Source organism: Camelus bactrianus, chromosome X, assembly GCF_048773025.1.
Source record: "Camelus bactrianus isolate YW-2024 breed Bactrian camel chromosome X, ASM4877302v1, whole genome shotgun sequence".
In the NCBI taxonomy this organism is placed as follows: Eukaryota; Metazoa; Chordata; class Mammalia; order Artiodactyla; family Camelidae; genus Camelus; species Camelus bactrianus.
The window spans coordinates 96,076,593-97,230,025 of record NC_133575.1 but is presented as its reverse complement, the minus strand read 5'-3'; the positions used below and the strand labels follow the sequence as shown (position 1 = coordinate 97,230,025).

The 1,153,433-nt window shown below is 36.9% G+C and overlaps 3 protein-coding genes, 3 non-coding genes and 1 pseudogene across 6 annotated transcripts; 2 read left to right on the top strand and 5 right to left on the bottom strand.

Annotated features, from left to right (window-relative positions):
* Positions 1-250,015: 250,015 nt before the first annotated feature.
* On the top strand, positions 250,016-950,790 carry TENM1 (teneurin transmembrane protein 1). The gene is made up of 34 exons (XM_074360055.1): positions 250,016-250,611; positions 265,877-265,943; positions 361,023-361,052; positions 457,917-458,157; positions 516,100-516,360; positions 518,016-518,072; positions 633,882-634,122; positions 659,824-660,062; positions 693,315-693,467; positions 714,517-714,716; positions 715,964-716,174; positions 720,968-721,069; positions 722,466-722,660; positions 725,575-725,775; positions 780,746-780,931; positions 782,529-782,552; positions 784,430-784,576; positions 795,647-795,863; positions 812,337-812,456; positions 818,878-819,139; positions 821,414-821,681; positions 835,597-835,740; positions 843,136-843,385; positions 856,620-856,852; positions 882,679-882,833; positions 908,439-908,805; positions 910,239-910,749; positions 922,010-922,182; positions 923,285-923,520; positions 934,569-934,865; positions 940,755-941,142; positions 941,973-943,193; positions 943,779-943,921; positions 945,316-950,790. Exons 4-34 carry the CDS (start codon positions 457,941-457,943, stop codon positions 946,072-946,074), a joined length of 8,178 nt encoding a protein of 2,725 aa, XP_074216156.1. The 5' UTR covers positions 250,016-250,611; positions 265,877-265,943; positions 361,023-361,052; positions 457,917-457,940; the 3' UTR covers positions 946,075-950,790.
* On the bottom strand, positions 575,005-575,077 carry TRNAV-CAC (transfer RNA valine (anticodon CAC)). Its single transcript has one exon. It is a non-coding gene; the product is annotated as a tRNA-Val (tRNA).
* A 4,455-nt stretch (positions 950,791-955,245) lies between the features above and the next one.
* Positions 955,246-974,495, bottom strand: SH2D1A (SH2 domain containing 1A). The gene is made up of 4 exons (XM_010963920.3): positions 974,146-974,495; positions 961,789-961,852; positions 957,017-957,158; positions 955,246-956,004 (listed from the first exon to the last, which is right to left on the bottom strand). Exons 1-4 carry the CDS (start codon positions 974,280-974,282, stop codon positions 955,964-955,966), a joined length of 384 nt encoding a protein of 127 aa, XP_010962222.1. The 5' UTR covers positions 974,283-974,495; the 3' UTR covers positions 955,246-955,963.
* Positions 974,496-985,334: 10,839 nt separating this feature from the next.
* On the bottom strand, positions 985,335-988,161 carry LOC105075956 (testis-expressed protein 13D). The gene has a single exon (XM_010963953.3). It carries the CDS (start codon positions 987,404-987,406, stop codon positions 985,658-985,660), a length of 1,749 nt encoding a protein of 582 aa, XP_010962255.2. The 5' UTR covers positions 987,407-988,161; the 3' UTR covers positions 985,335-985,657.
* A 76,113-nt stretch (positions 988,162-1,064,274) lies between these two features.
* On the top strand, positions 1,064,275-1,064,347 carry TRNAP-AGG (transfer RNA proline (anticodon AGG)). Its single transcript has one exon. It is a non-coding gene; the product is annotated as a tRNA-Pro (tRNA).
* A 74,802-nt stretch (positions 1,064,348-1,139,149) lies between these two features.
* Positions 1,139,150-1,139,801, bottom strand: LOC105075939 (eukaryotic translation initiation factor 3 subunit K pseudogene; annotated as a pseudogene).
* A 9,901-nt stretch (positions 1,139,802-1,149,702) lies between these two features.
* LOC123619421 (small nucleolar RNA U13) lies at positions 1,149,703-1,149,799 on the bottom strand. Its single transcript, XR_006728020.1, has one exon. It is a non-coding gene; the product is annotated as a small nucleolar RNA U13 (small nucleolar RNA).
* Between the last annotated feature and the right edge of the window lie 3,634 nt (positions 1,149,800-1,153,433).

The following is a 1,153,433-nucleotide window of genomic DNA, read 5'->3' as shown; positions in this document are numbered from 1 at the left end:
TTTTTCTTGCAACTCTGCAAAAACACAAACAGAATTATATAGCCAATCATTAAAACTCCTTTATTTTATTACATAGGCCTAGATCAAGATAATTCCTTTTTAAAACAACAGTGATGATGTTGCAGTGCTTCCCAAAGCAGTTCTCTTTCTAATGTTTCATTAGCTTTTTAAACTTCTTGCTTTGATCCAGAGTATTTTTTCTTTATTTCATTTGTAAAGCAAGTAAATGTAATAAGTTCCCTTTTGGAAAATCAGCCTGGCTTAAATCATGCATTCTTTATACAATGTTAGGAGGAGAATGGTTAACATTTGTAGCCTCATGACTTGCAAATGAAAGAAAATAATAACGCTTAGCAAGACATTAGAAGAACACATTCACCATGAATCATACTGCCCTTGAAGGTGCAGCTTAAAAAAGCAGAGAAATAGATTTGACACCACTTGGACTTGCAGCTCGGACATGCTGCATTAAACTGTTCAAAATTAATTTAATCTGAGCAAGGAGAATAATAGCCTCTCAGTTCAAGGCTTCTGATAGCAGTAATTTGCACTCGAAAGTACTTCCAAAGGGAAAGAATAAATGAAGGGCGACTCTCCAAAACTGAGTGAGCAAATGTATTCACTAAATGAAAGCCTCTTGATCACCCTATAAAAGATCATGCAAAAAAATGACACATTCTGTATCATTCTCTTGGGTAGGAATTTTCTCTTGCAACTGTTGAGTTGCTCTGCTTTGGGGATAGTCTCATTCCTTTTTGAACCATTGATGGCTCTGGAGGAAGTGTCTAGCTTCAGTTGCTACATTAAATCAGTGGCCCAAAACCAATTTGACAAAAGATCATGCATTTGTGGGCTTTGTGCCCAATATGCTTTCATACTCTTGGGGAAGTCATTTCTTGGTGAGTAAGTGGGCAAGAGTCATAGCAAGTATTTAGGGTTTGAAACAATCTGTCACTTTCTTATAGTCACAGAATGCTCTCACCAAAGCCAGATGCCCAGGTGCTGACTAAGCATAGGGAAGGACGAGTACCCAAAAGAGGGTGTTCACAGTACAAGGCCTGACTCATCAAACCTATCGGTGGAGTAACTAACAGGGGCAAACTGGTATATAGTATGATTTGAGGAAAACCCTAGGGTCTCCGTGCTCAAAATTCTCTTTACCACAGAGTCAAAAATTCTGTCCCCATGTCACTCCCTTGGGGATAATGCCTTCAGGAATAACTAACATATTCATATACCTCATCAGCAATCATCAAGCACTTCCTAGAAATCTGAGAGACTGGTTCACCACACAGGGGTTGAGAAAATCGGCTTCAAGAACTCTTAGCAGGTTTGGATGGAAGAGGGGAACTACTGAGAAATGCCTCTTATTCATAACTAGTAAAAAAGGAGTAAATAGAGACAAATACAGTGATGCAAAGTACCCAAATGATTACATGCACGAAAAGACAAAACTAACTTCGTTTTTGACAATTTCTTTTCCTTGATATTAATCAAGTAGTTTTCTGAATACACTGGGAGAAATCATTTTTCCCTTGATTTGAGATCTAATGATGGTGAGAAAGAACATGCAGAGAAATACAAAGAATGAGTTTTTCCAAATAGCATGAGAGTAAGTAATATATTAGTATTCAAGTTTCATTTCCAATTCTTTAGTTGCTTTTCTTTTGCAAATTTAGAGGAAGGAAGAGCAAAAGGTCTTTTTAAATTCTCTGGTAACACTTAATTTCTTCTGAATAATTTACCTGCCAGTAGTTATTTGTTCAATAATAATTCAAAGAATGCTGGTTATGCCAAAAGGCCTTTAAAAGAAAGAATGTCTCTAAAATATATTAAAGGTTTAAAATAAATTGGAGACTTTCAGGACATCAAACAATATACTCACAGTTGCTGTTGATCACTGTTGCAAATTAAAGTCCCCCCTCCCCCAACACACACAAAAATAAGAGGAATGAATATCACTTAAAAGTTGCACAGAATGTTTTGTATATTTATCTGGTATTTAATGAACACTAATGAAATTTGTTCCCACAGTTATACCATTTTTCATGAGTTAAATTGGTATTATTAGATCAGTGGCTTTAAGACTTTAACAGAAATTTTCAGAAATGGCTAAAATTTCTGTAATCTCCTTAGCCAATTTCTTCTTTTCACTTCAGAAGAAACACATATTCTACATACTATTATTTGATAATAATTTAGGTCATGTTTCTCAAAGTGAGGCTTTGAACAATTTGTATCAGAATCACTTGTGGTATTAAGAAAATACGCACTCAGGCCCCACGCCTAAGGTTCACTCCCTGATCAACTGATTAATTAAAAACTTTTGTTTTCATTATGAAGTTTGAGAACCACTGTCTTCCATATTTTACACCAACTACTATCCAATACAGAAACCCAGTCTAAAATATCATTGAAGGAGAGGTTTATACCCTATGCTTCAAAACTTCCACTGAAATGGAACTTATGACATCATACCTCAGTCATTATTAAACAGCCTTAATAGACAGAAAGGTTTTCTTGCACTGAGTCAAAATACATTATGAAACTTCTACCTGTTGCTTCTAGTTCTTTCCTCTGAAACCACACAAAATAAATGTAACCCCTTTTCCACGTGACAGTCCTTCAAATATTTGGAGACAAGTACTATATTCCCTGTATTCTACCGTGGTTGCAGTTCCTACAATCATGCCTTTTCTGATACCATTTCCATATGTTTTACCATTCTTGCCAACCCTAGATATGTTTCAGTTTGTCATTGTTGAAACATAGCAAGACCCTGTGGGACACTCTTGGGCACAAAACCCTTTTGTGTCCCTCCTTTCTGATCTGCAAAATAAAAGCTTCAGCCTCCTAGACCTTTCCTGAGTACCAAAGGGCAGATTCAAACAGTTGCTAATCAGGGAAGTAAGGGAATGCAAAAACAAAGAAGGAGCAATCAAGAAGCGATTAAAGCAGGATTCTGGTTCCTCCTCAAAAGATACACATAACAATATCTTTCAGTTCTTCTACAGGAACTAAGGCCCTCACACAAGTGGAGGGTGGTAACTTCAGGCTGAGCACAGGATTCCTGGAACACTGCTCTGTTGCCTCAGCACCAACCAATCAGAGAAAGTCACACACCCTGCAGTCCTCACCCCCAAATTTTGACTATTAAAAACTTCTTCCTGAAACCCATCAGGGTGCTTGGGGTTTTTGAGCTTGAGCTATTCCTTCTCCTTGCTCGGTCCTGCCATAAACCTTTCTCTGCTCCTAACTCCAACGTTTCTGTTTGTTTGGCCTCACTATGCATCCGGCACAGGAACTTGCATTCCATAACACTGTCAGTCTTAAAGTGTGGTTCCAAGAGCTGAACATAATACAGAAGATGTGGTTTGACCAGTGTCAAGTATTGTGACACTATTCTTTCTTTCACTTGTTTAGAACACTAGACATTAATAAAATACCCTAAATTCGTGCAGGCTTCTATGTCTGTTGTTTTTTTGTTGGTTTTTTTTTTTTTTTTTTTTTTTTGCATTCACAAGTCACTGAAGCAGCATATTGTGCTTATAATAAACAGAAACCTCTAGGTCTTTGTCACATAGAAGTCTATCAAGCCAGCCCTGCTTCATACTTTATGCATACAATTGACATTCTCATCTAAGGCCAGGACTTAAGATTTATTTCCTTTACATAAGATGGTACTAACAGTGAAACATCACTGAAGCATATTGACTTTTTTTTAATCAAACATAATTTGGTAATATCCATTCCAACTGTTTTTTTGTTGTTGTTGTTCATCTGTTAAATTTGAGAATTCTTATTTTTTTATGCCTTCATTCAAGTCACCAACCAAAATATTAAAATTCAGGACAATGTTTATAATCTTGTTGGCTAGCACAGGGTGATCTAAATGCATTAATTAAAACTTTAAAAATTTTTTTCACTTATGTTTATTTGGGAATAAGTTTTAATTTTTTTTCATGCATTTGGTATTTGTATTTATTTTCTGGTTATTAACTTCGTATGTTTTACTCATTTTTTTCCCTTAATATTTTTATTGAGATTTAGGTCATATCCCATAAAACTGACTTATTTAAAGCATACAGTTGACTGTTTTTTAATATAGTCACAGAATTATGCATTCATCACCAAAATAAGTTTTAGAACATTGTCATTACACTATAGAGAAATCCCATATCCTTTAATAGTGACTCCACATTCCAACAACCCCAGTAACTCTAGGCAACAACTAACCTAATTTTTGTCCCTATATACTTGCCTACCCTAGACATTTCAACTAAACAGAATCATATAATACATGGTCTTCTGGTATGGTGTCCATCACTTGGCATAATGTTTACAACATTCATCCATATTGTAGCATGTATTAGCACTTTATTCTTTTTTAAACCTGAATGATATTGCATTATATGGGTATACTACATTTTATTTATCCATTCATCAGTTGATGGACATTTGGATTGTTTCCAAATTTTGACTATTATGAATAGGGCTTCTATGGACAAGATTTTGCATGGACATATATACTTTCATTTTTCCTGAGTATACATCCAGGTGTGAATTTGTGAGTCAGATCTTAACTCTATGTTTAATCATTTGAGGAACTGCCAAATTGTTTTCAAAAGTGGCTGCATTTTATGTTAGCATCAGTTGTCTATAAGGGTTCCAATATCTCCATATGCTCAGCAACACTTGCTAGTATCTGTCTCTTTTATTATAGTCATTCTAGTGGATAAGTGGTATCTCACTGTGGTTTTTATTTGCATTTTCCTCATGTCTAATGATGTTGAGTCTGGTTTCATGAGTGTATTGTCTATTTCTCTTCTTTAAAGAAATGTCTATTCAGATTATTTGCCCATCATTTAAATTCCTTTTTTGTCTTTTACTGAGTTGTAAGAGTTCTTTATATAATCAGGTACAAGTCCATTATCAGATATACAACTGGCAAATATTTTTACCCATCCTATGGATTGTTCACTTTCTTGATGATGTCCTATGACATGCAAGGTTTTGTTTTGTTTTGTTTTTAATTTTGATGATATCCAATTAATCTAATTTTCTTTTGTTCCTTGTGCTTTTGGTATCACATCTTTAAAAAAAAATGCCTAATCCGAGCTTATGATGATTCACACCTATGTCTAAGAGTTTTATACTTTTAGCTCTTACATTTAGGTCTTTGATCCATTTTCAGTTAATTTTGTATATGATATGAGTTAGGGGTTCAATTTCATTTTCATGCATATAGATATCCAGTTGTCCCATTTGTTGAAGCCTATTCTTTCCGCCTTGAATTGTCTTGATACCCTTGCTGAAAATCACTGGACATAGATAAATGGATTTATTTTTGTACTCTCTACTCTATTCCATTGATATCTATGTTTGTCCTTATTCCAGTATCATACTGTCTTGATTACTGTAGCTTTCTTGTAAGTTTTGAAATCAGGAAGTATGAGTCCATCAACTTTGTTGTCTGTTTTCAAGATCATTTGACTGCTGTGGATGCCTTGAGCTTCTATTTGAGTATTAGGGTCAACTTGTTAATTTCTGCAGAAGAGACAACTGTGATTTTGAAAAGGATTGCATTGAATCTGTAGATCAATTGAGGAGTACTTCCATCTTAACAATATTAAGTATTTCAAAGCATGAACACAGGCTATCGTTCCATTTATTTAGATATTTAATTTCTCTAATTATGCTTTATAATTTCCAGGTATATGTCCTGCACTTCTTTTGTTAACTTTATTCTTTATATGTCTTTGCAAATGCAACTGCTTTTTTAGTTTTCATTTTGGTTTGTTCATTACTATATAGAAACATAACTGATTTTTCTGTATTAATCATGAGTCCTGGAACCTTGCTTAAATTGTGTATTCATTCTAATAGTTTTTAAATGATTCCTAGGGACTATCTATGTACAAAGTCATGTCATTTTCAAGTAGAGATAATTTTATTTATTTTTAATATGGATGTATTTTATTTCTTTTTCTTCTTTCCTATTTGCCATGGCTAGGACCTCTAGTACAATTTTGAACAGCAGTGGTGAAAGTGGACATCCTGGTCTTCTTCTTGCTATTAGGGGAAAACCATTCAATCTTTCACCATTATATATGATGCTATCTGTGGGTTTTTCACTGATGCCCTTTAAAAATTTAGGAAGTTTCCTCTGATTCTTTGTTTATTCAATGTCCTCCTGATGAAATGGTGTCGAATTTTGCCAAAAGCATTTTCTGCATCTATTGAGATGATCATGTAGTCTTTGTCCCTAGTCTATTGATGTGATGTATTACAATAATCAATTTTTGGAGGTTAAATTTACCTTGTTTTGCTGATACAAATCCTACTTGGTCATGGTATATAAATCATTTTCATATATTGCTTGATTTGATTTGCTTATATGTTATTGAAGGGTTTTCTGTCTATATTCACAGGAGACATTGGTCTCTAGTGTTATTTTTTTGTTTGATATCTTTATCTGGTTTTGGTACAATAGTAATTCTGGCATCACAGAATAAGTTGAGATTTACCTCATCTTCTATTTTTAGAAGAATCTGTGAAAATTTCGTATTAATTTTTTTCAATATTTGGCAGAATTCAAAAGTAAAACCATCAGGCCCTGTGCTTCTGAGGGAATTTCTGAATTACTCATTCAATATTTTTATTTCTTATGGGTCTTTTAACAGTTTTCATTTTTTCCTGAGTTAGTTCTGGCATTGTGTGTCTTTCTAGGAATTTGTAGATTTTACCTAAGTTACCTAATATGTTAGCATACAGTTGTTCATAGAATTACCTTATAATTCTTTATAAATATGTAAAGGTGGCAGTAATATTTCCTCTTTCACTTATGACATTAGCTACTTGAATCTTCTTATTCTTGGTAAATACAGCTTATGTTTCATCAGTTTTCATATTTTCAAAGAACCAACTTAGTTTCATTGACTTTCTCTATTGTGTTTCTATTGTTTTATTAATTTTATGCTCTCATCCTAATTATTTCTTTCCTTTTCCTTGCTTTGGCTTTAGTTTGCTTTTCTTTTTTTGTGTGTCTTAAGGTAGAAGAGTACCTTATTGATTTGAGATCTTTCTTCTTTTTTAACATAGGTGTTTTCAGTTGTAAGTAGCTCTCTAAGCACTGCTTTAGATGCATCCCATAAGCTTTCATGTGTTGTGTCTTCATTTTTATTCATCTCAAAGTATATTCAACTTTCCCATGGGATGTTAACTTTGCACCATTAATTAGTTAGTAATGTGTTATTTAATTTCCACATATTTATGTATTTTCCAAACACCTTTCTATTAATAATTTCCAATTTCAATCCAGTATTAACAAGAACATACTAAGACAGATTTTGTTGCCAAGAAATGAGGTGCTGCAGTAGCAAAAAACTAAAAATATGGAAGTGGCTTTAGAATTGGGTAATGGGCAGAGGCTGGAAGAATTCTAAGGCACATGAAAGCAAAAGCCTGGATTGCCTTGAAGAGACTATAGGTAGAAATATGGACTTTAAAGGCAATTTTGGCATAAGGAAATAAGGATCACTTTAGAGAAAACTTCTATCATTTTGGAGAATACATATATCACTATTAATAGAATGCTGGTAGAAATATGAATGTTAAAGGTGTTTCTGGTGAGAGCTGAGAAGGAGATAAGTAACATGTATTTGGAACTGGAGGAATGTCGATCCTTGTCATGTAGTGGTAAAAAACTTGACTGAATTATATTCTGCTGTTGGGTAGGAAGCATAATTTGTGAACACTGAACTTAGATGTTTAACTGAGAATGTTTCCAAGTATGGAGGGTACAGCCTGGTTCTCTTTGCTGCTTACAGTGAAATGAGAGAAAATACATAAATTGAGGAAGGAATTGTTAAACAAAAGGAAACCAGCACTTGATGATTTAGGAGTTCATGGCTTATTTAGACTGTCAAAGATGCTAAAATTATAAAATTCACTGTTGGAAAGTTTGCTCTAGAGAGAAGGACAAGGATGTGGCTGGACAAACTTTTGATGAAGAAATTGGGTATGTGATTCAGAGATCCAATCAACCATTTCAGCAGAAGCCAGGAATAGATATAGGGTTAACCAGAAAGGACCTATGGAGAACCCTCTTATCTACGGTCATGGACCCCACTGAAATATGTGGGAGACCAACCAGGTTTCTGAGAATCTTATATCAGCAGAAATACTGCCAGCATGGACTGAAGAGGGAAAGACAGTATAAAATGAAGGAAGGCTCTCTGAGTTTTTACAGACAGGAAATGGACTAATAGAGATACTCAGCTGCAAGTGTGTTACCCTTCAAGAAAAACAAAGAATTACTCCGGGGCAGAGACTGACAAAGAAGCATAGTCTCATTCATACCTAATTTAGATAACCTAGATGATTTAAGATGATGAGATTTGGAACTTTTTGAGCTGATGCTATTTCCATTAGAGTTTAAACTTAGAGTTGATGCTTTAATGAGTTGAGACTTTTGGGATGTTAAGATAGGATGAATGTATTCTGTACACAGGAGAGAGAAGAACTGGGGGACCACAGGGAGGACTATAATTGGTTGATTGTACCTCTGCCCCCCAAAAAGATATGTCCAGCCAGAATCTGTGAATGTGAAATTATTTGGAAAAAAAAGTCTTTGCAGATGTAATTAAGTTAAGGACCTCAAGATGAGATCATTCTGCATTGTAAGAGTGGGTCCAAATTCAATGACAAATATCCTTATAAGAAGAAAAGGGGATACTGCACAGAGGAGAAGGCCATTTGAAGACTGGGGCAGAGCCTGAAGTTAGGCACTACCAAACCAAGGAATAGCTGGAGGCACCAGAAGCTGGAAAAAGCAGGTAAAGATTCTCCCCTAGAGCCTTCAGAAGGATTATGGCCTTGCTGATAACTTGATTTCTGACTTCTGGCCTCCAGAACTATGAGACACTAAGTTTATGTTGTTTTAGGCCACCAAGTGTTTTTGTGTGTTTGTTTGTTTGATGACAAGAAACATACAGTAGAGTTGTAGCCTCTGGACTTCTGGGCTTTCCTCTCCTATTTATAATTTTTGTCCTACCACTGAGCTGGGATGTAGGCTGCCAAGCTCAGCATTCTCAGCTTGCAGTGCCTGGGGTAGGATCTCTGTCCTATAGGTGAAATCTGGGTGGAGAAAGAATCCCCTATCCACTTGGTGAATCACCAGGAATTAAGGTTCTTCAATTTGAATTGGAGAGGACGACAAATGCTGGTGACATGCTCCTCCCAGTGAGATAAAGTAAACCATGACTTGGAGCTGATGGGACCAGGAACACTGTCTTGGTCATACACACTGTAAGTGGAGCATTCATCAGTCTAATTTTCATAACGAGGAAGGGAGTAGATCATGGCTCAAATACCATGGATTCTTGCTATTCTCACCCAGTTTTAATCGATTTTTCTTGAATAAATGTTCCTTCATTTGGTGTATAACTTTAGGACAATTTTCAGAGACTTTAAATGGCTGGGGCTTTCTGTTTTTCATTAGCTTTGCTTATTTCACTGGAGAGAGGGTTCACAGAATTCCTCACACTATCATCCTGAAGGAGGATTAATAAAATGGCCACACTTAGGCTAACCGATTGCTTATTCTTATGCTTGCCCTTAAAACAGTCAACTGGCCTGACTGACCGGTTGCTACTCACACCTCCAGGCCCATTATTAAAATAAAGCTATTAATTTTACTGTTTCTCCTTTATTCCAGTAGTCGGAAGTAATAATCATACTTGGTTTCTGAGTTGTTCTCCAGGGAGAAGGTCACAGAACTGTAATCTTACAAAATAGGCTAAATACCAAGAAGACCACACCCTGGGGCGCTAGCCTCTATAGAATGGTTGCCTGGAGGCATCATGATGCCACTCTAAGTCTTATGATTACAAAATGATTCTGTTGATTGTTATTGATGTTTTATTGTTTGAGCTATGTCTATATAATGACCGTAACTCATCCCCCAGATGGGTTCACAGTTTTGAAGGCACTAGCCTGCTGTGAGTCCCCTTTGACCAGCAAAGTAATAAAGCTGTCTCTTTTCTTCTAAGCTCCAAGACCCTGTCTCTAAGTTTCAATTTGACTCATCAGGGACAGGGACCGATCTTTCGGCAAGAATCCTGGTATTGGAACCCCTCATTAGTTTTTATTGGTTAACTGATTTTTACTTAAGCTTTATTTTGAGATAATTTTAGGTTATATGCAGTTGTAATAAGTAATGCAAAGAGATCCAGTGTACCCTTTACTGTTTCCCCCCATAATAATATCTTGCAAAACTATAGGATATTGACATTGACAAAGTCAAGATACAGAACATTTCCATCTCGACAAGGGTCCCTCATGTTGCCATTTCATAGCCAGATCCACTTTATTAAGGATAAGGGACTTATGCATCACCATCAAGAAGACCATTATGGGAGCCCTAGAAGGAGAAGAGGGGGATAAGAGGGAAGAGAAAAGTTTGTGGTTGCATTATTCACACTTGCCAAAAGGTGAAAGCAACTCAAGCTTCTATCAATGAATGAATGAATAAACAAATTGTGGGATATCTTATTGTCCAGCCTTAGAAAGGAAATTCTGACAAATGCTGCAACACAGATAAATTTTGAGAACATTTTTCTAAGTAAAACAAGCAAATAATAAAAAAGACAAATAGTGTATGATTCCACTTAACTGATGTACCTAGGGTAGTCAAATTCATAGAGACAGAAAGTAGAATGGTGGTTGACAGGGGCTGGGGAAGGGAGAAATAGGGGTTTTTGTTTAACGGTTACAGAGTTTCAAGATAGAGTTTCAAGATGGGAAGGTAGAGTTCTGGAGATGGAAAGTGGGGGTGGTTAACCAACAAGGTGAATGCATTTAATACCACTGAATTTTATACGTAAAAATGGATAAAAGGGAAATTTTTCTCATGTGTATTTTACCATAATTACAAATTTAAAAAGAGATAAAAATCGACTGAATGTAGAAGAGTGGGTTTATTTCTGGACTCTCAAATTCTATTTCATTGGTACATGTCCATGTCTACCCTTATGCTAGTACCACACAGTCTTAATTACTTCAGTATTGTAATAACTTTAGAAATCAGGAAGTGTGAGTCCTTCAAGAACTGTTCTTTCTTAAGATTTTTTTTTCCCTCTTCTGGGCCTGTTGAGTTTCCTATATGAATTTTAGTATCAAAAGCCAGGTCGGATCCTAACAGGGATTGTGTTAAATCTGTGGATCAATTTGGGAAGTACTGCCATCTTAATAATACAAAGTCTTCCAGTTACTGACCATGGGATATCTTTCTAGCTATTTTGGTAAATTTTCAACAGCGTTTTTTAGTTTTCAGAGTACAAGTTTTGCACCTCTTTCATTAAATTTATTTCTAAGCATCATTTTGATGTTATCATAAAAGGGAATTTTTTGTCTCAATTTCATTTTCAGCTTGCTCATTGCAAGTGTGTAGAAATATAATTGGTTTTTATGTATTGATCTTGTATCATGCAAACTTGCTAAACTTGTTTTATTACTTCTAATGTTTTAAAGTATATTCCATAAGATTTTTGTGTATACAAGATCCTATAATTTGGGAATAGAGATAGTTTCACTTCTTGCATTCCAATATAGATGCTTTTAAATTTCTTGCTTATTGTCCAAGTAAGAACCTCCAAGACAATGTTGAAAAAAGTACTAAGTGGTATTCTTATCTTATTCTTAATCTTAAGAGAAAGTGTTCAGTATTTCACCATTATATATGACTTCATCTGTGGGGTTTTTGTAGATGTCCTTTATCAGGTTAAGGAATATAACTTCTATTCCTAGCTTATTGATTGTTTTTATCATAAAAATGTGCCGGATTTTTTCAAATGCTTTTTCTGCAAATTAAAATGATCATTAAACATCATTTCTTCAAGTACTCTTTTAGGAACCTTGCCCACTTTCTCCTCTCTTCTGGGATTCTGATACTATGAATGCTACATCTTTTGTTATAGACATACAAATATCTGAGGTTATCTTCATTTATTTTTATTCTATTTTCTATTTTTCATATTGGGCAATTTCTGTTTTTCTCTTTTCAAATTCACTGATTTTTTTCTCCATTCCGCTGCTGAGCCTACTAATTTAGATTTTAGTTTTTGTATTTTTCACTTATGAAATTTCCACTATTTTTTTATATTTGATGTTTCTTTGCTCAGACCTTTTTTTTTCCCCCCTGAGGTTATCGGGTTTTTTTATTTCTTTCAAGCCAGTTTGTAATTGTTCCTGAAAGCATACTTACAATGGCTGCTTTAAAATCATTGTCAAATAATTCTATCTTCTCTGTCCTCTCAGTTTTGGCATCAGTGGATTGCCGTTTATCATTAAGATCTTCCTGATCTTTGGTAGGATGAATGATTTTTTTAATGAAACCTGAGTATTTTAGGTTGATGTTATGTTATTCTTGATGTTATAAGACTCTGCATCTTATTAAAAACCTTCTGTTTTTTGCTGGTTTTATCTGATACTAATCGGTCAAGGGATAGTGGGGTGCTGCAACTAAGCTGCCAAATGGGGGTACAAGTGCAAGTTCCCCAGTAGGTCCTCTTTTGACACTGAGGGTGGTTCCTCATAACTGGCAGGTAGGAGTGGGAGTTGTGGCTCCCCGTACGGCCTCCACTGACACCATGGTGGTGGGAGAATGTGTGGCATCACTGCTGCAGGGTAATAGTGAAAGTTTTCATTCTCCTCTAGAACTTCTCTGATAGCATCCCATTGGGGAGGAAGTGGGGTATCTCAATACTTCTTGGTAGGGTTTGAACTCCATCTTCCCCTATGGCATCCAGTGATACCATTTGGGGAGGTAAAGAGGATGGTGTGTCTCATTACTTCCCAGTTCAAATCAATATCCTGCCACACTACTCAGCCTTCTCCTTACTCCCATTCTCCTAGTAGAGAGTTTCAGACACTATATTAGAGTCTAGCAACGGCACAAGTCTAGGCTCTCCAATAAACGTTTGCAGTTGTGGGTAGGATTTGAGCCACAGTTTTTCTTTAGTGTTTGGCTGGGGTAGAAAAGTCACTGTCGATAAGTTTTCTATCTTGATTGCTTTTATGATATTTTAGCTATAGAGAACAGAGTTAGAGAATGGTTGTTCTTTTTTTGTTGGCTCTTATTCATATTTTTTGGTTGTCATCTTCTTCTGTTTTGAGTTGGGTATAGATGAGGCAGAAAGAAAACCCAAGACACTCACCATCATGTTGTTCCTTTAGTACTAAGGTCTCTGGCCAGGCTTCCTTCTTCTCTCTACCTTTCACAGTCTTAAGTTTGTTTTGTATATTCTAAGGGTTTCAGTTGTGCTTAGCAGGAAAAATATGGGAAAGTACATTTACTCCATCTTCCAAGAAGCAGAACATTGCTAATCAGTTGTTAATCATTAAATTCAGTTGTTCAACCAGCTACACAGCCACTTGATTTAATGTTACCCAACCTACAATTAATCATTTTAATGCATTAGTGTGTGCATACTTTCATTTAACAAATGATTTTGGAGCATCTACTATGTGCTAAGAAGTAATAAATAAGGCCCCAAGTTTGCCCTCAAGAACTTCAGAATCTAGTGAGGGGAGATAAGAGAACATTTGATAAAAATATATTTTCAAATGTGCAATGGCCTTCCAAAAAAGAGAAGCCTATATGATTGATAACATAAGAGACTGTTAGTGTCTTGCTGAAATCTAGATATGGCATCACTTAAGTTTCCCCATAACTATCAGTCTACTGGTCTAGTAACCTTTTTAACAAAGGTAATTAAATTAGCTTAACAATATCTATTTCTATTGAGTCAAGAGTACTCTTTCATTTACTTATATTTTGATAAATGTTCATAAACTTATCTGTTTCTTAACATAAAAATTGACAGATGATCAATGTCAAGATGCCTCTAGTCTATAGTTGGAAAGATTTATATTCCTCACATTTCTGGAGAAAAAATTAATCAGAACAACATTTTTGAATTGGAGAAATATTTTGACATCTCTGTTCTTTTGATAACTCTCCTATTCTTATGATTTCTCAAAGATTAGTGACAGAGGTTCCATGACTACACCTGGAATTTGTTCTATTTCCCTTACAAATAAAATTCATCTGGCCTGGAAGTATGATGTATTGAAAGAACATTAACACTCTCTTGCTGTTCTTTCTCATGTATAGGCCCTCATCTTACTCCTAACCACATTTATTCAATGGGTTCCAATAGGAAGGTATTTCTTTTTTTTTTTTTAAATAAAGTTTGGCACAAAATAGAGTTCAATCATTACATTTCTCTCTGTCATCTTTTAATATTATACCTCTAGCAAAGGCCCCCTCTTGTCCTGATTTTTATTCTTATATTTAACATAGTTATCAAAGCCCCTTTGTCTGTCCTCAGTAGGTCTCAGCATACTTTGTGCTTAACCCTTCTAACCATATTCTTACAGAATATTTTGTATTTGTCCTTGATTGTATATATTTTCTTCTATATTTGTGCATGTATCTGAAGAAAAATATGAACTCATGAAAGATTTCCCAATGCAGCCACATAGTTTTCTTTAGATGTCCCTGCTGTTCAAAATGTTTTTAAAAATGTCTTATCCTTCTTGAGTCCTTTTCTATCTTAGAGTCTCTGTCATCACATCTGGCCTGTGGACATCTTATTTTTAAATTCAAGAATAACTTTGAATATCCAAATCTTCCTTCCCTTAGCTTTCTTCCCCCCTTTCAGTGCTTTTTTGGGTCAGTATGTGCCAGTAAAGTAGATAAGCACTTTTTTCTAGAGCAGTCTTGTCAAATGCCTACTCAAATAAATGAGCATTTCCTCCCAATTCATTGCTTTGGAAGGACAGAAAGTTCATCTGGTAACCTGTGGATGTATGGATGTGCACATGTAATCTCTGCCCCCTCTATTTATATGAGTATAAAATATCTAAAATAGATGTTTCTGTTCTCATGCCAACATGTCTTTACATTAAAAAAAAAAAGAGTATTTTTCCTTAATGTATTTATGCTGACATTAACCAACACTTGGCTAATAAAGGGTGAGGTTACAACAAAAAGGATAAGAGAGCAATAGTAAAAGCATTTCATATTTTACCAAAATATGCTGTTACCATAAGCTATTACATAAAAATTAAAAATACAACGCATCACACACACACACACATCTATGTCACCCCTGACTCCAAAAATTTCACGTAATGGCCCAGTGTTGTATATCTCAAAATTTTTTCATTCTGAAATCCTACTTTATACAAAATAACATAATTCTTCTACCATAAGGCATATAAGAAAAATAAAATCTGGAGTAGCTATTTTTAATAGATATATATAGCTATGAATATTATGTTATTCATTAAAGAGTCAGGATGCATGTAAAATCACACATAATACTTCTAATACATTTTGGTTTTTGTGGCTTGTGAAAGGAAGACTAGTTTTCTCTAATAGACTTTTTCTAGATTTATTGAGGTATTATTGACAAATAAAAATTATATATATTTAGGTGTACAATGTGATTTTTTAAGATGTACAAGGTGATGATTTAACATGGAGAAAAGAGATTTATACACTGCCATTACAGTATTAGATTATTCTGAATTTTACTATATATTTACCTCTACCAGTGAGTTTTATACTTCCATATATTTCCATGCTGTTACTTAGCATCCTTTCATTTCAATCAGAAGAACTTCCTTTAGCATTTCTTACAAAGCAGGTCCAGTGGTGAAGAACTCCAGCTTTTGTTAGGAAACATCTTTAGCTCTCCATTTCTGAAAGTCAGCTTTGCTGAGTATTCTTGGCTGGCAGTTCGTTTTCTTTGAGCACTCTGAATATATCACCTCACTCTCTCTTGGCCTTCCAAGATTTCTGCTGAGAAATCTGTTGATAGACTTATGGGGCAGGGGGAAGGGCTCTTTGTATGTGATGAGTCTCTTTTCTCTTGCTGCTTTCAAAACTGTCTTTGATTTTTTAACCATTTGATTAAAATGTGTCTCAGGGTAATCTTCTTTGGGTTGATTTTGCTTGGGGTACTTTGTGCTTCATGTATCTGGAGTTCCATATTCCTCCTAAGATTGAGAAAGTTTTTATTTTGTTTTTATTTAGGAAGCTATTATTTCTTTAATAGGCTTTCTGCCCCTTTCTCTCTCTCTTTTCTTTCTGGGACTTCCATAATGCATATATTCATTCTGTTGATGGTGTGCGATAGATCCCAGGTTTCTTCAGCCTTTTTTATCCTTTTAAATTTTTGTTCCTCTAACCGTCTAATTTTAAATGACTTGTCTTGATTTTTCTGATTTGTTTCTTCTGTATGATTAAGTCTACTTTTGAAGCTCTCTACTGAAATTTTCAACTCTGTCATTGTATTCTTCAGCTCTAGGATTTGTTTGGGTTTTTTAAATGGCTTCTATTTATTTTGTTTGCAATTAAACAAAATTAAATTTCTCAGTTTTTCATGCACTGTTCTTCTGATTTTGTTTTGCTGTCTATCTCTGTGTTCTCTCACATCTCACTGAATTTCTTTAAGAAGAATATTTGAATTCTTTCAGGCTATTCATAGATCTCCAATTCCTTGGAGTCAGTTACTGGAGCTGCATTAGTTTCCTTTGGTGGTGTTATATTTATCTGTTTCTTTATGATCTGTATAGCCTTGCACTGGTGTGTATGCATTTTAAGGAGCAAACACCTCTTCCAGTTTTTACAGACTATTTTCAGAAAGTAAAGATCTTCTCCTGTCAGGTCCCCAGGCTGATGATATTGTGTCTGGAATTAAGTCTAAATAGGTTTGCAGCTGGGTCAAATGGCTGCTGCTGGGTCTGGAGTAGTTTCTGTGGCAGGTCTGGTACTAGGTGCTCAGTAGTTGTGGATTCTGTTTGGTCCCTGGGCAGATGGGACTCACTTCAGGACCTTTGTGTATAGGGCTGGCACTGGGACAAGGGTCTGCTTCAGGGTCCTCAGATGGTGGGACTTTTACCAGGAACGTGGATGGGTGTGGCTTACTCTGGATCCCTGGAAGGACTCTCAATAGGTCACTGGGTGGGTCCATTGGGTGGGCAGGGTTGGTCTGAGACTGGAGGTGAGAGGGGCTGGAACTAAGTTACTCTCTAAATACTTTTTGATTATATGAAAATAGAAGTAAAGATCCCCACTCAGTTCATCGAATCCTTGATCCCAGTGGTTCCCAAATTCTTCTTAAGTTTATATAGCCATGTATTTTACATTGACCACAGAAAGCAATGCAATACGAGATCACAAACTGCCCATCCAGTGTAAGGGAAACCATTGTGGTTGCTGAAATAACAAACGGTCTCACTTAAATGTCCCTCTATTCCCAAAACAGTATCAATTCATTATTATTACCACCATCCTGAAATTGATGTTTGCAATATCAGCAGATGGTTGAGCTCTCAGTCTGTTGCAGAACATTGTATTTTATTAGGTTCATCAAAAAAATAGGAAATTTTACCATGCTGCTCATTAGGAGCATAAAGATAACATCTTGAATTCCAAATTCCAAGCGTATTACTAAAGACATATCTTTTGATGACAGAGAAGTCATGATGAGAAATTATTTGAAGAATTATACTTTATATATGATTATCAATAAAAGTGAAAACTATGAACCCATTAAAATTAGTTATTTTTATTTAAGTTTGCTGACTTATCATCTAAAAGCTCTTCTCTCTGCCTAACCCCCCAAAATGAATGATACAGCAACACTTGGTTATTTTTATTCCACAACATAAAACTTTAGAAACTACATGAAATACTAACCTCCACAGTTGACTTCAAATTACATTCTGCTTTGAAATCTACTATAAGAGTAGAGTGATATAATACAAACTTTTAGCTAGAAGCTAAATTTGCTTTTTGGTCAGATATAGATGAGATGTGGGTACCTCTTTGGGCTAAGGTAGAGCAGGTGAGATGATACCTTAATGGGATGGAATGGGAAGAGACTGGGGAAACCAATGGTGAGAAGAGCAAGAGAATGCTTCAAATTTAATCTGAATTATGATTCTGCTTCAAATACTTTCCATTCTAAATAGAAAAGGTAGATGCAGTGGAGGGAGATGGTGAGAAAAATTCCTTGGCTATATCTTATAGTTACAGTTTCAAGAATATAAGAACTTTTCACACTATGTCATCTGGGGTTTGATAGTTCATGCAATTTTTTAATTCATATTTTTGAAAACAAGAGTAAAATAACAGTAGAAGGTTTTCTAATGAGTTTAAAAGGGTAAATCTTAGTTAAAATGTTGGATCCACATCCAAGACTAAAACATGCAATTAGCCATTTAGGTGAGCTAATAATGTTTTTTTTTCCTAACAAAGTGACAACTTTACAACACCATATCATCTTTTATCATGGTAATCTTGAGTTAACATCATAATGGGGCACCCAAGGTGTTAAATGAACTTTGCAATTATATAATTTGCTTTGGGATCACATATGCTACCACTATTACGGGGAGGCCACCATATAATTGCATAGTGGTAAAATCTAAGATGGTACTACACTTTTATTTAGTTAAGAAATCCTTGTCATCTGAGTAACTTTTTTTTCTGGAGATCAATTGACCTAGGTTTCTCTTCTGGCTTTGAGTCTAACATATACTACTCAATTTTTTGAGGATGTCGCTAAAATGCCACCATTCTCATCATCTTTTTTGTACATTTCCAAATACTTCAAACTATGTACAAATCTGTCTTCCCCTCAAATAAAGGCTTATTGAGGGCAGGGAAAATGTCTTGTTTAACTTTTTGGTCTCATTCTCTTCTAGATGCATGATGAAAAATTACTTCATTTTATCTCTGATTGCTTCAATTTCTTTTTTGTCATTTATCCTCTTCTCTCTTTCTGCCACTTTCCATTAGTAAAAACTCGAAGAGATGTACCACAGGAAGTTTCCTCAGAATTCACATCTTAAGAAAACACACTGTTTAGATTTCTTACCTCGGGCCTTAAAATTCTGTTGTGAAAATAGAAGAAAAGCTGGGCAAAAAATCTCAAGAAAAGCCTGCTGTGAAATTCAAATATGAATAGTGAAACTGGGTCAGTATAATTTAGTAAGATGGCAAAATGAATTCCCCAAATCTGTTCATGTTCAAAAAGCAGTTTATGGTAGAGTGAGTTTTATAGTAAAATGGCAGAAAGAAAGAAAAGGAATAAAATCTCTGTCAGGTAACTTTTGCTTAGGGTCATCACAGAAGGCCTAAGACTTACAGTATTAAGAAGAGAAAGAATCAGGACATGAAAGAAGAAAAAGGAATAAGTAAAGTGACTTATAGAGAAACTATTACATAATGTTTTAAAAACTCAAAGGTAAGTTGAAAAGAATTAATTGTCAATATGTATTTGATTAAAATACCATGAAGTATATTTAATCTTAAATTATAACACATAAGAAATAGATGATGAAATTTTCAAAGATTAAAGAGACTATATGGATAATCTGATCAAAATAGAATCATGAGCATATGTCTACTGTTGATTTTCCTTAAAAATCCAAATGAAATTACCAAAAAATATTTAAAGAGAATTATCTATAACACCATAAGAAGAAAGAAAATAAAAATACAATAAGCAAAGTAGAAAATTTTCTATTGTAATTTATTTTGTTCTCTGAAATTTTAAGACATGTTTTTAAAAAAGGAACAACAGGCCCAAAATGAAGTCACCTGCCCTATGACAGCAAACCAAAACTTATTATCTAAGGTAAATGCATATGCAGCCTCTCCCAGGAATGTGACCTTTAACCAGTCAGTCTGGAATTACCTGATCAGCACTAGTGAGGGAATCTACAAAATATACTCCACTGCTTTCCCCTAAAGGAAGGTGACCTTGCCTGAAATAATCCACTCTCTGTTAGAAACTTCCTTTTCCCACCCACTTCTGCCTATAAAAGCCTCCCATTTTGTACAGCTCCTCACAGCTCCTTTCTAGTTGCTAGATGGGATGCTGCCCAACTCATGAACTTTTGAATAAAACCAATTAGATTTTCAAATTTACTCAGTTGCATTTTGTTACTTTTTTTTTAACAGATGAAAGCTTACTTCCAAAATGTAATGTTTCTTCAGTCATATTTAAAAACAAATATGAAAAAGCTGACTGGAAACTTAATATATGAAGGTGGATCTTTCAATGAGTGATTGTGTGGGGATTTAGTAATGTCATATGGTTACTCCAAAGTTTTAACATCTGCAAGTTTTTCAAAGGTTAGTCAGAGTTCTCAAAGGAATAGTCTCCCCAGCTATTCTGATAGGGGTGAGTTATATTCGCTGGACCTCCAGTGCCTGGGGAATAAGTGGGAGGCAGGGATGGATCTTAGAATTAGTTATGTAGGATTTCATAAGATCTCTCTTTTAACTAAGGTGTCATTCCTGTCTGCTGGGCCTGGCGTTTTCCAGGACAAAGCCTCACTTGTTCAATTTTACCTAATACTAAAATTCTTTTCCAACAAGAAGTGATGGTCTGACACTCACCCTTAAGCTGGTTTGGAAAGGGGATCTGGAATTTAAGCATTCCATATATAATTTTAACTACATCTGTTTTTAGTCCCATTTTCCTCCTGCCTTGAAAGTTACCTGATGCCACCAATTCTTGGATTTTCTGAGGCTTCAAGAGTGGAAATTCATGTTGTGTCCCCCCAACACTCCCACTTTTGCAAGCACTTACAGTAGAGAAAATAGAAACCTACCAATTACCACTTGCCAATCCATTTTCCATCTTCCAAAACTATATTATATTAGCCTTTTTGTCTGTTTTCATCATCTCCCCTTTTGTCCTTGTAACTTTAAAACTTTTAAAAAATTTCTTCACTATCATTCTGGTTAGATCACAGGAGGGAAGAAAAGATAAAGACATATTCAGTTAGCTATATTTATAAAGAAACATCAGGCTACATTTTAAATAAAGGGCTTCTGGCATGAGTAATTAATCTAATAGAGAAGCGAATGGAGCCTGACATAATCTGAAAAGAAGAGTAAGAAACAAAAGAAACACCTGATTCTAGGATATAGTTCTGTTAAAGAATGTGTGAAATTATAGTTCTGACTCAAGAGATTCCAAAAATGGATGATGGGCTTGGTGAAGCAAGGGAATTCTCTAGGGGAAAAAAAGGAAATGTCTCTACTTAAACAACCTATGGATACATTTTGTACAACTAACTAAATGTCCAAGCCACTTGCCTCAGTCATCTGAGACAGACTTCTAAATCAAACCCTGTATTCTTAAACAGTTGATCCAGTGTTCACTTTTAGGCTAAGTAGGTTGTGAGTTTAAATAGTTTCAATACAATGTACAAAGAGAAATGAAGAATCACCAAATTTTAAAAAGTAACCCTCAGGCAATAAAATTTATTGGAAAAATGGAATAAAAATTTTAAAGAATAAACAATGCAATTAGAGTAATTTTACAGGCAACAGTATGCCTCAAAAAGAACAAACTTCATTGTAAAAGAAATAATCAAAGTTCTTGAAAGTGCTAAGCTAAAATAATTAATGAATAAAATGAATGAACGTGAAAACATATCAAAAACTTTACAATGGTACAAAAGCAGTACTTAGGCAAAAATTTGTAGGACTAAGCAGCTACATTAGAAAAGAAGAAATCTCAAATTAATTAATTTAGCTTCCACCAAAAGAAACAAGAAAAGTAAGAGTACTTAAAAGTAAACAGAAGGAACAATGAAGAACAGAGCAGAAAACAATGAAAGAGAACACAGGAAAAGAAAGAGAAAGTCAAAATTCTGTTTTTTAAAAGAAACAAAATTGATCAACTTATAGTAGATTAATGAGAAGATTAAAAAAAGAGAGAGAACAGCAACCTTTCAATACTAGGAATGAGAAAAGTTACATCAGTAAAACTCTAGAGGCATTAAAAAGTACAGTAAGGGAAATTCATGAACATTTTTATGCCAGTAAATTTGAAAATTTAGATTAGATGGACAAATTCTTTGAAAGATGGAAACTACCAAAACGCACTCAAGAACAAATAAGTAACCTGAATAGTCCAATCTATTTTTCAAATTGAATTTATAACTAAAAACTTTCCCGCAAAGAAAACACTAGGACCAGATGGTTTCACTGATGAATTCTACCAACGATTTAAGGAAGAAATAATACTGACTTTACAAAAATTCTCCCAGAAACTTGAAAAGTAGGAAATACTTCTCAAATCATGATATACAGGCAACATTACCTTGATATCCAAACCAGATAAAGAGATTACAAGAAAACTCCCAACTAATATCCATCAGAAACATAGATGCAAAAAATTTAAACAAAATTTTTGCAAATCAAATCAGCAATATATAAAAAGGATGATACCTTATGACCAAATGAGGCTTATCTTAGGTTATTTTAACATTCAAAAATTAATTATTGTAATATATCATATTATAAAATTATATAAGAAAAGCCATAGGATCATTTCAATAGATACAGTAAACAGATTTGGCAGAATTCAGCATCCATTTCTTTATAAATTCTTAGAAAATTAGGAATAGGAGGGAACGTCTTCATCCTGATAAAGAATACATATGAAAACTTTAGAGCTAATATTATACTTAATTGTAAATGATGGAATGATTACATTTTAATATCAGGATCAAGACATGCATGTCTACTCTCATGACTTCTCAAAATTTCACTTTAGCCAGGGCAATTGAGAAAAAAAAGTTGAAGGCATCATTTTGGAAACAAATAAATCTGTCTATTTGCAGTCAACATGATCACATATGTAGAAATTTTTATGGACTCTATAGAAGGATACTAGAACTAATAAATGAGTTTACCAATGTGGCAGGATATAAAACCAATTATAAAGAAAGCAATGGCATTTCTATATACTAGCAACAAATATTGGGAAATTGAAATATTTTTAAAGTGCTACTTACAATAGCACCGAAAAATAATAAACACTTAGCAATACCTCTGGGGGAAAAGGTGTACAGGACATCTAAACTGGAAAAACTGTAAAACACTACTGAAAGGAATTAACGAAGATCTAAATAAATGTAGACACACGCATTGGTCATGGGTCAGAAGGTTCAATATTACTATAATGTCAATTCTCCCGAAATTCATCTTTAAGTTCAACATATTCCCTACCAAAATACCAGTAGGCATTATTTGAAGACACTGACAAGCTGATTCTAAACATTTATATGGAAAATGCAAACAACCTAGAATAGCCAAACAACTTTGAAAAAGAACAAAGTTGGAGGGCTCATACTTTTTAATTTAAGTCTACTGCAATTAAAGTGCTGTGGTATTGGCATCATAATAGATAAATGTGATGGAATATAATCCAGAGAAGTATCCACACATATGTAGACTAATGATTTTGACAATGGTGCAAAGTCAATTCATGGAAAGAGGATAGTCATTTCAATAAATTGTGCTGGAATAATTGTATACCACAATGAAAAAACTAAATTTTGATTCATACATTACACTACATACAATAATTATTTGAAAATGAATCACAGACCAAATGTAAAACTACAAAATATAATTTCTAGAATAAAACATTAAATAAAATCTCAGTATTCTTGGGTTGGAAAAATGTTTTGTAATATGAGTCTCAAAACCATTCATAAAAGAAAAAATGATAAATTGGACTTCATGAAAATCTAAAATTTCACATTCTTTTAGAGATGATGTTAAGAGAATGTAATGAAAAGCCACAGACTGGCAGAAAATATTTGCAAAGTATATATCTGATAAAAGACTTGTGTCTAGAATATATAAAGAACTCTCAGAGCTCAATACTAAGAAAATAAACAATGTAATGAGTAAAATGGACAAAAATATTTGAACAGATACTTCACTAAAGAAGATATTTGTATGGTACATAAGCACAGGAAAATATGCTAAACATTATTAGGATGGAGAGCAATGGACCTCTTATACACTGCTGGTGGTAATGTAACTTTCACAGGAGCTTTGGAAAACAGTTTTTTAAAAAGTTAAACATACGTATACAATGTGACTGATCCGTTTCAATCCTAGGTATTTACCCAAGAAAAATTAGAACATATATCCATACAAAGACTTGTATATGAATGTTACTAGCAGTTTTATTTGTGGTAGCCTCAAACATAGAAACAAACCAAATATCAATCAGCAGGAAAAAAGATAAAGAAATTGTCGTATATGTGTACAAAGGAATGCTACTCAGAAATAAAAGAAATGAGCTCTTGATGCATGCAAATACAAGGATGAGGCTCAAATAATAATGCTGAGTGGAAAAAGTCAGATAAAAGAGTACATACCATATGAGTTCATTTATCTAAAATTTTAGAAATACAAAGTAATCTATAGGGACAGAAAGTAGATCAGTGGATGCTTGAGAACATGAGGAAGGAATTAGCAAGGGGCACAAGGGAACTTTTGCAGGTGATGAATACTTTATATAGATATATCTCTTGATTGTTGTGATGGTTTCATAACTATATACATATGTCAGAACTTTTAAAATTGTATACTTTAAATATGTGCAGTTTCTTTCATGCCAGAAGCTTCAGGCATGTGTTACCTTTTTCCTAATTAGCAAGAAAGAGTTTGCTTCTCATAGATCAAACATACATCTGCGAATTTAGACTTAGTTGCCCTGATGGTCATAACTAATGTCACGTTCCTATCCTTGAACAAATCACTCTAGCTTGTGAGTAGAATATATGACTTATACCAATTAAAGCCTATCCACAGAACATGAAATGAGGTTAATCCAACCAAACTGTATGATTAGAAAAAAATTCTGGGCTGTTAGAACTGGAGAAAAGAGTAATAAATCTCGGCAGACAACCAAGTGTCTACTACAGATTTTAAATGGTAGAGGATATTTTAAAATCTCAGAATTTCTCACCAAATCCCTTTCAAGGGCTGTATTACTTGATCCAGTCGACAAATATTTGTTGGGCTCCTGCTCATTTGTCAGGCAATGTGATAGTCATTAGGATATAGCACTAATAACAAAAAACACCCCTGTCTTCATGAAACACACATTCTGGTGTGGGAGACAGACCACACATAATAAAGTACATGGAGATATCATTTTAAGTAGTGATCACTGTTTTTAATAAAAATAAAACATGGTAAATGGAAATAGTTATGGGACTATTTTATTTATTTTAACTTTATTATGAAATGTTTATTACATACAAAGTTATAAATATATATACATATGTATGCTTATATATATATAAAAAATGAATACTTGCATATCTACCACTAAGTTTAAATAACAGAAAATTATCAACACCTTTGAAATCCATGTTTTTACTTCTCCTACCATATACAATATATTATTTAGAGGTGGGGTATTGTAGATAGGAATGAAAAGAAAGTCTCTCTGAGGCCTTTCTACATTTTATGTAGAAACTTAAATGAAGGAATAAAGTGAGCTATATGATGGTCTTGGGGAGCAGCATTCTAGGGATAGGAAATAGCAAATGCAAATGCCATTAGATGCAAATGAACTTTGCTTGAGGAAGGACAAGAAGACACTGTGGCCAATGAGGAGTGAACATGGGGAAGAGTAGTCACATATGAGGCTTGAGTACTCTCCAGGAACCAGATCAGGTTCAGCCTTAAAGTCTGTGAAAACAAGAGTGGATTTTATCTTAAATGTGACTAGAACTCATTGGCAAATTTGAGCAAAGGTGTGATGCGATCTGATTTTACTCTAAAGAAAAGATTACCCTGTAGGAGGCCAAAAGAGGAAGTAGAAACGTTTGTTATGTTACAATGCTACAGTCCATGAGAGATGATGGTGGTTTAGACCAGGATAAGACAAGTGAAGGTGAGAATTAACTGGATTTGGGATATATTTTAAAGTTACAGCTGACATGACTTCCTGATAAAAATAATGTATAAAGGAAAGAAAGAAATCAGGGATAACTACCAGTTTTTGGCCTGAGCAACTAAGTGAATTGTGGTGCTGTTTACTAAAACAAGGAGTATCAAGGCAGGAAGAGGCTAGGGGACAGTAAGAGTGGTATTTTGGCCATGATAAGTATGAAATGCCTATGAGATATCCAATGAGAGATACTGAAGAGGCAGTTGGAATAATTCTGGAACAGAATTTCCTGGCAGAAATCAGGAAAAATAGAGTATATCCTTAGGAGAGGAATAGAAGAATACAGCAATGAACAAAAGAGATAAAAACCTGACCCTCATGAAGCTTACATTCTAGGGACAATAACCAATGCTTCTATAATTTAAGCTTACCATGTGCCAGGTACTATTCTAAATGCTCTGCATATAACAACATATAACAGTCACAAAATCTTATGTGTAGGTGTTACTATTATATTCACTTTTGAAATGAGGAAACTATGGAACAGAAAACTTAAAAGAGATTTGCCAAAGGTCATGCTGCTAGTAGATGACTGAGTGGAATTTTAATTGAGTCTGGTCCTAGAGTCTGTGTTCTTAACTATCACATTATAATGTCCCATTCAAAAGAGCAATACTTCCTATATAGATAAAGTTGCAGATATACAGATTTAGAGATATAGTTTTATGTGACAGAGGCATATACGTCCAGAAAGGGAGGAGGGATAAAGAAACTCACAGGTAATTATGTAGCAGGTGATTCCAAATTAGCGTATTTGTTCAATCCCCATGGCAACCCTAAAAGCTAGATTATATTATTCTCATTTCCATAGAGAAGACAGACAGGTTGAGGGGTTGGGCAGAGATATGTTTACAGGGCATAAACAGAAGGCCTTAAACCTTAGGGTTATAACCCTAACTGCAAGGTAAATGATGACAGGTTATGCAGAGTAAGTAAATATGGTTCAAAATGACGTGACCAGATAGGGCATAAAATTAAATCTAACTTAACTCGTAACTGCACCTGACTTGATGCAGAAATAAGGGGCTACTAGGGAGATATTTTGTTCACACTAGATCACAGTGCTTCTACTTTCAGAACACTACCATTAACATATTTTGTGCAAAACAAAATCAGAAATACAGGCGTTAATGTAAATAAGGTAAATGAAAGGAGGACACAGCATAGCTGACTTTATTTCAACTTTCTTCCCTGTCATTAGCCAAAAAAAAATCTAACTTTAGTGAATAATTTGTCATTTGCATTTGCCTACATTATTCATCATGAGTTATCCAGGGTTGACTCTGGTTACACTTACATTATTTTAATATGAAGGGGGAAATGTTCCTGATAATTTAGCTTTCCTCAATGGTCTGAATTTACCTTTCCAGAGTATTCAATTTGAAATATATTTATAAATACAGTGTGATCATATCTCAGTAATATTTCATGTTTGGTTACCTTTTGTTACACTCTATAAACAATTTTTAATTTATCCAGACAAATTTTAAAATATGGGCTAGATATGGTTTTATCATCAACATGATAAAATGCATTAATGGTATTCAGTCAATCTAAGCCTCTATGGGACCCCTAACAATCATTCAGGGGTTTAAATTAACAGAAATCTTGTGATTTTGTAAGTGTCTAGCATCAGAGTCACTTCAGGAACAGTCATACAGTAGTATTTATTTAACCACTTCTTTTGAGACAAAAAACAATGAAGATACAAGTGCATGTGTTTTAAAAGTTATACTTTATATAACTTACCACTAAACGATTGTATTTATTTTTAACAAGCTTCACTGATATACACTTTATATCCAATAAGATGCTCACAATTAAGTATGTATTTTGATGGACTTTGACAAATGAACATATCCATGTTACCACCACCACAACATACAGATAAAACATTCTGTTCAACCCCAGAAGGTTCCTGTGGGCTCCTTTCCACTCAGTCATTGTAGTCAAATCACCCCTAAAAGTTGACCACCTGTTCTCGTTTTCCAGGGACTGTCCTAGGTTTTGCACTAGAATTCGTGCATTCTGGGAAACCTCTCAGTGCCAGATAAAGCAGGATGGTGGACCACTGATCTGCTTCCTAACATTATAATTTAGTATTGCCTGTTTTAGTTTCATACAAATGGGATCATGCAATATGTATTCCTTAATGTCTCAGCATAATAATTTTAAGATTCTTCCATGCTGTTGTGTGCAATAGAAATTCATTTTCTTTAATATTGAATAATACTGTATTCTCTGGATATACCACAATTTGTTTAACCATTGATGGATGTTTGAGTTGTTCTCATTTTTTAGCTCTTATGAAAAATGCTGTTATGAATATTGGTACATAGGTCTTTTGTGGACATATGTTTTCATCTCTCTTGGGTAAATATCTAAGAGCCATAATGCTGGGTCATAAGATAAATATATGTCTAAGTTATAGAAAATTGGCATACTATTTTCCAAAGTAGTTGTACCATTTTAAACTCCTACAAACAATATACCAGTGTCCCAGTTGCTGTACATTTTTGCTATAACTTTATATTATCATTGGTTTTAATTTTAACTATTCTAGGGATGATATGGTAAAATCTTGTGGCATTAGTGTACATTTCCCTGTTAATAATGCTGAGAATTTTTCTTGTGCTTATTTGCCATCCAAATATCACTGTTTGGATGCCTGATAAGCATCACAAACAGTATACGTAAATCCAAATATCTGATGTCCCCCACCCCCAATGGCAAACCTGTAAGTCATCTTTGACTCTGTCAGATCCCATAGGCAGTCCAACAACAAATGAAGTTTGTAATTTTAGTATATTTATAAACTAACTCTTCTCACTACTTAACGTTAACTACCGTAGTCCAAGTCGCCATCATTCTCTTGTATGGACTAATTAATAGCTTCTCAACTGGTAGCTGCTTTCACCCTAGCTCCACCATCAGTTTATTCTACACACAGCAGCCAAAGTGATGCTTACAAAATATATGTTGGATTATGTGTTCAACACCTAATGAACCCTGATGGTCTCAGGTTTATAAAATAACTTAAATAAGACTCTATATGACCTTGCCCTTCTGCTACCATTCTGACCACATTTCTTACCACTCATCCTTGTTTTATTTCATTCCACCCACAATAATTTCCTTGTTGTTCCTTGAATATGCCAAGCATGTACCCGCTTTTAGGACACTTGTACTGTTTTTCTCTCTGCGTGACTTCTTTGCCCCTAGATATTCATGTGGCTTACTTGCTCACTTCTTCAGATGTCAGCTCGAATTCTTTCTTAACACTGAAGCAGTCTCTGACCACCTTATATAAAATCACTCCATTGTCACTCTCTATTTCCATTTCCCTATTCAATTTTTCTTCATACTACATATCTCCACTTGGCTGTTACATATTTATTTTTTAATACAGTTATCTGCTTTCTCCATAAAATTTACACTTTAAATTTACACTGTCTGATTTGTTTCATACTGGTGTCCCTACTGCTTAAATTATGCTTGGTATAATTAGAGAACTCAGTAAACCCTTGTTGAATAAATAAATGTGAATTATTTCTCCATGCCCATCAAGTACACATTAAGTTCCTCATAGGGAGGAATCTTGTCTCATTCTTTTCACAGTACCTTATATGAGGTACACAGTAAGCACTCAAAGATTCTTGACTATTTTTTGCATATTTGAAATACCGTCCAATGAGCCTAGTCAGGGTTAAAATTAGTTAAGAAATGTTGCTGCCCAACATTATCTTGAACCGATCTAGGAATAACTAATGCATTTGATAAATTGTAAAATAGATGAAATTTTTTTCAGGTTAACTTAACACTTACTGCACTTGCTACATAACAGAAATAATTTTAAATGTGTTTGTACAACATTTAATATTGAATAAACTGATTTTAAGAAACTTAAATAACTCTCCTAAAGTCATAGATTTAGGACATTACAGAACTAGAATTCTAATTCCTTAGCTCACAGTTCCAAATTTTGTGCTTATACTTCTCCCTTTCATTGTTTCTCCTCCAGCCAAATGCTTCCTAGTTATTGCCTCTGCCTTCTCTGTCTTTCATTCTCTAAACCATGCTACATCCTGAAAAGTGTGACATTAGTCACATGCTAGCCAATCTCTTCACCTTCATCAAAACTTACTCCTTCATTGGCTTATTGTTACACTAACCCAAATCAAGGATAAATGACCACTACCGCTTAGCGTAGTAACTTCATATAACAAAATTGATATCCCATTAACAGAAGTCTTTGGCTACCCAATGAAATGAGAAATTACTTTGAGAATCTTAGATACTGCGGCCATACTAGAGAGGGAGCACAATATTGTATTTAGGTATTTTTGAAGTCCCCTTGCACACATTCCCCCTAGACAGCTGCTGATTGTGCCTTCTTCAAAAGTAAGTTATAGAGATGGATGGATAGATGGATGGATGGGTGGATGGATAGATGGATAGACAGACAGACAGACAGACTACTCTTATCTGAGAAAATATGAAATCATGAGAATTTCTTTTTACTTACCCTTACTTAGCACTCCATTGACAGTTATTTTTATATTAAACAAGGGGACACCAGAAATAAATAAAAAGGGGGTAAAAATTAGTATAAAGATTATTTTTCTTGATTTTCATGTCTAAATGATATGAAGTGAGTTAAATATATAAACTTTAAGCCATACAACTTTTACTTATTCACACCATCTTGACATGTAATAAACTTTTATCAAATAGCTTCTATATATAATGTACCATGCTTGGCACTGTGAGAGTTTAAAAAAAAAAACTGAATATTACACAATTCTAGCACTCAGAGATTTGTGTAATCTGCTGGAGAACACAAAATGTCCATGAGAATTGGCAGGGAAGTGAACTTAGTATGGACATTTAGCTTCAAGTTTAATCCATTCATTCAATAATATATATAAAACACCTACTATGTGTGAGGCAGTATACTGTATGCACATAATCCACCACAATCCCTATAGCATGGTACACATGAGAATAGTAAGGAAGATAAGGACGTATAGAAAATTATTTTAAAAACGGAAATTTTTCAGCTCTGAATAAGTGCTATGAAAAAAATGAGGTAATAGCATTTAACCTGGACAGGAAGCTCAGGAAGGCTTCACTGATAGAAGGATAACTGAGTCATGATCTGAAGAATAAATAGGAGTTAACCAAGTAAAAAATGGAGAGAATAATGTTCCCCACCCTCTGGCAAAAGCAAGCAAGAGTCTGAAAAAAGACCAGTATGGCAAAAGCATAGAAAGTATGTACGTAATAAATCTATAGAAGTAGACAAAGCCAGACTATGATGCAAAGATTTATGGAACATGGATGAAGTTTCAAAATTAGAATGGCATTTTCATTATGGAGTGGAACCACCTTAAAAATTCTATCCTACAGATATGCCTGATGTTAGAGTATTATTTATTTATATATTAATTATACGTGTATATTATTCCTATACATTATACCTAACTTGGTTGTTCATGTAAATTACTATTTGACACAAATATAGAACACATTAGAAAATTTAGCCCTTAGGTATTTCATATTCTTCCTTAAACTGTATACTGAAAGGTGTGCATTTGCAAAGATTTAGAGATCATGAGATAAATTTAAATTAGGAATTAATTATGAAAATCATTCTGGAAATAAATTGTGTAGTTTTAACATATTGAGATCATTTGTTTTTCTGAGAAAAGGCCTGAGGAAAATGTGATTAAAAAAAACAGCTATGTTAAATTTTAATTCTCTGGTCATCAAACTTCTCTGACTTTTAAAGAAATAAAAGAGACGCAAATTATTTCCTAAGATACACACTTTTGCTACTCTCCTCCACTTGAAGTTAAAGATTTGTACTGCATTTAAGGTTTGACCAAGTGTGTTTTTAACAATCTGGATAGTGCAACAAATATATGTTTTTCAAAATACTATCAGTGTCACCAAGAGATGCTTTTATATCTCTGCAAATCAGAAATTCAAGGTAAGTTAAACCCACGGTACATACTTAAAGGCCTGCTTCAACCCAGACATAGCTATATATTTTTTTCCCTTATATTCATGGCAGGTACAGTATCATAGGCATTTAGCAGAAAAAAATGACTGCCAGGTCATGCTCTACTCATTATGCACATCTATAACTTCATCAATACCTGGCTCCTGTTAACATATAAGAAACTATATGGTGAAATATCCTTATAAGAAATTATAGCCTGAAGAGAGAATATTGTCCTTCCTGGTGCCTAGATTAAGTAGAGAACAAGAGAGCAAGAGTAAGCACAAATGCCTCTTCCTATTTAAAAAGTACAATGTCTTTATTAAATATGTACTTGATCCTGGACCAACAGTATCCACTTTTCAAGTTTCATAAAATATTAAAGAACATTTTTAAAAATGAAATTTTACTAACACAAGAAACATTTCAACACGATTTTTTTTTTTTAAAGAATTCCAGAATAAAGGCTATCTTGTTGCTCAGGCTTTTTTTTCCCCCTTTACATGTACAAGAAGCTTGAGAGATTTTGGAAACTTCAAAGATCAAAGAGCTTTAATTCTGTCAATTCCACATTTTTAGTTTAACAAGTATATCCTCATTCAATGTTCTTGAAAACATTCTACAATAATCAGCACTTGAAAGATAATCTGATTATGTAGCTTAGCTCACGGTAGCTGTATGATATTTCACTTTTTTTAAGTGCAATGGTCAAATTCAGGGCAACCGCTTCCCATAACTAAAATGGTGGCCATTACTGAAAATGAGTTACGTTACTGACTTAATATACATAATTATTATTGTTGTTATTATTATTATCACTATTACATATGACATTTTGAATTTTCTTTTAAGCAATTTTTCATATACTGTGACTTCTAAAGTATTGTTCATTAATTTCATTGTAATTTGAAAATATCTCTTACTTTGGGCTGCTATAACAAAGTACTGTAGATTGGGCAGCTTATAAGCAACAGAAATTTATTTCTTATAGTTCTGGAGGCTGAAAGCCTGAGATTCAGGGTGCCAGCATGGCTGGGTTTTGGAGAGGGTTCTCTTCTAAGATGCAAACTGCTGAATTCTCCATGTATCCTTGCATGGTGGAAAGACAGTAAGGGAGCTCTCTAGGGCTTATTTTACAAGGCACTAATTCCATTCACGAGGGCTCAATCCTCATGACCGAATCACTTCCCAAAGGCCCACCTCCTAATACCATCACATGGGTTAGGGCTTCAATATATAAATTTTGAGGAGGCACATTCAGTCCATAACAGTCTATAAAGCAGCAAGTTATTTAATTTACAGTGATTTATCTGAAATTAGAATGTTTTCTGAAATTAGAATTAATTAAATGCCCTCTAAGTAAGATTTAATAAATAAATTTATTAAAATTCTAAGAAGCTAAATTCCATTATAGGTCAAGTATATTTTGTTTCCAGCTTTTATTTTGTTTATTACTGAAATCTGTATGCATCTTTTGATATTTCTGGTATATCTGAATACCATGGGGAAATTATATGCTGTAGTTCCTTATTCAGTGTTCTTGTATCAGTGAATCTAAATCTCTGGAAAGCCTTAGGTCCATGTGATGTTAGCGTTGACATCATTCAAATTTATATAAATATAGTATGCAGATTATGACAAATGGTACATATTCAGTGGGGGAAGCTGAAATACAGTCATTTACTGTCTGTGGGAAACTACAAAGCAGTAATGCTAAAAAATATGATGATAGGAGTAGAAAATTTAGATAGAGTTTCCAAAGTGATAAGAAGAATAGAAAGATAAGTACATCCCTCACTGTTATTGGCACAATTTGTGATGATGGGGATTCATCAGTCATATATTCTAATTAATATATTAATATTAATATACTAATAATTATATTTTTTATACATGGGCTGCCAGTCAATAAGACGTAAAGTTAGTATCATAATGTCAGCAACTACTCTTTTGGTTCTTCTATACTTATTTCATTTAATCCTTACAATGACTCTATTCAGTAATTATTAGTATCCCATTTCACAGATAAGAAATTTAAGACTTAGCAAGGCTAAGTAAGTTCCCTATAGTCACATAACTAATTAATGCCTTAGCTAGAATTTGAAAGAGATTCAATCTGACCTGGGCGCCTTCTGTGGCCTTTGATGTAAAAACTAAATACAAATAATCTATTTTAACCTTTCCTTCATAATCATCATGATACAAATCATCCTTAGGCAATAGGTGTATAGACAGGTCACGTATCAGAGTTTTAAGAAGCACTATATCCTTCTGGGTTCATGTTCCATGTGTTTCAGTGGTATTCCAGATTTGAGGGTTTTGTTTTTGTTTTTTTTAATTTCTTAAGAAGCATTTCATTTTCTCTTATTTTTTCTTTACATATTTTTAAAGTTCTCATTTAGTTTGACCTTTTTTTGAAATATATTTGACATATAACATTTGTGTAAATTTAAGGTATATAATGTGTTGATTTGATATGTTTATATACCTCTTTATGATTGCCATTGTAGCGATAATTAACACTTCTATCATTCTGAATAAAGAAGCCTATGGGTCAGTTTATGACAGGACCTGGTATTTGAATACAGAAATGGACGGTATAATTATTTGACACAATCTAAATTTCCTTTTGGATGAGATTTTCTGCCTTGAACCTTTCTCTTTCTTTTCTCACCCTTGGCACTATCAACATTTTGCCCTGGATAATTCTCTGTTCTCTGGGGATGTCTCGTGCATTATGGGAAATTTATCAGCACCCTTAGTCTCTGCCCAGTAGATGACAGTAGCACCTCCCTCCCTAATAATGACAATTAAAACTTCCTGCAGAAAATGCTAAAAGAAATGCTCACTTCAGGGGCAAAAGCACTTTCCATTGAAAACCACAGGTTTATGACAATACCAATAAAGAAAAAGAGAGCAGATAAGCATTCTGTGTAGTTTTACCTAACTTAGAAAGAAGGTAGAATTATGGACTCTGCGTTTCTGACCAATTTGAGGTTTATAAGGTTGCTTATTGAATGAAAAGTTTAGAATACATAATTTTAGGCATAGTTTATTTTCATCAATTTTTCATTAAAATTCAAAGTACTTTATTAAATAAGTTTCATATAGATGATATAACTTTGAAAAATATGAACAAATCATTATGTAGTTGCTATTTTTCAAATGATTATTGTAATAAATAATATTCTCAGATGTGGTTACACATTGCAGAGATTTCCCTACCTTGTGCTCCTGTGAGTTGGACTCCATGCTTAGCCTAAGAAGCTATTTTCTCACTACATTAAATATTGTGAAATAAAAAGAAAATATGTAAATATAATATGCCCCAAAGCAAAAAATTAATTTTCAACACAGATGGGTTTCAGGTTTAATGCCAAAGATTAAAAAAATCTTGTTCTGGGGGAACTTTGTTTGCAACCAAAAAAAAAAAGAAAATGTTTCCTGTATTACACTCATAGAATGATGAGTTTCATTCCCAAAGCAGACATTTGAAGGGTCATGTGAAATAAAGTGAAAAGCATTAAATATCCAATTTGTTTAGTCCCAATAACATCATTAACTCAATCTTTCCTGTCCCCCAAAATGGAAAAGAACAGTAGGGAGGAAGGTGGGTAAAATGCTCTATGATGTGATTTTTCCCAAACAGAAATTAATCACAAAAGGATAATTCTGAAGTTTTTATTCAGTGATAACCTTACATGAAGTCAATGGGAGTTGAATCTAAAGACAACCTAATTCCCATTCCATATGGTGAACTGATACCAATGAAGTCTTCCACATTTAGTCAAGAAAACCTTTTGATTATCATCAAAAGCCTTTCTTTGGTAACAAATAAATATCGCAGTGTATGAGTGGGTCAGGTTATCTGTTAAATAATGGATCTAGTCATTGCCTTCAAAGAGCTGTTACTCTGTAAAAGGCAGTTAGGACAGGGCTACAGACAACTGCTAGAAATGCATAATTATACTTCTTTTTCCCTGAATATACAACCAATGTTGAATGAAACTAAACTGAGAGAAATTACAGGAGTTGGAAAACAGACTGAATTGTTCTAGGAAGACTTACACCCATAATAAAAGAAAGTTGCAAATGACCTCAAATTCTTAAAATCCTCTCTGGAATGCTTCAGACAATCTCAAGAAATTCCATCTGATCATTTAAAATGTGTAGCTTGAGCTAACAGACAAGTTGAGAAAGCATGCTTATTTGCAGCCAGCATACATCTCAGAACTTCTGCAAGAGTCCATTATCCCCATAAATTCATCTGGATTTGTCCAAATTTTTGGTAAAGAAAGCTTGCTCAAAATAAGCATGCTGTTCTTGAATGTAAATCCCAAAGCATACCTCTAGTTGTGGCTTCATCATTGGTTCAAATGATTCTCTGTGTAAATATTATACTCTATAACTTAATTTCTAGTTAGACAAGTTTGGGGGGAGCTATTTCTTTATAAACGTTTAACATCCCCACTGTGGCAATATGGCTAATCTGGAAGGCTCACTTCCAAATGAGAATATATGAAAGGAGAGTTTATGGCTGAACTCCAAAGCGCTTTGCTCTTAAGGCTGTGGTTTCTTCTCCTTAGTAAAAGAGTAACACCCTTCAGAGTTTGGATGATCCAACATGCTTAAGCCACCTTTTATCCCTAGTCTAATTGAAGGTTTATTATTTTGTACTACACAAGCTCTAAAAAAAAAGCTGTCTAGTAATAATGATATTTCGCCCTGACATTTTTATGCATACAGAAGTTATTTGTAAAAAATAGATGTTATGAGAAGATATACTGCTTTATTTTAGATGGATGCTATATCAGACATTAAAAAAATCACTCTAAATAAAAGTTTTGATCAACTCAATCTACTTCTTACCACTGAGTACATTTAAAATGCTGTACAAAATATTCACATTGTGAACAAAATCTTTTTAAGATTATACCTGTACCTATACTATCTTCAGAGAACATAATAATGGAAATTTACATTTAATGTGACATAATAAAGAAACTGAATGCACCATAATTATATTACTCAGTTTACTGTGACCCTACAAATGTCTATTTTTTACTTAAACTTAAAGTTCATATTTGAAATATATATAATAAAGTCTATACTGTCCAATGTGGTAGCCACTAGTTACATGTCTTTTATATTTATATTTAAATTAACCGAATGAATAAGATTTACAATTTAGTTTCTCCATCATTCTACTCACATTTCCAGCACACAATAGCCACATACTCATCATTATAGAGAACGTTACTGTCAATTCTGCTATGCATAGTTTAGATAATTATATGAGAAATATATGTATCTTGAAAATATTTAAGGATTTTGAGAGAATTTATATTTTTCCCATTTGTAAAGCACTTGACTTTCAGAAGGCACTTCTAAACACTGACCAATTATATCTGATTATGCAACACTTCTATCAATCATTCTAATTAGAACCTTATATTAAGACTTTTCTACTTCATGCACTTTTGAAAATAACTTTCCTAATTTCACTGACCAGCTATCCAACAAACTGATGACAAGGCTGAAAAGTACAAGGAGAAGATGATTATACAGAATTTGACTGATTGCCCCCACTATTATCATTATTTTCTACTTAGTTTTAACTTTATTTAAAAACTCTGGGATAAGGATGGTATATCAGTAAGGATTCTCCAGAGAAACTAAACAGGAATATTAATAAATAAATGAATAAATAGGTATTATATACTATATATATATATATGATTTATTTCTAAGGAATTGGCTCACAAAATTGTGGGAGAAGTAAGTATGAAAGCGTCAGGCAGACCAACAGCGTGAAAAATCAGGCAGGAGTTAATTCTGCAATCTTGAGGCAGAATTTCTTTTTCTCTGGGAAACCTCAATTTTTGCTCTTAAGGCCTTAAACCAATTGGAAGAGGCCTACCCACATTATTGAAGGTAATCTCCTAAATCCAACTGATTGTAGATGTTAACCACATGGGAAAAAAATACCTTCACGGCAACACCTAGATTAGTATTTGGTTAAATAACTGGCCCTATCCAAGATGACACAAAATTAATCATCACATATGGTAGTGAGATCATCTGAAGTCTCTAAAATGGGGCTGGGTGGGAGGGAGGTCTTTCCCATAGGCAAAATGTGCCCACGTCCCTGCAAGAATTTCTGTCTACCACTTCAAACATGATGGAAGACTAAACTGTTGTCTTAGGATAATGACCTAGACAAGAGGTTCTTCATCAATTTGATTAAATGGGTAAATTGCAAGGATCTCCCTTCTTCTCAACTTTGGAGAAGTGTCTGCAGTTTTCTGCCTTTATCTTGAGGACTATTTCCAGAAGAGTGATTGAGTTTTGATTTATTTTCTTTGTCAAAACTCAGTCAAAATAACACTACACCCCTGTTTCCTACCCTCTCTCATCTCAACTTGATACTTTATTCTTACATTTACTGACCTTTCTCTGTCGCCTTCCTTTTTCTCTCTTGTTCTAATCTCAGTTTATTTCTAAAACTTAAATATAGATCAACTTTCTAAATAAAATTTTTAAAGTGTTCAAAAAAAGTACTTTGCATTAAAGGCTATAATTTTAGACATTCAAAACTATTTGCAATTAAGAAAAAATCATGGGGAAATATCATTATAACAATTCATGATGTATATGCCTTAAGCACTGGTTTAAGAGTATACATTCTGTATTTCATGTAGACATTCATTTAATATTCAGTTTTGGTTTTAGAATAAAGCAAGATAGAAGCTGAATATTCTTGCACATTTTAATCTCAAAACAAATGTACACATTTCATTCACATATGCCTATGAGCTCAAATGTGAGAATGTTAAAGAATGTACTTTGTGATAAGATCCTGCAATAACACAGAAAATCATACATTCACAGGATTCTAGGTTACATGCTCTGAAAGATCCAAATAAGAATGTTCAAATTTACAACTTGGAACAGCAATTGCATTATAAGATAAAAGATGGACAGTGAATAAATACAAGGTTGTAATCATTCACTGAGAAGGCCCTTGCTGACATCATAAAACACCGAAGCACAGCTTGAACAGCTTCTGTATGTTGGGAGACCCCCAAGAGTGATTTGCAGCCACTTGCTTCTACATTGTTGCACTTGATATATTAGAGGGTATGTTTTTTAACCCTTCTAAGAGCCTCATCTGAAAGACATTTTTTTTAATCTCTGAAGAAGTTGAGAGGAAGTTTCCTGGCCCATTTCCATGAAAATACAGCTTGAAACTTTTTATCATGAAGTGCTAATGTTTATTCCTTCAAAAATATTTGTCAAGGACTGTGCTAGGTGCTAGAGATACAGAGAAGAATACCACTGAGTACTGGGCTGAAGCAGCTTACAGTGATTTGAGGTGCAGTTATCATTACTTTGTATCAAAGTGCCACCTAAAAGGCATTTATAGCAGTTGTTCAATTTGATCCCTGCATAACCAGAGACCAAGCATTCTGGATAGACATTTTTAGATGAATTTTTGTTTGGGCATAATGTTAGATTTACAGAAAGGTTGAAAAGGTACTATAGAGATGTGATGGTTAATTTTATGTGCCAGCTTGACTGGCCCACGAGGTGTCCAGACATTTGGTCAAACATTATTCAAGGTATGACCATGACGGTGTTTCTGGATGAGATTAACATCTGAACTGGTACAGTGAATAAAGCATATGGCCCTCCTCTATGGGGGTGGCCCCATCTAATCATTTGAAGTCCTGAGTAGAACAAAAAGGCTGAATCTCTCTTGAGTAAGAGGGAATTTCCCCCTTTCTGACTGACTTTTTTTGTGCTTTTTTTCCCCTCCAACCTTTGGACATGGACTGGAACCACATTACACTAGTACAACACACTATATTACATACAGGCACACTTCAGAGATAATGCATATTTGGTTCCAGACCACTACAATAAAACAAATAACATAATAAAAACGAGTCACAAGAATTTTTTGGTTTCCCAGTACATATAACAGTTATGTTTACTCTATACTGTGGTCTGTTAAGTGTGCAATAGCATTATGTCTAAAAAACAATGTATATACCTTAATTTAAAAAATACTTTATTACTGAAAATGCTAACCATCATCTCAGCTGTCAGCAAGTTGTAATCTTTTTGTTGGTGGAGGGTCTTGCCTTGATAATGATGGCTGTTGACTCATCAGGGTGGTGGTTGCCGAAGGCTGGGGTGGCTGTGGCAATTTCTTAAAATAAGACAACAATGAAGTTTGTCACATTCATTCTCTTCCTTTCACAAACAATTACTCTGTAGTATGCAATGCTGTTTGATAACATTTTACCCATAGGAGAACTTCTCTCAAAACTGGAGTCAGTCCTCTCAAACCATGCCCCAGCTTTATCAACTAACTTTATGCAATTTCCTAAGCTCTTCGTTGTCATTTCAATAATCTTCATAGGGAGTAGATTCCATCTCTGAAACATACAAAAAACACTTTCTTTGCTCACCCATGAGAAGCAACTCCTCTCCGTTAAAATTCTATCATGAGACCGCAGCAATTCAGTCACATCTTTAGGCTCTACTTCTAATTCTAGTTCTTTTGCTATTTCTACTACATCTGTGATGACTTCCTCCAGTGAAGTATTTAACCCCTCCAAATCATCCATGAGGGTTGGAACTGACTTCTTCCAAACTCCAGGTAGCGCTGATATTTTGACCTCCTCCTGTAAATCACAAATGTTCCTAATGGCATCTAGGATGGTGAATCCTTTCCAGAAGGTGTTCAATTTACTTTGCCCAGATCCATTAGAGAACCACTATCTATGGCATCTATAGTCTTAAGAAATGTATTTCTCAAATAATAAGACTAGAAAGTCAAAGTTGCTGTTTGATCCATGGGCTGCAGAATAGATGTTGATTTGTCCACCCGTGGAAAAAAAGAATCGATGTTGTGTTAGCAGGCATGAAAACAACATTAATCTCATTTTACATCTCCATCAGAGCTCTTGAGTGACCTGGTGCATTGGTCAATGAGCAGTAACATTCTGAACAGAATCTGAGTGGTAGATCTCAAAAGTAGGCTTAAAATATTCAGTAAACCATGTTGTAAACAGGTATGCTGTCATCCAGGCTTTGTTTTTCCTTTTGCAGAGCACAAGCAGAGTCGATTTAGCATAATTCTTATGGGCCCAGGGATTTCTGGAGTAGTAAATGAATAGTGGCTTCAACTTAAAATCACTGGTTGCATTAACCCTTAACAAGAGAGTCAGCCTGTCCTTTGAAGTTTTGAAGCCAGGCATTGACTTCTCCTTTCTAGCTATGAAAGCCCTAGAGGACATCTTTCAATAGAAGGCTGTATCTGCAGTGAAAATCTGTTGAGTGGTGTAACCACCTTCATCAATTATTCGAGCTTGATCTTCTGGATAACTGGCTGCAGCTTCTACGTCAGCACTTACTGCTTCACCTTGCACTTTGATGTTATGGATATGGCGTCTTTCCTTAAACCTCATGAACCAACCTCTGCTAGCTTCAAACTTCTCTTCTGCAGCTTCCTCACCTCTCTCAGCCTTCACAGAATTGAAGAGAGTTAGGGCCTTGCTCTGGATTAGGCTTTTTGGCTTAAGGCAATGTTCTGGCTGGTTTGACCTTCTATCCGGACCACTCAAACTTTCTCTGTATCAGCAATAATCTGTTTCGCTTTCTTATCACTCATGTGCTCACTGGGGTAGCACGTTTAATTTTTTCAAGAACTTTTCCTTTGCATTCACAACTTGGCTAACTGGCACAAGAGGCCTAGCTTTCAGCCTATCCTGGAGCTTTTGACATGCCTTCTTCACCAAGCTTAATCATTTCTACCTTTTGATTTAAAGTGAAAAAACATGTGATTCTTCCTTTCACGTGACCACTTAGAGGCCACTGTAGGGTTATTAATCGGCCTATCTTCAATATTGTTGTATATCAGGGAACAGAGAGGCCCAAGGAGAAAATGTGACACAGAGACCTGAAGTGAGCAAATGCTGCTGGAAAAATGGTGTCAACAGACTTGCTCAATATAGAGTTGCCACAATGTTTCAATTTCAAAAAAATGCAGATCTGCAAAGCACAATAAAGGAAAGTGCAATAAAAAGAGGTACGCCTGTATAACAAAAAAATATATATACACACATATATACCCACTTGTTTCTATTTTCTGGAGAATCCTAATGCAAGAGAGTTCCCATATATTCTTCACTCAGTTTCGTTTTCCTATAATGCTATCATCTTCATTATTATGATGCATTTGTCAAAACTTTTTTTAAAAGACTCCATATTATTAACTGAACTACAGCTTTTATGCAGACCTTACCAGCTTTTCCTTTGTGTACTTTTTTTTATTCTAGGATCCCATCCAGGAAACAATATTATATGTAGTTTAATTTATGTCTCCTTAGTCTCCTCTGGTCTTAGACAGTTTCTCAGATTCCTTCCTTGTTCTTCATGACTTTGACAGTTTTGAGGACAATTGGTTATGTATTTTGTAGAATGTATCCTTATTTGGGTTTTCTGATGTTCTCTCTTCTCAATATTAGACTAGGATTATGAATTTGGGGGAAGAATACTGCAGAGGTGATGTGCCCGTCTCATGACATCATAACAAGAGGTACATAACATATACATATATATGTATATATGATATGACTGGTGATATTAACATAAACCAGTTTTTTTAAGGCAGTATTTGCCAGGTTGTTCAACTATAAAGTTAGTATTTTTCACTTTCCATATGCCATCCCTGTGAAACAAGTCACTATGTTGGGTTGATATTAGGAGGGGTGAAGGAAGTAATCTCTACTTCTGGGAGGTGGAAATAGTCACATATATTATCTGGAATTTTGAAAATTACATGTTTAAGGTAGCCCTATCTCTCAGAAGAGATTTTATCAAGAGACTAAATATATGATGCTCGGCTATAGACATTCAAAGTACAGAGCTTGTGATTCATCTTTGCTTATATATCATACCATGTTCATAGTGACACTTCTGGGGTTTATGGGTAGTAAATCATTAAAGGCCATTTTTCTCTTCACTAGGAGCTGTTTTTATATCCCTCAGACTGGTGGAAGATAAGACAAAGAAACACAGACTGAAATTTAATTCCTATCTCTTTATATTTCATTTCAATTTCTGGCAACATTGGTCCCTTTGCTCCCAATATTAACTTAAAGTGTGGATCTCCCATCCCTGACAATGAGAACTAATAAGAAATCTCATAAATGCTGGACATGTTGTAAAAGTTATTAAAAGTCTCATGTATGTAGCTCTAGCTATTTAAAAATATTATGCTATCTTTGAAACAAATATTTTTCATTGTTGTCATCGTTGGGTTTTGTTTCTTTATAGGTTCTACTGTAACTCCTTTTCCAATTTCTATTGCGGTTGAGCATATCCTATTATTCTCTATGTTGTATTAAGCAACTCATTTTTTCTCTTGAAATGCATCAATATGTACATTTGAACTTTATCATTTTGTTACAAATCCAAAAAATACATTTTGTCTTCTAATCCTACCTTTTGAAAAATCAGTGACATCACTGACTGCTGCTCACCAAATAATAAAGGTAAAAGAGAAACCATGATTCCTACTTTAATAATAATAAATATTATACTGCCTTGCAGTTTACAGAGAGCTTTCATGTATGTTCTCTCATGTGATCATGTGATTTGCCCCAAAAAATCTTAGGAGGAAGGCATAGACTTGAAATCATAATTTTAAAACAAAAAAACTAAGACACATACAAGTTAGCCTGTATTGCTCATGAAAATTAGAGGCATGTGAATGAATGTGTTTTGATCAGATTAGGCAAGTTTACACTGTGAACCAACATTCCAGTAGCTTACACATCAAAAGCTTATTTCTCACTCACACAAAGTCCACTCTGAGTCTGGGAAAATCTCCAGGGCATCTAACCTCTATTTGGTCATTCAGTATTTCAGGCTGCTTTGGTCTTTCTTCCTCATCCTAAACATGATAAATACATGCTTCCAGAATTATTATAGCAAAGAAAGAGAAAATGGAGAACCTTACACTTCTAACCAGAAATGGCACGGGTCACTTTTGTCATCTCATTAGATAAAGCAAGTCATATGACTATACTTAACTTAAAATAGGCATATGCCCAAAAGGAGAAGAGAATCAGAGATTCTGGTAAACGTTTGTATACCCACCACAGATTATTTGTTTGGTTCCCTTCTGCAAGATCATACTGCCTCAACTCAGAATGTTCATGAGTAGCATCAATAATGATCCACCAGCTAATAAAGTGTCCTTCTGGACTTACAGTCTAAACAATTTTAAGACTCCAGGCCACCTTTTCAATCCACATTAGCTAGAAGATTCTCAAAAAGGCACTATTACCTAGTAGCCGAGAGCCTGAGCTTTGAAGTCAGAACAACTTTGGTTCAAACCCAGCTTTACAACTTATTATCTTTGAGACCTGGGACAAGGTATTTAACATCTCCAAGTAAAAGGAAAATAAAAATAGTATCTACCTGACAGATTTCTTTTGAGCATTAAGAAAGATAATGCATAAAAACACAGTGCTTGGCATTTAGTAAACCTTCAATCAAAGTGTACAACTTTCATTATACTGTAGCCCACTGTAAGTATAATCAACACAGGCCCTAGATTTTCAAGGACAGTTCCAGTGTTGTCTTATTTCCCTTACCCTATATATATTGACTTTGGTGCAAAAACATTGCTACAAGTAAAATCCACAATTAGATAAATTTGAAGTCTTAAAGAAAAACAAATTACATCTAAAAATGTTCACATATGAATATTAATACACTAGATTAATATTTTGGGAAGAGTGACAGGAATATAATGTCTGTTTTACTTCTATTCTATTTGATAAGGTCATTTGTCAGTAAGAGGCAGAAATTTTAAAGTTCCAGTATGAATTATTCTTCATAATTCCATGTTGTTTATTATATTATTCTGAAATCTTATAGATATATGACAATTGATTGGTTAGAGTTTAGAGCCACGAACTCCTAGGATGGAACAGTCTTACAAATTAGAAAGCAGGAACACAATTAAACCATAAGACTCTTTTCAACCAGGCATAGTTTATGGTATCATTGACGATATAAAAATTTATTTTTAATCACCATAAGCACTAGCATAACAGAAATAATTTGAGTATTATTTTTGAAGTGCCTAATGCTATATAAATACTCAGTATTATCAATTAGTATGATTACAAACATTAGCTTTCCCCCAACACCAGTAGAATTCCAAAAACTGGAAACTTTCTATTTTTATTCACTGTGTACAAAAAAATTCTGAGTTTACAACTGTTCCAGATAAGAAACCATTTAGATAAACTCCTAATGAATTTCAGGCTCATCTAACTGCTAATCAAAAAGAAATTTCTGAACTTTTGAAGTTTATCCACCCACAATATTAATGATTTAGTGTTTTGTGTACGTACCTATGTGAAACATGAATTCATACCTAAAATTACATTGAAATAATCTGCTAACTTGTTTTGTATACCTCAACAAACATAAAAATGGAAACGAACTACTGACCTAATGAGAAGACAAAATGATGACTTTACTTCCAAATCTACTCCAGTTGATAAGCACTTGCTGAAATATTATTTTTCACACAAAGAAACAATATATTTTCTAATACTTTTCTCACCCCACTATTATTTTTTATAAAGTAATATGTTTATCATGACTGTAACTGATTAAAATTTGGCCCATTTTCCCACTTTCAGAAGCATAAAGTGACTGAAGCATTATGCTGTACACCAGAAACTGACACAACACTGTAAACTGACTATACTTCAATAAATATATATATATACAAGAAATAATAAAATAAAAAGTATAAAGTGGACCTTTGAAATCTGAAATACATTACAAATGACAAACTTTGCCCTCCTTTTCAGAAAGAAGATAGATTTCTTTTAAAATCCATTTTCCTACAATTGCCCACACCTGTTCATGTCTGTTCTGAGACATGAATTACCCAGATTATCTCAGTAAGGTCGTGTTTCCTTACTAATTTACACTAAGTGAATTTTGTACCCTACATGAGGGGGACACCATCCAACTAAATTGCTAAAGTACCACCAGATTTGAATTCTAACTTCTTTGTTTTATACCAGATATTTTGAACTCTTCCATTTTCCAAGTCTGCATATTAGAAAACTGAGATTCCTTTTAGTTATTCCAGAAAATTCAGAAGAGGAGGAATAAAACAATAACATGGAGTGAATAACTAGTATCTTATAGCATTGTTCTTCAGAACATGTATTGGGAAATATTGATCTAGACAGTATGCTTCTCAAGGGTAGTGACCATGATTTATTTTCCTGAGCAATTTCCCTAGTACGTAGTTCAGTGCTAGTAAGTGTCTAATAAATGTTGAATGAATGAATGGACAAATGAATGGATAGATGGATGGATGAAGGAGTAAATGAATTGACAAATGAATAAAATGACTTCAGATCAAGAGCTGTTAATAGGTCAGAGACTTCACTTTATGAGGTCAAAATTTCTTTGCCCATAGAAAAATTCTTTTAGTACTCTATTAAATGGCCTTTTAAGATTAGAACTTGACATTATCATCAAATCAGTAGATACATTTCAGGAAATAATACATGATTTTGACCTTTTTTATTGTAGCCACCACATCATCACTCTGCTTGATTAACTTGTCAGCTTTCTCCTCTCCAGATGGTAAGCCAAGCCCTTTGCACTGAAAGCTTTAAAAATGGCTAAAGAATCCATGATAAGGTCAGGTTATATCAATAGAGAAAGCAGAGCAAGATTTTTTATTATATTTTATTTTATTTTTATAAGCTGAAAATTGATTAGTGGCTGTCTCATGACAGTTCACTTATTCATGATTTTTTTTATGCATGTAGGACACAGGATTTTCTCAGAGTAAAGACTTTGAACTCAATTTAAGGTATATTTCTATTTTAAGACCCCATAAACTAAAAGTTCTTTATAGAACTGCAGCCTGAGCTGCATTTTCAGGAGGTATCTTATTTATTAAACAAACAGAATAGTAAAATACCCTGAACTAAGCAGGGAGAAATAACGCTACATTTCCCAAGACTAGCTGCTATCAATGTCAATCAACATTTCTGATGATCCCATTTGACACAAAGCAGTGTATTATGTATTATGAAGGAGTTAAAAAAATAAGTCTTCTAAAGTATCTAAATCTATATACACTGTTTATGTAGAGAGAGAAAACAGTCACATGTGATTCAGCCTAAGACCACTTAAAAATACTGTGATAAAAACATAACTTTAAATACTCAGAAGAAACAATATGCAGAGGATACCATAGTGAAGGGAGGGTTTGGATGATGGTTCAAAATGGATCAGCTAAGTCAGTGGTTCTCAACTGGGGGAGATTTTGCCTCCAGTAGATATTTGACAGTATCTGTGGAAATTTTTGTTTGTCACAATTGGAGATGTGGGTAAAGACCATGAGTACTGCTAAGCATCCCACAGTGCACAAGTTTGTCCCCTACAACAAAGAATCTGGCACAAAACATCAGTAGTGCTGAGAATGAGAAACCTTGAGCTAAATTCTGGTAAGACAAATTCATGGTATTCTTGTTCAACTCTCATCATCTTCCCACAATATTAGGTTACTAAGTTCACACTAAAGCAATCAATATTTGCATGCACACATTGCTCTAAAAATTATATGATCTAAGTCTATTTTCCTACTTTAATGTAATGACACTTGGCCCTTATGCATCAAAGTGATTTTAGTGGTGGACATTAACAATATTATTGTTTGTTAGGGTATGAGATAAGATTATTTGATTTCCCATGGCTATTTTAAATTTTCAAAGAAGAGGAATAGTGAAATAGTAAAGAGTTAATGACAACCATTATAGCATGTCTTATCTTAAAGGTAAAAAAAAAAGTAAAAATAGAACTATCCATAATGACCATAAGGCATGTAATCAGCATTGATGATTTTGATTTTAAATGGCACCCTTTGTTCTAGTGCTTCTGACTCTTAGAGAGGATAGTATACTAATATCAGACTTTTTCTAATTTCTCTCATCAGAGCTTTTTTTTTTTTTTTTACCATTTAGTAAAAATCATCCTGATTAGGAAAAGACAGGTTTGAATATTGGTATAATGAATTTTTTTTTATTAGGTAAACATTTACCTCTTATCTTGTCAATGAAAAGTATCTGGTCTGGATAAAATATCTGGAATGTGATGGTTTCAGTTCTCACTGTCTTTGACTGAGGTTTTATAGGCTCTGTGATTTGTGTTCTTAAAAAACACAACAACCTTAGGAATAGTTTAAAAATTTCAGGACTCCATTTCACATTTGGTGATTTGAGTAGATGAGATATGAGTTTCAAATGACCTTCAGCAGGAAGTATTAAACAATAGCCTGAGCTTTTGTTTTAGACAAGTAAATTCAAAATGGAAAAAAAGGCTTTAGCAAAACCTCTGAGTATAGCTCATATAGTAATCCAACTCTATCTCTGGAAACTTGGCGCATCCATAATGCTCCTCAATTCCTAGCATCCTAATTTACTATAGTGTTTCCATTCTTCCCTCCCTTGCTTGGGCGAAGTTCTACAACGAGAACTTACACGGCCCTGCTTCCCTCAGCAGATGTTCCATTTGATCACTGACAGGTAATCAAAATAACCAATCCATACTAATCAATGCCAAACTATAATTTTTCCAAGATACTACATCTGCATTTTAATATGAGCCTTTTAGAAATACAATGCCTTACATGAAAGCAGTGACTCCAAAGCAGCGTTAGTTGATTACCATATTGATTGCATTTTTGTCTTAATAGATTTATTAATATGTGAAAGATGCAACTTAACCAAATGATAGTTGAAACAATGAATTCAAAGACCTAAGAAAATAAAATATGAAATAATTGAGAGATGGGTGTCTTTGATAGAAAGTGACCTGATCATAATAAAATATACACATGCATATTCAGTGATTGTAGAAAAGGAATCAATCCTGCCTAGCACTAATATACTTTTAGAATACTGGTAGTAGAATCTGAAGTTTATTCATTTCTGATAAATATTAATATAGAAGATTATTCTAAAAATAAACATATTTCTTTGTTGCAGTTGTCATTTTCAGGTTATTTTGATTTAAAACAGAAGAATACTGAGTTGATAATATATAAGTGTTCATTATAACATAAATAGGAAGGACACATCTATCAGCTTACTTTAATAACAATTCTAGCAAAAGTCAACTAACTATTACATTTTACAAATGAACAGACTATAATAAGGGGATATAGGAAGACAGGGATTCTATTAGACTGGGACTGTATATAATTTGGCTTGAAATCTATCTTCTGTGACACTTACTAGTTAGTGTGATATTCCTCTGGATTATCAACCAAAATCCAAGAAAATATAGAATAAATAATGACTGAACTCCCACAGTCTGAGAGGAAGGTTAAGATGCATGTTGCCATGACAAACTGTTAAAACCTGGGAAGGAGTAAGTCTGGATGTTACAGCTGAGAACATTAGGTGAAATGATAGATTGGAAATGATGGTTAAATCAAAGGAGGAGAGAAAATTTCACTGTAGGAGGAAAAGATAAAACATGATAAAATAGTATGCAGGAAGGGTCATAAAATAATAAATTGCCAACAGAAAAAACTATTAAGAAAAATCAGGAAAATGCTACAATTGCTTAACACTAAAATATATTTTTTAAAGAATTATAGAAACAGCATATTGGCTTTAGAATAAAGCACAGAAAGCATCTAGCCCATCTCCAACATTTTGAAAATGAAGAGACTGTGGGTCAAGATTGATAAAATATGTCTAAAGTCACAGAGCAAATCAGTGGCACAATAGTAGTAACATTTTATAGTATAGTAAAAATATCACTGAAATGCTGCAGATAATTTGTTTATTAGAATTACAGGCCACCATCCTCCACACTAATTTGTGAAAGTAAGGAGAAATATTATCCAATAAGGATTTTTCTACCACCTGCCTCATAGCAAAAGACTGCTGATCATTTTAGAATGGTTTCATCCATATTGGAAAATAATACTAAGGATGTGTTCATTGCTTACTGTGTCAGACACTATACATATTTTTCTTTTCTCTCATTTAGCTCTTATAGTAACCCTATGAGGAAGGCACATCTAGTGTACCCATTTTAAGATGAAAAACTGGAAGCTTAACAGGAGGAATAAATTGCCCAAATTCTCACAAATAAAAATAGAAGGACCAGCATTCTGAATCAAAGTGGTCTATTTTGAGCACTTCTACGCCTCAAAAAGGTGGAACTTGTCCCTAATACCTAGTCTGTCAAGGTCTGAGGGGTAACAAAATAAAAAGCTTAACACTTTGACTGTTCAGTAAAGCAACATGCAAATTAAGTAACATGCAAATAAAGTAACAAGAGAACAGACAACCTCTTGGGATCTAAGCAAACATCACTGCAACAACAGCAACAACAACCTTCAAGGATAATACCTCTTTATGGGAGGAGTTTGATTTGTTCGTGAGGTCCATTAATGAGGGCAGAAGCTTAGAATGAATTTACCGAAGCAGAGACGTTGGCAACACAACACAGAGGGAATAACACATAGATCAAGATTCTTACAACAAGAAAGGATGGGACTCAGCTCACAGGTGAGATAGTTAGCCTCAGAAAGGAGAAACGATACACCTTCCCTGTAAAAGAAGGAGAAGAGGAAAATATAGGTGTAGATGTAGGCATAGTTTTTGGTTTGGTAGCAGTGAGATAAGGAGGGGGAGGTAATTAAATGGTGTCCATTTTCTCTGTGAAATAGGCAAGAGGTAATCAACTGTGGAAGGTTAAGAGGTTTAAAGACAATGAAAAAGTTTAGAAGCTTTTGTTGCAGAGAATGGAAGAGAAATGAATGGGGAAATGGGGAAATACTGTTAGCCAGGAATAAAGGTCTCTCTGAAGAAGGAAATAATTGATGTAAATATTTTATTGTGAAATATACCATCTGTGGCGATTAATTTCATTTGTCAACTTGGCTGGGCCACTGTGCCCAGATATTTGGTCAAACATCATTTTGGATGTTTCTGGGAGAAAGTATCAGGTTGGATGTTTCACTCAGTGAGATTTACATTTAAATCAGTGGACTTTAAGTAAAGCCAGCTGCCCTCCATAATGTGAATGGGTCTTATCCAATCAATTGAAAGCTTAAACAGAACAAAAGGCTAACTTTTCTTCGCAGACTATCCTCAGACTTAATCTGCAACATCACCTCTTCCCTTGGTTTTCAGCCTCGCTGCCTTTGGACAAACTGTAATTCTTCCCTGAGTCTCCAGTGTGCCAGCCTCCCTCATCAGATTCTGGACTAACCAAGCCTCCCCAATTGCATGAGCCACTTCCTTAAAATAAAGCTATTCCTATATATTTATACATACTAGTGGTTGTGTTTCTCAGGAGAATCCTGATTAATATATCACCTATACAGAAAAGTGAATTAAACATAAATATATAATGAAAAAATTAAATTTATACACATCAGTGCTTACAGATCAAGAAATAGAGCATTCCCAATGCTCTGAATACCGTATATACCCCATCCTGATCCTACTTCTTCCCAAGACCATATTCTAAAATTGACAAGTTAGCAAAGTTGTATCTTTTTTTTTTTCTTAATAGCATTCATCATCCTTCTGTAGACTCAGAAATGTAGATGGGTGGATTGAGCCAAAGTTGTATTTATTAACACAGGATGGTACAATGTAAGGACAACTGGATTATAAAAAAAAAAAAGATTATTAACAGAGTGTCATTGATGAAACAGGTCATATAGGAAAAGGGGTAAGCTGATATGTCAGAAGAGAAAGAGAAGACTGGAAACCTATGAAATACGAGCTTAATAGACAAGAGCCACTGCTAGCTAATGGTTGCCAGAAAGAATGGCTTCCAATACTCCAAAAATAGTTATAATTTTTAGTAAATATCCCCTAACATTTAACTGACTTATAATAAAACTATCTCATACAGTAACTTATTTTGACCCCTTGCTGTATATTTTGCAACCAGCTCATACTAGAAGGCTAACTAGAGAGTTACGTTGCTTGACTTTAGATGTAAATAGATGATACACTGAGCTTCTCTTCTTCCAGATAAGAATGTATGTGGCATCAAACTTTAGGACTTTGGGTATTTGTTTAACTGTGTGCCAATGCACAACCCAAAGCAGAACATATTAACCTTGTAACTCTCAACCTACCTCTGCAAAGGTGAAAGGGTCTTTTTTTCAAACATGAACTCTCATTACACTTCTTTACTTGGTAGGAAGTCATTTCGATGCCCTATTGATGCCTAAAGATTATAGGTCTGTACTTAACCATTACTACAATTCATGTTATATACCTCAGACTTATTCCAAATCAATATTTATTTTAAAAATTAAGTGAACTAGGGGGCTTTTTAAAGGATTGCCTAAAAGTTATGCAAACCATTTATTCTCTATTTATCAAAAATTTGTCCTTGGATTAAGCTAGACCAGCAGGCAGTGATTATATTTAAATCATATTATTTAGGACTCACATAGAATTTTTATTGATATCATTGTCTTCTCTTGAAGAAGCCTATAAGGAAAAATCTTTATGAAATATTTCATTGTATTTACTGTAAAGCTATGTTGAGGACATTGTTCATCATGTTATACAACATTTTCCTTATAACAATTGCATTGGGAAATTTTCTCTTATGTCTCAGTACTAGATATAATTTCATTTCCTTTACAAAACTTGCTCATTTTTATCTTTTGTTTATTGTGAATCATGTATCTACCTTTGTATTAAATGTTAGAAGTCTCAGAGCTAAATGTTTGGCCAACTTCTAGCAGGTACACCAACATTATGGCACTAATTTTGTGTATTTATATCACTCTTGGCTTTGTTTTATTTTTCTATGTTTATTTTTATTTTGCCCTGATTGATCTTCCTTACATTTTGTTTCAACCCTTTTGTGCTATATGAATTTTATAAGCCATCTTAAATCCTTTTGGGAACAAGACAGGACATAAATCAGTAAATATACTATATATAAATTATGGACAAAGAGGGAAGCATGGACTAGTGGAAAGAACAAATGCTAAGGTCACCTAACTGGACCTCTGTTTTCTAATGTAAAAAATATATCTTAGACTTTCTTCTATTGCTCAAGATCTTTGTGAAAAGAAAATCAGATAGCATATATGAAAACACTTTAAACAGTAGACTAATTCTTAAATGCAAAACAACCATAGTATTGCCATCCTTCAAGTCAAATACAATTGGCGAATTGTACAATAGGTTAGCTAAATAAGAATTATATCCCTTAATCACATTGAAAATAATAAGAGCCATCTAAAAAAAGACACAGTGGCCAATATCAGTGGCTTTATCCTAAGCCTTGCTGACAATCTGAAATTTGGCATTATCTTCACCTAGTTAAAAATTATTTATTGCTTTCCTATGTGCACAAAATGTTCTGCTATAATCCACAAAGTTCTTTATTACAGAAAATAAGTTAGTTTACACATCTTTAAATTAAAGAGATTGGACAACACATTCCCCATGTTCCATTCCAGCCAAAATTTATATGATTTTTATAGTTTTTCTGGATTATGTAAGCCAAACAACTATTCACGGTATGTTTTTATGTTGTCATAAAATAATAATTACAATTTAATTAAACATTTATTTACAGAACTAATTACTACAAGTTCAGTGCTCTACTTTCGTGCCATACATAATAGCCTCCTGCGTAATACCAAGGTCCAATCCATAGTGGTATCATAAAAGATGTTAATGAGACAGAAAACCACTCATAGGGCTGAGGAAATGTCATATTCAGCACACATGTTAGGAACCAAACCTAGAATGGATAAAATGTTTCCTGGAAAATAGATACAGATGACTGCTTTGAATGTGGCTGTGAAAATCCAAGAAAGCCTACATGGAAGCCTTGTTAATAAAGTATACAATAATATTAAGATATTAAAGAGACTGTAGGAAAAATCTACAGGTACCTACTACCATAAGTGCCACCGAAGCCACAGAGAAATAAAAATCACACATCCAAGTGGCTTTCTTAGTGACTATGAGGAATGACCAAGAGGAATAAGTGACCAACAACGTGGTGGCTTTAAGATATGTACATAAATTCTTTGATACTCCTGACTTCAAGAGGCAGACTCTAATTCCCACCCCTCAAGTGTGAAATAAATAGAATAAAATGTGTGACTTTAGAGATTAGCTCACAAAAAGCACTTAGACTTCTTCCCTCTCTCTCTTTCTCTCTCTCTCTCTCAGCCCTTCTCTGTGTCTCTCTCTCTCTCCCTCCCATTCCTCATTCTGGAGCATACCAGATGCTAAGTCATGAAGACACTCACTTATCCAGAGACCCACATGGTAAGGAACGGAGGCCTTCAGCCAATGAGGAACTTGAGGACTCCTACCAACAACCATGTAAGTGAGATTAGAAGTGAATCCTCTTAGCCTCTCAATCAGTTCTTCAGATGACTGCAGTCCTGGCAGACACCTTGGCTGTAACCTCATGGAAGACCCCGAGTTAGACTCAGTCAGCTAAGCTTCTCCCAAATTCCTGACTCAAAGAAACTGTGAGATAACAAGTGTGTGTTGTTTCAAGCCACCAAGTTTGGGGTTAATTTGTTATGCAACGATACATAACTTATACAAGTAAGGATCTCAATCCTAGATATATCAGGTATATGAATTCACAAAAAAGAAGGAAAAATAACTTGAATTAGTTGGTGAATAATGGAGAACACCAAAGTAATATACTTCCATGTTTCAATGGATGTAGGTTCATCTGTATAAGTAGATTATTCAAGTGTGAGAGTTTCTTAAACACATTTTGAAACCAGTTTTCAAAATTTAATCTTTTAATAGGTTTTACTAGTGACTCTAAAGAAACTCTTCCTTATGAAAGAAGCATTGTTCATACAATACAGGGTGCTTCCTCTCCTACTCTTTCCTTTCTTTTTAGGCATTGTGATTATTTCTAATCCCCACCAGACTAGTAATCAATTTGAAAGCATTTGGTGTTTTACTATTGCTAGAATCATAACCATTGCTAGGAGTTTAGAAACCAAACAAAAAATGCTTTTAAATATACAGAGGCATAGCATTGCCTATCTATAAACAAATCTGAAAAAAAATGCAGATAATTACTCTCCCAAACATATGCTACTTAAAATATACTCCTCCATCCATTTTGATTGCCCACATCATTTTTCAAGCTGACAAATCAGAAAGTTGGACCTTTTTCTTTCCCTTCAGCTGTTTTATTTATTCAAAAGTGAACCATGAACAGGTTTGAAAAAGGTAAATGCAACTGACAAAGTGACAGTTGAGCAAGGATATAAAATACTACAACAGCCTTGACGCGCCTCACTTTTAAACATCCCTGGAACTCTCACACTGTACATTTTTAGTCCTTCATTCTTACATATGCAAAATGGAAGAAATCTTTATATCTCATTTTCATGTAATAGAAAAGTTTACACTGTCCTCCTCATTGATTAACACACTAAATCATCACCATAATAAGATTTGCTATATAGAAACTTCTACTTCCAACCAAATACAGACTGAAACACCAAAGACCTCATTATGAGGCAGTATGGTCTCTAATGGTCTCAAAGAAGACAGTAAGGCTACAGTAAAATGCTGGCATGCTAATTTAACCTCATCCAAACTATGCCAGGATGAGTACTAAGAATGTTTGTTGAAAATAATAGGATATCAATATGAGTTCTCAAGTTTCACTTTTTTACTAAAAGCACATTGACTTTGAATAACACTGAATCATTTAAATTAATCTGCATTTGTAAGGCTTTAAAAATTGAAATAGAGTATGTGAAGTTGTTATGACAGGCCACAGATTGCAGTATGACTCAACAGATAGTACTTACTTAGTAGGTACTTACTATTACCACTAGTACTGCTGCTGCTCTCATTTTTATTAGTAATAGTAATAGTAATAGCAGTAATAATCTAGTAGCTTGAAGGAAGTTCTCTGCTCTCCTCTCCATTTTTATGTGTGCATTTCTTCCAAAAGGGAACATCGTATCAATCATAGAAGGGCCAGTCACTGAAACCAAAATGATCACTGAGTCCCCTTATTATATATAAACAGGAGAAAGGGACAAGATTTTATGAAAGACAATGAAAGACCAGTGAGAACAGAAAGGAGGGAAAGCAGGACAACTCTCCCTAACTTTTGGAAAGGAATAAAAGCCTGTATTGTAGCTACTGACACATATAACAATACTAATCCACTGCAGGGTCCATTGCTATGTTATGCAATAGATATGACCACTACAAAATCCATAGAAAGAAGAGAAGGAAAAGGAAGAGAAAGAAGAATAAAAATAATCATCATGATCCAATACAGAGAAGAATACAGAAAGGAAGGCAGTGACAACAACTGAAGATAAGTTTGCTAACTGTAAAATCATACTGACAAGAAGGACAGAGACAAAATGTGGACCTCTCTTACAAAGCTTAGTATTTTACAGTCCTAGGCATTTACCCAGTCTATTTTTTGTAAGAAGGTGACTCTGGTCCTAACTCCTCCAAAGAAAAAGTTGAATTTATAGAGGGTATACAGATTTCCAAGAAAGGCAACTTAAGAGAAGTTTATAGGTAGATATTTGGTTTAAGGGATTGTAAATCCTGGGGGATCTCTGGTTCAGACACTGAATTATACTTAATCCACCCTTAAATCACTCAGCCTTTCTGCTCTATTGTTTTATCTAGTTACGAAGTCTCTTTTCTAGAATCTTAACAATGTACATTCCTCTATCAGTCATGATAAAGACTAATGAGAAATGCAAACTAAATTCATCTGTTATAATTTCTTTTAAAATTAAAAGCTCTGTTTTTATTTAAGATCAGAATGAAAATGAGACTGGGGTAGAAGTGCCAGAGGAATTTAGAGTACAAGAGATTTATTTTTCCCTATCTTTAGCACTTCTGAAGAGTTCACAGAAATACTAGTATCTGTTTTTTGTAAGTAGGAGAGATGTAGTAGTGGTAAAAGAATTATAAAAAAGAACTGGATTTCATGTTTACTTCCTTTAGTTATCAAAGTTCTTTCAAAATACTTTGTGTGGTAATGAGTTAAAAACATTAGCAGCAGTGAGCGTAGGTAAACTGAGATACTTTTTGCTGTTGGCAATAAATTACATAGAAGCTTGAAGGAGAGAACTTGCTTCATTGAAATGGGGGCATTTGGTAGGATGCAAAGTACTGTCACTATTGTTATTCTTGTTGAACAAACATTTGTACAGATTTAGTATTTTATCAAGTACCTATAATAATTTTTATTAATGATTGCTCATATATACCTAAAAAAATGAGCCAATATTAATCATCCCATTTTCCAAAGGAAAACACTGGAGTACTTAAATTTTCAGGCAGTTGTTACCTGAATCATTTATTGGCAAAGAGCTTCTTAAAAGTGGTTCACCCAAATAGGAACAAGCTCCACTTAGGAGTTATTCTTACAATCCATAGAACTTTAACTAAAATGGCACTTGAGTCCATCCAATCTAAACGTCTTCTTAAAACATAAATTGCTACTTTAAATTCAAAGCTTCATAAAAATCACAAAAATACAAGAACAAAATCATTAACTACATAATAAATTATATACAGTTTGCTGAGTATCAATTTAAGCATATACACTATACATCAAAAAACAAATATCAGACAATCCCTTTTCACTGGTCTCTGAACTATATGATACTTCCACATCTGCCACCACTTTATGCCTCTGCCTGACCACAAAAGACTTACCTAATTTCTGATATGATAATTGCATACTTATCATTCTCTCTCAGAAATTATTCAAAGTTCAGACTTATATTACTCAAAGGTCTTTTCCTCTTAGCCAATTTATTAAAACTGTACAATATAGAAGCTAGAATTAAAAGGTGATTCCTTGCAACAATTTAAAAAACGCTATTTTGCTGAGGTTTACCCATTCAACTATTTCGTGCCCTTGACCTGTGGGTTACAAATATAATTCTCTGTTCTAGGCTTTCTATTCAGTTGCTTAACTACCTGTAAAAATCTTTTACTATCTTCAAAACCTGAATAATCATTGCTATTTGACTATAGAAATAGCTACTAGGGGAAAATGAAACTGCATGGGAAAGAAAATAGATAATTGGCCTTATTCTAACACTGCAGTCTACCAGTATTATCCTTGTGAACATTATTTAAAAGAATGGGTGAGTTCCTGAAAAACAGATTATATATTTCTGTTTACAAAAACATAATTTTTCCTCTGGCTTATATTTTTTAAATTAGAGGTATATTCCACTGGGGTGATTTGGCAGAGAAAGGAGAAAAAACTTAGACCAAAGACTGAATTTTAAAATTCCATTTAAAAATTGTGCAAGCAATTTAAAACCATATTTTTAAGGAATTATTAAACTCTTTATTTCATATGCAAATACTCAAAACAATGAATAATTATTACCAGATACTTGAATATAGTTGATCAGAAAATATTACTGAATAACAAAATATCACCGTATAATCTTGCATAATATCAATGGAAAATATAACCTTTAGGGCACTGGATTAACATGAAATTATATACACTCTTTGAAAGCTTAAAGGTCTATAGAAAGCAGATAGAACAGACCTGCCTCATTTCTAATAGTTCTATAGATTCACTGTGTGCCAACTAAATACTTCTTTTTTTCTATGGTTAACATTTTGTTGGTAAGCTACAACCAAGAGTTGCTGGACCTTAGATAAACAACAAGGTCCTACGGTACAGCACAGGGAACTAACTATATTCAATACCTTATAATGGCCTATAATGAAAAAGAACATGAAAAGGAATATATATATTATATATATAATATATATATATACACAACACACACACACATATTTATATATAATTGAATCACTATGCTGTGCACAGAAATTAACACAATATTGTAAATCGACTATGCTTCAATTAAAAAAAAGTTGCTGGAGTAACACTACAATCTCTTAATTACTGGATTTATTAATGTTTCTAACTGGGTGTGTTAACTTTTTAAAGTATGTAGAAATAAAGAGGAAGGTATTTCCCTTTCATTTGAAATATACTTGTGAACTAAGGAGTATTGTCCTCCTCAGCATACGTGACCCATGTATTAGAAGAATTAATAATCTTCTTTGCTATTTTCATAAAAATGATTATTTCATCTCCTTTGGAATTCCTTTAAGTGAAGTGTATAATGTCTTAATATGCCACCCCTCCAATAAAAAAAGGGCTGCATTTGGTTTGGTTAATACCTCCATCCCACATAGCAATTTCTGTCAATGCTCTTTATTGTTTCATCTTGTCATTAACAATTGTAGACTTCATTCATTTTACAACATTGCATTGTTCAGTAAAGAAAGTAAACAAGAGTAATTCTTCTATACAAAAGTCACAACATGCAATTGGAGCTAGTACCCTATTTAATGCAGTTTTAAAGTTTTTCAACAGTGTTGAAGCAGAAAAGCAACATAGACACAAAAGATGATCACAAATTTCAACACAGGATCAAAAAATAATCTGAATAACCCCACCCTAAATCACTGCCACACAGAACCACTAGTCTACAAAAGAAACAAACACTAAGAGGAACTCAGCAGAAGGAAAATTCCAAGATTTAACTGAAGTCCATAGGGTTTAACTAGAGACATTTTTCTTCCTTTTAAGAGTGGCAAAAAAAAGTTTGAGCTTGAATTTACGTACTTATCTCTTCCTGACCACCCAGAAGTAGAAGTAGTGATGAGATTAGCCATAGGCGAGAAGAATAAGAGAAAGCAAAATAGCCCTCAGATCATCAATCTGTGAACATTTGAGTGAATGGTACCGAAAAAAGGTCTCTTCCTTTGTCTTCTGTTAGTAACACTGTGTTTATGTTTTCTCCCTCTATTTGCTAAATTTCTAGCAAATACCTGTCTTTTAGAAATATAAGTATTTTAAAATATTGAGTGTTAAATCACTGATAATGGAACTACATCATTAAATAAGTGAGAATTATCCTACACTAGCTGCTAAAACAAATCAATCTTCACTTGAAACTTTGACTTGGTTAAAGTTCAGAAACAGATTTTCATCAGGGGATTTTTCACATAATTGCATAGCCAGGAGTAAAAGCATTTGACAGATTATCACATAATTCATTAGTAGCTAGTATTCTGGTAAAGCAGAAGAGCCAACTGTTTGTCCTCAGAATACGTAACTGTATCTGAGGCTTCAAAGCCACTAATACAGTTGTTGACCTGTCACATGTACACAGAACATCTGCATAATTCAGTCACCATGATCAGTTTAAGTACAAGAAAAAGATGAAAAGGGAGAGAGAGAAGAGAGAGAGGGAAGAGAAGAAATTATAATGCATTACCTAACCAAACTTGGGTCCACTCGCCCCTGACACAGCACAGCCAATCTACTGACACTGGGTGTGGTGAAAGTACAGCATTTATTTGCAGAGCACCAAGCAAGGAGAATGGACAGCTCATGCTCAAAAGACTCCCATTCCCTAATGACTTTCAGGGGAGGGTTCCTAAAAAGCAACACTTAGGGTGAGGGTTGCACCTTGTGGTCTTTTTTCTGATTGGTTGGTGGTGAGGTACAGGACAATGTTTTGGGATCTCAATCATAAACTTTCTGGTTCCAACCAGTCTGAAGCCCACAGGCTTGTGGTCAGCACGCAGTCACCATCCTCCACCCAGACGGTGAAGGGATCCTAGTTTCTACAGAACTCAAAGATATACATCACGTTGTTATGTATATTCCTTGAGGAAGAACTAGGACTCTGCTTTATCACTGACTATTAAGTTATCATTACTTTTCTTAACTGCTTTTCCTTTGTTTCTGCATTTCCTCACTTTCCTAACTAGTAACTGCTTGAGTTGGCTCTTTAGAACTCAGGTAAGGCCTAGGAGACTAAAGCCTTTTGCTACAAACAAGAAAGGGAGGATACAGAACAGTGATTTATATCAGGGAGGGCTTCCAGGGTCCTGTCTGGTGAAGCACAATTTGCACTTTCATATTTCTTCTGTGGTGAACAGACTTTTAGGTAGCTTCCATGGCACTTGCCTCCTGGTGTTCATGTCTTTGTATAATCTCCTCCCTCTGAGTGTAGGTGGGACTGATGACTTTCTTCTAACCAACAAAATATGTCAAAGGTGATACGATGTCACTACCATCACTATGTTATGTTACACAAAACTCTATCTTGCTAGCAGACTTGCTCAGCATCTTGTTCTCCTTGCTGGCTTTGAAGAAGCAAGATTGCCATGAGTCCTACAGCCATAAGGAAACAAATTCTGTCAACAATCTGAGAGAGTGTGGAGGCAGACACTTACTCAGTCAAACCTCCAGATGAAAATGAAGCCCTCACTGATACCGTGATTACAGTCTTGCTGAGGACTCAGATAAACTGTGCCTGGATCCTTGGCCCACAGAAATTATGAGATAATAAATGTGTGTTTTTAAGCTATTAATTTTGTGATAATTTGTTTTATAGCACAGAAAACTAATACATCTTCTTTTGATAACCTAAACATGTATCCCAAATTAACTTATACTAGTTATTTTTCTCCTGAATAAATTAAAAGTTCTGACACATTCTTTTGAAATTTTCATGTCCCATCTATAACTGAGGTGTGAATGCCAACTCGTGATAGTGTAAGTATATATTTTCCTCAAAACAATACTATAAAATATTTGGAAAAATAGAAATCAGTTTCTACTGCTATCAATAGGTATTGATTCACAGTAATTAGAAATGGTGCATATGAAAAGTATCAAAGGCTAAACTTTTAGATACTCAGTTATTGTCAATATTAAGATTATTTAAATAAAACCATAGATACACTAGAAGTGAAAGGACCTTGGAGATGTTTAATCCTTATTGTTCTTTACAGAGATGAAAAAGTTGAAGCCCAGAGACGTGAAGTAGGTAAATTAGTTAGTGGCAGAGCAGGAAAGAGGAAGCTTGGATACCTAATACCTTTCACCATTTTATCCTTACACCTAGTAACTGCACTATTATTTTAAAAGAAAGGCATAACATATTCAAATGAAAATTACCTATTTAAAATGTAACTAAATGTTTAATTATACACATAAGAATTACAGATGCCTACTATATTTCTGGGTATTATTTTTTTTTTTAACAAGAAATGGTGTGCTATTGCATTCACAAAGTCATGACATCTCTTTTTCTATCACATTGTCTATCTATATTAGGGCCAAAGCGCTGGTGGTCAATCCATTTTTGTTTTTGTTTTTTATTTGAAACAGAGTTACATATGATTCTTATTGAAAGACATAATATTTGAATTGTATAGTGGAATATTTCACTAAATTGATTAAACACTACAGTTTCTGTAAGTGGCTCCTGAGCTGTTGAGTCAATACTGAGACACAATAATGCTCATACTTGAAGTTGGCTCAAAATGTTCCTATATCAATCTGCCATATATTAAAGACCATATGGTATATTATAACATTTTATTTGGGTTCTTAAGACAAAATTTTCCCCCCAAAAGGAGTTTGACAGTTATTTTATTTTCATTTTAGAGCATTCTAGAGCATTTACATGAAATAAATGAGTCAGCAAATACTCCTTAGTCACAGTTTCTATAAATGAAGCAATCCAATTAAGTAACCTTTCAAATTATAATATTTGGATCATAAATAATCTTTTTAAAGATGTTCTGATTTTAAAAAAACTGAAAGGAAAATATTATACAATTCACATTCAAAATTCAAGCTGCAGCCTTAAACTTATAGTTTCTTTATAAATTCTTACTGCCCAATAGATGTTTCTGTACTCTGTAGCCTTGAACGTCTCCCAGGGAAGAAAATAAAAGGAAAAAAGGAAGAAACGGACAAATGGAGGGAGAGAAAACAATGCACTAATAAGAGAGTAATAGAATAGTAGAATATTCCTGAAGATTGCTTTAGCTAATCTAAATTTCACACCTATCTCTGGATTATACAAAGTATATTTTTAAATTTCAACACATATACACACTTTGATTTGACCCCACTGAACAACAAACAGAAGTAAACTAAGGGAATTTATATAGAGAATAGCATTTTGGCATTCATCCTTTGCAAATACATTCCCACTCCAATAGGCCAAATTGTCCAGTATTGTGTTTGTGTAGTATATAAATGCAAGGCACTACAGTGTACAGATACGCCAGGCAGTAAGCAGCCTAGATACTGGGAGAAATTCAATAGCATCAGATCACCCCCATGTACCAGCATTGCTCAAAAATGAATGGAAACCCTTTATTAATGCCTTGTCATTACTTGGGAACTATATGGCTGAGTTCAACTGCATCATTCCATTTCCATTTTAGTTTCTCCAAATACACTACTGTAGATAATAAATACATTGTGGTGGTCCAGTGTTGTAAAAGTTGTTAAACTAGTGCTCTTAAGCAATATTTAAAATGACATTTTTATTAAGTTGGCATGAACCATGTTGCTAAATTGCTTTTAATATGATAATGTCTGCAGTTTACTATGCCATAAGTGCAGTTTGGCAGTGGAGTGTACATGAATATTTCATCCAGCAAAGGCCATGATTCTGTAATTATAAATAGACCTGTTCCAACAGAAGTAGACAGATGCTTGTGTTTCAAAGCAAATGTTATAAAGTATAAGTAGCTGGTTAAAGGCTTGGGGCAAAGCAGAAATATGGGGGGAGGGGTGTGTGTCTGTGTACACATGTAGGTACATGTGTATGCAAGTCTGCACACCCAAATGTGTGTGTTATCTGTAGGAAGACATTATTTTAGGCAGCAGGAAAGCTGAGAAGGCAATACTAAAATCAGCCATAGCTATGACTTAGACTGCACTACTTCTGTAGAACCCCACTGTACTTTTGCTTCTCTTATTCTGCTTCTATTTCAGAAAAGAACTTCTATCTTTTGCTTCTAGAACTAATATCCCTCTAAATCCTAATCAAAAAGTATAGAGATCACTAAAGGGCTTAAGCAGGCTGTATTTTCTACATTTTGCCACAACTAAATTAATTCGCTAACCTAAGGTTTTTCTTTTCTTTTTTCAACATTATCACATGATATATATTGGGTAAGATGTTGCCAAGATGAAATGACTTGAATCAAAATGAAGTCAGAGTAAATACTGTCCATCTCCCTATGTGTACTTTCAATGAACTCTTTACAGTCTGAAATTTTCAATGCCCTGCTCATTTGAGAGTGGCTATTGAAGACTTACACAGTGCAGAAGAGATCAGCGAAGATGGTGGAGTAAAAAGACCCTGAGCTCACCTCCTCTCATGGGCGCACCATTCTCCTCTTACGGGCACACCATTACAATTATCTAAAGAAAGCTTATCAACAAAAGACTGAAATATACCAGAAAGGATCTTCTGCAACTAAACATATAAAGAAGGAACCACAATGAGATGGGTAGGAGGGGCAGGGTCGCAGTATAATAAAGACCCATACCCTCAGGTGAGTGACCCCAAAATGGAAGAATAATTACAACTGCAGAGGTTCTCCCCAAGGCCTGAGGGGTCTGAGCCCCACATCAGGCTCCCCAGCATGGGGGTTCTGTACTGGGAAGATGAGCCCCTAGAATATTTGGATTTGAAGGCCAGCAGGGCTTTGGGGAGATCCAGACGGCTGTGGGAAATAGAGAGTCTACTTTTAAAGGCTGCATGCAAAAATCTTACCTGCTCCAGGACCCAGGGCAGAATCAATTATCTAAAATGAGCCTGGGTCAGATCTACTTGATCTTGGAGACTCTCCTGCTAAGGCAGGAGGCAACAGGAGCCCACTTTGGGGACACAGACACTGATGGAAGCCATTTCTGGGAGCACCTTCTACCATGTGAACTCTGGTGCTGGCAAGTACTATTTTGGAATCCTCCTTCTAGCTCTAGCCTCAGGACCCAGCCCTGCCCACACCCACCAGCCAGGAGGCATCAGTACTGGAACACCTCAGGGCAAGCAACTGGGTAAGGACACAGCCATACTCACCCACCAGCAGACAGGTAGCCTTAAGAAACCGTGAGTCTACAGGAAACCCTGGACACAGCCCTGGTCACCAGAAGGCCCAGAACCAAGGCCCACACACCAGTGCACAGGCACTAGATCCAGGACCTTCAGGGCCCTGCAGCCAGAGACCCCAGAACACAGCTCTACCCAACAGTAGGCAGACACCAGCCCCAGAATCATCAGCCTTGCCCACCAATGAGCCTGATCTAGCCTTAGGCACAGCCTCACCCACCAGGGACAGATACCAGCTCAAGGAAAACCACAGGCCCACAGCCTTTGGACTCAGCCAATCCACCAGCAGGCCAGCACCAGCCCTAAGACAAGCTGGATCCCACCCCATCCACCACTGAGCCTGCTCTAGCCTCAGGACCAGGCTTGCCCATCACTGAGTAGACAACAGCCCCAGGAAAACCTCAGCCCCACAGATGCAGACAGGGCTCACCCACCAGCAGGCCAGCAGCAGACTTGGGATCAGCAGGGCCACAACCCTGCCTACCAGCAGGCCAACACAAGTTTAGGGACACCCCAGATCCTACAGCCAGTTGTATCAGGAATGAGTGGCACCACCCACCAGTGGTCTGACACCACCTCTGGGATCCCTAGGTTCTGCAGCCAGACCCCAGGACCTGGGTCTGCCTGCCAGGGGTTCAGCACTAGCCCCAGGACTTAACTTCACCCACCACTATGCGGGCACCAGTCAGGGGATCTCCTGAAACCTGACTTCCACCATCAGGGAGCCAGCACTAGGACCAGGACACTCGGCTGCCTTGTGACCTGGCCCCAAACAAGCAGTAGCCAGAAGCCTCTGCACAAGATAGGGCCTGGCAAGACACTGGACCAGAGGCCAGCCAAGCCTACCAGAATAGTAGTAGTCAGCCCACCACAACAGAAGGACTCAAGAAGGCCACATAGACGGCACCAGTAGAGCATATAACTTTAGTGAACAGAGGGGAGTATACTTCTGGGACACATAGGATAACTCCTTAAAAAGGCTAATTCTCTAATGTCAGGAAGCATAACCAACATAGCAGATACATAGAAATAAAAACAGCTTATTAGGCAGAAGAACATGTTCCAAATAAAGGAATAGAATAAAACCCCCGAAAAAGAACTAAGTGAAGTTGAGATAGCCAATGTACATGATCATGAAGATGGTCAAAGAATTCAAGAGAAGAATGGGTGTACAATGTGAGAAGACAGAAGGTTTTAACAAAGAGCTAGAAAATATAAAGAAAAGCCAATCAGAGATAAAGGACATAATAACTGAAATGAAAAAATACACTAGGAAGAATCAACAATAGAGTAAATGATACAGAGGAAAAGATCAGTGAACTGGAAAACAGAGTAGTGAAAATCACTGAAGATAAACAGAAAACTAATAAAAAGAAATAAGGACATTTAAGAGACCTCTGAGAATACATTAAGGATACTAACATTTACGTTATAGGGGTCTCAGAAAGAGAAGGGAAAGAAAAAGGGGCAGAAAGCGTATTTCAATGCATAATAGAGGAAAATATTCCTAACCTGAGGAAAAAACAGACATCCAAGTACAAGAAGCACAGAGCGTCCTAAACAGGATCAATCCAAAGAGGATCACATCAAGACATACTGTAATTAAAACAGCAAAAATGAAAGATAAAGAGAGAACATTAAAAGCAGCAAGGGAAAAGCAACAAACTACATACAAGGGAACTCCCATAAGACTGTCAGCTTTCTAGTGATACAAGCTTATCTAAGGAAACAAGAAAAATTTCAAATAAACAATCTAAACTTATACCTATAGGAACTAGAAAAAGAACAACAAACAAAACCCAAAGTGAGCAGAAGGAAAGAACTCACAAAGATCAGAAATAAATAAAATAGAGATTGGAAAACAATAGAATAAACAAATGAAACTAAGAGCTGCTTCTTTGAGAAGATAAACAAAATTGATGAACCTTTAGCCAGACTCAACCAGAGAAAAAGAAAAGGGCAGATCAGGCCAAGACTGACTGCTGGAACTCAGTCTTCAGCAGACAAGCCCGGGAAGAGGACTGGGGCTGAATGTGCAGAGACAGCCTTAGGGGGCCGGAGTGTGGTGCGGGCTGTGGTTGGGAGTGTGTGCAGAACAGAACAGCTTGAGATCCTCATAAAAAAGCACCACTGCTGGTGTACATGGGGAGGAGGGGCACAACGCAGCAAGGCCAGAGCCGCTGTCTCCATTAGCCCAGAAGGCGTTGCTTGACACCATTGGTGGCAAGCGTTCTAAAGGGAAGAGAGGCAGGGTTCAGATATAGCAATCTTCTCAGCTTGCTCCAGAGGGACACAGTCTCTGGTGTGCAGCTTCCTGGTGCAAGCAGGGCTGAAACTTGAATCCATACCCAGGGGTCCCTCAAATTGACAGGCAAGACGGATATTTGATTCTAGCCCCAGGCAGCAGTGGCAGATTTGTTCCACTGGTGCCTTTGTGGACTGTGGAAAATGGCATGAAGTTACTCAAAAAACTAAAAATAGAACTACCATATGATCCAGCAATCTCACTCTTGGGTATATCTGAAAAAAAAAACAAAACAGTAATTTGAAAAGAGACTTGCACCCTAATGTTCATAGCAGCATTATTTACAACAGCCAAGATATGGGAGTAACCCAAGTGTCCATCAACAGATGAACAGATAAAGATGTGGTAATATACATATACAATGGAATACGACTCAGCCATAAAAAAGAATGAAATTTTTCCATTTGCTACAACATAGATAAACCTGAAAGGTACTATGCTTACTGAAATAAGTCAGACAGAGAAAGACAAATACTGTGTGTTTTCACTTACATGTGGAATCTAAAAAAATAAAACAAACTAGTAAATATACCGAAACAGATAAAGACTCACAGATACAGAGAACAAATTAGTTGGTACCCGTGGGGTGAGGAAAGGGGGAGGGACAAGATAAGAATAGAGGATTAAGAGGTACAAACAACTATGTATAAAATAAATAAGCTACACGGATATATTATACAGCACAGGGAATATAGCCAATATTTTATAATAACTATAAATGGTGTAATCTATAAAAATTGTGTATCACTATGTTGCACACCTAAAACTAATATAACATTGTAAATCAACTATACCTCAATTTAAAAAAAGACTTACACACTGCTTCCAACATTTTTGTGTTTATTTTGTGTTTCTCTTCTTCTCATCTTTGATTTGATGAAGGCAACAGTATACACGTTGGTAGAACATAACACACAGATAATAGTAATGTAGCAGAACTAACAAGATGTTACCTTATAGTAATTTTCCCTAAGACTAAATCTTCACCAATATATCTAAAAGGGACTGTCTTAGAATATCTCAGGATCTAAAAGGAATCTCAGAAATACTGATATAACCTCATTTTACAGATATGGAAAATGAAGTCCTGGGTAGAAATGCAAACAATCTATATACCTGGAGAAAGAAAGAAGCTTTTTGGACTTTGAATAACAAATCCAGTCTGAATGAGTCTGTATTTGAATAAAAAGCAATGTCTTGATGAGGAATGTAAATTGCAATAGAGTTACAAAGTACTCAACATTTCCTTGCTTTACCAATAATGGAATCTTTGGCAATAAGATAACTTAATATTATCTCATTATATTTTTTTCTAAGATTATTTTTCCAAACACTATTGGATTAAGAATAAATATAAACTATAACTTTTTACTTTATGTACTAATTCATGCAATTAAAATTTATATGAGATGAGTTTATAACAGTAAATGTGATAGTTGAATATTTTATGTTCATTTATCAGTGACCTTCACAGTTTGTACTGTCTCCTTAGCCAGTGGAAAACTAGATGGATATAGTTCATGTGTAGAAGAGACAAAAAAAATTTTTTTGAAAATTGTGAAGTTCATTCTTGGAGGCTGTTTTTCCTTTCATGCTCCTTTTGTTTTAAAGTTTTGCTTGGTTTGGTTTTTACTTCTGAAAAACTTATTATTGCCCGTTTGTTTTGTACCTTTGTTCATTCTGCTCCAATCACAGTTTCTTTGCTCAATTACAAATTTGTTTTCTATAGAATCAAAAATGAACCTAGCATAGAATTTATTATATGTGTTTTCTAGTTTGCCTAAACTAATCTCTTCCTTTGAAAATATACCTGCATATCTAGTTTTCTTTGGAAGTCTAACTCAAATTGAAGTGACCTGGAAAGTTTCTTAGAAAAACTAGACTGGGCTTTTTTTCTCTAGGTTGAACAGGCAGGAAAAAAATTTTTCTTTCGACTAGTTTGGATAATTCGGGGCACTGCTTAGGTTAAATTGTGTATTTATTCTTCCACAGAATATGCCTAACTATAATATGAATATCTGGCAATAGAAATTGTCTCAAAATAAATTCCTAACTCAATAGAACTATGTATCATTAATACTGCTAATAACTATTTACAGTTACATCCCAATATATCTCCACCTCTTTTATTACAATGCAGCTCTAGCCTGAACCTTCTATTTTCTTTCTTTATCCTGCTTCATCCTTCTCTCCTACACTTATTATTTAACTAAAGTTGTATTGCCATCTTTGCAAAATGTTCTACATTGCAATTTGTTTGAAGGATACCACAATTTAAAAATTTGTAAAGTACCGTATTTATAAACCACTTTTCCTCTCAAAGGATTCTAAACCACTTCAAAAACTGTATATCATGAGCCAAAATCTACAATCAGTCCATAAGCACATCTCCTATTAACTTCACTGGGAATTCTGTGTTTAAAACGATTACAAGATCACATCCCCTGAATGTACACTTTAATCATGTCACCCTCTACTGAAAGCTAGTCACCTCTGGGTTTGCAAGCTGTTTAAAAGCACAATACCACACTCCACAAGTTTGGAATAGGAAATGAGATTGCAGCTATTCAAAATAGCAGGAACGAGGTGTTTATTTAGTTATTCTTTGGTTCACAAATGCACACAATGCTATAAATAGACTCTGGGCATATATACAACATTTACAGAAAATTTAAACACTATTCCACAAAAGAGAGGGAAACAGCTGGGTGAAAATAAGTGTCTGTAGTTGAGCTCATGTATAAATCAATTCCTTTATATGGTGATTTCATCCTTACCTTCATGGCTAAGCCAGGTAAAAGTGAAGAATACTGAGAATTCATTAAAATAGCAATCGAAACGACAAAAGAGAAAAGGTCCTCTAACATCTAACTCTCGAAAGAATTTGTGGTGAGAATGAAGATTGAGGAAAAGTTATCTCTGAGGGAATCCTCAACAAGGCCCCAGACTCTTTTCCTAGATTATCTAAATAGGGCATTTCCTTGCATCAACCCTCCACCATCCTTCTCCAAAATTCAGGCTTCTTCCAGCTTTGAAACTTTCTAATCCCATTTGAAGCTAATAACAATCAAACCAAGTGCTTATACAAAGAAAACACACGTTCACTTGTGTTCAAATTTTGCCTATTCTTCCTTCACTTTGCTTGAAAGGGCTGCTTTCTATATCTTCTGCATCATGGATTGATTTTCTGAACTATCTTCTGAAGCTCTTCACATTACTCATCCTTTAAAGTGGTAACCACAATACCATCTTTCCTACATACACAAAATCGTTCATATAAGGGAAGATGATTTATTCCTTACAATTCTTTCAGGCTAACAGATAAAACTATAAAGGTAGAAAGAAGATAAATGACTTATGTTAGGTCACACAGCTCAATAGTGAAAAATCCTCGACTCAAGTTTCCTAAACTTACTTAGCTTAATCAACCAACCCTACTGGAAGAACATTATTTTACTTGTGTCTAATCAGTGTGAGTGACTGAATTTTATCTAAAATATGAATCCAAAGTATGTTTCTATCTGATCCAAGACTGTCCTATAAACTTTTATATTTCATTGTTTTTATTGAGGTAAAATTCACATAACATTAAATCGACCATTAACCATCTTAAAGTGTACAATTCAGCGGCTTTAGTACATTCTTAATCCTATGCAACTGCCACCTCTACCTATTTCCAAAATGTTTTCATCACTCCCAAAAGAAACTCTGTACCCACCGAGCTCCCACTCCCTCACTACTCTCAGACCTCAGTAACCACTAATCTGCTTTCTGTCTCTATCTATTCTGGATGTTTCATACAAGTGGAATCAAACAATATGTCACCCTTCATGTTTGGCTTCCTTCACTTAGCATAATGTTTTCAAAGTTCATCCATATTATAGCATGCACTGTACTTCATTCCTTTTTATGACTAAATAACATTCCATTATATGGATATACTACATTTTGTTTACCCATTCATTAGCTGATAGATATTTGAACTGCTTTTATTTTTTGATTATTATGAGTAATACTGGTAGGAACATTCATGTACATTTTTTGTGTGGACATGTGCTTTCAGTTCTCTTAAGTACATACCTAAGAATGAGACTGCTGACTTAGAAAGTTATTCTATACTTAACTCATTCAGGAACTGTCAAACTGTATTTCATAGTGACCGAACCATTGGACATTCCCAACAACAGTGCATCAGGATTCTAAATTCTCTACATCTTTGCCAACACACGCTAATTCTTTTTTTTAAATAATATCCATTAGGATTATAGGATACAAAGTGGCATTTAGTGGTTTAATTTGCATTTCCCTACTGACTAAAAATGATTAACTTCTTTATATGTACTTCTTGGCCATTTGTAGATCTTCTTTGGATGAAATGTTTAATCAAATTCCTTGTCCTCTTTTTAACTGGGTTGTCTTTTTGTTTTTGAATTGTGCTTTTTAATGTATTCTGGATATTAGACCATTATATATATGATTAGTAAATATTTTATCTCATTCTGTAGGTTCTTTTCTTACATTCTTGATAATGTTCTTTGATGAACAAAAATGGGTTTTTTTCACCTATAAGCTTTTTTTCTGTAATATTTTCACAGCATTTTGGGTGTTCCAAGTGCTGATATAAATTTTACTTTTGTAGCAACTTTTATTGGTTCTTTTATAAGTATGCCTGTAATTGTATACCACTATTGTCTACATTCATTTGACAGATGGGTTTTATTCTGTTATACTTTTACTAAAGCTATAAGTCATAATAGAAATGAACAAAAATGAATTACTTGAGTTCCTTTATCATTCTGTTTCAATTAAATGGCTGACAGTTGCTTCCCGTAAAATTGTCATAAAATTAGATAAAATCAGAATACTATTGCACTTCTTTAAAAAATGTATTCTTTCAACTCATAGTGGCTTTCCCCCCAGCTTTACGTGATAGGAATTTACTTTTTTAAAGTCTGTTTAGAAAATAAATTATTACAATTATTATTTCAGTTTTGCAGAATGCCTGTTTTGCTGCATTGCATTTAATGTCTTTTTTAAAAAGATGGTCCTTAATTAATATGTGCAGACATTTTCATGAGATCATAAATTATTTGTTTTCATTTTTTAATGTCCTCAAAATGTCTGCTTTGACACAATTGCTAAAATATTAACATTAACACAAGCTAGCAGAAACCTTCCTACAAAAAGACAATGATGAGTGCTATTCTGAAATAGCTGTAAACCATCAAGAAATACAGTAATATTTTCATCACCACACAGTTTTTCCGACGACCAGGAAACATGGATCTTTTTTACTTGAATTCAAAGTATATGGCCAGTACAAAACAGAGGGCTTGGGCATATGCAGTAAGAGATTCTGGTATTTCCTTTTTGAAAAATCTAACACTTGTACAGAATTAAAGAAAGAATGCTCATTACTTTAAAGGTGATCATCTCAGGGAAAATACAGTTTTCCTGGGAGGTGCTAACAAATCAATTAAAACTATGGCTAAGGGAGTCATTTTAGTGGTCTTTAAAACTAATGGCAAGAATTCTAGAAAACAATAAGGAGAAGCAGTAAAAGAACTGGTCAAGATACCAGTCATAATATATCTACTCTGAGTCTAGGTCCAAGTATTTATAGACTAGGTAAACACATAAAGGTTTTATTTAGTAAGTCCAAATGTAGAACTGTATCTTGTAATGCAACACTTTCACCAACTGAGGCATCATTTAAATGAGGCAGGACAAGTAATGCCTGCAGTGTCACAGGCAGCATAGAAGAGGTGTAAGCAGTGGCTGATGCAAGAGAAGTATAGTAGAGAGCCAAACTCCAATTTTAAGTTACCAAAAAAATAATGTGCATGATTGGAAATTTTTTCCATTAATTATTAGTGATGCCATAAATCTGTGCACATACATCTCTAGCACCAAAATAAAGATAGAAGTAATCTTATTAAGAGAGCATTTTAGGTAAAGATTCCTTTAAAGAGATAAATTATTTATGTGCAAATATTCCAGATCTGTAACAAAAAGGGTAAGGTGGTTGCAATAATAGTTTCTTTTTTAACACTTCATTTTTAAGGCAGTTTTATGTTCACAGAAAATTGAGTGGAAGGTAAGTGATTTCTTATATATCTCCTAATCCTACACATGCATAGCCTCCCCCATTATCAACATTCTCCACCCAAGTGGTACATTTGTTACAATCAATGAACCTACACTGACACATGATAATCACCCAAAATCCACAGTTTATATTAGGTTCACTCCTGTTGTACATTTCTATGTAATCTGACAAATATATAATGACATATATCCACCATCACAGTCTCATACAGAGTACCCTACTCTAAGAATCTTCTGTGCTCCATCTATTCATCTCTCCTTCCATGACACATGGCAACCATTGATCACTGATCCTTTTACTGTCTCCAGAGATACGTTTTTCTAGAATATCATATAGTGTAATCACATAGAATCTTCAGATAGGCTTCCTTTACTTAATAATATGTATTTAAGGTTACTCCATGCCTTTAATGGCTCACAGCTCATTTGTTTTTAGCACTAAATAATATTCCATTGTCTGGATGTACTACAGTTTATTCATCCATTCACCTCATGAAGGACATCTTGATTGCTTCCAAGTTTGGGGCATTATGAATAAAGCCGATATAAACATTTATGTGCAGGTTTTTGTGTAGAGAGAGGTTTGCAACTCATTTGAGTAAACACCAAGTAATGAGATTGCTGGATCGTATAACAGTATGCTTAGTTTACTAAGAAATAGCCAAACTCTCTTCCAGTGTGGCTGTACCATTTTGCATACCCACCAGAATTAGATGAGAGTTACTGTTGCTCCACAATCCCATTAGCACTTTGTGCTGTCACTGTTCTAAATTTACGTTATCCTAATAGGTGTTAAGTGGTTGAAAATTTCTTGATTAATGATTTCTCTATAAAATAATCTTAATTTTCTTTCTTAACAATATCCATAATATATATAATATGTTAGAGCATACATATGTTCTCAATAAGAATAGAAAGTCCTCAGATTTTCCCCTTGGGACTGTCTCTTCTTTAATGATGTTTAACCTGAGGGTAAGAAAGCAGGAACCTGTACCCTACAAGGCCATTGTCAAAATTGCAAGAGATTATGTATAGTTTGAAAACAGAGCAGTGAATTCTATTTTGCCATTGCTTGGATTTTCTTCTTTCTAAAACAACTTTATTTTAACATAGTCTATATAAAATTAAAAGTATTCATTTTAATCGTATGGGTCAATAAGTTTTGACAAACGCATATATCTATTTAACTACCACCACTTTTACAACAAGAACATTTAAATCACTGCCCTCCTCCAATATCTCCTCCAAACCTCCAACCCCCTCCAAACCTCTCCTTCCCATTTTGCAGTCAATCATACCTTATCCCCGCACCCAATCCACATCACCAACCCTAAGCAACCACTGATCAGATTTCTCTCATTGAAGATTAGCTTGTATGTTCCAGAATTTCACATAAATGAAATCATAAAGTACTATTTTCTGTTGGTTCTTCACTCAGCATGTTTCTGAGATTTATCCATTTTTGTGTGTGTGTATAAAGAGTTTTTTTCCTTATTACTATAAGTAATGTTTGATTGTAAAGATATACCATAATCTATCCATTTATCTATTGATGAATCTTTGAGTCATTTCAAGTTGTGGGCTATTATGAATAAAACTGCCATTAAGATTTGAGTATAAGTCATTTTGTAGACATATGTTTTCATTTCTGTTGGATAAATAAATACCTATGAGTAGAATTGCTGGGTCATACAGTAGGCATAAGTTTAACTTTGTGAGAAAGTATAAGACTAATTTTCAAAGTGGTTATACAATATGATACTCCCACCCACAACAAATGAGACTCCTGGCTGCTCGACAACCTTATTAACAATCATCAGTCTTAATTTTAGTCATTCTAGTTGGTGCGAAGTAGTATCACATCATGGTTATCATTTGTAGTTCCTTAATGATTAATGAAATTGAGAATCTTTTTATGCACTTAATTGACTTTCATATATCTTCTCTGGTGAAATGTCTTCAAATATTTCTTCCATCTAGTTCTTTGTCAATTATATATAGAAAGACTCTTTTCTCCCACTCTGGAATTGCCTTTTCATTTTCTTCATATTATATTTCAAAGAGCAGATGTTTTCATTTTGATGAAATCCAATTTATCTTTTTTTTAATTGAAGTATAGTCAGTTTACAATGGTGTATCAATTTCTGGTGTAAAGCATGATGTTTCAGTCATACATGTATATACATAAATTTGTTTTCATACTCTTTTTCATCATAGGTTACTACAAGATATTGAATATAGTTCCCTGTGCCATACTGAAGAAACTTGTTGTTTATCTATTTTATATAAACTAATTACTATTTGCAAATCTCGAACTCCCAACTTATCCCTTCCCTCCGGTAACCATAATATTGTTTACTATGTCTGTGAGTCTGTTTCTGTTTTGTAGATAAGTTCATTAGTGTCTTCTTTTTTCTTTTTTTAGACTCCACATAAAAGTGATATCATATGTTATTTTTCTTTCTCTTTCTGGCTTACTTCACTTAGAGTGAAGATCTCCAGGTCCATCCATGTTGCTGCAAATGGCATTATTTTATTCTTTTTTATGGCTGAGTAGTATTCCTTTGTATAAATATACCACTTCTTCTTTATCCAGTCATCGGTTGAGGGACATTTAGGTTGTTTCCATGTCTTGGCTATTGTATATAGTGCTACTATGAACATTGGGGTGTATCTTTCTGAATTAGAGTTCCCTCCAGATACATGCCTAGGAGTGGGACTGCTGGATCATATGGTAAGTCTATTTTTAGTTTTATGAGGAATCTTCATACTGTTTTCCATAACAGCTGCACCAAACTGCATTCCTACCAACAGTGCAGGATTCCATTTTCTCCATACCCTCTCTAGCATTTATTGTTTGTGGACTTTTTAATGATGGCCATTCTGACCACCGTGAGGTGATACTTCATTGAAATTTTGATTTGCATTTCTCTGATAATTAGCAATATTTATCTTTTTATTAATTTTATCATTAGTGCTCTTGTGTAATCCCTAAGATATTTTTGCCTATCCCAAAGTCACAAAGATTTTCTTCTATAATTTCTTTCAGATGATTTATACTCTTAGCTTTTTTCAGTTGTATCTGTGATCCATTTCAAATTTAGTTTTGTATATGGTATGAGGCAAAAGTCAATATTCTTTTTTTTTTCCATATGGGGTATTCACTTAATTTAGAACCATTAACTTATTGGAAAAACCATACTTTCCCCCACTGAATTTCTTGATAATATTGTTGAAAATCAATTTACCATATATGTGTGGCTTTTTTTCTGGACTCTTTTGCATTTCCCATATAAATATGATCTATATATCATAATCTTTGAAACTGTAACTTTAGAGTAAGTTTTGAAACCAGATAATGTGAGTCCACCAAATTTGTTACTCTTCTTAAAAATTGTTTTGACTAACGTAATTCCTTTGCATTTCCATATTAATTTAAGTATCAAGTATCAACTTCTCTATAAAACCTGCAGGGAATTTATTTGAGATTATAAGGAATCTACAGATTAGTTTGGGGGAGAACTGACACATTTACAATAGACTCGCAATCCATGTACATGGTCTATCACTTCATTTACTTAAATCTTCTTTAATTCCTCTCAGAAGTGTTTTTTATTGATTTTTGTTTGTTCATTTCAATTTTTGTACACATCATTTGAGAGGCAGAGGAAGTTTCTTCCTCTTCCTAACTTACTAGAAGTTCTTATCAGGAACAGGTGTTGAATTTTGTCAAAATTCACTTTCTACATATTTCATAGGGATAATTATTTTCCTTTATTCCATTACTATGGTAAAATAAAATTGCTTTCAAAATATCAAATCAGGCTTACATTACTAGGATAAACAGTTATGATGTATTAACCCTCTAAATACTGCTTCAGCTACATTCCAAAATTTTTGATATGTTGGGTTCTCATTTTCATTTAGCTCAAAACTTTATCTAATTCCACTGTGACTTCTTCTTGAACTATGGCTTATTTAAAGATTTGTTCTTTAATATCTAAATATTTGGGGATTTTCCTAACGTATTTCTGTTACTGATTTCAAACTTAATTTATTTGTGATAAGAAAACAAAAACTGTACAATTTTAATCCTTTAAAATGTATTAATACTTTTTATTGCAGACTATAATGTATATCTTATATAGCTCAGTGACTATTCCATATGCATTTGAATATTATGTCCATTTTGCTTTTGGGGGTATACAGTTTTTTTTATAAATGTCAATTAAGTCAACTTGTTAGTATTTTTCAAGTTTTCTGTCTTCAGTTATTCAGTATTGTTGTTTTCCAGATGAACTGATCCATTTATCATTATGAAAGTCTCCCTTTAACTTTGATAATATCCATTACCTCAAAGTCTACTTTGATATTAATATAACACTTCAGATTTCACAGGATTTCTTGTGATAATGTTTACATGTTATTTTTTTTCCCCATGCTTCTAATGTCAGTCTAAATTTCTGTATTTAAAGTGTTGTTTCATGTAGGCAGCATATAATTGGGTTTTTATCTAAGCTAACAATTTCTGACTTGTAATTCAAGCATCTACAACATTTACATTTCCTCTAATTATTCTGGTTCTATAGGTTTTTAACCTTTGTTAAATTTTGGTCATTATTTTTTCAGCCAATTCCTCCTTCTGCAACTGTAATAATATTTAAGATAACCTCTTAATATTGTCCTACAGGACACTGAGGCTCATATACATGGAACTGTACAGATTCATCCATCTTATTACTTGTATCAGGAGTTAATTCTTTTTTTGTTTGTTTTTGTGAATCTTTTCCCCCAATTTTACTGAGACATAATTGACCTTGTATAAGTTTCAGGTATGCAACATAATGATGTGATATGTGCATATTGCAAAATGATCATCACAATAAGTTTTGTTAACATCCATCACCTCACATAGTTACAAAATTTTTTCTTGTGACAACTCTTTAAGATTTACTCTTAGCACTTTTCAAATATACAATCTACTGTATTCTATATACAAACAATGGAGAATAAGTGATAGAAATTTATTAAATAAAAAGTACCATTTAAAATAATATCAAAACATTAAATATTTAGGGATATATCTAAATATGTGAAATATTTGTATATTGAAAACTATGAAACATAGGTAAAAGAATTAAAGACATACAAATGGAGAGAGCTACCATGCTAATGACTCCTAAGATTCAAAATGTTTAGAATCTCAATTCTTCCCCAAATGATCTAAATCCCAAACAAAATCCCAGCAGGCTTTTTTTTTTAGCAGAAATGGAAAAGCTAATTCTAAAATTTATATGGAAAAAAAAGAACCTAGAAAAGCCCCCCAAAAACGATAAAGAACAAAGCTGAAAGACTTATATTACCAGATTTTAAAACTTACTATAATGGTAGACTAATCAGGATAATATACTGTTGGCATAAGGATAGACATAAAACAATGGAACACAATACGGAAACAAACTCATACATATATGGTCAATTGCTTTTCAACAAAGTTGACAAAATACTGCATGAAGAATTAAGAGGCTTAATAACAAATTGTGCTAGAAGAAATGAATATTAAGTTGAGGAAAAAAAAACTCAACCCTTATCTTGCACTATCTACTGAATTTAACTCAAAACGGATCATAAGCTTGTATATGAGACTGAAAACTACAAACTTCTACTAGAGAAAACAAAGGAGCAAATCTTTGTGACCTTAGGTTAGGCAAAAATCTCTCAGTAAAACCACAAAAAGCAAAAATGATAAAAGAAATATTTGTTGAATTTTAAACTTCTGATCTTTTTAGGATGATGCTTTAAAAAATAAAAGGACAAGCCACATGCTAGGAGAAAACATTTGGACATATATTTCTGATAAAGGACTTATATCCAAAATACATAAAGAATTCAAACCACTCAATAAGAAAAAAAAAACAGAAAATTCAGCAATAAAATGGACAAAAGATTGAACAGATACTTCATCCAAGAAAAATTATAAGTTGCCAAAACGCATATGAAAACATGGTCAACACCATTGATCAGTAGAAAAGTGCAAATTGAAACCACAAGAAAATATTACTACACACTTTTTAGAACAGCTAAACCGTTTTTTTTAAAACTGACGATACCAAGTGCTGGAGAGAGTATGGAAAAACTGAAATTTTCACATATCGTTAGCAGAAATGCATCATGGTAAAGCCTTTTTGGAAAACAGTTTGACAAATTCTTATAAAGTAAAACATAGACATACTCACCAAACTACTTAGCAACCCCTCTCCTTGAGTATTTATCCACATATACACACAAAGACCTATGCTCAAATATTTATATAGCTCCTTAAAAAATAGAAATAACCCAAATGTTGGTTAGTTGCATAATGGATATACCAATTGTGGTACATCAATAAATAGAATACTACTCCTTGATAAAATCAATCAAACTACTGATTCATGCAACAACAATGATGAATCTCAAAAGCATTATGTTAAGTGAATGAAGCCAGAAACAAAAGACTACATATTCCATTTATATGACATTATGGAAAAAGTTAAACTGCAGGGACAAAAATCGGTTCAGGGAATAGGGTAGGTGAGGTGATTGATTACAAAGGGAGATAAGGGAACCTTTAGAATGACGAAAATATTCTATAACTTGATTTCAATAGTGGTTTATATGACCATTACAGTTACATAAACAACAAATATGGTTACATGTTACTCAAACCCATCTGTAAACTGTATATCTAAATAGGAAGAATGTTACTGTAAGTAAACTATACCTTAGGAAACCTGAGTTTAACAAAATATGAAAGTTTCAAATCCTATAAACTTGGAGATTTTAATTAGCTGTTTGATAGAACTTTGAAAGGCTGTATTTTGGGAAATATTCAAGTATATGGACCACAGTTGACAAAGTATACTTCAAGGTAGAAGATTATATTAATTCTCAAATAGAAATAGTCATACCTTTATTATTTTGTTTTGGGTTCATCACGTATATCATGAAATCATTTTAAAATTATCTTTTTTTTCCTTTTTCTAAAAGTGAAAACTATAAAATATTTAACATTAGTACTAAAAGCAAGTTATTATTTTTAATATTAGTTTTTGTCTTTACAGTTTTGGAAATTTATTTGATAAACGTCACAAGCAGTCATTTGTTTTTGAAATTTATTCTCAAAAAATCTAGGGAGAAAACCTCAGCTCACTCTGCTAGAACAAATGTTTTCTTATACATTTATCAACTTCAGAAATGACTTCCCACAAATTTGTCTAATCCAGCTAAAAATGTATTCTGTGATTTCTTTGGGTCCATATGCATATACCTTTGGTGAAAATAAACATTCCCTTTGGAACCTGCAGATTCTTATGAATTAGGGTAGTAAGTGCTAAACTACTCACTGAAATTCCAGGAGTTCTGGAAAGGAACTACCTAACAGAATCTGTTTTCTCTGCTTGTTGGCTACTGATAGCAGAAATCCCACTGCTAAATGTCCATTTGCTTAAGATGCAAAGTGCCCTTGGAAGAGAAAACAAGTAATTTTCTAACACTTTATTATAAAGAACATGAATTTTTTTTTCTCTATCAGGAAGAGTAAAGAATCAATTGGAAAATCCTGGAGGAGTGCAGAAGGTGCTAAAAATGAGAAGAAGGGATTGAGAGAGGAAAAGATTGGTCCAGAGAAGAAAAACTTCCACTAACATCACAATAGCCTGGTACTAATAGTTTAACGTTAAATATGACTGTCTCTCTACAAAGTTCCTGAATGATGGCAATTTTTTCCCTTTATATTGTCAATAAAATCCTTATTTTAAGATACAAATAATTTTAACAGTTATCATACAGTTGCCCTTTTTTCATTTATCAAGTTTTACTTTCGTAACTCACACACACATTTTATTTGATTCCAGGAGCACAATGGAAAGAATGGGCAACCTGTATATCATTCAATAAACATCCGTCTTATTAAAAAAAAAAAATCAATACAGGATACTTTACTACTATTTGTAACACTGCAATGTGTGGTGTTACAACAGGAAAAAGTATTGATGGTAAGCTTTTTCTTTCTTTAAGTCTTCAGCTAGGTAAGAAATATGGCCACTTCTCTTTTAAGGTTGTATTCATTTTTAATGATATTACTTTTGGTAAACAGTAATGTTCTAGCCTTAAAAAACTGTATATATAGCTTAAATATCAGTTTCATTGGCGATCCATGCCTTTTGTTTTTACTGTGCTCATCAAGTAAGATAAAGTGTCATCTGATTTTCTATTTTAAGTAAATTTTAGACTTCTGACTACTTCTGACTACCTGTATAGGAGAGAGCCATCAGCTTTATCACCTATAAGCAATTATCAACATCCTAAAAAGCATTTTTCCTACTCACATTCAACTTCGGTCCTTCCAGCAATGTCACCCCAATATAGAAATTTATTTTGTTTTTCTCATGGTTTGGAAAATTTTAGTTGAAGATCTGGAAGGGATAGCAAGGATCTCTTACAATGTAAAAAAAAAAAAATTACTTCTCCCTCTTTTTTAGAATATATGTAGTATATATTTTATCAAATCAATTGTTATGGATATTATATTTATAGATTAATAGATTTATTTATAAATACTATATAAAGATACTATATACAGATATATAGATACTATATATGGATATCATTTGTAGATACTATAAATAGATATTACTAACTCCTAATAAATCATCTTGAGGTAGTTAGAGCATAATGTTCACCCAACTAATTCTTGGGACTTCATGTTACGAACTCTTAAAAATCTTAATTCTGCACATATAGGTATCTAGCATTGGGATCCCAGCTTTATGGTAAATGTTATGATAATGAAAATTGTAATTTTAATTTTAATTTATAAAAGATCCTCAGTGTTTCATTTCCACCTGCAAAGCTCAAATAAATAGATGATTATTTATTCTATAGTGAATAAGCAGTCCAATGACAATTCTGTATTTAATATCCATGTCATAAGAATACTACGCAAATTTAAAAGGCCAAAAAACTTCCTCACACAGTGTATTGCTGGTTAGCTCAGCTGGATATAGCAATAGGCCTAATAGGTCAAGATCATGTGGTAAGGGGACACCAGCAAAAATGACATTAAGAACCCCTAAAAAACTGCTCCTTCATAAAAGCAATGAGAACACTGGCAAAAAAAAAAAAAAAAAACCCTGTCAAATCAACTCTGAAGATAAACCAAAACCTTGCAGAAATCTAGGTAGTGTTTATTCAAGAAAAATAGCTGAATCTCAGTAATAATAGCAAGCTTTGTGTGTTTTAAACTTACCCTATTTGCATCTGTCCCCTTCTCAGATTAGCAGTACTCTTGAAAATCAACAGCACACAATCATGGTGAAAACCAAAAGCTTTGCAGGAACCAGAGAAGGCAATAAGGAATTTGAGATCCTTCTGAGCTCCATTCCCAGAGAACTAGCAATATTGGACCTGTTAGCTATTCCCTGAAAGACCCCAGTTACAAGAATGTCTTTATTTTAGGAACTTATCCAGTGTGAAAGCCCTTGGTGAAAGACAGTTGCAGGCAATTGTGGCCGCATAGGGCAGTGTATACCAGTTGGGGCAAACAAAAGATTATCCAAAAAGCTTTAAAGTAAAACTTTTGAATAAGGAGCTTTGAGAAGCTATGAAATATTCCCGAGAATTTAGAAGTCCATGTGTGTAGGGCTGTACACATCCTAGGGCTGTGTACATACTCAAGAATGAATTGAGACAGCCCTTATTTCTCACAATTGGCTGACCTTGAGGCTTTGCAAAAGCAGGAATAAAGACTAAGGTAGAATTTTTAACTATCTGGCTGAGTGTTGACAGCAGCATGCCTCAGCAAACATATAGGCCCCCTTAGAGAAGACTGAGAAACTTACTGGCTTTATGCATTTAAGGAATTCTTGGTCTAACCATTAGCTGACCACTAAACTAACCAAGTGGAGACTTCTGTGGCCACAGACAACAAAGACTTTACAGAATTAATCCATAAAAGTCACTAAGCATGCAAACAACAACTAATAGCAAAAACAGCAAACCTGGGGAGGGTAGAGAATCTCATCTCCAGAGTTGCTACATTATATTATTTAAAACAGCCAGTTTTCAACTGAAAAAATACAAGACATTCAATGAAATAGGAAAATATAGCTTATGCACAGGAAAAAAGCTATTAATAGAAATAAACCCTGAGGAAGCCCAGACATTGGACTTAGTAGACAAAGACTCTAAACCAGCTATTTTAACTGTGTTCAAAGTAAATGTGTCTAGAGAATTAAAGGAAAGGATGAGAATGATGTCTCACTAAAGACAGAACTTAAATAAAGAGATAGATATAAAAAGAGCCAAATAGAAATTCTTAAATTATAAAGTGAAACATTTTCCCTAGAGAGACTCGATGTAAGATTTGAGCAGGCAGAAAAAAGAATCATTGAATTTGAATACAGGTAAATTGAAATTATCAAGTCTAAGAGAAGAAAGAAAAAGGAATGAAGAAAATTGAACACAGCTTAAGAGACCTGTGGGATATCATCAAAAGTACCAAAATATGATGAGGAGAGTCCCAGAAGGAGAGAAGAGAAAAGAGTCAGACAGCATTTAAAGAAACAACAGTATAAAATTTCCCAAATTTGATGAAAAACATTAATCTGACATCCAAGAAGCTCAAAAAATTCCAAGCAGAATAATATAAAAAAAATGTACACCTAGACACACTGAAATAAAGCTGTCTAAAGACAAAGCCTTGAAACTAGAAAGATGGAACCTATTTATCATGTATAAGGGAACCTCAATAAGATTAAGAGACCATTTCTCATCATAAACCACAGAAGCCAGAAGGCAGCTGGATAGCATCTTCAAAGTGCTGAAAAAAATTGACTACCAATGAAAAATTTTATATCCAGCAAAACTATTCTTGAAAAATGAAGGAGAAATTAAGATATGTCTAGATAAGCAAAAACTGTGAGAACTTATTGCTAGCGAAACTACTCTAAAAGAAATACTAAAGGGGTTCTTTCTCACTGAATGGAAAGGATGTTAGACAGCAGCTCATATCAAATGAGGAAATAAAGAGCATAATAGGTAAATATTAAAGACAGTATAAATGCATTTTTATTTATAACTGTTTTTTTTTCTAATGTAAAAGACAAATCTATTTGACAGGCATAAAATATATACAAATGTAACTTGTACAACAACAAAAGCACAAAGGAGGGGGTAGAAAATGGAGCTATATAGGAGCAAAGTTTTTGTATACCACTGACATTGTTTTTATTAATATGAAATAGATTGTCTTAAGTCAACATGTTAATTATAATCTATATGGCAACCCCTACAAAAATAATTCAAAAAACAGTGAAAGAAATGTAAAACTAATTAAAATGGTATACTTTAAAATATCTATTTAACTCAAAAGAAGGCAGAAAGAGAGAAACAGGAACAAAAAAGATACAACAAAATAAAAAGATCATAAATCACACATAGTCAAATAGCCTTTTTAATGCAAGACTTCTCAAATCATTTAAAACATTAACAGATATTATGAATCTCCAGTAAGTGGATACAGTATGTAGAATTTTCCAAACATTTTAACACAGAACTATTTTTTCATATATTATTCCACAGGTCTAATGTTCCATTCAGAACTCTCTTAATACTCTTTAAGACATAATAAATTAAATCTTAAAACAGAACAACAACAAAAATCTGTCATCTCTTTTATGGTCCCTAATTCATAGGCTTGAAAACGAATTTTGACAGTGTTCTCAGGAGCTAAGACAGAAACTTCTTACTATCTTTCTTTTGAAAAACAAGATGAGAATTTTACTTTATTTATGAGAGCTCATACTGGCACACACTGTATATCAGAAATTAAATTAGAATCAAGCAAAGAATGGAATGGAAGGAAGGGAAGTAGTTACTTGAGCTTTTGAGTCTGACAGAATAACTAGCCAGTTACAGGCTTTATAACATTGGTTAAATGGCTTAACCTAGTTAAGACTCCATTTTCTCCTTTGTAAAATAGAAGTGATAATATTTAGCTTATAAGATGGCTGAGAGGAGTAGAAAACAGAAACATCTAATTATGTCAAACATCTTATTATGGTATCTGGCACACAGTAAGAACTCAAATATTACTCATATGATTCCTTGGGTATCATGAGTAACATGTTACAGTAGGTCCCATAAATGTTTCCATCAACATCCTACCAGTGCCATGGCTCATTCTCAGAATACCCAGAAAGTATTTTTTTTCAGGTATTTTGTGTAAACCTTGCTATTAAATAATAACTGCATCCATTAGTGAAAATGCAGCAGCTACTATAGAAGTAAACAGTTCATGTGGGAGTTGTGAGCTGCTGCTACTCTTTCAGATTAGTAACCATGCCAGAGGAATGCTTATCTGTACAGATAGGCAGTGGGAGAATAAAATGTCACCTATAAGAGGTGGATGTAAGTAAGTAGCCATTGCCACATCCAGTCCCTTCCCAGGAAAAGTAAACCAAAGAATTAAAATAGTGGCTACTATTTACTGAGAATGTACTATGTGCTTAAGTTTATCTTCACAACAGCCTTATGAGGTTGTAAAAGTGCTATCTCAGCCTTAAAACTGAGTACAATTATTATCCCTGTTCTGCTAATTGGGAAACTGAACGTAGGAGACTTGATTTGCTGAACTATTTATAAAATGTATTCAGCAGTCATGAAGATTAAATGAGAAGATGTGTACAGAGCATTTAGTTGATTTGATGCTTTTGTTAGACTGGGCTCTCAATTTAATTTAATTTCATGACTGAATACAGTATTTCGGAGCCCACTTAATTCAATCCCTCATAGTCAAACTAATGCAAAAAGGACAGTTGTGTCCAACTCCACAACCAGCCCATATTCCTGCCTAGATGGGAGGAATGAAGTTCAGCTAATACCCACAAAAGTACTGTTAAACATAGACCTTCAACTGCCCAACAAGTCAAATCTCAGGTCAACAAACTTCTTTTCACAGTTCCTTATTTTACCCCACCCCTTTCTACTGCCCACTTTGGTTGCTTACACTCTGTGGTGTAAGGCCTAAAATGAAGGCCTAATATTATGTGCTGCCTCAAGATCTAGTGAAACTGGAAGGAGCTCAAATAATCTAATGGCATGTTCTCCTCCCCATTCTGCTCCTGTGGATACAGTATCCAAGCCAAACAACTCTCCTTATATTAATGGACCAGGTACAGTTCCTGCTTTTCCTTGAGTAGCAGGGTTTCAGTTCCCTGCAAGCCTATGGAATTAAATAAGCCAATAACATTGTCCTGCAGGTACTAGGTTTCACCTCATCCTTTTAATACTACAAAGCCTGCTTCCCACAGCCTCTATTTGTTCACTCTGCTCCCAAGTACAACCCCCAAATGGCCCTGCATGGCATGCTGTATCTTATTCCCAGGCCATGAATATACGTGAGTAACAAACTGCTGTCCACCTCATTTATGTCATGTGTGTTGCATTCCCCATAACCCTATGGCAGAAATCCCTGCCTTATCAATAGGGTGAGTAGAAAACAAAACAATTGGCCTCATGAACAAGATGGGCCCACCATGACCGACAACACCTGGTTAACTTTAGCTAATTCTTCTTGGCTAACTGGCTCCACAACATGGTAAAGGCTGCCTATAATGGAACCACCAATTGCTGGTGGCCTTGTGCTTTGGCCTGAGCAGCACTTCATTGTCCCTGTTGGATGTCATCATTTCTCTCCACCATAAGATGCTCTTGTCCTCTAGATGAGGATTAATGTTAGTGATACACCCCAGCATGATATGCTGTTAAATTCAACCTGTGTTTAGGAAGTGGTCTCTGAGGCTCCCACCTATTAAGGTGGTGACAACATAGGAGCTTATCAAGTTGGCACTTTAGTTCTGTTTACTAAAGATCAGGCTAGAGCTCTCTGGGCACCGCATAAAGCCTCATGGCCATCAGTGTGTGCTGGGGGGTAGCCATATGGACATTGCTTGTGATTATGCATTGTTAGGATGGGCTCAAGACTGGGCCTTTGTTAGGTCTGTGGAAAACAAGGAAGCCACCAACCTGGGGAAAATTAATAATGGCACCCCAATTGTCTAACAAGAGGGTTTGTTGTTCAGACAAGGTGGCAGCCTTGTCCATCTCCTGTGCTGCTGTTTCCCTTGTTGCTGTCATGTGGGCTCTCTTGATCCCCCGAAGTATCAAGGTGTACCTTTATGGTAGTCCATTGCCCAGGTGCTGATGAGAAAGAAACTGGGAATGAGTATTTGGTATAAGCCCCTCCAAAAACACCAAAGAAGGTAGTTAATTACTCTCCCAATACAAAATCCCTAGCCAGTGCACCTGGGTTTTGCTTACTGCTGCTGCCTACCAACATATGAAGGGCTAATCTTGCAATCACAGGGCTTAATGACTCCAACCTGGTCCAGAGACAAAATGCCTTTACTGGATGTAGACTCTTCAACCCAGGGAGACTGACACTTCTAGGAAAAGGAGAAGCAACCTAGGAGGTGAGCCACTGAGCACTTTTCCCTGTAATCAACCAGAAGGTTTTCACTGTGGGTGATCAGATGGAGACAGAAACTGAAAGCTGTGATTCCATATAGTTAGAAGTCCCACATATTCTGAGGGAATTTGGAGAGAGAGAAAATGGGAGAAAAGTAGCCATTTGATGGTACACTGAGGTACATCCTCCTAACAGCAGACAATTTAGTAGCACCCTTAAATACCTCTGCTGTTGCTGCTGCTGCCTATGAGTAATACCAAAGGTTTTGGTCCTCAAGGTTACAGGGGAAACACCTATGGTACCCCTGTGGCACAATGAAAGGGCTAATTCAAACCTGACTTAAGTCTGGAGTCCTTAAGCCCTATAAAGCAACCACTGCCATGGAGGAGACCCCTATCCCTGGCAATATTGATTTGAGGCTCTCTGGAGGAAAATATCTATAAATATGAACAGAATAAAGGACTATATCAAGTATATCAGGGTATATTAGGTATATCTTGAAGTATATCAAGTTAGGGCTGGGGAAGAAAAAACAAAGAAACAAATCGGGATACAGAGGAGGAAACAAAAACTAAAACAGAGGTCCACAATTTGACCTAACTGGAAATTCAAAGTTTACTAACAGAACATATAAGAAAAAGATAAAAGGTCACTAACTGGCTTTTTTACCTTTGCAACATACACGTTTTGAATAAACTTCAGTATCTGCTAAAATGCACCAATTGTCAGGCCTTCATGACTTTAATCAATACTGCGGCTCAAGGAATAGATTAACCGTATGACCCAGTAATCTCACTCCTGGGCATATATCCAGAAGGAACCCTACTTCAAAAAGACACCTGCACCGCAATGTTCATAGCAGCACTGTTTACAATAGCCAAGACATGTAAACAGCCTAAATGTCCATTACAGATGACTGGATAAAGAAGATGTGGTATATTTATACAGTGCAATGTTATTCAACCAAAAAAAATGACAGCACAACACCATTTACAGCAACATGGATGTCCCTGGAGAATGTCATCCTAAGTGAAGTAAGCCAGAAAGAGAAAGAAAAAAATACCGTATGAAATCACTCATATATGGAATCTAAAAAAAAGAACATAAATACAAAACAGAAACAGACTCATAGACATAGAGTACAAACTTGTGGTTGCCAAGAAGGCGGGGGGTGGGGAGGGACAGATGGGGATTTCAAAATGTAGAATAGATAAACAAGATTATACTGTATAGCACAGGGAAATATATACAAGACCTTGTGGTAGCTCACAGTGAAAAAAAATGTGACAATGAATATATGTATGTTCATGTATAACTGAAAAATTGTGCTCTACACTGGAATTTGACACAACATTGTAAAATGACTATAACTCAATAAAAAAATGTTTAAAAAAATACTGGGGCTCAGATTACAGTTATACCTGAGGATCTCAACAAATTTAAACATGGCACACCCTGTAATCTTAGGAAAGTTACTGAATAAGACATATATGCTTTACCTTAACCAGCGGAACTATTTCTTTGCCTAAATTCCCCATGGTCATAGCACACACTGGCCTAATTTTAGGACAAATCCATAGTGACTATAGACAATCTGACACAATGAGTAATAAATTAAAATTAAGTCTTTGGCACAAATTGGCTTGAGAAAATGGGACTCCATGGATCATACCCCAGTTATAACAGGTAATATGGCCCAATATAAATTAAAACAGAGCCTTCAAGGATTGAAGCCCATCATACAAGACCTATTTAGTGAAGGTGTGATTATCCCCACTGTTTCCCCTTTCAGCAGTCAAACTGCATTTTCTTAAGCTTGGAATGAGTGGTACCTCAGAGTAGTTAACACAACCTTAATGCTGTGGTCCCATTCATTAAGGCCTCCATATCCAATACTCAATATTATCAAAATTACTAACTCCACCCAATCAGCAAATGGCATACATTTTGCTATAGATTTGTCCAATACGTTATGCTTGGTGCCTATTTCAACAACCTTTCAGTCATAGTTTGCTTTCCTGTCCAAACAGAAATTAAACCTTGCTACCCACAGGGTACTTCAGCAGCCTTGTGATCATACACAGTCTTTACAGGCAATATCTTAACTGTGAGAACCTTTCTCCATGAGTACAGGTATGACATTACATGGATGACAACCTCTGAGGGGAAAATTCATTTACCACATTTATTCAGGACATATACATTTATAAAAAGGCTCATAAAAGGGGATGGGCTATTGTCCTATATATAATGAAAGGGACATGCCACTTCAGCTAAATTCCTACTTGGTAACCTAAGAGTGCTCCATCCCTGACATTGACAAAAGACAATTATTGATCCTCTCCACACCCTCAATGTTAAAACAAGTCCAATATCTTTTAGGCCTTTCTGGGCTCTGGAAACAAATTCCTCATTCAAAAATTTTATTTAATCTCACTTATGTTGTTGCAAATCAGCCCACCAGGAATACCAGCCCCTCAAAAAGGCCCCAGAATTTGTCCAAATTGCCCTAACAGGCATTATTAGTGGCACTGATACTTCATTTTAGAGGCTTTAAGCAACCTCCTCTCATGCCTCTTAAGAGTCTTTGGACTGCCCATGATAACTAAACGTTGCTCAAAGATTTCTGATTCAAAAAACTGCACTCCTTGGCTACACACTACACACCATTAGAGCCACCTACTTGGCTCTTTTGGAAGTTTAGGCCCTGGGCCTACAATCCTCTGTACTGAGCTGACCATTATACCTTAAGTTATAAAAGCAGCACCTTGAAAGCTTGGCACGGCTACCAAGACCTCCTTGCTACAGGATGAAGCCAAACCTGGGCCCTCCGGCATATCCCAGCTGCAGGAAAGGATGGACTCCTTTGCTCTCAGTCCCTTGCCAGATGCCATGGTACTGGAGGGGTCGCTCCTCTCCCAGACCTGCTGGCTATCTAGAGAGTCCCTTGGGATCAATTAAGTGAACAACAATAGAAATTCATACACCATATGGATAGTATTGCCACCATACAGGTGTTGGAGCTCATCAGTGTGGGGTGCTTTTTTATCCCTTAACCAGGACATCCCTGATGAGGGACTAGACCTAAATGTCAGCACAATTGGCCATACATCATATAGTCATCTTAGCACTGGATGCCCTGGTCAGCAAAAGGCCCCACCTAGAAATTCTTTCAAACTCTTAGACCACTGCCTAAGAGTTGTTCTCTCTGGGGTAAAGAACTCTAGCAATCTCTCGCCTCACAGATACCCAAAATATAAACCAAGGTAACAGATGTCTCTATGATACTAAGAGCATAATACAAGGCCTTATCAGGACACTCCTTATCTACTTCAGTGCTCCAGACATCCTTGATAGTGGCCAAAACACTCAAATCACTTCTTAAAATACACCATGTTGGGCTCTTGAAGAAGGCATTCAATGAAACTTTCACCTCCCCTATAAGCCCTAGGCAGCTGGTTTACTTGAGGAATAATGGGCTCTTAAAAGAACTCCTATTTAAGTGGACCCCATTCTGGTTGTCACTATTGCCAAAAGCATTGATTAGTCTAAATTCATGCCCCCGAGGGTGTGTACTCCCTAATTCAAAGCCACACAGGTCTCGCAACTGACTTTATTGGCCATAAAGGGGAATACCTCTAAAGTTCTTGGTTTTTACTACCACCTCACCATGTGGCCCTCTCCCTTTTGATCAAGGGCCTACTTTATTTCCTAAGGAGGCAGTTCACCTACTTCTTAGAAGTCCTAGTCATCACCTAGGTTTAAATTGATGTCAAGGTATCAAGGAGTCAATTGTTGTAGAAGGCCTAAAATTAAGGCCCAATATTATGTGCTGCCTTGACATTTGACAAAACTAGGAGGATCTCAGATGGTGTAACTACAGGTTCCCCTCCCTAGTATGTTCCCACAGATAAGGACCCCTAACCAAACAACCCTCCTTAACAAGGAGACCAGGCATAGTTCCTGCTTGTCCCTAAGTAGTAGATATCAGTTACCTGCCAGTTCACAGAATTATGCAAACAAGCCAAACACATACTCCTGTGGGAACTAGGGGAGTACCACACCCTCTTAATACTATAAAATCTGCCACTGACAACCTGTGGTTATTTACTCTGTTCTCAAGTGCAACCCCAGGGTCGCCCTGCATGGTATACTGTGTTCTCCTCCCCTGGGCTATGAGTATATGTGCCTAATAACTACTGTCAATCTCATCTGTCCAGTACTGGGTGTTATGTGTTTAGCCATACTCCTAACTCTAGGGCAGGAATTTCCTCCCTCACCAACGGAGTAAATAAGTGATTCAAACATAGCATTTCATTGGGTCACCAATAAGCACAGAAGAACCCAAAGCAGTTGTGCTTTCAGGAAAGCTTGTCCTCTGCCAGGCATGGAAAACAGGAAGGGGCAGGAGATAAATTTCATGTGGAAGAAGTGTGTCAGGGTAAATATGGATCATGCGGGAAAATGATACACAAATTAGTCAGATTTGAGAAGTGTAGGCTACATGATCTTCCTTATCCCAGACTAAAATTGTGAGTCGTGAGAATTAAAGGTAGTGAAGTAAAAGGAGAGCAAAGTAGGGGAGGTTAAATGCCACTTCCCAAAATGTTCCTAAGGAACCTGTGAGACAGGAGGTAAATGACTTGAAAGAGCAAGATAGCAGGTGGATAATGCACAAACACATGTTTAAATAGAAATTGGAGTTTTATTTAAACAGAGAAAAATGTGCATTTATAAGAATGAGAGTAAGTGAGAAAAAGTCTGTTATACATGAGCAGGTACCATTTCTTTATTCCTTTATCATTACATGTACTCACAGACCCTAATAAGCAAAAATGGGTCCATGCAATGAATTTAAGAGCTAAATAATAGACCTTAGAAAGAGCCATCCAATCTACCAATCCCTTACCTTAATTTAAAAATTCAAGATTGTTTTGTAATTTTTCTCTTCCACTGTGCTGTAATTACTTTATTTCACCTGGAATAATTAACCACCATGAGTAAGAAAAGACCTCTGCTTAACCTTTTAATAAATATTTTTATGGACAATAAATTGGAAAGCTAGAATTCCATTAGACTCTGTTAAAAATCAGACTCAGGGCTTATTATCTCCTTTATGTTTGAAACCTGGCAGGCTAAAATAGGAGCAAAATTAAACTTTGGAAAACTGATCAGCTATTTCCAAGAAGCTGCAGCATTCATCAGCTAGAACTTCAAACTGCAACATCATACTTCCAGAGCAGGTAAATACCTCTAGCTCAGGAAGTCAGTATCCATCACTCTTATGAAACCAGCATTGGAGCAACAAACAAATATGAGAATTATTGTGATTCCCTCTCTGGAAGCATTTCTGACGTAACTACAACAGTTTCTTAGTGCCCATTATATAGCAGCTGGGTGATCTTGTGACTATAAGGAATTCCCCTCCTGCCCCACTGTTCCTGGGTGAGACAAATCTTTCTCAGTTGTCTGCACCTGGGGTAGATCTACTTTGCCACTTTGCTTTTCATTTTATCCTATAATAGTGTAGTCTTTGAAGTTTAAAAAAAAAAAAGTAAATGTACAAAAGGTACTAATATAACTTACTGCCAAATGAGAGGTGTTACTTTGATTGATGTAGGAATTCTGAGTTGGGAAGTCAAGAAATGAAGGACATTGTCTTTGGTTTGGTTATTTTTTTCTCCTCACGTAGCAGTTAGCTGAGTTCTAAGCACACAGTAAGTACACAATAAATACCTACTGATTGTTTTTCTACTAAGTGTGTAAATATATGACTGTACAAATTGCTCTGTATTCATAGAGTGTTTTTGTTCCAGCATGATCCATATCTAATCAGAAAATACTCAAATCTAAACTCAGTGCTGGAGAATAGAGACCTTGACAATTCATCCCTGTATTCTTTCCTTAATAATATATATTTCCTTGCTTTATTCTAGGTTGGATGAAAGGCAGTCCTGCTTGCTGGAATAGAATGTAGCCTAGAAATTTGGTTCCAGACCTGTAGATCATAGCCTCCTGGGCAACTACGAAGTTATTTATTGTAACTGCTATATGAATCTAGAAGCAAATTACAATCATTTGCTCTGCAAAGAATAGGACAGGAGAGGAGAGGAGGGGAGGGGAGGTGTGAGGAAGGGAGGGAAAGAGATGAGATGAGACGAGAAAGAATATGAGTAGAATAGGAGTTAAAAAAAGGGTCTTCATCCATTAAAAAAAAGGTTGAGATGTAGTGCTCAAGCTAAACACTTAGGTATTGTTCTAATCCTATAATTCCACTGATATTAAACATAAAACAATTAACAAATGTTTTTTAAGTTCCAAAAAGTAAATTTTAAATTTAGAGGTCTGATATATCATTTCCTGATCCATGGTCTTACTCTATGAGTCTTATTCCTGATTTTGTAATACCCCATGTAGTTTAATGATAAAAGTCTCTTAAGTGTTAACCAAATCCTTGATTCTGTTCATTTTTTAAAACATGAACAATGCAAAAATAAGATACAACATTGCATATGAAGTTCAATCACAATTCTGTAAAAGAAAAAGATCATAGGAAAACAAAGTAAAATTGTGAGTTATTTGTATCTTCTTTATACTTTTTATATTTCAAAAATTTCTATAAACACAAAAATATTTTTATAATAAACAAAGGCCTTGTAAGTTCTCTTTGGAGAAAGCAATCAAACAGAGAATAATAATAGGTTATCATTCCTACTTTTTTTTATTAGGCCATGCTGATTATCAAAAATCACATTTAACTTTTCCTTCTAAGATTACTTCATATATTGTTATCTAAGTCAATACTACCAGAAAGCTAAAATAACCAGAATGTTTTGGAGAATTGTGCATTTACACCTTCTATCTTCTGCATGCACAAGAAGGAGTAAGAAAGGGTTTAAGTTAAGGAGACTATACTAAGGACGTATTAAAATTTTCAGCAAATCAATTCAACTCTCCAAAGAAAACCAAAACAGGATCAGTATCATTTCAACCAAAGTCACTCTACCTACATCTAAGATCCAAAAGTGCCTGCTGAGTCATCAGGTTTTCATGTTAAGTACATGTTACTAGACTACTGACATCCTGACAATCTCCAAATTCAAGAACACCATGACAAGATTTAAGAAAAGCAAGGAGCAAGTTGAAAATAATGTCTCATTCCAATATTTGTGTGTATATATGACTAAGATCACTCACTAGTTAAGTGATTTACTCCCTTATACAAACAACAAAGGGCTAATATAATTCAAATTTGAGCTTAGTAAAGTTACAAAATATTCCCCGTTGTGGACCTTCATATTTGGAAAATAGCTGATCTCTTAAACATTTATTCTTATATAATTGGCAGTCTGTTCAGTCACTAAGAATATTTGATTAACCACCTATTATAAGATCATTTTTTATTATAAGACTTTCATGAAAGAATATAAAAATTTTGAATGTTCACAGTTTACCTGTTTGTTGTATGCACTGAGAAAGACTTCTGATATTTTCACGGCTTATTTATCACTACAATACACACTTACATGTAGTGCACTACCCTGAGTATTTGCATTTGGATGTTGTATATGTATTCTCTCCAGCTTTAAAAAGGGTCTACTTGTCTATTGATTAAACTGGGCTGATAGCTCAGCAAATAATACTTGGACTAATATGCAGTCAAAATGCCCTGCATTTTTTGTATGTGGGAATCATTTGGAGAGTACGCTGTGAAAAATAACAAAAATATATCAAGGGACTATGTTAAGATATATCAGTAACTTTACATGAGTTTTTTTTAACCTATGTGTGAAAATGCAAGGTAACAAGATAGGATTCTTTTTTAATTTCTGCTTTCTTCAACAGAGCTGAGGCCTTCCTCATGCCCCATCATAATCCAGATAAAGGAACTATAAGTAATGCAATTCATATGAGGCAGCACAATGTTGGGTAGTATTTCCAAGAAACAGAATTTCCTGCAGCTTTTCAGCTGATATCTTCCTCTTGGTCTTGTTTTAAGAGTCAATAATTTGGAAACAGACAGTTTGAGTCAATGGTAGCACCTATAATTTGTTTAACATTGGGTAACATGTAATTTCTGAGAACCTGATTTTTCTATTAAAAAATGTAAACATTATACAATATAGTATCTATAACATTAGTAACTATAAATAATAACACCATTTAAATAATGGTAATTTTTCCCTATGTTATAAAATGCCACACAAATAGTACCACTATTCATAGTAGTATTCAATCTTTCAATTCCTTTTATTTTCTTTAGGAAATTTAAGAGAAGAGTTATAAGCTTGTTAACAACCAGGACCTCACTATGAAGAGTGTAACTCGCTATGTTAAGCAAAATTTCTTGCACCTACTATGTGGAAAGCTCTATGCTAGGGAATGCTACGACATCTCAAAATATTTTTTGGCCTTTTCATACTGTGAATTTTATGTTAAGTAAAACATAAAATTCACCACTGTAACCATTTTAAAGTGTCTAATTCAGTGGCATTTAGTACATTCACACTGCTATTGTAAATCGAATTGTTCTCTTATTTTCCTTTTTTAAGTGTTCACTCTTAATGTAGAGAAATACAACTGATTTTTTATGGGTTGATCTTACTGCTGCAGCATTGCTGAAATCATATGATGATTTTTTTTTCTGGATTCTTTAGGTTTTATTATATATAGGATCATGTCATTTGTGAATAGTGATAGTTTTACCTCTTCCTTTCCAACTTGGATGCCTTTTATTTATTTTCCTTGCCAAAATAATCTGACTAGAACATCCAGTACAACACTGAGTAGAACTGGCAGAAGCATCCTTGCCTTGTTCATTATTTTAGAGAGAAAGCTTTCAGTCATTCACCATTGAATATAATGTTAGACGTGGGTTTTTCATAAATACTCTTTACCAACTTAAGGAAATTTCCTTATATCCCTAATTTGTTAAGTATATGGGTATACACCATGAAAGAGTGTTGGATTTTTAAAATTTTTCTGCCTTAAGAGAATCATATAGTTTTCTCCCTTTGTTCTACTATTATGCTATAATACATTGATTTCTTTTCATATGTTGAACTACTCTTGGATTCCTAGAATAAATCCCACTTAGTCATAGCATATAATCCCTTTAATATGCTACTGGATTCAATTCGCTAGTATCATGTTGAGAAATTTTGCATCTATAGTCGTAAGGGCTATTGGTTTGAAATTTTCTTTTGTTGGAATGTCTTGGTCTGGTTTATTGTCAAGGTAATATATGCCTTATAAAATGAGGAAAACTCCATTTTCTGGAAAAGTTTAAGAAGGACTGATGTTAATTCTTTCAATATTTGAAATAATTCACCCTTGTACATGTCCAGTTGCTCCTCTATTGCTACTTTCAAGATTTTGTCTTTATCTTTTGACAGTTTTATTGTAACATGTCCTGATGTGGATTCCTTCGCTTTTATTCTACTTAGAATTTTTTTTTTTAACTTCTTAGGTGTATATAGCATCATGTCTTTTATCAAATTTGGGAAGTTTCAGCCATTATTTCTTCAAATATTTTTTCTACCCCTTTTACTCCTCCCATCCTTAGTCTCCCATATGTATATGTTAGAATAGTTAATGGCACTCCATAGATCTCTTAGGCTGTGTTCATTTTTCTACATTCTTCTTTATTTCTGCTTCTCAGACTGGATACTCTCAATTAACCTGTCTTCATGTCCACTGATTCTTCTGCCTTCCCTACTCTGTTGTGAGCCCCTCTAGTAAAATTTTTATTTTAATTACTACATTTTTCAGCTCCAAAATTTCTCTGTGATTCCTTTTGATAATTTTTATCTTTTTAAAAATATTCTCTATTTAATGTGACATTGTTCTCCTGGTTTCCTTCAGTTCTTTGTCCATGGTTTTCTTTAGCTCTTTGAGCATGTTCAAAACAGTTGACTTAAAGGCTTCCTTTAATGAGTCCAATTTCTGTGCTTCCTCAGTTTCTATTAATTTGGGGGGGGGGGATAGGGACCAACTTTCTCATTTCTTTGCATATTTATGATTTTGGGCTGAAATTGGATGTTTTGAATATTACAATGTGCTAACTCTGAAAATCAGATTCTTCCTTCTCTTCAAGGTTTATTGTTACTTACTGTGGGTTGTAGATTCTTGTTTATTTAGTGACTTTTCTAAAGTATATTTAAAAACTTTTCTTTGTTGTAGATAGTCTCTGAAGTCTCTCTCCCTTTAGCTTGTGGTCAACTAGTGGTTTGACAGAAATTTCCTTAAATGCTTGGAGCAAAAAGGAAAAAGGAAAAAAAACCACTCTCCTGGTATTTGCAAATTAGATCTGCACTGGACACTCCCTCAACACTCAGCCACCCTCTTAAAAACTCTATCTTAGTTTTCACTTCCTAGCTGGACTGAGCCTAAAGATCAGCCACAGGTGGAAAGCTTAAGGCCTTCACAGATCTCTGAGTCTGTGTCCTACTCTGGTGATGCACATGACTTTCCAGATCCCTATTATTTATGGGAATTTCTCAATGATCTTATTCACCAAAATAACTCTTTCTCCAGATTTTCTATTCAGACTTTCAGCATGGCTATTATGTTCTCCAACTGTAATATTTTGCCCCAGGCTGGCAGTAGCTTGTTCATTTGCCTTACAATTTTTTTGACAAACACCGTCAGTTTAGTCGTTTTTCACCCTGGGAGAATTCTGAGTTAGGGAAAACACTTTGAGTCAGGCCTTTGGGGAACCTCAGATAGGTCAAAGAAGATACACATGAGTTCTTAGGAATAAGCTCTGCTCTACTCCCCCTAAAAACAGGTACCCACTCCAAGAATGTGTTTGCTGTCTTTAAGAAAATTGCCATGCCAACAAGGGGAAAAGGGCAAGGCTAATTAAAATTACCACAAAACTTGACTTCCATGTTTAAGTCACCTTTTTCATGATTCAGTTATTGCTTGGTTGCTATAAATATTTGCCTATTTTCCAGAGCTCCAAAAAAGTTGACTTTGAAAGTTTTCACTCATTTTTCAGTGTTTATTTGGAGATACTAGCCCTTGGAGCTCCTTCCTCCTCCGTTTTCACTCACTGATCATTTTATGATAGTAGCATATGGGTGATGGGATATGGTCAGATAGGAGAATAGAAGGAATCAACAGAGGTAATATGATTTAGTTTTGCTTATATATTATTTTACCAATTATGGAGCATTCCCACCATGGTGAATACATAAAGAGTTTCAACAGATGTGACTCCCACAGTTCATACTGTTGAAAGCCAAGTCATCTCTTGCTTTGTAATATAGTAGACTGCTAGAACAATGCAAGGATTGGGGCACCAACCCTCCACACAGTTGCAAATCTGTGTATAATACACTGATTATAGAAACTCTCTGTATTCGTGGTTTCACATCCACAGATTCAACCAATCACAGATCATATGTTACTATAGTATGTATTAAGTGAAAAAATGTCCACATATAGGTGGGCCCACACAGTTCAAACCTGTGTTGTTCAAGTTATCAATTGTATTAATAATTGAAGGGATAAAAGGAAACTGTGTGATTTTTGCCAGACAATCTTTATATAGGAGAAATCAGAGGTCCAGTCAGATTCGGAAGAGAATTCAGAGGTACAAAAAGTAATATTGCAGGTTAAGGGGTCTCTGGAATCAAGTTCTAACATTTGGAAGGAAGCGAGAGGAAGCAAAATTGGGCATACAGTGAAGTCAAACTGTGATACAGACCTAGATATTTTTGGTCAATTCCACCAGGAGCTCTGTAGCATATATGGCCCTTCGAACTTGTCCCACAGTGGACCAAAATGATTGGGCCTTTATACCCCACTTCAAGCAGTCACTGGCTATGGGCTCTCTAGAAGGAGGATATGATCTCAAACAGGGCAATTTTCTGCAGTTGAGTCGCTATCTAGAGCTGCTGACAGCTGAGGACCGTAGTCCTTCCTTACAGGATCTGAATGACACATCTCTGAGTCAATCATAAGTGGAATTTCTAGTCTAAACTACATATATGTTAATATAACTGGCACTGTTCCATCTGCATAGCACTTTGAAGACAGGTATATAACACAAAGCTTAAACTGATGCCAAGATATCAATAGAGATATGCATTATAAAAGATAACGTCATTTCACTAATGCTTCTTAAGAAGGTGAATTTTAAGCCAATTTATGTTTCAAAGGAAAACAAAGAAACTTGATAGGGAAGGAAGCTCTGCAGAGAAGGAGTTGTGCTAAGATAGGAGACATCAATATATTATTTAACAAGAATTTTTTGTTTCCTGTTTTTTTCTCTAAGGATGACCTGGAGACAGAATAAATGTAGTCTTCTCACTGAAAATGTCTTTAGGCATACCACATTAGAAGTCTGTAGAGCATCTTACTTTTATTGTTTGAATTCATTACCCTTTAGACCATAAAACTATACATCAGCGCACTCCTCTATTAGTCACAAAACGGCATTACGGACATATAATCCAGATTGAATCCCTGAAAAACATAATTATTCTAATTTTAATGGCCATTCCAAATAAGCATCAAAGACAGCAAATCTCATTATATTTTCTAGAAATGTGGCATTGTTGATCAAGAAGTTAGAAGGATACCATATAATAAACATAATGCCTCTCCTTCCTGATTTGTTATGGAAAAGGTACAGAAATATTAAACATATTAAACATCAATCAATATTAGTCAATGATGATATTATGGTAGGTTATCAATAAACTCTAATTTCAAAATTAGTAATTTCTGTCTTCTGTTTTAAATATTCTGTGTCCTACTATCCAGTGTTATAATAGAACACTTCTGTATTCTGTGTTATTAGAAAACTGTTTACTCATAGAAAAACCTGAAGAACGAGTAAGTGCCTCCTTTCTAAAACAAAATTTATTTGGAAAGTTTTAAGGATAAAAAAATTAATTTGTGTCTCATATTTTTTGTAGCTGAAAGGAAAATGCCAAGACTCTTAGAATGTTGGCTCATTTGTATGTAAGAGTAGATCTGCCAATGAAATTGATACAAATCTTAACAGATTTTTTCCTCAATTTTCAATTCTTTGCCAAATATCTTTATCATCTCATAACAATATTCTAAAGGCTTATTAAAATTGAGAAAAAGAGCAAAACTTAAAATTTTAGCCTGAATCAACAAGCTACTATAGTATTTCAATTTAAATTTTGTAAGTTCCTGGGCCAAATAGTTTTTATTCAAAGTACATTATACATATCTAAATCTATGTGAAGGCTCATGCATGAACACAAACTAAGGAAAATCTAGGCAGTACTAATTATTGTGGTCTAACAGAAACATCAGAAGTAGCAAAGACTTCCCAAGTCAAGAAACAAAACCATTCTCATATATAGGGGCATGATGTGATGAATAATATAAAGAGGCACAAAAAATTCACGGTAAAATTAAGAGAAATATTTTTGTTTCCCAGGGGTTATTTAATAGCAGAGGAAGATGTTACATACTATCCCATGGAGCTCCATAAAGTCCTCCTTTTTTAATAGAACATTTTCTCCATGTTAATTTTAGAAATGTCTCTTTTGCATCAAAGAGAGAGAAAAGCTTTATTCAGTCATTCAGTCAGCCATTCAAGAAATAGTTTTAGTGCATCTGCTATGACAGGAAATAGACTAATCATTTAATAAATGAGACGTTGGTAGATAGTATGGAGAAGAAAAAAGCAAAGAAATAGGAAAATGACATAGTGGAGAAAGTAGAGGGGCTGCTTCACAGGCCAGAGACCCATTGGGAATACAGTCAGGAATAGGATTATCTAGATCTAGGAATCCTGGACTTATTTCAGGGACTGATGAAAACAGGAAAGAGGACATCATGGAATTCATCCGGACAGTCTCAGAACACATAACAAAGGCGAAGTTGGGACACTGAGGGGTCCAGAAGGGTGGTGGATCAATTAAAGTTCTGGGGCCTCTCCTTCAGTTCTGCAAATGATTTCTGGAAAAGAAAGTAATCTTGTCTAAGCTAGTAGAGCTCTGGGACTTCCTCTTGACTCTTCTTGAACAAGATGTGGAAGATTACACGTGATAAAATAGAACATATGTTTTTTAACACCTTAGAAATAGCCAACAACCTATTAAATGAAAACCAAAGGAAACATTTTTGCAACTATAAATAAAGTCTCACATACACACTATTTGAGAGATTGCAAAGGTCTATGGCATACTGACAGACTGTTGGTAAATTCATTTTTTCTCTTGAAAAACTGTATAAGTTAATGGGGTTAGAAATTGCTGACAAAATTTACTTCATGTCTTAACAGATATTTTGTTGGAAAGCACAATACAAAGTATAATAATCATGTTTGGTTCACATTTATTCTTGAGCTTTCACAATAGTTTACTGTCCACCAACATAAAAGCAAGTAACCTGAGGCATTCGCAAGACTTTATTGTGACATTCTTCAGTAATTTTTATATACTGTTTCCTTTCATAATTTGAGATGCAATAATGATTTTTGTTATAAATTTCTTCATAAATATTCTTACTGATGGATGATGCATTTATTTAAGCATCAATGGACAAATAAAGTTATCCACGGGTGACTAACAACCTTGAATAAATACCACTTCACTCAGTTGCTATCCATAGTACCTAAGAAATGCAATTACATGCTGGGGCCTATTATCCCAATTAATGGACTGTTTTATATTCACAGTGCATTATACTTGAAACACTTTGGAGGCCTGGCCTTCACTTAGCTACAGGCAAAGTAAAATTTATAACAAATAACCAAGAAAAGGCTTTCATTTACTTACCAAGATATGTAGCGTGTAATTATACTTTAAGCATAACTAGGCAGGGCCCAAAAATGCCCTTTGATTTAAACCACAATAAAAGTATATTTTTAAACCATAACAAATATAACTTTGTAACGAACAAGTCATTGTGGGTTGCTGCAACACTGGAGGTTTCATTATCAACTATGTCTATCTTTCCCTTCTTATAATGATGTGGCCAAAAGTTAAGCTTGATTATTATTTATTATATTCAGAGATTCTCATTATTCCAGGCATATGAAAAAGAGCAGCAATACACGGAGATCTTCCACTAGCTGGATGGGTAAACAAATAAAATAGTCTGCTAAGAAGTATACAACCCCTTGTTGTGTTGCTACTTTGTAAAATGTCAGCCTGAGGCTGTTTTACCACAATGGAATTTGACCACTGAAGTTTAACTCTACTCCCTCTGGTGGTTTCCAAAGCTGTATTACCAAAGCTATAAAATAAAACACAGTTGTAATTCTTCTCCTTATTGTAAGAAGCATTGATCGCCTCTGATTGTATATTATAGCAAAGGGGCAGTCTATTACATGAATTTATTGCATCTTCTTCCTGATAATTACTGGAAGTTATTGAACAAGGCAGGGAGTTATAGCCAGTAAGTTCCTGCTCTAGCTGAGGAAGCAAATCTACAGATATTTAGTGGATCTAAACAGCTGTAAACAACACATCCTGTTTATAGTGTACTAGAAATATATAATTTACAGTCCATTTGAGGTTATTTTAAGAATTATACTCTCAATTCCACAAATTTAGAATTGAAATATGAACTGTAGCAAAATGTCATACTGACTATATTATCTTTGTTTTTTTTAAACCAATTTGACAACACTTAAAATGCCAGAAGTCAAACTATTTGGGTTTGCTATTTCACATTCTTAAGACAGATGAGTTTTATTAATTTTTATTAATAAAAAATGCTGAGTTTGAGAGTATTGCTCTGTGAAATATACAATTAAAAAGGAGCAAACATGAAAAAAAGAAAACATTAAAATCAATCAATCTCCAAATCATTCTATATTAAGTCTGAAATAAGGTTATATTTGTGCAACAGTCAAGGAAATAAGGTTGGGAATCAGCTAGTACCATTCACTATTTTATCTCATTTATATATATTCTAAAATCTCATAGTTTGGATATTCCCTGTCTGATCATAGAGGATTAACTCTTTCAAGACCAACACTCCTACAGATACAACTCTGGGGACAAAATGCCTGAAGGCACTAGAGAACAAGCAGAAGCAAGCAAACACTTTAGGGAGACTACACTTGCAAGAAGGAAAGGGCAACAATTGAGTTTCCATATTTTAGAGCTTTTTGCCTGAACACAGGCCCTAGGCAGTCCCATCTAAGGTAGATAAAATTGAATAGAAAACTTCAAACCATAATGACTTGAAGAAATAAATAAAAGAGTTAGGAGCAATGACAACACCTGGAAAGTGAAGGCAGCAGCTCACAAAGAAGGGAACTACAGAAGGGGGGCCCTTTAACATTCTGTAAAATCTTCCCATACATCTAGCTGATCTCTGAATTACACAGGTGTGAGACATATGGTAAGCATCCCAGTTATGGCTAAAAGACTAAACCGAGATTTCAACTCCTAGCCACCACAGGGGAGACAGAGCTAGGAGCAAAGTTAACTGCGTGTTGTAACAAAACAACAGTAAGAAAAATCAATATCCTTCAGAGGAATATAACAGAATTTAGAATTTCTGGGTTATATCATTTATAATGTCAGGGATATAATCTAAGACCACTAGACATTTAAAGAAGCAGGGAAATATAACCTATATTCAAATAAAGAAGGAATCAACTGAGACTATATCAAGATGACCCACATACTGGAGTTAGCAAATAAGAATTTTAAAGTAGCAATTATAACAATGCTCAAAAACACAAAGGAAACTATACTTTAAAGAAACTACGTAATAGAAAAGCTCAGCACTATAGAACTACAGAACTATTAAAAAAAAAAAAAAAAAGAGACAGAGAGAGCCAAAGGGAAATTGAGAAAAAAAAAATACAATTTCTGGGAAAGAAATTCACATGGATGGATTTACTATCCCATGGTAGATGACAGAAGAAAAAGTCAATGAACATGAAGATAGATCAAAATTATCCAATCTGAAGGACAGGGAGAAAAAATGATTGAGTAGAGTCTCAATAACCAGAGGGATAATATCAAAAGATTAAACATGTACATAAATTTAGTACCAGAAGGAGACGAGAGAAAATGGGTCAGAAAAACAAAATATCTGAAGAGAAAAATGACTAAAATTTTCTCAAATTTGGTGGAAAACATAAATTTAGAGACACAAAACTCAGCAAACCCTATCAAATTAATACAAGGAAATCCATACCAAGGTATATCATGTCATTTTGCTAAAAAATAGATATATAGTATTTTATATTTATATATGTAAGACTTATAAGATATATAATATATAGTATTATATACCTATATATAACATAGATATATTATCTCTCTCTATACACACACACACACACACACACACACACACACACACACCTCCATCTATGCCCAGGCCTTCTGTAGACTTTGGTAAGTTGATTCTAAAATTTATGTGGAATTGAAACGACCTGGAATATCTAAAATAATCTTGCAAAAGAAGAATAAAGTTTGAGGAATTATTTGTATGTCAATTATATTTCAATAAAACTGGAAGAAAAAAAATTGAAGGACTTACACTACCTGATTTCAACACTTACTTAAAACTACAAAACTCAAAACAATATAGTGCTGGCATAAGGATAGACGATATATCAAAGGTACAGAATAGAGGGCCTAGAAATAGACCCACATTATATAGTTTATTGATTTCTGGCAAAGGCACCAAAGCAATCCAATAAATGTTGCTAGAACAACCTACCTCACACTACATACAAAAATTAATTTAAGATGGGCCACAGCCCCAAAGTAAAAACTAAAACTGTAAAATTTCTAGCAGAAAATAGAAGAAAAAATTTTTGACTGGAGGTTTCTTATACGTGACACAGAAAACAATAACAATAAAAGAAAATTGTGATTAATCTGACTTCACTAAAAATAAAACTTCTGCTTGCTGATAGACTCAATTAAAGAAATGAGTAGCCAAAACATAGGCTGAAAAGCATAGTCTGCTAAAAGAATAAAGATCTCCTCTAATTCAATAATAAAAAGACAAAAAGCATTTTTAAAGGACAAAAAACTAGAACTGACATTTCATCAAGGAAGATATACAAATGGCCAATAAGTATCTGAAAAAATGCTCAACATCATTATTCATCAAGCAAATGCAATTTAAAACCACAATGATACACAATTACACACCTTCCAGAATAGTTACAATTAAAAGACTGACAAATCCAAATGCTGGCAAGGATATAGTGAAACCTGAACTCTGATACATTGTTATTAGGAATGTAAATTATATTTTAATGGTTAAGCCATCATATTCTGCTCATCAAAACAATCATAAGCCAGTCCACATTTAAAGACAGGAATGTCAAGTAATTTGTAGCTATCTTTAATCTGCCAAACTTAGCATAAGTGTTTTTTAACTGAAGCAATGCTGGTATTTAAGTGTTTGAATCACTGAATACATATTTACTGACTACTCATTTCAAGTGGACAGAATTTAGTGATACGTGGTTTGAAAACATGATTCTTGCCCTCAATGAGGTTACAGTTTACGTTGATGGAACGCAGGGTAAATATAAACTTACAACATAATAATTACTTTAATGGAGGAATATAAAGGGCAGCTGGGAACGTAGAAGAGTGAGCAGGGAGGAGTCAGGGAAATTTTCTTAGAAGAGAGAAAAACTGAGTTGACTCTAAGAGCAGTAGTGGAAATTTGCCATACAGATAATAAACAAAATGGCATTGCATAAAATAGGGTAAAGCATGTTACTTGGAAATCCTTTCCTCCTCCCTTTATCCCCCACCTAGATAGTACTCTCCACTTTCTCTTTGTACCCTACTGTACCTACACATATTTCTATCTCTGCACTTAGATCACCCATTGTATTTATTTACACATTATCTCCCCCCATTAAGGCAAAAGCCCCTTGATGGCAGAGAAGATGACTTACTCATCTCTGTATCTTTGATAAGTGAATAAAAGATCTCAGTTAATAAATTTTTATTAAAGAGACAAAAAAGAATAATCTGCTAGCAGTTCTTCTGAGTTATCCTGGGGTCCGATTTGGGGTGCTATTTTAGCTTGCAGCTTTGCAAAGTTGTCAAGGCATGTGACTTTAGACATAGAGCTAGAACCTTTCTTGAGGTCCATCTCAAAGTGGGAAAAGAGATGCATCTCATTATTATAAAAGTGCCTCTGTAGAGAGAGTCAAAGGGAAAGGGGCCTCATTTGGAGCTCTACCCCTTGTGCTGGCACTTCCTCATCTCCATTCAAAAAAGCATGAAAATTAAGGAGTTGGAAATATTTCTGTAAGTTAATGAATAAATGAAAAGCTACTGGTAACATTAAATCCAATATGATAACATTAATTCCATTATGGTAAGGAGGGACACTAAGAACTAAGCAAAGCCCTTTGTCATTATAAAGAAAAATTAAAGCAAATAAAAAGCTACCAAATGTCCTATAAACTGAGGTGAAAAAAACCTTATCTCCTGCTCTGATCCTCTGGCTTGAAGAACAGTTAGAGAATGAACAATCTCTTCAAAGTTCCCTAGTGAGATAGCCAAGAGCAGAAGTAGGGATATCTTCGGCCTTTTCCCTTCCAGTCAGCGATACCAAAACTTACAAAATCAGATCCCAATCTCTCTTCACAAAGATTCAGCTTTACTTCATACCAAAGCCCTGGTATTAAATTATTACTAAAAGTATAAAAATAATCACTCCTTAGCTCAGGAAGTCTCCTCAAAGCCATTTTGTTTACTCTGATAATGAGGAGAGCCCAGATTGAGAAAGCAAGTGTGCAATTTTCACGTAGTTATAATATTCAGAAACACTGTCACTGATAGCAATTAATGCTATAATAAACAAGGAGACTTGTGATGGGTAATTAAGAATTATGGTGGACAAAAGAAACATAAATACAAACATAATCAATGAGTTAATAATTGGTCTCTCTTTAATAAGAATTCCGATTTCTTCTTTAGCTATGAATCTTCCATTTCCATCTTTCTCTCCTGTATATATAATTTACACATTCATTTCTCCTGGTTGCAAATTCTTTTTCACATTGACACAATTATATTTTCATTTGAATGAATGTTTATCTATAGAGCACACATGTTTAAGACTAAAACTGAAGAAAAACAGAAAGAAATTTTGATACATTTTTCTAAATTTCTTTTGTCTAAATGGAAATTATTAAATTTGTTTTATTATTATGCATGGTGAGCTTCCCTGAAGGTTGTTGCATAAACAAATATGTATGTCTTTTTACTTTACATTTACTGACACATCACATTACTTTGGAGAAGATAAAGGAGTTATCTTTAGTACAAAGCCATTATTGCCATAATATTTCACAAGTGACTTGCCATTTCCTCCATTATCATAAAATCCAAATTATCCCTGATGATCACCCAAGTCAGAAGTAAAGATAGAAGAAAAGGCACCATATTAAAAGAAAATTTTAAACTATTCATCACTGTCCCAGTTTTATTCTTTAATATAAAGAACTTCAGGTAAAATATTTAGCATTGTGCCCTTTTAATCTTTGTTTTTTTAAATAAAATGGATCTTGTACCCTAAAAATCTTTCCTTTCCAAATATTTACATTTATTTTCTGCTCAATGAATATTTTATTATTTATCAGATACAGGAAATTCCTGTTACATAGTAAGAGTTAACATTACTGAATCCCTACTGTGTGCCATGCACTGTTTTGGCTGTTCTATGTAATATTAAAATAACATTAATAGTGACAGATAACATTTAATCAGGACTTACTATATGTCAAGTATTATTATAAGTGCTTACATTCATTTAATTCTAACAATCCTTTGAGATAGCATAATCATTACAATTTTACAGATGACAACACTGAAATGCATCAAATTTAAGTAATTTATGACACCAAAGCATGAGCAACAACAAAAAAACAAACAAACCAAAAAAGACACAGTTAAACTTGACTTTATCAAAATTAAAAACTTTTGTCCTTCAAAGAACACCACCAAGAAGGTAAAAAAATAACCCACAATAAGGGAACTATTTGCAAATCATATTATATAAGCAACTTGTATCTTAAATATATAAGAACACTTACAATTTAATAATAAAAGACAAATAACCCAACTAAAAATGGGGAAAGATCTAGAACAGACATTTCTCCAAGGAAGATGAACAAATGGTATCATTAGCCATTATGGAAATGCAAAACAATGCCATTAATAAAATACCACTTCACACATACTAGGATGGCTAGAGTCAAAAAGTCAGATAATAACAAGTGTTGACAAGGATTTAGAGAAATTAAAACCCTTTAGCAGTTTTACTGCACCATATAAAATAGTGCAGTCACTTTTGAGAATAGACTGATAGTGTCTCAAATGATAAATATAGTGATGTGACCCTGTGATTCCACTCTTAGACATATACCCAAGAGAAATGAAAGCATATGCCCACACAAAAACTTGTACACAAATGTTGACAGCAATATTACTTATAATAGCCAAAAGATGGAAATTACTGAAATGCCCATCAACTAACAAATGGATAAAAAAAATCATTATAAATGAATTTTCCAGATTGTGGAATATTATTTTGCCATAAAAGAAACAAAGTTCTGGTTCATGCTTAAATATAATGGGTCTCAGAAACATTATGCTAAATAAAAGAAGCCAGTCACAAAAGACCACATATTATATGATTCCATTCATAAGAAATCTCTAGAACAGGGAAATGTAGAAAGACATAAGAAAGTAGATTAGTGGTTGCTTAGGGCTAGGGGAGAGGAGGATGGGGGATGCTGGAATGATAGCTAAAGGGTATGGGAGTTTCTTTTTGTGGCAATAATAATGTTCTAATATTGACTGTGGTGATGGTTGCACATCTGTGAATATACTAAAAACAACTGAACTTCAAACTTTTAAAGAGGTGAATTGTATAGTATGGATTATATTTCAATAAATCTAGCATGGAGGAGATACATACATTAAAAAATAAGTATAATACAAGGGAAAATAAAAATGAACATTATATCAGAGGTATGGAATGCTGATGTACAGAGGAGGGATCACAGAAGCATTTGCTGTATAAACCTGCTGCTGTAGAACATTCAAGACCTCAGTCCATATAGTACCATTACTTTGAAGTGAACAGAAAGGACCTAAAAGTAACATTTTTGGAAACTGCTCTAAAATCTTCACTGTTCTTTCTTTTCTATCTCACCCAGTCAACATCACATTGCCTACAGAATGAAATTCAAACTTCCTATCATTGATATTTAGGGTCTTATTTGCAAATCATATTATATAAGCCTTAAATGAACCTCCTAGCTGCATCAATGTCTACATCCTAACATACATCCTACACTCTAGCCACAGTAAGCCATGTCTTTTCAGGCCTCATCACTTCTGTCATAGATCTGGTATGGAATGCCTATTTCTCCCTTCTCTTTTTATCAAAAAGGCAATATTCATGGCTCAACTGAACTTTCATCCCCTCCACAAAGGTTTTCCCATCCACTTGGTATTAATTATTTCCTCCTCCGCACTCTACATCAGCTTTTCATACCACTATTGTAAAACTTATTTCACCTTATTTTGTTCTATCTTGTATTATAGTTTTTACCAAGTGTTTCCCCCCATCCCCATTACATTATGTACTCCCTGAAGGCAGAGACATGTCATGCACTCATTCATTCTTTCTAGTACTTTAAACATCATAAATGTTTGTTGAATGAAAGCTTGCCAGTTCCATACGGCAATTATACAATTGTTTCCTCTGTTTTACCTTATTTAGATGTTAGTGTCACAACTTGTTATATATTTCATTATCAACTGTCACTTGGAACCATTAGCTTATGCATGAACTGTAACCTCTAGACCAAATGCCTTGAAGACTTTATATTTTGTATCTGTATCTCTAATTCTGTGACTGAACACATTAGGTCCATAGTAAAGTGTTACTGAATGAATAAACAAACATTCAGGTGAGAATATTTCTCCTAGTAACATAAAACATGCACACACTCTTAATAAAGACATCATATCTGACCAATATAAACAATGGACATAGCATACACTCTTGCAGCTTAAAAGTTGCATAATTGAAGATTAGTACCTAGTGGTGAAAATACTGGTTTGACACTTTCATTTCCTTTAAATTGTGTTGTCAATCCTTAGTTCCAGGACATTTGTTATCACAGTTGTTTCTTAAATAACTCAAGACTCGGTTATAAAAAGGAATTAACATAAAAACATTTAAATATGTGTCATGTCAGAAAATAAAGTGTCACCATGAATGCTATAATTAAGGCTAAAAGGGCAACTAATTTTAAGGCTTTCATTTCTCACAGAAAGATTTGTGAAGGTAAAAGTTTTCATGGTTGTTCTTAGCCTAACTGTCCATTTTATTTTAAAAAGTTTTAGAAAAATACGTCACCATTTTGTAGTGAGTCTGGCCTAAAATACATATTCTACTCACTACGAAATTATTTATATGCTTTTCTCACTGCTGAATGATTCAAAACAATTTTGTTTTAAAATGTCAAGCTTGTCATTTGTGCAATAAATGGTGATGTGTGACGTTACTATAATCAAGTGAGTCTGAGTTTCAAAACTGAAAAAATTATTTATGGAAATTTAAGATAGCACATTTAAAATAGTATGCACTACAAGGATTACAGTTTCTCCACAAAAGAGACAAGTCTGATGTTTGCTCTACTCTCTGCAGTTATGGTTCTGGTACTGAGAGAGAGGAAGAGAAGGAGGAGGAGAAGAGGAGGGAAGAGAGAGGGAAAGAGATTCAGCTCTCTCTTTTTAAGGAAATGTGTTCTATTTAAAATTTTTCTTCTTGGTGTTACAAGAACATTTGTATGACAAAAACATTATTCTCCTATTGGAAGAGTCAAGAAGAAGAAATAATTCTCCATCACAGTAATTGATCCATGCGAGCTTCATTTTTTAAATTATTATTATTAGAAATACATGCAATTTACCCTCTTAAGTTTTTAAGTGTACAGTATATTATTAACTGTAAGCACAATGTTTTACAGCATCTCTAGAATTTTTCATCTTGTATGATTGAAACTTTATCTGCACTGAAAGAATCTCCCCATTTCCTCCTCCCCTAGGTTGCCAACAGGCACCATTCTACTTTCTGCTTCTATGAGTTTGACTACTATAGATACCTCATATAAATGTAATCAAACAATATTTGTCTATGTTGGTTTATTTCACTTAGCATAATTTTTCTGAGGTTCATCCATGCTGTAACATATGAAAGAATTTCCTTCCTTTTTAAGTCTAAATAATGTTCCTTTGTATTCATAGACCATGTTTTATTTATTCATCCATCGATGGACATTTAGGTTGTTTCCACCTCTTGGTTATTGTGAATACTGCTGCAATGAACATGGGAGTGCACGTATCTCCTGAAGATTCCAATTTCAATGTTTTTGAATACCCAGAAGTGAGACTGCTGGATAACATGGCAGTTCTCTTTTTAATTTTTTGAGGAAGCTCCATACTTTTTTCCATAGCAGCTGCAGCATTTTATATTCCCACCACCAGTGCACAAGTGTTTCAATTTCTTCACATTCCCACCAATATTGATTACTTTCTGGTTTTTTTTATAATAGCCATTCTAACAGGTATGAGGTAGTATCTCATTGAGCTTTCGATTTGCATCTGCCTAATGATTAGTGATGTTGAGCATCTTTTCATATACTTGTTGGTCATTTACATCTCTACTTTGCAGAAATGTCTATTGAAGTTGTTTGCCCATTTTTTAATCGGGTCATATGTTTTTATGTTAAGTCATAGGAGTTCCCTATACATTTTAGATATTAACCCCTTAACAAATATATGGTTTGTAAATATTTTCTCCCATTCCATAGGTTGCCTTTTCACTGTTTTCTTTGTTGTGCAGAAATGTTTTAGTTTGATATAGTCTCACTTGTATATTTTTGCTTTTGTTGTTTATGCTTTTCATGTCATATCAAAGAAATCATTACCAAGACAATGTCAGAAAGCTTTTCTCCTATGTTTTCTTCTAGGCGTTTCACAGTTTCAAGTCTTATATTTAAATCTTTAATTGATTTCAAGTTAATTTTTGTGAAGATTCAATTTCATTCTTTCGTATGTGGATATCTAGTTTTCCTAGCACCATTTGTTGAAGAAACTGTCCCTTCTCCATCGTGTATTATTAGCACCCCTGTCAAAGATCATTTGATCCTACGTGTGGTATTATTTCTGGGCTTTCTATTATGTTCCTTTGGACTATATGTCTGTTTTTCTGCCAGCGCCATATTGTTTTGATTACTATAGCCTTGTAATATATTTTGAAATCAGGAAGGACAAGGCCTCCAACTCTGTCCTTTTTTCTCAAGATTGATTTGGCTATCCGGGGTCCTTTGTGGTTTCTTACGTATTTTAGGATTTTTTTTTTCTGTTCTTAAAAAAATGCCATTGGGATTTGATAAGGATTGCACTGATTCTGCAGCTTATTTTGGGTAGTATGGACATTTTGACAATATTAATTATTCCAATCCATGAATAAGGAACATCTTTTCATTTATTTTTATCTGCTTTTAATTTCTTTTATCAATATTTTGTAGTTTTCAGTGTACAAGTTTTCTGCCCCCTTCATTAAGTTTATTCCTAAGTATTTTATTCTTCTGATACTACTCTAAGTGAGACTGTTTTAACTTCTTTTTCTGATTATTCATTTTAGTGTATCAGCCAGTGTACACAATTGTTCATTGTTAGTGTATCAGTGTACACAACTGATTTTTATGTTGATTTTATAGGATGCAACTTTACTGAATTCATTTACTAGTTATAACATTTTTTGTGGAATCATTAGGGATTTCTACATATAAGATCATATCACCTATGAACAGATATAAATTTACCACTTCCTTTACAATTTGGAAAATTGGAAATATTTCTTTCCTGCCTAATTCCTCTGGCTAGGACTTCTAGTACTATATCAAATTGAAGCCATGAGAGCAGGCATCCTTACCCTGATCCTGATCTTCAAGGAAAACCTTTTAGTTTTTTGCCATTGAATATGATGTTAGCTATGGGCTTTTCATACATAGCCTTTGTTATGTTAAGGTAATCTCCTTCCATTCCTAGTCTGTTGAGTGTTTTAATCATGAAAGGGGTTTGAAATCTGACCACGCTTTTTTTTGCATCTATTGAAATGATTATGTTATTTTTATGCTTCATTCTGTTAATGTGGTGTATCACCCTGATGGATGTTTTGTATTCTTTCATGAGACTGGTTTAGCCACAAGAAGAAGACACAAGGGGGGTGCAGGAAAACAAAATGTATTATACTCACAAGCCCTAGAGAGGCAGACTCACTGCATTCCATGAGAGCACCACACAGGGTGAGCACCAAGAGAGCTGACCCAACTAAGCAGGTAGGAGCTGAGAGAAAAGCAAGAACCCACGGGCAAGTGCCTTTATTGAGGGGTCTGGATGGACTACACAAACAAAAGCCATGAGGTGATTTCATTGGTGTGTTTGAATGTCATAGCTAGGGAAGGGTAAAAGGGGAACTTGAAGCAGGAGCCAGCCATATTACACTAGTGCACCTGGTCACCTGGACAGGGTACAAACAGCCTGAGTGTGGGGATTTTGAAGAAGAAGAAAAATAATGAAGTTTTAAAATTTAGTATAAAATTTCTTTTTGTACGGTTTTAAATAGTCATTGGCATCACGGGGATAAATCCCAATTGATCATAGTGCATGATCCCTTTAATGTACTGCTGAATTCAGTTTGATAGTTATTTTCTTGAGAATTTTTGCATTTGTATTCATAAGGTATACCAGCCCATGGTATTCTTTTCTTCTAGTGTTTTTGTTTGTTCGTTTGTTTTTATTTCTGGCTTTGGTATCAGGCTAATACTGGCATCATAAAATGAGTTTGGAAATATTCTTACCTAATCAGCTTTTTTGGAGAGTCTGAGAAAACTGGCATAAATTCTTTAAATGTTTGGTAGAATTCACGGGTGAAGTCATCTGGTCCTGGGTTTTTCTCTTTTGGGAGATATTTGATTACTGATTCAATTGCCTTACTAGTTATAGCAATGTTCAAATTTTCTATTTCTTTATGATTCAGTCTTGGTAGGTGAAACGTTTCTAGGAGTTTATCAACTTCTAGATTGTCCAACTTGTTGGTGTGTAATTTTTCATAGTATTCTTTCTTAATGCTTTTTAAAAACATTTCTACAGCATTAGGTGTAATGTCTCCTCTTCCATTTCTGATTTTGAGTCCTCTGTGTTTCTTAATCTAACTAAAGTTTTGTCAGTTTTTTTAACTATTTCTTCCATTGTTTTCTATTCTCTAATTTCTTTATTTCTGCTCTAATCTTTGCTGTTTCCTTCTGTCTGCCAGCTTTGGGCTTAGTTTGTTCTTTTTCTATTTCTCTGAGGTATAGAGTTAGGTTGTTTGAGATTTTCCTTCTCTCCTATTGTAGACATATATTGCTATAAACTTACTGCTAAATTGCTTTTGCTGCATCCCATAAGTTTTAGTATGTTGTGTTATCATTTTCATTTGTCTCAAGATATTTCCTAATTCTCCTTTTGATTTATTCTTTGATCCATTGGTTGTTCAAGAGTTTAATTTTGACATATTTTGAATTTTCATTTTTCTTCCACTATTGATTTCTAGTTTTCATTCTACTGTATTTAGAAAAAGATACTTGGTATGATTTTAATCTTCTTAAATTTGTTAAGACTTGTTTTGTGATCTAACATGTGATCTATCCTGGAGAAATGTTCCATGTGTGCTTGACAGTGGGTATTCTGCTGGTGGGTGGGTTGTTTTTTACATGTTTGTCAGGTCCATTTGGTATGTAGTACTATTCAAGTCCTCTGTTTCCTTACTGACCTTCTGTCTGGATGTTCTATTATTGAAAGTGGGATACTGAAATCTACTATTATTGTGTTGCTGTCTATTTCTCCCTTCAGTTCTGCTAATGTTTGCTTCATATATTTAGATACTCTGATGCTCAGTGCATATATATTTAGAATTGTTATATCTTCCTGGGGACATTGACCCTTTTATCATTATATAATGTCCTTTTTTCCTCTTATGACAGTTTTTTACCTGGAGTCTATTTTGTTTGATATAAGTGTGGCCACCTCTGCTTACTTTTGGTTGCCATAACCATGGAATATCATTTTCCATCCTTTCACTTACAAGTATGGGTATCCTTAAGTCTGAAGTGAGTCTCTTCATCTCTTTGTAGACAGCATGGAGTTGGACCTTGTTTTTTTATTCATTCAACCAGTTCATGTTTTTTGATTAGGGAGATTAATCCATTTACATTTAAAGTAATTATTAATAGTGAAGAATTTTACTATTACTATTGACTATTGCTATTTTGTTAACTGTTTTCTGTTAGTCTTGTCATTCTTTTGTCTGTCTTTTACTCTCTTGCTGTCTTCCATTGTCTCCCTGATTTTTTTTTTTTTTTTGGAGTGATACACTTTGATTCCTTTCTCTTTTCCTTTTGCATATTTTCTATTGGTATTTTCTTTATGATTACCCTGCAAATTACACAAAGCATCTTAAAGTTACAACAATTACAATTTATTTTAAACTGACAGCAATTTAAGTTCAATTGCATACAAAAACTCTCCATTTTTGCTCCCCTCTCAACACATTATGTTAGTAATGTGACAATTCACATCTTTTTATATTGTGTATTCATTAACATATTTGTATAGTTTATTTTTTATACATCTAACTTCTATGCCAGAATTAAAAGTGATATATGCAGCATTGTTATAGTATTACAATGTTCTGTATGTTTGTACATTTATTTACCTTAACCAGTAAGCTTTATATTTTCATATGCTTTATGTTGCTTTTCATCATATTTTTGTTCCAATTTGAAGGATCCTCTTTAGCACTTCTTATAAGGCAAGTCTAGTGATAAACTTCCTCAGATTTTGTCTGTCTGAGAAAGTCTTTATCTCTTCTTCATTTTTAAAAGACGTTTTTGCCAGGTGTAATACTCTTGGTTGGCAGGTTTTTTTCTTTCAGAACTTTGAAAGATTATCATCACCCTGCTCCCTTCTGGCCTGTAAGGTTTCTGCTGAGAAAATCACTAATAGTCTTATGGAGGTTTCCTTGTATATGCTGAGTCACTTTTCTCTTACTGTTTTTGACAATCTCTCTTTGTTTTTGAATCTTGACAATCTGATTATAAAGTGTCTCAGTGTGTTCTCCTTTTAGGGTCCAGTGGTATTCTTGAATCTAGATGTCTACTTCCTTCCATAGATTTGGGAAGTTTTCAGCCACTGTTTCTTTAAATAAGCTTTCTGCCCCTTTCTCTGTCTTCTCCTTCTGGCACTCCTAAAATGTGATGTCTCATAAGTCCCTAGGCTTTCTTCACCCTTTTTCATTCTTTTTTTCTTTTCTGCTCTTCTGACTGCATAATTTCAAATGACTTGCCTTCAGGTTCACTGATTATTTCTTCTGCTTGATCAAGTCTACTCCAAACCCCTCTTGTGAATTTTTCAGTTCATGTATTGTATTTTTAGCTCCAAAATTTGTTTGGTTCTTTTTTATATTTTCTATCTCTTTACTGAAATTCTTATTTTGTTCACACAATGTTTTCCTGAACTCACTGAGAATCTTCATGAAGGTTATTTTAAATTGTCAGGTAATTCACACACTTCCATTTCTTTAGGGTCAGTTTCTGGAGATTCATTTTGTTCCTTTGGAAAATTTTTCCATTTCTTTGTGTTCTTTGTAATTTTGTGTCAGTATCCATACATTTGAAGAAACAGCCAGCTCTCAGGATTTACAGACTGACTTTGTACAGGGAAAGATCCAGGCTAAGAATCAGTTAGCCTGACTAGAAATTTGGGAGGCCTCTCCAATCTTTTCTGCGGATGTGTCTTCTCTAATCTTGTGTGTGTAGATTTCTTATCAGAGGGATTTGCCAGTGTCTTTTTTCAGGAGCTTGTTATCTTTTGCTCACTTTGGTGTCTGTCTGCTGTCCCTTTGGACTATGAAGCAGCAAAACACCACCTACCTCTTTTTTTGTTTTCAGCGGCTCCCGGACGATATGCTCAGTCCTACATCCTCTGCTCGGTGAGACAGAATACATTCCTCGTCAGCTCTCCAAAAAGCCAGAACATTGTACACTTGCTCCACTCTTCTCTTTCCCCACTGAGGGAAATGCCACAGCTGTATTATCGTCTAATTTACCACAGGTCCTTTGGAGCAGCAGCATGAGTTCAGCTCTTTTTTGTTCTCAGTGCCCTAAGGCATCTAGGATATGTCAGGTCCTGTCCATCTTTTGACAGAGGTGAGACAGATACCTGTCCTTTGGGCCACCCCTAAAAAAGCCAGAATATTCCACTTTTCTCTTTCCTCCTGAGGGAGAGGCTGTTGAGCTGTACTGAACTTTGTCTTCTATACTGCAAATCTGCTGGAGCAGCAACATGCTACCCAGATTTTGTTTTTGTTTTGTTTTGTTTTTTAGTCTCAGCAGCCCCCCATACATCTAAAGCATGATGGATCCCATCAATGCTCCAAGAGAGGTGAGACAGAAGCCAGTATCTTGGGCAGCCCCCTAAAAATGTCAGAATGTTGGACATATGATTCCTCTTTTCCTCCCAAGGGAGAAGCCGGAAGCTGGGAGTGTCCTCCAAATAGTATGGCACTGTACAGGGAGAGAATATGTGAGAAGGTAACATGAATATTCCTGTTGGCTTCAGTGTAGCCAGTTTCACACTCGCCTGGGATGCAGGAATCTCTTAACCGTCTCACAAAGGAAACTGGTATCTCTGTGAAAGGAAGAAAGGTCTAATGCTTACTACTCTGCCATCTTGCTAATGTCACTTCTATGCAAGCCTCATCTTGACTGGTAGAAAACATAAAGAATTATTTGGGAATATTATTTTAATTCCTATGGAATTAAAGGAAATTTCCAAAGTACTATGTTAAATTAGATTTTTTTTTCTAGGATCCAAATGCATGTTTGTCATGTCCATTTTAACAGCAATCAAAACCTAAACATTGCCTATTTTAACCAACCAACTTCACAACAGAATGTCTTAACTAGGTATTCTTTAATTTCAGTGTAGATTAACTTATTTATTTATTTATTCATTCTTTCATTCATCCATTCACTAACTCATTTATTAACATTCTGCACTTTAGTTAGTGGGCTTAGGAGAAACAGAGTCCACAGAGGTTAGCAAACTATGGCCCAGTTCCAAATTGATTCATCATCTGTTTTTATTAAAGTGTTATTCAAATATGGCCACACTTATTCATATTATCTAGGCCTACTTTCATTGCACAATGGCAGAGGTGAGTAGTTATTACTAGACCAAATGGCCTACAAAGTCTAAAGTATTTACTATCTGGTTCTCTACAGAAAAACTTTGCCTACCCTGCTCTATGCTATAGTTAGTTCTCATTATTAGCTCATGTAACATTCCTCTTTATATAAAACAATGGTATTTCTAAATGCTTGTGTTCAAGTTATATTTTTGTGAATTGAATCATGTTATAGAAACCCCATCTTTAAGTTCTGCCATCCATGAAGGACTCCTTTGGTAGCACAAATAGTACATTGCATGTGTTATACTGGATTTATATTTGAAAGAACCCAGATAAAACAGCTTGGTGTTCCAGTGCAATGGCATCAAAGAGCATTTTGCTCTTAAAAACAAGAAGTATGTCTTTAATCTACTGTTTTAAAATTCTGTTTTGAAAATAGGATATACACAGAAATATCATACACCACAAGCTGAGATTATTATCACCTGCACTTTTAAACAGTAGAATACTTAATGTTCATTTGAAACCTAATTGTGATTAATTTCCTGCTCTATTTCTTTAAAACTTGTATTTTTTTAATAACAGGCTGCTTTAAAGTTGCAATTTTACCTGTACTTAGAATATATTTGCACAGAGTGTCATTTATACATATAAATACATTTTTCATTAGTAACTGCAAACTAGAACCCTATTTCTAATGTGTATATTTTTATTATTTTACATAACAATCTTCCAAAATCTTCCTGTAGCTGTATCATGTTCCTTTTTTTAATTTTCCAGAATGCAGTCATTTTAAGTTATCTTTATGAGTAATAAAATTCATTTTACTCAGTCATGTGTATATTTTAAATAGAAGAGATCATTTTAATAGCCAAACAAGATGCTATTCAGCAGCAACTGTAGTAGAACTCATTTGACATGTTTCTTTATCCATTTTCTCGTCCTCTGGTTAGAGATGGAGGAAAAAAAAAAACCTAAATTTAGTATTTCTCAAAAATTCCACATCATTATAAAATAATATAAACATCTAACTTTTTAACAAAGCTAATCAGCTTCTCCTTTTGATTTTTATTATAAGTAATTAGCTTATAGAATGATTCTGCCTCTATCATTGAAAAAAACATAATTAGATTCCAAACAAAAGCATCCTATCATTTAAAAATGTATGGTCATGATTAACAATCTCTGCTCCTAATGTACAATGTTTGTCTTTCTGTCCCATTTTCAAAACATAAAATATGTCATTTTTAATAGTGAATTTTAAAACACATATTTTGGACACATATTTTATATTTTTAACAGCAGAATCTTTGGTGTCATTTCACTGACTTACCAAGTCACCTCTAGCTGTTTTCTACTATAAAGTAGTTCTCTTTTTAGAAATTTAAACTTCCAGAATGTGTGCCATTACACTAAAACATATCTTATATATTTTTGCTTAAATAATGGTCAATGTTTCCAATCTTCCCATTTCTTCAGTTTGTCAAACAAAACAATAGAGTAGATTCAAGTGACCATGAAAATCATTTATTTTAAAAAGAGATGTTTCTTTGGTAGAGACTCTTTGTATTTTGGCAATGATTCTCATGGTGAGAACAAAGGCTTTCAGTGGTAATCCATTAATTTAGTGCCTATTCTGCTCTTATTAAGCTTAGCTTATTCAGACAGCAAGTACAAGAGTTGGTGCCAACATTAATTTACTGAATTGATATGAGAATAAGTCAAAAGTTGTCTTATTTTATGGTGGTTCACTCATCAGCTTCATTCTTTAAACAATACAAGCAAACTTTATTTGTCTTAATTTAATTAAGCAATCAATAAATATTAAGGACCTACTCTCTATACTATGTAAAAGATACTATATTGGGCACTACTGGTCATAGATAAATAAAAAGTAATTTCAATTGTCAATGAACTTGACCTTTAGAAAATGATAAAGGACAAATGTCTAAACAGTTGCAATATAAGGCAAACCATACTACCTATCATTTGAATGCTACACAGTACTGAGGATTCAGAGAAGGAAGAGAGGGCATCTAACTGAGGAATCTGGAGACATTTCACAAATGAGGTAGCTTTAAGACTAAGCCAAATATAATTATAATATAATTAAATAATGTATTACAGAAATAGATATTTAATGTCTGTTTCCCTAAGTAGAATTTAAATTTCATGAGAGCTGTGACTATGTCTGTCTTGTACCTAGCACAATGTCTACAACATAGTAGGCATTCAGTAATTGTTGAATGAATAATATATGAGTTTAAAAGGCAAATAATAAGATTAAAGTAATATGATGCATTCTGGTAATACTAGAAGGAATTAATGAAGCTTTACATAATTATTGTAGGAAACTTCCTTTAAGAGAAACCATAAAACAGAGGGAGCATAAGCTCTAGAGCCAGACTGCCTGGGTTTGAATCCTAACTCTCATTTACAAGCTGTGTAACCTTAAGAGAGTTATTTAGTTTCTCTGTGCCTTACCTTCCTCACCTGTAAATGAGAATACTAATACAGACCCCATATGTCTGTTGTGAGATTAAATGTGCAAATACTATATAATATTTATAACAGGGATTGGCATAGACTAAGGGCTCAATAAATGTTAACTGTTATCAATACTGCTGCCGTTACTAACTGCTATCACTAATATTATTATATATCATAAACTATCCTTAAGGACCTAGGATTCAAAGATGGATAACATTTCTCTACAGTTTTTCTGGGAAACAGACAAGGAAGTAAATGATTATGACAAATATTAGCTGCTATTTATTTAATGATGGAGTAATAAGATATTCATATTAATAATCTTGACTAATATAATGTTGCCATATATACCACACACAAATCACCAATCTTCAAAGATCTTAGTTTCAATAAGGCATACTTCATGCTAAAAATAAAACTGCATAGTTTACTTTGTCTTTGACAATTCAAAATCAACCCTGTGTTTTGCATTTTTTGAGGGTCATAATTCAACGATCAGTTCTCTAGTATGGGAACGTCTGTCAAAAGACATTATAGTTGGTCAAAACTAGAGGAAACCAAAATTAAGATTTAACAAAAATAATCTGTTGCAAAAATACAGTTAGGATTACTCTATTAACGTATTTGAATAAATAATTAATTGTTAAAATGCTAGCAATTAAGTCTACTTCTAGATTTCTTAAGAAATTTCTATCTTAGGCATAAGTAACAAATCTGAAATGAACTGAAACAAAATTGATATAATGAATAAATATCACATTATTTTACAAATTCAAATCTAAAGAGATTTCAGGGGAAAAGAGATAATAAAATTATTATAACTAAATGGGATTATTTATCAAAAGCATTATATAGCCACTGTTATTCCTTTACTCATTTTAGGAGGAAAGGAAGGAAATTAAACACTCTATACAGCATGTGTTTGTATATATGTGGACATAAAGACATGCAAACTCTTTATTCCTTATCTTGCTGAGAAATGCCTAATATAGTTGTAGTGGATATTATACAAGTTCTTTTAAAATAATAAATCGAAATCTATCCCACTATTTGACAAGAAGTTAAGACTCTATTCGGATTTTAGTTAAAGACATGAGTATATCTGGCCTTCAATTATTACTTCCAACAAAAGTTTTAGCTCTCTTCATCAGTAAATTTGGTCACCAAGTTTTATCAGTATCAGGGAAAAACACAAACTATTCTCTTGCACTGAAGAAAAGCTTAAAACATTGGCAAGGGGAAAAAAAAAAAACAGCACATCACATTATAGGACTTGCAACATTTTTTATAAGGACACAAGTTTCTTTATTCATTCTATGGGAATGGAATACCACACCCTTTATTGCTTTTGGGGTAAAAACATTGAAACAGCCAAAGAAAATGTGGGATTTGGAGAAAATGAAACAGTCTGTTTAATAATTCCACTTCATATCCAGGACCTCTTGGTCATTCATAAGAATGGGATACTTAGACTAGCTGCTGCTATTGTGGATCATGGGATCTTGGAACATTTGGTCATTATGTAAAGAAAATAGAAAGAAAAGAGCCAAAATGGAAGATGTTTTAGTGGACAGATAATCTAGCTCTGTAAATTCAGCCTTGTCCCTCAGTTTGACATGGAAATTCACCAACTATATATTATCATTTTTTTCACTTCTTATTTTGAAATAATTTTAGACTTACAGAAAAGTTCCAAAAACAATACACAGTTCTATTTAATGCCTTCACCCAGCTTATCTCTTATGTAACCATAGTAAAATTATCAAAACTAAGAAATTAAATTTGGGATGCTACTATTAGCTGAACTACAGACTCTGGATTTCACCAGTTTTTTCAATAATGCCATTTTTAAATCTTTTTTAATTTTAAAATTTTCATTGTAGTAAAATACAAGTAACATAAAATTTACCATCTTAATCATTTTTATTGCATGCTTTAGAGGTATTAAGTATATTTACATTGTACAACTAATCTCCAGAAATTTTTCATACTGCAAAATGGAAACTCTAAACCCATAAACAACAACTCCCCATATCCCTCTTCCCCCAGGCCCTGGCAACCACCATTCTCCTTTTTTTTCTATGAGTTTGACTATTCTAGATACCTTATATAATTGGAATCACACCGTATTTATTTTTTTGTGATCAGCTGACTTCACTTAGCACAGTGTCCTCAAGGTTCATCCAAGTTATAGCATGTAGCAAAATTTCCTTTCTTTTTAGGACCAAATAATATTCCACTGTATAGATATACTACATTTTGTTTATTCCTTCACCCATCAATGGACATTTGGGTTGCTTCTACCTTTTGGCTCTTGTGGAGAACGCTGTTATGAACATGAGTGTACAAGTATCTCTTTGAGACTTTGCTTCATATTCTTTGGGATATATATCCAGAAGTTGAATTGTTCTGTTTTTATTTATTTTTATAGTGAAGGGTAAAACATCTAGAGAAAAGTACACAAAATAGAAATAAACAACTTAAATGAATTTTCACAAAGTGAACATCTATGTAACTCCTAACCAGTCGAGATCATTATCCCAGAACACTCTCCAAGTCCTACTCCTTCTCTATCACTATTCCTTCATTCCTCTCTGAATTTAACCACTCTTTTAATTTCTAACTATCATAGTTCAAATATGCATATTTGGGGACTTTTTATAAATTGATTCAACAATATATACTCTTTTGTGCCTGCATGTTTCATTCACATATGTATTTTTAAGAGTCACCCACGTGATTGATTACATGTAGCTGTAATTCATTCATTTTCATTATCAAATACTATTCATTGTGTGACTAAAACACAATTTCTTGATCAATTCTACTCTTGATGGACATTTGGATTCTTCTGAGTTTAGGGATATTTCAAATAATGCTGCTATGAATATATATGTTTATATATATATATCTTTCTTGGTGCAAAGGTACACATATTTCCTTAGGGTATTTATCTAAAAATGAAAATCTTGGGTCTCATGAGTATACACAAATTTAGTGTATACTGCCAAATTATTTTCCAAAGAGCTTGTACCAATTTACAGTTCAATCAGCAGAGTACTAGTTGCTCCACATTCTTGCCAATATTCAGTATTTTTCGTCATTTTCATTCTAGTCATTCTGGTGGTAAAATCTTCTGGTGACTTTAATTTTCATTTTCCTAATTACTAATAAGAGCACATTTACATTTTTTTATTCATCATTTGAATGACTTCTTATGTGAACGTTGGTTTAAATCCCCACCTATTCTTTATTATGTTGTCTATATTTTTCTTATTGATTTGTACTAGTTCTTTATATGTTCTGGATATGAGCCTTTTGTCAGTTATGTGTGTTATAAATTATTTTTTCCACTCTGGGTCTTGGCTGCTCACTCTATTAATGGTGTATATTTATCAAGCTTTTCTTTTACATTAGTGCTTTTCAGTCCTCTATAATAAATATTTTCCTTCCTGAAGTTCATATAGTCTTGTGTTATCCTGTAGACATTTTGTTGTTTTGCCTTTGATTTTTAGATGTGAAATATGTATTTGCATATGGTGTGAGGGGCTAAGTTTAATTTATTTTCCATATGAATATTCAATTGATCCAGCAATAGTTATTAAAAAGACTGCCTTTTCCTCACTGTTCTTCAGAGTATTCTTTGTCCATATATGTGCAGGTCTTTTTTTTCCCACTCTATTCTATTTCATTTGTCTATTTATCCAACCCAGGGCCAATACTACATTCTCTGCATTATTGTAGCTTTAAAATGAACATTGATATCAAGTAGACCAAATCCTCTGAAATTCTTCTTCCTCAACATTCTTGTACTATTCTTGGCCCTTAGTATTTCAATATAAACCTTAGAATCTGTCAAGTTCCACTTTAAGAATCTATTGGTATTTAATTGGAATTGTATTGACTTCTTTAAATTGCATTTTTCACTGATACATAAGCCACGTATCGTAAAATTTACCATTTTAAGGCTTACACTTCAGTGGTTTTTAGTAATTCACCATGTTGTGCAACTACCACCATCTAATTCTAGAATATTTTCATCACCCCAAACTGAAACCTCGTATTTGTTAGTAGTCATTCCCAATTCTCTCTCTCCCAACCACTTGGCAACAAATCTATATGACATAAATGGAAACATATAGGTATCCTTTTGTGGCTGGCTTCATTCACTTAACATGTTTTCCAAGGTTCATTCATGCTTAGTATGCATCAGTACTTCATTCCTTTTTTATGGCTAAATAATAACCCATTGTATGGACACATCACATTATATTTATCTATTCATCAACTGCTGGACATTTGGGTTGTTCCCACATTTTGGCCATTATGAATATTACTATGAATATTTGTATTCAGCTTTTTTGTGTGGACATATGTTTTCATTTCTCTTGGGTATAAGCCTAGGAGTGTAATTTCTGGATCACGGAGAGTAACTCTGTTTAACCATGTGAGGAACTGCCAGAGTGTTTTCCAGAACACCTTCAACATTTTACATTTTCATCAGCACTTTATAAGGGCTCAAATTTCACAACATCTTTGCCAACAATCCTTATTGTCATCTTCATAAACCTGCATTCCCCTAACAACTGATGTTCCACATCTTTTCATGTGTTTGTTGGCTATTTGTATATCTTCTATGGAGAAAAGTCTATCTGGATCATTTGTCCATTTTATAATTGGGTTGTTTGTATTTTGGTGATTAAATTATAGGAGTTCTTAATATATTCTGGATGCAAATCCCTTGTTAGATAAATCATGAGCAAATATTTCCTTCTATTCTATAGGTTGTGTTCACTTTCTTGATAATGTCCTTTTTAGCATACAAGTTTTCAATTTTGAAGAAGTCCAATTATCTACTTTTTTTTCTTTTATTATACTTTCAGTGTCATAACTAAAAAACTGTGAGGAAATCCAAGGTCATGAATATTTATACTGGTTTTCTTTTAAGAATTTTATAGCTTTAATTCTTGCATTTAGGTCCATTTTGAGTTAGTCTGTGTCTATTGTGTGAGGTAGGAGTCAAAACTCATTCTTATGCATCTGAATAAACAGTTACTCCAGCATCATTTGTTGAAAAGACTTTTTTCACCCCATTGAATGGGCTTGGCATCCTTGGCACCCTTGTCAAAAATCAACTGATTGTAGATGCATGGGTTTATTTATGGACTCTCAATTCTGTTCCATTTATCTGTGTGTCTATTCTTATGGCAGTAACATTATTTTGATTACTGTAGGTTTGTACTAAGTTTTGAAACTGGGATGTGTGAGTCCTCCAACTTAGTTTTTTTGTTGGTTTGTTTTCTGGGTGTTTTTATTTCCAAGATTTTTCTGGCTATTCAGAGTCCCTGATATTTCCATATGAATTTTAAGATCAGCTTGTCAATTTCTCAAATCACTGACTCCTTAATTGGAGTATTTAACATTTAAAGTATTGAGCCTTCCAGTCCATGAATATAGAGCATGCTTCCTTTCCCTCTGTTTGCGTCTAAGATTTTCTCTCTTGTTGCTTTTGAGTAGTTTTATTAATTTATCTATCTAGACATATATAGATGTCTATCTTTCAAGAGAGAAAGAGTAAGAAAGGGAGAAAGGAGAGATATTTATTTTAAGGAACTGGCTCATGTGATTGTGGGGGCTGATAAATTGGAAATCTTCAGAGCAGGCTAGCAGGCTAGAAATTTTACCAAGAGTTGATGTTGCAGTCTTAAATCCAAAGAGGGGAAACTCAGGTAAAATTTCTCTGCTGTAATCTGGAGGCAGAATTCCTTTCTCTTTGGGGGACTTCAATCTTTGCTCTTATGGCCTTCAATTGATTGGATGATGCCCACTCAGATCATAGAGTATAATCTGCTTTACACAAAATATACTGAGTTAAATGTTAATCACATCTGAAAAATACCTTCACAGCAACAACTTGACTGACGTTTCAAAAAACAATTGGGCATTACAGGCTAGCCAAGTTGACATACAAAATTAACGATTACAGTGTAAATTTCTCTGATTTTGCTTGGCATTTCTTTGGGCTTTTAAAATCTATGGCTTCTATGGAAAATAGTGTGGAGATTCCATAAAAAGCTGAAAAAAGACTTGCCCTACAATCCAGCCATCCCATTTCTGGGTATATATCCAGAAAAAACAAAAACTCTAATTTGAAAAGATACATGAACCCCAATGTTCATAGCAGCACTAGTTACAACAGTCAAGACATGGAAATAACCCAAGTGTCAATCAACAGATGATAGGCTTAAGATGTGGGGTGGGTGGGTGGAAGGGTGAGGGTGAGGGTGTGAGGGTGTGTGTGTGTGTGTGTGTGTGTGTGTGTGTGTGTGTGTACACATACAATGGAATATTATCCAGCCATAAAAAAGAATGAAATATTGCCATTTGCAGCAATATGGATGGACCTAAAGAATATTATACCCAGTGAAGCAACTCAGACAAAGACAAAGACACCACTTACATGTGCAGTCTAAAAAATAATACAAATGAGTCTATATACAAAACAGAAACAGACTCACAGACATAGAAAAAATTCTTATGGTTATACCAAAGGGGAAAAGGAGGGGAGAGGGATAAATTAGGGGTATGAGATTAACAGATACAAACTATAATACATAAAATAGATAAGCAACAATGATTTACTGTATAGCATAGGGAACAATATTCAATATCTTATAATAACTATAATGGAAAATAACCTGAATATGTAACTGAATTACTTCACTGGATACCTGAAACTAATACAACGTTACAAATCAACTATACTTCAAAATGAAAAAAAAGCATACAATGGGGGCTCTGAGAATCAAGGGGCAAAAAAGAAAAGGATAACCAACCTGTATTTTTTTAAAAATTGCAGTGAGATTCACATAAATAACCATTACTTTGGAAGAGTAGATTTATAACATTAATTTAGTATATTTAATGTTTCTAGGATTATCCTGAGTAATTGGGTAAATTGATTTAATTTTGTTAATACATATTTACCTGGAAATTTTTCCATTTCATCTTTGTTTTCTTATCTAATGGAACAGTCATTGATAGTAGTGTTATAACTTCAGAAATTCCTACCAAAGTAATACAATGGCCCCTCTTCATGCTAATACTATTTAACTGCACCTTCTGTTTGTTCAACAATACTGACAGAAGTTCCTATATCTTAATAATTATTTCAAATATTTAATATTTCAGTTTTTTATCTTCTCTATTGTTTGTCTTTTCTTTAAATTAGTATCTATTTTTCTATTTATGATTTTCTTCTACTTTTTTGGCTTTATACTGTTCTTTGTCTAACTTTTCAATGTGAATACTTCCCTCAGTAATTTTCAATTTTCTTCTTTTCAAATACGTTCATTTTAGGCTATAAACGTCCTCTAAATACTGCTTTTTCTACATTCTACAAGTTTTGATTTATAGTGGTTTCATTGTTCTTCAGTTGTAAGTATTTAATAATATCCATTATAGTTTATTTGGATCATTATTTATTTAGAAATTTCTTCCTTTAGGTGTTTTTAATTCCCACATATGGCAGTCACACATGCAAGCTTTATTTGGGTGACACATTGACAGGTTTGCATGCATGCTGGAAGTCCCTCACCGTGTACAACTGCCCAAGGGTTTGGTGCTGGTGATGGCTACCATCCAGAAGGGAATATGGGCAAGGGAACTCCAGGGGAAGGGGGAATCAGAGATGAGGCTCATTTGTCTAGGTGATGCAGCACAGCAGTAGGCAGGGAGTCTCTGGGTCAGAGAATTCTGAAGGGCAGCAGTGGCTGGGAGTCTTTATAGCCGTAGGGTTTTTCTTATCTGTGGCTAACAGATGTCTTGGAGTTTCACTGGGTATGCAAAACAGGCAGACTATAAATGGCTAAAAATCTGCTCATTTGGGGTATGTTTAAAACAATTGGATATGTAAAATTTGAGTTTGGTGCCAGAGGGCATTTGGGCTAGGCTCTCAGCCTGCTGTGTAGGAATAAACAACCTAGGGGCCAATATACAGAGGCTGTCTTTGGTTCACTTATATAACAATTTTGAAAAGAGCATGTGCTAGTTTATTATATGTTGCCTGAACTACTATGCTTAGCTTTCCACCAGTAAGCAGCATGCTGAAATAGCTTATATTTCAAGTATACTGGGCTAATTCTTAAATAAGTCTTTTAAACTCTAGTAGTAATTTCACAATGAACAGTAATAAAGTAGTACCTAGCTGGCTATGGCCAAGACCTGGTCTTCCTATAGAAGCCAAAGTCCCTGAAATGTAAGATATTTGAAGGGTAGAAACCTGGAGTTAAATTATCTAATCCAGTGCTTCATTTTAAAGATAAAGAAGTTGAATCACAGAAGGACTAAATAAATTGCTTACAATCACATAGCTAATTAGTGACAAAACCATAACTAACTTCCAGGTCTCTTGGTTCTTAGTCTAGTAGTCTTCCCACTTTACCACAGCAGGCCAAACCTAAGAGTTGTACTAATAATTTTATAAATCGAATCTACCAATTGTTTTGTTCTATATTTTAGCTACATTTGTCATTTTGTCTTTATCAAGCTTTATGTTACAAATGATGGAAGCAAAGTAAAAGTGTAAACAGACATAAAGCCAGGGTTAGCGTTTAGATGCCACTTCCCAAGCTCCTCCACTTCACGCTACACAACGGTAATAGTGGGAATATATTTATAGTTAGTAGAGATGCAGTTAATGCTACATTGATGGCTGAAATTTTATCATGACCAGCATTTTTTCTTACTAAATCAACTACATCAAAGTGTTATTTGAAAAGAGCAGCAAGTGAACAGCTTTATCAATTTCAATTCATTCTTAACAATGGGTGGTCATTTCAGGTTTTTATGAGTACAAACAAGTTTTTACTTGCTCCCTAACAACTCTTACCTCATGAGAAAGAGAGGGTGTATCTGAGATAAGAGGGATGCACACAGTAGGCTTTATTTTGTTGTGCTCATTATTGTTTTGCATTTCACACAAAGTACAGTAATAAAGAGTATTTACCATGTATTCTTATCACTAACTCATGTGACCCAGTCTTTCAAACATGTCAGCCTTCGTGGACATGTGTTTGTTTAACGACCATCTTAAGTTATGAAATTGAAGTATGGAATGCTTACAAGTTGCTTCAATGCTCTTATAAAATTTAGGCACATTTTCCTCTACAAATGATATGAGTGGCATCTTTAAAGCTAATTTTGGCTCCTCAAATTTAAAAAAAGCTGAGTATACAGTAAGCACAAAATTTACATTTATATGCAGACATGAGAAAGCAAGAGAATAAGCTATGAAAGGTAAATATTTCAGAAATATTGGGAGTATGCGTATTTCAAAGTAAGTTACGCTGATAACCTGTCAATCTTGGAAAATAGATCATCTGTAACAAAAGCACTTCACCTGAGTCATGTTAATTTTATAGAATAAGGGATTCTTAGTTTATTAGTCCTCTTTTATTGCTTTTAGTACAAAGTGTTACACGAGAAAAATAACACTGATGACCAGACAACAGCATTTCATAAGTGTCTCTGGCATTAATCAGTGTGCTTCAATCCAAGGAGCTATTATTTTAGCCACATTTAAATCCTGATTGCATTTTATTCTGCTTTGGCAATGCTCACAATGTGATCTTCATTAGAATGTATTTTAAGCTTTCACATGCTGGCATGGCCATTATTTGTATCCTGCACTTTGAGCAGTAAATCATGTGGAAGATGCCTCAATGCAGAGTTCCAGGCTCCAAAATTTGCCTTCTTTTTGTTTTTGGTTTGTTGTTAGTGTTTCTCAAGTACTGAAAAGGGGTGTAGAATATAACTATCTCTGGAAACTAAATACATTTACTGGAGAACCTCAGATTCCTACCATTTTCAAATACACTGAAAGACGTCAGCCCAGTTCCTCCAGTACCTTCACTCTGGTGAGTATACATAAAATAGATTCGGTGTATACAGGTATCTTGGCCCATATCAGAGCTCTGCATAATTACTTCAAATGCTTTGGGTAGTTGAAGCAAATGTTAAAAAGGCCTAATGGCATGAAGCTTTTCCTATACCACCTGCACATCTGTGTCCCTGCTCTGAAAGCTCTTCTAATTCACTTCAGAAAGAGCTCCAAGACCTCACACTTGTTACGTTTCCTTTAGCAGTGTGACGCTCTAATATAAGAAGACATTAATAACAAGTTTTTCAGATATTGTGACTTAGGTCAAGTTTGGCATCCAGACCTGACTTCTCATAGCATGTACTCTTTTATTCTGCTTGGTCATTCAGGGCATATCTATGCCACATTCTGCAGAGACAGTTTCACATAATGTTGAAAATCAAGGGATTCTGATTCAGGTGGACTTGAGTTTGAATTCTTGCTCCCACCTTACAAGCTTATGACCTAAGGCAGCAGTTCTAAGCAGGAGGTAATTTTATACTGTGTCCTCAAATGCCCAGAATATCTGGCAATGTCTAGAGGTATTTCTGATTATCATAGCTGGTGAATGCAACTAGCATCTACTGGGTAGAGACTGGGATGCTGTTCAACATCCTACAATGCACAGGATAGCCTCCTAAAACAGAGAATTATCTGAGCCAAAATGTCAATAATGACATACATATCTACCCTGATATAAGGTAATTTATTTAACCTTTTTTAAGCTTCCTCATATTTAAAATGGAAATAATATAGTGAACTCTCAATTATATGGTTGAAACTGACTATTTGGGCATTAACTCTGATTAGGGCTCAGCAAGTGAACCAGGATGTACACATGGGGAAGCAGGATTGTTAATTTTGCCTCTAGAAGTTTAGGAGTGGAGGAGGCAAACAGCCCTGTGGTTGAAGCAGGCCTGGAGGAAGTGGGCTACAATTCCTCCTGTTCGGCCTTTCCATCCTATACCAGTCCCCAGTCTAATCAGATATATTTAAGTTTGGTTTAATGTCAGAGAATAAGAAGAGTACATAGTTTCCTGGTAACTTGAGTTAGTTGCTGAGTCCTTCAGGAGACAGTGCCCCTTCCTCCTCTTTGTTTCCCATTAGTGACTCTAATGGCTAGGATTTCAGACCAAGTAGGAAGGAACACCATGGAAGTACATTAAAAGAGACAGCTTTCTTCCAATTGGTCCTTTCAGCATCTCACATAGCATACAAGGCAGCTAGCTATTCTTTTGAAACAGAATGCACCCTACAGGGAAGTGCATAGGATATTTACAATAACTAACACTCATATAACACTACGTACAAGGCACTATACCATCTAAGTGCTTTACCTTACTCATTGTAATCCTCACACAAACCATATGAGGTAGCTACTAATATCTTATTTCTACAGATAAGGAAATTTGGGCACTGAGAGGCTAAATAATTTGTCCAAGTTTGCACAGGTAACAAAGTGGAAGGGCCAATATTCAACCCAGGGTATCTTGCTCCAGTCTCTAGAGTCTATGCTATTAACCACCATACAAATCTGAGTCTCAAATAAGGAATATAGAAGGGACTTGGAGTACAATTTGTATTCCAAAGGGGAAACCTTGCTACAAAGGCAACTGCAGTTTTATGAATTGGGTGGGAAGGAAAATGCAGTTCAAATGCATAAAAGCAAGTCAGACTTTAAAGCGGAAGTTAATGCAACATAGTGGAATGAACATAGGCTGTGAAGTCAGGATTCTGGACCTAAATTCAGGCTTCTTAGATAACGGAATTTAGTTACCTTAGGCAGATGACTATAGTCGCTGATCCTCACTTCTTTTTGAAGGCCAAATTAACCAAATTTGCAAAATATCTTAAACAGCAGTTGGTACATAATAGCCACTTTATAAATGTTCAGTTGCATCCTTGCCTCCAACATTCTGCTCACATCTATTCTTTCCCAAAGGAGACTAGACAAATACATATTCTCCTTGGAATATCCTAATCTACAAAGAACCATACCCTAGGTGACATAGAGGACACAGTGGCCTAGACAATAGGGAGGGCTATAAATCCTCACTGTGCTTAGACTGGGAATATAGTTCTGCTACCTTTGAGTGTAAGTCTCCTTACTTCAAGATTAAGGATGATGTGGCAAACCCACCATCATGAGAGAAATTTAGTGTCACCAAATAAAACATTTTTAATAGAATAGATAGACAAGCTTACAAAACCCAGCAATGAGGGTAAATATTATATTCTGAAGCATTTGTTTGGCATTATATATACACATATGCAATATGATGATATACATACGTATATACACATATATTCTTATGTGCACCCATAAACATACATTCATACATAAATATACCTACACACACACACACACACATATATACAATAGGCCTTGATGTAAAATGCTACCTTTTGTGGTGAAAAAAAAATCGAAAAGGACTACATTAGAGTTTGGGATTTGATTTTTATTTCTGACAGTTAGCATGTGTTCACAATGTGCCATTCAAAATCTCTCACAGAATGTCCCCTTTGTGAGCAGGGCCACAGAATTGTAAGGTGACTAGTTAACATTGCGGTAGGGCATAGGGCAGTCTGTGACCGTGAAAATACAAAGTGTTTCAGTAAAAAGAATCATATAGTTATTTCTTGGTGTCCTACTTGTCTATCACAGTACTCTGAATAGAGTACATAGTCAATAAATAACATTTGATTTGATTTTATGAAGCAATGCAATAACAGGTAAAGCACCACCTTGATGTTTTCACAACCATATCCTAGAGCAGCCACAGGAAAACTCTGGTGTGTGGCTCAATAAATTTTGCAAAAAACAAAAAAACAAAAAACAAAAAGAAAACAAAACCACTTCACTTTAATATTCTCTTCTGGAAGGGTCAATAATTGACAGACCAAGGATACACCCAAAATAGTGTCTCTAGATATCAGAATTTTGCCAGATTTTAACAGGACAAATAAATGTGGGCCAGAGGATACTAAAGTTAAGGGAATGTGCAACTAGTTAAATAACTAAAACAAAGGATACAATTTAACAAACTAATGTTGACCTAACATGGAATAATGTTAACCTAAAAGGAGATCAACAATATGCCAAAGAAGTTCTCTGGTCTCTGGCCTGTTTAATAATTTGCAGTCAAATGTTCTAATCCTGAGCTAACCCCCCTGGCCTGTTCAATAATTTGATTAGTGAATTCTCTGAAAATATGAATGGTATAGCTAGCAAATTGGTAGATGCCACAAATTTGGGTAGAGGAGAAAATGCTTTTGTTGACAAAAATCAGAATCACTATGGATTATCACAGGTTTGGCAAATGACAGGTGAAATGAATAACTGAATAGTTATGAATAACTATAGGGATAAGGGTAAGGTCCTGGATTTGGATTCAAAAAGCCAACTCTACAAGTACAGCATGAGAAAGACATAACTCAGCAACAATATATATTAATAAAAGAAAAGAAAAAGACTTGGACACTTTAGTTTAAAATGAATAAAAAGTGAGTTAGCCTTCAAAAAATGGATTACAATTTAGGTAATAATAATACAAGCATAGTATTTTAAAGATAGAAGTCAATAATCGTGTTCAGACCATACCTGAGTATGGTGTTCAGTTCTGTGAGCCATAATTTAATAATCTGTTTATATGAAAGCAGTCAAAATGATGAAAGAACTTGAAACCATTTTATATGAAGAATAATAGGTAAAGGAACTAGTAATGCGTAATCCGAAAAAAAGAAGCCAACAGAAGGATACCAGATTTGCAAACTCTCAAAAGAAGAAATGGGACTGTTGGGTGAAAGTTAACACATACGAGCTTTCATCTCAGTATAAGGAAAAACTTCACTTCCTCCAGAGGATGAATGGATGGAATGGATGGAATGAGGGCGTAAACTATTCACTTGGACACTTGGAAACCAAATAATCACTTTAAGCAATGCTGCAAATAGGATTGAAGTATTGGAATGTTCTGATACCCAATGACCTTTAAGGTCCTTTCTAACTTCCAAAGTAAACACTTTAAAAAATAAGCATATATGCTATACATCCTTTTGTGGACTTAGGATAGTCCCTAAATAATAATTATGACTTTTTTTAAAAAATCATACTCCACAGGATTGCAAAACCTTATATTAAACCTTTTTACATGATACATATTAGCTGACACTGCTTTGGCATAAAGCAAATTTGAAACTTGTAGTAGAAGCATTTATTTTAAGGAAAAAGTATAATAAATGCCATGATAAATTTCAAGTAGTTAGACGAAAACTCATATATCTCTCTGATGACTAACAGATTAAGGGAGACAAAATTTTAATCTGAATATTTTCAAAATATCTGTATAGTTACACTCAAATACATATTTAAAAAAAACTTAAAGGTATTACTGGGTTTTTTTTTTTTTACTTTTTACTTTAGTATTAGATAAATGGAACCTGAATCCCCAGTTGCAGACTGATTTGCAGGGAGCAAATCTGAGTTCACTATAGACAACCAGATGTTCTATTCGTTTAGTAGCCAGTAAACAGCACAATTATTTCAAATACTGCCCATTTTGGTAAACTGTTTTTTTAATTGTAAAGAAAAATCTGCTTAGGAACATTCCTAATAAGATAATAGTCTTTAGATTATTCAATCATTAAAACAACAAAAACAGTATGTAAATCACCAAAAAGTTGGATTAGCAAAGCATTGCTGAATTTCTATCATTTGTTTACAAATTGCCCTGAACAGGCTCTTTCTTGTCAGTTGTTTTGGCAGGCCACTTGTCAAAATAGAGAGTTTAAAAAAACACCTCGAAGAAAATGACTGGTTCCACTAATCATATCACTGATGGTATTAATCACTGTTACATTCCTATGTTTATCACTGCTTCTGGGAAAACAGCTATATGGACACTAGGCAGTAAGGGATCCTTTAATATATCATAGCATAGTTTGGCATACCAAAGCAATATCATAACATGCAATCATCATGAAACTTAGGCACTTAAAATATTAGGTGATCAAAATAAAAATTTTATCCATGTGAGTGTACATATTTACATATAAATGAGTGATTGCCCAGAGTGACGTGTTTTGTGTTAGTTTAAAGCTACAGCTATAAATATTAAAAGTTAACCGAAATGGTAACAATAAATGAACACAAATATTCCAATATACATAGTTCTCTTATCTCAGTAAATCTTATGCATGTTTGCATTTTTTTTTAAAGGTAAAAACATAAAAGTAGTCCTACAACATCAGGTGTTGTAACTCATGCCATAGAGGATATATTTTCAAATATTTCTTCAGTCACTTTCTCATCATTATTGTTGGGCAGTATTAATTTTATTTTGACCTTATAACATGTCACAGAATATTACATGTACAAACAACAGGGATCAAAAGAAAATGAATGTTATGTGCATTTGTAAAATGCCAGGGCAGATAAAGTCATTTGATTATTTGGTCACCTTGTCTCTGGCCAGGAGAAGCTATGACTTTAAGCTTCAGAGAAAAATTGATCTCTCACATGAGAGATCTCTCTCTCTCTCACACACACACACACACACACACACACACACACACACACAATTATAAATTATTTCAATCAAACATAAAATACTCAATGTGTAAAACTAAACTGCAGGCAGAAGAAAAGGTGAGTTACTCTAATCTAGTAACGGATACTATATATTTCTTTTAAAAGTGAGGAATAAAACAAAGAGCCATGTCATGAAAATATTTTTTCCAAAAAACAGTATGTTTTTCTTTTCAAAGTATCTTAGCTCAAAGCAGTTTAATAAAACACTCTATTTTTCCCAGGGACAGAATGTGATTATATGTGAATTATTCTTTGCTAGTGTTTTAGCTGGTCATATAACTAATTATTACGAGGAAATCAAATCAATATGTTCACTTTGCTTTTCTTATAAAGGCAAAAGGATGTCCAATTTGAATCACTGCCAAGTTGTCATTTTTTTTCAGAGAAACCTCAGAGCATATCCTTCACTTTCAGTGTTATGACAAATCTTCTTATAACAAATCAAGAGAAAAGTGGCTTTTTTTCAGTTGAGACTTGCTTCTACATGTCTAAATGTGGAACTATCCACGGGCATGACAAACTCCATAAAAAAACAGCTGACGGTCTTAGACACATGTGTGTGTGTCTTAGACCTTTGTGTGTGTGGTTTTAAAGAATCAGCTTATTACTTCAAAGTTCTGTCACTATATATCTCTCTTACGAGATTATCAGGTTTCCACATTTTCATAATAAATTTTTAATTTATTCTTTTAATTATTTTTCCAATGAAACCTATGATCCATTTATTCTGCAATGAGAAATAGTATTGGGGTGTATGGTTCACTGAATGCAGAATATGACTTGTATTCAATGAAAAGTAAGCTAAGAACTCAATGCACATATCAAACAGTATGGAGCCTTCATAAATGCGGAAAGTTTTATCTTTTAATTTTTCAGTTTCCTAAAATTTTAATTTTGACTATACATGTAAAATATGCTCATTGTAAAACTTGAAAATAGCAACATTTTAAAGAAAGTATCTCTTGAAATCCTTCCACCAGAGATCAACAACATTTAGTATTTTGTTCACATTCTATTCATATTTCTATATATCCACATACATACCTATTTAAAAGAAAGTACAGTAAATGAGAAAGAAAACTAAAGTAAGAACAGTGAGCTAGTTGGAAGTTTTCACACAATTTTAAACATGAATAAAAGACTGTGAGTTTTTATCAGTACTGGTGGTAGGCAGCTTTTAACATGTTTCCCAGAATCCCTGTCTCCTGCAGTTCACAGTCTCATGTAATCCCCTCCCCTCCATTGGGGGCTTGACCAAATAACTTGCTTCTAAAAAACGAAATACACCAAAAGTGATGAGATGTCCCTTCTGTAACTAGGCTACAAAACACTTCCATCTTTTCAGCCATCTCTCTCCCACTCTCACTCTCTCATGTTTTTGCTCTTTTTGCATGTTTGTTCTGGTGGAAGCTGGAGCAGTTCACATGGCAAGGGACTGAGGATGGCCTTTAGCCAACCACCGGCAAGGAACTAAAGCCCTCATGCCAATAACCCTCGAAGAACTGAATCCTACTGCATTAGTTTCCTATTGCTGCTATGACAAATTACCACAAAGTTAGCAGTTTAAAACAACACAAATTTATTATCTTACAGTTCTGGAAATGAGAACTTCGAAATGAATTTCACCAGGCTAAACTCAAGGTATCAACAGTGCTGCATTCCTTTCTGGAGATTCCAGAGAAGAATTCATTTCCTTGCCTATTCCAGTTTCTAGAGGCTAACTGAGACTGAGCAGAACCCTGTGGAGCCCTCCTGGGTACAAAAGCCCTTCCGTGTCCCCATTTCTTGTTTGTAGGAAAAGGATTTTCAGTCTCCTAGGCCTTCCCTTAGTTCCAAAGGACAGATTCAAGCAGTTACTAATTAGAGCAGTGAAAGAATGCAGAAACAAAGGAAAGGCAGTCAAGAAACAACAGTGCAGTGATTGGGCAGGGTCCTGGTTTCTCCTCAAGGGATACCCACAACAATATATCTCTGAGTTCCTCCATTCAGGTGGACTATGGTAATTTCAGGCTGAGCACAAGCATGTGGACCCCAGACTGGTTGGAACCAGAAGGCTGATGACTGAGATTCCTGGAACCCCAACCCTGTTACCTCCCCACCAACCAATCAGAGGAAGGTCACACACCCTGCAGCCCTCCCCGCAAACTTTGCTTATAAAAACACTTCCCTGAAAAACAGCGTCGGGTCTTTTGAGCACAAGCTGGCCAGTCTCCTTGCTCTGCCCCAAAATAAATCTTTCTCTGCTCCAAACACCAATGTTTTGGTTTGTTTGGCCTCGCCATGTGCTGAGCACACAAACCTGGCTTCAACAACATAACCATATTCTTTGGCTCACACCCCACCGTTTCTATTTTCAAAGCCGTTCAGCAATAGCCAGCTGTGTCTTTCTCACATTGCACCACTCTCACACTGATTTCTCTTCTGCCTCTCATTTCCACCTTTAACGCCCCTTGTGATTACACTGGGCTCACTCAGGTAATCCAGGATGATCTCCCTATCTTAAGGTCAACTGATTAAGAACCTTAATTTCTATCTGCAACTTTAATTCCCCTTTGTCATGTAACATAACATATTCACATGTTCCAGGGATTAGGACACAGGCTTCTTCAGGGAACCATTATTCTGTCTACCACATCTGCCCATAACCAAGTAAGAGAGCTTAAAAGTGAATCTTTCACTGTGGAGCCTTCATATAAGCCTCTAACCCTGGCTGACACTTTGAGTGCAGCTTTATAAGAGACTGTGAAGCAGGGGACCTAGCTAAACCATACCCAGATTCCTGCCCCACAGAAACTGTGAGATAATAAATGTATGTTGCTTTAAACTGTGAAATTCTGGGTGATTTGTTACACAGCAATAGGCAACTAATACAGTACTTAAAACTAAAGTATTGTTTTTATTTGCACATTTTCCCTAGATTTTATTTTGGTATCCTTTTAATTAAAAATAAATGTACTCCATTGATTTCAAGTTGTGAAAATTACAGGTTACATTTAAGTTACCCTAACCAATAGCTAAAATGATCAATTATGATAGTATTTGTAATGGAAAGCTCCAATTTGCTACACTCACACAGTAATTCTATTACATCAACAATACAAATCACTCTTCTTTTAGCTACAGACTGATTCTCAAAATATGATTACAGCATACAAAGATGATCAGTCAGAAGAAAAGGCATGGTGGCCCAGCTACATCACAGTACTCGTAATTATAAAGAAATTGTGGCACATTCAACTAAAATTTTAGCTGCTAGAATCAAATTAATGTGTTGCTAGTTAAATGTTTTCTTCTTCAGAAATTAAGAATGCTTCCTCTTCTTTGTAAAACAAGGGGCACCAAGAGATGAAATTACTTCTAAAAACTGCAAAGTTAATTTATCTTTTATAGCTTTTGTTATATTCAATGGATTATATCTATACCAATTCATCTATAACTTATTCACTCAAACTATGGAGAAAACAAGGTAGACTAGAACTCAAGACTTGGTTTCTTTGGCACTATGTTCCCTCAGCCAAATGAACAATCTTTTTAAAAACCATCATGAATATTAGCAGAAACTCTGCCTCTCATTAGCAAGAAAGTTAAAATTGCACGTTTCCATATGCTTGTATTTTACTTGGTAACTATTCAGAAAGAGTGCCTGTTTAATTCCAATCAGTTAGGTTTGTTACTTTGAGTAAACAAAAAATATCATACTTTTATAAACTGAAGCCAGTACTGTTCTAAAGTGCACTTTCATATATTACTTCATTTAGTTCTCACAACATTGCTATTCAGCAGGTATTATTATTCCCATTTTTTAAATGGGAAAACTGAGGCACAGAAATGATAAGCAACTTGCTTAGTATTACACAGCTAACAATTGCCAGTGCTGAGATTCGAAATCTAGTTTACCCCCATACTAGAAAAGAGCTCTAAGAGCTTTGAGAGTTTTAATTGTCCTTAAATTCAGAGGTCTAGGTAGAAAAAAAAAAAACTATATGTAGGAGTCTTATGTATTGAACTGTGACCCTAAAAATCCATATGATGAAGTACTAAAATCCAGTACCTCAAACTGTGACCTTACTTAGAAACAGGGTCACTGCAGATACAACTAAAGATGAGGTCATTAGGGTAGGCCCTAATCCAATACCACTGGTGTCTTTACAAAAAAACGGAAATATGGACAGAGACAGAGACACACACAGAAGGAAGATGAATTAAAGAAGAACTTGTGGAAGATGGCCATATACAAGCTAAGGAGAAAGGCCTGGAACTGATCCTTCCTGCACATCCCTCACAGCCCAACCCTGCTAACACCTTGATTTTGAACTTCCAGTCTCCAGAACTGCAAGAAATCAAGCTGCTTTTTGAAGACCACACAAAAACAACAGATTGGAGCTTCGAGATGTTGGAAAAGCTCTGCTGAACTATGTTTCCTTCCAAAAGTTCCAGAAAACTAATTTCATTTAAAAATGAGTACAGAAAATAACAGAAGAAAAATTCCAAAGTTACTATAAAAGCGAATACAAGTTGAACTTCAAAAAATAAATAAATAAATAAAAATAAAAGAGAATACAGAGCAGAATGCCATCTTTCCTCTCAGTGTGGGTTTGTCCTGGAAGGGAGCTTGGGCTACAGATTTGAGAGTTCATAATGCCTAGATGATGCAAACCCGTCCACCTTATCACATGTCATCTACACACATTCCAGTTCTTCTCGCTTTTCTCAAACTGGTCCACTGTGTTTTCTAGTAAGTACTTGGTAAAGTACTTCAGTTCGCAGAGTGTTTTAGGGTTTTCCTATTTTCTGGTGTGTCAGATGATGCATTGTTTCTCTACGCGTACTCCCTCACAAATTGCTCAGGTTTTGTAACTGTGAGTTGCCCCAGTCTCTCGTAGTTAGGGCTCATGGGAATATATTATCACATACTTTTTTGTATACGCTGTCCACGAATTAATATTAGTATGTTAGTATTAATATAACGCATGCACAGTTCACTCACCCGTGCTGGCCTTGGCGGTCCCGGCCCTGCACAGCCTCCGGGCCTCAGCGCAGTCCCCAATACCTGGCCACTGGACTCCTGGGAAGAGGCGCCACACGGTGGCTCTGAGGAGGGGAGCAAGACATCGATGAGGATAGAGTTTGCTTGATATAAGTGATGTGAGACAGACTCCTTAAGGACAAACGAGTCTGGGACAACAGGCCTCCGGAATCCGCCGCACCGGGGCGTGTCTCATCCTGGTACTCCCCTGCCAGCTCTCGTAGAACTCCCGAGATCCCGCGAGATCCCGCATGATCCCACGAGATTTGGCTTCCTCCGTGGCCGCACCTTGAGCGTGTTTCAGCCTTCCTCTGAGTCACCTGTGGCAGTCGGCGTATCTATACCCGTCCTCTCCCTGCTCCTCCATCTGTAACCACATTTACACCTCCACACACCCATAAAGCCACAAAGTATACTCTCCGGGCTCCAACTGTACCGTTTTTACCTTTCTAGGAAACCCCACACTCCAACCACCCGGACCAGACCCTGGCCCTCCCCCCGGCCCGCAGGCGAACCCTATGGTGTTCAAAAGAGAACATAGAACATTTCGTGATGAACTTGTAAAGGGGCCAGCTTCTCCATCTCAGGATGCTGGCAGTTGGGCTGGATCCGAAAGAGAAAGCAACACCCTGTATCTGTTCTTCAGGGGAGAGGCTCAAGGTAAAGGCAGCAGTCTCCTGGAATGAATTCTAGACACCTCGATACTGCTGGCAGAAACAAGTGGCCCCAAGGCTGTACAATGGAACGGGTGCATTCGGGTTGCTTTGGCCTTGTACCTTGGGGCCCCGGGGTTCCGGGCCAGAGGCCCAAGTCACTGCCCCAGGGCCGTCAGCCTCCTGGAAGGAGAGACTTGTGCCCCTTGTGTGTGCAGTTCACTCCCCTGTCCTGGTCTTGGGCAGTCCTGTCCCTGCACAGCTTCTGAGCCAGAGCTCTGTCCTGGACACCTGACAAGGGCCCTGATCGGGGCGGCGCTGCACGGTGTTTCCTTGTAGGAGGGGAAGCATCGAGGAGGATTGAGGTTTGCTTAATAGGTGGCATGAGCCAGACTCTTTAGAGTTTGGGACAAGGGGTCTCCAACATTGGGGAACCCAGGTGTAAAAGAAAAAATAAATGATGAGTATGTTAACTTAAAATTAGGCTATAGATATAAAGTTTCAGTTATGCAAGATGAAAAAGTTCTAGAGATCCACTGTAGAACGTTATTCTTATAGTTAACAGTATAGTTAAATTTTACAGTTAAAATTTTGTTAAGAGGGTAGATCTCATTTTTTCACCATGATAAAAAATAAGGCTATAAAACATGTGCAATTCCATATAAAGGATGTTTTTAAAAACCTATCATGCCGATCTGTGCGTGTGCACAGATATGAAATTTAATACATAAAAATAAAAACAGTGGTACTTCTAGTGGTGGTTGAACCTTTTTTTACTTTTTCTGTTTTCTAATTTTTCTAAAGTGAAATTAAGCTACATTTATAATCAGAGATGTACTCAGGAAATTGATTTATCTTATTTCAGATCTCCTTGGTTCTCCTTGGTTCTCTCATATTTCTGAAATCAAAGAAGATAGAACTCCTGTCCAGGATCAGACATCTCCTTCATTTGGAGCACGGTTGCATCCTAGGAATCATTTCTCACTACTTTTCATCATTCCAGTCCCATAGTCTTTATCAGGTACAATTCTCTCATCCCTAAGGGATCTTAAGGAATGTTGAGCACTTTGTTCCTGTCCCTTCTGCCACTGAAGCTGCTGCCACCTCTTACCTACCACAGGGACTTTTTCCATAACCCACACCTGCTGACATGTGATCAGTAGATGCTCTCACAGGAAGTGCTCTTATTTGAGGCCCTTCTGATTCTGCTTTTGCTAGTGGGAGTAGAAGCAGTTAAATAATAGATGGTATATTAACTGTGGAACTGGGAATGGGAATTTGAAGGCACTGCTCCAGTATAGGGTCCAGGAGCAGGTATGCAGTGATAGAATGGGTGAGGAGGTGGAGTGGAGGAGAATATTGCTATGATCCTTCACTTTCTCCACACAGAATTTTGCCTCTCTTGCTATGAAGCTCTCAAAGGATCTAAAAGGCCTCTTCCCAACTCCCCTGCACTCTCCTGCTCAGAGAAATACCCATATCCCTCCTCTAACACCACCATCTTCATAAGTGCCTGTGAGGGAGCAGCACCAGGCCTAGCCCTAGCATCAATAAAGGCAGCAGGGGCTGCCAGGGCCAGTTCTTTCCTCCTTTTCTCCACCACTATTTGTACTTTTCCTCTGCTGCATCAGCACTGAATTTAGATCCAGCAGGAAAAATAACAGCACATGCCAATCTTGGAAGATGTACAGAGGACATTAGGATCTACAAAATAATTACAGTCTCTCCTCTCCTACCCCTCAAACAGTTACGTGTTTATTCCCCCAACAGCCCTCTTCTTTCCTGCATTCCTATCCCAGGTAACCAAGGCTCTCACTGTTCAACTTATTTCTGAGAGAAGAGATTTCTGGTATGACAGGGTCATTTTTGTTGTCCACCCCCTCATCTCACCATACCCATTACAAGAAGGTGGCCAGATCTTTGCTCCCCTTACCCCAGGGGAGGTTTATTCTGCCAACCTGTATTTGGTTTTCTATAATCCTGACCACTTTGACCAAATTATGCTAAGGGAAAGAGGAGTAACTCAGGGAACAGAAAGAAATAGAATACTGCTTATGATACCTAAGTACTCCTTACTCCCTGCCAGGACCCCAGGGAGAATGCAGAGCCCCAGAGGGAAATGGCTGCATGGTGCAGGTAGGGAGACTGGGCCCTAAGTATCAGGGCTTCCAGCACTGGCAGACCCCCTCCAACCCCCCCCCCCCCGGAGAAGCACACATGCCCACCCTCAAGGGACAATGTAGACTTGAATATTGAGAGTACCAGGGATAATCACAATGGATTGAAAGCCCCATAGAAGGCCCTTCCCGCTCCCATTCTTGGCTAACTGACAAGAGGCGGGGCCTTTCAATAGTAAATGAGATTGAACTCTCCTTCACCTCAAAGGGATGGAGGGAAGAGGCAGATTTAAACTGCTGCTTCTGAGCAAACCTGCCCCCAGACACACACTACACAGGAGACACAGCAGTTAAGTGCACACTCTTTATTACTATTAAGAGTCAGAAAACCTCTGACAAAGGTGGAGCTTGGTAAACTGGGATCTCCTGGGGGAACTGAAGGACACCGTTTGTTCAGACTGGAGGCTGATCTAACTTGCCATCCCCTGGGCTCCACCCTGGCTTCCCCTGGCTTGCAGCAACTGCCTCAGGGGAGCAGAGCCTGCAGAGAACACACCAAGTGGAAGAGAAGGGCCCAGGGGCATTCTCAAGAGTGTCCCAGTCCAGTTCTATTTTTAATCCAATTAGACTTCCCAAGAGAATTGCAATGTCTGTCCTTGGAATTCATTTTGTTCTTCATCCACGCTTGACTGTAAAGGGACTTCGGATGGAGACAGCCATGACTGAGGGCTCCAGTGTGTAGCCAACACTCCCCCAAGTATTGTCCTTCTTTAAGACAGTCACTCAGTGGTCTTTCAGGCAAACAGAAAACTAGCTGTCCCTCTCAAGAGAGGAAATCAGAAGAGTATGAGAAAAGTCCTGCCTGCACTTTTGTGAGGCCACTTTCCCGACCTCTTTGCCAGTACTCATTTGTCTCACCTGGGACTAATGAGATAAGCAGTTCAGCAATTAATTACCTCCATGAAAGTCTCTTTGACGTTGCTCCCGGAACTGCAGCGATATCTGGATATCATGTCAATTAGATTTACCTGAAGACCACATTACATGCAAGACCAAGAAGTCACCTCCGATCCATAATGTATCTCAAATTATGCTCTCTCCTATCATCTAACCAAAGTCACCAAAAAGAGTTATGTGTGCACCAGATAATACTATATAATTCTAGCTCCTATCATACACTAGGCAATCAATAACTATGTTTAATTAATTAACTGAAATACATCAAAATTGCTGTCATCTATAGAATTTAACATTGTACCCCACCACCCTGCCACACCAACACTTCTGAATTAATTTCTTGTCCCAAGAGAGAAATTAAATCCTAACAAAACTATTTTGCCCCTCTTCTCCCCCTGAGTGCCAAAGCATCTCTTCTTCCCTGACTTCTCACTCTACTTGGCTCTAGCCAGTGGGGGTAGGGGTTCTCACTGAGATGCAGGTCAGTCAGAAACAGGGAGTTATTTCTTTAGGCTCTTGGGAGATCTTCTAATGTGATAGATAGGTTCAGATTCTTCAGCAACAAGCAAATTCTGTGCGGGCTCAGAGACACAAAAACAGACCCTCACCTATGGAACTTAAAAACAAGAAGTAAACATGAACACTGCAGTACTTTACAAAGGAACAATAGCATTTTCGAGGAAAAGCAGTACTCCTAAAATTCAATATAGCTTATAACTCTAAAAACACATGGCTGTTCTCAGCCAAAGATATGGCATTTTTAGGAAAAGAAGGTTAATAAGAAGACAGACAGGAGTGAAAAAAGTCTTCATGACTTCAGCTTCTCCAGGGCATCAACCAGTCAGCATCAGCCATCCAGAATCCAGCACCTGCAAACTTACATACAATTAGGAGAAAGCTTTTATTTTATTTTATTTTATTTTATTTTATTTTATTTTATTTTATTTTATTTTATTTTATTTGTGAAAGCCCCTATTTTAAAAGTGTGATACTCAAAGTAGTCTACTTTGTTAAAATAAATGTATGAAATAAGAATATAAATATGTATTATATATATATATGTGTGTGTGTGTGTGTGTACTCAAAATAATTAAAAAAGTGCTTAGCTTGGGTAATGGCATAATGCATTATTTTAATTTTCTATATTATAATTTTGGTTTTCAAATTTTCTGTGAAGTAAATGAGTTACTTTTTCATCAAAAGGAGGGAGTGTGGTCTTAAGAAATTGGTTTTTCTTTGGAGTGTTTCCACTCTTACTTACCTTCCTGAAATTAGTGAGTTTGTCCTGGGTCCAGGCTTTCACTCTCAACTGCCACGCAGACGTTCTTGCATTTATAGCAGGTCTTGCGCCAGGGGAAATTCATCCCTTTACAGGACAGGCACTCCCAATTCTTTGCTCTGAAGCGTGAGGCAGACTTCTTTCCCCGATGCTGGGAACCCGAGGCTTTTTTCCCTTTTGGTTGCTTGGCCTTCTGCTCTTGAGACTCCTGTTTCTTTGGGCTTTTTCTCACACCACAGCTTGTGCTGCCTCTCAGGGGAGATGTCCCCTGGGGCCTCTCTGGACCTTCTTTGCTGTGGCTTTTGCTGTTCCCTGAGGGATACATCTCCTGGGGCATCACTGGACATTTGTTCTGGCCGTGGCTCCTGCTTTCTCCAAGGGGGGCTGTCCCCTGGGGCTTCTCAGGTTCTTCTTCCTGGCTGTGGCTTCTTCTGTCCCCCAGGGAGGTCATCCCCTGAGGACACACAGGACCTTCCTCTTGGCTGTGGCTTCTGCTGTCCTCCAGGGGATATTCACCCTGGAGGTTCTCAGGATATTCCTCCTGGCCATAGCAACTCTGGTCACACAGTGGGGCCATCTTTTCCTGGACCCCCACTGCAGCCCACGGGCCAGGTGGGTAGATCCCCGAAGTAAGCATCTGGGTTGCCGCTGCCGCTGACGCTGTTGCTGTTGTGGCTGCTTCTGCTTCCATAACTGCTGAGGGTAGTAGAGGTGTCGAATATGGGAAGCCCATTTGGAATGGCACATGGAATGGATGTGGCACCGGCACTGGCAGAGGAGGCTGCATGGCCTGGGCCCAGGGGCTCTGGGGTCCAGGCACATAAAGCACAGCTGCCGGGGCTGCCACCTGGGCCTCTGACTGTGGCACGCTTTGTGCCCCCATAGTCATCATCTTGCCCTGTTTCTCTGCATCCATGGGCCACGCTGTGGCCCCAAGCTGCTCAGCTGGAGGCACAGGCACCGGCACTGTATCATGAGCCGGTGGGGCGACCTGGGCGGATCTCTCGACCTGGAGCAGTCGCACACGCAACGTATCGCGCTCATCCATCACCTGCTGTAGGGCGACCCGTGCGCATCGTAGCTGCACGGCTGCCTCCTCGCGCTCCGCGCGCAGGCGCTGTAGCTCGGAGGCCAGAGCCCAGGAAGCCGCCTCGCGCTCCTCCACCTGGTCCTGCAGCCGCTGGACCTGGCGGGCCTCCTGCTCCCGCTGCCTCGCCCCCACGCGCACGCTCAGGGCCAGCGCGCTCCAGACACAGGCCCTTTTGAGGGGGCGCGGCACCTGCGAGTCAGCCACGACCACCCGGAGCCGATCCTCCACCTCATTCCAGGGCCGCGAGCGGAAGGTCACGTAGAAATCGGGGCCGCCCCCATTCATGAGGACCTCATTGTTGATGAACCTGATCACCTCGTTGTGGCGGAACCCACTGGCGTGGTCCCCAAAGTCCAAGGCCATGGCCGCTGCGGCCTAGTCAACCGACCGCCTCACGGGAGACGCCGCCCTCGCGGCCGCTCCGCCAGTAAAGGCTGCGGCGGCCACCGAGCCCGCTCCTCACCTCCCGGCTCAGTCCTCTTTCGGTCCTACGTCAGTCCTGGCCGCCTCCTTGCCTCTTGCCTCCCTCACGCTCCAACTTTCCTCACAGAGAGTAAAGAAGATGCCCTCACCACGCCAACCCCAACTGGGCTGACGGCAGTGTGACGCGTCACGGGGAGCGCCAAGTCACCTCGCAAGGCCTGCTGGGACCCGCTTTCCTGAAGAGCACCCCCTTGGGGGCCAGCGGACCGGAAGCTATATTATGTAATACAGCAAGCCCAGATGTGGCGGCGAGGGTGGGGGCTGGGCGGGGGCTGGGCGGGGGAGGAGGGGGGGTTGTGCAGGCAGCCCGGCGCAGGCGCGCGCAGTGGGGCGGGCACAGTGACGGGCACAGCAGATTGCTTGCAGACACTAATAGTTGCTAGTCACACACCTAGGGGCTGCACCAACACACACACTCCTGCTCTAGAAGGAAGAATGAGTCAGAGAAGATCAGAGGACTTCTGAGAGAGGGAGGGCATTGAACTGGAGGAGACTGGAGCTGCAAGACACTTAGTTTAGGGAGGTACCTAGGGTGCAAGCCTGGGATCTATCAGAACCCAGAAAAGAGGCAAGACAGTGTTGAGAGAGACTTGAGAGAGAAGGCTATGCTTAAACTACTGATGTGGGGAAGGTGATGAGGCTGTATGTTGGAGAAGCAGTGGGAACCAGGTAAAGGAAACCAGAATATGGCACCCCAAAATATGCTACTTTGGCATATTTATTACTTTGAATTAAAATTACTTAAGAAGCAGCCAGTGCAAGAAGGAAGCCCTGACCGCTCTTTGTCCTCCTAAAAGCAAAAAATAAATATCCCATGTGAAAGGTACCCTCCCTGTACCAACAGGGTATAAGGCATCCTTATCAGTGACTACCTGTAAAAATAAATAAATAAATAAAATAAATAGTTTAGCCAGCAAAATTGAGTTTGTTCAGGAATAGCAGAGGAATTAAATTTAGGACATGCAAACTATGGCAAACCATAAGCAAGCAGAGAACAAAGAAGTGGAGTGATCTTTTATAGAGGAAAGGAGGAAGTTGGAAGGGATTGTTTTGGATGAAAGTTCATTGAGAGTAGGACTTCAGAGTTGTGGCAGCTTCTCATTGGCTGTGTTATGACAGTTTCTCATTGACTAAGTTGTTGCTGGGCGAAGAGAAAATCTTCCTTCTTCTGCCTGGGGTATGTAAAGTAAACTTCTGCCTGCTGGGATGTGTAAAGTTAGCTGTGAGAGTGGCATGTGTGTGAAAGCTTCCCCTTCAGGGTTTTCCTACTCCATTTTGAATGAGGTTTTCCTTCATTGATTTTTCACATTTTCCCCTTTTAATCAAGATTTTTCCTCAGAAGCATTGCTGATCAAGTCAGGTTTTCCACATTTAATGGTTTTGTCCCTCGGTTCCAGGAGGGACATTTACTGGTCCTTGTCATGTTCGTGTTAGAGAGAAAGTGTACAGATTGGAAACTGTTGAAGTCACATTAGAATAACAAGGAAGGGTAGGAGGAAGCACCCTCAGGCATTTTCCATCTAAATTCTATATCTTATCAAAATCAAAGTGTTAGAGATCATCTTGAAGCATTAAGCTAGCATCACCTTTTTGTATGTCATTTCTACTAGGATTTGACAGACAATAGCTACAAAACTTAAAAATAATTATGCAAAGTAAAATTGAAAGTTATATAACAAATCCAGTTTGTATGATGGTTCTAAACCAGACCTTAGACCTGAAGGTAGCCAACTGAACAAATCAAAGGATCATGGAGAGTCAGGTGAAATTTATTGTAACCAGTTTGCTTGTTCCCCGATCTTGTGTAATTGAGTTTCTACCTCTCGAGAGACACTTATCCATGTGCAACAGACGGTATTTGCTATCTCACAAATGCCTCCTTATTCAGCAAGTAGGTAGTCAAGGACTATGTGAATGTCTAAAACTGCTTTAGCCAGCAAGTCAAGTGATTGTTGTTGGGATGCTACTGCTTTGGCTACAGAATTGGCTAGCTTTCCTTATATTAGGGAGAGATTTCTGATCAGGCAATCATTGGCATTTTAACCCAAGAGAGAAAAGCTCTCCCTATGGAGACAAACCTGGAGCTATGTATGCCTCCTGGAGGCTCTCATTTAAGACAGCTATGGAGGCTTAATAGGGTGGACCAGTGAGAGACTTCTGATTTGTTATGGGACAGTTAAATATACTAATAAGCATTAACCTCCAGTTTGCCAGCTAGCTAAACATTCATATACCCATGGGAAATGTCATTCACTGCAGACAAAAATGAAACCAGATGGAGCACAGAAGACTCCAGCTGATGTCTGGATATTGATAAATCCATTTGCTGAAATAATCTGATCGACCTTTTCAAGCCAGGGATCAGAGGAATTGGGATGACATTCTTTGAGGTACCAACCCATGCTAAAAACGTTTTTTTCTAAAAGCCTTGCAAAGAGGATTAAGCTCATTTTTATTTCCCTTGGGTGCAGGGAACCATATTTGGATAAGAAAAAGGACATGGAGAGTGAAGTTCATACAATCGACAAAAGTAGAGGTGTTTAGTTGCAGTAGTATGGTTATAACTGGGGGAAGATTGAGATAAGGCATGGGAACACTCTGTCATAATAGCCTAACTGATAGGTTAGATCCGTAGGCTTGTGGGTATAATTAGCTGTGGCATTTGGGATTAAAGAGAAATTAGTTACAGATAAGACCAGGGGATCAACATCATGAATAGATTCGAGTTTCTGATGACAGATCCAACAGTCAGAAAAGTTTCCCCCTTTTGCAATAGATTGGGAAATGTGGATAAGAGCATTGTCTTTCCAAGAAGGAAAGGGAGAAAATAAGGTAAGAAGCAAAGAAAAGGGTATACAGGCCTGGTCTGGTCTGGTCATCTTGGGAAAGCTGTCTCCATCAGCTGTCATTTGCTTCAATTCCTGGAATTCCTTTATTTTCAGGTCACCAGTTGTTATATAGGTCCAGTCTAGGTTTGGTGCTTTCTTTATATGTACCACATGTATCCAAGAGCCTGTACCTTGGAGTTTGGAAGCATAAGGGCTGATTAACAGTACCTGGCAGGGGTCTTTCCAATTGGGTTGAAGAGACTCTTTCTGGAGATATCTTTTCCAATAATCTCCAGGCTATAAGGTGTGATGTTTGAGGTCTTCATCTCCCTGGAGCATGCTGTGAAAATATTGCTCTACTAAAGCATGGCTATTTTCAATGGATGTGATCAGACCTTTGCAATATTGAAGTATATCTCCTTTTATTAATTGTGTATCAAAAGAGGCAGAAGCTAGATGCATGGGGCACCCAGTAATTATCTCAAAGGGTAAGAGCTTGTGCATTCCAAAAGGGGTGGATCTGAGATTTAGAAGGATCAATAACAATGCTTTTGGCCAAGGTATTTGGAGGGTGTCCACAAATTTTGCCAATTGAATTTTAATGATACCAATAGTTTGTTCAATTAGTCCTAAAGACTAAGCATGATAAGCGTGGTGAAAATGCTATAGGTCTGGGAAAACTGCACAAAGGTAATATTTGGTCAGTAAAATGGGTTCCCCAGTCACTTTGGAGCTCAAGAGGGGTAACCCAGCTTTTAGACATTGAAGAAGCAGTAGCTTATCTACATAGAGAAGCTTTGACCCAGTGGGAAAACATACAAATCATGACTAAAACATATTTATATCCATGAGATGGGGAAAGCTTAATAAAATCCATTTGCCAAACCTTGATGTTAAAGGGCATGCCAAATATCAGTATAAAGTTTGCAATTTTGCCCTTGTCTAGAGTACAAGCCAAGTAAGAGCTAAAATTCAGCCTGTTGGGCCAAGGTAGCTGCAAAGGTGCTGCCTCAGTGACTTCAAAAAATTTGCACTGTGGTGTCTGACAAGATCTGTTGAGGATTTCACCCATAAGGAGGGTGGCAGTTGATCCAATGGGAGCAAATGATTTGTATCTTTAGAATTAGCTCTAATGCTGTCAGACACAGGGCAAATAAAAGATGTTGAATTTGATTCAACATTTGATTCATCTAGTTGGCTATTTTGGTTGCTACTATTAAATTTTAGAATTATTTCCCCTCTTTGGGAGAAAGAAATTCCAGCATGCCATTTTTCTAAGAAACATCAGCCCAATAAATGAATAGGGGTGGAGGAACTAAGGAAGAAAGAATGGGTATCTCTTAGAGGTCCTAAACAGAAGGGGATAGGTTTAGAAACAGGAGCCTCTTGAGTTTTATTTGTAATCCCCAATGTTTGAACCATTTTAGTACTCCAAGGCAGGAGCTGTTTAATAACAGTGAGGTTAAACACCAAGAGTGTAACTCCAGTGTCAGTAAGTACAGAGAGATATTTATTCCCAATCTGGAGAGTGGGTTTTTGAAGTTGATTAAGGGAAATAATTGGGGGAAAAACCCTGTAGTTCCTCAGAGTCCCACCATGGGCGGGGGGGGGGGGGCATTAAGGAGGGCATTGGAAAGGCTACTTAGAGGGCTGAAGGCACCTGGACTGCTTAAGATTTTAACAGTCATTCTTCCAATGTCCTGGCTTTTTGCAATAGCAGCAGAGGCCAGGAGGGTTTTGGTTTTGTTTAGGAGCATGCATTTGTTGGAGTTCAAAATTGAGAATCTTAGTGGTTTTCCTCTTCAATGGATCATCTAGGGTGCCCAAACCCCTAACTTCTACATCTTGTCAGTTCTTCACAAATGTATTGCTTCTTTGTCCAAAAAGTTATAAAAGCTGCCTTCTTTGGTTACCTCTTTGTCTCTCATTTTTATGGGGCTCCTGTACATAAGAAATTAACTTTGTTTTTCTCCTGTTAATTTGTTTTATGTCAATATAATTATTAGACCAGCCAAAGAACCTAGAAGGGACGAAGAGAAAAGTTTTTTGCCCCTATACAGGCTCAGCTGTGTACTCTGTACATGAGTGAAGGGAGAGCCTGGCAACTATGGGGGGATTATAAGGCTCAAACTGTTGGTGAAGGCTGGTGAGGGGCACTGGAATGATGGCGGAGTGGATAAGGAGGAACAGGAAACCAGACTAAGATGTTCTGAGAAAACAGAGAGCTATCAAGAAAAAGAGGCCACAATGAGAATGAGTGACCAAATCAGTGAAGAGGAGGGAAGAACATTTCAGATTTCAGCATTCCAAACCTGAGTACTTTAATGGGTGATGAGACAATGTTTGTAGTAAGTATGGGAGAAATGAATCATAGTGAAGATATTGGATCTCAGATGTTTCCGGGGGCTTCCAGAGGACACAAGTAGAGGGGTTTCCATTATGGAGTGGGTGGAAGACAGTTCTCTTAGTTCAGCTCCTTCTCTTGGACTTCTTAGTTGCTATCCTGTCTTCAAGCCTCCTACATAGTTCCTGCCTCATTTGCTCTCACAGGAGTATTTTCTCTTCTCAATTTTAAAGCTACATCCTTCACCTGTGATTTGGATCTCAGCCTTTCCCATCTCAGGGAGTTCAATCCAGTCATAATCTCTTCACTCTCCTCTGTTTAAGCCTCTTCCTCTCTACTAGCTACTCCCCATCATGGTATGAGTGTGTTTGAGCTTCTTCCATCCTGTAAAATGTTCTTATCTACATTTCCTGTACCTTAATTTACACCCAGAAAACTACAGAAAATATTCTAAAGATACAAGTTTCTTCTAACTTGACTTTTCTGTAGCCTTTAACTCTATTGAACTTTTCCCTTTTTGAAATTCAATCCTCTCTTTCCTTTGGTGACACCAGATTCTATTGATTTTTCTCCTGTCTTTCTGGCTGCTCCTTCTTAGTTTCCTTTTGCTGTCTGCTGTGCTTCCATTCACCCCTTAAATACTGGCATCTCCCTGAGTTTTGTCCCTTAGACCCCTTATTTATTTTCCAGGCACTCTTCCTAATTCCAGACACTCTGTGTGATCAAATCTATTCTCTTGTTCTTAATTACCATCATTAATTGCTAAAGACTCTAAAACTTTATACCCAGTTCTGTTCTGTGTCTCAGACTTGAGATGTACCTAATAAACTAACTAGAAATCTTTTCTTGGATTTTCTATAGCACCTTATTCTCCACAAGTCTTAAACTCATCAGCACCACTTTGGACAAATGGCTTGTCAAATTTCTTACCAGTTTTGAGGATCCACTTCCTCAAAGAGTTGTTGCAAGGATGAAATAAGAATATATATATATATATATATATATATATATATATATATATATATATATACACATACATACATATATATATAAAGTAATTTTTACTTTCATTAGATCATCCTTATTAAAGAAGTCTTCACGCAGAAGGGATTTGGGATGTGAACACTGGGTAGAATTTAAATGAGAACACTGAGGGAGAAAACAAACCTGAAATTGACAAAAGATGTTTCTCTGTCATTTACCAATCAACCATTTGTCTAGCATTTGTACCAGGTCACCCTGTTCTACCGTATCCAGTTGAATCATATTGCTCAATTCATACAACAACTGCCTCTTGTGCTTTCATTCCACTATGTTTTTAGAAGCTGGCATCTGGTCCCCCACCTACCTGCCTTCTACATTTCAGCTATTTCCATGGATGCTCTTTGCTAGAGCTACACATCTGATACCACCAAGGATGCACCATGTGTGTACTAGCATTTGTGATATTCCCAGGGTCTTTGTTGCCTTCTGGGTACTGAAGGCATCATCTGCCTCTGAACAGAAACAAAACATAATCTGTATATTGAAAGTAAAAACAGTAGAATTGTTGGAAAGTAGAATTAAGACTACATTTAGAATATAGAGAAAAGATGAAAACACATATTAAGAGGATATAATTATGAGGGTAAATAATTTTATAAATAATGATAATCATATCTTCTTAAGTCAGTAATAGAAAAATGAAAATAAGATGGAAAAATCTGGTATGGCCCTGAAATATTAAAAAGTCACATTCAGTGTGTTTATCTACCTCTCTATATAGATAGTCAGATAACAACTTTCCCTGAAAATAAAAACATTTTCATGCTTGGACCAGTTCAACTTGTCAAGTGTTGAATAAATATTGTAAGTAGCAGCACTATTTTGCTAGCTATATACAAAAGCATTCAGGTGTAAGAGAAGCAATTATCAATATTACCAACTCTAATTTCCAAATTGGCTCTAATCACTGTTGAATATTATGTGAAGGTAGAAATGATTCCATTTAAACTAAAACTAAAGTTGCTCGCTGATGATCTTTTCAATAATCTTTTGCATATTTATATTATAAACAATTATAATGGTGCTAATAAAAAGTTTCTCTTATGGGCTTTTTATACAGTAATAAATAATAGGTAACTTATTAGTACTTTCTATGTGCTTGGTACTGTGCATAGTTTGTGAGCTTTATCTTATGCAATCATCACCACAACCATGTGAATTAAATAACAGGATTACATTCATTTTTTTAACATTTTTTATTGATTTATAATCATTTTACAATGTTGTGTCAAATTCCAGTGTTCAGCACAATTTTTCAGTCATTCATGGACATATACACACTCATTGTCACAGTTTTTTCTCTGTGAGTTATTGTAACATTTTGTGTATATTTCCCTGTGCTATACAGTGTAATCTTGTTTATCTATTCTACAATTTTGAAATCCCAGTCTATCCCTTCCCACCCTCCACCCCCCTGGCAACCACAAGTCTGTATTCTCTGTCTATGAGTCTATTTCTGTCCTGTATTTACGCTTTGTTTTTGTTTGTTTGTTTGTGTTTGTTTTTGTTTTTTAGATTCCACATATAAGCGATCTCATATGGTATATTTCTTTCCCTTTCTGGCTTACTTCACTTAGAATGACATTCTCCAGGAGCATCCATGTTGCTGCAAATGGCATTATGTTGTCGGTTTTTATGGCTGAGTAGTATTCCATTGTATAAATATACCACCTCTTCTTTATCCAGTCACCTGTTGATGGACATTTAGGCGGTTTCCATGTTTTGGCTATTGTAAATAGTGCTGCTATGAACATTGGGGTGCAGGTGTCATCCTGAAGTAGCATTCCTTCTGGATACAACCCCAGGAGTGGGATTCCTAGGTCATATGGTAAGTCTATTCCTAGTCTTTTGAGGAGTCTCCACACTGTTTTCCATAGTGGCTGCACCAAACTGCATTCCCACCAGCAGTGTAGGAGGGTTCCCCTTTCTCCACAGCCTCTCCAGCATTTGTCATTTGTGGATTTTTGAATGACGGCCATTCTGACTGGTGTGAGGTGATACCTCATTGTAGTTTTGATTTGCATTTCTCTGATAATTAGTGATACTGAGCATTTTTTCATGTGCCTATTGATCATTTGTATGTCTTCCTTGGAGAATTGCTTCTTTAGGTCTTCTGCCCATTTTTGGATTGGGTTGTTTATTTTTTTCTTATTGAGTCATAGGAGCTGCTTATATATTCTGGAGATCAAGCCTTTGTCGGTTTCATTTGCAAAAATTTTCTCCCATTCCGTAGGTTTTCTTCTTGTTTTACTTCTGGTTTCCTTTGCTGTGCAGAAGCTTGTAAGTTTCATTACGTCCCATTTGTTTATTCTTGCTTTTATTTCTTCTAGGAGAAAATTATTGAAATGTATGTCAGATAATGTTTTGCCTATGTTTTCCTCTAGGAGGTTTATTGTATCTTGTCTTATGTTTAAGTCTTTAATCCATTTTGAGTTGATTTTTGTATATGGTGTAAGGGAGTGTTCTAGCTTCATTGTTTTACATGCTGCTGTCCAGTTTTCCCAACACCATTTGCTGAAGAAACTGTCTTTATCCCATTGTATATTCTTGCCTCCTTTGTCGAAGATTAGTTGACCAAAAGCTTGTGGGTTCATTTCTGGGCTCTCTATTCTGTTCCATTGGTCTATATGTCTGTTTTGGTACCAGTACCACGCTGTCTTGATGACTGTAGCTCTATAGTATTATCTGAAGTCTGGGAGAGTTATTCCTCCAGCCTCTTTCTTTCTCTTCAGTAATGCTTTGGCAATTCTAGGTCTTTGATGGTTCCATATAAATTTTATTATGATTTATTCTAGTTCTGTGAAATATGTCCTGGGTAATTTGATAGGGATTGCATTAAATCTGTAGATTGCCTTGGGCAGTGTGACCATTTTAACAATATTGATTCTTCCAATCCAAGAGCATGGAATATCTTTCCATTTTTTAAAGTCTTCTTTAATTTCCTTCATCAATGGTTTATTGTTCTCTGTGTATAATTCTTTCACCTCCTTGGTTAGATTTATTCCCAGATATTTTATTACTTTGGGTGCTATTTTAAAGGGGATTGTTTCTTTACTTTCTTTTTCTGTTGATTCATTGTTAGTGTAAAGAAATGCAACTGATTTTTGAATGTTAATTTTGTTACCTTCATTTTTAAAATAAGTTAATTAGAGCTTAAGAAAGCTAGATAATTTTTCAAGGACCCAGAGCTAGTGTGTGTGGAAGCCAAAACTAATACCTTGATTGGTCTTAGTACAAAACCCATTCTCCTAACATACTCTACTGCCTACAATGACCACATTTCCCCAGAATGCTGAGACCCAAACTAATAAAATCAACACATGATAGATGTGATAATATATGTGCAAAAGTCAAACTAAAAGAGAAAATGTCTTTCAATCCAAAAGCAAAAACAAATCTTGCTTATAACCTGCTAGGTAGATTTAACACATTTTTTAAACGAGCAGAATGAAGAGGAATGAACAATTTGAGACATAGGAAAACAGGAATCAGAGAGTACAAATTGAAATTGGCATTAAAACCTGTACAATGTAGAGGCTGTTCTAAACAATGGATAGGAACATTCTGGTCCTCTGGTCAGATCTATCCCTGTAGTGGGGACAGAGCCATCAGACCACAGGTGCTCCATGACAAAATTCTATGAAAATCATTCAACCTATTCCACTTGTTCTTATTACATGTTCATCTATTGTTTCCTGGTAATATTTGGATTTCCAGTATAACTTACAAGTATGGAGGGAACTTCCTCATCATCAACCCAATTGTTGCAGTCTGTTTGACAGTTATGCTTATAATTGTAAACAAACCAGCTCTCAGATTTTAAACGTTGATCCCTTTTGAATTAAACTAATGTATGCTAGCCCCTGAGAAATTGGTAATATTTGGGTATCTGATCAAATTGAACATCTGACCTACAGAGCTGAGAAGCATATCCTGGATGGGGTATCCCTGCAATGATACATCCATCCTCGGTAGCAACTCAAGGTCATGATTCATGCAGCCTCAGGTTCACCTACTTGACCTAGACTAATCATGATAATCATTATAATTTCAGAGAGAATCAGGTAGATAGTGCCATTTGTAATGTTTCTCGTTGTCTGAAATCCCTACAAATAGTTGAAATTATAAATAGTAGCATTTGTTGTTTTAAAAAATTTGGTTACATGCTGTAATAACTCCCAACATTCCACTAAAGCAACATTCCTCTCTGATGTTTTACTTCAAAAATTGACCTTCTATAAATAATGAGAATTAGCAGTTAATTTTAGATGGCTGTAATAGAGTACTATTACTTTTGATCCACATATTTAGGTTATCATTGTTCATATTTGTAGTGACAAGCTTAATGTGTTATACTTCCCAGGAGAGTTATTTCCCACTCTACCCCTATGATCTTGCTTCTGTTGTTTTCCTCTCAGTAGTCTCTGTCAGAGAGCTAAAAATATTGCATTACCCTTCTGAGATTGCATTTTAAGTTGACAGGAAAATTAAGATGCAATCACATGTTCCTATCCCTGCTCCTATAGTATGTCAGTACAGTAAATAAACCCATGAGTGATAGTAAGCCATTTGGTATCAATTTGGACCACATTACAAATGGTCCTGTGGGTGAGTGTTATGGTAAAAACATAAGAAATGCCTTCTATGTCTATTCATAATTTAATGATGCCAATGCAAACAAATATTATTAATAAGTACCATAGATATGCAACTCACGAAATTGTCTTAAAACTTCAAATTTTTTTTCAATCTGTATCATGTCTTGGAAGTTAGAAATCCTAGTGTTCTTCTACCTGGTCTAAGTAAAAGAAATGAAGGGAACATTGTTCTATTAAACCTAAGTGTTGCCCTCTTATCTTCTCACTCAATCCTTAGTTTCCTGGATTCTGTACTCACTATCATAACTAATCTTGCTAAGCTCAAAAATTGCATCCTAATTGTAAGCCCCAAGGGAGAATTTTCAACACTTTTTTTTTTTGGTAAACTGAAATAATATTCTTTTTTAAAAAAATTGAAGTATAGTCAGTTATAATGTGTCAATTTCTGGTGTACAGCATAATGTCCAAGTTGTGCATATATATATATACATATATTTGTTTTCATATTCTTTTTCATTAAAGGTTATTACAAGTTATTGAATAGAGTTTCCTGTGCTATACAGAAGAAATGTATTTTTTTATCTATTTTTATATATAGTAGTTAATATTTGCAAATCCTGAACTCCCAAATTCATCCCTTCCCACTCCCTTTCCCCCAGTAACCATAAGACTGTTTACTATGTCTGCAAGTCTGTTTCTGTTTTGCAGATGAGCTCATTAGAGTCTTAGATTTTCTTTTTTTAGATTCTACACAAGAGTGATGTCAAATGGTACTTTTCTTTCTCTTTCTGGCTTACTTCACTTAGATTGACGATCTCCTGTTCTGTCCATGTTGCTTCAAATGGCATAATTTTATTCTTTTTTATGGCTGAGTAGTATTCCATTGTATAAATATACAACTTCTTTATCCAGTCATCTGTTGATGGACTTTTATTTAGGTTGCTTCCATGTCTTGGCTATTGTATATAGTGCTGCTATGAACATTGAGGTGCATGTATTTTTTCAAATTAGAGTTCCCTCTGGATATATGCCCAGGAGTGGGATTGCTGGATCATATGGTAAGTCTATTTTTAGTTTTTTGAGGAATCTCCATACTGTTTTCCATAATGGCTGCCCCAAACTACATTCCCACCAACAGTGTAAGAGGGTTCCCTTTTCTCCACACCCTCTCCAGCATTTATCATTTATGGACATTTTAATGATGGCTATCCGACTTTTGTGAGGTGATACTTCATTATAGTTTTGATTTGCATTTCTCTGATGATTAGCAATATTGAGCATTTTTTCATGTGTCTCTTGGCCATTTGTTTGTCTTCATTGGAGGATTGCTTGTTTAGGTCTTCTGCCCATTTTTGAGTTGGGCTGTTTGTTTTTGTTATTAAGTTGGATGAGCTGTGTATATATTCTGAAAATAAAACCTTTGTCAATTGCATCATTTGCAAATATTTTCTCCCATTCTGTAGGTTGTCATTTTGTTTTGCCTATATTTTCCTTGGCTGTGCAAAACATTATAAGTTTAATTAGATCCCATTTTTTAATTTTTGCTTTTATGTCTATTGCCTGGGTAGACTGTCCTAGAACATTGCTAAGATGTATGTAGGAGAATGTTTCACCTACATTTTCTTCTAGGAGGTTTATAGTGTCTTGTCTTATATTTAAGTCTTTAAGCCATTTTGAGTTAATTTTTGTGTGTGGTGTGAGGGAGTGTTCCAACTTCATTGATTTACATGCTGCTGTCCAGTTTTCCCAACACCACTTGCTGAAGAGACTGTCTTTTCTCCATTGTATATTCTTGCCTACTTTGTCAAAGATTAATTGACTGTGGGTTTATTTCTGGGCTCTCTATTCTGTTCCATTGATCCATATGTCTGTTTTTGTGCCAATACCACGCTGTTTTGATTACTATAGCTCTGTAGTATTGTCTGAAGTCTGGGAGGGTTATTCCTCCAGCTTCATTCTTTTTCTTCAGTATTGCTTTGGCAATTCTGGCTCTTCTGTGATTCCACAAAATTTTTATGATTATTTGTTCTAGTTCTGTGAAAAATGCTGGGTATTTTGATAGGGCTTGCATTAAATCTGTAGATTGCCTTGCGCAGCATGGCCATTTTAACAATATTGATTTTTCCAATCCAAGAGCATGGGATATCTTTCCATTTCTTTAAGTCATCTTTACTTTCTTTAATCAGTATTTTGTAGTTCTCCATGTGTAAGTCTTTCACCTCCTTGGTCAGATTTATTCCTAAGTATTTTATTGTTTTGGATGTGATTTTTAAAAAGATTGTTTCTTTACTCTCTTTTTCTGATATTTCATTGTTAATATAAAGAAATGCCACTGATTTCTGTATGTTAATCTTGTGTCCTGCTGCCTTGCCAAATTCTTTTATCAGCTCTAATAGTTTTTGTGTGGAGCTTTTAGGGTTTTCTATATATAGTATCATGTCATCCACATATAGTGACAATTTTACCTCTTCTCTTCCAGTTTGGATCCCTTTTATTTCTTTTTGTTGCCTGATTGCTGTGGCTAGGACTTCCAATACTATATTGAATAGAAGTGGTGAGAGTGGGCATCCTTGTCTTGTTCCAGATTTTAGGGGGAAGGCTTTTAGCTTTTCACCATTGAGTATTATGCTGGCTGTGAGTTTGTCATAAATAGCTTTTATTATGTTGATATATGTTCCTTTTATATGCACTTTGGTAAGAGTTTTTATCATAAATGGGTATTGAATTTTATCAAATGCTTTTTCTGCATCTATTGAGGTGATCATGTTATTTGTGTCCTTTCTTTTGTTGATGTGGTGTATCATGTTGATTGATTTGTATGTTGAAACATCCTTGTGTGCCTGGGATGAATCCAACTTGATCATGGTGTATGATCTTTTTTATGTGTTGTTGGATCCTGTTTGCTAATTTTTTGTTGAGGATTTTTGCATCTATGTTCATCAATGATATTGGCCTGTAATTTTCTTTTTTTTTTGTAATGTCTTTTTCTGGTTTTGGTATCAAGGTGATAGTGGCTTCATAGAATGAGTTTGGGAGTATTCTCTCTTCTTCAGTCTTTTGGAAGAGTTTGAGAAGTATCGGTATGTGTTCTTCTTTATATGTTTGGTAGAATTCCCCAGTGAAGCTATATGGTCCTGGACTTCCGTTTGTAGGGAATTTTTTTTATTGTGGATTCTACATCATTTCCAGTGATCAGTCTGTTCACATGGTCTATTTCTTCTTGATTCAGTCTTGGTGGACTAAATGTTTCCAGAAATTTGTCCATTTCTTCTTGGTTGTCCAATTGGTTTCCATATAGTTGTTAATAGTATTCTTCTGTAGTTTTCTCTATTTCTGCAGTATTGGCTGTAATTTCTCCATTTTCCTTTTTTATTTTGTTTATTTGTGTGCTTTCTCTGTTCTTCTTGGTGAGCCTGGCCGGAGGTTTGTTGATTTTGTTTACCCTTTCAAAGAACCAGCTCTTGGTTTGATTGCTTTTTTTCTATTGTTTTTTAATTTCTATTTTATTTGTTTCCTCCCTGATCTTTATTTTTCTTTCCTTCCATTGACTTTAGGTTTTGTTTGCTCTTCTTTTTCTAATTCTTTTAGGCAGTACATTAGATTGTTTATTTGAGATTGTTCTTCTTTTTTGAGGAAGGCCTGTATTGCTATGAACTTCCCTCTAAGGACTGCTTTAGCTGTATCCCATAGATTTTGTTTAGTTGTGTTTTCATTGTCATTTGTCTCAAAGTATTTTTTAATTTCTTTTTTGATTTCATCATTGACCCACTGTTTTTTTAGTAGCGTGTTGTTTAGTCTCCATGCTGTCTATTTATTTTTTTCCTCATTCGTTTTTCTGTGGTTGATTTCTGGTTTCATGGCACTGTGGTCAGAAAAGATGCTTGAATGATTTCTATTCTCTTAAATTTGCTGAGGATTCTTTTGTTCCCAGGTATGTGGTCTGTCCTAGAGAATGTTCCATGCCCACTTGAAAAAAGTGTATATTCTGTTTTGAAGGGGTGTAATGTCCTAAAAATATCAACCAAGTCCAACTGTTCTATTGTGCCATTGAGTATCTCTTTTGCCATATTAATTTTCTCTGGAAGATCTGTCCAATGATGTTAATGGGATGTTAAAATCTCGTACTATGATTGTGTTCCCATCATTTTCTCCCTTTATGTCTGCTAGTATTTGCTTTATATATTTAAGTGCTCCTATATTGGGTGCATATATGTTAACAAGTATAATATCCTCATCTTGTATTGCTCCTTTGATCATTATATAGTGCCCTTCTTTATGGCCTTTGTTTTAAAGTCTATTTTGTCTGATATGAGTATTGCTACTCCCGCTTTCTTGTCATTTCCATTTGCATGAAATATCTTTTTCCATCCTCTCTCTTTCAATTTTTGTGTGTCCTTCACCCTACAGCAGATCTCTTGTATGCAGCATATTGTAGGCTCAATCTGCCACTCTGTGTCTTTTGATTGGAGCATTTAGTCCATTGACATTTATAGTAATCATTGATAGATGTGTGTTTATTGCCATTTTAAACTTAGTTTTCTGGTTGATTTCGTATTTCCTCTTTGTTCCTTTCTCTCTTTTTTTGCTTTCTTTTTTTTTTTTTTTTTTTTTTTTGCTTTTTGTGGTTTGATAATTTTATTCTGTATTATCTTGGTTTCCTTTCATTTTTTGTGACTCTATTGTATGCTTTTGATTTGTGGTGACCCTGTTTTTCAAGTATATTAACCCATTACTATATCTGTTTGCTTTAAACTGGTAGTCATATAAGCTCAAACACATCCTAAAAAGAATGGGGGAAAAATCTATATTTTCTTGGTCCCCTCTCCCACCTTTTATGATTTCGATGTCTTCTTTTACATCTTCAGGTTTATTCTCTTGCAGCTCATTGTAGTTATCACATTTTCAATTATGGTTTTCTCCTTTCTATGTATTCCTGCTTCTTTTCTATTTAGAGTAAATCTTTCAATATTTCTTTTAGTATTTAGTTTAGTATTGCTGAATACTTTTAGTTTTTGCTTGTCTGTGAAATTCTTCATCTCTCCTTATATTCTAAAGGATAGTCTTGCTGGATAGAGTATCCTAGTTTGCAGCTTTTTCTCACTCAGGACTTTTAATATATTTTGTCAATCCCTTCTGGCTGGCAATATTTGTTTTGAGAAATCAGCTTAAAGCCTTATGGAGGTTCCTTTGTAACTAAGTCTTTGTTTTTCTCTTGCTACCTTTAGAATCACTTCTTTATCTTTAACTTTGGCCATCTTAATTATAATATGTCTTGCTGAGGGTCTGTTTGCATTCTTCTTGTTTGGGACCATCTGTGCTTCCTGTACTTGGATATCTGATTCCTTCTTTAGGTTTGGGAAGTTTTCAGTCATGATTTCTTCAATACCTTTTTAATCCCCTTATATTTTTCTTCTCCTTCTGGGACCCCTATTATGCATAGATTGGCATGTTTTATATTATCTCATAGGTCCCTTATATTGCTTTCATTAGTTTTCACTTGATTTTCTGTCTGCTGTTCTGATTGGGTGATTTCTGTTATCCTGTCTTCTAAGTCACTTATTCGTTCCTCTGCATTATCTAGTCTGCTTTTGACTGCCTTTAACTTGGCTCTTATCTCAGCCATTGAGTTTTCTGTTTTTAATTGACTCCTCTTTATAGTTTCTATTTCCTTTTTATAGTATTCTGCATGTTTCTTCATAGTCTCTCTTATTTCCTTCAGTGCTTTTATCACACCTTTTTTGAAGTCATGATCTAGTAGACTGTTAAAGTCTATTTCATTGATCATTCTTTCAGGGGACTTCTCTTGTACTTTTAATTGGGAGTGGTTCCTCTGCTTCTTCATTTTACTTATATCTCTCTGGTTCTATGGATTAAGGAGTACCAGTTATCTACTGTGGTCTTGAAGGGCTGTTTCTGGTTTGGGGTTTTTTTTTAAGTGGAAGTGTTCCTGTGCATCTAATAATTTTGTCACGAGATCTGTTTTTAGTATGGATGGTTGCCACATCTTTCTTCTGTGTGTGTTGGCTGTTATTCCTTTAATTGGTGGCGTGGTTGGTGTTGTGGTGATCAGAGTTTGTCCTGGTTGTTGAGCGGGGCCTCCTTTTTGTTCTGTGGTTGTCACAGCCCTGACAGGGGCTGGATCTGCTCCTCTTTTGTTGGAATGGAGGCTTCCAGATCCATTTCTGAGCTGCATTGTGTGGTAGGCGGGGGTGGGATGCTACAAGTAATCTTTGTTAATGCCCTTGTCCCCACTTCAGCCATGGGAATGTCAGCACTCTGCTCTGGAGTCTCCCAGGTTCTGCACCCACGTAGCCACCAGTGCAGATCTGCCAATGTCAGGTGCTAAGACCTGCTGCAGTGATAGTACAGTCATACACCTGGATCCGTGGTACACTACTGGGTCATTGCCATCCCCAGTGCTGCATCTGTGTACAGTACACAAGTCTGCTGAAAATGCTGCACCTGCCCTTGCTGTGCACCAGAACTCCACTCCTTGCTTGCTGTCCTAGAGGTGCGGGTCCACAAAGGCACACGCCAAGCAAATCTGCCCACTCTGCCTGCGGCTGTAAACAAATATCAGTCCAGGCTATGAAGTTGTGGGGCCCCTGGGTATGGACTCAGGTTTCACCCCAACCTCCACCCTGGAGCAGTGCACCAGTGATTATGATGGCTATGACTGAGTCCCTCCTCTCCCCTCCCAAGAATGCACCAGCAGTGACGCTGCAGGCCTGTGGAGACAGCATCTATGGCCCGGCTGCATTGAGCCTCTGCCCGCCCCATGTGCACCAGCAGTGTTGCTTTTTTTATGGTGGTCCCGGTCTATTCTGTTCCATATAGACTCCCAGCCACAGCCCACAGCACACTCCAGCCCCCTGAGGCTGCCTCTGTGCAGTGAGCCCCAGCCTTCTGCCAAGGCTCCAGCAAATAGTCCTGACCCACACCCGTTGACTTGCATCTAGGGCTGGGGATTGCAGGGACCCTTTGTGTGGGTTTCTCTTAGCTCTGTCGGCCAAGGAGCTGCTATGTATTCCTCCAAGCCTCGGAGGATCCTCTTCTGTCCCTGCTGACTTCTCCACTGGAGAGAGGGCATCCCAGCATAAGAGCACCTTTCCTCCTTTGCTGTTCCCTCCCTGAGGGACAAGTTCCCACACTGATTTCCTTTTTCTTCTTCTTCTTCTTTTTTTCTCTCCTACTAGATTTTGTAAGGAATCTTGTCTTTTGAAGTAAGAGATATTCTAACAAATTTCAACAGGTGTTCTGAGTGAATGGTTGGGTCTATAGTTGTATCTCTTGGTGTATTCATGGAAGAGGGTGAGCTAAGAGTGTCCTTCTACTCCACCATCTTGGCATCCCCTCCAACTCTTATTTTACTGAACCTCTCTACTGTATTGATAGAAACAATCACTCCTTTCCTGAAATTCTTCATTCTTGACCTCCAGGACCCCAAACTCATCTAGTTAATTTAGTATATCTTAAATCATTCTTTTTCTTTTGTGGGTTCCTATTCTTGCATTTGCTCAGTAAATATTGATGTTTCCCAGAGTCTGTCTCATTCCACTTATCTTCTTACTTTATACCTTTCCCCAGATGATCAAATTCATGCACAAGTTCTTAAATATAACATATATACTCATTACTCCTACATCTATATATCTAACCTATATCACTCATTCACGCTTAAGACTTGTACTGAACTGCATACTAAATGTCATACAGAAAACTTAGTACCACAAGTGAACTCATCTCTAAATCCCATATCACATCCTCTGCTCCCTCTGTAATTATTTGGTATCTATTGTCAGCATCAACTCAATCACCAAAACTAGAAATTTTAAAGTCATCTAGATTCCTCTCTCCTCTTCCCTCCTACCATACCCAATTGGTGGCTATATTTTCCATAATATTCCTTGGGTCTGTCATCACTTTCATATCCACATTGCCATTACCCAAGGCATCTGTCATCATTTGCCTAGACTAGTACAACAGCTTCCTAACTGTTCTTCCACTTCTTACATATTCCCTTCAAATTTATCTTCTAAAAAATCTTCTAGGCCAGTATATTTTAAAATTTATATATAAACACCATACTTAAAAATAAATGAATGTCCATATTTCCTACACAATAATGTCCAAACTCCTTACTATGTTATTTAAGTTCTTCATGATTATCCCTATTGGCCTTGCCAATCTCATTTTTTATCCATTCCCCTGTCAAATACTGCGTTCAAGCAATGCTGAACTGCTTGTAGTCCCTCACACATACCTTTTTATTTTTAATGTATTTCCTTGTTTCTGCTGTCTTCTCTGCCTACTTCCAAAAACTCTTCACCTGATTAACTTCTAATCATATTTTAATATTCAATGTAAATATCACCTTATCTGGAAAGCATTTCCTGACATCCCTACATCAGGCTTTTATGGACTAGCCTGTAAACTATTCTATTTTATTCCTCTTCATATCTCTAGCATCTAGCACAGTACCTGTTACACAATACATGCCTATTGAATGAAGGAATTCCAAAGGGAAACCCCTAATTATTAAATATGAAGATACAATAAATAGTCCTAAACTCATCTTTTCCCTTACAATGTCCAGCCTTCAGCTTCCATCTTATCAGATTAAAGAAGCCTAATCTTCATAGTCTACCTTAGAAGATCTTGCTCCTCAATCTTCCTGATTACTTGTTACTTATATTTAGAACTTCTCCAGTTCAAACATATCTTCTAGATATGGGGATAAATTTTTAAAACAAAGTACAATACTGTATTTTTATTTTAATATCCAGCATGATTATGCTTATTATTTTCTTGGACTTTTGGCCACAGCAGCATGCTAAATTGATGTCTACAGGACATTCATGCATTCAACAAATATTTAATAAGCATCTATTTTTTTTTCCTAGGAACTGGTGATTCAGCACAACAGACAATAACAACTAAAAACAAGGTCCCTACTCTCACAGAGCTTGCATCTTCTTTTGGGGATGGAAGAGGTTGACACATACAACAAACAAATTAATAAGGAATAAAAAAACATGAATGGCAAGTGCTATAAAGAAAATAAAATAGGTAGATGTGATAAAGCATCCTTGGTTGTCCAGAGATGCTACATTAGGTAGATTTACAGTTCCTTTCTATAGATGTAACTGATAAACTAGGAACCCATTAGCCTACGAGTATAATTTGAATTAGTGCCCTCAAATGCATGTTGTGTACCACATGAACTCTCACCACTTTCCTGCCCACTCACCTTTAAAAGTCATATTTCTTTTCTTTAATCAGTATGACACATCTTCCAATTAATTTGAGTCAGAGAAATGTTGAAAGTGGTCCCTCAGAGTCCCTGGGTACATTCACATCCTCACATTACAAGCTAGCGTGATCTCACCGAGAATGACTTTTCCTTGTTTTACCTCTGACTTAGCGTTTCACTAATCTAAAAGACTATGATGTTAACTGCCAGCTTGGCAAATGTATTATGGAATCACTCTTCCAAACAGTTTTATTCAACAAACATTTAGAAAACAGTATATTATGAATTTATGGAAAATAAATTTAGTCTCAGCATTTACACCCATGAGACATCCCAGTTTCCACTTATCTATCCATAGAAGTACATGCCTAGCATCAGTATGTCTTTGTAGCTCCCTTCTCATGTGCTCAGTAACTCCCTTCAAAGTGATAAAACTTTTGTTTCTTTGTGAAAAATACCCCAAAATATCCAACAGCTAGTGTTGGTGATAGAAATGAAGAAAAAGGGAAAATGAGAAGATCTAAGAAAGTGATAGTTTCTAGCCAGCAAAGCAGAAGTTTTATGTGGGAAATTACAATGATTATAGTGGTATTTGCAATATTGAGAATTTCCCAAAGTCTCTGAATATGTCTTTTGTGAGCATTAAGAGTTTACAGAAGTATTTTCTAAAATTGCCTGATCATAAGAATCACCTGGGTTACATCAAAAGCTAGCAAATTATCAGGCCTCTCCTCCTGGTTATCATTCAGGAGATAAGCTGAGGACAGGGAATATGTTTTTTTTTAACAATTGTACCAGGTGAATATAATGACCTGACAGGACTGGGAAACACTGGCCTATATTACTTTCCTCATGGGATAAAGAACTCGTAGAAATAGATTGAAAAAGTTTTCACAGATAATAGGTACTTGATAAATGCTTTCATCCCTTTGCCTTTCTTCCTTGTTTTTATGAAATTATGATACTTAAGGAGGTTGTGTATCTCACAACCTCTAGAGCCTTGCTTCCTGTGTGAAAGGAGAATCAAGTTCTTACATTTTATTATGGTCTTGTCCCACAGTTTTCCCACATAATCTCAACACTTACTCACCCGAGTGCCATATTACCTGTCATGGCAAACATTCCTGGTACCTGAATTCCACTTAAGCATTTTGTTTAGGTCATTCATCAGAGTTATTTTACATTTATCATGTTTTCCACTTAAGTGACTTTCAAATCTCAATATATATTTTTTTAGACTTAGAGTAATGATGATTGTATCCAATTTGTTATGCCTTGAGAATAGATTAGTATTACTATAACAGTATTTTAATCTGGACAATCATAGAACTAGTTAGGAGCAGAAGTAAAGTTGGGAAAAAATTCTTAATTTTCATTCCAGTACTCTTTCCACCACGCTACACTGTCTCTCAGCATGCATTAATGTAAACAACTATAAATGCTCATTTCAGAACAGTAAATAAATTGTTAGCTATTATTTATTCTAGAACATCTTTTTTTTTCCATTTATCACAGTCTCAGCATGTCCTAATCTTTTTTTTTAATTGAAGAATAATCAGTTACAGTGTGTCAAGTTCTAGTGTACAGCATTATGTTTCAGTCATACATACACATACATATATTTGTTTTCACATTCTTTTTCATTATAGGTTATTACAAGATACTGAAAATAGTTCCCTGTGCTATACAAAAGAAATGTTTTTTATCTATTTTATATATAGTACTTAGAACTTTATTCTGCTGAATCTATAAATCATTTGTACTCAAGCTGAATAATATTTGGAGTAAATGTTAATTTAATTTTTGAATTATCAAATAGAATTAGTGGCATTGTTATCCATTTCTAACCTTTTTACTCTTTTATAAAGCAGGACTAGATATGTCAGGTTTAACTGTAAGGGGGAGAAAACATTCTAAAATGCATTCATTTCTGTTGATCTGAGTTTCTCAGAAATGATATTAGGGAAACTTCCAGTAACACACAGATTTTTAAATATGGTGCATCACCTAATATGACTCAACAGAAGTTTATGAGCTAACTGTAAGTTATCTTTGCACTTCTTTCCTCCTTTATATCATTGCTTTCCCACCCATATATCCTGTTTTCCCAAATTAGATATTCAGCTCCTAGAGAACAGAAACTGTATGATAAACCTCTGTTTTTAACCCAGAACTTAATAAATTGTCATTAAATGCATGCTATTTTGTTGATCACCTTTTCTGATTATTACAAGGCACAGGTACCTCCTGGGAGCATCTAACTGGTTCAGAACCATTCCTAAAACTAAGTGAATGACGAAGCCACAATTAACACAATCTGGCAGCCCTCAAGTTGAATCTAGCCTTCATATAATGATTGTCACCAGATTTTTAAAAGAAACAATCTCAATAGTCCCACATCTACACCTCCCTGACATTTGTTATCTGCCTGTCATAAAGCAGCCACTAATGCCATTGTCTTCATGAAAATTTCTAGAGATAAGGGATTTAAATATATAAATCAATACCCAGATGATCAAGGGAGTTTGCTTGGTAACTAACTCAAACTTCACCACTTTTATCATTTTGTTTCCTCTTTTTTACTTCTCAGAGATTAGACAAAAATCTTTTACATTATAAATCTTATATTGGAAGATTGTGACCAAGTCACCCCTCAGCCATCTATTCTCCTGAAATAAGCCTAATTCATTTTATTTATCTTCTCAAATTGACTTTCTGTATCTTTCATTCTATCTACCTGCCTCCCATCTCACCCTTTCCTGTCTCCACCACCACCAGTGATTTGAGCCAAATGTAAACAAAATCATGTTAATTCCCCTACCTTAAACCATTCCCTGACTCCGCATTGACCCTGAGGACCCAACTTCTATCAAATTCTTCCACGTAAACTTTAGCTACTTTCTGTTTTGCATTCTATTCTCCAGCAACTCTAGTCTTGTTTTCCCAGTGTTCACTTATATGCCTTTGCTCAAGATGCCCTCCCTACTTGGAGTACCCTTCTCAAGCTGTCTCTACCATTTTCTTACTCATCCTTAAGGCTCCAGGTTTCCACTGTTATTCTCATTCTTCACTGATTTCCACAGTGAGATGTGCACACGTGAGGGAGTACACAAGATGATGCTTTGGAGTGTGGAAAATATTAGAACTTTTATGTATATATATTCTTAGCTCATCTTTTTAATATTGACATTTTGGTGGCATCTGTAATAAAAATTCTTATAAAATATACACATGTACAGCTAAACTAATACACCCACACATGCATAGAGACCAAACCTTTTTGTGGATGAAATATATTGCCAATATATAAGTCTATTGTTTTTCTCTTTTCACTCTTCATAATTTCTCTAAATGATAGTGTCCACTTCTGTAGCATCAGTTAGCATATAAGATGACTCCCACATCTATATTTTGCGTCCAAACTGTACCCTTGACCTTCACATCTAAATTTGCAGACAGCTACTGAATATCCACACCTCAGTGTTCTGGAGTTATCTCAGAGTCAACCTAAGTTTGAACCAGTTGTTTGTTCCTCCCTGTTTCCCCAATATGTTTCCTCATATGCTTCCTACTTTTGTTAAATACAAAGTTTTCTAAGATAGAAACCTAGAAGTCTTTTTGACTCCTCCTTCATTTCTTTCAAATACATTTCTTTTTCTGTATTCCTACAACGATGTCTTTATTTGAAGCCCTCAAATTATTACAACTGGATTGTTGCAAGTCTCCTAACTAGTTTCTCTATCTCTATTTTTATTTCCCTTCAGTTCTTCCTTCAGCCTACTGTCTAAGAATTCTTATAAATTGCAAATGAGATTATGTCACGTTTCCTTCTTAAAACTGCTTATCAGTCACCACCAACATCAGGATAAAACGCATGATCTCTCAGTATAACCTGGCAGACATAGAAGGCCCTTAATGATGTCCAGGGTCATTTTCTGACCCTCCCACAAGGTGCAGACAATGACTCGCTATTTTCCAAGTGCATCATGCTCTCTCATTACTCAGTGCTCTTGCAAGACTCAATTCAAATAGCCAGTTGAGTTCAATTCAATTCAAATTCAGATTTCTCCTCTAGGAATCCTTTGCTGATAATAATTTATTCCAAGATTGGTTAGGTCCATCAATTGTTAACAAAGAAATAATTGTTGTTAATTAACAGTTAATCTTGTTGGTCTTCTTAGGTGCTTCCAAAATTCCAGGTGCACAATTTTATTGTGTTTGGAGTGTGAGTAGAGTTTATTTTTGAATGAATGAATAACTGAAGCTATTTTCTGAAAAAATCTCTGTTATCCATATATCATTAGAAATTCAAAAGGAAAAGTTTATTTCTGTAAGATGTGAATCAGTTCAGAAAATGGTAGAAAGATGATTTATTTGCTTGTATATAAATAGATTCTGAGAGGTTTAGTGCTTCTAAGGGAGCCATAGCAATCTATTAGTCTCACTTTCATTTTACTGGTTGAGGAATCTAAGGCTCGGCATTTGCATACTTGTCTAAGCTATACGTAGGTAATAAGCAGCAGAGCTGGAAATCAAAACAAACTCTTTTGTCTCTTTTTTCAGTTTGTTTTTTCCTCACTGCACATGGAGTCCTTAACCCTTTTTATGCCATAACCCCCTTTGACAGTCTGGTGAAGTTTATGAACCTCTTCTCAAAATACTACTTTTAAATAAATAAAATACATAGGATTATAAAGAAACTAAATATGTTAAAATAAAGTTATCAAACTTTTGAAAAATTGTGATATAGTAAAATACATGTTCATTAAAGCAGTAAGTAATAAGATCTATTGGCAGGTTTAATAGCTATTCTAATTTTGAGGCAGTGATGCACATAAATGATGTTTGAGATATCTACAAAAACTAAATATGATTTCTATTAATGAAAAAGTCCCGAGTACTGCTAATACAACTATGTGTGTTTTTTTAACCTACATTGAAGGAAGTGCTAAATTTCAGTAGCAGAAATAAAGTAATAAAGAAGCAATAATTTCTCTGTAAAAATTCACAGACAACAGATATTCAAACCTACGCATGTAATAAAATTGTGCAGAAGTAGACAGACACACACACACATACACATGCACATGATTATAAAACTGAGGAAATCTGAATGGAATCAGTAGACTGTATGAATATTAATATACTAGTTATGATATTGTACTATAGTTTCATAAGATATTACCTTTGGGGGAAATTGGATAAAGGGTACACAAGACTTCTCTGTATCTTACAAGTGCATGTGAATCTACAATTACGTTAATAAAAATTCCAGTTAAAAAATTCATACTCCAGGTTAGGAACCTAGAGGGGAGCAAAATTTGCCAACCCAAAATATGCCTCTTTGGCATATTATTTTAAGCTGGTTATCTTCTGAGAAACAGCAGACATAGGAAAAGTTCTGAAAACCAAGTAGGAGTTATCCTTTTGTAAGAAACATTTACATTTATACTGGAAATCTCCATTTATAAGGGTGGGAGGGGAGGATGACCAAGTCTCTTGAAACTCATCAATGGTGAAAGCAATGACTTAATTCTGCATAATTTCCTTACCCTTTTTAAACTGTCCTTTTCCTAGTAACTTTCCATAACTGACTCTCTCTACCTTCAGCATCCTCTTTGACTTTACCTGAAGATAGTATTAAAGGTGAGGGCTTAAGTCATTTTGGCAAGTTATTCAGTTTTCCTGGGTCTCTCCCACATATACATAGTATTAAATTTTTGTTTGATTTTCTCCTGTTAATCTGTCTCATGTAAATTTAATTGTTAGACCAGCCAGAAAAACCTAGAAGGGTGGAGGAAAAATTCTTCCTCCCCAACACTCTTGCAATATCAAAATCTTGATGTAATGTTTCCCAAAATGTTCTTGAAGATGTGTTCCAGCATATTTCTAAGGTACTGAGAACTGAAGAAATACTTTTTATAAAGCTCTAACTCAGACTTGTCCAACTCAGCCCTTTCCAAGACTATTTGCTTTAAAACAAACAAACAACCCCCCCCTTTTTTTGTGGAATACTTCTTAGTATCTCAAACAGACTTGTGTTCCAGATTCCATTTTGAAAATACTGCCTTGTTCATCACCAGATCATGTCAGCCCTTATCACAAGAGCCATGAAAAACTTTCAAGATAGCATTTGAATAAGGATATTGTAGCAGACTGTTACCACTCTCCTTTCATCATTGTTTTTGAGCAACATGGTTTACTTTGGGGTGGTGCCTGTTTGGAAGGATAAGGCAACCAGGTGGAAGAGCTATGTGGGTGTACTGTAACACTTTCAGAGTCATTATTTTCCTTTGCAATTCAGTGAGCTGTACTGAATTGAAAATAAATCTGTCAACAACCAAAGCAAAAGAAAAAAATTAAAATGTCCTGAGGTAAAGAAGAATTTTAAGGGACCATAGCAATATATATATATGTATGTATATATATAGAGAGAGAAAAAGTGAAAAGAGACAGAGATACATACACGCATACATGCACCATGAGATATGTACAGAACTCTCTTTACAAACTTATGCATATAAACTCACATTTAAAGAAATTTAGGCATGTGCATGCTCTTTTGAATATTCTTAAAGAAAGTACTTCTAGGTTGAGTTTTGTTAAGCATATCAGTCCTTTTGAATCTTTCTTTCCAAAGATTTCTGGGGCAGTAGTACTTTGGAATGATTATAAGTTGCATTGTACTTGTAGTACAGTGGGGTGAAAAGAGCCCTTGGAAACAAGCAAGGGGGATTCCAGTCACAACTGTGCTACTCACTATGTGACCTTAGGCAAGTCATGTTGCCTCCCTTGGACGTCTGTGAGTGGTTCGTTGCCTACATTTGTATCTGAAAGAGAATAAACTTTAGGCTCACTGATCTCAAAGGAATGTTTTAGTTATGTAGAAATAATTGTTGTCCTCGAGCTACTGTACAAAACATGCATTATATATTGAACGTGTAACTACTGTACAGTAACTTTTTTTGTGTGTGTTTTACATGTATTATTTATTTGGATCCTCACTAAAACCCTAGGAAGTAAATATTACTATTATCCCTGTTTTATAAATGAAAAAAACTAAGACATAAAAAGGCTAAGTAACTTGCCCAATGTTATGCAGCAAATGAATGGAAGAACAGGGATTTGAACCTAGGTAGTCTGACTTCAGAGGCTCGGAAATTAACCAAGATGTTGATGGGGAGCAGAATTTTCCACTCCTAAATATGCCTCTTTGGTGTAATAATTATCTTGAAGGGAAATATCCATTTGTATGTCTGTCCCTCTCTGTAACAAAACTAAATCTCTAGAAATGCTTATCAGTGGAGAAGGCAAAGGCCTAAATATGTATGACAATAACACCCTTGTTACTGTGCTTTTCCTGGTATCCTCCCATAACTGGCTCCCCTGCCCCCAACATCTTCTTTTGTCTTTATAAAGCTGGAGGTGATATCTGAGGTGCTGACTTGGGCCATTTCAGTGAGTTACTCAGTTTTTCTGGGTCTTTCCCATGTATACAGGAGGTATACATTGCTATTAAACTTCAGTTTATTTTTCTCCTTTTAATCTGCCTTTTATTAAGGGGGGAGGCAGTGGAATATCAGCTAAAAATCTTAAGAGGGAAAATTATTTTTTCTCTCCTATAGTATGGAAGAAACTGAAGAAATAAATACTCCTGCCAAGAGAGAAAATGGGACCAAAATTTTTTTTTTAATTTTAAAAAAAGGACAAAGGAAAAGGAGAACATGCTAACCATCCAATTTTAGTAGTTGCATATTCCATATGTATATCAAGAACTTGAGTGGTATTATATGGATGGAACAATGTGAAGCACTCAGGAAGCTGTTTTGCTATTCTGAAAGTTATCCTGTAAAAGAAAGACACTAATAAAGAGTAAAGCTTTAGTGGCCCCAAATCCTTATTCCCTGGCCTGTACTCAAGAAAATAGATCAATGTGTTATTGCAACAGCTTATGGATAAAATGTTTTTCTTTGGTGTATTCTGTTTGGAACCTATAAAATAAAGTGTGTGTTCTCCATAGATAAAGAATGCTAGCCTGTATGCACATAAGAAATCTTAAAAGTTTCCAATTTGTCAGTAAATAGTTGTATAACAAAGAGTTTAGTTGGCCTTTGTCCTCAGTTCCTGGGAGTTTACTTCTAAATTTTTGAAACTTCCTGAGTGAAAAGAGTATCTTTGTTACTCATGATAGATGCTGATAGTTTATGCTAATGAGGGGACATCTGGTGGGTTTCTATGAAGTTTAAGCTAGATAGAATGACTTGGGCTAGAAGGTGGCCATGCCTGAAAGACCAACTATGTGATCAAATGTTTAGGGCTTTGAGCCATGTGACCTCCAGAAGGAGAGGGGAGCTGGAGATTGAATTCCAGATGGCCAGAGATTCAATCAGTCACACCTATATAATAAAACTTCAATAAAAAGTCTGGACACTGAAGCTCAGGTGAGCTTTCCTAGTTAACAGTACTCTGTGCATATTGTTACACATTGTTGTGCCAGGAGGATAACACATCCTGACTCATTAGGAGAAGTCACTGGAAGCTTCACATTCAAGAACTTCCCAGATCTTGCCACATGCATCTCTTCTTTTGACTGATCTTGATTTATATCCTTTTTACGATTATAAAACTGTAATAGTAAGTATAGCACTTTCCTGTGTTTTGTGAGTCATTTTAGTGAATTATTGAACATAATGGGGTAGTGGGAAATCTTGAATTTGTAGCCGGTTGATCAGAAGTGTAGATGGTTTGGAACCTCCCTACTCCCAAGCAGGTGGCTGATATCTGAGGCGAGGACAGGTCTGGGGGAGGATTGAGCCCTTAACCAGTGAAGTTTGGCATAACTCCGAGTAGTTAGCATCAAGAGTCTTTCCAAAAATCCAGTAAGAACTGACTTAGAGTATAACATAAGAAATATTTAAGAGAGGTTGACCACTACAAATTCCTATAATGCGTCAGGATTATACAAACAACTCTTCATATAATATATTAAAATTTTTTAATACCATAAATCATAATAATGTTGAACTCTGAAATAACTTTTATAGTCAGCCATTAAACCAAACTCACAATCCATGAAATCATGCATTTTAGTGTGCACAACTGAATTTCTTGGTACAAACCAAAATATTCACTATTTCTTTCTTATTTTTCACTAAAATCAAAGCATTTTGACTGAGATATTTTCATCACACTAAATAAACTGATTATATCCATCAGCTTTTTGTCAGCATTAGACAGGCAATTTTCAAACAAAACCTTTTTTCTCAGAGTCTGAGTTCAAACTTTAATCTTCTATTTCTATTCTTTGAATTCAACTTATAGTGACATCAACATGGTTAGGAAAAAGTCTTAATATGTAATATGCAGATAGTAGTGTTGAGTTTCCAGTAATATTCTAGTTCTACAACTATGTCGAGTGATACTGAAACTTGTTATCAGAACAAAAGAAAGCCATTTTATTTGCTGACTGTAATAGATTTTCTATTTCAAGTTTAAAGAAAAAACATCCCATTAAGTAAAAGAAGACTAGGGTTAAATAAGGAACCTAGTAAATAAGGAATTAATTGAACTCACCCCCAAAATTTAGAGGGTGGGTCAATTTGTTTAGTGTTTCTGAAAGAAGCTGAGAACATCCAATCTGATTTCTTAACAAAGTAAAGGACTATTGACCATTAGTGCTTAGTTTAGTGTTCCAATCTTCATGATAAAGGGCAGTTTTAGATCCAGTGCTTCATTTATCTTTTCAATAAATGTTTACAGATATCCCCCCACTTTCCAAAAGTTCACTTTATGCCACTTTTCTTTTGCTAAAGACCCAGATTAGTACCTGTTTTCACTAACAGAAAGAAATCCTAATAGGGTTTTCACTTTTACAAAAAAGGCAAAAAGCAAAAATAGCATTCGGTGTTTTGCAGTGAGCTGTTACAGAGGCAGTGCAGCACCCCAAGCAATGAGAGTGGTACCACTAAGCTCCTTCCCCAGGAACTACACTCAGCATCTCAGCATCAAGCCACCATACCTTTGAATCATGTCTGTGAGTATCTCTTTGATCTCAACTTATTTTGTGCATCTGTTAGCAAGATGTGTCCTAAGGTAATTGCTTCTTCGCTTTTCGCCGTTATGGCTTATGAAAGATTTCATAGGAATGCTCTACTTTTGGATAGAGGGGGAAATCTGTACTGATTATATGTCAGGTACCCAGCACTATGTTAGCCACCAAGAAAACAGAGATGAAAAAAATTCATTTCCTGCCCTAAGGAACTCTTGTCTAATGGGGGAAACAACTAAGGAAGCACTGTCGTAAGACACCCAGTGTTTTATTGGAGCAGAGAGAAAAGAGTGCTTACCTTAGCCAGGAAGTATCAGAAAGTTTCTTGGAGGAGATGGACTGCTAAGGCCAAGAATTCAAGCTGTGGTTTGAAAACAAGTCAAGGCAAAGACAGAGAGTTGTAGGCATAGAATAAAGACATGGAGACAAGATGACCACTCATCCTGCTTTTGACAGAACTGATGGGGTTCCTGAGACACAGGACTTATGATGCTAGAGGAAAAGTCCCAGGCAAACCGGGGTAAGTTGGTCATATTTCAAGGAAATATATATGTTTAGTGGGTCAGGACCAGCCTTTTTAAAAAGAATGCATCACACGTAGTAAGGTACAGTATTTTTTCATAACATTTTTGTTTCAGAAATGTGGTGTGTGTTGGTGTGTGGGTGGGTGTACACGCATGTGCATGTGTATAAGTAAAACCCAAGTAGAGGATTTTTTCATGTCTTTTTTTCAACATTTCTTAGACACTTTTGAGCTACTACCTGTTCAGAGAATAAATAGGGACCTTGTTTTTCCAAGTGAGCACATATTGCAAGACAGGCTTTATGTGCCTAAGACCTGTGTAGTAAAGAGGCCCTGATCTCAAAAGGAGCCCCACACTTGATTTAATGTTCTGCTGTCACCATCGTGAAATTCTTAATACTTTTGCCTTTAAACTTGTGTTTTGTAAATCAAATCCAAAGGCACAATGGAGTATGGGCATGAGCAGAGCAGCAGGCATACCACAAGCTCAGGTGCATAGTGAGACCCACTTGCTACCTTAGGGCAGGGTGAGGCTCTGCTGGGCCCTAAGGGAATAACTGGGGCCAAGATTTGGTCCCATATAGGCAGCTAGAATAATGGCAGCTCCAGCAGAAGTAGCAGTGGTGGTGGCAGTGGCTGTGGCCTGGGGGCAAAAAAGGGGTTCCTCACGGGGGCAATGCTGGGACCTGCAGTGGGAGGTCAGCCTGCCTGTCCATCCTGGCATCCTGTCCCTGCAGCATCGGTACAAATATTAACCCTCTGAGCAGGAACTGGAAGAGCTGAGGCAGTAAACAAACTAATGGTTACCATAGGGGAGAAGGGTGGGAAGAGGGGCAAAATAGGTGAAGGGGACTAAGGAGTACAAACTACTAGGTAGAAAATAAATAAGTTACAAGGATTCAATATACAGCACAGGGAATATAGTAAATATTTTATAATAACTTTGTATGGAGTATACTATATAAAAATATCAAATTACTATGTTATACACCTGAAAATAATATAATAAGTTAACTGTACTCCAATTAAAAGAAAGGAAAAGAAAATGAAGTGGCTAAATGTATATATTTTGATGACCTAGTAAATGAATTTACAGGAAAGTGAGCCAGAAAAATCCTTTGATGGATCAAGATATCACATTAATAAAGTATTATCATTTATTGTATTTTATAAAATTATTACACCAAAAATATTTTTTGCAATTTGCAACTTTATATCTTTATTCATGCGTTATTATTACCTCTATCATGTTTTATAAGTAATAAAATATTTCAAAGAAAAAAGCTTTATTTTTTTAGTACATTCAACTACTTTTTCCTGCTTTTTGAACAAAAGACCCTACATTTGCATTTTGCATAGGCCCTGCAAATTATGTAGCCCACTCTTGAAAGTATTACCACAGAGTAAGAGAACAGAAAGAATCTAAGCCATTCTACAAATAAATTTGTATCTTTAATAGATACAATATTAAGCAAATAAAACTGTGATGTTGTTATTCTTGCTTTTGTCTGCTCAGCATATTTTCCTAGCTGCATTTTTTTTTTTTAATGAAAATGAGTGAACATGTGACCCAAGCTGAGACCGTCATAGCAACCCAACTGTAAGACCTCGGTGATTAGGCAAGGGATGAGCATAGCATTCTTGCATGCAATCAGAGTCCTTCCTCAGGATTTTTCAGTTGGAGGTGGTGGTGAAGTGTCTCTGTTATCTCCAGTCAAGGAACAATAAGGATATCAAAGAACTATATGACTCTAGGGGTGCCGTAGGCTATTTTCTCCACCAAGTAGAGAAGCCTGAGAGGAAGAAGCTAACACAGTGATCCTCCCTTATCTGCAGTTTCTCCTTCTGCAGTTTCAGTTACCCAAGATCAACCATGGTCCAAAAATATGGAAAATCCCAGAAATAAACAATTCTTAAGTTTTAAATTGTGTACCATTCTGAGTAACATGTTGAAATCTATGGCATCCTGTTCCATCCCACTTGGGACATGAATCATCCCTTTGTCTAGCGTATCCTGCACTTTGGTCACTTAGTAACTGTCTTGGTTATTAGATCAATTGTCGAGGTATCTCAGTGCTTGTGTTCAAGTGACCCTTATTTTACTTAATAGTGGCCCCAAAGCACAAGAGTAATGATGCTGGCAATTTGGATATTTTCTTACTATACCTAATTTGTAAATTATACTTTATTAGGTATGGATGTACAGGAAAAAACATAGTATATATTGGGTTTGGTACTATTTGTGGTTTAGGCATCCACTTGGGAGTCTTAGAATGTATCCCCCACAGGTAAGAGGGGACCACTGTACTCAAAGAAGCCAATGGGAAAAAGAAGCAGGAGAGAAAGAGAAAGGGAGAGAAAAAGAAACCCACAGCACTAAGAATTTACTGTACATATCTAAGATTCCTAGAGCTACCATGTCCTTGCAGTTTATTTTTTCCTTCTTGCTTGATTCAGAGACCTACCCTATGCATTTTCAATACATTAATCTTTTCCCCTTAAGCTAGTTGGAGTTGGATTTCCATCTCTTGCAACCAAAATAAACCAGACTAGTAGACAGATGACAACAACTTTATATGATCAAAATTATAATGATAACTTTTGTAGAGTACAGTTGACCCTTGAACAACACTTGTTTGAACTGTGAAGGTCCACTTATACATGATTTTTTTTTTCGGTAGTAAATAGTATAGTACTACACAATCTGGGTTTAGTTGAATTTGTGCATATGTAGGGTTGACTATAAATTATACACAGATTTTCAACTTCCTAAGGAGTCAGTGCCCTTAACCTCGATGTTGTTCAAGGGTCAACCACATTTTATGTGCCAAATACATTTGGTATCTCATTTGACCGTCACATCAATTCTGTGAATACGGTAGGATAAGTATTATTATGGTTTGTCTTCCATACATCAGATGGCAAGCTTCATAAAGAAAAAAACTGTATCTCTTTCAGATTTTATAATTAGCCAGCAGCCAACTATATTTCAGAAATAAAAAAACTGACATTCAGGGGAGATGATTGACCCAAGGTTACATAAATGTAAGCAGCTCATCAGAGACTGGTTTCCCCTTTACATCCTGTATTTTCTGTTTTACATTAGGCCCCATATTTTGCATTGAAGATGCAAAAGTGAACAAGATGCTCTCAAAGAATTCAGAGTCTAGTGCAATGGTTCACAAAGATATGTTCCTCGATTCTGATATGCCCCGTTCCATCCTGTTGAAATGACTGGCCTGGTGGTAGATTTCTATTAGCTCTCCTTACAAAAGGATCTCAAAGTACCCGTTGTTTGTATACTTCATCATATTATAATTTTTATCAAATGATAAAATAATTTCCTGGATAAAAAAGGCCCCCTCCGTGGGAAATCTACCAACATCCAGTGCAGTAATAAATCCTAGTACATAATGGACACTTAACTAGCTATATCACTGCACTCTTCACCCGCACTGCCAGTAGTCTTATTCAGAGATGATATATTAGGGTAGTTAAGAGATTGGGATCTTGGGATAAAAAGTACTTGGTCAAGTCTCAGTTCTGTCACTTATGAGCTCTTCTACTACCGGAAAGTATCATAATCTTTCTGTGCTTGACTTTCCTTATCTGGAGTGTGAGGATAATAATGGTACTTATCTCACAAGATTTGGTGTGAGGACTAAATGTAATACTGCAATGTAAAGCACTTGGCCTATATTTTGCAATGTAATACATTTAAATTTGGGGTTTTTTTTCCTAATTCTAAGTTAAAATAAAGTATAGGAAGTACCAGCAGGTGATTAAATAATCAGAACAGCATAATCTGTAGTAAATAAAAGGCGTGTGCAATGCTATTGCTACCAAACTCAGATTCAGCTGCTCGCCGCTCAAAAAACTAATACTTTAAGACAAGTGTTGGTAAGAATGGAAAGGTTGCTTTATTCAGGAGGCCACAATCTGGGGAGATAGCAGACTTGCACCTGAAAACCAACTCTGAAGATTCTGCTGGACCATGAAAATTTTTAAAGGGGGAATTATTTGGGGAGGATTTCAGAGTCTATTATCTTCCAGGGTGTGCAGACTTTTTTCTGATTGGCTGGTGGTAAGGTATCAGACCAGTGTTCCAGGAACCTTGTGCTCAGCCTGAAGTTACCATCCTCCACCTGAGTGGGGGCTATAGTTCCTGCAGAACAACTCAAAGGTATTGTTATTTATATTCCTTAAGGAGGAACCAGAATCCTATCCCAAGGCTGTGTTATTGTTTCTTGACTGCTCCTCCTTAGTTTCTGCATTCCTTCACTTCTCTGATTAGCAATTGTTTGAATCTGCCCTTTGGAACTCATGGGAGGTCTAGGAGGCTGAATGAAGCCTGTTTCCTACAAACAAGAACCGGGAGACACAGAAAGAATTTGGACCAGAAGGGCTGCACAGGATCTTGTTCCATTTCACTATCATGGTTTATTTTCACAATTAAATAAGAAAGGCCTACAGACAGTACTTTGTATGAATTTACCACTAAATATCTTTATTTACTTCTGCCCTGTCATTAATATTGATACCACAGTCACTTTATTTGCAAGTGTCTAGTTTATGAAACTTGCATGATTCATGGATTAACAAAGGTAAAATGCATTTACAAAGTAAACTGTAAATGTTATAGGTGAACTTGACAAAGCACACCCATTGCAATCTCCTTTTTCCCCCATTCACTTCCCTTTTGAGAATAGTACTATCCAAACTTCTTTTGGAGACTGATATTATTTAAGTCTGAAGGTGAATTTAGAAGTAGTCAATAGATTAACTTAACTATCCTGTTAATTTGTAGTAATTATCTTAACTTTTTTCTAGTCTAATTTTTAAGAGATTTGAATAACAAAGTAACATGCATTGATTAAAATTCTAAATTGACAAAGGTTATTCATTTGGGAAGCATACATTTTATGCAAAATATGGTGTTACACAAAGACTTACTTATTTCAGTTTAGGATGATCCAGTATGGCAATCAAGACACATGCAGATCAGATACCAGCATCAGCCCTATAATATTTTTATTTGGGGAGAAATAAAGAGCTTCCTTCAGATGCTGCAATTTCAGGCACCCTTCATAAACACTTTGAATAGTTGTTCTGTTATAGTGAATTTATTTAATGTCAACAACTGCTATGTATATTTTGGATTGCTAACAACTTCTTTTGTTTCATAACACTTCCTTAGTATAAATCAGGGCTCTGCAAACTGCAGCCCATGGGCCAAATCCAACCTGCAATCCAATTTTGTAAATAAGGGTTTTTTTAGAACACACCCACCCAGGGCCAATCATTCATGTATTGGCTGCTTCCTTGGCTTTACCATGGCAGAGTTGTGACAGAGACAAGAGGGCCCTTTACAGAAAAGTTTTGCTGACCTCTGGTCTAAATCATTCAAACCATTACATCATTGCTCCAAAATCTTAAATCTGCCCCACTCCACCAGAAACTTCACTAATCCAAATTTGTTTGGTGGGCTCCTTTCAACTATGATAGCATATTTTTAATTTTTTGCCAATTCCTTTGGAGTTAGAATAGATCCGTTGGTCACATCTAATAACCGTATATCCACTACATGCCTGACTTCTATTTGAGGTTTCCCAAACTTCTTTTAAACAATTTTAGCAGTCTCCTTTAAGTCTTTATTATCCTAAACCTCTCATATATGACACTTATGATCACCCCACCAGGAAAGAAGTCCTCTCTCATTTCTTGGCTCTGGTATATAGTAAAAGCCTATTTCTCCTACCTTTCTGTAGTCATCTATAGCTCATCTTCTTCCTCATACTCTATGAATGTTCTCCTTGGCCATCTTCTAGTCTCATGCTATGTATATTTATTAAAAATGGATTTATTCTCATTATTTTAACTATTATATCTATGACTGCTGACTCCAAAAAAGACCACCAACAAAAATCTGTTGATCAAAGCTGAATGTATTACTTGTTGTAGTAAGGAGAAATATCACTTTTACAGGGTCTTACTAGTATCTTGGAGGTGGAAAATCAAAGGCAAGTATTTATAAAGTGTGGGGGTTTAGTTTAAGGCAACTCTTTTAATGCAGGGATCTGACTGGGATTGGACAAAATTTGTGATATAGATTCTTAGATTGGTGAATATAGCAAGGCAGGAGTTTTGAAGTAAGTCTTATTGAGTAATCATTTGATAAATGACCAATTTGCCCATCTGGGAATGGTGATATTTACTCTGATCCTTATAGTTTTAATAAATAAACTTTCAGAAGGTTTTTGAAATAAACAGTAAGGTTATTTACAACTTTATTTTCCTGGGCAAAAATTTCCTGGGATAGTAAAGTAATGTTAATATTGACAGTTTTAGTTCTTGATCTTATTAAGCAATGTGCTTACAGAAAGTTTGTTCTCACTTCTATTCCAATAACTTTCAAACAACATCTACAAGACTCAGTCTCATTTTCTCTGGCTGACTCCACTACCAACTTCTATTTCAAGTTTCCATTTTATTGATGGCATTAATATATTTCAGGAGTCTCAGGTTTAAATTCTAGGTACTATGTCTAATTCTACTTTCAAAATCACCCTAAAAGGAAGGAGGATTTGCCACCCCAAAATATACCTCTCTGGTATAAGGATTATCTTGAGCTGGTTCTTTTTAAGAATCAGGAGACACAGAGGAAGCTCTGAAAAGTAGTAGAAGTCACCCTTTTGTAAGGAACATTTACATTTATAAGGGAAATCTCAATTTGTAAAAGTGTTTCCCTCTCTGGAACAAGAAGGAGAGGATGACTAAATCTCTAGACATTTGTATCAATGGAGAAGGGGATGACCTAAATCTTGCATAACAACCATACCCTTGTTTACTGTGCTTTCCCTGGTAACCTCCCATAACTGGTTCCCCTACCTCCAGACATCTTCTTTTGTCTTTAGCTGGAGATGTTATTTAAAGTGATGGCTTAGGTCATTTCCAGGAGTTACTCAGGTTTCCTGAGTATTTACCATGTGTGCAGGAGGTATACATGCTGTTAAACTTCTGTTAGCTTTTGTTACTGAATCAAACAAGGATCTGCTCACCTGTGCCCAGTAAAGGCAATGTACTAATGCTGAGTTGTGGTGAAGGAAAGTGCAGCATTTACTGAAGGGTGCCAAGCAAGAAGTCCAGGACAGCTGGTGCTCAGAAAGCCTGAACTCCCTGATGGGTTTCAGGAAAGCATTTTTTAAGGCCAGGGTGAGGGAGGGGTGTCCCAGGGTATGTGATCAGCTTGTGCACAATTCTCTGATTGGTTGATGGTGATGTAACAGGGCAGTGTCACAGGGGTTAACATTATCAACCCTTAGGCACCAGTGGGTCTGGTGGCTATGTGCTTAAGGTCATCAAGTAGTTAAATGTCTTCCATTTGGCAGAGTTTTTAGCCTCTGTAAAACAACTCAGGAAATGTGCATCAGGTAGTGTTATCTAGGTACTTCAGAGAGAAGCTAAAGCAGAGGATATGGAGGATGGATCTGTCCTGGGAGGGCCCTCTAGTGTCCTGCTTAGTTACACTTTCCTCCTATTAATCTGTCTTTTATTACAAGTGGGGGTTAGGGAATGGCAGAGTGGGGGTTAGTGTCAGCCAAGAACCTAGAAGGATAGAGGAAAATCATTTTTCCTCCCCTACAGCTCCCAATATTCAACTAGTCATCATGTGCTACCTATTTGCTTTATGAATCTCTTTGATGAAATACTCCAAAAAGTGATGAGACTGGCCTAATGAGGAAGTAGTTGAGCAGAGTCACATAGCATGAGACTGGAGGATGGCCAAGGAGAACATTCACAGAGAGTGTGAAGAAAAATATTGTTACCAAACTCAGATTCAGCTGCTCACCGGTCAAGAATTCAATACTGAGAGACAAGTGTTGAGTAAAAGAAAAGTCAGCTTTACGGAGGAAGCCGACAATCCTGGGAAAAAAGGTGACCTATGTACCGAAGAACCAGTTCCCAATGCCCCAGTTTTTCTGGGAGATTATATAGGGAAAAGAGGAAGGGGCTATGTTTTGGGGAGGGGGTAATCTTCTATTTTCAGAGATGATTGTCTCAATCATGCAGTTCCAAATAGCCACCAGTTCTCACTTGAGGTTGGAATATTATCTGAGCCATAATCTCTGGTCATCTGGGAGGGCCCCTCAGGGTCCTACTCAGTTTCAATATGAGCTAGAGAAGACTACAGAAAAGTAGGGGAAATAAAATATTACTGTGTCTCAGAGCCAACAAATGAGAAAGGACTTCTTTTTTGATGGGGTGATCATAATTGTCATGTGTGAGAGGTTTAGGATAATAAGAATTGAAAGAAGAGTGGTAAAGCCCTCTCTCTAAGGGCTAGTCTTCCTGTGGACGGAGGAGAACAGGAACTTCCTGGATGAAAGAATAGATCTGTAGATGAAACAATGTTAATCATTAGCTTGAAGTTTAGGGTTATACAACTTCCAGAATTGCAGTGTAGAAAGAAAAGGTTAAATTTTGAGACAAATGATGGGAGAGAGAGATTTGGAAACCATGGGTAAAACTCAAGGTGAAATTTTCAAAGCTATGGAATGTCTTAATTAAAATCTACAACCAATTAGAAGTTAGAGGTCCATAAGAATTCAATTTCAGTATGCAATCGAAGTTGAATAATATTTAGCTTACTGACCAATTACCCCAAGTAGGAAAGAAGAATAAGTATTAGTTGAATTGAAATGATGAACCCTCACTATCTTTGAGAAGCATTCAGGAGTAAAGGCAATGTTTTGTTTTGCTGTTCTAACTTAGCCTAGAGGATAGAACCTATAGAAACCAGCAAGCTGACTGAGCTTCCCTCAATAGAGCAATTCCTTCCCTTCCATTGATCCCCAACATCTTCATCATGGATAGTTTGCTATTTGGGGAAATGCTGATTCTGGTTCTCCTTTAGCAATGAATTTCCCAATGTAACAAATAGGTCTAAGCTATTTTGGCAATTCCATGAATGTCAGGTTCTTCTGGTAAATATCAGCAGCCTCCATGATTAGAAAATAAATGGAGGCTACCTATCTTTAACTCTGAAGCTTACTACCAGGAGGTCCTTTTCTCTGTCCTTAGGTCCACCTTGCATAAAAGGCTCACTCTGAAACAAATACAATTATATTCTTCCACCCTAAATGGCAGGATATGGAAGCCTTGTAGCCATACCAAGTGGTAATATTTTCAATGAACAGGAGATTCAGGGTCAATAAGATTCAAAAATAAAGCATTGTGCCTAGGGCATACACTTTTGGGCTTGCTGATTTCCAACATGTCATTCATATAAAGGAGTTTGTTCCTTTTGCACTATTCCCAACCAATCACATATTTAACACTGCTATTATTTCCAGTCAAAAATTATTTTTAATATTCCTTGTGCAAATTAGCCAACCCTAAGGTGATGGTTTTGTTTAAGATAGTTCATCTACTAATTGGCTAGCCCCCAAGTGTTGCTTCATATAAAGATACTTTGTATGGTAATTAGTCAACCCTAGGATTTTAATTAGAATTAACTTCTTTTATTTTACCTATCACACTGCTTATATAGTCCTGAAGTATTTTAAAGTAAATTCCTACCCAGACAATATAACTTAGTGACTCTTGCAGGCCCACATATGTATTAACATCAGTAAAGTCCTCCCTACCCTCTATAACCTGACTGCCAGGTTGTGGGAGAGCTACCTTTCACAGACACTTGGGATGAACCCAGCTTGATTCTCAGCTCTGCCCTTTAAGGTATAATTGAGTATTTATATCCATTGTCCCTACTAGAATTTCAAATACTCTATCATTATCTCTTTTTCTGAATTATCAGAGCATTTGAGGATCTCTTATAAGATCCTTAAGGCAGGGCCCAGTCTGTCTTGATCACTGCTCTATTCATGGCTCCTAGAACAGTTTCTGATGAATAAATGTGTCAATGAATGTACACACTAATGAACAAGCTGAGTGATTCTAGGCTATTACTGAATCTCTCTGACCCTCTGAAATTTCCTTATGTACAGAATAGGAATAGTAATAGTACTTTATACTGCCCGTTTGATATCCTTAACTCAAGTGCACTTTACATAGTGCTACCACATTAATTTTCTTGAAATACTATTTTATACAACCCTGCCACTGACTGTACTTATGATATTGTTGCATAATTATCTCTTTACTTGTCTGATTTTCTCACTGGATTCTGAATTTGTTGAAGGCTGAGAGTTTAAATTGTATCCCCAGATATAGCACTGTGAAAAGCACATAGGAAGCCTCAATGAACATTTGTTGAATAAATAAACCTGCCCGAGTCATTGAAATTGTTAAAATGAAATTAATCAGTTTCATTTTAGTTGCCCTCAAGTATCTGAGTACCAAATTTAATATTATCCTTACTTTCAAAGTTTGCCCACTCTGAAGAGTTCCACTTTATTATTAAATTGTATCATGTTAAAAGTTAGCTTTTCATAGGAAATGAATTCCTCAGAGTAAGTTAACTGAGCCAGCTGATTTGTGGCTATGTGTACAAAAGCAAATGAAATAGAAAGTTGGGTAATTGCTCTGTCAATTTAGTCAATATTGACAGCCATTCTGGAGCATCCACATAGTTTACTTTTTTACTTAAATAGCATAGATAATTGTCTAATATCTAAAAAGAATGACCCTGAATTTGTTCTCCACATGACATAAAACTGGTTGCTGTGAAATAGAAAATTAGAATTCATACAAAGATACACTAGTACTAGTGTTATAAGTATCAGAAAGAAATAGTTTTAAAGTACTTTTCCATGTAAGTCAGCTACATGGCATGAACCTTGAGGAGAACACCAATGAGGACTGTATAGCTTTCAAGGAAGGGCAGTGAAGGGTTCAAATTTTAACATCCACCATAAACTCATTATTTACATTTACACACCAATAAACAAGCTTAATCTTCTTTAGGAACATTTTTCCTACAAGTAAAAAGATAAAATTACCAGAGTCACAACATTCCCAATTGTCCTGGCAAAACTCTAAAAAGACCTTTAAGTTCCTAGTTTTGAATTTTTTAAATATAAAAAAGCACTTGAAACATTTATATTTTCATTTCTCATTCTTCCAAATTTAAATCATTTTCTCTTCATTCTTAACTCCATATTATTTTGCTCAAAATCTGAAAATTATTCCAAGGGGTATAATATATTTTATCTTATTTTAAATTGACTTGTAATGTTAATCAGTACCGTCATTCATTAAAATTACTGAATTGACTTAAATACTTAAGTATATGTGACAAACAAATGTCACTTGTTAGTAAAAATTGAATTTTTCTGGGAGGTCAGGCTTGATCTAGTTGCAGTTGAGCCCTAAATTTAGTGCTAATCTTCCTGGACTCAGAGATAACATGGGAAACATTACAGTGTTATATAGTTATTATTTTCTGTGAAAGAAAACAAAAGTATTTGAAGGCAAAGACAGATGTTAACTGGTATTAAATTATTACATGAATATTTGGGGAACATGACATAGATATGGAGGAACATGGCAGGCGTTGACTTCTACTTTGATTTGATAGAAAGTACAGAAATGTTTTCCATGTGGCCATTTCTTGTACAGACCCAAAAATAAAATGTAAGGTCATGACAGAAATTTATGACCCAGTAAAGGTATTGTTGCTAGAAAAAATTAGAATTTAAATTCAGCTGGGAGAATCTCAACTTCCTGCTGCAACATTGCTGTCCATTCCCCACATTTCTCACAAATGTGACCTTACCCTTCTTCAGCCATGTCAGGGCAGCCAAGGTGACAATAAGGAAACTTCTTTAAAGTTCTCCTTATCAGATGCTTTTTGTCTTGAAACACTTGAAATTAATTTAATCTCTAATATCTTATAATAAAAATAATGAAAAAGAATATGTATGTATACACACACACACACATATATATATATATGACTGAATCACTATGCTGTACACCAGAAACTAAACTAAACTGAAATAACATAATTCAGATGGATAAAAAACTTTTAAAAATTAAAAATTTAATCTGGAATAAAAGTGAGCTATTAGAGTATAATTTGCGACAAGAAGCACTCATTGTGTTTCAGACAATCTTGGTAGAGATATGGTACATTGTCTCTTTTTAGAGACATTTACTTTTTAGCAAATACCATACAGAAATTAAAATAATGTCTCAAAGACTTCTGATTTCGAGTCCTGCATGTAAGGAACTTAAAAGTCTTCACTCCATCCTAACAATAAATAAAAAACTGATCAAAATGAAAAATCACCAACACTTTTTAGGTTCATCAGAGAACTGAAGTCACAGGGCAAGCCAGTGTCCCCAAAATTAGAGAGGTAGATATAGAGAAGCACAACTTAACAGGAGCAGAAATCCATGAGCAGAAACCTCTATGGGAATCAGTGCTGGGGCAGGAAAACCTAAACTGTAATTGATGAATTGCTAGAGACTCAGTGTAGACAAGCCTGGGAGATTAAAAAAAACCTAGGAGGATCTAGTCAGAGGAGAGCCCTCACACTTCTGTGAGTTTTACCTCCAGGAGCCCTGCCAGGTCCTCACAGTGAATATTAGAGAAAAATCTTCTCATGCTTTTGGCAGGGGCAGTGGGAAAGGAGCCATTTTGAAATATGCCAGAGCATTCTGTTCCTCTTAACAAGGCCACTGTAGGAAAAACTTTCACCAGAGCCTAACCTGCTGGAGTTATATCAGAACCTAACGTACTGCGGGGGGAATGAGAAGGGGGAGATATCCAACACCAGGCCCTTCTAGCCTCCAATGTGGGGGAAAGGAAATACACAACTCCAGCCCTCTCTCCAGCCATCCTGTCCCACCTAAGCAGGGGGCAGGGGTATGACAATGGGGGGAGAGGGAACAGAGAAGCACTAGTGAGGTTTGCAGCCCAGGGGCAGAGGCTCACCAAAAGACGGAGACCTAATCACAAGACTATGGAATACTTTACCTCCACCATTAAAGGCCTATTTACTGGAATTTCTATTACCCAATATATCATGTCCACCTTTTAACAAAATTTCCAAGGCATGCTAAAAGGCAAAAAGCACAGTTTGAAGAGACTGAAAAAGCTTCAGAACCAGAGTCAGATTTGGCAAGAATGTTGGAATTATCAGACCAGGAATTTTAAAAAGATTATGATTATTATCAGGGAGAAATAGGGATGTAACAATGATAAAGGGCTTAGAGGAGCTTGACTCAAGTTTGCCTAATGAGCCTTTGTCAGAGATTACTTCATATAAAAACATTTCAGTATACTCTTTCATAAACTTGGGCTCTGGAAAAGAACTTAAATTCAAATCTATGTTCTGCCAATTGCTAGCTGTGTGAACTTAAACAGGGATAATAAATAGTGCCTCTCTTGTGGGTTTATTATGAGACTTAAGTGGTAATATATAACAGGCCGTAGGTATAAGGGCATGAAACAATGAAATAAGTCTAACACATAGTAAGCAACTGAATGTTAACTGGTGTTAAAAATAGTAGTAATAGTGATAATTTAAGATTGTAGACATTGTATGGCCAAGGGAGAATTTACTCCACATAATTTCCATTTTATATTATTGAGCAATTCATAATGTTTCTTTATGAATGAAATTGTAATGCACTTTTTAAGAAATATTGACTTATAAGGAATTTTGTCTTATATAGCTTTTAACTATGTTGCTGGGGAAAATTATAACCTTCTAGGACTGAGATAACTGTAGGAATTTTAAGATTACACTTTTCCTCAAGGGATTATTTTATAAAAATCTGTTCATTTTCATCCAATAATATTTCTTTGATCTGCATGCTAGTTATCTACCACTGTATGACAAGTTACCATGAAACTTTAGCTTTAAAACAACAAATATTTATTATTTCATGATTTCTGTTAGTCAGGGATCCAGGAGCAGGTTAGTTAGGTGGTTTTGGCTCAGTTCTTGCATAAAGTTGTAGTCAAACTTTTAGCTAGGGCTGTAATATCTGAAGACTATCTGATAGGAGGCTGAAAGATCCACTTCCAAACTCACTTCTGTAGCTTTTAACAAGAGGCTTCAGTTCATCAGCACACTGGGTCCCTCCCTTAGCCTGCTCTGGCATGGCTTTCCCAAGACTAAGTGATCCAAGAAAGAGAGAAAGAGAGCAAGTGAGACAGAGCATGTCCAAGATGGAAGCCAAAGCCATTTGCAGCCATCATTTATGCCATAATCCACTGGTCATACAGGCCAATTCTGGTACCACATGATAGGGGACTACCCAAGGATGAGTATCACTGGGGTCATGTTGAAGGCTGATCACCACACTCAATGACTGTGAGTTTAGATTCATCTGCCCATAGAGTATTTCATCACCTATTCTCATTTTCTTCTAATATTTTAATCACATTACAATAAAGTCTAGGTTAATATACATCTCATATGTCTTCATTTCTGTTGCCACAAGATCTTAATCATATTGCAAGCCACAGCATGCTCAGAGGCTGAAAATATATACAAGTGTATGTAGATTTCTTTCTCAAATAAGATAAATTGTGTTTAAGACATGAACTCCTCATGGAGAGCTCACAACTCATTGCAACTCATTGTAGTGTTCCTATTCTTATGTCAACCTAAAATTATCTAACATTTAAAAATGTTATTCTGATCATTAAATGATTGTTGTGACCAAATGGAAACTGACACCTAACCTCCTATAATGAGATTCTGTGGAATCATAAATCAACACAATTAGCTTTGAAATGACAATTTTGTGCCTGATGCATGTGCCTGTGTGGTGTAACTATGGATGGTCGAATGTACCACAATAATTATCACATTTAAATACTCTCACAAAATTTTCTCTGTAGGATATCTTTAGTGCCTAGCACAGTGCCTGGTACAAAGTAAGAGCACATTTTATAATGTTGCATTAAGTCTAGTAGAAGTTGACAGTGATGCTGACATTTATCAAGAAATATGCATTTCATGCTTACTGGAAAACACATGGCATAGTTCAGTGGTTCTCAAATTTCCATATACAGCAGAATCTGTTTAAGAGCTTTTTGGAATTCATATTCCTAGGCCTTAAGCCCAGGGATTTGTTTTCATATGTCGGAGGGAGCCATTGATCTCTATTTTTTTTTTTTAGGTGATTCTGATATACGTGGTCAGTATTTAATATTGTACAGTGAACATGTACCTAAATATAGCTCAGTGTATCCAAACAAAATGCCTCAAGCTCCCATCTTCTCTACTGTGGAAATTTGCCTCCACATCTCAGCTTCCAATATTTCCAATGGCTCCTTAAATGTGACATCAAAAGCACAACCAAAGAAAAACTAGATAAATTGAACTTCGCTAGATTTTAAAATGTTTGTGCTTCCAAGAACACCATCAAAAAAAAAAAGAAAGAAAAGACAACCCACAGAATGGGTTTGCAAATCATATATTTCATGAGAGTCCAGAATCCAACATACATAAAAATTTAACAACTCAAGAACAGAAAGACAATTGCCAAATAAAAATGGGCAAAAGATCTGACTAGACATTTCTCCAAAGAAGATATATGTAAATGACCAATAAGCACATGAAATAATGTGGGAAATATAAATCAAAACTGCAATGAGATGCAACTTCACACCTACTAGGATGACTGTAATCAAAAAGACAGACAAAAACAAGTGTTGGTGAGGATATGGATGAATTGAAATCCTCATGTACTCCTAGTAGTACTGTAAATTGGTGCAATTCCCCAATAAAATAAACAAAGAAAAATTACTATATGACCCAGAAATTCCACTCATAGAGGCATACTCAGAATAATTGAAAACAGATGTTCAAACAAAAACTCATAAACAAATGTCCATAGCAACACTCACAATAGCCAAAAGATTGAAATAACCCAAATATCCATCAACAGATAAGTGGATAAACACAATGTGGTGTATCTATACAATGAAATGAAGTATTAACTCATGCTACAACATGGATGAACCTTGAGGACATTATACTAAGTGAAAAAAGCCAGACAGAGAAGGCCATGTATTGTGTGATTCCATTTATATGAAATGTCCAGAATAGGCCAATTAAAGTAGATTAGTGGTTTCCAGGGGCTGAGGGATGGGGGAATGGGAAGTGACTACTAATAGATACGGAATTCCTCTTTGGAATGATGAAAATATTCTGGAATTAGATAATGAGGGCCAATGCACAACTTTGTAAATATATTAAAAGCCACTGGGTTGTACACTGTAAAATGGTAATTTTTATGGTATGTAAATTATATCTCAATAAAACTTTTATTTAAAGTTTTTCATTTAATAAATTTCCATTTTAGTTTGTCATGCCACATGAAAATTAATAAAACATTTCAAAATATTAAATTAAGTATTTCAGACACATTGCAATTGTGTTTTGAGGGATGGTCTTTGCTATTATGACACCTAACTCAAAGCTTTCTCCCTTCTTCATTCCACATTTTATCAGCATAGCTCTAGCTAATAAAAAAATCTCTAACAGTGTTTTAGATAGTATTTGATTATATTTCATAACTAGAACTCTAGAATCAGGCTGTCCTAGAGCTGCTTTTAGAGTTCAGTGATGTCACAGTAGTACTGTTGGGTTAGTATCACTTTAATTAACTTGGTCATTCTATTGTAGTCAGAAGACTGTTGCCACAGCTCCAAATACCACATCCTATTACCAATATCCAAAAGAGAGTGGGAGACAAAAAGGAATTTTTCTCTACTCAGCTCTTGCCCTTTTTTTAGAGATAAAAATCTCTCCCCAAAATCCCTATCAGACTTTTACTTTTATTTGCTAGAATTAGGTAACATGCCTACACCTAGGCCAATTACTAGCAAAGCAAAAAGTAACTTAGAACAATCATGAGTCATTCCCTGGAAATTAAGGGTCTGTGTTGGCAAATAAATGGAAAATGCCTGCCACAAGGCAGCCAAAATCATTTGCCAAAATATTGTTGGTCTCAGAAAGGCTTTAATAATTCTTAATAACTCTGAATAGAGTACTGAATTCCTGCCCTGTTTTAAGAAACTCCGTATTGTTGGAGGAAAAAACAAAACACACAGAAACAAAATTTCTCTACATAGAGGACCCAAGTGTTTGAAAAATAAAACTGATTTCTTTCCATAAAAATGATTGGTGATTTTTTTTCTGATTATTCCAATTTTTATTGAAATCTCCTTCCTGTAATTTCCTTCAGCATGAATAACCTATATCCAGGCACAGATCAAAAGTTTGTGGCAACTGAACTTTATGCAATTTGGGGAACCCTTTTTAACGAAAATAATATACAATTAGGTTCAAATGTGAAAATTTGTTTAGAATTAGGAAATAAGTCACAACAAATTACACATTTCAAAAAACTGACATATACCACAAATATCACAAAAGTCAAGAAAAATAACACATTTTTATTACTCAACTGCCTGATACACCCATTCATTTCTTGGATGCATATTCTTGATCTTCATATGACAATTATTTTGTAAATTTTATTGTCTATAGAGACAATAGAAAGATAACTTAGTCTTTCTTTCACATGCTCAAAACGGGTGCCTTTTCTATTACTGTTAATAAAGATGCATAAAGCATGTAACTTCATAAAGATGTATTCTCTGCTTATAGTACTGCTGCTACAAAAAGAAATGTTGATAAATTGTATTTCATATAATCTCCATCAAAAGTGAGAAATAACATACGGTCTTTTTGTAATCACATTATCAAGAATATTCCTGGTGAGAGAGAACATTTGACTAGGCTCTGGTGAGAACCAAATCCTTGAGTTTATAATTTTATACATTTAATGTTTGGAAGATTTTTGCATATACAGGTTTCTGACTTCATACATTTCAAATCATGCTTATCCTTCATTCCTTTTGTATTTCCAGTGCCGACAGTTATAGGTCATGTTCATATCACAACACAGCTTTAGCTTTGCATCTTCGTGTTGTAGGCAGAGGTGACAGGAGTATTCCCAGAAGTCACTCTTACTCTGGGGCAGCTAGTAATGCTATACAGAAAAGTGACTGTGAACCACATAGATAAATCCCACTAAAGCCAAACTAAATGATCTCCAATTTCACTTCCCCTTAACCAGATACCTAATGTGCCTGTGGCTACACCAACCCCAGTCTATACAGGGCAAAGGGGGTGGAAAGAAAAAGGTGAAACGTGGAAATTGAACTGGGTAATGTGTAGAGACTGGAAGAGTTTTGAGATACATGTTAGAAAAAGCCTAGATTGCCTTAAGAGACTGTTGGTAGAAATATGGGCATTAAAGTCAACTCTGGTGAGGACTCAGAAAGAAAAGCGGAGAGCTGTGGATAAAACTTCTATAATCTAAGAGCTGTATATATATCATCATGAACAGAATGTTGGTAGAAATAATGAATGTTAAAGGTGCTTCAGGGGAAGGGTATAGGTCAGTGGTAGAATGCATGCTTAGCATGCACGAGGTTCTGGGTTCAGTCCCCAGTACCGCCACTTAAAAAATCAATCAATCAAATTACCTGCCCCAACAACAACAACAACAACAAAAAGGTGCTTCTGTTGAGGTTTAAGAAATGAAGAGCATGTTATTGGAAACTGGAGGAAAGGTAATCCTTGTTATTAATTGGTAAAAATTTGGCCAAATTGTGTTCCAGTGTTTTCTTGAAAGTAGAACTTGTAAGTGGTGAATTTGGATATTTAGCTGAGGAGATTTGTAAGCAAAGTGTTGAAGGCACTGGCTTGGTTTCTCCTTGCTGCTTACAATAAAATGGGAGAGAAGAGAGAGAAATTGAAGAAGGAATTGTTAAGCAAAAAGGAACCTGAACTTGAAGACGGAAAATTCTCAACCTACCCATATTACAAAATATGAGAAAGCATGTTGCGGAGAGAATATCAAGGGTGTAGCTAGATGACCATTTGCTAAAGAGATTACAGCATATAGTTTAAGGATCCAATCAACCATCTCAGCAGAAACTGGTAATAGGGATGGAGTTATACCAGTAAAAATGCTTCTGGCTTGTCCTGAAAGGAACAGAGATGGGATGAAATAAAGGAAGGCTACCAGACTTCTGGGATTCTATAGGATGGACCAATAGAGCTATCTTTCACTGAATATGCTTTACACTTCAAGTAAAGGAAAGAATGACCTGAGGCAGTTCAGTGATTAGCAGGGCTGCCATGCTACCATGGGCCCAAGAAGCACAAGCCCAGGAGACAGAGCCTCCTCCTCCTCCTCAGTACCAGAGGGGTCAGGCAGACACTCAGAGCCAAAGAAGCAGGGCCGCCTTCTACAGCTGAGGGGGTGGGGCTGCCACACAGGTGGACCAGAAGGGTAGAGCATCAGACCAAAGAGGATTATTCTTGAGCCTTAAAATCTAATGGTATTTGCCTGCTAAGTTTTGGACTTGGTTTGGGACCTGTGATCCCTTTCTTGTTTTCTGTTTCTTCTTTTTGTAATGGAAATGTCTATCCTGTGCCTGCCTCACTATTGTATTTTGGAAGCAGATAACTTGCTGTTTTAGTAAGTTCATAGCTGGAGAGGAATTTTGCCTCAGGATGAATCAAACCTGGAATCTTATCCATATCTGATTTTGATGAGACTTTGGACTCAGAGTTCATGTTGGAATCAGTTAGGACATTTCTGGCTGTTGAGATGGGGTGAATGTGGTATGCATGTAGCAAAGACATGAATTTTGAGGGTCCAGATAGCAGAGTATTATGGGCTGAATTTTGTCCCCTCTCAAATTCATATGTTGAAGTCCTAACCCCCAATAACTGAGAATGTGACTGTATGTGGAGAAAAGGTCTTTAAAGAGGTAATTAAGTAAAGATGAGGTTATATAGGTGGACCCTAATCCAATATGATTGATATCTTTATAAAAAGAAAAGATTAGGACACAGATACATACTATGTGAAGACATACGGAGAAGCCAAGCCTTCTGTAAGCCAAGAAGAGAGTCCTCAGATGAGACCTAACCGGATGACACCTCCTATCCTCCAGAATTGTAAGAAAATATATTTCTGTTGCTTAGGTCACCAGTCTGTGGTATTTTCTTATGGCAACCCTGAGAACTAATACAGTCTCTCTTAGGACCTTGCAAGGGACCCATTCTAGTAAGGGTCTCTGAAGTTTAAGTTTCGTTAGCTTCATGAATATACCCATCTCTGTCTGTACTTCACAACTTATCACTTAATTTGGTTCTATCTTGTTGCATTCATCAATCATTCTATCCAATTCTATTGTAAATGTCTTGAGGACACTGATAGTTTTCTGAGTCTTCAACATCCACCTTGACTCTTGTCTTGCCCCACCCATGTCCCAAATTAGAACTGAACACATTAGGTATCTAATTGATTTATTGATTTATTCATTGATTTATTGATTTCATTGATTTATTCATCACACCTACATGTGATCTCCCTAGAGTTCTTAAAATTTTATTAAAGAGAGCATTTGTCATCTCCTTAACATTAACTTCTCTGTGAAGTCGTGGTTATTGTTGCAAGTACGGACTTTCACATGATACTTTTTTGAAAGCCAGGGTAATTTTAGTATAGTAGTAAATATCATAGGCTGAAATTACAATATCTAAAATGCTAAGTACAAGATATCAAATAAATATTAATAACAAAAATAAGAAAACATCTATATCTAGGAAACATATAAATGTCATGAAAAGAGAACTGCAGTAAGTGATCAAATGAGTGTAGAGACTCATTAACTTCATGTTTGTTGAGGCCATAGCCTATCAAAATTAATAAATTGTCAATACAATTTCACAAGAGTGTTATATCCACTCCAACTCCTTCTTGAAATCAGAATCTGAAAATTATTTATATATATGCAGAATCCTAGTTTCACTTTTTCATATTTTACAATTCTGGTGATTTTGTATAAATAAAGATTAAATTTAGAAGGTAAAGCAATGCATGTTTAAATCTAAAAGAAACTACAAACATTCTAAATCCTGTCCATTTGTAATGTATTTCTTCAAATTCTGTCCTTTTTATTGATAGATTCTTAAAATTGGCTTGATTCCTATTTGCTGTTCTTAAAAATTACTATTGACTTCTTATTTCCCTGATTAATAATTTAATAGGTTTTACTTTCATAATTCATTAACAGAAAACATCAAGGGCTACAAAGCACAATTGCTGTTATTTTCATAATGATTTATTTGATTCTGCTGATTGTTGCCTGGGTGTTGTCTTGAAAATGGATTGTGGGATATCTGACATATGAGGAAAATGCTAGACATGGCCCTAGTGAAAGGTAATAAAATATATGCAGGTTTCATCCAGAAGGAGAAATTTAAAAAATTAAATAAGTCCTATATCATCTAAATATTATGATGTAAGAAAAATATAGCTAAGTACTTATTATAATGTAAGAAAAAAGCTGGTAAACTGGATTTTTAAAAATTATAAAGTAGAATGAAATGTCCAATTTAGTCAATGGGAAACAGAATGTTTAAGATGTATGCAAACTCTGTCTCCTTTTCAGTCATGGATCAATGTTTTATATGTAATAAAAATATCAAAGTTCCAGAGTATCTCCACAACCTATTATCGTTGATGGTTTCAGATAATAACTGTACCTAGCAAAAAATCTTGCTTCTATTTAACTTGCCATGCTAAAGACTAAAAATTTGTTTTTATAGAGGAGTTCTGCCTTGATTATCATCATCAACATATAAAAGGGTAGATAATGAATGTATTTTCTACGTTTGGTTCCATGATGTGAAATGCTGAAATAATAAATTATACTTTCATAGAGTCATAAAACAAACAAAATAGATGGGTGTTATAATTGTTCTAATTGTGATTATTGACTAGGATTCCATTAAATGAATATCTTGCCTGACTGTAAAAATAATATACGCCCATTACAGAAAATTGGGAAAACAGAAAAGTTTAAAGCTGATACTCTATATATAGTTGTATCCCACTTTCTTTTTTTCTCACACATTGCATATCTTATGCATTTCCCAAGTACTTCGCGATTCTTTCTAAACATCATTTTCAGAGTTTCATTTTAATGGTAACTTACAATGAGCTAAATAAAAGGTTACACTTGGAAGTATATTAGATATATTTAAAACTATACTATGTTGAGAAAGAATATATGTAACCAGAGACTATTATTTGTTGTTTATTGGACAATAGTACATTTTTTAACTCTTATCCTTTCTAGTGTTGTTCATTTACTTGAATTCTCATTTATGAAAATGAATAACTATGTCTGTGAATAAATGTGTCCAAAGCATATAGAAAGCATGTCATTAATACTTCCTCAGAAATATTTTAGCCATGGTAGAAGTGGGAGTAGACTTTTAATTCAGACTTCCCTTAACTGATAATTATAGCTTCTAGTGAAATTGATGTAAACATACAATAATTCAGATACTCAGCCACATGACTTTTTAGCACCTTAAATTATGTCTTCCCTAATTAAGGAACTCATTAAGCTAAAGTTTCAGGTAACAGATATTGTCAGCACTTCACTGAACTTAGGTCAGTTGCTTGGTTTTATTTTAGGCAGTGTCTATTCTGAGATTTTTCCAGACCATTTTTTCAGATGTTATGGGAAAGACTATAACAAATTAGTGAACTGTCTGTCCATGAACCTGTCCAAAGTCTTTACCAATAATTAAGAAAAATATCCTACTTTGCTCTTGATGTGGTTTCCTTAGAATAGAGAAGAGTCAGAGTCTTGAGATTATTTTTAACAAACCATTTGTAAAGAGAGAGAGAACAGGTGGCTTAAAGAGAGAAAGAATTTTAACTTATGAAAGTGACTAAATCTTTCTAAATCCATAAATAGTATCCAGTCCTCCAGTTGTTCAATTCTTAAAATTTAAATGCTTTTGGCTATAAAAATACTACATCTAATAATTTTGAAGTGTGTTTTCAGTAATGCATTTTTAATTTAAAATGTCCTAACATTGAGAATGTCATTGTGAATTATGAAACTTTTCTATATTTAATTTTATTTGGTGTCATGGGCTATGAGGAAAATTTTAGTGAAATAAGTGCTAATAATAACTTCACTTTAACCTTAATTATTTTTCTTTCTTTCTTTTTTCTTTTTTATTAGCTAATCATAATTGAGTACCCTTTAAATCAGGACACCAATGACACTTTTTTTCCAATTAACAGTAAAAACCTTCTTTGATCTTTTGACTTTTTTATGAGATGAATTTATATTTTCCAGACTAAGATGCATGACAACATAATTCTCTATACTCATTAATAATCAATTTTGCTGCTTTAATGAGAGAAACCAGGAGAGAGAAATGTAATATCATATGCTTATCTAAGGCATTAGTATCTTTTGCTAATATAGAGACCAAAAATGCTTATGAATAATAATAGTTAACATTAATTGAGCACTTGTTATATGCCAGACACTGTTCTAAATGCTAAATATGTATTAACTCATTTAATATTCAGAACAGCCTCATGAGGTAGAAATAATTGAATAGTGAACACAAATAAATATGCCTAACCTACTTTTAGGTTCAGTTTTTTATTTATTCCATGGTTCTATGTTGCCATTAAAGTGAAACTCTGAAAATGATGTTTAAAACAAATATTTAATGACATGGAAAAGTGCATATGATTTAATGCTTAAAACTCTATATACTGTGTTACATTAGCTCTATTGTATACAGGTGCATATTCATGTATATATAGAGCGAGGAAGTTCACCAGATATTTGTACTCTTCCTTCTATATAATGGAATTTTAGGTGATTTTCATTTTCTTCTTTATATACTCTGTGTATTTTGAACCCAAGCAGTATCCACAACCTTAGCCTGACAATAGAATATTAACAAAAATCACATGAAGGATGTGGACCAGGTTGATAGAAAAATGTGTTGTATGTTAGTTATTAGTACTCCAAAGCAGAAGAAAGACTAGGTTATAAGAATTGTTGATCCAGTTTCAGCTGATAGTCTGATGATCTGGGAGCTATATTTAATTCATCAAAAAATGTGCAGGAGATAACCCAAGCATTTTCCTTTGTTCTAATGAGCCAAATGGTCATACATGTAATCCTTACTGATCCATTACTACGCTCCTGAAATTAGATTGAAGTAGTCAATGGTAAGGATACAAAAATAGAATTCAACAGGACTTTTCAACTTTGTGGTATGTAAGTCTGAAGAGGCCCATTTAATTCCATATTTAATAGGAAGGATTTGAATGAAGTGTAATGAATTTGAAAGAGGTTATTATGTATTTGTGAGAATGCATATTCACTAAAAAAATACTAATTTGAAGCTTTTATCTTATATAGTAAAGGCAACATATTTAAGTTGATATAGAAAACTCCCTAAACCAGTGTTTCTCAAACTGTGATTCTCTAGATCGCGTATATCAGAATCATCCATGGTACTTGTTGAAAATGCAGAATCCTGAGTTTCCTTACCAAACTAACTGAATTAAAATCACTAGGCATGGGGACCATGTTATATGAATTTTCAACAAAGTCTGATGATCACTGTCCTAGAGGTAAGATTTAGTCTCTGACAATGAGATATTGTTTATATTCACAATATAGAACCATAAAGGAAGATGCAGATAGACTGCAAAACTCAATTTTCTCTGAAGAACACAGTTTTGAGGACAGACCCCTTTCATTATGCCTCTTGGGATAATTTAGACTAATGCATCTCAAATCTGGTTGAGTCTCAGAATTTCCTGGGAAGATTTTAAAAGCACAAATTCTCAGACTCCACACTAATTCAGAATCTCAGGAAAAGGATTAGACAAGGGAATTTGCCTAATTTTTTAACATTTCTGGGCAATTTTGGTGTTTGTCAGTTATGTTTGGAAACCTCTGGTCTAGACTAAATGGTAGGCCAAGGGTTTCATTCTGAACTAGGTTTCCTTTCTACTTAAAATTTCATCTTTCTAGCCCCCTGAGTCAGCTATAGAATGAAACTGGGTGTTTTTCATTTTTTTCCTTTTTTTTAGGAAATTGATCAAAATGCTGGTCACTATGATGTCTTGTAGAAACTTGCTCATGGATCATCTCTATTTACATTGATTTCTGTTGATACCATCGTGCAAATAAACTGTGGCACATTGGTTTGACTGAACATTGAAAGAAATATGAGTGATCCACTGTGAGTCAGTTATACATGTATAAGACCAAAAAATTGAAATTTTAAAGCTAATTTGACTAAATTTATTTACCACCTTCTTGAGAGGTAGGATTGAGATCCACGAACCTTCATTATAATAAAATATTCTATGATTCTTTTATCGGTAAATGAAATTATGTGGGAACTGGCAGTTCCCTCAAATTAGGGAAATACAAAAACAATTACACAAGAAACCACTTAATAAATATACCTACCCTCTTTCTGGTTCTTTATGGTTTTCAAAAATCTTTCACATGCATTTTCTTATCTTATTTGACCCTCAGAGGAATGTGTGAGATAGGAATGTCTAATGAAAGGTTTTCCATTTTATAGATGTGCAAGTTAAGGTCTTGATATTAAGTAATTAGTATGTAAGTTTATCTAGAGCTAATACAATCATAGAATGTAGCACAGAAACCAAGTTTTATAAGTCCTAGTTTTTTCCCCCTACTGCATATTGCTACCTCCTTTATTTAAACCCATTCAAGGTGGTAAACACAAGACAGACTGATATTTTCTCCTTTAGAGGAAAGAAAAAATGTCTTGAATTGGAGTTTTTTTCTGAATTCTATCCTCACTGCCTTATTTTAAAAAACTCATGTTCGAAAGAATTTGTTTAGTTCAAACTTCTTGCAGATAAGTCAGTCACCTAAGCTACAAATCAAAGTGCACAGAAGTTCCACACTGGTGCATTCATTGTATGACAAAAGACAATAATCTTTATTGATAAACAGAGTTTCAGACCAGTAATACATTACTTCATAAAACCATAAAAACAAAGAATGCTGTGCAAAACTGGTCCAGATATTCTCATTAATAGGCAACTAATAAAAAGAAATCAAACTGTCATCACTGTATTAAGCACATGAATGTAAGAGAAAAAATATCAATAGTCAGATGGAAACTTTAAGGATAAGAGAAGATTGTAAAGATGTATTAAATAAGGAATTGAAAAGTTAGGTCATACTGGCCTCATCAAGATATTAGGTTTCTGACAAAAACAAAAACAAAACAAAACAAGACAAGTAGGGGCATTTTGAAAAAGAGCCTATGTCAGAACAATGATGTAGAATGAAAGTAATTATTTTTACTTTAGAAGGTAACCACTTTACATGCTACCTGGTTTGTGACAGTTTTCAGTGACATGGAATACTCAAATACAGATCAACCTTTCCAGCCTAACAAGAAACCTCTTGGCATCACGTGAAGCACACTGGTAGAAATTAGAGAAATTCCTTTAATTCAAATCAGGGACTTATACTGGACCTTAAAAAATCATTTCTGTTGCTGAAGAATAAATCTTTTATCTCATTCTGTAACTGTCACCTCTTACTTGATGATTGTGAGGCAGAGGTTTCAAAATAGAGGAGCCTGATCTTAACAAAAAAGTATAAGCAGTTTTTTTAACCTTATCAGCAAACCTTTTCTTGATCAAAGCTGACTTTATCCAAACCAGATTTTTGTGTAGTATTTATTGTGTGCCTAGAGGGTAATAAGCACTATAAATCAATGAATAAAATAAAATATATTTGGCCATATCCTCTCCTGTGCCTAAGTCTCTCTCTGGGAAGTGAGCAAGGTGGTTAAGAAGGTGCATTAATGTTTTTAGGCTACTTACTACATAATTGCTAAAAGGGGTTAGTACCTTAGTGGGCTCCCTAAGCCTCTAACTTACTCCTAAGGAGAGACTTACTGGGAATATTAACCTCCAAATTACATAAAAAGCTTGATCGAGTGCTAAAGGTACGAGGGAAGTAGTACAGTTGGCTTTCCGTATCCCCAGGTTCTGTATCCACAGATTCAACCAACCACAGATTGGAAATATTAAAAAAAAAAATTCCAGAAAGTTCCAAAAAGCAAAACTTAAATTTGCCATGCTCCTGGCAACTACTTACATAGCCTTTACATTGTATTTACTATTTATATAGCATTTACATCGTATTAGGTATTATAAGTTATCTAGAGATGATTTAAAGTATACAGGAGGATGTTTGTAGGTTACATGCAAGTACTACGCCATTTTATATGAGATTTTACAAATCCATGGGGGTCCTGGAACCAATCCTTGGCATTTGGATATTGAGGGATGACTGTATTCTAGGTATGCAAGGGATATAGTCAACATGACATAAGTTTTAGCCTTACTGAGAAAAAAAATGCTCCAGAAACTGCAATGGGCCATGTTTCCCAAAGGAAGAAACAGAAGCTAATCTACCTGGAATAAGTGAGTGTCCTTATTTTCTCCCACAGGAAGAATTATTTAATAGCCCAGCCAAGGGATGGTTCTCCATTGCTCTGTCATATGATTATATAAGAAAAAATTAATTTTAACAAGGATACCAAATACTGACCTGGGAAAAAAGATGGATATATATGTGATTGTGATTAAGAGAGAACCAACCTTGGCAGGGAGATGTGTGTGTGTGTGTGTGTGTGTGTGTGTGTGTGTGTGTATCCTCCCAGATGAGTATTTGGTATTCTTGTTATATTTCATTTTTTCTTATATTTTTTATATTTATAATATTGCCATCTAATTGTTTTTAAATGGAAGTATGATTTTAATTGAATTTTGTTGTTCTCTCTCTGTTTTTAATTTTCTTTTTGAAAAAGCAACTTTTCTTCTATTTAGAAAAACAGGTAAGGAAAAAGAAAAATAAGTCTCCAAATCCTTCTGCCTAGAAACAACCACCGTTAACATTTAGTGTTCTTCCATTCACTTATCAGTATAGATAGAAATATTTTATGTTAAAAATGCAAGTTTTACTGAGTAATTGGTATGATTGAATCATTTACTTCTACCTTGGTAAATCAAATGGCTTTACATGTTATCACTCCCTTACAAACAAAAATCATACCTCTTCTTTGACATATATGGAGACCTGTTCATATAAATGTTTAAGTGGATATTAAAATATATTTATCATCCTGTTACTACCTGGAATATGTATTTATTTATTTTATTTTGGGGATTTTTTTTTGAAATATGTATTTAATCTGGTATACAAAGATTTTTCAATTCTATCAGTTAGTAGATGGGTGATTTCCAAGATCCATCTTACTTGAAATATAATAGTGCTTATAATAATGTCTTTCACAAGAGTCAGAATTCAGTGTTCACCCTGGATTCACCTTTGAATTAGAATTGTATTATGTATGTTTAAAGAATTGAGTCTTTTGATTAAAAAAGGAGAAAGAAAGAGTGAAAGGGAAAAAGAAAAGAAGCAGTATCTTTTTTCTAACCTCTAACATGAGGAAATCCTTATTCTTTAGAATTTATAACAATATATCTGGCAAAATATAACGTGACTGATTTACTATGTAAAAAGATGGGAGAATTAGGCATGATATATCAAAGCAGTGGAGCATCTGACTAAAATTTCAAAAAGATACACTTGAGTGGAAATGACTGAATATTTTTAATTAAAAATAGAAAAATAACGAAGGCATTGTGCTCAATGGAAAAAAAATATTTAAAGCTTTGCGTTCTATAAAGAGAATTTTGAGTATGCACCAGTATGCATACATTAATATTTTTATTTACTACATAAAAAGTTAAATTCTATGGAACCAATTCTTCCACTGAGGCATGAAGAAATTATATAGGGAAGTAACTCTCAAATGAATCAATGAAAGAGTAAGCTATTTAGCATTTTATAATTCTTTTATTCATTCATTCCATTTCCCACATGAATATGTCCCAAATCTCAGAGCCAAAATCTATAAAAGTACAACCTACAGTAACATGCACTTTCCAGGAAAGTGCTATGTGCTAGTACTTTGTGTATCTAGATATGCTTATCTTTGAGATTTTGGAATATTTAAAATGCATTATGCTTCTAAAGTATCCTTTTTGAGATACCCACATTGAAAACATTGTTTTAAAACAATACTTAGACTGCACTCTACTTTCTTCAGTTATAGGCCACACTCTTCCCCAAAGTATTTTGCAGGGCTTTTACTGGCAAAGAATTTCTCACTGCCTTCATATTTCAGATATTGGTTTACAGGAAATTCATACACCCTTGGAAAGTTCTGGGAAAGGATAGTACACATTTGTTCAAATCTTTTTTTTTAATTGAATATGTGTGCATGATATAGAGGAAGTTAATCATGTTGCATAGAAAACACTGCTCCAAGTCTCAAGGTGTTTCAAGGATATGGGAATGTAGCTAATAAAAACATTTATGAAATAAAAAATGTCAGGTGAACTCTCAGGAGTTCTATTTCTATTATAGATCCTTTGCATAGCAGAGCAAGTGGAAACATTTATATAACATTTAGGTACGTAAATAATCAAAAATTCTAACACTATTTCACTGTGTGTCAGTAGCACAGAATAAGAGCTCTTTGGAAATTCCTGATGGAGATAAAAATCAGTGATGATGAATCAGGGAGTGGGAAGAGATTTGAAGAGGTTAGGGGGCCTAGCCTTGGGCTCCAAAAAGAAATTGTACTCATCTGAAACAGAACTTTTGCACCATCATTATTATCAGAAGCATTAATACCTCATTCATCTGGAAATCCCAAATTCAAATTTCTGATGATCAAAATGGATTTGGGATTGAAGTTTGCCTTTGTAATAACTGAAAGGAAGATTTTCTATGTAATTGCGGGTTTGAATCAGATAACCAAGGAAATGTGCAATTTGATAAGCAAGTACACTTTTCAACTCTTTTAAAAAAATCACTTAGTTTTTATTTCCCTCATTATAAAAGCACTATGGAAAATTTGGGGAATGATACAAAAGCAGGAATAGAAAAATCAAAATCAAAAATTTCAATAATTTAATAACTCAGAAATACCTACAACTAATATTTTAGGCAGCAGGGATTGGCAAACTTTCTGTAAAGGGCTAGATAATAAATATTTTAGTCTTTGTGAGCCACGTAAGATCTCTGTCAGTTTTGTAGGGGGTTTTGTTTTTGTTTTTGTTTTTTAATTTTGTTTTTACCAAACCTTTTAAAATGTAAAAAACATTCTTAGCTCAAAGGTCATACAAAAACAGATCCTGATTGGATTTGGCCCATGGGCAACAGTTTGCCAACCCCTGTCTAGTATATATCTCTTACAGTCATTTTTCTTTTAAAGATTATTATTTTCAGTATAAAATATCTTAAACAGTCAAAAATAGTATTTATAATATTAATATTTTTACATTACCAATTTTCAGTATTAAACTTTGCTGTGTTTTATTCTAACTCTTCCTTCAAGAAGAACTCAGTATTACAGATACATATCAGTCTCACCCCCTTCCCAGGAACCAACTTCTGTAGGTTTCATTATCCTGAAGTTATGTATATATTATTCCTGCACATCATTTTTAGGCTTTTACTATTTCTACACATACCCATAATGATATTGTCTTGTATGGTTTTTATTTACCTATTTTTATATACATATATGCATTTTTGTGTGGTTTTTAAATTTACATAAAATAATTGTATTATATGTACCTTGTATTTTACATTCAACATTGTGTTTTTGAGATGTCTCCAAGTGTTTCCTCCTGTTTAAGTCTCCTTGATAATACTATGTGCATATGAGTAAGTTTCTGTAAGTCATTCTAAACTATTTTAGAGAGCTTGTATTTGGCAGTACTCTGTTAACAATTAGTTTGTGTTAGTGAATGTATTAACTTCACATCTCACACATTGTAGTTTAGAGTTGAAGGGACTCAGGGACTATCTAGTCCAAATCCCTCATATTACAAACGTGTCCAAGATCACACAGCAAGTTAGTATCATATTCAGAACTAGAACCTAATTTTTGTGCTTGCACTAATAATGCTAGTACAACCCATGAGTTCATAATTGGGGCCCAATAACAATAACAAAGCATATCTCTGGCCTTGCTGGCACTTGTAGAATTGCTGGAACTCCTGCTTCCTTCAACTTGCTCCATTCAGTGAGTCCCTGAGGAATATCTCACATGAACGTGAATATGTACATTGCTTGATTATCACATGGTGTCAACCATGTTCCTTTCAGATGTCCTCAAGATCATAGTCCTCTAGAGGGTAATCTTGGATGTGTTCTGTCATTCTCTTCCTCTGGCTACTATAACTGATAGATCTCACTTGCAATTACAGGTGCCCAAATGGATGATGTCCTCTTTGGCTTCTCTTTTATGCCCCCTGTAGACCGATTTGGTTTATTGTTCAGGGTGCTGTGGCTACAAATGAAGAACATATCTATCACTTTACAAAGTTCTACAGAGATTTAGTGAAGCAGATTTTAAATAGTTTATTGCAGCTCCTCTCCTTAGGACCCTGGCAGAAGAACATGAGGACTGGACAATGGGATAGTGAAAGTGACAAAATCAATCTACCCATGTGAAACTGATTGTTGTCCTTCAGACAATGCTTACTTGCCACAATTTTATCTTTGCCAGTGATGAGCCCAACCTCATTTCCAATCCAGGATACATGAAAATAGTTTCCTTGCAAGTGTATTCTACCAACCCTTCAGATATGCCCAGATAGTAGAACTAGGGTGATCAGTCTATTTCTCAAACTAAGGTTTCCTGATATACTACATTTAAAAATTCTATAGAAGAACTTTATTTTATTAATTTAGTCCAGGTTTTCCTATAACCTTCTTATTCTGGTATTAAAGATTTATAAGAGCATATTTTCTCCTTCTAATCCAAGCACTACATTCTTTTTCCCCTCCTCTGGCTTTATTGAGGTAAATTTGACATAAAATAATATGTAGGTTTAAGATATACAATGTGATGATTTGATATATGTATATATTGTGAAATGTTTATCATAATAAGGTTAGTTAACACCTCCTTCACCTCACATAGTTAACATTTTGTGGTGGTGGTGGTGAGAACATTGAAGTTTACTCTCATAGCAACTTTCAAGTATACAGTACAGTGTTGTTAACTACGGTCATCATGTACATTACAACCTTAGAACTTATTCATCTTAGACCTGGAAGTTTATATCCTTTGACCAACATCTCCCCATATCCCTGACCCCTCTGCCCCTGGCAACCACCATTTTGCTGTTTCTGTGTGTTCAGTGTTTTTAGATAGCACATATAAGTAAGATCATACAGTATTTGTCTTTCTTTGTCTGACTTATTTCACTTAGCACAATGCCCTCAAGGTTCATCCATGTTGTCCTACATGGCAGGATCTCCTTCTTTTTTATGAATGAATAATAATCATATATATGTATTTCATACATCATATCTTCTTTACCCATTCATCTATTGTTGGACACAGGTTTTTTCCATGTCTTGGTATTGTGACTAATGCTGCAATAAACATGAAGTGTAGATAACTCTGAGATAGTGATTTCATTTCTTCTAGATATATACACAGAATTGAGATTATGGATAATATGATAGTTCTATTTTTAATTTTTTGTGGAATCTCCATTCTATTTTCCATAGTGGCTGTACTAACTAAAGTATTTAGCTGTACCAAAGTCCCACCAACAGCAAGTACTACTTTCTTGATCCATAGTAAATGTCATGTGAGATTTCAGTATTTAATTATGAATAAAAATGTAACTATTCTTTATATATATATATATATGTATATATATATGTATTGAAGTATAGTCAGTTTACAATGTGTCAATTTCTGGTGTACAGCATAATGTTTCAATCATTTTTGTACATAGTTATATTCTTTTTCATATTCTTTTTCCTTATAAGTTACTATAAGAGATTGAATATAGTTCCCTGTGCTATACAGTATAAGCTTATTGTTTATCTATTTTATATTTAGTAGTTAGTATCTGCAAATCTTGAACTCCCAATTTATTCCTTCCACCCCCTTTCCCCCCTAGTAACAATAAATTTGTTTTCTATGTGAGTCTGTTTCTGTTTTGTAAGTGAATTAGTGTCATTTTTTTAGATTCCACATATGAGTGACATCATACAGTATTTTTCTTTCTCTTTCTGGCTTACTTCACTTAGAATGATGATTTCCAGGTCCATCCATGTTGCAAATGGCATTATTTCATTCTTTTTTATGGCTGAGTAGTATTCCATCATGTATATATACCACAGCTTCTTTATCCAATCATCTGTTGATGGACATTTAGGTTGTTTCCATGTCTTGGCTATTATAAATAGTGCTGCTATGAATATTAGAGTGCATATAACTATTTCTTCTTAACATTTTCTTTTTCTCTTTAAAAGCTAGTCAAGGTTAATGTAGTAGGCATAATAATAGCTCTCCCCTAAAGATGTCCATGTCTTAATACCTTTAACTTTCGTATATGCTACCTTACATGACATGAGGTAATTTGCTGATTTGATTAAAAGTAAGAACCTTGTGATGGGAGATTATCCCAGATTATCTGGGTGGGCCTAATATAATCACAAGTGTCCTTAAAAGTGTAGAACCCTTTAAGGAAGTAATGAGAGGCAGATATGACTACAGAATAATTGTCAGCTAGATGTGATGTTGCTTACTTTAAACATGGAAAAAGAAACCATGAGCCAAAGAATGCAGGCAGCTTCTAGAAATTGAAAAAGTAGAGGAAATGAATTCTCCTCTAGAGTGTCCGGAAAGGAATGCAGCCCTGCTGATATTTTGAGTTTATCCCAGTGAGACCTATGTTGGACTTCTGACCCATAGAACTATGAGATAACAAATTTATATTGTTTAAGCCATTATACAAACTTGTTATGGCATCTGTTATAGCAGTAGTAGTGACAAACCACTCCAGTTAACAACCTATAAACAGACTACTCTTTATTTATAACCTTCTTTGTTCCTAAAAGGCTAAAGTAGAGTAGAAGGATGCATACCATAAAACAAGGCAGTATGAATTAAACATAGGCACAAAAGGGATGGAAAAGCAAATCAAGGAGAGCAACATAAAATGAAACCTAAGAATGAAGTTAATACAAAAATGCGTACCATATATACATATATTACAGATAAGCTCTAGCTATCTAGTAGCCAATGCAAAGAGGGAAATCTGATCAGTTCCTTAGTATATGCTATCATAGTATTCATTTTATAATAATGGATTGTTTGCTCAGAAGTTCAGTTTCACCTGAGACTTGAATCAGATGAGAAGTTCTCCTGAGAGAGTTTATAATACATTATGGAAAGATAATGTGCCCACCGAAGTTCATATGATAGACACAAGTCTAACTATGCTAAATTATACCATTAGTGATGTATTTTGGTTAATCCAATTTGGCTTACAATTTGTGCAAATCAATGTAACAATGATCTAAGTTGGAAATTCTCACAAGCTTTCTTTCTAATACATGAATCAGTTGGAATTCCAGGTCCTAAAATCAAGTAATTTTAGGGCTTAATGACCTTAATCATCTAGTTTGACTCTATACCCTTACAGAGCAAGGAATGGAGTGACATCAGAATCACACAAATTACTGTCAGAGCGAGGAATAGAATGCTGGTGTTTTCACATTTGTTGCTTCCTCCTGTATTCCTTTATAAACTTCCTTAAAAGATAAGGCACAGAATGAAAGCATAATTTTCTTATTTTGACATATTCATCATCATAATTCCAAAGGGTACATATTCTTCCTCTAATCCAGGCACTGAATTCTTGAGACATAGGCAACTCACAAATATTACCTTTGGCTCTTTCAAAACTGGCAAAGCTAACTGGGGAATGAATTCTGTTCTTTTGGTAGGCCTAGTTTCCTTCCATAGCTAGATTCTTTTCTTCTCCAAGGAACAGAATTTCTTTCTTCCTGTTTACTTTTAAAAGTAGAAAATTCAGTGTAGTATGGATAGAAGAGACTCTTAGTAAAGGGGAAAAAAGAAAGATGGGTCAACTCTAAAGAAATGTTAGCTACTTATAATTCATCGAGAAAAATGACTTTTACGTCAGAGGAATCACAATGTGGCTTCATTTAGTCACACAATTCTGTCTCGAATCCTTCTGATAAAATAGTGACAATAACAGATTGGCTTCAACCAGAATTCAGAAAGATCTTATGATCTTATCTCATGCATTATCTCCCATCTGAAGACATAAATCCTTTTAAAAACAACAAAAGCTTAATACATGGTAGAGAGAAATGAGTGACAGAGCAATAAAAAAAATTTTTAAGGGTTATTATTAATTTATATAATGAATGTCTTGCCTTTGTTTTGATTATGGTATTTGATGGATGAAAGTTCATCATTTTTATCAAATATTTAAATTCTGGTTGTACATTGTCTATTTCAATACTGTAAATCATTGAGATTTTTAAATGTTGGAAATTGATAAATGAAAGTTAGGAATGTCATTATCTTTTAAAACATGGAGCTGCATTTTCATACTTAAAGAGCTTCTATTCTCTCTGAAACAGTATGCTCCATTGTTTAACATTCTAGAATCAGAAATATTGCATCAGCCATGCAGATGGAGAAAGCACTAGACTTTACAGTGAAATTTAAAATAAAAAGTAGTTACCAGAGAGCCGTAGGGATGAATGCACACAGAAGGGCAGAACATGCCAGTTCAAAATTGACAGATTGCCAAGAATAAAACTGGGCAATAGCAATAAGACTATATTCTTTTTCAACAGTTTTTTTTCAATCATAGTTGTACTTATAGACCCTGATATGTTTTACATATATACTTAGTCAATTTCTAAGCATGTGTCAAGTACCAAAGAACATAGAAACTAGAGTCATATTGAGGGTGAGGTGACTGCCACAAAGCAGGTGAAATAAGTCCTTGGAACAGTGGGACACTTGTACAGGTACCCCAGGCTCAGTGTCTTCTTCAGAACAGAGGGGAAAGCATGTGGATTCTCTCTAGCCATCCAACCCAACCAAAACAATTAGCTTTCCGGAGATATCCTGCCTTGTTTCCTGTCAGATAACTAAAGTGCTCTTCTACTGTCTTTAGTTTTTTTGCCAATGGTCCTTAGTCCTGCCCTGGAGGACCCACTTCCTTTTTGTTTTCTTGGTTTGTTAAGGAACTCTGAATGGGATCTGTGGATCCTACAAGGTTACGTGGACAGTTTCAGAGGTGTGGTTCTTAAACTCCCTAAAACAGTCTGCAAATGTATAGAAACATACATTTCTCTAGGAAAATGGTGTATAGCTCTTATCAGATTCCCGAAGGAATATGTTACCCCCAAACCTTAAGCACCATTGATTGAGTGTCCATATATAGATACAAAGGCATAGAATTATGATGATTATAGTATTTACAATGCTTTGCATACTTACAAACTACTTTCATACAAGGGTCTGTTGATGAAGAGCTTATATCTCAGTTGGGACAAAAACATACACTTCAATTGTTTAATAAATATTTATTAAGTTTCTACTATGTGCCAGTTTCTGTTCTAAGCACTGGAGAAACTCCCATCAATAAAACAAAGATCTCTGCCCTAGGAGATCATCTTACACTCTGCGTTTAACAAGTGTAATACATGAGAAGACTCTGAAAGCAATATATACTCTTATGCAAAGGAAAAGCAAAATGGTTACAGGCTGCAGAGTAAAGAACTTATATTTAAAGCTCTACTCTTAAAAAGAGCACTATCTAATATATCAGAAATACCCTGCCTTCCACACTGCTTCCTACTTTCAAATAATGTTAAGGAATCAAGTTTGAATCTTCCTGGCCCTAAATCCTAGACTAGCCTTAATAAACTTCAATATTTTTTTATTATGAATCTTCTCATTTAGGTTATTGTAGAAACATCTGGTCTATTTCAACACAAAAGGCTAGAGGTGAAAGTAATGACAATTTATTTTTTCTTGCCTCTTTCCTAGAATAATTCATTATTTCATCGTAGTACAGACTTAGACTGTTTATATTATGGTCTATCTCTTCCTGCTTGGGTTTTATGCCCTGCTGGCACTGTGCCTAGTATGAGTGGTAAACAAAGCAGTATCATTTTTTCTTTCCAATTAGTAAGAAGGTAGCAATTTATTTTTAGGACACAGAAAAGCAAATGTACACATTTATATAAGTTGTGAAGAATACCAAGAAAAAAGAATTTGCTGACAAAGCCTAAGAAATTTGGATGGTGATGTATATTAAACCATGCAGATGAAAGAAATTTTAGTCAAACATATTAATTATTCAATATGTAGTTTCTGTGTTCTTAAAAGAAACTCATTCCAGAGAAGGAAAAGCTGATATGGTAAAATATTATAATGTTTAATTATAAATGTCATATTACTAAATATTCTTACTAGCGGACTTTCTCCCTCCTGGCCTGGACTAGTTAGTCTGCCTAATGTACGCTAGAGTATAGAATTGCCGATTTGTTCCTTTTCTAGGCTGGTAATCAGAGAGAAAAATCTCTTTTCCCTTGACGTGGTTACCCCCCTCATCAGCCACTATGCAAATGCATGTACTTAGGGGAACGTGGAGGGCTCAAAACACAGTATCCTCTTGTCTAGGAGAGAAACAACACTTCCCTTAATAAATGAGCCACAGAAGCCACCTTCATGTACAAAAAATGGTATGTATTGTCTTTGCATCATGTTCATGACTCTGAGATTACCAGAACTCTTACCATTTTTATTCTTCCCTTCCACCCCTCTTCTGTATAGAGTATGTATTCATTGTGCCTGAATTCTCAATTCTTCATCTCACAGAAGGTGTTAATCTTTTCTCTAAGGGTCAGAATGGGTTCCTGTAAATCATAAAACTGATGTTCTGGGAAGAATTGCTGTAATTGCTGTTCTAACAGAGTTCTTTGTGCCTTTGTATCTATGGAGGGAAGGAAAAATTTTCCCTTTACTAATTGTCTTTCTTTCTCCTTAGAGTGCCAATTTCATTTAGTAGGACTATTTTAAAACTATTCTTTAGAAGATGATTTCTGTCATTCTTTATAATATCTAATTCTTATGGGGCTCATTATACAGGTCGTCCAGTGCTGCTTTCTATCTGTGTGACACACAAATAACATTTTCTCTTCTCAATTTTCATATCCTTAATATGCCTATACTCTCTACTATGAAAATATGTCTACTTTTGCTTTAATCCCTGTACCTTTATCTGTTGTTACCGTTAGATTTATTATGAAATCACTTTAAATCCAATAAATAAAAACTTATTTTAGAAGTCCTCAGTTCTCAGAATTGGAAGAATGCTATTACTGAAAAAGTGGCTATCAGAACCCACCTAACATAGCCTTGAGGCACCTCTCAGCCCTAATAAACCAGAAGAGCCAGAGGTAAGAGCCCCCAACTCAGAGCTTCAGATGAGCTCACCATCAGAATCAATTATCTTTTTGGCTCTTCTCTAGCCGCTCAGGTTCATGGAGCAGTCTGCTCGGGCTGCCACAGCAAAATACCATAGACTGAGGTGGCTTAAACAACAAAAATATATTTTCTCGCAGTCTGGAGGCTCGACGTGTAAGGTCAAAGCGCCAGCAGGGTTGATTCCTGCCAATAGCTCTCTTCTTGACTTGTAGATGGCCACCTTCTTACTGTCCTCTGCATGGAGAAAGATCTTTAGTGTCTTTCACTCTTCCTAAAGGCTACCAGTCCTATTGGATTAGGGCCCTACTCTTATGACCTCATTTAACCTTAATTACCTCATTAAAAGTCTATCTCCAAATACAGTCACAGTGGGAGTTAGGGCTATGAATTTGGGGGAGACAAAACTCAGTCCATGACAGTACTATTCTTTTCTATCCTTGAATCTCTATTCTGAGGGTTCAGTTCTCAGCCCTTCCCCCCTACACAGTATAACTAACTTCGGCATGCCTCTTGCGTGAACTTAATTGTATTTGCTTTTCACCCTGCTGCCTTTATATTCCTGGTTCTTGGTTCCTTTGCCTCTGTGTTTCAGGTACCACATCTGTAGATCTGACTGTGTATGTCGACCATTCAATGAGTTGTCTCTCCAGCTCTTTCCTCAGGAGATGATAGCTTTTTCTAAGAAGTGATAGAATGATTTTCATTTGATAGTAACATTCTAGTTGAATTCTGTTAGAGATTGGTGAGCCTCACCCACCACCTACCTCCTACACACTTACCCACTCCCACACAAGCACCTAGTCTGCTCCTCCCTGTCCTCGCCACAGTCAGTTACTGTAACATTAAACTCCAGTCCACAGGCCCTGCCCTGTCCTGCCTGACTTACTTGAATCCAACATAAACATGAAACAAACCACATACCCTATAGTTTTGTTTGTTCATTTGTTTTTAATAATAACCAAGGTACTAATGCCATTCAGTGGTGACCCATGAAAGCTAAGTTTTTTGAAGGGTAAAATTAAGTTATTTTTAACACTGAACCTGAAACTGAAGAGCTGAAGTCACTCACTGACAACACTGTCATGAGATTTGTTTCAATTAATTAAATGTTCGTGTCTTTTACTAAATTTTAATATATCATCGTGCCCACCCTTCATCAATTTTATTTCCTTTAAATTGAGCCACATATATCAGATGATACATCTCTACACTCTAAACTCTTATGTAACAAATTGTTTCCATGCTTTTGTGATGTGGTTTCTTCTGTAACAGTTTTTGGACCCTTTTCAATATCTAGCTTTATGAAAATTCCAAGTAAATGGCTTAGATTTTTGAGGGATAAGAGGATGGAGTGGGCAAAGGAGAGAATGTATTTCTAGTGAGAAAAAGAATCCTCTGAAGAACTTTGTACACCGGTGAATCCCAAAGAGAGAATTGAAACTGATGTCTCTGGGGCAAAACAGCTCATGTAGCCATAAGCAAAATTCTACCGACCTATCTGAACACATCTAGCTGATGAGAGACTATGTTGCTTGAGACTCTTCTGTATTCCCAAATGTGCTTGACTTAGATTTCTATATCTTTTGTGCTTTCAGTGGAAATGCTCCAGGAAGAATTGCAGTGATTTAAAAATAGATACTTGCCACACTTTTCTTTCCATATTTCGGTGGCATGTGACTGCAGATTATTTGAGGAGTTCAAATTCCAAAATATCTTAGACTTGCATTGAAAACAAACAAAAATCTATGAGTTCTGTGTGTTCATTGTTAATGTACAGCTCCTGAAAACCAGAATTTCATATGTGTCTGTCACAAAATCAAAAAAAAACCCATCAGTACTTGATGCTTTGGTGTCTAAATGACTGCCTAATACTGAAGAATGAATAAAATTTGTCTTCTGAATTATTGTTTATTTAGAGCATATTATTTCTTTAATTGAAAAGATTTTCAAAATAATATATATATTATAAGACGATTGCTGTGCCAAACCCTTTTTGTATGGATCATTTTTTTCCTATTTAATGTGTTCCACATTGATTACAAAAATAAGGTATAGTCATTTTGTGAATTTTATAAAAATGTTTCAAGGAAAAGAAATGGTCTTTTCATAAACCTACATCTTGAGATGGTCACTCCTAAAATTTCAGCAAACCTTTTTACAAATTTTTCTATAACTTTTATACAGTTGAAATATACTATTTTATATCATTTTAACTTAAGATTATATAACTTCTTATGTTATTTAAAAAGTTTTTTAAATATAATATTAAATGGTTATATAATACTCTTTCATATGGACATTCCATAAATTTTTTAACATTCCCCTAATATTGAGAATTTAGGTTGTGTTTAAGTTTTCATTATTATAAATAACACTTTATACCTCTTGATACTTAAATTTATACATAATTTTTTTATTATTTTCATTATTTCCTCAGGGTAACTTCCTAGATATGAAACTATTGGAGGAATAAAAAATACTTTTTTAAAAAAAGAAAACTTAATGATGAGGTTTCTAACCTCTTTATGTTTGTAGATATCTCTGAGAATCTGACATAAATGTTGTTCATCTTCCAGAAAATGATAATAATTATATTGTTTCCTTCACATAAAGATAATATAAAATGTTTTTTAAGTATGTCTCCCTCACTTATGAAAACACATTGAAGTTCTGAAAATAAAACAAAAAGCAAATTTGAATTCTGCTCAAAAGTAACTTTCAATAAGAATGTCTTTGTTTCAAATAAGAGTTTAAAATTTAGACGGCAGCACATGTAATTTGAGTCACCAAGTGACTTTGATGGCCCCAAGTGTTAAAAACTCTGATTCACAAAATATGTGAAATAGCAAATTGAATCACAGAGCTTTGCCAGATGAGAGTAAGCTTGTGTCAATGAACCTCAGAATTCTCCAAGATTCTTCCAATTGAAATCATGTCCCAACATGTCATTTGTTCTCAAATGAATAAAGCTATCTTCTGTCAGAATTTACTTTATTGATGCTGTCCATTTTACAAAGAGAGTGTTTATAAATCAATATTTCAATTTCAACATCATCTGAGCAGGAGCTTTTAAAGAATTTGGTAATGTTTTTGGATACGAGCAAATTTCTGCGAGTAGAAAAATTGACCAAGTTTGGCAGTCTTGGTTCCATCTAGCAGAAGTTTCTCCAAGTTTGCAAACTTTGTAGAGTTGCCTGCTTCCAATCCCCTCTTTCAGAATAGCAAGCTTGGCAAAAACAAAACAACAACAACAAAAACAAAACTTTTATATTTTTTCCTTGGCAACCATAATGGTGATTGTGGGATTTTGAGTGAAAAGACTTTTCTTAACCCTATGGTCAAAAATCTTCAATTAAGCCAAATCATCATTGTGTAAGGCAGTCATAAGGTAATTAATAAAGCAAGCACTTTAGAACTTGTTTTGTGGAAAGCCAGCAGAATCCGATGTAGCGAAAAATTTCTTATTCTGTTTCCTTTCTTCACAAAGCTTCTTAAAAAAAAGTGATTCCAGGTTCAGGCTTTCTGCAATACCATAGGTCTAGCAAAGAAAGGACAGAAAGGGTAAGTCTCCTGGTGCCAATCTATGGGTGCACCACAAAGATGCCAATTATGTTTGACTATGACAGCCTATGCAATTGGCCCTCCACTTATCTGCAGGGGATACATTCCAAGACCCCCCGTAGATGTCTGAAACCAAAGATAGTATGAGCCATATATATATATACATATACATATATATATACATATATGTATATGTATATATATATATATATATTATATATTTTATATTTATAGACTATGTTTTTCCTATACATACATATGTAAGTGAAGTTTAATCTATAAATTAGGCACAGTAAGAGATTAACAACAATAACCAATAATAAAAGAACAATTAAAACAATATACTGTAATAGAAGTTATGTGCATGTGATCTATTTCAAAATATCTTATTGTATAAATTGAACGCTTTTTCCATCTTAACTAAGCACTTACTCACTGTGGTTGTAATTTTTGTAGTTTGAGGTGTGACAGCTAAACTAGCACAAATTTCTTTTTCCTTCTTCACAATTTCATGGAGAGAATGTTTGTTCTTACCATAGATCTTAGCAACTTAAAACTTATGAATTGTTTATTTCTGGAATTTTCCATTTAATATTTCCAGACCTCTGTTGACCTCAGGTAATAGAAACCACAAATTAGAGGGAAATGTGGTACAGAAATTGGGCTTGTTATAGAGTGACTGTGTCCCTCCAAAATTCTTATGTTGAAATCTAATGTCTGATGTGATGGTATTAAGAGGCATGGCCTTTGGTATGTTATTAGGTTATGAGAGCAAAGCCCTCATGAATCGGATTAATGCCCTTATGAAAGACACCCTAGAGAACGTTTATGCCCCTTATACCATGGGAGGGTGCAGCAAGAAGAAGTCCATCTATGAAGCAGGAAGCAGGCTCCCACCAGACAACAAACCTCACCAGACCCAGAATCTGCTGGTGCCTTGACCTTGGACTTCCAGTCTCTAGAACTGTGAAAAATAAATTTCTGCTTCTTGTAAACCACCCAGTCTATGGTATTTTGGAAAACCAGATGTAAGGTCAAGCACTGTAGATACTGTATAAAAGACTACCAAGATTTTCTTCCCCTACTGAAATTTTGCTTGGCAAATAACTTTCCATTTTAAAGACATTAATAACATTTGAGTTTCCAAAAGGGGCTCACAAAAACAGGAATTCTTTTATGGCATTAGCATACATATAAAATATAAATACTAGGTGCAGTCTGCACTGAGAGATGTGAGTGGTGCTACCCAGTTCCAGTTGTTGCTGGAGGCAAATAGCTGCCTGTTTCTTTATGTCCCATTTCAAAATATTTGAAGAAAAATCACCAATTATGGAGTCGATGAGTTTGACAGAAACACTGCCTATATTTTCTTTGGTTTCTCTAAGTCACAATCCAATTCAGCCTTTTCCAGAGCACATGGCTTCACCAAATCCCTCAAAGTATATGTGTCTTCTTTTGGCTGACAGTGTGACAAGCAATCATATAGGAAAATACTAGAAAGACTTTTGTGTTGAGACAAATTTGAGTCTTGGTTATTTCCTTGTCTTTTCAAATTGAGCTATTTTTTAAAAAAATCTACACTGTTGGGCTTCATGTTTCCACTGACAAACACTTTGACACATAGGAAGCATTATGGCTTGTGTTACATTATATTCAGTAATGAAAGTGATACTAAAGTACACCCTAAGTATTTTAATACATCAGTTTAAAATTTGTTTTGCATTTTCCAATTTAGGCTTGGGCAGATATAGACAACAATATGTTTTTTATTGAGAAGTATGTTTTCTTTAATTTGGATCAACATTAAATTGTTTGAAAAGATAGGGCATTGTAATACTACTTGATGGTGACATATCATTCCACCCCATGGTAAATAACATAATTAGGGTAAAATATTTCAACACAATTTTCAAAATGAAGGGGAAAATACATTTACACACATGTAAGTACACACATCTATAGACACATCTGTAGACACACATATATATTTCATACTTCATCACACTTAATAACATTATTTGAATATATTTTTCACACAATTTCTAAAGTAATGGGAAAAACATTAAAGTTATAGATATTTACACATACATGTTTGTGGATGCATGTGTGTGTATATGTGTGTGTGCACACACATATAATTTTACCCTGTTAACATTTAACAATAACTGCTATACACTTTAACAGCTCCTATGACCATACCTATAGAATAGAGATCACTGAATATAGGTGTTCATAATCAGAACATAGACTCATTACCTAAACTGGAGTTATATTTAGTTGACTCTATAAATTCAGAGGATGAGTAATCCTTTCTATAAATATTTCCATCAAAAATAAAATAAATTTCAAAATGTACAGATGTGCTCCTTTAGTTTCCATTGGCCAGAACTGTGTCACATTAGAAGTATTACAGTTTTTGTATTCTATCACGTACAGTAATGAAAGGAAATCAATGTGTACTTACACATTGTTGTGCTTTCTTTGGAGGTTTTCTAACTCAAGCTAGGTTCATTGTAAACAAAAGTAATCATCCGTGATTATAATAGCTGGATACATTTTCTTTCATTCCTAACAAGAGAAATCATTCTAGATGCCATAATGTGGCAATAATAAGGATCATATACTGATGATGCTCATTTAGCATGCCATGCCACCTATATTAATCAGAATAGGCTAGGCTGATGTTGCATTAACAAACAATCATATCTTAATAGCCTAACACAGAAATTGTTTAGTTCTCATTTCCACAAAACCCAGTGTGGATTGAAGCAACTCTCCAGGGCAGCTTCCCTCCATGTCATGGTGATTCCTACAATAATTAGACTAGTCTCCTGCAATAATTTGACTCAACCATTTTAAGAGAAGGTTCCACAATCGCCAAAGAAGAGAAGTGAGAACTGAAGAGTTGTGCACTATGTCATAAGTGTTTCAGCCCAGAAGTAACACGTAACATGTGTACACAGCCCTTTAACCAGAGGTAGGAACATGACCTCACTAACACGTGATCTGGGAGGTATAGTCTTACAATTAGTTAGAGGTAAACAGAATTGGATATTGGTGAGTAGTAGTAATGTCTACTACACCATTCTAGAATCCCTTAGAATGAAGCAGTACCTTAAATATTCTTCAAAGAAGTAAAAAGGAAATCAAAGATACTATAGAGATCTTTGGGATCTTAGTTAAGGACTCATGATTTAGTTTATAAAAGTTATAAATCCAACTTTCACTCAACTGATTCCAGAAAAAAGCAGAATCATTTAATGGATTTAACATCAATTTTGTGTTCAGTTCTCAGTTTCACCATTTACTATCTCTGTGAGCATCTGTTCTTGGACAAATGACTTAGTATCTTTATTCCTTGGTTTTCTTATCCTTAGAAGGAGGATGACAATGCCCAGCTTCCACAGTAGTTTTGGAGGGTAAATGAGATATTATGGAAAATGAACTAATACTGTCTCTGGCACACACCAGATCCTTAATGAATATTAGTTCCTTTCTCTATCTCCTTTTCCCTCTTCCTTCTTCCCTCACCTTTCTAGATATTAGCACGTTCTGGGGAAAAGAAATGACTTTTGTGGTTACAGGATTGAACTCAGAAAATACAGCGCTTGCATCTTAGCTGTCACTCAGTAGTGTATAATCTTGGGAAAATTACTTAAATCTCCTGACCTACAACATCCTCATCTGTAAAATAAAGGTCAATATAGTACATACCTCATAGAATTTTAGGAAGATTAAATTATATAATGTGTATAGAATATTTAACAAATCTCTCAATAAATGTTAGCGATTGTTATTATTATCATTATCATTATTAATAATGCAGTGTGTTTGCAGATTCATGTCAGAAGTTTGGACTGCTTAAGCCAAGCTTTGGCTAATGTTATTCAAAATATGATCCATAGACCAGCAGAACTGGCATATTTTAGGAGCTTGTTAGAAATGCAGACCCTGCCCCAGACTTACAGAATCATAGTCTATAGTTTAAAAGATTCCCAGGGGATTCCTATACACACTGAAGTTTGAGAAGCTCTGCCCTAATAAATGGGGTGGTTGAGTGTTTTCATGTGATGTACATATTGTCAGAGCAGTGACAGGACATCTAAGAAGACAGAACAGTGTTTTGAAAAGGGCATTGTATTGGGAGTCAAAAAATCAACATTTAAATTCGAATTCTTCCACTGACAAGCTGATTGACTTTATACAAATCACTTAATTTATTTCAGCCCTTTTCCTCATTTAGGAAATGAAAGACTTAAATTCTACATGGTTCTTAACCAGGAAGACACATCAGAATTAGTAGAAGGAGTTACTTCAAAATATCTGACTAGCTTGGGACACATGAAGATTCTAATTCATTAGATCTGGAGGCAACTGCCTTTGTATGGAGATCTCTAGGGATAGAGGGAGTAATATCACCTCAGAACAGAGCAGAGGGTGGGAACCTGGAAGAACAGAGCAGAGGGTGGGAACATGGAAGCCAACATGCATATCACGAAACAGATATTAACAAGTGCTCCAGTACAAGAATAAAATCCCATGAAGAGGGCAGGGTGGAGAGCTACTATGCTTAGTGATCTTGTGGGGATAAAAGAAATTACGTGGGCGAATTACTTAGCATAGAGCTTCACACAAAACAGACTCTCAATAAATTTTCTTCTTTTCCATATTTTTCTCCTTGAAAAAGTTTCCAGTTCATTTCAGAGGGATCTGATTTCCAAGTGGCACACCTTACTTTAGCACTTTTACGTACAACAAATTGGATGTTTTTAAAAACAAACAAAAACACCTAAGTAATTTTGGCAAATAGAACAATAAATACAATGTTTTACTTTATTAAGTAATAGAGTTTTGATCTTGTAATACTGAGACTTCAGACTGGCCATGTCATTTGCGAGGCCCAGTGCAAAATGAATATCTGGGGACTCATTAATCAAAAAATATTAAGAATTTCAAGGCAGTGACAGCAGAGCATTAGACCAAATGCAGGTCCCTTCTGAACAGGGGCCCTGTGAAACTGCACAGGTCACATGTCCTGCAAGACTAAAGGAACCCTGGACATGAAGTCTGAAGGCCTGGAAAATATGCTAGATAGGCAACTATTTTTGCCAGTTGATCAGAATCCCATCACTCAATTTCTCTGGGCCTTAAATTCCATATCTATAAGAGCAGCTCTGATATTCTATAACTCTATGACACACATTGGAACTTCCTAGAAAATACATTGCTTAAATTTTCATTCCATTGAATAAGTTTTTAAATGACATCGGGACCATGAAACAAATTAATTCAGGATTTAGTTTCCCCCTTTGATCTGTCTTTTATGTAATGTGTGCTACTCACCATGCAAGCAAGGCAATATAGGGCTAATATAAGTAATAAAAATAAAAGGCATTTTTCCAATATCTGACTGCAAAGAATCCAGATTTTCAGGTAATAGGGCTTATTGGAAGTAGGCAGGCAAACAGATTTCGGGTTGCAGCACTCCACTGGGTGAAGGGTGTAGATTACATAGAAAAACAGTGGAGATAAACACCAAGGTTTGATGATGATATGCATACATTATTTGGACTCATCTCAATTATCTGAAATAGTTAGTCTTACCAATAGCATTGTTCCTATTATATTCAGTTTGCTATAGAGTAAAACAGTGACTGTTTCAAAGACACAAAGGTATTTGAATGTTTATCCTCATCTTTGCTATCAAAGACATTCACTACACAGACTAATCCAAGAGGAGAATTTGGAAAAGCACCAGTGAGACACAAGTGTAGCATGTGTGACCAAGATTAACTCAAAATTACTAGAAGGGAGACAGAACAGAAATAAATTAATCCATACCCCCTGCAACGGATAAAAAAAAAATGAGCAAAAAGCTTGATTAAAAAAAAAAATCTCCAAGTCAAAAAAGACTATTTGAACAAAAGCAGCACTTGAACAAGATGAAACAGAATACCCCAGGCAGAACAGAAATGGTATCCACTGGAAAGCTAATGTTCCCCAAAGAAGGAAACTCCCCAGAAATTCAGAACAAAGATAAAGGCATAAAGAATCAAAGTGCACATTAAGAATATTAAGTTCTGCTAAGTGAACAAAATGCTTGATTCATACACAAGCACAGTAAGGAAGCTCTCTACCGAGTATTGTGCTCTGCCTGAAAACACAGGCAATGAGTGCAAACAGGCACACACGTCCATGAAGAGATCAACACCTTACTATGTTGTCTTTGGGATTCATAGCATGGGACCATGCTGTAAATGAAATGATGTTTCAATGGGGTTAATATGGACTGAATGTGCCCCCCCCCAATTCATATATTAAAGCTCTATTCCTCAATGTGATAGTGTTCAGAGGTAAGGCCTTTGGAAGTAATTAGATTTAGAGGCGATCATGAGGGTGGCGTTCCCATGATGTGATTATAAGAACAGACCTTTCTCTGTCTCTGCCATGTGAAGGCATGACAAGCTGGAAGAGGGCTTTCACCAGACACCCATTACTACCGGGATCTTGGTAGTAGACTTCCCAGCCTCCAGAACTATGAGAAATAAATGTCTATGGTTTAACCCACCCAGTCTATGGTATTTATTATAGCAGCCCAAATCGATGAGGACAAGGATTCTTTTCAGACTCTCAGAGATAACATCCACTCCCTACCCCCTGAAATCCAATGATATCAAGATAGAGCTAACTCAAGCTGCTTTGTATTGTTTTTAAAAGTTTTGTTGAATGTCATCACTTTTAATGTTTGCTCCAATTTATCAAATATTTACTGAGCACCTAGTATCTGCCAGGCTCTGTGCTAGGCATAGAGGATATAAAGATAAATAAAGAAGGACCCCTTCTTAAAGTACCTTAAAATCCAGTAGAGGAGACTATAGGAGATCAAGTGGTATTAATACATGGTACAGATGGAAAGGTAGGGGTATAATACCAGTGACAGTACTATGAACCTTGCCCTTAACTAAGTTTGTCAGAAGCAGTCTCCTTATACAGTTACCAATTTACAAGCCTCTTGACCTTTTGGCCATATACTCTCTTTACCCCGTAATATCACCTTTACTGGGTAAAGATGCTGCCTATGTGGACAGGATGTAAACAAAACAAAAGAAACCTCTCTAAAACAACCTGATGCCGCATATGAGGAAACTAAAGCAAACTTATCACCTCTGATTAATGGCCATCTGTGGAAAAGATTGACTTCAAGTAACATTTTGAGGCCAGAGAGGTTTCCTTTGGCTGTGTCTTGCCCTTTTTTTTTTTTTCCAGAATCTACCATTCTAGACCCTCAGTGCCAACTTGTACCTCTCAGGACCCAAGGTCCTCCCTAAGAGCAGCCTTTAATTCCTCATCCCGCTCCTTTTCAAAACTGACAGTTTGTTGCAGTCCATTATAATAACAATTAGGGCTACCATTTATTGAGCATTTAGTAGATGTCAAGCTTAACATTTCCATATAATATCTCATTTAATTTTGACAATTCTGGGAAAATAATTTCTTTCTCACTTTAAAGTTAAGGAAACTGAGGCTTAGTAAAGTTAATTCAGCTGATATTCCATAGCTCATAAGTGGAAGAATAGGATTCCAACCCAGATCTATCTAACTTTTAAGTCCTGTCCTTAATCCTAAGTGATGCTGAGTCTATAAACAAATTCTTGTCATTGTGTTAATGATTAAGAGTAAAGGAAATTGTTATCATCTTCCTGAGGTATCTATTTCAAAAGACAACATTGGAGAATGCAAACTATTCATTTCAAAGGAATGATTCTTTAGTGTCGGGATTGCCAGCACTAAAAAAGAATGGGTAGGCACTATTTTTAGACACATGGGACTTCTCTACTTGTGTAAAGGCTGACATCCAGTTCTTTAACCTGTCACATCTTTTAACCACAACATCGAGTTTCTAGTATGGTATGGTGGTTGTTTAGTTCATTCATGCATTCATTCATTCACTTAGTCATCTCTTTAAGAAATGTTGAGAGTCATACACTGTGCTAGGCCCTGGAAATGCAATGGTGAATGAGACTGATATTGCCTTTGTCCTCAGCGTTATAGAATAATTAGGCATGATGGATTTTAAAGTATAAATATTACTTAGAACAGACAGCAATGCCTATTTCTGTCCACATATATATTATAGGCAAAGATATTCTTACAGCCTAGTTGTAAAATAATTTAAATCCCGCTGGAGACAAGCTTAGTTTTCATAGGAAGAAGAAGAAATTAATTTTTTAAATCTACAAGAAACTATTGTGAATTAGAATGCATTCTTCTGCGATGAATTACTTTTTGAATAAGGAACTTTGGAGAATGTCCATGTCAATATGGTTTACTGGGTTCTGTGAATTTGGAAAGGAAAATTGACTAGATTATGTTAGAAAAATAAAAGCACTACTTCCCCACTTCTTGATAAACTCCAGAATACACATCTCTTTATTTAAAGATGAGCAAAGGGACAGGTATTTTCCAAGTCGTTCAGCATTTAAATGGATCAATCTCACTGAAAACCATTGAGATTCAAAGATATTAAATGTTAAAGCAAGGATATTGTTGAATGCAGGGCTTACAGTAACAGATCTGTGGCAACACATTAAGACTACTTCTTTGACATATCACATTTAGTAGATGCCCTTTTCAGGAGACCACTTAACTCTGCCCACTTAACAATCCATTCCTTGCCTTTTGCTTTTGAAAGTGCATTGACATTTGCCCTTCTAATTTCTGTAAGCAGTGTCATAAAGCTTAATTTCAATCACAAGCTTCAGCAGCTCAGAAAATCTGTACCCTTCCATTCCTCTTATGATGAAAAGAAATATATTTTTTTCCAGCAGGGAAAGGGGTAATGAGGTAAAGATTTAGTGTTCATGATTATGAGTGGTTTCTGTGGTTAATCAACTTGTCTTTTGAAAAAGTGTTTTTTGGCTATATGTTGCAAGTATAATTGATGTTGCTATAAAGCATATTTTTGAGTTTCTGTTAATTTTAGATAGAATGTTACTGTTGGTTAATTAGCATTAACAAAATACAAGTGCTACTAATTCATTTAACCATAATTCAATTTAATTTCAGGCATAATGACATTTTTTGCTTTATTTAAATATTGTGAATAGATTATTCTTTCATCAATGTACATTATCTTTCATACCATTTCTTTTTCTTTTTCAGTACAAATAGAAAAATGTATTTAAGGAATAAACAAATTCAAATTAAACTTTGTATTAGTTTCCTATGGCTACTGTAACAAATTACTGCTATAAACTTGGTCATTTAAAACAACGCACATTTTTTTCTCTTGCAGTTTGAGAAGCTAGAATTGTGAAAACAGTTTCTCTGGGCCTAAATGCAAGTGTTAGCAGATCCATCCACACTCCCTCCAGAGGCTCCAGGGGAGAATCTATCCCTTGCCTCTTCCAGCTTCTGGTAGCTGTCCACATACCTTGGCTTTTAGCCACATCACTCCACTCTCTCCCTCCATAGTCATACTGCCTTCTCCTCTTCTGTATGTCAAACTTTCCTCTGCCTCCCTCTTATGAGGATACGTGGGGTTACATTTAAGGTCTACCCAGACAATCCAGGATCATCTCCTTATCTCAAGATTCTTAATTTAAGCACACTTGAAAAGTCCTTTTTTGCCATATAAGGCAACACTCCCTGGTTCCAGGGATTAAGACATTGATATGTTTTGGGGGTCATTATTCAACTTAACACACCCTCCCGAGGTACATACAGGGCCATGTATAACTTTTGTGGGCCATAGACACTTCCGTTTTTGTGGTCCTTTCCTCCATAAAGATATTTTAAATTATCTTTTTATTGTAGTGATATAAAGATAAATATTCATATGCACATTGTTATTATTAATATGTGTGCATTATTATTATGTTTATTTTTTCTTCTAATGTTAAAAGAAATTAAAATGACAGCATTTTTGTGGACCCTTAAAAGTGTTATGGGCTCTAGACACTCTGCCTAATGGGAAAGTCAGCTCTGTATACAGAAAACACATAAGGTCTCTTTTTTATTTTAAACATTTTTTTTATTGAGTTATAGTCAGTTTACAATGTTGTGTCAAATTCCAGTGTAGAGCACAGTTTTTCAGTTATACATGAACATATGTATATTCATTGTCACATTTTTTTCTCTGTGAGCTACCATAAGATCTTGTATCTATTTCCTTGTGCTATACAGTATAATCTTGTTTATCTATTCTACATTTTGAACTCCAGTCTGTCCCTTCCTACACCCTGCCCCCTTGGCAACCACAAGTTTGTATTCTATGTCTATGAGTCTGTTTCTGTTTTGCATTTATGTTCTTATTTTATTAGATTTCACATATGAGCGATCTCATATGATATTTTTCTTTCTCTTTCTGGCTTACTTCACTTAGAATGACATTCTCCAGGAACATCCATCTTGCTGCAAATGGCGTTATGTTGTTGCTTTTTATGGCTGAAGAGTATGCCATTGTATAAATATACCACCACTTCTTTATCCAGTCATCTGTTGATGGACATTTAGGCTGTCTCCATGTCTTGGCTATTGTAAATAGTGCTGCTATGAACATTGGGGTGCAGGTGTCATCCTGAAGTAGGGTTCCTTCTGGGTATATGCCCAGGAGCGGGATTACTAGGGAAAACACATAAGGTCTCTTGATCTCAGCAGCTGAAAAGATTTTAAAAGTACACAAGCTCAGAAAATAATTCTAATATATACATAGGTTTTTTAATTGCACTTGGGTTTTCAAACTTCACATGATTTCTGCTCCAGTTTAGATAAGTATTCCATTTTCTAAGCTCTATCATTTTATCTATCATGTAATTCTTATAAAAAGGGAAAAGACAAAATATTTTAAGGTCTATTTCTTCCTTACCTCATTGATATGAAAATTGATAGAAAAATAATGTGTCTGATTTTTAAAAATGTGATAAAAATGGTTTCATTCTGTGTCATCTCACTGCCTATTCTTCATGTAACAATACATAGCCCATTGTGTATGTTTTCTTTTTAATTTTTAAAGGTTAGGTTTAAGAGAGAAGTAACACTAATAACATTGAACCAAATCACACAACTTCAGTGTGATCTGTTTGGACGTCACCCAATTTACGCCTTGTCCAAATTAGGTTTCTCAACAATAATGTTGTTCTACTGTCAAATGGTTCATAATTGTTAACACAGTTCACTTGTGGTTTTCAGAACTACATTTCCTTTGGCAATAAAAGGAGAGTGAGAAATCATACAAATTTTTATTTTCACTGTGTTATGAAAGATTATGTTAATCAAAGAAATCACAGCTTGGGTATCTAATGGCAAATCAAAGTTTGTTTTTTCTCCTTTAGCAGGAAAATGCTATTATTATTGTGCACTGCTTTTTAACTAAGAATTCAACAACCGTACATTTTTTTTTACATGTAGACTTTGTTTCATGAACCCAGTTCATTAGTTTTAATAAACTCTTCTAATTTACATGATGCAATAGATGATATTTTATATGATATTTTATTACCTCCAGGAAAGTTTTAGTTACACCAAAACTAAAATGTGCTACTGCACATTTTATATTTATTCATTGCTTTCTTTGGGAGAACAGAATAAGTAATTATATATGAAAAGGATAGATGAATATATCTTAAAATATACCTATTAAAGATGGTTCCTATGTTTATTTTCAAATTGAATTAACTGTTTCATGCTATAGTATAGTATATAGTATATAACATTTTCAGTTTCACATAGTTATGAAATCACAGTAGTAACAACCAATAGTTAAATTTTTGGCTTTACATGTATTATCTCATCCATTGCTCATAAAAAAAATTTGAAACAGTTTCTTTTATTATTCTACTTTATTTCTGAGGATACTGAAGCACAGAGCAGTTAAACAATTTGTAAAGATCACAAAGCTAGTAAGTAATGAAGCTGAAATTTAACCCTAAGTCAGGTCTGTCTGGCTACAGAGCCTATAAATTTAGCTATCATATTATACTGTCTCCACACAGACTATCTTCTATCTTCCCATGTTATTGTAAGATTTTAATATTCTCCTTTTTGTGGGAAATGCCAGTGACCATAAAAAGTTTTGATGACTGCAAATTAACAACCAAATTCAATTAATAAGACACATGTATGTTATGAATCAAATGCAGAATACACTCAGAAATTTAACTGGACTTTCCATTGGATAGTGTGTGTCCAGTATAGTGGACTGAAGAATGAGATTTAAAATGACAACATTTTGAAAGCCTTGTAGATAAAGCTGTTTGTTTTACTTTGTTACAAAGTAACAGACTGGATCAGTAATCCCAGTCCATTTCATAAATATATGGAAGACACAAAGAGAATTTGGGTAGAGAAGATGAATAACTAATAACAAATCTGTTGTTTGTACTGAAAAGGAAACCAAAGATTATGTCCCTTTGAGGAGGTAACAGTAGTGCCACATTATATTCAAAGCACAATATTAAAATATAAAGGAGCCAAAGGCTTTCATTGAAAGCACTATGTGCTGTCCATTCCTGTTTTGAAGATGGCGGTATCTCTATTACTACATGACGCCAGAAAAAGTAAAATAATAATAATAACGAAATAATATCAATACATGTATGAATGTTTGCAAAACACCAAGGCACTCTTTGACTCACCCTCTCATGCTGTTCAAATTCACAAATTGTTTTGATATCATAGAATCTAGGAGTTAGAAGAGACTTACAGAGTTCCCGAGCACAGTTTATGAGCAGTGCAGTTTCCCTCTGCACTATGCCTGGTAGGTAGATAGCTAATCTCTGCTTAACTCTGCCAGTAATGAGCAGCATTAAAAGTAGTCCACTCCATTATTGTACGGTAATAAGTTTTAGATTTTGTTGTTTTAACAGACTGTCTATACTTCCATTTATTAGGCCTAATTAACTTTTTGAAAAAGACAAAATTAGACTTAATCTTTTCTCCACATGACCGTATTTTAAGGTAGCAATTATCTTCTTTCTCTTCCTTTGGCTAATCACTGCAGATTATATTAACCGTTCTTCATATAGAACGTTTTTATAGAAGGAACATGCTACTCTTCATTTACTACCTCCTTAGTTTTGGGCCAAAGATCACAAGATGATCCTTGTAAAGTTATAAGTGAGAAAGGAGTCACCTGTTTCATATTTACAGCTTTCCCTCAATTCTGAAGTTACTATTTTTTCCTGAAACAAATCTCATGAGCAAAACATCTTTCTCTGATATTTCACTATGCCTGTTCTTAAGCAATCTGAAAACAAACGTCTTTGCCAATACTGTTGCTTAATTCAGAAGCATTTGAATTTGTTGTATCTGATCATGCATCCATGCAGTTAAAAGGTTTTCCACTTCATGTATCAGCCCAGCACTTTTTCTTTTGACTGTTGACTATACTGGCCTTATTCCTACCCTATCAGTTTTATCTTCACACTGGCATCAGTCCTAGTCTTTAGGATGCCATAAACATGAGTTTTTGTTTTCATTGTGTGAATCTTAGTCAAGACAAGGTAGGAAAAGATTTAAAAGTCAAGCATTCAGAAGTTAAGGGTAGCCTACATTTTATCCTCTCTTTCTTATATACACATTAACACTGAAACAACCTGAGACCAACATTCTATTCAGAAACCTGAAACCATTTAATCTTACTTGTATCCAATCTTTTTATCCCATATGCTTTCTCAAACTCTTAAACCTCCATTGCCTTGAACTTCCTCCATCCTATCCTTCCAGTGGGGATAGGGTTCCCCTCTCCATCCTTTCAACATCTTCCTCCTTTACAATGCTTTCCACTATGCCAATCTGTTTCATGACAAACAATCTACCTCTTCTCCTTTGTTCTTGCCCTTTGTTCTCTCCCAAAGACAGGAAACCTTCCTCCAAGAAGTCCTCTAGAGGAAAAGCTACTCATCCTTATGCTTTGGGTGAGGGGAGAAGAGAGGGTGTTCCTAGGAATAAGTATTAGCTAGCTCTCCTTTACTGCTTTCAAAACTTTCTTTCTCCACCCTCCTGCTAAAATACCTTGTTCTTGAAAATGACTTTACCATTATCTAACCTACTCTATTACAATAATCCACAGATTGCCTGGTCAGTTTTCCACTGTTTAGTTTCTAGAAGCCCAATCAGCTTACAGATGCTTTTTCTGGGATAGAAGACAGTTATATCTGGAAGCTAGGATGAAACAAGCACAATTTTCTAAACCTGAGTTTGAAGTCTGTTGCTACCTGCTACTGCCTCTCCTGATATCTAGAGTATATTCACCCATTGTCTTCATATATGCTTCCTTGCCTCCCTTTGCTAAACTATCCTAGGCAACAATCAGAATTTGCCCTACCACTACAAGTAGTGTTCTCACCAAGGCCTTCAATGTCTCCTTGTTGACAAATCCAGTGAATACATTTTTTTGACATACCAGTCAAAGATTGTACGCCATTCTTAAATGATCTCTTACTTTGCCTCTTATGACACTTTTTCTCTAGGTTCTCTTTTTATCTCTTTTGCTCCTCTGGCCATCCCTTACATGTTGATGTTCCTCCCATTCTGTCCTAGGATCTCTTCTGTTTTTACTTGATACTCCCACTTTTGGAAACAGAACCCCTTTCTTCTCATATCACTCCATTCACCACCATAACCGTGATTCTGGACCTGTCTAATTCTCTTTGGTCCTTCAAGATTCAGCCCAGGAATTCTCTCGTCTATGTTCTCTTTCTTGACTTATTTCCTTCCTACTCCTTAGAGCCTTCTACATTTCTTTGCTTTTAGAATATGTATTCATTAGTTCTTACCTTTATTTTGTCTTAACTTTTTGAATGTTACTTTCCTTAAGGCCTGTGACATATTAACTGTGTACTTTTTTTCTTGTTTATTACAGGTTTAAAAGAGATCATCCTCTCTGAATGCGCCTATTGCTATCATTTCCTCAATCAGTTCTGCATTGTTAGTAAACGTAACGTCCGAAGCAATGTTTCCTGGTTGTGCTTTTTCCTTTGCTTGTGAGGAATTAGATTGTCAGCAATATTAAGACAGGAATGTATAAGTGCTTCTACTTTTAGCATAAGTAAGTCTAAAATATGTATATAGGTGAAGCTCGTATCCCTACAATGTCTTGCCTATGAAAGAACTGAGGTATTTTAAAACAGATATCTACCATGTTCTCTATTTGGGTAGTGTATATATGCTTTAAAAATCTTATAATTTCTATCTTCTCCTCCTTTAAACTGATAAAATATTCATACCACATATCTACACTGAGATTCTTGGATTTTCATATGGATGCCCGTTTTGATGAACAGTCTCATACCACAATTCTTATTTTTTTATTTCCACCATGGCCTTCTAAGTATGAATCACATTTCTACTAGGCAACATTCTAAGATGGCCCAGAAGATTCCCTCTCTCTGGTGTACAGGCCCTTATATAAGCCCCTCCTTTTAAATATGATCAAACCTATGAATATGATGAGATATCAGTCCTCTGATTAGGTTACTAGTCAGTTGACTTTGAGTTACTCAAAAGGGAGTGGGCTTGGCATAATCAGGTGAGCTCCATACAAGAAGGTGAAGCATCACAGAGACACTTCTGCTGGCCCCAAAAATTCACTTTCTCCACTTTTCTGAGCCTATCACTACTACAGCTTAACAGTGTTTCCCAAGTTTCCCTGATGACAGCAGTTCCTGTTGTGACCTGCCATTGGAAATCACATGACAAAAAAAATGTGGGTAGCTGTAAGAATCACCTGGGTGCTTGATAAAAAGAGAACAAAGCAAATTTCCAGGCCCCACCCCACACTCAATGAATCTTCAGGAGGAGGGGCTTGATTATCTATTTTGTCAATAATTCCTTCTAGTGAATGTTATCCAGGAAATTGGGGAAATGCTGGTTTATACCATGGTCCAGAAAACCAGCTTATTTGACACCAGCTATGGAAACATCTGGTAAATCATTATATCCCTTAATACTTCCAAAATTATGATATTCAATTGGGAAAAAATGAGAATTCCACTTGTGTCCCAATACCCTCCGTTTCCTACCCCAAATTGAAAAATTACTGAAGATTTTGTTATTGTTTAGTTCTGGTAATCAAACGTATTCTCCAGGGCCTCACTATGTATGGTTTGTGTCCTCTTCACCTCATTGGTAAGGGAGGTATTCCCATCCTAGGGTTATAGGGGTGGCTGAACACATTCCATCCAACACAGGGCAGATGAGATTAACAGCAGTTTATTAATCACATACACTCACAGTCTTGGGGAGGAGACACCACATGCCATGTAACACCATACAGAGTGGGGGTGGGGTTGTACTCAGGAACTGAGGGAAGAACCAGGGGCTGTAAGAAGCAGGCTTTGTAGTATCAGAAGGGTGGGGGTGACCCCTAGTGCCCTTGGAGGATGTGATTGGTTTGTTTGAATGATTCCATAGGCTGACAGAGAACCCACTACTGAGGTGTAAGCAGGCACTGTGCCTGGTCTCCTTGATAAGGATGGTTGTTAGACAAGAGGCCCTTATGTGTGGGAGCAGAGTGAGGAGGAGAACTTGTGGATAGGTGATTTGAGACTCTCCTGGTTCCACCAGATGCCAAGGCAACGCATAATATGGAGCCCTATTTTTAGGCCTTACATCACACACTACTTCTGATGAACAGTGGCAGGCAAGACACTCAGCATACCCTGAATATGTGTACCGAGAGGTACACCATGCTGGATGAGGGAATCTTTAATGCATATTTACATGTAACCATTTTTTATTTGTAATATTTATAACAGTAAAAAATTAGGTTCTTGGATTCCCAACTGTATATCATACATTTATTTCTTGTTAAAATATCAGATTTTCAAAATTATTAATGGAGGAGGGATATTAAACTATGTTATCATGAAGTTTGAGTCTTTCAAAATAATTCATTTCAATTGTACTTAAAATATCTTACAGAACAGAAATACTAAGACCATAATGCTTTAAATCAAATAAATTTGTGACTCCTTCTTCTTTCTAGGAAGTTGTTAAAGAACATATTTGTCTAAATAAATTTGCCCTTGGCTCCAACTTCAGAAACAAAGAGCAGAAAGCCATTAGGGCTGCTATTTCATTTTTCTAATAAGAAGAGAGTAGATAATTCTTTCTACGTGAAAAAAATTTAGCCGTAAAACTTTTTTTTACTTTCTATAGCACTTGGAAAACTTTTCAAACCTGACATACAGCCTGCCTTTCTGTCCCACCATATGCTATTACCCGCTAGGGATGGATGTTTCCTTGGTAAAGAATCATTGCTGTAGCTTTCAGTATAGCCATGAATGTGATTGGAGGCAGAGCCGCTGATAACCACTGTGCAACAGTGTAGTATCTCCCTCCCCTTCCCTCTCCCTCCCTTCCTCTTCCCTTTTCTTTTTTCTTTCCCCTCTTTCTACCTTACTACTGTTGCCAGTTAATTGAAACTTATAAAGAGGACTTGAGCTTCATGTTATGAAAGAAGGCAGTAAGATAAATGACTCTTTAAGCCAAAGTTCTCATGGACTAGAGTTGCAAGAGTTACAAAAGTCTGAAGCCTCAGAGCTGTAGAACCTCTCTGGGGTAGATATAATTCTAAAACATAATTCAGGGTGATCTAGTGAGTAGTATTACCAAAATAACCAAAGTGAGGATTAAGAATAGTGTTAATTCTATTAAGAATTTCAGGGATGTCTAGGGATTTTCTTCCCAAAAAGCTTACTTCATAAGCATAATCTTTAAATATTATATTTTTAAAGTATATCTATACATAGCTCATAAAGAAGGAAAATAAAGGAGTATTTGTTTGAGACTCAGAGAAGCCATTATTGCTTGGACCCAGTATTCCTATTCATATTAACTTTGCTAACTGGGAGTAGCAATCATATTTGCGATAAAAGCAACTAAATGAAAAAACCCTAACTCTAGTGAGCTGAACTTGCAAGCCTCAAGTTGTGCAGTAATTGCAAACATCATATATGTCAATGTAATAGTTGCAAATGTGAAACATGATCTAGTTTAAATCATAATTAACCAGAGATGGGCAATGGTTCAGAAATGTAATGTTTCCATTTAAAAGATGTTAAAATTCATTACAATATTAGCTTCATGTTTTTAAAACTTTTTGGACACTGGGTTTAGGCCCAGAGGAATTTCGAAAATCAAAATTGACAGTACATATTTAACTATCATAACCACTCAGCAATTATGCTTAGCTGCTATATTCTCATCCAATAACTGCACAATCTAGGAACTCCTGTGCATATTGAGATTTCTATGGAAGTTATAGCATTAATGAAATTGAGTTTTAAATTTCCCTAGGCTCAACCTAGACATTAAGAATATAAATGTAAATTAACAGAGAAGAACTAGCAGCCATGAATACTAACACTCAAATCACATTCATTTTCATTTAAATTTTACGCAGACATCAAGGAAACAATTTTTCCCCCTTTCCTCCAAAGAAATTATATTAATAATTTTGGCAGTCTTCCTGTGAAGGAACAATGTGCAACATCTTTACATTACTTAGAAAACAGGCATATTGTAACAGTTGATAGATCATGTTTGCTTTCCTTGTGGGACGATTTTAGAGACTATACTTAAATAGGCTACTCCTGAGTTTAAGGAGATTCTAAGGTTTAAAAGTATGAGTTGAATATACTTACTAACTAGTACTTTGATAATGGTATATAGTACTACCAGGTATACCAAAGGGAAGCATAAAGTAAATAGTCAAAACAACAACTCCGCATAATGATATAACTAGTAGCTCCCCACCCCCCAATTTTTCTAGAAGATGTTGCCATAACTAGAGGGTTATGTGTCTCTTACGTGGCTTTACTCATCCTTCTTTTTCCCTCCTTTCCTTCAGATTAGACAAACAGAAGGAAAAGGGGAAAGAGTAACAAACTGCTGGTTGTTTAGTATTTGGTTTACTTGACATTTGGTAAAGGAAAGAGTCCTCTAGGTAGAAGGACAGATCCAAGTAGTTTGGGGCTCCTGGGCCGACAAGTGGACACCAAGTTCAATCTCTGTAAAAGTGAAAGTGAAATTTATCCAGCGAGTAGCTCCATTCCAAGGCTGTTTATTTGAAACATGCATTTATTCAATTAAGTATGGTTGAGCAGGACAATGAGAGCGGGAAGCTTAGCTTATGTATCCTAGCTCTTGGGCCCTTCACTCAAGATAAGAATTTGATCCTCTTTATTTGCCTCATAAGGTCTTTCCACCTAATTTCTCTGTGAATTTCTCATATGGACTCTCTTCTCTGATGAAAGGTTTTTCCTTGGTGTTACAGATAAATTTCTTCTGGGAAATACATTATCAAATATAATTGTTATATAACAATAATAAAAATTCATAATCAATTTCCCACAGCATTCCTGATAGAGATGTGGAATCATTATTTAAAAAACCCTGTGTAGTAGTAAGATCTTCTTGAAAGTTCATATAGGGGAAAAATATGCACAAGTATTCTTTATTTAACCATACAAAAAAAAATTAAAAACAAGAATGAGAGAGGAAGGGGAATGCCTTACTGGAGAGAAGTCAAACACACTATAAAATGTTAATATAACATGGTATTAGTTCAGGAAAGTCAGTCAAATCAGTGGAAGGTAACTGAGAATTTTTAAAAAGATGTATAAAGCTATTGAATCAAAGGTATTTGGTTTACAATAAACTTCATATTACTGAGGAAAGAATGGACATGTCATAAAAGATTTTGGAACAAGTGGCCAATCAAATGGACAAAAAAAAAAAAAAGACTGTACCCCTTAATAGAAGCCATTAGCAAAAATAAATGTTAGAGTTATGATTTTTAAAAACATATTGAAAATAAGAGAAGAAAATAATGGATACTCTAAAAAAAATTGTGGGTTGTAAAGTGTTCCTAAGCAAAATACAAAACTCAGACTCCATGAAAGAAAGACTGACAGATTTGAAAACATCAAGTGATAGATGAGAGAGGATATTGACAACATGCACAGCAAAAGAGTAATGCCTAGAATATATCAGAATTCCAACAAATGCATGAGAAAAAGGAAAATAATTTATTAGAAAAATGAGAAAATGACATAGGTACTTCACAAAAGAAATAAAAAAGGCAATAACCATATGAAAAAAAGTTCTGCCTTATTTGCAATCAAGCAAATACATATTAAAACATCAAAGAGATATTTTTGTGCATTAGTGTAAAATGTTTGATGATGTACAGTGTTGTTTAGTACAGGGGGAATGCACACTTTCATACACTCCTGCCTTTTTGAAGGGATATTTGGCAGTATACAGCTCAATCTTTAATCCATCAAATCCACTCTAGGAATCTAGTCTAAGGAAATTCTCATACATGCAAGGCCACCTTGTACCTTTGAGCCCAGCCAACTCTCCAGCAGAAGGCAGCTGCACAAATACGTCAAGTAAAAAATCAGCAGAGCAAACATGTGGTTAACGTACAGAATCATGAGAAATGATAAACTGGTGTTTTTTTTAAGCCACTAAGTTTTAGGGTCATTTGTTATGCAACAACAGTTAACTGATAGAGAGGATATGAGATCTCACGGAGAGACACACGGAGAGGCCCAACTCAGTTGTTCCCACCACCCCAGCCAGGTCACCAGACATGTAAAACCACGTGGTATGAAGCCAGCCTCATGTGACCTGCCAACTGAATGCACCTACTTAAGTGAGCCCAGACAAATCCAGCAGAAAAAATACCCATCAAACCCACAAAATTGTGAGAAATGGTAGATGTTGTTTTAAGCTATGAAGTTTTGAGGTAATTTGTTATGCAGCAGTAGATAATTGACACCATATCCAAAAGCCTAATTTATTAGATACATAGAAAGAATCTCTTCTAAATACAATATTACCTCTTAGTCATTCCCATGGCGTGGACTAAGGATGATATTAAATCAAGGCATCAGATATTGAAGAAAATTTCCTATTTGAAGTAGGAAACTTGATCATTTGAACTTACCTCAATCAAATAGAACATATTATATACTTCTCTTAATTCCCATTATTTTAATCCTTTGTTTTAGAAATAAAATTGTTAAATTCAAAACTTGTCCCCAGTTACTTCTCAAGGACCTACTATGTGTAACTAAGATATATAGAAAGATATGTCCTTGCCCTGGAAGACATAAGTACAATAGGAGAAATAAGCTTCTAAATAAAAAACTATAATACAAAGCAGAATGAGATAAGGGCCAAGAGAAGTAAAGTGCTTTAGCAGTTCAGAAGAGAGGGCATTTCAGGATGGAAGTTTGGGGAGTACTTCTTGGAAAAGACAGTAATGGATATAAGTCTGATAAATATGAGTGCACAGCGAGAGATGGAGAAGGAGGGGCATCCCGGGCAGATGCAGGAGTGTTTAAAACTATAGAATTTTTAAGCTTTATTCACAATAGTATTTGAACAACAGGATAGACGGTCCCATTGTAACCAAGTGTCCATTTGATGGCCTGTGGTATAAACTGTACTTTACACAATTTCAAGACAGAGAGAGAGATCTACAGTATCCCTCAACCAATGCATCAGATATCCTAGAAATTTGATGGACCTACTTTGTGGTGGTATGTGACACCTACCTATACCTATCCTGAAATTGGAATTCCTTTGGTGATAAAATAAATTGGTTCTGGAAGAGTCTGCATTATTAAAATGATTATTACTGAAAAAATATGTTTAAAGCAGACCTTGAGATAAATAGAATCATACCTTTAAAATGAAAGGCATGAAGATGTGTAGGAAGTGTAAGGAAGATTAGTTCTGTTTTTATTTCTTAATAATAGCTTTCTGATTATGAATTAGTACATATTTATTATGGAAAATAAAATATAGAAACATATAAAAAAGAAAGTTAAAATCACTAACGATCTCATGAATCACTATTAATACTATGATCTATTTTTCCTAGTCCTTTCTCCATGCATCTACTTGTAAATATTTTAGTTTTAGTTAATTCATATACACCTGAGATTACATGCTTTTCTAATCTCCCGTTTTTCCTATTTAAAAATATTTTAGGGGTCAGTTCAGTTTTAAACTAAGTTGAGTTTGAGGTAACTGTGAAATATTAAGGAGGAAATGTCCAGCCAGCTGTTAGAGGTGGCACCTAGGAAGAATGTTGGAACAGGAAATAGGGTCTCAAAGGTATCAAACTAGAATTACTGAAACCTGGAAATGAAGTGAGATCATTCACACTTTTTCAAAGTGTGAGTTACTGGGTTAAGAAAGCAATTGATTTGGTTGGAATAGAATAGATAATTTCAAAATGCATCATACAGTAGTTGTAAGTAATCATTCTGGATTGCAATGTAAAAATCAATTTCTTACTGTGAATCTAAGGACTGAGCCTTTAGGAATAGAAAACGACACTGATAGCAGGGAAACCACACACAGTATTAAGAAAAAACGATCAATGGTTGGCATTGGTCTCTGGACCCCTTTATAGTCTTTAAAATGTTTTGAAGACCCCAAAGTGCTGTTGTCTTTGTGAGTTATCTCTATTGATATTTACGTATCAGAAGCTAAAGCAAACAGAAATTAAATGTTTATGTACTGATGCACTTAAAATAATAATAATAAACTCAATACATGTTAACATTAATAAGATTTTCATGAAAAAGTACTATATTTTCCCAAACAATTACTGACAAGAGTTGTATTGTTATCTTTAATACCTGGCTTCATACAACATAGATAAATTCTCATATTTGTTTTTGCATTCAATTAATTGATGTACATTTGTAAGAGAATGTAAGTCAAAGGCAAATAATATCTTGGTACTATTGTGAAAATAATTTTGACTACACAGACACCCTAAAAGTCTCTAAGGAACCCCTAGGAGTCTCTGGACCAGAGAGAAGTCAGGAAGAATAAGGATAGAAAAAAGTTTATTATCTGGCAAGTATCAGAATTTGATTGATGCCAAGGGAAGAGCCATTGAACTGAAAATCAGATCATAGCACATCCTCCCACTTTCCTTAGGGCAAAATCCAAAATCCTTATTAAGGCCACTAAATACTTGTATGATTTGGCTCCTTTCTGCCTCTCCTTTCTCATCACTCTCTGCCATTCCCCCGCCACACACACATCTCTGCCCATACACTACTTACGCTCACTACACTCCAGATGCACAGGCACGCTTTGTTTTCCTTGACATTGAATGTTACTTCTCACGTAAAATACCACAGATTCCTTTCTCTGTACCTGTGATGCTAACTACTACTACTCATTCTACAGGCCTCAGATTAGTAGCCACTGCCTCATGGAAGCCTACCTAACCACTTCAACCCCAATCTAAAGTGAGTCTCCTCTGTTCTCTTGCCAATACTGTGTTCTTTTCTTTCAGAGCACTCATCAGTTTGAATTATGTATCTTGTTGTGGGATTGGTTATGTCCGTCTCCTGCCCGTGGACTCTAATCTCCACAAAGGCAAGAACAGGTATGTTTTCTTTACCACTGTCTTCCCAGTACTTAGCACTGAGTAGGCACATAGGAGGTATTCTATAAATCCTTGCCTAATAAAAGTATGAATGAGAGATACCTATGGGGGAGCCTGTTTCTTTAATCTGAGAAGAAATTATTCATGTTTATTGTGTTGCATGGAAATGATAACATCCTAGTTCCCAATTTTCATATAAAATGCATTTAAAATCTGTTTATGATAGACTATCCTAATAATTGTTAGCATCTAATAGCAATTGTTAATGTATGTGGCTATAAAATCTTATGGCCATTATTAAGCATGTGTTTTAGAAGCACTAAATGCTTTAGTTATTTCAATACAAATTAATAGTTAACTATAAGTCAATCATGATAATAATTCACTTAAAAGGTTATGATGATGAGGTCAAAAGTTAGAGAGAAGTTCAAGTGCACAAATGCCAACAGAACAATCCTAATTGTTCTATACTCTTCAAATTCTTTTTCTGGAGTGTAATTTCATCCCTCAAACAGAAATCATGGTACATTTTGAAATCAATATTTCTCTCCAACAACTGTGATAGTTAAAAAGTGCCAAAAAGTAATATTCTTAAAAGTATTTCCAATAAAAAGACAAACACTAGCATAAAGCCAGCTTTCAGATCTGCAAGGGAAGGCACTGTGTCATCTTTATGAAGGTACAAATTATTGTTATTGCCATATTTTTATGTGTATGCATATCAAATATAAGTGAATTTCATATAAATTAAAGACCAAGGTGTTATTCTTTTAACTGTCTATAATTTTAAATTTAGGCAATTATTTGAATCCCTTATAGCAATAGTACAAATGAATTGCCACTGCACCCTACTGAGAAGCCTTGGTTTCTGAAGGTTATGATTAATCTGTATTAGGGATACATTTTATTTTGAGAGGAAGGTACAGCAGCACTGATGGAACCCTTCCAATGAGATACTCTGTGTGAATGTACACTTCCATGAGCAGGGCTTGCTATATGGAAAACAAAGTAACTTGCTAAAGCCCAAAGTTTGAAAAAAAAAAAAAAAAGAAGTATTTTGCTTATCCTTAGAACTCTGGTCAGAGAAGTGGGTCCAGAGAATCCATTTGGATACTAAATAAGGGTAGGTAAAGAGAAGATTTTAATTGGCTTGTTGGTTATTCTCCTGGGCCTTACTTAGTTGTGTGAAAAATAATATCTATCTGTTATGAATAGATGGATGCAAAATAGTGGCCACAATGTGTTCACCTCCAGGCTCAAGTGAGCTTCCTCCAATGTGGCTGCCTTCCCTTGAGTGGCCCACAGCCGACCACTCCCTAGAAGTAAACTGGTGACTGCAATTTTACAACTCTTTTTACGGAAACTAGGTAGAAAATCATTAAGCTACCTTTCCTGCTTCCAGTCATTGTAGCCAAAAGTTGAGGTGTCAGCACCATTCATAATCTCTGGTAGTTGATCTCTGGATGACATTGTTATCAGTTGCAAAAGGAAATAATGGTTCACCACAACAAGTATGTATTGAAGATGTACCGTGGAAATCATCTTCCCATTAGACAAGCAACCAAACACAACTCCTTCATTTCAGATGGTTTACATTGATTTTCTTTATGTAATTGTTATTGGCTTTAGTTTTCAAATATTATTGTACTTATACTCTTACTTATGGGGGTACTTAGAAATAAGATTGAAATAAGTGATATTTTCCATTGTGCATTCTTTGCAGGAAATCCAACCTATGGATTAAACAAATACTTTAAAAAACAATCAAGGCCAGAACATCTAAATACTGTTCTCTGGGACTGAATTGTTCTAGGTACATGGTAACAGCCTTCATTATATGCTTGTTGATTAGTGAATTGTTCACAAATCTTTGAACATCTTAAGTCTCAATTTCTTTACCTATTCTCAGTGCTGGCACAGTTCCTGGAACATAGTAGATGCTCCATAATCATTTGCTGAATTGAACTTATGTAATTACATTAGTTCTGGGAATAAATGTATAAGGGTGTATGTGTGCCTGTGTGCAGTCTTTGTTAATGAAAAGGCATATCTCTTTTAAAATTCCTAGTAAATTATTTGAGTAATATAATCTAGGCAACTGGGTAACTGTCTTATACAGATTGCATGCTCCATTACAATTGGTTATATTTTCCTTTACATTGGCCATTCTGAAACTGACAATTTAGTGTGCCTTCTTCCTGGTATCCATACTTGAAATAGAAATTCTGGGTCCCTTGAGCAAAATGACTTGAAAATTCTGCAATTTCTTATTGCTTAAATGTGTCTAGGGAATCTCTAAGGTTGAAAAAAAAATGCTTTAGGATATCCACCTACAGTATCAGGCTATGGACCTCCAGAAGCCGTAAATTAGTTCTTCAGAAAGGAAGAAAAGTGACAGAGCCCTCTGTACTTTGGAATTAGAAAGGGAAATAGTGTTTTTGAATGAACTAAAGAGAGACAGGTGCAGACCAAATGAATTAAGGACTCTAGGGAGCTGTGGAAGATGGGTAAGGGAAATGAGATGGAAGAATGTGAGAGAAAACCTAAGGAGGAGGTGGTAGAGAAGAGAGTTTTTAAAAAATGATTAAACAGACTGCCAAATTGTCAGGACAGAAACAAGCTGAGTGTCCTTTCATGAAATCCCTGGGTATCAACTGTCCCTTCCTCCCTGTGACTTGGAAAAGAGTAACAGAGATCAGTGTGAGAGAGAGGATAATCATGGTTTTAAATTGTATATTCCATTTCCATGGCTGTTATGATTTGTCCAAGTCCCATTCTGCCAAGTTCTCTTTTCATTAATGAGGAGCTCTTTCTTGAATTGTTGGTTACAGAATTTCCTTAGACTCAGAGTGTTTTGACTCACTGGAGAAGGGACTGGCCAGATGTTTCTTTTCCTCCTTCTGGAACTCTTAGATGGGAATTGGGGAGGTATCCTGAAAGTATTTCCCTCCACAGTTCAGGGTGCAGGTAGTTCTTAATGATAAATCTTTCTTTTGTTTAGGAGATATCTCCTAAATACCTTAAATACATATGTGTTTTTGTTTCTTTATATGCGTGTGTGTGTGTGTGTGTGTGTGTGTGTGTGTGTGTGTGTGTGTGTACATATATTTGTTTTTGTTTTGTTTCGGAGGAGGGTAGTGGGTTTTAAGAAGGTTTGTTTACATATTGGTGACAAGACATAGGTTTTATAGCCAGCCCTCCCGCGTTGCTTTTTCAACCGCCCAACAGAAGGATGGTTCTGGAAGCAGTTGCTATCCCCCTACAGAGTCTGGTTGTCATCTTTTGTTTCTTTGTTGGCAGAGCGATGGGGTAGGGGTGGGAGGGGTGATGGTGAGTGGCAGGGATCCAAACGATTGTTGCCCGAAGCTGAAGGCAGTGTTTGAAAAGGGACGGTGGAAATAAACGTGCTCTTGGTTCCCCGATTCTTATCCTGAGAGTGTTCAGCACGCTAAATTTCTTCCCCTCGTTGGCGTGCCGGGCTTACAGTGCTCCCTCTTTGCTAATACCTGTATCAAAACCCAGGAAGATGGGAACACAGGTTCTGAGATACACCCCTGGCGTCACCCTGTACTATCTCCCTTTTAGGAAACAGAATCCGGTCCCCCTGCTCAGGAGCGCAGAGATCATCCAGCCCGGAAGCCGTCCTAGTGCAGCTGCCACCACCCAAGGAGAAGAACAGCTGGAAGCTTTGGTGAGCGCCCACCGCGCCGAGAGCAACTCTTCTCGGTAATTAGCGCCAGCCAAGGCTCCAAATGTGCCTTATTGCAACCCCTAGCGGGCTCTCAACTCGGCAATAGCTTCTTGCTTTCCTGTCCCTGCTCTAGCGGAGAAAAATTACAAAACGTGTGTGCACACATTCACATTCGCACACATTCACATTCGCACACGCCCTTCTTTCTTCACTCAAGAAAACCATCAGTAACGTCTTTTTCGTAAAGAAGATTCAACTCTGCGCGCTCTCTTTTCTTTACCTAGAGATTAGCAGTCCCTGCAAACATACACGGGGCTCTCTTTGCTGCTTTGCGCGCCCCCTACCTGCCTACGGCGTGGGTGGCGCTGGGGGAAAAGGGGTCTCGGAGTACGCGAGACTCCTGTTTCTCTAGTTGGTGTAGCTCCCCTGGCTCGGCACTTGGTATCTCCCACGGTCTAGCTCTTGCTGGGAAGCCGGGAAGGAGAAGGCGACTATGGGAGCCCTTCTCGAACAGGAGCCAAACTCCAATCGGGGGCCAATGTCTCCCACTTCAGACTCACATCTGGCCCAGCCGTGCAGATGTTGACGGCTGGAGAGTTCCTCCACGCGAGGCGCCCTAAATCCTGAGCATGCCCAGTAGGACTCCTTACGCTCCCGAAGCGAGTTTCTGGGCATGTAGAATCCGCTTTTCCGCTTTTTCGAGGAAGCTGAAGAGGGTGGAAAGGGAGGGATCCAGGGCTTGGGGCAGCGCGCTGGGTTCGCTCGGGTACGTGCCCTCGTGCCTGGCTGGGTGAGGGGCGGAGCCGACTGGGGAGCCCAGGGATCTGGGCAGCCAGGCAGGGCAGATGCTGGAGCGCTGGGCCCCTCTCCAGGGGAAGATTGTCCGCGCTGACCTGACACGCCGCCAGGAGGCTGCGTGTGGCCGGGCTTGGCGCGCTGGGGTCACACTGTCAGCGGGAGGCAGTCGGCGGTGCTCTCACGCGGACGGACGCTAGAAAGCTTGCGTGCGCTTCTCTTACGCACCACACTCAGGGGCTTGGCTTTTCTGGAAGGCGGGGGAGAGGGGAAAAGGAGGAACACAATTTCTCTCTCTTTTCTTTTTCTTTTTTTCCAAAGTTATACTGGCAAGAGAGAGACTTCGCATTTTCTAAGTCAGTCCTGAGGCTTTACACATCGCAGTAGTGATCGCTCTCGTGTGTGTGTGTGTGTGTGTGTGTGTGTGTGTGTGTGTATGTGTGTGTGTGGTGAGTGTGCAGCAGCGCGCGCGTTTGGTATGTCGTGACTATAAAACACGGTCCCAGGTTGATCTTTCGTTGACAAACACTCCTGCGAAGCCCCCACCCCACCTATCCCTTGGAGGAAAAAAATAGAAGCTGGTCCTGAGTGTCCCCTGGCCAGAAACTCATTGTGGTACGAAATCTAAATTTTGTTGATCCATATTTCCTTCCTCTGTTCCCACCCCCAGCTTTCTCCTTTCCTCTCTCCACCCTCTAACACCCTGGTCTTTCTCATCTTGACTTCCCTTCCTTTGCCCGCTACCTGCTCCCTCAGCCCTCCTCCTCCTTTTTTCCTCCCCCCCTCCCCCGTCTCAGCTGCGGCTAAAACCTGGAGTCTTGGGGAAAAGGGAGGAAAAAAAAAAAAAAAAAAAAAACCCTTGGCTGTGGAGCTGTCAAACCGGGCATGCTCAGTAGACAGGGCAGGTTTTTTGGTCTCGAGTAGCGGAGAAACATTTTTTGCACCACCGCGACCAGCCTTAGAGCGCGGCGGCGGCGGCCACGGCAACATCAGCACAGCCATCAGCCGTGCAGACGCCCCGCACCCGGGAGCGCGGCGGGCTCCGGCTTAGTCCGGAGTTCACCTCCGAGTGCCCCGGGGGCTGAGCTCACCCCTTCTGCTCGCACACACACGCACACTCTCTCTTTCACGGACACACACGCGTATACACACTCTCGCACACACGTACGACCCCGGGCGCAAGCACCTTCCTGGCAGCTGATCGTCCGCTGGCGCGGTAGTAGCCAGGTTCGGTCCCTGCCCCCGGCGGCTGCCGGCTGAGAGCACCGCCGCCGCCAGCCGGAGGAGAGCGATGCCGGGGCCCGAGCGGCAGCTCGAACAGTAATGTGGATTTACAGTCATTTCCCGCAAGAACCGGCTGAGACGCCTGAGGTCCCGGGCACGGGCAGCGCCCGGCGGGGCTGAGCACCTGGCGAGGGGGCGGGGGACAGCACCTAGGGACGCCACCGAAACTTGCGCCTGGACTAGGTAGGTGCGTTGCTCCCGGCCCCCACCTCCCTTCCTCTGGCTCGCGGCCCCCACCCCCACCTCCCACCCGAAGGACTCCGGGCGAACTTCGCCCCGAGGCTGCAGGCGACGGATGGCGGCTCCTAGCAGTGAGCAGCGGGCTGCATCCTCTCTGGGAGTCCTGTCCGATGTGGCAGGACCTCCGCCCCTTTTTCTCTCGGTCTCCGCCGGGCCCGGGGCTCTGGACCACCGAGGGGAGATGGGAGGTCGGCCTTGTTCGCAGTTGAAGCTTTCAGCGGGCCCTGGGGGCGCTGCCCTTCAAGGGCTCAATAGGCTTCTCAGGCGACACTTTTGCCAACCAACTCCTTCGGTTCTGAAAGGGGGGCCCTCGCCTCGGCTCTCGCGCAGAGCCCCGGCGCTCTAACAAGTGGACCTGGACGCTGGGGAGGGGGGTCTCTGTCCGAAAAGAGACAAGGGGGCGCCTCTCTTCCAGCATCCTTCCCACCTGGAACGTCTGCCAGGGGCTCGGCCACTCGGGTCCCGCTCCTGCCGTCTGTCTGAGAGATGATGCCCAGGGGCTAGGACGCACTTTAGTACCTGTTTGCTTTTGAATTTCTTTTTGAGCCTCACTCGGGGATCCCAGGTTCCGGGGAGAACTCCAGGACCTCCTTGTAACCTACGTTTGGGGCTCCACCCGATACGTCCTCCGTACACCCCAATCTTTGTCAAGAGATAAGTCATTACGCAGCAGTTGGTGCTCTGGGAGCCGTCGATGTTGGCTTTAACCACGCGCTCAGCCGCGCGGGTTTGTGTGTTTTCGCCTTTCATCCTGAAACATGGTACCGGCAATCTAGCAGCGGCCAGCTCATTTGCGGGGTGCCAAGTACCCTCTAGGTATGCCTAGGGAAATGTACCCTTACTTTCTTTCACTCCTCAACGGGCGGATTGCCAGTTCAGTTTTAGGATGGTTTTCCTAGAGGTGGAGAGGGGAGACTGTTTAGAGCTACATGGTGAGTGGATGTGTTTGCAGTCGGGAGTGTATTTAAACATTTCAGCAAACCCAGTGCAGCCGGTTGTTTACAATTGCGGAGGCAGACGATCTCACTCCACTAGTAGATGTCGTCTCGACATCTATTTCGCCACCGGGAGAGTAGGGGCGGGGGCGGGGGCTGGTTTGCAGCTCGTGCTTGCCGTCCTCAGCTTCGGATTTAGCAGATCTGCACCACTGCTACTGGCGATATGCTAATATGGGTAGGTCTTCAAAAATGAAGCAGTTGGTCTGGAGACGCCCAGAACTTTCCCGTTTTTTCCCTGCATTGTTAATCTGGAGGTGTATTTGAAGTGGCCCGAAGAATTACAAAAAGAAGTTCCCAGTGCCATAGAAGGGAAATTAGTAGCCACTCGGTTTTAGAAACCAAAAGAAAACGAAACACCCCAGTGGATCCTAATAGGTACTGTTAGATTAGCATTTAATTGATCGCATTTGTGGTAAGGGTCACAGACAGCTTCCTTGAATTTTAGATTGTTGTTCTATTACTAAACTGATAAACCAGGCTGCACTACACTGTGAGACTCAATCGCTACTCTTTTAACCTGTTTGGGGAAAACATTGCAAATGTCTACTCCGTTATTATCTTTTGGCCGAGGTATCTTGGTGCATCTTCTTAGTCCGAAGACTTCCGATTTGGAGAATAGGGTACTCCAGGGCTGCCAAGAAAGAGTACAGTCTAAGAAGAAAAGGCTTTTTTGTTTTTTTTTTAATTAAAAGGCGTTCCACAGCTTTACAGTCTGCTCCATGATTACCTAGCATTTGTTAACTTGCTCACTGCCCCCCCTCCACCTTGCTCTTAATATCTGCACCGTGGGGAAAAATGAACTTTCATAAGGCATAGTATGACCCTTTAAGTAAATAACTGGAAAAACAGAGTCCTAGTTTTGCCATTTTTGTCCAAGTTCATAAGTTTTTATGTGTGTGTGATGTGTTAATAATTTACTATTGCAAAGTTTTTTTAAAGGGCAGTTAAAAGCTTTCAAATATGCCAAAGTAATGTTGAAACCTTTCAATGATAATAAAAGGAAGTCACAAGATGCATTTGAAAAGGGGTTCAGTTAATTTCTAAAATGAATCCATGCTCTCAATATTATTTAAAAGTTTTCAGATTGTCTCCCAGAATGTTTTTGAAAAACAGGTGTTTCTGGAAAACAACGTTTGCATAATAAAACTAATAGAGTCTAGTACCTGGAACCATGCCAGACAGAGAGTAGAAAAGGAGTATTTTTTGAGTACATGAATTAGTATTTATCACTAGTTCTAGGTCCAAATTATGAATTAAGAACAGGCATGTCATTTGTCAAAATATGCAATGGAGCTGAAGGAAAGAATGCTTTGTAGAATAATTATGCTGTAAGGGTGGTTAAGTGATATTCCAGATATTCAAACAGGTAGATGTGTTAAAAAGTAAAATCAAATTATATGTAACTACCATCTCTTTCAAAGGCCTAATTTGAAGTCTGAATACTCTCAAGGTCTCAATGTTTTACTTAAGCTATCGTATGTGTAAATAAAACGGGCATGATCGTTGTTTCCTGTATAGTCATTGTGCCTTTCTGATGGCTCTAATACAAAGATTCTTGCTGAAGCAGAACAGTCTAACATTCAAGTTTATTCTGTACAATATTACTTTAAATTTTCAAACTGCAAAATATTCTTTTGATATGTTGCCTCTGAAAACAGAAGGCTTAGTGGAACTTTATTTTCCATGATAGCCTTAAAAACTTGGAAGTGCTAAGAAGTTTCAGTATTAATTAACATAACCATTTTTTTTTTCATCTTATGTTAGAGATAGCAATTAGAATTCATGTAATTTTTACTTGAAGCTTGCTTTTCCCGATAGTCTATCAGTTGTAGTTTTCAGTATAGTTATCAAGTACTTGGTGTAGATTATGGTTAATAAATTCCCTAAGGTTTCCCAAACAAGTGATTTATCTATCTATTTACTTACTTACTGACCTGAGGTCACAAGAAGACCAGTACTTTGAATACTTAATGCAATGATTAATTTTTTAATGAAAACAAATTTTCTTATAGTATTCACATATTTGTTCTCTCTCTCACGCAGACACATGCGCACACACACACGCACACGGACACATACACACTTAGAAGCAATCTCATAAGAATGCCATGCATTAGATATAAAACATGTATTATAATTTTATTGATTTATATATATATTTAAAATTCCTGTTGATTTATCCTTAAAAGTAGTAATCCATGCGTACTTAAAAAAAAAGAAGCTTCCCATCCTTTACCATTTGGAAGAAAGGTTTGAACTGGATTATTAGCACAACTACAGGGAGATTAAATGATGAAGAATATTGTAAGGGATAATATTTAGCAATTATGATCAACAGCATATATCCACAGCTGGAAATATAGCTGCTGATTATAAAAAATTAAAAGGAATCAGATTTCAGAACTGTTCCCATATACAAAAACTGCTTTAAATCATTTGCAGATTCTGAGTATTAGATTAAATCACTATTTTGAATAGAGATTACTCTTTATGTTTCCTTTCCCTAAATGGTAAAATATTCTGAATCCTGACTTAATATATTATTTCTTTTCCTTTCTGTTTTCCTTCTTTTTTTTTTTTTTTTTTTAGAACTGAGGAAAGTAAATATCAAATAGAAGAACCAGCTAAAATCATACTTAGTTTGAGCAGGTGAATGCTATTAAAGGTTTCACATAGCTTTTGATTATTCCTAACAACCTTGATGGTCCAACCATATGTTCCTCTTCGTATGTGGTACTCTGTTATGACAGTTTATATAATGTATAGAGATTTTGTAGTTTGCTAGATGTTCTATGGTACAATTTAGCAAGACCAATGAAATTGCTTACATTTGGAACCCCTGAAAAATTGGGCTGAGGAAATGGGAATATGATAACATAAACTGAAAATTGTTTTATAACAATATTTATATCAATTGTACTGCTAACATTTCTATATACAATCAAAGCAAATTAGTTTTAATTGGAGATAGTAAATATTTTTACAGTTGATGTTGGATTACTAATGTTTTAAAAATAATAATTTAGAGTCTGATAAATAAAGCCTGTTAAATTCTTATGTAACTTCAGGACTCATTTGTAGACCAGGAAGTATAATCTTGGATAATTTACAAATTAAAAAAAAAAAAAATCTCACTTTTACTTCCTGTCCAGGTCTCCACTTTAGGTAAACAATAGCATATGGTGAAACATGCATATATGCCAACTAACCACTATCTCTTGGATGATGTTTTCAATGTGATGTAATGATTCTGAAATATTGGATTCTCCATTCCCACCTACTCTAACTGTATGAGTAGAGAAGGTAATTGGAAAATGGACACAGGAAAATGTGTTAAATCATCTCATTTCATATCAGTGAATCACACCCTGTGAAGCTCTTAGTCGGAGCCTCCATATCTGTGTTTATGGTAGGTATGTGCCAAGATTAATATTTTTTTCTGGGTACTTATGACAGGTCTCTATGGCTGTATCTAGGGGACACCCAAATATATGAGTGAAAAGTTCCGTCAACCATCCAGCTGTTTGGGGTGATGCAAACAAACATCTGGTTGGTTGAGAGAATTTTTTACTTAGTCTCTGGATGTTTTGGAGTCATGTAAACTGGATTATTAGCACAACTACAGGGAGATTAAATGATGAAGAATATTGTAAGGGATAATATTTAGCAATTATGATCAACAGCATATATCCACAGCTGGAAATATAGCTGCTGATTATAAAAAATTATAATCAGGCTGATGAATCTTAATGTCTATGTCAAAAAAAGAAAAACATAAAATGAAACACTTTAAAATACACATAGAGTACCTCAGACACTCTTGGGTTACTGTAAAATATGTAATGAACTAAATGCCATCCTGAATCTACAGCCTTCTATGAAATGTGTAAGGAGATGTTGCTTACATTCCTCAGCAATGACAAAAACAGAAACACACTGGCCTTTTCAACAAGCCAGGAAATAAAACACTTTAAATTCAATTCTGCCTCCCCTCTTCGCTCCCAGTATTGATTCATCGGTTTAAAGAAATCAATTTAAAGAGTTTGATATTTTGGCTTCTTACAATTTCCTGCACCTCAGTTTTCACCGATTCTTCTACTGCCATGGAAACTAGATGGGACAGACAGCTGGGAGTCACTAATTCAGGATGGGAACCTGTTTGTTAATTTAATTACATGTCAGGCTGTTGGTCCCTGAAAGTAACTGTAAAAGGCTGGGGGATTGAATTTGCAAGCAATAAATGATTAAGCAGAACAAAAATCTGTGCCATCTCTGTCATTTTCCTAAAGATCGTACTGCAACCCTCCATGTCCCTACTCAAGCAGTTCTTTAAAAATAATCACAGAAATAGAGGTGTGATTTGTTCATTCCTATTGGTATTTATGTGTATGCTGCTGCAGAGCGTTTTTTGTTCTATGAGGACATTCACAGCTGTAAAATAGTTTCATAATAGATATTACATTGAAAATACATGTTCATTCAAATTATGATTTTGTAGACTTTGAAGAAGCCTAGTTAGAGATCATAGTAAAGTTAAATATAAATAATGCTGGAATTTTCCAGTAAGATTAATTATTTTCCCTTTTCAAGTATAAAAGCAATTTTATTAAAATATTGTGCCCCACTTTTTTTTATTACCGAGACCAAATGGATTTGAATACATTTATTTGAAATCTGTAAACTCTTATATTACCCATCAGCATAAACCATATTGATTGTTTTAATTTTAATTGACTAAGTTGTCAATTGATAAGTAGTCAACAATGAGGAAATTGCCTTTAATGTTTCTCATATTCTGTTGTAACATTTTTGTTTCTGATTATGACTTACAAAATTGAATTTTGGGATCACAAACTCTAATATGAGCTGAATTACAATCCATGTTAAGCTTTTTGCAATATTATCAGCTATGGGTTCTGATAAACTAATATTTTTCCCTGAATTTATAGCTGTAAACAAATTTCTATATTATGGCTAGGAAAGAGTGATACCCAAAAAGGATTGTGATACGGAAAAAAAAAGAATGGCTATCTAAATCTGTATCTATATTTATATGTCACCAGGTAATTTTCTGTTTTAGAGTGACTAGAATTTCAAAATATAAATGTCTCAGACAGAATTATTAAAGATAGACTGAAGTAGTGCTTTAAAAGTTTAGTAAAAATCATTTTCATTTTTACATTTTAGAGAACATTTTTAATATCAGGATCCAGTTTTGGGGTATTGAATTGCATATGTTTTGTTAATTGGTTTATTTTTGTTACTTGAGCTATATCTGAGTAAATATACTATAATATCTGAGTAAATCATGAACAATTCTGTCAATCAGCATTATTGAACATGTAGATTTCCTAGTATCTATCTATGTCATATCTTCTGTGTCATGTCGATTTCCTCTAACCTTTCAGCAGATGCTTGGCCTTTGGGTGTACAGTGAAAAAACATTAGTTAATCATCTGGATAGTTTCAAAGATCTGATCAATGAATTTTAACTGTTTATCCAAATGATGGTGTGGAGTTAGTTATAGCCTCAGTTTTACTTTTAAAATTACTAAATATTTACTTTTAAATTTTTTTCCTATTTAGATGAAAGGTACTGTAAATATTAAGAATAGCTGATTGCAGATATATATATGTGTGTGTGCATGTATATGTGTGTGACATTCAGTAAACCCCTATATGGTTTTATCAAAGGAAATTCAGTTTCATTTTAATGTTTGGAATCACAGCTCAGTGTTTTTAGCTGCCTGTATGAATGAGGGTTTTTAAAGCAGCCAAAATAAAAGTACATTGCTATCAGTTTGCATACTTCAGGGAAAATCTGATCGCAGGCTAAGGTCAAGGAGAAAATTTCCCAGTTGCATGGTTTTGCATAATTGGTGGATTCTAAGTGTTTATATTACTTCTAATGCCTCTGTGTGGTTTAGACACCTGTCAAAGAGAAGGTGCCAGATTAGATGGACAATTGGTTTATTAGATGTTGCAATCCCTGTGTCCCAGCTGCATATAGACATTTTAAGAAAACTCTTCAGTTGTTCAGAGAAATTAGAAAAAGATACTGCAGATGGCCTATCTCAGTAATCCAGGTTTTTTCAGGTATATTTAAAATTAAATGTCCTAAGAGATGATTAATTCAGCAAAGTTATTGATAATGAACTCATCTTATGCTACACATCCTTTGCACCTATGATGATGCCTTATTAAAGGTGTCTTAATCTTGCTAATTACCACCTGTGTTTAAATATAGAGGTGTATAAATACACTACAACCACACAGTGGCTGGAAGCTTTCTAAACCTGAAATGTTCCTAGCTAACTCAATTGCTATCAACAAAATGCTTCTGATCAACATTTTGAATTTATACTCTGTGCGTTACCTCTTGCTTTAGCATTAATGATATTCTTTTTTAAAAGCTGCTCTGTTTAAATGCAAGCATTTGAATGATATTGGTGTGTGATCTTCTGTTCTATTAACTAGCCCCCAAATATGTTTGTGTTTATGTGTGTGGGGATGGAATTTTTTTTCTAAAGGAGTATTTAAAGTATATGTACATTTTTGACATGGATTTTTCAAGCATCATTTACAGAAACATGCAAGGACATCACCTGTTTGCTTACTGTATGCTTGAAATGAATATATTTTTATGATTGTGACTCATATCTTTAGAGCGTTAAGCGATGTAGGGAAGCATTGACAGAATTGCTGTGCAGGTCAAATGAGAAACTCCTTTTATTAATTTCACTAATGAGATCTAGTGACCTCTCAGGTAGAAGGCTGTGCAGTTGATTGGCCAATTGATACCTATCTTAGACTTGAGAAGACTCTTTGTACCTTGAAATATCAGTAAAATCACTCTCATTTCTTCCTCCCTCCTTCCCTTCCTTCCTTTCTTTCTTGATCTTTCAACTATTTCCAAGACTTGTGGTAGTATATAGATTTATGTGAAAAGAAGTTCTGTGACATTCACTAAACTTTTGGGAGAGGTTAATCTTTTTATTCTTTTTCTAAATCTGACCAATTCCTTAGGTATATCCTAGCAAATTATAAGTATAATGTGAAATATTACTTTTGTTTCGTGTTGGCTCATACATTCTTTCAATTATCTTAGGTTGGAGCTAAAATAACACACCAATTTTCTAGGTTGGTACCCTTTATTACAGATTTATTCTGTGCACACATCCATACATTGCCAGTGCATTTGTGATTAATCTTTCACGTTTAGTCTAATAAAATGTCAACACTTAGGTGTGACACCGTTTATTTTTGGTTTCAAATACATGAAGTGTTAACACAGGGGTGCTACTTTTTTTTCTTTGTTTTGTTCTTTTCCTTTTTTTTGAGATTTTTGCCTTGTTGAAACATTGGACAACTTGTGAAAGTGAAGTAATTTTAATATAAACAATTAGAATTCAGTGCAAGGGAAATATTCTAAGGGTAATTTAACACAAAATAGAGAAAAATTTAGCAATATATTTCTGTTAAACATGAAATAAAACATGTTTAAGAAAATATGTAAAACAGCAATAGACTTAGTAAGAAGAGAACTCTGGTCCCAGATATTTAACAAAATACTTGAGATTGCTTTGTTGTTGAAAAGGCAGAAGAAGAAACAATGTTTGCACAGAGCTCTGAGACAATGAGTCTTGAAATCGCAAGTGTTTTCCACAAAGACTCTCCGAGTCTCATGGAGTAGCTTCTTTTTTGTTTTTTACTGAATACTTCTGTATTACACAGTTTTTGTTATACATCATAAAACAATCTTCATGAAGAAAAAAACTTTATCTGTTCAATTATTCATTCATTCACCTAAATTTTTTAAATGACCCTGTTTACTCACTGATGGAAAGACATCAAAAAAACTTACTATCTATTGAGCGGACTGACATGTAAGCATATTCTTTTGTAACAGATGCCCTAGAAGAGGAATAATTAGAATGTTTTGGAAGCTCAAAGGTAGATTTAACTTTATAAAGGGTAAGTCATTTGAATTGGCTCTTAAAGAATAGGTAGGAATTTTTTAGTCAGAAGATACGGAGAACCACATTCTACATGGCTAAAAGATTGTGAAAGGACATACCAACCCAGAAAAATAGAGTGTCATTTTATTTCCTGCCCAAGTCTGGGGAACAGACGTCAGGGATAATGTCTTATTTTATTTCCTTCTATGTGCCTGACACACAGAGGGTGCTTAGTACATGTTTGTTGAATGAATGAATGTGTTAGGGTTTTCACGCATGGAGAGTTATACTGGGAAATGGTGGTTTTTCTGATGTTTATCCAAAATCATACAATGTACTGCATTGTAGCAAAAGCTACTGAATTAGATGAGAGGCTTTAAAGTTGCGGGGGTGGGGAGCAACTCACCAACTTTGAGTTTTAGAAAGATGACACCTGTATGAAGGATGGATTGAAGTGCATTAAGAGTAGTAGCAGTGAGACATTAAGGAAAACTTTGAGGGCCATTCATAAGGTAACATTTGATTATATTTATGGGCTGAGGGAGAGGGGGAGTTGACACTGAGGCTTTGGGATCGGGAAATTGTGTAATGCCATTAGGCAACATAGGGAGCACAGAAAAAGTCAGTTTTGATGGGGATAATGAGGTCCGGTTTGCATTTATTTAATGTGAGACACTATCTAGACATCCAGATGGAGATGATTTGTCACAGATGGAAATTACAGATCTGAAGATCAGGCCTAAAAGTAGAGATTTGTATATCATCAATCAATGTAGTAGTTGAAATCATAGGAATAGGAAGGTGAGTTCATCTAGGAAGTGTATATAGAGTAAGAAGAGAAGGAAAGATGAAATCTTGAGACACACTGAACTTAAGAGGTTGGTGAAATAAGAAGAGCCTTCAAGAGAGAGCAAGTCAAGAATAAGGTCAGAGAGATAGTAGGCAAACCAGGAAACAATGAAATAGAAGCTAAGGGAGGAAAGGATTTTATTAGTGCCATATGGGCCAAGGCATGGAGAGATAATTCATAAGCGGAAATTAAAATGGCTAATAAATGTGAAAAAAACTCAGTCTTCAATAATCAAAATAAATGCAAATTAGAAACAATAAATACAAGGGTTTTTTTTGTTGTTTCACACCTGACATCCAACCAATTAACAAACATTGTTGACTCTACCTTCAAGCCATGTCCTCTGTTTGAATCATTTTCTCCTCACTCATCCTTAGTATTTTAGACCAAACCTCCATCATCTCTCACCTAGACTACTGAAATGCCTCCTAATTGATGCCCTTACATGCATTTTCCTCCCCATATATTTTTCTCCACACAGCAACTAGGGTGATCCTTTTAAAAAATAAATAAGATCTTGCAGTCTTCCGACTCTCTGCCCTCTGATAGCTGGCTTTGTCACACTTAAATTAAATTAAAAAAAAAAAAACTTTAAAAATCTTTACTATGTCTTACACAGTCTTGCAGGATCTGGTCCCTGACTGTTTATCTGGTCTCATATCTTACCATTCTTCCCACTAAACCTTGTTCATAACATTCCAGCCACACTGCCTTCCGTTTTGGTCCTAAAACATGCTGTGCATTTTTGTCTCTCACGGCCTTTGCACTTGCTGTTTCTTCTTCCTGAAATGAATTTTCTCTAAGATTTCTACAGGTTTACTTTATCACTTCATTCAAATCTTTGATACAATTTTCCTTCATCAAAGAGACCTTCCCTGGCCATCCTACGTAATGAATCTAATTGTGATTTTTTATTTTCTATGCCTTTATCCACTTCTATTTTTCCTGATATTACTCATCACTACCTGGTGTCACACTGTATTCTTGTTTATTTAGATTTATCAAATTTACTAATATATTAGCTCCCCGCGGGCATGGACTTTGCATCTGTTTTGCTCACTACTGGATCCATATCACCTAGCACAGTGCCTTGTACACAGCAGCTGTTTCATAAGTATTGGTTGAATCAATGAGTAAATAATAAGGACATGATGAAATGTTAATTGGTATAGATTTGGCAGTTTGCCTCAAAAGCCTTAAAAATGCTCCTACCATTTGACCCAGTAATTCTACTTCTAAGAATTTATCTTAAAGAAATAATGTGAAGGGCAGAAAAGGCTTTATTTGCAAAGATTTTCACCAAGTGTTATTTGTAATAGTGGAAAAAATGAAAGAACTTAAATGTTCAACAAGGGAATCGCTAAGTGATTTATGGTACGTTTAGACAATTTAGTAATTTATGGCCATTAAAGATGATATTTACAAATATTTTATGATAAAATGAAAATGTTTATGTTATACTATCAAGTGATAAAGCAGGATACAAAATTATATCTACCCAATATGTAAGAAAGAAAGAAAAGGACTGGAAAAAGATGCACAAAAGTGCTAAAAAATAATTATATCTGTTTGGAGGAGGTGGATAGTAGGTGACATTTTTCCTTTATGCTTTGTGCATTTTTCAGATTTTCTATAATAAGTCTGTATAACTTTCATTACAGAAAAAAATACATTTATGAAACAAAGAGGAAACAAAAACAAATATAAATATTGGCACCTTAGAAGTGTGGTTTAGATAATAAACAACAAGGAGGATAAATCTGTTCTCGAGAGATGGTGCTGGAGGGAGAGGAATATACCAGTTGTAATTGGGGCCAACTGTTCTCTGGTTGCTTTATTTTGAAGAGGTCTACGGATAGGGAAAATAATTGAGATCCAGTGATCCAATCTGGTCTTCACTCACTGGAGAACCAAGGATGGTTGAGTTTATCCTGTCAGGATTTAAACAGGATGTTCAAGGGAGATTAGGCAAGTTAAAACTTCTTCATATTGCTGTGGAAAGCAGTAGCAATTTGCTTCATGTAAAACGGAAGTGATTGCTTACTATATTTCTTCATGTCATGTAGTAAAAACAATTAAGTGAAGTTAGACTATAGATTACTTGGCTATTCAGCCACAGTCACCTATAATGGAAGAGAAGAAAAACAGCATTGAAAAGTTTTGGCAGGTCTCATCGTTAGGAATGCCTGTATTGCCAGGAAAGAAAAGAAGCCACAGCCAATAATGTAAATCTAGAAGTTCTCTAGGCCCTGAGGAAGAAAGTGACAGTGCAAAATGTTGCAGCATTAATTGTCGGAGGGCACTGATCATTGTAATGGGGAAACTGTCTCTGTTACTAACACAATTATTTTCTATAAGGTTTTTGAGTAAGTGTCCCATTAGAAAAATAGCATTAGGGTTTTCAAAGCATGTGTAGCAATATGTAAAGATACACTCATTAGTAAAATAAAGTGTGATCTGTATGTAGTCCAAAGTCCCTTGAAAATAGAGATAGTGTTAATATAGGTGTTATAGTTATAATTAGTTTATAATTGAGTAATTATTGAAAAAAGTTTAAAAAGTCCCATTTTCTAAATGAATAGAAATTATACTTCTAAAATGCATCTGAGAAAGATATCTATCCATACACACATATATGGATATCCATATAATGTATATATTTTTTGAACCAGACTTTTAGACCCTTTTTCTGCTCACCTCCAATTTATGCGTTTTATCTCCATAGGCAATCTCAGATGATAGTTTCATTTTAAGAAGCTGAGAGCTGAAAGATAAAGAATAGTATTCTCTATGTGGGACCAAACAAGAGTCAGTGGCACTAATTAAAGTTTGAGTTAGATGACCTCTTAATGAGCTGTTCAGATTTGGATTTAGGACTCTGCCTGCAGGCTCTAGCCTATCTCCAAGACCAATAGTTCTGTGAGGTGCATTTCTAACATTTGTGGCTCCTGCTGGTGTGCATTATTTGGTTGCACTCAGTGATGGTCCTGTGAAACATTCTAACTTTTCTTCTCTTAAAGAGTAGCTAGCCCTCATGCAGTATTAACACAGTCAACAGTGTCTTTTGTGGAAATGAGTTCTTGAGTAGAACAAAGAGGTAAAAGGTGAGGGAAGTTGTGCATGTTGGGAACTGATAAGTGATGACAAGTAACCTGGGATATTTTGTATAGATCAACATGTGAACTGGACCTCTCTAATCATAAATGGGAAGATAGACTCCTAGCAGCTTCAGTCTGAAGACAATTGAGAAGTGAGCAGAGAAGAACTATATGATTTTAAAGCCCTCTTGCTTCCCAGTCCTCTGTGTATCTCACCCAGGCAAAATGCTGCACGTAGGCCAGTCTATTTTTTAAAGCAATTTTTCTAGCTGCCTTGCAGAATCAGCCTGTTGGGTACGAAGCCAATTTCTACAGACTTGTTCTGGTATATGTGGCAGAAGAGCCAGAAATATTTTTTGTAGTCTAGATCTAAGTACTTTCTGAAATGTCTTCCCTTGAAAGATTCAAACTTAGCACCATTATGGAACTACATGAACACTTGAGCAGAACCATGTCTTTTTTGAGCAACGCTAACAGTGATGAAAAATGCACATTGGGCAATTAGATTGCAACTAATCAAGAGCACCACTTAAGTCTATTATGAATGATTTATATATAGTATATTGGATATAGAGATCATTAGTAATAATATAATAGTCTATTATCACTGTAAGGTCACCTTGGTAAAAGGTGACTATAATGTTATTGACCTACATTTAAAAATAATTACATTTAGATATCGTCTTCTGTCTTGATTTACTGTGTAGAAATTTTAAGTTGTTTGCCCTTATTACTGAGATTTTGCCTCAAATATAAAAAAAAGGTTTGGGAATTACTTGATTGATAAATTGGGGCTATCAGGTTAATTAAGTGCCAATCATAAAATATTGGAATGTTAATCTTTTCCTTTTTCTTTTGCTTTAATTCACCACACAGCCTTTTCTAAAATGGGTTTTTGAAGAATCTAAAACATAGATCCTTTTAATATATGGGTGATATAGTTTCATTTTAGAAAAATTGCAAAATAATGTGCTTTTTTGTTTATCAATATATTATTAACATATTTCTATGTCAATAAAATATATATGTATACACACACACATATTCAGAGACAGAGATACAGAGAGAGACAGAGACACAGAGAGGTGAAAAATTTTGTAATTCTCCCCTTCCCCAACTCTTCAAAGCAAGTACAACTTGCTTTAAAAGCAGCAAGTTAAAGCCATAGGTAGAGATGATAGGAATAACAATTAATATCCTTACGGTTCCCATTATCATATTTAATGGCTTTTTAGTAAGACATCATGTTTTTCCTTGATTTAGTTAACCAAGCACCAATTATTGGGCATTTAGGTAATTTCCAATATTTATTATAAAAAAATGAAAAAGTTCTTATACATACTTATTTGTGTACATCTCTGATAATTGCCTTATAAATGTATAAACATGACAAAATAAATATATAAACATAGAGTAAGTAGATTGAAGGGAACACATGTTTTTAAAGCTTTTGGTATCTACTGACAAGTTGCCCTCCAGAAATACTGTACCAATTTACATTACAGTGGAAGGATTTTATAAAGTTCATATGTTAAACATCTGTGTGACTTCATATTGAGCACTATATGTATCAGAGTGAGAAGTGTATCTGTCAAGTTGTGTAAATTAATGGGGATCATTATAGGGTACACTTCTTGCCCTATTGGCCAGTACCAAGTGTGGCATATGGAGACAGTCAATTTTATAACTTGAATAGGGAAGTCATGTAGGACTTTGGAAACCAAAGTGAGGGGACATGGATTCTAGTCCTGGCTTTGCCGCTAACCACATATGTGATTTTGTGCAAGCCATTTATAATCTCTCTGGGTCTCAATTTCCTAATTCTATAACAGGGTTGTTTTGAGGATTAAATGAAATGTGTATATGAAGGTTTTCTGTCAATTGTAAAAGACTGCCTTAATATAAGAGATTACAATTATTATAAATTATTTACATTGGTGAAAACTTCTTGAAACTGTGGGCATTTCATCTCAAAATGAATGGTATATTGAGTGAAAATTGAATAATATTAGGTTGGGAGAGTCTTTGGGTGAGAATTCCATAGCCCTCCAGGTATACTCATCCATAATTAAGAAATTCTTTATTAGCAGTGTAGTTAATGCAATTGTTTGAAGTTTCATAAAGACCTTCTAAGAAACTGACTCCTTTATCCCTTATGAATTGCAAAATGAAGTCTTATATTCACAACTCCCATGCCCACTCCCAATCCTACCCCACATGTCTCTTCCTTTCCCTCATATAGGGACTGCTTTGGACTTGCTGGTACATATGTTTGAAGGATAATTTGGCCTAATTTGTTTACAGGAATTACAAGGGTGACCTTTATTCAGCTGTCTCCTTTTTGATTCCCATAACTTCTGGATCTCTCAAGGTATGTGCATTCTACTGAAATTTACTTTGTGAGTTAAACACATAGGTATATAATGTGAAAAGAATGGAATGTTCCACATCTTTAATCAGTTATATTTATTAAATGCCATGTAAATGAAATGCATTGTTTTAAACTTTAAAAAACTCATTTGGCCATTGTATAGATAAGCTTGTGTCTGTACTTCATAACTGTTTGCATCTTTGCAAACCCAAATGTACAAGCTGCCTTCTGTATTTGAATGATTCTGTGATCTTTTCCACATATAGTTACTAAAACCAAGAGACTCCCTAACTAATGAAAATACCTGCAGACTATGAGGGAACAACAGTGGCCAATGAGGATGTTTGCAAAACCGTTTAATAGTTATCATTGACTGCAAATAAACATGGCATTTCTCCATATCAATGGCAAAAATATTTCCACTCAGATAATTTTACTGACAAAACAAGTATTTGCCTCCCGAAATGAATGTATCAAATTTTTAGGAAAATCTAAGTAAAATATCTGTATTGTCATGGTATTGCATTCACTTATTTACTCTCCCATTTTTCCTTCCTTTCATTTGTTGAACCATACTGGGTGAAAGTTAATGTGTCTTTTCTTTTGGTAAATGTGCCAATGAAGATAGAAGTCACCTGTAATACTGAGAAAATGATTGCTTCTATATTCAGTCTTCTGTTAGATGGAATATATGTGAAAATGTAGCAAGATGTGGGGTGGGGGTTTCAGATTAATCAAAATCTTCAGTTACTTGAAAGACTTCCCTCATTGGGCTTCATTCTTATTAAAAATAGTCATCAGTGTTAAGTCCTTAGAAAGTAGGGTCTAGGAAGCATTGATTTTTTTTCTTTAATACCTGTATCTGGCAGTGCTACACATCGGTATTCAAATATGAATTCTCACTCTACTTGTAAAAAAATCAAAAGGATGATCTGAATTTGTGAGAAGTTTTTGGAATCACTTGATACATTCTTTAAAGCACATGAAACGATTTTACATTAAAAATGAAATCCTTGAAATCTTGGAATTTGCATTGCCCTTTAAAATATACAGTGCAAATACATTAAGGGTTTTCTTAAATTGGGTTCCAGTTAATTGAGATCAGTCTGTAATGGGAATTTAAAATGGGTTTGTCAGTTTTAACTATGCATGGAGTTGCACTTGCTGTTCTTCTAGTGGCGCTGCCTATAAGGGAGTACCATTGTCAAAAAGGTCAGATCACTCCAGGGAAAAAAAGTAAGATCAGAAAATAAAATGACAGATTAAAAAAGAAGAAAGGATGTTGAGATTTTCACATATTGTGTCCATTCGTGAAAATTATTTTCTTAATTTGGGAATTGTGAGTCAGTTGTGTAATATTAACTTAAAGGTATTGTTTCATACTAAAAAGGTTTAGATGTGTGAACAATGATAGTCTTGCAAAGCTAATGTGAATGAATAGATCAGAATGGAGGAAAAATGCCTAGCAGGCCAAAAGAATACACACCTATAAAGATAATTGGCACTAAATATTTAAAAGGTTCAGAGAGCAGCTGCTTTCCTTCCCTGAGAGAAACAACATGGTATAGTAGAAAAGCTGTTGCCTGTCAATCTGAAAATGTAGGCTCTACTCCCAGTCTTATATGAGTGATATGGTCTTCCTAGGTCACTTCTCTACCCTGGGCCTTGGTTTTCTCACATCTATAATACAAACTTTGGGAGGGATAGTGTCAACTTTCTTCCTGATCAAACAGTTCACATTTTCTGATTTTTAGAAAATTAAGGACTCTTCTCAAGTATGCAAAATGAAATCAAGATTGGCCATTAAGTTGGAATACACACACCAGTTGTTTAAAAGATCGCTGCTTATTTAAGTGGTTTAGTGCACCGGTAATAGGGCATTTATTTACTTTTTATCTTAAAGCAATTGTGTATGCTAACACCACGGCCCTCCTCTCCTACCCCAACGCACACCAGTATTGGCATTGTACGAAACAAATTCAAGTAGAAGTTTAGTTAGTAGTCTCATTTTCCTCCTTGATAAAAATGCTTAACTTTGGGATGCTACTATGGCACTCCTCTGTCAATCTTTTGAAGTTCAGTAAAACTGTATGTGTTCTCCCTCTTGCAAGGTGGGTCATTCAAGGTCAAACATCTCTCTGAAACTTGGAACCAGCCAAGTGCGTAACCCGATGACTTCAGACTCCAGTGCTTTCAATCTGGCACCCTTCATGAGCATTGAGTTCATATTAAAGCACTTAAAATATATTCTCCTTCATCTACATATCACAGCAATAACAACCTGGGCACAGGACAGTGCCTGGGAGCAAATAACCACTTGGAGTTAATGATCTGAGGGGCAGCTGAAGGACCATTGACTCTTCCTAGTCAGTCTTTCATCCCTATAAAATGCCTGTTCCTGAGATACCAAGCCTTCAATAATTTTTCCATCTCATACCAGATTAATTAGTAGCCATAAATAATAGCGTTTAATACATAATAATGAGATGTGGTAATGCAATAAAATGTCAACAATTCTAGTACTATATAAAGATGGCTATTCTGATCAAACCAAAAGAAGGAGCGGTAAATGAAGTTCATGAATCATAAGTTTAGAAGTGACTTTCCCCGAAATGATTTGAAATGGTACGTAGGAGTTCATATGGTTTAGGGGAACAGTTCCCTTTCTTTTGCTCCTTATTCTACCTACAAATGATCCATTTTAGAAATAATTTTTAAAAATATCTCTGACATTCATTTAGAATGGATTTTTAGAATAGTATATATTCAGCTTCCCTCTCCATTTTTAGCACTAGATTCAGCTTTTGAGATGTGTACAATTCTGAAATAAGTAACAAATACAACTCTACGAATGTCTTTTCCCAGAAGAAGCATTTTTCATTTCTTTATTATTATAATAAACAATAAGTTTCTACAATGTGCCAGGCATGGTGCTAGTTGCTAGGGAAACAAAAATCAATAAGGGACATAGTCCCCAGTCACGAGCTACTAGTAGAGAAGTGAGGACTGACCTATACACAAAGAAGTAAAAGAATCAAGTGTTGTAGGTGTGGAATACATATGAATTTATTTGCTCATAGCATTCATTATTATTTTTCTAAATTAAAAAGATTTACATATCAGAACCTAATCAGTAGGGCCATGAGATATGGCCCCCCAATCAAAAAATCTGCAGGTGACACAACATTGTAAACTGACTATAACTCAATAAAAAAAAAATCTGTAGGAATCACTGGTCATGGTAGGCAGAATGGCCTCCCGAAGATGTCCATGTCTTAATCCCTGGAACCTGTGAATATGTTGCATCACATGGCAAAGGGAAACTAAGATTGCAGATGGAATTGAGGTTGCTGTTCAGCTGACCTTAAAAAAGGGAAGTTATCCTAGTTAACTGGTGAAGTCAGTGTAATCACAAGGGTCCCTCAAAGTGGAAGAGGGAGCAGAAGAGAGAGAACCAGAGAGATGCCAGCACGAAAAAGACAGCCTGATATTGCTGGCTTTGAAGACAGTGGTCACGAACCTCTAGAAGCTGGAAAGAGTAAGGAAAAACATTATCTCCTAGAGACTCTAGAAAGGAATGTAGTCCTGCTGACACCTTGATTTTAGCCCTTCAAGATCCATTTCAGACTTCTAACTTAGAAAACCGTAAGATAAATCTGTGTTGTTTTACACCACCAAGTCTGTGGTAGTTTATTACAGTGACAATAGAAAACTAGTACATTGAAGTTTATTTACCCAGTACAGAAAACTGGGGGGAAATCTCCAGATGTTAGCAATTGCTGTTGCTGAAAGGCATGGTTCATGTTGATCTTGGTACACAGGGATATTTGTCTAGTTATCATTTTTCCTAGATATCCGTATCAGACCCCTCCATTAGAAGTATAGCTGTTTATGAGCTCTCTGAAATACCTGGCAGTTTTCTGTTGCTCCCATCCCCAGTCTCACTTTGCACAATGGCTGGTATATAACATAGTACATCCTCAGTCAATATTAACTATCACTCTCACCAATATTATCACCACTGTAAGGACATAAAGAGTGGGTTAATTAGGTCCATCTAGTAAAAGGATGAGAAGCAGGTATCTGAACATGTCTTATAGAGAAGGTGATGGTAGTACTGCAAGCCATTCTGTCTAAGTGTGAACTGGTAGAGGTTATGGATTAGCAGTTTGGTATTATCTGATGAACAAATGGTGGGGATGGGAAGATGTTCTAAGAAAAAGAAGCAGTGGTGCAAAAACATCAAATAGCCTGGTCTTTTAGAGGAACTGCAATCATCCTGTTCAGCTAAAGGGTGATGTAGAAGGTAGTCATGAGAGAAGATGAGGCTGGAGATGTAGGCTGGGGACAGATGAAGAGGGACTTCTCTGGCCTAAGGAACATCTCCTTTTTCCAGTAGGCCAGTGCTTTCTAATGCTACTTATGAAATTAGAGGTTTGATGTACCACCCATGGAGCTTTTGTATTGTCTGACAGGTGAACCTTGAAAGAAATGCACCTAGGAACATAGCTTAAAAGCCACTTCTATAGTCATGGAGGAACTAGGGAAGGACTTTAATAATCACATTTGTGATATAGAGGTGATAGTATGCAGAATGGATTGGAAGGGGTAAAACTTCTGATGGCCAGGAAACCAGTTAGGAAACTATTACTGTAGGCCAGATGAGAGATGGTGAGGGCCAGGTGGCAATTAGCAATGGGGATAACAATAAAGGGATAGATTTGAACAGTGGTTCTTAAACTTTAGAGTGTATCAGAATCACTTGGAAGGCTTATTAAGCTGCAAATTGCTAGACCTTACTCTTGAATTTCTGCTTCAGGTGATCTGGGATGGGGCCCAAGAATTTGCATTTCTAACAAGTTCCCAGAGGATGCTGATGCCACTGGTCCAGGGACTACAGTTTGAGAACCCTGAGATTTGAGACATGCTGACTCTGTAGAACTGACAGGCATGAGTCACTCATTAGATATGGGGAGTAAGGGAAAGGTTTCTGGCTTGGGAGACTGGGTGGATGGTGATACCATTCAGTGTTACTGAGATCAAGTTTAGGTTGAGTTGGAAAAAGAAAAAATGTCATGACCCTAGCAAGGGAAGGTCCGCTAAAAATCTTTAAACAGAACTTGTAGTCAGATCCTGGGCCCTCTTTTAGAAATCTTGACTCTGTATTTTTGTACCAGTTTCTCCCAACCCTACCCCACCCCACCCCAATCCCATTTATCTGCCTTGGTGATGGAAGTGAAAGTACAGGATAAGGAGTTCCATTTTATACCTATTGAGTTTGGGGAGCCTATGGAACATCAGAATGAGAGAATCTCAAAAAAATAATTTAAGCTTTAGGATTCTTTAGTTTGTTTTTAATTTGAATTAGTTTATCTCCTTTTTTCAGTTTGGTCATTGTCTCTTCTTTACGTAAAATCAGAATAGTCAAGATACAGGTCCAGATGTAGTTAGATTGAGCTTTCATCCAGGGACTTCCTGTATATTTGCAGTCAATCCTATAAGGATTTCTGAGTGTTAAATTTGCTCATAGCTGACAATCATCCTTTTTATAGTATAGATCAGTGAATCCAAAACATGTTCATTTTTAAATTCCCCTTGAACACTCCTGTGACCTAGCTTTCTCTATATTGCTGCTTCACCAAAAAGAAAAATCAAAGTAAGGCAGAGTATCCATGCTGTTTAGAAGGGGAGAGTAAGAGAGTATCATGTAGGTTGCCCTTTTTTCTTCTTTTCTTTTCTTTTTTTGTGTGTGGCCTATTTCAGTAATGGTCAGATTTTTCACCAAAGATACAAGCTATCTCTGTAAGGTTGGGAGTAGGCAGAGAAAAAATTGTGCAGTAGGATAAAGTACCTACCTGCAATGGTGAGATGAGGAATATAACAGAGCCTATTAGACTTTAGAGAAGCAAAAGTGGATACTAAGCAAGAAGAATTAAACTGGTAGACTTGTTTTTGTTGCAAAGGGGCAGTTGTACAGGTAAGTTGATCTTTTCTGGCACAAGGTATATCCTTACAGATATGGATAGATAGATAGAGACAGGTAGATAAAGATAGGTATATATATATACATATATATATATATATATATATGTATATATGTACATATTCTCAATGCACTTGTCAGTTTATAGTTCCATGAAACTGTAGAATCATCTTAGTATGGAGGCAGAAAAATGGTGAAATGGTCAATTACAGTCATTCACTGCCATAAACTTCATTGAAAAGATATATTTAATAGTGCCATCATTCTCCTTTGGAGTCTGATCATCTTAGTGACTGATTACATACTTGAATTGTGTGAATAGGACAACCACTCATACACTTCCATCTGCAAGGTGCATAATGAACCTTAACTTGTAGGTTCAATTCATTTTCTTGTAGCATTTAGCGCCAATCTTTTAAGGAAAAGGGAAGCATTGCTTAGTTGGTACTTATTCCTCTACTCCAAGAAACACACACACACACAGACAACAATCACAAAACTGAAAACAAAGCCTTGCGCTTTTCCTAAGTGCTTATAGATAAGCCATCATCTGAAATGCATCCATGTTTTCCAACAAAAATTCCAACACTAGATGTTTAGGAAATGGAATCAGAGTTAATCAAAATGGCTCCTACGGTTTCTGGAAAATCTATGAGCAGATCTTCCTTAGGGATGTTATTCAGCCCCATGATATTGCTAACCTGACACCTGAATGCAGCAAATTGTCTTCTGGGTGAGGCAAAGTCCAGCCCTCCATTTCACCTTAATAAATTTGAAATCACTATTTCTTCAGCCTAAAGTACTTCCAAACTATATTGAGAATCACTATATATTCTTTTTCAAAAAAAGGTAAAGAAAAATAAAAAGCCAGTGACAAAAATTCTGATAAAAGTACAAAGGGGCAATGTAATCCGTTGCCGTGGGCACACTATCTGAAGTAGGCAGGGTCTCTTCTATAGGACAGACGTTGAATTGGTGACCTTCAAATGTTGTCCTACTTTGACTAGATGCCTGACAAATGTTAGATGAAACTATTCAACTTGTATGATTTTAAATGGCTGTTTTTCAAGAACACATCAGCTACCTATTTTGTCCCAGACTCATCTGTACGACTGCATGCGAACTTTAATTTTAAAAGATACACTTTAAGTGACATGGCTGACTATCGCTGTGTGTAATAGATAACTGATTTGTTCTCTTCCTATTTTCAGAATTCTCACTTGGTTAAATTGGATGGATATAATTCATAGTGTATGGTGTAAACCTTCAATGATAAATTAATATAAATAATACATGTTTTCAATGCCCTTGTTCATTTTATTTAATTTTACACACTGCTTTGTTCAAAAGCACCCTGATTGATGCTTGACTGTTTTGTATACTGTGTATGAACACAGATTGAAAGATGCACTTATTTGCATGCCCTGATCTAAGCTTACATCCACATACTGTATGATGTGAATGCTACCTATGAGTATTAATTTGCATCAAGCTTATAGTTTTAATCATAAGAGAGCACATGAAGTTACTATTCATTTTATTGTTGACAATAGTTTTAGGAGGTGGAGGAGGGAGCTGAAAGGAGACTGTTTGGTGATTCTAAGAAAGGCTGATTTTCACTTAAGTACTTTTTTGTAAGTCATTTTGTCATTTGGTAAACACACAATGATTATTCCTTCAGACAGATGAAATATTCATTAGAAAGAGAAGTGAGGAAATCACAGTACTATTAAAGAAGAGCAAGGGAGTGGGAGGCCTGTCAAGAATATTCTGACCCCAGGAAAAAGAAATCAGAATTGCCATAGAGAGGGAGCACAGAATGCAAACTTTTAAAAAGGTTATTACCATAAAGTCTGAGGAAATCTTGGCCTCCATTAAGGTTTTTGTCCCTGAGAGCCTAAACTGTAAGTATGGTATCTGCTTTGTCTGCAGAATAAAAAAGGAGATCTTCGCTTAATCATTATCCTGGGAGCTGAACATCCTGCTACATTTGAATAAAAATGCCTACTTCATTACTGATGGGAACACAGAGTTCGGTGTACCAAATGATTTACAGTAGAACTTACTGACAGGGCTACCTTATAAATGAATGGGCTGTTTAAAGAATAGTAGTTGTTAATGTGTTTAGTGTTGAATGAAGTACATAATGCTCACAAACTCTAGGAAATCTACCAAATGAGTGCTGTGTGTTGAAAAAAAATAGTTCTACTATACCTTTAGGTAAAATGGAAAGTGATGACGTAGAAAATCGAATTCTGATGCGTCGACAATATCATCAGTTTTTTTCTCTAGTGAAATCTCTTTAAATGACGGGAAACGTAGGTGTATGAAATAACTGAGCTGCAGAGGACCTTGAGAAATCATTTGCTGTAGGCTTCTGCTTTTAAGCATGTGAATATCTATACAAAGGGTAAGGGAGTCACATTGTCAGCATTATGAGTACAGAATTCTTTATTTAGCAAATATATATATATAGCATTTGTGTGTCAGGCACTGTTCTGAGCACTTTACAAATATTAACTGGACACATTTATCATGGCATTACTTTTCTCTCCTACTCTTTCTTTCTTCTCTTATTTTTTCTTAATACATCTTTTTCTGTTTCCCTTTTCCACTGCTTGTTTCTTAGTTTTGCCATGGTCCCTCCTTAGCGCTTTTTCAGGTTTTCTGGGGCCCTCCAGAGTAATGAGATTACTGAACTCTTGTGTAAGCCTTTTTTTGCATTGCTTTTAAGAATGTCATGTAATTTAAGTCAGATTTCTTATAGAAATAAAAATAGATTACTTTATTATTTTGCCTTCATCTCTGTGATTTGTCATTTCATGGTGTAATGAACTAAAATTGGCCTGGAGTAATTTGATATCCATGTAACATTGATAGTTACTTCCAGTGTCTTAAGATAATTTCTTTAATGGTTTTGTGATTAATTGAGGTGCAGTTTCCCTCCTAATTCTCGCAACAATGAGCAAATCACTCCTGGAACCAGATTTTTTGGAGTCCATCTTTTCCTGCATGTGTGCAGTATCCCTTTAGTAGCCAAGTGTATATATTTTATCAGGGTCAGTATTATGTATCTATCGTTTGTGAGCTACTATCAGAAAGGGGACTTAAACTAATCCTGATTTAATGAGTTCCAGTGCTTTAGGACAGTCCGTACATTTTATCCAGTGAGGGTGACATGATAATCCCCATGATGCTGGAGACTATATAGACTTTATTCACCCCCAGGTCCCCAGCACCTTGCTCTGTACCTAGCATCTTGTAGATATTTACAAATATGTGCTGGATGAATTAATAAATGCCAGTGATAGTGATAATTATGATATCCCCAAACAGGAGAACAAAAGTCTCCTGATGACTTGCCTCATTCACTCTAATATATTAGACTGAGGGGATTGTACCCAACATACTAAGATTTTCCCACATAGTCATATATTTAAGGCAATAATTGAATCTTTAAGTAAAATTTATGTCCATGTTAAATTATGCTTCTTGTGGGATATCATGGCATGAGTCTACTTGGGCGCTATAAATTATATTGATGGGGTAAAATGTGTTTTCATGTCTGTTTGTAAAATGTGGAATATTATTGAATTACTTTAAGTGTCATGTTTCAGATGAGTTTAGGCTAGTTTCTTTGAATTTGACACATTTCAGTCTGTCATCCTGTCCTTAGAGATGTTGAAAATTAAATGGAGAGACTTAAATAATTTAATTTATAAGCTTGCTTACAGCTATGTGGTTTATCAAGCCAGATGTCGGTAGCCTCAGTTTCTTGCAGCTCAGATGCTGCCAGAACATAAATTAAAATTGTTTCTGCGTGTCAGGGATGAGCGTGTAAAAAAGGAAGAAACTTTCTTTCAGAGAGCCAATCTCAGTGTAGTCTCTGCTGGGCAGTGCCTTTTTTTTTTTTTTTTTTTAAACCATTGGCTAATTTTGAAAAGAAGAAAAAAATATAATTCACTTATAAACAAGCTCAATTATGTTTCTGGGGAAATCCTGTTCCCTGTGTACATGATGCTGTAACTCACACCTCTAGAACATGAAGTCTATAATAGAAATGTTATTCTGGTTTCATGCCTCTCCCTCTCCAGGCGTCATTTTCTGTTGTTGTTTAAATGCAATAGATTTACTTAAATTTTTATGGTTATATTGTCAACATTTCCAGATTCTTTTTAAAAAATTGGTTTAGACAATGTTTTAACAGGGTGTTTTTCCTAGCAAGAAAGTATGCATCTGAGCACATCTTCGCCCACATAAATAGAAATGAGCAGCCTCTATGTAATTTAAGTGAGGTTGTAGGTGATGACTTGAGGTGACAGGAACAACGAAGAATCTCTCACAGCACTGCACACATCCACTGTGGGACCTTGGGTAAGTCAGCTGCTCTATCTGGGTTTATTTCTTATATAAAATGAGGAGTTTGGGTTGTATCATCGCTCAGTTTCCTTGCATGGTCTAGAATGCTTTGAGATATTTTAAAGTCTTAGGCCGCCTTTATTTCAACTCTTTGCATTATTAAATTTTTTCCATCCTTTGAGGCCCATGAAATATTCCAAGCTGCATGACTCTAAGTTGACTTTCCCATTTTTTGAATCTCTACAGCATTTGTATAGTCAGAATGCAGAATTTTACATGTTTGTATAGTGATATTTTATCTAATTCCTTTTTGTACATTAAAATTATCTCCCCCATACTGCAAGTCTGTAATATAAGAACTATGTCTTATATTTCTCCTATTTCCTTCCTTAAATCTGTTACATTATGCAGTACATAAAATTATTAACTGATTTGGATGAGATATGATTCACTTATCACCTGTATTGAAAGAATTTGATGTAGAAACAAAGATAGCCACTTTTCATGGGTGCTTGATTCATTTGGTAGCTAAAAAAGGGTGTAGAAGCCTATTCTGAAATTATTGCTCTAGAGCCCTTAAATTGAAGTAATATTCCAACCAAAAATAATTTTTCTGGGTCTTGAGATTTGGGGATTCCATTTGTGAGAAACAGGCCCCTATTTGGCAGGAAATAGCTATATTGGTTATTTTTTTTTCTCTGGACTCTAATAGCAATTTTCTAATCCAATCCAGCCAACATAAATCGAGCACACGTTATAGTCATGTTCTGTGATAGACACTGTGATAGGTTTAGAGGAAGACTAGTGTGTGTAAAGATTAATGGGACATAATTTTTCCCTCCATGGGTTCAAGGTGGGTTATAATTGACATAAAACAAACAAACAAACAAACAAACAAACAAAAAACCCCTACAATATAATATAGTATGAACAGTACTAGAGGGATATATGAAGTGATTTGGAATCACAAATAAGGAAGCTTCTGACTGTATCTCACATTTTATATCTAGGAATATACTATTGAAAGGTGACATTTATTTGGACTTTAGAAAATGAGTAGGAACTTGACTGTTAGGAAAGGTAGGGAAATGAATCTAAGTTGGAGATATTATAATAAGTAAAAGCATAAAGGATTGCAATCTATGGTATGTCTGAGGGACCATCTGGTATGGCTAAATTATAGGATGTTTAGGGAAAACGTTTCAGAAGGACTGGAGTAGCTGTCTTGCTTCCTAGCTTATCACTGACTTTCCAAGTACATTCAGTCCCTTAGAGGTTATATATCATTGAGCATTTTCTAAAAGTAATGAAGGCCATGAGGTGGGGGAGATGGCATACAAGGGGAACTTGCGGAAACATATTCCTTTCTGCCATGAAATTTTCAGAGTCATCTTCTTCAAATGTTCTGTATATTCAATGCAGTAAATATTTTTTGGTCCTTTTCCCTTGCGTGTCTATTAGGAATGATGAGATTGTCTTAATTTATTATAATGACTAATTAAAACAAAAAAACAAGTATGCATCTGAAACAGAAATCTTACAGCTCATAGTAGTAGCAGCAATACAGACAGCTGACACTACATTGTGTTCAGGCTTGAATACAAGAACATTCTTCAGCGAGTTTGGAATGCGGATCTCGCTTTCTTGTGTACTTTTCAAGTCTCAGTGGCGGATGTCCCCTATTCCCTCAGGCAAGCAGGGAGTTTAAGTTTACCCTCTTACTTTCTGTCTACTCCCTGGAAAACATAAAGCCTACTTTCAGAAAAGGAGCTGACAGACAAGTCATTTGGAACCCTAAAGTGACTTAAAGCTCCGTGGGATGGTTTCCCAGTGCTGCTTGTATTTTAACAAGGGGATAAAGGCCTTGCTTAACTTAAATGACAGACGAGAATCTCCTGGTAGCTGCTACCTAACCATGAACAAGAAGTCACTGATAACAGTTTATGTCCTTTTATTGTGTCCAATAATATTAAGTTACTTGAGGTTTGAAATTTCTTGCAACTGAAATGAGAATATATAGCTAGATGTTTATAATAAAAACTATATGAAGTATTTGATTCTCCATGCTATTTCTCACACTAACTGTTTCCCTTTATGGTAATGAATAAACAATATTTTAGCTAGAAAGAAAAAGAGAGTGAGAACAAAAGAAGAAAAGAAGACTGAATGAAGAAATGCTTTTCTGGGGCTTAGGTTCTTTCCTATGGGACCTTTACTTTAGCTTCTCCTATATGTTGCTGATTTTAAGAAACTGATCTTTGGCAAGGAGAGTGTTAAGAGTCTGAACAGAAACTTAGCTATTAAAAGAACTGTATTTTACGTAAGGAAATTAGCACAGGCTCAGAGTGTTTAGTTTTGAGATAATACTAAATCTATTAAAAACTATCTGAGGGTCAGATAGGAAATAGATACTTCAGTTACTTTAAAAGCAAAGCTGTAGCCTGACCGAGAAGTAAATTAAGAAAGAGGAAAATAATTCTGATTTATACCAGCCATGTGTGGCCACCATAGCCAGTTTGTTAGTCAGTTCATTGTAATTGGATTTCTGAATTATTTTTTTTCATCCTACATTATTGCCATCTTTAAAAGGAATGTGGCCATTTTTCAGCTCATGCATTGATAAGTAGGTACACAACTTCCACTGTTTTTCATATGTGTCTAATTTTTGCCACTCTGCTGAAAAATATGTGACAAAACAGAAGTCAGTATATTGCATTTTACTTCCTCAGTAGAAAACAGTTTCAGCAGGAAGTACAGTATAATAACTAGTGTTCACAAATAGAAACAATTTATTTCAGCCTGCAAGTATGCCTGTGCTGTGTACTTGGCTGGGCACTCAGCCCTGAGAGAGAAGCAAAGCAAAAGATGTGTCTTCTTCCCTCAAAGTGCTTATCCTCTAGGATGAGAAATACGATCTGGACACACACTCAGTGTATTGGTTTTCTATAACCCTGTAACAAATGATGACAACTGGAGTGGCTGAAAATGATGCTGATTTATTTGCTGACAATTTCTGTAAGTCAGAAGTCTGTGCATGACTTCCATGATTTCTCTGCTCGGAGTCTCATAAGGCTGTAGTCAGGGTGTCTGTTGGGCTTGTTCTCCACTGGAGGCTAGTCTGGGGAAAAATCTACTTCCAACTCCCTTATGTTGTTGTTGGAATTAATTTCTTTGTGATTATAAAATTCGTGGCAGGCTGGTTCTTTAAAGCCAGACGTGGGGAGAGAGACACACAGAGAGAGAGAGAGACTTTGCTTCTTCAAATCTCTAGCTTCAGAGATAGCCTTTTAAAGGGCTCTCCTGACTATGTTAGGTCAACCCAGGATAATCTCCCTTTTGATTAAAGTCAACTCATTAGGGGTTCCTAATTACACCTGAAAAATCCCTTTGCCTTTTCCATATTCTATTGATTAGAAGCCAGTGACATTCTGTCCACATACAAGGGGAGGGGATTGCATAAGAGCATGACCTATTGGGTATTATCCTAGGATGTATTTACCACATGCAGTAAATGCTAAATACAAGTAAAGTCAGTACAAGTACCTTGATCTAGACAACAAATCTAAGTGGAAAGTATGCACAGGGACTGAGGGAAAATGAGGAAAATGGATGATTCCTACATGGGGGTAGTTCATTTATTCAGCAAAAGGTTACTATGTACTTACCATGTACGAGGTCCTTTGTTAAGCTCTGAGGCTGAAGAAAATGCTGAATGGCAAGTGCCTTAGGTCACTCTTGAAGAAAAGCAATGTTCAATTCCAGAACACTACAGAACCCTATTAGATGTATTTGTCTGAAAAGGAAATACTTAATAAATAGTTGATAATAATGTGTTTACTTATAGCCATGAGTTCCTTATATCTTGCTGTGGAGGGACAATAAAGACAGTCACACACACACACATAAGCATGTCCATAAAGCAACATAAGCGAGTTTGACTGAATATAACAATCTGCAAATATATCCCCGCACACAAAATTGTAATTGCTTTATTCTGGCCTCTTTATTTATTTTGTGAGGAAGGTGGAAAATTGTCATTATCAAGGCCAGGGTTTGGAGATCTTACTACTGAGTCTATTCAGGTAATGTATGTGGTGAACAAGGAAGCTTCTCAGATCTCAGTGCATTTAACGTATCACTTACAGTTTGTTTGAATCTTTTTCAATTTATTACCTTATTGGATCTGAATACCAGCCCTGTCACATATACAAAGTTCCACTCCCACTTTACAGAGGAATTCTTTGTCTGGAATTAGATAAGCAGTATACTGGAAAACAAGGGCTAAAACCTGGGTCTTTTTACTACAAATCCAGAGTTTCCTATACGATACTTGTAGCTGGAAGGAAGCAAGATGGAGGAAAAAAATAATATAGAAAATAAAAGTATGCAGTTTCTCTAGTTCTACCTTGTAATACAAGATTTCCCCCTTATTCTATGTTTGTTGGGCCCTTTCTTAACCTTATTCATTTTTAAGCCCCAAATCATGGAGGCTGGAGTTCTTTATGGATACAGAGTATTTATACTCAAGAGTTTATGAAAATAAAAGTCATTGTCCCTAAAAAGTGCCCTCAGACTCACCTAGAGGGACCACTTCCTATGATTAAGTTTTCCATGCCCCATAAGTTTCTTGATCTCTTTACTGAGAGTGCAAACAAGCTTGCCTTTTTCACAGTGATTGTAATGATATGAACATCTGCCCCATTGGGAATGAGACTGAAGTCACCAAATCATTTCATATAGGCTATTGCACAACTGACAGTGATGATAATAAATTTCAGGGCACTGCTGTCTGCTTGTTCAAATCCACTTTGGGATGTTTGCAGTTCATCCAGTTTTGCCCCAGATTTTATATTCTAACTATTATTCAGACTAATTTAGGCCAAAAATTTAGTTTTTTATTTCGTATCCTTACTGTATGCATCCAGACTCTACATAGTACACTAGAGATACTGCTTAGTCACCTAAAGCAGCCATGTTCTGTCAATGGGAGAGTGTTGGGCACTAAATCCTGAGAGGGAAGGGCATTTGCTTCGTATAGGTATCTCAAAATTGCAAAGGTCCTCTCAGGATTCTGTTGCAACGTTTGTTTGTTTTCTGCAGGTAAAACTCAAAGGTTAAACAACAGTCTCATATCTGGCTGAAGCTCACAGCCTCAAACCAAACTAGTTAGGGGGATTTGATTATGAGGAAATGGAATTTATGATTTCATAGTGTGAACGAAAAATACTGTAAACCACATCAGTAAACAAAGAGTGCTGAAGCCATCAAGTCATCAGCCGCTGCCGCCACCCCCCAGGGAAGACGCATGCAGCCCAGCCACTCACAATGGTGCACCCTGAGGGGACTCAGAATAAGAAAGGACAGGATACCGGCCCTAGATAGCTAGATGCTTGTCAAAGGAATGAATTCAATGAGCCCAAATGTTTGCTTCCTCCCATACAAAGAAAAGCACTAAATTCTTTAACTTGAAATGCCTGGTTTTCTTTAGTTAACAAGTAATCTTTTAATGTTCCAACTACCTGGTCTTTGTTGTAAAACTCATATATCCTAGCTCCTCCCCTACCTCTTCGGAACAGTCCCTCAGAGCCATCTGGGAGGCTGTCATCCCGGGCTTGAAGGGGTTCGAGTCCTCAGAAATGTCCGCCAAATAAAACATAACTCTCAACTTTTAGGCTGTGCATGTATTTCAGTCGACAATAGTCATTTAGATACCATGTAATATGCGGTTTTATCTGTCTTCGATTATTTGTAGCTCATTTCACAGATACATTAAAGTTACGCCAAACCTTACATCCAACCATTTTTGGTACCCTGTTTCTCTAAAAATCTCTTTAGTAAGAATAAATTTAAATGTTTCTCGTATCTTAATATTTAATATGTTATACCATAAACATAGTAAGCCTTTCATTTTACACTCTAAGTACATTAGACAGGTAATCTGGGTCCTTTAATTTTAATCGCTAACTTTATTACAGCTAGCTGTGTGACACTGAGAAAGTCAGATAACCTCTCTAAGCCTTAGTTTTCGAATAGTTTATTCCCCAAGGCTATTGTGATGAAAAATCAAAACAGTGTATGCAGAAATACTTTACAGAAAATGAAGTGTGGTAGACAGAGTAGCTATTCATAATAATAGCACATGTTGGTAACTTGGTTGGGGTTACTATTTAAATTCACATGGTAAAACTTTTGTAACCAATATTCACTCCCTAGTGTGAATATGGGCATTCTTAGGTTAACATTGCTTCATTTGAATTTCAATGTTTTTAATGAGATTATGATGTTTTACAGTTTTCAGGTATAAATGAAAAGGGCTGCTTTTCTCAGTTTCTGAAAGATTCCTAATGATACTTTTTTTAAATAAAGCATTATATGTTACTACATTCTACTCCCCACCAAGTAGGGTACAAAATGAGGAACAGATATTGGTTTGTTCTATTGCGCATCCATATGCATTTTCAAAACATGCTCTATCTCAATATATATCAAACTTGATGTCATCAGCACCAAGTCATTTCAGTTATCCTTTACAAAAATTATCTTTCTCTCTAATGGCAAGAATTGCGGCTCATGAAGCAATCAGAAAGTAAGTCAGGCCAACCTTGATGGCTTAAAAATGTGGCTACTTTATTAATTACAGTAGTGATAAAATATATATGGTGAACAAGGAAAAGACAAAATATTTTCACCCAAAAAATATCCATGTAATTTGCACTACCTATGTTCTGTGTTGAAAAAAGTTTAAAGAGCTAGCATGACCCTCTTCCTGAATTGTGGGCCTAGTGCCTCCAGTCTTTCAAAAGTTGAACAGAAAAGGAGTGCAGCTTTAGTCTTCCTACTGTCATTAAAAGCATCTCTGCTTCTCTTCCCCCTACCTGTATCCATGGGAGTCTCACCACATCAAGGAACATTACTTGTCATTGTGATGCCTTTATGATGCAGGTGTCTGAATTTTTCTTTTTCCACTTTTTATTTCATGCACTGTAGTAAAGTAAATTTAGGCTTCCTATGGAGAGGACATCTTATAAATAAAATAATGTCTCAGATTTGCATACGCATTTGTCTATGTTAGTGTCTAATGATTCTGTTTTGAACCATGGGTGTATTGGCTATTAATAGAGCCAGAGAATATGGCAAAAATCCAGCTTCCTCCACATTTCTGTTTAATATGCAAAACCAATCCTTCTCTATCCTGTTCTTTCCCACCTTCTCCTCCTGTGTTTCTTCCATCCTCATAATGGTGTTAAGAATTGGTATAATTTCATTAACTAGAGGTTATGCAAATTAATATAGAAGGTTTCTTTTGAGGGCCTAGATAATGTGAATGAGAATCACTTTCTCACTGTACACTAATCTGTAATGACAGACATTCAATGTCATTTGTGTCACTGATAGCTTTTTATGCCAGCTTTAGCAACCCTTGTCCTACTGAATCGAGTTTGTTTTCTAGTCATAAACACAATATTCAGTCATGAATGCCTTTTTGGTAGAAGTTGGATGGAGGAGGTGGTTGGTATTGGAAGTAAGCTCTAACTCCCTTTCCAGAAAGTTACTGCCAATTGCAGGTTGACCCACTCTGTTATGTCTTCAGTGACAGAACAGTGCCTACAACTGTGGTATACTTACACACAAAATAACGCTGATTCAGTGGAGAATTAAATGCACACAGGAAAGGAGCTTTTCCCTGCTATTTACTAAGTGAAGTATAATTTGGAAGGTTGTTATCACACCTTAGGTGCATTCTTATTCCAGTAGAAGAAGTCAATGAGGCAAGTTTTCAAATGTCCCTGGAGTGTCTATTATGTGCTAGGTACACTGTTAGGTAGTCTGCCAGGTACAAAGCAATAATTTTGACATTTCAAGTGTTAACTTTATGTTCTTTAGATTCTAAGTGCAATACAAATTCAAAGAAGAGAAACAGTGCAGACTGTAGTTTTTGCGGATGTGTTTGTAGAGGATTTGAGACAATGGGGCATGAGAAAAGTCTACAGTCTGGACAGACTGAGGAGTGAAAGTATCCTATTGGGTAGAATGACATAATCAAAGCTCAGACTTTATTTTATAGATAAGAAAAAATTATTTGAGGATTTTAAGCAGGTATGTGACATGATAAATTGTTGTATGGAAGGGATTGAAAGTGACTTGAGAGGAGGAGGGTTTATCATTTAGGAGGTTATCACAGTAAGCTGTGTCTGTACATTACTTAAACAAATGGCCAGTTTAGGCTTTGTGTACATGCATGACTGAAATCAGGCAAAGACCTAGTTGTTTTGAAATTAACTGACTTGGAACTGTTGTGAAAACAACCAGTTTGATTGAATTCAGTTGTTTTTCTCCAAATCAGCTCATTATTATAGAAACAGTATGTGTTAATTACACTCAGAAAAAAAATCACTTAAGCTTGTTATTTCATGGCTTACAGGCAAACCAGCTTGTAGATTACCTGAAAATTTGGCTTTTCAGCTGGAAGTTTCAGTGTTGTGTCGATACAGCCTTTTAAGAGTTGCCTAAGATATTGGCAGGCAGTACTAAGATGTGTTAGACTTACTAGGTGTTAGGAAACAGACCTGAGTTATCACCCATAGCAAAATAAATCCTTGAGCAAAGAAATGACAAAAACCCATATGGTATACTTAAATTATTTTCAGTGGTTTAGAATTTGCTAACTTATAAATTAAAATTTACAGAATGGAGACTGGATGAAAAGAAAAAGTTGATTAAAAGACACTTTATTTTATATGTCACGTTTAAAATAATTCATATTGAAAAATACAGTATCGTTAGGAAACACGCTTTTCTGAAAAGGAGTTCATTTGTCAAAACCATATTCCAAAGGATGAGTACCATGTTAAACATTAAGCAGAGGTCATGAATATTTTTTAAAAAGCGCTTATTTTCTCAGATCGGAATGTTGTCTTAACCTTAGTTTTCCTGAGGGAGCACCAACCAACTGCTCTATCCTTAACGATATCCTCGGGCATCTTAATTTTTTGCTTCTCATAGCCAACCTAAATATAATAGTTATATCAATCCCTTGTGAAATTAGCTATTGATACTTTCTGGATAGCTATTATAATGACATCGTCCATGCTGAGTAAGTTATCTGGTTGTGACAACCTATGGCAAGGGTTACTCACTGGGTAATGGCACCCACTTGAGGGTAAGTGGGGCAATATGAAACAAGAAGATCCATTTGAGAGAAGAAGCACTTCTCTGTGGCAGTTCTTGCCCAACAACCACATACCGCCACTACTAATTTATTTCCAGCTTCCAATTTATAGTTAGATCAGTAATACAGCATTCAGAGAGACTAGAGGCAGGAATACCATTTAAGAGGCCATCAGCACAGCTCAGGAAAGAGTTGATGGTGGTCCGAATTAAAGTAGTGGCAATGAGAGTAGTAAGAGATCAACATATGGTAGAGACATTATGACACTTGAATTTTCAAGCTTTGGTAACTCTGGGAAGATGGAATGTTAAGAGTGAGAGGGAGGGTAAAATGACTCCAAAGTTTCAATCTTTGGCAACAGCGAGTGTGGGTACTGTTAAATGAAATTGGATATTCAGGAGGTGGAGTAGGTTTGTGATGGGGAAAGATGTTCCATTCCAGTCACGTTGTCTTTAAGGGTGCAAGGCGGTATAAGTCAACTGACTGTTGGGATTGTGAGATTGGGATTAGGTAAGAGATTGGGGCTAGAGATGTTCATATGGGAGTCATCAGTATATCTAGAGTTTGGGTACCAGTTGAATCTGTGGCAATGGATATAATAGCTAATGGAGAGAATACAGAGAGCAAATAAAACTAACAGAGTAAAATGGACTGAGGAAAAAAACCTGAGCTATTGGTAGAGGAAGACTAGCCAATTAAAGACTTAGTGAAGGGGCAGTTAGAGAGATAGAATGAGGACCACGATAATGCAGTTTTGGAGTCTGTGGGAAAAGAGGAAATCAAAGTGTGAAGGTGGTCAGCGCTATCAAATGTTGCAGAAAAGTTGAAGAGGCTGAAGATTTAAGAAGGCACTTGGCACTTTGGCATTTTGACCTTTATTTAAGGAGCAATTTCAGGGGGTGGAAAGAGTGGATATCGGATTGCAATGATTTATTGAGGAAGTAGAAGCAGGAAATATATGCTAAGGCACATATCATTAGTGATAGGATCTATGGTGATAAAGTAAAAAGAACATGAAAATTGCCTTAAGGTTATAGATTTTAATTCTGACAGTGAACAAATGCTTCATTAGGTGGTATCCCCAAGTCCATATGCTTATCCACCATGAATCCAGTGTAGCTCTGTGAAATTCTGTCAACAGCCTTTATAGTTTTCACAACCATAACAGGAATTCTTTTCTAAGTTCCTCTGAGCCTCACAGTACCTGGCACATAGTAGGCACTCAGTAGCTGTTTAGTTGAATTGAATCCCTTGAGAATCTCGATCTTTACACATAGATCGCCTTAGGGAAAAACAATCAAATGAAAGCTTTTCCACTGGCAAGGGCCCACTCATGCTCCCCTGTCTTTTGGGAAAGGAGAACTTGACGTTTTAATTCTTCCCATTCCAGTGTTTGATACTGGGCTTGTAGTGAAATACCCTCAGTTTCTTTTGTCTGTTTTCCAAAGCAATCTTAATTACTAGGGACTTCATGTTTATTAGCAAATGACCTTAACAGAAACTCCAGAAACTCCCTCATCTAAATACACATATACACACACTGCCTTGAAGTCTGTTGTGAAATGAAGGATTTTCTGTTTGGAGCTGAGAATGATTTAGAGTTTTGTTTCATTAAACATTTGTTGTGATTTCTCAGACAAAACATTGCTGACATTCTTTCATGTAATTGAAAGAATTATCATCCAGTCTTAAGCATCTGCATCAAATCTACTTACCCTGGTTATTGTGATTAGAACTACTTGTTAACTTACAAATTCCAAACATTTGTGGTGCCTAAAATTTGTACCATCAGTCTTTTTGCGTGTTTCTATAGCATGTTAAGAATTTTCACATCAGGTTATATACAAGGAAGAACTTTCTGGGAGCTCTTTTAGACACTGAAAAGTGGAGAGAGACCAAAGAGTGTGTTCATTCCCTAAAAGGCTACTAATGATTTAAAGCATTATCTCTTTGATAATGGTGTGCAGAGCTTCATCGTCAGAAAGGGTTGATGGCCATTGTAATATGACCTCATAAGGACTTTTCTAACTCTTAATTTTAAACGATTATTTAGCTGCCTCAAGTCATTTTGGTATAAGATGAAGTATAAATACGTAAATTTTGTTATTTAGAATGTTCTTAACTACAAATTAAAACAAAACAAAATACAGCTCAGGGTGGCTTTAACAATGAAGAGATTTATTATCTCATATAACAAGAACTCCAAAGGTAATGTTTGTCGTTTCTGTGCCTTAAAGATATCATTTTATTTCCTGCTCTTCCATCCACAATATGTAGGGTGATTTGTCCCTCATTAACATCAATATGACTGCAACAGCTCCAGGCATCACATCCTCATACAACAATGCAGAAAGGGACAGAAAAAAAGAATTTTTTGTTCCTTGTAACTCTCTAAGTGCTAAGAAATCTTTCTCATCCTTTTACCTCCAAAAAACCTTTGCCTCACATCCTATTGGCTAAAATTCGGTCAAATGGGTCTTAGCCAATTGCTGATGAAAGAGAATGGAATTACCATAATCCAAGTACACTAATCAAGAATGACACATTGAGTATGGGTCTGAGTCTGGGCTTGCAGCTTCAGCTAGGGTGTGGATGGACTTTTTTTTTTAACAGCTTTATTGAGGTATAACTCATGATACAATTCACACATTTAATGTGTACAATTCAATGGTACTCACAGAGCAGTGCAACCATCACTACAGTCAATTTTAGAGCATTTATATATCACCCTTAAAAGAAATCCTGTATTACCCTTTAAGTAATCACTCCCTAGTCCCACTTCAACTTTATATTTGATATATTTTTTTGAATTCTCAGAATTTCTCTGTTACTGACTCAAAAATCAGTATAATAAGCAAACATATCTGGATGTAATCATCAATTCTTTTTTTAAAATTGAAGTATAGTTGATTTACAGTGTTATATTAGTTTCAGGTGTACAACATAATATTTTTATAGATGATAATCCATTTAAAGTTGTTATAAAATATTGGTTATATTGCCTGTGCTATGCAGGCACATCCTTGTAGCTTATTTATTTTATACCTAGTAGTTTGTACCTCTTAATCTCCTTCCTCCATCTTGCTCCTCCCCCCTCCCCTCCCCACTGGTAACCACTAGTTTGTTCCTGTATCTGTGAGTCTGTTCTGTTTTGTTAAATTCATTCACTTGTTTTATTTTTTATATTCCACATATAACTGCCTATGGCAGCGTACCTATTAAACTTTTCTAAACTTTAAATAAACAAACAAACTTAACTGAGGAGATAAAAGACCTATACTTTGAAAACTATAATGCATTGATGAAGGATATTGAACATGATACAAATAAGTGGGACAATATGCAGTGTTCATGGATTGGAAGAATTAATATTGTTAAAATGTCCATACTAATCAAGGCAATCTATAGATTTAATACAATCCATATCAAAATACTTATGTCATTTGTCATAGAACTAGAACAAATTATCCTAAAATTTGTATGGAACCACTAAAAATCCCAACTAGTTAAAGCAATCTTAAGAAAAAAGAACAAAGCTGGAAGTATCACACTGCCTGACTTCAGACTGTATTACAAAGCTATAGAAATCAAAACAACATGGTACTGACACAAAAACAGACACACAGGTCAGTGGAATAGAATAGAGAGCCCAGAAATAAACCCATGCATTTATCTTGAATTAATCTATAACAAAGGAGGCAAGAATATACAATGGAGAAAAGATGGTCCCTTCAATAAATGGATGTAGGGAAATTTAGACAGCTACATGTGAAACAATGAGATTAGAACATTTTCTCACACCATATACAAAAGTAAACTCAAAATGGATTAAAGACCTAAATGTAGGACTGGAAATAATCAATACTATAATTAAAATATCATATGAAAAATGTAACTCATCAAATTCATTTGGGCTGAGGTATTAATTACCCTAGTAGATGGTACGGATGATACAATAGATGATCAATGTTATAACATCAATTCTCAGAAGACCACAGTGTTTGTCAGGCCCACTTATCCCAGGAGTGGGAGTTGGGTTTGGTGAAGAATGGTAGAGTAAAATTTTTTTAGAAACTTTGTCATGCATAGTGGAAGGCTTATTCAAGAGATGGGTGTATAAGTTCTGTAAATCCATAGGCCAAAGCTAAGTTCAGTCTGAGAATTTCAAGAAGGCTAGCATTAGAAGTTAAGGGATTTAAAAACAAAAGAGAGTCTGCAGCTTCTTTCTTGTGACTGGCAATTATATGCCCGTAATGCTTTGTGTGTACCTCCCTGATCATTTGTGGGTTATTGTACCCAATTTCTTTTTTGACTGAACTTGGTTTTCTACTGGTTAGTGTATCCTTTTTGGATCTCAGAATCTCATCTTTTCATGTGATCATGGACTGTTTTTGCCTTTGTTCTCCTACACAGCTTGGATCTCTGGAGCTGATGCTAACTCTCTTTATTTAAATAAGTGCATTTATCGTTGATCAGATACCGCTATATGCCTATCCAACCACCATTCTTTGTTAACGTATCAGATTTTTTTCAGGTATCCTAGAGTTTTTGTTATAATCATACTTGTTATTTTATAAATGGAAGGGAACTTAAAAGTTGTTTAGTCCTCATTTTATAACTGTGGGAACTACATTCAAGCCTATACCTTCCAGTTGGGCCTGGTACTTCAAACACTAATCTCTATTAGTCATGTCAACAATTATACAATGGTTCACTGAGCATCAGTGTGGGTGATTTTGCCTACTAATTCCATATGGGTCCTTGTTCTTTCTTGGGAACCTGTTAAATCAGAATCTCTAGAAGTGGAACCCAAAAGTGGTACTTTATGAGCCCCCAAGAGTGATTAAAATGTGATCTAATGTTAAGAGCTGCTGGTTAGTCTAAATTCCTAAAAAATTGCTTTGAGAATTTGCCATAAAGGACTATGCTCAGGTACAACCCTAGATTTTACTGGTTGATGACATCATGTAGAGAATCACAACCCTTCATCCCTACTCCAAAATGCTCCTTGATACCTGTACAAAGACCATCTTGACTGCCAAGGACCATAATTGATTCAGTTTGGTATTTTCTGTGATTAAAAAAAAATTATTTTCTATGTCAGGTTGTCGGTAAGAATACATCCAAAAAATATTCCTTTCCTTTCATAAATTTGATGTCTTTATTGTTGGTGTAGAGATGTATAGTTTAGAAAGTTCAGCTTCTTCACATTGGTTTGTTATATGCTATATATATTCAGTTTAAAAGATGAGTTTTAGTAATACTGAAGCATATTGAGTATTCTGTTCTTTTACTTTTTATCAACTAGTGAATTTGTTCAAATGATTACCCTTTCCCCCTGATTTAGTGAGATTATTGCTTAGTTATATTTTTAATTGAAGTGTTCTGGGGAACATATTTAGGCATTTCTAGGTTTTCTTTTGTGAATTGTAATCTAATTAAGCTCTGAGTAACATATGATTGTATTTTTATACCTTGGTTTTGGACTCCTTTCACTTTAGAAATGCATTCCAAACATGGCCATCAGTGTTGAATTCATAACGCAAAATTATTTGGAAATCACGGCATGTTAGTTTGTTCACACCAAATAGACTTGCTGGGAGGTCAGCCATTCTTGGAAATTGCTCCCAGAGAAACCAATCATCATCAAGTTTTATTACATGTGCATGGTGTAAAGTGCTCCAAAATCTATAACAGCAACAAAAACATGGTATCAGTCTCATGGGTAGAAAAGTATATGTAATGTGTAAATGTCTATCTGCGTGCAGTCTTGTGCTGAGTACTTGGACTGTGACCTGGTGCTGATATTTCTATTTTCAAACTGTATTTCATATAGGGTGATTGCTATAACAGGCTACTTAAACAGAAGCAGAACATTGTCCCAGAGCCTCTAATATATGGCAAACAGCCTATGTATACACGTATGACTAGCTCAACTTTTCCTGCATATTAGGATCAGCTAGGGAGACTTTTTAAAAATAATGACACCCAGTATCTAATTTCACCAGTTCTGATTTAATTGGTCTGGAGTGGGGCCCAGGCATTGGTATTTTTAAGTCCTCCAGATAATTCTAATGTGCAACCAAAACTGAGAATTGCTGGACTTGACTATATGCCTTGTGAGGATAGGCCAATGCCTGACCCAAGTATTTGTTTCACGCCAAGTTATCAGCAGGAGAGCTGGTAGAAAGCTGAACATTTAGATTCTTTTTTCAGGCATTCAAATAGAAACTTTTGCTAAGCGTTTTAGAGTAATCAGAGAGCTGTGGATGGTTACAACGAATATAATCTCACAAAAGCCCTTATTAGAAGGGTTTCTTAACTAATGGCCCATTGTGTTTGTGTTTTGCCTAAAATGCAAAACTGTCAAAAATACACAGGCTCTGACCTCAAGGTGTTCGTGATCTACATAATTTTACTAGTTTGCTGTGTTCTCTGTTCTGTGTGGTCTCCTTCCTGCCTTTAACTCTTTAAGAAATGGGGACAAATACTACTTCAGATGGGTCTACTTTTCCTTTTCATTATAATATAAAGAGGAGAAAGGTGAAAATGTGTTGAGTAAACAGAGCGAGAGACCTCTATAGAATTTTCAAGATCATTTCCAAGTCTGATAGCTCAGTAATGTCTCTGGATTATAACTCTTGTGGTAACTTCCTACTTTGTGATCTAGCTTACTCCTAATTGCTTCTCAGAAACTTCCAAACAGAAAATGTTCAAACTAGTTTCCATCTCTTAGTCTATGTCATAACTTCGATGACTTCAGAGTTTTATCCCATACCCCAGGGTTATGACTCCAATTTAAATATGTAAATTTAAGAAATGTAATGCCAGTGCCCTTTCTTTTTAGTGTAGATTGGCTCCAAACGCTGGCATAGCTGGGATTTGATAATTACTTTGGCCTATAGTAAATCTAGTTGGGTGGTGAATCAGGTAACATTTAACTAATTGATTGTATTTTCTTTTTATTAATTCCATGTTTGCAATTGAGTTGAGTTATGTATGAAGCAGTAAAAACATCCCGCTGTTCTTTGAAAATGCTGTTATATTTTATCACACAGTGTCTTAAGCATACTAATGTTTAAGGAGACGACATGAGGATTAAAATGCAGCTTTAGCTTATGGAAGAAATACCGCTCAACAGTAGTCAATACAACATACATGCAGTGAAAATGACAATCAACCGATCTATTAAGTGCGGAGACAGATGTCTTGTGTAAAAGATTTGTGTCGTGGCTGGAAGACGTGAGTGTGCATTATTCATCTCTGCTCAGGCACTACATTCAAATCGTTTCCAAGTGTTCCCTTTTGAAGCACTTTCATGCTGAAATGCTGTCTGTGAATTTGTGCCTTATATTTAACACCCAATTTGACTTTTAGCAGAATCACAGAAGCAAAGTAGGGTAGAAACTAAGGGTCAAAGGATAGCTTAATCTGAAAATCCCAGCTTTATATAGATATAGTTGGTATAAGAGGACTCCAGTGAGGAAGTGCTTTGTGAAAATGAAAGCTTCAGAATGTTAGATGCGATTATTATACTCAAGTATGCTTGGCATTATAACACTCTCTTTTTTGCTGATTAGTAAATTTTCTCTAATTACCTTTCAAGAAACAGGAAAAAAAAAGAAATAACTTTTGTTTTAGTAGTCTCACCTGAGGAATTTAAGTCAGGCTTTTTTTTTTTTTTTTTAACTCAGGAGAGTAATTCAGTTTACATCTAAAAGAGGAAAACACCTTTTTCTTAAAGGATTGAAAGGCCTACAATTAATGCAGTATGTGATTCTGGGAATTACGTTTGAATAGAACCCCTATCCCCCAGTCGTATACCCCAAGGGCATTCTAACAGTTGAAACTCCGGGGGAGGGGGAGAACTTGTCTTACCTTCTCTGTGTTAAAAGAGAACACTTGGTGGCAGTCCTCCTTAAGCACCAGATTTCCTTGATTTAGCTCTTTCTTGGGGGAAACAAAAGAATTTCCTTCAAGCTTTTCTTGGGCTCCTGACAGATTCCTTTCTCCTTTAAGCAGCAACTGAATTACTAAGACATTTCCTCCACTGAGGGAACAGCAGTTGGGAGACTCTAGCTTTATGATTTGCCTTTTTGTTAGACACTCGGTTTGCTCAGGAAGGAATTGTTTCTTTGGGATTTTAAGACACACCTCCATTTTTCACATTATCACTGACATAATGATTCTCTATTCTCTCTTTTCCCTTTTCTCAAGCAGCTTTTACAATGAGTGTACTTTGGATTAGGCTCAACATATTGTCCCTCTCAACAGCGTCTACCAGCCTCTTGACCATATAACACATCTTGAATCTAGAAGGTATTTTTGGGTGGCAGTAGTCTTGGTCTTCACACACTTCCTTCTTCATGGTATCATAGTTTGCACAAACTATTCAGGCAAGTCTGGTTCTCTGTATTCCTCGAACTATATGGCTGTAGCTTAGAAACTTTCTCATGGGATGATGGCTCCTATATCATTCTGGAAAGCTTTCTCTGAATACCATGAAAAGAGAATCAAATTGCGTGTGTTGTTTTTGACCAAATGAACAAAAATCATCATGTTTCTATAATTCATATCCTCTCCTTTCATTACAGTTAAGTAGTATTCCATATGTGTGTGATTTTTTTTCTCTGCAACCACATCTGAATTTTGTAGGGGAGGAAAAATAATTTTCCCTCTACCTTTCTAGGTTCTTGGCTGATAACCCCCTTAATAAAAGACATGTTAACAGGAGAAGAACAAACAGAAGTATAGGAACATATATACCTCCTGTATGCATGGCGGATACCCAGGAAAACTAACTCCCTGAAATGGCACAAGCCAGCAACCTTAATACCATCTCAAGCTAAGAACAAAGGAAGACTGAGGGGGCAGTTATGGGAGGTAACCAGGAAAAGCACAGTAAACAAGAGTAAAGTTGTTATGCAGATTTAAGTCCTTGTCTTGCCTTCTCCATTGATGAGTTTCTAGAGATTTAGAGTCATCCTTCTCCTCCTTGTACAGAGAGGGCCTTTGTAAAAGTCTCTTACAAAAGGAGTAATCTCTACTAGGTTTTTAAGCTTTACCTTTGTCTGCTACTTCATTTATTTATTTAAAATTGAAATATGTTTGATTTACAATATTATTTTGGTTTCAGATGTACAACATAATAATTAAATATTTTTATATGTTGCAAAATGATCACCACAATAAGTCTAGTTACCATCTGTCACCATACAGTATTATTACAATATTATTGACTATATTCTCTGTGCTGTCCGTCACATCGCCATGACTTATCTTTCTGTATCTGGAAGTTTGTACGCCTTAATCTCCTTCACCTATTTCACTTATCCCCCCAACCTTCTCCCCTCTGGCAACCACCTTTTTGTTCTCTGTATCTTTGAGTCCGTTTCTGTTTTGTTTGTTTGTTTAGTTTTCACATATAAGTGAAATCATATGATATTTGTCTTTCTCTATCTGACTTCACTTAGCACAATACCCCCTAGGTCCATCCATGTTGTTACAAATGGCCAGGTTTCATTCTTTTTTATGGCTGAGTACTATCCATTGTATATGTGTGTGTGTTGTGTGTGAATCACATATTCTTCATCTATCAATGGACACTTGGGTTGCTTCCATATCTTGTCTATTGTAAATAATGCTGCAATGAACATAAGCGTACATATATCTTTTCAAATTAGTGTTTTTGTTTTCTTTGGAAAAATACCCAAGAGTGGAATTACTGGATCATATGATAGTTCTGTTTTTAATTTTTTGAGGAACTCCATACTGTTTTCCATAGTGGCTTCACCAACTACAATCCCAGTAACAGTGCACAAGGGTCCCTTTTCTCTACATCTTCACCAACACTTGTTATTTGTTGTCATTTTGATGATAGCCATTCTGACAGGTGTGCAGTGATATCTCATTTTGGTTTTGGTTTGTGCTTCCCTGATGATTAGTGATGTTGAACATCTTTTCATGGGTCTCCTGGCCATCAGTATGTCTTCTTTGGAAAATTATCTATTCAGGTCCTCTGCCCATTTTTCAATTTGATTGTTTGTTTTGTTCATGTTGATTTGTATGAGTTCTTTATATATTTTGGATATCAACCCCTTATCAGATGTATCACTTGCAAATATTTTCTCCCATTCAGTAGGCTGCCTTTTCATTTTGTTGGTAGTTTCCTTTACTGTGCAAAAATTTTTCAGTTTGATGTAGACCCATTTGTTTATTTTTGGTGGTGTTTCCCTTCTTGAAGTGCCTCTGTTTGCTATTTCTTAAAAATAATCAGCCTAGGATAATCCTTACACCAAAGAGGCATATTTTGGGGGTGGTATATTCTGCTCCCCTTCAGTTGATCAAGTCATCTCTTACCTTCTTAAATCCACTCACCTTCACACACACGTATGGTACAATATCTTAAATAGGCTCAATTCCATGGCACTTGAGGTGTATTAAAATTTATCCTTTGTTGCATAGAAGTTGTTTTCCTTAATAATTAAATGTATTATTTAATTTATTTACTACTGACAGATTCATTGAGAACTAAATATTTAACATACCCTGTTCTAGGCATTCCTCTGCACAGCACACTACTTCTTTCTCTTCACTGCCTTCCATGGAGTATACTGACCTATTGATGAATTTACAGAGTAGCTTCATTATAATGCTTCTAGGAAAACACATAAATTGAAAGTAACATCAATTTACAGGGGAAAATATCTTTTAATATGTCTGTATAGTGCCTGGACATGAGATCTAAGATGATATGCTTTCTTTATTTTTAACACTTTATTGTGGTATGATTCCTGTACAGTAAACTACACATATTTCAGATGTGCAATTTGATGAATTTTGATAGATGTATACACCTATGAAACCACCACCAAAGTCAAGATAGCTAACATTTCTATCACTCCCCAAGAGGTGCAAATTTTGAATTCCCAGTTTATCCCTTCCCACCTCCTTTACTCCCTGGTAACCATAAGTTTGTTCTCTATGTCTGTGAGTCACTTTCTGTTTTATAGATAAGTTAATTTATGTCCTTTTTTTTTTTAAAGATTCCACTTATAAGTGATATCATATGGTATTTTTCTTTCTCTTTCTGACTTACTTCACTTAGAATGACAATCTCCAGTCCCATTGATGTTGCTGCAAATGGCATTATTTTATCCTTTTTTATGGCTGAGCAGTATTCCATTATATATATATTTATATATGTGTGTATATATACACACCATATCTTCTTTATCCAGTCATAAGATGATAAGCTTTCTGACAAATTTCAGTTGATGTTAGCTAAGGTTACTATGAGGTCTCAGTATAGTCACTTGGGCCAGGGTTTCTCCCCAGAGGCACTGTTGATAATTTGGGGTTGGAAATTCTTTGTTGTGTGGAAGTTGTCCTTCCTGTATGTTGTAGGATGTCTAGCAGCGTCCCTGACCTCTAGCCACTACATGTCAGTAGCATATCCCCCACCAACTGTGACAATCCAAAATGTCTCCAGACATTGTCACATGTCACCAGGGTGGATGTGGGGTGGAGACAAAATTACCCCCAGCTGATACTTGCTGGGTTAGAGTATCTTGGGCCTGGCCTTGAATTAAAAAGATATGATCACTTTGCAGTATAAACCATATATACAATTTTCAATTAATGCCTATTATATTATCTGTTTGTACCATCCTCATGACTCTTCCTATATTTGAAGAGTTAAAAATAGCCTCATCTCTTTTCTATGACTGTGACATGATTATCCAAGTAATTTATAATATCCTCACCCAAGACCCATTTTCAAGCATTTTGTCTTACAAAGCAATAATCTATAATATACCACAAATCATCTGTGTCGTTTTCTGCATTGGTCTCTGATTTGTGTGTTATGCTGACTTGCCATTATTTTTAAAGCAGTGATGCTAAACTATTTTGGATAAATACTTTCATTGCTTTGTAACTTTGCTGGAAAGATTAAAGACATTTTATTTAAATGTTTTGGGGGATTTCTTTTCTACTAAGGATTTTTAGCCAGCATTGCTTTTTATGATATCATATTCTGATGATTTATTTGTTAAGTTTACCCTTTCAACATAACTGCTGCTATAAGCTTGAGATGCATCATACATTTTCAAGACTAGTCAGCCCACTAGAATTTTGATTTTTTTCCCCTCACATTCACAGGAATTTTATACAGACAGATTTCCTATTTAAAGATAACTTTGATTTTGTATAAACCTCACTGTGCCATTTAAGTAATAAATATTGGTGCATGAACTGGTTTGACTTTCTGCTGAGAACTGCTAAAAGCCTTTTAATAGAAAACAATAGGAAATGTCAAACACTGAATCACGATCTTACTGAAGCAATTTTTCTTAGAAAGACTTTCATCACACAGAAGTTTTCTCCTTGCTCAAATTTTGCCAGAAATTATGTCTGGTTAAAATGTATTGTGATGCTTTGTGCAGCTTGTTTATCCATATTTTTATGAATACAAAGCATACTTTTAATGTGTTGCTTGCTTTTAATTTAATTATTATCTTTAGATATAGTTAGAGAAAAATGAGATTAGACTTTATTTTGGATGAAGCATTCACTAGGAGATGTGGTAGAACAGCCACACGTATGTTTAATAGTTACGTTACTGGTTGCTTTGAGGCAAATCAGCCAGAATTCCCCCAAATGAGCCACTTATTTTCACTCTGTCTTCTTGCCAGTCTGTGACCTCTAACCCAGGCCAGCTGTCTCACAACAGAGACCATGTGAGAGGAATGTAGACTCGGCAGAGTTCAGTCACCACTACAGAAAATTTGCTAGAATAATATAAACTATTATTTATTTTAGAATTTTTCAACTATAATATGCTCTCTGTGAGTTTTGACTAGGGCTTAATTTTTACAACTCATGTAGATCTATTTAGAACAGTTGAGAGGGGGAGATAGAAATGAAAACCAAACAATAACTCAGATTATTCATTCTGGTTTCATGTAAACACAGTCTGCCTGTGTGATCTGTGAAAAGTTCCTTTTCACAGCTAACCACCATTTTGGACTTTTCCTTATTGCCCTCCCTCTCTTCCTTCCTTCCATTTCATGATAGAAATGTTTAGCTAGTGATGATCCTTATTATACATTTTACAAACACGTGTTTGTTGCTGAAATAATGGTTTGATTAGGCTAAAAAATAAGAATGTTGCCTGTGTTGGACCCTAGAGGAGGTAGGCCCTAAGGGACCTAAAAGATGTAAGTTGTGGTTAGATTGTATTTTATATTCCCTCATTGCACACTTCCATCCTAATTTAGTGCCTCACATGTGGAAGGTACTTTTTTCCCTTTTATCAGGGTATCATTACGTTAGAAGTAAAAAATGATCCTGTTTTATTCTCCATTTACTTTCTTCAATGATCCCCAGGTGGAGACAGATAATGCTTTATATAGCATTTCAGTACAATATCTTAAATATGCTCAATTCCATGGTGCTTGAGTTGTATTAGAATTTATCCTTTGTTGCATGGAAGTTGTTTTCCTTAATAATTAAATATATTATTTAATTTACGTACTACTTACGGATTCATTGAGAACTAAATATGTAGCACACTCTGTTCTAGGCACTGGAGATGCATAAGGATGAGATGTCATTCCTGTCCTCAGGAGCTAGCAGTCTAGTGGAAGAGAAGAGGACACAAATAACTATGGTCTCATGGAACAATGGTTATAATATAGATATGTGCAATGTGCCATGGCAAACAGAGGGGGTTAATTTTGTTAATGGAGACACAAAGTGGGCTACAAAGGGAGAAGGTAAGATTTGAAACTAAGGTAGCTAGAGTGAGGCTGTAGGTCAGGGGTAGAGAGCAGGGCTAGCATGCAGGAGGTCATAGGTTCAAGTCCCGGGGCAGGGGGGAGAGGGGAGAGGGTTTTTTGCCCTTCCTTCCTTACTTCCCTGTCACACATTTGGAGAACTTGAAAAATGGATGGGAGTTTACCAGTTAAAGAAGTAAGAGTGTATGTTGAGGAGTGAAGGCGGGGTTCCAGTCCAAGCTGATGGAAGAGCATGAGCTAAAATGAGCTAAGGCATGGAAGTATCTGACGTGTTTGGTACGTGTATCATATGTTCAAGTGTGGCTGGAGTGTAAGTTGCATTGGGACAATTTAAAGTATATAATACTAGAAAGACAGAACCTTGAATGCCAGTTAATGAATTTGGACTTTATTCTGTAGGCAAAGAGAGCCATTGGAAGGGTTTTAAGCAAGATTATGACATGATCTGCTTATCATTTTATAGAGAGAATTTTGGTAGCAATACTGAAGGTAGATTAGAAGGAAAGGATATGGGATGTAAAAGAGTCAGTTAGGAGTTCACTACAATTATCGAGGGGAGAAACAACGAGTGTCTGAATTAGTTCATAGGCAGTGTAAATGGAAAGGAAGAAATATTTTGTAAATATGATAGACACAACTTAGTAACTAATTACATATGGGGGCCTAAGGAGCAATAGAGAAGAATGACCCAAAGGCTTCAGCTACCACCTAGGGGAATATAGGAGGAGGAGCAGGAGCAGGTTTGATTGAGAAAGGTGATGTTGGATGTGTTTGTTATAAGATTACTGTAGAACACTGGGCATTCAGAACATTCAGATCCATGGAACTGGAGTTCAGGAGAGAATTCAGAGCTAGAGACTTAGATTTGAGAGTGATCAGCATATATGGGGTAATTAAAACCATAACCTGGGTGAAACTGCTCAGTGAGAGCATATAGAATTGAGAGAAAAGGAAAGAGGACATAATTCAGGGGAAAGACAGGTTTTAAGAAGCTGGTAGAGAAAAAGAAGCAGACAGAGGGACTGAGTAGTTGAGCTAGAGATGTGGTGCTTAGACTAGAGGAGAATGAGGATATAGTGCTGTTGAGGAACTGAGAGAAGAGAATGAGAAGGAACAGAAGAAATGAGAAGAGAGAAATTAAGAAAGGGAAACAGACTGAGAGAAATTGAGAGCCTGAGAGAGACTGAGAAAGATTGAATGCTAGAACAAGAAAGTAAGAGAATGAACAAGAGAAAGAAAGATAGGCAGATAGATAGACAGACAGATAGGTAGATAGATAGACAGACACACACAGTTAGAGATAGAATTTTGAGAAGGAACATAATTGATAGGGCAAATTTTCAAAAAAGATCATGAAGGGCAGATGGAATTAAAAGCGCCAATGAAGGAAGAAGATTCTTAGAAAATTAAGAGGACATGACTTCTTTAATGCAGAAGAGAAAGGAGTAAGAATACACAAAAATATATTTTGAAGGTATAGATAAGAGAAGTTAAGCGTTCGGACCTGATAACTTTTGGTTTCTATAAGAATAAGGGAAAAAATCTTTCATGACCAAGAGAGTGAGTAGGGCTTAGGAAAAGCATCAATGCTAGATTTTTAAGAACCAATGGTTGTTATAAAATATATATAGCTCTGCAGTGGAACCAATCAGCAAGAACATGTGGGTTTTCTCTTGCTTTCAGTTGCCTTTGAGCAGGAAGAGTTAAAAAAAAAAACAGCGAGGAAGGGATGGATGCAGGGTTCTGAGTTGGTAGGTTCGATGTGGTAGCAGGTTAGGGGAATAACGGACCTGTGATCACTGATGAGGATCAGGTAGGCATGTAAGGGTAGTCAGAAGTACTAAGTCAGAGGTAGTAAGAGGCTGATAGACTAGGATGTGATTGGAGGTTTCACTGAGGTTGAAGAACAGAATTAGTGGGAGTGAAAAAGTATATTTTAAAGTCTAATTATAACATTAGAGTGTTACAGATTTAAACAGAGAGTCTATTATGGCTCAACTAATTTTTATAACTAAAAAGTAATGTTGGATCAATCATGAAAACTCCCATGAAGCATGTGTGCCTGTGATTAGAGTTGTGGAAGCTTATAGGAGTAAAATCAGAAAAACTGAAGCTTGAAATGAAATGCTCTCTCTCTTTGTCTGTATATGTATTGTGTAATATACATATATATGTTGTTATATATATTAATATTTACTGTATATGGTGTAGATTTTATATATAAATTTTTTTCTTTCAGCCTTTTTGAAACAAGAAAATCTTGAAGAAATTTGATGAATCTGTGTTTAAGTGAAAGGGGAAAGATTGGGCCTGAGAGAAGCTAGTGGAAACTATTAGGGGCTATGGTTAGATTCTTGGTAGATGGGCTTAGAATTCAAAAGTGACTTTAATATATCGAAGAAATGGTTAGAAATCAACCAAATTCAATTATGGCATGTTTAGGGTAATTGGGAGGCAAAAACAAACCATGGATGAGAAAGGTCTGGCTTGCTAATCATGAACCCTTTAACTTTTTTTTAATGCCTCATTAAATATGTGTTACACTAACATAAAATGTGAATAGGTTTTCCTTATTAATATGAAAAGAACTGCCAGTTAACTCTACCCTTGTCTATTTACCATTAACTCTCTCATCCCCTATCCAGTTGGCCCCTAATTATGATTGGTTCTACCTCAGAAATATTTTTCTGAATTGATCTTTATACCTCTTTGTTGACATATTGACCTCATGTTTGCGTAAAATTCATTTATGTTACCTACTACATTTTGCTGATCATTTGTGCCAATTAAAAGGTATAAAATCTCTTTCTGAAAAGGGACAGCGTTCTAGTTAGTTTTGCTATCATAGTGTCCTGAATCAATATGGTTTTCATGATTAAGAATGTTAGAAAGCTGTAAAGAAAGTTGTAAATATTTAACTTTATCCTATGCTGGTGAACCCAATCTTAATCAAACCAGACTCGAGTTCTCAGCTCCAAGAGGACATTTGTTCTCAGTGTTTTCTGCTTGATTTCTCTCAGTGGAAGTGAAATGGATGAAGAATTTTAATTTGTCTTTTTTGCATTCAAATATAAAAAGTCATTGAGTGTTAGTTGAAAATTTATGAAGTGACAGTCTTGTTAATAAAGATAAATGAGATGACTTGTTTTATTAATATTAATGTTGCACATAATGTAGCTTTGCTAAATAAATAAAGGGTTACATTTTACAAAACTAAGAATCTATAACAATTGTAGAGCTTAAGGCCAAGTTGTTATTTTCAGGTGCATTTTAATTGTTGGTAAATTGTAAAAATTGGAGAATCACTTAGATTTATTTGAAATTTTTGTGAGGAAATCTGGTTACAGCTTTAATGATTTCCAGTATTTGTAGTGATGTATCAATCATCATATTTAAACAATGAGGACTAATGCAGAACGTAATTGAAAAGAAGAATACTCCATGCTCTAGTACAAGTCAGTCCCATGGCTATGAAGTCCATAGGGGAAACCACATGTTCTGGCTGCAGTGAAATGCTTGTAGTTTCAAAGAAGAAATCAGGCCCAGATTTTCTGTGGGAGATGGGCTTAAATGAATAGTTAGGGCAAAATGGAAAATGGGAAAGAAGACCTTGGACATATCTTCATTTCACTCATTCATTCCTGAAATATTTGTGAGTACCTATTATGTGCCAGGTCTACGATAGGTCCTGTGAGTAAGACAGTTATTGCCTGCATAGATATTCATCACTTTACTTCTCAGATGTGATGCTCATGTGCTTCTATGGTGGTGTTAGTTGTTTGGGGAATTTGGTTGAGTCTTTCTGGTCAAAGTCCTAACTTAGTAAAGATGATTGGCATGTTGAGGTGCAGAGAAGGAAGGAGAGTTATTGTTGAACAAAATTGATGTGAAGAGCTTAGCTGTTCTCTTCTTACCTCTTACCCTTTGACTGTCTGCCTAAACTTTCACATTGGATAGCAAATGGGATATGTTCTAGGCAGCACATGACTTGATTTCAAGTTTTTCCTGATTGTTTTCGATGGTGACAGGAATTAGAAGCCCAGTATTGGCAGTACAGGAGATAAGGGTGACATTTATTCCAGACCTTTTTTTTTTTCTCATTTTAGTTTTATGGTGTAAGCTGTGATTATGAATGTAACTGTATTATGCAGTGTTTAAATTTTATATATTATCAGAACAAGTATTAATGTATAAGTGAGGAGCACAATGTAAAAATTGAACCACACCTTTGGATTTATTGAAAGGTTAGTTTTCCTAGTTTTATACTTATAAATGACCCAGGATCACTAACAATGCTAATAAATTTGACCAAAAGTTATCACCAGAATGATCCTCAGACATTGTGTGCATTTGGATTTAGTAACACACCATTCTGTGCTTTACCAGGGAACAAAAACATTTCAAGATCTTCCTGCTTTAAGGAATTTAGTTACTTCTTGCTCTCTTAAATTAAAGGATTTGCGTTATGACTAAAAATTGCTTGCTGTAAATGAGACATCAGAAATAACTATCACAAATAAAACTATATAAATTGTCCATATGTTTTTAACACATCCAAGTGTTTAATTTCATAGTCTAGGAAAATTAACTTCTAGATTCACTATTTTCCTCCCAAATCTGCAATTGATATTTTAGATAATGTAAAGGGAGAAGTAAATGCTATGTCTCTTTTCCAAGAAGACATGACTTTTTTCTAATTTTTATTTTCTTCTTGGGATTAATCATCACAGTATTAGAAAATTTCTTGTTTCATATTATAGAGTGTTATGTGCTTTGTGTAGAGAATAGTTAAATTCTCTTTGACAGAGTTTCAAATTTCTAATACCTCTGTGTTAGCCTGTAGGTATTTTGGTGATAGATACTTTAAAGGGAAGTTACAAATGGTTGCACTACTTTTACTTAGTAGCTAACATTAGTTTCCATGTTAGAAGACATATAAGCTATTGTCAGTCTTGACAATATAGAAATAAGATCAGCTTTGCTCAAGAAAATTTTCATTTAGGTTAATAATATTAGAGTAAAATCCCAGCTGAGTCTATAGCAGGAAATCTTTTATGCTCTGATATCATTACACATTCAGGAATAGCAACCTTTCCTTTAAATAAAATTAGAGAGTCGGTTCGAGGCTGAATAAAAAAAAGCATTGGAAAACTGTGTACAGTGGAGATACATACTCTTGCTCTGTTGGGAACCCATTTATCTCTGACTCTGAGTCTAATCATATTATTAATAGTCATACACACTCAGGGCAACTTAAAAAACAATCAGTTTGTTCAGTTGCAGAAGGGCCCTCTGAGATAGCTTTTCTTGCCTGAAAAACGCTCAGTTTGACTCTATCTCTTTCTGAGATTAAGTATTTTTTACATATTTTGCTTTTGCTTGTGTATATATCCCATGATGATGATTCCTACCTGAACTGTCTTTAGTGTCCATGTTCTTTTATCTCACTTTTCTCCTTGGTAGACCCTGCCAAGGATTACTGACCATTAACAGATATTCTCTTGGCGAGCCGGTTTGGGGGCCTACATATTATTTCCAGAGGGCTCTTGCATACTGTTGGTCTGGTGAATCCAAAACCCCACTGCTGTTTCCTTTATAAAAGTTTGTTCATAACTGTGTTTGGGCAGCATACGCCTACACTAATACAGTTGAGATCGGTTGTGTTTTCAGATGGCAATTCTGATCCATGTTAGAATGACCTGAAGCCTTATGGTTATAACTGTACTAGAACAAGATGACTAGAAATGCGGAAGAGTCAGACTCAAGTAGAATTGCAGACCAGGGTTGACTATTGACTATATTTTGCTTTATTGAATGTTTTCCTTATCAGACTGTAAGCTCTCACAGGGCAAGGACTGTATCTATGTCAGTCACCAACAGTATCCCCAGTGCTTTGTACAGTGCCTAGCATATAAAATGGGCTCAGTAAGTATTTGATGGATGGATGAATGAAGAAAGCAGTGGAACACTATCACCTATGATTGCAAAAGAACCACATAAGCCATTGTTTCACTTTAGAAAACATATAAGAAGCCTATTGCCACACTGGCTGTGTCTCATGTCCACTTGATTAGTATTAGTGTCATCCATGGAGAAAGGGATGAGGGATTTGGGCAAATCATACTACATGGAAAGTCTTCATAGCTACTTTTTAAAAATGATATATATCAAAGTTTAATATAAATATAGAAAAGTTCCCTTATAAGTGTGCAGGCTGATGATTTCTCATACATAAATGTACCCATGTAGCCAACACACAGATCAAGAAACTGAATATCCCCAATACCCTGGAAGTTCCCCTCTTGCCTTCTTCCAGTCACTATCCCTTCAACGTTAACCACCATCTTGTCTTCTAACAGCATACTTTAGTTTTGCCCATTTTAACTTTGTATAAATGGAATCACAGTTTGTACTCTTTCAATATTGTGTTTGTGAGATGCATCCATCAACCATATTGTCACATGTCCACACTTAATCTTTTTAAATGAGTGGAAATGAACCCCAAGAGACAATGAGAGGCCAAGGTAATGGGAGAAGAAGGTTAGTTATATAGAGTGAAGATTGGAGATTTATGTGCTGAAGCAAGCCATGTTCTATTAAATTCATTTTGCTTTCTTTGCTTCTTCTAGCCTTGCTTCCGAAATCTTAAACATGTAGCTTACAAATATCTTCCCTTGGGAAAAATACTTACTGATCCACTGAAATCCATCTCTGCTACTGCAAAAAAAAAAAAAAAAAAAAAAATTGAGCCCAATGCTCTCTCCCTGAGGTGTGTCAGTAGTACCATTTCTTTATACCAGGAGCAGCATTTAATGATTTTTAATGCTTACATCCTGAAGGTGTTTATTAAACTGAATTTAGGAACATTGTTCTTTCCATCTCAATGCATGAGATTATGAGAAGACCTACGGCGGGAGGGGCAATGAAAAAACTGATTAAGTTTCTGGACTCTAACACAGACAGATAAAAATAGGATACTATGTGTGATTTAAAATTGGCAAGGACAGGGCTTTGGTATGAAGAAATCTCTTCGAGTTATTAATCATGAGTTCTATGTTTTCATGACAGTGAAAGGTAGAAGCTGTAATTAAACACACCTTAATAACCTCCCCTTAGAAAATCTCTTTTTAAAAATAAATGTGGCACCAAATAATCTATGGAAGGTGGGGAGTAACTATTCTAGACTCCAATATGAGGAAGCACTTCCTGACAGAGAAGGTTGCCAAACATTTGCACAAATTACTAAAGAAGGCTGGGGAATCGATGGCCATCTGTTCAGCATGGTTCGCAGGCAAGTGTGCTGGGAGCCAGGGGGCTGGTTGACATGATCTTAGAAGGAAAAGACCTTTTGTTTTGCATTTGATGATTATTAGGGTTCTTGAAGCCTAAAAAAGGATTTAAAACTTAAGGAACGAAATAAGATTTGCCTTTGGCTCATGCATTATGTCTGTCTCCCTCCCAAACATTTTCAGATTTTATGCCAGAGACCACTTGGAGGCAAAAGACACCATTTATTTTACTCTTTCCACTCTTAGTACCGCACATTAAAAAGAGAAAAAAAGGATTGTGCTGTTGCTTGGGTAAAGAGCTATTATTTACTGGGCCTCATTTTAAAATGTTTTTATTGCTTTTTAAAGTGGTCAAAATGACACTTTTAAAACCCACAGTTTTGTGTGACCTGGATATTGAACCAGCCCAGACACCACTTGAAAGGTCTTTGCCACTAAGACTCCATACACAATAATAATCAATACCACTTAGACTACTTATTGAGTGTATATTAGGTGCCAGGAACTGGCAGGCACTTTACATATATTATCTCATTTAATTCTCTCAATGATCTGATAAGGCAGGTATCACTATCATTTCACTTATAAATGAGGGAATTGTTTCTTGGCCAAGTCAGATGACTAGCTCTCGGTCACATAGCTAGTTTTTCCAAGCACTGAATTATGAAGTCAAGTTTGTCTGACTCCAAGGCCCACATTTCTTTTCTGCTTTATACTTTTCTAATACTTTGAGAACCCTGCCCTATTTAAAATAAGACAAACAAACAAATGCAACTTCTGATTTGAACATGTTACTATGTTCAGCTGACTTGTTTCCTAGTCATTTTTGACATATTGGTAAAATTGGGTTTTAGAATTGGGTAGTCCTGGGAAAGGTTTGAACCCTGCCTTTTCTACTTGTCGCCTATGTGACCTGTAGCAAGTAAATTAACCTCTCTGAATTTCAAGTTTTTCTTCTGTAAAGTAGATCAAATAATAGAACCAACCTCTTAGGGCTGTTTTAAGGATTAAAGGAGATGATGCAAGTGAAAGTATACATCAAAATAATAAAGAGCACATAGTAAGTGCTCAAGAAAAATTAATAACAGTGATACTAGGAATGGTTTTTGAACTTATAGGACCTTGGCAGTCTCTCTTCCCTGTTAAATATTTAACTTGGTTGCCTCCCTCAGAAGCCTTTCCTGTTCCAACAGGGCTAGAAAATGAGTCCTACCATTCAGTGTTTAGGCTCACCAATTAAATGGAGGCTGTCATTAAAAAAGAACCTTGTTTCTCAACTTAGATTTTTTTTAGTGTCCTGTCTTCCCATCCCAAAAGTCCAGAGAATAACCACAAAAATATAAACTAACCTCAACCAAATTGAATCAGTTGTGTTCTAGCATCACAAACCTTTAAAATGTTGTAAGAGCAGCATTTATGTCTACTCACCTGGCCCTATGATTCTCACATATTCCAAACCAAAGATCAGGACACATGGTCTGACAAAGAATTTTTTCTTCAGATTTGTAATCTGATTTATAGGATAAGACTTATGGAGGCATAAACATTAAATTGCATTTAGTTTTACATTTTATGAATCACTTTTATGGAGAAGAATATAGGAATTCTATAGAGTTGAACTCTCCCGAAGATCAGGGACAAGTGCTCCTCCACATCCTTCTCTCAGTGATCTTTTGAATCTCCTTGAAAAGTAGAAAGTAGAAGATGACTAACATCTATTGCAATGTTGATAACTTCATTCGAGAGTTTCCTTGGATTGCTGTTCTGGGTAGCTTCACTTGTAGAACTCTTATTAATGTAATGCTAAGCTTAGAGAAACACATGCTTTACCTCATTTTTGGTGTTGGTAAAATTTCAGAGGGGGAAAGAAAAGATAATTAGCCCCAGGGTTTTATATACATCATTTAGTAGTCATCCAGTTAATCTAAAATCCTACATATAACCGATTACCATTGTAATGAGAACTTTATTTTTTAAATGTCTTATCCAATTGCTTTCAATCATTGCTGCAAAACATTTGAGAGCAACAATGCTTTACAGGACTGTGTTAGAAATGGCTAGATCCCTAGGAAGCTAAAACACAGATCACACATATAGAATGATCTTCTTTTTACTCTGAACATGATATAATTTAGGCTTTGAGAAAAGTTGTGTTAAGGAGGAAACCCAGCAACTTTCAGTGATAAAAAACACTTTGTAGTCATGTTCATAGAATACCCACCCAACACCATTTTCTCTCCTGATCTTTCTAAAGACATTGTACTATCTACAGAGAAACAGAGAAAAAAAGGAAAGCATGGAGATTAAACAACATTCTATTAAAAGTCATCATACTATCTGAAATGAATCTAGATAAAGAATGTTGAAGGCAGTGGGTAAATTCGTCAGATTCTTGTTTGGCTTCTGCAGGTCTCTGTGTGGCCTTTGCTATTCAGACAGGGCCTTGTCTGCTTCTCCTTCCCCATTTACTTTCCTCTTCTACCTGTTCTTAAAGAGATTGTCCTGTTAGTTGAGGGTGATTCATTTCTACTAGTGGTGAAAAGGCATTTTCATACACTACTCTGAGGTAGTATTAATCTGCTAAGCCTTCATAAATTTCATTGTGAAGGGACTTAATTTGTTTCCATTATGAGAACTTTTGAGCACATTCAGTTATCATAATCAAAAAGCACTTAACTGCATGTGTGCTATGCCAAGAGAATTACAGAGACACATTTTCTGCCCTCTGAGTGTTCAAGTTTAAGAATAAGTGCCAGGTTTTGTGGGTCCTATGCAGAAGGACAAGATGATACATGATCTTGGTGAGCAAACTTGGGGTTAGGGTGTCAGTCCAAACCAGAGGACTTGTGCCACAACTGGGAATTTGGGGAACTGGGAGGTGATACAGGAAGTCCAGCCATGATAGGGACACAAATAGAAGCCTGGTTAGTTTGTGTAGATGGGAGATAAAACTGCATTCAGAGGATCAAGCACAGCAAGAGGGTACAGGCAGGAGTGGAGTCCAAGCACATTCATGTCAGGCAAGAAGAAACAGGTGATAGAGTTTGGCCCAGATTCAAAACAGGCAGGCATGTCTACTTAATAACACAGCCATGATGAGGATCTACATTCCTTCCCTTGCCCTGATTTTAAGCAACTTTTTCTGATATATCTGGCTTAAGAATACTGGTTTGGGCTGCTTCCTCAGGTGAGACAGTCTGCTACGGATGCTGGGTATTGCCACACAGACTGGTATTCTGGAGTGAGCTCTTGTAATTTTACCTTTGAGACCACATTAGTATGAATAAACATTCGTTTGAAGGTCAAGTGATATCTAGTATCTCAGGGTTGCAGTGTATCTGGACCTTTTCCTAGAATTCCCTCTTCCTTGGCAATGAAACACAGAACATAGGCTGACTTTCCTCACAGCAGCTTTCAACATTTAGAACAGAGGAAACCAATTGGCATCTGAGTAGAACTTTTTTCCAATCTCTTAGTCCCAAGGGATAGTAGATTTCCCAGAAAGGGATCTGAAATTGGTAAATTCCAGGTGATCAGTGAGTCTGGTAAGTTACAGTGATGAGTACCAAATTAGTCCCTGTTTTAAAACTTTTTTTTCAATTTTTATTTATTTTTAAGTATTCACCTAGGACCTCTAGTCATCATTTAGTTTGATGCACATTGGCTACTACATTGGTTTCAGCTCAGACGATGATACTATTTCTTTCTAGTGTCAACTGTGATTTTATAAACAGATAGTGGTGCACTTTCTGGAATAAAGACAAACATAAGCCCTTGGGTGAGTGAGAGGGGAGGAGGCAAGGTCTTTAAGGGATGCTTAATAAACTGCTAATTACTCTTGATGGCATTATGCTATTGTATCTGCATTAAGGATTATCTTGATGTCACAGCAATGAACCAGAGAGTATAACTTGGAACCCTGAAAGCAGGGGCAAGGTGGTCGGGGAGACTGTTCTAAAGAATTCTGGGGAAGTCAGTCCAAGAATGTTCGGGCTCCACTTGAATTTAACAAAAATAAGTTCTCAGTGATACCTGAAGAATGGAACATTCTCCTGGGTTCCTGAGAAATGGAGATGGAAAAATGGGAGAGAAAAGCAGCCGCCATTTGTGTATTTGATCTCCATAAAAACATTATGCATAGGTATATATTATCATCCTTGTTTTATAGTTGAATAAACCGAAGCTCAGAGGTTAACTCAGTTAAGCATTGTGGTTAAGAATTAGGGCCTGAAGGCAGAAGAAGCTGAGTTTGAATTCCAGCTTCCCCTAATTTCTAGCAGTATGACCTTGGGACAGATAATTAAACTTTCTCTGGACCTTGGTTTCACCATCTATAAAATAGAGATAATAATAGCACCTGCAATCAAAGGAATTTTGTGGGTATTTAATGACACATGTATGTAAATCAGTTAGCACTCACTGTCTCATACTCTTAGTAAGTGCTCAGAAAGCATATCTGTTTGTAGTCATCATCATCATCATCACCATCACTACCACCACCCAAACATGTCAGACACCAAAGCTCATGCTGTTTCCACAACATTAAATTGCCTCCAAGTGGTTAAGAGTGGTGGTAAGAAGAGCCAGGGAAAGTCAATGTGTACAAGTAGAAGATGAAAAGATAAGGCAGCGAGGAAAAAAAAAAAGGAAGGGCAAAATTTAAAAAGAAGGATAAAGGGAAATTTAAATTGAGAGGTGTGGTCATTAGAAAGCTAGGACAGGCTAGCAGTTGTCTCAGGTGCGACACTCAGTGCATCCTACACTAGAACAACCCTTCCTTTCTGAACCCCTAAAGTCACTAGATTGTAGAGGAAAAAACCCGTCTGATCAATCAATGAGATTGATTCACTGACCTTCATTAAACTCTGTTTGAGAAAACCACTGTGTAAAATTCATCTAATAGTTCTGGCCCATAACTGAAAGCGGGTTCAAATCTAGTTGTAAGGCCATGCATGTGCAATGAAAAATGATGGTCAACCTAATATGTTTATCTGTCTTAATGACTGAATTGAATCAGTTCCATTACCTGTGGGATACAAAGAATGATCATTAAGTATTAAATTAATCAGTTAAATCTATTGAACTTCAAAACCATGGATTTTCTGTGTGCAGAAAATTGTTAAAATTGTTCAAAAGCTATGTAAGACTATTATGTTGGGCTACTTTAACTCAATTTCAAATCATTTGCTTGAAACTTGGATATTTCTTCTTATGGATTTTCAGCACAGTAACCAGCTATGTGCAGCCCTTGGAAGAGGAATGACTCTCTAACATGTCTAGATGTACAGGAAAGCTAGCTTTTTGTACAAGGCAGATGGAGCTAAATTAGCCTGGTGAATTCTTCTTTCCAGTGACTGCTGGTTTGCCCTTCATTTTAATATAAAGTGAGAATAAATAGGATCCTTTTGACTTGTTCCTCTAGTAATTGATCACCATTTGTACTAATTCATTCTCAGTCTCTACACCATTTTCCAGGTGTATCCAGCCAGATGTCTTCCACCTGAGAAATTCCAAGCTTGAGTTACTTTCATGAGTATTGAAGTTCAACATACAAACCCATTGGACAATAGCTGATAAAGATTTAACCATTTTTGACCAGTGAGACTTTTAAGTTCTGGGTAGAAATTTCCCAGATTCTGAGACTTGGACTTTTGACCTGGTGGGGCAGTTGATACCATAGTCAAAGCAGTGTTCTCTTTATTCACTAGGTGGCAGGAGTTCTTTGATATAACTGTGAGGGATTTCTAAAGGTATGTTTAGACCAATGTATCAGTAAGGCTGTCATTTTTAGAGAAAGGAAAATATATGAAAATGTGAGCCTATGAAATGTGAAAACAGAGCCTATGAGGAGAGAAATCCTTTTTGTTAAGCACAGCAGTCTAGGATTTAATAATAATAAAACAAGATTATTGTTCCTTTACATAATGCCATTTTTGACAAAATTTGAGTAATAAGTTAACCAAAATGGAGTGAATTAATAAAATAATTTATTCCTATGTGTTTTGCCATTTGAAAATTTACTTCCTGCAAGTCTCTGCTAAAATATCATTTTATCAGTGGGACTTTAACTCCTCTAGCACTCCCTAATCCCATGAGGTGGCTTTGTTTTTCTCCATGGCCCCTGTTGCATTCTGACATACTTGATATTTTACTTGTTTGTTTATTAATGGTGCGTCTGTCCGGCCTTCTCTAGAATGAAAACTCTATAGGAGCAAGGAGTTTGTCTTATACACTGCTGCATTCTCAGCGCCCATAACAGTGACTGTTACATAATACATTCTCTAGATATATTTATTGAATGAATGGATGAATGACCATAAAAAATGAATATAAAGTCACTCTGACTTAAAACTTGAATTTAAAATTATCTTTTTAGAAAAGTAATTTCAATTAAGTTTAGTCAAATTAAACATTTTATAGTACAAATGTTCTAGTTTTATTTTTCTATAATCATACAAATACAAAATACTATCACCTAAGGGGACTAGGGTTCATGTTAACACTTGATAGTATCTAAAGTAATTAATTTTTAAGTAATTATGCCAAATAAGTTAGCTATTCTCATGTCATTAATCAAGATAATGAACCTTGTCATCGATAACACTACTGTTTACTAGCATTTTACTATTTGATTTCAGTTTTTATTTATCTTTTGAGCAGTTGTGTAATATTTTCTGGTATCCCTTCTTATAAGGATGTGAGTCTTATTGGATCAGGACCCCATCCTTATGATCTTATTTAACCTTAATTTCTTCCCTAGAAGCCCCATCTCCAAATACAGCCACACTGGGGGTTAGGGCTTCAACATAAGAATTATGAAGGGACACAAACATTGAGTCCACAACAGACCCCAACAGCATCACCACAGTAACGTTTATAGTAACTAACTTTTATTGAGCACTTTTTTTGGATGTGTGAGGTACTGTAATAGGCACTTTAAATGAATTATCTCATTATGGTAGTCAAGTATTTTGGTGACTTCTCACAATAAATATTTGGCATTCACATCACAATCCTATGAGGATCAGTAAGAGGTACTCTTTTCATGTAATTTTTTAAGACCCAGGCTCCTTCCCTCTTGTGGCTCTGGTTTCCTTTAAGTCCTCGGAGTCTTCTCATTTACCCAGTGGATGATTAAAAAGAATGAGGATGCAAAAGGGAGGTTTTTATGCTCTGTGCCCAAAGATGGCACTTTTACACTTTTCATTAGCAAGAACTTAATCACATGGCTATACCTAACAGCTGGGACATGCAGTCCACTTATGTGTTGAGGAAGAGAAGAACAAGGAAATACAGATCTTGGTGAGCTTTAGCAGTCTCTAGCACACTAATTTAATCTTCACGGTAACCCACTGAAGTAGGTACCATCATTGCTCTATTTTACCAGTGAAGAAAGGATGGGTAATTTGCTCAAAAGTAACACAACTAGTAATTTGGGGTTGAACTCCTAGCTTCAGAGGTTTGCTTTTAACCACTGTGCTGTCCTTTCTGAATTAGGGAAAGAAGTGTCATTTCATTACTATAGTGAGTTTGAACCATCCCTCAAAGATGTTTTAGGAAAGCACTATGTTTGGTTAGTAATAGATCAGTTTATTTAATTTTAATTTATTTTGTTACTGAAGGAAAGAAATAAACAAGAAAGGAAAGAAAGAAGAACAATTGAAGGAAGTAGAAAGGGACAGCAAACAAAAATAACAAGCTTTTTGTCTACCCTGGTAGACTGCATTTCTCAGCTGTTAGGTATAGCCATGTGTAGCTGTTTATTATATTCAATCTTATGCGTACTTGTTAATAGAAGGTTATTTACCACTAGGGTCTTTTTCCTCATTGGCGTAAATTATAGGGTTACTTTGAGTGTGTTTAGGGTATGACTGATATCAAAGTATGTGGAGTCTTTTGTCTGTCTCCACATAACTACCTCTTCAAAAAAGTAGGTTGTTCTGTCCAGAGAGACCATGCAAACTCATTTCAGAATTTGAATCCGTTTCTCCGTGTAGACCATAAGTTGAAAGGTGAAGGACTAGGATTCTGCTTCCCATTGAGCTAGGGGGTTCCTGAAGTGATCTAGGACAGGGGGAATAGGAGATCCCCCTTCCCTTTTATCTAGGTGAATACAGTATTGAGTGTAAATGACACTTGTATTTTGTATCTGGGGTGACCTTACAGCCACCTGAATTGGGCTTCCTTTCCATTGTACCACATTAAATGATGTATTGGTTGGTTTGCAGTATTCAACAAACATCTGTTTTTTTCCATTTTTATATCGTAGTTGAGAGTTCATTTTCTTCTTAAAATTTTTTAAAGTATAGTTGATTTACAATATTAGTTCCAGGTGTACAACATAGTGATTCAAAATTTTTATAATTTATACTCCATTTAAAGTTATTATAATATATTGGCTGTATTCCCTGTGCTGGACAATATATCCTTGTAACTTATTTATTTTATGTATAGTAGTTTGTACTTCTTAATCCCCTACCCCTAACTTGCCCCTCCCCACTTCCGTCTCCCCAGTGGTAAACCCTAGTTTGTTCTTTATATCTGTGAGTCTGTTTCTTTTTTGTTTTATTCACTATTTGTTTTATTTTTTAGATTCCACATATAAATGAAAACATACAGTATTTGTCTTTCTCTGTGTGACTTATTTCACTAAGCATAATACCCTCTAGGTCCATTCATGTTGTTGCAAATGGCAATATTTCATTCTTTTTTATGGCTGAGTAATAATTGCATTGTATATATACCACATCTTTTTTATTCATTCATCTGTTGATGGACACTTGGGTTGCTTCCATATCTTGACTATTATAAATAATACTGCTATGAACATTGGAATGCATGTATCTTTTGGAATTAGTGTTTTCACTTTTTCTGGATATATACCCAGGAATGCAATTACTGGATCATATGGTAGTCGTATTTTTAGTTTTTTGAGGAACCTCGTACTGTTTTCCACCATTGGCTGGACCAATTTACATTCCCACCAATAGGGTACAAGGGTTCCTTTTTCTCCACATCTTTGCCAACATTTGTTATTTGTGGTCTTTTTGATGGTAGCCATTCTGACAGGTGTGAGGTGATATCTCATTGTGGTTTTGATTTGCATTTCTCTGATTATTAGTGATGTTGAGCATCTTTTCATATGCCTGTTTAGCCATCTGTATGCCTTCTTTGGAAAAATCACTATTCAGATCTTCTGCTCATTTTAAAATCAGGTTGTTTGTGTTTTTGATATTGAGATATATGAGCTGTTAATATATTTTGAATATTAAACTGCTTATCAGTCATAGTATTTGGAAATCTTTTCTTCCATTCAGTAGTTTGTCTTTTTGTCTTACTGATGGTTTCCTTTGCTGTGCAAAAGCTTTTAAGTTTAATTAGTTTCCATTTGTTTACTTTCGCTTTTATTTTTTCTCCCTTAAGAGACAGATCCAAATATATACTGCTATGATTTATGTCAAAGAGTGGTATGCCTGTGTTCTCTTCTAGTAGTTTTATGGTTTCAGGTCTTATTTTTAGATCTTTAATCCATTTTGACTTTATTTTTGTTTATGTTATAAGAAAATGTTCGAATTTCATTCTTTTAACATGTAAGCTGTCTACCACTTATTGAAGAGAGTCTCTTTTCCCTGTTGTATAGTCTTGCCTTCTTTGTTGTATATTATTTCACCATAGGTGTGTAGGTTTATTTCTGGGTTCTCTATCCTGTTCCATTGATCTATATGTCTGTTTTGTGCCAGCATTACATTGTTTTGATTACTATAGCTTTGTGATGTAGTCTGAAATCAAGAAACATGCATGATACCTCCAGTTCTGATCTTCTTTCTAAAGATTGCTTTGGCTCTTTGGAGTCTTTTGTGTTTTCCTAAAAATTTTAGGATTACTTGTTCTAGTTCTGTGAAAAATGCCATTAATATTTTTATAGGGGCTGCTTCAAATCTGTAGATTGCCATGGGTAGTATGGTCATTTTAACAATATTAATTCTTTCAATCTATGAAGAGAGTTCATTTTCTTTTGTTAGAGAGTAAAATGCTATCCTAATTCTAGCTAAGTTGCACTGACTATAGAATATGAACTTCCAAGCTTATAAAAGTTATTTTCCTACCATTCAGATGGTATGTTTCTTAAAATGCCTACATATCTCAAAGACAATTTAATTCAGCCTTCTTGAAGCACAAGAAGGAAGTATTTCTCTAGCAAAGCTGTTCTCCTACCATATTAAGTGAAATTTCTCCAATACTATAATAGTTCTGGTAGCTTTTGAAGGTGGAGGGAGATAAACTGTTTAGACAGAGTGTGAAAGAGCTTAAATGTTTCCTTCCTATATTAAGGAGAGTAGCACTCTGGGATGGTTTCATCTTAAAATAAATTTGTATTCTGTGGTTGTTGATAAAGAGATAGGGAAGTGCATGGGACTGACCTTTTCCATTATTAAAAGCCAAATCCAGATTGTTGCCTGTGCATATATATGTGGTCATATGAGAGTCCATAGACAATGACACAACATTAGGCTTTAATCTGATGCTGTTGATAGTGACAATAATATGGATCAGGCCTGTCTTACCAATTCTGAAACACTCTGTAATCTGAGAAAACATTGAAATCAGACATGTAGAACTGAATTAGAGATGTGTGGGTATTAAAATACTCAATCCAACCCATTTCCACATATACCATCTGTTGTTTCCAGATGTACTGCTTCCTAGAGGCAGTATTCATGGGCATGGTATTATAGCAACAACAAATCGGCATTCCTAGTTCTGGGACTTAATTCCCAGAAATACAAGTTTTCATTGGCTGCACTTCAGGGAATTAGACTCCTGTCTGGCTAGGGACATGCCATTACAACCATGGTAATGGAAATAGACCAATTCAGAGCTTGTAAGGCATTAGGGAGCCTTCAAGTTGGGAGTAGTACAAAGTTTCTCTTATGTGCCTGTAACTCAAGGTAAGTTGAGCAATACTATTAATGCTCCCCCCTTGGTGATTAGATATGCCTAGCTCATTGTAGATAAGGTGTTGGAGGTATCTCTTCTATGTTAAGTTTGATAAGGGAAGTTATAAAACGCTCCAAAAGCTGTAGAGTATATGCTTAAAGCCTCGTATATTGTCCAGCACCTTAATCTGGTGCTGTCTGTAAAGCAATGGGCTGTCACCTCCCTCAAGACCACTGCTTGCCTCATTAATACCACTGGAACAAATTATCACTTCACAGCCCAGAAATCTTCTATAGCAGTTGTGGTGATTGATGTAACAAGGCTAAAAAATAATAATGAAATGCATGTTCCAGAAGACAGATTCAAATGGCAGGAGCTTCAAAGGCAATTAAATGTGACACAGAAGGAGTCTTCCTGGAATAAAGTATTTTCAAATAAATGGTAAGATAAGTGTGATAATCTCCTAGACTCACATTACACATAAATTAGTTTGCTATGAATAATTATTTCTGAAGGCTTAGTGTGCATTAAAGTAAAAGTTTAGAAGCAGCCAGTTTGAACCATTTTTAAAATATATTTTTTGGCTTACGATGGGGAAAAAAAGCAATGCTTTGGGACTGGTATATAGGCTTATTTATGATGGGATTTATTTATTTGTAGCCATAGTATTTGAATGACACCTTCTGATATGCTTTTAAAGTTTCCTGTTGGTGGGAAAGTAAAGAATCCTGACTACAGATGTCAAGTTTAACTGCCTTCCTCCAAAGTGAATCAGACGACTCTTATGATGTATTGATTCTATACCACTAAGTTACTAACTATGCTGTGGGAGGAACCTGCCTACTCAAGAGAGTGCATCTGTACATTAGACAGTCACATCAAGGTCTCCATGAAGGGGAAATTTAAGACATGTGGAAGTAACTGGAATAGCTGGGCAATGTTAAAGCACTCCAGCACCTAAAGCCTTGGAAAAGGTAAACCTCAAACTATCATTTTGGCTCTGTAAGTGTCCTTGTTTTCTTGAAATTTAAACATAGGACAGGTAAGATGCGTACTGGCTCAGACGTAGCAAGAGAGATGCTATTGTTATAGGAGAACCTCCATTAAAACAGAATAGTTAGTTATACGACTGGACTTCCAAGGAGACTTTTAAGAATAAATTCTAAATAGTAATGTTTAAAAATCATGTTGTCTGAGTTAGGTGTAAAATTATCTGTTGGTGTATTGGATATTTGTTTAAAGTTATTTCTTCAGTCATCTATTAGCCAAACCTGATGAGGTCATTTGTTGATTTCTTGGCAGGATCAAAGGATCACATTTATTTAAGGTAGATTGTGTGTCCCTCTCACCCAGAATTATCTAGACCATTATCAACAACCATTCATTGTACTTTAATAATCAGTTGACACTTATTTTTTTACAATGTCTTGACCACCCATTTCAATGACATGATCAAATGATTCAGAAATTTGTTTTTAATTGTACAGGCCATCATTAACACTGTTATTTATCCTGAGGGGTTGAAGTATCTTTTTGAAATAAAAATTAAAGACTATTTTGACCTAGTTCTTTAAAATAAGTAATACTTTTTTGCCAGGATAGTGGTTAATATGTAGACCACAGACAGAAATATTCACCAACTGTCAAAAGAGGCTGAGAAGTTATTCCCACTCTAAGATGTCCATAATTCACTAGGTTAGACAAAGAGAAATAAACATGAATCAAGTGACTTTTTAAAAATTGGGCTTTAAAATTTTGTATTAGCCTCTTAAAAACTTTGAGTTTGGACTTGTGAAATTCTGCCTTTTGCCTACCTTGCTTGTTAATTGGTCAGAGATACTGAAAATGCATACTTATGTATCATGAATGGCAGAAAACACATATGACTAAAATGACAGCTGCTTGAAATAGAAAAAGCAATAAAATGACTTTGTACTTTTATGACACATTTATAGGCTGGTAATAAAGCGCCTTCCTAATCTCATTCTCTCATCACAGCACCCAAGTGATTTGTGTAATAATTATTTTATCTATCTTTTTAAACAATGGAAAAGCCAGAAGATGAACCTAATGACCCAGCATTCATTTTTATTGTTACTATCCTTCAAATGCATGCATACTCATAGTCATTTTGAAGAAAACCCAGGGTTTTTTAGTCCTATCCAAAAAGCATGCCACTAAATTCTCATATCTTGTGACAATTGACAAAGAATAGCTAGAGTGTATTTTTACACTAACTCTGATTTTAAACAACGTTGAGACTTGGTTGCTTATAAGGGGTAGTTAAATTAAAACACAGAGATAAACCTTCTGAACTGAATACTTGGAACCACCCAATTCCAAATTAGTCATGTTAAAATTTTAAGAAAGGAAATATTCATATATGCTCTGAGTGCCTACTCTGGGCCAAACACTGTCATATATGTAAACTTATTTAACAGCAACTTCACAACAACATTGTGCAGTAGTTATTTTTATCTTCATTTTTTTGGAGGAAGAAACCCAACCTCAGACATGTTAAGGAGCTTCTCCAGTGACACACCAGCTACACAGTGGCAGAGCCAATATTCAAATGTACATCTGCCTGGTTCTAACTACCACATTATATAGCTTTGAAATAAATGTGGAGAATATGTTTGATAATAATGGTTGTACATTGGAGTAAATCTGTTTAATACTATTCATCAAGGTAAAAATATGTGTTTAGTGTGTTAAATTGCTTTATTTAAGACACTGGAATAAATTAAATGCATGAGTGATATCAGAATCTACAGCATCATGTTTATTATATTAATGCTATTTTATAAATTGCAGTAATGATTTAATCTAGGAACAGTCTACACAACTATTTAATGGAAAAAATGAAGTCAATTTTTTCACCCACACATTCATAAAACTATGGGATTTAAAGGCAGAATTTCTATTTTCCACAACCCTATGTATAAAGTAAGCCAACTACCAAAATTGAAAAATGATACTGCTTCAGATTTGAACTATCTGTTGCTACATGTGAGGGCTGTTAAAGATACTCTACTGCAAATTACTCTTTAAAAAGAGGACTTAAATTAAATATGTTTAATTGTATAATATACTTTTGGCTTTATGTTACAATACAATCAATTACTTCACTGTGATTTAATATTGACATATTTCTGCTGGAGAAAAAGGCCTATTACTGTGGAAAGCAATTGTATCATTCCACATGTGTAAAAATCTGCAATAAAATTGCATTCCTATTATTTTTTTTTTACTAATCATTTATGAATGTTTAAGGCTTTTAATTTTTTTTCACTTTCATTTCAAATGACACTTTTTTTGCAGAATTGCAGAAGGAATAGGCTAAACCTAGAAATGTATTTACTAGAAATAGTAACTATACCAGAAAGTCCAGCAATATAAGTTCCTATTTCTTCACCAAATTAATCAGTGCTAAGTACCTATGATAACCCTTTAAGTCCATATGACCTTGTAGTTCTGTACCCTCTCTGAGCCCATAGCTTTCCTTTCTTATCTACGAAATGGGATAATAACTACTTCTCTGGGTTGTTAATTACATAATATAGTGTACAAAAAGGTTAATGAACAGTGCCTGGCAATGATTAGCTATCAAATTGTTAATGAATCAATTAATATTTGTGCATATAATTCAGCATTTTATAATTTAGGAATGTCAAAATCTGATGCAGAAATTGATTTTTAAAATGAATGAAACTTCAGTTACACTGTAACTTCCTAACAGGTCCCTTTGATAGCTTCCCCAACATGGATCAAAATGGTAGAGACCTCTCAAAAGCACGCCTCTGTTACCACATCTTACCCTACACTTTCTGCTTGTATCACTAGATTCCCTCTCAAAGCAGAGCATTTTGATATGGCTGTTTGACATGACTATTTTGATGGAAGCATATTGACATAACTACATCCAAATAATACTATCAATATAAAATCACTGTGTTTTTTTTTTTCCTTCCAAGGATTGTATATCATATCAGACACTGCCGAACCTAGTCCTATCTCTACCATTCAGACTGCATGGTTCTTTCTCTTCCTACTTTACTCGTATGTGATTTGTTTGGGGTTTTTTCTTTTTCATTAAAATGTATTGCTTTTATAGTCATAAAAAATCAAACTACTTTAAAAGTGCATACAATTGAGTTAACCTCCAAGGGGAGGGGTAATTTTGTCTTCCTAAACCATTGTTACAAAAGAGTGCTACCACATAATGTATGTATACCACTGTGGAAATTGTTAGAGAAATTATTCTCACCCAGCATCCCCAGTGTCTTATGGGGTTAGCAAAATCAAGAAACCTGCTAAAACCAAGTAGCCACTTAAAAAATATTTTCTGCTGGAAAACAGGACAAATTCTATGATTACAAGGCTAAATCTCTATTTCACTAGAGATTAAATATGACCACGGTAACTTTAAGAAATCAGATAATTTGAAACAGTGACCATTCAGCAAACAATGAATTATGGCTGATACCCCCTTTGTGAGAAAAGCATGTGTGATAAGCATGTGGCTCCTAGTTTTATGTCATGTGGATGCCAGATGGTGCCTAAGGCCAACCTCTTCTTTTTCTCCATTTCTGAGCTTCTTGTCATCCCATACTTCTCTGGCATATAGATCAGGGATGGGGTGCAGCTCAAAGATAGGCTGAGGATGACTGCTTCACATATTGCTTGATTTAAAATAATCTGAATATTTAATAATTTTGTTAGTTAAACCTTGTCATATTATTAAAATATGAGATACCTTCTTCCTTTCTTTTCAATATATTTGTCTCCTCTCTCTACTAAAATACCAGGTGGTAGATAGTTGTGCTGTAGGTTAGGGTTTTGTGTCTGTACGTGTGTATATTGGTGGGTGGGGATGGAGTGGAGAATGATGTACATAGTTGGTATAAGAAGCTGGAAACATTTTCTTTGACTTTTTTTGTTTTAATTCTCTGCTTCTGTGTCATAACACAAGTAAAATTTCTAAAATTGTATAACAAAAGAACTATAAGATACTGCTAAATAACAAAGAATATTAAAATATACTTTCAAACTAAAAATTAATGTCTATTCAAAGACAATGTCTTGGCAAATGCACTGAAAAGTCCAGAATATCTGCAAGAGATACAGATGAGATAGATTCAGAGAGATATTTGTGCTAACAAAAATATTCAGAGAGATATTCAGAGGACCTATTTTTGCAAGTGACATGCGTGACTATATTTATATGGTAATAGACAAAGACTTGAGTGAGTAGAATGGTAATAGAAAATACCAGTATGGACCAAGCTGGTGATATACTTTATAAGGCTTCATTGGCCATGGCATATCCCATACAACTGGTAGATGTTAAGATAGTGTCAATAATTACGCATTTGTTGAGTATCTATGAGCGATGTTTTTTATAATATAATGGATGCAGACATTTTAATTCCTGCCATTAGACAGCTTTCAATCTAGAGGGAACCATATGACTTGCTGATATACAACTCATTGTAAAGAAGAATCATTTTTAAAATGTTGCTTAGATAGATATTTAAATATTGTTAGTGCATAGAACTGATATAATCTGGATTAATCCAGGAACATTATCTAAGTGAACCTTAAGATGAAATTTCTAGGAAAGGGTTTTGTTACTCTTACTTTTGGATCAGAAGTGTTGAAGACTGCTCAAGGAAGCCTGGAAACTACTTTATCTTCTAAGTCTAGAGAGAAAGAGTGCTGTCACAAGAAAAAGATCGTGGAGAATGGCTGATGGAGACTTTGGTTGGGTTTAGTACATGCAGATTTTATGTAGCAGTATGTCATCAACTGGTACTCTAAGACTATTATTACACATACTACTCCCACAATTAGAAGATAGCAACCATTCAGTTCCATTTTGATGATCTTCATTTTTTTCTTAGGGTATTTGTAGCTTATAAAATGGGATAACCTGGTTAAATTTAGTCCCTCAAATCACAAGGAATTCTAGATTATTTCCTTTTTAATTCTGGGAAAACTTAAGCCATCTGTTGCCTTGAAGCAGAGAGATTTAGTAATCAGGCACAGCAGTAAGAAGATATTTGTCTAGGGATGCTATTAATTAACAAACTTGGAAAGCATTCTGAATTTCTTACCTTAAAGTCAAAGCACCCCTAACAAGTACACTGGACACTTAGATGGCAAAACCTGTCTTGGGTTAGATGCTGTTTATGTTCTGCTGTGGATAGTGCAGAAGAAAATGTGAATAGAAGGTGTTGGATCCATTACCATGAAAAGAAAAAGCACTAAATGACAAGAATTGTTGATTGTGAGATCCCAAATAAGTGTGCATTTAGAAAACCCCAATATTTCTGAATATGTATTAAGATATTTTTACATAATCCTTTTTCACTTAAAAGTAACTCTCCTGGTGTTCCATCTAATTAACTCCTAAATTTGAAATGGAAAGTTTGAGCAACAAATTTTGAGGGAACTAGAAAACATTTTTTGTTTCTATTGAAATCAACTTTAGATATAATCACCATACAATAAAAATGCACTCATTTTAAGTACATACATGAATAAGTTTTGACAATTATATAGGCCCATAAAACAACCACCACTACTCAAGACAAGATGTTTCAATTACCCCTTGAGATAGATTCTCTTTTGCTCCTTTCTGGTCAATTCTTTCCTATCCCCACTCTCAGAGACTGATCTGCTTTCTGTCACCATAGATTAAATTTGTCTTTTCTAAAATTTCATATTAGTGGAATCATAGTATTTACTCTTCTGTATATAACTTCTTTCACTTAAAATGAAGGGTTTTTTCGTTTGCTTTTCCATCTTTATTGAAGCAGAGAGTAAAACTGACACATGAAAAACTGTGTATCTTTACAATGTATACCTTGATGTTTTGATATATGTCTGTATTGTGAAATAATCACCACAATCAAGCTATTTAACATATCTATCACCTCACAAAGTTACCATTTTCTCTTCCTCCCTCCCTCTCTCCCTTCCTTCCTTTCTTCCCTTCTGTGAGAACACTTAAGATCTACCCCTAAGTAAATTTCAAGTATTCAATACACTGTTGTTAACTATATTCACATTGCTACACATTAGATCTCGAGAACTTATTCATTTTGCATAAATGAAACTGTACTCCTAGACCAACATCACCCATTTCCTTCTCCGCTCAGCCCCTGGCAACCACCATTCTACTCTCTGCTTCAATGAGTTCAACTATTTTAGCTTCCACGTATAAGTGTGATCATGCAGTATTTGTCTTTCTGTGTCTGGCTTATTTCACTTAGCAGAAGATCCTCCAGGTTCATCTGTGTTGTTGCAAATGGCAGGATTTTTTTCTTTTTTAAAGCTGAATATTCCAGTGTGTGCGCGTGTGCGCGCGCGCGTGTGTCCATCAACAAAAACTTAGGTTGTTTTTATGTCTTGGAATAGCATGAACCATGCTACAAAAAACATTGAAATGTATCTCTCTCTTTGAGATCCTGATTTCTTTTCTTTGGGTTTATACCCAGAAATGGGATTGCTGGGTCATAAAGTAGTACTATTTTTAATATTTTGAGTAACCTCCATACTGTTTACCAAAATGGTTGTACCAATTTACATTCCTGCCAGTAGAGTACAAGGGTTCTGTTCCCTTTTCTCTACACCCTCGCCAGCACTTATCCCTTGTCTTTTTGATAATAACCATCCTAAGAGGTGTGAGGCACTAGAGCACTGTGGTTTAGATTTGGATTTCTTTGATGATTAGTGATGTTGAGCACTTTTTCATGAAATTATTGACCATTTATATATCTCCTTTGGAGAAATGTCTGTACTCAAGTCCTTTCCCCATTTTCCACTCAGGTTATTTGTGGGTTTTCTTGCTATTGACTTGTATGAGTTACTTATATATTTTGGATACTAACACCTTATTAGAGAGAGGGTTTGCAAATATCTTCTCTTGTTCTATAGATTGCCTTTTCATTTCGTTGAGTTTCTGTCCTCAAATGCCTCCAGGGTACATAAATAAGTCAAGAATATCCTATCTAGGTTCTGACATCAAGTAGATCTGCGTTTGAGTCCCAGCTCTCCCATTTACTACCTTTTTACTTTTGCAAGTTATTTAACTACTCTAAATCATTGCTCTCTCAATTCAGAATTAATAACAATACTTTATGGATATATCATTATTGCTAGGATTAAATGAGATAATGTATATAAAGTGCTTTTACAACAATGACTGCCACATAGATGTTTCCCAGAAATATTAGTTCCTTTCTTCTCTTATGTTCCCCCTAAGAATTAACTTTATTCTTCAGTAAACTTGTATACCTCCTGTCCTTCCCCAGTCCAAACTATCCTATATACTACAACCATAGGAATCTCCTAGATCTCCTTCTAGATCATACTGTGCCCTGCCACACAGTCTCCAATGGTGTCCTATTATGTACTGGGTAAAGTTCAAACTTCTTAGTTCAGAACTTATGGTCCTCCACAATCTGACCCCAGCTGTTTCCTCCCTACCACTCTACATGAACATTTCACTCAAGCTCAGTTAGTAGACACCAGGGTGCCTTCAATAGGTTGGAAGGTTTATTGTTTAAGGATAGGGAGGTTTGGTATTGTTGGAGTGGATGGTGATATGATGATGGAAGTGCTGATAGCATTTCAGAGAGAGGAGGGCAGGACTGAGGAAAAAAAATTTCTCTTTCTCTCTCTATTCCTGCATCCCATTAAAATATCCTTCTGTGAAGTATGCCCAGATTATCTTAGCTAGGAAGTGTTTCTTTAAAAGACCGATTACTGAGCATCAACTCTGTGTAAGATATTACCTTAGGAATGAGGACCAAAGTGACCATCTCCTCAATGAGTTCATCACAAACAGGAGAAGACAGACATGAAAACAAATAACTTTTTAAAATTGTGATAGAATATGGTACTTACCCTTCTGCATGTATGTGTGTGTATGTGTTCATGTGTATATTCTGTAGAAACACAAAGGAAAGTGTGGCAAATGGATGTAGGTTATCACTCACTAAGAAGGTAACATTTGAATGTGAACCTGAGGTATGTAAAATTTTAAGGTGAATAAGAGTACTGAGTAATGGTAAGACAGGAAGGACATTGAGACAGAGGGAACAGAAGATGCAAAAGGATAGAGGATATGAAAGGGTTTGATGTGTCAGGGAATCACACAAAGTCTAATGAAGCTTCAGTATAGTATTGGAGTGAGGAGGGAGTGGAAAATAATGAGAAATGAGGCTCTGAAGGTAGATAGGAGCCAGTTTATGGGTTATATTACAATAGTAATGCCAATTGTAATTTACTTAACACCTACTATGTGTTAGGCACTGTGTAAAATGCTGTATATGTATTGCGTTTTCCAAAGATTTCTATCAACCGTATGAGGTATAAGGAATATTATTATCCTCATTTTATAGTTGAGGAAACTGAGGCAGAGAGTAAGAAGTTGCCCAAGGTCACCAACTGGAAAAGGCAGAGCCAAGACTCAAACTTATGTCTGTATGACCACAGAGTCCATGAGCATGAATGAATGAGGCAGTTACGGTAGCAACGTAGATGTAAAGCAGACAGAGTAGCATCCTCTGAGGCATCCTCTGAGGTAGAAAGACAGTGTTAATGTGGCTTGGTAGCTGGCTTGGTGTTGAGGGATACAATAAAGTTAAAGTGAGGCATAGAGGATGATTCTAGCTGGAGATATGCTTTTGGGGATATGGTAAGCCCATTTGCAGAGATGGAAAATTTAGGAGGGAGAAGAGTGGTGGGAGGCATTAACGAATTTGGATTTGGATGTTTCATAAACTTCAGGATCTTCCAGGGGATTGAAGCTAGCCACTCGAGATTTATAAATACAGATGGAGAGGTCTGGACTAGACATACAGATCTGGAACCATCAGCGTATTGGCAGTAATAGGAGTTTAATAATGGATAAAATTACTCGGGGAGAATGCGTAAAGGTAAAAGAGTGGAGCACCAAGGATAGAATGCTCCCTCCTTTGAAAATTGTTAAGATTTTCCTTGCTAAATACCATAAGCTTTCTAGTGTTATATAGAGTTTCTTTTTTTCTTTTTAAGTCTCTCATATCTATTGGATTATCAGCTACTTGAGGACAGAGACCTTTCTGATTAAGTTCAACGTGCATTTAGCAGAGAGCTTTGTGCATAGTGTGAATACGTTATATTGGATTGTCCTGGGACATGGGACAGTGTTGGAGATGGGACTCTGAGCAATCACAAATGAGGGGCCTTGGGCGAGAGCTGCATATCAGGAGCAGCAGAGGCTCGGAGCAGGTGTCTACTGCTCTAGTCCTACCGAGGGCTGGGCTATTTCCCTCATTTAAAGGTGGAAATATAGTCATTTCCAAAAGTATAAATTTTATGTTTTATTAAGTAAATTTTCTTAGGCTTGGTGTTCGATAGAATGTAATGGAGGCAGAGAGAAGTCTTCAATATGAGCTTTCACATCCTGAAGAAAACTTTCTGATTGTAGTAAATGAAAAAACTGAGTTTTTACTCATTTTAAAATTTAAGAATAATATATATTTTTTAAGAGTAGTATTTCAATTATGCATCAAAATGTAACCGTTTAAGAGAACTATTCACTGGTTATTCTGGGATCTGGGAAGACACAGGGCACTGAATAAAAGCCAACTATTGTTATTTCATTGTTGCTAAAAGACAAAATCAATACTTGATTACTCTGAATTAGTACATCTAGCCATGCAAATCTTTAACCTCAGATTAGCTAAATCTAGGACCATGACCCAACCTACAACAGTAACATTTAGAAATAGAGAATTAACTGATGCGGAGCCCATTTGTAAAACTTGTAGTTGCACTGATGCCCAAGCTAGTTTTCTGACTATCATTCTGTCTAAAATAGCAGTAGAATTACAGCAAACAGAATGATAGCTAATTGGCATTTCTGTGCCCCTTCTCCTTCTTCCTGTCCCTACCACCCATTTTATTTTTTTTAAGCTTCAATTCAACAGTTTATACAGGTAAAATTCACTATGAAAAATAATGATTTTATATCTGTCCACATTCTATGATAATAATTCTTCAACTAACAGACCCTTTAGGAGAACCAAATGATTTAGTCTTTCTCACAGTATCCATGCCATCCTTAACAAACTCAAATACTACATGCTTAAAGTCCAAATGTTCTGCTTTTTTCAGTGTTATGAAAAATCGAGAATTATTGTTATCTCAGCCTCAACTGGACATTGATAGTAAGCCAGGACTGGTATGTTTCATATCAAAATTTTCATCTTCAAATTTATTTCCATAAATGGACCATATTCCTGTTCCATCATGTTTGGTGATATCTTAGAACACAGTTCACAAATGAGCTCTTCCTACCCTCAGTGGTATTTTGCATCATAGTAAAGGTGGTTTTCTGTCTAAATATCCCAAATAGCTTTACTAATTGCCATTTCTCATGTCCCTAAATATTCATTAATTTATTCAAAATTTAACAGTTATATATTGAGTCCCTGCTGTGTGGCAGGTACTGTAGTCGTAACATTGGAGCTGTAGTGGTGAGGACAACTGGCAAGGAACCGGACGGTACATTCTGTAATGGGACAAATAGATAATAGGCAAACAAATACATAAGTCAATGAGATAATTTCAGATTAGTGTCATGTAGAGAATAAAATAGGGTGATGGGATACAGTGATTTGGTGGTGGTGGTAGTATTGGAGAGCTGGGGAACATTAATTAAGATTGTCATAGAGAAGGCCTCCTTGAGGAGCTGGCATTGGGCTGACCCCTGAGTGGGAGTGGTGGGAAGGCCTCGGCCAGGCAAGGAGAGAGGAGAGGAGGGTCCCGGGCAGGAGGAACACAGGCTCGCAGACTCCAGGTGGGAATGGGTTGGCAGGTCGAAGGAACATAAAGGAGGTCAGTGTGGACGGAGCTGGTGGCGGGGAGGGGGTGAGTATATGACGTGAAGTTGGAGAAGCAGGTGGAGTCTGGGGCACTCCGGGCCTCATGGGCCCTGATAACGCAGCTTGGATTTGATTCCAAGGACACTGGGGAGTCCCTTTTGGGTTTACCAGTCTGGCTTCTGAGATTTGCCTTTAGGCTTCCTCATTTCCCCTCACCTTGCTTCTTTCTAAAGTGAAAGATGCCTGGTTTTCACTGTCCCAGAGAACTGTTTGATCTCTAGTGGTCTAGAACCATCCATCCTGTGCTGTCACTGCCCCTCCCCAATCTCCCCCTCCCTGCCCCAACTCATCATTGTTCTCAGCAGAGGGGCACACCCAGAATTGGGGAATCAGGCCAGAAAATGACTCCCCCCAAGACGAAAGGCAACATGAATCTTCCTGGAGGGGATGAGCGCAGTATCTTGCAGCAGCGACAGACAGTGAAGGTGCAGCCGCGGGCGGGGGCGGGTCTGAACGTCAGGCAGGGCGATGTCCCCAGGAAGGCGTCCATCTGGAGGGCAGTCATGGCAGAGCCCCTGTAGTATCGGTCACTGCAGCGTGTGCTTCATGAGCAGATGTCAGGATGAGGGACATTGGTGGTGTCTCATAAGGAATTTTGAAAAAGGTGTTACAGCTTTGGGATTTTTCTGTGTCCAAGAGACAGAGACTCTGTGGTGGCTTTGAGTCCTTAGAAAAGCAGCCTCTGTAGTGCGGTAAAAATTATTTTGGTTCCACCAGAGTGGGGATAATATTGACTATAGAACTCTCTAATTCCCGTTTCTCAGATTCTATGTGCATCAAACAGCCTTCTTATTGTTAAAAATAACTTCTTCTATTTGTACTATGCTCATAAATATTGCCACATATACAACCTAATTTAGTCATCAAACCAACCCTACAAGGTAAGTTTTATTCTATGTCAAAGATTATGAAACTAAAGTTCATAGAAAATGCCCCCAGGAAAGTATCAATCTTTACATAAAATGTAGGGAAATGAAAGAATGTGGTGAATATCTTGGAAATAGAGCCAAAAGGATTTTTTTAATGTGGATTTTTTTTTTTTGTGGATAGCTTCTTTGCCATTGCTACAAACAGAGAAATTGAATTAGTTAAGGTTAGTCTATAGTGATTGCTAGAAAGCAGCTATTAATTCTCCTAAAATATAGTTCCATTTAGGTTTCCGACAACTAAAATAAAAACTTTTAGAAAGATTTTCCCCTTTTGTTCTTAATTTTTTTTCTACTTGTTTCATCCTTGGGGTAGCTCTAGATTAAGTCATCCACTTGTGACTATTCTGTTTGCTAAGTACTCTGTTTACTAATGGAAAGTTTTCTTAATGTGAGGAAATTGGCTGTTTCCTTTAGTGGGTTGATATGGTTGGGGATGGAGGGAGTTGGACCTTTGAAATGGGTGAGCAAGCTCTTACTAATGAAGAGCAGACTCCAGCTATATACAGTGACAGAGGGGATCCAAGGAGGTCTGAAATTTTATGAAGGACATTTGACAATATTTAACATGGAGGGATGGGGTTAGACATAGATCTCTGTTTCCCTAAGCTTTTGTAATCAGTGATGTGCTACATGTAAAAGTTGTTGATCTTAAGGAAAAGTTTTGGAAGTAACCGGGAAGGAGCAATTGAACTCAGATTTACAGATCTCCTACAGTGTGCCAGGAATTGTGGCAAGGGTTTTCTGAATATTATCCCACCCACTTTCCACAAAAAACAGTGGGAGGAAATATAAAGCCCTTTTTACAGATGAAAGGGTGCCACTGACCCTTAAAGAAGTTAATTAACTTGCTCAAGGGACAAAGCTGGTAAGTCGCAGATTCATGATTCAAACCCAGATGACTCCACAGCCTACCTTCTCTTTGTACTACAGCCCTTGTGGTGACACAAATGAACTGCCTTAATTAAAATTGCTGGTTTATTTGTATTTTTAAATGTGCATCATAACCAAGCTTCTGACTGTGAAGTTAAGTCTTAATTTTACGTTATGCAGCAGGATTGACCTCTCTAAATCTGGAAATTAGATGGTTGAGTTCTGGAAAGATACTTTATGGAACCTTTCATTCTATATGATACTTCATTTTGCTGTCGGATTTAGGAGGGAATTCCCTCTTAATATCACAGTTTTTGGCTATTGAATTAGCTTTTTCCTGGGCTTGTCAAAAATCTAAAGGGTTATAATGAAGACAGAGCCCTAAAAATGTGAACAATCACACTGTGGGACAAAGAGGACTCCAAACAGCCAGCACTTGATTATGTACTCAGGTATCTTTAAGACCTGCAGTGTTAGCTCCAAATGAGAACAAAATGGGACTAGAAATGTTCACAGTTTTCACGATGAATTTATAATATTGAAACCAAATTAACATAGGGTACCATTTTACAACATTTATGTCAAAAAGAAAATTACTAGAGCTGGGAGAATCTAAGAAAAGCTGATAAGAACTAAAAAGGAAAATCTTGATAATTGGATTTTTTTAAAATTAAGAGTATATAAATTCCACGCACACACTTACCTTTTGCAATATAGTTTAAAAATTTTTGATTACATAGGAAAATACACGTGCAATGTCAAGCCTACTACCTCAATGAGAATAATTTACTGAGAGTTAAAATGTGGGATTTAAAAATCATTTCAGATTAGAATTATTTTCATGATGGCATTTGTTAGTTTGCTTCTTACACTTCAGCAGAAATTTCCTCACTATTTTGGCTTAAGTTTCCATCTCCAGGACATAATCTTGCAAGATCACCTCTCACCCTTCTCTCTCGGTGACTGGGTACTGAGATGGGACATTATGAACTTGATCTGACAACTTAATAAGATGTAATAAGACCCGAAATAGGGGCAGTGCCCTCTCAACTGAGAAGATCTAGATAGGTACAGAATCTTTTCAAGGGTATGTCTAACTAAATTCCCTTTAAGACTTCCTTTTAAAGCATTAAATGTCTTTTCCTGTTTCAAACTAGAATGTGATCAGTTGGAATACTGGCGAGGAACAGGTCATTAGCGAAAACTCCAATGAAGTCAATTGGCTTTGGGTTTGATTTTCCTCTTTTTGCGGTTAGCTTAGCACCAGATGGTGCCCTAGTGAGTTCTGTATAAATAATACAATCATAGGGTTGAGTGATTCTCTACCAGTCACAGTCTCAAGCAGAAAATAGCACTTGTCTTTCCACACAAGCCCATGTAGATCTCTTATCGCAAAACTGTTCTTATGCAGCTCTAACCCTTAAATTGTTGTTATGCTTGGTGTTTTTCTCTGTTTCTTTATTGGACAAGCAAGCAGCCAAATCCTCACTGTGACCCAGAGGAAAGGGCTACTGATTTGAGGATCCTTAGCTGATCCATCCATCCATTGCAGAGAGGCGGAGAAGTAAAGAAGCAAAAAATCTCTGCATTTCCTCTGCTGTTCCTGAAAAGGAAGAGTGGCTCCAACACTCCCTTGACAGTTGGTGCACATTAGGGGGTGATGGAACTGGCTTTGCTTACAGAAGCTCTGTGGCAACCCCTTACCGTCTTTCAAGGTCCAGCTCAAGTGCCAACTCAGCCCATGATGCTCAGTGATCTTTCCTTTTTCTCTGGGTTCATATGACAGTTACAGTTTGCGCCTCAGGATCTAGCTCTTCATTGGGTACTCCTTGGTATTAGACTTTCCCCGCACTTCTCCCTTTGGATGTAAGTCTTGTCTCACCTGCAGGATTCTAAGTTGCTCAAATCTATTTTCTTACAACCTGAACTGCTTAACACAAAATTGGGCATTTAATAACTGTTGTTGAATTGATGACACATATGTGGGCCACAGCTCCCACATACTGGAGCAGAGTTTTAATGGTCAGTGCCCCATTCGACGGGCAGAGTTCATCCATTGTGACACAAAGGATTCTAGTTTCTTAAGAGTGATAGAGGAAAAATGAAAACCCTACCCTGCTTTCCCCCTTTCTCTTTACTGTCCTGAAGATTTGACCCATATAGTAACAAACCACAGAAAAGATGATGTTGCACATTGGGGGAAAATAGGCAGAATTACTAAGAACCTTTCTTCTCTTGAAAAGCTGCCTGCATTTTTTTTTTTCCTTTGGGAAAAAAAAGCAACATAGATCTGCAATAAAATTGACCCACTCAAGTGTTTTTCTGAGCAAGTTTGGGACTCCATTTCCAAGTGATTGTTGTTTCCTATATTAGATGTTTTGGGTGACCTCAAAAATGGTCCCTAGGTGTTCAGATCAGACTATTTAGATGAGTAATTTATTAATTATATGTCTAAATGACTCATTTCACAGATTTCCTCAAATATTTTATGGTCTGCAGCAAAGTTCTTAAAGTGTGTCCTATGGAGTATTAGTATTCCATGAAATAGGAATAGATGCTTCTTGAATAAAATGGTTGTTTGGTTGTTAGGAGAAATGTTACATACTCTGTTTGCCTCTTGGAGCATCACATAGCATATTAAAGGCTCCAAAGAGTCTTGCAGTAAAAAGATCTGTTTAATTTGTTTAACTTGGCATTTAGCAAACATATTTGATCTTAGGAAGAGAAATAGTATTTAGTGAGTGTTCTGTGCCAGATATACATTAGCTTATCAAATTTTCACAATAAGACTCTAAATTAGGTATTATTATCTATATTTAAAGATAGGGAACTGAGGTTCTGCTATATTAAAGGATTTGTTCCAGATCAAATAGCGACAGTCTTATGTAGTGTGTATAGTGAATTCTCATGTTGACTCTGCCGCCAATTAGCTATGTGGGACCATTTTGGACAAATAAGTCAATCTTGTCTTAATTTCCTTATCTATGAATCACATTAAAATAATAATGTTGGTTTAAAGATGAAAGGAGTTGAATTGATATTACCATATTTTGAAAAAAGTTCCCCACAAATAGCATTTGTACTTTACAAAAATAGGAGGAGGAGGTGAAGAGGGGCAGCAACTAGTCCCAGGAAACATGTTCATTCACAATGTATAATGCTAAGTGCTAGACATTTAAGAGCAAAAGCAAGAATAAAAAAACAAAAACAAAAACAAAAACAAAAACACAACCAAACGTTGCAGCTGTGCTGAGTGCTCACCAGAACACATATATTTTCATTTGTAAGTACTGTGTATTTTGGTGTAGTTAAATTCTCAGTCTCACAGATTGATCAAATTGGGTTAAGGCACCCAGTGGTATTGTTGTGAAATGTTAAGACTAGAAATACATTATGACTAGATACTGGAGCTTTGATCCTTAACTGCAGCTTTCCTTGCTCCTGTGGCTTTAAGCCACAAGCTAAGCTTCTTTCAGTTTACTTTTGTGTTATTCATTAACCATTTGTGGCTCTGCTGTATGGTACTTGATTCTTGGGACTCTGTTATTTCTCTCAACTTGTCAAATTCACCATATGAGGTAAACCCATTTCTCCTTGGCCCCTTGGAAGCTTAATTTTGAGTAATTTGGATGTAGATACACTTTCCCCCTAATTTTTGAGACTCTTTATAAATTTGTTCTACCTGTAAATTGTGCAGATAAATAACACACATAATTCCAGTTCTCTCCAAACTTGTTCTACATACCGACCTGAATGTGTTGATAGGTTTATGACAAAGGGGAAGAAGACTGCTAATTAGACGTCTACCTTGCCAAATTGGAAACTGATTTTGTCATTACCTAAGTTGAACTGAATCCCATTTTCAATCTACAAGTAATTACCAAGGCAGTGCACAACTAAACTGAAGCAGACTGCATTCTGCATCCCTGAACTATCATTAGCTGATATCATAAATATTGATATATAATATAATACTCCACCAAGTTTATTAAAAGAATAATTTTGAAGGCCATGGTGGTTTTATCATCCAGAGTTCTACCATTCTCAAAAGTGTGATGAGTGTTTCCGTGGTTTTCCTAGATTTTGTATTTATGAGTTGTTTATGGCTCTGACATTATTTTATGCCAGAATTCATTAACCTTTAAAAAGTTTCTGGTATGGTTAGACACTATTGTCACCTTTGGTTTCTAGATACACAGAATGCATCCTAAAAAGATGAGATGAACTGATAGAGCATTCAGATTCACTGGAAGCTGCTTTCTTTGGCCACTTGGTCTCTGAGGTGTCGTGCCAGATGTACTGGAGAAGGCAGAACTGCCTTTGATGTGGTGACACTCCAGTTCCTTTGTCAGAGCCTCACATTACAAGATTCATTCTCTGATAACTGTGATTTCTTGAAAGACGTGCATCCATATATTTACTGTAAAAAAATAGAAGAGAAATAATGCCACTATTTATAGAATGGTTTCAATATATTTAAAAAAGGTAATTGCCGTAGAATCTGTGTGTAGCCTAAACGAGCTTATACTCTGACAAAAGCATTTCTCTAAAGGCAACGGCATGGGTAGATTAATGCTGCCGTCTGAGTTCTGCTCAATAGAGCTTATGGGACTGAATGGGATGGACAATAAAAACAAACAGACAGACATAAAAAACAAAAACCTCTTTCACTCTTTTCTAAACCCTTTGGTCTTTATGCAGCTCAAAAGATGAAGCAAGTATCAGAAGTGCTTCTTAACACTTATTAAATACTAAGCCTTCTGTTGCTAAGCAGTGACTTAGGAAGGACTGAGGCTGAAGTAAGATCTATTCTAATATTGATTCTGGCCTGAAATAAATGTTTATGTCTTTGAAATAATTTGCTGGTGGTTGCTTATTCATTATTTTCTTTATATATTAAATAGGAAGTCCTCTGGTATCCTTCAAGTTCTGAATGGGCTAATTAGCCATTTTGTAAACCAATATAGTACAGTATTTCATTTGGATAAATTAATTTATAGTCTTGCATTGAAATGTAATTAAAATGTTGTTGCAACTAGTTTTTAGTCCCTAATCAGCAATTGCTGTTACTCTGTACATGAATTGGATGGTAAATTTCATTAGCTTGTTTTCCTGGGCAAAAGATAGTGTCTAATCACAGTCTCTGATCCACAGAACTGCAGAACAAAGCTTTGGCTTCAGCTTGCTAAGCAAAAATCGTCCATGCCCTGTTTTACAGCTATAGAGATGAAGATGCTCCTTTTTGCTTTGATGATATGTTTTTCATTTCCTTGATGCTGTCTGTATGCTTGCTAATACCTACTCATGAACTTGAAAAGAAATAAGGCCATTTTTTGCTGCAATTTAAGCCAATATTCACTTATTTTGTTCTTCTTATATAAATGCCATATACAATAACAATCAATCCATCAGTTTGTCTGCCAGTGCTATTTAAAAGTAAATTTCAACATTGAAGCTTATCCATTGACTCATTTATTCCATCACTCAACAAATATTTAGGTATGACTACACTATTCAAGGTATTATGCTAAATATACCCTATGATTTTTTTGTGAACATAGCAAGACAGTTTCTTAAGTTTAAAATTTGAAGTTAGTCAAATTAAAATTTTAAATATCAGATTTTTAGCAGAATGAGGCCAAACTGGTGACAATATTTATCAGTAAGTCTGATGCATTTTCACAACTTTAATACTTAGTAACAGTGTAAAGAGCAACGTATTTGCTGAATTAGTGACTTTTTTGGAACTTTAAATTGCTTGACTGGTAGTCCTTTAAGAAAACACTGACAGACTTTTCTGTAATGGTCTGTGCAATCATGTGATTTACATTTCTAAGCTTTTTTCCTGGGAATTCACATTACCTCAGGATCCAAATAAGAAATACTGTACTATGTTTGTGTCACAGACTTCAATTTTAACACATTTAGTAAATTAAATTGAACAAATTAAAAATCAGTGAGGCTTTGGGGTTGTGAGAAGGTTATTTGGAATTTTTGGTAACAGCTCTTTGCACCTTAAGTGAGATTTATAAAAAAGTGCTTAATGTTGCTTTACAACATTGCTTGAATTTGTAGAAAGAAGGCTTTGTGATTATTTCCACACACGTGCACACAATGTACACCCCAGTTGAGACCCTAGTTGAGAAAAAAAGGTTAGATCTAGTCAAAACTGGTAGACACAACATAGTTAATGAATCCACTTGTCTGTTTCAAAGTATAACCTCCTGACTGGTTGTGGGATAGGCCAGCAAACTACTCTGGAGTATGAGCTAGTTTATATTATCCTGAAAGGGGTAAAGGAAGAACAGAAAATATCCTCTCTCTCACCTCAACTTGTTCTTACCAGAAACCCAGGCAGTAGGTAAGTCCAGATGGGGAGCCAGCTTTCTAACAAGAGGGTTGGGAGGTGGTGGTTGGTGACTGTGGAGGCAGGACAGCCCTGGAGTGCAGAGCTGCGCTGTTCTATGGTGGCTGAGTACACAAAACAGGGTGCCAGTCTTTGACTAGCTTCTCTGTGTCTTACCAGACTCTTGTTTTCACACTGCTATCTCTAACATGTTTTCACCAATCTTAATAATCCTTCTCCTAATATTTCACCATTAAAATAGTTGAAAAGATAGCCCTTTTGAAATGTGCTTGTTGGAGGAACTGTTTTTCCTATCACTCTGCCACTGTGATCATTCTCTAGAAAAATTGTCCTTACCAGATACTCTGCTCCAGGTGTCATAGGGAATTCTGGCTATTTATTAGGCCTAGTTAATCAAGTATCACAGATTTCCAGGGCAGGAGGAAGCCTCATGATCATTTAGGCCAATATTCATCTGATGTTTGGGTATCTTCTGTTTTTAAAAAACAGTCTCATTGCCTCCTGAGATAGCCCTTAGTCAGTGTTTCCTCAGGGGTATTCTCTCTAATGCCAGTCTCATGAGGTACTTTACAAAAAGAAGTGTCCCATGGTCAAATAAGTTTGAGAAGTAGTAGTCGCCATTTAAGGCTCTGAGTATTCCTACCGAAAATAGACTTGTTTAAATTAACCTGGAGTTTTCCCCAATTGATTTGGTCATGAAACCTCTTTCTTCCATATAACATTTTAATATCCCATTCCACAGAAAATGCTTCAGTGTGTTTTTTCTAGGTAATACATATACTGTTTAAAGCAACTTAAAATTGCACTGACTTTTTTTACTCATATCAAGCTGACCTTAGATTCCGTGAGTCTTATTCTCTAATACAACTTGCTGTTTAGTCATATCTTCTTCATGTTTTGCTGTGGTTGGCCTGTTGGATTCAAGTATTGGTCTTCTTTTCTACATTTCATCTTACTGGAACCAGCCCACCTCTCCAGCTTGCCTTTTTGGATCCCAGCTATGTCATCCTGGCACATTCATCAGCAGTATGAGATCTGTGCTATTCTCTGATGTCATGAGCATGCCATCTACATCTGTATTCAATTTATTGATTAGAAATGATGAACAGGACTGGGCAAGATTGCTATCATTCCATAAACCATCACCCTTTGGTTCCAATAGCTAATCTCCCTAATTAGTAAGAAATCCTTCAGAAAAGAATTTTCAATTGCCCATGCCTCTAGTCTTTGGGGTTTGCAGTTTTTTTTTTTTTTCAAGAGGCAAATCATCTTTTCCTATTATTAGCTCTCCTATCTTATTTCCAAAGCAAAAATGGTAATAATTTGGTTTCTAAATATAGTGGCTTATCAACTCTTCATTAAAACCAATGCCACCTCTTTTCAGGAAGTAATATTGGTTAAAATCCTGCTTTATTTTTGCAGAAAATATTTTTGGGATGTCTTATAACAGTGGGGGTGGCTTTCTGTGCCTAGATAATTTAGTTGGTGTAGTTTTGGGATATTTGTATTGTAATTTTCTATCTGGAGGAATAGTCTTTTGAAATTGTATACACTAATTAGTGTACTTTGTAAAATAATAGATATTTTTGAATGTGTGGGAGGTAAGGCTTTCAAATGCATCATTTAAATATAATTGCTCTTTAAACATCATTTCACATAAAAGATTGTATTAATTAATTTTTCTTATAACTGTAGATTGGGGTGGTCTATTGTTAATTAATCTCCACACAAAGCAAAAAAAAAATTCAGTGTATTTCCTAAACTTGCCCCAAATATCTTATTTTAAATGCAGTTTATTTATATTTATGTGAGTATATTCACAAAAGTTTAGCCCCAACTATTTATCTCCGCCAAATTGGATCCTGGAGGGGAATTTTTGCTTTGTTTGCAAATCATTAGGGTAGTAGTACTGAGATTTTGATTTCAATATTGGAGCATCTTTAAATTTTCATTGTTAAGGTCAATTTAGAAAGCAGTGTGTCAGAAGCAGCAGAAAGCTCAAGATCTGAGACAGAAAAGATATGAGTTCATATTGACACTATGCCATTTTCTAGCTGAGGTACCTTGAATAAGTTATTTAATATGTCTGAACCTCAGTTCCTCATTTATAAGATGAGATAAGGATGATGATGGCTAACTACCTCGTAGGATTGCTTTAAAGATAACATGAGGAGTATTCAAATAAAGCACCTGCGACATTACTTTACACACATTAAAAATTGGATAAGTGATCATCAATCTGTTAAGTTTCACCTATAAGCAAAACGCTTAAAATGTCCAGAAAAAGTTGGAATGTTGTGTCAAACTTTTATTTCTACAATGCTCTGCAATCAAAATGGTTATATTTCTCCAAAGTCTTCAATTTTCATGACTATGGATTTATATTATCTGACTCACGGTCATACAACATGGTAGTACATTTGGAATTCAGACTGTTCCAGACAGTCTATTTCATATAGCCACCACCCAATAGTACCCAAAATGTATCTTAGTCCCAGCATTTACCACAGTACACTCAAATGTATATTGTAAGTAGGACAATGGAGTCAACTGCCTTTGCATGGCCCAGAGATGGCCTATTCAGTCTGTAGGAAACACAAAATAACAGTCCCTTTCCAATGAGCATATGACTATTCTGAATTTGTCAAACTGGAAATGAGATTTTTTAAAAGTTAATTTAAGTTTAGGACATGGTTTTAGATATTTAGTTTTCCTATCAAAGCCAGCTAGTTTGATTAAATTTTTTCTGGGTATTTTTCATTTCTTAGGAACAGCCTGTTACAAAATTGCAGCAAGTTGCACCATGACTCCATGACTCAGAGTAAAATGTCTTTGGGTAGAGTATACCGCTATTTAACATTAAAAAGACAGTGAGGTTTGTTGACTGAAAAAAATGTACAATCTAAAAGTTGAGAATTATGTTTTATTTGGGGCATTACGAAGAACTATAGCCTGGGATATAGCCATTTAGATAGCTCTGAGAAACTGTTCCAAAGAGGTTAAGGGAGGAGCCTGGATATATAGGAGTTCCTGATGAAAAGACAAACAAACATGTAGTCAGAGAGCAAAAGATTACTCCTAATCACAAAAAGCAGACATCTCAAGTTAATGATTTTAGTGCTTTTTTATGGATGGGAAGATGCAAGAGTCTGGGCTCACTGAAATTATTCCTTTGATATGCACCTTAATTATCTAGGGCCAGCATCCTATGTTTCTCTATCTTGAATTTTCCTCAGGGTGCAGAATGGGGAGAGGGTGGGCTACACTGGCAGATGGCTTTATGGCCACATGCTTTGTTTACTGAAATGGCAGGCAATATTCTTTGTCTATAGGTTTAATGATCACCAGTCCTGTAAAGACTCAGGTAAAGATACCAGGCAGCAGCCCAAGTCCTCTGCAGTGACAGCTCCAGAGAATAAATCCAATAGATGATATTAGGCAGCCAGAAGGGACTCGGGGATGCTTATGCAATTTGTTTTCTGTACAAGGATGCCTTACTGAGGGGGCATGATTTTGGGTTGAAATTTAGCCTGCACTCCACTCACTGTGGGTCCTTGGTAATTGTTCTGCCTGGAGACGGCACCTTGTGGTAATTCCTCCAACTAGAGGGGTGTCTTGTTCTATTTTTCACAAAGTTGCTTCACAAAGAGTGTAGACCTGACAATCCGTCTCTGTGCAGCCTTTGGTTCTCCTCCCACGGGCCTCTGAAGGTACCTTGAAGATACCGAACACTTTCATAGAGAGCTTGTGCAATAGTAAGGGCTGAGAAGGCATAACCTGTTCCCTCTAGAACCAGCTCTTTGTTTCTGTGATATTGTGATTTATAAGAAAAATATATATTTGGTCATTCAGATAACCAGAATGTATTTCTCATATATATTTGGCCGTTATCCATGATGCCTGGATCACAGCTCCTAAAAACCCTGGAATTTTAAGTGTGGAGAGTGATTAAGGTGTTTTGTTATGTTAATGAAGTAGCTTTTGGAAAGAGCCTAAGGGTGGGGTCTGGTTGACCTTGGAGCCGAGAGAGTGATGGAGGGTTGGAACTTCCATTTCCACCCTACCCTCCAACCACTGGGGAGGGGAGAGAGGCTTCAGTTTGAATTAATGAATTTAACTGAGCATTACAATGTAATGAAGCCTCCGTAAAACCCCGAAAGGACAGGGTTTGGAGATATTTCGGTTTGTTGAACACGTGGAGATTTGGGGAGAATGGCGACCTCTGAGAGGGCTTGGAAGCTTCCTGCCCTTTCCCCATACCTTGCCGTGTATCTCTTTCACCTGGCTGTTCCTGAGTTACATCCTTTTACAATAAACCGGCGATCTAGTGAGTAAAATGTTTCTTTGAGTTCTGTGAGCTGCTTAGCAAATTAACCAAATCTGAGGAGGTGGTAGAGGGAACCTCTAATTTATAGCCAGTCAGAAGTACAGATAATAATCTGGATTTGCAACTGCCCTCTGAAGTTGGGGGAGGGGGCGGCAGAAGGCGGGGGACAATCTTGTGGGACTGAGCCCTTTACCTGTGGGGAATCTGATTCTATCTCTGGTAGATAGTGTCAGAACTGAGCTAAATTGTAGGATACCCAGCTGGTGCCCCCCCCCCCCATTGGAAACTGAGTTGCAGAATACCAAGAGTTTCATAATATTTCCAGAAGTCATACAAGGATCACTTTAGTGATATAATGGAAAGAACTGAGACTTTGTAGTCAAAAAGCCCAGGATTTTAATCCTAATTTCAGTACTTATTGCTTTGTGACCTGGGTCAAGTTAATTTAGGATGTACACTTTAAATGGTCACATATGCTGTGAATTTTATTAAATTTCAGTGGAATTTGGTACATAAGTAGAAAGAAATAATTTTTGAGAGAAAGAAATGACTATTTTTGCTATTTTAAAGGGAACTAGTCATTCTACCTAGAGTATTTACCCTACGGAAAAATCACCTCTGGTTCATGTTGATTTGTATGATTCTTTTAATTGTGTGAATTCTGGAATTCAGAGAACCCTCTATGATATAAGAACTACCTCTAGGATTTAAAGGAAGTGACTCCCCGTGCTGTAATCTGGCTCACTGGGGTTTGAGCTGAGAGGGGCAGTGCCCCACATCACTTTCTGAATAGCTTGAGGTTTGAGAGCAGCAAACCAGATCACAGATCAGTTATCGCAACTTCCCCTGTACCAGCCTTACAAGTATATTTCAGAAATTGATAGGTGGCCTATAAAAATCCTATTCTGTCAACAAAGGTTTTTTTTTTCCCCCATTAATTTCCCAAGTACGACTACTTCTGTGAGGAAGAGCCCATTACATATAGAATACACTTATCAGCAAAATATTCCAAGGTTCTTATTTACACAGGGATAGGAGAAACCAACTGGAGGCTCTAGATGGCCTTCATTGTTAGAATACACAGTGTATATAGATTCTGCAGTTGTTAGTAAGGCACCGGATATTCTGTAGGAACGCTGAGCTGTAACCTGAGTACATAACTACAAAATCTGCTCCAGTAATATCCTTGTAATTCTCACTAGCTCTAGGTATATGGGGAAAGCCCTCCGGAAAATGATTTCTTTTCATGTAAATACTTTGCATAAACAACACTGAATCATAGAGAATGTTCTGTGTGTTGTTTGCTAGGCGTTTTTATAGTTTGATCTGTGATTCATGTATTTAATTCTGTTCCGTATCTGTTCCTTGTTATTTTCTGCTGACAACTTGAATCAGAACTCATGTTAACTTGTGGTTTCCCTGGTTCACAAATTTCTACTTCTCTGGAGCTCTTTACTCCCATATTAGACTATAGAATTAAGCTTTATCCAAAAATGTATCTTTTGGTTTGGCTACTTTCATTGACAGCATTTTGGGGAGAAATATTAAATTAGTTCTACAACTTTTTTGGCTGCTATAAAGTCTACAAAACTTTAACTGCAAAGTAATATTGGCAAAAATAATACTTTTATAACACATAAAACAGTTAATCAAATTTAATTCGACCTTTTCCCTTCCTTTTCTTGATTAGACAGCTTCCTTCTGTTGGGATCCTTAGATTGACAAGCTAGTTAAGCAAGGAATATGTTTGTTGGATTGAGTTGTCACATTCTAAAGAGTTTCATTTTGATGTGTGCTTTGATTAAATGAATTTATATATAAGGGTGGGGTATGATTTCAGCGGCTGGTAGGGATTATGTGGAGATTTTTTTTCCTACCTTCATGTGGGCATCTTTCTATTTAAAACATCACTTCGGCAGATACTGGTGTAAGTCTATCCCAAACCTCCCCCGGCCCCGGAAAGTTTTAACCATCCTTTGTCCTAACTACCACAAATTCATACATTTCTCCCCTTAAAAATACTACTCATAGTTTAAATTATAGCTCCACATTAGATGCAAGGGAAACTCTCCTCTGTGTTATTTCTGTTTACATGTTAGGTTCCTTAGCTGATAGATTTGGATCTTAGGAACCTATTTTGTGAATGAACATTGGGCTAGCCCTCCTGATCCCTAGATGGCTTCCTTGGTGTTCTGTCTGCCTGGGGTAGGTTTATGACCACCTGTCCTTACACTCCCCCATGGATCAATTCTCCTGACACCCTGGTGTCATTTGCCTAACACACTCAACCTACCTGGTCTCCTGTGAGCTGACTATACTGCATTTCCAAACTTAGCAGAGCCCTGAGCATTTCTTTTATAAGAGAGTCTTTTTCTCTGTCCATGGTAAGCTTCTTTCTCCTTTCTTCTCAGTAGCTATCTCCAGCCATGTCTTCCTTACAGAAGATGATTAGGCCTTCTAATTTCACCAAGAATGTGGAGGTTATCGAGTATGAACTCCCTTAACTTTCCTCATCTCTGTCTTCAAAATATGCTTTAAAGATAAGCTTAAGAATATTTTTTTCTCTTTCCCTTTTGTTTTTGAGTAACAAGCTGATTTTGCCAATACTTTTTCATCTGTCCTTTTGCTTTCTACTTTCTTGCTACAATCCTGTAATTCAGACTGTCGTCATCTGTCATCTAACTATCATTGTCTCTGGTCTTGTCCTTTAACCTGCCAATCCATTCTCTTCAAATAGCCAGAGTGATTTACCACTCAAGTCATGTCACATTTCTGTTTCCAACTGCCTTAAAATTAAAATCTAAAATACTTGACATAGTGAACAAAATCCTTCCTAATCTGGCGTGCTATAATCTCATTGTTTACCATTCTCTTTGTTACAGTCAGAGTCACTGTTTCCTGACCACACCACCTAATTTTATATCTTTGTGCTTTGCTCATGAAGCTATCTCTATTCCCTTTCCTCAGAATGTCTTACCCACCCTCTGGACACAGTAAGATCCTACTCATCCTACATGACCTAGTTGAAATATTACCTCCATGTGAAGCCTTTTCCAATCCACCCACAGGGAGCATTAATTTCTATATATTTTCATGGCCCTCTTTGCACACTTCTATTACAGTGTCTCCACATTGCCTTGCAGTTATCTGTTCATGTGCCTTTCTGTCTTTACTAGCCTGCTGGTGAGCATTGTGTCCTAATCATGTTTGTTTCTCAGGCTTCTAGCATAGTGCCTGACATGCACTGGATACTCCATATTGTTGAATGAGCAAGTGGAAGAATTGTAAGTGAGCAGAACAGGTTTCATTTTGGATAGTCCAGCATGACTTGAAGCCTCAAACTCCAGACACTTGAAAAGATAACAGTATGACAAAATTGGCGAAAGTCAAAGTTGGAGATGATATGGATAGTGGCAGAGATAATTATGGGATTGCTAAAGCCATGCACTAGCTGAGGCTTTTGTGTGGTGGTGGGGAGAGGGATGACAGGAATAGAAAGAGAAGTAGGGGGACAGAATGAGTGGCTGACAGTGATGAAGCCCCTCTCCATCCCATGACCTACACACACATACGCCCCCTAGATTTTCTATCTGTCACTGCCTGTAATTCTCTTAGATGAATATAGAAAGTGAGTATCTTCATTTTCCTCCAGAAATACTTTCCCAAAGGGTCATGTTTACCACTTGACTGTGGTGTTCCTGAGTATCCTTCCTTGGACATTCCATGGTAGAAACCCCAAAATGAAGATGGCTCAATCTACTCCCATCCTCATCTGCTACCATCTTTAGAGTTCTCCCATTTGGCTTTATCCCATGCAGCATGCCTAGTATTTTTATTGAGTTCTGCCACAAAAGACTCTAAATAGATGTAACTGTCCACTAAGAAACTCATGACATGAGTTTAAATTATAAGCTTCTAAACCAAATGTGTTGAAAGATAGCCCCATTTATTCATTATTTATTTATCATTATTATAATTTATTCAGATTAAGAGTGCCTACTGTGTGCCAAACCACAGAGTATTCAAAAAAGTGTTCATCATGTCCTCTGGGGATGTCATATTATCATATAATATTTTGAAATGATGCCTTCTTCTTGCTTTTTAATTTTCAAATAGTTTTTTGGAGTATAGTTACCAGTCATGCATAAGGGTGATTAAAGTTGGTGGTACTAATCAGTAATCTTAGACCCAACAATCTTAAAAGTATCTGAATGCAGGAAACTCCAGGAAAAGTTTGACAAACTACGTTCTTACAAAGTAATTGGTAAAACCGTAACAGAGGGATCTTTGTGAGGATGACCCTGAAAATTTATGAGCCTTCTCTGGAGATCTTTATAAAAGATAACACACTAGTAAAATGTTACAGACAATAAAAGACTTGGATCTGTTGATTTTTCTGAGGTCCTTTGAACTCTAAGATCCCATGGTTAGAATCCATGCTTGATGTCACAGATTCTAGGACAAACCTCTATTCAACTACTCTGATTCCTATTTTGGTATCCCATTTAGGAAAGTGAATAGTCTTTGGGCTAATTTGGAATCAGTGAGTCCTCTTAACATCACTGGGGATGGGGGAGGAACTGTGTGACATCAAGATTTTGCTGTACATAGGTATTTTCAAAGTTGTGTTTTGACTCATGATATATGAATTCCTATTGTAATGAGCTAAGTTATGACATTGACATTTAGATGAAGTGGATTTGATGTTAGGCAAAGCTTGTCTGGTGTTGTCTTTCTACCCATTTTCCTCCAAGAGGTCAATTTTTTTTCCTCTTTCTTCACTATAATCTCCTAATTTTTTCTGACCTCTGCTGTTTTATAAAATGAAGTTAAAAATTAATAAACTATTTTTAGATCAGTTTTAGGTTTATAGAAAAATTAAGCAGGTAGTACAGAGATTTACCATTCCGCCCACCTCCACACCTCCACACAGTTTTCCCTCGTATTAACATCTTGCATTATTATGGTACATGTGTTACAATTAATGAACTTATATTGGTTCATTGATATATAAGTCCATAGTTTATTCCGATTTCCTTAGTTTTTACTTGATGTCTTTTTTCTGTTCCAGGATCCTATCCAGGTTACCACATTACAGTTATTTGTCACGTCTCCCTAGACTCCTCTTAGCTCTGACAGTTTCTCAGACTTTTTGTTTTTTTGATGACTTTGACAGTTTTGAGGAGTCAGGTATTTTGTAGAATGGCCTTCTATTGGAATGTGTATTATGCTTTCCTCATGATTAGACTGGGGTTATGGGTGTTTGGGAGGAAGACCCCAGAGACGAATAAAATTTTCCTCACAAATTATCACAGGTGCATAATATCAACAAGACTTATTGTTGATTTTGGCCTTGCATCACCTGACTGAGATAGTGTTATTAGGGTTCTCCACTCTAAACATTTTGCCCTCTATAGTGTACTCTCTGGAAGGAAACTATTATGTGCAGCCCAGACTTAATGAGTAGGAGTTAGACTCCATCTCCTTGAAGGTAGAGTATCAATACAAGTTATTTGCAATACTGCACAGGATATTTGTCTCTTCTCTCCTATTCATTTACTTATTCAATCATTCATTTACCTCACTATGGACTCACGGATATTTATTTTATACTTTGAGTTATAATCCAATCCTGCTTTTTTCTGTTGCTCAAATTGTTCCAACCTTGGCCATTAATCATCTTTCACTTGATTCCTGTGTCCCTTTGATACATCCCCATTAGTGTAGGTTATTTATTTTTTTTAGCATGTACTTATTTTTTTGGAACAACAAGATGCTCCTGTTTTTCATTTTCATTTCATTTTGTGCATTCACTTCTTTGCTATTAATCTTAGTGATTTTTGAAGATGCTGCTAGAAGATCGCAGATGACCAGAACAAGCTGATTAATGGTTTAGAGAAGTGGAGTGACCTTACGCCTTTACTGTCTCTCATCTATGACTTCAGAGTATAGTTAACAAGAATTCTTCTGTGCTTTATGTTGATTTCCCCCAATTTTAACTGTTTTCTATACTAGAAAACTGGAATTTGTGGGTGATGATTTCCATAAATTTACAAAGCCTTCCATGGATTTTACATTCACTGAATCAACTTTAGTTGTTAGAAGAAAATAGCTGATACGTTTGTGCCAAGACATAGGCATTAGTTATAATTAGAGTTAGGAGAAAACATTTTTTCTGTATAAAATATTAAAAATATGATTTATTGTTTAAATAACTGAAAAGCTATGTAGATTGATTATGTCCTAATAGTAACTTTAAGGGAGACAATGGATACTGAATTTGATAAATAAGACAGTGATTTTCAGGAAAAAAACCCTTATCAGTATATATACTTCCTATGTATACAGATAGTGTTACACGTAAGTGACGTTAGAGGTGCTCACAAAAATTCAATCTTCTCTCCTAAGGTCTGCAGCATTTTCATTGTAAACTTGCTTTTCAAGGACATATAACATCTCTTCTAAAATTTCATTTGGGATTTAAACTTGCCAAAACACAATTGCAGACTGTGAAAATTTCTTTTGAAAATTTAATCAGAATCATTGTTTTGTCCCAGTGCTTTCACTTGTGTGATAGCTACTTTCTTTCTTCCTGTATCTTGATAAATGGTTTCTCTCTCGTCTGAGAATGATGACTGTTGAACGAGAACATGGCCTTAAATTCTCTGAGTTTGATGGGTGGTGTGTAATATCATAACTCTTTGATTCTACAGCAAGCAAGTTCCAGCAGAGAATATGTTTCCTAAATGGCAGTAAATGTTTCTTCTTCTTCTTCTTTTTAATGGCCTATTAATGTAGTCCCTATGGGTTGTGCTGTACTCCTCTATTGATGTACCTGCAATAACCAGTCAGAAATTTTAAATATGAAAAAGAATTTATTGGCAATACTTTAAGTATCTTCAAATTCTAAGGACAATTTTAACAAGAAAAACATAAGGCCCATATTTTTTATTCGAAATTACCAAATTTTCTGGAGGAACATAAAGTAAAATTTGAACAGAGAGATGCATCATGTTCTTGGCTACGATATGTGAATATTTAAAATATGTAAGTTTTTCCAATTTAATTGATTTATAGGTGCACAGGTATAGGAAATTCAAAATTAATTTGTAAGTTTCATATAAATTCAACAAAAATTTCTGTTGGCTTTTTGGACAATGATTCTGTGGTTCATTTTGTAAAAATAAGCAGATTTCATAGTAAAACATGTTTTTAAAACAATAACAACAGATATAAAAAGCATTACAGAGTTATAATAATTATTAGTGTGGTAAGGTTGTAAGAATGGAGAGATGAATAAAATGAACTAGATAGCCTTGAAGAAGTATTATTTTATGATAAAAAAATCATAAACAATGGGGGAAAGAATAGTTCAATGATTAGCTCTTGGAAGATTGGCTGTTTGGGTGGTGAGGGAATTCACCATAACATCTCAAGAGCCTAACTTAACACTATATGCCTAAGTAAATTTTTGAAACATTTAAGTGTAAATGTTTTAAAAGTTTAAAAATAAAAACAAATAAGAGTTGACTATTTGATTTTATGATGAGAAGAAATCACAGAAGAAAAGGATGATGGATTTAAATCTATAACAACCAATATTTTTTTCTTAAAAACATCATTAACAGAATGAAAAGGCAAATCATAAACATGTAAAATATATGCAGTGTATATAACAAAGGCCAAATGTCTGTAATATATAAATATCTCTTATAAACCATTAAGAAAAAGGTAGACATCCCTATAGGAAAATGGCAAAGATTTGAGTACACAGTAAAAATAAATGCACATGGACAATAAACAATTTGAAAATACAAATACAAATTAAAAGCATTTTTTTTTGGCCAGTCATATTCACAGAGATTAATTCTTATGAAGGTGCTGTGAGATAGGCAATCTCCTGTACTTCTAGAAGAGTGTAAATTACTATGATTTTTCTGGAAAGCAAATGATAATTTGTACAGAGTTTATAAAGCTATTAGGTATCTTGTATCTTAAAAGCAATAAAGAGAAAATCATCAGAATGTGGACAGATATATGCAAGAACAATCATTTTATTATTATTACCAATGATAGAAGACTGGAAAAAAGCTAAATGCCTACAAGATGGAAACATTAAAAACATTATGGTACATCTATCAGAATAATGTGCAGGCATTTACAACCATGTTGTATACACAATTTGAGTTGTCACTTGAGAAGGTAACTTTTTTTCATCCTGCACATTTCATACTTGAGCCTGACCAAGTTAAAAATAAAAGATCAGTATTTGAATGAAGGAAATGACAGAATTTTCAAAACTATGCAGACACTATTCACTTGTTTCCAGTTGGATCTTTTAGCCTAGGTCAGGACTGTGCTCTTTTGCTGTTTTATGGGTATCAAATTACACTTGTACTTGTGACCTGCTTAGATGACCTAACTCTGAAATGATCTCAGACTGTCCCAGTAAAGAACTCAGCTTCTGCTCTCAAGTAGGCACATCAAAGTGTTAACCATTCTCTTTCCTAAAACTCTGTTTACTGCTGGGTCATTACTCTCTCCCGGTTGTTCACCCATGTTTCTAATTGTTCCTCTGCTGTCTTTCTAGTATGATTGGGGCAGTGTCATGTAGGTCCCTCAAACAACCCTCTGCCATTGAAAATGACTATGCTTTGGATTAAGACACTTAATCCATCATGAAATAGACTGATGATCATGGGATTTGGGGTCAGACAGACATCAGCTTTGCTACTAGCTAGTTACTGGCTTTAAACTCTCTTAGCTTTAGTTTGTTATGGATTAGGAGAAAAAATGTATATAAAACACTTAGTTCATTGCCTGAGATATAGTAGGCAATTAAAATGGTAGCTATGGTTACTACTATTGTGTATTAGGGACTGCATGAGACCAATGATTTCTAAAGAAAATACTGAGTTTTCTTTTAGGAAGAGGTACTTTATTGTTATCATTAACAGCTAATGCTGCCAGAAGGACAAGATATCAACTGAGCTGCCAGTCTAAGTACTTAAGATATAAGGGAAAGAAGTAGCTCTCAGGAAATGCTCTAAGCAAGTGGCATTTAGAGACCATGCTTCATCCATTTCTCATTTCTCTGTGCACCTAGCACAGTTCCCAGCAGATAGTAGTACTCAGTAAAGATTTGTAGATGGCTGGCTGGCTGGCTGGCTGGCTAAGGTGTGACAAATCAAACCCCTGGTAGCCAGGGAGTAGTGTGAAGGAATCTAGTGCATGTGTATCTGGAGTAGAGAGGACATAAGCATGTGGCAAGAAAAGGGAAGGGTAAGACAAAGGGAGATGGAAGGGTGTGAAAAGATACTGTCCAACTTTTTGAGCTACAACCCTCCTGTCCTTTCTGTTATTTTCACACCCAACTAAAATAGCTGGGAACATACTGGAAGAAAGGAAGACTTTTATGGTCTTACTGATGGGCTTGAGAATCCCCTCCTTCACTCCCAACCTCCTGGTGAAAATTAGTGACAAGATCACAAGGCAGAGGCTACTCCAGGGAGCTATTTCTGAAGTCTGTGGGGATCCAGAATCTAGGCTAACCAAGCAAAAGGACCATGACCAGAGTGATCTATTTTCTGAGCCTTAAACTGGGACACATGGTTCGACCAAAGATTGTTTTTTTAATATGTGTGTATTCATGGTGATAATTTCAAGAGATACATACATGATATGTTCTTTAATGAATTACCATTATTGGAAATGATAAAATTCTCTGAAATTAGAGCTGTCCTTAAAAGTTGGAAGTATATAGTTGCCTTTGTTCTGGAATCTTTTAAAATACAAAGATTCTGAGGGGCTTTCAAAAAGTTTGTTAATATCACAGATTATGCACGCATACATTTCTTTATTGTAGGAAGTCCTGTCAGGATTTCAGACTGGCAAATTTTTTCATAGTCATGACTAGGGTATAAAAGCCCAGGTAGGACACGTTCAACCTCAGAAGTGGGGGCCACTAGATGTGATGTTAAGTAGACTTGACTGATGAGGGTAACATAATAGAATCTAGACCCCAGGAATTCAGGAATAAACATGGGACTAGAAGGGAGGATTAAGCACTCATTGGAACTGGAGTACAATAATCACTTATGCTTTGTAAATAGACCAAGAAGTAGATGCATTTGTTCAAACTGAATGTTTATGAAAGAGGAAAATGCACATACGCAGTTTTCAGATGAAAAACTACATGGCTGATAAAAAGATCAGGACAAAAGTGTCACCCAGAAAGATAGAAGAAAACAAACATAGCAATTGTTGAGTCAGTATGCTCTGGTTAAACTGGAAGACAGAAAATGAGTATTCAGGATATGTGTGGGGGGTGGGGAAGCTAGAGGGGATCAGAGCCAGGGATGCCTCTAGGAGTGAGGCTAGATATCTCTGGAGAGCATACAGGCAGAGCGGACGCCTTGGTTGGAAATTTTTGAGCCTACTAGGAAAGTCTCTTTCTCACTCACTGTAGGTAGTGAATGGAAGTGCATTCACATTGTGCCAGGAAAGCAGACTAGAGTCACATGTAGAGAGAAAAGATTAGAAAGGCAGTAAGTGGTTATGAGCTGAGGTTCCAAAGTCATGTGAGGATTAAAGTGGAAAGTATCTAACAAGTTGCCTGGTATATAGTAAAAACACTGAATGAATGTTATCTTGTAATAATACTGATTCTGATGATAAAGTTTGAGACCCTTCTGTAGCTGAGATAGTATTGCTCTCTGTCAGGCTGATATTTCCTCCCAACAAACTGAGGAAAGAAATGAGGTTAATGAGGCTCATAGGTAAGCAATGTTGATGCTTGGTAAATATGTCTGGTTTTGTACTTTTTTTGATTTTTTTTCTTAATTTTATCCTTTCAATTTTCATTGGTCAAGATTTTTTCATATGTTCCCTCTCTGCTGTGTCAGAGAGGAAAAATATTTTCTTCAACTGGGCATCTTTTTTGTGTGTATGGGTTTGTTTTTATTTTTTTATTTTTATTTTTTTCCATTTCAATTTTTTAAGACTTTATTTTTTTTAGAGCAGTTTCAGGTTCACAGCAGAATTGAGCAGAAAATACAGAGAGTTCACACATTTCCCCACCCACACATATATACTCCCCTCCCCTCAACATCCCTCATCAGTGTGGCATATTTGATACAATAGATGAACCAACATGGACACATTATTATCAACCAAAGTCCATAGTTTACATTAGGGTTCACTCTTGATGTTGTACATTCTATGGGTTTTGACAAATGCATAATGACATGTAGCCACCACTATAGTATCACACAGAATAATTTCATTGCACTAAAAAATCCCTTGTGCTCCATCTATTCATTCCTCCCTCCCTCCCTCTCCCCAAACCCCTGGAAACCACAATCTTTTTATTGTTTCTGTAGCTGTGCCTTTTCCAGAATGACATTTGGTTGGAATCATACAGTTTGTAGCCTTTTCAGACTGGCTTCTTTCATTTAGTAATATGTCTTTTAAATTTCTTCCATGTCTTTCATGGTTTAATGGCTCTTTTTTTTTTTATTTTTATTTTTTTTTTATTTTTTACTGCTTCACCTGGGCATCTTATCTCTAGAGCAGTGCTTCTTAAACTTGAATATGCTCAGGAATCACCGTGGGGTCTTGTTACACTGCAGATCCTGATTCAGTAGGTCTGCAATGGGGCTTGAGAGTCTGCATTTCTAACAAGCTTCAGGTGCTGCTGATGCTGGCGCTGCTTTCCATGAACGAAATTTTGAGTAGCGTTGAGCTACAGATCTATCCGGAGAACACTAGAAAGCACAAAGCTGGGGCAGTCAGGGATCTGAGTCTCAAATAAGTGAGGCACACTGGCCATGATTACTCCTGCTTCTCATCTCAGCCTCAAGTGGTTCTCTTACATTATACCCAGTGTAAAGACAGCATTTGGGGGTGTGTAACCGGAGTTACAAAGACAGGAATGCTGCACGTGTTCCCTTACTGCCTCCATGTTGTCCTGAAACAGATGTGAGTGCACAGCTGTCTACTACAAAGAGAGCTGCTGAGGAAAGTCTCTGTGGAGCAATGTATCTTACTTTTATCATTTTCCTCTTTATGATGTTTTCTTTTCTCAGTCCCATGAAAAAATCACATAATGGGATTTTACTGTAGCCTGTTTGAATGGATGGGACAATGGAGAAATAATGTAGTCAAGAAAGTGTTCCCACAACTAAGAGAAGTTTATCTGAGAAATGTTTGTGACAGAACACAAGCAACCATTAGAAATGAAGTTCGGGCAAGATGAAAAATCATTCAATATAAATTGCATATTGTTTATCAGAAATACTTATAACATACAGAAAGATTTTCATTATGATTATTGAGATAAAAATGTGTGGCCTTCAAATATGTTGTTACAATATGACCAGCATATTTTATTGCAAAAACAGTCCTTCTTCAAGAAAGGGCTCTGATAAATGGAGATTGAAATAGACAGTATATCCAGATGCTACTGAATATCCTCAGATATGTTGCTTGACAGTGTTTCTGGTGTGTTGGCCTTTTCAACATGATTCACCCTTTTAATGAATGAACCACTGAGTTTTATTCCATTGCTTTAGAGGCGTTTATTATCTTTGTATACTGTGTCGTCTTTGTTACTTGAAATCATCTAGTTTTCAATCCACAGCCCTTTTGGAATTTTTTCTGTACTTGATTGATTGATTGATTGATACCAGAGACAGTCTAGTGAAGTGTTTAAAAGCATGGCCTTTAGAGACAGATTTGAATCCTCTCACTGCCACTTATTTATTACCTGTGTAACCTTGGAGGACTAACTCAAGGTCCTGGTGTCAGTTTCTTCATCTGTGAAATGGGAATAATAATAGTCCTTAATTTATGAGTTGTTGTGAGTAATAAATGAGTTAATACTTAAAACCAGCCAAAACTATGACCAGTGTGGTTGTGAACACTTACTAAGCATTCAAAATATTTTGGATAATTTTATTAATGCTGTTAAATGGTAAACCATTTCATGTCAGTGCCAGTGCGCATGTTTTATCTCCCCAGCCAGACTACAAATGCATTTTAATTATGAGGGCAATATCTTTTATTTTCTATTTATTTCCTTCAGTACATTATTATTTCTGTATGTTTGCCGTCATCACTATAGATTTGGTTTGCAGATGCAACTACCATGAAGTTAATTATAAATAAAAAAATGGAAACTGCAATTAGGAAACAGTGCCATCAATAAGCAAGTAATGAGGTGGGGTAAATGGAAAACACATATTTTCTCACTAATAATATAATAAACCTATTTATCAAGTACCTATTTTACTGTGTGAGACATTGTGTCATCTCTTTTACTCTTCACAGTAATTATGTGAATTAGAAAACTGAAACTCATAGACGTTTACTAACAAGTTGCAGGTCACTCAAAAAGGATTTAAACTGATTATTACTCACTAATTGCAAACACTTCATTGCCTCATCCCTTTTTAAAAAATTTGAGATGTGATTCTTGGTTAAAACAGCTGAATTGAGTTCACATAACAGTTCTGCTTCTCACTAACCACGTGACAACTTGGAATTCAGAATCCATGTTTGTACAGAAAGACTCTAAATCTAAATCTAAAGCTTCTTTGTAAAAGACTTCATCCTCTGCCATTTCCCTGCCAGGCTGCTGCTCCTGCCTCCAGAACTACGTGAGTTGATCATTTCCTCCAAATCCCACAGTTACTGCCAACCCAAGATTGCACATCCTCTGTTATCATGCCCCAGGATCTGTCCTCTTTTTCTTCATAGGTATAAGTTATGATAATGCATTTCTGATTTTCCATTCAGTGAGAATAATTCAAATGTGAAAACATTGTATTTCTCCATCTGTTTCAACACTTGGGCTAGCTATCACATTTTAAGTAGTATGTACTACTCTGAAGTAGTGGTCCAGAACAGAAAGAGAATGATCAATACTGCTGGTTCAAGTCCAGTTGTACTATAATGAACATCTTGGATATAAACAGGGTTAGTTCGGTTGACTTATAGTCTTGACACTGGCAGATTATTAAACCGTTAATAATCTCCTAGTTCTACTCTGCCTGGGGCCAATAATTTCAAGGGTTTATCCCTTCTCTCCTGATTACTTCTATTTCTTACTATTCTTATGGAGTGTGTGTTGAGTGGGCAAGTTGGTCAAGGGTAGGTGTAGAGATGGTGATAGACTAGAGAGTGGGAAGATCCGTGAATACACTGTTTTATTCCCAGATAGCCTTAATATGAGAATATACTTTGCCTTATACTGATTCAGTCACCTGAATAATATGTCTTTAAGGTTTTGATTACAGTTCCTTCATCATTTACTTTTCTTCCAATTTAAGTATCATTTGCAAACTAGGAAATGTTTTCAATATCCTCATCCAAATAATTACATTCATATAAAAAATCTGTTAATGAAACATTAGAGCTAAGGGCTTAATTGCTGAAAAATCAACTCTCAGAGCTAGAAAATTCAGTTAAGTTTCCATGGCAACAAGATCTATTATTAACTGTATAAATGTTATCTAATAACATTTTGAAATGAACATGCTAGTTTAGGTAGATACTTTCATGACTATATATAAGGTAAGGTGTTGTTTAAAAATGAAATAGTCTGTTTAAATGGTTTCTCTGGATGAAAATTATGGAAAACTTCCAGTTTCTTCCAATTATTTTATTCCTTATCAAATTTTATGCTCATTAGTTAATGAAAAAATGCTCCGTCTCTTTTGAAATATGACAGCATTTAATATCCCTGAGTCATATTTCTGTCTCACTTTTTTCTGAAGAAAAAAACTAACAGAAAAGGAAAATGCAAGCACAAATGTAATGAAGTAGAAGAGTCGTCATGGGATGTGTCCTAAGAAGGGAATCCAGGAAAGTAGGTTTTTCTTTGAAGGAAAGAGTTCTAGACATGAGAAAATATTTTTGCAATTTTAAAGTATGACAAAGATATAAAACTATCTCAAGTTGAGTAAAAGATATTACACGCTTATTTACCACAAGGAAGTGAACACTTGCCCAGGTTAATAAAAATAAGTGTAGGAAGGTGGTACAAGATTTTAGTAAGCACATCATTAATATCAAGGCAAAATGACTGAATATTGAAAATACTGAATGTATGAACGGAAACTTCTAGTAAGCATGTTGAAAGGACAATTCAGGAATGGGAATGATTTCCCTCATTCAAACAATGCCCGTGCTACAGATGGCAAAACAGGGGCCCAGGGCCAGGTAGCAATTTTCCCAAAGGCACACAGCGAAATAGTAGCAGCCTCAGCGTGTAGAAAAATGCCAGGCTCCACACCTCCAGAGGAAAAAACCCATCATCATGAGAGATAATGGTATTCAAACACTGGGAGAAGCATTTATTAGAAACATGCTGTTTGTTCATCGCTATGCTGGTTAACACAGGGGATCTGAAACAAAAAGACATTGGTATTTGCCCATGAGAAGCTTTCTATCAATTTGGGAAGAGAAGGTCTAACATAATTTATTTTAACACCTAGAGGACAAGTCCAAGTTCAGGTAAAACATAAGGATCTAAAAGATTACATGTTGCTGGAGCAATTCTGAATAAAGGTAGGTTGTCATGGGGCAAGGTGACTAAAATATGACGGAGCTTCAGCTGCTGATGTTATATTGACACTAAAGGAAAAGACTGAAAATTGACCTTAATACAAGTAACGATTTAGGTTACTATTCAGGAATAACTTTAATTAAGTAAAAAAAAAAAAATTGAGTGCTTTTTACAGTACTTTTTGGGACTGAGAAGAAGTCAAAGGAAATATAGTAAGTGGTCACCCTGTACCCACGGTTTCAGTTATCTGCAGTCAATCGTGGTCCTAAAATATTAAGTGAAAAATTCCAGAAATAAACAATGCACGTTTTAAATTCCGTGCCACTCCGAGCAGCGTGCTGAGATCTCGCGAGGTCCTGCGTGCTGCCTCGCGAGAATCACACATCCGTCGCAGGCGTATCTGTCCGTCAGTAGCTTCGCAGCCGACTCAGATCAGCGGTATCTCAGTGCTTGTGTTCAAGTCACCTTTACTTTACTTAATAATGGCCTCAAAGCTCAAGAGGAGTGATGGTGGCCGTTCTGAAGTGCCAAAGAGAAGGTGTAAAGTGCTTCCATGAAGTGAAAAGATGAAGGTTCTTGACTTCATAGGGAAAGAAAAAAAAAAAAAAAAAAAAAGGAACGCTGAGGTTGCTAAGACCCATGGTAAGAACAAATCTCTCCATAAAATTGTGAAGGTAGAAGAAATTCCTGCTAGTTTTGCTGTTGCACTTCAATCTACACAAGTTACGGCCACAGTGTTTGATGAGTGCTTAGTTAGGATGGAAAAGACATTAAATCTGTACAATAAGATATTTTGAGAGAGAGGCCACATTCACATAGCTTTTGTTGCAGTATATTGTTATAATTGTTCTATATTATGATTGTTGTTGTTCATCTCTTATGCCTAATTTATAGATTAAACTTTATCATAGTGGTACGTATGTGTAGGAAATACGTAGTATATATAGAATTCAGTATTATCTGCAGTTTTCAGGCACCCACCGGGGCTTTTGGAACATATCCCCTGAAGGGAAGGGAGGGTGGCTACTGTACATACTTTCTTACTTTGCATAAACTTATGGTTTGGTTGTAGATACAACGCATTATTTTTGAAGTGTAAGACATGGATAAGGAAGTTGATTAAGTACTAAAGGAGAGATGTAAACAGGAAATCAAATGAGTATCCTAGAGTGATCTCAAAGAGTAAGATTATTGACCATATGATGATGTGGAAATACTGTGAGCTGTGGAGTCCTACAAATTGTGTTCAAATGCAGGCTCTGATACTTCTGAGGTGTGTAGCTTTGCCAAGCCTTTGCTTCTTTATCTGTAAAATTAGGGATGTGATACCTAACTTTTAGGTATCCTGTGAAGATGGATGCAGTGGTATGGGGCTTCTTTTGGGAGTAGTGGAAATGTCCAGAAATTGATTGTGGTAATGGTTGCATGACTCTGTTAGTATATTAAAATCCACTGAATTGTATACTTTAAATGGGTGAATTACAAGGTGAAATATATATATGTATATGTAACTTTTTGGATAAAAGCTACACATACATTTACCAAATTGAAAAAAATTACCATATGACCCAACAATTATAATCCTAAGTATATACACAAGAATAATAAAAACATATGCCCCCCAAAACATACTTAAAAGTTTGTAACAGTTTTATTACTAATAGCCAAAAAGCAGGCACAATCCAAATGTATGTCAACTGGCAAATGGATTAGTCAAATGTTGAATATTCATATAATGGAATCTTATTCAGCCAGGAAAAGGAATGAAATCCTGATACATGCTACAACATGGATAAATCTCAAAAATGTTATGCTAAGTGAAAGAAGCTAGGTGAAAAAGACCACATATCATATGATTACCCTCATAGATAAGGTTCTGAAAAGGCAGATCTATAGAGACAGATAATAGATTGGTGGTTGCTGGGGGCTGGGGGTGGGAACAAGGAGTGACTGAATGGGCACAAAGGATATTTTAGTGGGTGATAGAAGTATTGTAAAATTGTTTTTTGTGGTGATGGTTGCACAATTCAGTAAGTTAACTAAAAAGTTACTGAATTGTACATTCTAAATGGGTGCATTTTATGGTATGTAAATTATATCAGTACTTTTATAATGGATTCAAAGTGTCAAGTAATATATACTTAATAAATAGTAGTTTTTATCATTGTTGAAGCAATCAGGGAAAGCCTTCTGAAGGAAGGGACCTTTGATGATGAATGATAGGTAGATTTTGGCTAGATCATGGGGGAGGGAAGAGGAAGGATAAAGAAGGAGGAATAAAGTATGGGATCTGCACTAGGGGCTGTTGGTAGATAACGAACTGTCACAATCAGACTGAAAGAAGTATGACAGTGCACGGCTGATACATGTCATTGATGAGTAGCTGGAGATGAAGACTTCGAGTGATAGAGATAGTTTGTCATCTGGCTGGTGCTGATCCAAACCATTTAGAGGAAGAGTGAAAAAGAGCTTAGGTGATCCGATGTGATATGGGTGGGGTGGGGTGGGGTGGGGTGTGTGGGTTGTGGTGTGACAGGTACCTAAGCAGTAACTTATCATGTAATAAGATCAGTTTTGTGTCTGAGCAAGTAGGCTAGAAGGGCCAGCCTGAGGAGCCAGGCCTAGAGAGACTAGCTTGGGAGCAAGTAAGGTAAGATTAGTGTTGTAGAGACTTGTAAGTGAAAACAAAAGTGGTGATCCAGCTGCCAGTCTCTTTTCTGGCTGCTCTGGAATCACGGAAGCACTGACTATGCTACCTCCCAGGCCTATGAATTATTTATGTAAGCCTCTCTGTCAACATTATGGCCTCCAGCTTTCCAACAAATTCAGTGAGGTTGCTGGGGGAGAAATCTCCACATGTCTTCTTGAAGTTGTCTAGAATTTTAAAGATTTCCCACCCAACTTGGAGCAAACCTTTATAGTGCTTAATCTAAGTGATGTGATAAGATCGTGACCTTTTCAGAAATGCCTTTGATGTCAATCCTAATTCTGCTAAATTTTACGTGACAGAGTAAGAATGAAACATAAGCTAGTTTGTCAAGCATTTCAGTAATCTGTTGTGGCAATAATCTGCTGGAACTCAGCTCTGTAATGATGGGGTCTGGTGAGTGATGTTCTTTGACTTGGAAGGAACTTATTAAGTATTTGACCATTGATTAATGAAGTAAAAATGCGCTAAGTAGACCTTGAAGTGATAAACTGAACAGAAACCTTAACAGCCATTAGTCCTTCCTGCCCACTATCCATACTGTGATTTATTTTGAAACTGATGAGTACTCATTTTCTTACCCACATACCTACAATGACTCAGTGTTGACAATCAACAGATACAGAAATGAAAAATATTGCGGGCAACTCCCCTCTTGAATTTTAATCACCATTATAAAAGTCAAGAAAAAGTGCCTATAAAGGATTAGAATTGTGAAAGCCCATTTTTCCTCAAATGGCCTTTCTGATGTATAAATTTAAAAACTATACTATCATTTTTGATAATATAAACATAAAAGATCAAGGAAATTGAAATTGCATTTTTATTTTTTCAGGTACACTTTATGATTGGCTATAACAGCAAAGTAAGTATGTGATATTTTTAAGTTGATTATCCATTAAGTTTTAGAATGCTTTTAATCTCTTCTTCATCAATGTATCCCATTTTCCCAAAGAGGATAGATAGTACAGTTCACAAACTGAAAAAATGGGATTATTTTCATCATTATTGCTTTTCCTAATATTTTCATAAGTTACCAGTTTTCTTTCTGTTAAGATTTCCCTCTGTCCACAAAGATTATTGAGTGCTTAGAGAATTGACAATATACAGCATACTCAATTTTCCTGCCTTCTGCTTTATACCTCAATGTGATGCACAGGGTGTGATCTGAAATATTTGATACACTTATAGATTAGCAACTCATGAATTGAGGATTGTTTGCTCTGAGTAACTCTTTTTTTTTATTGTTCAGGTTAGATTTTAGAATGTTATTCCAGACTATATATATAGTCTTTGAAGCTCCTTTCCAGAGATAATCTCTCATTGTGATCTTAAGGCAAGGATCCTAAAACCTCCCCCTTTATCATAAAAAGACTTTACCTAACATTATGAGCATAACATTCATAATGGTCAAAACAAAATGAGGTATAAAACCAACGTGGCATGGAGATTTCACTAGAACTGGAAGACTTACCAGTGTTGCCTTGCAATTTCTTCCTTAGACTTCAAACATTTTTCGTTCATTATTGCCCCTCAGACTTTGAATACTGCAGCCCCAGACCTTTCTTCATGACAGTCCCTGTGTGGGCAACTCATTTACCAAGAATTACAATTTCTTAAAAACAAAGAAGCTACTAAATTGATAACACAAAGCAACTCTTTATGTCTTGGTGTCCAACAGGTACTCTTAGAAATTACTGACATATAATAGTAGATGGCAATTCCTGCATTGCTGCCACTGATAGATAAATCTATGCCGTATTATTCCGGCTTTTGTCTCTTAAAACACCATCAGATTGATTTTAGAGCAGCAAGGATATAAAATAAATACACAAGATGCCATTCTCATAAAGGAGAGAAAACCCAGCTTTCTTTGTGCCTGAGCACTCTAGTGTCGAAATGGAATGACATTTCTGAGCAACTTCTTGTTTCAGCACACAAAAAAATGTATACCTGTTTCATAGTTGACTTGAAAAAAAATGCAGAGCCAGTTTGTTGTAGAAGAAAACTCATAGGACCAAGGGAAAGAAAAATTAGTGTTTTAGTCCTACCTCTGTCGCTAACAAGCTGTACGACCTTTAACAAGTCATTTAAGTTCTCTGCAGCTTAGTTTTCACCTCTGTAAAATTTTATGGTCAAATTAGATGACCTTCAAGATCCTTTTTGGTTTTAATATCTTATAATATAATATGATGAATGCATATAATAACATGTTTATCATATTTGTAATTATGTACTTATTTGTATGACCTGAAAGCAATATATGACCTCATAGCTGGCAACTTTCTGAAGATGAAAAGAGACAATGTGGCTGCTGAGGCAGGCATAATAACAATACTAATACTTATGTATTATGAATTCACTAAACAAATATATTTTGAACACCTACATGTTACATCAGTGGTAGGTGTAGAAGTGAAAAAGAAATATTCCCTTTCCCTTCACATATAATAGTGAAGGACATGGTTCTGTAGTAGAAAAGTCTTATTAACTAGATACTTAGGGAAAGGGATCTTAATTGAGGCTTTTAAAAAAGTAGTACAGCTATCTTTTATTTTGGTCTTTGTGGTTAAAACATTTTATAAAACTGTAGTCCATTTATCACCTTAATAAGTACAGTTTAGTGAACATAGAGTTTTACTTTAGTATTTGGAATATTTTTTCAAGCTCATGATTCTGAAATCTGTCCTTATTGTACAGGAAAAATAAGAGATTGTGATAATGTATATTGGACCAGACCATTTCTTGGGAGATGAGTTTGTTTTTCTTAAAGTAAATTTAAGATATCTGCTTGCTTAGTCACCATCTTTCTTTTTCTCATAAAAATTGAGTGTAGAACATGAAATAAAATGTTTCATTAATTGGGCTTCAGTTAATTAAGGTTTTACTGTACATAAAATCCTAATTAGGAACATGGGAATCTGGTTGGTTTTGAGGGAAGTAGAATGGTCAGCTTTCAGTGCTGATTTGGTTAGGAACATGGGCTGACTAGATGATGGTATCCAGAAGAGATCAACCAGAAAGGTAAAGGTAAAGCACCCTGAGTTAACTGTTTTTCACTCAGCTTTGTTGAGGTATTATTGACATATGAGATTGTGTAAGCTTGAGATGTATTATGCAAATGGATAAAAGAAGGTAAAATACTTGAGGTGAAGAAAAAAGAGCAGGAGATACATCTATCTTCTATTTGAAGAGCTCTCTTGTGGAAGAGTGAGTAGAATCTCACTTGGAAAGGATCTGAAAAGTTGTCTAGTCCAGTACGTCCCTTTATATATAACCATATAATATTTGAATCCCTTCTACAGCATTCCATGGAATGACTGAGATCATATGAAGAACTTCTGACACAGACCATTCCACCCATGACAGCTCTTGTTAGCACTTCATCATACTGATCTCAAACACAGAACACATCTAATTCCCTTTCATACCACAGCCTCTCAGATATTTGAAAAACAGTTAAGCATGTCCTGTTTTTGGATCAAATTTTTTCCCCCCAGAATCTTAACAAGTAGACTTGTTCTCTAGAAGGTGGAGCTAACACCAAGAACACTCCACTGCTTAAAAACTGCTGTTGGCTCTCTGTTGCTCACCAGATATTGTACCAAGTTCCTTGCATGGCATTTAAGGATTTGCCTACCTTTGGCCTTAATTCCCCTTATTTCTCCCATGCTGGTTTTATTCCAACCTCCCTTTACCTTTCTCTGTTTTATTGAGAAGTTATTTATTTTGTCTTCATGCATGCCCGCTCTTCTAGAATAGCCTTCTTTTCCTTCTGAGACCAGTGAACTTTCAAGTAATTGTTCAAGGTCCAGGTTAGATGTCCTCTCTTGTCAAATCTTGTACGCTTCTCTTCATTCCCATCTCCTTCCATCATAAAACTAATCTCTAATATGTTCTTATTCTTATAGCCAAACCTCTTTTAAATCACTTATAACATTTTATCACATTTAGGTTTTAGGTATTTGCTCAGCTATAATGTGAACTCTTGAGGTTAAATACCATGTCTTGTTCATATTTCTTTCCTCTAGATTTAACATATTTGAAAAAATTAATGTATAAATGATATATAAAGTAGTATTTCATTTCATTGTTCATAAGCTTCATTCAGCAATTTCATGGGATGTTACCTAATTTTACCTTTCCAAAATGTGATTCATCCAATCCAGAACTTCTTTTGTTAGACTTCCATCATATGCTTTTCTTCTCAGCCTTTGTCTTTCCAGGTTGAAGAAGCTTAGTACCTTTTGTTTGTTCCCCACTCCATTAATTAAGTTTTTCTGGATCTTTTCCACATCTGTCATGGACCAGAACACTTAGCAGGAGTGATTGGGGTTGGGATGGGGAGAGAGGTACCATTGCAACTAATAGCACCATTCATCCTAGGTGAAAATCCAAAACATTGTTATACCACTGTCACCACTTCTTTTCATTCTTGCTTGCTTCTCCCAGGACAGTTTCTAATTCTCACTGAATCATATAGCAGTTGTGATTATTTCCAAGCCAGTGGCTTATTACTAGCTTGTCTTTCTTTGCTCAATAGTGCAAATCCGGAGAGTGCTTTACTTGAAGTTATGTGCATTGTTGTGTATGGTACTAAAATGGTAGTTCTTACTCTTCCTTTGAACATACATCTTCCAAAGTATTGCAGGTCAGTTCTGAATCAACTTTTCACTGGAATTTATAGAAAATCACAAGATATTTCAAAGCCAACTTTTATTCTCTCAAAAAAAAAAGAGGAAGGATAAAGAGGAAAAGTAACAGTTGAATGGGAGCCTGAAATCAGTTTATTTAGGTAAAAGTTTGAAAACAAAAATAACCTCCTTCTGAAACAAACAAACAACAAAACAAAACAAAAACAATAAACAACCACCTAGAGAAGCCATTTCAAACTTTAGCTGCATTAAGAAAGCTGTGATCTGCCACATAGATCAGACATGACAGAAGCTTGCCTGCCTCACCAATAGTCTTTGAATAATGATTCCTTTTGATCACTGAACTTGAGTTACTGAAAGCCCAGATAAGTGATACAATAGATCAGCTAGAACCCAAGAAGTGATGAGCATAGATGAATGCTTTTCCAAATAGAGGGGAGCAATAGGAAAACCTTTCATTAGATAAACTATATATTTTCCCCTCCTTGTCAACAAATAGCATTTCAAATTCTTTACCCTAGAGGCTCTGGCAAAATGTTCCTTACCTGGAAGACTCTAACGTAATAAACTGAAGTTATTTGAACACCAATGTTATTTTGGGAATAAATGGTCTAAAAAGTTTAGGAAGTTACTCATGTCACTGGATTTTTATGAGATTGGATTTTTCCCCAGACCCTTTGAGTAGGATTCTAAGGAAAATTAACCCTTTCTTTGAGGATATGGAGGCAAGAACAAGCTGTTAATATTTGGTGTGCATCTCTGCAAACCAATATACTGTTATGGTGAGAAATGAACATTGATTCTCTGAGTTGCCATTTCTATTTCTGAGAAAAATTACACTTGAAAGTCACTGAAAATGAAGCATTTATGCCCTTAAATCCTACATCTATAAATACTATATGTTTGGGCCTTTTACCTTTTCCTTATGAGAGATATTTCTGCCTTAAAATAAATGACATATTTAGGTTCAAATATGTAAGTTGAATCAATAACTAGAAGGAGCTGTTCTAATTTGAAGAAACCCTGGTTGGGGAAATTCATAGCAGGGGATCCTGAGCTCAGTCCTCTTCTGTGGTCTTTTAGGGCTTCTGACCTTCTCTCCGAAGCATTGAATTTTGGCTGTAAGTTCTTTTTTTTGCTTGTCATGGCACTTGCTATGCTGAGAGGCAGCTCTTTAAAACAGGATAGCGTGAATTTCTACCAAATTGAACTAATGTTGTAAAAAATGGGCTTAAGTTTAAACCAACCAACCAAATGCCAAACAAGAGACTCTTTAAAGCAATTAGAACTGGAAATAAAACTATATTTGCCTGAATCACTGAACTTAAAGTTCTTAGCACTCTCTGAGCTTGAATATATAGCATAGCAATATTTCATTCGGTTTAATTCACTAAGTCACATGATGGCTTATTTTCATGCTTTGTTATTGCCTTTGAAAAAATCAAAATATTCTTTAAAAATTAACATAATAGTGATGTAATTATATTTTCAATCTGAAAATGGCCTTTGAGACTAATCTGACTGCCTCCTTTCTCAGATGACAAAATTGAGAACCAGAGAAAATGGACTAATGCAGGTCTTGTATAACTTTGGTATTCTCCCAGTCAGTGGTCTTTCCGACACAGCAAGATGTTCCCTATGCAGTCAAGTCTTTGGGGACTGTTAACTTGAAGAGAACAATAATGAAGGACGTTAAAAATTGCCACTAACTTTCTGCTTCTCTTCATTAGCTTAAGTAGCTAGGCTCAGAATCGGGCTTATTGGAGAGAGGGACTCTGGGTTAGAAGCCAGTAGTTGATGGAACTGGGGAAGGTAGTCCTAGACCATCAGAGTTTCAGAAAAACGCTGACCCAGATAGAAATTTATCCATGGGATACCCTTAATCCTGTAGCAATCCTGTGTTCCTTAGTTCCCAGCTTCTCATCAGTTTGCCCTCCTTTATAAAGCCTAGACTTAGGCTTGGAAAAATCCTTATATGTATGTAAGTCATCTATTCCTGTTGTTTGAATCCTTTCCACAACTTTCTTGACAAGTCGCCATTAAACACATATCTTCATGCTGTTCAGCTATCCTAGATGCTCTCTTCTGAACATGCTCTATTTGTTCCATGGCCTTTTAAGACGAAGAACCTATGGTTGAATATAACACTCCTGGTATAGTTTGGGCAGCCCACATTGGATCAAGAATATCATCTTTTTCTTCCCAGAGTCTGCATTTCCATTCACAGAGCCTATGCTCACATCAGCCATATCATCCTGCCAACTCGTGCTTACAGTCAACTGAACTCTCTTAGTCTCTATACACACAGTATTTTAAAGCCAGTTTCTCCCACGGTGTACTTATGTAGCACAGATTTTTTTAATGCAAAGCAGGATTTTATATATCTGTCTATGAATTTATAGCATGATGTATTTGGCTCATAGTTTCATCCTGGCATGAATTTGGGGCATTATGATTGTATCATTCAACATGTTAGCTATTATGACTAGTTCTGTGTGTCTAAAAACTACTTTCTCACCTATGGCATGGATTACAAAAATGTTAAATAGGATGAAGGAAAGGAGATCACTAGAGACAAATTAAGCAAATTAAACCTTAGTATGGTTGTTCATTCACTTATGTGTTAACTTAATTGGCTCCATCATTTGTTTCATATATTGTTTAAACTCATCCAGTAGTATATCATGAAAGACTTTGCAAAATGCTTTGCTGAGTATGAAACACATCTACCCATTTCCCTCTTCTGTCAGTTAGTCAGCATGCTCAAAAGGAAAGTGAAGTCAGTCTGTCAAGACATATTCAAGGGTTTGCCTATGCTGACTACTGGTACTGGATGCTTCCTAGACTCAGAGCTAAGTCAGTACTCTCAGAAATCTTTCATGAGGGCCAGAAACATGAGTGCTATTAACACTACTTCCTCAGGAATCCTGGGCTTTAATTTATTCTTATGAATGGTTCTGTATTCTTTCTATTCCACAAATAAATCTCTTTGACAGAAAAGACTGATGCAAAATAGAGGTTATCTACTTATGGATTCCAAGATTTGTTTGACAACTATCATCATTACACCGCTGACTCTTGCAGTGTTCATATTCATTCATTTTTATTCATGCCCTAGATATACCTTAAAAGGCCTCCATCCCTGCATCTTTGGCCTACACATCTTTCACAAGTTGTGTTAGGTTTAGTTAGTCAGACCCTATTCTTGATTAGATGGTATTATTTTCATCTTTTAGCATCACCTTTAAAAAAATCTGACTTTGTGAAAAAGTTCCCAATTGTAGCCATATCTTTATTTTAAGGAAATTTCCCCTTTGTCTTCTGTCAATATTACTAAAATAATGAGGATAAAGGTTATGAAGATGACAGTGACAACAAAAGTATTATAGGAGCTAACAGTTATTAAGCATTTACTATGTGCCAAGAGCTATTTTGTCTTAGTCTGTTCAGACTGCTATAACAAAGTAACATAGATTTGGGTAGGTTATAAAGAACAGAAATGTATTTCTCACAGCTCTGGAGGCTGGGAAGTCCAACGTCAAGTTGCCAGCAGATTCAGATTCTGGTGAGGGCCTGCCCTTGCTGTGTCCTCACATGGTGGAAGGGACAAGAGAGCTCTCTGGGGTCTCTTTGGTAAGAGCACTAATCCTATTCATAAGGGTTCCACCCAAATGACCTAATCTCTTCCCAAAGGCCCTGTCTTCTAACATTGTCACATTGGGGTTAGGATTTCAACATCTGAGTTTTGTGAGGACACAAACATTCAGTCCATAACATATTCAAAGTGCTTTTCCCGTGTTAACTCTTAATTTTTACAACAACCCTTTGAGGTACATTTTATTATTGTCTCCATTTCACATAGGAGCATATGAAGGCCATGGTTAGTAAGTCTCAGAGCTGGAAGCCCTACATTCTGATTTCATAGCCTGGCATCTAAACCTTTACTCTACGGACCAGGCACTGAAAGGTTGAGTTGTCAGGGGAATCATGATGCAGTCTCAGAACATCTTACAGGCAAACTTGTGGGGTGTACAGAATTAGTTTTTGGCATGCCTCATCTCTTCTACACGTTTAATACCCTACTGCTTCTTGTTGCCGACCTCTTGGTTTTCTCTATTTGTAAGCTATCCTTAGCTTTTCAGCTAAACTATAAAGTTCTAGAGAGTATGGTTTATATTTCCCACATACTATAGCCAAGCACAATGTTAAATATGGGTTGTATGTGTAAATCCTTGTGGAATTACAGAAGTGGCAAACTCCTGAATTCATTGCTTAAAAAAAGATAGTGGGTTGCATTCTAGAGGAGAAATGTGTGCATATGCATGTTCAGGAGCTCACATGCATTCTCAAATGAGCTGTGAGTGGTGAGGGGAAACACGCTACCTGGCAGAGAGCAGTGCTCAGTGAAGGTCTGCTAAATGAATCAATGAATGAGCCAGAGAGGCAGAGAGCGTTTCCTTGGATTAAGATCAATATCAATTGCCCCCCTGCCTTATTTCTGCAAAATATATACTCTTTTGAACCATTAACTAATTAATGCACTGTGCTAGTCTTTTATTCAGATGTAAGTCATAGTAATTATGCCAGCAGTTTACTATTTCATTACAAGTTCAATTAGAAACACAAGTGTGTATCTGTATGGAATGTATGTGTATATATATAATCTCCAAAGAGAGATAAGGATATTATGTGTTTTTTGTTTGGGTAAACAGATCAACTCCTAATGTCTTTCAGCTAGGTGAATGCAGTTTATTATGTTAGTATCTGGGTAAATCTTGAGGTGCAAATTGACTCAGACCTATTCAAATTTAATATCAGACTTTAGACAAATCCTTTCATAACAAAAAATAAATGGAGAACATATGATGGCTTAGGTCTTTTATATATAATTATATGATTCCCAGAGGGGAGTTATAATTGAATTATAAGCTTCCTCATGAGTATTCTAGCCGGTGTTTAGAGAACCGTGAAGCAGAGCTGAGCAATTTTTTTTTCACCAGCTAGAATGTGAACAAGACACCCTATAATTCAATTATAACTAGCCTCCAGGAACCATAAAATCATATTATAAAGTAGTTTGGGGGAACTGGGAAACTGAATGTTTTTCAATACATTGTATATGTTTTAAATGATAATTTGATAATTTTACTTTACCTCTCACCTTTCCAAATCACACAGGTACAAGGACACATTTTGTGACCTTATTCTCATGTACTTTTTGGAATTTTTGGAATAAGTTATCATCCTGAGAAGTCCTTAGCTTACACTTCTTTGTAGGATTATCTGTACATACATACACACCACTTAAACTCTTTGGTCCTCTATTTTCCTAACTATAAAATGATAAGATTCGATTTAGATGATATTTAAAGTACTTTCCAACACTAACATTCACTGAGTCTATTATTAATCAGGGTTTTTCGGAGCAACAGACCAATGGGATTGATCAATTGATCTATCTATTTTATATACCTCTCTTGCTCTCTACACACACACACACACACACACCCTGTATATATCTTTATCTCTCTCTCTGAGGGAGAGAGATTTTAAGGAATTGGCTAACATGGTTGTAGGGGCTGGCAAATCCCCAAATCTGCAGGGTAGACTGGCAGGCTGGAGACCCAGGGAAGACTTAATGTTAAGTCTGAAGTCTGGAAGCAAAATTCCTTCTTTCTCAGGGCACCTCCTTATTTTCTCTTAGGCCTTCAGCTGATTGGATGGGACTTTTCATTATGGAAGATAATCTGCTTTACTCAAAGTCTACTGATTTAGATGTTGATCATATTCAAAAAGATACTTTCACAGCAACATCTAGACTGGTATTTGACCAGTAAGTGAATACCATTCCCTAGCCAAGTTCACACATAAAATTAGCCATCCTAAGTCTGTACAGCAAGAGAATTTTGTACTATTCAGGATCTGCTTCTCCAGATTGTGGATTATCTTTTAGGAATATGCATGTAAATTAGGAAGGTGAAACTTTAGCTCTGAAGCTTTGGTATAATTTAACATTGTCATGAGTATTATATATGAAAGTAGCTATTTTTATTTGTAACAAACTCATCCTAGGAAATATGCCTTCAGAAAAGGAAACTGACGTGTTTAAATCTATTTCCTATTGAAGACTTGCTCAAATTTTCCATTTTATAAATAGCTGATGGTACAATAACTCTCCACAGAAAACCCACCCTGTCTGCTCTTCCACCATCTTATCATCATATGGAGGTTTCCTCTGAGTAACTAATAGTTGTGGTGACTATATAAATTTTTAATATTTGAACTAGTTTTTATTAAAAAGTAATACACGTGTACATTAATGCTCATAGCAGCACCATTCATAATAGCCAAAAAGTGGAAACAACTCAGATGTCTATCAGCTAGTCAATGAATAAACAAAATGTGGTCTGTCCATACAATGGTGAATATTATTTGGCCATAAAAGATTATGAAGTTCTGATTCATACTGTGCTAATGATGAACATTGAAAACATGCTAAGTGAAATAAGACATTCACAAATGGCCACATGCTGTATGATCCCATTTATATGAAGCATCATAAATAGGTAAATCATACAGCAGAATGTAGATTTGTGGTTTTCAAGGGCTGAGGAGGAGAGTGGGAAATGGGGAATGACTGCCAATGGGTACAGGGTTTCTTTCTGAGGGGATGAAAATATTTTAAAATCAATTATGGTAATGGTTGTACAACTCTATGAATATACTAAAAACCATTGAATTGTACCTATTAAATAGATGAATCGTATGGTATGTGAAATATATCTCAATAAAGCTGTTGAAAAGTAATACACACATAGGAAAAGTTTCAAACAACATTGAAGAGTATATAGGAAAAGTGAAGTCTCCCTCTCACTCCCACCCCAGTCTGCACTTACTTCTCGACCCGTTTCCTACTAGTAAACCACTGTTAATGTCTTGTTTTGTCCTTTGATTCTTCAATCAATGGTAAAACACTGTTTTGTCCCTTGATTTTTTTCCCTCAGTGATGTTTTAAAACTTTCTGTATCAGCACATATACAGCTTTAACATTCTTTTGAAAAGCTGTCTAGTACTCCTTTATGTGGATACATCAGAATCTATTTAAACTTTTCCCTCCTGAGGAATTCTTAGATTTTACCAGTGCTTGCAAAAATGCGGCATAGACATTCTTTCATATCTATTCACAAGACAGTACAAAAATATATCTGTAGGATAAATTCTTAGACACAGAATTGTCTAGTCAAAGAGAATGTGCATTTTAGATTTTGATGGGAATTGATTGCCTCATTGCCCTATACAATAATTAGACCAATTTAGACTCCCATTGACAGGGTTGAAAGTGCTTATTTCTCCTAATTAACTCTGGATATATCAGACTTGTTAATCTTTGTCAATATAACTGGTAAGAAATTTTTTTTTCATTGCAGTTTTTAGTTGTGAACAAAGTTGAACATATCGTATATTTTGTCATATGTATTTCCTCATGTGAATTTTCTGTGTGCTTTGTTCACATGTCTATTGGGAGATTGGTTTTTTAATTATTGATTTATAAGAGCTGTCAAACATTAAGGAAATTACCCCATTGTCTGTCATAAATGTTGCCTAGATTTCCCACTTTTTCATTTGTCTTTATCTGCTGTTTATGGTACTTTTTGGATGGATACTTTTTTAACATGTTCACTTTGTTGCATTCAAATAGATTGGAAAGTACAATGGAAAGTATAGTCCAAACTAAAATCACAGCTTTATGTGACTTTTTTTTAAATGAAGCCATGAAGTCCCCTCTGGAGGAAACCCTCAAATTATCAGTTCTGTCAGTATTCCACTTCTCACACCCTTGTCCTTATAGATATTAAATATTCCTTAATTCTCATTCTGAAATTTGCTTTTAAAAAGGATATGTTTTGGTTGTTTATTTTTAATTGGGCACAGATTGATCAATAAAAACATGATAACATTGAACAGATTTCAGATCTTTTTTCCTTTGCCAGGGCATTCTCACTTCACTCCATATAACAGCTGCCACAGTGCTTACATTATTTGCTAATTTAACTCTATTACTCCTTTCTCATATACCACATAAGATTCTTTACAACACACAATTTTGTAATGGAGGCAAAAAGAAACATAAAGTGGTTTAAAGTAGAAAATGCAATTAAAAACACAGAAGACCTGACAATAGGGTATTAGCTGTTTGGATTACTTTCCTTTTCTCTTCCCTCCCTCCCTCCATCTCCCCTTCCTCTCCCTCATGTCTATTTTAGTTTTCTCATTGTTTCCTTTTTTTACTTCCTTCTTTCCTTTCTCCCTCCCCCTCTCTTATGAAAGCAGTACACACTCACAGTAAAATAAATAACCTGTGTATGTATGTAGACAGATAGAGAGATCATTACAAACAGGATATAAAGTATGTATATCCTACTCTACCCCCGCCCCAACTCTCCATTCACATGCCCCTTCAGAAGGTACAAGTTTTCTTTATATATTTTTCTTGAAATTTTCTATGGGAATACAAATGGGTATGTGGGTGTGTGAGTGCAGTATATTATCTTGCAAATATATTTGCATACAAATTAGTGTGAGTCCCTTCAGAATGATCATCTCAGGCTATAAACTAATTCAAGTGCTATCACTGCTAAAACTTTTCTTAGGGTTTCTTTCTGACTGTTGCTTTTAGACCTTGGGAGTTATCATGAAATATTCTCACTGGTGGAATTTGTTCTCTTTGAAGATGGATTTGATTTTGGGGAGCAAGCGAATGCTATTTGGAGTCAAGTCTGCTGAATATACGTGTTCAAAATATGTAGTATAACCTTTGACCAAAAACTCTATAGAGTAATAAAGCTGATTTTTAAGCAGCTTATAAACACTAAAGATAATTATTAATGAGGAACTCTAAAAATGTTTTGAGTCATTGCAACATTGTTTGTATGTTTATGGCATCACAAGGTGAAAGAATCAATGAAGGAGCCACACCTCATTTGGATGTATGAATTCTGCTGTGCTGGTTTTTGGATGTCAGAGTTCTACTTATAAAATTTGCCTTAGTTCCCCTCCGTAAGAGCCTAAGAAGCCTGATTCTGGGTCAGCAGTGTGGTACATCCGGCAACAGACTCTGCTTCTGACAGTAGCCCTGAGGGGTATAATGACAATCGCAGAGGTGAGGAAGAGCCCCCTGGATTGTTTTGGCAGTCTTTAATAACCCATTGTACAATAGGTCTTTCTTTTTTTAAAGCAGTCTATTTTTTAAAAAGTGCCTGATTATAGTCTGTTTTGGAACAGATGTGTTGTTTTAGTTTGGCTTAAATTCATTTCTTATCTCTTCAGAGAATCAAGATGTACATCTTTCAACACTATCATCATTCACATTGAGACACTTAAAAAAAAACTTTTCAAAAGCTGTCACTTAATGAAATCATTATTGTGTCCCAATGTGCAAGAGTTTCTTGCTTAAGGACAGCTTCTATTTTCATTGGCTTTGTTGGCCAGTATAGAAGCTTAAGAATTAAATTAATGAAGGGCACAATAATAATCTATGGTGATTCTTGCCTAGTTTAGGTAAGAATTGTGGCACAAGTAATGGCTTTTTTTTTCAATCTGTAATATGTGCAAATGCTACATGCAACAGAACTAGGAAAAATAATGCACTGTGATTATAAAGAGGATTTGTGGTACTATGTGTGAGGCATGAAAGAAAGTAATTATAAAAGCTGTTCATAAGAAATGAGTCTTGGTTTCTAAATATGATAGGGTAGATAGGAGGAGGCCCATGACTGAGGGCCTTACTAAGAGCCCTGACTTTCAAAATGAGGAAGAGTCCTCTACATTAACTGCACGTTTCCTTCAACATTTTTTTTTTCAGATGAAATGTGAATGGGCAACCCTATGTTAATTAACTATTTTAAATATATAACTGTTTGGATCCACAATGAAGCTCTTACCAGGCCACCTCAGTTCTTGTTAAATAAGGACTTTCACGTTCCTATTCACTGGTCCGTTCCTTTTTGGAACGTGGCCGGTCACTGCAACTGAATGGGCAAAGTATGGGTAGAATTGTCTTCACATGGTTTTATTCAAATTATTTAACAAAATGTCATTCCTTCATTCAAAAAGCATATGTTGAATATCTACTATGTGCTCATCACTGTGGTAGATACTGGGAACATGGAAATGAAGATGATGGCATCTGCCCTTGAAGAACTCATAGTCTGAGGACAGAGGCTGGAATGAGGGAAGGATCTGATAATCAGAACAATGAATTATAAAAGGTGTTGGGAAAAAGTCTCTTTATGGCATTGGTTGACTATACTAAAGGCTTTCTCAATCTCTTCTTCCATTAAATAAATAAAAGGCAAACCTGAATTCAAATCCCAGCCCTGCCACTTACTAGCTGCCAGACCTGGTGCAAGTTCTCCAAATTGCTTGAGCCTCTGTTTTCTCTTTGTAAAATTGAGATAATAACAATTACTTCATAGGATTTGGGTGAGCTTTATAATTTATGCATGTAGTGTGACTAGACTTTTGTGAACAGTCAATAAAAGGCAGCTAGGATCATGATTATTAATATATAACTTGCTTATATGGATTGCAGTCGTGTGGCTGAATTTTTTTTTTCTTTTTGGAAACAAGATTTTTACAATTTAGAGAGTGACAAACATTAGAAAAGGAAATGACTGTATTTTCCCAAAGCTTTACACGTGCTTGTAGATCACACCAAACGTGCTTTTGCGGCTATGCATTTTTTATCTGTCCAGCATGGCATGCATATTATGCTTGCCTTAAACACAATAGTTTCATTTGCCACTTAACTCCTGTCTCACACACTTTTCCTTCATATTTCCCTTGCAAGGGTCATGCCAAGAAAAACTGCACAGAAAAATGTTACCCTTCCCTCCTCCTCATGTCTCCTTTCTGTTCTCTGATATCTTCCCTGTCAAGTTGAAGCCTCAAAATTGGACTCACTTTAGGACATGAAAAGCCAGCATTGAATAAAGAAACAAAATACTTCAACCTGACTTATGGCCAAAACTTATGTGTGCTGTTTTCCTCTCTCTTTCCTTTATGTTCCTGGTATCAAGCTTTCTCTACTTAATGTTGAAACATTCAGTCGTTGGGAAAAAGTCAGTCAAATTATTTGGCAGTTTATAGACAGTTTTTTTTTAAACTGACTGCACTTCTGGAGCTTTTTGACATTATGATATGTTGGTACAGAAGTAAATATATCTTTCAGATGAGAGATAATATTTGCGTTGGAGTAGGAGTGTCAACTTAATCACATTTTTTTTTTGTTAACTATTAAGCCTAAATTCATTTTTAGTTTATTGCTAGTTAAAAGCCCAATAAGTAAATTTCCTTCCTTAGTAAATTCAATAAAGGATAGCACACTGTGTATGTGTATATTAAGAAATAGGTGTGTATCATGTGCCAGGTCTTGTGGTACATACTTAGGAGGCAGGTGAGATGTTACCTCCTTACCTCATCCTAAATAAGTGCCACAGTGTTAACAGAGGTTTACTCTAGAAATTTGGTGCGGGCTGTGATGGAGCTATGAACAGATAAAATAGGGCAATTAACTATCATCCATTCATTTAAACAATATTTCTTGAGCCCCTACTATATACTAGTAACTATGCAAAGCATTAGGCATTTAGCAATTAAATAGACAGACGCAGTCTCTGCTTTATGGAATTAATAATTGAGACAGATAGGAAATAGTCATAAAATTAAAATTGTGATAAGTATGTTGAAGGATAATTACCAGGTGCTATAAAAATATATCAGGGGCCTTAAACTCAGTCTGGTGGACAAGGAAGGCTTCCCTAAGTAAATGACATTTAAGTTGAAAGGGGAAGGAAAGGCAGGAATGACCAATGCAAAGAAAGTGGGACAACAGTTTGTGGCGATAGGACAGTAGTTCTCATCTGGGGGTGATTCCCCCCACCTCAGGGGACATTTGGATATTCCTGGAGACATATTTTGGTTGTCACAACTTAGGAGGAGATGCTACTTAGCATCTGGTGGACAAAGGCCAGGGATGCTACTAAACATGCAATGCACAAGGCCCCTTCCTCCCCCAACAAAGAATTTTCCAGCCCCAAATGTCAGTAGTGATGAGGTTAAGAAATTCTCCATTAGATTCTAGGAAAGGAGAGGAAGGTCAGTGTACTGGAAAAAAGCACAGAAATAGTACAAAAGAAACCTGAGTTCAGTTCAGCAAACTTTATTGAGTATTTATAATGTACTAGGTATGAGGGTAAAAGACATCATTCCTATCCTTAATGAGCTTCATCTAGTAGAAAAAACATAGGTAAACCCCAGAAATAATACAAGTAATATAAATAATCCTGTTGTGCAAAGGGATGCCTAACACATCTTGAAGAGGTCAGGAAAAGCTTCCCCACAGATAAGATACTTGACTAGATTTTAAATTGTGAATAGGAATTAATCTTTCTGAAACCTTTGGAATTCCTGATGACAGAGAATTAGAAAATGGACTACAGAAAGTTAGAAATGGACTAGGGAGCCAAAATTAAGGCTTAGGAGCACACAACAAGGGTGTACCATTACCTAAGCTAGCAAACAGGCTCATCCCAGTGAGTCTTGGAGCCAAAATACAAATGGAGACTCAAGCCTACAACCTGACCCCCTTCCTTGGCATTCCCAGCTCATTTGGGCAAGAAAGTGTAGGGTGCAACGTGGTCCGAATGGAGGAGAAATCAGGCTCAGTGTGGGTGTGGCTCCCTGGCTCTGCAACATTCTCATTCTGCAAGCAGGAGATAGTCTAGGTGAGAGCCAGTTCAGGGTCCTCTAAGGTGGAGTATGGGGCAAGGGTGTCAGCAGCTAGAAAACCCAGAAAATACAGCTAGAGGTTTAGAGTCAGATAGGTAGTTACAACTCAGGGCCCAGGAAACACTGATTACTGTAGATAACGGATGTACTCTGGATTTAGGATAGTTTCAAGATAGTAAACATGAGACATAAATAGCATCTTCATCCTGAAGCCCCAACCTCTGAAACAACTGGCACAACCAGAAGGTTCCTGTGGATCTTCTGCTAGTGAAGGAACCAGTACAAAAGTATTGCAGGTCAAAATAATTAAAAATTCGAGTTATCTAGTGTTCATTCTTCTGAAATGTTCTTTTTTGCAGTGCAGGATTGTAGCTAGAGATTGTATAGGAGGTTTAGTTGATTGTATCTTGACCCTTGGGTCTACACTGTAACTAAATTCTGATACTAGTTTAATTACCTCATTGTAGAGCTATGGAATTTCTAAAGCTAACGAGGTTTTTTAGAGCTCATATAGTCTAGTGGGCTTCAAAATTTTATTTTCATTTTTTAAACAACAGAAACTTCTGTTTTTGAGGTAGTGTAGCTTAGTGGTTAAGAGCGTGAATGGTGGAGCCAGGCTGCCTGGGTTCAACTTTGCATTTTTTATTTACTAGCTATGAGAACGTGGGCAAAGTACTTAACTTCTCTGTACCTCAGTTATCTCATCTGAAAAATGGGGATCATGTGAAGATTAAATAAGCTAATGCATAAAAAAGCACTTAGGAGACTGCTTGACATAAAGAAAATGTCATTAAAATGCTTACCATTCCTCCCAAAAGTTATCTTTTATGAAACCCAAACCTATACAGCAGGCAAAAGATGAGCTATTCTGGTTGAATGGGAGAGGATGGCAGAAATGACAGGGCTGATCAGCCACGCCCCACCCTGCAACCACTACCTCTGTGGATCCATTCTTTTTCTTCCAGTAGAGGCAACCTGAAAAGTCTTTGAAAACCTGAAAATAATTTGAAAACTACCAATCTAAGCCAGTCACCTCTTTCTGCAAATGAGAAAATTGGTTTAGGGGTATTGACTCATTTAATCTTCACAAAAGTTCCCATTTTTAAAAACTGAGGTTCAGTAACTTGCTCAAGGTCATGCTGCTAGTGAAACTGCAGAAATGGAATTTGAACCCATGCAGAAAAGCTAGTCAAAAGATATGGATATTTTTACATGTTGACTTCCACTTCTAGGGCCTTCCCCAAAGAGGACTTTGACAGTCATAGATTACATATTTGATTTTGGAGTTATCTCTTAACTTTGTTTAAATTAAATTAGAGCATAGTAAATTAGAATATAGTAAATTTTCAATCAATATTAGCTATTTTTTCTTCCTTAAGATTTTCAGTCACTTTCTACTGTCTTCTTATAATCTTAGCTACTACCATGTCAACATACTACCTTAAAATTTATCTGATGAAATTTGTGCCACTTTTGGAAAATGTGTTTGAGGGAACAGCAATTTCTCTGTTACCGTTTTATGTTGGCAAATCCTGAAACATTTGTGTTCTGCTCGTAAAAGCACTTGGTGGGGCAAGCAGGGGAGTGGGAGTTGCCTTATCTGTGTTGTTTGAGATCTGTTAATATCTTTTCATTGGATTGCAGTTGTTTTTATTTTAACAATGTTACTCTTCATGTGCAAAATGAACTAAATGTCCTTTTCACATTATTGTTATGGTGATGATGATGATATATTTAAAGGAGATGAGAAATCTGGTTGCTTCCTTTGATTAGGTTTTTTTAGATACTTGGTTGTGTGGCACTATGGGAGGAGCTGAGCTTGCTCCTGCAAGAGGGCAAGCAAGGTTTTGGTAACTCTAGTTGGGCTCCCTCCAGTATACAGTGTCTTCATTTAAAACCGAATGTGTTAAATTTCTCCACTGCATCCAATTACTTCAGTAATTGAAAAGGACAGCATTCTGCTTTAATTATGTGTTCTTGTTTCTGCATTGCTTTTAGTTTATGAAACGATAAAAAGTAAAGCAATGCAAAAACAACCATTTGAAGAGCCATTTGGTGCTGTTCCTGTTTGACCCTGTCCATTTGAGATTTGCAGATTTTCTGTGAATTTGGTCTGTCTCCCTAAGCATGGTTAGTTAACTTCACTGCTTATTTTCAACAGCACATTAAATGTCCCCTGAGACCCTGCTTTCTGGCTGACATTTGATACTGTTTCTGCTGTCACTTTGAAGATTCTGTACTTCTCCAGCTGTCAGGTTCTGGAATAATCTGTCTGTGTTGCTTACATCAGAATCATCTAGAAATTACAAGGAAATGTGAATGGGAATGTGATTACATCAGTATTTCTAATGAGCACTTTTTTACTTCCTATAGATAATAGAAATTATTAGAATTAATAATAATAATAATAATGATAATGATAATAGAAGGAGGATGAAAGCAGAGAGGGGGAAGAGGAAGATACCATCAAGAAAGTGAAATGCACCCCATAAAATGGGAGAAAACATTTGCAAACCATATATCTATTAATGGACTTATATCCAGAATATATAAGAAACTTGTTACAAGTCAAAATATAAAAATAAATAATCTAGTTTAAAAAATGGGTGGAATCAGCAAGATGGTGGTATAGAAGGTATCACACTCATATACACCCTCAGCAACAATAATTTGACAGCCATCCGTGGACAAAAGTACCTTTGCAAATGATGCTAACAAGGGCTTGATTTCCAGAATATACAAACAGCTCATACAACTCAATAACAAAAAAACAAACAACCCAATCCAAAAATGAGCAGAAGACCTAAACAAACATTTTTCCAATGAAGACATACAAATAAATGGTGGCCAATAGGCACATGAGAAAAAATTCTCAATATCGATAATTATCAGAGAAATGCAAATCAAAACTACAATGAGGTATTACCTCACACTGGTCAGAATGGCCATCATTAAAAAAGTTCACAAACAATAAATGCTGGAGAGGGTATGGAGAAAAGGGAACCCTCCTACACTGTTGGTAGGAATGTAGTTTGGTGCAGCGATTATGGAAAACAGTATGGAGATTCCTTAAAAAACTAAAAATAGCTTTACCCAATGATCCATCAATCCCACTCCTTGGCATCCATCCAGAGGAAACTCTAATTCAAAAAGATACATGCATGTCAATGTTCATAGCAGCACTATTTACAATAGCCAAGATATGGAAACAACATAAATGTCCATCAACAGATGATTGGATAAAGAAGTGGTGGTGTGTATTATATGTGTGTGTGTGTGTGTGTGTGTGTGTGTATAAATATAATGGAATACTACTCAGCCATAAAAAATAAAATAATGCCATTTGCAACAACATGGATGGCTCTGGAGATTGTCATACTAAGTAAAATAAGCCAGAAAGAGAAAGAAGAATACCATATGATACCACTTATATGTGGAACCTATAAAAATGATACAAATGAGCTTATTTACAAAACAGAAACAGACTCATAGACATTAAAAAATAAACTTATGGTTACCAGGGGTGAAATAGGAGAGTGGGGAGATAAATTGGGAGTTCTGGATTTGCAGATACTAACTACTACATATGAAATAGATCAACAACAAGTTTCTACTATATAGCACAGGAAACTATATTCAATACCTTGTAATAGCCTATAATGAAAAAGAATATGAAAAGGAGTATATATATGTATAACTGAATCACTATGCTGTGCACCAGAAATTAACACAACATTGTAAACAGACTCCACTTCAATAAAAAATTTTTTTTTTTAATGTGGGACTACATCAAACTAAGAACCTCTGTATATGAAAGGTAACAACTGATAAAATTAAAAGACAAACTAGGGAGAGGGAGAAAATATTTGCAAGTATCTGATAAGAGGCTAATATCCAAATATAAAAGGATTGCCTACAACTCAATTGCAAAAAAAGAAAGAAAGAAGGAAATAACCTGATTTTAAAAATGGGAAAAGATCTGAATAAATGTTTTTGCAAATAAGACACAAAGATTGTCAATATGTATATGAAAAGGTGCTCAATATCAGTAATCATCAGATAATGCAAATCAAAGCCACAATGAGCTATCACCTCACATGTGTTAGGATGGTTATTATCAAAATGACAAGAGATAACAATTATTAGGGTGTGGAGAAAAGTGTACCTTTGTGCACTGTTGGTAGGAATATAAACTGATACCTCCATTATAGGAAACATTGTGGAGGTTCCCTAAAAATTTAAAAATGAAACCATGACATGATCCAGGAATTCTACATGAATATGTATCCAAAGAAAACAAAAACACTAATTAGAAAATATTTATGCAGCCACATGTTCATTGTAGCATTATTTACAATAACCAAGATATGGAAACAATCCAGGTGTCCACTGATGGATGAATGGATAATGAAAATGTGATTTTTATACACACACACACACACACACACACACACACACACACAAAATGAAATACCATTCAGCCATAAAAAAGAATGAAACCTTGCCATTTGTGAAATGGGTAGACCTTGAAGGCATTACACTAAGTGAAATAAGTCAGACAGTGAAAGACAAATGCTGTATGATCTCACTTATATGTGGAACCTAACAAACAAACAAACAAAAACAAAACAGAACACACACACACACACACACACACACACCCCCAAACTCCTAGGTACAAAGAATAGATTGGGGTGGTTGCCAAAGGCAGAGAGTGGGGGGGGGGGTGAGTGAAATGGATGCAGCGGATCTAAAGGTACAGATACCCTGTTATAAAATAAATAAGTCATGAAGATGTAATGTACACCATGGTGACTATGGTTAATAATATTGTATTGCATATTTGAAAGTTGCTAAGTGAGTAAATCTTAAAAGTTCTCAACACAAGAAAAAAACTATGTGTAGTGACAGATGTTAACTATACATATTGTGATGATCATGTCACAATGTATACAGATATCAAATCTTTCCTTTATATACTTGAAACTAATATAATGCTATATGTCACTTATACCTCAATTTAAATTATAAATAAATACAATATTAGTAGATATTTTTCTTTTTCATATTTAAAAAGATGATTTCATTTACTTTTATTTTCTATCAGTTGTGAACATTTAAAATGTTATCACTTTATCCTATATATATATCTTGGACCTTGAGACCTATACTGATGTGGGATGCTGAGTAGGAAGGTACACAGGAGTTTTTATTCCCTCCTTGATGAAAACAACAACAACAAACATGTGCATTTTACTTGAGTGTTCAAAGCAGCCTTATTCATGATAGCCAAGAAAAAAAAAAGATATTCACAAAATGTTCATCACATGATGAATGGATAAACAAAATGTGAAATTTTTTTTCACACTGTTACCAGGGAATATATTCAGCCATAAAAAGAAATAAAGTTCTGATACATGCTGCAATATGGACAAGCCTCAAAAACATGATGTTAAGTGAAAAAGCTGCATGCACAAGGCCATATATTGTATGAGTCCATTTATATGAAATGTCCAGAATAGCCAAATCCATAGGGATAGAAAGTAGATTTTTGTTTACCACTATGGGGAGAGGACAATGGGGAGTCACTGCTAGTGAGTATGGGATTTCTGTCTGGGGTGATAGGAATATTCTGGATTTAGATAGTGGTGATGGTTGCACAGTTATGTAGTTATACTAAAAATCACTTGTACACTTTAAAAGACTGTATTTTATAATGTGTGAATTAGATATCAATGAGGAGAAGACTAATTAGCAAACATTGAGCACTTACTGGAATACAGACATTAGGTTAATAAGCATTTTGCCATACATGATCATATTTATTGTTCAAAACAACTGTGTGTGCATAGGTACTATATGTCTTCCTCCATTTTACAGATGTGAAAATTGAAGCTTCATAATGTTACTCAAGTTACTTCATAATTTACCCAATGTCCTATAGGCTTAAAAGTCCAAGGACTGGAATTTAGAATCCAGATAGTCATCCTGCACTCTTGACTACCATATATTCTTCCTGTCTATATTTCTTATAATAACTTTAATATATAATTAACATACTCTGTAGTTTGCTCATTTAACTGAATCACCCATCAGTGTTTGAGTATATTCACAGAGAGATGCAACTGTCACGCTAGTCAATTTTAGGACATTTTCATCATCTTATAACACATTACCCCCCATCCTCCAGCCCTAAGCAACCACTAATCTGTCACTGTGCCTGTAGATTCATAGTACCACCTATAGCCATTTGTATCACTGTATTATCTGTTAAAATTGTTAGTCCATGTACATACAACCAAGGAACTATGAGATGGTAAAATTCCTTTTAAAAATGATTTGGAAAACTCCACTGCTAGAAAAAAGGATACCTGAATATGATTTAAATGGACTTCTGAAGGCAAAGGAGGGACATTACAGGGATCAATTTGCCCTGTTTCTGGAAATACATTATTTTACTGAGGAGCTGGGTCTACTGAAAAAAAAAAAAAAAAAAAAAAAAAAAAAAAAAAAAAAAGAAATCTGGATTTGCAAAGAGTGTATTTTGCTTCTAAGAAAGAATACAGAAATTATCAGGAACTTTCTTTGCCTTTGAAGTTGGCACAATGCCCTCTAGCTAAATGGTTTTGCTAAGTGGCTTTGCAAGAAAACTATTCCTATTCTCCTTGTCCCGAAGCTACTGCATTTCCTCCTGACCCTCTTGACTTCAGTTTGAGTATATGTCTTCCAGTTAACAAGTAATTTGGGGGAGTGTCAAAGGTAACTAGTGTCCCGTGGGTCACAATTAACCTAAAAATTAAAAGGTGGAGTTTAAAATCCTCATTAAGTATAACAAAAACATAAAAAGGGGTTTCTGAATTGGAGTTGGATTTAGAAAGTCACCTTTGAATTAATGAAACTGGCCGTACTTGACTATGTACCAGGCTAGGTATTTGAGAGGATACATATTTGAGAGAGGATTTGTACTATAGTTTAGTAGAGATTAATGGTTCAGGCAAAATTAGTAGGAAAAAAATTCTTTCTGGGAGCCTTTTTCTATGATCCCACTCACTCATAGTGCACATACTAATGCCCTTCAGTTTTAATTACTACTAATTTCTGAAAATGCTTATGAATGTTATATTATTGGAATTAAGAACTGGTGTTTTCTCATTTAACCTAGCCAGGTATTTGGCAACATCATATATCCCTGAGAAATTGTCCTGATGATTTATTTTTAAAGGTAGCATAATAAAAACAGCTGGGGTATCTAAAAATGATTTATAGTGAACTCTTACAGCTTAATAGTAAATTCTAACTAATATGTATTGCTCATAATGGATGCCTATAGCGTGTCAACTCTGAACTAAAAGTGGAAAACAATGTTGTTATTCTTATTATGTAAACCTTAAGCACCCATTTTGTGCTTGATATAGTCAAAGCATGGTGGATGCCTAAAATACTTAATAATTCAGATATGCCAATGTTTATTTTTTTAAATAATTCTAAAAACTGGTTCCAAAAGCAACAAGGTTCTTACTCTAAAATAGGATTTAGTATCCCATTTTATGGAAGTGAGTTTGTGATTTCTAGGAGCAGAAATATATAAATATCATGATTACTCAACAGCAAAAATTGGGAGAAGGATTGAAAAATATCACTGCTTTTTTTTTGAATATTCAAAACTGAATTGTTGCCACAGATGTGCATACCCTCTCTTTAAGTATTCATATTAAATGGTGCTTGAGTAATAATAAGCCTCATTTACTTGTTTGAATGTATTCCTCAGACCCCATCCCCCAGTAGACACACACACACACACACACACACACACACACACACACACACACACACGAGCAAATATGCTGCAGGTTCCATTATCTTGATCTTCTCAGTTGTCCAGCTTTTAAGGAAGTTCATCTGGGGGTATGGAAGGATTTAGAGGTGAAATGAAGATGATCCCACTGACCTACAGTCAGCAGGACATGTCCCTTGAGTTTAGAAATGCAGATGGCCTTGCTAGTTCTTTTGTACTTTGTGGCGCATAATTCTGCAGAAGCTGGTTGGGGTTAGGCTTTCTTCTGTATCTGTGGAAGAGAGAAAAGATAACTGGCCCATATGAAGATCAAACGGCCACCTCAGCCTCATTAGTGCTGGCCTTTACCCAACGGATATGGGATTATATAGAAGAGAACAAGTAGCAAAGGGCAACCAGCAAGTTTGTGGCTATATGACAGTGATATGGTGTAAGTATCTAGGACATTTTCTTCGTTAAGAATGCCTCTGAAGGCTCAAACACTTGATTTCTTTGGAGAACCACTTAAGATATTGCATGTGTAAGGTTTCAAACGGATTCAGACTGGATTCAAACAGACTGTAGGTTCTTTTGACTGAGGTCAAAGAGAGATTTTTAGTTGGTGTGACTGCATGAGCAGGCTTGACTCTTTTAAATACACGCATACAGATAAAAATAGCACTTTCTAAAAGGGGTAGTGTTTTTGTACTTATCTCCTTCATCCTTCAATACATCTGTGAAAAATGACCAGATTTTCATTTGTGAAAATGACAGTGTTTATAAATGAAAAGTGGTATGTATATTAATGCATACAGAGAGGGGTTTTTAATTGAAATTAAATTGAAATTAATTGGTGAAATTGTTTTTGGCTTAAGCTGAATGAGTCATTGATGTGCTTTGAACTCTCGCAGAAAATGAAGAATTTGATGGTTAGAGAACAATCTGGAGCTGACTCGTGACGATAATTCACTATCTTGACTGGTGGAACTATTTTCTACTTGCACTGAAGTCACAATGATGGTCAGAATTTCTGTTGACAAGAGTTATACCTAACTGGCATGATGATTAAGGAATGTGGATTTTCGGAATCTTGAACGTGTATTTGATAATTTCCTTGGCATTTAATGCTGAGCTATAGCCACAGGTAGTAAAACATTCAAGAGTAAAGCAAAAAGGAAAGACAAGCAAACATACATGGTTCCACCTTTCCCCTTGGATGTATGCATAGGAATGGAATAATAGGTCAATCTAGACTCTAATTTCAACCAGCAACAAAAGTAGAGACCACTGTAACTTTGAGATTACATAGAATATCATTAGTTTTAGGTATAAGAAAGAAACAAAGAATTATTAAGAACTGAATCACTAATGGAATATTAACACAAGTGTTAGGATAATTTAAAAAAAAGTAATTGTCATATCTTGTGACAAAATTGAAATTTACTCATCAGGTTATAAGATTTGGTAGTATGTTAGCTTTCCAGTCCTCCAAGCAGTTCAGTTGCCATTTGATACAGAAGAATATCCTTGTATAAGGGCTTGGATTTAATAGAAATATGTGAAGGCTGATAATACACCACAGTCTGGAATTTATATAGTCTCTGTTGTAGTTAGTGATGAATCCTTAGCTAAAGAGATATATTTCTATTTTTGGGTTTATTAAAGAAGATTGCATATGATTGGATGATTTTATAATTTTTAAATCTCTGTAATTTGATAGGTACCTACTCATCTCTAAAGATGAAGTTCAAATTAACCTGTTCCTAAACTTTACACTCAGGTGCGATTTTCTTGCCTTGTAATACCCTAATTTGTATAGTGTGCTGACCAACCTATTGTTAAACTGTAGGCCTGAATCTGACTTTTGACACCTATCATTTCTCCAGATATTTTTAAAATGTCAGTGTCTAGTCTGGGTCTTAAAGTAGAAAATAGTTCCACCAGTCAAGATAGTGAATTATCGTCATGAGTCAGCTCCAGATTGTTCTCTACCATCAAATTCTTCATTTTCTGCAAGAGTTTAAAGCACATCAGTGATTCAAGAAAGTACAATGATATCCTCTTCTAATTGGTCAGTCATATTTCTTTTAACAGACCCATTTGGTGTATATCCTAAAAGAAAAGGGATTTCATATCAATGCCATCTACTTAGGTATCTACATAGTTTTCTTTTCTCCTCAAACAACTCTGACCCACCTCACAACGGTGCCTGAAATTCCTTCGTTAGAGTTAAGGCATTATTGGTCTAGGAGTCCCATGGTAAAATGCAGTTACCTGTATTGACATATTGTGTATGAGTAGTTTGTCCAAGTCATTTTCAGGTTTCTCATTTGAAGGCAGAGTTCTGAGGGAAAGGTTAAGTTTTGGCTTGGCTTTGGAATGAGAGGAGCAAGTCTGACGATCATATTATTGTCTGCTGCTAAGTCAGAAGATTGTGTAAAATTACTAGCGTTACCTACTAAGATAAATAAGTGGAGGGATACAGAAACAGGGAAAGAGGACTTGAACAGAAAAAGCAGGTCTGTAAAGACCAACGTTATCGACTTACTGTTCCACCCAAGCTTGATTTCAAAAATCTAGAACTAACCCAGCTCGTTGCTGGCATTCACTTCAAGGTATATTGCTGCTTTTAAACTTAAACTGTATCTAATTCTGTGATGAAGAGAAATTAATGAACAATGTCAGCTTTTCAGTACTTTTTAAAGTGCACTGAAGTCATACTTAAAGCTGTTGAATAGAAAGTGCCTATTAGTTGAAGTATGGGATATGTCCAGATATGAGAGGTTTTATTATTCTTTGGAAAATACATGAATAATCTTTAAAAGTCATTAAAGCATACACATTCTACTTGACCTGCTGTATTTACATAAGCTTTGCCAGTATAAACCCTCTTCAGTTTTTTCCTACTCTTCCTCCCTTTTATCCTCCTTACTATTCATTCATGCTTCCATCAGCTGTTCTTGAAATTGCTAAGCTAAAGGGATATATTGTCCTCTGAGTGGTACGATTGAATGGTACCATTTGAGGGATGCCACAAAGTCTACTTGCTGAAGAGTGTCTTTCATTTTGTCCTGCACTGGTGCCTGAAATTGCCACATTTTTGGTTATGGTTTGTGGCTAAGGTACTAGCCTAAGAAATCAAAGACAAATTAAAAAAAAAAAAAAAAAACCCATAGTGATAGGGTAAATGTGCAAAGCAAGTTTACTCACATTTATTTCTCAGAAAGCAGAATTAAGGAAATGGAACATTTTACCTTCTGACTTGGGTAATCTAGCATGTTAGAATTGGAAAGGATCTTTGAGGTCATCTCCATTTTTCAATTTAAGTTGGATTTTTTGGGTTCTTTTTTTTTAGTTTTAGAATCCTTTCACTAAATGAGATTTGATATGAAAGTTCAATGAGTAAAAAAGATGAATGGGAGAACATTAGGACTCATCTTTTCTGGTCATTATCAGTTCTGTGGAAGCTTAATGGTTCCATGGATTTTAAAATGATCTCATAGTCCCAGAACTATTCTGTGGAGAAAGGTGTTACTAGAAGCCCGATCTTCTGATTCCTAATCCAGGGCTCCTTCTATCCATTGAACTGGTCCAGTGATTACTTTTTTCTTTAACTCACCCAAATTTCTTCTACTCTATGGAAATATTTGTATTAATATGCTACATAATAATACGGCAGTAATACTAAGTAGCTAAATGACATCCATAGGGAAAATAATGCAAAGGGGAAGAAAGAAGCGTGGTTCTGAAACAACCCTTCCTGGTGGGGTCTGCAGTTTCTAAGAGAATCTCTGAAATGTGGCTGACTATGAAGATTGGCTCAGGGTGTTGTATTGGTTTAATGACTACCCAATTGACATTAAAGCAATAAACAAGTAAAGTGTCCTTTAATAGAAAGGGGAATGAATTGTAGGTCAGATTCTCCCAATTCCAGAAGATTACTTTCTGAAAACAAATAGCAGTATCTGGTGAAAAACCAGTTTACTGAGATCATGAGCCTAAATTTTATTGCAAAGCTCCAAATGATGAATAGTATCAATTTTTTTCCTTCAGCTCAGATGCTTAACATCAGAGGAAAGGATGTTACATATGACAAAATGGGTGTAATCAGTGAACACAAATAGAACAGTTAACTGCGCAGTGAAACAGTGGATCCAAATGGAATCTTATTAATCAGAATATGCTATACTAATTAGGAGGACGGTTGATGTCATAACACAGATCTAGATGTTTTAAAATACTATAACTTATGAGAGTTGCCTATATTAAACATTTGAATGGGTTTTTGCAATGGATGGACTTTTTCAATTTCGCAGTTTGTGGGAACTATGATCTGAGTGTTATAGAGGTGCTGACCATGAGGCAGAGAAATAAATATCATACCATGACATTTTATGGTCCTAATTTCCATAGAGTTCCAATTATTTGATTTTTGTTGTCCTAAATTTCTACAGCTTTCCCTTCAGAAACATTTCTGGAAGACACGCAGGCAGGTGAAGATCCAAGTTTTGTTAGGACCTGAGGTTTATACAACTTGGGGGCCCCTCTTTAAAAAAGGATACAAGATCACAAATGCAAAATTAGATATGAAAGTGAGTATTTAGAAGGGGTCTATGCAAGTGAGGTGCCCTGAGGCTTAAGCATCAAGGTAAATCCACTCTGGCATGCAGAACACACCACTAAATAATTTAGTAGTTGATCAGTGAAGGAAAGGGAAATTTTTCAAAAGCCAAAACCCTTTGATATTGGATGGGTTTTTGATATGTTAATGACATGTATAAATACAAGTGACAAGATTGCAATCATTTGGTCAAAGAAAGACGGAATTATAATGCACAGTTTGATAAGATGAGATCTAAATTAGATCAATTAAACTTTGATAGTGCTGTGGCAATCTGGTATATCTTTATGCAGTGCATCTTGAGGAATTTACTTACAATTATTTTAAATCACTGATAGTACATTTTATACCAATGAAATGGGAATTACCAAGAAATACATTCAGTCTGATCAAGGTTAATAAGAAAAGGCTCAACATTTTCATAAACGCCCTCTTAAACAGATGGTTTTGTATAACTTGTAAAATGAAATCTAAGATTAAAGTAATGATTCATTTTTTAAATTTGTGATATGTAGTCTGCAATTTAATCTAGAATCACTATACTGTTAAGGCATCTGACTCTGTTGTCTGGGTTCACGAAATGAGAGCATCTAGTTATCTTCAGCCTCAATAAGAACCTTTGTACACATGCTTTTTTATCTATCAGTTTTAGGTTTAACTATGTCTGGTTTTTTTTCTTGTAATTCATTAGAAGCTTTACTTGAGGTCTATGTATCTCATTACTAGCAAGAAAATTAGAATTTATGCTGATGGTTACTAATGGTAGATGAACACAGTAAACTCATGCTTTGGGGACTAGTGATATAGGTTAGGGAAGCATTTGGCTCCCTGAGTAGTACCATTTGTGGGGCGTCACAAGATCTACTTGCAAATTGTCTCCCTCTCTGTCCTGCACAGGTGCCTGAAATTCTAAACACTGGTCTGAAAACACAACTCATCAGAAAAATTAAACCTGCTAGGAGGAAAAAAAAAAACTCAAAAACCTTACTTGATATCTATCCATGCCAAATATAAAACTGATAAGAGCTTGGCTATAAATCCACTTAAAAGTGTATAGTCAAGAGGAAGATAATGAGTTTCATTGAAATATATTCATAGACACACTTGAATTTAGGGATATAAGTGTGATTTATTGACTCATTGGGAAAGAGACCTTAATTCTACTCCTTCTTGACTAGGTTGTTAGCTAACTGTATGGCTTCAGGAAGGTCACTTGAATTCTGTAAGTTGTCCCTCTCTGTAACATGTCAGAATCAGTCCCTTTCAGTGACAAAAGTCTGTTTATTTAAATACATGTTGAGCATCAACCTTTTTTTTTAGCTTAGTCTTCTGGAATATTAATCCAGAATTCGTTAAGCTGAGGTCTCTAAGCCACTTGCCATTGATGATCCTTGCAGTCACCATCTGCTGATGTACTACTAAATTCATGATCATGTTCCTTTTTCTGCTATTCACTTTTGGTATGGAGGTCTAGGTCAATTACAGTGGTTTTATGAGATGAAAAATAAATTGAAAAATGACAACTTTATAGGCTGACTTAAAATTTTAACTTGAAAATTGTCTACTGTAGACATGCATGTCAGCATTCAAAACAGGTGTGAACGTCCATGAAAGCATGATATCTATTGCATATAGCTGGATGTGGCCCTCAGAAAATTACAGTGGAGGTCTCAGTTTAAATGGTAGAGTGTGCCCTGTGCCTATAATAGCTGTTATAAACGATAAGTTACTTATAAAGTAAATGCACGTATGTGGCACTTACTGTGACTCAGGCACTGTTCTGAGTGCTTTAATATCTTTACTGGCTTATTCTTTCCAAGGCATCAGTGAGGTTTGGCACTATTATCATCTTCATTTTACAGATAATAGAATTGAGACACAGAGAGGCTAAGTAACCTGCCTAAGCTCACAGGGCTCCAAGTGGCAGATGAAAGGATTGAACTGTCTGACTCTAGAGTCATACTGAATAAAGTAGGAAAACAAAGGAAGGCCAAACTATCAAAGGATGTAGAAACATCTCTGTCAGTAGCCGAGCAAAGCTATTTCACCTCTACAAAAATATGTTCCAAAGAGTAAATAGTTATTAAGAGGTACCTATGCAATAATCTACAAGAGTGGCTAGTATGAGATGAAGAGGAAATATGAGACCAGCATGGCTGGAAAAGCATGGAAAACAGGGCTGCGATGCTCTGTTTTACTCCCTCTGTCTTGCTGCTTCAGAGTAATGATTACAGCCCCTGCAGAAGTACACCTGTGAATGTGGTATTCCATTTACCAATGCGAAAGAAAGTTCTTTCCCACTTGATTCTGTTGAGATGGCATGAGAAATACAGGGCATCTTTTAACAAAAGTCTGGGAGAATGTGGTACATAGTACTGAGGATGTTTCAAGAGTCTGGAGAGATTAATTTATGAGGAAAAAGTAAAAGGATTAATTATATACAGCTTGGGTAAATAATGACTAGTGAGAAACATGAGAACTGTCTATAAGTATGTGAACAACAAATATAACAAGGAGAGATGGGATTTACTTTGTTGGGCACAGATAGATGAAAATAGAAACATTGGTTGGAATTACAGAAATGATTGTTTTGACATAATAGTGTATAAAACTTATTGATAGGTGATATCTCCTGTACTGTAAAATAGATTCAGAAAATAAAACAAAACATAAAAGTGCCCAGTATGGCCTTTAAGAATATCAGCAGGGTTTATGGGAAGGTGCAGTGACATATATTAAGAGGTGTAACCTAGGTTAAATACTGTGGTTCTGGAGTATGATATCCCTTAGAGTTGGGAAAGTCATAGCCCAACTTGCTCATAACAGTGTTATAGTGCAAATTAAGTTCGTTGTATTTTTCTTTTTATTGCCCAGTGGCATATCAATAGTTTTTGGGCCTGATTCCCCAGATAGATGCTACTACAGCAAGAGGGGGCACCAGTGAGAATCCAAACCTCTCCTGATGGAGGAGGTGTTGTTTGAAGCAGAGACCAGATGCTGGAGCTCAGGAGATTAGACACTGCAAATTAGGCGTTTTACTTAACATAGTGTCTACTTATTATTTATAGAATGAATAAATGGATGAATGAACAAATCTCAATGAATCAGAATCTCCTAATCTATAAAATTTGTTTAGCAGAAAATACATCCATTAGCTAAATTTTAAAAATTAACTAATGTATGTGAAGCCTGATAAAAGGTATATATTCAGTAAATAGCAGCTATTGTCATCTGATGCTCAGTGAACAGGTACAGAATGATGTTTAAGCTATTGGCTATTCCTCGCTCTTGCACCCTGGATTATGCCTACCTTATCAGGAGGGTGTTGACAGGGGTCATAATACTTAAACTCCTTGCGGGAAGTCAGGACTTCAGATTGACCCACTATTGAAGCATTCACTTTTGGATTCAAATTAAGTCATTGTGCTCAGAGTGGAAACCTGATGGTGTCACTGAAAATAAAAATAAATCACCATGTTTCATAACATTGTTCTGGTGGAAGAAAGTAAGATTATTTTGTACCATAGGCTGCCAAAGCATTTTCTTATTCTTTTGATTCTCTGTCACTAAAAATAACCCATGTTGTTTAGTTAACAGCTCCAGTTGACCACTGGAGTATTCTCATAGACACTCCGAGTTGTGGTGGGAATTGCAATACATCTAAATACAAATGTGCTGTGTTCTAACCTCGCACCAATACCCTGTATTATAGTTAACTCTACGGAGATTTGGTCTTTGTTTCCCCTTTACAATTCTTTGCACATTTTAAAAATTGAAGTATAGTTGATTTACAATGTTGTGTTAGTTTCAGATGTACAGCATAGTGATTCAGTTATACACATATATTCTTTTTCAGATTCTTTTTCCTTATAGGTTATTACAAGATACTGAATATAGTTCCTTATGCTATACAGTATGACCTTGTTGTTTATTTATTTTATATTTGGTAGCGTGTATCTGCTAATCCCAAACTCCTAATACCTCCCCACTTTCCCCTTTGGTAACCGTAAATTTGTTTTCTATGTCTGTGAGTCTGTTTCTATTTTGTAAATAAGTTAATTTGTATCATTTAATTTTTTTTCTTACATTTTAATTTTTTATTTATTTTATTTTATGTTTAAAAAATTTTTAACTGAAGTATAGTTGATGTATAATGTTGTGTTAGTTCCTGGTGTACATCATGTTGATTCAGTTATATATATATTCTTTTCCATATTCTTTTTCATTATAGATTATTATAAGATACTGAATATAGTTCCCTGTGCTATACAGTAGGACCTTGTTGTTTATTTATTTTATATTTGGTAGTGTGTATCTGCTAATCCCAAACTCCTAATTTATCTGTCCCCCCCTTTCCCCTCTGGTAACCGTAAGTTTGTTTTCTATGTCTGTGAGTCTGTTTCTGTCTTGTAAATAACCTCATTTGTCTCATTTTTTAGATTCCACATATAAGTGATATCATATGACATTTGTCTTTCTCTGACTTCATTTGGTGTGATAATATCTAGGTCCATCCATGTTGCTGCAAATGGTATTACTTTATTCTTCTGTATGGTTGAGTAGTATTTCATTATATATTTACCACAGTTTCTTTATCTAGCCATCTGTCAATGGACATTTAGGTTGTGTCTGTCTTGGCTATTGTAAATAGTGCTGCTATGAACATTGGAGTGCATGTATGTCTTCAAATTAGAGTTTTCTCTGGGTACATGCCCAGGAGTGAGATTGCTGGATCATAGGGTAAAACTATTTTTAGTTTTTTAAGGGATCTCCATAGTGTTTTCCATAATGGCTGCACCAAACTACATTCCCACCGACAGTGGAGAAGGGTTCCCTTTTCCACACCATCTCCAGCATTTATTGTTTGTGGACTTTTTAATTGTGGCCGTTCTGACTGATGTAAAGTGATACCTCATTGTAGTTTTGATTTGCATTTCTGTGATAATTAACAATATTGAGCATCTTTTCTTGTGTATATTGGCCATCTGTGTGTCTTTTTTGGATAAATACCTATTTAGATCTTCTGGCCATTTTTTATTGCATTAAATCTGTGAATTGCTTTGGATACTATGGCCATTTTAACAATGTTAATTCTTCTAATTCACGACCATGGGATATCTCTCCATTTCTTTAAATCCTCTTCAATTTCCTTTATCAATGTTTTATAGTTCTCAGCATGTTAAGTTTTTCACCTCCTTGGTCAGGTTTATTCCTAAATATTTTTTTGATACAACTTTAAAAGGGATTTTTTTAGCTTTCCTTTTCTGATGTTTCTTTGTTAGTGTAAAGAAATGCAACAGATTTCTGCATGTTAATCTTGTATTCTGCTACTTACTGAATTTGTTTATCAGTTCTAGTAGTTTTTGTGGGGAGCCTTTAGGGTTTCCCATACATCATATCATGTCATCTGCATACAGTGACAATTTTACCTCTTCTCTTCCAATTTGGATCCCTTTTATTTCTTTTTCTTGTCTGACTGCTGTAGCTAGGACTTCCAATACTACGTTGAACAGAAGTGGTGAGAGTGGGCATCTCTGCCTTGTTTCAGATTTTAGTGGGAAGGCTTTCAACTTTTTGCCATTGAGTATTATGTTGGCTGTGAGTTTGTCATAAATAGCTTTTATTATGTTGAGATATATTGCCTCTATACCTACTTTGGCATGAGTTTTTATCATGAATGGATGTTGAATTTTATCAAATGCTTTTTCTGCATCTGTTGAGATAGATGGTCATGTGATTTTTGTCCTTCCTTTTGTTGATGTATCATATTGATTGATATACATATGTTGAAGTATACTTGTGATCCTGGGATGAATCGAACTTAATTGTCATGTGTGATCTTTCTAAAGTGCTGTTGGATTTGGTTTGCTAATATTTTGTTGAGAATTTTTGCATCTATATTCATCAAAGATATTGTACTGTAATTTTCATTTTTGGTAGTGTCTTTGTCTGCTTTTGGTATCAGGGTGATGGTGGTTTCATAGAACGATTTTGGGAATGTTCCCTCTTGTTCAGTCTTTTGGAAAAGTTTGAGAAGGTTCAGTGTACGTTCTTCTTTATATGTTTGGTAGAATTACCCAGTGAATTAATCTGATCCTGGACTTTTGTTTGCAGGGAGTTTTTTAAATCGTGGATTCTATTTTACTTCTAGTGATCAGTCTGTTCAAATGATCTATTTCTTCTTGATTCAGTTTTGGTGGACTGTCTGTTTCTAGAAACTTGTAACTTTTTTCTAGGTTGTCCAATTTGTTGCCATATAATTGTTCATAGTATCCTCTTATGGTTTTTTGTATTTCTGTGGCATCAGTTGTTATTTCTCCTCTTACATTTCTTACTTTGTTTATTTGGCTCCTCTCTCTTTTCTTCTTAGTGAGCCTGGCCAGAGGTTTGTCAGTTTTGTTTACTCCTTCAAAAAAGCAGCTCTTGGTTTGATTGATTTTTTTCTATTGTTTTTTAAATCTCTACTTTATTTTCTCTCTGATCTTTATTATTTCTTCCCCTCTGCTGACATTAGGTTTTGTTTCTTCTTTTCCTAATTCTTGCAGGTTGTAGGTTAGGTTGTTTATTTGAAATTGTTCATGTATTTTGAGGAAGGCCTGTATTGCGATGAATTTCCCTCTTAGGACTGCTTTTGCTGCATCCCATAGATTTTTTTTTAATGGTTGTGATTCCATCATCATTTGTCTCAAAATATTTTTTAATTTTCTCTTTGATTTCATCGTTGACTTTTTTTTTTTTTTTTTTTTTTAGTAGCATGTTGTTTAGTCTCCATGCAATTGTTTTTTTCTCATATCTTTTTCTGTGGTTGATTTCTAGTTTCAGGCTGTTGTGGTCAGAAAAGATGCTTAAGATAATTTCTATCTTCTTAAATTTGTTAATGCATGTTTGTGGTCTATCCTAGAAAATGTTCCATGTGCACTTGAAAAGAATGTATATACTGGGTTTTTTGCATGTAATTTCCTTAAAATATCAATTAAGCCTGACTGTTCTATTGTGTCATTTAGAATCTCTCTTGCCTTATTGTTATTCTAACTGGAAGATCTGTCCATTGATGCCAGTGGTGTGTTAAAGTCTCCTATAATTATTGTATTCCCATCAGTTTCTCCCTTTATATCTGTTAGTATTTATCTATTTGGCTGCTCCTATATTGGGTGCATATGTGTTAATGAGTTTAATATTCCATTCTTATATTTATCCTTTTATCATTATATGGTGTCCTTCTTTATCTTATGGCCATTGTTTTAAAGTCTGTTTTGTCTGATATGAGTAATGCTACCTATGCTTTCTTGTCATTTCCATTTGCATGAAATATGTTTCCATCCCCTCACTTTCAGTTTGTGTGTCCTTCACCCTAAAGTGGATCTCTTGTAAGCAGCATATTGTAAGTTCCTGTTTTATTATCCAAATTGCTACTCTGTGTCTTTTGATTGGAGCATTTAGTCCATTGACATTTATGGTAATTATTGATAGATATGTATTTATTGCCATGTTAAACCTTATTTTCCAGTTGAGTGTGTATTTCTTCTTTGTTCCTTTCTTTTTCTTTCTTTTTTTTTTCCCTTTGTGGTTTCATGATCTCCTTTTTTATTATGCTTGAGTGCTCTTCTTTTTGGTTTTTGTGAATCTATTGTATATTTTTGATTTATAGTTTTGATTTATGATTCAAGCATGTTAACCCATTAGTATATCTATTTGCTTTAGACTGGTATTCGTATAGGCTCAAACACACTCTAAAAAAAGAAAAAAGAAAAAAAATCTACATTTTCTAACTCCCCTCCCCCACATTTTATGATTTTGATGCCCTCTTTTACATCATCATGTTTATTCTTTTGCTGTAGTTATCATCATATTTTCAATTATGATTCTCTTTTCTGTAGATTCATGCTTCTTTTCTATTTAGACAATATTTCTTTTAGGATAGGTTTAGTATTGCTGTATTCTTTTAGTCTTTGCTTGTCTGAGAATTTTTTTTTCTCTCTCTCCTTCTATTCTTGCTGGGTAGAGTATCCTAGGTTGCAGGTTTTTCCATTTCAGGACTTTGAATATATCTTGTCACTCCCTTCTGGCCTGCAGTGTTTTTGTAGAGAAATTGGCTAATCTTATGGCCGTTCCCTTTTAACTAACTCTTTGTTTTTTTTTTCTTGCTGCCTTTAGAATCCTCTCTTTATCTTTAACTTTTACCATTTTTATTATAATATGTCTTGATGTAGGTCTGTTTGGTTTCATCTTGTTTGGGACCCTCTGTGCTTCCTTCCTGTACCTGGATATCTGTTTCCTTCTTTAGGTTTGGAAAGTTTTCAGCCATAATTTCTTCAAATATGTTTTCAAGCCTCTTTTTTCTTTCTTTTCCTTCTGGGTTCTCGATTATTCGTAAATTGGCATGCTTTGTATTATCCCATAGTTCTCTTATATTGCTTTCATTTTATTTCATTTGTTTTCCTGCCTGTTGTTCTGATTGGGTAATTTCCATTATTCTATCTTCCAGATCACTTGTTTGTTCTTCTGCACTATTTAGTTTGGCTTTTGTCTCAGCAAATGAGTTTTCTGATTTTAATTGTCTCCTCTTTATAGTTTCTAGTTCCTTGTTACAGTGATCTGAATTTCTATCAATAGTCTTTTTAATTTCCTTAGTATTTTTATTATCTCCTTTTTCAACTTGGGATCTGGTAGACTAGAGAGGTCTGTTTCATTGTTCTTTCAGGAGATTTCTTTTGTATTTTTAATTGGTAATCATTTCTCTGCTTCTTCATTTTTCATATATTTCTCTAACTCTATGAGTTTATTAGAAACAGTTATCTACTGTGGTCTTGAAGGGCTGTTTTCATGTGGGAATATCCCTGTATAGCCTGTGTGAGTTCAATATTTTTATTATTCAATATTAATATTATTGAAGGCTGCTTTTGGGATGGATGCCTGACAGGTTTTTCCTTTGTGTATGCTGGTTGTTATCCCTTTGATAGTGGGTATGATTGGTGTAATGATGACCAGAGCTTGCACTGGGTGTTGAGTGGGGCCTTCCCTTTGCTCTGTCATTGTCATAGCCCTGTTCGGGGCCAGGTCTTCCTCCCAATTGTTGGAGTAGAAGTCCCCAGATCCATTTCTCAGCTGCGGTATGTGGTAGGCCAGACTAGAGCACTGGGAGAGGAGCTGCTGAATAGTCCTCTGCAGGATGTATTCACCAGGAAGTGCACTCTTTGGTGTCTCCTGTCATCCATTGTGCAGGTCACAAAATACACTGATCTTGGCTCTGCCCTTGGCCCCACCTCAGCCATGGGCATGCAGGAAGTCTGTCTGGGTGACCTTCAGGTTCTGTGCTCACAAAGCCACTAGGGCAGATCCACTGAAATCAGGCACCAGGGCCTGCTGTATTTGCATACCTGGATCCACTTTGGGAACTATGGAGTTGATCCAGACCCCAGCCCCGCCTCTGTGTGCATGTGCCTGCAAATCTGCAGCTGCTAATGCCAGATCTACTGCAGCTACACACCATTAATCTCCCTGGATGTCCCAGAGGTGCTGTGCTTACCAAGGCACCAGTGGCATAAATCCGCAAAAGCCACCCAGGACACGGCTCAGCTTTTAGCCCCACTTCTGAAGTCAGAGGGCCCCTGAGAATGGCCTCATATTTCAGCCCCTGCCTCTGCTTGGGGGCAGCCTGCCAGTGCTTGCATGCTTCCAGAGTTTGTAGAGGTGAAGCCGGGCAGGCTGTGAGCATGCCAAGAAGGGGGCTGCTATGGCAGGGCCCTGCCGTTCCCTTCACAGTGTTGGCAATGGGGCTTTTTATGGTGGACCTGGACTTCATTGTACACAATCCCAGTTGCAGCCCATACCACACTTCAGCCGCTTTAGTCTGTCTCCATGCAGCCAACTCCATCTTCTCCCTAGGTCTGTCCTCTGAAGCCCGAGTTTCAGCACCTAGCCTTTGCACACACCAGCAGATGCATGTTTAAGGCCAGGGAGTGTAGTGAGGTGGCACAGACACTCTATGCCAATCTCTCTGTGTTCTGATTGCTGCAAATTGGCTTCTGCACTCTCCTCTGAGCCTCTGAAGCTCCCTTTCTGTCCAGGCTGAACTCCCTGCTGGTGAAGGGGCTTCCCAGGGTGGAGGAACCTTTCATCTTTTTCAGCTCCCTCCCAGGGATGCAGATCCCATCCAGATTCCTTTTTTTTTTTTTTCATCCTACTCAGTTATGTGGTGATCTTTCTTGTAGATTTGATTGTATGAGATCTGCCAGAGTTCAGTAGGTATTCTGTGAGAACTGTTCCCCATGTAGTTGTAGTTTTGATGTATTTGTGGGAGGAGTTGAGCTCCATGCCCTTCTATACCACCATCTTGATCTCCTCCTGTCCTTTGTGTACTTTCTGACACCTTAACTCACAAGCATTCAAACTTAAATTTGTTTTTAATTCTCAGATGTTTAAAATCAGCACAAATATGTTGCAAAACTGTGATGCTTTATTTAGGGTGAAAAATCATTCTTTTTTAAAGATACAGTGGTTCAGCTTTCAACAAATGCATCCTTAAAGTGAGTATAACAAAAGCAATACCAAGCATAAGTTATATTCAGAGAAATCAGGTGGAAATAGAAAATTTTGACTAAGTGCCAACTGATACATAATGTTGCTAAGACTTAAAGAATACATTTACATTTATTTAGTGAAGATTAAAGTCATCTCTGTTTGTGAAATGTCAACTAATAAGGACCTGCAGTTTTTGTTAGAGTGAGCATGCGTTTTAATTGTTTCTGTGGAATTTTAATGATTGGATTGTCCTTTTAACCTGATGACTAGCCCTCAGTCTCCAGAGTAGCCTGAGAGAGAATACACAAAATAGTTCTGTAATTTTTTTTTTTTATAAACTTGTCCATTGAGAGTGACATGCTGTTGTTTCTAATGGAGCACTGTAATGGGAGGACAGCACACCTTCTCCATTCACAAGGGATAGGCCCTGAGACCTTCTTGACTCCCCACATCCTCAAATGTCACCCTTGCATATAATTTCCCTCATAAAGTGCAGTAAAGTATAACTGAAAAATTTAACAGACCCTTTTCAGACCATTAATGATTCTATAAATACAAGACTAAAAGTCATTTACAAAGCCATTTTCTGGCTAAGAACTAGCACTTTCTTTTCACTGCCAGTATTAGCACTAGCAGTTGTTTTTCTTTTCAGGGCCATTTTTCATACAGAAATAAAGTTAACTTTTATCACTTCAGTAGAGTTGCTGAATACATCCTAATACATATAGAAAGACATAGAGTTTTGGATGCAGGGTAGTTGGCCAGCTCACTCACTAGCAATACCAACTTTAGTATACCAGGTTCTCAACACCAAAGATCCAAATTCATGCGTCAGCAACATTACCAGTTACTACAGGTCATGGACCCATGGAGTCACTTCATGAATAGTCGAAACTGCAAATGTTAAACCCATAAATTCCAAGGATCTACTATATTTACTAACTTAATGAGCTTGCTTTTAACTGGTTGTTATAGCACAGTATCAAAAGCATCTGAGTCTTAACGGACTCTTGAAGCTATTATCAACTCTACAAAGAAATCTAGAAAATTGTTTTAGGTCATAGGTGTTGAAGACCAGTACTGACCCCCCCCCTTTTTTTTCTCCAAATCAATATACCTTTACTTTAATAATGTGAAGAAAAAAGTTTGCAAATTAAGAGATGTTCTGCACAAAAGAGTCCCCATAGAGGGCTTTTTAAAAAGGATATCCATGCTCACAGTTTGATACTCCCAAATGTGGTATACCAGTTCTAGTAAATGTTATTTATTTTATTGTTAAGAATTTAGAGAGCATTCTATTTATCAGAAAATTAGATGCTAAATAGTAGTATATATAAGCCCTAATTACCTGCTATATCTAAACACTGTTTTTAGCCTTATAATATATAAAGATATTAACATATTGGAAGCTTCCAATTATTAGTCACTCACCATACGTCAGACATTGGCCAATCCCTTTATATGCATTATCTCATTGCTCCTAATGATGAACCTATGAGGAATTCCCCTTGCCCTTAAGGAGTCTGTAATCTCTTTGAAGTGATAAGTCATAAATGTTACATCTGATTGGTTCCTTAGGATGGCTTGAGAGGCATATGTGGTTTTACCCTAAAATACACTGTAAGTCCAACATCCAGTTTTCCAAGTCAACTGCATTTTCATTTTTTTCACAAACCAACTCACTTAGAATTTCTGCTAATTAAAGAAGGTGTCTCTGAAGTTAACCTTTGTATATCTAATTTTTAATGCTTCATCAATAATATTAATAGTATGATATTATAGTAAAAACTTAGCCTTCATTGGACCTATCTGTTTTTGTGCTTTTTAATTCCATAGCTTTCCATTGCATATAATATGACCTTTATTTTCTATTAAAGTAGTCTACAGCCCTGTTGGACTTGTGTTAGTTTATGAATCTACTGTAATCCTACCAGTGCTCTTAGGTCAAAATTTAATTTTTTTCCATCGGAGTTACAGGTATGAAGCAGTCCCAAGCTTGTTCCTTTAGAGCAAGCTCAACTTACTGAGTTAGAATTTGTTGATCAGTGCAGATTGATGCCAACTTTTGCAAACGACAGTTTTTGGTCTCCCACCTCCTCTGGTGCAGAGTTAACTAAGAGCAGTATAATATAGAAAATCCTGCAAAACCAGACAGATTGCAGAAGTCTAGCATCTCGAATGGTATGTAGATATGTTGCTTTTCCTGGAGGTCTCTTACCTGTGAATTAATAAAGTCAGATAAATAAAGTCTCCTGAGTAATATATTGTCTAGGGAGTCGAGAGCTCTGGCTTTTAGTCCAGGCCTTGACACAGACTATGTGACTTATAGCAGGTTACTTTATCTCTGGGGGCCATGCTTTCTACAGCTATAAAATGGGATGATGATGTCTATTTTGTAGTTCTAGTGTAAGGACAAATGCAAAAAAAAAAAAAGTGTTCTCTTCACAAGAAAAGCACCATATACATCCAAAGTAGTATTCTTAGATATGCACATATGTGTTTTTTCATTGTTGACATGTGTAATGAAAACTATTTGTCATTTTATATAAGTGTTGCAGCCCAACAAGAGGTACAGATGAATAAAGTTTGGTTATAAACAAAGGAAGAATATTGTGTAGATGAGCTGAGTAAATTTTCCTTCTGCAATGTGTGCAGTTTATGATTGTTACAGTCAGGAAGAGGACATGAAAAAAGAAAGCAAATCTGCAATAATTCAGCACCAGTCTCTATAAGGTAAAATGTTCTGTAGGAAAGCCATGGGTCAGGAGAAGGAACTGCGGCTTCCAGTGCTTTACTGACCCTTTGTTGTTCCCTGTCTCCTAGTACATATTGCTCGAGGCTGCTTTTTTCACTCCTCAAACCCCTTTGCTGGCCCTTGGGAAGTTTAGCAGGCTCTACTCTCTGTCTTCTTCATTGATTCCAAAATGCAGTAAGGGTGATACGATTTTCTATAGAACTAAACTTCCTTTGAGTGACATAATAGACATTGAATTTGGGTTTTTTTTTTTTAAGCATAGGTTTTAAGTCAGTTTTACCTAGTATCTACCATTATCTTGACTAGTGTTAGATACCACAAGAGACTGATGAAAAATACCCAACATAGCCCTGATACCAAATAGTTTGCATGTTGAGATATAACGTTTTCATGCATAATACTCAGGCTGTCTTTCCTTTGAACCAATAAGCCCATTGCGGTCATGAGCCATGTCTCATTCATCAGGGGCATTCAACACGCACCTTTTGGGAAGGAAAAATTCTTCATATGTAGGACTGCCCCACACCATTGCATGATAATTATTACCCCTGGCCCCTGTACCCTAAGGCCAGTAGCATCTCTCAGTCACTGTAACAACGAAAACTACCCCCATACATCGTCCAATTTGAGGCAACTATCCCCCCAACTGAGAGTTCATAGACGTTACCTTGCACATGATAAGAGCTCTCTTAATATTTTCTGAAGGGGTTAATTAATAAAACATAACAGTTGAATAATAATTCAGCAAAGCATAAAATCACATGCAAGAATCTTTGGAACAGAAAGCTAGTATTTTAGAGCCCTGGGAAGCAAAACCATGTTATGTTGGGCTATATGACATATTATCTTGGGTTGTGCCTTAAAGGTTAGATAGGCCTTCAAAACTGAATGGGAGACTAGCAGCTTCTGTAATTAAGAGTAGCAAAATTAAATAAAAATATTTTTTGTAAGCAGCTACGATGACTAGGTTGAAAGACTGTTTTGGGAGATGGTATAAGGAATGTTTGGCTCTGTAGGAGTGGACCAGGCTGTTGACAGATGCAGAGTCTGGACTTGAGCCTGTAATCAATAGTTTGCTCCCAAAGGCTCTCATACACGGTTGTAACAAGATGGAAGTCTTATTTTATGAAGGTTAGTTTGGTTATTTGGGTTTAAATTGGATTTAAGAAGGCACATACTGGAGACTGGTAATTGAAAATACATCATTCCTTCTTGTTTTTGTTTTTGTTTTCCCATCCACATTTTTCTTTTATTCTTTCTTCATCTCTTTTAGGTAATAGAAGATTATTTTGATACCAAAACTCGTTAATGTTTTCTTTCACTTCTCCTTATCCTTCTAGTATCAATGGAATATATTCTATTACTTTTATAATTGAAAAAAATCTACTTAGTCTTATCTTCTAGCCCTTATTTCACAATTTAGAAGTCTTAAAATTAAAGTACTGGAAGATGGAAATAAGAATCAACACAGTGATCAATCTGTTCTACTCCTAGGAGAAATGGGACAATAAGGGAAACATTTAACTCTAAATCTGAAGATTCTTAAATATGAATGGATGAAGTTCACAGAGGAGCAAATCCTTCTAGTTTCTGAAAAAAAAACTGAAAAAAAAATTGGTGAATTAGCTTGTATTAACTCATGTTTTTCTTAACAGATTCATTTATTCAATTGTCAGTGCTTTAAACTTTCAGTTGGAAGGAGATTAGAAGGGGGAATGATATATGTCCTTACTTCTCAGATCAATTGTTACTTGCTGAAGATAACCACGAAAGGGGCAATATAGTTAATATAGCAATATAATATGCTAACAACTATTTAATTTCTATTAATTCATAAAATTATTCAAATTAATATAGTAATACAAGATTCCTAGGCTGGTTATTTAAACTTTTGAAAGAATACATTTCCAAAATATATTTTTACTCAAGTACCCATTTATATACAAACAATCAATATACTAGTTTCAAATTATTTTCATCTACTAAATGTCCCTAAGGGACCACCACTTAGCAATTAGCAAGAATCATTGTTTGCAAATTAAATTAATGAAACTATTGCATTAAATAAATGTTTTAAAATTTAGACCATTTAAAAAATTTACAATTTTCTTACACCACTAAGATTTTACTCTCTATATATTATATGCATTAACATATAACATTAAGCAGAACAATTGTTATACTGTTTGGATAGAGATAAATGAACTTTTGGCATCTGTCATATATAGTTTGAAAGAGAATTCTGGGGAAAAGAAAAGATTGAACATTTTTCATGAGCAAGTTGTTAAGAAAGTATAGAATACAAAATCCTAAATGATGTAGGAAGTCATTCTGGTGGCTCCAAACTAAAGAAAATAGAGCACTGGGTTTTTACCTTGATAATTAAATTTCCTTTGACATCTTTTTGAACTGAGGTCTTTTGGTAGGCCAATAAAAGAACAGTTAGTGTAAATACATTTATGGAGGAAAGACAACAATGTAGTTAATTAAGAGTGAACTTCATGGGCTCCTAAATGTCAACCTTCTTTGAATCTTTCAGGATTTAATTTTGATAATGTTTAGCCAATTGCAATTCTGTGATTTGAAGAGGAGAAAAAGTCTTCCTATCACATGTGAGCTCTTTTCAGACATTAACTTGATTAACCAAACAATACGCTACATAAATATATTTGAAATGTCTTGAAATACGTATTAGTTAAAAAGTAGCAGATACACTGTAGATAGTCACTTGTCAACTTCAATCACTTAGAAAATACAAATGACACAGATTGAATCCTCAGGCAGATTTCTTTCTTTTAGTTGTGCCAGTAAATGGGCCAGGATTATGATCTGCAGTTGTTCCAAATATGTATCATGGCCAGTGTCCCCCAGCTTAGTAACCTTGGTCCTAAATTCTCATCAGTGCCCTACCCTGGGAACTGAGTTAGACAATGTGTCAACTGCAAGGTCCCTTTTTACCTAGGCCATGGGCAGACCGTAGGGGTATGCAGCACTACTTGTTTCTCTTGGCTTTCTAAGAGGCCTGTGGTGAACTTGGGCCTTAATTCCCTATGGGAGGACTCCTTAGCTTCCTTATTGCGCTGGTTGCATGAGTTCCAAAAAATAAAAGAGCAGAACAATGTAATATTTACCTTCGAGATTAACTAAATTATCTTAAATATAGGAGAAGAACATGGACTTTGTAATCAGACCAATCTAAATTCTAGTCCCAGGTTTAACAAACATGAGCTTTGCCTTGTAACCTCAGGCAAGTTGCTATACCACTCCAAGTCTAGGTTCCCCATCTGTAAAATGGCCAAAAGTATGCCTACTACCTGCTAAGGTACTTGGACTTTAAAGTGTGGCAAGACATGAGAAGAGATGGGGATCTTCTTTTGGATGTTGGAAAAAGTTGATGTAGTATAGACTGGTTCCAAGCGTGATTAATACCTGTTGTTGAGATTTAGCCTAAGGATAAATAAGAACTATTCTTAACATCTGCCTTATGAATAAATTTAAGGAAAATCAAATAAGACATAGATCAGGATAAAAGTGAGACTTCAACAGACTGGGGCCAGAGAACTCTCCGGAAGAAGGGTGAAAGAACTGCCTCTAAGGTCAGCGTTGAGCAGCCTGAAGACAATGTCATCATTACTCCGTGTGCATCGAGACAGGATTAGCAGTCCCCAAGGTATCCACAGAGCAGAAATTCAAAATATTTCATGACCAGCATCTATAAAATGGAGGACTATACCAGGAAAACAAGAGTGATATCTTTTATTTAATGCCAATAGAATTCACAACCATTAAGTCAGTTAATTCTCACCGCAAATCTGTGAGATAGGCGTGACAGCTATTTTTTTTTCTTTTCTTTTTCTTTTTTTTTAAACATTTTTTTATTGAGTTATAGTCATTTTACAATGTTGTGTCAAATTCCAGTGTAGAGCACAATTTTTCAGTTATACATGAACAGACATATATTCATTGTCACATTTTTTTTTTTGCTGTGAGCTACCACAAGATCTTGTATATATTTCCCTGTGCTATACAGTATAATCTTGTTTATCTATTCTACAATTTTGAAATCCCAGTCTATCCCTTCCCACCCCCCACCCCCTTGGCAACCACAAGTTTGTATTCTATGTCTATGAGTCTGTTTCTGTTTTGTATTTATGTTTTGGGTTTTTTTAAGATTCCACATATGAGCGATCTCATATGGTATTTTTCTTTCTCTTTCTAGCTTACTTCACTTAGAATGACATTGTCCAGGGACATCCATGTTGCTGCAAATGGTGTTATGTTGTCGGTTTTTATGGCTGAGTAGTATTCCATTGTATAAATGTACCACATCTTCTTTATCCAGTCATCTGTTGATGGACATGTAGGCTGTCTCCATGTCTTGGCTATTGTAAATAGTGCTACTGTGAACATTGGGGTGCAGGTGCATGACAGCTATTTTTATCTTTTTTAAAAAGTCTTTTTTAGTAGACTGGAAACAGGTTTGGGAGAAGCAAGAAAAGGATAAAAGATCAAGCCAGGCCCACCCCTAACATTTGCTGGGCCTCAGGGTATAAATATATAGGTTGATTTGTCATATGACTAAAACTTTTAAAGCTATATATTAAACTGACACTTTTAAATAAAATGTACTATACCTTCCTGCCTACGAAATATATTTTCATAGTGACCTTGAGGGCCAGGTTCAAATTTAGAACACCTGGACACTTCTAACACAGTTGACATTCCAGCCAATGTATAAACTCCATCTACATCAACTGCAAACATCTACCTCTTGACCCCATTGGACCTGGGGATGTGGACATAGAAGTCATGTCTGCTGTTAGGTGTAAGGACTTGGGGAAGAAACCCTTACACACCTTGGAAATGGCTTTAGCATGCATGTTATTGTTCTTCACTGATTTAATTTACATGCTATTGATTGCTTGTGAGGTAAAGGGCTTTTTCATATGTCTCTTGTCTGTTCAGATTCCTTTGTCTGAGAATTACCTGTTGGTATCATTTGTTTATTTTTCTACTTTTCGTTTAGTTGTAGTTTTTAAAGAAATAAATCTTGAATCCTAATCTTTATAGTTATGATCTTTACATTTGTTGTCTCCAAGTTTGTGACTTGTGTTTTCAGTTTGTTTCTTGTGTCTTTGATTGATTGGCATTGCATCAGGTTTATGGATTAATTTGAGTACAGTTCATATCTTTATGATATTGTCTTCCAATTCACGAATATATTTTATTTCATCCATTCATTATAATCTTTTATGTCCTTCAATAATTTTTGCAGCTTACTCTGTAAAGGTTTTGCATAGGTTTTGCTAGGTTTATTCTTAGAGTCTTTTTAGCTTTTGTTAATACTATAAATAGAATCTTACTTTTTTTCTATTAAATTATCTAATTGGTTATTACTTGTATAAGGTTTGCTATTGATTTTAGGATATTGATTTTGTTTCCAACAAACTTTGCTGAACTTTCTTGTTAATTCTAATAGTTTGTACTCACTCTTGGATTTTTTTAATGTAGACAGTAATATCATTTGCAAATGATAACAGTTTTGTCTCATCCTTTTCATTTTTCTACCTGATTTATTTTACTTATTTTATTGCATTGTCTAGGACCTCCATTAAACTGTTAAATAAAAGTGTTGAGAGTGGGTGTCTCTGTCCTGACTTTAATGGGAACACTTCTAAAATTACACCATTGATTATTGTGTTTACTGCAGGTTTTTAATAGATATTCTTGAAGAAGTCAAGGGACTACCGCTGTATTCATACTTTGTTATATAAAAATAGAATTTTAAACATAAATAGATGCTGATTTTGTTAAATGCTGTTTCTGCATCTATTCAGGTAACATGTTTTTATTTTATTTTGTTAATCTGGTTAATTACATTGATTAATTTTTCTAATGTTGAAGCAGCTTTTCATTTCTTGGATAAATTCAACTTGGCCATGATACAGTATCTTTTCTTACACACTCCTGGATTTTTTTTTTCTCTTTTTTAAAGATTTTTACTTAGGTAAGATTAGTCTCTAATTCTCCTTTCTTAAATTTCCCTTGTCATGTTTTTGTATCATGGTTATACAAGCTTCCAGAATGACTGAGTTGGATAGCTTTCCATCTTTTTTCGGTCTCTGTAACTGTTTATATAGCCAGAGGTTATCTATTCCTTGAAAAGTCTGATAAATTTTGCATTTAAAATGATGTGAACCTATTGAATCTTAAAGTGGGAGACTTTTGATTATGCATTCCATTTGTGGCATATAGTTACTGTTTATTTTTAATTTTTTATTTCCTCCTTTGAGTATTTTGGTAATTTATATTTTCTTTCAAAATATTCCTTTTATCCAATTTTTCAGATGCATTTGCATAAACATGTTTATAGTTATCTTTTATAAGTTTTGTAGTTTTGATTGTATCTGTATTTTCTCTTTTTGGTCTTTCTTTATTTGCCTTTTCTCCTTTTTTATATATCAGTTTTGCCAAAGGATTGTTCATTTTATGGGTTTTTTTTTTAATAAACCAGCTTTTAGTCTTATTGTTCCTTTCTCTGTTTTCTTTTTTCTATTGCAGTAATTTCAGGAAATACTTTTATTTTCCCTTTCTTTACTTTCTTTAAGTTCAGTCTGAGGTTATTTTTCTAACTTTTTGAAATAAATATGTAACTCATTTATTTTTCCACCTTTCTTTAGTTAATAAAGATATTTAATGATGTCTGTTTCCTTCATTGTATAACTTTGGGTATATCCCACGAATGTTGATGTACATATGAACTTCTGCTGTCTCTAAGTTCTAAACATGTTTTCAAAATTTTTCCATTATGATTTCATCTTTAACTTATTAGACATTAGATATTTAGCAGTGCTTTTAAAGTTTCCATACATCTGGGGGTTGAGGACTGTCCTGTTAGCACTGACTTCTTAGAGCTCATTATTGTGTTTAAGGGTTCTCACTAATCCTGCCTCTGAGCCAGTGAGTAGTTAGCTCAGTGCTGGATTCTGTGTCTTGTTCTTTTTTCCCCCTAGCTCAGCAGTTTCTTATAAATCTGTAACCTTGTTCTGGAGGCCTGCCGTCAGGAACTTTTGCTATTCACCTAGCCTGCCTCAGAGCACTTTTATTGCTGACAATCCTGTGCAACTGAAGTCTAGGGTAGCACCACATGCTTTTGGACTTAGAACCCAGCACATCATTTGCTTTACACTACTTTGCAGTTTCTCTTCTGTTTCTAGTCCAAGGACATGTTAATCATTTCTTTGAATCCAACTATATAGATATATTTTTGCTTTTCCCTTTTTATAAATTATCTATCATTTCTATATATTTAGAATAGAGGGATGAGTCATTTTGACTTTCAGTATCTTTCATAGTGTTAAAGCATTTACTCCCCTATAAAGATGAAGAACTTGCCTAACATCCTCATTTTCTACTTCCTGCTCTGCAGACAACAGTATATGTACTCACAGTTTAAATCTTTTATTTTGACTAAACACCCCTCTTCATGCAATGTTGAAAATCCCTCTTTGCTTTATGGTCATGCAGCACGATACAGGAACATTGCCCTCTTTTTTTGTTTTGTGTCAAATATTCTCAATATAACTTTAAAAAAATTTTCAACTTTCAGTATAAAACTGAAGGTCATGCTGCCTGTTGATAACTAGCTCACTCAAGTAACAGTGAATCATAAGGCCAAACAGAATTGATTGGGAATTGGCAGGACTCTCCACATTCTCAGGGCTTATCAGGAGATTTAGTGAAAGCTAATCACTCCACTTGCAAAAACAGCTAAAAATGTAAATATCCCTTTTGCACTAGGGAAAGCATATGGATAGTAATTAGATGAGAATAACAAAGCTAACTAACTGCATTATTCTCAGCATATTTTAATGGATAGTAAGAATGTGGGTTTTGACTTAAAGGAGGCATTGAAGAATCTCCTCTACGGCATTCATGACCAGGAATAGTGGCTCCATGCTTTATACTAAATCATCTGGGAGCATTATTTATACCACTGACCCATCCACTGAATTTTTTTAGTTTTTTTTTTGTCCTTATTCATGAAGCACAAGCTACTCAGTAAAAGTGTACACATGTTATCATCTGTCATCATCCAGTGATATACTTCTGGAGCATTCTTTCTTTCCAGAATCTTAACCTGCCTAGTTGATAAACGGTTTTAGGATTCTGGTCAGTCTTCAAAATATATTGTCACATGTCTGTGCCTAAAATGTAGCCAAATGATGGGTTCCACAGCCTGATACTCATGGCTTTCAGAAGGCTGTGGCCCAAAGCTTTGTGGACTTCTAATTCTGCATATTGTTTCTATACATTCAGTTATGCAGATGTGATTTATAATAAATCTACATTTTAAAAGATGATAACTGAACACAAGAAAGAGAAATGAAAAAGTGGTATAAAATTAAATTGTATCTCTTGGGGATCCACAGAGAATATATGCATTTACTGTAGGCCTAAGTTTCTCAAATATAAAATCAATTGTACTTCAACAAATACCTCAGAGGGAAAAATGGTTTATTTTAGTAGGAACTGATTTTTTTCTAAATTAATTAGGCCCCTTGATGCTAGGAATGCTAAACAGAAAGTTTTTATTTTTAAATTTATTTTATTTTATATTTTATTGAAGTATAGTTGATTTACAATGTTGTATTATTTTCTGGTGTACAGTGTAGTGATTTAGTTATACATATTATATATATATATATATTCTTTTTCATATTCTTTTTCGTTATAGGTTATTATAAGATATTGAATATAGTTCCCTGTGCTCTACAGAAGAAACTTGTTGTTTATCTATTCTACATATAGTAGTTTATATCTGCTAATCCCAAACTCCTAATTTATCCCTCCTCCCCTTTCCCCTTTGGTAACCGTACATTTGTTTTCTATGTCTATGAGTCTTTTTCTGTTTTGTAAATAAGCTCATTTGTATCATTTTTTAGATTCTGCATGTAAGTGATATCATATGATATTTGTCTTTGTCTGACTTGCTTCACTTAATATGATAATCTCTAGGTCCATCCATGTTACTGCAAATGGCGTCATCTCATTCTTTTTTAATGACTGAGTAGTATTCTGTTGTATATAGTAGTATTGACTAAACACCCCTGTTTATGCAGTGTTGAAAATTCCTCTTTGCTTTATGATCATGTAGCATGATACTTATAGGGACATCTTCTTTATCCAATCATCTGTCAATGGACATTGGCTATAGTAAATAGTGCTGCTATGAACATTGGGGTGCATGTGTCACTTTGAATTAGATTTCCCTCTGGATATACGCCCAGGAGTGGGATTGCTGGATCATATGGTAAGTCTATTTTTAGTTTTTTGAGGCGTCTCTGTACTGTTTTCCACAGTGGCTGTACCAAACTATGTTCCCACCAGCAGTGTAGGAGGGTTGCTTTTTCTCCACACCCTCTCCAGCATTTATCGTTTGTGAACTTTTGAATGATGGCCATTCTGACTGGTGTGAGGTGATACCTCATTGTGGTTTTCATTTGCATTTCTCTGATAATTAGTGATATTGAGCTTCTTTTCATGTGCCTATTTGCTATCTCTATGTCTTCCAGAAACAAAATTTAAAAAAATTTAAAGTAATTTTGAAGTCATAGAAATGCTCTTAAAAAGATTCACTATATATCATATTTGAGACTAGACCTTTTAGGACACTGGGTTAATGTTGAAGTTTCTAAAACCAAGTATCAAACTCTATTTACTGTAATCATTTTGCTACTTAGCCCTCATATCATAATGCCACGTGAATCTCTGAGGAGTTAACCTAAAACTAGATCATGTGTTTTATACATTTTGACCTGAGAGTGTTCATGTTGTTTTCAGCCTTATTTTACGTTACCCTGAGCATCACTTCGGCTGGTTGTTTGGTTTCCCCTTTGCATAGTGACACTACATGTGGTCGATACGAACAGGACTGAAACCTGTAAGGTTCTGGTTTACTTTTTTCTACAGTCTTAGTTTCTTTGGAGAATCTATATGGGACTTTCAGCCACTGAGTGTAGAGTCACTAAGCTCTTGTGGAAAAACTTATTATTTGACCTGCAGGGATGAGGCACATATTAATATTTTATTAATATTGGGTTGGAGAGAGAGCTTGATGTTACACACAAGGAGTTAGCAACATTCATTTCTAACCAAATAGACACTCAACAAATAATTTGCTGAATTAATAACTATAAATCCCTTTAGAACTTGGTACAGCTTCCTCAACTTTGTAGTGCTATATTTGTCATCATTAGAGATAAAAAGGGCTAATAATTTCTGCTGTGTCACGGGACAACTTAGAGCAGGGGTTGGCAAACTATGACCCTCAGCCAAGTGCAGCCTGCTTCCTGTTTTATGTGTGCATGTGTGGTTTGTGAGCTAAGAATGATTTTTACATTTTGAGTGTTTGAACAAAAAATCAAAAGAAGGGTATTTTGTGATACGTTAAAAATATATGAAATTCCAGTTGCTGTGCCCATGAGTAAAGCTTTATTGAAACACAGCCATGTTCACTTACTTACATACTTACTGCTTTTGCACTACGATGGAAGAGCTGTGTAGTTATGACAGATTCTATATGAACTGCAAAGCCTAAAAAATTTACTATCTATCTGTTTCTTTACAGGAAAATAAAAAAGTTTGCCAACCCCTGACTTAGAAGATTGATGAAATGGTTTCCATAAAGAAACCTACTAGGGGAAAAACAGTGCTACATAAGCACAAAAGTGTTATGACTTTTATTTCTAAATCTGTTGTTATTATTTCTGAGCTATTTGCTTGCAGGTCTTATAATGGTAACAGGTGCTAATGCACAAGAATAGAACAATAACTCCTACCATAATTGTCCACATTCATAGAAAACTGCAGGTATAGCTGCAGCCAGATGTTTAAAGAATAGAAACTGAAATGAAAATGTGTAAGTCTTTACTGGAAAATAAAAGATAAATGATACAGGAATGGCACCTAAGACCTGGTGAGAAGCACAGGCAAAATAATTGTTTGTCTTTAATTCATGTGTATAATCCCTGGAATGGATTTTTAATAGACAGCCCCACAAAAGCTCAAGAAATTTTACTAGACCATAAAATGGTTTTCTAAGGTAAAAACCTTAATTTCCTTAAAATTTACATAACATCACCAGTCCAAGTAAAACTTACATTTTATTTTATTAACAATGAGTCACATAGAAAATTTTGGCAATTTATTTATAATCATAATATAAAGCCTTGGTGAGATGTTTTTATCCCTATGGGGTAAGTGTGTAGGGTCTTAATTCAGTGGCAGGGGGGAAAAAGAATGGAATATTAAACTTTGAATAATATAAGGAAAATTGAGCAGATTTGGGGATTACAGCCATTTTTAGGGCTAAAAGCTTACAACATAGTGTATCTTAAAACTGCACAAATGGAAGTGAATTTTAACGAATGGAGTTCATTTAACTAATGTAGACAGTAAAACCAGATACTTCAGTCTCCGAATGGGATTACATTTTGGCACTTATCTAGTTAATTTGACTCATGGGGATTTGTATATTGGATCATTCAGAGTCAAAAGTGAAATGGTGATTTAAATGCAGCCCAAAAGCCTCTGGAGAAATAATCAATTCTTTAGAATTCATCTGAAGAATTAAGTTTTATCCTAATTACTTACCTGGAGAGTTAACTTGAATTTTGAAGCATTTGACTAGGTAAAAAAAGAGAAAACCTGGGCCTTCCATTTAGAAATACCCACTAGGGAACAACTTTGGAAAAATCTGAGCCCAGCAATGACAGGCCCAAAGCCTTTTTTGATAAAAAAAAAAAAAAAATTAAATTATATTGCTTCGTGAAGTTAGCAGATCCATTCACTCGTTTATTTAGTAAATATTAATGAAATCCTTCTATGTGCCAAGTACTTGTGCAACTGCTGGGAATACAGAGGTAAACATGTGGACAGACAAATAGATTCTCTGCCTCCTTGGAGCTCACGTTCTTGTAGAGGGAGATAGATGATAACACATTCCATGTATAAAATAAAACAAGGTAACTCCATAGAGACTGAACTAAGAGGTACTGTGGTGTATGGTCAGTGAAGGCCTCCCTGAGGAGGTAGTTTTTGAGCTGAGACCTGAATAATGAGAAGGAGTTATTAGAGAAGATAGACTGAAATATGTGAAATTAACCCCAGTATGGAGGCAGATTTCATTCCAGAGAGTATTTGATTTCATTCAACATCAAAACAAACCTATGTATGCCAATCAATACTCAAAAACATCTACAAGGGACAATTGTAACATGGATTTTATTGATTATGATTATCATTTTATAACTCTTAGACTTAAGAGATGTTTTCACACATACTCCATTTGAACCTCATCTGGTGTGGGTCCCAATGTAATGATATCCCAATTTTATAGAAAAGAAGACTTGGGATTCAGGGAGATCAAGTAGCTTATCCAAAGCCACTCAGAGAACAGTTTAGTAATTGTGCACAGAGGGCCTTAAATTCAGGCTTTTTGTCCCAGATTTCCAAATGGCTCATTTCATTACACCATTCCTTCTTAAACTATACCTGGAATTATAAGTGTTTGAATACTAATTAATATCCACAGCATACCACATATTTCTGTCTGATAAAGAAGGTTGCTTTAATATATGCTTCTTTAGGAAAAATTCTCAGCAAAATTTTCCATCTGAAACTTCATCATGGTTTATGATAAACATAGAGGAGATGATTGATTTTATATAGTATCACATATGATTAGCCATATTTAGGCTTTTTGCTTCCTCTTTTCAAAGTAACTCAACATGTGTAAATATCAACGTTATTGTTTTATTTTTAAAAGGAGAATTGTTCTTTGAACACAGAATTAGTCATAGTGTAAATTTGCAATTTGGTGGTGGTTTGTTTGTTTTACTTTTTGTTTTGTTTTTTTGTTTTTGTTTTTGAGCCTCCTGGGCACTAATGCTTAAATGCTCACCTGCACTGGCCTGGGTTTGTGGGGTGTCCATTGACTTTATGTCTACGGTGAGGTAGTGCACATCATCTTATGTGCACAACACATTTGGCTATGGTTGACAGGATTTTCATTTTCCATTCATAGATGTAAAGCATTTTCAATATAACACAAGCCTCAGCATAACAAGGTCAGCAATTTATGAGAGGCATACAGCTCTGCTTACCTTTCATTTGTCAAAGGTTGATGGAAAACATCTATATTGCTTGTTCAATCTGTTAATTGTATGTTTTCATCCAAGCTGAACTGACAAGCTATGATCTGTTCACCCATAGTCTGTACAGATACGCTTGTCAATAAGGCCTTTAAACTGCTTTACATGTGACCTATAATTTAAGTAATTCTTAATAAAACAATATTCAAAAGGTTACCTACACTTTAACATTGCAGTTGTGACACACTCTAAAGAAAGGATGCAAACTTCAAAGACCTATCATTTGGGTGAAAATAAAACAAATATCTATAAAGAGAATTAATACATTTCAAAATGCAAATTGTAGAATATTCGACTCAGAAGCATAGTGGACTACTAGCCTCTTGAGAGGAGTGTCTCAAACAATTGATGAGTGCCCCCAGTCTAACTTACTAATTTTACTATGTTTGAACCTGAGGCCCAAAGAGGTGAAATGACTTTTACATGATCACACAAGTTCATGTTAGAAGAGAAAAGAACTCTGTTCTCTTGAATCCCTGTCTACTCTCTGCCCTTTCCTTTACAGTACCTTGTTTCTTCTAATTAATTTACCTTGCTCCTCAATCCTCATTTCCGATGACTTGGGTTGAGTAGGTGAGTGGCTACTTAGAGTCTGTCCCAATATAAGGCTGCATCCTCAAAAAAGAGAAAGTATAGATGTATCAAAGCATATATATGGAGCTTTTAAGGTTAATAATGATTCCTCAATAAAGGGGGCAGTTTTTACTTGCTGTGCCTACCGTTGGTTGGATCTCAGCTATGACAGCTGGAACTAACAGCTTTTTCTCATTAAAGAGCTGTTGGGCAACATTGAGAGCAAGAACGTTTTTTGAATAAATGATCAAGTTGAATTGCTTGCTCTGATATATTGCATAATCCTTTGGGAAGTGTTATCTTATTGATACACTGGAGGAAAGGTTTCACTAAGTGTTGCCGGATAAAATACAAGATATCCAGTAAATTGTAACTTCAGATAAGTGGTTAATATTTCTTTTTAGTATAAGTATGTCCCAAATGGGACTTATTACCTAAATCTGGCAATCCTAGATTATCCGTCATGCAAAACACCCAAGGCTGTCTTGATTTGCTTTTTGATAGGCTGCTCTTCATTGCTTGATTTTAATAGTTGTGGTGATTGCTCTTCTCACCATCCTCTTTACTGTACGTTAGTGAGTCTTCAGAGCATCACTGTGGGCCAGTTGCTAATGCTAGCAGTTTACAGGACCTGTTAACAGATTGGTGATCCAGGCACAACAGAAAACTTTCCCCAGAGCCTTTTGGGAGCTGGGGCTAAACCTTCAAACTATTTTTTAACCTATTCAAACACATATCTCCTTTTAAGAAACATAAAAACTTATGTCCCTGAATTCCATTGAGAGTGTTATTTTCTGTAGATTCTTTTATGAAAATATTTTATCTTTTCCATTTTACAAATATAAAATTATAATAGTAAGTGTGCCTTTTCAAGTAACACTCCATATAACTTGTTCCAGAGATTCTGAAATCTATTCCTAGAGAATTAAGCCCCCCGTTGAGAATCAGTGGTCTATGAGATGCCAAAACCAATCAGTGAAAAGTCAAGTATTCATTCAAGGTACCCATTTAAATTTTTCTTTTTCTTTTTTGCTAAATCAGTGTTTCTCAAAGAGTAACTTCAACAAAAGTTAAGTAGTAATTATATAGTTATTGTAATATGCATTGCAAAATAATTGTTTTTTATTCTGTTGTAGAGATAGAAAGCTTCAGTTTGGAAACCACTGATCCATATGAAAACAAAGAAATACTTTGCCTTTTAAGAAATTTTATTACCTTCTATTTTTACCCACTAAGTTGACCAGCCCTTTAGGCCCTTTAGAGATAAGCGGAAGATTGCTGCCTTTAAAGATGGACACATGCAAATCTGAAAAGCCTTTATCGTTAACAAGTGTAACATTATAATACCTTGCATTTGTTCATGTTTATCTTTTCAGCACAGGGGCACTATCATGCTATTCCCATTTTGCAGTTGAAGAAGCTAAAACTCAGAGTGGAGAGATGCCTGGTTAAACTGTTGAGGATCAGATCATAATCTTTATTATAAATCATAGCTTACTTTTCTTTCTATTGAATTAATTTAAAAAATGATATTGCACATTTCTGTGCTTCAAGTGTCTATCGATATATGAACTATTAGATTTAAGGGAGGAAGTTGTTACGGGAGAATTAATATCTAGGCAATTATAGCTCTAGGAAAGAAGTTTAGAGATATGTATTAATTCTCTTTATAGATATTTGTTTTATTTTCACCCAAATGATAGTTCTAGCATCATGCAAAGAAATATATAATAACAGTGTTTTGTATTGTATCATTCACTTGTGGATTAAACTTGCTGAGCTGCTGTAGCAGCCCAGGGTTCATACACTTAATCTGGTTAGGCTGTTGCCTGCCTGTTAACTAGGACTTTGTGATTTTTTTCAAGTTGGAGATCACTATGACAAAGAAATCTTTACCCCTTGATTTAATCAACCTAAAATAAATACCAGACTTAAACTGATTTCTGAGTTTATCACATATCACTCAAGAGCAGACCATCATTTATCATTGTGGCATATCCTGGTTTCCTAAATAAAGGAAAACACAAATTACCTAGTGAATTTTTTGGTAGAAAGATGTAAAAACACCATTTTACTATAATTAGACATCCAATATTAGTTCTTCATGTTAACGAAAGGCAGAAATGAATAATCAGGATCTTTACTGGTTACTGTAATATGAATTATGTATTTTAAGGTTATTGCAGATCAAGGGATTAAGCGCTGATAACTATTAAAATTAAATACTAAGATATTTATCAGGCTCACTTTAAAATGCATAGTCTGTCTTGAAACAAAATTTCTACGGCAATAAAACTTAGATAAAATGTCTAAAATCCTTACCTAAAGCAATCATTTTGTGGTTACTCTTTATTTATGATTACCTACCCCCATTTGCCTAGACGTCTTGATTTTTGAGGCAGTTTTGTCTTTTCTGTTTATCATCATAGAACATCTGAAAAGGTTACCAGCTGCTTTGGAGATGAGGACAATAAGGTGTAGGAAGATTAAATAACTTCATAAAGGACTTTCCTGAAGCTTCTTCAGTTAGCAATAGACAGAATTGTAGATATTGAATATTTTGGGGCTCTGTCTTCCTGATTAAAAAAACCATCCGTAGAAAAAGTGAAATATTGCTTGTTAACTAGGTTGTCAATCTACACAATGCTCAATTTTTAGATATTTTGAAAATAACTGGTTGATTATTTTCTTTTGTAAATCAGATGCTTGACAAGCTTGTTACCCTAGCCATCTTGTATATATTTGAATAAAGCTTCAATTCCATGTTAGTCAATCAGCTAGATACCAGATGACCTCAGCTACTATCTGTGAATTGTTTTGCTCATACACATCCACCTTTGGTCTTGTACCATATCAGTGTTTTCCTGTTTCCTTCCTCTAGCCTTCATTTGAATTGATTTTAGGGATAACAAGTTATAATTCACATAAAATATAGTTCTCACTTGATTTAGAGTTTTTTTGCAAACGTAATTATTATACTATTCTGTGCATATCTAAGTCACTTCCAATTGACTACAATGAGATTATCAAGATATATATCAAAAAGAACACTTTAATTAAATTATTACAACCTAAAAAACCTGCCTCTGGGTATGGTGATGTGATTAAATTATTATAATTATATGAAGCTTTTATTTTAAAGTACAGTTATAAATATATTTAATTTGAAAATCTACTTTAATGCTTTAAAGTTGTAAGGAGCCAATTCACTTCTGCATGGGTAGTCTTATTTTAATATTTGAAAGTGGACAGGAATCTGTTCTTAGTTTCTACCACTGGAATATCACATTTTTCCTTGAAAGTTTTCTTGAGCATGTAAAGTAAAGCAAACCCTAAGATTCTTCTAGTGGAGCATTTATCAAAACATGTTTTCTAGATACTCCTTAAATAACAAAAACAACATAACACATATACACACACAGCAACAACAACAATCAAAAGTTTATCGTTTAATACGATGGAGAAATATTGCATATTATCTTGGAGATTCCCAATGTCTATTAGTTAATTAGAGGCTCTATAAAGTTCAGTGAAAAACCTGTTTATTTGACTCAGGGTTTCCCAAACTTATTTGACCATAGAAGCCTTTTTGTGAGCATGTGTTACACCTATTAGCCTTCTGAAGAATAAGTATTACGTGGAATGCTCTCTGGCTAACGCTGACCTAGTCTAATTTCTTTCAGTATATTTTGGAATGAATTATGAACAGCAGCTTAGTTTCCTGGAAAGAGCATGGAGCTAAGAGGCAGGCAAATTGTCATTACCATATTCCTAGTGCCTAGCCCAGTGTCTGACACAGAAAAGGGACACATCGTTTCTGTTCTGTTATAAACTTGTCCTGGTATCTTGGCGCAGTCTTTTGAATATTTGATTCTTAAATTTCTTTGTCTTAAGAAAAAAGATCTCTTGTGCTAAATACTTAATAGATGTTGAGAAAATAGTAGAAATTTAAATAATTTGAAAGTAAAAGTATAATATAAAAGATTATGTTCTTTTTATATACAGAACTATTTAAGGGAGAGAGATTTATGGGATTTACTTTAAAATGCTTCAGCTAAAAAGATAAATAAAGCATATTTAGCAAAATATTAATTATTCAATCTAGGTTGGTAAGTATGTGGATGTTTATTATACTATCCTATTTTTAGTGTACAAAAATTTTCAGAAGTAGAAGTTTAAGACACTTTTAAAAAACTGGTATGCTCTTCGTATGTAAAGCTGCAATTACCATTTAAACATGTTTGCATGACTTTACAGAACAGGGTGTAAGATTACAAAGAAGCATGCCTGTTTTGCCATCTTGTCCTCCCTGTAACCAAGGACATATGTTGAACTGTCAAATCTGGTCACATCAGAATTTTCCTCTGAACCAACTGACTGAAATGATATTTGAGCTTAAAACCTTAAGCTCATTATGACCATGCTTTATCACAGTAATTCTCAAAGTGTGTTCCTTGAGCCAGCAGCATGGACACTACCTGGAAACGTGTCCAGAATGCAAATCCACAAGTCCTATCCCAGACTCACTGAATCAGAAACTGGGAGTGGAATCTAGAAATCTGTGTTGTAATGAGCCCCACAAATGATTTTGATGCATATTCAGGTTTTTAAACCACTGCTGTAACTTACTGTGTTGATCTACATAGATTGAAGTACGATATGAAAACTCTGTTGCCATCATTGGCATTGTGTAAATTCTCTCTTAACTATACGAATAGGAAAAGGTTAACAGGGAGTGTATCATTGGTTGACTTAACATCCTGCTTCTCCATCTTTAGAGCATTGTTTACACAGGTGGAGTAGATTGAAGTAGGCACTGAGAATGTGTCTGACAGCCTTCACGGCACAATGGTCCCATCCACACAAGGCATGCTTACAGCATGCGGTGAGAACCTTTCATTGTGCAGGTGTTTTTAGACACATCCTTCGAATTGTTGTGAATGACTTATTATCTTCGTTTTTGTAACAAGGCTATTCTCTAGCAGGGTCTGCTTATCTGGGGGTGATGAATCCCCTCCCATCTCCATGCCTGCAGCATATATAAAAGCACTCAAGTTACTGGATCACAGAGTTTGGGTTCAGTTGCTATTTAACAAGGAACTGGTTTCTGAAGTAGAAACGTTCCTCTTAGTTTTGGTAAAAAGCAGAAGGAACTCACAGGCATCAGGCTGAAGCTTCCAAAACTTAAAAAGTAGCCCAAACTCTCTCCCTTAAGGCTTTATGATAGAGGTGGCTATCACCTTATAACTTGAAAATAAAATCCTAAATCAAGCTCCTTCAGAGGAATTCACAAAGCTCTGCATTCCACTATTACCTTGTTGAGTTAGAGAAGAGGAGATTATTTCCATACAGAGGGAAATTGATGAGGAAATGGAAATTTGGGAACTTTTCTCTAATTGCATACTTGGCATTATATATGTATTCTAATGCAAAGCAATATAACCCTCTAACATTTCTTAATGAGGAAGGCCATTTTGTTGATCATATTTCACTTTTTATGCTAACACTTGGCACAAATTCTTCCCAAATGTTCATGGAAACACAGGATTAGGCATAGCATCACAGATAATTTCCTGAAACCTTCTCCCTATTTCTGTTGCCCCATCAAAAAGTGGCAGAAGCTTTTGGCTTCCTAGAGACCATGGCTGTTTCTGATCACGACAGCTGTCGTAAGGGATTTACTGGTGCTGTCCTGGCAAATCAAGGGCATGTTCTCACTTTGTGCGCTGCATCAGTATTGCAGTAGGTTTTACCATTTACAGCATTTTCTTTCCTGCCTACTTTTAATTTCTTCAATTCTAGAGCAGTTAGAACTGTGAAAAATTCCCAGTCCCATTTAAGAAATCTCTTGGGACAGTCAAGAGTTAAGGCAATTTATGAAGAAGTGAATTGTAGAAACCAGAGGCCTTTTAATTAGTTAATAGAATCACTTGGGTTTGTTAAGGAAGGACCCATTTTCTGGGTCTTTATCTGGCAGTTGCTACAACAGAGTCTAGTAAAGAGGAAAAAATTAGGGAGCCAGTCTTATGGAAGTGGTTTATTTTCTTCTTTTACTTGATTTTCATCTAAATCTATATGAGATGTTCTAACGGAAACTCATTTGGAAAGGGCTTACTAAATGTTGAGGCTATTTTTTAGCTTTACTGAGGTACAGTTGACAAACAAAAATTGTATAACATTTAAGGTGTACAACATGTGATTGGATATACGTATTCCTTGAGAATACCTCGAGTCACCATGAAGCTAATTAGCACATCCATCACCTCACATGGTTACTTACCCTTTCTGTGTGGTGAGAACACATAAGATTTACTCTCAGCAAATTTCAGGTACACAATAGAATATTGTTAACTGTTGTCACCATGCTGTACATCAGACCTCCAGAGTTTATTCATCTTATAACTGGAAGTTTGTTCCCTTTGACCAACATCTTTCTCATTTCCCACATCCCCCAGTTCCTGGCCACCGCAATTCTTATGATACTGAGGATTCTGGCAAAAAACCAGGCATTCAGTCTATGGCAGGTTAAAGGCAAGTTTGTGACGGACAAGGACAAGGTCCACAAGATTTGGGGGTATGAAGACATTTTTGAGCTTTGTCTTCAGCAGGAAAGGACCCTCAATCACTCAGGGGAAGAGGAAGTGACTCAGAGGACAGGTCTAACTGAGGGCCTTTACGTACACAAGGCAACAGCTCTTTTGTTGGCCCCAGAAGGTGTTCTCTGCTTACAGTATTAAAAATATTCACCAACCTCAGACCCTGATTAAACAAATAGTTATTGAGCACCTTGCTCTCTAAAGGAGACAGACAATATACAGCAATAACAATACAAAGTGGTAGAGGCAATGACAGTACAAGGACAGGATGCTATAGGAAGCCCAGGTGAGAAGCACTATGTAATTTAAGCCCTCCTTCATTCATTAAACAGATATTTCCTGGACACCTACTATGATCCAGGCACCAGGTACTGAGAATGCAGTGATGAATACAAAGGACATGACCTCTGCCTTCCTGTGGCTTATAGTCTAGGAGGGAAGAAAATTAAATAGCTGTAACTATACCTCTAGTCCCCAGTGTGATCAATTTAGTCGTTGGAGGAGGGTGGTCATAGAAACCTTCCTGATAAGCAGTAGTCTCTCATCTTATGACCCAAATTGATTGTGTGTCTAGACAAAAAGAGGTAGAGGTAAAGGTGTATGTAGAGGTATGTGTGTGTGTGTGTGTGTGTGTGTGTGTGTGTATACATATATATATATGAAGTTATTCAGGGTAAGTAATACTGCTGTATGAAACAACCCTCAAATCACAGTGGTTCAACACAATGAGAGGGTATTGTTTTGCTTACTTCTGAGTCCAGTGTGGACTGGTAGGAGTAGAGGTTTAGAGATTTCACTCTGTGCACCCATGCTGAGCCTTTTCCTACCCTGCATTGTTTTGTGTCTTGTTATGGACATAATCTTATTTCTCTAACTAGGTTTCTAGCCTCCTTTTACTCCTAGACCTCTTTGTCTCCCCAGTGCCTATCATATGTTTGTTGAAGATAATTTTCTAGATGTGTGTAGATCATTAAATCAAATAATGGAGCAGATTTAAAGTGAGTTAAACCATAGATGGATAAAGCAGGGAAAAGAATATGGACATCATTTAGTCCTAACTACCTCATTTTGCAGACGAAGAAACTGCAATCTAGAAAACAGTCCTAAGACTATCTTTTCTGTCAGTGAATCTCACCTGACAGAGTCAGCTAAGTGTGTCTTATCTCACATAGAACGGGTATTGTGGGACCAGAGGAGATGATAAAAAGTAACTAGCTATGATGTGCCCTGCTTCCTATTAGCTTGCAAGGGAGGCTAGAGGGGTGTTTGCGCCAATCCACATCATTCACTTTTTCTGATTCTTGAATCCCCTCCCTCATCCCATAAATGTATATGTAGAAGGATCCTTTCAAGTATATAGCAGAATTTGAAAAGATTGAAAGTACAAAAATAAATAAAAATAAAAATAAAAACACGGTCATACTTGCATATATGGGATGACTAGAATACACTTTGGGATGGCAGGCAAGCCCCTGGCAGGCTTGTAAGCAAAGTTCCCTCTTAAATTTAATCAAGACACTAATTTGGATTGAAGCAAGTTATGGGGCAGGGAAGCGAGCTCGTTCAACTACAGTAAATTGAATTCCGGTGGAGTCAGTCTCTGGTTGTGATTAGAAGCCTTAGGAAGCCTCAAAAACTGGAAACAGGACCTTCAACCTCACAGACTCAGCAGCTCAAGTTGAGTTCGGGGAAGGTTTTATTTCAGAATATACTTATTAGATGGCTGGGCTTGCTGGCCAGCGAGAAGCCGTTTGGGTGCAACAAATATAACATGTACATGGTCACTTCTTACTTTATATGAAAAAGCAGGCTAAAACAGGGTTTAGAATTTTCCATAGTTTATCACTTGGTGCAAAAAAAAAAGACTTATTATTTTGATATTAAGGCAAACAGCTTCTGTTCATGCGAGACTCTCGATGTTAACATGGCTTCTCTCATATTTACAACATGTGCATTTTGGAAATATGATGCTTTGAAAGGAATTCTGAAAATATAAATCCCACAAAACAATGTAACTTTTCTTTGTTGATTTATTCTATATTTTTATATCCTGACATTAATAAAAAGATAGTCCCAGTGTTCAGTGTTATTCTCAACCGTGAATTTCAGATGAACCTTCAAGTTTCACCATTTTTGTTGCTCTAGGTCAGGTAGTATTTTCAATTATTAAAACCATAATCTTGAAGACAAGCATAATTTTTGTAGCTTACTTGTAAATTTGTGATTTCAGTGACTTAATTTATGCTGAATATGAATAACAAACTATCACCTATTAAACCTGGAGAGCACCAGAAGTTACTAATATGATTTATAATACACAGCAAAATGGGATTCATTATTATCTTGCATTTTAAAGATTTTCAGTAGAGTAGTATAAATAAGTATTTACTTTAATTAAGGAAATAGCAAGAATTTTTTTAGGGCTGTATTTTATAGAGAAAATAATTATCCAATAACCAGGAAGCTCATACTTGGTAAAAAGAATTCTGTGCATTTACTAAATTCTACCTGAAAACCTGTTCATCCTTTTGAAAGCCAATAAGGCATTTCTAAAAGCTTATCTACACGCTGCTGATGGCCCCTATTCGATCTTGCCAGCTCGCCCTGTCTTTAAAGCAAGGTCAGTGGGAGGGCCTTTTCTCAAGGGAGAGAGAATTTGAAGTATCCGTGTTACTTTTCTTTTCTTTTCTTAAATTGCCTTTGTAGAGGAAGACATTTATTAGTGGGCCTTGACAGATCCTTGAAACTTACAAAATCACAGGTGGAGGGATAATAGGCTAACTTTAGATCAAGCTCAGACTCCCCAGCTAGCATTCATTCGACAGTCCTCCTCCCCCTGTAATCGGGGTCCACCGTGCTAGCTATGTCTCTCTCTGTTCTCTAATATTAACATCTGCTTTTGTTGATGTAAACATCAACCAAATGGGTTTCAGGAGGGCTTCTATTTCATATGGATTAGAATCTTTTTCAAGTCCACTTTTATTAACTCATCAAGTCAGGTTCCTCTCCCCTACACAGAAGATCTTTTCCCTCACTTATTGAAATTTAACTCATTCTTCAAGACCAAGTCATTCCTTACTTCCTTCCATAAAGCTGTTGTCAACTAGCCTAGTCCATGTTGAGCTCCACATAATTTGAATACCCATAGCACTTATAATGTATACGTGCTTGGATATCTCATATGTAGGAATATTACTCTCTAATGGTCTTACATAAAATGGGTGATGCAAAATGTATAGCCTCTTAATTTTAGTATAAACATTTGCATTTTAATACGAACACATGTACTAGAACCAGAGTTTATAGAGTCAGGTTTTCTTGTAGGGAAGTTATTGCTGATTTTAGAGATGCTGCCAGTGCTCCAGAATTTGGGGGGAATGCTTTCAGAGAAAAATTCCATCTCATTTCTTCATGTCACATCATGTTCTTGATCTCAGATCAAACTATGTAGCTTGATAGCTCACTTTATTTGACAGACTTTATTTCAACTTTTTTTTTAGGTATTTATAAAATTTAGACTTCACTTCAAGGCTAGAAGCTTTCCACTAGTACATAGGATCAGAGTGTGTTTCAGGTTTAGAACACAGTCACTAAAGAAGCGTTCTGGAAATTTTTGCAGCAGTGTAATAAGTGTATGGCTCCCTAAAGTGACTGCTTTGAACAAGACAGTCCTAATTTGTTTGTATTAATTCTGCTGAATTGTTAAAAATGCTCCATGATTGTTGGGTTCTCAGGAGACATGTATTAGATTGTGTATCCAAATCTTATTGCCTCAACCAGAATGTAACCTCATGCCTCAATCTGTCATTTAACTTCAGGAAACTTAAGTTCTCTGTGCCTCACTTTTCCCATAAGTCAAATGGTTATAATAAGGCCCCTCCCATAGGATACTATGAAGACTAAATGAGGATAGACAGAAAGCAGTTACACATTGAGCCTGCCATGCAGTAAATACTCAGTAAATATTAGCTGATATTTTTGGTTTTATTCACGTTGGTTCTTTGGAAATCCTTTTTCATGTCTATCCTCTTTTCTCAAATCCCATGGTCACATTTCATATTTTGGACCCCAGTCGTCTTACATGAAGAGACCACGCACAACATTCCTGCTAAAATCATCTTTATCTGTTTCGAGCTTACTCCTTTTCTTGAAGCCTTTCAGTGGCTTCCTATTTAATTCTGTTCCAACTTTAAACCCCTTGAAGCCAGTTTCAATGCTTATATCCTGTTACACTCATTGAAATCAGAGACTATACATCTTTATGGTATCTAGCATCATGTAAATTGCATTAATAAATAACAATAATACCATAATGAGCTACGTTGAAGAACTAGCAGCAACCTGGAAGGCACTTAAGGGAAATAGTTGTGGGAAACCTAATTTTTTTCTAAAATGAAACTGCAGTTTCAAGTCACATGGTGATTGGCCATAATACAGAATCACAGGTGAAGCAATTGAAAAACTCACCCCTTCTAAAACGAACATGGACAACTGATGCTGTTAATAAACAAACTCAGAGATCAATGCCTTGACCTTGTACATAGATGAAAACAGAATGGTTTAGGAGATGGAGGCTTTCCAGAGTGGTTTAAAAAATGGTCAGAGGTTGTTCTACTTGAACAACCTTACTATCCATGTTGAAAATGGGACAAGGGAGCAAGCAGATCTAAAGTTGAAAATTACAGCCCAATTTGTGTTCAGGTCTCCTCTGGGTCTTCTTTTGGTGTCCAGAACCACTGCCTCACACCTGGCACTAAATGTGCCAGGGAATTCAAGACTCTGGCATTTGACAGAGCACATTGTCAAAAAAGTTCTTATCATTCACTTGACCTAAATTAATGGAAGCATCCATGATGAGAGCGCACCAGTAATGTTAAAGAGCATTAAACTGAGACCTTTTGTCTCTGCAGAATAATGTTGCGTTTTGAGATTTCTCATTACACAAAGTAATGAAATAGCCAAATCACTATGTACATCTGTGTTTGTTGATACTTGACATTTGGTTTTAAAGTGAGATTTAGGAGGACCCTTATTTAATCTGGGTTGGACTCTCCTGTGATCCAATTTATTTGCTGCCATTTGGATTTCATTTCTATAGTCGAGCATCCAGTTGCCCCAACGTAAAATTGAAAGGCCTTCTTCCTTTAATTAATTATACGTACCATATTCTGCACCATTATTCATCTCATTTTCACCTTGAAGAGTTGGAATTAACTGTATCTTAGGTCCATAGACAAATGGCACTCTCAGCTAAAGTTGTGCTTTGGAGAGGTTTTGGAATACGGTTGTAATTGCTATCGGCTCATATTCAAACTCCTTAATCTACTAGCATTTGAGGCCTTCCACTCTGGTCCCAATTTGCCTTTCCCTTTCATAAATTCCCTTGTACGTTCCCTGTAGAAAGTAGTTGTTTAATAAACCAAGTGTGTTTTTCCTTCTCCCAGCTTCCCTTATACTTTAATCAAGCTGCTGTCCTCATACTTCTCTGAATTTCAAACTCCCTATCCTTTAAAGGATAGGTAGTCTAGTGAAATCTCACCCTTTCTTGAAAGTTTTCCTTAATATAGTCTCTTCTAGGCTTTCTCTCCTTTCTTTGAGGCTAAGAGCTAGATGCTGGTGGCTAGTTGATAAATGTTTCACACAGGCAGATCTTTTCAATAGGATCATAACGGCTAAGGGGGCAAGGACTGCATCTTATTCACTTATACATCCTCCAGAGTGCCGGGCACAGTGCTAAGCTTATAAACAGTACTTACTGATCTACGATTGAGTGGTTGATTGGCCTCCTGTACCTTTGAAATTGTTTATTTGATGAGTATATATTGCCTACCATAACGGGTATTCTGAGAAAGTGAGAATTTCATGATGAATGAAATATGGGGTTGAATTGCATTTGAAGGTGCAGTTATATTATTCTGAAAGGATAAAAGTGGTTGGTTGGTGGTGGTGGTGGTGGGGTTTTTTTTGTTGTTTTTTGTTTCTTGTGGGTTTTTTTGGTTATCTGCCTTTTAGCTGTAATGGAATCAGTAAATCCCCTCCTGATTTAACATGGAATCTGTTGGTAAGCAGCTGTTAGGTTTCTAATCCTGAAATCCAGAAAATAAAATTGGACTTTCGACTGGAATATCTATTTTAGGAGTGCTGTATTAGATGTATGTTTTCATATGGACTACTCAGAACCCAACTACATCTGTAAGATAGTTGCTAACATAGGGCAGCCTCAATAAATTAGGTTTTTGTGTCACTGAAATATTTTCAGGGACTTAAGAGCGTTTGCAAAAAGCTAGGTCAAAAAGTTAATATGGAGAAGGATTAAAGAATTTGAAAGATCAGGCACCTATAAGATGATTATAGTACTTCAGGATTATAACTTGGATTTTCTGAAGAATATGCACAATTCTCAGCTTTCACTATTAAAAGTCCACTTATTAGTTTAAAATAAAAACCTTCCATAAGTAGTTTTTCCAGAAAAGCATTTCATAAATTTTCTTTATTATGTCACTTAGCTTTAAATGTCTAAAAATGTACATATTTCAGCTTATTTTTTTAAAGAAAGAAGTGTTCTGTTTTATTTTTTCCTTCCAAATAAGTAAAAGTTTAGTCTGTGAAAGGTTGTTTGTGATGTTTCTATAAAAACATTAAGCATTTTAAAGAAAAATGAAATTCAGGAACCCACGTCAGCAAATTGAAAGTATTGGGGAAAAATTTTCGAAAGGAACTTAAATATGCTTGTAACAGTACTACATGATTTCCTTTTATGGTTAATGCTTAAATACTTCTCTTTAAAATTCACAGATATACATACTACTTTGATGAGAATAAAAACACTTTGTACTCACACTCTTTAAAGCATGTGACTTATTGTTCTACTAGTGGAACTGAATAGAAGTTACTGTTTTTGTGGATGTTCCTTCCTGTTCCATTTATCGATGTTGCCACTGCTTCTGTTTTGGAGCCTCAGATGTGACTAGTGGGACGGCACAGCTATAGAAATGACCTGTGTTTGCATGCACATTTGGGGAAATAAACTTACATGAAGAATATTATATTGTAATCTGATTTTTCAGCATAATGAATGTTTTGGACATTTGTTAATTTCATTAATTTTTGTTGAAAAATGTTTATTCTTATCTTTGTGAATTGTCTGTATTTAGTTGTCATGTGACTTCATTTTTGCCACCCAGATTTTTCTGAAATAGCTTCCTCTCATCCTCAACTGGAATATATTTTGTCTATAGCCACTGGTCAATAAATGTTTGTGTGGGAGTGGGGTAGAAGCATCATATAATGTATTCCCAGAGCTCAGTGGATTTAGGTTTTGAGTAATATACTATTGTTGATGAAATGTTTTTCTGTTCATCACCATTAACAGGGATTATCAAGGGTTAACCATGTTTGAACATGAATTATGTAACAGGAAGAAAAATAAGGCTTCTGAGTATATGGACTATGGCAATTGGGTGAATAATTGAGTATCTCAGGAAAAAGTAAAAATTTTAATTGAATCCTACTCATAATTCATCCTTATGAAATACTAGTTCATTTCCATTCTTTACAGCTTGTTACGAATGAATATAAGAAAACTAAGCCTAAAGCCAAAGATATTTTTCATAAAATTCTTTCAATTTGGGACAGGTGGGTTGACATTTCTGTGATTTATTTAATGAGATACTTGTACTCCATACTATATTATTGTTATTTAATATTTATTGAGCACTATAGACTGAGATGGTTGGAGGGGAAAAAAGAGAGTTTGTCAAGTCTTAGCTTACACCAATTGTGAGCGAAAGTTTTGCTGTAGCATTGAGTCAAAGCCACTAACTCTGCCTATTGTGAGTGGAACATGACGAGCAGTGAGGGCAAACAAATGGCCAAAATCTGGAAGCCAGACAGATGGAGAGGGACTAGACAGAGCATTACAAGTAATAACCCGGGAAGGTCTTAGCTGTAGGGAACTAACAAAAGGTAGTCTAGACATGCTCAGGGAAGTCGAGCAGTGAATAAAAATCTTAATAAGCAAGTTTAACATGTAACAGAGAAGGCCAATGGCAGATATTTAGGTATTGTGGTAGTCACTAAATGTCAGGTCTCACGCTACCAGGAGATTGTTGAGCCTGAGATTCAGAGCCAGGTTTCCATTCCCCAGAAGGACTGGAGTGAAGGCACTCCCCGCGCAGGGGGAACTGTAGTTTTAGGCCAGGGAGTTACAAGAAAGGCAAGGCAAAGACTTGGTTCCCGGAATTAGGATCAAGGATGGGGCTTAACTGTAAAGGAGCAATACTGAAATACTAAGAGTTCATAGGATTAGCATACGTCCAGCAGCAAAGCTGATTTGATGCCAGACACTCCAATCACTTAGAGCTTTTTAAAAATTATTCCACTTGTCTAATTGGTCCCAGATTCAGGGATGGTAGGAGGGAACATTGAACACTAAGTGTGGATCTTAGTGATACTGGCTGCTTATAATAGAAGAATGTGGAGTCGGGAAACTTAACTATCATATCATTGTCAGAGCAGGATGATAAACAGTACAAATTTCCCTTTTCCATCAATCATTTGACTGAAAATTATGATAGAAATTGTCACAAGAACCACTTTGCTGCATGAATTTGAGTTCTTTCTCTGTCACACACATACACACATACACCCACACTGCTTGCACTCTCACAAATATATAGATCCAGAAGAGAGCAGAGCTAACCTTAAGTGTACACGACCTTCCCTGGGTTGGGAGGTGCTCTCCCCCAACTTTATCCATCTCTCACTATGGCCAGAAATTCCTACACTGGCCACTCCTTTGGGAAGAAAAAAAGATGATTGCTGGGAAATATTCCAGATATTTCATGGAAGACACAGAACAGGTACCAAGTGTCACTTTTTCGGGGGCTAGTCCTGTACAAAATTCTTAAGTAGGAGTGAAACCCGCCTGTCTCCCATCTCTCCTTTCATACCCTTTTTTCCAATATGGCAAGTCTACCAAATTATGTTCAAACTCCTTTGCACAACAACAAAACTCCAAATCATACAGCTTTAATCTACATTTCTAACCTTATCACGCCATGCTCTCCTATTCTGTCCCTCCACTTTAGACAAACAGACCCACTCAACATTCTGTGAATAACCTCAGCATATTCCCACCTAGCTGCATTTGCTCATACTGTTCCCTCTGCCTAGAGACCCCTCTGAGGGTTTCCATCTTTACCTCTTGAAACCACCTACATTCTACTTAATTTACATCACAGTTCTTCCACTTACTGTGTGATTGCGAGCAAGTTATTTCACCTATAAACCTCAATTTCCTCGTGTATAAAATGGGAATAATAGTCCCTTTCTGGTAGAGGGGTTGTGAGAATTGAATGAGAAATGAATAAAAAATGCATATAGCGCAGTGCCCAAGACATAGGATATGTTTAATATATAATAGCTCTCATTAATTTTATGATCATATCTTAAATATCCTATCTCTTTCATGAAATCCCTTCTTGATATTATTTTATGTGCTTTGGACCTATTTCATCATTGCCTTTCATGTCTAGAAATTCTTCTTTAGTTAACTGTCACAGTGGTAATAGATAATTGTGATATTGTGATTTATGATAAGAAATAGGTATTTAGTCTTTGTCCACTTTTCCTGGCATAGAGCTCCTAAACACTTGGAGTTTCCTAAGTGATGAGAACAATAAAGGTGTCTCTTGTTAATGAGGTGACTTTTGGGCCTTACCTAAAGGTGGAGCCTGGTTGCTAGGAGAACCAACCCTGTGACTAGAGGGCTGTAACTTTCAGTCCACTCCCCTGATCTCTAGGGTAGAGGGGAGAGGAGCTGGAGATTTAGTTCAGTCACCAAAGGCCAGTGATTTAATCATGGTTATATAATAAAACCTCCATAAAAACCCAAAAGTATGGGGTTCAGAGACCCTCTGGGTTGGTGAACACGTGGAGGTGCTGGGAGAGCAGCTCTCTGGGAGAGGGCATGGAAGCTGTGAGACCTTTCCTTCATACCTTACCCTTGCATCTCTTTCCATCTGGCTGTTCCTGAGTTATATACTTTTATAATAAACCAGTAATCTAGTAAGTAAACTGTTTCTCTGAGTTCTGTGAGCCATTCTAGCAAATTAATCTAACCCAAGGAGGGGGTCTTAGGAACCTCTGATTTATAGCCAGTTGGTCAGAAGTACAGGTAACAACCTGGACTTGTAGCTGCCCTCTAAAGTCCAAGGAGTAGGTCATGGGAACCTGGTCCATCAGAAGTGCAGGTGACAACCTGGACTTACCATTGGCATTCTGAGTTGGAGGGGATTTTTGGAACCTCCAGTTTGTAGTCAAGCAGTCAGCACAGGCAACAGGAGGAAGTCATGGGAACCTCCCAGTCTGTAGCTGATGCATGAGAAGCGCAAGTAAATGGCCCGGGCTTGCAACTGCAGGCCCAAGTGGGGAGGGGGCCCAGTCTGAACCTGTGGAATTTGATGCTGTCTCCGGGTAGATGGTGTCAGCACTGAGATGAAATGTAGGACACCCAGCCGGCTGCTGTCCTGAGCAGTGCTTGTTTGTGAGGGGACCCACCCTCACAGCTACACAGGAATTGGTACCAGAACCAATATAATAATAATAGCAGCAACCATTTTTGAGCTCTTATTTCGTGCCAGGCACTATATTAAGTACTTAACATATGTTATCACGTTCAGTCCTTACCACAATTTTATGAGGGAGGCACATTTTCTCTATTTCTAGGCACCCATTCTTCTCCATGTCTGTGAGGAAGGTGAAAAATGAATTTATTCTCGTCTCTAGCCTTAGAGATAACACAGTGGCTGTCATGTTACAGGCACCCAATGGAGGATTACTGGTTGAGGGAGTAAATGCTGTCCTCTTGCTGCTCAAATCGCCCCCCACCCCCACCCCACTATGGTGCTTGCTCTACCTAGGCTTCAGCATCTGAGCTCACCCCTAGCTCCACCCACATTCAGCTGTATCTTTCCTACATTAGATACCCTTAGGGCTTTTATTTCTGCTGGACTGTTGATAAATTAATCCTGATAGGATGATAGCAGCAGATAATTATTGTGAGTATGTTAATGTGTCACCCCTCCTACATAGCTTATTTGCATTTTAATGGAGCAATTCTCCAGATAATCCTGTAAGGCAAAGGAATGAATCTTGAGGGTGAGAAAGCCAGAATCAGTGCCAAGCTGCAGTTGTGGGGGTGGGGAGGAAAGTGGTTTTGTACATATCTCAGAAGTGACACCATATAGACAGCTGCCTGCTCCACCTATGTGTTGTGCCAGCTTGGATGAATAATTTTTAAAAGCCGGAATTATGGCTTATTGCTGTCCTTCCTTAGTTTTATATTAGATTTGTGGATTCTCTAGAGCAAAACCTCAAGCCCTTTTGGGCAAAGACGAATGGCTAAGCCTAATGAGATGCATGGTGCTGTGAAATTACATTAATTAACTAGGATTTGAACTGAAGTTGTTTTCAGGATAAAATTTGTCCAGAATGTATTCTTATGAAATGTTCCTTTGCAGTCCCTACAGTATGCTACATCGAATGTAATTTTTCTCTTGGTACTGGGAAGGGGAGCATGTAATGGGACATCTCAGAAGAGGAGAAAAAAATATCTCATTCTATATATATCCTTCTTTCATCCAGGAGGACTCACATTAACTCATCCTGATATATTCCATTTTGGTCAATTTTATCTTTAAGAGGACATAAGAAGTATATTACCACGGATTTTAAAGGTTTTACTAATTTTAGCTTCCTAAGACATATGCACATTGTCTGCTTTTGCATAGAAATGATTATTTTTGACATTGATGGAGTTCAATTATTTTTAAATAACAAGATAATGTCACTTGCCACAGAGAATTAATTAAATTTCTGCCAAATGGCTTATTGCCCTAGTGTGCTTAAGATGAATTTATTCAACAAACGTTTGATAAGCACCAACTATGTACCAGAAACTCTGAAAGACACTATAGGAATATAAAGATTATTAATAAATGAATATATTTCATATGTCCTCAAGCCAGATCTGGGTTTTAGACTTTTTTTCCTGTGTAAGACTTCTTTTAGAAACTGCTTCCATTTGATTCCATTGATCTATTTACCTTTTCTTCCACCAGTACCATACTTTCTTGATTACTCTCATTTTGTAATATATTTTAAAATCAGGTAGCATAACTCCTTCAGCTTTGTTCTTTTTCAAAATTGTTTTGGTTATTCTAAGTTCTGTACTTTTCTACCTAAATTTTAAAATCAGCTTTTCACTTTCTACAAAAAAAGGCTGCTGTTATTTTGACTGGGAAGGCAATTTGGGGAGAATCAATATCTTAATAATAAATATCCATGAATATAGTATATTTCTCCATTATCTAAATCTTGTTTAATTTCTCTCAGTAACATTTCATAATTTAAAGCATAGAGGTCTTGCACATTTTTTCTTAAATATTTTGTTTTAGTTTATGCTATAGTTACTGGCATTTTAAATTTAGCTTTCCAGTTGTTTGTTGCTAGTATGTAGAAACACAACTAATTTTCATATATTAATCATGAATCATGAATCCTGTAACCCTCCTAAATTCATTCATGTTAGTTTCTAGTAGCTAATTAGGTTTCTCTATGTAGTTGTGCCATTTGCAAATAAAAGCAATTTTCCTTCCTTCTTTAACCTATATCTCTTTTAACTATATTCAATATCTTATAGTAACCTATAATGAAAAAGAATATGAAAACAAACACATGTATATATGTGTATGGCTGAAACATTATGCTGTATACCAGAAGTTGGCACAGTATTGTAACATTGTAAACTGACTATACTTCAATGCAAAAGAATACAAATTAATAAAAAAACCTATATCCCTTTTATTTTATATTTTTGCTTACCTTATAGTGTGGTCTAGGTCCAGTAGTACAGAATTGACTAGGAGTGGTGAAACCATACATCCTTTCCTTAGTCCTGATCTTAGGAGAAAAATGTTTAGTCTTTCACTATTAAGTATTATATTAGCTACAGTTTTTTTTATAGATGTCCTTTATGGGTTGAGAAAGTTCCTTTTTTTCATAGTTTGCTGAAAGTTTTTTTTTAATCATAAATGGGTATTAAATTTTGTCAAAATTTTTTTGCACTTTTGAGGCTATCACATGAATTCTGTCCTTCATCCTCTCAATAGTATGAATAACACTGATTGGTTTTTGAATGTTGTATCAACCTTGCATCCCTGTGATAAACCCTATGTGGTTATGATTAATTATACTTCTTTATATATTACTTGATTACCTTTGATAATATTATGTTGACGATTTTGTGTCTATGTTTATGAGAGATATTGATGTATAATTTTTTTCTTGTAATGTTCTTGTCAAGTTTGGGTATTGGGGTTATACTGGCCTAGTGAAATGAGTTTGAAATATTTCCTCCTCTATTTTCTGAAATAGTTTAAGATGATGATGATTATTATTTTTAATGTTTGATAGCATCCACCAGTAAAACCATCTGGGTCAAAAGTTCCCTTTTGATGTTGGTTTGAAAACTACAAGTCTAATGTTTTTAATAGATAGGGGCGTAATTAGATTTTCTATTGCTTCTTGTGTAAATTTGCAAATTTTTAAAGGAATTTTTCCATTTTATCTTACAATGTTCTTATTGCTATAAAGCTGTCACTAAAATTTTCATATTATTCTCTTTAATGTCTATAGGATCTGTAGTGGTGTCCTATCTTCATTCCTGATACGTCTTCCACTTTAAGTGGTGGTGGTGAAGAAATAGGTCAATTCCGAAAAATGTGTAATTATGAATGTCCTTGCTTTTAGATTCTATAGCCAGTGCTTCTTAAACTCCAAGTACTTGTTTCTCCCTCTCTGCAATAATCATCCACCACGCCATCCTTCCCAGACTTCTACAATTACCCAGAGAAGCTATTTTTTTCTGAATAAACTACTGCTCTTTTCTTTCAGGGAATGTTAAATCAGTAATTGATTACCTTGAGTCAATCAAACCCGACTCTAAAATAGCTGCCACCTTTGAACTGTAAACTACAGTAAGTTTTCAGATTGTCTGAAGAACAACCAAAAATCTGTTGTTAGTGTAAATGCTTGAGTGAATCATCCAGAGTTCATGGTTCTAGAGGTGTTCTAAAATCCTGAGGAGTGAAACATGAAAGTAGTAGGAAGGTAAAATCTTAGCTGAAAATTCCATAAATGTCTTTGGAGATAGCCTTATACCATCTTTTAAAATTGAAAGATATATAAAATGGAAAGCATGTGGACAATATATATCATCCACAGTTCCAACATCTTAACTGCTGTCATTTCATTTGGTCCTTTTGTAGATGTTTCCATTTGGTCCTTTTTATGCACAGATTTGTTTTGACTTAGTTATAAACAGTAAGGTATATATCTTTCTCCTTTACATAACATTATATGATATACGTGCTTTTAAGTCTCTACATAGTTTTCTTTGCTTTCACTTTTAATGATGGCATAATAGTAAATCAAGTGACTATACCAAAATATAACTGTTTCCCTACTTTGACCCATTGGATTTTTTCCTCAGTATTTCAGTTCTCTAAACAATGCTGAGATTGACATCTTCATATAAATGACTTTCCTCAATATTTTGTCTTTTTTAATTGGGATGGGTTCATAGAGGTGAAAATGTAATCAGGTGTTAATTAGGAAAGCCACAGGATTTTTTAAAAATTAGGCTAACTACAGAGATTGTGATCATGAACTTGCTATTGGAATTCCTTACATGTTGAGGATGATGATTAGTATTATTATCATGGGATCTCAATTTGGCTTACTGAAAAAAAAATCTTGAGAGGGAGAGATAAGGCATAGTGTAGCAGAAACACAGGAAAACTTTAAGTCTTTCAAGATCGTGGATTTATAAGGAACCCAGGTCTAGGGGAAGGATGTGGTGAAGGAATGATAGGGTTGGTGTAAAATTAATTCCACTAAAGAGTAAGAAGACTCGTAGCAGCTTCAGAATGTTTGCTGCCAAGAGAAGTGAGATACATCCACTAGGAAGGGTCCTGCCTTATAGGAAAGTCATTTAAATAGTCTCTGTAAGAATTCAAAGCTGCAAATGCTTCTAAGGTTATTGGGCATTATGTTGTCTTGTATTCAGAGGGAAGCGTATGTAAGAGATTGCTTAAGAGAGAGTGTTGTGTGGTCAAGGAAACCCTAGGACAGCAACCTCCACGCTTGAAAGAGTCCAGCAGGCTTTCAAATTCTTCCTCAGCATAAAGTTTAAGTATTATATGAAAGTGACAACTCCATTTCATTTCCTAATTAAGAAGAGAATGGTCACCCTGACCATCATGCTCAGAAAGATCCTTGAAAAAATTCAAAAGTATATTCTGTGATAACATTGGGCTAGCCTTTCCCAAAGAAACTGTACACCTTAATATTTCATTTTCACTGTGAAAAGTCTTAGGTCAAGGAAAAGAGAATATAAGAAATAGAAAATGAAATAACTCCTTGTTTAACGTATATCTGTTTGTTTGATTTTGAATAGAGCTATTAATATTATTATTTAAAAAAATAGCAATCACCTCACCTTATTACTTCCTCCTGTGTGTCAGCTTGTACACCATTCTGTTCTTTCTAAACAATGTCCTGTCTGTTAGAGACTGCAGACTTTTAGCTACCAGATTTCTCCCCACCACTGACTGCAGCTCAGTACACTTGATGTGCCACATTTAATTTTCAGTGCTTTTTAAAATGATGTTTGAGATGTGATGTTGTGTAGAAATGTCAGGGCTACTGACTTGTCAACCTCATTATGCTGTGCTCCAGTGACTGCTTCCCAAACATTAATTACATTGCACAGAGACCATGTCTATTGTTTTTAGTTTTTTTCTCCTTAAACTTTGAACTTTGAATTGCTTTAAAAATTAAATGCAGCTAATTAGAGTTTATAATATTCTCTTAATTAAACACAGTTGGAGGTCCAGGCTGTGTATTATATGAAACACTGACAGCGTTGCCAAAAGATAGCCCACACCCAGTTCGTTTTCTGTGACAAGGAGTTTGTAAATGATTACGACTCATGCCACATTTGTCAACCTATGTGTATTCTGATGTCAAGATACCTTAGAGATATAAATGACTACTTATCTCTAAGCATAGTGGATGTCACCCATGTGTTAGTCATTCTTGCTCATGAGTAAATGCTTTAAAGTGACACTGCATCAAAGAAAGTTATAGTGGGCCTGGAGGGGGATTCAGACGTCTATGCCTTGATGGTAGTGTTTTTATAAATTCAGCATGATTGAATAATCAGATGCCCTGCTTAATCAAATAATATATTTTCTACCATTTCCAAGGATGAGAATTTAGTAAACTATGTTTAAATGTAAAACTATAATGAATGGAGTGTAGTCTTTCTTTGAATATTCAGAAGGCACTTTCAGTGTAGGCTCTTCTTCAGGGTCATCATTAGAAATATCTATTATGGTACTGGCTGAAGACCCAGTCAATAGAGATTTCTTACGGACAGAATGCCAGAACACAGGGTGTTGACTGAAATTCACGTGCTTTGTTGAAGACAAAAGGGTCAGAGTCTGTTACTGTGGGCATTTTTAACCTTAGATATTTGTGTGTGTGTGTGTGTGTGTGTGTGTGTGTGCGTATATATATATATACGCAGTTTACAATGTTGTGTCAATTTCTGGTGCACAGCACAATGCTTCAGTCATACATGAACATACATATGTTCATTTTCATATTCTTTTCCACCATAAGTTATAAGATATTGAGTATAGTTCCCTGTGCAATTCAGTATGAACTTGTTTATCTATTTTATATGTATTAGTGTCTGCAAGTCTCGAACTCCCAATTTATCCCCTCCTACCCCCTCCACCCCTGGTAACCACAAGTTTGTTCTCTATGTCTGTGAGTAACCTTGAAACAAACACCAAATTAGACTCAGTGAAAGAAAACTTCTAGAGATATCAATTTCTTCTCAGTAACTTGAGGTCAGTAGCTTCTTCAGGCCTCCTCCAGCACTGGCAGAAGGGGAAAAGAGCCCTACCTTTGTATCACTGAATCCTATTAGAGGAATTTTATATAAGCACACAAATGCTACAATTCATAGGAAGTTCCAAATTCTTAACCTATTCAGCAGTGTTAATTCGTATGTTCAGGCAAGCAGTGATGTAACACTGAGTCCCTCTGAGGGTGCAGAAGGGAAAAAATTCATCATTGTTAGTTTCTATCCAGGGATGAGCTCAGTTCTCCTCACATAATATTAAATCCATGGAAGACATTCTGGGAGAATTCAGGCTAGTCCTGTCTCTACCCTAAGGCTTAAAGACTCAGGGCTGGCTAGAACTTAGCTCTGTGAAGTCGGTGGTTGCTGGAATACTTTGACTTTAGTGGCGCAAAGGAAAGCACTCTCCAGTCACACGATATCTTCCTTAATGGTCTGCTGTGGGGCTTAAGTTTCAAAACTAGAAATTAATACCTTTAGTCAAAGATGCTGAATTTCCAAATGACCTCTGTAAAAATTAATTTCTTCTAGGAGGAATAACCCATTTAGTTCTCATTAGTGATTAATCACTTTGAATAAGTTTTTGACAGGTAAACATCTGGAAAAGACATGAGACAGGGATATATAGACAGATGAAGTAACCCTTGATAAAAGAGAGGAAAGAGGGATAGATTTGGAGCAGGGATGAAGGAAAGGTGCTATAGTAGGGTCTTTTATTCAGTCTGGGAGCAGCAAAACGCCACTGGGATTCTGAAGAAGTGAAGGGAAGAAATTGTTATGTGCACACATAAACATGATTGAGAGAGAGAAAAAGACTTACCTAATGATTGAATTCTATAAGAATTGGTAAATTATTATTGAAGAGCATTGTTATTCTTTAATTTTCATTATCGGTAATCCCTTTCTTGATGTGATTTTTGTGAGGCCACTGTCAAATCTTCATACGACTTCTTGCATACACTGTCCCCTTGTCGTAATTTTGCCCCATTTTAAGCAGTCTGATTGAGTGAGGGCTTATGTGTTGTTCAAGTTTAGGTTGGTGACTTTCTCAACCAAGTCTACTCATTCATGATTCATGAAATGAGATGTGTTTATATATGTGTATATTTCAGGCAGTATGGTGGGCATTTTACTTGCTTCTGAGATACCATGGAATTAAGTAAGCTACCAAACCTCTCTAAGCCTCTGTTTTCACACCTGTAATAGAAAGAATAAGATGATGATGAGATTAATGACAACAAGGATGGTAGCCACCAATGAGGAATGAGTGTTTATTGTGTTCCCCACGCTGGAATAGGAACTTGGCATCTATTATTTTAAAATAGTATGCAATATTCTTTTCTTCATATAATATTAGAATGTGTTCATTGTAAGAAAAAAGACAATAGAAAGAAAACAATGAAAATATGCCTTTAGTGCCATCTTCTAATAACCTAAAAATTCTACCATGTAATAACCACTGTTGATACCTTGGTGTTGTATATACTTTCAAACTTTTTGCTACAAAATACACCCAGCATATCTTTTTGTTAATTCTCACATTAACATTGCAAGGTAGATATTGTTATTCTAATTTTATAGATGAGCAACCATAAAGTTAAATGAGTGGAAGAGCTAGTAGTAGAACCCAGGTCTGTCTGAGTCAAAAGCTTTCTCCAATATGCTGCTTCTCATTCGTCTGTCATAGAGTATTAAAGGATACATACTCCTCCCTTTAGCCAAGTAGACGTCTGCACTTAGAATGAACTCCAAAATATTTCATTTCTTCCCCTCTACAAAAGAACTTGCCAGTAAGGAGTCATCTGCATATAAGACAAAATTTACCAAATGAAAAAGATTGACCATACCAGCTGGAGGACCAAGTCATCCAAAGTGACAGTGCTATTTTTGGAAAAGACCCCTGTCTCACCCGGTGAATCCCTCCACTTAAACAGAAGGTATTTTCCCTGAGAGTTTTAATTAAACTGATAGCAAAGGTCCTTGTAGCAGATAAAGCAAAATTTTCTTGTTCTTAAAAATCTACAGAGATGTCTTCAAATATTCCACAGTGCCCTGCTCTCCAGCATCTCCCTTCCCTGCTAAAAAAAGAGGTGTAGACTCACTTGCAATGATTAGATCCTTTGTACTAAACTAAGGTCCACTTGGAGGTTTTATGACACCCTAGAGCATAAAGGGCAAAGATATTATTCTCTATAGGAGCCCGTACCTGCTTTTGCCCTATACTTTTGGTATACTTGGTTGCTTCTTGGTTTAACTTTCATTTTTTTTCCCTAGAGGTTATTTTCCTTTTCTGAAATTATAAATCTTCATTCTCTAGCCAGAGATAGTCCTAAAACTCAGATGTATCCATACTTTCCTTGCGCTGATGGGGAATCCAGATGACAAACTTGAGTCCTCCACAGTGGATAATCTGGATAGTTTGTACCCACAAATGGGTCAAGCATATTGCATTCAGTGTTCCATCAAGTCATGCCAAATCTGTGCTCTCATGGGTTTAGATTTCAAAAGAAAGGGCTAGGAGGTTGTGCATTTCCTGGCATGGGGTATACCTCTTAGTGAAATGAAAGACACTTTGCAGACCAAAAGCTGGCATGAAACATACCTTTGATTTCATCGGCAAGCATGCCATATGTCACAAAATTGTACTGCTTCCTCCCTGTTATTTCATCTGAGTGCTTTTTTCCTGCACATAGCTCTCAGTTGCAGTTTAGTAAAATGGATAGTATAGTTAATTGATGTAAATAATTTGAATTCAGTTGGGCCTAAGTTAGTTAAATAGTATTCTGAGTTTGATACTTTTTATGGGAAGTAACATGTTATAGTGAAAAGAGCACCAGACTAGGAATAATGAAACCTGGATTCTCGTCCAAAGTCTGCTACTGCCTTGCTGTGTTTTGCAAATACTTGAGGCTGTTTCCTCATCTGAAAGTGGGAGTAATAATATCCTGCCAAAGTGCTATGTCAGAGGGGTGTAAGCATATAAATTATAATACTGTATGTGAAATTTAAAAGTTGAAAATTTCTGAAGTGCTTTGCAAAGTGCAAGGTACTCAATATATACCTTCTAATGAATGGCTGAATAGCCACACATCTATATGAACATGGATAGGAAAAGCAGAAAGGACAGTAAAAATTTCACATTTTTCACACTAAACATTATTCCTAATCTTCTGATGAAAAAGCAATACATTCTCACTGTAGAGAATAGGGAAAATATAAGGAAATAAAAATCATTCATAGTCACACAACACAGAGATAATTGCCATTAGTATTTTGATGTATTTCTTTTCAGGTTTTAATTTTTGAAAAATAATTGGTAATAAACCTCTATGTATGAGGGGTACTCTTTTTCTGGTTAAAAATTTGACAGGAGTTAATTACAGAAAATTTGATAGAAAGGTAAAGTTCTCTATAATCACCCTTTCTTCCCATGAAACTAGTTTTAACAATTTTTCACTATTAATTTCAGGATTTTCTTAATTGAAATGTATAGTCAGTTTACAGTATTGTGTCAATTTCTGGTGTACAGCATAATAGTTCAGTCTTACATATACATACATATATTTGTTTGCATATTCTTTTTCATTATAGTTTACTACAAGATATTGAATATAGTTCCCTGTGCTATACAGTAGGTCCTTGTTGTTTATCTATTTTATATACAGTAATTAGTGTCTGCAAATCTCAAACTCCTAATTTATCCCTTCCCACCCCCTTCCCCCCAGTAACCATAAATTTGTTTCTATGTCTGTGAGTCTGTTTCTGTTTTTTAAATAAATTTCTTTTTTTTTAAGATTCTACATATAAATGATATCATATGGTATTTCTTTCTCTTTCTGGCTTGCTTCACTTAGAATGACAATCTCTAATTCTGTCCATGTTGCTTCAGATGGCATTATTTTTTATGGCTGAGTAGTATTCCATTGTATAAATATACCACATCTTCTTTATCCAGTCATCTGCCAATGGACATTTAGGTTGTTTCGATGTCTTGGCTATTGTAAATAGTGCTGCTATGGACATTGGGGTGCATGTATCTTTTTGAATTAAGGTTCCCTCTGGATATATGCCCAGGAGTGGGATTGCTGGATCATATGGTAAGTCCATTTTTAGTCTTTTGAGGAATCTCCATACTGTTTTCCATAACGGCTGCACCAAACTACATTTCTACCAACAGTGTAGGAGGGTTCCCTTTTCTCCACAGCCTCTCCAGTATTTATTGTTTGTGGACTTTTGAATGATGGCCATTCTGATTGGTGTGAGGTGGTACCTCATTGTAGTTTTGATTTGCATTTCTCTGATAATGAACGATATTGAACATCTTTTCATGTGCCTATTGGCCATTTGTATGTCTTCATTGGAGAATTGCTTGTGTAGGTCTTCTGCCCATTTTTAGATTGCCTTCTTTGTTTTTTTTTATTATTAAGTTGTATGTGCTGTTTATATATCACAGAAATTAAGCCCTTGTCAGTCTCATCTTTTGCAAATATTTTCTTCCATTTCATAGGTTGTCATTTTGTTTTGCTTATGATTTTCTTTGCTGTGCAAAAGCTTGTAAGTAATTTAATTAGGTCCCATTTATTTATTTTTGCTTTTATTTTTATTGCCAGGGTTGACTGCCCTAGAAGAACATTGCTGTGATATTTGTCAGAATATGTATTACCTATGTTTTCTTCTAGGAGGTTTATAGTGTCTTGTCTTATGTTTGAGTCTTTAAGCCATTTTGAGTTTATTTTTGTGTATGGTGTGAGGGAGTTTTCTAACTTCATTGATTTACATGCAGCTGTCCAGTTTTCCCAACACCATTTGATGAAGAGAATGTCTTTATTCCATTGTACATTCTTGTCTCTTTTGTCAAAGATTAATTGACCATAGGTCTGTGAGTTTATTTCTGGGCTCTCTATTCTATTCCATTGATCCGTATGTCTGTTTTGTACCAATACCATGCTGTTTTGATTACTGTAGCTCTATAGTATTGTCTGAAGTCTGGGAGAGTTAGTCCTCCAGCTTCATTCTTTTTCTTCAGTATTGCTTTGGCAATTCTGGGTCTTTTTTGATTCCATATAAATTTTAGGATTATTTGTTCTAGTTCTGTGAAAAATGTCCTGGGTAATTTGATAGGGCTCACATTAAATTTATAGATTGCTTTGGGTAGTATGACCATTTTAACAATATTAAGTCTTCCAACCCAAGAACGTGGGATATCTTTCCATTTCTTTAACTCATCTGAACTTCAGTTTTGAATCTTATTTTTTTCATTTCACATTGTATCTTAGTGTTTTCCCAAATAATTAAAAATTATCTGAAACTATTTTAATTTTCTAGTATCTAAAATTTTAAACATATATTGAAGTAGAGAGCATGATTGAATTAACCTCAACAATTAGCCATCACATAACTTCAGTAGTTTTCAACTCATGGACAATCTTGCTTTATCTACACCTCACTCATTTGCCCCTCTTGTGTCCCTAGATTTCTGTGAAGTAAGTCCAAGATATTGTATAATTTCATCCATAAGACTTCAGTATATGATTACAGGGTATGAAGACTCTTCTGTAACCTAACTATGATACCATATTGCGCCTTAAAAATAAACAATAAATCTTTACTGTCATCAGATATGTGGTACATTTTCAAATTTCTCAGACTATCTCATAAATGTATGTATAGTTTTTTCATATCTTTGCTCCAATGTGGATCCTTATAAGATGTACACATTACAGTTTATAGCTATGACTCTTAAATCTCTTTTAATCCCTTTATTTCCCTTCCTGCTACTAAATTTTTCCTTGCAATTTATTTGTTGAGGAAACTAGATCACATTTTCTTTAAGTTTCTCATACTCTTGAATTTGCTATTTTCATTACTTAATATGTTTCTCTGTCTCAAGTGCTTCCTATATAGTGGATGTTAGATCTAGACTAGTACTGCTTAATAGAAATGTAATGCAGGATACACGTGTATTTTTTAAATTCTGGGAGCCATATTAAGAAAGAAATAAGCAGGTGAAATTAATTTTAATAATGTATTTTGCTTAACCCAGTATACCCAGTTATTATCATATCAATATATACTCAATATAAAATTATGAATGAGTCATTTAAAATTGTTTTTCTTATGTTAAGTCTTCAAAATACTAAGCAAGAAAACCGCAAATCCCTAATGTCTAACGTTTCTATGAAGTCCTGCCATTAAAAGATCAGTGATTTGGGTTAGACTTCTGGCTGAGGGCTAGTAAGGATCTACAAAACCACTTCCTAAAAAACAACTATAGACTATAAAGCTCTACACGTTGACAAAAACAATCATTTAAGCACCCTGGAAGTCAACCAAAGGCCTACAACAATCCAAAAGGCACTTGTACTTGAATAAACTATTGGACTTTGTGTAATAAAAGTGACAATCTGTGGTGTTTTGGTTTGGGGCTAATCATGCTCCACACACACCCCTCCCCCCTTCCTTAGACGCACACACATATGCACACACATAGGACAATGCCCTTGGTGGAGTCGGCTCTAAAAATTGTAGCTGCACTGCCATGGTTGATGGTGGCTCACTTAATGTGGAGAGGTGCATGATGCCCATTTCCAGTGACATTGTTGGTAAAAGTGATAATCTCAGTGGAGTTGGGCCAGTGGGGAGGGCCAACAGTTCTACTAACTTGAGCTTGTGAAAAGCATATTCCTGTCTGAGACTGTGCACATGTGCAGCAAGCAATGGAGACTTGAGAGAACTCAAGCCAGCTCTGTTCGTCAATCCTGAGGCACTGCACAGAGGAGACATACAAAAGGCCCAATGGAAAATGAAAAGTGTGGCAGACTTGAAAATGCCATGAGCTTTGAATGTCACGTGTTTCCTTTCTCACACACAGATCCACTGGCAGAAGAAAGAACCCTTACAGGTTTGAGGTGGTTGAAGACAATCTCTGCAATTACTGACTGACCGCAAAGCTACAGGGACACAGAGTTCACCCTTAGTAAACCAAGCTTACAAAAAGAATATAGCAAAAATACCGACCAGAGAAATCAACAACCACACATCATTGGGTGGCATGTTTCACCCAGCCCAGGCAGTTTACTAAATAACTTTTAAAAATCAGCAATGGTTACCTTTAGGGGAAAGATCAGAATCCAGAGTTGATAATGTATTTTCTAAAATGTCCAGTTTGCAACAAAAATTATTAAATATGCAAAGAAATAGGATGAGCTATACTCAGTAAAAAAGAGAGAGAAATCAGTCAACATAAATTGTCTCTGAATATCTCCAGATGTTGTAATTAACAGGCAAGACTTCAAAGCAGGTATTATAGATATGTTCAAAGAAGAAAAAGAAACCATGAATGAAGACTTAATGGAAAGTATGATAAAAAATGAACAAACTAGTGATTTTCAGGAAGGAAGCAGAAATTATGAAAAGAACCAAATGGAAATAATTAAAATGAAAAATTCACTGGAGGGACTCAACAGCATCTTGCCATGCAAGATGGCCAAAGGAACCATCAGTTAACTTGAAGATTGATCTGTAGAAATTAGCCAGTCTGACAATAGAGAAAAAAGATCAAAGAAAAATGAACAGAGCTTCAGGGAGAGGACATGTCGGGCAACGTTAGGAATACCTCCCCCCTGCCAAAAGAAGAATACCAGCATATACATAATATGAATCCTAAAAGGAAGGTGAAAAAGAAAGGGGCAGCAGAATACCCTGGGCAAAAATATTAGCAAAATTAACACAACAATGTGTAAAAAGGATTATATTCAGAAATAAAAAGACATGAAATACTGATACATGCTCCAATGTGGATGAACAAGAACGTTATGTAAACATTGTAAAAGAAGCCAGATGCAAAAGACTACATATTGTGTGATTCCATCTATAGAAACTGTCCAGAATAGGCAAATCCATAGAGACAGAAAGTGTATTAGTAGTTGCCAGGTGCTGAAGGTTGAATCGGGAGTGACTGCTTAATGGACGTAGGTATTATTTTTAGGATGATGAAAATGTTTTAAAATTGGATGGTGGTGACGGTTTCACAACTCTATAAATGTACCTTAAATCATGGAATTTTACATTTGAAATGAGTGAATTGTATGTTATATAAATTATATCTCAATAAAGCAGTTTAAAAAAGAAATAGTAAATAAGCCACCAACAAAAGAGAAAGATTTTTTTCAAAACAATAGATAACCTAGGATTGATACATTTACAGTTGCAAAAATCATTAATTAATAATCATAACTATAAATTGTTTTGCAGTTCACATGGGGCTTTCATATGTATTATTTCATTGGAGTCATCTGCCAGCACTTTGGGGGAGGAGGGGCATTTAGCTTTTATTATGTAAAAGGAGAGGAGGTTAGCTGATGTATCCAGTGCCATACAGTAAGTGACACAAGCTGGGCCCAAACCCAGACTTTCTGACTCCAGTTCAATGCCTTTCCTACTGCATTATGTCTACCCTACTCTATGTGGTGGCAACCCAATTGTAATTACATAGTATTACTCCCTGTAGGTGAATGTGGAAACTTAGATATAAGAAAAGGGAATCATAAAGGTGAAAATTATAGCTCAGTCTGTGCTATGTTCTTACTGAGTACTTGTTGGTAGGGAGGCTGAGGAAGTCTAGTAAATTTCCTGCTTGTGGCCTGGAATGGTGCAGACGTCTGTATCAAACTGATCACGCATTGACCCAGCAACACCAAGTCAGTTCTAGCCCTCTTTCATCTGGGGTGTTTAGTAAATGCAAAATGTGGTAGGCAGGGGAAGTTGTGTTGTAGATTGACACCTGATAACGTTGCAGAACAGCCATGATTTTATAGTTTAATTGGTTTCAGTCATGGCATCATAGGACCCTTCCACTTAGATTCCTCCTTTCCTGGGTGTCTTTATGCCATCCTTGTCCATGAAGTTCACTCTCTTTGTTACATAGGCAGTACTTTTCCAATGTTCTGTAGGATCTAGAAGCCACTTAGTTTCCTTCTAAGCTGTAACCTAAAATTTTGCTTGAGTTTCCCATTCTGGTTCCAACAGCTTCCTTTGAATCTTATTTTGAAGAATCGGTGACCCTCATAGCAAAGAGGTTAATACTGCAGGCTCTGGAGCTGGACCTTTTGGATTTGAATTCTAGCTCCACTAGCTGTGTGAACTTTGTGAAATTACTTAACCTTTCAGTGCCTCTGTTTCTTTATCTGTAAATGAGGAAAACATATCTCGCTGTTAAATTTTTCATGATTAAATGCAATCATGGATGTAAATTGCTTAAAAGAATGCCTGGATCTTCTTTTTAGTCCTTTTACTTCTGATAATAATGATAATAATAATAGCAATAATAACGACGAGGAGGAAGGGGAGGAGGAAGAGAAGAAGTAGTAGTAGTATTTAGTCAAGTTGACAACTTGAACTTATGCTAGGGGCTTTCCTCTGGTACTTGTTTTTTAAAACTTTCAATCATTATTTCCATGTGCTAGCCATAACAGCCCTGTGAGGCTCATAGGATTAATGATATTAGGTATTTCCCCCACTTTATAGAAAAGTCATAAAGCTGCGTCTGGAATCTGCATTTTAGGATTCTCTCATAGGGCTCTTTCTAATATAGCCTGCTGCCTTTGACATAGCGTTTGCCCAAAGGAGCAAAATACTTGGTGTAAATCCTGGCAATCATTATTAACCCCTGTATTCACCTCTACAATTAAGTCACTAAAGAGTCTATATCTTTGAAGCATATGTTAATTTGATTAGCTCCTTTTCCACCTAATATTTAACATAATTGAAAATGAGGTTCAAGCATTAAGCAGTGAAAATGTTTCTGCTCCCAATTGTTTTACATGAAACTTGAGAGGGTTACTGATAAACTGCAAATTTCACTGAACTAATGTAGAAGATGGATGGCAATAGAGAGCTATGATTAATATTTGCTATTTGCAAAATATGGAAGAGAGTGATATCTCTGGTTGTTCAGTACCATATTTAAAGCCTATTACTTTTCAAGATACTATATTAAATTTGATGCTACATTTTGGATAAGTATGTTAATGCTAAAATTGCTATGAAATTTACAAAGCCCTAGTGGATTTCGTTGTAAGAAAAATGAATTGAATATGATTGTTTACTTGGGGAAATAAGCAGCTATTGTTATTCTCCAAAGAGTAAAAAGGCTTTTATATATTGAGTTACCTTCAATTTTCTTGAAGATTGTTCCCCATATTAAGTGTTTAGCTGATTTACATAATCTACCACAAAGGATACTGAGAAGTTACAAGAGAGGAGTAATTTGAAATTACTTTAGGAAGTTGTTAGAGTTCTAAAAGAGATGGTGTGATGGAGATAGATGTCACTGCAACTCAGAGATGTATTATTATTTTCAAATTACTAAGGTATAGAGATGTGTTAGGTACTTATACACAATTTTAAAAGAAGTCCCTACCTCAATGAATTTGAAATATGAACCACATATTTTGACATGCACTAAGCTGTTGCCATTTATCTAATGGGATATTATAAAATACTCAATAAATCTTTAAAATTATGATATATATTGTTCTAGTCCGCAAGAACTTTGACCAAATGTGTGTGTGTGTGTGTGTGTGTGTGTGTGTGTGTGTGTGTGTGTGTGTGTGTGTGTGTGTGTGTGGTGTAGGGAGGAGTTTTGGAGTCCAAATTCCCTAAGCAGCACTGGAGATACTAAATGAGAGTAAATGTTCAAAATAATTGATCTAGGGTTCTAGGTGTTTATTTTTCTTTTAAAATAGTTTTCCAGATTAGAGGTTTTTGTGGAGTCTGGTGACAACATCAACTTTTCTGTTCACTAATTCTTCTCTTGCCCCACCTGTCTCATGTGATCTAGCATTTGTATCTATAAAAATGTTTAGAGTTTTTATCTAAAGTTAATGAGAAAAAATAGGCACAAGCAGCCAGGAAAAAAACAAAAAACAAAAAACCAGAGCATCCGCAGAAAGAGATGTGAGATTATTAATCATCACTATTTAGTTGTGGAATTAAATGACTTCCATTTTTCTCTTTCAAAATGGCCTAAAGAGCCTGCCGAGGCACTATGAGGAAATCCAGTGCAGCTGTTCTCACAACTGAGTCAAATCAGTTTTGGAGGAATATTTTTCCAGGCGAGACCTTTCATCCTTCTATTGTAAGACTTTAAAAGCACTAATAGAACAATTAGGTTAAAGAAACTCATGTGCACCAATGTGGTAAACAGAATTTCATTTCAACTGTTGAGTGTTATCTCTTTGATGTAATACAATATCTGTGTACCACAAAGGCAGTCTCCTTGAAAAGCTATCATTTCCTGGATAAGAAGTCCCATATTCAGTACGTAAAATTCTCAGCCTGTCTATCTCCTGAAAAAAAAAAAAAAGATGATTTATTTCCCTTTTTATTTACTAAAATGTTATGATAGTATTCATGAGATACCAAAATACCTAGCCAATTCCATGACAAAAGCAAACTAGTGCTTTAGGCTTTATGTACCTACCTAGGCTCTCATCACACACAAATAGATGGGTTTTTTAAATGGTAGAATTCGGTCAACCTACAGTTTATTTGCTGTATAAGTAAATGAAGTCAGTCAAACAGCTGCTGGAGAATTAGATACAAATTGTTTTCAGAAAAACTCTTGGTTTTATCAAGTTTGTTATATTTTTCTAAAGCAACTGATTTATGTCCAGCCAGTGATCATGCTTTCCTCTTAGTATAATGTTCATTCATCTAAAAAGGACAAAAATAAAAAGGGCAAACAACACACTGTGAAAGATGGTTTCAGCAAATACTATAAAGGCTTAATTTATTTGTCATATTACACCAATATAGTTTAATTGGAAAAAAAACTCACTAAGGTGCCCAGTAAATAAATGCACAAAAGCCATAAATAGTTCACAAGAGAGGAATCAGAACTAGTGAACACGTGCAGAAAAAATATTCAGCCTCACTAATAATCAAGGAAATGCAAACTAAAAGAAGATACCTTTAATTTACTCATTTCAAATAGATATTAAAAAATAATACTCAAAGTTGACAAGGGTATAGTGAAAGGAGAGTGCTCCCACACATTGCTAATAGCAGCGTAAATCATTACAGTCCCCCAAAGCCACAAAAATGTTCAAACCTTTTGGCTCATTAATTCAACTTCTTGGAATCTACCCTAAGGAAATAATAAAAAATGTTGAAGATGTTCATGTTATCTTTATGTGACTTCAGTTATAATACTTGTAAATGGAAAGGGAAGAATGTAAATACCCAATAATAGTGAAATGGGTGTGTAAATTACGGTACACCCGGCTACACTGCTGTTAAAAAGGATGGTTATAGAAATTGTACAGAAACATGTAAAAAACATCTAGAGTGAAGGAAACAACATGAAGAGAATATATGTGTATACTATGACTGGAAGGAAATGGACCAGAATGACAGCAGTCACTCTTACAGACAGACAGATTTATGGGGGAGATGCCTCCCTCAATTTTGTAAAGATTCAAGTGATTATATGTTACTTTTAAATCTTTTTCCCCCACAGCAGTTCACTACTTAAATGTTTCTTTAAGGAAAACAAAGAAAGGTGAGAGAAGCATCAGCCAGGAGTTCACATTCACTTCCTAAGCCCAATGTTTTCTAAATCAGTTAGTTTGCATTAAAGTAAAAGGTCCTTATTGAGGAAAAATTACTATAATTCCAAAGAGTACTATCCCCCTTTGCTAGCTATTCTCCAGGTACTAGGTGGCCTCATTTCCTCTGCCTGGTGTGCTGGGAAGGCCTGTTCTCCTTGGGCAATGTGCTTTGTATCCTTTCTTTTCTTTCTTTCTTTTTTCTTTCTGGAGCAGAGTGAGCCTTTTTGGTGAAAGCCCCAACTTATAAACAGGACAGGCTTGTTTTCCATTTTGAGAGGGCATCATATATGATTAAGAGCAAGATGTAGACAGAAAATAACCGGCTGGAGGAAGAAGAAGGGAGGTTATCCCCAGTGCATAGATGTATACATGGATTCAAAAGCAATGTTTTAATTAAACTACCCTATAATAGATTGGCATGAGTTTGAAGGGTTGGAGAAAGGGAGAGGAAAGGAAGGGATGGGAGTGGGGGGGTGGGAATGATAAATAATGTAAACTTGGCTTTGAATATCCCCACCGTGGTTTTTTTTGTTTTTGTTTTGGCTTTTGGGTTTTTTTTTTGGCTAATCAGTCTAAGCTTTCCTTCAATTTCGTGTACAATCATGGGATGTTACAGCTGGAAGAGCTCTTTGAGATAATCTAATCTCCTATTACATTTGGATAAACTAGAGACCCTGAGAGAGGGAAGGGATGTACCTTAGGCCACTCTTCCAGGTATTCTGCTGAAAGATGAAGTGAAATAGTGATTAAGAGTGTGGCCTTTGGAGACAGATTGTATGAATTGAAATCTCAGCTCTACAGCTTACTAGCTGTGCGACCTTAGGCAAGTCACTTAACTGCTCTGTTCCTTGGCTTTCTTTATAAAATGGGGCTAAAATTAATACCTACTGAATAGGATGCCATAAGAATTAAAGGAGTCATGATATGAAAAGCATTTACAACAGTGACTGGTAGGCCTGATGCATGATAACTGCTGTGAGTTAGCTGCTACCGGGACTGCTTCTGCTTTTGTTATCATGATTATCCCGCCATTCCAAGACCAGTGAGTTCCGCTTACCAGGTTGTCTCTCTGTAGCCTTATGGTGACGAAAAAAAAAAAACATAAACTTCCATGAGCTCCTCTGAAGTCACCTTGGAGTTTATCTTGTTAGCAAGTAGAAAGTGGAAAACACGAGGGTAAACCACAGGTGGTGACATTTTGAATTTATACTGTGATCTATCTGAATGGATCTTCTGCAGTAGTAAAGACAAGTGACTTCTTTGTTTTTCACTTTGTTCCATAGCAGCATGTATTTTACTTCCACAATTGCTTTTTTTTTAAAAAAGGTTATCATTATCAAAATAAAGAGAAATTAAAAATTATTTTGTTGCTTTTGTTATTTGTTTTTTTTTAATGGATGAAGAGCCATTTTTTTTTTTAATGGAGATACTGGGGATTGAACCCAGGACCTCGTGCATGCTAAGTATGTGCTCTACCACTGAGCTATATATCCCTACCCCAAAAAAAGTTGTTTCGATGTGAATAGCATTATATGTACATTTGATTTCTCTATGAGTTGACACTGTCATCATTATGTCTAAATGACATTGGCTTGCCAACGGATCTCCAGGATGCCATGTTGGGCACTAAATGAAAAAAGTCAGTTAAGCAAATATGAGCATATTCTTTACCTTAGAGTATTTAGAACAGCATCTTTTCTGAATTATTATGCTTTCAAAGTTTGATGGATTTAGAATATTAATCTTTTTCTTAAGGTTTTACCACTTTTTTATTTTCAATAAGTGAACTAGTTGTGTGTGTGGTCAAGCTCTGTCTCTCAAGACCTTGGTAAATCTCACAGTTACATACTTTCACAGCTCTAGGCACAAGGTGCCTCCATATCATGTGTCTAAAGAGAGCTGAAAGTATCTTCTGCCATCCGGGTCCACTGGCACAGATTTTAATAAGTTTTGGTGAAGGAGCAGGGGGGAGGGGGCAGAGAAGGATTATTATTTTTTTTGGTTTTTACCAATTTGTGATATAAAGGAAGATTGCTTCCAAGGGACACTCAGTAACCTTGACTTAGGTGTGACATGCCTAGCTGATTATAGCTGTGAATAGCTATGATGAGAACTTCAACATTGGTTCAAAATGGCTATTAGGAATCTCTTTCTCTCTCTTTCATGTTGCAAATGCACATACTGAAGGAGAGAAGTATGTCTAGATTCCCATACATAAAAAATACAGGTGGCTTTAACATGATAAATCACAGTAGCCAAAACACAACATTGGCATTAGAAGTGAGATGTTTTTTATTTTTAAGTTTAACGTGTCAGGTTTGAGTGGTGTAAATTCATAACCAACTGAGGCTCAGGAGGGAGCATTATTTTGGCCACACCTCTGCTGTGTTAATCCCAAACAGCAAGAAGACTAGTACATCTAGGGTTCATGAGACAGGGGGAGATATCAGAGGATGAGTTTGGAGAGGTTAGGGTAGGGAGAGGTGGACCTTGTAGGGGTCTTGTAGGTCATTGTAAGGATTTCAGCTTTTATTTTAAAGAAAATAGGATGTCATTGCTGCTTTTGAGCAAAGGAGAGACATGATATGATTTAGATTTAAAAGCTTCATTGTGGCTGGAGTGTGGGGAATGTGCTGGAAGGGAGCAATAGTGTAAGCGGTAGATCAGTTAGGAGGCTATAGCAGTAATCCTGGTGTGGGAGTAGGGAATGAGGGAGATGTTGGTTTCTGGATACATTTCAAAGGTAACCCCAATGGGATTAACTGACGGATTGTATGTAGGATGTAAAAGACTAGAATCAAGGATGGCTTCAAGTTCTGTGGCCTAAGCAAACAGAAGAATGGATTTGCCATTTACCAAGATGAAGACTATGAGAGGAGCAGTTTGGGGAAGGGATAGGAATCAGGAGCTTAGTTTTGAACATAATAAGTTTGAGATACCTTTTAGATATCCAAGTAGAGATGTTGAGTAGGCAGTTGGGTATCCAAGCCCGTGGTTCAGGTGAGGGACCTACGCTGGAGCTATAGATTGGGGACTTATGTGTGTAGACAGTATGTTCAGCCATGAGATGGCATGAGCTTGATTGTTTTTGACTCCTCAGTATGTATTAATTTATATTACTTGATCTGCTTTCTCTCCAAGATGCTCCACTCTGATATCAGTTCAAACCAAACTACGTGCCTCTGTGGACCATTTATGGAATCTGTAGGTTTAGGAGTTAAATAGTTTCTACTATGTGTGTGCCTAGAATAGTGCTAAGTGGTATGGGGGAGATAAAGAAGCATAAGACTCAGAGTCTGCCTTCTCTGATCTTAACATCTGATTAGGGAAATAAGACTAGTGAAACTTTGTTCATACTGCAAAGCACTATATACCATCAAATGCATATCAGTCAAATCCATAAGCTTCATTGAGTGATTTCAGTGTTCTTTGTGTTTGCTATACGTGCAATAGAAATTCCAAAAAGTAAGATGCTGTACGTGACAGAGGAGCCACCATCTAAACGTCTGTAGATTTCTTTGACAACGCAGTATGGTGAAGAGCTGAAGAAAAATAAAGGCGTCATTTTCATTGCAAAATAAAATGCTATTTTGTTTCAAGCTAGGTTTCTTGAACATTGTATGAAAGGACTAAGTTGCAAAGTTGCAACAGTGGATGAAAATGATGATAAAATAATGTAAAGAATGAAAACAAGAACATTTTTATACGCTTTAAACTTTTCAGAAGACTTTGACATATCAGATGGTCTTTGATCTTCTCAAATCTCTGTGTGCTAAGTAAGGGGAATAATGCCTCTACTGGTCTTAAGAGCCTTAGTGGCTCCTAGCTCAGCATTCTGTGATGAAGGGGTTTTTTTTTTTTCAGTGATTTATCATGAAGTTTAAAATTTCTATTTCTAAACCCGATTTAGATCCTGCTGTTCCTATACCAGTATACTCACCACAAGTGTTGTTTATGTCCTCTTGGTACTATGAAGAACAAAAATTTACCACCACCTAACTCATTAAAAATGCTCTGCAAGCCTGAGGCGCAAAAGTCACAATATGAACACAAAGAGCTCAGTCCCCCTTAAGGACACTTTATTTCATGAGCCTCTCTAACTCAGAATCCTTTTCTTAAATGCAATATTAAACCAGAGGCAAGAATGTTTTTTCTGAATGTAGTTCTCTTACCAGTTTTCATTTCAAATGTAGGATATGCTGGGTTAATATTTGTACTTCTGGCCACTTTCAAACCTTGTAAGTAAAAAAAAATCTAACCAATGTCTTTAACATTCAAAACAGACACATACCATAGAACAACGCTGTCCTTTATTTGCATTCCAACACAAGTATTTTTGAAAGCTGGCTCTCTTTTACCTTGAGTATTTTCTGATACTGCTACTTCCAGCTTAATCCTAAATGTTTGACAACGTTCGCATGTAACACAGTGCTATTATTGCCTCCGGCTAGCTTCGTGTCATCTCGTTTGTCTTTTGCTCCCCTCCTTTGATAGTATTATCAGGACCAATTGTAAATCTGCCTGATGTGTTTCCTTGCAAAAGGACAAATCTAAGAAGGCGTGTGTTTTCCCCTCTCTCTTTCTGGACTGCTTACATTAAAAGAGTTCCTCTTCCTTTTTTCAGAAAACTGAGCTTGCTTAATCAGAAATGGAGCAAACAGACTGCAAACCCTACCAACCTCTGTCAAAAGTCAAGCATGAAATGGACCTGGCTTATACCAGTTCTTCTGATGAGAGTGAAGATGGAAGAAAACCAAGACAATCATACAACTCCCGAGAAACTCTGCATGAGTATAACCAAGAGCTGAGGATGAATTACAATAGCCAGAGTAGGAAGAGGAAAAAAGTAGAGAAATCTACTCAAGGTATGTTTTTATTGGATTTTTATAGCTGATACTATTTCTCATTAGGGAATGCTTGTGTGCATAAACTTATGTTTCAAAAACAAATTTGCTGATGTTAACTGGTTAATAATTTGTGCTGCTTACATACGCTTAGTGAATCTGTTTCATATGCCAGTTCAGCTGAGGTTGTAGGTTACATGTGCTTTTTACGGATTATGCATGAATTTAGATGCAACAATCCTCTTATCAGAGCATTCAAAATTTGTCTAATCCTACAAATAGCCATTTACATACTGAAGGATAAATAATTTATAGTAAGATGAAAAGTAAACAGCCAAGTGCTTTTCAAGCCATTGCCTATATGGGACGAAAGTCTCAAATAAATATTTGGTATCTAAAAAAGCCTTAAAAAGGTTAGTGGAGACTACCAAGCAAAGGTCCAGAAAGACTGTCGTCGACAGAATGCTGAAACCCTGTGCAGCACAGTCCTAAGGGAAAGTAAGAATTTGTCAGAACCCTTCCTACCACAGCCATAATGTGGGGCGTATCCTTTGGACAGCCTTTGTCTCTCAATTATGGATTGACAAGACAGTTTCTAATAAATAGAAAGCAGGTAAATAGAAGTATGATTTCCTTATTTCTTTTCAATCATTAGATAAGTAGTATTAGACACTATTTTAACTACATAGTAAAAAAAGATACTGACATTGGCAGAGATTACTTTTTTTTTCTTAAGAATAACTCAGTGTTGAGATTCATAAAATTGATTCAATGATCTGGATCAGCAGTTCTCAAAGCATGGACTCTGGGCCAACAGCAGCATCATCACCCATGGACCTGTGAGAAAGGCAAATTCTCAGGCACCACCCTAGACCGTATAAAATAGATTTATTACAATTGAAAATTACTGTGTTCTAATTCATAATGAATCTTACATTAGAAAAACTTTAAATTGAACCAAAGATTCAAGATTTGTACTAACATTTAAATATATATTGAATGTTTATATTAACTATATTACCCATTTTTTTTAGCTCAACATACTTGGTAAAAGTTTTGTATCTGTGTTCTCAAGTAATTCATTTTAATCTTCCCTATTTATGCAGCTAAAGGCTTTGTAACTTTGTGATAAAGGAATTTTATTTTTCTCCCTGACAAGGATGACTCTAAATTTCTAAATTGGTAGATGTTTTCCTATGGGAATTTTGAGGGGCTCTATTATACTTTAAGAAATGTGTAGTTCCCATTAAAATATTTCTCTATAAGCCTGTCTTTATAGAATATGAATTTAAAACTGTGACTTGTGGTTTATGGGATTGATGTATAGAGTGCTTGACCTAATATGCTGTGAATTTAAATAAGAATGCACTTCTGGTGACAGTTTGTTCTAAAAATATAAGCCATTTTGTATGGAGTCAGTATAAAGAGCTAGGCAGCCTCAGATTTTATCTCTGCATTGTGATCAAAATGAATTTTGAGATGAGGAAAGTAAGTCTGTCTTCTATGATGTCATCGTAATTTCCTTTTAATAACCTATTATTACTCAGTAAGCTTTTATTTAGCACTTGCTCTGCATCAGGCCTCAAGTCAAATGCTGGGACTGGAGATGACTATGATAGTTTCTGTTTGCAGGAAACTCATAATGTGGTAGAGAAAGTAGACATCCAACAAATCATTACAATTAAGTGTAAGAAGTGCTTTTATAGATAAATAAGGTGCTATGGAAGTACACAGGGGAATCAAGTGTACTTTAGAAAGGTGATATTTGATCAAGAGCTTACCATCTGAATGAGAGTTTACTAGGAAAAGGACATTCCAAGAGGGTAGATTATCAGGTGCAAGAGTGTGAAGCTGTGAAAAGGCATGTAATGGTGAAAATCTCAATATGACTAGAGTGAGGTGCATTGAAACTAGACCACAAAAAGTCTTGAATGCCCAACTTAGTTCTTTTTTTCCTTTAAACATTTTTTTTAAAAAGCTTTTAAGTGATAGAGAATTTCATGATGAATTATAATCTTTAGGATGAGAAGTATAGAAAACAATTGTAGATGTGAAAGCAGCAGTGTAGAAGATGGATTGCAACTGGGAAAAACTGGATGCAAGGAGACACTCTATGAAGTCACTGAATTAGCCCAAGCAAAGAATGGTGATGAATGTCTAAATTTTGGCTGTATCAGTGGAAGTGAAGAAATACATTCAAGAAGTAGTAGTGTGATAGAATTGGTGAGACTTAGTAATTGGTTACTTGTCGAGGTTGAAGGAGATAACAGAGTCAAGGCTGACTCTAAATTTCAAGTATGGGAAACTGGGAAGATGGTGATCCACTTACCAAGAGAAGAAAAATAGGAGAAGTGGGTTTGGAAGGGAAGAGAATGAGTTTCTTTCTGGACATGTTAAATTTAAGTTGTTTGGGTGACACCCAGGTGGATTTTCCCATCAGGCAGCTGTTACTGTGTATCTAGAGCTCAGGAAGGATCTGGACTATTGATGTGAGTAGATTTGAGTTTACCAGTGTCTTCTACTAGAAGACGCCTGGGGATGGTTGAGATTACCAGGGAGAATGTATAGAGTAAGACCTGAAAAAGGTCAAGGATAAAAAGCTGAATCTATTGTCCATGAACTGACATAAACATGTTTTCAACCTATTTAAATTTTCAACTAGCACCATCCTTCGATATATTGACTTATGTAAAGTATAAAGATCCAGGAGGTGAAAGTCTGGAAACTTGTGGTCTTTTTGCCACTGACTTGGTGATCTTTAGACACCTAGGAGGGAAAATATATGCCTCTTTGGGGGGAAATTAATTAACCTACATTAGGCAAAATTGCGGGCTTCATTATTATCTTTTTTGTGAGGTCTGGAATCCTCTTTGTTGTTTTATTCCATATATTACTACCTATGAGTAAAAGAAAATGTTCTTGATTTTCACAAATATGTTGGTGCAAGCGTCACCCTAGCTAGAATTGAGCCTGCATCATTATTTTTAAGGAATAAAATACTCATAAAATCATTAAGTTTTAAGTCAGGCAAGTATAAAGCTAACATAGTGTTGACTGCCTGCCACTATAGTGCCGGACTCTGTGCTAGATGCCTTTCAAGCTTCCTAGTTGTGCAGCCTTAAGCAAGTTACTTCAGCTCTCTGAGCCATAAAGTTGACTGCAAAGTTGACTTCATCATCATTGTCATCAACACCACAATCAGTAATAAAATTAAAAATAACAATAATAATAATAAAAGTTGAATAGTACCTACCCAGTCCCAGGACTCTGTTAGATGCTTCAATTTGCTCCTCATGAACACCTTATGAGATGAGATATTATCTCCAGTTTACAGATGAGGTAATTGAGGCTTGGAGAGAAATAACTTGCCAGTTTTTGCAGCTAAGAGGTAGTAGGTTGGGACTGGAAATCAAGTCTGTGACTCCAAAGTTCCCATTGTTCACTATGCTAAACTGACTCCCATATGTACATCATGAGGTTGTGATAAGGACTAATTGTGATCCTAAGTGTGAAAGTGTTTAGGGTTTACAAAGAGGTTTATAAAGTCCTTTCCATTTTTATTATGTTTAGAAAAGGGTAGATGATATACTATGTAATTTATAATGAAATATTCCTGAGTCTGTCGGTTCTTTACCACTTTTTAGGGAAGTTACTATGTCATCCAATTCAGGGCTTTTTGGGGGGAAATATTAATAGGAGGAGATACTTGATCCCATCTGAAAGTGGCTTCTTTTTTTTTAATTTTTAAATTTTTTAAAACTTTTTTATTGAGTTATACTCATTTTACAATATTGTGTCAAATTCCAATGTAGAGCACAATTTTTCAGTTATACATGAACATACATATATTCATTGTCACATTTTTTTTCACTGTGAGCTACCACAAGGTCTTGTATATATTTCCCTGTGCTATACAGTATAATCTTGTTTATCTATTCTGCATATGCCTGTCAGTATCTACAAATTTTGAAATCCCAGTCTGTCCATTCCCACCTCCCCCTTGGCAATCACAAGTTTGTATTCTATGTCTGTAAGTCTGTTTCTGTTTTGTATTTATGTTATTTTTTTTCCCCTTAGATTCCACATATGAGCGATCTCATATGGTATTTTTTCTTTCTCTTTCTGGCTTACTTCACTTAGAATGACATTCTCCAGGGACATCCATGTTGCTGCAAATGGCGTTATGTTGTCTTTTTTATGGCTGAATAGTATTCCATTGCATAAATATACCACATCTTCTTTATCCAGTCATCTGTTGATGGACATTTAGGCTGCTTCCATGTCCTGGCTATTGTAAATAGTGCTGCTATGAACATTGGGGTGCAGGTGTCTTTTTGAAGTAGGGGTCCTTCTGGATATACGCCCAGGAATGGGATGACTTGGGTCGTATGGTAAGTCTATTCCTAGTCTTTTGAGGAATCTCCATACTGTTTTCCTCAGTGGCTGCACCAAACTGCATTCCCACCAGCAGTGTAGGAGGGTTCCCTTTTCTCCACAGCCTCTCCAGCATTTGACATTTGTGGACTTTTGAATGATGGCCATTCTGACTGGTGTGAGGTGATACCTCATCATAGTTTTGATTTGCTTGCTCTGATAATTAGTGATATTAAGCATTTTTTCATGTGCCTATTGATCATTTCTATGTCTTCCTTGGAGAATTGCTTGTTTAGGTCTTCTGCCCATTTTTGGACTGGATTGTTTGTTTTTTTCTTATGAAGTCGTATGAGCTGCTTATATATTCTGGAGATCAAGCCTTTGTCGGTTTCATCATTTGAAAAAATTTTCTCCCATTCCGTAGGTTGTTATTTTGTTTTACTTATGGTTTCCTTTGCTGTGCAGAAGCTTGTAAGTTTCATTAGGTCCCATTTGTTAATTCTTGCTTTTATTTCTATTTCTTGGGTAGACTGCCCTAGGGGAACATTTTTGAGATGTATGTGAGATAATGTTTTGCCTATATTTTCTTCTAGGAGGTTTATTGTATCTTGTCTTATGTTTAAGTCTTTGATCCATTTTGAGTTTATTTTTGTGTATGATGTAAGGGAGTGTTCTAGCTTCATTGATTTACATGCTGCTGTCCAGTTTTCCCAACACTATTTGCTGAAGAGACTGTCTTTATTCCATTGTATATTCTTGCCTCCTTTGTCAAAGATTTGTTGACCAAAAGTTTGTGGGTTCATTTCTGGGCTCTCTATTCTACTCCATTGGTCCATATGTCTGTTTTTGTACCAATACCATGCTGTCTTGATGACTGTAGCTCTATAGTATTGTCTGAAGTTTATTCAACAGAAAAAGAAAGTAAAGAAACAATCCACTTTAAAATGGCACCCAAAGTAATAAAATACCTAGGAATAAATCTAACCAAGGAGGTGAAAGACTTATACATGGAAAACTATAAACCATTGATGAAGGAAATTAAAGAAGACTTAAAAAATGGAAAGCTATCCCATGCTCCTGGATTGGAAGAATCAATATTGTTAAAATGGTCACACTGCCCAAGGCAATCTACAGATTTAATGCAATGCCTATCAGATTACACAGGACATATTTCACGGAACTAGAACAAATCATAATAAAATTTATATGCGACCACAAAAACCTAGAATTGCCAGAGCATTACTGAAGAAAAAGAAAGAGGCTGGAGGAATAACTCTCCCAGACTTCAGACATATACTTATCTTTATTTGCCAAGAAAGCAGCACCCCCACCCACCATGTACATAAGAGTGCTGGATTTTAAAACTGGTTTTCATATTTTCTAAGAGCTTTCGAATTAAGGGATAGACACTAATCTAATATTATTCACAATTCTTTACTAATAGGATGAATGAGCCTTAGGCAAACTAATTTTATATGATTTTTGGCAGGTCTAATAGCAGGGATACATTTCCTGGAGGCACACAGGCTAGCAATTGTTCTCAGGCAGCCTCACTTCCAAGGGAGGCATCAGTTAACTAAGAAATTAGTATAAGACAAAGGAAAACATAAATATATGCATATATATAACCAAGGATAATAATTTCAGTCATGAGAATTGCCCTATAATTTTTATAATAGGTAGATTGGTTTTGAATATAGCCATTTTACCGAAAATAATTATGAATGAAAAGTCACCCATGCATAAAAAAAAGGTATGGGGAGGACCTGTTACAAGTCCCACAATATCATAGACTCCTGAGATATTGTAGCTGACACAAACATTTCATTTCTCCCTTCTTAACCTGTTCTTTTGTGACTTCTCTTTTTCCTAATATGGTTTTTGTTTGTTTGGTTGTTTTCCTCTTTCTGTATTACAACCTAAACCTAACTCTCACATTATCGCCATCTGGTGGAAAAAATTAAAACTACCAATCTGTAATTTCCAAGATTATGTGGAAGCAAAGTTTATCTGTCATTCATCTATCCATTCATTCATCCATCTATCCATCCAACCATCTGTCTGTCTGTCCATCTATCCACCTATCCATTCATCCATCCGTCCGTCCATTTTTTTCATTTACTCATTTTTGCATCAAACATTCATTTAGTGTCAGCTGCTCCAGGTACTTAGTTAGGTGGGTGAAGTTCATCTTGAAATAAATGGGCACAAGTGACTATTATTTTCCTCTTCATTGTCCTAGGCTAATAAGCCCCTTCATCCCACAGCAGAAGCTGCTCAAGCAGCATTCCCACTTGTGGGTTTAAGGTGTAGACAGAAACCCAGATTTGAAAACTATATTTCTTGATTCTTATTTCAAGCACTTAGCAGTAGTATAAACTATTGTTTGCTTATATCTAAACAGTTTGGACAAAACTTCCTACAAAAATTTTGAAAGAAGTCTTACTCTCAGGATCTGTATTTATGTGGTAAATATCACAGATGGTAAGTATAATATAATGTAGCAAGGCCTATAAAATGAAAACTTTAACAGCTTTTGATTACCTGTGATGAATTTTCTCCTATGAGCATGTTATGGTTCTAGCTGTCACAAGTTTCTAGCATAAAAATCTATGACTGCCCAAAAACTTAAACCATAAGGGAAATCAAAGTTATTTAGCAACAACTCCAATTGGCTCATATCTTTCAGCCAGTATCATTTGTTCATGAAAACTTAATCAATAAACATTTATTTCTATAGCATCTAAGACTGGGATGGAATATCTATGGCATCTGTGCCACTGCTCCCTCTACCTGTCCCATGGCAGACATCCCTAATCAAATTGTGGTGCTCTTTCTTGTGGAGCCCAATGCAGCCTCACCTCCTTATCAACGCAGCGTTCCATGCAAGCATTGTCAATCAGTTGGAGTTGGCAAGAAGATGAAACCTATTTCCTATGCATGGTCTGCTTATCTGTGCCAAGTTCTGTGTTAAAACCTGAATATATATATGAATAAGAGGCAATCCCTGCCTTCAAAGAATTCAGAGTACAGTTAAGTAGGCAGATATAAACTAGCTACGGTGATGCAATAGAATTGATGTTATAATAGTGGTATATGTTAAGTCTAGAAGCTAGAACCATGTATTCTGCTTGAGGAATGATCATGATTATAAGTGAAATAGCTAACATTTAATAAGCACCAGGCACTGAGTAAGGCACATTAGATGGAATATGTTATTTAAACTTCCCAATATGCTATGAGGTTGGGATCATTATTATCCCCATTTTACAGATGAGTAAAGTGAGGCACAGAGATGCTATATAACTTGCCCAATATTACAGAGGTAGTTAATAATAGGACTGGGATTGGAACCCAGGCAGTCTGACATTAGAGCTCACAGCCCTAACTGTATGCAGAGATACAGAGCTCTAAATTCAGATCTCAAGTTCAAGAAAATGGTGTCACTCATGTGATTGTGTGTGTGTGTTTGGAATCATCTACATATAGATGGTTCCTGAAGCAGTGAGAGTAGAAAAGATCATCCAGTGAAAATACATACAGTCAGAAATAAAGAGAGCCAAATACACCTGAATTTAAAGTAGTGGGGAGAAGAAAAGAGGTGGTCTTGAGATGACAACGAAGAATCAAATGGAAAGGGTATCACATAAGCTAACGGAAGGGACTTTCCAGTGGGAAGATGTGAGTAAATAGTCGAACACTTCAGAACCAACAAGCAGAATGAAAATGGACAAAAGGCAATAAAAACAGGCAGTTTAGAAGCTCATTGCTGACTCTAGACCAGAGATTCTCCACTTTGTTTGGACATTAAAATTACCTGGGGAGTTTTACAAATCCCAGTGCCAACCACTGCTCCTCAGACCAATTAAATAAAAATTTTCAATGGTGGGACCCAGGCATTAAAAAAATCTCCTCAGAGGACTCCAGTGTGCATCCATGATGAGGATCCATTGCCTTAGAGTAAATAGTTTTGATAATCTTAGCGAAAGACACCAAATCACAAGGATTTGAAGAGTGAGAACAAGTGAGTGTAGTGACTAGAACAAGGCTCTATTGGAGACTGTTTCGGGATCTCAGGTGGAAGGAAAGGCTTTGAGAAGGTTCAATACTTCCTCTGAGATGGGAAGTCCTGCATCCATGACCATGAGTTAAGATTCTCTGCTAAAGGAATTTCATCTTCCCTTACTTAATGCAGCTTAGATCTTCCAAGATTTAGTATAACAAGGGAAACTACAGGGAGAAGCTGTTAGGGATGGAAGGCTCAGCCCCTGCATTTCATCTCCCTTTGGCATTGAGTCACCTTGATTTACTGTGTTCTTCATCAACTGGGAAGTTTTCCACCTAGTGCTAAATCATAGATGGCCTGCATTTTGTTTCTAGCAAGGGAGATAATATTTTCTTATGTAGATATTTATACAACATACCCTACATACAGGTGATTGCAGGTTGTACTGATGTGTGCAAAAACATATATTGTACACGTAGGTTTGGAACCGGGCTTTGGAGAAGGGAAGGGAGGCAGGTAGATGGAAGATGGAGGAAGGATATTTACAGTGATGCAGTATAGAAGTTGCACCTTCAAGCATCCTACCAAAAGTCCTCATTTCTGTAAAACTCCCCTTTTCTCTTCACTTAGCTACGAATATAGGTAGCTAGTAGCCACAGGCAGTCACAATTTGTCACTTCCTAGATAACAATTCATTATCAAGTGGTAAGGTTCACCTAGAAGGACTAAATTTCATGGAAATAATTCTCTATATAGATTCTTTGTCTTTATAAAACAATGGACAGTTACTAGAATTAGTGAGGTTTTACCTTTGACCATCTCTCTTGTTGATGAACATTCTTAATCCAGGAATAGCTAGGTCAGTTTCCCAGTGTGTCAGTCCTGCTGCTTCTGAGGCTCCATGGCCTTTTGCTCTCAGTCTGAAAATGTCTCTTGCCTCTGCACTCTCATCCATTTCTACTGTCTACCCCTCAGCCCGCTTTGCTTAATGCTGTGTTTAACCCTTTAATGCTTCTTCCACTATCTAGATTAAAACCTACACCAGAGTCTCAGAATAATTCTGGTGTTGTCTTCTTAAGAACTCTGCTCAATGGAATCATGTATTTTTCTTTGAGGATCTACATAATTTCAGAAGGAAAAGACTGGCTCCCTAGCTAAGTGTCACAGGGATGACTATGCCCTGGGAAACAAAGCCACTGTCCTATTTTTAGGTCTATAATTTGTTTTTTCTTTTTGAACTGCTTCAGCTACGGGAAGGCTCAAAGGGGATATATAGCCCTGGGATTGTAAAGACTGGGGGGAAAAAAGCTTTGTTCTTTTGCTTTTAACTCTTTAGAGCCCATTTATTATATGGTTAACACAAAGGCCAGACAAGGGTAGTCAGATCATTTGAATGACAAACACAATAGATAACATGGCTGAAGCAGAGAGACTTGAAGATTGATGAAAAAGAGAGGCTGGGGAAATATAGAAGAAAGCAGTTGCTAAACCTAAAAAGTGAAGTGAAGGGGCATGGGTTTGGTTCAATAGATAACAGGGAAACTGCAGCATTTTTAAGGGTTTTAGTTCATTGAGTTGATTGAGACTGTATCCATGTTACATGTTGATTCTCTTTTATTACAAAGATTCAAACAAGATTCATAATTGGCATTTCAAAATGTAGCTATAATGTGACCAGCAAAAGCAGTTTTAAGTATCTGCAAAAGAATGATTGTGAGGAATGCTAACATGTCCTCTCAGAAAATGGCCCTGTCAGAAAACTGTTATTCTGCTTTTTTGGTCATCTGTGATGCAGAACTCGCTCCATATACAAATAAGTTCTATTTATTTTTCAGCCCTTTTCTTTCTCATTATAATTCTGAAAGGGTCTAGAGGTGACAGAAGATAAATCTTGAATCCTTTGGAACCTTGGAAATATTCTCATTTGAAGCCTTTATACTGAAAGCTAAGGATTCTGCTGTCCTGTCAGTATAAACTGAACCATATGCAGTAATACTTGGGTGCCAATCATTCCTGTAACACGTGCAGTATTTAATTTTATTACTCTTGAGAGTTTAACTATTTGAGCAAATGACTCTTTGTGTCTTTTATGTCATATAAGAAAGAAGTTAGAAATGAGCTCAAAGGCAGAAAGAAAGAAAGAAAGAAAGAAAGAAAGAAAGAAAGAAAGAAAGAAAGAAAGAAAGAAAAGAAAGAAAGAAAGAAAGAAATTGACAAGGACATGCCCAAACCTTTCATAGAATTTAAAGGTTTGAGGTAAGATTCATTTCTCTGTCTTCAACTAAGACATTTACAAGGCTTTGCTACTAAAGTCCAATTATGTCTCCTCATTAACGGTTCAAGTCCAGAGTTTCAAGAACACTTTAAAAATGATCACATTGACATACAACTAGGCTGAATGCTAACATGTCTCAAATTAATCAATAAATATGGTCCAAAACCACCTTCACTAATTGTAAAAAAAGTAATCCGTGGCTTTGAAAAATGAATCACAGGAAATGCAAAATTTTATTGTATGTTTTCTATGTATACATACATGTATTTATGTCATTTTTCTGATCACCATCATTATATGAATATAACATATAACTTACATTTTATAATTTTGTATTTATATATTATATATATAATTTAAAGAAGTGAGGTGGATCTAAAAATTGATTGGAATTGCTCTCTAATTTTTTTCCTATTGATTGCCTTTTCTTAAGACATACTTATATCTAATAATGGAGAGGCAAAACAGAAGAGAAGCTATATGGAGCAGCATCTAAAATTCATACATGGACACTTGATGCCTCCTGTTTCTCCTGTAGCTTCCCACCTTAAATGCTCTAAGCCCTGGATATGCTCAGACTACCTCTAGCATAGATAGCAATAAAGCTGATTTCTGATGCATCCTAACTGTAACATACAGCCCAGGCCACCAGTCAGCATGTTCTTTCCAATCCACATTGTGATTGGCAGGACCAGTATATCTGGTCAATGGCCCATGGAACATATCTGATCTATTCAACTTAAAAATACAGTTGAGCTGGCTGTGCCATCTTTTTGCCACCAGGCTTTTGAAATTAACATTAAAGCCTAGAACAGTATTTGGCATATAATAAGTGTTCAATGAATGTTTATTGAACAAATGAATTTGTTAAATGTATTGCACTTAGCATTTCCTTCTGGTAAATTAAATTTATAAGAGGCTCAAATTTGAATATTGGCCACCTTGATTGCTATGTATCTTTTTTTACTTTTCATAAAAGAGTATTTGATAGTTTTAGTGTATAATGCTTTGTCTGAATGGTTTGTAGTCTTTGCCATACCATAAATAACAAGATAAAATGATTATGCAATTGAGTGTAAGTTCAAAACCTTTTGTAGTTAACAACAGCTTAAAATTCATTGACAGAAGGCTTTCTAAAATGCATGCCCCTTTTTTTTTTTCCATGCCTTAGTTTGTAGAGTTTGATTTGGGTATAGAATTGGCTTAAGTAACTTTATGTGTACGTAGGAGGGTGTTATTCTGATCAGTTACTTCCGGTTTTATTGTACTGGACTAGAGATAATAGAAGCTAGTGAAGAATGGCCTTAATGTAGAAATAAAAAACCTGAAATCTCGGAAGTGGCTTTGTAATATTGATATTTATCTCACTGTTATTGATGGCAACTGCCAGTGGTGAGCGGAGAGGGAGATAATTCCAACTAAATGAGGCTCCCAATTATTTAGACTTTTAATTGTGATTTTAGTGTACTAATAAGATGATCTAAAATGTATATTTGCAATTCTTATTTGCATGTATTTAAGTATTGTGGGATTGAAATTTACATTTCAGTATAAAGTTTGGAGGTTGTGTTAGAACTCTGCCTTCGTAAGAGCACTTAAAGGGTGTTGTCCTGGGATTTGTAATTATCCATGACGTCCATATTCAGCAAGAGTGCCATCAGAAAGTTACCTTTTCAACAAACTAAACAAATTCTCATAAATCATTCTTTTGGTAAAACACTTGAACTTTTGCTAAAATAATGCTTAAAAGATAGAAGCTGTAAAAGGAACACAATTAAGCAGTTTTTATTACTCAGGTTCTAAACCAAAGCACTTAAAATTGAATCACAAGGCTGTCAAGGACCTTCAGAGACCATGCCTTCAGGCAGGACCACACTAAACCTACCGATCTACAAATTACATGAAATTTGATTCTTTTCCAGTTGTATTACCAAGCTTTGGTGATAGTGTGGTGTGTTGATTTTTGCCTCCCTATGTTAGCATAGTAATTCTCATTTTTCATCCTATATACCCTTAAATCTCACTAGAGTTCAACTGAGTAATCATTGTTTTCCAGAGGTAGCATTTGATAAGTGTTTGTTGATTATTGATTTTAAAGGCTTCAAGAAATTTCTACCACTTTCTAGTGTTTCACAGTATTTACTGCTGACATATTTTACCAGAATTCCACAGGTAGAACTTTAAGCCCCTTCCCCCTTGTCCTGTACTTGGCCATGGAGTAAAACCAGACATCATAACGGTAACTGGACATTTTTGTACAGTGCAGTATTTTGCACATAGTGAGCCAGGCATTGAACAAATATTTATAAATTGAATTAAAAAGTTGAATATCTTGGTTTTGATGTGTTTGTCGATGAATTATTCAGGGTGCTATAAGAGAAAGAATACTGAGCTAACAGCGATTTGAGTTCAAATTGCTCTTACTTTATAGTCTAGCACAGTGTCATCACAGAATCAGCCCTTAGTAAATATTTCCTGAAAGAATAAATGAGGTGAATTGAATGAATGAAGCCTTGAGCTCCTATTCCCCTGAAACCCTCTCAGCTGGTTCCTCATACCTTCTTACCTGCCTCAGACATGACTCCCCTCTAAGGCCACTGTTTCTGCAGCAGCCAATCTCTTGGAGCTCCCCGATACTACCCCACACCCCACAAATCTCAGGCCCCACTGCAACATTGAAACCATTATGTTCAAAACCAACACACCTAAATAAAACAAAAACCCTGATCCTCTGTGGTGCATGCCATCTAGCTATACCACTTTACCAACCTTACAGGCATGATCCCTATTTGTTTAATGTTTTTGGAACTGATGAAATTCTTCCCATTGATTCCAAATGTTGGTTTAACCCTAGGTTCACTTGTACCAGCTTTCATTTGTGGCTAAATCGTTGTTATAAACCTGCTCTTCCGTCTCGTCACCTGGCTAGATCCTTCTTAGCCTTCAAGTCTCCATCTAGACGCTGCCTGCTCTGGAAAGCCTTCCTTGGTCCTGTGTAGTCTCCCCTGAATGCCCCTCCTACGTGCTCTATTGGCACCCTGGACATATTCCAAGCAAAGCACAGGGCCTCTTAATTGTAATTGACTATTGTTTGTTTCTCCAACTAAAGTGTAAACTTCTTGAGGGCAGGGACTCTTGTCTTTTTCACTCTTACAAACTTTGTTACATAGGTAAGTTCTCAAAGAAATATTTTTTATTTTACTAAGATAACTTTTACTAGGTTTTGTTTCCTCTTATGTAAAGTGAAGATAATATTTGCTTACTGTGGTACAGAGGATCAACTGAGATTGTGTACATAAATCATTCTGAAAGCTGCCGGGACACAAATATTATTCCCAATTGTCAAATCTTTTCACAGGTGCCTTCAACTCACAGAATGCCAATTACAGCCATTTTCAGAGAGTGATTTCCTGCCCATTCTTAGGATCTAGGAAATTGTGTCACTGGAAATAACATGAAAATGAATGCAGTGGAACTTTATGCATAGGAATAAGGGCACATACTATGTCCACACCAGCAAGTCTGGTTTCATTGAGGATTGTGAATTCCCATGCACTGGCTCTGTAGCTTAACCATATGGATGAGCAATAGTGGAAACAAGCATAAGCTTTTTGGCCCTGTTGTAGTGACGATAGTTGCAAGACTGCTAGTTAAACTGCTGCAAAACACAAGAGAATGGTTTTCAGTTCAAATCTTCTTGACAATGTCTCTGCTAAATATGACGTGGTTAACACTAGATAATAAAAATTTTGAATCCTGAAGGAGTATTGATGAAAACCAAATTTGTAACATCCATCATTTTCAATATTGTAGTCATGCACATTAACCAGTTGGATTAGAGGAGTCTTACTCTGCTATAATCTGCCAGATGCGTCATGGCTTTTGTTACAGCGTAAGTCTCTAAAAACTCTATCCAAAGTATTCAGCATTAGAGCGTGTACTCCCTCTAATACTTGCTGATGGCAGTGACCTCAAGGATGAGGGTTTTAGTGACCCTTCAATAGCAGATGAGTCTTACCCTGTTGGATTCTTTATCACTTTCTGTTGCCTTCATGCCACAAACCCATTTGAAAGGTTTTATGATCCAATCTAATTTCACTTACTATCATTGCACACTCATATTTATTCAGAACTCTGTACATACTAATGGGTCTGCTATTTTGGAAATTCTCAGGAACTGTTAAACTGAACAAATTAATCTGAACACTTCCCTTCATTTGTAGAATATAGGAGGCACAGTCTACTGATGTTGAGTTTGAATAAATGGAAATATTACTCTTTAGTTTATTATCCTGAGGGCCTTCCTTCCAAACTAAGCATCCACTGGATTGTTTTACAATTTAGGCTACTCAAAGTGAGAATAGGAGAGTTTCTAATCTTCTAGGGGATTTTTTTTCCTTCCTTGAAAGGTTATGATAACTAGAATTGGTAGCTCATAAAAAGCCCAAATCAATATTGCCATTGACTTAATCCACATAAGAGGCTTAACTTCATAGGTGACTTCTGAAAAGCTGAAACAAAACAAAAATCAGTCCCTGGTGAGTTCCTAAGTTTAAAATAAAGTTGAAAGCTGTTGCAGAAAAATACTTCTGGTAACAAAGATAGCAGGGTGGGACCTTGTAAACAATTATATTTCAGCAAATAAATTCTCATATTTCATATTTTCAAGAGTAACAAGAATTAATATTTATTATGTGTCAGGCACTGTGCTAAGTATGCTGTTACTTCACCTTTAAAACAACCCTGTGACATTTAGACACACTTATTATCCCAACTTACAGGTGGTAAAATTGAGAGAGAGGTTAACTTTCCCAATATGATACCTCTAGAAAGTGGTCCAGTTGTGACTTGAACATGTATCTGCTGGCTACTAAAGTCATGTTCTTAATCAATGTACTGTATATATAAAATGCCATTCATCAGATATAGTAGTTGACATTCAAATAGGTCTATAGCGGAAGATGATGCTCCTTATTTCTGTTAGAAATATTTGTGTAGTTTTCCTAAATATAGGGAAACACCCTGAGCCTTCTGCTCTTTAATGTCAGGAATCCACTGTGATTAGCACCAGGCCAATATGCCCGTGCAAGACTGAACTGTATGCCATGTCCATGGGGCAGTGTCCTTTTCTTTTTCAGAATAGGTATCTAGGATGAAAACCAACTTCTTGACTTTATTCTTCCCAACATTATACACTAACTACCTGAATCAACTGAGCCAGAGGTAATTTACTCATTGATAACCAATTTATTCCAGACTTTCATTTTAATAGCCTTTCTTCTTTTGAAATTCATACCATCTGACTTTAGTTTTCTCCTTCCTTCTACCTCATTAAAGTGATCTGTCAATCTTCAGACTACTGACAGGTGTTTTTGAGTGTCTGAATGTTGTATCATTTCACTTTCTACTATCTACATGAAATCCAACATTTAGGTTCACAATTTATCTAATGTCTAAGCCTTAGGGTGCCCTGACATCCCTAGCAAATGCTCTTTCCAGATCACCAAGGCCTCCAGGTTGCTAAATTTAATGGTCAGTTCTTAGTTCTCATTTTGACCTTTTAGCAGCATTTGACACCATCAGTCACGCCTCCCTCTTTACTTGACTTTCAGGATATATTCTTCTGAGTCATCCTATGATTCCTTGTAGGATCCTCCTCAATCTTTCCAACCATGAAACATTAGAGGGCCTGAGGACCTGGCCTGAGGACTTCTCTTATCTTTGATACACTTATTCCCTTGGTCATCCTGTCTTATGATGTTAATACCATTTATATGCTGAAAAAAAATCCACAGCTCCAGCTTGGGCCTTTCCCCTCAAATTCAAATTCATATCTCCAGCTGGGTATTTTTCATCTCCACTTGAGTGGCTGCTAAGTATTTCAAACTTAACATCTGTACCAGACACCTCTTGTTCTCTACCGCACATTCTCTCATCCCACCTTTTCTATTCCAGCTGTTGCTGCTGCTGCCAGCTGTGTGCATATGGACACGAACAACACCTCCTCTCAGCTGCACCAGATACTGCTCATTTCCTGCCTTTTCTGCCCCCTCTGTGTGGAATGCCTGTAGCAGCCCACTCAGTCATTCCGAGGCACGTGTAACCTGGAAGTGTGAGAGAGTCAATGCCCCAGGGGATAATTCCTGACCTATAAGAGACAGAAAGACAGTCATGAATGCCTCCCTCTTCTAAGTTCAAGCAGACAATCTTCCAGGCATTTTATAAGCTCCTCAGAGGGTCCCCGGTAAGATGAAGCTTCAGTTACCCATAGTTGTGACCAGCTCAAAAACTCACCCTTGGATTGACTTTCCTTACTTCTCTACTTCACTTTTACTGGTCCTCCACTCCTGTTTGGGGATCATTTCCCAAAGTTTACTCCCTGAAGCACAGTCTCTTGTCTCAGGTTCTGCTTTTTGGGAAACGTGACTGAGACAGTATTCCAAACCAAACCCCTGACCCTCCCTCCAAAACTTGAGTCTCCATCTTGAATTGTGTCAACTCTTCTTTCCAGGTCCTCTGATCAGAAACCTGGGTGTGGTCATCAACTGCATGTATTTTATCAGCAACCTTGCCATCTCTACCTTCAGGATATCTTCAGAATCTGACTAATTTTTCCCACTTCCTCTGTTACTACCTAGTCTAAGCCAATATCATTTCTCATACTGATTCTTGCAGTAGTCTTCTAAGCTGTCTCCCTGCTTCTGCTCCGGCACCCCTACATTTATTCTCAATATAATGGCCAGAACGATACTTTTAAAACCTAGGGCGGATCATGCCCACCCCCAATCAGAAGCTGCAGTGGCTCCTCATCTCACTCAGAACACAGGATCTACATACTGTGTTCTCCCTTTACATTTGTGACCTATTTACTATTAACTTCTTTGTTAGTCCTGCTAAAATGACATTGGTCTCTATGATGGTTCTAGTACAGCCATACTTCTGCCCCAGGGGCTTTGCAATTGCTATTCCATCTGTCTTGAATGTTCTTTCCTTGGTAACTATCGGATTTGGTCTCTTATCGGGTGCAAGTCCTTACTCAAATGTCACCTCAGTGGGTCATTTCCTGACCATGCTGTTGGAAATTAAAATCCTCCCCCAAAACATTCCTTTTCTGCTTTTTTTCCTTAATAGTACTTATCACTTAGGTGATTGTATAATTTATTGTCCAAACTGGGACATTTCTGAGAGTGAAAGTGTACACTAGGAGTAATCACCCTAAGACCACAGGGATAAACCAAGACTCTCTGAGACAACTGAGATATCAGTCACCCTACTCATCATCATCTGATGTACTATTTTGTCTGTTTTATTTATATTTTATATTTTTATACCTACTATATATATATATATACACATACAATAATATATATAAATATATTTACTTATATTTTTATTATATTTTTATTTTACTCATTTATTTTCTGTCTCTCTCAAGAGAATTAAGTTCTGTGAGAGCAGGAATTTTTGTCTGCTTTGTTCTCTGCTGAATCCCAGTACTTAGAACAGTGCCTGGAACATATTAGGCATCTGATAAATATTTATTGAATTAATGCAATTCCACCAGAAGAGTGTCTGGTACATAATTAGCTTATTAGTTATTATTATTAATACTTCTTATTTATCATCAAAGAAAAGTGTTTGCTTTTAGCTCTGACTGAGAATGGTGTTTCTTGTGTAGCATTACTCTATTTTATTTACTCCTCTGTAATATTTTCATGGGCTACCTGTACAGAGTTGCTTGCAACTGCCAAATAATTTTTATTGAAATGGTCTGCTTGCCTCCAGTTTTTTAATCAAGATGCCTAGTAGCTGGGTGACTTACAATCCTTTGCAATTCATGACATACTGATGAATTGTTCTTTTATACATCAGGGGAGATAAAAAAAATTAGCTGGTAAAACCTTATATGCAGTTCATATTTTAATACATTGGATTGGTTTATTTAAAGCCCAGTTGTGAGCATTTTAAATAAATGCTTGAACTTCTAATTGTAATAACAAGTAGCACATCTCTTGTACACTTTATCCAGTTGGGGAATGTGGCTAAAAATATCTTAGAAGAGTGATTTTGAGTTCTTTCAGTAGAATTCTAGAAATGCAAATTCAGATAATTGTAATGATCAATCATTTACTGGTATGTTAATTTCTTAATGCATTCAATTTATCAGCAGCAGGTTTTTCCTAATTCTAAAGAAGCAACGCTTAATTCTCTTTTTACTGATTAATTGTGGAGAATTATACTTCTGGCAGTTGACAAAGGGACTTACATGGCTTGCTTCAATACCATTCGAGACATAGGTAAATAATAAAAGTAAACAATTCATGAGAAGTGGAAACATAATTAACAGCAATCTTATAAATGTTTGTCTCCTCTTGCGAAAACCTTGGTAAGCTATGGAACGAGCTTCCGGTTTTCTGTAGATGAGAAATACTTGTTAGCTAATCAATGTATAATCCCAAATCCTCCTTGAACATTAAAAAATTGACATTAGCCAATTAGATAATTCAATTGGACAAGCATTTATGGAACATTTACTATTCAAAGAATTTCCTTTTGGTCACAGACACAAATTAAATTCAGCAGCATCCCTTTGTAAAGCTGATGTTTGGAAGCATAACTGGTAGCTTTTTTATTTGGGCTTTTGTCTTACTGAGCCTTTATATTTCAAGGCACAGGATTTTCTCTACAGTATATCTGTAGCCTTATAATCGTGGGCTGCGTTGTAACAGGATTGTGCTTTATTGAGATAGAATAAATGCATTGAAAGTTCACTTGGTAAGTTCTTTTATTTTAATACAGAATTCCATGCTGAGAAGCCTTGTCTTCTAACCTTTTGTGCAGATAGTGTCCCTTATTCCCATTTGCCCCCTTTTGGATTGCCTCTACTATATTGTCTACCAGAAAGATCACATCACTGGGTCAAGACTCATGCTTTCAATTTTGCTTCATTCACTCACTGCATGACCTTAGGTCTTCTTTTAACTGCCTTTACTAGTATATTAATAGTCACCTGGGGTCTTGTGGCACAGTTAATCAAAGTCCTAAAAATAATTTGAAATGTGCAGCCCTCCCTTTCGCCTCTGGAGAGAATCTTTGAACCAAAGAAGAAAAGTAAAATGGAAAGGGAAATTTGCTAAGATAATCAACAATATCTCTGTGTGATGATTTCCTTTTTGGCACTGGCCTGTCTGATCTGCCTTAGTCTCCTAAAACTGAAATACTCATTTCTGAGATTCTTCTTTATAATTCCTTATTTGAAGAACAGACCTTAGAAAATGACAAGACTGACATCTATTTGAAATAAAAATAATAAAACTGGTGATATTTCTTTATGATGCCTGTGTTCAGGTACAAGAGAACAGCAGTGACTTCCAATATATGCTAATCATATAATATTGGACTTGATCTGCATGTAGATTTGGTTCAGAAGAAGTGATTGAACTCTAGCAATATCTAAATTGTAACAAGAAGTCAGGTAAGAATTTAATTCTCCTCTAAATTATATTGCCATCTCTTTTTCTCCACTGTTTTCGCCTCTCTGTCCAATGCTATTGCCAGTATTCAGTGACTTCTTATACTTATTAATAGACTTCTACTTTACTAGTTAATTACAGCTTTAACAAAATAACTGAAACATTCAAAGGTACATTTTGAATGATTTATAATGAGTCTAATGGGGAAAAGATGTATAGTCTTCAAGGTGGACTTTGGTGTGCTTTAATCATATTCCTTTAAGTTGGGAGTAGATTTCATAACTTTTGTGCTTTCTGTTGGCCATGTGGTGGACACATTGGAAGAGTAAATGACAAGTTGAAAAGTTACCAGTTAGAAAGACAGTGCAGTAATCTAGGGGAAGAGATGATGAGGAGCTTAACGTAAGCATTAAATGTGTGAGTAAAGAAAAGGAGACGTATACGAGAGAGAAATTAGAATTAGCAGGACTTAGTGACTGACTGAATGTGTGTGATGAAGGAAAGAAAGTGGGGAAGGTTTCCATCTTTGGCAAGTCAGTGAAGAGGGGTGCTAACAATCAAGGTAGGGAAGCAAGAAAGAGAAAGTTTTGGAGAAGTGTTCTCATTGAATGTGACTTTGCAGGGACTGTAGGTTTTCCAGGGAGAAATATCTAGTATGAAGTTAGATATAAACTTGTGGTAGTTGTGCTAGAAAATGGATTTGGGAGTTGTTTATGCATAATTGATACATTAGATTTGATGTGATCCTGCAGGAAGAACATGTATAGTGAATAGAACACAGGAAAAGAAGATAATGGACAAAACCATGGTGTACACCAAGATTTAAAGGACTGGTAGGAAGAAGAGCCCAGGAAAAATGCTGGGTAGTTAGAGAACTAGATGGAGAATGAAGACAAAGTGGTATTACAGAAGTCAAGAAACAACAAAGAATCCAGGAAAAGGGGATGACAGTATCATATATAAAGGAAAGTCTAGTAAAGACTCTGACATCCTTACCAGATTTGGCAAGTAGGAGTTCATTAGTGACTTTACCAAGAGAGTTTTTAATGTAATAGTAAAGGCAGAAGACAGATTCCAGTGGATTGAGGAATGAGAGGAAAAGAAACAAGTGGATACACTAAGTATAACCTTTTAGTATACTTGACTTAGAAGAGTTGGAATGGTTGAGGAAAGGGGCATTAGCTGAGCTAAGGAGAACACAGGTTCCAGGAAGGAATCTTTGTTGTCTTGTTTATTTATTTTGTGGGAATAAAGGATAAAACTTGAGTATGTAAGCTGGCCTAGCCCTGTATCTCCCTCAGAGACAATGAATAAATATTTGAAGTATGAATGAATGAATGCTTATAGAATGAAAGAAAATGACTAAGGAAAAAAGAAAAAATTTAAGTGATAAGAAAGATAGGTAATAATTGATGAAGCAAGGTCCTGGAGAAAGCCTAAAGGGGTGAGATCTGGAATACAGATGGAAGGTTTAGTCTCTGAAACGTAGGAGAAAGAGGGATAATAGGAGGAGTTCATGTTGTCTCATAACATCTGTTTTCTATGTTACTAAGGAGACGGTGTCATTTACCAAGACTCAGTGAGAAAGGGTTGTGCATGGAGTGAGAAACAGTAACAGAGTGAACAATTAAGACATAGAACAGACTAGGAACAAATATGCTCAGTGGCATTAGAATTGCAAGGAAGGATAGCATATAAATTAGGATCTTGGTTGTAAGTGACAGAAAGTCAACTCAAACTAACTGAAGCAAAAGGGGGAATTTATTGGTTCAGAGAATTTTAAAAAGTTTTGAATATCAAACTTAAGGCAAGGTTGTAACTGACATCAGAAACAACTAGAACTAGTGAATCAAATATTATCAGCAGTTTCTAAATCTTTCTAGTGATCTTTATATTTAAACTTCATTTTGCTTTATGCACATAAGATTTCTCCACAGAGCAAGAAACATGGCTAGTATAAGGGCTCATGAGCTTCTCCTCTTACAGTTCTAGCCACCCTGAGAGAGAAGGATTCTATTCTGTGGGCTCCAAGTCCTAAAATAGTGAGCAAGGACTCTGATTATCCCTACATGGTTCAGTTCCCCACTCCTGGATCTATCAGTCATGATCAGGGTTGGAATCTGTGAAATGTACCTTGATTTATAAAGCTTGGGTCAGGAGCTCCCACATGAACTGATCAACTGTGGCAATTTATTACATCACTCAACAAGTATTTATTGGGTGTTCACAGTGTGCCAGGTCTTGTTATAGGTGTTGGTGACACAGTGATGAAAAACATAGACATGGTCCCTACTTAAGGAAGTTTACACTCTAGTAAAGGGAGATTAATACTAAACAAGATGTTTCTTGCTATCGATATATTCTCTGAAGAAAGTAAAACAGACTGGGGCTGATAGACAAGGGGAATAGGAAGAGATCCTCAGCGTTGTGGTCTTTGAATCACAAAGTTGAAGAGAGGGTTTTATGGCCATGGTAAGATCCAATAGGTGGAAAATAGGAGATCATTGTCAAAGTGAGATTTCCTAGTCGAAGGTGTTGTAATGCCCTTTCTGATTCAGATGAATATTTGTTTTTATATTTTTACTTATATCCAGCGTACATCCATGAATATCTTGTTAATGTCCCTAGTTTCTAGGAACTTGCTGATGTGAGTTCAAAATACCCTCTCATTCTCTCCCTCCCTTTTTAAATTGTGGTCTTTTCCATTATTAAACATTGGCTTTTTTCCCAAGGATGGCACTGAAGAAGAAAATCAATGACATATCTAGCCAGCCGCCTTGGACTGAATGGGCATTCAAATAGACTCCAAGGGCCAAGTACAGATGGTGATTTATTGTGCATACAACTTCTACAGAATGCCTTCATTTGAGCATTGATGTATATACAATTACTTACCAGAATGCTGCAGTTTTACAGTTTAGCCAGGAATCTGTGGAGAGATTATGTTCACTAAGAAATCCACAAATGCAGTTTCTACCCTTTTCAGTAATTCTACAAACTCTCAGTAGTCTTCTACATGAAGAAAAGAGACTTTAAAAATAATTCTTCCATTTTACCATATTTCTCACTGTCATCATCCTTATGCAATTCCCATTTCAGAACCAATTCAAATTTATTAAACCATGTTCCTCTCCTGACATGTAAGTAGATGGAGTTGCTAGAGGCAAATCATTTACTGTGGCTATTGTGAAACCTAAAATTGTGGTAGTCATCCCACATATCACAGGCCTGCTCATTGTAAAGATCGTTTTTAGTCAATGTTTATATGATACTGAACCAGTCGATTGAAAGCTGAATGGTGTAAATAAACCAGATACTTGACATCTCATAGGCAGAAAAAAAACAAGGGCACTCCTAAATTCCTGTTCCTTATTGAAAACAGTTTGAATTACCCGAATTTGACCTTATAATTTGAACTTCAGCTGAAATTGTAAGGATATTATTACCTTTAGGAGGATATTTTCCAAATCTTGCTTTTTCTTTTTCTGGCCAAATACTATCTCATTGCTATGCTATTTTGGGGATGGCACCCATGTCCAAGCATTTATGTGTTTAGATTATATTTTATAATATAATGGAGAAGGGTTGTTTACAACTGAAATTAACTTATGTTTTTCTTTGCACCAACGTATATGGAGTTATATCACAATTTATTTTCTTTAATATTTTGGCTAAATTTCAGTGAAAAAAAGTTAATCATTTTAATAGAAACACTTTAGACCACTCTTTTATGCAAATAATACACAGTCAAGATTAATAGAAGCTATAAATAAAAAGAATCTGTAATAGTATTGATAAAAATCAGCTCAGCAAGTGAAAATGAGGAAGTTCAATAACAAATAATATACTGCAATGACATAGCCCATCGAGTTGCTATGTAAGGCACCATGAATAATAGCCCTTCAAATTATTTATGTACCATGCAGTATAATCAGCATCTTGGATTTAAGCTACTAGAAGGGATAAACAAACTTAGTATTTGGGCAGTGATGAGCCTAGTACTACCCCCAAATTAAATGTGAATGTGCAGTTGATGCTGCGTGATAGTGCTTCTCCTAATCTGATTGTGCCCATCATCACTGACTAACTTTCCAGTTCTTCTTAGGGTTTTTTCTTCTTATCTATATTTTGTCTGTGCTTTCTCAGGGAATTTGTCCATTTGAATCTTAGTGTGAGTTTTATAATGGAAAAACTCATGGTCTGTGTCTGGTAATACAGGGAGAAGCTCTGACATGAGCATCATTTATTTGCTGAGCATTGCAATAGGCACTCTTGAAACAATGAAAGTAAAATAAAATCTGCAGATGCTACTCTCCATGTATAGAGTCTGCTCTCCATTTATAGGAAGAATAAGCACATACCTGTAGAGGAGTTTAAAGTCATTTAAATACGATTTACCAAATAAATAAATAAATGATAGTTCCATTTTATTTTTCATTGGATCCATCCATTTATGATAACAGTATTTCTAAATATAGATGATTATAGTCATTATTGATTTCATATTACTGTATCATTTGTTGAATGAATGAGTGAATAAATGGGTAAATGTTTTCAGTGGTTTTTGTCAATATTTATGGGTAAGATGTGGTGGATAAGTGCTAAATAGTTATAAGACACTTTAAGAATTGTGACTCACCACTAAAAATTCTGTTTTTTAGGAGTACCCCTCCCCCATAATTAACCATATTTGGGTTTTGCATCAAAGACAGTGTTAATCATTATTTGTATTCTCAATTGGTATCTATTATACATCTGCTTAATATTTCTTTTCAACATACTATGTGCTGAATATTGTGGTAAATGAAACAGCTAAAGACCCTACTCAGGAGAGAGAGAAAATAAGCAGTGCTGTGAAGGTAACCAACAGAATGCGTTGTTAGAAGATAGCAGGATAAGGCTGGGGATCTGCTTAATGTGTTCAGGGACAGCTAATCTACAGAAGTAATCTTTAAACTGAGCTAAGAGGATGAGAAAGAGCCATGCACATAAAGAACCAGGGACAGCATTCCAAGCAGGAGGAACAGCATACGCAAAGTCTCAGAGGCGTGAAAGAGTTTGGTATGTTTCAGTAACTTTAAGGAGACCACTATGGCTGTGGGGTCGAGATAGAGGGAAAAGGTGCTACTTGATGAGCTGGGGAGATAGGAAGAGACCAGACCTACGGTTCTGTAGGTCATGCTAAAAATTTTAGTCTTTCTCTTAAGGATGATGGGAAGATACTGATGAGTTTTAATCAAGGGTCAGAGGGTGTTTCCATAAATGTTTAAAGGATTACTTTGGCTGTTGTTTGGATAATGAATGGAGAAAACAAAAAAGGATAGGAGAAATCAATTATGAAATTATTGTAGAGGTTCATATAAGAAGCTAGAGGGAAGTGGACTAAATTGAAATATAGTCTGGAGCTACAGCCAATAGGAGTTTCTGTTCCAGGTTATATTTGAGTGGAGAGGGAGAGGGAGGGGGAAGAATCAAGAATGAGTCAGGTTTCTGGCTGGAGCAACTGAGTGAGGAAGACTAAGAAATGAATGGGTTTTAGGCTATCGATCAAGAATTCTGTTTTAAACATCTTTATTTAGAGATATCCATTAGATATCTAAGAATATAAATAGGTATTTTCATTTATTAGTAAATAATGTAGGAAGTTCCAACGTTTCTACCATAAAAATAATCAACAAGAGTGGTTTGGCTGTCAGTCTTTAATTAATTCAGCAAACACTTGTTGAGTCTCTGCTATGTGGTAGTTATCATACTAAGCATGAGGAATACAGTAATCACTGCCAATAAGGGGTTTATCATAATCTGATGAGGAGACTGAACAAAACATAGATAACTTAAAATACAGTGTGATAATAACAGTAGGAGAAACATCTTACTCAAATAGGGGGTTGGAAGGGTCAGGGAAAGATTCCTGGAAGATATGACACCTGACTTAGGATCAAAAGGAAAATCAAGCCAGGCACAGAGGAACAAAAGGCATTCCAGACTATCTTTATTTTTTAAAAAATATTAATAATGGACTTGTGACAAGTCTGAAAGAGTATTTTAATATTTTTTTGGACCACAGATTATTTTATGGCTATACCATATGATTATTAGATATGTCCCTAATATCAGAATCATAGAAGTGAAAGAGCTGTTAGAAATCATCTTGTATAGCCACCTAGTTTTACAGGTGGGGAATTAGACTCAGAAGTAACCTGTCTGAATAGTCAATTTCATTGTTCCTTTTTTGTTTACAAATATTGTAAGTATGCTGTGAATGCACAGTCTAAGTGGTGTCCCAAAGCATTCATTTAATTGCCTGAATTGCCCACCTCTTATAAAAGAGTATTTTATTCCCAGAAAGATTATGTTTACACCCTGATTCTGCTCAGTTATTATTTCCCCCTTAATTCCCAGGGAATAATGTGAGGCAATCCACAATAAGTGGTATCAGCAATTAAACAGCCAGTTTAACATTATAGGACAACATTGCTATATAATCTTCCAAAAGAATGGTTGTGGTCACGTTCTCATTACCTCCTAAACTATGTTTCCATTTTCTTTCACTGGAGATATCAGTGTTTTGGAGGAAAGATGAAAGAACTGACTATTCATAGTTAAATTACATTTGGTTGTCTCACCATCCTTTCTTTCTATATCTCCCATCCTTTGCCAGACTCCCTGTTCAGAAGCACTGTTGATATCCTACCTCTTCGGCCACCATTGTTTCTAGTACTGTACATACGAGGAAAAGTGGCTCCTCACAAACCACATACGCAATAGTCAAAAATAATACAAAAGCAGAGAACAGCACAGTTTTCCTCTCCTTCCCCTCCCTGCATGGACAAATACAGTATAAAAGAGATGAAAACTAGCAAAAGGAACAAGTTATGTCACAACAGCAACAGTGTCATCAAAATAAAAGGAAAGGATTGAATCATGGTCCTCACTAATTTAGAGCAGCTGAGAAGAAGCTCATCTGAATGTTTAAGGATATTAGTAAGAACTGTGATTTTATTACCGTAAAATACAGAGAATCAGGCACTCTTGTGTAATGCAAGTCCATGTAGTCTCTTTGGGGGAAGATTGTCATAAAATCTGACAAAAACAAAATGGAACCACCTTAAATCTCTATAAGTAGTGACTAGTTAAAAAAAAAAAATCACTTCTTCTGCATATGGAATACTATGCGGCCCTTAAAAAGGATATAGACAGATACATCTTCAACAATATTATATTGTTAAACAAAATTAACAAAGTATAGAATAGTCTGTGTGAAAAGCTCCTGAATTTTATTTAAAATATATTATACATACACTCATACACACAAATGCACACACACTACACTTTGATCCACATATACAAAGGCACACACACACACACACAAACATATAGGTGTGTACATGAATAAAAGATACACAAATATTCTTAATTGTTACCTATGGGGAGTAGCACTTAAGAACAAGGATAGTGGAAGTATCACTTTTTATCCTATTTTTTTTATACTTTTGGAAATGTTTACCATATGCAACTACTTTTCTTTTAATAATAAAAAAGCATGAGATAACATGTGAAAATATTTCTGTGGAAAATATATTGTGCAAAATAGTTTATATAGTGTTCTGTAGCTATATAAAAACTAAGGAGCAAGGCATGCAAAAATGATTTTTAATTACAGAGGAACTTAAACTGGGTAAATAAAGTGTGGCCAAATAGAGACTCTTTGACACTTGTTTTAATGAACAGGTAAGAATGATTACCAATTGTTGGAATGTAAGTGCATGCCTTTAAAATGTTTTTTAAAAGCTTATTTGAAATAGTTTAAGTTTTTCTCTCCAAATTTCAATTTTGCAATTAATTTGTTTTACACGCATTTTTTCACTAATAGTATATTTCTAACAGAGCCTATTGAAATTTTAATAAATTCTGAATCTGTAGAACATTAATGAGAATTTTCAACCATCTTTTTAAAGTTAACAATGGATAATATCTATTCCCTCTTTTAAAATAGTCTTTGAAACACTGAATGAAATATTGTCTATAAGTTGAGAAGTCACTGTAATCACTCATGATGCGTCTTTAGATTTATTTATCCTCTTTGAAATCATGGACCTGTTCTATTTGGTGAGTCAGATGCTCCCAACTTTGAGTTGTTGAAAGAGGGCTTTCCCAGTTGGTGGACTGTGAGTGCCTTTCTGTGGCTGCTGGCCTTTGGCCTTTTCGCTGATCATGAACACCTTCATGAGAGTGCTGGTAGCTGAAAAGAAAGGTGAAATATGAACTGGTTAATACTGCTGCCCCCAGTATAAAAATCTGGGAGGAAGATTCTGTGAAAACCGGAGGTTAATTTTCTCTACTACCATTACATGGATAATCAAGAGTCAGAACTATAGAGTTGGAGGATTTGGTTTTAAGATTATTTTAAAATAGAATTTATGATTGATTTGAACATGAACTCACCAAGTGTAGTGACTTTATTATGGAACACATTCAGAGGCACCTCTTGGGATTTTTTTTTTAAGTCTGGCACTGGTTGTGATCTTAAACTGAAGTATTCAGAGATGCCTGCAATTTAATTAAAGTAAAATTTAAAAAATTTATTTTCTGTTTGCAAATATGCAAGTTAGAAAAAACCCACATGAATTGTGATTTATTTCATTTTCATCTCTAGAAACTTTAATTTCCATATTAATAAGAATGTCTCCACTGATTCTTGTACTCAAGAGTAAACATGGTAACTGTGACTCATACTGAAGGTCATATTTCCCTTGAGTTTTAGTTACAAACATTCTTTCTGGCATTCTTTCTTGTATTTACAAATCCTATCCATCCCTCAAGGCCTAACTCAAGTCTCCTCTCTTTGATAAAGTCTTCCTTCCCGACTTCTGCATGTATTGCACACTGCCTTCTGTGAACTCCTGTGGTTCTTATTGTCTGACATTCACAGTCTTGCCGTTCACTGTTTACTGGCTTAAGCATGGGTTATAAAGCGTGTCTCCCCAATGAAATCGTAGCTTCCTTAAGGGTAGGAACTGTAAATATTTTTAATTATATTGACATAGAGGTCTCTTGAATTCCTTACAGTACCGAACATAGAGTACCTAGTGGGTGCTCAGAAATATTGGATATTTTTAGTCCATTTTTGGGCTGTTACACAAGTTGCATTTAAAATTCCTCTATCTCACTATTGCCACTGCCTCAATTAGTCCCACCCCTTACTATATCATTTTTTTTTTACAAGGCAGGACAAAATATTGCCACTGATACTGAACTCTAGTTTGGCTTATCTGCTGGCAGCAGGCTTTCCTGTAGGGCATTGTGAGCGTTTACAAAGCTAGTATAGCTAATCTGTTATAGAGCTATCTTGCCCATTTGGTCTGATTTATTTTCATGGGGCTGCAATATTCTCTAGGTGACTGTGGAAGCTCAGAATTCAACTTTTGCAAGCATCAACGACCAGGTAGTAACCTTATGGAACCAGCAATGATGGCATGTTCACAAGTGGCCATCTACTCTTAAAGGCCAAATACTTCCCATGGTGATGAAGGGCCTTTTGTCCAGTGCTGGGGGCGGTGAAGAGGGAGCAGTGATTGTATCTTCTCTCACCCCTTCCTCTATCTGCCCTACCAGTCCCGGTAGGTCTCACGCCACCTGAGATCCAATACCTTTAAGTAGTATTTTAATATAGCACGTAACAACTCATCTTCTTTCAGCAGCGTAGGCCATAGAAAATGCTTTCCTTCCTCTGCTCATGTCTTTAAGGAATCTCCCTCTATCTGCCAGAAAATCAACTTGAGAGACCATGAAATCTGACAGACTTGCAGAGGATCTTATGTGGCTGCTCTGCCGCCATTCCTGCCAAGGAAATAACTCCAGAGGAATCAGGGACAATATTTAAGGGTCGCAAGAGGCATCCTATCCTGCTCTTGGGCATTTTCTGCTGTTTCAGCCTCATGGTTCCTCTCCCTGAAAAGAACAGGTGTGCCTGACAGCAGGTATGTTTGTTCCACTTTTCCTATGGCAGCTGTCACTCCCCAGGTAACTCCCTTTTCCAGGTGGTGAATTCTTACGACCCATCATCTTCTTTCCTGGCTACCATTACTTTAAAAAAATGTTTGGCTGTCAACCTCGCTCGTTGGACTTTATATTCTGTTGAAATGTTAGTGTTGTCATTGTTGACTTTTTTTGCCTTTGTGTTGTGGGTTGATTTTTTTAAAAGCGAAAATATGTCTTCAGATGGATTCTATTTACAATTCAGACAAACTTAACGTTTCCCTTTTAAAAGCCTCCATGAAAGTCTGAAACCCTCTTTAATTTGGATTGAGCTTTGAAGCCTTCTTCTGTGACAGCTTTGGGTTTCTCCATTTTTGCATTTTCCAGTAGATCGTGAGGTCCGTCCTCAGTCAAGACACCTGCTGCTGGGACTGCCAGTCACCACATGCTTGGCTTTCATCCTCTCTCGTTTCTATTCATAGCGTGTACTTCTCAGAACTCTAAAGGACTATTTAATGCCCCCACGTTGTTTAATATCTACATGATTAAAGCAGCTGGGAGAATTAGCACGTGTCCTAAGCCTAAGGAAAAATCCAGTCCAAAAGAAATTGTATTGCAGGCCCAAGGTCATTTTTAATAAGCTCTTCTGCTCAATCTTACCTATTCCTCTGTTGGGCTCCCTTGGGCATTTTGTAGATATTTGAGAGTTAGCTTTAAAAGGATACTTTCAGGCATGCATTTGGCTCTCAATATGACAACATTTATGGAGCCCCCACAGTGTGTAGGACACTTACGGTGGTCTCATCCACCAAAAGAAGCAAGCATACTATTCTGACACTCAAGGAATCAAGTGACCTAGAACTTAAGATGGACTTGGGGAGACAAAATGCACACAAACAAAAGACATAGGTGCCTTTTGAAGGGTGAAGAAGGGTGACATGAGTACCAGGTGGGTACGTAAGTGTGGGCATAAAATGAATGTGTGATCACAGTTGGAAGGAGGTAGACATCTTTAGTGAGAGCTTCAGAGGAGTGAATGGTGAGCTTTTCTCCTGCGGCTTTTCAGGGATAAGTAAAGGTGATGAATGCACAGTGCAGAAAACAGGCTTGTCTTCTGATAGAGTCATTGGACAATAATAATAACTCCTAGTGTTGAACTTTTTACTCTCTGTCAATGTAAAACAAATGGAAGAATTAAGGGAACAAGAAAGTACAAGCTTTAGGGAAATACATTCTTTTTTTTTTTAACATTTTTTATTGATTTATAATCATTTTACAATGTTGTGTCAAATTCCAGGGAAATACATTCTTAAAGTGTCAAGTGTACGACCATGGGTTGTGGTCTACCTGGGGAGATAGGATAAGTGTGTGGTGGGGTGTGTGTGTGTGTGTGTTGAGGGGGCAGAGAGAGAGCATCAGAGACTGGGAGAGAGACAGAGAAAGATGGAGAGGGAGAGAGGCAGACAGAAACAGAGAGAGAGAGAGAAGCAGAGAGAACCTTGGAGAATAGGGCAGGGTCTGGGAATGAGGGAACACAGTGTAGATGACTAGTGAGTTAAGTGAGGAAAGGAGTGCAGGAAAAGAGTGGCTCTAGATCTTGGAGTTAAATTCTTTACCTTCTGAATGGATTTGTCAGTGAAACCTTGGACGTCTTTTGCTCATGCATAATGAAATGGAACATTTAAATTTGAAAATAGAGTTTTCACAGGAAATCAAGTGTTTCTTTAAAATGCTAAATTCTTGACTTCTAGAGTGTGTCCAACTTTCCCACCTATTTGTAATCCATGGTAATTCTAGGGAATTACCTATTGGAAATTAGAATGCCAAAGCCACGTCAGAAAACTAAGCAGATACAGACCTACAGTGAATTATTTAAGAAACTCACATCCTCACATTAGCACATGGAATAGCTGTATTATGACAGTGGAAAACCTGGCATCAGGGCCTCCTAGAGCACCAGGTAGTATGCCCAAGGTCCCTTTCCTGCAGGTGAATTCTCTAGTGGCAGTTATCACAATTTATACCAGAGGCTTATTTTTATGCAGACATAATCTCTGGAAGAAGTTCCACAGCCTCTGTTGACAGAACTGGCAGTGTTTATAGGCCCAGGCTACTAGACAACACTAGCGATCAGTTAGCAGTCAGCAAATATTTATTATGTCTTGACCATGTGCCTAGCACCAAAGCTAGAAACAAGGCAGGGGATAAAAGAAGAGGCATAGACAGTCCCCTCAAGTACTTTGCAGTCTAGTTTGACACACAGGATCGACATACTTAAAGTAAGTGACAAGGCTATATTGAATCAAATGCCATGTTGGGAGCTGGGGCATGGTGAGTATTTTAAGATGTTAGCAAAGGGAGAGATCAGTTAAAGCAATAGATTGGGGAAGTCTTCATGAGGGAATTGGAACTTATCCTATAACTGAAAAGACAGGTCGAATTTAAAGAAACAGAGTGAAAAAGGGAAACCTGTTTACATGGAGAACATTTCAAAGGAAAGCAAAGAAGAAACCTGGCATTTTTATAGTACAACAAGGAGACCAGCTTGACTGGCATGGAAGACATGTTTGAGATCAATAGAAAGTAAGTTAGGGAGGCCCAGATTATCAAAGGACCTTAATTACCAGGGCAAATATTTTGAATTAAATATATTGAGAAATGGGAGACAATAGATATTTGTAAGATAGGAGTATAACATGATCATTAAGGGAACATATAAGAAGGTGAATATGATACTGATATGCAGGACATATCAGAGAGCGGAGAGAAAGATGTACAAATATTAGCATAGCTATAGGAGAAGCACATATTTGACTTCAGTCTCACCTTTCAAAGAAGTCATGCAGGCCATTCCAACAAAGTCCTAGATTCCATTGTTAGAGGGACCATGCATTTACATCAGTGGAGGAAATCTACAGTTCTTAATTTTGATTTGGTTTCTATAGATTTCCTTTTAGGAATTATTCCTTTTTATTAGAGCTACTTCTCAAATTTTCTCCGTCTAAGGCTGATGAAATAGCTTTGGCAACTCTTATTGTAGGAAAAGTGGAGCATATGAAAAACAGAGGTTTTTTTTTTTTTTAGGAGAAGCAGTATGTTTTAAGAGGAAAATATAAACAAACCACAATAATTTAGGTGGATGACCCAAAACCCAGAATGTAGCTGAAAATAGAAAGGGAAACCAGTGTCGTCCCAAATAAAGACAAAGTGGAATAAGAAGATGGGCAATGCAGAGAACTTGGGATGTAAACGAATTCTCATTGGAATTATACAGAAACATTCAGACAATTAGTTATTTCAGTTTTGATTCATACACTTGATTATTTCCCTGTCAAAGTTTGTAAGTGTAAACTTGGTTAGATTTATGTCATCGTCAAAGGATAATTGATTGCTAGGTTTGAGAGAAGGAAATATTTTGCTTAAAAAAAATGGAAATGAAGACTCAGGAAAGCTACTTCTCCAGTGAAAACCTTTTAAAGATAGTTGCTATCAAGAAGTGATTAATTAAATGACACTGTAAGGGCAAAAGAAATCAAGTGTATCTTTACTTACTTGACCTTTGCCTTCCTCAGTCCTTTCCCTACAGCGTGATTTCTTCCCTTTAGACCAGTGGTTCTCAACCCTGGCTGTACATTAGGATTTCTAGAGGCACTTTCGAAAAGTCCGCTGCCCAGACTCCACTGTAGATTAATTCAAGCTTTGGTATTTTTCAGAGCTCTCCTTATTCTAATAGGTAGCTGGAGTTGAGAATATTAGATCAGCACCAGCATCTTTGCCATTTCTCTCCTTCTAGTCCCTTGAGGCATAACGCTTTTTTCAAGGAAAATATTTAACTAGACTGAAAACTTATATTACATCGATGACTGAAAGCTCTTGAGGGCAGATCCTGGTTTTGTTCATTTTTATGTCACTCATTGGGCTGTGGTCAGTAAAGTTTGTTAAATTAATATTAAGTAGAGGTATAAGTCGTATTTGGGATTGGAAATAGGACCTACAACACATGAGTTTTTTGTAAGGTGAGGGGCAGGAAGAATCCAGATTGTAGGACACACTAGTGATGGTTATAGTGGGAAAGTCCTGGCTAGGTCCTGTGGCTATAAAATTCCATGTTAGAACTGTAGTCTGTTGCTAGATCTTTTAGTTATTTGTACTCTGATGTTAGGTAAGTCACTTGTCACCGGATGTCTCTGATCTTTGTAAAATGAGGACAATAGTTTCAGCCTCATCTACTTCACAGGGTTGGTGTGAGATTCAACTGAAATTTATAGTCATGAGGGTTCATTTGACAGTATTTTTAAGTACAATAAGCTAGATATATGTAAAATTGTTATTATGATTCATAAAGCCAGCGAGTAGAGTTTTTGTGAATAAAAAGCCTAGATGAATCAATAGAGCACTATAAGTGCCTTTAACCATCAAATTCAGTAGAACTGTGAGAAATACACTGTTTCTGAAAAGCTTCTTCGTTCAAAGGTTGCATTCTCTATAAACCTGAGAGAGGATTATGTCCATGTTGGACATTGCATAATTTTGGCAGATTTCATTAATGCTATAAAAATAATCCTAAAGAAGGAAGTTGATAGGAATTTAAGGTCAGGGTACAGTATTAACTTGCATTATAAATTTGACCAACATACACATATATGTACTTTCATTTGTTCATTCATTAAAGAGGAGTCAAGGCATTATCATTTATTGAAATCATTAATCTATGCAGCCTATATTTATTGGGAAAAAAATCAAGCAGGATAGGCACATAGAGTGATGAATAAGGCTAAAAACGTAGATGTTTTCTATGTGTCAAGATCCACTGTAGGCACTTCCCATATGTTATGTTTATAGAGTCTTCGTAAGTATCTTATGTAATAGATTTTATTATCTTTATTTTAAGGAGAGAGAAACTAGGCTCAGAGAGCTTAAGAAATTTGCCTAAGGTTACATAGTGTCTATGTAATAAAGTTAGAATTGAAACTCAGATCTACCTGAATTCAAATCCCACTTTCTTTCTACTACATGTGGCCAGTGCTTATATGACTTCATCAATGTTTCTGTATTCCTTTCTGCAAAAGAAGAATATTGGACTTGATCAGAAATTTAAAACTGGCATATTATGTACCCTATGTCTTGCAGATAGTTAACATTTAAAAAGTTGAATTAGTTATCAGCATTTAAAAGTAAGAAATTTCATTTGAAATGATTGATTTCCAACTTGTCTTTCAGTATTAAAAATTCTGGCTGCCCTGAGCCTGCATTACCACTTGTCAACACCAGCTGAAGCTGAGCACTAACACCTCTTTCAGACAGAGTATATTCTCTGGCTCTCAACCAATCCATATGGCCCTAAGCCACCCACTTCCCTCACCTATATTACTTATCTGAACCGTGCATGTATTTGAACATGTGATTCACAAGACCACATGATCTGAAAAGCCCCTTCCAATTCCAAAATATGATCCAATGCTCAAAATTCAGTTAAAGGGTTTATATTTTTTCTTTTCAGCTTTTAACTATTTGACAGCCTTTGCTATATTTCAGTGAGTTTTCTTCCTTCATATATTTCTTGCTTTGTTTACTTTTTATGGTTTAGCAACCATGTAAATGGTAATCAAAACTGCTCACTAACTCCTTTATTTTTCCATTTGACAATATGATCCAGTGAGTCTTTATACAGGAAAAAAAACATGAAACATGCTAGCTAAACATACTGTATTAAGCATGCACATAAAATATAAACAGCGTAATTAACAATTCATAATGATAGTTAAATTCTCACAGTGTGGAAGCATGCAGGCCTGTTTAGAAGTCCATGTTTTAGTTAAGTCTATTATTCACCTTTACAATTCAAATAATAGATTAAAGCTAATATTGGTGAGAAGAGAAATCCAGCGATAATATTGAAAGGGGTGTAGGAAAAGATGTCTTTCATGAAAATCATTCAAAGTATAATTAGTCTTAAGCACATTATTAAAATATATTTCTATAATATAAAGGTTTTTATTAGTATTCTGTGATATAAAGCACCCCATTGCAGCATTATGTTAAATTCTTTCTCCATATTTATAAGTTTCATAGCACTTATTTTATAGTGGTAAACAATGGAATCTCTGCTAGTCTCAGAGTGAATTACAGTTGTGTTTAATGTTGTGGGTACAAGTTGTTTTGTCAGCTCCCAGGCCCAATTACCTGTCCATGTAGTTGCCCTAGAGCTGCCCTGAGGCACAATCCCTCTACAACTTGCTGGTCGTTCATACTCTGCTGTTACTTGTTTGATTTCGCACAGCCAGGAGCCCTCTTAGCTAGTGCCTGGTGAAGTATGACGTGGAGTCTCCATCCCTTGTCCCAGCCACAAATGCCTCCCTGTGTAGCCTGCCACAACACTTGGGATTCCCAGCCTTGGAGAGTCATTTCTCTGAGTAAAGCTGTTGTTCCCTTCTGGGAAGCAAAACTACTTAGAAAAAATGGTTAAGCCATTGTCTCACATATGAATAATGTTGGCTTCATTAATCGTTCATTGGTTTGCATGCCAGAGTGTCACAGAGCGTAGAGCAGGTCCCTGGGGGGACAAGACACAGAGCAGCTAGCTCTTAAGGGAAGAGAGAGAATAGCTGGTCCCCATATAAGATATTCACCAGGAAGATCATGCCTGGGATGTAGGGTTTTGGTAAAGAGCTTTGGACAGTCCGTACTTGGTTGGGGATAAGGAAAGGGACAGTAAAAATGGGGAGGGAAAACTAAAATTAGGTAAAATTTCACCTACTTCTGCCACTTGCTCTCTAAGGCTAACCCTCATGTTAACTGTTGGTTATAAATTAAAAGGATAGTAAGCCTTAAATTAGTATGAGTGCTTGAGGAATGGGCCACTATAACTAAAAGCTTTTGCTAATTTAGATTGAAATACGCTGTAAAATCAAGATACCAGTAAAGTTGCAAATTGCCATGAAGAGGAAGATAAGGAAGAAAAAGCCAATTTAAAAATTAAACAAGGAAATGGAAAGAACAAATAAGAAAGAAGAATATTAATATCCTTATTTAATTCTTGAATTGACTTTTCCTCATTATCCATCTACCCCTCCCCTCTGCCCAGAGTAACTTGGAAATGTACTGTTATCTACATTTTACATATTGTATTAGTTTTCTGTTGCTGCTGTAATAAATTACCACAAATTTACTGGCTTTAAACAACAAAAAATTGTTATGTTACAGTTCTGGAAGTTAGAAGTTTGAAATGAGTCTCACTGGGCTAAAATCAAGGTATCAGCAATGCCATGTTTCTTTCTGAAGCTTCTAGGAGAGATTCTGTTTCCTTGCCTTTTCCAGTTCTTAGAGGCTGTCCACATTCTTTGGCTCATAGTACCTTTCTCCATCTTTAAAGCCCGTAATGTTACATCTCTTTGACCCTTATTCCAACATTATATCTCCCTCTGCCTCTTCCTCTGCCTTACTCCTCTTCTTTTAAGGTCCTTGGGATTACATCAGGCACACTCAGGGAATCCAGGATACTCTCCCTATGTTAAGGTCAGTCAATTAGCAACCTTAATTCCATCAGCAACCTTAATTCCCCTTTTCCATGAATCCTAACATACTCACAGATTCTGGGGATTAGGGTATGGACATCTTTAAGGGAGCCATTATTCTGTCAACCACAAGTATAATAAACATAAATTATTACCTTGATTAAGACATTAGATTTGTCACAATAATATAAATGGGTTGACATCTTTTATTCCCAGAATAAAACACACAGATTTACAAATTTTAACTAAGTACACAAGTAAGGGAGAAACATTAAACAAAATAGTGAAAATGTTTCAGAATGGACAAAGAGGTGCAAGAAAACTTTTCAATAAATAGTGAGTAGAGTAGAGATGCCAATATGGGATAAAGTGGCATTTAAGACCAAAAGCATTAAAATAGAACCTACACTTATTCAACAAATATTTATTATATGTAACTATTTGGAATAATACATGAAGCATTTGATAAAACTACAATGACAGTTGTGGGATACAGCTGTCTCAGAAGCTGAAAAATAAGTAAGCAAAAAAGTAACAGCACAATGGATTTGAGTAATGTAATTAATAAACTTGACTTAATATTTTGACAATACATAGAATTATATACTCTAATGGAAAATAATATACATTTATATCTTATGCCCTGCACCATTTACAAAAATTGATCATGTACTTTATCACAAGAAAAACCCTTTTAATCAGTTCCCAAGTAGAGAACTGACAAGTGACATTCTCTGATGAGAATTTTATAAAGCTTAGAAATGAACAAAAAATATGACAAAAAGTAAACAGAAAAAAAAAAAAAACTCTTGGAACCAAATACTTTTTTGTAAATAATTTTGGGGTCAAAAAGGAAGTCTTAACAGAAATTTAAAAGTATTTTAAAATAAACAAAATTGAGATTAGTTCATTAAAAAGCCTAAGGATGTGGCTAAAAACAACACAAAGGAAATTTTATAGCATTAAATGAATTTAAGGACATATTGGGGAAAAACACCCAACTCAGGGGAACAGAAAAAGAAAAGAATACATTTATCACATGAAAGTAGTCATATAAAACTTTATTAAATAATTATTTAAATAATTTTAAAGTCAAAAATTGATTCTACAAAAAGATGTATAGAAAAGGGGCTCTTTGTTCTACACTTGAACATACACTGATTAACTTCCTAAACTCCAAGACTAATGAGAGAGTCTTCCAGGCTTCCTGTCAGAAAGAGCAAGTTATCTACAAAGGAAAAAATTAAAACAGGTATTGGTTCTCTCATCTACGTCATGGAAGCTAGAAGATAATGGAATAGAATCTAGAAATTTCCAAGGAAAAAGGACTGCAATCCAAACGTCGTATTACCAAGTCAGGATATCATTCATCTATTTGAGACAAAGAAAGATGTTTGAGGACATGCAAGGATACAGAAAGTATATCACTCTCATACACAATTGAAAAGAATGAGAAAAAAAGTCAAACCAAATAATAAATGAATCAGAACAGAGAGCTCAAGATGAGAGAAGATAAATAAGAGAAGAAACAAAGATGACAAATGAACCTGCCTCTCTGGAAAAATATTTAAATCTAAATGGAAAGGCATAGTGCTTAGGATCGAGTTCCAAATTAGTATTCTTTAAATAGAAAGAATATTTTATAAGGGAAATGTAATAACATTTTGGAACAGACTGCCCAATAGAAATATAAAATCTAATTTAAAACTTTTTAGTAAACATATTTTTAAAAGTAAAAAAGAAATAGATGAAATTAATTAATAATATATTTTATTTAACTCTATCTAAAATACTGTTTCAACATGTAATCAGTATGAAGATTATTAATGAGAAATTTTATTTTTTTTATGCTAAAGCTTAGAAATCCCACATATATATTGTATGCTTGTAGTGATCTCAGTTCAAACTAGCCACATTTCAGGTGCTCAGTAGTCACAAGTGGTTAGTGGCTACCATATTGGACAGTGCAGACCTATAACTAAAAGTACTAAACCGTCTCAGCAAAACATAGAAGTTGGGGTAAGAAGAAGGGAGAAGCAGCAGCACTTGGAGGATCTTATGAGGTCAGGAAGATAAGGAAGCAGGATGTTGAATGCAATACTGTTTGTAGGGTTAACAATAAGAACAAAAAGAAACAACCTGAACGTCAAATAGGACATTAGTTAAATAATTAACAGCACATTCATAACATCGAATATTCCTAGCTATGGAAAGAATGAGTTAGCTGCATACCCTATCAGAGAAGAACATCCATATTATGTCATTAGGTAAAATAAAAAAGTGTAATATAAGGCATAGAATATTCCATTTTCATAAAAATAAGAGGAAGGTCTCTTTATATGAGTCTATATATTTGTGTATATGTTTATGGGCCTAAAGACAGGTAAAGAAAGAGTCACTCTACAATAAAATATCAGTTGCCTTGTGATGGGATTGGAGGAGGCAGAGAAGGAATTATTTATTTTGTCTTTGTGAACATTTGTATTTTTTGAATCATTATATTGAGGACGTTTTGGGTAATTTTTAAAACATCTCATATAGTATAAATGGACTGAGAAAGACAGAGAAACAGCAGTAGCTCTTGGTGAGTAGAAAGGACTTGATCTCTCCTGATGCAGTTAGACAAAGCCTGAGTTAATAGCATAATTCAGTAATTAATAAGGGGGCACTGTTAAAGGGAAAAAAATTTAAGAGATTTTAAAAAATAATCCTTATAGAAGGTCTTCCTAAGTGAAGCATGAAACCCAGAACCTATAAAGGAAAAAAACTGACATATTTGACAATATAAAAAATTGAGCACTCATAAGCAACAATAAGGAGGAAGCAATAGGCTGAGAGATAATATTTGGTATATATAAAATGCAATAGGATAGCACATTCTATATATAAATGAAAGAATTACATATTGCCAATAAATATATGAAAAGACACTGAAATAAAAATACTATCAATATAAATACACATAAATAAATGCAAATAAAAATGAAATAATGTTTTTACCTTCTTATTTGGCAAAAGAAACAAAAAGATGAGTGATCACATCCACTGTTGGCAAGTACATAAGGAAGCTGGCACTTGGGCACACTGTTGGTAGGAATGTGAATTAGAATAATCTTTTGTAGCATAACTTGGCAGAATCTAAGAAAACTTAAAAAGCATATATGCTGAAACCCAGCAATCAGGCTTTCAGGAATTTATCTTACATAAAAATAGCAAGAGTGTAGAAAGATGTCTGTACAAGGATGGTTGTTGAAGTTTGCTTGTAATAGTAAATATTTCAAAACAAACTAAATATGCAGGTCTGGTTAAATAAATTATGATATCCTCAATCAATGGAATTCCTTGCAGGTATTAAAAAGAATAAAGTAGATCTATATATTTTGACCTGGAAAAAGTCCATGGTATAGTATTGAAAGGTAAGAGAGACAAGTTGCAGAATTTGTCGTATATATCAGTTAACATGATGCTTAGAAAATGAGGAATTCAAGTAAATCCGTATTTTTGGTTGATTCAGAGTTAACCATATTTTTTTTTTTTATTTCAACATTTAGTTGTTGAAAGTCTTTCTAAAATGACTCTTTTTCTACCTGTGTGATATCTAGGAAATGTTTTGGAACCTTCATTCTATAACTGTCTGGTAGTAGAAGAAAAAGACAAACCAACCATTTACTACAAGACATTTAATAACAAGTATTTAGTAATGAGTGAAATAACTCTCAATAGAAGAATGTGGAAATATGGAGGAGGGCCAGACTAACTGATTAAAACAAGACTTTAGAAAAGAGATGATTTGAACTGAGCCTTGAAAAAGGATTATAACTTTTCAACAGGCATATATAGAGAGGTTGAACTTGCTTTGCAAAAGAATCACTTGAGCACAAAAGTAGGAATTTGACAATATTCAAATAATGAATATCATTGGTGTGGTTGGAGTGTAGGTACTTGAAGGTCTGGGTTACCTAGGCTAGGCAGAAACAGACTTTAGAGTCAAATAGATCATGATCAAATTCTAGCTCCACTTTTTTAAAATTGGAAGAAGAGGGAACAGTATGTACAGGTGTCATGAGGTGAAGAGGAAGATGCCACATTTGAGAAAGGAAGAAGTGTAGTGTTGCTGGAGGGAGAGTAGGAGGCTGGAGGAATAGACAAGGAGGCAGATAAAATAGGAATTTGAACAGCATATTAAGGACTTTGATATTTACCCTAAACATGACAGGAAAATATTGAAAGGGGTGATGTGGTTAGTTTTATCACATCTTTGGTGGCTGTGCAGAGAGTGGATTAGAGGGAAACAAGATTAGAAGCTGTGAAGCCAGGGAAGCTATTACAGGCATCTTGGCCAGGGATTATTGAAAGTGGAAAAGGAAAGAATTAGATAGGTTCAAAGTATAATTAGGAGATTAAAATGACAGGATCTGATGTTGTGTTGAATACAGGGGGATTACTCATAGATTTCTGGCTTCTGCAAATGAATGGTTCCATCCACTAAAAGGCGATGCCAAGAAGAGGATCCGATTTGGAGGTGATGATAGTCATATTAGCTTTGAACATTTTCTTTTTATTTGCGGTACCTTTCAGATATCTGAGTTAGATGATGGATGGACAGTTGGATATACAAATCTGGAGCACAGTGTTGGAGTCTAACCTTTCCCCTCTGCTCATTCAAACCTTACCCATTCATTAAATCCTAGCTTAATCTGCCACCACCTTGAGATGTCACTGACCCATTTTTCTCATTCTGACCTTCCTCTCTTGGGCTTTCCTAGTGCTTATTGCCTGGACCACTCATTAGGCTCCAGTTATATACCCTACCATGCATATTTGAATATGTCTTGTTTCCATAATTAGAAATTATGTTTCTTGAAAATAGAGATTATGTTAGATTGGGCTATCCCTCATTATCACCACTAGCTCTACATATAGTGAGGGTTCATTTTACCTGTAACAAAGCGAATGCATAGTACCTTTCTGCTACTAGGTAGTATGTAGTTAGAAGCAAAATGTGTTAAATACGGATGACTGGGATTTGAATTTTGACTTCACTTCTTACTAGTAGTGCCAGTGTTTTAACCTCTTCAAAGTCACAGATCCCTCATTTGTTGATTCAGGATAATACTATTACCTGTCTCAGACAGTTACTGTGAAGATTAAATGCATAATGTATGCAAAGTGCATAGCGCAGTATTTGGCACATGGTAAGCATTAGAATAACTGTTAGTTGTTATTGTTATGATTAGTATTATTTTGGTATGGATCAGAAGGTACTATCATTTAATATGACATCCAGTGGCTAAGGAGAGGTGACAAGCTAGTGAATACAAAATTTGGTAAAACCATGTGCCTGCTTCTCCATGCTTTTTATAGTAGAATTTCCCATCATTCTCTACTTCAGAGTTCAGCCATCAATTTGTCCTCTTTATCACCGGCCCCTGGTTTTAGAGAACATTTTAGTAGCGCCAATCTCTTGTGTTTCAGAAAGCATAAATTAAGGTATGGCTGAAAATCACAATGTGTGGGTTGTGTGCACCTGTGGATATTTGTGTGTGTGTGTGTGTGTGTATGTATATATATATACATACACACATACCTAGTAATCATTTTTATTAAGAGGACCCATTGCTCATGGTATATGCCATGTACTGGTCATTATGTTGCTGACAACTAAAAAGAAGTCACTCATTTTAGAGGGGAGAAACACATTAACTCTTCAAACTAGTGAGGGGTGCTTTTCATAAATTACTTGTTCCAGTTGCTTTAATGGAACCCTAGTCACCCCCCATTAATGTGTCTCCAAATCCTAAGTAGTTTTCTGTCACCTCACCAAGAGAACTAGAATATTTCTTTTTTTAACATGAAGAGCCTTGGGAGGGGCTGTGGATTTTTTTCTTTGTTTATATTAACAAAATATTTATGGAATCACATTGGGAATGTATATAAGTGTATAATAGACGTAAATTGCTACTTCTGTTTATAGAAATCCAGTATCTCTTTTAAATGAATAGTAGTAGTAAAAAAAAAAAGTTATGATAAACGTTTTTCCAATTTTTACATACCAGTGAGTCCAATTTTATTCTTAAATTATTCTACTAATTCTTATTGTAAAGGGCTTTTTTTTATTGAAATGTGGATTTGGAATCCAGTGGCATTTTTAATACACTAGTAGATAATATATATTTCAATTTCATATATGAATAATTAGAATTCCAAATGGCCTTTCCAGTTTTCTTTTCACACCTCTCCTAAGGCCAATTTGAATTTTATGTAGGTTAAGAAATTAAACTGATTTCCTAGATGAATGAAAGTTATCTTTCTATAATTTTAGCCTAATGCTAAAATTAAACTGTTCACAAATGGACTGTTTTAAGTAACTGTGCCCAGATTTGAAATTTTTAGAGCATATATTACTTGGCATTTATGTAGAACACCCTATCCAGAATGGACTTTTATTTATTGATTATATATAATGAAGTAGAATAGTGATATGCTTATAATTATATAGATAAACTGGACTAATTCAATTTTTCTCTTCCTCTCCCCAACAAGTCCCAACCACTGAAGGCTGCCCTCCCCATCTGTCCCCTGCCCTTAAGGTTATTTTAAGCTCTAAAGTATTTAGCCAAGGATCCTTTTGGAAGTAAAGTGAACACATATAGCAGGGCCAAATGCGGTGTATCTCAGCATAGCTTCCCGGAGTCCTCAACTTCCCTAATGGAGGATGCACAGAAGACATCATTTTCACATGGTAGTTTCAGTTTTTACAAGAATCTAAATTCCTGTGAGTCACTACTTTCATATTCACAAGGTTTAACAAAACTTCTGGAGGGACCCTTAATTAATACTCAGATGAAATACACAGGTAATAATATACAGATTAATATACAGATGAAAATCTGTGTGACTCTAATACTTAGTTTGGTCTGAACACCATAATTACAGATTTATTCCAACTAGAATTTGAGTTCCATGATGGCAGGGATTTTTCTGTTTTGTTCATTAGTTTTTTGCTAGTACCTTGAACAGTAAGTACCTGCCCCATTATATGGTTGATAAATATTTGTTAAGAAAATGAATTTTCTTATATTCTGAATTAAAACTCAGAGCTCTAGAATTTCCAGGATGGTTCATAGATTTCTGAAAAATTCTTAAAATTTGATTATTTGTTTGTAATGATTCTGACACCCTCACATATAAGAAACAGTTAGCAGCGTGGGCTATGATTTGAGAAAATTAAGATCCAATTCCTTAGCATGTCATGTAAGGCCCTTTGCAAACTGGCTCCTCTACCCACACACCTATAGCATAGACACAGCCAATTATTTGCTATTCTTTGAATTTACCATTTCCTGGCATCTACCTTTTTCTTTGAAAATGTGATTCTTTCTGCTAGAAATGCTCTTAGCACATTTTTAACCTGCCAGAGGCATATTCATCCTTTAAAAAGCAACTCAAAGTAGCATCTCTTCTCTGAAGCCATTCTTAATCTTCCAGGCACAATGAGTCCCTTACTTCCCTTGGACTCCATGGTCCTTTTTGCATGAATTTGTCATGGCACTTACTTCCTTGTCCTGTCATCATTTCCATGTCTGCACTAGATTGTTAACCCTTCAAGGGCAGAGGATATGTCTTTTTTTCCTTCTTTCTTATCTGCCAAGATTTTATCATAGTGCGTATCACACAGTAGGTGCTTACTAAGTGTTTATTGAATACCGTATGAACTGAGTGCATGAAAACTGAGTGCACCAAGGGTAGAAGTGCTCTATTAGAAATGATAATATATAATTTGGCCTGAGTTTGGAAAAACTAAATATACTAAAACCTGGCTTAGGTTTATCAGACTTGCTAGCACAGTGCTGTGTTTTGAGGTAACTGGCCACAAAAAGGAACAGTTGAACAAGAAAGGGAGAATAAACAGATGGAATTAGGGTTCTAGACAAGGAGGTGATACCATAAAAAATAATGGATGCTACATATAAAGTAGGAGAGGCTAAAGGACAAGCAGATGGACAAAAGGAACAGACCTACTTAGAATCACGTGTAGGACAAACCTTGGAACCAGCGCAAGAGCCAGTGACTACGTTGAAAGTGAAAATTCAGCCAAGCAGATATTTTGCCAATATAACATCAAATCGCCATTTGGCTGTTTATGTGGGGTGTTTTTTTTTTCCCTCAAGGTGATGATTTGAGGACTGAATGGAGTCAACTGTTCGGGCATTGTGTAGACTTGTATTACATCTGTCCTTACATCGTTAATGTCCTTGGGCAATTCTCATAGACTGATTGACCTGTACATCTTTCCAAAATCTGTAAAATGAACACAATTGCATTCATGTGTATGGATTGTCCATTGTTTTTTAAGTGCCTGAAATGTTCACCTGCTTGTTCTGGTTAAATGTTTAGGACAACGTTAATAAGGAATTGGGCCATATAAGTTTTCAATTCAAAAGCACTAATGTTATTGTTGCTGTTTGTCTTTGCTTTCTAGTTGTAAGAGGTTTTGGAAAACACATTTTGTAGAAGTCGCCTGCAGTGTTAGCATTAAATGATAGCTAAAGAGAAGCATGCCTTTATCTAATCTCATACCTCCTTGATAAATTTAAAATGAAGAAAAACTTCCTCAACATTTTAATCAGAAACTATAGAATATTTTCAACTCAAAGCCATTCTCTGAATACTGTGATACATGTAAAATTCTGAATGTAGATCACAGATTTAGGCTCAATCTATTTAGCCAGAGATAGTAATGCTACGTTATGAACAGGAAATGCACCCAGTTTTGATCTGATTGTCTCCTCTGGCTGGGTGATAATGTGCTGAAGTAATACCCTGATACACATTTCCCAATGAATAATATCCCTCTCATCTTTGTTAATGTTGTTAAATAATTTCAAAACTCTCCTCAAGGCAGCTGCTGTGAGCCAGGGATCTAAACACAGGAGAGGCCAACGTTTTCTTTTATTTGTCTGCCTGTAGACACAGATGTTGTTTGTGTTGTCTGGAAGCACAGAATATTCTCTGAAATATCACTGTTATTTTCAGTGAGTCAAAGTGGTATGACTGGGGTGAAGTGAATCCATAATAATGACCACAAAGTGAAATAATACTTCAAAAGGAAGTGTAAAAATACCCTAAACTCTTACAAGAACAATGAGCTAATATATGCATAGTTTAAGGGTCTCTTTTTCATTCTGTCAGTGACAAAGGAAATGCCCATTGTCTCCCAGCTGCCAGTATCCCTCAGAGTATTTTGGCGGCTGGCTGTGAAAATCCGGATGGAAACAGCAGCGAGCTGAATGAAACCTGGGAAGGCGAGAAGCAGGAAGTTCTAGCATCAGCCACATGCACATTGCACAAGTGAGGAGAACTAGGCTGTGAATTCATATGCTGTATAAAGTGATTAGGACTGAGTGTTAAAATTGTGCCAAGTTAGCTTTGCCCCTTGGTATGTATGTGGCCTTGGATAATTTACATAATCTCTCTTGGAGCCTCAGTTGCTTTATTTGAAAAATAGGGATGATAATAACCTTTCTCACAGGGCATACTGTGGGGATTAAATAAAATAATGTATGTTTTGGGGTCTGGAACATTGAAGATGATAGACTTATGTCTGGAGGTACATTTTTGTCAGTATGTGAAACTGCATGTTCCTTGGTAGCTTGACTTCCATCCATTTGTGCCCTAGGACTGGAGAATGTGTTTTTTAAAATCAAAATTACTAGTCCAAGTGGTTAAGTCTAAAACTTTGTACTTTGTCAGTTACAAATTAATTTCCTGGTAAATGAGGTAGATTAGTTTGCTGACTTCCACAGCAAATAGAGAATGGCCTTTCTTTCTAAATACAAGTTTGTACTGGTAGGATTGTAATGTAAACACAACTCTCAAAAATAATTCTATTAGTTCGGATGAACTTCAGAATGGGGTCAAGACTGGCCCTGATTGCTAAGAGTGTTTGAGTACTGTGCAAACTGTTTCTGTGCAATAACTCATTCTACCACTGACTGTATATACACTAAGCTACTAGAGAGCCCTTGTTGAAATTAGTGGTAAACAAAGGGGAAATTGCTAACCTCCCATTATCGAGAAGTAGCTTCTGAGGGTTGTTTAACGAGTAGGGCTGCATTTACACTGAGTTAACCATTTCCTCTCATGTAGTCTTCTCTGAAACAAATAATATGCATTTGGCTGGAATAATTAGCCAGGATTATGTGAGAAATCTGTAGCTATAGAATGAAACAAAGGCAACTAGCTTGCTGAGGTGGGAATGGCAAATGTGTGTCACCGGTATTGAGGCAACCTGATCTGTCACGGTACTTTTATCATTGAGCCCAGAATGGTCTATGAGTCCTTCCTGCCATACTAGGATCAAACCAAATTTGTTGATCATGTTTACATCAGTCTATAGCGACCTAAGTATTCAGGAATTTCAGTGTCCAGAATGAAAGCCCTTCCAATTTCACCAGAGTGAGGGCAAAATGGCAGACATTGAGGAGAAATTCATATATTTCCCTCACTCATGGCAGTTTGTGAACACAGATTGGTTTTTCAGTCTTATCAGTCATGTTACTTTGTTTCATTGCTCCCAGTGTTCAACTGGGATATTTAAATTTTGCAAACAGAAAACATTATAGTTCTCTCCATTTTCTAAAAACTTACTTAGTAAGGTGTAACTAATATACAATAAACTACATATTTATAGTTTGCAATCTGGCAAATTTTGACCCATGAAAACATCACCACAATCATCATAGTGAACACATCAGTAACCCCACGGAGTTTCCTCTTGCCACTTTGTAATGCTTTTCCTTCCACCACCCACTCCCCACTCCACTCCCAGGCAACCTGGGATCTGCTTTCTGTTACTGTAGGTTAGTTTGCGTTTTCCAGAGTTTTATGTAAATGGAAAAATATAATATGTAGACTTTTTGCCCCTTTTTTAAAAAACTCAGCACACTTTGATATTTTATACATGTTTTTGTATACATCAATAGTTCATTCCTTTCCATGGCTCAATAGTATTCCATTGTATGGGTATTTGAGAGTTTGCATTCACTTACCTGTTGATGGCTATTTGAGTTATTTCCAGCTTTTGGCTCTTACAAATGAAACTGCTCTGAACATTCGTGTACAAGTCTTTGTATGGACACATGATGTCATTTCTCTTGGTTAAATATCAAGGGGTGGAATAGTTAGATCATATAGTAGGTATATTTTAACTTCGTAAGCCATGAAAGTCTAATTAGCCCTGGAGCAAATGTTGCTCTCAACTGACCTAACAAAGCTTAAAAGCAAGACCCAAAAGGATAAAGCTGTTGCCAAGTATTGATTAGACCTCAAAACAAAGTTCAGTAATAGATACAGGAATACAAAACCCTTTTGCATACTCTGTTCCATGCTCATGAATTATGGGGTTTTTCACTCTGGCTGTTGAGAACAGGGACTATTTGTAGCCCTGTTTCAGATTCAAAGTTGCTTCCTTTAATCCTTTCAGGTGGTTCTTTATCCAGTCTCAAATGGTTTCCTTGGATGCGTGAGCTGTTCAGGACTCCGCTGAATATCCAGGGGGACTTCTCCAGATCTCTGGAGTTCTTTCTCTGCAGTTCTCTCCTCTCTGCTACTCTGCAGCACTAACTCTAGCTGTCTTGGCCTTCCTAGACCACCAGGCCCATCTCTTCAATTCAGAGAGACTGCCAGGCTCCTCCACCTGCCTTCTCCTTCCCCATGCTGAGGCCTGGAAGTTCTGCAGGCAGTGAGCCAGAGCACTCAGAGGGCTCCTCTCATGTGTTTCCTGTATCTCAGGGATCACTTTCCTGTGCTGCCCAGTGTCTGAAAACCATTGTTTCATACATTTTGTCTGTTTTTTATTGCTGTTGTTTCAGCAGGAGAATAAATTTGATCCCTGTCACCCTGTCTTGACTGGAAGTGGAATTCTTCTCCAGAACTTAGTTTTTCTCTAAAGAGAGTTCAAATCTAAAAGTCCCTGATGAATATCCTAAGTTCTTTCCACAACCTTTGTGCATTTGGAGAGTTTCTTCTATCTCTGAAAAAAAAATTTCTCTGAGTTCATGAAAACAGAGTCTCTCAGAGGAGCCACCTCTTCATTCCAGGACACTCCACAGATTTGCCAATATGGTAATTTCTGTCTGGTGTATGGGATGAAACTGATGGGTAAGAGAAACAAAAGACATTTTGACTCAAGCCAGCTAAAAGATCATCTTTTACCAAGGCTTTGTGATTGGTTTTATCAAAGGCCTCCCAGTTTTATACCCTAAGATATATTTTGAAGGATTTTAATAGGGATTCATTTTTCCAGTTCATTAAGGCAAAAAGTGTAGTGGGGACAGCTTCCTTTATTTTAGTCAGAAGATGATACAGAGAACTTGTTCCCTTTTAGTCTAATATTGCTGTAAGTTGTTCTTTTCCTAAGTCCACAGCCATCAGGTTGCTGTGTTTCCCTTCTTGCCAAATTTGTGGAGCCTCTATTCTTTGAAATGCGTTGCTAATTTACCAAAATAACAATTTTTCAATTTGCGTTGGCAAGCATTGTTTTATGTTAAGCAAAACCATCTCATATGTGTCATAATTGTATTCAAGAATTTAACCCTTTCAAGAGTGGTTTCATATTAACTACTGACTTTAAAACTTCAGTATTTTATGATCACTCCTTGCCTAGAATTATTCTAAGGCCAGAGGTATGGCAATGCCACCTTATATTTATATAGTCCTTCAACACTTTGCAGAAGTTATCTCATTTGATTCTGAGAGATACTAAAAGTTTAGAAAACACTATAGGATCCAGAGGGCTAGTTCAGGAGGTAATACAGATGATATACAGAAAAGATATACAATCAGGTATAAAATCATGTAGTAAAGATTAGATATGCTGTAAAGAAAGGTAAGATTATGGGGAGGAGGGAGAGGAAAGTTGGAGAACACTTTGTGAAGGTACTGATTAAGCCAGTTATTAGGCATTAGATTAGTGAAAAATCAGAGGGTCATAATTCGGGTGGTTGGCACCACTTGTCCAAAGATACAGAGGCAAAAATAAATAGGGCATCTTTGAAAGATGGTGAGAAGAATCCCCTAATGGAGCAGGATGTAGTTTATTCAGTAGTTCTTTGTGGACAGTGACTCTGATGCACAGTTCTATCTTGATATCTTTCTCAATCATCACAAAATAAATGCTTACAGATAGTGTAGAATGTTGTAGAAGTCACATTGTTTGCCTTCAAGAGTATGTTTTTTGAAACACTTGCAAGTGTTTTTAGTGGTCATCTAACTCTAAAGAGCTCACTGTTCTTTTCTAGACGAAATTGTGCTGCAGATTAATATGGTTTAAAATGAACACACACACATGCATGCATTAAACAAACAGTTTCACATGCTTAGTGAACATAATGAAAATACAGAAGTATACCTGGAAGACCATAGTGGTCAATAAGGATTTAGCCTCCAAAGTGATATGAACAGCCAGAAAATTGGACCAACACAGGTAAGAAATGAGAAATTTTTAGGGCCATTGAGCACCATGCATTTTCAGTGTTCAGTAGCACTGAAAATTTCTCATTTAGGCCAGGAAGTCTCTGTCTCATTCGAAATGTTGGTATAAAGGGAACATGTACAGGTTCTCATTGATTAAAATTTCTGCTGACATCCAGGACCTCCCACCATCTTTTCTAGTCCCTGATTCTTTTTCCAGACTCCTGTTATGAATGCTGTAGAACAGGCATCACCTTTTTAATTGTAGTGATAACTACTGTCTGTAGCTTCAGAGCAAGTTCTCCTATCTTCTGTGAGTATAGTCTAATCTGGACCCTGCACTAAGATGAATATTAGTTCAAGGAAATAGAAGTTGTTTATTCCCACATTAGATTCTTTTCCTTCTTAGATTGCCAAAGGATATTTTCATCTCTCTAAATATGATTGGAGTCCCTTTTGATTTCTTCTGGGTTCCTACCTCATCTTCCTTCCTTTTGACTTTATGTTATATTTCTGTGTCCTTCTTTGGTTTGAGCCATTTTTACAAATTTGCAACTTACTTTACCTTTGAGAACATCCTTTTTGACATAAACATGGTCTTTTAACTATGTTCTGGGGTGGTTCCAGTTAGCCAATATGGGTCACAGAGCATGAATGTTTATACTTCAGGCTTTTAACTCTGCCTAGATTTGTTGCTGTACTTTTCACCATACTGACAGATGGAGAAACCTTGAAAATTAAATAAGGCATAATTGGTAGGTCCTAAATACCAAGATAGTGGGTGCATTTGGAACTGTGAGGGGGGAGATTAGGCTTCAGGAAGCTTAGCTATTGAAGTCCTCTGATAACCCCAGTCTCTAGACTTACATGTGGGAGCCTGCCATCTCTCACTTCTGTGCCCCAGAAAGGGCTGATGCTCCCTCAGCAGAAAAATAAAGGTCAGGTCTGGGTGGTGTGCCGTTATTACTTTGCTGTCATTTAGACCTTTAAAAAAGCTCTCTGTGGAACTTGCCAGAGGACATGACATGGTCCTGTTAACTCAGTCTGCTCAGTCCCTAGTACAGTCCTGTGCCTTTGATCAAGCTTTTCACAAAGTAAGAGAAGAGGAAATTAAATTGGGCTAATTTTCTAAGACTAAGAGGAATCAGAGAAGTCTATTTTGTTTTGTTTTCTTGACTTGAAATTGAGTGGGTGTTCAGCAGAGCTGTGTTTAAGTAAACTTACATTAACTGATTTGTTTGACAATTTGATATCCTTTTCCTTTCAAAGATCTCAAACTGAGAAATACAAAATGGTACCCAGTTGTGAAAATTTTGTGTCTCCAGTCTGGTCTCCCTTCCTTCCTTGTACTGCTTGCTTAAGACTGTAATAACTCATTGTATGTTTCCTTAGAGCCAGTAATGAGTTATTAGTGGGTCTGTAGTACTTTTTAATTGTGTGAATTTTAATTTGTTATGCCTGAGAATACTGTTTGTAATAGCCATATTTATAAACTGATAATTTTGTGTTTGATGAGTAAACTATTTACTCAGTTGACTTTTTACATGGTATATTTTACATACCCTATTAATAATCTTGAAATTCACAATGGATACCTAAGCTGCATCAATACATTAACACAGCAAGACCTATAATCATGACACAAGATCTTATTTAGCTAATGTGTGTAATTATCCTTCACAGAAGTATGAATAGCACCTTGACTCATAAAACCACTAATTCTTTTACCATTTGAAAATATTAACCATTCCACATTTTGCCATAACAGGCTTAGCCTATAATTACAGAATTTTGTAACACAGGAGTTCACCTAGAGATTTATTTCTGGTTGGACCTGAACATTTTGTGAATGAAGAAACTGAGGCCCCAAGATATTAAATGACTTATCCAGAAACCACATGGCTAATTACTGACACTTGCTTTTGCATATAGTCCATAGGCTTGTTATGAGTCATAGTAGTTAAAACTAGTAATATTATCCCCTCTCCCTCTTTCTTATTTTGGAAATGGACTACACTCTTTGGAAGTTATATTCCAAATCACTTGGGTCATGGCTAAGATTTATCATGCTTTTTGACCTCCAATTATTTATTTGGAGTGTGATGCCTTAAAGCTTCATCTTTACAGGAAGGGTGGATGGGTAGAATTTTAAGAAGAATAAAGTTTATCAGAAACTCAGAAGTCACATTCCTAGAAAAACGCTGATGTAAATAACTATTACTTCCCCTTTCAAGTTATGATAAATGACTTCTCCAGGCTGAACACCTGAAGATCAATCCCTCAATTTAGAGAGAAAATAGAGTAGTTAATTTTATTCAGTATTCATAAAATAATTTTAAATTATTAATTTATTAGCATTCATAGAGGCCTAAAGTGATCCTTCATGCCAGATCCACTCAGCTTATCCCCAACTCATGATCCCCAACTACAGAGTGTTCCCTTAGCTGCTGAAAGCTCATCAGTGATCAGTTTAATCTCACTTCCCCACTGAAACTGGCTTTCAACTATTATGTTCCTAGGAAAATAGTGCTCCCTAGAGGGTCACTGAGAAATCATGCAGCACTTAGCCTTGATTGCCTCTTGGCTTAGATGTAAGCAAAACTGCATTTTGACTACCTTTTCATTCATATTACATGTACTTTCTTCCACTAAAAGGAAAGAAACAGGGCCTCCTTCTAGCTCAGAGACCCTTGGCTTCACCTATGAAAATTGACTGGTTTTCCAGTCTCCTCACTCTCTTACTTTTTTTAGTGTGTTGTAAAATCCACTAAAAAACAATTATAGAGGTATAATTGAAGTACAACAAACTACACATACTTTAAGTGTGCACTTTGATAAATTTTGGTATGCATACATATGTGAAACTATTGCCGCAGTCAAGGTAGCAGGTATTTAGATCATCCCAAAGGTTTTCTTGTGCCCCTTTGTTCTCCACTTTTCCCTTAGTCTCTTCCCCAGGCAACCACTGATCTACTGTCGCTATAGACTCGTTTGCATTTTATAGAACTTGATTTAAATGGAAGCATACAGTACATACACATTCTGTTGATCTTTTTTCACTCAGCATAATTATTTTGAGGCCCATGCATCTTGTTACATATCAATAGTTCAATCTTTTTTTTGGACTGAGTAGTATTCCATAGTGTGGACATACCACAGGTGATTTATCCTTTCAGCTATTCATGGACACTTGGGTTGTCTCTAATTTTTAGCTCTTATGAATTAAGCTTCTGAACAATCTTGTACAGATTTTTGTATGGACAGAACTTTTTATTTCTTCATTATAAATGTCCAAAGTGCATTGTTCTCCTGTTAAATATAGCTTTACCTTTTTAGGAAACTGCCAATTTCTTTTCCAAGGTGGTTGTACCATTTTTCTTTCTCACCAGCAGTGTATGTAGTTGCTCCACATCCTAGCCATCACTTGGTGTGATCAGAATTTTTTAGCCATTCTGGTAGGTCTGTAGTGGTAGCTCATTGTGGTTTTAGTTTGTACTTTCCTAATAACTAATGAGGTTGAGCATCTTTTCATTCATTTATTGGTCATTCCTATATCTTTTTTGTGCAGTATCTCTTCAAATCTTTTGCCCATTTTGAAAATTAGATTTCAACTGTTTATTAATCTGCTCAGATTTTGTTTCCTACTAGGCTGCAAAATCGGCTTTCCTTACACTAAACATTAAATACATGTTCATGGGGCCAACATACATCATTTACTTGGCAACATTTATGTCTGTTTACTCTTGAAATGTAGTTTCTCACAGTACCAGTTTATCCACTTAAATCTTAAATATTCTAAGATAGTACTTACATTTCTCTTGTGGCTAGTTTTTTGGTAAGAATAGATCTATAATAAATCCAACTGAATTTTTATCTTCTCTAGGGAATATGTAGTATTTTAGGTAACAAGGTTATATGTGCAAGGCTAAAAACATCCACTTATAGTGCCTTTTAAGTTCTTTATGGAAAATGCATCCTATGGGAATTTTGAACCCCACCAAGACGTTTGTCTATTTAAGGAAATAATTTACAGTGGTAACATTGATTTCAAGAAAAGGAAGCGAGGCATTTCAATGAATGTCACTTATTGTAAATAAGTGAAATTTTTGCTTTTCTTTCTTTCCTTATTTCTATTTTCCTTTTGTGCTTTACCATTAAAATAAAGAGCTACTGATAGCTTAATTGGATTGTTACTTTTCAAAATTTTATATTGGCAAGGAAGTATACTTTTATCTGACTTTATTTAGTTGGAGAATTTGGGGTTTAGTCTTTATATTCAAATCATAGTTCCAATAGAAATCTTATGTAATTTTTTGATTGTATTACACTACATTTCCTTAGAAGGGGACAAATCCATCTTCAAGTTTCTTTTTGAATGGGTTAAAATAATCTCTTTAACAAAGAGAGATTCTGCTTATATTCGTCAGGTTTTTTTTAACCTTTTCTATTATTTTATTATCTGGAATGACAAATTGGGTGTGCATTTATTTTTATTTGCTTATCCTGTTCCAATGAATGTCCTTATTATGACTCAGATATTCATATTAAAATATTTGGAAAGTCACATCTCATATGCCATTGTATGAGTGAAAATGAATGCAAGTCTGTGCTTTTGAAAGTAAATTTCCTAATTAGCACCTTGAAACCATTGCAAATAAATGGAGGGCACTTCACAGTAATTCTTTCTTGCTTGTGTCTCCAAAATAGAATTTGAGCTCCTGTTGCAAAATCATTGGGAATGCTACAGTAAGGTTACTCTCTCACTTCAGAACCCTTTTCCTGGCTCCCACTGACTTCAGAGAAATCTCTAGGGAAGAAGTTTTCAGAGTGTGGTCCCTGGACAAATAGCATAGGCCTTACCTGGGAACTTGTTACAAGTGCAGGTTCTCCGACAGTACTGCAGACCAGCTGAATCAGACAGTAAAACGGAGGGGTGGGGGGAGGAGCAGCAATCTGTGTTTTGACAAACCTTCCAGGTGATTCTGAAGCATGCTCAAGTTTGGGAACCAATGGTCTAGGGGAATGAAGGAAGTTGTGAACGCAGGCCTATATGAAATTCCTTCCCAACAGCTCCCAGCTGACAGGTTCATGACCAGGTTGCTGTAGCAACACTGCACAGCAGGATTGGATAATGAAACATTGTGAAATTAAGAGGCATGAATATTAACCGATCACAATATTCTAGATCACTAAGATTTATATTGGGCAAAATGGAATTTTACTTTTAGCCTTATGTCAAGGAGAGGCAGTTTCATAAGGTTTTATGTTTGATGAGTAGAAACCATGCCTATTTTTAAAAATCACTCCTTTGGAATTTAGGCAAATTTTGATAGAGAAATAGAATTACTCTTAAAGACATTCGTCACAGAAATCATAAGCAACATTCTCAGCAGAATGACGTATAACCCTGAAAGAATTAATTTATAATTGACTTCTAATACAATATAGTAGCTTTATTTGCCTACAATATCTGTTTCACGGAGCACGGTGTTGGGCACCTAATGGCTATTAAATAAGCATTAAGATTTGATTTGTTAAACCTTTGGCAATTACATGTCACAAAAAATAGCTATTTTAAGGAATATATTCATATTCTGTACACTTCTTTCTAGTATGTGGTCGGTCTAAATTCTAGCACTTTCTGTATTCAAAGAATTAAATTCATTTAAGGGTTTGCCTTCTATTGATATGTGCTAAGGATTAGATGTACTCAGTTAAGCTTCCTCCTGGCCAAACGACATACCCTGTCTCTGATGTCCGTCTGAGAAAATCCTATATAGTGTATAACATCCCCGGATTACCTTATCTGAGTATTACATAGACATTTCAGATGATATGTCTTGGCATGTGGTCATTTTTCATTAACTTATTAGGGACTGTTAAAGCAATTTTTTCCTTTTTTGACACCTTGCCATAATTGAATGCAAAATTGACTGTAAGACTGAATAATGCCTGATATTCATGCAGTAAGTTGATTGGGGCTTCACTGGTGTCTAGGAGACACTATGGGTAGATGAGTGTTTTAGGAAAAAGGGCTGTCGCCATCTGACATGGGCTATGGACAAGAGACATCTACCCTCTGGAGTTCATTTTCCTAAACTTTAAACAGAGGGGATTCGTTACATCGTCTTTAAGATCCTAAACATTTTAGGATTCTAAGGCTTGAGGGAGTTGGGGGAAAAATCGAAACCATGAAGCACTGCTGAGGTGCAATATACAACTGAAACATTCCGATGTATTTCTTGAAGGAATGAATGAAACAGAATAATTAACATAAAGTCAGCCTCAATCTCCTTTGGGGACAATGGGAAATAGTGATATTAAATACTCATAATTTTAGAGTTTAGGTTAATGTGTTTTAGGGAAAATGCTTTTGAAAAAGTATATTTAAACTTAATGTTTTTTCCTCAGAGTGTTCATGTTGAATTATTTATTCTTAACTCTAAGATGTATGAAATACTTAGAAAAGTCAATAATTTTAATATTTTAAGCATAGGTGTGCTCTACAGATCATATATATTCTTCCTAGAAGAGAAATATCTTTTAAAGGACAGCTCGCTACACTTTATACTCCTCTGCACTCACTTATTTCATTACATTTAGGGCAGCCTAAAATTGTAGCTATAAAGCTATTTTGGGCATGCTTTTTCCAGAACCTTGTAAGAATCAACAGTAGCATAATTTTAAGCTACAGAAGTGCAAAATAAGCACAGAATCCTAGTTACCATAAATAAAAAGGCCGGAATTCTAACTTTGCAAAAACATAAATACTAGCAGTAGGGGAGGGGGACAAAAGGACAAAAAAGTAGAATTTTATCAGGTATTTCTGTACGCTTCTAAACTTTTTCTCTGAACTTTGTTTCTTCTTAGAGATGGAATTTTGTGAACCTCCTCACACTCTGTGCTCTGGCTACCAGACAGACATGCACAATGTCTCTCGGCATGGCTACCAGCTAGAGATGGGGTCTGATGTGGACACGGAGACAGAAGGGGCTGCCTCGCCTGACCATGCACTAAGAATGTGGATAAGGGGCATGAAGTCAGAGCATAGCTCCTGTTTGTCCAGCCGGGCCAACTCTGCATTGTCCTTGACGGACACTGACCATGAAAGGAAGTCTGATGGGGAAAACGGTAATAGAACTGTCTATGCTATTTAAGTAAAACCCAGAGGGAATGCCGGGTTTTGCCTTTGATTTTTTTTCCCTCCCTGTGTCTGCCTGTCTTTTGTTTAGTATGCAGAGAGGAAACGCAGGTTAGCGGGGTACCCTGGACAAGGTATGTACCTGAGTATCTGGCAAATAGACACATTCATTTACAACAATAGACAAAATGCTTTTTATTTCTGGTGATTCCCCCAAGGGAAATAATCTGCTGTAGTCAGCAATATTGTGTGTGTCTTATTTATTACTCATCTTTTATTTTCATCTTTATTTTCCAGTACAATACTAGTGACATTTATTATAGAAGTACTCATTTCACGTATTTTGGCTTCATATCAATATGTGAACAGTGAGATGAACAATTGTGTAGCAAGCATATCCTGCATGTGCTTTCTATCTTGATTCAGATTGACCTGTCAAGTGTACAGACATGCAAATTAACCAGGTTAGACTGAAATGATTAAAAAAAAAAAAGGAGGTAAATTAAAATCAGCCAATTGCTAGACAATAAGTATCATTAAATTGTAATTATCCATTATTTACTTACAACTTTTAGAAGTGAAAAAGTTTTGTATTTTTGATTTGTTGGGAAGAGGTTAATTTATTTTACTTTCTGCTCTTCTGTCTCTACTAAAGGACAAAATCCTTTCATAAAAATCACATTAATGCTTATTAAACACGTTAATCTAATCTCTTCATCATTCTGTTTGTCTAAATTTCGTAGGTCCCAACACCATGACCACAAGGCCACCAGGCCTAACAGTGGCTAATTAGTATTTTCTCAGGTGCCAGAGAGGTAGCCAACAGCCTGGTACCTGCAGCTTTTTTCTATTTCATCCTCCTCTGCCTCTTTCAGCCCATAGGGGATACTGGCCACAAAGGTTTAATCAGGAATGACCATTTGCCAACGAGTTAGAATATCATTTCCTCAAAGATAGTCCAGTACACTTTGTAATATCACCAAATATCCTTGAGGGTCTTGATGTTTTCAGTTTATTTTCATGTATGTATGTATGTATGTATTGCTGACTTTGGCCAAGGGTGTAGAGGAGGTGAAGTATGGAAGTGAGAAGGGAACATATTTGATTTATGTCTTATATATTCATGTTAGTGAAAGAGCATTAAGATGGAAGTTATGAGAACTTGGACTGGTCCCTACAGCTTTCTGGGTTTCACCTGTTGAACAGGAAAGATAATGAATGATCAAATGTATATGAATTGTGATGATAGATGATCTCCTGTTTTTCCCAGACTTCCTTTTCTCCCTCATCTCACTCCTGACAAAGAGGTTCTAGTCAGTTCACTGGGTAGAAATATTAAAATAAAAGAAAAGCTTCCCCACGGGGCTCCACCATTCTACTCTTGCAAGACCCTACGTATGGGTTTTCGTTTGGGGTGATGAAACTATTCTGGAATTAGGTAGTGGTAATAGTTCCACAACTCTGTGAAAATACTAAAAGCCACTAAACTGTACACTTTAAGAGGGTGAACATTATGGTATGTGAATCATATTTCATTGAATCTGTTATTTAAAAAATACTGCTGGATGAAGGGTCAGGATTGAAGATTGAGTCTTTCCAGATGATTTGGACAAGGATTAATTAGTAAAAATGTTTGCTATTACAGGTTTTAAATTCTCTCCTGTTTGTTGTGACATGGAAGCTCAAGCTGGGTCTACTCAAGGTAAGTGTTTCCAAATATTTGATGACAAATTATTTTTACCTCACCCGATCCCTGACACCCACCACACAAAATGCAACCCTGCTCCTCTGACAAACAACACACAGGCCTGGTTAATTAACTTGTCAAAGACTAGTTTATTGGAAGCTTGTCGGTTTGCTTTCCTCTTGGAAAACTTCATGTGTGTATGTTGATGGTGAAGAGGAGGTGAGGGGGAGCTGGGGAGAAGTTCAAGACAGGACTGAAGGTAGGATAGGGAGACATTGATTTAGCATGGGGTAGAGATTGAAATCAGCTTGGGTTGGATTTGGCCTCATGACTTCCTACATTATCTACGATTTTTTGCACGACTCTAGCCATTAATTTAGTATTGTTCAGATACTGTCATAACTTTACAGTGCTGCCTATCAAATGGCCTTGGTCTTTCCTTCAGATCCTCTGACATGGCTTAAGAATCACATTATGCCCATGTCATCACGTTCAAATGAAGGAAATGTTCTTTATTGTTTTCTGTAGACCTGTATTTATAATGTGTCATTCCACAATGAGGGGACATTGGTGTCGTTTTACTTTTGCCTTCATTGTGCTCATTGGGTTTTGCCCCTTTGCGGAGGGATACTGAAAGCAATATTTATAAATGAGTTTGATGAAAATCTAATAACACTTTGCAGGAGGGGATCCTCCCGTCTGACCACAGGGTAGTGACTCAAAATTTGGAGGGAGCTGGGGGAAGGGGATCAGAGGGAAGATATATCAAAAGCAGCTTCATCAAAATGCATATTATCCTCCCCTCCCCCCACCATAAGAACTACTTACTATGATGAGCCACTATGCACCATGTCAATATGCAGTATCCCTTGGATGTGTGAGGAACTTTCAGGAAGATTTGAGGCTGTTCAGTTTCATTTCACCTTCAGTCTAATCAACCATCTACCTTGATCACGTAGCACTGTTTACTAAGACAGAGTTGGAATACTCAGGAGTGAAGGACATGCATCCATTCTTTTCTTTATAGGTTTATTTTCCTTATGGTTTATTTTCGAAACTGGATAGAGTACTACAAAACTGGGCTGGGCTGCCAAGGAAAATTTAGGATCCAGAATGCTAAAAACAAGTCCTTAACTGCAAGCCTCTTTTCACTCAGTGTGCACCTCCAAGAAGAATTCCAACTTTTGACAGGCAATAGAGCATACTGATGAAAAGTTTATACCATATAGCCAGGTCAGCTTAGACTTAAATCTCAGCTGTGTGACCTTGGGAGAGTTGTATATGGTTTCTGTGCCTGAATTTCATCATTTGTAAAACAAGGGTAGTATTGGTATCTACTTCTAAGATTTTGTGATGATTGAATAAATTAATGTATATAAAGGTTAAGAATAGTACTTGTAACATGTAAGTACAACATGAATGTTCACTTTTATTATTGATCAGCACTTCACAATTTTCAAACATACTTTTAATATCTTTATCTTATTTCATCCTCATGACCAATCTGTGGAATAGATTATTGTTATCAGCATTTTACATAGGAGGAACAGTAATTTAGAAACCAGTTAGCTAAATGCAATTGATTGTTTTCCAGGTAGCCACTTTTTTCCTCCCGTGGATCATGTATGAATATAAGACATGAATTTGAACAACTTTTCTCTGCTCAGTTAGAGTTCTGCAACTCTTCCTCATACTAATCATTTCCAATAAGGAGTATACAGTTTAGAAGCATATTTATGACCAAGAGTAAGATTTCACCAATTTGGATTCCATAACTTTTCAGTCAGTGATAACCAGGCCTAGCCTGCCTTCAACATTTCCATAGATCCTCACAGAGGAAGTTTGAATTGAGATGAGAGTGTAAATGGTTTTTCTAAAAGACATGGTAATTTGAAGAAGTAAGTTATTTTCAATGAATTGATCTTCATGTTTGTGTGCATATGATGCTATTTATTTCCCGTTGATCTCATCCATTCATGAAAGCAGGCCTAGCAGGGAATCTGTTTCAGTAATTTGAGTTTGTATATACTATATTTGAAAAAAGTGAAACAGCTTAGAATTTTTAGGATTTATATGCATCACTACCTCAGACTGTCCTATATCCCTGTACCTCTGTTAGCGTCAGTGACATTTTATTTTGTTTCTGTCTTCCTATGCATTCTGACTTTTAGATTATTGATGAGGCAGTGAGCACAATATCGTGGATCATTTTAGGGTGATTTAAACTTCACTCTTGTAAATGTGGAAAAAAAGTGAAGATGGGGAAACTGTTATTTGGGTGCGATGTTCAAATGAGAAAGATTCTGAGATGTGATTTCAAAGACGCTTTGAATTCTGTTCATCCTAGGAGATTATGACTTGGGTTTTCTACTTCTATTTCCAAAACTGTGTCTGTGAGGACTTATTTCTTTCATTTAATTAATTGAGCAAGCCTTTCAAAATATTTATTTTTTTCTCATTTTCATAAACTCTAGTTGGTTACCCTTAATTGAAGTCTCCGATACGCTTTAACCCATGGAGAATTAAAATAAATCACCCTCAATTTCAGCACCGGAATAGACTGAGAAGTCTGAAGTACAGGAAAGGGAGAGCAGCAGGTAACAGAAGAGAATCTGGATTTCTTGACTTTCACAGTGTAGTCAGAGCACTATTGATGCTTAATCATCTATTGGAAAAATGCAGATTTACTCAAGGTAGCTTCATCTTGAGGCTCAGGAGGAGGACACTTTGATGTCAATCATAATGCTTTATTCACTTCACCTCTTTTATACTCCGATTTCACATTACTGCCACCATGACTATTCATTATAGGCTAATACTTGAGTTGTGTGCTTTCTATCTTCATAAAGGTTTTTAATAAGTACCAGCCAGGAAGCTACTTGGTTTATTCACTGGTTTTGCTTTACTACTTAGCCACTGGATCTGGAGCACAGAAGGCACTAAATAAATGAGAAATGTGCTTTGCTCCGAGGGGAAAAGTTGAACCTGAGAGATGGTATATTTTTGTAGATCTTCTCTAATAGAAATGCTCCAGTGGGTCAAGCCTCTGGTCATGTAACACACACTCTGCCTCTGACAGGTGATCCAGTGGGCGTTTCTTAGAAGGCTTTGGTAGTCCTACTTGAGCATTAACCTCTGTGATTAGGGTATTCCTCAGTAATTACATTTGACTCTACATTAGGCTGGAGGAAAAAAAACTATAGCAGTAGCTAAATTTGAATAATCAATTTCCAAGAATGTGTTTTTCACATATGGCTTAAGTGAAACATTTGGATTATAAAATGTAAATGAAATTGCTTAGCAAGAAGCTAAATAGAGGGAAATAGGTAGAGAAAAGCATTTGTAACCTTTCACTAATAAAGTATAAATTGCAAAGAAATTATTTTTGGCGATATTCTTGTTAATAATGATATTTCTGTGCAAGCAATATTTATGGAGCACCCACTCTTTGCCAGGCTCTGTATTGGAGATTGGGGATGTGTAAAAATGACCAGTATACCAGCTCCACCCTCAAGGAATTTACAGTCTAGTGGGTAAAATAGATGCTCTTTTAGTTAGGATTGTTTATTATTATTTATTATTTTTATTGCAGGTAACAGAAACCAACCTGAGCTAGCTTTAAAAAACCACAAATTTACAAAAAGGGCATGAGAATGCTTCATGGACCAGGGCAAGAGTGTGGCTAGACCACAAGAAGAGACTAGCTCAGAAGACTTGCCTGGACTTTGCCTCTTGCTTCTGAATCCATTTCCTTTAGTCCTGTCTCTTCAGATTGACTTTCTCTAAGTCTCCTTCCACAAGGCAGGCATAAAACCTCATACCGTTCCCCAGTTTATAGTTCTTCTGTTTAGGAAAGAAGTTGAGATTAACTGGATATTTTTCAATGCCATTTGTAAAATCCAATGAGACAAAATAATTTTCCCCACTTGAGTCAGATCTCTACCACTGGACCCATTAGCTCCAATCAGGTCAGCAATACAAATGTTGCTTTCTGGGAACCCACCCATTGGATTCTTAGAGCAGTTCTCAATGCAGGGCAGAGTGAAGTGGGCATATATACTCAAAAAGATCTACCAGAGATGATAAAGAGCTAATTTTAATACAATTCAGTTAGTGCCATGATAAAAATATGTACAGCTTGCTATCAGAACACAAGGGATATGAAACCGTTTGTTAAAGTAAAAATCATTATATTAACACATTCTAAATAAACCATATTCCCCATATAGCAAGCGATTAAGAACATGGACTATGGTATAAGATAGACCTAGGTTTGTGACTTGGTTCTGCCACTTACCTACTGTGTGTCCTTGGACAGGTAAGTAAAGCTCTCCAAGCCTCGGTTTCCTTGTCTGTCAAATGGAGACATTACCTATTTCAGTTTGGTGTGTGTGTGTGTGAAGATTAAAAGAGAAAATGGATATGTAGCACGTTACAGAGTGCTTGTTATATATTAAATGCCCAACAAATCTTAGTTGTGGTTGTTATCTGTCACACAACAAGAATTTATTATGCATCATGTATTGTGGAGTAGGTGCTACCGGATGAAATCTCTTTCATCAAGGATTAGCCAGACATTCATTGTGGCTTCTGAGACATCTGGTGTCCCAGGAAACTCTAGCCTAGCAGTGTTCAGCCTACTCTCTCGTCATTTGAAACTGGATAAAATTCCTTGCACTTGTCTTAATCTTACATCATTTTAATAGCCAACAATCTTGTTCTGTTAAGCATAGAAGACTGAGAGGAAATCCAATGAAGCACTTCAGACCTGGCTGCGTGTTAACTTTGTACTATTGTATTTCCTATTGTCATTGTAGTAGCCCCTTAAGATAGAACTGGGATTTCAACTACTCAGAAGCCCGTTTATTTCCGTGATTGTTGGGCAGCTGAGCTCCCTATGTGCTGTTCAGGAACTTTACAGGTAAGGGATTATCTGATACAATCCCATAATAGCCAAACAATCCATTAGCTCTACTCCCTATTGCTTCTGTACTGCATACCACCGAAACCTGGTAATATACCATGTGCTACCAATAAACACCGTACCACCATAGCCATGCATATGTCATTCTCAGACCCTGCATCGCTTCATTGGAACAGCAGGAGTGGTGAAACATAGCTAGCCTAACACCTGGATTTCTTGAATGACATGTAATAGTTATACCCAAATGAGGAGTTACTCCTTCTGATATTTGACCATGTGGGGCCATTCATGTGCATTGAATGGAAGGAATTTGTTTCTTTTACATTTCTTTCTTTTGCTTTTTTGTTTTCCCCTGATAGTGTAAGTTATACAGGACACTTCCACAGCAATGATAACAGTTCCTCAGGAACTATCTGAATGTCGAAGGAAGTGTGTGAAACAATGCAATGACTTGGTAATAGCTTTGGCAGGAGCCCTACCATATAACTGACATCCTAATGGCTCTGTTGGACCCATTAGGCATGTATAAGACAGTGCAGTTGACTTTGTAATGGTTTCTTTGGAGATGTGACATGATCAGAGGAAGTGTGTAAGGCATTGGGATTGCTTTATGTGTGGGTGAGACACTTCTGTGATGACTGTGATACTCTTACAATTGAAAACAATTTTGATGATATTGAAATTTCAAGCCATTATAAAGTTAAGATATAACAAGCTCATATTTTCTTTTGTAGTAGGTAATTTTAACTACTATTTTTTTTAGTGTTAAAGTAATATCAGCTGATGGTTTAAAAATTAAAACAGTAAAAACAGGTTTAGAATAAAAAATCCTTCTTCTTTATGCTTCTATATAAAATATAGAAGTTGTAAGACTACAAAGGTTCCATCATGCATATGCAAGAAAATAAAAGTTATTAACTGGCAAACAAATCTTTTAAGTAATTTCATAACTTTTGGGAATATAAAGAGTCATATCACCAGGGCAAGAAATTATCAAGACACTCCTGAGAGGTAGCCAGTGTTAACAGTGTATCATGTGTCATTCCCCAAATGTTCTGTACATTGTCAGATGGGGTAACATACTATAAAAATACCAATAACTTTTTTCTAGTTAATGTTATGTCTTGGATATTTTCCCATATCTGTAGTATAGATCTACAAAGACAGTGCAGTTGACTTTGTAATGGCCTTATTCTTTTTAATAGCTCTGTAGTATTCTGTTTCTGTATATATCATTTTTTATTTAGTCAGTCCCCTGTACGGACAAGTGAGTTTCCAGTGCTTTGATATTAGAAACAGTACTGTACTTAACATCCTTGTAAACATCTTTTTGCATACCTGTTGGGTAATTTCTTAGAAGTAGAAAGGATGGGACAAGGATATGTACATTTAACATTTTTATAGATATTACCAAATTTTGCCTTTAAACAACCATTTTATCTTCCTACTAATATATATATTATTAGTGCATCTGTTTTCCCATATCCTTATCAACACTGGCAATGATGGAAGATTTCTCATACCCAATCTGCTAGATGAAATATAGTATCTTTTTGTGCTATTATTTTGCAGTGTACTAGTGAGTGAGCTTGGGCATCTTTTTGTATGTTAATGGACCATTTGCATTTCTCTTTTGTGAATTGTCTGTTTACATGTTTTACCCATTTTTTTATTCAAATTTTCATATTATTAATTTTCAAGAATATTTCATATGTAAGGGATGAAAAAAACCTCGGTCACATATTATGCATTTTTTCTAGTCTGTTATTTGCCTTTTGAAATAGGTTCATACGATGCATCTGTATTTGTACATATAGAGCTTTATATTTTTAAGTAGTTAAATTCAACCATCTATACTTTATGGAAATGATAGATAATAGATAGATAGGTAGATAGATGATAGATAGGTAGATAGAAGGTAAATATAGATATAATTGTTAACAGTATTATAATGTCCCCAATTCTAAAAGTAAACTACTTGAAAATTTATTTTGATTTTAGATTAGAATGTAAATATTTATGTACAAATAATATATCTAGATGGTAAACATTCATGTAGTATGCATCATGGATATATTTACATGAAAACAAACTTGAATGTAAAAGAAATTATGCTATAAATACAGTTTAAATCATGTAAACATTAAAGTAAATTAGAATTATTTAGGTTAGTCTTCATAATTGATATTGATATATTGTTTAATCTCTTTTTTTGTACATTAAATAGTGTAGAAGAAGCCAAAATGACTTAATGTGTTTGCAGAGTTAGATTATCAGTAGATTTTTTTTAAAAAGAAAACATAAGAAAAATAAGGCGGAACCTATATCACTAGAAATAAAATGATAATACTGTCATCTGAATTTGAAAATGATGCTTCAGTTGCCATACTTAGGACACATACTGTTGGTTGTTCTTTTCTGGGTTTGAGAATGGGTTTGTGTTAAAGCCACTTGTGTTTCCTTGCACTGCCCATCTCTTAACTATTGATGGGTATTCAAGAAATTGCTAGTCAGAGTTAATTCTTTTTTTGTTTGTGTGAAGGGGAATGCAGAGTAGCCCACAATTTTATATGTGGAATTGAAATTTTTTAATGTATTCTAGATTACATTTTAGATTAATAACTTTAGAGAAAAGAGAAATCACAATGGCTATTTCAGAAGCAAGTTGGCTATCCTTTGGTACTTTTTTTTATTGTAAAAGTAATATAGTAAAAGATTATTTAAAAAATTGAGAAATTACTGAAAAGTGGAAAAAGAAAACCTCAAGCAGCCCCTCAATAAAATATCAGTTACATTTTCCTGTGAATTAGCATCCCTTCTTTGTTTTCTATTCATCATGTCACTTTGTAAGGATACATGCAACCTGATATTTCACTTGAATTAAAACATAAGCATGTACCATGCTACCAAGTGTTAATTAAATACTATTTAAAATATATTAGTTAAGTAGATGTAATATAACTTAATTAACTATATCCTATTTTTGAATATTAACATTTCTATAATATTTCACTAGTATAAAAATGCTACAGTTGACACTTTTATGGTCAAAGTATTCGTTTGTTTCTGATTTCTTCCTTGTAATAGATTTTTACAAATAAAATTACAGGGCTCAATAATGTTTACATTAAGCCTCAAGAGAGCTATTAATAAATTATTTCTGAATTCATACTCCCCCATTAGCAAAGTATGAGAAGTGACCATTTCCTTCATTAGTACTAGATAACTTACTTTAAACCTTTTTTTGCTAATTTTTCAATGAAATGTAAAAAAACATAAATATGTTTAAAATTACATGCCATTTATTGATTTTAGAATTGAACCTTTTATAATCTGCTGTTTTTTGAATGACATGTCCTCATTTGTTAATTGAATTGACTTTTTAAAAATATGTATTATAAAAATCTAGAACTAATGAATAAATCTAGGAGCCAGTTCTGGGGTGGGGGCAATAAAATAATAAAACAATCTAGAAAAGGGGAGAAGATAATAAATAAGCATGTCAAAATAACTATAGATAAAGAGGAAATTGAATGATTCATAAGAGAGTACTTTGTGCACCTCTTTTAAGATATACTTGAAAACCTGGGTGGAACAGATGATTTCATAGGAAAAATATGAATGACCAAAACTAGTCTGAGAAGATAGAGGAAAATTGAAAATTTCTCATTTATATAATAGAAATAAAATTACAAAGAACCACTCAAACTAAAAAAGGTAGCTGAAGCACAGTCTCATATGCAAAATTTGCCAGAACTTTAAGGAACACATACATCATTTTAACGCTACTTGAAAGGTTTCAGAGCATAACAAAAATGAAAGGTTCCAAATCTTTTTAAAAATTTTTTGAAAGTAAGAAAGGCATTGAGATCTAAAGCAGGAAAATAAATCACAAAATAAATCTACAAATCAATTGTACTTGTGAATATTGATGCAAAATTCTTAAATAAACAAAGTTCAGCAGTATAGTAAAAGAATAATACACTACAACTAAGTGCAGTTCATACTAGGGAATGCAAGGGTAGTTCAATATTAAGAACTCTGTTACTCTAATTTACTATATGAATAGACAAATAGTCAAAACCCTATGAAAAGTTACGTAGATGCCAAAAGGCATTTGATAATACCCAACATTGTATCAAAGAAACACAATTTTTACTCTCTGCTAGATACTGTTCTAAGTATTTTACAGGTAGTAATGAGTTTAATTCTCACACTCACTCTATGACTTAGGTACTAGTAATATCCCCATTTAGAAATGTGGAAACTGAGGCATAAATAGGATAGGTAAAGTTATGTAGCTAGTAAGTGGCAAAGCCAGGATTTAAACCCAGGCAATCTGATTCCAAACCCTTGTGTTTATCCACTATACTGTACTACCACTCATTAATTTTTGATAAAGGTTCTTTATAAAAATATATATAATATATATAATTCCTTATGTAAAACCACAAAATCCAGTTTTATTCTAAGTGACAAAGCACTAAAAGGATTTCTATTAGAATCAAGAACAAAACAAGGATGTCCACTTTCACCATGTGAAGGTAATAGCTGTCGCCATTTAAAAACCATTTGTTGGTTATATAATTATATATCTAAAAAAAATCTAAGAAAACCAAACAATAATTAATACAAATGGTAAATATTCAGTAAACTAATTTGGGATGCCAAATTAATAGTTTTCTTCCATACTAACCACAGACAATTAGAAAATGTAGTTGAATAAATTATTACTTTTATAATAGCAACAGTGACAACCAAAATGGCTATGAATAAACTGGCAAAAACAGCAAGACACACACTCACACATACACACACACAAAACAATGCTATTGAGGAACATACAAGAAAACATAAATAAATGGAAAGCCTTACCCTGTTCCTGGATAAGTATCATTAAACTCTCCCTAAATTAATCTATAATTTTAACATGCTTCCAATAACTATCAATTAGCCATTTGACTTACTGGCTGTAATGTTCAAATGGGAAAAAAAGAAAACATGCAAGAACGCCTAGAAAATATTTGGAAAATACATTATGTTGTGATAGTAAGTTTGCCAGATAGTAAAATATATTGAAGTTCATTTTAGTTAAATTAATGTAATGTTAGTATATGAATAAAGAGTTAGAATGAAAGAGGAAGCCTGGAAATGGAGCCAAATGCAAATAGGAATATAGTATATGATAATGATAGCATTTCAGATCAATACGGAAAACATGAATTGCTTTAAAAAGGTGTTGACATAATTAGGCAGCCTTCTAGAGAACAATAAAATTGTTTCTGTACCTCACTCTCTACACCAAAATAAATTCTCGATTAATCAAATTTTAAATGTGAAAGTAAGTACTATAAGGAAAGACAGGAGAATTTTGTCCTAGAAAAGCTTTTCTAGATATAGCAAAAAAAAAAAAAAAAAAAAAAAAAGCCATAAACAAAAATGTTATCATGCTATATTTGTTATCATCCAAAGACAAAAGGTTAATTTCCTCTTATGTAAAGAGTACTTATAGTCAATAAGAAACAATGTCTCAACAATACGATGGGAAAAGTGGCTATAGGCCATACAAAAGGAAATGGGGATGATTTATGATCATATGAAAAGTGTTAACCTCACTCCTAAGAGAAATGCATAATAGAACTATAAGTTATTATTTATCATTGATCACACTGGCAATAATAAAAATTTGATAATATACTTTATTGACAAACGTGTATGAAACATTGATTTTAGGAGTACAAATAGATACAGTCTCTATGAAAGAAAATTTGGCAGTATCTAGCAAAACATATCCTACTTTGACTCAGCAATTTCATTTCTCAGAATTTATCATACAGATATTCAGTGGGTATGCAGTGATATGTATGAGGATGTTCTTAGTAGCATTATTTGAAATATCAAAAAATTGGGGATAGCAATCAAAATGTTCATCAGTAGGAGGCTACTTGTGTAATTTATGGTACAGTCCTGCAATAGAATACTCTACTCTTCAGCCTTACGGAGAAGGAACAAACATGGTAGGAGGAGAAGTGGAATGGTTCAGGGGGAGCTGCACAGGGGAATTTCAACTCTATTGACATTATATTTGCTTCATATTTATTTATAATATTTTATTTCTTAAACTAGGTAGTAGGGGTACATGAATATTTACAATGTTATTCTTCATATAGATGAATGTCTCAAGTATTTTTAATAAATTTAACACAAACAAATGAGACAACTTTATGTGTATTGAAGTAGAACAATCTTCAACATACATCATTAAACAAGAGTCACAGGATTTGAATCATTGCGTATAGAAGTGGCCTTTCTGTCTGTGACCCAGAGTAAGAAATACAATTTATATTGTGACCCAGTTCACAAGGAATCTATAAATAAAAATAAAAACTAGAAAAACATTTTTGTAAGACAATACCTACCCTTACTATGAACAGCACACTCTGGCATTTTCTATTCTGTCTTATTTCATGTCTTTCTAATGTTAATTGTGACCCAGTACATTTATTTTATAACCCACTATTAGGTCAAAACCTGCAGTTTAAAGAACATGATGTCCAGTTTTCTACATGTGATGTGTGACTTTTAATGGAGCTGCATGTATATATGCCTGTATATGCATAGAAGTTCTCTGGAAATATTCACAATAAACAGATAATTCTGAATGCATTTGTGGAAGGAAACTAGGTAACTGTGGGATAGGAACTGGAGGAAGATTTATTTTCCTCTGTGCCCTTTTGTACTTTTAGAACTTTGTACCATGTATTATTAAAATTTTTAATTTGACATAACTAGAAAGTAGATAAAATGAAAATGATATCACAGATGAATGAATCCAACTCATTTGCTTTCTAGAACTTTTTAAAATAACCAATAGTTAATTGATGCTTATAGGGCTCTTTACAATGTTTTAAAAGAATAAGAGTGTAGGATTATTAAATATTCGCTTTATGACAACCCCCAGATTTAGCTCTTGATTTATTTCTTTAACAGTTTGTGTGTGTGTGTGTGTGTGTGTTCCTTCTAAAATAAGGTGAGAAATAAATCTATTAGACCAAAGTAGTATTTTGCTCTTTACTATTAAGTCACCTGCTTATTTTAATTGTCATTATCAAATTAGAGTCCCTTATGTGGGAGAGACATACTCTTCTATTTACTTGAAAAAAACTATGTTTGGAGATCAAGTTTTTGTCTTACAGACAAAGCAAGAAAGTCATGGAAGTATTGTTAGACAGTGGACCAGCAGTTTTATGTTTCAAAATTGTCTGCCAAAATTAGCAAAATTTTGTTTTAAAGCAAATTAGTTTTAAAGCAAAAAGACAGCTGCAAATTTCTAATCTTTCATGTAATATATATGCCATGCTATTTTCCTTTGAAGCCAAAAACATGTATTTGTCATTTAACAGTGTCAGCATTGTACACATAATTGTGTTTCCATGAACAAATGACTATTATGCTAAGTGGTTGACTTTAAATAGCATTTCTTTATTCTCCAAAATCCGTATTTTTAACTTTTTGTTTTCAGTTATATGACTGCTATCATCTGGAAGTTTATGCTTCTGTAATTTTTATTTATTTTGATGCTTGTAAGTGCAAAATTAGCTTTTTTTGCAATAACCTATCTTTTATTTTCATTGTTCCTTGGCAAGTTTATATTTGCTGAAATAATCCTGCAGCTAGAGAAACTGTTTGGCCTGTACAAGTCTTCTGTGAAAAGGTTTTATAATTTTACTATGAGAAAATTGGCAGCCTTGTGAAATAATCCAAAAATTTCCCTTCTATAACATTTTTTATAAACCTTGGGTTACCTCTGCTAAACAAGGACCACTAAAAAAAAAAAAAAAAAGTCTAAAACTAAGAGAGTATCTCATTCCCTGAAAAATCTGTGAGTTCTCTGTGCTTTCTTCACATGGCTTCTGGATTACCATTACCACACTCATAGTTTTCCTCTTATCTCAGTAGTCACTTCTCTATTTTATTTGCTGATTCTTCCTCTTCTCTCTGACCTTTTTAATATTGAAGTGTCCCAGTGCTCAGTCTTTGTCCTAGAGTCTTCTCCATTTATACTCACTTACTGATCTCAGATGGTCTTGATGCTTGAAACGTCTTGTAATATATGGATGAGTACCAAATTCATATCTCAACCAAGAGCTCTCTTCCAACGCCCATTTTCAACTTACTTTGATAATTTCACCTGGATGTCTAATGGGTATCTTAAAATTCACTTGTCCAAAAACTGAAACTCCTAATCTTCTCTCTACCCGAAAATTGCTCCAGACTTGCCCATTTCAGTTGATGGAAACTCCAGCCTACCACTTGCTCAGGCTAAAACCCTTGGTATCATCCTGAAAGCTCGCTGTCATGCCTTACATCCACTCTGTCAGCAAACACTGTTCCTTTACTACCAACTCTGCTGCGACCACCCTTGTCCAAGCCACCATCATCTCTCACCTGGTTAATCCAGCAGCCCCCTGTCAGGTCTCCTTGCTTCCCAGAATGATCCTTTTACAATGTCTAGTCTACTTAAAATATTGCAATGGCTTCTCATTTCACTCAGAGTAAAATATTTATGGTGGTCTAAAATCCCCTCCCCGAACTAGCTCCCTGATACCTCTCTGACCTCAACTCCTTTCACATTTCCCATTATTAGTTCTGCTATCACCTTAATGGCATCTTTGGCAATTTCCAAAACAAACAAACAAAACAACAACAACAACAAATATGAGCACACTTCTGCCTTAGGGATTTTGCCCTAGCTGAGTGGTCTGCTTGGAATGCTCTTTCTCCAGATTTTGCATGTTTAATTCTCACATCTCCTCAAGTCTTTGTTCAGATGTCTCCTCAGTAAGGCTGACTCTGACCTGTATTATATAATGCTGTAACTTTCGCCCAACCCAAAACTGCCAGTGCCCTTTACCCTGCTCTTTTTTCCCCCATAGCGTGTATCACCTTCTATATAATTTACTTATGTACTATGATTGTTGTTTATTGTCTGTTTCCCACATCAGAATTGTAAGTTCCACAAGGGCTGGGATCCTACACTGTTTGGTTCACTGAAGCATTTAAAGCTTCTAGAATAGTTTTGAGCACTTAGTAAGTATTCAACAAATATTTTGAAGGAATAAATAAATATAGAAATGTAATTCTTGCTATGTATATTTTTGGCTGTATCTTTGCACAGAACTGAGTAACTGTTTTTGATTGATTTCAACTATTATTTCCTGCACAATTGATTTTTTTAGTACCTTGTCTATATGTGTAAACCAATTTGGTTTCTGAATGATTTGGTCAGTTAGCTCAATAAAGTCGGTAGTTTTTAAACCTCTATGTTAATAGTTGAATCAGTCAGACTTGTTTCCCAGAATTGTTTAGTTTCAGTTTGTGATAACTGCACTGGCTTTTATAGGTAAAATATTCAAACTAATTTGTGCGTGGAAAAACAGCTGCAATTGATATGCCAAATCAATGCATGTAGACATAACCATATTCAATGGCAATTAGACTACAAGTCAAATGAGTATTGTAGAACTTTATAGTCAGCATAGTTTAAGAAATAGCAAATACCAGTTGGTTGCATATGCATACATAAATAAATAAGCAAGCAAATACATGTATCTTTTTGATTGATTTATAAAAATAAGCAAGTCAATCAAAATTGTCAAATAGGTTGATTCTTTTAAGAAATTTATATGTTGCCTAAATTGACATGTTGTCTGACTGAACTGCCTGGTCATTCCAGTGGAAGCTATTGAAACTTCTGTATATGAAGATGCAACCATATTTTATCACATAACACATCAATTGATTTTTTTAAAAAAGCACTCCAATGAGAGTTGATCAATCAGTCAAAATTGAACTGTGAGTCTATAAGACAATCAAATCTAAATTAAAACCAGGGTAAGAAAGTATAAGATGTTAAAGTGAGATTTTACTAATCCCAAGTCATGTCAGAGTTGAGGAAACGTGTGTAAAAGTTGAAAAAAGGAGTGGGAAATGAAATTTCAACATTTCAGCCTCAAGAGAGTCGTGAACCCATCAACTCATGACATTTTCACCAGTTCTCCCATACTTACTGGTGTCAAAACAATGCCACAGCTGATATTGAGGTACCTCAGGAAGGAAAAACAAAAGGAAACAGACGACAGTAGTCCCATGGATGAAGTATTTGATATACATTTGTTTACTTGCCCACAACATACGTGCACAAATTATTTTAAGCTTTAGATGCTTTCACTTCAGTCCCAGATGTATAGGATACCTTCTATTAATTTGTATAGCTTGCACAGGGAACAGTAAGAATTTGAAAAGTAATTTTATCTTTTCCCTCAAGTGTAGTTTTGTCCCTAAGCTCTGTCATTTGTACATCAAACTAATGCTGCCATTTTTATCAGCTTCAGCCACAAGAAGGTTTATCAAGATGTTTCTGTTTTACTTCTTGTTTCTAAGCAGCTGCCTAGAACTAGAGTCACGAGTCTGCTAAATTGGGCAGTCATTTGGAACTTGTTTTTTTTTTTATTACGTTCTCCTAAGAACTACAGTTTTATGAAAAGAAATTAGCCCAAGGTAAATCTCTGCAGAAAAGTGGTTTTCTCTGATAATAGTTTGCCTCCAACAAATAGGTTGGTCTTTACCCACAAGAACTAAAAAGAATAATTTGGACATATTTTCTTGTACCTTATACCTTGGACCTGTGAGACGTAAAATAAAGAAATATCTTGCTTTCCAACAAGTTAGGTTTCAGTTGTTCCAGATTGAATTAGTGTAAATAAAATAGAAAGAAGAGCCCTAGCAAATCAATACTGCATTGGTAGTAAACTGGAAAATACTGACAAATTATCCTTTTAGGCCTTAGCGAGGTTTAATCTAAACATCGTTTTCTCCTGACAGTGTGAGAGAGAAGAGGGTAATTTATTACCCAGTCCTGATATGGATGAGAAAAGACTGCTGTTTCTTCGTCACTGTTCTGGCTCTTTCCCTCTCCATGCCAGTTCCATTTTTGTTTTGCTCTAGAAAATCATTCTCCAATAATATGTTTATAGGTCTTGTAACTTTAATGCATAGCAACTGCCGCCTTATCACGGTGCATTTGAGTACTTGCTAGCTTGTTTAAGAATGTAGGTTTTTAAGCGCTCTGTTGAAACTCAGGTGTCTCTTAGTACCGGCGTGAAGCATGTTCCTAAAGTGTTCACTGTATGCAAATCATTTCATAGTTTTACCTACTGGGTGGAATCAGTATACAAACTAATCTTTTAGAAAATCTGGTCACATTATAATGCAAGTAATTACCCTATTCCCAAATTGATGATTTTCATAACTTGGGCTTTTTGCTAGCTGGGTTTATTTAAGGTGGGCTCCATTTTTAGTGCAATTAAGACTTACTACTTACTTAAATTACTAGTCATTTACAGGAAAGGGGAAATATATGTTTGTTGAAGGAAAAATATTTAGTCTTTTTTTTTCAGATTTCTTATGATTTTAATTGTTTCATCGTATAACCCCTTCTATGTGATAGGTGTGAAGTTCAAATATGTGAAATGTGTGGCAAAAAAATTAGGTCAGCAGTTTGTTCATCTTTTCCTGTTAAATAAATTAGTTATGTTAAATGTCACATTTTCTAACATGGATATGATAAAATAACATTTTTAATTAACACAAGAGGGATATGGACATAAAAAAACCAAGCACTTGCTCCAGGCAAGATCATTCCTCAAGATACTGCATTATGAACAATCTTTAAATTACTGGTTATATTTATCCTATGTATTTTGCAAAACTTAAAGTCTTATTATATGAATGGTGCACATTGACAGTTATTATTAGAATAATAAAGAAATCAACCTCAAACTTATTACACATTTTGGGGGATAGTATATATATTAAGTAGTAATCAATGTTTTCCTATGTAATGCACCCAATACCAAACTGAAGCCTTAATATGTTTAATTGCTCAATCTAGACATTAGAAATATATACATTCTCAGGTACCTCTAGCCAAAAGATTAAAAAATTAAGTTGGAAATGGTGGACATATTTACAAAAGGAGGAATTTTAGTAAGAAACTCAGTTAAACTTAGTTTTATTTGTTCAGAAGGGAAATAAATTTCTTCTAGAAAACATTTTCTGAAAGGGAAAAATGTATTATGGATATATGATTTGACTGTTAAATATAAATTTTGCAATTTTAATCTACTATAGACCAAGCCATTGTGACAAGATTTCCCTATCTAATTAGCAGCATGCATCATATGCCAGTGAGTTGAAAAGAATCAATTTGATGCCTTAAATATAATTAACTGCAATGTATGAATTTGCTTTACTTCAGCTATTGTATGAAAAATTATTACATTTTGTGAGACTTTTTAAGTTATTAAACATCTTAAAATCCCCTTTGGGAGCAAGGCATTCTTATAGGAGAGATATAGGGAAGTGCTGGGGGAGAGATAAGGATTAAAAACAAATGCCACAGGCTTTCTACTTAGCAGCTTGCTTACTTAGACCTAGTGGTTTTGATAAAAAGTAATTCTGATGGCTTTATTAGCTTGTCTCTATACAACTGGGCCAACTGACCAGAATAAGATAAATATTTTTTCCCAATTGTCAAGACAGCCTATCACGATGGGTTTGATTGGATCACTGCAAGGTCGATCTAATTCACTAGTTAAGATTTCTGAAATAAACCACACTTGGAGGAGCTCAAATGCAAGTTACTAGGTGAGTGCCGCATGGTGGGACAGTTCTGTAAGAGCAAACTCATCAAATGATTTCTGCGAGTCATTATTTATGTCCAGAATTGATTCAGTGAGTAAAGTCATTTGAAAGGTCTGGAAGATATAAGTAGAATAAAATGCTTTTTACAATTTAAAGTGAAAACATGTGTTAGCATTTATTAAAGTCTGTTTCAACACTAAAATTTATTTATTCAACAAGCATTTGTCAAGCACCTACCATGTACAAAGGACTGGGGACCCAGAAATAAATAATTAGATTTTTTCTGACCTTGAGTAGTTCATAATCAGCTGGCGGGGTGGAGTAGACAAACAAATAACTATGGTGTGATACAGTAATTTTTATAATAAAGAGATACGCAAAGTGCATGCAATGAAAGCATGGAGAATAAAATAACAAACTGGGGCAATCTGGAAAGGCTTCACATAGAAGGTGATATTTGAAGTGTGAATACGAATTTACCAGGCAGAAAAGGAAGGACATTTCAGGCAGAGTAAACAGAATATGCTTAATCACAGAGTCATTAAAAAACATGGCATATTTTATAAATTGCAAGAAATTAAGTCTGGCTAAATGATAGCAGGCTAACAGAGACAGATAAAATATAATACTTCAAGATAATTTCAGGCCAGTTTGCAAGGAGCTCCTATGCTCCACATTTTTCTCCTGAAAATGTGGAGCCCCACCAATCTATCTGTTAATGTGATAAGATGTGTACTTTAGAAAGACAACTGTTATGGCATTGCAGAATATTGATTGGAATCCATTCACTAATTCAACAATATTTATTGAATAACCACTATTTGTCAAGCAAGTGGTGAAGATAAAAAGACCAATAAATCACGGCCCCTGCCCTAGAAAACTCAGCCTAGTAGAAAGACAGATATGCAAACAATTAAAATTCAATACAATATGTCCTTTATGATAAATATGTCCAAAATACAATGAGAACACAGAGCAGAGAGTGCCTAAGTTATCTTGAGGAAGTAGAATAAAGTTTCATAAAGTATGTGACAGTTGAGCTAAGACTTAAAGGATAAGTAGGAATTTGTCACATGGGCAGAGAAGAAAGACATTGTGGCCTAAGGAAAATCTAAAGGTGACTAACATTTTTAGAATGGCAAAGTAAAGTGGACCCTGCCCTTTATTTTCTCTAAAATTACCCCAATACAAAAGGAGAATGTAAAGCAGAATAATTTTATGTCTGAATCACAATGAATGGATAAAGGCTCCCAAGTGCCACAATGATCAAAGAATGTTGGAAGATGCCTAGAGATGACTAGTTTTCAGACAAAGCAGAGCAAACATCCCCAAAGTAATCAGCTCACAGTGTGAAATAAACCAATAATCCTTTATTTAGAAAAATGGTAATGGATTCTATAGACTGTTGGTGGAAGCTTCCATGGGCAGAAGGGAGTTCAAGTCTGAACAAGGAAGCATATACATACATCATCTTTGCAGTGATCATTTTGAGTAATGATAGGGGAGAGAGACTGAATTTTGAGTAGCTTTACAGCTTCCAATATTCATTGACTGGAGATAAATAAAATATAAAACAGTTTTCCCTCTCTGTCTCACACACACACACACACACACACACACACACACACACACACACACACACACAAACACGTCAAAGATCTTTACTCTGAATCAGTGAAAATTCCTGTTAGTCAGGAGCAGTGCATTAGCCTGTCCCCCCTACATGAACGTGTTACTTATAGCTGGTCTAGGAAGAACTAACCTTATTCAAAGATAAGTAATAATCTAAATGGAACCAAAACATAATCTCTACAAAGGAACTACAAGAAAAAATAAGGAAATAAATAGGAAAAATAAACGGCAGATAAGTACTCACTAGAGAAATAGGACCCACAAGCAGAAAAAACTTGAAACAAAAAATATTGCCTTGAAAAGGCATAGTACATAAATGAGAGAGCTCAAAGGAGAGTGATAAAGCTATAATGAAACAACATAAAGGAATAAAATGTGAGACAGTGAATCTCAGGAAAGTAACAAAAGAGAAAAAAATAATCATGAAAATGAAGCAAACATCAGAAGCAGCATTAAAGAGAACAGACATTGCCAAAAATACATTTAAGACACATGAGGAACAGAGAAAAGCAAGGGGAATTAATGGGATAAACAAATAGTTTTAAAGAAATAGAAAGAAAATCAAATTTATGTAATGTGGGCAAAGGAGATCCAATCCAAGTGCAAATGTTATTCCCAAAGAAGAGAACCAAACAAAAGTATTACCAAAATATGCAAAGATAAAATTCAAGAAAACATGCTAGAAATTAAATACATTAAATTATAGGTTGAAAAAGCAAACATATCCTAGGAAAAGTGTTAAAAGAATGACCATTGAGATGCACACTGGTAAAGTGACAGGGCTTCAAGAATCTTTAGTACATCTAGGTAAAACAGTTACATATATATAAGGCTGCCCTGAGACTACTTCACAGTAAAGTTCAACACTCTTTAACAGAAGACAGTGAATCAGTCTCTACAAAGTCATTGGGGTGAAAAATAGAACTCATGAAATATGAAGCAAGCAAGGTGTCTAGAGCACTGACTTTAAGGTAGCACTCAATCTCAGGTGCCAACACTACCCTTCACAAAAGAGTGAGTGCCTTCTTAAATCTGTGCCCTAGGAGCCTCACTTGCATCTCCCTAATACCAGCCCTGGATACTGGCTACAAAAATGTATGATATTTTATAAATATAAATAAATAAATGAGGAAGTGAATTATGAAATAAAATATTTTATAAATGTATAACTACAAAGATAACCACTAGTAGGTATTAGTAGAACTAAAAACAGGATACAGAACTTTTACTTTATCGGAAGAAACATGCACATATAATACACACAACAAACAGAAAATATATACTATATCAATTAAGAGAAAAGAAACAAAATATTTAGAAAACATAAAATATGACATAATTAAACATAAAAAGTCACCATATTACTATTTGTCAGTGGGATAAACATACTGTGGCAGAGGCTGACAGTTTTTCTTCAATATCTGTTATATCCTTCTTACTTAATAATGAACCAACAAATATTAGCTGGACTCTGGCCACCACAATAGACAAATTTAATTTTCTAGGGGCTCTTACATCTAGGTTTGCTCATATGACTATGTTCTGAAATATAAAAAGAAAGTATATGTACAATTTATAGGAAAATATTTTAAAGATAATGGATGTTTGCATCTCCTCTTTTCTCCTTCACTGGCTGGGATACATATGTTATGAATGGTGCTATCTCAGTCATTTCTGGCCACAAATGGAAACTGTATTGTGGATGGAAGAACAATAAAGTGGAAGAAACCCGAATCACTAAAGATTAAATTACTGTGAAGCTACCATACCAACCCTAAATACGCATTCATATATTTATATGTATGAGGAAAAATAAACTTCTATCTAGTTTAAGAAACAAATTTCTTTCACTTAGAGCTGAACTTAATCCTTATTAATATACTCATCTACTACAAGAAAGAAATTTTCAGATTGCATCAAAAAACATATCAAATATCTGGTAAGCAGAATTCTAAGATGGCCCCTATGATCTCTACTTCTTGATGTTACTCCCATGATTATGTTAGGTTACATGACAAAATCAACTTTGCGGATGTAATTAAGGTTACTAATCAGTTGACTTTAAGACTGGGAGATTGCCTTGGTGGACCTAACCTAATTTCATGAGTCCTTTAAAAGCATAGAGTAGCTGGTGGCAGAAGGAAAAGTCATATTTGAGGAATGAGAGGGATTCAGTGTGAAGAAGGTTCTCTGTTGTTGACATGTAGGAGGCCATGGGACAGACCTGAGAGTGGTCTCTAGATGCTGAGAGTGGTGCTTGGCCAACAAAGAGCAATAGGATGGGGGACCCCAGACCTACAACCACAAGGAATTAAATTCTGCCAAAAAAAGAAATAAACTTGGATGAAGACCCTAGCTTCAGATGAGTACACAACCTGGTCTACACCTTGATTTAAGCCTTGCACAATTTCCTGCTATTATTCCTATTTTCCAGGCTTTAAACCATAACCAGATTACTCTGTTCAATCTGGCATAAAGACAAGGTGAATGTTTGACTTGAGGTGTAGATTTGTCTTCAGGTATGACTTGATCAGGGCTCAATTTATGTCACCAAGATCTAGTTTATCTCTGTCCCTTGGCTCAAGTCTACTCTTTAGGTGTTAGCTACATTGTCAGACTATGTAGTGGTGACAGAAACTCTTCTAGTGGGGGAAGAAAACCTTTCTCAGAAACTCTAAGAAATGTCCGCATGCATCTCATTCTCTTTGATTTAATCATTTACTCAAACCTGAACCAATCATTATGTCCAGAGGAGTAAGATTTTCTGATTGTCTAAGCCCATTAAAGACCTACCTGGGGAGCTGAGAATGAGGTCAATCTTAACCAAAGCATGAGAGTTGGACAAGGGTAGTTAAAAAAAAAAAAAAAATTAAGGTACAGTTTTCCAAAAAGAAGGTTGAAAAATACTGACTAGGCAAAGCAATGGTGCTCCATCAAAGTTTGGCCTAGTGGTTGTTTTTCCTGACCTGTGCTTAATATTGATACTGACGTTGCTTCTGAGCCTCTTGTTTTTGAAGAATGTTCTGTTTTGTTAAAAATCTTTTTGGAGATATAGTTCACATGCCATCCAATTCAATGGTTTTCAGTATATTCACAGTTGTATGCAACCACAACCGTAGTCAATTTTAGAACATTTTCAACACCTCAAAAAGAGACTCCTCCCTTTAGCTATCATCCCCCTAGCCCTGTATCACCCAGCTCTAGTAAAGCACTAATCTACTTGCTGTCTCTATAGATTTGCCTATTCTGAATATTTCATACAAATGGAAATCATATAACAGGTAGCATTTTGTGTCTGACTTCTTTCACTTTGTGTGTTTCCAGGATTTGTCCATGGTATAACAAGCATCAGCATTTCATTCCTTTTAATTGCCAAATAAGGGTCTATTGTATGGATACAATGCATTTTATCTATCCATTCATCAGTTGATAAGCATTTGAATTGTCTCCACTTTTGCCCTTCTGTTTTCACAGGGAGTTTTCTCTTTTTTCTTTTATGTTTCTATTGTTCCAACTTGCTGATTTTTTTTTATCATCTGGGAGATTCATATTCATCTATATATCATTTTTCCCAGTTGAGAAGTATTTGTTCTCCTGAAAATGAGATAAATATGATTTTCTTTCAGAGAAAAATAATCTTCTGGTCATCTCTGTGGTCATGAGTAAAGCTTTACTCTCTGTGAGATGTAGAGACACCTGTTAAAACAGTAACTTTCAAACCTTTTTGGCAGCGATCCACAATAAGAAATACAGTTTCCATTGCAACCCACTAAACTCAAAATATCTGCATCTATACTAAACAAGTTTCACAAAGCACAACATACCAATGCACTGTGATATCCTGTCCTATCCTATCCCATCCTATCCTATCCTATCCTATTCTACCCTACCCTAGAATATTCTTTTCTTTTGTTTTAAAGTGCCTTTCATGACACCATATATTGATTTCATAACCCACTAATGGATCAGTACCTGAAGATTCAAAAACGCTATCCAGAAAAGATCTTTTCTCATCTTTCTGAGATAGTGGCTAAAGAATTATTATTTTTTTATTGTCTGATAGTCATCAAATATTTGTGGATAATAGAAAGCCCGTATGTTGACAACTCTGTTTTCAACCTACTGACCTTGAGAAGCAAAAGCATACTTATTGGCATAATTTATCATGTTGGCAACAATTAGAGTAACTGTGCTGTGTATATTGTCCCCTTCTCTTAGGAGTTAACTTCCCTAATATTTCTTTTGTACCAAGAATCTGATTTATCATTTAAATGGTCTTACCATAACAGACTCTTTATAGGACTTTCCGTCTGTATTTCATTTTATTTTGTTTTGTTTATTTTTATGTGCACTAATTTTTTTTCCTTTTTTTAATTGAAGTATAGTTGATGTACAATATTATATGTTACAGGTGTACAGTATAGTGATTCATAATTTTTGAAGGTTATGTTTCACTTGTAATTATTATAAAATATTAGCTATATTCTCTGTGGTATACATTACATCCTTGTAGCTTACTTTATACATTCTAGTTTGTACCTCTTAATCCCCTACCCCTAAATTGCCTCTCCTTCCTTCCCTCCCTCCACTGATAACCACTAGTTTGTTGTCTATATCTGTGAGTCTGTTTCTTTTTTGTTGCATTCACTAGTTTGTTTCCACAGTGGCTACACCAATTTACATTTCCACCAACAGTGTACAAGAGTTCTGTTTTTTCCATATCAAAGCCAACATTTGTTGTTTGTGTTCTTTTCTGATGATCGCCATTCTGACAGATGTAATGTGATAACTCATTGTGGTTTTGATTTGCATTTCCCTAGTTATTAGCATAGTTCAGCATCTTTTCATGTGACCCATCTGTATTTTAAAGGATGCCTTCAGGTGGCAAGGTATCTCTGAAGTGACAAGTCCAAAGGAAGCGTAAGCAAAATGTTCCCAGTGGAAACTAGAATAACCTAAAAGAATATTGAGACTCATTTCTCATATGATCTGCTTTACTAAATTTGGCTTTAACAGCTTAGGTTCTAGAAAGAAGGATAACTGGCAGTTAGAATTGAAATGGCAGTGAGTAAAATGTGTGTCTAGGACACAATATGATGGTATATAATAACGACGTATTTTTAAAAAAACTGCAAGTCCCACTACCTTACATAACATCCCTTCATGGTTCCTATAAGAGCACTCTTATTCTCTTCCTATGGTGACTTTATTGATGAATTTACTTCTTTCCCCTTACCATACCGCTCCCCAAACATGTGTAAGCTAGGAAAGCTCCTCCAAAGTACCTTCCTACCTCCTGTACACAAATCTTCCCTTCCCCTTGTCTTTATTTCCCATCCTCCCTCCCCGACTCTTCTTTTCCCTCTTGTATTTGTGACTGTCATTTCCAAAAGAATCCAAAATGTAAAATGACAGGAAACATGATCTGGATGAGAGGGAAAGGCAGAAACTTCAACTTCCCTTTTCTCCCCTTCACCTGTCACCCTGATCCTTCAGACAACTTAAGTTTTAATGGCAAAATTACTGCAAAATTAAAACTGAGAGGTAACCACACACAATGAAGGACTTAATTAAGGAATCCTAAAAAGGAAGATATTAGAACCCTCCAGCATGTTACATGCTCTTCATTATACTTACTCAAACTCTATCCTTTTTAAAATCTCTATTTCTAGCATGGTTCAACATAACAGCTTGATCAAACATCTGAGTTTAATTTTTTTTGTATGTAATTATTATTTCTGTGGGTGGAGAATTCCACACAAAGCAATGCATTATGAGTCATGCCCAATAATGGTTAGGAAAGATGGTTTTGTATGCATACTTTCTAAATGGCAGATAATGGCTAAATAAGGTAAGAAAAGATATCAATGAAAAGTCATAGATGAAAGTTTAGTATATGCTTCTACAGTCAAGGTTTGTCCTGACTTTAAGAATTATGACTTATAAAAATAAATACAAGAAAATTTGGACACCAGTTGTCAAATGTTAAATAGTTGAAAATCTTACAGACCTATGAAATAGCAAACATACTTTCATTTATTCCTGGGTACTAATGACTTTAATTAAGTCGGAACATCTCAAAATAACAATAATGAAAATTACATAGGTGAGAAGGCTATGAAACAGACTTGAATTAATATTTTTTTTCTTTTTTCTTTAGGGATGTTGGCTAATATTCAGTCTTCAAGTACAAAATATTCTCTACATGTCCATTTGCAAAAAAGATCATTTTTAACCCAATTCAATTTTATATTTTTCTATTATCCTACCAGATAGAATTTACTGCAGCATAGCTGGACTTGTGTTATCTTTTATTGAATAAGTTTATCCTACTTGCCCAGAGTTAATGCATTTTATTACTTTAGTAGTCATTATTTAAGCGTAAATGTGTTTTCCACTATTTTGTGTAACAACAGTTGAGAGTATCTATTTAGTTAAAGTATGTCTTTAGATTTTGAGATTATTTCTCCAAACAGTATTCACAAAATATATTTTCTGTTGTTCTGTCACAATAGGTTTTTTGTAATTGGCATTTTAATGTTTTTTTAGACCATGAGAATGATGCTATGTGTACTAGGTTTATACTCTTCCTAATTTTTGGTTTGGACTGATGAATCTACTTTTTTGATAGAAAAAAATATCTACCTCTAAGTTTGGCAGATAACTTATCTGAAACCCTACCTTCATAGTTCCTTGACCTTTTTCAGGCCAGTGATCATTGTCTCCACTCCACTTTAGCAAGTCACTAACACTGTTTCCACTCCTTCCCTCTCGCTAAATTGCCTCTGGTATCATCAAGAACTCTAGGTCCTCTCAACTCCCTAGCTACCTATCTACCCTTCAGACTTTTTCATGCTTTCTTTCTTACTAATCCCAACATATTTTAACCGGGAACTCATTGACATCCTTGTGTTGCACCATCTTGCCAATCTTGGATCTTTTTCACTTGATGTTTTCTTTCTTCTTTCTCTCATTACACTGACCATTGCCAAAGAAAATCACCTACCTGATTGATTGGTGCCACTTCAGATTCATAATATCAAACCTTAGCCAAGCCCTTAAGACTAAGACTATCTCCTGTCCTTATTTTTTTCCCAAGTCAGCACCTTTTCTAAGTAACCCATTCTTATTGCTCTGACACCATCTTGTTTGAACTACTTACTTTACCCACACCCTTACAGACAGCAGAAGTTGCTGTTGCTTCTTACCTCACAGAGTAAATACAGGCCATCAGTCATGAAGCTTCCTCAACTTCCTATCACCCCACCTTCAACATTCCTGTGTTTATGCTCAGTCTCACCAGAAGTTTCACAGTCAGAAGTAGCCCTCCTCCTCCTCCATGTCAACTCTCTGTGTTTTCAATCCTGTACATTCCTCACTTCCTTTGGAGCTTAAACCTTTACTTCTCTCTCACTTGCATTATTAATTTCTCCATTGTCTTGTAAATCCTTCTTCCTTTACCATTAAGTTCTTCATGGATTATTCCTTAATTTTTTCAGGTCTTTACTTAATTATAACCTACTCTGTGAGTCCTTACCTGACCATGTAATAGAAAATTACGACTCAGATTCCTTACTCACACATAACACTCTATCTCCCTTCTCTGTTTTAATTTTCCCTTTAGCCCTTGTCACCATCTATCATACTTTAACTCAATTGTCTTATTATTTATCTGCTTTTCCCACTAGAATTTAAGCTCTATAGAGTAGGGATTTTTGTCTGAATCCTCATCAGCTATAACAATGTTTGATGCATAGTAAGAGCAAAATAAGTGTTTATTAAATCAAGTACACTGTAATTTGACTTCTATTTCCATTATTCTATTACAGTCATGGACATTTTGGCCAAATCCTCATTTTAGTTCTCATCCTGCTTAAACTTTCAGTAGAAGTTAATACTATTGTGTAGTTGTTCCCTTGGGAGAAATTATTTCTATAGGTTCTCCAGAATTTTTAGGCTCCTTCACTGTTGTCGCTTCATCATTCTGCCCAAGGTCAAGTAGAAGAGTAGTGAGATGTATTTTAGAGCAGGGAGATTTGAACTTGATTGTGGGTTGCCAGAATATCGTGAATTTCTTTTTGTGTTGTGTGTGTATGTGCATAGACACATGCATGCCACTTAGAGACAAGATATATTTTGATCTTTTATCTGTCCTTTTCTACCCAATCTCATCCCAAAATGACCAGATATAAACCAAAAGTTTTCTGGAGTCCTCAGAGAATCTACCTGATTATCCTCTAGCATTAATCCTTTACTATTCAAAGCCGTCCTCCTGGAGTTGACTCCTTTCAATTTGACCTCAGTTTCTGATCTCAGGAGCCAAATTATACATTGCACTGATTCTGAAGGAAAGCAGAAAGGAGAGAGGTCATAAATGGGATAAAATGTGAATCACAGAGATCATTTTCTTGATGTGGCACAATTTTCAGCTGATAAGGTGAAGAGGCAATAAAAGCAGCAGTGCATATGGTTCTGCAGTTTGAACAGCAAATTGTAGCCATAGCATTGGATGTCCCTCTTGCTCTCTGGTTGTCTCTTTATTCAGAAGTCTAAGTTAATTAAACTTGGCTCTCCTAGTGTTTGAATGCCAATTCTGAATGCCTGTGGTGAGAAAATCACAACCTATAAAATCAGTCAAAATGCACATTCTAGAAGAGTCATCACAGTTGAGAGTGATATTTCCTAACGTGCTTTCGTCCTAGTCCTAGTATTCCTGATTTTTTTTTCTCTACCCTTTTTTTCTAATTATTATCTGTTGAGATTAGTGGTTTGCCCTTTGCTTTCTGGCATGGCACATTGTACAACTGCTTTGTGGTAGGACTTTAATTTGTTCACAATGACACTCTTTCTGCCTTTGCCCATGGGAAAAATAAAATTGAGTCATTCTTCCTCTGGCCTTCTTCCGCTACATATCCTGTCAGTATGATGTTTATCTCAACTTGCCTATTGATGATTACATTGATTGTGTCATATTCTGGTATGCAGCTCTATGCTTCTGGCTTTTTAGTTTTGTAGGGTTTACTTCCTTTAAAAGGAAGCCCATGTGAACTTAAAAAGTCACTGATCTCCTGATACTAAGGATCAGAACTATCCCTGATATGGGTTATCAGCCACGACTGTGTTTGGTGTGACTCAAAGAGGAAATGATGTGAATGGCAGAATACATAAAGCTGTGTGATATTGTAGCCAGGTTCTACTGTTAATAATGCTTACTGAGTTTTTATTTTAAATCACTAGAAAATGTAACATATTTGGGGGAAAAGAAATAGTATTAGATTTAGTGCCTTTGGGTGGATAGCCAGACTACCAACTTCTTTTTTAATCACTGATTTTGAATGTATTATCTGAAAGTGAAGTGAGTTTTTAAACACTGGATCATTTGATGACTATTTTTAAATGTCCTGTTAAGCACAGATTGGGGGTATGACTCTTGGCTTAGCTACCTACTAGCTTTGCCACCTTGGGCAAATTTTGTAACCTTTTAAATCCACAGCATCCTTACCTGTAACCACTTCATAGGAGTAATGTGAGGTTGTTGTAAGATAAGGGATGTAAATGCAGAGGATAGTGTCTAACATACAGAAAGCGATTTAAAACATCCAAGTGTGTACATTTGTTAGTGATTCAGGAAGAGGGAGCTGGTAGACAAAATAGCCAATTGAGTGCATTCTCTTGTCTTCCACTGGTTACTGTGGCATTAGACAGATTGTACAACAAGGTAATTCCATTAGCTTTCTATTTCTGTGTAGCAGATGAGCACAAACTTAAGGACTTAAAACAGGAAACACTTATTATTTCATAGTTGCTATGAGTTAGGAGTCTGGGCACACCCAAATGAATTATCTGCTCAGAGTGTTACTGGGCTGATATCATGGTGTTAGTTGGGGCTGATGTCTCATCTGAGGATCTTCTTCTGAGCTCATGTGCTTGTTAGGAGAATTAAATTCCTGTGGTTGTAGGACTGACTTTCCTATTTTCTTGCTGGCTATAAGCCACAGATGGTTCTCAAGCTACTACAGGCTGCTCTCCAGTCCTTGCCACATGGCACCATGGGTTCGCAAACTCAGGAGTTCCCCAGGTAAAAATCTGAAATTGGCTCCCGCACTCAGATGGCAAGGAGAGGCGGAGGAAAGAGTCAGACAACTCCAGATTGGTAGGTGGCAGGTTTAATAAGCAAGGGAACTTACACACGAGGCTTGTCTTGGGCAGCTGCAAGATGAGTAGATCTCTGCACCCACCTGCTAGAATCTTAAAAGTTTATGTAGAGGCCTTAACTGGTTTCAGTCACTTGTATCATCCAAGTGGTCTCATCAACATCTTATTCTCTCAAGGCCACTTCTTTGAAACAGCTCTTACTGTGGGAATGAGGGCAGAACATACGATCCAAGGGATAGGGAGGGGGTGAGGAGCCTCTGATTGCCTGGGTCCAGCTCAAGTATCAACTGGTAGTCATGTCCTTTTGATGACCTCCTCCAGACCCACTCCATAGGCCACTCAGTGTGACAGCTTCTTCAGAGTCAGCTTCAGAGAGAGAGAGAGAGAGGCTCTCTGCTAGATGCTAGTAAAGTGAGTCTTATGTGTATTAGTGGTAATGTAATTAGAGGAGTGATGTCCCATCACCTTTGCCATATACTATTGGTTAGAAGCTGTGCCTACACCCAAAGGAGGGGATTATATAAGAGCATGAACATGGGTGACACTCTAGGGTCTGTGGAACACAGTACTCAAAGAAATAATAGATGATTCACTGGACTAAAACCTCAGAGAAATAATGAGTGTGTCCCTTAATAATACTTTAATCTGCCTGATAGGAACTATTATCAACTGCTTCTCTGAGTGTATGACTTTTGAAACTAATATTTTAGAGATTATTGCAGTATCATTTTACTGCAAAAATTTTAGCTACACAAATAATGCATGATTATATGCTTATTGCAAAAATGAAACAAACCATACAAAAATATAAAACTGAAAAGTCCTTTATTTTTCACTGCACTCTGTCTCAACCCATTTCCCTATCCAGAGGTACTCTGGATAATAGTTTGGTAGGTATCCTTCTATAATATTTTTAAAATCTAAATAGGATCATGGTATGTTTTTTTCTATGACTTGCTTTTCCCCTTTCCTAACAATGTATATTGGAGATCTTTGTATGTCCATATATATAAATCTACGTCTGCTGCTTGATATTCCTTTATCTATACAGGCAATTAGGCCATTTCAAATTTTTTACTTGTATGAGCAACACTATAATGAATTCTATGTGCATACATATTTGTGCACCTGTTGGATTATGCTGTAGGAAGTGGAGTTGATGATTCAAAGGGTAGACACATTTAATACTTTGATAGGAAAATAAATGAGATATCTGATATATACAGTGCTAAAATGTCCTTCAAAAAGACCACATATTTATAATCCTGCTAACAGTGTGTATGTGAGCATGCCTACTCTTTTTTACAGAACGGTCTTTCCCCAAATCAGTAACATTTAGCAGTTTAATAGGAAGAGTAGTGGAGGTCAGTGAGCATAGGGATAAGTAGGATTGGAAAGCACTGGAAACTATGGGCAAAGGCAGTGCCCATTTGGCTGGCCACAGAAAATTTAAGTGTACTAATAGTGTTTAAGAATGACTTTCAAGGCTATATTATATCAAGAGACACTATTTCTCATGGTATATAAAATTAGAGTACTCATTTCTAATTCAGCCCATATTACGTACACATACTTCATGTACAGGGAGAGAGGAGGAGGAGGAAGAGAGAATAAGAATGGCTCACTTAGAGAGTGAATATTTGGGGAGCATAAAAAATATCATGGAATGTCGGTAATGCATATTATTAACTCAACAGCTCTAAGAGTCCTTCTTCAAAGCCATTTCCAAATCACTTATGATTACATGATTAGAGACCTCTTAAAACAAGTAAAATAGTTCTCTAAACTAGGTCACCTATCAGAGTACTAAAAAGCCTGCTGAGAGCTGTCATATAAAAACGTCACAATGCATACCCCCCCAAAAAAGAAATACAATTGCCTTGATAATATATAATAATGTCAAAAGATATACTGTAGGATGGTATTTCTGGGGCTGTTTGGAGATTTTTCAATTTGCTGATTGCAAAGCCTACTCAGAATCTCAAGGCTCTTTCCAAACCATTGTGGCTTACTGAGATCCACATTTCTTGTTCAGTCTCCTGAAAGTAATTATGAATGCTGCAGAAATACTCAATTTTATCCAGTTTCTGACAACTCCATTCTGATAACTACTCCCATTTGATTTTTCTGTTTTGAATGAGAATGTCTAGGAGGAATACAACAAACAAATAAACCTTCTTTCTCCATTTTTTCTGTTTTGCATACACACACTTTTAATTATGTCTACAATTTGTCGATTGATCATGTAAAGTGGTAATCTTGGCTTAGTCCAGTTGGTTTAATCACCCTGAATTACATGTCCAATATGGAAGTTATAGACACACTACACTGTCAACACTGAAAGTTGATGATTACAGGACAGCATTGGTGAAGTGTGAGAGATTTGAAGATATTTTGTACACAGGTAATTTTTAAAGAAATGATGAAACAAGATTTTTACCATTTCTGAAGTTTAGAAATAATGATTATTCCAAATATGTTCTAATTTCCCAAAATATGTTATAGCGAAGCCCTAGTTTTGTACTATGCACTGAAAAAGGTAAACAGTCAATGTGTATAGGAAATGCTCCTTACCATATCCAGCTCTCAGTAATTCATGGTATGTATCAGTGTATTAAAGACTCTGAGAAGTCCTATAATTAAAAGCCTGTACAGGTATTTTTAACACAAAGTTCCCCAAATTTATTCGTATTGTGACCATTTTTCTTTTAAAACACTAACCTTTCTGTACATTAGGAAATGCTGATTTAAGAGATATCATTACTAGTGTTAGAATTATTTAGCTGTAAAATATTTATTTCAACATTTAACATGCTAGTTTTCTGTGACTCCTTTTGACTCAGTTGATGAAAACTGTATGTCCTTTTAAAAATACAAATATGTCTCAAAATAATTAAGATAATACATGTGGCTGGCAAATTGATGGCAGCTTTTGTTTCTAAAATTCATCTTAAAAGGCTTATTAATTAAGGTTGTTGAATTAGCCATGCAATGGGGGAAGAAGATGATTCTGGATAACCACACCCCCCCATTTCAAAAAGATTGTTTGATTCATGTTTAATAAAAAACGCAGCCCACAGAAGATGGCATTTGATAAACCTCCATTTTTGAATTAATTTATTTTTCCTGTTATCATTGTCGACTTTGCTTGTGAAGATAATCTAAGGGTACCTCAGGAATTAGATAAAAGAAGGACTGCTGGGTCACCTTCATCCAAGTGATGAACTGATAACTGTGATTGAAAATTGCAGTCAACTTAAAACAAAACAAAATAAAAAGGGAAATTACTGTCAAATGGAAGTGTAGCTTTTTGGAAGCTGAACCCTTATAAATTGTATTGACAGGGAACTTGCACCTGAGCCACAGTGAATCACTTCCCTTGGATTATACTTAATGGCAATTGGAAATATTCTTATTCCTTATGCTTTTATTGTATGGCACTTTTTTTTGGTTCAGCTCAGAAAGTCAAGTTTATTGGGAAATAAATTTTCAGTGTTTCATATGTTGTCTTTAAAGAAACAGTGGTCACCACCTGCCGCTTGACACCCACTGAAGTCATTTTTCTTCCCAATCAAAAGAAGCAGGTCAGCAATATCCTAGCAGAAGGGAAGTACTAAAGGTTCCTTTTTCCCTGCGCTATATCATGGGCCAGGCTTACACCTAGTATGATTTGGGGCGTATGTCTTCCCAACCTCCCTCCAACTACCTCACTCCCCCCAAGAAGAAAAAGGTATTTATACAATTGTCACAAGGCCTGAAATTCCATAGTACCCTCTCCTTTGGGTCTAAATATATTTTCTGTGAAGGCTACATTTTGGCCAAGTGGTTATCTGTGCAAAACTTCTATCAGTTCTAAATAAGCGTTTGTATAGTCTGTTCCCTGTGCCTAAAATCTCCTCCTCCTCCTCTCTTTCCTCCCCCCATCCATTCACCCATCTCATTCCCTGACTACCCAACTCCCATGCAGCCTTTAGGTCTAAACTTCGATGCCACTTTCTCCAGGACACTTCCGCAAACCCTTCTGTATGTACCCAATCACATCTTGTCATTTCCCCACCTTGTCAAATTTTAAAAAAGTGTAAGTCCCAGTGCTTTTTAAAATGAAATAAAATATTTTAATTTTTAGAATAATTTATTGTGTTGCTTTTATTTTTAACCCCCCTAGTCACCTGGAGTGCTTCTTACATATGCAGATTTCTAGACCACAGCCGCAGAGGTTCTGTATTACGTGGCCTGTCATGGGGCCATGAATCTGCATTTTTAACAAACTGCAAGGGTGAGTCTGATGCAGGTGGTCCATGGAGCTCATTTTGAAAAACAGTGGGAGATGGCGAGTGATAAGGAGAGAGAATGCAATATAAATATATTAAAGTAAACACCATCTGCATCGAGCCAATTGTAGATATTTCCCTAAAATTACAACATCAAATGGCAGATAGTTTATTTTAAAGGGACCAGGTGAACAACATATTTTATCTCCAGCACAACTTTTATTCATGTTTGCCAAAGTTCCACAGTTAGTGGCATATAATTTTTCAACATGAAATATTAGTTCTGTGGAAGGGCCTGTGGTTAAAAGCCTTAGCTATCATTAGCTATCAGAGCATATATAGTCTTTTACTGGAAGCACTCAAAACATAGTACAAAATGATCACTCCTCCCCTTGCACCACTACCACCCCATTCAACCACACAGTCCATCAAGACTGAGAAATTGCTGCTGGGAGCACCAAAGGGAATGGTGCAGAAGGGGAACTTTCTTTTTAAAATCCAATGTTGATCTATAGACTGTAACCCATGCATTTATAAGAACTTGATAATAACTTAGGTCAGGATGTGTCCCTTTGCCTGGCAACAGATTCTAGGATTGAGTAATTTGATACATTAGAAAGAATAACCTGGAATGCACCTGTTTAATAAAAATATTAAAGTACTTGTAGAGTTGAATACCCTTGAAAATTCTTTTCTACTTGGCCAGAAGATCCAGTGCCACAAGCTCTAGATGCAGCAGTAAAGGAGAGGTTTTGTCTATGCTGAGATTCCACAGAGTGCTGAACTAGAGAAACTGTGCATCTAGAGAGGAAGGTAAGGCATAATATGGTTCCCCTGTGAGCAGAACCAGGGAGCCAGGAAGCTGATAAAGCTCTTGATTCCACTCTGGCTGCTAATGGTAATGAATCATTGAATGCATCTGCTCATTGCATTCCTATGGCATCCCAATAGGAGAGGAACGTAAAACATAAGACCTCAAGGAAGTTAAACAAGAACGCGAAATGGAACACTAAGTAGGCATCTTGGTGAATGGATGGACAAGTACCGAGTGGTGCTGCCCAGGAGGTAGGGGAGCTCAGCTGAGATCTGCATCATAGCCTACATGGATTTATAAAGAAGAAACAGAATCAAGTTTGGACCCCTCCTTTAAGATAAAGCAGGGGTTTTTTGTTGAAAGAAAACCACTAACGATATCTGAATTTCCTCCCGATGGGCTGCTGCAGTGTTTTATGCATTATGTGAAAAATAAATTGATTAGCTTCCACTCAGCTTCGAGCATTGTTCCAATTAGCTGAAGAACCACTGAGGAGTTGTGAGGCGAGGAGCAGATCTCTGAGGTGGGGGTGGTGGTGATGGGGGTGGGAGGAGTGGAGAAACAACAGGAGTCAGCTGTGGCTAACACACTCCTAGGTTCTGAATGAAGTGGCTCATAGCTGTAAGAACAAGGGGTTCCAGATGAGTAGAACGCGAGGCAAAGCTGCTCAAGGAGTTAATGAAATTGGCATAGGTCTGGAAAAGTGGAAGCTGATGCAGCTTGGATAAAAAACACTTATCTCATTTTGAAAATGAAGCAATGCTTAATGAGGACAAGTTTTACTTGTTTATTACAGGTACTAGAAACACTGTTAGCTATCTAAGACTAACATGGCTAGTATGCCAATAGTAATGCTTAGTTCATTGTCATTTCTTGTTACTGCTTGTATTTGAGCTTGGACAAAGCAAAAATGACACCCTGAATGATAGCATTTGAGGCTTCCAGTAATACTGATTATGTTCATGCTTGACGAAAGGACCCGAGGTTCGAAAGAAGTAGGACTGAGTAGGCAGTGGCATGATTTGATACAGGGGAACCTGAACAGAATGGCTGATGGTAATGGTGTCAAGGAATTCTAAGCAGTTTGATGGACTTAAGAATGTAATCCTCTTGTACTCTGACCTTCAGACTGGAAACCCTTAGTAATTAGCCTAATAATGAAACCAGTGTGTTATAGACCGAATTGTGTGTCTGAAAATATATATTGAAGCCCTAACCCCCAATGTGATAGTATTTGGAGACGGGTGTCTTTGGGAAGTAATCAGATTTAGATGAGGTCATGATGGCGTTAGTGTGCTACTAAGACAAGACACAGAAGGCTTGCTCTTCCTCTCTCTGGCAGGAGTGAGGACAGATCAAGAAGGTGGCCATCTGCAAGCCCTCAGCAGAATCCGACCATGCTGATGCCCTTATATCAGATTTCCAATCTCCAGAACTATGAGAGAATCAATTCCTGTTGTTGAAGCCACCCCGTCTATGCTATTCAGTTATGGCAGCCCAAGCTGACTTAGACACAGCGCAGTTGTCATTCAACTTCCAACTTAGTTTCCTTTTCATAAACAGAGCATCAGCAAAGGGACCTGCTTCTTGTGAGTAAAGAATGTGTGATGTTTGCATATCAACCTTAATTATTTCAAACCCATGAGTTTATCTCATTTTTCTAGTCATCGAGCACAACCCTGAGAAATTCTATCAGGCTTTGGGATCTTTTCATTGATTCATTTATTTATTTCACAAATATTTATCAAACACATACTTTGCATCAGAGGGTACACTAGGCATTGGGTCATGGTAGTATGAAGTTCGAGACGGTAGATTGAGAGCCTGTAAATCCCAAGGTGTGATGAAGAAATAGATTAAAATAAAGCAGAAGAGACACAGAACACTTAGGGAGAGGGAAGGTAAACACCTATGTCATGATTTTGTCTACACTCAGCTCTGATTACACTGCAAGTAAGAGATTCAGTGCTGCAAACTTTGGAATATTTCTAGGAAACTACATTGACTTTCTAGAGGCTAGTTGTTCAATGGCAAGTATAACTTGCTATTGAAAAGCATCACAAATAAGCCAATCTAGTGTGATTATGTATGAGAGACAAAGTTATTCAACATGTTCTTGATGTGTCCTGGAGGTTTTGTTTACAGATCTTCAGGGGTTTATAGAATCCCCAGCAGGGCCTCTTGTTTCCATCAAGATGATGCTGGCATCACGTATCTTCCTGTTCAGTAAGTTGGGTGGTGGTTTGACAGCATCTAAGATGATAAAGACATAGTAGGTCTTGACCACATGTAAAAGGACCAGTAGGTGGCATGTCGATTATGTGTCTATCAAATCCTCTCCAAATTCATTCCTTTTTTTCTTAATAATTCTCAGAAAGAGGCAGCCAGACTACTCACCTGCTAGTCAAGATGGGTCACAACCTATGCTCTGCATGCAGAGCTTTTGAGAGGCCCCAGGTTACTGGGAATGATGTGGAAGCAATTGTACATGATTGGTACTCCTTGGGGCTCAGTTTTGTCCACTCTTTCCTAATGATGGGGAACACATGTTGTGGACCAAGGAAGTCTTTTTGCCTTTGCAGGAGTCCAGGAGTCATTGTTTTCATTTACAGAATGCCAGCTCCCTAAATACTGTAGCTGGGTTTAGTTTTAGTTTAAATTCTGTTGCTTATCTGGTTGCTCTCTTGTTCTCCCTTTCTTTCCTTAGCCAAAAAGACAAAAGATGGTGTGTTTACCTAAGTGTGTGCTTTCCATTGAGGTAGAAAGGCAGAGGGGGAAATCCTTTCTCCACCCAACTGAGTATAATGCTTAGAGACAGCTAACTATTTTCTGACTATTTTTGTTGCCTGTCGTTTTACTGGAAGTCTCTAGTTACATGGAAAGGTTTTACTTCTCAGAGCCCTCGGGTACACACTCTCTAGAAGTAATTTTAGGTATAGAAATGTCTTATCCGTGGTGACTGTGTCCCTATTTTGATCAACAAAAAAAGTGTAAATCACCTTGAAATAAGCACAGCAAATCATATTGTAACCTCATTCCATTTTTTGCTAGAGAAATCTAACTGAAATGTAAAAGTAAAATGGCATATTAACTTTGCCGCAACGTATTAATGCCCAAGTAAAATTATGTAAATTTGTGTGTGTGTGTGTGTGTGTGTGTGCGCGCACGTGCATACCTGGGACACATATATACATCTCTAGGTATTTTTAGCTCTTTTCATTTGAGGTAGTCAAATAGGCAGTTTGGTACTGATTATCACATAAGTTTTAAGCATGATCTGATTAACATAAGGAGTATAGATCAGCAGCTTTTGGGAACATAGGGCATGTCTGAGATGTTGTGCTGTATGCATTGACAGATTTATATGATTGTTAAGCTATATGGCAACCCCTCTTCTTTATCTTTTCCACATTTATCTGCAAATGTACACTTAAGGGGTTAGTCCTAAGGTGTTTCTAAAGTTTACCATCTAACATAATTTGTACACATAAAGATACCTTGGCAGTCATTCTGTGAGTTAAATGTCTGAATGTTTTTTCCATGCTTTTGCCATGTTTTTTGCTAAGTCTCATTCATTGCAAAATGAATAGCTAATACTCATAGCTAGGTGATGGTTAATCTGAATACTTAATAAATAGTTTATAATCATATTATATTTAGTATGAAGCAGACAGATCAGTCTTGAGGCCCTCTGATGAGGGTTTAGTTGATGGGGGTACCAAAAGAACTTATCAAGGTGGCTTTTGCCTATCAAGGAATCTTATACCATGTGTTCTTATGACATCAATATCTTAAAAGTTATCGTGTCACACCTTGCATTTGTCTAATGATGGGTATCCAAGAAAAGAAGTATATTTTAAAAGTAGTATCTGGTGGTCTGTATTATTATCTTCATTTGAAAGGTGGAAGAACAGAGGTCCAGAGAGGTCAAGCCACATGTCCCACTTTTAAGAAGTCATTGCCAGAGATTGAATTCTCAAGGCTCCAATCCAGTACTCTATCCACTCCTGTCACTCAGCTGTGAAGCCATCAAGGATTTACTATAAGCAGAACTAAAAACAGCAGGACCTCCTTCACTTGTGATGTACTAAAGAGATAAGGTCCAATCACTTGACAGAATGGATTGAGGCTGATTACATGTGAAGGACAGGAGCCGGATGATTTAAAAGGACTTTTTTTTTTTTTTTTTTTTGGTCCATGCCTAAAATGACCGCTGAAGTACTTCACTTAGAAAAAATGCCGTGAAGTTGTTTCATTAATTTCCCTGTTCTGAATATCGTACCCTTTCATGACTAGCTGATAAACATTTTCATTGGATGAACAGAGCTGATGATGTTCCTTCTGTCTAATCAGCAACTTTCCATCACCCTTTTGTACAGAGGCAGTCCATTTCCTGTCCCTAGTCTTTTCTAAACACACACACACACACACAAAGATGCACACTATTTTTCTGTATTAAACCTTTTAAACATATCAAAAACGTGCAGAAAATACAAAATGTATATGCTCATAACCAGTATTAAACCTATGTTTAACATCTTGCCACATTTGTTCCATAGCACTCTATCTTTTCAGAGAAACAAATGTTGAAGACCTGTGTAAAGCTCTTCCCACCTCCTTTCTTCCCAGAGTTTACCACTCTCCTGAAGTTGAATTTGGTTTGTATCATTTCATGTATATGTTTATAATTTTACTATATATATAAGTACCCATCACTAAAATGACTAAAACTACTTCTGCCTTTAAAATTTGCATAAATATTGTACATTTCTCAAATTGAGTTTTCCATACGGCTTTGTTTTTGAGATTTCTTCATGTTGATAAAGACAGATCTAGGCAATTAATTGTTGTGTAATATTCCTTTTTATTAATAAACAACAGTTTAACTATCCATTTCCTCTGCTGATGGACATTGAAGTTAACTAATTTTTTACCACCATGAGCAGGGCTTTAGTGAACCTCCTTATGCCTATCTCCTGGCATATGCATATAAAAGTTTTCTAGGGTCGATACCTAGAAATGGAATTGGGTTTTCAACTTCAAATTTACTAGATATTCCAGGTTGCCTTCCAAAATGATTTTATCTCCTTTCACTCCTACCAGAGATGTTTAGCTGTTCTTGTTTCCTCATTCCCTCACCAACACTTGGTACTATTAGACTTACGACTTTTTCCAGTCTAATGGATGAAATAGAATTTTGTTACTGGTGGGGTTGAGTTTCTTTTCATAGTTATTGGCCATTGGGTTTCTCCCTCTGTAAATTGCTTCATTTTGTCCTTTTCCTATTTTTTCTTTTGAGTAGTTAATGTTTTTCTAATTGATGTGTAGGAATTCTTTATATTCTGGATACTGATCCTTTGTCAGCTATATACATTGAAACTGTCTCCTCTCAGTCTATGGCTTGTCTTTTCACTTTATTTATGGCTTACTAACCTTTTCCAATCTTTTTCTTTTATTTCAATTTTCATATGGAAAACTTAGATTCACACCCAATTAATAGACAGATGCCTTCTGTAAATTCAATTGTTTTGATCTTCCTTTCTTACATATAACTTCCAAACTTCTTAAAAATGCAGCCCAAATTCTAAAAAGTTTACTGCATCCCTGTGATTACAGAACAGAAGATTAATTTCGGATTGTACTGATATGGTGCACATTTATTTATTTTCCTCTTGGTCTGTCTGCTTCAGCACAAAAGCTAATTGCTTGTGCATTTACCAGGCCCATCTGCCCAGTTGAAGGAAGAATCTCCGTATCTAGCTAGAGAACTGCTCTTCTTCACAAGTTTGACAAGCTGGTATGCCTGGGGGACATGTCTGAAGTCTCTCTGCTCATGTTTTAACCTGTTTGATTTCATTTTCTTTAAGTGTGAGCAATGTATCTTCTGTTTGTGAATAAGATTAGGGGGTATACTTTTCCAATACACATGTGTAAAATACAAAATGTTTGGCAATGCGTTTTGGGGTTTTTGCACCTAACTACACAGCAGTTAACAACCATCTCTGCAGTGTTACAAAACTCTCTCTACCTGTTTTGTTTCCCTAGCTAAACTATAATTAAAATAATGCTGTGTTTAAAATATTTTTTCCACTATCATCCTCCTTGTGAGTTTCAGTAATTCCTTTTTGTTATCCCATAGGTCCAGTAGACATTTTAGATATGGAGGAGGCTATGTCACATTCACTCAGATGTGATTGTTTAAGGTTCCTTGATAGATGATAATATGATATGTTTAGAGGCAGCATTTATATGGTTCGAACATAACCCATTTTACACTTCACTGATTTTCACCAAGCAGAGAACAAGTCTGCCTTTGTTTCCAATGCTGATGGAGCCATATTCACCTCTTTAGACATAATGGCCTTCAAGGGAAGAAAGTAGTTTTTTTTCCAAGTCTGTTTTATAAATGTCTGTGTCATTGAACCAACTGATCAGGACACGATAGAGAAAGCACAATCTATGTGTCGTTGATGGATGGCAAAACCTAAGGCTCAGACTACAGTCTTGATTATACCAGTTTGAGGCCAGTGAGCAGCCCAGGAACATAACCTGATTAACATCACAAATCATGGGATTAACAGACTGGAATCAGTAGAGTGAGAATCCAAATCCAGATAGAGAGCAAGGATCCAAAACAAATACTGTAAGAGTGACAAATATCCAAACTCAGAAAGCCAAAGCAGCAGGAGTAAAGCAAAGATAAAGTAAGAGCAGATCAAGAGATAGCGTGGAGACTTTCTCAAGCGTGTTAATTCTGATTCTGGGATATGAGACAACACGGAAAACTAATGCTAAATCCAGATATCAAGAAACCGTCTACTTTTATGAGAGGGACAATTCAACAGTCAGGCAAATAAGGTGGTGGTGTGGAATATTTAGGTGGTTGCACTGCATTTTGAATCTTTATCAATTTTCTCGAGGTTTGAATATAAGAGGTAAAAAATTACAAGGAAAATATCTCCCTTCTAATAAAAGGATCAAGATTTTATTATGCTTAGGTAGAAATAAAGGGTCATAGTCAGACAGGTTACAAGTACCCTGCTGAGGAGTGAGAGAAGGGGGGAAAGGTAGGAGGAGAAGAAAAGAGAAAGATACAAAGTTTTTGAAGTAAGGGTTGTAAGGGAGCTGGGTGAGACTCAGACACTAACAACGAAAGAGGTTTGGAGACCTGGAGACAAAAGATAGGTGCTACTTTGAAAGGGAGGAGGTGGAAAATTTTCCCTCATAGTCACAGATACATTTATCATTCATGCATGTATGTGCTCTTCTGTAAAAGTACTGACGTGAGTGTAGGAAGCGATATATTTTAGACAATTCTTAATATCAAATTATATTGAACATGCTTTACTGGTGTGACATGGAATTGTAATTAAAAATGTTCACCTGCTTTGATCCCCTAAACCAATACCACTAAGTCACCTGTGGTCCATGGAAAATCATTTTATTGGCAAAGTCATCATGAGCCTTTCCAGAGCCCACACTATATATTTTAAACTCAATTTCTCCCCCTCACAAAACATCCCTATTGTGCATGCAACAGCTGTGCCTCTTTCCTATGTCCTTGAAGCAACTTTTAATGAATGGCTAAGTGGGACGATTCCCCTGAGGAGTGATATTCCAATGATAATTTTTCACTTGTGGAGCCCCATTTTTGCTGTTATTTCTTTAATTTTAATATTTGCCATTACCTTGAATCATTTATGAAGGTAACTCTGTGCCAACTCCTAGTGACCAGCAAGCTGAAAACAAATCAGTGACCTCTTAGAAGCTAATGTGGGGAATATGTCCTATTGCTCCCAATAGGACGGGAAATATTAACACTTAGGGTAAGAGGTTAATAAAAACTAGAGTCGAATGTTGTAATGAATTCATTCATAGAGCAGAAATGTATTTTAACATTTTGTAATATATATAAAACATTTATAAATATCAACTAATGTATATTTAATGAACATAGCAAGGATTCTACTGCCTAATATCCAAACATTATATTTCATAATTATGATCTGCTCACTGGGCAACATTTTACAGATAAGAGGTCATGGCTGGGAAAACAATTTCTAGAAGCATAAACCCCAAATGTACTTTTTACAGCATTTTAGCAAATCAGATTACTGTATTTACCCATGTTCATCTCTATCCCTTAATTTTGAAAAGGAAATGGCCTTTATTATTGTTTTAGCCAAAATATATTTACTGAGCACCTCCTATGTGCTAAGAAGTCTTAAAGAACAGAACGGACTCCAGGTCACAAAACAGGGTAGTGATGTCACATGTGCAAAAACCCAGAGGCATGAGAGCACGGAGTTATTGGAGAAACTAAGGCTAGCTTAGTTTATCCAGAGCGAAAGGTGCCTCTGGGGGTTGAGGCCAGAGAGATGGACAGAGACTGCTTTAGCAAGGGCCTTCCTTCTATGTCATCTGTGGAATTTGGACTTCATTCTAAAGGCAGTGGGGAGCATGCAAGTGACATGATTGCATTTGCATTTCAGAAAGCTAAATCTAGCAGCAGCTTGAAAAAAAAGATTGAGTGAGGGATGGTTAAATCTGGAGACAAGGAAGCCAATTAAGAGGTTATTTCATTGATTCAAATGAGAAATAATGGTTTGGACTAAAGCCGTGGAAGATGAAATAAGGTGATGGAAGAGACAGCATGGTGTGAGCATGAGCTTTGGAGTCTGTCAGAAAGACCTATTAATTCTAGCAACCCCACTTACCATCTCTGTGACTTTTGGAAAGTTATTAACTTCTTTGAGCCTACAGTGATGTGCATAGTACCTGATGTGAGTACTCAATAAATAATTAATATTATTTTCCTATTTGGATGGTATGATCCACAGAACTTGGTGACCAGTTGTACAGAGGAATTGAAAGGAAGAACATGATCTGCAATGACTCTCAAGTTTTCCCTTCAGATCAAATTGACAATGGCAGGCAAAGCCCCTGAGAAGTTAAAGAGTGGTATAAATGGTGTTTCTCAATAACAAGAGAAAAAGTATCCAATACATTCTTATTTGTACATTTATATTTGGGGATGTGATTTAAAAATATGAACAGTGGCTGGTGACTTTGGGGTAGAAAACTGGGAATAGAAAGAAAAGCTAAGCGAGATAGATGAGACATCTGGAGGTAAAGAGTTACTCTTTGTAGGTTTTAACTGAAAGCTAAGGGACAGTTTTAAGCATGCAGATAATGTAATAAAAATAGGAGAAATATTGTGAGTCATAGAATCATAAAATTCTAAAGCCGAAATAAACTATAGAGTCTATCTAGTTCAATTGCCAAACCTACGACTCCAAGAACCCACTAAGCACATAAGAATGTCTGCACAAAAACTACTGACTCTACTCTGTATCTCCTGGGCAGAGCCTTTTTGGAATGTCAGGTGGTGATTTTCCATGAAATGCTTCTCCAGACCTAGAGGGATCATTTGATAACCAATCATAGATCTAGTATTGAACAGTGTTGGTAAAAAGTCTCTTGAACTGACTCAGCCTATGTTTAGAAGCTCACCTTTCTCTTTTATAAACCTACCAATTTAACCTATAATGTGTACCTAACTTTTAGATGTTGGCTCTTGGTAATTTCCACCTATCAGTACAGGATGTACAATTTCTATTGAACTTTCTTTCAGGTATTTTTATTTTTTGCTATATCCAGAAAAGATGTGCTTTGATGGCCAAAATGCATGTAACCAAAAAAATTGTTTTCCTATTACATCTAATAGTGTCAATAATAACACTTCATGGATTTATTGCATGCTTACTGTCTGCCAGGTACTGTTTTAAGTGCTTTCCGTATGTGAACTCCTGTAATCCCTACATGAGGTAGACCCTATTATGATTCCCATTTTACAAGAGAGACCATCCAAGCTGGAGAACCTCAGTAGTCCATCTGAGGTTACACGGCTAGTAAATTGCAGAGACTGTATTCAAACACAGGCAGTGATTGTCTGGCTCCAGAACCAGGCTCTTATCCTCTCATCATACTGAATAATATGTTTTGCTGGCTAAGAAACAGACACTATTTTGGACATTAAACAACACTCTTCTATTCAGGTGTAATTGTAACTCCCTGAATAATATTTATTTGTCTCAGTTTGCTTCTGCTAAAGGCTTCATCCAGACACTTATTTCTGTTTTGACAATTGCCTTAAGATGGGTATGTTTTCATTTGTTCTAATTTTGTTTAAGTTTTTTATTACGAATATATGCCCAGGGCAATAGCAAGGATTGCATTTTTTTAAAAGAGGAAGTTGTGTGGGGGGTTATAAATAAATAAATAAATAAATAAATAAATAAATAACACCCCCCCCCAACTTCTTGGATCTCCAGGGGCTCTGGGATGTGATAAAGCAAAACAGTGTTAAAAATTCATACTAGTAACTTGTGTTGTATATTATGCATGGCAACTAAACTTTTTAGTGTCTTGGCAAAGCCCTGGGGCAGCAGAGAGGTACCTCAGAGCACAGAAAGTGCATTTGAAATGGTAATGAGAAGTGAGCCGTGTGACAAAGTGCTAGTCAGTGAAATATTTCTCTGAGACAAACATATATTTGGAGAGGGTGGCAAGTCATTGACTGCTGCCATATCGTGACCTATTTTAATGTTTTCCTTTTTTTAAACCCCCCACACTGTGCTTGAGGTGACTTCACAGAGGGCACAATTTTCATAATGCCATAAATACCAATCCATTTGAAGCTTGATGCTAACATGTTGCATTATTAGTTCTCAGGATGGGAATTTGGGGTTTCATTGTTTTAAAAAATGAGATTCTCTATGAAAGTACTTCCCAGACTTAGAATCCTTCAAATACTACTCTGTTTTAAATACAATTCCAAAGTTCTTCCTCATGAATTAATAGACTATAAACTTGCTTTTCCTCTGGACTGTTAGCTAAACAGTGAATGAAGTCCCTTATGTAACACATTTTTGTTGGTACAATGTTCGTTAAAGTCTCAGCCTTCTGGTTGCTGATGAATAAAATATGATAATGAAAAAGAAGCAGCTTCCAAATTTGCAAGAGTCATTGAGTACTGTTTCTCATCACACATATACACACTTCAATCTTCCATGCAGCCTGTGGGATATTGGTACAATGAGCTGCCTTAAATCAGCTGGAACTTCCAGATGCTCTAGGTTTTTGTTCAGAACTTTTGAGCAAGAGATTAGCAATGAGAGGATGTCTAGGGAAGCTCTCAAGTTCAGGCCCTAAGAAGAAGTTTAAGGGAGGAGAGGCAGAAGGCTGCAGTGGATTATGAAAACCAAAGAAACAATCTCCAGAGATAGAGCACTTGGGCGACAGAGAATGAATTTGTGAAAATGTTGTGTCGGGAACAAGGGAAAAAGTCAAAGGACATAGAGATCTTCAAAAACTGTCCTTATCCAAGACAAAGACAAGTATGGGCTTGCCCCACTCTAAATCATCACAGCCTATTACCCCCAGGGGCTCCAGAAGAAAACACCTAAAAACTCTGAACACAAACAAAACCAGTATGGAACGACGATAACTTCTGACATGTATATGATGCTCTTTGGTTCCCTTGAGAGGGCTTGTGGAGTTCAGTATTCTAACTTTGTAGCAAGCTTTGTGTGTATAAGAGCTGAGAGTGCTCATGGGTAGGCTCAACAGCCTGTTTAGAAAATGCCTTGAGTTTTTTCATCATTCAAGGACCATATGCTTTCATCCGTCTTAGAACAAACGAGGTCACGTGAACATCAGTACTCAGATTTTCCTCGTGTCCCAGTAAACACTCACAGGTTTTCCCTGCAATTTGCAAGATCACAGCTTCTTACTACCTGTGTCTCTCCAATTATTTTTGGAATCACCCAGTACCTCACTTACTCAGGGCCTATCCTTTACAGTTTTCTTCTCTGGCCTTTCTATTGCCATTGCCACAACTCATGCTACACTCTTTATGTAGACTGTTTCCCCTTCAGGATTCCTGATGTCACCACCTTTAGTGTACCAAACTCTACCATGATGTCTTGGCCCTCACTGTGTGGCCACATTCATACTGTGTTCCATGCAGACATGAGCAAACTGGCCCTCTCCCCTATTCTATGTCACTTTTTGTCACCTGGCCCCTGAAGCAGCACCACTTGTGCTTAATCCTTCATGAACACAGATCCTTCAGTTTTTGACAGCAGCCCTTATTAACATCTGGGCTCACGGAGCCAGGCAGAGAAAGTGTGATATGTCAGGCCAGCCTCAGTTCTCCATGTCTAGCCCCCGACATCCCTGGCTGCAAATTTCCATGCAGTACATATACTCAGAGAGCTTCCCCGCTACTCCCTATCCACTTCATTAATGCAAAATCAACTCCCCTGGGAGTTGTTCTATTCTCCACGCTCACTCTCACTTTGTGCTGAGTCAGGACCAGGTAACCACCTAACCTAGGCTTCCTAGTACCACGGATACTTACTGTGTTTGAGGTACTGAGGCCAAATGATTTTTCGCAGGTTTTATATACTCGCTGAAGAAATATGAGGAATGAGTATTTAAGAAGAGGTGTTTGGTTTGGGTTCTGTTTTATGAGGAGGTGGGTAGAGGTAGATAGAGTTTGTGATGAATATTGCCCACATAATAAACTATGTAACAGCTACTATACAACTATGAGCCCAAGAAGTCCCAACTTTTAGTTACAGAAGGTGAAAACTTACAGGAAATAGTAAAGATGTCCGAACTGAGTAATTTTTACCCCCCTTTTGAATCTCTCACCCACTAGCTTGGACCTTTTTAAAGTAGAGGCCACTAGTCTTGTCTGTGATGCCCCTGAGACTAGGAATATGCTGGTTTCAAGTATTTACTGTCTTGGAGGACACATACTACTGTGTCTCCTGTGTATCTTTCCATCCTCGAGCATGTGTGTACGCTCAATGAATATTAAACAATAAGGTATGACCCTCTTAACCGTAAGAGATGATTCCTTGTTTTGAGATGATGTGCCCTGGGAATAAAGAATGCTTCCTTCATTTTCCATGGCTGTCAAACTGGCATCTTTCATCAACACTAAATTCCCTTTTAAGTAGTAGAATGCCTTACACAGTTCTAACAGGAAATCTCTCAGCACTTCTAGCCATTTGTTGAAAAGAAAACAACTTTTTCTTAGCTACATCTTGCAGAAAACCATTTCCCAAATAAAATACAAAAACGTGGTATCATATTTAGAGGGAAAGAAATAAGCCCCTGAATCATAGTGCCAGTTTCGTGTTTTCCTTAATGTTGCAAAGGTGATTATTTTTGCCATAATCTTCTTCTGGCCGTTAGCCCAGGACAGCAAGCTGCATAGTGCCTTGTTAAATAAAAGAGAAGAGAGACTTTCTTGAAGCCATTTTTTCAGAGGAGTTGTACATATGTGTGTGGGAAGACTGTGGGTAGAATCCTCAGGACAAAAATTTCCCATCTACTACTTCATAATAATTCATGAAAAAATGGAGTTCTGTCATTTGTTATTAATTCAATCCCTGGGAATATACTCTAATCATCAATATTGTTTCCAAACAACATATAAATATCATGGTGTGTTTCAAGCTACCAAATAACTTAAATTCTGTGGCTTCTTTTTCTTTCTCTCTCTCTCTCTCTTTTCTTTTTCTTTCTTTTCTTTCTTTCTTTCTTTTTTTTTTTTTTTGTAGTTGGGAGTCTGTGTTGGCTCGATAAAGAGAGGACTGGGTGATGTAGAGTGGGTTCGTTCCTTGCCCTCAGCCTCTATAATAATCATTTTTACATTTTTTTGGTCTAATCAAATGTGTGCTGTTCTAAAAAGAACAGTTTATTTGAAAAGGGTCTAATTGGCACAGGCTGCCATTGCTGTTGTGCTGAAGTCCTGCTGACAAGGCTGAGGTTGGCAGAGAAACAAATAAAAGCAGCTGATAAATGTCAGAAGTGAGTTGTAGTAAAACATACTGTTTGCTTAATGTTGATAAAAGGGCAGGTGGAAAGTACATCAAATTCTCTTCTCAGAGAGTTCTTGACTCATAAATTGCAAATGCTTGCCAGAAATTAAATTTATGTCTTATTTAGTTGTGGCTCAGACAATACAACAGCAAGTATACTAAGAGTATAGCATATCACAGGCACCAATTTTATTCCATGCTTGACTCTAACAGATCTGAGAATTTCGAAAAAGCTGTTTCAAAAGGATATTCTAATGTTATCCTCTAGCCATTATAAATACTTATGTTTTAATATCAGAGCAAAAGGACTGTGGTATTCTAGAAAATAACCCTAGAGTAAGATAACTCACTGTTTGAACTGAAAATATTGTTCGGCAAATGTGTGTAAATGGTTGTTAATCAAAGCCTGTTTTTAAATTGATTTGACTTACTTTCAGATTTCTGAGATCTGTTACCTTCCATTCTGATGGCTGTGAAATTGACCATGACTCCTAATGTTTTATCCTGAGTTTGAATTTCCTGCTCTCTTTATATCATCTGACAATCCTAGCACTGGGGCCCTTTCTATTTTAAGGGTCACCTTCTTTTGAAATATATACATATAAAGAAAAGGATTGACTTTCAATGTGAATAATAATGTGCCTCTTTTTGTCTATTCTTTTAAGTCTATGGTCACTATATCAACTTTTCCTAAAGGGGAAGATCTGTGACTAGTTAAATCAGGCAAAAATATTTTAAACTGCACATTAAATTTTTTTTTTAATGCTGTGAGGCTGTGAAGTTCTAACTTGGCATTATAACCATGCTCTTCCTGGGATAATAAGGGCACACACGTGCTGGTTTTCTGATTGATACTTTTTTTCAGAAGCAGGAGATAGTTTTATTGACTTTGGTGTAAATCCCATAGTCAAGGCTTCCTTCATATAAAAAATAATAATGTGAACCTTGACTGTTGGGAAGGTCACAGACATTTGATCTGAGCTAAAGATCTGAGTTTTATTTGGGGCTCCCAAGCAAAATTTCACACAAAAACTCCTTGGATTCACTTCATGGCAACATAATCACTTTCTCCCTCCCTCCCTCCCAGGATTAGTGTGAGGCACCCCCGTGTTGCACTGCGCTGCTTGGGCAGTATTTACACTTTCATATTGAGTACTTGCAAACCTACCAACTAGAAAAGTGAGTCATCCAGGTGGGCTTGATAGAAATCAGAAAACCAGCCCAAAATTTTTAGCAAATTCACCTTTCTTGCCTTGTTTGCTCTTCTGAAGAATCTGTAATTTGGAGAGAACTGGCGCATTTTAGCTATTGGAAGCATTTATTTTGCTTTGTTTTGTTTTGGAAACACCACTAATGATGTAAGAAACAGCCAAGGGATGTGTCAGTATACAAAAGTGTGACCGTCAGTCCTGTCAATAAAACTTGAGTCCAAACCTTTGACGTTAAGTGACTTAAAATTTTTTTTCTGATTTTTGAGGAAATAGATGATCATTGTAGAAAATTTAGAGAGCACAGAGCAGTAACTTTCAAAAAACAAAGAAGTATAAAAATGCAACAGAAGAAACTTAATTCTCCCACAACCTAGAAAGAACTGTCAACATTTTGCCTTATTTTCTTGCAGATTTTTAATTTTTTAATTTAATGTGGCTCATATTTATGTACTGTCTTGCCTTTTGTTTAACACTAGTTACATGTAAGTTATAATATGAGTAAACAACTTTTTGGAAAATTTTTTAATGGCTCTGTCATGCTCTATAATTTACGTAAATGTTCCCCTGATGCTGAATATTTAGGGTGCTTTCAGTTTTTCAGCATTCTGAATAATTCTACATTGAGTACTTTTTTTGCGTGACTCTTTGCCTACATTTCAGATTATCTCCCTAGGAGAGCTTCTAGCAATAAAATAATAGGTCAAACAGAATGAATACTTTTAAGATTTCTGTTTTTATGGTTTCAAATTAATTTCTAGAAAAACATAACTGATTTATATTATAAACAATAGTGAGTCTTATTCGCTTTCCCCAGCACTGAATTTTGATATTTTTAAAATCTTTAACTTTGTTGGTGAAGGGGGGTTTTGTGTTTTAATAACCATTTCTGCCTTTGATTAATTTTCAAACTAATGTAAACTTGATGACAGACCTGAAGGCCAGATCCTGCACCACAGGCTCTTCCTCAGGAGGCCATACACTTCATTTACAGTAAGAATTGCCTATTAGGTATTGCTGCATATTTGAAATGATATAAGTCTATCCTGCACACATATTTTACATCAGTGAAATGCAAAGAATGATTAATTGGGGATTAGGAAGGTTGAAAGGAAAAATGCTTGTGTAATTAATGCTTGATTTTTTTTCAATCATAGATATTATAACTCATCCACCTAAAGGTAAAAATCTGTAGAAGTAGTAATCCTGAATTGTTTGGAGCTTTTTGGATTATTTTCTGCCCAGTTTTGCATCTAAAAGGGGAAAAAGAAAGTTGACTCATGTGTGAAAGAGAAACTTGTCATTTTCCACTTGTTAGAATATCATTCAGTTCCAAACCAATCTATAGTATAATGGTATTTTCCAAATCATCCATTATTACCTTTCTGGGAAGATCTTGATGGAAAAAATGTTAAGCATAGTCTTTCCTGTTATGGAGTGTTTCGGTTTGATTTGGTGTGAATTTGTGGGCATGCCTGAATATGCAATAAATGTTTTCATTCAGCCAGAGCTGGAACATGGGTAGAAAGTTAAGAAATTAACTGCATATGGTAAAAATAATCATAGCATTATTTTCCTGTATTTCATCACCTTCCCATTTCATCATTTTTTACTTCAGTGGAAGTAAAGTATGTAATGAAAAAGAAATCTCTGTCCTTTTTTAAATTTTATTTTTGGTAAAGTAAAGTTTGGAATGTGAGATTAGTTTATTTCTAGAAATTGTCTAGTTGGAAAAAATGCTGTCCTTTAAGAATAACATTACTCTGGCCTTAAATTATGAAAGATAAGAAGTAATAATGCATATTAGTAATATTGCACATTAAATGGACTATGTTTTTAATTTTTGAAGTTACATCCTGCTATCATTTTATTTGGATTTGATGAGAGCAACCAGCAGTGGTTTAAAACATGGCCATTGAAGCCAAACAGACTCAAAAGTTTCAAATTCTGATGCCGCCGCTTACCAGCTATGTGATCTTAGCTTAAATTCTTGAAAACTACATGTTTGAATCTGTAAAATGGAAATAATAAGTACTTATAAGGCTAGGGGTAAAAATTATAAGATGATTGGAAATTAAGGCACACATTTTTCACTGCAGGCTGCTCCTGTCAAGGCATGTATGTGATACTCCCTCTTATACTTAGATGTTTGGTTCTTCCTTCCATCAGGTGGCTACTGACCCCACTTAATGTGTTTCTTTTGTGGTCCTCCATGAAGTACATAAAAAACTGTCTGAAGTGGATGTAGCAGCTAAGAGAAAGAGATGCACGGAGGTACAGGGAGTCATAGTCCCAGACATTTGCCTCATTTACTTTAATCAGCAGAGCTAAAGAAGCAGCAATTTTCTTTTACCATTTTTTTTTTAAGAAAAATGTTGACACAAAAGTAAATTTCTCATAAAATATCTTACTAGATAACTGATAAGTATTTTTACCCCCACATTTTGTGCAACTAGTTACAAATAAAATAAATGTGAGGGAATGAAGAGATACACAGATAGGAGGGAAGTCCTATAATGGAAGTCTGGTGAATAAATTAGGGTATATCTGTACAGCAGGACATTATGCAGCATTAACCATAATGCTTTAGAATACTAATGAGATGAGACATTTTTCATGATGTGTTAAGTGGAAAAAAAAGCTGATTATAAAAGTCTATGTAATGATCACAATTTCTTAGAAAATATTATTATAATGTTTTAAATCAACCAGGAGAATATCCACAAAATTGTTTACAGTGGTCATCTCTGCTCAGTGAGTGTATGAAACCTAAATTACTTTTGTAAATTTAAAATATTATTTTCAGGGAAAGGAAGGAAGATGAACTCTATAAGAATAGTATAGTCCATACTAGCCTTTTGGGCTCACTGGCACAAAACTGTTATTTAGTATTTCACACTTTTGTCTTTTAATTTTCCCCTTTGCCTGGCACGAGAAATTAAGAAATGTTATTGACTAACTGTATGTCGAAGTACAAAGAAGAAAGACGTTTGTTAGACTGCTTTGCTCAAACCTTCCTATGATTTCCCTTCACTGATTTAGATTGATATGAAAAAATAAGAAAACTCAGCCCAGTATCTTATGTGCAAATTGGTCAGCAATTTATTTGTTTCTAAGTAACTTCTTTGAAAATTTCAGGTCAATTTCCAATACCTATTGCTCCTTAGTACCAAACACAGCACATAGGTCTCTGCCATATTGTAAAAATGATGATGTCATGTGAAGACAAGTAAAAGTAAAGCAGCTTAATATGAGTGTAGGTTTTAGATTCAAAGTGGAATCTAAAAAACAAAAACAAAAACAAACAAACAAACAAAAACAAAGCGTAAATAAAGGACAGAAATAGACTCACAGACAGAGAATACAGACTTGTGGTTACCAGGGGGGTGGACGGTGGGAAGGGATAGACTGGGATTTCAAAATTGTAGAATAGACTACACTGTATAGCACAGGGAAATATACACAAAATGTTATGATAACTCACAGAGAAAAAAATGTGACAATGAGTGTGTATATGTCCATGAATAACTGAAAAATTGTGCTGAACACTGGAATTTGACACAACATTGTAAAATGATTATAAATCAATTAAAAATGTTAAAAAAAAAAATGGTTCTTGGCCTATTCAGTGCTCGACTCTACTAAGCTTCTGTAAGGAGACAAAAGTTGTCACCAAGGAGCACTTTGCCACAATCCAGTTATGAGTTGGTCATAAGTGAATGTAAACTCTTTAAGGTTAACTACCATGCCTCCTTTGTCTTCTTTGGTGCTCTGAAATGCTGGAAACAGAAAGCAGCATAAGACATAAGATAGCAAGGTTAGAAGTAAAAGTTGTTTTGGTGTCAACTTGTTATCGATTCTGGGACCTAGATTCTTTTCTGCTTCTATTGCCTATGACAAATGTGTTCTTGCTCCGGGCTCATTCAGCTACAACAGCGGATTATAGACAAACAGCATGAAGCTCAAATGTTTCAGTCCTTCATTCAGACAAATAAGCTATTCTTGAGAAAGGCACAGTACCAGCACTTCAGAGGTTACACAGGAGAATAAGATATGAACTCGCTCTCATGAAATTTGCTCTGGTAGAAGTGATAAGACATACACAAACAGAACTTATTTTATGAGTTTCGAAAATGAGAAGTCCCTAGAGAAAGTAACAAACAAGGTTATGTTCAGCTGGTGGAAGCTTGGATATAAATGGGGAAAATATTTGTGGAGAAGTTGCATTTTGGTTATGATCCCAAAGTATGGAGAACATTTTCGCATAGGTAGGTGGATGCAATGGACACATGTAATAATAAGCTCTGTAAATTGTTTCTGGTGTATAAGTGTTTGTACATTTGTTAGAGCAAAAAGCTTACTTGCTATAACAGAATGACTCAACAAAGAAAATTATTGCAATCTCATGCAACAGTCCAAGGTGGGTGAGCAGACACCTCCACTGCATGGGTTTCATGCAGAAACCCAGATTCGTCTCTTCATGCTGTTACGTCATCCCTAAGGCCACTGTTACCATCTAGCTAGTTGAAACTTCTCCCACCACGTCCTAATCCCAGCAGGTAGGAGGTTGGAAAGAGTGGAGGAATATACTTGCAATGTGTTAAGGCTTCCGTTGGTGAGCACGTAGTCATCTGCCTGAACTGTGGCTGGAATATGTGGTCTCTGGCTAGGCAATCATGTGATTTCTATAACCCTGTTGCCAAGGAAGAAAGAGAAAGCAGATTTTCGTGGATAGAGCTAGTAGTGTTCCACAACAGTTATTATGATTGCACTGTTATCACCATGCCCTAAATGTACCCTAGTAATCTGAGATGGCTGGTCCCTCACCCTAAGCAGTGAATTTTCTTCTATGCAAGTGGCTCAAGCCCAAGATATTCTTGTCACTATTTCTATGGAATAGGATCCAAACCATTCCCAAGCCTAACTCAAGCAATCACTGAGTAAAATTCCTTAACTGCTTAAAGTTCGTATAATTTCCCCTAAGTATCAGGCTGTGAAGCAATGGCTTATAAATGAGTGAATTACAAAATCAGTGCACCCACCTGCACTGAATGCCCTGGTCTTTTGATTAATTCATTTCACAATAGAGTGGCAAGGGAAGATTGGTTGAAATGTTTTATTCTATACAAAATTCTTATCCTTTGCCTTTTAAGAATCACTTAGAAGAAAATCTTCAAGTTCATTTTGAAATTTCAAATCATAGTTCTTCTTTTGTGAAATATTTTGTAGTAAATTGAACAGATAATAATCAACGCCATGGGAAGTTTATAGCTTTCATAGTATGTAGTTTTCTAACTGTTCTAATTTTTCATGGTTATCTTGGATAAGAAGTATCAACATCATCTTATCCAAGCTTGGGAATTATACCAATTGAATGCTGTGCAGGAATGTCTATTTTTAAGGAACTTTTCATTCTGTATCCTGTTGACATAATGATTTATCTGTGACTCCGAAATGGAAAGATAGGCCACCTGTCTGTAGCGATCACATGTCTTATGGAATCTTAATTGCAATGCTAATTCAGTCTTGGAGCTAGACAGTCAACTAAATGATAAGTACAAGATATTGATAAGTGACAAATAATGAAAGTATTTAGTAAGTCACTGGTAAATCTGTTTTATCTTAATGTGTTGAGAAATTTGAAAATTAGGAGGAGGAAATAAGAGCATATTCATGAGATTTTATAAATTAACTGTTGTGTCCGGGATATTGTTCTAGATCGTAGAGGGTTATATAAAGGAGGAAGAGGGAACTCAGCCTCTGGGTGATCTTTGCCTTTATGAATAGAAGACAGCATATACTTAAAAGGACAAGGCAATATGTTAAGTATAGGTTACATCAGAAGACAAGAACTGGTCTGTGAGGAAGGAGATATGGTTTTCAGGATATCCACCAACTGAATATGTGACCCTAAGCAGGTATATGCTTCTCTCTAGGCCTTAGTTTCCCCTACCTGCAATATGAGGGGTTTGCATTAAATGGACTATGATCCCAAAGAGATTCCGTAGCCATACGGTTAATATAAACTACCTATTTATCTTGAGAGAATGCAGAGCACTGAGGGAAAACAGTACAATTGCAAGAAGTTCACGTTCCTAGTGATGATAAGATTTAATGAAAAAAGATTATCTAAGATTTTTGAGTGATTGCTTTCAGTGACCTTCAAGGACCCTTCTAATGCTGGAACTTTATGATTATTGTTGGGTTAAAAAGTGAGATCTCTCCTGTTCTCTCTGAAACTCCTAGATCTAAATTGAATGTTGTTTTCACATCTGAATCTCTACTCATCAGATAAATTAGAGAGAACCCAAATGGAAAGAATAAAAAATGAAGGTCATCTGTGTTCGGCAGTGTGTGTATGTGTGTGTGTGGGGTGGGGGGGATCTTTGACTTTGGGCAAAATTAAAAACTTTACATGATCAGAATAAGAGAAGACATGAAAATAATGTATGATTTACTGAAAAGTGTAAGTAAAAGCCAAGCAGAAAGAGAAATCAGTTGTCTGATACAGGGAAGCATTGGAATGAAAATGATGGGTGGTATGTCAGAAAGTGAAATGGGGACAGAACACTAGGACAAAAATACACTGACCGACATATGAAAAAGGAATGGGGCTGGAGTATTTTAAATTCCTGTGGCCCAATATCATTCAGATTAATTTAAAAGCTTGGAGCTTGAGAATGTCATGATACTTGTACATGAGAGAGGGCTATGGTTAGCAGTAATTAAAGAAGGAGAAGAAGTTTCTTACAATTATATAGGCCAGAAACATTTTCTTCTCCTCTCTCAGGCAGTATGTTCTCTTGCCTGTTGCCTGAAAAAGAGTTTGTATCGGAAAAGTTTCAGTTATACCACTCTGCAATAAAGAAAGAATTACAGCTTAAGACTCTAGGTGTCAAACCTTTGAGACCACATGATCTAGTGTCAACTCTGGATTCTGGTCTACACTCTGCCAGTGACATCAATGACATATCAAGCCTTTAGCTAAGTCACTAAAGCTGTCTATATAAGTTTTCTCATATAGCCAATGGGGACTGCCACCTCACAGAGTTGAATATTGTAAGAATCATAGAGGGGGTAAATCACTTTTGAGATTTTCAAGGTGCTATAAAAATTCATCAATTTCTTATATCTTCTTCTTTGCTGTCCTATGTTTTTAGATGACTTGCTTCATAAGATTGTGCAATGAAAATATTTTTAAGATTGGTTGAAACACCTGGAAGTTTTGAAGTTCAGATAAATTTCTCAAATTATTTTCATGCAAGTTCTTCTTGCTTATTTTTTTTTTTGTTTTTATCTTGGGGGGTAATTAGGTTTATTTATTTACTTGTTTATTTTGATGGAAGTACTGGGGATTGAACCCAGGACCTCGTGCATGTGAAGCACATGCTCTACCACTGAGCTGTGCCTTCCCCCCTCATGCAAGTTCTTCTTGATTTTGCTGTTCATAATAATCCACAGACTGATTAATCTAAGAGCAAGAGGCACTGAAATTTATGACTAGATTGTTTGAAACTTGTTGTATTATATTAAATGTATAGTCTCCCCAGAATCATAACATCATTATCTTATCTTTTCCAAAACTGGGGTGCATAGCTTTGCAATAACCTTACTCTGAGGTTACTCTACTTGCTCTTAGGCAAATTGTTTAGTTCTTCTTTAATGTTTAAAGTATTCTTACACAATCTGACAGCTTTCTGCTGTGGATTGACCTGAGCCAATTTGATCATGCCGAACTCTTTGGGTTTTTTAACAAATAACAGTAGCCTCTGGAAATGTCTTGAGATGATTGAGGGTTACTCTCTCCAAAATCTCACTATCAGGTTATAATAAAAGCAAATCTCAAACCAGAACCTGCCATATACATGTTTATTTTTAAATATTTATTAGCAATTTAGCTTATGAAACAGTTCATTCAACCTGTTCTGTAAACTCAAGGAAATCCCAGTTCACTATACTTTCAGGTGCTCAAGGGATTCAGAAAGACACCTTACCTTAGAGAGAACTAAAAGAATTTACAGGCTTATCATGTCTTATAAAAGATGCTCCTAATAGTGACAGACTATGTAATCATGGTATTAAGTTCACAGCTGGTGTATCCTTGTTTGTTGCTTGGTTGAGAAATAACAATGATGAAAGTGATAAAAAAAAAAAAACAATAAAAGTAGCAACCACATGACTACATCACATTTACATCCCTCAAAAGGTAAATTTCATGAGGGCAGGAACTTTGTTATTATTCACCACTCTATCTGCAGCACCTAGAATTGTGCTTGGAACATAGTGGGCACTTAGTAAATTTTTGCTGCATGGACAAATGAGTAATAGCAACAACAAACAGTTTCAGTAACTGATGGGTCAGGCACTATTCACAGCTTGTTGCATGCACTATCATATTTATTCACCATATAAATCTATGAGAAAGACAAGTTACATAAAGTAAACCTTTTACTAATATAAACGTAATAAATGATGTAAAATCAGTGACTTTCCTGCCTCAGTGACTAAAATCGAGAAGACATTCTTGAGTTTTTAGTTAGCTGATTGAAGATTTTCTCAGGGCCCTGGAAAAACTCCAAGCATCATTTGGTTCTCACAGAATCATAAGTGGAGGTGTAATACATGAGATTAAATGCATAAATAATCTCCTAACATTCTCTAGAAGTTTTTAGTTTTTCTTTTTATCCTTCTTGAGGGTGCGGGTGGGGTTTGTATTGTTAAAGTTTTAATATAATCTTGTTTTCCTATGCCAGTTCTCTCATTCACTCTTACGTATTTCATGGAGAGGCAATAGAGCACAGTGGAGAAAGCACAGGTTTTGGAGTATGAAAAGACCACAGCAGAATGCTAGTTCTGTCATTTAACTGTTGTGTAACTTAGGCAGGTTTCTTTACATTTCGGAGCCTTAGTTTCCCCTCTGTGAAATGGGGAGAATCCCACTTAGTCTAAGTTTTGTTGTGAAGATTGAATGAGTAGTGTCTGTAAATCTTTCACATAGTCCCTGCCGCTGGGAGACTCTCATGTGCTTGGAAGGCAACCTAAAACATATAACTTGCTTTAGAAACACATGAAGTATGATGCATAGGCAAGAGAATATTCTTTGAAAATGGGCAAGTCTTGGATGGAATGTATACAAATAATTAATTAGAAAAGTATTTTGTTCTGTTTATAAGAAATGACAATGATAAAATACTAATCCAAAATAACTAAGGTAATTTTTAAAGTTTTACAGCAAATGGTCCATTTTATAAATTCTGTATAGTAAAAAGTATTAATTCTGAAACTATTAATTATTTATGATTATGAATGCAGTGGCTAGGCTATATCCCATTGCTCTGTGTAAGTTGATAAGCAAATTCAGAGTCGAAATAGGGTGACAAAGAACATAAAATACTTGAGAAAAACCAAAGTGTTTTCAAACATTTTATAAGCACTCATTTACATATAAATAACTGATATGCAAATAGTGACTCATTTTTCTATATTTCCAAAAGCAAATGCTTAAGGATATTTCCTCAGCCTATGTTGAGCTATTGTATATATTTTAAATATGTAGTGTGTGTATATATACAAATGCATGTACACATACACACACACACACACATATATATATATACATGCATATATTAAGTGTGTGTGTTTTAATAAACTATAATTCTTATGAGTTTTTTTGCAAATTGGTCTGAAAGAAAGGTTATTTGTTGTATTTTATTTTATCAACCCCTATTTTATCATCTCATTTCTTTCCAGGATGCTGATATAATTACCATTTTATAACCAATGATTGATTTTCATCTTTGTAATCATCTCTTGACATATTCACAGATAGAATCATTTCCAAAATATTTAGAAAGAAACAAAACATATTCTGTTCATTTTCAAGCATCAGACCCAGTTCTTTTTCATTAACACGATTTTACAAGATTTTGAAATACTTTCACTTATTTTCAAATGTGTTTAACTCCTCAGTAAACTAATTTTTTTAATTGTTTAAAATTTGAAACAGATGCTATTTTTTATACAGAGGAATCCTGCTCCCAGCTATTTTACTTGCTTTTGTTTCATACAAGTGCTTCTAGTCTATCTAATGTTCAAATAACTATTTGCCAAGTCTCTTCAGACTGTCTCATTGAACGATTATTTCATCGAACAATTCACAATGTCTTAAATCAGTTTTATTTGAGTGCAGTGTATAGATAAAATTTGTTTTATTCACCTAAACTGCATCTTTTTTAATTAACAGAGAATCTTTTATTATTGAAAATTATCTCTAAAGTATAAAATGCTATGTACATTCTGATGGTATTTAAAAAAAAATAGAATCTATTTAGCTTCTGCCCATAATTTTTCTGGCAACTATTTCAGAGGACAGTAGTCATTTAAAATTTAATATTGTCGTGTTTTGCAAAGTCCCAATTAGAACATTATAATTTATTGTATAATGAAATCAGTGTTGGAATAAAAATCCCTGGATTTAACAGAGTAACTCAACTGTGTCTTGGTTTTAGCAAAGTTTCTTTAATGTATTATTTCATGCCACCAAGTTGAAAATTGTCTTTATAAAGATTGTTGAGCACTGTAAGTTACATTGTTTTGTTTTATTTATTTATTTGCAGTTGGGCTACAGCATATGATTTAGTGGAGGATAAGTAAAGAGCAAACCTTTTATTTTATGTACATGGGCTCTTTGGAGGGTGTAAATAAGCATTTCTAAAACCCTGAGTTGACTCAGACAGACCCAAAGTATTGATGTAGTAGCCTGCCAGCCATCTATAGTCATGCATAGCCTCTTGAACTCCTCATTAGGAAATAATGAGGAAGCAGTCATAAATACATTCAGTTCATTATGTATTACTACTGATGCTTACATTCCCTTTCAGTACTTGTTAGGCCTACTCTATAGAGTTTTAATTAATATTTTCTAGCACTTGCTGATGGAAATATTACATCTATGCCATCAAGATAGAAATAACTGCTGTGCCTGATTTATTGAAAATGTTAAATCCTCTTAAGACTTGGTTACCACAGTACTAACACTGGAGATTACTTTCAGTGTCAACTCATACCCATAGGATTCAGTTCAATGAGACTGGTCAGGAAGTGGAATGATTCTGGTTGCCATTGCCAATCACATCTTGCCTATCCTCCATCCTTTATCACACCTCTTTGATTTGGCCTTACTGTATCAGTCAAGGTCTAATCAGGAAGAGAGAAATAGAAATTAAAACAGAGAGACTTAACATTGAAACTTGGTTACACAGATCATGGAGGAACTGGAAAGCTGAATATGGGACACTGAGTACACCCAACAATAAGCAACAGCAGGAAGCCACCACTGCTTCTTGGGTGAAGGCAAAAAGAAAGAGTCAGCTGACATGGAAACCTAGGCACGGGGAGCAAGGATCAGGAGCAGAGGAGAAGCATGAATACTGGATGTGAGGGCAAACAGACCAAAAATAAGCACAATTGCTGTAGGCTTTTGGAAGGAAATGAGGAGAGAGCAAAAGGATGAACGTGCCCTTGAATCTCTGAAGAAGTGAATAAGCCATATTAATAGTAATAACAATGGTAATGTTGGTGATGACGGTGATGATAGCAGCTAACACTGTGGAGCACTATGTGTCAGGCATTGTTCTGAGCACATTAGACATTAGGTCTCTTTTATCCAACAGTAGCCTGATGAGTTAAGCACTATTATTATCTCCATTGTACAGATGAAACTAGAATACGGAAAGGCTAGTTAGCTTGCCCAAAGTCATGCAGCCAAGAATCAGACCTAGGCAGTCTGATTCCAAAAATGGGGCTCTTAACCTCTACCCTACACCTACCTCCCAAAGGAAAACTACACTTTTTCCCTCTTGGCCATTTCATTCCCCAGCCATCTACACAATTGATGATGTTCTAAGTTAATTTGATGGCACTATAATAATTCTTAAGAAATAACAAAACCTTTTTCATGCAATGCACCTTTTATTAAAACACTTCCTTTTTGGCCAAAGCAATCTTGCAAAAAGAAAAAAGCAAACAAAACTAGAGGTATCATGCTCCCTGAATTCAGCCTATACTACAAAGCTACAGTAATCAAAACACTGTGGTACTAGCACAAAAACAAACACATAGATCAACGAAATAGAGTAGAGAGCCCCAAAATAAATCCATGCATTTATGATCACTTAATCTATGTAACAAAGGAGGCAGTAATATACAATTGGGGGAAGACAGTATCTTCAATAAGCGATGCTAGGAAAACTGGACAGCTACATGTAAAAGAATGAAATTAGAACATTTTCTCATGCCATATACAGAAATAAACTCAAAATGGATTAAGTCTTCCTAAATGTAAGGCTGGAAATCATAAAACCCCTAGAAGAAAACATAGGCAGAACACTCTGACATAAATCATAACAATATTTTTCTTGATCTGTCCCTCAGGCAAAGGAAATGAAAGCAAAAATTAACAAATGGGACCTAATTAAACATAAAGCTTTTGCATAGCAAAGGAAACCATCAACAAAACAAAAAGACAACCTACTGAATTGGAGGAAATATTTGCAAATAATATGACTGATAAGGGAGTAATATCCAAAATATATTAACAGCTCATATAACTCAATGTCAAAAAAAAAACAACCAAAAAACAAAAAACCAAGCAATCCCATTAAAGATTAGCAGAAGGTCTGAATAGACATTTTTCCAAAGAAGGTATAGACATGACCAACAGGCACATAAAATGATGCTCAACAGTGCTAATCATCAGGGAAATGCAAATCAAAACCACAATGCGACATCACCTCACATCTGTCAGAATGGCTATCATCAAAAAGACAACAAATAACAAATGCTAGTGAGGATGTGGAGAAAAGGGAACTCTTCAACACTGTTGGTCGGAATGTAAATTGGAGCAGCTGCTGTGGAGAGCATTATGAAGGTTTCCCCAAAAAACTAAAAACAGAACTACCATATAAGCCAGCAATTCCACTGATGGGTATATATCCGAAGAAAGTGAAAGCACTAATTTGAAAAGATACATGTACCCCAATGTTCATAGTAGCATTATTTACAGTAGCCCAAGATATGGAAACAACCTAAGTGTCCATCACTTTATCCTAAGTGACTGGATAAAGAAGATGTGTGTGTGTACATGAATATTTTTTAAAATCATTGATAATGATGCATTAAGTGCTGTCTTACTTAAACTGCTTCTGATTTTTGAAATAATATTTTGAACACTTGTTACATACCAAACCTGTTTGATAACTGTTAATAAATGATTTAATTCTTCACTAGCTATTAGCATGAATAATTTCATGTGTATTCCAAAGCATTTTCTTAGTGGCAAGCTAAATTTCAGGCTGGTTTATATCCATGATGTCACACGTATCTCCCGTAACCATTCATTCTTTATTCATCCATTATGATTCAACATCATTTTATTGAGCAGTTATTATACAGGCACTGTGCTAAGGACTGGAGATACAGCTCCATTGAGGAGCATATGCTCTGGCTTATTTAATGAAGTTGCCATTTTTATCATCATGACGTTCCAGTTTCACTACGTAATACTGACTCCATTCCTCTGTCACCTCTTTTTACCCTATCAACCTCTGAAAAATTAGTTAGTATGCTCCATTTTACCATGTAACTCATTTGATTTGAATTTCTACCTCAGTAAGTCGAAATTCTTCTTTCAGGCTTTCAAAGTTAGAAATCTCATCTGTCACTTCCCTTTGTATCTATTTGACATGATTTTCCTATGACTCTTCAACATCTTTGCACTTGCAGTAATCTCAGCACAGCACACTTCAAAATCACTCTTCTTATTACTCATGTTGTTCTTCTCACCTAATCTGTTTTCTCCATCCTTCCAGGCTAGCATGTAGCTGAGTGAGAAATGCACAGAATGTCATATCTGGATTCTTGTCTCAGATCTTACTAGCTCTTAACAACTGTGTGACCTTGAGCAAGTTAAATGACATAAAGCAGCTAGGATATTTCCTGGCACATAGAAGACACTAATTTTTTTCTCTTCAGCCTCACTCCACGTAGTCTTCTGTGAAGACTTCGCTGAATATACACTCCTCTGAGCTAATCTCTCTCTCCTCTTAACTGCAAACACTCCCTATGTCACACTAACCAATGCTATCCTGCAGTGATGCAGTTTGTAATTATTTTCTCCCAAACTAGATTATAAACATCTTTAAGTGAAACTTTTCTGCTTGTGCATCCATTACCCACCTCCCCAAAGCACCTGTTATAGTGCTGGTGCTACCCAGCACTCAGTAAATGCTAGGTGGTTGGTTTCTCTATATGTGAAAATAGAATAGCAGCATCAAACTTTCTTCTATTGGTAAAATATAATTCTAGGAACACATATAATTTGAGGACCTGATACTTCTTTTTTCATCTTGTTGTCATCCCTCCTAATATCTATTGGTTTACGGATGACTGGATATGAAAATTTAGCAAGAACCATTTTATGACTCACAAAATCTTTTGTTATTTGAAGTCATTTTTCAGTACCTCTTAATTGGTTTTAGGATTGTAGGGGAAAATAGAATCAAAACTGTAGTGATTTAAAATATAGGATAGAGGGACCAGGAAATTAACATATTTAATTATAGATTTTGAATGACTTCAAAGGAAACTCAGTTTTTTCCAAGGGATTAAGCCAGGAGCTGGGCCCTTATTACAGGAGGCCACTTGAGCCTCCATTTAGCCAGTTTCTGGCACATTTATCGACAGGAATAATTTAGTGATTGTGAGTAATCATCAAGTGTAGGAAATCAGGTCCTCTTTGAATCATAAAGCTTTTAAACATGAAAAATATTACGCATTTGTTTGAGAATGGTGAAACGTGTGAACTAATTTCATATTGTCCTACCAATTATGAATGTGTTATTTCTGGCAAGCAGGTCTCTTTAAAATTGCATATGCTTAGTTCTTTGCCAGGGAGGTGAGAGAAAAACATTGTCAGCGTCTTTATACCCAGCTGGGGCCAGGTGTTGTTCATTAACATGTAAATAGTGCAATTACTGCCAATTAATATTTTTAAAAACATTAAAGTCTATGGGAACACAGTTATATCACCTATAAAATTTAAAAATATATATACATCTTAGTGCTCTAGGTTCCTACAAGGCATATAATATATAACTTGTACTTTTAATTACACAGTACATCACAATGCTACTCCTTTTCAGAATGTCATGTATGTGGTTAGACTGGAAAGTAGAAAGTATATTGGAGGGGTTAATGATCATAGCCAAATATTGAGATTTTATTATGGGTTATATTGATTGTCAGATTATAGTAGTTTGTCTTTCAAAAATATTTATTGAAATCCTACTGTGTGTAAGGAACTGCGTTAAGTGCAAAGTATTCAGTGATAAACAAGACAGACATGATCTGTGCCCCAGGGAGCTCATAGTCCAGTTGGCTCCAGGAATAAACACACAATAAACACACAAGTAGATCAATATGACTGTAGGAACTCATGTGAAATGAGAGGGTGCCATTAGAAAACATGATGGGCTGGGGTAGACACAATTTGGGTAGAGTTAGGTTGCTCTCTATGAGTAATCAACATTTCAGCTGAAACCCAAAGAATGAACAGGTGATATCCTAGTGAAGAGAGTGAGGAAGAGCACATTAGCAAGAGGGAACAGTGCTTAGAAAGGCCTTGAAGCAGGAAAGAGCTTGATACCGTCAAAGAACTGACAAAAAGAATACATACTCCCTTCAAGATACTGGTTTCCTCTGGGGAACAAGGGAGCAGAATAGAATTTAGAAGAGGTAAGAATGAGACTTCAAGAGTAACTGTAATGTTTTAATTCTGTAATAAAAGATATGAAGCAAATATGATGAAAGGTTAACATTTGTTAATTTCCCATGGTGGATTTATGGATGTTTGTTATATTACTCTCAGTACTTCTCTATGTGATTGAAATACCTGCTCACTGAAGGAAAAAAACCAATGAGAAGAGATGGAGTTGAAAATGTCTTTCAGTAGTGTACATTGGGTTTAATTTGTAATAAGGTAGAGTTAAAACATTTTATCTATTTTTGCCTCAATCTAGTCTTTAGAAAAATACTCTTTACTTACTTGAGGGTATTCAAAATCTTTAGCTGCTACTGACACATTAGCAAACCCTGTTACTTATAGATGACGTAAGTACTATAATATCAGTAGATGTAACATGGCAACAAACACATCTTTTTGCTGTACCCCACTCTTGGGTCCAATAATTTCTTTTGATAGTTACAAGACCACTTGGGGCTAAAACAGTGGGACTTTTTCAAGTAACCAAATTCCTTAAGAACCACTAAATAAGCCCATCCTGCATCAAATGCTATTATCACTGAGTTAGCTCAGTTATAGTATTAAGACTTTAATTATGTTTGCCGGGAAAAATAAGTCACACCACCCTCTCTGCAAACTGCAATCAAGTAAACAGTGAGCCCTCAGAAGGAAGTTTTTGAATTACAGTATTTTAAGCCCTCTGTCTTATCAAGGTAATATTATACCTGGATTGACCAATCTCTAGGAAAACCTAGTGACTGAAAAGCTGGAAAGAAAAAGGCTCCTATAAATCATCTTGGGAAACCCCAAAACAATGCAGTATGGAAAACCTCTCAGAAAACAATCACCTGAAGATAGCTCTTGTTCATCTACTCACCTGATTGAAGACAGGGCAGCAGACCCATCCAGTTCAGTCACATTAGCACTAAATTTCAGTTCAACAAATATTTGTGTCATTACCATGTACAAGGCACTTGATGAACTACAGAATTGAGTAAGATATAACCTGAGTACACAAGGAGTTTTTAGTCTACTTGTGGAGATGAAATACAAATTCTAATTTATTTCAGAGTAGCAATAAGAATGGGAGTAGGAGACATGCTGGGGTGGCCAGGGAATGGGAAATGACTATATTTTTTTCAACTCCTAGATAACGTGGTTCCATTTAGGCTGATGCCCCTTATTCCTACCACATTCTCATGGAAGATGAGCTAATAGAAATCTAGAAATATTCATTATAGTTTAAATGGGTATTTTAAATACCAAAGTGAAATTAGTGATGTATAGTTATCTTTCACAATCCAGGAAAACTTTTTTTTCTTCATAGAAAATCCATTGATAATAATGAATGTCAAGGTCCCATAAGTATAAATCAGGTTTAAATAACTAAGATTGCATTTGGCACTCCAGCAGATATAGGTTGGTACATTATATTTTATAAAATTTCAAACAAATTTTATTTTGTTTGACAAACTGTGTCTTCTATATTTAGCATAATAAGGAGCTCTCCCCAGCAGAGCACAATATTCTTGAAATCTAATATTTAATGCTGGTCCCAAGATGGTGGTACTCAAGGTACTTCTTTTAGAAGGAAGAAAACAGAAAGATTATCCTGAGTTTTAGTGTTGAGGAGTCCCGATTTTATAAATTGACTTGGATAGGAAAGTATATAAAATATAATGCAAAGGTCATAGAGGTCTGTTATCTGTTCCAAAATACTGATTCCTGGTGGAAGAGCAATGTAGTGCATATTGCTATGTGCTGCGAAATGAAAATGTGTTATGCCACTGTTCATAAGCAGGACTTGCTGAACTGAATAAGCACAGATGTACTTCAAATTAATATTTAATCTGATACCAAAAGCACTTAAAGGAGTTAGGGATATGAGTTCCTCATAAGAAATGACTTCTTTCTCACAGAGAGCAATTATGGTACCACAAGATAACACAAATAAGATTGTCATAGTCTCCTTAGGCTTAAATAGTAAGTCTGGAGGTGAAAGTATATTGTTGGCTCTTTTTGAATTTTCTAAACGTTTCTTTAAAAAAAGAAAAAAATTCTTTTTGAATGTCATGACCTGGATCAGAACTAAAGCTAATAAAGTGACTTTGATTGAGAGACTATCTCAGTCCTTGAGAGTAGATGAGAGTGACTTTTAATTGACATCATTAGAATATTATTAGAACCAAGTAACCCTTATAAATATTGAAGGGAAAGTGCCTATAATCAAGTTACAATTCTAATTTTTTCTTGTTGCTTTTTCAGGCTATCTTCAGAAATAAATCCCCAAAATAAGTTTGAATCCAGAGCCATCTCATGCCTTTCATTTTAAACTCAACTTACTTCCATGTTTTGGCCTGTGAAAGATTTTAGCATCTCATTACATATTGAGTACTCAGAAACTATCACCTTAGGTTAAAGTGACATTTCATTTCCTAGGGTGTTTTTTAAATTATCTGTAAAAGGAATGACTGAACCTACTAGTTCAACAGGAGGTTTAAAGCAAAGACATTTTGCAAGTATAATAAGTATTAACTGGAACACGTATGACAAAGAAAAACAGGCAGTATTACACATACTGACTGTCATGTTTAACTCTAAAATATTAGCTCCTTCTAAGGGATAGTTAGCTTTTATATGATCAAAATGCCATGTTGGTGTTGTATTGAGGAACCTTTTTAGATGATGAGTTGGTCTTATACGTTGTGGCAATGAGAAGCTATTTACATCTTTCACTTTTAAAAGAGATTTTTTAAAAATGTTCCTTCTTCACCATTCATTAAACAAGTATTGAAACATGCTATTATTCATATATTTGTTGAGCACCTAGTACAACCGGACATTGGAGATACAACATAACTACGCTGCTTATGGAGCTTATATGCTAGTGGGAAAAAAGAGGGGAACATCAAATAAACACAGAAAGAATTTTGAATTATTAAGGAAATATACAAGATGTGATGAGGCAAGGGTAGGGTAGGGAGAATCTTTTAAGCATAGGCAAAGGACTGATGGTGGAAAAAGAGGACCCTGTCTAGGGACTGCTGAAAGATCAGTGTGCTAAAAATGGTGGACTAGGGGGAGAATAGCTCAACAGGAAACTGTAAGCTAAACAGTGGTCAAGTCTCATGAGGCTTTGGAGGCCATGATGATGAGTTTATAGACATCTTCCTAAATGCAATAGGAAGCCATTGAAAGGATTTAAGCAAGGGAAAGAAATATCCAATTTGTTCTTTAAAGATTACTCTAGGGCTGATTATTGTATAGGAAATAGATTGAAAGGGGTAAGATGGGAAATGGGGGACCAGGAAGAAGATTATTGCAGTTATTCAGGTGAGAGGTAGCTTAGACTAGGAAACAGAAATGGACAGGTGCAAGATATTTCTGAAGGAAGCCAATAGAATTTGGTGATGAATTAGATGTAGGAGGTATGGAAGAGGTTGAAATCTAAGATAATTCCATTTTCTTGCTTAAGCAGTTGGGTACCTTTTGGTGTCACCTAGGTAAGATGAGGAAAAGAGTATCGTGAGAGTAAGGGAATCAAGTTATATTTTTGGCATGTTAAATGTATGTTTCTGAGATACCCAAACTATATATTGAATTTCATCTCGATATATAAACCTAAGCTCTAGGAGCTTTGGAGTTAGCCTTCAACTAATTGGGAGGAGTCAGCAAACAGCACATTTAGAGTCATCAGTTCTTGATATGATCATCCCTGAATACTTAATCCTTTGGATTCAGGCATTGAAGCCTCTACTCAGAATATCAGCCCCACCTCCATGGTAGTTTGTCATTCTAGATGCTGTCTCTTGGCACTGACTTGAGAGAATGTGCCACAGGAGGAATCGGTTTTGTTGGGATATAGAACATTTTTAAAAAGGGGCTGGATTGTAGTTTTATTTAAGAATATATATTTGGGTGGGATTTCATAGCCTGACGGGAAAGGGCCACTTGTGGGGCGAAAAGGAAGCTGTAAAGGAAGGGGAGTTTTAAAGAAAGAGGGAAGAAAGTGCTCTAAAGGAAACTTTGAGTCATTTCACAGCTTTGCATAGAACTAGGTCTGCTACTAAATATTTGTATTTAAATTATTCTGTGTTCCTTTTTCTTAATAAGAATTGCAAAATTTAGGGAATACTTACTATATGCCAGGCACCATTCTAAGTACCTGGACTAACTCGTTTATTTCTCTCCAGAGAGCTATGGGATATTTGTTATTTGACCACTTTTACAGATGATGAAACGGGCCCAGAGAGGTTCAGAGATATTAGGTGATGTGCTGGGATTTGAACTTTGGTCATCCGTTTCCAGAACCCCTAGTCTTTACACTATACATTTAAGTTTGTATGCAATATAAAATGTAATTGTAAATGGCCTTTTGTCTCTCTAATAAGTAGGTCTTTTAACAGGAGTTCCATTGACGTGTTAATAGTCATTTTTTATTCTTTAAGCTCCACATGTTTTATTGCTTGAAGCGTAATTGTGATGACGGCTCTGTTATATTAAGATATCTGCTTCCCAGTCTACATATGCTATGATTTTCATTTTATTTTATTTTATTTTTGTTGTCTTCTCTTATTTCCTAGCTCTTTGCCCTTTAAAAACAATGACAAGAGCAGTGTTTACTGGTCATGATAGAAACCACTAGCCAATTCTGCAACCCTGTTACATTGACCGTAATTTATTGATGAAGTCTGCCATTTAAAATTCTTTATCCATATTTCCTCCCATGGGGAGAAGACTATAAAATTATTTTCTTGCCTGGCACATTTAATTCCAGAAACCTGTATCTAACTACTATTGTGGTGAACAGCTTCAGCACTATGCCAGATTCCAAGCCATTTTACCCCGTCGAGAAAATGTATGAGTATGCTAATTGGCTAATCTATATATTATAATATTTATTTATTTCATGGGATACTTTTAAGTTACTTTAGCCAAACATTTAAGCCCATATTTAGAAATCTGTCTATTTTCAAACTAACATTCAAGAACTGCCCAAGTGTAGAGAAAAGCATGATTGAGATTGTTAAAACAAAACAAAAATTGTCTTTCCTGGAGTTTAAAGTTATATGTTAATGACTTGCTGTTTTTTTAATCTCAAAATAGTTAAAACTCACTGAAACTTTATTATAAACAATTGATTTTCAGCTTACTAATTTGAAAGTGTTTTGCCTTTTTTAAATGATTTTTTTGTTTTAACCTTAAAGAAACCTTTTAATTTTTTTCTTATGCCTGGGTCCCATCTGGCATTGGGCATATGGCCTTGCCCTTTTTCTTTCACAAACAATCTATTTCCCTTTTAACAAATATGTTCTCAATTTTTATAGAAAAGATGAAGCAGTGTTTGCTCTTTTCCTGTGGCTGAGAAATGGCACAAACTTATGACTCTAAAGAGTTTATTATTGAGAAAGCCTGTCTCTTGGAGTTTTAGATGGATCTTTACAAAAAGAACCAGAAATTTTTCTCTCTCCTGATCATTGTCAACAGTACTGCAGTGGAAGGCCAGTTTAGAGGTAATTCCTGTGTCACTGACATATTTTTCTAATGCCCTGACCAAGTAATAGACACAATCTAAGAACAGAATGACCTACAGTTACTGGAAGCTTGCAAGGCTATCAAGACTCTAGAAATCTACCTGCAGAGTACCTAGTGCACGAGTTTTATTCAGCATTGAGCACGAAAAGAAAATGCAAATTCTCTCAAAAAAGGTTTCGGGAAAAGTGTTGGGGAAAAGGAGGGGGTATGGGATTTAGGAAGGGGAAAAATTAGATTACTTGAGTTATTGAAATGATTCAGGCTGGCAAGTTTCTAGAAGTACTCCCAGTTTCCCTCAGATAATTCAGTCCTCCCAAAGATAGGTCAGGTATTTCCCAGAGAGAGAAAATATTTTACTCTCTGAAAGAGATAAAATCCTTGCCTGGGTCCATCCTTCATTGAGGTTAACATCTCCCTGAAGGCTCTCTATCACCTCTGGAGACATAGTGTGGTATATTTTACAAACACACACACACACACACACACACACACACACACACCACTAAAATAAAATAGAGAAATAATGATTCTTCTTATTGCCAGCTTCTGACTGAAGTGTGCCAATCCCATTGCTCTCATAATAGAGAAAATTAATATATCCTGTCAGGGCTACATGATATGAATAGTAAAATGCTGTGAAGTGACTGCATATAGAAGTCGGAAAATCCACTTTGATCTACATTTTTGATGTTTGATAATTGCACTTATTATCGGGTCCTTTATGCTCTTTTTCTTTGACACAAGATCCATTATCAGTGACAGCATGAGTGTGAGTATGGGTTTGATTTGAAAAACTACTTAAGATGAGGTAATGGAAAAGAAGCTTTTTTTTTTTTTTTTGGTCCACGCATATTAAGAGAATGGAAGAAAATTAAGTCTCATCATACAATGCCTCACTTGAATTATTTCTTTTATGTGTGGTATTTTTCTGGTATCTTATGAAGTTACTTTTTTTTAAAGAATTTGTTTCCTAATGAAATATTTTGTATGTGCATAGACTGTGATTTGCTTTGATACTTTAATTCTATGACAAAGCATTGAGTGAACAGATAAAGAAATGATGGTCACACACACACACACACACACACACACACACACACACACACACACAGAAAGAAAGAAATGATGGTCACAAAGAATAGGACAGGTCATGGAGCCAACGTTTGTAGCTTCAGAAATCATTGTAAGTAGGATACACAAGCATATGTGGATAGAAAAGAACTAAAAGCAGAACACAAGCTCATACTTATAACAAGACAGATAATTGGTAAATTCATTAATTAGGACTCTTTCTGTATCTGTTAACTTATTTTAAATAACACAAATTACCTTGATGCAAGTCATTATTGGCAATTAATATGTGATAATGTATTTGAACTTTTTTGCTTGCCTAAATTTCACAACAAGGGCCAAGGCCAATTTAGCACTTTAATGTGGAAACTTTCACATTAACAAATTAGTATTCATCACAGTAGAAGGCTAGGTAAAATGCTGATTCATTCATTTACTTCCTGTTTATCTCTGTTACAGGCATTATCTACTGTTTGGTATTTGGCTGTAAATATTATATGTATAAATAAAAATGAGACAAATAATACATAGTTGAATAATAAAATTATAAAACTCTTTTAGCCAAAACTAAATGCTCTTCCTGTAGTTTGGCTTTTGAGTTTTTCTTTGCTGCATGGTAGAGAAAATAAACTGTCCTTAACCAAGATAGGTTGTGTTTAACTGGGGGCAGCTAACAATAATAATAGTCTTTAATGTTCCTCTTTTCCAGTAACTACTCTTTTTTCATATATGTTCCCAATAAAAAGTTCCAGGTGAAGTAGCATTCCTCACAGCTTTTGGAGAAAATGACACTGCACTTGGAAATGGTTTATGCAGTAGCTTTTTGTAGTCCCTGACTTTCTCTCAGTGACTATACCCAGTGATGATCAGGTGAAAGTATTTTAGAAAGTATAAAGCACCAGGCAGTAGTCATCAAGTGTTAGGAAAAGTAGAATATGGGAAGGTATGACAAAGTGCAGCCACATACTTTCCAAATGAAAGCCTTAGCCAAATTTTCACTACATTTGTGCTACCTTTAAATGGCTAGTCTGTTTGTTTGTGTTAAGTGCATGTTCTAACTTTTAGATTCTAGCTCCTTATTTCATTATTCTCTAGATTTCTGTAAATCATTTAGCACTTCTTTAGGGAACTGGGAGGGGGGTTAAAGTAGTTTTAATTGGAAATGTATAAAATAGTATTAAAGCTTGTAGTGAAGGAAAAAATAATATTCCCTCTACCTTTCTAGATTTTTGGCTAAGAACCCTTCATAATAAAAGACAGATTAACAGGAGAAAAACAAACAGAAGTTTAATAACATGTATACCTTGGGAGATACCCGAGAAAGCTGAGTAATTCCCGAAAATGGCCCAAGCCACCACCTTAAATACCTTCTCCAGCTAAAGACAAAAGAGGGGGCAGTTATGAGAGGTTATCAGGAAAAGCACAGTGAACAACGGTAAAATTGTTACCCAGATTTAAGTCATTACCTTCACCATTGATAAGGGTTTCTAGAGATTTAGTCATCCTTCTTTTCCTGGTACACAGAGGGAGATACCCTTACAAATGGAGCTTTCACCTATAAATATAAATCTCTCTTACAAAAGGACAACTTCTACTCGGTTTTTAGAGTTTCTCCAGTGTCTTTTGTTTAAAAAAAATAACCAGCTCAAAATAATCTTTATGCCAAGGAGGCATATTTTGGGGTGGCAAATTCTGCTCCCTTTTAAGCTCATTTTTTCATCCAATTTCACAAAGTAGTTGAAAAGCTTACACCATTGTCAAAACCTTTTTGGCCCCAAACAGCCAAAGTTTGATGCTATTGTTTGAATATGCTCTTGAGGGATAAGAGAGAGCCTGCTGAGAATTGGTGGCCCTTCAATACATTTGTGATAGAGATTGTCCCTGGTACTAAACTGTGAATATCAGGCTACATCAAGAGTATGCCTAAAGGTAGGGCCTGAAGTCAAAGGATTAAAAGAAATTGGAAAGAAACTAAAAACAAACAATCTGATCTCAAATTCTGCTTTTTGCCAATAACACCAAGACAAGATTTAAAAGACAATAACTTTTCCAAAAGTTTGTGATATCCTTTAATTCCATATGGTGAAAGTCCACACAAAATGTTTATAGACATTAATTGTTAGTAAGATTACACTCCCAGATAGCTTCACAGAATAGTAACTGCAATACATGATCATACCATGGCTGATGACCTCAGATATTTCAATTCCAACTTATATGCATCTGCTTTTGTATAGAAGTGTTAACAATTAGCACTGTAACGAAATGCTGTATAACAGTTTAAAACTGAGAGTTGTGTTGGCAAGCAATGTTATTTTCATTTAAATGATAGAGTAGGGTATTGAAATTACTAATGTTTTCATTAACACTAAGAGGAAAGTATAGAATTCCTGAGATTATAGAACTAATAACCTCTTTCGAATTGAGATTTTGGTGTCACATTTTCGTATTCACTTACTTTATTTTTTAAAGGATAGAAGGTAGTCTCTCCATCCCATATTTGCACTGGGTTGTTGTTAGACCATGTTCATGCCTTTGCTTTGTCTTTCTTACTTGCTTTTTGCATTATCACAGATAAGAAGAAGAAGGGAGAGCATTGTATAATAACTGGTTTTGTCCATAGAAATACTGGCTCAGATGAAAAACTGGCAAGTGGTTGAACCATGATAATACTGCTTCCATATTAAAGCTCAGCTATAGGAGCACCAGACTTCCATTGGTTTCTCATTTCTGCTTTGTAGCAATTACATATATATTACTTTTAAGATCTTTCATTTGGATACAGTTGATTTCCAGAATGTTCAATTTGTGGGTATTGTTCACTTAAGAATTTCATGAGTGTTTGAGAAAATAATTTGAATGTTGGCTGATGGTCCACTAAATCCTTTGAAGTTGGCCACACTGTCCCGCTGCATACCATAAACCTAAACTGGTATGTGTAGGTATTAGAGGGGGTAATCTATAGACAAAAATATTTTGTAGTACAATTTGTTACAAATTTATTTTAAATCATGCAGTTAAAATATAATTTAACAGAGCACGATTATGTATATACACTTGCCAGAGCATATATGTTGCATACGGAAGACATAGGTCTGAGAACTCAATGGGAAGAGTAAGCACCCTTTATTAATTTGTCTTCCTGTACAAATATCAGCTGCTTCCCACTTTGAAAATACAGAATTAAGGTAGAGAATATAGAGCAATTTCTTTCCCTGCTTCTTAAGATAATATCGTAGTGAATATATATTATGCTTTATATTTAACATTCTTACAATGTACATTTCCTAGCTTTACCTGGAAATGCCCCAGCACATTTATATATATGTAGTTTTTTTTAATATTCAAGAGTAACATTGGTCTATTATGCTAATAATACATGAGCTATATATAGTTCCTACTCGAGAGAAATGTGTTTTCAGTGTGAAGCTACTATATAAGTTGTTCCAAATATTCATGGGCCGTTCAAAACTAGAGTAACACTGATGAGCAAAATAAAGTATTTGTGAATAATTTGAAATTTCACCTACTTGGATTTTTTTCAGAGATTGACAAAAGAGAGTTATAATCTAGAAATACTGGATTGCAAATCTCAGCCTCCTGGGGCAGTACTATCCTGTACCACTGACTGGTACTTCAAGTCTATTCTATTATGTTATAGCATCTTGAGTTGATTATTGGGAGTCTGTCTCATCTTAACCAAATTCATCAGAGACTGATGTATAAAAGCAGTAGGTAAATTGATTCATTTTAAATATGAAATATAGTGTTTAAGCAAGTTAAAATATTCTTGTCAGTGGTCTAAGCATAATTTCCTATTGGGAAGCTACGTCAGAAATCAAATGATAACCAGAAGTTTGCCTGTGTAGGGATAGAAAAACTTTCTCTTTTTCCCTTCTAGGTTCTTTGGCTGCTTTAATAATTAAATTGACATAAAACAGATTAACAACAGAAAAACAAATTTCATAGGTACAGGAACCCATAAAAATATGAGACTCAAAGGCAGTCAGGCACTTGAGGTTTATATCATCCTGAACTATGGAGAAGTGGGGAGAGGTCTGGGGCTTCCAAGGGAAAGAAAACAATTCATAGGAAGATGAGAAGAGCAAATGTTTGGCAAAGAAATGTTTGCCATGCCAGGCACGTGAGTCTCTGAGATGTAAAATGTTCTCTCTTGTAGTAGCTCTCTTCCTGGTATGGCCCCCTGTGTCTTCTTCTAGGCAGTTAAGAGCAAGGTAAAAAGCTTTTCCTGAGTCTGCTGGGTCTTAATTGGATTCAGCTCAAAACAATACAAATGCCAAAGTGTTACCTTTTGGGATGGTGTGTTCTGCTACCCATCACTTGACAACAACGGATATGAAAGAATAAAGGAGTTAGTTGGAAGATCAAACTCTGAATATCTCAGGATGGGATATACCTACTCTAACACCAGATACTTAGGTTCCTGAATCAGGGGACTCCTTTAACTAGACAGCATAGGTAAAGGAGACAATGATGAATTCCTTCTCTGATTCCCCTTTCTATGTCTCATGTTTCTGATAACACATTCTTTCTTCTGATAAACTACTATAATATTAGCATATCAATTTAATCACCTCTGGCTGTTCCTGAAATACTTGACCACTCAGTTATAGATTATTGTTCAGGATGGGTTCCTTCTACAAATAACTGATCTCATTCATTACATTTTTTTCCCAGTTTCATTCTCAATTAATGGCCTTTACTTTTAAATTTGAGAAGGTTTATATTGCTTCCAGTTCTCAGCCTTAAACCATTGCCACATCCAGCACCTCACCCATAGGTGAATGGCCAAAGAACAGAAATAGACATAGCCACATAATCAAGACTCTTGATAGCGAGTAACAGAAACATAAACAAAAAAGGTGGGAAACTGATTTTTTAATAAAAATATAGGATTATATTAGAGAATCTAAGGTCAGAAATCATTATAGAGCCTAATGAGGAACTAGAACCAAAAATTGGAGAAAAAATCAGTAACTCCCAAAGTCTCAATGTCTCCATGTATTTCTCTTTGCACATGACTTCTGTTTGCTTACCTCTGTACGTGGCTGGAAAGAGCCACACCTCTGATTTAGAACTGACATGACATCTCAATTTAAAAATCTTATTAAGACTTACTAAGGCTTTATTCTAATTCTAAAATCTCAGGAGAGATCATCTAATTAGTAAATCTTGAATCAGGGGCCCAATGCCAGAATATTTAGCTCTCAGAATATTAGAAGAATCACATAACTGTCACAGAAGCCTTTTCTCTGTGGGTGCTGGGCAGTTTTCAAAGAAAGGGGAAAGTGAAGCAAGCATATACCCCCAAATTGACTGTTACATATAAAGAGGCTGATAAGAATTAGTCGTGTTCTTGACTTATAGGTCCTCACCTTTTAGTTCAGTTATTGCAATTTTCACATTAGTTTCCATTCATCTTTTAAAATATTTTCTATTTATCTGGTGAGATTTCCTTTCCTTCCATTTATTGTTAGCATATCTTCCTTCATACTTATAAGCATAGTTACAAAAGCTACTTTGAAATCTTTGTCTGCTCATTCCAATGTCTGGGTTATCTTTTTAAAATTTTTATTGAAGTATAGTCAGTTTACAGTGTTGCATCAATTTCTGGTGTACAGCACAATATTTCTGTCATATAGGAACATACATATATTCATTTTCATATTCTTTTTCATCATAAGTTACTACAAGATACTGAATCTAGTTCCCTGTGCTATAGAGTATAAACTTGTTTCTCTATTTTATGTATATTGGTTAGTATCTGCAAATCTAGAACTCCCATTTTATCCTTTCCCACCCCCTTACCCCAGTGGGAACCATAAGTTTGATTTCTATGTCTGGGTCTGTTTCTGTTTTGTAAATAAGTTCATTTCTCTCTTTTTCATTTTTTAGATTCCACATATAAGTGCTGTCATATGGTGTCTCTTTCTCTTTCTTGCTTACTTCACTTAGAATGGCATTCTCCAGGTCCATCCATGTTGCTGCAAATGGCATTATTTTATTATTTTTTCATGGCTGAGCAGTATTCCATTGTATAAATATACCACAACTTCTTTATCCAGTCATCTGTCAATGGACATTTAGGCTGTTTCCACATCTTGGCTATTGCAAATAGTGCTGCTATGAACATTGAACTGCATGTATCTTTTTGAATTAAGGTTCCCTTTGTATATATGCCAAGGAGCGGGATTGCTGGATCATATGGTAAGTCTATTTTTAGCCTTTTGAGGGATCTCCAAACTGTTTTCCATAGCAGCTGCACCAAACTATATTTCCACCAACAGTGTAGGAGGGTTTCCTTTTCTCCACAGCCTCTCCAGCATTTATTGTTTGTGGACTTCTGAATGATGGCCATTCTGACTGGTGTGAGGTGATACCTCATTGTAGTTTTGATTTGCATTTCTCTAATAATTAGCAATATTGAGCATTTTTTCATGTGCCTTTTTGTATGTCTTCATTTGTATGTCTTCATTGGAGAATTGCTTGTTTAGGTCTTGTGCCCATTTTTGGATTGGGTTGTTTGTTTTTTTTCTTATTAAGTTTTATGAGCTGTTTATATATTCTGGAAATTAAGCCCTTGTCACTCTAATCTTTTGCAAAAATTTTCTCCCATTCCATATGTTGTCTTTTTGTTTTGCTTATGGTTTCCTTTGCTGTGCAAAAGCTTATAAGTTTAATTAGGTTATTTTGGGGTGAGTTTCTGTAAGATCAAGTTTTCTTTTGAGAATGGGTTATATTTTCCTATTTTGTCATATTATTAATTTTAGTTTATATCTTGGGCATTGTGATTGTTATGTTGCAGGGACTCTGGATTCTGCTATATTCCTCTAAAGAATTTTGATGCTTTTACTTTTTTTTTTTTATCTTTAGCAAACAATTCAATTAAAAAATTGTTTTTACTCAAACAGCAAACTCTGCCTCTTGAGCTGCAGCTTATATATTAGTTCAGTTCCTTTATTCTCAGTTTGAGGCAGAGTTTATACACAGAATGTGGGTGAAGCCTCTCTATCTCCTTTTGGGAGTTCCCCTTTGACTTTCCAGTGACTGTAATTGCCTAAACTCTGTCTTCTGGTTCTGTAAGCCAGAGATACTGAGAATTTTTGTGAAGGTTTTTGCCACCTTGTGCAGCTCTGACAGCATCTTATCCCCTGGTTGGAAAAACATGAAAACTGGATACTCACTCATGCCTTCTCTTCTTCTAAGTTTTGATTCCCCATCAGAATCTGCTTGCTTTTGTTTACTCTCTAGTGCCTACAGGTTATTGATTTTTTTTTTATTCAACTTTGTCCTGTGGTTATTATCTGCTGGAGGGTAGGGTAGGGTAGAAGTTTACTCAACTGTACCCTTCTCTTCACTTACTGGACAACTTCCACTGTTCTTTATGATAAGTTATCTTTGTTTTTTAAATTAATGTAACACATGCTTACCGTAAAAACAATATAATAAAAATAGCTATAATGCACATAACAGTTAATCTGTGCTAGGCCCTGTTCTAAGCTCTTTACGTATTTTAGCTAGTTCATGAAATCAAGTACCACAAAATTATGTAAAGTGCATTTAAGAGTTTAACCTCTCTTGTCATTCTACTCCCTGAGAGATGAATATTTTTCCTGATATTTTTTACACAAAGAGATTATACTATATATCACCTTTCTGTGATATGCTTTTTTTTCACATTCACATTATATGATAAATATCTTTCCAAGTCACTTTAAATCTTGAAATATCTAAAATAAATTTGCTACCACTACAATTACTACTACTACTGCAACCCCCACACACAAAGACACACACACACACTCACAGACTGGGTTTTTTCACTGAGAAAGTTGCATGGTCATTTTTGTGAATGATTTTTTATGGTTAGGGTAGCATTACTAATTTTCTTTCCCCCTCCCTTAAGTGGTTAAACCATGGCAGCATCAGGATATTGAGATCTGGACTATACATCTAACCAACTGTCCTTTTTTTAATCAAGTCATTTAAGTCTACATAATCATTATAAGGCTAACAATGAAATAATATATATGAAAAAGACTTTGAAAAAGTTTAAGTTGCTAAATAAACTAAGTAATATCAATTCAGCCTACATTTCTTCAGTGCTTACTATATACAAGAGTCTGTACTGATTGCTGGGGATTATAAGAATGAATGAGATGCAATCCCTGTCCTCAAGGTGACAGCAATCTTGTTTTGAAAATAGACATATGAACAGCTAAACTGTATTTCAATTTAGAAATAAAGTTAATGCTATGATACAGATTTTTAAAAATGTGTTATGGAAGTGCCAATGGGAAGGCAGTTGATACTGACAAAGAGGAACAGAGAATTTCAGATATGGGACAGAAGAAAGAGAATGAATTCTAAGATGAAGGAACAGCATGTGTGTAGGCATGAAAGTTTTTTTTTTTCTTCCAAGGATGCCAAGTAATTCATTATGGTTGAAGTAGAAGATATGGCATATGACCACGCGAGAGTAGGAGTTAAAGGGATTGAAAGCAGAATGAGACTGGGAGAATGATTCACATTTGCATTATGAAGGCCCTTACACATGTCATTCTAAGGAATTTTCGTAGAGTTTGATAGCCAGTAGATGAAGGATTTTGACCAGAAGAACAGTGTGGTGTTTTAGACGATACCAGCTTCTGTTACAAACTAAACTAAAAGTGTACAATGGCTCAAAAATAGTAATTTATTTCTTGTTCATCTGAATGCAACCCGAGAAATCCTCCTTAGTAGGCAGTTCTCCCGTTTGACTCAGGCCTCAGGCTCTTTCCATTCTGTGGCTCCACTGTCTTCTACACATGGCTTGAAGAGTTGCCATGTTTATCTACGTTAAGCTAGAGGAAGGAAGAAGAGCAAATAAGATCATGAATGGGCGGTTTTTATGGATCAGACCTGGAAATGGTACTTGGTACTTCTGTTATCTAGACTCAGTCACATGTCTAGACCTATCTGTAAGAAAGGCTGGAAAATGTAGTCTGTATTCCTTGGAAGAAGGAGGGAAATGGTATAGTGAACAGCTAGGTAGCCTGTGCCATGCATAGGCAGATTTAGTTTTTAGAAAGCACATTCTGGTGGCAATGCTGATGCTGGATTGGAAGAGGAGTACTAAAGGCAGGCTGTTCTAATAGTTTAGAGGAGGCATAATGAAGCCCCTCAGGCAATGCCTCAGGCATCTGCAGCAGGGGTGAAACAGGGATATGTTGCAGAGGCTGGATTTGGTGACTGAGATTTTGGAGGCACAGAGGTTGTTGGAATGTTCAACAAGATGAATGATGAATTCTCTATTTCATGTTAACAATGCCCATCCAAAATTAAAAGATTGCAATCTTAGACTCATAATTATTGAGTGCTTAATGGATCCATGCCCTTTACTAAGAACTGTAGGAAAATAGAGTAGAAATAAAGAGCCCTTTTCCTTAAGGAGTTTTTAATCTATCTAAGGAGGGAGAATATACCCAAAGAAGAAGTTAAAAATGTTATGTATATCTGTAACATTAATTCACCACAGACTGAATTCAGAGTGCTAGAGATATTCAGAGATTTGTGATCAGGGGTGCATGGGATCATTTGGACTAAGTTTGGGGTTTAGCTTTTATTCCTTCATTTAAGAAACATGTGTTAAATATATGGTGTGCTTGATAACCATAGTGCCTGGCTCAAAAAGTGGTTCAAATAATATTTGTTGAATCAAATATTAGTTATTTAATGAAACAAAACACAATTGCTTTGGAGGGACTTATTGGAAATTAAGTCATATGTTCCAAAGGATTAACATACAGGTAAACAAGCTGCTACAATAAAGTGTAACAGGTGCTGGAATAGATTGTTCCAGTCAGGGCACAAAAGAAGATGTGTTCAGAAAAATATTTGTAGAGGAGAAGGCCCTTGAGCTTGTCATAAGAGTGCAGGTGACCACACAAACCAAAGATGAAAGATGAGGAGAAAAAGGTCTTTCCAATACAGAGGCAGAGAGGGAAAAATGACAAGTGAGTAGGCAGGAGGTGAAGTACAGTGTTCCTTGAGGGTGAGGTCCAGTTTGTGTTACTGTCTGTACCCTCTTGCCTACCATGATACTTAGTTAGCCCTTCTCAGATGCTCAGAAATGTTGGATTCTATCACTGTATGCCTCCTCATAGTCCATGCTAGTGTGTTTAGTTTACTTCGCTCCAACTTCAGACATCAAAGTAATTAACAGAGGTGGTAAAATAATGATTTTTCCATCAGGAGTTGAAGGCTCTGCTTGTCCCTGCTGGTGACCTCACTTTGCATTCCCCTAAGGCTACAAAGTCATTTGCAGGTGTATGTGGTTGCTTTAAATCACAGTTGCAAACCATCACTGATAGAAGCCATCTGAGTCCCAATTTCTGTTCAAAGTGAGATTCCTAACTGAAATAACAGTATCACCAAATACTGTCTTGAATTCAAAATCAGATTGAGGCAACAAATAAAGTTTTATGTGATGTGAATCACCAACGGTTTGAATTTCTCTTACTATAGCAGAACTATATTTCTTAAAAGCTAACAACCATATTTTCTCAGTTAAATTTACTGTTTGAAGTGTGTAAGTACACTTTGGTCCTTGAAGGATAATAATTTTAACCTGAAATATTTCAGAATAACATAATAAGTTAAGAAATGAGCACTTGGGCAAGGACTTTGCAAATGTAATTTTATTTCATTGGAGGTTTTGTATCTATACTCAGTTGTGTGTTAGTGTATAAAATAAGTATCTATTATAATTTAAACTTTGGTTTAATTTTCTGTGAACTCAATCTCTAATCCACCTGGGCAGAATGATACTCTTTTAAAATGAAATATACCTGAAGCCTCTTTGGTGTTTTCCTGCTAATAAACACCTACATTATAAAAGTAGGGTAGGGTGAATATTTGATGTCAGACAGACTGAAGTTCAGTTCCCAGGTTTGCCACTTAGTAACAAGGTGCCCTGTCTAAGCCTTGGTTTCCTCATCTGTGTCTTTGTCCATTGGGGTTACTATAATAGAACACCATAGACTGGGTGGCTTATAAACAACAAAAATGTATTTCTCACAGTTTCAGAGGCTGGGAAGTCCAAAATCAAAGCACCAGCAGAGCAAACCAGTGTCTGGTGAGAGCTCACTTCCTATTCATAGACGGCCATATTTGCACTGTGTCTTTACATGGTAGAGGGGATGAGGGAGCTCTGTGGGGTCTCTTTTTAAGGGCTGTAACCCCATTCATGAGGGCTCCACTTTCATGATCTAAGAACCTCTCCAAGGATCCACCTACCAATACCATCACATTGGAGATTAGGTTTCAACATAGGAAATTTGAGTGGACACAAACATTCCTTCTGTAAGTCAAAAAAATCTCTTGTAGGATTTTTTTGAGAGTCAGAGGTGGTATTGTGGAGATCACCACATATGAGATCTTTAAAGACTGGGAACTTCTATTGCCACCAGTGTTGTCTGTATCTTTCAATTAAAATCATTCTTTGTGGGCGGGAGGGGGAAGGTGTGTTTGGAACTGTCCTCTATATAATAACACTTCTAAAACTTTTTCCCCTTTGCACCAAGACATTATGTACAACTACAATGTCTGCAGCAGGTAAAGTGAAAGTGAGGGCCTCAAAGCTCCAGTCCCCATCCTAGTCCCTAAGACATTTTGCTGAAATAATCTGAAAACCATTTCCTCAGTGGCACACATTTAAAAGGATGGGGGAAACTTAAAACGTAACATTAAGAACAATAGCGAGATGATTAGGAAAACACTGTGTAGTTTCTGGTAGATTCCTATATGATCTAAAGAGTCTATGGTCAGTATGATTAAATCCCTGCTGTAAGGACCTACGAGAAAATTGTGCACTATGCCTACTGACCATATCATTTCAAAAAGAAACAAATGGAAATGGATGTTCTTTGAATAGAGAGGTATAAGCTTTTTATGGTTTCCTATCTTTCTTGCAGTCTTGCCAAGGAAGTTACCTACAACTTTGCCCACAATTATTAAAGGAAGGGACTGATTCTCTCAGATAATGCAAGGCTACTACTAGAGCAAATGGCTTTTTTTTTTTTTTTAATGTGAATGGGAGCAGTAACCCTTTCTCAAGATACTTCGTTACAATCCATCAGAAAATGACTGTAAAATACTAGTTGTTAGAATAAGACTCTGTGCAGCCATTTCCCAGAACACTGTTTTCATAAATCTGTAGATTTTCAGTATACTCAATGATCCATGGTATCTCTAATGTGAACTGTCACTCCCTGGGCTGGAGCACTCTTGTGCAGTGTGTGGTCTCCATAGCATTATACAGTGACCCTGAAATAGTCACAGTTTTTAATGAAGATGAACTGTTTGGGTAATTAAAAATGGCAGCTAATTAAAAATATAATTTTCACTTAAAATTGTTTGCAGAATCTTTAGCAATTGTGTTCAAATAAAGCATTAAAACCACCTATATTCTTGAATTTCAAGAGCTTCTCTGTAGGTAGGTAAAAATAGGAGGAATTCAGCTGTCAACAAAATTATAAGTAGATTAGGTGCTATCTATGAATTTAAATGTAAAATTTGTAATAATCCTTCTGGAGGTGATTGAGTTGAATATAATTTACTCACATTGACAGATGAAACTCCTTCTTTTACTTTTTTTATGACTTAAAATATATTGGAAATATAAATGCATCCCCTTGACTCATAAGCTGAAGTACATTTAGAATATTGAAAAACCAAGGCAACATTTCTTTCAGTCCTTAAAAGCAAATTTTTCACAAAAGTTCCACTCTTTGGAACAAAAGTAGTTTGCAGTTTAAGAGAACAATTGAATAATCCTGGCAGTGACCTCTATTTTGTGAAATGAATTCACTGAGTAATGAAAACCAAACCAGTACAACAGGGATCAGCAAACTATGGCCCGTGGGCCAAATCTGGCCTAGCGTCTCTTTTTGTAAATGAAGTTTAACTGGATCACAACCACACCCATTCATTATGTATTGGTTGCTTTGGAGAGTGGAATACTTGGACAGAGACCTTATGACCTGCAAAGCGCTAAACATTTACTATTTGGTCCTTCACAGAAAAAGTTTGTTGACTTATGCAATATTAAGTTATTTCAGATAAATATTAAATTATAATTTAATATTTCACATTAAGTTATATGGTTGTGTGAACAAATTCCTAAATATAGGAAAGAATATTGTACACCACTTTACTTTAAATGTGAATTATTATCGGTAAAGTTATTGGAAATTAAATAGAAGATTTTAAACCTCCCTGTTATACAACCCTAGCACACCCAGACTAAATGGCGTCAAATGCCAACACTGGTATCAAGCCATCCCGAAGAGGGAGCTGTTGTGACAGTCAGAATTTGAGGGAGAAACAGAAAGTCAGTTCTGGAATACAGGAATTCAACATCAGGAAGACTGGGAGAAACGATTAAGAGGAGTGTTGCTCAGACTTTATTTGCAGAACCCTTTCTTCAAACAAAATTTCGAGTTGAAGCCCAAGATATGAAAAACAAAAAGGTGAAGGTGATGATGAAGCTGGAGTGGATAAGTGTTAAAGTTCTGCTTGCCTGGATCTCTCCTTTCTCTGTCTTTCTCTTCCGTGAAGAGGAGCTATTTTCAATTAGCAGTGTATCACTGAGAATGAATCAGAAAGCTTACTCAGAGAAATAGAGTATGTATGTCTAGCCCATCTAACTTCCAGCATGTCCTGATACGTTTCTTATGCTCAGTTGCTATCATCTCCCACTTATTTTTGTCCTTTATTTTCCTGTTATGAAATGTTTGTGACATACTGAAAAAAGTTGTGTTTAATATTTGCTCATCAAATTTTGTACAACTTTAAACCAAGTAAATTTGCACATAAATGGAGAAATAGTTTGGAATGCTTTTCAGCCAGTATTCATGGAAAAAGTTTATTACTTCTTCAAAACAAACAATATGTTTGACATTCTGTTCATGATATTAACATGCTTATGTTTAATTGATTAAACCAGTACTATCACAAGAATGAATAATGATAACAGTAATGGATGTGACTTACTGAGTATTATGTGCCAGGCACTATTCTCAGTACTTTCTGTGGATTAATTCATTAATCTTTACAAAATCCCTATGGCATAGAGCCTCTATTATTATCATCATTTGAAGCTGAAGAAACTGAAGCACAGAGTAGTTAAGTAAGTTACTCAAGGTTACCTAGCTGGAGTGGCAGAGCTGGAATTAGGGCTTTGAACACAGTCTAACTATAGAACTCTCTCTCTCATTCTCTCATAATCACTATTTTTTTTCCTGCCCTCTGTTGATGTGATCTTATTCTTTTTCTTCCTCTACTAGAAATTATTCATTTTAATTCCATTATTTTAGTAGATACCTTTAATTTTTATCATCTTTATTTGGCTTGGAGTCTAAAATTAATCAGTTTCTCTACCCTTTTCCTAAACAATAGATGGAGCTTTGAATGCTTTAATTTGGACCATCCCCTCTTCATTTACATGTAATTATTATCTAGGTTTTTGGCACCACTTTTTCTTAAAAAACCAAAAGTATTTATTATAATATTGTCCACATTCAGTATTCATTTAGATTCACCCATGTGCTTACCAGTTATTTACTCACCACTCCTTGCAGCTCACTGCTTTCTTCTAAACTCAGTTTTATGCTTCCTGAAGTGCATCCTCTCATAGTTCTTTCAGTAAGGGTCTGTTGGTGGTAAATTCTTCTTCTTTATCAGAAATTGTCTTCATTTCAGCATCAGTCTTTTATTTTTAAGCATCAGTCTTGACTAACAAATTCACTAGATACAGAATCCCATATTGACAGTTTTCTCTAAGCATCTTGGAAATATTGCTTCATGAACTATCAGTTAGGATCCTTCCTGGTAACATAATACCCCAAAATAATGGCTTAAACAATAAAGATATGTATTTTCCTCTCATAACAAGCAATCCAGAGCTAGGTAGTACCAGCATTCATTAATTGAGCAACACAGTGTGTCAGAGCTCTGAATCAGCATCTCTGTGACTCTGGCTTGTCTGTTATAGTTGCTAAATGACTAACAGCCCCAAACATCATGTCCTCACAATGACAATGTCCAAAGGCTGGAAAGAAGAACAGATTTCTCTCTCTCTCGCTCCCCCCCCCCCCATCTGTCCATATGTATATATATCAGATAGGATAATCTTTCCCAGAAGCCTCTTTTAGACTGCCTCTCAGCTGGAACTGGGTTGATGTGTCCACCCTCTAATCTACTCACTGGCAAAGGGGAATGGAATACCCTGATTTGCTTAAACTGGTAGTGGAGCTCAGAGTGGGGCACATCTTTCATACCTGAACAACTGAGGGTTCTGTTAGCAATGCAAAAGAGGTTAATGACTATTGTCCCACATTATCTCATAGCTCCTGTAGTGCAATTGAGAAATCAGCTGTCAGTCAAATTAAGTATAGTTCCATTGTAAGCTATCTCTATCTAGTTGTCTTAAAATTTTCTCTTTCTCTTTGATGTTGTGTTAATTCACATCATTCAAGAAGCAGGTACTAAGAAGGGATTAGATGGGCAAGAGTTTTTTGGAAGATAAAGGAGCAGGAGCAGAAGACAGGGAGGATCTTTGGAACAAAATGCAAGGTCTATTAACTCTGGGAGAGAGAAAATTGAGTAGGAAGAGTTTCAGACTACAGTGTGGATCCAGGAAAGTTTTGGCCAGGCTGGTGGAGAGTCCTAAAGCCAAGGTTACTGCTAAAGGAGTCCCCCATCTTGCAGCAATGGCTTATATTTGTACCCAAACCTCGTTGAATCATTGACTTGGGGTACCCATAGGAAGTCTGGCCTCAGCATGAACCTAATACTGGATTCAGAAGGGGAGGAACTGAGGCTGTTAGTCAATTATGCATCCATAACTGATCTACACGGTGCATTCATGGCTGCCTCAGATGTTCTTAAGGTTGGATTTACTTTTGTTTACCCTGCTTGGAGGCTGTGCTTCCTAAATCTGAGAATTTTCACAGAATCTCAGATTCTTTTATCATTCTTGAGAAATTCTCAGTTACCATTGTTTCTTCTCATTTTCTTTATTCTCTGCTTCTGGAACATTTATTAGATCTATATTGTACCATGTTATTCCTATCTTCCATGACCCTTAAGCTTTCTTTTAGATTTTCTAGGTCTTTATCTGTCTGCATTGCATTCTGTGTAATTTCTAGATGTACATTTAAGTTCACTAATTCTTGCTTCATTTGTGCCTTACTTACTATTTAACTTGTCCTTTGTGTTTTATTTTCCATTGAGTTTTAACATTAATATTATATTTTTTAATTTTAGAATTTCTATTAGCTCTTTTTAAAGTCTACATCATCTTTTTTAAAATGAGTAGTGCTTTGTTCTCATGTTTTGCATTCTTCCTTTATGCATTTTAAACATATGCTTATTTACAGTCTCTGAACAATGGCACTATTATCTGAAATTCTCAGAAATCTAATCTTACAGTTTGTTGAGTCTATTGACTTTTGTTTAAGGCCAACTGTTTTCTCATATAATTTTTAATTTTAGATTGTGATCTCATTTACAGTTGCCTCTGCCAGGGCCTCCAGATACTTCTATACTAATGTCTCATATTGCTAGTTGCTAGACCATGCAGAAATTGTAAACTCAACTCTAAATCCGTGTGTGATATAGGCCCATGCTTATGAATTCTCAGGAATGATTTTTATTGTTTTCACCCAGAGGACAGTCCAGGACAAACAAGATTCTTTTTTTTTTTAAATTGAAGTACAGTCATTTACAGTGTGTCAATTTCTAGTGAACAGCACAATGTCCCAACCTTGCATATACATACATATATTTATTTTCATATTCTTTTTCATTAAAGGTTATTACAAGATATTGAATATAGTTCCCTGTGCTATACAGAAGAAACCTGGTTTGTTTTTTTTTAATCTACAAACAAGATTCTTTCTTGTCTCCTTGTGTCAGTGAGCAGAAGTATACCCTTTTTCTAGTACATCCTTTTTTGACATTTATGAAGCATATATGAAGGTTCATACATGGGCAACATGTAGGTCTCAGTTAAACTCCCTACCTTGCAAAGACCCGAAGCCCATCTCCTCCCTCTTTCACCTTAGCCTTAAAACCCGTGTCCTTAGGTGCACCTGCAGGGGAGCTGCCCCATCAACTCCTGGGTCATTCTTGTTTACAATTCCCATCTTGGTTTTGGCTTCTGGGTTTGTTTTTTTTTTTTTTTTCACTTCTTCTGAGTGCCATTTTTCATGTAAAAGAATATATGTTATGTTTATTCAGCATTTCTAGATGTTTCGTAGTGTGAAAATTTTTAGGTTTTCTAGTCTGCTATTATTTCCAGAAGCTGAATTCTTACTTCTGTCTCTATACAATCTCCCTGTAGTTTAGTTTCCCAGCACCAACTTTCCTTGCTGTCGACACACCCACTCTTCAGAGTTTAAGAAATCATGATATTAGAAAAAATCTTGACACCTCTGACTTCAGAGAAAACTGTAGTGCTTCCAGGGATACTAGAAAAGGTCTTAGATATGTAGGCAAGAAATGCTGGGAAGTGTTTTGACCAAGCTTACCATTGCATCACTGAAGCAAAAGCAGAGATCATTTTTCGAGAGAGTACTAAAAAGGCATATGGCACCTTCTTTTAGCATAGGCCACTATTTCAAGGAAATTGCTCTTAAAGTTATCTGTTTTCTATCATCTAGTAAGGAAACAAGCCTGTTGTGACCAAGCTGGTTAGTTGTGTAAGTTATAAAGTTTTGTTTTGTCATTTAAGACTTATTTTTCTTAAGAAGGTTTGTGTTCCTAAATCCTGTAAAAGCTGGATGAAAAGAAGTCAGCTGCTGCATTATCACAGATGTAAGGTCCCATCTAGTGGCAAATGCAAACACAGGTCCATACACTACACAAAAATAAAAACAGGGTTTCTTTTTCATGTTATTGGTAGAGAATGATATATATCAGCCTTTCAACATCAACTTTTTAATAAAAATCTCCTTTACAGTAGGTTGTAATATTGTTGTAAAGTTCCTGTAAAGGAGATTTTAAATTGTTATCAGTCAAGTAACTATTTGAAATTGGAGATTGGCTTTTAAAATAGTTACCTATTATATGCCACTTAAGGGACAAATTTTTGTTGGATTTAATATTGCAAATTCTCATAATTTTAAAACTTGTATTGACAGGATTGAGCTAAAACTTAGCCTGAAATATTCCATGAAAAGGGTACAAGGAAGATTGTAGAGAGAGAGTTTGTTTCACCTGCTGAAGAGCATAAACTACTTCAAGCACGTTAAAAGCAATATTAAGAATACAATAGACATTTTTACTGCTTTTGTTTAAAACAGTGACCCTAAGGGCCTGTATAGGACATAAGTAGTACTAACATTTATGCAGTGCAATTGTAAGTAAATACACATACTTATATTTTAAATGTGATTTGGACTTAGCAATGAAACTTGAGTCTCCCAATTAGGCTGAATTAATAGAGTTGAAAATATTTCTACCCATTTTCTTAAATGTAAATATTTTATATGCTGAGGGAAAGCACAGTTTCTTTTTCTCAAGCTGTTTTCTTAGGGAATCATTACATTTTCATGACTCACATCTTTGGATTCTGTTTTTACTTACAATTCCAAATTGAGCTGTTCATGTCTCTTCTGTATTTCAAGCCGTCTTTTGTCCCATTCATTTTGAAGATGCGGGGTGAGTGGATAATATTCAATCCAAACAACATGACTACACATAATTTAAAGTATTCACTGCATTTTAAACTGACATTTAAGGATTGCTGTGGACTAATTTATCCTGCCCTCTTCAGCCCACATATTTCTTCTGTGCGTAATTCCTTCTTGAAGTTAATGGGAATTTGGCATGTGGCAGGAGTACATGTTTCATGAAATGGGAATCTGGAATCTGTCATTTAATAAGAAATCTGCTTCTACCTTAATTGGGCTGTCTCCCTAATGTCTTTCACTAATACTATAACAGCATAGGCAGGCCTTCCATCCTAGTTGGAAATGAAGCTGTTTTAAAATGCAAGGTATATGTGGGTTACCATGGGCAGAAGGCAAGTAGTATGATCTATCAGGTTGAAGATAGGATTCTGAAATGTTATCCTTACTGAACATAACATAAAAGTAAAAATTTCTATGTGCTGCATTGCAAACATTTTCATGATAACACATGCTTTCACTTACCCAGACCAGTAAACACTGGGAAACATCTTAATTATACAGTGAACTTCAGGACTAGGACTTTAAATTGAAGAGAAAGTAATGGCTTTTCTAATTGTTCTTCAGTGCTGTGCACACTGCCCTGAGTTTAGCCTTTACTTTGATATATACATTTTCTACATTTTCCATTATGCAGATGGTATTTCTTATAAGTAGATTGAAATAATTTTTAGCATCTAAAACATTTTTCAATTAGTTATTGGTGATTTGCCAACATATTAAATGAACTATAATATCCATGCAAGGGAATACTATGCAGCTTAAAAGAAAAATCATAAGGAAGATTTCTATGCACTGCTATGGAATGATCTCAAGATGTATTTTTCAGTGGAAAAAAGCAACATGTAAACATGTATATGTGGTGTACTATATGTATGGATAGAAGGGGGGAAATAGTTATATGTATTCGTATATTGTGCACTAGCATGAAAAAATACTGGGAAGATGAATGAGAAACTATTAAAAATGATTACCTCCAGGGGTTGAAGGAAGAGTGGGATAGATGGGCAAAAAAGAGAAAATGAAACTTCTCAGTGTATGTCTTTGTATACAGGTTTGGGTTTGTTGGTTTGTTTTTAGTTTTGAAACATGTTAATTTAATGGAATAGACAGAAAAGGAGTTTACCAATACCAATATATAAAAGAGTTTTTTACTGTTGATTCTCCATAAGTTTACATGTTGGACCTAGATTTTTTTTTTCTTGACTCTGCCACTAGTTAGCTGTATGACCTTAAGCAACTCACTTAACTCATCTGTACTTCAAGAAAGTTAGAAGGGATAGTTTCCAAGGTCCCTTCCAGCTCTAACATTCTATGACATGCAAATAGGTGACAGCATAATATAGGTATATATGTCAACTTCTTAAGGACTAGAAGTGTGTCTGATTGATAAGAATATTTATTGCTGCTCTAGGGTTTTCTGTTTTAGCTAATTTTTTCTCCAAAAAAAAAGTGACAGTTCATGTGAGTTTTCTTACTCAGGGAGATAGGTGCCTATATATGTGTTACCTTTTGAAATTAGATATACATTACCTTCTGAAAACCCAAATTTACAGCTATGCTAAAGAGAATTTCTTTTAACTTTGGGTGAAAACTTTATTCAAATATTTTTTAAGATACTATAAGTGTACTAACACAGATAAACTCAAAACATTGACTTTAATTGCTAATCAGTATTTTGATAAGCTTCTGAGTCTTTATTAAATATGTGTTCATGTTTGATATCCATTCTGTTTAAGCTTCAATTATTTAATTACAGGTCTTGATATGAAACTAATCATGCATATATCCATACGAAGCTTGCATACTGACGGGATGAAATCATTAAACAGTCATTACTGTAAACTGACGTTGGCCTGAAATTTTTGCATTTAACGGGGGAGTTGATGCTTGATGAACAATCCAATTAAAACTGGCAACAAAAGACCTAAAATGTCAGCCAAATTGCTTTTTAATAGTCAATGCAGCCGTCACAAAACATAAACATTAAAGTCCCCATAGAAGCATAAAGCTTCATGGTGAAACAATTCTAGAAAATGAATAATAATTACAGCATCTTGAGGATTCTTTTAATAGATGTGCACTCATTAAAAATATTTTGTTGGTTAGAATCAGATGATAAAGTATGTTTCACTGCATACTTTCTTATATTTCTTATAGTAATGGTTTTACTTAATATTAGATCAATATAATTTCTATGATGACCCCCAAAAAAAGTATTTTAAAAGGCATTTTACTAACCTAGAGGACAGATTCTGAAAAAACACACAATATGACCTGCTAACATCTCAAAATACAAAACAATAATGAATCCTCAGTTACACTGAAGTTGAAATGAAAAGGCAGGGAAGCCAACTGTGATTTTTTACAAGTAGCCTAAAAGCAATAGCCAACATTTACTCTCTGGAAGCTCTGGGTGCACAATACTGGATATGTGACTGGTTTAATCACCTAGATGTTTCCTACTCTCTAGCAGTTAGATTTTTAGTTGAAGATACAAATCCAAATATTTTATTGAATTTTTCACCTTTAGTTCAGATGTTTCACACGTGGAGGCCAAAGTATTAGATTGCTTTGAAAGCTTGTCTTGTATGTTACAAGTAATTCGACTTCTCCCTGTCATTACTGCCATGTGTTTCAATGAGCAGAGAGAGAAATTGTGAGGGTTTTATCTTTGTGGCATTATAACACAGGAGAAAATAGCAAATGGCTCCTAGGGGAAATGTTTAAAACATCAGGGCTTTAATAATACATTCATTTATTTTTCCAATAAACATTTGCTGAGCACTTAGTATGTGTCAACATGGTGTTGACCACTCCGGGAATCTGGAGCTGAGTAAGATCTGGATACCATCCTAAGCTTTCTATCGAGTTGAAGGTTAAACATGTAAACAAACAGCTGTAATATATGGGAGAAAAGTGAAGAATACAAATCAGGAAATAAAAAATCTTGTCTCCCAGATTCACATATGACTTAAGACTCCTTAGCCTACCATATATTTTTTGAAAATATTTTGTAGCATAGACATACACAGTAGAGCCCTCAAACAGATGGCGTCCTAATGCATTTATGTATTAGAATATCTGTCAATTAAATATTGCCTTCCTCTACAATCATGGAGTGTAATTTTGTGTGCTATGAAGGGTAAATTGGCGTTCACACTTCTCCAGCTGTGGTTTCCCTGTTTTATCTTTTGAGGAAGTTAGTTCTGTGTTTTCAGAACAACAGTTAAAAAAAAAATCCCTCAAAGGAGTGATAGACACACAGGGACTTCAAACTCTATTAGCTGAAACAGTGAGGAGAAAACCCTATAGGAATATAAAGGAAACTTTAATGGCACCATATCACAAAATATTAAATGACCCAACTATCTATAAAAAATTGCTTATATTTTAATTTTTTTTTCTTAATACAATGATGACTAAAATATGGAGGGAAAATTCTCCATGTAAGCTATATCTCTAAACCACCATGTCAGCCTGTGGGAAAATAAAAATGCCTTGGTCTGTATCATGTGCATAATCTAATAAAATGATGTCAGCAATTTAAGTGTTGCCTTGAACAGACCAAACCAGCCAGCTCTTTTGCCAATATATGGATCATAGAGGAATAGATATAAATATAATTTTCTACCCCAAAATTAATATTTTAATATTCAGGCATTTAGAAAAGAACAGTGAAGCTTTCGGTGTGAAAAAGAATAGATCATAGATGATAAAAATTTTTATGACTTCATGTAATTTGCTTTATGTTTTGCATTTGTCAATGTCCACTAAAACTAAACACCATATTTTACATATTTAGCAAAGGATCGGAGCCTGTTATTTCCTAGGCATTGATTGTTCTGGGCACCAAAGATTCAAGGATGAGTAAGACATAACACTTCACCTTCAAGCACCTCACTGCCTAGCTGAAGAAACTCACACAAAGAAATAATTATAATAATGTTGTGAGGTCTCTGATAGATAACTGTAATAAATTATGTGAGAATACAGGAAAGGGAAAAGATGGAGACATCACAGAGGAGGTAACATTGCCTAGAACACTTGTATTCATCCTTCAAGACCCAGCTTCATTGAGGAAGTGGGGAGACAATAGCATCTAAGCAAAGGAAGCACGTACAGAACTGTGGAGACACAGAGAGGCGTGGCCTGTGTGCAATGGAGGGACAGGAGATAAAGCCGCCGGCACTTATATGCTCTGCTTAGGATTTTGTACTATATCTTATAGGCAATGAAGAGCCACTGTATTAATCATAATTAAGAAAACAGTAGTGGATTCATTCATTTTGATTAGTCATTGATAATACATACATGTAATTAAATAAGTTGATAATTACTTCCAGAGATATCACATATCCTTATTTCGATAGGAATCAAATATTTGAATTCCAGGGTGTTTTCTATACTCAGTGTTTCCCACATTCCTCTGAATATATTTAGTCAGGTAAAGATTTTCTAAAATGATTTCTTTATAAAGCATTTTTTCTCATAAAAGCAGGAATAAAACCAGTATCATGCTTATCTAGAAACCCTCAATTTTTAAATGTAATGTTCAAGTAGAACTCTTAAGAGAGGGCCAACAATGAATTTACCCCACACTATTAATACCTAACTGAAGGATTGCCAGAAAATGTATTTTTATTATCCACCATTATTTTAATGTTAAAACCAGTAACATGGAGACTTTTGGTATCATACATTACTTTTGAGCAACTTAATGATTTAATAGGTGACATGGTATACAGATCAGTCACTTTCCATTTATTTTTCTCAAAATTTCTCACAAATATATTTTACATTTTAATAGACAAAACTGAAACCAAAGTTTCATGAAACAATTCGTACCTTTGCTAAACAAATTCTTTCCTTCAGTAAAAAATGAAATCATAGAGCTAATGCTCTATGATGTGTTCTATTCTATTTCATTCTTTTAATACTGGTCAGAATTGGTCTCACAGTCCATCAATTGGTCATAGCCAGAGTTTGAAAACATTATCATGATTAGAATAGTTGAAAGAAGGCTGGATCTCAGGTCAAAAGAGTATTGGATTAGAAGTTGAAAGACTTGAGTTCTTTTCCTTCACTTACTATCTCTGTGACCTTGGCAAGGTCAGTTAAATTCTCCGTATTTTTGATATCCAGAGTGGGGATGGTACCCTCCTTGTCTATCTCACAGACTCCTGTTGTAAGGAACAAATGAGATAATATATTTCAAAGTGCTTTGCAAATCATAAAACACTGTGTAGGTGTGAGGAGGTGATAGCCATGAAATGAGACTATACTTCATTGTTATGTATTTCACATGACTTTGGTGAACCTTTTAATCCTTCGAATTTATTTCTGAAAAATAATTTCCTTAAGGGTGTCTAATCACACCAGATACATATGAAAATAAGATTGATAAATTGTTTCCCATTCTGAATAAGAGACAACAGTGACATTAGTTCAAGTACAGTTTACATTTCTGGCCTCTCAGAAGAGAACCTGATACAGATCACCACCCTTCAAATGAAGATACTTGTTAAAATAATGGGAGAAATGCATGGCTTCATATTATGTAATTTGCTTATATGATACATCTTTTATGATACATGGTGCTGCTGCTAAAGTTAGCCTTTGGCAAAGATATGTCATAAACACGTTAGCAGAACTCTAATAGGAAGAAATCTATAACAGTGAAGAGGGAGACAGGCAAGCCATTCATTTGAAAAAGCAATGTTTAGTAAAATAGTATTATGAACTACCTGTGTTCTGTTCTTGCCTTGCTAAAAATGACCTGAAATTCCACATGCTTTGATGATCAACTATCCAGTTTTCTCCATCCTTCCAGCAAGCATTTATTGAGCACTGACAGTGTGCCACACTGCAGGTGTTAATGGTGTCATAAGAAAAAAAGAAGCCAGGGTTGCTGCCTTTCAAAGAATTTATGGCCTGTGAGGGAAGGTGAAACAAGTATTTAAATACAAGGCACAGTATTAGGCTGTGTCGGTTGTGTACAACAGAGACTTATTCAGAGTAGCTCAGGAGATGTAAATATGCATATCCGAAGATTGAAAATGAATCCATCTCTAGAAAGCTCAGCAGTACAAGTTTGTGAATCTTCAGCCAGGATTCTGCTATTTGTATGACACAACGGCCAGCTTCCCGTCTGCTTTTTTTCCATGACCATCTGCTTCTCTCCCTGCTACCACCTAGCTTCGCATGTCTTAGGAGGTGATCAGAGTATAAGAAGAATACAGTGCTGTAGGAGGTCAGAAGAGAAAAATATCGCTTCTTTATTTAGATTTCAAGGGATGCTTCACGAAAGGAGTAACATTGGTAATGGGCCTCGGAGGAGTAGGATGTAGACAGAGTATTGGCTGAACAAGGACATTCAAAGTGGAAAGCCAAGTATGAAAATAAAGGTTCAGAGCTGGAAAACACTAATTGTGTCTGTTGAATGCCAAACATTGCAACTTAGTTGGAGAAGAGTAATTACGGAAAGGTAGACTGTGGCAAAATCATGCCCTTTTAAACTCCCAAGTATTTTATAAACTTTTGAAGTGAATGGTAATGTCATCAGTCTGTATATACATATTAAATAGATAGTAATAACAGATAATATACAAAATGATTTTATATATATAATTAGTTTTCCAATTTAAGAAACAGTCTGAACAAAGCATACTTCAAAAATTATCTTCCATTGGCCTTTGCTTCTGTTTATTTTGCAAAAATTGGAACACATTTGTCACTCCATTGTCAAGCTTTTCTAGTAAGGCATGGCACTTGGCAATGTGTGGGTTGATAAAATAAGAAATTCCCTGTCTTTAGAATTCATCATGTAATTAAGGAACAAGACAAACAAGCACAAACACAGACATAACAGTTCCAGAGGCAGTTACTTGTATACAGCTGTCACCAAGTGCTTGCATAATCCCCAACCACTATACCCTGGTACCACTACCCAAATCCCTCATCAGCTTTCTTGTCCCCTTATCTTCTTTCAGATCCCTGACTCCTCTGTCTACCCTTCAGCAGCACAAAGAGAACTCCTAATTGGTTCTCAAGTTCAAATATCTCGTCCTGGGTTTAAAGGTCAGCTACCAATTGCTGCCCACCCCCATACTCATCTGACATGTTCAGCTCCCATTTCTACCTAGCCAAGCTCTCCTCTCCAGGGTGGCAAACTTACTCATCATTGGAAGACATTGTCTTTTGAGGATCTCAGAGTCTTAATAGAAGGCAAAAGAGCAAACAATGAATTACTGATAAAATTTGATTGCCTTTGATAAAGTAACATGAATAAGGGCTTAAAACATAAAACATAAATTCCTTGATAAATGTTGGGTCAAAGCTTAATCAAACTCTATAAATAACAGTTATGTGTTAAATAGTCAAAATGTACCAGCAAAAGTCTTTTCTTCTTCTTTACTAATTCTCTAGGAAATAGAGGCTAACTAATCCAAGGTGACCTGATTACAACAGAATTCAACAAAGTCTCAGTCTGTTCCAGGATAGAAAGGTATCTTCTTATTTCTTTTGAATGCCCTCCAGAAAGAGAAGGCCACATCCAAGAATATTCCAAATTAATTTCGAAGTCAAGAGATATCTCTATGCCTATTACTTAATTCAACTACTGCACTGATCACCTTGTAAAGCACGCATATAAATGGCTATAGAAAGAAACAAACATGTCCTCTCATGAAACTTAGAATATTAGTGGAGTGATTATATATAGATTAATGATGTGGTAGTTAGTAGTGGCAGCTCCACTGAGAATAACAGACAGGCTCCTAGAGAGTCAAAGAACCTCATGTCCATCATTTTTTCAAATTGACTCTAAGCTTTTTAGAGTGTGTGTGCGTGTGTGCACACATGTGCAAATATATGTGTTTGCATGATAATACAGTTGAGCTTTCTTATGTAATCGGAAGGTGTAACATGTAATGTAGTTTATTGAACTTCTTTCTATAATCTTGGATTAGTAATATTTATATGATATTAAAACAAGATACTGTTAGTTCAGTATAAAACTATTATAATAGATTCATGGAAAATAATTTGCAATAATAAGAAAATATTTCTAAAATGAATGAACTTGACACTTTAAAAATCTGACTAAAACCACGGTCTTGCAATATGCTTTAATTGTATGTGTGTCTATCCCCCATGCTCCAGCCCCCAACCCATCAACCCACTATGAGCTTTTGAGACCAGTGACATTCATTTTCACCATTGTATCTTGTGTACAAAACATACCTAATACTTAATAAGTAGTCTATAAATGCTTATTTAGAGAATTAAATAACCAGTTTGGGGTAGGGAAAATATTAAATCAACATGTGTATAGTTTTTTGTTCCACCTTTTATTCCAGTGTTTGCTTCTGCCACCTTGCCATTCCCACATGTCACTCACTAAGCCATCAACAAACTCTGATCCTTTTCACTCAGGCCATTTCCCCTCCCTGACTGTCACTCAACTTTTCTGTGAACCTCATAGACTAGTCTGTTCACTCTTTACTGTTTCCTGCTCGTTAAGTCAGTTATGTTCATATGTATGTGCTTCCCCCCACCTCATGTCAATTGTATGACCTTCTCTGATGACCATGCATTTTTTCTTGTGGCGATTTTTTAGGCCAACGTGTATGTTAGGGGAAGGGGAGAAAGGATTGAATGGCAGATTGATGTCTGTAATGTTTGGAATGAGGTTAGTCAATAAAGAGAACACAAATGTATCTTTTGCTCTTTCTTGGTCCAACCTATACTATGTTTTGGAAAAGACATAAGATGCTGATCATTAGGTATAAAGGTGGCAAATGATTATGACGTGGAGTAAAGACATCTTCATCACAAATGCCACCCTGGTTGACTGTGTGATCTTGGGCAAGCAGTATAAATTTTCCATGCTGAATTTTCCCTATCTTATATGTAAATATATTTATGTATTGCACCAGCAACTGTATAATCATAATAACTTACCATATCTTATAATGGGAATGATATATAAATGGAATGATGTTTGCACCTCTCTTTGTGTTGGAGAACTGAGAATAATTAAATACAGTAGAAAACCATTTATTTGGAATGCCTGAGACCTGATCTGTTCTACATTAATTATATCAGTGTTTATATATCCTAATTCCAAATGAGCATAACACTTTTTAAAGGGATATTAGCTCATAAATTATGCCATATAGTGTGGGATGGTATAGTGCGATACAATTTTTTTAAATCAACTGTGTTTTAGAAAGTATGAAACATAATATGGAATGTAAGATATGGTAGAAAATAAGCAATATTTTATTTATTGGTTTATTTTTATACATTGTTTAGTCAATAATATTTCAATTTTTTACATAGAACGTAGAAAATGCTACTGCACTGGGTACAGCCTAAGAGTTTAGAGATACAGTTTAGAAATTAGAGAGTTATTAGAATATTGGCTACAAAGATTTTTTAAACTCTGGTACTTTTTTCATAACTTTACCTCAGAAAATTATAATGATTTTTATACGTGAACTTGTAATTTTGAAAAAACAAAAACTTGAAATGAGCACACCAGATAATTCTGCATGCTTCTCACCCAAGAATTGCAGTTTTCTTTTTAAGATTAATGAGTGCAACTTTATTGAAATATATCTGTTGTAAAGACAAAATGATATGTACTGTAGCAGAGGTAGGAACAATGTGAAGTGAGGGTGTCCAGTGCCCTGGAGCCATCTGGGAAGGTCTGACAGAGGAGGCAACATTTTATCTGCCTTTTATTTTTTTAATTTTTTTAAATTTTAAGATGTGAGTCAGAAAATGTTTATTTAGTGTTAATGTATTATTATCCACATCAATTGAAGAATACGTTGGTGCTAGGAACTGAATTGTGTCCCACACTCCACCAAATTCATGTGTTGAAGCCCTAACCCCTAATGTGATGGAATTTCATGATGATTAGGGGTGAGAAGCATCTTTTTGTATGCTTGTTGGTCATTTGTATGTCTTCTTTGGATAAATGTCTATTCAAGTCCTTTGCCTATTTTAAGATAAGGTTATATTTCACTGTTGTTGAATTATAGGAGTTCTTTACCTAGTCTAGGTGTTAATCCCTGATCAGGTATATAGTTCAAAAATCTTTTTTCCCATTTCATAGATTACCTTTTCACTCTGTGGATTGTTTCCTTTGCTATGTGGAATGAACAATCATTAAAAAAAAAGTCATTTTTGGAAAAATTGTGTTATTCAGGTACTCCTGGATAAACAAACCTATTGTAATGTTGAGGACATTAGGGGTTTGGTTTTTGTTTGATTGTTTTTTAGTTGAAGTATAGTTGATGTACAATATTATATAAGTTACAGGTGTACAATATAGTGATTCACAATTTTTAAAGTCTATACTCCATTTGTAGTTTAAAAATATGAGCTATATTCCCTGTGGTGCACTATATATCCTTATAGCTTATTTTATACATAATAATTTTACCTCTAATCCCCTACCCCTATATTATCCCTCCCCCTTTCCCTCTCCCCACTGGTAACCACTAGTTTGTTCTCTATATCTGTGAGTCTGCTTCTGTTTTGTTATGTTTGCTAGTTTGTTGTATTTTTTAGATTCCACATATAAGTGATGTCTTACAGTATTTATCTTTCTCTGTCTGACTTATTTCACTTTAGCATAATACCCTCCAAGTCCATCCATGTTGCTGTGAATGGCAAAATCTCATCTTTTTATGGCTGAGTAGTATTCCATTATGTGTGTGTGTGTATGTGTATATATCACTTCTTTGTTATCCATTCATCTGTTGATGCACATTTAAGTTGCTTCCGTATCTTGGCAACTTTAAATAATGCTGTTATGAACATTGGGGTGCATGTATCATTTTGAATTAGTGTTTTTGTTTTTTTTCAGATATATACCCAGGAGTGGAATTGCTGGGTCATATTGTAGTTCTCTTTTCAGGCTTTTGAGAAACCTCCATACTGTTTTCCACAGTGGCTGCAATTTACATTCCCACCAACAGTGTAGGAGGATTCTCTTTTCTCCACATTCTCGCCAACATTTGTTATTTTTGTTCTTTTTAATGATAGCCATTCTGACAGGTGTGAGATGGTATCTCATTGTGGTTTTGACTTGCATTTCCCTAATAATTAGCAATGTTGAGCATCTTTTCATGTGCCTGTTAGCCATCTGTATGTCTTCTATGGAAAAATGTCTGTTCAGGTCCTCTGCCCATATTTTGATTTGATTGCTTGTTTTTTTGATATTGAGTTGTGTGAGCTGTTTATATATTTCGGCTATTAACCCCTTATCAGTCATATTATTCACAAATATTTTCTCGCATTCAGTGGGTTGTCTTTTCTTTTTGCCAATGGTTTCCTTTGCTATACAAAAGCTTTTAAGTTTAATTAGGTCCCATTTGTTTATTTTTCACTTTTATTTCCTTTGCTTTAGGAGAGGGATGCCAAAGATTATTGCTACAATTTATGTCAAAGAGTGTTCTACCTATGTTTTCATCTAAGAGTTTTATGGTTTCCAGTCTTATATTTAGATCTTTAATTCATTTTAAGTTTATTTTTGTATATGGTGTTAGAGAATTGTTTTTGTTTTTGTTTTTGTTTTACATTTTCAGGTCTTTCAAATGGAAGTCTTATACAAATTACATTAGAATGGTTGTATTATAAGGAATATACTAATTGATGCATAACAAGTTACAAAAATCCATAAAATATAAAATAACATTTAATTCCTTTTTTTAAAAAAAGCCAGCTCTAATATCCCTAGCATTTTTAAACTTTAGATTTTGGTATATCCATGAAGCATTACACCATGGATTTGTATAACATAGCCAACTGTTTGAGCTGTTTTACTGAATGACATGTAGTGGTACTATTTCTAGAGTTGCTACTTGAACTACTGTAACCTAAGCCATCCTCATGATTATCCATAGTTGAGGCTCTAACATATATTTAATAAAGGGAAATCCCTACAATTGATTCATAGTTTAAGGAAATCCATTTTATTTAAACCGCATGCATTTGAAACTAATTTTGTACTCTCCATAAGTAGAGAGATGGTCATCATGAGTGCCAGTTGTATCTGATATTTTCAGGATCAACTGGGGATAAAGTGATCTACCAACTAAGTTAAAGACTGTTAATAAGGATCACATAAATTATGTAGATACGACTAAAATGAGGATATTTGTTACAGAGAATTAAAAGGAAGCATTTAATGATATGTACACGAGCATACTAAATTGAGTTTACAAATAAAGTAACCCATTACATAGATTTCATTATAAGTTGTTACATGGCTAATTCAACCACATTTTATCTTCATTGGTTTCAATAAATATGAATGGCAAATGTGATAGAAACATCGTTGATGTAATTTGCTTGGAATCCCAGGAGGGATGGCTGAGTGGCAGCAAATGGAGTCAGTTCAATGCTATTGTATCAAGGCCTTGGACTAGGTTCTTTACTTCTCCAAGCCTCATATTCTTCATTTCTAAAGTGGGCACAATATATGACTTAAAAACAATACATTTTCTTCAAAGAAGTAGAAATTATTCATTTCCTCAGAAGACTTTCAAAATCCCACATTAGCAACATTTTTTTCAGATAGTGAAATTTCACAACATACTAGTTATGTGAGCAAGAAGATACAATAATAGAGTATAGAAGGCCAAAAATAATAACCCTAAGAAGAAGTAGTAAATGAAGCTGATGGTATCTCCCCAGTGAGTATATGTAGACTAATGTTTGTTTTCAAAACTCTTTAAGTCAGTTATTTCATTTGTATTATAAAAAGTCCCTAACTTGATACAGTCTCCCCTCCCCTGACAAAAGAAATTAGCCATGTGTTTTAATGACACATCCACAGCCGTAGTCTCCATGACAAGACCCTGTGTAAATGATTCCAGTCTGAAGGCCAGAAGAGGTCTTAACGGGCAAGTGGTCATGCCTCTGCCCATCTTGAGCTGCTCTTCCTGGAGAGAAAAGGGGTGTGTTTTTCTTTCCTTCTTACTTCACAGGTACAGATCTTAACAGGCAATAGGAAAACAACTAGGAACAGCAGCAGCGGCAATGAATGTGAATACATGTCAGCTTTCACTGAATTCTCTGAAATTGTTTTTCTAATCTGAATTCATAATGATAACAACTAAAGTAATAATTATATTGGTATCTAACGTTAACTGAGTTTGATCATCTACTAGGCACTGTGCTAAGTATTTGGCATACAATTCTGGTCTGATGCCTATGCTTTTTACATATACTATAGACTATCATTAATATGCAATGCTTTAATAAATGTATTTGGATACGCTATAAGGCAAGTCATCTACCCCAAATTAGGCTACAGAATTGATCAAATATCATTAGCTTATAATGTGAATGTTGGTCTTGGTACCAATATGGCAAAATTCCTGTTCTTGTATTTACTGTGAAAGCTATACCTGTGGGACCCCTAAGTAGCAGTTGTAGTTTGTTCGGTGGCATTTTGGTATATACTATTTTTAAATGTCTCTGAATATTCCTGACACTTTAACCAGCTATGTACAGCTCCTTCCCTCATGGGGTTTTATGTACTTTGAGGGACTTCTTTGAAAGGTAGCTTTGTTTGCAGCCTGGTCCTGTGAATAAAGTATCAGATAATAGTCGTGAAGGGCTTTGAGAGATGCAGATGAAAGATGCTGCCTAAATACAAAGCACTAATGTTGTATTCATAAAAATGGTTTTTCTTAAGATCTTTTCCTCTAATGTTAAATTCCCTAGGTGTTATTGTGATAGGTACTTTAGAAAGCATCTATACCCCCAAATCATCTAGAAATAGAGTCTGTTATCCAAAGTAAAAGGGACTGAGAGCATAATAAGAAAACTAATCAATGGAGAGCGTTTTGTGTGGATTCGAGGAAGAGGAAAGGATAGGAGTCAACTGTTCTTACACTGACTCATGATTTCAATAATAGCTTAGAACTATTGGGAAGAAAATAAGAAACCTGTGAAAACTGTAAAATGTTTTTTAAGTATAAGGGGGAAGTTTTAAATAATCAAATATCTTGGAATCAGATAGATTTTCTCTTAGGTTACTTATTATTAGCTGGTACCTGAATTTTGTAGATTTTGTTGTGTTCAATAATCATTTATTTATTAATATTACTTAGTGGTTACTATGAGCCAGGTATTCTACTAAATATTTTATACACATGACCTCATTTAATTTTCACAAAAACATTAAGAGATGTTTACTATTATCCCTATTTTACAGATAAGGAAACAGAGGCTTGAAAAAGTTTGATTGCTCAACATCAAACTGATGGTAAACGGCAGAGCTGTGATTTAAATCCAAATTGATCTGGTCCTGATGTCGATAACTTAACCAGGGTGTCATTTGGCAAAGTCAGGATGTACTTACTAATTTAAACAAGTTATGTACAGATTGAGTTCTCTAAATAAGTAGATTAGTGATAGAGAAAGTACTGTATACTTGCTTCACTTTATTGAAAACAAACAAATGAAACCAAGACACTCTCTCCTTTGGTCTTCTCCTTCTGAATAAAAGGTGTTCCATAATTTATTAGGTTTAATTCTTTCTCTGATTTTGCTTCTCTTTCATTTCTTTTGAATGTTCTAAGCAGTAATAACATATTAGTAGGATGTAAGCCCTACTTTCAGGAAAAGTGTATTTCAGTAGTGGATCATACTTGACCTTTTATCTCTCTCTAGACCTTGACCTGCAACTGACTTTTTGTGATTACTACTAGAAGGCCCTGTGGTATACTGTGGCCAGATTTCCATGGGATTGCCCATGGAAATCCCCCAACTGGGACTAAATGGGAAACACTAGGACCTTATTGTGCAGAGAGATAAGGGGACATTTCCCTTGTGCTGCCATAGTAAGATCAGGGAGCTGGCTGGACATTAACCTTGCATGATATGACTTCCTGAGTAGCACAATTATGCTTTCTGTAAGCTGTTTCCAAATGCTAATGAAGCTGGTAGTACAAAAGACAACAATCCAGCAATACTGCGTTCTCTCCTCTGTTGGGCATCTCGCTCTGCAGGCCACCAAGACCACCAAATGAAAGCTGTACTTTCATGAAGTACAAGGGAGGCAAACGGAGTCGTGTAAACATTCCTGCATTTTAATTTTATTTATATCTTTTACAGTTCTTATTTGCAGTAAGGGAGTAAACCAAAGTAAAAGCAAACTGGAATCGAGTCCAAGTTGTCACACCTCGCCATGACCCCAGATCACACTTCGGTTTGTTCTGGTACAGACGCCTGTATTAATACACAGGAAGGAACTTCTGTGCACTCATTCACTGATTTCTAGCAGTACAAGCGATCTCTTTGAGAACTGCTTCACATAAGCAATGTGTGTTTAATCCTCTGTCTCTCTCAGCATCTCATCTATCATACATAAAATGTTTCCCCATTTGAAAAAAGTTATTTAAATGACCTTAACTAAGAATTAAGTTGCTTAAGATACTTTCTTAAAAGAAACATTTATCAATCACTACCTCTGAAATATTTTGTAAATTTCTAGGATTGCCATTTATATTTATGACTGCAGGCTCAGATAGTCATGGTTTTCTGAACACATGTTCTTATTTTTCCTTCCGTTCATGTGGCTGACACTCTTCCCCTTTAGCTGAGCTAATTTTTTAGTTTCCCTAAGGCATCTGTGCATTAAATCTCAGCGGGTGGGGGGTGGGGAGGAACCTGTCTAAATTCACCAGGTGTTCATTCCGCTCTAACATTATATTAGTAGATTCCACTAATTTGCTTATTTTGATGGACGTTTCACTTGATCCTATATCAATATATCAGCATATTTCCTAATTGAGCTGCCTTCTCATGACTTCTTCCAGTTAATAAAGTCTCAAGTGCAATCTAAACGTAATTTGAGGCTACATGTGGAAAGACATCAATACAAAAGAATTTGTCAGATAACTTTGTATTCTGGGTGATGTTCATCCAGAATGTTGCATTGTGTTTGGGGAACCATAAAGACCTAGTTAAACTGGAGGGAGTCCAGGGAGATAAGCAGTAATGTAATTGAGGGAATGAATCAGATTTTGAAGGAAAAATAAAATGAAGTAAATATGCATAGCTTAGCATAAGCAAAGTTTATAAGGAAGGCTTAGTAATAGGTCTTAATGTCGGCACCTCTCCAAAAAATAACTCTATTTAACGTCTCACTAAAATAACATGTTGAAAAACAAGAAAATGAAAATTTGTAGTAATGAGGGAATTAATCAACGAACATTTCAGAACACTTCAGGCAGGAAACTTCAGATACAAGCTGTGCCCACACAGTGCCAAAACAACTAGTAGGAATGTGAAGAATTCAATCAAATAAAGTATTTTTCATCATAAAACACTCTCTCCCACCATAGTTGCTATAATTGTTTTTTTAAATAAACCTAATTGAATTCAAACTTTAAAATTCATTGAAATTAATTAAATTTTCAAATAAACAAAATTATAAAGTTGTAATGAATAAAATTATGAGCTAAGTGTGTGGGAGCTATAAAGATGATTCAGACCTAGATCTTGATATAAGACCAGAAGATGCATCACTTGAATGCAAGAGGGGAAATAAAACTCACTCTCTCCTTCCTACAGAACTGTCATTTCCCAGCTCATACCTCTTAGGAGATTGCCTCAGTAACCCAAAAGATATGAGACAAAAAGGTTGATGGAAGCTAGAAGTGTTCTGCCATCGTCCATCAAAATCACAATTCTCAATTTTTTTGGCCCAACGTATTTGAATAACATAGACATGTGTAAAACACTCCTGTGAGAATGCCAAGATTTTTTTTCCCAAGCTCCCTCCCCATTTTGTTTCTCAGGGGGAGAAATAACCAAACTTCCATCATCCCTATAGTATGCATAGAATTTTACAAGCATGTGGATATGGAAATGGTTTATGGGATCAGAGTTGTACCCTATTCCTAGCACTTATTATAGCCCCACCCCTATCTTTCCCATCCAGGAAAGCACATCCAAATGTAACTCAGAGTGGCACAATTAGAGGTATAACCTTGAATCCACTCTCACCTACCATTTTAAAAATAAATTGTGAACTTTAGTCCTCTATTGTAGTAATAAGTGATCACAAAACATTGGTTTGTTTAAATCCTAGAGCTGAGAACTGCTTAGCTAAAGCAGTGAACCAAAACATGGGTGAAATTTGAGAATCATCTGGGTCTTGTGCATACTTCTGTAACAGCGCTATCTCTTCCCATTGTCCCTGATGAGGATCGCGTATGTTTTCAATCTCCAAGTATAGATGTTGGAACTCCTCTCCACCACTCCACTGGGTATCCATGGGTCCCTTTTGTTCCTAAGTTGTGCTGGTGGAGGACCTACAAGGTATGGTGGAACTTTCCTGTCAAATAGCCAGACAATGATGGTTAGATGGTAGTATTAATAATTAGTACTTTTTCTTCAGTCTTTTTTTTGGAAAGAAAAGTTTGGAGTGGAAGGGCTAAAATTTTCCTCGGCCTTCCCTGGTTCTTCATGTTTTCTTTTCACCCTCTGGGATTTTTTTTTTTTTTGCCTTTTGCTTTTTGTTTTTTATTACTGAATATAGTTTGCCCTCATTATTTAACATATGGTAGTTTGAAAAATATTTTTTCTGAGAGCTTCAGACACAGTCATAATGTTTTCTTGATTTGTGCTTCAAACATTCAGAATTCTATCTTCATAAATAACCTTAGAATGATTTTCATCCATTGCTTTTTGAACAAATATAGGGCGACCATTTTATAATACCTAATAAAAATTGAAGCTCCGAAAATGAAAACTTTGTAAAATTCCAGAATACCTGTTATTAGCTAATTTATTAAATGATTCACTGTCAATTAATTCATAACTCTCCATTGCCTACTTGCAAATAAATAATGAACTTGGGGATCGTAAATAATTGAAATACCTACATACGACTTTTGTTTGAGTATAAACTAAATATGAACTTTTAAGGATCATTACTTTTTTATATTTTCTTTTTGATATACTTCACTGCCTAATAATGGAAGCCACAGCATCATTGTCAGCATAAGATAAAACAAGGCAATTATCTATTTCATGTTTCATGGTACATAATGGATAACAGAGTTTCCTTCAAGACTATAGTGAAAAAGACTTTGACCAACCACTAATTTTAATTGTTAATGTCATGTATTAATATTTAGAATTTGACATTTAAAATTCCAAATTGTGCCATGAAGTACAGCTCTTTACCATTCTACTTAGAAAAATAAATAGGTAACAAACGTATTGGCTTCATTTTTTTTTTAAACATTGCCAAACTACTCTGCAAATATAAGCAAAGATGTATCCTTCTTGTATTTTCACAACCAAGAAAATTAGATAGTTTGAGCATTTACTTCTATAATTAAAGCAAAACAGCATTTAGCCACAGCCCTTTCTTTTTTTTCTTGGTTGTAAAGTCCTAGTTTATTTGTCTTAATCTATGTCAGAGAGTTGATTGAGTTAACAAACGAGCTACTTAGTGGCAGGAATATTGACTATTATGCCTGAGATTGGCTAATTGCACTATGTAAAGCCAATACAGTGCACAGCACAGTTGGATTCCCGCTGTAACAAAGACAGGGAGAAATGTGTTGTGTGGGAGACTGCCTTGTGCATATTTAACTCTTTGTTATGCTTGTAGAACACGTTGGAGAACAGGAAAAGAGATTAAAGAGACCTAGAAAATAGAAGGTTTAGAGTTTCTGGAGGTAGACCAGCACGTCCTTTGAAGAGACTCATCAGCTTATGGAGAGACTAAAGTGCAAATATGAATTTCAGCACAAACATGTCAAAGGATTATAGGTACTACAGTGTTGACCTTTATTTCTAGTGGTTGTAACAAAGATCAACCTAACTGACAAAAATTAAAGAGCATACTCTCTTATTTGCTAGCTTAGTGAGAGGACCAAAGTCCTCAAAGGGATGGACTTTAAAATCTCAAAGACAGTACATAGCATCGCATCGCTCAGGAGCCATGCAGAGGGCAGTAATCCAGATTGAAACCATGTAAACTGGAAGACATTATAATTTATTGTTAGCCTTCCCCCAGGGCTTCCAGGACTTTTCTCCTGCAGTCGTCTGCTTTCACTGCAGATTCTTCTCTGTTTCTGTCTCCTTCCGCCTCTTTCTGTTGTTGTCTATGTCTTGCTCATTCACATGCCCATACATACACAGGAATGCCTAGTAAACATTAGCTATTTAAAAGACTTTATTTCTGTTCTCAGTCTAATGGTTTATTTAACTAATGAATCTGCTTTTATTAAAGCCTGTTAGTATATTAATATTAAGCAGTATCATTTGATCCAGAAAAGTGCTGACATATACTTGTTTACTCAGTTTTCTTCGGAAAACCAATTTTTTACCTTCATATTCTTTGAACTTCTAATAATACCTGTAAGGTTGAGAACAGAAATGTCCACAGCCAGATACACTTAAGACGAATTTGATGATCACTGAACACTGTCAAGTTAATGGATATTAGCCGTAACATGCAAATGTATAAACTACCTCTTCACTGGCTGTGGAAAGCTCCTTGTGACAAGTAAAGAACTGTAATGTAGTAATGTATGTTTAGAATTAGTAGTAATAGTTAATATTACTCATACACCTCTCTTCTTTCTTTTAAACCTGTTTCTTTTTATCCCCTCTCCTGCCTATGAGGGAGAACAGCTCAGAAAAGCAACCCAAGGAACCAAAGGCTTATAATTGGCCTCGAGAGACTTGACATAAGTAGTTATGGCAATAACCCTTGGTGCCCTGATGTTCTTTGCTCATGTAGATTACCAAGGTCTTCAGAAGCATTAATTAATTTTGCCACATAAGAGTTCAGAGAGGTGGTGAAACACTAATACAGGCTCATAATCCTTTATCCAGAATCATGGGGTCCACTTGTTTCAGAATTTAGAATTTCTCAGATTTTATAAAGGTAATGTCATAAATACTGTCTACTGTGCAACACCCAGATTGGGATGTGGGCCAACACCTCTTAATAAACTACATCAGTATTTCTGCACCTAAAGGTAGGAAAATTCACTAAATGAAATATATAAGGACCATAAATATCCTCATATTAGGTCAGGTTAGGTTTTCCCACTGAATAAATTAGGAAAAAAATCTCAGTTGTTAGGAATTTTTTTCAATTCCAGAATTGCAGCCAAAGCATTTGTGGAGCTATCCCCACTTCGGCCAATAGGGTAATGAAACACAGATCTTGTCCTCGAGCTATAGGAATATATGTGCCCCTTTTGGCAACATATACTGCACAGTAACTTTGGGAAAAAACTAATTTTCGGGGGTATTGTCATAGTGTCACTAAAGAAAAGAGTGATCAATTAATTAATAAGTATATGGATTTTGGAAAAACTAGGCATGTGTCTACTTTGGTCAGATTGTTCCAGAAAAATGATCTATTTGGCATGACCACATTAATAGCAATTTATTTTTTTTCACCTACAGAAAATGATTTTGTTTGTACGATCAGTTCTGCTATAATGCTTATTTTGAAAACATTAATTTGTTCCCATGCTATTGGTATATTGAGAACAATTTGAACATAAGAGAAATTTCGCATGTGCATGTGTGCGATTCCATCTCCTAAAAATACTAGGTGAGTGCAGAAAACTGCAGACAGCAGAATAAGCCATGAAGGAGTACACAAAATCCGCATGCTTACACCTGAAACATCCACCAGCTACCTTTGTCCCCCACATGTGTTAGGAGCCTTGCCCATCCACATCTGGTGTTAGGACTTTCTGTCTGATTCAGACAACCCTCCTTCCACCACTTGACAATAACTCACATGTTGCAACACTTCTGACATCCACTTTCACAAGGAAACTTCAAGTACTGTGCCTCAACCCCATTTTACCCATGCGTGATTTTGCCTAGTGCAGTGAATTTTCAATATGCAAACATCACCTTATAGCTGAATTGACTGTATGTGTTAATGAAATGAAAGGGGGAAAGAAAGAAAAGAAAAGAAAAGAAAAGAAAAGAAAAGAAAAGAAAAGAAAAGAAAAGAAAGAGACAGAGAAAAGACAAAAGAGAAAGAGAGAGAGAGAAAGAAAGAAGAAGGAAGGAAGGAAGGAAGGAAGAAGGAAGGAAGGAAGGAAGGAAGGAAGGAAGGAAAAGAAACTATGCATGACAGCTTTCCTCTCCCACTTTCCTTTTGGCCTCAAGGGCAACATTGTTTCTGAAGGCTTATACTTCTGTTAGCATCTCTGCCACACCTAAAATGCCTTGGATATAGAGTTTGGAGGAATTTCCACCCCCACAAGATTTTCTTTCCAAGTTATTTTAGGACCTTAAACCTAAAACTGGCTCCTATCCAAGTATATTATGTGAATTAGACCTTCCCATCCGAAAACTTAATTTACTTTCAGAAAGCTTTGTAAGTATGTCTGGTTACCCAAATTTGTATAATCACTACTCCCCCTTCTCCCTTGCGTCTCTCTCGGGCACAGAGACTTATACTTGCCAGATACTTTTGGATGTGAGTGCATGTGACTTTTAACTCCTTGGAACTGGTGTTCAGAACTCCTGACACTGAACCCTAATGTATTTTTCATTAGTGTTTAATGTTGGGAAATCCTATTTCACAGAGCCCAAGGATTAAATTGCTTCATTTGGGAGGGAACAAGTACATTCCCCATCATTTTCCTGAGGTGAAAAAAAACCAGAATGAAGCTGAGATGATTTGCATTTCATAAGGGCTTAAGGTCTGGATACATTCCACTCAGTGCAACAATCCAATATTGTGAAATGTTTTAAAGACAGTATTAAAAAGTAGGGAAACCTCTGCATATTTTAAAGGTAGAAGCAAAAATAAACAATTAAATAGATATGTCAAAACCTATGTATATATAATCAAAATATTTGTTTTCAATCTATGTAACCTACATATATATAGTCAAAGTGACTATACAGAGCAGTTCTACCTGCAGCAGAAGTGATCTAATGTGTTATAATAATAGCATCATTGTACTTTTCAAAGAAGTAGGATTTTTATCATTTTGCATAATAAGAAAAGAGTTGCAAAGATTTTGAGGAAATCCAGCAAGCAGCAATCCAAATGATAATGAGTGATCCTTTCTTTTGAACAACTGTATGGAATAGAAACTTTCTTTCACTGACAGAAGCACCTACTGATTAAGCTAGTAGATGTCACATGTGTCGCTTGGGAGGCATTCTGAACACAAGTCCTCAAATTGATTCCTTTTCTTCTTCTAACTCTGGACTCCCACCTTTTGCTTCCTTTCCTTGCATCATTAAGCTCATGGATTTAGATGGCAAATCTGTAGAGGGTGTCACTGCAGTTCTTTTCTCGTCTCGGAGGGCATGAATGTAAGCACCCTCTTCAGGGTCTTGTTGTCCTTCCCCATGGCTCTGGGAGAGAGTTCACTGAGACTCCCAAGGTGGAAACCTACTGCTCTGTGAACTGTCAAGTAGATGCCCAGTGGCTACATCAGAAAGAAAGAGCCAAGGGAACATTGAGGGTGGGTTTTTAGATCCCACTGACCAGTGAAACACTTTTCTATCAATAAAAACTTTACTCTGCATCCAGCACTGTGCTCGATACCACATGGCTTACAAGAAAGGTAGAAGATGATTTGCTCTAAGGAACATGCTGTCTATTTGGGGAGCTAGCCAAAAACATGGAATAGCAAGGGAATGCTGTAATATTTCAAGCTTAGGGGCCAAATTTATGATAAAAATAGTAAGTGTTGAAGTCAGAGAAAAGAGCATTTATTTTCTAGAACAGTAGAATGGAAAGAGTTCTGGGCTGGGAATCATCAGACATAGGCAGGCAACTTCATGCAAGTTGAATGACTTTGAACAGGTCACTTCACCTCTCTGAGCCTTGGGTTCCTAATCTGTAAAATGGAGAGGGGGAGAGGGCTGAACTACATGATTCCTGTAGTCCTTTCCAGTCTTAAAGTTTTCCACTCCTGCTGCATTCACCAAACAGTCACTGACATACTATGTCTAAGCACATTTTACAAGAATGAAACTTAATTGTTAGGAAAAAGGATTCTTAGCTCCATTTTACAAATGAGGAAGTAGAGCTTCTAAATGACAGAGGCAGAACTCAAACCCAGGTTTGCCGTACCCCCCAAATCCTGTGCCCTTTCCACTCTGCTGTGCTGCGTAGCATGATACCACACTGCCCCCCTTCCTCCATTGAAGGAGATGAGCTCTAAGAGGGAGTAGACATATAAACAAATAACTGCAATGCAGGTGGCGTGTCATAAGTGACCAATCCATAAAATGTGGAGGATTCTGTATCTCTAAATCTTACGGATGTTGAGAGAACTTGCATTACAGAGACCTATAGTACAGTGAATAGTGCATTGGCCAGAATCAGCAGAGGTGGGTTCTAATCCCATGCCACACACTTGCCAAGTGTCCCTGGGCAAGCAGTTCTCTGCACATTAGTTTTTTCATCTACAAAATTAGAGGGTCCCAAGGTTTTTTGGGTTCCAACATTCAGTGCTTCTTTGAGTCCCAAGGATGGAAAGCATGCTTCTGGTTATGGTTATGAGTATGAGCCCAGAGGTTTAAAAAAATTAATGAGCTGTTAAGTACTTGTGATGATTTTTTTAGTGGATATGGGATTTGGGCTGGGCCTGGAGTAATGGGGGTGATTTAGAAAATTCATGAAGCATTTTAGTCCCTTTTAAATATACAAGGGTAGCTTACTTTCAAAAGTAATTCTTTGTATAAAATGAATGATCACCTCTCCCTATCTTTTGTCCAATTCCATTTTTCATATCGCAAGTTTATTTAAAGGGAGAGCCACCTGTACTAGAAAGCACAGCCAAGAATCTGTTATGCTCTTGGGGCACTAGTATCATTTTTAAATATGAAAATCATGCCAATGTCTTCAAAATTCAAGTTTGAGGTGGAAGGATTGAAAAAAGTAATTTTTTTTTCTGTGATCAGCCACTGCAGAGTAAATCTCAGCACAAACCAGCTGAGCCCTTTGCTGGGCATCGAAAGCCTCTGGCATTTTTCTGCTTTTCAACTCTGTCATTTGGGAGGTGGGACAAAGCCGTGCTGTCTGCAAAGTTTACCCAGAACGTACTGGTATTACAAGAAATCACTTGACATCTATTATGTTTCTCCTGTGGAAGAGAGGTGGCTATCAACTACAATAGCAATTTCTTTCCAAAAGGGTTTAATTGGGGTATTTCTCATGGGCCAAATTCTAACTTACTGTCTATACGTGTGCCTGCCAGGAAAACAGTGGAAAAATACCAAACAATACCAACAAGAGAAGTCTGAGGGCCGCTGCCCCCTCAGCAAACAGGCAGAGAAAACTGTTTCCCTGCTGCCTAAGCTGCTGCTAACGTGGCAGAGCTTCAGGAAGGGGGTGAGGGGTGTGGACTGTGCTTTGCATGGCCATGGAAATGTGTGTAATAACCTGAACAAACGCCTTCTAGCCTAGCTTTTATAACTAGCACTCTGAGTTGGGGGGCTGGCAGAGAGATTAGTCTCACGCAGTTGAGTTACACACTTGTGAGCTGTTTTTCTGAAGTGGGATTTGCTCCTGTGTAGGCAGGCTAGCATCCTTTCCTGAGGTAAGCCAGAAGGTGGCCTTATACTTTTATTTGAGGTGTCGAATGATTTTCCTTCCAACAAATTTGTACCTTTCACTGGTATTTTCTGAAGTGAGACTTTTGCAACTGATGGAAATCCGCTCACTTCTGTTCTGTAACTTAGCGTCTTGTTGATGATTTATTTGTTCAGTAGCAGAAACTATGACAAATCGTGTGAGGCGGCTTCATTTACTTTTTAGCTGCTATCGCCCTGAAGAATTTACATGTAAATTCGACTGTGAATGTTTTACGTTTTGGAAGCATGCGGCACGTGTTTTTGTAAGTTAAGTGACATTTTTACAGATAGATTGAACTTCAAACTCTCCCCCAACCCCACGGGCTACATTATTCTGAAATCCTGATCAGTCTGACATGCTGTGTTTTCCTGACTGCCAAGCGAGAGAGCCAGCCTTTATTTTGTGTTTCTCTTCTCTCCTCTTTAGACATGCAGAGCAGCCCACACAACCAGTTCACCTTCAGACCCCTCCCGCCACCGCCGCCGCCGCCGCATGCCTGCACCTGTGCCAGGAAGCCACCCCCTGCGGCAGACTCTCTTCAGAGGAGATCAATGACTACCCGCAGCCAGCCCAGCCCGGCTGCTCCAGCTCCCCCAACCAGTACGCAGGATTCAGTTCATCTGCATAACAGCTGGGTTTTGAATAGCAACATCCCGTTGGAGACCAGGTACTTGAACTCTTATTGATCCCGCTGAATTTAAATATTGGCAGAAGATGATTCCACTGAGTGCAGTGACTCATTTCACCATAGACATCTGCAGAGACACACAAATGCTCACACACACACACAGATGCCTGGGCAAAAGAGCAGACCCCTCCACAAGCACAGACACACCCACAGACACAGACCAAAGCAGAGGCATGTGTAAAGAGGAAACCACAGATGCATAAACACCCCATGGGCAGACACCCACAAAAACATATGAAACCAAGCAATTACCTGAACTGTCATTGCATCCTTAAAGTAAGACAATTGTTCCTTGTTTTAAGATGCTGCTACTGTATGGCACAGGGAACTATTCTATATCTTGTAATAGCCCATAATGAAAAAGAATGTGAAAAATAATATATATATATGTATAACTGAATCACTATGCTATACACCAGAAACTAACACAACGTTGTAAACTGACTATACTTCAATTTAAAAATTTGTCAAAAAAAAGATTGTTTTAAAGATGCTGCAATTTTACAAGAAAATCCAAACACAATTCAAGGAACAGTGACAGTTTACATTTTATTTATTTTAAGATTCTTTGAAAAAGTAAGTTGTCTTCAAACATTTTTAAAAAGGATTTGCTTCATAAATTGGAAGTCCGTGTGTAATTTTAAAAACCTGATTGTGCCTTTAGGATGAAGTTGGATCTTTTGAGCAAAATTTTGCCTCTATTTTTCGGTTACTTCATATATTTAGGTTTCCATCTTTGTCATGTGATTAAAGTTCTACTCCTTCACTGTTCTAGGTCCCTTGATCATAATAAACTTTAGCACTAGATGCAATTAACTGAGAAATTATTCATCATTTCTAGTTGTTCTCTCTTAAATCAAAATTGTAACTTTCTATTAACATAGAAAAACACTGCCTAATAAAACATAGTATTCTGTTATCTGTTAAATTCAAGGACTTCCCCTTGTCTTCTATATATCTTATTTAGATCTTCCACCAAAGCTTTTTCTAAACACATTTGTATGTAAACACTGGGTATAATATATCACTTGATAAGCAATGTCTGATGTCAAGTCTGATGAACTTCTAGCCCAAAATTTGAGAATTGGAATGGAAAAGGGGAGGACTAATAAACTCACATTATAAGACTGGTTATTTTTTTCCTTAGCAGCATATTAAGTTAAATGCCAACCACAGCATCAGAAAATATGTCGCCACCAACAAACTGAAAGCTCTATGGCCCAAATCCAGGAACCTCTGTATCATCCATCACTAACTAGATTAAATAATTTTATAAACTGATATTTCTGTTACCTCCCAAGAGAAAATATAGCAGTCAGCAACTATGGTGAAGATAACCCAATTAGAACTGCACTAGTGATAGAATTTGTGTATCGTTCCTTTTTTTTTTTTTTAATTAAAAGGGAGCAAGTGAATGAAGTAAGAGAAGCAGAGAGCAATGTATATCTTCAAGGAGTTTACACTAACGGTGGTGATTTACTCACTCTTCTTTTAATTCCTTTTAAGGGCTTAGTGATAGCTAAGAAAGCAGTGGGCCAATCTGGTTAACTAGCTGTCTTGATAAGCAAACACACTTCCTTCCTCTAAGAAGCCAAATAACAGGAAATCTGGAAGGAGGGTGGGGAATGGGCTCAGGCAAATGGAGAGAGAAAACTATTCTTATTTGAAATGTACATCTAGACATGTTTGTACAAACTGCTCCCACGGACCTTCTGTATCTATGCAAGGAATGTATTAATTGGTCTCAGTTTCATAAGGCACAGAGAAGAACATAAGTTTTCATGTGAGACTGAGCAGAGAGGGAGTACCTTTTTAGTACATTTGAAAATATATTCAGCATCACAAAGATGAATTTTAAAAACCTCGAAGCCCTATCAGCTTGATCAGCTAGGATTTTCCAAATATATCCTTTACAATGTTCATTTCACATGTAGTCAGTGGAAGGTAACTCCGTGGGTGCCCTGGCACTTACTTATGAGCTGTGTAACATAACCCTTCTGAGCCTCACCTTCCTCATCTGGAAACCTGAATATAAAAATGCCTGTCTCAACAGGTTATGAAGAAGATCAAGCTAGTGTAGCAGAAAGTGCCTCATGCATTGTAAAGCATCATACGATTCGAAGATAATATTGCTATTCCTACTAAGTGGTCACCTGCCTCTGCTTAAATATCTCCAGAATAGGGAATTGACTTATTCCTGAGGCATTCCATTTCATCTCAGACCAACTGGTGGAAGATTCTTATTGAACCAAAATCTCCAACCTCTCAACTCTACCCATGTCTTCCAGATCTAGTTCTCGGGTCTCACAGAATAAAATCCCTCTCACACCTGACAACCCTTCAGTGTTCCTGATTCTCTCTACTTTGAGCTTAATGTTTCCCCAGTTCCTTCATCTGCTTCTCATATTAACAGGTTTCAAATCCTCCATCCTGGTCTCTTTCCTTAGAACACACTTCATTGTGTCCAAATTGCTCTTTAAAAAAAATAATGCTGCTTCGATTTATTTATTAATTTTTTAAATTGAAGTATAGTTGATTTACATTGTTGTGTTAGTTTCTGGTGTATAGCACAGTGATTCAATTATACATGTACATATTCTTTTTCATTATAGGCAATTATAAGATATTGAATATAGTTTCCTATGCTATACAGTAGGAGTTTGTTATTTATCTATTCCACATATAGTAGTTTGTATCTGCTAATTGCAAACTCCTAATTTATCCGTCCTCCCCTTTCCCCTTTGGTAACCAGAAGTTTATTTTCTATGTCAGTGAGTCTCTTTCTGTTTTTTAAATAAGTTCATTTCTGTCATTTTTTTTAGATTCCACGTTAAGTGGTATCATATGACATTTGTCTTTGTCTGACTTACTTCACAGTATGATCATCTCTAGGTCCATCCATGTTGCTGCAAATGGCATTATTTCTTTCTTTTTATGGCTGAGTAGTATTCCATTGTGTGTGTGTGTATAAAACAATTTCTTTATTCAATCATCTGTCAATGGACACTTAGATTGCTTCCATGTCTTGGCTATTGTAAATAGTGCCGCTATGAACATTGGGGTCCATGTATCTTTTTGAATTAGAGTTTTCTCCAGGTATATGCCCAGGAGTGAGATTGCTGGATCATACGGTAGCTCTGTTTTTAGTTTTTTAAGGAACTTCCATACTGTTTTCTATAATGGCTGCACCAAATGACATTCTCACCAGCAGTGTAGTAGGGTTCCCTTTTCCCTACATCCTCTCTAGCATTTATCGTTTGTGGACTTTTTAATGATGGCCATTCTGACTAGTATGAAATGATATCTCATTATAGTTTTGATTTGCATTTGTCTGATAATTAGTGATATTGAGCATCCTTCCATGTGCCTATTGGCCATCTGTATGTCTTCCCAAACTGCTCTTGAAGTGTCATGGCCAAGGCTGAATGTAGGTGTGGGTCTTTTGTTGGAAGGAGTAGAGGTCATTCAAGTTGCCTCAAATAATTGAGAACATCTTTTTAAGAATATTATCAGCCCCTGAGAACTCAGGAAATACTGGTTAACCCCCAAGGAAGGGGAGGGCCTATAGACTTCTGGCACTAATATGACTTGGCAATTCTCTGCACTTTTGCCACTCTCTGTCTCTTTCTTTGTCCAATAACTTACTGTCAGCTCAATATTTCTTTTGTTTACCACATAAGTTCTACTTTCTCATAGCAATGCCTGGTTTCCAATGCACCACATGACTCCAAGTGTACCTCCTGGCACCTCTCACCTCATCCCTTCAATTCATGTTCTGGTGCCACCTGCCTCATTCTCCTGCTAGCTCTAGGTTTAAAAACCTAAGAGCGGGAATTTGATTAGCCCAGTTCATCCCTTTTGTACCAGGCCATGTTTGAGTTTCTTGGCAAGCCCTGTCAGTTATTCTCTCAGTCAGCTGAGGCTAAGGAGTGAGAAAGGTCATGTGATTTAAAAAAGCAACAGCATGGACACCTATGGCTGCCCCTGAGCAAGGGCTGAGAGCAGATCTGATGTACCTTAGCTGGAACTCTCAGCAGACAATCGACTTGATTGACTCGTTTAGGATTTTGTGCTGTAACCAACAATCATTTGTCTCCCTTGTGCTAACTAAATATTTCGTGTTCGTGCTGTCTACTCTAAACTCAGCATTTTTGGTGACTACATAACACTACTGAAAACACTAAACTCTTAAAACTTTTAAACAAGTTCTGAGGCTAAGCCACATTGCATTTATTCTATAATTACATAGTTGGTTTTTTTTTTAATTGTGTGTTTGAGATGGTGGGGAGGGGAGATGTAGGTGGAAATAATGTTTAGAGCCTTAATTTGGCCTAATTTGATTTCATCTTTTTAACCTGTGGTGATGCAGCTGAATACTAATTCTGCCATACAAAGTATGTGCATTGTATCACTCTCATAACTGTGTCATCTGTAGGTTTGTTAGGTATGCTTTTCTCATCTTTACATAAGTCATTAACAAAAATGTTGCCTAAGACAAGATTAAGGTCAGAGCTCTGTGACATGCTATGGAAACCTCCCTGCAGGTTGACATTTACCCATCAGGCAGCATTCTTTGACTACCATACAACCCACATTTCTCCATCCTGTGCACAGGCATATCATGAGAGACCTTGTCAAATGCCTTGCTGATACCAAGATACAGTGTGCCTACATTTCTACTGATCTGCCAATCCAATAACCATATCAAATATAGAAATGAAATGGGATTTGTCTAATATGACTTGTTCTTAGAGAATTTATGCTACTTTCTCATGGTTGCTACTTTTTTTCTAAGTGCTTACAAATCATCCTTTTAATAACCTGTTTTAGGATTTTGCACTCAACATGTTCCTTGTCTAATCTAAGGAGCCCATGTGCTTTCTGTCCCTTTTGAAAAACCAAAGCCAATACTTAGGTCTTCAGTGTTGTGACACATTTCATCCACACAACAGTCCCAGATATACCCTTTTATATTTATTTACACTTGATTCTCATCCATTTATTTGGGCACATGTTCTTGGAAATGTAAACTGTATGGAGAGCACCCCATACAGGCACACTGGTTTCAATGGGCAACAAAGCTCCCCAACTGACTCTTAATTCATCCCCTGGTTTTTAGAGTGTCTCAGGGCATGGAATCACACTACTTCACTTTAGAGAACTGCTTTCCTAAAGTCTAGGATTTTCTAAGCTAAAGTGGTTGCTTTCTCTAAAGGTTTCTATCACCTTTAACTTACCAGTTTCTCTTTTGTAGTCAGTGAGAGAAGCAAATCTCCTTATTTTGTTTACCTTCTGGGAGCCGGCGCTGTCAACAGGGAGGTTGGGAAGTTGTCAGATATGGGCCTTTAGTTAAAGGATATGTCTAACAGATGTCTGTGGAGCTGAAATCACTCATGTTTACTACACTTACTCTTAGAACACTGTGGGATCTGTCATAGAAATGAACATCCATTTCCTTCCTCCAGCTAAGTGGCTTCTTGTAGACTCCCTGACCCACCGTCTGTTAGCTCTAGGACTTTGGACATGCCTCAGTTTTCTCATCTTTAACGTATCATCCTATAAGGATAATAGTAATACCTGTTCAGAAGGCTGTTGTAAGGATTAAATAAGTTAATATTTACAATGTGCTTAGAGCAGCTGGGCATATAGTAAGCACTTAATAAATATTAGGATAATAGTAGCAATAACAATACATGAGAAACAACTCTATTTTTTCCCCTTTCTATTTCTGTCTTCATCCGATTAGAGATGTTTCTGCCTTTACATTTGTGATTTTTCCCAAGTACACATACAAGATTATTTCAGTTCCTCTCATGGCATGCTTTTAAATAGAATATATGCTTTCACCAGCTTATTCCGTTCAGGCTGCTATAACAAAAATACCATGGACTGAGTAGTTTAAACACCAGATATTTATTTCTCACAGTTCTGGAGACTGGGAATTCCAAGACCAAGGAAAGGCCTTCTGGGAAGAGCACATCACACTCCAAGTTGTGCGTAGTCACCAGTTGTCCATTTCAGCAATATTAGGCATTGTTCTTCCTATTATTCCTCTCCCTTTCCTCCATTTGCTACTTAAACTCTCTTTCCCAGCTTGTGAGCAAATTTGTTTCTTCTAAAACTAATGAGAGATAATCATTCTGGAAACAAAAGCCCATAATTTTAAAGGTATGAGCCAGAAATCTAAACTTTATTCTGAAATTCTCACTGTTAAATCACCATAACCTCTTTCCTTATCGAGTGACCCATCCTTGGATATACTAGAGTTTGCAGATCCTCTTATTCTATGATTCTTCTCCAGAAAGTCTCTTTTCCCCCCCATGGGATAAGTCTCAATCCCAAAGCTTTCTTAGAGCTTTGATGGCACAGTGTCGTGCCTTCCCCATAAAAGCTGTGAGAGTGGTTAAGAGTTTGGATTGTAGAAACCAATAATCAACAGATGAAGATTTGAGGATCAGTTCTGTTCCTTATTATCTGCATGTGCTTGGACTAATTCCTGAGCCTTTCTGAACCTGTTTTCTGACCTTAAAAATGGATTAATAGCTCTCACTTCTTATGGTTGTTACAAGGATTATTTTAGACCGCATATGTGACATGCTCTCTCATTTTAGTTTCCTCCCCTCTTTCTCTTCTTCCTGTGTCACATTCCTCCCTTCTCCGTCCCCTTGACACTAGGTTTTACTCCATTCTAGCTTCTCAGAGTCCTAACAACTGCTTTCCTTTCTGTATCAGTCTCTCCATTCTCTCTGTGTGCTTAGTGTGCAAGTGAATTGGTCTGGCTTTTACGCCCAGTTAAGTGGAGTAGTGCTCATGTCTATTAGGGAGTCACACATAGCCTGTTGCCTGCACAGCACGGAGACAGTTCTCCTATTCTCCACCTCTTCATCCGGATTCACTTTGAAGTAGAATTATAGCCATTTTTGCTTTCCCTTAATTACTCTCTTTGCTGTCCCCCTTTAAAGCTCCTAAGTGAAAGTTTACTTGAGCTCTCACTCATTTGGAATTTTTGGCCGAGTGTGGGCTCTAGACCCTAGCTAACTTTGCTTGACCTCCTCTCCGTGATGATAGACCTCAACCATGATCTGTTTACCACAGTGAATCTTGCCTAAAGATTTTGCTGTGATCTCCAATACTAGGGGGAACTTGGATTTGGTATTGACATCACCACTTCAACTTACAAAGACAAATCAGAATTGTGTGGAGAAGTCAGGCCAGTCAGAAGAGTGGGTAGCAGCTATATTCATTGTTTTTTTTAGCATATTCTGACAGATGGCTGTAGCTGAGTATGAGGCTGATTGCCCTTGCTGGCTTTAGACCAATGTGACAATTAAATGGAGTCAACGGGTTATTTTTATAAAACAACCAGGGCCATTGGTGAAGGAGATGTTGGCAAGGGATGGAAAGAGAAATGAAATCAACATGACCAATGTTTGTTACCAGACTGATAGAGCTAGTGTCTATCTTGGGGAAATAAGAATCATTTGGACGAAATATTCATTAATAGTGATGGCAGTGATTTTAATATCTATGGGATAATACTCTTTATATATTAACCCATAAAGGTGAGGTCCCTAGTGGTAGTTATCTTTCTTTATTTTATAGTACCACTAAAATCTACCTAGCATTTATAAGTAGTTTTTCCCCCCTTAGGATATTTGCAGTGGAAAACTAGATTTAGAGACAATTTTTCCCTTCAATAATCACTAGAGAAAGAAAGCTCAGAATGTCCATATTCAGTGCTTAGATCCAACAATATCTCATGCTTTAATCCTTTAACAGCACTGGGGTTAGCAAAATCTATCTTCAGCCACAGATTTAAAGATTCTTTTTAAGACAGGAAAAGACTTCATAGAACTAATCTATGACCTATAAATCCTGTTTACTACAGATGAACAAGAATCAACCAAGCTTTCCAGCCTACACCAAGTGATAGATGAGGAATATGTTAAATTTACATGAAGGAGAATTCTGTAGCCTCTAAATTATATTTTACATATTGAGAGTAAAAATATATCTGTAATAGTCTATTGTGCTTGGACAGTGAGGAGCAGTGTTTGGGAGATTATCATGATACAGTCTCTAGTCCCTTTGATGGTATTATTTTTTAAAATGTTTTTGAATTGACTATTCTTAGTTTCAATTCAAAATAAAAACCATAGGAAACATAATGTGTTTCATTTTATAAAGAAAGGAAATTTCACCATAGATGAGATGAAATCTGGTTTTACTATGGAGAAGACTTATTTATCGATCCAAATGTGAATCTAAACAGATGTTTCAAGGAACCTTTAAAATTGAGTTGATTCGTGAAATATATAAGTATAGCAAACAAAAAATACGTTTTCAAAGAATCTCTGTACTAACCTTTTGCCCTCCCTCATCATATATACTTCCCTATCCTGGATTGTATATTTAAAACAAAAATATCTGCTTTTGATCAAGAGAAAAATTAGTTCTTAACAACTTCATTGACTACAAAGTTACTTATCCAGTTAATCATAAGAATTATTTTCATTGCCATGTCAAGTTAATAGACACTTGCCCGTCATATTTTACTAAAAGTAGGAAATATACTTGAAGTAGCAAAAAATAATTTTCCAGTCAGTTATTCTCCCTATTTTCTACAGAGGGGTGTGTGTGTGTGCGCGCGCATGTGTGTGTGTGTGCACGTATGTGTGTGTATCAAAGACATTCTACTAAACATCTCCTTTTGGGAGATTCCAGCTGGTTCTTTATTAATTCCACAAGACAAAAAGGTTTGTAGCTTTAAAAGCAAAAGATAAGATCAGGTTAAGTCTTGAGGTCTTTGAAATGCCTCTGCAAGAATCGTCAAAGTGTGGTACTGAGTATTCCATTTAAAAAACAGGAACGCTCAAAAAGAATTGTCCCCTTTGGCGACCAGATAAGCAAATAAACAGTAACATCTGCTTCACCATTCTGTTAATTTTTTTGGTGTGATATCTTAGGATATAAGAATGTGTGTTAGATGAATATTTTAAATGAAAAACAGTTCATTATAAACACTATAATGAATTAATTCTAGCAGAGATAAGTTTTAACAAATTTTGGCAAATACTTACTGAGTGCCCACTATGTACCAGCCAGTATTCTAGTTGCAGGGACTACAACAGAGAACAAAATAGACAACATCTCTGCCTTTATGGAGCTTACATTCTACTGGAGAAGGCAGCCTTTACCCTAAAATGTTAATTATATTGAGGCTAGTAATACTGCAGGAATTGTGGTCTGGCTAGATGTAACAAGGGAGAAGGGGGAGAGAAGTCAACGGCATCTCTTAGAAGTCTTCCTTTCCTGCTTTCACTTCCCCACAGCAACTTTCATAGAATTCCCCCTTATCTTTGGTCTCATAGCATCCTGTCCATATGTCTATGAAGACCTTAATCCATTATATATTTGCACTCCAAACATTTTATTTACTTGTCTTTATTCCCTGTTGCAACTTGAGTTAAGGACTATGTCTTTTTTTACTTTGACTCCTCAGTGCTTGGCTTATATTATTCAACAAAATTTTTGTACGGTATATGGACAGAGTAACAGATGGAGTAGATTTCTGAAATCAGAAACAGTAGTTGGTAGAAGCAGACAGTGAGTTTTATTTTGGAACCAGGTATGTGAAGCATCCAGTTACTAATGTCCAATATCTAATAAATAGTTAAAAATATGGATCTGGGTCCCAGGAAAGGAAGAAAAAGAGAAAAAGTTTTTCTCCTACCACTTCTTGAATGCTTACTATGTGCCAAATATCATGCCAAGCTGTTATCACATTTATTCCAATTTATAGTTTTTAAAATTGAGGTTTAGAGGAATTGAACAATGTACCAGAAGGTCACCAGTTAATATGTAATGGAGCCAGTTCAAACCCACTATTCCAGAGCTCATGATAGGCATGGATGATTGGGAATTTCATAGGCAGACATAATATTTGAATTTCCATGAATGATGAAGGAAATACTGAAAAACTTAGACAGAGAGTTTAGTGGAAAAAGAAGACTGTAAACCAAATCATGGAAACACATACATTTTTGGAGTCCATGAAGGCAAAAAAGCCAGCATGGGTGACTGAGGAATAACCATAGAAGAGAACAAACAAGAGAGAAGAAAATTTCAAGAAGATAATGATCATGATTTTCAAATGCCTCAGAGGAGTCAAATAGGATGTGGATGAGAAAAGACCGCTGATTCTGTCAATTACAGACTTCTTAACTTTTAAGCAGCTTATTTCAGTACCGTGATGAGATTGTAGCAAGGCTGCAATGGGTTTGAAGAATTTGTAGGAGGTAAGAAAATGGAAATAGAAAGTAGACTACTCTTTTGACATGGAATTGATTGAGAGGAAGCTGAATTTGAGCAAAACATTTATCTGAATTGGACGGAAGAAAAAGAAAAGGGGAGGAATTATATTTAATAAGGAGGTATTCAGTAGTCACCAGGATGGTGATGTGGTTGACAGAAAGAAACATACAGACCAAGTTAGAGATCAAGTCTCCTAAATGGTAAAGAATATGGAAACTTGCAGAGATGGTCACATAATGCTGAAGAAAACAGCATGATCCCACACAGTGGGACAGGCTTCCTGGGTTATCAAGTCTCAACAAGGGCATACAACTGATAATGACACTGCCTTTGGGGAATAATACCTCCCTTAGATGCAAAGTGTTTGTCTTTGCTAATCTCATACTAGAGGGAGGTATTACACCACGCTTATTTAAAGTTGACTCTCAAATATAAGTCATATTTCCAAGGAGAAGCAGCTATCATTGGCCAACCCATTGTAATTTAGACTTCTGGTCTCCATCTGGCATACCCTGTTACAGATGAAGATACTTAATAATGACATAATATGCACAAGGCTTCTATTGGCAACATAAATGCTAACTTATGACTATTTCCAGTTGAAATACCAGAATATCGTATATAACATAAAAACACAGATACCATTGATTCTTTCCTTTTGTGGTATTATACTAGCTTCTGAAGTAAATTGATTTTCTTTTGGTATAAAATCTTTGCAATCTGCCATTTCCCCCACCATTCAACCTTTCAATTAAGAGGTTTTTTTGTCTATGACAGTCAGATCTTTCCAATTTTGTCACTTACCATACAGAATGTCGCTTTTTTAGTAGATACACTTATAGCTAAATATTTTCCTTATTTGTCATATTCAAAAGACTCAGATTTTAGGTGATATATTGTATATATGTGCATGTGTGTGTGCACATGTAGACATATTTCCATATGTAAGTATGTGTATATAATTTTCTATTGTCCAAAGTCCTTCCACTCATTTATCTCATCTTAAACTCTAAACAACTCTGGAATGCTGACATAATTGAAATTATGCCCAGTTTAAAGATAAAGAAACTGTGTCTTGGGAAATTTTACTAATGTGTTCATATGGCAGTTTTGTGCAAGGTTTGGAGCTACAATGCAAGTATCTGTGCAACCAATCCAATGTTCTTTGTACTATAACAATTTTTCTCTGGAACATAAAGAACCCCAAGTCATCCCTTTTTGTCTTTCAGTGAATATTTATAGTTCAGTTAAATTTCCCTCCCTAGAGACATAATCTAAGTTTTATTCTCTTTATATTAAAATCTTGATGAGCCTAAATGCCCAGAAAACTGGGGGTTCTGGTTAATTGGATTTGATGGTAGCTTAAGGTTAAATAGAACTTTTTTTAAATTACCATTCTTGTTGAAAATCATTCTTAAATATGAATCTACTCTCCATTTTAATCCAAATGATCATAATTAATCTTTTATAATTGAACATATTATAGTAAGTGAGGGTTGTCATTTTGAACATGATTTTTGATTGTACAGCACGCTAGGTATAGAAGATGCTATAGAGGGAACATAATGTCTAGTGGTCCCGGGATATCTTTTGCAAATTTTGGATGGCCTCTTGTGAGTAGTTGAAAAAACATTGGATTTAGAGTGAAAAATCTTGAGTCCGGCTCCAATTCTGCCACTAAATAATTGTGTGACCTTAATAATGTCTCTTTCTTCCTCTCAACCTCCTTTTACTCAAAAGTCAGATGAGAGAATAAAGCTAAATGATCTTTGAGGTCGTTTCTGGCTTTACTCTGTTATTCTATGGCTTGCCTTCTTGTCACTTGCCCCTCTATTGAAAGCATCCTATTCTATTGACCTTTCCAGTTAATTGGATTCTAATTAATTAATTGCAAGATTACTAATTCTAGGTGAGGTCCCCAAACAAGTTGGATAAACTTAAGTTGAGCAATCATGATTCCTTTCAGAATTTCCAATAGCCAAGAAGACATGAGGAAGACACTATAAATCCCTGTATTCAGAGGGTAGAGATAATGGCAGGCAGGTGTAGTTAAGAAGGCTATCTTAGTCCAGCATGAGATTAGTTTAGGATTACGTTTTGCCTGATACACAATAGGTGCTCAATAAAACTTTGTTGAACAAATGAATTTAAGAACAAAAGCCTTCATAGAGGCAAGATTCAACATGCAACACCTTATATAGAAATTTATTTTGCCTTGGGTCATTGTGAAGCTGCAGTAGTTTCAATGTTTTCTTTCATATTGTCATTCTCTGTCTAATTGTGAAATAAATATAACTTCATTTTGTGTTTCTGATTCAAAGGTAAAAATACAATCTGGTTTGAGTTTAAGTTCCAACCAGCCACCTCTATGTTGCATCCTCTAAATTCATGATGATTTTTTTTTTCTGAGTATTGACAATGATGCGGAGAGAAAATAGATTCAAGTTTATATTTGCCAAATGGAGATACATATTTAGAGGTTGAAGAAGTATATGAAATCACTATACTCTTGAAGTTGATCTTCTCTTGTGTGTTGATCTTACCTGTGTTGTCTCTGAATAATTAAAGTGAACCAATGAGTTTCTCCTTCATGCTCTCAAATCTACATGGCAGGGAACCAGGGAGAGAACATTTCTGTGGAATTAAGGTCCATTTCCACAAATTCTCCTGTCTCAAGTGGGATTATAGTCACTGAGTTTGGAGCATGACACAAAGCTGAATCTGACTGTTTCTTAGGTAGCCTAACCTGATGGGAGTTAATGTTGTTTCAGTTGCTGTGATTATTATATATTCTGCATGTTTTAATCAGTAATTCAGGTTTTGTATTTATGCCTCATGACAGGTTCATGAGAGGTACAATTTGAAAAGCAATTTTAAAAATTGAAAGTAGAAAATGTTTCTTATTCTCCATATTTTATAAAGATTTTCTTGTTTGGTCAGCACGGGTAGATGTTTGAGGTAATTATGGGTGACTTGTGTATGCTCTCTGGCCCTAGGGTTCAGAGTATTCGAATAATAGAACAATCCCAAGTGCAGATGATCTTAAGGGAGGAACAGCTATGAGCCTGGGGAGGAAGATAGGATCATGAGTGCCTGGCAAGACAGTCTTTTTCTGGAAGTTTTTAAAGAATGACAGATTCCCTCCCATAGGGTTGTGCAATACTTCAAAACTGCATGTTCCAATCGGAGGAGTAGTTTTAGACCAAGGTTTCTCAACCTGCCCCTGTCGATGTTTCAGCCTAGGTAACTCATTGTTATGTGGGTTGTCCTGCGCATTACAGGCTGTTCAGCAGTGTCCTTGGCCTCTACCCACTAAATGCAAGTAGCACCCCCTCCTCAGTTGTGACAACCAAAAATGTCCCCAGGCACTGCCAAACATCCCCCGTGGGCCCAATTGTCCCCAGTTGATAAACACTGTTTTAGATTCTTTGTGAGACAAGATCTATGTTTCCTGACCTGCTCACTTTACACACTCCTCTTCAGACTCTGGCAATTTCTTTTTCCCTTCCCGTCTTTCCTCTTCCTATTCCTCTCTTTGGAAGCCTTTGTTGAAGGATCCAGATAATAATTCACCAGTCTATAACATAATTTGGGGTGGAAACCACTGCTATAAATTGAATATTTGTATCTTTCCCAAATTCACGTGTTGAGAACCTAATGCCCAAGGCAATGGCATTAGGTGGGGTTTGGGGAGGTGATTAGGTCCTGAGGGTGGAGCTCTCCTGAATGGGACTAGTGCTTTTATAAAGGAGAGCTCGGATTCCTCCCTACCCCCTTCCACCACGTGAGGACACAGCAAGAAGCTGGCAGTCTGCAACCCACAAGAGGCTGGCTCCCTGATCTGGGACTTCCAGCCTCCGAAACTGTGAGAAACATATTTCTGTGGTTTATAAGCCACCTTATCTATGGTATTTTGTAATAGCAGCACAGATGGACTAAAACAACCACTAAACTAAATCCATTTAGTTGTAAGTTTTCTGCCCCCTGCCAATTGGTTTCCTTTTAATATCATGGCAACTCCTTATATAATTTTATCCCCAATTAAATTCTCATATCCTGCATTTCTATGTGAGAATCTGAAGCAAGAGGAATATATTTTTGACACATTGAATGCATACCAGTTTGTACATATACTTAATTGGCTTGTTTTCTGGAAATGCAAAAAGCTAGAAAAATTGAGTGTATCATTGTTGACTAATAGATCAGCTCTAGACAGCATGGGAAGCCAGAGTGACCCCCAAAAGCAACTAACAAATGATCCCCTACCTTTGCTTATATAACCATATCTGTCTATCCATCTATCATCCACCTGTCTATAAGATTTCCTTTCTTATTCTATTCCTTTCTCTTCCCCTACACTCTTCAATCTTCCTGTATTTCCTTTATTCTCTCTTTCCTGTCTTTATATCTACACTACTCTCAGGCATTTCTTAGCTCTTCTGATAAAATTATTCTTTCTAAATATCTTACCTAAGGACACAGAAGCCTAAAAAAATGGCACATTTGAGAAATTGCACATGACCTAGGTTGGCCAGAGCTTAGATGGCATGGGAGGCAATTGGAGTGGTGAGACAGAGAGGCCTGCGGAGGCCAGGCCATGAAGGATCTTACAGAAGGAGTAGACTTTCATTTCAAAAATAGGGAAAACACAGGAAATCAGGAAAAAAAAAATCTACGAATTCTGTCACCGAAAGATAGTTACTATTAAGATTTCCATACATTTTCTTCAGGGTCAGATCTCTGTAGAGTAGGGATTTGTAAATATGAATGTTTTTCTTTTTGTGTTGGAGGAGACAGCACATAGTGGTGGTTGTGCTGTATATATGAATGCTGGGGTTTTTTCCCCAACATGGAAAATTGCTTATTGTCTTAGAAATTACCTGGTTAATGGGAACAGAAGTACTTTAAAACCAAATCAAATATAAAGAAGGTTTTTAAAAACGATATAGAATAATCTCACGGGGAAAGGAAAGGGTAGTGAGTAGAGCCAGGCCTGATGAGAGATGGAACTCTCTCCATTGTTCTCTTTTTTTCTGGAGCCACATGATGTCTCATCTCTGCTTCTCTCCACACATATGCTCGATTCTCAGGCTTCATTCAAAGTGGGCTTTTTTTTCTTTTATCTGTTCCCTTATTATGATGTAATTCCAGCTCTGTCTGGCTCAAAATGACCTTGCATCTTGACTTCCCTACCTGACTAGTTTCTGTGTCTAGATTTCTGAGACAGAGATAGAGAGAGACAGAGAGAGAGGAGGAGCAGGAGAAAGAATATGATTGATTCTCTGAGGTTGGATATCCAAATTCTGGTCCAATTTACCATGACTGCAAGCAGTGGGGATTGGGTTTGGGAAGGCCATGGATCAGGATTCTCTGTCCAGGGCTCTGTACAGAGAGACAAAGATCAACATATCTAATATGCTTATGTGGTTAAAAATTCTTAATATCTGTTATGACTTTATGACATTCCATGGGGTGAATGGACTAGACTCCTTCCATATTTGAATCTGCTCTCTTTTAACCAGTGAATGGGGAAGAAGATTGAGGATCATGAATTGGAAGTTTTTAGAGCTGAAGACTGGAGATGTCAATCACTACTTCTGCTCACACTTCACATTTAATTAGCCAGAACTCAGTCACATGACCATACCTAATGGAAATGGGACTGGGAAATGTAGTCTATCTGCGTCCCCAGGAGAAAAGGAGCACATGAATGTTGGTGAGGAGCACAGTTTCTGCCCCAGGCCACATCTTTGATTTTGAGGCTGATACTTCAGAGGACCACCATGCCCTTTGCCAGTTTGTCCCTTAGAGAAATGTTATGCTGGACAGGTTAGAGAACTGATTTGAGTGGTATTTCTTATGTTATTTTGTGACGTTATAAAACATTATTGCCTTTAATATACATGTTTGAGTAACACTTTCAGAGAAATGAAAGCAAATGTTGATCAACATCCTTCAAAAATTGCATTAGAATGATACTCTAGATTTCCAACCTGAAGAGCCTAGTGGGAAACTCTTAGGTTCTGTCTTTATTATACTCCTTTGTAATTAGTTGAAACACTCTTTCTTTAAAGAAAATGTCCTTGCTAATATAGATTACAATTCAATAAAAGCAAATGATACAGAAAAGTATACCATGTCAACTGGCTCATAAAATAAATGAGGATAATACGTATCTGTGGGAAATGAGGATGAATAAAAAGGTAATCAAAGTATATAATACTCTGCTCACTACCCACTCTTCTAAAAAGAAAAATAAATAAATAAGCCAAGTACCCAGTAAAGACCAAGTCTATAAAATCAGCAGGTTGCTCTTGTGAGTAAAATTCAAAGCAGACTTTTAGCTTTTGCAGAGGGAAATATAATTGAATCTCTTTGCAAAATGAATGGTTTTTTTTCAATTCTAGAAAATTTGGGATCTGGTTTAATTTTAAATGTATGCTTATAAATTTTGCCTGGATTCCATGTTTGTTCCTGTTTACAGTGGTTCCTGTTGGGAAATGAACTCTTGAACATTATGGAGTGGCATTTCGTTATACCTCCATAAAGAAGATGTATAAAATCATATAGGAGGATTGAAAGTCTTACCCATCAATAGCTTTCCAAATTGTTTCTAGTTTGAAAGGATTATGGCTTCCACACCATATCTCAGGACCTACACTATTGTTAAATATAAAGAGAATGAAAAAATGGTAAGCTTACTAATCTAAGTAAATAATTTTTATATATTGGCCTTAGACCTTTAATACAGGAACATTTACATTAATAGAAAATATTAATTTGATATTTACCCTTTAACTCATGTAGGATTTTTTTAATATCAATTTTTAAATTTAAATTACATTTACATAGCATGGCTTTAACTTAGAGAAAGAGAATGAGAGAGAGGGTGACTTGAAAGGGCATTATTATAAAGTGGAGGATAGTTGTTTATTTTCATTTATTTTGGAGTCTACTAAAGCATCTTGGTGAAACGTCATAAAATCTGTAATATTTTCTTTCTCTAGTGTATATATATGTTGTGTGTGTGTGTGCCAGGCTTACTGGCTCCAACTTATCTCTAAATGTCTTGTTGCAGAAATGTTTAATTTATATAGAAAAGTCTGTTACACCATTACATGAATAATGTTCTGATGTATTCTAAACAGGGAGACATGACAGTTCACTTTTGTAATATGTATCCTCATATCATTATGTCATTTCTGTAATTAAGAGTTGCAATAAATATTTCCATTAAAAACATATTCAGTGGAATAATAAGCTTATATTCAAAATGAATATATATATTCATTTTGAAAAGAGACCTGCCAGATGCTCATGTGATTCAAGACGATTTTATTACCTTAATGATTAACATTAGGAATCATATCAGGGATGTCGTGAGTTAGTATGTGCACAGTGGTTAAGTAAATGGGTTTCATTTTTCATGAATGAATTTAAAAATATTTATTGAGCACCTACTGTTTGTTGGGCACCATTCTAGATGCTAGGGATACAGCAGTAAATAAGACACACCTTTCTACTCTCATGTAGCTTACATTCTAGTAATCAACAAAACCGAGGTAGATTCCCAGCTCCATCACTTACCAGTAGTGTGACCATGGGAAATTTACTTAAACTTAATTGCTGAACCTCAGTCTCCTCAACTATGACATATGGATAGTATCATCTATCTTATAGGGTTATTGTGGGTATTCAGTGAGAAAAAACCCCACAAATTATTTTAGTAGAGTGCCTAGCACATAGCAGACTTCAGTAAATGGTCGTTGCTGTCACCATTATCATCAACAGCAACTATTTCTAGTTATTAGTATTTTATTAACAATAATTCTTTCATTACCCAAATGTCTCACGAAAGGAGATGAAGTGTGAATCAACTATTTCTTTGATATATTTGTTTCTTTTAGATTATGTGAAAATGAAAGCTTATAATTGTCCTTTTACATTCAGTAAACTAAGAGATATTTGCTCACATGTAAAACAGTTATTTTAGAGTCCCCAAGCCTCATTCATTTTGCACAGGGAATCAAGAGCCTTTTAGAAGAAGCAGAAACATCATGCAAATCAATATATATTCATTGAGTACTTTCAAATATGAAACAGTGAACCTAAAAATTAAGATTTGGTCCCTACCCTCAAGGAATATACAGTCCAGAGGCAGTTGAGGAGGTAGGGCAGATATTATTTCTGATTAAAAGAGAAAAGGGAATAATAGCCACAAAAAATACTTTTAAAAGTGCTCTCTCATTAGCTACTAACTACCCAACTTGGAAAATCACAAGAATACCAATTTAGACCATAGAATATTGCCATCTAAATAGAACTAAGGCTTAAGCCTAGAAAAATTAAGGTTTAGATAGATACCCTGAAACTATTTTTTAAAAAACTCTTAAAAATTATGAACAACATGGAGAGAGTGTAGACTTTTTATGAACACTTGGTATATATGGTTTGGATGGGACATAGGGACAGGAGTGGCTTAAAATTTGGAAGAAAGGATCCTAGAATAAATAAAATGAAATCTTCCTTTGTGTAGCTGTTAATAAAAAAAAATACAATTTGTTACTCCAGGAGGTTGTCCAAGCTGATAATACCATTTAGGCTCAAAAAGAGTTTGGATAAATACTCATTTTAAAAGTATTTATCCTAAGAAGGACTGTCACAAATAGGCTATTATGAAAAAACTAGAAGATGTTGAAGTTGATATTTTGCCAGTCAGTAACCACGCTTTTCCACAAAGTGACACTAGATATTCTTGTCAGAGAAGAAAATGGGGCTGACCCATCATGGCATTTTCTTTTATTTTCTCATGCTTTTGGAGGCATAAGAATAAATACCTATGAATAGACATTTCTCCAAAGAGGATATAAAAAACAGCCAACAAGCATATAAAAAGCTGCTCAGCATCACTTACTATCAGAGAAATGCAAATCAAAACCACAGTGAGCTGTCACCTCACACCCATTAGGATGGCTATCGTCAAAAAGACAAGAAATAGTGTTAGCAGGGATGTGGAAAAATGGAACCCTTTGCACTGTTGGTCGGATTGTAAAATGATACAGCCACTATGGAAAACAGTATGGAGGTTCCTCAAAGAAATAAAAATAGAGCTCCCAAATGATCCAGCAATCCCACTTCTGGGTATACACTCAAAAGAAGTGAAAGCAGGATCTCAAAGAGATAGTTGTACACCTATGTTCATAACAGCATTATTCACAGTAGCCAAGAAGTGGAAACAATCCAAATGACCATCAACAGATGAATGGCTAAACAAAATATGGTATATACATACAATGGAATATTAATCAGCCTTGAAAAGGAAGGAAATCCTATCACAGGCTACAACATGGAAAAACCTTGAGGACATTTATGTTAAGTGAAATAAACCAGTCACAAAAAGACAAATACTGTATAATTCCACTTATATATCTAAAGTAGGCAAATTCGTAGAACAGGAAGTAGAATGGTGGTTACCCCCAGGGGCTGAGGAAGAGAGGAGGAAGAGGAGTTGTTGTTTAGTGGGTATAGAGTTTCTGATTTGCGAGATGAAGTTCTGGAGATCTGTTTCACAATAATGTGAACATACTTAACACTACTGAGCTATACACGTAAAAGTGATGTAGGATGGTAAATTTTGTGTTTCTTATCTCAATAAAAATGTGTTTAATAATTTTTTTAAAAGAATAAATATTTAAATTCCACTATCCTATCTGAGTGTGATTTAGCCCTCATAACTTGACTCAAGGCCTTTTCATTGTAGTCTTCTTTTTTATTTTTTTTTAAATCAACCTCAGCTTCTCACTGGAAGTAAGTTGAATGTCTTCCTCTGGGCGTAAAAATGAGTCTCATGCTTGTAGCTAAGGGAATGAAGGATTAGAAATTCATCTCGTAAGTATGTTTACAACATGTAAAAGAAAAAATTCATTGGTTATTTATGCATCTGTTGTTAGAAAGCTGTAGATTTCTGTCTTTTTCCTATAGAATTTTAAGTGCCATATTAAATCACATTATTTAGTGCCAACAGATACCCTCAGAATTATGTAGTATGAGGGGTTTAAAAGGAGAGAGTACATTTTCCCCTTTTTTATAGATGATTTTAAAATCCTTACAGGAGCATTTATTATATTCCCATTTACCACCACTGAGTCTCATCAGTCTTGAAGGTTTTTTTTTTTTTTTCAATTTTCTTATATGCCCATTTTCTTTTGGAAGTATCTTGCTTTTCCTTTTTAAATTTGAACCTGAATATTAAAACAGATGCAAAGGAGAGTACTACTTACACATAAACTCTTGAACTGCATTTTTATCATTTCCTCTGTGGAAAAAACCCAATTGTATGAAATTGATAGCAACATTTTAGTATATCCTCGGGTCCCCTGGGAAAAGCAATGTGCTTAGACAGATGATCTGATTTTATGGGCACATAGCTGAAGTCTAGCACTGCGCATTTGTCTTTATGCTCCTACTTTTTTCAGGGACTATGAAAACACATTTAGGCAGTAGTTTCGCTTTCCAACAATGGACTGCAAAGCCTTTGACAATACATAGCATTTGCATTGCTGTTTTTCATGATGCACATCAAAGTATAGATCACTTTCAGCAGAGAATCTTAATCTCAGCTTGTTAATAAGAAAACAGGGACCTTAGTATATGAACTCATTTTATTGTCTACCCTCACTGAGGACTGTGATTTGGATTCCACTCAAATATGAATTAGTTTAAATGTTGCTCTGCTGCGACTGTTGAATTTATTCATTATACTGTAATATTTTACTTATGAAACTGCATTTGGAAATCCTTTGGTGTATATCAGGATGAAATTACAGTGCTCAGGGATATTGATTATTGCTTGTAATTGCCGTCATAATAGCCAACAATTCTCTGTCTTTCTTTGTCTTTCTTCTACCTCTTAATGATATACCAAACCAAATCAATATCCAACATATGAGGCCACTTACATTGTCTCAAAAATCCAATTGTTCTCCTTCATAAATATGTAAAGGATCGAAGATTTTATCTCCCAACATTGAATAAAAGAGCCACATACGGCTCGGTTTCTGTTTTATCCTGTAGGATCATATCAGAGTGTTGCTGTATAGGATCAGTTATACCTTAAGTGACATTTTATCACCTCCAGAGAACCACAGAGCCTTGGTGGGGGAGATGGGGAGGCTTCTCCACCCTTCTGTCTGTAAACTGCTACACTTCTCGCTCACTAGTAAATTAGATGGCCAAAGGGAAAACATAGGCTGGGAGAGCTAACCAGACATTAAAGAAGAAATCCACCTCCTTATGACATGGAGGTTATTATTTCAAGGACTACAGAGGGAGTACAGTCAAATGGAAGGAACACAATGCAATGAGTCACTTTTTCAATAAAATATGTTTATTCTGATTTCTACTAGATATGGCTTCTCCATTCTAGGGTACATTCAGTGCCTTTAGAAGCAGCAATAACTCCTTTACATTCTTAATGACTAAAGACTAGCTTCTTTCTGATGGTTTCCCATTCACTCAAATTGTTAAGACGGTCTTTAAAACTTAGTATGAGAATATGTGACATATAGAAAAAAAGATTATGTATTATGTAGTACTGTTTGAGCAGATTGTATTTATTTAGCCCGGGTCAGTTAACTCAGGAGATTAGAACCTGGTGGTAACCCAGTGAAGACTGTAGGGTAGCACAGGGCAATGGCAGTATACTATTTTGCAAGTCCCTGATTCCAAGTACATTTATACCATTAACTACTGATGTTCCTTTTAGGTAATTCACTTTCGTTCTCTGGACCTCCATCTCTCTAAATGCAAAATGAAAGTGTTGGGCTGCTAGATGATTTTCTGAGGTCTCTTCTAATTCTGTGATTCTGTGACTACCGCCCTCACATTTTTCTCATTGGTCCCAAAGGAAACCAGGGGAAAGTGGGCCTCAATCCAGTATCACCCACATGCCAAAATCAACCCAAAGCAGGCTTCTTCTATACCCTACAAGGCCTGGATTCAAAGTGCCTTCAGGTGTCCACAAACTATATAACCATGGTATAGTATACTTTAATGTCGTGGTTAAAAGCAATGGCTCTGGAGCCAGACTGTTTGGGTTTGAAAGTCAGCTTTACCAGTTTGTAGCTGTGGGACCCTGAACAAATTACTTAACCTCTCTGTGCACTGATTTTTCTCATTTATAAATGTAGGTACTTACTGTAATGAGGTTGTTGTGAAGATTAAATGATATAATGCTTTATGAATTATTTAGAACAACGCCTGGCACAAGTTAGCACTTACTGTTACCTCTTATTATCATTATTATGATAACTACTATCTTTACCACTTTGATTCTACTAAGCCTCTTTTGGTCTCTGTTTCATCATCTGTAAGTTATAATAATAATATCAACCTCACAGATATATGAGGATCAAAGTATTGCATCTAAAGTGCCTACTTTGGTGCCTGGCCTTACTAGGTGCTCAATAAATCATGTTCACATAAATAGAACCAACTATGCATGTGGTTGCTCTTAGTCACTGCATTTTTTTTCCACTCATCCCACCCCCAATCTTTTTGATACTAGTTACAAGAACAATACAAGCTCAAGAAAGAAACCTTCAAAAAAAATACCCCTGCTATCCAAAGGTAACACAAATTATTATTTTTCCATGAGCATATATATTTTATTTTAAAAATTGTATTCTATTGCCCATTCTGTTTTGAAGCCAACCTTCTTTAATTTGGTGATATCTGTAAACACTTTTTCTAGTGAATAGATACTCTATTACAATGCAATTTGTAATGGTTGTATAATATTCTGTGTTTATAAAATAATTTACTTATCCAAATATCTATTAGCATTTGGGTGTTTATTTTTTGCAGTTATAAATAACACTGCACTGAACAATTCCTTATGTGCATTGTCATACACATCATTTCCTAATGATAAATTCCCATAGGCATAATTATTGGACAAAGAATATGCATATTTAAAGTCTTGATACATGATGCCAAGTTGCCCTCCAGAAAGGCTTGTAAATCTACTCTCCCCTCAGCAACCGTGCCCTTTAAGTATCATTTACCCTTATGATACTAAAGCAAAACTGTAATTTGGATATTTTTTCAATAACATTCATGTAGACAGTTCTTTTTTCCTTTAGACATATATGCTTCTGTTCTTTAAAAATGGAAGCCAGAAATCAATCTTAAAATATTCTTAATGATTTATGCATTTGGGCATATGTGACACGTACAAGATGATGTTGGCTCTTTGCTTAGTGGAGGGGTCTTGTGTTGTTTACATTAAAATGTAGTACCAGAATGTGTTTTGTTTAGCAGTGCAGTTTACTGCCTTAGGTGGCACAGTAGAGTAGATTGAGGACTTTGGAGCCCGAATGACTTGGGTTCCTATTCTGGCTCTGTTATTTACTTGCTAGGTGGATTTAAGCAGGTTACTTAACCTTTTTAGGCCTCCATTTCCTTAAATACACCATGAAGATAATAATACAACCTATTTCATATGAGTGAAGACTAACTGAGATAATGCATGTTTAGCACAACACACAGCGCTTAGCACTCAAGTTAAAGTGTATGCACAAAAACACATTTTCATGGCATCTCCTTCCATGTGAATAAGTCACTACTGTTTATGAAATATCCATATTACAGTAGTCATAAGCTGTCAATAATTATCCTCTAGAAATTCAAACATGATAGCAGCATGAATTTCTAGGACAGGCAAAACTAATGCAGGGTAGAAAAAAATGCAAAATAGTGGTTGCCTCTGGGGTTGGGGATAGGGATTTACTTAGAAAGGCAGGAGGGCACTTCCTGGCATGATGGAAATGTTCTGTATCTTGACAGGGGTTTGCTTTGCACCGGTGATTGCATTTCTCAAATCTCAGCAAATGTACACTTAAAATTTGTGTGTTTCATTGTGTGTAATTTGTGTGTCTGTGTGTGTGTTTGGGGGGATTAGGTTTTTCATTGTGTATAATTTTTAAATTGAAATATATTTACATGTAACTGTGTAAGTTTAAGATGTACAACATGTTGATTTGATACATCTATATATTTCAATACAATTACCATTTGTAGTGTTAGCTAATACCTCTATCACATAATTATCATTTCTTTTCTGTGGTGGGAATAATTAAGATCTACTACCTTAGAAAGTTTGATATTTATTATATATGCATTATTATTGTCTGTAATAATACTGTGCATTAGATCTAAGACTTATCTGCTAGTTGCAAGTTTGTAAGCATCTCCCCATCCTCCATCTCTCAGCCGCAGGTAACCACCACTCTACTCTTTGTTTTTATGAGTTCATGGATAGACCTTGAGGATATTGTGCTAAGTGAAATAAGTCAGACAGAGAAAGACAAATACTGTATGATATCACATATGTGGAAGCTAAAAAAGTCAAACTCATCATGTATAAATTTTACATTAAAAATCTGTTAAAAAATGTTGAACTCTAGATAATAATATGAAGGTTGAAATATGTGAAGGAAAGGGCACTGATATATGCAACTTACTCTGAATTGCTTTAAAAAGTGAAATAAAATGCTTAAAAAAAGATGGACTAAGACAGGAATGGAGTAATGGATAAGTAGGTGGTAAAGAGTGCAGTCATATTAACTATAGAATCTAATTGAGAGTGTATGTATGTTTTGGGTAAGTATATGAGGGTATATGTGTTATCATTTAAAATGTTTATTTGATGACAATCTTTTAAAATTTGAATTTAGCATTTTTAAAGCCAGTGATGTTCAACTGGAAATCCACATCCAACTTACCTATGAAGTTTAATTAAAATACACATGCTTAGGACCTACCCCAGATTTCCTGAATCTCTTTACTTGATATTCTTTTGAGTATATGTGTGTTTATTATAAAATTCCTTCATTTGACTGTGTGTTGGCAATTTCTATAATAAAATATTGGGTGAAAATATATCTATACAAGCTAGTCTCTAAATAAAATACTGGTCTCTAGGCCATTCACATAACCGAAATGATACTTCTCTTTCTGTTTTTGAATCAACTCTTCTTAAATTTTCATTTAACGAAAGGGAGCAGTGTAGTGAATAACATCAAATTTGGAATGTTAATGCTCAGAGTTTGAGAACTTCATTAGCCAGCAAGTCAGGCAACAGAAGACCTCTTTCTTCCTCTTAAAAGTCTAAAATAGGAAAACAAAAGGGAGACCACCAAGGGCGCTTCAGAGTTAATTGTTAGGTATATGAAGATTTTGTTGAGTTCCTCCTAGTCCCCCTGTGTTTTGCCATAGCATGATTATATAAAATTAGTGAAGTTTGCATTTTTGTAGCAACTGGCTTTGGTTTTTTTTATAGCCCAAACTTTTGTTTCCTTTCTGCAGGCATTTCCTGTTCAAACATGGATCTGGTTCCTCGGCTATCTTCAGTGCAGCCAGTCAAAACTACCCTCTGACGTCCAATACCGTGTACTCGCCCCCTCCCAGGCCACTTCCTCGAAGCACCTTTTCCAGACCTGCCTTTACCTTCAACAAACCTTACAGGTGCTGCAATTGGAAGTGTACGGCATTGAGCGCCACTGCAATCACCGTGACTTTGGCCTTGTTACTAGCCTACGTAATTGGTAAGCCCTTTTTCCACGCTTCAGTCTTCTTCTTAGTCAAAGTCTTGTTTTGCTTGTGGCGGAGTTGGGGACAGGAGTTTCTCTCTACTCTGGGACCTACAAATTTGAACCAAGGCTTAGTATTATAAATAACAAATGGATTTCTAATTAGGTTTTGGGTTTTTTTTTCTTTCCCCTTTGGTACTTCCTAACCTTAAATACTGCTGAGGAGAGTAAGAATTGCTCTTTGAGAAGAAATATTTATACTACTAACACAGTCTTATTGATTGCAATTACTGTAGTTAACCATTTTCCTTTCAATTAAAAGGTTGTTATGGTTTTCTCATTAGAAGTCATAAGTACCAATCTACAATAGCTTCTTAAATTATAGTTAAACAATAATCCTGCTACCGGGTTTTCCCGTAGCAATTTCGTTAAAGTAGTAGTTACTTGGAAGCTATTGGAAAATCCAGCACAGAATTTCTTTCCAAGAACACAGAGTTTTACACTGGGACTGAAAAAAATATATTCTTATTTTCACTAGGTAAATGGCTACAAAATTGTATGGTTACTATGTTTGGGAAGGTAGAGGAAAAAATAATAGTGAGGCACACTTTCCACTTTTTAGAAAAATATTGTTCTTGAGTCATCTTGATTAAAGGCACCCTCACTTGATAGCAAATCGTATAGATTTTTCTGGATGGCATTTTATTTTGACTGAACATTAATTTCCTTGTTTGAGTGGGTCTGCAGTCTAAAATGTAAATTAACTTAAGAAACATGTATTTTGTGGAAGCACTATTCCTAGAAGAATAGCAGATCATGGTAGGAAAAAAATTCTTTCTAAGTATGTCACCCGTATCTTCTTTTCAGGTTTAGCCTGATTTCCTAATTGAAGGGGAATTACCCATGAAGATAACAATAAATATGATTCTGAAAGATAGGTTAAAAAGGGATTTAGAGTTTCTTATGATTATAGAAAATAAGTTTTGTTGATTCTGATTTATTAAAAATGTGAACAATAAGAAAGTTCCCATAGGCAGTTTTTTATAAGAGTCATAGAACAAAGGATGGTAAGTAAATAGATATATTTTGTAGGGGAGTCACTGATAATATCAACAGTATAGGTTTGTAGGCTAAATTGATGTTCATGATTATCTCTTTTATATTTTCTTCGTGCAATCTGAATATATTTGAACAATGCTTCTATTAAATGTGGGTAATATTAACCTATAATATAAAAAAACGTGTCTTTTATCTCAGACATTTCAGGATAACCTAACGTGTAAGTTTATTTGGTTTGTAATAACCTGTAATGAAAAATAATGCTGAAGGAATGGAGGTGGGAGATGAAAAAGTACTGTAATATAAACAGGATTTTAATATGGAATCATTCAAAAGAAGGAGTCATTTGAAAATTTTAAATACATTAGAGGCCCTTTAAAGTGTTCTGGTTCAATTATGAGAACATCTTATAGGTTATCTTCTATTAACTTTTACTATACAGAGAGATAATATTTTGGATACAAGACTTCGCCTCTGTAATAAACAAATCCAGGTAATAGAAACTCTTTCTTAATAGTTTTATACTGTGTTCAAACCTATGTTTCTATTTAAATTTATTATATGGCCACTCATATAAAAATTGTGTTATATACCCTGAGACTTGTTTAATTAGATTATATATTCATTTTGTAAGTGAAAGTAGAATATTTCAGGTATTTTAGGGCTGCCTTTTTAATATGGTAAATAATGGCATACATTTGCTATGACAGTAAGGCAATATAGGGCAATGGTTATGAGCATGGACTTTCAGACCTCTGACATTTCTTAGGCATGTTACTACCCTGGGCAAATTATTTAACTTTTTAAGGCCTCCATTTCCTCATCTGTCAAATGGACCTGAAACAGTACCTATAACATGGGGTTGTTATAAGAATTAAATGAATTAATATAACTAAAAAACTTGGAATAGTACCTAAAACATAATAAGTATACTATAAATGTTAAAATATTATTATTGTCGTTTGTACCACCATTATCTACATAATTTTTATTCACTATGAAAATTCACTGGTTCTCAGAGTTAGCCATTTTGTTCATGGCTGTATCCTAGCACCTGGCACATAGCAACCCTGCTGGTAAAAGTTTTCTGAAAATAAAATAAATTATGCTAAGCACTTGACTTGTATTAGCTCACTGTATCCTCCAAATAGTCCCTAAGGGTAGCTGTTCGCATTAAATATGTTTTATAGATGAGGAAACTGAGGCACAGCCAAGGTAAGAGGTCACATGGAGATCACATTGAAATTGTGATCACATCAACAAGTGAGGATCCTGAGCTTTAAGCCAGAGCAGGCTGACTCTTGAGCGCCAGGCCTGGCTGCCCTTCTAGCTTGGCAGTAAACTTTGCAGCTCATTTACTTCTTGGTCTACTAAGAAATCCACCAGACAATTTTTATTCTTATTAAATTAGATTTACCAGGTCATCCATTGCAATGGTTACTGCAACCAGGATTTGTGGATTGGTGAGAGATATCTATTGAAATCATTTACTGTGAGACTTTTTAAATGCAGAAATATCAGGCTAAATGCTAGCACAGTAGGTTGAATGGGTTCAAAATGAGGAGATGCTAATGGCAAACACTGTAACTTTGTTCTGAGTTCCGTCCTGACCTGGACATCATGTGGCTTTGGATAAATCAGTTCAAATCTCTTCCTTGACTTACCTCATCTGTGCCATATCACTGACCACCTCAGAAGGGTAGCGTAGAAATTCATAAATAGGCATTCAGGTGAAGGATGTTACATAAAAACTGTAACATACTAGATGATTTTTAAATGGCTTTCTGTGGTTGAAATAAAAATGTATTATATTTCAAAATATGAAACCATTTCACTCTCAACTCTTGCTGAGTCTGTAAGAGTCATCTTTTTTTTTTCAATCCCCCTTTGCAGTTGCTGTATAACCCAAGTAAGATCTTTCACTGAAACTATTTACTGCTTCTGTTTCCCGTGCAAATTCCTTTCTGCTATTTCATTTTCCTCTATTATCCATTATACATAACCTTTAGATACTAATGGCTGTATGCTGTGCTGCCCTCAATCCACTAGGGGAAATCACATCGATATCAATGGGACATCAATAGACGTTCTGTGCATTATGGCTCTGTAAGTGGTCATTGGAAAGCAGTGGAAATCCGGCACGTGACAAGTCAGAACTGGTTGTTCAGGCAGCCAGCCCCATCCCCACATCTACCCACTATACCTTTTGGGTCAGCAAGAAAATACTTCTTTGAATAAGTTTTGAGGGCATAAAATTTGGTGAAGGGAGGCATGGGAAGATACTGATTATATGAAGATATTATGGAATGGCTATTGTCATCACTTACCCATAAATCTGTAATATTCTCCATCTGAATCAAAAAATATGTCCTTATGCTTCATCATCTCTGATATTTTGGCATCAGGGATGTATCAGTGCCAGTCAGAAGCACATTTGCTTGAATTTACAAATAAGCCATATGAAGTAGTAGTCAGGAAGACGGATGACCATATGCAAGACATCAAGAGAAGGCGAGGTTAAGGTACTTCATCAATGGTTGTGAAGGGCACAAACTCGGCTTCTCTGGTAATCGCTGATGTTTTGATCAAGTTTCTCCACAGTCAGCAGTTTGTATAAGAGGCAGTAGAAATTCACCGACAATAGAAACTCACAGGAATACATTGTGCCCCAGGTCAAATGGACTGTTGTGTTGAATGAGTTGGGGAGTAGGGATTTCTGGCTCTGATACCCAGTATCATCAGTTAATAATATCAACATTCCTTTTCTTTTGCCATGAAATTAGTAGTGATTCATAACACCTTCAGGGAAGGCAGGTAGTGTCCAAAGTCTACAGATGAAATAAGTCCATAAATCTTGCCATGACGTACTATTTAACCCACATGTACACAGTTGACCAGAATGGTTATTAATACAGAATTAGAAGAGATAGAATATTGAGCCCAATTCTGTGATCAAAAGTTTAGGGATGAAACTTCAAGAGGGCAAAGGGTCTACACTGCAGCAAAATTGAGTAACCGTGATTTTAGTGCTTTCTTCTGCCTCCTTTATACTAGTCTAAATTGCCCTACTTTTGGGGGTTTTTATTACAAGGGAGGAAGAAAATGCTGAAAATGATCGAATAAGATGAGCAGAGTGTGTTTATTTTGCCTCCCTCATAAAGAAAGTGCAAACACCTCACAGTACAGGGAAGAAATAAAATAGAATAAGGCAAACTCCAAAATTGTGATTTTGGAAAATTCAAGAACTTAGGTTTTTTTTTTAATGGAGAGAATAGAAATGGGTTTTTTTCCTCATCAAATCTAAATACACAATGCCCCTTCACACAAAGTTTACTAAATATAGATAAATATGCTTACCAAAAACCTTCTCTTTCACTTACTAGTAACTTCATTAATACCTCTGTGCCTCGATTTATATACACTTCCTCTATAAAATGGGAATGTTGATAATACTGTCCTCATGGATTTTCTTTTTAATTAAATGAAATGAAGCATGTAAAACACTCAGGCCATTGCTTAAAAGATCTAAATAAGATTAATGCTTGTTATTAGCAGAACAGGATTATTAGTAGGATTATTAATTTGAGCTGGGGTAAGCATAATGAGCATATAATTTATCCCAACATGAACTACTTTTGTTTCCCTTCTTCCCAAATTCATCTAGAACCATTTTTTTCAGAGCTGGAATGTCTGCTTCATAAGAATCCTTGAATGGATTTGTTGTTTCCTTCTGTCTGGTCTAAAATGTCTGTAACTTTGCCTTTATTTTACTAATTTCCCTTTTCCTTGGTGTTTTGACCCTTCAAATCATTTTGTGTTTCTCTGTCTGGAGGCCATATCTAGGTTGGAATACATTTTCTTGAAAATGCATTATAGCTTATAACATTCAAGAAGTGACTCAGCATAAAATGTTAAAAAGCATTTTACTTTATCCCATAGACCATTATCAATCCTTTTGGTGTCATGTTTAATACTTATCACTACTTCCAGTTCACTTTTGTGGACCCATTTATGATAATAATGACAGTTTCTGCGTTAGCATTGACTTTGCCTCCTATGTATGAATCTGCCAACTTTCTAGCAATCTCTCTAAGCATGGATCTGGAAAATGGTGGTATAACTTCAGTCTAATGATAAATCTGCCATCCACGCATTTATCATAACTCTTCTCTAAAAAAGATTTATATTTTCATCTGACGTCACGTTTTTGGTGTAATATGTCCTATCAGTTTTATCCCCACTGTGTTAAGTGGCACTTTTACCTGTCATAAACAAAAGTATAAATTCAATCCAAATTAAACATGCTAAAACGACAGGAAGAAACTGTGTCACATATAATTAATTTCAGAACCATGGTTAGCACCTATTACTGAAAATGAAGGCATTTTAATGAAAGGCAGATACTATACTTTTTTTCTTGGAACTCTAGCATGCTGTCATGTAAGACATGGAGTAAAGAGAGAAAATTTCTTGGGTGAATGAGTAATGGATATTAAACATATGTCTTGCATCAAGAGATTATTTTTTTGTCTCAAGGAGAGGTAGTCATCCTACTAAGTACTTCCTTCCCATACACCACTGTCTATGCTGGGTAGGGAAATTAAAATGAGGCTTTGTGGAATAGATAAAGATCCACTGGAAGGCATAGTAAAAGAGGACTGGACAGCACATGAGTAATTTTGGAGCTTTACATGCTTAAGAAATTTTATAACAGCAAGAATCAATCTTGCAAATTCAGGAAAAAATTCTCTCAAGAAGTCTCTTTCAAAGTAAATAATTTGAATTCTCTTGCATAAAGAAAATCATCCAAATTATATATATAATACGTATATAGATATGTTATATGAATATTTTTAGACCCACATTGCATGCATAAGTCGTTAAGCTATACTTACTCTGCAGTGAATAAGAATAAACTAAATTAGAGCAATGGCTTTGAAACAGATGGCAGGTTAACCCATTTTAAACTTCAGAAATGTGACAGAATTTTCATATAGAACAGTCGGTGAGGAGGGCCAGGATCGCCAGCAAAATATCTGATTTATCACTGTCAAAATTAAGTGACATCTTACAGGGTGAGACACATTCATTTGGAGCTTAGCAATGTTCCCTTTACAGAGAGGTGAAAAAAATAATGTTTTATTAAATACAAATATATTGGAAAACCTGAGGCAGTATGAATGGAGGATACGGGGAGGGTGGTGGGAAATGAAGACAGTAGCAAGAGCAGATCATGGAAAGCATTTCAAGTCATGGTAAGGAGCTCATAATTTATCCCAGGAGCAAATGGGAAGTTTTTTTATGGTTTTTCATTTGGGCAAGAAAATGATTTGCTCGGATTTACATTTAGAAAAACCACCTAATGGCAGTATGGAAGTTGCAATTGACAGACAGGATAATAGGGGTCGTGAAATTTAAGTCATGAAGACAAATTAGGAGGCTATAATAGTAATCCAGATGAGTGATAGTGAGAGCATCAACTTTGGAGAGTGGAGAAGGAGAAGATGGAATCAAATATTTAGAAGATAAAACACGCTTGACTTAGTGACTGATTACACGTGGCAGGAAAGACAAGAGTTGTTGTCTGGCTTACAGACTGGGTAGCTGGCGATGCTGTTAGCCAAGATGGACTATAGAAGGAAGAGATTTAAGGATTAATATAGACATACAGGTCAAGGTACTTAGTAATTATTAAATATCCAGTACTGAAATTTTAGAGGCATCTACCTATTGAGGACACCAATATCATGGGAGTGGAATAAGGAAAAAAAGAGCATAAAGACTGGAACTCCAGGAAATACTAATATTCAAGAAGGCTGAGGACAATCTGGTAAGCAGACTAAGAAGGAACAACTAGAGAAGTTGGAAGAAAATTATTAGATGGTGGCAATAAAACAGTGGTCCACAATATTGTCTGGAGACTACTAGGGATCCCAATACCTGTTGGAGGGTCCACAAAATAAAACTATTTTCATAATACCAGAAAGACATCATTTACCTTTTTCTCCATAATTCTTTCATGAGAGTACAATGGAGTTTTCCAGAGGCCACATGATATGTGATACCACAATTGGTTGCCTACAAAAGCAGATGTGAGAATCCAGCTATCTTCTATTAAGTCAGACATTAAAGAGATTTTCAAAGATTTAAAACAGTGGTCACTCTTCTAATTTTTTTGGTTTTGTGAAATGTAGTTATTTATCATAAAATATTTATGTTAAAATGTAGTGATTTATTGTTACTCAATAAATTAATAAAAAATACTTGTAAAAGTTATCAGTCTTAATTTCTAATATAGTAAATATTGATAGACACAACCTACATCCACATCTTTTTGACATCTTCAGTAATTTTTAAGAGCAAAAAGAGGTTCTGAGACTAAAATATTTATAAATGGATGAGGTAGGAAGGCCAAATAGATAATGTTTCAAAAAGAGCAATTAAGTGAAAAAAGGACTATTTATTGTTTGCACCAAGGTGGAGGCTTACAGGGCAAGTGCAGCAAGAATACAAAAGGGATAAGGAAATTATAGTTGCTGATGATAAAGTTTTTTAAGTAATCAACCAAAGGATCAAACTTAGTAGGGAAGGAAAACAGGAAGAAGAAACTAATGGCATATGCTAAACAAGAGATGAGTCCAAGTGTCTAGAGCTCTTGATGATGTTGTAAGGTAGTTATGACTGTGAGGAGGCTGAATAGCTAAGACGAGATAGTCGGAGGGTACTATATCAGAAGTTTAGATTTCAGACTCAGAGCATAAAAATGTGACTCCCCTATATATTTTAGACCTAGTTAACGAACGTATGTGAGAAGCTCCTTCCAGATGAATTATTTGCTCAGGGAAGGCTAGATTCTTGGCTCCATAGAATCTCACAGAGTTGTCTTCCCTGGGTAGACTCACAAGCTCACCAAAGTATGGACAGTGTTTAAATAAGAGCACTACATTATATTGGGTCCTCCAATGTAGACAAGACCCATGTGGAATTCCAGATCACAGTATGGCTCCTTAAGAGCTCCTTTCTTGGAGCTCCATTGAACTCTATGGGATAATAATGAACAAATTAGGAGGGTCCAAGATGACCCACTATTTTTCTGTTGATTAAAATCTCATTATAGCATTGCCAATCTAATTAACCTAGACTTTATATAACAAATTATAGCTAACTTCTAGAGTAATTGCTTACCATGAGAGTTTCTAAGGGAGGGCCTCACAAATGTCTCATTATCAGGTTGAGTTGGCAACAGGAAAATTGTAACTGAAAGAAAAGACATATGATATGGTGCTTTGTAAAAAAACAAAAACAAAAACAAAAACTCTTGATTCTATTTCATTTCTTTTATATTAAATGAGCACCATGTTCTGATCAAATGATCAGAAAACTGAAGGCTAACATATGTACATAGAACATCAGAGGAGGTTGTTGAGTTCTCAGATAAACTAGTGGTGGCTGTGGCCAAAAATGAATACAAATGTGATTTTGACAGCAAGCAGTCTGTGCCGTTCTACCACCTGGTACAGAAGAGGCACGTTTTGCTTTTTGATATTCATAGGTTTAGCCAAATCAACTAGCCCCATTGTTTATGTTGTAGATAACCTTGTTTCAGCCTTAGTTTAGTTTTGCCCTTTGTTCCCTGAAGGAAGAACCTAGATTCACTTTGATCTTGAACTTCACTTTAATTAAACACAGATGTTAAATATGGCAAATAACAATACCACATAATGTCTTTTGTGTATTTCATATGTCCAAATACTTTGCAGAATTAACTAATAAAATTATGATATTAAATGAAAATAACATTACATAGAGAGATTTTGGATTTTACTCATAACAAGCATCCAAGCTAATACTGGGTGCACAGTGCCTAAGAGAGAGAGATGCCCGCTGCCAAGAAATTAGGAAAAAGTATACTGTGCAACCAGGGGATTATACATACTGGAACAGACGTGACTTAAAGAACTGTCTCCAACCTGAATGGAAGGACCCTTTATCAGGTACTCTTAACTAGACCATACACAGTGAAAGCTAAAGGAAATTGACTTTTGGATTAATTTCCAATTAGAAAGAGCCCTTGCACTGGACTGGTCTATAGAGTATTGCTCACCTTAAAACAATGCTCAAATGGAGAAGAAGCTACCAGGCCAGGATGAGAAGAAGATGACATCGGAGATAAACAGCTCACCAAGACACTGGACCAGGCCTGTTTACCAATCACTTTGATAATTGCTCATACCTTTGATTATGAACTAATCCATTTGTTAGGTTTATGGTCAATTACCTATATCTTGTACTTCTGTGTTACCTTGATGGGTTTCCCTACTCCAGGGCTCTAACTAGATAAATTTATTCTAAAAGAGAAATTATAGTTCTATCTAGGCCACTATTGATATTACAAGTTGGGAGATCTCACCTGACCAATTAATAATACTGCTCTGAGCCTGGCCATAAATATGAATTTTCTTATAAGATCACTCAAGCTCAATCAAGACAACAAGCAAGATTTCCACCAAAGAATTATAACCTCCTTCAATTATGGAAAGGACTTATATAGGTAACACCAGGGTATGGACATTTAAGTTTAAAGGCTCTCTTATGTTGGAAAAATTAAACTATATTAAAGATAACCAAGCTAATAACACTATGAAATTTGGCTAGGAGTCTTATGAGCAATGCCTGTATAACATCTTCCTTAAAGATAAGGATTGGTACAGAACAGACTAAGTCAGATGACCTGGGGATACACTGAGCTGCACCTAATGGAAGTTTTTCAATTAAATTCTTACTTATGACCTTACTAATACTGTTAACTATATTATTTGTATTTTGCCTGTTTTACAAAATTGTTTCTGCATTACCAAATGTATAACTAGGCCTCCAAGAAGACTGATGATGGCTAAACATCTTGAGGAAATAGATAAAATTTATAACCCTGCATAGAATAATTGTAATAGTGTGGTTCTAGGATGGGAATGAGCAATGAGGGGCAAACATTTCCTGGATCATAATAGACTAGTAAGACAGATGATCCAGAGAATTTTTGAGTATCAACAGGGCCAGATCCGAAAATTAACAGTTGAGTGGCATGTCAACAGTATCTTCCACCTGATCTAGGAATGAGCCTTCCTAGCACTGTGGGACAAAATTGGTCATGAAATGTCTCCCAAAATATTGGTTGAATTTAGGACCAAGGGGGAGCATTGTGAATGAAAAATACTACAAACCATATCAGTAAACAAAGAATGCTGAAGTCATCAAGTCATCTGTGGCTGCCGCCACCCCCCAGTGAAGACAAGCCTGCAGCCCAGCCTCTGCAGCCACTCACAATGGTGCACTCTGAGGGGACTCAGAATAATAAAGGACAGGATACTGGCCCTAGACAGCTAGATGCTTGTCAAAGGAATGAATTCAATGAGCCCAAATGTTTGCTTCCTCCCATACATAGAAAAGCACTGAATTCTTTAACTTGAGATGCCTGTTTTTCTTTAGATAACAGGTAATCTTTTATTGTTCCAACTAGCTGATCTTTGTTGTATAGCTCCTATATATCCTAGCTCCTTCCCTGCCTCTTCAGAGCAGTCCCTCAGAGTGTTCTGAGAGGCTCTCATCCGGGCTCCAATCCTCCCGTCAAATAAAACATAACTCAACTTTAAAAAAAAAAAAAGTATACTGTGCTATGAAAGAAAGTGGAAATTTTTGAAATGGAGTAGTTTTTTTAAGAATCATGTGCTTTCTCCAGACATAGAATCCTGATGAATCCAAACCCTCTGAAGTTAGCAAATAGTTCAGTCATTTCCCCACTGCCTTGCAGAGAGCCAGGAAATTTTTTTATGTCTTTGACCTTGGTGATAAATCTAGCCTCAGTCAATCCATGAGTAGTTGAAAGGTCAAATGACTTTTGAACCTAGTTGAACTTTTCAGTTTTGGAGAGGTGAACATTTCTATGCCAGTGGGAAAATGTGGTAGAGCACTGCATGTGCTCAGTGCTGCTCCAGGCTGTAATAGCACAAGCTCGAGGATTATCATATAGGATATTGCAGACATGGCACTAGTTAAGATTTACCAACATAGAAGGCTGTGGGAGTATTTGGAAGCCAGATGGTACAAATAGATTCTTTCTTTGTCATGCCTAAAACACAACCTGTTCCAAGATTGAACAAAACCCAAATAAACCATTAGTATCTTTGGTTTCTGTTCCTGGCTGCTGTATGTTTTTAGTTTGGTTTCCCTGACCAAATCCTGCCCTTGGATTAGCCAGCATAAATCTCCTTGCTGACAGGCAACAATCTAGTCATTTGAATCAATGAAATATAAAATGTAGAGAGAAGAACCCATCAACAGAGGGAGAAAAAAAAGCTAACTTTTAAAAATAAGAGATTCAATGGGCAATCAAGATTAGATACATCAATACAGCATTCAAACAAAATAACATGAGGAGCTTATGGAGTCCAGTGATAGGGCATGTCTTTTGGCCCAAAAGAAACAGAATTAATTATTAGCAGACATAGCAAACTGAGGAATACAGTTATACTTTTATAGGAAATTACAGTGTTTGTCTTTTGTGATTTGAGTAGGTAGGAAAGAAAAATATTTAGATTACTCATTGACTAGCTCAGCAGTGTGCCTGCTAATGAGGCCAACGCCATGGGCTCAGTCACTGTTTCAACCTTTTAGCTCTGTTCTGTTTCATTACTGAAGCCCACGGTCTCACTCTCCCTTTGTATTCCATCCGCCAAATCAGAAACCTAGTCCTTCCTGTCTTCTACCCCCTAACAAAACCTGAACTCATAAGTGAATCTGATGAACTAGGCAAGTTTTGCTTGGCACACATAGATTTTGTTAAATGCTGTCAACTAATTTAAAAACTTAAGCCTAGAGGTTTTACATAAAATCTCTGGTTTACATAAAATTTCTGGTCTTTCTTTAAAAATGGAAAGATCTGGCATTCCCAGGCCTGCATTCACCTATTCGCCCACACACTTATTGGGTACCTATGTGCCAGGCACTATTCTAGCCTTCTGTTTTGCAAAATAATATGAAAACCATTGGCCGGAGCTAAATAGGGGCTGCTCACAAAAGGACCGTGAACTCTGCAGTCCCTCAGAGCAGCCATACTGCCCTCTTGACTCTTGTATACTACTTGCCTGCCTTCTGGGTTGGCATTTAAGTTTGCAACCCATGTAATAAGATAGATCACAATAAAGTAAAAATGGCTATGACAAAGAACATGTATTATAGCTCCGTAAAATTATTTTCATTTTAATGGAAGACAGGGTTATAAGCCAAAAATGGCAAATCTCTGACATTAATGTCATCTCTTCCCTGTCCCAGAACCATGGAAGATATAAGTAATCAGTGCAACAAACATTCTTTCCTACTGAGTCTAGATTCTGCAATTAGAGTTTACTCAGAAGTTGAGATATATTTGCCATCACTACTTTCATCCAAAGAAATGAGATACTCAATTTCCTATCGTTAGAAGTTTAGGAGGAGGAATTATAAAGGGGCAGGAAAATACAACACAATCACTCTGTTAGTAAATCTGATCCTGTTCACATTTACAAATGGTAGCCCTAACCATGGCCAACTATCTCATAGATGCATGGAATTGAATACTGAAGAACACAGCAGGTAAAACTATAACACATCAACATTATTAGAGACTCATTTCAAATGAATGACCTGTAGATAGTGGGTATACAATGTTCAAGTGTATATGCCTGTATATATATTATAAAAATATAAAAAAATATATTAATAGTGAGTTCTGAGTTCCCATAGAATAACGCTGGCCCCTTAAATTTAAAACTCTCTATGCCATCCTACAAAAAGAAATTCAAATCAGCAAGAAGAGCAAATAAAACCACACATAACCCATTTCAATAGCATAACTAGGAGACAGAGTTCTACGCACTTCAAATTACACTTAAGTAGAGAAATAAACACCCAAATGAAGCAGAACTAGCACTGTAGCCTATGTCAGAGCCAAGAGTCAGACAAAGACTAGACAGAAAAGAATATATGAGAGCTGAGGCCTAGTGATGGCAGAATTGATCAAGTAAAATGCCCTTGGTGGACAGCTACTGAGAACAGATCTCAGACCTAGCATTTGAGAACACTGGCTACTGAAAATTGAAAAGAAAGTACTTTAAAGGGCACAGAACTAGCGCTGATAGCCTCGGGAAGGCACAACTTCTGAAGGTGTGGGGGCATTGACTTGGAAGGAGTGTCCCTCGAGGGCCAGATGATGAAGGGAAAGAAAGAAGCAAGAGGTTAGAATTTCAGGATCCTGCAGAAATAAATGTCAATCATGAAACTAAGGGATATACCAAACACCCCCAAAAGTTGTCACTGATTTTTAAAATTGCACTTAGTGAGAACTAGGAAACCTAGTAACCTGATAAGTCACCCAAAGTCCTGACTCCTATCTGCATACAACTCTTCTTGCTGATCTAAGAAAATAAAGTATTTCAGAATGAACGTAGAAAGGTAGACAACATCCATACAAAGTTCTGTATGTAAGAGGAACATGGAAAATAAGAATCAATCATTTCAGCTGATGAAAAATCTCTCCAAATAACCACTCCCAAAGCACAAGAAAACTGCAATAAAACATCTCAATTAAGTATTCTTAAACATTTGAATATATGAAAAAAAGACTGAAATAATAAATTCTAGAACTCAGAGCAGAAATATGCAAAAGGAAGTTGCAAAATGAGAGTTGACTGAACTCAGGAAATAAATTTAAGAAAAAGACACAACTATCTTGAAAATGAAGACTATGCTAAATAATGACCAAGAGAGAGAAAATTTGAAAATAGGAGCTGCAGTGATGAAAGGCGCTAGAGTAGCAATGATAATGAAGTTGAAATAAAGACAGAGGTAAAAGAAATCAGAGACAATGATTGTTATAGAAGATAGCCAAAGAAATCCAGGCTATATATATATAATTGTAATTCCTGATAAAGAAAAGCTAAACAATGACTAGAACTAATATTTAAAACTAATCAAAGAAAACTTTCCAGAAATAGAAGACCCGACTGCAAGTATTGAAGGGAAAACCCAAAGTACCTTGGAAAACTGATTCAAAACAGTCAACTCCAAGTCATATCCCAGTGAAAACAGTAGACTTTAATGATAAAGAAAAAAGTAGTAATCTCCTGGGCCTTGGATGGAGAGGAGTCATTTACAAAGGAAAGAAAGTCAGGTTGTCATCAGACCTCTTGACAGCAGACAAAGCAAGGTAAGAGTAAAGCAACATTTTCAAATAACTCAAGAAAGGAAGTTTGACTCAAGGATTTGATTCCAAAAAAGTCATCTTTCATTTATTAAAGATAATAGAAAAACAGTTTTAAACATGCAAGAACTCAGGGAATACAGTACTCACAAGCCCTACAAGACTTGGAGTCAGCAAACTTTCTCTGTAAAGGACCAGACAGTAACTGCTTCAAGCTTTACAGTCTGTACAGTCTCTGTCACAGCTATTCAATTTAAAACCAAAAGCCGCCATAGACAGTATGTAAATGAATGAGTGTCACTGTGTTCCAATAACATTTTATTTGTGGACACTGAAATTTGAATTTCATAAAATTTTCACATGTCCTGAAATATTGTTATTCTTTTGATCTTTTTTCAACCATTTAAAAAATAAAAGCTCTTCTTGGCTGTCAGACCATACAAAAACATGTAGTGGGCTAAATTTAGCCAAAGGCTGTAGGTTTTGATTTATGATTTAAAGATAAGCTTTATCCAACTTAGAGATAATAAGGAAAACTTTGTTAAAAGGACTGCTGGTGAATGATAATCTCCTTAATTGTAAATTTAAGTTTAAAAGAAAGGTGGGGACAAGGATGGAAAACTTGTATGAAAATGTTATGTATTTTGATAAAATAGTAAAAATGCAGCTAAAACTGGGAGAAGAAAAGAAGAAAAAACAGGAAAACCAACTTCACTGATTTTCATATAGAGTCAGAGGGTATATATAATTTTAAGCTGACAGACCGAATAGTGGAAAGTCAGTGGGGGAAAGTATAGCTCAGTGGTAGAACATATGCTTAGTGTGCACGAGGTCCTGGGTTCAATCCCCAGTATCTCCATTAAAAATAAATAATAAATAAGCAAACCTAATTACCTCCTCCAAAAAAAAAACTTTAAAAAAGTACTTAAAACAAACAAAAAAGGACAAATAGTAGAAAGTTAAGCAAGCACAAGGGGGACTAAGGGCTTTATAAAAGGTAATAGCATAAAGGTAATCTATAGAACAATAACACAAACCTTAAATATCAAAAGAAAAAAATTTAAAAACCAAAGAAACAAACTGCATAAAGAAAGAAAATTAACATAATACTGTAAATATAACAAAATAATATGTTAAAACTAAACATATCTGTCACATCAATAAATGTAAATGGGTTTAATCACCTACTAGTAAAAGGAAAAGATTTTCAAAATAGCTCACAAAACAAAACCTAATTCTGTGCTATTTACAAGGGACACACCTGAAATACAAGGAGTCAGAAATGGCTAAAAATTATAGGATAAACAAAAGGTTTATCAGGCAAAGAGAAGCAGAAAGAAAACAAAGCTTATAATCTTTATATCAAGCCAAGTAGAATTCAGGCCAAAAACCATTAAACACAACTAAGAGAATTTTCTGTAGAAAGCTATGACTTGGGGGAAGGGTATAGCTCAGTGGTAGAGTGCATGCCTAGCATGCACAAGGTCCTGGGTTCAATCCCCAGCACCTCCATCAAAAATAAATAAACAAACAAACGAACAAACCTAATTACCTCCCCCACAAAAAAATTTTAGAAAAAGGACTTGAGGTCCAATTATTAAAAAGAAAGCTATGACTACCTATGCACAAATAACTATTACCTTTACAAAGCAGAAACTATAAGAGATGCAAGGAGAAATCAACAAAAACAATTAGGAATAGGATATTTTCACCCACCACTTAGTTCAAGACAGGCCATGAATAGAAACTTAAGTGTATAGAAAACCTAAAAAAGCAAAATCAATAAGATAGCTCCTATGGCTGTATATTGAACTTAAAACCCTGACAATAGAGAATATATCTTCTCAAGTACTCAAAGAACCATCACAGAATTTGATCATATTTCATGACAACAGGTCACTACAGGAACCTCAATGAGTTTCACAAAGAATTAATACAAACATCATTTCCAGATCACAGTGAAAGCAAACTAAAAATTAGGGAGAAAATCTTAAAAATAGAAAAGTCTTTCCACCAGGAAATTAAAAAAATCTTAACCAAGTCTTGGGTAAAAGGGGAAATAAAACCTTAAAATTATAAAATTTCTAAGGAATAATAATAATGAACACACCACATGTCAAAATTTATGGGATACAACTAAACCATTTGTAAGAGGAAAATTCGTATCAATAAAAATAAAAGAATGAAAGTAAAGCTTAAAAAGCCATAAAATAAGCTAGAAGAAAACACAAGAAAGGAAATAATAAAGATAAAATAGAAATTAATGGGGTAGAAAACATAGAAATAATAGAAAAATAAAGTGGTGTTAAAAATCAACAAACAGGCAGACCATAAGCTACCTTACTTAAATCAAGAGGAAAGCGGGAAATATATGCGAAATAAGAAATGACAGGAAATAATTATTGAAACAGAGGAAAGTTTAAAAACACGGTAAGTGGCTGCTTTGCATGGATCTCTTTCACAGGGCTGTAGTATCCCGTTCACCCACCAGCAGCGTGTGACAGTGCAGTGCCCTCCTGATGGACTTCCCATCAGCATGTGTCACAAGCTTTTGCATTTTTTGTTGGATAGGTTAGAAAGGGTATCCTAGGGTAGTTTTAGTTTGTATTGCTCTTATTAGGAGTGAAGCTGGTTATCTTTGTATGTTTAAGAATCATTTTTCTGAACTGTATGTTCATATCTTTTGTTCATTTTTCTATTGTTTTTTTTCTTCAGTCCTCTTTGTCTCAATTTTTAAGAGTTCTTTACATATTAGGGAGATTCACCCTTTTTAATATAAAACCCTGTACACCCTCAGGAGGACATATTCTAAGGACAAAAAACACAAACTTTGAACTTAGTAGGTTTAGTTCTGGTAGTGGTATTGCTGTAGTTAATTCTAACACTATTTTGTTTGTCTTGTACAATAAGCAAATGAGTAAATATATTGATGTTATTGAGAACACGGTTGTGAAAGTGGAAATAAAAATATGGAATGAGGGAGAGGAAGAACTGTGATATTGGATTAGAATTAGGGATATCAATATGAACTCAATCTTTTCAAAATATACATACACACAGATATATGTTATGTGTGTGTATATATGTATGTACACACACATTAACAAAGCAAGTAATAAACTCTGAAACTCTTGTTCTATATGTATATATCCTTGCTCTGTTCCCTGAAAGGACTTAAAAACAGTATCCCCTCAGTAGCAGTGAGCATGCATTATACCCAAACTTTGATTAAATGGCTATTTCTAGGTCTGTGGCAGAGAAACTTTGTGCAAGTTAAGCCTGAAATATCTTGTGCTAAGGAAAGCCGTGAAGTGTTGAGACATGTCAAAAGGACACAGAAACCAATTTGGAGGGACTCCTACTCGCCAAATTTGAGCATCAAAAAGAACAATAATGGTAACAGATTATACACTGAACAACAAAAACAAAAAAGAATCTGTGAGTCCATTGTAATACTTTTAAAAAAATGGGTACTTAATTTCTAGAAATAGACAAAATTGTACTTCAACTCATGTGGGTCCCTGTATGCATACTCATAGTATCTTTCAAATTACGTATTATTATTTGCAATTTACATATGTGGGAACTGACACTCAAAGACATTAAGCAGATTACCCCAAACCACACAGCTAGTTAGAGGAAGGGCCATCACTCTTCAGGTCTGTCTGACTTTTAAAAAAGAGTCTGTGGTGCCCTTACTTATTACACTAAATGGTGTCTAAAATGAGCTTATATAATACTGTTTTATTACCCACTTTGTGAACATCTTTTTCTATTATTTAATATTTTTCTACATTATTTTTAATGGCAGCATCATCCTCTATTGTCATCGATATAATCAACCTCTATTTGCTGGACATAGTACTTTTCCTTATGTTATATACAACATCATGTTGAATATTGTTATTTTAAAATTTATTCAGATCTTTTTCTTAGTATAAATTTCTAAACATGAAATTGGTAGATCAAAATGTTTAAAAACATTTCTAACACTTTGGGTATATATTGCCAATTTGTCCAAACATTTTGCAACAATTTACATTTCTACCAGCAGTATGTAAGAGTGCTTATTTCTCTGAACCCTTGAAAACTTTTAATGTTATAATTTAAAAAAAAAAAGCCATTTTGATAGGCAAAATGATATTTCAGTGTTTTAGTTTGCATTTTAAAATTACCGCTGTGGTTGAACATTTTAAAATATCACTGCTAACTTGCATTTCTTCTTTTGTTAATTGCCTGTTGATGTCTTTTGCCTGTGTTTCTACTGGAGGGTTCAGCTGATATTTACTGATTTATGAGAAATTTTATATATTAAAGATTTTGATGTAAATTACATTATTTTAACATTGAATGTAAAAGAATCAAATTACAATCTTCAATCATAAGGGGAAAAAACCTGATAGACTGCCGTACTCTTTTCCCACATTTCCTGATACCCTGACAAGACATTTTAGGAAATAGTTAAAAAGAAAATCACTTAGGCCCATTTTCGGTAATTATGTGAAGTTCTGTAAACTTCCCACAGCCTACCTTTTCTTTACAGCAAAACTTGAACCTGTTTCAAAAATAGAAAACAAGGCTTTGGACAACAAAGTGATCAGTTTTAACAGAAATGCTAAAAAGGCTGAGATAAAAGGGAAAAGAGATTATAAATGCAGTAGAAAATGTATGCTGTATATATGACTTCAGTTACATGTAACCCAGTAATCCAATAAAATAACCAAAGTGTCCATATAAAAGGATTATTCTACTGATGTTCTTGTATTTTGAATTGATGGTAGATTGTTAGTTCTCTCCTATGAACTTACCTGAGATGGATGGATGAAATTAGTTTGAGTTATCATTCTGTGGGCAAAGAGCAGAGTTTTCCTCTATGCAAAAGCAACTGGTTGGCATAAAAATTTAACCTATAACATTGGCCTCATTAGCCCAATATTCCAGCCAAATTACTTCAGTACAAGATGTCAATGACTAGCAGAAATGGATCACATCCTTTCTAGATCCTGAATAAGAAAGAAGCTGGTCTCTGTGTGTCCTAGGGCAAAGACTTAACGCTCCGGCTTTCAGTTTCCTCTTCTGCAAAATGAGGAGACTGAACCAAATGGTTGGTCTATGGTCTTTCTGGTTTTTTTTCTTTTTCTGTCCAAAAGAAGCTTTTAATTTTAGAACAAGTTTAGATTTACAGAAAAGTTGCAAAGATAGTGCAGAAAATTCCCATATACTTCTCATCTGGTTTCTCCTGTTATTCACATTCTATGTCACCATGGTACATTTGTCACAACTGAGAGACCTACATTGAATATTACTATTCACTGAACTTACACATGATTCAGATTTCACCAGCCTTTCCCCAAAGTCATTTTTCTGTTCCAGGATAGGATATTACATTAAATGTCGTGTCTCCCTAGTTTCCTCTAGTCTGTGACAGTTTCTTAGATGACTTGACAGTTTTGAGTAACACTGATCAAGTTTTTTGCAGAATGTCGCTCAGTTTGAGTTTTGCCAGTGTTGGTCTCATGTTTAGGACTGGGATTAATGGGTTTGGAGGAGGAAGAACACAAAGATGCCATTATCATCACATCCTGCCAAGGATACATGCTATCATGTACATGCTATCACCGATGATGTTAGCCTTGATCGCTCGGCTGAAGTAGCGTTTCTATGTTTCTCCTCTGTAAAGTTACTCCCTCCTTCTTTTCTAAATTATACTCTATTAGCCTGTGGTCTTTTTGATCTCTAACATACCATGATTTTATTATGTTACAGAGTCCCTTACCTGCACAGATCAATCTACTAGAGGTGCATCCATCACCCAGGAATGCACACTTATGTTGGGTAACTCAGCTGAAAATTTTCTTGGGACCCATTCCATACCATATGGCTATGTGAGAATTCTCAGTTATGTTTCATAGAATGAGACTCTAACAACTTTCTGCTAACCTTTATAGAAAGTGCACTCTACTAAGAAATGATGAGAACTTTACAAATCTTGGGGAGGCTCTGATTTCTGGAAACCTTCTATCAAGAGAACCCCAAGTTCACAACTTCCAAACCTCAGTGATCATGATGATGGAGAAAAGGAAATGAGCAGGGTTGGGGGATGCTGGTGGGGGTGAAAAGAGAAATGAAAGTTCTAAATTAAGTCAAGGATTTGGAATTAGGACATCAGGTGAGGTGTGCGTTTGTTGTAATTCTGCTCTACAGCCGTGTGAAGGTGGCAGCTGCACTTCTCTCAGAGACTTGAGTCCCTCTATATTGTTCTCTCCAAAAGCATGTAACAACACAAATCTCTTTTAGGTCAAGAAAGCAGAGGATGCAATGGGCAAATGACTGTCTGCCTTTCTCCACTTCCAAGATGGTTTTGGAAAGGCTAGTGTAAGGGGACAATTAACCAGAGTTAATAACAATGGCTAACATTTATGGAGCATTTATTACATACCAGGCATTTTTCTAGGTACCTTACATACCTTACATACTGACTCACAAGGTCCTCACTAGAACCCTACAGGGAAGGTGCTATTATTATACACATTTTATAGTGAAGATACTGAGACACAGAGATTGAGTAACTTGCCCAAGTTCACTTTGGTACTAATTGTAGCAAAGTTGAGATTTAAACAAGACACCTCTACTCCAGAGGCCCCACTCTTAACTACCATGTGACAACTGCCTCCCTTTAGATTGGGTGTAAGCTCCAGGAGGGCAAGGGTTTTTGTACCCAAGCAGTTACTGTTGTATCCTCAACACTTAGGACCAGTGTCCCATACATAGTAATTAGCCAACAAATAATTATTGCATGAAAGGGCGGGGGAAGGCTTGAGGATCTTGATCATGAATCAAGCCCAAACATTGCTGACTCTTCCAAAATAACGCTCTCATGATGCCACCTCAGAAAACTCAGAACAAACTGGGTCATTATACAATCCACCAATTCATTCTCTGTATTGCCCCCGTCTGATGAAATCTTATAAGGCAGTTACAAGGGTTTGGTACGTTCCCAGCTATAGTTTCCTACTACTCATCTGTTTTCCACCTTCTCTATTGTATCTCCTGACTCCCCAACTTCATATAAGCCCTATTCTTTAATGCTAACTCTGAATAATCAGGTAATGGAAAGAGTTTTAAGATCTAAAGGTTTGCAGAAGCACACATGCTGTGTGTCTGTGGCTATGACAACACGATGCCAGATCAGAAAAGTGAGTTTTAAAGTATTGGTTACCAGGGGTTGGGGACATAAATCAATGAATACATACCCATTTTAAAAATTTAAATATATACAGGACAAGTAGGTAAGAGGAGGAGAGATCTTCTGTGTAGTTCTATTTCTCACCCTCCATAGTCACCAGTTTTATTTGGATCTTTTTGAAAGAATATGGATATTATTGCCAATAAGCATTCAACCAGGAAAGAGGGTGAGAGACTATTTGGAATCTAAGAGACTTCGACCATCAGTAATGAGGAAGTGATAGGCTGTGGTTTGGACCATAGCAAAGGGGAGAATTCACTAAGCAGAAAACAAAGTAAAATGAGAAAGAAAAAGAAAATTTTAAGGAAGAATCAAAAGTGCTGATTCCCGGCTAAATTGATATTTTTGATGCATTATTCATTAAGAGTTTTTTTGGTGGGGGCGGGGGTTATCCCATTAGCATGTTGCTTATTCCTCCTGACTCCACAAAGCAAATAATAATACAAAAGTAAATAAGATTTGAGTTATGGAGAGCACTTATTGGTGCTGTGACTTGAGATGAAAACACTAAATAATTGTGTCTGTCTGATAAGGAATACACAGATGGGCTGGTTATGCAACTGCACATGGAGATCATATATTAAACCTGTGATAAGGTACCCAAATAGACATGTTATTTATAAATATTGCTGCAGCCTTGGAATGGAAAATATAAAATACATAGTAAATGAAAGTTTTAAGATAATATAATATAGAACTGGGATATTAAAATGATTTATTACCTTGATAGAATCTTTTCTAGCCTCGATATTGGATAAAACTAGAACCGTACTGAGACAAAAAAAAAAAGTATGCTGCAATAGAGAATATTTCATTTAATTTAAGAGAAGAAATGTAGGAATTCAAACATGTGGAGCAAGAAGAAAGGTGTCCTCATTACCTCTGTCTCAGTCTTTTCTTTAATTGGCATTTAATTTTACTGTTTCACCATGGCAGACTAGCAAAATATGTTATGTGAAACTGTTCAAATTAAAATGTGCTTTTTTTTGTACTTATTTTTTTTAATTAGTGAAGTCCTTCTTTCAAAGGAAATTCTACCCATTCCCGACATGACAGCTTTTCGGGCTTTTAAAAATGTTTGAAGGGGATCTCAAAGCTATATTGACTCCCCTCAAATTGCTTTGAAAAGAAACATTTAAACATGTTTTATTTATGTTCATGATGTCGTGCAAGCACAGATAATATTTTTAGTAGAAAATGTATATGTATAACCCTGGGAAAAAAAGAGAAAATTTGAATGAAATTGCTGAGGCAAAAGTAAGGTACCATAAATAAACATGCATTACTTTCTTTATTCAGTTCTTGAAAAATGCTTCTCTGAAAACTAATGGTTTTCAATCCTGCATGTAATCTGGTTATTACCAGGATAAAACCAAGATCTGAAGGTAATTTATCAAAGGGCTATAGTTCACTCATATACCAATTTGATGTTTAATGTAATGAAAATGGGATTTATTTTAAGGTGGAAAGATAACCAGGTTTCTGTAATGTTAGCAGTCACTGCATTTAATTTAAATAGCATTTATTTTTGCAGTGATTTTCCTTATTGTGGAAGCCTCTAGCTTCACACGATGTCCACTGAAGTATCAGTCTGGTAAGACTGCTTCCCGTAGGAGTTAACTTGAAAGTCTGAAGTCATCAGAGGTCACCATCTGGGTAATGTACCTGATACAATTTTCAGGAAGGGAACTGTCCAACATACAAGTAGATCTGTAGCTTTGACAAGCTTTGGAAGTAAAGTACAAAAGCAGTAGCATTCCTTAGCCTGAAGGAACATGAAGCAAGATATGTAAGGGAACTGGTGGGGGAAAAAAGTGCTGACAAAAAGGCAAAACAAATTATCTTGAAAAATATCACATGCTTTTTGTCTTGCCATGATTTGAAACTTATGACATCATCTATAATGGGCAAGAGTTTCTTTATAAGACAGATTTCAAACTTTCTAAATAGATTTACTTAGTCAAATTAGAAAATAACACCAAAATTCTTGCAATAAAAAATATAGCATCCTTAGCTGAATGTGTGCGTTCTGAGATGCAGGATGAATTTCCTTAAAGCAACATTGTATTTGCTTTACAAATATTGCAATTTCAGGGATTACTTGTGTATTTATTATCAAAACCTTATTTACATTGTTATTCAGTGGATTTGAATATTATCTGTAAGAAAGTGGACACAAAACACCAAAAGATACAAAATAACGTGGAAGGTTTCATATCTTCTGACACTAGCATTATAAAGATATTCCAATGAATTTCATTGCCTAAAAATAATTCTTCCCTGCACCCAGGTTTTCCTTATTTAAACATTTTGAGAAAAAATTTTTAAACCAGTACGTTTCAAACTATACCTTTGGAGCTTTTGGGCAAGGCTTTGGGGCTCTCAATTCCTTTCAATCAAAAGAGTTCTGTTTTATTTGTTTTGTGTGTTTGGGGGTTATTCATATTTAATTGCTGAATTGTTCTGCTGTTTTAAAATGTTTTGAATAGCTCTATTTTAAAACAGAAAACAAAAATAAAAGAAATGGAATAAAACAATGCATTTATCCATTTAGCTTTAAAAGCAGTTTGTTGAGCATCTAGTATTTTTTTTTTTTTTTGTTATATAGCAATACATGAACACAGTATCATTTTGAAGGATTCTAACAATAGCATGAAAATGTTGAAGTTCCCCCAGCTCCCCACTCTAAAGGTTAATAGCTTGGTATTAATCCTCCCAGTTCTCTTTCTATGCATTTGCATATATAGAGATACATCTTTTTACTTAAATAGGATCATTGGATATGCATTGTTCTACATTGTTTTTTATACAAATCTCACAGCTCTTTCCATGTCAGTACGTATTGGTCATCTAGTGGTGCGCTGATAAATGTTTAACAACCAGCTCTCTGGGCAAGAAAGCCTTGATCTGCAACATTTGCTGATTCCTGGAGTATTAATTCACCCACCATGGTGATTTCAACTACCAAAGGGAAGTCACTGAAGGTGGAATTGGGAAGAGGTGTGCACTGTTGGCTCTTGTAAACCTGTAGAAGCTGGCTCCAGCGTACCACTGGGTCAATCCTTTTTCCCTCATTTTCTGGCCTTTAATTTTGAAATAAATTTAGACTTACAGACAAGTTACAAATGTAGCACAAAATTCCTGCATACCCGTCACTCAGTTCCCACCAGTATTAACATCTTGCATAGCCATAGTATAATTATCAAATGTAAGAAATTAACATTGGTATGATGCTATGACTCAACTTAAAGTTTATTTCGGATTTCTTCAGTTTTCCACTATTTTGTTGTTGTTGTTCCAGGATCCTATCTAGTATACCACATTGCATTTAATTGTCATGTCTCCTTAGTTTCCTCTAATTTAACAGTTTCCCAGTATGAGTCCTTTTCATTCCTACGTAGGATTTCATAGTACAGGTATACTACTCTCCCATAGACATATTTTTTGGTGGTTCTATTTTTTTACTATAATAACAAAGTCATTATATTAACAATGCTATATTGAATTTCTTTCTTCATGACCCTTTATGCACATACAGGCATACTTCAGAGATATTGTATGTTCAGTCCCAGACCACTGTTATACTGTAGTAGTCTGTTAAGTGTGTAATAGAATTATGTCTAAGAAAACAATGTAAATACCTTAATTAAAAAATACTTTATTGCTAAAAAATGCTAACTATCATCTGAGCCTTCAACGAAATGTAATCTTTTTGCTGATGAAGGGTCTTGCCTTGATGTTGGTGGTTGCTGACTGATCAGGGTGGTGGTTGCTGAAGGCTGGGGTGGCTGTGACAATTTCTTAAAATAAGACAGCAATGAGATTTGCTGCATCGACTGATTCTTCTTTTCACGAACAATTTCTCTGTAGCTTGCAATGCTGTTTGATAGCATTTTACCCAAAGTAGAACTTTTCTCAAAATTTGAGTCAGTCCTCAAACCCTGCCACTTCTTTATCAACTAAGTTTATGTAATATCCTAAGTCCTTTGTTGTCATTTCAACAATCTACATAACATCTTCACCAGAAGTACATTCCATCTCAAGGAGCCACTTTCCTTGCTCACCCATATGAAACTACTCCTCATCCATTCAAGGTTTATCATGAGATAGCAGCGATTCAATTATATCTTCAGGGTCCACTTCCAATTCTAGTTCTCTTGCTATTTCCACCACATCTACAGTTACTTCCTTCACTGAAGTCTCGGACCCCTCAAAGTCATCCATGAGGGTTAGAATCAACTTCTTCCAAACTCCTATGAATGTTGATATTTTGACTTCTTCCCATGAGTCACAAATATTCTTAATGGCATTTAGAATGGTGAATCCTTTCCAGAAAGTTTTCAATTCAATTTACCCAGGTTCATCAGAGGAATCACTATCTATGGCAGCAATAGCATTATAAAATGTATTTCTTGAATAATGAGGCTTGAACATTGAAATTACTCCTTCATCCATGGGCTACAGAATGGATGCTGTGTTAGCAGACATGAAAAGATCATTAATCTCATTGTCCATCTCCTTCAGAGCTCTTGGGTGACCAGGTGCATTGTCAGTGAGCAGTGATATTTTGAAAGCAATCTTTTTTTTCTGAGAAGTAGTTCTCAAGAGTGGACTTAAAATATTCAGTAAACCATGTTGTTAACAGATGTGCTGTCATCCGGGCTTCCTTATTCCATTTATACAGCACAGGCACTATTGATTTAGCATAACTCTGAAGGGCCCTCGGATTTTAGAATGGTAAATGAGCATTGGCTTCAGCTGAAAATTGGCACCTGCGTTAGCCCCTAACAAGAGAGTCAGCCTGTCCTTTGAAGCTTTGGAGCCAGGCATTGACTTCTCCTCTCTGGCTATGAAAGTCCTAGGTGGCATCTTCTTCCAATAGAAGGCTGCTTCGTCTACATTGACAATCTGTTGTTCAGTGTGGCCAGCTTGTTAGTTATCTTCGCCAGCTCTGCTGGATGACTTCCTGCAGCTTCTACATCAGCACTTACTGCTTCATCTTGCTGTTTTATATTATGAAGGTGACTCCTTTCCTTAAATCTGATGAACCAACCTCTGCTAGCTTCAAGCATTTTTTTCTGCAGCTTCCTCACCACTCTAAGCCTTGATAGGATTAAAAAGAGTTAGGGCCTTGCTCTGGATTAGGCTTTGATTTAAGGGAATGTTGTGGCTGATTTGATCATCTCTCCAGACCACTACAACTTTCTCTGTATCAATACGTCTGTTTTGCTTTCTTATCATTTGTATGTTCACTGGAATAGCACTTTTACTTTTCTTTAAGAAATTTTGCTTTGCATTCACACCTTCCTCACTAAGCTTGATCATTTCTAGCTTTTGATTTAAAGTGAGAGACTTGTGAGTCTTCCTTTCGCTTGAATACCTAGAGGCCATTGTAGAGTTCACTGGTCCAGTTTCAGTATTGTTGTGTCTCACGGAATAGGGAGGCCTGAGAAGAGTGAGAGAGATGGGGGAATGGCTGGTCAGTGGAGCAGTCAGAACACACACAACTTTTATCAATTAAGTTTGCTGTCTTATGTGCGTGGTTCATGGTGCCCCAAAACAATTACAGTCGTAACATCAAAGATCACTGATCACAGATCACCATAACAAATGATAATAATGAAAATTTTGAAATATTGTGAGAATTACCAACATGTAACACAGAGACATAAAGTGAGCAAATGCTGTTGGAAAAAGGCATTGATAGACTTACTGGACACAGGATGGCCACAAACCTTCAATTTGTAAAAAACACAATGTCTGCGAATCACAATATAAAGCAAAGTATGCCTGTATGTGGTTATTTCTTTAGTGCAGAATCCTAGAAGTAGAACTCCTTGGTCAAGGAACATTCCTAATTTAAATTTTGATAGATAATCAATAGCATTCACAAAATTGCTTCCCAAAGTTACTTACCACTTTACAGTCCTATCAGCATATATATATAAAGCAGAGTATTCCCTGACTACCAGGCATTGAGTTGGGCACCAGGGATAAAAAGATGAAAAAGACATGACAATGCCCTTTCAATGCTTGAAAATGATGAGGCAGACATATAAATAGGCATCTTCAATGTAGCATGGTAGGTTCTGTGACAGGGTGCTAAAAGAGAAACACCGTACCTCTTTGTTCTAGATAGTCAAGATCAGCACTGTCCAATAGAAATACAATGCAAACCACAGATGTAATTTTAAATGTTATAGTTGCCACATGAAGAAAGTAAAAATAAACAGGTGGAATTAATTTAAATAAATTTTTAACTTTATGAAGCATATATCCAAAATATCACTTTATCATGTGATCAATGTAAAAATTATAATTGGATAGTTTACAGTCTTTCTTTCATACTAGGTCTTCGATTCTGACTAGCCACATTTCAAATGCTTGATAGACACATGTGGTGAGTGGCTGCCATATTGAACATACAGACCTAGGTCATTCAGCACGTCTTTCTTACATCTACTTCTGAATCATTCCTGTAGTCTCTCCCTTATAAGTGAATACTTGCCTTTTGAAGGGGCATGGAATTGGGGAAGCACTATTGATTATATTACTAGAGACCATCAGCCACATTTAAGAGAAACAAAGACCAGCATCCTAACAGAGAATCCAGAGAAATAACTGCAGAGAGACTTGGAGGTTCAGCCTAAACAAATATGCAAGTTAAGAAGAGCTTCTTCTCATAAGTCAGTCTGCCTTGAGATCCAAGGTGCTTGATTGAGTTTGACAATTGGGGACAGCAAGATACTCCATTTGTTACCTTAACTTTGTAATAAATTTATAATTTCAGAGCATAGCTCTATGCAATTGAATAAAACAAGAAGGATAAGAATTATAAAATCTACAGGACTCAGCACTAAGGAACATTTGTGAGGGCAGCATTAGGGACTGCCATTCTTAATCAGCTGAAAAGACATTACTCATGGAATATCTGAGTAGGCAGACACATTCTGTCCAGCCATTGAATGTCAGTGAAGTGCAAATAACTGAACTGGTACTTCTTCAGAGATCTGGATAGTGTCCATCTCTACTCTTTGAGGATGTATATTTTTATACATGTTTTTAGGAAAAGGAACTTTTACTTTACTTGGGGTCAGGAGTTTTGTATTAGATCTATTATAACTAGCAATGCTTGTGTGTGTGTGTGTGTGTGTGTGTGTTTGTGTGTGTGTGAGAGAGAGAGATGTGTGATTTTAGTTTCATTATTTTGTATTCACTTATAGTTTGTTGGTGACCAGTTTGTGAAGTCGGTTAGAGCACAGTGATTATAGGATTATGGGTCCAATCCTTCTGTTTTTGAGTTTTCCTACCAATCTTCTCTTTCCTGTCAGCTCTGGTCACACTGGGCTCCTTAGTGTTCCTCATATATTCCATCCAAGACTTCAGGGTTTTGTGTAACTGCTATTCTTTCTTCCTAGGAGGTTTTTCAACTAGTCTTATGGCTTCACTTCAAATCTTTGTTCAAATATTACCTCCTCCAAGAGGCCTTCCCTGACTACTCTGACTTATTTTTTTCCTTCATAGCACTTATAACTACCAGACATAATTTCACTTATTTTTTTCTTTGTTTCTGTTACAGCTGTATTATATTATATCATATAGTTATTCATTTTCAGCCTGTCTTAACTCACCACCCTCTCATGTATCATATAAGTCTGGGAGGATAGAGCTTTTTTTTTTTATTCACTACTGTAATCTTAGAAAAACAGTACCTGGTGCAAAGTAGGCACTCAAGAGATACTTGTTGAATCAATATATGAATATAAGTTAACACTGCCCTGCTTGTTCATTACCAGTTATACCCTTAACTCTAACCAGTGGGCTCATAATGTTTATACTTGGGTTTGGGGCTTGCCTAAAAGTGTGGCTATAAATACATAGCAAAGATCTAGGTGGTGATCCACTAAACCTAAAGACTCTGGATCTTCATCATGTATCCAAGACTGATGTGCAACCAGTGTGTCCTAGCTAGGTTATATTGGTTGTTTGTATCCAGTGTCCACATTGGTCAGCCAGTACCTTTGCTGTCCTGGATGTTTATTGCCTTTTCCTGTATTTCCCAACATTCCCAGTGTGCCCAGCATATGCTCTGAAAATATTTTTTGAATGAATTAATAAATCCATCCCCATGGTACAAGTACTGCCATATCTTTCTAGTGGTGTGTTGGTATATCCCAACATTCAACACAGTTTCATGTATTGGTCTTAGTATGAACAAAATATGATTTATTTCTAATAGAACTCAAACACTAGAGTCATTTAGTTACCTCAGTCTACCCTGCACATAAATGCACTACTTGATTTCCTTTCACAACACAGCATATGGAAGTTCAGTTTGGAGGAGAGAAAAGACCAGTAGCTTTGTCATGGTACCCATAGTCTGTAGCAAGAAAGTTCACTTTCATTATGTATTCATGCAGAAGTACCTTACAGCAGCTTGTTGCCTGGAAAAAACATAAGTAAATTCAAAAAATTATGAAGTTTTTCCACCCTCAAAGGGTATTCTACTAAATGTGCATACCTCTTTATTTGTCATGATTGGCTAGAAGCAGTCCATTTCATTTGATGGTGAAAAATTAAATCTTACTTTATTATTTTGAAGTGATTCTCAGCATATGTATTTTCTCTCTCATTGTTGAGTACCCTCAGGAGACTGGCTTGACTTAAATAAAGCATATAAAATACCCCTCTTGATCTTCAAAATAAGAACCACTATGCCTTTTGCTCCTTATGGTGCATCTAATTTCAAAAAAATAACTGAACCAAGGAAGTCAAAACACGTTTTCAATGTAACTTCTAATATCCATCATATTCAAATTATTTGGGGAGCAGAGTAGACTAAATTCTCTATAAAACTGATAAACACCTTTAATTGGAGTGAGTATGTTAAACCAACCGTACTTTGAGTCTTTTGGCAAGGAAATCTCAGGGAAGCCACTAATAAAGCTCTATTAGCATGGCATACTGTACCTTACTCAGAACCAGTATCATTTGAGTCTCAATTGTTTCCAATAATTACAAGAGAAATTCATCAGGCAGCACTGGCCTTAATCCAAAGAAAAGGGTAGAACCAATTAAATGCTTAAAAGTTTTAAGGATAAATTAGAAGGTAGGTGTTAGAATTCTCTTTAGCTCAACTAAAAGTGGATGAATGATTTTTAAATAGGCTATCTGGCTAGCTTTCCTGTTCTCGGTTGCTAATTCACATGCTATATATGAATGTTAGACATACAAATTAGCCCCTTTCAGTCTGCCTAGGAACGTAAAGAAAAATATGAGCTGGCTTGTGAGCAGATCCACTTTTTTTTTTTTTTTTTGCCTTTTGGTAAGATTTGGTTGATGTTGAAAATTGCTGTGAGAAAACAAATAAAAGAATTTCTCCACCTTCTGTCCTAAGCATTGTTTTCTTATAACATTCACTCCACTCAGTGATCTCATTCATTTTCACTCTAACTGTTGTGTATGTGCGTATATGGTTCTGCAGTCTTGTCCTAGCCTGAATGTTTTTCCAGAATTTCCAGCTCTGGTGTCTAACATGACTATCTAGGTAGTCCATCAGTCCCTGGAACCCAGCATCTGCAAAGATGGATTCATTGTATTCCTTCCATCACCCCACCCTTCCTCAAACCAACCAGTAGCATTCAACAAACACATATCCAGTACCAACTATTTGTAGCTAGTGCTGAGCTAAGTGCCAAATTCCCTAACTCTATTAATGGTTCCACCATTCTTTCAGTTACTCAGACTCAAAACCTTAACCATTTTGGATTCTTCCCTTTCCATCACTTTTTCCTCTGCACGCCCCCATCACACCTACACACATGCACAAGTGTGCAGCCACACATACGCGCACGCACACACACATACACACGCACACACACATACACTCATACACAGAGCTTTTTGCCAAATCTTGAGATGACATTTATACAATTTCTCCTTAAGGAATTGCCTTCTTTGTGTTCTCACTGCCACTGCCCTAATTAAGATACTCATTTTTCACCTAGATTATTGCAATGCCATCACAATTTGTATTCTTGCCAAATCCTTAGGCCTCTAATTCCTCCTTCTCCACACGACTACTGGATTTCTCTTTCTACAAAGGGTGCTCTGGTGATATTTATTTGCCTAGAAATCATCAGTGCTCCTTATTGCTATCAAATTAATCTTCCTAAAGAAAACTGATCATATCACTCATCTGCTCAGAAAATAGCAATGCCTCCCTGTTACCCACTCAGTTGAATCCAAATACCTAAGTGTGGCATTCATTGTCATCTACAATATGGCCCCATCTATACTTTCAGCTTTAACTTCCATGAACTTTCATGCATAATTAAACTCCAACCAACCCCAGCAACTTTCTTTGCCTCAAATACACCCTGTGCTTTATAAAGTCATACTTTGTTCAGTCTGCCCCCTCACTCCACCCATTGCTGTCACCTGCCCCACACATTCTTCAAGGCCCATCTCTAATTCAGCTTCCTTCCTTAAGTCATCCCTGATCAACCAAGCCTATTTTAATCTATTGTTTCTTTAAATCATTTCTTTTAAAACAAAAATTTCTTTTTTTCCCCAGATGGCAAACATCACACTTGTTCATGGTAAAAAATAGAGAAAGTAAAGAAATCATAAAGAAGAAAATTAAAATCCTCCATATGCCCCCTATACTGTTAACTTGTTGCTATATATCCCCCCAACCCTTTCTCCAGACAGCAACATATGTAAATGCACACACACACACACACACACACAATGTAGACCATACTATTCATACTGGTTAGTAGCCTCATGTTTTTCATTTGATGCATCATAAATATTTCTCATTTCATTTCATAGTCTTCTGCAACAAGATTTAATAACCACTTAATCTTGTATTATTTATAATATCATCAGTTATTTAATTAATCTTTTGATGAATATTCAGATTGATCATAACTTTCTATTCGTTTTTAAATATTACAATGGATAGATTTGTAGTTTGGTACACATTTGTAGTTAATTAATAGAAAGTGAATTGTTGGCTTAAAGGGTAAGCCAAATTTTAAGTCTTTTTGATAAATGGTGCCACATTGCCCTCCAAAAAGGTGATTGGTGATTTAATACTTTGAGCAAGAGTGCATGAGAGTGCCCATTTTCCTGCATGCTGATCAACACTGAGTATTTTTCAATCCTATGGCAACAATAAAAACCTTTATCATGTCAATTATTCTGCATATTATAGTTATTTTATACTTTTATTACATCCAACTCCTACCCTAATAGACATTTAGATGTTAACATCTGCAGCAGCTATCATAGGACCTTATGCAGACCAGGCACTTAGGAAATATTTGCTGAATTAAATTGAGTGACAGCCACAGAGAAGGTCTCCCATGTTCTCACAATAGTCTGTCCACTATTACTCTGCGGTTTCTACATGCAAAGTAGAGTTACACGACTAAGGGAAATGGAAAAGGAAAGGGTCACAGCACGAAGGAGCAGAGTCCAATCCCACCATAACTGTTTAACTAATATTCCAATTTCTAATCCTATCGCTGGGATAGCCTCAACCTCAAAAGTTTAACCGCTACTTAGAAAAGTAGCTACATGTGTGATATATCAACTCCAACTTGCCTGGTCTAACTAAAAGACAAGCAGTTATGGCATTTTTAGATGGAAAGGGACAGCTGGTTTAGAGACCTTCTTGGCAAGTCTGGAATAAGTTCATGTATGGCTTGTTTTCTTACAGCAGTACATTTGTTCGGCCTGACTTGGCAGTTGCAACCAGCTGAAGGACAGCTCTATGAGAATGGAGTTAGCAAGGGGAACAGAGGGACCGAGTCCATGGATACTACTTACTCTCCAATTGGAGGAAAAGTTTCCGATAAATCAGAGAAAAAAGGTAAATCAAAGTGATTGATTGATTATTGATTACTTTTCTTCTAATTTGGTCATTAGAACCAAATCTGGGGTGGTTTCACGTCACATTAAATTTCATGATCACTTGAAAGAAATACTCTACGTGGACAGAATAAATACATGTAAATGTCTTGTGAAAGCAAATTTTCCTTTTCTAGTGCCTTGAGTATAAACCAATTAAACTTTTCAAATATGTTGGCAATTTTGAAAATAGATAAATATTTACAGGATGGAGGTTTCAATATAATGGAAATTGCATTTCACATATAACTACCCTGAAGCAACATGGGATTTTGATTAAGTTCTCTGTGTCCAAGCCCAGCATTTATATATAACATTTTACAAAGGGTATATGGAAATTTCTTCTGTTTATAATAAGAAAATACCTTCTATGCATAATATAAGGGTGAATGTTTATGTCAAAGTGGGAGAATATGAATTTTTTCTAGGTGTGGAACATGAATTCTTCCTAGTTGGGGAAAAGAACAAAAGCACTTTGAGCACTTAATTGTTAAATTTAGCTGACAAAAGCTTGAACTACCTGACTTATTTACAATAAATGTCACAGTACCAGCACTCCCGACATTTTATGTATGTTGAATGATCTTAGTCTGAATATTCAAGTATTGAAAATAGCTACAAATTTGTATTATGATTTCTTTTGAAATAGGATACAGTACAGAGGGACTGGAACCATGTAAAATTTCAGGACAGCAATTCAAAAAGTAGAAACTGGAAACAAAACGTATGGCCATTACTATCTTAAATATTTTTTAATCAAATATAAACAGATGAATGAATGAATGACCCAAACCCTACCCTCAAGAAGCTTATAAGTTTATAGGAGTAGAAAATCAGTTTTGGTTCATTAGTTGAAAATAAGAGATTTTGTTTTATAGTTGTTTGAATTACTGCTCTTTACTTGTGGTTTTAGTTTCTTTGGGAGGATTATTTGTTGGTTTTGTTTTGTTTTTGTTTGTTTTTGAAAAAGGAACTTTGCTTCGGTCTATGCTCCAGTAAAAATTAATGCTTAGGGTTCAGGAAAACATTATGGTTTATTCCAGTTTTCAATTCACAATGCAGTTTGCTTTATGTCCTCCTTTAGAAATACTATACTAGCCTGGGGTGACCTTTCCCAGCAATTTCACTGTTGCTGCTCAGAGGGGCAGAGGGTAGTACAGGGGTCAGAGATGGCAGAGGAAAGGGTATGAATACACTTGGACTTCAACATTTTTTCCCTTGCTTTCTCTCCTACTATTTGATTCCTTTATATCTGTACATACAGGAGCAACCATTTGGTATCATATGCCTAGGGGGGGTTTTGCCGTTGCACTGAAAATCGTGAATCATCTGTTTGAGGAAAATGAAACATACAGGACAGCAAAAGGTCATCGCATAGTTAGCATCAGAGCATATTCATTTCTTTATTCTAATTCAGATTTTTATAATTCCTTTCCACAAAATAGTTTGATACTGATGATTAAATTGTATTAAACAGTTACCATGTGCCAATAATTGCACCAGACACATAACATATTATATCATGAAGGTAACGCTATGGTCCCCATTTTCCAAATGAGAAATAGAAGCACAGAGAGTTTAAGTAATTTGCCCAAGGTCACAGAGCTAGAAACTGGTGGTCTGATTCCAGAGCCTTGTCTCTTAAGTTCTACACTGTACTGAAATCCACATGTGAAATGTATATGCAAACCACAAAAGACATTTTACACACTGGAAACAGAGCACCAGTGTCTATTCATGGCAGATTTTTGAAAAATTCTATGCACCTATATTTTAATATGTTGTGACAGGTTTTACAAATGGAAACTGTTTTTAAGTTTCTGCTCAATTACAACAACAAAATAGGCCAAACCAATTTCAATTTAATACTTTACTAAGAAAAACCATTAAAGGTTGATGCCATATACACCAAGTTGGTACCTTAGACTGACTTTTTATGGAAGTCTGAACAAACCCTTAAGTATAACTGCACATCATAGTTCTGCTATATTATATTAGGTCTTCACTGCATAATACTTACCAAGCAAAAACATAGCTCCTCTTTTTTAATGCCATGAATATGCTAAACCAAACCTTGCAGAAGATGTAATATGCTATAAGAATATTTTCAAATGGTCAGCTGTCCTTTTATGATTTTCTAGACATCACGCACCCCATTAATACAGTTCTAGAAGCATGTCTTAACATAAACTGAAAAGCAGATCATTCTTTTTATGTTGTTTTCTTTACTCTCCTAGAGGATTCAACACTGTGGCACTGTGGTTAAGAGCCTGAATTCTGGAATCAGATAGATCTAACTTTGAATATTGACTTTGCCACTTACTGGCTCTCCAACCTTAAGCAATTAATTGACACAGCCTCGCTGAACCAGTGTCCTCATCTGCAACATAATGATAATAAAATGATAATAATAGTAATGATATACTTGTCTTATATAGTGGTTGTGAGGAATAAATGTGACAATGAATATAAAGCATATAGTACAGTGCCATGCACACTGTTTAATTTAGCAGTAATTATTATTGGGCCAAATAATTGGAAAATCACCTTGAGTTTTTTGACATCTTATAAGGTACTACAGATCCTGCTTTCAAACTGACATCAACTTTTCCATGAATGATGGCCTCCTTGGAATTTAGATATTTTCTCTCTTTAAAGTTTGATCTCTCTTTACTTACCAATTTACCAGCATCTATTATTTTTAAATTATCATCACCTTCATCATCTAAGCCATGGATAAGTAGTTCCCCATTAGCAGTAGTTATATGTTTCTGCTTTTCATTAGGAGATTAAAGAATTTTCCTACCACTTAGTTTTCAAAATGAAAGAAAAAAGAGTATTTGATTATAGACATTTAGTATGCTAAAGTTTTCTTTCTGAAATTTATTTGAATAATTTAAATTTAATTTCATAAAGAAGACGTAAGTCACAACCACATGTCGGAATCTACCAGAAAAATCAGTTGTCAGTTGTTCAATAACATTTATAAAATTGAAAGCATTGTGTTAAAACAGCCCCTCCTACCTTAGGAGCGTACAAACTAATCATAACTCATTCTTTCTCTTTAACTAGTAAATATTATGTAACAACTGGTTTAAACAGAGCAAAGGATATGAACAAATGAGACTTATTCCTTGCCCTGAGTCACATAATGTCCAAATTGAATTAAAAATAATTACAATGTAATTTATCAACATATCTAGAATGTTAACATCTTAAAGATGATCAAATCCAACATCTTGATTTAAAGATGAAGAAACTGAGGTCCAGAAGGGTCAAGAACATACAGAGAGAACTGGGACTAGAAGCAAGGACTCCTGGTTCCACCTCTTCTGTATTCTCATCTGTTACTGTAATAATGTAATACCAACTAAACATATAAATTGCTAACGAGGTTTTCTAAGGGATATCAAAGACAAAAACTGAACAGGCAAGATAATTGATTTTATTCAGACTATTACCAGAAGGAGAGCACCCTAGATTCAAAATCAGAGTGAGGGGGCGAGTGAGGTGGTGTTGCCCAGGACTTTTCTAGGAGGAGCAGATGAGCTACAAGGGGGATGATTTACAGTTGGGATTGTTTTGTCATCAGAAATCTCAGTCACTCAGATAAACCAGAAATGTTTCTCTCTGTGTCTGGCTAGTTGAAAGGGAACAAATAGTTCTAATCTCAACTAATTATTTAAGGAATGGGAACTTGGAAGGTCTGTATCTGGTCTTTCTGCAGCTTCCTGCAAAAGGGGAAAGGTCTGTGTTTGGCCATGTCACAGGTAAAAAAGGGAGTCATGTGCGATTCTTCTCGGGGTCCTGATAAAGAATGGACAGAGAGCCTTATCTAATAAGTCAGAGGGAAGGGGGTATTCAATTTGGTTATTTTTGTTTATTTATTAGTTTTGTGGTAAGCCACTTCCTAAAGCATAAAAGGGTGGAAGGATGCCAGAAAACAAAAGGTTGAAGGAATCTCTTAACCAACTCTGTTTTCCAGGAGCATAGGGCGCCTGTAAAATCAAACATTGTCAGTAGCAATCTGAATGAAGAGGAAGTTTATTGGGTAGATGAGGGTACTGAATTCCTACAGGTTGGATGCCAAAATTGAGCACCAAGAACAAGAAGAGTGGGTGAAGAGACAGAAAACTAAAGGACACAAAAGACAACTCCTACCCTATCTTTATCTTTACAGTTTTTGCAAAAGGCTGGCCTTGGGGGAAGTGTCATTTCTTTTAAGTTCAGTCTACAAGATCTATTCCCACCGAGTTGAAGGGAAAAAAAAGACATTTTCGAGTCAACGTCTGCTGAACATACGACCATGTAAACAGCATATAGCTGATTGATATGACACAATTTATAGCCTGTTGTGAAGATGCTTCAGCCAAGACCACACTGTGACTATAGCTTCACCTCACTGAGCTCCAGTTTCTCCTCTGAAAAAAAGGGAGTTGGCTTTGTAGGGGAGGAAAAGTAATTTTCCCTCTACCCTTCTAGGTTCTTGGCTGAGGACCTCCTCCCGCCGCCCCCTGCTAATAAAAAGACAGATAAACAGGAGAAGAACAAGTTTAATAACATGTATACCTCCTGTATACATGGGAGAGACCCAGGAAAATTGAGTAACTCCCCAAAATGACCCAAGCCACCACCTTAGATACTGTCTCCAGCTAACGACAAAGGATGTGAGGGGACTCAGTTCTGGGAGATTATCAGGAAAAGCACAGTGAACAGAGTGTGATTATTATGCAGATTTCAGTCCTTGCCTTCTCCTTTGATAAGAGTTTCTAGAGATTTAGAGTTATCCTTCTCTTCCTGATAGAGAGGGGGAGACAACCTTATAAATGGAGATTCCCCTTATAAATCTTGCAAAAGGGTAACTTTTAACTTGTAATTTTTAACTTGCAAAAGGGTCTTTTGCAAAAGGGTAACTCCCACTCAGTTTTCCCAGCTTTTCCTGTGTCTGATGTTTCTTAAAAATCATCAGCTCAAGATAATCCTTATGCCAAAGAGGCATATTTTGGGGTGGCCAATACTGCTCCCCTCAGCTTGCAACTCTTTGGGGACAGAGGAGGGATCATGGGAAGTGAAACACTTTTTGCAAATTAAATTTTACCCAGTAATTTCAAATAAAAAATGGGTAAGAACTGCCTTTCTCCAGATAACGGGGGGGGGGGGGGGGGGCAGATTCCTGCCACACCTCTTCCTTCCGCCTTCCTTTCTCTTCCTCCATCTCTTCCCTGCTGCTAAGGCTTTAACAAGCAGGGGATGATGCTCAGTAGGACTAGTTTATCTCTAAGGTCCCTTCCAGCTATATATGGTGTAAGTCAGTGAATTTGAATTATGCAGTTAAGGAAGAACAGTTAGCCACTCCAAGTAAAAGTGGACCTATTTTTGCAAAAGGGGATGTACTCCTGAAAAGTGGTTGAAATGTATGTCTGTAAAATTTGTAAACCACATTTTCCATTTAAAGTACTTGCAGAGAATTCTGTTGCAATTCAAATAATTAATTCCCAGTTTTCTGCCTTATAAGCTTTGCTTTTTGACGTGTATGTAACAATAATAGTCTGCACTTAGAGAGCACTTACAATTTCAAAATACTTTAATGTCTTTAATCCACATAACAGTTTTATACTGTAGCAGCTATTGTTACCCTTGTTTTACCATTGAAAAAGAAAACAGAAGAAGGTTAAGTGACTTGCCTTGCATACTACACATAACTAATAGGCAGAGCTGGGATCAGGATCCAATCTCTTTACTGTTATCTCAGTACCAGTCTTTGGGACTTCTTTCTTTTTTATTAAATTCTTTTCTCAAGGCCAACTGTTTAAGTTACAGGTGTCTTGATTAAAGATCTCAATGCTTATAGTCAAATGTATGTCCCTTCCCTAACAATACTTTTTTTTTTTTTTTGCCATTTTCAGCACTGTATTTTTTTTTTTTTTTACGGCCTTGTAATTCCTTTTAAGTCTTTTATTCTACCACTATGTATATTACCATATCTTCCCCATGTGGATAGTCATCTTTAGGTATCCCCTTACTAGTCCCACTACCAATATAGCAAGTCACCATATCCACCATGTTATATCAATTTTCTCTTGCTATTTCCTTAATATCCATTTTCAAAAATATTCTGATTGCCATCACTATTAATTTCAGATATATACGTAATGTTCTCACCTATTTCCATCATGTTTTGCATTTTATTTTTTTTAATTGAAGTATAGTTGATTTACAATATTATATTATTTTCATGTGTACAACATAGTGATTCAGTATCTTTACAGATTATAATTCATTAAAAGTTATTATAAGATAATGGCTGTAATTCCCTGTGCTGTACAATATATCCTTGTTGCTTATCTATTTTATACATAGTAGCTTGTATCTTTTAATCCCATATCCCTAATTTGTTCCTTCCCTCTCCTTACTGGTAACCACTAGTTTGTTTTCTGTATCTGTGAATCTGCTTCTGTTCTGCATACATGTTCATTTGTATTTTTTTAATTCCACATATAAGTGATATACAGTATTTGTCTTTCTTTATTTGGCTTATTTCACTAAGCACAGTAGTCTGTAGGTCCATCCGCGATGCTGCAAATGGCAGTATTTCATTCTTTTTTATGGCTGAGTTATATTCCTATGTCTCTATCTATCTATCTGTATACCACATCTTAAGTCAATCATCTGTTGATAGGCTCTTGGGTTCCTTCCATATTTTGGCTCTTATAAATAGTGTTGCTGTGAACATGGATGGCCCTGGAGATCTTCACTGTAAGTGAAGTAAGCCAGAAAGAGAAAGAAAAATACCATATGATATCACTCATATGTGGAATCTAAAACAAAACAAAACAAACAACAAAAAAAAAAACACTACCACAAATGATCTTATTTATAAAACAGAAGCAGACTCACAGACACACACACAGAAAATCAACTTATGGTTACCAAGCAGGATAGCAAGTAGGGAGGGATAAATTGGGAGTTTGAGATTTGCAGATACTAACTAATATGTATAAAATAGATAAACAACAAGGTCCTACTGTATAGCACAAGAAACTATATTCAATATCTTGTAGTAACCTATAATGAAAAAGCATATGAAAACCAATATATGTATGTGTATGTATGACTGAAACATTATGCTGTACATGAGAAATTAACACATTGTAAACTGACTATAAGTCAATAAAAAATTAAGAAATATTAAAAAAATTCAAATATAGTGTTGCTGTGAACATTGGCATGCATGTATCTTTTCAAATTAGTGGTTTTGTTTTTGTTTTGTTTTGTTTTGATACATACCCAGGAGTGGCATTGCTGGATCATATGGTAACTCTACTTTTAGTTTTTTGAGGAAAATCCATACTGTTTTCCGTAGTGGCTGCAGCAATTTAGATTCCTACCAACAGTGTACGAGGGTTTCCTTTTCTCCACATCCTCTCCAACATTTGTTATTTGTAGACCTTTTGATGATAGCCATTCTGACAGGTGTGAGGTAATATCTCATTGTAATTTTCATTTGCATTTCTCTGATGATTACCAATGTTGAGCATCTTTTCATGTGTCTCTTGGTCATCTATATGTCTTCTTTGGAAAAATGTATTCAAGTCTTCTGCCCATTTTTTTATTTTTTTTTTTTGATGTTCAGTTGTATAAGTTGTTTATATACTTGGGAAATTAAGCCCTTGTTGGTCTCATCATTTGCAAATATTTTCTCCCATTCAGTAGGTTATCTTTTCATTTTGTCAGCGGTTTTCTTTGCAGTGCAAAAGCTTTTAAGTTGGTCCCTTTTGTTTATTTTTGCTTTTATTTATTTTCCTTTAGGAGACAGATCTAAAAAAATATTGCTACAATTTATGTCAGAGAGTGTTCTGCCTGTGTTCTCTTCTAGGAGTGTTATGGTTTCAGGTGTTACATTTAGGTTTTTAATTTATTTAAACTTAATTTTTGTATGTGATGTGAGGAAATGTTCTGATCTCATTGTTTTACATGTAGCTGTTTCCCAGCATGACTTGTTGAAGAGACCCTTTTCTCCATTGTATATTCTTGCCTCCTTTGTCATAGAATAATTGACCGTAGGTGCGTGGGTTTAATTTCTGGGCTCTACAGTCTAATCCATTGATCTGTGTGTCTGTTTTTGTGCCAGTACCATGCTGTTTTGCTTACTTTGTAGTATAGTATGAAGACTGGGAGTGTGATACCTCCAGCTTTGTTCTTTATTCTCAAGATTGCTTTGGCAATTCAGAGTCTTTTGTGGTCCCATACAAATTTTAGGATTATTTGTTCTATTATGTGAAAAATGTCACAAGCATTTTGATAGGGATTGCATTAAATCTGTAGACTGCTTTGGGTAGTAAGACCATTTTAATAATATTAATCTTCCAATTCAAGAGCACGGGATAGCCTTCCATGTCTTGGTATCTTCTTCAGTTAGGTGGTGAGCTGTGGTAGAGTGGCTGCCATCAGAGACTGGGCTGCTTCTGAGGCGCTGCCTGAATAAGTGCCAATAATAGCTGTCCCACCCAGGCTCCACCCTGGGACCAGTCACCTCTGAGTCCCATGGTCCATCCAGACTTTACCCTGGTCCTGGCTGCCCCAGAAACAGTGTTGTGCTGTGGCATGACGTGAGCAGAGCATAGCGAGGTGGTCTCAGGAAACCAGTAACTATTAGGGCAGTCTTTCTCCTGCCCTGCAGGGGCGGGCAAGTCAGTGCACGTGCGCTCCCCGCAAGCTGTGTCCTGGCTTCCCCAGACTTTCTGTCTGACCCAGTGGTCCTCCAAGCAACGAAGGGGGCTTGTCTTCTCCACATAGGACCTCCTGACTGGAATGTCCAGTCTGTGGCTCAACTCCCTTACTCCTCAGGGCAGATATCTGCCCCTGTGATCTCCCTTTTGCTCAGAGTCCCCTCCCAGGTGCACTGGTCCTCGCCTGATTGGTTTATTCTCTCATCCTACCCTATTACATGTGTATCTTTCTTACAGCTTTGGTTGTACAGGAGTCCTGCTGGTTTCCATTTGTTTTCAGTGAGAATTGTTCCACATGTAGATGTATTTTTGATGTGTTCATGTGAGTTCCTTGTCCTCTTACTCCACTGTCTTGATCTCCCTCCTCTCCCTAAGGGTACCTTGCAAATATTACATTTCATTGCAAAGATCCAGGTTCAGCAAGCATTCCCTTCTTATCGAAGCAGAACACAGACACTCACCCACCTGCAAGTACCCTAGGGAACTGCAAGTTAAACAACAACACAAAATGCACCTTTCCTGACCTCCTTTCATTGCAGACTTAGCTGAAGAGATGAAGAGGGGTGTGTGTGTGTGTGTGTGTGTGTGTGTGCACGTGCATGCATTTGTGTGTTTTACTTGGCTTTTTGGCTTTGTTTTGTTTTGTTTTGACCTGTGGCATAGTTACAGTGGAGGCAATTTATGCAGTGACAATTGTGGATCCTGAATAACAGGTTGAATTCTAAATTTACTTACAGTTTCACTGATATTTCACAGACCCAGTCAGTAGGTAAAGATTCATTTTGTGGTACCAAAGTAAAAAGCCACACCAACCCCACCCAGGTAATCATTGTGCATTCAAATGGAACACAGTCCTGCAGTATAATTCTATGATTCTTTAATATTCGTTTATAGGACATGTGATTATTAAAATACACTCAGCTGCCTTTTGAGTCAATGCATTGTTTCAGTATCTTTTACTTACAGGATATTAGAGCCTAGGACCTTGTTGTAGAATTGGGAATAATTCATATAGGCACAGCAAACCACATGAATAAAATAGTAGTAATGCACTAACAAAGACAACAATGGTGGGAGCATAACATTATTATTTTTAAATATTGATGGCAAATTACAGTAAATGTTTCAGTGCCATATAGATGTTTCTCTAACACAGGGTTTCTGGGGGCCCACCTAGAGTGCTGCAGCTTGTTTTCAACTATATTAAATCACTTTATCAATATACTTCAGTTTTAACAAAAGCTTTTCTGAAGCATACTGGAGACCTGACTTCTAAAACAGATTTATGGAAAGGGTTCACTATGCTAAAAGGCAAGCTTATTTACAGTATAAAAAATTCATGTTAAATGTTCTTGGTCATATATGTTTAATGTTTCATTCTTGTTTCATTTTAATCCTCATTCTCCTTTTCTTTTCACTTTTTTAACACTCCTTTCCTGTGATGCCATGTGAAATGTGTCTACCTTGTGGTCCCTCTAGCCCAATAGTCTACACCTGACAGGGGCACTCAGTGGTATGCTATAGAATGGCATATTTATCCTCCTGGAGTAGTCTTCGAAAGCTAGGGGATCTTCTCATAACATGTTTATAACATCTTAGGTTTTGGAAGAAGCAGCCCATTGTAGAAATTTATCAGCCATGTGTATATTTAATTCTGTTGAGCATCCATTTAAATCTTGCAGCCTCTACTATTTTTGGAAGAAGTTCAAACATTTACTAGCTTTTTTGTGAAGTCAAAGGTAACTCTAGTATATAAAATTTATTTTTGAAAATAAAGTGCTGGAGTTTGGGGACCTGAAGCAGAAGTCTGCATTTTTTCCCGTGGATAAGTTTGCAATCCCACAGATAATAATCACGTACCATTTGATAGACTCTGCCCTTCTGATACTAAGAGCATTTGATTTTACTCCTGTGCTCTACTTGTAGCGCCTATGCTCCCTTAGTCATTTTAGTTGCCTTTTCCTCTTTCCATTTTATGTCCTACCAGAAGTGTCTTCAGGAGGATGCTATATGAATACATCTTCCCACTGTCGATACTTCATCAGGAGGGAAGAATAAATGTAAACAGCTGAATTGTAAGAGATTCTTGACCACCTCAAATCCTTCATTAAAATAATATCAAGAGAAGAAAAATGAAATCTTAGTATCAGAAACATAGAATAGAAACTCATAATTTTTAATGCTATTATGAGTTAAGGTGCTGTTTTAACTGTACTAAGTACTGTGAAAAGTTAACAAATGAAGCAGAAGACACATCTTTTGCTCTTGAGAAAGTTCCTGTTATATAGGAGAGCTGGAAGCAACATGCATACATACACACACAATGCAAAATAACATGCAACCAACTGTTGTACAGAAATAGAAATAAGATGGTTAGGTGGCTAAGAGGCTTAAAAGAAAGAAGATGAAAAGATGATTTTTATTATAGAAGTAGTTTGATCTGGGCCTTAAGAAACAAGAAAAATCAATCCTAGTTGACCTTAAAGAGTGCATATTTAGGAGAATGGAATAATAGAGTGGTAAGGGGGACATGCAGATGGTAATAGCCTAAGTGGTAAATGGATAATGAAGCAATAGAGGCAGCAAATGGAGACAGTTTGGCAAGGAAAGGAAGCAGATAAATAGTATGATAACTAGATGAAAGGGCAGTTGGGTCATTTTATTCTTTTTTTTTTTTTTAAGAAGAGAGACTTGTGGTTGTTTGAAAACAAGGAATAAGAAAACAATAGAGGGGAGACATTGAGGATGCTAGTAAGAAAGGAGATGGTGAAGGGACTACAGTCTCTCGGGAGGAGACAAGAGGGAGGAGCCTCAGAAATAAATCGACACCAATTGATGGCACATTGTGTATGAAAGAGACATTTGGATATTGGGGAAGTAAGCGGTAGGAATTCAAAAAGAGGGTACAATATGTTTAATAGATGCCACCATCTATTATGTTTACTATTATTGTTATTAATACTTTCTGTAATGAGATTTATTTGTGAAGAGAAGTTTTAATTTGGTATAATTATAGATTTTCTGGGTTCCTAAAAGGTAGCAAAGTCTGTAGCAAAATGACAACCCCTGAGAACTGGTGCCTGTGCTGGCTGCTTCTCTTTCTCAAGACCTGGAACCCCTCATTATGCTCAGCTATGGGATAGGTGGGTCATAAGATAATTTTCTTTATTAAATGCCCAGTAAGTAGATGTCAAGAATTTAGACAGACATGACTGCCCTGTCCTCTGGGGACTTACACTCTGAGATACACAAGGGGAAGCTGGAGAAAATGAGCTATGACCACCCCTCCTGCTACCATCCCAAAGTCCAGGAGGGATGTGACCATAGTAACCTACATATAACAAGCATCTTACATTGTATAAAATATAAAAAATAGACATCCCTGTTGTGAACTACCAGTTATGTGTCCTAAAAGTACTGGCCCAGAGACAGTTCGGCATCTAGATAGCAGGTGACCTTCTAATACCACTTGGAAGCACAACAAAATTTATGACAGTGCACAGTAGTTTCTGTGTCTCTGTGTGTAGGCTATGCACGCCAATTTATACCTTCTAACTATATTTTTATAACAACTTTGTTGAAATATACAGTTGTATGATTCGAATTTTTTAAAGGAACAGGGATATGTAAATCCATATACAGTTGTCCCTTGGTATTCACAGGGGATTGGGTCCAGGACCCACACAGATACTAAAATCTGTGTATGCTCAAATCCCTTATATAAAATGGTGTAGTATTTGTGTTTAACCAATGCACATCCTTGTGTATCCCTTAAATCATCTCTAGATTACTTCTAATACCTAATAAAATGCTAAGTAAATAGTTGTAAATTTGAGTACAGCAAATTCAAGTTTTGCTTTGTGGGACATTCTGCAATTTTTTTTTCTGAGTATTTTCTCATCCGTGATTAGTTGAATCTGCAGATGTGGAACCCAAGAATGTGGAGGGCCAACTGTAATTTACATGCTATATAATTCACTGATTTAAAGTGCACAATTCAGTGATTCTTAGTATAGTCAAAGTTGTGTAGCCATCACCACTCTTTAATTCTAGAACATTTTCATCATGCCAAAAAGAAACCTCAAGGCACTGGCAGTTATTTCCTGTCCCCACCTGTCCGCAGCCCCTGGCTAGCACTAATCTACTTTCTGTCTCTATAGATTTGCCTATTTGTACATTTCATATAAATGCAATCATAATGTGTAGCCTTTTCTTTTTGGCTTCTTTCACTTATCATAATGTTTTCAAGGTCTGTCCATGTTGTAGCATGTATCAATACTTCATTCCTTTTTATGGCTGAATAATATTCCATTGTATGGGTAGGCTGTATTTTGTTGATCCATTCATCAGTTGATGGATCTTTTGTAGATTTTCACCTGTTTTGGCCATTATGAATAAACACTGATACGTGTTTAAAAAAAACAGGCCTACTGACTCAAAATGCAATTCAAAATCAGTCCTTTAATTAAGGGTAAGATTTTAACAATGCCATTTCACTTCTGTCTGAGAAGATGTGTGTAAATACTAGGTAAACTACTGTACTGGAATCTGAAGTCTTTCAGTGTGCAGACATAACTGTTTACACTTACACAGCAATGTATTTCTCAAGTGTAAGACTAGTTGATGGACTTTTCTACACAATCATCTGTCTATTATCAGTGTCAGTAAGATAGAAGTATTTTATTTCTGAACATTTTTTATTCACAGTTAATTCCCAAAAGTCTATGTGTGTAGATGATTTCAATTCTTCCTCTCACCAAACCTTGTACTAAAATGTCAAAATACATTATCAACAGTCCTAAATAAATTATCAAGATTACTATTTTATTAATTCATTGAAACAGTGTTTACCAAGTGCCTACTATGTACAAGTTTCACTCTTCCTTTTCTTTCTCCTGTCTGCTCCTGGGTTATATAATGATATAAAAGGCATGTGTAAATACACAATCTGGAAAAACTGTCCCTGAAGAAGTGAGTGTTGAATACATATTTTTCTTCTACAGTTTACATAAGGAAAATTATACAAAGCTACATAGATGGACATGATAGATTTTCACTGGCCCTGTTTCATCTCTGAACAGCTTTGATCACAGGAAATAGGGGTTGATTCCACCTCCCCATTTTGCTCCAAGCCCTGATATTCTAAATTTCACAAAGACTTGTTACTGTGAAACAATTATTATATTTGAAAGAACACAAGGAAGATGGTACTTAACTCATGAGACACACACTAAGGCTAAGGCAGGTGAAAGACCTTATCAAAGCCACTTGATTATGTCTTTTGACGATTTTGAATGTGCTATATGAACAGACAGATATGATCTTAAGACATTTCTTTTTCATCTCTTTGGATAACATTCCCTTCAGTTAAGGTGGTACTTTTTTAGCTTAGCTACTTCTTATGGAATTTGCAAATGTCTTTAAGAGACTGCTAAGATTGCTGTTCTGGACACAACTGCAGCCTTGAATCTAGTCATTTTTACACAAGGACCTGATAGTGGAATCTTTTTAATGTGTCAGTATCTTCTACTAATGTTCCATTGTGTTTTGCACAGGATTATTTAATGCAGTCCAGCTATATTAAGTAGAAAAAATCAATACATGTATATGTCCAGAATATAGTTATTTACCCCCATCTTAAAAGGACAATGCTATTATAATCATGTTATTAGTGTTCAGGGGTGTGTCTGAATGAAGCTTTGGTTTAGTCGATACAACCACTACACATGGTGTTTGTCACCAATTCCAGGCCTCTGTATTTATCTTCCAGGTAGCTCGACCTTTTCCTTTTGACCTACTAAGAGACCATCAGTTTGCCATCCTTCAGCACAGCCTACCTGCCATTGTTTTTTCCCCACTCAGCAGTTGATGCTTGTGTTGCTACCTGTAAAGAGAGTGTTTAGCTCGAGCTAAATTGGTGGATATTGGTGAGACTGTGATAACTACAGTACTTCACAGTTTGACATAATCCATGGTTCTCTGCACTTCATCTTGGATTTGTGCCAGAAAAAGTGCTCTTTTACTGGAGAATATGATCTTCTTGGGCGTTCTGATATACTTCAGTAAAATAAGTAATTAAATGACAATTAAAACATGAATATTACAAAACCTGTACCTTAATGGTGTATTTTAACTCTGCCACTGACAATTTGCAAATGAAGAATCAGAGTAAATGTTAAGTTTGGCCAAAATTAATCCACTTACCTATATTGATGCAGAATTTCATCATGAAATCACATAACATACTGTTTTTCTGCAAGTAATTTATTTCTCTTTAGTTTCTCCTTTGAGCGACATTAAGAAAAATAATGAAATAATAAATCAACCAATAATCACTACATTGTAATCCGTAACTCATTTTAAGAGAAGACAAAATAGAACAGTCTATTTAGCAATGTAGGTTGCTAACAGGGAGATATCTTCCTTTCTGATGCACTAAGCTCTTAAAAGGTTAGGGGCTGAGAAATTTTCCATCTGCAAGCTGTGAGAATTTCTTTAATACCAAAGCACTGCAAAAAGCTTGCTTTGTTATTTTTATTTAAATTATAGTCCACATGTTCATTCATGTTTTCATGTCTCTTCACCTACCTTGTCTTAACTATGATACAAGCTCTCAAAGGGTAAGATCATCTTCTTTCAAATCATTTTTATAACTGACATCTATATATACTTTGGATATTTAGTAATGCCAATAACCAGGAAACTCGAACAACACAACTTCATGAGTTTCTTTTGATTTCGTGAATAACATTTAAGCCTCATTATGCAATATATGATGCCATAAAGTGCAGAAGGAAGAGATGGTGTAGCATTCAGGAAGGCTCGTATATGAAGGTTAATGTCCATCAGCCAGCTTTGTCCTGATTTTTTTTAAATGACAGCATCTTTATTCATTGGAGACTGTTCATAGCACCTTTAAAATAGTGTTTGCTGGACCTAAAACATTTTTTTATTGAAGTATAGTCAATTTACAATGTTGTGTCAATTTCTGGTGTATAGCACAATGTTTCAGTCATACATGAATATAAACATACACACATTTGTTTTCATATTCTTTTTCACCATAAGCTACTACAAGATATCAAATATAGTTCCCTATGTTATACAGTATAAATTTGTTTATCTATTTTATATATACCAGGCAGTATCTGCAAATCTCGAACTCGCAATATATCCCTTCCCACTTCCTTCCCCCCTGGTAACCATAAGTTTCTTTTCTATGTTTGTGAGGCTGTTTCTGTTTTATATATAAGTTCATTTGTCTTTTTTTTTTTTAAGATTCCACATATGAGTGACATCATATGGTATTTTTCTTTTTCTTTTGGCTTACATCACTTAGAATGACATTCTACAGCGACATCCATGTTGCTGCAGATGGCATTATTTTATTCTTTTTTATGGCTGAGTAGTATTCCATTGTATAAATATACCACAACTTCTTTATCCAGTCATCTGTCGATGGACATTTAGGTTGTTTCCATGTCTTGGCTATTGTAAATAGTGCTGCTATGAACATTGGGGTGCAGGTGTCTTTATGAATTAAGGATCCCTCTGGATATATGCCCAGGAGTGGGATTTCTGGATCATATGGTAAATCTATTTTTAGTTTTTTGATGAATCTCCATACTGTTTTCCACAGTGGCTGCACCAAACTGCATTCCCACTAGCAGTGTAGGAGGGTTCCCTTTTCTCCACAGCCTCTCCAGCATTTATCGCTTGTGAACTTTTGAATGATGGCCATTCTGACTGGTGTGAGGTGACACCTCATTGTACTTTTGGTTTGCATTTCTCTGATAATTAGCGATACTGAGCATTTTTCCATGTGCCTATTAGCCATTTGTATGTCTTCATTGGAGAATTGCTTATTTAGGTCTTCTGCCCATTTTTGGATTGGGTTGTTTTTTTTTCTAATTAAGTCATATGGGCTGTTTATACATTCTGGAAATCAAGCCCTTGTCAGTCTCATCTTTTGTGAATATTTTCTCTCACTCTGTAGGTTTTCGTTTTGTTTTGCTTATAGTTTCCTTTGCTGTGCAAAAGCTTGTAAGTTTAATTAGATCCCATTTGTTTATCTTTGCTTTTATTTCTGTTGCTTGGGTAGACTGCTCTAGGAGAACATTGCTAAGATGTATGTGAGATAATGTAAAACATTTTAAATTGTATTATATTTATAAAACTGTTTACATCACCAAGTGATGCATTTTAAGAAGTGATAAAAGGCCCTAAGGAGGATAGCAGTTGAACAAACTGAACAATAAGTTGAGAACAGAACTGTCCACAGAAACACAGTCTGTTAATTACTGCTCATTGAAGACATTTGTCTGCTCCAGGACCTTAAGAGTTAAATGTATAATCAACGCTTTAGGGACCAAACTGTTCTGTCTCACTCTGGAAAAAAGTAACTTCCAGTGAAAAATAAGGTCCTCAGTTGGTCATTTATCATCTCAAAGGGCATATTTTATTATAAATGTCAATTCCACAAAATTATGTGTCCTGTAATACATAATTATGTTCAAAATTGCATTTGAAATCTATTATTAACAGTTAACAGTGAACATTCTTAAAATAGTTATTACTCCTGGCCTTAACACAAAAAGCAATAATGGAGGTATTTTAGGGAGTTAAAAGCTGCAAGGCACTGGCCTCTGAATAAAGCCACTGCAGGTGTGTTTCTTAATGGGCTGTTAATTTTATAGTGGGTGAACACAAAGGACAGAGACTATGTGTGTTTTTAAACTGTGTTTGGTGTGGAAAAGGAGTTGATGGCTAGAAAATATAAAGGCGGTGAGAAAAGAGGCCAAATTGAACTTGCCCTCCTGAGGTGTAGTCCTCCTTGCTTAAAATCGAGGTAAACTAATTCTTGCCCCTCTTCTATCCCTCTCTCCCTCCCATCACACAACAGAGTCCCACAAAAACTTCTATTAAACTAGCACATCAGAAATAATAAAGATCTGAGTGTCCATCCTCTCACACTAACCAGCTCCTTCTAGATTTCCTGTTTTGGCTACTGTCACTTAGTCACTCAAACTCACAGTTTTGACCATCCCTTATCTTCCATACCTAGGGTCCCCGGGTCCTCAGAACCCTGCTTCTCGGTGTGTGGGCTGTGGGCCAGGAAACATGGGCATTACTTGGGAACTTGTGAGAAATATACAACCTCAGACCTACTGAGTCAGAATTTGCCTTTTAACAAGACCCCTTCTTATGCACAGTCAAGTCTAAGAAGAGCTGCTGTAGAGTTTTCCTGTACATTGTCTTCTTTTTTTCTTTTTCTTTTCTTCCTGGGGAAATAACTTGTTTTATTATTATAAATAATTCCTCTTTATATTTTAGATATATTTTTGTTAAGAAACTTGTAATTAGATTTTACTTCTAATTCAGAATGATGGTCCTTGCTTTTTAACACAAACATTTAGTTAACTACTCTTTATTTTTAATTGTAGATATAGACATATGAAATTTATCTTCCATCTCCTTTTGTTTTCTAATTGACCTATCTAGTCTGTGAATCTGTTCCCTTTCTTGCCTTCATTTAGATAAGTTATTTTTATCTCAGTATTATTTTCTCTATGCTAGTTCAATAAATAAATTTTTATTTTTTAGTATTTATGCTGGAAAGTACAATAAGAATTTTTAATTTATAATAATTTGAAGTTAATTGATATTTGTACAATTCTTTGGGATAATCCAGTTTTACACTTCCCAGATAATACGTGATTTTTTAAAACTATTGAGGAATAATTGACAAATATGATTGCGTATGTTTAAAGTATACAATGTGATGATTTGATATACATGTATATTGTAGAATGATTATCAAGATCAAGATAACTAAAACACCCTTCACTGTTATCACTGTTAACTCTTTTGTGCATGTGTGTGTGGTGAAAATGCTTAAGATTACTCACAGCAATGTTCAAGTATACAACACCATATTATTGACTATAGTCACCATGGCTGTACATTAGATCCTCAAAACTTCTTATAACTAAAAATTTGTACCCTTTGACCCATATCACCCCATTTTTCCCCTCTCTCCAGCCCTGGCAACCACCATTCTATTCTCTGTTTCTATGAAATTGACTTTTTTCTGTCTACCTTATTTTACTAATGCCCTTCAGATTCATCCATGTTGTTGCAAATGGCAGGGCTTCTTTCTTTTTTATGGGTGAATAACATTTCAGTGTGTGTGTGTGTGTGTGTGTGTGTGTGTGTACACCACATCTTTGTTATCCATTTATCCATTGAAGGACATTTAGGTTTTTTTTCACATCTTGGCTGTTATGAATAATGTTTCAATGAATGTGGGTGCGTAAGTACCTCTGTGGGATCCTGATTTCGACTCCTTTGGATATATACCCAGGGATAGGAATGCTGTATCATATGATAGTTCTGTTTTTAGTTTTTTGGGGAAAATTTCCTACTGTTTTCCAAAATGGCAGTACCATTTTGCTTTCCCACCAGCAATGATAAGAGTTCCCTCTTCTCCATATCCTCACCAACATTTGTTATCTCGTGTTTTTGATAATATCCAACCTAACAAGTGTCAGGTGATATCTCATTGTAATTTTGATTTGCATTCCCCCAGAAATGATTAGTGACGTTGAGCACCTTTCATATACCTATTGGCCATTAGTATGTCTTCTTTGAAAAAATATACATTCAAGTCCTTTGTCTTTTTTTAAATTGAATTATTTGCTTTTTTTTTTTTGCTATTGAATTGTATGAGTTCTTTATATATTTTGGATATTAATGCCTTATCATCATTCAGCCTTCCATATTCTTGGGTTTCACATCTGCAGATTCAGTCAATCTCGGATTGAAAATATTCAGGGAAAAAAATTCCAAAAAGTTCCAAAAAACAAAAGTTGAATTTGCCATAAGCCAGCAGCTACTGACATAGCATTACATTGTACTAGGTATTATAAGTAATAAGTAGGTATTATAAGTAATCTAGAGATATTTAAAGTATATGGGAGGATGGGCATAGGTTATATGCAAATACTTTGCCATTTTATATAAGGGACTTGAGCATCCACAGATTTTGGAATCTGCAGGGGTCCTGGAACCAGTTCCCCACAGATATTGAGGGATGACTGTATATGGTTTGCGAATATTTTCTCCTATTTTGTAGGTTGACTTTTCAATTTATTTATCATTCCTTTGTTGTCCAAACTCTCTTTAGTTTGATATAGTCCCACTTGTTTATTTTAAAATTGACTGTAATGTACTTTTTTCCACATGTGCTGTTGGGCCCACCCTAAATTTAGAACTTCATGTCATTCACCTGAATTATTTACCCATAATTCCTTCATCATCCTTGTGTCTTCCTGCTCTAAAGCATCCTATCTTGTGTATCAAGATTAGCCTTTCTAATGTACCCAAACCTCTGCCTTCTTCTTAAAAACCTTTAATGGCTTTCCACCCTTTACTAAGTAAACTATTTAGGACTGGCCCTCAAGGCCCTTTAGAAGATGATGTCATCCTTTCCCCCCACTGCCCTATCTCCACCTGCTCCTCTTTCTACACACATATCCTACACCTTAGCTTTACAGTTTCCTTCCTCTTTGTTTTGGTTCAAGCTGTTCCTTCCATGTGGAAAATCCTTCCCAACAGCTCTGTTGAAATCCTCTCCCTCCTTTAAGGTTTGTCTTCTGTATCACTTCCCATAAATACTCTTTTCTCATTCATTCATTGATTGAATAAATATGTACTGATCACATACTATTTGCCTACAATTCTTCTAGTTACTGGAGATAAAGCAATAAACAAAACAGCCACAGCTTCATGGAGCTTATATTCTTTGGGGGAAAGCAGGCAATAAATAATAAATAAGTAAAATATGTGGTATGTTAGGTGGTGATAAGGAGGAGGGAGACAGCTAGGAATGAGTATCCTCCAACCAAATACCTATTTTCTCTCCTACATTCGGAGTTCCTTGAGAGCAAGAACTGTATCTTACTCATCTTTGTATCTCCTGCAGCTACTGAGACAGACCTCAGTAAATAATGGTTAAAATTACTCCAGTGATGGAAATAAATGCAATAGTTGTTCAGAGGAGGGAGAGACTGATAGACTGATACAGTGGTTGGTTAGGGAAGGCTCCTTGAAAGATATTTAATTTGGGTAAGGTCTAAATAAAAAGATGGATGGGGTGAGGAGGAAGAAAGATTTGAGTAAGTCTCTTTGATATATCTGTTCTTGAAGAATGAAAAACTTCTGTTTTATAACTTAAGATTAATATTATATATAATATATACTTTTCTTTATCTTTAAAACCAGTGTTTCAAAAGGGACGGGCAATAGACACCGGAGAAGTTGACATTGGTGCACAGGTCATGCAGACCATTCCACCTGGCTTATTCTGGCGTTTTCAGATTACTATCCACCATCCTATATATCTGAAATTCAATATTTCCTTAGCCAAGGACTCTCTGCTGGGAATTTATGGCAGAAGAAACATTCCACCTACACACACTCAGGTATTTGATGTTATAGGTATTTCTTGACCCTTCTAGATTGTGGTGGGATGAATAGTTCAGGGTTTGTGACTTGTAAAGTGTGTGGGAGTCAAAGGTGAAGGCAGACAATTTTTGTAATGAGCAAATATCCAGAATAATCACAGTCAAGCAAATGAAAAAAAAATGGCATTGAGAAATAAGGAATAGCATTTAGCAGAGCAGATTCAAAAAAGGTAGTTTAAGAAAATATTCTTGAAACTTGAGTTCTGTTCCCTGGAACAGGAAGATCATGAGCCTTTCTAGCCCCCTTGTCTTAACTTAGCTTTGGTTCCCACACCTCCTTTGCTGGTTCCATACATTCCTGACCTGATGTCTCAGTAAAGGGATGCAAATCAACAGGGAAATGAATCAAAAAGGCTTTGTCTTGCGGGTAGAATTTTTTTCCTTATTATTGTTAATAATACCTCAAATACGTAAAACCTCTATGGTTTACAAAATCCTTCTGTAAACCTTTACCACCTCGTTTCCCTCAGTTTCCTTCCCTCATCTCTTCCTTACAGGCACCCATTTGAGGCCCTCCTCCACCTAAGGAGTAGCATCAGGAATCGTAACCATCTAGGGCTTGCTTTTTTCCCAACAGATATGACTATAGTCAGACCCTTACCTTCTGGTTCAGAATAGGTAGAGAATTAGAATGCCATTCAAATGTGACTGTTAAAAAATAATGTCCAAGGATATGTGGGCCATGTGCTTGTCCATTGATTGGGGGTGGGGGGACAGGGTATTTGAATAGTTAAATATGTTACCACAAAGGTAGTAAATTATGATGAATGTTCTAAAATTTTTAACTCTTCATTTATTTGTTTTAAAAACTGTAAAATTCTTTTTAATTTGCAAAGAGGGTCATGGTAACATTTGAAGGGGAATGTGTATTTTCAAGTATCTTCTATCAGATACTTTGGAAAATATCAAGATTCTTTTGCATGATAGTAAATAAGATTTTTTCTATTTCTTTATTTATTTTTAAACAATTATTTTTAATACTCCAAAACTGAAAGGTTTATAACATTTATAAATATAGTGGAGCCTTTTTTCAGAATTAATCATATGCTTTTGGTTTTAAATATACCTAAAAAGGAATAACTTCCTCTTCCACTTTGCCCACCTCCAAGGTGAAGAAGTATGAAGTTGTGCAATTGAAGTTAAGAGATATTTATCAGCTTAGAAGTAAAAGTAGTGGCTCATATTTGTGTTTTTATTTGTTCCAGTTTGATTTTGTAAAACTAATGGATGGAAAACAACTGGTCAAACAGGACCCCAAGAGCTCTGATGATACCCAGCACTCCCCTCGGAACCTGATCTTAACCTCGCTGCAGGAAACAGGTTTCATAGAGTATATGGACCAAGGGCCTTGGTATCTGGCATTTTACAATGATGGAAAAAAGATGGAGCAAGTATTCGTGTTAACTACAGCAATTGGTAAGCTGCCTTGGCTATTATTCTGAATTGACAGTGTAACTCCAGAAAGACACAATCAGTGACAAAAGTGACACAGATGTTATTTAAGCTTATTGTTCATTCTGCCTTAAAGTCATCATTCAGGATAGGTCACGATGAGAAAGGTTTATATTATTGTTGTCATTAATGTTGTTTAACTGCTGGTTCAGATTTTTTAAATGCTCCATTATTTGCTGCTATTTTAGGATACTTGCCATGCTCCTTTTTATATGTTTTCAACAGGAATAATTGCCAGGAATAATAAATACTATGGAGGCTACACAGATGAACAACTTCAGTGAAGAAGGGAATAAGAAAGAGAAGCCCTGTTAATTCTAGTTCTATCCGAAAAGAAAAAGCAAATAAATACCTTTTTTAAATGGAAAAATAAGCATCAATCCAGTTCTGTAGAAAACTGATTCTAGAACCATTAAGATTTCAAAATACAACCTTGAGTATAGAAGAGTCTTAAGGATAATAACTTGGATCTTGCAAAGCCATTTCTTTAGAATTGTTTAGTTTAAAAATCATCACAATGGTGGCTCTTTCACTGTGCCCAGAGCCTTTTAAAGCATGTTCTTTTTAATACAATGTCTGCACACATTCTTATTCACTTTCATGTTAATGAGAGATAGTTCACTCTTGTCATTTTTTTAGGGGGGTGAATTCATTCCCCATGACCCTTGGTGTGAATAAAGCTGAGCTCTTTAGCAATTTTAGAGCCTTAAGGGTAAACAACTCATAGACACAGTGTTTTACTGTGTGAATTTTCCTAAAACACATGTCTTCGAAAAGAAAGGAAAATGTTTTACAGCTGTCAGTTTTCTATACAACTCTTACCACTTTATCCTTTAGTTAACCTGTTCAACCATATGTTTAGGAAGACGTGTTGACTGTTAATAGATATACCATCTGCTCTTTATAACAATTATGTTCTATTTTTACTTGATGCTGAAGACCTTTTGTCAGTAGAAAATGGTATTCCAGCCATAAGATTATCAAAAAACTTTCCCCTAAAATAATCAGAAAGGCAATAAAAATGCACTGATGATTTTCCCCCCTAGAGAAAAACTCCACTGATCTTACATCTTCAAAAGACAAAGTATTTGTTAAGTTAGAAAAAAAAAATACTTTAATCCATGACACTGTTTTGCCACTCACAGATTCAGTGGGGCAAATTGATCAGATGCATCGTTCATGATATTTGTCTACCAAGGCCCAGTTTTGATAATGCAAATAGTAATGAGTTATGAGAGGTTAACTTTCTTCTAAGAAATCAGAGCTATTAGGAGATCTAAAACATTTGTGAAGATTTTCTCTCCCTGTTATCCTTACCCCTAAGCTCAAGTTAAAACACTAACCAAGCTGTTAACCTTTCAAAACTCAATAGACTCAGAAACATGCTTAGAGTTTTTTTCCTGTCCCTTACTTCCTCCCCTAAAGAACCTAACCTTTGAGATATAATTCCTATTATCCAGATATCAAGCTGTTAGTCTCATATGCAACCACATAGTTGCTTTTTCCTCACGCAAGTCGGTTTCTTCATTTTCCTGTTGTCTTTTGACGATTACAGGCAACACAAACATTTGTCTGACAGTTCCACTTAAAGACAATCCAAGTAAATTTCCTCAAAAATCAAAGATGTATAAACTATTTACTCTAAATTCTCTGTGTTATTTTTGTTTTTATAATTTATCCTAATCACAGTAAAAAGAGGTTAATATGTCTGATTAAACAAATTAAGGTCTGTATGAACTCTTCTAAATGCTGCTCATTTATCTACTTCATGATAATGTTAGAATCAGTTGATTAGCTATATTTGGTCTGCTACTCATAGGGATCAAAACAGCCTTAAAAACCAACATTTACTGAACAACTAATATAGGCTAGCCACTGGCCTATATTATTATATATTATTTTCCAGTCATATAGACAGAGTTATCAATATCCCCTAATCTCAGCCAACCTACTCAGTAACACGATAATATATACCATTTGTGGAGTGCCACTCTGCCCCAAGCACTGTACTGGATGCCTTACGTTCAGTTATCTTGTTTGATTCTCCTCACAACCCTGAGAGCATAGGTGGAGTGGTACTTATATTACAAATAAGGAAACAAAGGCTTGGAATTTAGTAAGCAATTTGGTAAAGTCTCACAGCCAATAAGTGACAAAATTGAGATTGAAGACAGCCAGTGTGTCTGATTCCAAAGCCCTTGCCCTTTATACCATACTCATTCCATACAATTATTCATTACCTTTAGTTTCTTCATGAGAAAACCTGCTGGAAGCAAAACCCATCATCAGTTCAGGTGCAGATACCAAGGGGCTTTAGGCTCTAGTGTAAAAACAGGGTTTTAAGCTTGAACTTTGAAATGATTCTCAACTCTAATGAACTGGTGTTTAGGAAGTGATTCTGAAGTAAGATTTAAAAGATAGAAGGCACAGCTTCCTGGAGGCCAATGTAAATAGAAAAGCACATTCTTTTTCATCACTAGTTATTTATGTGTTCCTGCTGTAGCCATCCTTCTTCTAGAGTCCCTAGACTGTCCGAGTGTCTCTTTGATACCCACTGGAGGTGGCAGCTTCCAAAACCTCCTGTATTGCCTTCTCTTCTCATTTGCATGGCTGGAGTTAAGCTCTGTGCAGCTTTATGGGCCCGGGGACATTTCTTAGATAAGTCAATAAGATGTAGGGATTTTTATTTATTTTGAGAGCAAACTTTATTAAACATTTTTTCTACAATAGCTACATTCCCACAAGGCTGCTTCCATATAGTTGTCAACAGGACCTGATGTGAAACTAAATTCAACTATATTTACCTTTGAAATCTTCCACCATGGCCTCCTGTTAACCACCCAGGGCAGGGGAAATTCAAACATAGATTTTAGAACTGCCACTACTGCTTGGTAGAAGAAAGCTACATAAGAAAATATATAAATGATTGTTCCATCTCTGAATGAAAAACAAAGATTCTTTGTGCCTTTTTGTAATGACGTTTTAAATAAATTAATGATTTTCTGAAAATAACTAATGTTTTAATGAGTTAAAAATGGTTGGCTCTTTGTCAGATGTTATGTCCCTGCCAGCCCAGTCAGTTGTAGCTTAGGAAATGCTGTGCGTCAGTTTCTTATCCAGTTCAGTTTTCTAACACAGGGATCAGAGACCAGACCATCATCATAAACTGGCAAAAAGGAATCTATGTGTTCACATGGACATCAGAAGAATAATCTCCTCTGATTGATAATGGGGGGCTATCCACACAGCCACCAGATTCATCTTCAGCTTTCTAAGAATCCCCCAAATGGACTAGAGAGCTCTTCCTCTTGCTTTTATTCTGCCCAAGGCAGAACTCTAAGTCTAAATCAGAATTCCTCTAACCATGGACGTTTACTGTTTGAAGCATTGGTTCTCAGTGCTTTAATGCGGTGATCACCTGCAGCGTCACCTGAGGTATTTGTTAGAATGTAGATTACTGGGCTGCATTCCTCAGAGATAGATTCAGTAAATCTGGAATAAAGCTCAGGTATCTGCATTTTAAGTGCCTCAAGTGATCCTACTGATATAGGTGATGAAAAGGCCACAGTTGAAGAAATGCTGTTTCTCAACGCTCATAAATTCTCATAGTTCAGTGGAAGATGCCAAGACCACTTCCTAGAATATCTCCTTCTAATCGGAAATAGCTTATCCAAGTGAAACTAGATGAAGTAAATAATTTGGATGGAAAAGGGAAAGCTGGTACATAGGAGAAGTATGAGTTTAATGGGTTGGAACATAAAGCACAGAATCCAGGAGTGCTAAGTTATGGAAAACTTATAGAAAAGCCTAATGAGAAGATGATTTCTTTAAACTACAGTCGTAAAGCATACATATCATAATAGTTCATGGACTTCGAATTTGATATTACTGATGTTATTATACTGAAATACAATTGTAAACTAGAAACAATTTTTAATGTCGTTGTCAGAGGCCGACTTTTGTATAACTTTATACCTTTTCAGTCAAGTTACTTAGCGTAAGACTTACCAAAGTTCTGTTGCATTGCACATCCTTATGTCACCAGAAATACCTATGGGCACCTTCAAAGCCTTCTCAATTCCCCTGAAACCTATTTTTCTCTGAGAATGGATTGAAGGGAAATTAGTAGCAGAGACCTGATAAACATTTACAGTCATGAAAACATTTCTCAACAAAATACTTAGGTTCTAATGCTTTTAGCGGTGGTGAATTTAATATGAACACTTACTTTAAAAGCTTCCCATTGTCACTTATTAATGAAAATGAAATACTGATTATCATATTTAAGCTGTCAAGATAATAGATTAAACATTTTAAGATGCTAGAGAAGAAATTTTTATTTGCAACAACCTAAATTTCAAAAATAAACAAAAGACTTGGTCTTCTGGGTTGTACTTTAAAGCCCATTTTGCTTTTGAGAAATGGCGTATAATTCTAGTACATTTTTGGCTTTATCATGAATGTCTCATAAGAATACAACTCATCGAGACCCTTTATGCACTTTAGAGGTGAGGTTGGTTTTTAGTTCCACTCGAATAGTCAATTCAGCAAATCCAGGACGCTTTTAATAATTTGGTACTACATGTGACATCTTCCAGAAATCTTTGGCATCTAATTCTAAATAGTAAGTGCTCCCTAGACAGCAGAGGGCAAGATTGTTACAGGCTCAGAGTTTCTGCAATTTAGAAAAAAATAAAGGACTCTACCACCTATAGGTTTGTTCATTTTTTTTTTTTTCCTTTTCTCTCTATTAACAGAAATAATGGATGACTGTTCAACCAATTGCAATGGAAATGGAGAGTGTATCTCTGGCCATTGTCACTGTTTCCCGGGATTCCTTGGGCCTGACTGTGCTAGAGGTAATGTTGCTGTTACACAGATTGATTAGGGAAATAGATGTCACCTGAGAACTCAGAATTAGCAGCAATAGGAGGAAGAGGAGGAGTGACAGGAGTGGTTGTAGTAGCAGCAGCAGTAGCAGCAGTAACGCCCCCCACTGGCACTACCAAAAGTTGAGCCCTTGCTCTGCCAGGCACTGTTCTCAACACTTTGCAATACTTATTTTAGTGCCTACATCCTATGATAGCCCTCCGATGTAGATCTGTTATCCTTAGTTTTTTATGGGGAAAGAAATAACCGCAGAGAAGTGAAATAACTTAACCAAGGTTAACTAACAGCTGGGATTTGTACCTGGATTGTGTGACCCAAACACTACATGCTATTTATATATCCTTCATAAACTCACTTACAATGGATGAACTTTAAGAATGGGCAGAATCGGTAACAACATATACACACCAGTGTAAACTGGGAGGGGTGGGCACTCACCAAATGGGTGAGTAGCCTAGAAAGTAAAGACTGGAGAGGCAGAAGTTAAACTTAACAAACTTTATTGGGTCCTGGACTGGCCCATAGTTTAATTCTTGAAAAGCTGTAGGTAAATCACACTGAGTTTTCTCATAGGCTTACAGTTATTACTTCAGAGATGCTTTCTGCTCGTTTGTGTTCATAAAGTTCTCAGTCTGCTAATACTTTAATCTCAGATTTCTCAGCCACTCAGTTTCTTTAGATTAAATTCTATTCAACAGAGAAATCTACAGCACTCGCTAGTTCCCAGTACTGTGGTCAATCTTGAAGAGGTGGGGGTAGGAGTAGAGGTGATGGCTGGTATTAAAAAAAAATGACTAAGACAGAGAATACAGGCCCTGCCCTCAGGAAGCCCTTATTTTTAATAAGGAGACAAACAGTGACAAAGCAGAGTGAGTGTTCTAATAAAGGTCTACACAATATGGGAAAGGAGTGGACAAATGTCCAACATAAGTCTCTTTAAATGCACAACTTTTTAAAGCTAACATTCTGGAATATGAATAACTCCCAATTAGTTTGCCAAATTTTCAAGTTTTTCGTTCTGCAAGTAGCATACAACTGCTTGAGGAAGAAAAACCATAGGAGAGAAAAACCCTAGCTTATAATAATGATGATAGTAATAATAGTTGTTTAAGAGTGTGGTGGAATCAAAAGCAAATACTTAAAATAATATCTCCACTCAGGATATTTTTATAATTTATCTTTACCTCAATCCCATAAGAGGAAAATTCTGTTTGTAATCATGAACACATGCCTATTTAATAAAGGCTAAGAGAGAAATAGTACAATTTTTTGCCAGAAATATTATACAAGAATCGATAGAGAATTTCTGTTTGGAGATTTAAAAAGCATTATGAGAACATTAAAAACTTATTTGTCAACCTTCAGATTCGTGCCCTGTGCTGTGTGGTGGGAATGGGGAATACGAGAAAGGACACTGTGTCTGCCGGAATGGCTGGAAGGGGCCAGAGTGCGACGTTCCAGAAGAGCAATGCATTGACCCAACGTGCTTTGGCCATGGCACCTGCATCATGGGAGTCTGCATCTGTGTGCCAGGATACAAAGGAGAAATATGCGAGGAAGGTCAGAGCCCTGTGTTAATCCAGGCTTTTTTCTCACTGAATTGTCCAGGTTGTCATTCTGTTCCTAGTGGAGATGTGAGTGGTCTTCAAAAACCATAAATGTTCACTGTGTCTACTTAGTACATGGAGTGGGGGAGCTCACGTCTCTTCTGACAGTCTCTAATGTTAATACATGAGGCTGTATCTGTGACACTTGCAAAGCAATAATGAAAAATGACATTCCCCTCCTTGTTTTAACACTGTTTTATAACTTGAGAATTTCCATACTGATGATTTTAGGTGTTAATTTATATGCTTTCATTATTATAAAATGCACTAGGCTATGTCTTACTTTAAAGCACATAATAATAATAATGATATATGCACATTTGGAACCATTTCATGAATGTTTTCTTTGGGAGTGATTTGTAATTACTGTTACTATTATTGCTTTATATTATTTATGTTTACATACCTCATGTCAAAACTTGACCTTTGTGCCTAAGGAAACAGACTTACCACAACTGAGTTTCAAGGCAGCGCCTTTATATTAAAACTCATCCCAAAGGTGCTTTTACTTATATGTGTGCAATAGTTTTATCATTTACAAAACATACTTTGAAATGGCAATAGTTTTATGATTTAAAGAAGACACATTGGAAAATAAGTTTACCAGTAATCAGACCTTTTTCATGCCACATTCCTCAAATAAGACTGATTTCAGAAATAATATTAAACCATTACCATGGGAGATGGTCTCATCACAACTGTTGTTCAGGAAAGAGGCTGCTGAAAATGCACTATAATTGCTTTTTAAAGATGGCTCATTAAGACTATTACACAGCATTTTAAAGGGTTTAATCTCATTCCACTCCATGAGCAAGCAAGAGTTTAGCTTTCCAACTCCCATTAGCAATAGTAGAATTTTGGTGTGAAGATCGTATCTATTCCAGCGAATGGCATTGGGCCTACACAAGGCACCACAGTTCCTGAGTTACTTTTGGAAACTGTTTTTATGGTGAGCCAACTGCAATCATTATATTTAAGTTGTACATTCAGGTGCTATATGGACACACGTACATTTACCTAAAAAAAAATGGTATCTATTACAATATCTACAATTTTCCCTGAAAAACGTTTAACCTAATTAATTTAGATCCTTCTAATTTAAGTTTTGTTTAACTAGTTGAAAAAGGACTTAGCTTAAATTTGCCTTCTAGGGGCCACTAAGAAAATTTGTAGAATAACCAAGATAGCAAGCAATACCGTGTTTAAAGGTATAAACTTTTCAAATACCATTTTTTAATTTAAAAATATCTTAAGTCAGACATCACAGACCAGGAGCTCACAGGCTGAAGTGGACCTATGGATGGGTTCTGTTTGGTTCACAAAGTGGTGGTGGTGGTGTTCGTTGTTGTTTAATGTGACTTATTTGCCAAAATTTAAAAGAGAATGTCACATAAAAATGTCTATTTCTAGCCTCTCTTGAACAACTAGAAAACCTGGTAACTGGGCCCCCTTTCCTACGTGGTGGCAGCGATTGGAGCCAAGTAGCAGCAGCTTCCTTTAAACTGGATACTTCTTCCCAGCACACCCTGTGTCCTTCCATCCAGCCCGTCTCATTCCTGTGTGCTACCCACCTAGCCCCTTCTGCCATATGACTTTGTGCCTCTGACTTAAGTATACTTACCTATTCATAGAAGGTGGCCTTTTCAAAAAAATAGACTACATTACGCTAAATACTACTTTGTTTATTAAAATTTGTATTTTGATATAACAAAATGACCTCCTTCCAAAACAATATTTTACATTTTAGCCTTTTCCTCTCCCTCCAAATAACGAACGGATCAAATTTAGATGTACTTTCTTGTGTTTATTTGCTGATTAGCTCAGGTATTAATGAGTTGTGTTGATGACCCTGAGATCATGGGCTAATTATAATAGCAATAACAGTAATTATAATAATGCTTGGTTAGAGTTACTCTGTTCAATGGCCATATGCTACACCCTAAAACGAAGCCAGTCTTGCAAATGATTGCAGGTTGTATTAGTCCATGTCTATAGCTGAGAAAGTCATTCAAAGCATAAATCCTCATCATGCTTAAGTTATTTGAGTCTCATTTGTATAAGAAGAGCAGAAATTGGAAAATCAATTTTCCTATTTCCCATGGAATGGTCACTCAGTTTAACACAGGAATCTACTTCTAAAATAGAGTGTTTGTCAGAATGTGTCCAAAAATTTCCAGACTTCACAGAATCAGAGACAAAAATAATTGAGTCCATGACATTCTAAAGAATTGAAAACTATGCCACAGTGTCCTGGTAGAGGGAGAAGCCACGAAGGAAAGAATTTTTAAATTATGTTTAAAGTGTTGCATTTTCATTGCTTCTTAGGAATAAATGAGAGATTATAAGAAATTGATTTTATTGTATGATTTCATGCAACAGCAGTCACCTCACCCAATACCTTGAATAATCCAAACTTAAATATATATGAAGACTCCTTTAGACACATCAAATAAAAGCCATTTCTGAGAGCTATGATTCCAATTTCAGAAAAGGCAAGGAGTGACTTGCCAAAAATTCTTAATTATTTTTGCAAAGCCAAGGAATTCCTACTGAAGGCCCACACTGGTCCACCCACCTATTTGTGTGGGAGTACTACACACTGCTCACAGTTTCACATAACAAATGTGTGGTTTGTTTCTTCTAAATTTAGGTTGCAAGCTTTATGATAGCCTACCATATTTTTAAGTGTTAATAATCTTCTGGCTGAAACACAGCATTTACATGAGTTATTTTATTGCCTAATTAAAATAGCATAAATGATACAATATTAGGAAATCAATGTGAGTACCTCAGTTTCTTTATCCTAAGGTGTACTGGCCACACCTGTTCACTTTTCACCCTCTTTTCCCTTTTTTCTGGGCCTTCAGAGGACTGCTTGGACCCAATGTGTTCCAGCCATGGCATCTGTGTTAAAGGAGAATGCCACTGCTCTACTGGTTGGGGAGGAGTCAACTGTGAAACTCCACTTCCTATATGTCAAGAGCAGTGCTCAGGACACGGGACTTTTCTTCTGGACACTGGAACGTGCAGCTGCGATCCCAAGTGGACAGGATCTGACTGCTCAACAGGTACATCAGAGTTTTCTTCTTCTTCCTTCAGTCCCCATTTCTTACTGGTCTTTGCCTTAAGGTAGTATTTCTTAAAGTCTGATCTGTGTGCCTTCGTGGGTTTAACGTAAGGGGCTTCCACGTATTTCCTAGGCCAGTGTTCTACTGGGTTTTCATATACAACATACTACTGGGTTTTTAATCATATTTTTCATTGTCATAGTTCTGTAGTTGAACCTCTGTCCTCATTTTGTATTCTCCTGTAGTTATTTCATCCATTCTCAAGTCTTTTATTATCAGTTCTACACAGATTATTTCAAATATATGTCTCCCCCAAACTTAAGTAATCCTTTGTTTCCAACCATCTGCAATATATTTCCACTGGCTGTCCCATCACTTCAAAACTCAACTTAGCCCAGGCACTTTACTCTGTTTATATGTTGCCATATTCCTGCCCAATTACTGTTCCCACAGCTTTGCTTTCCTTTTCCTATTCTTTGCCCTCACATCATCCACAGTTCTCCATTGTCTATAGATAACCTTCAGATATCCTAGCCTGTTATCAAAAGCCCACCGCAGACTATTCCGAATCTCTATCTCCAGCTCATCTTCTACTTCTGCATCCTGCATAGATAAATGTCCCCTTCTGCTAAAGTAATCTGTATGCTCTCCTCACCCCCACTTTTTTCTAGGTCCTTTAACTCAGCGTAGAATGCTACTACTTCTTTTTTTTTTTTCACTATTACCTTTCCACTTATGAAAATCCAGCTCAGCCACCAAGGACAACTACAGTTTTAACCATTCTATAAAACTTTTCCTGATCACATCAACAGGAGCCTCTGAAATCCTACCGTATTCATTGCTAGGGAGTCAAAAAGACATCGTGACATAGGTATTTCTGTACATGACTTGTTTTTCCACCTAAACCAAAAATAAGGATCAAGGGATTATTCCTTATACTTTTTTTCTTATCCTCAGACCACGTACTCACTAAATGAGTAGAATTAATAAATAATAATTCCTACAAAGCCTCTGCTGATGAATTTTGTTCAGGGTGAAAAATGGCTTGTGATAAGCAGGAAGGACAGGTGCTCTGTGAGCATCTGAATTCGTTTATGAACCAAAAAGTCTGCAATCTTGTGCTTTAAAGAAATAGGAGACTCCCTCTGTTAAGAGAATTAATTCTAGCGTAATACTTCACCACACAAAATTTTGTTGCCTCACGTAGAAATCATATAGGAGAAAGGATTACATTTTACAATTTCAGAAAATGATTAAAATGCTAAAGACAATGTAATAATAACCAAAATGCAAATCTTAAAAGTCATTCATTTATACTTAGCAAATACAGGTGTGCCTGCCATGTGCTTGGCATGGTGCTTGGTGATGGGGTTGTAGTGATGAACAAGACAGACGTGGTCCTTGCGCATAAGGGGCTTATAATCTAGTGGAGGACACACGCGGAACAAGTTAGAGGAGGGTTACAAAAGGGAAGTAAGTGGGTATCTTGGGACTGTACAGTATAGCTCTAACCTGCTTATTAATTTATTCACTAAATGTTATTAAGTACTTTCCCTCCTTCCATGTGTCAGATACAGTGGCATGGCCTAGAGCTTCAAGTTTGAAATACTAGCATTAGTATTATTATTAAGCATACACTTACATAGCAATTTTGATATATTAAGCACTACTCTAAGTGTTGTACATATGTTCACTTAATCTTCATAACAACCCTATGAGATAAGTGCTATAATGATGCCCACTTTACACACAAGGAAACTGAGGCACAGAGAGGTTAAATAATTTGCCCAAAGTCACTCATATTATAAGTATCAGAGTCAGAATTTGAGGTAAGGTATTCTGACTTCACACTCCATGCATTGAACCATTGTACACTTACTGTCCTCTGGGAGCCCCTCACCTAATTCACTGTGTATAGCAAGGTATCACTGATGGACTGTGTCCAGGGCCATGTGCCACAGAAGACAAAGAGGGAGCAGTGGGTAATTTCCATGAGAAGAGATTCTACAGTCAGGAAGACTGTGCAGAAGTTTTAACACTTGAATGAACACTACTAAGATGATTACATGTTTATCACGTGGACGAGAGAGGAAAGAACATTCCAGGCAGAAAGAATAACTTAAGCGAAGAAATAAAGATATGAATCCAAATGGCATATTGGGGGACTTTCAAGTCATTGGGTTGGAGAGATGGGAAGGGACCAGAACACAGAGAATTTTATTTACACACCAGGTGGAGGAATTTGCATTTCCTCTTGACACAATAAGAAGCCACTGAGTGGTTTGTAACAAACTGCATTTTAGGTAGACACCTCTGACAGCAAATGAGAGGACCACCAGAGATGGATGCTGTAGTGACGTAAGTGTAGTGTGATTACAGGGGCAGTCCAGGCATGAGAGGATGGGGAGGGCCTGCCCTGAAAGCGTCATTGTGAGAATGGTGAAGCAGACAGAGACCAGAAAGGACTCACCAGGGCAGAGGAGACAAGAGGAATCAGGGAAAACTACTTTGGGTGCTGGGTCAAAGGAAGCTGAGAGAGAAAAACTGTAGGTGGAAAAGCAGGTTTGGGGCAGAGGGACAGGACATGGTGAGCTCAGTGGTGGATGCACTGAGTTGGCGGTGTCTGCAGGTGGATCTGTCCAATGAGGGACTGATGGTCAAGGATGGAACTTACAGAAGAGTCTTGAACCAGAGACAAATATTTGGGACATAGTTCAGATGATAGGAATACATATTATTGCCCAAGAAGAGTGTGGAGGTGAGAAAGAAAGTCAGACCCCCTAGAGAACACTGACATTTTAATATCTCTACCATGATAGGGTTCTTAACATCAAGTCCAAAACTTACCCCTTCAGATATAACTTTAAAAACACTTATTGATTGAATAGAGACTCTATATCAAACAATTTCTCCCTCGGTCCCTTATATCTCCTTCCTGAAGCCTCAGAATTGGGTAAAATTCCTGATAATATACTACTCACCAGTTGCACAAATTCAAATTTTTGTATTTCAAATGACTCAACATTAAGCTCAATGTACTGAGAGTTTCTCTTTGCCCAGCCCTCCCCCACCACCTAATACACAAAAACATGCACTGGTCCTGTCAGCAGAGAAGATCACTCAGAAGGGGAGGCAAAGGCTAATTCTGAACATGCCTCTCCACCCAGCATCCTTTCCTGTCGTCCAGATGAAACACCCTAAACCCTACCCCACGCCTCCCTCACCTGAAACCATGCTTCCTCACCAAAACAAATCAAATAATGAGAGAAATGAGAGCATCATCCATATATGTCACTAAGTGCTACAAAAGAGAGAAAGACGCAGTGTGCAAGGTGGCTTTAACATTGCCTGAAGGTCTAGGAAGTGGTCACAGAAGACTTCATAGGTCATGAAGGGCTTTGCATGTCATACTTAGGAGCTTGGACGTGATCCTGAGGACAATGTGAAAGCCATTGGAGGGGTGTAAAGAGGTTCGTATCATGACCATGTTTGCATTTTAGACAGATCACTCCAGAATGGCTTGCAGGATATAGTAAAACAAAAAAAAAAGTTGAAAACTTGATATAAAGGCAATTGTGGATGAGAGACAAAGGACAGACATCAGAGGGGTTAGGAGATAAAGACTTGGTTGCTATGTACGTAGGGGACACGGGAACTCTGTGATTTCTACATTGGCTGACTGAGTGCCTGGCAACACTGCTAATGGAGATTCGAAGTATTCATCCCTTAAACATATTTTCCTTGAGCACTTACTATGTGCCATGTGCTGGGCTCTCAGGCTACATCAGTGAGGAATACGAAGATTCCTGCACTAGTGGAGCTTCCAGTCTGGCTGGGAGAGCTAGACAGTACGCAATGAACAAGAAGTGTGTAAGGTTTTGAAACATGAAGAAACTGAGGGCCAGAGAGGTTAAATAACTTGTCCAGAGCCATAGATCTGGCTAGTTGCAAAACTGTAAGTAGAAACCAGGTCTGTTGACTTCATTCCACATCTAGCATTTTTTTCAGCCCTCCACTCTCACCCCCACCAAGGGGAGAGTTAGACAAGGAGCAGGGACTCAGGTGAATAGATTAATTTCCTGAAAAGGGGAAGCTCTAGGAGATGAAGGGCATCAAATATCAAGTGCATGAATGACACGTTTTTGTCCAGATACAGTGTGGACTAAATGTGGACTAAATTAGAATATGGGCTCAAGCCACATTCATCCACTCCAGACCCAATAGAAAAAGAACACTGGAAGCATCTCTTGCTCAAAGAAGCAAAAGGGTAAATAGGTATGACCCAAAACTCAGCAGCCTCTCAGGCAAAAGGCTTCCTAATAAAACTACCAACTTGAAAAAAAGGGGAAGGAAATGCGTTCCAAATCTCCGGTGTCAGGGTAGGAATAGTCCTTCTGTGATTTTTAAGCTCCATAAAGGTTGTTCCCACAGAGCATATTTAACCATCAAGATGATCTCACTGTGCAGACTTTTAATTGAGTGTGCTCAGTACAGGAAGCAATTTAACATCTGATTCTTATAATGGATCATGTCATTTCAAAGGTGGATATGCTCTTTGCCATTGATCATTTTCTTCCTCTAAGCCCATGAAGCTTAGCTGTTAGCATGTTAACCGTGCTGCTCTGACACCAAGGGGACTGCAGTGAATGGTTTACTGATTATTTTCAGTCTGTTTTCCAGGTACATTGAGTATTGTTAGCAGCACTGAATTGATACTTGATACAGGCTTCTTTAACCTGAAAGTCTCACGGTACTTCACAAAGGTTAACTCATTAGTCTTTAAAAATACCTCAGGAGGAATACAATGGAAGTTTGTTATAACATACTTTAGATTTGGATATACTGCGGGTCAAATCATGCCCCTTGAAATGTAACTTCTTGCCATGAAATCTCACTAATACATTTAGCCTATACTAAAGAAACTGGCCCTGGCCTCTAATATCAGCGTTGTAAAAGGCAGCTACTACATTTCTTTTGTAAAATCTGGCTTTTCCTGGTCAAGTAGTCTTTGAGGGGGAGCATAAAAGAATTTAGAGCTTTGTACTCCTCTCTTCTGGGTGAAACTTCTCTCAGCCACTCCGTCTATTGTTACTTTCAGATAACTGACCGTGAAATTCACAGAACGTAAGCATTCACAGAGAGGACAGCTTCCGCCCTTCTCTGCCGTGATCCACTCTTGTTATACTGGATCTTAGAACTGGATTAATCAGCTAGAGAGATGGAATATTAGGCCCTTAGGTATTTCTGAACCTCAGATATAAATATATATACTTGCTATATAACAGAAATCACCTGAGGTACTATCGTCATGTGCCCCATCCAAGCAGGGTTAGTTCCTGAAGCTCCCATAAGTCTTTGTTACAAGGAGATTTGTTTTCAGGCTATCCTATGACGTGTGGTCATCTTGTCCATCAGAAAGACAACAGTGTGTGTGTGCATGTGTGTGTGTATTCACAGCACAGTTTCCTTGAGTAACTCATTGAACTTCTTTGAGTCTCAGCTGCCTCATTTTTAAAATGGTAGAAGATTAGCCAAGTGGCCCTTGAGGCCCCTTTCAGCACTGAGATCTATGATTCTTGATCCCATATACTGAGCTGTTGACACTGATTATGAATAGCTCATGGATACAGTCCATAAATTCTCTTAACTCCATATTGTTTATGGTGAGAAAATATTAATTTTAAATAGTTTTGTTTTTGTTATAAGGAAACCCACTTTGATATGTAAACCATGTTGTTTGAGAATCTGCCTCTATTTATAGAGATATACACGCACACACACACAAACGTGTGTATATAACAACATCTTGTTCTGTTTTTAAGTGTTCCCTAATGGATGGTGATATGCATCTACTAATAAAACAGATAATTACAGGAGGAAGTTGTAAAAGGCTCATGTGATTATTGTTGCTAGGAGAACTTTCCTTGATTATACAAGTATCATATGCTTAAAAAACATTATTTGTTTTCCCCTTTACTGAAAGTGCCAATAATGAAAATGTTTTCATCTGATTCTACATGTCTATCACGTATAACACATCACTTTCCTGCAGTCTCTAGGTATTGACTAGGCCATTTGAAATGATTAGTGTGTACACTGCATTTTTCCTACAGATAATTACAGTAACAGCAGGTTCATACATGCCATCTGATAAAGAAGCTTTGTTCAAAATCTAATGCACATGCTACACGTACAACTATGTAGTCATTCGTCATGCCACTGAAGAGAAAAATCTGCTCATATATAAAGTAACTAAAATTTTGCATCTTCAGTAGAAAAGAGACAATCAATGCACCCAGATTAGGAACCTAGGATCTACAATCTTTTACCTATCTGGTTCAAGACACTCACCTGAATATGTTCGGAACAGTAACTGAGTTCTCAGGAAAAAAAGTTTGCTGTTAGTTAGCAAACAATATTAATATATTATAATGCTACAAATTCCCTGGACTTAAAGAAAAGCCCAAATATAGACAACTACTCACTGAAACACGGTAGGAAGTTTTATAGTGCTTTTTAGGGGACAAAAGGCTTCTGACTAATTCCTATATAGGCTTAATTATCTTTAACTTGCTATTCAAAGTATGACAACCTCTGATCAAATTTATTTTAAAGTAATTATTTCCCTACTCAGTAAAAATAAAGGATAAACCTTAAGGTGACTCTGATTTGACTGATTTATTAAAATAAATGCCTGATTGGAACATAGTAGCTACATCATTAAAATTACAATGAGGTCAAAACGTTAACTCTAGATTTAGTAAATCAGTAAGTGAAGTTCATTGGTGGCACTAGATATACAACCCAAAAACATCCTTAAGAGAATTCCAAGTCAAATTAAATGTGTAAGATTGAATCCATAGAAATATCTTCAGGAGGTAGATATAAAGTAGAAAAAAATCTTACTATTATGATTTCCTAGCAATACATCCTACTCAGAGATGGTTTGTCACCCCCTAAGCTTTTTCTGTCTCAAGTGAAAATGGAAATTGAACCCCCAAATATTCTCAGATTCAAAAATTCCTTATCTTTATAAAAGAGAATTCATTTGATAGCCATAAGATTGTGTGTATACAGTGAGGTGATTCAAAGCACATTGAATATCAAATGTTTTCAAAATACATCTTTTACGTTTTGTTCTAAGACAATAAAAACCACACCTGTTATGCCATCATTAGCAGGCAGCAATGCAAAAATCCAGTGCAATGTGACCATTTGACAAGTTTGAACTAAGAGGTAAATCTGCAGCTGCTTCTCCGTAAATCTGAGCTAACTCTACTGACTGTTCGAGGACATTAAAGCTTTTAAAGTGTTTTTCCAACCAGGGACGTATATTAAAATAAGGTGGCAATTGTGAGGCAAGAAAATATAATTAAGTAAACATGAATGCAAGGATGCACACTTATGTACATGGTTAAAGTACAGTTCATAATATGGAATGCATTTGGACAGACCAATAGGTGCATCAAAACAAAACAGGAAAATTTTGTGCTGTACTATTAGATGCATGCCTATCATTGACCCAGACTCTTATTCTGAATTCCAAATTCATTTACTATTTGGTGTTTTTCTCAATTCGTGTTTATCTATATGAAATGAAAATAGACCTAGAAAAGGGTACAGCTAAAAGGTGTACTTGGCCCTGGAGGTGAGCTCCTAAGGGGCAAGTGGCCCCCTGGGTGCCCACCTCCTCAGTCTGACCTGCCTCTGACAGGGGAGGAGGAGGTAGAAAGGCTCTGCAGTGGACATGGCTGAGAGTGCAAAGGAAGCCAGAATTCAGTTGCGCAAAATCAGTGGCCGGGACCTGGGGAAGAATCAGAACAAGTGATCCCAATCCTGTGCAAAATCAGATACTTAGAGAGATTGCAGAGCAGTCCATACACCTCCCCCAAATAAACTGAAGGAGACTTTTATTCCTGTGATAAAAACATCCTGTATTTATCTGGTGGTTTTCATTTTTTCCCCCAAATACTTACATATCTATTTTCTTTATTTCATCATTATGGCCATAAGCCGGGGTCGTTATTAGAATGTGGATTGCATATTAGGCTTTGATGATTCGAAATACCTCCAGGACTGTCCCAAAGATTTGCTCTCTATATATTCTTCTGAGTCATTTGAAAGAAGGAGAAGAGGCATAGGAAGGACAGAGATTAGTCCTTCGTTAAAGAGTAAGGACATTTTCACCTCGAAACTTAATAAGGTGGAGCTCACAGAAATTCTGAATCGATTTTCACATCTGCTGTAAAGAACTTGACTTGGACTTGGACTTCCACATTCCCAGTAACCTAGCACAGAGGTTTCTATCACTTTCATAACATCCATAAGGTACAAGCAGCATAGGTAGTAAGTTTCCTCATTTTGTAGCTGAAGGAACTAATTTGCTATGAGACACAGGAAAAATGTTACTTTACTGTGTGTGCTTCAGAGTTGAGGTTGGCAATAGAATTCACAGCCCAATATCCTATCTTAAAGCTCAATGTGAATTAATTTTTTTATCCTGCTTATGACTTGCTGAGTTTCATGAATATAATGACCCATGTTCGTCATAAATCATAGAAAATGCTTATTCGTTATCTCATTGAATCTTGGTTTTCCCACCTTCTCTGTTATCTCCTTTTAGAAGTTCCATTAGACTGTGCCATTCTGGCCTCTGTGTCTTTTATTTTTTTTCCTATTTTCCACATCTAACTTCTCTGTTATATGAGAGGTAATTTCTTCAAATTTGTCTTCTGGCTCACTAAATATCTCTTCCAGCTGTGTTTATTATGATGTTTAACCTTTCCATTAAAGTTTTAATTTCAGTGATTGCTTTGTATTTCTAAAATGTTAATTTATTTTGTTTTTCAAATATGCTGCATTCGTTTTTGGTAATTTCTTGCTCCTTAATCCTGTCTTTTTTTGTTTACTCTCTTTTCTTTAAACATACTAAACATAATGATGTTTTTATATGCTGTATCTGATGAATAGATCATGTTAAGACTTTGTGAGTGTGGATCTAGGTTATGGTTTCTTGTTTCTGTCAACTCTTGCAGATGATGGCTTGCTTTCTTGTTTTTGTTATTTTTTTATTGTGGGTTCAAATATGTTGAAATTCTCAGTCTGAGGAGGATTTCCATTTGCTTCTGTCAGGAACCTGTCTGCACTGCAGATCAGAGTAAACTATTTTCTTTTTTATTGTCATATAGTTGATTTGCAATATTACATTAGTTTCATGTATACAACATAGTGATTATTTGTACTAATTTAAAGTTTAAATTAAAAATCTCGGGTTACAATTTTTTGCACCATACCACGAGTATAAATTCAGGCCCCAAACCCACATGAAACCTGGCTAGTGGCCGTGAAGGATCAGAGGAGGCTTGTTATTTAACATCTTCAGACCCAAGCCTGAGACAGATCATTTTCTTCTAGTCTGTCTTTGCAAGGCATATTTTCCTCCAGATTGGTTTTGAATATGGGTCCCTGATCCTGTGAAGGCCCAAGGTTTAGCTAACTATCGTTTCCCTACTCTGGACCCTCACCAAAACTCTAGGTCATCCAGATCAGCAGACAGAGCTCTGACTCCGTGTACTCTTAGGCTCATCAGCCACTGTGGGTCTCGATTTAGACAGCTGCAAAATGTGTTTTCCAGCTAAATTCACATTTCAATTTATTTTTAATAATTTTTTTCACTCTAAATGGAGAAAAAAATTAAGTTCCAATTAAATCAAGAATATTTTCTACTATGGTATGAGTAAAGACCTTACAGTCCAACAAACCCAGAAGAGTTTATTCTATGTCAGCAGACTAGTTTGCTTAGTGTGCATCGAAAGAACGTTCTTAGCAGTATTGTTCAAAAGATATTTCTGAAGCCAAAGCAGTTAAAGTTAACAGTGGAGTCAAGAGTAAACAGTTTCAATAATCAAAGAGAGCTTCCCACACACTTCTCTGCTACGTCCATTCATTTTTAAAATTGAATTCTGCATCTCAAGTAAGTTAAAACATTCTAAATACTATTGCCTACTTCCTTTTCCAACTGCCTTCCTTTGTTTGTTTCTTCTTTGACAGATTTTGCATAATCATGGAATACTGACACTAGATTAGATTTTGGAGATCATCTAGTTTTGCCCTTCCTTTTGTAGAAGAAAAAACTGAAGCCCAGAAAGGCTGAATGATTTGTGTAAGGTCATGCAGCTGATTAAGCACATGGTTAACATGGGAGACAAGTCTCATGATTTCTGGTTTAGACCTTTTGTGCAATATACCATTCAGAGAGCCTTGTTCAAACTCAACAGATGTTACCTTTCCATTGTCAGCACTTCCACTGAATCTCTAGAAAACTAGCACTGAGCAGGATCCCAGCATCTCTTCCTTGAATATCAGAATGTTATGATTTAGGGTATAAGTAGGTTATTGAAAGTGATCTGAGTCGGTGTTGGGGAAAAAAAAAACAATGTTATGAAAATTGTCAGAGATTCAGCATAGAAAAATTCAGACAGAAAGGAACTCAGATTCCAGCTCTGCTTCTAAGAATTACTGTATGACCTTGAGTAAGTTAATTAGTTTCTCTGAGCCTCTCCTATAAAATGGGGAAATAATTCTTACTTTGTTAAGGTAGTTGTAAGGGTTAAATGAGATAATATATGTGAAACACCTAGCATAGTGCTTCTCCCATAATAGACGTTAAATTATAATAATAAATGGTAGCCATTATTGTCATTATATTTCAGTTCTCATTGTAAAGATGCATTTCAAAGACAAATCTTTTGTAAGTAGAAGATAAATTAGTAGCTGTCTCAAAGAAATCATTTTCAGACACTGTAAAGCTGAATTAATTTAAAGGAGTATGAAAATTCTTTCTACTTCAAAGTCATCGTATTTTTTGTCCCTACCCAAATAGTATTGTTTCTTGTGTTTGTAGAATAGGTGTTTCACTGAAAAGTTGGCTAAAATGTATTTATTCTATCATTTCACTCCATTTACTTTAAGTCCTGCTATTCATTATAAAATCACACTCAAGGAAAATTTATATTCCTTGTCTGTCTTCTAAGATTAGGTTCAGTGACAGGAAATAAAAAAGAGTGGCTTAAACAAAATATAAGTGTGGCCTTACTCTCACAAAAAGAAATCTAGAGGTAGGAGGTCCAAGGTTTGTATGATAATTCCAGAAAGAAAGTTTCTTCTGGCTCATACCTCTACTATCCCTAAGATGGGACCTTTATCTTCAAACTACACAATAGCAGCCAATGCTCCAGCCACCACATCTTCATTCCAGGCAAGATGAATGAATGGAGAGGCAAAGGGCCTATCCCTTCTCTTTTAAGAAAACTTTGCTGGTGCTACGGCTGGAAACATTCACTTATATCTCATTGACGAATAATTCACATGATCACACCTAGATGCAAAGGAAGCTGAGAAGTGTAATTTTTATTTAAGGAAGTCATGTGCACAGCTAAATAACATCAGATTTCATTGTAGTTTTCAAGCTTCCAACCAACACAACAGGGCAACATAATCAGTTCTGTGATTTACCATGTCGTCAACATAAAGACAAACCCATAGCTCAGTGGGAATAAATCTTTTCTTTGTATTGAGACTAGTGAGACAGTTCACTTGTGGATCCTCTTCAACATTTAATATGAAAAATGAATTAAAGTATCTCCTTATTAGTTACCATATTGATGACATGTTGAAATGATAATACTCTGGATATATTGGGTTAAATAAAATACATTATTAAAATTAATTTCACCTGTATTTAAAAAATTTTTGATGTGGCTACTAGAAAGTTTTGAGTAACTTTTGTGGCTTGCATTTGAGGCTCATATTATATTTCTATTGGACAGCACTATTCTAGCATATGAAGTGTTAGGTTTAGCCTGGAAAATAGGACTAAATGTCTCTTCCAAATTAAACAACATATTCAGATACCAAGGTAACTTGAATAAGTACCTAGTAGTATAGGATTGTTGATAATGTCAGCAATATGTGGAGAAGGTTTACCAAAAATGATAATTTGGGTCTTAGTATAATTTACCAATAATCCTTTTTGGCAATAATAAGACACCAAGGGTAACCATTATTAGATCCACTTCTAGTTTATGATGATAAAACCATAACAAGGAAGTATAAAAGAATGCTTATACTTACATTTCCTAAGACAGGAGAAGTATCAAGTCATTATACTCAGAGTTCTGCAAAATATGATAAAGAATATAAATGTGGGACAATAATAGAATAATTAAATGCCTAATGATAACCTACTTCTTGTATAGAATATAGGCCTGAGAAGCTCAGGCTTTCAGTCTTTCAAGAAGGAAACAAGCATATGTTTTAGATAAAATGTCTAATAAAGTAATAGGTTTATAACTTGGATGGACTAAAGAGTTTTTATGTCATGAAATTAGTTAAAACACTCTTGAATCTAGCCAGAAAACCTATAGAGATAATAAACACACTGGCACGGATTAGAGCTTGTCATCTGCAGTGGTTCTTGGATGGTTCTTCAGCCATAAAGTCATCCTCAGATGCTTTATTTAGCTTGATTGTTTAAAAAATCATGTGTGCTCTATAAGGGGGAATTACTAAAACATAGAGATGGCTTGAGATCACCAAGTTGTCAGTTGGCATCTGAGCTGCCATGACCTTGTTCTCCAAATTCATACCTTGTGTAACTGCCACATAGCCTGGCCTCTTTACAGGATGGAAAAGTCATATTTGGATCTTTCCACAAGGTCATATTAGATCTGAGTTTTTACTTGGCAATAAGCATTTCATAAACAGGACTTGACTTTGATAAAAAATCCAATGGCCTATATCATTTATGAAGGTCACCACATTAACCTGGCCAGAATTGTTTGTTTTTCTCTATCCAATATTCTTGTCATACCAGATACTAGGACCGCAGGGACAGAGAATATATCCATTTTAATTATCATCAACCCACTCATAATGGGAGATGTCCCTCACTTGAGACCCATGAGGGAAGGGTTGAAATGGTGCTTGGGAATCAATGGATTATCAATCGAGTGTGAAAGCTCTCAGTCCATCTCATTCCTCTGAGCCTCCTGACATTGTGAGTACACACATAAATGCAAAAAAGCTCTGAAACAGCTATACCAAGGGTTAAAACAGTGACAAAATGATTAATTTCCACCCTCTTAAGCATGATAATAGAAAGGAGAAGCTACTCCTATAGAGCAAATAAAATCTATAATGTTGACCTCTAGGCTAGATAAAAGGTTTCTTGTGGACTTCTTCCACATCCTAACCTTCAGTACCAGTAGGTTTGGTACATAAATACATTTTTTATTGTGAGGAAAATTCCTTTTGGGTTAATACATCTCCCTCTAAAAATATATCTCTAAAAAATTGGTTCATGGGGAAGCAACCCACATAGTCCCTGGAGACTTCTAGTAAAAAGCAATAGGCCCCACCACCACCCTAGAATTCTGCTGCTAAAGATGTGATTAAGTCTACCGTAAGGAGCAGAGAATGGGTGAACATTCAAAGATGATTTTAAAAGGACCATATATCTAAGCAAACTGTGAGCACCTTGACAGGAGATATAAAAAGATAAAGGCAAATCATTTCCAGATTGTCAGGGAACTGAATCAGGACCTAAAGGAAGATAGTCCAGTATATAAGCCAGACATTCATAGCAGTTCACCTTACCTCTGCCAAGGTTTGTAGTTGTCATTGTTTCTTAGCTACATAGAGAGGAAAAGAAGCAGAACTCTCATAGGTAGGAAGATACCTGTGTTAAAAACAAGGTCTCATCAACATGTGAGAACCAATCAGAAAAGGCAGTACAACAACAGGGTCTCTATCAGTGGAATTCCAGTCTGGGAGGTTCCAGAAAAATCTTAGCCATCCAAGAATCCTTTGGTGGCTCTAAGGGCTCTATTTTATGGAATTATTATGTAGTATATTTTCTGCTGAAGCTTCTACCAACACTGGTCTAACTCACTCTAATCTGGCAGACAAAAACCTGTCTGCATAGTAGGCAGACCTCTATTTCTGGACATGTATTAGGCATACCTTTTCTGGCCCAGGTAATCTGTACCATGGTGGGGCTCATCAATGACTATATTGATGATTATGATAGTAATAATAGCGACAACAATAGTATTACATTTATTGAGCTCTTACTATATATGTGCTTCACGAATATTATCCATTTAATCTTCATGACAAGTCAGTATTTCCCAAGTATTTTCTATGCAGTTGTTTCCTGCAAGATGTTATAGACAAACAAAAAACTTTCCATGATGAAAAATAAAAGGAGAAATCTGCATGTTAGCTCCCACTTGAAAACTGGCAGCACATTCTCATAGTACAGACTCTAAACATTCCTTTAATAAGGAAAGCTGTCTACCAGAGTTTCCCATAGAACTCTGATCAGGAAACCCAGGTTTTACTTAATGTTTCCTCATATCCTATGGAGATAAAAGTGTTCTTTGGAACCACTTTGGGAAAAGGTGCTACAGAATGCATCATTTTATAGATGAGGAAATGAAAACCTAGAGAAATTCTGCAGTGTGCCTTAGATCACATAGCCAGTAGGAGGCAGAACCTTTGAAGCTAGGACTATTTGTTGCCAAGGTCCATACACATTATTAGCTGTAATGAATATGGTAATTGTTATCACGTATTAACTGTCTATGATGTTCAAAGTGCTATATGTGTATTGTCTTTCATCCTTGTAACAGTCCTGGAGTGAAAGTACTGTTATTCCCATTTTAGAAATGAAAATGAGGCTTGATTAGATCCACTGACTTACCCAGACCTTGCCAAACAGAGAAGTTTATCTAGGACTTTCAACAGAAATGTAGAGTTAGCATGTTCTGGTTATGGAGTCTTAAGCAAATTACCTGACATCTTGAAGCTTCAATGCCCGTATCTGTAAAATGGGTGTAAAACCTCTGGCACATAATAGTTATTCAATAAATAGTTTCTAAAATAAGTTTATTCAAGCCAGTATACTTAAGTAAACACATGGTGAGGCTTGACATCATTGGAAATGTGGTTCACGAATTTATTCATTGCCTCTAAGATAGATATGAACTTGATATCAATCAAGTTTTTAGGCATCATTAGAGAAGGCAGTTGAGGGCCAGAGAATAGCAAGCAATCAAATAAGCCCCGTGCCCAGTCAGGGAAGATATAAATTCTGTAAAGGTCATACTTCCAGATTCAGTCAAAGAAGTTCAGCACAGTGTAGTGCAAAGAACACAATTTAGAGTCAGACAGACTGAATTTGACGCCAGCCTCACCCCTAATTAGCCACATGACCTTAAGCAACTCATTTAACCTTTGTGAGCGAGAACATCTCATCTCAAACATGGAATTAACACTACCTTGCAAGGTTGCAGTGAAGATTAAATGAAGTAATGTATGTAAAGATTCTAGCACTGAACCTGGCACTCATGACATGATAGCTTTGCCCCCTAGGACTTTGCCTTCTACCTTCTAGAGTAGCATACTTTAACCAAAAAAAAAAAAAAAAAAAAAAGGCAGGGGGGAAATATATCAATGAATGGGCATCTGTCTGGTCCCAGAAATGCACCTGGCAGCCTCTGCAACTTTCAGAGTGGTCTGAGGTGGAAACGATGTTAATTACAGTCTTTTAAATATCAATCTCAAAGTATCCTCAATCACTGTGAAAGTGACATGTGTCACTGTGAATAAGGAATCCTGAGAGAATAAAGTAATCAAAAACATTTTTTGAAGCAACGGGAAGGAAGATTTCCCAACTTTGGCAGCTGATTTACATCTATTAAACTGATGTAACCAGGTGCAAAATCCTGGGGCAAAATTTAAATATCGCTATTTTTTCCCTGCAAATTTCAAGCAAAGTATACATTATGTGCGTGTTTATGCAAATATCTTATAGATGTGCTATAGACACCATTTGGAAGGGGGTCAGGCATTTTCCTCATTCTATGTTGAGGCTAGTAAAAGAATTCCTAGAGTACATTCTAATGACTGCCTAAATAAAAGTGCACATAGCATTTAATCTCCCAGCACATATTTAAACCAGAAAGTCACACACTTGCACACTCATGCAAACACATTACCATGCCCACAGCCACACAAATGCACAAACATGCATACACCCCAACACTTACAAACACACTATTAAACTCACTTTTACTCATGCACACACTCTAACACCCTCTTACACAGTCACACGTATCCTCAAATACACTATTACACACATGTGTGCACTCAGACACAAGCTTGCTCACTCATACACCCCCATGCACATTTGCACACATTCACACACTTCTGCTCTCACACACAGATGAGTTTGTGTCCCTTTATAAAGAATATTGTTATTAGTTTGAATAAAAAGAAAATTATTTTATAATATCCTCAGCCTAAGGATATTTTATATGCCCATTGAACACTTAAGATTTTATTTACTAAGGTTACATGCTACATCAGAGAGGGTAGAGAATTTTAAAGGCTGTAAATAGTATTTCATGCTGTTTTAAAAGTTAACTCACTCTCATTCTGTCTCCAAATACAGGACATCTTTAAAACTGAAGTGCTTTGGGAAAAAATGTAAAATTTTGTAATAGTTGTAAATTGGTATGTGCACTGTAGAGTAATTTAAAATCATTAGAATGATGCATTTTTTAAAGTAAGTGCCTCGCAAGAAAATGAGTGAAGCAATATCACAGTGTATTAATGGAGCTCGAAACATCTTAAATTGATTTTGAAATTAAACATCAAAAACTGCAACTTGAAAAAAATAATTAGGTAAATCATTATATAGCAATCAAAAAAAAAAAACCCTTGAAATTTAGGAAATTGCAAATTAAGGGTGTCAGTCATCCTGATTTGGCAAGGGCAATGATTGTCAATGAAAAGAAAACATATGCCTGCTTAAAATCTTGAAAACTGAACTGCCCATGGTTTGCTGCTCTGTTTTGGTTTCTGGTGTGAGGCTGTCTTTTGCTTATGTTACATGTCAGTTTAAGAGCTTAATTCAGCAAAGAACCTGCAAACCTCTTATCAGGGGAAGACTTGACCCTATGATCCTTTTGCAAAGGAAGCTGGTGACACTAGCCTGCAGGAAATGGTCAAGCTACTCACCTCCCCCCTGCCCATATTAGATTGAACTGTATGAAATTGCTGATATTCGACCTATAAATGTGATAGTTTCATATGATTCAACCTAATATTTTCAATAAAACTAGATTTCAGAGGAAAATGAAGTTCTAATTACCTGGGAAGTGGCCTTCTTCTGATCCCAGCAGTACACTGAAAATAAAAGTGGTCTAAAAATCATTTCTGAGACATGTAGCTAGTTACTTAATTGCTCTTAGCTCATGCATTTGAAAAATAGGAATAAAACCAACCTGCCACCTATAACTCAAAAGTTAATAGGATAAAATTAAATAGCGGGTATGTCTTTAAATAATCCAAATTAGAATACACATAAACTCAAGTGCATACTCACCTCTCTGGATCTTTCATTTATTCACGCTGCTCCAGGTGTAAGCTAACTTGCCCAAAGGGTTTCTCTATTTTTCACAGGGCCAGATACTTAATAATGTAAAACATCTCCATGCTGAAAACATTTATCTTCAGCTATCCCTGCATGAGAAGGATTTAAGAAATCTTTCTCAACTTTATCTGGATTTCCCTATCATAAGGATTGAACCCAGTCTCTGTCAATACGGGTGCCTATAGTTTTGTTCTATTCTATTCTCCTGTCTCCTTGGGTCTCTAGCAACTCCTTTTCAAGTGGAGTCACAAGATACAGTCTATCCCCTTCTTCTAGGTAACTCCTATTACTTATTCTTCAGGGACATACTGGTGTTATTTTGTACTTTGTTTGGTTGTAACCTTGATCATATATAATAATTTCCATAAAACGAGAAGAATGAGTTCAGTCCTGGAAATAACTTATTGAGGCTCTGTGTAAGGTAGCAGGCTTTTATTAAGCACCTGCTACTTGCTAAATCCTGTATGTTGTGGAAATGGGACATACAAACAGAATGGTAATCCAAACAGTATTTCTGTTATTCAAAATAGAAGGAAATCAGCCACCACTTAAATGTGCCATAGTATCAGAATGGTTAGTAAAATAGGGTGCATTTGGGGATATCATGTTGCCATTATAATGTTTATAAAGAATTTTAATTTATATTAGAAAGTGCTCAAGATATAGGAAGCCCAAAAGTAAAGCTAAAAAAAGATGTGTCTGATATGTCAACAAAGTGCATTGAAGTACAGAGTGGAAGGAAATTTGCCAAAGTATCCACAGCATTTTTCACTAGATTGGGGGTATCTTTTTCTTCTTAACTCTTTACTGTATTAGAGACTTGCAGAATTTAGAAATATAGAAAGCACCATAATTTAAAGTCATGGACAAAAAGATCCTTGAAGACAGGTTAAGGCCCCTATTCATTTGAGAAAAGAAACTTTATGAGACTTAGTAATAGTCTTCAAGTACTTAAAGCATTCAGATAGGGCATAGTGACCAGGTGTTCCCAACCCTATAAAAATATACAGTAAAAAGACAGAAGTAAAATACAGCAAAAGAAATCAAGTTTGGCCATGTGAGGGAATTTCATAGGGGGAGAGGATCATTTAAAAATCAGAATTGCTTGTGATGGCAAATTGTGGCCTTCCCTTTTTAGGTGGTTTGAACAGCAATTTGCTCATCTGCCTATGAAGATTCAGGAATAATCTGGGCAGTCTCCTGTAGGCAGAAGGTTTAGTTGATTGTAGTCTTAAAGTTATGTCAAATCATTTGATTGCATCATTTGTTTTGTGTCCTCAGAGCGCATGGTGTAACTGGCCTCTGAACATTATACACTATACTATGGCCATTCTGAAATCTGTTCAAACCTTGATGGTCTTTAGGAAAGCAACTGGAGAAGATACTTAATTCACTCGTAATCAGGGAAATACAAATCAAAAAGAGACTTCTTTTTTCACTCCTCATTCACATATGTCAAGAGTCTAGAAACAAGTGTTCTCTTACTCTCCTTGTGGGTGTGTTCATTGCTACAGTCTTTTATCAATATCTATCAAAATTTAAAATATACATAGCCTTCATCCCAGTAATTCCATTTCTAAGAAATATCCTTAAGAAATGCTGGCACATGTGCACAAAGAGGCATTATTTATAATAGAAAAAAGTACAGAAACTATCTAAATGTCCATTTGTAAAGATTAAACTATAGAATATCCAGACTTTGTGTAGGGTATGCTGTATACCAAAGGAATTAGTTCTAAATGAACTACAATATGTCTTGAAAATATTTCCCAGTTCAAGAAAAATATATACAATATTATACCATTTAGGTTAAATGCCATTTAGTCATGTATCTCTATTAATTTAATGCATAGAAGGATGTCCAGACAGAATTTTTATCAGAGTTTTTGGTGGTTACCCTCTTGAGAAGTAACTGACTGGTGGCTCAAGATGTATTATTGTTTTATCTGTAGTCGAAAGTTTTACAATGAGAATGTATTTTTAACTACTTGGAATGGCATGTAATAAAGACAACATAAATAAAAATTAGGAAACTTGTATATAATATATAAATGGAGGCAAGTGTTTAAAATAGATGTTTGTGGCATTTGACAAGGAAAAAGACTAGGAAGATTAGGCAACGTTAGAAACGATGGTAGCCACAGGGGTTACAGGGGGAGACAGAAAATGTAAGGGGAAAAAGTCATGCTTACAGAAGCAAAAAAAATTCTTAGTATTAAATAATATAAACTGCAGAACTGTGAAGAAAACTATAAAACTCATACTGAGTAATGAGTGATAATTTGCGCTACCAGATGTCAAAATGTGTTCTGAAACTGAAATAAATAAAACAGGTAGGTATTGATGCCTAAATAAACACATCGTGAAATGGGATAGAAAGTCTAGAAAGCAACCGAGCACACCTAAGAATTTGGAGTGTGACAAATCGGTAAGGGTGGGTTGGATAAACCAATATATTCCAAAAATTCCCAGCCTGAGCAGCATGAAAGTCTTACCACATCTCTCTGAATAAGTAAGAAAATGATGGGTCGAATTGAATTCCCCAGAGTAGGAGTAATTCTGCAGGGTAAAGACGTTTGAATGCTACTGATTTAAATATACAGATTTTTCATGGTTCTTAGGTTCTATATGTTTACTTAGAGGTTTTACTTTCTTGTGATGACACAGGAAGGGGTAGGGGAGGTTCTTAAAGATGAATATGTTTGTGAATGGAGGCCAGGTATTATTTTCCCTGAATATTTAACCCTCAGTTTCACTTCATCAACCACCTCTTGCCTCTTCTGGTGAATTTATAGAGAAGATCTCATTGTCCAAGAATCTCAGTATTTCTTATAGACTCTAAAAGAACTCGGGGGAAAACTAACTAGTGAACTAGTTTTCCTTTCTGGGAAAAAAAAAATCATCATCGTAACAGGAAGAAAAGCTTAATTCAAGTCCCCAAGGAGTTTAAAGTAAAAATCATAGGGCAGCAAGATGGAAACCCCTAGGTTCTTGGAACCAGTCCAAGCTCGACCAGAAGGGCCTAATGCAGTCATTCATTGATTTGAGAGATAGGATATGTCAAAGGTATTAGAGTTACAACGAGGCAACCTACAAGGCAGAGGCTAGCCTGCCAACCTTTGCTTGATCATTTGCTGCTTGATATTACTGGCAGGAGGGTCAGAAATATTGCCTCTTCCCTGCCCCCTTTCCTCTTTGTGTTATATCCAGTCAATTCTCAATTCCCCTCTGCTTCAGCTCCAGTTACCTCAAAAATAAACCTTCTCTGGAAAGCCTGCCTGTATTACACATATATCATTTTCCTCGTACTTGGCACTGTTCAATCTGGTCAGGTGTGAAAATTAGGGAGGGATGATTAGAAATCCCTTAGTGGCCTTTCGTCTCAAGTCACCCTTGTCATTCCTATTTAGTGACATCCAGTCAGTGATACCTCTTAGGGCATACAGCAAGACATTAAGCACCTTAGTTTCTACTTAAAAGAAGGAAACCTAATTAACGTTGGTAGTAATGACGCTCAAAACGTTGGCATGATCAAAAAGAAGTCTAAAAATTAGAACAGCCTAACAACTGAACTTCATATACTGGGGAGTCTCTGAGGATTCTTCTAAAGCCCACTTTCCCTTGTTAGATGCTTTTTTCCTTAGCACCAGAGCCAAAAAGGAGGAGGACTCTCAAAGTAGAGTCTCCCTCCTTCAGATAGAAATGTCTTGAGCAGGTATTTTTCTTTTGATTTCTCATCTGAATTCCTATGTAAGATCTTCCACTGGTTCATTCTAGAGGTATTTACCAAATACTCACTCTACCCCAGGCACTGTGCTTACATGATGCAGATACCATGGTGAAAAAATCCAAACCCATTTCCTCCCTTCATAGAATTCACACTTGATGTGGGCTGGTACATAGAGGCCATGCATTCTGTTCATACTGTAGCACCCTCACCTAGAATAAGGACTCACTCCCTTGTTGAATATGTTTCTTAAAGCTCATTTAATAACTGGAGTGCCTTTTGAACATAGAGATTTGTATACTCCCCCCTCTCACCCACACACACAGAGATTCTAATACAGGAAGCCTGGGATGGGGATCAGGTATCAGCATGTTTAAGAAGCTTCCCAGATGATTGCCATGCCGATAGAACAACACATTAAGATCGCTGCCTCTGCTTCTGCTCGTAGCTAATTAGTATTTCACATATTTTAATTTAAGGCAGTTAACTTTTGTTCAGTCTTCTCTAGACACAGAAAACAAACGCTCAGCATCTTCTTCATATGAGAACTCTAGACACAGCCTGGAATTGACCATTTTGTGGTTGATTTGGGGCTTTAGGCCATATTAATAGCCAGTTGCTGTGAAATTGATCAGAACAGATATGCAGTCAATTCGACGGTTAAGATACCCAACAAAATAACTGAGCTGAGGGTGCCATGCTAACACTGAGACATGTCCAAAGTCTAGCAAGTCACAGCAAGGACGATTTTTTAGTTCTTTCCTAATCATGGCGACAAAGCTTTAAAAAGAATACACTAAGTAATTTCCATTGGAATGGTTTAATTTTGTGATCCACCAGTAGCTGATTCAGATCTGCGTGTTGGCAACTAATGATGCAAGGAATATGTGTGTCCTCATCCCTAGAGGAATATAATAATGCCAACTTATTTGAGGATTAAATGACATAACATGAAAAAACATTTATTACATGGCTCCAGTAGTTGCTCAATAAATATCTTTTCCCTACAGAATGATCCAGACTTCATGAAGTTAATCCATATTAAAGAGGTTTTAAGTAGTTTTGATAGCACATATGACACTACTAAAAACCAAAATAAAAAGAGAAACTAAGAAAAAACAGTTGGGTAATTTATGAATTATCATTCTTTTTCTGCCTTACTTCCTAGGAGTTGTTAGTTTTTGTAAGAGATTTTGGCTAAAAACAACGCTACCTTCCCTTTGTGTGGCATTGCACTTTTCAAAACACTTCCCCAATCGTTATTACATTTGCTACTCACAACAACCCTGTGAGCAAATATTATTACCATTAGACAGATGAGGAAACCAAGGCCCTGGGAAGATAAATGACTTGCTCACATTCACCCAGTTCTTGAAGTGCCTCAAGTAAAGACTAAGTTTCTTGAGTGAGTACAGTTCACCCTCTGTACAGGGTATTTAATAACTGAGATCATGCTTGAGTTGATCAATAATGTGTATTTGAATTTCAACAGCCTTTCAGTTTAGGGTTTGAAGCCAAGACACTTTCATGCAGAAACACCTCTGATCTAGGCATGAAATGCTACTTCAACCAACATTTACTCAGCTGTTTTGATTGTACTATACCCAGTGCTACAGATTTTTTAAAAAGTAAATATAAATGTTTGTATTATCATCAATAGTAATTGCTTTCTTCTTCCTTTTGTGAAAGAAACAGTAATTGAGACTACAGTAGAGAAGATGGCTTCTAGGCATAACATTGGTTAGTTTATAGTTGCTGGCCTAATATTAAATCTTGGGATTTTTCCTGGCAAACAGACTGTGTTGCTCTTGGAAATACCTTTATCATCACTTCCTAGATATGGGAATTTGGCACAGTGCACTAAGCAAACCAGAACACACACACAAAAAGTTTTCCACTTTGTGCCCAGATTTTAATAGATTTAGATCCTGAACCATTTAGCTTTGACCATCTCATACCTTAATTCTTGGTTTTTTTCCTTCAAACTTCTTTAATTACGACATTTAAACCTCTTCTACTTTTATCTCTTCAACCAAATTTCCTCCAGTTTGAGGCGTGTTCAGTTTCTCCTAGTCTCTATCTTTAGTTCTACCTTCTAGTTACTGTTCAGTACGTCTAAAATGCTATCTGGATTACCTCCCTTCTAGCTTGAATAAGCCCTGGCTCCTTTCCTCCTGTATGCCATCCCATGCGCAGCCGCCCCATTTTAATGTAGTCTTGTTTTATATGCATGACCTAGAAGTAGAGGAATTGGAGATTGTTTTCATGGGCCAGCAAGCATAGCATGGAGCTTCTTGGGAGGTAGATATATTAACTTCTTAGGTGCAATGATCTATACCATGGCTAATTTTCTAGATTGCCTTGAGATTCCACACACCAGGCTGTCAAAAGAGGACCTCATTCTTTACAAATATAATAGGGCAAACAGGGCCACCACTAAAATTTGTGCTAACATTTGTGGAGCCTAGAGCAAGGATAAAAATGGGGACGTGCCTGTGTCCAGACCCCCTTCTCCTCTCAGCCCTGACTCCACAAGGGGCTTCAGACAGATGTTCCTGGCTACACCAGCCAAGCCCTATCCATATACCATGACTCCTCACCCCCCAGAAAACAATTGTCCTTTGGCCATCCCTCAAGCCTAGGAGTGCATATATTGGCAATACATTCCCTACTAGGCAGAGTCCTACATAGCCCTGGAAATAGGCTCAGGCCATATAAACAGGGAATTCCAGGCTCCCAGCTGCCCAGGGAGTGGTCTAATGGGGATTGGAGATGCAAACTCCAGGTAGGTATATATATTAGCCCAGCGAACTTCTTGCCCCAAGGGAGGAGTATGGCTGTAGGAAGGCCAGATGGAGCTATTCAAACTGGGCTCAAAGGAGACCCTGATTGCCCAGGTCTAAGGGTGATATAGTATCTTGGAGTTTTTAGTATTAAGGCCCAACCATCTAGTGCTACAGAAAATGCATTGGGGAAAAGATTCTTGTGATTCAGGTGAGATATTATCAGGCAGTGAAATGAAATAGAGGATGAGATGAGCAGATTTAAAGGTTACAAGAATAATTTGAAGAATGAAATACTTTATGACCGCCTGACCTATATTATAGTTGGATCTCCCATTTCCCACCATCTCTTCACTCTGTGCCTGGGTTCTATCTGAATTTTCAAGGACACTTAGTTTTTTTCAGTGGTTTGTTGAAAGTAAGATACTACTCTGTTCCTATGTTTTATTTTCATAATAAGTTTGGCATACATATATGTTAAAATCAGGCACACTGGGATCAGCAGGTGGCCCTTTCCCGGATTTTTCTCAACTTCATTTCTTGCCCTGGCCATTTCTATTTTTTTCTCATAATGCCTCGGGCCTGGGAGGCAGGGGAAGTTTAAGGTGATGTACATGACTTAAGACATTATGATAATGGATCAGAAAGTGCTTTGCAAAGGATAAAGTTCTATACAAATGTCAGTTGTTGATCGTCTTAGCAGGCAGCATCTTTCTGTATCAATGTTATTTCAAATAGTACCTCTCACTCAATACCAAAAGGGGATTTTGAGCTAGGACCTTCACTCATTTTTATAGAATGTAGAAGGCAAAGAAAGGTAACATCTAGTCAATAGGATGGAGTGTGGATTTTCTTTTCTTTCCTGATCTGGAAAGAAAGTGGGTTGAAGGACGAGTAAATTGATTTGCTAATCTCTAGTATGATCAACTGCATACGTGTTATACATGAAAAGTCTTTGCATGTATATGTAAATGCACAGTTGATATGAGAATGTGCCAGGATAGATGAACGATAGATAGGGGAGTAGATGAACAGACGGATAGATGGGAGTAAGAGAGAGGCAGGAAGCGAGAAAGGGAACGAAGAATAGATTAATAGGTCCTCCTCTTCCCTCCTCCTCCCCAACTTGGAAAACTTAGGCCTCGAACAAAAATGTCTTTATTCTGGGTATAGTTATGTAATCAGTTGTCATTTCAAGCACATAGCGCAGTAAGAAATCTCTTCTCTCTTGCGAATTTGCTGTTGGGTGAAAAATGTTGGCATGCTTTTTATCACCACCGATGGGGATGGATGGATGACACTGCTGGAAGGAGGAGAATTCTGGGTTTAATTCCCAGGAAAATCATTGTCACATATGTTTGCAGTACAGAATATTGTTTCAACCATGTAGATTTCAACTTTTTTATTCTACCTAATTTACCTGAATGCTGTGACAGGCTCCTCCTCTTAGTAAGGGTGACTTTTTGTAGTATAGATTCTTAATTGGAAGTAGTTATCAGAAGGGGTGTGATAGAGTGGGTATAGCTTGAAAAAGCTCCCCCTAGATGGTTTTGAAGTTCCCCCAGCACACACATGCGCACACACACACACACACCCCTTGACATCAAGTGTTGTAACCATTTTTATTCGATGCCTGAACAATCATTCCTGAAATATACATACACTTTGATTTTTTTGGTCTTGATTGAAATTGTTCTTCATAAAAACGAGTGACACTGAATGACCTTGCTCATAGTCAAAGCGATCATTTTCCTTCCAGCCATAACCCAATAAAAGAATGTTTTCTGAACAAATCATATTTTAAAATTCAGCAAGGCTGAAAACTTACAGGCATATTATATTAAAACATTACTCTTGCATACAAAGCAAGTTGCTTAGTGGTAAGAGGCAGCTGTGGAGTTCAAAATGAATCTAAAAATGTGTACCTCCTTTAGAAATTAGTTTCTAAACCATGCTGTGCACTTGAGACTTAGCATTCTTTATGGGTAACATTATGTGCACCTAATACATTGTGACATGAAAAGTCACAATACTCTTGAGGATTTTCTGTATCACAGTGGGAAAACCAAAGTCTAGTGAGTAAAACAAGAGACAAAGAATGGATCATTCTGTGATCTGTTCCCATTCTAACGTCTATTTTTATCTCATGAAAGAGATTATTGGTCTTCGTGTCTTTAATATAAAGATTCGTACTTCATATGTTTGCTTTCTATGTATATTGGGGCAGTGATTTTTGAGTTGTGTTCAGTAAATCCTGAGGTTCTTTAAATGTACCTTAAGGTACCTTGCTTCTTCCAAAGAAGCAAGGGAAACTTAAGTAGGTTTGGATCTCTTTACCATTTTGTATCTGTTTTATATAAATAGGAGCTCTAAGTAAGATTTCATTTGAACAAAAGGTGTTGTGGTAGACATATTAGCATTCACTAAGAATCCAGGTGTTTTCTCACATAGGGACCTTTCGTAGTTAGGTGTGATCACATGACTTGCTTTGCCCTGTGAAATGCAAGCACATGTTAGCTGTAACATTTCCAAGTGGGAGCACTTAAGAGCCACTGCACAATTCTCCAGGTTCTTTTATCCTGCCTTGGAAGACCCTAAAAGAAAAAACCTCATGTTGTGATGGCAGTATTCTAAGTGGTGATCAGAGCATTGTCTTCTGAACTACATTGGACATGTAGCATGAATGAGAAATAAGCTTTTGTTTCAAACCACTGAGAGCTGGGGGCTCATTTGTTACCTGATCTACCCTATACTGACTAGTACAAGTGTCCTTTCAGAGCCACTGCTATAATGGAAAGAGCTGAATGTCAGGAGTCCTAGATCTACTTGTAGCTCTGCTGCTGACCAATCCTGTGCCTTCAGTCACATCATTCATTTCTTTGAGCCTCAATTTCCTCTTGTTTAAAAAAGCAGAAATAAGTAAGCTGCATGCTTCATAGACTGTTTAGGAGATAAAATGATTTATTAGATATGAAAGAGTCATTATTTAATTATATTATTTTATAAACTGTAACCAATATAAATGTTTGCAAATCAACATAATGCTGAAAATTTCTCCAAAGGGGAGGACAAAAGACCAAATTCCAAAATGTTTTCTCCCAAGTGCCTACTACCTCCCTGATAGAAAAGGAAATGTCATCCCTTTCCAAACCACTGGTATACCTAAATCTGGCAGACTCATTTTACTAAGGTGTGACCAAGAAATAGTACTTCCTGTTGAGATTTGACTATGCACACTTAGTAGGAAAAAAATGCAAGCTATGTCATAATCAAAGAATTTAGATGGCAATAAACTTTACGAAGCTTGTTAAAGACCAAAAGACTAAGGTAGAATTCATAGCTTGTCCATATTATGACACTTAATTACTACAAAACAGATTCCAAGGAAATTTGGACTTTGAAATTCATGTTTCTCTTATAACGACCTCTTATGTTCAGAGGTAAAGAGCAAATACCTATTTTCTAAACTGTATAAATTTGTATGTCATGGAAGACAATCTTCTTCCTGTTTATTTCTGAATTATCAACTCCTATTTTTGCACTATAGGCAGAATCAGATGATATTTAGAGCTTACACATTGTCACCTTTCTGAAAGGGTTTAAAGCAATACAATCAAACTGCTATTGGTTTTTCGACAAATTATTCTGGGCCTCTGTTTCCCAATTATCAAACAAAAATAGCTATCCATCTCTTCTCTAAGGGGATGATTATGTGCCTATGTTAACTTGGGATAGAGAATTAGAAAGCCTTGTAAGCTACTGTGAGAAAGCCCCCACTCATAGGTTGATGATAGGAAATATTGATTGTTATCTTCTGATCACCCACAGTGGTCACAACATGGTACTCACCAGCATTATCTTTATTGCTTAGACTGCCTTTGTATGATTCCAGGGTAAAATTTATATCTGAATTTTTAGTATCTGCCTCTTATGGTGACTGTATATTTATAGCCATAGCCATACGTTTCCCTTACCTTCATGCTTCCTTGGCTTTAAGCATCAATCTTGTATTCAAGGGTCATAATCCTTAGGGACAATGTTGCTTTTTCCTCTACTCTAACTGAGTTATTTCTCCCAGTCTCAACCCTTTGTGTGCTTCTGTGCTGAGGTTTCTACTACACTTACTTAATTCCAGTGAGGGCAACCAAGGGTTATGGTTGTGAGCACAAGACAGAGGCAAGCCTAAGTTACATCTTGTGATGAATTTCATTTCCCCACTCCAAGTCCACTAGCAAAGATGAAACGCAGCTCCTTTGGTATTGCCACAGTTTTGATTAAGCATGTTAAAGGCTTGTTCGCTGCAATTTGAACCCCTGGCAACAACTGTCTTACGATTTCACTTGTAGCATGCCTTGCTCAAAACCAAATGCTTTAGATACATGTGAGAGAAGAAATAACAGCACTGGTTCAAGGATCTGCAAATCCATCTCCTCTAGAAGCTTAATTTTAGAAAAGTTGATCTTGGCTTGGGAGACTCTTATTTCTTCAACAACTATGTCAGTCTAATTTTCCACCCTATCAGATTAAGCTGTTTTTCATTTATTGTAAACGATTTCCCACAATATCCTTATTTGATCTGCCAACTTGTAGGATCTATGGGCCTCAGAGGGGAATGGGGAAGGCAAGTTCTACTGTTCAAAACCCCTTGTGTGTTGGCCACAGCATAATTGTATTTCTGCTTTACACCTATATCATGGTTGGGTAAACAAAGTTATACCCAATGGTGAATGAGTAATCCTTTTCAATAGTATCAATTTCCAGAGCTTTGGCCCCATGAAATGAAATATCTGTTAGTATGTTTACCATTACCAGTCCAACTCATAAGATTGTATTGATTAGATTTTTGCACTGCAAAAATACCATTTTAAACCAGAGTGAAATCAATATGGGCGTGTATTTTTTATATACAAATTGGATTTAGCTCAAAAAGAATATTCTTCATTGGAGCAGAAATAAATCTGGAAAGAATCTGATAAAGCATCCTAAAATGAGGGGGAAAAAGTTTACTCTTCTGGTGCTTTAGTCCTTTCCCCTGACTATTAATCTGAGCTCAGTCTTTGCTGTCTGGGTGGAGATTTCTTTTCTGCTCAAAGCAGATCAATGTTTGCACAAATTAGAACTTGAGATAACATCATCAGCGTGCAAATGCCTTCTTTAGATTTAAATGACACAGTAGCCTTCCATTCAGCTCTTTGGGAAGCAGCACAAACTGAAGTACAAAACAGTCAGTGAGGCTCCTGATGGCAGTGCGCTTACTGTAAAGCACAGAAGCTCTTTTTTTGGAGCACTTAATGCTTCAGAAACATCCCACCAGATGGGGTAGGATTATTTCCAGAAAGCAATTAAGGCAGTTACTGGAGCGATGGTAAGGCATCGCTGTGAGTAAGCAAATAGCAAAGTTGCAGCCCCTCAACTTGTACTAGTTTTCATTTGATTTGGTTAAAGCTGAAGTTCAGAGATAATGACTATGGGTTTGGAAAGCTGAAAAGTGATGTATATTAACTGTGAATGTGGACTTCCCTCGCATGAGGAAGACTGCAGCTTATTCCCAAAATAATTTTACAAGCACCAGGCTAAAACTAAGGACAACATTCCCTGGTTGCCTTGTAAGACTAACAAGAACGCTTTGCTAATAAAATCCCAGAGCACCTGATCCTGGGTTCCTTACACAACTGATTCATACATGTACTTTATCTTCCCATACCTACTACCCACATCGTTTTCTCCATCTCAAGAAATGCAATTTCATTCTGGTCATTACACCAAAAACTTTAGAGTCAACATTGTTCTCTCACATCCATATCCAGTTCATCAGCACATCTTATTGCCTCCATCCTCAAAATATATCCAGAATCTGACCACTTCTCACCGCCTACACTGCCACTAGCCTGGTCCCAGGGCACCATCATCTCTTGCTTGGATTATTGCAATAGCCTCTAACTGGTCTCTGTCTGTTTCCACCTTGTCCCACTAGGGTCTGTTCTTAACACGGCAGCAAGAGTGATCCTTTGTAAGTCACATCATGTCACTTCTCGCTCAGAACCTTCCATTGTCTTCCCATTTCACTCAGAGTAAACACTGACCTCCTCACTGTGGTTTACAAGGCCCTACACCACCTGTTCCCTGCTCCTCCCCCCCCGCCACCCCCCTCCCCCCGCCATTCACTCTTCTCCAGCTACGTAGTTGGGACTCTGTCCTCCTCATTATTCGTCTGTACCGTGGGCTTTTCTATTGACTGTTCCTTTTGCCTTTCTCCCAAATGGCTTCAAGGCTCTCTCACCTCTAGTATCTGTTCAAGTGAAATATTATTAATAATTGATACATTATTAGAGAGACCAGCCTATGTAAAATGCAGCAACTCCTCACGCTCCATCACTCTGTCCCCCTCACTCTGCTTTAAGTTTCATCACAGCAGTTATTACCACCTAAAATATTCCACATTCATGTATTTACTGTCTGCCATATCCACACCCCCACAGACACACACACAGAGCAGAATATAAGCTCCACAAGGTAGATATCATCTGTTGTGGTCTCTGCTGTATCGCCAGTGTCTGGAACAGTACCTGGCACATCATAAGCTCCCAACCAATATTTGTTATCAGATAAATCTACCAGAGTATGAAAATGCCCACCATCTTGTCTCATTCCCTGCCTTCTCCTTCCTCCTTGTTTCCTTCCTCCTTCTCCTCCTCCTCTTCCCCTTCTGTCTCTTCTTTCTCACATCTGTTACGTGTTGAGAACCTGTTGCTGGCTGCTGTTGCAGATATTGTTCTAACTCTTTTAATCACGACAAGAACTCTATACAGTGTATTATCGTCATGTTAATAAACAAGCAAATTAAAGCCCAGAGACCGATGTAATTTGCTCAGGATGACTCAGATAGTGTCTTAGGGCCATGGCATCAAACGTGGTCTGTCTGATTCCAAAGCTCATGCTCATTCCACTCCTGCAAACCTCGTGACTTTTTCAGCTTATCCTCCTGTCCTCTTTTTCCCTCTGCTACTCTCCCTCTAACAGCTGAAGCATTCATAAAATCCAAGAACGTTGGATCCAGGCAAAATCTTAGACATTAACTCATCTAGTAATCTTGCTTCCTCCCCTTCCTTTCCTACCTTTTGCCATTTTGCAGTTGGTGAAAGTAAAGCTCAGAAACATTAAGACTTGTCCAAAGTCACATGGATAATAAGAGGCGAAATGAGGACTAGAACCTTCTTATTCCCAGTCTTGTGTTCTCAGTGGCACGCCCACACATCTTTTTTTTTTTTTGTCTTTAAAAAAAATTATTATGGATTATTTACAATGTTACTTTCAGGTGTACAGCAAAGTGATTCAGTTACACATATACATATATACCTTTTTTCTTTTCAGATTCTTTCCCATTATATGTTATTACAAGAAATTGGATATAGTTCCTTGTGCTATACAGTAGGTCCTTGTTGTTTATCTATTTTCTATATGGTAATGATCCACACATCTCTTAGCAGCCAATAGGGCAGCATGAGAATACTGAGAAGGGATTCAGATAAAAAGGGTAATAAAGTTCTTAAAGAGGGAAAGAAAAGAGAGATGGAAGAGTGCTTGCTCTCCCCACACCAAATCAGTGGTTCTAAAATATTAGAATGCATGAAAATTAGCTATAATATTGTTGAATGTGCATTCCCAGGCCCCTCGCCCACATTTTGATTCAGTAGAGCTAGAATAGGGCCCAAGAATCTCCATATTTAACTGGATCCCCAGCAGGTGTTCTGGGGGCCATATTTAGCTAACCTCATATAAATTCAAACACACCAGGTTTAGGGTGATAGCATGTGGTCTTTTTGCAAAGGTGCCATAGAAATTATTTTTAAGAAGAAAAAACATCACATTGCTTCATTTCAGAAGCTTGGAGAAAATCGAATTGTCGTTTCCATACTGAAAATAGCTTGCAGTGGTTTATAAATTTTGGATGTTAATACAAACTGCCACAATAAGAATTCAACTTTTCAAGTCAGCGAAAGTAACACAAGATGAGAAAAAAGTCTTCTTGGTTTGATATATGATGACAAAAATATGTATGCTAATTAAAAGCCTCTCACTTAATGGGAACTGTGCATTTATTAATGATGCATGACATTGGCATTCTAGTGGAACAGTAGATCATGTTCCATATTATCCAATGCATTGTGTTACAGTAAATACCCCAAGGATTAATAATGTTTCATTATGGGAAAATGGAGTTTAAAATTATTGTTAGGTTACTGGACAAGTGACATCAGTCCTCAGAGGCTGAAAATAAAGACAACACTGAGAAAAGCAAATATTACCAAAGACGAAATTGTCAAAGTAAAACCAGAAGGGTATTCATAAATGTTAGGTAGCTGTGCTTTCATTATTGGAAAGAGATACTGAAGATTAGAAAATGGAATTGGCTCCCAAAGCTCGCCAACAATTCTCCTGCCCCTTGACTCCATATATAGCAGACGGTCCCATAGATCACACCTGGAGTTATTTGAGGACTAGACCAAAGGAGAAAAAAGTTGTTTCATGTGTGATTTTAAGGTAAAATTTTCTGTTGGACCTAAGAAAGGACAAAAGTATTCTTATACACATAAAGCCACCTAGTCAAAAAGTAGTAAAATTCACCCCTTTTATTATCTTTACTGAAAGAAAAGCCCGTCTAGTATGGCAAAAGTGGTATTGAATTTAGAGAACACTTTGAAAACTCATACTCTAGATATTAAAGTCCAATTTTCCAAAATGCAGCCTCTTTTTTGGTTGGACTCAAATTGATTTTTCCAAGAAAATTCGGAATCTGACACTTTGACTTCACAGTAGTTCCTGGGGCTCTGTCCTCCAGGCTTTTTTTATGAGCTCCATGTAGGGCAAAGCTAACATTGGTCTTAAATGGGTTATCATATTTGTCCTGGGTCTAGGGGTGTTCTTCAGAAATAGAAAAGGCATAAAGGGGAGAGATAGGGAAGGGAATGATATGTGACAGTCGGTGTACCAAATGCTTTCATAACTATCACCTGTTTAAAACAACTCTTAAGCAGCTAGTTTTATCTCATTTGCCAGATTAGGAAACAGAAATTAAAGTATTTCCACAGGTGCACACATCTAGTAGACAGCAGATCGAGGATTCAGATCTAAGTCTGTCCATCATGAAACCTCATACTATTCCTATATATTCAGATTATTTTGGTTTATTGTTAAAGATTTCAAAGTGTTTTCACCTATTTACACCATATTTTTTGATCCTGTAAATTAGGGTAGGTGAGAGTGTACTCCTTTTGCAAATGAAGACAGATTCAGAAAGACGAAACCTTGTATCCGATTTCACGTGGATGATAATTAGCTTATCTGGGACTCCCAGTTGGGTCTCTCAATTCTACCTCACACGGCAGTGACTTAGTACCTAAAGATGAGTTTCTGCCCCAATAGTTTAAAACCGATCATTTGGGGCATTTTAATTTAGAGAAGTAAAAGACTCTATCTTTTGAAGGAATGAAATTTTGGAAAAAAGCAATGTGATTCTGTTTGAGGAAAACAGCATTTGAAGATATCTCATACATAGAAAGATATTAAAAATATGGCATTGAACCTACTACACCTTAGTACTCTTTTATGTCATTGTTAGCTTCAGAAATGAAAATATAATCAAGAGATAACGCCAAGGGAATGGAAGGTGTTTCAGTAGAAGAATTTCCTGTGACAGCTGAGCAACCCCTATGTCAAGGCAGAGCAGAGGCTCCTTCATTTTTGAGGAGGAGCTGCTGATTTTGAGATGGCACAATATTACTATGTCTTTTTCCCATTATGCTGAATAATTTATGTAGATGAAATAAATTTACAACAGAAGTTAGTGCAAAGGTGTGAGAATAAAAGGAATATAGTCAAATTAAAGGGCGAAAATGTTATGATGACAATGTAATTATTTTATTGTGTCCTTTGCATATATTATACAGGAAATAGCTTAAATGAAAAAAAAGAAAAAATTGGACACTTTTATTGAAATAACATCCCAATTTAATGTTGGCTGCGGTAAGTACAGCGTTGCAAAAGTTATTTTCCTGCTTTTATCAACTCCGGTCACTTGAACTAAGTGACAAGAAGTCTTGAAAAGCTTCCATTTCACTGTAATGTACATTTGTACTTATTATATAACAATGACAGAATTTAGATTGTACTTAAAACTAAAATGCCCTTTCTCGTCCAGCCGATCAGAATATAAGCTCCTACCAACTGCTGTAAGGCATCCAAATTACTCTTGAAAGCAGCCCAGTATAAGGGGTTAAAAGTGTGGGCTCTAGAGTCAGACTGTGTGGGTTCAAATCCCTGCTCTACTGCCGGGTAATTATATGACCTCAGGCAAACTGGTAAGCCTTGATCTCTTCATCTGTAGAATAGGGTTAATAACAGTGCCTCTATCATAGAGCTATTGTGAGAACTAAGTAATTCGTTTAAGTCATTGAGTATAGCGTCTAGTATCTCAAATTCCCAATAAATGTTAGCAGTGACTGTTACTATCATTATCATGCTTATTGCCAAGAGATCTACAGGTGGCAAATAAATTATGTGATCTTGATAACTACAGTGGAACCACTGTTTAAATATCGGTAGAAATGTGTTCTCTCACAGTTCTGGAGGTTAGAAGTCTGAAATTAGACTGAAAAGTCTGAAAGTATCAACAGGGAAGCACTCCATCTGGAGGCTCTAGAGGAGAAATCTTTCTTGCCTCCTCTAGCTTCTGGTAGCTATCAGAATTCCTTGGCTTATGACATAACTGCAATCTATGCAGCCATCACATGGCCTTCTCTTCTCTTCTTTTTCTGTGTCTTTTAAGGACACTTATCATTGGATTGAGGGCCACCAGGTTAATCCAGGATGATCTTATCTCCAACTCATTAACTTGATTATGTCTGCAAAGACCTTATTTCAAAATTAGGTCAAATTCACAGGTACTAGGGGTTATGACAAAGACATTCACCCACTACATTGGGTAAAATACCTTTAGTTTCATTTCCTTTGCCTTCATCAACACTTAGAGTGATACATCCAGGGAAAGGGTTTGTCTCTTCAGGCTACTGTAACAAAATGCTACAGACTGGGTAGCCTATAAACAACAGAAATTTATTCCTTCCATTTCGGGAAGCCGGGAAGTCCAAGATCAAGGCACTGGCAGATTCAGAGTCTGGTGAGGGCCTGCTTTATGCTTCATAGACGGTGGCTTCTTGCCATGTCCCCACATGGCAGAAGGGGCGAGCTAGCTCTCTGTGATCTCTTTTATAAGGGCACTAATCTTGTTTATGAGGGATCCACCCTTATGACACCTCCTTAAATACCATCATGTTGGGGATTAGGATTTCAACATATGAATTAGGGGTGGGGTAGGGGGACACAGTCAATCTATAGAAGAATTGTATCTTTTTGTCTCAGATTATATACCATATCAAAGACATGATCTCATCAAAATTGTGAAAGTAGCAAAGTTTGCCTTCGGTAGCCTATAACCTCTCCCTTGGCTCCTGCCTTCCCTTATGTGGCTCTTCTGTCCTTGTTCCTCTCCTCTACACATAGCACCCTCATTCTGCCTAGGACACCCAGCTGCCACTGCCTTCCTTACCCTGAGCAGTACGTCAAACTCAAGACTTCTTTTTTTCCTTGCAAATTCCCAATTATCTTATTACCGTTTATTTTAACAATGCTTTGTTAGTACAGTCTCCTAAAAATCTGGTAAGGAAAATAATATCGGCCTTATAATTAAAATTTGTGAGAAAACTGACACACTGGCTAAGGGTTCTTTTCACTAGACCATTCAGTGGTTTTGAGCTCCATTTTTGGCAACAGAAACTTCCAGTGAAATCTTCAGAGCCCCAATAAACAAAACAGATAACAGTGGAGCCGCTCATCTGGGCATGGAGATATCTGAATTGTAATGGGATAATATCTTAGTTGTTGAGATTTCAGGCACTAGCTGAAAAAGACTAGCTGTCCTTTGACTCCAGAATCAATATATTTAACCCATTTCTAATAACACTGAACAGATAGGACCATCTCAACCTATAATCTGTAATTATGTGCTAGTGCTTTAAAGTTCTGATTAGTAATTTCAAGTGATAAGCAAACCAGGGAACATTATTGTAATTTATTGGGAAGAGTAAGATTTTCAGCTTGGAGACTATTCAACTTTAGATTTATTCTGACACCTCAGAAGTTTACTAAGTTATAGTTTCAGTGGGTTTTTTTTCCCATCAGTAAAAGGTTACAGAATATATATATAGATAGAATGCAGAAAAACTTACTTCCCTCTAGTTCCAATGCAGATGGTCTATCATTTCAATCTCTCTTGTAAATGCCCTAAAACCCCCTGCCCTATTGGGCCTTCCCGGCAAAACTCAAGCAATGAATGGTATCACTTGTTAGCCTTGTCCCTGTTTGTACCCAGCAGCCAAGCTCTGTTGGAGAAAAATCACAGCTTGAGTAGACTGGTACCAAGAAAAATTCATGATCACCAAACTCACCTGGATCCTCAACAATAATACTTCCCAGCAATACTTTTCTCAAACTTTCAACTTCCCCACTGTCCAGTATTCTCAATGGATGACCTTGCTTCCTGCTTCACAGAGAAAATAACCATTACATGAGAACTCTCTCAATTTCCTACCATCAAATCTTCAATAAGATTGTATCTGCACTGATGCCCTCTTTCTTCCTCCTGTCAAAGGTCAGTCCCTCTTCCTCTGCTCAAGATCCCACCCTGCTTCCACTTTCCCTCACATATAAATTTAACTCCAAGTTTGTACTAGAACTTTTCAAGAGCTTTTAAACATGACCTTGTCGCTCCTACTTGCAAAGAATTTTCTTTTGGAATCCCACACTCTATGCTAGCTTGCCAATCATCTCTTCCCTCCCTTTTATGATTCAGCTTCACTTTTCAACTTCCTTCCATTCATACTTTCTTTTCATTTTGAGACAGTCACAAGATTACAGAAAATTTTGAGTAAAGAATTTAAGAAATTTCCCCTGAAACAGGTATGATTAAGTTGTCGACCCATTTCCCCCAAATCCTTTATCATATACTTCCTAAAAACAAGGGTATTCTTCTACATAACCACAATACAGCTATCAAAATAAGGAAATAAACATTCAGACAGTATTATCATCTAATGTTCAGACCCCATTCACAGTTGTCCCAGTAATGTCCCTTACAGCAAAATCAAGCATTGTATTTTAGTTGTCATGTCTCTTTATTCTTCTTCAGCTTGGAACAGTGCCTCAGTCTTTCCTTCACTCTCGTAACTAACATTCATGAAGATGGTACACCAGTTATTTTGTAGAATGATTCTCAATTTTAGGTTTTCTGATATTTTCTCATAATAAGATTTAGATTATTTGTCTTTGGCAAGAATCACAGAATTAAGACTGTGTTCTTTTGATGTATCCCATCAGGTGGTGTCCGCTATTGATTTGTCCCACCACCAGCAGTTAACTTTGAATACTTAGTCAGATGGTCTCTGCAGGGCTTCTCCACTGTACTCTCCTCCTCTTCACTTGTAATTAACAAGCATTTTGTAGGGAGGTACTTTGAAGCTCGTGTCAATATTCCATTACTTATCAAGCTTCCAATTTCTTCATTCATTTATATCTGTTTGAACTCATGGTTTCCCATATAATTCAGTGGATTGTATTTGTTGCTATTTGCATTTATTTTGATACTCAAATTGTTTTGTTTTGGCCAGTGATAACCCCTTCAAGCTGGCTTTTCTGTCCTTTTGACATATCCTTATCATTCTTTGAGCACTTCATTACTTTCTGGAGCAATAAGATGTTCCAGTCTCACTTTGCACTTCCCCTGTTCTATCCCTGGAATCAGGCTTTCTACAAGGTGCTTCCTTCCTTTTGGTGTAATAGTATTCTGGGTATGTTCGTTGCTTTAAGGATATTGCTGTTCCCTGGCCCTCACAGTGAACAGGGCTAGAGAATATACACATATATTTACAAGCAGAATATACTTATTTATATCTATATTACTTCAGCTGTCTATCTAGCTATAAAAAACCGTGAATTTCCATTAATACCTCCAATTCCAGTCCAACACCACAGGGTTCATTCTAGTTTTCTCCCTTTTCATAGTTGTAACTCTCTTCTCTGACAGAGCTTAGCCTTAATTCCCTTATCCTTAATATATGGGCTCTTAATATATCTTAATACATGTACTTAATATATATCATTCATTAATCAATTTGATTCAGATTTCTACCCCCATCACTCCACCAAAACAGCTGTCACCCAAATTACCAGTGATCATCATTTTGCTAAATACAATGAGCACTTTTAAATCTTCATCTTACTTGACTTTTAGTAGCATTTGGCATAGCTAACTGCTCTGTATTTATGGAAGATTCTTCCACTGGTTTCTATGATACTACATTTTTCTGATTTTCTTCTTACATCTAGGGCAAATCCTTCTCACTCTCCTTTGCTGGATCTTCCTCTTCTAATTGACCTTTAAATGTTAAAGTTCCTCAGTTTCAGGTTCCATTCATTTCTCATCTTAGTCTACATTCACTCCCTTGGCTTCAATTACCATTTTTACTTGTGACTCCCAAATTTAATCTCTAGTTCTAACCCCTATTAATTCCAGGCCCATAGATTCATCTGCCTACTTGATATCTTTACCTGGATTCCTTACAGGCACCTCAAGTTAACATGTATAATGCAGTACTCATGATCTTCTCCCCTAAAACTTGCTCTTCCTCCATTATTCCCTATAGTGATAGAAATAGCATAACTACCCATACTGTTGCCCATGCCAGATCTAGACATCATTCATAGTACCTCCATATCCTTTACCCCTGTTTTATCTAATCAATCACCAAGTCTCGTTGCTTCCACCTCCTAAAAATATTTGGAATACATCCATTTCTCTCTGTCTCCATTGCATCTACCCTAGCCCTAGCACCCACTGTTGCTCACCTGGACTCCTGTAATAGTCACCTAAATGACATCCTTGAACCTCCTCTACTTCCTTCCACCCCATTCTCTATACTGTATCCAAAGAGACCTTTCTAATACAAATCTGATTTTTGTCTCTTTCTTACTACCTTTCAATACTTTGCCACTGCTACAATCCAAAGTTTTTAGCAAAGCTTACAAGGCCCTGAATTCTCTGACCTCTGTCTTTTCTCCAGTCTCATCTCACACCATTCTGCTCCTCTCTCTTACTCTGCTGCGAACACATATTATCCATTTTATCTCCCCCATCTCCACACGCATATACCTATGCATCCTATAAATTTCAGCTTAAATAGCAAGCCTGAATGAGGTCAAAATCCTGACACCCTCAAATTAAATTAGGTCCCCTTGTTATATTCTTTCATTGCATTTTGTATTGTCTGTCCTGCCATGTACTTATCATAGTCTGCAACTACATAGTTCTTTGAATATTTATGCAGTACATTTTATGCTCATGAAGGCAGAGTCCATATCTGTCTGTTGTTTTTCCACCAATTAGCACAATGCTTAATTTGAGATGCACATTCAACAAATATTTATGAGATGGATGAATGGATGGAAAGTTGAAAGGAAGTTAAAAAAGGAAGGAATCCTGATCCTCACAATGACAAATATTTCAGTAAAGATTTCAGTTGAACATTTACATATATCCAAATAGTCACATATTTTAGGTTTACATAAATAAAGGCAAACTATTTTTCTCTTTTAAGTCAGGAATAAGATCCAACGTGATTGGCTGACTTCTAATCATTTCACTTTGTGTCGTTCAGAAATCACTTTGTGATTTTGAAACCTTTTCTTAACTCAGTTGCTCAAAAATGAAATTGGATTGTATCCTGGACACAGCAGGAAGGTAATTTAAAGAACCCATGAACATTGTTGAAATTATCATGCAAGCTTATTAAATGCAATGTATATTTAAATTGAAAAAACTTTCTTTATTAAAACTAGATAGGTGAATTTTTACAGCTTCCAGCACTAAAATATATTAGATTTGAGAGTCAGGTTAGATTAATTTCTAATCTTTATGGAAATCATTTTTATTAAAAAGTGGAAAGTTAAGAATTTGACAGTTACAGGGTTTGATAACTCTAAAAGGGTCATCATTTAAATATGCAGGGAAAGTAAAATCAGAGTGCTTTCATGATAAAGATGATTTGTTTATTTTATATGCTCATTTTAAAAAGCTTTTTTAATATTTAGCCTTGTTAAGGAAAATCTGAAATGTGGTAGAATATATTAGAAACTAAACAAGAGTTTTGACTTTCATTTCTTTTTATGAGCCAACCAAATAAATCTCAGCCTGGACTTAGATGCTAAAATGAAAAAGATTAAAGGGTTATTTTCACTTATAATGTAAGTGATCAAAATATTTGTTTTTTATTTGAGAATACATTCTGTAATTTTCAAGTTAGCTGATATTTTCTACTTTTATAAAAGAATCTTTTACATAATTGTAACTTACTTGCCAATCATTTATATTTCATATTGTTTCCATTTAAAGGACACTGGTTTCTGGGGATAATTGATTCAGAGGTACATAAAAACATTGCTTTCCCAAGGAGGTGGCTGACAGTAGAGTGGAGAGAAGCCACCTTTCTCCTTTGAATTTGGATTACTCTTGGTGTTCTTAAAAGTTGGAAACCAAACCTCGAACTAATACAACACTTTCCTTCCCCAAAAGAGCAAGAGCATTTGTCTAGTGTGTTTATTGGTAGTTAGCAAGTGACTGGGAGGTTGTAACTTGTGAAAACTGACTTTTGAAGTCTTTTGAAGGAAGAATTAACTATCTACACATTCTAAGCCTTTAAAATCAATGATAGTATAGAATGAAGTCCTCAATAAATGAAGATAAGAATGAACATAGAGATTCAGGTGTTTATTTTTGAGTATCTACCAGAGAAATGTAGTGACTCATAGCCACTAGTTGCCTCTTATTACCTTGACTTATTGTTAATATCAGCCAAGTGCATAAGAATTAACACTCTCCCCTTTCCTGCCTTCTTATTGCATCCACAACAGCACTTGGTATTGAGCTTTCAATGTGCCACCTTAGTAAGTATCTATCATTCTGCATCTTCTGCATTTTAAAATTCAGCACATCCAAAAACCAAACACAATGCTCATCCTGATCAATCAATGCCTTTTCCAGACCTGCTGATTTCCCTCAACATTGCCAACATTTTTCTAGTCATTCAGACTGAGAATTTCAGATACTTTTATGTTTATCAGTAATTGTTGCACTAAACATATATTAAAGTCCTATTATACCCTGAGCTATATGGGGTAAATAAATGCTTATTAAATGAACTAATGAAATAATTCCACACATATTTATTGAGTGCTTATCATATGTTAGGAAAAGATTGAGACTTAGCTACTGCTTGCATCACACTATAATATAGTAGGGAGAATAATGCATATGTATACAAAGCTACAGTAACAGATTATACACAGTAACAGCCATAATAGATGTATAAACAAAGCTCTGTGGGAGTACAGAAGAAGGCGATGGCATCCCTGCCTTAGAGCATCATGGGCCATGGACTATTGCCTGAAGAAGGTGTCACTCAAGCTGCAAGTTGAAGGATCATTTGGGCAGATAGAGGTAGGCTGTGGGAAGGGCATTGAGGAAAGAAGGGAAACCTATTTTTGATACTGTAAATATTTTTTAAAACTTCATATAAATTCTTGAGGGGTTTATTGATCTTGTATCTATCCTACAACTTTGCTAAAGCCACTTATTTTCTCTAGTTTTATTTTAAGATTTCTTAAGATTTTCTTTACAATCGTGTCATCTGTGAAAAAAAGGCAGAATTACTTAAAAAAAAGAAAGAAAAGAAAGAAAGAGAGAAAGAGAGAAAGAGAGAAAGAAAGAAAGAAAGAAAGAAAGAGAAAGGAAGGAAGGAAGGAAGGAAGGAAGGAAGGAAGGAAGGAAGGAAAAACATGATGTAACTCCAGATGCATAAGAAGGAAGGTGATTCCAGAACAGGGCTAGTAGCGAAATCAGGGTAAAAAAAACTGGATTATGAGTAGAAATTAAAAAGTAGGTTATAAACATTTTGAATTTAAGGTTCTGGAGGCCCAGCCAGGTAGAAATAGATAGCATGATATTTGTGAAATTGAAAGTAATTCAAGGACTTGAACTTTGTCAAAAAACAGCCATGTTAATATACTACCTACCCATAGCTTTCCTACAGTACAGTACAAACTCACTGGCATGTTGATATTGTGGGACAAGGATAGACATGAAGTCAAGTTCCTTACTCCATTATTAATTCCTGGAAGAGTGACTATGGCAGCTTTTAGGAAACATACAAAATATATCTCTTAAAGTTTAGATGACACTAATAACCATATAGCCTTTTAAACATTTTAGTGATTGCCGTAGAGTAAAATAATAAATTAAAAAACTAAATGTATGAAATGGCACTAAGTTGTGCATTCAAATGGCATATAAGGACATTTATATGCCTTTGTCTTCATCTTTCAGAGGATTTTGTTGACTCTGGAGTCTACATTTGGTTTCTCCTTGTCATATTTATTTATAGGGGTAAAAATAAACTGTAGGTGCATGGTCCGCTGGGCAATGATGGCAGCTTTATAAATATGTATGCAGCCCTTCCCCAGGTCTTTGACAGAAAGCGGTTTTCCATGCCTCTGTAATGCCTTGAACACACCTTCTGCATTAAGACTGCAGGAGGAGCCTACCTACCACAGTTGCAGAGATTGCCTAATGACTGCTACCACTGTCTCCCTTGTGAACCCTGATTAGACTTCATTTTCTAAATCCAGAGAGCTCTTAGCAAGAGTGTTGAATGGGGGGAGAAAACAACCCTGTAAGCTCTTTTTCATTCAGAGTAAATTTGCCAGTCTGCACGAAGTGTCCTTCCAGCAAACAGCTTTGGCTTCACCACTGAAGTATGCTATTAGATGCGTTTTCAAGCTTGAATGTGTCTTTGAAGATCTCTCAGTCCATCGTTTGTAGAGCTTCAGGGAACATAGACCTTTCTATGCTGACTTGGGAGGCTTATTGCCTCAGAAAAACACCAAGCAGGAGTTTGAGATGTGCCTCAAGGGGCACATTTTGGGGACAAGTAATGTCAAAATTTTTTAAAGAAGGAAAAAGAGGTCTAATATCAGTCAGAGAAGGAAGAGAATGTTCTCCTTAGTGCAACTTTAATATTATGTCAGATCATGCCAAAAAGAATGCTAAGCTTTATCTATAAAGAACAGCTTTCTACCTTACCAATAAATACTTCTTAAGTAGCCCCTCTGAGCCAGGATGTAAAAATAATTGTTTCAGTAGAAGTTGTATATAGTTTAATAAGTGGGAGCACTGTTTTATTGAAGCCAAGGATATGAGTTTGATACTTTCATGAACCATCAGGCCTGCCCTTTTAGGTGGTCACTGACTGCAAAAAGGTAGCAATGATGTTAAGAAAGTCTAAGCACAAAGCTGTGGATAGCCCAACACAAGCTTTCCTACAGCTCAGCAGTCAGTTCAGAGTGCATGGCCTGCTGCTAATGATACATCAGGAGTTTCCAAAGTTAATATTTTCTCCTTAAGGGTGATAATTTTACCCTGACAATCTGGTACCTATTGGGTCAAGTGAAAAAGATTTGTGAGGCAGGTGTCTAGATTTCAACGTTCTTTGCCAATTGGGGATACTATTGGATAGACGAATGTGTTGGGTTCATAATCAAAGGATTAAGACAGTTTTGCGTTCTGTAGCCATGAATGAGTAGAAGTTCACCTCAGCCTCAATGCTTCCAGCCTCTGATCACAGAGCTAAAGCAAAATATGATCTCTAGAGTTACAGGAGAATATTTCATTTCACCGAAAAGGAAACAGGATTTACTCCAAACAAAATATTCTAGATATTGAAGAAAGCCAGCTGACAATTTTATTGAATTCAAAAGTTGTAAGCCAGGCATGATATTTTTTCTGTCTTGTCAGTATGGTTTTTCGGATTTACCAAAGAACAGTTCACCATTTTATAAAGGAAATCTAAGGCCATGTGATAACCATAATGCATGAAACATTAAGCTGAAAGTCCATTCAACTCGATCTTCAAATACTAGATTCCTTCAGATTTTTGTTTTTATCCATCAAGAATTTAAAACTCATCTAGAGAGTTTTATTTGCAAATATTTATTAACTACTATACATAAAAATATATAAAAAACTAATTTCTTCTGTGTAGCACAGGGAACTATATTCAGTATCTTGTAATAACCTTTAATGAAAAAGAATATGAAAACAAACATATGTTTATATATGCATGACCGGGAAATTATGCTGTACACCAGAAACTGACACATTGTAACCTACTATACTTCAATTAAAAAAAGGAGTTTTATAGGAGTGTGTTGCTGTTACTGCTGCTTGTATGTTGCTATTTGTATAGAAAGAACTAGCTGGTGTGTTGTATCATTTTGTAGTCTCTTCAGTCAAACTGTTGTTCAAATGTAAGATAGTTTTAAGATTACTAAAATATATTGAAATTCATTGTAACACTGGAGCTGAGAAAAAAATGTTATGCTTATGTCATAGGTTTTCAGTGTCAAAATGAGAGATACACTATTATACCTCAAAAACAGAAAATGTAATACATAGCCCACGGTGAAACCAAATCTTTGTCATAGCAAGGTACTTGTAAAGATCACCTGGAGGTGGAATTGAGTTTAACTCTGTGCGATAAAATAGATACATTATCAACTAATATTTCCCCAGTTGCTTTTCAGAGAAACAGAAACCCAGAAAGTGTGTGTGTGTGCACGTGAATGTGCTTCCCTGCATGTATGTGTGCCGAAGCTTGTGTTCTATAAAACTAACAGTTACTGATACTAGTCCCACTCTTCAGCAGAACATCTGCCACTGAGGAACGGAAGGAGCTGAAAGTAGTCAAATGAAAATGATTCACGTATTTTAAAAACCAGTACCGAGTACACCGACTTTTATTCTTAATAATATTTATTATTCTTGGTTGCTGCTGGATTTTCATGAAGAGCCAGGTATTCACTGCAAAAACTTTTCTAGCCCTTAAGCTGCTGACTTAGCGCTGCTCACAGTTTACCAAATCATCTTATATCTTTTCCTTACTCTTATTTCCCACATTAATCAGATACAACAATGAGAAAATCCTCATTTCCCCAACAAAAATTGTATTATAGTCTATCACAGAGAAGATACCTCTCTTCTTCTTCTGAGCGGAAGAACCTCTATCTGCTCAGGTTCATTGACTCCCAATTCCTGATTTTCCTTATGCTCTCAGCCTGATTTCCTTTGATCTTTAACTGATTCTACTGGATACTGAACTAGTAGCCATGTAGTACTTTCTTAATTTTCACAAATTTTTACATCAAAGATGTCCTTTCCTTGTTTAGAATACCATATTTTATTATTGAAAATGTTACATAAATATGTATCTTAGGACCTCACTGATGATCCAGGTTGTCTAAAATTTGGCATAGCCAAAGTGCCAAGAATAACAGAATTTGGTTTACTGGGAACTTTTGTTTAAGAAGTAAATCTGAGAGAAATGGTTCTGAGGGAGGCACTGAAGGATTTACTGTTTAATCAAATTGCTCTTTGTCAGCATGCAACAAAGAAGTGTTCCAGTTGTATCCTAGTTCAATTTATTCGACTGTTGCTCATTGTTGACATGCATAAAGAAACTTATTAAAAATGAAATGTCTCAATAGAACTTTAAAGTGTCTGCCTATATTTTTCATGTTCTTTTCCAATACATTTCCACAAAAGAATGTTTATATTTTAGCATTCGTTTGTCGTATTTTGTAGCCTGTAACGTTAATGTATTTTCAACCAGATAGAAAATATTACACATAGAACTATTCATGAGACACATATATTAGAACAAATATCATTTCTATCATGTTTATAAATTATACAATTGCCAGCATCTGTTTTCTGTTAGTCCTTCCCCCCACACCCATCCCACTGCTGATCCTAAAAAGATTGGGATTGAAAAACATCTTAGAATCAGTCCAGAAACTCCATTTGGAACTGGATGCAATTGCAGAAATGTTGATGCAGTTCAAAATGAGGAATGCTTCTTGTTGAAGAGCTGCTTCTCCATGTGTAGTAATTTATTTCTTAGAGGATTCCCTTCTCATGCGGATATTGCTTCCCACCTGGATACTTGCGGTGCTGAAACTGTCAGTCAGATTAGTGGTTGTGGCTTCTGTCTGTGGGGGGCTTTGTGCTGAGGTTAAGTCACATCTCCACTGATTTATTCAACAGAGCAGTCCCTAAAGACAGTCATTTCTTATCTATTTTATTTCTTTTCTTTTGGAAATTATTATTGAATATTTCAAACCTATAAAATTACATAATCAACAACCATAAACCCACAAATTGGCTTTAAAAATTAACAAATACAAATGAAGTCCCTGTGTATCCTTTGGTGGTTCCAGTCCTCTTCCTTCCCAGCAGTGGAAGCCACTGTCCTAAATTTAATCATTCTTGTACATATTTCTAAGCTTTTACAAATATGTATATACCCATAAAATATATTGTTCTGTGGGTGTTTAAATTTCATATAAATAACTTGCTTTCTCCCATTATCATTATGTTTGTAAGATTTATCAGTTTTGAGGCATATGCCTCTACTTCATTCAACTTAACTTCTGTGTTTTTTTGCACTATATGAATACACCAAAATTTATATATCCATTTTCCTATTGATGTACATTTAGATTGGTCACACACAAACACATATCAATGAATATACTTTTTCAAAATATTCTTGGGTATTATTAGTCTTTTCTGTTTCACATGGATTTTAGGATCAGGTTTTCAAGTTCAGTGAAAAAGGTTGTTGGGATATTGACTGGAATTACATTAAATTTACAGAACTGGTAGAGGAAAATTGACATCCTAATGATATTGAGGCTTGTGAGTCATGAACATAGTATATCTCTCCATTGCTTTGGTTTTTGTATGTGTTCCTCAATTCAAAAAGTTTTAAATTCTTATATGAAAGAATGTTGATTTTTTTGCTAGATTTGTTATTAATATGAATGAGATCTTTTTTTAAAAAAAAAAAAAGTACATGTTCTAATTTGGCTGTCCCTGATATGTAGGCATACTGCTGATTTTTTTCTGTTAATCTTGTATCCAGTAATTTTGCTATCCTCTCTTCCTGTTTCCATAGTTTACCTATATGTTTAATTTTGTGTCTTCCTTTCCAGGCATTACACGTTTTATATTTTTAGCTGCCTTATTGTGTTAGCTAAGATCACCAGTACAACACTGAATTAGAAGCAGTAGTTAATTGTAGTACTTCTGACTTTAAGGAGAATATGTCTACTATTTTATTACTAACTATGATGCTTACTTTAGGATTTTGGTAAATCATATTTATCGTATTTGGTAAATTCCCTTCTAATTCTGTTTTGCTAAGAAATTCCATCATAAATAGGAACTATGATATAAATATATAATATTTATATAATACTCTTCCTGTATGTAAGATGATAATTTTTCTTTAATCCGTTCTGAGAAAAGATTACAGTGAAATTGATTCATTCAGTGGTGACTTTCATTAATAGATTTTCACAAGTTAAACCATCCTAGCATTCATGCCTACTTGGTTGTAATTTTCTATATTTGTGTGTGTGTGCATGTGTGTGTGTGTTTGTGTGCATTGCTGGTCTGATTTCCAAATCTTTTACTAGAGATTTTTGCAACTATGTTTATAAGTGAGATTGTCCTACAAAAAAGCCCCTTCTTTTCTTACCCTATTTTGGAACTAGATTAAAGAGGTTTCATAAAATGATTCAGGAAGACTTCTCTCTTTTCCTGTTCTCTGGTGTAACTTAAAATAGAGATTATCTGTCTCTTGGAACTTTGACAAAATGCACCTGTAAAACCATCTCGGCTGTTTTCAGTGTCTTTAAGGTATATTCAGGCTTTCTATTTATTCCCAAATTCATTTGTTTCTTGAAAAATACCTACTTCATCTAAGGTTTCAGACTTACTGGCATAAAGTTGTTCATAGGACTCTCTCGTTTTTCTATTTTAATCTTTAATGTTTATTTGTATCATTTCTTTTCTTTTCTTCTTGTTCTACCATGCCAAGGCTTTCTCTAATTTATTATTCATGTAAAAGACACAGGTATTGGTTTTGTTCATCTTCTCTGTTGTTTCTTTTTTTCTCATTTCATTAACTTTAGCTCTTTTATTGTTTCCTCCCGTCTACTTATATGTAGTCTTTTTTCTAAATCTCAAGTTGGATGATTTGTTCATTAATTTTCAATTGTTCTTCTTTTCTATTAAATGTATGAAAGGCTGTAAATTTCCTCTAAGTTACTGTCTAAGCTGCATCCCACAAGTTTTTATAGATAGTATTTAGTTCCTAATTTCCAATATTCCAATGTAATTCATGAATTATTTTCAAGTATGTTTTTAAGGAACTCTTTTTTGTGTTTTGCTTTTTGTTTATTGATTTCTAATTTCAGTGCATTTTGCTGAAACAGCATGATCTGTGCTGTGTAGAATCTTTGCCATTTGTTGAACTTTTATTTGTCAGTTTTGTGGGTGTTTTGTGTGTTCTCAAAAAGATTATGTGTTGTGTAATCATAGCTTTGGTATTCTGTATATGTCCATTAAATTAGAGTTGTTGATTGTACTATTCAAATTTTCTACATTATCACTAATTTTTTACCTTCTCATTCCTGATTGTGAAATTTTCAATTTGTCTCATTATAATATGTTGGGTTTTGCTTTATATATCTTGAAGCTATACTTTCTTACAGGGTCTGGATTGTTACATCTTCTTGGTGAATTAATTTTTTATCATATGATGACTATCCATAAAATGCTTTACACCTTGAAATCTTTTTCATTTGTTAATATTATATTTATACCAAGTTTTTCTTGGTCACTACAATGCCTTTTTTTCTCTTATTGCTAACTTTTCTGTATTAGTGTATTTCATCACATCTCTTATTAACAGAAAGAACGTAACTAGGTTTTCTTTTTCACTCAATTCCAGAGTCTCTCTTAAATTGCAAGTTCAATTTGTTTTTATTTACTAGGGTTACTGACATGTTTAGATATATATCCTATAATCTTCTTTTGTGTCTCCTATTTACATTATTTTTTCATTGACTTTTGCCCTTTTGCTGCCTTTTCTTTGATTTGACTGGGTTATCTTCATTCTTTTCCTCCTTTTCTGATTAGGAAATTGTATTTCTGTTTTCTATTCTTTTGATCATTATCTTTAATTTATTAACATTTCATTAAAGTATAACACACAGAAAAAGACAAAAACCCTAAGTGTATAGCGTAGTGAACTATCCAAGTATGAAACACTTGCTCACCACTCTGAATATATTCTATCACTGATAGTATGTTTTTTCTCTGTCTTTTGATAAAAAGAAGTTCTTAGTTTTGATACAGTCTCTTACCTTTATAGTTAGCATTTTTGTGTACAGTTTAAGAAATTTTCTTCTACTCTAAGATCATAAAATTGTTTTATTATGTTGTGTTCTAGAAGCTTTGTCGTTTTGTGTTTTAGTACATCCATCTGGAATTGATTTTGTATATGGGGTGAATAAGGGATTATTTTTTTTTTCCTAGTGGATATTCAGTTTCCCAGAACCATTTAATTTAAAACAGTAGTCATTTCCCACTTGCCTACAGTGCCACCTTTACCATAAATCAAGTATCCTTATATGTGTGGATCTGTTTTAGGACTCTTACTCTCATTGGTCTATTTGCCATTGTTCCAGGACCCACTGTCTAAATTAACATGGCTTTACAGTAAGTCTCGCTATCAGCTAGAGTACATCTTCTCCCCTTATTCTGCTTCTTTCTTTAACTGATCAAAATTCACACAAACATACAAGCACATACACGCACACAAAACTGTTAGACATTCATCAGGGTTGCATTGAATCTATAGAACAATTTGAGGGAAATTGGTATCTTTAATTTGGAGTTTTTCAATTCATAAACATGTTACAGTTTTCCAGTTATCCAGGTCTTCTCTATTTTCTCTCGTAAAGTTTTATAGTTTTTCAGTGTAGATCTTGCAACTATTTTGTTAAATTTATTACTAGGTATATGATATTGTGCTGCTATTGTAAATTTTCTCATTGTTTACTATTGATATACAGAGAGAACTTTTGTATCTATATTAACCTAGTATCTAGAGATCTTGCTAAATTCACATATTAATTCTAATAATTTATCTATATAGATTCTTTTTATAGTTTGCACATGTACAGTCATACTTATCTGTGAATAATTATTATTTGATTCCTTTTTAATTTATATAATTTTTTCTTTTTCTTACATTATTGCACTGGCTAAGACCTCTAGAATTAGTATAAAAGTGATGGTCATAGACATCTTTTCTCAGTCTCAATAATAGAGAAAAAGATTTCAACATCTCACTATTAAAGATGATGTTTACTGTGGGGTTTTTGTAGCTAATTTTTATCAATTAAAGTTCCTTTTAGTCTTAGTTTACTATAAGGTTTTATCATAAATAAAAACTTTGGAGATGATCATGAGATTTTTCTTTTATTCCATATATGTGATGAATTACAATGATTGATTTTCAAATTTTAAAGCAATCTTGCATTCTAGAATAAGCACAAATTGGTTATTATATTATTTCCTGTTATGTAATACTAGTTTTTCTGTGTTAATATTTTGTTTAGGGGTTTTGCATCCATATTCATGAGTGAGATTGGCCTGTATTTTTTCTTATAATATCCTTGTCAGAATTTTATATCAGGGTTATGTTGACCTCATAAAGCACATTGTGAAGTGTTTCCTTGTTTTCTGTTCTTTGGAAAAGTTTATTCAAGACTGATAATTTTTCTTCCTTAAAAGTTTCATGTACTTACCAGTGAAATCATCTAAGATTGTATTTTTTTGTGTGGAGGGGGGAATTTTTTCATTCTTTATTAAGGTTCTTTATAGAAACTATTCAGTTTCCATTTTTTCTTGTGTTCCCTGTTATAAGTTGTATTTTTCTAAGAATTTGTCCATTCCACTGGAAGTTTCAAATGTGTTGATGGGAAGTTGTTTGTGATATCCTCTTACGATGCGTTATGTCTGAAGGATTTGCAACAGTGTCATCCTTTTCATTCCTCATATTAGTTATTTGAGTTTTCTGTATTTTCTTATTGATCAGTCTCCATCAGGGGTTTATCAATTTTATTGGTCTATGCAAATCATTAAGCATTGGTTTGTTGATCCTTTCTATCATATGTTTGTTCCTATTTCATTAATTTCAGCTCTTATAATTATTATTTTCTTCCTTCTACCCTCTTTGAGTTTAGTTTGCTCTTCTTTTTGTAATTTCTTAGAATGGATGCTTGGGTCTTTATTTTTCAGCTGGGTTTCCTTTCCACATTGTAAAATTTCTTATATACATGGACTGAGATACATTACACAAATTTTGCTATATGGTACCTTCATTTTCATTCATTTCAAAATACTTTCTCATTTCCATGATGATTTCTTCTTTGTTCTGCAGTTCATTCAGAAGTCAGTTTGTTAATTTCCAAATTATGTGGATTATATAATTATCTTTTGTTATCAATTTCAAGTTTACTTCCATAGTGGGTAGCAAACATACTATTTATGATTTCAATACTTTGAAATATTTTTAGACTTTCTTTATAGCCCAGCATATGGTCCATATTTGTAAGTATTCCATGTGCACTTGAAATGTATGTGTATTTTGTAGTCATTTAGTGCCATGTTCTACGTGTACCAATTAGATCAAATTTGTCATTTTTTTTGCTCAGATATTCCATATGCTTTCTGAGTTGTTGTTGTCTGCTTGTTCCATCAGTTCATGAGAAAGGAAGTCATTATAGTCTCTATTACTGTGAATCTGTCTTTTTTTCTTTTTTTGTTTCTTCAATTTTGCTTCAGTATTTGGCTTGATGTTTGCTTTTATTGGAAATTTCTTAGCAATTATCTAGACAAGTATTTTCTCTGTACCTATGAGACTGACAAAAGCTCTACCCAGCCTCTGAGCCTTCCAGCTGCATCTACCAGGATTGACAGGCACTTCTAGAGGAGAAGCATCCATAAATGTCAGGCTCACCTGTCTGGGTTTTTGTTTTCTCCTGGAACTTGGCCCAGTAATTCTTTACTATTTTGTGAACTCTAGTAACGTCCAACAAAATTTTAAGTATATTTTGTCTAGACTTTCTAATTCTCATCAGAAGAGAAGAGTAAAAATTACTTAGGTCACAATCACTAGAAACAGAGCTCCGCCTTTCTGAATAACACAAGCCTTTAGAAATATTGAGCACAGGGTACTCCATTGCCACACTATGATAAGGTAGTACTTTATTTTGATATTATTTTCTAACCCCCTAAATTTTTAATATAATGATTATTGTCATTGTTGTTATTATTGTTATATCATCAGTGCTTCCTTGCCATCTGTCTGGGCTCATGGATAGATTTATCACTCCCCATCTCATTGAAGTTGCAGCTTTTCAAGGGTCCTTGCTTTCTGCAGGAGTTTCAGTCTAGCTCCACATCTTAACTGGGCCAAAGACCTCACCTGTTTTCCCTTTGTGGACATAAATACCCAAGCCCCTAGTCATTGCTGGATATAATAACCCTTCAGGGCTGCAAGAGAGTTGACTTATAGGCTTATTTTTTTTTACATTAGCATCCTCTTGCTTCTGGCACTTAAAATTTCTCTTTATTCTGAGCTAAAACATGCAATTTTTAAAATTATTACAGTATATTCACCATTTCTAAGGATTTATATTGAGGTGGCTTAAAGATAGCCTAGTATGCCATGTTGCTGATACTGTTCATCTAGTCCTATTACTTTTCAGGAAATCATCAAAATGACATACTCCTGTATATCTAAAATTTATAGTTGTAAAAAGCAATATATGCAAAATATTTGCCTCTGATTGTTTGAATCAGCTGTCACTTGATTGACTTTGACCAATTTAACTCCCTCATCTTAGAAAGGCCCTTTCAGTTCAGCTTTTAGTGTCTTGAAGGAAGCCATTAATTGCAGCATAATTACAATATCAAGTTCACTACAGGAACTGAATTTTGAAATCCAGATTACCAATCAGAGATTCAGAATCAAGATATAGAGTATTGGTGGTAATTCAAAATTAACCTGCCATTTATTAGGCCAAGCTCCCCCTTTTTGGAGGTATTTTCTGGCTCCTGGACACTTCTCACAACCTGGTGATCACACAGTTTTGTATTCACTCTTACAGCCATTCCAATCTGGCTTTACAACTTTCTTTAAATCATGGAACACCTCAGGGCTCATTCCTTAGGGGATATCATCCAGTCTCACGCTTATATGCTAAATACTACCTATGTGCTAATGGTTGCCAATTTCATATCTCCAGCCCTGGCTTGTCAAATTCATATAACTTACTGCTTAATTGACATCTTCATTTAACTATCTATATGTTATCTTAAAGTTTGTTTGTTTGATCATCCACCCTTATTCTTCCCTCATCCTTTCTCATTTTGTTAATGGCAGCATTAACCACTCATTTGTTTAAGCTAAAACTTTTTTTCTTTTATTTTTCCCTTTTTTTCATTCCTATATCCACTCTTAAGGAACTTATATTGGTTCTACCTCCAAAATATATCTTAGATCTGTTCAACGGCCCTGTGAGGTATAAATATTATTACTTCCATTGTGTAGTTACACAAGCAGAGATTAAGAAAGCATGTTAGTAATTTGCCTAAGGGTACGCAGCTTTTATGCAGAGGAATTCTTATTCCAAACTCACTACTCTTTCTATGACACTTTGGCCCTCAAAGAATACTTGTGAATGAATTAGTGAATATATTGATCCAGATAGTAATAAAATCCATAATCACAGCTTTATCAGAAGAATATTCTCACCTACTGAAAAATAACTCTGCTATTTACAGAGTAGAAACCTTTGTTACATATAAAGAGCTTTGTTACATGTAATATAGGATAATACTGATATCATCATATGTCAATACCTCTCAATATATAAACTCAGTTTCAGAATTTGAGATTATGAAAGATACACAACTTGGCTTCCAGAACATTCTCTTTTTCTTTCACGGGTATGTGCCCAAATGTACCCAAAACCTATTGCATTCTTTCAATAGGCTTTTATCTGCCTTCTGCTCACCCAGCAAAGGAATTTGATGAAGAAACAAGCTAGCCAAACATTTATTTTGACTTCTCTACTGTCATGATTTTATTACTATTCAATGTTTCTCAACAAAAAGTCAAAGAGACAGAAGAGGGAAACTGGGCAGAGCTGGTAATACACGTTGATTATATTGGCTAAACATTGAATGGCATTTTGAGATGAGAAGACTGTGTATTTTAATCAACCAAGAGTCATTTTAAATGCTTAAAGGAAATGCAAATATTATTAGTATGATCGGGGAAACCAGTTGATTACTGTCATTGGCAGCTTTACCTCTGGTATATTATGAGTTTTATTAGAAAGTTATCTTTCTCGTTCTAAAACCTGTCTTCCTGAATGAAGTTAGGGCACTATTTTACTGTGTGTGTGTGTGTGTGTGTGTGTGTGTGTGTGTGTGTGTGTGTTTTCCCCAGTGATTTCTTATAGCATCACAAAATCCCTGCAACATTATCTGTGATCTTAATGAATTTTTAGTGAAACCCACTTGACATTTGTTTGGCACTGACTTCATTTCTAAGTCTTGAATGCTGTAATCATTTTGCAGACTTCTCAAAATCAATTTGATTTAGAGTTTATTTTATACATAGAGACATAACTACCTTTTTTAACAGAGTTCCTTGCACATTCACTCAGATGCTAGAGGTCTTTGTGACATTTTGTTTCTGTATTTTAAATATAGGTATAGAGTGGGATTTTGGTAATTCTAATGTCTTTTTGAGAGAGTAGACTCTGGTTGTAATAAAATATGTAAATATATCTTCTTTGAATTCCCCACAGAGCTCTGTACCATGGAGTGTGGTAGCCATGGAGTCTGCTCAAGGGGAATTTGCCAATGCGAAGAAGGTTGGGTAGGACCAACATGTGAAGAACGCTCTTGTCATTCTCACTGTGCTGAGCATGGCCAATGCAAAGATGGAAAATGTGAATGCAGCCCTGGATGGGAGGGCGACCACTGCACAATTGGTAAGTACCACCATACTTTGAACAAAGTAAATTGGATTAAAATTGAATAAGTAAAGCAGTCCAGCAAGTCAACCCCCAGGCTTCTTGTAGAAATTGAGGTGGGAAGAGAGAAGCAGGAGGAGGGTTGGCCGTAAGTTTGAAAGTTCCCTTAACTGGGAGGTTTCCTCTTGTTGATAATATCTTACTTATTTCTTGTGTCGTTTCCTTTCTCATCACTTCAGTATTCTTTATATTTTCTGCTTTCAAGTGCTTTGAGTTACTCAAATTATAGATGATACATTAGAATAAAGTGTAATTAGTGAGAGAAGTATTTTTGTTATAAAGGTAACATTCACTGCCCATTTTTCCTTTTGAAAAGTATAGGTTGTTTTGCTTGAAAACACATAGAGGCGATTTCATTAAATGAAACTCCTTTATCAGGGGCCATTCAATATCGATAAGGGCTGCCTTTGATGCGTGTGAGGAGGACACTCCTGACCTACCCCCAATAGAACATCTGTGTTGAATTGTTTATTGGGTACTATAGAGAGTTTGTACCAAGGCATCCACTCTGTCTCATCCGTCATCACCAATTTCACTAATTTTCAGGATGCTGCCACGGACAACAGTGTGTGGGTGTGAGAGCCTATGTAATAATTAATCCATCATGTAGTCTTCACATTCTAAAAAACACTAATAATAGCAAAAGTTTCAATTATAAAATACTTCATTTTTCTGAAAAAAAAAAATCAAAAGCCCTTGACACATACATGTGTCTGCCATAGAGGTTTTCTGCATATACAGAGGGACAAGTATGATTCCCATTGTTCAGCTAATTATAGTGGGTCACGGACTGTTTCAGTGGCATTCTATGAGCACACAGAAAATTCATACAATGCAAAAACAAGTGTGGGCCTCTGGATACCCAATTCACTGTTTGTGGGCTTTTTTTCCCCAGTAGACTGCGCTACAGCTTTCATTTTTAGGTGAAAGTATTTTGTTATAATGGTTGGAACCTGCCAAAGTAATGTATAAGATATATAATATATATAACATATAATTTTAATAAACTGTATTACTACTCTACTAAAGGTACAGTAAGTCTTGTTCTGTGACTGTGGAAAATATTTAAGATTCATTAAAAAGGTGGTGAGGGGTGAGATTCAGATGCAGCTTAAGTAATTACATTCCTGCACTAGAGTAAGTTTATTGCCTTCACATAAGAGGATTTAAATATTGTGATGATTACCAAAGGTGGTTACTCCAGAACTCTCTTCTAAAGATATTACTAATAAGAAGTTCAAGCCACTGCTCTTTCATGAAAGTTATTACTGAAATGTAAAAATGCAGTTCTTATACTTTTAATGAAATATGACACTTTTTTCGGAAGCCTAATAGAGTTTCTTGCAGAAAAGCCATTAATATCTTTCCCACAGAAAATATTATTCACAAACTGCACAGGCCAGTGTACCCACTTTTGAGTTGCAGACATTTCAGCAGTTCACAGTTTGCTGTTCTCCTCCCCAGGCAACAGGCGGTAAACCATTAGTACTTGTTGTAGAGCTTCGGTCGCCCAGAAAATTCATTCAATCATTCTTCCCCCCCTTCCCTTTTTCAGCTCACTACTTAGATGCTGTCCGAGGTAAGATTTTTCTCACTAGTTTTATAACAAAAATATTTTAAATGGGAAATATGCATGTGGGGAAGAAAGGGTTGGTGGGGCTTTGGGGTTTTTGTTGTTTGTTTTTTGTCTTTTGGCAATTTTACTTAAGTGTACTATTGTCAGGTTCGTGCTATAGTAGACAGAAAGGTAATTTGCTTTCCCAACATCAAAGAGTCACTTTTTTGTCATAGAGTTTAATGGATTGATAAGCAGTTTTAAGAATTATTTTCCCTTGTCTTTATGTTGGTTGTATGTGTGTGTGTGTATAACACAGAGAGGTAATTATTAAATGAACTAAGTTTATATAGACAGCTGAACTTTTTCCTTAATAAAACCAAATAACTTTAAGTCCACGTTCAGTATCCTTACAAGGGCAGAAGAATTATTCCCCTATAAGTACTTCATCATCCATCCTGCCAGGGATCCACATTTGACAGAGACCACGAGGGTTGTCCTATCAGATATCCTGATGCCTTTCATGAACTCAGCCTCAGAAGGTTGAAAATGTCCCACTCAAATTATCCCTAATTTCTCTTTATCCATTGTACATGCATGAGAATGGAGCTCAATAAATTTCTTTCTTAATCTGATACATGTTCATCCTATACTATTTCTTGAGGAATAAGATAGATAGATAGATAGATAGATAGATAGATAGATAGATAGATAAACCTTTTCATGTTTTTTAACAGCCATCTGTCACCTTATTTTAAAACTTTTTCTTCTTTGGTCTGGTGATAGTTGATTGGGAAACCATTTGGAAGGAACATTGGGTTATTTCTACAGATTAAAAAAATATTCTTTTGCTCTTTGTACTTCTGGAATTTTCTTTCAAAGACAAAATGAAAAGAATATTGATTGGACTATCTCCTGTAAAATCCAGATCTGGGCCTGTATTGCTACTGGGGAAATTTCCAGAAGCTATATGCCATTATTGATGTCTCTGTTTATCTGCCCACTGAGCACTTGGCACATGCACATTGCCCTTTGGAATAGCCTATCTCTGAACCACTGGGACAAAGAGCAGATCACCACTGAGAAATTGAAAGTCTAAATAGAAACCATGGTCAGGGTTTGCAGTTTATCAATGGATAGAAGTCATTTTAGCATAACAATTTGCTCTTGACTATATTTATCCAGTTATTCTCTAGAATTCTGAAAGTCTATGTTTGACATGCATTAATTCCATAAACATTTGTTGAGCACTTACTATAGGAATACTATTATGCTAGCTTCTGAGAGAAATACCAAATAAGTAAAAATTCATCCTGAGCCCTCAGATCAATAACAATCTTGAAGAGAAAAGCTGAATAAATGTAAAGCAACCGCAGTGCATTTCTAAGGCACCATACGCACAAATAATGGTATAATCTGAACTGCATACCAACATACCTAAGTCCTGAAGCAACACATCACAAGGGAAAAATCAGCCCAGAGTAACAGTAGTCAGAGGTATCTCTTCATAGAAACTGCTGTCTTTTCCCAACTTTTTGGCCATAACTAGATACAGTATCATCCATCCAGTTTTGATTGAAATGAGGAGATAACCTTTTTCGAAAAGAAACAAAAAACATTTCTTGTCCCCATCATAGTTTTTATCCTATCTGAATCAGAGGTTGGGAATTGGGGTTAGCATTAATAATGCTTAATTGGCTCTCTAAGGAAAAGCACAGCAGAGTGAGGGATAACAAGTTCGCTGGGAAGGTGTTGTAAGCAAGCAAGCTCCTATTCCATTTATTCAACACCTCATCTGAATGGAGCCCAGATAATTCGATTTTCCCAATAGGCAGGTATATCATTGTTGGCCAATCCCATTCTGACGTCCCTGTGATTATTACTCTCTGCTGTCCTTTCAGATGGCTGCCCAGGGCTCTGCTTTGGAAATGGGCGATGCACCCTGGATCAAAATGGTTGGCACTGTGTGTGTCAGGTGGGTTGGAGTGGGACAGGCTGCAATATTGTCATGGAAATGCTTTGTGGAGATAACTTGGACAATGATGGAGGTGAGTCATTTATTAAATGTTCATTTAAGAAAGGCATAGCCCAGTCTCTAGCACAGTGATGACCAATCTGGCCAAGAGTGAATATCAGGAATCTTCAGTATAAACAATATAAGGTCATCCTATTTTTTAAAATCTCAACTTATTGAATATTTACTGTAACCAGGCAATACTCCAAACACTTCACATGTATTGTATCTCACTTAATTCTCGCAATAATGCTATGAGGTATACATACTATGTTCCCCATGTATAAATGGGGAAACTAATGCTTGGAGGATGGTAAATGACTTTTCCGAGATCACCTAGCTAGAAAATAACAGAACCAAGGTTCCAATTCAGGGCTATAAGACTTCAGTTTCTGTTTTCTTAATTATTGCAAAATCCCACTACCTACCATATCAATGGCATTTGTTATACTAAATTAAATCAATGTACCACTGTCTAAACTGTCAGATGCTAGTGTAGCTTGCACTGTACACACTGTGAAGTGGTTTTCTTTCTTCTTAGTTATTTAGAGCTCCCTCTTGTGTCTTTACCTTTTAGTAACACTATATCTTTCAAAGGACACAGCATCTAGATAATTCACAGTAGAATTTTTTATATTTAATTCAAGAGCTGCACATGTTTTAAAAAGCCATATGTGGCTTCAAGGCCTCAGGGTAACCACTTCTATTTTAGTCAAGCAAACAAAAGCATCTAATACATTGTACAGTCAGGCCTCAAAACAGCCCAAATCACCTCTGAATGAGCCTAAAACAACAAATCCTCACTTTCCTTTTACTTTCTACTCGAGGAAACATGAAATTGACCAAAAAAAAATTCTCTCTAATTTCTATATATTAACTTAAGATGAAGCAAATTATTAAATTTCATTCCTCAAGTTTTCTGTATCTGCTTAGACAATTACATACTTTATCATTTGAATCCAGACAGGCTTAAATCAATAAGGTAGCAATCATAGTTTAAGCACCAAATCATGTGTAAGAGTGTCCTCTTTTCTTGTTCTGGCTAACAGTTTACTTTAAAAAGTTACAAGACCTTATGAATTTTAAGTGGAAGCAACTTTCTGATTAAGAGCATATGGCTTTGAAGTTAGAATTTCTGAGTTCAGATGTCAGCTCTGCTATGTACTTCCAGCTGTCTGATTTGGCAAAATTTCTTGCTATCTCTGTGCTCTAATTTTCATATCTCTAAAATGGGACTTATGATAATAATAGCTGTCTAATAGAATTGTTTTAAGTATTAAACAAGGTAATTCATATGAACTACTTAAAAGATGATAAATTACACCAATCGCTGCCACTCCAACACACACACACACACACACACACACACACACGATAAACTTAGGATAACAGACCATTTTCTGAAGAGACTGTTTACTTCCTATCTAAATTGAAATTTGTGTTTGGGAGGCCCAGAGTGAGATTTTCAATTAAATGGTACACTGATCAACTATTTACCTGACTTTTATGGCCTGTCAAGCCTTATCTTCACCTTCCTTCCTTTACTTCATTTTCATGATCTATCTCTTTACCTGATATGTCCTCTCCTCTACACTCATCTTTCTCTGTCCATCATTTAAGTCCCAACTCAAGCCATATCTCCTATGACACCTCTGACATCCACCATCCCAATCTCCCATGGTATTTATCATATGCACCATACAATCAAGCACTTAGTAATATCCTGTCTATATTGTTTTCTTGTTACATGTTAAAATATGACTCAGAGTTCGTTGTTTGATGCCCAATATAATTACTAATAATGTTAGCTCACTTGTGAAACCAAATATATATATGTATATATATGACTGAGATATGCTGTATACCAGAAATTGACATATTGTAACTGACTATACTTCAATTTTAAAAAACATTAGCTCACTTGTATTCAAGGTTTACTGTGTACAAGGCATTGTGCTGAGCCCTTTATGCAAATTATTTCACTCAATTCTCATGAGGTAGGAACTACTATTAACACTATTTTACAAATAAGGAAACTGAGGCACAGAGAAATTAAACAAGTTGTTCAAGATCATATAGAAAGTAAACGATAGAGCCACGGTGTAAACCTAGGTGGTATGCCTCATTCCAAAAAGGATTTGAGGTAGTAACAGCGATTTCTCAGTTGATATATTGATTGAAATGTTATGCTCAGAAAATACATTAACAACCTATGCAGTTATAATTTCTGACTCAGGGTTGAGCCAAAATAAGTTTCCTGCCTTAATAAAGTATAGCTTGATAAAAAATAATTGAATATTTAATTATCAAGCATTTTTTATTGCCTCAGGGTCACCTCAAGGCAGCCAAAAATGTTTAATGAATGGATCAGTTAAGTATTAATGAAATAATAGATTATCAGTTTTCAATGTTTGTCGTATATATAGATACAAAGAATATAGAAGATTTTGCTGAGTGTGTATTGACCTATGAGCATTCCTTTAAAACTGTGTATCTGTGTGGGAATCAAAAATCAAAGACCTGATGTGAGTTTAGTGTATTTTTATGAGTTTCTCTTTAGGGAGTAGCAAGGGAAGGCTCCTTGAGAGATTCAATTACCATTTTTTTTTCCTTTGGTAGGATTAAGATGATATTGATGCCAAATAAATATTCAGTTCTACCTTGAGATGAAAAGATGGATTAAATAACCTCTGAAAGCCCCATGACTAAGATTTTGGACAATAAATCTATACTTATATCATTTAAATAACACCTCTAAAAATACATTAAATACCCTTCATTTGGTGGTCTTAGCTTTCCAGCTATCCAGAATGACTGGATTCATTTCCAGCTATCCAGAATGATTGAATATGACTAATGATCAGTATGAATGTGTGCATACTTGTTTGTGCAGGTGTAAGTGTGCGTTTTAATTAAATCAGAAAGTGCCAATTGAACCTTTGGGGAAAAAAGTGGTCCCAATTTTTAAAATGTTAATTCTTCAGAAATCTTCCCAATCCAAAAAACAATCACTTTCAAGCAGTTGCTTCAAGTAGCTGCTACCTGATTACTCTGTATTATTGCTGATACTTAAAGAATGGCAGGATTTTTTTTTTTTTTTGGCATTCTAATCAGCTTTGAATACTCATTAGTATTACTGCTACTTCCTCCAGCTTTGACTTTAGTTATACTCTGATTCAATGCATTGTGACTCTTAGTAACTAATTGGGCTACATTGAATATGTGGGTGACACAGGTCTAGGAGCTACCTAAGAGCTCCTTGAACAGGGAAAACAGAACAGAAAGCAAATACCCTTTAGATTTTTTTCTTAACATGCAAAAAAAGGAAAACTATCTTCTGCATTGTATATATAATAAGTAATTACCAAAGAAATCACAAATCTATCAAATGTCTTGCCCTCATATATCCCTTTAGTCACCAAGCCCCTACCACATGCACAGCTTTGTACTTGGAAGAAGAGACTTAACCTTATGGTGACCACATTTTCATATGTTAATCATGTGTCCTGATTTGGGGTTTAGAAAATATACTCACCATACATTATATGCACATATGAATTGACATAAGAAAAAATGTTTAGACATAATATTATCTGAATCACAATAGCTAAAACAAACAATAGTGACAGAAAGCTAGAACTATCAAATGTTAAAGAATATTTTCAAAGTATGATAATTAAAACAAAGTGGTACTGATGTAAGAGTAGATAGATCAACACAACTGAATAAAAGCTTAGGGACACACCCCAGGACAAATAAAAATTTAGTATATTATCAAACCAGTGTCAAAAATCAGTGGGGAAATTAAGCATTATGAAATAAGTGGTGCTGAGACAACTATTAAGAAAAAAACTTAAGATTTTCAATTCAAACCATATTCCAAAAGAATAAGATAAATAAAAAGACTCTAGGTGATTGAGTTGAAGGTTAAAGAAAACTCAAACACAATTAGGAGAAAATATAGGTGACATATCTCAAGATTGGAAAGGACTAGGAGGAGGGATAAATTACAGATTTGAGATTAACAGATATACACTACTATGTATAAAATAGATAAACAAGGACCTACTGTATAGCACAGGGAACTATATTCAGTATCTTGTAGTAACCTATAATGGAAAAGAATCTGAAAAAGAAAAAAAATATATATATATATAACTGAATCACTTTGCTGTATACCTGAAACATTGTTAATCAACTATACTTCAATTAAAAAATAAGATTGGAAAGGCCTTCTTAAACATAAAAGCTGAGAAAGAAACCATAATAGGAAAAAAATGATAAATCAAACTTCATAAAATTGGACTTCATAAAAATTTCAAACTTCTTTATGTTGTTTGGCTAAGTTTATAGACCATCCAGCATCTATAAATAGCGAAATCTGCACTGTCTGATGTGGTAGACACTAGCCACAAGTGACTATTTCAATATAATTTAAATAACATTGAAAATTCCACTTCTCAGTTGCAGTAGCCACAGCGCAAGTGCTCAACATGAGGCTAGTGACTACTGTCTTAGTGCATATCTAAAGCATTCCTATCAATGGAGAAAGTTCTATTGGATAGCACCAATCCAAATGTTTGACTCAAATGTTTACCTTTCAACCAAACATTTCATACTAGGTACCAATTTTCCATTCATTCATTACTGCTTTATGCCAACTATTGTGCTTGGCACTGAGGAGAAAATGACAGACAAATTTCTGCCTTCATGGAGTTTATGGTCTAAGAAGGAAGGCGGGTACTAAACAAGAAACCACAAAAATAACTATATATATATATATATACACAATTGTAAAGAGTACTATAAAAATATTAGAGTGCTATAAACGTTTAGAGAGGGACCTAACCAAGTCTGTATGACAACAGAGGACTCTTATGAGTCAGGGGAAGAATGTTACAGGTCAGGGAAACAGTGTGTGCAAATGCCCTGAGGTGGAAATGTACTAGACTCTTTTAGGAAGTGAAAAGCAAGTCATTGTGGCTGGACTACAGTGAGTCAGGCAGAGATTGGTGGGAGATGAAAATATAAAGGTAGGCACTGGCCAGATTATACAGAACACTGTGAATTTTATAAGATCTTCAGCTATCAGGGATTACATTTTATTTGGTTTCTGATATTGTGGAAAGATTGTCAAGGAGGTTAAAAAGATATAGAATGAGAGTATTTAATCAAAACAGCCTTTTCCCCTGTGATCTTTTACATATTTCTCACATATTTGTCCAAGCTTCTCTTATACAAACTCTTCCAGTGGTCTATATTCACATTCATTGGTAAAATCAATAAGTTAATTGCGTAAAAGAGAATGATCTTCCAGGAATCATTCTTCATAACAAGTCACCATTCATTAAGAACAACAGCTATTTGTGAGCCTGTTTTATGATATAGTGTTTCTAGATCTAGAAATCAGCACCATGGATGAATTATGAACACATATAAGCTCATGGATCAATAAGTCTCATGTTCTGAATGTCACCAGCATGCTGCAGTTTTTAATAAATAGGAAAATGAAATAGAAGGAGCAATGAATTGATAATAGTTGCTCTGTTTAAGAGCCAGACCCCTTCTCCACATTTACTTTTAAGATTCAGCTGGGACAAAAGACCGGGCATCAGAAAGCATATTCCTAAATATTCTCTTCTGCCATACCATCCTCACTTCCAAGCAACCCATTTGTTAAAAGATCATCACTGAGTTATGAGAGCCTAAACTGCCAAATGATACTAGATATAAGTGGAAGTTGGAAAATTTAAAGTCTAGAATTGGTTAACCACTCTCTAACTGGATCTGTCACATGTCTATCAACTAAGGCTAGTATTACCTGCCATCTTCCTACTTTGCAGTTATGAAAATGAATGAGATAGTGTTGGAAATACAGTAATATAAAGTGGATAATTAAGGTGTGGTATCAATGAAGAATCTGTAACATATATTTTAAGGCACTAATTGAACATTTATCAATCTCCAGGTAAATTTGTGATTGTCATAGAAAAAGGACTTTGAGGACATCCATTTATTCATTCAAAAAATATTGATTGAAAGCTTCCTTCGAGCCAGGAACTGTGCTAGTCATTGAGGAAATAGCAATGAATAAAAAAAGACTAAATCCTTGTTCCATGGGTCTTATGTTCTAGTTGTGAGAGGCAGGTGAGAAACAAACAAACAAAAAAAACCATTTTAAATAGTATGATAGAAGGTGGTAAGTGTGATGGAGACTTTTTTTAAAGCAGGGAAAAAAGGAATCGGGAGGGTGGGACAGAGGTGGAATTTTAAATAATGTGGTCAGAGAAAAAAGCTTCACTGAGAAGGTGGCATTTGAGTAAAGTCTTAAAGGAGGTGAGGGGTTAGCCATGTTGATAGTGGAGAGAACATTCCAGGCATAGGAATTGGGAGGAAGGGGGTGTGGGATAATAGGAAGTAAGTAAAGTCGGAGGGGTAAGAGAGAGACAGTTTAGAACCAGACTGTGAGAAAGTCATTGTCAGGACATGGGCTTTTCCTCTGAGCGATTTGGGAAGCCGTTGATGGCAGGTGAGGAGGACATGCACATTAATGGCATAAAAACAATTTACTTTCCTCATGTAGAAAAGTGACTGTAGGTTATAGCAGTAATAGTGATTTGGGCAAGTCCAATCCTAAATGCACTTGAGCTCTCCCACTTTCTTTTCACTAATACAGCAAAATACTAGGGTGAAAGTCGGACTGAATAAATGAAAAGAAAAAAAATTATAGACTATTCCCAAAGAAAACATAGTCATGTTACTTTCAATGCATAACACAGCAACAACTAAGCCAACAGGAGTGCGTAGTAGGGGGTCTGCTTTAGTAAAAATGCATGAGTGATTCATAATTAGTTCATTGTTTGTGGGTTTCTACGATGCCTAAGGAGATTTTGTTCACTGAATCACTTGAATGATCAGCCCTTCAACTTCTTTTTCAACTATTAATTTTCTTGGCAGACCCTCTATTCTATAGATGCTGAAAAGGTTAAGCTTCAATCCAGCCCCTTTCCAAATGATAACAAATTCTGAATTTGTGAAAATCTATGAATAAATATTTACTGTAGCATTAGTGTCTGTTTAGAATCACATAGGATCCTACCTCTCTGACAACTTAACCAAGCAGAGTTCACAAAATGAACATTCCAACGAACTGCTTAGGCTACATAGAAATTAACTGTCCTCTGGCCAGTGATAAGGCAGGTCAATAGAAGTGAATCTGAACACTTTAAGCTGCCACTGCAGACCATTGGTATGTACCCCTAGAATTCTATCCCTAGACTCTTTGCAGTCTCTACAGTCTAGAATTTGGTTAATGGTAATAACTAACATCTATCAAGAGTGCTAGCTACTAAACCCTAAGTATTGTGCTCAGCTCTTTATGATTAGTACAGCATGTGATCCTTACAACTATGCTGTAGGGTAGTTCTTTTTATTATCTCCATCTAGTAGATTAGGAGACTGAGAATCCAGGAGTTGCAGTGATTTGTCCAGGATTATATAGTGGCAAAGTCAAGATTAGAGTCAAAGTCGTCTGATCTTTCACCCTAACCACTTCATGTGTTCTAAATGCGACATGAATCAGGCACTTGGAGGTCTTACAGCCTACATCAGTAGTACTAGCAATACTGCTTAGATGTAGGTGTGGAATGTGTGATTTGTAGTCAGAACACTGGCTGGTAATATGACTCCCATATTTCTTCCAACTGTGCAACCACATTGAGCCTCCCCTCCCTTATGTGTAAAATGGAGATGAGAATGTGAGCCTAACAGAGTTGTTGCCTGGATTTAATTGAAATACGTAGAAGTGGTACCCAGCACCATACCCAACAAATGTTAGCTAACCTTTATGTGTTTCCAAATCCTTTTGGATAGCCTACCATGACCTAGCTGTCCATTTTTATCAAGGTGATAACATGGGTGCTGTCCCTAAAAGGATATGTATTTGTAAATTCATTTTAAGGATTAGGAAAATAGGGGTTTTTCCTATATTGTTCATATTCCCTTGTCCAATCTTGCTTTCAACCAAGGGCATAACATCTAGGAGGTAAAAGTTTAATAGTGAGTGACTCAATCTTGCCCAGAAGAAAACCAGTGTTCCTTGATCTTCCTCAACCCCAATTGAGCCAACTGGCATAGGCCCTGACTGTTCGGCAAAGCTAGGATCAGTGAATGTTGTGTTTAGTCCTTTAAGATAGTTTAACCTCCCTCTTTTTGGAGCCGGCCCTAAAAGTAAAATAAGTTAACTTTTGATGTGTCCATATCTGACACCTTGAATCTAGCTGTCAGGAGGGTGCCACAGTTTCCAATTCAGAACAATAAAAGAACCATTAATAGCCACAAAAAAAGAAAGAAAAAGAAAGAAACCCACACATGCAGTGTGGCTGTCATTTGCACTTCTTTGTAACAGTCTAGACATACTGTATGGAGTGTTATCCAATGTGATAATTGGTAAGTAGATCTTTGCCCATGTACTGGGCTTACCTACAAATTATAATTTGGGGGTTGCATACCATTATTGGTCAGCTTTCCCGCAGCCTTTCTAGATTCAACTGAAGTCTTGCTGTTTGTTCTCTCAGAAAACAGAGGCCTTAGAGGGTCAGCCCTGTATAATAGGCAATTATTGCATTTGAAACATTAGCTTGGAATTTATAACACGTAACTAGATGAGAATGTGAGTCCCAATTTTGAATTGGCTCTGTGTTTCATTTTAGAGTCCAGTTTTGAAGATCATTTGGGCATGACTATTTATTTAAAATCTATTTCTTTTCAAAAATAAGTTAGAATTGTGTGGTTGACAGGTTGAAACCTGTGAATGCCCAATCTCATTGTTACTAGTGCATTTATTACCAATTGGAAGATAAAGGTGACTGCCCATTCAAAAAGCAGTTTTTCATTGTTTAATATACTATGTACCAATTCCAGACATCAAACTGTTTTAATCAGACTGATATTTTTGCCAGCTTTTCAGTGCATCCAGATGTTTAATTAGTAGAGTTAAGTGATAGTGTGCTAATAGGAGGCTGAGAACAACGTATTGGAGAGAGAGGTGGTAGTGGCATCTAAATCTATAGAAAATCTGTTAATATAATTTGCTGAATGAGGGGAGAAAGGGGAGCAGAAGGGAACTTCTTAGTGAAACTAATCCACACTTAAAAGTTATCCATCAGTGAAAAAGAAATATGTATACAGAGAAGTAAAAATCAGGGGCAAAAATACACTGAACAAACAGCGTAGGCTAGAAAGCAGCAAACTGCATTTTAAATCAAAGTAGTGTCTACAGTGCAGGGAATTTGAAAGGACCTCATGTGGGGAAAAATATTTCCTGGGTGCCCTAGGGCTACTGTTCCAAACGCCTACTCTCTTGGTGTTCCTGGCTTTCATTGCCCCCAGCTGTGGTACATCCCCCTCCAGCTCAACAGGAGCGGCCAAGTAAGGGAGGGAGAGCGAGCCAAAGAGCCGCACGAAACCGGTGCCAGCAACTTTCATCATCAGCCTTAAGGAGCTGGTGATCCATCTGAACCTCCCTATTCCACTGCAAGCCAAGATTAGCATCTTTATATTTACCCTTGTTAAGCATCTAAATTAGAGCTACTTGTCTACTTTAAGGACCTTGGAAGGACTTTAATTTTTTTCAGCTTATTAGGTGTGGAATTAAGTTTCCATATGCTCAGTTAATCACTCCAGCCCCTTCTCTTCTCATGTAACGCTCCTATGACACTTACTACATTTTTAACTGGTCTAAGAGTCAGCTGTTTTATGCCCCCTCTTCCTCCTGCTAAGCTCTGAGCTCCTGAAAACAGGAAAAGGGTCTTTTCACCTCTTCCCCAAGCACCTAGCACAGTGTTGTGCACCTGCAGTCAGCTCTCTGTATCTGTGGGTTCTGCATCCCTGGATCCAACCAACCACGGATAAAAATATTTGGAAAAAAATTCTAGAAAGTTCCCAAAAGCAAAACTTGAATTTGACACACACCTCACAACTATTTACATGTCATTTACATTATATTTACAACGATTTACATGGTATTTACATTGTGTTAGGTATTATAAGTAATCTAGAGATGACAACGTATATGGGAGGGTATGCGTAGGTTATATGCAAATACTGTCCCATTTTATATAAGGGACTTGAGCATCTTTGGATTTTGGTACCCTCAGGGGTTCTGGAACTGATCCCCCTCAGATACTAAGGAACAACTGTATTAGATTCTCAATAGTCTCCCCTCCTCCTGTAACCCCTGTCCCCCACCCACATCATTCTTCTACCAAAGAATGAAGCTTTTATGTGATTTATTTATTGGAACAACCGTGGATTCAGGGGTTTGGAGTAAATGGTGAAGGTCTGGGAAATTAAAGAGAGCCACTCATCACTATATACCGAAGGTTTATTAGTGTTTACTTCAAATAACTGCTGTTAGGAACCAGTAAGCTCTAGTTCTTCTGCAGGTTCCTAAAAAAGTGGTTCTGAAACTTTAGTATGCTTCAGAATCACTGAGATTAAGCATGGCATAATCTTGGGCTCTGAAGAAATAGGTGGGACTCAAGAATTAATAAGCTCCCCAGGTAACTGACTACACATTTGAAAATCACTGCCCTGCTTTAGACAGTGTCACCATAAGAACCATCCTCTATTGTGAGAATTAGGACTAGACGAGTATATTGGGAGAATTATTTAAAAATACAAATTCAGGTTGGCAAGCATTTGTTAACTATATATTCATAAGTGTACATGGTGTGAGAAAATCAAGAAAATTATAAGAAATAGTTGCTATCCTGGAGGAATGGTCTTGCTGAGGAAGGAGGAAACTTCAAAAGAGTGATACCTAACAGAACACTCTCTTCAAATGCTGAACAGTGTAGTCCAGCCCATAAATGCTGGAGGATTCAGGAAGGAGAGATTTATGAACAACATAGTTTGAATTTCACTCTTGTGCCATATAAACTCAGAGTGAGTGATAATTCATGAGAAACACGTGAATTTACTAGATTCTAAACTCAAAACATGGACAGCTACCTTTGGCTATATTCTAGATTCTTCTCCATTTGTGCATATTTTAAGCTATATTGTTTCTTTTGAAGCTAAATTTCAAAATTTTCTTTTTCAGATGGTTTGACTGACTGTGTGGACCCCGACTGTTGTCAACAAAGCAACTGTTATGTAAGTCCACTCTGTCAAGGCTCACCCGATCCTCTTGACCTCATTCAGCAAAGCCAACCTCTCTTCTCACAACACACTTCAAGACTCTTCTATGATCGAATCAAATTCCTCATTGGCAAGGACAGTACTCATGTCATTCCTCCAGAGATCTCATTTGACAGCAGGTATATATGTATTTATTGTTATTCCTTAATGAACAGTGGTCATGTTTTTCCTTAACTGTGAAAGGAAGATAAACACACACACGATGTATATTGTTTGTAGTAAAGTATAAATGGGGCTTTTAATGACAAAAACAGAAGTATAATTTGCAAATTTATTGTTGAGCTTCTGGATTGATCCCTTGAAAAATTCTTAAATTTCAAAAGCTTAATTTGAAGTTTTATTTCATGGTGTCATATGAAAGAGTTGGGTAAGTTTGACATCCTAAAGTGAAATGCCAAACTTGTGAAAATCTGTCTTCTAGGAAAGCTCAAATGCATGAATTGTCACCAAAGACCTGAAACCAAAGTCCAACCCATTAAGGGAATAAATTTGTTAAAATTAACTTACTCATTTGAAGTATAATAACATGAATTTGCTCATTGTTATTCTCTGCTTCACCTTCAGCAGTGATAGTTTCGTAATTAGCACTAGATGTAAGTAAGTCACTGAAGTCAACATTTCTGGTCTTTTAAAAATGTCCTTCTTTGTTCTTGCTACCATTAAACATGTTTAAATATTATTTATGAAACAGAATACAAAGTCGAGCAGTTGGGGGGCTTGAGGGTTGGCCGACGTAAGGGTTCAGTAACGACAGCAAAGCCCCAGGTCCTTTCCTTTTCTCTATTCTATCACCTTCATCATAAGCTTCATTCTCAGGTTGGTAGCAAGATGGCTGTGGCAACTGTAGGCTCACTTCGGACACAATGAGGACCAGAGGAAAACAGAAAAACAAATTCCCCCAACCATGGAAGTAAACTCTTTCCTTCACTCTGACTGTTTCTAATATTTCACTAGCTTCTAGACGATTACAAACAGAAATTAAAAAAAAAAAAAAAAAGAAAACCATTGAAGGTACTTGTCCAGGAACTCCTGTCTACATCCCACCCACTCAGTTGCATCCTGGGAGGTGTTATCTGTCCCCAAGAAAAACTTGGCCAAAAGTTTATATTGATATGCGTGACAGTCTAAGGAAACTACAACTCAGTCTTGACCTATACACAGTGGAAAAAGGGAAGAAAATGTTCATGTAAATTTAAAACCCTCAGCATCCTTCCCACAGATTGTATACTAGAACTGTTATTGAAACTTAAAACTTCCTTATTTTTATTATTGTGCAGTTCTTTTGAGTTCTATTTAAAGTCTCTGACAGAACCCAAAACCCAAATGCCAATGCATCACAAGAAAGGCCTTTTCTGCCAGGGGATCTAGTCAAAGTTTGCCTTCTTCCAAGAGACTCAGTCATCCCCATTTTGAAGTGTTTCCCCCAGCTCAGTAATAACTTTGGAGTAACTTTCAAATGGGCTGCAGTCAAAGTAATTATTTAGACAGTGAAGACTTATTTATTGCACAGCAGAGGAACAAAGGAAACAAAAAGCATTCTTCTTGCTTAAGGAAAAGTCTGTCCCAAAGGAAAGAAATAAATAAATGAAACACCAACCTCCGTGACATGGAGATATGTATTAACTGACTCACTGAACTCAAGGAAAGGGAGAAAGTCAGGACCTAAGAGAGATGGGAGACAAGTCACTGTGACCCAGAGGAGGGCGTTTGAGCAATAAACTTAGAAAAGTGGAGAGAAACTTCAGCCCCTGCGGTTCAGCTTCATGCTCCAGCAGCGCTTGCCAGCCGCTCACAGAGAGAACAAACCTATTACTTGTGGTGCTTAATGCCCTTCTCCTCCTCCGGGTTTGATTGAGTTTTCCTCATTCTTTTGTAAAAGGCTCCAAGTTATCATTTGACTCTGCGAGTCACATTTGAATTCCGAACGACGACCTCCTTCATCCAGTGGTCTCAGCTCTGACAGACATCTCTAACCTGTCAGAAAAGGTGCAGGCCTTTTCCAAGGGAAGTAGGTGGGGACAAGCAGTCTAAGTATATTTCCTCTGAAAAATCAACACATGCAATGTTATTCAGGGTATCTCTGGGTAAAATCAATCCAACTCTGATCACATAGAGTATAAATAATAATAGTTACCAGCTCTTACATCTGTATAGTACTTTTTCATTTGCGAACCTCTCAAACATACATTATTCATTTTATTCTCACCATATCCTCATTAAGTAGGTATTAGTCTTGATGCATTTTATACATGAGGAAACTGAGGTTCAGGGAGATTAAATAAGTGGCCCAACAGCACACAGCCAGCAAATTTATATCGTAGCAACTCTTGTAACCTTTCTGTTACACCACTGCTGCCCCATTTCAACTGGTCCTTAAATAAGCCTAGTGACTTAGATCTAACTTATACTGGATAAATGACATCTGGGTCAACACAGGACACTTTGAAACCAAGTGTATTTTAAATATATTTTAAAATCCAGTTCATTTTATCACATTTCAATGATATTATTTATGAACTCCAAGCCAGTGCTAATGAACTTGGTAGAAGAACACATTTGAACAACTGCTAAAATGGGACTTTTGCTACATGTAAATTATTACTAAGCACTTCTTAAGTGTCAGGTCTTGTACTAAGCCTTTACATGGGTTATCTCATTTAATCCTTACCAAAACCCTGTATGGTAGGCACTTGTATGATCTCCACTTTTCAAGTGAGACAACAAGAACTGAGATGTCAAGTAAGTCACTTGCCCAAGGTCACAGCCTATGAATGTCAGACCTAGGATTTGAACAAGCCAACTAATTCTGAGAGCCTGACCTCTAAACCACTATGCTGGGCACTTTGGCTTCTTAGAAAGCTGGGCTAGCTGACTCTGAAAAGACTTATGGCCCTTAGACATCTCTGACTGTGGGGTTGTTCTCCTCAGACAGATCTAGAATACTTAGGTACTGTAATCAGGGGATCCATTCTGCTTTTTTGCTTTTGCCACATAATTGAGTGAGAGCTGGGTAGGCAGATAAAGAAATCATTGCTGAGGGGCTCACTTGCTACCGGCGAAACGTGACCCACGCAGATGACTTACTGCTGAGTGTTGCCACCATCAGAGGCCTTTGGAGCTAAAGATGGAGGCATATGGGTGACTAACTGTTGCAAGGACACATAAAGGTTAAATAGCTGTTCATCCTTGTGCATCCAAGTGAGACTAGCCTTTCTTGTTCTGAGCTGGCCGTACTGGCAGGTGAGAGCACATGGAATGTGTACCTCCTGTGCCCTGTGACGGTGTGATGTCACTGTTACATGCCACTTGCCCACTGTTGAGTCTCCAGCCAGCCCAACTCACTTACTGTTTTTTCCTTAAATACATTTTACCCTGTAGCCTGAGTTTCTCTTTCTTTTTTTCAGTCAACTCCAAACATGACTACAAAGTAAACCACATTTTCTACGTGCCCCGTATGACTTATTACTTTTTAATAATGTAAATAGGTGAACAGAAGCATTATTGATCTTCAGTGTCTAAGCATTTAATCACTATTAATAATGTAAAAGGTTTTTATAAATATGTAAAAACAAGAGTACATTAAACTAAACGACAGCAGTAATTTGCAAAGGCAGACATTTCACTCACCATTACTAATGGAGAAGTACATTTAAAAAAGAAAATCCTACCGGGGTTGGTGCAGCCGCTGACAGCAAGGCCTGGCCAAACTCATTTGTCTGTTTTGTAGCCATGAGAGGCTGACACCCCCCCCCCCATCAATCCACATCAAGTTGTCTACATCAGAGATTGCTTAATATCAGCCCACAGATGTATTTTGTTTGGCCCAATACTTAGAAACTAAGGGATCTAACATAAAAACTGGAGTGTCTTCCTTCTCTAGAAAATTGATGAAGTTTGACAGCCCTGGGCCCATAGGCATGGCATCGCTGTTCCAGAGCTGAGGGCCAGCTGCCCCTCTGGATGGACTGTGACTATGAATATGACATGCCTCTCTCGCTCACCAGTCACCGTTTCCCTGACACTCGGCTCTCTTCCCTCACTTTTAATGTCCTACCTGGCCCTGCTGACATTTGAGTTTGTAGCCTCTGGACTACACAGCTTCTATAGCTTTCCTTGGAAAGATCTCAAGTGTTTGTTTTTTCTTTCTGATCTGTTTCCCTGAGAGTCTGTAAAAATCCAATCTTATCTTTTTCCTAAATTTTTGAACCTTTGCTCGGTTGATTTAAAAAGAGAAAAAACAAAGTAAGTGAACATGAGCTAAAAATCAAATTAATGGAAGGCTATTCCCACCCTGAATTCACTAGGGTACCTCATGAATAAATTGGTGTACACTCTGCCTCACACCTTAGGCTAATCGACACCCAGGTCCCACCTTAGTAGAAGCGAAATGTTCACTTTCTATGAGAAGGATGTGTCTGTCAAGAGGCATTTGACTTATGTTTGTGACTTAGAGTAAGTTTTAAGAACAGTTTGAAAATCTAAAACTTTGCAGTTACACTGCTGGGCATGGTTGTGGCAGCTTCTTGTGCCTGCTTCTGGTGGAATCACCTTAGTTGAAAAGTTCGAGTTGGGACCAAACTTAATAAGCACTAAGCACATGACAGCACTGTTAACAGGCTACAAAACCAAGAGGTTGAGCGGGATGATTGATAGTCTGTATAAACTCTGAACTGTCCTTATGGCTAACTCTTAAATTCTGTGAGGACAAGTCTGATTTATTTCTCCTTGTTTTGATTAGCTCTCACTATGCAGCAAACTACTCCAAAACATAATGAATTAAAATAATTTATTATGATTATATTTCATGAATCATAGAATCTATGGGTTAGAAAATCAGGTAGGGAAAAAAGAAAAAACAGAAAGAAATACAGACAGGGTATGCCCAGGGTGGATTGTCTTTAATCCATGACTTGTGAGCTCATGGCTGGGAGAACTCAAATAGCTGGATGTTGGAACAGCTGGACAGCAGCCAGGAACCCGTCTTTCTACACAGAGCCTCTCTACTTGGGCTTCCGATTGGCATGGCAGCCAGCCTTGAGTTTGTCAGAGTTCTTATATGTTTGCTCAGGGCTCCAAAAGGGAGTGTTCCAAGAAACAAGAAACAGAAGATACCAGTCTCTTAAGGCCTGGGTCCCAAAATTGTACCAATGTCACTTGTGTTATATATCATTAATCAAAGCAGTCACAGAGCTTGTCCAGATTCAAAGGGAGTGTCATAAATCCCACCTCTTGATGAGAAAAGTTTCAAAGAATTTGTGAACATCCTTAATCTACCATACCACTGTATCCCCAGATCCTAACACAGTATCTGGCAAAAAACAGGTTAAAAAAAAAAAAAGTGAGTGAAAGAGTGAGAGGCTTAGTTGTAGTGATACTGAAGTGCTCTTCTCATATTTGCTAATGAAAAACTCATTTCGGTTGCCCAGAACACACAGATGATATTAGGACCTCAAATAAGTCAATTCCCAAATGTAGAGGCAGCCTAAAGGTAAGATTGCTGTTCTCCAAATAGCACAGGAACAAATTCATAAAAGATGAAGTGATTATATAACAGTAGCAAAGTAATTACTCTTATTTTTTTAACTTATGAGACATTCCACCACTGTCAGAGCCTGTCCATAATTGACATCATTTATAACTTTGTGTATGCATCAGTAATCCTCTCTGCCTTCAGTGGGCTAGATAATCAAAATTTGGAACCCACAAAAAATTAGAAAATAAGGAGCACTGTCAGGAAGTCAGTAGGAAGACTGCTGTGAACTGGCTCGCTTTGGTGTTCCAGCTCATGAAAAAAAACAAAGCCCAGTGCCCCAAAACAAACTGAAGCACTGCAGACGCCTTCAGCATGGCATTCTTGGGAAACTCTTTACTTACCCAAGCCCTTCCTTGACTACACCCCACTCAGTAATGAAATCTTGATTCATGCTCCTGATTATTCATGATACCTGGTAACAACCGTAATTACTTACCATAACTTGTTTAATATAATATGCTTTTCTGCATTAAGTTGATCTGGGAACATATATACCATTTGAAATCCTGTGAATGGCAAAGTGAGTTATTGAATCAAGACTGAGGTTAAGGGGAAGGTTGCAGGAAGATGGTCATTGCTACAGAAGCTGCTGATCTTGGATTTGACTAAGACTTAAGAATAACTATACATGACACATACAAATTACTGTTTTTTTAATGTACATTTTATTGAAATATTAGTATTTCCGCAGTAACTGAGGACTTTAAGTTCCTCTAGAAGAGATACGAAAGTCCTCTGCCATCCCTAGTGTAATCTAATATCCTAATATCAACTCATTTTTTAAAAAGTGGTGAGGATATGTGTTCACCCATTTATTCAACAGGTATTTCTTGAGTACCCACTCTGTGCCAAGAACTGCACAGATGGAGGGCAGAGTTCCCCTATTCACTAAACTCTCTTTACATTCTCGTGAAGGAAGCAGTCAAAACATCAAGTAGATACATAAATAAATTAATTAATTACAATTTTGCAATAAATTCTATGGATTATGGAACATCAGAGAGCTTGGGGTTCATCAACTCAATTCAACAGCTTTGATGGGGCAGACAAGTAACCCAAAGGGATGTAAGGCAAGAGGTATTCTAGGAAATAAGACAAAGTCATTAAACAATTACAGAAGTGAGACTGACCTGGAAGTTTTCAGCAGGAACTTAGAAATGAGACTTATTGACTCAGATAAGCATGAAGAGTTGCTAAAATTGACACACACAGGAGACTACTGAAGACTTGCGAGGAAAAACACAAAGCTTATTTGGACAGTGAGCAGCTTAACTATTTGCAAGAAGTTTCATTCTTTGACATCTGGGGCTATAAATGATGTTTAATACAATTTGAAATGTTTGTATTAAACAGATGAATTCAAGGTGGAAAAACAATCATGAGAAAAAGTTCCCATTTGCCACAGTGAAAAAATTCCCATTAACCACACTTTGGCGTCATTTGTAATAATAGATCCTACAGTTGCTTTCAAGATAATCCATATTGCGGAAGATTAATCATTTCACGCTTGAGATTGATGAACATGACAGTGTTTACTTGGTTCATTTATTTATTCGGTGATTGGCACTGTCCTAGACTCTGGGGCTGCTGCAGACAACTTGCCATCCCCATACAGACGAGCGAGGAAAACTGAGAATAATGAAAAAGGTAAATGTCAGGTAGGTCTAAGTACTGTCAAGTGAGATAAAGAAGGGTTAGGGACAGAGAGTGACCATTTTAGACAGAGTAGTCCAGGAAATGCTCTCTGGGGAGATGACACTAGAGCAGAGACCTCATAGCACCCATCTATGTTAGATCATCTTGGCATGCATGTTTCCTGCCACCTGGACCCTGATGCAGTAGAGTCTCACACAAGCCTGGCGGTCACTTTTAGGGACTACTGAATCATGATCCTGTGGCCTTGTGTGAAATGGAAAGGCAGAAGAAATCTTTCTCAGGGAATTACTACATACAGGTTACTGTACTCGGTTTTACTACTAAATGGATGGGGTGCCTGTCCTTCAGAAAAACTGAATACCCCAGACAAACTGAGTAACCTGGAGAAAGAGAAATCAGCAACAGCCCTAGACTATTTAGTCATGAAAAGAAAAAAAAATAGTAGATCTTCTTCAATTGGTGTTGAACCTAAAAGAAATCAAATACATAGAAACCACATCCTGATTTGGAAATATGAAAAAGAAGAGGTAAGCAAAGCTTATATTCTAGAATATTTATAAGGAAATACAATGTTATTACAATATTAAAGCATTCATTAAGTTAACATTCACAGTTTGGTCTATGTCCAGGTAACCTCCAGAAGTCTATAACATAATCATTCGTAATTTTGCTAAGGTACAAATTTGAATCGGTATGCTTAGTGTTTAAGTTTTTCATGAATCTAGAGGTTAAGGACCTCCAAGTCTATTTGCTAATGGCAGATCTTTGTGAATTTTTAATCTTAAGAATGTAAGAAACATTATACCAGGTACACAACTAGGGGTTGATAAACACACAAGGCAACGATTGCTGAATTAATTGGGTGAACCAAGGACTGGGCGGAGCTCTTTCTAAGGCATCAGCACCTACAGATCTGTCTTGTGTTCGCCTTTCTTTCTAAAGGGAGGCACTGCACATAACCTGCCCCCATTTGGAAAAGGGATCCAAAATTGGTTTGGCTCTGCCATGATTTCTTGTGATTCTCTCTGTCTTCCCACGTTGCTTTTCCTAAGCAACCTTCTTTGCTTATCACTTCTGCAGTTGTCATCCTAAGTGAGAAATAAGATGGTTGCTACTTGCTAATAAAGCACTTTGATCTCGTTTATGTGAAAGGTGTTACGTGTGTGAAGATGGGATCTCCTGATTTTCAGACAACTATTTTGTCTAATGCTAAAGTTCAGGAAACACATGTTCAAGACACATTTACAAAATTACAAAGTGCTGAGGGTTCCAAGAGTTATAGTGCTGACTAGCTCCCGAAATCACCAGTCAACACTGTAAGGTACCAAAAAGAATGTGTGACTTTTCTTTGCAAAGGCTCTTAGGCAAAGAAATCAGAGCACAATTCTTTAAAAAGTTGTTCAATTGATTTTTTATATTTTGAAACTCAGATGTTCTGAGGTGCTTAACAGTGGTGATTAGTAATACCAGTAGCTGTCTACAGCTTATCTCGGTGTGAATAGGTATTTTCCAACGTTTTATCTGTCTTAATTAACGCTCAATTAAGATTGCAGTTTGAAAGGCTCAAATCCTTATTAACTACTTCTCAGCCATAGGATTTGCTTGCAGTGACTTTAGCTGGTTCTGTCATCTAAACTTGTCCCTAGAGAGGGCAGAGTAAATGCAAGTTTGGGGAGAAAGAATGAATGACATCTTGTAGCTCATCTTTGCTACCCAGACTGCACGTGGAAAGTGCTCCACGGTTGGTAAATGCCTCCAAGTAGTGACATCCTGTGGATGGTGCCATCTTTGTGGTGAGCACTTTCTTTTCATTTATAGCCACATTATTTACGTCTGGACTAAAGAAATCTACAGCTTAGGCCCTTCAGAGTGCAGGTCCAAGACCTCCACCACTTCAAACACTTACTAGCTGTGTTATCTTGAGCAATTTTTTAAAACCTTTCTGAATCTGTTTCCTCATTTTTAAAACGGCTAATAGTTGTACCTACTCCGGGTTATACTGATGGTAAGTGAAATAAATAAGGAAAGTGCCTGGCACAGCACCTGACTCATAGTAAGTGCCTCATGAATATCTTATTTATGCAAATGCATGTATTTGTGTATATATTAATATATATATTATTAGAGTACATAATAGAATATAATTTGAAAGGTCTAGTTCAAAAGGCAATCACTTTACTAGGTGATTTTATTGTTACAGCGTGTTTGTGAGGTGACTGGGGATAAGACAGGGAAGAAGTATTCTTCTCACTTTCCGTAAGGAAAAAATGAGGCCAAGAGTAATTGCATTTCTTAGGAAAAGTCACATTGGTGATTATTAACAAGTCAGAGGTAGAACTGGGGTGCCAAGGTAGCCCACACTTCTTCCTCCTTGGAGGGAAGGGTAACCCACGACCAGGATATAGCCAACAAGGCCGACTTGCCCTATATTTAATGCCTCTCCATTATTTGAAGGGCAGATTCACAGAGAAGTGACAGGAAAGGTTAATGAGGTTAATAAAACCCCAGAAGGCTGATTACAAAGATAAACCATAATGAGTAATGTGTAAAACAGGCCAAAAACAAACCAACCAAAAAAATAAAATAAAACTTGAAACTATTCAAGAGTTGCAAGGGCTTCCAGGACAAATATTTCAGGATTCAAATTCTGGACAAAAATAGTCATGTGTCTAAATGAAGCAAACTGGCACTTACACAGTCCTGAAAATGTGACTGTGTCGTCAGTTTTCTTATTGCTTCAAAACACTTGATCTTTTTCCCATTACTTTGGGGATCTCAGGCATCCAACACAAGCCTACTTTTGACAAGCAATTACCAGGGCAGATGGGAAAATAACCACCCTACCTCAGGGTGAGTGCCCCATTTTGTTTCACTTGAAACATCACTAGCCATGAGGAAAATAATTCTGCTTAAAAAGCTATCTGCATTTTCAATAGCACCACCTTTCCCAAAGTCCTAGAATGTTGACGGGTAATGCTCCCAGCTGCTTTTAATGTTACCCATTTGGTAGGTATTATTTATTTGGGCTAGTGACCATTGGAGTAGGATTAAATCAGCCTGCTCTATTTAAGTAAAAACTAATGAGATTTTGTTGGGTTTGCATATGAACATTCACTGCATTCGCATTTTCAGAATGTGAAAATGGGTTTATGCTCTAACACTAAATGTTTTTCATGGTGCTGTACCAGTTTAGATAACATATATCAAAAAATGAGCATGTGATGTGTGGAAACCCCCCAAATATCTGAATATTTAGAACCCTCACGTGTATTTGAATTACATGGTAGTATATAAAGGAATAATTGGGTAGTGTTCATAAATTAAGCATTTGAGGAGGACTATTCATTCATTCCTTCCAGTCACAGGGGTACTATTTAATTCCCTGAAGTAGTCAATTATCAAACAAAACTCTCATGATGAGAAAGTCGTAATTCGCAATCCAGAATGCTGGCTTTTACTAAATGAAATGTAAGGCATCTGTCACACTGGAACCTCAAAGTGGTCTCTGAAATCCTTGAAGTAGTGCTGTGAGGATAGGTTGGAAGTCTCTTATAACTTCATATAGAAATATTTGAGTTGAAATCCGATGAAGCTTTCTTGAGCATGTGCTGTGTACACCAGGCCCTGGGACGTACGCACAAGAAAATCACACCATCCTTGCCCTGGAGTGATTATCTACTAAGAAAGACAGACCTATGACTCTCATCCAAGACAGGCTATGACAAGTGTCATAGCACAGATACAAGCACCAATGAAAATGACAGAGGAGAGAAACAAATTGACATTTATTGGGGACAGATAAATCAGGTTAAAACATATTCTTCCATTTCATAATCTCTGAATTTGAAGGGACCCTACAGTTCATCTTGTAGTCCAACCACCACTTTGTCATGACAGTTTCAACATGACTCCCCAAACTACACTTTTGCGAACCCTATTCCAGAGGCTTGTGTGGAAGAATTAAAAATTCATGCCTCACAGATTTCATAATGGTAAGATTGTGAACCAGTTGGTGACTTGCCTGCCTGTGTATGGTTTACACCTCCTGCCTCCCTCTGCACTGCATACCCCTTAATTGGCAGAGTATATATTGTTTTGGCTTTCCCTAAAGTTCAGTCTTAAGTGGTATCAGCATCACTTGGGAACTTTCTAGAAATGCAAATTCTCAGGCCCCACTCCAGACCTGTGAATCACAAACTCTGGAGGTGGGGTCCAGCAGTCTGTGTTTTAACAAGTCTTGCAAGTGATTCTGGTGTATGATCAAGTTTGAGAGTCACTGGTGTATACAAGAGACAGATTGCCACAAAGGACTGAGGACCAATACCACAGTCCCAAAATTACACTCTAAAAAGAGGATTCTTTATTCATTGCGTGCCGTCAGTGAATAAGAGGGCATCACAAGCCCTTTGTCCCAACCACTCAGAGGTATTTGCATTCCAATAGGGCCCCGAAGCAGCAGTGATTTAGCCCAAATGACACAATCCACAGCTGTGGAACATTTCGGGATAATAAGCCCGCAGAGAAGATGTCAGGAGAACCATCAAACCACACCTCATATGCAGCAGGTTTGTGTCCCTTGGAGACTTGAGCCAGCTGACAACTCAGAGGAATTTGCAGGGCAGGATTCCAGTGCTAGTTAGCGGGGGACTCACATGGCCTCTCCCAGCCCAGCCCTTCTCAGTGCTATCTGTTGACCAGAGCTGTCAGCTGTGGAAAGGATTTCATCTGTTCCTGTGGAAAAAACAACCTAACCTGCCCACCTGCTGCTAGATCCCCTGCTGGTCAGGTCCTTGATTTTGAATATTACCCTTCAAAGGTTGCTTATGCTCCTGTTAGCAACAAAAGCAAATAGCTGTAACTTCCCTAGCCCTGAGCCTCATTTTCCTCAGGAAAGATTTTAATCAGAAACACAATGCAGTAAATTACATCTTCTTTCAGCAATTTAGTTTTCAGCCTTGTTTTTCAAACCAACTTTTGTGCTTGAGGTTAATGTTTTTGCCTGAGGTGTTGAATGAATATTGGAAATTTGACACCGAAGACAAAAGACAACAAATAAGAGAAGAGGAAAATGGAACCGAGAGTTTATTGAAGGCTAGGGATAATTTGACTATGCCATGAAAATAACAAATACAGAATGAGTTAGACCTTTTGAATCAGAACTGTCTAACAAGCAGCTTGTTAGTTAAATAAGGGTCTCGGTAAAGTGTATTCTGACTTGCATTTCCCAAGATGCCCTGTTCTTCAGACCAAGCTCCAGACACCTAGAGGATTCAGCATTTAGTTAAAGGGAGAAGCAGCTCCTTTGAGGTTGCTGCTTTAGCATAGTGACAGCAGGTAGACAGCTTGGCAGCTGCCCGTATCCTCCAGAGAACAAGAAAAGAGACACTTGTGAGGGGTGATCTTCCCCACACATGTTTTTAAACTCACATTGGACATGTTCATCCAAGTTCAAGTTATCTTGCTCTGACCCACAACAGCAGGGAGAGGTTCTTGTTTTGAAAGGTTCAAGGAAGCAAAATACCCCGTCCAAGGCTGTGGATCAAAGAAGGGCAGCCCCAGGTAAAGATGGAAAGCCTGCAGTAACTGCCATTGAGAGTACACAAACACACACACACACACACGCAATCAACACAAAAGACTGTCACACTGGGCGCATACCTGCCACACACGCACGCAGGGCCAGCTTCACGGCACTCCAGGCAGTAGCTTCTATTACCAAGTTTGAAAGATTCAGAAGAGTTCTGTATATTATTTAATTGAAAAAGTTTCAGAAAAAGACCGGTCCTTGAAGGATTAGGACTCACATTGAGAGTAGTTTTCCTGCGGCAAAAATTTAAGAGTTCAAGGTATTTCCCCAGGAAAGACCAAGGACAGGCCAAGTATGACTGCCTCGTTTAAACGGTGGTTTGAAGAAGCTGGAGAGGAAACAGGGAGGCACCACAGTGGGCAGGATGAAAAGCTCGGAAAGTAGGATTGTGAGATGGCCAAAGGCCAAACCTAGCCACACACATCTCACGACTTCAGCCAGGATCTCACTGAGGAAAAAGATGAATTCTGCAGGCTGCCGTGGTATAAGAAACATAATCCGAACAGATTATATACATGGAGGAGAAACTACATTTTAGTGGCTGTGTAAATCAGGAAAAATAAAGCTGGTACAAGGCTACCATCCACAATTATGAAGAAAATTGAGTTTAGAAGCTAGGAGCACACAAAATGGCAGTTGAGCTGAACGAAGCAGCACAAGACACCATATTTGCCAAGGATGGATATGAAGGTTCCCTAAGGGCCATCTGGAGCTGGAGTAGCCTGGGGAAACGAGTAGACTCCAGAGCATTCTTTTTGAAATGGAGAGTTTGCCTGAGATTTTTCTCTTAAGTATCTGCATGTAGTGCCAATCTAAATTACTGCCAATTAAAAAAGAATACTTTAATACTGTTCTGAAATTTACACAACTTACACTGACTTGGGATGACTGATGTTGGTCAAAGATTATAGTAAGTACTAGTAATCCAGGAATAAAAGGACCTAAGAGTTATTCTTGTGAAAAATGGATGACATAGAGTGTGTAAATAATGGGAGCAAATGCAGCAAGATACAGGGAATCTTGGAACATTTAAAGTCTAATACATTACCAAGAGAGTTCAATGCTGATAAATGTAGAATAATAAGTTTTATGGGGCTTTATCATATGCTGTAAGTTGGTGTGGATCATAAAATATGAGGAATAAAAAAAGTGGAGGAGTTGAAAGACAAGTCTGCACATTATTTATGAATGATGAAGAGTGAAATGAATGAGAAGAAGAACAGGTAGACAATGTCTTGAATAATGATGACTTTGATGAGTCGTTATCACACAAATCTGTGTGTTTCATAAAATATGAGGAATATGAAAGAGCAGAAGAGTCAAAAGACAGGTCTACTCAGAATGAGATACAGAATGAAGGAAGAGAGGAATACAAGAGAAATGCACAGAATAATGATGACTTTTATGGGACTTTCACTCACCAGCCTGGATCCTTCATAAATATAAACTGTATAGAAAATAAAAGAGCAGCAAAGAGAAGAGACAGGTCTGTGTCATAATATATGAGCAAATAATGTCAACTAGGCTTGACAAAATAAAAACAAAAATAATTGAGCCTGATACAGCTGTGGGAAGACACAATGTTTAGATTAATGTGAACAAATAAAATAAGCGAGTGCAGAATTGTCTTGCCAATAGGGAATCAGCGACCACCTAAGTAGGCATCGTTGTCACAAAGCTTGTTCACTAATAAAGCCTTGGCGAGTTCATAATGACCCCTCACTGTACCCCACAAAGTCATCAGCACCTGGGGCCCAGGATGCACTGTTGAACTGATTTTCACACGGAGGTGGTCTCACTAACACATAGCGTCTTCTCAGCCCCTCTGGCTCCAATTCCTATGTAGTTTGTAGCTTTCTACTTAAACTATACCCAGTTTATCAAATTTTGCTTTGTTAAAGGCCTTCAAAAAGTTACTGTATAAAACTAGAGACATCCTTTTATTTTCATTTCTTGTTACGTTGGATTTAGAACCTGGAACCGGATCTGTCAGGATTAGTTCAAAATCCAGAACTCAGGGACTTTCAAATGTCTTCTCTATTAAAACAAATGGGATTTCAAAATCTCAAAATTTCAAAATCTCCCCAAAAGGGACTAGAGGAATCAGAGAAGGCAAAACAAGCGCCAGTGTACCATTTATATGCCATTCAGAATCATTATTTACAGAATTCATAAGTTGGACAGCTCATCAGAAAGAAGAAAGGCACTGATCTATGTCAGAACTAGGAATGTTGATCTGAGGAGCTCAACAAAAGCACTAATGGTGACAATTATACTAGTTTGGCTTTTGTGTGACTTAATGGCTTCTATTTTGTGTTGGGGGGTAGGGCTCAGGTGATGCAGGATAAATCTTATTAGTATAACTTATATCTGGTTCCTCTGATTGCAATGCAATTTAGTAGTGACGTTTATTGGTTGTAACACATAACACAAGCTTTAACTGGTAACCATCTTTTGCTTTTTCAGAGTATTTTTTTCTCTCTCTCTCGAATGATCTTTGTGGCCAAGAGCCTTTAGATACATTGCCTTGACTTGCTGATTCTGTTCAAAGCATATATAATGCCAGGATGGAATTATTATGATTACTTTGGAAAGTCATGTTTGCCCAAATAACATGGCCCCTTTTAATCTAAGACTGAGTTTGCCTGGATACACTAAATCTCACTTGGTGGAAAAAATGACATTGATGCCTTCAGAAAAATCATTGACCTTGCCCAATATTCTTCAACTCTACCAGTTCCAGCTACAAAATGTATGTTCTAGAGCTCAGGGCTGCCAAGGCTAGGATGGACTCTGGTGAAACGTCCTCCCCCATCCCAATAGCAGCAGACCAGTGAAAAATCTTTGCTTGGGAGTTGCCTCTGGACCCTCTTCTTAGCTGCCAAGCTCCTAAAATTTGTTACAACTTGTTGGCCAGGCTACAGCTAAAAGTATACTATAGTCAGGGAACATGTCTCTTGCAGACTTTAACTCTTAAAATTCACCAAACTAAGTCTGCTTTTTTTTTTTAATTGTTTTTCCAGAAAAAGTAATTTGACTATGTATCAAGAGCCTTAAAAGTGTTCACACCTATGTATGTAAATGCATGGAAAATGCACTCAGAATGATTTTGCTGATTACCGCTGGGGAGAAGACCAGGAACTAGAAGGGAGGTAGTCATCGGGGAGGGGACTTTAGTCATATCTACAGTGTATCTATGTATTAACTAATTTTAATTTTAATTAATTTTAGGGGGGAGGTAGTTAGGTTTCTTTGTTTATTTATTTATTCATTCATCTATTCTAACAGAGGTACTATGGATTGAACCCAGGACCCTGTGCATGCTAAACATGCACTCTTACCACTGAGCTATACCCTCCCCCCTAATTTTAATTAATTTTGATAAGAGAAAAATATCTTTCCGCAACTAGGACTACCTCCCAAGGAAATAAGAAATTCAATGCAGAAGAAATTAAGAAACAACTAAATATCCTAAATAAGGAATGGATTAAACAAGTTAAAGAATACTGTTTTAGTACTATATTATGTAATAACAAAATGATACACTAAGGAATTTCTAATTACATTGGACTGTGTTAATATACTGCCAACTGAAAAATATCAAGATTCAGAACTACACCGAGTTATAATCCCAATTTTTATTGGTAAAAAAAGGTACACATACCCTCCCTAAAATGTTATTGGTAGTTACTACTCATTGGTAAAATTATTGTTTTCTTTGTTATACTTGACTGTGTTTTCCAAAGTTTCTCCAACTTGGCTTCTAGAATCTAGTTTCAGCATGCTTTTATATTTGCCTTTGGTCTTGTGTTGCAGGCGTGCTTGTGTGATTCGAGGCCAAGTGGTGGCTGTGGATGGAACCCCTCTGGTAGGGGTGAATGTTAGTTTCTTGCACCACAGTGATTACGGGTTTACCATCAGCCGGCAGGATGGAAGGTACGTCACTGTTGCTCCTGATCATTGTGGGGACCAAATGCTGACTTCTGGCACATGAGTCAAACCAGGGCTTGGATGATGCAGTGTTTGTAAGCCCATCTTCCTTCTAGCTATGTCTTAAAAAGTCATTGGTATTATTTATTTCCTCTGTTCTCCATCTAAATCAAACCAAATTTCTCTTCTAACCTTGAGCTATTAACTCTCAAATCTTTTTTTTTTTAATTTTTTAAATGGAGGTACTGGGGATTGAACCTAGGACCTTGTGCTTGCTAAGCACACGCTCTACCACTGAGCTATACTCTTCCCCCAAAGTCTTCCTGAGACCCTGGCCCTGGGGATAGTTTTCTAGCCTTCATCTAGTTCCATGTTTAAATCCAGCTTCAAAATCCAGTGAGGTGATACAGGTAATAAAAAGGGAGCCATGGCTCCCTTAGGCTCTTCTTCCAGGGCAGCCTCAAAATATCTCAGAAATGAAGGTGTCTAAAAGGTTTCTTCCAAAAGTATACAATTCAACCACATTAAGAAATTTTTTAAAATGTGTCCCCCGCTTTGACTGCCTATGTTATTAGTGACTAACTGGTTGACAAGCATGGCCAGCCTAACCAATTCCTCTTGTTGTCTGTGTAACCATAGTGATATTAACGTTAAGCACCAACCACCAGGCTGCTCTCTAAGGGCTTCCCCAGGTTCTCTGAGACCTGAGAAGCAAGACCACTAGTTAAATCTTTTCTTCCTGGAAAAGGATTTCCTCACAAAAACATTTTTGTTGCTGTCATTTAGGTAGACATTTGTTCAGAATATTTGAGTCAATAGGCCCATGTGTCCAGCTTAAAGGTACCTATGTATGATTCTTAGGAACATTCTAATGATGGCTTTCAGGTACCCTAGTCTCCAGGTAGCTACCCTTAAAATGTCCTACTCATAACAAGCCACTTCAATACTCACATAAAGAGACCTGTTGCCTTGAAGATTTTTCATGGTGTGAGAAACTATCTCCTTTCAAGAACCTAAAATCAAACCTTATCAGTCCCAACCACTTCAGAATTGTTAATTGTTCAACTTGGGGTATCAAGAAAGGACTTATAAAACTCAGTTAAAGAAGATAATAAGGAAGATGTTTAACCTACTATAGAAAAACTATTTTTAAGATTGTAGCAAATCATGAATTCTCTGTAAATTATATTGCTAATTATTAATGAGCCATCTATTCATTACAACAAGCTCAGCAGAACTACTCTGGGAGCAGGTAGTGTGAATATATATATATATACACACACACACACAATAAAAACTATATTTCTTTTCAAATATTCCATAATTAGAGCTCTTTACTAATTCAAATTGACCTTTATCCCGATTAGATTGACGGAATTTTGGTAGTTCACGCACCAGCAACTGATAAACAAAACTGGCCTCTCCCTTGCCAGCATATTCAACCATGTGCCAGAAATTGAGAAATGGATTATTTCTTTAAGTAGAATATGCCCTCAGGGACATTTGACTTCTCATGGAGAAATGATAGGCCCTCAGTTTTTTAGCTTGTGTTCAAAGGTTTCAGTGAATTATTTGATATTCACAAAAGAACCTAAAAGGAATGTGATGTCTAAAAAGTCTAAACTTTTCTGTTTCCAGTTTACAGAAAACATTAAAGAAGGGCAATTTTTGTGTTGTTAGCTTTAAGTAAAATGCAAAGACCCTCCTCCACCGAGCCTACTGTGAGAACTAGGTGTATAGATGACAGATACTGGCCGGAGTCCCCTCTGGCAGTAAATTTCCCCTCAGGCTCCACAAAGGGTGTAAGCATTCAAAATATGTGCCCAAATGCCAACCAGACTGTCTCACTGTCATCTCTTGGACATAAAGTGACAGTGTGATGAGAGTTTCCATTTATATGTCTCTGCTTGTTGCTACCTCAGATTGAGTTAAGTACATTTCAAAAGTAGAATATCAGAGGGAAACTACAGATCTTCCTCGATTTATCATGGGGTTACATCCCGATACACCCATTGTGAGTTGAAAATATTATAAACTGAAAATGCATTGAATACACCTAACCTACCGAACATCATATTTAGCCTAGCCTGCCTTAAACATGCTCAGAACGTTTCCATTAGCCTACAGTCAGGCAATAGCATGTAACACAATGCCTGTTTTATAATAAAGTGTGGAATAGCTCATGTAATTGATTAAATACTGTATTGAAAGTGAAAAACAAACTGGTTGTGTGGGTCCAGAAGAGTTGCACGTATATCAGTTATTTACCCTCGTGATCAAGTGGCTGATGGAGCTGTGGCTCGCTGCACTGCCCAGCATCATGAGAGGGCATCTATCACATATTGTTAGCCCAAGAGAAGACCAAAATTCAAAGTATGGTTTCTACTGCATGTGTATGGCTTTTGCACCATTGTAAAGTTGAAAAATCCTAAATCAAACCATCATAACTCGGGGATCATCTGTATACCCAAGGAAAGGATTATAGAGAGGTTGAGGTTACCATTTAAATACCTAGTAGACAGAGTGTGATATACAAGATGCTGTAAAGTTCCACTTTCTGACTCCAAATCTCAATCCCAACGGTCTGCCACTGTGCCCGTTGTTCCAGTGGTATCACTGCTTTGGTTTGAGCTAGTGACTCTGTCAAAGTCCCTGTTACATGCAAACACGTTATGGGGGGTGTAGAACTAATTACGCACATTATCATCTATTTGCAAAAGTTAATTGACAACTTTCCCTAGGGAATCAGCTAAAGTCTTTGTCATGGGACCAAAGTGATGTATTAGAAGCAGAAGGAAACATGGGAGTGGAAGTTGGGCCCCTCTAAAAGTGAAAAGAGAGTAGGTATGCAGATTGGGAGAGGCCGAAGTAGCAGAAAAGAAGGAAAAAAAAGGCAATTCTAAAGGAAACACAAATATGTATGAGTATCTACTGATTCCATGCATTTTCATATCTATCCTTCTGTTTCATCTTCACAACAACTTCATGAGATAGTAAACATTATTATTGTCCTCCCCACTTGGCAGATGAGAAAACTTATCCAAATTAACACAGCTAATAAGGCTAGAGCCAAAAGTTGAACCCAAGTAATCTGGCTCTTACCTTCTATGATTTACCACCTTCAACTTAGATATGTAACAGGTGCTCAGTAATGTGTTGAAAGAGAACTCTTTATAAATAGTTCAGCTAATGATAAGCAAAATAGGTGAAGCATTGACATTCTTAGAAGATTCTTGAAAGCATTAAAAATCTCAAGAGCTTTGTTTGGAAGACTTTGGAAGATGACGAGAGGGTTTCCTCTGATTCCCCTCAAGGTAAGAGTTTGTTCATTTCTAGATACCATAAGGCAGAAATAAGCATTTTGCATAGGCTTCAATAGTCTTCCATCTGTGAATAGGACTGATTTGGCCTATTAGGGATTAACAACAGTCTCCAAATACGTCCTCTCCCTTGGCTGTTTTATGCTCACTCTCACCAGACTTTGTAACCTGCTCTCACCTGACTTTATAACCTGTTCTTAATGACCCATGCCAATGGAGACCATTTGTGGTGGAGGAAATCTCAAAAGAATTAATCATTTAGAGAGCTTTCTATTGGGTATTGGAGTAGTTTAGATGGATTTTTGGCCACAGATACACCTGCCACCACCATAGCAATTAATGAGTCACTCAGACAGTGTTTACTATATATAACAGCTAGTTGAGAAGAGGTGAAATCAGAGTTCTCCAGAGAAACTGAACCTGTGTGTATGTGTGTGTGTATAGATATATACTTATACACACACACACACACACACACATGTATATATATATACAGTTGACTCTTTAATAACATGGGTTTGAACTGCACAAGTCCACATGCAGATTTTCTTTTCCAGTAAATATGTATTACAGTACTCTTTGATTCATGTTTGGTTGAATCCATGGATGTGGAACTGCGGATGCAGAGGGCCAACTGTAAAATTATAAGCAAATTTTTGACTGCACTTGGAGGGGGGTACTCTATCCCCCACATTGTTCAAGGGTGAACTGTATATAGAGAGAGTTAGTGAGGAAGAGATTTCAAGGAATTGGTTATGTGATTGTGGGGATTTGGCAAGTCCAAAAACTATAGGGTAGCTAGCAGACTGGAGTCTCTTGGGAAAAAGTAGATTCTGCTGCTGCAGTCTTGAGGCAGAATTCCTTCTTCCTCAGAGAAACTTCAGTTTTGCTCTTTTGACTAATTGGATGAGGCCCTCCCACATTATCAAGGGCAATCCCCTTTATTTAAAGTTAACTAATTGTCGATATTAACCACATCTACAAAATACCTCCACAGCAACACCTAGATTAGTGTTCGATTAAATAACTGGGTACTACAGCCCAACCAAGTTGACCCATAAAACTAACCCAACAGGAAACCTAGGGCAAGTTCCCAGTAGAACTTAAATGTCTCTATCTGCTTATGGAGAGAATTAAAAACTAGCCTAGAATTAAGAAAATATCTATAAATTTAGTAGGGAAATGGATCTGATTTGAGAAGAAAGTTAACATTTGTTAACTCCCTATTATATGCTTGGCCCCAAGTCTTTAGCTCATTTACTCACAGTAATAACTGAGTGACAGACCATATTAACCCCATTTTACTAATGAGGAAACTGAAGTTCACAGGGGTTAAATAATTAGCCCAAAGACACAAAGTTAACATGGCAGAGCTAGGATTCAAACTCGGGTGTGTATGAAGCCAAAAACCACATCGTTCTACAAAATAAGAAGCCTGCCCAGTCTGCCTAATCTTTCTAGAAGTAGAGAATAATTCCCAGGTACATATGTTCTTGTTTGGATAGTTTATTTTGGTTTCACATTCAAATTTGTTTTTGTTTTCAAATAAGTAAGCACATCAGTTTTAAGGAGGCAAGAGCTGAGGTTTGGGTGAAGCAAATAAACTTGCCCAAGGACACAGTTAAATCAATGTAGAAAGTGAACCAGAAAAAAGGTCTCTTGACAAGTAATGTAGGATTTTCCCCCACTATGCTTGCCTTAAATTGCTCCTGTATTATCATGAATTCAGCCTCTCTGTCTTAAACCATAAGCCATTTTGGGTTTTCTTTTTTTAGTTCAAACCTAGATTATTTTCTATAGCTAATGCAGTCCTTCAAATCCTCTTTTTGGAAACTGCCTTATATTACAGCTACTTGACTGAAAAAGCAACAATAAAAAATACAGTATTAGCTATCCTTTGTTACTGTCCATTTATCTTTATCTGGCAGATTTCTGGAACAGGACAAAATTGGTAATACTGTAATAAATACAATAAATGTCATATGAAAGGAGTGGTGAGATATCCATAATTAAGTCTGATTCCCTGTCAGGGCATTTGACCACTGAAAAGTGTTTTAAGAAAGTTTTGGGGGTTTTTTTAACCACAGAATTGTTTACATCTCTCTCCTGTGGTTTTAAATTGCTTTGAATATTAAGGAGCATCCATTGCCCTTTCAACATTTTTAAGATATAATGATAATAATTTATCATTATCTTACTTTCATATGTGGCATTCTCCGCTTTTTGAATGCTTTCAAGTACACAATATCAAAGACATCATTATATCTAAAAGAGAAGTAAGGTTGAGCCGTCTAGTGCAGAATGAACTGAAATCTGAGTCTGTTTTGCTCCAATGCAAGAGTCATTTCAGAGACCACATCAAGAGATGGACTTACAAGAGAAGTAGTCTTGTTTTGGCAGAGAGATATGGGAGAAGTTGTCAATGGATATGGACAGGATCCATTACAGCTTTCTTACAAAAGGATACCAAGAGGCATTCTAGAGGGAACTGGGGATCCTAAATCTGAGGAGCCAAAGTGGGTAGCCAGACGTTCAGGTGTGGTATTGCTCAAGCAAATTTCACTGAACAAATTTCCTCGGCTGATATCTTTCTCCAAATGCCATCTCAGAGACACCGTCAGGTTTCTGACTTTATGTTTGTGACCATGAACAAGGTATTTAACCTTTTGGCGCCTTACTTTTCTTGAGTTACATTATAGGAAATTTTTTTGAAGATAAATAATGCATTGTATTAAAGATGTTGCTGAGTGTTAAATAGCCATCTTTCAGTTATCTCTAGCACACGGGGAAGCAGTGATGTCAGATTTGGCTTTGCAGAAATACATGAAGTGATTTTGTTTAAGATAGTATTAAAATTGGTTTACAGATCCTGGGTGAATATCAACTGGTGATATGGAATTTTTTTCTCTTAAGTCTTCTGAATAGTGAAAACAAGTCATCCATGGAATGAATATTTAGAGGCACTAGAGGGAATAAAATAGAGACTACAAATGGAGATAGTCTAGTCCCCAAAGAAGGAAGGGGCACCAAAATTATCTATTTGTTAAACTTTAATTTTATTTCAGTTATTCATTTGCTTGAAACTGTGTTCTGTTTTTCCTCCTCAGCTTTGACCTTGTAGCCATCGGTGGTATCTCAGTTGTCTTAATCTTTGATCGATCACCTTTCCTGTCTGAGAAGAGGACACTCTGGTTGCCTTGGAATCAGTTTATCGTGGTGGAGAAAGTAACCATGCAGAGAGTTGTATCAGACCCACCATCCTGCGATATCTCCAACTTTATCAGCCCAAACCCTATTGTGCTTCCTTCACCACTCACATCATTTGGAGGGTCCTGTCCAGAGAGGGGGACTATTGTTCCTGAGTTGCAGGTGAGTACATTGGCCTTGAATATATAAAATCACAGAATCCATGGAGTGGCCAGCTAGATCCTTTTCCTGGTCCGCCTGCCAGGCTGAGAATGTGCGGCCCTTCATTTTTCAAGAGAAGCCTTCAAATGTAATCTCCCTGGCACACATTTGCACGGTGATTGGCCAGGGCTATAGGACACTATCTCTGGCCATGGAACAAAGCAAGATGAACTAGCTGTCATGAGAATTAGACCCCAAACCATGATCTGATGAACACTGCGCTCTGAAGAACCAAGCTAGCTGGTTCAATAGTGATAACAGTATAATCACTGGTTCTGAAATGAAAGCTCCTTAAGAAATCTAGTTTTCTTCCACTGTCTAGTCCACGTCCGTTGTCATTATTCTTAGAAGTCATGACATCTCCTCTTGTTTAGCTGTGTTTAATAAAGATAGTATTCAAGCGTATGTGTTTTGTTTAATACTTTGCTTTTTAAGTGTTCAAGCTTTACAGTCAGAGGAAGATATTTTTGAAACTTCATATTTAGGATTCCTGAGAATTTTTCTTTATCAAGCATTCAGTGTTTTCATTTCAATATCAAGCCATTCAAACATCCGTAGTATAATTTTCTCACTCCATTATAGAAACATTTTAATTATTTACATTTAATTAGTTTAATGTTAACATTTTACTGATAGTTTAATGACCACCAAAATGGATTCCTAAGCCAGACGGCTCCAGAATTCAAGAAGTATCCTCAAGAAGAGGTAAATGGACAGTCCAAGGTTGAATTGGTTTTTCTTCCGTCACAACATCTCCACCTGCTGTTAGCACTGCCCAGAGGATATCACTTAGGAAAGGCTCACAAAAAAATAGTAGTCTACGCAAAAAGGAGTCCAAAAAGTTGCTGCTCCTATCTCTTCCATTATTTTTCTTTAGAAAGGAAGAAAAAACAAGATAGTATTTAATGAATACATTGAACTGGTACACCAGTCCTTCCATAGGTGTCATTAGGAAGCATGGGTCTTTTTCAAAACAAAAGTTTTTGAACCAGTCTAGGATTGCATGATTCCTTAGGGAAATGAAATACCAAGGCGGTAAGTGTCATGCTAGCCTTCACTATTATGCTTCTGCCACCATCTCGAAAGACAGAGCCAGTGGACAGTTTTGGTATCAAAAAGCTAATGCAGAGGAAGAAAAACTGGGAGAAGACTAGACAAAATGGATTTGTGCCTCAGAAAGAGAAGAATGACCAGAAATCTTAGACAATATGAGCCAGTGTGTGTTTAACAATTAGTTCTCCTCTGTGCACCAGTTTGGGAAACGAAGAAGGGACAGTGTTCTGCACTTAAAATTAATAAGGGCACAGAAATAGCCACACTAGCCATGTCACCTTAATTGCATTAAATAGTATGGGCTTTTTCTTCAGCTGTATTTTGAAAGTTGAAAGTCACAGGACACAAGATGTAGTTTCAGTGGCCACTTTTGGTTGTTTAACTCCATCTGTGCTAATAAACAAATAAGTAATAGCAATTACTTAAAGAAGCCAAGTGTTATTTTCACTCTGGGACCAACATTTGTATAAGATTTACAGAGGAATTAATGGGAGTTATTTGCTTCCCAGTCACAGGTGCCAGCTTGGAAAAGCTTGTTCCCAGCTATTGGTACATCCAGGCACAGAGAAATATGTAAGCAAAATTTGATTAAAAAGTTGGCCCTCGGGGTCATACCAAAGCTCCAAAGAAGACAAGTTTGATGGCATCAGTAAAGATTAGTTCTAGGGACACCATCATCTCTGTCATAAAATATCACTTTCTGGGCCTGTTTCCGGAGTCCTTCCTCTCAGAGAGCCGAACCTGAATAAGGCTACAGCAGTGGTCTGTGATATATGGCTTAACACACCAAACAAGTTCTGTGTCTCTCTGTATAAGAAAAAGACCTTTCATGCAATCCACAGCACTGAAATCCTTGACATTCAGCAGTGTGAGCTTCTCCAACTCCTACGAAGCAATTTCTGGAACACTTGAAAAACCAAAATTGTGATTTTCACAGTCTTTCCTGGAAAGGCAAAAAGGAGAGCGATCCTCAGGGTTGACTAGATGTCTTGCCCCCATGCAGATGTGGTGCAAAACTCAAAACCTCCGGTCATGTAGCCTCACTGAGATTCTAGAAGTACCTGGACATCCACAGATCCCTTTAAGCACTCTCCTTTGGCAGGTTTCTAAGACAAAAGCGTGCAGTATCCTTGTCTACCTGTGACCGCTGATAAAGAGTCAATTTGGCTTTTTTCCTTTCAGGTTGTGCAGGAGGAGATCCCCATTCCTTCCAGCTTTGTGAGGCTGAGTTACCTGAGCAGCCGCACCCCCGGGTATAAAACCCTGTTACGAATCCTTCTAACACATTCAACCATTCCCGTGGGGATGATAAAAGTACACCTCACAGTAGCTGTGGAAGGGCGGCTCACACAGAAGTGGTTTCCTGCTGCAATTAATCTCGTCTACACATTTGCTTGGAACAAGACCGACATCTATGGACAGAAGGTCTGGGGCCTGGCAGAGGCTTTGGGTATGTTGAAATAATTCTATGTAAATAACAATGTAATGTTCACAAAACAGAAAGTGCTAGCTGCATATTAATTTGTATTTGGAATAATTACGGGTTTTCTTCTGTTTGAAGGATCTAAGGCACTTTTTCATTTAAACACCCCCTTTGGGCCTGTTGAGAGTTCCCTTTTGACATATTTTTGCTTCAGAACGATTTTAGTTCCCCTTTCATGATGGCTGCATACCAGTGGAATCACACAGTATCTGGCTTGTAACTGTCTCCAGAGCTGAATATTGCCTTCTGTGACCTTTGGTGTGGTGTTCTTTAGGTCATGTTTTTGAATTTGACATTTAGACTGTCATTTTCGCTTAGAAAATACAAAATTTTAACTTATAGGCATCTCCACTTACTATCTTTTATGTCTAAGATGGTTAGACTCCATTAGCTCGTTACTGCGGTAGGTTAAATAAAAAATCACCCTGCCTTCCTAGTCGTTTTGACTTTAAAACCTAGAATCTTACAGCTAGCAGGGATCTTAAGAGGTCCTTTGGGTCTATGGTTTTCAGATACTTAATTTCCTCAGACAGATGAAAGTTCTTAAAAATGAGACAGACAGATCTGCCAACTTTTTATTTTGCCAAGTAAGAATATTTTAAAGGAAAAAAAAAAGCCTGCAATCTCCTATTGCCTACCACTACCATAATTTCAACATGGAGGGATACCTTAACATCAAAAAGAGGAATAGCCTGTCTCAAGAAATGATAGTAAACAATCTAATACTGATGCTCAGAGAGACAGACAGATCAACAGACAGACACCGGTGTCTTTATGTCTCTCAGTCCGTAGAAAACAGCGAAAACTTCCTAAGAGACCTGACAGGTCTACAGAACCGCAGTTGGGAGCCATTGATTCTTGTGCCTTCAGGCAATAGCTCGTGGAAATCATCCTTGGACAGATGAGAAGACTATTTTTAAAGTTCTCCAGGGGAGAGGTTTTCATACTCTCCCTTGGAAGTGTCTATCATGGTACAACTCCCATATAACTGACCCATGTTTCTTAGACTACAGTGTGTCAATTTCCTCTTTCCAGAGGGAAATATTAGAGAGGAAAAAAAAACCTGGTGACTCTTCTTTGCCCAAGAGACCCTCACATATGTAAATAATTAATCCATCTCTGTTGGACTTTATTAGAATGCAAGGACCATGGAGTGTTTCAGACTTCCTCAGTTAGTGGGGAGTTATTATAAAGACACGGGAAAGTAAGAAAGAACAAGAAAAGGCATCAGCAGCCTCACAGGCAGCTCTCGCCAAACTGCAGCCTTGCTCGGGACGCACTGCAGTCCTAGATTGGCATCCAGTCCATCAACTAAGCTCTAGTTGTCCCCCCTCTGCAGCAAGAGTCCACTGCTTCCACTGTGGTGACTCAGCCATACCGATGACTGAGCTCACCACTTCTCCTGCCATAGAACTACCCTCATTTTCTCTCAGCTCTTGCAAACTCCACAGTCTGGTGATTTGCATTCAGAGTCCTCTTAGAATATCGGATTGTGTCACCAGTCACCATGTAGTAGAAAACAGCTGTGAAGGCAGAGCTCTCCCATTAGGCTAACTACCAACAAGGTCGCTGGCCAGCCCGTAGAGTCCTGCTCAGTCCCTAGTCCAGTGAGCGGAATGAAGAGAATGCCTCTGGTGCCAGACACCCTCCCCGGGTTCAAATCATCCCTCCTCTACTTACTAGCTATGCCACACTGGTTAAATCAATCTCCAAATGCCACAGTTTCTCCATCTATAAAATGGGTGTCATGAAGAGAATATTACTCACAGGTTACTGTGATATGAGGGTTAAATGAGATGAGTGAGTGCTTCATACATGGCAAGCACTCAACAAATGTTGGTCTCTGGTATAGGTTTTGTCAGTTTCCCTGTGATTAGCATATTAGGATCACAAGGTATAAAGCGTGGAGCCTCTGCGGGTATTTGTTGCCTCAGTGTCTCTAAGAAGGGAGCTATGGGCTTAACAGATTGGCACTCTGTGTTAGTAATTCTCTATTTGCCATCCCTGACACACGCAGATACACACACAGTCTCTTCTCTGCCCTTCTGTGTGTGCTGAAAGACTGGCATCTATAGACCACAATGCCTGGACTCCTTCAGTCTCTGGCTTCCCTTTTGATTCGGTCAATGGATGGCACCATCAGGAGACTGCAGGGTGGAAGGAGAAAAAGGTCAGGGGATTTATCCCTCTCCCTGCTTCACTGCAGTTCCAGCAGTGACTACACTAGAAGATGGCAGCTCCTGTTGGGTAGTGCCTCCTCCAAATCCCCAAGCTCTCTCTGCTCTCCCTGGACCCCTCTCTGCAAGCCCAGACAGCTCCCCAGTGTTGCCCGTTCCTGGGTGGGTCGTGACTTTTGTTGAGTCCCTTTACCCTGTTCACACCTCTGTAAATAGTCCAGTGAACTCTTTGCTCTGAACACCTGCATGTGACATCTGACCCCTGCTGGGACCCTGACTGATGCATACTCAAGGCCTCATGTGCCCCTCTCCAGGATATGACACTAAAGCCTTTGCTTCACTAGAATAATCTAAAATTCCTTAGAGGAATTTTAGATTATTCCTCCTTAGGGCTTTGTTTTCCAATTCTTTATAGCCTTCCTCAGAACCCCTGCCAGATAGTTAGATTCTTGGTTTTTGTTGGTTTGTTTTTCTTTTTCTTTTTCTTTTTTTTTACTTTTTTCTTAAGTTGTGATACTTAGCTATTTACTCTGGTAAACAGCTAACCAAGACCATATCTGGCAGTTATTTCTTGCTAGGGTTCACATAAATGCAGGTTAACCTTACTTTAAAAAAAAAAAAAGTTTTATTGAGATATAGTTCATATACCAAAAACTTCACCCATTTAAAGTGTACAATTCAGTGGATTTTAGTATTATGACAAGGTTGTACAATCATCACCAATATTTAATTCCAGAACATTCTCATCACCAAAGTAGTCCTAAACATACTAGCAGTCACTCTCTACTTCTCCCTCTCCTCCAGGCGCACAGCCACCAATCTCCTTTCTGTCTCTACGGATGTACCTATTCTGGATATTTCAAACAAATACAGTCACGTAATATGTGGTCTTTTGTATCTGACTTCTTTCAGTTGGCATAATGTTTCCAAAGGTCATCCATGTTAGTATATATCGGTTCTTTGTTCCTTTTTATGACTGAATAATATTCCATTGCATGAATATACCACATTTTGTTTGTCCACTCATCAGCTGGTGGACATTTGGGTTGTTTCTACCTTTTGGCTATTGTGAATAGTGCTGCTGTTAACATTTGTATCCAAGTATTTGTTTGAATAGCTGTTTTCAATTCTTTGCAGACTATACATAGTAGTAGAATTGTTGGGTCATATGGTATTCTGTGTGACTTGTTGAGGAGCCACCAAACTGTTTTCCACAGTGACCACACCATTTTATCCACCTCACTTTATGCATAAAAATTGTTACACCTCTTCCTTTTAAATACCTCCAGTGCTAAAGATTCTAAAATTTTCCTCCGTCTTGTAGTTAAGCACTCTTAATGGCTTAGTTTCTAAGATATCCATGAATGATTGAATATAACAACTAAGACAAAAAGAAGGGCAAAATGTTCTAGGATACACACAAGTGATGATGACTTCGTCCCTATTGTTTGTCTATGGATGTTAGTTTACTTGCTGTTTCTACTGGTGTTCCTAGTCAAAACTTCCACCAGCATTCTGACTATAAAATAGCCTTAACTAAAATGCTGAAATATATATTGTTGGTTCCTTTTTAAGGCTCATAATAGTAATAAAAGCAAGAGACAATTGACTCACTCAGAAATATCCAAGGGAGAGGGGAAAAAGTCCCTCATGATGTTTTATGTGCACTTAAGGGACATATTTTTTTAAGGCAGAGAAAGAAGATTGGCAAGGATCCCAAGGAAAACAGCCAAACTAATTTCAAGTGTGGTACCTAAGATGGAATATGGATTATTTACCTTGTAGAAAATGTTCCTGATAACTTAATCATTGTTAAATGGATTTTATTTACTACCTCGTCTCCATTTCCAGCCCCACAGAGACTAAGAGAATTTTCTTGACGGTGGTAAAGCATTAGAACAGGTGGTAGAATGAAGTTGGAGAATCTACTTCTCTGAAGATGGATTGTGAGTGCCTTAAGAATATAACAGACAATAAATAGTTCAGGTGATAAACAGATGGAGGCAGAGGGATCAACTATATTACCACTGAGCTCATACCTTAATAGATATGATTGACTCTAAACAAGCAAAGAAGAAAACATTTAGTTGTACTCCTGGCCATATTTTATAATCACCTAACTGATATGAGACCAGACTAAATTGTGTACCAGATATTAACAGTGGTGCTATATATATGACACTTCTCAGATTTGCTTGAAATATACTAGAAATTCTAGTATAGCCTTTTGGTAGGCAGAATAATAGCCATTACCTCCCAAAGATGTAAATATACTATGTTACATGGCCAAAGATAATTAAGGTTTGAAATGGAATTAGATACGCTAATCAGCTGACCTTGCGATGGGATAATTATCCTAGATTATCTCGGTAGGCCTCATGTCATCACAAGGGTCCTTAAAAGTGGAAGAAGGAGGCAGAAGGAGAGGTCAGAGTTAGAGGAAAACAGAACTCTAATTACAGAAGAAAGACACAGCAAGATGCAGTATTGCTGGCTTTGATGATGAAAGAAGGGGGCCAAGGACCAAGGGATGTGGGTGGCCTCTAGAAGCTGGAAAAGACAAGGAAATGGATTCCCTTTTAGACCCATCAGAAGGAACTCAGCCTCCTGACCCCTTGATTTTAGCTCAATGAGACCCTTTTTAGAAGAGTCTATAAGATGATAAATCTGTGTTGATTGAAGCCTTTAAGTTTGTTGTAATTTATTACAACCGCAATAGGAAACAAACCTTGACCAATCTTCATACGGTCCCAGTGATAGCTAGGATTTTGGTTAAAACTATGGCTAGAAAAGTCTCCCACTCTTCCTCCTTCCCTCACCACTTAAATATGAACCTCTGTCCCCCTCGTTTCTGAGTGATGGAGAAAGAGGTCAGATTTAAACAAGCTGAATGTGAAGTGATGGTGAATATCTGAGGTGAAATGCTCACTTAGTTTGAAATGTGGGGCTCTTGTTTCCCACATGGCTCAGCTGTGGGAAATTGGTGTGATCTCTAAGGGCCAGAGTGTCACAAAAGAAGAATAGATTGTTGAGAGACAGGCAAAATGAGAAAAGGAATGCTTGAGATCCTAACGTATCCCTCCAGTTTTTGTAATGAAACAGATTTTGCAACTGGAGGGATAATACTAGAGTGAATAAATTACCAGTGGAGGTTGTGTGAACTAATTCCTTGGAGAAGTATCAATGGCAGCTGATAAGATTGATTAATCCAAGTACAATATTGATCAAGTGGAAGAAGAGTAAAATCACCCCCAGGGTTGCTGTACAAAAACCACAATCACCAGTTCATCCGGCTTAAAGATTTTGTTGTCTGATACACAGACAAGATTCCCCTGCTAAAAACTCCATGTGAGCATTTGAAATAATTTGGCCTTGGTACTTTATTCTCTGGCTCTAAATAAGGTATGATGTCTAGAAATCATTGTATATTATTTAGTTTCTTTCCCAACTCTGCTGCTTGCAAAACAATGTAAAAAAAAAATCATTATTTTTACGTTCACAGTGCCATTAAAGTTCTAGAGACGGTTTATTTAATTTGACAAACTGGCTTGTTCAGGGGCTCTGATCTGCATCCACTATATGAATTTTGTCAGAATAATTCCCTATGTCCGCCTGTATCTGCATACATTATCAATACGTAATAATGCATTCTGCTTGGTCTTCATTTTAATTAAATTAAATTGCAGCGGTTTGGAGTCCTAGAAGTTCAGGAAATCAGCCATCCGCCTTTAGTAGCACTGCTATAAACAATTCTATTTTTCTTCAAGGTTATTGGTAACAACAATTGCATAATTATTTAGTACAGTAGTTTGGCAAGAAAGAGTGGTGTTTCAGGGAGAACTAGACTTCCTAAAGGTTCACGACGCAAAGGAGTCTGTGTAAATTGTGTTAGAGAGAAACAGGGGAACATTAATGGTAATAGGTGCTAAGCTACGGTTGCTTTGTGCACACAAAACATCCCCGAGAACGATGCTCTAGTGTTCATAAATTTCCCTTCAGTAAAACCTAGGCAGGCTGGGCAGCCACAAAAATAGCATCCACTGAATATTTTAATAATAAATGGGTAGTGCTTTACAATTTGCAAAGTACTCTCACATGCATTTTCTCATTTTAATCCTTATAACATTCCTGCCTGGTAGGCATGGCATGATTAATATGATCTTCATTTTATAGAGTGGGAAACTGAGGTTCAGACAGAGCAAGTGATGAAAGACCTTCCCAGAGCAGGGATTCAAACCTGGGTCTCCCATTCCTGAGTTCTGTGTGCCTTTCACTACTGCCTCTCTTCACTGAAGGGACCAACCCACCTTACCGAGTACCCAATTCAACGTCCCAGTGGCTTTCTGTCAAAGAAGCTAGCAGAGATAATAATCTTTCATCATTTCTCTCCACTCAGGAATTCGTAATCATTAACTGAGAGCAGGGCTGTTTTATCCATTCAGCTTTATAGGCACAGCACCAAGGATATGAGGTTTTCAAGGACCTGTGAAAATGTTTGCAACCTGAAAAATAGAGGTATTGGCACCAAAAGATGCAAAGAAAACCAGAAAATCAACATTAACAAATTGTTCAGATAAATGTCTGCAAAGTGGAGCGTTATGTCAGCTTGTCAACTCCAACTCAATTTTCACACTTAGTATGAAATATGTTTAATGTTGGATATGGGGTATAAGTTGTATCCACTTTAATATTTCTGATAAAATGTGAGATGAGGACCTCCAAAGAGTACCTAGAGCGTACCAGGGTTTTTAAATGACCCTTGATTGATACTCTGGTAAGCAAGTGGTCTGTGCCCATTTCAAACTGCTGGTCACACCCGGTAGTAGATTGTGAAATCCATTTGGTGAATCAACCAGTACTTTTTTAATGGAATGGAATGGAACAAAACATATATGAATAGACTAGACCAGACTAGAACAGAACAGAATAGAAAATACCATAATGTAAAGCTATTTAGAGGGTACTGTTTTAGAAAACTTTGTTTCACTTATACATGAGTGTATGTTTTGTATCTCTCCACATGTATTTTGGATCACAATTAAATGACTTTCAGGCATAAGAATTTGACAACCATTAGTAAGATAATATAGTCAAGAGACAGAAAAATTAAATGATTTACCAAACCGTATGACTTATTTTCCAAGTCAGCATTTATGACGATTCTTGCCTCCCAATCTCCTCTACCAAGCCATCTCAGCACATTATGGTGATATCTCTTTAACATTCAGTGACCACATAATTTATCATTCAAACCAGGATCCCCTTTCAAGGGGATGCTGTAAACAACAGTGTAACTGGATACTGTTTGGGGCCAATCAGGATACACAAAGCTTCTACTTCAAGGCTATCCCTAGCTTCCAATCCTTATTTCTTAAATTCAGAGCAAATAAAAGTTTATTTATTTGGCACTTCTGAATCATGGGTCTTTCCCTTAATAGCCAGCATAGAAGAAAAAAGCACTTGCTAAGAAGTCACAGGGTTTGAGCTTCAGTTCTACCTTTTACTGCTATAGCTGGATGACCTTGGACTAGTCACTTCACCTCTCTGTGTCTATCATCTCATCTATCAGATGGGAGTAAACATATCTTTCTTATGAGTTTTGTAAATCTTCAAGTTAGGTAATATACACAAAAATGTTTTTAACTGTTAGGTGTTATGCAAATGTAAGGTGATATTATTTTAAGGAGGCCATGGATGAAAATTCCAAAAGATAGGTAACCCTTCAGGGTACGGCCTCTCTGACATGACAAATTGTGCTGCCCAGTGTAATATCCACTGTATCTGCAGTGCTTAGCAAATTACCTGCCTGGCACATAGAGCTGCTCAGCAAAGGTTTGCTGAGTCATTAAATAACCAGCACGTTTCTTTCCATTGCAATATCGCATCCCCTTTAATCAGTCACGTTATTTCAAAGGATAACCAGTCCAGTTTCAAGGTGAATCTGTTTCCTAAATCCCCCCAAAGAAAAATGCCTAAATACTGCTAGAAGGTGGTCATCTTCTGTTTTCTTCTGTATTGGGGGGGATGGGGGCGGGGGAAGGGTTGTTCTTCATGTGTTTTTGATGCACTAGAAAGACACCGACTCTCTAGCCACCCTGACCTTCTTTCAGTCTCCCAAAGATATGAAGCCTCAAAGTGTTGCACACATGCCACTCTCTCTCCCTAGAATGTTCTTTCCTGTACTTCATGAGATAAATCCCTTCTGCATGAAGAGGCTTTTTCTTTGCCTTCCAGTTCCAACTGAAATTCCCTTGATACACTATCTCATAATACCCTGTACTTTCCCATCATAACATTTATCACAATGTGTGTGTGTGTATGTGCGCGCTGTTTTGTTTCATATTTGTTCCTCTCACTAGAATGTGAGCTCCACTGCGAGGAGTGCTGCCTCGTTCATTCTCCTATCCTCAGTGCCTGGCAACAGGAGGGACTCATTAAATGTGGCATATTTGTTGAATGACTAAACAAACAAACGAATAAGGACAGAGGCTAAGGCTGACCCCTTAGCCTGGCCTATGTAATAGGATGGTGGACTTGCCAAGTGGCAGGAGGGCAGTGCCCAGGTCCACAAAGGCACCCGTGAATGTACGTGTGAGCCAGTACATCACCCTGCCTTCTGTGGTACGTAGGTTCCAGGTTCCAGGTTCGCTTTTATGCAGCTAGGCTCAGGCAAAGCAGCCAGAAAACAAATTCATAATATTAGGTTATGGTGTATAGGACCTCCTAGATGCTTTTGACCTTTCCTAGATGTACTTTCTCTCCATCCAACTACTATGTTATTTTTCGTGCTATCATATTTAAACCGGTAAGGTTATTTTTGTACACTGACAAGGTACCAATCCTAAGGAAAATTTTACCAAATCATATCCAGTGATTCATTAAAAAGATAATACATCATAACCAAGTACTGTAGAGTGTATTTTAAGACCTCAAAGATGGTTCAGCATTAAGGAATCTGTTGCTAGAATTTACCACCTTAATAGATTAAAAGAGAAAACTATGTGAATATCTCCGTGAGTGCTGAAAAGGCACTTGTAAAAATTCATCACCTGATTCTGACATTCTTACTAAGCCAGGAATAACAGATAGGTAAACAAAGCATTTCAGGCCACTGAGTGGTGTGTCAAACTGAGGAGCCTCTGGGGTCATCCTATCCAATGAAAAATCACTAGAGAATAGGAAAAAGTAGAAGTTCTGGGGGCAGGTCCCTGTTCTCAGCAGATAGCATTTCACCGGTGTAGCCTCGGTCTGTTGTCGCCTTGGCCTGCATTTGGTTCATTCTGTCTCTTGTCTTTTATTGTTGTTCTTTTACAGTAATCTACTATTTTAAAAGAATGGGAACTATTCCTTGTTCTATTTAATGATTTCTTTTGGGTAAGAAGGTTTTGATCTTGTTGTTAGTTACCTTTTAAATGTGATGAAATTATTTTTAGATGTTCCTCAAGCTCAGGAAGGTAACGTAAATTTCTCACACTGACTATCAGACTACTTTTAATTACATATTGCCTTCATAAATGCAGCCATTATGAATTCTGAAGCCTTAGCCTGAAGCTGTTGAAAATCAGCTGCTCAATCTTGTCATACTTTGCACACCAGCTTCATCACATGGCATCTTTACCTTGGCAATTTAACGTCAGCCTCCTACCCAGGAACTTACAGATGAGTGTCACAGTCACTAAATTGCATGTCAGGGGTGCTGTGGCTCTCAGCTTTCTTAGTCCCCACATCTTACTAATGCTGCTGCTCTGATTCAGTTACTGTTTTTCTAATGTCAAATGGCTTTGAATATAACAAAGGCTTCTTTATAAGCCAGTGTCAGATTTGCAAGATGACTAACAGTGAAGTCAGAGGTGCAAATCCTGTGACCAGAGGACAGAGTCCTCTACAAAAGTAGCAAGCCTATTGTCACAATCAGTGACTCTTGGTTAAGGAACACCCCATTCATATCTCTGTGTAGAGGTGAGGGAGAGACTACAGGAAGACAGAAATCCAGAGGAACTAAGGGTGTCACAAGAGAGGCAGTCACATGGTTTGAAGAAAGGATTCTGCCATATTAATGGCTTTTTCTCAGCTGCCTTCCCCATATAGGCCCCAGCAGCATGGGACCGTGGTACCAGCCCCTGGGAAGTGTAGTCCCGCCCCCCCAATCCCCACTTATTGCCAGACTAGTCTGTCTTCTATAGCGCCTCTGAAATGTTGATGAATAATTTTTTTCCTTCTCATTACACTATTCTTCCCGAACCCACTCCACAGTGCCAGAGGCTGAATCCGTGGCCTCCACCATGCTGTGCTGATGATCATATGTGATAGATAACAGGCTGCCTGGGAAATGGTAGTGGGTCCACTCTGCTTATTTAACGGAACCTCAGCTGTCACAGTACCAGGCAGAGTGTACTGTCAGGGCTCAGCATTCTCGGCGCCAGCCCCTGAGTAGCCCTTTCTTCCCCATATTTAATTATATGAAAAAGAGTAGGCTTCCGTGCATTATAGTCTGCTTCCATGAGAGGATGTCTAGGGTTGGTTGCCGCTGTATTTGCCAGTTCCTTGTGCATTTGGAGAGCAGCTCAACTCTGTGGGGTGAAACGTCTGCCTTCTCATAAACCGACTGCAAGTTCCAGGATTCTGTTACAGTGTGCTGCTGTCAGGAAGAAACCTTGCCTTGTTACTCTGAACAAGGAGCCACGTACAAAAATACCCCAACACACAGCCATTCTCATTAAAGTCAGTTGGAATTTTGGACAAGTCTTAAGTATAAATTATAACTTTATTAGCTCATAGAGCTTTCTCAGGAGAAAATAAATGTAATAAAAATTAGAGGGAACTTATTAAGTGGCTGCCTTGTTGCTATTTGCTATGACTCGGGGAAAAAAGTAATATAATTGTGGGGTTTGCAGCCAGTGCACTTTTTTGTTGCGGGCTAGAGAGCAATTCAGAGAGCAGATATGAGGAGGTGAAGAGGATGTCTCATTGCCACTGCACTGAGAACTCTTTAATTGATACTTTATATAAGCATTTCCTGCCAGAGTTGGGAGGATCTTTAACTGTTACTGAGAGGGGGAGAGCAGGCTCCAAATGCGTCGGAGGTCACCAGGGCACACTACTTATTTGCAAAAGTGCACAATCACCTTCTGGAAAAGAGATTCTAGGGGAGCACACCGGGCTTAAAATATATGAAGGACAGACCCTGACAGTGGTAGAGGAGGAGATGACGGCTTGAAGGGAACTTGTCATCATTATCATTGTGATTATTCATTAACCAAGACTTTTAAATGTTGCAAGAGAAGCAAAAACTGTGTTATTCTACACACCAGTGTAGCCCTCACTGTGTTCTCTCACCCCTGGATTTTTCCAACATGAGATACAGTGCTCTCTTTGGCTTTGGGGTTTGATTCCCCAATTTGGACTGATCAATTACAATCTTGAAAGAATGCACTTCAGAATCATAGAGTGAAAATGCTAGAGGAGGATTATAAGAATTATCTAGTACAGCAGTCTTTGATTTGAGGTCAGACTTTAGGAGGTCAGTGGACCCACTAGAATTGTATACAGAATTTTGTGTGCATATGCATTTTTCTAGGAGGAAGATCCATCACTTTTATCAAATTCATAACAAAAGATTCCCTGACCCAAAAGGGTCTAAGAACCATGAATTCTGGTCCATCCTCATCTCCCTCCTTTGTTACCGATGAAGAGCGTGACTCCCAGAGATGGGAGATCATTTGCCTGCGACTACACAGCTAGTTAATGGCAGACCTAAGAATTTAAGTTTTTTCTGACTAGGTCTAAAACCAACTCTGTCCACTATGCCAGAGTTGTTTTAGCAAGCTCCGGGGCCATGATAAGATATATCAAGGAGATTGTAGACAGCAATGATTTGTGCCACACCTGTAACCCAAACTAAATTACCTTTGAGATGGTTTTTTATCACTGAAATTCTGTGTTTCTATCCCTCTTAATAGAGAACAGCATTGACACAGATGATCCCAAACTAATTTCCCTTTAGAAATCATTTCCATTTTATGATGAGTCTTTCCCACTCCCCATTAATCTCCCTTGCTAATAACACTTGGTTAGGGCTAATACTAAAATGAGTTTGCATTCCATGAGTCTTCACCAGCTGATGCCAGGGTAGAAGGGCATCCCCATTAGGACCAGCTACATAATTTGCAGGGCCCGGTGTTAAATGAAAATACCTAACCTCTTGTTAAAAACGTACTAAGGATTTCAAGACAGTGACAGCAGAGGATTAAGCCGAGTAGGGGGCCCTTCTAAGCATGGGCCCCTGTGCGGCTACACAGGTCACACACCAGTGAAGACAGTCCTGATCCCTATTAAAGCTTTGATGGAGCGGGGGACAAAAAGAAGTCACCTTGTGGTTTAAAATTGGCCACAGATGATCCCCCAAATTAGCGAGTTGTATATTCATAATCATGAAGACTTTTTGGCTTATCTGTGCATGCGCTCACACACACACACACATGCACACGCACACACGCACACACGCACACACAAATCTGTTGAACTAAAATTACCATCTTTTCCCTTCACCTAATACCAAAATCCCAGACTAGTCTGCTTGAATTTTTCCTCTTAGGGCCTATTTTGCTGGCATTGTTTAAGCACACATTTTCATTACCAGTTTTCATAACCAGATGACAAAAGGAAAAAGGAATGAGTTCTCCAGGGGCACCTGAAGAGTCAGGTAGAGGCAGGTACTCGAAAGCAATGGCAGACGACCAGCAAGGGATATTTTCAGCTGCCAGAAAGGGGGTCTGCAGTGTAATGAGCCAATACTCTCAGGCTTGGAACATACTGAGGACAGAAAGTGTTTTAAATTCAAGAAGCAGAACTCTGGGGTTCTAACAGGTAAGCAGGCTTACCAGCTGAGAAAATGACTGAGACTTGGTATACTTGAGTTCTACATATTTCAGTAGAGCCGAGGCACCCAAGCTGTCACATTTCGCACTTCCCATTTTAGAGGCATACTGGGGTTCCCAGTTTTATGCACAACATCTGTGCTTCGTCAGAGTTGAAGCCAGAATGCTGGGTGATGTCCCATTGGTTAGCTACACGCCGAAACCAAAATCTCTTGTGCACAGAGTGGAATTTACACCTGCAGTGCATGTAGAACTCTAAGCAAATTCAGACTTCGCGGCAAACCAAAGGCCAGTTAGCATGGGAGCAAATATAAATTGGTAGAATCGATTTTTATTTGCCTCATGTGTAGTCAGTTGTTGTATAAGTGACCCGGTACTCTGAAGCCAGCTTCCTAAGTGCGTTTTGCGCTCTGGAGACATCAGAAACCATCCCTCCCTGCGTTTCTCCTACCAAGGTAAAGAAAGAAATTCTGTCACCACAGCTTAAACCTTCACAGAGCTTATTTCTTCAGTTTTACAACACACCTCCTACTCCAAAGCCCATACTCCAGCTTAATGTTCATGAATATCTGGTGCATACCTAATGACAGCCTCAGTAGCTCACTTTTTCATGTATTTACCCAGTATGCACTGACTGGCCGCTTTGGGATGCCCGATGCTGGGCTAGGTGCTGTGCTGCAGTACGGCCGGTGAAAGGCATTTGCAGTCAGATTTCAACCCCAGTCAGAATTCAGTAGCAAATGCATTATCCACAGAATTGCCAACCAGTGCAAAAATGAAGCAAATCTCTTAAAATTTTCTAATGTGTTATTAACTCTTCGTTTGCAGTGTCTGTGGGATATGAATATGAAATGTGCCCTGACTTAATTCTCTGGGAGAAAAGGACAGTTATCTTACAAGGTTTTGAGATGGATGCTTCTAACCTAGGAGGCTGGTCATTGAACAAGCATCATATTTTGAATCCTCAAAGTGGTAAGCACATTTTAAAATATTTATTAATACTGTTTTCCTAATGCTGTGTGTGTGTGTGTGTGTGTGTGTGTGTGTATTACATAGTCATTGCAGAAAATTTGGAAAAGTGCCAGGAAAAAAATTACTTCTAAGTCCACCACTCAGAGATGACCGCATTATATTTCTTTTCAAAAGCAATGATCTGATTTCAAATTAGTGCTAGTAGAGTGAGACTTCTTTGTCACAAAATTATATAAAACTGGGTTTTAAGAATCATCTACCGTTATTGCTCTATCTCTAGTGATTAGCCAGTCTATCTGACATTGTAACCAACTTTTAAAAAGTGGAATAATAATTGCCATATTTCATGCGATCTAACAGATCATCGATTATAAGTACACCATTATTTTATGGAAAATGTTGCCGGTTAAACTATGACATGCACTGATTGCAAGATACATACTTATTCCAGAGATGTGAAAATGGGAAGCCTTACACCTTAGAATTAATGACTTATCTATGTGATCCAGTTTTCAAAGGCTTTAGTGAACTCTGTCCTATTTTAAACACAACCCCGCAGTGTGGCCTTAACCCCATTGAAAAGATCAAGAATCTGAGGCTTAGAGAGTCATGTGACTTTCCCCTATGGCTCACAGTTAGTAAGTGGCTCGAGCCATGTGCTCTTTCTCTACACCAGTTGTTCATCCACATAAATGTCAGAATACGCAGTAAGAAGCCAGGGACAGAGTAAAGGGTCAGTAATGGGTAAAAGAGGAAAAGAGGTAGGAGGGTCACGGGAAGAAGTGAAAGAATCTGGGGAAAGAGTCCAGCCCTGGACTTCACTTACTTTTAAGCCTCCTAATTCCTGGACTTAGGAAAAGATGAAAAAGCAGTGAGAATCAGGACACTCCTTTTGGACCGCTTTTCCTGCTATCACGTTCTCCTAGTTTGTAATTTAAATGTTAAATAGATTGGGACCACAGGTGGCCCTTGAGCCCATGCTTCCTTCTCTCAGACAAACTGATTTTGCCAGCCTGGTTATATAAATGCTTCATCTAAGTTCCGTCACCTCCTCTTGCTGGGAAACCAATCATTGGCGTTTCCATCCAGCATCATTTGAACTGTTATGTTTTCACTGTGAAATCATTTCTTTTCCTCTAAGAGGCAGATTCTGACCAGCCTTGAGTGGAATGTGTACTTTAGGTTATTTCTCCAAGACTGGGGATGTGAATGTATTGAGGCAGCTACATCCTTCCACCTGACTCTCCTTGTATGCATCTTACCTTTGTGAAACAGCTGGCTAAGGACCGGGTATCTTGTGAGGCCATGAACTGAGCAAGGCTGAGATCCATTTCATAACCACATCTGTGGGCTTATTCATTTGCACCAGAGTTCAATCAGCCAAGCCAACCAGCCACAGAGGCTGGGAAATTTTGACTGGGTTTGCTTCAAGCAGAGAATGAGACCGCTTCCCATAGTCCTAGCATGGGACCCTGAAGGTGCAGGAGTCTGTTGCAGTCTGCCCCCTTTACACCTCCTTCTCCCCTTTCAAAGGAGATTCTAAATTCCATTTCCAACTGTTTGTTTTTTTAAGAGCAAAAATTCAGGCACAGATACGAAATGCCAACTTTTTTTTCTGTTGTCAAAAGGAGAATCACAGTTTTAAAAGTACAAAAATGAAAGGGCAGATGCCACTTATTAAATTATTAGGTTTTTTGTTTTGATTTGAAAGAGTTTGACATTTTAAGCAGCCATTTCTTTTCCACTCACTTTTATTGGCTTGTATGGATTGTCTCTTTCAAATGCCTGTCATTGACATTAAACATAAAGTGGAAATGACCTCAATCGAGCTAGCCCCCAGCTGTGTGTACCCCATCTTATATCCTCTTACCGTTTGCTTTACCAGGCTTAAAAATTCAAAACAGAGGGGAGCCATTCAGAAAGTTGGCTTTGGGGGACCCTGATTTCCACAAATGTGTTCTTTCCACCCTAATTCACCAGTAATTCTTTTTAGGTAATAGGTACCAAGTTATTTCTAAGAATCTTTTTAGCTTTATTGAAGTATAATTTATACACCATAAAATTCACCCATTTTAAGTGTACACTTCAATGATTTTTATAAATTATAGAGTTCTGCAACCATCACCACCACACAGTTTTAGAGTATTTTTATCACCCCAAAAGATCTCTTGTGCTCACCCCAACCCCACTAAATCTACTTCCTGTCTCTTTCTGAGAATTTTATCATGAGAAAGAAACCTTAGTTGAGATAGAGCTTTAAAAAGGAAGAGTTGTGCATTTTATCATCTCATTTGTAGGCACATTGTAGTTCTAACCAAGAACTGGTCACACTTGACAGGAAACAGATCTGAAGCCAACTCTGCCACTGCCTTTCAGCCTGCCCTTGGACACGAACACCTCTCTTGGGACATTTACGAAGTCTAAATCCCACCCGCAAAGGCAGCCTTCTAGTAGCAGGACTGATAAGTGTGAAGGAGCAGCGTTGAGAGGACCAATTAGAAAGCAATGCTTTTTTCCCCCTCAGGTCATATAGTCTTTTCTGACTGATTAAGGCAGAAGAAGCTAACTCTTTAGGCACCCCGCTTTTTTGATCTGAGACAGATAGCAGATTAGAAACAAGAATCTGTCTTCCCCCAATTTCCTCTCACTGGTTAAAAAGACACCTGTAATTAGATTGGATGTCTGCTGCCATTCAATTCTTCAGTTTTTCTTTGGCTCCAGAATCATTATTCAGCGGCTAGTTTCTAGTAGGCAATGTTTTCAGACCATTTGTCATTTCAGTTGCAGCAGTTATATTTACCTGACAATTAACCATTGTTTGTGGAGCATTGTTTCCAAATATTATGCCTGATATGTAGAGGTGGCTCCTGCTTTCACTGAGATTAAAAAAAAAAACCCAGAAACTTGTTTTTTTTCAATATTATTCCTTCACAGTACATCTTTTTGGTGATTACCGTGAGTACATATTTATCCCTTTTAAGATAAATCAGTTCTTTAAAATTATGACAAATGAAAATGTGTACATGAATCATCTATTAAAGAGCTAAGCTATTTGTTATAGTATATTTTTATATCAAACATATCCCCTAGTGTGCCCTGCCAGCTGAGTGTTTAAAATTATTAGAAAGAACAATCAGGGTTCTAATTGGGTATTGTCATCCATCTGAAATGGATAAAGAATTTCCTTTAACTTAGCCTGCAAGATAGGCCAGTAGTTTGTCAGCAAATGGTTTTACTGGGAGGGGAAGTAAATTTCCATTGATCACACTGGCACGTCTCCCAGTTTGTGTTTATATTCTCTCAGTTAAGTCCTAAGAGAAATATGTATGGTGTCCCTTGTTGTTCATAAGCCTGAAAAATGGTTTCTTCTTTGAAATCAGCATAAAGCACCACCCACTGGCTTCCAAGGGGAATTTCTATTTCAAACTTACTTATAAGCTTCAAAAGAAGTTCTAAGCAAGGTAGCAGGAGGGTATGAGTAGTGTGTTCAAAAGTGTGCTTAACTTATTACACAACAGACTTGGCTTTGGGGCAGAGAAAAGGAAAACCTGGGAACGAAAATGTGCAGTAGGGCCCCTCAGGTGGGGTTTGTTGACTGTTAACAAGACCACCCCCACCCTCCTTAGCAAGAAGTTGGCCTTCATAAATAATGTGTGTAGTCTCAGGATCATTTGATTCTGTTTTCAAAATGAGCATGTGTGGCAGAATAAACTGGAAGGGAGGCAGCAGTAATTGATCAAGATTTCCAGGAACATAAACAAAATATTTTCAAAGCAACCTTTTGCTGAAGAATTGGTGTTAAATCATTGTCGCTAGATGGTATGCCCTGGTTCTATGTAATGGAAGGTTAAACAGATTCTTGAAACAACAAAAACACCCTTCAAAATGATCTATTTTTGCAGGGCAATACAAAAGGGGTTTGCCCATTTTTGTTTTGATTGCTTCAGCTTTAAGCAGGAATGGTAATTTCAGTACACAGGCACTTTAGTACCTTGCATGAAAGCAAGACATCAATTGTTGAGATGTAATCAGAAAGTACATTGCCTTATGTTTTATTTCCTTTAATCATTCTTCTTCTTTGATGGAGTGCTGGGCTTTCTAATAGAAAAGGGGAGTTTTAGAATTGCAGGCTTAGAAGAATGTTTTAGAATAGCCATCTTTAGTTTTTAAATTGCCAGGAGCCTGGTAATAACATGTCATTTTGAAGGTAATTGTTAACTATACCATTATATTGATATAAAAAAAATGGAGATCTATCTGTGAAAATAGATGTTAATAGCAAATCTGGTATTTCCAAGCCAATAATTGGAAATATTTTTTGAATGATATACCCTGTAGTGCATTGCTGAAATACTGACATGCTAAACAGTTGGTTTCCTCATTTATTAGAGAACATATCATAGTCTCATTGGTAGGATATTCAGTTAGTGATCATCAGGAGATTTCTTTTCAATGATGTGGTGCAACTGTCATGCCGGTTCTCATTCACTTTCTCCAAGTTCATTTAAATTGCGATATTGATCACACTGCAATTAAGTGTTTTTTGGGAAATGAAATTTTGTCCTTTTAATCTGACTTAATTAACTATTCTAAATCTTAAGGAATTTCTTTACTGCCTAATAAAGTTATTAATAAAATTAATAAGAAAGTAGTGAGCCTCAAGAACTCTATCTCATGGCCCTTCAGTAAAAGACCAGTTTGTTAGGACATAAGCTCATAGCTGCTCCTGCAGGTCATATGTTGAAAAAATAGCCAGAAATCACTTTGGGAGGGAAAGTAAAATTACTTTAGATTTGAAATCCAAAGGCTATAGGAGCGTGGGATTTCTGTTTAGTGGAAGGTCTCTTCCAAGGGCATATTTGGTACCATGATTTTGTACATGTTTTACCCTCTTACTTATTCTTGCCAGCAATGTTCCTATTTCAGAGTGATCAGTAGTTTCTGTTGTAGGAATGTGGGACACAGTCGGAAGAAAACCGAGGAAGACATTTCAGGAAATGTTTAGGGACAGTAACAGGCAGTCGGAGGAGATAGATAGCAGGGGTCATGGGAGAAAAAATAGCTGCATTCATTCATTTGCTGTCAGTTCCTTCAGCCTGACACATTAGCATGCCTTCTCACCACGTGGATGTTTTACCTGCCCTGGCTCATTCTGGGCAGATGAGCTATTTAGCACAGCAGTACTTGTTCCTTGGGTTTTCGGCCCAGGCTCAGCAGGTTTGCAAAATCATTGGGATTTGGACAAGGAAACGAGAGACTTGGAGCCTATTTTCAACATTTACTGAGCATTTCTAATGACTTGGCCACAGGGATTGGCACAAAAATGCAGAAAGGAGTAAGACAGAGAGTCTGCCTTCAAGGAGCTCATGTTCTAATGGGGAAGATACAGAAGTAATAGAAACTGTATTATATACAATGTGGCAAGTGTTCCAGTCGAGCTATGGAAACACACTATGCACACACAGAGGAAGGAGTCACTAATTCTGCCTGGACAGGGCATTGGGGAAGAACTGAGCTGAGGTTGGGAGGATAGGTAAGAGTTCCCCAAGCAAGCAAGATGAGGAGGGCATTCAGGACAGAGGGACTAGACAAGTACAAAAGCAGAGCGGAGTGAAAGCACGTGAAAGGAATTGTAGATAGTTTGCTGTAGCCGAATCTCAGGATACAAATGAGAGGGCAATGAGAAGGGAGACTGAGGAAGGAGGCAAGAGGCAAATCATGAAGGACTTCGTACGCCTTAATAATAAGGAACATGCCCCTTATCCCATCAGGGATATGGAGCTATTGGAAGGTATAGAGCCAGAGGTTGGAAAAATCTCTACAGCAGGTTTGTGGACAATGGATTGAAGATGAGTATGCATAGAGACCAGGAGACCAAAAAGTTAAGAAAAACTGAACTAAAGTGGTAGTAGAAATGGAGACCATGAAACTGGTTCAACATATTTTAGGAGGCAGGCTCAATGGGGGTTTAGTAATGAATTCGATTTAGAGAATGAGGAAAAGAAGAGCAACAGTGGTGCCCACATTTCCAACTTGGAAATACACGCATGTTGATACCACTCATAAGATCAGTAGGGAACGCAGGAGGAAGGGCAGGGTTTGGTAAGGAATGCAGAAAAATAATGAGTTCAGTTTTAAACTTGTTGAGTTTGAGGTACTCTGGGGGCATCCAAGCAAAGAGATCTAGTAGGAAATTGCATATCAGGTGAGACCTCTGGACAGGAGAAAGTTTCAGCATAGTGAGGTGGGAGTTAAAGCCATGAGAATGGATGAGATCGCCCAAAGAAAATGACTGCAGAGTATTTTCCAGCATTTTCATAAGTCAGTATCTCTATTTCCTGCACTGATGATAGTGAGATATGGTCCAAAAGAGTGGAAAATTCAAGTCCCTTCCTTATATCTTTGAAGTGCATTCTAGCAATATGATTTCTTTTCTTTTCACAGAAGTAGATTACCTTCCTGATTGTGTTTTGCTAAGGTTAATAATAAAATTGACTGATACTCCCTTTTCAGGAACCAGTTGCATAGTGAGGGTAGTTTGAAGTCAGACAGTTGTGTGCCACGCATGAGAAAAAAGTCAACCAGAGATGGAAAATCAGCCACAGATGATTCACAAAGTCCCAAATGAGCAGGAGATCATTAAGAGTTAGTCAGTCATCAAATGCTTTATTGAGGCATTTAAAATCAGCATTAAAAGGACTGGGTATATTGCCTCACTTCACAGATGGACAGACTGAGGAAAGGTGTTATGCTGCCGTTTGTTGTAGCTGTGCAGTTAAATAAAATCTGGGGTGATGTGCTTCATTCTCAAGTTCTTTTGTGGCAGGCTAGTGCTCCTTCCTGCTTTGAATAATGAGAGAGAAATTAAAATATTGCTGAGAATATTGTGTGGTAATTTTTTTATTGAGGTATAGTCAGTTCACAAAGTTGTGCTAATTTCTGGTTTACCACATAATGTTTCAGTTACATATATATTCATTTTCATATTCATTTTCACTATAGGCTGTTACAAGATATTGAATATAGTTCCCTGTGCTATACAGTATGACCTTGTTCATCTATTTTTTATATAGTAGTTAGTATCTGCAAATCTCAAATTCCCAATTTATCCCTTCACCCTCCCCTTTCCACCCTGGTAAGCATAAGTTTGTTTTCCATGTCTGTGAGTCTCTTTCTGTTTTGTAAATAAGTTCATTTGTGTCATTTTTTTAGATTCCACAAAAAAGTAATATTATATGGTATTTTTCTTTCTCTGACTTTACTTAGTATAATGACCTCCAGATCCATCCATGTTGCTGTAAATGGCATTATTTTATTCTTTTTTATGGCTAAGTAGTATTCCTTTGTATATATGTATGTGTGGTGATTTTTTAAATTCTTTTTTCTTGGATCTAGGAATCATACATAAAGGGAATGGAGAAAATATGTTCATTTCCCAGCAACCTCCAGTCATATCAACCATAATGGGTAATGGACACCAACGGAGTGTAGCCTGCACCAACTGCAATGGCCCCGCCCATAACAACAAACTCTTCGCTCCTGTTGCCTTAGCTTCTGGCCCTGATGGTAGTGTGTATGTTGGTGACTTCAATTTTGTAAGGCGAATATTTCCCTCGGGAAACTCCGTTAGTATTTTGGAATTAAGGTAAGTCTCCTCTAATCTCTGTGTTTGCTTAGTGGATAAGGAAAAGGCAAGAATAAGATAACATGAAGAGACAAGGCATTGCCAGAAGGAGCCAAAAGGCACTTGCCCATATTGTAATACGGAGCTTAGATGCAGGAATAGGGACAAAGACATAGATCAACAGGCCTCCTCCGACTTGAAGGAACCTTTGAGCACTGCTTTGGAGAAACAGGAAGTGTTGACATCCCTGTATGTGTGGCCTTCCCTGGGTGCATTCCTGTCACTGACGTGGATCTCAGTACTTCCGAGTGCTCAGGTAAGTCACTCAACCCTTGCTCTGGCCACTAGGAAGACTGATCAAAAATCTCTAGTATTCATTCTAGCAGACAGAGATATTGTCAGATCCAAAAGGCTAAATTTTCTAAGTTCTCCAGGTCCAATCTTTGGAAGTGGTCAGTTCATTAAAAGGAAAATGGTAGTCTGAGTTTGCGTGGCATGATAAAAGGAAGAAGAATTAGTTTTTTATCCTTAAAAGCTCTAATCCATTGGGGAAAAAATGATTAAAGCATTTATCTTTAGACATTCTTACTCTGCTTTAGGGATTTTCTTGAGAGTACAAAGTATTTTTGACACCTTTTGAAAGGAACTCGCGTTTTGGTATTGCATAATCTGAAATTACACAAAGATAACAACTAAATAGACCATGGCGTATTCAGCTTTATTTCTCCCTTTCTAAGGATCTAAGACACAAATTTATGTCCCCTGGAGTCCTAGAAAAGGAAAGCATCCATGCCCATCCCAGTATGGATAGACAAACCTGTTTCCTTTCCCCTGGGTAAACTGGTAGAGCATTTCTTCTAATTGGTTATGACAGCTTTATCCCTGACACATGCCTTCAGGATCTTAGGCTGAAAGTTTCCCTATGTCCCAGAAGATTTTGATGCCACTCTATAAGCTATCCCATAAAACAATTGTTGCCTTAGACATTACCTCATTAACGTGAAAAGTAGTGACCAAAAATATTGGCTGGGACAACAGAGACATTGATGCAGCAACTTATAACAGTTGGGACCAGTCAAAGCACATGAAAAGTCTTGGATCATTCTCATTTAACACCTATATTCATACAAAGATAGAAATTTGAATGTATAAGGACATTCCTTGAAATTTTTTAGATTCTTGAGCTTTGCTTTGCAATCTACCTCCCTTTTCTCAGACTGAATTAGTCCTTCATACCTAGCTGGGGAAATCTACTCCCAAGTCCCCATCCATTTTTCACATTAATTCACTCCAGTTTTAATACATTTCTTAATTATAATTGCAAACGCTGTCATAGAGAAGAAAGCTGTTAAATCCCTTGACTGATAAAAAAAAATAGACTGTAAAGTTAAGATTTTATAAAGATAAAGCACATCTAGAAAGTCTAAAAAGGTACTAATTCATAATACCCTGCCCTAATCAAATGTTCATGTACCTCAGGATGTCACACCTCACGGGGATTTGTCATTACCAGCAGTATATCCGTCTGTGCACCTAGTTACTGGAAAGTCAACGAGGAAGACCGAGATGGTTGTATGCCTGGATTTGGAAATGTTTTATACAGTGTTCTACGTTGTTCTCAAAATCCTAGGGATGCTCTGTCTACATGATGCCAAATGTGGATGGAGCACTGAGCAATTCGTTCACCATCTGAATGTTTCCAGGCATGCAGATACTGGCCGTCAGATAGACAGAGATCTCTATATTTCTCAAAGGAAAAAAACCATAGGATTATCTATAAAAACAAAAAAATAATAATATTACTATAAAGAAAACCCAGCTAAATTTAGTCCTATCCCTGGTAATTTAAATGCAAATTTACCTAAGGTGGAACAATTGTCATTCATAGGTGAGATTCTCCCTTGGTCAAGGATTCTTAACAGTTCACAAATTTGCATTTTAGTCCAAAGTACCTCATGACCTTCAGCACAAAGTCATTTGAAGAATAAAATAGAGTAACTTGGACCCTAATGGCAAAGTGATTTTCTCAGTATAAAGAAACATTTGTTTCTGACAGAGTGAAGTCTTTTCCAATCCCTCTGTTCCTTCTTACTCCTACAACACTGTTTTCTCTCAGTGTCGCAGCTCTCAGACACCTAGCCAAGCACACCCCAGGAGCTCACACACCCAGGCTCTCACTCAGCCTGACTCTCCCTAGCTGGCTCTTCTGAGCTGATAGCCTTTAGAGCAGTTCTTCCTATTTTTTTTTTTTTTTAATTCTCAGAACCTTTTTGAGAATCTATTGAATGTTATGGGCCTACCCTCACCAAAGGAAAAAACAAAAACACATTCACACAAAATTGTACACATGATTTCAAGGGTCACATATTTTCCTTCTCTCCTCACATACCCCTGCCCCCCCCCCCCCCCCCAGCAACCTAACCCTGTGGCTGAAGCCCTTTCATAGACTCAGGGTCAAGATTCCCTGCATTAGGTTCAAGGAGAAAAAGACAGTTTTCTCCTTTCTCTACTCCAACATTCCTGTGATTAGCCATTGGAGAAATAAGCTGATTGAATACATATATATATGATCACTTTGAACTAATTAATAAGCAATTTGACTATAGTCAAAACCAGGAACCCAGTTTATGGCAGCAAACATTATCTGTCACGTTTACTCAGAAACTAGTATCATTCTTATTAGATTCACTTTTTTTAAAAAAGTATCTATCCTGATCAGTAGCCTATATTATATACAGTGCATCTTTCACATATAGTTGGTGAATGTATATATTTGCTTTTTAACTTTCCCAGGTTTAAATTTCCTGGGGAGAAATAAGTTGATATAAGATATCTTAACAAGCATAATGTTCATTGAATTCTACTATATGTAGACAGAAACTTCATTTTGTACCAGTTTTTTTGTTGTTAGAATCAGTTAATTATTCTTGCCCACCCCCGTGCATATTAGTCATTTTATTTGGTTGAGTCATCTGTTTCCTTGGAAACACAGACTATATATACTCATAATGTTATTGGTTGCATTTAAAACTGTGAATGGAAGAGCAATATCGTCCATAAGTTATTACAGAAAAGGATAGAGAACGTTCTAGCTCTTCACTCTCTGTCAGGTTATTCATTATAGAACTTAATAGAATTACTCTGTTCTCTACTTTTGTGTCTATGAAATTAACTTCAAGTTAATATTTGGGTATCCTCTTATATGCCTTCTGTGGTTTAATTTGTATTTAAGATCCACAGATGTGTAGTTCTCAGCCCAAAGTTTGAGGACATTTTGAGAGGACATAAAGCTTGTTACTACTGGATGCCCTTCTACATTTTCTTCTATTCCATCTTCCTGTTCCATATTGGACCACATTGAACAATTCTTGATGCTCCTTGACATTTCAAAGATTAGAAGACTATAGATTTTTCCTACCTTAGCTCTACTGATCCAAACCATCCCCAACTGAGTTTCCTTCATGTGACCTCAAAAATAATTTCATCATCATTGGTTGCCAATCATTTCTTTCCTCTAGCTGGTCCCCCATTGTCTGAATGGGGAGGGTAAGGAAAAGTCAGTTATGTCATTGTTATTAGCAACATGCCAAGGGTAACAGTATTGTTAGTTAAGTATATAGGCCCCCTTTGCCTGTTTACTGCAGATTTCATCCACCAATATACATCTTGGTGCTTCCTTTCAGTGAGAAAGTGAGGTAAGCTAAAGAAGGGAAGCTGATAAGATCATGCAGCTAAACCTACAGGAGTCTCAAAAATACATTCCATGAAGATTTTTTAAAAGATAGATTCATTTCTGTGTTAGGCAGTATAGGTCTACGTATCCCTAGTGATTTGCTTCTCATGTTAAAATTTGAAACACACACACACACATATTTCAGTAACACAAAAGTAATATTACAGATTTGTGAGCTTAGTGATAGAGAAGTCCATGGAGGTATCTGGTGCAATACAGTGCCCACTACATCCCTGACAGTTGGTCGGCTCTACTTGGTTTGATCCCTTTCAATAATAGAAAATTTACAGATCTCTCTTGACAGCACATTGCATGTTTGGAAAGCTCTGTTAGAAAATTCTTCCTTCTGCTGAACCAAAATCTGCCTTCATGAAACATCTACTCAGTAGCGGCAAGTTTTAACACCTGAAGCAGCACAGAAACCACTTCCCTCATTTCCCTGACAAACATTCACAAGCATGATGGCAGATGGCATAGGTTCCTGCGCTTTCTCTTCTTCTTTCGAAGCATCCCCCAGTCCTTCAACTATTTCTTCTCAATTATGACTCTGTTTCTTTTTCCTTTGATTATGGCCTCAGGGTCACTTTCCAGTTTTCTAAAACTTACAGGGATAATTATGTAAGTAAAAACAGGAGACACCGTATCAAATGCTTTGCAAGAATTCAAATAGGAATATCCCCCGCTCCCCTCTCATCTTCTAATTTCACAAATTTATTAGAAAATCTATTAAGCGTGACTGGAAATGATTTATTCTTTATAAAAACCTCATGCTGTTATTGTTCAAGATGCTGTTATTCTCTAGATATTTATTTTGTCCTTCCCATAAAAATAAAAGAAAGAAAAAAAATTAGAGGCTGGCAAATGCTTCTTGGTAACTTGAGTCATTTGGCTTTGACAAATGTCAGTGTGACATAAAAATTTCTCTTGAGATCTTACTGTTTCTTTTACAGTGACTGCTTAATATTTCTTACATGGTGCTCAGAACTCAACTCATGTGCTTGACTAGGGGTCGATAGAGCTGGACTAGCTCCCATTTAGGGGCAGTTAGTATGCTGAGGGGCAGTGGAATTTGTAGAGTGCTCTGCTGAAGGGACAAATGGAACCCGGACTTTGAGAGCTCCGAAAATACCTGAGAAATGACCAAGGACCATCCTCTTGTCAGCAGCACTGGAGCTCCAAACAGAGAAACAAACTACCTGTAGATGAAATAGGTGTTTACCTTCCAATTTAATCTCATGTATCAGCAGTGACACTCAAAGGCTCCCTTCACCTCACCCTAAAACATCTTTGCCGGCCTTCCACAGCACCCCAATTTCCACTCTAAGAAATGTGTTCCTTTGAGTGAGACATTGCCTCTCCAAGAGTCCCCAGCCAAAGAACCTGTGTTAGCATAATGGCCCAGCAAGCTAAAATCACCTTTAGTCCCTGGGCGTGGATTTGTTTGTCAGATTGATTTTCAAGCCAAGTGCTATAGCTGAAAGCAGGGCCCTAAAACACAAGACAGGTAAGTTGTGACAAGGCCAAGGACAGAGCCAGAGAATGAGAAGGATAATCTTAGACGAGGGTCTGTGGAAGGTGGAAGCACTAAGAAGTCAGCGAGTGGCAAGAGTGGGAACTTGGTCTTCAAAGGGAAAGTACCATGGAAAGATGAGCAGGGAGGGAAGTCCGTTCTTTGACATCAAATATTTCTGACTAAGTATGAGGAAAGAAGCTGAGAACAGCATGAAGGACAAGCGAAGTGCAGCCACCACCACAGAGCAGGCCAAGCAAACTCCAGTGCGCCTGCTCACGAGGCAGCAATTCCGAAATGGGCATATCCGTTCTTTCTCCATCCCCCACCTCACCAAAATATGCAAAGAATAGGTCAAACATGGTGTTAAGTGAAAGAAGCCAGGCACAAAAGGATATATCTTATATGATTCCATTTATATGAAATGTCCAGAATCCACAAATCCATAGAGACAGAAAGCAGATTAGTGGTTGCCTGGGGGGCTGGGGAGTGGTGGGAATGGGGACTGACTGCTGGTGGGTACAGGGTTTCTTCATGAGATGATGAGAATATTCTGGAATTGGATGATAGGGATGGTTGCACAACTCTATAAATGTACTAGAAAGTGGCGAATTGCACTTTTTCGAAGGGTGAACTTTATGGTATGTGAATTACATCTTAACAAAAAGTTTTTAATTAAAAAAAAAAAGACTAGATAGCCCTTTTAATCATGTAGGTCCTAAACAAAATCAAAAATCTGCTTGAAGATCCTACCATCAAGATCATTTCTTGCTCTACAAAGGTTTGCATTTCCACTCCTTTTTCCTCCCAACGCATGGCAAGCTTCAAGTCAGTTAGTTGCCAGGTGGTCATGCCCACTGATGGGCCCAGGCACTTGTGAAGCGCTCACACACCGACACCTCAGCATGCAGTTGGTCTTGAGCTAGACAGCAGACTGACTGTGGTGCTGGCTCGGTCCTAAATCTTTAACTAAAAGTAATTCTGAGACAGAACAAGGTCACACACTGGAAATAAATTCCGTCATTTTCACTTCCTCCCCCTGAGATGTTAATGAGAGAAGCTGCTCTGCATAATATGGGACATCTTTCCAAATTCACAGTGACATTATTGGCAGGATCAGAAGCAGCTGCAAGAAAGTCAAACCATCCCCCTCCCCACCCCTTGCCATCACCTAAGAATTTCAAAACCCTTTGTAGTCAAACAAATGGTTCTGTACCATAAGAATCTGTTGTAGATAAAACCCTGCTTTAATGAGGTCCTTCTAGTACTTTCACAGCTCATCTTCCTTCAAGAGGATCAGGTAACAGTGATTAGAACCAGCCTCAAGCACACTCACCCAGTAATTTAGAAGCTATGAAAACAAGCAAGTGTCTAGAGACAAAGAAACTCAGAGGTTCAAATGCCCAAGGCCAGGTTTCTAATCACATCTCCCCACCCTTACCTTTTGATCTTTTGTGTCAACCCATAGGATACCCACCCTTTTGAGGCGGGCCCCCTGAAACAGAAAATTCAGTGGATTCTTACCTGTAGCCCAACTAGTAAAATCCCAGCAAGATTCTCTTCAAAAAGAATCGACTCAGTTGTTGCAGATAACTTCAAATGAAATCATTTTGTTTCTTTTCTTCTTTCCTGATGTTCCAAAGAATAAGAACATTTTTCTCATTTAGATAAAAAGATTTGTTATCTTCATGTTTTTCAAAATGACATAAGGGCCAGGTTTAAAAGGATTTCAAATTTTAAATGACTATATTTCACAGATGATTATAGCCTTTTAATTCTGGGCAGATTTGACCCAAAGTCAGGCCTATACACCGACTTTGCTCTCTGTGTGAGAAGCCCCACACCAGGTCCCAGAGTGAAATACCGCAAGCAGTGCCCTGTGCCAAGAGGCTTGCAGATCAGGGGTCCCCCGAGTATTTTCTGCTTCTGACCTGACAGTTTTGTTTTGCACACCCCAGTTGCCGTCTTGGAGCATGGGTAGCTGGACAACACAAGGCCCTAGAAGTTTGATGTACGCGATATTTTATTGAAGCTATTTTGATGCAGCAGTTTTGATGCCAGGGACATTTTGTCATGGTCAAAGAAAAAACTTTCATACTTTCAATTTGTTTTTTTTTAACATTGCTAAGTAATATGCTAATGTGTACAAGAGATGTCCCTATCTTATGTCTGCGATTATATACGTGGCTTAAGGTTGGGTTTTAGGATGTCTTTGGCACACAAGATGATAATAGAAGAGTGAATTTGCATTCTGATACATGGCTTTCAAAACAGAGTCTAGAATGGTCAGACCCTGTGCCATGGCTGCTTCTTCAAAACCTAGCCCAGTGGTTCTTAAACCTGCCTCTGCATCAGAATCACCCGCTGAGGTGGTTAAAGATGGAATTCCTGGGCCCCACTCCCACCCTTTTGGGATTCGGATTCAGTGTGACTGGGGGCAGCCCCAGGAAGTTGCATATGCAGCAGGAACCCAACTGATTCTGATGAAGACTGTCCAGAGAAAACTTTTTGAAAAACTGCCTTAGAGATTTGCCCACCCACCAGGCAGGATATTCAGTCACCTTGACTCCATCTCAGGAGGAGCACCCGGAAGGGATTGGATCCGCTCTGCTTTGTACATCTGACTAAGCGATCCCTGTGGAGTCCCTCTAACAGCCACAAGCTGAGTTAGGAGCGCGTGGGTCTGGTTAGACTTGGCTTGTTGAATGATACTGATGACTCTCTGTTTGCTTTTACTTGCCACTCGTGGATACCTTGTGCACCCTAGAAACAGAGACACCAGACATAGGTAAGCAAATCACGTGGGTGGCTGCCTAATGCCCCTTTTGCCTGAGAGGCCACCTCCTAATAATGTGCTAACAGGGAAACGTTACCTCTTAAGTAAGTTTACAGGAATAAGGTGAAGGTGAACTTGGAGGTTGTAACTCAGGTAAGTGTCTTCCAAAAGGAGAGTGTGCCACTAAGTGGGAATTTGCTGGAGAATCAGAATTCACCAAAAAGAAAACAAGATAAGTGGAAGCTGGCAGTTCAATACTTCACGGGAAAGCAAGGCCTTAAGTCTCATTGTTTTCCTTAGGTGAGATCACAAATGAGTCTGTAAGTTCAAATAGATTCGACGTTTGCAAGGTGCAGGTAGAGAGAGAGGTAGCACAGCCATCTTCCTGCTTCCAGACATGTGGCTGACGAGTGTAGTAAGAGACAGTGACCATGAGGATCTTCTTGAATAAGATTTTCCTTTCTCCTTTTATGCAACCTCAGGGTTTCTATTTTACCCCACCAAAAAGAAATAATAGAAAAATTCTAAACTGACCATTTACCAATGAGGGCACATAGCTCTGAAATTAGTCATAATGAGTATTTCTGTTCAATTTGTTTATGCATTACACTTGTCAGAACTGTTCTAAATTACCTGAAATTGCAAAGGACAAAATTGAATTTGTTCACTTTCGAATGACAATTGTCATCAAAATGGCACTGATAGGGTTTGTAACTTGCATTTCGTTTGGGAGATGCCACTTCCTAAATGCCAGTGCACAAGATCAGCCTTGCTACTTTGGCATAACTGATTCCTTAAGCAAATTAAGTTGGTTGTCAAATTGCTTACTGGGGAAGTGTTGCACAGTATTAATTATAAGCATTAATTGCCCATTTAACAATCTGTATGATTTTAAGTAGCATGAATGGAGTGATCTTTGCTAAGTTGAAGGGCGTTGCTCGAATGTAAAACTAGCCAGAAGGTGACAATAGGTCTAACGCTGAAGTTATAAGAGAAATCTTCATGTATCTCAAATCACAATATGCATTTAGACATGAGGGACTAGAACAAATTGAAATGTAGTCCAGTGGTTTTTCTTTCTCAGGTTTGGCATGTTTTCACAAAGTAGAAAGAAACCAATCTCAAAAGAGCTGACGTGCACTTGGGAAATGGCATGAAATGGCAAGAAATTGCATCTCAGTATAGGAGACCTTCCTGACTGTTGGCTGTCAAGAAAATAACAATCAGATTTGAATTTGGGGCATTGGTCTATTCCATTTTCTAAAGGCCAGTGTGCAAAGCTTGAGGACAGCCTCGCTGAGCGACATAGGATGTGTTGGTCAGTTAAACGAAGACAGGAGCACTGATTTTTTTTTTTTTTTTTTTTTTTTGCCACCTTGAGAACAAGAGTATTGTGAAGGGATTTATTTTGCACACACAGTCATATATGATCTAATCTAATCTTAGTCCAGGCCCGGACTTTTTAGTGACCCTGGGTGAGCCTTCTATGTGTCTGAGTTTCCCCAGCTGAGATTTGAGGAGAATGATAATTCCAACTTTCCTCACAGGCACATTGGGGTTATTCAATAATAAATGAATGTAATGCATTCCAAAGTGCTTTTGTGCAAATAACATTTCTGTTGGAAAAACAGCCTGTGGACTTCTCCTAAACAAAACATGATTAATCTGGCTCAGTTGAAATGTCCACAAACTGGCTACCAAAGTGTTGAAGGTTATTTCAGGGAAGGGTTGTGACCCTTTCTTTCTTCTAGAAAGATCTAAGGGCACTGGGAAAAATTAATTCTGAAAGCAGAAGTGCAACTAAGTATGTCAAAACTTTTACTCAAACCCCTATTTAAGCAGTCTTTGCTTCAGAGGTGCTTTGTCTGATATGACTGCCAAATCAATTCTGGAGTCTGTTGGGGCCCTTTACAGTTTATTTACAGCAGCTGTCATGGTGGGTCCAGGGTTGAAGATGTCCCTGGAATCTACCGGATTCTCTTATTTGATGAAGGTAAGTAGGAAAAATCAAGTATTCCAATTGGATTTGATTTTTTTTTCCAATTAAAACCATAAACTGGGTCTCAAATCAGTATTTGCCAGCCTTACTATCATTAACACACATAAATATGCTTAGAGGGCAGATGCAATTACAAATACAATCAGGAACATGCCAGTCCTTAAGAGTATTTTAATTATTCTGATGATCCTCTCTCCTCCATTTTGCTTGACTAAGTACCCAAGGCCTGAACTCTTCCATATCTTAGTTTCATGTCTAGCAGTTTATTTTAGTTCAGCACTTACTGAACGTCGACCTTGTCAGACACTCTGTTGGCACTGAGGTACAGAGAGGAATAAGGTTCCTATCTGTAAAGAGCTCACAGTGTAGTTGGAGAGAGATATATGTGAAAAAACAGTACTTACACCCAGTGCTCAGATCTCAGTTTCTAATACCATTCTCCAGTAAAAGGAACCAGGGGTCTTTGGAGAAATGATTCATTCTAGTCCTGGGGAAGGGATTATACAAAATAAGCCTGGAGCATTTGTAGTTCCAGAAAACAAGGAAGTGCTCAAAACAAAACAAAATGCCCACATTGACATGCGGGTATTTAAGGGGCCCCCAAGCCAACAGAAAGAGCTCCTAGTGGCCAAAGCTCGAACAATTTGACCAGCAAAATAAAGTAGCATTGAATTTTAATGCAAAGTATAAAGCAAATATTCACAAATCCATACTGATATAAATAAATGGTTGAATTCATAAATAAATAGAGGAGAAAAGACAAAGCACTCATGAAGAATTCCAAACAATGTATGTAAGTACTCGACCCTCAAGGAGGTGGAGTATAATTCCCCTAAGTGTTGCCTTCGCAGAGTGACTTCCTTCCCAAAAGTACAATGTGGAAAGTGGGAGAGAAAGAGTTACTTTACAGTGGAGACACCTGACAAACACTACCTTAGCCAAGCGATCGAGGTCAACATCAGCAGTGATAAGTCATGTTGATACTATGTACCCTTGATTTGATTTGATGAGAAGGGCACTTTACCCTTGTGGTCTTCCTCCCCAAAACCTGTAACTCCTGTCCAACGATGAGGAAAAGAATCAGACTCTTTCTGGTGGAGAACATCCTACAGAATCCCTGACCAATACTCCTGTTAAGGTCATCAAACACAAGGGAAGTCTGTGAAACTCACGCCCCAGAGGAGCCTAAGGAGACATGAAGACTAAATATAATTTGGTGTCCTAATTGAAATCTTGAAACAGAAAAAGGACATGAAGTAAAAACTAAGAAAATCTGAATAAAGTATGGACTTCAGCTAATAATTTTAAAAAATAATACTAGTACAAAGTGATAGGTGCTTCTAAGTCACGTGTCCCTCCTCTCCGCTCATTTCTCTCCCTTTCTACCTCTGTTGTAACACTCGGATTTGTGACACTCATAGCCTGTTTACTGATCTGACTCCCTCACTAGACTGTGACTTTCATGAAGAAAGAGGCTGTGCTGTGCACACAAGGTGATCTCCAGACCATAGCACAGTTCCCAGGCACATTGTTTGCACTTAGTAAATACTTTTTAATGAACTGATGAGCAAATACACAGTACAGAAATGCTACCAAGGAAGAAGTGCAGGTGAGAGATGGTGGGGCCTTAGACTGACTAATGACTGTGGAGATAAAGAGAAGGCAGCAGATTGGAAAAGAGTTTAGGAGGTAGAACTTTTTTTAAGTGATGTTTTACTGGATATGAGGAATGGTGGAAAGAAGGAGCAGGAAAGAATGGCTTCTTGTTTCTGGCTTAGACAACTGGGTGTGAGGCAGAGTGCTGGGCAGTGAGCACATGAGAGAGAAGACAAGGTTGCTCTCCTCCAAGGTCTCATGGTTTATTGGGGGATACAAGTACATTTTAAAAAATTAATGATATTTAATCCCCAGAATAGAGGTAAGTGTAGTGCAAATAACAGTGCCTAGAGATTTAATGACAGCTTCCTTCAGAAGATGATGCCTGAGTAAAGCCTTAAAAGACATATAAGAGTTAATTATTAAGTGAAGAAAGGAATGTGTTCCACACCAAGGAACATTTAAAAGTTTGTAGAGCTTTTAAAGATGGGAGCCAAAGTATCAGAATAACCCTGGAGGCAGTATAGGGGGCAGAGGGGTTGGATTTAAGATTTTAACACCTCCTATGGGCAGGACTATGGACAATATTCTAGGGCAGAGATGACAAGAGTTAGAACTAATGTGATGGCAGGAAGGGTACAAGAAGAGAAAGATTCTGAAAGCTAGTTTTCAGGCACAGTTGCATGTGGAGAGAAAAGGAGGAAGTAAGGGTTAGACCTTCCAGGTTTGGAGCTTGGATGATGTCAGCAGTACATGAAACTTCAGTTCAAGCAAAATGTTCCCAAAACCAAAGTTCCTGCAGCCATCAGAAAAATGAAATTAGGAAGAATCAAAACTAATGAACAACCTCAGCCACGTATGCAGATAAAAATAACACAGGACCCTATGTGAATATGTAATTGAAGAGTTTCGGAAATAACCAAAATACAATCAAGGTTAACTTGAGTGTCACCTTTAGGCCGTATAGGTGATTGTGATTATACCGAAAAAAGATCAAACATAATCACTTCTATTATGCACTGAAAGAAGGAAAAATGGATTAGAGAAGTGTAGTGGTCAGCTAAAAAAAGGAAGTTTGGCGAGGAGAGGTTTGGCACAATGTATCTCCAGCACAGACCTCCATAAGCCACCCTCCTCAAGTTTTGTGCATGCCTTTCAATTTCCAACAGGAGCCTGAGAGGATGGTAGTGACCCCACGTGAGGCAGAAAGCTCAGAAGACAAGAAGTAGGTTTTTGAAGGATGGGGAAGGCAGGAAGAGAATGACTTCTGTTTGGATTTGTTGAGTTTGAGGTGACTGTGAGACATCCAGGCAGTCATCTAGTAGGTCATTGGAGAACTGGGTATGACAGGTATGTATGAGAAAAAGGATCTCCTGGGATTTTCTCTCTTCTGCTTCTTCCTCTACCTCCAAATGGATGGTGTTGGCATATTAGGATCATTACAATTTAACAGTACACGTTGAATTTTTTATACTCAGACCCATTACTGGAAAAACAAAGAGGTATCCATCTTCTCAGTACATAAGAAGGAAAATACATTCTTTCATCTCTTAAGAGAATTTTCTATTTGTGACAAAAGGCGGGCCCTGGGGGGTATACTGAACAAATTGCTTTGAATAACTTTATTTTTCTCTTCCTTAGCACAAGTCCTGCTCACAAATACTATCTGGCTATGGACCCTGTGTCTGAATCACTTTACCTATCAGACACCAATACTCGAAAAGTGTACAAGTTGAAATCTCTTGTGGAGACAAAAGATCTGTCCAAGAATTTTGAAGTGGTGGCCGGAACAGGTGATCAGTGCCTTCCCTTTGACCAGAGTCACTGTGGAGATGGAGGGAGAGCGTCGGAAGCTTCACTGAACAGCCCTCGAGGTAAAAAAAAAATCCTTTTGTCATCTAAAGATTTCATTTGACTTCACAGAATCCCAAGAATGTTGCTGCACTGTTGTCCACCCCTCTCTGAAGTCTATTCTGGAAGATAGGCACACCCAGGACTAATTTGTGGCCAACATGCATTAGAATAGTCATAACTGTTACAAAAATATTAAAATACTTCTTTTCTGGTTGGTAAATAATTGTTGACCAGAACCCACTGTCTCCCTGGTCCCTGACCCCCACCCATCCCCAGGATCTTCCTGGAGACTCCCTACAGCCCAACAACTAAAGGGTTACCTCCCGGCCCAGCAGAGCCTCAAGGAGGAGGGCTTTAGCACTGTGGCCCGCACTGGTTGGGGTCAGGTCTGTGCCACCTTCTACTACTTTCAAATATATTGACTATCTCACAGACTTTAGACATTTCTGGCTTTTGTGTAGCAACCAACCTTTAATGAACCTTCCTTCCATTAATTTATCATTTATCTAAATCATTCTTAAAGCTGTTTATATTTTCAATTTATATCACCCCTACTATAACAAATTCTTTTTTTTTTTTTTTTTGCCTTCTGTGAGAGACTGGCCTTACTGTTATTCATACTAAATTTAACTTCTCAATCTTCAAGGGCCAACCCTCTATTCTGTTGCCTGGGATTTGTAAATAAATCTGTGTTCCCCAAGTCAGCCTCATGATTTTATAGACTTGGATCATATCTCCATCTTAGGCCACTAACCTGAAGGACAGTTAACTTTTAAGTCTGTCATTGTATATTATCCACCTTTTCTCCTTAATTATTTAATCATTCTTCTCTGTTCCTTCTCCAAGATGTTGTGTGTTTTTATTTCAGTAAGTTTTGTGAAGTATTCATTTTAGTGGGTTTTAAGAACCTAATTTTTTTTTTTACTATTACATACATAATCACAACTGTTGAAGAAAAATTAAAAAAGAGAAAACACAGAACAAATACATTTTTAATTAAGGTCACCCATAATCCTACCATATCTAGAAAACCACTGTTAACATTTGAATATATATCCTCCTAGACTTTTTTCTCCGCATATCATATATTTTATTATCTAATGATGAAATCATACTATAGAATGCTGTTCTGTAACCTGCTTTTCATACTTAATGTATTATGAACACCTTTCCATGCCAAAAAATATAGTGAGGTCAATATGTTTAATTTGTTAGGCGGTCACTTATTATTTCAAATATTAAGAGGTTACGCTTTAGCTATTTGACATTTGCCATATGGGGATTAAATTTCAACTACAATCAGAATTTAAAGCTTTCCCTTTCTTCAAGGCCATACTCAAGGCCTATGTCCTTTCATAAAGCCCTCTGGCTAACCCCAGCCCATTAAATCTGAATTTCTGTAACTGTGTCTACACTACCCAATTAGCACCTGATTACATCTTGCCTTCTTTTACTTTCCAGTTCTTTCATGAATGTGAGGGGTGTTTTTTTTATTACCAAAGTGAGCTGCTTGAGATGAGAAACTACATCTAATATTTCTTTTGACTCTTCCCCACCTCCATAGCAATATCTTGCACAGTGTGAGATCCACTACACATGCTTCTTGTGTAATTGATCAGTTAGGTAACTCTTATCCATACTCAAGTGTTCCTAAAAGGAACTTCAGTGGCACTTAAAGGGGATGACCTTGTTTCCCTAAGGGAACGTAAGTACCCCCACCCACAAGTATCATGGTAAAGTGTTTGGGAACATTACTTTTTTTCTCTTGTGCCAGAACTCTTTTGGTACACATAGTAGGTCCAGAATAAATATTTAATGAGTGAATGCGTAACTCAGGTGCTATATATAATCAGCTCATCTTTCAAGGAACTGCATCAGGCTGGGTCCCACCTTTTACACAGGTTTAAAACTCTTGCAGATATTATAAAGATTTCTACATGAGAAATAGGGAGGAATCAAGCTTGTATTGTGCCTGAAATTGACATCCTCCTGAGTTGCTGCTAATATGAAAACCACTCATCTCACCTACCACATTCAACCTGCCACACAGAGGACAAATATCTCAGCTTTTCCAAATAAAGGAAATAATTGGTTCACTGCAATTTTTTGTTTTTGTTTTTGTTTTTGTTTTTGTTTTTGTTTTTGTTTTTGTTTGGCTTGGAAAGCAGCAGTAATAGTCCTGATGAGCAGGATTTACATGAATTCTTGATACATCAGTAATGAGAGTGCCAAAAATTTATGTATCTATTAAAGTTAGTATTAAACTAAGTTTTTCTTCTTGTCACAGCTAGTAGTGCATTTTCCTTTGGCTTGATTTACCCAACTTTCTATCTAAGAGTGGCCTTTACAATAATCTGGTACACTTTATTCATCCCGAGGCGGTAAGGGACCCTAAGAACAGCTGGCCCAGGCTTCAGACAGCTGAACATCTAATCCATCCAAGACAGCTTTCACATAACGTACTAAAGGCTGCTGTTGGTAACATCTGCTGTGATCCAGTGAGTGAATGAGGATGTTGAAAGGAAGGTAATGTGTGGCTCACACTTAAGTGTCCATCACATCTCCTTCAACCATGTTAAGAGTGCTTGAGGATCCTGTTAGTGATCTTCAAAATCACTCAGATAGCTGAACCTATGTCCAGACATCAGTTGCTCTGAAAATGCTGGTCAGACCTGCCTAGCTAGGGCATCTATCTCCACGCTGAATACAGACATCACTTAACCCTTGGCAGTGAATCAGGAATGAGATTCTCATTATATGGAATGCTGCAGGGCAATTTCATAGACTTCCATAGAAGGTGGAAAAATCATGTGAGAAGTCATTAAAGCACAGTGTGCAAATTGAGGGGAGAGTATTGCTAATTGCTAATTATGTCTTTGAGGTTCTCCTGCAGGTTCTTTATCTCTTAAGAAAGCCCAATTTGTTTGTTGCCTTACAGCTACCGTGCACGTCAGCTCCTTCGTCCTTCCCCCTTAGAAGACAGCAAATGTTTAATGGATTTCTTTAAGGAGAGGTTTGATTTTTCTCTCCACCTAGAAGCTAATAAAGAAAAGCTGTAGATCAGTAGAAAATGGAAATGTACATCTAGGGAGCACCATTTCTAGGTTAGGAAAGAGAGCTCGCTCTAAGACTTTAACAAGCAACATATTGCAATTACAGGCAGACTCTCCAACATGTCCTTAATTATGCAAGGTAAGTCAAATAAATGTTAATCTGCAAGACAGCTAATTTATTTTCTGAATCTATTCTAAAAATAGGATGAAATAAAATTTGCTTTTGAGATCATTTGTCCTAACGTTGGAATAAATTATCAAATGGGATTAAAACCAGTCACCAAAAGGTGAAAGGTCAAAAGCCATGGGATTTGGGTTTTGGGGTTTTGGGGGGTTTTTTTTTTTTTTTTTTTTTTTGAGAAATGGCAGCAAATTTTGCTGAATACTGGGTTATGGAGCCTAGGCTTTCATGTTCAATCCAGGTAATGCCACTGTTTCTTTGGGCTTTTTTCCTCTTAAATTATATTTTTGTTGTATTTCTTTTTTTTTAAATGGAGGTACTAGGGATTGAACAGAGGACCTTGTGCATGCTAAGCACACACTCTCTACCACTGAGCTATACCCCCACTTCACTCTTTGAATTGTCCTGTGTAAGTGACTACCTCCCTGAACACTGACATAGACTTAATGATGCCATTGACTAGTTTTGTTATGCAGGGCTGGTCATTTAAACACTGGGTACTGAGATTTCTCAGTTGTAAATTGAAGGGCTTGGGATGATCTCCCTCCCAGCTCTGATGTATTAAAAAGCCATAGCTATAACTTACTGAGTGCCTGTTGTGTGCTGTACACCGTGTTAGATATTTACACACAGTATGGCTAATCTTCACAATTCACAAGGTAAATAGTGTTATCCCCATTGCATCGATGAGGAGACAGAGACCCAGCTAGGTTAGGAAATTTACCTAGGGTCAGACAGTTCACAGATAACACTGGATCTCAAACCAGGTCTGCCTGACTCCAAAATCCATGAGGCAAAAAAAAGGGAAAAAAGCCTCTGATGCCTCCACTATACCACACTGCCTCCCCTTCAGCTAAAATCTGTGATCTCTGTTGGCTTCTCCTGGAGGGTAGGAAATAGTGGAAAATACTTTTCAGTCTAGTGACATGTATTCAATAAGAACAAAATATTTTTATTTGGAAGATAAATAACTTTTAGTCTAGTTTCCTTCTCCTATTAAAACTATTTCTCTGATTTTTCTAACCCAGTAGTGGACCCATAGAGCACATGACAGCATTTGCATCATCTGTAAATGTAATTGCTCAGATAAATCTCCAGGAAACCTTGTCACATCTCTTTGGAAGATTCTGCAATTAGGAACTTCACAACTTTTTCTTAAGAGATGGAGTCAGGAAACCTTAACTTTATTAAATTTATTGACTCTTGACTACAACTGGTAGCTAAAAAATGTGTTTAAAGGAAAAATGGAAGTTTTCCTGAATGGAGTTTTGTATAAGATAGCCCCTGGGTTCTTCTCCTGGGAAGAAGTCTTCATCTGATCCAGTTTTACGCACTTTGATTTGAATCCCAATAAAGAGAAACATTTGCCATTTTACTCATCAATACTTCAATGTAATGGGGCAAGGAAAAAAGTTTAGCAAAGAGGTTGATGGTGTGCTAATCCCTGGCATTGTATATGAGTTTGAATTGACTTTGAAAGATGCTTTTAAAACATGCATGGATGATGTAGTTGAAACTTAGGTTCCATTTATTATTTTTACTGCAACTTTCTTTAATTCTACAGAGAACTCAAACTAATGAGTCATGTAATAGATGTCCAAGTACTTAAGCAGAATGTGAAATGGTACTAGGTGGGGATATAAAATAAAATTTGTGACAAGCTGAATACATTTTTTTTTAAGTAGATACAGAGGGTGAAGGAGTGACTGGACAGGATGAAATTAATCAATGATTTAATTTGGTTTTCTTGGACCTCACTAAAGATTACATCTCTCTTTTCATGTGCATCTTTAAGCATACTGACCTGAGAACTCAGCAGGACTTAGGCAACATCCACACAAGTACAAACAGCCCCTGAGCTGTTCCCAAGGAGGGAAATGATCCTTAAAACTTGACTGCTTCCAAAAGTGTTTTTAGGTTATTCACAAAGGAGTTCCTTAAACTTTATTGGCAATTAAGAAGCTGGGTATGATAAAGTTTAGACAAAAACAATCTGTTTTTGTCCCTACCCAGATCTATTTGAGGTACATTCTGAAGCTCTACTGCTTCCCCAGGTATCTACATGCTATTCTGAAAGGCTAAATTTGGGATTAATGGAAAGATGCTAAAACTCTAATCAGTGACATCTTGCTGATGTCACTGGTATCTGTGAGCGAGAGAGTATAGTGCACAAACAGGTATGAGAATGTTCTTTTGGTTCTGTCCAGTGGGGTGCGGTAAGGCTTTCCCTAAATTCCTCTAGTACAGGAACCCTTATGGTGAAATTGACCATTTGGGCTGACAGTAGGACCAGCCCTCACCAAAACTGCAGGCAAACTACAGCCTGAGTAAAATGAATGGTATATTTAGGAAACTATAAATCATTAAGTATTATTAAAGTAAAAATATTTGAGGGTAATAGGAGGAACAGGGCAGGAGTAAGAAGTTTGGGCTTTGTTCTCTAGGCAAAGGATTTGAGGCAGGAAAGTGACAGAATCATCTGATGCATGCATTTTTGATAGATTATTGTGACGGTAAACGTGCTGGAGCGACGCAGGAGCAAAGAAATCATAGGGCGTACTAATATTTATGGGGTAGGCAATGGAGGGGGATCTAATGAAAGAGGCAGAGAACAAACCTTCACAAGAAGAGGAACTGAACAAGGAAAGCTTAGTATCCAGGAAACTGAGGGAATAGTTTGTTTCAAGAAGGTGTGGAAAACAAGATCAAATGTCACATTTGTAGCCACTGGTTTAGGCAATGAGGAGCTCATTGGTGACCCTGCCATTGGTGGTTTGAATGGTGATAGAAGCAGAAGCCAGATTTCAGTCATTGGATGAGCCAGTGAGAGGCGGGAAAGTAAATACCACTAGAGAAGATCACTCTTCTGAGAGGCTTGGATGTGAAAGTGGTAAGTAGTGAGAGGACAAGGCACCCAGGGCAGGCTTTTTCTGTAAGAGACACAGTAACAATTATAGGTAAATGGAAAGATACAGGAGACAGAGAATAAATGATGAAACCAGATCTGGAGGAAACTGGAATAGACCTTGAACGGGAGGGGAGATGGAAGAGACCACCCTAGAATAATGTGTAGGTATAGGGATGAGGATGTTTGTGGATAGAAGAAGCTAGACGGCTGATGGAACTCCATTCTGATAGCCTCAGTGTTCTGGAGAAATAGACCTCTTCTGCTGAAAATGAGGAAGTCAGGTTAGGCGTTGAGGTATGTGGGAAAGATTTGAAAGAGCCACTTAGCAAAGTCAGCTTTCTGGGTGAGATCAACCTTCTCCCACCCAGGGCCAAATTCCCAGCACAGCTTCAAGGCACTTCCTGTGAGACTTTTCCTCCCCTATCCTTGTCCTAGAATCAGAGGCATCTTGATAAAAATAGATTTAAAGCCTTAAAATTCAGCAAAATATTTGCTCCTTATTGCTCAGTGACCCCGTGCTGCTTCCGCTCCTGGGTATCTCTCTCCTAAGCTGTAGTGTTGGTCTCTCGGTGTCCGGCAGCTGCACCTGAGAACCTGGAACCTGTGGTGCAACCAGAATGAGAGCTTAGCTTGTTATTTGCACGGTTGGTCTAACGCATCTGCTTATAAATGTTTTCAAAAGATTTAGACCTGATATTATGTCAGCAGCTGGAACTCGAGAACCTCCCTGCCTATTCTGTGACAACCCTAAAGCCATAAGCTCTTGGTGGAGAAGTCAGACCAAAGGAAAACACTTCCATCTCGCCTGGGCTAATTGGTGCAGGTCACATCCATGGTTAATACAGAGGAACCTGTATTAAGATCATTCCAGTTTTCTAAAGCTACAAATACATTATTAAATGACTTTTTCTTCAGGATTTATTTTAATTTTCATGCATGTATAAGATTCTAGCCAACAGATAATAATTTAGAGGCCAAATACCATGAGAGATAAGCTCCCAGGTTCTGGAGTCAAACAACTGAGTGAAAAGGCCCCATGTGTGACCTTGAGTAAGTCGGCTAACTTCCCTGAGCTTCAGCTTCCTTGTGGATGAAGTTAGAGCTCTAGTAATCATGCCCACATGAGAGTGCTCAGTACTGCGTGCGCAGTGCATTGTAAAGGGCAGTGCCCTGTTTGTAGTGTGTGCACGTGAAATGTCACCTGCTGTTATGATCAGGTGCTGATTTGGGGTTTTTTTTTTTTTAAATGGGCATCTTTTTTTTGTTTATTTGTTTTGGTGGGGAGGGGTAGTTAGGTTTTTTTAATCTTTTTTTTTTTAATGGAGGTACTGAGGACTGAACCCAGGACCTCGTGTTTGCTAAGCATGTGCGCTACCACTGAGCTGTACCCTCTCCCCCAGCACTGTTTTGTTGCTAATAATAATAATGCTGCTTATAATAGTGACCCAAACATGGAATAAGTTACTCTGAAAGGAGGAAATTTTCCAGTTGTCCTTGTGAGTCACTCAGACTTGATAAAGGTCTCAAGGGTGGAATGGTGCCACAAAAGAAACAGGAGTCAAGGTAGCTGGGATTCAGGTATTATATGTGGATTTACTAACTGATCCCTCCTGACCTTGAGATGCAGTCATTCTAGTGCTGGTTCTTTCTACAAGTTGTATTTTGAGGAGCACCCCCGCCCCAAGACCTACCTTACCAAAATAATTCCCTCAGCAGACTGCCATTTCACCATTAAATTCACTCCATAAGGGTTTTCTTCAGATGTGAACTTCAGCATTGAGTGCAGGATATTTGCCTAGGAGAGCAACACATTAATTCCGCATTAAAACACTTAATAGGGGTGTGGAGGACATGGAGCATGGGATGGATGTGTTTGGATAGATCAGATCACCTGAGGGGGACATGCCAGGTGGGAAGTACTCCAGGGAGCATGATAAAGGCTGGTGCTAGGTCTAAGGCCGAATGGCAGCAAAGTGGGGAGAGATGGGGGAATAGCAATGATATACTTCTCTGCAGTATCGTCTAGAATGAAACTTAGACCCCCTACATATCAAGACAGACGGGATGGAATTATGATTCTTCCTCTTTTTATTTAATATCACTAGCCCAAATAACTTTCCTTATCACAGCTCCTCATTGTCCCATCTTTCTTATCTGTCCACTTAAGAATCACCTCAGCTGATAAAAAGAACCCCCCTCCCCAACAAACAAAAATGACAGAGATCACACACTAACAGACTGCAAATCACTTAAATCATATTTTGAGTGGTGTATTATGGTAACCTATAAATAACTAATTGCGTAAAATTGCTTTAGTAGTTTCTAGATGGCAGTTTTAATTAAAAGCACCAGAGACATTTAGAAGTTTAGAAATGGATGGCATGTAATTTGCCCTTTTACCAACCATAAAATGGTAATTAAGGAATTTGATTCACTTCTTCCTATTAAAAGTTTTATGAGAATAGCAAGTTCCTTCTAAATACAGTTTCTCTTCAGCAGAAGGTAGTACGTTTGCTTTATCAGTCTTCTCCAGCAGGGTAAGATGTTTTAATGTTCAAATTCTTCAGAAGTTAATTAGGAAATTTCTTTCAATGCAAAATGTTTGTTTTTGAGGTTCTAAAACATGAAACTGTATTAGAGCTAAAGCTTTGATCACGGCCCCATATTGCTCCACCATCAATATAAGATGGCCCAGTAATTTCAAGTTTACCAAATGCATGGAGCTGACTATAAAATCAAAGAAATAAGGAAGTTGTTTCCTGGTGAGTCTAGCATGCTTTGCTGATTCTTGAAGGAATCTGAAATCTACAATGTGTTGACTTCCCAGGGAACCAAGAATATTCACTCCACAACAGAGGAGTCATCAGAAGATGTTTTTAGCTTCATTGATCCTCCAGCAACACTGGATGAATTAGCAGGTGTAGAGTGTAAAACTCAAACAACATGCAGCAAGCCCAGATGTCTCTGGAAATCCATTATTTTAACATCATCACGGGCTAAAACACAGCTGGAAATGGAGCCAGGAAGCCCATTTTTATTTTATAATTGATCAATTAATTGCATCTTTTGGCCACTTCAGACCAAGGAGTACAGATGGAACCACAGAGGACATTTAGACCAGCATTTTGAAAGTACTAATGACTTAAGTTATACGCACATAAGAAAGACAGCTGCTAAGCTGTTTTTGTTGTTGTTTTTTCCTAAGTTAAGCAGATTCTCAGGTTAACTGAATCTAGGCAGCAAAACTGGTAAAGAAGAGGATCTTTGAAATGTATCATTAAGCCTTTTAATATATGCCCATCTGATCAGTGGGAAATGGTAGCTTGTAACTTGTAGCTTTAATTGGAATTTAGTTATAAATGAAGTTGAGTGTCATTTCTTATCTGCTGTGACCATTTGTATTTCTTTTCCAGTAAACTCACGTTCATATTCTCTGCCAGTTTTTCTACTGAGCCACTGATCTTTCTCTCCTGTAAATTAAGAAAAGCATCCCTTTGTCTCTCATATATGTTGCAAATATTTTCCAAGTTTGTCATTTCTTTTCTTTTTAACCGTGTAGAAGTTTTCTAAGTTTATTTGGTCAGATTTAGCAATATATGTCTTTAAGGTCACTGAAGTTTGTGTCCTTCTAGAAAAGCTTTTCTATAGTAAAGGCATTTTTAAGGCAGGTGGACAGGCCTTTCAGTGACCCTTAAATCATACTCTATGTCTTTCCCATTTGGGTCCCGTGAAATTTGGAAAACTTAGAAAGCGTTTAGAGTAGTTAAAACCAGAGATTTTGGAATCAGGCAGATACAACTGAGTTCAAATGTATTACTAACATCTCTGAGCCACTGTTTCCTCATCTGTAAAATAGAGATACTGTTCCTACCTTCCTTACAGGCGTATAGAGGATAAAATGACACAATATGGATTAAACCAGTGCCTGGCCTAGATTAAGTACTGAATATAGTATAATGATGAGAATAAAAATAAGTAAATAATTTTTAAACTAATAACTATTAAGTGGATTGTTTTCAAGACTAGTAGTAAACATTTTGTTTTCAAAATTGTTTTACTGTATTTGAATTCTTTTCTGTCAAACTTCATTGTATATACACAGCCCTATTTTAATTCTCTTTAGTTACAAAATACATTGTCCAACTAAAGGGAGAAACTGCAGCTATGTTTTTAAAATGCTTGGAGAGAGGCACTGGGAGGAGCTTAGCTGAAGAAAAATGTATGGAAAGTCACAAGTACACATGTGCATAAGGAGACGTGCTAGGATGTCATTATGGTATAAAGAAATGGAAGCAATCTAATAATCCCTCAGTTGGGCTAAGTCAAATCATGGAATATTACACAACATCATATAGTAGTAAAAATGAATCAACTAGATGCACATGTAAAAACATTAATCATCACAAAACATAAGGCTGCATGAATGAAAGAGAAAATTGCAAAAGCTTGTATATGGTGTGATATCATTAGCATATTTTATTGTGGTAAAATATACAAAACAAAACTTACCATTTTAACCATTTTTAAGTGTACAATTCTGAGGCTTTAAGGACATCCACATTGTTGTGCAACCATCACCACCATCCATCTCGTACATAGATTTTTGAAGCACAAAACAAAACTATATATTATTTTTAGATATACACATACGTCGAAAATGTATAGAAACATGCAAAGGAGTGACCCACACTAACTGCAGACTACTGCTTACATCTGCAGAGGAAAGGGATAAAGACATGGGCTTTGGCTAGATCCATCACATTTTCATGTTTTGTTTTGTTTTGTTTTGTTTTTTGAGAGATACATGAAGCAAATGTTAACACCTATTAAATTTGGGTGGTGGATGCATGGCAGTGTGTAATTATTTTCTCAGTTGTCTATCATTGGAAACATTTCATAATTTAAAAAAAAGTTAAGTCAGAAGTAGGATTTGGAAAACAACTTGCAAATTTAATACCTGACAATTCCATTTTAAAAGATGATTGTTTTAAATACGGCTTTCACTCATACAGAGACAGCATTCAAAATATTTAACAACCTGGAAGGCACAGGTACCAACATAACAGAACACACACCAGCTTTGGCCCTGGAGTATGGTCTTTGGGGCCGCCTGCAGTGGCCAGCATTAACCCCTTGTTTTCTGAACTGATTGGATTTGAGGCCCTTCCTTCAGCTGCTGGGCCACCAGCCCCTCCAGCATGTGTCCATACGTGGAGTTGCCTAAATGGCTGACACTGAACTTCCTCAATATTAAGGAGCCTTGATATAATAAGTCAGTTTTATCGTTGCCCAAAGAAATTCACTGTTTCCTTGGGAGTGAGTCCTGGCCCATTTAAAGTTTCTCTCTGAGGAATCAAAGGCTTAATAACTCAAATGTGAGGTTATCTTCAAGCCCCAAATATCAAAGCCTAGCCGGGAAGCCCCAATGCTATTTGCTCTATTTTTCCTCCAGTTTCGTTTACTAGCTATCCCATTTGGTTTTTCAAAAGGCTTGTTAGACTGTGTAATAGGTTTTGGGGGAAAGGAAGGTAGGTAGGTGCCCCATTTTACTAGTATTTACTCAGGAAAGAAAGCTGACTGCAGCAGTAATTTCCCTTAGAGGGCCAGAATCATTCCTCATTGTGGAAGGCATCACTAACCCAAGGAAATTCAAGCCATGGTAATAGATTGATACACCTGCTTTGGCCCTGCCCAAGTCAAAAACCCATCGGAATGACTTCTGCCAGGATTATCTACTTTGGTTTCTATCATCTTTTCTGTGTCCTCCTGAACAAAGTAAAATCAGACCTGTAGGCAGGCAGTTGTCCCAGCCCTACCTTAGGACTTGAGGTCCTTCAGAAGGTGCCTCCTGCCTTTCCCAGAGTGGGAAAACTGGGGGCATTTCTGAGGAGGGTGGTCTGAAGAAGGGGTACTTTTAAATCTTCTGATTTTAGCCTGTTAGCCTTGAAATTTCTGAGAAACCAAAGATCAACACTTAGCACCCTCAAAGTCTTTCTTTTTTTGTGGGAGTTCTTTGTTTTTGTGTTTTGTTTGTTTGGTTGGTTGGTTTTTTGTTTTGTTTTGTTTTTTGCGTTTTGTTTTTGTTGTTGTTTTTACTAACACTTGGTACTATTTTATTTCCCAAGTGTATCTGGTCTAGTTTTAACAGTATGACTATATTAAAGTAATCTATTTGAATGTTATTTAAAAAATTAGTCAATTAACACATGAGCAAAACCACTGCCTTCTGACTTGGCCCTAAACTGATATCTTCCTAATTCCTGGAAATGTGAGATATGTGTTGAACAGTTGAATTAAGGAACCATTGAAGTTGCAAAAATGTTACCTGGCAGCAGTTGTAAATGCTTCAGTTTCATCTTGTTTTACCTTCTTTATTAGACTCACTGGCTGTTGTTAATTGGTTTTTTTCTAATGGCTCAAATTGTTCTAATGTAGACCTTATTCATTTATTATTCTATACACACATAAAGAATTCCTGTATGGCAGGAACTATGCTAAATGCTATAGGCAAACACTGCAACGATTCTTAAGCCCCCTTAATTATCAAACAGGTATCCAGAGGGGCCATCTTCTAATACTTTCAACATTTTTGATGTCAATAAGACATTAATGTCAATTATCTGCTATAGTATTTATAAGACTTTCACTGGTTTTAGCTGCTCTGTCAGACCCATGTCATGCTCCTGGTATATCTTGTTAGAAAAAGAACCTGAACATATTGCGCTTTACTGCTTTGTTAAGCTTTTCAAGCAGCAAAAAAATCTGGTCTGCACTGGGAAATTTGGAAATTCTAAGTGGAGTAGTTAGGCATGATGTCTGCCTGTGAGTGAAGTACAATCTGGATGGGGAGACCAAAGAGGGGGAGACAAGACTCGTTAGAGGGGACAGTAATCAGCATTAGGTTGTGTGACATAAAGTGTAAACGCTGCAGGGGTTCAGAGACTGGAGAGCTGATTGGGATTTGGAGTAAAGGGGAGAGGAAAATGAGCAGAAGGGAGAAGAAAGGAAAGGAATCTGAAAAAGGACTGGACACATAGGTAAAGAAAAACTGGGAAATGGGTTCTAACCTCTCTTCCTGATAGATTAGCTTACGTGAACTCACAAAGAAATAAAATCAAAGAACAAAGCAAAGAAGTAACGGTAGGGCAGTAGAGAACAGAGGCAACCTAAGTGGGAAATGAATGACTCCGTCCTTCCTACGAAGGTTGGGGTGATCCTGCAATGGATTTATAGAATGGCTCTAACTCAGTATGAAAAATGCACTCTTGAGTCCAGGCAACACGCCACACTCTTAGTTACAGGCCAGGCTTTAGATTTGCAACCTAATCACCTGTTGTGAGCCTCATTCCCACCCACTTGCATGGGTAATATAACACATCTCTTCTCAGAGGCTCAGAAGATTTCTGTCATCAGACAAGACCAGTGAAATTGTTTGATATCATTGACAAGGAAATAACCTTCATCAGGATATTTGTAGGTCTTTGAGTCAGTTTGTATATTGTAATTATTGAGGCTAGACTTGGCACCATGTCTCTTCATGAGCAGGATCTGGATACTAGGAGAAGGAGAGAGTATCCCAGGTAGAGGAACAGTGCAGGCAAATACGATGGAAAAGTGAAAGACGTGTTTCAGAGCCAGTGAATAGAGCAGTTCAACTGGAAAAGTAACACAGGACCCTGTACAGACTGATAGTCACCATCAGCATGGAGGAGACGCTGACAGAAGTCAGGCTGTGCGGAAGCAGGTCCTATTATAACAGATGAACCACAGCAAAATGCCAGAAAACTAATAGTTATCAAAAGCAGAAATATTAACACCACTTATGTTAACTTTCCAAAAGGATTTCACAGACTGTCCTGTTCAGATGTTATTTTATTTGGTCTTTACTGTAATCCACTAACAGGGGCAGCTCAACTTTTCTTCTCGCCATTAGACAAAGGCAAAAACCTAGGGACTGGGAAATTATGTAAATTTTTGAAAGTCACAGTCAGTCTCACAACAGGATCTCCTAGCTTCTACCCTCAGACTTTTTCCTCCTCCTCTCATATCTCTCCTGAATGTGTCTGGGTGATTGAATTTAGAGAAAAACAGGTGGGGAAATGGCCTTGGTAACCCCAATCTCAATCAAGACAAGGCTAGGGACATCGCCAGCCCCCTTTGAACAGCGAATCCCAGTTTTTTCAATACCTTTCAATGTAACCTTCGTCTGCTCACAGATTGTCAAACTTGTAGGTCGGAGAGTGCCAAAAAGAAAGAAGTTAAAGGGTTGTTTGTCTCATCAGACGACTGCTTTGCTTAATTTTTTTCTTTTACCCAGCTGTTGTATTTGTGTGTGTGGTGTTGTTATAATCCTATATCTTTGAACCCAAATTGGTCCTCTTAAATGTCTCTTTAAACTTCATTTAAAAGGTTTAAAAATTGTATTCAGACAGTGTTCGTCACCCTGCCCTGCCTTTTGCGGATGATTGTCAACCACTTCTGACTTTGTGAACTTCTCTTCTAGCGTTTAGCTTCATTAGTCAAGATGTACGAATGTTGGGAGAATTTTAAATGGGCCTTCCGTGTTGTCTTTGAATAAGTACTACATGCAATAATTATCCTACAGAAATTTTAATTCTTCTTGAGTTAGCCCACTTTTATGAATAGTAAGCACTGTCAGGCTTAATTCCTCATAGCCTCCTTTTACTGAGCATTCAGGCCAAGGTATTCTACTTAGTTCGCTTTTTTGTCAGAACTTCTTGGTCGTTCACATATCTTGAGACTCTTTTTTCCCCAGAGTGTAACAACTGCAATTAGTTTTCTGCTGGTTCATGGGCCATAAATGAACTCTCCCTCCTTGGGCTGATGGTTCACATAAGGTCCTTGTGAGGTGGTTTGTTTCCTTAGGATGACAGAGGCATTTCTTCAAAATGTATCCAAGGAGTGTCCCCAATATAGTTGCTTGATATTTGAAGAATTTTTCGGAGGAGGGGGAATATAAAATACTCAGCTCACATCTGGTAAACCTCATTTATCTTAACCCATATGTACTGAGTCCCTTTAAATCTCAGCCTGCATGCATCTTTTGAGCAAGAACTCTAGAACAAAAAGAAAACATGAGATATGCATTTCAGCTTGAACTAGAACGATCTACTTAACCTAATCACACACACACACACACACACACACACACACACACACACACACACACACCCCTTTATAAAACAAGGAAAAATAACTCACACCGTCCTTAGTGTCTGGTGTCACTGTTAACTGTTGAGACCCCAACACCACCTCCAGCCCAAGGTCTCCCTGAGCCAGTTGCACAGTGTGGAACTTCAATTATCTAATTCTCTGGGTTGAAACGTTAGCCATCTTATAAAAGCTAGAAGGCTTTTACACCAATAGTTCAATAGTGCAGTATTTCCCCTAAGCTAGCAAAACCGTTTTCAACCACTGCCTTGTCTCTGTGGTGAATCTAACATAGGGCACTCTGCCACTGACAAGGGTTACATAATGCCTTATGGACTTAAATCATATCCTATGTCTGTCCAACACAGAAAAGCCTAAAATGTTGAAGCAGAGCCTCTGTGGATGTCTTTGTCTATGATGCTAAGGCTTAGAAAAGTCACTTCCAGAAAGAATTATAGCAATGACTGAGCAATTAGGACACCACTTAGTGCCGCCGTAATACTTCATCCTCTTCAAAGTGCTTTCATTTCATTGGCTCTTGTGAGTTTCCCACCATTTAACCCTGTGTTAGTAAGAAGGACATGGGTTAGGACATCAAGACAAGTCCTATGGCTAATCTGTAACAGAAGTCAGCCTGAAACCCAGATCCCCTGATGTGACCCTGGACCCAATGTTCTCTCTGCTTTCCCTTATTGGTCCATAGTAAAGCAAATTAAGGCAAAATCTTGGGATATTTCTGTTTCCTTAGAACTCCTAAGATGGTAAGATTAGAAGAGATCATAAGATCATAACACAAACTGGGTCCTTATTCTATTTTCTCTTAGTGATCAACCTCCCTTTTTCCCATACTCTAATCATCACTGATAGGGGACTGTACACCTCTTAAAGGTCTTTAGAGAAAGATTACTATTGCCTCCTTTCAAACTCATTTCTAGAGAAATTCATATGCAGATCTTGACATCATGGCATGCTTTATTTGATTCAAGACAGATGTGCTTCATTACAGATGTGTGGCAGTCAAGCCTACAATTCAGCAAGGTTTGCTGAAGATTCGTGCCCAGGTCTACTGGATTTGTTGAGATATAAAAGTGAAGTATAATGTCCAGTTCTTGTCCTCAAGGAGCTTATTGCCTAGACAGAGCATACTGGAGAATTCACATTTTAAAAAATAAAAACAAACTTCTGTAGGTTAGAAAACAGAGAGACCAGAATGCACTAGAGTTTTCAGAGAAGGCTTCCTGGAAGAAGAACATCTTGTAAAAATCTTGGAAGATGAACAGGATTTGAGTTGGTGGTTGGTGAATGTAATAGTCAGGCCAAGCTAACAACTATTTATTAAACAGACGCAAACATACACACACAATCTCACTGGCGTAAGAAAATAGTAGTTTGTCTCTCACTCATATCATAGTCCTATAAAGGTTGCCTGGGGGTAGGAGAAATTCCTTGCTCCTAGTAGTCACTCAGGAATCAGGTTCCTTTCATCCAGCTGCTCCTCGATCCCTTAGGCCTAAGAGGAGGGGGACGCTCCACAGATGAGCTCAACAGAGGTTTTGTTAGGGGTCAGGGCTGGAAGAATCTATACTGCTTCTTCCCACACCTAACTGCAGAGGAGGCCAGGAAATGTAATCTAGTGCTATTCTCAGAAAAATAGATAGGATGACCTGAATACATAGCATTGTCTCCACCGTACTGAAGAGTACTGAAGAGGGAAAGGTTTTTTTTGGCTTTGTTTTTTATTGTATGGACCTTTTTTAAACTGAAGTATAGTTGATGTACAATGTTGTATTAGTTTCTGGTGTACAGCATAGTGATTCAGCTATATATATACATTATTTTTCATATTCTTTTTCATTAAAGGTTATTACAAGATATTGAATATAGTTCCCTATGCTAAACAGCAAGGCCTCGTTGTTTATCTGTTTTATATGTGGTAGTTTGTATCGGCAAATCCCAAACTCCTAATTTATCCCTCCCTCCCCTCTCTCCCTTGGTAACCATAAGTTTGTTTTCCATGTATGTAAAGTGTGTTTCTGTTTTGTAAGTAAGTTAATTTGTTCCATTTTTTTAGATTCCATGTATGTGATATCATATGATATTTATCTTTCTCTATTTGACTTATTTCACTTAGTATGATAATCTCCAAGTCCATCCATGTTGCTACAAATGGCATTAGTTCATTCTTTTTTATGGCTGAGTAGTAGTCCATTGTATAAACATACCACAACTTCTTTATCCAGTCATCTGTCAATGGACATTTAGGTTGTTTCCATGTCTTGGCTATTGTACATAGTGCTGCTATGAACATTAGGGTGCATGTGGTTTTTCACATTAGAGTTCCCTCTGGATATATGCCCAGGGGTGGGATTTCTGGATCATATGGTAAGTCTATTTTTACTTTTTGAAGGAAACTCCGTACTGTTTTTCATAATGGCTGCACCAAATTACATTCCCACCAACAGTGTAGGAGGGTTCCCTTTTCTCCACAGCCTCTCCAGCATTTATCATTTGTGGGCTTTTGAATGATGGCCATTCTGACTAATGTGAGGTGATACCTCACTGTAGTTTTGATTTGCATTTCTCTGATAATTAGTGATATTGAGCATCTTTTCATGTGCCTCTTGGCCGTCTGTATGTCTTCCTTGGATAAATGTCTGTTTAGATCTTCTACTCATTTTTTGATTAGGTTGTTTGTTTTTTTGTTGTTGAGTTGTATGAGCTGTTTGTATATTCTGGAAAATAAGCTCTTGTCAGTTGCATCATTTGCAAATATTTTCAAGATGGAGAGCTTTCTTAAGGAAGGATGAGGAAAAGAAGGGTGCCAGAGCCAGAGCAAAGTTGAGTTCAGCTTGGACACCTGCTTTTCTGGTTTGATCTGACTAAATTCGGTGAACTTGTCACAAATCCTGAGCTTTGATCTTGGTGGGAACAAAAGAAACTGCATCTTTGGCAAGTATTGTATCATTAGCCATCCAGATATTTCATTTTCCAGTGATGAAAATCATAACTAGATTTGATTATCTTTGATTTCACAGTGCTTATAAACCAAGATGTAACTTTTTTTGATAGACTTTATTTTTTTAGATCAGTTTCAGGTTCACAGAAAAATAAAGCAGAATCTTCATACACTGAAACTATTCCGTATGATGCTCTAATGGTGGATACATGCTATTATATATTTGTCCAAACCCAAAGAATGTACAACACCAAGAGTGAACCCTAAGGTCAGCCATGGTCTCTGGGTGATAATGATGTGTCAGTGTGGGTTCATTAATTATAACAAACATACCACTCTGGTGCAGGACATTGATAAGGGGAGAAGGATGCATGTATGGGGGCAGGGGATATATATGGGAGATCTCTGCATCAAGACATAATTTTTAACAGCAGTGCTACACTCATTATTAGATTTATTCTAAGTTCTTGGATCTTGTCTGCTCACAGCAGCCTCTTCACTGACAATATATTCCTCCTGATTGTCCTCTAGCAAGCATCATGAATTGGTAACTCAGGGAATAAATCCAATTCAAAGATATAATTCATTTGGCCCACACTGTAACTTTATTTAAAAAAAATTGAGTACATTTAGATGGGACATGCTTTCTTTAGTTAACCTGTTTCCCCTAGAACCTATATAGTCTGTCCCTTGGCCTAACTTACAAACTTCTGTCACCTGTCTGTACCCTGATGACTTATGAATGTGTGACCCTTGCTTCTGGAGTCACCTTTTTATTTGGTAGATCATAAGTAATAGTCAAGTTACCAAAATCCACATCACATGGAAATTCTTAGTAGTTTCATGAAACTCACCAGCTCTGTAGGAATGAAGCCACAGGATATCTTTGAAGAATAATTCTGAAGAAGTCCAAGAGATCTATCAGAATATAAGAATTCTTAACAATTTGTGGGGAGGGGTTGTGGATCTCTTTGACAATCTAACAAAAGTGAGGGATCATCTCTTCATGACAATACCCATTCACAAAACATTTTACAGATAATTGGAGTTTCTGAAACCAGTCTGTACACCTCTCCTGTGGTAAAGTGATTGATAGCCGCATTTAGGCTGGATGGGATGGTGATTAAGAGGATGGACATTGAACTCAGGCAAACATGAGCTAAATCTAGTGTTTTTTAGGTAGGCAACCTGAAGTTAGTCATCTGACCTCTGAACCTCTGTTTCCTCATCAAAAAATGACATTAATAATATACACTCTACAGAGCTACTTGAATGTTAAAGAAGAAAATGTACATAAAGAATGCAGCACAGTGCCTGGAATATCTTAGTATTCTCAGCAAATGAAAATGGTTATTATTTAGTGATATTAGTCATCCTTAATGGGTTTTAGGGGTGCTTACCTAGATTTCACACTAGACTTATCAGAAATTCAGCATAGTCCTTCAGATTTCTGCTTACAAGTCTCTTTAAGAAATCACTGGGGACGTACATTTCCCTAATCCATCCCTCATGACTGCTCCCATGGTACCCTGGCCTCGCCCCAAACTAGTACTCATCTCCAGGCACTGTAATCGCCTGGCGATTTGTCCGTCTCCCCCACTGGTTTCTGAGCTTCTCAAGGGCAGTGCTGTATCTGTTTTACACTCTGCAGTAGTCCCAGTGCCTAGCTCAGTGCCTGACACATAATAGGTGCAAAATAAATCCTGAATAAATTAATAAATAAGTAATGAAACAGCTTTCCCAGTAAGCTGTTAGAAAAATAATAGTGGTGGAAGTTGGGGACCTCTTCATTCACTCTGCCTTACCCTGAATGCTAAAGCTTTGAGAGGATCAGGAGTTAAAGAGAAGACAAACAGCCTTCCCTGTCTTTCTTGCAATCACAACTCTTGGTAACTAGCCTGCAGATCTACTGTTCCTTACGTTGTCTCCGTGTGCCTTCTAAGTCTTGAAAGAAAGGACATTCCAGTCAGGACAATATAAGTCTGAATGCTTATAATTTTTAACTTGTATATAAATTCTTTGGAAATTGACCTTTACTGTTTAGTATATACTGTAACTTTTTTATTAAGCAGGTTATCTGATTAAATAGCTCTCACTGGTCACTAGTCATGTAATGTTACAGTAAGTTTATTAGAGTCTTTTATTGGCGAACTCCAGTTCTATTGTTAACCACACAGTGAAATCATCTCAGCTGGTCATTAAGCTCTGCTTCCTTCCAACCCTAGTGACACACAGATATTTGTAATCCCTCCAAGTTCTAGAAGCTCCATTTAGTGGCTACCTAGCAAGATCACTTAACAGCCTTATTGTGCAGAAGTAACTTGGCCCTTTCTGATCCTGTAGGTAATTAAGTGGACAGTAGTTAGATCGGTTGGGGAATAGACTTTTCCTCCTAGTGGACAATTTCCATATAGCCCACACATATGATACCAATTTTCAGAGAATTGAAATGCACATAAACGAAGCAAAACATTTTAATCTCTCTTTGATTTAAAGGGCACTTTATGATCAACTAGCTGATGTCAGTTACACAATTCAGCACTCTCACTACTGGAGATTGAGCTGATGCTATATTACATTTAGGACATTCCTTGAAAGTTTATTTTAGCCATTTATCTCTGTCTCATAAAATTAAAGAGCAGATTGTGGCAGAAAAAAAAACAAACAGTATTTCAGTTTTCTGGTTGCTAGGGCTGTGGATGGAGAGAATTTTGTGACCACTTCCCAAAGCTTATATTCTGAAAGAAGGTTCATTTTTAATACAGAAATAAAAATGTAGGTGGCCTCAACAGCTGTAATTTTTATAAATTAAATATAGAGATGCCTTCTGCCAACATTGGAAACTGGCATTCTGCGCAGCCCAAAACTCTGATCTTCAGTGTTATCTAATTTGGGATTTTAGCTATTTCCAGGCTATTAACCTTCATATCTGGACTACCGGTGATCCCACATCAGGATGCCCCTGCTGCTTCAGTATTGATCAGCAGTGTCCTCTTCCCCAACAGGTGATAAATTTATTAGTAACTATTCAGGCTGCCCCAGCTTGAGGCAATTGTCTTCTTAAGAATTATAATATTTATTCATTGGAGGATAATAAGACAAAGGAAGAAGTCAGATAATTTCGCCTGTTAATTTGCAGCTGTTTCATACAGAGCTATGCTTCACAGAGAAAAGAGGCTGCAGTTCAGATATTATATAATGTCCCCTACTTTGCATAAGACATTGTGAATAATTTTTTTTACAAGATGCACTTTATTTATGAGCAGGTCCCTCCATAGAAAGAGCTTGTTAGGGCTTAATGCTGATGAATGGAGACAGCACCATTCACACTTCCAGGTTATGGTCTGTCAGTGCTTTCATTATATGCACTAATTTACAAGGATTTATTTATTTTCTCACAAATGTAAAAATGTGCTCCAAGCTAAATATGCCGTCTGGGCGTGTGAGCCCAGTGTTTTCCTTGGTGGCGGTGGAGCAGTGTGGGGACTCTAGCTGTCGTGTGTTGTTTTTCCCACCTCCGCCCCCACCCACCCTGTATCACTGCCTAACCTTGTGGTAATAGCACAGATCTATATATTTTTTGCTTGCTCTAAAAATGAATACTGGTTAAAATTTTAAACCCTGGAAGTGGTTTTCTCAATGCAGTTTAATTTCTTGCTCATCCAAAGACTGTGCCTTCCATGTGTCTTAAGTGCTAATGGAAACAGCATCAGTAAGCACATCAGTGGACATGACCATTGGAATGAATTATGCCTGCAACATTAAGGTAGCAAATTTCGGAAATCTGGGCCCAACAATATCAAAATATAAGTCAGTTGAATCTGCAGATCTTGCTAGCCCCAGATGGCTTTATGAGATCTGAAATCACACACATCCCCATCTCTGAAGAATCAAACTTAAAATATTCAGGGCATGTGCCACTTCCTCCGACTCAGGCTAACAAACAGTAATACATCATCCTGCATCATCAACACCGCTGGCTATAACAGTAGTCGTTATGGGAAAGGACCCCTCCCCCCAAGTAATGGCAAGAATCATTCTATTTTTCTTGCCTGCGATTTCCAATTTGGTTTTTAACCTTAGCAGAAATTAAATACCCCTTAAACCTCACCAGTGAAGAGTTTGTAAAACTAGTTGTTTGGGGAATTTGTTCATTTACATACGTGTTAGTTGTTTGGTGGGTTGATTGGCTGGGGTTGGAAAATGAGAGGAAACGAAAATATATGCATATAAAATATGTCTAGATGCATAAATTAAACACCTATCACACAGTCCCTCAAAGCCCTGTCTATTATTTCTTTTTCAACTCCAAACATTAGTATAACCCAATTAAATTTAATTAAAGAATCTCAAAAAAAGAAGTATTTTGGAATTTGGACCACGATGAAAGAAATTGCTATACAAATATATGAAAGGAGAATATCCTACAGACTGTCAGCCAAATAAGCCCTGAAGGCCAACAGTGAGGATTTAATAAGCCTCATCTGTGGAGTTCAGCTGACATGAACAGAGAGAGAGCAGTTCAGTGTTTAGAAGTTCACAAAAATTAAAAGTGGGAAAACTATGTCAGTCCATGTTTATCCTCTCTGGATCAGTATATACTCCACCTTCTGATGGAGATGAAGTGAGTGGTAGTCAAGGAACAGACTCGTCCCACCTGATGTCAGCATCAAGACAGACATTTATGGACTATTATTTTCTGTAGGAATGCATCTATTTCTCTTTACCTTTGTGAATCTGCTTCAATTTTCAGGGATTTCATTCTGTAAGTTTATTACCTCCTACTTAGAGCAACACGTTCAGAGTATTTCCCCTTAGTCTTACTTTCCACGTACCTGGGTTCTTTGTCCCTTGAGCCTCACAGAACTCAGCACAGTGACATTCAATGTATATTCTGTAAATAATTCATGATTTCATACACTTCAAGCCCACCTACTCTTAGCCTTTCTCTCTCCAGACTTGAGTCTTGATCCTTCAGTCCATCCTTTTATGACAGCCAAATTTTAAGCTTCACATTCAGCAATTTTGAACACAAAGTTCCTAGAAGGCAATCCTAAATTGTAGGTCTGCCACAAACCAGACCAAATTCTAGGCATTCAAGAAACTGATTTCGCCAAAACACAAACAAAAATAAAAAGCAGAGGGACCCCTTGGCTCATCCTCAGTCAGATATTTTGGAGGTGAAAGAAATGTTCGTGTGCCATCATCCTTTGACCTACCCCAATCTTAAAAGTCTTTTTTAAAACGTCCTTAAAGGTCTTTATGCCTCTAAACATTTTTTTTTAAAGGGAACTTATTGACACAGAATTCCCCTTCTTTGGACATGCTGGTTTCCTTGGAGAACCCACGAAAACATAGATGACTTTAGAGGCGTTCAGACAAAGTGAAAATGAATATGTAACTTTTATAAATGTTAAGGATTAATACTGCATGAAGACCATCAGGATTAATCAAAGTACACCATAAAGTCGAGCCTTAATATTAACCTCCTGCCAATGAATTAGCTCATCTAGAAGCAGTTTATTAAGTTGGGTTTATAAACTGTCTTTAAATGAGTTCACTCTTTGCCAAGATAATTACTATGCGTGTGTTTGTGTGTGTGCGCGCGCGTGAGCACTAAGGGGACATTCTTGTTATCACAAATTTTAACTTTAACATATATTCTGAGTTTCATGAGGTCTGAATAAAGGAAAGACAGGAAAAGACAAAATTGTAGACTAGTTTTAAAGTAATGCCCTGTGGTTATTTTCAAGAGCACTGTCAAAAGCACCAAGGGAAGCAGGAGTTGAACCATATGTTCTCTATCTGTGTCTGACACTTTCTAAATGCATTATTTCATAAGATACTTATAACAACCTAGGCGTCAAATAGCCCACTCATCCCGGTTTGTCCAGGACTGTCCCAGTTTTAAAGCTGAACTCTGCCTCAGTCCCAGGCAAACCAGGATAGTTGGTCATTTTTTTAGCTAAGTAAGGTAGTAAAAGGTGTTCTGAGACCAATTTCCAGGGATGAAGGAACCTCCAACACCACCACCAAGCAATTCTTCTACACCACGTGGGTGTCCTACAAGTTAACTTGATTCTGACACCATCTACCTGGAAATAGCATCAGATCCCACAGGTTAAGGGCTCAGTCCTGCAGGGCTGCCCCCCAACTACCATCACATCCGATCCCAGTCACAAGTGCAGGTGGTCACCTGTGTTTCTGACCAAACTGCTATCTATACTCCTCTCTTTACAACCAACAACCCCCTTCTTAGGTTCCATTAATTTTCCAGAGTGGCGGCCAGAACTCAGAGAAACATTTTACTCACTAAATCACCAGTTTATTATAAAAGAATGTCACTCAGGAACAGCCAGATGGAAGAGATGCACAGGGCATGGGCTGAGGAAAGGGCGAGGAGCTCCCATGCCCTCTCAGGGTGTGCCGTTCTCCCCAAATCTCCGTGTGTTCACCAACCTGGAAGCTCTCCAAACCCTGTCCTTTTGGGTTTTTATGGAAGCTTCATAGTCATAATTGATTAAATCACTGGCCATTGGTGATTGAACTCAATCTCCAGCCCCTAGGTCAGGAGGTGGGACTGAAAGTTCCAGCCCTCTAATCACCAGGTTTGTTCTCCTGGCAACCAGCCTATTCTTAGGTTCATCCAAAGTCATCTCATTAACATAACAAAAGTCACCTTCATCCCTCTCACCAGAGGAAATTCCGAGAGTTTTAGGAGCTCTGTGCTAGAAAGAGGAATGGAGACTAAATTTATATTTTTTATTATAAATCACAATATCCCAGTCAGATAACCATTTCTATATTTTACCAAAAAGGAGGCTGAAATTTGGAGAGACGAATGACTCAATCAAAGTCACACATCAGTTGTAAGTGGTGTATTAAGTATAAGAACCCGCCTTCTAACTGCTATTATATATTTTCCAAGAAACCAAGTTGTAATTAACACATTATGTAAGACTATTATGAGAATTTTATTGGCTTTTTTCTAGAAGTTTAACCACTCCCTTTGTGAAACCATAATTTTGCTCTCCAGCTCCCCTCTTAACATATAATACAGAGAAAAAACTCAGTTCAGTTTATCACAATTATTACAAATTCTGTTAACTGAGTGTGAATTGATGAAAATAATTTTAATGCTTTCCAAGTCAGTTATTTATAATACTACTATGAAAATAAGCTATGGCCTATGCGTCTGCACTCTGAAAGAAATGTAACATACACTGCCTCCCCTGTGTTTTCCCATTTGTCTTAAGGATTTTTTTTTCTGTTTGTCGGGTAAGCAAAACGGAAAAGTAAGCAAGAATGGGAGCAGGGTGGAAATGTAAAACTGGACAACAAAATGGTTAGACCTGCTTTATCTCTGTGTGTTACATTTTGTCATCTCTTCTCAATACACAAAGAAGTGAATGTGTATCTAAACAAACCTCTCCCATTACTGTCCTGTCTGTGCTGAGCAAAATTGAACCCATATGTCTTTAAAATGGCTTTCCATTTCTATGGCTTCTTTCAAAATACTGATCTTGGTGCAAACGTGGCCCTCTAGACTGCTAATGCTCATTTGCTCTCCCCACCAGGCATCACAGTTGATAGGCATGGATTCATTTACTTTGTGGATGGGACTATGATTCGGAGAATTGATGAGAATGCTGTGATCACAACCGTAATCGGCTCAAACGGCCTGACTTCCACACAGCCGCTGAGCTGTGACTCAGGAATGGACATCACTCAGGTAGGCACCACTGGTTTTCAAGCGCTATCGCCATTTGGCATCATGGAAATGGATAACAATTTTCTCATACAGAAATTAGGTAGAAAGGAAGCCTGCCGTATCTGTTATAACACCAGATAGCAGAAGTTTCTCTATGTAAGTTACTTTCTGCCTCCTCCGAAAAACTCAGTGGGGAGAAAATGGTGAGCTAGGATGGGAGTAATGTTAGGTGGAATGTTGGCATGAGAATTAAAGTCTCTCAAATTTGAGTCAGTTGGAGGGTAAGGTCAATTTCATTTATTGAATATTTTCCAAGATATATAATTTTATTATTTTTAAATAATACAGTAGCTCACATTTGGGAAAGTACTAACTGCTAAAGTCTTTAGAAACCTTTTTTAATGAAAGTATGTGCGTGACTTGTTATTCATGTGTATGTAAATAGCTATTTCTAGGGTGCTTGAAAGTTTTTTTCAGTAAAAGCATTCCCTCTGAGATTTATTTTCCATTTATTTAGGAAAGCTTTTCACCAGTGAGAATAAAAGGGAAAATCCAGTGTAGTTCCCATCTGAGCCCCAATTCCAGTTTTACCAGAATTCTCCTTGATCAGGATTAGACATGTGGTGATCATAGCACATACAGCACAGCCCCGGCGCCCTGCGGATGCCTTTCCTGGTCCACAGACACAAGACATGGGTGTGTAAAATGAGGGAAATAGACTAGACAGTCATCAAAGAGACTTTCAAACTCTAACATTCCATGAATCTGTGACTCTGATGAAGTAGATTATTTATTTATCTTTTCAAATGAATTACAGTGTAAGTTGAGAGTTTTAGGACTGATAAGTGTATCAGAGAGGATGGTTTTGACTGCAAGTAATAAGACACTTAACTAAAAGTGGTTTAAACAATAAGGTTTCATTATCTCACAGAGTGAGGTGGCCAAAGGTAGGCAAAGATGCCAGCAGATTTCGTTCTTGTGTCACATTGGCCAAAATCAATTCACATGCCCGTGTCTTCACCAGTCACTGGCAAAGGGGGACTGGAATCTCCAAAATGGATTCAGTCTCTCTGGAACTGGGTCGGTCTCACCCTCCCTGAGCATATTGCTACCTAATTCTTGAATCCAAAGCAAGGTTCTGCTAGCGAGGAATGAAGGATTACTGTTGGGTAGGCAACCAGCAGTGTTCTCCACAGTTAGGATGTTCTTGTTGCTTCACTCTTCATACCACCTGACACCTAGGATAACAAAGAAAGTAAAGTGAACACAGTCATCCAGAAGCCCTGCTTTAGTCCGTTAGCTCTGATATCCCCTCCCATCTCCATCCTCCACACACATACATCTCTATAAAACACTAGACATGTGCTTATTTGTGGGTTTCTTCTCTATGTGCCCCTGCCTCACCCCAGAAACTCCAAAGATGGTCAAATAGAGTCAATTACAATAATAAAATAGGATTTGAAAGGCCTGGAAAACTGACAAAATGAATGAGAGATTTGAGTGGATCGGGCTATCAAGTCCTAGAGCAGCCTAACTTTCCATGATGCAAACTCCCACAGGAGGGGAGAGAAAGGAGCATTATTTATGGCAGTCAGGAAGGGTGTGAATGTGTTTGTAGGGAAGAGGGGGATGACGAGAGGAGATGCACGTATATGATTCACTTGTGGGATATTTTTAACTTAAAATAGGACACTTAGTATTGCAATCAATCAACTGTAAACAATTTATCTGTTTCTGTGTGGAAGAGTTATGCTGAAAAGAGAATTCTCTGCCTAAATAGAGCAAACATATGATCCTCATCCCCATGAGAAGGGTTCTTTTTCACACGACAGTTTGCAAGCAGGAAATGCCACCATAAAAGCTACCTCATCCCTTTCAGTTTGGGATGTAAAGCAGCTCACTGAACAGGAGCCTGGTGACTAGGAGACAGAGTCTTAGTTTCATTATAGCATTTCATTCCAAGCCTCAGTTTCCTTGAAAGCATCCCCCTTCCCTTTTCCTTATACAATATCAGCCTTAGAAAAACAGTATTTGGGGGCAGGTGGGGAGGGTATAGCTCAGTGGTAGGGTGTGTGCTTAACATGCACAAGGTCCTAGGTTCAATCCCCAGTACCTCCATTAAAATAAATAAATAAATAAACATAATTACCTCACCCCTCCCAAAAAAAAAAAACATTAGTTAGGGGGTGAGGGAGATGCGTGGAGTAGGGCAAGATGGATGTTAGAAACCAGCAGGATGGACTGGGAGAGAAAGCAGGCTTCATGTCCAAATTACTTGGCCGCTGTCTCTGCTTCTGTCCATCACCTCCTGCTGTGTGCTTACATCACCCCAAAGAGTAACTAGAATTTTTCCTCTTAGGCTGGTACAGAACAGAGTCCGTACTGATCTCTACTTCAGTGTCCAGATTATGATCTTCCGTCTGTAGTAGGGGCCTGCTTCTCACAGCCCCATTACTTCAGTCTGGAATTTCCTCTGCTGGTCCAAAGCCCCGACCCCACCCTCCTCACACCTCACTTCTTCCACAGACCCTACCCTAATGGTTCTAATCTTCACTGCCTCATTCCCTTACTGAAATTTGACATCACCACGTTTAATACGTAATCCACTCTGTTGCCAAGCATGTGTCCAACTAGTTTCCCATGATAGACTGTGTTCTTTGGAAATTCATCGTAAGTGCTCAGCAGGCACAGTTAACATACATACTGATGCCAAAAAAGACATGATGGTGCAGAGAATATAAAGGAGTAGTGAGAGATGAAGCTGAGGGGTGAGTGGGGACAATATGGCAAAGGACCTCCTAAGCATGATCAAGTTCCAGTTTTATCCAGTGGACAATGGGGAGCCAATGATAGCATGAAGCAGGGAAATGCATTTTTTTTAATGTGAATTAGTATAATAGTATATAGCTATAGTGTAGAAAATTGAGGGGAAGGAAACAGTGTTAGAGGCAGGGAGACCACTTTAGAGACAGTTGAAGTGAGACAGGTGTGACAGGAGCAGAACATATCAATAAACAAATGGTAAGCACCTTTTCAAGAAGCTTCAGTAGAAATTAAATTGCCTTCTAATGTTTTGTGGGGTTTTATTTTTTGTGGGGGGTTCAGATGAAATTTCCTTGGGACACAACCCTGTAATGACCCTGACCCTGAAGCTGCTCAGCTTCACGCAGGTTACATAAGCAAGTAATGATAATGGCCAAACCTAAAGTATCAACAATATGGATTAAGAAAACTAGGCGAGAAAGGAAGGGAATGGTTAATATCAAATGCTGCTTATAGGTCATGGAAAATAAGATGGCTTTTTTTTAAAGAAGCCATTTGGTGTGACAGCATTCGTGACTCTGATAAGAGTGCCTTTCGTAGACCGCTAATTAATTAGAGTCAGATCGCAGTGGTAGAGTGGGAGGTGAGGAAATGAAGAAAGTGAAAATAGATCTCTCTTTTGAGATGTTCGGCTGGGAAGGGGAGGTTTTGGCATGGAAGCAAATCAGCTCCCAGATGCATGCGAGTCGCCACCCAGGTGTGGCGGAAGGGGACGAAAGCTGGAGGACACTGAATGAAATTATATGGGTGAGCAGCTGGAACATCCACCAGGAGGAAGCCAGCGTGTGCCACAGCTTCCCAGATGCTCGGCCTCTGCGGCCAGCCTTTCCCTTGTCTGTTTAGACAACTGTGGCAGATTGGGGACCTAGGTTTCCCGTGACTTTACTTAAGCACATGGGCTGGCTTGGGCTACAGGAAGGACAACTGAGTAGGGAACTTCATAACACCTTCCACGAGCAAAGCCCCAGTTGTTTATAGTAGTACTTGCAGTGATCCAGCTGAGCTTACACAGTGCTCAGTTTCATATTTCAGAAATCAGAATATATTGATGGGGGAGGGTGGAGACAAATGTCTAAATGAGAGCACAGAGATTCTGCTGACAGGCACAGATACAAGAGAAAATAGAGGCCTGTGCTGCAGCATGAGGATTTGAATCAGACCCTTATGAAGAGCTTACTGATTCTAAGACTATGTGGCAGCACCATACATTATCCAGAGAGCTTATTGCGTCCCCAGCTTTTGAAACTTTTAAAGCAAATGTTGGATAGCAATAATTGATGAATGTTTGAAATACAGTCTTCTCTGGAGTAAGGAAGCTGGATCAACTTTTTTCTCAAGGTCCCTTCCAACATCACGGGTTCCCTACAGAAATATAATCCAGTTCCTCAAGTTTCTTGTTACTTTCCTTATATTTCAAAACCAAAAACTCCCCCACAAGGGAAGGCCCATTCGCGCTAGCATGGTACCTCTGGAAGCTGGGAGGTGAAGCTTTTGTCTTCTGCACTTTCCTGAGGCAAACCTGAACCACTGGGAAGAATCAACCGTCAAAAGCCTGCCCCGATGCTCAGCACGTTATAAATGCCCTCCCCACACTAATTCTAATAATAACTGCTACCACTTACTGAGAGCTTACTTGTATGCCAGGAACTATGCTAAATGTCCCATTTTATCTCCACAACCCAACCACCCTTGAGAGGTAGGTATTATGATCCCTATCTACAGAGAAGAAAACTGGTAGTCAGAAGGATTATGTGCTGTGCTATGACCACAGAGTTATTAAGTGATACGACCAAGATTTGATCACAAACTTTCTGACCCCCCAGTGTGCAGTTCTCCCACTTCTAAATTTTCAGTGACAATTGGAGATGACCAAATACCATGGTATTTAGTGGGTGTCAAATGTCATTTGATTGAGGAGTATGCTGTTTATTCACAGAAAGTGTGTTTTGTGGCACTTAGGAAGCAGTTTAATAAAATCTAATCATCTTAAGAAATGAAATTTGCTTTGACAATAAAATCAGCCACTTGTTCAAAATCAATATCTTTTTTTTTTTTTGATTTACTGAAATGTGAAACTGAACTCTCAGTATAAACTCTGAAGCGTAACTGCCCTTTGTAAGCACAGCTGTAAACAACCAGGCCTTTCACTTCAGGAGATGAGTTGATTATGAAGAGATTGGGCTCTTTATTTACGTTGCTGCTTTTGAATCATCCTGCTCTGGTAACTCACTTCCATCTCGTGCCTGACTGGAATGGAATTGGGAGTAAGACCAAGTCTCTTGGTGCACTAGCAAATTTCAGAGTTAATTTACTCCTTGGAGCCAGCCTAATAGCACATACACCAGCAACACAGACCTTTTGCATGCAGATAATCCCATTGACCCACAGTCCATAATGTACACTCTTTGAGGTGTTTATCTGAGTATCCAGTACCTAACCAGTCCTCCATGTATGCTTATTGGATCATCTGTATACTCCTCGGTGGTTCCCAAAAGCTCTCATTTATCAGATGAGCCTAACAGGTGGAAGGAGGCATCATTCATGGTTATGAAAGAAGAGCAGTATCTGGTTCATTGGAGGAGCCAGCTTTGACCCCATGCATTCAATCTATTGAGCTAGTCTACTCGGAATTATACTCCTCCTCCCAGTCATTTGATGCTGGAATTCCCTCCAGAGTATTCTCACCACGTGGTAATAGCCCAACCTCTCCTCAAATGCTCCTTGGGATAGGGAACTCACTGCCTCCGCCCGGCAGCTCATATCATCCTTGAATGTCTCTGACTGATGGAAAGCTCTTCTGGGATGCCTTTAACTTCAACTTTTTAGACTTCCTTTAACTTTCACCACCTAGTCTTACTGCAGCTCCTTAGGCCTTGTGGTATGAATTTACTCTGTATTCTGTGAAATAAACATATTACTAAACCAAGCACTATATACTGAGTACTTTCATACATATTATCTTATTCAATTCTCATGACAGTCCTTCAGAGGAAGTATTATGTTCCTCTATTTTTAATAAACATGAGAAAGAAGGTTCAGAGGAGTTGAGAAACTTGGTCAAGATCACACGACCAATAAGGGGCAGAGTTGAAATTTGAACCTGGTTGACCTGATGCCAAAGTTCACATTATTTTCACCAAACTATCAGACTGCCTCTTCCACATCACAGGCTTCTCAATATATATGAACGACTCTCTCAGGCCTCCTGAGTCACATCCCCAATTCATTTAATGGGATCTCACTTGCCATGGTTTTGAGTTCCTTCGCCATTCCCCTCACTCTTTTCTGAACGTGTTCCCATTTAGCTATATCTCTTTGGAAGTGAGGTGTCCAGAAATGAATAAAATGTGCTCTGACTAACTCAGAGGTAGAATGGGGACCATGACAACTCTCTTTCTACAGTCTCCGTTTATGTTCATTTTGCCTGGTGGTTTTCAAAAGGACCTTTGCCAAAGAACTTTTACTTCAAACAAAAGAAGTCTCCAGTTATAAAACTGATGCAAACAGCAGATTCAAACAAGAACCTTCCCTATTCAGGCTCACTCCCACCTGACAGTAATTTGCATGGTGACCCCCCAACAAGGTACTTTTGCAAAATATTAGAGAAAGAAAGAACACGGATTAAGAACCCACAGTTAAACTAGAGTTCGATTTTTGGACACTTTTGAAATGATGTGATTACAGGGACTAAAAATGCTCATGTCTTCCATCCATCTCCTCATCTTCTACTTGCACAGTTGGTTATTTGCTTGTTTTGACTGTGACCCTCAGGAAGAATTCTATTTTACACCATTATTCAGGATATCCAATTGAAGTAAAAGTTTCATGAAACAATACTTATACTACATGTGCATCATAGTGCAGGATCTTTCATTAGTCTGCGTTCACTTCCTTCTCATTAGATGCCGTCCACATCTTTGTATTCTGCTCTTATCCAATATCTTCACTACCCTTCCCAAGCCTTGTGTCACCTATGGATTTGATGAATGCCCTCTATGTCTTCATCCCTGATAAAACTGATGGATAGAGAGGCCACGAGGAAACTGTGGCACCACTAGACTAGTTATCTGTTAGACTGTTAACCCATCTGTTTGAACTATCACCTATGGGTTGTGATTCATAGTGGATCAGGAAATCAATGTAATGTCCTATGACTAGTTTTCAAAAACAATGAGCTAGAACAAAAAGAAATCAAAGTGCATCATGTGTTGTAAGGGTAAGTGAGTATTGTTTCATGAAATTTTTATTCCAATTGTATATCCTGAATAATGGTGTAAGATATAATTCTTACGGAGGGTCACAGTTAAAATAAGCTTGAAAGCCACTACCCTCACCTGTACTACCCCCAGCTTATCCACAAAGGGATCATGAGAAACCTTACCAAGTTGGTAACTCTGTTTGAAAGGACTTAAGACTCCCTTGACATAATTTGCTTCCAGTCATAGTATCCACAAACAGCACTTCCTTATCTAAGAACTAAGAAACAACTGTTTAATAACACATTCCAGGATCCTTCCCAGATAAGTGTCAGATACCCTCCCTGCAGTTTGTGGGGCACATCTTCAGATTCTCCTCCAGGTCAGAACCATGTTTAACCACCGCTAATCTTCTAGCACATCTACTGCTCAGTATTTCTAAATAATCGTAAAAGCCGGTTAAAGACGTTTGGTGCTGTTTTATAGTCCCTTCACTCATCTTGGACTTCAGTAACTTTGAATCAGTGTTCTTTGGGGTCATTCTCTTAACAAAGAAAATAAAACTTTCCTCTCTCTCACCCATCGGCATGATACCACCTGCCCCAAGTAGCAGACCTTTGCCTTCCTTCCCCAGTAGTCTTCAGCTCTCTGCATACCTGAAAAAGCTGTTTTCTGTTGTTCTTTAAGTTTTTTGCAAGTCTCAAATAAACTAACCACAGCTGGATAGAAGGGAAAATAGAAAGCCTCCTCTTTGAAATCTACATGTCAATTCAATTGTATACAAGTGGATTCAGCATTTTCTGTTGTTTTGAAAAACTACATATAATAACATTCAGGCATGAAAAGTTACAGCAATCAGGGGAGAACAAAGAAAAGAAACAGTAGTTTCAGTACAGAAAAGGTACCTTCTTTTCCCCTTTTTAAACTCTTGCCTAATGTCTCTCATTGTCTCTTCCTCTCTCCCTGCCAACCCTTTCATGTCTACAGAATGTCCTCCATCACCCTGAGTGATATGGATGATATTGAAACTTAAGTTCTTCAGGGGTTACTTGCCTTTCTTTGTGCACTTCCATCACTCTCCCATGTGCACACTGAAAGAGAACAGAATTAGATCTTTCGAATGAAAGCCATTACAAGCGAAATTCCCTGCAGGGACAGACTTCTGAATTTTGTGAAGCTCTGTAGGGAATCAAGAAAATCTGAATTATAATAAGTTTGCTTGAATAAAGGGATCTCCCAAGGGGGGAAAAAAGTTTATTTTAAAAGTTCTTGCCACCAGAGATGAAAATCTCACCACCTCCACCCCCACCACACCCTCCCAATGCTTCAGGGACTTTGGAACCTAGCTCACTGTCAAAGCAAAGCAAAGATTCGTGGCCACACTCCAGATAATTCAGACCAAGGGATATGTGGTAGAAAGAAGGAGTGAGTTGCAGGTAAATGACAAGACAGGGAAGATGAAAGCAAGTTATCTAAAATATCGTAAACATCATTGGTCAGCAATACCAATGGGCAGCAGGGACACTAGGTGGGAGTAAAAGACAAGTGACAAAAGGGATAAGAGAAGTTTTGGGAGTGGAGAATGGCTCAAATAGCAGATTAATGAGGCCCAGGGAGTAGTAAAATGAAACCAGAAAAGTTATTTGGTAGCCCTTGTGCCAGCCATTTACTTTATCCTATTCGGTCATGGTTAGTTTAACCAAATGAATCAACTACTTCTATAGTGACCACCAGCTAATGAATTGGATGGCATTAAAACTCATGTCAGGAGAAAGAAAATCTGATACATCCATCCAATGGAATATTATTCAGCCTTTAAAAAGAAGGGAACCTTGTCCTACATCATGGATGAACCTTGAGAACACTATGCAAAGCAAAATAAACCAGTCACAAAAAAGACAAATACTGTATGAGTCCACTCAGATGAAGTAGCTAAAGTCATCAGAATCATAGAAACAGAAAATAGCAAGGTTGGATACCAAGGGGGGTGGGGAGAGGGAATTCATGTTTAATGGGTATAGAGTTCACTATTGCAAGATGAAAAAGCTCTAGAGATCTGTTGCACAACAATATGAATATACTCAACACAACTGAACTGTACTTTTAAAAATGGTTAAGATGGTACCTTTAATGTGTGAGGGGTTTTTTTTTCACAATAATAATAATAAACTCATACCGACCAAACCTCCGTTTTCATTCCCTGTTCTCATACCTGGACAATATCAATAGTGCAGCAGTCTAACTGTTCAGCAGTTGGCCGTTGCAGCAGTCCAGATGTAAGCATCCTAAGTCAGCAATGTTCTGCTCTACTCGTTTGAGCCACATGCACTCCGTCAACCCACATCAGTCACAGCCAGTCCCTCTCACTGATCCAAAGGCTTATACCATAAAAGAAGTGGGGGTGGGGGAAGCACTACTCTCTCCAGGTAAAGAGGGAGCTCAGTTCACACCAACCATGGCAGGAAGATGCTGCTAACTTGGGCATGCTCTTCTCAAAGAGCTCAATATATCAATAACCTTCAACGTGAAAGTATTTAAATTAGAAAGTGATGACTATTGAATAAAAATGAGCAAACTTCCTATCAGACACATTTATAAGCTGGAAAAAATTATGTACTTCTTCGGGAGTACTAGGCCATATTTTACCAAAGTTCTCTGGACAATTTCCTAATCACCCACTTCCCTTTGACTAAGGTGGCATGTCTAGTAGAAATAACATCCTGAGTGTGAATCCAGATTCTGTCATTTATTAACAGTGCAATCTCAGGCAAGTTACTTAAAGTCTCTGTGTCTGAGCTTACGCAACAGTAGAAAGTGGGCTAAAAATCGGTATTGTCTCCCAAGGCTGTGGTGATAGTTAAACAAGAAAACAAATATGAAAGAGCTTTGTTTTTTGAAATCGATTTGCAACTGTAAATCGTTAGTGTTGATCCAAAGGGAAGAGAGAGGTCATATGACATTACACGTAATCTTGGCTTTTATGTGTTCCTTCGCCCCGCCAGCTGGGTGAGTGGCATGTGGAAAGAAGGTGGCACAAGCCTGCATCTATATAGCAATCAAATTATGCTGTCACAGAGCATGAGATGGCAGTTAATGTTGTTCAGACTCTGATGTGACAGGAGCACCAAGAACCATAAAAAAAATGTGTCTTTAGGAGTCCCTGGTGGCACTCGACATTACTCACCTGTAAATGAGTGATCCATTAGCCTTTAGGGCTGAAGATTACATAATAGTACTAAATAAACAATGCTTTTAGTTGCCATTTCTATATTTCAGGAAAAGAACATCATTTCTGAATCATTTATTCTGTTCTCTTCTGAAATATGGCAATATAGAAAAAATTAAAGTCATTTTTATCTACTTCTTGACCCAAAAGAGATTTCTCTATAATTTCAGATTCCTCACTACACTTGGAAAACAGACACTAGAATTTTAGATCCGGTTAATTATTCCTCCTTATGAAGGCTAGTTCAATAAATGACCCAATTGTTGATTAAGTGTCCTCGCTTATTTTTAATGTGAAAGCACTTGGAAAAGTATGAACTGCTTTACAAATATAAGGGATGATGTAAGATGTTAATTGGCATCTTCAGGAAATATTTTCTGTTGATTTGTCATACACTTACTAAAATTGGGAGGACACAAGAACAAAATAAGTCTGCAAGGTGGTTATTCTGATTTTGTAATATCTGCGGTTGTCAGTCTCTAATTTAAATGCCTTCCTGGATAGTGTTATTTATTGCGCATTCAGTCCAAACCTCCTGTCCTTGCTCTGTCGAATGCAGGAAAACCCCTTCTGGAACTGCAAAGGAGAGACAGACTTTCCTCCAATCCTTTAATAGAGGGTGCAAGAGACAAAACCAGGCCTCTAGGGTAGACTCTCCTCTACAGTAATATTAATATAAAAAGTCAGTAAAGTATAACGGCTGGGAACATAGACCACCTGGGTTTGAATCCCAGCTCCCCCACTTGCTCAATGTGTGCCCCTGGGAAAAATTCCTTATCTGTAAATGGTGACGATAATGTGATTTTTCTCAATAGGAAAGTTGGGAGGATTAAATGAGATAATATATATATCACTTAGCAAAGCACCTGGCTCATAAGTGCTCAATAAATTAAGAGGAGGGGGAGCAGCAGCAGCACTAGTAGTAGTATTCGACTTTCCATTCCCAGAACAGAAAATTGAACTGATAATTTACAGAACTAAGATTTAAAAAGATCAAGAAGTTTGGAACTGCTATAGAAATTGCGTAATCTTCCCTTCTATCCTTCGTTCCTGGGTGTATCTTTTGCAGGGATGCGTGCAGCTACCTGTAGATGAGTTTGATGGGCTCTGTCAAGCATGTGCTCCAGAGACTGGTCTTAACTTATTGTGACCTTCTCAGAATGTTTCATCTGCTTAATGTTGACATGAAGCTCTATCTAGAGCACTGAAAGCATGTTCGCTCTAGTCCCTGAATGGTGTCCCAAATCCTTCATTTTCTTTCTACTTTCAAGAAGTGTCATGCTGACTGGAGAGCTAAGGTTGGAATGTAGTGTGAGTTTCATACATCTGTGAATTTGAGATGTATGGATTTTAGATCATCTTCCACCTCTTTGAAATCAAGAGGTAAAAAAGCAGCTCATTCAGTGGGTGGCCTGCAGCCATCCTAGGTGGGTCAATTTCACAAAAAAATTAAATATGAAAGTAGATAAGTAAGAAGACAGAGTTTATCTAGGTCAATACTAAGAATACGAGTCTCCCAAGACAAAACAAAGAGGCTCCCAGCTAAGTGGAAAATCGAAGAAGTTATGAAGCTGATGTATTCATAATAAGAGAGGAGTGTCCTAGGATTTTTGAAGCAAGTTTGGTCTAAGAGTTGCTTTGTCTTTTTCTTTTTTTTATCAAGATATTCAGCTTCCAAGCATGTCAATCAGTTTTAAAAAATTCTAATATGTAAAAACCCAAATTTAACAAAATAATAAATTGAGAGAAGCATAACAATAAAATTATCCAGAGAGTTCCTTTAAATATCAATCATTTCTCTTCTCCAAATTCATTCAAACTCTTTTTTTTTTCTTAACTGCACTTTTTAGGCCTACATCTCTTAGGTAAAATCACAATCCAAGTATAATAACCTATTATGCGAGATACTTGCATTGCTCCCTCCAAAGTGACAGCTCGGGGTGTTTATATAAGAAGTAGAGAACAGCAGGCCAACATTTTAAACTCCAGCACATCCAAATTCTGCTGAAATGTCTGCACACAAGCAAAGAGCCAGAGTTGTCAGGGCCTTAAAATAAAAGTCAAGTACCGTGCTCAATGCTATATCGAAAACATAATTTATCACATAAATAAAACTCCCTCAGCAGTGTCCTCTTTCCACACAAAGGACAATGGCACGTTAGCTCTTATTAAAACTATTAAGCACCAGAGGAGAAGCATCTTCAAAGTTCAGGGAGAGTCACAAGATGTAAAGCTTGCAAACTACTTTTGAACCACTCAGTCTTCCACACATTTTGCCTGGCAGGCACCATGACCTGAAATAAACCTGAAACTCTCTAAGATGCAGAAATACCTGGTTGGTGAATTTAGTGGTTAGCATCTAGGGCTTAGATGGCCAACATCCTGGGCTAAGTCCCGATATGAGCCAATTGGCCTAACTGTATTTCAGACTTTATCTTTGAACATAGCCTTACTCTCTATTAACTACAGGAGGGAAAATGCATGAATCAGTGCCAACCCATCTTTATTAAACGGAAACACAATTCAAAGAGGCATTTCTGTTGGCTGTCATCAGGAGTGTCCTCTTTTCATGCAAAAGTTAGTGTATTTCAAAAGTGAACACAGGAACATATAAGACAATTACCAAAAGGCTACACCTGTTGAGAGATGTTTATCTTGAGGTTCATTAAGAAGAGCAGGTGTTCATTTGGTCCACCTCAGAACACACACCCCACTCCATATCAAGGGGGAAAGGATTCTGAAGGAGCAATCCCAATTTCTGACAAGAAGACTAGCAAGAGAGACTATAAGAGATATTTAGTTGTGAATGCCCAGTATATTATTATTTATAAGTAAACTCTAAGCACACAGGAAATATTGTCATGAGCCTGTCTTATGAACCATTCAATACAGAATTCTGTCTCCAAAAGAAGTATGGGAGAGTGGCATAATCCATGATGAAATCAGTCTCAAAAATCACAAGAATGAGAAGTTTTTAGACAATAATGACTTCAACGTGGCAGTTCCAGAGAGTCAGAGAAGCTCTGGTTAAAGTCAGTCATAACCAACTTCACTAAAATCCAAACATCATGGTTTTATTTTATGTGGATATTTTCTGGACATGGCAGCTTCACAGGCCAGTAGATACACCAAGGATGCTAGTGACTAATAGACTCTCTCAGCGCGAGATAGTCTTTGCTAGTTCTTTTGCTAGTTCACGTTTACTAGTTCTCTGTTTCCACTGTCCCGCAGTGGGTATTGCTCTTCCTCTGTCCTTGTATGTGGGTTCATGCTGTGAATATCAGTTAAGATTTGGTTAGAAAAAGAGAAACCACATTAGTTATTTTAACAGAGAGGACTTAATATAGGGAATGGGGTGCACAGGTGTTAGAGGGTGGCTAAAAAAGAGAGAGAATACATGTAGGAAGCAGCCACCACCTCTAGGGAAAGGGGTCGGAGTTGTCAGAACCTAGAAAGATGGAAGATTTGTTCCATCGAAGTGAGACCTACTCCTCTGAGAAGAGGATGCCAGTCAGGCTGCTTCCCATCCCTCTGAGGGCGCGTGATGAGACTGTCTCCGAGTATGGAAAGGAGCCGGAAAGTGCAGCCAGCTACCGCTGCCAGGATGAAGGCGCCTGTTCTGGTGATACTGACTGGAACAGAAAGCAAGCAGGAAGGAGCGAGTCCCTTCTCCCTCTCCAGCCTCCCAGAATCCCTTTAGTTCCCACAGTGTCAGAATAGATCAAAAATCCAACTGGTGAAAAAAGAAATGTAGTTTGCAGAGTCCCAACCCCAGCATCACAAAGCAATGTCTTTAAAGGGGTGAGTCGGGAGCTGTGAGACAACAGCTCACTAACCAGCACACTGTGCACGGAAGCGTTAGATTTCCATGTCATTGTTGCTGCTGGAGTCACTCAGACACGCTTACAGTTTGGATGAGACATTAATTAGAGTGGACGGTTTGCCACAGAGGATTTCATCATTACTGAATCCGTAAGAAGCTGTTATTGGGAGACTTCAACCAGGGCTGCTCACTGTCTTTGCGAGAGTGATTCTGACTCCCCTCTTGTTGAAACTCGGGTACTCAATATTCATAACCATTTTTTACTTTTGTTCAGGCTCAAGTCCGTAGCCTGCCTGCTTCCTTAAATGATTCTGTGTACATGGTAAGTGGTCAGGTGGCCAGTCTCCAGAGTTCTGGAAGCATGAAGCCTGAGCTGGGCCATCTGTTGAGTACATGCTGTTTTGTATTACACACAGGGAAGTAGTGGGCAAAACCCGGAAGCACGCTGGAGGCCTAATGAAAATAAGACCAGTTAAATCTTCCCTCGAAATGTTCATGAGGCCATCTGTTCTGATTAGTGTCCTTATCATTTGGAAACATTACAGAGTTAAGATAAGAGACACAATCTGTGGAATTCTAGCCTAACTTGAAATGAACTTTGGAGAAGAGCAATCATGAGCTGTGATATTTCTCTCCCCGTTTAGAACCCTGCCCACTTCTAAACATCTCCATGGTGAAATTTTTTAATAGTTCCTTCCTGAAATATTATACCAGAAAGCAGGGTTAGCAGTAGCTACAGAAATGAAAACATAATCTTGGAGTGGCTGATCAATGAAATCAGACCATTTCATAAAAGCCGTGCAGTCATACTTCTGGCCTGTAAATTGCTTTAGGTGCCAAAGGGAATTGGAAGCTTGGTCTAGCCTGTGGAGCCAATACTATAATATTAACAACCTGCAACAGACAAGTTTCTGCAACTGCTCAGCAGGAAGAAACCCACAGAATGATTCCAGGGGCATCTTCAAAGTCCCTGGCTCGTACACAGGCAAAGCCTTGGCTCTCGGGGGGACAAGGACCCCACCTCCTGCTGCGTGAAGACCCACGGTGGTCTTCTCCTTACTCGGAATTCTCTCTCAATGCATGGTCTCATCACCTGGCCTCACATTTGATTTCATGTTACTTTGGACTGTTCTCTGGTTGTGTCCCCTTCTGTATATGTCTCTCCCACAAGGCTGGGCATACAGTGGGGATTTAAAAAATACATGTAAAACTAAATTGAAATAGAGACTTTAAAGAAAAAAAAAAAACAGTAAGTCTTTTGTGTTCCTCTCCCCACCCACGGAAGTGCTAAAAGGGTTAAATTCTTTGACTCTGATGTTAAAACACAAGATACAGAGAGATACAAATAGTAAATCGGCAAGTAGCATCATGTACAATATGTTCTTCTTACAATAACAATCAAATTTACAAACAAATTAGCTGTGGAGTCTGAAGGACATTCTGTAGTTTTCACACTGGGCCTTTATCTCCTGCTGATAGATGACTTTGACTGTAAATTGAAAACTGGAAGTGGTTAAACATTCTGTGTATTCACAAGTGCCGTTTCCAAAATTGAGGCTTCAGAGAGGAGATGCAAGAAAGGGTGACAGAAACTCAGAGCAATTATGCCTGTTATTAAGATGAGGTAGTGGCAATTACACAGCAGACTCAGAGAGAGTGCATACGTGCTGATTGCTCTGAAGGAGCCTGTAAGAGCGAACTTTTATAGCACCCAACAGGCCTTGGGTCTCTAGAGGAAGTAAAGATGTTCAACTACTCTGTCAGTGTGCTTTTGGACCGAGCTGAGGGCCCCTGGAGCCATCTTGGAAGGGATAGGTGCTTTTTTTCTAAATGAGCTTGAATGAAACTCTTACATAACCCAGTGGTTTCATTCACTGTTTCTTTCCTATTCTCAAGCTTTTTGGTATCAGGACCCCTTTACACTCCTAAAAATTGTTGGAGACTTCAAAGAGCTTTTCTGTATGTGGGTTTTATCTATTAATATTTACCTTATTAGAAATCTAAAGTGTGAATTTTTTTTAAACACAAAGATATGGTAGCCTCAGGCTCCCTCTGGAAAACTCCACTGTATATTCATGAGAAAGTACAAAAGGCAAATAGTATTATTTTAAAAATAGTTCTGACCTCATGGATCTCCTTGAAAGAGTCTCAGGAATTCCCAGAGTCCGAGGACCAAAATGGAAACACCATATTTCCTTAATTCTAAGACACCATGTATATTCTAAGACATGGCATCAGTTTGATAACTTTAGGTAAAGAGGCGAGATGCTCCATTAAATATATGTGTTGATTATAAGACATGACCCCACTTCAGAAAATTTAAAGTTTGGAGGGAGTGGGAAATACACTTCTTAAGATTGAGAAAATATCCTAACTTCCACTAACCTCAATAAGTCATTGGAAACCCAGATTTACTGATTCAAACATGTTGATGAAAAGTAGTTTTTGTAGAGCTTATTTGTATTTTACAATTTTTAAAATGCTTTCATGGACTGCAAATGTTACAGTCAATGAGGCACTAATGTTTTCATTCAGCAAACATTTGCCAAATGTAGTGGCAGATACTGGAAACACAGAAATGAATGAGACCTCACTCCTGTCCTTGAGGATTCACAGACCTAACAGTGGACAAAGGAAGGCAAACAAGTATTTATAGTATAATGGAGAAGCGTTGGATCTGAATGAGTCATGGAGCTGGAAGAACAGCTTGAAGTAGCCAAAGAAGGAGTGCTGGGTATTCAGGAATGCTTGAGGTTAATCACCAAGTTTCAGCAATTAGTCATCTTCATAACAAAGGGCTGCCCTGGTGGACTTCGCCACATGTGTCAGTCACTTTCAGACATTAATTTATGTCAATTTAATTTAATTTTGCAAACACTGGTGATCTATCCAGAGATATAAACCGAGAAATTTGTTAGAGCAGTTTGACCATAATAGTATTATAGTCAGTAGCACCAATCAAGAACAAAGCCTAACAGAGCATTTTCTTCACTGTGATTAGGTTCAGCTGAGAATACCAGAAACCAACCCCTCTCCCCCTAACAAAACAGTGACATAAGCAATATAGCAGCCAGACTAGATGTATAGTCCAGGACTGGCTTGGCAGTTCCATGAGGTCATCTGGGATCCAGGCTCCTATAATTCTGCCCTGCCATCCTAGCACAGAACTTCCATTTTTCATGGCCACCTCATTCTCTAAGACATCGGTCAAAACTCCCACCACTTGTATCCATCTTGCATACTGGAAGAAGGGCAAAAAGAGGCTCCTTCCAGTTGGGTCAGCTCTTCATAAGCAGCCTTTCAAAGCATCAGTTTAAAAACGTAGCTACTCCCACACTTCCTCTTACATCATATTGCCTTGAACTTCATCACATGGCAACAGGTAATTGCAAATAAGGCAGGAGTGTCTTCTATTCTAGACAGCAATGTGCCCAAATTTTAAAATTAGGATATATTACTAAGGAGGAAAAAGTGAGTGGATGATAGGGTAGGCCCCGAACTAGTAGTCTCTGCCACAGGCATCTTAGTAACCACAAATTCAACATTTTGTTTTTGACCCTGATGCTGCCTGAGCTGCTTCAAATGTATAAAAGCCATTAGAGAAAGTTTGGATTTTGGCAGTTGGAAAGCACGACAATGCCTTTGAGGGTGATGCCCCTATTGACCTTGCTTTTAAATAGTAGAAATTATTATAAGATGAAATATACCAGGTCTGCTGTAGGCGTTTTGTTTTGATTTGTTTTGTCTTGCTTTCCTTTGCTTTGTTTCCTCAGCTTCCAAAATGTTTTTGAAACATTGGGGTAAATGTGATTTAACCTATAGGCTCTGCCACAGAATGATCCTAAAGATGAGTCCAGTTGTAACTCTTGATAAAATTGATCCTGGTTGTTCATCTGCAATGAATATAAGTGTCAGTTTTTCTGATTGGGCAGCCATGGACTGCTGATACACTTGACCAGAGGTTGAGAAAGTCCTCAAACTCTCCAGCCGTTATTCAGAGAAACACAAGAATGTGAATCTAAGATAATGGGAAATAATTTGCAGGTTGACAAGTCCGTGTAGTCCTGGTGTATTTCGTCTTCTAATAATTTCCACTTTTTAAAAGCAAGATCAATAGGGACATCACTCTCAAAGGTGTCATCATGCTTTCCAATTGCAGAAAACCAAACTTTCTTCAGACATTTTTTCCCCTTTTTTATAAATTTGAAGAAGCTCAGACAGTATCCGTGTCAAGAAATGAGAAGGCCATTTGAAAACTGACAAAAAGTGATGCTAACAATCTGGAGTTGTCAGCTTTTAGAAGCATGGGGAAATCTAACGTGGAGCTGGCAGAACACCTGACAGAGAGCATGAGTTCCGTCCGTCACTGTACCTTCCCCAGGGTTGGTGTGCTACAGAAGAGATAATCATACGCTTCTTGGAAATTCCTACTGAAGAGGCCTCAGAGATCAAAATCGAACAGTCGTTTTTCAAATGAGCCACAAGGCTGGAAATGTCATAAAGGAGGGAGATTAGAAGGGTCCTGTTTAGGATAAAGAGACAGGGCTTTGGGGGAAACAGCTGGTTTCCTCAGCACAATTGAACTCTGAGAAAAGAAGTTATTAGCACTTGGTAACAGTTGCAAAATACAGTAACGATCATGACATGTTTTTGAGGCTCTTTCATGAAAGTTAATTTCTTAAGATGAATGGAATGGAACAAAAATAGTGTACTGCTTTATGCCACTAGCAACCCCTTGTACCTACTGGAAAATAAAGGAAATGAAGTCAGCCAAAGATTGTAAGCTTCATGAGGGCAGGACCCAGTCTGTCTTGGTTAGAGCTGGCTCCCGAGTACCAAGCGTAGTACCCAAAATGGGATAAAGAGACATTTACTGACAGAAGAAGGAAAATAGTGAAAGTAACATGTTCTACACTTGGAGCTGTACCAAGAGCACTGTTACAAATAACAGTGGGGAATCCAAGTATTAAGCTAAAATATTAGCCATGAAATTGGCTGACAAATGTAGGTGAAATAACATATCCCAACAGAAGCCAAATGTTTCTTGGAGGACACATGGGTTGAAAGAATTCTCAAGCAATGTAAACAAAGAAGAAATGGCTGATAACAGAGAAGGAGAGGAAACCTTGAAAGAGCATGACTGTATGACCATACTAACGCGCACCTGAGCTAGCCAAGAAAGAGCACATTGCCCTAGTTAGACAGGAATAAGAAGAAATATAGGCGTGTTCTATAATAAAAAAGAAAATAACCTTTTTAGAGCTCTTTCTGTGTACCAGGCACTGTGCTAAGTGCTTTGTGTCGATTTTTTTCCCTATAATTCCTATAAAAATGTTTTGCAAAGATTTATTACTATACCCAATTTCTAGATGAGGAAACTGACGCTCAGAGAGGTTAACTGATTTGCTCCAAAGTCACAGAGCTAGCAAATAACAGACAGAATTTTGAACCCAGGATGTCTTAACTCCAGAGCCTGAGCGTCTAACCACTGCCTGCTGTTACACCCGAGCCTTTTTCTAGGGAGAGAGTATACAACTTCCATCAGGTTCCCAAAGGGCTTTGTAAATCCAAAAACATATGAGAAAAAGTGTTCCAGACTCGAAGCACTGCGAAGGCAGAGACCATGTCTGTCTGAATCAGCACTTGGATACTTGTAAGATGCTCGGATGGAAGGCTGTATTAATGCGTGAATGTGCTGGTTAATAGCTGGCCTCCAAATTGGATGTCCTGCATCAGTCTGGTCTCCCTCCAACCTGCCCCCCAAACTGCAGCCTGAGTGATCTGACTAAAGCACTAGTCTGACCATGTCAACCCTTGGCTTTAAAGAGCTTCATTGACTCCTCAACACCCACAGTTCAAATCTAAAGTCCTCAGCAAACACAGCCCTTCATGACTTAGTGCCGTGGTTCTCAACAAGGGATAGTTTTCCCCTCAGGGGACACTTGGCGATACCTGGAGACATTTTTGGTTGTCACAACTCACGGAGAGGAGCTACACCTGACAGCCCCCACAACAAAGAATTATCTGGCCCCAAATGACCTAGCGCCTCAGTGGAGAAACTTAAACCTAGTCCCTAGTCCATTTAAACTTCATTTACCACCACTGCCGACCCTGCTGTATGCTCCAGACTGGGGAGCTCCCCCCACTCCCATATGGTTTCATGCTTCTCTGCTTTTGTTTATTCTTTTCCCTCGACCGAGATCACTCTTCCCACTTTGCTTTTTCTTAGTTCCTTTGCTTCATCCTTCAAGATTAAGTTTACATTTGTCTTCTATGAATATTGCCCTGAAATCCCTCCTTTGTGTTCCCATGCCCCCCTGAGCTTGTTTCTCTTGTGACACTTAACCACATTATATTGAAATGACTTGTTTCTGTATCTGCCTTCCCTCACTTAACTGTGAACTAATCAAGGGGAGGGACCTAGTTTATTTACCTTCGTAATAGTGTCTGGCACAGAATAGGCGCCCCCAAAGCATTGAACTGAAAGATAACAGATGACAAAGAGAAAGACAGATCACTTAACTCCTAGTGAGCTTTGACCTTCTCAGCCAGAAAGAAGGTTGAAATCAACCTTTAAGTTGATTCAAACAAGGTAAAGGGGAGGCCAGGCTTCAGAGGAGAGCATGAGGAAATGTGTGTACTCTTCTAGGCGAGAAATCAGATGGCATAGAGGCTAAGAGTGGATATCTGAAAATGGGAATATTGATATTCTTTCCCAAGTGATTGCTCTGAGCATACAAAATAATAATCCATATAAAGAGCCTGACATGTAGGAAGCACTCAATAAACAGTAGTTACTTTTATTAAAGGCTCAGGTGAGTGGGCCTGTAATTTTATGAATATTATTGATTAGGACCGGTTCAAAGGAAGGGGCAGCACCTATTTCTGTTTAAAAAGTAGGTCAATTTTTAAAAACTATTAAGTCAATAATAGTACAAGTGGTGTACGAGTAAGGCAAAATTCACGAAGATGTTATGTGGACAACTGAAGTCTGGGAAACAGAGCTGAAAGGGAGCTGTATTGGATGGTAACTGAGCTAGATTCCTTCTAGCGCTAAAGAGCTATGACTTTGAAACCATTATTAATGTTAGTACCATTTACTATCCCTTACTTTGTCCAGGCACTGGGTTGAGTACCTTATATCACTTTCTCAATTAATTCACACAGTATCTCTAAACGCTGGATAGACTATTGTTAGCCTCTTTCCCTTGATGCCGATGAAGAAACCAGAGACTCATAGATGATGCCTCATTTGCCTAGGGTTACATGGGAAGGAACCAGCCTTCAGACTGTTAGAGAGAGCCTCAGTTTACAAGTTATGGTCTGTGTCTGCAGGGTGGGATTAAGTTCATAACTGAGAAATTTTCTAGTTTAGTCTAATCAAGGCCTCATATATTGCTTTTCCACATGGATTTTTCCCCTAGAGGATTCTGCTGCTTTATAAACTACTACTTAGGTCAAAATTAGCTGGCTCTTTAAACCCACGGTGGGACTGGCTGACCTGAGAGTCAAGTGACTTCAAGGCAAATTTGCAATTAGCAGAGGAAGACATGGTGCTGTCAAGCCTTGACATCCAGACCAAGAGCTCCTTTCTGCTCAGGGTTATTTCTCAGGGAAGGTTGCTGGGAGATGGGCACATTCCACCAGCTGGCAGCTACACCAGCGACCTTTAATGCTAGTTTAGCTTAAATACATTTTGACATTTCAAACAAATTAATGTATTTTTACAAGGTGGGGCAACGACCACAAATTAGGCCAAATGGTTTGCCTGTAGGCCGGGTCACTACACAGAGATTCCAGAGTCTCACTGCTGCTCCTATATTTCTTTCTGCTCCCCCCGCCTCCAAAAGAAAGGTTTATTTCTCCTCACAAGCTACTTGGACAAATGCCAGCAGCCCTCAAGGGTTAACCTCAGCCCTGTCTCAATAGTAGATAATTCTGGGGTCTCTCTGCAACTAATAGATGCTAATTCTGACTGCCAGAATCAGCGCAAAGACTCCATTCTGTGAGTTAGGGTGTGTGTTATGGAAATGCCTTGGTATAAAACACCAGTTCCTGGAAAAATTACCTGGAAACAAGGGTATGTAACATGAGAAGGATATAAAAGGAACTAACAACCTAAGAGAGGTGAAAAGGTCCAGTTTCTGAAAAGACAGACCCTAGACTACTAAGTAACCCCGCGTCTTTCATCCGAGCAGATTCCATAGACAAGCTGCCCAGCCAAATCAAATGGGAATTAAAGGGATTCTGTGTGGCTGGTACAGAAAGTGTCTCTGAAGCACAAAGGCCACTTTAGTCACAGGAAACTGCCAGAGGGTGACTTATTTGATGGAAAAGAAAACAAACAGACAGAACAGTTGGTGTATTTTTGAGGCAATAAATAAATCTAATAAACATGACACCAATAGTATTGACTTAAATCAGGCTGGGCAAATTGGAGAATTCAACAGCTCATCTTCCGACTAGTAGCCTTTATCTTTATCTCAGAGGCAGCCTTGACAGGCGAGAACAGAGTCCAAAACATGTCCTTCTCTGACTTCTGCCAGGTGTGTGCCGTCCCTGGCCTCAGCTCCCAGAGTGGGGATAATTAGAACGTCACTTCTGCCAGCTTTGGTTTTCTGGGTCACTGACTTCAGACTCCATCAAAATAGGAGTGTTGTACTGAAATAAATTCGTTTCCTCTTCCTCAGCCGGGCCCCTTACTTCCTGGGAGCTCCCGTACAAGATGGACAGTGTGGAGAGAGGTCCAGAGTGGGGCCTCGTGGTGGGGGAAGCAGCCACAGCACATGCGCTCCAGCTCCCTGCTCTTCATCTCAGTGGCAGGGCACTGACATGCAAAGGCCTCAGACAGACGTGCTGAGATGCACATCACAGCAAACTGCTCTGGGAGCTGTTAAAGCTGGTGTTTAATGTTTATCCAATGGCCTCAGCCTGAAAGGCTCTGTAGAACATGCATAACACAAGCTCAGCTTTATACTCCATTAGAATTCATATTCCTAGCTGCCCAGAGGCATGTGGTACAGACCCGAGAAGGCCAGACTTTGTGGAGCTGAGGGCACGTAGAGACAGGGATGGGAGGAGGCTGCCGGGTATCTGGGAGAGACACTCAGAGACCCGGGGCAAAGAGCCCCAAATGGTGCAAGAGGGGAGGTCAAAGACAACCTTTATCTTCTTCACAGCATCACAAGTTGCCCTCAGTTAAGAGACAGTCAGAGGGAGGGCCTTATCTCAGACTGGCCTCTGTTCACTTCATTACTGAGCGGAAGGCCTCTTCCAACCAGGGAAATAGTGGGCCTCAGAATGTGATGACCATCCATCTCTTATTTTCAAACTTTCAGATTCAGCGAGAAAAACAGAGTTTTCCTCAGGCAAAGGCCAGGCAAAAGGAAGAGCAGCTGTGTTACTGTTACTATCCTGGTCAGGAATGGAGCAGATTCTTCTGTCTTTGTCTAGCCTATGGGAAGAGAAATAAAGTTCAGAATAAGCGAGTGGTGGAGTAGAGCGAGCATGTAACACAGTTCTCTGAGAAGTGCCCAGTGATGAATAGTAGCTGTCGAGGAATGTCACAGTAGGCGTTGGGCTAAGTCCTGTGTCGAGAAAGGAGCTACAGTAGGTTCATGTTTGCTTGGCTTGTGTGTCCCCAGTGCCCAAGACACCCGGCACAGCGCTTGGCACAGGTACAGCAGACACACACACACAGACACACTCACACACACACACACACCAGTCCTTTTGCTTCTAACTCCTTAACGTGTCTTAAATTCGTCTACTTCTCTCCGTCCTCAGTGTTGCCATCCTAATTCAGCTCATCGTCATCCTTCATCTGGATCACTGCGGGGGCCTCCTAACCATTGACCTACCTCCCATCTCACCTCTTGCTCCAACAGGGTCTCAACAGCAGACAACGTGATGCCTCTAGAACCCAAGTTTGACTATGTCACATCCCTACTTAAAGCCCTTCAGCAGCTTCCCCCAGCCATCACAATAAAGCTGGCCAAGTGCATCCCTCCACTACCTGGTGTATGAGTCCTCTAGGGCTACCTTAACAAAACACCACAGACTGGGTGGCTTTAACAAGAGAAACTGATATTCTCATAGTTCTGGAGGCATGAAGTTCAATATCAAGGCGTCAGCAGGTTTGGTGTATCCTAACACCTGTCTCCTTGTCTTGCAGACGATCACCTTCTTACTGTGTCCTCACATGAGCTTTTCTCTATGTGTACATATTCCTGGTGTCTCCTTATAAGGACATGGGAGCCCCATCCCCATGACCTCATTTAACTTTTATTCCCTCTTTAAAGGCCCTATCTCCAAATACAGTCACATTAGCTGTTAGGACTTCAATATGTGAATTTAGGGGGACAGAATTCTGTCTGTAATATCTAGCCACTGTCTTCCTCCAGATTCTGACCAACCGCCTCTCCCATCACTCAGCCTATAGCAGCCTTACTGAATTGTTTGTAGTAACGATTGGCCATGCTGGCTATAGTATCTGAACCTTCACTCATGCTGTTCCCTCTACCTGGATTGTCCTCAACTCTGCTCCCTGCCATTTCCACGCCATTCCTCTCCTACTGGTCACTGCAGACCCTGTATAGGCATCACCTCTGGAAATATCCAGCCTTCTGCCTCCTCATCTGAGTAAAGTGTTCTCATATCCTCTTTGCTGCCTCCTTCTCATGACATGGAGAGTGATTGCCTAATGGCTGTCCATGGGCTCTTCTAGACCGATAGCTGTCTGAGGGCAGAGGCTATGTCATGGTGATCTTTTGAATCCCCAAAGCCTACCACAAAGCTTAGCACAGAGACAGTACTTAGCACACATTCTATGAAGGAACAAACCAACCTGTTTCTTTGCTGAGGAAAGGAGGATGTGAAGTGAACCAAGTCAAGCCGGATGAACAGTGCATTACAACTTAGGATTCCAAATCACCAGCTGATGACCTGTACTGAGTATTCCACAAGATGGAGCCTAGGTCTGTGCTGATAGAAGGTCCTGTCCCAAAAGGGTGCTGATAGAACAAAATGGGGTTTCTCTAGCACTCTGTTGTCCAGACGCATCTGTGACGTTGCTCTTACGTGCATCGACAGGGCAGCAAGAGAGGTTTGCATCTCACCGTGACACAGAAGCCCTGGAGTAGTGGTCCTCAAACTTTATGGGGCTTCAGAATCACATAGAGGGCTTGTTAAAACACGGATGGCTGGGCTCCTACCCCAGAATTTCTGATTCACTAGGTCTAGGTTAAGGCCTGAGAATGTGTATTTCTAAGCAGTTCCCAGGTAATGCTGTTGTAGTTGATCCAGAGACCACACTCTGAAAAGGAGCCTTCTGGAATTATAGGGGGAAAAAATTCACATTTTGTTGGAAATGGCATAAATGGTAAAACTGTTTGCCGGAACATTTAATCAACTATCCCTCCCAACTTTGCCAGGCAACACCAACATTGCTGAAATTCACGAGACGGCTGGGGAACAAATAAGCCAATGTTTCTTTCAAGGTAAAACTTCCCCTGGAAAGATATTGTAACCTAATGGTGTGTCTTCTGTTCTTTTTGCAGGTGCGATTAGAGTGGCCAACAGACCTTGCAGTCAATCCCATGGACAATTCATTGTATGTCTTAGATAACAACATTGTGCTGCAAATTTCTGAGAACAGGCGTGTGCGGATCATTGCAGGGCGCCCCATTCACTGCCAGGTGCCAGGCATCGATCATTTCTTGGTCAGCAAGGTGGCAATTCACTCCACTCTGGAGTCGGCTAGGGCCATCAGTGTCTCCCACAGCGGGCTGCTCTTCATAGCTGAAACAGATGAGAGAAAAGTAAACCGCATTCAGCAAGTTACCACCAATGGGGAGATCTCCATCATGGCTGGTGCCCCCACTGACTGTGACTGCAAAATTGATCCCAACTGTGACTGTTTTTCAGGTATGACCTTTTTAGCAATTCACCAGCTCCCCCTCTCTGTTTTCAAAAGAAAAATGTGCATGGGAAAAGTCAAAAGAAGAACAAAAGTGCTCCTTGTGAACATTGATATGAGGCAGTGGAGAAAGCAATGGGTTGGGGGTCAGACAGTCTAATATCTGGTCCTTGCTCTGCAACAGGCTCACTGAGTGACCCTGGGAAAGCCACAAAACCTCTTCATGACTCACTTCATCTGCTAAGTAGAGCTATCACTTGTCTCAGTTATATCACCTTACTGTTTTGAGGATAAACTGGTATGATAAAACTTTTGATACTCTAAGAAATTAAGACCACTATACAAATGTAACATCATGATATTATTTATTCTTTGGAGAGAGCGAAGCTAAGTAAAACCTACATTTACTGATATAACTAAGGAAAAAAATTGCTTCCCTTAAGTGACTGGTTGCCAGATTAACAGTGTATGCTATTTGAAACCCAAAGGGACTAAAAGCAGACTGTTTGGGGGATACATGAGCAAAATTAAATCCCACAGTGCAGGGGTCTCAGGACATCATTCTACTACTTACACTGTGTTTTTTAAAATCCAAAACTTTCTCTGTAACCAAGACTGCCCTTTACTTCCAATTGAAATGGAGGGTGGGGAGAGCCTTTTCTCTAAAACATGGAGTAGATATTCCAGATAGTAAACAGTCCCGTAAATGTCAATAGATACATTTATTGCTGGGACGTGGAAATCCCTCCATGCTACATGCAGCTGTATTAAACTGCTCATCCGGCCCTGAATGATTCTCTTAATCTTTGCCTTTCCTTGTGACAGAGGAATCCAGAGTGAGCAACTTGGTCAATGCAACTTTTGGTCGATATTTCCAGTGTTTTCCTGGACAATTAGTTTTATAGCTATTTTGCTAATTGATATCTTTCATTCAAGGCAAAACTGGAATGTTTATTCCAGTTATCAAATTTGATATTCTGAATCATTGTCACACTTATAGACTTAGTGTACTTTGACAATGTGACAATGGGAACTAACAGAAGAGAGGTCCTCTCGGCACAGTAGGATTGGAAAGCCCTGAGATAGATCCTATAAGCATGGACAGACATAAGTCTCATGGATTTCCAGCCAGATTTTGTGTGGCTGTCGTTATTTGCTGGTTTTATATCTTGCAATACAATAGATATGGAACAGCAGGATTGAGGATTTCACAAAATTGGTGTTAACTGAGATAATTGTGTCTTATGGTTCGTCTTCAGCAGTTCTGACCCAAGAACTGTGAATAATGGATTTCAAATTTCCAACTAGGGCATGCGGAGAATGTTGGTTCACTAATTGTTCCCTGTACAATGATTGTTAATGCACAGCAATTTCCGTGTATGGTATGTTTATATAAATGCTTGTGGTGACAACTATTAAAATCAGGGTCTTTCTCCCACAGGTGATGGTGGCTATGCCAAAGATGCAAAGATGAAAGCCCCTTCCTCCTTAGCAGTGTCACCTGATGGCACCCTCTACGTGGCAGACCTTGGGAATGTTCGAATTCGTACCATTAGCAGGAACCAAGCCCACCTGAATGACATGAACCTTTATGAGATTGCCTCACCTGCTGATCAGGAACTCTACCAGTTCACCGTCAATGGAACCCACCTACACACCTTGAACTTGATAACAAGGGACTATGTGTATAATTTCACCTATAATGCCGAAGGTGACTTGGGTGCAATTACCAGCAGCAATGGCAATTCTGTGCACATTCGCCGTGATGCAGGCGGGATGCCCCTCTGGCTTGTGGTGCCTGGTGGGCAGGTGTACTGGCTGACCATAAGCAGCAATGGGGTCCTGAAGAGAGTGTCAGCCCAAGGCTACAATCTGGCCCTGATGACCTACCCAGGAAACACAGGGCTTCTGGCTACCAAAAGTAATGAAAATGGATGGACAACCGTTTATGAGTAAGTTTCTAATTCTCAGCATAGGCTTTGTTAGGTTTCTTTTTTTTTAATTGAATACTGTCAGCTACAGTGTGTCAATTTCTGGTGTACAGCACAGTATCCCAGTTATGCATATACATACATATATTTGTTTTCATATTTTTTTCATTAAAGGTTATTGGCTTTGTTAGGTTTTCATTTGAAATTGTATTACAGTGGGAGAATGACTTAGTAACTGCTGGGTGTCATATGCTATTTCCTCCTAACAATCCCAATACAAAAATTAAAAATTGAGGAGAAAAATTTTAACCAGCTCCTAGGGTTCAGACCCATTCTCCAGAGCAGTTCTGCAGAGCATAATAATAAAAACATAGGCTGAACAAAGAATCCAGGGTGGTGCTGTGAGAGAGAGGAGTGAGGCAGAAGTCCATGTACTTGAGAAAATTACAGCATGGCTGGGAAAACAAGGTAAAATTTCATTTGAATAACAAAACTAAAGAATAGTTCAAAAGCAGCAAAGAAGCAGTGTAGTTTAACTAGCGTTTATTGATCTCCATGGGGTTTAATGAATGAATAAACGTGGGCCCAGCCCGGCCCGGCCCAACTCAGTGTAGTTGCTGTGAGACGTAAGAACAAGTGGAGCATGGAAAGCAAGTGGGAATCGATGTGGGGCAAATGCTGAACAGGAGAGGCTGCTCTCCATTGGCTGCTCTGGGGAAATGTGAAGCCAAAAGCTCCAGTCCGGTCTTGGGCTCCCCCGGTGTCCCTGCACAAGGCAAAGAATCCGGCACATTTTGGCATTCATAGACCAGATCTGTGAGAACTGTGTTTAACTGGGAATTAACACAAGGTGTGTCTGATGGCAAGCCACTGGCAGTTGTCCTGACCACTATACTTGCCCTTTAAGGCCGGACAACGTTGTTTGCAAGTCCACCCATTTAGAAAGCTAGTTGGCGAGCACTCGGCAGGCATCTTCCCCACAAAGGGAATTGCTGAGTTAAAAATGTACCTGAATTAACCAGTTTACCGAGTGAAGATAACCCCATGGAACTGAACCCAGAGCCCTAGATGGCATTAAAGTTAAGAAACGAGAGAAGCGAAGATATTAAATACAAGGAGTTCCAAGTGCAACTCTTCCGTGAGGATGCAGGGAATATGAAGAGGGTATGTGCAGTCCCGCAGAAGCCTCCTGAGGAAAGGGACAAAGCAATCGGCCTTCAAGTTTTGGATCATTTCCCAAAGAAATACCACTTATACAAAAGAGCTGGACAGCTATTTTCGTTTCACTTAGAAAAATGTATTCAGTTGTTTCTGTTGCTGGTTTTCCTCTATGTTTTGAAAAATTTCGCTTACATCTTAATGAGAGTAAGAAAAGCTAGTGTTCACTGAAGCTTTGTTATGCCCAGGTACTGGGCTAGGCGATTTACAGAAATCGTTTTGTTTGCTCCCCAAAATAACAACATGAGATTTGGTGCTTCTAGTATGCCTATTTTATGGATGAGGAAACTGAGGCACAGAATGGTTAACTTGTCCTGATGCACACAGACGTCTAAGATTCAAACTCCAAAAGTCTAACTCAAGAGCCCACATTTTGAAATACACTACCCTTAGGAAAGATAAAAGTTCTCATGAGAATATCTTTTTGTAAAAATTCATGCAAGCTCACACTGCAGCTGAAATTAGACAAACAGCTATTTTGAAAGCTGATGGTTGAATTCAGTCAAGCAATAAGAACTGGCTGAATTATGAACTCATTTCAAAACAGCCAGTTCAACCATTTATTTCTTTACCAAATCATCACATTGTACACTTCAAATATATGCCATTTTATTTGTCAATTATACCTCAATGAAGCTACAGAACAACAACAAAAAAAAAAACAAAGTAATCAGTTCAACCAAATACGAATTGATTTATTTATTTAACAAATGTTTGCTAAGCACCTACTGTATGCCAGGCAGTGTTCTGGTGCTGGGGATACAGCCACGAACAAGACAGATATAAATCCCTACCTTTGTAGCACTTACTGTCCTGGAGGAGAACTTCCCATGGTGATAAGTTCTGTGGAGAAGAGAAAGCAGGGTGAGGGGATGAAGGTTGTGGAGCAGAAGGGAGTTTTATTTCAGGCTGATGAATCAGGAAATGCCTCACTAAGAAGGTGACTTTTGAGTAAATGCCTATAGGAGGTGAGGGAGTGAACCATATGGGTATCTGGGGGATATAGGGGGAAAACATTCCAAGCAGCGTGAACAGCAAGTGCAAAGGCCCTGCAGCAGGAACAAACCTGATGTGCTCAAGGACTAGTAAGGCAGCCACTGTGACTAGAGTGGAGCAAGGAAGAGTGGTGGGGAGAAGAAATCAATCAGTCAAGTGACCAGGGCTACTTCATGTGGGCCTTGCAGTCCTCTGTAAGGACTTTTACTCTGAGTAAAAAGTGGAGGCACTGGAGAACTTTGAGTAAAGGAGTGGCAGAATCTGACTTACACGTTAAAAGAATCTCTCCTTCTTGAAAACAGACTGGTGGAAGCAGAGGAACCTGATGTGGGGGAGAGGCTATTGTGATAATCCAGGCAAAATGGCTACTTGGACCAGGGAGTGAGGGCAGTAAGAAGTGGTCGTATCCGAAACATATTTTGACAATAGATCTGTCAGGACTAACTGACAGATGGGACGTGGGGTGTGAGAAAAAAAAGAGTCAGAAATTCTAAGTTCCGAGTTTTTGGCCTGAGCAATGGGTGTTGGGCTTTCCATTTATCAGGTTGGGGAAGACTGCACAAGGAGTACATTATACTGGGTGGGAGCTCAGTGTTGGATGTGATCAGTGTGGACATCCAAGGTAAAATATCCAGTAGGCAATTGGATATATGAGTTTAGAATCAAGGGGAGAGGCTGGAGATTTGAAATTTGGAGATCCAAAGTTGGCATCCACCAGTGTTTTGATTAAACTTAAAGCCATGAGATCTTCATGAAAAAGTGAATGTAGACAAGGAAGAAAGGCAATCTGATGACAGAACCTGGAGCACTCCAACGTTTAGAGTTGAGGATATGGAGATGAGCCTGCAGAAGAAACTGAGAAAGAAATTCCAGTGAAGCAGGAAGAAAACCAGAAGAGTGGGATATCTTGGAAGCAAAGTCAAACAGGTGATTCAAGGAGGAAGGCGTGATCGGCAGTGTCAAATACTCCTGATAAGTCAAGTCAGCTAAGGACTGAGAAGTGACCATTCCATCTAGCTCTGTTTACCTTGACAAGAGCAGGTGCTGTGGCACACTTGGGGACAGAGCTTTAGCAGAGCAGGTTTAAGAGAGAATGGACACACACGTGTTCATAGAAGCACGATTCATAATAGCTAAGAAGTGTAAAGAACCGTGTCCATCAAGTCATGAATGGCCAAACAGAATGCGGTATATCCGTACCCTGCAATGTTATTCAGCCATAAAAAGGAATGAAGTTCTGGTACATGCCACAGCCTGGGTGAACCTCAGAAACATTGTGCTAACTGAAAGAAGCCAGACACAAAAGGACAAATGTTATATACATTTATATAAAATGTCCAGAAAGGGCAAATCCATAGAGACGAAGCAGATTAGTGGTTGCCAAGAACTAGGGCGAGGAGTGAATGGGAAGTGACTGCTGATGAGTATGGGGCCTATTTGGGGAGTGATGGAAATGTTCTGGAAATGGTGCTGATAGTGGCACTCATTTTGAATGTACTGAAAGCCACTGAATTGTGTCTTGTGTGCTTTTAAATGGTGACTTTTATCGTAGATTAATTATGTTTGAATAATAATAGTAATAATGGTAGTAAAAAGAGGGTGACTGGGAGGAGAGAGTTTGGAGACAGGGAGTAAAGAACTCTTCTGAAGTGCCTTGCTGTAACGAGGAGCAAAGGGGGAACAGAGTCAACAGAAGGATGTTTTTAAAATGAGAGAAATAACAACAGTATCTTTGTACGCTGATGAAAATGATCTGAAACAGAGGACAAAACTGACAATGCCAGATAGAGAAGAGAATGTTGTCAGATAGAGCGTGAGCCCGGCTTCCACGGCGCACAGTGATGCAGGCACCACGTGGCTAGCAGGATACTTACAGTGAGTGGAGCCTCGGCCTGTTACCAGGACTTGGCTGGCAGCAAGTGAAAAGGTAGCAACTTACACCACTGTTGTTGGGTAACCAGTCTGGAGGCATCAAGAGAAGGGAAACATAGGCATTCATATGAAATCTGATGTCCACAAAGAGACATTAGAGGTTATCTTACAAATGAGGAAAGTGAGGCCCAGAGTAGGCAAGTAACTTGCCCATTCGCATTGCTAGTTGGCTGGGTCTTTGAGCTTCTAGCCCTCTTTCCACTACTATCCAATTGCCTTCCAGGAAAAGGAAGAGGAATTGCAAGAGTGGGGGCGCTGTAACAGTGACCATGGGAAGTCCGGGGAGCTGGGAGATTTCCCTGCAGTGCAGGACAGGAAGGGTATGGTAGAGCCAGGGAACAGAAAGGGAGGCCGAGAATCCATTTTTTCCCTCTCCCGCCTTCTCAGCTGCCGCCGGGATTCTGCTGAAGCCCTCCTGACCAATTAGCATGTATGGGGAAGAGAAGGTTCCTCTTCCTCCTGAATCCATGCATTCTGTCCCCAGCGGGACACTGCCCCTGTCCCTTCTGGCCTGGCCACAGAGGAATGAGCAGTTCCCCCACCTTCAAAACAGAACTCATTCTCGCCACAGTCTTCTCTGTACCAGCTCTGACTTCTTTCACTCATATTTTCTGACACGTTAGCCACTTCTGAGCACTCTGCCCAGTTTTTCCTTGTTCTTCTGAAGCTGGGGAACACAGACTGGGACCTTTTCTTTCAGGCAGGGTGAGAGCCGTGCTGGGCTCAGGAGAAGGTGGCTGGGCCACTGTTACCAGGCCCTCCTAGAGGAATTCAAGCATTGCTCTGAGGTGACAGGGAGGCTGCTTTCTGTTGCCTGAGAAGACAAATCATTTGCTAAGGTGGACATCAAATTTCTGTTCTGAGATGAGCAATGGAAAAAGAGAAACAAAAGCCAAACTTGGCAGAATGGAGGCAGCTGCGTAGAGGTAGCTAAGCCAGTAATCCATTCTACTTGCGATCATCCCCAGCGACGGAGAGGAGAAATGACACAGGTGACCCTGAACAGTGTGCACAATCCAGATGAGATTTTAAAATGCATCTTGTTCAGTGGTGGTATGTGGGCTTGTCTTCTGTAGTGTGATGTTGTTTAAATAGTTCATTGATTTTCATAATTCCGTTTGACTTGGACCACGATCAAAATTGCACACCCCAAGTATTAATACTTGATGCTTGACTGCCCCTAAGTGTCCTGAGTGTCAGGGGAAAAGCTGACCACGGAGAAATGGCTGACCAGGAGGTGACTGTCAAGGCAGGAATACTGGCGGACCGAGGCAGGGGTTCTGGCCCGAGGAGCTGCCGGGCTCCTAATTGCCATGACCCTGCCCTGGTGGAGGTCCAAGGGAGGGGCCGGCAACCCACACAGCAGGCCAGCCTTCTTTGCCCTGCAGGCTGCAAGAAGAGCCAGGGTGCCCTTGCTTGTTTCCCAAGCATTTCCCTGGCAAAGGCTTCTCCTACACTCAACTGAAAAGGTCCCAGACTGAGGCCAAAGTGTCAGTGTTGTCACTGCTGCCGGTGCAGGCTGAGATGACAGTTCCTCAGGCCCTTGACCTTTGTGGAAGCCCTCCGCTGGAAGGGGCCTGTGCATTTACATGATCTCTCGATCCCTGCTTTTCTGTATTCTCTCTGCCTCAGGACTTTGTTCGCACATTCCCCACCCCTGCCCCCACCCTCAAAAAACGCCATTCGCTGACAACTTGGAAAAGCCCTCATGATAGCTCTGAGTGCCTTTCTAGGCTGTTTTATAAAGGCTGTCTTATGTAAGATGGCTAATGAGAGGTTCTTCGTCCTCTCTAATAAGATTAGCTGGGGGTGGGGGTGGGGGGGCAAGGTAAACAAGCCAGGTCTCTGGGTGAGATATTTGCCTAGGCAGAGGATGCGAGTCCCATGTAGAACTGCTTATGTCAATGAATAGTCAATCTGAACACATCAAAATATTTCCAGTGCTTTCCAGAGTAGGAGCGAAGTAAAACACCATGCAGTCCAGCCCCCTGCCTCCAGGCAGGCGGAGGATTTCAATTAAGCAAGAAGAACAAGGAATTGCCAACAGTTCCTTCGGGTCTCCAGAGTCAGACTCGACACCTTTGCTCAGTCACCTCCCCTTGTGCTTTATTTTATGCCCTTGATAGGGATCAAGAATGGGCAGATAGAACTGTCGTGGGTCCTGCTGGGGAGAAGGAACTACCATAGAGACAGGGAGTGAACGGAAGGAAGAGGCTGCTGGCAGAACAAGCTTTGACAACCTGGTAGGGAAGATTAGTAGCCCTGCACAACACCATCGTGTCATCTAAGCCTGGCTTCCCCACCATGAGGATGGCTCTGTCCTCTCACCACACTGACTCTCATATCCACCCCTCCCTTTCCACTTCCACTGGCAGGTCCTGTTTCACCCATTCAACAAGCATATGCGGTGAGAATCTGCTCTGTGCCAGACACTGAGAATACAGAAGTAAACGAGACATTGTGCCCTCTGTCTAAAGATGGGAGAGTTTGCGTCTCAAGGAAGACTAGTCCCAGTGACAGGCAATCACAATACACTTCATAAAGGCTAGAGGTAACCATCATCTCTTATACAAACTGAAGCTTTAGCCTCCTGACATATCGCCCCTTCCAAGATTCACTGCCTCCAAAGCGCTGCTTGAATCATACCATTCTCCCCCTGAAGAGCTTCCTACACCTCTCCCTTGTCTAGTGAGTGCATGCTTTCCTCCAGAGCCTGGTACCCCAGTTTCCCCACGCTCTGCCTCCACCTTGGCTCTCCAGCCTTACCTCCCACTCCCCACCTAGAGGAAACTTATGCTCCAGCAACCAGCTTCCCTCGATGGCCATCCCACCCACCTGGGTGCCTCTCTTCGGAATGCCTCCCTCCCCACCCTGATCTCTACCTATCAAGGGATTGAGCTCCAGCTACCTTCCAGGATTCAAATACTACCTCTTCTCTTCCTTCTCGTCTCCTGCTCAGCCCAACTGGAAATGACTTCTGCCTCCTCTGGGCTGCTTCAGTGCCTTATTTACAGAAGTGTATGGCAATGTTCTGGTGTCAGAGCGATTTGTGGGCATCTCTCATCTACCCTACTAGACTTTAAATTTCATTCGGCACTGTATCCCCAGTACCTAGCACAAGACCCATCCTGAACGAAGGACAAGTGAAGATAGAAGGGCCTCATGGGTTTGGAGCTGGATCATAGGAAGCCAAATGAAGCTATTGGTGAGGAAAGAGAATCCAGTATTTCCTAAAGAATGCTTAGTAGTTGGTCAGGTTTCTGTCATGAAAGGGTAAAGAGGGTCTATTTCCTTTTAAAAAAATAAGTAATGAATTTTCCTTCTATAATCTTCAATATTCTTAAAAGCAAAGATGGTGGAGCTTTTTGTTTTCACTCTGCATGGTTTAGCTCTGGCTTAAATTGCCCTAAGGGAAAGGGCAGGCTATCCCTTACGAGAAAATATCACACCAAATATATTTTTAATAATGTGTAAATATCATCTCCCCAACTAAACTATATGTCCCTCAAGGACAAGAATGAATTCTGAATTTCCTTTACAAATGTTTCCTTTGCTCCGTGGGGACATGTGTGTCCACACACACACACAGTGGAACTCTGTAAAATCAGGACAGGAAGGGACAAGGTGATGGCAAATCTCCTCTTACCAAACTCACTGCTGATGACCATGAAGGCAACACTCAGTGCCTAATCACACAATTCACCAACCAGAATTTGCAGGCCTGGCTAAGCGAGTGCTACTCCCCACTGGGGTGGAGAGAGGGGAGGGGAGCAGGGCTGGGGATGAGGAAGTTGCTACCCTGTTGTGGCCTGAGGGGATCAGTTGCAGCATATTGGCTTGTGCTCTCTGCACCAAAGGATGCAGACACCAAAGGGAAACACACAGCATAAGAGATTTTGATTAAACTTGTTTCTTTGACATTCAGTCTGGAAACATGCAGTCCCCTGTGATGGGGGTGGGGGGAACAAACCTCAAGCAAGCCAGAGGAAATCAAAGGCTTCCATTATTTCTTTTCCACTTTGGAGCAATCTTTCCAAAGTTGTGGGGTCTGCCTGTTGCTTTCCCTTTGGAAATGACCCCCTAGAAGAGAGGTGGGCCTGTAGGTTTTGACCAAGGGCCATGTAAATGACTGAGCACGGGAGAGGCACTGCACTGCAGATACCACCGGATGCGATTGCTTTGACTGTGACTAGCAGAGTTGGGGTTGTTAGAGTGCTTTGTTTTTTTGGTTTTTTCCCTTCAGTTTTATTGAGATACAATTGACATACAACACTATGTAAGTTTAAGGCATACGGCATAATGACTTGACTTATACTGCAAAATGATGACTACAGTAAGTTTAGTGAACATCCATCATCTCACGTAGTTACCCAAAAAAAGAAGAAAAATATTTTTTTCCTTGAGGACTTTTAGAATTTGCTTTCTTAGCAACTTTCTTTTTCTTTTCTTTTCTTTTTTCTTTTTTTTTTTTTTGTTTTTTTGTTTTTTTGTTTTACCACAGACTGGGTGACTTAAACAACAAATGTTCCAGTCTGGAGGCTGGAACTTAGCAACTTTCATATCTGTCATTTAGCGGTGTTAACTACTGTCATGCCATTCCATCCCCAGTACTGATTTATCTTATCACTGGAAGTTTCTTCTAGACCATTTCTGTCCCATTCCTCCACCCACCCCCACCTCTGGTTAACCACAAATCTGATCTCTTTTTCTATGAGTTTGGTGTGTTTGGGTTTTTTCATTTGGGTTTTTTCCAGATCTGATATATAAGTGAGATCATGCAGTATTTGTCTAATTCACTTGGCATAACACCTTCAAGGTAGAGTGCTTTGTTTATGAGAGGCAAATGCACACTTTCAAATCAAGAGGCTTATCCCGCCACAGAAAGGAAATCGGGCAATATAACTCTCTAGCCATCTAGTGCCTGGGCAGGACTACGGGAAATTCTACCTTATCCCCACACTGCAGACTCTCTCACCCGAAGAGGACCTGGCAGCAGCCTCCCAGCTAGATCTATCCGGATAATAACACCACAGGCCATTGCTAAGGCTCGTTGGGATTTTTGAGCCTTGTACCTCGGCTCAGGGATGGCTCAGTTGGCATCTGATCTTGTCATCTTGCCCTGAGAGTGGGCACAGCCACTGCCATCATGGTTTGATGAAATCTTGCTTCAAAACAAGGGGCTGTGTGACTGGGAAAGAAGGAAGCTGCCCCAAGCTGAAAAGCCCGTTGGGAACCTGCATGCATAGCATTTTAGGTCAGATTTGCCTGAGGAATAATAAGGAGTGGCCCCGCCAAGTGCTGAGGAAACCCTTTAGAAATCAGGAAAGGGAAAGTGATGAGGCAGAGTTGCTGGATGGATGTGAAACAGAGAGGAACGGCCAGCCTAGTCCAGGCTGTGGGGCCACAGTTTCCGACACGAGGGAAGCCTGCAGCAGCTTTGTCTGTGCGGCCTGGAAACTCCGCCCTCTGGGGAAGAGCAGGTTGGTACCTTGGGAGAGTCAAAGCTGGACATCATTTTCCTCTCCTGGAAGGAATGCCAGGCAGACAAAGTCAGGGTTCTGTTAGGCTTTCAAGCCCTTCCATGCCCCTTTCTCATAGAGGCCTGCTTTTTACAGCCACAGAGCCCCCAGAGCAGACCATGGGCAAATAGGCTGAGCAGGAGGGAGGGTTTTGCCATTAACCCCAAGCCCAAACAGCACCCTTCGGCCTTTCCTTGATAATGAGGCTTTACTAGCATAGTACCAACATGCCAATAACCATTATTTTGACTGGAATTCATTTAATCAAAGGGTATATCCAATTAAACAACTAGGGCTTGGCATATCTCCAATGTCAAATGACCTATTTGATTATTTTTATTTGCATGCATGGCTGTTAACTGATAGGGTGTGTGCACGTGCGCACTCGTGTACCCACAGACCTGAACTTGAGATGGCATGGTGTGTAGCTTCAAGTTCAGTTTTGACCTATAAAATAATGTTGAGCCCCTTTTCCCAAGCCTACCAAACAGCTGGTCTAAGTTTTAAAATTTCAGCACCTATCCAGGCTGAGTTTTAAAACCTAGTGGCTTAACACTGAATCACTAGGCCATTTTGCATAATTTGGTGGGGAGGAGGCAATAGGGCCAGACTCCACCACTGTGTCCAGGCTGTGTCCTGCTCACTTTGGGTAAAAAGAATATAATTGTTTAACATTTTTAAAGCAGATAAAAGTACTTAAATATTTTGTAATTTGCAACTTGAAAAGAAAACAGTAGTGGGTTTCCAAGTGCGTGTCTTTAGTTTTAATGAAGTGTTTATTTTTCATGGTTCTATTGGCAATAAAAGAACAGCTCCACATCAAAAGCCTTCAGGGAAGCAGTTTCCATTTGGAGGACAGTGAGATTGCCAATAATTCTGATTTTTTTTAAAAAAGTAAACTCACTAGGCTATATTTCTAGATATAGGTTATTGCCTATTATCCCAGGTAATTATTTTTTGTCTCTTACTCATATAGGCAAATTACAACACATTATGTACTATACTATAAAAAGATAAAAAAATTAAGTGACACTGAGATCAGGAGGCTCCAGAATGTTTTAATGAACATGTTTCCATTATCTTCTGTGCTTGTTCATTTTGTTGGAAGAATGATTCATTCATTTCAAATTTGGCAACTTAAACAGCAGCAAATGTAATTTTCCTATCACAATGCTAAATTCGTTTATTGGCCTTCTCAGGCTTGGGTTGTAGGGGAATTTGTGCCTCCTTTTTGTTTGCCAACAGCACCCTCTGCTGGTTCTTGTTGTCCATCGCATCTAATAGGATCGACCCAAATTGCACACGGAGGCTTCCCTGCAACATTGCACACAGCGGGACATGATTCATAAATCAGTTTTCCACCCTGGTGATTCATTACCAGATATATTTTTCCTGTAAAACAGCACAGCTCAAGGAAGTCATCAAGAATTCAGAAGCGGCAAAAAATACCTTTGTTTGATTAATCATCTCTCTGACCTTTTTCTTCTTCTTGAACAAGGTTAATAATACTTGTTATCACTCAAAGTTAAACTATATTAGCTGCCAGGTGATTTTTATTTTGCAAAGGACTGTTATCACTGGGAGACTTCAAAGTTGGGATTGGTTATATTCCTCAGGTATGACCCGGAGGGACATCTGACCAATGCAACATTTCCCACTGGAGAGGTTAGCAGTTTCCACAGTGACCTGGAGAAGCTGACAAAAGTGGAGCTAGATACCTCTAACCGCGAGAACGTCCTCATGTCAACCAATTTGACGGCAACTAGCACTATATATATTTTAAAACAAGGTAAGAAAATGTCCAACTCTGCCTGACTCTAGTAGCACCTCTCTTAACTTCTACCGCCAACCCTCTGCACACCATTAGTAAATAGAATTCACTTCTGACTGAGAAGATGGCTTCTTCTCCCTACAGTTCAGCTATGGAGGCTGAACCCCAGACAAAGTCACAACTTCCACAAAGTTCATGTAGCAACATCCCCGTGGGAGTTATGAGGTGAAACCCCTGCCAAATCTGCTCTCCCATCAAGTCATTCCCAACACCCAGCTGTTTGTGAAGCACTTTAAGCTCTGATTGGGTTTTATTATGAAAGAAATGAAGTCTGCACCCCGTCTGAGATTAGCATTCTGGAATGATGCTGACGTGGGGGAATTGGAAGAATGAATGAGGATATGCACTGAGCAGGAATATAAGGGAAATGAATGAATGAGAAGCTCATTCTATTCAAAGAGAGAAATGTAAGAGAGAATGGAAGGAAAAGAAGGAAGGAAAGGAGGTAGGGAGATGGATTTGGAAGGAATGTCATGGATTCTGAAGGAAGTAGACACAGAGAAATTGTTTTCCCTCTGCCCGGTCATTAAGGACTTGTTCTGTTGTCAGGCTGTGGGGCCAGGCACAGAATTTTCCAACCTTCAGATCTACTCTAGAAGGATCAGTGGCAACCTTTGTCAGTGTATATCACTTTGTGGGATCCAGCAGCTGTGCTGGTGTCCCCAAGGTGGTGAGGATGCTGAGTTTGACTTCATACTTTTCTCATTGTAGCTCCCAGCATGTCAAAGGGAGCAGGCCAATCCACCAAGTCAGAGAGAGAGTTTGTGAGGGAATTGTTTACAAATGAGAACTTGTTTCAAAACAAAAACAGCCTGCAGTGTTACACAGGAGTCTTTTATCCAAGAAACAAGATAGCCCAGCTGTGAAAATAACAAGACCCAAATGGACAGAGAGCACACAGAGCTGTCAGACTGGTGGTCGAGCCCAGAAGGCAGTTAGGCCCACGGCGCCCCACTGCTCATCCTTTCCCAAACTTGCCCCCTAAAGCTAAATTTGTCTCTCCTCTGCTTCTGCGCTTCCCTTTCTTCCCCCTCTTCCTCCTTTGCTCCTCTGTCTGCAGAAAATACCCAAAGTACCTATCGGGTGAGTCCGGACGGCTCCTTGCGAGTCACCTTTGCCAGCGGGATGGAGATCAGCCTCAGCTCAGAGCCCCACATCCTGGCCGGGGCAGTCAACCCCACCCTGGGCAAGTGCAACATCTCACTGCCCGGAGAGCACAACGCCAACCTCATCGAGTGGAGGCAGCGGAGGGAGCAGAACAAAGGCAACATTTCAGCTTTTGAAAGGAGGCTGAGGGTAAGTCTTGACCTGACAATCGCTGTAGAACTGGTGTTTTATTTTTGAGAACTGCAAGCCTCCCTAATCGGAAGTTCCATTTCTCCACAGCTTTTCTAGGTGACTGACTAGCTTATATGATACACTAATTCAAGAGAGGGCACTAATGGCTGATAATGGTTCAGTATCCTTAAATGAACATTCTAATAGGAGCTTTCTTTGTCATTAGCCAGCTAAAGTGCTCTAATAGTAGCAATTTCAGGCACCAAGAATGTCTGGATCGAGAAATGTGTTTAGTCGGGAGGCCCCCCAGACTCCCTCACATGGCCTGGAGATGGTAATCAGGTCCACCAAGCTGCCCCAGATTCCTGCTTTAGGCTAATCGGTAATCTATTTGGGAAGACCAGGCAGGCACCCAGAGAAGGATGTGTGAGACATAAGGCAACATTTGGACAAAGGCAAGATGAAAGGAGAAATCAGTGAATGATATCATCACCATGAATATACATATTAAGGGCCGGCGGGTACTCAGATTGGGCTCAAGTGCCCAGAGAGAGCTGCCCATGGGAAGTGAAAGATGGAAACTGACCAGTTCGCCACAGTTAACCAGAAATCTCTCAGTCAGAATTGCCTTTCTGCAGCCTTCTTAAACATGAACCAATGTTAGGATGACGTGACCAACCTTCCAAATATAGTAATATTCACTATCAGCTCAGAGCAACGACCAGCCTGAGGATGCCTGGCCTCACAATCGAGGCCAGGGCTGCTTTGAGCACCTGCATCACTCCTGGGACACCTGGAATGCTTGCATTTTCTTCACTCACAGGAAATATATGGTAGCCTCTAGGCTGTGGAAATGCAATGCCAAACCACCACCCAATTCCAGCGAGAAGTCAAACTAGTCCCATGGCTTGGTACAGACAGAGTGATCTACACCAGCGCTCACTTGCCAGTCAGTTCTGTTGGTGACACAAAGACATAGACTTCCGTGGGTGTTTTTTGTAACAGCCACTAAAGTTGTCTACCTGCGCAAGTCAATTTTTCTGTTTTCATTCGGTTGAGCAGTCTCTACTAGAATATTTACTAGATATGCCACTGAACTGAGAGGTGAAACCAGTCCAAACAGTCAGACCTCTCTGTGTGTGAGCAATGAGGGTTTCTATCAGAGTTCTTCTAGAAATAGGATCTCCTGGGTAGAACCCTAGATGGGAAAGTTTTACAACTGGCTTAAGAAATTCCTTTATTTTCTTCAACTGTGAAATGAAGATATCATACCAGAGGAAAGTCAGAATTATCTACATATGGTTTATCCACCTCATGGATTCACCCAGGAAAATTATATCAAAAAATGGTCTCTTAGTACTTCCCCCAGCTTGCAGCCTGAATAAAACATTATGAACCATATCATACACTACATGTCTTTGGGATTTTCCATTCTTTGGGATAACATATTCCTAGTATAACCCTTGGAATTTTCCATTCCTTGTGATAACCCTTTCATTCTTTAGGATAACCCATCCTATGCTGTGTGACTTTGGGATCCTCCACTTTCTATGATGACCCACCCTATTTTCTCCCTTCCATATGCACAGATAATGGAGAGAGACTGTAAACTGTAATTTATACTTCATATCCCAAATTGTTCTTAATATTGAGAAGCTAATGGTCATAAAAACATTTGGGGGCTCTTTAGTGTTCATGAGTAGAGTGAAGTGTTATTTAGTTAATACTATTTATAATTGACCCATTTCCCACCCTGTGGTAGAGTAGAGCAAATTGGTGCAACCACTTATAAGGGCAACAAATTCAGAATCCTCTCCTCTGTGACTTCTAGGGTCTTTCCTGAAGTCCTGGCACTGGCGAATGGAGCCCTTCATTGGCTAAGTGGTGTTACTGTACATGTGCCTAGAAATCTAACAACAATAACAACTCTTTATGTATGTTTAGTGCCTTAACAGTTAACAAAATACTTTCACAGTCAGGGTTTTATTTGATCATCACAACCATCAATTGTTGTTATTCCCAATTTACAAATAAGGAGACTAAGGCCCAGAGAGGTTAAGTGATTTGCCCAAAGTCAAACAGCTATTAAGGATCAGAGCCAGCACAAAAATGCAGGTCTTCGCCTAGCGCAGCACTCTTTCCACTACATCATGCTGTGCTGCCTTGTTCCTTAAAATAATTAATCTATAAATCATTGCCCCGCTCAGTGGAGCCACCTTGGCAGAGCCTGGCTCCTCATTTCAATGCTGACAAAAGGAGACAAATAATCGACTCTAATGTACTGGCAAGTGTGGGCAGTGCAGGACAACTGGCTGGCCTCCAGGTGGGCGAAGTGTGGAGGAGGCGAGACGAGGGAGGCTGTTTAACTGGATAATTCTTACCTACTCTCCCCATCCTTAGGCACTTTGGTTTATATTGCTGCCTCGGTTTCCCCAGATTAGGCATATCCAGTTTAATGGAACGAATATGCTCCCCAAAGGTAGGTGTGGATCCAATTTTGACAAGGCAAATTCTTTTTCCCTACTGACTTCATTATTTCAGAGATGGTGCCCCTTCACCTATGGTGGCTTTCAAGGTGCAAGCTGATGACACAGGAGATGTAACTTTCTCTTTCTGGGTGGAATATGTAGGGACCCATTTGTAAACCTTCATGTAAAGAATAAGCCTCTCTGAGGCCTTCAAGTACCTCGAGACCTGGGACTGAACCATTCATTTCTCCTGGTGGAGCTGCCATTCCAGAGCAAGGGCAGGTGAGGGTACCAGAGCTCTGGAGACAGAATAACAGGTTCAGATAGTCACACGACGTAGAAGCCCCTGTTGTACTGGGGGAAATAAGGCTCCTCTTTGAAAAACCACACAAAGGTGTGAGTGTAATTTGAAAATATGTTTGGGCAGCAGGTCATAAAACACTAATTGTTCAGGCACAAAATGACAGGTTCTTTTAAAGGCTCACTTGGTAATATGATGGACATCAGATGTTCCCAAAAGCTACCTATCGCATCCACCCGATACCTTCAAGGTGGAAAGAAAAAAAAAAATCAGAGAATGATAGACCTCTCTTGAAGATAAAGCAGCAAGAGTTGCTTTTCTGCAAAGATTGATCAGTGATTTTTTTTTTTTTTTCATACAAACTCAGGGTCCTCTTCAAGGTGAGGAAACAAACTGCTAGGAAACGTGATATCCTGCCCAGCCTGAGCAGGCAAGGGATTTGTTACCTCTGGGCCATCCTGCACCAGCTCCATTAAGTGAAATAAATCACATTAACATCCTGAAATTTCATTTATTTTAAAAATCCATTTCCCACCCCAACCTGAGTTGTGTTTGAATCATCTTCCTTACAAAGTACTTTCCCATCCAGTCCATGTATCTTCTCATCTGCTACATCAATCTGTCCCCATAAATACATTTCCCTGGACAATAGAGAAATTAGAGTGCAGATAACAATAGAGGCAGTTGTAAAAGAATTGGACAGTCACCAAAAGCAAACTGGCGGAAGAACTACATCCAGATTGCACCTTGCTGTGTCCATGGATAATAATGCTGCTATATGAGACTTATTCCAGCATTGGATCCCAGAGCTCTTTACAAGATTTTGCAGACTGAGATGTAAGGTTATAGCAAAACTCCAGAATTGCAGCCTCCTTTATTTAAAAAAAAAAAAAATCCAGGAAGCTTAGAACTTCAAACCAAAGTCATAAAATCAAGTAAAAATGATTATGTGTTTACAAGCAAAATGAAACAAAGACTAATCTAAAAACCCTCACAATTGATTTTTTTCTCTCTCTCCATTCAGAGATAACTGAGAACAGGGTAGATTGGTTTTGAAATGCAACATGTGACTGTCTGTACGTGAGCTGAGCTCTGAAAGGGGAAACCAGCCCAGGTGAAACACAAGGTCCCAGGCTGACAAATGATGGGGAATTTGGGAGACAGCCAAGAGAGTTCCAGCATCTCCCTCCTTTCTCAGAAAACGCATTTGCTTCACACTATTTTAACTTCCTTCTACCCGGGTTTGCTGGAGGGATTCATTTTGTGAAAATTTAGATAAGGAGCCTGCATGCCTATAGATTCATCTATTTTTAAAATGTATCTGTGGTTCTCAGTGCCAAGTAACAGTGCATCTACTCCTAAGGAGTCTCCTGGAGACAGGAGATTTCAGGCATCAAGGCCACTGGCCAGTGTTGGTTTTGGGGGTCAGGGGATTCTTGGGGCCTTCAAATCATAGAAACAACTATATTTGTTAATCTTGGGTCAACTTCACTAAGATAACTAGACAGAAAGTATTATTTCGCACACTATTTCACATGTATATAAGCATTAAGGATTTGGTATTAAAAATTTTAAATGCCTATTGTATGGTTACCCAGATGAATTCACCAACAGGAAAGTACTTAAACAAGAGCAAATCAATTTAGTGCAGAAAGTGTCCAAGCTAAAATGGTATGGCAAAAATCAGGTGAGAGGAATGAGTAAGATTTTGAAGAACTGGTATGCCCAGAATTTTGCACCACTTCTCCCTTAAAATGAGGGATATAGACTATGCAGTCTCTACTAGTAGTAATAGTATTACCATTTATCATAATTATAGCAACTAACATTCATTAAAATTTTATATCTTCATTGCAATATAGTAACTTGTTTACTATTCATAACACCTTATCAGATGGGTTCTTTTATTAACATTCTCACTTTACACATAAACAAACCTCGGTACAGAGAGGTCACACAGCTAGTAAGTGGTGACACGGGATTTGAACCCAGGCAGTCTAGTTAAATAGCCCATGTCATAAGATTCCTTCTGGTGCTAAGATTTTGTGGGCTGGCAAAGTAAAGAGAATGTCTTGGGAGGAAAAAGGAAAAAAGGAAAAAAATAGGTAAAAAGAAATTCCCAATGGAGTAGTGGAGGCTAAGGCTAACACTGAATACATGCCCTGTTCATTTGTAAGCAACTCTGTGAAATAAAAGCCAGCCTAAAAGTAGGATCTGATTGTCAGCATAGCAATAGCAGTAAAAAAATAAAATCTGTAAAGTTGTATTGATCAATTTCTAAAATTCAAGTACTAATTACCTTAAAACCAGAGAGGGTAGAGTAGCACATACTAATTTAAAACCAGTGGTGACTTCTATATCCGTTCTACCAACTTCATGGAAATTAAACACAGTGCATCTCCCAAACTGTGATGTGGTTATTTGGCCCATCTCACTTATTCCCCTTTCAGCTTCTTCAGCAAAAATTAAACAGGTTCCTCAGTTGCATTGTGAGTTGAGATGCTAGACTAGCATCCGTGAAATTTCAGCCTTCTCCTTCTCCTTTCTTCTAAAAGAAAATCAACGGTCGTGATCGCAGCTTAGAGTTTATCACATTGTGTGTGTGTGTGTGAGTGTGTGTGTGTCTGTGTGTGTGTGTGTCTGTGTGTGTGTATAGGGTTGAACCTTAGCAAACTGCCTTTTTTGTAGGCCAAAAACACTCAAATATCAGCAGTTGCCTCTAGATCAACCTAATATATCTTTTTTTTAATTGAAGTACTGTCAATTATGATATGTCAATTTCTGGTGTACAGCATAATGTCCCAGATATATATATATATTCATTTTCATATTCTTTAATATATCTTTATCCTACTAATTGAATGAATCAAATTGGAGGGGTTGAAAGGACTTTCTCTGAAGCAATTAAAACACAAACTCCTAGGAGAGAGCAAGAAAAGGCTGTGAGAGGAGGTAGAGGACACTTTTCTTTGGAGCTTCTGCCTGCACCCACCCTTCACAGGCACTTTAATTTCTGCTGGCAACACAACCCATTGCTCCCCAGGGTGTACCCTTCCCTCTTTCCTTTCTGGTCCAAGTGTGAACAAAAAGCAAGCCCTTCTCCTGACTTCTCTTCAGCAAAGCTGAAAAAAAAAAAAGTGTAAGGAAAGCCAAAGGATAAATTAAACATAGATACTTCTTCCCCTACTAAAAAATTACCAATCCAAGCTTTCTTACCCCAACATACAGTTCATCAGTTGCCAAACTCAACGGTCTTGTTCAATGTGCAACCTGTCCAGAGAGACCCTTTTTAACTTGGGGCTGTTCTCAAATGTCAACTCTTTCTTTGCCCCTCTCTTTCCCAGGGCAAGGATCGGTAGAGATTGTTTGGAGGAAGAGCGGAAATAAGGATTGATGGCTGACACTAAGGTCAAGGGCTATTATTGTCTTTCAGGCAAACAAGAGCTTGTATGAATGTGTTGCTTTCCCAACCTTGCTCGTGACCCCAGCAGTCAGAGGCAGTCAGCCTATTTTTGCTTCCTGCTGTAGAGGCTGGAGGCACATAAGCACTCAAGAAGAAGCGCGAGGGAGCTCACCTAGAAAAGCACTCTTTCCTCCAGCCTTCTCACATGTGGGTTCCACAGCAGACTTGGGGGTGGGGGCCTGCAGCATCTTTAATTCCTTCATCCCCTTTCAGCTCTTAGCCAAATTTTACATTACCTTCTAAACCTGACTTTGAATCTAGCATTTCAGCTACATCTGAATATCAGAGCGCATTATCCAGAAACAGAGAAGCATGGTTGCAGAAGTCTTGACAGGCAGAGAAAGAACATTAGGCAGAGTGTTCCTCTGCTTGCTCTGTAGTGGATTTTTAACAGTGGTCCCTGCTTGTGGAGCTGTAATGACTTTATTAAGAAATGTGTTCTTGAGTAGTAAACTTAATCTATCAGACAAATAAAGCCACAAATTTAGTTGAACTGGAAATCACTTTGTTACTTTGGCTCTTTAACTATCATTATAACATAAATTGTAACAGTTACAACCGTCTCTGGGAGTACATGGATATTTTACAGCTATTGTAAATGAACAGTATTACAGTTAGAGATATGTGGCTATAAAACCACAGGAAAAGTAGTTGAAGAAAGAACACCTGGTTCGCATAAGGTTCCAAGCCCTGCGTATCAAAAGACAGGAAATATGTGCTTCTCTATCACCGGTTAGGTGATAACAGCAGGTTACTGTTTATTTATGCACTATAACACGGCACACGTTGGCTACACATGGTTGAAGAGTCATGCTTCCCAATCTGTTGCTTTATTTCCTGAATGAAACCTACCCCCTGAAACTAACAAGACCCTCCCAAATAATTTGAGTATCTAATCACTAGTCTTCTGGAATTCATGGCATGGAACATTTGCTGTCCTTTTTTTGGGCAGAAGCTCAAAATTAAGGGCAAATATCATTGGCCCCAGCTAGCTGATGAAGGAACTGAAACCAAAATAGATTGGAGAAAAAGCAAAGTGCTCCACTCCAATAGAAAAATGGACAAACTCTGAGCAGACAATTCAGAGAGGACAGACATGTGGCCAGTAGACGTTTAAAAGGGTTCAGCCTCATTTGTAACCAAATAAATGCAAATTTAAACCACAGTAACATACCTTTTTCCCCACTCTCATATTGGGAAAAGCTTACTAACAGTGACAATGCTGGTAAGGATGGAATGAGATGGACTCTCTCACTACTAGTTAATGAGAGCAGAAATCTGTACCTTTCTGCCCTATAAAGTAATACTTCAAGTTGCATCAGGAGTCTTTATTATATTCTTATCATTTGACCCAGTAATTTCACTTATTGGGTTGTGTATTAAAGTAATATTTATTTACAAAAATGTTCAACAAAATATGAAAGATAAAAGAAAAATGAAAAACAAAAATGTTAATTTCCAACAATAGGAGAAAAGACAAATATTTATCATGTAGAAGACATTATGTAACCATTAAAATCCACACTTTAAGAATATTTAATAACATGAGGGATGCTCAAGATAAAACATTAGCTGAAAAAGTAGGACATAAAACTTTAAGTACAGTCCTAGTGGTATTCTTTAAGTGTATGGACATAGATTATGCAAAAAAAAATGTAGGATAAATGAAATGAAATGCTGCAAAGTATTAGCAGTGGTTCACATTGGAGGATGGGAATACAGGTAATAATTTTCTTTGTATACTTCTATATTTTCCAATTTTTCTGCAATGAAAAAATATCACTTTTATAATGGGGGTGGAGGAGTAGTTGAGGAGGTTATTTTAAAAAGCAGAGTGCACAAGATTACTGAGCAAAGGAAGACTGAGAATGTTGGCTTTGTAGTCATCCAGGCCACAAAGATTGAAAATTCTGGATCTCATTTAGATGTGGAATCCAAAAAAAAAAAAAAAAAAGCTCATAGATACAGAGAACAGATTGGTGGTTGCCAGAAGCAGGAAGTAAAGGGTGGGTGAAATAGGTGAAGGGGTTCAAAAGGTACAAACTTCCAATTATAAGATGAATAAGTTCTGGGGATGTAATAACTACAGTTAATAATACTGTATTGTATATCTAACAGTTGCTAAGAGAATAGATCTTAAATGTTCTCATCACAAGAAAAAAATATTGTAACTACATGTGGTGATGGATGTTAACTAGATTTATTGTGGTGATTATTTTGCAACATATGGTATTTGTATTTTTGATACAAATATCAAATCATGTTGTACACCTGAAACTAATATAATGTTATACATCAGCTATATCATTTTTTTTTAAATAACAGAAAAAAATTTTTAAGAAAAAAATGTAAAAACTTCTTTCTTGGGAGGAAGGTATAGCCCAGTGGTAGAGTGCATGCTTAGCATGCACGAGATCCTGGTTTCAATCCCTAGTACCTCCATTTAAAAAAATAAGCCTAATTGCCTCCTTCTCCAAAAAAAAGTTGGCAGAATAAATAAATGAACATTTTTAAAAGTGGGAAGTAAATGGGCAAAAAAAAATTTTTTTTTTTAATTTTCTGAGCTAAGATTTTGAAATTTGACTCAGCAGCCCCAAAGGTTTCATGTTTTGGTTTCAGAACTCACTTGAGATTTTATTTAAAATGTTCATTTATGTGCTTATGTTCATTTTTCTGGGAACTCAGTGTACAACTTTCAGTTATTTAAAGGAATCCTTGACCAAAAAAAAAAAAAAATGAACATGAAGTTAAGTTAAATAGCTAGTGAATTGGTTTAGTCCGACTATGATTACCGTAGTCAAGCCTTACTGTTGGTTTTTTCCTCTACCTCATTAACCAGGTATTTAACATTCTGCTCAGGATCATATTGACAATTCCTACAGATATAAATCTAATATGCCAAGCTGCAGTCACCTTGGAATCTGACACATGGACCTATTCAAAAGCCTAACTAAAATAAGAAAAGTAATGACAATTACTAATATTATTTTTACACATCACCAAGTAACTGTATATGTAATCTCATTTAATTTTTAGCACAAGTCTGTGTTGTAGAGTGGTAAATATCACTCCCATTTCACAGATAAGAAAACTAAGGCCCTGGGTAGAAGAAATGACTGGTGCACAGACAAGCAGCTAATTCAATGTCTCTTGATTCCAGGGCCACTGCTATTTACACCTCTCAAAGTCTCTCCTTTTTTATTTGAAAAGGAAAAAATTTGTCACCTCAAAATATGCCTCTTTGGCATAAAGATTGTTTTAGGCTGTTGGAGGAAGCAATGACTTAAATCTGCATAGCAACCTTACTCTTGTTTACTGTGCTTTTCCCTGGTCACCTCCCATAATGGCTTCCCCGCCCCCAACATCTTCTGTCTTTAGCTAGAGATGGTATTTAGGGTGGTGGCTTCGGCCACTTTGGAGAGTTACTCAGTTTTCCTGGTCTCGCCCATGTGTACAAAAGGTATACCTGCTATTAAACTTCTGTTTGTTTTTCTCCTGTTAATCTTTTATTACAGGGTGAGGAGCGGGAGCCTCAGCCAAGAACCTGGAAGGGTAGAGGGAAAAGGATTTTTCCTCCCTTACACATTCTTGCCTTGGTTCCTGCCAGATATGCTTGAACCCCCTCCACCCAAATTAAAAAGTCTTTTCCTTGAAAGTTGGATGAAAGGCATAGGGCTTCTCTGTACCATTTTTGCAACTTCCTGGGAGTCAGACTATTTCAACAGAAAAAGTTATAATAAAACAAAGCAAACAACTCACTAAAGTGAAAACTAAACCAAACTGAACTAAAATAAATAAAATAAATTTTAAAAGCTTTTCCCCTGGCTTTCCACCCACCTCCTTCGAAGCTCCATCTTCCACGGAGCCAGCGGTTACTGGTGGGTCTGCCAAACGTTGGCACTGCTAGCTGAAGAGTGGAGCAGATCCCGACAGTTGTCCAGTTGCTTCGAAAACCCAGTAAAAGTGGTCTTTTAGCCAACTTAATGGCTTTCTAAGTCATTTAGTTGTTTGGTTATCTTGGGTAGACCCGGCTGAATTTCCTCAGAGTCGGGCTTTCTCTTGGACAACTTGGCAGCTGCGAGGAGCGCAGAGGGGATGCTAGCATGCAGTCAAGGAAGCCTAAGACCGGAACCAAGCTGAACTATGAACTGTTTCTCAACTCCGGATCCAGACTGAGTTCCATCCTCTAACCTCGTTTAGCATTTGGTAGGGCCACCCTTGCAAATACTGGGGGACCTACCAACACCTGCCATGCTTGCCTGCTGGCCTCCACGAAAATATTACTGAGTGGGCTTCCATCTCCAGGAGAGCACCTGAGTTCCTCTGTGGTCCCCTGTGATAGATGTGAAGTGATATGACTCCATGCCCAGAAGAACAAGGAAGCCAAAGGGAATCTCTGTAGCAATTAGAGGGGGCTCACTCTATTCCTTCTTTCTGATTTCTAATTATGTAAATAATTCACCAATCTGTGTTCTCGCCACTTCACTGGTAAAAAGGAGAGGGAAGTCCCATGCCTTAACAGGCATCTGACTCACATAAAATAAGATTACATAAGTACTGAAAATCGTATTAGCACACTTGAGGCTTGAATTGGGAAAAATACCATCAACAACCATGTGTGGAGGATCTGGTGCATATAGGGATTAAGACAAGGTTGTCCAGTCTGGCAGGAGAATACAGATAAGTGTCATCTGAGGAACATGAAGCCATGTGGATTCAAAGGCAAGAGAGACCCCATTGCTGGAGAATCAGAAAAAGCTTTGCTTTGGTGAATGTATTTGATGGGAGAAACTAAGGCAGTGCTTAAAATGTTGTTCGTATCTCTTTGTTGTAGGCCCATAACAGAAACCTGCTCTCCATCGATTTTGATCATATAACTCGCACAGGAAAGATCTATGATGACCATCGGAAATTCACCCTTCGAATCCTTTATGACCAGACTGGACGACCTGTTCTGTGGTCCCCCGTAAGCAGATATAATGAAGTAAACATCACATATTCACCTTCAGGATTGGTGACATTTATTCAAAGAGGGACGTGGAATGAAAAAATGGAATATGACCAGAGTGGGAAAATAATTTCAAGAACTTGGGCTGATGGGAAAATTTGGAGTTATACCTACTTAGAAAAGGTAAGTACATAAGGAAAATAAACTCGTTCTGAGTTTCTGAATGAGTATATTGAAAGCGGCACGAATTACCGGCCATGGTGAGGACCTGCAGGAGAGAAGTCCGTGTTCTGGCTGTTCTGCGCTATAGAATTAACAACAACCAGAAATTCTACCTGTAAGGATAAGCTGTTTTTCAGCTGAAAACTTTCCCCAGCCCCACATTCTGCCAGGTACTCTTTCCAACTGAAGCCAGGATAATGGCTTTCTCCTCATTTAAGCATATTTGTTCATGCTCCTGAAAATGTATCTTTATTATTATGAAAGCTCACACGAAAGTAAAAATAGGTAGAAAATTATAAAATTGCGTGTTAATGTATCTCTGCTCTGGAAAAGAGCCTCTTACACAGAGGATAAGGAATTCTAATTTTGTTAGGATAGTCAGTGAAGGTTTAGTAAGATACATTTGAGGACTAATTTTCCTGAGTAATGGGTCTGAGGAAATGTGGGCAGTGGGGGCCTCATTGCTAGGAGTCCTTTGTATGCAATGAACTTCCAGTAGCATTCTTAAGGGGAGCGCGCAGCCTCTATCTGCTACGAGTGGGCAAGGATTTTAATCCCACCACCGGATCCATCTGTCAAACATCAGCCCCACACAGCAAAATGGTTTCTGGCCAGATCAGTTGCAGAAGACAATAAGAGACATTGATCTCTCTGCCATCTCCATTTCTGATATCCTAAGATATTGTCTTTTTTTCCCCAAAATCTATCTATTCAACTCAATTCATCAGTTTTGAGTTAATTTCTGGGAAAATTGAAAAATGCTTTCCCTTGAGGAGTCAGAGGTAATCAGTGCAAGGTAACCCCTAGAAGTTCTTAGAAAACTCGTAGGAGCTCATGGCTTACACGGTGAAATTTCACTATTTGCACCAAATGATGCTAAGCCTTTGTGATATACCTCTGAAAGTTTTAAAAAAAAAAAAAAGTGTGCCAGTGATTGTACATCATTACAAAACTATTGTACTAGTTCCCAGAGTCAGTCTCTGGGGAATTTGCCAAGTTGGAGATGCCTAGGAGATAAAGCAGAACTCCTCTTGAGAACCAAGGAGAGGAGGGAATCCTCTGCTGTACCTACCCCGTGTCCTTTTCTGCTGAAGACATCAATGAAATCTATCATCTGTACTCTCCACTGAGAACATCTGAATCTTATAGAGTGGCTCTTTTCTCTTTTGAATTTCAATAACAAGAATGATGGGCAAAATCATATGACTAATGTTCACAAAGTGCTAAACTTGTTGCAAAATTAACTGAATCCAAATATTTGGTGGTATGTTTACAGAGGCAAGGCATATAATGATGACCTTCATATGAAAAAAAAGAGATACCACTGATTACTAGCAGAAGCTAGGCCGATTAGTTTTTCCAGGAACGAGGATGACTTTGCGCTGATCCTTCCGCAGCGCAGGTCTATGTGTGACTAGTGAAGCAACCAGCACTCCTCAGGGATATGCATGGCTTCGAACGCATAACCCCAGCCTCGCTAGCACCACAGTCTGGCCACTGAGCTAATTGTCTATAGACAGTTGCATCAGGGTCTTGTAGAACTTTCCCTTTAGGCTGTCTATACAATGACAAAAGAGCCTGTTGAAACTTAAATTTTAGCCCTGCATACCATTATTTCGCCTTTTCTCTGACACCAATGAAGCAATTTAATTGTTCCCCTTTTCTGGATTAGCTGATCATTTCATCACACTTACTTCAGCAAAGAATTATGTGACGCAAACTTCACTTAAGTTCTTTTTGCTACAGAAACTTAGTTGACAGCAATTCTTTGAAAAACAAAACAAAGACAGCTTTCTGAGTCAGTGTCTGAAGTAGGCAGAAATAAGACCTTATTGACACAGAATAATGTATTGAGAAAAGCCCCAGTGACTTCCAAAGACTAGTTTACTGACCAGTGAGACAAGCGAAATCACTTGATCTTTTTAGTTGACTTTTGTCCGTGTCTTGATTTCACATTTAATTTGTTCTCTAATTACCAGGTAGCCCCTGACTTAAGCAATCCTATTAGGCAAAACTCAGAACCTACAAAACACATAATTATGAAATGGTTCTTTACTTTCCAAAAATCATTTATCATGAGATTGATTTTATTAACATTATTATTACCAGTGATAATAAGTAATTCACTAAATAGAAGCAGCAATTAAATGAAATAATATAAAACATCCAGCACATCTAGTCATTCAATATAAGTTAGTTCCTTTCCATTTAAATCATGCATTATAGTATTTATTTTCAAGTCAGAGAACTTAAATGCTAGCTCTTACTGCTACTTGAAGGTAAAATTAAACAGGAAAGAAGGGAAGGAAGGAAAAAAGGAAGGAAATTAAAGCATCTTTGAAATTGTGATTCTAGGGAAAAAAGAGAAAGAATATTGAATTTACAAAAATCCAATTTATATGTAACTTTTCCAGTGAGGTGATGAGTTTCTGTGACTCTTTTCAAGTTCTCTTTTTAACGTGGCCTTTGCTGCAGCATTCTTTCACTATGTCTAGGGCAGAACAAGGACAAAGAGACTGGCTCTTGTAGTGTATTTTGAAGTAAGAAATCTCAAACTTTAAAATATATATATTTTATATATAGAAATATATATAAAATGCTTCTTGTATTACCTCTGTCAATTTGCTTGCCATCCCTATGCCATGATATATTAAAAAGCAAACAGCAGCTATTTCACAGTAATGTGCAGAAATTTTGTAAAAATTGTTTGTCTTCCTCTAGAGTAAGTAAAAGTCACATGTATCATTTTCATGCACAATGGTTTGTATCCATTAGGAGAAAAATAATTATTTGGGTAATAACTGTGGTTGCTCAAATGATCTCTTCTCTACTAAAAAAATCAATTATTGTTTCTTAAATCTTCTGTATGTGGTCATTAATTCTCTATTTTGATTTATGAGCCTTCCCTGAGTTAATTAGATTTTGAAGACTTGTGGGGCTAAAATTTGATATTAGAGTAAATGTGTAAATCTTTCCATTTCTAAAAATCATTCTTGAGAATTTCATTTTTTAAATGCATTTAAATATACTTTATAATCATTTAATAAGAAACCTTGGTCTGATACATTTACATAAAATTGTCTCTTTGGGGCTGAAATTTTCAAAGGCTGCCTAGAGGGACAGAATGCAGCCTTTGGCTTGTGCTTCCAGGTGGCCCCACACTGCCATCTGGTGATCATCCGAATGCTTTAATTTTTCAAATTCCTGCCGTCTCATTTCTATTCCCATTCAAATGAATATACACAACGTTGATTGTTCTTTTTTTTTCTTTACAATGCTCTCACAATCTTTTAGGATCTCACAATCCATTTTTAAAAGATACAGTGCCCCCACTCTATTGTTTGGACTAATAAGAAAGGTCTTTTATCCTGTAGCAACACAGTGGGCATTGGATGGACTCATAAGCATGGTTTTTGAACAAACTGATAATAATGCCCACCCAAAGTGAAGAAGCAGCTAAGTGAGAGCTAAATGCTATTCTGGCAGCACAACAGTTACACTCACGAGATTTCTAATCACATCATCCGCATTCTTGCCATTGGCAGGAAGCTATAAAACAAACCAGGGAGCTTTCGAGACAGCGCAGCGTCAGCACCACCTAGGAACAGGGTCAGGCAGTGCTTTACTGCAGCACGGGGAGAGGACACAATGGAGATGTGCTGTAAATGTTTGGCAAGGCTGGTACAGCAACTTGAAAAGGCCTGGCCCAGGCAGGCTGGTACTAGATAATGTGTGGGAGCCATATGGTGATTGTCCCTGGCCTGCATCACAGGTGACAGATGTCATTTGTTCATGGCAAATTGACAGAAGAGAGTGGAAAGGAGCTGAGAAATATGGCTTTCAGCATGGAGGTGATGCAAAGGCATTTCCCACCAGTCTCCCCCCAGGTTCTGCTGAGTTCTGCCTTGGTCAAGGAGGTGCCTGGCCCTTCGTGTCCTCATGCCCACGCAGGAGTTCCGAGTCTCCTCCCTTCTGTTCAGCAGGGTTTCCAGAGCTGCCAAGGTCCACAGGTGATGAGGTGACAGAGTTTCCACACATGGCTCTGTATCCCCAGGCAGAGTACTTGGTGGAAAAGAAAAAGTATAAGCGAACGAGCAAATAAGTGCTGACTTTGACTTCACAGTACTGACATGCGATTCAAAATCAGGTCTCAGAAGGTCAGGGAGGACACGCAGTTTCAAGAAGCATATTCAGTATGAGAATATAATTTCATATTTAGGAGATTTAAATGTACATTATATATGTTTATGTAATTCATATTCATAAATATTTATGTAATTTATATTTAGAAAAGATACCTATTGTTTTCATAACAGAAAGTTCAGAAAATAAAGCTCAACTAAATCTTTTTGCTTGATAAGGCAATTCTCAAGAAAGGTGGGGCAAAGCTCCCTAGGGAGTTATATCAGAATTTTCAGGGATGAGCAATTTTTATTTTTATTAAAAGATGAGATTTAAATGGTTTTCAGTTAGAAATAGGGTTTGAGTCCTCCCTAAAACAGTGTTCCTTTTATGTCTCTATTGAAAATTAAAAGAAGATAAACCAGTATCAATGAAACACCTATTACATGCGAGGCATCATATCTCAACAAGTAACTGTTTCTGAAATACAGATCAGTTTGGGGGAGAGGGCTTGCATAACCAGAGAACTTTCACTTTCAATGGCCTGTTTCCCTAATATAGTTTAAAACATGAATTGCAAAGCAATTCAGTAGTCCCCTCTTACCCACAGGGGATACATTCCAAGATCCTCAGTGGATGCCTGAAACTGCGGATAATACCAAATCCTGCACTAGGGGGCAGGTAGCGTGTACAACGTGGAGACACTGGACAAAGGATGATTCACATCCTGGGCAGGACAGTGTGAGGTTTCATCACACTACTCAGAACGGCAATTTAAAACTTCTGAATTGTTTATTTCTGGAATTTTCCATTTAATATTTTCAGACAGCAGTTGACTGTGGGTAACAAATGGTAGAAAGCAAAACTGTAGATAAGGACTGCTATAATAATAATATTTTATATACAACTTTTGAGAAAGACATCTACCATATGAAGTCAATCAGTACTTTTTGGTGATTAATACTTCATATGTGGCATGCCTTACCCTCCAGTGACCTCTTTCCAGTCCATCCCCACATTAAAGTAACTTTTCTAGAATACCGACTGGATTGTTTTTTCCAGCGGTGCAACCCCCCTATCCTTCTATTTGCTTTCAGTGGTTCAATCCCTTGTTGCCAACAGCTTTAAGTCCAAACTCCTTAGCATGGCTTAGAAAGCCCAGAATGCTCAAGACCCAGCCTACCTGCCTGGCCTCATCTCTTACCAGTCACCACTCCCAACAACACACCCATGCTCTGGCCACACAAAATTCCTCTCGTTCTCTGGAAAAGCCATGTTCTTTTTCTGGTCCAGACCCTCACAATGCTGTGCCCTGTGTCAGGAGTACTCTCTCCCCACTCGGCCTCACTGCCTCCCTGCCTTCACCTGGCCCACCTCTAGTCCCCATGCAGATCTCAACTTGAATGTCAGAGTCTCCAGGACACCTTCCTTGACCTCTTAAGTCTGGGTTAGCTGCTCTTCGTCCATCTCTCACGGGCATTCTGTCCTTCCCCTGTCCTAACACATTTCACACTGTATTGTAATTGTTTGGTTATTCATCTTCCTCTTCCATTAAACTCTAAGTTCCATGAGGATAGACACACTCTTGCCCACTAGGGTCCACCACGGTGCCTGGCAGACATTAAGTGCTCGATAAATTCGTGTGGATGAATGAATGAATGTGAATTTGCTTTAATCTCTTCAAGTTTAGTGGAATTATTATGCTGTCGTGACTTTGTCTCGTTTCAGTCTGTGATGCTTCTCTTACATAGCCAGCGGCGTTATATCTTTGAGTATGACCAATCGGACTGTCTGCTCTCAGTCACCATGCCTAGCATGGTGCGCCACAGCTTACAGACCATGCTTTCAGTGGGCTACTACCGGAACATCTACACCCCACCCGACAGCAGCACTTCTTTTATCCAAGACTATAGTCGAGATGGCCGACTGCTACAGACCCTGCATCTGGGGACAGGGCGCAGAGTTTTATACAAGTACACCAAGCAAGCAAGGCTGTCCGAGATTCTCTATGATACCACGCAGGTCACATTAACATATGAAGAGTCTTCTGGAGTGATTAAGACAATCCACCTGATGCACGATGGCTTCATTTGCACGATCAGATACAGGCAGACAGGTTGGTTGTGAAAGAGTGGTGATGTACACAACCACATCAGTCTTAGGGAATTTTTGCTGGCCTCAGTCAGAGACAGAAGCATTCACCTATAGACATTCAGTCCAACCAACTTTCACCTGAGTTAGCAAATTCTCTTCCATTGAAAATTAAAAATACATTAGAGGCTGCAGGAAAGCTGATTCCTTAAAAACATACAGAGTATTTTCTTTCTCTCGGCTCTCAAGAAAGTTGAGATCTAAGGATCTAGTCTAACTGTATACCCATCCCTACTCACCACCAAATCTTCCCAAAGATGCAGCTGCAAGATATGAGCCTCAAGCCCTATGTAACCTCTGTAAGTCTCAGTTGAAGGCAAAATGTCTTCAAAAGTCAGATCTTCTGATTATATTTCATCCTTTGGGTTTATAAATGCCCCAATTCACTTACTTATATGTTAGACTTTGTCAAATCCTCACCCTGGGACTTTATAGCACAAGTTAAATGAACTGAAAGTATTTTTGTCAGTAATTATAAAAAGAAAGCCTGTTTACCATATCAGTTTCACTATCTCAAGTACTGAAAGGGTTATTACTTCTGTAGTTCCTATAATTAAGTTATTCTATAACTATAATATACAGTATTTAAATTTTTTTTCATATTTGATGATCACAACAATGAGAATCTCTCTCTATGAGATGAGCTGGCCAGGCATTAGATATTGGAGGTCAATCTCTAATATTTTATTTTCAATGTAAAAGCATCGATAGTAAAGAAAGGAACACTAGAACTATCTGATTGCTCAGTATTAAGCATCTAGCTTTCTTCTCATTATTTTTATTTGATCCTTGCAGGACCCCTTATTGGACGCCAGATTTTCAGATTCAGTGAAGAAGGCCTTGTAAATGCCCGCTTTGACTACAGTTACAACAACTTCCGTGTCACCAGCATGCAAGCTGTGATAAATGAAACCCCTTTGCCCATAGATCTGTACCGATATGTTGATGTCTCTGGTAGAACAGAACAGTTTGGAAAATTCAGTGTAATTAATTATGATTTAAATCAAGTCATAACTACTACCGTGATGAAGCACACCAAGATCTTCAGTGCCAATGGACAAGTCATTGAAGTCCAGTATGAAATCCTAAAGGCAATTGCCTACTGGATGACTATTCAATATGATAATATGGGCCGAATGGTCATCTGTGATATAAGAGTAGGAGTAGATGCCAATATAACAAGATACTTCTATGAATATGATGCTGATGGGCAACTTCAAACTGTTTCTGTAAATGACAAAACCCAGTGGCGTTACAGTTATGATCTGAATGGAAACATCAACCTCTTAAGCCACGGAAATAGTGCTCGTCTTACTCCTCTCCGATATGACCTCCGAGATCGCATCACCAGACTAGGAGAAATTCAGTATAAAATGGATGAAGATGGCTTTCTGAGGCAGAGGGGAAATGACATATTTGAATATAATTCAAACGGTCTGCTGCAGAAAGCCTACAATAAGGCTTCTGGCTGGACTGTGCAGTATTACTATGACGGGCTTGGGCGACGCGTTGCCAGTAAATCCAGCCTAGGACAACACCTCCAGTTCTTTTATGCAGACCTTGCCAACCCCATAAGAGTTACTCATTTGTACAACCACACGAGCTCAGAGATTACATCCCTCTATTATGATCTCCAAGGTCACCTTATTGCCATGGAGCTAAGCAGTGGTGAAGAATATTATGTAGCCTGTGATAATACAGGCACCCCACTAGCCGTGTTTAGCAGTCGAGGTCAGGTGATAAAAGAGATCTTGTACACGCCTTATGGAGATATCTATCATGACACTTACCCTGACTTTCAGGTCATCATTGGTTTTCATGGCGGACTCTATGATTTCCTTACTAAATTAGTGCACCTGGGGCAAAGGGATTATGATGTTGTTGCTGGTAGATGGACAACGCCTAATCATCACGTATGGAAAGAGTTGAACCTCCTTCCTAAACCATTCAACCTCTACTCCTTTGAAAATAACTATCCTGTTGGCAAAATTCAAGATGTTGCAAAGTATACCACAGGTATTTAAACGGCATAACACTGTATAAAGTAAAGAGAAAGCTGGGTGGTGTTTATCACCTAATCTCAGTGCCTTTGTAAATATGCTTCCTCTTCCTGCCAGCTAGCCCACAAGTTATTGTACAGTCCCTCTCTTCCTTAGTCTTCTACAGTGAGCAAAAGTGTGCAGGTTGGCATAAAACACGATGCTTTTGCACCCCAGTCCATTTTTCTCTGTCCTTTTAAGCTTCCTGTTTGTAGTTTTCACTCTGAAAAGCTTCTACAAATAATCTCATAAAAGAAAAATTCAGGATTCTGTTGCATCAAATAAATCTAAAATCACAGTCTGCGTGGCCTTACTACCATTACCATGTTAAGAATATCAGCACAGTAAACTGAGCCAATCTCTCTGATTATCCGTAAATCAAAAGGTTTCCCTGGAGAACAGATCCTATGTTTTAGAGTGGGTGATGCACAGGGAGTTTATCACTAACTTAACATTGCTTAAACATATTAAAGGCAGAAGATATATCTTTTAAGCTTTCCACAAAGGTTGTAAAGTATGGGCTTTACAATTTTGTTTTTCTTTTAAATTTTGTGTCTCACAGACATTGGAAGTTGGTTGGAGCTGTTTGGTTTCCAGTTACACAATGTACTACCTGGATTTCCCAAACCAGAATTAGAAAATTTGGAATTAACTTACGAGCTTCTACAGCTTCAGACAAAAACTCAAGAGTGGGATCCCGGAAAGGTTAATAAAAGTTTTACCATCTTCATTTAGCTGAAAACACAAAAGATCATCCAACACCATGAAATGGTGTTAACGTATATTTGCTTACTTATGTTTGAGTCTTCTTGTATATTCAGTTAAATGTCCATGATTAATTGAGGCAGTGGGAAAAGGCTTCCATGAGGACAGGATCAGGGAATCGGAGCTTTCGGAAAAGAAAAAACTAATGTGTGAGTTGATGACTGCTGCGGCAGACAAACAAGAGGAAAGAGGAACCAAACTTTCAAAATTCAGAAATGGGCTACCAAGGGCAATTCCAGATTCTACATAGAGAAGATTGCTCACTGAGAGACACAGAAAGCATCAGATTTCCAACTGCAAAATAATTCAGGGCATAGTGCATTAAGAGCATGGGAATAATAGAATTAAATTCTTCTGATAAAGAAAAAGTATATAAGAGCCGTGAAGCAAAAATAATAAATCCTACAGAGATAAAGTCTCTGGAAAAATAGGAATACCAAAACATTCAAGGTTCAGCAGATAATTGCATCAATTATTGAGGTACAAATGAAAACAAGCAGGAACTTTTTCTCTCAGTTGAAAGAAATAGGAATATCTGTGCTTGCAAAAAATCAATGGCTTTAACAAAATAAAACTGAAATTTGGGTGGGAGGGCTTGAAATCTGAGTGTAAAAAATTCTAAGGGAAAGGAAATTGTAAATAGATACTATAAGCTTATCACTTTTTGCCAATACGTATAATATGTAAGTGCTTTTTGTACTTACAAGTACTGAGAAAAGCAAAATGTTGAAAATTGCTGAAGCTTTGTAATGGATACTTGGAGGTTCATTATTCCCTTCTTTTAATTTCTTAGTATGCTTGAAATTTGCAAGCATAAAAAGGTTTTTTGTTTTTAAATCCACATGAAAACGATCAGTGAACTTGCTGATTTGTCCTTGTTATTTATAAGGTCATAAGCCACTTGAGAGCAAGAATGACACCTTATACCATCTCTTTATATGTCACTGTGGCTAATGTATTACTCTACAACCAGTAATAAACAGCTAGTCAGTGTTACTTGAATTGGTAAAAATGAAATGTCTCTGGAGAGCTAGACCCACTTAAGTGCCTTCTAGCTCTGAGATTCTATGGTATCAAGTTTGAACATATTTCCTTATGCTTAACTCACCAGGATGTCAAGGAATATATGCCAGGTGATCAAGTCACTTCTTAGCCTTTTCCTTTCCAAATCTCTGATGAAGAGATTCCAAATTTGGCTTGTTTTTAAATCACAAGCTAGCAAGTTCAAGAGAGAAGGAAGCAATGTTGCCAGCCCTTGTTTTCCACAATCACCGAGCATCTGTCAAGTGTCTAATCCTGTGCTGCTCTTGCTCTGTGTCTTTCCTCTTTCCTAGACCATCCTGGGTATTCAGTGTGAGCTCCAGAAACAGCTCAGGAATTTCATTTCCTTGGACCAACTTCCTATGACTCCCCGATACAATGATGGACGGTGCCTTGAAGGAGGGAAGCAACCAAGGTTTGCTGCTATTCCTTCTGTTTTTGGAAAAGGTATAAAATTCGCCGTCAAGGATGGCATAGTAACAGCTGATATTATAGGAGTAGCCAATGAAGATAGCAGGCGGCTGGCTGCCATTCTCAATAATGCTCATTACCTGGAAAACCTACATTTTACCATAGAGGGGAGGGACACTCACTACTTCATTAAGCTTGGGTCCCTGGAGGAAGACCTGGTGCTCATCGGTAACACGGGGGGGAGGCGGATTCTAGAGAATGGGGTCAACGTCACGGTGTCCCAGATGACTTCAGTGGTGAATGGGAGGACTAGACGGTTTGCAGATATCCAGCTCCAGCACGGGGCTCTGTGCTTCAACATCCGGTATGGGACCACTGTCGAAGAGGAAAAGAATCACGTGTTGGAGATCGCCAGACAGCGCGCTGTGGCCCAGGCCTGGACTAAGGAGCAGAGGAGGCTGCAGGAAGGGGAAGAGGGTATTCGGGCGTGGACAGAGGGGGAAAAGCAGCAGCTTTTGAGCACTGGGAGAGTTCAAGGCTATGATGGGTATTTTGTGTTGTCTGTTGAGCAGTATTTAGAACTTTCTGACAGTGCCAACAATATTCACTTTATGAGACAGAGCGAAATAGGCAGGAGGTAACAAAAAAAATCCCTGCCTTTGCGTCACCAAAGACTGCCTGTTTTTAAAACGTAAAATGGTTTATTGTAACGGTTTTCTAGATCAGAACTCTGTATATGTAAATATGGAGGAAAAACATATCCAACTGCCTTTCAATGTGACGGAAGATGGTATTTTAATATTGTTTGTTTAAACTCTTTGAGAAATGACAGAGATATTTAGTTCTTGTGTGGCAGTATTCAAAATAACACAAGTAGAGCTCAAACAACTAAAAAAAAAAAATTCGGCAAGCACCACTTTAAATTTGTCAAGCCATGCATATGTTCAAATATAAAGAAAGAACCCAAGGTTCTCTATCTCTATTGTGACCCGAGGTTTCCTATTTCACTGTTGGCAGAACTTGCGGGCTAGTTGGAAGGTGGTGCAATAGTATCTGAACCTTGCATTTCAAAAGACTGCCAGCTCTTTCATCAGATCTGTTATAGGAAGCTTCAAAAGAAGTGTAAAGTGTCCTCAGCCACCATCTCCTAGAGTCAGGACCCATTTGCCCTTCCTCCCTGATTACTTCTCCTTGCTTGTTGAAGTAAATGCCATGTTGTTGTGCTGTGTTTTGGCGTGTGGTGGCTGCGTTCCGTGTACCACACTTCCCCGTGGGTGTGGGCACCAGACCCAATTGCCACTATCTGCTTGTGCGTACATGATACCAAGGCAGCTGGCTAGTGTAACTTCTCCGCCTCAACCTGTTTTGACTACATTTTGTACTCAATTGTCCAGCTGTATTGGTGTCATGTAAACATAGCTTTTATTAACCTGGGTAGGAAATTCTCATTTATATATAGGGTGTCTTTTGGTCATAGTTTCACATTCGTGATTCAGTATTTATACACTAAATCCAATGGTTTTGTGCACATGAAAGGTAATTTACTACAAAGTGTGATTCTGGTACAAAAAAAAAAAAAAAGGCTTTCACAGGCATGCACGCGTGGGATACCGCTAGAGTACACTCACTACTACTGCAGAAACTCACAAGAGCCGAAACCTTAAAAAAACAGATAGACCTAGTACTAAGGTGAAAGGAAAGTACCAAAGGGAAGACCAAACTAAACATCACGGTAGTTGCTGCCACATTGTTTCACCGCACTTAGGTTTATCTTTCAAATGTACAATTCTGTATTGACATCTCCCAGCCATAGTCAGGAAATTTAATTAAGTGAGCCCTTTCCAACCTAAAGCATTTCAACTAATTATAGAGAGGCAGACTAGTTTTTACAAACATAATTTATATGGTTAGTTATTTTCGTTCTGTCTTTGCCCATTTATTTTTTATTTAATCATCTCTTCTGCTTAGGAAAATAACTATTTTCCAGGAAGTGTGATTTTGTTCCACGATCAGTTAAAATTTAGAAAAAGATCAGGATTAGTGTTAATATCAGCTGCAGTTTCTCAATCTTTATGACTCCTGTAGTAAGAGAAGTCCCTTGGTGAGCTGGGAGATTTGTGCCCAGTGACAAAGAGACAGTTTGTAAACTGTTGCGTAATTGTAAGTTATCACAAATGAAAATACATGACAGCTCAATGTGGCCTATAGAAAATTCCCCTGAGCCAGCTTCAGCTCTTTCATCACTGAGTCTGGACATTTGCTATGTCTGAAGGAGAATTTATGATGGACTGTCACAGTTTGGATTCTCTCCAGCCACTACCTAAATGCAGTGTGGGGTCATTGCCTTGCTTTGTGATGACAGTTTTTTTGAAAATATGCAAAGTCAAAATACAGGCTCATGTTAAGGTTTGTTAAAGAGTCTGGCCCTAACTACATAAAGTAGAGTGAGAGAAAAGCAAGGACCCACAGACAGTAGGAAAAGGTGTATCCAAACATCTCATTCTCAAAACCTTCAGATTGGGGTTATCACATCATATGTGTGTATTCTGAGAGAGAGAGAGAGAGAGAGAATTCATGATGAGCTCATCTCTCTTCTTAATTGGAAGCTCATCAGCTCAAAAGATTACTAATCCAGACTACAATCATACTATTGGATTTTTTTTTCCTGAATCAGGCCTGTGTTAATGGTACAATATTTATGCAGGATGGGATTCTGAAATTACGAACAAACTTGTTGAAAATTTGAATACCTCCACACCAGCCTAAAAATGGACCTTAAGTTCCTAGAACCTCTAATGTTCTTTTAAGTCAATGGAAAAACAATTTATCAACTGTATATAGAGAGTGCATTCATATATGTGATGATGTATTTTATCACTAATCCAAGATGTCAATATTAGAGTCTATTTTGCTTATATTTTAAGCAATTATACTTTTTTGCACTTCACTGATGATGTATCATTTTCAAACTGCTTTAAATATCCATTAGAAACAAATATTTGAAGCTTTGACTTAATAGTACTTACCTTGAACTGTGCATTTCTAGTTTGTAATACATATTTATTTAGTTTGTGCCTTTAGTTTCTTAAAGTTATATTTGTATTATATTCAGGAAATGCACTTTTTATCACTTGCAGCTGTGGTTTTAATACTGCCTTGAACTATTACTATTCTTTTTACCGCTTCCAAAGTTTTTTGGAAAGAAAGAGAAAAAGACCCAAAAGGTTAGCACTAATGAATAGTAAATCTAAGAGAAATATTTTAGCATTTCTTAATAAGAACATGGAGATATCGAGCACATCACTTCCTCCTCTTCTGAATACAGAGAATGCCTTCATTGACTTGAAGTTCTCAAGTTTAAATGAATGAAAGAACAATTCATTTGCGTTTCCTGATGAAAGTAAAAGCATTTTAAAGAGAAATCTGTAAATTTCTCATACCCAGAAGACAGGCGGCTGACACTACACAGCCACATGCCACTCAAGTTAGTTCGAGTGAGAGCACACAGCTGGGCTCTCCTGTGAAGAATATTCTGGGCCGGAGGCAGGGAATACTCCGTGGTTGTTTCTTTTTCCTAGTTAGGCCCATTTTATTTGTGCTGCTTTGCTTTGTTTTGTTTTGACTCTTGCACTACAGTCTAGAAATCCAAATGAGCTGAGAAGTTCACAGTTGAACATTTCAATATATTTATTTTTAGTTGTCATTCTAATCATTATTGATTAGAAGCAAGACTCCTGAAGGAAAGGGAACTAGAGCCCAATTCATAATAATTTTTAATAAAACCCTCACCATATAAATAAGCATATGTTTTATTTTTAACCCAACAAAATATTGTATGAAATAAGCGTGTCCTTTACTGTCAATTTATCTAGAAGATCTATACTATACAGACTATATATTTAATATAATATAATATATACAACATAGCCAAATGTATGAAAAATTGATGATATATAATTTGGAATTCAAATGCTAACTACTTAGAGAGTTATACAATTAAATTCTAATTCTCATAAGATTTTTCTTTTTCATCACTGTTGACATAGTTTCAAGCATTCTATCATGTTGTTTCTACTCGTTTTTCTTTTTTCTTTTTTTCCTTTTTTAAAAAATATTCTTTTAACCAGACCAGGCCCCACTATCATGTCACCTAAGAGAGTCAGGACAAAGTTTTTGCATTTATAAAGATATGCTCCTGTAAGGGCGACTGTAATGGAGTTCAGCGCTAACGGAAGCAAAAGTGCAGTAATCAAGTATGGAAAGACACTTTTGGAGAGACTGGAGTGTATTATAACTTGTGGAAAAACAGAAGGCTCCAGATTGGATGCAACATTCTTACTTTCTTGGCGGAAGTTGCATACACATAGCTGACCTGACTAGTAGTTCAGATCCCAGACTGCTCTTCCACAGCCTTCTGTAAGGTTCTTTATTCTGCAAAAAAAAAACAAAAACAAAAACAAAAAAAAACAAAAAAAACACAAAAAAACAAAAACAAAAAAAAACACAAAAAACAACAAAACAAAACAAATAAAAAAACCAGAAAACAACAAACAACAACAAAAAAGAATTCAACCGCAAAATAGTGACTGTTTCAGTGTGTCCTTCATGTGAAAGCTTTTAAGGACCAAATATACTACTGTGTGTAAGAAGAAATTACTTCCTAAACAGTAACTGAAAATAGTTAGAGTTAAACTTGCTGTGGATTTTGTCTTGGCAGTTGTCATCTTACATTATTTGTCAAAGGAAATGTGTTTGGCAGTTAAAAATCTTTCCTTAGATTTAGTGGTGGACTTTAACCTCTTAAATAAATGTTAGTATATCAGATTGTGTCCTTGAAAAATATTTTACTTGTATGAATCATGACAATGTCTAAATCTTTACTATTCTTCTGGCAAAAGCATCAGTAAGAGAGAAGGTGAAAAAGAGAAGTATAGCCTTTACGTCAAAAAAATATTCTTTTTTAGCTGCTTACTTTCTCATGAGAAGTAAAGATGTTTACAGTGTATGCCAAGATTTTCAGTTTCTATATAACAACAGTTAGAGGTTCTAATCATACTGGAAATTGTGTTATAATGGCCTGAGCCATGTTGCTAGGAAACAATAGGTTCCAGTTTTGTATTCCTGCTCTCACTCCTGTGCTGAAAAGTGACTGGATACTGTACAGGTTCATGTTCTCTGGCTGCAGTTAAATGGTCTTTTGCATTTTGCTCTGGCTTTCAGGCCAGAAGCATGCATTTTTCTACAAGAACATCACAACAACATGCTGTAAATATTTCAAGTTAAACATTATGTGTCGATATTTGAAAGAAAAAAGTACTTTGAATATTTCATTTTTAAAAAATAAAACTGCAAATGAACACCGTGTCCCATTTTATTCATGCGCCAAATTGAGACAGGAAGGGGCAGGGCACAGCCATTCAAGGAACAACACAATAATTACCACCAGAATGGGAAAGATTCAACCCCCAGTAGGCCTTGAAGCTCAAGATGGTGGGAGATTTGACTTCTAGTAGAACTTCAACTTCATTATACACCCATTGTAATATATTAGCATGGTGAATAACATGCCCACAGGTGCCAAGACTGTCCCAAGGCTAACCACAAAAGGTCAAACAGTGGGAAATGGCCAACTTCCTTGGAATCCCAGCCCTTTCCCCAGGCTAGTTAGACTGGTCCTTCCACTTAGTAGCATATGAAGCCACTGAGCCCGTAAAAACTGGCAATGTTGCGACTCCTGGTCACCCCCTCTCTCTCCTTCTTCGGAGATGGCCCACACTGTCTATGGAGTGCATACCTACTTTTACTCTAATCTGAGCACCCAACTCCAACACCTTGTGGCCTTTCTTTTGCCTTTTGATGTATCCCTAAATAAATCTACTTTTACTCAACTGTGTCTCACTCTTGAATTCTTTCCTGCTCGAAGCTCAACCAAAGCCTGGGACACAGCCCTCCTCACACCCCATATCTATTTTTCCTGCATCAAAACTGTATTCTCAAGTCAGTCTGGTCACCTGAGATTTGAAAAGTGGCTCCTTAACAGGGAACAAAAGACCCCGTCATCTTGAAAATGTAGGTGCAGAAATCCAAAAGTCACTAATCCTAAGCAGATGTCTCTTCACTTCTATTTTTCATACATATAGGATCCCTGACACAAATGACCATTTAACTGAAAAAAAATTTTTTAAAAAGAGGAATAGCTGTTTCAAGTTTAAATGCCTCTAGGCTATGACTTTTTAAAAGGTTTCTCTCTCCTGTAGATGCCTTTCTCGGCAATAGGAAGAAAACAAAGAATTGCAAAACAGGAGTGGGGGAGAGCAAGGCACCCAAATGCTTTGGCCAAAAATGAATGGGGTGGGTGGAGTGGGGTGGTGGCGACAATCAGGAAAGATTCAAAAACAACAAGTCTTCCAAGGCCCCAATTCCTGGGCAGTTACAATCACCATTTGGCACTTATTTTTCACAAGATGTTTACGAGTGACACTGGGAGAGCTGGCCAACAGATCTTCCAAAATTCTTCTTGATCGTAATGGGGTACCTATGATCCAAACAGCCTGTTACTGAAAGTTGCTTGGACTCCTGGAATTTACACCCCTGTAAAATGCCCTGCTGCCTTTTTGCTCACCATAATATATACAGACACAGTGAAAAGATTCACAGAGAAGATAATCCCAACTGTTTCAACACAACCAATCAGCAAAAAGCAACAAGGCAGAGGGGCGGGGAATGGGGGAATATTAGTATCACCTGGAGATTGTTTTTTCAAACTATGCATCGTACCCCGCCCTCAATACAAAAAGAAAGAGGGCATAAGAGATTTCGCCATGTTCCTTCCCTAGTCATCCTCACTTTTAGAGATCTTTGAACATCAATGTTATTTAAACGTTTAGTAATATTACCAGCTTAAATTTATATAATTCTAGTACCTCAATAATCCTGTGAGGTGAGCAAGATATAATTGTTCCTGCTTGGTAAATGCAATAATAGAAACAGACTGACTTATCTAAGGTCACAGGGCTAATCAGTGACAAACCCGAGAAGTCCATCAGGTTTGTTATATTCTTTCCACATAAAAATATTCATTTAAAAAGCAAATGACCTAATGATGAAAATTCAGTCTTTTACTACAAGTTTGGCCTATCGTCTCAAATTATCAGTGTCCAAACTGGGCAATTTAACTTCATCCCTAGCTGCAAACTGCAAAATTATGGTATCCCATTTACTGCAAGGGCAAACATAGGCGACAAAGCTGAATTTATAGCCCACTAACAGGAACACTAGGCATCTTGTAACCTTGAAATGCTCAAGGGCAAATCTGGGTTTTATTATTAATAGACTCTGGATTCTGAACCCAATAAAGTGAATCAAATAAAACATAAGCTGGTATCTAAACATTCTTCACAGGTTTTAAAGCTGTTTCTCACATTTTAAGTTCTCTATCCATTCTACCACAAATAATATCTTAAATCCAGCCCTCAGTTTATACCCAAAGACTTAATCAGAGGCATCCTCTGTAGACGTATTCCACCTATGTACTACCACAGAGGTTCCCTGCTTGTAACAGCCAAAGGCACAATTACCTAAGCTTGCCTCCCTACTGACCTTATCTCTTAAGAACAAATTTCAGAGGAAAGGAGCAAGTATTTGATAAACTGTCATGTTCCTTGTGGGCTTGCTGACACACTTTTTTTTCTTAAGAAAGGTGTACACTTGAAAATATATGTGCATGTTTCTACCTTTACTCAGCATCTTACAGGTATATGTTAGACAGCAATATTTTACATATGGCAAGGATATGACCTCTGTAAAGGTGCAAGTTATTATGTGCTGGGAAATAGCAAGAATGCTTATGCTGGGAAAGAAAAAGTGAAAAAAAACTGGATGAATAAAAAGCCAGCAGAAGAAGACAGTGGGTAGGCACATCAAGTGGAAAATGTGACAGTAGCAAAATCAGAAAAGCACTTGCCTTTTTCAGGTAATTGGTCCAATAAGATAAGTAAGATGACCTTCATCAATGCTTTATTTAGTAAACTAATAGTACCTATATTTGAATATTTTTAAAAGGAATATTTTAAGACAAATTAGGAAAATAAAGCTTTCAAATGCTTTATTAAAATATGAAAAACCATTAATGATTCAAAAAAGCTTTTTCAAAAAAGCTTTGGTAAAGGAACATGCAAACAATTCATATATTTAGGATTATTCCAGAACGAACAAATTAGAGTAAAAATTAGTTACACCTATTAAAATTTAAACCCAAGCTACAAATAATTAAAAAGTATCTGAACATGTTCATTTTATCTTGAAAGTCGGCTGTCTGAATTCTTTTACAAGTTAAAGTGATGCTTTTACTTCTAGAAATGGTAACTGGCTCACTATACATCACTGTGGTCATACTCCACCTTTGTACTCTCACAGCATCGAGGTTAAATGCTCAGAAATCATATCTTGCCAACAGAGAGTAGCTTTGTCTCTTGGTAGGTCACTAATTATTAACCGAGCTCACTACCACTCGTGTACAACCCAGAATGCCAACTTATTAGTTTAGAATGAAACTTAGCCTTTTCCTATAGACCACGGGCAAGAGTATTTGGGTTAACTCATTCTGCTTCTAAAGACAGATCTACCTAGCGAATCCTCATACAATGTTGGTAAGAATGTAAATTGGTGCAGCCTCTGTGGAAAACAGTATGGAAGTTTCTCAAAAAACTAAAAATAGAACTATCATATGATCCAGCAATTCCACTCCTGGGTATATACCTGAAAAAACCAAAAATGCTAATTCAAAAAGATACATGCACCCCAATGTTCATAGCAGCATTATTTATAATTGCCAAGATATGGAAGCAACTTAAGTGTCCATCAACAGATGAATGGATAAAGAAGATGTGGTGTATATATGTATATACATATATACACAATGGAACACTACTTGACCATAAAAAAGAATGAAATTTTGCCATTTGCAGCAACATGGATGGACTTGGCATAATAATGCTAAGCGAAATAAGTCAGAGAGAGACAAATACTGTATGATATCATATGTGGAATCTAAAAAAATACAACAAACTAGTGAATATAACAAAAAAGAAGCAAACTCACAGAGATAGAGATCTAGTGGACACCAGTAGGGAGAGGGAAGTGGGAAGGGACAAGATAAGGGTAGGGGATGAAGAGGTACAAACTATTCTATATTAAATAAGCTTTGAAGATATATTGTACAACATAGGAAATGTAGTCAATATTTTATAATAACTATAAATGGAGTAGAACCTTTAAATAAAAAAGACAGATCTACCTACACATTAGGAACTTCACTTACCATGTACTTATCACCTTTTGTTATTTTCTTGTCTTTCGTTGTTACTTTCTTTTATTGTCTTTTATTGCTATTGTTTTCTTGTCCGACTAGACAGTGAGCTGCCTGAGCGTAAGGAACAGGTGTTTTTACTTCTCTACCCGAGTGCCTATTGTGTTTGCTGAGTGAACGAATCCTATGAGCACTGAAACAACTTGACATATGATCAAATCACAAGAGTCATGAAAATATAAAAGTGAGAAGAAAATAGCAATACCCATCACTGCGTAAAATCTTGGCTCTCACTTAGGCTGCAATCACTTGAAATTGTCAAAAATTAATGTAACTCGTAAGCTTCCAATGGTCTTGCAGGGCCACCTCATAGGGAGACTGCTTGTAAATCAGCTACTCAGGAGCCATAGCCAAGGAGCCCAGCTGCAGAAGCTTCCTTTCAAAATGAGGTTTTCCATGGAGTGGCAACTACTGGGGCAGAAGAGGTAAATGAAAAGAAGCAAAGTCCACTTCATCAGATATTTAATATAATTTCAAATCTGGTAGCATTAAATATAATAAACATTTAGAGCATATTTTAAATTGGATTTTTCATCTCCAGATTGGTCCGTGGATTTTACTGCCCAACATCAGAACACTAGACAAGAAGGTTGCTTTCAGAATTCAACAGAAATTCTTCACTCTGTCTAGTACTTGTTTTTAGCACACGGTGCACAGTTTCATAAATCCCCAAAGAGCCTACAACACCACAGCCACTGGAGAGCATAATACCTAAAGCAGAGCCGTGCATGACAAAGATGAGGGACCCCAACCAGCTTCTTGCCACGTAATCAAGCAAGACATTTTAAATTCAGTAGCTATCAAATAATATTTCACTAAAAACGATGTTTTTTGATAAAAACGGAGGATTGCTTTTATTTATATTTGGCAAGAATTGACATTAATCGTTTATAAAGTATCATTACGTTTTAAATCGTTCCCCATTTGTAAATATAATAACTGAAAAGAACCTGTGGAATTATTTTTCCCCAATCCTCATTTCAAAGCTTCTCATTATCCGCAAAGTCCGTTTCAGCTTTAACATCATGCTAGATGCTTCCATTACAGGGCTACGATGGTTTTAGAAATACATTTGTAGCTCACTAAACTGTATTATCTACAATATTTAAGACTTAGCATATATTTAAATTATTGAAAATAAAGTACAAGGTGTTTATTTTTCTTCATGGTGCTTTCAGGAAGACATCAGGATCTTCTCTTCTCCCTGAAGAAAAATAATAACAAAAATCAAAAAAAGATAAACTTACAAGCTATTAAAATTACAGGTTAACTCAAATGTATCACCGCAAAATTTCCCACTGCATAAAGTTCACAAAGATATAACCCAATGATATGGCTCAAGCAGCTAGTATTTAAAACTGAGTTACAAAGAACGGAATACTAAGCCAATTTGTAAATTGGAGTTGTATTTATATTTCTTTTATAAAGACTAACTACTCATTAATTTAATTCACCACTTGAGTCAGTTTATGACTGAGCCTGGGTCCCTGTCAAAAAAGGAAATAACAACTCATTTTCTTTTATCATAAATATTTATTGTTTAAATCAAGGAGTGTCCCGTTACTCCAAACAAATGATTAACCCCTTCCCATAGATGAACCTACAATCACATATTTGACAGCTGCGGACATTGGCTAGTATTCGGTCACTAGCTTGACACATACACTAAAATAGCTTTGCTCTGGAGATGTAACAATTTGTGCTAGCGGAATAATAAAGTCTATTAATTTCCTTTGCTACAATAAAATTTTATTAATTCAAGCACCACAAATTCAGAAATCAGGATCACCTGGGCCAAGCTAACAGGAGCCTTTCCATCCCTGAGAGGAAAACACTGTCTACTAAGCAAAGGTAAAGGAGAAGCCCAGATGTTCTCTGAATGTCCCATCTTTCAAATTATTTGTGTATGAATTAGTGAAGTGAAATGGTACTTATGTGTCAACAGACAGCCTGGAGAAAACAAGACGGGACAAGAGAAATTAAAACGTTGTGGGCTCATGGGATTTTTTTATATTTTTGTAGAGTTTTATTAAAAGCTTATAGTACAGCATATGGAAATCACAGCATATGAATAGTCCCCTCTCACTTGAGTTGCTGCTTACATCTACTATCTTCGCCTTTTTCTTACAGAACTTCCTCTAACTATATGTTTATGAATAGATTGACTCATAGCACTGAGCTTCCAAACCCTGTCAAAAATGAACAGTAAATCATACCTGTAGCACCTTGTGTACTTCTAGCTGAGGACTTCTCAACTGGATACTGCAAAGGTATTACAATGCCTTGATCTGGCTTCTGAAATGCTGAAATGAGATTTTTTATTTTCCGGAAAAATCTTTTACGTACCCCAGGTGCTGTCTGGAAAATAAAAGGCCAAGCAGATTATTCATCTACCTCTTAATGATACCAAAAGGGCCTACAAAATGTGCAAGGGATGCTTAGAGAGGTAACATTTGTGTAACTTGTTCAAATATTTGAAAACATAAGGAAGAAGGAAAAACAACACTCTAGAAGAGCTTACTATGGTTGGCTGAATTTCCCTGCAAGAGGAGCTAATGAGCTGTCATTTCAGTTCTCCCAAGGGTAGTATCAGTTTATACAAGCTCTTGCTCATCGCCCTGCCCTTCCTGCTACCCATCACATCCCGAACCTCTACGGGTACACAGGCCATTACCCACAATGAATTCACCAACAGAGAGGATGTAGTTAAACAGAGAAAAAAACACAGATCCGACAGGTCATTAATAAGCCTGAAGAACCAAAAACAAACAAAAAAGCCAAGAAACAAACAAAGCAACAACAATGAGAAGCCATCCTCCCTGTCATCATTCCACACTATAAAATTCTACACAGGAACTTACAAATTGGCTGTTATGATGCACACGATGCGTGGCTAGTTAGTCTTCACGCTCTTTCACCTCATGGTATGTCCTGCCTCATCCTTCACGTTCAATTTTTTTCCTCCTTGGGAAGCTTCCCTATCCTCCCCAAAATTGCTCTTTCCGTCAACACTTCACTGTGACCAGGTTTTCTCTATGACATGAAAATGAAAGACTCTATAAGGTCACCTTTATTTATTTATTTGGTTAGTTTTTGAAGGGATCATTATTTGCAGGTGACTATTAAAATGTACTCCTTTCCTGGCATCACTTCTCTTGCAAAGACACTGCTTGAAATCAACAACAATTTCCTGCAAAAGTCTGAGCCAAGCTTTCGGCAGCAGCTCAAAACTGTCATTTTTACATGAAATAAAATAGTATTGCTATAAGCAATTGAACAATGACAGGTTTTTTTAGAAAGCTGTTTTTCAGCTATTCCATCTGGAAAATTTTGGAGGTGGGAGCTGTTTGTTAGCATTTAATGAGAAAACGTGAAGGCTGGCATACAGACTTCTGTCAACTAGACTAAATGCTGAAGATAGCACACTGTATCCATCATAACTCTTGGTCATTTCCTACATTGGGGTAAACAGTTTTTCATAGAAAACACTGAAAAAGTTCTTTCTAGCTTTAAATTAGTGTCCACTCATAGGCTCACACAGCTTGGAGCCTCAGTAGAGGTAGAATACACTCCCAATCAGCTCCACCCTTGGGGTCAAAACGCCTTTCCAGAACTCTACTGAGACCCCATCCAAAATAATATGGCCACTCTTACAAGAGTCTGAACAGTTCCTTGCCTCCAAGATAGAATCTCCAAATTGCAAAGGCAGATCATAGGCTCAAAATACCTTCTTAGATCTTTCTTAGAGTACTTTTTCACTTTCAAAGCACTTTCCCTTCTCTTGCCCCTTCTACTTCCTCACAGTTTTTGGCTGATTTGGTTATCCCCATTTGACAGATAAGAAAATGGAAATACAAAGAGAGAATTCAGCTTGCCCAAGGTCATGCAGATAACCAGAGGCAGAGTTGGCTCTAGATCCCAGGACCCAGTCTATTGCCTTTCAGATTAGGACTAGACCAAACAAGTTCTAGTGAAGTCACCAACCAGAGGAGAAACTATACACTCCCTCGGTGTGGAAAGATTTCAAACCACACATCTTTTTAGCTGTTCTTGTGGCTTGTAAAACCATTTACCAACAGAAGCATCTTTTTTATGGGGATTTATACACCATTAACCCTTGATTATCCACGCTAACACAGGAGAATAAAAGCACTGGGTGTAAAACAGCAATTTGAATTTGGCATGCAATGTGTCATTGGCAAATGACTGACCTAATTTATAGTGCTTTGCTTAGGTCAATAAGTAAAATTATTTAACATCTACTCATCTACTGATGATCAAATATCCAGAAAAGCCCAAAAGCACTGAAGTCAGCAAGGGGAGCTTAGTATATTTTTTACAAGGTACTACTGACAATGCCATGTTAATTCATGGTAGGTGACTGTATGTAGAATTCTAAGAATTAACAATTTGGCAAAATTTTAGCCTGAGTCACATGAAATAAATACACTAGGCAATGATAAAATCTAAAAGTCTGTATCAAACTAGAAATTCACATAATATTTGTCTTTCATAATTCAGTGGATCCAGGGTTCAATTTCATTTTACTCTTTCAAACAAATCTCAGACATACCTAGCTTTCTAGCACAGCCACTGCACAGAAGATAGAGTGCTACTGCCAGGATTTTTCCTGCAGCATGGCAAACTAAAGCACTGTTCCAAAAAGCAATATAAATATCTGTTATTTACCCAATTTTGAAAATACATTTACCACAAGAATTGTACCACTGACATCTCCCATCCTGTCACTGAACTCAGCTATTGTTCAAATTTGCACATTTCCTATAACTGTCAACTCTCAGTTATCCATGGAAACATGTTTTGGATCACAGCTGGTCTTCAATATGCTCTAGAGAAATTTTGGGTGATATAAGCTCTGAGAATACACGTTAGTTTAATATCACCTTAGCAGAAACATAACTAAGAAGGCAAATTTAGTAGACAGAAAAAAAATGCAATATGCATTTCAAAAATAAATGTAAAGGGGTTTTGGGTTTTTGTTTTGTTTTGTTTTTTAAAAACTCTTTTCCCTTTGGACAAAACGTGCCAATCTTCTGCTCTCTTGGTGCAGATAATTACAATATTATTATATAAATGGGTCAGAGAGCATTTGTGTTCAATAAGCCCTCTCTTCCTTAACATGACCACAAACATGTAACAATGTGCAAAGGATGTTATATTTGAAATGGAAAAAAACCAGTTTAAAAGAAAAGGTTAGATAAACCCTACTAATTGAAGAACCTTTCCATAAAGAATATTCTTCAGCAGCTAAAGGCTATTTCTCTAGAGTGAAGGGCTATTTCTGGTCAAATTATATACATATATATGTATATATACACAACTATTTCTCATAATAAGTGAAATTTAATTTTTTATTCAATCATCTCTGCAGTGATGCAGAGAATTAAAAAAATAAACAGGTATAAACACTTTTTATTAGAAATGGTGCTGCTTTTCCTCTAATTAGTATGGTAGTATTAATTATCCTGTTATAAAGCAACAATGTGTTTGAAAAACTGCCCTAATTCATCTCAGTAATTCAAAACATTTGTAGTCTGCAATTTGTGCTTCCTAGTTTACTGATGCATTTGTAAAGGTTAGAGCTATTCTAATTTTTTTTAAGTCTAGACTTTAGAGTTTCTTAAATGCATAGATTGAGTTATTAATAGCTGTTGATATTAGCATTTATATTTTCAAACAGCTCATAATGAAGTGCTTTCATTATAAAGGCAGACTGTTTGAAAGAGTCAGAAATCAGAGAAAGCATTTGAAGTCAAAAGTTTCAGGTGTAGAGACCTCTATTTTGGTAGTATTGTAATATACGATCCTGGTATTGGAAAGAGGTTCACTCTACAGGCATTTCTTGCAATGGAACAATGACTGTTAAATGTTTTCAAAGCCATCAGAACTCGTTTTCCTATTGAAATCTTTCTCATTGCCCCAGGTGATAAGCAAAATAAAAGGACCTGCTCAGATGAAAGACAAACTGGGGACCCAAAGCATGCCCACATATGTCCTCCTCTCCCTCTGTAACCTACTGGGCAACTCCGAAGCACCCAGGTGGAAGAGCCTTAGGATTCTGTAGAGCACTGTTTAAAAAGTCACTGAAATGTGCCCTCTATCCCACCTCGCCATGTCCTTCCCTCAGGGCTCAGCTGGGCGTCCTGCCTCCACACATAGAGCAGCCCTGATCACCCTGATACTCGGAAAATCCTCCCTTCTTTGAACCCTTACGCTAAATAATGTAACGCTTGACTGTATGTAATCATATTGTTCAGCAACTTGGGCAGGTTCTCATTTTTCAGGGCTTCCTTCGTGCCAGGTCCCATGGCTAAGAACTTTCTTTATATGCATTATCTCATTTAATCTTCCAAATAAGCCCTATGAGTAAGGGACTATTTTTATGCTCATTCTATACATGAAGAAATTGGTTCAAAGCAAAGTTAAATAACCTACCCAAGGTCATAGACGGCTCAGGAAGGGGGGAGGGTTGGATCAGACCTAGAACCCAGATTCATCTGACAATAAACTCCAGGCTCTCATACTGCTATTTAATTCATATTGTATCTCCCCCAGGGTCTTAAAGGCTTTTAGAAAACAGGAGTCATGTTGTTTTAATCTGCCATAGAACCAGCACTTGTATTTGTATCATTTGGTAAATAATTGTTGACTTAATCCTTTTATCTATTTTTAATATGCTTTTTAAAAATTTCCCATAGGCACTAAACGTCTGACACAATCCTTCAACTTTGCTATCTTCCCCACAGTGTGAGACCACTCCATACTATGACGGCTGAACACAACTGGGACCAAAATTCTCTAAAGACTTCTTAATGATCCATGAACAATTTTGGATTAGAGCTTTAGTGATTTGAATCTGATGAATATTTTGGGCATGTAGGATTTGACAATTCTTTTATAAAACCAGCCTAAATTTCAAACACCTCCCTGATACCCCCAGAAGCAAAAATAAATAAAAGAGCTATACCTCAGCACTCCAAGAACCTGTTTCTGTCTGGGAAACTCGGTATGTATAAATGTAACCTTGATACCTGTGAAAGAATAAACTTCCATTACTGAAAAATTCCAAAAGAACAGTGGATGCTCTAAATTGGTGTCTCAACTATTACATATTAATGTTACATATACTGGGACACACGTATATGGCACAATTGCATTCATAGAAAGAAAAATCTGTGGAATCTAATTTGTTTGCATAGTATATCCAGCTAATCACAGTTCTCAGTAAGCTTTCTTTATCTTTTCGGGGTTTTTTTGTTTGTTTGTTTGTTTGTTTGTTTTTTAATGTGGGAACTCACACTCCTAAGATTTGTCAAGTTGAGAGACTATTGGGACAGAAAGAAACTAGAGACCTATGGTAATTGGTAAAACATCATGAGTTATTAAACAGACTTAACAAAGTATAGTTACATTATTTTTAAGTACATATAGAGCTTAAGATGAAAACATTTCACTGGGATAAGGTACTATTTGACTCACTTAAGTTAACAGTAATAATAATATTAATTATAATAAGTATGCTATATTCCTGTATAATTTTATAATATATTATAGTACTAATAGTAATTTGAATTAAAAAGCAGTCCTGCTAAATTTCTTGAAATCAGCTTGTCTTTTTAGTTGGGGTAAATGCTTCCCCCCATTATTCAGTGTGCATGCATACTGTATATCTGTATAGTTGATTTTTACTACATGTGAAGAGTTTTACATTCTGTATTAGTCTGCTCAGGCTACCATAACAAATACCATAGACCGGGTGGCTTAAACAAAAGAAATTTATTTTCTCATAGTTCTGGAGGCTAGATCAAGGTGCCAGCAACATAGGTCTTATTCTGAGGCCTTTTGTCTTGGCTTGTAGGCAGCCACCTTCTTGCTGTGTGCTCACACGAGCTTTTCTTTGTGTGAGTGTGCATGGAGAAAGAGATCACTCTTCTTATAAGGCCACCAATCCTGTTGGATTAGGGCCCCACTCTTATGATCTCATTTAACCTTAATTACATCCTAAAGGCCTATCTATCTCCAAATACAGCCACATTGAGGGTTAAGCTTCAACATATGAATGGGCGGTATGACTCAGTCCATAGCATTCCAACACTGGCACCCCAAAATTCACATCCTTCTCACATGCAAAATACATTCATTCCATCCCAAGAGCCCCAAAAGTCTTAAACACATTTCAGTATCAACTCTAAAGTCTAAAGTTCAAAATCTCATATAAATTTCATCTAATCACATGTGGGTGAGATTCAGGATAAGACTGATGCTGAGGCAAAATTCTTTTCCAGTTGTGAACCTGTAAAACCAGACAAGTCATGTGCTTCCAAAAGTGGGACAGGCATAGGATAGATATTCTCATTCCAAAAGGAACATATTAGAAGGTAAACAGGGGTGACAAGTTCCAAAATAGTCCAAAACCTCATAAGGTAAATTCCATTAGATCTTAATGCTTGAGAAAAATCCTTTTTGGATTGATGCTCTGCCCTCCAGGTCCACTGGGTGGCACTGTCACTCCCATGGCTCTGCAGTGGGGCTGATGGTGGGGTGGGACATCCACCTCGATCTCTTGGGCACTGATCCCACCTTTGAAACCTAGATGGGAGCAGCCTTGCCCCAGGCTGCTCTCTGGATTGTCTTCAGGGTCATTTTTCCATTTTCTTGAAAAATTAAGCATATTTGCAGCCAAATTGTTCTATTGTCCTGTCCAGTTTGGTCCAAGCTGACAGTGTCTCTGATGCTTTGGTCTGGACTCTAGTCTTGGCTTCTTCTGGGATGGCTAGTTAACATCATAAGCATCATAAGTAATCTCCTTAAGGAGTGATTATCCAGCCACATCCTTGGTGCTCTCCCCAGACCAAGTGTCCTCATTTTTTGCCATGTGAGTAGGCTGAGAATTTTCCAAATCTTTAAGTCTGGTTTCTTTTTGCTTAACAATTCCTTCTTCAGTTCATCTCTTTCCTTTTGCATTTTATTATAAACAGTCAGGAGGTCCCAAGCTGTTCCTTCAACACTTTGCTTAGAAATCTCTCCAGCTAAATATCCAATTTGCAAGTTCTACCTTTCACAAAATACTCGAACATAGTTCTGCCAAGTTCTTTGCCATTTATAACAAGGATGGCCTTTCCCCTAGTTTCCAACAACATGTTCCTCATTTCCATCTGAGACCTCATCAGAATGACCTTTAACATCCATCACTGTACCAACAGTACTCACAGCAGTGCAGGATTTTTCTAGCAGGTACCTCCAAACTCCTCTAGCCTCTATCCATTACCCAGTTCCAAAGCCATTTCCACATTTTTAGGTAATTGTTACAGCAGCACTGTACTTTTCAGTACCAAAATCTGTATTAGTCTGCTCAGGCTGCCATAACAAAATAACATAGACTGAGTGGCTTAAACAAAAGAAATTTATTTTCTCGCAGTTCTGGAGGCTGGAAGTCCAAGATGAAAGTGCCAGCGACATAGGTTTCCTTCCAAGGCCTCTTCTCTTGGCTTGTAGGCAGTCGCCTTCTTGCTGTGTGCTCACATGACCTCTTCTTTGTGTGCATTCTTTGAGAGAGGGAGATCTCTCTCTTCTTCTAAGGCCAACACCCTATTGGATTAGAGCCCTACCCTTATGATCTCATGTAACCTTTATTACTTCCTAAAGGTTCTCCAAATACATCCACAGGGGGAGTTGGGGCTTCAACATATAACTCTGACAGGGACACGATTCAGCCCACAGCAATGTGCTGTGCATTATCCCTTTTGGGCCCAACAATAATCCTATGAAGTGTATATTGTGATATTTATTTTATAGATGAGGAAACTGAGACCGAGAAGTTAAGTAACGAATGCCTCACTAGAGATCAAGCAGCAAAGATGGGATTTAAATCAGGCCTCTTTGACTCTGAGCCCCAGCTCTTGATCCCCACACTAAGATGAATTATGTATATTTTAGTAAATATAGTACTGCTACTTAATTTGCCTAACAAGCTTTTGCTTCATCGAAAAGTAAAGTAAATTTTATACTGAATTGTTTCAAATTATGAATCTGAATCTGCACCAACAGAGTTTTATTTCAGACCTTTTCTGATTGTTATGCTTAGGTACAAGCTTAGGTCAATATACATCTTTGGTTAGAATGCATGCTTAACTCTGGTAAAAATAAATCTTTTTAAGCCTAAAACAACAGAGGATTCTAAAGCATTCCAAACAGGGTCATCCTTGAGTAATCGACCTCATTTACCATTAATCCCCTATAAAAGTCTTTAGATGTGGATTAAATTACTTTATTTTTAATCAATATCCATCAGTACTATCACCTAAAGGATTCAAAAAATAGATCTAAGACACTCTATTCAGGTTTATTCAATTTGTGAAATCAAAAAAAGGTCAATTTAATTGCTGGTGTGATTACAGGAAATGTTTCATTTTACAAAGGTTTGCCAGAATATTGAGATCATATTTTAAATAGTGTGATATATGCATATATATAATAATATGCTAAATAAACATTAAAAATTACATTGTAAAAGTCTTTTTTTTTTTTTAAGCAGTTGAAATCTACCTCAGAGCCCACTGATTTCAGTAAGTACTCTATGGGGAATAAGGCAAGAGCTTTGATTTCCATTTTTCACCATGGGAACTCTAAACGTAAGGCTTTAAGTGATTTTCTTATAGTCACACAGCAAAATGGAGATAGGAGCAGGGAAATAGTATACGCATTTAGTTGCATTTCCCCTATGGTTAGCGATTAATAGCAATAATTCAGTATCATTAAAAGTGTTGAGGAAACGCATTATTTACAATCTCAGCAACAATGCAAGCAAAATCATAGGCAACTGGCTTCCCACTTTCTAAAACAGTGGGTTTTTTAAAAAATACAATCAGTCTATCTCCCTACTATCATTCAGCCTCATTTAGTCAAAATAAATGAGTCTGTTTTGAAAATTGTTTCCTAACGAATCTGATCTTATCGCACTTTCAGTTAAGCGGCAGGAACCCGAGTACCACTTCAAAAGTCCTTACCTCCTTCAGTCTCTGAACAACCTGATGTTAGTGGCACATAAAACTTCTTGTGATTAACCTGTCGGATTTTAACAATCTCCTGCTTCCCAACTCCTCAAATTTCTGAATGAGCAAAATTGCTTCAGCCCCTCAAACAAGCCAGCAGTTCATCTCTCTCACTTCCAAGTTGCTGAACTGAACAAGGATCCCCTGTAGTCAACTCCCATTGTGTATCACGGATGGAAGAGATTTAAAACGGTGCAATTCAAGTTCCCAGGGTAATAGCAGTGCATCACCGAGGACCTTGTTAGAAATGTAGAATCTCAGGCCCCACCCCAGAGTTGCAGAGTCAGAATCTGCATTTTAACAAGATTTCCAGATGATTTGTAGGAACATTAAATTTAGAGAAAGACTGGTTAAAATGCATAGAGAAGGCTCACATCTCATTGGGAATGTTGATTGCAATGTTCCCGAAATCAAGCTGGCTTCCTCCACTCACACTGGGCACCTCTATTCCACCTCACCCAGAATCACTCGGTCTATGCTTTAAGAATGCGATTTTATTTAAATATAAGCTGAAACTTCTTAAATGGTTTCAGTCTTCATAAAGTAGTATTTCTGAACTTTTTACTCCCTCCTCCCCAACAAGATTCCATAGTTTTGTTTTCTGTAGCTTGAATTATGAAACAATAATCTATAATATAAAATTAAATTAAAATATTGATTATGTTTTTTCAAACTATGCACACTCTCTCCCTGTCTGCTGAAAAATCACTGTTCTAGGAAATAAGTTGGCAAATTATAACAAGAGCGATAAAACCGTGCATATTTTTGACCTAATGACCTTGCTTATCTTCATATACTCCAAGGAATGAAATGGAAACAGCAATTTGACAAAGATTTTCATAGTAGTTCTATTTTAATAGTGAAAAAATGGAACTAACCTAAGGAATGTTACTCAAATACTCAAATGGTAGCAGAAAGAATGTTTCAAAATTACACCAAAATTCAAATATATTAGAGAGCTATATTTTTCAAAAAATTTTAAGCACACGGGCCATGTTGATATAAAATGATGGTATGTGGAAAAAAGTGGACATAAGGAGATGTCACTCTGATTACAACTGTTCAAAACTGTCCCTGTATGTATATAACCTAGAAGTAAATTTAAACTAATATAAATGCATCCTTGCATATTAGTTTTCCCTATAAAGTTAGACAAATGACTAACAACATTTTTTTTAAAGAAAAAGAAGCAAAATTACTCTTTGGAGATTTACAAATCTAGCCTAAGCAAATCACAAATCAGATAAATATCATCCATTTTTAAAAACTTTTACATCCCTTTTAGGATTATTTTTCCTCTGACTTCCTCATTAACACAGACAAACCAAGAAAGTAGTGTAATTTTAACTTCCTTCTTCCATCAAACCTTTTGTCACACTTGTTGATAAGCCTGGAATTTAAAATTTATCATAAAAGAATCTAGAAAATGAATAATTGGTAGAAAACAGTGGAGTTTTTTTGTGGCTGTTGTAGCCATTAATTAATTTTCTTAGCCAGTATTTTGTATTTTAATGACTACAAAGCATCTGTTGATTCACTCCCTGCTAATATTAAAATTTGTCTTTATTTTTTCAAAAGCTATCTCCAACTCTTAAAAATGTGTTCTGGTTAGAAATAGAAAAGAAGAAAGCAACCTGACTTATTTCTTATTTTCTAAAGGGGTCAGTGTTGGGGACAGATTTTGGTGTAAAACTAACAGAACCACATCAATTCCTTCTTTACACCACTTCAAGGACTACACAAAAGAAAAGGTTTAGCTACATCTGACTTCTTCATGACACTGCAAATAAAGCAAGCTAGTGCCCAAGCTGTCTATGTCTGTACAAATTAATGTTGTGTGCAAAATTCAAGGCATAATTATATGGTCACTGATTTTTTGACAAATATTTCAGAACTTTCATATCCAAAGCAATGGCATCCTATACAAAGTCATCATTATTAAGACTATGCTCTGATTCAAGAGGTTTTTGAATTTCCTATGGCCCAATCTTCATTCTTTCAGAGTGAATTTGAATTTTCAGAACCATCAAAAGCCATTCAGCTTCAAGTCTGATGGTAAAACTATATAATATCAGTTTCGATGAGTCATGACAATATGCTCTCTTCTTCCCTTGAACTGCCATATAGCATTTTATTTATCTACTCCTACGATGGTCTTTGTCTCGCAATTAGAGATCTTTTATTTATATTAAAAAACACCTACTACATATTAATTTTATAAATGTTAAGTGATGCAATAATTCTCAATAACAACCCTATGAGGTAAGTACTATTAATATCACCATCCCCCTTTTCACAGGTAAGGAACCTGAGACACAGAAAGTTTAAATAACTTGCCCAAGATAAAATAGCTGGTTAAGGGCCAGAATTGGGATGCACACTCAGAGGGTCTGGCTAGAAGATATGGGCTCTTTACCAACTCTCTATGCTGCCTCTCTCATATATCAGAAGGAATGAATGAACAAATCGGTCTTAAGGTGAATCCAAAAAGACAGTTTTCAAAAGGGGAGGGAGTCTGCTAATCCTTGGGGCTGGAAGTGTCCACTGAGGACACGAACAAGGGAAGGGGCTGAAGCGTAGAGGCCAGATGGGGAGCGCCCAAAAGAGGCCAAACTAGGCTTCCCCTTCTCTTTAAGCTGAATGATATCTTCAGATTAATCTTTCAACTTCAATTTTACACTGTCAACTGGAGTCAACACTTGATTTACTGTTCTGTGATCCGTCCATTTGGTGGTTTGCATGTTGCAAATTTAATTCTAGGCTGGCCTTCAGGCTTGCTTTGCTATTAATGGATTGTACTCAGATAATCCAAAATAATTCCAAGGGCCTAAATTATTACAAAGATAAATGTAGCACCAACCCATGTATCCAATTGTATTAAAAAACTAACTCTATGTTATAATTTCTCATTCTTTTGAGTTCTTTGCCACACTGTTCCCCTCGATTACAACTAATGAGCTGGAATTTTATTTCATCACTGCTCCTTCCTCCATTTCTCCAGTTCAATTGTTTGCTAGGCACTTTATTTCCAGTCACCCTTTAAATCTTAAGGGACAAAAAGATAATTAACCTTTTACCTAAAGACATATATGTCAAATGACTTCATTATATGTCCTTGAGGCTAAAGAATATAATAGCATTTCTTCTTCCAAATCTTCTATAAGATAAATAGCAAACTCAGATATGTACAGAGGATGCTAATTATGGAAATCAACTATTTCTTCAAACTAGTTATTTTAAATTGGTTTTTCCTTTATCACCATCAAACTATCTCAGTGAGTATTAAGGACTTTCTCAATGGCTGTCTACACTGAGAGTGAAAAGGGAAGAAATGTGAGGGCTCATAGATAGGTACATTAGTGAAAAGAAAGTTGATATACCTTGAAAACCAAAAAGAATAAAATAAAATTAAATTAAATTAAACTATGTGCATTACTAACAACATTTAGTATACTGGATGAATACAAGAAAAATACATAAAGTCAGTAGCTTTTCTATTGCAAATGAAAATGTGATGGGAAAAGATTCCATTTATATTAGAAACAAAAAAATAAAAAGAATATGAAAACAAATATATGTATGTATATGTATGACTGAATTATTGTGCTGTACACCAGAAGTTGACACAACATTGTGAACTGAGTATACTTCAATAAAAAAAGATACATTCATACACACAATAAATAGGAATAAACTTAACAAAAACTATTCAAGACCTACAGGAAGAAAAATACAAACCTCTATTGATGGATGGAAATGACTAAATTAATAACTCAAGAGATATATCAGGTTTTTGGATGGGAAGACCAAATTCTTTAAAGATGACAGTTCCTCCTTAATTTATTAATAATTTAATGTAACCTCAATGAGATTTTTTAACTTAACAAAATTATTCTAGATTTCATCTTGAAGAACCAACAGGTAAGAATAGCAAACAATTTTTTAAATGTATTAAAGCATTATCATATAGCACTAGTAGTACAAGAATAATAGATCACTTGAGCCAGATAGTTGTAAAACAATAACTGTTATATGTAAAAATTTAATATATTGTAAAGTAAGCTAATAAATCAATCAGGAATGGAAGTCTTATTTATAAATTATTAGCTATTTTGAAATAAAATCAAATTAGATCTTTTCTGCACATCAAAATAAAATTCCAAATTGAATTACAGAGTTAACTGTAAACTAACCAAACCATAAATTTAAAACAAACCTGAAGTGAAGTTTTATGACACTTCTGGAGATGAAAGAACTTTCTCAGTTGGGAAGCAAAGGGAGAAATCAGAAAGAAAATGAGTGACGGACTTGACTACTAAAAATGTTAATTTTTTTGTGTGTCAAAGAAAAGTAATGGCAAGCACCAAACTGAGAAAAGATAACTGCAAAAGATCAAGGATTAGTATATACAACTCATAATGTGTTAAGAAAAATAGTGAGATCCAAATGGTTAAATGGGCAAAGTACACAAAGAGCCAGTTCATGAACAAAGAAATACAACAGTTTACCAATCACGTAAAAGACATTCATTAAAGAATTAAAGAAATATGAAATAAAGAATGAGACATCAAATTTCAAGAATTTTTTTTTTTAACAAGAATACCCATTTCTAGGGAGGGTGTGGTAAGAGACACTTTCACGCATTACTGGTGAGCATATATATAAACTGGAATAATCATTTAGGAAAAAATATTTGGTGATCACGTATACATCAGATATCTTAAGCTGTTTGTGTTTTCTGATCTAGAAGTTGCACATCTTGAAATTCATTATAAAAAAGTAATCATAAATACAAGAAAACCTTTATGGACTGAAATATGAAATTATGATGGAATTTATAATTGCAAAAAAAATGGAATGATTCAGATGTCTAAAAATAAATGACTGGTTAAGGAAAATATAGTTGGACTGGTTGGACTATCATGAGGCCATTAAAAATAATGTTTTAAAATCATTTGTAAGAACATTATATGTAAATGGGCTTTTTTCATGTTAAGTAGAAAATGCAGCAGAATACAATATTATGAGAGTACATGTGTGTTTATAATTTATTTTATTAAAATATAGAACAAAAATCGCTTAATTTTCAAGAATAATTGCCTTTGGGTTATAAAACTATAGATGCTTTTTCCTCACTTCCATTATCTACATTTTTCAAATTTCCTATAATATGAATAGGTATTTAAGAACTATTTTAATAGACTTTTTACACAACATTGTAAAATGACTATAACTCAATAAAAAAAGTTTAAAAAATAGGCTTTTTATACCAAAATCTAGATTTATTTATTGAAAATAAGTGAAAGAAAAAATTCTTACTTTAAATGAAGGTAAGCCATCCTATATATGGAAAATTTCTTTAATACTTTACGAGACTCAATTTTCCAAAATGAATGGAAGAAAAGGCCATATCTATAGGCCGTGATTGGGGGGTCAGAACTGGGAAAAGGAGCATAGTTAGAAAGCATAGTTTAAAGTACAGTTCGAAAGGCATATGCAATATGTGATTTCCACAGTAAAAATACAGAAACTAAAGCTCAACCGAACCTTCTCGGATAATGAGAATAAACAAAAGATAGAATGAGAAACTATTCTGAGTGAACCCTATGCTCAATGCATGCTTGTTAGCTATACCTTGTTGCCTATGTATATATGACACCATTTACACTGTTATTTCTACTGCAGATCATAACCATACGTGTTTTGGTTGAAGATGAGTATGTGGTTTATTTCAAAATAAAATTTGATTTTGTTCCTGCAGCGTGGTACTAAAAAAGGAGAAATGAATGTTTATGTTTATTGAAAGGGATCCTTGGCTCGAAAAGGTTGAGAAACTGTCATAGGAGGCAATATATCCGTGTGTCTTCCCTCTGCAGCAGTCTAGCCATCACCCTCTAGGACCTGGAGAGCTCATCAAAAGGCATGCTAGAGGGGCCTCCAATTTGTCTATTTTCTGCTACTTCAGAAGGAAGTTTGCATGGAAATCTGAGTCACAAAAACCGCATTTATGCAAGATTTCATTTTGGATGAAAATGTAAATGTTTGATAAAAATGTAAATGTAAATGCCTAAATTAATTCCTTATGTGGTCCTGGCCTACATGGGCAAAAGGCTAAGGCTGTCCTTCTCTCTTGCCTATTTCATCAGCAGTAATCCTATGGAGAAGGTAGGGCACACATAAACTACTCCTGTTTTACAAATATGGAATCCAAGACCCAGAGAAGTTGAATGACTTCACCAGAGTCCACACCTTGGCCTCTTGATATCAGCCCCAAATCTCTCTGCAGTAAGGAAAAGTATTTGCCCTGATAAATCATTTGTTAATTTAAAAATGTTTATCGAGTGCCTATCATATGCCAGGCTGTGTTCCTGATACAGGAGATGATGTCCCTGTCCTCATGGAAATTTTTAGCAGGAGAGCCCAGAAATACATAAGTAAACAAGCAAACATCAGATAGTTTAAAGCTTCTTGAAGAAAAATGAAGTGATGGAGTGTGACAGGGAGAGGGTAGTTATTTGAGATAGGATGGTCAAAGATGTTATCTCTGAGGGGTTAGGCAGAAGGAACAATAAGTGAGAAGATACTAAGCGGGGAACCCGCTTGGCAAGCTTGGGAAACAATAGAGGCCAGAGTGTCTGAAGCTTCAGGTGCATCCTGCCACACATTGTCCCCTGCTCTTCCTCCCATTCCCAGGCTTCTTTTGTACCTTATTTTTCATCTCCAGATTAAGGCGCCCACTACCTCCTTTGTCAGCTTCCTGTAAGAAGCCCCTTTCACCAGTCCACTCACTGCACTTTCTTTTGATAAGAGCTTAGGGATACTAGTTGACTTTTATTGACCTTCTCTGGTTTCCATTTGGAAAAAATAATATAAAGAAAACGTAAGATCTGAGCCCAAGAGATTCAATAGCTTGCACATTATTTCCCTTGAAACTTCTATAATAAATGTATTTAGCATGGCCTGAGAGTTGCCACAAACATGTCTTGACCATTTTAAAAACACAATAAACAATGCAAGTCCTCTAACACCAGGCTCAGAAGGAACTGACCCAGAAGGAACTTCAAAATCTTGCAGTGTATCTTCAGATACCAAAATTACTACTGAGCTTTTTCCTTCATTTTCTTTCTGTTTAGAACCTACTGTACAGGGTTGGTGTTTTCACGGTGTTTTTATCCTGCTAACAAAAAGTGATTGGGCAAGGTACTTCCTTAGAAATGTCCTGTGAGAATTTGACCCAAAAAAGAAAGAATATAATAAAAATAATAAGTACTGAAAGAACTAGACTAAAAAAAGTATACAATAATAATAATAACAATAGCTTACTTTTACTGAACATTTACTATGTGTCAGGTCTAGTGCTAATTTTTCTACCTGCATGATAACACTTAACCCTCACACTCCTGTGACGTAGGAAGTAATATTGTATCCATTTTATGGATAAGAAAACAGAGGTACTGAGAGATTAACTTGCCAAAGTCAGCATCAGACTAGCACAAGATTAGATCTAACTCAGGAGCGCTGAAGCAAAGATGAAGGTGCATTTGATTCAAAATGGGGCGTTAGACTAAGAGAAGCCTAGGTAAAGGGCAAAGCTGAATCACACGAGGGTGTTTTCCCTCTGTGTCCTTCACCGCTATTGTCAGTCCTAGATTTTATCAACAAGGGCTCTATTTCTGAAACCCCCTTCCTCCCCACCCACCACACAACTCCTCTAAAGAAAGCTAAATAAGCAGATCCAGAGAGGCGGTTTTATTCACAAATATCCCCTCCTCAGCATTCTGACCTAACTAGTTCTTAAAGTGGTCACTTAAAGAAGTGCCTTCTTAAAGTGATGGATTCAGTTGCTTGATCTTCTTCCTCTCCCGGAACTGGACGGCCTTCCTTTGGGATGACACCGCCAATGCCATTTAAAGAGAGCTGGAGAGAGAGGCTTCCCCTTCTCTAAGGAGCTGGTGGCCCCAAATCTGGCTTCTGGGCCATCCCAGGGCTCCACGTTGCAGGCTTGTAGTTTGACCTAGAGGTCAAAACGAAGTCGGGAGCCTGAGCCTTTTTCCGAAGGCAAGGTCAGTTCTAGGCTGCGTTTCCCCATCCCAGAGGGCATTCTCTGCCGCCGCCGCCCCCAAAGGCGCTGGGGAGGCCCCCTCCTGGAGCGCGGGTGGCCCGGGGCTTGAAATCCCCAGCGGGGGACCTCGGGCCTTGCGGTGGGCAGTGGAGGAGGCCTCGCCGCCGCCCCTGCCGCCCCTCGGTCCCCGGTCCCGCCGCGGCGTACTCACAGCACACACAGGCAGTACACGCCCGGGACGCTCTCGCTGTCCCTCAGCAAATAGCTGCCGTCCAGACCCGTGGCGAGCAAGAGCTTCTCCCCCGTCTCCCGGCTGATTTTGCCGTGATACACAGCCACCGCATCCATGGCCTGGGGGACTCTTGGGCGGGTGAGGCGTGGGACGCTGGCAGGGAGTTGCCGCCCGGCTGCTGCCGCTGCCGCTGCTGCAACCAGGCACACGAGTCAGCCACCTGACTCCCAGTTCAGCCAGATGTGCAAAAAAGAGAGAGGAGCGCCCGAACAACAGGATGTTGTCTACCTGCCTTAAAACCTCCTTCTCACACTTCAATTAAAACCAGCTCAGCAGTTTATCAGCTTGGTTATTGCCAGAGGGTTCGATTCCCCTCCCAGGCCCACCCCCGCAACACTGGGTTCGGATGGACGGAGCAGGGAGGACGACAGGAAGAAGGTCCTCGCAAGATTTGGCCTGTACTACCACCGCAGACCCGCACCCTGACAGGAATGCTTGGTAATGCTTCTGTCCCTGAAGTTTTCCCAGGGGACCCATGACTTAGGTTAACTAGTCCCCAAAGGGGGTGATGATAGAGGCAAGTTGAACATTGCCTTCACCTGGGGCAGAAACATACTGACAGAGAATGAAAGGCCCCAAAGCTCTGAGACCAAAACACAGAAACTATCCTGTCAGTGAGCAATCACTCCTGAGCACAGCCAGGAGGTTCCTACAGAATCAGCAGTAAGTGAAGGAGGGACTTGGGGCAAGTGCCTCCTCTCTTCACCCGGCCCACCCTCCGCTTCCACTCCTAATCATCTTGAGCAATCTTGATCCTGGGCAAATCAAGTTTTTTCCAACCTTCCTGTCATCCAAGATCCCAAAGTTCTGGTTGGGGTGCTAAAATCAGTCTGTGTCCAAAGATGTTCCAGATTTATCTGTTTGATGGGTTTTACATGACAGAATAATTCATTTAATTGGTGCTTTGCCTTTATGACCACTTGTATGTGCCCTTTGATGTATAGGGCCCATCTTTTAGCACTTGGGGCATACTTGTTTTAAATCACATTGCAAGTGTTGATAATTGTGTTGTAACTTTGATCCTCTGCTGTGAGTAGAGAATATGTTTTTCTGAACAAAAGTTCAGTTGATGCTAAAAACTATCATACATTTTTTAGAATCTTTCAACCTTTATTTCCTTCTCTCTTCTATTTCAAGATGTGCTGTTAAGTAGTATTTCCCCCAAACTTCCTCCTGTTTCACTAGAACAACACTCTGTTTAATGTTTGAAGCTAAACCATCTTCTATGTTTTTCCTTTTGAGTACATAAAATACTTTTGCAAATTGGAATTTAAATAGCTGAAGTTATGTTGTCTGTTGTATCTCTCCCACATCATCAGCACCTAATTCCTTCAGAACATGACACAGCTGGGAGCTCAATAGGATGAATCATTTTTAAATCGTCAGTAGTCCTACCAACAGATCTGATGCACAGAGCTGCCTTACACCAAAAGCCAGGTATTTGCTCTCCATCCACTAAGGTTGAAAACAGTCCTTTACGGTTTCAGTGGCAGCTAGTAGTAACTCTCCTTTTTGTTGGTTTGTTTTTTCATGTTCTTGTTCTTTTTTATTGCAGTATAGTCAGTTACAATGTGTCAATTTCTGGTGTACAGCATAATGGTTCAGTCAGACATACACATACATATATTCATTTTCATATTTTTTTCATTATAGGTTACTACAGGACATTGAATATAGTTCCCTGTGCTATACAGAATAAACTTGTTTATCTATTTTATATATTGTAGTTAGTATCTGCATATCTCGAACTCCCAATTTATCCCTTCCCACCCTCTTTCCCCCCAGTAACCATAAGTTTGTTTTCTATGTCTGTGAGTAACTCTCCTTTGATTGATGCATGCTAAGTCTTAGAATCTATCAACCTTGGTAGGTAAACTGTAAACATAAGCCTCCTACATTCATTTGCAACACCAAGAATACAAAAATAAAACAGCATTCAAGATGATATTGGAAAATGGCTCTGGGAAACTGAGCCAAGATTGTCTCATTATCTTCCTACCTCACTTGCTTACAGCCAACTCCACCTCTCCCCATTTTTCATGCTTTGGGTCAAGGAAGAAATTGATCTGAAAGGGGAATGCATACACCAGTGTTAAGGACTTGAGAAGTTAGTTGGCCCTGAACTCTTTATATTTTAAGCACGCAAGTGATTAGCCCAGAGAAATTAATCACAATGGTGGAATTTGAAACACAAAAGAAGTCAGGGAAGGGGATCCCCTCATTCAGTCCACATGGACAACAGCCTACCGGTCAAGTGAACTGTGAGAACATTCAGTGTCACATAGGTAAAAACAAAACCTAACCTTTTTATTTATTTATTTATTTATTTTGGTCTCTGAACAACGCTGAACAAATCATCCACAAATTTAGGAACGGAGCAACCTCAAGCTGACAGCGAAAGTGTACCATGCATTCTTCTTTTCATGCTCTGTTTTGTACTGTGTTGCTAAAATAGCACACCTGTCAAAGCAGCCAGGTACGATGGGGTTCAGCACAACTAAAATTGTATAAAAAAGGAACAGATAAATTATAAGGTAATAGTACAACTCTCACATTCAGTCCCTCGTTGTCATCTCGCAAGCAAGCTGACAGCTGAGCCAGCCCACTACTGCGGTGTTGATGAAAAATACTGACATCTTCACTCTAGCGTGCTAAACCTGACTTTAGCAAATTCAAAACTTCACGCCAAGCTTGAAGTGTAGAGAAAGAGGGATTGTAATGGCTCTCTTTTCTCTTGACATACCTACAAGAGAAGAAAGGGGAAAAAATTCAAGGAGGGGGTCAGTAGATATAGCAGAGGCACTGAGAGAAAGATTTAAGAGGAATGGGCCCCTAATAAAAGTATAATCCACTTAGAAGCAGAATTATCTGATTGTTTATTGTCTGTCTCCCCCACTAGAAAATAGGGTCCATGATAGCAGGATTTTATGTACCTTGGCCACCACTGTGTCCTCAGTGTCTGAAACATATTAGATGCTAAATTTATTTGTTGAGTGAGTGAACGAATGAATGAAATTAGTGGTCTCAAGAACATAGGAGGGAAAATTCACACATGCGTGCACACACACATACAACTTTGGTTCTACATGCCTCTGACCCACTTTTGAAAGGGCAAGATGAATTGGAAGGAGGACTAGTCCAGCAATTATGAGAGTCGAATTACACTTTTGCTACTAAATCCCTTCCTCTCTCTGAGTCTCATTTTCTCCATCTGTCAAATGGAATTGAACCAGATGACCCCTAAGGCTACTTCCAACTCTAACATTCTGTGCTTTAAACGAAAGCCAAGCAGCCAAGCGTACTTTGGAGAGAACCAGAGGGGGAATGGACTGAACTCATTTGTGTGCAAGAAGCAAGAGCTATTTCCTCATGTTTCACCCAGTAGAGGAAAGATTTTTGCCCTTGTTTTTAAATGACCCTAAAAAATAAAAATCATGAGGTGGAGGAAGAAAGCTTCCCAGTTTAAAGGAAACTACACCTTTTAGACTATAGATGCCACTTAAATCAAATTTAATATTGACAAACTGTCAGCCAAAGTCAAAAGTATCTTCTTATCTATATGTGTCACCTCCTGAGGTCTCTGAGAGGTGACACAATTTTGCAGGTAGATGCCCTGTCTGAGGTGCTAATTGTCTTCATTTCAAATGCCTTAGGCTATACGCAAACCCAGATAGATTAAAAGGATGGTGGCAAGGGTGGTCAGGTTTATAGAGTGGCTCTGACATTTCAAAATCTTTTTCTATAACCTTTCAAAACTAACTTTGTTCTTCAACTGGCTCAACTATAGGTGTGAATTCTCCTGCGACAGTGTTATGATATTGTCACCTATGATGAGTTTACACATTCTCTCTTACTAAAATTCACTTCCTTTGCAAAAATGAGAAAAAAAATTAAAATGTCTAAAAAAAAAGAGCACTTCCTTTTGATAATACGTGGGTTTATTTATGAGGCTAATTTTCCTAATGCCCTTTTGTAAATGAGGATTCAGAGACAGTGTTGTTGTGTGTGTTTATGTAAGCCTATTTTAAATATGTTTATTCTTTCAACCAAGATTTATGAGCATCGACTGTATGACAGGCACTGTGGTAGGTACTTAGGTTAGAGAGAAGAAAAGCCTGTACCTGCCCTCAAGTAGCTCACAGTCTAGTGAAAAAGACAGACAAGCAAACAGCATTACAACCCACTTAATAAGAGCTGTGACAGAGCCCCATCCTTCCCTCATATTCTAAACCTGCATAACCTGCTTGATACTGCAAGTTCTTTATCTTTCTGTCTGCTGTGTACAGTTCCTTTTACTTGTCCAATTTCAATTCCTTCATGACTCAGAAAGTACTTCCTAATTCTAGCTGAAACTCTACCTGCTTCTGAGGTTTTATTCTCGGAATAATAGCTAATGTGTGTGAACTGAATACTACCTTCCAGGCATCCCTGGTAAACACTTTGCATATATTATCTCATTTATTTATATCAACAACCCTATGAAGTGAATACTATGACTATCCCCATTTCACCAATGCGGAAGCCAAAACTCAGATACCCTAGGGGGCTTGCTCAAGGTTACACAGCTGGTCAGTGTCAGGCCCTGGATTTGAACACAGGCTGCTGACTTCAGAGCCTGTGCATTTCACCATATCCTCTTCTGCCTCTCAACATTAATTCTGAGGTCATTGCATCAGATTGGTCAAGCTTCAGTTTCCTAGCTAGCAACTGTAATTTTGACTTCTAGAATGTTCTTCTCACACTTCTCAAGTGTCAAATGTTTCCATGCCCTGACTTATAGCATGTCTAGGACTATCTATATATGCATTATGAGACCAGATACACTGTTTTATCCTGAGCCTCACTGGTTAGTATGCCTTGGAAGGCTCTTACAGAGTCAAGGTCTATTCGCCCAGGCTTTAAGATTTGTGATCTGGATCATCATCTTATTCATGTAAGTAATAAAACAGTGAGTACCTTGTTTGTTTAAGTGGTCTGGGCATCATCTGTCCTGGGCAGACCTGGATACACAGATAAAGCCTTATTGCCCAATTCTCCTTTTCCTAGACCAAATGAAAGTCACTCCTAGTCAGTTTTTTCTTATCTTCTCCCGTGAAAATAAAATGGCATGACATATGTGATGCCCCTGGAAACTGAAAGACACTCTTAGTTTCTTTTTCCTACTAGTCCGTGAACTCCTAGAAGACAGGAGGGATGTCACATTCCTCTTTCCACACCCAGAGCCTAACACAGCATCTGCACCTGGTTACCTCCCTTGCTTTCCCCTTCCTCTTTCCCTTTGTAGAGACAACCCTCCGCAAACTGTAGTTTCTTCTTTACCTCAAGCAGTATATCATTTCTGACATTGACTTCTTTCACATTCATTGTTTACCAACGTCTATCCTGTGGTCTGCCTCGTTTTGGTTTATAGAAACAACTTCACATCCCACACCTCAACACCTGACAGACAAATAAATCATCATGTAGCTCTTTTGGTCTCATCAACCCAGTTGCCTTTGGCTTGTGACTGAATCTTCTTTCTACCCGCCTTCATCCGGGGTGGGGGCACTCAGGGTATGATATCAGCATACACACACACAAAATAATTTCTTTGTAAGGGAGGCTCCAGCTTTCCTTCTAAAATTCTGTTTTTTATTTTTTCTTGGAAGCTCAAAAATAAAGTTCCATCACTGAAGCTTAAACTAGCAGATTAAAGTCCAAGAGTCTATTTTGTCCAGACTTTTTTTTTTTTGCCTGAACATTTTTTAGGAAATCTCTGATGTTTTTGAAACATGGATGACCACTTTGATCTATACACCACAAACACCAAAATTTGGGAAAGGAATGGAATGAAATGGACTATATAAATGTTTCCCTAAGCAGCTTTGTAGATACAAATGAAATATTATAACCCAGCAAGCAAAATAGCTAATGGTGGATTTCTAAATGCATTTTATAGTTACAGCAACATTGGCATTATTTTTCTTTTCCTTCTCAGTAATAAATATTTCATGAAAAAATGCTAGAAACATTGATCATCAGGGAGTTCAATAGTATGAGTCTTTTACAAAGCAAGTCATATATGTTCTGAAGTTTCAAAACTATCTGGACAATATCAGAAATTGTACTGGTAAAGGCATGAAATTTTCAATACTTGCTCAATCTTTTTCTTTCTTGGAACCAAAAATGGCTCACTGAAATGATCAAAGTCAATATATATCAAACAAAAAATAAATGGGATTAAATATCCCAAAACTTTTACTTACAGACAAAACCCTCAGAGAGCTGTTTGTCATCATTTTATAAACACTGGAGTATGGTTTAATGCTGCCTACCACAAAAGTAATCATGAGTTTCTGCCTTGTGTGCGATTATTTTTGTAATGTAGTGCAGAATGAAGAATAAAACCTAAAATAGTAGATATAAACATAAAAAACAAAAAGCTGGAGAATGTCACAAGTGAACCTGTAACACTGCATATTATTTTGAAGTAAAACAAAGTCAACTTTTTTCGCAACTTTTTTGTCAAGTTGGGGCACAATGTGAAACCATCTGGCTCTCATGGAAGCTTTGCAAACCAAAACGGTTCATACTGAACTTGGACTGCTCTAAAATCCTTTAGCACATACTGGTATTTAACATGTATTAAAACTACCAGCTTTCTACAGAACTTGTTCCTAAATTGTGCTCCCAAAGTTCATATAAGTTTAAGAAGGCAGTGATGATGTATTCTGAGGTATTGTCGGTATTACAAAGAGCCTAGGAAAATGGTCCATCTGCCTGTGATTAGGCTGCGTATAATAATAATAATAGTAACAGTAATAATTTTAAAAATAAAAATATTTATCGACTCCTCACAAAAATCCTAAATTTAAATGGCAAGTGACTGCTTTTAGCTAAATTACATCAACTTTGTGTCAGGAAACTTTATAGATACACAGGCTTTCTTAATTTTAAGTAAGAAAATAATCATTTATTAAATAAAGCTGTCTGATACAGAGTCCTTCAAAAACTGACATCTACAGGCCAGAAAATATGATGAAACAATTGAAGAAAAGGTTGATAACTGGTGTATGGTGTATAGTGGTTTTATTTCTTCTAGCAAAACAGGAGAGCATTGAGGGCAGTAATGATCACTTCCACAGAGTCTAACACAGTGCCCAGCGCATAGGAAGCCTTCTTTCCATGTATGCTCTTTGCTTGACCTGTGAAGTAATAAGAAGCTAGAGATTCCAATTGGCATTTCTTACCTCTAAAATTGACACTGGGGAGGCTATGACACTTTTCTACAATAGCTTTAAGCCCCAGAGAAATTGGGCTACATGGGCTAGGATCTGACCTACTGGAGGGATTCTGAGGTCCACTGAACAGAGTGCTTCCAGTAGTAAATCAAATAGGGAGTCGTACTCAAGGAACTGCTACCCAGTGCAGCAGCACTTCCTAGGCCTATTTCATTGTGGTCCTGAACACTTGTCTTAAGTACTGAAGAACATAGTCAATGAGAAAATCTGTTCAACAGCAACCTCATAAGGTCACAGGCCTGGGCTGTTCAGTATCTTTAAGTTTATGTGAGGCTTAGTGCCAATGGATGCACTCACTCTCTCACATGCTGGAAGCGAGGAAACCACTCAAGAGTGCTAGGCACAGTGGTTGCACCACATAATAAGAATCTGCTACTATTCTGTGCTGGGACTTTACAAAGCCTGCAATAAGGAAATTATGTATTTCTTTGCTACTTTCTCATAGATTTCATACCATGATTTTAAAAATATCGTTTCCATTACCCATTTTGCATCATGAGTCTGAAGCTCTTGAAGTCTCCTTTTCCCCTACTTCCTCACTGAAAAGTATATATGCATATCTACTGGACTGTTACAGTTGGCACCTTATCTGCTTAAAACATAACAGTAATTTACAGACTGTAAATAAGCAATCAAGATGGGCTCTATCTTATTAGTATTGAACTCAGCTCTATGACCTTTTCCTAAAGCCAGTCTGCTGAATCAAATACAAGTCACTCCCATGGCCTAAGTTACCACTTTTTTTTTTTCCTGTAGTCCTGGGATAACAAGTGGTCCTCCTTACTGGCAGCCTAGGTGGTCACCTATCCTGAAGCTTGAGAAATTTTAAAAGAACAGCTCCCTGACCCCCAGACTGCCGTTATGCCTCAAAGTCTCTCCATTATAGTCATTTCATTGGGTTTCGGCATTGATGATCCACGTTAATATGCAATATATATTACTTAGTAAGGGTGAAAAGTTAAGGCAGTCATAATAATGGAAAGAGCACAGACATTAGAATCAGCAAAATTTCATTTTGAAGCCAAGCTTCGCCAATTCCCAAATTTGGGTATTAAGTTACCACATCTGTAAAATGGGGGTAATAATATCCACTTTGAAGAACTATTAATAGAGGTGCCTACTATACCTTATAGTCACCAAAAGGGGTAACATGCTTAGAGTGTGTAGCACAAGGTAAGCACTAAATGGTAACACTTACCATCATTAATAATTCCTTATACTCATTACTACAGCATCCAGAGCAGAACCCTGAGGGTAGGAAAAGGGAACAACCACTCACTGGGGCTCAGAGAAGCTCAGTAACTTGTTTAAGTTCACACAGCTAGTGAATAGCAGAGCAAGTATCTGAACTCAGGTCTAACTCCAAAACCCAGATTCTTGCCTCAGAAACCTCCTGCCTTTTCTTGTGTGTACCCAACCCAGAAGAAAGTGGTGATTTGACAGCCTCATTGATTCAGGTTGCTTTGGGAAAAAGTCAGCTGTGAAAGATTATAATCATATTAAACTATATAAAAGCTATGCAGAGGGTGAGTCTGCTTTTATGCAGATCTAAAGGCATGCCAATAAGCAGCAGAGTCCATTGAAACCATAAATGAAGCAAATGTAGTGAGATCTAAAATGACCTGCTGGTACATCAAAATGGATTATGCTAGAAAATTCCCAAGTCTCATCTGTGTCCCATCCTCCCAGACTTCCAGGGAGCTAACAGCGCACACAAGAGTATTGCAAAACCAACCTCCAACCCAGAACACCTAGCTTTGGGTTGATGTCCCCGAAGGTCCCCTTCCTCCCCAGTGCCCTCCCAAGTAGCCAAGGCTTCCCCGTAATTAGGACTCTGAGGGAAGAGGGAATGCTGGTGGGGCAGGATCACTTCTGTTCTCTGCCCCATCCCGGTCTCTATACCAGGCAGGTAGCCAGAATCCTGAGCACCTTGATGGAATTCTACATAGGAGGGAGGGGACAGTGCCTTGCAGGGCAGAAAGGCAGGAGAGAAATTTCTGTCCAAGGGACCTCTGGGAGGCAGGGCCTCAGGGAAATGGCTTCTTGGTGCACGTAGGGAGGCTGGACACCAGGCAGAAGGGCTCCCAGCCTAGGCAGAAGCCCCCTCCTCACCTCACCTCTCGTGCCCCACGGGCCCAGGAGTAGCCGAGATGCCCGCCTTCAAGGGACCATGTGGACTTGGACAGTGAGGGGAGCGGGGACAATCGCAGTGGAGTGAAGACCCTGTAGAATACCCTCCGCCCTCCCGTTCTTGGGTAACTTGCAGGACGAGGCAGGGCCCTTCAGTACTGAATGAGGTTGGACTTTCCTTCACCTCAGAGGGATGGAGGGAAGAGGCAGATTTAAACTGCCGCTTCTGAGCAAACCTGCCCCCAGACACACACTACACAGGAGACACAGCAGGAAAGTGCACACTTTATTACCAGTAAGAATCAGAAAACCTCTGACAAAGGTGGAGCTTGGTGAGCTGGGATCTCCTGGGGGAACTGAAGGACACCATTTGTTCAGACTGGAGGCTGATCTAACTTTCAACCCCCTGGGCTCCACTTGCCTGTGAGAAGCTGGCAAAGAACACACCAAGTGGAAGAGAAGAGCCCAGGGGCATTGTCAATAGTGCTTGTTCCAGTCCAGTTCTATTTTTAATCCAATAGTCCTCAAAAGAGAAGCGCCACCCATAGCACGATATCTGTTCTTGGAATCCATTTTGTTCTTCACCCACTCTTGACTGGAAAGGGACTTAGGACGGTAGCAGACTGAAGCTGAAGGCTCTAGTGTGTAGCCAACATTCCCTCAAGCACTGTCCTTCACCCAGTGGTCTTTCAGGTAACCAGGAAGCTAGCTGTCCCTCACAAGGGAGGAAATCAGGAGAGTATCAGAAAAGCCTGTACTTTTGTGAGGCCACCTTCTCGATCTTTGCCAGTACTCATTTGTCTCACCTGGGACCAACGAGATGAACAGTTGGGCAATCAAGTCCTTTCATGAAAATCTCTTTGATGTTACCCGCTGAACTGCAGAAATATCTGGATTTTATTTCAATTGAGTTTACCCAAAGGCCACACTATATGCAGGGCAAAGAAGTTACTCGACATAATTTGTATCCCAAATTAGGCTCTTTCCTGTTATCTAACCAAACTCACCAAGTCAGCTTATAATGTGTGCACCAGATATTAACATATAAGTCTAGTTTATAACACATACTCAATAACAACTATTTGTTTAATGGATTAAGTGAAATTCATGAAATTTGCTATCACGTATACAATTTAACATTGAAACCCTCAACTCTTACGAATTAATTCCTCGTCCCAACGTAGAAGCTAAATCCTAACAAAACTATTTTGCCCCCCTTATCCCCTTGAGTGCCAAAGCATCTCTTCTTCCCTAACTTCTCACTCTGCTTGGCTCTAGCCAGTGGGGGTGGGAGGGGGGTTCTCACTGAGATGCAGGTCAGTCAGAAATGGGGAGTTATTTCTTTAGACTCTTGGGAGATCTTTTAATGCGATACGTTCAGATTCTTCAGCAACAGGCAAATTCCATGAGGTTCAGAGACATAAAAACAGACCCTCACCTATGAAACTTAAAACACAAACAAAAAAAGCAAACATGAATACTGCAGTAGTTTACAAAGGAATAATAGCATTTTCAACAAAAAGTAGTGCTCCTAAAATTCAACTCTAAACACATGGCTGTTCCCAGCCAAAGACATGGCATTTTCAGGAAAAGAAGGTTAATAAGAAAACAGAAAGGAGTGAAAAAGAAAAAAAAGTCTTCATGACTTCAGCTTCTCCAGCGTGTCAATCAATCAGCATTAGCCATCCACAATTGATCACCTGCGAACATAAATGCAATTAGGAGAAATTCCTTAAAGAGTTAAGTGTGATACTCAAGAGCAGTCCCTCTTTGTTCAAGAAATGAAAAAAAAGAACACAAATACATATGTATTTATGTGTGCATATGTACCCATGATGATAAAAAGTTATTATTTTGGGTAATGGGATAATGAATTATTTTATTTAATTTTCTATGTCATAATTTTGGTTTCAAATTATCCGTGAAATAAATGAGTTACTTTTTGATCAGAAGGAGTGGTGGTGGTCTTAGGAAATTGGTTTTACTTTGGAGTGTTTCCATTCTTACTTACCTTCCTGAAATCAGTGAGTTTGTCCTGGGTCCAGGCATCCCTGAACTGCCATGCAGACTTTCTTGCATTTATAGCAGGACTTGCGCCAGGAGAAATTCATTGCTTTACACCATGTGCACACCCAATTCACTGAACTGCAACCTGAGGCAGACTTCTCCTGCTGGTGTGATTCTGAGGCTTTTTTCCCTTTGGGCTGCTTGGTTTTCTGGCCCTGGGGCTGATGTTTCTTTGGGTTTTCTCTCCCACCACAGCTCCAGCTGTCCTGCTGGGGGGTCGCCTGGGGCCTCTGTGGACCTTCTTCCTGGCTCTGGCTTCTGCTGCCCCCCAGGGGGACAGCCTCCTGGGGCCTCTCCTGGTCTTCCTTTTGGCTCTGGCTTCTACTGCTCTCTAGGGGAACAGTCCCCTGGGATCTTTTTGGAACTTCTTCCTGGCTGTAGCTCCCACTGGCCTCCAGGGGTACCATCCCCTGGGGCCTCTCTGTATCTTCTTCCTGCCTGAGGCTCCAGCTATCTCTCAGGGGTACCATCCCCTGGGGCCTCTCTGTATCTTCTTCCTGCCTGAGGCTCCAGCTATCTCTCAGGGGAACCATCCCCTGGGGCCTTTCTAGACCTTCTTCCTGGCTGAGGTTCCGACTATCCCCAAGGTGGACCATCCCCTGGGGCCTGTCTAGCCCTTCTTCCTGGATGTGGCTACAAATATTCCCCAGGGGGATCAACCTCTGGGTGCTCTCTGAACCTTCTTCCTGGCTGTGGCTCCAGCTCTCCCCAAGGGGAATCGCCCCCTGGGGCCTCTCAGGACCTTCTTCCTGGTTAATATTTCTGGTGTCCCCTAAGGGGACTGTATCCTGGGTAATCTTAGGATCTTCCCCCTGGCTGTAGCTCCTCTGGTCCCACAGTGGGGCCATCTCCTCCTGGAAGCCCACTGCAGGCCATGGGCCAGGTGGGTAGACCCGTGGAGGAGGCATCTGAAGTGGGACTACTGCAGATTCTGCATCCATGACTACTGCTGGTGGTATACGTGGCAAGAATGGGAATCCCATTGGAAATGGTGCATGGAATGGAAATGGGAATGGCATCTGCACTGGCAGAGGGGACTGCATTGCCTGGACCCAGGGACTTAGGGGCCCCGGCACGTAAAGAACAGCCCTTGGGGCTGGCATCTGAGCCTCAAAACACAGCCTGCCATGCATCGCCATGGCCACCAGATCTCTTTGCCGCTCTGCACTCAGGGACCATGCTGCAGTACCAAGCTGCTCAGCTCGAGGCCCAAACACCATCTCTTGGGCCAATGGGGCACCCTCGGTGGATCTCTCAGCCTGGAGCTGCTGCCCACAAAGCACATTGCGCTCATTCAGCGCCTGTTGCAGGGCGGCCTGCGTGAAGCGCAGCTGCGCGACCACCTCCTCGCGCTCCGCGCGCAGGCGCTGTAGCTCAGAGGCTAGAGCCCAGGAAACCGCCTCACGCTCCTCCACCTGGTCCTGCAGCCGCTGGACCTGGCGGGCCTCCTGCTCCCGCTGCCTCGCCCCCATGCGCACGCTCAGGGCCAGCGCGCTCCAGGCACAGGCCCTCTTGAGGGACTGCGGCACCTGCGGGTCAGCCACGACCACCCGGAGCCGATCCTCCACCTCATTCCAGGGCAGCGAGCGGAAGGCCACGTAGAAATCGGGGCCGCCCCCATTCATGAGGACCTCATTGTTGATGAACCTGATCACCTCGTTGTGGCGGAACCCACTGGCGTGGTCCCCAAAGTCCAAGGCCATGGCCGCTGCGGCCTAGTCAACCGACCGCCTCACGGGAGACGCCGCCCTCGCGGCCGCTCCGCCAGTAAAGGCTGCGGCGGCCACCGAGCCCGCTCCTCACCTCCCGGCTCAGTCCTCTTTCGGTCCTACGTCAGTCCTGGCCGCCTCCTTGCCTCTTGCCTCCCTCACGCTCCAACTTTCCTCACAGAGAGTAAAGAAGATGCCCTCACCACGCCAACCCCAACTGGGCTGACGGCAGTGTGATGCGTCACGGGGAGCGCCAAGTCACCTCGCAAGGCCTGCTGGGACCCACTTTCCTGAAGAGCTCTCCCTGGGGGGCCAGCGGACCGGAAGCCACGCTGGGTACCGCAGTGAGCCTCTAGAGGCTTTACCGTTTCTAAGAACTTGGGAAGCCGTTTCTAAGAACTTCTTTCCAGCATGGTGGAAAGAATTCCTAACTTGGTGGAGATGCATAGGTGAGTGCAGTTCTACTTTCATCTCAGTTCCATCTCCCATAGTTCTCAGATACGACTTAATACCTTCAATACAGTCAGTCCCACTCTGCACACTTCCGTTGGCATCCTGAACAGGTGAACTTAGAATCCCTGACATCAAGAAAATCCAGTGATTGAGCAACGAATTCCCTGAACTCTCCTTATACATCCACTCTCATGTTTACCTGATCAACTCTGTCTCACAGGATGTCTCTCTTCTTCTTTTAGACTAAATGCTCCACTTGCGATCGGGTTTTTCCCTACAAGAAATGATAAAGGAATTCTTCAGTGGTAACTGAGATCCACACAAAGAAATAAAGCACACGTTAAAGGTAATTACATAGGTACAATTTTGTGACTTCTCTTATATAAGATTTAAAAGATGACTGCATAAAACAATACGAATCTGTCTTCATTGGCACACAGTGTATAAAAATGTAATTTGTGGCAATAACAACATAAGGGGTGGAGCTATATAGGAATAAAGATTTTGTATACTGTTGAAATTAAGTATGTATTAATCCAAAATATACTGCTATAAGTGAATATGTTAATTGTAATCCCCAGAACAACTACTAAGAAAATAACTAAAAAAACACACAGAAAAGGAAATGAGAAGGAAATCAAAATGGTACACTACACACACACACACACACACACACACACACACACACACACAGAAGAAATCAGTGAAACAAAAGAAGGCAGCAATGGAGGAATGAGGGGAAAGATATAAGACATTAGAAAACAAATAGCAAAATGTCAGCAGTCCTTCCTTACAAGTAATTATATTAAATGCAAATAGATTTAACTCCAGTTAACAGGCAGAGACTGGCGGAATGGATAATTTTTTTTAAATATCCAGATGTATGTTGTCTACAAGATATTAATTTTAGATTCAAAGACATGAATTGGTTACAAGTAAAAAGATAGAAAAGGGTATTCCATGCAAACAGTAACTAATTGAGACCTAAAGTGGCTCTCCAAATAATCAAAGTAGACCTGAAGACAAAAATTGTTAAGGTTAAAAAAGATGATATTATATAATATTTAAAAAGGGTCAATCCATCAAGAAGCCATGCCAATTATAAATATATGTACACCTTATATATACACCTAACAACAGAGTCCCAAAATACATGCCGAAAGTAGACAGAACTGAGGGATGGTAGAGGTAGTAATACAGTTGTAATACAGTTGTAGTCTCCAACTACAGTAGTAGTTGGAGACTTCAACACCCCAATTTCAAATATTGATAGAAAGACTTGATCAAAGCTCAAGAAAGAAATATAAGACTCAAACAACACTATAAACCAAGCAGAACTAACAAACATCTATAGAACAGTCAACCCCAAAACAGCACACTACATATTCTTCTCAAGTGCACATAAAAGATTCTCCAGTATGAACCATTTGTCAGGCCACAAAACAAGTCTCAATATATTTATAAAGATTGAAATCATTCTATGTATTCTGACCACAATGGAATGAAATTGGAAATAAGTAACAGAGGAAATTTGCAAAATATACACATATGTGAAAATCAAATAACACAACTAAATAACCATTGGGTCAAAGAAAAAAATCACAAGGGAAATTAGAAAATATATTGATATTAATGAAAACAGAAATACAACATACCAAAACTAATGGGATTCAGTGAAAGTAGTGCTCAGAGGGAAATTTATAGCTACAAATGCCTACATTAAAAAAAAAAAAGAAACATATCAAATGAATAACCTAACTAGCCCATCTTAAAGAATTAGAAAAAGGAGAGAAAGTTAAACCCAAAGCAAGAAGAAGAAAGGAAGTAAAAATTAGAATGGAGGTAAACAAAATAGAGAAGGAAGAGGAAAAAAATAGAAAAAAACAAATGAAACAAAAAGTTGGTTCTTTGGAAGGATCAATGAAATTGACAAACTTTTAAATAGATTGTTCAAGAAAAAAAGAAAGATTCAAATTACTAAAATCTGGAATGAGTGTGGGACATTTACCACTGACCTTATAGAAATAAAAAGTATTATAAGAGAATAGCTATGAACAATTATATGCCAACAAATTAGAAACCTAGATGAAATGGACAAATTCCTAGAAACACACAAACTACCAAAACAAATTCAAGAATAGAAAATTTGAACAGACCTATAAGAAGTACAGAGATTGAATAAGAAACCAAAAACCTACCAACACAGAAAAGGCCAGAACCAAACAGCTTCCCTGGTGAATTCTACCATTTAAAGAGGAATTAGCAGGAATCTTTCTTAGACTCTTCTAAACATAAAAGAGGAGGGAATACTTTCTAACTCATATGACACTAGTATTGTTACCAAAGCCAAAGACATCACAAGAATAGAAAACTATAGACCGATATCCCTTATGAATACAGATGTAAAACTGCTCAGCCAAATACTAGCAAATGGAATCCAGCAGCATGTTAAAAGAATTATAAAACATGACCAAATGGGATTTATCTTAGGAAAACAAGGCTGGTTCAATAAATGAAAATCAATCATGAAATACATTATATTACTAGAATGAAGGAAAAAACACCCACATGATCATCTAATAGATACCAAAAACAAAACAAAACAAAAAACTTCTGAAAAAATGCAACACATTTTCATGAGGAAAAAAACAAAACTTAAAACACAAAATAGAAAGTGATATCCTCAACCTGATAAAGGGCATTTATGAAAAACCAACAGCTAACACTATATTCAATGATCAAAGACTCAAAACTTCCCCACTAATATCTGGAACAGATAAGAATGCCACTTTTACCATTGCTATTCAACATTGTCCTGGAACTTCTAGTCCAAGCAATCAGGGAAGAAAAAGCAAAGACATCCAAATTGGAAAGGAATAAGTGAAACTGTTTCTGTTTATAGAGGACATGATCCTATATACAGAAATTCCTAAAGAATCCACAAGAAAGTTACTAAAACTAATGAACAAACTCAGTACAGTGGCAGGATACAGGATCAACATGCAAAAAGCAGTGGTATCACTGTACACTAGCAATGAATAATTCCATTTCCAGGAAATTAAGAAAATAATTTCACTTTCAATAGCATCAAAAGAATAAAATACTTAGGAATAAATTTAACCAAACAGGTACAAGACTTATACACTGAAAACTACAAAGCATTGCTGAACATGAAGAAAACCTAAATAAATGGAAAGACATCTCACATCCATGAATTGGAAGATGTCATTTTGTTAAGATGGCAGTACTCTCCAAAGTGATATACAGAATCAATGCAATCTCCATTAAAATCCCAAGTCTTTTTGGCCGAAATGTAAAAGCTGATCCTAAAATTAACATTGAATTGCAAGAGACCCTAATAGCCAAAATAATCTTTAAAAAGAAGGAAAAAAGTTGTAGGAGTCACACTTCTTGATTTCAAAACTTAGAAGGTTAGAGTATCAAAACAGAGTGATACTGCCATAAAGATAGACATGCATATCAGTGGGATACAATTGAGAGTCCAGAAATAAATCCATCATGTATGGTCAATTGATTTTTGACAAGGACATGAAAACCATTCAATGGGAAAGGAATAGTCTCTTCAACAAATGGTTCTGAGATAACGGGATATCCACATGTAAAAGGATGAAGATAGACTATTAACTCAGCCCATATACAAAAAATAACTCAACTTTTGTTTGTTTTGTTTGTTGTTGCTGCTTGTTTTGGGTTATTGTCATTTTAGTTACTTTTCCAAAGTATTTTTGTAAAATTTCTATTCTTTATCATATGTGGCCACGGAAGTCTATGTTCCATTAGTTTAATGATCAGCTAGTGTATTGGCAGAGTATTTATAAACATCTAAAGCCCCATAATATTTTTAAAAGACTTTTTTTTAATTGAAGTATAGTTCATTTACAATGTTACATTAGTTTTTGGTATACAGTATAGTGATTCAGTCATATATATATATATGTGTGTGTGTATATGTATATTCTTTTTCATTATAGGTTATTACAAGTTATTGAATATAGTTCCCTGTGCTATACCATAGGATCTTGTTGTTTATCTATTTTATATGTAGTAGTTTGTATCTGCTAATCCCGAACTCCTAATTTATCCTGACCTTGCCCCTTTCCCCTTTGGTAACCATAAATTTGTTTTCTATGTCTGTGAGTCTCTTTCTGTTTGGTAAATGAGTTTATTTGTATCATTTTTTTTTAGATTCCACATGTAAGTGATATCATGTGATACTTGTCTTTCTCTGTCTAACTTACTTCACTTAGTATGATAATCTCTAGGTCCATCCATGTTGCTGCAAATGGCATTATTTCATTCTTCTTTATGGCTGAGTAGTATTTCATTATATATATATATATATATATATATATACATATATATATATATATATATATATATATATATATACACACACATATACATACACACACACACACACGCACACACACACACGCACACGCACAGATACATATACACACACACATACCACATCTTTATTCAGTCATCTGTTGATGGACATTTAGGTTGTTTCCATGTCTTGGCTATGGTGAGTAGTGCTGCTATGAACATTGGGGTTCATGTATCTTTTCAAATTAGAGTTCCCTCCAGATATATGCCCAGGAGTGGGATTGTAGTATCATATGGTAAATCTGTTTTTAGTTTTATGAGGAATCTCCATACTGTTTTCCATAATGGCTGCACCAAACTGCATTCCTACCAACAGTGTAGGAGGGTTCCCTTTTCTCCACACCCTCTCCAGCATTTGTCATTTGTAGACTTTTTAATGATGGCCATTCTGACTGGGATGAGCTGATACCTCATTGTAGTTTCGTTTTACATTTCTCTGATAATTAGCAATACTGAGCATCTTTTCATGTGCCTATTGGCCATGTGTATGTCTTCATTGGAGAAATGTCAATTTAGGTCTTTTGCCCATTTTTTGATTGGGTCGTTTGGGGTTTTTTGTTATTGTGTTGTATGAGCTGTTTGTATATTCTGGAAGTTAAGCCCTTGTCAGTCGCAGTTTGCAAATATTTTCTCCCAGTCCGTAGGTTGTTGTCTTTTTGTTTTGTTTATGGTTTCCTTTGCTGTGAAAAAGACTTTAAAATTCCCCCCACCCTTTGAAGATTGTCTGTGTTGGGACACTCCTTCAATGCTTAGTCAGGCCATTTACAACACTGCCCTCACCTTTATTTCCTGCTTGTGCAGAGCCTGAAGGTCAGCCAGAAGAGAAAGTTTAGGATCTTCTCCGAGGATTAGGCCATTTCTGCACATATAGAATTCTTCTCAATTCCCTGATTTATGTAGGAGCTTTTAAAAACGCTTATTCCTCCATGTATCTCCTTTCCCAGACTCTTCCTTCCCAGGCTCTTTGATCTGTCTCTTGCTTGTCCTGACTGTTATCCCTTGCCCTAAGCTGCTATGGCCAATACGTTTGTCTTTAAGTGCTTTTGGCAAATGCCACTTGAAAAACTGTCCCAGACCTAGGAACACTCTGAGCTGGGCAAAACAAAGGCAAGCCCTTGTGTATCAGTCCTTCAGGAGCCACTAGACAGACTGAAATATACCACAATTCCTGGAGAATAAGGTCTATAATTGTTCCCTCAGGCACTTGGCAACCTGCACCAGGAGTACAGGCTGCTGTCTTCGTGGCTGCCTCCCATCTAGTATATGGGAAAGGGTAGGTAGACAATTTAAAACACCGGAGAACTCTGATGCTGCAATGCAGCAGCTTCTTTCTTCATTAAGCTTTCCCCTGGTTGTTGTACGTTTTCCACTAGGTTCCAGAGTTCCGCAAAAACTGTTTCTGACAGTTTTTGCCAGCTCATTAGTTGCTTTAATGGAGGGATGGAGCCCAGGAGTTCCCTACTCTGCCACTTTGGGTATAAAGAAAGCTGTCATAGGCACAAAGCATTAATAATCCAAATAAAATTAATTTCCTCTCCTTGCCATCTCTCACTCATCCTTCCAGCTCAGCTATCACCTCCAGGAAGACTTTCCTGACCATTCTACAACCAGTACTGTAATTAGTCTTTGTTCTTCTTTCTCACCAACTAGACTTAGTCCCTTGAGAGCAGGGACTGATCCTTTTGTTTCTGGATCCCTAGCACCTAACATAGTTCTAGTTACATGATAGTGCTTATAAATGCCAACGGGAAGGAAGGACAGAATAATGGAAGATGAAAGAAAGAGGAAGAAACAGAAACTATTCCATGATTTCTATAATCCTGGTTAAAATTCAGACTGAAACCTATAAGAGGATGTCCTTGTCATGGTTTCAATTCAAAGAGAAGTAATTTTTTTACACATCCCTAGAGAAAACAATTCACCATAGCCAAACTGATACATCTATCTTGTGGGGAGGTACTTTCATACAATGTTAAACTTTATAACAACTTCAAGCTATTTCTAAATTAATGCAACAACACTTCATAAATTCCAAGGTGTTTTTAAATTATTACTATTAAATTTAAGATGCATCTGACCTTTAAGACCTTTATGGAATCAATTTCCACTGTATTGAAACAGGAAGGTGATGTATGATGGCCTATAAAGTGAGATTTTGAAAGTAACCTGACTGAGTTATCATTCTTGATGAAACAATGATAACATCACAAATACCACCACACTTTACTTTGCAGGTGTGCAAGTTTGCAAAGTGTGAATGTATGTTTACAAGAGAGTAGAACAATTCAATTGCATAAATTAATCAATCTGAGAAACCACATTTAAAACATAGCTAATTTTTACATGATCTTCAGTAAGTTCGTATACTTTCAATTTTAGTATAACCTCTGTCACAAAGCCTTCATAACAACTTTAAATGATAATCATTGATGATAAAGGAAGGAAAATAACATTTTCAAATTCATCATATTAGTATGTATCTACGCTTGTGCAGATTTAATCTCCCAGGAATCAAAGGTGGTAAATAGAATAGAGAAAAAGCATATACAGTAAGTATAAGCTATATATGCTGAGTACTGAGGAACAGTTTTATACTGCTTTAGGAAAATTTACACCTTTTATTACATATGCTTTCTTTTCTTGTACTTTGCACCCACAGTGACCTCTATGATATAGCTGCCCAGAAGATGCCAAAAGGAAAAAGAGGAGGCACCTGCGCAGTTAATCTCAGAAATACAAGAGCCACGTTCCCTGAATTCTTTTCCCCACGTGAGCAGAATACATGGGCAGGAAACCATAGTAGATAATCGACACAAGTGTGAGCACAGCTGAACACAGTGTCACGTTGCAAGTAAATATAGCTTACAATCAATCTCATCTGACCCATATTGACAACTTGCATAGTTATTATTGTCCATATGGTAAAATTAGCCATGAAGAGTAAGCAGATTTCATAAATTCATTTTATACAAACTAGATTTTTGTATTTCCTTTCTCCGTGTTAGTTCTCAAGTATCTATAAGTAACATCACTATTGAACATTTTCGCTGAAGTTAGTCACAATTTTAAGTCTTCCCTCCCCAACTCCCACCACAAACACAGTCGTACACGCAAGCTCTTACATCTGCTCAAATTCCAAGGTGCTCTGGAGAACTCAAGGAAGCAAGAACTCTGGGACTCTAAGCTCCAGCCGACTAACTTGTGGGCAAATCATGCTTGGATCACTATGCTTGGAGTGGAGGGCGAAGACAGATGAGTCATTAGCCATTGTGCCCTGGTGGGAAACAAAGAGGAATGGACTCTCAATCCCCAAGGGCCTGAGAGTCTTAAGGCTGGGACAGAAGGTAGAGGGCTGAAGCAGAAGGGGAGGAACCAATTAAGTGGCAGGTCTGTGAGCAGCGAGTTATCTCAGGACAAGCATAGACTGACTGGTACAGAAAGACTGGGGATGCAGGCTTTGAGAACAATCGCTGAACTAGAATTGGAGGAAACTGAAAGGCCCTTTTTGCCGTAGCAGTTCTTAGAAATAGCTTACCAATAGTGCCACCTCCAAAATACATTTATATTATAAATTCGTTTGTACTACAGTGTAAAATGACCACTGCTCTGGTTTTGATCTGATGGCAAGAAGGAGACTTTCGAGGGCACTGGATCCCCAAAGCTCAATAGGCTATAGCTGATGATTGAATAAACAGGAAGAAGTGAAGTCAACTTCTTTTCTTCTCTGATGAGGGTACTACTGACAAGCCCAACTCCATACCACCACACAACTTTTTAAAATACCACTTAAGGTATCCTTGTGATTTTTCCATAAACTTTTTGAGCCTTGCTCAGTAGACTCCATTTTGCTATTAGAAAGGAATGGGAATTGGGGAAGGTATAGCTCAGTGGTAGAGCACGTGCTTAGCATGCACGAGATCTTGGGTTCAATCCCTAGTTCCTCCATTAAAATAAACAAACAAACAAACAAATGAACCTAATTACCTCCCCCCAAAACAAAACAAAAAGCCAAAAAATAAAAAAATAAAAAAACAAAGGAATGGGCAACAAGCCAACAAGCTCACAGGACTTGATCCAAACCTTCCTAACCTTTTCCCCATCTGCCCTTACTGATCCACAGCTGAATGAATGCTTTTGACACTTTCTTGCTGGTAATGATAACAGCTATGATTTAGGGAGAGATCACAGGGTGACTATGCAAAATATATACATATATATATATGTATATATATAACCTCATTTAATCTTCAAAAGAACTGTATGAATTATAGGCACAATTATTATCCCTTTTGACAGAGAGGGAGCTCGGGCTCATAAAGGTTAAATATTTTGCCCAAGATCACACAGCTAGGAAGTGGTGGATTTAACACTTTTGTGAAGACTGCATACCTGCTTCCAATCTTTTTCTTTAAAGAGATTTAATGTTAATGATACAACTAAAGTTCTCCCCATCACATTTTCTCCCTCTGCTCCTTCCTCCTTCTCTCTCCAAAAGTAACCCAAGGTTGATGTATATCTTCCTGGGTATGCTTTTATAAAAATGTATTTATCCATAAGCAATATATAGTGTTATCTCTGCAGTAAATGGTATCAACTTTTTCAAACTTGCATTTTTCACTTTACATGATGTTTTCTAAATTTTCACATGTTGATAACTGTAAATTAGTTCATTCACTTTAACTTCTGTTTGAGTTCACTCTGTGAATGTACATTTTCCAGTTTTTTCACCATTAGCAACAGCTGTAATCAATAACATTGTACATGTCTTCTGGTCTATATCTGTGAGTATATGCCTAGAGGTGGAGTTTTTCCCATACATGCACCTCCAATTTTATTATATATTGCTAAATTGTTCTCCAGAATGGTCCTACCAGTTTACAGCTCAGTCTGATTACAAATAGAGAATTTCTGCATTCTGGAACTTACTGAACAGAGTCATCTTAAATACAATAATAGCACAATTGAGACAACTGTTAAGAAAAACAGTTTAAGAAACTGCTTAAGAGAAACAATGTAAGATAGTGCTTCCCAAGCCTATATGTCCATCAGAATTACCCAATGGACGTATAGAATGCAGATCTCCAGGCAAAATGCTCCCAGGTGATCCTCATACAGTTGATCTGTTAACCAGAGAGTGAAGACCTCTAGTCTCAGCTACATTCTGACAATACACTCACTATTCAATTTTTTTTTTATCTTTAACCATATGTTAATTTAGACTATTCAAAAGCAACACACATGGCTGAATTAGCTGCTCCCCTTTACACATTACCATAAATTTGTGTTTGGCTTTTACTAAGGGCTGTCATAGAAGAACCACATAAGAATTAGGAGGAGGGTTGAAATTAGGCAGTTCTGTTTCATTCTGCTGTATTCTGTGTTAAGATTCCTAATTAAGTTAAGAAAAATAGTCTTGTTTTCGCTGCCCTAAATTCACCAATAACAGTCAGACAAGGAAAACGGAAAAACCTTAACGTTGTAAACTTTTTAAAAAGATAACCAGGGGAAAAAAGTTTCTGGTGCTTCCAAACCCACCTCCAATCCCATAATTAGTACTGAGGAAAGGAGTGTTAACAAAAACCTGACAACTTTCATGAGTTTTCTTCAGTTTATAGAGACATGGCCTGCAGCATGAGTAGGAGTAAAATTGCCTAATTTTTCTTCAGTCAATTTTTATAAGTAATATTTTTCTAGGAATTTTCTAGTTTCATCTAAAGTTTTCAATATAGTCATTTATAATATACTCTTATCATCTCCTTAATGTCTGCAACATATGTAGTGATCTCATTTTTCATTTCTGATATTGATTGTTTGGACCTTTTCGTATATTCTTGATCAGCCTTGCTAGAGATTGGTCGATTTTATTGCTCTTTTTGTAGGAACAACTTTTGGTGTTGCTGGTCCACTCTGTTGTATTATTATTTTGTATTCTGTTTCATTAATTTCTTTTCTTACTGACAATGCTGAACATTATCTGCACCCTGTGCTCCCACCCTTTTGTGCTCTGGCTAACTTGCAAAGGACCGCCCTGCCCTCACATATCCCTAGAGAGGACACACCTCTACTCTTCCTCAATACCTCAAAGAAGATCCATCTCTTTCCCTCCTCATGAATCGCATAATTCTTACCTACAATTCCCTTGTTTACCTACCTCTACAAAACCCTGAACCCCTTCCTTTTGAGGTATTCTTCATTAAAGAATATTCATCTGATTGCAATAGCCTGAATAAAATTTTCTAATTGTCCAGTGGTTTTTGTCTTTCACACCACCTTTATTGTTTTCTTCCTTCTGCAATCTTTGGGCTAATTTTTTTTTTTGACTTCATGAACTTAGCTCTTTAAATTTCAACCTTCCTTCTTTTTCATATAGACTTTTAAGGCTGTAATTTTCCTTCCAGGTACTACTTTAACTGCATCCCACAAATTTTAATATGTAATATAGTCATTGTTGTGAACTCGAAAATATCTCTTAATTTCCACTACATCTTATTTGATCCAAGAGTTATTTCAAAATCTGTTTCTTAATTTCCTAAATATGAGGGCTTTCTAGATATATTTTTGTAATTGATATCTAATTTAATTGCATCAAAGTTGGAAAATATATTCTCTGTGATTTTAATTATTTGAAATGTTAGGGATATCATTATGGCCCAGTTCATGGTCATATTTGATGTATTCTATGTGTACTTGAAAACAATTATATTCTGCAGGTTTTGATACAGTATTCAGTATCTTTTCATTAGCTCAAATTTGGTCATTGTACAATTTGAGCAACAAAATAAATAATAATAATATTGGATGATAACTCAGAGAATAAAATAAATATCCATGAGTCTATACAGAGATAAATAAATGATTGAATAACTACATAAATGGAGGAAAAGGGATGAATCTACCATGTAAAATAATTTTAAATATATTATGTAGATACTCTACTCTAAAGGAGGGGGAGCATAACACCCCTTTCCTTGAGTGTGGGCTGGACTTAATGGCTCAATTCCAAAGAATAGAGTACAGAAAAGGGAAAATAGTAACTTCACAGTGGAAAAGCTGGCAGACACCACCTTAACTAAGTGGTCAGTGTTAACAACAGCAGTGATAAATCATATTGAAATCACATACCCCCATATGATGCAATGATATGGGTGCTTCACTTCTATAGTGCTCTTTCTAAAAACCCATAATCCCAGAGAAATCATGAAATTTCAATCATGAGAAAAAAATCATGGCAAACAAACCCAAACTGCAGGACATTCTAGAAAATACCTGGCCATTCAAAATTAGCCAAGTTCATGAAAGACAAAAAAAGACTGACAAATTGTGACATATTGGAGGAGACTAAGGTGACATGACAACTAAATGCAATGTGCTATCCTGGATTGGATACTGGGGGGGAAAGGACATTAGTGGAAAAACTGGTGACATCTGAATAAAGTCTGCATATTAATTAACAATAAATCTACCAATGTTAATTTCTCAATTTTTACAAATGTACTATGGTTACTTAAGATGTTGAAATCTAAAATCTGAAATTTAAAAGGCTGACAATACCAAGTGTTCACAAGGATGTGGAGCAACCAAAACTCTCATATATTGCTTATGGATGTGTAAATTAGTGCAGTCACTTCAGAAAACTATTTGGCAATATTTTCTAAAGCTTAATATTAGCCTGCTCCCTGACCCAGTAATTCCATTCCTAGGTACATACCCAAGATAGCTGAGTACATATGCCCTTCAAAAGACATGGACAAGAATATCAATAGCAGCTTTTTTATAATAGCCACAAAGTAGAAACAAGTCAAATGTTCATCAGTGGTAGAATGAATAAATACATTGTGGTGTATTCATACAGTGGAATATGAGCAGCAGCAATAGGAAAGAACAATCTACTGCCACACACAAAAACATAGTTGGATTCCACATACATAAGTTTGAACAAAAGAAGCCAGAAACAAGAATACTTTCAGTATGATTCCATTTATATGAAGTTTAAGAACGGACAAAATTAAATTGTAATGTGATGAAAAATGGCCATAAGCTTTTTTGAAGCTCTTGTCATCAAGAAGTAGAGTTTATCTCTCTACACCTGGAATCTGGGGTGGCCTTGTGACTTGCTTTAACCAAAAGAATGCAGTGGGGGTGACATAGTACAACTTCTGGGCATCTTGCTGCCCTGAGATCTCCATGTAAAGTAGCCCAGTCTAACCTTTTTGAGGATTTAAATACCCATATGGAGAGAAAGGGGCCCAGCTGACAGCCAGCACCAACCACAAGACATATGTATGAGACCATCTTGTACCATCCAGCCCCAGTCAAACTGCCAAATGACTGCAACAAAATGAATGACCACAAGTGAGACCAGCAGAATAATTGCCCAGCTAAGCCCAGCCTAAATTCCTGACCCCCAGAATTATAAGCAACTAAAATGGTTGTTATGTTAATCTACCAAGTTTTGGAGTGGTTTGTGATAGACAACTGATACAGTGATAGACAGAATACTGATTATATCTGGGGCATGGATACTGACTGAGAAGGAACATGTGAAATATATTTTATATCTTGATCTGAATGGTGGTTATGCAGGTGTATATTTACATACTACACAAGTGTATATTTATATAAAAATTCATCAAGTTGTGTAGTTAAGATTTAGGTATGTTCTGTTTGTTAAAACCAATAATACAGTTTGAAGGCAAGGTCTGGTTTGGTTTGGTTTTTTGAGTGTGGTAGGCAGAATAATGCCCCCAAAGATTTCCTAATCCTTGGAACCTATGAATATGATATGTTACCTAGAAAGGGGTAATTAATGTTGTAGATGAAATTAAAGTTGCTAATCAGCAGATAGAGGATTATCCTAGATTATCCAGGTGGGCCCAATGTCCTTAAAAGTGGAAGCAGGAGGCAGAAGAGTAGAGTCAGAGGGAGATGTGACTACAGAAGGATAATCAGAAAAATGCAACATCTCTAGCTTTGAGGATGGAGGAAGGGTACCATGAGCTAAGGAATGCACGTGGCCTCTAGAAACAGGGAAAGGCCAGGAAATGCATTCTCTCCTAGAATCTTCAGAAGGAACCAGCCCTGCCAATACCTTGATTTTAGCCCAGTGAGATTTATTTCAAACTTCTGAATTATGGAACTGTACGATCATAACTTTGTATGGTCTTACATCACTAACGTTTAAGCAGCAATAGAAAATGAAGAAACTGACTGATCCAACTGATCAGTGGATCTAGTTATAGCTCTTAGTGACCAGCAATTTCATTTTATATGTAACTGCTTCCTCAGGTAGTAAGGCAGCTCTAGAAGAGAAGGGCAAGGACAGTTCTCTTGTGTGCAGCCTCGGGAACCCAAGACCATCATCCAGGGCTGGCATCATGGGTGTACAACCTATGCAGTTGCACAGAGCCTTATGCCTAGAAGGGCCTCCCCTATGGTTTAATATTTTGCTGTTGCTGTCTTGAAGTTCTTAATTTTTGCACAAGGGGCTCCACGTTTTCACTTTGTACTAACACCACAAATTATTCTGCCAATTCTGCCGCCACCCCCTTGCCTGTCTCTTTACTCAGTGCCAAGGCCAGCCCACCAGACGGGCCTCTCTTTAAATTGTTGGTAACTTTATTTCATGGGTCCTATTATCCTTTCCTGGCATTAGGCTTTGAAAAGGGCCACTCTCTCCATCTTGATAGAGCCTCCTAACTCCAAATCTCAGGACAGAGAGGCTGGACATAATTCTCTTCCCTCCCTGTACTTCTCATGGTGACTGGCCCACCCTTGCTCCGGACTTCTGTGCATCTGTCTGGTGTACATCTGCGCAACTGAGATGGCCTCTCAAAGACCTGCTCCAGGGTGCCCTTCTGACTGCCTATGTGGAGAGTAACTGGCAGGTCCTTTCTTTGAAGAGGAAAAATTATAGTCGGACCTCGGTATCCTCGGGGGATTGTTCTGGATATCAAAATCCGTAGATACTCAAGTCCCTTATGTAAAATGGCATAGTATTTGTATATAACCTACACACATCCTCTCATATACTTCAGATCATCTCTAGATTACTTGTAATACCTAATATAATGTAAATATTTGCCAGCATGGCAAATTCAAGTTTTGCTTTTTGGAACTTTCTGGCACTTTTTTCCTAATATTATGATCAGCAGTTGGTTGGATCCATGAATGCAGAACCTGCGGACACAGAGGGTTGACATATATACTCTATACAAAACGATAGCAGCCTGGAGAGTAGTATTCAAATTCATGCTTCTTGGGTAGGGTTATGATGGTGAGAGTTTTGGTGATGACGATGGTGATAGCTAACATTTATCAAGCACTTCTGTGCCAATAAGCACTGTTCTAAGCACTTGTCACATATCGTTTTATTTAATACCGTGGCCTACTTTTAAATAACACCCTGCAGAAAAAGAGAATACCCTGTATTTGTAATGTAGGAACCTCAAAATACAATTAACAAATCTAAATGGACATAGCTGATGGTAAACTCAGCATTTTTTGTCACAGAATAGCAGCATTTCCAGTGGCACATCTCCACCCCAAGGATTAGAGGATTCCTTTTCTTTATATAAAACAAATAAATGCAACCAACCAACCAAACAAACCTTTAAAACCCAACAGGAAACTACTGACAGCTTAATTGTAAACCTATGGGGGATGAAGTTCAAACACCTGGCATTTTTCTCCATTCAAATACACATCAATGAATGACTGATGATACTGCTGTTCAAGGAAACTAAGATTTGTTCTGGAAGCTGGGAGCTGATTACTTGAGTGAGCTCTAAAGCAGCTGCTGGGGGAAATACGCTCTCAGCCTCTGAAGTTATACTCAGGTCATAAAATATTTCTGTAAACACATGTAGAGGATCTCAAACTAATGGAATATTGAACACAAAAATGAGAACTCACTTGATTTTTATCTTTTATATTAAAAAGTAATAATAAAAGCCAATGTGATGGCTCTCTCTCTCACAACAAATAGCTTTGGAACACAAATTTCTTCAGGCCTCTCCAGCCTGTGGACACTACAGAGCTAAATGTAATCACCAAATTTTATAGTTTCTTCCATTCAACGCACCCAAAACCCCAATGTCTTCAATTAAGGGCTGTCTAGAGTGTTTGTAGGTACTCCTTGGGAGTGGAGATCACCTGTGAGCACAACTTTAACCACTGACTGACCAACTACGATGTGGTTCTGCCATTTCTTCTGTTTCCACTTCCCCTGCTCACTCTCTTTGCTGGGCATAATGGCATCAGCCAGGCACCACTGTCCCCCACTAGGCATCATCTGCCAACTCCTACCAGGCTTCTGGATGTCCCACTGAGGCTGAGGCACTGGAGTCTAGAGATGTCAGATCTGCATGGTGCTGTGCTGACAAGTGGGGAAGAAGGCTGCTTGTGCCCTGTTATCTTTTTCAGTGAAAGGAGGCAGAGTGGATGTTATAAGCGAACCAAAGCCTCATCATTCTTATTGGGAGCATGCAGATACTGCTTTCATCATAAGCTACCAAAGGGGAGCAGAATTTGCCACGTGAAACTATGCCTCTCTGGCATAAGGATTATTTTAGGCTGGTTATTTTTAAGAAACAGCAGACACAGGAGAAGCTCTGAAAACCAACTAGAAGTTACCCTTTTATGAGAGAAATGTACATTTATTAGGATATATTAGGGAATTCTCTATTTGTAAGGCACTGGCAAGCTCTCTTTCCCCCTGCCCCCAGGAAAAGGAGAGAGGGTGACTAAATCTCTGGAAACTCTTATCAGTGGAGAAGGCAATGACTTAAATTTGCATAACAACCTTACCCTTGTCTATTATGCTTTTCCTGGCAGCCTCCTATAACTGCCCCCCCCCATCTTCTTTTGTTTTTAGCTGTAGATGGTGTTTAAGGTATTGGCTTGGGACATTTCCAAGTTACTTAGTTTTCCTGGGTCTCTCCCATATATGCAGGAGGAATACATGCTACTGAATTTCTGTTTTTCTCCTGTTAATCTGTGTTTCATTACCGGGGAGTCTCAGCCAAGAGCGCAGAGGGTAGAGGGGAAATGATTTTTCCTCCCCTAGAGTACTCAGTCTCACATGTAAATGGACAGGAAGACAAATCTGAGTGATCTTTTTTTCCTTAAACAGGAGTTCCTGACCTTTTTGTGTGCCATGCACCCCTTTGGCAATCTGGTGAGCTCTATAGACTCTTTCTCAGAAAAATGTTCTTAAACGCATGAAATAAAATATGTCAATTTACAAAGGAAACCAATTACACTGAAATACAATTATCAAACAATTTTTAACACAAATTTTATATGGTTATATGCTTCTTAATAACATGTTAAATAAATGATCTAGCAGCAAGTCTAACACCACAATAATTCAAAGTAGTGCACAAGTAAACAATATTTTGAGACAGCTGAAAAAAATTGCCCTGTGGTATAAAAATATCATGATTTCTTTCCATGACAGAGTCATAGATACAGCTACTACTATTGTGGCTTGTTGCCTATGTTCATAATTGGGGGGAAATGCTAAATTTCAAAGATGCAATTGTTTTCCCTTCCAAGTTCACAGACCCCATGAATTCTATTCCTGAACCCCAGGTTAAGAATCACTGCCTTAGAATGAGTTCTCTTTACAGTCCTCACAGGGTCTTACGAGGCTAAAAGACTTATAGCTGCACATCCCTGCAGTTCATTGCATAAGCCCAGACAAATCCAAATCCCAGCCAGGACTCAAGCTGGGAACCCTACTATATTTAGATGAAATGTCTTTAAAAATAGATGGGTCTATTATTAGGATATTTCTAGATAATCAAGAGATCTCCTTGACTGGGTCAGTTTTATCCTGGCATTGCTTCCCAGTATCCATAATCCCTACCAATCCACCCACCACACTGTGACAAGAGTGATCATTTAAAATGCAAATAAGATCATGTCATCCCCCTACTTAAAATACTTGGCTCTTCTGGCCCTCTGTCACTTTCAGAAAAAAAGCATTTCATGAGCAGGTTTCCAATGTTACCCCACCTCCTTCCTCTATCCCAGTGCAGTTTATTACTGTAGTAATTCAAAATCATTAAACCACTTGCAGTTACCCATATGTACCTCCTACTTTTGTACACACCGTTCCCTTTTCCTGGAATGTCCTCCTCGCCATCCTCACCTGGAAAATTCTTTCTTCTTTAAAATCCAGCTCAATCAGTAACTCCTCTGAGAGAAGGTGTCAGACCTTCCCTGGCCTCCCTGGGAAGAGTTTATTGCTTTCTTCTATGTGCTACCACTCACTGAACCTTGACTATACATATAGTGTGGCACTTACATAAACTAGTTTACTGAATGAACTCGACACAGTAGGGTGTAAGCAGAAAGCAATATAATTCTTTCACACCACTGCTTCACACCACAAGCTCGGTGGAATCATTTTTCCCCACCCCTGCGTGAAATTTCAGACAGAGCTCATACCTTTTTCAGTCACTCTCAGATATTAAAAAATAGTTTTGTTTTTTAGGCATTAAAAATTCCAGTCCAGTCTAATATATCACAGCTGCCATCTGTCACCTTTTTCCAAGTATCTCCCCTCCCCCAGCTGAGGTCTAACTCAGCCAGGAAACCTGTAGTGGGAAAAGGGTAGGGAGTGTGGCTGGCTTCCCCCACTCATCCATTTTCTCTTCCCCTCCTCCCCATCTCACTGTGCTGCCTCAAACTCTGCCTCCAGGCTTGAAGCACAGGGAGGGACTAGAAGGAAGGGCAGGAAAAAAGCTTCCCTTTATTGTTCAGTTTTAACCTGCCATTGGAGTGTCGCAGACATCCAAAGCTGATACTTTCTCTAGAGGGTTACTTGGAACTCCCCTGTCACTGGAGATGTCTCACCTGCAGTTTCTCTGACCTGGACAACACCTCCTCTGGCTGACCTTGAAACCCAGCAGGAGTCTTTGGGGCCCTCGTGGGTACAAAAGCCTTTCCATCTCCCTGCTTCTTATTTGCAGGAAAAAGGCTTCAGCCTCCTAGACTTTCCCTGAGTTCCAAAGGCAGATTCAAACAGTTACTAATCAGGGAAGTGAGGGAATTCAGAAACAAAGGAGGAACAATTAAGAAACAATAGTGCATGACAATAACTCAATTAAAAATGTTAAAAAAAAAAAAAAGAAAGAAAGAAACAATAGTGCAGCAATAAAGCAGAGCCGTAGTGCCAACTCAAGGAATATACAGAACAGTATCTTTGAGTTCTTCTACTGGGAGCTAAGGCCCCCCCGCCCCAGGTGGAGGATGGTAACTTCAGGCTGAGCAGAAGATTCCTAGAACACTGCCCTGTTACCTCACCCCCAACCAAACAGAAGAGACTCATATCCTGCAGCCCTCACCCCAAATTTTGCCTATAAAAACTCTTCCCCCAAAACCATTGGGGAGTTTGGTTCTTTTGAGCAGAAGCCACTACCTCTCCTTGCTCGGCCCTTGCAATAAACCTTTCTCTGCTCCAAACTTGGAGGTTTCAATTTGTTTGGCCTCACCATGTATCAGGCACACGAACTTGTGTTCTGCAACAGTCTCTTTCAACTGACCTGCCCCTGGTTTCTATCAGTACTTTCCTCTTTTGGGGTCACTTAACACCTCTGAGCAATCTTCTTAAGGGACATCCCTTAACTAACTCTAAATTCCTACCATGGGGACTATATTTGGACCCTGGGAAACAGGCAGCTTTGCCCATATGTTGGTAGAAGTACAGATCTCTGCAAATGCAGCCCACTCTCTTTCCTCTGTTGTCACAGGCTGCTTTAGCCATAGCCTCTGTCACCTTAAGATTTTGTTTTCAGATGCAAGTCAGTTGCCAGTCTCTGCAAATGTCAATCCCTAGAGAATATGTGTCAAGCCATTGGAGAGGTTCTCTTGTAGCCCCATTCCACTTAAGTGAATGGGAAGTACCTCCTCCATTTCCCCACGAGCCAGAGATACTCCAAAGCATTCTCACAGTTCTCTTCAAAACCATCCTCTCTACTACTTTTCTCTCAACCAATCCCCTAGCTTCTCTTTATATACTTCTTCAGGGTAAGTAATAGGCTGAGGGGCCACAGATAGTGTTTTAGAAGTGTCGACTGAAATAAATGCGCAGCCTAAAAGTTGAGAGTTATGTTTTATTTGGCGGGAGTACTCGAGCCAGGATGACAGCCCCTCAGATGGCTCTGAGGGACTGCTCCGAAGAGGTAGGGGAGGATCTAGGATATATAGGAGCTTTACAACAAAGACCAGGTAGTTGGAACAATAAAAGATTACTTGTTATCTAAAGAAAACCAGGCATCTCAAGTTAAAGAATTTAGTGCTTTTCTGTGTATAGGAGGAAGCAAACATTTGTGCTCATTGAATTCATTCCTTTGACAAGCACCTAGCTATCTAGGGCCAGTATCTTGCCTGTTATTATTCTGAGTCCCCTCAGGGTGCACCATTGTGAGTGGCTGCAGAGGCTGGGCTGCAGGCCTGTCCTCACTGGGGGGTGGCGGCAGCCGCTGATGACTTGGTTTCAGCATTCTTTGTTTACTGATATGGTTGCAGTATTTTCATTCACAGAAGTCATCCTTTAGCAAATTCCATAAAGATGTGTGTCATCTCTCTTTAAATATGTGATCCCTTTGTTTCAGCTTTGGATTCTCATCCAAAACTGAAATAGGAAAAGTTTCATCTTAATTATTTGTTGCATAGGACTCCACTTGCTACTACACTATGAGCTCCTTGACACCAGGAAGTAAGTTTCGCTCATCATTATACCCCCAGAACCTAGCATAGTACGTGGTATAGGGAAGATGCTCGACCTATTTGTTGACTCCAGTTCAAGGTATTAGACTAGGTACATGCATTGTTCACAGTCCCTCCTAGAGTCCATTAAAATAAAAGTACAGCAGTACATAAAGGAATAAACCTCCAACAGGAAGAAGAATGAGATGAAAGTGATGGGATTGCCAAAAAAGAGGTTCCAACACATTTCTGGGAGAAGGAAATTGGGTAGGAGCTAGTTGGCAGGTGAAACAGATGGATGAAACCACAGTCTAGAATATGTTATGAGGAAGCTACAGAGGAGATGGGAGCCAGCCTGCCTGGCAGAACCCTGGAGATGCTCTGGGCTCTGAGTCAGCAAGTACAAAAGGGAGCAGGAATGGGAAATGGACATTTAAACTGGGGAATTAATTGAAGATTTGTCAAACAGAACAGCTGCATCAGTCTCCATCACCACATTCCTCCCCAAATCCTTTGCCCAGAGTACCAGTTACTGGCATTGACCAACAAGCAAAAAACCAAAATTTAAAAAAAAAGGGAGGGGGGAGCTTTTATCTAAAAAAATATTGAATGCCATGGAAAAAGTCAAGACTTCTAGTTTGGATATCAGCTTCTCAGAGAAATACCCTTTTTACTGGGCATTTAGAGGACTCACCGCCAGACAGCCAATTCCCAGCTTACCCACCCTGAAATAAAGCTTGCCAAGCTTGCCTTGCCTCATAAAGACTTCCCTGTCAGAATTCCCAGTCAGCCATTAGAGAAGAGAGCTACCTGGGAAATTGACCTGCTTTACCTGGTTTCCAAAACAGCAAAGAGAAAACCCGTATCAGCTATCCAATAATTTTTCTTTAAAAATAAATGGACAGAGTTTTAAAAACAAAAATTGCAGAGTAGATCCACTCCTCCATCCCTCCACAAAAGCAACTAATGAGCTTGCAAAAACTGTGAGAATCAACTTCTGCAGAACTCTGGAGTCTACTCAAAAACTTATAACATCCCAGGAAGGCTTGGTAAAGAAAGAAGTGGCTGCTATATGGTAAGAGAGAGAGAGAGATGTAGCATTTAAAATTGCCTCCCTATCATCCCCCAATCTCCAGATTGGCAGTGGCTCCAAATATGATAGCCCATACTCCTGGAGCAGGTCGTTAGCAGAGGGAGCAACACAACTTATTCTCAAAGATTTGTGGTTGTCCATTTCTACCTGTCTGGTCGCTCCTTGAAGAACAGGCACAAGGACTTTGTTTCACATGACTCAAAGCATTCTCAGAACTTGGACAGCTTCTTAGGCAGCATTTACCAAAAACATTTGACCGCACAGGTATTGACTACAACATATTGTAGCAAGGGATAACACTGGGGACAAGTAATAGACCAAAACATATTGGAAGGAAGAGGTTATGAAAGGAGCTATATTTGTGTACGATGGATTTTAAAAGCCCCCAGATATTCCAGGGATTTGTAAGACCATGCACATACCCAGGGCTGAATGTATACACAGAGAAGGCCAGAGAAGACCAGTAAGTTTCACTTCTGGCTGACCTTCAGGTCCTGCCTAAGCATGAAGTGAAAGCTGAGGCAGAGTTATAAACAATGTGGCTAATGTTTGAAGGAGTGCCCAAGACAAAACTAATGTGTGAAGAAAGGCAGCAGTTTTTTTTCCTTCTCTGGCCCCAGGCATTTAAGAAAAATGTCAACACACTAGCTTACCACCAAGCTCATAGATCATAGACTTCATTGGCCACAGAAAACAAAGAATAGAGTCCTTAAAAAAATAGAAAATTCACTAAACAAACAACTATAACCCAAAACAACTAGCAACAAAAAGCCATAGGAAGGAAAGAGAATCTAACCTCCAAATGTACCACATTAATACTCAAAATGTCCAGTTTTTTTAACATTTTTTTATTGAGTTATAGTCATTTTACAGTGTTGTGTAGAGCATAATTTTTCAGTTATACATGAACATACATATATTCGTTGCCAAATTTTTTTTTGCTGTGAGCTACAAGATCTTGTATATATTTCCCTGTGCTATACAGTATAATCTTGTTTATCTATTCTACATATGCCTGTCAGTATCTACAAATTTTGAAATCCCATTCTGTCCCTTCCCACCACCCGCCCCCTTGGCAACCACAAGTTTGTATTCTATGTCTATGAGTCTGTTTCTGTTTTATATTTATGATCTTTTTTTTTTTTTTTTAGATTCCACATATAAACGATCTCATATGGTATTTTTCTTTCTCTTTCTGGCTTACTTCACTTAGAATGACATTCTCCAGGAACATCCACGTTGCTGCAAATGGCATTATGTTGTCAGTTTTTATGGCTGAATAGTATTCCATTGTATAAATATACCACATCTTCTTTATTCAGTCATCTGTTGATGGACATTAGGCTGTTTCCATGTCTTGGCTATTATAAATAGTGCTGCTATGAATATTGGGGTGCAGGTATCTTTTTGAAGTAGGGTTCCTTCTGTTTCATTTGCAAAAATTTTCTCCCATTCCGTAGGTTGTTGTTTTGTTTTACTTATGGTTTTCTTTGCTGTGCAGAAGCTTGTAAGTTTCATTAGGTCCCATTTGTTTATTCTTGCTTTTATTTCTATTGCTTGGGTAGACTGCCCTAGGAGAACATTTTTGAGATGTATGTCAGATAATGTTTTGCCTATATTTTCTTCTAGGAGGTTTATTGTATCTTGTCTTATATTTAAGTCTTTGATCCATTTTGAGTTGATTTTTATGTATGGTGTAAGGGAGTGTCCTAGCTTCATTGATTTACATGCTGCTGTCCAGTTTTCCCAACACCACTTGCTGAAGAGACTGTCTTTATTCCATTGTATATTCTTGCCTCCTTTGTCGAAGATTAGTTAACCAAAAGTTTGTGGGTTCATTTCTGGGCTCTCTATTCTGTTCCATTGGTCTATATGTCTGTTTTTGTACCAATACCATGCTGTCTTGATTACTATAGCTCTGTAGTATTGTCTGAAGTCTGGGAGAGTTATTCCTCCAGCCTCTTCCTTTTTCTTCAGTAATGTTTTGGCAATTCTAGGTCTTTGATGGTTCCATATAAATTTTATTATGATTTGTTCTAGTTCTGTGAAATACGTCCTGGGTAATTTGATAGGGATTGCATTAAATCTGTAGATTGCCTTGGGCAGTGTGACCATTTTAACAATATTGATTCTTCCAATCCAGGAGCATGGGATATCTTTCCATTTTTTAAAGTCTTCTTTAATTTCCTTCATCAATGGTTTATAGTTTCTGTGTATAAGTCTTTCACCTCCTTGGTTAGATTTATTCCTAGGTATTTTATTACTTTGGGTGCTATTTTAAAGGGGATTGTTTCTTTACTTTCTTTTTCTATTGATTCATCATTAGTGTAAAGAATTGCAACTGATTTTTGAACGTTAATGTTGTAATCTGCTACCTTGCTGAATTCTTCGATTAGTTCTAGTAGTTTTTGTGTGGACCTTTTAGGATTTTCTGTATATAGTAACATGTCATTGGCATATAGTGACACTTCTACCTCTTCTTTTCCAATTTGGATCCCTTTTATTTCTCTCTCTTGCCTGATTGCTGTGGCTAGGACTTCCAAGACTATGTTGAATAGGAGTGGTGATAGTGGGCAGCCCTGTCTTGTCCCAGATTTTAGTGGGAAGCTTTTGAGTTTTTCACTGTTGAATACTATGCTGGCTGTAGGTTTGTCATATATAGCTTTTATTATGTTGAGATATGTCAAAATGTCCAGTTTTCAACAAAAAATTTCAAGGCATGCAAGAAAGTATGGCCATTCCCAGGATAAGATGAAATCAACAGAAATTGTCCCTGAGGAAGCCCAGATGTTGGACTTACTAAACAAAGACTTGAAATCAAGTCTCTTAAATATGGTCAAAGAGCTAAAGAAAACCATGGACAGAGAACTAAGGAAACTAAGAGAATATTGTGTCAAAGAGAGAATATCCAGTAAAGCAAAATGAGTTATAAAAAAATAAAATAAAAATTCTGAAATACAATAACTAAAGCAAAAAATTCACTAGAGCAGTTCCACAGATTTCAGGAGTCAGAAGAACAATTGAGAGAAGTTGAAGATAAATCAATTGAAATGTTCTAGACTAAGTAGCAGAAAAACAAAGAATGCAAATAAATGAACAGAGCCTAAGGGACGTGTCAGATACCATCAAGCATGCCAACGTATAAGGGAAATCCCAGAAAGATGGAGAGAAAACTAAGCAGAAAGAATATTTGTAGAAATAATTGCCCCCAAATTCCTAAATTAGATGAAATATATTAATCTAAACATCCAAGAAATTTTTTTAACATTTTTTATTGATTTATAATCATTTTACAATGTTGTGTCAAATTCCAGTGTAGAGCACAATTTTTCAGTTATACATGAACATATATATATTCATTGTCACATTTTTTTCTCTGTGAGCTACCATAAGATCCTGTGTATATTTCCCTGTGCTATACGGTATAATCTTGTTTATCTATTCTACAATTTTGAAATCCCATCTATCCCTTCCCACCCTCCACCCCCTTGGCAACCACAAGTTTGTATTCTATGTCTATGAGTCTGTTTCTGTTTTGTATTTATGCTTTGTTTGTTTGTTTAGTTGTTTTTTTTTTTTAGATTCCACATATGAGCGATCTCATATGGTATTTTTCTTTCTCTTTCTGGCTTACTTCACTTAGAATGACATTCTCCAGGGACATCCATGTTGCTGCAAATGGCATTATGTTGTCAGTTTTTATGGCTGAGTAGTATTCCATTGTATAAATATACCACCTCTTCTTTATCCAGTCATCTGTTGATGGACATTTAGGCTGTTTCCATGTCTTGGCTATTGTAAATAGTGAGGCTATGAACATTGGGGTGCAGGTGTCATCCTGAAGTAGGGTTCCTTCTGGATATATGCCCAGGAGCGGGATTCCTGGGTCATACGGTAAGTCTATTCCTAGTCTTTTGAAGAATCTCCATACTGTTTTCCACAGTGGCTACACCAAACTGCATTCCCACCAGCAATGTAGGAGGGTTCCCCTTTCTCCACAGCCTCTCCAGCATTTGTCATTTGTGGATTTTTGAATGATGGCCATTCTGACTGGTGTGAGGTGATACCTCATTGTAGTTTTGATTTGCATTTCTCTGATATTGAGCATTTTTTCATGTGCCATTAGTACTTTGATAAGGATTGCATTGAATCTGTAGATTGCCTTGGGTAGTATGTTTATTTTAACAATATTGAGTCTTCCAATCCAAGAACACAGTATATCTTTTCTGTTTGTGTGGTCTTCAATTTCTTTCATCAGCATCTTATAGTTTTCGGAGTACAGGTCTTTTGTCCTCTTAGGTAGGTTTATCCCTAGGTATTTTATTCTTTATGAGGTGATGGTAAATGGGATTGTCTCCTTAATTTCTCTTTCTGATATTTCATTGTTAGTGTATTGAAATGCAACACATTTCTGAATATTAATTTTGTATCTTGCAATTTTACTGAATTCATTAATGAGCTCTAGTAGTGTTTTGGTAGCATCTTTAGGATTTCCTACATATAGTACCATGTCACCTGCAAACAGTGACAGTTTTATTTCTTCCTTTCCAATTTGGATTCCTCTTATTTCTTTTTCTTCTCTGATTGCTGTGGCTAAGACTTCAAAACTATATTGAATAAAAGTGGTGACAGTGGGCATCCTTGTCTTGTTCCTGATCTTAGAGGGAATACTTTCAGCTTTTCACCATTGAGTATGATGTTACCTGTGGGTTTATCATATATGGCTTTTATTATGTTGAGATATGTTCCTTCTATGCCCACTTTCTGGAGAATTTTCATCACAAATGGATGTTGAATTTTATCAAAAGCTTTTTCTGCATCTATTGAGAAGATTATATGATTTTTATTCCTCAATTTGTTAATGTGGTGTATCACATTGATTGATTTGTGGATATTGAAAAATCCTTGCACCCCTTGGATAAATCCCACTTGATCATGGTGTATGATCTTTTTAATGTATTGTTGGATTCAGTTTGCTAGTATTTTGTTGAGATTTTTTGCGTTTATGTTCATCAGTAATACTGGCCTGTAATTTTCTTTTTTGTGATATCTTTGATTTTGGTATCAGGGTGATGGTGGCCTCATAGAATGAGTTTCCTTCCTCTGCAATTTTTTGGAATAGTTTCAGAAGCATAGGTATTAACTCTTCTCTAGATGTTTGGTAGAATTCCCCATGAAGCCATCTGGCCCTGGAATTTTGTTGTAGGGGTTTTTTTAATTACTGACTCAATTTCAGTACTGGTAATTGGTCTGTTCATATTTTCTATTTCTTCCTGGTTCAGTCATGGGAGATTGTACCTTTCTAAGAATTTGTCCATTTCTTCTAAGTTGCCCAGTTTATTAGTATATATTTGCTCATAGTAGTCTCTTATGCTCCTTTGTATTTCTGTGGTGTCAGTTGTAACTTATCCTTTTTCATTTCTGATTTTATTGATTTGGGCCCTCTCCCTGTTTTCTTAATGAATCTGGCTAAGGGTTTATCAATTTTGTTTATCTTTTCAAAGAACCTGCTTTTAGTTTCATTGATCTTTTCTATTGTTGTTTAAGTCTCTACTTCACTTATTTCCACTCTGATCTTTATAATTTCTTTCCTTCTGCAGCTTTGGATTTTGTTTGTTCTGCTTTCTCTAGTTGCTGTAGGTGTGGTTAGGTAGTTTATTTGAGACTTTTCTTGTTTCCTGGGGTAAGCTTATATCGATATAAACTTCCATTATATGACCTAGCAATTCCCTCCTAGTAATAGACCCAAGAGAACTGTAAACATATGTTCATGCAAAAACTTATAACAAATCTTCATAGCAGCATTATTCATAATAGCCAAAAAGTGGAAACAACTCAGTTTTCCATCAACTGATGAATGGATAAACAAGATGTGGAATAACCATAGAATGGGATATAATTCAACCCAAAATAGTAATGAAGTCTTGATACATGCTACAACATGGATGAATTTTGGAATCAAATACTGAAAGAAGCCAGATACATAAGACTACATATTATATAATTCCATTTATATGGAATATGTGGAATAGGCAAATCCATAGAGACGGAAAACAGATTAGTGTTTCCCTGAGGCTTGGGGGAGGGGGAATGGGTTGTGACCACTCAGTGGTCTGAGGTTTCCTTTTGGGATGACAAAATATTCCATGAATAGATGGGGTGATAATTGCACAACACTGTAAATGTACTAAATATCTTACTCAAATGGTAAATTTTATGTCATATGTATTCTTACCACAATAAAATTTTTAAAGACACAAATGGGCAACTTAACCAATTAATCAAAACTAACATTACCATGGATACAACATAGAAATGAAAATGAACAAACTACAGCTATTCATAATCATTTGATGAATCTCACAAACGTAACATTGAATATAAGAAGCCAGACATAAAAGAATACATTCCGTATGATTTCATTTATATAAAGTCCCAAAACAATCAAAATAGTTTTTTTCAGTTTAACCATATTCATTTGTAGGTTTTCAAATATACTGAACATCAATTTTTTTTAAAAAACTGCTGGTGTTTGAGGTTTTTTTGAGCAGTGTTTTTTCTGTTTGAACTAGTTAATCATTTTAAAATGTATTTATCTTAAAAAAATTTTACTGCAGTATAGTTTATTTACAAGATTATATAAGTTTCAGGTATACAACATAGTGCTTTGCAATTTTTAAAAGGTTATACTCCATTTTTGTTCTTATGAAATATTGGCTATATTCCCTATGCTGTACAATATATCCTTATAGATTATTTATTTTATACATAGTAGTTTTTACCTCTTAATCCCCTACCCCTAGAATCCCCCTCCTCCTTTACCTCCCCCACTGGTAACCACTAGTTTTTTCTCTATATCTGTAAGTCTGTTTGTGTTTTGTATAAACATTCATTTGTATTCTTTTTTAGATTCCACATATAAGTGATAATCATATAGTATTTGTCTTTCTCTGTCTGACTTATTTCACTTATTTCACTAAGCATTAATTATACTCTTGAAGTCCATCCATGTTGTTGCAAAAGGCAAAATTTCATTTTTTATGGTTGTGTCGTATTTTGTCGTATACATATACCACATCTCCATCCATTCGTCTGTTGATGGGCACTTAAGTTGCTTGCATATCTTGACTATTATAAACAATACTGCTATGAACATTGGGGTGCATGTAACTTTTCAAATTAGAGTTTTTGTCTTTTCTGGATATATGCCCAAGAGTAGGATTGCTGGATTATATGGTAACTATTTTTTTGGTTTTTAAGAAACCTCCATACTGTTTTCCACAGTGGCTGCACCAATTTACATTCCCACCAACAGTGTACAAGGGTTGCCTTTTGCCACATTCTTCCCAACATTTGTTATTTGTGGTCTTTTTGAAGATAGCCATTCTGACAAGGTGTGAAGTGTTATCTCATTATGGTTTTGATTTGCATCTCTGATGATTAGCAATGTTGAGCATGTTTTCACATGCCTGTTGGCCATCTGTATATCTTCTTTGGAAACATGTCTATTCAGGTCTTCTGCCCATTTTTAAATCGAGTTGTTTGTTTTGTTGATGTTGAGTTGTGTGAACTGTTTATATATTTTGGATATTAACCCCTTGGTGGTCATATAATTTGCAAATATAGTAGGTTATCTTTGCATTTTGTAGATGGTTTCCTTTGCTGTGCAACAGCTTTTAAGTTTGATTAGGTCCCATTTGTTAATTTTTGCTTTTGTTTCCTTTGCCTTAGGAGAAAGACAAAAAAAAAATATTGCTACAATTTATGTCAAAGTGTGTTCTGCCTATGTTTTCTTCTAGGAGTTTTACAATACCCAGTCTTATATTTGTGTCTTTAATTCATTTTGAGTTTATTTTTGCATATGGTGTTAAAGATTGTTCTAATTTCATTCTTTTACGTGTAGCTGTCCAGTTTCCCCAGCACCATTTATTGAAGAGACTGTCTTTTCTCCATTTTGTATTCTTGCCTCCTTTATTGTAGTTTAATTGACCATGAGGAAGTGCATGGGTTTATTTCTGGGCTCTCTATCCTGTTCCATTGATCTATGTGTCTGTTTTTGTGCCAGTACTGTACTGTTTTGATTACTATAGCTACAAGCAAAATAATTTTAATGCTAGAAGTCAAGACAGTGATTATTTTGGAGGAAGATGAGTGGTGGTAACTGGGAGGAGATATGATGGAAACATTTAAGTTGTTAGTAATGTTCTATTTTTTGACCTGGTGGTAGTTATGTGAGTATGTTAACTTTGTGATAAATTTGTGATCATTTTACTTTTCTCTATGTGTGCTATATTTTAATAAAAAGTTTTTTAAAATTAAAAAAATTAACATGGCCAATAGTGGGACAAAATAACAATGTGTGCCTCCTTATATGGACACTGAGAAAGAAACAACATAATTTCTATATTATTTCTACCTAAAATGCATAACCTGAACTTAATCATAAGGAAATATCAGACAAACCCAAGTTGAGGGAAATTTTATAAAATGCCTGGCTGATACTCTAAAAAATGTCAGATCATCTTCAAAAAATTAAAAATAGAACTACCATATGACCCAGCAATTCCACTTCTGGGTATTCAAAGGAAATGAAAACACTAACTTGAAAAGATATATATATATATATATATATATATATATATATATATATATATATATATATATATATATATATGTAGATATATATATATACACATCTCCATGTTCATAACAGCATTATTTACAACAGCCAAAATATGAAAGCAACCTAAGAGTCCATCAACAGATGAATGGATAAAGAAAATGTGGAATATATATGCAATGGAATAGTACTCAGCCATAAAAAGAGAATGAAATTTAACCATTTGCAACAACATGGATGGACCTTGAGAGCATTATGCTAAGTGAAATAAGTCAGACAGAGAAACACAAGTACCATGTGAAGTCACTTATAATGTGGAATCTTTAAAAGAAAAAAACAACTGAACTCATAGATATAGAGAACAGATTGGTGGCTGCCAGAGGCAGGGGTAAAGCAAAATGGGTATAGGGAGTCAAATGGTACAACCTTCTAGTTTTAAGGTAAATAATTCCTGGACATGTAATGTACAGCATGGTGACTATAATTAATAATACTGTATTGTATATTGACATTTCCTAGAGTGTAAATCTTGAAAGTTCTCTCACAAGAAAAAAAATTGTGACTATGTATGGTGATGGATATTAACTAGACTTGTGGTGATCATTTCACAGTATATATAAATATTTTATCATTAAGTTATACACCTAAAACTAATATAATATTATATGTCCATTATATCTCAATTTTTAAAACATGTCAGGTCATGAAAGGCATGAAAAGACTGAGGAACTGTCACAAAATAAGGGATACTTGAAAACTACAACTTCACGTGTTCCTTGATTGTATTCTAGACCAGAAAATGATATTAGTGAGCAACTGATGAAGTTTGAATGAATTATGTTGATGAGATTATTTTATCAATATTAATTTCCTGACTTTTATAATTATACTTTTGTTATGCAATAATTTACATATATAAGAATTATTTGTACTGTTGTTACTTTTTTTTTTTGGAACAGAGAAAGGTTTATTGCAAGGTGAAGAAAGGAGAATGGGTGGCTTGTGCTCACAAAACCCAAACTCTTCTTACAACATTTATGTCAGAAATTATTTCAAAAAGAAGAGTTAAACAATTTTTAATTAAATAATAACATTGAGCAACCAAGAATCCTCAGTGTCAGAGATCTAGATTTTAATCCGGTTGCCTCATCTTCCCCAGGATGTTCAGCTCATATGCATGTTCCAAGCTGGAGCACCATTACATGCATCCATGTTCCAGGCAACAAGATGCAGGGGTTAAGGATGGAGGAAGGAAGGGTAAGAAGGGCACAGTCTCGAAATTCCAGGTGTCACCGCCGCTTATACCCATTGGCCACAACTTGGTTACATAGTCACAGCTACCTGCCAGAAGGGCCAGAAAATATCTTTATTTGCCCATCTTAAAAATTAGGGAGGTTATTACCACTTTAGAAGAGGAAAATGGAAACTGAAGGGCAACGAGAAGTCTTGGTCACAACCTGATCCAGAAAACAGCAGATTTACGGCAGGAGAGCAGGAGAAGGAAGTTCTAGTATTATAACTGTGCAACAGGCCTCAAGAACAACCCATCTAGATCAGAGCAGGGAAATAGCCTCTACAAGAAAAAATGCAGCCTCAATGCCATAAATTGTATAACAAAAAATTAGAAAAAAACTCAGACATTAAGGAGTTAAATAGAATTAAAAGAAAGTGGTAATGCTAGTTTTTTGGTATGATTAAAGGTGAGTTTTTTGCAAACAGAAAACAAAACTACTATTACATGGGTTTCTTTAATTTCAACTTATTAAAGTTGGAATATTTAAAACTAAGTTTTTCTTGAACTTTTCAATTTACAAATGTTATTCTATTTATTAATCAGTCCAACTTTAATTTAATTAACTAAAGTCCCTTAAACATTTTAAACTGCATTCATAAATATAACATATTTCATTTTCTTTTTAAATACCTTAAATGCCCCTAGCAAGCACTAAACAATTAAACAAGTTAATTAACTAAGCACTTTAACAATTCCAGTAAATATAAAAAATGAAAGAGGGAGGGAAGGAGGGAAGTAGGAAAGAATGGAGGAAGGGAGGAAATAAAGCCAATGTAGAACAGCAGAAAAATGTTTGAAATGTACAAGGAATCATAAGAAACCATCAAGAAAACTAAAATAGTATAGGTTTTATTCAGTTGATGAACTCTAAGAAAGTACCATAAAATATACACACAGAAAATCCATTTCATGTTGATACTAGGATCCACAGAGGATAGATGTACTTTTAGCACACTGATTAGCTTGTCATTTCTTGGCCCAACATTATGTGACTCAGCATTGAATAGTAATTTTATGAACATATATAAGTTTTTACTTGGTTTTTTAAGTCTAGAGTTGGCCTGTGGACAAGGCATGAAAAACTTGGTTGTATTGAAGAATTGTACTTGTCAGGATTTGGTCAAGAAAGCTGAACCATAATTTATATTGTAGAATAAGAGATCTGTCCTAGGAATACAACTTTACCTAATTGTTAAAGACACTGGGAAAGTAAGGATCAGAAACAGAGTTGGAAGATCAGAGGAAAGACACAAAACAGCCAGGCATGTCCTGCTGTCAGAGTGGGAATTCACAGGATTGATGATGGAGAAGTCTGGAAAGTTGCATGTGTAATATGTATAAAGACACATAGGTATATACATATGTACGTTTTAAATATGTCTATAAAACATATTTATTTGTATACATATTTAAAACATACTTACATATAAATACATTTTATATTATTTATATTTAAATAAAATATATATTTTATATATTTAAATGACATATATAATTTAGAGAGAGAGAGAGAGAAAGAGAGAGAGTGTGTGTGTGTGTGTGTGTGCGTGCATGCCATGGTCCATACTTCTACTAAAAAGTTACGTTTTTCTGAATTCATTTTAACTAGTGTCCTGATTTACCAGGCAACTCACAGCCCTAGCCTGGGATAGCCCTTAGTCAGCAAGGCTGGCAGTTGGGAAGAAGAGCAGGACTCTTGAGTCAGGGAAAGCAAGGACAAGCTGGAACCAGCAGGCACTTCTGCATCTGGCTCTCACTGCAAGTAACCACAGCCTTGAGAGAGTGAAATAGCTGCTTAATTTCTCCCTTCCAAATCTCAAAAAATTTCTCTTTTGGCCAATTCTAACTTGGTACCATAGAGGGAAGGACATTCTGGAAAATGTAGTTCAAACTTAGCCAAGCTGATAAAAATTATAGAGGATTGAAACCCGTCTAATATGTTTAAATTGCAGGAACTATACCACTAGGTAACCCAATAGTAGATAAGGAGAATCGCTCTTCATAAAGTTATTCCAACTAATGAATGGAAAAGAAATTATAAAATATCACCATTTTGCAACCTCTATGGCTTAATAGATATAAGCATTAAGCATCAATAGCTGCTAACGTCACAAAAAGAGAAATGACCAGACACATCACAAAAAGAGAAATGGCCAAGCGCTATATGCCTCTCATATTCCTGCCAAACACCACCTATAGTTTTGCCAAAGAGATCAAACCTGATTTTGATCCAGTCCGCATTCACCTGCCAATTTGCCAGAAACACAGAAGACAGAAAAACATGTTGGACTCCACTATGAGTGTGAAATCAGCAAAAGCCAGACTATCGGAAACTATAGATATTATTCTCTGAGTTCATTGAGAGTTAAATTGTAAAGAAAAAAGAAGGATAAAGAATGAGCCTATAGATTAAACAAACTATATCTCAAAACCTACACGTTTTAATGATAAAACTATTTTTAAAACACAAGAAGCAATTACTCTAAAAGTCAGGATAGTGGTTTCTTAGAAATAATGAGGGAGTTGTGACTGGGATGGGGATTATGGAGGGGCTTCTGGGATAGCTGGCAAAGTTCTGTTTCTTGATCTGGGTGATAATTATAAGAATGTTCTCTTTATAATAGTTCATTGAGCTATGTGTTTGTTTTGTTTATTTTCTGCATCTTTAGATTTACAATAGAATATTTTTGAAAAAACAATTTTGAGGAAACAGACTGATGGAAACTTTAAAAAATATAATTAATGTCTTGATAGAAATAAGAAAGGAGACTGCATCCACAAAACAAACCAGGGCTCTATAAAAATGGGACATTTGGAGAACAAAAAGAAAGGCTCTTAGAAATTAAAAACTGGATAATAGAAATTAAAAAAATAATTAAAATGAAAATAAAGCTCAAAAATAAAGCTGTAGAAATTACAACAATAGAACAAAAAGATAGCCAAGTTCTGGCCAATGAGATATCAGCAGGCTGTATCCTTTGACAAAGAAACTGTCCTCCACCCCTTATTCCTTCTTTCCATGGCTGAAGTGAAGAAACCATGGTCATTATCCAGCTTGAACCATGTAGACATGTAGCAACTTACAGTAAAGGTCAGCAAACTTTTTCTATAAAGGACCAAAAAATAAATATTTCAGTCTTTGCAGCCAATAGAGCCTCTGTTCCAACTACTCAGCTCTGTCATTGTAGCTCAAAAGAAGCCTTGGACAACATAGAAACAAATGGGTATGGCTGTGTTCCAATGAAATTTTATTTATGGACACCGAGATTTGAATTTCATATAATAGTCACAAAACAGTTTTCCTTTTTTCCCCCCTAATCATGTAAGAATATAAAGACCATTCTTAGCTCATGGCCATAAAAAAGAACAAAAACCAAAAACAAGTGGTGGACAAGATTTGGCTTAGGACTATAGTTTGTAGTTCCCTGCCTCAGGGAATGTCAGAGCATTATGACAGAGGAACCTGGGGGTTCTGGAACACCTCACGGCACAGAGCCGCCTCTCTGAACTGGGCTCTAGATTACTACATGAGAAAAATACTTCTATTTTGTTTGACCAGGGTATTTTGTATCTCTGTTATATTGACTTAGTCAAAATTCTAATACAAGACACTCTAAGTCTCAGAGAAACATAAGTTAAATAATTGTTAACAAGCTACTAAATCATTTGATGAGGAGAAGGGGGAGAGAGCACAACCTACAACCTAGTAATTCCACTTGTAGGTAAACACTTTAGAGAATCTCTTGCACATGCACATAAGGAGACTAGAATAAGGATGTTCATTGCTGTATTTCTTATAATAACAAAACTTAGGAGCCACCTAAATGACTATCAATAGGAGAATGGATGAATAAATTGTGATGTATTCATTCAGTTGAATACTATAGAGGAGTCAACATGAATGCACTAGAGCTACATGTATCAACATGGAAAATTTCACAAACATGACATTGAGCAAAAAGCAAGTTGCAAGCTAGTAAATAAAAGATGATGCCACTTATATAGTTTAAAAAAATACTAAATATCATTTATGGATATGTGTACACTGAAAGTATATACATGTGCATGGAAACGTTAAATATTAAGTTCAAGATGGTGGTCATCCCTGGGGAGGGAAGGATGGAGGAAAATGGGACCCTGGAAAGGTACAGGAGGTGCTTCAACTATATCTTTCAAAGTGATCACCAGGATAAGTCTAGTTATTATCTGTCACCATACAAAGATATTACATAATTATTGACTAAATTACCCACACTGTACATTTCATACCTGTGACTCATTTGTTTTGTAACTGAAAGTTTTTACCTCTTAATCTCCCTCACCTGTTTCTTTCATGCCACCACCCTTCTACCCTCTGGCAAACACCTGTTTGTTCTCTGTGTCTCTGATGCTGTTTCTGTTTAGTTACATTTGTTCATTCGTTTTGTCTTTTAGATTCCACGTATAAATGAAATCCAGCAGTATCTGTCTTTCTCTGTCTAACTTATTTCACTTGCCTAGGTCCACCCATGTTGTTGCAAATGGCAAGATTTCTTTTTTTTAATGGCTGAGTAATGTTCCATTGTGTGTGTGTGTGTGTGTGTGTGTGTGTGTGTGTGTGTGTGTGTGTGTGTTTGTGTAGCACATCTTCTTTATCCTTTTGTCTATCGATGGGCACTTCGATTGCTTCCATATCTTGGCTATTGTAAGTAATGCTACTATGAATATAGGGATGTATGTGTCTTTTCGAATTAGTGTTTTCATTTTCTTTGGATAATTACCCAGGAGTGGAATTGCTGGATTATACAGTAGTTCTATTTTTAATCTTTTGAGTTTATTTAGTTTAATGTGTTATTTATTTATTTTAAATCAGAACAAATAAAATTAAATGTTGAATGGTGAATTCATGAATGTATATCAAATATCTTGATATTTTGTATATTTTCAGTTTTGTCTTGAGGTTTAGATTCACAGAGGTCTTATGGCTAATTACTCAAGGCTAGCTAACATAAGAGCAATAATAAATTTACTCACTGTCCTTCTGTTTATATATCAAACAAGATTTCTAGCCCCAATATTCAAGAATGGCATATAGGCATTTCTCCTACTAGTCAGGTTTCCAAACACAATTAATTAGAATATATATGATTTGCATCATATAGGCCTATAAAGGTTATAACCAGGTAGTAAGCACTGCCATAGGGAACTAGTACATCAAATGGGGAGGGGTTGTTTCTCTATTCAGTGTACTCTGGTGGGTTGTTGATGGTAACAATGGATGATGAATGATAAATGTAATAAGGATGTGGAAGGAGTTCAAGCTAAAGAAAATGGCAGTGAGTGGAACAGAAAGGCAACTTACTCTTGAACAAAAGCTAACTGTAATCAAAAGCTAGATTTGCTCAGTGATGTCTACGTTTTATAAACTAAATATTTATAGCTGTATTTTTTAACTCTACTTTTACTTAAAATTTCTATCGGTAACAACCCCAAAATATCCATCAACAGTAAACTGGATGGACAAACTGCAGTATATTTATAAAATGAAATACTGCATGTCAATAAAAAAAATAAACTATTGATATGCACAAGAACATGAATGAATCTCAAAAATATGCTGAGTAGGGGGAGGGTATAGCTCAACTGATAGAGTGCCTGCTTAGCATGCAAGAGGTCCTGGATTCAATCCCCAGTACCTCCATTAAAAACAAAAAATAAGTAAATAAACCGAATTACCTCCCCCAAACAACAACAACAATAAACAAACAAATAAAACCAATAAAACTAAAGCTTAAAAAAATATGCTGAGTGAAAGAAGCTAGACATAGAAGAGTACATATTGTTTGATTACATTTAAATCAAGTTCTATAACAGGTAAGCTAATTTATGGTAGTGTAAATCAGAACAGCAGGCTGTGGGTCAGGAAGGATTTACTAGAAAGTTTCAAGGAAATGTTAGTCATCTTGATTTGGGGTAGTCGTTACACAGGTGTATACATTTGTTAAAAATAACAACAAAAACCACCTCATTGACCTACACATTTAAACTATATGCATTTAATTTTATGTAAATTATACCTCAATTAAGCTGATTATTAAAAATCCCTATAGGAAAAACAGCATTGTAATTATGAATCTGGAAACTTTCTAGCCCAGAGATCACAAACAGGCAGCCCACAGATGTATTTTGTTGGATTCAGTTTTTTAAACTGAATTAATTGCCAACATTTGGAAATTGCCATTAAAGTATTTTTTAGAAGTCCAGCTTCTCCTGAAAAATCTTGAAATCTTACAATATTGGGACCACATTTTACATGACAGTAATTTGCTGGTACACCTGCCCTGTTATACAAAGCATATAGTCTCCATTCTCCATAGCTCCCACCACTGGACATTGTCTTATAGCATACCAATTTCATTCCATCTCTATTGTCTGTCATTAGACAGGAGTGTTTGGAGATGGGAGAGCAAGAAGGCAGAGTGCACAGTGCCAGAAGCCAAGAGTCGAGAGAATTTAAAGATACCAACAGTATCAGTTATTATAGAGAAAGCAGGGGAAATGAGAACTGAGAAAAGGTCATCCGGCCAGATAAAAGGTTACTGGAAAGAGTAGACCTGAACAGTTTCGGTAGATACTGGGATTGGAGGCAAAATTACAAGAGATGAAGGAGTAAAGGAGTCGTTAATAAGTAAGAGAAGCAAGTGATAGAAGGATGATGGAACATAAAGAAATAACCAATTCTAATATTGAAAGCCTATCACCAAAGTTCCCTGAGTTATAGAATAGATTATTTCCACATCCATCCTCTTACATCTCTGTTCCAAGGAGCTAGAGATTGAACAGAGAGCAAATATAGACCACTGTCCCCACCAGCCTAGAGCTCACAGTCAAGTGAAATGATGCTAGGTAACAGTCACTTTGAGGGTGGAATAAAACAGAAATGCAAAGCAAAACGGTAACAAGAAAAGAAAAAGAAGAAATCAAAATTATAGTTACAAAATTTTAAAAAAAAGGATAAAAATGGAAACCTTCCCATTTATTTTCCAAAGTAATCATAATCCTTATTGCAAACTGCACACATACACACAAACATAAGGCCAATTTTAGTTATAAACTATACATGCAAAAATTCCATATAAAATACAAGCAGAATGAATCCAACAGCATCTAAAAAGAATAGTATGTTGCTACATGTGGTTTATTTCAGGAATATAATGAATGCAATGAAACTTTCCATACTACTCATCACATTGTGGTGCAAAGAAAGAAAATACTGTGTTTATAAACTCAATTGGCAATAATACATTTGATTAAATTCAATTTTAAAAAACAGAATGAAGAAGATCTCTTGATAAACTTGAAATAAAAGAATGTTTCTTTATTAAGGTAAAAATGTTCCTTAATCCAAATGCCAATATCTTACTTAAGGGTGGAACACTAGAAGCATTTCCTTTAAGTCAGGGACAAAGCAAGAATTCCCCCTACAATCAGCAGTATATACATTTTCTAAAATTGCTATTAGTAAAACACAAAAAGTGAATTAGAAACAACTATTAGAAAAGATACACAATTATAATTTTTACAAATTATATGTGTATCTTCCTAGAAATACCAATAGAATCAAGCAACTGACAATCTAAGAGAATAAGTAGCTGTATACCAAATAAATATACAAATTCAATATCCTTCCCATATAATAAATAGCAATAACCAATGAGAAAATATCATGGGGGAAAGATTCCCACTCACCCTATACTATATGAAATAACTAGAAATAATCTCAGTCAGAAGTATGCAAGACCTCTTTGAAGAAAATTGCACGAATAAACTGAAAGATAAAAAAAAAAGACTGGAATAAAAGGAGAAACAAAGTGCCTGGGTAATAAGCATAAGGCTGATATCATAAAGTTGTCGATTCTTCTTTAAGTTAGAGCTGTAAGGCAGTTTCAATCAAGTTGATAAGAAAAAATTATTTAAGTATTGGAAAAACAAAATAAAGTGAGAACATTTCTTCAAATTTTATACCAAAATGAATTCCATATGTATTCAAGAGTTCTTTTAAAAAAAAAAACTTTAAAAGCTAGAAGAATATTTTATATTTTTATTGAAGTATAGTTGATTTACAATATTGTGTTAGTTTCAGGTGTACAGCAAAGTGATTCAGTTATTTTTTTTTCAGATTATTTTTCATTATAGGTTATTACAAGATACTAACCATAGTTTCCTGTGATATACAGTAAATCCTGTTGCTTATCTATTTTATATATAGTAGTTTGTTAAACCCATACTCCTAATTTATCCCTCCTCCACCTCCCTTTCCCCTTTGGTAACCATAAGTTTGTTCTCTGTGTGAGTTTGTTTCTGTTTTGTATATAGATTCATTTGCATTATTTTTTAGATTCCACATATATTTGTCTTTCTCTATTTGACTTGCTTCACTTAGTCTAATATTCTCTAGGTCCACTTATGTTGCTGCAAATGATAATATTTCACTATTTCATGGCTAAGTAGTATTTCATTGTATATAAATATACCACATCTTCTTAAACCAATTGTCTGTTGATGGACACTTGGGTTGTTTCCATGTCCTGGCTATTGTAAACAGTGCTGCTATGAACATTGAGGTGCATGTATCTTTTCAAATTAGAGTTTTCATCTTTTCCAGATATATGCCCAAGGAGTGGGATTGCTGGATCATATGGTAGTTGTATTTTTAGTTTTTTAAGGAACCTTCATACTGTTTTCCATGGTGGCTGCACCAATTTACATTCCCATCAACAGTGTAGGAGGATTCCCTTTTCTCCACATTCTCTGCAACATTTGTTATTTGTAGACTCTGATGATAGTCATTCTGACAGGTGTGAGGTGATAACTCATTGTGGTTTTGATTTGCATTTCTCTAATAATTAGTGATGTTGAGCATCTTTTCATGTGCCTGTTGGCCATCTGTATGTCTTCTTTGGAGAAATAGATCTTCTGCTCATTTTTGACTGGGTTGTTTGTTTTTTGAAGTTAAGTTGTATGAGCTATTTATATAACTTGGATATTAACCCCTTGTCAGTTGTGTTGTTTGCAAATATTTTCTCCCATTGTGTAAGTTGTCTTTTTGTTTTGTTGATAGTTTCTTTTGCCGTGCAAAGGCTTTTAAGTTTAATTAGGTCTCATTTATTTTTGCTTTTATTTCTTTTGCCTTGGGAGACTGATCTAAGAAAATATTGCTATGATTTATGTCTGAGAATGTTTTGCTCATATTCTCTTGTAGGAATTTTATGGCATCGTGTCTTATATTTAGGTCTTTAAACCATTTTGAGTTTATTTTTGAATATGATGTGAAGGAATGTTCTAATCTCATTGTTCTACATAAGGCTGTCCAGCTTTCCCAACACCACTTACTGAAGAGACTGTCTTTTCTCCATTGTATATTCTTGCCTCCTTTGTCATAGATTAATTGACCATAGGTGTGCAGGTTTATTTCTTTGCTCTCTATTCTGTTCCTTTGATAGATATGTCTGTTTTTGTGCCATTATCATGCTGTTTTGAGTATTGTAGCTTTGTAGATTTGTCTCAAGTTAGGAAGTTATTATGCCTCCAGCTTTGTTCTTTTTCCTCAGGATTGCTTTGGTAATTCTGGGTCTTTTGTGGTTCCATATGAATTTTAGGATTACTTGTTCTAGTTCTGTGAAAAATGCCATGAGTATTTTGATAGGGATTGCATTAAATCTATAGATTGCTTTGGGTAGTATGGCCACTTTTACAATACTGATTCTGCTGGAAGAATATTTAAGATAGATTATACATATGAATTGGAATAGCAATCTGGTCTTATGATAATAAAGGACTTTCCCAGCATAAAAGCAATGAAAAAATAACAAAGGAAAGTATTTATATATAGTTAATTTATAGATAGAGCCTGTAATGTCATTATAAAGTAAACAGGAAAAAATTTCAAGAAATATGGTAGGCAAAGGATGTACAAAGGACTCTTAATGAGCAAAGGACATAGACAAGCCACAAAATAAGATATACAAATGATCACTATTATTCAAGCTTATCAATAATCAAAGAACTACTGATCAGTTAGTAATATCTGTTTTCTCCTATCAAATTGGCAAATGTTAAAATAGAAAAAGAAGAAAAAGGTAATATTCAGTGCTGACAAGAGTTTTATGAGATGATCTATCTCATGCACTACTGATTCAAGTAGAATATGGTATAATTTCTGAAAAACAACTTGTCAATATATATCAAGAACCTTAAAAAATGTTTCTGTTCTTTGACCCAGAAATTTCTTTTACAAGAATGCATCTTAAGGAAATGATTAGATAAGTGACAGATATTTATGTTTAAAATAGGATGACCATATAATTTATCTTCCAAACCAGGATATTTTTGAGAGTTAAATAGGGCATTGTTAATAATTATTCCAGGACAACAGGCATTAATGAGGATGGTTACAGGCTAAAAGGTTAGAAGAAATATATATCAGAAAGTTAAGAATGATAGTCCCTGGGTATTGAGATTGCAGATTTTTTTGGGTTTTTTTTTAACCAATGAAACAATTTTTGTTTATCTTATTTTGTTACTAAGTCTAACTCATCTTTGGGTCATTATTTATCACCTGGTGAAAGAATAAAAAATATATATGTTTTCTTTTACTGATTTTAATTACAAAAGTAATACTCAAAGTAATAAATTCAAGGACAGAAGTGTAAAATGCAAAAAGTGAAAATTACTGTAAAAACTGAAAGTTCCCTCTTATTTCTTTTATACCTTCCTGTTTCTTACAGTAAACAAATATAACTTTTATCTTGAGAAATAAAGTATTTTTAATAAAGAAAACATCACACGGAAAGTAAGTGGTACAGTCCTAATTAATGTACTAGAAGCAATTCCCACTGCTGTATCCAATTTGAAGATTAGAAAGCACAGGCTGTATTAAAGACAAGAAAATTCAGCTTCTTCTGTGGCTTGTGCTGAGTCTCAGTTGATCAGGAATTTGAGTAAGTCTTTGCTTATAATCAACCTGTTTCTACAGAAAGATCATCTGTCTAAAAAGTAAGCTGTATAAGCTAGAAATAGTCAACAACATATAACCTATGTGTGGTGCCTCTTATAGTGTTTAATTTTACGCATATGTTTAATATAGCAGGACTTTTTATTACATGCAATTATCATAGCAAGTAACAATTCTCTTCATATCTAATTCCATTATTAATATAGCACAATGTCCTTTATTAATATTCATTTTATTCCAGTATTATTTGTAAATTACAAATTTACTTAGAAAATAAATATAGAAAATTCATATAAATATTATAAATCTACAAATAAATTATTTACAAAATGTATATTTTATAAATCTACATTTATTCCTAATTTATTTTATAAATAAAGTTGTAATTTTATAAATATGATTTATAATATTATAAACAGAATTTGTTTATAAAATGTTAATTTTATAAGTATAAATATATTTTCTAATGTAGATATGTAGATTATTTATAGGATTAAATTCTGAATATAATTTCTAAAATAAATTATTTTATAAATGATTGATAAAAGAGAGAAAGGCCTTTTGAGGCATTTCTTTTCAGATTCCTGGTTTCCCATTTTGATCTCCAGAAATCAAAGGAAAGATTCAATCACTAAGGAAAGAATAGCTTCCTCATTGTGTATGCTTCAGTGGAGTGCACGCCTGATTAGCTTACAACTATTTTAAAGCCATAGGAACTACATTCATTCTAGGCACTCACTAAATAGCAGGTGAGTAGGGAACTGAGGCACCTACGATTTATTACATTTAACTGCTCTATTCCTTACATTATGTCTAATAGTTGAGCCTCTTTCAGTTGCGGTAACACAAAGCAGTAACAGCATATATCCAGTAGGATAATATATCATCACTTCTCTAAGATATTGAAACTTGTTAAAAAAAATATATTGTCCAAACGATCTAGCAATTGTTTTTATGGTGCATCCATGGAATGAGACATATTCTGACAGCACGTCAACAAAGTGTCAGGCCCCATGAGAGATACTTGGGAATTGTTTACGCCACTCTGTTCAGTTTTTCTTACAAGTATTTTTTTTATTTGATTGTAAAAGTTTGCTATTTCTGAAGACTCCTCCTGTTTCATAAAACCATGTCACCAGCAGAGAAGAAGATTCTTGACTTAATTATGTGTCTATTCAGTATATTCAATTATCAAGTTATTTAAATGGAAAGTATACAGAAGGCCATCTAGGACAAAGCCCTGCTTACTCCACTTCCAATTATAACTTACACTGTCAGGTATTTCTACCCACTCTGATTCTTAAAGAATTGTCTTTTTTTCCCAAGAAATTTAAAATACACATAAAACTTCAGAGGATAATATAAAAATACATATATTTTCATTATACAGAACTGAGGATTGTTAAAATTATCATCAATGCTTTAAGTTTTCACACACACACACACACACAATGTTGCACTGCAGCCTGTTCATATTGATTCTCAAGAGCTGTTAAATTTTCAGGAATTTTGAGAGCTGATTGCTAAGTCTTTGGTATGTTGAAATTGGCCATAATGGCAGTATTATACCATGGAAATCCATAAACATTATAAATCAGGTTTTTTTTTTTCATTCCTGGAGAGCCAGTTAAACATTTATCAGCACTCATATATATATAAAAGAAAGAAAGCCTTTACAGGTAAATTCAGCTCATCTTAGACCCACATTCCCAATCTCATTATCCTTTCCCCTCTTCAGAGGCAATCACCATCATAAATTTGGTGTACGTTACTCCACAACATCTTCTATACTTTAAATACACTTTACATCATCCATGAATAACTGAGCATACTTTTTGTGTGTTTTTAAATGTACATATACTGTAACTTGCTTTTTTCACACAACATTTTGTTGCAAATAGGTCTAGATCATTCCTTTCATATCCTATTTAGAAGTCTACATATGAATATACCTTATTTTATCTATCCATGCTTCTATTAATGGACATTTAGGTTGTTTCCAGCTTTTCACCGTTAGTAACAATGCTAAAATGAATGGTCCTTGTCCATACGTACAAAGTTTACTTAGATATTTACCCAGAAGAATAATTGTTAGGTTGTGTGCATGCTGTCAAGTTTACTACATACTGTCAAATTCCTCTCTCAAGTGTGCAAAACCAATTTATGCTCCTACTCAACAACAGTGAATGAGAATTCTCTTTGCTCTATATTCTAGCCAGCATTTGGTACTGTTAGACTTTCAACTTTTTTCAGTCTGATGGGTATGAAATAACATCTCATTGTGGTTAATTTTAATTTCCTTCATCACCAATTTATTGGCCATTTTCAACTCTATGAATTCCCTTTTGCTTGCCCATTTTTCTATTGGATTGCTTGCCTTTTTCTTCTTGATTCATAGGAGTTCTCAATATACTCCGTATAAATACTTGTCTTTTCACTTCATGGTAAGTTGTTTTGTTTTTGGTGTTGTGGACGGGATAAGAAGAAGATGCATTTAGTCTCTGAACTCTCTGAGGACGTGGTCTGTGGGCCTAGTGGTCAGAGGACTTGTCTCACTTGCCCAGGGTGATGACACTATAAATGCTTGTCTTTTCACTTTATGGTAAGTTGTTTTGTTTTTGGTGTTGTGGATGGGATAAGAAGCAGATGCATTTAGTCTCTGAACTCTTTGAGGACGTGGTCTGTGGGCCTAGTGGTCAGAGGACTTGTCTCACTTGCCCAGGGTGATGACACACCCAAAAGACAGTTTCCGAAGTCACAAGTTCTGGCTGGCAGCAGATCTAGAGACAATACGCTTACTATCTGCTCCATTTTTTTTTCAATTGTTCCATATTGTCTTTCTTCTAGGTCTTTGCAGATGCTGTTTCCTCTGCCTGGAATGCTCTTCAGTCCCCTATCTGCACACCTTTTACTTTCCCTCTGTTAGCACTTGCCACATTGCACTGCAATAAGCTTTTAGCCTGTCTGTCTCCTCCACTATCTGCTTTTGTATCCCCAGCACCAAGCAGAAGGCTTGATAGAGTCATTGCTTTAAAAAAGAAAAAAAGTTTGTTGAACGAATGAGTGAGTGAATATGGTAAGACATATATATACACATACACTATAGGGGTAACTATACTGAAGGTCAGAGAATGTTTCATTCATTCAACAGCAGATCCCTATCATTTGCCAGGCACCTGCTAGTGATATGGACCCTTTCCTCACCAAGCTCACAACCAGATGGGAAAGACAGACTCATACCTGCCAAGTACAGTACACCAACATAAGTGTCTTGATGGAAAGAAGCACATGGTGCTGTGAGTGCAGAGGAGGGACACATTCTAGCCATGAGTGGGAAGGAGTTTGGAAAAAGTTCTCCCAAAGATGGAGATCAGCCAGGAAGAGATGATTAGTCAATAATCAGCCGCTTAATTAAAAATGTAAATGAAATTCTCCCTAGCATTCCCAGGGGCTGCTATTTGGCTTTCTTAGATTATGTCAATAAATGAGTCTGACCAGGTGTTTTCCTCCTTGGTTCAGGTTATGGCAGCACCTATCAGTGAATTCCCAGTACTAGAGACCAGCCATGTGCCTCAGCTCCACCCCTTGGATGATAGATTAAACCCAAGGGTCACCCACTGCCCCTCCCCTGCTCACTATACATTTGCTCTTTCTGTCTACAGACCCCCTCCCATCCCCATCTTTATCCTCATCCTCACCCCCAATCCCGGCCTCTCCATCAACTCCCTGCAGTCCCTTCCTATCACCTGGCCAAAATAAACACAGTAGCCCCACTACAATCTGCTCCTATCCAGTGTTTCCTTGGTGCCAAGTATGTGCTACTAAGAACTGAAGAATGAGTAGGAGCCAGCCATCAAGGATCTTAGGGAAGAACTGTCTAAGCAGAGAAAAGAGCTAGTGCCAAATCCTGGCAGTGAGATAAAGCCTGGAGTGTCCTAGAAGCTGATAGAAAGCCAGGGAGACAAGAGCATAAGTGGAAGATGAAGCTGTAGAAATGGGCAAGAGAAAGCCACCAGAAGGTTTAAGGCAAGGAAATGATAGGTTTTCTACTAGGTTTTATTTTCTTCCATGTCATCTGCCAGTTCTCAACATCAAGTTGGGATGGAACAAACTGTGCAGTCCAGCCCTTAGGGAGAATCTGTGCCCTTAGGGTGGGTCTGTGCACCTTTGAGGAATTTTAGGAGAAATCCACAGATAAGAAAAATTCTGGGTCTTATCAAGGGAGGACTTCAATCCAAGGAAAGCAGGACAAGAAAGCACAAGACTGGGAGAGCTAGAAACATGCTGCTCGAGGTCTGTCTCCAGCCCTCCCCAACCTTGGTTTGCTGGCTCTTCCTGAATCATACTGCAAAGCTTTTTCACTCTCTGTCCCCAGAGTAATCAGCATCCAGGCATTAAGGCCTAGACAGGGCCAAAATGACATACACAGATTGGAGCACACACAAGTTCATTTCTGACTTGCTGTCTGGGACTCAGGAACGTGCACCTGCATGGGAACAGCCTTTATTCCCAGGGCAAGGGACAGCCCACACATCTCTAGTTAAGAGTCATTTGAATTGAGCATTACCTCATTGACACAGCCTAACAGCCTCCTGGGTCCCTTTGCTATTATTCAAACATCTGTTTCCTCCCGCCTTCCTTTGCCTTCTTCTGGAGTCCAGGAGCCCTCTTTTGTACATGGCTCCCTTCCTGAAAAATCAATCATTCTTATTTATTTTCCTGGAACTGGAGAAGGGCTGGAAGGTCTGGCCCTCTTCCTTCCAGGCTCTGCCTCTCAACTGTTAAGGCCTTCTGACACCACAAACGTGTTGGAAACAGAGGGACTTCTCATCTCTTGGGGACAAGAAACCCTGTCAGAACTTTGCTTAGCCTTCTGCTATGCTCACAATGCCTGTTGTTTGCTTGAACACAAGATTCTTTGCCCAGGGCCTAATTTCTTTGAGCGTCTGTCTCTCTGGTGGTCACATTTTGCAGCCAACCGAAGTCTCCTCTAGACCAGGGCAGGCAGTCTGCAGCGAGGTGGAGCACCCCAGGTTGACCAGCCCATAGAACTGATCCTCCTCTCAAAAGGAGCCAGTGCTTTGCTGCAGGAAATGTGCCAGAAACCTCTGAGCCCTCTTCCTCAGAATTAAAGACAAAACCAATCACTGGATCTTCACTCCTAACAGACATGCATGGCTGGAATAACAGAGCTCACACTATTTACCAAATAACGGAATGTTCAAATCAAACAGCGAAAGATGTTTATCTAGATTCAATTTTGGATCTTCTTACATAGAAGGAATTATATTTTCATCAGGTGATTTTTTTTTGTCAAGTCAGTGCACAACTTCCTCCAGCTCTTTCTGGATCTGATATGAAGTCAATACTTTTCAATACTACTTGGGAAGAACAAAGAGGAAGTCTGAGAGGCAGCCGTGGATCAAATATGCATTTGTTTTGTGATTCTGCGTAGCTAAAATTCTCTCTCACCTCTCCCTCTAACTCCTGAATCTGCTGGGAAGGCAGATGGCATCACAAGGGAAAAACTATAATAACATGCTCAAAGCATAAAGCCTCCATTTGCCTTTCTTGTTCTTACTTATATAAAATAACTTGGTCTAACACTAATGGAAAGGATGTACTCCTTTTTTTTCCCCATAAAAAGCTGAAAGAGCCACCTAAGCTCCCAGCATGGAATGTGAGATCACTGAAAACACATTTAATTTCAAAGTCTCTTCAACCCATGTTTTTCTCTTCACAGACACACTTTTTCATGTCCCTCTACACCCACACATCCTTGTCGTTCCCTCTAAGAAATGTGTCATGAAAGAGAAAACTTATCAAGATTACATGTTATTTTTTCAGCTTTATTGAGGCACAATTGACAAATAAAATTGTAAGATATTTAAAGTATACATCATGATGGTTTGATTTACATGTACATTGTGAAAGGATTCCTCCCATCCAGTTAAACCTCCATCACTATATTATCTATCTATCTATCTATCTATCTATCTATCTATCTATCTATATGTTCTACTCTCTTAGCATATTTCAATTATATAATATAATGTCAACTATAGTCACCATGTTTTACATTAGATCCTCACTCCTTATTTATCTCATGACTGAAAGTTTGTACTCTTTTACCAAACTCTCCCTATTTCTTCACCTCCCCGCCCCTGGAAGCCACGTTTTTACTGTGTTTCTATGAGTTTGACTTTTTTTTTTTTTTAAAGAATCCTCATATAAGCGATACCATACAGTGTTTGTCATAGTTCCCTCTAAGAAATGTGTCATGAAAGAGAAGTATCATCAAGATTATATTTTAAAAGAGTGGAGAGAGAGTACTGTGTTTTAACCCTGAACTATTTGGGTTTTTCTCTGCTTCCGTGGCCCTTCCAAATCATCACTAAAAAAGAAACAGCTCATTTCTTTGAAGTTTCCTCCCAGCCTGGGACACTGAAGTGCTTCTTCATTTGACTAATCATTTCCTTGTGCCAGCTAGTTCCACGTGATTGTCACACTGGGTGTCATGACTCAGGTCTGACTTGCAGCTGGCCTTGAAGGTGGACCTTCTTTATGTACCATGGTCAGTGGTAAGATAATTTTTAAATAAACCTAACAACTAGAATATATTCTAACTTACCCAGTAAAAGGAAAGGGGGCATTGCTGGCAAAAAGCCCAAATTAGCTCCTGTCTTTTCATGGGGTGGACAGTCCTGGAGGAGAGGAAGATGCCTACCTGTGGAGACCTGAAACACCATTTATTGAACACCTTCCATGTGCTAGCAACTTTGAATACATTATCTCACTTTTAAAACAACCCTGTGAAGAAACTTGTGCTTTTAGCCTTCATTTTATAGATCAGGAAACTGAGGAACCAAAACATTAAGTAGTTGACTCAGGTCACACACACCTAGTTTAGTAAAGCAAGAACTATGTCTTCTCAGTCTTTGAGCTCTCCTCCCAGACCTGCCGCCCAGCCCCAAGAGCTCCAGAAGTCTCTCTGATCACTAAGTACAGCTAACGTGGGTTAATGCATGAGACGATGGGAGACTGGAGCCCTGTCTGCTTCCCACCCTCCTCCACGGTCCCAGTGAAGCTCCTCCAAACCCTCATCACTTCATGAAACACAGCTTTTAGACCTGGGCAATTCTACTTCCCCCAGTCTGCTCCCTTCTCCTTTGGTGGGGCCTCTTGGGGTCTGTTTGGCCTTTTTCTTCCTTTTAATTTATTGAGTTGAAATTCATATAGTATAAAATTAACCATTTCAAAGTGAACAATTCAGCGGCACTTAGTACATTCACAGTGTTGTGCATCCACATTCTTTATGTAGTTCTAAAACATTTCTATCACTCCAAGAGGAAACCCTGTACCCATTAAGCAGTTTCCCCTTCCCCAGCCTCTGGCAATCACCAAGCTGCTTTCTGTCTCTCTGAATTTGTCTGTTCTGGATATTTCATATAAATGGACTCATACAATATGTGACTTTGTCTCTGGCTTCTTTCACTTAGCATAATGTTTTCAAGATTCATCAGTACTCATCCTTATTGAAGGATGGTATCAGTACTTTGTAGCAGGTATCACTACTTCATCCTTTTTAAGGATGAATACTATTTCATCATATGGATGCATCACATTTTTTTAACATTTTCTATTGATTTATAATCATTTTACAATGTTGTGTCAAATTCCAGTGTTCAGCACAATTTTTCAGTTATTCATGGACATATACACACTCATTGTCACATTTTTTTCTCTGTGAGTTATCATAACATTTTGTGTATATTTCCCTGTGCTATACAGTGTAGTCTATTCTACAATTTTGAAATCCTGGTCTATCCCTTCCCACCCTCCACCCCCCTGGTAACCACAAGTCTGTATTCTCTGTCTGTGAGTCTATTTCTGTCCTGTATTTACGCTTTGTTTTTGTTTGTTTGTTTGTTTTTGTTTTTGTTTTTGTTTTTTAGATTCCACATATGAGCGATCTCATATGGTATTTTTCTTTCTCTTTCTGGCTTACTTCACTTAGAATGACATTCTCCAGGAGCATCCATGTTGCTGCAAATGGCATTATGTTGTCGGTTTTTATGGCTGAGTAGTATTCCATTGTATAAATATACCACCTCTTCTTTATCCAGTCACCTGTTGATGGACATTTAGGCTGTTTCCATGTTTTGGCTATTGTAAACAGTGCTGCTATGAACATTGGGGTGCAGGTGTCATCCTGAAGTAGATTTCCTTCTGGATACAAGCCCAGGAGTGGGATTCCTGGGTCATATGCAAGTCTATTCCTAGTCTTTTGAGGAATCTCCACACTGTTTTCCATAGTGGCTGCACCAAACTGCATTCCCACCAGCAGTGTAGGAGGGTTCCCCTTTCTCCACAGCCTCTCCAGCATTTGTCATTTGTGGATTTTTGAATGACGGCCATTCTGACTGGTGTGAGGTGATACCTCATTGTAGTTTTGATTTGCATGGAAACATTTTAAAGCCCTGATTCCCACATGTAGCATCTTTCCCAACCTCCTCCTTCCAAGACTTCTTGCTTTATTTCTTGTTGCAAGCATTGTTCCTTTCCCCAGACTGCTTCGGCTAGTACCTGTGCCTTTCTTAATGCCTTTGCCCAGTAAATCGCCCTAGCACTGGGAACTAAGAGTTGGGCAAAACAAAGAGTAGTCTGGGCTCTGGTTCTTGAGAGAAATGCCAGACAGGTTAAGACCCAACTTTTTGAGAATCAGGTCCGTATTGCTCCCTCTGGCACTAGCAATCTGCATTGGAGGTGCAGGCTGTGGTTTGCACAGCCACTGCCAGCCTGATATGTGTGTAGGGGTGGAGTGGGTGGGTGATTTAAAATAACACTGCACTCTATTACCACAAAGCAGCCTTTTCTTTCTCCAAATCTTTCCCTGGTTATTGTCAGTTTTCAATTTTGTATTCAGGAGTTCTTCAGAGGTTGATTTATGGCAGTTTTTGCTAGGTCATTAGTTGCTTTTAGGGAGGACCCCTGTAGTTCTCTATTCTTCTATAGTCAGTGACATCCCTTCCATTAGCAGGATTTTTGTGCCTTATGGTAGACATTAGACAACCAACAAAAAAATTTTAAATCAATGGCTGGAATAGGGCTCTTTTGATATTAATTTTCAAGTCTTTCACTAAGGGTACAGACAGGTTACAAGATTTGCTAGATATCTTATAACCCTGTTCATGTAAGGGTGGGAGTGTCTCTAAGATTTTTTTTTTAACCAGTTAGAGCCCACTTTTAATATTTATTGTGCAAGTTAAGAGGTATCAATGAAACAAATTGTTGACATTTGTTATGCTAGTTAGCAAAGTGTAAGTTCTGTGTCTGAGATACAGGTAACAGCAGCATTGTGGTCATCACCTCTGGATTGTGGCCCTTTCTGGTATAACTCTGCCTCCCTTCCCCTGTGTGTATCCTGATGAGGGCAAATGACTGGCCGAGAAGTAAAGCAAAAACTCACTGTCATATACCTAATATTGCACTGTGTATGCCTAAGTGTTATAAAGTTAGTGGTAGATATTTTAACATATATTATGTTATTTAATACTCACAACAGCCTATGAAGTAGTAGTAAAACTGTCATCTCCATGGTATAGATGAGGAAACTGAAGTTTAGGGAGATTAAGTTATTTGTTTAGGGATGCCCAGCTAGTAAGTGGTAGAGCTTGGATTTCAACTCAGCTCTTTGAGATTCTATCTCTTAAGTATTACTTTATGACCAAGAACATCTATTTTATGGTATGTGTTTGGTCATGTGAAGAGTGTTTCTAAAAATTTCTGAACACCAAATGCTCTTCATGGTTGGAGGCTAGCTCATAGGTAGAATGTGGTTGGTTGGCTGGCTTCATTACCTGCCTTTGGTCCTCTTGGATGCTTGCTGCATAGCAAGTCTCAAGTCCAAACAAAGAAAGATTATGGGAAACAGGAGCAGTGGTGTCTGTTGGGGGTGTCTGGGAGGATCTGGTGATGGCTCTGGTGCTTGTGTGTGGTCCTGGAATGGACGAGGAATTGGACTTGGGCCTAACTTTCATTTTTCCCTCTGCCCTGCCACTGGAGTACAGCAGTGCCTGCTCAGAATTTTAGGTCCTCTTGCCTGTCACAGGGCCCTAGCAGCATACATAAGGTGAGATGCACTTATGTTTGACTAACATGGAGAAGGACAGTCTCTTAGGATAGACTGCTAGTGATTGATGACTAGAAATAGTTAAGAACATGAATTCAGTTTTGCCTTTGAGGTATAAGACAGGTATCTGCTCTCACCATGGTTTCCTGGACAGATTTTCTCACTGATTGTGGAGAGCATATTCAACTTTATAGTAACATCTTCAAGTTAACCCCAACAGAGTTAGCTTTAAGAAGTGGCGGAAGATATGGTCACCTACAGAATGAGATTTGAGGAAATAGTTGGCAGTGCATTACTCCCCCCAATTCTACTGCCAGTCATTCCACCATTTCTCAGTTTATTTGCACCTACCAAGCCAAATTTGGTAGAGATTCTACTAAAGCCTTTTCAGAATAGACCCCTCTGAAAAGTGACTTCTTTTCCTTTTCATCAACTTTTGGAGGGCAGACAACAGCATGGGGACTGTCAAACTTACACTGGGGGAAATGAGGATGTCAGGAATTTTCCAGATGGTTTGAAATGAATGCAGGTGTGCCTGGAACTCTGCCACTGCTCCTCATCCTGAAATGGTAGTCAGTAAATGCACTTTTGGTGAACAATTCCAATTTTAAATGTGCCAGTGGAATATGCTAGCTAAAGAAACCCAGCTATGAATCTGTTTATTCAGCAAATAAGTGTCCCTGTTTCTGAAATTTGCATTTTTATTTGGGTTCCTTAGATTCTTAAAGTGGGTCCACAATTTTCATCACAAAAGAGAGTTAAAATAAGTAGAAAAGCTTATTTAGATGGTGTGAATTGTGTAGGACACAGGAGGAGAGGAGAGGAATGATTTATACTGATGGGCTATGGTGGGGTTTGTGTCTATCTGTCTGGTGAGGAGAGATAACTAACAAGTTTATTTTGTGTGAGGCACTGTGCTAAGTGTATTATTTCATTTAATTCTCATATCGTCTCTGAGGTAGATACCATTGCTCTCCTTTTGCTGTTTAGAGAGGTCAGAGTACAGTAGAGTTTTGATTCTAGGTAGCAGGTGATTCAGACTAAGATTTAGCTGTGTGACCTTAGGCAAGTCATTTCTCCCTGGGCCTCAAGTTTCCTCACTTATAACATAAAAGATTTTCTTTCAAGTACTTTTAGCTGTGACAGTCTATGATTCTGTACCTGCGCTTCTTCCTAGTGTTTTCTAGGTGTTGTTCCTTAAGGAGATAAAGGCCAGAAGTCAACAATGACTGACTTGCAAGTAGGAGTATTTCAAAAAGTAGCTTTTCTGTGCAACTGAGCCAGTGTCAGAGATAGCAGGTTACCATGGACAATATATTTCTTTAGGTTTTTGTGTTGTTACTAGTGGTGGTTTTTCATTATGTTGATATGAGTTCTTGACACTATTAAAATGCTTTGTTCTCACCATTAGCTTTTGTTTTAAGAGAAACTGACACTCAACATTTATAATAACTTTTTTCTTGACTAAATTTGGATTCTTTTAGTGCTTTCTATTACCCCAAATTGCTGTCCCTATTGGCTGGTATGGCATAGTTTTAGTCATTCATCTGTACATATTAAATGAGCATCTGCTATGTGCAAAATATTTTTCTAGGTACTGGAGATATATCATTGAACAAAAAAAAATATACATTTCTGCCCTCATGAAGATATTTTAGTAGACTGGGCAAACAATAAGCAAAATATGGTAGTTCAATGTACAGTATGTTAAATGATCAGTTCTATGGCAGAAAATAAAGCAGGATAGGGGGTTTGGAGTTCTGAGTATAGTTGCTTAGTATCTCCCTGGGAAAATCAGTGCTTAGGTAACAAGAAATTCCTTCCCTAGGCAATTAGGCATGGACTTTGAGGTCAGATAAACCTATCTGAATTTACAACTCTGCTCACAGCCTTGTGACCTTGGGCAAATAATTTTACTTCATTGAGCCCTGCATTAGTCGGTGTTGAATTAGAGAAGAACAACCACTAGGAGGGATATAAAACAAAGGATTTATCATGGGGATTTGACCTTATTCAATTGTGGGAGCTGATTAAACAGTTCACATCAGGCTGTTGCTTCTGCATCTGGTGATGGGCCTGAAGTCAGCAGGATAGATAGTCAGGAAAGATGAACATGAAGTAGAGGAGAGCAAGGTCAAACTAGACCTTATGAGGACCAGCTGGAACCCCACAAAACAAACTGGAATCCACATCAATCTCTCATAGCCTTTAAACCTCCAAATTCAAAGATGGTGTGTCCTGCAGGAGGTGGACCTGAAAGCACACCTGGCCTGAGTCAGAGGAGCTGAAGGAGGAGATCCCACGGGAACTGCAGGAGTTGTGGCCTATGTGTGTTGCTCCCAAATTCAGCGAAGCTGAAGGAGGATGCTTAGCAATTGCTTGGGGCTCAGACACTGCCCAATGCCAAAAACAAGAGCCAGGAGAGAAGAGACAACATGCCTAGGCTGCAGTAGTGCCTGGCGTCCTGCTCCCACCATCTGGGGCTGCACTTCACTTCCACCTTTCAGATTTCATGCAAAATATCCCTCATGGCCCTTGCTAAACCTAAATTATTTGGAATAGGGATGGGAATGCTAGAGACCCTGGTTCCAGCTTAGCTAGGTTGACATAATACAAATCCACCACAAGCCTGTTTCTTAATAGGGATGATAATACCTAACTCATTGGATTGTTGTAAAGCATGTATGAGATGAAATCTGTGTAAAAGTATCTTGTGCTTGGTGGGTAGTCAGTTTTCTTTCTTTCTCTTACCCTTTGGCCAAGGGATAGCACCATTTCAGGCATCATGCCCTATGGAGAAGGTTTTATTGTTCTGTGGGGGTTTTTTTTGGGGGGGGGGTGTTGGGGGTAGGTGCTGTGAGGAGGCTTTTTTTTTATCATTAAATAATTGTATCAGATTGCAAGCTATCTGTTATGTGTGCATTTGAGGTTGGGCCTGTTTGAGGATGTGAAAGAGAAACTGAATGCACCTCGACCACTGAAGATACATCTAGCATTCATATATACGCACATGCAATAAAAATATATCGGAAAAGATCACATAAGTTGGTGGAAAGCTAAAATTTAACTGACTAAGTCACAGAGTCTAAGAATGTCAGTGCTGGTAAGGAATTAGGGGGTCAACTAGTCCAACCCTGAATTTTCACAGATGGGGAAACTGAGGCTTAGAGAAAGGCAGTTAATTTGCTGAAGTCATAACTTGTTTGAGCCAGGAACATTTTTTACAGAATGTTTTTTAGAATCCTGCAGAAGCAGTTCAATACATCATAAGGATGTTGTTTAAGACCTCATCCACTCTATTATTCAGTGTCCTGTATATGACATCCTCACACAAGAAATATAAGAACTAAGCGCCAGGAAAAACTTTGTTTATCCTGAGGAACTGGTATGCTTTTATTCCTCATGGACAATACAAATCTGGTAAGTGATCATGTGGAAACATGATCATTTTGGTTTTGCTGCCAGGATGTTTGGAGCCAAATTTGAAGTTCCAACTTTATTAACCATGTAGAACACTATGGCTTGAATATCTCTGTTCTACTCCACCCTCTGGCTTTGTTGTTTTTTTCCTCCTGATCTTGATTTTTAGTTAATTTTTACATGTATGTATAAGTTTGTATATGTAAGTATGTATAAGTTGTCTCAAATCCTTTATGCTATGAGGAAGGACATTAACATATAAACAGAAGAATCCTGTATTATTTGACCTCTGTGGTACAGTGAAAAAGCATTGGATTTAGAATAGCTTCTAGTCTAAGCTTCAGCATTTTAATAGACTTCTTAGAACTTCAGTTTCCTTTCATCAGCTTGGATAGAGTAACCTCTGGCATGATTCAGATTATTAAAGAGGAAAGGTATCTGAAACCTATGTGATGACTGTCCCTGATTTATAAAAAAAGGTCTGTGTGGTTTGAAAGAAATGTTTAACTCAATTCTGGATTGGAAACAACGATTAGAATAGTTTTAAGACTAGTGAGAGAACAGTACTTAAAGTAAAAAGTATTCACTTATTTGTTCTGATTTAATTTTTCTAATTTTTAAAATTATCATACAGTAAACTTGACTTTTGGGGAAGTACACAGTTCCATGAATTTTAGCACATGTATAGATTTATGTAAACCATCTCCCCAGAAAGCTTCCTTGTGCTATCATTTTAAAGTCACACTCTCCTCCCACTCATATGCCTTGATTTTATTTTAAAATGTTCTACTCAATATTTTAAGAGAATACATCAAGAAGATTAATTTGATTCAACCATTCATTCACTCTAGAGTTCCTACCGTATGCTCAGCACTGCAGTAAGTTCTGCAGGCTATGTAAGGAGTATCATATATAGACCAGGGCTTCAAGGATGTTACAATATAGTTGGCAAGATCAGCTTAACACATTGGAAGCAATCAGAGGACCACATAAGACACTGTACAAGCAAGTGCAAAATTGGCACAGATCAGGAGATGCAGAAACATCTGTCTAGCCTGGACTATAGGCTCCTGCACCAGAATGACATACTACTTGTATGAGTATTTATCTTTCTGTGTGAGGACAGCTTGGAATGTATTGAGAAATGTAAAGAGTTAAGTTTCGCCTCTGAAAGTGATATAATAGTCTAAGCAGACGAGAGGGAATTACATGCTTGTGAGAATATTTACAAAAGTCTTCAGACTCTACAGTCAAGGAAGTCTACCTAAATATAAAAAATTATTATTTTACTTTTATAAAACGTGGAGAGACATATGACTGCTAAATAGCTTTGCTCTGTGTCCAGAAATTTAACAAAGCTGACATCCAGATATCTATTGCAGAAGTCTGACTAGAATTTTCCGTTATGAATACAGTGCATGTAAATTCTGAACATATGGCTCCCATCAGTGATCTACGAGGAGGTGATGGAATGTAGGTTGGGGAAGACAAGAGGAAGGCCAAGTCTCTGACTCTGAAGTGAGAGGCAGCTGGACACCATATGTGTGTCTTTGGACTTGGAGCCAGCTTTATGTCGAGGGAGTAGGCAGTCACCCAAGCTGTGTGATTTGTAGGGTGTGGGGAAAGGATCTTCCTTTGTCAAATTCTTCCCCTACAGGCAGGCCCCAAGGCCTGAACTTTCCATTAGAGAAAGAAACAAAATACATTAAACTGGGAACAGTTATCAGAGACTTGTTGGGGATCAGTTTATCTAATTATCCTAGCAGAACTAGAGGGAAGAATAGGACCTATGGGATAGGTTAGGGGTGTGTGTGTGCACGCGTGCATGCACGCATGTGCACGTTTCTGTATGTGCACATGTGTGCATGCTTGGAGTCAGTGTGTTTGCAAAAAGCTGACCCCATACAGATTAGAATGGTAGTATTTAGTGCACACATACATATCTCAGCTCATTGGCTGTATGTTTGGTGTCTGCAGTGGTTTACTCTCCGAAATAACAGGCTGATTGCAGAGATTTGCTAAGAATTGACCAAGAAGATGGCCCACTGAAGCATCCCTGGCCTGAACATCTCAAAGGGCTTTCTTAAAAACCCTTCTGCCAGCCCCTACAGAAAATGGGTGCAAAGTCAGGAGTGTAAAGCCCATGACGTGAATGGAGAGATTAGCCATTACAGGAGTTGTCAGTTCTCTAGATAATAACCTGGAAACTTCACGTTAGAAGCAGGACTGTCAGGTGTGTGTGTGTGATGAGTGCCAGAAGTCCTACCCCTTCCAAGCAAATGAAGTGATATGGAAAGCAAAACTTTCTGAGTGTGTCGTCTATACCCTGCACCCTAGGTATGGTCCAGCCGTGCATCCTGAAAACTGACCTTACTTCTTAAAACAAAATTGCCTCTTGGGTCCTCTTTCCAAGTTATTTTTAGCAATCAGTCCAACCTCACTAAGCTGAGAAAGCATAAAACTCCTTTTTCTTTTGAAAGTGAAGGAAAACATACTTAAGCTATGAAGATGGGCAGGATCTCAATAAATGTTGGACTTGACTGAAATGTACAACTAGAATCAGTCCAGAGTCTTGCCTAACCCTCAGAGTATAGAAGGAGCACTGGACCTACAAAGAAGGCACTTTATGGAACTTAAAATCTAGAGCCAAAAGGAATGCCATGTTCATTGACACCTCTTTGATATAAAATAGTTAATTTATCATCTCACAAGCCCATCGCACTTTGTTAATTCTACAACTGAGCCTTTTGTATTCAGAAAGAAATGTACTTTTCAGATTGGTTTGGGGTAAAGAAAATCAACAAAACCCCACGTGGGTGTGGTGTTGGCTTTTCTGAGTTCAGTGTTGGATGGAAAATTCAGATTACTTCTCAGTTTGACTCATCTGAAAAAATTGGATTTGCTCATTTGCAGGTGGAAATTTTAATGTGCCCAATAATTTCTTCAGATAATGACATTTAAAGGTGAAAGTGATAATGGTGCTGGGAAGATGCCTGAGGATCATGATCTTTATGGTTCAGGGGCAGGGAGCTACTGTTGTGGTCATGTGAATTGGCTTTGTCAAAGGTAGAAGCCAGGGTTCTGATGTGGTTTCCCAGTAGACTGATAATGGAAATTTCCCTTTACAGCTAGTGGGCATATGATGTATATGAGATTTATAAATAGAATTCTTGGGACCTGAGACCTACTTTTTGCCAGGCTAATCATTTTGCAACTTTTGGGTGGTATCTAGGGATGGGGCCCCACTGACTGTCTTAGCAGCCTACCCCATTTCCAGGGAAGTCAAGAAACTTTATTTCCAACCATGTCTCTTCTTGAATTTTTCCCATTTCTCCCTGGTCAGTGTTTCATTTACATTGAGAATAACTTCTCAGCATTGTCCTCATCAAATCACTTCATGGACTACTGGACCGTACTCTTAAAGTCTTCTCCAGGCTAAATAACTTTCTGTAGTTACAATGTAGGCTGTTTTCAATTTACTCCAGAAGAAAGGAATCTTTAGGTATCTTGCTTTTTACGATAATAATGATAATAATAACAGCTAATAATCATCATTGTTAAAAAGCTAACATTTATTGAGTGCTTACTAATTGCCAGGTAGTGTGCAAAGGATTTTACATGTATTAGTTCATTTTATCTTCCCAATAATCCAATGGGGGTAGAAATTATTATTTTGCCATTTTAAAGACTAGGATAAAGTGAGACTGAGAGTTAACTTGCTCAGGTTCACACTCTTACTTTAACCCATATCTTTCTGTGATACTCTATAGCTCCTCTAATTATTAAGACTACTTTGGTTTTCTTGTATGTTTATTTTTCAAATATATCTATATTTGTGTGTACATATGTGTGTATATATATGTATATATATATTAGCTAAATGAGTGCCATGCCAAGGTATTAACATTTTTTAAAGAAAAGACTAGCTGACCTTCATCTGTGCTGAAATTATTCCCTTAGGAATATACCATTTCTTTTTTCCATTAATAAGCTGCCTTGAAGAATAAATTAGTCCTATGAAGGATGCTACATTAAGTTTCAAAGTGCTAAAGCCAAAGGAATTTTAATATTTTCACCTTTATTCTATCCACACATTCCATAGTTGATAAAATTTTACAGTAGCTCCTACTCTGTGCGTTGCCTCCCAGTCCTAGGGAATGTCAAATGGTAACTAAGAGGAACCACTGCACATCCCCAGTGAATGGACCACAGGCCACTTTGCAACCCTTTATGGTCTGGTAGGAGGAATAAGCTTAAGCATATGTCATAGGTGAAAACATACTATGCCGCATGTGGCTTTTGTACCCTAAGCATATTTCCAGAGTTGCTCCTGGTCTTTGGAGAACTGAAGAATTCAGACAGCAAAGTGGACATTTTCAGGGGATTTAATAGTGTCTGGAAAGTCGGGGATCTGGGATAAGGCATTTGGCTTAGGATTTGAAGGTAAGGCCCCAAGGAGGAGTCGAGGAGTTCCTGACATGGAATTCATTAGTGTTGTATTGGAATTGAACTGCTGGTCCAAGATTGGCTCTGCTGTGTGCCATGTTCAGCTAGGGGCTGAAGAAAGAGCAGCAACACTTGGATTCTAACCTTGGCTTTGCCATTTTGTAGGTGTGGAACCTTGGGCAAGTTAAGTCTTCCCTCTGGGTCTCAGCTTCCTCACTTATAAAGTGGGCATGAGACTATATATACCTCATAGGCTTGTTGTGATGATTAAACAAGTTAATGAATGAGATACTGCTTTGAGTCTATAGACAGCATTAGAAATGTTAGTAATTACTAATAATTATATTTTAGAGGTGTTGTATTCTATATGAAATTTATTAGTTTTTCTTTCTCAGAAACGTCTATTACTCCCCCAAGTATGTCTCACAGTGTGAATTGAAAATATTATTTTAGCACGTGATAGTATTAAGTTTAGCCACTGATCCTATTTTGTCTTACTTAGTTACTCCTTCAATCCACTTCTGAGCAAACTTAGGATGGCCTTCCCATGGATGAGGACACTGTATGAGCTTCTCAACTCTCTTAATTAAATGCTCTCCCTATCACCCACTTACTCATTTGTCTTCAAAGTTCCTGGCCTGCGCTTAATCGGTAACCTAGGCCAGTGGTCTGCAAAGTGGAAGATGTATGGGCCCCTAGGGGGTGTGCAAGATGATCTCTTTGGGTGTGGGGAAAACATTAAAATTTATACTTACTTTTTATCTCAAAAATAAAGACGTTAAGCCTGACTAAAGTTTAATCTTTGGATTGACACTGCCTCCTCACTTGGATCTCTGGGTTAGATGTGTCACATATATCCATCAGCACCGTGAAGGAAGAATGTTTCACAATTCAAAGTAGTTCTCAGCAGTGGCCTCACTTGTTTTTTGCTTTCAGTATATTGCAACATACTGTGGTTTAACTGTGAAGGGGAAAAGTTATGGCTTATATAATCTTAAATAATAGAATCTTTTGAATACTTGGTGGGGAGAATAACCATGGAAATCTTTTGTACCACCCAGAGGGTTCACTAGTTATCTTCAGGAAAAGATTTTAAAAGTTGTTGAACTCAGAGATAAGTTACACTCTTTAAACAAAGACAACTGACTATTCCAAATTTGCCAACTTTTAGTTACTAAGTAGTTGGCAATAGTATGGTACCCAGAAGATATTTTTTAAAGAAGAAAAAGAGTTAATCTATCCCTTCAAGGTGAATTTTAATGAGTGAAAAGTAATTGCTTTTAAAAAAAGTGTATTTTAAAAATGGATACTGGAAAATGTTTCTATCTTTTATGTGGTTTTTCTTGCTTTGGCACCTAAAAATATCTCTGGTATCTACATAATTTTTGAAAATTGAAAAAATATTTCTAACCTCTTTAAAACTTTTCCAAATGAAGAATTTTAGTAAAATTTGACCCCATTTGTTAAAAATATTAGGGTATCATACCTACTGACTAGTTTGCAGGCATAACTGATTAACATAAAAAATATAGAAATTTTCTAGGCAAGTTACAACAAAAACTCTTGAATAATTGGAGTATGGAATTTTTTAAAATGCCTTTGTGGTGATACATTCAGCACAGACTATGATGTACTTTTTCTGTTTAGAATTGTGTATCTTTGTGTCCTCTCTTTTTCAAACAAGATAGCCAGTAAAACCTAGTATTGAACTAACCTAAATTTAGAATCAGTCCTTCAAATGGATATATTATAGGATTTAAAAAATTAACTGAATTGCTTTGCTGTACACCTGAAACTAACATTGTAAACTGATTACACTTCAAAAAAAAAGAATAAAAAAATCAAAATTAAGGAACTGTGTTGTCATATTTCTCTCATTTAATAAATTAAGCTGAATAATGCTTCTAAGTGACAAAATTATTTTTGTACCATTAATAAAAAGTCTTATTTTATTTATTTATTTAGATTGAAGTATAGTCAACTTACAATATTATAGTCATTTTAGGTGTACAACATAGTGACTCAAATTTTTTATAAATTATACTCCATTTAAAGTTATTATAAAATATTGGCTATATTCCCTGTGCTGTACAACATATCCTTGTAGCTTATTTATTTATTTATTTTTAACATTTTTTTTATTGAGTTATAGTCATTTTACAATGTTGTATCAAATTCTAGTGTAGAGCACAATTTTTCAGTTATACATGAACATACATATATTCATTGTCACATTGTTTTTTGCACTGTGAGCTTGTAGCTTACTTATTTTATACATAGTAGTTTATACTTTTTAATCTCCTACCCCTATCTTGCCCCTCCCCACTAAAGTTTTATTTTAAATCCTACTGATTTTCTCTTTTCTCATCCTTTAAAAATACATACTAAAAAAAATTTTTTTTTGTGGGGGAGGTAATTAGGTTTATTTATTTTTATATCTTTCCTAATGGAGGTGCTGGGGATTGAACCCAGGACCTTGTACATACTAAGCACCTACTCTACCCCTGAGCTATACCCTCCCCCCTAAAATTCATATTTTTGTATATGTTTATAGCATAATATATGCAATACATTAGTATAGTTGTAGTATGTGTATATAATTTATGAATAAATAAATTTATATTTACTTTTACTTGGAGTATGTACACTTTTTTTAGCTGATTATGTTAAAAATTTGGAGGCCACTGGACTTGACTACCTACTTGCTCCAGATATTGATAGTGAACATAACCTTGAATTCTCTGCCCTACCTGTTCTCAAGAGCCTAGATTAGATAACTGATACTTAGGTAAGGAATATATTATCCCCTGCACCCTACTCTTATAGGTATTATATGTTCTATCCTTGGCTCAAGGTAGACCACTAAAAGGCTACATATCTTGGAGGTCTAAAGAGGGTTAAGGTGAAAAAGCAGAAGCTGGAAAGGTACTAGAAAATGAATGTGGGTCAGTAACCAGAGAGGGAGAAGTGAACCACAGCATGGTGAGACTGAAATTTTGTGACACTCTCCATCTCCAGCTTGAGCCATCTTTAGTCTTGAGAAAGGTCATCCCAAGATAATATTCTACAGTACATCTTATTCTCCTTATGAACCTGCCTTCAGTCACACAAAGCACACAGGACCATAAAGAGGAATGAGAAGTGCTGAGCAGTATTATCCAGTATTATTCCTTAATTGTTTTATGCATGTAAGCCCTGGATAATGGGGTAGTAGTTAAAAGCAAGAACATCAGACAGACTTTAATTTGAATCCTGGTTCCACTGGTTGCTTGCTGACTTTGTGACCCAGGCAAGTAATTTAACCAATTTTTTGGTTAATCTTTTTTTTTTGAATCTTAGTTCCTTCATCCACAAAATGAAGGTACAGTTGTCCCTTAGAATCAGTGAGGGATTGGTTCCAGGGCCCCTGTGGATACCAAAATCTGTGGATGCTCAACTCTCTTATATAAAATGGTGTGTATTTGCATTTAACCTACACACATCCTCTCGTATACTTTAAATCATCTCTGGATTACTTCTAATACCTAATAGAAAGCAAATGCTACGTAAATAGTTGCAAATACAATTTAAATGCTATGTAAATGGTTGCTGATGCACAGCAAATTCAAGTTAGGCTTTTTGGAACTTTCCGGAATTTTTTTTCTTAAACAGTTTCAATCCATAGGTGGTTGAATCTGTGAATGTGGAAGCTGCAGATACAGAGGACTGAATGTACTAAACCTACCTCACAGGGTGGTTGAGAGGATTAAATTCATGTAGATTCATGGAAAGCATTTAATAAGGAATCTGGCACATAGCAGGTCCCCAATAACAACAGCATTATCCATCAGATTGTCACCTCCTGATGGGACCATGCTAGATGCTCTGTGCTTCTTTCCTGTACCCACAAGTGCCTAACACAGAGATCAGCATGTACTAGGTGCTCAGTTAGTACTTGTTGAACTGAATAGAATGAGTGGGAAAGACATTTCAGGACACGATTAACTTAGGAATCTAGTGCAACCTGAGATTAGAGACTTTGAATCAATTTACCTCCTTCTCCCTGCTAAAGTAACTTCTTTTGGAACACTATTCTGAATTCTTTCTAACCTCAAATCTTGTTGCAGCAACCCTTTTCATAGATTTATACAAGTTTCATCCCTTTAGGGGGAAAACAAAAATCTTGCATTTCCATCAATGGTATCACTTTTTACTAGTAACGTTTGAAATACTTGGCTCTGTCAACCAACCTTCAACCCTAATGGACCAATGCTAGAAATATCATTATGTGTCTCTCTGCATAAACACCATTCAAAAATGGCTCTTCCCTGTTTGCCAGTGAAGCCCAAACTCCTGAATTTGGCACTGAAGTCCTGACATTTAACCTGGCCCCACCTGACCTAGCCAAATCTGTTTCCTACTATGCCTCCTGCTCCAGCCAGATGGGTCTTAGCATTGGGCTCTAAGCACTATGCACAACCAAAATTCTTGTCTTTTCCTTTTGCTAGGTTAGGATCTCCCATTCCCCAATGTGACACTTTACCTAGCTACTAAATGCCCACTGAATTCTTCTACAAAGCTCACTAGCTATGTTGCTCATATTCTTAGCTATCTAACTGTTGTATGTTGTATGTTTGTTTTCCACAAATGAGATCTGACCTCCTTGAAGGCAGGGAGAGTTATCGCCCATAGTACCATGTACTCTGCAGAGCACATGGCAAGTGATTAAGATAAAAGAACCACATAAGTGCTTTGTAAACCTAAATATATGGAATTGTCAAAATTCATTGATGCATATAATAATAGTTTACTGAATACCAGCTGTGCTGGATAACTAGGGTCTAAGGAATGTGTAAGTATTCTTCAAGGACTTTCAAAGATTCCTGGGCAGGGGAATTTGGTAACAGACTAGATTTTCTGGAGTTAAGTGGGATAATGCTCAGATTTGGTCATCAAAAGTTGTGTGACCTCACAGATCAGTGAAATCAGAGATAATTAAGTTGTGAGTGTACTAACCTAGTTGAAAAAAGAATGCACCCATCAGAAGGGATCTGTTAACATCTGTATTACTCACCTTTACATTTCAGTGCCTACAACACAGAGTCTGGCACACAGAAGGCTCTTAATGAACACTGTTGAATGACAAAAGGTGAGACTTCTGGGAAACTGCCTTTACTCTGGGCACGCTGAAAAATAAGGCTCCTGGGATCACAAGCCTGAAGATCAGACAATGGTAAATTCACTAAGTTGCTGTTGCCCCAAAAGTGTTCTTGGAAAACACCCAGCCAAATTCTTGAAGAGCCCCCAATCTGTCCTTTTCTATATGAAACTTCCCTAAAAGCATCTTTTGGCAGTAATAACACCTTTTCCTCTCATCTGCAAGCTGAAGTAATTTAGTGTATTTTCATACATAATTAAAACACTGAATTTTAGTTTATCTTCTTTTCTATATCTGGTCTACATTCACTGTGTTGTATCTTGGAAATACCACTTTGAAACAACCTACATTAGTCAGTCTGTATCTTTTACTTGTGGTATTTGACACTCAAATCTTCAGTTGGCCGCCTCCTTCACTTTTAGCAACTTCATAGTAAACCACACCAAAATATGAGAAAACAGTTGATCATTCTGTCACCTCAGAAGGCAGGTAATTTGGGAGTCATTTTAAAATATGTCTAAAAAACTCAAGCCCAAGATGAGCCTGAGGGCTAATTACTGTTGCTGTTTCTGCTACTCAGTCTAGGGAGGGAAAGTTCCCAAAATGATTTGAGAGTCATTTTCATTCCACTCCTCAGAGCCAAATCATCTGGTTTGTGTGCTAAGTCCAAAAAAACACGGCTGTATATTTTCCCCAAGGAACAAGCCAGGGAGAGAGAATCTGAAAGAGCACAGTAGGTTTTAGGTAAGAACTTCCAGGACTTCCTTGAAAAGAAAGGCTATATGTGATAAAAAAAATACTGTTTTCCAGCCATTGCCTCTGTGTTTTCTCTCCTGTATTAAATGGCAAGAGAGGGCAACTGCTATTTACCTCTCTCTTCCTTTTTGACTTATTTTCAGTTATTTCCTTCACTTCGGCCTTTTAAGTTGCTGCTGTTCAGTAGAAACAGTGTGAAAGCAAGCAAGGGCCGAGGACTGACGTCTTGTGAGTTACAGGATGCATTTACTAGGCCGTATCAGCCTTGGTCCTATTATTAAGTCCGGGAGCAAGCTATGTGGCCTGTGTTCTGCTTGGACTGCTCTTGCCTTGGCTCTTGGCCTGTTGAACTCCCATTTTTTCAATCCTCAGGTTATACGTATGCTACTTCTTCAAAGAGGGCTGCCCTGCCCATCCCATCTAATGTAGCCGGCATCCCACAGCCTATTCATTCTCTGTATCATATTCCTCTAGTTTCTTTCAAAGCAACTTATCACTGTCTGAAATAATCTAGTTTATTACTTATTTTTCCCATCTGCCCAACCCACTAGACGATAACCTCTGTGTGGGCAGGGACCATGTATGTCATGTTTAGCTGTTGTATATACCCAATGCTTAGCACAGTGCCTGTTGCATTCTAGAAGATCAGGAGCTATTTGTTCAGTGAATGAGGAGGACAGAGGGCAATCCAGGGTCACCACAATATTCCTTCTTTCTGGAGTGTACAGCCACAAAACAGAGGTTCTCCCAGGATTTGTCAAGCTCACTGACCTCTATCCACATTTGCTGATTTGTGTGGGAACAAATGATATAATCAAGAGGCTGAACTGGCTCTTCAGTGATTCTAAAGTTGAATGTGAAACTTGAAGGGCTTGGGAGCTACAGGTAGCATTTTTCTTTCTTTCATAGGCTGAAAAGGATGGCTTTGGCAAATAATGGAAGATTCAGGAAATTGAATCAAACACATTCATAATGTTGAGTGGGATCTAATTTTCTGGACTGTGCCTCATGGTAGAAGAACAATGGGTTGCTGGTTAAGGATGAAAAGTATCTTGAGAAGACAGAAAAAAATATATTTGTTTAGGAGGCTCAGGAACCTCATCAGTGTAGGGTCGCCAGATTTAACAAAATCAAACAAACAAAAAACCCAGGATGCCTCATTAAATTTGAAATTTGAATTTTAGATAAACAGTGTATACATTGTTAATATAAGTATGTGTCATGTAATCTTTAGTCCTGTATTTTATGTGGCAACCCTACAAGAGTGTTTTCATCCAGTTGTCATTACTCTATTCACAAGAATATTATAAGAACTTTCTCAGATGCCTTGCTGACTTCCGGATATAATGCTCCTGTGGCAACATTTCCCAAACCATGTTCCATGAAATCACAGGCTCCCACAAGACTTGAATATACCTTGAAAAATGGCAAAATATGTTTGCAGAATAAACTAGCTCCTTTCTTAGAGATTCACAGTGCATATTAGGATAGTTAAGGTGCCAAGACACACTATTCTCCAAATTTGCTTCCATTTTAAGTCTCCACGCTTTCTAGCTGAATTCTCTCCCTCTGAGGTGCCCAACCTCATGTCATGTGACTAGCTTGGCTGAATGTTTTTGCTCTGTCACTGGGCCAGGTTTTGTACTGGCTGAGTTTATCTTTCCTTTTGGGGGCAAAGAACACAGACATCTGGGATCTGGGCCCTGAAGAAAAAGCTTATAGTCTTGCTGAGGGTCTCGCTGATATCCTCAGCTGTGTGAGCAAGTGAGGGCTGTTCAGGAACCTTCTGAGGTCTGGTGGTCCTGCCTGCATATGTGCCCAGCTTAGAAATCCTGTAATGGGAATTGTTCATTGTTTTAGACATATTTTGGTGTCATGGTTTTTAAAGTAGAGCATAACAATCTTAGTGTGGAAAAAATAGTTTATCATAGGAATTAATTTGTGCACAATTTTCTAGGTAAAGTCAAGATGCATCTTCTTCAAAGGTAAACTTAATGACATTTGTTTTATAAATACCATCATTCCTCACTGTCAGTCCTCTGTGAATGCTCTAGCCTCTGACATTCAGTAGAGCAATAAAGAAATCAAACATGCCTACCTAACCTTTATGAAAATATTTAAAATTATGATTTAATTTTTAATCTCCCATGGCAGCAGTAAAATAAATGATATAAATAAATCTCAACAGGCCCAACTGCCTGCTTTGCAATAACACTTAGGGTATGGCCTAGACAGTCAAGATTTCCTCTTACTCATAAACCAATGTGGCATGGGCTGGGCAAGGGGAGGGTGGTAGATGTTGACATTTTGCATTTCCTGGGGACCTATATATGTAATTGTCTTTCACAGTGGGTGGAGAGTGGAGTAGTTTTGACATGTCCTGTGTTAACAGTTTGGGTTTTCATATAATGTCTTGTTCTTCCTTGCCACTGAATTTCTCCCCTTTGCCATTAAATAAACAAGTACCAAAATACTCAAAACACAACACCACCACTACCACAAGAATAAGAAAAGGCAAGAAAAAAAGTATGGCTTTTCTGTTTAAAAGAAATGAAAGAATCACTCAGTCTAAAAAGATGGAATTTAAGGTTTATAGAATCCATTGTGAAATCTCTTACAAAATTAGCTGAGGCCTGGGGCACTAAGCCACAGGAGTGGGAATGGGTAAATTGAGGGATGCCAAATTAAATAAGTCGGTTTATTGGGTTGAAGTGATACTAATACAATATAATATAGATGTAGTAAACTAGTTTCCTAGTGTTTCCACAATTTAAAAAGCTTGGGTCAAGAACCTCACGACCCTAGGAAGCAAATTTGTTGCTGTATAACATCTTGTGTGTAATATATGTTACATAAGTGATTTTTTGTATATATATATATATTTTTTTATTGAAGTATAGTCAGTTTACAATGTTGTGTCAGTTTCTGGTGTAATACTCGTATCAGACAAAATAGACTTTAAAACAAACGCCATAAAGAAACGTAAGTGAATGGTTTTATATGAACCATAGGTTTGGAATACTTTGAAGCAAGCCAGAGTCTGGTTATGTATAGGTGTTCAGCAGATGTTGACCATGAATGTCTTATACATAACTGCAGTTTCAAGATAGCCAAAGTGATGAGATATATGAAGTGGCGTCCAACCTATCAAATCTCTCCAGAACCTTTGGCAACTGAGCTGATCTCTTAGATTAATTGATAGTTTCTCAACCTTGGCATTGTTGACATTTTTGACCAGATAATTCTTTATTGTGGGTACTGCCTTTTGAATTACAGAATGTTTAACAGTATTTCTGGCCACTATCCACTATATGCTAGCAGGGCACCTCTAGTTGTGACAAACGAAAATATCTCCAGATACTGCCAAATGTTCCTGGGTGGGGAAGGGGGTGGTTGGAAATTGCCCCCACTTGTGAACCACTGTGTTAGAAGATGGTACAGGTTCAGGCTCCTATAAATTGACTCTAGTTCCTTACAGATTATGTGGTTTTGCCACATTTCCTTTGACAGACAGGATCCAAAGACTTTCACAATTGCATGAAGAGGAGGCTCAAGAAGAGAGGCCAGCCCAAAAGTCCATTAATGGATAAATGGATCAACAAAATGTGATGCACCCACTATCACCACTCCTATTCAACATAGTCCTGGAAGTCCTAGCCACAGCAGTCAGGCAAGAGAAAGAAATAAAAGGGATCCAGATTGGAAAAGAAGAGGTAAAAGTGTCATTATATGCTGATGACATGTTACTATACATAGAAAACCCTAAAAGGTCCACACAAAAGCTACTAGAGCTGATTGAAGAATTCAGCAAGGTAGCAGGTTACAAAATTAATGTTCAAAAATCAGTTGCATTTCTTTACACTAACGATAAATCAACAGAAGAAGAAAGTAAAGAAACAATCCCCTTTAAAATAGCACCCAAAGTAATAAAATATCTGGGAATAAATCTAACCAAGGAGGTGAAAGAATTATATACAGAAAACCATAAACCATTGATGAAGGAAATTAAAGAAGACTTTAAAAAATGGAAAGATATTCCATGCTCTTGGATTGGAAGAATCAATATTGTTAAAATGGTCACACTGCCCAAGGCAATCTACAGATTTAATGCAATCCCTATCAAATTACCCAGGACGTATTTCACAGAACTAGAAAAAATCATAATAAAATTCATATGGAACCATCAAAGACCTAGAATTGCCAAAGCATTACTGAAGAGAAAGAAAGAGGCTGGAGGAATAACTCTCCCAGACTTCAGACAATACTATAGAGCTACAGTCATCAAGACAGCATGGTATTGGTACCAAAACAGACATATAGACCAATGGAACAGAACAGAGAGCCCAGAAATGAACCCACAAACTTTTGGTCAACTCATCTTTGACAAAGGAGGCAAGAATATACAATGAAATAAAGACAGTCTCTTCAGCAAATGGTGTTGGGAAAACTGGACAGCAGCATGTAAAACAATGAAGCTAGAACACTCCCTTACACCATATACAAAAATCAACTCAAAATGGATTAAAGACTTAAACATAAGACAAGATACAATAAACCTCCTAGAGGAAAACATAGGCAAAACATTATCTGACATATATTTCAAAAATTTTCTCCTAGAAGAAATAAAAGCAAGAATAAACAAATGGGACCTAATGAAACTTACAAGCTTCTGCACAGCAAAGGAAACCAGAAATAAAACAAGAAGAAAACCTATGGAATGGGAGAAAATTTTTGCAAGTGAAACCGACAAAGGCTTGATCTCCAGAATATATAAGCAGCTCATACAACTCAATAAGAAAAAAATAAACAACCCAATCCAAAAATGGGCAGAAGACCTAAACAAGCAATTCTCCAAGGAAGACATACAAATGATCAAAAAGCACATGAAAAAATGCTCAATATCACTAATTATCAGAGAAATGCAAATCAAAACTACAATGAGGTATCACCTCACACCAGTCAGAATGGCCATCATTCAAAAATCCACAAATGACAAATGCTGGAGAGGCTGTGGAGAAAGGGGAACCCTCCTACACTGCTGGTGGGAATGCAGTTTGGTGCAGCCACTATGGAAAACAGTGTGGAGATTCCTCAAAAGACTAGGAATAGACTTACCACATGACCCAGGAATCCCACTCCTGGGCTTGTATCCAGAAGGAAATCTACTTCAGGATGACACCTGCACCCCAATGTTCATAGCAGCACTGTTTACAATAGCCAAAACATGGAAACAGCCTAAATGTCCATCAACAGGTGACTGGATAAAGAAGAGGTGGTATATTTATACAATGGAATACTACTCAGCCATAAAAACCGACAACATAATGCCATTTGCAGCAACATGGATGCTCCTGGAGAATGTCATTCTAAGTGAAGTAAGCCAGAAAGAGAAAGAAAAATACCATATGAGATCGCTCATATGTGGAATCTAAAAAACAAAAACAAAAACAAAAACAAACAAACAAACAAAAACAAAGCATAAATACAGGACAGAAATAGACTCACAGACAGAGAATACAGACTTGTGGTTACCAGGGGGGTGGAGGGTGGGAAGGGATAGACCGGGATTTCAAAATTGTAGAATAGACTACACTGTATAGCACAGGGAAATATACACAAAATGTTATGATAACTCACAGAGAAAAAAATGTGACAATGAGTGTGTATATGTCCATGAATAACTGAAAAATTGTGCTGAACACTGGAATTTGACACAACATTGTAAAATGATTATAAATCAATAAAAAATGTTAAAAAAAAAAAAAGTTTCCATGTATACCAGGGAATTGAGGAATGTATGTACATGCTCGATGTGGGATGCACAGTCAGAAAAGGCCAGAGAAGACCCTGAGTTTTAACCTCTGGCTAGCCTTCAGGCTCTATATAAGTAGGAAGTAGAGACTAAGAGTTGGAAACAGCCTGGCTAAGCATTGAAGGAGTACCCAACACAGAACCAATCTGCAAAGACTAGGAGAGTAGTCCTTTTTCTTTTTTCACTATTTTTTTTCTTTTATCTTTTGTTGGCTGTAGGCATTTAAGGTAACTTTGTCAAAACACCAGTTGACCACTAAGCTAACAGAACAGAGGCTTCAGGGGCACAATATAACAAAAAATACAGACTTTACAAAGATAGTTTAGAAAAACCCACAATAGGCAGGAGGAACAAATTCTCGGTAGGGTGGAAAATCCGGTTTCCAGAATTGCCACACTGTAATATTCAAAATGCCCAGTTTTCAACAAAAAAAAATTCCAAGGAATGCAAAGATACAAGAAACTATGGCCCATCCACAGTGAAAAAAATTGAAACTCTTCCTTAGGAAGCCCAAGCATTGGACTTACTAGACAAAGACTTTAAGTGAACTGTCAAATAGGCTCAAAGACCTAAAGGAAACCATGGACAAAGAACTAAAGGAAACCAGTAGAACAATGTCTCAACAAATAGAGATAGAAATTATATACAACCAAATAGAGACTGAAATGAAAAATTCACTAGAGGGGTTTAGCAGCTGATTGAAGAGGCAGGAGAAAAAAATCAGCAAATGTAAAGATAGGTTGAGATCTTTCAGTCTGAGGAGCACAAAGAGAGAAGAATGAAGAGCAATAAATAGAGCCTAAGAGGCCTGGAGGACACCATCCCATATGTACCAATATATGCATAAACAGATTCCCAGAGGGAGAGTAGAGACAGAAAAAGCACAAAGAATATTGGAAATAATGGCCAAAACTTCCCAAATTGGATGCAAAACATGCATTTGCACATTAAGAAGTGTAAAAAACCTAGTCATGATAAATTCAAGGGGCTTCACACCAAGACATGTAATAGATTGTGAAAAGACAAAGACAGAATCTTGAGAGGAGCAAGAGAGAAGCAACCTATCACATTTGAGGGATCTTCAATAAGATTAACAGCCAATTTCTCTCCAGAAACCATGGAGGAAGTAGGACGATATATTTAAAGTTTAAAGAAAAATGATGTAAACCAATAATTCTACATCTAACAAAACTATCTTTCAAAAACAGAAGGAAAAAATTAAGGCATTCCTAAATAAACAAAAACTGAGGGAGTTCCTCATATGTAAATCTGCCATACAAGATACGTTAAAGTGAATCCTATAGAATGAAATGAAAGCACACTAGACAATAATCCAAAGATATGTGAAGAAATAAAGAACAATAGTAAAGGTAGCTACATAGGTAAGTATAAAAGCCAGTGATACTGCATGTATGATTTCTAACTCCTTTTTATTCTTTTTTGTCCCCATATGATTTAAAAGACAAATGTGTAAAATAATAATTGCAAAACTATGTTTATGGGTACATAGTCTATAAAGTTGTAACTTGTAAAAATAACAACACAATGCAGGGGCACAGAGATGTAAAGGAGTAGTTTTTGTATACTATTGATTTTATTAATATTAAATTTGTGTGAATTCAGACTTGATTGGTATAAATTAAGCTGTTACTTGTAATCTCCAGGGTAACTGCTAAGGAAAAAAAACTAAAACATATACAGGAAAAAAAAAAAGCTGAGAAGGGAATCAAAATTGTACACTAGAAAAAAAAATCAGTTAACCATAAAATAAGATAGTAACAGAGGAACTGAAGAACAAAAAGAATCTAACTCAACTACCAAAGGAAAAAAAAAGCAATGAAAAAATGGGCAAAAAATCTGAATACACATCTCTCTAAGGAAAACATACAAATGGCCAACAAGCACGTGAGAAGATGTTCAACATCTTTAATGATTGGGGAAATGCACATTAAAACCACAATGAGATACAACTTCTTACTCATTAGGATGGCTATAATAATAATTTTTAAAATGGAAATAACAAGTGTAGGCAAGGATGTGGAGAAATGGAAACCCCCATACATTGCTGGTGGGAATGCAAAAATGTTGCAGTCCAGTAGAAAGCAGTTTGGCAGATCTTCAAAAAGTTAAACATAGAATTACCACATAACCCAGCAATTCCACTCCTAGGTATATACCCCAAAGAACTGAAAACAGGTACTCAGTCAAATACTTGCACACAAATGTTAATAGCAACACTATTCACAATAGCCAAAACACAGAAAAAACCAAAATGGCCATCTCAATGGATTTTTAAAATGTGATACATCTATATAGTAGAATATTACTCAGCCATAAAAAGGAATGGAGTACTGATACATGCTATAATATGGATGAACCTTGAAAACATTATGCTAAAAAAGAAGCCAGACACAAAAGGCCACATGTTACATGATTCCATTTATATGAAATTCCCAGAATACGTATATCCATAGAAGCAGTAAGTAGATTAGTGGTTTCTAGGGGCTGGGAAGTGGGGAAGGAGAAGGTGAGGAGGAAGTAACTTCTTAATAGGTGTAGGATTTTCTTTGAGGATGATAAAATGCTCTGGAATTAGTGATGATGCTTACACAATATCATGAATGCACTAAATGCCACCAAATTTTATACTTTAAAATGATTACTGGTTAATTTTATGTTGTGTGAATTTTACCTCAACAAAAAGAATAATGTTTTAAAGCCCTTTTTCTGAAATGTGGTCGTGCCTTCTTCCTGTGACCTTTCTTAGGCATGTTGTGGTCAAAGCCTTTTAAATGACAGGGACATTAATTGCTGGGACATTATCAAGCTTACAGAACAGGTTGCATGAAATGTTTTGTCACAGCTATTAATGAATATTCATTTAATAAATGTTAATGTGTATGACAAAATTTCATCCAACACTTACTTTCATTATAACCTCATAGGGAGATTGTGAAAAATAAGACCCTCACCCATCTTAAACTCAAACATGTTTGACAGCTACCGTTATCTCCAAATGAACAAGCACGTACAATTAAATTGACTAAGACCAGTTTACAATAGATGGTAAGTGTTCAAAGAATGTGAATTGTTATTACTATATTTCAAAACTAATTTAATTATGACATTAAAATCTGCAAGAACAATAGAAAGGGATGGGGGATGATTTACTTATAGTGCATGTAAGAGAATTTCCAGATAAACCACATATGTCTGACCAGACAAAGTAAAATCATATGGAGCACAGGTTTCAGAAGCCCCATCAGCACCACTACACATGCAGAGCCATAAACACTGTAAGGAGAAGGGTTGGGAAGCCATCAAATACCTTTAGACAATAATATAAATCTTTTGCTTAATCACACAAGGAAATTTACCAACTCCCAGTGGTTGAAGAATGTTCCCCTGAAGCCAGATTGTGTTTAAACTCCATTTAAAATAATACATCCTAAATTCATTAAGGCTTTTCACTTTCCTAAGCATGCTCACACAGCTAATCACCTTATTCTCTTCACACAGGTGCAAGATAGGTAATGCAGACATTATTCTTATTTTACAGATAAGGAAACTGAGGCACAACAAAAGGGAGTAACCTGGCTAGAGGGACATACAGACTCCTGTCTTCTAATTCTCTGCCCAGGACTTTTTTCAACTCAACTTCCAATTTTATAGATTCAGGTTCAAACGGGTTCCATGCAAGGAGAGTATCACACTTGAGATAACGAACCAAACAACTAAACAAAAGAAACCAAACAGTGTAAAGCCGCAGAGCAAAATATATGACACATTTTTCTCCAACAAAGTCACACTTTTCTTAATCCTCACTCGCAGTATCATCTTGCAACAACTTTGGTAACACTGAGAGGCAACAGCCAAATAGAGATTCAGATGAGAAAATCGTACCACCACCACTATACAATTACCCTGCCCTACTGGAAGCCAAAGTCATTGCCTTTACTGATGTGATGAACAGGCCACTCATGACCTGAAATTCTCTTACATGCACTATAAGTAAATGCAAGCTCAGAGCCACAGGAAGTCAGGCCTCCAGCTTGCCCCAAGGATGGAAACAATAGAAGCTGGAATATAGATTCTTCCATCCAAATAAGATCCTGGCCTTGAAACTCAGTGCCAGGAAGAAGCATGAAAGCTGCTGACTGGAAGGGAGGTAGCAAAAAGGAAGTAGCTCTGCGTGGACGTTCCATCCCCTTAAGCTGCAGACAGTTCTTTCCTCCCAGCTCCTACAGTACTTTTAGTTTGTGCTACTTAATACTTACAAAATTGGCAAGCATGGGTGGAACACCTTCTGTATTGGCTCAGTGTACAATAGGACAATTCAGAGGGCATGAGAGAGAAGTGGCGAGTATGGTGCCTGCCCTTAAGAGAGCTTTACTATCAAGTTGGGGAGAAAATATATCAATCAAACAATGAAGCCAAGATACAGGGCATTAGATAATAAAAGGCAACGTTATGTAGTAAAGAGTAGGCAACATAAGATGTAAGAAAAGAGTCAGGGAGAAAAGGAACTCATTTAATCCTAATTATTCCCACTTTACAGATGAGAAAACTGAAACTCGGCAGGGGAGGATATAGTTTAGCAGTAGAGCACGTGCTTAGGAAGCACAAGGTCCTGGGTTCAATCCCCAGTATCTCCATTAAAAATAAATAAATAAATAAACAAACAAATAAATAAATAAACCTAATTACCTCCCCATAAAAAAATAAATAAACTACAATAAAACAAATAAATAAACTAGAAAACTGAAACTCAATTTATGCAAATTGCCCAGGAAATATAGGCAGTAAGTGGCAGAGTCAGGAGTTCAGTCAAGATCTATCTGAATCCAAGAGGATTGGAGTAAACAGAGAATGCTTCCTGGAGGAACTAGAGTTTGAACCAGGCCTTAAGAGATGGGGAGCGCTTGAAATTTGAAGGGCCTTGAAAACAGGTAAGAATTTGGTAACCATCAAAAGGCATTGGGTAGAAGCACACAATGAAGGCAGTATCTTAGGAATATGAGTCTACAGTGGTACGCAGAATGACCCGAAAGTGAAAGACTGGAATCAGGAAACCAGCGAGGTAGCTGTTACAGAATGCAAGTATGCAGTGCTACAGGGCAGCCTGAACCAGGATAGAAGGTGATATGGTGGAATATAATTTAAATGTTTCAGGGAAAACAAACAGGGTGAGGTGACTTTAAAAATAGGGGTAAAGGATAGATAAGAATAGATTCCAAGAATTTGAGCCTGATATACCCTGAGAATGCTGGTACCACATGATGGAAATAATTTCATCAGGAGGCAGAGCAGGCTGGAATGCTTAGTTTGGAACAAGTTGAGATTGAGGTGTGGACAAAAAAAAAAAAAATCCAAGTAGAAATGCCAGGAGACAGTTGAAGAAATAGGTCAGGAGCTCAGATGAGGTCAAAGCCAGAAGTGTCAGTCTCCACATAGAAGTGCTAGTTGAAGTCATGAATGTTGATTAGTTACTGTGGCAGACATTGTGATTTGCCTACCACAAAGCTATTCCTCATTCATCTTTGCTTACAGAATCCCAGTTTTGTCCTATAGAAGATACTCATGTTCTTAAAGGAGGCTGGGCACTCCTCTGCTCCAGAGGGAAAAATCAGAGGGAGTGTTCTAGGCCAGTGGTTCTCAACCTTCGTTGCACGGGGGAGTCACCTGGGGAAATTTTAAAACATTGATGCCTGGATCCTACAATCAGAGAATCTGATTTAATTGCTCTAAGATATGCCTGGGCATGGGCTTTTAAAAAGCCCTCCAAGGTGATTCTCCTGTGCAGCCTGAGCATGGTCATTTTATTCCCTTTGTCAGTAATTGATTTAGGTAATCCTAGCTGATGGGTCCTGAAGGGAAGTTGGGTGGGGCCATGGAAGACATGTTTTTCTTACTTGTAAAATTGAATGCACTGCAGAAAACACCTTTTTTTTTTCAGATGAACATCATCATTTCTACATGTGATGTGTGGAACTGCTACAACCATCTTGCAATTCTGAAAGGGATATGCTAAAGATAGCAAATGAAAAGATGGAAGATACCTGAGTTCTTAAGGAGGTCCTTGAGCTACTGAATTGACCAATTCTGGGACCTCTGTACCTTTAGATTTCTTATTATAAGAAACACTTGTCCTTATTGTTTAAGTCACCTTGAACTGAGTTCTTTGTTACTTGCAGCTGAAAGCATCCCACTTAGAAACACATATCGATGCCTCTGCCATGGATGTGAAGAAAAGAGAACCAGGAAGTAAAAGGGGTGTGGTCAAAGGGGTAGAAGGAAAACTAGTATAGGGCTTGGTCACTGAAGCCAAAATATATTTTTTAAATCTGATAAGTTAGTCAGTGGGAACAAGAAAAACATGGGAGTGAAAAAAAAGGCTATTTAGATTTGGTGAGGAAGAGATGCCTGTGGTATGTATTTTCCCAAGCAGACCCAAAGCCTCATCTGAAATTATTTCTCAACAATCTAAGTTACCCATCCTCTGCAGTGGAATCTGTCACAATCAGGTGCTTAAACTGAAATGACTATACTTAGTCAAAGTAGTGTTTAACGGAATATCAGTAACTCCATCTTCAGTTTGGTTTCTGGTGACCTCATCATTTTTGGGGACCCCATACCCAACAGAAACTAGATCAAAGTCAAGAGTTATTACCATCAGCATGAAATGCATTAAAATATCCTTAAAGGAAGGAAAAAAGAGATCAAATTTTCTCTACAGGAAAGTAAAGAACTTTGGGTGTCAATTTCTTCAGACACAGAGCAGCACCTATCACAAATATGTCTAGTGACATGAAAAGGTCACCTGCTTGCAGCCTTACTTTCTTACTCACAAATCGACAGGGGGTTTCCCAGTGTGGTAACACTCTCATTTAAGACATTCTGGAGCCCTAATTTCCATTTCAAATGATAGGTTATCTCTACTTTCGATTAAACAAGTAACTTTAACCCATTGCCATGGAATTCTTCTGCACGACTTTGGTCTCTGAGAATAGTATGTTTCTGGGAAGGAGTCTTGGGGAAAGTCCCCTTCTTCAGTGCACAAGCCCTTCCTCTTTTTCCATCCAGGAGCTTTTGCCACTGCCCCAAGAGAAGAGAGCATTAGGTCTTGTGGGTAATAAGTATCCTCTGAGAATTCTGTGAGATCTATAGGAGCCCATTCTAACCGCTAAACAGTTAGATGACAAATGTCAGGACTCCCCACATCCACTGAAGTTTGACCTTAGCATAGTCTCCAAAGAGTGTGATTGTATTAGCATGTTTAATACCATAGTCTGGTGTTTCCCATTGCTCCCTGTGGTAGGTAAAATAATGACCCACCCCCCAAAAAAGATATCCACATCTTAATCCCCAAAACCTATGTACACATTAGGTTATATGGCAAAAAGGACTTCGCAAGTGTAAGTTAAATATCTTGAGACAATTACCGTGGATTATCTGGGTGAGTCCAATGTAATCACAAGAGTCCTTATAAGAGTGAGTCAGGATTATTAGAGTCAGAAGTTGTGATGACAGAGTAGAGGGGAGAAGAAGAGGGAGAGGGATTTGAAGATACTGTGCTGCTGGCTTTGAAGATGGAGCAGGAATGTGGGTAGCCTCCAGAACCTGGAAAAAGCAAAGAAACAGATTCTCCCCTTGAGCCTCCAGAAGGAACACAGCCCAGCTGACACCTTGATTTTAGGACTTCTAAACTACAGAACTGTAAGATAATAGATTTGTGTTGTTTCAAGTCCCCAAGTTAATGCTGATTTGTTACAGCAATAGTAGGAAGCCAGTATACTTTCTGTCATGACTTCTTTTGAAAAATACGACTAAGTGGTCAAATCAATTTGTGGCCTCCAGCCTTCTTTTGGAACTTCACAGTGCACAGTGGTTCACTAAAGTCTCTGAGAAGTCCTATGGAAAAGAAACCTACTTAAGTTTAACTCATGTTGACCATGAAAAATGTTTTAGCTGCAACCATCAGCTATCCTGCAGAACAATGTTCCTTTCTCAGAACACTGGTTTGAGGTAACCATTGCACGATAATTTGACTGAAGCTGAAGATAGATGTGTTAACCAAAGAAGAGGTTAGTGTGGTGCTCTAGAAGGTGGTGAGTCAAAGAACAAGAAACTCAATAGTTGCTCAACTGGTCCAGGAAAGCTCATTCTCATAAACAAACATGAGTATATGGTCTTTGCTCTCTGATCTATCCCCAGGGTGGGATGATCACTGGTGCATGGCAGATGCCATTGAGATAATCCAAGGAATTCCCCTAGTTCTCATTCCTTGCTCCCCAAACAACCTTCTACTATCATTAAGTTTCCCTTTCAAGTCTGGCCTGACAGCCAACTCCAGTCTGATGAACAGTTATCTGTACCCTGGAAAATGAATAAGTTGGAATTCTGGCTTTGGATCTCTGTCACTTGTGATTTAGATTTGGTTAGCATGAGTCCATTCCCAGGAGATTACTGACCTCTAAATATCTATGACAAAATTCCATTTCTGGGCCTAACTAGTACCCTATGAGGTCCTGCCTAAATTGCCAAAAGGCAAACGTTCTTAATGACACCTCCACCCTGCCTCACTCCTCTAATTGCCATATCCCTATGTTGGGTAACTTCCATATCCATAACAGCTTTGTCACCATGTCTAGGAAAAGCTCGTTGAAAGTGCATTCAGTTGACTGAGTTCACGTGCACGGTGAGATCAAGCAATATTGAACAGAAAAGGGCCATAGGGGCAGAGAACAGGGGACAGCTTGGAACAGATATGAGGATCCTCCCTTTGGACCAATGCAATGAGTGTAAGTGAGGCTACCACATCCAGTAGCTGTACTAGAGGGAGGAGGTCAGAGCAGACATGACCATGTACCAGTTCTGATCACTTGGTAGAAGGCAGGTGGAATACTGAGTTAAGGTTTTGTGGACAGCTGTTGTCTTCCCAATACTTCATTTCAAGGACTTTTCCCTTCCCTCACTCTACCCATGTGGTATCAGTAGGAACTACCTGTTTCTACAATATGACTCACAACCCTCTGGGCATGGTTTTGTAAATCCCTCTTTTGTGAGTTACATTTGGTAAGCAAAAGTTTATCCCCAGGAGACTGAATCCAGGGTTGGACACCCATCCCAAACTGAGCTAATAAATTCCTTCCAAGGGGATTTGTGAATTAAGAGAGAGATCAGTTCCTCTGTCTGGATAGTAAGATCCATGACATGTAAAACTTGGGTGTTATTAGCCACCATATTTTCCTCCATAAGGACTAGAAACAGAACGCTGATCTAATGTAAGAGAGAAGAATGAAACATAGTACAAAGAGGTGCAAAATCAAGTGGCAGAGAGAGAATCCAGATAAAATTTATTCCATAGTCCTGGTTCATCTCTAAAGTTCACTTACATTCACTTGGGTTTTGTGAGACATACCTGAATCCATGCTTTAAAAATCCCCTTTTTGTTTAATCTTTAAAATTGGGGTAATAAATCTACCTCCTATAGTTCATTTAAGAGTCTGTAAATTTGAAAATTAATAAAGCCTTTAGAACCCTGTCTGCCATATAGCAAGCGCTAAATAAGGATTTAAGTTTTCTGTCACTTGCAACCAAGAATGCCCTAACTTAGATGGATACAAAGGGCATGCTCAGGCACGATGGGAAAGAGGGCTGTCATCAAATAACAGTGTCTACCATGAGAGCAAAAGGGAGAGGCAACAACATACATATATACATGCCACTTCACCAAATCAAGATACAAATTTTAACATTTCTTTTAATGTTCAAATTACTATGACTAAGTTTTTATATGCCCATATTGACAGGAAATTCAGCCTTTCTTTTGCGGTCTCTTAGAACACAGGGTATCAGATACACTTCCTGAGACCACTACAGTTGGCCTACTGTATCAGCGAGTTCCACATCTGCAGATTCAACCAACCACGTATTGAAAATATTTGGAAAAAAAATCCAGAACGTTCCAAAAGGCAAAACTTGAAGTTGCCACATGCTGGCAACAATTTACATAGTATTTACATTGTATTTACAACCATTTACATGGCATTTACATTGTATTAGGTATTATAAGTAATCTAGAGATAATTTAAAGTATAGGGGAAGGTATGCGTAGGTTATATGCAAATATTATGCCGTTTTATATAAGGGACTTGAGCATCTGAGATCTTAGTACCTTTGGGGGGTCCTGGAACCAAACCCCCACAGGTACTGAGGGATGACTGTATACAACCTTGACTGCTGGGCTGGTTATGTCCCATAAGGACGATGAGACGTGGTTGCCCCAGACAAATGTTTCTAGATAAAGCAGGTCGCGGCTCTTCCAGCTCTTTCATACACGTGGATCTTTGCTTGTGGCTCAAACTTACCCGCTAGAAGGGGCTATGTTGAGACAGATTTTGGTATCAGCGGTTTCAAGGACTTGGCGGAAATGTCTCCTAATCCGCCTTGCACCACAGGACCTCTAGTGCAGAGGCCAGCCATCTGGTCCTGTCTCTTTCTACCTTCATAGTGCTTTTTATGTCAGGAGCTTTGTTGCCATTTCTCGACCCCTGGAATGGGCTAGGGCCACCCTAGTCCATCTCAGTTATTTTACAATAACTTTGGGCCTCAAAGAGAATGGATCAGGATCTCAGTCAGAAATTCAGGATCTCGATCTCAAATAGAAGTCCTGACAGTGATACTCCTTATACAAATTTCCCCCATTCCCTCCTAACAACTATATTTATTATCCTATGACAATGGGCATGTAGTCATCTGTATTTTTCTAATTAAAGGGCTACTCTGGTGACTTGCCCAGAAGAAAGGAAGAAAGCCTCAAAGGGAATCAATGACTTCACTAAAAACTGCCAGTAACCTTCGAATGGAAGCTTCCCTGCTTAGGAAGTAAGTAAGTAGAGTCCCTCTTCACCAGGAGCCACAACATGTAGGTTTGCCATCCCTGGGTTAGGGAATGGAAAGACACTGGCAGCTAGAGGAAGGGACAGAGGTAGAAGACTTAAAATTGATGTAGATACAAACAAGACTGGGAGCAACAAATCCAAACCACGATTTTGCCTATCGTCAACCTAACACAGTCAAGAGGGAATATGCAGGGAGGTAGCTGAGAGCAGCACAGGTGACTACATGCTCCTTCAAGGAGTGCTGCCAGGGAGCCCACAGACCCTGCTGCAAGAGGCCTGTGAAGCTTTTTGCTGCTTATTTTCAACTTGGCAACAGGAGCTTCATCCTCGTTGGATCTATTTATGGAGGTTGAATTAGAGCAGTGGTTCTTAAAGTGTGGTACCCAGACCAGCAGCACCCAATCACTTGGGAACTTGTTAGAAATGCAAATTTGGAGGAACCGCCCCAGACTTGCTGAATCAGAAACTCTGGGGGTGGGGACTGTGTCTTAATCAACTCCAGGTTATTCTGGTGCACACTCAAATGTGATAGCCACCCGTCTAGATTTACTTTAATCCACAAGCTCTGTGCTGGGGTGAGGTTGCCGATAAAGCACAGAACACCAAAATTGAATATCAGATAAACACTAATTTCAGTGTATGTCGAAAATATTGCATGGTATATTCTTATTATGTGTTTATAAAAGCATTTGTTGTATATCTGGAATTCAAATTAACTGGGCAGCCTGTATTTTTATTTGCTAAATCTGTCAACTCTAGGTGGGGAGACTCCAGACAGGATGATGATGCCACAGGCCAAGCCCTTGGAGGGGAGCATAATTTACCACCCTAAAATATACCTTTTTGGCACAAGTATTATTTTAGACTGATCATTAAACAGCAGACACTGAGAAAGCTCTAAAAACTGGGCAGAAGTTACCCTTTTATAAGAGACATTTACATTTATAAGGGAAATCTCCATTTGTAAGGGTGTCTCCCTCTCTGTACCAGGAAGAGAAGGATGACAATCTTTAGAAACTCTTATCAATGGAGAAGGCAGCAACTTAAATCTGCATAACAACCATACCCTCATTTACTGAGCTTTTCCTGATATTCTCCCATAACTGACCCCCTCCCCTCAACATCTTTTGTCTTTAGGTTGAGATAATATTTTAGGTGGTGGCTTGGGCCATTTCAAGGAGTTAGTTACTTGGTTTTGCTGGGTCTTTCCCATGTATACAGGAGGTACACATACTATTTAAACTTGTTCTGTTAATCTGTTTTTATTACGGGGGGTGGGGGGTCTCAGCCAAGAACCTAGAAGAGTAGAGGGAAAACGATTCCTGCCACACACACTCTCAAGCGTCCCCCAGCTCAGTTGGGTAAGCAAAGCTTTGACATGAATCACATAGCAATTACAGAGAACAAGCACTCCAGAATATAAAACTTAGATCTCAGGAAATTCTAAACAAGGGACTGGAGAGTGGGGAAGTGGCGGGAGGAGGTAGGGGGCGGATTTAGGAATTAGATTCAACTTCACAGTTCAAACTCCAGAGGTCCCAGCTGCTGTAGTTTCTGGCAATGAGAATTGTAATTTTTTTTTCCTCTCTTTGACCAAACTCCTGCCTTGTACCCATAAGGCACCTTTGTATGAGTTAGAAAAAGGAATCCTTTCCTCGAGTCACCTGGGTGTGCAGTTTGGCACATGGGTCCCAGGCTGGAGTTCAGCCCTCATGGGCCCCCTCAGCTAGGCACAGGCTGCACAACCCTTTTTGGCAACTCAGCCTACTGCCCTTGTGACAGGTCCGCCTATTTGCTGGCTGACTTGAATTCATTCCAATTGCTTACTTTCTGTCTGCTTTGTTTCAGGGTCCCGACTATCAGTGGGGGGGGCCCTGCCCCCACCACCCAAGGCTCAATTTTCTAAAGCCATGTTTGTCAAAAGCATCCGTGTGCAAATTCCTTTGTTCATAATGATGGCATTCAAGTTGAATTGCGCATGAAATCGTCTTGCTAAAGAAGCAGCTTTTTCTATATAAAAGGGGGCAAGAGAAATTGAAGGATCTGATTAGTTAATAAGAATTCTGAGTAGTGAAATTCCAAATTAGCATAAAACAATTTCTCGTTCACAGCACGTGCAGCACCAGAGTAAGAGAATTCTTTTCTTCCTCTTTTTTTGTTAAAGCATTTTGTTCTAAAATAGTATAATCACAATAAGACATTCCAGTGTGTGAATTATAGTATATTAAGTCATGAGTAATTGCATTGATTTGCATTCAGCGTTTTTTAACATCTGTGTGGTAATTATCCTAATCCAATTTGTTATGCAGAATACAATCAATGTTATGTGTGTTAGTGTTTAGGGCCCCAGCACAATTTCCTGTAATAAAACAGAATGAAATACAGAGGTAGCTCAGGTGGAAAGACAGGCACATCTTTTATAGATATCAAGCTCCCTTTCTTGATCTCCAAAATTAGCTGGGGGTGGGGGAAGCAGAGATCAAACAAACTTAATTAGCATTTTAAAAGGAGGCCCAAGAAAAGAAAGAGAGAGCGTGTGTGCTCCTAAGAGTGAGTGAGAGCAAGCTGTATTAAACCCTCAGGAAGAAGACTTTTTTTCTAACAGGCTGTGGCTTTCAGAAGCTGCCAGAAATAATGTCCTGACCTCGCTTGATAATGAGCCAATGAGACCGTGTTCTGCTGACATAGTGCTATTTCTGTAAGGGTTGCATCTTACCTGAGAGTCAGTGTTTAGCTTTAAACCTTTCATTTTTCTGTCCTTTCAGGAAAAAGATAGAACTCTGCCTGATATCTCCCAGAAAGTCCTGGGAATCTGGGGCATAGACAAAGTATCTGAGCCAACTTTAGGACAGGCAAAGAAAGCAGCTATGTCTGTAGAAGTTGTAGGGACACTAGAGAACCTCCCCACCACCACCCCCGGACACACCCACACCCACACCCACCCTTGCTGCCCCCTCTCAGATGTCTGAATTTCCGACCTTGGGGCATCCAATTCTTTAACTTCTGGATTTATCCCTTTAAAAAATGCCAATCTGCCTCATCAAAAGTACAAACTTTAGTGAGCAGTGCTTAATCAGCCTCTTTCAGAAGATGAGGGTTCCAGGTGTCTGAGGGGGAGCTGAGGCCCTGAAGGGGTTAAAAAAAAAAAAAAAAAAGCCTGAGAAGCAAAGGTGGCAGATATTACAAACAATATTCACTTACTTTCCTATTTTGCTGAGTACACAAGTCCTGGCACCCTCCAAATGTGGAGGAAACCCATGTCTACAAGGAAAAGGAACAAAGTAGACATTGGATCCCCTCCAGCCTCCCCTACTTCTCCTCTGGCCCCCCCCACCCCCTCCCCCTCCCCACCAATGAGTTCCCATTCCCTTTATCACCCTCTTGGCCAATCCATAGTGTAAACCTGTGGGTCCCCAACCTGGCTGATGATGAGAGTCATTAGGAAAGTTTGTTAAGCATACAGATGCCTCATCCCTTCATCAAGCCAGATTTAGTAGGTATGGGATTGAGCCTGGGCATGAGAATTTTTAAAGCTGCTCCCCAGGTGATTCTAATAGATGCCTCCACTCAGCAACCGCTGGCATCATCGTTGGTATCCCACCAGGTGTGCCTGACCATGAATAGTTTGCCTAGGCAATTGGAGGTCCCAGCAGTGTGGCAGATGCCAGACATAATCAGCAAAACTATGCCCCAGCAGAGTTGGCCTGAGAGAGACTCCCTCCTTGACCAAAATGTGGTCAGGCTCCCCTAAGCCCTCGTGTCAACTAGGCCTCCTCTTTGGCCTGGTCCTTGGCCAGTCTTTGGCAAAGAATCCTGCTAAGTCAATTTAGTGGAAAATCCCCCCACCTAAGATATCTGATCACCCTTGATATCTAATCAAGTTTCTCATCCCTCGCCTTTGGTTTCTAAGTCTTTGGCTTTCCTTTAGCAATGATCCTCTTAAAGCAGTTTAGCAAGAATTCCCTCAGTCTTAGTCAGCTAGGGCTGCTGCAACAAATTACTATAGACTAGATAGTTTAAACAACATTTATTTCTTACAGTTTTGGAGGCTGGAAAGTCCAAGATCAAGAAGCTGGCAGATTCAGTTCCTGGTGAGAACCCTCTTCCTGGTTTAGCAGACAGCTTCCTTCTCACTGTGTCCTCACATGGGAGAGGGAGAGAGAGAAGGGGAAAGGCATGGGGGTGGGGAGCACTGGTCTCTCTTCCTCTTCTTATAGGGACGCTAATCCCATCATGAAGGCTTCACCTTCAAGACCTCATCTAAACCTAATCACGTCCCAAAGGCCCCACCTCCAGATACCATCACATTGGGGGTTAGGGCTTCAACATATGAATGGGGGTGGGGGAACACAAACATTCAGTCCATAACATCTAATCAAGTTCCTCTTAGTAATTTTACATCCACTTACTCCTCACCATGCTCATTGGCTATAAATCCCCACTTGTCCTTGTTATATTAAGAGTTGGGGGTTCAGTCTCCCCTATTGCAATAGTCTTGAAGAAAGTTTTTCTTTACCATTTTAACAAGCATCAGAATAATTTTTAACAGGCCCTTAAGGGAAAAAAACTACCTCTACCAAACACCAGGACTCCATTTAGCCAACTATTCTCTAGTTAGTCAAGGCCTCCTTTAGCCCATAAAACAGGACCTCAGTGGCTCCACCCAGGTGCCTAATATATAAGCAGGGAAGACTCTGCTAAGGATTGGCAGTCCTTGATGGGAATTTATTGGCAGTCTCTGTGAGCAAAGTTATGAAATTCCCATCATTCAAACAAGCATTTGCTGAGCATTTACTCTAGGTCTTGCCCTGTGCTAGGAACTGGGATATAAGGCTGGGCCCCTTTCCTCTCAAAACACATAGAAAAGCAGGGAAGGCAGACAAGTAAACAGATAATTACAGCACACTTGAGGGCTGTGACCAGCTTTTTGTAACCGCCTGCTGGAAGGTGAGGAACCACTATTGTGATTAATTGGCAAAGTCTTCCTTGGATCATACCCCTGAGGTGATTCCTTCACCTTGTTTACCCCTGTAGAGCTGGTCCTGCTTCCTGCTTGTTTTTATATAATAACAGCCTAGAGCACACCTTTTCCTCAGGGTTTCCTTCTAACCCCCATCACACTGACCCTTCCATGGCTATCCTCCACCTATAAGATAAATCCCAAACTTGTTAACCTGCCATTTCAGGCACTCCATGGTCCTGAAAGGATGGCTTCGTCCCCATAAGCATCAGCAATCAGCAAGACATGCCAGATATCTATCTCATGAAGTTAGAAGACAGGGCAGTTCAGAACATTCCATTGATTCCTATATCTATGCAGTCCTCGCTGGACCTTGGCCAGTGGGGAGCAACATGCTGGAGGGGCTTTCTCACTCCAGAGGAAAGAGAGAGACTGGACTCAGAAGAGGGGAGCTAAAGAACAAAAGTGAGGGAGATGAGAGCCCACAGAAGCTACTAGTGCTGTCAGCCCCTCTAATCACCTCAACCCCATGAAGGAGCAAATTATGCCAGCTGTGGTGCCTCCCCTTCCCAGCAATCAAACTTCTATACCTTCTCCCAAAAGCAAAGGAGACAGCAGGATGGGCTACTTGAACCTTTGAAAAGCAGAAAGATAGGCAGATATGTGACATTCCAGTCAGGTACCTCTCAAAAACTACCTTGCAAAGAAACCTCCTTGGACTTCCTTTCAAGATGGCAGAGTAGAAGCAGCTGGAGCTCAAATCTTCCTACAGACATACCAAGACCATGACTAACTGCAGAACAACTAGTGATTTTTTAAAAAAAAAAAGACTGGAAACTACCAGAAAGGATAATCTGCAGCTAAAAACGTAAAGAAGAAACCAGAGTATGACTGGTAGTAGGGACAGACTCATGATATAATCATGTCCCATACCCCCTGGGTAGGTGACCCACGAACTGGAGAATAATTATATTGTAGGGGTTCTCCCACAGGAGTGAAAGTTTTGAGTCCCATATCAGGCTCTCTAGTTTGGTGGTCTGGCACCGGGAAGAGGAGTCCTCAGAGTGTTGGTCTTTGAAGGCCAGCAGGGCTTAATTATAGGAGCTCCATGGGACTGGGGGAATCAGAGACTGTATGCTTAAGGGTTGCACAGAAAATCTCACACTTGCTGAGACCAATGACAAAAGCAGTAATTTCATGGGAACCTAAGCCAGACTTACCTGCTGGGCTTGGGGGTCTCCTGGGGAGGCATCGGGTAACTGTGGCTCACCCTGGGGGCGTGGACACAGTGGTGGACATTTGGGAGTGTTCATCTGAATGAACTCTCCTTCTGGGAGGCTGACGTCTTGCTTGGACATTAGACTTGGCCCCACCCAGCAGCCTTTTGGCTCTGGAGCTCAGATGCCCCAAGCCAAACAACTAACTAGGTGGGGACATATCTCCACCCATCAGCAGACCCTGCCTAAGGCTGACCCTATAGCTGCCTCTAGACATGCCCCTAGACACAGTCCTGCCCACCAGAAGGCCAAGACCCAGCTCCACCCACCAATGGGCAGGAACCAGCCCCTCCCACCAGGAAGCCTACATCAGCTTCTAGACCAGCTTCACCCACCACAGGGAAGAAATCAGAAGCTAGAAAACTTTGATCGCACAACCTGCAAGACAAGTCTGTAAACACAGGCCAGAATCTACCCTGGGACTAGCTGGCCACAGGCCCTGGGTAATAAAAGAGGAGTACACTGCTGGGACACATAGGATGTCTCCTACAGAAGGCCACTTATCCAAGGCTGAGAAACATAACTAACCTACATAATAATACAAATAGAAATTTAGACAAAATGAGGCAGCAGAGGAATATGTTCCAGGCAAAGGCACAAGATAAAATCTCAGAAGAAGAAATAAGTGATGAGGAGATAGGCAATCTACTGGAGAAAGAGTTCAGAGTAATGATTGTGAAGATGATTAGAGAACTCGGGAGGAGTATAGATACACAGAGCAAAGTTTTTAGCAAAGAGTTAGAAAATACAAAGAATATATAAAGAACACCCAAACAGAGTTGAATAATACAATTACTGGAATGAATAATATACTAGAAGGAACCAAGAATAGACTGAATGAGGCAGAAGAACAAATTAATGAACTAGAAGACAGAGTAGTGGAAATCACTACTGCAGAACAGAAAAAAGAAAAAAAGGAATGAAAAGAAAGGATAGTTTAAGAGACCTCTGGGACAACATAAAGTACACTAATATTTGCATTATAGGGTTCCCAGAAAGAGAAGAAAGAACCTGAGAAAATATTTGAAGAGATAATAGCTGAAAACTTTCCTAATCTGGAAAAGGAAATAGTCACCCAAGTCCAGGAAGTGCAGAGAGTCCCATACAGGATTAACCCAAAGAAGAGCACACCAAGACATATTATAATTAAGATGTCAAAAATTAAAGATTAAGAGAGAATATTCAATATTCATCAAGGGAAAAATAATAAACAACATACAAAGGAACTCCCATAAGACTATCAACTGATTTTTCAGCAGAAACTCTCCAGGCCAGAAGGGAGTGGCATGATATATTTTAAATGATGAAAGGGAAAAACCTATAACCAAGAAAACTATCTAGCAAGGCTCTCGTTCAGATTTGATGGAGAAATCAAAAGCTTTATAGACAAGCAAAAGCTAAAAGAATTCAGCACCACCAAACCAACTTTATAACAAATGCTAAAGGAACTTCTCTAGGTGGAAAAGAAAAGGCCACAACTAGAAACAAGAAAATTACAAAACAGAAAATCTCACTGGTAAAAGCAAACATACAGTAAAGTTAGGAAATCATTCTGAATCAGGAAGAAATTGAAACTATGAACAGACCAATTACCAGCACTGCAATTGAATCAGTAATTTGAAAACTCCCAACAAACCAAAGGTCCAGAACCAGATGGCTTAGCACAGGGGAATTCTATGAAACATTTAGAGAAGAGTTAACGCCTAGCCTTCTGAAACTATTCCAAGAAACTGCACAGGAAGGAACACTTCCGAATTCATTTTATGAGGCCACAATCACCCTGATACCAAAACCAGACAAAAATATCACAAAAAAAGAAAATTACAGGCCAACATCACTTATGAATATAGATGCAAAAACCCTCAACAAAATACTAGCAAATTGACTCCCACAATACATTTAAAAGATCATACACTACAATCAAGTGGGATTTATCCCAGGGATGCAAGGATTTTTCAATATCTGCAAATCAACCAATGTAATACACCACATTAACAAATTAAAGAATAAAAACCATATGATCATCTCAATAGACGTAGAAAAAGCTTTTGATAAAGCTCAACATTTATGATAAAAACTCTTCAGAAAGTGGGAGTAGAGGGAATATACTTCCATATATGACAAACCCACAGCTAACATTATTCTCAATAGTGAAAAGCTGAAAGCATTTCCTCTAAGATCAGGAACAAGACAAAGATGTCCACTCTCACCACTTTCATTCAACATAGTTTTGGAAGTCCTAGACACAACAATCAGACAAGGAAAAGACATTTTAAAAATCCATATTGCAAAGGAAGAAGTAAAACTGTCACTGTTTGCAGATGACATGATACTATGCATAGAAAATCCCAAAGACGCTACCAGAAAACTGCTAGAGCTCATCAATGAATTCAGTAAAGTTGGATATAAAATTAATATACAGAAATCAGCTGCATTTCTATACACTAACAATGAAATAGCAGAAAAAGAAATTAAGGAAACAATCCCATTTACCATCACCTCATAAAGAATAAAATACCTAGGAATAAACCTACCTAAGGAGGCAAAGGACCTGTAGTCCAAAAACTATGACACTGGTGAAACAAACTGAAGATGACAGAAACAGATGGAAAGATATACCATGTTCTTGGATTGGAGGAATCAATATTGTTAAAATGGGCATACTACCAAAGGCAGTATACAGATTCAATGCAATCACTATCAAATTGCCAATGACAATTTTCACATAACAGGAACAAAAATTTTTTTAGTTTCTATGGAAACACAAAAGACCCTGAATAGCCAAAACAGTCTTGAGAAAGAGGAATGGAGCTGGAGGAATCATGTGCCCTGACTTCAGACTATACTGCAAAGCTACAGTAACCAAAACAGTATGATACTGGCACAAAAACAGACACATAGATCAATGAAACAGGATAGAAAGCCCAGAAATAAGCCCATGCACTTACAGTGAATTAATCTACAACAAAGGAGGCAAGAATATACAATGGAGAAAAGACAGTCTCTTCAATAAGTGGTGCTGGGAAAACTGGACAGCTATATGTAAAAGAATGAAATTAGAACAATCTTTCACACTGTATACAAAAATAAACTCAAAATGGATTAAAGACCTAAATGTAAGACTGAATACTATAAAACTCCTAGAGGAAAACATAGGCAGAATACTCTTTGACATAAATTTCAGCAATATTTTTTTCAAACCAGCTCCTAGAGAAATGGAAATAAAAGCAAAAATAAACAAATGGGACCTAATTCAACTTAAAAGCTTTTGCACAGCAAAGGAAACCATAAACAAAATGAAAAGACAACCTACAGAATGGGACAAAATATTTGCAAATGATATGACCAACAAGGGACTAATTTCCAAAATATACAAACAGATCATACAGCTCAATATCAAAAAAAAAAAAAAAAAAAAGAAAAAGAAAAAAAAACCCAACCAAAAAATGGGCAGAAGATCTAAATAGACATTTCTCCAAAGAAGACATACAGATGGCCAAGAGGCACATGAAAAGATACTCAATATCACTAATTATTAGAGAAATGCTAATCAAAACTAAAATGAGTTATCACCTCATACCAGCCAGAATGGCCATCATTTAAAAGTCTACAAGTAATAAATGCTAGAGAGACTGTGGAGAAAAAAGAACCCTCCTACACTGTTGTTGGGAATGTAAATTGGTGCAGCCACTATGGAGGACAGTATGGAGGATCCTTAAAAAACTGAAAAATAGACTTACCATATGATCCAGCAATCCCACTCCTGGGCATATATCTGGAGAAAACTATAATTCAAAAAGACACATGCACCCCAATGTTAATAGCAGTACTATTTACAATAACCAAGACATGGACACAACCTAAATGTCCATTAACAGATGACTAGATAAAGAAGATGTAGTATATATCTACAATGGAATATTATTCAGCCATTAAAAAGAATGAAATAATGCCATTTGCAGTAACATGGATGGACCTAGAGATTATTATATTGAGTGAAGTAAGTCAGGTAGAGAAAGACAAATATTATATGATATTACTTATATGTGGAATCTAAAAAAAAATGATACAAATTCTATTTACAAACCAAAAACAGACTCACAGACATAGAAAACAAACTATGGTTACCAAAGGGGAAAGGGCAGGGAAGGATAGATGAGTAGTTTGGGATTAACAGATACACACTAATATATATAAAATAGATAAACAACAAGGACCTACTGTATAGCACAGGGAACTATATTCAGTTTCTTGTAATAACATATAATAGAAAAAATCTGAAAAGAAAAAATATGTATGTATTTATATGTATAATTGAATCACTTTTCTCTACACCTGAAACTAACATTGTAAATCAACTACACTTTAATAAAAAAAATTTTAAAAAAAGAAACCTCAAGGCCTCTCTTAGCCTCCATCTCCTCACTATTAAAATGGAGATGAGACTGCCATCCTCCCTACTTCCTAGACGACAGGTGAGAATAAAAACAGAACAAAGGCTTGAAAATGCTCTATAAACTGCAGCCATCCATCCAGGCATGAGGGCTTGTTGTTACTATTTGGATGGGCCCAGCAAGGCATTTTGAAAGCTTTTTTTTTTTTTTTTAGATTTATTTTTTATTGAGGTAACATCACATAAGTTTCATGTGTACATTATTTTTCTATTTCTGTACACCCTACAACATGCTCACCACCAAAAATTTAGTTTCTATCTGTCACCATACAGTTGATCCCCTTTACCCATTTTGCCCTCCCCACCCCACCCACCCGACTCTGGTAACCACTGCTCTGTTCTCTGTATCTATGCCTTTGTTTCTATCTTGTTTGGTTTTTCTTATATTCCACATATGAGTGAAACCATACAGCATTTTCCTTTCTCTTTCTGACTTACTTCACTTAGTATGATAATCTCTAGGTTCATCCATGTTGCTGCAAATGGCAAGATTTCATTCTTTTTTATGGCTGAGTAATATTCCATTGTGTATATATGTGTGTGTGTGTGTGTATATATATATATATATATATATATATACACCCATACACACCATATCTTTTTTATTTTTTATTCATTCATCTGCTAATGGGCACTTAAGTTGCTTCCGTATCTTGGTGATTATAAATTATGCCGTGATGAACATGGAGGGTGTATATATCTTTTTGAATTAGTGTTTTTGTGTTCTTCAGATAAATACCCAACAGTGGAATTGCTGGATCATATGGTAGTTCTATTTTTAGTTTTTTAAGGAAACTCCATACTGTTTTACATAGTAGCTGCACCCATTTACATTCTTACCAATAGTGCACGATGGTTCCGTTTTCTCCACATCTTTGCCAACACTTCTTGTTTGTTGCCTTGAAGAGGCTTTATAACAACAGACATGAGAGCAAGAGGTTGCTTCCAGGAATAGGAACAAGGAGAGGGGACAACACTAACTCAGACATAGTGTTACTAAACCAAACTTGGATCTGCTTGCCACCACTGAGTTGTGGTGAAATAAAGTGCAGCGTTTATTGTAAGGCGCCAGATAAGGAATCCAGGGTAGCTAATGTTCTAAAAACCCAAACTCCCTGATGGGTTTCAGGAAAGCATTTTTAAAGGCCAGGTTAAGGAGGGGAGTCGCAGGGTAATGTGATCAGCTCGTGCACAGTTCTCTGATTGGTTGATGATGAGGTAACAGGGCAGTGTCACAGGGGTTAACGTTATCAATCCTCAGACTCCAGTATGTCTGGGGGATATGTGCTCCTGGCCATCAAGTAGTTAACTTCTTGCATTTGGTGGGGGTTTTAGCATGTGTAAAACAACTCAGATACTGTTATCTGGGTACTAAAGGGAGGAACTAAAGCAGAGGACATGGGGGAGGGGTCTGTCCCGGGAAGGCCCCACCGGGTCCTGCTGGATTACAATAGGCTCTGCAAGTCACCTCTCACCCAGGGGCTGGGTGCTTGGTGGGATAAATAGCCTCTGCCATCACCCTCCCCCACCTCCTGTCAATATGGCAGCAATGCACCTGCTGTATCGATCACAGATGCCAAGACCTACCCACAAACAACCATTCAGAGGCCTCCCCCATTCTTTTGGAAAGCTTGTCATTATCATTTTCGAAGTCCTGGTCCTGGCACACCCTGAGAAACATCCATTTATGAGAGGCATTGTGCTGATGAAGAGTCCTTGCAAACCTTCCTTCCTACTGAATCTGAACCGACAGGCAAGACCACTGGCTTAAGAAGTAACTGAAATGTGTCTAGCATATTTGCAACTTTTCAGCAAACTATCCCCACCCATCAAAACATCCCCACCCTCATCTTGGGGCCCTGGAGGGAGAACAGGGCACACTCTGCCCCACTGACGTTGATGTGATATGTTGGCCAACAAGTAAACAGCACACTCTCACTTTGAAGGGAAGGAAGCATCGCAGACTTCCTCCAAGGTCCAGAGGGAGGTTTATTTTATGGGTGGAGGGGCACAGAAATTTGTCAGTTTCCCTATAGACAGCCACCTGCTAGTGAGGAAGACCCTACTTTGTTAGGCCCCTGAAAACCCACAAAAATCTCCTTTGGTAATCACTGTCAACCACTGGGCTGCTGGCCCCAGCCATGGGGAAATTTGTGATAATGCCTATAAATCATCGTAGCAGAGGAGAGCTGCTGCAGACTTATATTCTATGACTCTTATTTAGAAGCTCCTTTATTTTTCTGTCCTCCTGTAGACAACACATCAGACTAACTTGATAAAAGCCAAAAGTCTGGAGACAGAAGCAGCAAGAGGCAAACAGCCAACACCCCTTGGCATCTTTCCTTTCCTTGCCATGACTTGAGATTTCCAGAAGGGGTCTGCAGGCTTAACACAAAGTCCTGAGCAGAGTCAGTGGCTTTTCAAACATCAAAGCATCAGTATGGGTCTGAGGTCAGGTGGGGCTGGATGGGGTGGGGATGAAGGGGGAAAGGGGAGGGTGAGTTAGCAGATGAGGCTTAGATTAGAATTTTTAAAAAGGCTGAAAACGCTCTCCTATTCACCAATCAAGCTAAAAAAAAAAAAAACAAAACAAAAAAAAACGGGGGAATGGGACAGAAAATTGGAGAGAGAATTAAGTGGAGAACAATCCAGGAACACAGGGAGCTGTACTCAGATTGTTCTCTAAGAGGACCATACCATTAAATGCCTTTTAACCTTTTATAAGCACAGACTCTGAGTGCTAGACAATATAACTCTCTGTAATGATGGAAATGTGTTATAAATACATTATCCAGTATGGTAGCCACTAGCCACATGTGGCTATTGAACACTTGAGATGTGCTGGTATGACTGAGAAACTGAATTTTAAATTTTATCAAATTTTAATTCATTTAAAGTTCAACTTAAATAGCCACGTGTGGCTAGTGGCCACCATATGGACCAGCACAGGTTTAGACTTACCATACTCTCTGCATTCAAATCCCAGATCTGCCTCTTATTAGCTGAGAGACTTTAGCAAAGTATTTAATATCCTTGTGCCTCAGTTTATCCATCTGTTAAATGGGAATAATAAGGATTCTCACAGGACCATTCTGAGGATTTTGTGAATTAATATGTATAAAGGAATTAGAGAAGTGTCTGGTGCGCAATAAGTTCTATACATAATTTTTTTCCAATTAGAGACACTCAGTAGAGCGACATTCTCACAGCCACCGAGAGGCCTCTGAAGAGAGAGAAAGACCCTCCTTTGCAGTTGGAATTCATATACTCTTCTGAAGCCAGACTTCAGAAGAGATACAATTCAAATCGTGGCCTTTCTCGTGAAAGACCCAGAGCAGCGTGTGTGCAGTAGGGTGCAGAAGGAATTGCCCAGCCCTATTCACTGTCTGCAACTTGCTCCTGGTCTCTCCAGACTCCTTCTGTTACAGGTATGTGAGTGAATTCGGACAAACAGATGTCACCATCCTCAGCAGTGGGAGACAGTGAGGTGTAGCCATGGAAATCTGAGTTTGAATCCCAGCCTAGCTATTAACTTACAAGGTGAGGTTAGGCAAAGGACTTACCTTCTACCTCAGTTTTTCTCCCTGTAAAACAGGGGTATATTAATTCCTCTCTTCCAAGATGGGTGTGATAATTGAAGGAAACAATATAAGCAGTGCACTTAGCACAGTGCCTGGTAGCTACTATTTCTATTATCCATTCCCATACGTTGGAATGAGAACCAATCCAAAATAAATGTGTGAAGTTATTTCACAATCCATCGTCAACAATTCTCTGAGCTCAGTTGGGGATAAGGAAGCCTGCTTCCTGTTGCCTGGAGAAGTGCAAAATCAACTGTAAAGCCAGAGCTAAAATCCAGTCCTACTGCCTCCTAGCCCCAGGCCAGGCAGCAGTACCACAGAGCCCTTTCAAAGAGCCTGCTGGCTGCTAATTTCTGATAGGGTTATAGAGTGTTTTTTCTATCAATCACTCTCAATGTAGGAAACAGAAGTGCAAGTTACTTCATTAAAAGCACTCACACATAACTGGATACATTTACATATTAAGCAGGCAACTGAGACTCTAATCTTTCTATTTTATGTACAGCTGTAATCATTACTCAGCATTTGGGATGCTTGTTAAATACTCAGGGTACTACAAAAAACTCTCAAACCCTTGCTAAGAACAAGTGACAATTTGAAAGTCTTCCCATTCACAAGCCAGATGCAGTCTCCCCTCAGCATCCCTTGCACCCTGGTGACCACATATGCAGGTGCCACTGGAGCTCATTCAAGTTGACCCAAAGCATAAACAGAGGTATGACTACGGGTCTCTTAGGCCCCTGAGGTTTGATATACCTGATTAGGTAACTAGTACATATAGGGAGTATGTCTCTATTGTTTTCTGCATCATGTTGTTCATTTGGAAATGGAGCAGAGGAGGGTGATAGAAAATTCCAAGGCTCTGAGCAGCAGGGGGACTATTGAGGGTTTAGCACCATCTGCAGTTGTGTCTCAGCTGAGTAAAAGAAGGCAAAGTGCCTCCGAGAAACTTGGTCTTCTCATAACACTGTCACCTCAGACCAACCCTAAATTCAGCGGCTCTACTTGAAAAATAACTCCAACTCAAAACCCTATCAATACCAAACTAGACAAAGACTAATATCCTGAACACAGACCAAAAAATCCTCAAAAAATTATCAGCAAATTGAATTCAGCAATATATAAAAAGGATAATGTCTAATGACCAAGTAAGGTTTATCCCAGAAATGCAACACTAGTTAAACATTTGAAAATCAGTGTAATTTACCTTATCAAGAAAATGAAGAATAAAAACCACATGATAATCTCAATTCATGCAAAAAATGCATCTGACAAAATGCAGATCCATTCATGACAAAATTATTTCAGGAAATCAGAACAGAAGAGGACACTGTCAACCTAATAAAAGGAATCTATGAAAACCCCACATTTAACATTATACTAAATGGTGAAAGACTGAAAGCATTCCCCCTAAGATTAGAAACAAGACAAGGATGTCTGCTCTTGCCACATCTATTCAGTATTGTACTAGAGGTTCTAGTCAGGGCAATTAAACTAGGAAAAAGAAATAAAAGACAACAAAAAGATTGAAAAGGAATAAATAAAGCTGTTTTTATTCACAGACATCATGATCATCTACCTAGAGAATCCCAAAGAGTGTACCAAAAAGCTACTAGAACTAATAAGTGAGTTTAGCAAAGTCATAGGACACAAGGTCAATATACAAAAATCAATGTATATCAACTAGAAATTGAAATTTAACAAGTAGGACAATTTAGAATAACATAACAAAAATGAAATACTTACAGAAAAACCTAACAAAATATATGTAAGATTTATATGCTGAAAACCATAAAACATTGATGACATAAAGAAGACCAAAATAAATGGAGAGTCATACCCTGTTCATGAATCAGAAGACTCAATAGATTAAGATGTAAATTCTCTCCAAATGTAGGTTCAACACAATCTTAATTAAAACCCCAGCAGGCTTCTTTGTAGAGATTGACAAGCTGATTCTAAAATTTCTGTGGAAAAACAGAGGGCATAAAAGAGCCAAAACACTTTTTTAAAGCAACAAAGCTAGAGGATCTATACTCTCTGATTTCAAGACTTACTATGAGTCTATAGCGAACAAGGCAGTGTGGTATTGGCATAAGGATATATATATATATATATATATATATATATATATATATATATATATATATATATATATATATCAGTGGAACAGAGTAGAGAGCCTCCAAGTAGACCCACATAAATATAGTCAGTTGATTTTTGACAAAAGTGCAAAAATAATACAATGGAGAAAATATATTCTTTTCAACAAATGGCACTAGGACAATTTGACATCTATGTGCAAAAAAAAAAAAATGCCCCTCGATCCTTACCTCATGTCATAAACAAAAATTAATTCAAAATGGATCAAAGATATAAATATAAAAGTTGAAACTATAAAACTTCTAAAATAAAACATATTCAAAAAGAACACCTTTTGTGACTTCTAGTTAGGCAAAGATTTCTTAGATATGACCAAAGAAAGAATGAACAAGAAAAGAAAAGAATTAATACATTGAGTTGAATCAAAATTACAAACTTCTTCTCTTCAGAAAGTAGGCTTAGCAAATGAAAGGTGAGCCACAGACTGAAAGGAAATATTTGCAAAAAAAATTTCTCTGATAAGGGACATGTACCCAGACTATATAAAGAACTCAAAACTCAGTCATAAGAACACAAACAACCCAATTAAAAACTGGGCAAAAGTAGAGACGTAGGAGGCAAATGAGCCCATGAAAGGGCACTCAACATCATTAGTCATTAGGAAAATGCAAAGTCAAACTACAATGAGATAAAATACACATCTGTTAGAATCACTAAAATGAGAAAGATTGTACAAGTATTAGCAAGGATGCAGAGCAACTAGAACTTCTTTGCATTGCTAATGGGATTTCAGAATGGTACAGCCACTTTGGAAACAGTTTGGCAGGGTTTTGTTGCTGTTGTTAGGTACACACTTACCCTATGACCCAGCAATTCAACTTCTAGTTGTTTACCTAAGAGAAATGAAGATATATGTTCATGTAAAAACCTATATGTAAATACTCATAGCAGCTTTCATTAATTATCGCTCTGTGCTGGAAACAACCCAAACATCTAGCAACTGATGAGTGTATAAACAAATTATAGTACTGTAATACTGTGGAATATTACTTGGCAATAAAAAGGAATGAACCAAAATATGCATGAACCTCATAAGCACTATGCTAAATAAAAGAACTCAAATCCAAAAGCCTACAAACTGTATGATTCCATTTATACAACATTCTGGAAAAGGTAAAACTACAGAAATAGAAAATAGATCAGTGGTTGCCAAAGGTTGGATATAGGGGCAAGAGTTTGACTGCAAAGGAGCACAGAGAACTTTTGGGGCATAATGAAAATATTCTATTTTTTTATTGAAGTATAGTCAGTTTACAATGTTGTGTCAGTTTCTGGTATACAGCATAATGTTTTAGTCATATATATACATACATAAATTTGTTTTCATATTCTTTTTCATTATAGGTTACTACAAGATATTGAATATAGTTACCTGTGCTATACAGAAGAAAATTGTTGTATATCTATTTTATATATACTTGTTAATATTTTCAAATTTCAAACTTCCAATTTATCCCTTTCCCCCAGTAACCATAAGATTGTTTACTATGTCTGTGAGTCTGTTTCTGTTTTGTACATAAATTCATGAATGTCTTCTTTTTTCTTTTTTTAGATCCCACGTAAGAATGATATCATATGGTATTTTTCTTTCTCTTTCTGGCTTACTTCACTTAGAGTGGTGATCTCCAGGTCCATCCATGTTGCTGAAAATGGCATTATTTTATTCTTTTTTATGGCTGAGTAGTATTCCATTATATAAATATACCAAGACTTCTTTATCCAATCCTCTGTTGATGGACACTTAGGTTGTTTCCATGTCTTGGCTATTGTAAACAGTGCTACTATGAACATTGGGAGCACATGTATCTTTTCAAATTAGCGTTCCCTCTGGATATATGCTCAGGAGTGGGATTGCTGGATCATATGGTAGGTCTATTTTTAGTTTTTTGAGGACTCATACTGTTTTCCATAATGGCTGCACCAAACTGCATTCCCACCAGCAGTGTAGGGGGGTTCCCTTTTCTCCATGTCCTCTCCAGCAATTATCGTTTGTGGACTTTTGAATGATGGCCATTCTGACTGGTGTAAAGTGATACCTCATTATAGTTTTGATTTGCATTTATCTGATAATTAGCAATATTGATCATTTTTTCATGTGCCTATTGGCCATTTGTATGTCTTCATTGGAGAATTGCTTATTTAGGTCTTCTGCCATTTTTGGATTGGGTTGGGTTTTTGTTGTTGTTACTAAGTTTTATGAGCTGTTTATGTATTCTGGAAATTAAATCTTTGTCAATTGCATCATTTGCAAATATTTTCTCCCATTCTGTAGGTTGTCATTTGTCTTGCTTATGGTTTCCTTTGCTGTGCAAAAGGTTATAAGTTTAATTAGGTCCCACTTGTTTATTTTTGCTTTTATTTCTATTGCCTGGTTAGACTGCCCTAGGAGAACATTGTGAAGATTTATGTCAGAAAATGTTTTGCCTATGTTTTCTTCTAGGAGGTTTATAATGAAAATTTTCTATATCTTGATTGTGTTGGTAGTGACACAACAGTAAACATTTGTTGAAACTCACTGAACAGTACTTTAGAAAGGATAATTTTATTGTTTGAAAATTATACCTTAATAACCTGACTTTAAACAACATGAATCATATTGTGAGCCTATGGCAGAAAAGGGATCTACGAAGCTTGTCTTCCGTACTACAGGTATGCATGTTTGCGGGGAGTGTCATATTCAGGAAGGACCTGCATCCTTGCCCTGCTTGCCAGAATGCCAGCCTTGGGAAGTTTACCTTTTTTTTCCCCTTTTTCAGTTTTATTAGGTAGAATTATTACAGTTTGACTGCACATATACATTATATTGCATGTAAATACATATACACGGTATACTGCACTTTTTTTTAGTTTACATATATGTACTGATCATTGTTTCTAAGAAGGAAGTTTACCTTTTGAGTAACAGTTGGGAAAATATTATTTAGGGAAGAATGAAGGAAAGGGAGGAGAGTTAGCATTGCACAGTAGTTTAGGGCACAGGTTTTAACATCAGACCAATGTGGTTTCAAATCGTAGCTTTGCTATTTCCAACTTCTGTGACCTTGGGTAACCAACTTAATGTCTCTGAGCCTCAGTTTTTTCATTCTAAGACAGGAGCAATAATACCCAGTCATCTCCCTGGCTACCTGAGAAACTCAAATAAGCAACATAACTGAAAGTGCCTGGCACACAGGTATAACACAGTGATAGGAGATAACATAGGAAATAATGTATATAAAAGTGCTTGGTAAATGATAACCAATCTTATTCCAAAATCATAAGATGATGTGAGGTGGAAGGAGAGCAGTCTGGTAGGAAAGATATGTGGGAGGCGTTGGTGCCTCCCACCTACAACCACATTCAACCCTGCTCTCCACTTATATTACCCATTCAGTTGGTGACCTATATTCTGGAATTTCCAGGACAGACACAGTTCACATCCATCCCCTCAGGGGACCACATGTCAGAGTTGAGGCAATAAGAGGGCTGTATTTAGTGGACACATTATTGGCCTCTATTTTTCCCCCACCCTCTTTATTTCTCTTCCTTCCTCTCATCCCCATCAGTGGGGATTTGCTCAGACTTCTTTCATACGAAATCAAACAGAACTAGGAAGATAAATCTGCTGAGTTGGGTAGAGAGGAAGAGGCAACAAAAAATCCAGCACCTTTGTACAGTACATTTGAACACCAAGGAGTAATGGTTGAGAGATCACTGCCATTCTAGTCATCTGTGACACCCTTCCCCTCCCTGCCCCTATCTTCTCCCACCCTCCCTCTTCCTCTGCCCTCCCCTCCCTTCTCCAGAGGTGGCTACGGTTGAAAAAACAACATTTGTCTCCCAGCTGATCAACTGGGACTGAGAGGAAGGCAAATGAATTATTTCGGTTCAGCACCAAGTGCGAGCGTGGGTTTTTCAGCACCCGCCCCCATCTTTTTAATTAATGAACAATCTGGCCCATTGCTGCTCCCGTAGGTATGCAAAACAGCTTCTTCATTTGAAATCCCTGTTGTTGAATGTACTCCGTGGGGCACAATCACATTGCCGCCCCCTGTTTTGCATAAGAAACCGCTGTTTCCAAGATAAGAATCTTTTCATTTAGCCCTCATGAGCTCATCCTTTTTCCTGTGCATTGTGGCTCCCGCTCCTTTGAGTCAATACCCAAACAATGACTGCCTGCACTCGCTCAGCATCCTCCTGCCCCCAGCCCCTGAAGACAGAAGGCTGCGGCCTCCGGAAGCCTGCCTAGGCAGGCAACCCAAGTTCTTTTCAGGCCTCAGATGTCAAGAGGGCAAGAAATAAGAAGATTCGAGACCTATGAAAACCTTCCACTGGCTTCAAAGCAGACCCTGGTAAAGAAACCCTGAATGGCATGGTGTTTGTGGCAGGGGGCGGACAGGCAATGCCCTGGATTATGAACTTAAACAGCCTGGAAGGCTAAGGACGGGGAGCAAGACACCCACAAATGTGCAAAGCTGCTCAACCACTCCTCCTCTGTCCCTGATCATCAGACTGCATCCTGTCTCTGCCCTTTGGTTTGGAACAACCACACCCACAGCAGAAACCACACAAAGGCGCTGCACTCCAATTAGAAACTGGAAGGGGCCTCAGACTCTGTGGAATCCAAACCCTTTCCTCCTTCTACGTATGGGTAAATTGAGGCCCAGGGAGGGGAAGCAACTTGCCTAATAACACTCAGATAGTTAGCTGAAGAGGTAGGTACTAAAACTCCACTTTCGTGCTGTTTATTCCACCACACATGGCTGCCTCTGGAGGGAATCAATAACATCTGTGTACACAGCACTGAGGAAAAAGCTAAGATAGGAGATTAAATGAGATCATGGTAAACTACAAAGCCTAGACAAACAGTAGGGGTTTTACTGTTAGCCTCCTCATTCGTAGGAGATACTTTCAAAGGATCCAGGAGAATAGCAAAATTTATCCTTTACCAGTGAGAAAGAATTCTGTGTAAAACAGTGAGTTTCCAGACAAAATATTTGTTGTCACTTTACCTGATGGAATGGGGCTACATAATTGCATCTACTCAGCACTCATTTCCTTTTTGGGGAGAGAAAATAATGCAGCAAAGAAGGTTTAATCGAACCATAGATAACTAACTTGTATCCAGAAGGAGGTCAGGTGCACTGAGGCCACAAGAAATAGGGGAGACAGAGGCTATGCCTTCAGAGAGATTGATCAGATAGGATGTTTTGTCTCTGCAATTTGATCATAAATCCCTTCAGGGCAAAGCCCATGTATCCTTGGTAACTTCTAGCATAGAAGAGCTCACAGTAGGAGTCTAATCTATCCTTGCTGATTGGTTGCTTGACTAGGGTAGACAAGACCTCCCGTGCTGACTCTCAAGTGTTCCCAGCATTGCTTTTTCTCCGTGTTTGGTGGAGAGGAAACTTTATTACATTTCAAACAAACAGTTCCCCTGGGACCCTGAGAAAGCTCCAGTGATTCCCTATGTTTAGCCCTCTGTGCCCCTCAAGGTGGGTGGGAGGGAGTTGTTTTCCTCCTAGACACTCAAAGAAATCATGTTTCAATACCATGACTGATATTGCTGAGAAAAACCACTGTGTGGAGTCAGGAGGAAAGATTTCCCTCCCCTGCTCATCAGTTTGGAGGGGAATACAACTCTTATATCAAAGATCTAAAAGTAACACTAGAGCAAAAGGCAGGAGACCTGGATTCACATCCTAACTTGGCCCCTCACTAGTGTCAGGGAGGGGAAAATTTCCCCCTTCCCCTCCTGGTTCTTTTAGTTGGTTGAATAATTAAAATGACATAAGACAGATTAATAGGAGAAAAAACAACTTTAATTTTGTGCATATGGAGGCTCTATAAGACTATGAGGCCCATAGGGCAGCCAGGTAAAACAGGGCATATGTGTCATCCTGGACTAAGGAGAAGAGGTAGGGATCTGGGACTTCAAAGGGAAGGAAGGCAATTCACAGGAAGATGAAAAAGAGCAAATGTTTGTAAACAAAGGTTGGCTGGTCCATACAGAAACAATGGGACACAGAGGGAACTTTTAACAACAGACTTTGTTGGGTTCCTCCCTGTCCACCACACCTAGTTCATACTACACTGTAGTCATGTATGGTGATGGCTCCCTTCCTAGAATGGGTCCTCTATCTATATTCTTTTAGGCAGTTAGGAGGAAGGTCAAAAGTTCTTTCAGAGTCTTTTGGGCCTTGACTGTTTTCAGCTCAAAATAATCTGCATGCCAGAGTGGCACATCTTGGGGTGGCCTGCCCTGAACCCCATCAATTCCTTCCTCTGAAACTTCCCTTGACATTTTACAGTCCAGAAGTTGAGTTGGTAGATTGTTCTATCTCAGTGGCCAGTTTCCTAGTCCTGACAATAGGTCGGTTCAGTTAAAGCTCATTTCAGAAAGCAGTGATGCAGGTGGGCTCCCAAAGTTAGGCCTATAGTGCAAGAAATCAGGTGTTTAAGAGGCATTTCTATGGAAACAAAAGAAAAACAATAGTTAATAATTGAAGTAGATCATAATCCCTGTTTCTCAGTTCTGAAGGTAGCCAGTTGAGATTTTTGCGTGTGGCTCAAAGCATTTTCAAATGGAGCGAGGGCAGGCATTGACAATCTGCTGGATTTTGGGGGTTTACAGTTTGGGTGTCTCTGGTGATCTTTCTGAGTGGCCCACAGAGCAATAGGCGTACTGATTGTCTATACATGAACTGTTGTGGTGATGTTTCTGATGTTTATATCGAACTGTCTAACTTTAGCTTGCATGGCTTTGGACAAAGGACTGTTTTAGTTCTTAGCAATTCCTAGCTAGAAGGATGGGAGGCAAAATGTGGAAACATTAGTTCAGAAAGTTGTAGCCAAATATTGGAGGAAAGTAGAAGAGTTTTAGGATCCAGTCCAGTTTACAGGTAGAAAACAAAACCTTAAAAGACATTGAACAGCACCAGGATCTAATATCCAATAAGATGTATTACTGAAACAATTTTTCTTTCTAAAATTACCCCATTTTTACCAAAGATAGCCAAATTGAGGCTAATTTATTTGCAAAATAAGTCTAGTTTCAATCAACTTGGCCTGGTTATTCATATAAGTACAGCAAGAATAGCAATTGACCATATAGGCTCTTTTAAATCTTCTTTGCTGGAACTTTTCATGAGGAGTCTCAGATTGACCTTTAAATGCCTTTTGAGGCCAAGAGGCCTACCCAGAAACTTGCCACTAGACTATCCTGAAATACCTATAATTTGGATGAATTCCTCTCTTCTCAAGATCCCCAAAATATTCTGAGTTTTCCTGCACCTGCGAGGAAGTGACCTTCATTTCTCATCTGGTAAGACTGCTGGAAACTCTGTAAGCAAGGTATCAGGCTTTATTGGCTCCAAGAGGCTTTATTGGCTCCATAAAGTCAATCTTAGTTCCTTAAAGCTGTCTGGTCATATCTGAGTCTCTCTCAAATATGACTTTCCAGTCAAAGTCTTGGTAATATAACCAGTTTCCAATTGTGTCCTGTGACAAGGAGAACAGATTCTTACTGAAATTATGTAAATAACTACATTGCTATAAAAATAAGAATACTCACTACAAGTTTCTGAATTCTGGGGGGATCAGGGAGGGAGAGAAATAAATGTTTCATCTTTATTGACAAAGGTATAGCTTACAAAATTGTTGACAGCTTAAGAGGAAGGGGAAAAGGTTTTCTTTTTTTTTTTTTTAATTGAAGTACAGTCAATTACAATGTGTCCATTTCTGGTGTACAGCACAATGTCCCAGTCATGCATACACATACATATATTCGTTTTCATATTTTTTTAGGAAAAAGTTTTCTTAAATCTGGAAAAGCAAAACATTTTTTTAAAAATCAGTAAAGTTTCAAGTAAAAAGTCATAAAAATTATAATTATCCTACTCAGTTCATTCAGTCCCACGTAATTAATACCTGTTCTGCTTAAATCTAGTGTTTTTTTTTTTTTTATTAGTTTTGGAAATTTTTACCCATTTCAGTTTTATGGTCTTAAACTTATCAGAAACCTGTATATGTCAAAAGTCCTTTCCATACATCTCCTTGAAGATGAGGCATTTTTGCAGAAATACTTTTGTAAAAGCATCTGAGTAAAACAATAACTGTCTGCAGATGACAAAAGACTTTTTAAAATGCCCATTATTAAAGATTTGATGAGAGTTCATTATATTGGAATTGACAAGGAAATTTGGTTATTTCTGTGACATATAACATTTTAAGATAACAACTAGAATAACAAGTGATAACATTATATTAGAATATATCAGATTAGGGATTTCATACGATTTCTAGAACACTACATATATCCACACAAATATAATCTAAGAAGGTTTAGTGTTACTTCTTGTTCAACAATACTTCCCATGTAATTTAACATATCAAATAAACCTAATTAGTGTAACATCTTCCTTTTTATAAGGAGAGAGAGCAAATCTTTTAAAATATTTTAGGGACCCTCTGGAAAATTTCAAAGTTAGTCTGAAGTCAAAAAGACTTCATTTAGAATTTGATTTTGAGGAAGTTTGTCAAAAATATCAAAGAGGTCTCTAAAACATTTGATCAGTATGATCATAGGTCACTGTGAAACAATACTTAGTTATCCATTTAACCAAAGTAACAATTAAAGACTTTGCAGGCAAATATAGAAAGTTAGGTAGTTCTGAGCAAAACTTAGCTCTTTTAATATCAAGAAGACTCAGGTTTCTTAAGTGATCAAAGACCTGATGAAGACAGCAAACACAGGAAATTATTTTAACAAAACACAGAATCCTTGTTTTCTCGGCAGATTATTTTTTCAAGGTAAAGGAAAACCTTTTACAAGTTCTTATCAAGAACAGACCAATAGTCCAATTAAACTTTGTCTTTTTAACAGAGAGAAAAGCAAATTCCAATTTTGCTCCAGCCTGACCACACATAAAATTATTTTCTAAAGATTCATTTTTCCACAAACCTTCTACAACTTTCTACATCCATTTTAGTTTGTCCCTTGTTCTCTTTCCCATTTAAAAATAATCAGCTTTAGGACACTTTCATTTCCCTCAATAAAAATGAGTCTCCATACCTTATACCTTTTCTTACCCCCCAAAAATACATTCTACTTTTCTTACATACAGAACTCTTTCCCTTATTATTTCTAGTAGCTTTAATCACATGTATTAACTAGAATTCTTAACCCTTAGAAACCTTAACTTCTAGTGAACTGTCTGTTATATCAGCTTTTCTTAGATTGGAAATTTATGAATACATTTCATAATTTTTAGAAACATACATTTCATCAAAGCACAATTTTTCAATGTGGCATAAAACATGTTTACTAATAGACCCAAACATCTATAGTCCCTCTGTAATAAGAGGTCAAGAGTAGGTAAACTTAGACTTGTTTAGTAATTAATATGTTAATATTTTATCTTATTTGGAAACGATCTAGACATTCAGTGAATTCTTGTCATTTAATTTAACTCAGAAAAATACCAAGGTTTCAAATTACCAAAAAGATTATAAGAAACTATTTTTAAATACACATACCATAACACATTATTGTTAAAAAGTTCAGCTAAAAATCTTTTATCCCTCTTACATATATTTATTTGTTTCTAACAATCAGATTACTCATGGATATTAAAGCAGTTAGTCATCATCTTAAGTTTTTTTCTTGCTGACAAATTTTGTAATAGAGATAACATGAGCTTATTTTTAGTAAATTTAGGTAGAAAAAAGTGTTATACTTAATGCTGATAGCTCAAAGATATGTCTGCATTAATTAAACCAACAAGCTAAAACTAGTTTTTATTTACCAAAAATTATCCTAGATCATGTGAACTTCAAAAACATTTGGGTTAGTTTCTGTATTTCTGACAGTTTTAGAATACCCAGTCTCTAGAAGATCTTGCCTTCAAAGAAACTACATAGAGCTCTTTATAAATCAATTTTGGCAATACCATCTGAAGGTAAAAAAAAAAAATCACACAACTAGAACATACATATACACAGATAAATGCTATGGAGAAGTTTTTTTATTTGCCCAATTTCTAAATACTTCCAACCTCTTTTTCTTAAGTTCAGAACAACTTTTGTTTCTAAAGTCCCAATATATATAAACCTTTTGAGATGAATAGGGGAGGTTTGGGGCTTGGTAAGGCTTTGAATTGCCTCTAGAACCACACCTCTGGCCTTGCTGAGATTTGCAACTCAAAGACTGTTGCTTCCAATTCCTGGAAGAATTGGGTTGCAGCCTGACTATCAATTAAACTATCTCCAATTTGCTTCTTTCCCTCCGGTTACAAAGTTTTATTTTACCTTAAGGGAGATCTTGAGGATCAATCCTGGGTTTAAGAAATTCTTTAACTATGGCCCTTAGTTTGGTCTTTGACCAAGGAGTGGAAGATACCTCATGAGGATTACCTGTAGCCTCAGGTGGTCTTATTTTAAAAGGTCTCTTCAGAGTGGAAAGGCAGCCTAGAGAATTAGTAAAGCATGTGTACTCAGGAAAGATATATTCTTTTTCATATTCTTTTCCATTATAGTTTATTACAGGATAGGGAATATAGGTCTCTGTGCTATAGAGGAGGACGGGCGTGCCTCCCTTACCATCTCGTTCTCCCAAGAAAGCTGCTCACAGGACCCACCACTGCAGTAAGAACCCGAGGGGCTCACTGGGAACAGAAGCAACACCACCGCCCAACTGGGGCATCTGAGGGACGAGCTGGAGTGCTCCAGGGGCAGGACAGAGGGCCAGGGGAGACCTGGTCTCACCCCAAGGAAGGGATGGCTGCTGGCGAGACATGCGCAGTGAAGGCATGAAGGCGTGAAGGCGAGGCGAGCGTGTCCGCTGCGCCAGGTCCCGCCCCGCCAACGCCGTGAGGCAGGGGGCGGGAGACCGGGGTGGGCTGGACTGCACACACCTCCGGCGGGCAGGGCAGAGGGGCAAGGGGCCCGTGGGCAGAATGAGAAGAGCAGTCTGGTTGGCCCAGAACGTCGGTCCCTCGTGCAGCGCGGCTCAGGTCCGGCCGGGAGGGCGCAAGGAGGAAAACAAGGGTAGAAGAAAGCGCTACGAGTCACGTCAGCCTCCGTGTCCTGCGTCTGAGGTACCTCTTATAGCTTTAATTTTTCATTAGCCTTTTACAAGGAATCTTTCAATGAAGCTATTGTTAAATTTTGAAGCTTTTTCGAGGCTCTGGCATACCAGTTAAAATAGATACCCTATTTTGTTTGTTTGACTTCGACGCCTTGCTTTTTAAATGGTCTTATCTAATTGGAACATTCTTCACAATGGCCGTTGTAATTTTAGGTTGTAATTTCCTTGAGGGCTCCCGGCCGTTTGGTAAAGCACTGGCCACAAATGGAGTCTAACTTGCATTTTCTGTCTAGCCATATCTAGCTGCAAATGGGGTATAACCCACATTGTTGTCCAGTCATATTGTAAACTGACAGTTACCAAGCCAAGTTCCCAGGACATAATACAAATTTAGTAAGATTCTGGCTGGTGGTTGTGGTTGTTGTGGTGGTGGTTGTTGTTGTTGTTGTTGTTGTTAGATACCTCCAGCTTCTGGGATCACTGTTCTTAGATACAAAGTAAGCAGGTGTGCTGGAAGGTGGTGCGCTTAACTATTTGGATTTTAAGAAGGGGAATTTCCGTTGGCTGTAGAATTTTAATTTTTGTTCTAAGTTCAATTTCTTGTTCTTTCATTTTGTTACAAGGTCTCTAAGGCCAGCCATCATACCAATAAGACCATTGTTTAGAATGAGTGTTCTGTAACAAAATTCTTTTTCTTTTTAAAATATAGCAACTCATATCAATAAGCCTTTTTATGGCCTAACCAAGGATGCAAAACGCATCTCACAAGAGCAAAAAGATACAGCCTTCATAAGATCCAGAAAGTTTACTCTGGATCAAAGATAGTCCCAAAGATAGTCTAAGAAAGTAAAGGCCTTTGTTGCATAGACAGTAAGGATGGTGTGGTGAAAGTGATGTCTCATGTCTCTCACTGGAACAGGAGGTACCTCCAGTTACAAAGCCACTAATCCAACACTGAGCAGGCACTACTGGAATGGGATTTTTCTAGCACTAACAAAGCAATGAAGGTTGAGACGTCAAAGGACAAAAGTCCCTTATAGACTGGGACCCTTTATGACAAACTCCCCTGAGAGCTGGCATGACTGGACAAAGAGAGAGCTAGCTGCTTGTGACTTCATGTCTCAGAACCCCAGTCTATTCAACTGGCCACCAAGGTGCACCCTCCAGATGGTGGAGGTCAGAGAGAATAGTCTCACTGATCACAAAGCCAAGCTCTCAAGACATAAAACAAGAAGAAAGGAAAAAACCTCATCTGGTTTTCACATAGGGGGCCCACAGCAAAATTTGTCTAAATAGATGCTGGTCTGATGAGAATCATAAACTCACCAATCTGTGAGGCCAGTTCAAACAGTAGGCTCATAGGGCAGATGCCTGAGTTCTTACCCTATGGTATTTCGTCTTTGTGACAAACAACACAGCAGACAGCAACAAAGAAAAATATGACCATCTCTGGGAGAAAATGAATCAGTAAAATTCAAGAGTACTCATTACCAAATTTACAAGAGTTGCTATGCCCAAGAACCTAGTTCAACAAATATTTTCTCCTGCTAATCTAAATTTAGAGAGAAAAAAGATTCTCACCACTTTCTCCTCCACCAGATCCCACAGCCAGAGATTCAGGAGACTGACATGATAAGAAGTCTTACCTTCTGCTGGCTTTTGTCAGGTGTCCCAGGATCTCTCAGCTGCAGCAGCCTCAGGGCAAGTAGTGTTCAGCCAGCAATTTGACCCTGCCTACTACACCAAAACTGTTGGAAAGGGGAAAATTTCCCCCTTCCCCTGCTGGTTCTTTTCGCTGGTTGAATAATTAAAATGACATAAGACAGATTAATAGGAGAAAAAACAACTTTAATTTTGTGCATATGGAGGCTCTATAAGACTATGAGGCCCATAGGGCAGCCAGGTAAAACAGGGCATATGTGTCATCCTGGACTAAGGAGAAGAGGTAGGGATCTGGGACTTCAAAGGGAAGGAAGGCAATTCACAGGAAGATGAAAAAGAGCAAATGTTTGTAAACAAAGGTTGGCTGGGCCATACAGAAACAATGGGACACAGAGGGGACTTTTAACAACAGATTTTGTTGGGTTCCTTCCTGTCCACCACACCTAGTTCATACTACACTGTAGTCATGTATGGTGATGGCTCCCTTCCTAGAATGGGTCCTCTGTCTATATTCTTTAAGGCAGTTAGGAGGAAGGTCAAAAGTTCTTTCAGAGTCTTTTGGGCCTTGACTGTTTTCAGCTCAAAATAATCTGCATGCCAGAGTGGCACATCTTGGGGTGGCCTGCCCTGAACCTCATCACTAGTTGTGAGATTTTGGCAAATCACCTCTCATCTCTGGGCCTCCCTCTCCTCATTTATAAAATGAGGGTACTGACTAAACCAGAGTTTCTCAAACTGAGTTTTGGAAGCCTAAATCTTTTCAAATATGGGGATTTAGTGAAGGAGGGTGAATATATAATAAAATAGGTACCTGGTGTTAAAAAGACAAAGTGTGGTGCATCCAGACAATCGAATATTATTCAACACTAAAAATAAATGCAGTGCCGAGCCATGAGAAGACATAGAGGACTTAAATGCATATTACTAAGTGAAAGAAGCCAACTGAAAAGACTACAAACTGTATGATTCCAACTGTATGACATTCTGGAAAAGGGAAAACTATGGAAAAAGTAAAAACATCAGTGATCCCTAGAGGTGGAGGTAGGGACAGATGAACAGGCAGAGCACAGAGGACTTTGAGGCCAGTGAAAATACTGATATTACAGTGGTGGATATATGTCATCATACATTTGACCAAACCCACAGAATATACAACACGAAGAGTGAACCCTAAGGTCAACTATGGACTGTGGGTAGTGATGTTCCAACATACAGTCATCAGTTGTAACAAATGTACTACTCTGGTGGGGGATGTTGATCATGGGAGAGTCTATGCATGTGTAGGGGCAGGGGGTATATGGGAAAATGTTGTATCTTCCTCTTAATTTTGTTGTAAACCTAAAACTGCTCTTAAAAAAAATCTATTTAAAAAAAACCACTGGACTGAATAAGTGTTTCTAATTATAATAGCTCATGAGTCTATGAAATCTAATTTTCATTTATGGAATCTGCTTTAAAAGGAACTAGGGTGTTTGCTATTTAAGATAATTCTGCTTCCAGTTAAATTGGGCAAATTGAACACATGCACTTAGCTCCTTCCTGAGACCACTACAAAAAAAAAAAAAATGTAAAGGAATTTAAAGGCCAAAAATCATGAGAACAGAGGAAACAGGAAGAGAGGCTACAAGCAAGATAACACCTACCTCCCATAAAATGTGGAAAGTAGAAAATGGATAAATGAGTAGCAACTGATTTAGCTGACTAGAGAAAGTTGAAACCTAAAGAAGCTGTTTGTATTGCAGATCCTAAAGACTCAGGAATGAAAGGTACCAGGTATCTCTGAAAGTGGGAGTATGGAGTTGAAATCAGGGTGACTGAACATCTTTATAAGGAGCAAACAGTTCTCAGATCTCTCCCTCCATCTAACTAAAGGATGAGACACTTAAACCAAGCACAGCTGAGGACCCACTGAGCTGCCATTCTGAAAATGGGGATTAAGTTAAAGTCTGCATTCTGATCATTGAGACCTCCAGTCCCTTTTCTTGGATCAGTTCCCAAAATACTGACAGCCAAGGCTTATACACTCCAAGTTGGAGATTGGTAGATTCTGCTTTGGGAAACTGACTGAATCCAGAGAAATAAAACAGAGATTATAATGGAAAAGTAGGAAAGTTGTCAAATTATGTAGGGCCTTGGAAATCATATTAGAGTTTTTGGATTTTAGCCTAAGGGCCAGAAAGTCATCCAAGGGTTTTAAGTAAGGTAACAAGATCAAGTTTGCATTTTTAAATGATTAAAAAGGAGCTAGTGTGGATGTTCAAAGACAGAGGATTCTGGACCATATATTGGCCAGTTTCAATCATGTTAAAATACAGTTGCACACTTTCCCTTTCCATCTTCCTTTTCAAAGCTTGGAGGAGTCAGTGGTAGTGAAGAGAGCTGTCACGTGGGGACACATTGGCGGTATACCTGCCAGTGCCTAAGGATATAGAGTGCTAGGGAGGGAGACAGGAGTTGCTATATAGAGGGATGTCAGTATCATGCCCAGTGGTACCTAAGGACATGCGATGGTAAGGGGGAGAAGAAGGGAGCTGGACAAAAGAGATACATTGGAGGTATGCTTGTTGGTACCCAAAGATATGGGTTGCTGTAGCAGTGTAGGATGCCACATGGAAGCACATTGGCAATGTGCCTGCTGATATCTGAGAATGCAGAGTGCTGGTGGTAGGGTGCAGGAGTTGGGCAGGTGGAGGAGAAAGCCAGTGTGGTTGGGAGACTGGTTACATTTATTGAGCAAATAAGTGAGAATTATATGGAAGATGATAAGCACCAGGTTTCTTACTGTTGGAGAAGATAGAAAAATCATGGAAAGGAAGAAGACCATTCTGAACCTGAGATTCTCAGTTGAAATTGGAGGTTTTGATATGAACCCATGCTTTTTTAACATCTATACTCAGAGAGATGGAGAAATAGTTATAGATGTATTTATTGTGTGTGTGTGTGTGTGTATTCTGGGCCCTCTTACAGACTACCTCTGTCTATAAGAGGGCCTAGAAGCAATAACAGCCCATTAGCAATGAGTGCACCAAGTACCCAGATCATGGTTTATATGTACCACCCTCCACCAAAGGAAGTGCTCCAAGAATAATGAAAGGGGCTCCCAATAGTCAAATCTGGGACAATTTGAACATCAAAATAAATTATTATAGTAATGGATTACGACTGATTATATAAAATTGGAATCCATGAGTCCATATTGATATAAACAAATAAATGAATAAATAAATGGGGAATGGGGCAGACTGTATTTTACAAAGATGCCCACCACAATATATTCTATCCTACATGCTGTTCTTACAATGTGGCGTTAACAATTTTCCCATTGAGTGGTAAATGCTATGTCCCTCCTCTTGAACCAGGGTGGATACTTGTGGCTTCTTCAACCAACAGAGTACAATGAAAGTGAAGCTCTATGACTTTAGAGGTTGTATCAGAAAAAGGCCATGCACTTTCACTTTACTCTTTTGGAATGCCTGCTGTTGAATTTCCATCACAATGCTGGGATGAAATCAAGCAGCCACATGGAGGGGCCTCATGTATTGGTTCAGGCTGACCAACTGAGGTCCTAGACAAAAGTCAGGACCAACTTGTCAGCCATGTGAGTGACCGCCTTGGAAGTGGCTCCTCCTGACCCAGTTTATTGCATTGGTTGATACCTCACATTGCCCAGATGCAGATTCATGAGCTAGATATGTGATTATTGTTTTAAGCTACATTTGAGAATAGTTTGATACACAGCAATAGATAGCTGGAACAGGGGAGAATCCCTTTTCTTCTTTATAGTAAAATGCCAGCTAATAAATGTAGAAAGACTGATGGAAATAGAAAATCACTATTTGGCCACCATGACAGTAGTGATTGCTTCAGGAGGCTAAAGGAGGTTGGTGGAGAATTGATGACGAACATGATATTGGCATAACCTGGGAATATCTCCCCACAAAATGCTAGTTAGTTACAAAGAGAAAAAAATGATGTCTTTATTGTGGAGAAATCTGCAGACACCAACATGACCAGGTGATCAAACTTAATGGTACCGGTGACAGGACAGGTTGGCATTGTGTGCCCTGTGATGTGATGCACTAAGAAGAGCACTTCTGGAGTATTTCTGCCAAGAAAACATGGCCTGCTTCTAGTCCAAAAGAAACATGTGGGTCATCCTACAAAATGTAAAACCACTAATTTGTAAAACTGCTAAGGACATGAAACATAGGGAAAGACTACAGAACTATTTCATTCAGATTGGAGGAGCCTGAAAGATATGACAGCTCAGTGCAACACAAATTCCTGAATGGAATCCTGAACTGGAAAGGAAAAAGAAAAATTGTTAGGTCAGTTGGCATAATTTTAATGGGGTCTGGGGATTGGAGAAGGAGAAAGAAAGCGAGTACAGAGGCAGTGAAATGTGAACACTTAGGAAACTAGATGAAAGGGATATGGAAGTTCTTTGTACTGCACTTGTAACTTTTCTGTAGGTTTGAAAATGTTTCAAAATACATTATTTTTCAAAACCACACAATTGCTTATTTTACCAAACCATTTCAGATCAAAGGCTCATTGCTTAATTTCAACCTCTCAACCAATTCTATTCTTCAGGGCAAAGAGGTAAAGATATGGGATGCCTAACCCCAAACCACAGGTATGCAAATCATATTGCTAACCAGGCCCCAATTCATACTAATTCATCAACATTTCCATGCCCAGTGCTGCATCAGCTCTCTCAAGTCCAACTGAGACAGCAGAGTTTGCAGACTTCACTTTCAGTGTCGCAGGTGCTCATTGCACAAAACAGCCCCACCCCTGATGTGATGCAACAAAGAGGTACTCCTTGTGGTAATAGTTTTTATCTGTTATCTCTTAGTCTTTGGCAAAAATGTAACATATCTCTTCAATGTCCCTCCAATTTATTTTCTGCATCACTCTTCCTCTGTCACCTTATTCTCTGCTCCTGCTTCCATGATGGCTCAGGAGGTAATTCTGAGGCTTGCCCTCCTCAGTTAGCATCCTACATGTGGCGCCTCTCGTGTGTTCCCTCCAAAGTGTCCCACCCCTCAAACACATAAGTTTTACAACAGGAATATCCAAATAGTAAGTAACTATATGAAAGAAATTAGATAATACAAATAATTAAAAAATAAAAATTAAACCACAATGTGGTAGTCATTAAATTAGTACAGTATTTCATGGCACCATGATGGTAATATATATTGAGGATCATGAAAATATTCATGCCTTGTGTCATGCATTTTGATACAATAATCCTGCTTTTAGAACTTTTCCCAGGAAGATTATTCAAAAGATAAAGAGTGTTATTTGCAATAGTGAAAAGATGCAAATAAGACACATATATGATATTCATGCATTCTTTCAACAAATATTCACTGAGAACCTACTATGAACCAAGTACACAATAGAACAGAGGAAGACAGTCATGTTTATATGTTACTATAAATTGACACAATGAAATGTTACATAACTATTAAAATACTGAGTAGAAATAATCATAGGAAAATGTTTATAAGATAAAGTAGAACACAAAATTTTATAGACACTATGTAAAACTGTATATTATAGTAAATCCAGAAACTTCATTAGATGTGTAAGAATCTAATTTAAATGCTCACAGAAACTGTAGTATTATTGCTCCCATTGTACAGATTAGGAAACTGAGACTCACTGTGATTATGAAAATACAATACTAGAATGTTAGTTCCAGAAGATAATGTTTTTGTCTGTCCTGTATCTCCCTGCCTATAACAGGACCTCGCACACAGCAGACACTCAATAAATAGTTCTTGACCGCCTGAAGTGACTAAACCATGATTTGAACCCAGTGTCCCTACCTGAGATAACTTCATTCAAATAAGCCAGACCCAACAGGACCATGAGGGAATGAGTTCAGAGATGGGTTTAGGTAGCTTGCGTCCTTTGTGTTGCAAGGGCCTCACAGCAGGGCCTCTCCTTTCCTTTTTTTTTTTTTAATGCCTGCCCTCTGGTGGAGGTACTAACAAGTAGCAGTAGTCTATGTCTTATATATGTAATTAACATCCAGTTTTGTCTGTTTCCCTGTGGTATGGAAACAGCTACACAGATTTTCACCAAATTTGGAGGCTATGATTGAAATGGTGTGATATAGAATACATCGTATTGACAAAATTAACTTTGGGGACTATGGAGGGCACTTTGGTTATTTTTTTTCCCTTTCTTAGTGAGTTGTGTGGCCCATCACTTTAAAGGTTTGTAAGAGTTAAGAAATGTATACTTTATGAATTTTGCTAAAATGTCATGGATGAAGAGGACATTCCAATATTTCATTAATTTTTATTTTTGTTTTTTCTTAAATACAAAGAAATTAAATACCACAGAATTTACCCCCAAAGATTTTGAATAAATATTAACTTCACGTCAGCAAGAGCATTCTTGAGGGAGAATTTTTAGAGAGGTGGAAACCCAATTTGAAAGGCACACCCATGTGAGGGCCAGTTGGAAAGATAGGCTCTTTCAAGGGCAAATGAAAGTGCAATGAGAAGAATGCTTGGTGGCCAATCAGGAGAATCGTGTTCTTTCACAGGCAGTTGAAACCAGAGTCCAGTTCAAAGAGACATTTGGCTGCTGATCATGAGATACATGAGCTATGAATTCAGATGCTTCTTCTAGAGAAAATAGTGCTTTTAAATTTGAGCTCCAAATCAATTATGCCAAGGAATCTACACCAGTTCTATGACTGGAATCTGAAAGGAGAGCCTAAATGTTCCAATGAAAAGGTCACGTTGGAGCCAATTACTAAGCCCCCAAAGTTGCTAAAATCTTTATTAGTGGAGCAGCATCCAGAATCCCAAGACCTTTAAGATAATATCAGAGCTTAACCTGTATATTTCCATGGGGGTGCAGTAGAGAGAAATCATTATATAACTCCCCCAAACCACTCATTCCCTCAAACTACCCCTTCATCTTTTAAATGCCTGAAATACCAAGTGAGTGTCTTTTCCCCTCATGGCTATTAATAAATCACAAACACAGATGCCTCAAATAATCGGCGTTGTTTCTTGATGGAGCTGCTTCTCATATAGGCAACACTATGTAATGTGTTCCTGAGTGGTTAGCAACAGGGATCTACTCAAACCTGCACCACAATGTAACAATACATATGACCTCCAAGGAAACTTGTTACAAAGTTAAAAATTATTACAGCCCTGAATTAATTATTTCAATTAGAGAAAAGTATTACAATTCCAACATTCATGTTTTTATTGTTTCTATTAAACTTCATTTAATGATAGTTAATTATTAACTCCCTGTGAAGCACTGGGAGTTTCCTAGAATCTCTTTCCTGGCACTTATAATGATGGCTTGTAGTGCTAACCCCCAATTTTCTCTCTTATTGACAAAAAGAGATCAGACTAGTAAGCACTTGGAAAGCCCTCCCCTGCGACTAGCACAGTGCTTGGCAAATAGTAAATACTTAATAAATATCTGCTGAACGAATGAATGAATCACCTTTACTATATGAGTTGGAGTTCTTCGGTTGTGAATAACAAAATCCAACTCTGGCTAACTTAGAGGGAAAAAGAGCAATTTATTTGAAGGATATACGGGAGCAAACTGGTTTAAGAAAAGGCTGGCGAACCCAGCTCTTCAGAAACCAGGGCAGAAACCAGGCAACTCCAGAAGGTGTCGGGCAAGAACTGCTTACCGTTTCATCCAGTCTTTATCACTCTTCACAAATCAAATTCAAGAGGAAGCTTCTGATTGACCCAGCTTGGGTCCACATCACTGCTCCTGAGTTAGGATCGGACAAGGTATCTTAATTAATATTCTTGACGGACTTTATCCAGTATGTATAGAGAGAATTTCCCAAAATGAAATTAAGGATTTACAAAAGAAGGCAGAATGGATGCAGGATAGGAAGGAGGAAGGAGAAAGGAATAAAGTCTCTTTCTAAGAGCCAAGCAAGAAAGTACTTAGGAAAAAAGTACTTAAAATTAAGCTTACTAAGAAAATTATGTGTGTTATCCTTCAAGAAAAGAGAATAATGACTCTGAAGGTGACTCAGAGATCCTCAGGGCCACCACTCCTACAGGCCCAGGGGACAGAATTGATTCCCCCTCAGTTTTTGAGGGTAGGCCCACCTCTAAAATTTTCAACAGACCAGGCCACCACAACCTAGAGCCCTGGGGGCAGGGCTGCCCAGCAGGACCCCCATCTGCAGAACCGCAGGGACTGGAACATCACCCAGCAGAGCTTTAGGGGTGAGAGCACCACTTAGGTCCATGGAGACAACACTGCAGACCCTCTGGAAGGCAGGGCATCAAGCCAATGAAGACTGTTCTCAAGCCTTAAGGTCTAATGGATTTTGCCTGGCTAGGTTTGGGACTTGCTTGAGATGTGTCACCCCTTGCTTCCTTCTGCTTTCTCCCTTTTAGAATGGGAATGTCCACCCTATGCCTATCCCATCATTGTATTTGGAAGCATATGACTTGTCTGATTTCACGGTTCACAGCTGAAAAGGGATTTTGCCTCAGGATGAGTTGTACCTGAGCCTCACCTATAATTGATTTAGATGATATTTAGATAAGACTTTGAACTTCAGAGTTGATGCTGGAATGAGTTAAGATTTTGGGGGCTGTTGGAGTGGAATGAATATATTTCTCATGTGAGGACATGAATTTGGGGGGGAACCAGGAATGGAATATTATAGATTGAATGCATATTATAGATTGAATTTGTGCCCCTCAAATTCATGTTGAAGCCCTAACCCCCACTGTGACTGTACTTAGAGATGGGGCTGCTAAGGAAGTAATTAAAGTTATGTAACATCGTAAGGACAGGGCCTTGATCTAATAGGATTAGTGTCCCTAGAAAAAGAGACACCAGAGAGTTCTCTCTCTCTCTCTCTCTCTCTCTCTCTCTCTCTCGCCCGCCCTCTCTCTCTTCCTCCCTCTCTCTCTCTCTCTTCCTCCCTCTCTCTCTTCCTCCCTCTCCCTCTCTCTCTCTCTCCCTCCCTCCTCATCTCTCTTATCTCTCTCCCTGTCTCTCTTGTCTCTTTCGTCTCTCTCCCTCTCTCTTGCCTCATGGACATACCAAGGAAAGGCCATGTGAGCACACAGGGAGAAGGCAGCCATCTGCAACTCAAAGGGGGAGTCCACATCAGACACCAACCCTGCTGGCACCTTGATCTTGGGTTTCCAGTCTCCAGAACTATGATGAAACAAACTTCTGTTGTGTAAGCCACCAAGTCTATGGTATTTTGTTCTGTCAGCCCTAGCAGACAAATACACCCACCATAAAAATTATTGAGACAATCAAATAATTTAAGAGATATAAAAGTGCCTTGTGGGGAAAATAGTTAAAATAACTGCATAGGTATAAATATCATTATTTTTGTATGTCTTATAATTCAGATAGAATAGGCTATTTGAATATTGACCATCAATTGTTACAGAGGAATTTCTGAAAGACCTAAGTGTGAATGACTACTACATTTTCAATGTTATTATCAAAATATGTACAGGGAACATTTCAAATCAGTGGGAAAAGCATGAATTATTCAATGAATTGTGTGGGACTATTTGGAAAAAAAGTTAAACTCCCACTTTATGCTAAACATATAAAAATTCTAGATGTTTTTAAAACCTACATTAAAAATAAAAGCTCAACAGCATTAGAGGGAAATGTTAAAAAAACATTTTTATAATCTTGGAATGGAAAATATCTTAAGTTTCAAATTCAGAACCCATAATGGAAAATATTAACAGATCATACTCTGTAAAAATTTTCAAATTCTGTGCAGCCAAAAAACCCCCACAAATTTAATGGACAAGCAACAGACTGTGAGAAGATGTTTTCAACATATGAAACAAAGAATTAATATCTACTGAATATAAATAGTTTCCACAAATTAATAAAATACCAACTATACAGTAGAAACATAGCCAAAAGATGTAAACAGGCAGTTCTCTTTTTTACTTATTTTTAATTTTTTTTTAAATTGGGGGGGGGTTAGGTTTTATTTATTTATTTATTTAGATTGAGGTACTGAGGATGGAACCCAGGACCTCCTGCATGCAAAGCATGCCCTCTACCACTGAGCTATACCCTGCCCCCAAACAGGCAGTTCTTTTTGTTAAAGTGTTTTTAATACAGTTACAATGTTGTGCAGCCATCACCACTATGTAAATTCAAGAACATTTAATCATCCCCATAAGTAACCCATACATATTAAGCAGTCACTCCCATTACTCTTTACTCTAAGCTCCTGGCAACCATTAATCTAAACTCTACATAAATCTATAATATACATAAATATATGGATTTACCTATTCTGGACATTTTATGTAAGTTAAATCATACAATATGTGACCTCTTGTGTCTGGCTACTTTCACTTAGCACAATGTTTTTAATATTCATCCACATTATATCATGTATCCATACATACATCATTCATTTTTAAGGCTGAATAATGTTCCATTGTATGGATATACCAAATTTTTTAATCCATTCATAAGTTGATAGACATTTGGGTTGTTTCCACTTTTCAGGTACTATGAATAATGCTAACATTTGTGTACAAGTTTTTTTTTTAATTTTTCCCAGTTTTATTGAGATGTAATTGACATATAACATTGTATTAGTCCAACCTGTTCAATGTAATGATTTTATGTATGTATATATTGTGAAATGATTACACAGTAAATGGAGTCAACATCCATCACCTCAGATAGTTACAAATTTTTTTCTCGTAATAGGAACTTTTAAGATTTACTTTCTTAGCAACTTGCAAATATACAACACAGTATTGTTAACTACAGTCACCCTGCTGTACGTTACAGCCCCAGGACTTATTTTTCTTATAACTGGAAACTTATACCTTTGACTACCTTCAGCCATTTCTCCACTCACCTCTGACAACCACCAGTTTGTTCTCTGTATGTATGAGTTCCTTTTTTTTTCAGATTCCACATAAAAATGAGATCATACAGTGTTTATCTGTCTCTGTGTGACTTATCTTCCTTAGCATAATGCTCTCAAGGTCCATCCATGTCACAAATGGCAAGATTTCCTTCTTTTCTATGGCTGAATAATCTTCCATGGTTTATATGTGTGCGTGTGTATACAGTATATACACGCACACATATATACCACATTTTGTTTACCCATTCATCCATAGATGGACACTTAGGTGGTTTTTATGTCTTGGCTACTGTAAGTGATGCTGTGTTGAATATGAGAGTATAGATATATTTTTGAAATAGTGGTTTCATTTCCTTTTGATATATACCCAGAAGTGAAATTGTTAGAGCCTATGATAGTTTTGTTTTCAATTTTTTGAGGAACATCCCTACTGTTTTCCATAGTGGCTGTACCAGATGTAAAGTACATTCCCAACAACAGCACACGAGGGTTCCCTTTTCTCCACATCCTCGCCAGCATCCATTTGTGTACAAGTTTTTGTGTGAACATATATTTCTGATTCTCTCAATATATACCTAGGAGTAAAATTGCTGGATCATTTAGTAATTCTGTGTTTAATTTACTGAGTAACTAACAAACTGTTTTCAACAGCGACTGCACCATTTTACATTCCCAACAATGTATGAGGGTTCCCGTTTCTCCATATCCTTGTTAACAACTTGTTATTTTCTGGGGTTTTTTGTTTGCTTGTTTGTTTGTTTTTATATAGTTATCCTAGTGGGTATAAAGTAATATATAATTGTGATTTTGATTTGCATTCTCCTAGAAACTAATGATACAAGCATCTGTTCATGTGCTTATTAGCCATTTGCATATATTCTTTGGAAAAGTGTCTATTTCTTTGCCCATTTTAATTGGATTTTTTTCTTTCCATTTTTGAATTGTAAGAGGTTTTATATATTCTGAATGCTTATCAGATATATCATTTCCAAATACTTTCTCCCATTCTATGGGTTGTCTTGTCACTTTCTTGGTAGTATCCTTTGAAGCACAGAAGTTTTTAATTTTTGGAGGAGGTACTGGGGATTGAACCCAGGACCTTGTGCATGCTAAGCATGCACTCTACCACTTGAGTTATACCCCACCCCCCAAAGGTTTTGATTTTTATGAGGTCCAATTTATCTATTTTTTCTTTTGCTGCTTATGCTTTTGGTATCATATTTAAATAACCATTGCCTAATCCAAGGTCACAAAGATTTATACCTGTGTTTCTTTCTAAGAGTTTTATAGATCTTACAATTAGGTCTTTGATCCATTTTGAGTTATTTTTTGTATGTTTTGAGGTAAGGGTCCAAATTCATTCTTTTGTGTGTGGTTATCCAGTTGACCCGGCACCATTTATTGAAGACTATTTATTCCCCATTGAACGGTTTTGGCACCCTTGTCAAAAATCAATTGACTATAATGTATGGTTTTATTTCTAGATTTTCAATTCTGCTCCTTTGATCTCTGTGTATACTTGTGCCAGTACCACATTGTTATGATTACTTTAGCTTTGTAGTAAGGTTTGAAATGGGAAAGTGTAAGTCCTCTAAAATTGTTCTTTTTCAAGATTTTTTTTGGCTATTTGAGGCCCCTTGTAATTCCATGTGAATTTTAGGATTGATTTTTCTACTTCTGCAAAAAATGCCATTGGGATTTTGATAGAGAATGCATTGATTCTGTAGATCCTTATGGATAGTATTGCCATCTTAACAATATTAAATCTTCCATTCCATAAACACAGGCTGTCTGTCCATTAGGTCTTCTTTAATTTCTTTCAGCAACTTTCTTTAGTTTGCAGTATATCTTAAACCTCCTTGGTTAAATTTATCCCTAAGCATTTTATTCTTTTTGATGCTATTGTAAATGGAATTGTTTTCTTAATTTCATTTTCAGATTGTTCATTGCTAGTACATAGAAATAAAACTGATGTTTATATGTTGATCTTTACCCTGCAAATTTGCTGAAATTTATTAGTTCTAATAGTTATTTTGTGGATTCTTTAAGGTTACCACATATAAGATCATGTCATCTACAAATAAAGGTAGTTTTTCTTCTTCCTTTCCAACTTGGATGAATTGTTTTTTGCCTAATTGCCCTAGCTAGAACTTCCAGCACAATGTTGAGTATCAGTGAAGAGCTATCCCTGTCTTCTTCCTGATTTTAGGGCAAAGTTCTCAGTCTTTCACCAGTGAGCATGAGTTGCTATAGGTTTTTCACTGATGCCCTTTAGCGTATTGAGAAAGTTCCTTTTTACTCCTAGTTTTCTGATTGTTTTTCTCACGAAAAGGTGTTAGATTGGATCAAATGCTTTTATTGCATCAATTGAGATGAGTTTGTGGAATTTTATCCTTCATTCTATTAATATGAGAATATTAATTAGAGACTATTAACATTCTCTAATATGGCATATTATACTTTTAAATTTTTATATGTTGAAACCACCTTTGCGTACCTTGGATAAATCCCACTTAGTCATGGAGTATAATCCTTTTAATATGTTGCAGGATTCAATTTGCCAGTATTTTGTTGATGATTTTTACATCTATACTCAAAAGGGATATTAGTCTGTATTCTTTTCAGTGATATCTCTGTCTGGCTTTGGTATCAGAGTAATGCTGGCCTCACAGAAGGAGTTAAGCAGTATTCTTAACTGTTCTGAAGTACAGAACAGTTTGAGAAGGGTTGTTATTTCTTTCTTTGGTGACTTCTCTGAACTAATTTTGTAAGATCTGTATTCTTTGTCGTTTGTGGCCACGGAATTTCTTACTCCGCACACTCAGTGATTAGCTAGTGATTTAACAGACAATGCCTTAGATGCATGGAACAACAACAACAATCTCCTCATCTTTGCAGGAGGGTTCTGTGTGTGTTGTGGTGTGCCATCAACTCTGCCTGACCTTCACTCCCTGCTTTCACAGAGCCTTGAGGTGGGTCATAGGTGACAGCTATAGCCTTCTCAGATCTTTCCTGAGCACATGCACAGCCTTGGGCCTACACACAAACTTCTAGATTCCCAGGAATACAGAGGAGCTTTTCAAAGCCCTTTTCCCTCAAGGCATCTCATTTCCCAGCCTCCCTTCCCAAGCTTTTCAGTTTTCTATTGTTTGCCACTCCTGTTATCCCTTGCTCCAGGGAGCAGCAGCTAAAAACATTTGCCTTTAAACATTTTCAAAAAAACATCCCCTGGGTAGCCACCTTAGCCCTGGGGAAGTTCCAAGTTAGGTAAAATTAAGGCAAGCCTTTTGAGCTCATCCTTCAGGGAGATACCAGACAGGTCAAAATATTAACCATAATTCTTTGAGAATAAGGTCTGTTCTACTCCCTTCAGTACTGGGTGCGCTTGTACCAGGAGTGTGGGCTCTTGTCTTCAAGGCCACTGCCTAGCTTGGGGTTAAGGAGTGGCACCATTGTAAGTTTAAATGCCACAAATCTCTCTTACTGAGATTTGGATACAGTTTCTCGATTAAGTATTCCCCTGGTTGCTGTATTTGATTAGTTTCCAGAGTCCCACAGATTTTTATTTTGACAGTGTTTGCCAATTTATTCATTGTTTTTGTGGTGGGATGGACTTTTGGAGTTCCCTATTCTGCCATTTCACTGATGTTTCAGGCAATCCTTAAGATGAAAAATAGGTGATCAGTTGTCATGAATAGCTGTTCAGCCTCACTAGTTATTAGCAAAGTGCTGATTAAAATGAGACTATTCTTGGTACATCAGTTAGCCAAAACTAAGATTGAGAATATCTAGTATTGACAAAAATGTGTGAGGAAATAGACGCTCACATGCTATTGGTGGTATATGAAATAATAACTTTTAGTGTGTAATTGGTAATGTCTCTCAAGTATTTCAGTGTGAATTCCTTCAAACTCAGTAATTCTACTTCAAGGAATTTAGCTTATGGAGACAAACATGCCTAAAGATATATTTACAGTTATTTTTTTTGCAAGATTGTAATAGTGAAAATCTGAAGGCAAACAGTCATTCCCACTAGAGGAGTGGTTAAATAAATTATGGCACCACAAAACCCTGCAATATACACTCTGTGGTGACAGAAATTCCAACCTAACCTCATTGGCAATTGGCTTCTTCCTCTGCCCAAATCTCAGATGGGGCAGCCTAATATTCTTATAGCGGGGGATGGGATGGGGCTAGGCAGTGTGGGACTTGGAGGAGAGAGCAAAATCAGACAGCAAAACAGACATATAGAGGGAAGGGAGCTGAAGATGAGTCCTTTATCTGTAGTATTTTCTAATTCAATATCCTCAGATTCAGCCCATGAAAGCAGGTAGTATGTGTAGTATGATCCCATTTACAAGTGTGTGTATGTGTGTGTGTACACTGCGTACATGTATATGTATTTATGTATGTATGTAAATGCATTTTAGAAGAACTAGATGAAAATGCACAAACTCCTACCATAGCTACCTCTAGGAAGAGAAATGGGGAAACAAGGAAGGAATGAAGGAGTCTCACATTTTACTCTATGTAACTCTGTGATTTGAACCTTTAGAACAGAAGTGAATTCATCTCACTGAAAAAAATTATCTAGTTCAAAAACTTGTGTGTGTGTGTGTGTTTTCCTTATGGTGGCGGTGCAGAGGGTGCAGACCCTGCCGGAGCTCTGGCACCAGGGCCCGCCTGCCCCACCGCACTGCCGCTTCCAGTTTCCAGAAAGTTGTAGGGTTTTTGTTTTTGTTTTTGTTTTTTTTCCAAAAACTTGTTTAAGATAAGTTCTTAAACAACATCAAAGCAAATTGGGATAGGGGAATCAGTAGTAGCCCCGTTACTCTACCAGCAACAAGCATAGAGAATGCCAGAGCCGAGCATGAATTTATAGATCACAACCTTAAGAGACGAGTGAGACTCGCCCGCATTGACATAGTGAGTTAATGACAGAGTTAAGTGTACAACCCAGGCCTCCTTAATGCCATAGGAAAACTAGATTCCAAAACCAGGGAAATGATGGTGGGAACAAATGAACCACTAAATCTGAAAAATGTGCCAGAGGTCAACTGTGCTCAGCCAGTCCTCTGTCTCAGTGAACAGTGAAAGGGAGAAGGCCAGAGGCTTGTTACGATACCACGGAATGTATCAGGTTGGAGATGTTCAGGAAGAGGCTGTGGCACTTTGCCTTCTCTGATGCCTCCAGTGCTGCTACCTGTCACTTAGAAGTCCCCCAAAGAGCTGTTTGACAATTAGAGAAGGAAATTGAGCACTTGATCGGTATCTGTGGAGTCACTGACTTTAAAAGAGCCCTGTACCATGGTTAGCACTTCAAAGAAGCAGCAGTAACAAGCTGTTCTCACTCTTCAAGGTATACTTTTTTACTAATTGTTTTACTGGGAGAAGCTAGGAGAAGGATAGCAGAATCTGACTCTGGCTAATTTGAGTAAAAGGGAATTTTCTAGGACGATCTGGTCAGTGGTGCACTGGTAAATATTTAACAACCAGCTCTTCAGAACAAAAAAGAATCTGACTTGTACTGCTTACTTATTTCCATTATATAAATACTCCCACCATGGCCAATTGCAAACTACCGGTGTGACATCATCTGGCTCACAAAATTCCTGAAAAGTTAACAGTAGGCCCTCAGAGCTGATAGGGAGATGCCCGCAGGATGGAAGGGAGGCAGAAGAAGGTCAGGAACTAGGCAGGACCAGAGGGTCTTCATAACAAGAACTACTCAACAGCACTGTCAGATCACTACCATATTAGCCTCTCTGTACACACCTCTGCACTGCCCCAGCCTCCTCTTATGGGCTTTGTGCCCTTTAGGGGGAAAGTCACTCATTTGCCTCAGTATCCATAAACTATGTAATCCAAAATTATGCAGTCCAAAACTAACGCTCATGGTCACATAGTTACATCTCAAAATACCCTTTGTTATGGGCTTCATACTTGCAAGCCCCAGCTTGCAAAGTCCCTTCCTGCTAGCTTCTAAACCAGAAAACAAGCTGATAACAAGAAATTGGGACAACATCTGAATTCAAGGTTACTTACTTTCTTTATCTTTTTTAAACTTTGTATCATGGAAAATTCCCATACAAATATAGAAGTAGAAATAAGACTACAGTGAACCCACATTCTCAGTAATCATCAACTTGTGGCCAGTTTTGTTCCATCTAAATTCCCTTTTTTTTTTTTTAAGGAAGAAAAGCATCACAAGAAAGATCGGAATAGTGGTTGAGACTGTTATTTGGCATTGGAATGACTTGGTAAAATAATAATAGTTGCAATTTTCAGAGTAACTATGGGTTAAGTGCTTTACATAAATTATCTTGTCAGATCTTCACAACGGCCCTGCTAGATTGGCATTATTATCTCAGTTTTTCAGATGAGAAAATTGAGACCAGAAAAAGTTTAAAACTTGCCCAAAGTAAAAAGCATTGGCAGAATCAGAATTTAAATTTGGAAGGATACAAACTATGTTGTAATGGTGGTTGCCTCTGGATGGCAGAATTATGGGGTTTTATTTTCTTCTTTTTGCTCATTTTCCCTTATTTCTCTAGAATTAACATTCCTGGGCAGCATATCAGTGTAGACACGCTGATGGGGGCCATGATGTTTTTCTTCACAGGCACAGCTAGTTTGCTGCCAGTGCATCCCCCTGAAGCAGCTTCAAGAAAACGCAGTTAAACAAGCTCTTGAAAGGAGAGTATAGCTCGGTGGTAGAGTGTGTGCTTAGTTCAATCCCCAGTACCTCCATTAAAAATAAATAAATAAGCCTTAATACCCCCCAGCCAAAAACCAAACAAACAAAAAATAAAATTCTCTTAAAAACAAAACAAAAACAAGCCCCTGGACTTTTCTATGGGGTTTGTGAGGCTCGGAGTAGAAGTGAGCACAAAAGTCATCACAGAGCACTGCTGTCATGTTCTCAAAAGTGCTCTGGGCTCAGTGGACTGCATTCAGACCACTGTAGCATCCGAATCAAAGAAGAAATTCCTCCCCAATGTCTTCTGCACCAGTCTGTGTGCATGATTGAACCCAATGCCAATTTGACTGCATCCAGAAAGCTGACCGGTAGAGTGATTAGTATAGAAATCTAATTAATGGATCAATTACTAAATATACTAAACACCTACTCTGTGCCAGGCCTTAAGATACAGGGCCTGCCTCAAAAAGCTGACTCAAGTGGACCATGAGGAACAGCTGAGGGAACCAGGAAGTATGTTTAGTCTGAAAAAGAGATGGCTCCAAGGTATAGGGAAGCAAAGAGGTTGAGCAGAGTCAAAGCTTGTTTTAAACTCTTGAAAGGAATATTGTGTAGAAGAATTGACTTATTCTGTGTTATTCCAAAAGGCAGAATAATTCATACCTTGAGAACACAGCAAAATGTAGTTCACAAACAGTACTGGAAAGGGCTATAGTAGGAAATTTGTTAGTCCCACTGTGATGGGATAGAAATAATTGAGGAAAGGTGAACTTCTGGATTGAGCCGAAGATACGGGAACAAGCTAAGCTGGCAGGCATGTAGTGAACATCTCACTTCGGTCCACACAGCATCTGCATCCCCTGCACTTCTTAGGATCCTGTTGTACTGCCAATCATTAGTCCCCACCTCCTTAAACACAAGGATGGGCATGTGACCCAAGCCAGCCCAATTCAACTCCCTCTTCTAGGAATCTGACTCCAGTGGAGATAAGTGAGTGCCAAAGGAGATTGCAGTTGTGGCAACCAATGAGAGAGCACCAAAGATGTGGTTCATGAGTTCCTGCTCAGAATCTTCTCTGGTTTCTATCCTCCTAGTCCCTCACTGTATGGACTACAGTGAGAACATGGTGGGAGCAAAAGTACCCCTCACTCAGGCCCCAGTGATCAGAACTAGAGCTTGAAGGAGACTGAGTCTGAAGAAGAAGGCAGCTGCCCAGTTATCAGAAGTAGGACCTGAGCTCAGCACTGGCCCAGCAGCAAGAGTGACCTGAGGAAGAGTCTCAGATTGCTGGATTGCAACCATCAACTTCCCTCTGACCTGTGGTCAGGGTGAGTCCTACAGCCTGGCACAGAGCTGAGGCTATAGCTCAGGGTCTAGATGATCCCCTAGTAAATGGTCCCAGCAGGGGGAATGCATCAGTCAGGATGTAATTCGAGAAGCAGAGCCCCTAGGAGTGGCACTAGCCACTAGGAGCCACTGTATATACATATATATATTCTATATGTGTGTAGGTTATATGGGTTTGCTTCAGAGATTTGACACTATATATAATTGTGGGAGTTGGTTAAGCAGTCTCTCGGTCTCTATAAGGCTGTTGTCTTTGCATTGGATATTCCAGCTTGAAGACCACAGGGCAGGCAGGTGGTAAGGGAAGACAGGTGTAAAGTGGAAAGAGCAAGAACACTGGAAACCCACAAGGGCAAACTGGAGCCCATGAGGACAGACGGAAACCCCTGTCAGTTCTGATTGCCTCTGACTTTGGTGTATAGGTGTCCTAACAAACCACACACCTGTTCCAGGAGTTGGAGACACTGAAGAGAGATCCTGGGGGAGGAGGAGCAGTGGCAGGCCCAGCCTTTGCCTCATACCAATGAGGTGAGTCAACAGCTTAGCAACATGTATGAGCTACAAAATGGCTGCTGCTTCATTTCTGACCTGTAAATATCACACAAGAATCTGTCTTGTGGCCCACCGTGTTGGGAAATACACAGGAAAGGAAATTCTGGGAAAGGCAGTTCAGCATATTCAAGTGAACTGCACGGGGAGAACAGAAGTAGAGACGGGGTACCAGGAACAGCCTGATGGATAGACTTAGGCCTAGTAGATAGAAGTTACAGGAATAACTTTCAAACAACTTGAGTTATCTAATCGTTGTTTTGACTGTATCATAAATCAGGAAGCTCCTCATCTCTGGATGTGTTCAAGTAGAGATTTACAGGCAAAACATTTGGAAATATAAAAACAAAAAAAAATCACTTTGTTTTTAGAAAAGTCACTCTGGTAGATGAATTGGAGGAGGTGAGAATTAAGAAAGGGGAGATGAGCTAGAAAGCTATTTTAGTAACATGGAATAAAGGTCATGAGAGCTTGAACTGGAGCAGTAGTGGTGGAAATAGTGAGGGGAGAAGGGATTTGGAAGACAGGTGGAGGTAGACTCAAAAGGACTTAGCCACAGATTTGAGGTCAGACTCAAGAAGTGTCCTCATTTCCTACTGCTGCTGTAACAAACTACCACTAATTTAGTGGCTTAAAACAATAGAAATTTGTTCTCTTACAGTTCTGGAGGCCAGAAGTCCAAAATGAGTTTTATGGGGCTAAAATCAAGGCTTAAGCAGAGCTGGTTCTTTCTGAAGTTTCTGGGGGAGAATCTGTTCCTTGCCTCTTTCAGCTTCTGGTGGCTGCCAGCATTCCTTGCCTTGTGGCTGTGTCATTCCAGTCTCTGCCCCCACAGTTACATAGTCTTCTCCTCTTCTTATATATATATTTTTATTGAAGTCTAGTCAGTTTACAATGTGTCAATTTCTGGTGTCCGGCATAATGTTTCAGTCATGCATGTACATACATATATTCCTTTTCATATTCTTTTTCATTATAGGTTACTACAAGATACTGAATATAAATCTTCTCTTCTGTGTCAAATTTCCATCAGCCTCTCTCTTTTAAGGACACTTGTGATTATATCAGACTTACCTGGATAATTTTCCCATCTCAAGATTGTTAATCACATCTGCAAAGTCCCTTTGCCATACAAGGTAACATTCACAGGTTCCAGTGATTAGGATGTGACTATCTTGTGGGGAGCAATTATTCACCTATCACAGGTAGTAAAAAGAAGGAAGGCAGCTGTACCTCTGGGACCTCTAATCTGTGTGGCTCAGACCATGATATAATTATTAACCCAAGTAAGAATATCAACAAGAAGGGAAAACAGTTTGGGGAAGAAGAAATTAGTTTTGGTTATGTTACATATAATACAAGGGGTTGATGGAACATCCATATGGAGATGCCTAGAGAAAAGAAAAAAACTAGCTTTGGAAAAGAATCCAGGCCAAAGATAAAGATTTGAGAGCATCTGCAGAGATACGATAGAGGAAGACTATAAAGCCTTTGAGGGTAGGAATTGGACACTTATAGTTCTGTCCTAGCATGATATCTGGCACATAGTAAATGCTCGATAAATGTTCACTGAATGAACACATGAAAGTAAGATATCAGAGAATAGCAGGGTCAGGTAGAGAGTGGGGGTGGAGGAGTGAGCTTTGGATGGAAGAAGAAAGCTTTCTTCTTTGAAACAGGAAGTAATACAAGGGAGAAGAAGTGGTTGTGCAAAATAATTTTGAAACAGGCAGGATATATTACAAGACCTCACTTTGGACAGTTTCAGTATTATCAAAATGGAGGGTGAAGTCATCAGGGAGGAACATGACTGGGATTGGATTGAAGTTTGAGGAAAGTAAGCTCTAAAATGTTAGAACCTGGAAGGCTCTTGGAGAGTATCTAGCCCATAGCCCTCATTTTATAGATAGGGAAACTGAGGCTTAGAGAAAGGAATAAATTTGCTCAGGTCACCTAGCCCAATAGAGTTTGGTTCAGTTCATGCAATAAATATGTATTGAATGCTGACTCTATGCCAGGTAGACCACATGCCAGGTGGGAAGTACAGTGGAGAACAAGGCAGACATAGGCCATCACCTCACTGAGTTTTTAGTATAGTGAGAAAGACACAGAAGTAAGCAGAGTCCTAAGTGCTATGGTGGGGGAAAGCTTCACTTGCTTAGGGGAGCATAGGGGAGGAAGCATGAGGGTCAATAAGAAATGAAAATGCAATTGGTGAGCTGGAAAACCAGCCTGGGTGAGGGAAGACAGTGACTTGGCTGTTAACCCAGGTGGCACTTTCATGACTTAAATGATATTTGTAATTCCAAGGAGAAGAAAAGAAAGCAACTCCCAGGACCTTAACTCTGGTTCCAACATTCTTTTGTACTTGGCTCTTTTCTCCCCATTCCCCAGATGGACCAGAGCCATGGGATGGGGAGCACTTCAGTCCATTGAGCAGTCAACTGGCAGACTAAATCCTATAAATTTGAGCAGATGAACAAATAGGAAAAAAAACTCAGAGAAGTTTTGTTCTGCTTGTCCAAGGGCACCCAGGATTAAAGAAGCTGACAGAGCAGGGATTAGCTTCCTGAAGAAAATGAGGTTTGCAGTGAGATTTGACATCCACAACAGACAAGATTAACGGAGAGGGCAGCCCACTTTGTTTCACTACTCTAATATGTCATCACATCTCTCTTAAGGCCAGTTGTGCCAGAAGCCAATAATAACTTAAGGCAATTATGTTTTGGGAAAAGAACAAATTTAAACTGTGAAACTATATATATACCACAGATCTAGTTTGAAGTAAAACAATTACATTTCTATTACTTTTCTCATGAAATTCTCCCCAGCCCTTCATTTTACCTATCATTAGAATATGTGCCTGCCCTCTCTGGGGTGCTCTCTCTCACAAGAGTTCAACAAATCTCAGGGGTACATACTCATGTCAGAGGGTCAGTGCTGGCTTGTGTTGCTTTGAGAAAAGAAAGTTAGAAGCCTGCTCAGTCCACCTAGGGAGTGTTTCCTTTAGCTGTTGTTGATGCTACAACATGGCACTGCTGGGCGTTCAGCAGTCCAAGCCCACCCCTGGTGTCACAGTGGTTGAGGCTTGCACTGGCGCAGAAGCTTCTTTAGGTATCAGAGGACTAACAGGAGGAGTGTTATACTCAGCTGTGGGTGGCTCACAGCACCCACAGGCCTCAGCCTCAGAGCCTGTCCAGTCTGAGTAGTGGCAAGTCTCCATCTGCATCCAGAGGAAGAAACCAAAACACATTCTGCAACTCTTTAGAGAGAGAGGGACCTTAGAGAGACAGGTTGAGAGCCAGCAAGAGTACAAGGAGACACCCATCTTCTGAAGGCCTAACATGGTGAGACTTCCTCCACCCTCTGTGTGTAGTTCTAGGGAAAGTTAAAGCAGAGCTTCCTAACCAGTGGGCCCTGACACACTGGGTGCTGCCAAGGATGAGAAGTGGGCAAGAATATTTGATCTTCTTAGGGTTTGGGGCAGACAGGGCTTGGGGGAGCGAGAGCCCCCAGGCCAGTTGCCACCAACTGCTAGCAGCCTAGATAGGGTCTTTTCTTCAGAAAAGAGACCTTACAGAACAGAATCTGGAGTCTTGCCCTACATCCTACACAGGCATCCAGCACTAAGGACACTTCCAGCCCTGGCTGCACCACTGCTTCATGCTGAGTGAACACAAGGAGATGCTCTACCACCGGGACAAGGATTTGAGGGAGGCTTGGGGAGAGAGTGAGGAAGGGGTCGGCGGCGGTGGGGGGGGGGTGCAGTTCCAGGTACCAGACTCAAATCCATATGTTCACATGTCACATACTTAACATCTGTTTAATGCTCCCTTTTCATTGCATGCAAGTTAGCCACATGGTAACTGCTTGTGTGTTCTGCAAATTGTAACATCATTGTTATTTTGAAATACTGTGCTTGACATGAAGAAGTTCGATTGGATTTGAAATCCATTTGTGTCCTCACAAGATACTTCTTTTTTTTTCTTTTTTCAGTTTTATTAGGTAGATTTGTTAACAGTTTGCACATATACAATGTGTTGCATGTAAATACATATACACAATATACTGCACATATTTTTAAAATTTACGTATATGTACTGTTCATTGTTTCTAAGAATGTTTAGAGCTTTAGCTTTTTAAACTTATATTGTTATCAAAGGAATAAAGCCAACCACAAAATAAGAATTAACTCAAAAAGATAAATACACCCTAAGCACTCTAATATTCGCATTATAGAGGTCCCAGAAAGAGAAGAGAGAGAGAAAGGACCTGAGAAAATTGGGGGGAAGATAATAACCAAAAACTCCCCAGCTTGGGAAAGGAAATAGTCACCCAAGTCCTGGAAGCGCAGAGAGTACCACACAGAATCAACCCAAAGAGGAACACACCAAGGCACATAGTCATCAAATTGACAACAATTAAGGATAAGGAGAAAATATTAAAATTAGCAAGAGAAAAGCAGCAAATAACATACAAGGGAACTCCCATAAGGTTATCAGCTGATTTTTCAGCAGAAACTCTACAGGCCAGAAGGGAGTGGCACAAAATATTTAAAGTGATGCAAGGGGGAAACTTACAACCAAGAAAACTATCCAGCAAGGCTCTCGTTCAAACTTGATGGGGAAATCAAAGGCTTCACAGATAAATGAAAGCTAAAAGATTTTAGCACCACCAAACCAGCTTTACAACTAATGTTAAAGGACCTTCTCTAGTCATCAAACCATAAGAAAAGAGAACAAAAAGAAGAAAGAGGGAAAAAAAAAATAAAGAGAGAGACCTACGAAAGATTGCTTTGGCTGTTTCAGGGTCTTTTGCGGTTCCTTATAAATTTTGCAATTGTTTGTTCTAGTTCTGTGAGGAATGTTGTGAGTATTTTGACAGACGTTGCGTTAGTTCTGTGGATTGCTTTGGGTAGTGTGGCCATTTTGATAGTGTTGATTCTTCCAATCCAAGAGCACAAGAAGTCTTTCCATTTCTTTGTGTCGTTTCGGTTTTCAGAGTATAGGTAACCTCCTTTGTTAAGTTTATTTCTAGGTATTTTGTTGTTTTTGATGTAATGGAAATGTCTCTGCCAGTTACAAAATTCTAGGTTTTGAAGTGAAAAAAATAAGTGAATGAAGGGCCACAAATGGCAAAATATCTTTCTATTTATGGGTGAGTTGTATTCCTATATATATGTATATGCATGCTGCATCCCCAGTATCTATTCAATTGTTGATGTGCACTTGGGATGCTTCCATATCTTGGCAATTATAAATAATGTTGCTCTTAATAGCAGGGTGTACGTATCTTTTTGAGTTAATTCTTATTTTGTGGTTGGCTTTATTCCTTTGATAACTATGTAAGTTTAAAAAGCTAAAGCTCTAAACATTCTTAGAAACAATGAACAGTATATACATGTAAATTTTAAAATACATGTGCAGTAAAAAAAAAAAAGATCTATCAAGCCATGAAAGGCATAGAAGAAACTTAAAAGACACATTACTAAATGAAAGAAGCCAGTCTGAAAAGGCTACAAACTGTATGATTCCAACCAAATGTCATTCTGGAAAAGGCACAGCTACAGAAACAATAAAAAGATTGTGGTTTCCAGGGGTTTGGGGAGAGGGAGGGAGGGAGGAATGAATAGATGGAGCACAAGGGATTTTTTAGGGCAATGAAATTATTCTGTGATACTATAGTGGTGGCTACATGTCATTATGCATTTGTCAAAACCCGTAGAATGTACAACATCAAGAGTGAACCCTAATGTAAACCATGGACTTTGGTTGATAATAATGTGCCCTTGTTGGTTCATCAATTGTACCAAATATGCCACACTGATGAGGGATGTTGAGGGTAGGGGAGTATGTATGTGTGGGTGGGGAGGGCTATGTGGGAACTCTATTTTCTGCTCAGTTCTGCTGTAAACTTGAAACTGCTCTAAAAAAATAAAGTCTATTTTTTAAAAAAGATACATACACTCCACTGTTAACAGCAACATTATTTATAATTACCAAGATATGGAAGCATTGTAAGTGCACATCAATAGATGAATGGATAAAGAAGATGCAGCATATATATGTGATGGAGTATAACTCACCCATAAGAAAGGAGAATACTTTGCCATTTGCAGCCCTTCATTCACTTTTTTTTTTCCACTTCAAAAACCAGAATTTTATAACTGGCATAAACATTTCCATTGCATCAAAAACAACAAAATACCTAGAAATAAACTTAACCAAGGAGGTTACCTATACTGTGAAAACTATAAAACATTGATGAAGGAAATTGAAGATGATACAAAGAAATGGAAAGATACCTTGTGTGTCATCACAAGATATTTCATCATAGTATTTATCAATGAAAGAAAATGAAGAGTTATTAGACTCTAAATATAATTTTAACTATTGAAAATTTTGGAATGATTATAAAATAATCTGTCTTATGTCTCTTCCTTCCTTCTTTTTTTGGTCATTCCTTATCTTACTCTTTTATTTTTTCATGTCTCTTCTTATAAGGGCACTAATCCTGTTCATGAGGGCTCTACACTCAGGACCTAACCACCTCCCAAAGGCCCCACCTCCTAATATCATCATATTGAGGATTAGGGCTTCAATATATGAATTTTGAGGACACACACACATTCAATACATAGCAACTATTCACAGTTCACATGGCCCCACCCAACCTCAAAGAGGCCAGGAGGTGAAACCCTATGATGTGCCAAGGAGAACCAGAAAAACTTGGTTAACAGCACTAATTTCTACAACTGTACTGGTTTACAACAGTACATATTGGCAAGTGGGTGGTTGTTCCTTACCAAAAATAATGACATTAGTAAGTGATTTCTCAGTATTATTGTGCCTGACCTTACAAAAATCCAATATGAAAAATGTAAATTACTAAACCAGATCAAGTGTGGGTTATTTATTCACAGTGTATGACTCATTTAATTTATAAAAGGATTCAGCTTAGAATCTCCTTAAAACTTTGAACTTTTTTTTTTAACACAGGTGAACGTTTATTTAGAGATCATTTACTCAAGATTTCTGCAACCATTGTGTTGACACTTAGGTTAACTCTTATCACACACCTTTGAATTTTTACTGTACATTGCTTATATCTCAGTGTTTCTAGTGCATAACATATAAATGAATGCACAGGTTCTCTGGGATGATTTGTAAAGGTCCATGGTTAGTCAAACTCAAGAAGAGTGAAGGGCACAGTAAAATCAAAACTGTGACATTAATTGTACAGAATAAGAAATCCACAAGGGTAAGACAGGAGTAATCTCTTCCTCCAGATGTAAAGCGCCCCTTTTTCTTTTCAGAAGTGGCTGGTGGGATTCTCCAAGGAGACTCAGTAGTTGACATATTTACACATTAAAATAAATAACAGGACCTGGGAAGAAATTTTATTCCCACAGCAAAGTTGTTATAACAGTAACCCAATATTGAATGTAAATTGGTACAGTCACTATGGAGAACAGTATGGAGGTTCCTTAAAAAGCTAAAAATAGAGATACCATATGATCTAGCAATCTCATTCCTGGGCATATATATTGGGAGAAAACTATAATTCAAAAAGATACATGCACCCCAACATTCCTAGCAGCACTATTTACAATAGCAAAGACATGGAAGCAACCTAAATGTCCATGGACAGATGAATGGATAAAGAAGATGTGGTATATGTATGTATGTGTGTATATATATGTATGTGTGTGTATGTGTGTGTGTGTGTGTGTGTGTGTGTGTGTGTGTGTAATGGAATATTATTCAGCCATAAAAAAGAATGAAATAATGCCATTTGCAGCAACGTGGATGGACCTTGAGATTATACTAAGTGAAGTAAGTCAGACAGAGAAAGACAAATCATACATGGTATCACTTCTATGTGGAATCTTAAAAATTGATACAAATGAACTTATTTATAAAACAGAAATAGACTCACAGACACAGAAAACAAACTTACGATTACCAAAGGGAAAAGGTGGGGGGGAGGGATAAATTGGGAGTTTGGGATTAACATATACACAGTACTATATATAAAATAGAAAACCAACAAGAATCCACTGTATAGCAAAGGAACTATACTCAATATCTTGTAATAACCTATAATGGAAAATTATACACACACACACACACACACACACACACACACACACACACATATATATCTGAATCACTTTGCTGTACACCTGAAACTAACACAACATTGTAAATCAACTATACTTCAATAAAAATAAATACATAAATAAAATAAATTTAAAACAAAGGAGAGATAAAAATAAGAGTTAATGTTCACCCTGGGGTAAAAAAAAAAACCAATATTAGCATATGGCCGTGCATTTACTCAAGAGGACCCCACACCTCTAATTGAACAAGGGCAAGAGCACACTTCTGCTCCAGTTACCTTTGCCAGTGAACCTCAAAATCTTCATCAACCTTCCTGCACACAAACTTTTAGTCAGCTCCTGGGGCAGTTGCTTATCAAGTGTTAAACGTGCTGGGCCAGCAAAGTTGGAGGCCTCAAAAGTGGTAGAAAACTTGGCACCAGTCCTCATGGAATTGGCATCCCACTTGAGAGAGACAGACGTGACATTAAGAAAAATCATATGAATCACTATGTTGTGCACTTGAAACTAACATAGTGTTGTAGGCCAATTATACTTTTTAAAAAAAAATCTCTGTGATGCAAGAGGCAATGGCTGTGACACTGAGGACCCAAAGATGAAGAGGAAAAGCTGTAGGTAGTATAAATGAATAATTATACTAGAAACTGATTCCTGCACATCTTTATGACAACATTTATTATGTTGTGTTGAAATTTTCTTAAAAAATTAAGTACAAGTATGAAAAAAAAAACCCAGCCTCCAATTACACAGACAATACCACTAACCCACCAGGAACATGAGCACCACCACTACCCTATTGCCCCATCCTCCAACCCCTGAACCTGGCTGCTTTGCCCTGCATGTATCTGGAAGACTGTGCTGCAAGTATGCATCAATTAAACAAGAAGGTCAGTGGGAGCTCCTTCCCAGTAAAAACCAGCAATTTCTTTGGAGTCTGAGGTACCAGGAGAATCCTGACATCAGGAGATAAAGAATGTCTGACATTCATTCATTCCTTTACTTAGTAATTCATTAACAAAAATATATGAACACCCATTAATTGCTAAGCCATATGGTGGGCATTGGACAAGACAGGCATGGCCTCTGCCCTCATAGAGCTCACATCCTGGTGAGGAAGACAAGTACACTGCCTTCTCTCTGGAGGGTGGGGAGAGCCCCATGTGGCAGATGACCTCACCAGTGCTGACCATAAAGTTCCAGACTGTGTGATGGAGATTACTTTTCTGGTGAAGGTCAAAATTAAAATTAGGCTAGGTATTAAATCTGTGTTTGGTATCGTGGGCCTTAGCACCAGTGATGCCATTTTGAGCCTGGAGGTTTTCTTTTTAACAAGGTCTTGGAGAGCCTTGGAAACCATGGAATCAGAATTTGGACTTTATCCTAATGGCAGTAGGACTGGGAGTGAATTTTTTTTAAAGACAAATGGCTCCTTCCTCTCCACAGTGTAGCACAGGCTTGTATTCTATGACTAAGAACCATACATTTCCACTTACATCTTATGACACAATAACTTGCAAGACAGGGAAAGAGTCTCAGTTGTGTAGGTCTGTGGTAGAGACTTCTCACACTCATTGATGTCTGGTTTTCCTCTCCTTCCAAACACGTAGGAAGTTACACTTCTCTGTCCATCATGAACTTGGTCAGGGCCATGTGACAAGTTTGGCCAGTGTCTTGCAGGCTAAAGTGGCAGTACCACTTCTGGAATGGAGTATTTAATTGCTTGTGCAAGATCCTCAAACTTTCTTTCTTCCCATGTTACATCAGTCAAGTTTAAACAACCACATGTTTAAGACGGTACAATTATTGGATGGTGAAGTCCCCATCAGTCTGGATGGCACAGTTACCACAGAGAGGTACAGTTGTGCTAGAAAGTCCCTCAGATCTATATAGAATATGAGGGAAAAATAAATCTTTGTTGCATTAAGGTGCTAACATTGAGAGTTACTTGTTACCATATCTAGAATATCCTCAAGTAATTGTACCTACAAACTTGGAGGGACAGGAGGAGGCAGGTGACCAGATTTAACCAAATTGTCCGTTCTTCTCCTCTGCCTAAGAGGAAGCTGTCTCCTGCCCTTCCTCCCTCCCCTCATCCTTCTTTCTGATGGAATTTCTATTATACACAGACACTCTCAACTCCATTTCCCATCTATACCCAGTATACAAACTTTCTCATGTTAAAACAAGTTGTTCTAAATCTCAGTATTTTAAGATGCTTCTTTGAAACACCCTGTACTTCTATCAAATAATAAATAAAAACTTGCTGGACAGTGAGTGCTAATTTTCAAATTTAAAAACCACTAGAGAGCCCCTTCAAGTCCTACCCTCTTCCTTATTCATAAATTCAGTGTCTCTTTGATGTGTTAAAACATCTCAGCTTGGGCATCTTAGCCAGTCAACACACAAGACCGAAAAATGTAAAGCTAAACACTTGACTCCATTGTACTAAGGGCAGTCAACCAAAGTGACTGCAGTTTTGGCATGTACTGGTAGAATGGAAAAAGCATCGTTGGAGTAAAATATTGCCACAGAGGTACCTGCTTTTTATAAGCAAATGTGTTGGCAAGACCTATTCAGCAACAGGCAGCTTTTATGAAAGGCAGCATTGTAGGTCATCAACTTTTGTTCCATTTAAACTGTCAAGGTTGGAAAGAGGAAAGATGGGGAAAGGATTCAGTTGGAATCTGCCTGTTAAATGATGGAAACTTAATAAGGTGCCTAGGATGAATTTTGAGGCCTAGGAATTTTTTGAAAATATTGGTGGATAAAAGTTGAGAAGGTTGTTATTTGCAAGATACAAGCACTGAGCTTGGGAATGGGAATGTGAATTCATCTTTAGTTCAAGCTGCTGCTTTTGTAGGAGAGGCTGGGGAGAACTCTTGAATGGGCCCTTTAGTTCCATACATGCAAAGGAGGTAATGATATTTTGTTCTTAAAGGAAACTATGAAGCAACCTGTATGAAGATGTCTTTAGACTGACAAATGGAGTTCTGTTTGGTAATATAAATTGTTGCAAAAATTGTTAGATGTAGTTAAACTAAAGTTACCTTATGTTTCTGCAGAGTTTTGTTTTTTGTTTTTGTTTTTGTTTTTTTTTTTGCCCTGGGGAACTGTCCTTTGCCTTAAAACTACTGCTTATTCTTGTGGAAATATGTCATCCTCTGTTTGAGTGATCACATACAGGGGATGAGAAACTGAGCCTGAGAAATGGCCTTCACCTTGCAGAAGAGATAGAAAATAAAACAGGATGGAATTAAATGCTAGCTTCCTAATTACGGTCATTGAGAGCTAGATTATTTGGACAACCTTCCTACTGAAAGCAATGGAAAACACTGGATACAGTATAAAAATTGCCATCTTAAAAGTATAAAAGACCCAACAAGACAGTGTGGAATTACCAGGCCACCAAAAAGGTGAATAAGAACAAAAGCAACTTTTTTTCTGAGAGTTTTTGACAGTCCCCCAAATTTTGAATTTTCTCTTTGAAAACTTACAGAACAAGTAGCAGCAGGATAGAAGTCAAAGCCCAGGTCCTTCACAAACAGGAGATCCTCCACAGAATAAGCTGGGACCCCAAAGTGCTACACCCTCAGGGAAATAGTGAACCAGAATTGAGACAGTCCTTACATGGGATTACAGCCCAAGGCGGATTCTCTGGGTCATTCAGAGAACTTCAATCCTTGTACTAGACTTAAAGCAGAGCCATACTGCTGGTACCCCCAAGTGCTTAACAGAGCTAAATCCATATCCTTTTTGGAGGAAGTCACCTTTACTCTTGATCTCAAATTATTCTTACAAAAAAATTTTAAATACAGTGTGCAACACACAGTCAAAGATGTCCAAGTATACAAGGAAACTAGACTCCAAAAGCAAGAATAGGTAGAAATAACCAGCAAAATCAATAATGCATTTTAAACAGAGAAGTCGTCAATGAAATACACAGAAATGCAAGAAAAAAAATGCTATTAAATAGACTGTAAAAGGGGCACTTGTCTATAGCAGGAGAGCTAAAACAAAAAGGCAGAGCATCACCTTGTTTGATCCCAGCTAGAAACATGCATATCAGGTGACTCAAATTTTTTGCCACTCTACACATGTCTAGGAATGCCCACAAAAGTGCCACAAGTATTGATTTTGGGGTTTCAAATAAATTTTAGTAAGTAGGTGAATTTGCAAATATGAAATCCACAGATAATGAGGACTGACTGTTTTTAATTAGAGGTTCAACGAGAGAGGTGAAAAAGATTGGACAAAAACAATATTCAGGAAGAAAACGACCAAGAATTTTCCAGAACCTATGAAGGACGGCAATAAACAGATTAGAGAAACCCAGTGGTTCCTGAGGAGAATACATACAAAGAAACCCACTTCACACATCACAGACAGGACAACTAAATGCAATGTATGATCCTGTGTTGGTTCGTGGATTTTTTAAAAAATGTGTAAAGGACATTATTGGAATAATTGGAGAAATTTAAATGTGGACTTAATATTTGGTAATAATATTGTATTAACATTAACATCCTATAATAATTATTTGTGGTTATATAGGAGAATGTCTGTTCTCAAGAGATACATATTGAAGAAATTAAAGTGTCATAATATCTGCAGTGTACTCTTAATTGGTTTAGTATTAACAAGAAAGAGAAAAAGAGGAGGAAGAAAAGGAGGAGGGGGTAGGGAGGAAGAGGAGAGGGAGGAGGTCACAGAAAAGGGGAGGGAAAGAAAAATGAGAAAAAGAAAATGTAGCAAAACGTTAACAGTCAGTGAATCCAGGTAAAGAGTATACAGGTGTTTATTTTCCAATTCTGTCAATTTCTCTGTAGTTTTGACAATTTTCAAAATTAAAGGAAAACCTTATACAAACAAGAACAATAATAAAATAAAGCAAACATTTGATTTTGAGTGAAAAAGGGAACAATACGATAGTAATGATGACATTATTCATTTTTTTATATAAAATTTTCGGTAATTCCAAGTTTACAATTTGAGATGAAATAAAGACATTTTTAGACAAGCAAAACTTGAGAGAGCCTGCTACCAAGAGGCTCACACTAAAGGAAATTCTAAAAGACATACTTCAGGCAGATGGAAAGTTATTCCAGATGTAAAAGCTGAGATTTAGAAAGAAATGAAGAGGAAAACAAATACGTATGTAAATGTAAGTGAATATTGACTATATAAAACAATATTAATGACTTATGGAAATTTGGGAAAATTAAATAATGATATTTAATAACAGGATACATTTATCCCAATAAGAAAAACACAAGCTAATTTCAATAACAGAACCAAGTATGCCGTAGTTGGATATAGTCATGAGGTATAGTGAATATCAAATATGTGTATTGGAAATTTTTAGCATATCAACATGTTTAATGTATTATAAAAGGAAGAGCTAAAAGAGGAAAGTTTAAAATACAAAGGTTTTAGAATTAATATCATGTGAAATAAATTTCATTTTAAGTATGAGTCTCCAGAGAACGCAAATCTTTTTTTTAGATTTTTTTTAACATTTTATTTTGACGTAATTTCAGACTTATAGATTTCAGACTGACTTCAGAATTCAGACTGCAAGAATATTAAAAAAAAAAAAAACAAACCCATATACCTTTCACTCAGATTCCCCAGAGCAGATGTATTGCCACACCTCTCTCTTTCTCTCTCTCTTTACGCACATACACAAAGATAACTACAAAATATCCATATGCTTGGAGATTTTAAAATAGACTTCCAAACAACTCAAAGATAAAAAAGGAAGAAAGAAATCATAAATTATAATAAAATAAGAAAATATATTGAACTGAATGATTGCAAAAATTCTAAGTATCACCTCTTGTGGGATTGTCTCACCAACAAAATTAAACAGATATTGGTATTTTGCCTTATTTGCTTTACATCTTTATTTATAGTTTAATGTTTTCTTTGTAAAAAATAAAATATTACACATATATCCTTTTACCTCCTTTCCTTCCCAGAAGTAATACTGTCCTGAAATTGGTGTGTATCTTTCCCGGGTATGGTTTGCACTTTTACTACAAATAAATGCACTCATAAACAATGAATAAGTTTGTAATGTCATCTTTTTAACTTGTAAGAAATACTGCTTATAGCTAACTTTTTGAGCCTTAAATATTAGAATGAAGCACATTAAATTTGATAATCAACATTTGATCATCATTTTCCTGTAAACAAGACAATTTTGATAATCATTTTTCTATAAAAGACAATTTTACATAGCTCAGCGTAATATATATATGTGTGTGTGTATGTGAAAGGCTGAAAATCAATTAAAACAAAAATCAAAGTGCAGAAGAAAGATAACAACAAAAATAGAGACTAGTGACATAGAAACTATATATAAAATAGAGAAAGTCAACAAATCTAGTTTTTTTGAAAAGATTAATAAAATTGGCAAACTTTTGGTGGAAGGAAAAAAGAGAGAAGACATAAATAAGCAAGACAACACCAGAGATGAAAAGTGGATTGATTTCATGCATATGCTGAAAGTATTTTTTAAAAATAAGACAAAAGTTACTGGAACTGACTCAAAAAGAATAGAAAATAGAAAGTCTGAACAGATCTATAACAAGTAAAGAAATTGAATCAGTAATCAAACATCTTCCAATAAAGAAAAGCCCAGGACCAGATGTCTATACTGGTGAATTCTACTAAACATTTAAAAAATCATTCACACCAACCCTTTTCAAACTCTCCCTCACAAAGAAAAGAAAGAGAATAAAAATTAAATACAAAAAAAAAGGAAAAAAGAAAAAGAAGTAGGGGGAACACTTTTTAGCTCATTCTTGAGACCAACGTTACCCTGACACCAAAGCCAAAGACATCACGAGAAAGGAAAACTACAAACCACTATCCTTTATAAATATAAATGTAAAAATCCTCAAGAAAATACTAGCAAAGCATATTCTGCAGCATATTGAAAGGATTATAAACCATGATCAAGTGGGATTTGTCCCAGCACGTGCTAGGTAATTTAACGTAAGAAAATTAATCAGTGTAGTAATGCACCCCATTAATAGAATGAATGGAAAAAATCTACACAATCATCTCAATTGATGCAGAAAAAGAATTTACAAAGTTTAACACCCTTTCAGGATACAACACTGAGAAAAGTAGGAATAGAAGGGCACTTTCTCAACCTGACAAAAGGCACTTAGGAAAAATTCACAGCTGACATCATACTCAATGGTGAAAGACTGAAAGCTTTCCTCCTCTAAGTTCTTAAGTTCAGGAGCAAGATAAAGATGTCTCTTTCTCCACTGCTATTCAACATTGTACTGGAAGTTCTAGTCAGGTCAACATGGCAAAAAAAAAAAAAAGGAAAATTGGAAAGGAAGAAGAAAAATTTATTCACAGATGACATAATCCTACATACAGAAAATTACAAAGACTACAGACAAATCTCCTTAAGCTAATAAGTGAATGCAGCAAATTTGTAGAATAAGATCAACATCCAAAAATCAATTGTATTTCTATATACTAGCAATGAACAATCCAAAAAGGAAATTAAGAAAACATTTGCATTTACCATGGCATCCAAAAGAATAAAATACTTAAGAATAAATTAAACCAAGGAGGTCAAAGACTTATGTACTGAAAACTGCAAAACAGTGCTGAATGAAATTAAAGAAGACCTAACTAAATGGAAAAATACCTCATATTCATGGATTGGAACACAATATTGCTTTAAGATGTCACTACTACCCAAAGTGATCTACATATTCAATACAATCCCTATCAAAATTTCAATGACCTTTCTTGCAGAAATGGAAAAGCCAATTCTCAAATTCATATGGAATTGCAAGGGACCCTGAAAAGCAAAAACAATCTTAAATAAAGTTGGAGGACTTACACTTCCTGGTTTCAATACTTACTACAAAACTACAGTAATCAAAAATAGTGTAGTACTGGCTTAAGGACAGACATATAGACCAATGGGATAGAATTGAGAGTACAGAAATAAACCCATACATCTATGGCCAGGTGATTTTCAACAAGGGTACCAAAACCATTCAATGGGTAAAGAATAATTTCTTCATCAACTGATGCTGAAACAACTGGATAGACATACGCAAAAGAATGAAGTTGGACCCCTAACTCACACCATACATGAAAATTAACTCAGAATGGGTCAACGACAAATATAAGAGCTAATACCTTAAAATTTTTAGAAGGAAACCTAGGAGTAAATCATGTTCATTAGCAATGGTTTCTTAGATATGACACCAAAAGCACAAGCAACAAAAGAAAAAAACAGATAATTTGGACTTCATTCAAAATTAAAAACTTTGTGCTTCAAAGGATGTCAGGAAAAAAGTGAAAAGAGACCCTAAAGAATGAGAGATACATATTTGCAAATCATACATCTGATAATGGTCTCATATTCAGAATATATAAAGAACTCTTACAATTCAACGACAAAAAGAAAACAACCGAACTGAAAAATGGACAAAGGACTTGAATAGACATTTATCCTAATAAGATATACAAATGGCCAACTAGCATATGAACAGATGCTCAACATCTTTAGTCATAAGGGAAATGAAAATCAAAACCATAATGAGATACTGCTTCACACCCACTAGGATGGCTACTTAAAAAAAGAAACAAAGTAACAAGTGTTGGTGAGTATGTGGAGAAATGGGAACCCTCATACATTGCTGATGATAGTATAAGATGGTGCAGCTGCTGTGAAAACCAATTTGGTGATTTCTGAGTCAGTTAAACATAAAGATGCTATATGACCCATCAAATCCCCTCCTAGACATATACCCAAGAGAAGTGAAAACATTCACACATAGACATGTAACAAACCTTCATAGTAATATTACTTATAATAATAAAAAAGTAGAAATAAGCCAAATATTCATTGATAACTGGATAAACAAAATGTGGTATAGCCATATAATGGAATATTATTCAATCATATAAAGGGATGAAGTACTGAAACATGCCACAGTATGGGTGAATCTTGAAAACATTATGCTAAGTAAAAGAAACCAGACACAAAAGGTCATATATGATTCCATTTATGTGAAATGTCTAGAATTGGCAAATCTAAAGAGACAGAAACTAGATTTGTGTTTGCCAGTGACTTAGGGGAGAGAGGAATGGGAAAAGACTAATGGGTATTAGATTTCTTTCTGGGGTGATGAAAATATTCTGGAATTAAATAGTGATGGTTGTACAACATTGTGAATATATTTTTAAAAAACCACTGAAATGGTACACTTTAAAATGATTAAAGTGATGAGTTTTATCTCAATTTTTTAAAAAATCCCTAGGATCATTAATTCTGATTATGCTAGACATAACTACTGATCCAATATAATATCTAGCACCTATTATATGCTCAATAAACATTTATTGAATAAATGCTCAAATGAGTAAATGAATAAATAGAAATTACCCATCAAGCATACTACATTGTAATCTCCATCAGGGCAGAGGTTTTTGTCTGTTCTGTGTTTTGTTCACTGCAGTATTTCCCAGTGCCTGTAACAGTACCTAGCACATAGTCAGTAGGGAATAAATATTTCCTAAAGGAATGGATAAAAGAGTTTTGCTGATTCTTATAGAGGCTATTGCCTGAGTGGACAGTAGTCCAGGGTCTGATCCTCACTTCTGGAGGTCTAGAAACTTGGTTCAGTGAGTGTATCAAGACTTGGTCAGTCTCTGCAGAACTCCTGCACACTAATCAAACTGGCAGGAAGCTCTTTTTTGTAGTAGGGTGCCTGGTGAAAGGAGTAACTTGAACAAATTATTTTTTTAAGTCAAAAATCTGCCATCTTCTTTCCTATGGAGGAGACATAGAAAATTCTGTTGAATCACATTCATTGAGGGAGAGTGTTTTGAAGAGTGCCTCTCTCTCAAAGGAGAGGTGTGGAGGTAGCTATTACTTTGAGTAAAGGGATAACAGGATCTTTTATGTCCTCACAAAGTCTCCCCTCCGGCATGCAGAGTGGGAAAGGAGGCCATAGAGCATAGAGCCTTCTGGGACAGAAGGGAATGAGAAGGGAACTGCTCACTTTCAGATTCTAAATTAGGGAAACCTGTCAAGTTAGACCCAACCACAAAGGCCCTTACCAAAGCAGTGCTCTGTTTCTCCACCCCCAGGTCAACATGATTATCAATCTTTTCAATTTTATCAATCTAAGAGACAAAAACGATCTTAATGTTGTATTAATTTTTATCTCTTTGATTACTAGTTAGGTTAAGCATTTTTATGTGTCTATTGGCCATTTGGGTTTTTTTTTTTTTTTAATGAGTTTCCCTTTCATGTATGTTGTGGAAATAAAACCACAGACTTGGAAATTCTGAAGTATGGCTTTTGTCATGGAGCAGCAGGCAAGAAATGAGAGGGATTAAGTGAGCACTAGCCAGAAACCGGGCAACTATCACATCCTCAGATCTTAGCACATCAGTTCTACATTTCTTTTTAAATGAGTACAAAGATCTATCTCCATGTCTTCTCAGGTATTCTTTTGAGATCCACAGGAAAGAGAAGCCCTTGTGTTCACAAGTAAACATGTTTCAAAAGGTTAATATACATTTGAAAAGCAGTTCAAGTTCAAAGCATTTTGCAAACAAGGGCACTCAAAATAAAGAAGGTAAAATATTCATCTGAAACAGAGATTCAGATATACATATTTGAGAAGAAAGAGAATGAGTCTTTGTCCAAAAAAAAACAAAAGAGATTAAAGAAATAAAGCATTTGAGGATCTTTAGTTGAATTTTTTTAACATTTATAATACAGGACAAAGTTGTTTGGTTATGGAGAGACTAATCAAGTTATCAATATCTACTGGCCATTTTCTAATTCTGGCATTGGGCTTTTTCTTACTGATTTAAAAGAGCTCTTTATATATTAAGTAAATTTGCCCTTTAACGTAAATATTGTAAATATTTTCCACAGATCATTGCTTTTATTTTAATTTTCATGTACTATTAGGAAGCCAAAAATTTTTATGTAGCCAAATTTCTCAATCTTTTTATTTCTGAGTTTAGAATAATGCTTTAAAATATCTTTCCCATCTCAAGATTATCAAAATGTTTACCTATATTTTCTTCTAATATTTTTGTTTTAATATTTAAATCTTTGCTCCATTTGAAATTTATTTAGTATAAGGAATACAGTAGGGATCAGCTTTAATTTTTTTCCCCCAAAGGCTAACTAACCACTTGTTCCATCCTTTCTATGTTCATCTGAAATTCTACTTGTATCATATAATTAATATCCAAAGAGATTTGGGTCTGTTTCTGAACTCTTTATTCTGTCTGATTTATTAATTTTAAATGAAGTTCTGTTTTCCAGTTACCATTTTATTTCCACTCACTGCACTAAATAGTCCTTTCCTGATACTGTGGTATCTCTAAGAACAAGCCAGAAAACTTAGTAAGCATGAAGTGAGAATCAAAAGAAAGAGATGGGTTGAGGATATTTCATCCAGGCTATATGTACCTCTTTGCCCAACAAGAGAAAACACTTCTCTAATGATAAGTGGTATATAAAGCCCTTTTGTTATCTAGCTCTTGTCCCTTTCCAACATCATCTCTGGCCACTTTTCATCCTCTCATCACCATTTGCCTAGAAGTTCCCAAAACATCTTGTCAATTCACATCTTCTTGTCCTGCACTTGCTATTCATTCTGCCTAGCAGCCCTTATCTTCCTTGTCCAACAGGCAGATTTTATTCAATTATTTTTTTTCTGAAGTCAACAAATGTTTATTAAATGCCTGCAAGGTTACTGGGATGAGGCCATGATGCTAGACACACTGTCAAAGTCGATCTTCTCCATGATGTTCTTGGGCTTAATGCGCTCTTCCTGGCTACAGATGAAGATCTGGCCCAACTTGTCAGCGCTCCAGCTGTACTTGCTCATCCACACTTCAGCTGGCTGTGTCAGATCCCCAGGCATCTCGGCCAGCAGCCAGCGATCAATGTGCTGATAAGTGATGACCACCATGTGGCAGATAAATTTCTGGACAAAGTCTTCAAAGCCAGTTATATCTTCCAAGAGGTCCATATTTTCATTCAGGGCTTGCCAGAAGGCTTGGAAGTGGCAGGTCTCCAGCAGGTCTCCGAGGTACAAAATCTGCCAGATCAGCCGTTCTTCTTGGTGTGCCTGGTCCATCATACACTTGCACAGCGTGAAGTTGGTGTGGGGCAGGTTGGTGAGGGCCTTCAGCAGGATGTGGGTGGTGACTGTGGTCTGAAAGAAGGCTGGATTGAACTGATACAGCTTTAGGATAGCCAGGTTGGCTTCCAGATCATAGGCATTCTCCTTGGCCTGGGTCTCCACATAGTGCTCCAGGGTGGCCAGATTCTCAGGACTGTACCTGTCAGTACCCTTGAGCAACTTGCCCCGTTTGCTCCATCTGCTCAAACATCACCATGACTCTGTTGCCTCCCACACCTGGGGTGAAGCCCTAGACCTGGCTGGCACGGACTCCTCGAGGACCGGAAAAGGCTACTCAATCCTTTTAAACCCAGTCACACATATAAATTGTCTGTCACTCCTTCCACCCCATGGTGCTTGTCCTCTAAAAGAGTGAACTCTTGAAGTCAGGGACTATCTTATTCATATTTGTATGTCCAGCGCCTAAAACAATGAGCACACAGATGTACACAAATGTTCAACTAATGTTTGTTGAGTGAAAAAGTTCATTCAAATCATGCCAATGTTTCCACTGTTACAGGTGTTTTTATATGACCCTGAGGTAGTTTGTATTCAGCAGTTTTTCAGAAAAATGTTTGCTTCAACCAGTACATCACTGCTTCTCTCCCCAACCCATTGGTCTGAACTGGGCATTGGTGAGGGTGGGGACAAAAGAGGAAGAAAGGGGGAGGGGAAATGAGTAGTTCAGCAGAACCATATTAGACAGTATCAGTGGAAGATAATAGAATTCTATTTCCATGTGTATTTTTCTGAATTCATTGCTTGTGTAAAACAAGGCATACCATAAATGCAGCAGGGTAACGATACTGTAGTAGCAGAGTATTGAAATTGTAATAATGAAATTAAGTTAGATGTGGTGCTGCTTTGATTTGACAAATATTAAAAAATAATTGAACTGTTTTCTTATACTGATAGGCACTTCATGGTATAGTTTGGAAACTGGAGACAGTTTCTCTCATACAATAATGTCCATTTGGGTCCAAAGAGACCTTTATTTGCATGAACTACATTTCTAAAAAATAAAAATTTTAGTGACAAATGTGAGTTTTAAAGTCTCAAAATTTTACTAATAACATGACTGACATAGAAAAGTGCTTATGCATTCAAATCCCTTCTCTCCAGGGACAAGTCATTTTAATCTCATTTATATACACAGTCCTTGGAGTCAATTGTATGATAAAATGACAAAGTTTGACTTGAATTTTGTTAAACTGTTCGCTGTGTGATTTTTTAATCTTAATATTTCAATTTAAATTTTTTCCTCTTGATTTATCAGCATATTGTCCACCATCTCGAACTACTGTCTAATTTTATAGAAACAAAAGAAGGTGAGGCTAGTACCAGGTGATGAAGACATGGTTGATTCATGTTAAAATTAGCAATGAAAACTCCATAATTCATTCTCTTTCTCTTAAACATAGTTCTTAGAAGTGGAATATACTGAGTCTTCCTTAAAACCTCATATATTTACTTTGCATGACCTTTTCTGATGGTATTTTCCCAGAATGATGGAGGAAAAAGGAAGGTTTGTCTGGATAAATTGCTTTGAACAAAGTGAATGCAGGAAATCCAGCCACTGAGTTATTTCCACCCTCTGATTTGTTTGGAACAACTGAGGAGGTATGAACAGTAGCTTTGTATATTTCACTTTGGCAGAGGTTCAGTCTCCACCACTGGTCTTATCAGCCGACATTAATCGGCAGGTGGCTAGGATGTCATGGAAGAGAAGCAGTGTGATGTGGTAGTGGTAAGCCTCTCTAAGACATGGTGCTCACAGTCTGTTTTGACTTTCTATCTTGATCTATTAAAATGTGCTGTTTACACTGTCACAGAATAAACAGAACCATGACTTATATTTTACCAACCTTACCCCACTCAACATCTTTTATGTGGGTAATCTGATCTCATTAAACTGAGAGACATTCATGCTAATCCCTGATGTCATCACCATATCTTATAACAAATACTATTGAACACCTTGGCCAGGGTTGGTTAATAATACCCCAAAGCAAGGACTCTAATAAAGAAATTTCCTGGCATCAGGTCAGCCAAGAGGCTACACAGATGACTGGCTCTTCTGATGGAGTTAGAGTGTCTTGAGGCTCCTGTTTTCCTCAATACCTTCCCTAATCCTGATCCTTCAGTCAATGGAAGATTTATTCACAGGATTCTGCAAGAATGAGGGAAGTTGGTATGAGTATAAGCCTTTATAAGAGTTTACAAAGAGAACAGAGGATCTAATCTTTGCCATTAAGATTTTTACAGACACTTTCTGGGAACTGAAGTTGTTAGGGGAGCCTTCAGAACTCTTGGCAACAACCTGACCTAAGGAGGCAATTTCCAGTGGCCTCTCACCATCTCATTCTACACCTCACTATTCACTTCCACAGTCCCCCAAAAGGGGCTATCGCCCATCCTCTGTACTCAAGATCTTCTCTGATTTCTTGTCAGAGTTTACCAGTCTCTAGGATAAGATAAACCAATCTATGCTAAGGTATTAATGCTTGATCATACAGTATTCCAAAGAGCAGATGCACTCAAATAGAGTACTCCAAATGGCATATGTTTTTACAAAAGGAATTTGTTTGTGGGGCAACGTCCATAAAAATGACCAGGGGAGATGAGAGTGTATATTTTGGCCCATATGCCCTTCCATAGTCCCTACAGTCTTCATGTTATATAAGATAAAACTAATGCCAGTATGCATTTGCACCATTAATAAAATGGACCTTGAATAAAAAGATAAACAAAAAGTTTTAATTCTAGACATGAACTCCATTAGAACTTAACATCTGTATTACTTGATATTTAATATTATACACTCTTGTACTCTTGGTTTATTTTCTCATAGACACAACTTCCTAACTCAAGTGAGGGCTGAGACTATATCTAATGCTTCTTTTCTGCCCACAGTACTTAGTCAAACCTATATCGGCACAGAGTAAATATTCAGTATTTTTTGATGAATTGAAGCAACGCTTGATGCTTGACTCTAAGAGGATGGGCAATATCACGTGGTTTGTGTACTTGTATGTATTTCACATAACAATCAAGTATTTTTCTTTTCTGCATTATGGTTGCCACCATTTACTATAGTAGATAATCTTTGAGGTGTCTGCACAGCTCACAACTCTCAGTACTGCTCTTCTACTTCTATGGCTAGGAAGCCATGTTTACACTATGTGACTCTGCCCTCATGGTTGCAGTAGATAAGGGGTGGTGCCTGCCAGAGTTAGCCAATCAGGTTTTCTCTCTGAAGAATTTTTTATGGGGCCTAGAGTCAGCCAGTCAGTCTCTGTGTAGACAGAGAAGCCAAGTCATTTTGCAAAGAGACAGAAGCAAAGATGGGAGGCCAAAAGAGAGTATGCTTCCTGGGTTCCTTGCTGACTTGCTGTTCGTGGTTCTAGTTTCCTCCTGAGATTCAGCTATATTCTTGCCTGTAGATACCATGAGGCCTCCACCATTTCCTTTTTGTAAATGACGATTTATGGATTTTTTTGCTTCAGCTGGCTTGAGGTACTATATACTATTTAAAGCCAAAATCTTGCCCAATTTATCTTCCATTATCCAAGTCTACCAAAAGGGAGGGAGGCAACCAGACTGGTTAGCTGGCACAATTTACATATGTGGCATTAGAGAGCAGGCTAGGTAGTGGAATGTCTTGTGACTTTTTATACATGTGGTAACCATTCAGAAATCCAAGAAGCTATGATCTAATGCCCAGCCATCATTCACAGACTCAGAGGATATGAAGAAGGCCTAGTCTCATTACCAAAGCATGCTTCTTGTATTATGTGGTTAAAAAAAATGGGTGTAGTTTATATTCATTTTTGAATCTATTTAATTTTTTAATGCAGAATTTGGCACTATGAAACAACACACTAAGAAGAAAACAATTGAGCCATCTCACTCAAAAACTAAGGTTTAAAACTGCAGCTCACATCTACAGGGAAGAAGGGAAGAAATAGATCTGGTTTTCTATAACTCGCACCAAAGGTGACAAATGTCGGTTCCATGTGAATTGAACATTGGCTAATGACTAAAGGATAACCTATGTTAGATAATGAGTTTGTATTAGACCAACCATTAGTATTTCATTATAATACACATATTGAGATATTTTCCTTAAAATTTATACTAAGTATCCTGATGTGAGTCTGCCTACTTCTTTTCCTTAGTTGTGTTTCATCACTTTACTTTCTAGTCCGTAACTGGAGCAGTCCTTACATCCTTCTAATCTGATCTTCTTGTTGGGTCTGTCTTGCCCTGGGGACAATACTTTTCTACCAAAAGCCAGCATCCTACTTTCAAATTGAAGTCTGTTTTTTAACCTCTACCTTCAGTTATTTAAAAATATATTTAGTAATTTTAGATACACAGAAAATTTGCAAAGATAGTACAGAGTTTCCATATACCTCCATCCAGTTTCCCCTAAGGTTAACACCTTTTATGACCATGGTACATTTGTCAAAACCAAGAAACCAACATTGGTACATTACTATTAACTAAACTCCAGACTTAGATTTCAACGATTTTTTCCACTAATGTCCTTTTTCTGTTCTAGGATCCAATCCAGGATACTGCTTGCATTTAGGAGGCCTTCCTTTTAATCTGCAATAGACAACTAGGAGCTTGACGGAAACCCATCTCTTGTTCAGGACACACTTTGTTATAGAAAAGTGATTCACTTCTTGCCAAACCATAAAGACAGCAAATTGGAAAGTCTGCCTACTAAGAGGGTTTTCTGCTTTCAGAGACTATCATCATTACATTGGGTTTTTTTCCTCCCTACTCCTAAGATCCTGCCTCAGCAACTTTCTCCAACATTTAACGTGGCTTCTTCCATGAGAGCGTTTTCCTTAAAACCTGCAATTTTCACACCCATACCTAGGGGAAATTAAAACCAATGAGTAGCCTCCAACTATCATTCAAATATTCTCTGCAGCCTTCTCTTCTCTAAAGAAAACCACAGCCCTCTCTGGTTCTTCTCATACCCATCTCCTAGTCATCTCTCTTTTTCTGGTATTTCTCTTTCCCCACTACAGGTGTACTTTCTACTTACCGTCCCTCCGTTAATCTTAAAAGGACCCAGCTCACAAATGGAAGAGATTTATGTCTCTTGGGGTAGGTATGGAGTGTTAGTGGAAACACATGATGCTATGTGAAAGTGGAGCTTAATGAAGCAGGGTTTATGATCCTCTGTGTGCTGCTGTGGATAAAATCATCTCAGGATTTTTCCAAGTCACATATTCCAGGAAAGTTCTGGAGCAGGGAAATAAGTGAATGTCAACTGTAGAGATGAACTGACGTATTAGGCCAAAATCTTCTCTCAGTTATGACCTCACCCTTTTGAAGTCCAAATGTCTACCTCAATATCACTACTGCCATCCTGGAACATGTGCAGAATATAATCATGTATGTTACCATCATCTGTACTCAGTCTCTAAATGTCAGAAATATGAATAAAGAATACTACCTACATTTATTTTTAATATCTAAACATTTATTTTCAAATATAGGTAAGCATTCTAGATGTCAACTGGAGTGAAAAAAAATCTCCCTATGTGCTTTACATGCTGAAATCTCAGTCATTTGAAGTATAAATGTATATTTATCATGGCAGGGGTAAAATGCTCTGATACTTATTGATGATTATGAAATCTTTAAATTTTATGTACAAAGTAATTATTAGGAACTTACAGTGAAATAGGGAAATATATGAAGTTAATGCAACTATCAAGAGAACATGAAGTGACCAAATATATTTAAGAGCATCATATCCTTTGAGACAAAAAATTTTAAATTAAATATAAGACAAAAATAAAAATTAGATATCATATTCTAATCTTTGTATAACTTTTTTGTATTAGCATTCATAACAGTAAGCAAAACAATCTTTAAGAACTGTATTTGATTTTTAATTATTTAATTATAATGAGTGTTTTAAGAAAGTCTTCTTTTCCCTCTGTAAAGAAAGTTTTATTTGAATACAGTCACATCCATTTGTTTACATAATGTCAGTGGATGCTTTCATGCTACAATGGCGGAGTTAAGTAGTTGCAACAAAGACCATATGGCATGCAAAGCCCAAAATATATACTATGTGGTGCTTTAAGAAAAACTTTGCTGTTCTCTGTTTTAATTTTATCTTTTATGTTTTTATTCTTATTTTTTATTGAAATGTAGTTGATTTACAATGTTAGTTTTAGGTGTACAGTAAAGCGATTCAGTTATACATATACATATATACATATATACTTTTTCAGTTTCTTTTCCATTATGGCTCATTACAAGAAATTGAATATAGTTCCGTGTACTATACAGTAGGTCCTTGTTGTTTGTCTATTTTATATACAATAATGTATATCTGTTAATCCCAAACTCCTAATCTATCCCTCCACCCACCTTCCCCACTGGCAAACACAGTTTGTTTTCTATGTCCATGGGTCTATTTCTGGTTTGTAAATAAAATTTGTATCATTTTTTTTAGATTCCACATATAAGCGACCTCATATGTCTGTATTTTTCTTTTTTTGTGATATTTTTGTCTGGTTTTCGTATCAGGGTAGTGGTGGTCTCATAGAATAAGTTCGGGAGTGTTCCTTCCTCTGCAATCTTTTGGAATAGTTTCAGAAGGATAGGTGTTAACTCTTCTCTAAATGTTTGGTAGAATTCACCTGTGAAGCCATCTGGTCCTGGACTTTTGCTTGTTGTGAGTTTTTTAGTTACTGATTTGATTTCAGTACTAGTAATTGGTCTATTCATATTGTCTATTTCTTCCTGGTTCCATTTTGGCAAATTGTGCCTTTCTAAGAAGTTGTCCATTTCTTCTAGGTTGTCCTTTTTGTTGGCATATAGTTGCTCATAGTAGCGTCTTATGATCCCTTGTATTTCTGTGGTGTCGATTGTTACTTCTCCTTTTTCATTTCTGATTTTATTAATTTAGACCCTCTCCCTTTTTTTCTTGATGAGTTATGCTAAAGGTTTATCAATTTTGTTTATCTTTTCAAAGAACCAGCTTTCAGTTTCATTGATCTTTTCTATTGTTTTTAAAGTCTCTAATCTAATCTTTGTGATTTCTTTTCTTCTACTATTCTGGGTTTTGTTTGTTCTTCTTTCTCTAATTGCTTTAGGTGTGAGGTTAGGTTGTTATTTGAGATTTTTCTTGTTTCCTGAGGTAAGCTTCTATCACTCTAAATGTCCCTCTTAGCGCTGCTTTTGTTGTGTCCCAGAGGTTTTAGATTGTTCTGTTTTTGTTCTCATTTGTCTTTAGGTACCCTCCACTCAATTTTGCTGTGAACTTGAAAAATAAAGTCTATTAAAAATATTCAGAAAATATTTTCTTCAAGCAGTATACAAAACTGACAGTGCTGAGAAATTAGTGTTCCTGAATTATAATGTCAAAATTTTAAATGTGAAAATGTCATTTTTAAACAAAGATGTTTAATAATTTTTCAGTAAAGTTTTGTACTTACTCTTATATTCCAGAAGTTTTTTCTGTGATACAGTTCTTTAGTTTTGGCCTTAGCTCCAGAGAAATATTGATTTTAACATGTGGCCATTTTGCATTTTGTTTAAGTATATATTCAGTGCACCTCTAATCACCAAGTAAATAAGAACATCAGAATCACGAGGAGTATTTCACTTAACCTGCTGTACATTTTCTGATTGATCCGATGGGCATGTGTTCCAGCTCCTCCTCAGTGTTGGTGTGCCTGCATAACTTAATATCCCTTTGAAATAAGTAGATGCCTTACCCTTTCCCATATGCAGAGGTTTTATTGTCACAAACTAGGAGTGGTAATAAGAGGGGCTTCAAACCAGCCCTTAGAAAATCAAAATCACCATTCTGGGTAGACATTCTCCAACATTTATCAAGTTCAGCACTAACAATCTTATTCAATAAAGTCACTTCGTTCAGTTCCCTAGGCATACCTTTTACAACTGGTCTCTCTTTGGTGGCTGGCTCATCAGGACGTTACATTGTTCAAAGCTAAATCTTTCCTGATGTTCTTTTTCATGACTGAGATTTGGTTACTGCTTTAAATTTTTTTTCAGTCTAGAATTACTATAGTGTTGCTCTCTAGTATAGAATTTTGGGTTCTGATTCATCTATGTGCTAAAGCAAATCCCAGCCTACTTCTTGAGAGTTATATTGCCCTGACAGTAAACATTCCCTCGGCCTGCCTTCACACTGAAGGGCAGTGACTTTCTACTCCAGAATGGGTTCTTTTTGGCTCATCTTTCACTTAGGTTGACTTTTAAAACACATGGTTCTGTACCTTGACAAACACAGAAGAGTTGTGCTTTAAGGGCTTGTAAGACAGCACACCCTCAAACCCACAGTTGCTCAACTTATTGAAAGCTCAGCTGAAAGAAATCAAATTTTAGGGAGGATTGCCTGAAGGCTATGAAGTCCATCCATTTCTCTAGTCTAAATTTTATCCCTGGATAGAAGTATATCCCTGAGTACAAGCTGTAACCCTGGACTGAATTACTTTGGCCCCCACTTTTTAAAAATTGAGATATAATCCACATACCATAAAATTTGCCTATTTAAAATGTGTAATTCAGTGTTTTCTAGTATATTCACAGAGTTGTGTAACCGTCACCACAGTTATTCTTTGGAACATTTTCATCACCCCCTCAAAAAAAATTCCATACCCATTAGCTGTCACACCCCCTTTCCCCTCACCACCACTGTCATCCACTGCAAACCACTAATCTCTTTTCTCTTATAGATTTGCATTTTCTAAACAGTTCATGAATGGAATCATCCAATATGTGGTCTTCTGTGACTAGAGTCTTTTCACTAAGCATAATATTTTCAAGACTCATCCATGTTACAGCATGTATCATTACTTCATTCATTTTTTATGGATGAGTAATACTCCATTTGGGGATATACCATATTTTATTCATTCATTCATTCATTCATTCATTCATTCATCAGTTGATGGACGTTTGCATTGTTTCCACTTTTTGGCTATTGTGAATAATGCTGCTGTGGAACTACTCTTAGTGAATTGCACTTTGGCATTATACTAAAAGCTTACACCAAGGAATATCATAAGAAATATACTAGAAATGTGAGATTTTACTTATTGTCAGTAAGTAAAATTCATTGCTCAGAATCCCATTTATAAGAATTCATAAGAGTTAGACTTTATCTGAAAAACTGGTTTTGTTTTAGATGCTTTGGGACACTGTGAATCCTGTAACTAACCATTTTTTCACTCTTGGTGTTCACTTTTAGAAAGGTCAGAAACAAATTTATGGCTCACTTCTAGTAGGCATATAGGACCTTGATTTTTACTTTTAATTACCTTTTGTCCTGATTAATTGCTTATTTTTATATTGTTGTTTTATTCTTTTTTGAACAACGTATGTTTAAACATTAGTGGCCATTTAGCCCACTCTACAAGTCATGGCTGAACAGAAACAGGGCTTTGAATATTGAGAGAAAGCAAACTAGAAGTCAGTTGGGCAAGAGGACCATGCACATATCCTCTTAAATTTCAATAACTGCCTTCAAGGCAGAGGTATAAAACTGTAAGTTACCAAGACACAAATAAAAGAATCATTCTACCTTTATCCACATTTTATAAAATGGGATCTAGAAATTTTAGAGGCTCTTCAGGTAAATATTTTCTACCAAACAATAGAGATTTAAACTACCTATGAAACTCATTTGTTATTTTTATCCATTTTGCATGTAGGGGTTCTGTGTACAATTTCATTTTACAAGATAGTTCTGCTAAAATATTTGAAAATCCCTGGAGTGAGGAAAACAAGAGACAGGTAGTTGGAAAACTTGAGTTTGCCTTTAACCTGCTTTATTATTCCCTGGGCATGCTTTCTTCTGTGTAGAAGATGAGCTGGATTAGAAATTTCTGAGGTTCCTTCTAGCTCTACTACTCTATGATAAATCACAAAAATTAAATAACTTTCTGAATGCAGCCACACTACCAGTTGTTTAACAAGGCAAAATCTTACATTTAAACAGATTGCATTGATACAAGTTTGAGTTCTTCCATAGGGGAAGTGAATAAGCCATCAGTGGTGTTCTTGTTGCTTTTATTGGTTAACTTTTTGGTTTTTGTTTTGTTCTGTGTTTTTGTCAGATGGGTTATTCACCAGTGTCATAACAAGATTTGAGGGAGGCACATGTCACATAACAAGTGAACACCCAATCATCACACTCATGAAAAGGATCCAGTTAAGCTCTTTAATTAAAACTGTACATATTTTTTAAAACAATGGTAAATTAAATGGTCCTCCAAAACCGTATACTGTCTGTGTATGATCAGGTAACTACCTAGTCTCTTAATTTGGTTCTAGGAACAGATTGTTAGCCTTCCTTGTTTCCAGAGACCACATAGTCCTAGCTTAAAACTCAAGATAAATGATTCTTTCTCCCCTCTCCCCCACCTCCCCCCTCTTTTCCTCATTCCTTCCTTTTCAACATTTTGCTATGGAGATTCTCAAGCACAGAAGTTGAAAGATTTCTACAGTGAACACTCATATACCCACCACCTGGAGTCTACAAGTAACATTTTAACTACACATATCTATCCATCTCATCCATGAATTAATCTTATTTTTGATGCATTTTGAAAGAAGTTAAAGACAGCAGTTCTTTTCACATTTAAACACTTAGGTATAATATTAACTAGAGTTAAATGTTTATTTATGGGTTTTGTTACTAGGTAAAATATAAATAACATGAAATGTACAAATATTAAGTCTAAGGGTTTGAGTTACACAGGACAAAGCTTATCCATCGCCACAGTTGGCTTGTATTACTTTCTAGTCAGTCCTGGCCTCTACACACCAGAGACAACCACTGTTATGATTTTTTCCACCACTCCTTTTTGTTGCTGAGTCATATTTCATTGGATAAATATACTTCAGTTTACTTATCCATTTTCCTGCTGATGGAACTTGGGCTATTTCCAGTTTGGGGCTATTGTAACTAAAGCTGTTATGAACATGCTTCTACAAGTCTTTTTATAGACATATGCCTTCACTTCTCTTGGATGAACACCTAAGAGTAGAATTGCTGGATCACAGAATATGTATGTGTATGTTTAGTTTCCTAAGAAACTGCCAGACCTTTTTCCAAAACAAAATAGCTGAGTTTCACTTTCTCAACACCCTTGCCCGTATTTTATGTCATCAGTCTTTTTGATTTTCATCATTCTGATGGGTGTGGAGTAGTATCTCATTGTTATTCTAATTTGCATTTCCTTCATGACTAATATGATAGAACATGTTTTGCGTGGCTTTGTTTCCCATTCATCGATCTTTCATTGTGAAGTGCGAAGTGTGTGTGTAATTTTTGTGTGTTCAAATTTCTGCCCATTTTGATTGGGTATTTCATTGGGTTGTCAGGAGTTTTTTTTTAAATATATCCTGGATACCAGTCCTTTTTCAGATATATGTTTTGTATTTTCTCCCACTCTGTGGTTTGCCTATGTATTTTCTTAATAGTGTCATTTCATTATCACAGGTTTACATTTTGATGAGGTCTATTTTATCAATTTTTTTCTTTGATAGATATTGTTATCTGTGTCCTAAGAAACCTTTACCTACCATCAAATAACAAAGATGTTCCCCTCTGGTTTTTTAGAAGCTTTAGATCTATAATCCATCTCAGATTGATTTTGTGCATAGTGTGAGATAAGGGTTGAGATTAATTTTTTTTTCATATAGTTAACCAGTTGTTCCAACACCATTTTATCCAGTAAGATAGCAGACCATAAAATTAAGATGCAGAAATCAATAGCCTTTATATACACAAGCAATAATCAGAGAAGATAATAGTAGAGAAAAATCCCACTCACATTATAACAATGAAGATATTTAAAATACTTAGAAATAAAATTAGTAAGAAATGTGCAAAACCTATGTGAGGAAAGCTTTAAAACACTCCTGAAAGACGCAAAGTAGACTTGAAGAAATGGAAAGATACCCCCTGTTCCTGGATAGAACAACTAAGCATCATAAAGATATCAGTTCTCCTCAACTTAATTTTTAAATTTAACACAATCTCAATAAAATACTAAAAAGTTTTTCTTTATGGAGCTAGACAAGTCTATATGGAAAAATGGAAAACTGTCTATATGGAAAAATAAACATTAATGAAGAGCTAGAAAACCACTGAAAGAGAAATTACATATGGAATGTTAAAGCATAATATAAAGCCTTTATAAACAAAACAGTGTGGTACTGCTCACCTGAATGGAAGTAGACCAGTGAGACAGAATAAAAGTCCAGAAATATAAACCAACTACATAGAGAATTTAGTATATGATAAAGATGACATCAGAAATCACTGGAACAAAAATGAACTTTGAATAAACAATGCAGGATAGCTATTTGGAAAAAGATAAAATTAGATTCATACCTCACACCACATGCAAAAATAAATTTCACATGGATCAGAGATCTGAATAAATACATGAAACCCCATATGTCCTAGAAGAACATTTTGGTGAATTCCTATATGTCCTGGGTGTACGGAAAAGTTTTCTAACCATGACTCCAAATCCAGATGCGATAAAAGATTGACACATTTGACCACATAAAAGTTTTTAAAACCTTTGCATGATGATATATATATATTTTTTTTTAATTTAGCACAAGCAAAGTCAAAGACAAATGACAAACTGGCAGAAAGTATTTGCAACATACATCACAGATAGAGGGCAAATATCACTACTATCTAAAGAACTCTTTTAAATTGAGGGGAAAATACCAAAAACTTTAAAAATAAGCAGAAGACAGACAATTCTCTCTCTCTCTCTCTCACACACACACACACACACACACACACGACATAAAAATGGCCCTTAAACAATACAATGTTCAACCTCACTTAAATAGTAGAAATGCAAATTGAAACTACACTGAGATACCATTTCTTAGCTATCAGATTGGCAGACATTAAAAAGTAAGACAACACAGTCGGTTGGTGAGGCTTTGGAGAAATAGGCATTCACACACATTTAGTACCATATGCTGGTGGGAATGAAAATTGGTACAACCCTTATGGAGAGGGCTTTGGCAATATTTAACAAAAATACACAGACATTTGTCATTTGAACCAGCATTTCCAATCCTAGGAATTTACTCTGAAGATACACCTTCAACAATACAAAAATATATATACATACAGTTACTCATTGCAGCATTTTTTGTGAATGCAAACCAATGAAAACAACCTGAACACCCATACATAGGAGAGTAGTTAAACTATAGTATACCCACACAATGAAGTATTATGTTTCCGCAAAAAAAGAATGAGAAAGACTCCGTAAATGATATGGAGTGACTTCTAGGAAGTACTAAGTTAAAAAAAAAAAAAAAAAGACTGCAAAAAAGTAAGAAAGAAGGGAAAATAAGAAAATTTCCATACATCTGCTTCTTTTGCAAAAGGAACTACAGGAAATATAAACCAGAAACTTAAAAGACTGGTTATCTACAGCGGGTAAGTGGAAACAGGATGGAAAGAAATGGTGGATGCAAAAAGGATAGAAGGAATCAAGGGTGGGAGTGAGATTCTGAGTATATATTTCCATGTGGTTTTGGCTTTTGGAGTCAAGTTAATAATGTTTCACATGTTCAAAAATAAATAAATAAGGATTGCAGATGCCCCCAAAATGTAATATAAGAAGAAGTGAATGAATGCAACTGTATGTCAAATTAGTGACATTACCGCATTATGGTGGCAGTGGCAGGGGAGGAATGTACATACAGATATAGAAGCATGCATATGCATGCATATACCTACATATATTTCCCAGCCCTGTTCTCTAAGAAGGCCTCTAGAAGCAATCACACCCCA

Excerpts from the sequence above, each read along its gene's own strand:
- LOC105075956 (XM_010963953.3), bottom strand. The coding sequence starts at position 987,406 with ATGGCCTTGGACTTTGGGGACCACGCCAGTGGGTTCCGCCACAACGAG.
- TENM1 (XM_074360055.1), top strand. The coding sequence starts at position 457,941 with ATGGAGCAAACAGACTGCAAACCCTACCAACCTCTGTCAAAAGTCAAG. Across the intron at positions 660,063-693,314 it reads GTTACTAGCCTACGTAATTG|CAGTACATTTGTTCGGCCTG; the intron begins GTAAGCCCTTTT and ends GTTTTCTTACAG. Across the intron at positions 843,386-856,619 it reads GTTAGTATTTTGGAATTAAG|CACAAGTCCTGCTCACAAAT; the intron begins GTAAGTCTCCTC and ends TCTCTTCCTTAG.
- SH2D1A (XM_010963920.3), bottom strand. The coding sequence starts at position 974,282 with ATGGATGCGGTGGCTGTGTATCACGGCAAAATCAGCCGGGAGACGGGG. Across the intron at positions 957,159-961,788 it reads CAGGTTCTTGGAGTGCTGAG|ACAGCACCTGGGGTACGTAA; the intron begins GTATAGCTCTTT and ends TTTATTTTCCAG. Across the intron at positions 956,005-957,016 it reads AAGTACACAAGGTGCTACAG|GGAGAAGAGAAGATCCTGAT; the intron begins GTATGATTTACT and ends ATTTTTCTTCAG.